Genomic DNA, 1153433 nt, shown 5'->3' on the forward strand with positions numbered 1-1153433 from the left:
GTAGCCTGCAAGCCTCCTCTGTCCATGGGATTTCGCAGACAAGAATACCGGAATGGGTTGCCATTTCCTCCTCCAGGGGAATCTTCGCTACCCAGGGATCAAACCTGGGTCTCCTGCATTGCAAGTGGATTCTTTACCACTGGGCCACCTGGGAAGGCCTTAGCAGAGCTCTGACACTCTGTTAATTCCAATGTGAGAACACAAATTGCTCAGTGGATTGTGCCGGAGAGTTCTAGCTGGAGATAAGGCTTTCCTTTGAGGCCTCTTGCTGCTCTGTACCCCCTCCTAGCTCTTCTCACTCTGTATTGATATGATCCGTTTAAAGGACTATGCTTTACCCACCAGCCAGAAGGCTTGGAGGACTCCTGTCTCCCAGGTCTGCCGGCCCCATAGTTGATCAACATGTATGTCGATTAAAGATCGTTTTCTCCTCCTGAAAATGTGTCTTTAAGCTGAGCCACCCACTGAATATGTCCTGAGACCCTGGGTGATTTCAATGATTCCACTTGGGAAGAGCCACACTGCGGGGGAGGAAGCTGTGAAGGAAGAAACAGGCTAGATGGAGGAGGGTAGTGGCGTGTGGCCCCAGGAGTCAGGACTGAGTGAATGCTGCTGAAATAGAATCAGAGGGTAGAGTCCCTTCGGTCTTCCCATCCCGGAGGACCTGCTTTTTTCAAAGCTCCCACTTCCAGGAGTAATGAAAGCAATAACCACAATGACAGTAGGGTTGAGTGATTGATACTGACATCACCTTGCAGGAAGTGTCCTAAATACTGTACTTTTACTAACTCATTTTGTCCTCCTAATAACCGTAAAATTAAAATGTGCATCCTGATTCTCATCACCCCCATTTCACAGATGAGGAAACAGAGGCTGAGAAACTTGCCTGAGGTCACACTGCTAATAAACGGTGGACTGGAAATGGTGAGTCCAGGTAGGCAGCTCCAGGGCTCGGTCTTGTCAACACCATACTGTCTGGTGATTCCCAAAGGCTGATCTCCAGGGCAGACTTGTCTCCTGAGGCTCCACTGATCGCAGTCTGCATGGGGCGACTACACGCTAGGACACTGACGTCTCCTGTCTTGGCTCCTCCGAGGTCATCTAGAACGGCTCAGGGATGAAACTGAATGAGGGCCTGGGAAGATGGGGGATGGAAGGAAGGAATGGGGAAGCCCCCCTTGCCACTTAAGCAAACCTGCTTTTATTCCTTCTCACCTAAAGCAAATGGCACCTCCTCGCAACAGCTTACGACTTAAACAGCCTGTGAATTTCCTGTGCCTCTTCTGTCCTCACTGCCTGTATCACCAGGACTTGTTCCTCTGGCCTCTTAATGCTGCCTACACCCTTCCCTGGCAAAGACCGCCACCACCCACCTTCAAGTTCCCTCAGAACTCTCCAGGGCCCCTGCAGCAGTATCCTGTTGGGTGTTCCAGCCAACGAGAGCAGTGTCTAATCCAGTGCTTCCCACATCGTTAGAACAGAGGCTGCTAGGTCCCTGCCTGATTCTGATTCACTGAGCTTGGGAATCTGCATTTCCAACAGGTTCTCAGGTGTCTGATACTGCTGGCTGTTCTTGGGGAAGCACTGTGCTAACGTGCTAGCTACACAGCCTTCAGAGAAAGCACCTCAGACCAGGGGCTCCCAGGCTTTGGACCTGCCCTGGGTCTCCACTGCCCCCAGGAGAAAGTCCAATCGCTTGGCCAAGGCAACAGCCTACTGCAGGCTCCCCCTGCCCTGCGGGTTATTGGACCGATCCAGGGCAGAGCTGCTACTGGGACCACCCCTCGCCCCGCCTTCCAAGTCTGCACGCTTTCCCACCCTTTCCCAAGCTCTGGCAGCACAACTCATGACAGCTATTGTTCTCGTAGGATTAGAACCGATGGCTGCAGAAGTGCTGTTGGTGGCCCTGTCTGCATCTTCCCTTAGGTTTCTGAAGTCCCCTTGCCTGGCCTGGGGGCTACTATGATTCCCACAGGCAGAATTTGCCCCTTGGTTTCCCCTCCCCTCTGCCCAGGTTGGGATGCCCCCTCTCTCTTCCTGGCCCCTTTGTTTTTGGATCTGACTTTACATGTGCACGTGGGGCCTCCTGAGACAGACGAATTGCTAGCTTTGCCTTCCAGGACTCCTGCTAATGATCCTATTGATCCAGTAGGCAATCTTGACTGGATAGAACCTGCATCTCTGCAGCCTGGTCCCAGCCCCTTGCAGGGGGAAATCCCCTGCTAATTGCCAAGGAGACCATTCCTGTCACTGTCTCAGATGATCTCTTGCTGCCAAACCAGGGGGAGAAGGAAATGCCAGAATGGAGAGGAGACTCCTGGAGTTTGAGAAGAAACTGCAGTTACAGCATCATTTCTTGATGTGCTCCTATCTTAGGATCCAGGTAAATATTCTATGCTTTGGAATGGATCTAAAGTTCCCTAAGAAACCTGGGTGACTTTAAATTCCTCCTCGCTTTCTCCAAGCCAGTGGGCAAGTCCTAGCATTTCCCCAGAGGCTCCTGTTCCCTCTTTCATGGAATAAGAGCTCTGGAGTAATGAGCACTGAGGATTTGTCCTTAGAAGTCCTGATTCCTGTCACTATGGGAATGTTGCCTGTTCCTAATTAACCCTGACCTCGTTCTCTCTGTAACCTCAAGCTAAGCTTGCACAGTGAACTCAAAAATGCAGGATGCGTTAGAGCAGGGTCAGAGGGAGAGAGTTCACTCTAAGGAAAATCAATTTGGATTCAGCAACTATTTGTTGAGCCCCCTACTGTATGTCCATGTCCTGTGCGAGATTCCCCTGCAGATACACAGACTCTTCCTCAAAACCCGTCTTGCACCAAGATGTCCACATAAATAAGCAAATAAACAAAACAATGAGATAACAAACTTCCATCTGTCTTCACGACCCTCCCTAGCCAGTTGCGTTTTTTGTTTGTTTATTTTAATGGAATTTGCATTTTTGATTTAGTCTTTTTTTGGGGGGTGGGATGGGTGCAGAATCTTTGGTTTTCTCTGACTCCTCAATTAAAACATTTGCTTTCAGATTAAAGACATTTCACAAGATGAAGTCTTTCTTAAATATCTTAACATGACTCAGGGAAAACGCTCGAATAAGAGAGAATCCAGAGTCTACCCACAGAGGCTCATCTCAGCCTGTTGTAAAGCCGGGTGCATGTGCAATTTTCTGCTGCAGGAATAGAGCTCCTGGGGGAAGATGAGCGATCCCACGCTCTGGCGCCTCATTGATGGGCAGAAGGTCAAGGCTTATGAAGTCCTCTTCACCTTGGGAGTCCTTCTTCTCCGCTCAAAGCATCTCCTGTAAATATAACAGTGAAGCAATCAGCTGCAATGTAAGTGAAACAAAAAACAAAAGACAACAGAACACTCTCCCTAAACCTTCCATCACCTGCCCCGTTCCTCACCCAGTTCTCAGAATCCAAGGCCCCGATTCTCTTCCCTCTGTCCTAGTCTATCCATCAGCCTTACGGACTCCTCCCACCAAGGGTTTGCTGTGGGCAGCTTCCCCGTGCTAGCTGCCCTGACTCTGTGCCAGACATCTGTTGGATATCTCTACCTTTTAACTCATAGATACTTTGGGTTTGAAGAAAGTCCAAAAGCTTGGAATTCTTGTTTGCAACTTTCGCATTCCAATGGGAGCCGACTCCGGGAATTCAGGAGTGAGTTGTTCAGTAGGATTTAACCTTAATAAAGGATAAGACTTTCAGCTGGTTATTCTCTGCCTATTAAATATTGCCACGATATAACAGAAGAGCCTATTTTTTTAAAACTTTCCCTCTCGATGCCCTCTAGCTAGTTGTAGTTCAGTCACTAAGTCGTGTCTGACTCTTTTTGACCCCATGGACTGCAGCACGGCAGGTTTCCCTGGTTCTTCCCGATCTCCTGGAGTTTGTTCAAACTCATGCCCATTGAGTTGGTGATGCCATCCAGCCACCTCATCCTCTGTTGCCCCTTTCTCCTCTAGCTAAGGTAAAGGGGAAAATAGATGAATATAGAATTTTGTAGGGACCAGTGCACAGTACATGGTAGGCACTTAACACAAGTCGGTTCTCCTAGATACTGTCCTAAAGGATGCTCCCTCTACAGATGCTGAAGCAGAAACTCTAACCTCAGTCCATAAGTGTGGATGGAAGAGAACTTCATTATTTCCACGATTTCGGACTGAAATTTAGGATATCTTTCAACAGCATGTGTGAGTAGCAAACCACAGTAGTGTTGGCGACCCCCCTGCCTTTGTCACTAGAGACACTCTCATATTCTGTTACAATGGTGGCACAGAGCCTGGAGCAGCATGTATGCTTATTTGCTACTTCAATTAGGCTCACCATTTATTATTTAAGGCTTCCATAAAGAAGCACAAGCATTACTTAATCTCAAATTTGTGGTTTTTAATGTGTTGGCAACTGCATTTTGATATAATTGGTTTCTTTTGTACTCATATGCATTTTACTTTATGTATTTAAGAACTTTATTCCGAGAAGGGCACCATAGGATTCACCGGGTGACCTTCATCTTGGCTCAAAGATGAAGGCTTCCCTTTAAGAACACATTCTTATGCTCTTTATATGGGTTATATGTTTCTTGTTGTATCCCTTCCTCTTCAATGTTGCTTAGGATGCTTAAATACCTCTTTTTCTTTCTTTCTCTATCTCCCTCCACCCTCTTGCTCTAGGTAAAATAAAACACGCACATAAAAAGTTGCAGGGGATAGAGAAAATAACTATTGTTGAAGATGTCAGAATCTTGGTGAAATCTGAGAACTGTTTACTTTCATGTGTGTGTGCTCAGTCATCTAGCCGTGTCCAGCTCTTCGCAGCCCCGTGGACTGTAGCCCACCAGGCTCCTCTGTCCATGGGATTCTGCAGGCAAGAACACTGGAGTAGGTTGCCATTCCCTTCTCCAGGGAATCTTCCTGACCCAGGGATCAAACTCACATCTTCTGTTTTCGCTAGCAGTTTCTTTACCAATGCCACCTGGGATGTTCTTTATTTCTTAACATACTTGTAATCAAATGGTAGATTCTAATTTTGCAACATGCTTCATTTTTTAGAAACTAGTGAAGCATTGTGTATCATCTTAGCTGAGGCACCCTTCTCCCTTAATATGGTTGAAGATTATGTTGTTCTTTGTTTGTTCTGAGTTGTAGCTGACTCCTTTGCCTTTTGAAATTAGGTCAGGACACTGTCCTCAGAATATATTTGGCTTCCTTTAGGTTCTTATGCTCTTAGTTTATATAAAGTTTTGGTTCTTGCATATTTAACCCAGACCACTGAGGATCATCCGGGCATATTTAACATCACTTTCATTCTAATAGGATAAACTCTGGGGAGAATTATTATGGGAAATTTGAATCCATAACGGCTTAATTGGAGGGGTCATTAGGTTTTTGGATACATTGTCTGGTTCCGTCTCTCAGATAACCAGGCTCCAGGGCTCTGACATTATGGGAATTTAGTCAGTCATTTGCATGGGGGATGGATATAAGGGGTGCCTCTTCTGAAGCTTATTCAGGGAATTTGGGCAAACACTGGATCGGTCCTCTACTTCAGGCTGAAGGAATACACATGTTCTAAATCGTCTGGGATCCATGGGATGGTAGAGGTTGTGACAGCTTCTCTAGTCCAGTTATGGGTGGGAAACTCCAGTCTCAGTCTCTCAGGACCCATCCAGAGTTTCTTCCTTTTTCTCCCCTCTTCTCCCACACACACCCTTGGCCATTTTCATCCTGTTGCATCTTTCTTTCAGCCTCTTCCCTCTCCCAGTATCTTGCCTTGAATTTTTGTTCTTAGCCTCTGCTCTGTCTGGTCCCACTGATGGGAATGGCTGGGGGACAGAGTGAGGGGCTTCATATCCTGCCCTGAGAGCAAGGGAGAGGGCAGAGGTCCTCACCAAAGCCTGGCTTCAGAGCAAGGGGGGCGGTGGTCTAAGATATTTCACCTCTTTTTTTATTGACACAAATTTTTAAAATCTTATTTTTTAATTTTTGGCCATGTCTCTCAGCATGTGAGATCTTAGTTCCTTGACCAGGGACTGAACCCACGCCCCCCTGCAGTGGAAGCGCACAGTCTTAACCACTGGACCACCAGGGAAGTCCCAGCATTTCACCTCTTGCACTGTGAGAGTCAGCACCTCTGTGCAGCACCTTCGACGAGTTTGTGAGCCTTTCTCTTCTCTGAACTGCAAAGCACAGTCCTCTCTGACAGGCTTAGTTGCTGGGGTAGCAGAGAAAAGATGATGGGAAGAGGGGAGAAATGTCCACTCCGCCACAGTGGAGAGCACTGATGGATAACAGATGAGGGGGCAGGTGAGTAAATGGAGGTCTTGCCTTGCTTCTGGTTCCTCATTGTGCAGGAATTGAGGGAGATGCAAAGTAAGATGTGGGCTTCCCGGGTGGCACTAGTGGTGAAGAACCTGCCTGCCAAAGCAGGAGGCATAAGAGACGTGGATTCAATCCCTGGGTCAGGAAGATTCCCTGCAGGAAGGCGTGGCAACCCACTCCTGTATTCTTGCCTGGGAAATCCCATGGACAGAGGAGCCTGGCGGGCTACAGTCTATAGGATCGCACAGAGTCAGATACGAGTGAAGCAACTTTGTGCGCTCAGGCACAAACACACACACATGCACACACAGAGTCAGACGTGGTCCCTTCTGCCACGAGGCTTCTGGGCTGGTGCTGAATCAGTCATTCCAAGTAGATTGAATTTTAGAAGGGTTAGAGTTACAAGGGGCTTCGACATCTGTAAGGGGTGACCTAGGTTGGCATGTGGTGTGAAAGTAAGGTTCAGGCTACGGTTTAAATGGCATGACAGAATTAACTAGATGAGGAGTGAGTGGGGGGTGGGGTGGGGTGGAGGATGGGCTGGGGAGAGGACCATTCTAGGAGCAGAGAAAAGCATCGTGAGACTCCTGAGGCTGGAGAGTGTGTGGTCCCCGACTGGGACCAAGAGCTGGTCACTGTGGCGAAGACCAGGAAAGGATGGGGTGAGGACAGCTTGGCGCCCCGGCTGTGTAATTCTCTCCCAGGAGTTTGAACTGATTCTGAGGGCGAGAGGAAACGATTGAAGAATTTTAAGTAGTCAAGTGACATGAATAGATTTGCACTTTAAAAGAAATCCATCTGGAATCAGAGTGGAGAATAAATTGGTAGGTGGAAGGGAGTGGGGCAAAGCAGAGGCCATTGCTGCGACCTCAGAGCGAGAGGGTGGAATGAGTGGTGGTGGTGGGGAAATGGGGGGGAAGGAAAGGGAGGTCCCCAGGTTCCATCCAGAGGGCACGCTGGAGGCTGGGGAGATGGAAGAGAGTTTGTGCAGGGGATCTGTCTGTGGAGTGCGTGTGTGCACGCTCAGTCGTTTCAGTCGTGTCTGTCTCTTTGTGATGCTATGGGGTGTAGCCCCCCAGGCTTCTCTGTCCACGGGATTCTCCAGGCAAGAAGAGTGATGTGGGTTTGCCATGCGCTCCTCCGGGGGATCTTCCTGACCCAGGGATCGAACCCATGTCTCTTACATCCGCTTGCATTGGCAGGTGCGTTCTTTACCACTAGCACCCCCTGGGAAAATCTTGTCTATGGAGAGGTGGGATCTGAAGACCCCAAGGTCTAGCCTTCACTGTGCCACTCCCAGCTAACAACTGGTTAAAAACAGGTCTTCTTGTGACGTGACGACGGCTCAGATGAAGAAGCAGACTCTGTCGGGGGTTAAATTATTAGCCCCATGTCAAGTAGTTGGAAGTGGCCGATCAGGACTCAAACCGAGGCAGAGGGACTCAGAAAGTCCACATCCTTCTCCATCCCCATAGTGTCTGGGGAGAATCCTCCCTTGGATCATGAAGACTGACTCCTGATCAAGGAGTCTGTGATTCCTTCTGTCTGAGTTGCTAGCACAGTTCTTCTCTTGCAGACTTAGTTTCTGGAGGTAGCAGGTTCCCCTCCCCCACCCCACTAAAATGGACACTGTGGCCACCCTAGGGTTTGGAGAGTGGAGAGGCTTCAGCAAAGAAAAATTAGGAGTTGAGGGGATGTAGCAGGAGAGATGAGTGGGGGGAGAGATCTCACCTTGAGTCTAGAGGACCCTGACCTTTCCTTCTCCCCATTGACCCCCATGATCCAACCATGGGGCAGAATAGAAAGAGCAGAACTTTGAATCGTGGTGGTCCAGGAGGTGAATTTGGCCACTACCTATTAGTTGCTCTGAGGTTTTCAGCCTTTACATAAACTTGCTGAACCTCAATGTTTTTATCTGTAAAATGGGGATAATAACTGCTATATTAAGAGTTTTGACGTAGATTGACAAAGAACATGTATTAAAAGAGCTGGTCAATACAACTGGTACGTGGTCAGTATCACGGACCCTGGGTTTCCTCGTTTCCAAGGTGACCATTACATTTATCATCCAATGGGGACATTTGTAAGACTGAAAGGAGATGTTCTAATAATTACACCAGGACAAGTGAAAACCGGAACTGTCTCAGAACACTGGGACAGCCCAGCAGTCTGTTCAAACCCACTCTTAGCAGAAGCGCTCATATTGCTGTTCCATCAGCTCTGTCTGGGCCCAGACTTTTGCTCTGGGGCTGTCAGAACTCTTCAGTCCTTCAGGTCATTCATTTGTTCGTTAAGCAAAATAATGCCAGGCCCAGTGGGAAGTGTAAAGGAGGCAGCAGCTGACAAAACCCAGTGCATGGTACTTGTCTTGGAGGAGCTCAAGGTTTGATGGAGGAGCCAGGCAGAGACATCACCCTGTGATCACTGCAAGCTTAGGGTGACAGTGGTGTGTCTGGAGGTGGAACAAAAAGGCATGGAATCCAGGATTGGAAGAGACCCTTGGGTTTAGTGCATTTCTTTCATTTCATAGGCAAGGATGCTGAGGCCCAGAGAGGCAGACCAACTTGATCAAAGTCACCCAGCTAATTAGCGTTCACACGGGAGTCTAGAGCCTGACATTTTATCCTGAGGCAGGACACGCAGGATACTGGTGACACATCCAGTGTCTGGAGCTTTGGCCCCATATCCCCCTATCTTGTCTCATATCAGGAGATCTGGATCATCCCCTCTCTACATTCTGCTCCTCTTCACCATCTTCTTTTCCATGCATTTGGTTGGGTACCATGGGGGATGCTGACATAGGTCAAAGAGCTCCTAGTTCTTAAGAGGGGTGGATAAATAATATCAAATGAAAAAAAAAGGCATAAAGAAGAAATTGTTCATCAGTGGTAAAAGCAATGTGTAGTTTAAGGTGATTAACTCTGATGTCAGTCACTAGGTTATGTCTGATTCTTTGTGACCCCATGGAGTGCAGCACGCCAGGCTTCCCAATCCTTCACTATCCCCTGGTCTTTGCTCAAACTCATGTTCATTGAGTCGGTAACCATTTCATCCTCTATCACCCCCTTCTCCTCTTGCCCTCAATCTTTCCCAGCATCAGGGTCCTTCCAGTGAATATTCAGGGTTGATTTCCTTTAGGATTGACTGGTTTGATCTTGCAGTGCAGAGGACTCTCAAGAGTCTTCTCCAACACCACTATTTAAAAGCATAAATTCTTCAGCACTCAACCTTCTTTATGGTCCAAATCTCACATCCGTACATGACTACTGGAAAAACTGTAACTTTGACTATACAGACCTTTGTTGGCAAAGTGATGTCTCTGCTTTTTAATACACTGTCTGGGTTTGTCATAGTTTTCCTTCCAGGGAGCATGCATCTTTTAACTTCATGGCTGCAGTCACCATCCAGTGGTTTTGGAGCCCAAGAAAATAAAATCTGTCACTGCTTCCACTTTTCCTCTTTTATTTGCCATGAAATGATGGGACCAGCTGCCATGATGTTAGTCTTTTGAATGTTGAGTTTCAAGCCAGCTTTATCACTCTCCTCTTTCACCCTCATCAAGAGACTCATACTCATATTCATACTGATAATTCAGTACCCGCTACTTGCCAGCCAAACCAATCATAGTTGTTTAGATTTAGAGTTCATGACAAATATTTGAGTTGGATGTTAGAGCTTCATATTTCAGATGAGGAACTCCAGGCTCATAGAGGTTACCTGTTTATCTAAGTACATGACAGGTGATACTTTGGCCACCTGATGTGAAGATCTGACTCATTGGAAAAGACCCTGATGCTGGGAGGGATTGGGGCAGGAGGAGAAGGGGACGACAGAGGATGAGATGGCTGGATGGCATCACCGACTCGATGGGCATGAGTTTGAGTAAACTCTGGGAGTTGGTGATGGACAGGGAGGCCTGGCGTGCTGTGATTCATGGGGTCGCAAAGAGTCAGACACGATTGAGCAACTGAACTGAACTGATGACAGGCAGATGAACTATTTGATTCTAGACCTCTTTGCGGTAGGCAGAGGCCTCAGAGAAAAGAGGAGCGTGGAGTGGGGATGGTCTTCGCCAGCAAAGGGACCTGGGTTTGAATCTTGCTGATGCTACCTTCCAGCCATGTGACCTTGAGTGTGTCCTCGCCCCTTTCAGAGCGTCGGCCCCCTCGTGTCTTAGGGGTATTTGCTGTGTGTATCCAGGCGCTCACTGCTTGTGCTCAGTTGCTCAGTCGTGTCCAACTCTGTGCGACCCCGTGGACTGCAGCCCGCCAGGCTCCTCTGTCCATGGGGTTCTCCAGGCTGGAATACTAAAGTGGGTTGCCATTTCCTTCACCAGGGGATCTTCCTGACCCAGGGATCGAACCAGGGTCTCCTGCATCTCCTGTGCTACAGGCAGATTCTTTACTAGGAAAGTCTTGGAATAGTATTAAAGGGATTTAACAACTGGTTGGCTTGGCACTGACCGGGCAAGATGGATGCTATCTCTAAACAGTCAGGATGGCCATTCTGAGGGTCAGCTGTGCCCACTTCCTTAGGCTGTTCTGAAAACCAAGTGAGATTGTACTTATAAATCATGTAGAACAGTGCTTAGTACCTTGGAGGCACCCAGTAAATCTTGGCGAATCAGCAGGTTTAGGGGAGAACAAGAACACAGTTTAAAAAGGAGAGGTCAGAGAGGAGACATGAAGTGGGATAGATGCTAAAGAAACCGGCATTGGGAGTACCGCTCTACAAGAAGTTAGGATTCAGGGCTCAACACATCCAGGTTTAAATTTTCTGCTTAGTGACTAATTTTGTCATGTGACCTTAGGCATACTGCTTAGCCTCTTTGGGCTAGAACCTTCGCATGTAAGCAAGATTTAAAAAATACCTTCCTGTAGAGTGATTGTAATGACCATACATCATGGACTGAATGTTTGCGTCCCCTCAAAATTCATATGCTAAGATTCTAACCTCTGATATAATAGTCTTAAGAAGTAGGGGTCTTTGGGAGGTAATTAAATCATGAGTAAGAGACAGGAAATACCCCCACCCCTCTCTGTCTCTCTGTCCCCCCACCCCCACCTTTCTCTCTCTCTCTCTCTTGCTCTCTCTTCTCTCTCCACCATGTGAGTAAACATTAAGAAGATACTATTTGCAAACCAGGAAGAGGGCACTCATCAGATACCACACCAGCCAGCACCTTGATCTTGGGGTTCCCAACCTCTAGAACGGCTGGAAATAAATGTTTACTGTTTAAGTCACCCAGCAGCTTGAGTTAAAGACGACACGTTAATGATGCCTCTGAAGAGCCAGCATTCATGGCTTCATACATTTTCATAGAAGATTCCTTCTTTCACTCTGGAGTGACTTACTGCTTATTTACAAGGGGGGTTGATTTAATTGGGATCTTTGTTTTCTCTTCCCCACTGAATCTAGAAAAAAACAGATGGAAGCTTGAAATGGTGCTTGAAAATATCTTGATGTATCATAGTAATGTAGATTATTGTAGTACTAAGCATATTTTTCCTTAGTTTATTGTGCTGAAGATGGTGGGTGTTCAGTTGGTATATTCTGTGTGCTATTATAAACTGAAACATGTGATGAGCTTAGACCAGGGAACGCATGCAGCGGCTACTAATTTGTTTGTTACCTAAAATGGTGCAGAGAAGAACAAAGGTCAGTTGGTGACATTAAACTTCTACATCTTCTGTTTTCCCTATGCTGCTGGTTGCCTAGCAAGGTGTGGGTGGGATGCGTGTACTCTGAGCTCCCAGGATGGTTAAAACTAGAGGAGACAGATTCTAGTGCAGGAGGTGAAGGGGTGTAGGCAGCGGATCTTGGCGGAGTGGGAGTTTTGAAATTCAAGAGATTTCAGGTTGAATCCAGGCTCTGAAAAGTGTGTGTCCTTGGGCGGGTGGCTTTATAAATCTGAGTAACTGATCTCAGCCATGGCATGAGATGAGTGCTGGAGGGGAGGAAAGAATGGGGCAGTATCGGAGGAACTGTGTTTCCTCAAAGGACCAAAGCCCTGTCTACGTCTCAACATCAGGTGACTCAGATGGTAAAGAATCTGCGTGCAGTGCAGGAGATGCAGGTTCAATATAAAAACAAACCAAAGCTTAAAGAGAAAAAGATGAGGTCGCAAGGAGTCGGGCATGACTGAGCGACTATCACTTTCACAGAGAAGAACAACCCTTTGTGCCTTCCGAGATGTCTGAGCTGGCTTAATCAGCTAGGATTTGAAACTGAGTTTTTCAGGCTCCGAAGCTGAAGTTCTAGGCTTCATTTTCCGAACTATTTTATGCTTTATCATTTTGGCATGTTTATTCATGAGTTCCTTTACTACGGATGCCTTCATCCTTGCATGTCTAAATCTTACCCATCTTTTAAAACCAGCTCACATGCTACCTTGTCTAAAAAAACCTCATCTTTTTCTCTCTTTAAGCACTGGTTTGTTTTTATATTTTTGCTAGATTACAAGAATTAGCTCCCCTGCTAAGCAATAAATTCCCAGGTAAGCTCATCTCTGCATCTCTTCCATAGCACTTAGGGTTGTGCAGTGTTCCTGATAGGTGGTTTATGCTTGTTTGTTGTATTGCCTAATGTTTGCAGAGAGGAAGACTATTTGTTGCAAGGATTCAGGAAGCAAAGAAATGCAGCCTGAGAGGGGCTAGGAAGACAGTGAGAGTCTGGAAAGTAGGTTTAAGCACTGCCCATGGAAGTACTTGGTCATTAATGCTTCTTAGATCTCTCATTGATGTAATGTTCAAAGGGGGAGATCGTGTTCCCACAGGGTGATTCTCTTTGCTCTAATATTTGTTCGCATCATTGCCAAGGCCAAGTGGATCTCCATAAGATGTATTTCCTGAAAACAAAGCCCTTCTTTGTTGTTGGCCTCTAACTGCGGTGATCAGAATCTCTTTATACTTTGAATAATCTGAAATGAAGCAAGTAGGAAGGGAGAGCAGAACCAGTCTAAGAAATATTTGTTATGATTCTCTTAAGCTCTTTTTTGGAGTGGGTGTTATCATATGAACAAAATGATTAGAATTCGTAGTGAAAGCAAAGGCCAGGATTAATAAAAGACAGCAGATTTGGGATGACACTAAACCCAAGTGAGATGAATATTGAAAGTGAAAGTAAAACCCGAAGAGAGCTTATGTTGTGTGGTGTGTATGTTGAGAATAATAGATTCAAGATGCATTACTCGGGGGCAGTCATTAACCCGTGACTTTATTTAATAAAAGCAGTCTTGTTTTTGCAGACACTCTCCAGTTTTTTGTGCATGTGTTAGTCGCTCAGTCGTGTCCAACTCTCTGTGATCCCACGGACTGTAGCCCGCCAGACTTCTCTGTCCATGGAACTCTCTAGGCAAGAATACTGCGGTGGACTTCCATGCTCTCCGCCAGCGGATCTTCCCGACCCAGGGACTGAACCTGGGTCTCCTGCATTGCAGGCAGATTCTTTGCCATCTAAGCCACCAAGGAAGCCCTTTGTACACACACATTCCTGAAAACAGGGATGTGCTAACCTCAGATGTGTCAAAGGTACACTAAGGTTAGTATGGGAGCTCCATTCCAGAGGGTCTGAAACTATCTTCACTTGTAGTCACCATCTTTGATGGTATATTATTAATGATATTTTGTATATAATCTTTCATTTCTTTTCCTTCACAGTTACTTGCATGTCTGGTTGAGCCAAGCTAGGTTAATTAAGCATTGGATTGAAGCAAAGCTTTGCTGCTCTGAGTGTGCTTGAAGAACTCCATCTTAATTTAGATAACAATATATATGAGGCTTAAGTTTCCTATTGCTTGTGTCAAGGCTTTTACTATTCCAATTTATCCTGATTTTTATTAAAAAATAGGGACAAAATATAGTAAAACAATGGCTTTTTAAATTAACAAGCCATGAAACTCTTTTCAAATAGAATCTTTCCTGGACCCTAGCCTGTAAAACCCATCAAAATGGAATAATCTTGATGAGAATCAGGAGAAGGACACAGGGACATAAAAAACACCTGTACGGGCCTCATGGAACACTGTTTGGTGATCTTTGCAATATTGTGCTTAGTCGTGTTCCAGCTCTTTGTGACCCCATGGAGCGCAGCACGCCAGGCTCCCCTTTCCTCCCCTGGCTCCCAGAGTTTGCTCAAATTGGTGTCCAGTGAGTCACTAGTGCTATCTAGCCATCTCATCGTCTGCTGCACCTTTCTCCTTTTGCTTTCAACCTTTCCCAGCATCAGGGTCTTTTCCAATGAGCTGGCTCCTCACATCAGGTAGTCAAAGTATTGGAGCTTCAGCTTCAGCAGCGATCCTTCAAATGAATATTCAGGGTTGGTTTCCTTTAGGATTGACTGGTTTGATCTCCTTGCTGTCCAAGAGTCTTCTCCAACACCACAATTCAAAAGCATCAGTTCTTTGGCACTCAGCCTACTCTCCATGGCTAACATCCCAGAATTATAAAAGATGTTGGACCACCTTTGTTTCATTTATTTTCTATACTGATGGATTTTTACAAGATTGAACTCTGTACAATTGGCTGAGTATCAAGCTGAAAATCCTGAGTTATGCTCTTGCTTTTTCTTCCACTGGTAAGAAATGGCCATTTAAAGTAAAAGCTTAAACTGTCTTTTCTCTCTCCTTGTCTCCTCAAGTGTAACCTTACTGAGGATGGAAAAAAGCAGAAATGGAGTATGTCCTGGATATTACAGTAATTCAAACTAATAATGAACCTGATCCTTTTCTTATAGCTGAGTTTTAAAGCTGGGTCTTGTGAAATAAGAAAATATGAGTCAAAGTATGATAGAAAGTTGACCAGCATTTTGGAATTTATTTAACATAATCTAACTAAAGCAGTGACAGCGAAAATTGAGATGAGGGGACACAGGGTTTTGAGTTCTTCAGGACTTGACTGTTGGATGTGGGGTTCTATAAAGGAGAAGGAGGAATGGGGAGGAGAGTGAAATTTTATCTTGGGCATCTGGGTATAATCATGGAATCAGGAAATGCTGGAGGAGGAGCAAAATTTAGGAAGAAAGTGTTGCATCCTGTTTAAATGCCCTGGAAGCTTAGCTAAAAATCAAATAAGATGTGTTCTATGAGCTCAGTGGCTGTCTCCCAAGGTTCTGGTCATAGAAGTGGGGATAGTTTAGTCTTGGTGGATTTTTCTGCTTGTCGAGTTGAATGTGGCACCCTGCCACAAAGCGTGCAAAGGCAAAATGGGCCGAATGTGGGTGTATGCCTGCGTGCATTCATTCAGAAATATTCACTGCGTGCCTGCTCTGGCCAGGCGTTGTTCTGGTGCCAAAGAACAACTTGGTGAAGCAATGCACAAGGGCCTTGCCCTCCTGGAGCTCAGACATTAGACAACAGGCAAATAAATAAACAAGAGAAACAAGAGGCTGAGCTCTGTTCTGTGCTAAGATCGAAAGGTCCATTGTTCTAGAGCGTGATGGGGGCTATCTTGGATTGGATTTTGTGGTCACTGCTTCTGCTTATCTTTCAATAATAATCTCTTCCCCAAGCCTGGCCTGTACTAGCTGCTACAACTTCAGTTTTCCTGGGGTGCTTACCCTCCGGTCACCTTAGGGAATGTGACTCTTCTCCAGACTCCCCTTTAATATCGATCACGGTCATTTCTCCCTTTTTACTAGTGACTGGTTTCAGTAAAGCAGGTCCTGGCCAATGGGGTTGAAGAGCTGCCAGCTGTGGGACCTCTGGTAAAGGTTTTCCTACTAATAGAAGCTGCATGGAGGGAAATGCCTGTCTTCTTCATAAGACACCATTGTGCCCTCCTGTGATGGCTGGAGCAATCGCAATCCCCTTGTGACTCTGAGGGGAGGATTGCTGACCTGCTGCAGACGGCAGAGTGAAAAGCTGGAAAGGACCTGGGTCTTTGCTAAAGTCCTAATGCTGTTGAATATCCAATGTCAGAATTCTCCTTCCACTATGGTTTGTGTTGTGTGAATTACCAAAGCTTCGTTCTGGCTCTTTCTAGTTGGGTCCTCTTTATTACTTGCTGCTGAAGGCATCCTGACTGGTGTGTGTAGGTCGGGGAGGACCTGTTGAGATGGTGACTTTCAAGTTGAAGTATGAATGTCATGAAGGTGCCGGGTTCCACAGAGAGCTGGGGAAAGAATGCATTTCAGGCAGCAGAATCAGTCGGCTACAGATGCCTACACATGGGAGCAAACATGACATGTTTGGGGAAAAAGAGAGGTCGAGGGGTAGGACACTGCCAACCTATTAATAAGAAAGGAGCGGAGATTCTTTTCAACTGTAGTAAAATAGAGAAGCTTGGATTTTAATCTAAATACGGTGGAAGTCGTGGATGAAGTACGTGCATCTCTCTCGTGTTTTGATCCCCTAACCCAGCACATAGCTGAACTAAATTCTTAGCTTACAGGTTTTCAGTCTGATCAAAATAATTCCAATAATAGAAAGATCATTTGAAAGTGAACATTTCCTTCTAACATTCCAGTGTAAAGAGGTAACCTTCTCCTTGACAACAGGCAGAGGGTTTTCTCACACTTCTTTTTATCAGACACAACTTCAGAAACTAAGTTTACAGGTAAAGAAAGTCAGAAGCACATGCAAAGCTGCAGAGATGACGACTCTTAATTAGCTGCATCAAATGACTCTTGGCATTCCTAATTTTCACCTTTTTGTAACAATTCAATTCATTCCAAGGTTTTACCAGAGTAGACAGGCATGAAATGAATTCTCCACGGTAGGTTACCAATGGCAAAGAAATTGCGAGCTTTGAGATGGCTGGGAGGAATCACGTGAGCTCTGGTGCTTGCCTTCCCCTAAACTTTGTGAATTCTGTCAACATTAATTCTGCGAAGTATGTAGGCTGCATTATTTGGGAGAAATGAACAATTTTATTTTCTCTAAGCTCTGTCTGTATTTCCTACTTTTCCTTAAGCCCCATTCACATGAGGAGGATGTTTTCTGGTGGCCATGTGGTGTAGTGGATGAGAAGTGGAAATCAGGATACCTGTGTGCTGGTGGAGTCTGGAGGTGGGAGAAAGCTAATGACTCAGGGAGGTTTAGTGGGCTGTGTGTTCTGTGTGAGTCAGTCGTGTCGGGAGCTGCCGTCATCATGTGTAACGAGCTTTCTCTTCTATTTCTTCTCATGTATTCTAGTAGGCCCCGTTTGCCAGCCATGTGTTACTATTTGGGCTCTCCTGAAGGATCTACACTGTTTCCTCCCATTGGGTCTTTTACTTTTTATCTTCTTTTTTCTTTTTTTGTCCTCACCACCTGGCATGTGGGATCTTAGTTCCCCAACCAGGGATCGAACCTGTGCCACCTGCAGGGAAAGTGCAGCGTCTTAACCATTGGACCACCAGGGAAATCCCCATTTGTTGTTGCTCAGGTGCCAAGTCCTGTTGGACTCTTTGTGACCTCGTGAACTGCAGCATGCCAGGCTTCCCTGTCCTTTACTATCTCCTGGAGTTTGCTCCAACTCAGGTCCATCGAGTCAGTGATGCCATCCAACGGTGTCAACCTCGGTCACTCCCTTCTCCTCCTGCCCTCAGTCTCTCCTAGCTTCAGGGTCTTTTCCAATGAGTCAGCTCTTTGGGAGTGCCCACTGGGTCCTTTAAAATGCACCAGGCCCTCTTCCTGGAATGTCCTTACTCCACTTCTCCATCCACTAAACCTCAAAACGTTCTGTGTTGGGTATAAACTCTGTGTGCCTTCTCAAACTCCCTTGACCATCTATTTCTTTTTCAGGCTGCTCAGCACATCTCCTAAATAATGCTGTTCCCTCCTTTGCCAGTATCCTTATGAATGCTGTGAGCTGACTAAAATTTGAAACAAAGCCCTGAACCTACATTTCCTTCATGCCTCATAGGCCAAGCCTCTCAGGCTTTTCAGACTGAGACTTAGAAGTCCCCACTTTGGGATCTCAGTTCTTGATTAGATGCTGAAGATGTAATAAAAAGTGTAGAGAAATCAACTGTCTGTGGGATGACCCTTCACCAATGGAAGTCAGCACAGGAGAGAGGGAAGCTAGGCTGATGAATTCCAACTTCTTTTGCCCCCTCTGGGGTTGCTCAGAAGTGTAGTTTCTCTTTGCTAATTTTCCAGAGGCTGAGGAAACATGTCTTGAATTATTGGCTGTGTCTTTTTGCTGCATATTGTGAAGTGGTAGCTGCTGCATTCCGTCGTGTTGTTCCGTATATTTCCTTACGGCATTTCCCCCTTTTCCACAACCCTTATGTCCCTGGGCTTATACATCCTCAATAAAGTGGCAACACTATAATTCTTGTCTTGGGACCTTCCTGACGCTTCCCCCTGGGCTTTGCCCATACTTCTGTGACCCTGAATATTCATTGGAAGGGCTGATGCTGAAGCCAGTGCTCTAATACTTCAGCCACTTGATGCGAAGAGCAAACTCATTGGAAGAGACCCTGATGCTGAGAAAGATTGAAGGCAGGAGGAGAAGAGGGCGACAGAGGATGAGATGGTTGAATGGCAACACCTGCTCAATGGACATCGGTTTGCGCAGACTCTGGGAGATAGTGGAGGACAGGGAAGCCTGGTGTGCTGCAGCCCATGGGATCACAAAGAGTCGGACACAACTTAGCGACTGGACGAGAACAACTACTATGGGACAACAGAAGCTCTCTTGATCCAGCTCGTCTTCCCAGCTCTTGGATTGTGCGGTGCTCCCTGTCCCTTCTGTGCTCTGGATGCTCTTCACCAGTAGGCTCCTTGCTGCAGTCTCATATGCACTCATGCTTCCACCTGAATTGCACACTCATCCACAGTCACTTATATTTTCTCCAATGTTGTGTATGCAGTGTTCCCTTGTTATTATAATCAGATAGCTAGATGTTACATAAGCCAATACCTTATGGATGTGAAAATAATAGAGCTGTTCTTATGAAAATCTAGTTGAGTAATTTAGATATGGGGGACGCTGCTTTAAAAAGAGGCTTCCCAGGTGGCTCTAGGGGTAAAGAACCCGCCTGCCATGCAGGAGACCTAAGAGGCATGGGTTCCATCCCCGGGTCGGGAAGATCCCCTGGAGGAGGGCATGGCAGCCCACTCTGGTATTCTTGCCTGGAGAATCCCGTGGACAGAGGAGCCTGGCGGGCTACAGTCCATGGGGTCGCAGAGAGGGACACAACTGAAGTGACTCAGCATGTACGCATGCTTTAAACGGAACTAGAGCATCACTTTTAGACCTTTGGGCTAAGATCAAGTGGCAAATTAGACATGATAAAATAGTTATAAATATTTGGGAGAAAATTGTAACATCTAAAGGGATTTTATAATCACATGGCTTCCCGAGTGCATTTAAATTCTCATTCTACTCTAAATAAAACAAACTTATCAGATATATTACTGGTGTGCTTATGCAAGAAAGAATACACAGAATGCCAATCTGTGGACCAGTAGTTAGAGGAAAGGTCTTGACTCTACACCAGAAAATTGGCAGCACTGGAAGCTTTACAGCGACAACTGGATGATTTAAATGTAGAAAAAGAGCCACAGTGCCCAGACAGTGAGTCCTGGAGGGCACGTGTTACCCACTGGTTTGCTGCTTAAAAATCTACAGAAGAGCTAAAGTCACTTATCAATGAAAAACTTCATTAGGGAATAACTCTCCGATAAGGTTGATAGAATTGTAAGATGTTTTCTAGAAAGTCATGGTGCAAATGGTAATAAAGCAAGCACTACGGAAATACACAAAATTCAAGCCATGCTTTTCAGCAGCTGCTAGTAGCAATGCAGGTGGAATTCCAAACTCCGACTTTTGTTGCGGGCAAAAGAAAAATCTCGGAGATTTAAGACATATAAATTGGTTGTTTTTACAAGGTAAGTACTCTTCACAAAAATCAGCACAGACAGACTCTGAATTATTCTATAAATTGATTTTTTCCCCTGTGAACATACACATTCCATGAAGAAACACTCTAAGAAAATAGACACCTACAAAGTCTATGCTTTATCAATGTTTTTTAAATTATGGGTTTTGACTCTTGGTGGGTCGTGATATACATTTACTGAGTTGGGAAAAGAATTTTTTTAAAAAAATAAAATGAAACAATAAAATAGAATAGAAAATAATGGTATGAATTATAGGTTGTAAGTGCATGTCATGAAAATTTTTTATTATACATGTGTGTATGTGTGTGGCATGTGTATATATGTGATATAAAATTTCTAGCTGTGATGTAAAATTTCTCTTACCTTTCATTTCTGGCCCTAACTTTGAAGACCTTTGGTCTAATATATGCTTCTTCATGTTTTAGTTATGAATAATGTAAAGAAAGTGATTTAAATAAGTGCCAGATTTTTATAACATAATGCAACTCCTTTGTTCCAAGTTATGGATCATAGGGTTATAAAATGTTTTAAAGATAAATTTGGAGTTTCATTTCAGAAATAAAAGACATGAAAGTATATATAGACTGTATATAATCATTAAAAATCACATTGACATTAAAGGAGATTTTGCTTCCTAGTTCGATATTGACTAAATCTCAGGGACAAGAAAAATGTTGCCTGAGGCTGACAACATTGGAAAAATTCTGAACTACAAGAGAATAATTAAGAACATGGTTTAGTAACTGACCCCAGACAAATTGGAGGGGCCAGTGATTTACAGAAAGACGTTGTATAACAATGAACTAATGATTCCTACTTATTGCAATATATACTTAGCGTCGGGGATGAAATCCTTCAGGCCATAACAGAAATAGACAAATCAAAAAATGAGGAAGACAGGGAAAAGGAAGTGTAATATCAGAGCCCAATCTTCTCATCAAGCGGAAGCCAAAGTTGCCCTGGGTGGAATTCTGTTCTATTGAATTGGTAGTCAACTGTGTTATGAAATGCACATGCTTCAAAAATATGTTTCAAGAACCATGTTTCTTTTCCTAAACAACTTCCAGATAATAAACGGATGAATAGCTATATAGTTTAAATTAAAGCAAAACATTAAAAGTTTACATGGATCATTTTTATGATTCTCTGCTTTAACTTCCTAGGTGGCTTAGTGATAAAGTATCCACCTGCCCAGGGAGAAGACGTAGGACATACAGGTTTGATACCTGAGTCAGGAAGATCCCCTGGAGGAGGAAATGACAACACACTCCAATATTCTTGCCTGGAAAATTCCATGGACAGAGGGAGCCTCTTGGGCTGCAGTCAGGGAGTCACAAAGAGTCAGACATGACTGAACTTGCATGCACTCTTTAACTGACTTCCCATTTATGAAGCCATTATAGGTCTTGATGGTTTGCATAAGACTCTTGTCACTGCCTTCTGTTGTCAGCATGTATCTTTCTGTCTTTCATGCCAGGACCTGGTGTCAGTCAGGTAGGTAGTTTCTGAATTGAAATCTCCCGAGTTGGACTGTAGCTTGTCTACCACCCTCTAAGGAGACCCTGGAGTTATAGTTCAGTCTCTTGGGGCTTCAGTTCTCCCGTTGGAAGGATGGGGCTGAGATATCACTTGATTTTGTCAGATTTAAACTCAGATAACGTATGCAAAGCCCTAAGCATAGCATCAGATACACTGTGAAAACTCAACAATGATGGTTTCCCCACTCTGATATCTTAGATTTACCCTAAACACAATTTGTATCATCTTTAAACATTTCAAAACATTTTTCAGCATATATTTCAGATGGCCTGCCATCAGTTCCTTTCAGGTGCTCACTCATGTTCAACCCTTTCTGACCCCATGGATTGCCTGGCATAGCAATCATTTTTATTGCTCCCCAAATCTTTAGGAGTTTTCTCAGAATAACAGCAGTTAAAATGATAACATCATATATATATATATATATATATATATATTTTTTTTTTTTTTTCTTTTGAACTTTGTATTGGAGCATAGCCAATTGGCTGGAGAAGGAAATGGCCACCCACTCCAGTATTCTTGCCTGGGAAATCCCACGGACAGAGAAGCTACAATCCATAGGATAGCAAAGAATCAGAAAAGACTGAGCGACTAAGCCCCAGCAACAGTAGCCAATTGGCAGTGTTGTGGCAGTTTCAGGTGCGTGAAGGGACTCAGCCATACATACGCAGGTATCCATTCACCCCCACGTCTCTGTCCCACCCGGGCCGCCACATTACATGGAGCAGAGTTCCCCGTGCAGTACAGTAGGTCCTTGTTGGTATCCACTTTAAATGTGAGAGTGTGCACAGGACCATCCCAGACTCCCTAACTGCCCTTTCCCCCCAGGCAACCACTAGCTTATATATTGATGGCACTTTATAACTTTCAAATTTGAAGTCAGTCGCCTGCGAGGCCTCTTTTCCAGGTTTCACAGTTCAGGATTACAATACCCAGAAAGGTTAGTTTACCCACTCCAGGTCATGCGGCTGATGGACAGGAACAGGGAACTGACCCAGGCTCTCCTGACAGGGAGCCCGTTTCTAGCCAACTTTTGTGGTTACGAGCACAGTCCTCCGCCTGAGCTAGCAGTAGATTGTAAGGCCTGGCCAAGATGCCTCTCCTGAGAACTCAGAATCTGGTCCAACTTGGAGGAATCTCATTAGCACTTTTCAAAGCTTTACCCCGACCGCATTTTAAGTTGTATAATTTTTCTGGATCTGAATCTTGAATGGATGCTGGTTATATTAAAAAAAAAAAAAAAGAAAGAAACTAGAGAAAAAGGCAAAACAAAATCCCTTCAAATAAAAGGCATTTAGAGCATCTCCTGCTCTTTGATTTAGAAATATAATGGCAATGATTCACAAAGTTCATTATCTAATTCCTTCAAGACTCAAAGATCCTTGCCATCTGGACCTCTCGATTGGTCTCTGTTCAGCTCCTCTGTGATGGCCCTTGCCTCCGTTTCTCCACAGCTGAAATAAATTATTGGTCTTCTCTTATTGTTCATGCACATGACAATTTCAGACTTTGAAAAATACATATACACTTAAAAAAAAGATTTCAGTAGCTTGTAACTTTGCAATAGTTGTAATGTTTGGTGCTTTTTGTCCTGATTGTATTTTTAAATCACATCTAAAACTCTTGGCTGGCATCAAATTATTCTGCATTTTTGCTGTGTTATTTGCTTTCCCCAGACTTCCTAGATTGTGAAAGCTTAATTTTATTTCCTTCTCCATTTTATTAGGCTTATATTCACCCTTAAAAGAATCAAGTTCTCATCCAGAAACAGCTTGCTGACTTCTTCCTAGAATCTGTGGTTTTAGGGAGAGCAGTAAACTGATTAAATAAAATATTATAAGTTCCTTTGTGATTTTTTTTCTTTGTCCAGCTTAGTTCCCATATTCCATATGTGAGTATATGTTTAATTTGAAAAAAAAATTTAATTTATTTTCCCTCAAACTGTAGCATGAACCCCGGGTAGACCTGGGTTTGAAACCCCAGTTTCATTTTGCGTGTTTTAGGGCCCTAGGAGGACAGTTGCTTCTAGGAAGAAGTTTCCCACGCCCTGCCCAGGGTTTAGGGTGGCCTGCATTCCTTCCTCGTGTTCTAGAATAATCCCTCACATGTGGCCATGCTGGGGAGTGGTGAGGGAAAGTCAGGGTCAAGATAAACACAAGGAGGAAGGCGTGGGAGGATTTGGAGAAGGTTATTTTTCTCCCCAACACATAATCATGTTATACAAAGAAGCTACCAAGCAGGAGTTGGGGATGCCTGAAGTCTGGAAGAGAGGTAGATAGAGCTTAAAGTTGAAGTCTTTATTTTCTAGAATAAAACTCCCCCAGATCATAGAGACTTAGGCGATTTAGAGACAGCAATCCATTTAGGATGCACTTGTCTTCACTATGAGTGAACACCTGTCTTGAAAACACACAAAGCTGTCTTTTCTGGAAGATGAGCTCTTTAGGACTTTTCCTGAAATGGTAGACCTGTGTGCAGCTCAGTCACCCAGTCACGTCCAGCTCTTTGCGACCCCATGGATGTAGCCCACCAGGCTCCTCTGTCGATGGGATTCTCCAGGCAGGAATACTGGAGGGACTGCCATGCCCTCCTCCAAGGCATCTTCTCGACCTGGGGATCACACTTGTCTCTCCTGCGTCTACTTCGTTGACTGGTAGATTCTTTACCGCTGAACCACTTGGGAAGCCCATATACATATAAGTGTGTGCTAAGTTACTTCAGTCATATCCAACTCTTTTCAGCCCTATGGACTGTAGCCCACCAGGCTCCTCTGTCCATGGGATTCTCCAGGCAAGAATACTGGAGGGGCTGCCATGCCCTCCTCCAAGGCATCTTCCCAACCCAGAGATCGAACCTGCATCTCCTGCATTAACAGGTGGATTCTTTACCATAGAGGCACCTGGGAAGCCCATAAACATATGTAGATACACATAAACATCCAGAAGAGGATACATCCGTTTTAACAATACCTAATTTTAGGTTCTAAGATCATGAGTGATGTATTTTTAAAAATCTTTTAAATTACCTGTATCTGATTTTTTTAATGAACAGATAATATTTTTGCAATACAAATTAAAAAAAGAGAAAAAGCATTGTGTCACTAACATATATTCTTCAAGCACAGCATGATTTACTTGACTAATTATTGTTGGATATTAGGTGATTTCTAGTTTTTCCTCATTGTAACAAAGTCACTGCCCTTATTCAGGTAGAGTTTGTTTCTTTGTTAGAAAGGCATCTTTGAATACTTGAGTGGCTTCATGTGGCTAATTTAATTTTGCTGTTGTCCTTCCTTTTCAATGCATTTCATTTATTTTTAAAAAATTTTTTAAAAATTAACTTATTTCAATTGGAGGCTAATTACTTTACAATATTGTAATGGTTTTTGCCATACGTTGACAAGAATCAGCCATGGGTATACATGTGTTCCCCATCTTGAATCCCCCTCCCACCTCCCCATCCCACCCCTCTGGGTCATCCCAGTGCACCAGCCCCGAGCACCATCTCATGCATCAAATCTGGGCTGGCGATTCATTCCACATATGATAATATACATGTTTCAATGCTATCCTCTCAAATCATCCCACCCTCGCCTTCTCCCACAGAGTCCAAAAGTCTGTTATTTACATCTGTGTCTCTTTTGCTGTCTCGCATATAGGGTCATCGTTACCATCTTTCTAAATTCCATAGATATGAGTTAATATACTGTATTGGTGTTTTTCTTTCTGACTTACTTCACTCTTTATAACAGACTCCAGTTTCATCTATCTCATTAGAACTGATTCAAATGCATTATTTTTAGTAGCTGAGTAATATTCCATTGTGTATATGTACCACAGCTTTCTTATCCATTCATCTGCTGATGGGCATCTAGGTTGCTTCCATGTCCTGGCTATTATAAACAGTGCTGCGGTGAACATTGGGGTACACATGTCTCTTTCAGTTCTGGTTTCCTCTGTGTGTATGCCCAGCAGGGGGATTGCTGGGTCGTATGGCAGTTCTATTTCCAATATTTTAAGGAATATTCACACTGTTCTCCATAGTGGCTGTACTAGTTTGCATTCCCACCAACAGTGTTAAGAGGGTTCCCTTTTCTCCACACCCTCTCCAGCATTTATTGTTTGTAGACTTTTGGATAGCAGCCATCCTGACTGGCATGAGATGGTACCTCATTGTGGTTTTGATTTGCATTTCTCTGATAATGAGTGATGTTGAGCATCTTTTCATGTGTTTGTTAGCCATCTGTATGTCTTCTTTGGAAAAATGTCTGTTTAGTTCTTTGGCCCATTTTTTGACTGGGTTGTTTATTTTTCTGGAATTGAGCTGCATGAACTGCTTGTATATTTTTGAGATAAATTCTTTGTCTGTTGCTTCATTTGCAATTATTTTCTCCCATTCCTTTTCAATGTATTTTAAAGGAAGGAATGTTTACATTCCCTCTTTTCTACCTCTTTATAAAATGTCCTTGTATTTCCAGAAAAGATTGAGCTCTAAGGCAAATAGGAATTCTGAATTTTCTGGACATTCATGAAATGAAATAATCATGCTAAATTGCAAATAGAATGCAGGTGCTGCTGCACGTTCTCTTCATTCTTAAGAAAAGAAGACACTTTGCACAAAAACTAAAGGTGAAATACCCAAACTGAACAGGCTCTTTCAAATATCAGATATTTTACATTTTCTCACTTGATCATCAAAACAAAACCAAACTAAACCAGAAGGAACATTTCTTGACTGCACGTTCATTGTGCCAACACATTCCTTTATATTAAAAATGAAAAGACCTTAAAATACCCTAACAGATAGCAAAGCCTTAGAGAGCAAGTTTACATGCAGGGCTGGAGATATTCATTAAAATTGTAATTAGACTCACGATTAAATTCATTCAAAGTAGAAACTTTGCTTGTAAGTGTTGCTACAGGAAGAAACCTCCAGTCTGAAAATTAGTTCAGCCGTCTGAGCAATTTTAATTATGCAGAGTTCATTATCGCTAGAGAAGGAAACCTTTATTGCGGCAACAGAATGAAGATCTTTTTTTGCCCCCTTTTTGGTTCCCTCAGTTCATATAAGGTGCATATTTTGATAACCAGACATTTCTGTGGGCAGAGAAAATGTGCGCAGCCGAAGAGAAGTTATTAAACAGCCACACGATAGATAAGACACACGATGCCAGGTTCAGCATCTTCTTTTCAGCTTAAGTCGATGGCATCGTTTGGATAAGGGAAAGGCAAATGGACAGAAATGCATTTATTTAACACCGACTATGTGCAACCGCTTGTGACAGGCAGCTTCTTTTTTCCCTGGTCCCCCTTTTGTATTTCCATTTTATAGATGAAGAAACTGACAATCAGGGAAGCTAAGTGGCTCTCGTAGAAAGAGGGAGACATGCTTGGCCTGCCTCTCTTCCCGCTCTCGTTGGGAAGAAGAAATCCAATGCAGTCCTTCCAAGCTGCTGTCCCTCACTCAAGTGCACACTCTCCCACGTTGTGTGTGTCCTTTTGTGCTGTCACACCGTATCTTGGAAAATGTTTGTACCCTACCCAACCCTGCCTTGAACCAGCCAGTCTAAGTGGGATGAAGGGCAAAACTTTCTGCTGATCTGGCTCCATTTCCACCATTGGTCTGAAGCTCAGAGCCTGCAGAACTATTGAGCGCTGGGTCTAGCGGAAAGGTCCTGGATAAACAGTTAGATCAGATTTCTGCTTCTGGATTGCAGACCTATAAGCTGTGGGATTTAGGAAATGCCATGGGGCCTCTCTGGAATTCCATTGCTTCTCTACAAGATGAGCAGGAGGTGGTCTTGATGATGTGGGATGCTCTCGCAGCAGTGAGTTTCCGGGATACCCTGAGGGTTTTGCTGAGTTTTCAAGTCAACCAAGAAAGACGAGGCACCCTGAACACTCAGGCTCCCTCTCCTCCAGACCCCAAAGCCATGCTGGGCATACAGAGCTTTAAAAATAATTAGAACCAATGTCAAACAGTAGAGAGGAAGATATCAGGAACTCTTATATACCCATCAGGCAGATTTCACAATTGTTTACATTTTCCCATATCGATAGTACGTCTAACTTTGCCCTGAAATTTAAAGCAAATTACAGACACGATGCCATTTCAGCCATAAAAACTACATTTCTAAAACATAAAGGCCATTTTTCTATATGTCACATGATTTTCACATCTAACACAACTGATAGTTTCTTCAAATCTACAAATGATGAATTCATGCTCAAATTTCTCCAGCTGCCCCCCAGATATTATAGCTGGCTTATTTAAAGCAGAATCTGACCACTGTCTGTATGGGCAACATGCTTCATTGTTATGTCTCAAGTCTCTTTTAATCTCATACATTCTCCCTCCATTTCTTTTTATGGCATTGACTTGAACATTTCAGAGAAACCGAGGCTGCTGTTCTGCCAGTCTATCTTCCTAAATTGTCTAATTGCTTCCACATGGTGTTAGTTTTCTTGTTCCTAAGCCTGCATAAGCTGAAAATTAGATCTCCAGTGGTAACAAATTTGCCTGCCGATGCAGGAGACATGGGTTCAACCCCTGGGTGGGGAGGATCCCCTAGAGAAGGAAATGGCAATCCACTCCAGTATTCTTGCCTGGAGAATTCCATGGACAGAGGAGCCTGGTGGGCTACAGTCCATGGGCTTGCAAAGAGTCGAATATGACACCAACTAAACAGCTATCAGCATTCTTAGGAGTCATAGGCTAGGCCAGCTGGTCGCTGCTGCTTTTCTTGTCACCCAGGAGATGTCTTTGTGTGTTACAGGCATCTTGTACTCTGCCTAGAAGGTACAAAGGTGTGAACATTTATGAACAACCACGGCTTGAGCCTTTGGTCAGTGAGGATGTGAATTCAACACTGTAGAACTTCCACATAAACACTAGAGGAGAAAGTGCAGAGCCCTCCAGAATGGTGCACAGGCAAGTTATCTCCAGGGGAAGACTCTGCTTAACTGATGATATGTAAGCAAGAAATCATTAAAGACACTGAGCCTCTAAAACAGAGCTACCATATGATCCTATAATCCCACGCCTGGGCAGATATCTGGAGCAAACCATAAATCAAACAAGTACATGTACTGCAACGTTCACTGCAGCACTTATTTACAAAAGCTAAGCCAAGGAAGCAACCTGTGTCCATCAACTGGCGAATGGATAGAGATGTGGTATATATACAGTGGAATAGTACTCACCCATAAAAATAATTCCATTTGCATGTATTATTTTATTATTATCATACTAAGTGAAGTAAGCCAAAAACAAATATCGTATGATATCGCTTACATGTGGAGTCCAAAACTAATGATACAAATGAATTTACATACAAAACAGTAATAAATGCACAGACATAGGAAAAAAAATCTATCAAAGGGGAAAGAGGAGGAGGGTAAATTGGGAGTTTGGGATTAGCATGTACATGCTTCCATATATGAGATACAATAGATAAGCAACAAGGGCTTACTGTATAGCACATAGAACTGTACTAAATATTTTGCAATGGCCTATCCAGGAAAATGATCTGAAAAAGAATATCTTTATCTATATAACTGAAGTAATTTGTTGTACACCTGAAACTAATCCAATATTGCAAATCAACTATACTGCAGTAATGTAAAGAAAGAACACTTATCTTGAAGTATCTGGACTTCAGACCTCCAAATCTTAAATGGAGGTCCTAGATATTCAACCCTGAGATGCACCCTGACCATCAGAAATAAAACAAGAAGACTTGCACTTTGATAAAACCAAAGGCTTTTTGCAGGGGTGCCACATGAGCTATGCTTAGAGTTTTCTGGGGTGGTGTCATTTAGAGTTAGGCAGACTCGGGTTCCAATGTCGGTTTCCCAGGGAGCTCAGCTGGTGAAGGATCTGCCTGCAATGCAGGAATCCCCGGCTTGATTCCTGGGTCAGGAAGCTCCCCTGGAGACGGGAGAGGCTGTCTATTCCAGTGCTCTTGAGTCTCCCTGCTGACTCAGATGGTAAAGAATCTAACTACAATGCGGGAGACCTGGGTTTGACCCCTGGGTTGGGAAGATCCCCTGGAGGAGGGCATAGCAACCCACTCCAGTGTTCTTGCCTGGAGAAGCTCCCTGGACAGAGGGGCCTGGCGGGCTGCCGTCCACGGGGTCGCAGAAAGTGGGACACAGCTGAGCGACTGAGCACAGCACAGAGCAAGGGTTCCAGTGTCAGCCCCACCTTTACCAGCTGGGTCAACTTACTAGCCTTTCTAGAACTCAGGGGTCCCATTTGTATATAACTGGAGTCCCACATGGGCCCAAGCTGGCATTCAGCAACGCCTTTGTGATCCACCAAATCCAAAGACCTGTCCTGCTAGGACTCACTTGACATGAGGAAGTTTGATCCCAGGGGAGCGAGAGCTGAGCTGTATGCCTGTGTCTTAGTGTGGGGAGGGGAAGGTGAGGATTCTTTGGCGCCTATGTTGGCTGACAGCTTCTAAGTCTCAGGTCTCAGCCTGAAGGGTGTGTCTGAACCGGAAGCGATGTTGGCCGGAAGCTGAGTATCTGCTCTCATTATGGCCCTGAAGTTTTACTACTGGGGTCCAGGAGCCAAAGTGATTCACCTAGTGGGTAGACCGCTGTGCATCGTCCCCGTGCTCCTGTGTGGAGCTCAGCACGGCTGTGCTGTGGTGAGCACAGCAGCAAACAAGGCCCACTTGGGCAATTTAAGAGCTGATCACTTTGGGAGCTCCCCAGAGGAGACGCTTGGCAGAAACACCAGCTAACTCCCAAGTGGGAGCTAGTAGAGGGCGTTTGAGGGAGGCACTGACTTCGAATGTTTTCACAGGCTTCCTGGAGAGCCTGCAGCTTGAGAAGGATGCTGTGGGCTTGGAGGAGACACTCCAGCATCGGAGAGAGGAGGCAACAAGGGTGCAGGTGGGCCTGCGTGGTTTGCATTATAAGCATTAGTGGTTTCAGCCTATTTGCATTTATAGGCTTGTGTGATGTTCTTGCTGGGGGTAGATTTACAGGAGTTTGGCCAACTGCAGAGAATTGCTTTAGGATTAAATACAGAAAGGAAAGCATCTAGCCCAATACTTGGCACAAGGCAGCAGTTTTATAATCATGAGCTCCCTCGTGTTTTATTTTTATTCCCATCTCCATGGAGATATATGAGGTCTTCTTCTGAGGTCTGACTATTTGGGAAAGTGTTACCATTGTTATGCTCCTATTTATTTATTTTGCTGAGTTTTCTGTGCAAGAACACATTTTTGTATTGTCCTTTTGAGCCCCTTCTGTTGTTCTTAGAAACAATGGCAATAACAACTAAATATGGTGGGCTTCCATTACAATCCCACAACTGTAAATGAAACTGGATTTTAAAAATGTGTCCAGATTAAAGCGATTAATGTCTTCCTGGTCTTCTTGTTAATGCACACATGCCCAACCTGCATAATTTTCTCTCCCAGTCGTGCAAGAGGCAAGGGTAATTTAGAAACACTCATGCTGTCTTTGTACCGCTATTGACAAAAGGCTCAGAGAAAAAAAAAAAACATAATACATCTTTGTTGAAAATAAACATGAATAAAGCCCTTAAGACATACAAAGCAAGGTCTATAATTTGGTGTACATTTTTTAGTCTGAATAAATCATGCCTGTTATTTTCTTAGAGCCGAAGCAAGGAGAGACTGCCCCTGGGAGGGGATGACCCTTTCTACCTGTTTCCAAAATGCACGTGATGATGTTAGAAGGTAGTGCGCTCTATGAGAAGGTCAGGCAGAAATCATCCAGTGAATACTCATGATTTGATGTTGTTGTTGAGTCACTAAGTCATGTCCAATTCTTTGCGACCCCAACTGCAGCATGCCAGGCTCCCCTTTTCTTCACTATCTATCTCCCGGGGTTTGCTCAGACTCATGTTCAATGAGCTGGTGATGCCAGGTAGCCATCTCATCCTCTGTCTCCTCCTCCTCCTGCCCTCAGTCTTGCCCAGCATCAGGATCTTTTCCAATGAGTCGGCTCTTCACATCAGGTGACCAAAGTATTGGAGCTTCAGTTTCAGCAGCAGTCCTTCCCATGAATATTTAGGTTGATTTCCTTTAGGATTGACTGGTTTGATCACCTTGTGCCTCTCAAGAGTCTTCTCCAGCACCACAGTTTGAAAATATCAATTCTTCAGTGCTCATCCTTTTTTATAGTCCAACTCTCATATCTGTACGTGACTACTGGAAAAACCATAGCTCTGACTATATATATATATATATATATATATATATATACTTTTGTGGGCAAAATGATGTCTCTGCTTTTTAATATGCTATCTAGCTATGTCGCAGCATTTCTTCCAAGGAGCAAGCGTCTTTTAATCTCTTGGCTGCAGTCACAGTCCATGATTGGAAAGGGTAATTTCTTATGGATCTGAATCCAGGTCCAGTCATTTGGCTTGAAGGATTCAGTTGACTCCACTGGAAGTGCATGACAAGTATAGTTTCTACATTACAGTAAGAACTCCCTCATTTATACTCTCTCGCATCTCTGTCTCACCTAACCCTGACGCCCTTTAAATGCAAATTCCATCCTTTCCCCCACCTCCATGGAGCTAACCACCCATCTTCCATGATGCTTCGGCACTCTGTATGTACTTCTGTTAGGGCCCCTGTCATGCATATTAGAGATTTTTGTTTTCATTCTTGTGTCCCTCACTGGAGAATTATGTCCTTGAAGGGAGAACCTCATTTCAGTGTCATTTGTTTCCCCAAAGTGAACTCTGTTCCTATCTGCGGAGTAATGTGTTTTGCGCATTTGCTGAATTGGATCAGACTCTCAGGTTTGGAAGGAAACTTCCCCATCATTCTAGGAAGCATAGAGTAGTAGAGCCAATAACATCTGTGGCCCATCCACCCCTCATTTAGTCGATGGGGTTACAGGGCTGGTTCAAGGTCTCACGGCGAGTTGGTGGTAAGCAGAGACCAGAATCCAGAAGCTCCCATAGCAGTCCGAGGATGTAACCCTCAGTGGGACACCTGCATGTCATCAGTTTCTTTGAGGAAAACAAATGTGCTGTATCTTCCAGTTAGTTGACCTGGTTTCTTCACCATAAAACTCTCCTGTGAAGTTCCAAAACTAAGTGATGGTAGGCAGCATTTCCCAAACATGTTTCCCCATGGAACCTTTTCCTCATACCATCTCACTCAACTGATGTTCCCAAAACACAATTTGGAAAATACAGTTGTGGTAAGCAGAATAATGATCCCCCCACCCAAATGTTCAAGTTACAATACCCGGAAACTGTAAATATGCTATTTTACTGGACAAAGGGGGAATTAAGGTGTTAGATGGAATTAAATTAGATAATCAGCTCACCTTAAAATGCAAGATTTTCCTGGATTATCTGGGTGGGCCCAGTATGTGTACACGTGCTAAGTTGCTGAGTCATGTCTGACTCTTTGAACCCCCATGAACCGTAGCCAACCAGGCTCCTCTGCCCATGGAATTCTCCAGGCAAGAATACTGGAGTGGGTTGCCATGCCCTCCTCTCGGGGATCTTCCCAACCCAGGGATCGAACCTGTATCTCTGTATTTGCAGGCAGATTCTTTATCACTGAGCCACTGGGGAAACCCCTCTTAAAGGAAAAAGAAGAAAGCAGAAGAGGAGGTCAGAGCGATGCAACGTGGGGAGCGCTCAGTCCATCACTGTGGGCTTTGAAAGTGGAGGAAGGGGCCACAAGACATGCATGCACCTGCATGATAATGGATTGTCCCCTAGAGCAGGGCCCTCCAGCCTCAAGGATTTAGTGTCTGGTGATCTGAGGTGTGACTGATGTAGTAATAGCAGAGAAAAGGTGCACAATATGGACAAGGGACTTGAATCATCCTGAAATTATTCCCCCTCCCCCAGTTTGTGGAAAAACTGTCTCCCTAGAAACCAGTCCCTGGTGCCAAAATGGTTGGGGACCAGTGCCTGGGGGCCTTCAGAAAGGAAATGCAGCCTTTCCCATGTCCTGATGTTAGCCCAGTGAGGCCTGTGTCAGACTTCTGACCTCCAGAACTGTAATACACTTGTGTTGTTTTAAGCCACTAAGTTGGTGGTGATTTGTTACAGCAAGTGAAGGACAATTGACACACTGGTTCTAGTGTCTCAAACTCCATGTGTTACTGTGCTCCCACAGTTCAGTTCAGTTGCTCAGTCGTGTCCGATGCTTTGTGTCCCATGGACTGCAGCACACCAGGCCTTCCTGTCCATCACCAACTCCCAGAGCTTGCTCAAACTCATGTCCATCCAGTCAGTGATGCCATCCAACCATTGCATCCTCTGTCGTTCCCTTCTCCTCCTGCCTTCAATCTTTCCCAGCATCATGGTCTTTTCCAATGAGTTGGCTCTTTGCATCAGGTGGCCAAAGTATTAGAGCTTCAGCTTCAGGATCAGTCCTTCCAATGAATGTTCAGGACTGATTTTCTTTAGGATGGACTGCTTTGATCTCCTTACAGTCCAAGAGACTCTCAAGAGTCTTCTCCAAAACCACAAATTCTTCGGTGCTCAGCTTTCTTTATAGTCCAACTCTCACATCCATATATGACTACTGGAAAAACCATAGCTCTGACTAGACGGGTCTTTGTCAGCAAAGTAATGTTTCTGCCTTTTAATATGCTGTCTAGGTTGGCCATAGATTTTCTTCCAAGGAGCAAGCGTCTTTTAATTTCATGGCTGCAGTCTCCATCTGCAGTGATTTTGGAGCCCAAGAAAGTAAAGTCTGCCTGGGCATTATCAACAATCATGATTATACTCTTTTTATTCATGATTCTGTGATGACATGGAATGATTCTACTAAATGGTTGCAGGCTGACCCCTGAAAACCATGTTTTCTTCTCTTTTTATAACTTGTACTGAGTTCTGCTCTTTAGAAGCCAGTTACTAGGTTCATTCCACACGCTCAGAGGGGAGATGACGCAAGGACCTGGGTACAGGAGGCAGGGGTGATTGGGAGGCATTATGGAAGCTGCCTGCCATAGACAGAAAGGATTAGTGACTTCTCTTTTCTAGTACTTTACTTCTTCTTTTACCAATGATTCTGAAAGCCTCTTGAAGTTCTAGCACAGGTAAGAAACCATAAAACTTATCATCCAAGCCAGAAGTCTTCTGAGATCATGAAATGAGGGATGCTATAAATAGCCACAGGCTTCCCTGGTGGCTCAGATGGTGAAGCATCTGCCCGCAGTGCGGAAGACCCGGGTTTGATCCCTCGGTTAGGAAGATCCCCTGGAGAAGGAAATGGCAACCCACTCCAGTATTCTTGCCTGGAGAATCCCATAGACAGAGGGCCCTGGTAATCTGTAGTCTATGGGGTCGCAAAGAGTCGAACATGACTGAGTGACTTCACTCACTCACTCACTCATAAACAACTATATGGGGCAGCAAGCATAAAACAGACACAAACAGTCACCCCAAACCCAGATATATGGTCACCCAGGCCAGGGTCATCTTTCTGGGTGTGTTTCTCAGCCACTAGCACAATGCCGACATATAGCAAATACTTAATGTATACCTGCATGGGGAACAGTGAAATGATTTCCAGATACACAAGATTGCCAGGTGGTGCTAGTGGTAAAGAATCTTCCTGCCAGTGCAGAAGATGCAAGAGACTCAGGTTCAATCCCCGGGTTGGGAAGATCCCCTGGAGTAGGAATTGGAAGCCACTCCAGTATTCTTGCCTGGAAAATTCCATGGACAGAGGAGTTTGGTGGGCTATATAGTTCATGGGGCCATAGAGAGCTAGACACGACCAAGTGACTGAGCATAAAGTTATCTGGCCTTTAATTATTTGGTTCTCAGGCATTGTTCATCATAGTCTAATTAGGGAGACTAAGAAACTTTCTTACCATATTTAATGCTACTTTGCAATGAAAAACTAAATCTATGACGACACAGAGATTTCACCTTAGGAATCATGCCAACAGAAGGGTGTGTTGAATTACATAGCCATTGGCTCTGGCGTTTGGTCTCATAAACGCAAGGCCATGTGGTGTGTGGTGAAGAGCGGGCTGGGTTTCTGGCACCAGAGACTCCTGAGGGCAAATCCTAACTCTGCAGGAGGTAACCAGAGGCAGATAACCTGACCCTTCTAAACCTTAGCCTGCTTGTTTACAAATGGCATTTAACTGGATGTGACAATACTCATAAAGCACATAGTACATTTGTTCAACACATCAACAAATATTTGAGCATTTGCTATGTGCCAACTCAGAGTTCCTACAAGCTAGAGTCCTAAAATAATCTTTTTTTAAAAATTTCAGTTTTATTGAGATACAATTGACATACAGCATTGAATCAGTTTAAGGTAGACAGCATAGTGACTTGACTTGTATGTACTGTGAAATGGTGACCATGATATTTAGTTAATATCCATCACCTTGTAAAGATACAAAAAAAGAAAATATATAAAACCTTTTCCCCTTGTGATGAGAACTTTCAGGGTTCCTTTCTTAATAACATTCAAATACACCATAAAACAGTGTTAACTATAGTCATCATGCTGTATATTACATATCTAATGTTTACTTATAACTAGAAGTTTGTACCTTTTGACCACCTTCTTATAATTCCCCACCCTCAAACCCATCCTAGAATATTTTTGATAGATATATGGATTGCTACACAATCTGGGGTTTACAAAAGTGTCCTCAACATACTATAATTCTTAAGCTCATAGTAATTTACATTTTAACAGTTAATGATAGCATCAACTGAAAATTTTAACCATTTTGAAACAATACCAATAGCTCATGGATGAAGACAATTGGTCCTTATAACTTACAGGGGTTTCATTTACATAAGTTCTTCCTCTGATATATATGTTCCTTCTCTGAAAAGACTTATAAATTTTGTACTCAGATGGCATGGTAGAATAACAAATTCAAGTTTTCAGTAAATTAAAAATGCTGCCATAGCTAAAAAAACATTTTTTGTAACGTAGTTATTAGCTCCTCATTACACATGAAAATAGAATTTCATAAAATTTTGCTTCTCATGGAGGAGTTAAATTTGAATTTCAGATACTTTTATTATAAGTATGTCCCATACAAGTTAAATTTGAATTTCAGATCACTTTTTACTCTAAGTATGTCCCATACAAGATTTGGGACATATTGTGTTTGTTATCGTTGTTGTTTAGTTGGCAGGTCGTGTCTGACTCTTTCGTGACCCCATGAGCTGTAGCCCACCAGGCTCCTCTGTCCATGGGATTTTCCAGGCAAGAATCCCGGAGTGGGTTGCTATTTCTTTCTCCAGAGGATCTTCCCAACCCAGGGATCAAACCCATGTCTCCTGCTTGGCAAGCAGATCCTTTACCACTGAGCCACCTGGGAAGCCCCAGAACATACTGTATTAACACTAAAAATTATTCAAACAGGATTCATCTGAAACTAGATTTTAACTGGATGACCTGTTTCTTAATTTTTAGTTTTCATTTTAGTGGGTTTCCCTGGTGGCTCAGATGGTTAAAAACTTGCCTGCAATGCAGGAGACCTGGGTTCAATCCTTGGGTCGGGAAGATTCCCTGGAAAAGAGGATAGCAATCCATTCCATCTTCTTGCCTGGAGAATTCCATGGACAGAGGAGCCTGGCAGGCTACAGTCCATGGTGTAGCAGAGTTGGACACAGCTGAGTGACTAATACTTCACTTCTAATTTTAGTAAAAAACGCACAATATAAATTAATAATTAATTAATTAATAATTAATATTATAAATCTTTAAGAGTATAATTCAGAAATGTTAAGTATATTCACAACGTTGTACAGCCAAACTGCAAACTTTTTCATACCGCAAAACTGCAACTATATACTTATTAAGCAATAAACTTCCATTTCCTTCTCCTCCTTGACTCTGGAAAATACCAGTCTTTCTGTTTTTATGAATTTGCACTAGATACCTCATAGGGGATTCCCAGGTGGCACAGGGTTAAGGAATCCACCTGCCAATGCAGGAGACACAAGAGACGTGAGTTTGATCCCTGGGTCAGGAAATCCCCTGGAGGAGGAAACCAACTCACTCTAGTATTCTTGCCTGGGAAATTCCACAGACAGAGTCTGTAGTCTATAGGGTCTCAAAGAGTCAGACAGGACTGAGCGCATCCCGAGTGTTAACTCCAGATAATAGTGACTTAGTAATAATTGAATAATGATTATTAAATCTTTTCTCTGATGCTGTAGATTATCTTTTCTGCTTATTAATTGTGTCCTTTGACATAGGAAAGTTTTGAATTTTGATGAGGTCCGGCTGATCTATTTTTACTTTTAGTGTCTGTGCTTTTTGGTGTCACTTCCAAGAAATCCCTGCAAAGTCTAATGTCACGAAGATTTTCCCCTATGTTTTCTTCTAAGAGTTTTGTAGTTCAGCTCACACATTTATGTCCTTGATCCACTTTGAGTTAATTTTTTGTACATGGCACAAGGTTAGGGTCCAAATTAATTCTTTTGCATGTGAATATCCAGTTTTCTTAACACCATTTGTTAAAAAGACTATTCCTTTCCCATTGAGTCTTGGCATCCTTGTTAAAGATTAGTTGATTATATACAAGAAGCTGTATTTCTTGGCTCTATTCTATTCCATTGGTATACATACTAGTCTTTATGCCAGTACCACACTGCTTTGATTACTATAGCTTCACAATAAGATTTGAAATGAGGAATTGTGAGACCTCTAAATTTGTTCTTCTCTCAGAAGACTATCTGCTATTTTCTTGAGACTCAATATAAATTTTAGTATGAATTTTTTTTTTTTTTGGCAGAAATTTTTCTATTCTGCAAAAATACCACTTGAAAGTGACAGGCATTCTATTAAACATATAGATAGCTTTGTGTAGTGATATTTTAATATTAAATCTTCCAATCCACAAAGTGTGGATGTCTTTCCATTTATCTGTGTCTTTTACAATTATTTCAGCAATGTTCTGCTGTTTTTACTGTACAAGTCTTTTACCTCCTTGGTTAATTTTATTCCTAGGAATTTTATTCTTTTTGGTGCTACTGTATATGAAATCGTTTTCTTAATTTCCTTTCCAAATTGTTCATTGTCAGTGGATAGAAACAGAACTGACTTTTGTGTGTTGACTTTGTATCCAGCAGTTTTTTTTTTGTGTGGAATGTTTAGGATTTTCTACACATAAAATTAGGACCATCTGCAGAGACTGTTTTGCTTCTTCTTTACCAACTTGAATGCCTTTCATTTCCTTTTCTTGCCTAACAGCTCTGGCTAGGACTTCCAGTAGTGTGTTGAGCACAAGTGGCAAAAAGGGCCTTCCTTATCTTATTCCTAATCTTAGAGAAAATGTTTTTATCTTTGTATGATGTTAGCTGTGGATTTTTCATATACAGTCTTTATAATGTTGAGGTCGTTTTCTTCTTTTCCTAGCTTGTTGAATGTTTTTCAATGATGGAAAAAATTGATTTTTTTTCAATGATTTTCTGCATCAGTTGAGGTGATTAAGTGTTCCCCCTTTTATTCTGTTAATGTGGTGTATTGCATTGATTAATTTTATACATTGAACTATCTTTGCATTCCAGTAGTAAATCCCATTTAATCATGTGTAAAATCCCTGTAATGTGCTATTCAATATGATTTACCAGTATTTTGTTGAGTAATTTTGCTTATTTAGCTTTTATATGCAGAGTACATCATGAGAAACGCTGGGTTGGATGAAGCACAAGCTGGAATCAAGATTGCCCAGATGTTGGGGTCCTTTAATGTACCAGAACCTGGTGGTCTGGAGTTGACGATAAGAAAGTGAAAGAGAGAGCTGGAAAGAAAGAAAGAAGGAAGGAAGGGAGGGAGGGAGGAAGGGAGAGAGAGAGAGGGAGGGAGAAAGAGAGAAAGAAAGAGAGAGAGAGAAAGAGAGAGAGAAAGAGAGGAAGAAAGACAGACAGACAGACAGACACGGGGACCCAAGCTCTGATGGAGCAAGGGTATTTTATTATCAGAAATGTAGTCTTACATATCTTTAGTAAGATGATTACTCAGCTATTACACAGGATGAAATTTTATCAATAATCACAATATGGATAGTCTAATACATACAAGGTTGCTAACACAGAAAAGAGTCACTGAAGGGAGTTACTGAAAGGAATCCAAGCAGTCTGATAGATGTATTTTTAGGACTTCGTCCCTTTCATTTAAGTCATCAGCATCGTTGAAGTACAATTGTTCACGGCATTCTTTTATAATGCTTTTTATTTTAGTAAAATTGGTTGATAGCTGCCATCTTTCATTCTGATTTGAGTCTTTTTCTCTTTCAATATTAATTTAGCCAAAGTTTTGTCCATTTTGCTAATCTTCTGAAAGAATCAGCTATTGTTTTTTTCTGATTTTCTTTATAGTTTCCCTATTTTGTGTTCCATTAATTTCTGCTGTAATCTTTATTATTTTCTTCCTTCTGTTAGCTTTGGATTTAGTTAGCTCTTTTTTTTTCCCTAGTTCTGAGATTTTCAATTTAATGTACACATTTATAGCTATAAATTTTCCTCTTAGCACTGCTTTGGGTGTCATGAATTTTTATTTGTTAAACACAGAAGCCCTGCCTATAAAAGTTTTGTGACTTTTGACTTACGTCTTATGCCTTCCCACTTTCTCATTCTGGTGAAGCCAGCTGCCATGCTGTGAGCTGCTCTTTGGAGGTCAGGAAAAAAAAAGAAAGAGCGATCTTAGGCCAACAATTAATGAGGAACTGACTCCTGTCAACAGCTACTTGAATGAACTTAAACATGGATCAACTCCCAGTTGAGTTTTAAGATAGATGCAGGCCTGGCCCACGTCTTGGTTGAAGCCCTTAAGAGATCAGACCCAAAGGGCCCTGCTGAACCGTGGTTGGCTTCTTGACTCACAGATAGTCTGAGATAATAATTGTTTATTGCTTTCAGCCACTACATTTTGGGGTAATTTGTTATGCAGCAATAGGTAACTAACTGTGTCTTAACATTTTCTTTAGATCTACTAGTATACTCTACATGGCTTTCCTTCTATACATGCTTTTCACAATCTTGAAAAATGTCCCTTAAGCATATATCTGATATGTGGGTTACTCAGGGACATGAATTAGAGAATCTGGCATAAAATTCAATTATGTAAATGACAGTGTAGATACAATAAAGAATGCCTTTTGATTAGGCATTTTAACAGTCATAAAGCAAATCCATTTATGACTTTTGTTGGAACTGCTGGAGAAGTTACTTCTGAGAGACTCAGCAAGCAGAAACTGAATCTTACAATATTCATGGTGTTTAAAATGTGCTGCTTTCAACTTAGTGAACATATAAATGGCTTATATAGCATCATTCTTGAATTGTTGTACATATTGATTACACTAATTATGATGTACTAATCAGTGTTCTTGCCTGGTGAATCCCAGGGACGGGGAAGCCTGGTGGGCTGCCGTCTATGGGGTCGCACAGAGTCGGACACGACTGGAGCGACTTAGCAGCAGCGGCAGCGGGAGATTCCATGGTGATTCAAGATGAGGTTCACCATGAAGACCAGATTTGTGGTTGACAAGGGGGAGGGCATTGGCGGAAGGATGGAATGGGAGGTTGGGGTTAGCAGATATAAGCTTTTCTATAAAGAAGGGATAAACAACAAGGTCCTACTGTGTAGCACAGGGAACTGTACTCAAAATCCTTTGATAAATCACAACGGGAAAGAATATGGGATACATGTATATGTATGGCTGAGTCTCTTTGCTCTTTACCTGGAACTATCACAACGTTGTTAATTGGCTATACCCCCAAACAAACATACCATTAAAATATGTATATCATGAAGTATCCAAAAATGAATGCATTTATATGTATAACTTTGTGATACAGCAGAAATTAATACAACATTGTAAATCAACTATGCTTCAATTGAATAAAAAAATAAGAAAAAAAAAAAAAGACGAGGTCCACAAACATATCTACAGATACAGAGATTTGTTCACAGTAAAACGTTAGTTGAAAAAGGCAAGTTGATTGTTGCAGTTTTGCTATCATAAACACTACTGTGATGAACATCTCTGTAGCAGAAGACCAATGTCTCAGCCCAAAGACAGATTCAGAGAAAGAATTCTTCCTTCCTCAGCCTTTTACTCTATTCAGGATGTTAATTTCATCCAGAAACATCCCCAGATACACCAATAAAATGTTTAACAAAATATCTGAGCACCCTGGGGTTCCACCAGGTTGACACACACAAAAATGAGCTATCAGGGTGGTTATTTACTTACAATGAATTCCTGGCAGTAAAATTGCAGGGTCCAGTAGGCCACTTTTTAAGGCTTATGTCTTGATTTAATCCTTTTCTGAGCATTCCAGGTGACCAGGATAAAGGATTTTATCCTTATCCTGAGTGTCGGCTAGGCTTTCCTGGTGGCTCAGTGATGAAGACTCTGCCTGCAGTGCAGGAGACCCGGGTTCGATCCCCTGGGTCAGGAAGATCCCCTGGAGAAGGAGATGGCAACCCTCTCCAGTATTCTTGCCTGGAGAGTCCCATGGACAGAGGAGCCTCTGGGCAAGAGTTCAGTGGGATTGCCAAAGAGTCCACAGGACTGAGTGACTAACACGTGGGCCTTTTCCAGGGTCTGCCTGAGCCTTTGCAGATCGCTAATGCAGACTCCGTGGGAGGGTCTCAGGAAACCTCTTGTCTCCAGCTCACCACCCTCCTCCCTAAGCGAGTGGTTGACCGACCGAGCCTCCATCATTCCTGCTCTTCTGCTAAATCCACCGCTGAACAGTACTTTTCCCCCCTCTAACATTATATTGATGACAGATTCTGCATAGAATATATGTTTACCAGAGACGATTGTTTGGTTAAAATCCACCAAATTTTCCCTGAGTGTGTGTTAAACAGAACACAACTGTTTATATTCAGAGGGAAACGAACCTGACTTTATCTGTAACTTAATTACCATGAAGTCCCACGTGTGGTCTGCAGAGCTGCATACATTAATAATGCTCTAACTGCAGAGTTCACCTACCGGGATCGTTGCCGCGCCTTTCTCCAGAGAACCCCGTGAGCAAACAGGCTTTGCATTAACATATATTCTCTGAGTGGACTTTCTTTTTTCTCCCTGAGGTATTTCCCACCTCCTCCTCGCTCCCAATCCGCGCTCCCCTCCCCTTTTTATATTGTTCCTTTTACTCTCCTTGGAAGCAGTCTCTGGCATTCTTAGAGCTACTGTTTCTCCTCCGAGTGCCTGTTGAAATACCCCGCTAATATTTCTCCATTATAATGCGAGCCGTCAGTAGCACAATGTCTTGCTGGCCTGCCTTTACAGGACGCAGTACAGAGCCATTCCATTACTCCGGCGCCCATCAGGACCATGAGCCACAAATCTTCTCAGTGCAGCTCCAGACGGGCCCGCCTTTGGGCTGGAAGGCGGGGAGCGGCAGAAATGTTTCCCCAGTGTGGCGAGAAATCACACCGGGGTCCTCGGGTTTCTTCCGCGTGGGCTCTGTGAAAATGAGTCACTGCCTCGCTTTTAACGAGAGGCGGTGATTGGAAGGCAGGGAAATTTTCTTTGGTGAAATGATTTAGTCGGAGAGATTGCCCAAGTCCATTAGGGAAAGGATTCCAATATGTGCTTAATTTTCTTTGGAGGATTTACTAATGATTGGTGGGAGCCCCAGCTCTTATTTATTACTTACTTTTCTTAATAATGAAAAAGAGGCCATATGTTGGGTGTGCTCCTTGCTGATAAACTCAGTTGCGGTAATGACTGGCAAGTATGTATATTTTGTACCCTGCGCTGTTACAAGGGAAATCCTAAACTCTGTTTAGGAAATTTGCAGCCTTTGAAGCTAGTACCACTTGGCCTTCGAGGTTTATGCTAATATCAGTTAAACATGTGAGGTGTTAAGTGTTTTATTATGTTTTAGAATTTAATATGTTTTAGAATTTTGAACATTTCTTATCTCACTAGGAACATCAAAATAAATTGCAGGTGGGTTAAAGAGTCAAATATTGAAAAAAATCTTAACTATTAGAAAATCTGGAAGAAAATAGATGTGAATATTTATTCAACCTCCCAGAGGGGAGAATTTTCTAAGCTTAGAATTGATGGAATAAATCCCCAAGGATGTGATGGATAGATCTGACTACATAAGAATTTAAAACCTTTATACATCAAAAAAAATAAATAAAATCACCAAGATTAAAAAGCTATCAATAAAACTGAGATAATGTTGCAGGAAGTTTAACAAACAGTAAGGTTTTAATAAATATAAAACTCACATAAGTTTGGGAATACAAATACTAGGACCCTAGCAGATATGCAGAGAAGAACATAAATAGGTCAAAGACAAATATGAAATACGCTGATGAATAATTGTGGATATTTTTTTAACTTTCCTAAGTAACCAAATAAATGTAAATAAGCTATAGTGAGCAATTATTTCCCCTTTCAAAATTTCTCTATCAAATTATCTGATATTTAAAACAAAATAATGAAACCTAGTGCTGAGGAGGGTGTAGTAAGATGATTGATTCAATCAATCATTCATTCCTTCAATCAATCATTCATTGATTCTGAGAAAGTGAAGAGATAACTTTCATGTTAAAAAAGTCCTTTAAAATAAAACCGCATTAAAAACACCTTTATATAAGGGACCTTTAGAGTGGTTTAAAAAAGTTCTTAAGTAAGATTTTTTTCTTTTAATCTTTTCTAGGTTTTCTAATTTTCAATAATAATCACGTATTACTTTTAACCTGAGATTAATCCAAACCAGAGTGTGGTGCCAGAGTCCCCAGCCACCTCCTTTGTTTTTTTTGTTTTTTTTTTTTTGGTGTGTGTTTTTTGTTTTGTTTTCATTTTTTGTTTGTCTGTTTTGTTCTTTTCTGCTAATGCCAGTTCTCATAATGAGCAGATATGTTTTCTCTTTCTTGGAACCCTAGCCCTGAGCATTTATGTGTGGTCCCATAACCTCCTGTCCTGCCATTAGTTTGAGAGTCTTTTCTGACAAATTTAAGTCCTTGTATTGTCTACGTCCTTGGCTGATACTCTCTCCTTCCAATCTGAGTGCTTTTCCCATAAGCAAAAGGGAAAGTGTTAGTCTCTCAGCCATGTCCAACTCTTCCCAACGCTATGAACTGTAGCCTGTCAGTCTCCTCTGTCCATGGGATTCTGGAGTGGGTTGCCATGCCCTTCTCCAGGGGATCTTCCCAACCCAGGGATGGAACCTGGGTCTCCTGCAGTGTGTGCAGATTCTTTACTGTCTGAGCCCCCAGGGGAGCCCATAAACCTGCCTTTAACGGCAGCTTCTGTCTTTATGGACTTTCTCACTTTTACTGTGAATGCTTATTCTCTCTGAGCCTGAGTTTCCTCTTCTACTAACTGGGCACAATAATAGTATCTACCATACAGAGTAATTTACATTACCCTGAGAATTTACTTAAGTGACAAAATGGAAGGAAACATTCTTTGCACGCCCTACTGCTCTAGGCCAATATCCTGTTGTTCTGAATGCTCTTGTTTACTCCATCTGTATTTGAATCTTGGAATTGTAATCCCAGAGATATTTACTATCTGATCTCCTGATGAACTTTCTGCACACCCAGCCTCCATTGGAAGGAGGACAACCTGGCCTCTGTCTTCATTTGGGAGAGCCTGGAGAGGAGAAGGTCTTTGCAGCTTTGGGGAGAGCTTGATTCAATGTTCTGTGTCCCGGAGCTGCCTCTGCTGGTGTGGATGGAGGAGGATGGGGCAGGACTGGAGCATGTGTAGAGGAGAGTGGTGATTCCCAGGCCCCAGGGCAGGAGGGTGCAGGGCTCTGCCTTTGCTTGTTAATCTCCTTACTTGTCCTACATCAGAAGAACCTCGTCAGTTCATCTTCTCGTGGAGTGATGGATTGGTGGATTGCTCTTCACTGAGGGCCCACCCCGATTCATCAGGCATTCCCTAGTGCCGGGTGCTAAGCTCAGAGATCAGGAAGGCAGTCCTGATTGTCAGGAACCTACAGACCAAGGGAGGAGCCCTGACCTGTTAACAGATGGTCCCCCTCAGTGTGGCCTAGGTTCTAACATGCATGTGGTTGAGAACACAGAAGAGCTGGTTGCTAAGTTTGTCTAGGATATGGGAAGGGGCAGAGACATTGTGGAGATGGCTTTATAGAGGAAGACGACTTTGGCATGAGCTCTGAAAGGTGCAGAGTATTCTTCTGGATAAAGAGGTGAGTTAGACCTGTCTCGCTTCCATATCCTGCATGAGAGCAACTTAAATGTCCATCAACAGAGGAATGGATAAAGAAGATATGGCCCATGTATATGATGGGCTATTTGTTGTCACTCAGTCATGTCCGACTCTTTGTGACCCCATGGACTGCAGCATACCAGGCTTCCCTGACCTTCACCATCACCATCTGGACCATCTCCCAGAGTTTACTCAAACCCATGTCCATTGAGTCGGTGATGCCATCCAACCATCTCATCCTCTGTCTTTCCCTTCTCTGCCTGCCTTCAGTCTTTTCCAGCATCAGTCTTTTTTAATGAGTCAGCTCTTCATATCAGGTATTACTCAGCCATAAAAACAAATGAAATTGTGCCATTTGCAGAGACGTGTATGGACCTAGAGACTGTCATACAGAGTGAAGTAAGTCAGAAAGAGAAAAACAAATATTTTATATTAATGCATGTACGTGGAATCTAGAAAAATGGTATGGATAAACCTATTTGCAAAGCGGAAATAGAGACACAGGGGTAGAGAACAAACATATGGACATTAAGGGGGTAGGGACAGGATGAACAGGGAGATCGGGATTGATGTATATATGATGTGCGTGCCAAGTTGCTCAGTAGTGTCCGACTCTTCATGACCTTATGGACAGTAGCCCGCCAGGATCCTCAGTCCATGGGATTCTCCAGGCAAGAATGCTGGAGTGGGTTACCATGCCCTCCTGCAGGAGATCTTCCCGACGCAGGGATTAAGCCTGTGTCTCTTATGTCTCCGGCATTGGCAGGTGCGTTCTTTACCACTAGTACCGCTTGGGAAGATGTGAAGATATGCGAAGTAGGTGGCTGGTGAGGGCCTACTGTCTAGCCCTCAAGGGGAGAAACAGAAGGTACAGTCTGTACCTTCAGTTAACCTTCAAAATGCATTCCAGTATACATTAGGTGCAGACAAACACTGATTCCACTTACACGAGTTACCTAGAATAGTCAAATTTATAGAGTTAGAAGGTACATTGGTAGATGCCAGGGGCTGGCTGAGGGCTGGGGAGGACGTTTGGGGACTTAGTGTTTAGTGGAGACAGAGTTTCAATTTAGAAAGGGGCAAATTTCAGGAGAAGGATGGTGGTGAGAGCTGAACAACAATGTGACTGTACTTACTGCTACTGAACGTACCGTTAAATATAGTCAAAATAGTACATTTTATATTATGTGACTTTTACCACAATAAAAAGAACAGAAATAAAAATTCTTTTAAAAACTTTAGAAAGAAAAAAAAAAAACAAAAGCGGTGACAGAGAGCTATTCCATTCAGTGGGGAAATTGCGCCAAGCCCTGGAGGAGGGGTACCGTAGCATAAGATGATGGTGAGGACTCAGTGTGTCTGGGAGAAGTGAGCTTGAGGTTGCAGAGGGTGGGTTGCCAGGGGCTGGCCACTGGGGACCATGTTTATCTTGAAACTATAAACCCACAATCGGTTGTTCAAAAACCTTGGGGCCAGATGTGCTGTTGGAGTTAGAATTTTCTGGATTTTAGAGTGTAATATGGTAATTGTATTGCATACATCATATATATTCCCAGTGAGCTTGGGGCAGTGCCCTGTGAAAATCCTGTTCATTATTTTAACACTGAATAGTCACACCCAAGAAAGAAAGCAAATAGATCAAGTTCTGCTGCCAAATATGTATGAATAAACTTTGGATTTCAGAGATGACTGAATTTTGAAATCAAGGGTAAGAAGGGTAGTAGGTTTTTTTCTGTTTGTTTGTTTTGTTTTTAGATACTGAGGGCAATAGGTGGCCAGTAAAAGACTCTTCAGGCTTCCCGGGGGTTCAGTAGTAAAGAATCTGCCTGCCAATGCAGGAGACATAAGAGACACTGTTTCTGTCCCTGGGTCAGGAAGACCTCCTGGAAAAGGAAATGGCAACCCACTCCAGTATTCTTGCTTGGAGAATCCTGGGAACCGAGGAGCCTGGTGGTCTACAGTCCATGGGATCGCAAAGAGTTGGACACGACTGAGCAACCGACCAGCAGGCACGCCAAAGACTCTGCACAACCTTAATAAGTGGATGATAGGAAAATGTGCCTGCAGCCTCTGTAGAGGGTGAGCTGGAGGGGAGGCCCAGGGAATCTGTGATTTTCCCCCGAACTCTCCTGCTGACCCTGTTGCTCGCTTTGAACCTCCGCTCGTCACTTCCTTCCATCCCTTCCTGGCGCTCTCTCTAGGACATCTGTGTTTCACGCTCAGCGGGCCGACCCCTCGTGTGCTGGTCCTTCTTCCTGGCGCCAGGGTTGGGGGTGGGGGGCTGCGAGTCTCCATCCCTCTGAAGTCCCGTTTGCTCCACAGTCATCCCCTGCCCCCGTCCTTTCTTCCTCAGAGTTCACACTTGTCTTTCATCTGTCAGTCATCTTGCCTTACCTTTCAGAACTTCAGCATCCCATAAGAGATCTAAGAGGTCATTTACAGGTGAGGGACCAGTGGTCTAGAGCAGGGTGGGACCGAGCAAGTTGGCCATCCAAGATGGTTCTAGAGCCCAGCGACTATGCACTGAATGTTTGTGTCCCTTCGAAATCCACATGTGGAAGCCTCATCTCCAACAGAATGGTGTTTGGAGGTGGGGTCTTTGGGAGGTAATTATGTCCTGGGGGTGGAGCCCTCATGAATGGGATTAGTGCCCTTTATATGAAGAGACATGAGAGAGAGGATTATCCTCTCTGCCTTGTGAGCAAGACAGCCATCTGCAAACCAGGACCTGGGTTCTCACCAGAAGGACCATGCTGGCACCCTGATCTCAGACCTCCAGCTTCTGCAGCTGTGAGAAGTAATATCTGCTGTTGAAGCCATAAGTCTGTGGCAGCAGATGATAGCAGCCTGAACTCACAACACCCCAGGTCTCCCTGACCCTCTCCTAGTGTTCCTTTCTCTGCACCGTGCTGTTTATGAGCTGTGCCTTTCTAGGTTGCCTTTTCTTTTTGAGGGGGTAATCTGATGTCTGTGTTGGGTGCTTCTGTTTTTATTTTATTCTTCATGATGCCTGACAAGATGCCAAAGAAATGATGGTTTAGATTCTAGGCTAACCTTTTTTTTTTACTTGATTTTTCTAGCATTTGTTAGCTGGAGTCACTATTTCATTCTTATCCAATGACATTTCTGATATACAACAGTATGCTGCTGCTGCTAAGTCGCTTCAGTTGTGTCCGACTCTGTGCGACTCCATAGACGGCCACCCACCAAGCTCCTCTGTCCACAGGATTCTCAAGGCAAGAATACTGGAGCGGGTTGCCATTTCTTTCTCCATACAACAGTATAGTTATTATTGCTTTAGAAAAATTATTTAACAACTTCTAGTTGCATTTTACTAGAGAAAGAGAGGAGAGTTTGGCATACTAGGAACTGAGCATTGAGGAAATGCTACAGAGCTCTGAATTCTTTACCAGATTATGATAAATGAAAAGGAGAAAGCTAGGAAGGAAGCTTGTGTAATACTTCTAAAATAACATATCACCAGCTTTTCTGGTGATCCAGTGGTTAATATTTTCTGTGTCCAGTGCAGGAGGCACGGGTTCAATCCCTGATCAGGGAACTAAGATCCCATGTGCTGCACATATGCCACCAAAGAAATTATAAATAAATTAATAAATAAAGTAACACATCACCTAAAGACCATTATAGGTGGCTCAGTGGGTTAAGAACCAGCTTGCCAGTGTAGGGCACTGGGGTTTGATCCCTGAGTCAGGAAGATCCCCTGTAGGAGGAAGTGACAACCTACCCCAGTATTCTTGCCTGGAAAGCCCCATGGTTGGAGGAACCTAGCAGGCTGCAGTCCATGTGGTTGTAAAGAGTCAGATACAACTGAGCCACTGAGGATGCACTCAAAAGACTGTTGTGTAAATAAGATATTGCCTTTGGCCAAATATTTTACTGAGCATTCAGTTACTAGAAAGAGATGCTAAAAAGAGGAAAGAGAGAAATATTAATCTATAAGCAGATTTCAAACGCCCTAAGCCACGAACTTTTATTTTCAGCAATTTTCTTTTCCTTTGCCCCTGGAATTTTCACTCACAGTGAGAAAAGGAGTTCCTCCAACAATAGTTTGCAACAGGCACACATGAACTCTTCTTAAACATATTTCAGGTGATCTATAAATAGCTCACCAGAACAGCATGGCGCAGCTGCTGGGAGTCAGGGAAGGAAGGCAGAAGTCTGAGATAAACAAGGCCTGCCGGAACATTCCAGGACTAAGTCTGATCCATTTAGGTCTGGTGATCTTGTGTTGGTTCTGACTGTTAGGGGTTTTCTGGCCCGGCCGCTGGGGCTTGCTGACAGCCAGAGTCATGATCACAGCTGGTTCCTCTGAGGAAAGGGAAGTTGTTGTTTCACTCAGTCATGTCCAGCTGTTTGTGACCCCATGGACGGCAGCACGCCAGGCTTCCCTGCCCTTCACTATCTCCCGGAGCTTGCTCAAACTCATGTCCATCAAGTCAGTGATGCTGTCCAACTGCCTCACCCTTTGTCTCCCTCTTCTCCTCCTGCCTTCAATCCTTCCCAGCATCAGGGTCTTTTCCAATAAGCTGGCTCTTCACATCAGGTGGCCAACATATTGGAGCTTCAGCTTCAGCATCAGTCCTTCCAATGAATATTCAGAGTTGATTTCCTTTAGGATAGACTGGTTTTCATTCCAATCCCAAAGAAGGGCAATGCCAAAAAATGTTCAAACTGATGTACAATTGCACCCATTTCACATGCTAGTAAGGTAATGCTCAAAATCCTTCAAGCGAGGCTTCACCAGTTAGTGAACTTCCAGATGTACGAGCTGGATTTAGAAAAGGCAGAGGAAAGGAAAGAGAACTGGATCTTAGTTCTGCCACCTGCTAACCTTGTGACCTTGGGCTTGTAACTCTTTCTTCCAGCCACAATTTCATCCTATGGCAAACTGATACAACTGACTCAAAGGACTGCTGCAGAGAAACAAGATTCTAGGAGCTCCTCCGCTGGCTCAGCGGCAAAGAATTCTCTTGCCAATGCAGGAGACACAGGTTTGATCCCTGGTCTAGGAAGATCCCGCATGCCACAGAGCAACTAAAACAATGTGTCACAACTATTGAGCTTGTGCTCGATAGCCCGGGAATGGAAACTACTGAAGCCAGGCACACTGGAGTCTGTGCCCTGCCGTGAGAGAAGCCCCTGCAGTGAGGAGCCCGAACTCTGCGGAGTGAGCGGAGTGCCCCCACTCACTGCAACGGGAGAAAAGCCTGAGGGCAGCAACAAAGACCCATCGCAGTGAAAAATCAGTTAGGAAATAAATACACAAAAATTATAGGAAAAAAAGGGGGAGAGAGATACTATGGAAATACACAAGGTTGCGCCCAGTACAAAGATGCTCAACAGATGTTGGTCTAATAAGGCAACATGACATAAAAAGCATGATAAAAGCATGGGTTTTGGACTCATGCACACTGGGTTCAAATCCTGCTCCCTCATTTACCCAAGGGGTAAATTAGAGTTAAGCTATCTTAGCTTTTCCAAGACTCAGATTCTTCATCTGCAAAATGATAATAACAAGTTGATGAAATAAACAATGCCAAGGGTTCAACATTATTTATTAAAGCAAGATTTGTGAAGTTCATATTGTCAACTAAGCACAGCTCTGGGCACTGGGCATAGGACAGTGCGTGAAGCTTATTTCTTACCCTTGGGCACTCAGCTCTTAATCCTGGAGGTGAATAATTGAGCAAACAATTATATTATAGTGATAAGCCCCCTGTTGGGTCTTGACAAGGCTCAAGTGGGAATAACTATTGGGGAACCCAATCCAGAGTCTTGGGGTTATAGAGAGATTTTTTTTCATTTATTTTTATTAGTTGGAGGCTCATTACTTTACAATATTGTAGTGGTTTTTGCCATACATTGACATGAATCAGCCATGGATTTACATGTGTTCCCCATCCCGATCCCCCCTCCCGCTTCCCTCCCCATCAATTGCTCAGCTGGAACCTGAAAAAAGTGGATAAGTTGGCTGGTTGAAGTGTGACTGATAGGAGTTTTTTTATGCAAAACTATCATCTAAAAATGCTTTATATTTATCACATAATCCTCATGATGACCCTAAGAAGTTCCTGTTATCACCCCAGTTTTAAGGGTGAGGAAACTAAAGGTTAGAGTACCATGTCCTGATTTACTCTAGAATGTTCCTTTTGAAGCTTACGTGGAGCTCATGACAGTTCTTTCTTTTACGAATGCCTCCACTTCAATACCAAAATGTGCACAGTGGGGTCGCTAACAGTGGGTTTCTGCTTTGCACGCACGTGTGTGCTCTGTCATCTCTGATACTTTGTGACCCCATGGACTGTAGCCTGTCAGGTTCCTCTGTCCATGGGATTTCCCAGGCAAGAATACTGGAATGCGTTGCCATTTCTTCCTCCAGGGGATCTTCTTGACCCAGGGATTGAACCTGCCTATCTTGCATCTCCTGCATTGGCAGGTGGATTCTTTACCACTAGCACCATCTGGAAGCCCTCTGTCTTATACATCCATTCCTATCCATTTAGATCAAGGACAAACACCTGATCAAGGTTTAAGTACTTCCATTATCTTACCATTCTGTGATGCAAGTGCTGTTTACACTCAAATCATTTTGAGGAAACATGGAGGTTGGCTTTATACATAACCTCAAAAATTAACATACTCAAAATGCCATGCACCGTGCCTAGAACATAATAGATGAAAATGATGGTTGGTTTTTTCCCCTTATATTCTTTGTTCAGGTGAATATGCAAACAACAGGCTGAATCCAACCTGACACCAGCATGGGCAGCATATTAGGACTGTGTTTTTCCTCACTTAGATTCCCAGTTCAGATTTTAACTTCACATTACAAATGATCTCTCCCAAAGCACTTCCTCCTTTATTCTGTCTGCTTACAACTGTTTTATTAACTGACAGCTTCTAGGATGTCAATGGAAGTTCCAAATAATCGTATCTTGTCCATTTTTTCATACAGCCAGGAAAGGATGAGAAAGAAATTTATTTGACCAGGAAAATAACAAGCCACTCAGCAATGCAAATTGAAGAAAGCTAAATTATACTTGAACTAAATTAATCAATATGAATTAGACTGATATTTAAACTGTTTTCTTTATATGAATTTTATTATAATTACCCCAAACAGCATGCTCTATAGGATGTAAAGTGGCTCATGAATAAGGCCAAAATGCCAAAAAAATAATGATAATAATAACAGCTGTGCACTGTACAGAATTTGAGCTTTAACTCCATTATGATTTTCCTTTTCTGCTGACTGAATATTGCAACACTTAAGTTTGGGCAAAGGATTTGAGCAGGATGAACCTTCAGACATAGGGCAAGTGATGGATTAAGTACCCAGGTAAGATTAGAAGGGATGGGGGCAAGTTACCGGCTTTCAGTCTGCATGGAAACTGCGTTTCCTTCACAGCTCACTCAGCTCCAGTACTGAGCATGCTCTGTCGCATCTTGCTAGCAGCAAAGCTGCATGTTAACTCGGAACTCCCAGAGGCAGCCATGCAGCTGGCTCTGCAGTCTCTAGTTTAGGTTCCTTGACAGTCTTAAGACAACTGGGTTAGTCCACATCAGGGTGACCACAGCCCAGCCCAAATGAAGCAAGGTAATCAGTCCCTCTCTTAAGTGGACTTGATACAGCGTTCGTGTGTGCTAAGTCACTTCAGTCGTGTCTGACTCTTTGTGATCCTACAGACTGTAGCATGCAGGCTTCTTTGTCCATGGGATTCTCCAGCCAAGAATACTGGAGTGGGTTGCCATTCCCTCCTCCAGGGGATCTTTCCAACCTAGGGATCGAACTCACGTCTCCTGCGGCTCCTGCATTGCAGGCAGATTCTTTACTACTGAACCACAGGGGCAGTCCCTTAATACAGTGAAACATCTGCAAATCCCTGAATGGACTTCAAACCATGGAGAGCTAGGTTCCAAGTCCATCGGACCATCCCCTTCAGACCCACATCATTGTAGCTCCCCCAGAATAATAGTGCAATAGCCCCTTCTACTGGGGGGAATGCATAAGGTTCATATCACTTTGATTTTGAGATTCAAGCTGTCAACAGCACCCACCGTGTCCACATTAGTAGAAAAGCCAATATCCCTTCCTCTCTTATCTTGAATTATCCCGGGGAATTCCCTGGTAGTCCAGTGGTTAAGACTCCGCGCTTTCACGGCCCTGGTCCTGGTTCAGTCTCTGATTGGGGAACCAGGATCCTGTAAGTCACATGGCATGGCCAAAAGAGAGAATCATCCTAGAAGCTTGAAGTTTACTCAGCTCCAAAGGGCCAGCCCTGCCCCCAAAATGGCTCTTGGAGAGAAAACGTGACAATTGGTAAATGCGTTCTCAGCCCCTGTTTTCTTCTACCATTACCTTTGTAGCTATCATGTGGCTTATCAACATGAAGACAGAAGATCACATCCAGCTGTATGTCCTCCAGGCCTCATGCTTTTCTCCCTGCATGTCCTGTGCTGCTCTGGACATCAGACCAGTGCACCTGCTGACAGGAGGTACAGAGGAGGAAAGGGAAATCCTCCCCAGAGTGTTATCTGTGCCCCTGGGAATTTAGCAGGATACTGGACATAGCCCTTTTGTAGCATCTGAGGAAGCACCTTTCTGCTCCTGCAGAGTTTCATCAGCCAAAGACTCTCTGAGCCACACTGCCATAGCCTCAACATTATAACCCTTGGTCCTTTCATGTGAGGGCACTGGCTGGTTCCCAGGTTGCTGTGCAATAGACAGTCTAGAGTCCTATGGCCTCAGGGATCCTGAATCCATCCCCCTTCTACCTTCCCGTGTCTTCCATTGAAGTCCCTGATGCCCTTTGTTCCAAGTCCCCATCCGTGTTCTGCTGCAGAATGAATATCGCTTTAAAGGGTTAAATGCTATTCAACCACATACCAACAGTAATGAAAAGAATGATTCCAAATGTAGTGGTCCATGCGTGAGGAACATATGACGTGACTTTTCTCAGTGCAATTTTATAAATGAGAAGACAATAACCTAGCAAGGTTGAATCTAGCAAGGACACACAGCTGAGCCAGAGCTAGACCTCAGGTCTGCTGGATTCCCAAACAGTGAGCCTGTAGGCATGAGGGTTCTGTTGAGCATCATCAGCTGACACCAGGAGAGGAAGGGATGCACCTGCATGCACAGGCTGCGACCACAGCGAGGATGCCCAGGGGGACCAGGAGAAACACATCCAGAACGAATGATGGAGATGGGTCCTCTCAGAACCCTCTCTTTTGGTCCTGACACTTACTTCCTCTTTCTTCCCCCTACTGTTGTGCATGAAACCAAGATTTCAAGTCCCCATGATACGCTAGGTAGCATCCTCATCCTTCTAGGTGCCACCATTGATTGGACGCTGAGGGCCAGAATGAGGGCTTCCTGAACGTCCAGGGCTCAGCAGGCACTGGCCCAGTGTGGTCTCTCAGTTGATGTTTGCTGATGGATGTTCATTACCTGTGCTCATCGCAGCATCTGCATTCACATCACCTTCAGGACTGAGCGTCTACCCACAGATAGTTCTTTGAATAAGGAGTTTTTACTTATGGAATGTATAGTAAATATGTGATTAGAGTGCTGCTGATTTGTAGGCTGGCCACTGAGTCATGATGAAGATGGGCCTGAGAAGTAAGTGTTAGTTGTTCAGTTGTGTCCGACTCTTTGCAACCCCACGGACTATAGCCTGCCAGACTCCTCTGTCCATGGGATTTCCCAGGCAAGAATACTGGAGTGGGTAGCCATTCTCTTCTCCAGGGGATCTTCCTGACTCAGGGTTCAAACCCAGGTCTCCTGCACCGCACCAGATTCTTTACCATCTGAGTCACCAGGGAAGCCTTTGGGTGATGGTAATTAATGAGACCAGCTGGACTTTCTCCCTTTCATCTTGCTTGAAAAATAAACCAACTTGTCAGGGATGAGGACCAAGAAGACACAAACAGAAGGAGAGAATAAATGGCAAAGCCCCGGCATTGGTGATGCCTTGCATTTTAGACAATGATCTGGCTTCCTTTGTGATACAGTCTCTTTTGTTGATTTTGCCTCCCAACGATCAAGGTTTATTATCTGAGATAACACAGTCTCCGTTTCTAGCAAAACCAAAGGAACCCTTTCTGAAGGTCAGGACCTGGCCCTGCTTCGGGGGTGCTGGCTTCTCACTGTCACACACCCTGCCCCTCCTGCCCACGCCTGGCCTGGTTCTCTGCTTGGTTCTGGGTTCCATTCTTTCTGGATCTCCCAGTGCTGTTCTTGGCCTCCCTGGCCCCTCTCAACAGGGGGGCCTGCCGCGTCGTCACACGGGGGCAATGAGCTCATGGGGTGGGCTCCCACAGGACTGTGGGAGGTAGTAAGTGCACCTCCTCCCACCTTCTCATCTGTGTTCACATGGCTTCTTCTGACAGCCTGAGCTTGCTGCTTCCTCCTGGGGCCGCAGCTCTGGATGGGAGGGATCAGCCTCTCTCTCGGATCTGGCTCCCTCTCATTTGTCTAGTGTCTCTCAGGGTCTCAGCTGGCTTCAGGTTTCTCCTGGCATCCTTTGGTTTTGCCAAGATCTCCCCCCAAGGGGACCAGCCTCATCAGCAGAAGGAAAATAGTGGAGTCAGCAGTGAGACTGACGTCCAAAGCTGAGTGCTGAAGGAGATTCGCAAATCTAGTGCCTTTAGAAGATTGTGCTCTCAGAGAACGGCTTAGCCCTGTGGTTAATTTAAAACACAAAACAGGCCAAAGACTATTTTCTAGAACAATCAGTTCTTCATGGATGAGGAAATTGAAGATCAGAAAGGTCAAACCCTTTGCCTAAAGCCACACAGGAAGGCATTTTCAAATCCACTGAAGAACTCTCAAGTCCTGACCCCTGTGACATTTCTTCTCAACCAAAGACTCTCCATGAATGTTTTATTGAAGGTACAAGCTACAAAATTAGTCAGTCTGTAAATAGCATTTCTCCGAAAGGAGGGGATGAGTTGTGAGTTTGAACAAATTGTGAGCCGAATGTGTTAGAGGCGTAGTATACAGGTGATCACCTAACTACACCAGGAGATGATCAGTGCTGTACCCACTTAATAAACAGTAAAACTGAGACTCAGGAAGTTTCATAATAATGACAACGATGACAGTCATTACTTACTAATGACTTTATCACGCACTTGTTACATCCTAGTTCCCAGTGATTCATGTGTATCACCTCAATCCTGCTCATAGTAACTTTACCAGGTAAACACTATTACTAAGAGAGTTCCCTGAGGACACACAGCCTGAGTGTGCATTGGGTCCCATCGCCCCGACAGCTGCCTTTGAGCTGGAGCAGATGTTCTTAGGGAAAATAAATTTCTATGTGAAAATATGTGGAAATGTTTACTGAACCAGCATCAAGCATGCAAACGCATTTATTGCATTTGTATTCCAGATAAACAAACAAGAAGCCCTGAGAGGTGGATGAACCAGGTTTCCTTCATGTCTGTCTCCCTGGACCACTTAGCACGGGAGGGTTTAGCAAGTGTCATTAAATGGGTAAATGAACGAATAAGTCTATTTTCATTGCTCTGCCATTAACTGCATTTGTGATCTTGAGTGATGGCTTGGTCTCTCTGAACCTTTACTTCCTATCTGTAAAATACGCAGGGGAAAAAGGAGGAGGCATGAAGACTTAATGCTCAGGTTCAGCTCTTTTGAGTAGGGCGGGGTAGGGCTTTGGACCACTGTCCTGGGGCTCCCTGGGGACGAGAGGAGCAACGCAAGCCCTGACCCAGTCCAGCAGAGCTTTCGCTTTCACAACAGGCTTTAGGAAGCACCTCTCAGGAGGCAAGCTGGCCCTAAAAGATGGGCGTCATGATCTTTACTCCTATTAAAGCTGTTATAATCACATGGCAAAAGGGACTTTGCAGTTGGAATTAAAGTTACTAAACAACTGACCTTAAAATTGAGAGTTGGTTCTGGATTATTCAGATGGGCCAAATATAATTACATGGACCTTTACAATCAGAGGAAGAAGGCAAAAGAGTCTGTGAGAGAGATAAGCCAAAGAAGAAGAGACAAAAGGGAAGAAAACATGCAGCATCACAAGGATTAGACCCACCGCTGCTGGTTTAAAGATGAAAGAAGTGGACCATGAGCCGAGGAATGTAGGCAGCCTCTCTAAGTTGGGAGCAGCCCCTTGAGACAGCCAGCAGGGAAATGAGAACCCTGATGCTACAGCTGCATGGAACCAAATTCTGCAGGTAACCTGGATGTCAGTGAACATGGAGAACTCACAGACAGATCATTTGAAATTAGGCAGCTAAAGGAGCAAAAAGAAAAAAAAAGGATGAAAAAGTGTATGTGAATTGTGGGACATCATTAAGTAAGCAAACATTTCTATCATGGGAAACCCAAAAGGAAAAGGAAGAAAAGGGGAAGAAATTCACTTAAAGCAATGATAGCTGCATGCTCAGTTGCTCAGTTGCATTCAGCTCCTTCGTGACCCCATGGACGGCAGCCCCCCAGGCTCCTCTGTCCGTGGGATTTCCCAGGCAAGAATACTGGGGTGGGTTGCCATTTTCTACTCTAGGGGATCCCCCCAATCCAGGGATTGAACCTGCATCTCCTGCGTCTCTCACATTGGCAGGCGGGTTCTTTACCACTGAGCCACAATGGGAGCCAATAATAGCTCACAATATCCCAAACCTTGGAAGACGTACGGACATCCAGGTAGAGCTCAGAGGACTCAAGCAACACCAAGCCAAAGATTACTCCAAGACATACTATAATCAAGATGTTAAAAGAAAGTGTCTAGAAAAAGTGATCCATCTCATACAAGGGAGCCCCCACAGGATCATCAGTAGATTTTCCTGGAGAAATGAGTTGATTCTTTGCATCAGGTGGCCAAAGTATTGACGCTGCAGCTTCAGCATCAGTTCCTCCAATGAATATTCAGTGTGGATTTCCTCTAGGATTGACTGATTTGGTCTCCTTGCTATCCAAGGGACTCTCAAGAGTCTTCATCATATTTTATGATGTAAATGTCAAATATTGATTTAACCAAAATTGTGGTTTAACAGCTATGTTGGGAGGATGAGGATGAAGCATGCATATTGATGTGTATGACTCTATTTTAGTATAGGAAATCATGGAAAAAGCTGATTGCTGCCCATCAATATATATTCTTTTCTTTCATAGCTAGAGGATTTTAGTCAATAGTGTGGTTATCTAGAATAAAGACCAGGGTTTCCAGCCTTGCTTTTGGGAGCCATGACACTGAGTTCTGGATGATGGGACATAAATGAAATTGATTTGTACATTTTCTGGGTTGTGTCTTTAAGGGGAAGAAAGATGCTCTTCCCATTCCCTTGTCTCCCTTTCCATTGGATGAAATACAGCCATGGTGACAAGCCATCTTGGATCAGGTGAATACGAGCCTTTTTAACTTGGTGCTCTGCCATTTACAAGAGAAAAATAAGCTTCTATTTTAAGGTTCTGCCATTACCATCTTAGTCTCTGTCACAGCATCCAAACCTGTATCGTAACTCAGAAACCAGAAGATAATGTCTGAAGTTGAACAATCAAGAGCAAGTGCTATAAAGATGTTATTTAGAAATATTGAATCAAATACCAGAAGAAATTGCTAAAAGACATGAAAGATGTTGCCACTGGGAGTCTTGAATTTATAGAGAAGGGTGGATCAGGGGACCACTATTTGTCCTTTTAAATGGCTACATCAGTATTCCTGTTAAATGACATTAAAGTAACTCATTCTCACATACATGCACACAGAAGTTTATAATTTGTGGTTGCTGTCACCTTGAGTGAAATATGTTTTCACAAGGAGATTGTGATTTAAGGTATTGGAGAAAGCACTTAGATATGGAGACTTATTTGAAACCATGCAACCGCTGACAAAAGTTTGATCAATGATATCACTCTTGTGTTTGTAATCCCATAGCATAAATATATTATAAGACTGGAGGATGGCTTCAAAACAACCAAACTATTACATGACCGTCCAGAAATTTAAAAGGAAAAAAATAGAATTTCGATGAGACCATCGGTCACCATTTCAGGAGTAAAGGAAGCAATTACTGTCAAGGACATTGTAAAAATGTAAACTCACCTTCCTGAAATGTGATCGTGATTTCAGAAAATATATGTAATCTACTTGTGACATGGGATACAAAATGATACAAGAGCCTTGGCAATGGTGCCAGAGATGAGAATATTAACAAGACAGGTCACCGATGTGCCTGTTTGGAGCTCCCAGGGCTGGTGACACAGCCTTTTCATGTCTTGCTTTTGTTGATAACATGCCTAATGGGCCCATGGTTTTCATGAGCCTATAAATGAACAAGACAGTTAGGAGTTTAAAAATTATCAAGGCAATGTGGACAAATGAGTTGATACTGGTGTCAGAGAAGCAGAGAATGTCAATATGGGTTTGGGAAGAGGTCCTAGAGGTCATTTCCTGCAACTGCCTCACTTTGGGGAGGAGAATGAGACCCAGGGATGGCTGCTAATGGCCCAGAGTCACCCTGTGACTTGAAAGCACTTGTCACAGATGAAGGGACTGAAACACGGACGTCTCAGAGAAAGGGGAACATTGTAAAGTAAGAGGAGAGGATGGGGCTTGTCTCCCTCCCTTGGTGGAGATCCCCGGTCCATGGGTCAGGATCCATCGTAGAAAGGCTAGTGCAAGGGGCTGGGGTGGGCGAGGGAGAGGAGACTGAAACAATGAGAGACTGAAGCTGTGATTTTAAAAAGATTGGCACTGAAGCGATTTACAAGAGCCAGGACATGGAAGCAACCTGAGTGTCCATCCACAGAGGAAGTGGGTATAGAAGGTGTGGTCCATGCATAGAATGGAATGCTACTCCCTCATAAAAAGGAACAAAACTGGGTCATTTGGGGTGATGTGGATGGGACTTAGAGACCATCATCCAGAGTGAAGTAAGTCAGAAAGAGAAAAACAAGTATTGTACATTTACACATACATGTGGAATCTAGTCCTGAATGTTCATTGGAAGGACTGATGTTGAAGCTGAAACTCCAATACTTTGGCCACCTGATGTGAAGAACTGACTCATTGGAAAAGACCCTGATGCTGGGAAAGACTGAAGGTGGGAGGAGAAGGGGATGAGATGGTTGGAGGGCAGCACCGATGCAATGGGCCTGAGTTTGAGTAAACTCCGGGAGTTGGTGATGGACAGGGAGGCCTGGCGTGTTGCAGTCCATGGGGTTGCAAAGAGTCGGACACGACTGAGTGTCTGAACTGAACTGAACTGAACTGAACCGTGGAAGATAGTAAAATGGCATAGGTGGTCTTATTTGCCAAACAGAAATAGAAACACAGATGTAGAGAACAATCCTACGGACACCGAGTGGGGAGCAATGCGGGTTGGGATGAATGAGGAGGTTGGGGCTGACATACACACAGCATAGGTAACTGACGAGGGCCTGCGCACAGCTCAGGGAACACGGCTTGGTGCTCTGCGGTGACCTCAGTGGGAAGGGAATCCACAACAGAGGATGCTTGTCCACATGTCGCTGATCGCTCTGCTGCACAGTGGAAAGTAGCACAACATCGCAAAGCTACTCTACAAAAATTAACTTTAAAAATTCAAATAGAAATTAAAAACATAAAGATTGTACTCGAAAGTGAGCCCCAGAGAACTCAAGGTGGTCATTCTTGTAACTGAACACGATCTGTAAGACACATAATGTGCTTGAAGGACCTTCCAAGAAAGAGCAAAGGTAGGAGGTTTGATCAGGAATGGTTGATTTCAGTGATGATGCAGAGGTAAAACCATTGCCTAGTGTTAGTCACTCAGTCGTGTCTGACTCTTTGTGGCCCCATGGACTGTAGCCCACCAGGCTCCTCTGTCCATGGGATTCTTCAGGCAAGAACAATGGAGTGGATCACCATTTCCTCCTCCACTGTCTAATTGTCCCTCAATGAGTGAAGCCTGTTCAACAACTTATATCTGTTTACACCCCATCCCACCTCCTGTCTCTTGGAGACTGGGTGGTTGATCCTGGCTTTCAGGGAGATGAGGAGAGAGCAGTAGGGACAGCTGGGTTCAGTTTGCTGACGTTGAGTTGCAAGAGTTCGTGGAATGTGCAGGACCAATGTATGAGTAGGAGATACACTCTGACTTCCTTTCTTAAGTCTGAAGCTGAGGCAAAAGGTCTGGAATGGAGTCGATAGAATTTGAGATCCATTAGGTGGTAATTGAAGTAGCAAAAAGTGATAACGCTTTTCAAGGAGCAGTGAGAAGGGAAGAGGCTGAAGGTACAGCCCTCAGGCTCACAAACATTTGGAGTCTGAGGTGCAAAAGACTTACCTACAAAGAGAGGGAGGGAGATGTGTCCAGAGATAGGGGGAAACCTGGAAGGATAAATGTCATGGAAGCTAAGGACGGTGTGTCTTAAGAAGAAGTGATTTTCAATAGTGTCGGAAGGATCAAAGAAGAAAAAAAATGAAGGCTAGAATTGCCTTCTGGATTTAAGGTCACTTATGACCTTGCTAAGAGAATTTCAGAGTAGTGGTGGGAGTGGAGACTCAACTTTGAAGATACATATTCTTTTTTTAAGATGAGAGACTTGCGCATGGTGAGAGCAGCTTGAAAAGGACTACGGACAGGAAGAGGTTCTATAGAAAGTAAGGAGAGTGCTGGGTGATGGTGTGACACCCTTGGAAAGGCAGAATGAGATGGGGTTATGAGTTCAGAGGACAGATTGATCTTAAACAGTGGGAGGTACATCTCTTCTTAAAATAGGAAATGGGGAAAGAGTGGGAGTGATCATGATATATAATAATAGTTTAGTGGCTACTGGACATGTAGGCACTGGGGCCTCATTAACAGAAGTATAGCATTAATATCATAGGAGATGACAACCCCTCTGAATCGTGATCTGGTCAGATGTTCAAGGCATGCTGTGTATAGTCCTGGCTGGTACATCCTAAGTGAGAGACTGATCATCTGAAGAGCAGGCTTCAGTTCAGTTCAGTCGCTCAGTTGTGTCTGACTCTTTGCGACCCCATGAACCACAGCACGCCAGGCCTCCCTGTCCATCACCAACTCCCAGAGTCCACCCAAACCCACATTCATTGAGTCAATGATGTCATCCAACCATCTCATCCTCTGTCATCCCCTTCTCCTCCTTCCCTCAATCTTTCCCAGCATCAGGGTCTTTTCCAATGAGTCAGCTCTTTGCATCAGGTGGCCAAAGTATTGGAGTTTCAGCTTCAACATCAGTCCTTTCAGTGAACACCCAGGACTGATCTCCTTTAAGATGGACTGGTTGGATCTCCTTGCAGTCCAAAGGGCTCTCAAGAGTCTTCTCCAACACCACAGTTCAAAAGCATCAATTCTTTGGTGCTCAGCTTTCTTTCTAGCCAACTCTCACATCCGTACATGGCTGCTGGAAAAACCTAAGCCTTGACTAAACGGACCTTTGGTGGCAAAGTAATATCTCTACTTTTTAATATGCTATCTAGGTTGGTCTTAACTTTCCTTCCAAGGAGTAACTGTCTTTTAATTTCATGGCTGTGATCACCATCTGCAGTGATTTTGGATCCCCCCAAAATAAAGTCAGCCACTGTTTCCACTGTCTCCCCATCTATCTGCCATGAAGTGATGGGCCCAGATGCCATGATCTTAGTTTTCTGAATGTTGAGCTTTAAGCCAACTTTTTCACTCTCCTCTTTCACTTTCATCAAGAGGCTTTTTAGTCCTTCTTCACTTTCTGCCATAAGGTTGGTGTCATCTGCATATCTGACGTTATTGATATTTCTCCTGGCAATCTTAATTCCAGCTTGTGCTTCCAGTCCAGCGTTTCTCATGATATACTCTGCATATAAGTTAAATAAGCAGGGTGACAATATAAAGCCTTGACGTACTCCTTTTCCTATTTGGAGCCAGTCTGTTGTTCCATGTTCAGTTCTAACTGTTGTTTCCTGACCTGCATACAGGTTTCTCAGGAGGCAGGTCAGGTGGTCTGGTATTCCCATCTCTTTCAGAATTTTCCAGTTTATTGTGATCCACACAGTCAAAGGCTTTGGCATAGTCGATAAAGCAGAAATAGATGTTTTTCTGGAACTCTCTTGCTTTTTCAATGATCCAGCAGATGTTGGCAATTTGATCTCTGGTTCCTCTGCCTTTTCCAAAACCAGCTTGAACATCTGGAAGTTCATGGTTCATGTATTGCTGAAGCCTGGCTTGGAGAATTTTGAGCATTGCTTTACTAGCATGTGAGAAGAATGCAATTGTGTGGTAGTTTGAGAATTCTTTGGGATTGCCTTTCTTAGAGATTGGAATGAACACTGACCTTTTCCAGTCCTGTGGCCACTGCTGAGTTTTCCAAATTTGCTGGCATATTGAGTGTAGCACTTTCACAGCATCATCTTTCAGGATTTGAAATAGCTCAACTGGAATTCCATCATCTCCACTAACTTTGTTCATAGTGATGCTTTCTAAGGCCCACTTGACTTCACATTCCAGGATGTCTGGCTCTAGGTGAGTGATCATACCATTGTGATTATCTGGGTCATGAAGATCTTTTTTGTACAATTCTGTGTATTCTTGCCACCTCTTCTTAATATCTTCTGCTTCTGTTAGGTCCCTACCATTTCTGTCCTTTATTGAGCCCATCTTTGCATGAGATGTTCCCTTGGTATCTCTAATTTTTCTTGAAGAGATCTCTAGTCTTTCCCATCCTGTTGTTTTCCTCTATCTCTTTGCATTGATCACTGTTGCTGCTGCTGCTAAGTCGCTTCAGTCGTGTCCGACTCTATACGACCCCATAGATGGTTGCCCACCAGTCTCCCCCATCCCTGGGATTCTCCAGGCAAGAGTACTGGAGTGGGGTGCCATTGCCTTCTCTGATTGATCGCTGAGGAAGGCTTTCTTATCTCTCCTTGCTCTTCTTTGGAACTCTGTATTCAAATGGGAATATCTTTCCTTTTCTCCTTTGCTTTTCACTTCCTGTCTTTTCGCAGCTATTTGTAAGGCCTCCTCAGACAGCCATTTTGCTTTTTTGCATTTCTTTTTGGGGGGATGGTCTTGATTCCTGTCTCCTGTACAATGTCACGAACCTCCATCCATAGTTCATCAGGCACTCTGTCTATCAGACCGAGTCCCTTAAATCTATTTCTCACTTCCACTGTATATTCATAAGGGATTTGATTTAGGTCATACTTGAATGGTCTAGTGGTTTTCCCCACTTTCTTCAATTTAAGTCAGAATTTGGCAATAAGGAGTTCATGATCTGAGCCACAGTCAGCTCCTGGTCTTATTTTTGCTGACTGTATAGAGCTTCTCCATCTTTGGCTGCAAAGAATATAATCAGTTTGATTTCGGTGTTGACTATCTGGTGATATCCATGTGTAGAGTCTTCTCTTGTGTTGTTGGAAGAAGGTGTTTGCTATGACCAATGCGTTCTCTTGGCAGAACTCTATTAGCCTTTGCCCTGCTTCATTCTGTACTCCAAGGCCAAATTTGCCTGTTACTCCAGGTGTTTCTTGACTTTCTACTTTTTCTAGTTCCCTATAATGAAAAGGACATCTTTTTAGGTGTTAGTTCTAGAAGGTCTTGTAGGTCTTCATAGAACTGTTCAACTTCAGCTTCTTTGGTGTTACTGGTCAGCACATGGACTTGAATTACCATTTCATTGAATGGTTTGCCTTGGAAACAGAGATCATTCTGTCATTTTTGAGGTTGCATCCAAATACTGCATTTTGGACTCTTTTGTTGACTATGATGGCTACTCCATTTCTTCTAAGGGGTTCCTGCCCACGGTAGTAGATATAATGGTCATCTAAGTTAAATTCACCCATTCCAGTCCATCTTAGTTCACGGATTCTTAGAATATAGATGTTTACTCTTGTCATCTCCTGTTTGACAACTTCCAATTTGCCTTTATTCATGGACCTAACATTCCAGATTCCTATGCAATATTGCTCTTTACAGCATCGAATCTTGCTTCTATCACCAGTCCCATTCACAACTGGGTGTCATTTTTGCTTTGGCTCCATCCCTTCACTCTTTATGGAGTTATTTCTCCACTGATCTCCAGTAGCATATTGGGCACCTACTGACCTGGGGAGTCCATCTTTCAGTGTCCTACCTTTTTGCCTTTTCATACTGTTCATGGGGTTCTCAAGGTAAGAATACTGAAGTGGTTTGCCATTCCCTTCTCCAGTGGACCGCATTCTGTCAGACTTCTCCACCATGACCCATCCATCTTGGGTGACCCCACATGGCATGGCTTAGTTTCATTGAGCAGGCTTAGAGGAGTTAAAACCTGATGATACTGTTTGAAAATGACTGAAAAATAGAGAAATACTTGGCTTGAGAAATACAGATTTGGCAGAGAAGTAACCATGGTCTTTAAATATTTGGAAGAGCAATTAGCATTATTCTGTTTTGGTATTAGAGGGCAGACACAGGCAACTAGAGGACATTATAGCAAATAAACCATTTTTGGTAATGTAATATGACTTGAATTTAAATGCATGCTGACTTTTGTTAAGAAATATTAGGAAAAGTGGTTCATGGGAAAATATCTTCCTTAGCCAAGTTTTTCCAGAGAGTTTAGGACTACATAAATGTTTCATTCAAAAAGTATTGAGTTTTCAACATGTGCCAGATACTATGCTGGGCTCTGACCACACAATCTGAATCAGGCAATTAGCCTGGAATCGAGTATGGGAAACAGATATATAAAAAAGATACTTCGAATACAACTAGCTGCATTTGGCATAGCACTCCCCAACCTAGAAGACAGTCAGCTATTAATACAATATTAATGTGCTCTATTTATTTATTCATATATTTCATTGCAAACACAATTAAGAATCTCATTCTTCTCAGATAGAACATTTTATGAGCTTAGTGATAAAACCCTTTAAAGAAAAACATAGTTGTTCATAACTAATATCAAGTTTCAAGAAGCAGAATTATGTCAAACCTTTCTATTTTGCTGTAACAGACTAGGACCCTGTGAGGCTTTCCCAGGATAGATCCGGCCCTCTCTCCATGTCTTCAACTTACCTCTTAAGAAAAATAACAAATTTAATCAGAGAAATGAGAAAATACATAAACAAAGGAAAATATTCAAGAAATACAGAATGAGTGCTCATTCGCTTCAGTTATGTCCAACTCTTTGCGACCCTGTGACTGTAGCCCACCATGGGATTCTCCAGGCAAGGGTGGAGTGGGTTGCCATGCCCTCCTCCAGGGGATCTTCCCGACCTGGGGATCAAACTTGCCTCTGCCCGCACCTCCTGCACTGAAGGCAGATTCTTTACCCACTGAGCCAACTGGGAAGGTCAAAGTAATAATAATTTAGTCATTAAACAGAATCAAGGACTCAGTTACTATCATGAACTACAGGTAATCTTCTGAGCTATGTCTTTTGACTGTTTTGTAGATACTGAAAGCCCCACCAGATGGAAGAAGTTAACTACATGAGAACCAGACTGTAGCCATGGTATAAACTGCCAGAGTTCTGAGAACTGGCCTCAAGGAAACAGGAACAAACCAACCCTAGAACTGAAGACTAACTGTACTTAAAACAATCTGATGGTCATCAGACCACTGCATGACCAATTTCAAGATGACTGTCAGAGCTGACTGTTCTGTTCTGCATGTAGCCCCCTCCCTCCACCTATATATCCCTGAGATTCCCCTTTTAAACTCTTGCCCCTGATCAGCAATGGGGAGTTTGTTCTTTGGGACATGAGTCCACCTTTGCCCTAGGACTGCTGGCTTCCTCAATCAAGTCATTCTTTCCTTCCATCTAACACTTGTCTCTTAGCATTATATTCTTGAGTGACAAGCCAAACCTGAGTTCAGTAACACTGCTCCTCTGAGAGGACTAGAAAGAGCACAGGTGCACCATATTAAAAATATTCCAAAGTTTAAAAATCTAAAGTTAAAAAAAGAGGACTAACTGATGCATTCTCCAACTGCCTGTCACCCCTTTGTGTCAATATTTGTAAGCTGACAGGTAAGGTTTTCACGTGATGCCTGCATGCTCATTGGTTAAATGGTTGGGAGAAACCAACCCAAATGACTCTGGAAAGCCTGTGTAAGGGTTTTATACCATGCACATTGAGCTTAGTGTGTGGACAATGATGGAATCCTAGGAACAGGGGAGAGGAGAGTAGAGATTTCTAATCCAGGGTGTGGGGTGTGGAAGGAGAACAGTCATAGGAGATGACAGTGGCACTGAATGGAACCAGCCAGAGGGGTGGGAAGGAGAGTCAACCACATCAGATCCCTCAGATAAAGTGCTGCATGGGTGAACTGATGTGGTGCAAGCGCGCGCGCGCACGTGTGTGTATGTGTCTGCCATGCATGCCCTCACACTGTGAGCATCTCAGTAGTGCTGTAGGCATGCAGTGGGATGCTGGGGGTCGATAGAGAAAAAGGCCTTTTGAGCGTAGTTAGAAAAGATGAGAGTAGCGTGGAAATGTCAGAGTGGGCAGACTGAAACACAGAGATCCTTGGAGCCTGCAGCTGGCATCCAGAAAGAGCTGACATGACTCTGGACCATCACGGTGAGCCCAGGGTCAAGGAGAAGACGACTTTGAAGCATCTCTAAGCTTTGAAGATGATGTGGAATATCCTCTACCTGCAGTAGAGGAAAGGGCCCTGATCAGAAATTTGGGAAATAAATATGAATATCACTCTGGCTCTGTCCTACTGGCCCTGTGTGTGCCTCTGGCAACCTAGTGGGCCTTGGTTTCCACATCTGCAAAAGAGACAGGCAGGAGCAGATGGTGACAAAGGTTTTTCCAAGCAAGACAACTCATGACTCTCTTGTTTCCCACCCGAGATGAACAGAGAATATCATTATTGTCATTCTTTCATTCCAGTAATCATGTATGGATGTGAGAGTTGGACCAAAAAGAAGACAGAACAACAAAGAATTGATGCTTTTGATCTGTGGTCCTGGTGAAGACCCTTGAGAGTCTCTTGGACTGCAAGGAGATCAAACCATTACATTCTTTTTTTTTTTTTTTTCCAAACCATTACATTCTAAAGATCAACCCTGAATACTCATTGGAAGGGCTGATGCTAAAGCTCCAATATTTTGGCCACTTGATGCAAAGAACTGATTCATTGGAAAAGACCTTGATGCTGGGAAACATTGAAGGCAGGAGGAGAAGGGGACAACAGAGGATAAGATGGTTGGATGGCATCACTGACTCAATGGATGTGAGTTTGAGCAAGCTTTGGGAGATGGTGAAGGACAGGGAAACCTGGCGTGCAATCCATGGGGTCGCAAAGCGCCAGACACAACTGAGCGACTGAACAACATTCATTCAATCAAGACATATGTGGGACTGATGAGGTGGCAGACAGAGTAGGGTAATAAACATTTTCCTTCCCTCAGAGGGGCGGATTAGGTCCTGGTCCCCAGAACAAGTTTATTCTCCTCCCTGCTGGAAAGGAGCTTTTCACCTTCATTCGTATTCTCCTGGGAACCAAGCCCATTAAGCATGATTAAAAACAGGTCTTATCTGGAGTTGAAGCTGGTGCTCTGAGATGAAAATCCTAGGTGCAGTCAGCTACATTTTTTGTAAGGATAAAAGAAGCCACAGAATGCTGGACTTGCTATAGCTACTTGGTCTGTGCTCCAAGTGCAGTATTAAGAATTATCATTGATCTTCATCGTGCTAATTTGTCCTTTTATGAAAGAATTTTAGAATGTGTGCTTTTACCACTCTTAGAAAGCTGGTGGTTTTGACAAATTCACAAAATATGTTTCTAATTTCATTCTGCTCCTATCACATCCCAGTAATTCTCACATTATTTCTGGAAGATTAGCAGACACACAGTTGTAGTGACATAATTAGTATTCAGAGTAGATAATAATGTCAAGGGATTTTTGTTGCTCTTAGAACCTAAATGAAAATATAAGGATAGCAGAAGTTGGATTTGTGATAATTTCTTGGCACCCATTGTGTGCTTATTCAAAAAAAAATTAATGCCACAAATGAGATTGTTTAATGCAAACAGTTGGACAAATCATTTAGAAGAAAGTAAATTTTGTTTTCTTTGCTTCCTATCTGTAAGGGGAAAGCATTGCTCCTTCTGCAGAATTTCCTGTCTGATGTGCAATGGTTAATCCTGAGAACAGTTTCAGGCAATAAAATACTGACTGGAATCTTTCCGACAATACTTTTCCTTCTTGATCTTTTTTTTAATGACTAATTGAAACGAAAGCCTGAGGATGCTTAATGTTAAGAAAACACTCTGTGCTCTGTGATGTAATTCTGTGAAAGGGGTGTCTGTGTAGTGGGGGGCTCTCGGTTCTGGAATTTTAAGTTGGAGACCTAACTGAAGAATCAATATTTCAATTAGATGCCTTAGTGGGTTGAGGATTACTGTTACTGTAGCTGGAAGATTGCTGGGTGTTTTCTTGGGAGGGGTCATTACTATGAGCTGTTTTTTATTTTCTTTTTAATCAGAGCTCCGAGAATCTGTCTGCTTTGTTTGCATTTGAACCACTGAAGTGACCAGCTAGGAAAGAAGAAAGACTGTAAATGATTAATATTACACTTCCCTAAAAACTGCTAATGGCGTATTCTTTAGCAGCCGTTGGAGAGAAAGCAATCATTTGTTGTTGTTCAGTTGCTAAGTTATATCTGACTCTTTGAGACTCCATGGACTGCAGCACACCAGGCTTCCCTGTCCTTCACTATCTCCCAGTTTGCTCAAAAACCTATGTCCATCGAGTCGGTGATTCTATATATACATGTCATCCTCTGCCACCCCTTTCTCGTTTTGCTCTCAATCTTTCCCAGCATCAGGGTCTTTTCAGATGAGTTGGCTCTTTGCATCAGATGGCCAAGGTATTGGAGCTTCACCTTCAGCATCAATCTTTCCAGTGAATAGTCAGGTTGATTTCCTTTAGGATTGAGTGGTTTGATAGCCTTGCTGTCCAAGGGACTCTCAAGAGTTTTCTTCAGTACCATGGGAAAGCAATCATTATCTCCTATTTTATAGTATCCTAGAAGCAGTGACGCTGTGAGTTAGCTGAACCAGTTTTCAAATAGTGCTTCAGGGCTCACCTGGAGCCTTGGTCAGTGAGGTGATGGGGACTCAGTGTGGGTGGGGTCCTCATACCCCACGCTGGATTCAGGAAACCAGAGTAGTTCTGCTTTGATCAGTTCTGTATATTGTTTCACATGAAGTGTGATTTGAAAAATGATTTTATAAATCATGAGTGAAAAGGACAGATGCTAGGTCAGCTTCCCAGGGCTTTCTCACAGACAGTCATCCGGTATCTACGGAACCATTTCCAAGGCGAAACACTCATGACTGGATCAGTTTATGTGAAACTACCTCTAGTCCTGTTAGGGGAAGAACACGGACTGAAACTACCCACCCTGGCCAGTCACCATGGTTACCATTTGCACAGGTTATTTTACCACAGGAGGTCCTTGTAAGGAACCACCAACAGGAAGAGTTCGGGGAAAGGTCAAAAGGAGACACCACGTGTCCACCCACCTCCCAGAATCCTTCTCACTGGCATCCATCTTGGCTGGGCAATGCGTGCGCAACCAGGAAGTGTCCTGAGTCACAACGATTGGCCAGAGACAGTTTGTAAACTAACTGCGTCACCATGAAACCCGAGACTGTGAGTCAGCTGGCAGAGCAGTTCTCCTGGGTTCCACTCACCCCACGGCTCTCCACTCGGGTGCCCGTTCCCAATAGAGTCTCTAGTTTCGTCAGCATGTGTGTCTCCTCAGACGATTAATTTCCGAGTGTTAAACAAGAGGCCACTCTCAGGCCCTGCAAGGGGTCGCCTTCCTGCAACAATCTCACCATCACCAAAACGTTTTCTTGAGATTTGAAATGTTTGGCTCATGATATTTCCGTTTACCTTTGAAAACCTTTTCCCCATCAGAACCACATTTTGCCACCAAATGCTCTTTCACAGTATGGCCAAGAAGAGTTATTTTTATAATCCTGGGGATAAGTGGAATGTCTTTCCCTCTTCCGATTTTTCCAAAAAAGGTTCAGCAACTCCATAAAATGATAATTCCTCGAGTCTCTTTGATCTGTGTTTCTCTCAGTACTGGCTGCCTTTTAATCTAACATGTGTATCACATAATATAGAACATGATTAGGAAGAGATGCCCAGAAGTACTCTTTTTGTTTAGTTTTTTAAAAAATTTACTCTTGCCTGGAAAATCCCGTGGATGGAGGAGCCTGGTAGGCTATGGTCCACGGGGTCTCAAAGAGTCAGACACGACTGAGCGACTTCACTTTAAAAAATTAAATTAATTAATTTATCTATCTTTAAATGAAACAAAGATAACTATTTTAATGATAAAAATTGCAATTCACAGGATAGAATCATAACTTATTAGATACCAACAACAAACATTCATGAAGCAAAAATCAGATAAAAAAATATATAACTGTAATGAGACATATTAATGTTTCTGAAAATATTTTATCAAGTGCAGAAAAATAAGAATAGGAGCATTTTTCTTCCTTTTGTAAAAGTTTATTTTACTTGAAGGATAGTTGCCTTACAGTATTGTGCTGGTTTCTGCTGTACATCAGCATGAATTAGCCATAGGTATGCGCACGTTCCCTCCTTCCCACCTCCCACCCTGTCACCCCTCTAGGTCGTTACAGAACCCTGGTTTGAGTTCCCTGGGTCATATAGCAAATTCCCATTGGTTATCTATTTTACATATGGTAGTGCATGCTTCCGTGTTACTCTCTCCATACATCCCACCATCTCCTTCCTACCCCCAGCCCACCAGGTCCATACATCTGTTCTCTATGTCTGTGTTTCCATTGCTGTCTTGCAAATAATTTCATCAGTACAATCTTTCTAGATTCCATATATATGCATTAGTATGCAATATTTCTTTCTGACTTACTTCACTCTGTATAATAGGCTCTAGGTTCATCTACTTCATTAGAACTGACTCAAATGCATCAATTTTTATGGTTGAATAATATTCCATTGTTGGAGAAGGCACTAGCAACCCACTCCAGTACTCTCGCCTGGAAAATCCCATGGACGGAGGAGCCTGGTAGGCTGTAGTCCATAGGGTCGCTAAGAGTTGGACATGACTGAGCGACTTCACTTTCATGCATTGGAGAAGGAAATGGCAACCCACTCCAGTGTTCTTGCCTGGAGAATCCCAGGGACAGGGGGAGCCTGGTGGGCTGACCTCTTTGGGGTCGCACAGAGTCGGACACGACTGAAGTGACTTATGAGCAGCAGCAGCAATATTCCATTGTATATTTGTACCACTGATTCTTTATCCATTCATCTATCAATGGACATCTAGGTTACTCCCATGTTCTCGCTACTGTAAATAATGCTGCATTGAGCATTGGGGTACATATGTCTTTTTCAATTTTGGTTTCCTCAGGGTATATGCCTAGTAGTGAGATTGCTGAGTCATATGGTAGTTTTAGAATAGGAGCCTCTTGAATAATGTCATTACAGAAGAGTTTATTCTTATCGAATAATATTATGTTCCCAAGTCATCTACTCCACCAGTGCTGGCATTGCACCAGTTGAGCAAAAGCTGAGGGTTTTGACTGTTCTATAAGATCACGGGTTTTTTACTTTATTTTATTTTTGGCTATCCCAGGTCTTCGTTGCTGCCTGGGCTTTTCTCTAGCTGTGACAAGCAGGGGCTGCTCTTTAGTCGTGGTGCCCGGCCTTCTCATTGCAGCGGCTTCTCCTGTTGCAGAGCACGGGCTCTAGGGGCGGGCCTCGGTAGTCACAGCGGCTCAGCCCTAAGCACAGGCTCAGAAGGTGTGGCCCACGGGCTTCGTTGCTCCACAGCACGTGAAATCCTCCCAGGCTAGGGACCGAACCCAAGTCTCCTACCCTGGCAGGCAGATTCCTTGCCACTGAGCCGCCAGGGAAACCCGAATATCGTGCTTTTGTGTGTGTGTGTTTTTTCTATCAACTCTTTGATAGCGAGGGTTACATTTTGTTCAACTATCTATTCCCAGAGATAGAACTGCCAACATCCTTTGGATCATAGAAAAAGCAGGAGAATTCCAGAAAAACATCTACTTCTGCTTTACTGATTACACCAAAGTCTTTGACTGTGTAGATCACAACAAACTGTGGAAAATTCTTCAAGAGATGGGAATACTGGACCACCTTACCTTCCTCTTGAGAAACCTGTATGCAGGTCAGGAAGCAACAGTTAGAACTGGACATGAAACAACAAACTGGTTCCAAATAGGGAAAGGAGTTTGTCAAGGCTATATACTGTCACCCTGCTTATTTAACTTATATACAGAGTACATCATGCAAAATGCAGACTGGATAAAGCACAAACTGGAATCAAGATTGAGGGGAGAAATATCAATAACCTCAGATATGTAGATGACATCACCCTTATGCCAGAAAGTGAAGAAGAACTAAAGAGCCTCTTGATGAAGGTGAAAGAGGTGAGTGAAAAAGCTGGCTTAAAGCTCAACATTCAAAAACTAAGATCATGGCATCTGGTCTCACCACTTCACAGCAAATAGATGGGTAAACAATGAAAACACTAACACACTTTATTTTGAGGGGCTCCAAAATCACTGCAGTTGGTGACTTCAGGCATGAAATTAAAAGACACTTGCTCCTTGGAAGAAAAGCTATGACCAACCTAGATAGCATATTAAAAAGCAGAGACATTACTTTGTCAACAAAGGTCTGTCTAGTCAAGGCTATGGCTTTTCCAGTAGTCAGGTGTGGATGTGAGAGTTGGACTATAAAGAAAACTAAGCACTGAAGAACTGATGCTTTGAACTGTGGTGTTGGAAAAGACTCTTAAGAGTGCCTTGGACTGACTGCAAGGAGATCAAACTAGTCAATCCTAAAGGAAATAATTCCTGAATATTCTTTGGAAGGACTGATGCCAAAGCTGCAACTCCAATACTTTGGCCACCTGATACAAAGAACTGACTTATTTGAAAAGACCCTGATGCTGGGAAAGATTGAAGGCAGGAGAAGAAGGGGACAACAGAGGATGAGATGGTTGGATGGCATCACCGATGCGATGGATCTGAGTTTGAGTAAGCTCCGGGGGTTGGTGATGGACAGGGAGGCCTGGCATGCTGCAGTCCATGGGGTCACAAAGAGTCGGACACGGCTAAGAACTGAATTGATCTGAACTGAAGTGAACTGATCTATTCCCAGCCCCTAGTGCACTGCCTAGTACCTAGTAGTTACTTAACAAATGAAATTTGTTAATCTGGAATCAGAACACCTATGTTTGAGTCCCTTTCAAGTCAATTACTGTCTGTCTGACCTCTAACAAAGCATTTCACTCCTCTGAGATTCCACTTCCTGAAATGCAATTTGGAGGAATAAGAATATTGTTGAAAGAGTTGAATGAAAGATCATAAAAACACATCAAAAGCTTGAGTGAAGAAATAAACTGATTATTTGAAGGATTTAGAATCTGAGCATTTTTCAAGACATTTAAAACTGTCTTAAGATCAAATTAAATTACAAGAGAGCCACATACTTGTGACACATTATAAGGAGATCCTTAGAGAATCTCCTTCATTGAATAATTTCTAATTATAATTCCATTTTATTTCATTGTTCATTGATATACACTATAAGAAACAGCTATGATGTCCTTACAATTGCATTTCCACCAAGAATGTTGACAAAGAAGATAATGCTCAGAATCTGCATATAGGATTTATACTCATTTAACATTTAGTAACGTGTAGAAAGTTCCTTTTTTTATTTTTAAACACATTATTAATTAAGTTATTTTAAAAAGTTAAAAAAATAAGTCTTGGGAAAATTCAGACAAAAATGGAAAAAAAAACTAGAAGCGGATCGCACTGGTTAGGAAATTGATTAAGGTATCATATTGGCTTACCTTTGTTCCAGAAAATACTCTTTTGATAATAACTCATAAATGCTGATATAATTCCGATGAAAATCTTTATATTCAAACAGCCTTTAGGATCCTAGTAATGGGATTACAACATCCTCGATATTATAATGGAGGTGCGATCATTGAGAGTAATAAATGTATCTATCCAAAAATGTTGCAAAATAACCAACTTTTTCTCAATTCTTTTTCCATTCTTGTGAAGGATCTTGAAGCAGCCTATCACATTACAGATATCCATGAAGCTCTGGCATTATCTGAGGTGGGAAATGACAGGAAGATGTTCTTGTTCGGAACCCAGGTGACTGAGAGCGGCTCAGAGATACCTTCCATCATGCAGGATGCCAGAGACCTAATTGCACAGCTGGCTGCAGACACGAGTGACCAGGCGTAGCCCCCGCGAGACTCGCGATCTGGATGCCACCAGGGGATGCGACACGGCAGGCTGGAAGCCAAAATTTCCACTTTCAAATATAAAATAAGCCATCTCCTATTTTCTCAATGCACGACACATACACACATACAAGAGACTGTTAATTGATTAAAAGGATCTCTATTTAGATTTTGAACTTTAAAAGTATTGGTTCTTTTGAAGGACTGGTGTACATTGATATTTAGGATGATGTAACTGAGTATGTTACCATTTTTCCTTTGGCTGCTGGGAATCTCAAAGCAAACTTGAGGCTCAATTAGGAGAAATTCAGTTACTATCAAGAATAAGAGTAACTCATCTGACAAAAATCACTACAATATTGTAAAGTAATTAGCCTCCAACTAATAAAAATAAATGGAAAAAAATAAAATGCATCTTATAATTGAAAAAAAAAGAGTAACTCATCTGGTCATTTTTTACAGAATAATTAACTAGATGGATAAATAAAAATAGCTGGATATAAAATAGTATTTTAAGAAACTTAAATTTCTTGAAGTTGATTGAAATGGTTAGCACCTGAGTTGAATTAAGGAAAACAGTTAGAGACATACATATGATTCACTACATGAAACCAGGGGAATCTGCCTGGCTGATAAATTGCAATAGCTATCACACTGTTAGAGATTAGTTTCCCCCAATTAGGTACTGAATGTGTGAGGAGTGACTGATAGAACATATATTCCATTGGCTCATAGTGTCTAAGTCTCAGGTGTCCATAACCTTTGTGTGGGCTTCCCTAATAGCTCAGATGGTAAAGAATCCACCTGCAATGTGGGAGACCTGGGTTCGATCCCTGGGTTGGGAAGATCCCCTGGAGGAAGGTATGGCAGCCCACTCCATATTCTTGCCTGGAGGATCCCCGTGGACAGAGGAGCCTGGAGGGCTACAGTCCACGGTGTCACAAAGCATCTGACATGACCGAGTGGCTAGGCACAGCAAAGTGAATTTTAGGGGAGGGAGTGGAGGTGATATTCAATGTCCAGCCTCTCTTCCTCTTTAGGGATATCTCCTATTATATCCATGAGTGAGTGAAAGTCACTTAGTTGTGTCCGATTCTTTGTGATCTCATGGACTATATAGTCCATGGAATTCTCCAGGCCAGAATACTGGAAATTATTATATCCATTATATGTCTAGATTTGGTGGGATGCAGACCCCACTTAACACTATGTGACAGATGAAATCTGGAAGATTCTTATCATATGTCCTTATAACCTAGGGCATGAGTATATAACTTGAGTTGTCCAATATAAGTACAACATGAGACTTTGATTTTATGATATTGATAAAAGAAACTCAGAACTTTTTTGGATAGTGAAGTGTATAGAACTTTCACAGTCACACATAAAATGCAGCTAAAGATAAAAGTGGTTACAGAGAGGTGGGAAGTGCTAAGAGAAAGGCAGAAAGTGGACCTAGAGCCCTGATCCCACTACACCTGAAACCTAACTTACTTTGAAATTTCCAATTATTAAGCTGATTGTTAGTCTTTGCAAAATAGACTTGAAATCAAAGCACTGATATAACCTCCACCCCTCAACTTCTAAAACACTCACCTTCTAAACACAACAGATTTATATATCTGTGTATATGAAGATCTAGTAGATTCTGGAAATGGTTTAGAGTCTATATCCTATCAACTTTGTTCTATCAGGGACATCATGGACAGTGACTCTAGAAAATCCATTATAATTTTAATATGAAAAACTATAATTGAAAAGAACATGAAGCTAAAAGTTAAAGTGTTAGTCAATCAGTCCTGTCTGACTCTTTGCGACCCCATGGACTGTAGCCTGCTAGGCTCCCCTATCCATGGGATTTTCCAGGCAAGAGTCCTGGAGTCATTACTATTTCCTTCTCCAGGGGATCTTGCCGACCCAAGGATTGAACCTGGGTCTCCAGCATTGTAGGCAAATTATTTACCATTTGAGCCACCAGGGAAACCCATTGTAAGCTAAACCATACATCAAGACTCAGAAGAAGCACAAAAACTGACTTTCCACTGGATTCAAAAATATATTTGAGGATTTTCTTGGAAGCCTCAATAATATTAGGAGACCATGGTCTCTATGAGAGAATAGAAACTGATATGAAAGCTAATATGATGAGAAATGTCACAGTATAAATTCAAAAGTAGAAAGGATAAGATGTAAAGGCAAGAATAAAGCATGAGGGGTGAACTGGGCAAAGAAAGGATCTTTAAAAGGAAGCAAATATTGCCATCAGAAAATGAAATTCTATATTTGAGGAAGTAAAAAGTAGATTGACCTTAGAAAATTAAATCAGTTATGTAGAAATTTAACTTCAGATCACTAAAAGAGATAGAGATTATTTATATATATATTATATATATATATATAAAATATATATTTTATATAGAGGTGATTATTTTCCTCCATATATATATATATAAATTATATATATATAAATAATATATATTTATATATATATGGAGGAAAATAATCACCTCTATTTGGCTAGGTGATAGGAAATTTTATTTTTTCTTTTGTTAGTTTTTAAGAGCATTTCTTTGACAATGAATATGTATTAATTTGGAAAGAAAAAAGTTGGTTTTTTAAAATTGTGGGGTTGTTTGCTGTTGTTGTTGCAGTTTTCTAAAAATTTTAGCCATTCCTCATGGCTTTCAGGATCTCAGTTCCCTGACCTGGGGTTGAATTTGGGTCATGACAGTGAAAGCACCAAATCACAACCACTAAATAACCAGGGAACTCCCTCAAAATCGCTATTTGCAGCAACATGAATGGATTTGGAGGGCATTATGCTAAGTGAAAAAGTCAGAGAAAGACAAATACTATATGAAATCACTCATATGTAAAACCTTAAAAAATACAACAAACTAATGAATATACTGAAAAAGAAGAAGGCTCACTGATATAGAGAAGAGACTAGTGGTTACCGAGGAGTGGATGGCAAGCAAAATAGGGAGGTACAAATTATTGGGTATAAGATAGGCTTAAAGATGTATTGTTACAACATGGAGAATATAGCCAATATTTTGTAATAACTGCAAATGGAATGTGAAAAAGTGAAAGTCACTCAGTCATGTCTGACTCTTTGTGACTCCATGGACTGTAGCCCGCCAGGCTCCTCTGTCCAGGGGTTTAGTTCAAACAAACTGGGTTTAGTTCAATTCTTTTCAGTTGCTCAGTCGGGTCTGACTCTTTGCGACCCCATGAATTGCAGCACGCCAGGCCTCCCTGTCCATCACCAACTCCCGGAGTCCACTCAAATCCATGTCCATCGAGTCGGTGATGCCATCCAACCAACTCATCTTCTGTCATCCCCTTCTCCTACCCCCAGTCCCTCCAAGCATCAGGGTTTTTTCCAAAGAGTCAACTCTTCACATGAGGTGGCCAAAGTATTGGAGTTTCAGCTTCAGCATCAGTCCTTCCAATGAACACCCAGGACTGATCTCCTTTAGGATGGACTGGTTGGATCTCCTTGCAGTCCAAGGGACTATCAAGAGTCTTCTCAAACACCACAGTTCAAAAGCATCAGTTCTTCGGTGCTCAACTTTCTTCACAGTCCGACTCTCACATCCATACATGACTACTGGAAAAACCATAGCCTTGACTAGACAGACCTTTGTTGGCAAAGTAATGTCTCTGCTTTTTAATATGCTATCTAGGTTGGTCATAACTTTCCTTCCAAGGAGTAACCGTCTTCTAATTTCATGGCTGTGATCACCATCTGCAGTGATTTTTGAGGCCAAAAGAATAAAGTCTGACACTGTCTCCATTGTTTCCCCATGGCAAATATGCCATGAAGTGATGGGACCAGATGCCGTGATCTTAGTTTTCTGAATGTTGAGCTTTAAGCCAACTTTTTCACTCTCCTCTTTCACTTTCATCAAGAGGCTCTTTAGTTCCTCTTCACTTTCTGCCATAGGGGTGGTGTCATCTACATATCTGAGGCTATTGATATTTCTCCTGGCAATCTTGATTCCAGATTGTGCTTCTTCCAGCCCAGCATTTCTCATGATGTACTCTGCATATAAGTTAAATAAGCAGGGTGACAATATACAGCCTTGACATACTCCTTTTCCAATTTGGAGCCAGTCTGTTGTTCCATGTTCAGTTCTAACTGTTGTTTCCTGACCTGCATACAGGTTTCTCAGGAGGCAGGTCAGGTGGTCTGGTATTCCCATCTCTTTCAGAATTTTCCACAGTTTATTGTGATCCACAGAGTCAAAGGCTTTGGCATAGTCAATAAAGCAGAAATGTATGTTTTTCTGGAACTCTCTTGCTTTTTTGATGATCCAGCGGATGTTGGCAATTTGATCTCTGGTCCCTCTGCCTTTTCTAAAACCAGCTTGAATTAAATTGAATTGGGTAGTCGTTCCCTTCTCCATGGGATTTTCCCAATCCAGGGATCAAACCCAGATCTCCCGAATTGCAGGTGGATTCTTTACCATCTGAGCCACCAGGGAAGCCCAAATGGAGTGTAACCTTTAGCAACTGTATAAAAAATTAAAAATTAAAATGAAAAAAATTGATGCATTACTTAGAAGGGAACGATAATTCAAATGTCAAATGATTTCTCATTGGAAACTACAGAGTCCAGAAGGAAGTGACATATTTCTAAACTGTTGAAGGGAAAAAAAAGAAAATTCTATATTCACTGAAAATATTCTCCAGCAATTAAGATGAAATAAAGACATGCTCAAATGAAGAATATCTAAGAGAATTTGTTCCCAACACATGTGCTGTAAAAGAACTGCTAAAATTGTCTAATTTCTTTAGAGAAAGGAAATGATAGCAGAAGGAAACTTGGAACATCAGAAATAAAGAAAGTACTACAGAAATTGGAAATATATGGGTAAATATTATAGACTATATTTCTCTTCTTGCATTATTTGAAATGCTTGTTTATTTAAAACAGAAATTATAACACTTTCTGACAGGAAATTCAGTGCAGATATTTGCAAAACATAAGCCAACAACATTATAAAATAAAGAGGGTAACGGGACTTCAGTTTAGTTCAGTTCAGTCACATGATGAAAAATTTCTACTTTCTACATGAGATGATAAAATACTTTAAACTTCAGTACATATAGTCATCCCTAAATAATTAAAATACATAAAGAGATATCTCAAAGCACAATAGATAAATTAAAATAGAATACTAAAAATGTTCATATGATTTAAAAGAAAGCAAGGAGTAGAAAATAGACAAAAAGGGAAAAAAACAGAGGAAACAGAAAGAAAACAAATAATAAAATGGAAATTTAAAGCCAAACACATAAATACTTGCATTAATTGTTAATGGTCTAAACACAGTAACTGAAAGACAGAGATTGTCACAATAAATTCAGCAGCAGTATTCGACTATGTACTGTCTACAAGAAGCTCACTTTAAATATAGTGATATAGGTATACTAAGAGTGCAGGGTGAAAATATACCATGCAAACACTAATCAAAACAAACCAAAACAAAATGGAGTATATTTATATCAGAGACTTCAGATTAAAGAAAATTATCAGGGATAAAGAAGAACATTACATAATGACAAAAATGTCAATTTGCCAAGAAGACATAACAGTCCTAAGTATACACATACCAAAGATAAAGCTTCACAGTATACAAAGCAACAACCATCAGAACTGAAGGAGAAAAAGATATTTCTGTAATGACAGTTGGAGACGCCTCTCTCTGTAACTGATAGAACAGGTAAAGAGAAAAAATTGCAAGTAAATAGAACTGAACACCACTGTCAACCAACTGGATTGAATTGACATTTATAAAATATTTCACCCAACAACAGGGCTTCCCTGATGACTCAGTTGGTAAAGAATCTGTGGGAGACCTGGGTTTGATCCCTGGGTTGAGAAGATCCCCTGGAGAAGGGAACTGACACCCATTCCAGTATTCTTGCCTGGAGAATTCCATAGACAGAGGAGCTGGCGGGCTCCATGGGGTCACATGGGGTGACAAAGAGTTGGACACGACTAGACGACTAACACTTCACTCACCTAACAACAGCAATAAACGTGCTTCTTCTGACTGCAAATGGAATACTGCTCAAGACAGATTCTAGGAGTTAAGAGAATTTGAACCAACATAGTACATTCTTGGATCCTGATGTAATTTGAACTGGAAATAGTTATTTCAAAATAGGATTGCTGAAATTAAAAAAAAAAAAAACACTGAAAAGCCTAATAATAAAATGATCACATACATGGCTGAAGACCATGAAAGACTGAAAGAATTCTTCCAGAATGAATGGGAAACGATAGTGATATAAAAAAAATTAAGATTTTTAATTAACTTAATTTAATTAAAATTTAAGAAACAGAGTGAGCAGAGTCCACACATCCCAGAGTAATTCAACAGGAGAGAAAAGGGAGGCAGAGCAAGGTTCTCACAGATGAAAATGTCTCTGGGCTGCAGACATGGTGAAATTTAGGGTGCCAAGGAGGAGGAAAAAGAGTTACAAGCTTCCTGAAAAAAAAAAAAGAATAAATTGCTGTATTAATCAGGATTCTCCAGAGAAATAGACCCAACAGGAAGTGCTTATGTTTTTTTTTTTCCCCTCTTTCGTTGATTTGTTCATTCATTCATTTGCTTGCATGTTTGTTTATGTGTTATTTACTTATTTAAAGTAGCAATTGACTGACTGAGCAATTGATGGATTTTATAGATTTGCAAATCCCAAATCTTTAGGATAGGTTGACAGGCTGGAGACCCAAGGAAGAGTTTCTGTTTGAGTCAAAAGCAGTCTGGTGACAGAATTCCTTCTTGCTTAAAAGAGGTCACGTTTTGGTCTATCCGATCCTCGAGCTGATTGGATGAATTCTGTCCACAGTGGTGGTGTTTCCGTCACTCAGTCGTGTCTGGCCCTTTGTGGCCCCATGGATTGCAAGCACGCCAGGCTTCCCTGCCCTTCACCATCTCCCAGAGCTTGCTCAAACTCATGTCCATTGAAGACTGAAGGCAGGAGAAGGGGACGACAGAGGATGAGATGGTTGGATGGCATCACCAATTCAAGGTCCTGGGGTGGCAGAGTCAGACACAACTTAGTGAATGAACAACAACTTGTAAGTCTTAATCTGCCTCTCCTCCTTTATCTCTCCTTTATTCATTGCAATTTATTTGTAGAAGAAACTGGGCTATTTGTTCTGTGCAGTTTCCCACTGCATGTCTTTTGCTGATTACACTCCTGTGGTATCATTTACCTTGTTCCCTGTGTTTCTTATAATTTGGAAGCTTGACTTTTTTAGAAGTTGGAGGTTCAAGTTCAAGTTTTCTGCAAGACTATTTCATAGATGGCATTGTGTCTCTTTTATCAAGAGGCACTAATATCTGATTTTCACTTTGTGATGTGAGTCAGATGTTGATGGTCAATGCTAAGATCCTTTACTTAGTGTTGTAAACTGGTGGTGCTCCAACTGAATCATTCATCATTTTCTAAGAGAAATATTTCTATAACTAGACACTTCCCCTCATCAACTTTTGTGTTACCCTGGAGTATAATTTGTACTAAAAAGACAAAATACATGTTTAAGATCTCTTTTTTAACTGTAAATTTTAGAGTACATGGTCTGTGCCCTAGCTACTTCCAATGATTAACCAAAGTGTTTTTGTTTATTTTTGCTTATTTTTAAGCATCATTATGAAATAACATTTTAATACATGGATGTGTTTCAATTCATTGCATTTACTACTCTTATTCACATCCCAGTTACCCCATATTTGGCCAGTAGGAGCCAAATATGACCTTAGTCATCTTTAGTATTCTGTTTAATTTCTCATTTGACAAATGTTTCAGGCTTATCCTTTACATTTCTCTATTTATCCTTTATGTTTCTGTCCCAAACCAGGAATGAGCTATTTCTCCAGGCATTATTGATTCTTATTAGTGGGAAATAATACTAAGACACCACAATACGGACTGCTGTTTTTTCTCTTTTAAAAAATTCTCTTATCAGATATTTGCAACTTTTTTTCTCCACTTAGTCATTCATCTGTTACATTGCTCATGATGTTTGTATTCCATACATGCTTTTGCTTTCATATAGATCTCTCATTTTAAAGATGTCGACTAAACTAAATCAATGACTAAAATATTGTCAAAAAGTATTTATATAACTGAGAATTCTGTATCTATCACTCAGTGTTGAGGACAAAGATCTTTTCTAAAATTTAAAAAAAGAATCATAGTAAGTTTGTCACCTGTGCATCTTTTTTGAGGAAATATAGCACAGCAAATGAAAAAAAAATGTATTATGGGAGATACCATTAACAGTCATTCCCTCTTCATTTTGATAACAGAATTTTTTTTATCCAAGTACCAGACAGACACATGTACCGAGGGGGTGAGCCCTTCTTTAGCCACAAGGCGTTGAATCATGATTAGGTTAAGCCATTCATAATGGTCTCATTCTCCTTAGCAGTGATGGGAGAGGGGAAACATGCTAGGCTGCTCCTGGAAAAGATTTTCCTTGAGTCCCCTGGGAGGAGACATCTTTTCTGATGTAGATGCTGTTTACCTGAAGGTGACACTGGGAAACACTATCACTGTTTTAAAACCATCATGAGCTCACTGGTTATGCTGAGCCTGGCAGAGCAGGAAAATGAGGGACCTCTGGCACCTCGATAACATGGCTGAGGTGCTAAACTGATCTAGACTTCTAGTTATGATGTACTAAAAGGCCCCATTCTGCAGACCACTGCTAGGGGTGGGGATGAGGGTGAGGGTCTGCTTCTCATGGCTGGCAACATCCCAACTGGCAGGTTAACGCCATTGAAAGTAAGTTGAATACAAGACATACCAGTGAGCAAAGGAACCAGCTAAGTTCATAATTATGGCGAAATAATTGCCACTAAGGAGACTGAAGCTAAAAGGGAAGGACTCCCAGAACACAAAAAGCGTAGTGTTAAAAGAACCTGAACAGAGTAAAATTCCACGTGCTTTTGCAAAATTCGGGAGAAATGGTGGTAGAGGAGAAATAAATCTACAGTAAAGGTTGTACCCTATGGGTAACCCCAGGAGAGCTGTCCACCTTCGGTTTTAAGACCTGAGAAGTGAAGTGGTCAGTCCTGTGCAACTCTTCGCCATCCGGTGGCCTGGAGCCCACCAGGCTCCTCCATCCATGGGATTTTCCAGGCAAGAGTGCTGGAGTGGGTTGCCATTTCCTTCTCCAGGGGATCCTCCAGACCCAGGGATCAAACCCAGGTATCCCACATTGCATGCAGATGCTTTACTCTCTGAGCCCCCAGGGAAGCACCACTTTTAGCCCTGGGTGTACGTTACCTTCTCACGGAACATTTAGAGCTGACACACCAGGCCCACTCTAGATGAAGGACATCTCTGTCTGAGTTGCCTGGTTATCATATATTTTTGTTTTTAATTTTTTTTAGGATTTTTTTTGATGTGAGTCATTTTTAAAGTCTTTATTGAATTCATTACAATACTGCTTCTCTTTTGTCCTATGGGGACCCTGATAGCCCAGTTGGTAAAGAATCTTCCTACAATGTGGGAGACCTAGGTTTGATCCCTGAGTTGGGACTATCCCCTGGAGAAAGGAAAGGCTGCCCTCTCCAGTATTCTGGCCTGGAGAATTCTATGGACTGTACAGAGTTGGATTGCAAAGACTTGGACTTTGACTGAGTGACTTTCACTTTCACTTTGTCTTTTGGCCCCACGTCATGTGAGATCTACACATGGACATCACCAGATGGTCAATAGTGAAATCTCTTTGCAGCCAAAGACAGAGAAGCTCTATACAGTCAGCAAAAACAAGACCAGGAGCTGACTGTGGCTCATATCATGAACTTATTGCAAAATTCAGACTTAAATTGAAGAAAGTAGGCAAAACCACTAGGCCATTCAGGTATGACCTAAATCAAACCCCTTATGCGTATACAGTGGAAGTGACAAATAGATTCAAGGGATTAGAGCTGATTGACAGAGACCCTGATGAACTATGGACAGAGGTTTGTGACATTGTACAGAAGGTGGTGATCAAGACCATCCCCAAGAAAAAGAAATGCAAAAAGACATTGAGGAGGCCTTACAAAAAGTTGAGAAAAGAAAAGAAGTGAAAGGCAAAGGAGAATAGGGAATATATAAGCATCTGAATGCAGAGTTCCGAAGAATAGCAAGGAGAGATAGAAAGCCTTCCTCAGTGATCAGTACAAAGAAATAGAGGAAAACAATAGAATGGGACAGCCTGGAGATCTCGTCAATAAAATTAGAGATACCACGGGAAGATTTCATGCAAAGATGGGCTAAATAAAAGACAGAAATGGCATAGACTTAACAGAAGCAAAATATATTTAGAAGAGGTGACAAGAATACGCAGAACAACTGTACAAAAAAGATCTTGATGACCCAGATAACCATGATAATGTGATCACTGGACTAGAGCCAGACATCCTGGAATGTGAAGTCAAGTGGGCCTCAGGAAGCATCACTATGAACAAAGCTAGTGGAGGTGACAGAATTCCAGTAAAGCTATTTCAAACCTTAAAAGACGATGCTGTGAAAGTGCTGCACTCAATATGCCAACAAGTTTGGAAAACTCAGCAGTGGCCACAGGATAGGAAGAGGTCAGTTTTCATTCCAATCCCAAAGAAAGGCAATGTCAAAGATTGTTCAAACTACCACACAATTGCACTCATCTCACACACTAGTAAAGTAATGCTCAAAATTCTCCAAGGCAGGATTCAATAGTACATGAACCATGAACTTCCAAATGTTCAAGCTGGTTTTAGAAAAGGCAGAAGAACCAGAGATAAAATTGCCAACATCTGCTGGATCACCAAAAAAGCAAAAGAATACAAGGAAAATATCTACTTATGCTTTATTGACTACACCAAAGACTTTGACTGTGTGGATCACAACACACTGTGCAAAATTCTTCAAGAGATGGAAATACCTGACCACCTTACCTGCCTCCTGAGAAATCTGTATGCAGGTCAATAGGCAACAGTTAGATCTGGACATGGAACAACAGACTGGTTCCAAATAGGGAAAGGAGGAAGTCAAGGGTGTATATTCTCACCCCACTTATTTAACTTATATGCAGAGTACATCATGCAAAATGCTGGGCTTGATGAAGCACAAGCTGGAATCAAGATTTCTGGGAGAAATATCAATAACCTCAGATACACAGATGACATCACCCTTATGTCAGAAAGTGAAGAAGAACTAAAGAGCCTCTTGATTAAACTGAAAGAAGAGAGTGAAAAAGTTGGCTTAAAACTCAACATTCAGATAACTAGGATCATGGCATCTGGTTCCATCACTTCATGGCAAATAGATGGGGAAACAATGGAAACAGTGAGAGACTTTATTGTTTTGGGCTCCAAAATCACTGCAGATGGTTACTGGAGCCATGAAATTAAAAGACACTTGCTCCTTGACAGAAAAACTATCACCAATCTAGACAGCATATTAAAAGCAGAGACATTCTTTGCCAACAAAGGTCAATCTAGTCAAAGCTATGGTTTCTCCAGTAGTCATGTACGGATAAGGGAATTGGCCCATAAGGAAGGCTGAGCACCAAAGAACTGATGGTTTCCAATTGTGGTGCTGGAGAAAACTCTTGAGTCCCTTGGACTGCAAGGAGATCAAACCAGTCAATACTAAAGGAAATCAACCCTGAATATTCATTGGAAGGACTGATGCTGAAGCTGAAACTCCAATACTTTGGCCACCTGATGGGAAGAGCCTACTCATTGAAAAACCCCCAATCCTGGGAAAGATTGAAGGCCAAAGGAGAAGGGGGCAGCAGAGGATGAGATGGTGGGATGGCATCACTGACTCAATGGACATGAATTTGAGTGAACTCTGAGAGATGGTGAGGGACAGGGAGGCCTAGTGTGCTACAGTCCATGGGGTCTCAAAGAGTTGGACATGACTTAGTGAGTGAACACGACAACAGCACCACCATGAAACATTCTGTGGGTGGAAGCAAATCATGAGGTCAGCCCACGTTCAAAGGTTGAGGAAATAGACCCTTCCTCTTGGTAGGAAATTCTACAAAGTCTCGTTGCAAGGGTGCATGGATGAAGGTTGGTGTGATCAATTTCCATCTTTAAGCATCATGCCTTAAAGCATTCCTGTCCCTTCCTGTCACCAGGGACATCACATTTAGCTGCACAAGCTATATATAATACAATTCCCAGGGTAGGGGAAGGAGCCATGTTGTAAATTTATTCCACAGGGAACATACGCCATCATGCTTTCTTAAGATGTCCTTCAAGACTTCCGTGGTGGTCCAGTGGTTAAGACTTCCTCTCTTCCAAAGCAGGGGGTCTGGGCTTGATCCCTGACTGGGGAACTAAGATTGCACATGTTGTGTGATGAGGCCGAAGATGAAAAAAAAAAATAGATGTCCTTTAGATATTCAATGAAACCATCCCTTCATCTCTCTCCCCCACTCCGCCCCTCCCCCCACACACACACACTCTGTTCCCAAGGGCAGATCGGTTTACTATAAAATTGAATCCTGGGGCATGAAAATGTCTGCTATTCTAAAATGTAGCTAACAATCCTCACATATTACAGGTTTAAATATACTGATTCTCTTTAACTTCAGCTATTTTATGTGGTGGTATTAAATTTGCTTAGACAACAGAAAACTTACCCTGTTGATCCTTTAAAATAAATATTTACAAGTTTCATTTTCAGAAAGAAAATTTTTAGAATGTCTCCTGGTTTGTATTATCTAAAACTAAATGTATTCTGCAGGTAGTTTAATATGGACATTTCCAACAAAATAATTTCCAGGCTTAAGTATACATTTCTGGTGAGGCCAGGAGATCATTCATGTAAATTAAGAGACTTGCTTTTGTTGCCTCACTTTTTTATTTCAGTGAAAAAGGGGACTTTCATTAAGGCAGAGTTTTCATTTTGAAAAGATTATTCCATTAAAGTTGTTGCATTGCTGGGAGAGTAGATGAGTATCTATTTCTGTACATTAAGATCCAAATTCCATGTAAGCTGCCTCCTTGAAACTAACGATGCTATTAATAGGTTCTTCCAGTGTTCCGTTCAGTGTGGAAAGTGGGAGGCTGCCTCTGTAATTTACTGGGGATCGCAATACCCTTATACAACTATTATTTCTGAAAGTAACCTTTACCTTTCCAAATGATCTATTTGTGCAATAGGATGGATGTTACAGGTTTGACTTACCAGAGGTTAGAAATCACTCATTTCTGTAATATCTCTGGCAGGCTGATTGCACATGCATTTTTTTTCTTTTGGTTCTTTATTTGAACTGAACTTGAAGGTTTGTTAATAATCTCAGTTTCCAAACTGCATTTATGTTGACTGAATCTTGCTGAATGCATTTACAGCAAAAATGTATTAATTTGGCCATGTTCATTAAGAATCTATTATTATTTAGACAAAGCCGAAGTTCATCTTTTAGTGACCTCTGAAAGATGGGATTAATAAATCATAAAATGGTTTGAACCCGACTTCTAGGAGAATGAACATCTCCTAAAGAACTTAATCTGCTCTAATGCCTTAGAAACACCTATTTGCCCCCAAACAACATAATCAAAGGTCATCTCTGCCAAAGTTGGTGTTTGAGTGTGCTAATTATGAATCATTACTGCCTTTTTAATGAGGAAAACCTTGAAAAATTAAGCCTACAGTTCTAGTAAAAATATTATATAATTTAGATCACTGCTGAAGAATAATTTATGCAGGAGGGTCAATTCAGGAAATAATTCAATGTTTGCAAGCTATGTTTAATTATTTTCTTTTAATTCAAAACAGGATAAGGTCAGTGAGAAATACTGATAATACTTCTCAGTCACTAAATTATTAATATCAGGGGATTGTGAAGACAAGAAGTAGGATATGGGTTTCTATCTCCGCTATATTCTGAGACCTTTTAGATTTAATGAGAAGTGTACATGTGTAATACTTCATTTTGGGCTCAAGTAGCATCCTAAATTAATGCTCACTTTACAGACGGGGCAGAGAGGTTCTCATTTGTCAAGTCACATAGAGAGATGACCACAGTGCTGGGGAGATAGCATGCATTTTATCCAGGGCGATATGTGTTACAAACTTCCCAGGTGGCTCAGGGGTAAAGAATCTGCCCGCCAATGCAGGAGACGCAGGTTTGAGCCTTGGGTCAGGAAGATCCCCTGGAGAGGAAAATGTCAACCCACTCCAGTATTCTTGCCTGGAGAATCCCATGGACAGAGGAGCCTGGCAGGCTGTAGTCCAAGGGGTTGCAAAGTCATATACGACTGGGCGACTGGGAACAGGTGTGTGTTACAAGCTGGGATAGACTAGGCACTATTCTAGACAAAAAGATGCTTTAGACACATGTGATGCAGTCCCCAACTTCCCATTCCTCCATCCTGACCAAGCCCATCTCTGGCCCCATCTCTGCTTATAAATGCTATATGAAACTGACAATGCCCTTTGCATTTCTCAGCTTCTGTTTTCTCATTTGTAAAGAAAAGGCTTAGATTTGATGAATATTTTCCAAACACTGGGCTCAGTTGGTAAAGAATCTGTCTGTAATGCGGGAGACCCCAGTTCGATTTCTGGGTCAGGAAGATACCCTGGAGAAGGGAAAGGCTACCCACACCAGTATTCTTGGGCTTCCCTTGTGGCTGAGCTAGTAAAGAATCTTCCTGCAATTCGGGAGATTTAGGTTCGATCCCTGGGTTGGGAAGGCCCCCTGGCGAAGGGAAAGGCTACCCTACCTCAGTATTCTGGCCTAGAGAATTCCATGGGCTGTATAGTCCTTGGGGTCGCAAAGAATGGGACACAACTGATTTTTACTTCCAAACACCATCCCTCAACATACTACCTGAAGAATCACTCATCAGTATCCTTGGCTTGTTAGGTTGCTATAATTCAATGGATGCTGCCTTCCTAAATCTATTATTTAGAGGGAAACTTTTCATTGCTACTTTAAAAGGAAACCCAGTCTTATCTGTCATAGAGGAAACAAATACTGTGACACAAAATAACAATCAACCTTCACACATGATATTGTGTGCTCTGCCACTGAAGAGGACTCTCAGTTAGAAAAACAAAAACAAAAACCTATTGGCCAGTGTTAGGTGGGAAAAACATCACCTCAGAAAGGCTTTCTTCTTTAAATGACCAAGTTATGAAAGGGGAAGGACTGATGCTGAAGTTGAAGCTCCAATACTTTGGCCACCTGATACGAAAAGCTGCCTCACTGGAAAAGATCCTGATGCTGGGAAAGATTGAAGGCAAAAGGAAAAGAGGGCGACAGAGGATGAGATGGTTCGATAGTATCACTGACTCAGTGGAATGAATCTGAGCAAACTCCAGGAGATAGTGGAGGACAGAGGAGCCTGGCATGCTGTAGTCCATGGGGTCACAGAGTCAGATATGGCTTAGCGACTCAACAACAACAAGGAGGTGGAATTGAAAAGGGAATACCTCTCCTGCCTTGTGACACAGAGTCACTTAATTCTGTCTCTGCCGCACCCAAACTTCTTCTCTACTAGCAGCAGCCTGAGTCAGGTACTTTGAGAAACACTGGCAGGGAGATGGGTCTTTCCAGGGTGCTCAGTCTGTCATTTCTCTGATTTTAAAGACCTGAATTGTAAGAACCCAGCGGATCCCAGGGCAGCCTATGTCTGTCATTGACAGCTGTCAGGCGCTGAAATTCTTTTCCTTCTGCAACCCATCCTCCTGTTCTGGATGCTCAGGTTATATTAACCAACTCTCAGTGGAAACAGAACTGCTGTTCACAGTTTTTTCCCCAAATCCCCCTCCTACACTTAAAAAATTGCTAGTGAGCCACCTCTTGGACTTTGCACCTTAAACCAAATTACGTCAGGTTCTTAACTTTCTCCTCTTTCATACCATTTGTGGTTCTCTGATTTCCAATAAATTCTACATGCATCTTTTGGCTTCTTGAATTCTCCCTAGCCTCAAGTCATGGTAGAAGAACTCCTCTGGAGGTCTCATAGCTAACCCCTCTCCTATTTTTAAGCACATTCCCCAGAGCAGCACTAAAGTGTCTGTAACACAGTAGCCTCTGTCCCGGGACCAGGGTTTTCTGGGCTGTCTCCTGCTCCCAGTTTCCTTCTCTAAATATCTAGAACGGATGTGCCAAATAGGCTACCCAGTACTGGAGTTGGTACCTTTCATACCCTGTCCAATACGCTTCTAAGTGTGGTCCCTGGGCTGGCAGCATCAGCTTACCTGAAACCTTGTATGAAATGTACATTTTTAGATCCACTGACACCCAGTGAATCAGAAGCTCTTCTGGTGGGGTCCTAGAATCTGCTTTTTTTTTCCTTTCCTGCAATTGTCATGTCTGACTCTTTGCTACCTCACACACTGCCGCCCACCAGGCTCCTCTTGTCCATGGGATTCTCCATGCAAAAATACTAGAGTGGGTTACCATGCCCTCCTCCAGGGGATTCTCCCATCCAATGGATTGAACCCGAGTCTCTTGAATCTATTGCATTGTCAAGCGGATTCTTTACCACTGAGTCGCTTGGGAAGCTAGAGTATGTTTTAACAAAGTCTCCAATTGACACTGAGGCCCAATAAAGCTTGAGATTTAACTGGGCCTCCCATAATCTTTCAAACATTTTAGCATATGACTCTATCTGGAAATACTGGGCTTCACCCCCCTCCTGGAATCCACACTGCCAGTGCTCCCTTCCCCTGGCCCCGCGTGGTGATAGTCTCCGTGCAGAGGTACAGTATCGCCTGCCAGTTTTCATCATGCATGTGTTGTTGTTCTTCCTGGTGTGCAGGTAGCTGGATGTCAGAGACTTCTTGCACATATATTGCTTTCAAAAGTAGTCAAACCAAAGTTAGACCCAGAGGGCCATGTGAGTCATAGGAATGTTAAAAAAAAAAGATTTCTCAGTGGAAGTGATCAGTTTTACTTTAATCATCTATGATGCTTTCCCAGCCCTGTAAATATTTGAATATTGATTCCTAATATAGATGCTAGATCTTTTTTAAAATTTATTTTATTGAAATATAGTTGTTTATAATGGGCTAATTTCTGGTGTACAGCAAAGTGATTCTGTTACACACACATACATCTACATTCTTTTTCATATTCTTTTCCACTATGGCTTATTGCAGGATATTAAATATAGTTCCCTGTGCTATATAATAGGAACTTGCTGCTTATCCATTTTATATATAGTAGTTTCTGTGCACTGATCCCAGACTCTCAATCCATCCCTCCCCTACCCCTTTCCTTCATGGCAACTGTATGTCTGTTCTCTAAGTTCTAGATCTTTTTAAAAAATTATTTTATTGAAGTACAGCTGATTTGCCATGCTGTGTTAATTTCTTCTGTACAGCAAAGTGATTTAGTTATACATGAAGTGAAGTTGCTCAGTCGTGTCCAACTCTCTGCGACCCCATGGACCGTAGCCTACCTGGCTCCTCCCTCCATGGGATTCTCCAGGTAAGAGTACTGGAGTGGGTTGCCATTTCCTTCTCCAGGGGATCTTCCCAACTTAGGGATCGAACCCGGGTCTCCTGCATTCCAGGCAGACGCTTTAACCTCTGAGCCACCAGGGAAGCCCCCAATATTATACATACATATATATATATATATATATATATATATATATATATATATATATTTTCATATTCTTTTCTGTTATGCTTTATCAAGATATTGAATACAGTTCCCTGTGCTATAGAGTAAGACCTCATTGTTTATCCATTTTATATATACTAATTTGTGTCTGCTAATCCCAAACCTCCCAATCTATCCTGCCCCCACCACTTTCCCTGTGGCACACACAAGTCTGTCTCTATGTGATGGGTTTTTAATACTTGTTTGCCTTTTCCGGGAGCAGCTCTCTCCTCTGACCCTCCATATTGCCTTCTGACCTCTACTTCCTGCCCAGACCCTGCTGTCTATCCAAACCCTTGCTCCTGGTCTCATTCAACCCACTCTGTCCCTTTACTATCAGCAGCAGCGAGGCATTAAGGCCACACATCACTCTCCAATTGATTAACACCCAGTCTGTTCTTGGTTTAGGATGTCGATTCGTTCAGAATGTGCTGTGCTGTGGAGCATAAAGGAAATGCCTGGATTTGGGAGACAGGAGAGTGGAGTTGATTTCAAGTTCTGAACTTACTGGATTGTTATAATAATTAAGTGAGACATACACCGGAAGTCTCAGGCACGTAGTAAACAGCAAGTAAATGATATTTATGAATAAGAGTTTAGTATAGTATAGTATTAGTTGCTTAGTTGTGTCTGACTCTTTGTGACCCCATGGACTGTAGCCCGCCAGGCTCCTCTGTCCGTAGGATTCTCTAGGCAAAAATACTGGAGTGGGTTGCCATTTCTGTCCTTGTTTATTTGGTCACAATGATAACTATGTATTTAGCACCTACGTTAGGCCAAGGCTGTGCTAAGTAGACACTGTAGTACAAAGATGAAGTGAGGGAGTCAGACTCGTGAATACTTGTGATAAAGGGGTTTGTGCAAAGTACTCTGGGATTATGGCAAGGGAGAGGTTTTGCAAGGTTTGAAGTAGGTTTCACGTAGGAGGTGGCAGACCAGCTTGACAGTCAAGGCTGAATAAAATTTTGTAAGCAGAGAAAAGAGTGAAGGGCTCATAAGAGCCATTCTATATATAAATACTCAATGATGAGATAGGACATGGTGTGTCCTATGAATGTTCTAAAAATAATGACTGCTTCCATATTCCTGGATTACAGGGTCTGCAGAAAGAGAACATGAGCTCAGAAAGGTAGGTTAGGGGGAACAGTGAAGGCATCTTCCCAAGCTAGACGAGCTTAGATTTTATCTTGGAGTCAGATATGTGTATTGGAAAGGCCACGGGCACCTGAGTCATCCAGAAAAGCTTCAGTTAAATCAGACTCCATGGATCACACAAGAAGACAGAGACACAGGAAAGAATTTGAAAGACACATCCATCCAAAATGGCAACGTTTTTCAAAGGACTCCACGTGTCAGATATATTGGAAACTTAAAGAACTTATTCCTCCCACATTTCAGTGACTTAAAGTTTTGCTGCCTCAGACTTTCAGCCAAGTCCATAGGAAGTTTGTATTTGAAACTAAAAATGACCATGGTGGTGGCAGTCGTTACCTCGGCAACACTGACAGAGGTCCAGTGAAGGATTGTGGGTAATGAGCCAGGCTGTAGGTAAATTACTGTTTGGTCTGCTTTGAGCCAGTAAGTTAACACCACAGAAAAGCCTAGCCTGGCATTTCCTGACTTGGAAGTGCTTTAATTCGCTCCTTTTGGCAAACTATCCCCAAGGGCTTCACTCTGGGTTGGCCCTTTGTGAGGCCCACGTGTGATTCGATGGACTTTGACAGGCCTGCCTGGCCAAAAAAAATCTTGCCGGGCCCAGCATTCCCACTTGGAGAGTTTCTTCTGTTGGTTAACACATCACTTCCAGAAAGCTCTGTCAAAATGTAGATGCATTACTGGAGAAATGTGACATACTATGAGGTAAAGAGCAGAGAAAAATACAGGTAGCATTGAAAAGAGAAACTGGATTGGCAGGCAGACCCCCTGGATTTCAACTCTACATTAACTCCAACACAGCCCTCTGACCTCCGCCAAGGCAGTTGTTATTATTAATATTTTTATTATTGTTAGAATCTTGGTTTCATCCAACAAATGGATATTTGTTCTCTTCCACTGGTCAGTTTTAAAGGTTAAATGACATGGTGAAGGTGCCTTTGCAAACTGTAAAGTGTTATAGATTGTGTTTTAAATATTTCTAGGAGTGAGATCCAGGATTTAATCTTTTGATTGGAGTGAGGAGGGAGGGTGTGATGACTGTAATCTGGGAAACAAGACAGTGATGGAGAGGACAGAGGGACAAGAGTTTTCATGAGGTCACAGCACGACTCCCCAGCCCATAAGGTCACAGCACGACTCCCCAGCCCATGATACCCCAACCATCTCTTTGTATTTCAGCCCTCTGCCCAATGGATCACACTACTTCTTGTTCAGGTCCTAAAAAGATTGTTCTCTTTGCCTGGATTCCCTGCCTCATCTCATCCACTTGAATCCCTCCCTCTTTTCTTTGAAGATCCACCTAGACTGGTTAGAAGCTCCATGCTGAGAAATACCACATACTTTTGTAGGATTTGTGCCACACTATGACAATTGTCTGTCTGCATTTCACTTTTTCACTTAGATGGTCTTGGAGACAGTATTGGGTCCTCCCCCAAATCTGTATGTTGAAAATCTAACTCCTAGAATGATTGACTATGGAAAGAGGGCCTTGAAGGAGCTAATTAAGGTTAAGTGACATCGTAAGGGTGGAGTCCTGATCCAACAGGATCGGTGTCCTTAAAAGGAGAGGAAGAGGCACCATGAGCATGCACTCACCCAGCAAAGGCATGAAGACACAGTAAGAAGGCTGCTTCCCACAACCTAAGGAGAGAAGCCTCATCAGACGCCAACCATGCTGACGCCTTGGTCTTGGAAGTTCAGCCTCCAGAATTGTGAGAAAATAAACATCTGTTGTCTAGGCCGCCCTGTTGTGGTATTTTGTAATGGCAGCCCTAGCAGGCTAATATAGCTGGTAAATATCTTAAGGGCGAAGACTTTATTTAACTCATTTTTGTACAACCAGGGACTGGCAAATAATAGATGCTGAGTAAATGATTCTTGACTGAATGAAAAAAATTAATTAACGTAGCTCCACCTTGGCCCCACTGAGAGAACAGATGAGGCTAGGAGCTGAGACCAGATATTTACTCTGGGGCAATGACCATGTAGGGATATTATACATGGTCATAGGGGAAAGCTGGAGCCAGCAGGTGTAGAAGCTGGGAGACTCGCAGCGGGCCACAGGGAGATGTCCAGGTTGGCCCTAGAAGAGATGTCAGGAAAGGTGCCCAGTATCACAGGAGACTGAGGTGTGGGTAATAGTCATCTAAAACCTTCTAAGAGCTCTGTCATCCACTGTGTAAAGTCCAAGCTTTCAGCTTGGTCAATGAACCCGTAGTAACCCTATGGAGAGCTGGTAGGTGTTCATCTAATGTTTGCCTCTCAAAAGCAAGGACCATGTCTTCTTACTTTTGTTTTCATGTAGAGCCTAAAGGGGGCTTCCCAGGTGGCTCAGAGGGTAAATAATCTGCCTGCCATGCAGGAGACACAGGTTCAATCCATGGATCAGGGAGATCCCATGGAGGAGGGCATGGCCACCCACTCCAGTATTCTTGCCTAGAGAATTCTATGGACAGAGGAGCCTGGGAGGCTACAGTCCATGGGGTCGCAAGGAGTTGGACACCACTGAAGTGACTGATCACACATGCACATAGAACCTATAAGAAGGCCTGCCATATTGTAGGTGCTCAATAATGTTTCTTTAATGAAGGCAATGGCACCCCACTCCAGTACTCCTGCCTGGAAAATCCCATGGACGGAGGGGCCTGGTAGGCTGCAGTCCATGGGATCGCTAGAAGTCAGACACGACTGAGCGATTTCACTTCCACTTTTCACTTTCATGCATTGGAGAAGGAAATGGTGACCCACTCCAGTATTCTTGCCTGGAGAATCCCAGGGATGGGGGAGCCTGGTGGGCTGCCATCTACGGGGTCACACAGAGTCGGACACGACTGAAGTGACTTAGCAGCAGCAGCAGGAGCAAGGAGGTGGACTGCCAGCCCCTGGGACACTTACCTGTAAGGAATATTTCCCAGTGACTGGGAGAGGGAACCAGAACAGGACTCCTTCGTAGGGCTGTGTAGTTTCATGTGGCTGCTGTAGCTAGTTACCAGAAATTTAATGGCTTAAAACAATAGAAATGTATTGTCTTAAATTAATCCTTCTTTCTTCCTCTAGCTTGTTGGCGGCTCCAGGGGTTCCTTGGGTTGTAGCTGCCAAACTCCCCTTTCTGTTTCTGACTTCACATGACCTTCTGCCCTGTGTATTCTCTTCCGGTTTGTCTCTCCTCTCTTTGCTCCTGTAAGGACACTTGTCTTTGGGTTCAGGGCTTGCCATTGTCCAGCATGACCTTACGTCAAATCTTTCACTTAATCACCTCTGCAAAGATTCCTTTTGAAATAAAGTCATGTTCAGTGAGGGTCAGTATGAATGTATCTTTTTGGAGACCACACTTTAACTCACAGACGTCTAGAAACAAAGAATGAATCACATATATTGTTGTTCAGTCACTCAGTCATGTCTGATTGTTTGTGACCCCATGGACTGCAGCTCACCAGGCTCTTCTGTCCTTCACTGTCACCTGCAGTTTTCTCAGATTTACGTCCATTGAGTTGGTGATTCTATCTAACCATCTCATCCTCTGCATCATATATACACATATACACCTATATATAGTGGTGTATACCTATGCCCATATCTATATTTATATCTACACATACTGGGGGAGATGATAGTATAAATCTCTTTCCAAGGCCTGGAGAAAATGAAACGAAATGCCCTAGCTTATAAAGTGAGGCAAGGGGGAACAAAAGGGGACTTCTTCTTTCTTCTTTCTGATCTATTTAGGCCCTCACTGTGTTGGGTGATGCCAGCACACACTGGGGAGGGTAATTCACTTTACTGAGTCATTGATTCAAATGACAGTCTCATCTGGAAACACCCTCACAGCCACATCCAGTAATGATGTTTAATCTGGGCATTCCTTGGTCACACAAGTTGACATACCACAGATGATCAGAATGAATTTGGGACAACATTTTGGACTCCATGTATTAAAACTTAAAAAAAAAATACATACTCTATGTTACAACAATACTTCAAATAGACCTGGGTTTGGCCCCTGGGTTGGGAAGACCCCTTGGAAAAGGAAGTGGCAACCCACTCCAGTGTTCTTGTCTGGAGAATCCCATGCACAGAGGAGCCTGGCTACAGTCCATAGAGTCGCAAAGAGCTGGATATGACTTAGCGACTAAACAATAGCAGCAACAGCAGCATACGCATTGCAATTGGAAAAAAACCAAAAAAACCCAAAAACTGGAAATAACTGGTATTTCCAGGAATAGGTGTTGATTTGAATATATGGTGGCTATCCATATGACAGAAAGCCACCACATTCCAATTAAAAAAAAAAAAAAAGTAATGTCCAACCATAAAAAATAATGAAATAGTGCCATTTGCAGCAATACAGAAGGACCTAGAGATTCTCTAAGACATGCTGAGTGAAGTAAGTCAGACAGAGAAAGACTAATATCATATAATATCACTTATATGTAAAATCTAAAAAAAATGGTCCAAATAAACTTATTCATAAAACAGAAATAGAGGAGTCAGATAAATATACAGTTACCAGGGGGTAAAGGGGTGGGGTAAATGGGGAGGTTGGGAATGACACATACACATTGCTATATATAAAAGAGATGACTAACAAGGATCTGCTGTGAAGCACAGGGAACTCTACTCAATATTCTGTGATGACTTATATGGGAAAAGAATCTAAAAAAGAGTGGACATATGTGTGTGTGTGTGTGTGTATGTACAGATATGATGGATTCACTTTGCGGTACAGCAGAAACTAACACAATATTGTAAATAAACTATACTTTAATAAAAAATGAAAACAGAAACAAAATAGAAAGCAATGCTATATTTGAAATGTGGTCCTTCATCAGGAATGATGCTCCTCTGTTGTTGGATTAAAAAAAAAAGCAGATTAAACACTGTGTAAGGACTACCATACAATTACAGCTAAACTATATTTTGCAAAATAATAGGGATATATGTACTCATATGTGAATAGTAATTATCTTCATTTGGGACAATTATTAGCAACTGCTACTTTTTCTCTTTGGGCTTTGACTATGCTAAAGACTTTTTACTGTGTGGATCACAACAAACTGTGGAAAATTCTTAAAGAGATGGGAATACCTGACCACCTTACCTGCCTCCTGAGAAGTCTGTATGCAGATCAAGAAGCAACAGTTAGAACCAGTTATGGAACAACAGACAGGCCCCAAATTGGGAAAGGATTACGTCAAGTCTGTATACTGTCACCAGGCTTATATTACTTACACTCAGAGTACGTCATGTGACATTCTGGGCTGGGTGAGTCATAGACTGGAATCAAGAGTGCCGGGAAAAGTATCAATATCCTCAGATACGCAGATAACATCACCCAATGGCAGAAAGTGAAGAGGAACTAAAGAACCTATTGATGAGAGTGAAAGAGGAGAGTGAAAAATCTGGCTTTAAACTCAACATTCAGAAAACTAAGATCATGGCATCCAGTCTCATCACCTCACAGCAAGTAGATGGGGAAACAGTGGTAACAGTGACAGATTTTATTTTCTTGGGCTCCAAAATCACTGCGGACAGTGATTGCAGCCATGTAATTAAAAGACGGTTGCTCCTTGGAAGAACAGCTGTGACAAACATAGACAGCATTATTAAAAAGCAGAGACATTACTTTGCCAACAAAGGTCTGTATAGTCAAAGCTATGGTTTTTCCAGTGGTCATATATGGATGTAAGGGTTGGACTATAAAGAAAGCTGAGCGCCGAAGAATTGATGCTTTTGAGCTGTGGTGCTGGAGAAGACTCTTGAGAGTCCCTCGGACAGCAAGATCAAACCAGTCAATCCTAAAGGAAATCAATCCTGAATATCCACTGGAAGGACTGATGCTGAAGCTCCAATATTTTGGCCACCCGATGTGAAGAGCCAACTCATGAAGACCCTGATGCTTGGAAAGATTGAAGGCAGGAGGAGAAGGGGATGACAGAGGATGAGATGGTTGGATGGCATCACTGATTCAGTGGTCATGAGTTTGAGCAAGCTCCAGTAGATGGTGAAGGACAGGGAAGCCTGGCATGCTACAGTCCACGGGGTCACAAAGATTTGGACATGACTGAGAAGCAACAACCTCTCCAGGTGAACCATTTATCACTCTTCCTGAGTAGCCTCTGTCTCAACTCCACTCATCAATCTTCAGTTCCCTACTCAACAGGTGAGTTCACACCCCCATTTCTCATTCATTCTGCAACCTCTGATTAGTTTCCATTTCTACATGTTTGCATTTCAAAGTTCATCTCTAGTGCTATTTCTTTCCCAAAACGTTTCTTGACTTCCTTTCCTAATTTGACTCTTTTTCCTTTGGAGAGAATCATCAGGACTTGTACATTTATTACTCTTATTGTCCATCTCCCCACTGAATCATTCTTCCCATAGCCCCTGGAGTTAGCTTTTAAATGCACAAAACTTGATTACCAGACATCTGCTCCTTCCACCTACTGCAGTGGTTTTCAATGTATTAAAAACGGAACCCAAACTCTTTATGTGTTAGAATTGTTCACAGTGAAGTAGCTGTGCATCCAAGGCCAGACATATGCACACAGTTACTACGGAGATCCCATACAATACTTTGTATGTTACCAGATTCCTCTCCTTAGCTTGGTCTACGATGTCATGTATGAGTTGGTCCCTGTCACTCCTTCCACTTCATCTATGTCACTCTCCAGACCCTTACCACATTCCAGCCACCCTGGTCTTCTTCTATCACTCACTCCAAACAGTCCCATGGCCTTTTGGGCTTGCTCTTTTAGCCACTGGGCATGGCCCTCCTCCAGATCCCAGCATGAGAGACCCTACTAATTCAGGGCTAGTCACAAATGTCATGCCTCAGAGAAGAATACCCCTGCAAATTTATCTCCACGCCAACCACACTGGAGGACAGGGAAGTCTGGTGTGCTGCAGTCCATGGGGTGTGCTGCAAAGAGTTGGACATGACTGGACAACCGAACCAGTCACATTGCATTGTTGTAACTTTTGATACCACTTATCTCTATTCACAGATATCTTGTTTACTGATTTATTTCCTTGCATCTTGTCTTGTTTCTGCACCCTAGGATGTCATCGTGATAGGCTCCTGGCGTAGTTCATGTTACTTTCTGTGTGTTATTCTAAGTGCTTTCATGTGTATTTATATGAAGTCTTTACAAGGACTTCATTGAAGAAAGAACTATTCTAGTTCTGTCTTAAAGCTTAAGAGACTGAGGCACAGAGAGGTTAAAGACTCTGCCCAGTGCCTCATAGCTGGTGAGTGAACATGTGAAGATAAGGAGCCAGATTGTTCCCCGATGGCTCAGCGGGTAAGAATCCACTGCAGTGAAGGAGACACAGGAGATCTGGGTTTGATCCCTGGGTTGGGAAGATCCCCTGGAGGAGGAAATGGCAACCCACTCCAGTATTCTTTTTTATTTTTTATTTTTTTATTTTTATTTTTTTCCATTTATTTTTATTAGTTGGAGGCTAATTACTTTACAATATTCTTGTCTGGAGAATCCTATGGATAGAGGAGCCTGGTGGGCCACAATCCATGGGGTTGCAAGGAGTTGGGCATGACTGAGCATACGGCACTTGAAGTGACATGAGTCAGTTCCAAAGTCAGTTCCCTTAATCACTGTGCTAGACTGCCCTATGTGTAGATGTGGATCTTATAGATTTTGTTCATTGTTATATCCTTCATGCTGAAAATATTGTTTATATCCCTGTGCCCTTGAAAATAAATGAATGATGGTTACAGTATTAAGTCTGCTGCCTCTCCTGGCCTCATTACACAGTGGTTCTACCATTTCAGTGAAATGGATCCTAGAAGCAAAGTCAAATGCTTTTTGGTGTAAGTAAATGATCTTCACACTAATTCTTTTGGCTACATTTTCCTAGACACATGTCTAAGAACCCCACCACCAACCCCCTAAACAACTGCAAGAGCAACAAAAACCTTTGTTTAAGCTACAGCCTTGGTGGCAAGGCTCATCGCATTCCTGGGAAGGCATAAAACTTCACTCGCCATGGTCCATAAAGTATCCAGAATAATTCTATGCATAGTCATTAAAGAACTCTATAAAAGGCACTGAATATCGAGACCACTCAAGCAATCTGATTGCTTAATTAAATCTCTAGAAATGTTCAATATGTGCCAATTGAAACTGTATCATCCATAAAAAAGAGCTATGTGCCTTCCTTTTTTTTTCTTTTCATTTTTAGTTTATAATAGCAATGCCGACCTTGGCTCTGGGCATTTCCTGAAGATTAATGACCAGCCACGTTTAATGGCCCTTGGCTGCCCCTCCAGTGGACCATCAGCTCCTCCCAGCTTGTCATTCTTGTTCTGAAAAGAACCCCAAGTCTCACTCTGGTTTGCTAGGGGGTGTCAGGATTTGTCAAAGCTAGTTGGGGGACTGGTGTATGACTAGTGATTTGTGGATCCTTGGAACTTTTATAAGAATAACAGTATCTCTAAAGAAGAAAAGTTCCTAAGTAAGCTCTGAGGTACTTTGATACACTTAGCGTATACCTAAGATGGGGAAGATGCCCTGGAGAAGGAAATGGCAGCCCACTCCAATATCCTTGCCTGCAAAATCTCATGTTCACAGGAACCTGGTGGGCTGAGGTCCATGGGGTCTCAAAGAGTCGGACACGACTGAGTGACTAACAATTACTTAAGGTTCGCTTTCTGCCATTCCACTTTTCAGCTCGATGTGGTTAAAGGGGCTGACAAGAAATTTCTTTGCTGTTCAAGTTTTTTTCTCTTGTCTTCTGCTATGTGACTTTCTTAAATCTGTGTAGGGCATAAGATGCCTTGGGATCATAGAAAGCGCTTCTTCTGAAATGAAAGATGGTGACGGTTACATCTAAGGAAATAGTTCTGAATAGAGCACAAGACAGGCATGCTTTAATTTCCTCTACCCCTTCTTTGTCAGGCTGCCACTCCTCTGGAAGAACCTACAACTGGTTGCAATCTTAATTCTGCTTTCCTAGCTTCCCAACTGTCAAGATAGACTAAAACAAATCACTCTCTCTCCAGTTTCAGAATGTCAACGTGGCAAATCCTTAGCTACTGCTTCCCGTCTGTCCACAGGTATGTCAAAGCTATGTAAGCCTGTTATTTGCATGTTCTTGAACTTTTTGTCCACTGTAATAATAGTAAAACTCTGAACAATTGGATAGAACCATAGAATTTACAAAGTGCTTTCTAGTGCCTTGGGATAAATCTTGTTTTTACAGAAGAGGAAGCTGGGTTCGAGAGATAAAGTGACTGGTCTAAGATCATATGCCCTGTAAGTATATATGGGAGGTTTTCCTGATTTTCTGACTCTAAATTCAGTCTCTTTCGCAGTTCTTTCAATTTCTCATCTGCCAACTACAATTCATCATCCACCTTTCCTGTCCTTTGAATCATTTCTTTCTTGATGTGTCTGAGCAAGTGAAGGGATCTTAGTAATTGCTACCATTCACTGAGTGTTAACTATGGACACACGTTTCACATACATCGTTTCATTTTATCCTTCCAGCTCAGCGGGGCGGGAACTATTACCAGACTACAGAGGAGGTGGATATAGTCAAAGAGGTCAAGTATCCCATCGGAGTTCACACTGTGGCAGATCAGACTCCAAAACCTGTGCACATCTGGCCATACTGCCACGCCTGTCAAAGGGGGCTTGCTCTCCATGGGACTTTTGTGGTTTGGCAGTTTTTTCCTGTTGCACACTATCGAATATGCTATTCATTAAGCCAAGAATGAAATCTTTGAGAATTCCAGACAAATAATGCCGCTGACCCCAGCAAGATGAAAATACCCCCATGTGGATGGCAGGCAAAATGCAGATCTCTTTCATGGTGTGTGGGGTGGACCTAGGCACTGCACTGAATAGGAGAGAAATGTGTAATTTGACAAATACCTGCACATTGCTTATTTTTCCCAACTGCGACTCCAAGTGATGTATTAAGAAATGGGGGCTGGCTGTCCTATCTTGACATACATCTGTAGATTTTGTGATTGCTATGTTTTTCATAGTAAAATGGTGAAGGAGAGGGAAGCCTGGCATGCTGCAGTCCATGAGGTTTCAAGAGTTGGACTGACTAAGCAAGGACAGGGAAGCCTGGCTTGTTACAGTCACTGGGTCTCAAAGAGCTGGATGTGGCTGAGCAACTGAACAACAGCAACAGATGCTTAAATCTTAGGAGCAAATTAAAAAAAAAACTTTTTTTTTAAATATCTCTGCTTTTTATTTATTTATTTATTTATTTATTTATTTATTTATTTATTTTCCATTTATTTTTATTAGTTGGAGGCTAATTACTTTACATCATTACAGTAGTTTTTGTCGTAAATTGAAATGAAAAAAACTTTTTATTTTATACTGAAGTATAGTTGATTACCAATGTTGTGATAGTTTCAGGGGCACAGCAGAGAGACTCAGCCATATGCACACATGTATCCATTCTCTTCCAAACCCCCTCCCACCCAGGCTGCCACATAGCATTGAGCAGAGTTCCCTCTGCTATACAGTAGGACCTTCTGGGTTATCCATTTTAAATATAGCAGATTGTACATGTCCATTCTAAACTCTCTAATTTAGGGGCATATTTCGTAGCTTCATGGGGCTATAAGTTGCCAGAAGAATCATTTAAGTCATCTCTTACATTTTTGATAATAAGGAAACTAAAATGCAGGAAAGCTAGACGAGTTGCTCAAAGTCTTTAAGCAAGTATTGGTCATGTTTTCCTGTGGTAAATGGATGGTTGGTGGGATGCCCTTTTGCTGTATGCCAAACACTATTGTAGAGACTGGGAACATAGTCAGGAATAAGACAGATCCAGGCCCTGCCCTCAGAGAGCTTAGGGTCAAGCAGGCAGAGGTTAGAGCTTTGCTGTGGCATCATTCTATAATCACCTAAACATATTATTCATTTATATGTGTAGTCAAAGCTATGGTTTTTCCAGTAGTCATGTGTGGATATGAAAATTGGACCATAAAGAAGGCTGAGCACTGAAGCATTGATAACTTATGAACTGTGGTGCTGAAGAAGACTCTTGAGAGTCCCCTGGACTTCAAGGAGATCCAACCAGTCCATCCTAAAGAAAATCAACCCTAAATATTCGTTGGAAGGACTGATGCTGAAACTGAAGCTTCAGCATTTGGGCCACCTGATGAAAGAGCTGGCTCATTGGAAAAGACTCTGATGCTGGGAAAGATGGAAGGCAAACAGAGAGAAGAATGGCAGAGGGTGAGATGGTTGGATGGCATCACCAACTCAATGGACATGAGTTTGAGCAAACTCCAGGAGATGGTGACGGACAGGGGAGCCCGGTGTGCTGCGGTCCATGTGATCGCAGAGTCCGACAGGGCTTAGTGACCGAGCAGCACCGCATTACTCACTCGGGGACCGTGGCTGTGCCGTGTTCCCCTCATCACCCCCACCCCCACCCCAAATCCTTGCCTGGGTATGTACCCCCACATTCCGACAACACAGCACAGGGGATGTCCGTTCCATGCCCACTAATCCTAGCTAGAGTTTTCTCCTTTTATCTTGATCAGCTTGGGTTGGTCTTCACATAATTCCAGGCTAAAAGCAGGTCTGGGGGTACCTGCCACTTTCTCCTTGCCTTCTTTTCCCTTAGAGCTTAATTCCAGGGCTAGTCTTCTGGATTAGCAAGGGATACGAAAGGAACGGGGTCACTACCTCCTTCAAGGCCCCGCTTCTCCCTCCTTCCTCCCCTTCCTGTCTCTTCCCTCTCCAGACTGCTTCATTCTCCGGCGGTCCCACGGGGCCATGTTGTTCTTCGGGGGTCCCGATAGAGATGAGCGCGCCCCCTAAAGGTTAAAGGGAGGAAGGCAGGATGTGGTCAAAAGTACGGAACAGCAGGCATTGAAGAAAATCTCCAGAAATAAGATAGTTCAGTCAGTTTTTTCAAGCTGTTCATTTATATGATGTTATTACTTAGCCTCAGGAGAACACCAAAACAAAACCAAACAAAAGCAAAGTTCAAAAAAAAAAAATAGCACCTTGGAACTCTGGACTCCATGAACATTTATTTTCTTAAGAAAGTTTCTCCTCTCTGGCTCCTGACTCTAGAGAACTTGATTTGCCATCAATATTTTAAATGAAAATAAAGTAGTTCTTAAAAAATGAAGATCACTTAAAACATAGTGCTACTTGAATGTCAAGAAGCCATTATGTTTAATAGCATTTTTAAACTATTAAAGTTGAGTGGTTACTTTTTATTTTGCATTTAGTCACTCATGGGAGACATTTATTTAGTCTTATGTGCTGCAAATAGTGATGCTGTTAGTAGAGAAGATTCTCATTTTGAATAATGGTCTCATTTATATAATATCTTTTAGTGTAATATATTCATACCTTACAGAGGAATGAAAATGCACAAACTGTTAAGAGAGTGAAAATACTGTGAAACTTATGCCCTTAAAGCTACAGAATTGTGAAATCAAGAAATGTGATAATTATTTTGAGTTTGTTGAATGGTATAGAGATACATATTTTTTAATCTACCTATGGGGAAAGGGACAGCATGGAAAACAAAGAAAGCAATCTTTAACTTTTGTTTCAGTAAGTTTAGGATGGAGTCAGTACCCCCTAGTCCACTTCCACATTATGATCCAAAAGAAGAACCGAAAGGAAAAATATGGAGTATAAATGAGATACTTTTTTAACCCTAAACCTCACTTTAAGATGCAAACTTAAATTGCCATCCTGGTTCATATGGATAGACTGGTAGTCATTTTTCAATGAAAGACAGTGATTCTGTACAAAACTTGCACCCTTCTCTTTTAATTATTCAGTCTCCTGTCAACCAGTTTCTTGTGAACCAGAGAAAACTGCAGGTTCTGGACCAAAATGGCATTACCTTTTGAATGCCCATTTTTCTCCAAGGACCAATCAGAAATGTGGAAAGGACTGAATACACAGCAGGGGGCACAGGTGTGTGCTGTTAGGAGCTAAAAAATGAATGAAGTTGCTCAGTCTTATCCTGACTCTTTGCGACCCCATGGACTGCAGCTTACCAGGCTACTCCGTTCATGGGATTTTCCAGGCAAGAGTACTGGAGTGGGGTGCCATTGCCTTCTCCAGGGGATCTTCCTGACCCAGGGATTGTACCCAGGTCTCCTGCATTGCAGGCAGACGCTTTACCCTCGGAGCCACCAGGGAAGCTAATTGTTACGTAATTCCTACGAAGATGGCATCCCATCCATGAGCACTGGGAACAAGTTGTTATGCTGGATTCCCTGTCCTGTGAGTTGTCCCCTTTATGAAAACAGCAACCTCATGTTGGGTGCCTATTATATGTCAGGCATTATGTTCCATTTGTTCTTGTTGTTCAGTTACTAAGTCATATCTGACTGTTTGCAACCCTATGGACTGTAACCAGCCAGGCTCCTCTGTCCATGGAATTTTCCAGGCAAGAATAACTGGAGTGTGATGACAACCAAAAACATCTTAAGACATGGCCAAATGTCCTGTGGGTGATAAGGGCAAGCTAAATCCCCTTCCTTCCCCCCAGTGAGAACTGCTAGGGTATATGTGAAGATACCTGCCAGACATTAAAAAGCAGAGACATCACTTTGTCAACAAAGGTCTGTGTAGTCAAAGCTATGGTGTTTCCAGTAGTCACATACAGAAATGAGAGTCAAACCATAAAAAAATGCTGAGAGCCAAAGAATTGATACTTTCAAATTGTGGTGCTGGAGAAGACTCTTGAGAGTTCTTTAAACGCAAGGAGATCAAACCAGTCAATCCTAAAGGAAGTCAACCCTGAATATTCATAGAAAGGACTGATGGTGAAGCTAAAGCGCCAGTATTTTAGCCACCTGATGCAAAGAGTCCACTCATTGAAAAAGACTCTGGTGCTGGGAAAGATTGAGAGCAGGAGAAGGGGGCAACAGGATGAGATGGTTGGATGGCATCACCGACTCAATGGACATGAGTTTGAGCAAACTATGGAAGATAGTGAAGGACAGGGGAGCCTGGAGGTGTGGAGACTGGACCAGCAAAGAAAAATTATAAACAAGAAAAATTACTCTGTTTATTTTCCCAACAGCTCTCTGAGGGTCAGAGAGAGTCAGTAAATTGCCCAAGATCACACAACTAATGAGTGGTCAAGTATATAATCATTGTATTCTCTAATACAAAATAAATGGGTAATGAATAGCATTTTTAAAGTGTTTCTGTTATTCTTCAATGGCAGAATTGCCATGGCTTAACATAGTCTTAGGACCCAAGTAGACGTGCTGTGCGTGTTAGTCACTTAGTCGTGTCTGACTCTTTGTGACCCCCTGGACTGTAGCCGGCCAGGGTCCTCTTTCCATGGACTTCTCCAGGTAGGAATACTGGAGTGGTTTGCCATGCCCTTCTCCAGGGGATCTTCCTTATCCAGGGATCAAACCTGGGTCTCCTGAATTGGCAGCAGATTCTTACTATCTGAGCCACGAGAGAAGCCCAAGTGGATGCATTATATCTCCCTAATGTCAGTAATTTGTTAACCCTTTAGGGAAATAGAGTGGAGAGATCTACTGGTCTAATTTAAAAATTAACATATATTTCTTCACAATTATAGTATCATAAGTGGTCAAATGATATATTTAAAATAACACTACTTTAGGGGCTTCTCTGGTGGCCCAGTGGTTAAGACTCCAAGCTCCCAATGCAGGGAGGGCAAGCGAGTTCAATCCATGGTTGGGAAGGTAAGACCCCACATGCTGTGTGGCACAGCCAAAAAAATCAAAATAAAATGAAATAATAGCAGAAATTAAAATAATAAAATAGTGCTACTTTAGTATTAACACCTTCTTTTGAGTCATGATGAGTTAAATTGAATTTTTTGCTCACTTAGGAAAGCAGCTACAATGATGAAACTGTTTCAACGGGAGACTGTGCTCTGAATGCTAACTAGTTAGCTTCCCATCCAACTTCTGGAGTGCAGTCCATTTCTAAGCTGGAGGCTGCCTGTGTTATGAAACTGACATTGGACTTTGAGGTTATTCATTTCTTCTAGACTTGACATATTTGTTCCAAGTTTCAACCTGCTGGTGGAATTTCTAGTAATGATGAAATCTACACAAGTTCCCACATTATAAACCAGAAAATGACCCAAGTCTAAGAATATAGGAAACAGTGGAAACTTGCACAGTGAAACTAGAGAGATTTACCTGTCACAAGCCATCTATATTCTCATTTTTAATCACAGGTCTTTGTTAATCATATCTGGACAGGTTATAAGTCACTGTATCTTAAGAGATTTCAACTCAATATTGAGCTCACAGTTGATTTACTTGCATTAGGCAGTAAGGAAACAGGATTGTTTTCACTTCACTTTAAAACTGCCCGAATCTGTGAAAGCCGAGATCTCTGTCCTCTCGAGGGACAGCATTTTGATGTGTCTAGAAATGTGGTGCTTCCTGCAACATTTTCTTACCTGCCTCTTATATACATCTTCAACAATTTAACAAATACCCTTTAAATAGGCTGCCGTCTACTTCTTAACTTTTAAGCTACTCTTTTGTATAAGTTGGTGTTAATTATTAAGGGGAATCCCATTACTCTAGTCAAAGTTTAACCTGATCAAGGGGCCTCTGGTGAGTTACTCTCTTCAAGTTATCATGCGAAAATATCTATTTTAAACAAAGCTAAGAGCACTACTGCAGTAATTTTTACTTTTACAAACCAGTACCTTTGGAAACACAGTTCTATCAAGAGTGTTCAAGAATTGCAGAAAACAGCTGCACAGAATCTTGAGAGAAGTAGATTTTGCTTTCTATAATTTTTGCACTGTTTAAGAAATGCACTGAAGGAATTTGAAATCAAGATGATTGACACCACTAAGCTTTTTTTCATGCTGCACACATGGTCTTTTTTAAAAAGAGTACTCTGCACGCAAAACATAATTGCTCTCTGCTTCTGCAAAGGTTTCCCTTCAATAGAATTGCATTTTCCTGATGTAACTGATTAAAATAAATTAAATGAGCCACTCACTTATTCTTCCAGTTTGCAAACTTTGAAATTTTTCACAGGGTTTTTATACAGGCATCCATTGTGCATGTCTACATACTATTTAGTAAAGTGTATTTAAGTGCACTTTTCAAAAGCTAGATAGCAATGTTCGCAATAAAGAGAAAAGATGACAAAATGCCTAGCCCAGGACCATCAAGCCTCTGCGCCCTGGCCATCAAGCAGGTGATGTCTCAAGTCAGCCAGTTCTCTTCTGCTCTGTCTAGGTCTATTGTAAGATGGGCACTGCCTTGGGTGAAACGTCAGATTTCTGCCATCATCATCTGGTAAAAGGTGATGCATGTGTGCGTGTTCAGTCGTGTCTGACTCTTTGTGACCCTATGGACTGTAGCCCACCAGGCTCCTCTGTCCATGGGATTTCCCAGAGAAGGATACTGGAGTGGGTTGACATTTCCTTCTCCAGGGGATCTTCCTGACTCAGCGATGGAACTGCATGTCCTGCACTGGCAGATGGACTCACTGAGCCACCTGGGAAGCCCTTGGTAAAGATGCTGCGCTGGGCTTAGTCGCTCAGTCATGTCTGACTCTTTGCGACCCCGTGGGCTGTAGCCTGCCAGGCTTTTCTGTCCCTGGGGATTCTCTGTGAAAGGATTCTGCAGTGAGTTGTCATGCCCTCCTCCAAGGGATCTTCCCAACCTAGGGATTGAACCCAGGTCTCCCACATTGCAAGTGGATTCTTCACCATCTGAGCCATCATGGAAGCTCAAGAATACTGGTGTGGGTGACCTATCCCTTCTCCAGGGGATCTTCCTGGCCCAGGAATCGAACCAGGGTCTCCTGCATTGTAGGCAGATTCTTTACCAGCTGAGCTACCAGGGAAGCCCTGGTAAAGAGGAGGGGAAAGCAAAGGCTTTCCAAATCTTCTAAGGCTGCTTTCCAAGGCTTCCATGATAATCAACTTTAAAAAAAAAAGAGAGAGAGGGATACATGCACACATAACTACCTACATAGATTGTCATTGTTGTTCAGCCACTCAGTTGTGTCTGACTCTTTGCAACCTGATGGACTGCAGCGCTCCAGGCTTCCCTGACCTTCACCATCTCCCAGAGTTTGCTCAAACTCAAGTCCATTGAGCCAGTGATGCCATCCAACCATCTCATCCTCTGTCCCCTTCTTCTCCTGCCTTCGATTTCCCAGCATCAGGGTCTTTTCTAATGAACCGGCTCTTTGCATTAGGTGGCCAAGTATTGGAGCTTTAGCTTCAGTATCAGTCCTTCCAATGAATATTCGGGATTGATTTCCTTTAGGATTAACTGGTTTGATCTCCTTGCAGTCCAAAGGACTCCCGAGTTTTCTCCAACACCTCAGCTACGGGAAAAATCATAACTTTGATTATACGGACCTCTGTTGGCAAAGGAATGTTTTGCTTTTTAATATGTTCTTTAGGTGTGTCTTTCTTCCAAGGAACAAGGGTCTTTTAATTTTGTGGCTGCAGTCACCATCTGCAGTGATTTTGGAGCCCAAGAGAATAAAGTCTGTCACTGTTTCTATCATTTCCCCAACTATTAGCAATGAAATGAAGGGATCAGATGCCATGATCTTAGTTTTTTGAATGTTGAGTTTAAGCCAGCTTTTTCACTCTCCTCTTTCACCTTCATCAAGAGGCTCTTTAGTTCCTCTTCACTTTCTGCCACAAGGGTGGTGTCATCTGCATATCTGAGGTTATTGATATTTCTTCTGGCAATCTTGATTCCAGCTTGTGCTTCATTCACCCTGGCATTTTGCGTGATGCACTCTTCATTTAAGGGGAATAAGCAGGGTGACAGTACACAGCCTTGATGTACTCCTTTCCCAATTTGGAACCAGTCTATTGTTCCATGTCTGGTTCTAACTGTTGTTTCCTGACCTGCATACAGATTTCTCGGGAGGCAAGTAAGGTGATCTGGTATTTCCATCTCTTTAAGTATTTTCCACAGTTTGTTGTGATCCACTCAGTCATAGGCTTTAGTATAGCCAATGAAGCAGAAGTAGATGTTTTTCTGGAATTCTCTTGCTCTTTCTATGATCCAGCGGATGTTGGCAATTACACAGATACTGCATCATACTGCCGTATTAATTCTATTCTATGTATATGTGTCTGTTACAATGTCGGGGGCTTTCCTGGTGGTTCAGTGCTAAAGAACCTGCCTGCCAATGCAGGAGGCTCAGGCTCCAACCCCTGGGTCAGGAAGATCCCCTGAAGGAGGAAATGGCAACCCACTCCAGTATTCGTGTCTGGGAAATCCCATGGAAAAAGGAGCCTGGCGGGCTGCAATCCATGAGGTGGCAAGAGGGTTGGAAGCAATTTAGAGACTAAACAACAACAGTTACAATTGCTTTAAGACTCTTTATAAAGAAACCACAACCAAGCTTTCTCATGATCTATGCCATTTAGGAACGCATGAATGATTTGGTGGTAAATCTATGTCACTTGCACTACAGAAAATGCATCTGAGTTTAGAAAAATGCTGTGAAAAAATTGCCACTTGGCTTCACGTAACTTACTGAATATCTAGCAGCTGTTTTAAAAAGTTTCTGAATTGAGCCGCCTAGGGACTTACGGAGTGACTCTAAACCAAAACAAGAAGAGAAAGCAGTGTAGAGTAGCGGAAGAAGTGTGGGAAATGAGCTACTCATTTTCAGTTTTCCTTCTAAATCAGACCACATCTCATTGGGTCTGTTGTCACCAGGTGTTATAAACCTTAAATACGTGGTTGAGTTTTTTTTTTTTTTTTACTCCTCAGAGAAATGTGGGGAGAGTTAAGGAAAACTGGTGAGTTAAGACTTTAAACATTCCGATCAGGTTTCCTCCAGGGTCTAGCTGCTGAAAGAATGTCTTATGGAAAAATTTCCAGTCTCTCGGTGGGGAGCATTTTGCATGAACCGACTCCCAGGAGAAAATGTTATTCCATAGAACAAAGCCCAGGCAGTGACTTATATTAAACTGACCGGGGTGGGGGAGGGGAAGCCTTGACCTGGAGGGAGTGGAATGGTAGGGACACAATTTACTTTCTAAAAACTGACTATGGCTCCCTCGGAAATGAAAAAAAACCTCTGAAGTCTCTGTGTTTCCCTGTGATGCTTTTATATAAAAAGTATTTGCAATGTGTCATAAGGATTTTCTAGGATGAAATGAAGATTCTCAGTCAAGGGAAGAAAAACCAAGACTGTCTTGTGAAAAAGAGTAACGAACGGAACTGTCTTTCTCACCTAGTTATAATATCAACCGTAATTGATAGACTGGACATGGCTAATTTCGTCATGCTATTTACTGCTCACCACGACAAACAAGACTTAAAGACGATGCTGACTTTAAAGGGGAGCCATTTCTTGCTTGGATTTGCATGATTTCAATATGACACAACCTAAAAATGGATTCTTTTCACATTTGCTGAAACAACTTGAATCTCAAATGCCTTTCTTTTCCACCAAAGTTAGAGATGCAGAGACCATCACTGCCCTGATGTTTCCTATTGTTGAGAGGCAGCTTTCTCGATGAAATGACACAGCTCTGCCATTCGATCCTTTTAATTATCTCTTTTATTATTGCAACATGCACGGGGTCCTAAACTTCCGAGGATTTATTGATAAGGGCATCTTCCACTTGTACTGCCTCATTTTCTCGCTGTTTTTGTAATGGTTTCTAACTAATAAAATGTTATCTCGTTCATTTTGTTTATGTATAATAAATCAGAAGCTTTCCTTCTTCTTCTGCTCTGCAGATATGGGGGTGCGGGAGCAGGGGAGATTGTCTCCGTGTGTTAACCCATGACGTCTTTTGCATACAAATAGAAATTAGTACAAGAGCATTTCATTAAGGAGAGTATCGCTGCTTCTGTATGACCTAGGGAAAATTAATATTCTAAATACAAGGTCATGTGATTGGGGTTTTTGCCTCTTTCCAGCAATTGAAGCTGTGAAAAAATGTCTGGAATGAAGCCTAGATTTCTTCTCTGTTCCTGTGAGCCATATTATTTCCTTGACGAAGGAAATAGATATGATGAAGAAGAAGAAGAAAAAAAAAAAAAAAAAGAAACAGATTTTAGGCAGCTTTAAATCCCTGGCTGTTGTATTCATCCAACAGATATTTATTAAACCCATGGAATGTGCCAGACGCCCGTGTTAGGTGCCAGTGAACAAGAGACACGGTCCCTGCCCCCACAGAGCTTATATTTTTATGGGCCATAGATCCCACGCGAATGATTGCACCACTGGATATGTAATTTGAACTGTGATAAGGGCTGGGGAAGAAATACTTGGGAGCTGAGAGAGTATATCACATTAGGATTCATTCACCGTTTATTCTATTTTTTTAATGAAAAGTTATTGAGGTATAGCTGATCTATAATCTTTAGCTCTTCTTTCAGAGTCACATTACCTGCTTTCAGAGCACTGGCTCTGTCTCTCCTCCTCCCGGGGATGGGGGTAAGGTCGGGCATGGAGGCAGGGAGGCTCCGAGCAGGGATGGAGGACGATCTGTGCGTACCCTTCATAGCGCCCCCGATGGAGATACTGGGGAACTGCAGCTCTGGCGGCACGTGGGCTGGTGGAGCGAGGTGGGAGGTGCTGAGAAACGGGTTCCTGCCTGAGTGGCCGTTCTTACTAGCTTCCCAGGTGCAGGGTGGGACAGGCAAAAAGCAAGGGAGTGGATTAGCAAAGCCACACCCAAGAAGAAGACTGAATAGTTCTAAGAGGCGAGGACCTGGAACAGAGAGTGGCTGGAGGTGAGCCTAGAAAGGCATGCCAAAGGTGAGTGGTGATGGACGTTGTATTGCCAAGACATTTGAACTTGGTTCGGAGAGTTGTGGGGAGCGGTCCCAGAAAAAGGAAGAGTTGCAGCGGACACAGTCAGTTGTCTGCTGAGCATCCAGCCTGCCCATTACCCTCTCCTGAGTGTCCACCAGTTTACTTTAGTTCACACGCTCCAGGGGAAGTCGAGCCTACTTCCAGATGCAGGGCTTGATGCTGTTAAGGTTACCTGCCAACCCCTTATATTTTCCCAGACCTGGTTTGAGTGGCAGCTTTGGCTGGAGCCAATCAACTCACATCTTCACGTTGGTGACAGGGCTCCATTAGGAATAGAAAAAAAGTGAAGTCGCTCAGTCATGTCTGACTCTTTGAGACCCCATGGACTGCAGCCCACCAGGCTCCTCCATCTATGAGATTTTCCAGGCAAGAGTACTGGAGTGGGTTGCCATTTCCTTCTCCAGGGATCTTCTCGACCCAGGGATCGAACCCAGGTTTCCCACACTGTAGGCAGACGCTTTACCATCTGAGTCACTGGGGAAGTCCAGTTAGGAATTAGGAATGGGCAGGACCAATTAGCCACGGACAGGCGTCCCAGTGGCTCAGACGGTAAACACTCTGCCTGCGATGATGGAGGCCCGGATAGGATCCCTGAGCCAGGAAGAGCCCCCGGAGGAGGGCATGGCAGCCCACTCCAGCAGTCTTGCTTGGAAAATTCCCTGAACAGAGGAGACTGGCAGGCTACAGTCCATGGGGTTGCAAAGAGTTGGACACGACTGAGGGGCTAACACTTTCTTTTTCTTGGACCAATTCCTGCAGATGCTAAGAGCGGGTCCATGGCTGGAGGGGGTTGGGGATTCTGGGAAAGATGTTACATCTCTCTCAAGACACAGAGACGTTGAAAGGGATGACCTCTCTTCCCTAGGGAAGTCGTGAGGTGCAAATGTGGAGCTCTGATTGCTGTACCCTGCATGATCTCCAGAGGGAAGTCAACCTTGAGTTGAACCCCCACCATAAGTAAGGCGCAGGCTGCAGAGTTTGTGTTCTAACTCTGCCTCCTCACCTGTCTATGATCCTTGGCAAAGACCCGGGCTAAGCTACATCATCCACGGTGGAGATCTTGATAGTACTTTCCTCTTGAGGGCTTGCCAGAGTGCTTGGCTCATGGTAAGGACTTAATGAATACTAGTTATTTTTATCCATCTATTAAATATTTACTGAGAGCTCTCTAGGGGCCAAACACTGTGAGGAACTGAGAGATAAATTGAGCAAGAAAGACCCAGTCTTTGCCTTCGTGGAATTTTCCTCACGAGACTTAGCTAGTATTTGTCTTTTGCAAGTATTTCATTATCTTCCATGTTCTAGTTAGAGGTGGACATGGACTTTGCTACAAGAAATGTACCCTACGATGCCTATGATAATGGTTTTTATGTAGTAAGAACTCACTGGATGAGTGTTTACTGAAAGGAAGTATTAAAATGAACATTCATCACATACCTGGTCAGCCCTGATTCAGGCCACCTTGCAATGTTCACAGAGAGGCAGTGTGGTGTGATGGTGAGGGGCACATGAACAGACTTCCACTGAATTCTGGCTCTGGTGTTGACAAGGTGTGTGACCCTGGATGGATGACTCATTCCTTGCCCTAAACATGAAGATGCTGATGTTTGCCTCATTAGGGTTGTTTTGTAAATGAGATAAGGAGGATTATATTTAGTACCTAGTGCATTTTTTGCTTGCGTGAATGCCTGCTTAGCTATATCTGACTCTTTGCCTGGAAGAAAGTACCTGCTCAATAAATTATAGTTATTGGCTATTGGGATATTTCACTGACAGGAAATTCATTTTTTATTCTTTCTTGGTATTTCATTTTAGCAGATGCTGTGGGCTTTAGTCATTTAGGCTGCCCAGCTTCTGAACACTTTCTTGTTGGAGCAGAAGCCCAAAGAGGGACAGATGTTTTCTATCTCCATTGGCTAGTTGGTAGAGACTGGACCAAGATGTAAGTGTGACTAATCAGAAACTGCAGGACTTTTATTTAGGAAGAGATGATAGAAGAGATAAGAAATTTAGACTTTATTAATGGCAGCTATGCTAGACTCGAGTTTGATGCAAAGGTGCATGTCCCAGGGCAACTGAGTCTAGCAGTGTGGGGAGTTGGGGGCATGTGGTTTGTGGTGATGGGACAGGATCCTGGCTATTCTTCATCCCTGCTGGTATCTCCTGTGCCTATTTTTCCAACATGTATATCCAGTCCTTGAATAGCTTAATGCCCTCCTATAAATTCCCTTCCTATTTACATTGACTGGAGTTGATTTCTGTTGTCTGCAACCAATGACCCTGTAGAACAACAAATGTTAGTGTTTTTAAATAAGAAATTTACGTTTTATATTTTTATGGCATTGGTGGAATACTTCATAAACTATTGAAGGTTGTTTGTGTTATTAAAAAGTACACTTGGAAAAAAAATCAATATGAAATCTTGTGTCTTACTCTTCCTAAACCATTAAAAGCCAGATACCCAGCCATGAGGCTACCATAAAAAACAGCTTTTTATATTGCTTGAGCTTGGCTAAAATCCAGACATGATACTACTCACATAATGTTATTTTCAATGTGTCATTTTATTTCATGGCAATCTTTACTGTATGTGTAACTCAAGAAAATGTTGACTATAAGCCAGTCCATGAGGCCAAATCGAAAAATCTGTCCCAACTTTTCACTTTAGCTTGCCTTGGGAATACAGTCTTGGTCATAGGTACTGTCTTAATCGTAGACAAGGGGATCTTTTTATTGACAATATTTAGATGACTTGTAGTTAAAACATTATTTTCCATCTGGAAGGTAGTCCAGGATCACCCCGAAGTCTGGAGGCTTCCTGGTTCCTTCTTATGCTGCTGCTTTCAGATGAGGCTGGAAAGTCTCCTTGCTCAAGGTATCTTAGTGTGGCAGCCTATATACACAGCAGGATAGACACAATGATGGAATGGTAGCGCTTACTCAGTCTGGAGAAGTCAGAGGGCCTTTCCCATGCACGCCAACTTTTTAAAGACTTTATTTTTAATTGAAGGATAACTGATTGACAATATTGTGTTGGTATCTGCCATGGAAGTGAAAGTTGCTCAGTTGTGTCCCCATGTTGCGACCCCATGGACTATACAGTCCATAGAATTCTCCAGGTCAGAATACTGAAGTGGGTAGCCGTTCCCTTCTCCAGTAGATCTTCCCGACCCAGGGATCGAACCTGGGTCTCCCACATTGCAGGCGGATTCTTTACCAGCTGAGCCACCAGGGAAGCCCAGACACCAGCATGGATCAGCCCTAAGTACACATCTGTCCCCTTCCTCTTGGACTTCCCTCCTACTTCCTGCCCCACCTCACCCCTCTAGGCTGTTACGGAGCCCTGGTTTGAGTTCTCGAGCCATTCAGCAAATTCCCACTGGCGATCTGTTTTACACGTGGTAGTGTGTATGTTTTCATGCTACTCTCTCCACCCATTCTACCCTTTCTTTCCTCCCCGCTTCCCTGTGTCTGTAAGCCTGTTCCCTGTCTGCATCTCCATTGCTGCCCTGCAAATAAGTTCATCGGTGCCATCTTTCTAGATTCCATATATGCATTAATAGACAGTATTTGCTTTTCTCTTTCTGACTTACTTCACACTGTATAATAGGCTCTAGGTTTAGCTAATGGGTGAGGCTGCGTGGAGTGCTGTCGAGAATATTTATGAAACTGTATCCAAGTTCCGTGGGGAAGAATGCTGTGATCAATGAGTAATGCGTGTCGCAGGAGTTGAGTGGAGATCAGTGGCCCATGTGCCAATTATTTGCCCAATCCCTTCATCTCACCGAGGAAGGAAGACAGAAGCCCAGGAAGGGGAGGAGGTTCTCTGTGGCTTATTAGCTTGGGGTGTTCCTTTTCTCAGAGGAAAGCCTCATTTGCTCAGTGATTCTTTGTAGAACACGATTTCAAGTTCCCTGACCTCACCTTCTCTGCATACCCTGCTTTGCTGTCAGAGGATGGCTTGCGATCCTGAAATATGTCAGCTGTGGCGTCAAGACACACCTGAGTTTGAATACCAGCTTGTCTGCTCCTTAACATCCTCTGAAACATAGCTTCTCCAGCCTAAAACAAGATCAATGATTATTTCACTCCCTTTGAGTTGTAAAGAATCATTCCCTCATTTCTCAAGTATCTCTGGTGAACTTGCTATGTGTAAGGCATCGGGGATAGAATAGTGAACAAAAACAGGCAAATATCTTGGCCCTCATGGAACTTTCTAATGTACTGAATGAGATTTGTGTGTGTGTGTGTGTCTGTGTGTGCACGTGCATGTGTATCTCCCTGCACAAGTGTCTGATATGCAGTCACACCTAATAATCAGTACTTTTCTTCTATGTTGCTGGCCCTTGACTATCCACTGCTCTGGTGGGGACTGAGGAGGCCAGAGCAGCTGAACCATCTTCATCAGGCACGTGATCTAAACTTAGTCTTAACTAAGCAGCCTCAGTTTCAGAAGAGCTTTTGGGGGCATTTTTCCTTTGCTCTGGGGTCCTGCCAGCTTGAATGGGGTATCACTAGCATCCAGGGGTGGCCACAAACCACTGCTGCCCTCTCTTCAGATGGTGAATCTTGGCAGAGTCCTCTATTGCAATGCATTGGGCATGGATTACTTTTCTCTCTCTTTTTTTCTAGCATTCATTTTTATTTTATTTGGCTGTGCCTGGTCTTACTTGTGTCATGGAGGATCTTTGATCTTCACTGTGGCATGCAGGATCTAGTTCCCAGACCAGGGATCTAACTTGGGCTCCCTGCATTGGGAGCATGGATCCTTAGCCCCTGGACCACCAAGGAAGTCCCGGGCATGGGTTTCTTTGTCTCTCCTCCTCCTAATTCTGTCCCTCTTCACCTCCTTCCCCTCAACACAGCAAGGAAGGGATGAAACTCATGATGGATAAAGCTCATCAGCTCTTTGAAAACCTCTCTCTCTCTTTTTCCTGTTTGCAGGAAGAAGGACTCCAGCTGCCTACATCTCTTGCTCGAGCTCTAAGGGGATTCCATTGGGAGCACCTCCCTCCCTCACCAGCCCATCTTGAAGCTGTGATGTGCTTGCATGCTCAATCGTGTTTCTTTGCAACTCCATGGAACTGTAGCCCACCAGACTCCTCTGTCCATGGGATTCTCCAGGCAAGAATACTGGAGTGGCTTGCCAAACCCTCATCCAGGAGACTGTGCATATCTCCTTCCAATCCCTGTCCAGCCATCTTGGGAATATCAAAGGTAGCTGAACATCAAGAAAATCTAGGTAGTTTCAGTTCTTGTTGGGAAAAAGGAACCTAAATACAGTAAATTATACTGACAAAAGATCTCAGTGGATGATTCCTAGAGTCTAGAGAAATATATACATACAGAAACAGTTCAGGTAATATGACCCAGGATTGGATGTGTCTCCTTCCCTCCTATATTTGACTATTTCCCCCAGGTGGCCCCTACTCTCATGGAGTGAAGAGCAAGATGCCAAAGGAAATTTTTGGTTCCGTCTCTTTCCTGCTGGTTTTGGGTGTGCCATGGAGAACAGTGCCTGTGGAAAATTTTGTTGTGTTCCATTACCTGTGGTGGACAGCCCACAAGAAGCCAGGTGGAAATTAGATTTCTGTTCAGCTACTGGACAGATTTTTTTTCTTCCTCCAGTGCGAAGATGTTGGTGGAGGGAAGTTTCCTGGGCACAAGAATGTGGGGGCAGGCATGATGTCTGAGAGCAGTTTCCACATCTGGTTTTTCTCTTCTCAGTTGTGTAAGCAAAGAAAGCAGTAGGGCAGATACCTTTCACACCCACGATGTGTGGAAGACGTTATAAGCTTCCCATATGTTTCACCACCATCAGCTTATTTTGAATCCTGTAATGGCCTTTGGATGCAAGTAGGCCGACACTATTTTTTCGACTCCGGAATTTAAGAAAATCGAGAGACAGCAGAACAAAGTACAGTGTTCATGCTCCTGGAGTAAGATAGAGCAGGGCCGGGACTGAATCTCACAGCTCTTGCACTTATAGCAGGTCTTGTGTGGCCTTTTTCTGCTGCCACTGGCTGCACAGGTTCAGGACTGGGAGGCCCCAGACTTCTTGATAGTTGACTGAGCTGTTGGTCTTAGCCTTGGGTGCTTTGCCATCCAGTCAAAAGGCTGAAAACTGGAAAGAGTTGCCAGTACTTAAAGCTGGACCAAACATGGACTTCTCTCTGTCCAACCGAGCCCCCACAAATTAGAGAGGTAATTTGGACTTTAAGTCACATACTGATCACAGGGTCGTAAGACCTGGATCTTCCATTCACTGGTCTCATACAAATCGACCTGTCGAAGTTCCAGTTTTATTATGCATGAAGTAGGGATGAGAACTGTTTGCCACATGGGGTAGTCCCGATAACCAAGGGAGAAAATTAATGTGAAAATGCTTTGCGAAGGATAAAGTGCTGCATGAATGTAATTTATTCATGTATTACATAGCCATTACTGTGAGCCAAGCCCTGTTTCAAAATCTTTACAAATATTAGCTCAAGTAATCTTCACACTAACCCTATGAGGTAAGTTTTGTCATAATAATAATCCTCATTTTACAGATGTGGAAACTGCTTGTCCAAGTCACACATTTGGCAAAGGTAGAGCTGGGATATGAACCAGGCAATTGGCTGCAGACCCGAGTCTCCACACTTGTCATGACCCCTGCCTGTGATCGTTAATATCATGATTACAGATTAAGCTAGATTGGTGTTAGCTATGAAAGGCACAGACACATACCACTTTTTTCTCTTTTAAAAGACAGTGAAAATTAAATTAAGCAGAGAATGAATCAAGGAATCCTGAAGATAAAAGCAGAAATCAATACATTAGAAAAGAAAAAATGCAGAAATGATAGATACTTCAAGAACTGTTTTTTTGGGGGAAAAAAGCACATAAAAGAAGGAAACTTCTTGAAGTCTAATGAAGAAAAAGAATAAGTAAAAGCACAATGACAAACATGAGGAATGATCAAAGATATGATCACAGATAGGGAGAAGGCAGTATATGTATGAGTATATTATCTGCAATTCTATAGCAAAGCGTGTGACAACAATGTTCCTAGATCAACTTCCTAAGTTACTTTTGGCAATTTAGATCAATTGATCTAGGAATTTTTTTCACATTTTCTTGGAATAGAACATCCAGTATAATCCTTAATGATAAAACTTAAAGAGATTATCATTAACATGAATATTTTCATTGCCATCACTATATTTCAGTTTTGATTTGGCAATAAGGAAAAGACATAAAACAGAATTTTCAGAAGAGAGAAAAATGCTTGCAATGACATTCTTAATAATGTAAGAATCACAGCCTAAGAACCAAATTAATAGGAATTCAGCAAGGTGGTATGTTATGTCATTGTTGTTCAGTCACTTAGTCATGTCCAACTCTGTGACCCCATAGACTACAGCACTCCAGGCTTCCCTGTCCTTCACCATTACCCAGAGCTTGCTCAGACTCATGCCCATTGAATTGCTGATGCCATCCAACCATCTTGTCCTCTGTTGTCCCCTTCTCCTCCTGCCTTCAATCTTTCCCAGCATCATGGTCTTTTCCAATGATTCAGTTCTTCACTTCAGGTGGCCAAAGTATTGGAGTTTCAGCTTCAGCATCAGTCCTTCCAATGAAAATCCAGGATTGATTTCCTTGAGGATTGACTGGTTTGATCTCCTTGTGGTCCAAGGGACTCTCAAGAGTCTTCTCCAATACCACAGTTCAAAAGCATCAATTCTTTGGTGCTCAGCATTCTTTATGGTCCAACTCTCACATCCATACATGACTACTAGAAAAATCATAGCTTTCACTATAAGGAACTTTGTCAGCAAAGCAAATATCCAAAGTTTAAGTTTCTTGCATACTGTTGTTTAGTTGCTAAGTCATGTCTGACTCTTTGTGACCCTGTGAACTGCAACCCTTCCAGGCTCCTCTGTCCATGGGATTTCCCAGGCACAAATATTGGAGTGGGCTGCCATTTCATTCTCCAGGAGATTGAATCCGGGTCCCCTGCAATGCAGGCGGATTCTTTACCACTGAGCTACCTGGAAAACCAGCAACAATTAATTGTAAATGACACAGAAAAAACAGCCCATTAATAATATCAGCCCAAATTTTAGAGCAGTTATGAATAAGAGTGAAATAAAGAAGATATGTGCACTACAAGACTAACCTATTGAAGACGCTAACAGTTTCCTCCATCGTGGTGGCCCGGGAGGGTCTCCTCTCAGCACTTCCTCAGCCCCTCGGAACTTGATGCCTGTATCTGCCACACTTCTGGCTGGATAACTATCCACCTGGTGGAGGCCACACCCCTGGCTGCGCCCCGCAAATGAGCGAGCCCGGTGGGGTATCTATCCTCTTGAAAACAGTTCAAGGCTAATTCTGCCAGGGTGCCTTCTAAAGCTCAGTCCTTGTACTGACGTTCCCTATCAGCTCGATTGAGACTTTCTAAAAGCTTCGAGGCAGGCAGAGGCTCTTTTTACTCATTTCCTTCTCCCTCTCTGTTCCTTCTTCTCTTTTTTTTAATGGGCATCAGATTTTCACTGTTGTCTGAAGGTGTTTCTGCCTTTTCCAGCTACTTCATTCTTCACAGGCTCACTTCTACCGCCCCAATCTCTGAACCTTAATTCTCTCAACATCTGCTCAAAGAAAAGCCAAATGAAAACCATCGACAATGATATTTCATATTTCCCTTCCCAGCTTTATTTTTTTCTCTTTAATTCTTACTACTATTTAATAAGCTCTATTGTAGTTGTTTACCTTGTTTATTATTTTTCTCTTTTTAGAATATAAGCTCCCTGAGAGCAAGGAATTCTGTTTGTTCTTTATTATATCCTCAATATCTAGAAGGATTATTGGCTCATAGAAAATATTCAATAAATACTTCTAAATGAATTAATGAAGAAAAGACATAAAATAAGACTTGAATTCTATTTCTTGGAAAGATGAAAATCCTAATGGAATTTAAAAATTCAACTTGAAAAATAAATACTAAAAATAGGCAAGAAAATTTCTCAAAGAATAGCAGAATATTACATTTATACATTACATCAATACGATATAAGATATTGAAGAGTGTAAAGATACAATAATAAAGGCAGTCTGATACCAATTTTGACATTGACAGATTGGTCACTAAGATAAAAGTCCAGTCTCAAAAATTCTTCAGAACTTGGTGTATGGATAAACGTGGCATTTAAAACTTGTATGGAAAGGAAGGATTTTTCAATAAGCAGCGTTAGAAAAACCAGCCATCTGGGGAAAAAATAGATCTGAACTTTATTCCATATTCAACTTATATACCATATGGATCAGAGATTTAAATATAAAAACAAAATCATAAAGTGCTAGAAAAAAATATGTGACTATTTATATTTGGGAGATAAAAAAGATATTTATAACATGCTACTAGAGGCAAAACCTTAAAGAAAAACATTAATAAATCTAATAACCTGAAAAACAACACAATCAACACATCTGTATATTAAAAAACATAAATAACCATGGAATTTTTCCAACCAAATTAATGGTCGGAAAAAGTGTGCAGAGTGCATGTGGCAAAGGTTAATTTTTAATGAATATATTATTGTTTTACTAATATCTATAATTATACACTTAACAAGTGTAAAGATAAAAAATCAGTAAGAAAATGATTTTTAAAAAGTTCATAGAAGAGCAAATACAAATAACTGATGCAATTATGAAAATGTATGTAACTCATTGAATTGCAATCAGAAACCATAGGGCACCATTTTCATCTTTAAAAGAAAGATGACTAGATAGAATATTTATGTCAAATCGATAAACTGTCAATTCTTTATGCCATTGATGATTTTGCCAATAATCTTTTTTTAATAGGATGACTTGGCACTATATTTTTAAAAAGCACATGGGCTTCCTTGGTGACTCAGAGGGTAAATAACCTGCCTGCAATCCAGGAGACTCGGGTTTGATCCCTGGGTGGGGAAGATTCCCCTGGAGAAGGGAATAGCAACCCACTCCAGTGTTCTTGCCTGGACAATCCCATGGACAGAGGAGCCTGGTGGGCTACAGTCCGTGGGGGTCACAAAGAGTCAGACACGACTGAGCGACTAACACTTTCACTTTCATGGTTATATCTTCCGAACTATGGCTTTCTTTTCTATAGTTGCAACATAAGGAAATAATCATAAATATAAGCAAAATATGACTAAAAATGTGTTCCTTACAAAATTGGTTATAATTTGGAAATAATTTAAATATTCAACTGTAAGAGTCTAGTTGAATTAATTATAATATATTGTAATGCAACCTTTTATGGCTCTCTTAGTATAGCGTTTAATGTCGGAAGCCTGCTAAGTATTGTTTTGGTGGGGATAAACTCAGTGATGCTGCAGTAACAACTCCTCAGTTTTAATGTCTTACAGCAAAGACCATGTTGAACTGGCCACTCTCAAGGTCAGCTCTTCTCCATGCGCTGACTTCGCGTTTCAGGATATTTCTGCCTCCAGGTGGCATGTGAAGCTTCAGCCTCCATTTCATTCGCCAAAGTCAATGGCTGCACCCTATGTCAAAGGACAGAGAAGGAAGTCATCTAGTGAGTCAGAAATTAGAGGATAACTGGATATTGATGAATACTAGTATTGCTTACCATAAAGATGTATTGTTGAGTCTAAAATGGCAATACAGTTTGTAAAAATTGGGTGTTTGTATGTGAATGTGTAGATAGATATATATGTCTATACAGATAGATACAGATAGATAGGTAGACAGATATACAGATAAATAGAGACAAATGCAAATGTGCATCTATGGAGTCCACAGAGAATCACTCAGGGTGGCAAGACTATGAATAATTTAAATTTGCCCTCTTTTCCTTATCTGTATTTTCTGAATTTTCTTCAATGAGTAGATGTTATTCCATTAGTGTCATTGACCTTGAAAAGAAAAGCACCAAAGAACTTGTTGGATATGTTTTCTCTCCCTCGGTAAATGTACACAATTCTCTATAGACGGAAGCCCAGATATTACAGGTCTTTTGAGAGAGTCAAGTTCTTTAAATTTTACCCTCTGTCATTTTTGCTTATCTCTCTCTTTCTGTACTGCTTTGCTCGGGTCCTTAAGCAGAAGAAATTGTTAAACTTCGGTTGGAGATGATTGTCTTTAATTTCCATCCCATAAGATGGTGCTCCACTGGTGAGATTGAGCTGTGCTGACAGCAGCGTCACTCCTAAGGAGACACACAGGAAGAACAGATGGAGTCAAGTGTATTCTTACGGCTTGTGTGTAATTGCCACTAAAGACTCTGAAGATAATGACCTTTTCTCTTTTATTCTCAGCCATGAGTGTTATTACAGGGGAAAAAAGAAAAGAAAAAAAAAAAAAGACAAGGAAGAACGGTGTGCATCTGGACGATCATAGCTCCTGACCTCATTGTGCTTAGCAGGGACTGAACCCGCGTCTCCTGCCGTCTCCTGCATTGGCAGCTGGATTCTTTACCATCGTGCCACCTCTTCCCCCCTTAGAATTCAAATGTCTGCATTTGGTGAAGGTGAAAACCCTGACTTACAGCCACCTGCAGAATAGGAGACTCAGGTTGGTTCCCTAGCTCGGGAAGATCCCCTGGAGTAGGAAATGGCAACCCACTCCAGTATTCTTGCTTGGGAAATTCCATGGATGGAGGAGCCTGGTAGGCTACAGTCCATAGGGTTCCAAGAGTCAGACGTGACTACATGGCAATGGAAACAGAAATGGCCCTAGGACTCCAGCCGAGCAGGGCCCCTTCAGAGGCTGCTGGTCATTTCTCTGAGCTTCCAGAACTGCTCTGCAGGCTGTAAGGGGGGTGCCTATTGTAAAACATTAAGGTTAACGTGTTGACTCTGCCTTTGACGACAGGGTCTCCAGCATGCTTCCAGACCAGCCCACACACAGGACTGCATATGTGTGTAAAGCGGACTCCTCGCAGAGATATATTTGGACTTTCACACGTTCTGATGAGACCCTCGCTGTCTTTCAGATTTGAGGATCCAGAAGGAGGACTTTTTGGTATGCAAGCTTGCATCTCAGTCACTTCTGGAGAATGTTGCTAATCTATCTATTTTGAATCCTGACTTTATGAACTTTTCTTTGGAATCTTCAAAGTAAACAGAGCCTCCTCAACTTACCCAAGCCATGTCTCTGCTGTCAGTCCTTCAGGCCGAGCTAACTATTTACATTCATCAGTAGGGAGGTCATGGAGGAGCAGAAACCATCCTGAACTCCGGTGCACGTAAAAGATTTCCTTTAAGGATATACACAGTTTTTATTATTTGTTGCTTAGTCGCTAAGGCGCACCTGACTCTTTCAACACCCCATGGACTTTAGCCCGCCAGGCTCCTCTGTCCGTGAGATTTCCCAGGCAAGAATACTGGAGTGAGTAGCCATTCCCCTTCTCCTGGAGATCTTCCTGACCCAGGGATCAAACTCACGTCTTCTGCATTGGCAGGCAGATTTTTTTTTTTTTTATCACTGAACCTTCAGGGAAGCCTGGATATACACAGAGACACCCAAAATTTGTGTTCCAGTTCTGGAAGAGAATCGGAATGGTATTTCTGGAGTCAGAGCACTTAGGACTCAGTGGCTAATACACCAGAGTTTTGGGACAGTGTGATGAATACAGTTGTATCAGCTGATACCCCCAGTGGAGGATGGGAGGCACTTTTCAAATTGTTGGTTTCTAGTAAATTACTGTGCGGTGCGAAGAGTTGACTCATTGGAAAAGACCCTGATGCCAGGAGGGATTGGGGGCAGGAGGAGAAGGGGATGACAGAGGATGAGATGGCTGGATGGCATCACCGACTTGATGGGCATGAGTTTGAGTAAACTCTGGGAGTTGGTGATGGACAGGGAGGCCTGGCGTGCTGCAGTTCATGGGGTCACAAAGAGTCGGACACGACTGAGTGACTGAACTAACTAACTGTGCAGTAAGCGTGTCATTGAGAACATTCTAGAGGTTCTTGTGGAAGGGACACCAGTGCCCACCAACATCCAGTCCTTTGCCCACTCCTGGTGTGTGGACTACTGGACTCCTCAGATCCCTTGCAGCTCAGTGAGGCCATGTGATGTGTTCTGTTGTAGATGGAAGTGAAAAGTGTCACTTCTTGGTGGAGGCAATAAAAGGACCATGTGTCATTACCCAGTTTTGTGCTTCTCTACTGAATTAACCAAGGGGGTTGTGGAGAATGGTAGCATTTCAACAGCCTGGAGTTTGAGGTCATCCCGTGGAGAATGGTTGCCCTAAAAAAGATACCTGGGCCAGAGGATGAATTTTTTTTTTTTTTAATCAGTGAGAAATGCAGCTTTATGGTCTCAGTTCACTCAGATTTTGGAATTGTTACTGCAGCAAAGCTGATGACCTCAATATACTGCTTCTGATCCATGGGAAAATTATAAGAATCACAAAGAGTGAGGTCCTGCGTGGGTGTGGGGTACCGGCCAGGGAGCTTTGTGTTTTGCATTTTTATTTATTTATTTTTGGCTGCACCGGGTCTTCACTGCTGGGCAGGCTTCTCTCGTTGTGGAAGGGGGAGCTGCTCTTTAGCTGTGGTTCTCATCGCAGTGGCTTCTCTTGTTGCGGAGCACGGCCTCTAGGGCACGCAGGCTTCGGTGGCTGTGGAGTGTGGGCTCAGCGGTTGCAGCTCCCAGGCCCTAGAGCACAGGCTCAGTAGTTGAGGCTCACGGGCTCAGTTGCTTCACGGCACGTGGGACCTTCCTGGGTCAGGGATCGAACCCACATCTCCTGCATCTTCTTTACCACTGAGCCACCAGGGAAGTCCTAGCAAGTCATCTTTCGAAGTTCTGCCACCACGCTTTTTAAGGCCGGGCCTCGAATAACCAGCTAAAGATCCACGCCGTCTCCTCCAGGAAGGACGTCTGAGAGGGGCAGGGCTCCTCCGCTTCCTCCCCTGCCTTCTCACAGAACAGGAAAAGCTTGTTCCATCTTATTAGATTTCAGAGACGTGGACACGGTACAACATTCCTGATTCAAAACTGTCAGCTAAAAAGAGAGGACTGAAGTCCTGGGTTAGTAATTTGAAAAGATATTGAGTGAAAAGAGAAGAAAATACTTGCAAGGCCAAGGGAAAGATTCTCCAACCAGGAAGGCCTGCGTGTTTCTCACCCATTATCCTTATTAAAAAAGAAATTGATTATGCCTCAGTACTCTCCTTGACAAGGTCACTGATGTGACTGGTTTGAATGGAACCAGTTCGGGGTTTTTCTCTGAGCAAAGAGAAAGAGGCAGATGGAGATTTTTTTTTTTTTTTCATTTGGATATGAAAATCATGTAAACCCTTGACATATAAATGGGCAGAGTAAACAAATGAAAAATTCACATCAGAGGAAGTTTAAATCATAAACATGCTAGAGCAGGTTTATCTTGCCTTGTGTAGCTCACCCAGCAGTGGCTATGGAATGGTTAAACTGTCAGCCCCTAAGCTGTGCAGGTGGGGAGGATTTTTAATAAACTTTCTGGGGAAATGCCCCTGGGATCCACATTCCTACCCAGTTCAGCTTCAACTATGACTTCCCTCTCCTACCTTCCTCCTTTGGAACTAGGGTACCTTCTCCTGGCAAGCCCCTCTGCTTCGAACCAACTTGTCACTTGGAACTCTCCTTTCATTGCAAATAAACTGCGGTAGTGCCAGCCCTTACCTGGGGCCCACATTTCATATTCTAAGCATTCCCTTTTAATTTAATTGCCACCACCACCTACACTATAAGTCTCCTCCTCCTCTTCCTCTAAACCCTCTTCCTCATCTTCGTCTTCTGTAAGTAAGAAACCGAAGCATAGAGAGCAAGCTGTTTGCCTAAATTTATAGAACTGGAAAATGCTTGAGCTGGGATTGGAAATCAGGCAGGTTTTCCCAGGCAGAAAGAATCTGCGGGCCAATGCAGGAGATGCAAGAGATGTGGGTTCGATCCTCGGGTCAGGATGACCCCTTGGATTAGGAAATGACAACCCACTCTAGTATTCTTATCTGGGAATCCCATGGACAGAGGAGCCCGGTGGGCTACAGTGCAGGGGGTTGCAGAGTCGGACGCGACAGAGCACAGGCTCACAGCAAGAGTAAGGCTGACTTCGCAGCCCACACTGTGCTTCTCTATTTTTAGCCTCTGTAGCTTTTCATGGAAATCTCTTTCCTCCTTCTTACATTAGTTCTTCTTTCTCCACTTGCCGTAGGACACCTATCTTGTGAGGCTGACTTGGTATCTCCCCAGGACCATGATCTGGTGGTCGAATTAACAGGAAAACGTTACAACAAAAGATGTTTTGACTTTTTTCCTGAATATTTTAGTTTGAGCATGCTTCTCCTAGAAGAGGGTCAATCATGCAGTATATCTCATACTTATCTGAGCTTGAGCTCTTTCATTTATTTGGCTGTAGGTCCCTAACACCTGCAGGATCTTCTGATGTGCAGGGCAGGACTAAGGACCCCACGGTACTCCATAGCAGATGGACCCGAGAGGACACGTACTTGCTCTTTGACTGGAGGCTGAGTTATGTTCCACACTTCATGCCTCATGGGGGCACAGGTTTGGGGGGAGTTCCCCTTGCTGCTTCCAGGCCACTACTCTTTGATCTGCATGGAAATAAAAGCCTTCTTCCTTTGAAGGTATGAATCCATCCACACCACTCTCCGCCACTTCTCATTGCCTTTATTCGCTTCACTTCTGACCTCTTTTCCTCTTCACGGAGACTTTGGCAATTGCATAGCTACTTTCTTCTCCACCCTCATTCCTCCAACTGTCCTGGGCAACATCTCTGTAGATGAGCCAACCAACAACAGCCAGACCTTGGGGTTCCTCTTTCTCTGTGACTCTCCATGACCTTGCTTTCTTGCCAGGGGTCCTACACTGATACAAATGTAAACTCTGGCAGCCCACCATGACCTAAATTCCCCTCCTTCCAGCTTACTCCCTTCTTTGCAGAGCTTCTTATTCTTCCCACCATGACACTCACAAACCTCCCTTTGTCGCATGGTCCATCATCCCTCTTCCCCATGTCTCCCTCTTTCCACCCGGTCTAGATCATGTGGTTCACAATTGCAACTCCACTGCTGGTATCTTCAATTTTTTTCATCCCTTTCGTTAGACCTTTGGAGTTCTGCTTGGTCATTCTTTCAATCCTGCTACTAAAGGTCTTCTTCTCAGTTCAGCAAATTTTGTTGCTCAGGACAAAGGAAGATGATACTTATTACTCTCTCTGTCCAAACTGGGATGCTTTGCTCCTTTTCTTCCAATCTATTCTAGTCACAGTGGTTATGGTTAGCTTTCCCTCCACTTCTATATCCTCCCAAGGTTATCAGAAATCATCACCAATAGTTGTACCTTCTGATGCCATCAGTTTTTGGCATTAATGTTTATAATAAACTTCTTTCTGTAATCAGAATATCACAGGTTAGTACTGCCAGACTTTCTGCCTTCTTCAACAGGCTTCATATTTTCAACATGACTTTTCATTACTGTTGGCAATGGGTTGAACTTGTCCCTTCCACAAGCATCTATATTGCAGAACAATCTCTGTTCCTCCTAACACCTTTTGTTGCAAGCCAATTTAGGCCAAATTAGATTTCTCCTGATTTAATTAAAATCCCTGCTGTTCAGGAGACATTTTGTGATGTGCAGTCAACCTACCCAGCAGAAATCCATGTGTGTGAGTGTGTGTATGGGGAGGGGGGTGCTCTTGTGGGTTGCAGCTTCTGGGTGCTTCCACTTCACAAAAATCACACAGGATCCTCCCAGACTTGGTATCCAAACACAGAAATACTTTGATAGTTCTTTATTTTAGGATTTTACAAAGATGATAAAAAGAATAGTTGAATGGGGCTAATCCTTTATTGTGGAAAAAGAACCAAATGCAGATGATACAACAGGCATGAGTACCAGGATGCTCTGATATCAATATGCAGGTCCTCCTTTGTAAGGCTCTATGAGGAAGCCTGATCCAACTGGATCAATGAAGCATCTCTGAAACGGGGCTTGCTTAGATTCCTTTCTCTGCTCTTCTGTCTCCTCTGGTTGATTCCTCCCATGTGTGTTCTATATCATCTTGTCCTCATGATTTTGTTCTCAGCCCTTACTTCTGTGATTCATTGCTGTTCACTTTAAGCAAAGTCTTTTTCCACTTATTTTAAATTTACTTTTTTTTGCCTTTGACATGCTCTCTAGAATCTTGGGTGCCTGCTCCTTCTCTAACTCCAAAGAAGGCTTTTGTTGGCTTGCTTGGTGCTGCAGCCCTTCTGTAACCTGAGTCCTGGGTCCTACCCGAGTTCACCCTCCTGGGGGGTTTCAGAGGGTGGGAATTTAGTTTTATTGGTTGGGTAAGAGAGCTGTTTGAGATGGGAGCTTAGAATGGACCCTTGAATTGTTCAGAGCCGGGAGAGACACTTGCTGTCCATAGTGCTGCTCTGCATATTCTTGGTATTCTGCTGTATCCCTCTCCAGTACCTGCATCTCTCTCCCTGGGGACATTGCTTGTCTTACTCCAACTGCAAAGTCAGAGTGAGAGGTACGCATGAAATGTCCAGAAATTAACAGCCTCCAAGTTATCCCCACAAGTCAATGACACTTGTGTTTGTAGTAGAAAAAAACCAGCTTCCTGTCCTTGAGCTAGATACGTGTGTGTGGTGCATGCCTGCTTCCTCTTTTCTGACCCTACACTCCCATGAACTGTAGCCTGCTAGGCTCCTCTGTTCATTGGATTTCCCAGGCAAGAATTCTGGAGTGGGTTGCCATTTCTTCCTCCAGAGGATCTTCCCAGCCTAGGAATCAAACCCACATCTGCTGAGTCTTCTACATTGAGGGTGGATTATCTACCACTGAGTCATCGGCAAAGCCAGATACTTGTGAGCAGTATGTTTTGCATCATTTCTCAGAGTTTCTCCTGAGATGAAGCTCCAGACACCCTCCAGGGTAGCTGGCTTAACTGCCCACTCTTTGTTGACCATCTTCTCTTCTCTCTATTATTTCCCTTGGCCCTCTACTGGGATGCCCAGTACACACCAAATAAGCTGTCTCACTCAAATGTTTGTCTCAGGGTCTTTTTCTGAAATATCCAAAATTGAAACAAGCATTACACATCTTTATAGCAGCAGCAACTTTGGGGGCCTCGTATTTAACCACTTAATATCCTCTATTGTGAGATACACTGGCAAAGGATTTTGAAATTCACTATTTTCCCCAATGTTTTTTTTTTTATTGTGATGAAACAGACATAACATAAAATGTACAATCCTAGCATTTTAGGTGTACAGTACAGTGGTATTAAGTACATTCATATTACAGTGTAACTATCACCACATCTATCTTCAGAACTTTTCCTCATAAAACTGAAAGTCTGTGCCCGTTACACAATAACCCCCTATAACCATGTCCTCACCCCCTGGAAGTCAATATTCTACATTTTTTTCATCTCTCCCTTCCCTCATACTCTAGCCTCTGGTAACCAACATTCTACTTTAAGTTACTATGAGTTCAGCTTTTTAAAAAAATTCCACATGTAAGTGAGATCATAGACTTCAAAGATTTAAGTTTTCTGCCAAGTAGCCCAATAAATAACCTTTCTACCTAAGGAAGGGTTCTATTTCTCTACGGGGTCTCAGGGTCTGCTCACCCCTCTTAAGTGGGTTTCTCAGGCCATGAAATGCAAAGCCATTCCTGGAATAACAAATAGTGGGTTTAATTCTTAGGAGGAAAAGGGAATCAAGAAGATTATATCCAATGATTCTGAAATTATTAGAGGAGAGTAGTGGTGTGAAATGTTTGAAATGTGGTTGATTAATGCATTACAGATTTAAAACAATTCTATTGAATTATATTCTGAGCAGCCTAAAAGTAAATGTATTCAGTATAATGAGAGCAGCTTAGTGGTCCGGAAGAAGGTATTCAAATGCTTCCTGTTAATGGGGAAATTCTTCAAATGTAATCTATTCATGCATACATTCATTTCTCTATTCTGCCAAAAATATTATCAGGCACCTCCCATGAAAAGCATTAAGAATAGGAAACATACAAATGAAATTCAAGATTCTCTCCCCTCAAGAAGCTCAGCATCAAATGTAATGCACGCAAGAAAACAATTGCCGTTGAGAATAGAAAGATGTAGGAGGGAAGTAAAGACAGATTAGGGATTCCTTCCCAGATTGGGTATTTAGGTGGGGTTTCCTTGAGCTGTGACATCCCAGCTGACTCTTGAAGGATGCATGTGAGACAGCAGATTGAAGGGAAGGAAAAGACACTCCAGAAAGAAGTATCATCAAGAGGACGATCCTGCTTGGTGCCTTATTGTAGGGACTTCAAGGACTTTTTAAGGACTTACTTTTCCTGTGGTATAAAGGTGATGCCACGTGAAAAAGTTCAGGTTGGAGAACTAGCCAAATGGGTTTGGATGAGCTACCAACTTTTGTGTATTTAAATCATTTAATAGTAATTCATGAGAGAAGCAATGCAAAGTTCTAAGCATGGGAATAAGATAAAGCTTTTTTAATCTTTAATCTTTTATCAAAGTATAGTTGATTTACAATATCATGTAAGCTTCTGGTGTACGTCAGAGCAGTGCAGTTACAGTCAGTCCCCTACATATGGACCTTCAAGTTATGGACTTTCGAAGATGAGAACGTGGGTTTGCATGCCCAGTCACGTAGTTAGCTCCTCGTCTTGTGTACACTGTCATGTTTATGCATCCTTGACAAGTGGTTGCATTTTGTACTTTTGTGTGAAAAATATTATAAACCTATTATAGTACAGTACTATATAGCTGATAGTGTGAGTTAGATACCTAGGTTAACTTTGTTGGAATTATGAACAAAGTGGACTTATAAACATGCTTTCTGAATGGGATTCCTTTGTATGTAACAGTCTTACTATATAATATATGTGTGTATGTGTATATATATACACAGATATATAAATAACTGAATATATATGTAAAACTGAATATATATATAGCTTAATTATTCTTTTTCAAATTCTTTTCCCTTATAGGTTATTACATAATATTGAGTGTAAATAAAGTTCCATGAAGCTATCTTAAACTGTAGTGTGACAGCTTGTATTTCTTAAGTTTGTTCATAAGGATGAATACATTGACAAAGGAAAAATGTTTTCTCTCTATGGAGAAGGGTTCAGATTTTCCAAGTGATATAAAGCCTGTTGCTCCAGAGAAAAGCAAAGCATTATCTCCAACCACCTCTATCGTTCTCCTTCCACTCTAGCTCCTTTAATCTCGGTTTTCTCAAGAGGACTGCATGCGCTATTCCTTCTTGCTGAGCTATTCTTCCTTCAGATCCCGGCAGGGCAAGCATTTTCCATGTATGCAAATCTCCTTTTAGAAAGCCCGGGCTTCCGCTGTGGTTCAGTTGGTATAGAATCCACCTACAGTGCGGGAGACCTGGGTTGTGAAGATCCGCTGGAGAAGGGATAGGCTACCCACTCCAGTATTCTTGGGTTTCCCTTGTGGCTCAGCTGGTAAATAATCCGCCTGCAATGAGGGAGACCTGGGTTCGATCCCTGGGTTGGGAAGATGCGCTGGAGAAGGGAAAGGCTGCCTACTCCAGCATTCTGGCCTGGAGAATTCCATGGACTCTATAGACCATGGGGTCACAAAGAGTCAGACACGACTGAGCGACTCATTTTCACTTTGTTCAATCAGCACCCTCCCCACCCCCGGCTCTCCATCCCCTTGTCCTGCTTCCTTTCCTTCCCTGCACTTACCTCCACCTGATGTTGTTCATCTGTCTGTTTATCAATTGGTCTTCCACCTTCCCCACTAGGATGGGAGCTCCATGCAGGTGGGCAGGAGTTTAGTGTTTTTCATCACTTAACCTTCAGAATCTCTCACAGTGCTTGATACTTCTCAATGTCAATTGAATAAATAAGTGAATAAAGCCCAAGTTCTCCTCAAGTCAGAGACAAATAACTGTCTAAATGGACCTGAAAATCCTAGCAGAACATGCTGTTATAATTTCACAACTGTTCACAGGACCAAGCTGACTTGATACTGTTACAGTCACACACACACAAAAAAATCACTAGCAATTTCCATAATAAACCCATTTTTCACAGACATGTGCCCTTTTCTTGGTCTTGTGGGCTGGTTACAATAGGCATAATTAAAGCAATAAATAAAAATGTCACCAACCACATGGGACCTGGAGTCCATTCCTCAGGGGATTCTGTGGGTTTTGACCCCTGTTTCACTAAATATAGACTTCAGAAGAGGAAGGAAAGTGGTCATGAATAAGGAAAGAATGGGCATGTGTCCACTGGCTGCCGTCTTCCATAATTCAAGGCCACAGTTTGTCCGGGTCCTTCTACTCCATGCACCTGAAAATGATGTTCACAGTCATCGTTTCCAGAGACCAGAGCTGCGGATAACTTGTCTCTTTTGTTTGGTTCACTCATAGCCATAAAACTAGTTCATCTCTTGAATGCTGATGCAACAGAGGGCTTTGGGAGACAGTTTGCCAGAGAAGTTTTGCATTTCTGCACAGCTTGCAAACAGAGGGAATAGTAATCATTTGTTCTGAGTTATCTTTCTGAGAAAATTTGGACAGCGTAAGACCTTGGAAGAGAAAGATAGCATCACCCCTTGGAGAAAAGTTAGTTAGGTTTGTTTGCACTCCATTGCAGAAAAGAAGGGGCTTCCTAATCTTATGGTGCTTCTTCTATAATACAGCCCACCATGATTTCACATGTTGCCTGCTCCCCTTCATATCTCTCTGGGGTAACTGGAGCTTGGAGAACTGGTGCAGTAAAACCCTGCTACTCTGGCCATTGCTCTTGCTGTTTCCAACTCAAACCCAGGAGTCTCCTATCTTTTGCTAGCATCCACAAAACTGTGGCAGGTTAACTTATTTACTTACAAAGAGTATAAAATCTCACACCTTCACAGTCTTGACAGTTGATACTTGACACATTCTTGTTGACTAAGCAGGACCTGTAATGATATTTACAAAAGCTGGTAACCAGGATAAAGTACCAGAAAACCACCTTTCATGAAAAGCAGTTGAGTGGACCCAGAGTTCAGCCCAGAGAACAAAAGGCCAAGAACGGGCATGAGGATGGTCTTATACTCTGTGAAGAGCAATAGAAAAGAAAGAAGTCTCTTTGGCTGGACTGTTACAGAAGACTCAGCTCAAATCAATATAGGGAAGCTACATTGAAGCAAATTTCAGCCAATGAGTAAGGGGGTACACTCTTACCTGCAAGGAGCTACAGCTAATGAACATGAGTGAACTGGATTTAATTATAAAGGCTCAGAGTCTGAATTGCTATTGTTCAGTTGCTAAGCTGTTTCTTTTTCTTTTGAGACCACATGGACTGTAGCCCGCCAAGCTCCTCTGTTCATGGGATTCTCCAGGCAATAATACTAGAGCGGGTGGCTGTGCCCTTCTCCAGGGGATCTTCCTGACTCAGGGGTTGAACTCACATCTTCTGCATTGGCAGGTGAATCCTTTACCACTGAGCCACTAGGGAAGCCCAGGCTTTAATGAGGCACACTCAAAGATGAAATGGCTTTCTTTAATGGGTCCTGTGCTCATAGAAACGGAAGGTTTTAAAGACATCTCTGGGATCATGTATCAAGAACCCTCTCTTCTAGTAGATGACAGATGGCTCCAGATGGCATCTTAGGTTTCAACTTCAGATTATTGAAATTCTTGGTTCTTTTCCTGCTCATGAATGCTTTCTAGACCCCAGACCCAGGGAAGTTAGATTGCAGTTTTCTGTGTGGACGTGCCTGGAGCTTGAAGCCATAATATAGACTTTCCCTCCATACTATTCTGACTTCTCTTAAAAGTAGAACTCCAGTGTAGAAAGGAACTGTAAACAGAAACGGGAAATCAGGATCGGTCACCAAGTCATATTGTTGACTTCAGCCTGTGCTCATTCACCCACTGCGCAATTATCTAGCATCCACTGTATCCTAAACCTTGCATTGGGTGTAGAGACAGCAAAACACAGCTCCTTGTCCTTGACGATTTCAGATCTAGTTGGGGACACAGATAATAAATCGACAACTAGAGTCTATTTTCCTGAGTGCTAAGGCAGGAGTAAATCCAGACTCCTAGAGAAGCAGAGACAGGGAGCACAGGAAACAGACTTCGGGAGCAAAAGAGGCTTCTGAGCAGTTTCCAAGGAGAGACTACTAGTGAGCTGAATCTTAGATGACAAAAAGGAGTTGAGCAAATTCAGAGGTGAGGTTGAGGTGTAACCTTCACAAGAAAGGCAGGTTGTGAGAGTCTCTATAAGACAGACAATTCTGTTTCATCAACAAATTGATTTCAAGGGAAGGAGAAAAAAGAAGAGATGATGAAGGATTAAGAGACTAAGGGACTTATCAACCAATTGCAATATGTAGATATTATTTGGATCTTGAGTTAAACTTTAAAAAACAAATTCATGAGACCATTTAAGAAAAAGAAAAGCAGGTTGTAAGGCAAGTAGAAGGTGTGAAACATCCCGGTGAGTTAAAAAAAAACGACAGTAGTATGGTCTATCCAAAGCCAGGGGGCACGTGAACAAATGAGCAGGCTGGAGAATAAAGCAAGGACCAAATCACAAAAGTCCTCATGGGACAGACATGAGTCGTGACAGCTAGTCACAGCTAGACTGTCCTTTCACAAAGATGACTCTGCCTGCGATGCGCAAAGGAGGGAAGGACCTGGGGTTGGGAGAGAATCCATGAGGAGGTGGTTCCCCAGAGAGATGTTGAACTTGAACAACTGTGATGAGCTGCCCTCTCAATTACAAGCACAGAAACCTCCTGGATTTGACTTAGACACTCCTTACATGCCATGAGTAGTTCTAAATCCTCAATCTTGGACTCCGCACCCTGTTCATGTCAGGACTCCAAGACAAAACAGGCGGGGCTGGTCCATCCCCTGCAACAGGTAAATCATGCTGGAAGGGCAAAGGCCATCCCCACCCATCCTCATTACTCTGGGCCTTTCCAGTTCCTCTGAAGGCATTATGGGTGCTGGCTGCATCCTTCAATGTCTATGCAGAACATTGCTAGACCCTGAGAGAGGGAAAGGGCTTGGTTGCTAGGAAACCGATGACCCGTTATTAACCACACCTACCGGGCAGCTCCAGATGAAGTCCTTTCTCTTTAGAAAGGAATGTCTAATTCCTCCCTTCAATTGCCGTTGCCTACATATTAATTTCTTTTTGGGGTTCAACAGCCATCTGGCCCATTAACAAAGGGTTCCTAACTGATTATGCAAAGTGTTCAGAGCTAAAACCTGGCCAGATGGAGTCTTTCTTTTCTGCACTCCTCCTTTGAAATCAGAAAAAAAAAAAAAAAAAGGGCAGGTTTTTTTTTTTTTTTTTTTCCTTTTTGGGGGCTAAGAACAAATGATATTGTGACAGTACTGTTTGAAGTTTTTACCTGCGTTTCTTTTTTCCTAAGTGATTTCTACTGAATACCCACCACTCCAAGCAAAGAACTGGGCTCATCATGGAGGTGGATAAGAGGGAGATGTGGACATTCCCTCCCAATAAGCCACGGTCTGCTGGAGAGAGAAGGTGCCAGGCAGGAGCAAGAGGGATCAGGCAGTGCTGACTCTCGTGTTGTGACCAAGCCCCGGCACCACTGCACAGTGCCCGGTCCTTGGTGGGCACTAAATACGGATTTGGAGCAGAAAATAAATCTCAGATGAGAACTGACAATGTCCACTCCCCCTTAGCACACACTGTGGGCTCCTAACAAAATGAACAAAAAGTCAAAGCAGTTCCACCACAGTCCAACGACGTGAGCCCCGGAAAGAAACAGGTGCTCCTAAGGGCAGCCACACGCAGGGAGCACATTGGTGACCTCCTGACCAGGCTCTCGCTCCAAGGGTGTAACCAGGAGGTCAACTAATCTCTCTAAAGGTTCTGGTCTGCACTGTGTGACCTCCTCCTCCAATTCACCTGCCAAACTCTAACCCCCAGTACCTCAGGATGTGACCTTATTTCAACATCTATCTTAAAAGAAGTGATTAAGTCAAAATTACAGTATTAGGGTGAGGCCATAATTCAATCTCGTTGTTGTTTGGTCATGTCTGACTCTTTGCGACCCCATGGACTGCAGTACTCCAGGCTTCCCTGTCCTTCACTGTCTCCCAGAGTTTGCCCAGATTCATGTCCATTGAGTCAGTGATTCCATTCAACCATCTCATCCCTCTGTCACCCCCTTCTCCTCCTGTCCTCAATCTCTCCCAGCATCAGGGTCTTTTCCAATGAGTTAGCTGTTTGAATCAGGTAGCCAAAGTATTGAAACTTCAGCGTCAGTCCTTCCAATGAATATTCAGATTTGATTTCCTATAGGATGGACTGGTTTGATCTCCTTGCTGTCCAAGGGGCTCTCAAGAGTCTTCATCAGCACCACCATTCAAAAGCATCAATTTTGTGTGACCTTATAAGAGGAGGAAGATCCCCAGAAAAGCTTGTGCACAGGGAAAAGACACAGCAGAAAACAGCTTTCTACAAGCCAACGAGAGAGGCTTCACATGACACCAACCCTGCTGGCACTTCGATCTTGGACTTCTAGCCTCCAGAACGGTGAGACAATAAACATTTGCTATTTAAACCACCTATACTATGGTATTCTATTCTGAAAACCCCAGCAAACAAATACAAGAATTCTTACACAGACTATGCAAATCTAGGGAGATGCAAACTGAATCTTCTCCTTTCCCTCTTCTAATTGAAAATTAATGGTGAAAACTTTTAAGGTGGGACTAGTGAGACACAGAAATAAAGGCATCAGAGGCCGATCTGCTCTGATGAAATACAGCTCCAGGGCTGACTCAGGATTGAAGCTAAAGGTATGTCTTTTCCAACATAGAATAGCTCACTTTCCTCTATCCTCCAACTAAGTGGGCCCCGGAAGAAGACGGTCAGCACAAACTCAGAGGTGGGAGCAACTGCTCCGGGTTCTGACAGTTTCTGTCTAATTGACAGAAGTTTCCACACTCATTGGCTGATCTCCCTTCCTCTGTAATCCTGCCCCTTCTCCTTGCCCATCACCATCCACAACCTCAGGTTCCTGAAAGTGAAAGTTGCTCCATCATGTCTGACTCTTTGCAACCTGATGGACTGTAGTCCATGGAAATCTCCAGGCCAGAATACAGGAGTGGGTAGCCTTTCCCTTTTCCAGGGAATCTTTCCAACCCAGGGATTGAACCCAGGTCTCCTGCATTGCAGGTGGATTCTTAACCAACTGAGCTACCAGGGAAGCCTGAAAAGATACACCAAAAAGAACACTCAGGATTTATTCTCAAAGGATGCCTTTGAGGAAGAAAATGAAAAGTCACTAGTGAAATATCAGAGCAAAAGAAGTTCTGTTCAGAGCCAGTCTTTTTTTTTTTTTTTTAAAAAGACCTGTCTGTCAATGCAGGAGACATGAGACTTGGGTTCAATCTCTGGGTTGGGAAGATCCCCTGGAGGAAGGCACAGCAAGCCACTCCAGTATTCTTTCTGGAGAATCTCATGGACAGAGGAGCCTGGTGGACACCAGAGCATGGAGTCACAAAGAGTCAGTCATGACTGAAGCGACATAGCAGGCACATAGCAACTATACGAACCACACAAAAAAGCAGAAAGAAAAATGCATGCAAAGAGTAACCTGAGAACTCAGTCTAGAAGAAAGCATAACCCAAGAAACAGAAGGCAGTTCCCCACCAGTGTTCCTAGTTATTGAGAAGTCTAATGAGAGTGCGGATTCAATACAAACAAGTGTTCAAAGATGACATAATAAAGCAATAGAACATGATGAAAAGGGATGTTGTGGCCTCAAGGAAGAAAAATAGTCAAATAAAATATACTTTCATTACAGAACCAAAAAATAAAATTAAAAAAGGAAGAAAAGGAACAGACATCATTGAAAATTCAATTACCGAAAATGTGAAAAGACTTAAAACTAACACAAGGAAGGCAGATTAAAAAGAGAGAAAAAAAATCAGATAGTTGCTAACAGATAGGGAGAGTGAAAAGGTTAAATCCAATGTTCATTCATATTCATTTTACAAACATGGAGTCTATCCATGCTGACAGTCTCTGTCTTCAATGCATTTACAAACAATAAACAAACAATTCAACATGTCAGATGCTAAAGAGAAGCAGAAAACAAGGCACAAGGGATGGAGGGTGTGGTGGTGGAGGTGTTGCTATTATGCACAGGTGATCAGAGAAGACCCCTGGGGTAAGGTAACTCTGCAGGTGAGACCTGAGTGAGGGTAGGGAGCCAGTCCAGAGTTCTGGGGACAGAGAACACAAGCGTGAAGACCACAGGGTGGTTGAGAAGGTGCCCAATCAGTTTGGAAGCACAAAATGGCCTCTGCAACTGCAGTGGACTCATCAACGGGGATGATGCTGGGACATGAGGCTGGAGAAGAGCCCCAGAGCTCCAGAAGGGCCAGGTATGCAGTGCAAGGCCACCATGCGTATTTGCATACAGAATCCACAGGTGGATTTGAGCGGAGGAAAACAGCATCACTCTGACTGATGTGTTGCAAATAGATCGTCGTGGAGCGAGGGTAAAAGCAGGACCCCAGTTCAGTGGCTACCGCCAGACCTGCGGCAAGAGGTAATGGGTTAGACCAGAGTAAAGGGAGGCTTGTAGGAAGTGGTCAGAATCTGATATATTGAAGAAGATAACAGGATTTGCAGAAGGATCAGATATAGGGAACTTCCATTCTGCAAGAGAGGAACCAAGGATAACTCCAAGGCTTTTGACTTGAACATCTGGAAGGATAAATTTCCCATTTATGAGACTGAGGAAACTGTAACATGAGCAGGCTTTCAGTGGGATCTAGAATTTGATTTTGGGTGTCTCTTAATTTAAGGGGAGCTACAAGCAGGTGGTTGGATATCTAATTCTGGAATGCCAAGGAGAGGTCTGGCTTTAAAGATATGAATGTGTGAGCTGTCTGTATGTAGTTCTTGAGGTAGAGCACAAACCAAATAAAACAGAAAAAATATTCAAGGACATAATTTTAAAAATCCATGACTCTGCAGATTAAGAGAACTTGCCCTGCTTCAAGGAAATTTGATGCAGGACATCTAAGCACAAACAGTGTGCAATTGCAGAGACATATCCTGATTTAGTTGCTGAAATTCAAGGATAAAAAGTGAGCTTTTCGGCACCCAGGAAGGAGAAGGAAGTCCCGGAGGAAGGAGACAGAGGCTGACTGTAGCATTATTCGATAGTCAAAGGTAATAGACCAGTGTCTATATTTTCTGGAGGAGAGTGTGACTCAAGAATACCAGGCATAACCAAGACATTGTTCAAGGACAGGACAACAGTAGATATTCTTAGGTAACTCACATAGCTCAGGAAATATTGCACCCCTGAGTTCTTACTGGAAAAAAATTACTTAAAAATGAAATCAAGTCACTCAAGAAATGAATCAAAGTCTATAGAACTCAGGAGTGGAGGATGTGGTAACAATGAGCATTCAGTCCAGTTATATATAGAACTGATACTAAATAGTGGGGAAATGATTCTTACAAAGCAGAATGCAAATACTACAAACATTGACAGTGTAAAAATGAGTGTCTAACTAACAAAAGTCAGGTGATGGTAGGAGAGATGGTGGGAGGAAGCCTGTGAGTGCTAATGGTTTCATCATTTATGTGAGTCAATCAATGCTGCTGAAAACTGCAACTTGTAGTTTAAAATCACCTAATGTCTCTAATTATGATTTTCCTAATTTTAATTCTTAATGCCATGGTATTTTAAAATATCTATTATGGTAAAGCTTCAAGACTAGCAATTCCTTCCCTTTTGTTTTAATTTCTTTATTTTGGTAAATTTGAAAAAAAAAAAAAAACCCAAGCACTTTGAATGAAAAATGGTACTTTATAGTATATTTTTAGGAAAACATCTTATCATTCTGTCATCTACCTATATTTCTATATAGAAAAAATATAGAATGACATTCACCTAAAAATACTGATGGTTAGTTTTAAGTGGGCTAATTTGATGTGATATTTTGTTTTGTGTGCTTTTCTGTACTGCTTGAATTCCAGCGAGCATATATCATTTTTTTCAAAAACATACTATATTTCTTTTTTGAAAAAGAAACCATAAGAAATGGCTTGCAAGCAGCTGTGACAACAAGCCAGAAAAATGACGATGGAATTGTCCTGTACGAGGCTTTCTTGGGAGAGGGGCTTGAAACAGAGCATTTACCAATGGGAAAGAGCTGGTTTGCCTAAGGAAAAATAAATGTTTGAAGCTGTGGAATCATACAGAAAAGGCTCAGACACAGGTATTTTTTTATTCAGGGAATTATAAAAGTTTTCTTACATTCATTGCCTGCTGTGTGTTAGCGCACAAATACCAATCTCCTGCAAGGTGAAGGTTATTATCCCCATGTGTGGTAAAGGGTTAACTCAGCAGACTCAGGGTGCTCAAGTCCTGCACCTGCCAAAGAGAGGAACAGCCCTGGACCTGCTTCCGGGACATAATGTCTGAATCCTTGGGCTATCCTACCTAGGAAGACTGACTTTGTGTACCTGACCATGGCTCACACCAGCTCATTTAGACAGCTTATGTTAATGGTGTGACATGTGGTGGACCCCAGTTTTGGTTCTCCAGGACCTATTCTATATGAGTATAACCTCTGGGGAGCCTGAAGACCTGGTGAAGGTCAGTCATGTGGGTGCACCATGACAAACATTAGCCTATGTGATGGAACACCAATAAAAACCCTGGACACCAAGCCTCAGGTGAATTTCTCTGGTTGGCAATAGTTTGTCCCTGCTGTTGCATATCATTGCTGGGATAGTTAAGTGCTGTTTGCATGACCCCACTGCTTCCACTTTTCCCCCTTCTATTTGCTATGAAGTGATGGAACTGGTTGCCGTGTAGGGATGTGAGAGTTGGACCATAAAGAAGGCTAAGTGTTGAAGACTGATGCTTTTAAGTTGTTCTGGAGAAGACTCTTGAGAGTCCCTTGGACTACAAGGAGATCAAACCAGTCAATCAATTCGAAAGGAAATCAACCCTGAATATTCACAGGAAGGACTGTTGCTGAAGGTGAGGAGCTGACTCTTAGGAAAAGACCCTGATGCTGGAAAAGATTGAAGGCAGGAGGAGAAGAGGGGACAAAGGATGAGATGGTTGGGTGGTATCACTGACTCAATGGACATAAGTTTGAGCAAACTCCTGGAGATGGTGAAGGGCAGAGGAGCCTAGCATGCTGCAGTCCATGGGGTCACATAGAGTCTGACACTACTTAGCAACTGAACAACAAAAAATATGATCCCACTGCTGGGAGGGCAATAGGAACCTGACATTGTCTCTCCTGGATTCTGTCCTAAGCACCTTTTTCCTTTGGATACTTTAATCTGTATCTTTTCACTCGAATAAACCATAACCACAAGTATAACAGGTTTCCGGGGTTCCATGAGTCCTTTTGGTGAACCATCAAACCTTAGGGTCATCTTGTGGATCTCAATAGGACCCCACTTTACAGATGAGCAACTGAAATTCAGAAGGTTTTATGTGACTTGCTCACACTTACACAACCAGTAATCCAAAGAGGTGAGGTTTAAGCCCAGGTCTTCCTGCCTGTAAAGCCTTATTTTTCTCCCTATAACAGAAGTTCTCAAACCATTTTTCTTTTTAGCACTTTTTAATACTTTGGGAGATATATAACGAAAATTTAACAGAATCCTCAACATGCAAATCAACTACTAAAAATAGGGTAACTTCACTGAAGCATGAGTGGAAGGTTTTGGATTGTTTCATATGGTCCCACACACCCAAGCCCCTGAGGCGTTTGATGCTAAACTAGACCTCTGGGGATAAGGCTATATACCTTCACCAAGCACATTTGTTGCTTTAAGACTGACTGCCCAGCTTATCCTTCTCTACCCACCTGACTCCTCTATGGTCATCTCAGGCTTCACGTCTTCCTAAAAATTTCTCCTTATCCTTTAGGTCATAGTTCAGGGGCTTAGGAGGACTACCTGCTCTGGTTTTTCTGAGTCCATCTTGGCTTTAGCTCTGCACGCCCTAACCATCAGGATTGTTGATTATGTCCTTTAGTCTTCTGCTGAAGTGCCCCTCAAACTTGACTGCAGACACAAGTCGCCTGACTCTTGTTAAAATGCAGACTCTGATTCAGTAGATCTGATGGGACCTGAGAGTCTGCATTTCTAACAAGCTCCCAGGTGCCACTGGTGGTGGCCCCTCTGGAGCCAGGACCACACTTTGAGTAGCAGGGGATGGGAGCACGCTTTATTTTCTGTATCTCAGTAATTTTTTCAATGGACTGTAATTTCCTGTTTGTTCGTTTCCTCCATGAACCTGTGAATTCTCCAACAATAGGGACCATGTTCCCAGTCCGTGTATTCCCAGTCCTAGGAGGGCATTACAGCCCTGAATCTGTGCACAGAAGGATTCCTCTTGAATGCACAAAGAGTGGAATTCCTAGAGAGGGTCCCAGGATTCATGCCTGAGGGCCAGCCAGAATCTAGTAACCAAAGAGCCTTGTGTGGGGCCATGAAAGAACCTGCTGGACCCTAGGAATGGGGATGCTCTAGCCTGCTGTCTGCCCAGTCTCCTCACACTGAGTTGCACCTTGAAAGATATCATGGGCGAGGATGACCTGCGTCTAGAACTAGGAGTACACATGTCTGAGATGGGATGAGTTAACTTCATTCAAATGCTCCACCAAAGTGGATGCTCCACAAAAGAGACCTCTGGTTGTGTCATTAATTAAGTACACTGGCGTGCAAACTGCTTTCTCAAAAGCAGTCCTCACACTCTGAGATGCTGCTTCCTGGAAGGTAGATGGAGCCTGGGCTACATCAACTCTGGTTTTGTGAGACAGCCTATTGAGAGAGGAGGGAAAGGCTCCAAGAAGTTGAGCAACTTGCCTAAGACCACAGAAAATGAGCTGCTCCAAGGGGATACACTTTAATGATTCCTTATCTGGAGCTCTTTCAACGGCAACACGTGGAATCCCAGGGTAGAAATTCATTGGGTGTGTGCCTGCCAGGGGGACGCATGATCGTGCCCCCACGGAAGCATATTTAGGGTATCTGTGAAATGGCATCATTCCACTCACGAACAGAGCTATCAGAAGTTTTAAAAATTCAACTACATAGATTCCTAAAAGAAATGGCCATTTGGCCAATGACCTCTGAATTGAGCTCTGAAATGACTCTGTAGAGGGCATTGCCTGGAGCCAATGTGACTGCTGCCTGACATAATTCCTCATCTGTTCAAGGGATAAAGGGAAAAGCAAAGTCACCCCTTATCTGGGAATCCCCCTTATGTGGAGGATTTTGATTAGACCTTGATGTTAATTAAATTGTTTCTCAAGCTTAATGTATTATATGTAATGTTTGTTTTTTAATGACCACCAGATGGTTTTTCAATGCTAATGAGAGGGGTATAATGACTCCCAGATTCCTAGTAGAAGCTGCAGAAGTCAGCATGCCATCAGCCACATGGATGCCCTGGACAGACCGAGCATCCACCCGAGGCCATCACCAGTCCAGCACCTGGGCAGTAGTGGGGAAGGGGATTTGCCACACTGGTGACATCACATCAGGCTCACGGCAATAAGGGATTGCTCAAATGACGCCGACCTCAACGTTAGCACATGGTAGGTATTACATGGATCATGCTCGCAGAACAAAGTGCATCATAGTTGGGCTGGATCTCAAGAGCCCAGAGTTGCCCACCATTCATCAATAGGATAAGAAGCTTGTGGAAGCTTCCTGTTGGGAGGGGCTGACTGTGGGGGAGTCTGGGTCTTGCTCTGATGGGCAGGGCCATGCTTAGTAAATCTTTAATCCAATTTTCTGTTGATGGGTAGGGCTGTGTTCCCTCCTTGTAGTTTGTCCTGAGGCCAAACTATGGTAGGGGTAACGGCAACAATGGTGACCTCCTTCAAAAAGACCTATGCCAGCATGCTGCAGCTCTTAGGAATGTTGTATTTGGTGCCTGTGACCCCACAGCAGGCCACTGTCAACCCACACCTCCGTTCGAGACTCTTGGACACTCACAGGCAAGTCTGGCTCAGTCTCTTGTGGGGTCACTTTTTTCTCCTGGGTCCTGGCCCACACAAGTTTTTGTTTGCACCCTCCAAGAGTCTGTTGCCCCAGTCCTGTGGAGGTTCTGTAACTAAGTCCCACTGGCCTTCAAAGTCAAATTCCCTGGAGGTTCTCAGTCCATTTGCCAGACCCCCAGGTTGAAAAAACTGTTGTGGGCCCTAGGAGTTTTGCAACAGTGCAAGAACTTCTTTTGCATAATTGTTCTCCAGTTCGTGAATCATCTGCTCAGAGGCTCTACGGTGGAGCTAAGTCCTCCTCCAAGAGGGCTTGTGCCACACGATGCACCTCCCAGGTCTGCTGCAGCCAGAGCCCCTGTCCCTGTGGCAGGCCACTGCTGACCCATGCTGCCGCAGGAGGCACTCAAATACTCAAAGGCAGGTCTAGCTCAGTCTCTTGTGGGGTCTCTGGGTCCTGGTGCTCACAAGGCTTTGTTTGGCCCTCTGAGCATCTCTGGTGGATATGAGTTTTGATTCTAAATTTAATTTTGCTCCTCCTACCTTCTCGTTAGGGCTTCTCCTTTGACCTTGAATATCTTTTTTGGTGGGATCCAACATTTCCTATTGACGGTTGTTTAGAAGCGAGTTGAAATTTTGGAATTCTCGCAGGAGAAAATGAGCACACGTCCTTCTACTCTACCATCTTATGGCAGGATCACTTCATGGCAAATAGATGAAGAAACAATGAAAACAGTGACAGACTTTAATTTTCTTCAGCTCCAAAATCACTGCAGATGGCGACTGCAACCATGAAATTAAAAGACGTTTGCTCTTTGGAAGAAAAGCTATGACAAACGTAGACAGCATATTAAAAAGCAGAGACATTATTTTGCCTACAAAGGTCCATATAGTCAAAGCTATGGTTTTTCCAGTAGTCATGTATGAATGTGAGAGTTGTACCATAAAAAAAGGCGAGCGCTGAAGAATTGATGCTTTTATCTATGGTGTTGGAGAAGACTCTTGAGAATCCCTTGGACTTACAAGGAGATCAAACCAGTCCATCCTAAAGGAGATCAGTCCTGAATATTCATTGGAAAGACTGATGCTGAAGCGCCAACACTTTGGCCTCCTGATACGAAGAACTGACTCATTAGAAAAGACCCTAACTGATCAGAAAAGACCCTGAGAAAGATTGAAGGCAGGAGGAGAAGGGGATGACAGATGATGAGATGGTTGGATGGCATCACCGACTCAATGGACATGAGTTTGAACAAGCTCTGGGAGTTGGTGATGAACAGGGAAGCCTGGTGTGCTGCAGTTCATGGGGTCACAAAGAGTCAGACACAGCTGAGCAACTGAACTGAACTGAATCAGTATGATAATCATCCTTAACTATTTAAAAAATAACTTTGTTTTTTTAACTTTACTATTAAAATCATGAAAAGGTTATTATTAATATCTCTGCAGAAAAATTAGGAAGTATAGATAAGGAAGAAGAAAATGAGGAAGAAAGAAGGAAATCAAACAAACAAAAACACAACAGATAAAGAAAAAGGAAAAAAAATAGATTCATTTGCCTAAATCTGGTTTGGCTAAAAAATATTTGTTCATGAATTATGTGTCAGTTCATGTTTTTGTCTAAAATTCAACATCTTTTGCATCTTTTTGAACCTTACTCTTTGTCTTTCCATCTTTTTGTATTTAAGTATTTTTAACAAAAATTACTTCTAACTTGAGACCAATCTTGATTTATTTTAGAGTATCTAATTAGGGTTATCAAAATCACAGTTTTATAAGTAATGAAAAGCATCTGAAAGAGGGATAATTTTAGCAAACTACTTATAGATATTTAGAGCACTGGTCTAGGAAAATTAGTTTTAGATTAAGTGGCTGTTATCAAGCTCTTTACCTGTGAGTGACCAATGTCCACACTGTTCCCTGGCCAATTGTTTTGACATGAGTTCACTCATTACTACAACATAAAATAGACACACACACACACATATACATGTACATATTCCATTAAATATATTAAATGTATCCTACAGGCATATTTTATATCACTGTACTTAGAACGAGATTTTAATTTAAAACCTACTCACTGAAAGCTGTATGTCACTAGAAATTCTAGTATAGCATCACTTTAAATTCCTGAGTACTATTGGGAATTGGACCAAAAGGAAGGCTGAGAGCCAAAGAAATGATGCTTTCAAACTGTGGTGCTAGAGAAGACTCTTGAGAGTCCCTTGGACAACAAGGAGATCAAACCAGCCAATCCTAAAGGAAATCAATCCTGAATACTCATTGGTAGGACTGATGCTGGAGCTCTAATACTTTGGTCACCTGATTCGAACAGCCAACTTATTGGAAAAGACCCTGATGCTGGGAAAGATTGAGGCCAGGGTGAAAAGGGGGTGATAGAGGATAAGTTGGTTGGATGGCATCATGGAATCAATGGACATAAGTTTGAGCAAATTCTGGAAAATGGTGAAGGTCAGGGTCTCTGGTGTTTCAGCCCATGGGGTCATACAGAGTCGGACATGGCTTAGTAACTGAACTAAGCAACTGGCTTAGCAACAGCAACTATTGGGTTGGCCAAAAAGTTTGTTTAGTTTTTCCATAAGATATTATGGGAAAATCCCAAATAAACTTTTTTCCAACCCAATATTTGTGTCTGCTCTTAAGTTAACATTGGACATTTCAGTTGTTTCCACTGTTCTTCTATTACAAATGATATATTCTATTGCTGGCTTTCCTTTTTGCCCTTAGCAATAGAGTATCTCAAGGATCTTTTCATGACCTTATGTATAGAGGATTTTTTTGGACAGTTACTTAGTAGTTTATAAGAAGATACTGCATAATTTTTAAAAACTATTCCTTATTCATTAGGTCTAAACTTGTGTGGCTATGCATTGTATTTCCTTCTATTTAATTCCTGGAGGTGGTATGAATGTTTTTTAAAGCTTTCGATCACATACATTCCCAAATTTCCCTCTAGAAAGGAGGTGCCAACTTATATTTCCATCAGTGAGATATAATAATAGCAATTTCCCTACAACTGCTCACAACTCTAGGTTGTTCTTTCTGTTTCCTCACTTTAATTCCAAATATAATGCATGCTTATATCAAAAGCAAACACAACAAAGCAACCCAATAGTACAAACTTATAAAGAGCAAAGGCAGTGCTAGCAGTAAAGAACCTGCCTGTCAATCCAAGAGACTTGAGAGACACAGGTTCGATCCCTGGGTGGAAAAGATCCCCTGGAGAAGGGCATGGTGACCCACTCCAGTTTTCTTGCATGGAGAATCCCATGGACAGAGGAGACCAGCAGGCTACAGTCCATAGGGTTGCACAGAGTTGGACATGATTCAAGTGTCAGCACACACACACAACACACACACACACACACAAGGGACAAAGGCCCTTTCTTTCACTTTATTTCTTCCCCTGACTCCTGTATTCAACTTCCATACCAAGGACCACCTCTGTTAAAATTCGTTTGTGGACTTGCTTCCAGAACATGCACTTATGCATTTAAATTGCGAGGACTTGGTCCTGAGTGGAACCCACCCTATTCCCTGCATTCCTTTTTCACCTAACATATTTCAAACCTCTTCCCATGACAGTCCCTATAGATGATTCTTCTGAACAATCACATGGTAATACTCTACAGAATTCACGTGTCAGCAGCTTTGAAAGCTATTCTTAATTAATGAATATTGAGGTTCCATATACATATTTACTATTCCTAATGTTAAGAAAATTGGCCAATTTGATTAATAAGAATATTTTTGTTTGTTTAGTTTTAATACCCATTTCCCTGATGTCGAATTTTGATGTTTCATCTACTTATCGACCGTGTGTATTTCTCTTGAAAATTGGTAGGTCACATTTTGAAGCAGGCTCTTCTAATACATTAAGCCCCCTACATACAAAGGAGTTCTATTCCAAGAGTGCATCTGTATCTGAAAGAGACACGTGCACCCCAATGTTCATCGCAGCACTGTTTGTAATAGCCAGGACATGGAAGCAACCTAGATGCCCATCAGCAGACGAATGGATAAGGAAGCTATGGTACATATACACCATGGAATATTACTCAGCCATTAAAAAGAATTCATTTGAATCAGTTCTAATGAGATGGATGAAACTGGAGCCCATTATACAGAGCGAAGTAAGCCAGAAAGGTAAAGACCATTACAGTATACTAACACACATATATGGAATTTAGAAAGATGGTAACGATAACCCTATATGCAAATCAGAAAAAGAGACTCAGATGTACAGAACAGACTTTTGGACTCTGTGGGAGAAGGCGAGGGTGGGATGTTTCAAGAGAACAGCATCGAAACATGTATATTATCTAGGGTGAAACAGATCACCAGTCCAGGTTAGATGCATGAGACAAGTGCTCGGGCCTGGTGCACTGGGAAGACCCAGAGGGATTGGGCAGAGAGGGAGGTGGGAGGGGGGATCGGGATGGGGAATACATGTAAATCCGTGGCTGATTCATGTCAGTGCATGACAAAAACCACTGCAATATTGTGAGGTAATTAGCCTCCAACTAATAAAAATAAATGAAAAAAAGAGTGCATCTGTAAATCCAATTTGTTAAGACCAACAATGTTGGCCCAGGTATCCAACTAACACAATCAGCTATATAGTACTGTACTATAATAGGTTTGTAATACTTTTCACACAAAAAAAACAGGTAACAAAGACAAGAAAACAAAAACAAAAAAAATTTTTTGCAGTCTTATAGTATAGTACTTTGAAAAATACAGTAGTACCAGCTAGATTACCGCTGCTTCTGGACATCTTGGGCTTGAAGTAAAGACTCTGTGCTTCTGTCCTCTACACAGCCCTGTTCAGTCGGCACACAGCCACTTGCAGAGGGTGTACGCAGGTGACCGTGCACATCGGACACGTGAACCAACCGGCACGATTGGACACGTGAACACGGGTTTGCGTCTTGAGTTGCCCACGTGAAGGCTTGTATGCAGGGGACGCACTGTGGTGTGCTATTCTGCACTTGCTCAGCGGGGCTGAGGGCTGCTTCTTTTGGAGTGAATGTGGATGGGGACAATGTGTATCATTCCTAGGTTGAGGCAGTTAGGAGCAGCGGTGTCCCACAGTGGGAAAAGGAGAGGATGGGGTGAACTGAGAGCAGCATTGACATACACGCACTCTTGTATGTAAAACAGACAGCCAGCAGGGAGCTGCTACATGCCACCTGGGCCCCAGCCTGGTGCTCTGTGACAACCTAGAGGGGTGGGCTGGGGGAGGGGAGGGAGGAAATACACCTAGAATGATGACTGGATTCCGTTGTTGGATGGCAGAAACCAACACAGCACTGTAAAGCAATGATCCGCCAATTAAAAATATGAAAAAAGGGGGAGGGCTGTCCTAGAATCCACTGAAGCCACAGTTGGAAGGGGCCTGGGTCCCTGAAGACCCTATGGACCAGAGCCTCCCATAGACTCCCACGCTGGCCTGGACTGGATGCAAGGAACAGTGAGCTCAGTGCTAAGCCACTGAGATTGGGCTCATTCCCTATGGGAATCAGCATTACTTACCGTGAAGACCATGCGTGAGTTCTTTTTTATCTTCAGAAATGATCCCTGGCCCTTGAATAACAGTGGTTTTATTTCTAGTGTTTAGGAATAAACATGTTCGAATTCCATCGCTCCGGGCATTTTTACTGCTGTTCCTGCTGGGAACATTCCTCCTATGCGGCCGGCTGATGCCTTCTCATCTCTCAGCCTCAGCTTGATCATCGCCACCTCGGAGGGGCCATCCCTGACCACCAGTCCAAGACAATAGCCTCCCCACGCCTTAGTCTTCCTCACAGAGAGATAGCTATTTTCACAGCACTCCCAGCACTGCTCCTTTCTACGTGGCCTGGGTGTTTATGTTTGTCTCCTGTTCTCCGTGGGAAGTCCATGAAGGAAGTTACTGGGCACAGAGCACTTAGCAGAGGGTGTGACTTACAGTGGACATTCAGTAAATGTTTGCTGAGCAATGAATACAATTCTCCACACGCTCTTCGTACATTTAAGTGGTGCAGATGAACCTATTTGCAAAGCAGAAATAGAGACGCAGAGGTAGAAGAAAAACGTACAGACTCCAAGAGGGGAAGCAGGGGTGGGAGGAACTGGGAGACTGGGACTGATATATATGCACATCATGCATAAAATAAATAATCAATGACAACCTGCTATATAGCATGGGGACTCTACACCATGCTCCGTAGTGACCTAAATGGGAAAGAAATCCAGAAAGGAGGGAATAGACATACATGTATAGCTGATTCACTTCTTTGCAGCAGAAACTATTAATAACACAACACGGCAAAGCAGCTCCGCTGTGCACTTGCATGCTCAGTTGTGTCTGACACTTCGCAGCCCCATGGATTGTACCCTGCCAGGCTCCTCTGTCCACGGAGCTACCCAGGCCAGAATACCGGAGTGGGTTGCCGTTTTCTACTCTAGCAGATCATTCCAACCCAGAGAGCAAACCCATGCCTCCTGTAACTCCTGCATTGGCAGGTGGATTCTTTACCATTGTACTACTTGGGAAGCCCCATACTCCCATAACTTAAAAAAAAAATTGCACTGCGTATAAGCATAACGGTGCTTTCCAGGTGGCACCAGTGGTAAAGAACCTGCCTGCCACTGCAGGAGACATAAGAGATGCAGGTTCATTCCCTGGGTCAGAAAGATCACCTGGAGGAGAAGATGGCAACCCACTCCAGTATTCTTGCCTGGATAATCCCAGGGACAGAGGAGCCTGGTGGGCTACTGTTCATGGGGTCACAAAGAATCAGGTATAACTGAAGCAACTTAGCATGCAGGCATAGGTTTAAGTCCCCATATGGCTGGATTTATTGATTTCTAATAGTAATTCTATCACTTCTAGGAATTTGGGGTCCATGCTTCAGGTCCTTGCTATGATCAGAAAAATTCTTTTAGCAAATAGCAAAACTGAGACCCAGAGAGAACTGACTTGTCCAAGGTCACCAAGAGAGTGATTGCTTAGCCATGACCAGACTCCGGTTCTTCTAAAACCTACAGCAGTACAGAGCAGTGGCTAAAACTGGCTCTGAAACACTTGACTTCAAATCCACCCCCACCATCCCTGTCAATTACTTGTCATGTGGCCTCTGACAATGTGTCTAAGACTTTTCCCTTTGTAAAAAGGGAACAGTGATATCCCGGTGTCAATGAGGTTTCAATAGGTCGTGTATGTGAGGTTATTATCATGGTGAAAGCATTCCTTTCTAAAGAGGTGCTCGATAAACAATGACAATGATCATAGTTTGTATTTAGGGGACTTTACTCACCCTTCATGTAGTTAAAGCTATGGCTTTTCCAGTAGTCATGTATGATGTGAGAGTTGGACCATAAAGAAGGCTGAGCACTAAAGAATTGATACTTTTGAGCTGTGGAGTTGGAGAAGACTCTTGAGAGTCCCTTGGACTACAAGGAGATCAAACCTATCAATCCTAAAGGAAATCAACTCTGAATATTCATTGGAAGGACTGATGCTGAAGCTGGAGCTCTAATACTTTGGCCACCTGATGTGAAGAGTCAGTTCATTAGAAAAGACCCTGATGCTGGGAAAGACTGAAGTCAGGAGGAGAAGGGGACAATAGAGGATGAGATGGTTGGATGGCATCACTGACTTATGGGACATGAGTTTGAGCAAACTCTGAGAGGTGGTAAGGACAGGGAAGCCTGGCATGCTGCAGTCCATGGGGTCACAAAGCGTTGGACACAACTTAATGACTTAACAACAACAATTCATCAGCCAATTTGTTTCCTCATTCATTTATTGACCCACTTTTGTTTTATTGTCAGATTCTTACAGGATATTGGGACACAAAATGCATGTAAGAAGTTATCACTGCCTTTGAGAGCATCAAGGTCTGATGACCTGAGGAAGACTAATGAGCAGATGGCTTCATAAAGCAGGTCGGTGTCGCACGCAGGTGTATTCGAAGGCAGTACTGGGCTCTGTGAAGATGAGACTGCAGTGCAGAGAGAAATTCCCCTGGTTTCTGTTACTAGACAGTGGGCGCTATCTCTACAAATGCATCATTTTCTAGGTGAGTAATTTAAGAAACAGGAGTCCATCAAAGATGTGACTGTGAAATTTGGAAACGACATGAAGTTTGAAGACTCCAAGATACCTCTTTACAGACACACATGAATATACACTCTCTTTATATCACTGTCGCAGCAAGGGGTTCATCAACTTGGGCATGCATTGGAATCACCTAGAAGACTCACTGGACACAAACCCAAGAATTTCTGATTCAGTGGGATGGGGATGCAGTTCAAGAATGTGCGTTTCTCAAAAATTCCCAGGCTATGCTTATGTTGCTTGTCAGGAAATCACACCTTGAGAATTACTGGTCTGCTATTAATACAGTGACTCTCACCCTGGCTGTTCATTGGAATCATCTGGGAAACAAGCAAGCAAAAATTATGAAGCAATGCCAGAACCTGACCTCCCAAATATTTTCTTTCAGTAGGTCTAAGATGGAGCTCGGATGCAGGACTTTTTATCTTTTTAAATTTTTATCTGTTTGTTTCTTTTAAAAATTGTAAAGAGATGAATGAATTTTTTAAAAAGATTTTTTAATGTGGACTATTTTTTAAGTCTTTATTGAACTTGTTACAATATTTCTTCTGTTTAATGTTTTGGTTTTTTGGCCATAAGGCATGTGGGATCTTAGCTTCCCAACTGGGTATCAAATCTACACCCCTTGGATTGAAAGGCTAAGTCTTAACCACTGGACCACCAGGGAAGTCCCAGATGTGCGTATTTTTTAAAAGCTTTCTAGGTGATCATAACATCGGGACTGAAAATTATTGTTCTACAAACTGGCTAGGCTTCTTTCAGGGAACACAAGCAAGGCAAGATTGGAGCCATCCATAAGATTTTATCTATTCAACTCTTATCAGTTGTTTAGTTCACCCAAACTTCCATCCTCTTTCATGCTTCTAGTCAATATGTGCAAAAAATAATACATTTCTGTAAAGTCAAGCTTTGTTGTCTCAGGCAAATCCTATCTTTTTGTCACATCTCAGGAGATGGAAACAATCACTGTGCTTGGATGAATCTGAAAGGGCAGAGACATTGCATTGCAGTGTGGTATCAGGGTCCTGGGACCCTAATTTCTTCTTCAAACGATCAGGATTTGTTCTACCGTCTGGGTTGTGGTGAAAAGTGAGTTGGAGGAAACTCGGCACTGGCCGATTCTCTCTTCTTTCTCCTAAACATAAAACACAGGAATGTCAGCGTTGCCCATTGTGAAACTCCTGGATTCTACAAGTTTCTAATTATAACTGTAGATACTTGTAGATACTGGTGTCTCAGCTCCCATCACGTCTTGACCCCATCACCAAACCTCACCACTTTTAATATTTTCACTCTTTTCTCACAGTTGAAAAACTGAGACTCAGAGAAATTAACTATTTTCTGGAGAAGCGGTTGTGGAGCTGAGATTCCTTCATGTGGCTCATCAGTGCTTCCACCTTGATTTTTGGTCCAACATCCTTTAGACACTCCCAAGTCCCATCACAGTTATCATTGTTGGAAATTCCAGGCTGCATTCAAGGCTCACTGTGGTTCAGGGCCATTAATTTAAAGTGAGATGTGTCAGCTTGGTTATATTTTTCTCTTAGTATGTTTGGCTCTCTGGGTGCAAGCTTAGAGTAGGCAAAACATTGAGTGCAAGCAGCACTGAGGTTCTGCTGTGCTTAAGACAGTGAAAGGAGCATAGGTGAGGGGGGAGAGGGGATATCCAAGGAAGAGAATCTAATGGTGGGCTTTGATATCCAGACTAGAAAGCGAATGTGTGAGAGTGAAGGAGAATAATAAGGAGATGGAATCAATGAATTGGAGGCTTCCATGGGGTTGAAGAGTTGTTCCTTTTTATGGCTGAGTAATATTCCATCATACTATCTATCTATCTATATATGTATGTATATATGTATATTCCTTCCATTATATATTCCAGTGATATTCCATTATATATATGTATATATATATATATATATCTCAAATATTCTTTATCCATTAGAGACACAGACATAGAGAATGTATTTGCAGACATGGGGGAAGGGGAGGGTGGGATAAATCGGGAGACTGGGTTTGACATAAATACAGCACCATGTGTACAATGGATAGCTAGTGGGAAGCTGCTGCCCAGCACATGGAGATCAGCTCGGTGCTCTGTGATGACCTAGATATGTGGGAAGGGGTAGGATGGGAGGGCTGTCCAAGAGGAGAGGACTTGTGTATACATATCTCTGATTTATTTTGTTGTACAGCAGAAACTATCATGACATTGTAAAGCAACTATACTCCAATTTTGAGAAAAAAAGAGTTGGAGTTGGAGAACTAGAGAGAATGAACTGGAAAGTTAGACAAAAAGAAGCATGGGATAGAACATGGTGATTGTGGACAGGGTGCAATTCCTGGTAAAGACAAGGTCTAGGTGGGTAAAACCAATGGCGTGAGGCATTAGGTTGGGCAATTGATCACTCAAGGGGAGTAAGTCAAAGAATTCAGCGGCCATTCCATGAACGACTCTTCTAGAATGACAGCTCACAAACTTTGCTAGCATTACCATCAGCTGGAAGACTCCCCCACACCCTGGGTCCCCCCCCCCCCAACATCTGTCACAGTCCAAGAATCTGCACTCCAAACATGTTCCCGTGAGATCGTCCTGCTGCTGTTCTGGGACCACACTTAGAGAATTATTGATCTACAAGGATATTGAAATCATGGAGAATCGTGTCAGCAGTAGAATCTTAACTATCAGGAAATCAATTAAAGGGCCCTTGCCAGAATACATTTCATCACCAATTAGAGAAACATATGGTCTAGGCCAATGAGCCTGAAATTTCATTGTGCATTACAATTATCTGGGTAGCTTGTGAGAAATACTAAGTCCTGGAGAATCCCAGAGATTCTGAATCCATCAATTTACTGTGAGATTCAGAAATATGTACTTTAACAAATGTCAGAAGGGTTTCCAAATCAAGTGGTCAAAGGGCCACACTTCAGAAACACTGGTGCAGAGTTAACTTTGCAGTTCAGCTTTGTCCCTTGGGGTCATTTATCAACTCCTTTGAGGTATAGATCTGTCAAATGGAAATAACTAATTTGTCCACAATGCTGTTTTGAGGGTTAAATGGAATACACGTGAAAGATTTTTTAAAACATTAATCTCTATCAACTGTTTAATATTTTATTAATATAAAGACTATTTTGCTGGAAGAAATTTCTCTATCTGGTGCATCGTTTTAAAGGGAAGAGGGATGAGGGGGTAAAGAATGACCAGCTGCTGTATGCGCAGGACTGTAGTTGGCATTTTACTTCCCTTTTTAAGTTTTGTTCTCACAGCAAACAAGAATCAGGTAAGGAATCTCCTGGAGTTTACAATGGGAGTAATCAATCAGAATGTTCTTCCTTTCCCATTTTTAACCAGTTGAGAATAAACACAGAAACCACATGAGAATCAAATGCCTTCATGATGAAAATCAGACTGGAAATAGCGATGAACTTCCTCCTTCCCACTACTCTCTCTCTCTTTCTCTTTCACACACACATTCACACACACCCCTTGTGGCAATTATTGGTGCTTCCTTGATAACTCAGACAGTAAAGAATCTGCCTGCGATGCAGGAAACCCGGGTTCCATCCCTGGGTCAGGAAGATCCCCTGGAGAAGAGAATGGATCCCATTCTAGTATTCTTTCCTGGAAAACTCCGTGGACAGAGGAGCCTGGTGGGCTACAGTTCATGGGGTTACAAAGAGTCAGATGCGACTGAGCAATTGCTTTCACTTTTCACTTTCAGAGATGAACGTCCTACTTCACACTGCTTGTTCTCTCTCTCTCTATCACACACCCCTTGTGCCAGTTATAAGCTATTGTCTCCTGACTCCAAATCTACTCTTTAATACCCAGCCCCTTGTTGCGGGGGTTGGGGCTCTGCGTTTCTACTCTGTCAGCTGCTCCCTGTTAGGATCTGCCAATAGAGGGCACTAGAAAGAGAGAGTAGGAGGCAGGAAGGAAAAGGAAGCTCCCATCTGTTAGACTCCTGCCTTCTTCCTATTCCTGAGTATCCCCCAGCCTCACTTCTTTATTCCAACAGGGGTGGGGTCTTCCTACATCAGCAGTTGAATCCAGTTTGCAGCTTTTTTTTTAGCACTTTCCAAAGCAGCTTTATGACAGTCCCCCACCCCCACCTCTCACGCTCCAGTCCCCATAACCACTAGCCTAGCAGATCCCTCCCCAGAAGTCTGGGTCCTGGCTCTACGAACCCTCCTCCTCCAAGTTTCTAAGTTTAATAATTCCAACCTCTTCCTGCTGTTCCCCCAGCCCTATGGGTGGTAGCTGCTTCTGGCAGTTACTATCTCTGTGATACTCTTGAGTTCTCTTTTATCCTTTCAGTTTCCTAGGTAACAAGTTTATACCTAGTTAACAATTCTTTATATTAAATTCCCTCTTTTCAAATAACTGGTGTGATTTCTGTCCCCTGAATGCACTTTGATCAACACACACATGCACGCACACACACACACACACACACACACACACACACACCTGGCAGAGCAGATAAACATATGCAGAACTCCTCACTCCATTCCCCAGTCTAGGGTCAAAACCTGCTCCAGACTGCTTGCCACATGGAGGAATGTGTACATGGGTAGGTTTATTCCTTATGACAAACAGCAAGTGGGAGCTAGAGAGGAAAAGAACCACACACTTCCAGTTCCCTGGTGAGGACACTGCTGATGGCTTAAGTCACCCTTTCCTTGGTGGATTTTCTCAACATTGAAGTCTTCACTTAGTAACACCCTTACCCCAGCCTGTCGTTCACTTCTTCTCTGTGAAGATGCAGTTGGCGTAGAGATCATCTCCTTAGCAAAGACTTACTTAAGTTACATCCCTACCTCAAACATACAGGTAAGTGACCAGCTCAGGCTCTAGTCTATCTGATGCCAAGCCCTAATTTCCCACTTACATTATGTGACATTTCTCACCAGCTTAAGTTCCATGACTGGAGATAGGGGCCAGATGTCAGTCCATACTTCCGAGGTGTCATTTCATCCTTTAGGAGGAAGAGACTGATCTGTGACCTGGAGAAGAACTGGATTGCCTTGTGCATCACCCAGACAGAAGTACCTCCTTTCCCAGTATTCCCATTTTCAGCAGTGGCCAAGCTGTTCAAAACCAAGTTACTTCTGATTGTTCGGTGTTGGAGCCAGGGGGTAGGATTTGCAGGTCATTGTGGTTTCCACCTTTTCCTCTCTCCTCCCCACCTCCCCACACTCTCCATCATAGGCTGCATGACAGCAGGCCTCAGTGGGTCCCCTCAGGGTTGCTGCTGTTCAGTGGCGCGGTCACATCTGACTGTGACTCTGTGTACCACAGCTGAAGAATCGATGCTTTTAAACTGCAGCGCTGGAGAAGACTCTTGAGAGTCCCTTGGACTGCAAGGAGATCTAACCAGTCCATCCTAAAGGAAATCAGTCCTGAATATTCATTGGAAGGACTGATCCTGAAGCTGAAACTCCAATACTTTGGCCACCTGATTAGAATAGCTGATTCATTGGAAAAGCTCCAGGAGTTGGTGATGGACAGGGAGGCCTGGTGTGCTGCGATTCACGGGGTCACAAAGAGTTGGACACGACTGAGTGACCGAACTGAACTGAACTGTACTACAACATGCCGGGCTTCCCTGTCCTTCACTCTCTCCCAGAGCTTGATCAAATTCATGTCCATCGAGTTGGTGATGCCATCCAACCATCTCATTCTCTGTTGTCCCCTTCTCCTCCTGCCTTCACTCTTTCCCAGCATCAGGATCTTTTCCAATGAGTCGGCTGTTCTAATCAGGTGTCCAAAATATTGGAGCTTCAGCTTCCACATCATTCCAGCCAATGAATATTCAGAGTTGATTTCCTTTAGGATTGACTGGTTTGATCTCCTTGCAGTCCAAGGGACACTCAAGCGTCTTCTCCAGCCCCACAGTTTGAAAGCATCAGTTCTTCAGTGCTCAGCCTTCTTTATGGTCCAACTCACATACATACATGACTATTGGAAAAACCGTAGCTTTGACTATATGGATTTTTGTTGGCAAAGTGATGTCTCTGCTTTTGAATACACTGTCTAGGTTTGCCACAGCTTTTCTTCCAAGGAGCAAGAGTCTTTTAATTTGCTGGCTGCAATCACCATCTGCAGTGATTTTGGAGCCCCTTCAGGGTTGATTTATATTTTTCCCATTTTTGTAGATTTTTTGCCATACTCTTTCAGCCAGTCCAATGGAACTTGGCATCTCATAGAATCTTTTGTTCAGGTGTCTTTTGCCTCTCGGGAGAATGAATTTCCTTGGGGGCAGGGATTGCATTTTATTCATCTATGTATCTCTCTGCCTCAGAAGTTCTCATCCAGGGTTGAAACTCATGGGGCCAGGAATTTGAATAGAAACAGAATATATCTTTATTTTCACTTATCTCTGACAAAAATTCAGGATGTCCTTCAATTGTGAATGTGGACATGGACCACAATAGAATCATATAATAGTAACTGCGACTTTGCCACAGTTAGAAATCCCAGAGTGTGTTTTTCTATCATATTACAGGTTATTGCAGACATCTCAGAATACACTGGGCTCATCACTGCTCTGAAACTATGGTAGCTATTGAATTGCTACTTATGCTGTAAGATTGTGTTAGGATGTTTAAACAAAGAAACATATATATTTCTTGTGTTGAAATTTTTTAAAGTGTTTTGAAAACTGTATTTCAACATAATTGGTTTCTTTTGTAACCCTCTATTTCATTTTATGCATTTAAATACATTATTCTAAGCAAGGAATCCATAACTTGACCAAACCAACGAAAGAATCCTTGCCTTGGTATCTAACTCTGTGCCTTGTTCTGATTGGTGAATGAAGTATATAGTGAATGATAGAATTAGATGAGATAATTTTTTTTCAACAAAGACTATTTGATCTAAATTAGTACGTAATATTGGTGTAACAGATATAATTGGACAAATCAATCCTTTTAAATTCATAGTCCTCACCATATATCAAAATAAATTCAAGTGAATTAAAGAATTAAATATATATTATAAATTAAATTAATTTGATTCATTTACTCTTCAGTTCATTTTTTGGGTGTCTGCTACATGCAAGACACAGTTCTAAGCAATAAGATATAGCAATAAATAGAAACTAATTCTTGGTCACAGTTGGTACTGGAATAATTGGACTTCCATACAATTTACCCCAACCCTTGTCTTGTACCACATATAATAATTAGCCCCAAATGGATGACACTCATAAAATTAGATCTTAAATCTACAAACTTTTAAAAGCAATCATGGCAGAAAATCAGAGCAACTTTAAATTACAAAACAATCCACTAAAAATTTTATAACTTGGACGTCATCAAATTTAAGAAACTTCCACTCTTTGGCAGATACCATGAAGAGAATAAAAGATATCACAGAGAGACGATATTTGCAAATCTGATGTCTGATAAAAGACATGTCCAGAATAAAGAACTCTCAAAACTCACAAAAATAAGGAAATAAGCACCCAATACAAATTGGCAAATAATTTAAAGGCTATCTCACCAGAGAACACACATGGATAGGAAATACATTCGTGAAGAGATGCTCAGCACAGTTTGTCTTCCTGTTCTTCTTGTCATTAAGTCATGTCCAGCTCTTTGCAACCCCGTGGGCACAGCATGCCATGATCTTCTGTCCTTCACTTTCCCACAGAGCTTGCTCAAACCCATGTCCATTGAGTCGGTGACGCCATCCAACCATCTCCTCCTCTGCTGACTCCTTCCTTGGCCTTCAGTCTTTCTCAGCATCAGGGTCTTTTCTAATAAGTCAACTGTTCGCATGACGTGGTCAAAGTATTGGAGTTTCAGCTTCAGCATCAGTCCTTCCAATGAATATTCAGGATTGATTTCCTCTAGCATCGACTGGTTTGATCTCCTTGCTGTCCAAGGGAGCCTCAAGAGTCTTCTCCAGCACCATAATTCAAAAGCATCAATTTGTCTTCAGGGAAATGAAAACTAAAACCACAGCAAGATACCACCATTTGCCTATTCTGATGACAAGAAAACAAAAGACTGACAGTTGACAACAGCGATCACACAACGCTAAAAAGGATGGGGTGAGCAACTGGAACGCTCATACATGCTGTTAAGAATGTAAAGTAGTCCAGTAATCCTGGAAAATAATTGGGCACTTATATAATTAAGCGTGTACTTATCATGTGATTTAGCAATCTCACTCCTTGGCATTACCTAAGAGAAAGGCAAGCTTACGCTTACAAATCAGTGTGTGTGCAAATATTCACAACAGCAGTCCCAATGAAAAACAACACAAAGGCCTGTAAACCAATGAATGAATAAACAGACTATGGTAAACCTACACAATGTCATAATTATTAGCATTTAAAAGACCATATTACCGACACATGCAACAACATAGATGACTCTTCATTGTATTATGTTAAATGAAACAAGCTGTAAAGGCTATAGGCCATGTAACTCCTTTCGTGTGACAGTAATGGAAAAGGTAAAACTAGGGATACAGAAACCAGATCAGTGATTGCCAGGGACTGGAGTGGGGAGAGGAGCTGGCTCCAAAGGGCACAAGGGGTTTCGGGGGGGACTGTTTTATATCTTGAGAACAGTAGTGGGTACATGACTAGGCGTTCGTCAAAACTTACAGAACTCTACACTTAAAAAAGGCAGATTTTATTGAATGCAAATTGCACTTTAAAAAAATGAAAAAATAGGCAAAAAACTAAACAAATTTCCAGCTTTTGTGGGGAAAAATAGATTAAAAATCACACATATAGGGGCTCCTCTGGTGGCTCAGTGGTGAAGAATTCACCTGCCCATCCAGGAGACATGGGTTTGATCCCTGTTCCAGGAAGATCCCACATGCCACGGAGCAACTATCAAGCCTGGGCTCTGGAGCTGGGGAGCCACAACTACTGAAGGTACCTCACCCTAAAGCCTGTGCTCTACAAGAAGAGAAGCCAGCATAATGAGAAGCTCATGCCGTGCATTTAGAGAATAGCCCCCGGTCACCATGACTACAGAAAGGCCTGGGCAGCAATGAAGACCCAGCACAGCCAGAGATAAATAATAAAATAAATAAATGAAATTTTAAAATTACACAAACCGATAGAAGTCAGTTGATGCGGAAGGCTGTGAAGAAGAACAGGAGAGCAGAAGGAGGTTAGGAACGTGGGGGGTGTGTTTAAGTTTACAGAGGCTGAGAAGGGGCGCCATCTCTGCTCTTGTGAGTTTAGGACAGGGACTGGAAGATAGGTCACCGCATTTCTAAAATTGCAGAACGAGGAAAGGGAATCTTTATGAAATCTCTGCAGGGGTGATGCTTTTTTCTAAACTCTGATGGCAGCAAAAGATGAAAAAGATAAGTAGATATTCCTTTATGGTGTTTAAAAAATTCTGAAAAATCCAGCCCCTTAAAACGCTGTAGAAGATTACATGCAAGGCAACTGGTGCTGGGGTGTGTGCCTTAGAACTTGACCTGAGAGGGGGTCTTAGGTAGACCATGAGAAAGAGGGAAGGAACGGGGCACTGTGGAGAAAGAAGAGCATCATGATGGGATCTTTGGGAGGTCCCCTCCTGCACCCCAATTCAGAGCCCTGATCACCAGCCCCAGGGCCAGCCATCACAGCCTCCACACCCTCCTGTCTGATTGGAGTCTTGGAGGTTAAATGAGTCATTTCTCTTTGCAGGTGCTGTGATCAGGTGCCCTTGTTCTATATATAAAACTCTGGTGCTCCTGTGCAGATATCCAGAAAGCTCGATTAATCCCAAACATGCTTTCCCACAGAGATGTCCCAAAATAAAATCTTCAGCACGTGTAAAGTGGCTTAACTGTTTCCTTGATTGAATGACTGAATTTAACTTTATGAAGGGTTTTTGTGAGGAGGTTACTGAACTTTATGCCCCGAGTTCACAGGCAGCAGTGGAAGAAAACGGGCGCTCACATTTAAGCTGAGGAGTTTGTGGCTGGACAAAAAGAAGAACTTAACCAGCTGAGGACTGAAACGGAAGAACCAGCTGCAGGGAGCCGTTAGGAAAGTTCCAGCTACAGATGTTCAAGGAGAAAGGAAATGTGTCAGGCTGTCTCATTGACACTTGTCGATAGAGCAGAAAATATACCCTTTCATATTCATCCTGAAGTCTAGATATCTAGCATAGTGCCTGATACATGGTAGACAAGCCTCCCGAAAAACATATTTAAAAAAGGGACTAGGGGAAGAACTGGTGAAACAGTTCCAAGGATGCAGCAGATACGGACAATAATAAGATGTGATGATTCTCTAAAGCATCTGCCTCACTGCTCTAGGGCCACAGTAATGCTGCATAACAAACAATTCCAAGGCCTTAGGGAGGGGATGGCAATAGACATTTAATTCTGCTTACGATCAGTTTGAGCAAATTCCAGGAGATAGTGAAGGACAGGGAACCCGGCATGTTGCAGTTTATGGGGTCACAAAGAGTCGGACACGACTTCGAGACTGAACAACAATGAATTAATGCATTACTGGCACGACTGGTTCTGTGTCTACTGGGACAACCTTTGCTCTGTAAGGTCACCCAATCTGCCATCCTCCATGCTTGTTTTCACGGTGGACTCAAGGGCCCAAGAGAGCAGAAGTAAGAACCCCATTTCTTCTGCCACATTTCAAAAGCACGTAGACCAAAAGCAAGTAGAAATTGACCAAAGCAAGTATAAATCTAGTCCAGATTTAGGGTGTTTGGAAATAGACTGGACTTCTTAATGGGAAAGTCATATTGCAAAAGCTTGGATGGTGGGGGCAGGCTTAAAAAAGTGGGGACTCTTTTGCGGTCATACTATAGCACCTCCTTTCTAGTCATTCTCTTCTTTAAAAAAAAAAAAGGCAAATTTAAAAATGCTACCATAACAGAAATTTTAAAAGTAATAGGGCATATATAAAAATGTAATTACGTTGAGTTAAAAAGAAAAATTGATGTAGAAGGTGGTATAGACTGTGCCTTAAAAGATAAATGTGTTTGGCAAAGTTAAGATGAGTCACAGACATAGCCGACAGAGGAATAAGCAGGAACGTAGGCACAAAGGTAGGAAGGGACATGATGTACTTGGAGGTGGAGAGAAATGGGGTCCAGGGAAACAGCATATAGGGCATCAGTGGTGGGAAGAGGAGCTAGTTAGTGTAAGGTTGTACTATGCAAATACCTGGCTTATTTACATTTACTTGCTTATGATTCATCTTTCCCACTGGAGTGTAAGCTCCATGAAAGCAGAAAACTTGATTTCCCCAGTCTTTAGAGCTCTGTCCAGCACATAGCAGGGCTCAGAAAGCACTCGTTGATTGAATGGATGAAGAACCTTGTCAGCCTTGCGGGGGGAGTTGGACTTTACCCCAGCAGTACTGGGAAGGGCTCAATTGTTGATAAGCAGTGAAGACTGTAAGGAGATTTGAGTTTCAGGAAGATAGCTCTGATGCTAGAAGAAATGAAGACGGATGGAGTTTGGAGTCATGGTGATGTTGCTGGAGGCAAGGGCAGCAGGAAACTGGCTTAGAGTTTCATAAAAGAAAGGGCTGCAGATAGATCCTTGCTGTCTGGTGTGAGCCTAACAGCTGAAGGGATAGCATGGAAGTGAAAGTGTTAGTCACTTAGTTGTGTCCGACTCTTTGCAACCCCATGGACTGTAGCTCTCCAGGCTTCTCTGTCCATGGAATTCACTAGATAATAATACTGGATGGGTAACCATTCCTTTCTCTAGGGGATCTTCCTGATTCAGGGATCGAATCCAGGTTTCCCGCATTGCAGGTGGATTCTTTACCTTCTGAGCAGCCACTGCTGATCTACTCAAGATTTTATGAGAAATTCAGTGAGAATTGTAGACTTTTTTCCATTTGTTAAATGCTTATCATTCAATGCTTAGCTTTCATCTGGTATGATCTAGAAACTGCTGCAATATATGAGTTTTATTCCTCAATCTGCAGAGATTTCAATGTGTGTGTATGTACTTTCTCAGTGTTAATGATGAGCCTTATAAGCTGAGTGCGTGGGTATTAGAGCATTGAAATAAAAATGACTGCATTCATGTTCTGGCTTTTCTACACGTTAGCTGTGTGACTAATGTGCTTTACCCCCAGCTTCTTCTTCCTCATTTATGAGACAGGGCTAATTGAACACATCCTGTCGACTTCAGAGGCTCATTAAAATAATCACATGGGATCCTGTAGGGAAAACACCTACAGGTGTATGTATTAAATCCAAGTTACTCTGCTAAGCACTTGACATGCATGTTCTAATTTAATCCCTGTAACTGTCTACGAGGCACTAGAATACTATTATTATAGTACTATCCCCAATCTACAGATTACATGACTGAGGCTGAGATCTGTTAAACTTAGTTCTGTTTCATACACTGTAATGTGCTATTTAAAAATGTTACTATGACTGATACCTTTTGCTTTTGGGAGAAAACATAATGAATTTTCCATACGCAGATCCCACTTCTGAGGTGTGAGTGACTGCAAACAGCTGAACAAAATGAAACAAACAACAAATGCACATCAACAACCAGGCCAAGGGAGCATTCGGGTCGGGATAAGGCCATTATCAGGTCTTGGAGCAAGAGAAAGAGTGAAACGGGAGGAGTTAGGAAAGACATCTGTTCACAGCTGCTGTAACGGAGATGATTACTTGCAAAGAGACAGGTCAGGTCCCTAGATCGTTTACCCATTACCTGTAACTTCGGGGCAGCCAGGCTGGGCTGGAATGTGATCTGTAGCTTCTCTCTATCCCTCCTTGAAATTGCTGCCAGGAGAGCCTGGAGGCCCCTGGAGCATGAAGGGGGAATCCTGCTCTCTGTGCTCTCCCCCTAATGAGACATGATCCCACAAGGATCTTACGTCTAGCCCCACAGAGAATGAATAAGAACTCATACTGTCTTCCTCATGTATTAGTTATAGTTCTCTAAGAAACAGAACCAATAAGATGAATGAAAAGTAAAACTGTTTGTCGCTCAATCATGTCCAACTCTTGGTGACCCCATGGACTGTAGCCCACCAGGCTCCTCTGTCCTTGGAGTTGTCCAGGCAAGAATGCTGGAGTGGGTTGCCATTTCCTTCTCCAGGGGATCTTACTGACCCATGGTTAGAACACAGGTCTCCTGCATTGCACGCAGATTCTTTACCATCTAAGCCACCAGGAAACCCATATGATATAAACAGCTAGAGAGAGAGAGATTGATTTTAAGGAATTAACTCATGTGATTATGGAGATTAGCAAATCCAACATCTGGAGGGTGGGCCAGCAGGCTGAAGACCCAGGGAGCTTCCAGTGCCACAGTTCACTTGTGATGGATGATGCTGGTGGAATTTCCTCTTGCTCAAGGAAGGTAAGCCTTTCTATTTAGGCCTTCAACTGATCAGATGAGGCTCACCCACATCGTGGAGGACCATCTGGTTTACCCACTGATTTAAATGTTAACTCATCCTAAAGCATCCTCATAGAAACAACCCAGAAAAATATTTGGCCAAATACATGGACACTAAGGGCCAGTCAAGCTGACGTGTAAAATGAACCATCAACACCCAGCTTTCAACTGGAATCTGCAGTTGCCACAGCCCAATTGCTGAAAGACCACGAGGTGCTCAGCTTGTTGCTGGGTCAGAGCAGGACTCATGGGCGGGAATGTGAGCAGCAGTCAATCGGCTCTCTAGAGGCTTCTCACCCTAGAGCCTGGTCGGGCTGGAGCCTGGTCAGGGCCATGCAGAGTCCTGGCCTAGGTGACAACAAGGCTTGATACCAACTGGCTCTCTGACTGCGTCTCCCTGCCCAAGCCAGTCTATTCCTCCTTCACACCCTGGTGGAAATTTTGGGCTAAAAGGTGAGTCTGCTGTGTACATGTCATGTTACTACCCTTCATGAGGACCTGGGTACATGCTACAAAGTCTGCCCTAGCCCCACATCCCTCTCCAGACTCCTCGCTGCCCTCATCCCCCACCAGGCACCCTAGGAAATCCTGCTGCATGGCAGTACCTGGCTGTTGTTCATGCTGTTTCCTCTGCTGAGACTGGCTTTGGTATGGCAGGAACCTCCCCCAGTTCAGGGCTCACCCTAAGGGTTCCTTATTCCACAATGTTCTCAGAATTCCCCAGTCACCCTTCTCTGAACATATGATGAACTAGCTTCCTCCACTTTTTTAACTTTTTATTTTCTATTGGGGTATAGCAGAGCAGAGACATTACTTTGCCAACAAAGGTCTGGCTAGTCAAAGCTATGATTTTTGCAGGAGTCATGTGTGAATGTGAGAGTTGGACTATAAAGAAAGCTGAGTGCCAAAGAATTGATGCTTTTGAACTGTGGTGTTAGAGAAGACTCTTAAGAGTCTCTTGGACTGCAAGGAGATCCAACCAATCGATCCTAAAAGAAATCAGTCCTGCATTATCATTGGAAGTACTGATGCTGAAGCTGGAATTTCAATACTTTGGCCACCTAATTTGAAGAACTGACTCATTGGAAAAGACCCTGATTCTTGGAAAGATTGAGAGCAGGAGGAGAAGGGGACAACAGAGGATGAGATGGTTGGATGGCATCAGCAATTCAATGGACAAGGGTTTGAGCAAGGTCCAGGAGTTGGTGATGGACAGGAAAGCCTGTTGTGCTGCAGTCCATGGGGTCACAAGTGTCAGACATGACTGAGTGACTGAACTGAACTGATCTGACAGCTAATTAGCAAGGTTATGGTAGTTTTAGGTGGACAGCAGAGGAACCCAGCCATACATATACATGTATCCATTCTCCTCCAAGCTTCCTTCCCATCCAGGCTGCCACACAGCACGGAGCAGAGTTCCCTGTGCTACACAGTTGATCCTTGTTGGTTATCCATTTTAAATAGCAGTGTGTACATGTCAATCCCAAACTCTTCCTGTTTATAGAATCCATGACACTTCACAGTATTTACGCATTTGTTGTTGCGTCTGTCCTACCTGCTGACTGAGGATCATGCTTGGCACCTAAATGGTGCTCAGTGCTTTTTTACGAAATGCAGAATGAATGAATGGGCAGGAATGAATGGCATCCAGGTTACTGCACTTAAGGTAATAGCGCTGGGATCTGAACTTGCATTTCTTTGACTACAGAGCCTTAAAATAATCCCTCCACAGTGACCGTCTGAAGATGGTGCTGGGATGGCTATATCTGAATCTCCAGGGCAGCTGTTTGGTAAAAATATAGGTTCCCAGGAGCCTCCCACATCCAATAAGTTGGATCACCTGGTGGACTGAGTTAGAACGGAAAGAAAAGGTGTTAGAATCCCTGTTTGTTTGTTTAATCCCTCTTGGGCTTGTACCTCCAAGAATCTGTCCTCGGAAATAATTCACAGATGCACATGGGTGTGGTCCATAGACTTTCTTGCAATTTTGTTTAAGATAAAAAGAAAGAAATTAGAAGCAACCTACATTTTCATCAGAAAAGGGGAATGGTGGCCAAACTAATTATGTTACATGTGTGTATATATATATATATATATATATATATATATATATATATATATATATCCTCTGGAATACCAGGGAACCATCACAAGAGAATGAGTAAGATGAACCTCCTTAAAAGGATCTCCGAGACACGTTTTAACTGAAAAAGGCAGGTCAGGGAGGAAAGATGTGTTATTTTATTTCTCTTAAAACAAAAAAAAATCTGACACATAGGTAGCTCTTATTCACTTTTATAACTGCACAAATACATTAGTAAAAGTGTGGAAAAGTATACACCATCTTGTTAACAGTGATTTCCTCTGTAACTTGAGGATAAAATGATTTAAAGTCAAATTAGAATGAAAAACTTCCCAGGCATGAGGGAATATTTTGGGGTGATAGAAATGTCACACTTGGATTGTATGTACAAATTTACTAAAAATTATAGAATTGTGCTCTTAACAGGAGTGCATTTTGTGATATGTAAATTATACCACAATGAAAGATGTTTTAAAAACAAGCTTCCCAGGTGATTTTGATGTGCATTTAATTTGGGGAAGCCCCAGCTGGACAATGCCTTTCCTTTTTCCTGAACCCTATCTTCCTTTCTTATATGAATATGTTTATCCTTCCTTGGGAAAGGTGATAATAAAATCAAGAACACAATAAAAATAAAAATATCATAAATACTTCCACAGAATTTCTGACACTTTGCATATTTGAGAAATAGTGAAATAAAAGCCCACCAGAATTAGAATCCCTGAGAGAATTCCTACTCTTTTCAAGTTCAACTTCAACAGAGGGTCTGACCTTGAACTTTACCGCTGAAGTCTATAGCTAATCACCGCCCTTGAAAAAACCATGCCCACAGGGCTGCATTTTGAAACATGGGACTTAATAATACCTACCTCATAGGGCAGTGTAAGGTAAAATGAAAGAACTTTGCATTTGATAGGAATCTGTACTCTGTATGCCTGGCCTGCCCTGGTTCCCAGTCAAGAAATCTGACGTGTGGCCAATTCATGTTGATATGTGGCAAAAAAGCCATCCCAATATTGTAAAGTAATTACCCTCCAAGTAAAATAAAGACATTCATTTTTTTTTTAAAAGAAAGCCGATACTGGGATCTTCAACTCCAGACCTCAGTGTATTGATCAGGGTGAGACTTTGGCTCACTAGTAGTTGATTTCCAACTGTCAAGAGCCTGGGTCGGGGACTTGCCAGGTGGCCCCGGCGGTAAAGAATCCCCCTGCCAGTGCAGGAGGCTCAAGAGACTCGGGTTCGATCCCTGGGTTGGGAAGGTCTCCTGGAGGAGGGCATGGCAGCCCACTCCAGTGTTCTTGCCTGGAGAATCCCATGGACGGAGGAGCCTGGTGGGCTACAGTCCATGGGGTCGCAAAGAGCTGGACACAGCTGAGCACACACAGCATTATCAAGTGAGTGAGATTTCACTGCCCAGACCCACGCGATGCAGCGAACTAGTAAAATCTTCTTTCTAGTAGCATCTTCTTTCTAGGTACCTAGCTACAGAGAGAATCGATTCATCGTCCTCACAGTGGAGCACAAGACTGGGGAAGGGTGGACTAGCCTTGCGGCCATGACTGTCAGCGGATGGCCCAGGAGAACATTTCCCATTGTGGGGCAGTGTTGCAGCCTCCACGTGGCCTGGCGGAGCACCTCATCCCTGTTCTTCCTCATTTCCGGTGCACTTCACCGGAAGCTCCTCTTTCTGGAAACCTAACGAGACTTTGCCCTTTGCAGGCAGGCTGGCCTCAGTCATCCAGCCCGAGAAATGGCCCAAAAAGTGTGTGTGCTCAGTGATGTCCAACTCTTTGTGGCCCTAGGGACTGCAGCCTGCCAGGCTCCTCTGTCCGTGGGATTGCCAAGGCAAGAATATTGGCGTGGGTTGCCATTCCCTTCTCCAGGGCATCTTCCCTGCCCACGGACTGAAGCTGCATCTCTTGCCCCTGCTGTATTGGCAGGCGGGTTCTCTACCAACTGTGCCACCTGGGGAGCCCACATGCCCAAGAAGGGCGCTCCTAATGCTGGCACTCTATCACTCACGCCGCCCTCTCTACATGCACCAGGCTGTTTCAAACACGCCACGCACACAACTCCTTGACTCCTTGCTGCCCCTCTGAAGTGGGCACAATTTTATCATCGTTCCTATTTCAGAGATAAGGAAACTGAGACATCACTAGGTGGCTCACACAGTTAGGAGTTGGGGCTGGGGTTAGAAAGCCTCCCTTCACTACCATTTTTTGCTGTGCCATTTTGCTCTCCATCAACAATAGTTCCCTTTTCCCTTCTAGTTTTTCTTTATAACACAATCCTTAAGAGTCTTATGAGGTCAAACTAGGTCACTGCTTCATCTTTCTATTTACCTTCAAGCCCAATGATTCAAGAACCTTCACCATCGCAGATTCTGCTTTTTTCCTGCTCTCTCTTTCCCCCTGATATTTGCATAACAGAGCAGCTCACATTTTTGGTGCTTTAACTCAAGGGAGCTAAATGTGCTCAGCAGTAGAAAGAGGCATAAAATAGAAGGGAAAGTATAGACAGAGGCTAACTTCAGTATCTGACCTATTTTCTTTTTGGCGTTGGAGACAGGTGTTCCTTTCAAAGTACAAAGTGTAACTTGAGGGACCATGGAAACTTTAATCACTCTGGTCTAATTTTTCTTCCAGTAGAAAATGTTTTCTTTACCTTGAACATGAATTTTATTTTATTTTTTTAAATGTAAATGTCCTTGAAGAAGAAATGCATGTGACAGTGTGAAAGAATTTAATTCTGGCACAGGACCTTGGTATCTGGTCTCCGTTCTGCCATTTGCTGGCTGAGTGGCTTTCGGTTTGTCACGTGGATTCTCTGAGCTTCAGATTCTTCACCCGTAAGATGCTTTCCTTGTGGGACTGAGAGGGTGAGGCTCCACGAGCATGATATTCCACCCACAGGATTGGACACCACTAGATGGTGTCTTTTATTGCAAGCAGGAGTCATCCTACTTTCCTGGGCTTTATTCTTGCACTTAACTGTACCTCACCATCAGAAGCCATGAAAACTCTATTTGGGAGAGTGGGGGGAAATTTCACATTCTTTGGAGGATTGTTTACCAGGATTAAATAACAGTGAGGTAATGTAACTTTGGCACTCTAAGTTGCTTGTAAATGTAATGGATTATGAGTTCAATACTAATCCTTCATTCCAAAGACAGTTTTGAGCAGAAAACATGCCCAAGTCAGAGGGGGCATCATGTCTGCTATGGTCGTTACCTTACTGCGGGGTTGGATGTGACAGTGGTAAGAAATGCCAGGGCTTCCCTGGTGGCCCAGTGGTTAAGACTCCACACTTCCCCTGCAAGGGGCACGGTTCGAAAACTGGTTGGGGAACTAACATCCTGCATGCCTTGTGGCCAAAAAAAAGAAAGAAAGAAAGAAAATTTCTTTAACTGAATACAAATGAAAATACAACATGTCGACTTAACTTTTTTCTAATTAAAAAAGAAATGCTGAAGACTCAAAAGAAGAGGTGAGGGTCATCACAGGCAGATGAGCAAAGCTGGAGATACAGAAGGAGAATGGACCACCGAGCCCCCTGGGAAGTCTAGACAAGGGTAGTGAAGGGTAACTGAGGGTAGATGAGCATCGTGGGGCTTCCAAGGTGGCTCAGTGGATAAAGAATCTGCCTGTAATGCAAGAGGCACAGGAGACCTGGTTCAATCCCTGAGTTGGGAAAATGCCCTGGAGGAGGTCACGGCGACCCACTCCAGAATTCTTGCCAGGAGAATCCCATGGACAGAGGAGCCTGGAGGGCTACAGCCCATGGGGTCACAAAGAGTCAGACTTGACTGAAGGGCCTGAACCACACGTGCACAAGCATCAAGTGAGGGAGCATTTGGAATTAAACCAGGAGCATTAGCTGGACTCGGGAGGAAATAGAGAATTGTGTCACTGAGGTCATGACCTCAGTGGGGTAATGGGAGGTCAAGAGACCAGGGACTAACATGTGGCCGGTGCTATAGACTGAATGATCATGCCCCCTAGATTCATGTGTTAAACCTAACCCCCAATGGGATAGTATTTGGAGGCGGGGCCTTTGGGAAGTGATTCAGTCATGAGGGTGGAGCCCTCACGATTCTGATGAGTATCCATCTCTCGTCCCTCATCTCTTCCACCACGTGAAGGACACAGCAAGAGGAGAGCCACCTAGGAACCAGGAAGCGGGCTCTCACCAGGTCTGAGGAGTCTTCATCTTGGATTTCCCAGCCTCCAGAACTAGGAGAAGTAAATGACACTGGAGCCACCCCATCTGTGACCTTCTGTCATGGCAGCCCAGACAGACCAACACCCCAGGGACCTGCACATGAGGACAGGGAGACTGCAAAAGCCAGAATCTATTTCTAAGCAAGGTTGTGTCATGTTGCTATGCTTCAAGCACCAGAAAGGCAGCTGTTTGGTTTTTTTTTTTTCCTTTATCCCTTTAATTTAAATATTTCATACTGTTATCGATTGACCTACCTCTTGTCTGGGCTCTGAGAGGGAGGCAGATGTGATTTGTCTGTAAACGGCGATCTGAGCTTCTGGAATGATGAGCTGACAGCTCCCTGCAGACAAGCAGACAGACAGGGCATGGTCACGGCTTCTTCTTTTATTTTTTAAAACATTTTTATGAGAGTATAATTGCTTTGCAATGTTGTGTTAGCTTCTGCTGTGGAGAAAAGTGAACCAGCTCTACGTATACATATGTCCCCTCTTTTGGGGACTCTTCTCCCCTGTAGGTTATCACAGAGTATTGAGGAGAGTTCCCTGTGCTATACAATATGTTCTCACTCATCGTCTGTTTTATACATTTGCTAAGTCACTCCAGTCGTGTCCAACTCTCTGAGACCCAATGGGCTCTAGTCCTCCCAGCTTCTCTGTCCACGGGATTCTCCAGGAAAGAATACTGGAGTGGGCTGCCATGCCTTCCTCCAGCGGATCTTCCCGACTTCCAGGGATCAAACCTCTGGCTCTTCCATCTCCTGCATCGGCAGGCAGGTTTTTTTTTTTACCACTAGCGCCCCCTGGGAAGCTATTATTTTATACACAGTGGTGTGTTAATATATACATCAGTCTCAACCTCCCAATTCATCCCACCTCTGCTTTCCCACCCTGGAGTCCATGGGCTTGTTCTCTACATCTACACCTTTATTTCTGGTTTGCAAATGTATTCCCCTGTATCATTTTTCTAGATTCCAGATATATGCTTTAATATGATATATGCTTTTCTCTGACTTACTTCCCTCTGTGTGCCACTCTCCACGTCCATCCACGTCTCTGCAAAAGGTACAGTTTAGTTCCTTTTTATGACTGAGTAATATTTCATCATACATATGTGCCACATCTTCTTTACCCATTCTCCTGTTGATGGACATTTAGGTTGCTTCCAAGTCCTGGCTATTCTAAATAGTGCTGCAATGAACATTGAGGTGCACATATCTTTGGGGGTTTATGGTTTTCTCTGGGTATATGCCCAGGAGTGGTATTGTTGAATCATATCTTAGTTCTATTTTTCATTTTTTAAGGAACCTCCATACTGTTCTGCATAGTGACTGCATCAATTTACATTCCTACCAACAGTGTAAGAGTGTTCCCTGAAGGGGGATCTACAACAGAAAATATCTCCCTGATCAAGCCTGGGGCAATGCTAAACCATATCTGAGAGAATAAGGCCAGGAGAGAAGGCTTCCTCTCTTTGCAAGTGTCTCGGCACTTCTGTCATATACCTAGAATAGCCAATTTCCCACAAAAATTTAGAACAAATCATCTTAGAAGGGTTAATTTCCTGGGATTCTTGCTAAATTCTTGTTGTTCAGTCGCTAAGTCATGTCTGACTCCTTGCAACCCCATGGACTGCAGCACACCAGACTCCCCTCTCCTTCACTATTTCCCAGAGTTTGCTCAAATTCATGTCCATTGAATCAGTGATGCTGTCTAAGTATCTCATCCTCTGTCATCCCCTTCTCCTGCCCTCAATCTTACACTACAATGAGTGAAAGCATCAGTGCTTCCAATGAATATTCAGGGTTGATTTTTTTTAGGATTGACTGGTTTGATCTCCTTGCTGTCCAAGAGACTCTCAAGAGTCTTCTCTATCACCATCATTCAAAAGCACCAAGATTCATGCTAAAATTAAGTCTCAAAAGCACCTTTAAAAAAAGCATAGATCTGGTGACAGCACTGCCTGCTCTGAAACCTTCCCGGGCATCCGTCTGTCCATAAATAAAGTTCAAATTCCCTAAAATAATGTGACCTGACCCCAGACCACTTCTTTGGGTTTCTCTGCCACTCTTCACATCTCAGACTCCTAACCTGATTCCTGGCTCCGTCACCGTTTCCCAAACAGTCTGTGTGATTTCCTGCCCCATGCACTTGCCTCCCTCTTGAAGGAGCATCCTCCCAGCCCTAGTGGGTTTTACAGCTGTCCTTTGATACATCCTTCAGAGGACAGTGCCCCCATCCCAGGGACTGCCAGTCTGTAGTGATCTGATGCCTCTATCTGCCTGGGCTCACAGAGGTTTGTTGATGAGTCTTTATAAAGGCAGGTGAGTATTTGAGTTTTATACGAATTTACAACTTAAATGTTCCTACTTCAAATAGAAAGCATTTTGAGATGACCACTGTAGATTTTTTTTCTGTCAACACAGAAACCCATCTCCCTGCTGCAAAAGCACATTGTCCTTGCTGAGGTCCTGTGGTGGTTCTAATCTTAATGAGTACTGAGAGCATCGTTATTTGATGGCCCTGCTCCTGTTTTTCACAGATATTCCTGACCATTTCCCTCGAAGCAGCCTGCTTGCTGACTCACTGGGAAGTATGTTCAAGATGGAAGGACTCCTCCTTTTCCCACATGCCTCACCTTTCCTGGATTTTATTGCAGTTTCCGAGGAGGAGCCATAAATCTATGTCCTTCAGTTTGAAGAGGTGCACAAGGAATTCAGCAGCTTGGTAAGGGAGGCTAGAGAAAGGGTTTCCAAGGCAGAAACAACGAGGTGCACAGGCATAGAATCAAGAGGAATCCACAGGGCTGATGCTTTGCGTGTTGGATTCCTGCAGTGTTTATAGACCCAGTGGTTCCATTTAGGAGATGGGAGGGAGAAGCATCTTCCTGGAATGCAGAAATAACACACGACCATATATTTCTTATTCCAGGATAGAAGGGCAAGCAGGCTCTGCAAACGACCTGATTTCTGCTGGCTAAGCAACAGAGAGGAAGGCAACGGCTGCCTCTCCCAGCTCAGATGAGCTGGGACTCAGCTCCACGACCTCAACTTCCAGAACTGGATACGTCTCTGCATTTCCAGGGACTATCCCACCCCCCCCCCACCCCCCGCAACTTTGTTCTAGACTTCCCCTCAGCTTGTGTTTCTTTGGTAATGCTTTGTGATCCCCGCCCCAGGGTTATACTGTTGGACTGATACACAGCAGTATTGCAATTGAACGGGAATCTTTGTTCAGAGATATATCATGTTTCCATGCCAACGAACTCCAAGAGGCAACCAGTATTTCTCCCTTACTCCCTCTCTGCCTCCTTCAACTCCTCCTTCCCTTCTTTATTTCTCTTTTTCTCCTTTCCTTTCTTCTTGCTTTCACCTACTTTCTTTTTTTTCTTTCCTTCTAAATGCTTCATATAGTATTCAACTTTGCATGTGCGGGCATGCTCTCAGTTCAGTTTAGTTCAGTCGCTCAGTTGTGTCTGACTCTTTGTGACCCCACGGACTGTAGCCCACCAGGCTCCTCTGTCCCTGCAATTTTTCCAGGCAAGACTACTGGAGTATGATACCATTTCCTTCTCCAGGGGATCTTCCCAATCCAGGGATCAAGCTAGCATCTCCTGCATTGGCAGATGGGTTCTTTATCACTGAGCCACCTGGAAAACCCTACTCAATTTTGTAGGTGAAGGTAAAATGCAATTGTCAGAGGAATGAGCACAAAAGAAAAGAGGAGAGACTGTTGTTGTTCAGTCGCTCAGTTGTGTCTGATTCTTTGCGACCCCATGGACTGCAGCACGCCAGGCTTTCTTGTCCTTCATCATCTCCCAGAGTTTGCACAAACTCACGTCCATTGAGTCGGTGATGCCATCTAACCATCTCATCCTCTGTCGTCCCCTTCTCCTCCTGCCTTCCATATTTCCCAGCATCAGGATCTTTTCCAATGAGTCAGCTCTTCACATCAGGTGGCCAAAGTATTGGAGCTTCACTTCAGCATCAGTCCTTCTGATGAATATTCAGGTCTGATTGCCTTTAGGACTGACTGGTTTGATCTCCTTGCAGTCCAATGGACTCTCAAAGAGAAACTGTAGGGAAGGTTTTTTCCAGATCATCATCCAATCTGCATGCAGACTTTCCAGCTTGGAGTTTCGCTGTTTCACGTACACTCACAAAGCTAGTCTCCAGGAGACGGGTTTTGTGTCATACTGGGCACAGAGAGGCAAGGACCCGGGGAGCTCTCAGACAATGGCTTGCCTCCTTTTTCTCTTTGGGATGGGAGGTGGCAGCAGGCATGGAGACCAGAAGAGAAGGTGGCAGTGGGGTGGCTCTGGCAGAGGCAAAGACAGGAGGGAATGTCACCCTTCCCCCACCTGCATGGATGCTAATTGCTTTAAGAACATAGACTGTCTTCTTAACTCTGGACATCTGTTCTCTCCTGCCCAACCTTGCTCCCCACACTTCCGTCCCCTTTATGAATCTTTGCAGAATTGAACTGAGACACCCGCTTATCCTTTCCCTCCCACACTGGCTTCCTCCACTGCTGATCCCCCAGCCTGTCCCAGTTGCATCTGCTCTTATTCTGCTGGGCTTCTTAGGACATCAAGGACACAGGGACTATATAATGAATTTTGGTCTCCGGTGACAGAAATGCAGTTCCAATTGCCCTGAAGAAGAAAAGATGAGGATTGTGGTGGTATTTTTTTTCACAAAACTGCCAAGTTCAGAGACAGAAACTATGGAAAGGACCAAACAGTAATATCAAGAGAGAGACACTTTGTCTCCTGGAGCTCTGTGACTCTCTGGATGGGCTATATTCTCCCTCCCCATATGTCCCTCCAGCCCTTCAAGTTCACATCTAAATGCCATAAGTCCCTTATGTATGAATGAGTTCTGCTCAGAGAGCACGTTTATAATTTGTTCGTTAAGTCCAATAAAGTTAGCCTGGGTACCCGACTGACACAATTGACTATATAGGTACTGTACTGTAATAAGTTTATAATACTTGATACATAAAAAGCAAACACAAACAAATAAAGAAAACACTTTTAATCTTGCAGTACAGTACCTTAAAAAGTAACATTGTACGAACTACATCACCACGGCTGCTTTTACGCTTGCTTCTGGACACCCTGGGCTTGAAATAAAGACATTGTACTTCTGTACTATATACATTTCTGTACAGTAGAGTAGGCAAAAGCACAACCACTTGTAAAGGATGCACACATGTGACAATTACGCCGGATATGTGAACTAACTTACACAATTGGACACGTGAACATGTGTTTGCATCTTTGAACATGTGAAACTTGAAGATTCATATGTAGGGGACTTACTATAGAAAAAGTGCTTCTTTATAATGGATTAGTTCCAGCAAAACGTTCTGGGGCTGAATCTGGTTGACAGGGCTTGTGCTGTTAGCTTAGGCATGTATATACCTTGAAAGAAAAGCTATGACAATCCTAGGCAGTATATTAACAAGCAGACATCACTTTGCCGACAAAGGCCCCTATAGTCAAAGCTATGGTTTTTCCGCTAGTCGTGGACAGATGTGAGAGTGCTGAAAAACTGGTGGTTTCAAACTGTGGTGTTAGAGGAGACTCTTGAGAGTCCCTTGGACAGCAAGATCAAACCAGTCAATCCAAAAGGAAATCAACCTTGACTATTTATTGGAAGGGCTGGTGCTGAAGCTGAAACTCCAATACTTTGCCACCTGACGCAAAGAGCTGACTCACTGAGAAAGACCCCATGGCTGGGAAGATTGAAGACAAGAGGAGAACGGGGCAACAGAGGATGAGAAGGCTGGAAGGCATCACCAACTCAATGGACATGAGTTTGAGTAAACCTTGGGACATGATGAAAGAGAGGGAAGCCTGGTGTGCTGCAGTCCATGGGGTTGCAAAAGGTCAGACATCACTTAGCAAGCAACAACCACAATGTACCAGTCACTCTGACCACTGAGGTAAGACACTCTTGTTGTCCACACCTGAGACTTGAATCTGGCTGGAGGACAAGGAGTGGGGTTAGACTCATTTTCATTCAAGGATTAAAGTGGTAAAGTGGGAGAAGGGTGGTTTGGGGGGGGGTTGCTTATAGGAGAGGAAATGTAGATGAATTTCAAGCAGCAAAAATTGGAGTGGTACTCACCATGGTACCTTTTCTTCCCTCCCCACAATCACCAGTGTTAGAAAAGTTGAATCTTGATTTACTCAGGCCCTCAAAGAGAGAGGGGGGTTAAAAGAACCATCAATCCACCCGGTAGGATTTGGCTCCTCTTTTATAGTTGACGGCAACTAATGAACTTCAAAGTGGCATTTCTTTGCATGTGGCCAGTTATAAGTGGCCGGCAGTTAAGCCCAAATGCTGTAATGACTAACTCAGAAAGTCCATTTTGAAACTCTCTGGTTCGTTCCTTCCCAAAGATATTTATGAGCACTTAGAACGGCTGCTTCCGGGCACTGGAAGAAAACATCACCATCTTGCAACGTTATGACTTTAATACCAACAAATGGGAAAGGAAGCATAAATGATATAATCTGGGGAAAGCATCCTCTTCTCATTTCCTGCCTGCTTGCCAAGCTGTGTGCTGTTTTGACAGGAAGCAGGAGAAGCATACTCAAATCTGTCCCTCGTCTCCATCAACGCCACCCTTGCTGTGGTTTCAGCCTCACCATCTCTTTCTTGGACCACTCCTCTGTCTCCCGACCAGAGTCCCACCTCTCTTCTCCCCGGTCTCAGGTCATCCTCCGCTCTGCTGCTCTCGAGATCTGCAAAGCTCAGCACCATCTGCAATGCCCTGCAAGTTCTCTCCTGCCTCTCTGATAGCTCCCAGGGCTAATTCTCTGGAACAATATTCCTCACACCTCCCTCACATGTCTCCTAGCTTCATGATTTTTTGCTGCATTTTTGTGTCATCTTCACAATGCTTTTCTTAATATTTTAAGTTCACTTACTAATTTTTACTTCAACTTACCCTTGTCCTGAGCAATAATCTTCATTAAATTTCCATTTCCATGTTTTCGTGTGTGGGTATGTTTTGTTTTTATTAAATATGAAGAAAAGTCAGAATAAGTAAAAAACTGATTTTTTTAAAGAAATGTTTCTAAAATGACCTGGTATGCCAACAAAGATATATGTGCTCCCCTTTGGGAACACTGGACCTTGGGATTAAATCCAAACATAATGTGGTTTCCGATTCTTCTTAATCAGCCTCCAGCTACCCTTCTGGACCTGTGTCTCTCTGGTTGGTTCTGAATATTCTTTGAATTCTTCACATATACACATGCACCTTTGTACCTGCTGTTCATCTGCCTGGAAAGACATCTTCCCACTTCTTTACTGGACAAACCATCCTTACCCTAAGATACTCACCCTCTAGGTGAAACCCTCTAGTTATTATTCCCCTGAACAGTTGGTCAGACTATGAGGCAAACATTACGCTGTGTCTGTGGATCACACAGTGTGTGCATGCTCAATCGTGCCTGACTCTTTGCGACCCCGTAGACTGTAGCCTTCCAGGCTCCTCTGTGCATGGGATTCTCCGGGCAACACTGGAGTGGACTGTCATTTCCTTCTCCAGGGATCTTCTCGACCCAGGGATCAAACCCGCATCTCCTGATGCATGTGTGGATGACTCGGCCCATTTCCGGCGCTGCGCCAGCCATGACCTCCCACCAGGTACAGGGCTTCCTCACTCCTATTTGTATCGGAATGCCCGGCCCAAGGACCCCCTCAGACAAGATTCGCTGCGCTTGTTGCAATCACATCTGTTCCGTTCCTCCTTGGCCAAAGCAGTGGAGATCATTTTGCTCTCAAGAACTACAGTAGAGGGTATTTGCGGAAGGTCCATAGTACGTTTGGTGGGCGCTGCGTCTGCCCACAAAACCACCGACTACGTGAATTTTAGAAAGCAGTGCTTGCTTTTCTTCTGGTCAGTTGTAATAGAACGTTATAACAGAATATGTTCATCCGCTCACGTTCCTCTATCCCGGGGAAACGCAAGGTTACTACCTACGGTTTCCTACGTTCTTTTTGTAACTAATCCCATTCTCTCTCATCCAAGGCAGCGAATTCCAAGTGTCAGTGAGAGGGGTGTTTCCCACAAATAAAGTTGAATCCATTCTAATTCATTATTTTAATAGAGACTAACTAGCAAATTTTAAAAATTAGATTTTAGTATTTAAAAAAAATTCACATGTGAAACATCTCGCAACAGAGTAGGCTTTCCCCTACTAAAATACAATCTCTAAGAAAATAGGGATGGTATCTGCTTTGGATTTCTCCTTTTATTTTGTTTTTATTTTTTTTTTTTTTATTTTTTATTTTTTTAAATTTTTATTAGTTGGAGGCTAATTACTTTACATCATTACAGTAGTTTTTGTTATACATTGATTTGAATTAGCCATGGATTTACATGTATTCCCCATCCCAGTCCCCCCTCCCACCTCCCTCTCCACCCGATCCCTCTGGGTCTTCCCAGTGCACCAGGCCCGAGCACTAGTCTCATGTACCCAACATGAGCTGGTTATCCGTTTCACCCTAGATAATACACATGTTTCAATGCTGTTCTCCTGAAACATCCCACCCTCGCCTTCTCCCAGAGTCCACAAGTCTCATTACCTGGGCGCAGGGCCTTCAACATAGTAGGTGCATGGCACATGTTTTAAAGAAATTGCACCTACGTGTTCCTGACTGTGTGAGTGGAAGAGCCCACTGCATGTGGAGGTGGACCGGGGTGGGTAGGGGGTGGGTGTGGGTAACAAGGGCAGAAGACATGTGCACAAATGCACAAACCTTAGTCTAGAGTCTGAACAAGTCACTTACACTCATGCATGACTGCATTTCTAATGTTTCTCCGTGTTAACCTCAGCTCTCTGACCCTATGGATTTTCAACATCCATAAACAGTAACAAAATCACTCTTCTTTTGTGAGACACTGAAAGATGATAATGCTATATATGATATTAAATCCCCTTAGTTTATACAATTCTTTGAATATGGGTCCACATGGTGATTATCTTTGCATGGGATAAATTATGGCTATGTTTTATGGGCTTCTTTTTTACTTTTTTACATTTCTGTAATAAACATGAGTTGCTTTAAAGATCTTTTTTCTCTTTATGGTAGAAAGCTTCCCTTTCTTTCTCTTACAAAAAAAGAAGTCTATTCAATCTGGAAAGTTTGGGGTTCCTGGTTCTAAATATATCTTTGCCTCCCTCCTCTGAAAAATTTTCAGCCCCTCCTTCATCCCAAGAATCCTGGAGCTTCATCTCTCTCAACCTCAGCCCTGAACTCCTCTTTTACTCCTCTCTGCGTCCCACACCACGTAGCTGATGCCAACAATAGATGGGGGTGGGGGATAGATGAGGAGGGCGCGGTAGATGGAGCGGGGTGCTTTGAAATGCCATCCTGAGCAGAAAATGAGAGTTAAAAGTTTGTGATCCCTTTGCCATGAGATGATGTGCTTTAAAACAAGACAGTTACAGTTTTACTGAGATGTAACTCACTTACCATACAAGTCACTCATTTAAAGTGCACAAGTCAATAGATTTTAGTATGTTTGCAAAGTTGCACCCTCACCACCACCACAGATTTTAGGATATTTTTACCACACCAGAAAGAACTCCATAACTGTTAGCAGTCACTCCTCATTTCAACCCAACTCCCCAGTCCTAAGTCATCAAGAATCTACTCTCTGTCTCTAAATATATTTGCCTATTCTGAACATTTCATATCAGTGGAATCATAGAATATGTGGCCTTTCGTGACTGAGTTTTTTCACCTCACATGTTTTTAAGGTTTGTTCTCACTGTAACACATATTGGCATTTTATTTCTTTTATTTGCTGAGTAATGCTCCTTGCATGGATACATTACATTGTATTCATCCAGTCATTATTTGATGCATAGCTGTTTCCACACTTGGCTCTTGTCAGTAACACCATGAACATCTGTGTGCAGGCTTTTGTGTGGCCATAGGTCAGTATCTCTCTTGGATATATATATACCTAGGAGTGGAATCCCTGGGCCATGTGGTAACTCTCTGTGTGACCTTTGGGGAAACTGCCTGAGGGACAGCTCAGCTGAGAGAGTGGGAAAGGCCTGCTTAAAGATTCTTGCTCACTGATGTCTGGGGTGGGAGGGGGGTCCCTAGAGGTGAGAGCAGACCTAGCCCTGTGAAGCCCCCAGAGCTGCAAACCACCCCAGATGCCTTGACACTGCTAATGTCTGCATCTTGCCCTCGGGAGAAATCAGGTCCTTAATGGTTTCTGAGTCAAAAATTTGAGAATTCGCCCCAGAGAAAATGCATCCTGAAGTCAAGACTCATGACGCATCATCAAAGTGAAAGTGATAGTTGCTCAGTTGTGTCCGACTCTTTGCCGCCCCATGGACTGTAGCCCACCAGGCTCCTCTGTCCATGGAATTCTCCAGGCAAGAGTACTGGAGTGGGGTGCCATTCTCTTCTCCAGGGGATCTTCCTGACCCAGGGATCAAACTCAGTTCTCCTGATCTGCAGGCAGATTCTTTACTGATTGAGCCACCACGGGAGCCCTATGGCACACCACAAAGAGTATTACGTTCCACGAGAAAACAAACCATGCGAGGTAGAAGGCTTTGTGCTAGAACATTCAGGTCCTTCCCCAGCTGGTCCAGGCCTGTGTTCGGGCTAACTTCATGGACTGTCCAGACAGTAGATTCCATGTCTAACTCTAGAACAGTATTCCTCCAGTTCCATCCTGTGCTCCCAACTTTATGATTTTGGGCTGTATTTTTTTTTTTTTTGGCTGTATTTTTGTATCATCTTCACAATGCTTTTCTTAGTATTTTTTTTTAAATTCACTTGCTTTTTAAAATTTAAACTGACCCTTGTCCTAATCAATAATCTTCATTAAATTTCCATTTCTGTGTGCTGGGTTTTTTATTTGTTCTTTTTGTTTTGTTTGTTTTCCTTAAATATGAAGGAAAATTAAAATAAGTAAATACTGACTTTTAAAAAGTTTCTAAAGTGACCAGGTGTGCCAACAAGGGTACACATGCTCTCCTATGGGAACACTGTCCCTCAGGATTAAATCCAAAAAAGCTGTCTGGAAATAATCCCTGCAATGTCTCACTGACTCTCTAAATTATAATATGTCCTGAGCTTGAATACCTAAACCAAACCTCCACCAGTTGAGTTTTTATAAGAATATTATTATTAAGTGGTCAAAAAAATCAGAAGTCCACTTGTAAAGAGAAGGTCAAACTTGCAAGGAAATATAAATAAAACAAATTAAAAGATCAAAACTTAATCATAATTATGTCAGGATCATTCCATCCTCATCACTGATTTATGCTTCCTATAAACACAGATTGGTAAGTTGAAAGTTTTTATTTGGCATTTACTGTACATTTTGGAGGGTTTGTAAATCTGGCTCTTTCCTCACATTATGGCTGGCTGGTAGGACTTTTAAATCACTTTTCTGTTGGGGTAAATCAATTTTGTTTAAGAGATGAGGCTTGGGGGCTAAATGAACTGGAGAAGTAAAGGGATGCATGTATGTTGAGCTTTGGATGGAAGAATGTTGTGAACAGGCCTAGTGAAAGTGACCTGCGTGGATGGGTGAAGGTGTTTTCAGACTTCTCTTTTGGTGATTACAGAATTTTTTTTTTTTCTTGTGGACCATTTTTAAAGTCTTTATTTAATTTGTTACAATATTGCTTCTGTTTTATGTGTTTTTTTTTACCACGAATCTTGTGGGATCTTACCTCCCCAACCAGGGATGGAACCTGCACCCCCCTGCATTGGAAGGCCAAGTCTTAGCCACTGGACGACCAGGGAAGTCCCCAGATCTTAGATTTTGGGTCACAAACTGGCCTCCAGGGGCCAAACTACAGTCCATAAACATGCTTTGCATAGCTTGCGAAATTTGTTTGAAAATTGTGGATTACTGTGATCAGCGGAAGAATTCAAGCAGAAAGGGAAGTAAAAATTCTGTTTCCTAAACAAAGAATCAGAAGTTCCTTCCACTTGGCCTGTGAGTCTTCATGGCCACAGGCAGCTGATGTGGGGGGGCCCTGGCCTCCTTCACCTGGGCATGGGCACCATTGTTAGCTGTAGTTCCTCTATGGCCTGCTCTACTCAATCACATCACCTGTGAGCCTTTGATCTTGTAAACCCATTTTAGATATTGTGGAGCATTCCAGAATCAACGGTGTGGGAAAAATCATACCAGAAAGTTACTTGCTGCTTATCTGAAACTCAGATTTAACATGGTGTCACTTTGGATCATTGTACTATGGTAGACAGCATTCTGAGATGGCCCCCAAGTTTTCCAAACCCCTGATGAAGATGCTCTCCACTTGAGTGTGGGCAAGGAAATGGCAACCCACTCCAGCATTCTTGCCTGGAAAATCCCATGGACAGAGGGACCTGGCAGGCTACAGTCCACAGGGCTGCACAGACGTTGGACATGACTAAGTAAGTGAACAACAGGACTAGATATGATGGGTTTCATCCTATGAGCAGTTTACATAACACAAGTGAAGAGATTTTGCAAAAAGTAAAATCCCAAATGGGTTGACTTCGAGTTAACCAAAGAAGAGATTGCTGTGGGTGGGTGAGACTTAAAGAAGGAGTTTTTAAAAGACTTCTTGAGAAGAAAGTTGGGGTGTGAGCGATTCTTTGGCTGGTCTTGAGGACGTGTGGCTGCCATGTTGTATGTGGGCCCGTGGATGGGCCCAGGTGACTGTGGCCTGATAGGAAGCCCTCACTGGGAAGAAACAGGGAGACATTCATGCATCCTCATGGAAGTGAACTCCACCACAACCAGTGAGCTGGGAAGAGGTCTGAGCCTCAGATAAAAACGAGAGGAAAAGAAATGTCATACATTGACGCATACATATGGAATCTAGAAAGATGGTACTGATGAACCTACTTGCAGGCCAGCACTGGAGATACAGACATAGAGAACGGATCCTGTGAATGCAGCGGGGAAGGAGAGGGTGGGAAAAATTGAGAGAGTATCATTGAAACAAATACATCACTGTGCGTAGAATAGATAGCCAGTGGGAATTTGCTGTGTGATACAGGAAGCTCAACCCAGTGCTCTGTGACAGCCCAGAGGGGTGGGATGGGATGGGAGGTGGGGGGGGGGGGAGTTCAAGGGGGAGGGCACCTATGGCTGATTCATGCTGATGTGTAGCAGGAATCAACACAATATTCTAAAGCAATTATCCTCCAATTAAAAATAAATACTTTTTTAAAAAGGTAAATTTAAAAAAATGCAACCTTACTAACCCCTTGATTTTAACCTTGTGAGACACTATGAAGAGAACCCAATTGACCCCACCCAAATTGCTGGCCCATTGCAACTGTGAGATAATAGATTTGTGGTGTTTTAAACCACTGTGTTTTTCATAATGCGTTCACCCAACAATAAAAAACGAATACATGATATCAAGTGAATAGGAACAAGGGAAAAAAATACTTTGACAAAGTAGTAAAATTTAAAACTGAGCTGTTTAAATGTTGCTGTTTTTATTTCTCTGTTCCTGTCCCAAAGTGGGACATTCCCAGGGGGAAGAGAAAGGTGTCAATTGATTCCCTTAATTATCGAAAGCCCAGCCCAGAATCCAGCACTCCCTATCCCCCGAATTCTTACAACACTGTTTCCCAGTTGGTTAATGCCAAGACAAGAAGACATACTTCTAATGGTTAGGAGGATCATATGCTTCTATGGTTTCATGTCTGTGCTGTATTTGTGGTTTTGCAATAAAACGACCTTCAGGAAGAAAAAAAATGAATGCACAATCTAAGTCTCAATTTCTTTGTCTTTATGTTAAAACATTTCAAACAGCTTTTGTTAATTACAGTGATACTCATAAACCACTAATAAGTGAAATAACAAGTTCTTTTCCTTCTTAACTAAGTGGTGTTCAAGGTTACTTTTATCCTCAGAGTTCTGTTGTGCTGACTGCCAATGAGACCCATGCCTTTGTCTATGTGAAGGAAAATGAACGCACACATACATGTGACATGTATGTGTATATGTACACATACATGCACACAGACATGTGCCCATCATCAGCTCCTACATGATTCCTCTCCCCTCCTCTCCCCTTCATGGACTCTTCCTAATCTCTTGGACTTTCAACTTCTTATGTCACTGCCAAAACTTATTTCTCCATCTTTGCAAATTTTAGTTTCTAATAGAAAAAAATCTAACGGTACTAACAGGGCTTCCCAGATGGCTCAGTGGTAAAGAATGCGCCTGCCAATGCAGGAGATTCAGGTTTGATCCCTGGGTTGGGAAGATCCCCTGGAGAAGGAAATGGCACCCCACTCCAGTACTCTTGCCTGGAGAACCCCACGCACAGAGAGTCTGGCGGGCTCCCGTCCATGGGGTCACAAAGAGTCTGACACGAGTGAGTGCCTGAACCACCGCCAGCACAAACAGCAATGGGACCAGCCCAAGTCTGCCGGCTGCCTGGATGACTCACCATGGTAATTCACTTGGAGATGGGCGTTCGGGCAGACAGTATTTTGGGGGATTTTATATATGGTTCCTCAAAGAAAGAGATGGTTTGTTCCTTCTGGGCTCATAAGAAGTGAGGATGCAGTGAGTTGAAGCTGTGTACAGCCACCTTTCTGGGCCGGATGAAGGAAACCACGTACAGTGGAGGATAACAAGACAGAAAACAAAAACACAGAGGCCAGCAGGAAAGGGGGATAAATGAAAGATGCCACCATCCAAACCCCTGGCTTCAGCTGTGCCTAGAAGTCTCATTAACCCACGGTGATGTGGGCTGCTTTTGGACTTTGCAGTTATGGGCACCAATACATTATCTTTTGTGCTTAAATTATTCTGAAATGAGTCCTGTCTTTAAAAATGAAGTGTCCTTGGATACATTTACCTATAAAAGGAAGTAAAAAGAGAGAGAGAGAGAGAGAATTATTTCTCTTACACACATACCAACATCATTCCAGCAAACTTTAATACAAAATCACTAATAAATTCAACAAACTGGTACTTAGTTCTATTTTGTTCCAATCATTGTGCTCAACATTCTAGATGATACAAGTTTTAGTAAATAACTATGTTAGGTCAGGTTTCCTGGAGCTTGAGAGGAGAATTTCTCTGTAAGTGATCTTGCTGATGGGGTGCTCTCTGGAGACCCCGTCAGGGAGCAAGGAAAGCAGGATAGGGAGGAAGAAGTCAAGCAAGGTCAAGTCTAGCCTCAATCTTATCTTGGGGGAATGTTCAGGAGGGTAATTTGCACCACAGAATTTGTCCTTCTCTAAGGCGATGGACTCTTGCAGCTCCTGCATCAAAAGTCATTGGCTACTGGCTGCTGTGAGGAAGATCTAACTCCAAAGCAGTTAAAGTTGCTCAAAGGCAACCCTTTAGAGAAGACGGCAGTGGGAGCGGCAGTGTTGTCAGCAGCTGGGGCTTGGGCACGACCACCCACAGGGCATCCCACCGGATCCCATGAGGCACCAACAGCATCTTCTCCAAGGATGGTCCTGGCCTCCTAAAGTACTTACAATTTGGAAAATACTAGTAACTTTCATATAAATAATGCAAACAGATTCATTTTTTTTTTACAAAAAGAGGGCTTCATAGCAACAGTTTGTGCAAACGCAGAAGAAGGGATGAAATGGGAAAGGAGGGACTAAAATTTCGAGTAGAACTGTGGGCATGTGTATCAATCAAATGTCATGTTCATTTCATTCCTGTGCTTTCCTAAGATATCCCTATGTCTTTTATTTCTATTACACTTATGTGTCTGCTCTTAGAAAGACTTATGACACGTGGGATCTTTGATCTTCCTTGCAGCATGCGTGATCTTTAATTGTGGCATGTGAGCTCAAGTCCCCTGACCAGGGATCGAACCTGTACCCTCTGCACTGGGAATGTGGAGTCTTAGGCACTGGACCACCAAGGAAGTCCTGAGAGATAGACTTTGATCAGAAAAGTTTTAGTGAACATGTTGGACTGGGCTTTTCAGAATAAGAAAGACTTGATAGAGAAAGGGGATAGAAAGAAGTTTATCAGTTGCTTGTGTCTTTTTTTTTTTTTGCTATACACCTGAAACTATTAATAACACAACATTGTAAATCAACTATACTTCAACTAAAAAATAAATAAGAAGAAAGAAGCTGACAGTTAATGAAAGAAACTACTTAAGAGAAATTACCGGCAAGCAGGATTGAAACCAGGGCAAGAAGCATGGAGTATTTGGGTCATATATTTAGTAAGCGATCTTGAAACACCCGGGTGTACCAGGCAGTGCTAGCATTAAAGAACCCTCCTGCCAATGCAGGAGATGCAAGAGATGCACATTCAATCCCTGGGTTGGGAAGATCCCCTGGAGAAGGTCACGACAACCCACTCCAGTATTCTTGCCAGGAGAAGCCCATGGAGAGAGGAGCCTGGAGGGCTACAGACCATGGGGTCGCAAAGAGTCAGACACAACTAAAGCAATTTAGCATGCACACACTTGAAATGCCACCTGGGAAGCAGTTAAATTTTCTTTCTTTATTCAAAAATAGAATAATTTATCTTCTGACATGTGTTACCAGTATTCACAAAATTGGATCTATTATAATCCTCAGTTCTGCCGCACAATCATACTTGGTCTATGCATGGATCATGGTTGTTAATTTATTTTCATTCTCGTATATTGTTGCTGCAGCTCCCTTTTCCTCACCATGGTTTGCACCTCCCAAGTACAGTATGATATTAAAGTAATATATAGATATAATTCACTAATTTTTCCTGCTGGATGAAAGTGTATTTTGTGACTATACTACAGTTTATCTATTTTCTTGGCAATAAAGTGTGGAACATTTTCAGGTTTTTTTTCTTTTTGCTATTTTGAATAGTATTACTAAAAACATTCATGCATACATCTCCTGGTACACATGTAAAAGAGTTTCTCTTGGGTATATGCCAAGAAGGGGAACTGCTGATTGATGGAGTAGGCAAATGTTTATCTTTAAAAGAAAATGCCACATTACTTTCTAAAATTGCTATACTATTTTTTATTCTTAACAGCTATATACAAGAATTCCCTTTGATCCACATCTCCAAAACATGGCATTGTTCAAATTTTTAAAATTTTTTTACTGCAAATTTTTCAAAAAAATAGACTGTCAATTAATTTGGTATAAAATGATATTTTTATCTTGGTTTGCATTTTTCCAGTTACTATGAAGATTGAACATCTCTTTGTATTATTTTTAGCCACTTATATTTCTGCTCCTGCCTTATCCCTATTCACACTCTTTAAATCTATTTTTCATTCAGCCTTTCTGTCTTTTTTATTATAAATTTATGATCCCTTGAAATATTCTTTATTCTAGTCATTTGTCAATTAATCCTATTGCAAATATATTCTTCAGTTGATAATCTGTCATTTTCAATTCTTGAAGCTGATTTAAAACATCTTAAATTTCCTCCCAAATTTTCTATAATAAATATTCTTTTGTTTTAAAATTTTTAAAAAATATTAAAAGTCTTGGATGAAAGATTTAGTAGATTTCATTAAAAAAAATCCAAGTGCATATATATATGCTTATTTGGAGAAACATGTGCAAAAAATTTAATAACTATTTTATAAACTAAGATTATAGGTATTAAATATCTTCATGTTTTTGTATTGTTAATACCATGCAATGGAAGTTACTTTTCTAAATCATTTAAGAGATCACTGACTTTCAGAAAAGTTTAAAAATCTAACACAGAAGCAAAAATGTGCTTTTTAAAAATAAAACTTTTTTTAAAAAATAGGTTGACACCTATGGGTTTACAGAGAGAAATAAACCTCATCTAAAGTTTTATGTAGTGGGGCCATGGGCCATGCATTTCAAGCATGTAAATTCCCTTAATTTCTTAAAATATATAGCTTTAGGGGCTTCCCTGCTGTCTTAGTGGTAAAGAATCTAGCTGCTAGTGCAATAGACAGAGGTTCGATTCCTGGGCCAGGGAGATCCCACCTGCCACGGGCCAAATAAGCCTGGACGCCACAACTATCGAGCTCTAGAGCCTGGAAGTTTCCACGACTGAAGCCCATGCAACGGGCCCACGCTCTGCAATGAGAGAGGCCACTGCAATGAGAAGCCCAGCACCCACAGCTCGAGAGCAGCCCAGCTAGTCACAACTAGAGAAAAGCCAAACAGCAACAAAGACAAAGGCTAGCCAATAAATCAGTATTTTAAAATATATAGCTCCAGAAAAACGTAACATAACCACTATCATTAATTAGAGTCCCCATCACTGAATCAAAGAAACTGGCGTTCAATACCCCGGCTTTGTGATAGAACAGACTCCCCCTTCCTGAGCTGCGCTGCAAGCAGGCTGAGTTAAACTTTATCCAGGGCCAGACACACAGCTTATCATAGACCACAGCTAGCAAGTTCATTACTAAATTTATTTTAAAGAAGTAAGTGGACAGCAGTAAGCTTAGAATGTCTGCCTCAACCATTTAAAAGGACGAGAGCTGATTAAAATTCTTAAATCACATTCTATGGTATTGGGAGAGGGTGTGTCAAACACAAATTCAGCAAAAGTTGGAATATGTTGAGTTTATTAATGGAACTTTAAATAGTAGCTTTCATTGATTTTGTTGGTAGGAGAATAGCGTGCTGTGCGCCCAGCCGCTCGGTCGTGTCTGACTCTTCGCAGCCCCATGGGCTGTAGCCCACCAGACTCCTCTGGAGCATTGCCATTTCCTACTCCAGGGGACCTTCTCGACCTGGGGATTGAACCCATGTCTGATGCATGTCCAGCGCTGACAGGTGGATCCTTTAGCACTGTGCCAGCTTATAATGTACATTAAAAAAAGCAAACAAAAATTGATGAAAGGAAAAGGCTAGATAGATAAGAGTTACAAATTTGAAAACAAGAGCTTTTGTTTATACAATCCACCAAAATTTCAAAATGGTTCCCGCCATTGCTCATTCGCCTGATCCCCGTGATAACCTTGCATGGCACACAAGACATGAATCATTAGCTCCAACAAGGTAATCAAGTCTCTGAATGTGCATGCTCCCAAAGAAACATCATGGGCAAGCGATGATGCCGGGATCAAAGGCAGATTGCTTTTTTGCCAAATTCAGTACTTTTTTTTTCTCGATCACAGAATAGGACCAAGGAAATATGGCCATTCGGTTATCAATGCCAGAGATATGTTTTTCTATTTCCTAGATGCAGTTGAGAAACGAATCAGTTTTACAAGAGAAAATGCATTCCATTATGAAGTAATTAAGTCAGTTCTCCTCTTCCAGGGAAAAAAAAGAAAGTGGCAGTTCGGTTGCTCAAAAAAGCCACATGAGATGTGGAGGGAAAAGAAAGCCAAAGAGCCAGTTGGAGAAGCCTTGAACAGTAACACAGGTGTCAAAACAGAGACACATCAGGGGGAAAGAATGCAAGACTCCTGCCAGCTTTGCTTCGGAAAATCGTGCGGGTCTTTTGTTTGCAGGATAAGTGGAGTCTGGGGGGAAAGGTGATGCCACCACAATAAATGTGGGGCTTCTGGTTTCACAGAGCAGGTTTGGGATGGGGTGAAGGAGGAGGGACTGCAAGTGGTATGAGTAAAGACCTATGGTTGGATGGATCACAGGGGCTATGTAGGGGAGTGATGAATTGCAAGCTTTAATACAGAAAGTAACAGCCTCAAAAGATAGGAGGACCGGCCTCATTGAAATTGATTTGTGTTGGATGTTTTTATTAGGGAATTTGAGTTGGAAAATGTGCAATTAAAAGAACTGCAGAACCTTCCTGCTGGTCCAGAGGTTGAGAATCCACCTGCCAATTCAGGGCACACAAGTTTGATCCCTGACCCGAGAGATCCCACAGGTTGCAGAGCAGCTAAGCCCGCGCGCCGCGAGCCCTGAGCCCGCAGACTCTAGAGCCGGTGCCCCGCAGTAAGAGAAGCGGCCGCGATGAGACGCCGTGCGCCGCGAGCCCTGAGCCCGCAGACTCTAGAGCCGGTGCCCCGCAGTAAGAGAAGCGGCTGCGATGAGACGCCCGCGCGCCGCGAGCCCTGAGCCCGCAGACTCTAGAGCCGGTGCCCCGCAGTAAGAGAAGCGGCCGCGATGAGACGCCCGCGCGCCGCGAGCCCTGAGCCCGCAGACTCTAGAGCCGGTGCCCCGCAGTAAGAGAAGCGGCCGCGATGAGACGCCCGCGCGCCGCGAGCCCTGAGCCCGCAGACTCTAGAGCCGGTGCCCCGCAGTAGGAGAAGCGGCCGCGATGAGACGCCCGCGCGCCGCGAGCCCTGAGCCCGCAGACTCTAGAGCCGGTGCCCCGCAGTAGGAGAAGCGGCCGCGATGAGACGCCCGCGCGCCACGAGCCCTGAGCCCGCAGACTCTAGAGCCGGTGCCCCGCAGTAGGAGAAGCGGCCGCGATGAGACGCCCGCGCGCCGCGAGCCCTGAGCCCGCAGACTCTAGAGCCGGTGCCCCGCAGTAGGAGAAGCGGCCGCGATGAGACGCCCGCGCGCCGCGAGCCCTGAGCCCGCAGACTCTAGAGCCGGTGCCCCGCAGTAGGAGAAGCGGCCGCGATGAGACGCCCGTGCGCCGCGAGCCCTGAGCCCACAGACTCTAGAGCCCGTGCCCCTCAGTAAGAGAAGCGGCCGCGATGAGACGCCCGCGCGCCGCGAGCCCTGAGCCCGCAGACTCTAGAGCCGGTGCCCCTCAGTAGGAGAAGCGGCTGCGATGAGACGCCCGCGCGCCGCGAGCCCTGAGCCCGCAGACTCTAGAGCCGGTGCCCCTCAGTAAGAGAAGCGGCCGCGATGAGACGCCCGCGCGTCGCGAGCCCTGAGCCCGCAGACTCTAGAGCCGGTGCCCCTCAGTAAGAGAAGCGGCTGCGATGAGACGCTGTGCGCCACGAGAGAGTAGCTCCTGCTTGCGACAACTAGAGAAAGCCCATAGGCGGCAATGAGACTCAGCACAGCCACAAATAAATGAATAAATTTTATTTAAAGATTTATTTTTAAAAACCCGTTACTGAATATGCCCCTTTGCTAACTCAAGTCAGCTGGTATTTTTGGAAAGGGGCACTTTGAGTTTGGGTCCAGATTACAGAATATCAATGGGAAAGAAACCAAACTGCATCAGGTTTCAATCTATCAAGAGATGGGTGGCCAATTTATTGACTTGAATTTCTGAGACTCTGGGAATCCCATTTCCCCCAGTGCACTTCTTTTGTGTCAGAAAAAATATATATAATTCAATATTAAACCATGAGGACAATGACACCTTCAAGGAAATAAAATAACACCCATTAGCTTCATACCTAGCTCAGATGCGAAAAGCATCAGGAAAGCATTTTTGAACATGTAGTTGCTATGACCCCTTCTCGAAGAAGCTCCTGGAATATGATTTTTAGCCAAGTAAGAGATGTTAATCCATAGCAAAGAAATCCATAAAAAGAAACTGATACTAGTATGCTCAGAAGTGAAATAAAGACTAAATAAAAATCAGTATAGAGTATAAATGTTATTAATATTAGCAGGGTCCAAGCTATGCAGATTACATGAGTTGGGAGAGAAGGGTGAGAAAAAAAATGAAGGAACTGCATGTTCATGTCCTTGTTCTTTATAACCAAGAATGAAAATATGTCATTTAAAGATGATAATTTATTAAAAATATCTTATAATCAACTAAAATTGGAGGATGGGGCAAGGGAAGATGTGGTCATGTATCAGTTTTGCCACTGCTAGAGTAGAAGTCAATTCATGCTGTTAATGTGTCTCAGGGAAGCCAGACAGGGCTTCCTTATCAACCTAGACCTGGGGGGGCCGGGAAGGGGAGGGAGATGGGAGGGAGCTTCAAGAGGGAGGGGACATATGTACACCTCCAGCTGATTCATGCTGATGCTTGACAGAAAATGACAAGATTCTTTAAAGCAATTATCTTTCAATTAAAAAGTACAAAAAAATTAGAAGGCTTAAGTATATCACATTGTTATAGTTATACAGAAATTGTACTTGTGCTAGCAGAATATATAAACCTTCTAAATGATCAAAAGAATGTAACACACACAATACAGTAAAATATTTTTCTTAAATTAAAGAAAATCTATGAAAATTGAAAATGTACCATAAAATCAAGATTAAAACTAAACAAATCTGACATATTAGTAACTACATATGGGTCACACGTCATAATTTTTTTAAAAAATTATACACTTTTTAATGTTATTTTCAATTTACCATTATTGCAAAATATTGATTACAGTACATCTTTACACCTATTTCCCACTTTAGTAGTGCTAAATACTATAGTTTTAAAAGTAAAATTGAATTACAAACAAAACCCAATCATATACTGATAAAACAAACACATTTAAAACAAACAATGGTTGAAAACAAGAGAATTAGAAAAGTCATGCCAGACAAAAAATGTGGATAGAAGTAGGAGCAGAAAGTAATTCTTTAAATATATTGGTGAACTAAGACAGAAAACCTGAGTTTTTAGGGAAAGGGCACAATAAGGAAGTAAATTTATTGGATAACTTAGGAAAGCCAGAAAGTACATTCCAATTAAATCATAAGAGGTAAATTACTACAGACAGGAAAATTATAAACTACATTGCTCAACACTGTGCAAATAAGTTGGAAAAGGTGAATAAAGTAAATGTAATAAATGATTATCTAGAAAAACATAGATCACTAAAACTGACCCCAGAAGAAATAGAAAATCTAAAAAGACCAAATCCCATTAGGTTCAAACATATGTGTTTACACACACAAACACACACCCATAAGATCAGAAGTGGATTCTGGTTTTTGGAGTTGCAATAATTAACCAATTTCATCACTGTCTTTATAAAAATATACAAGTTTCTGAAGCAAACAAAAATAGCAAAGCAAACATTTATTTGAAATGAGAAAAGGAAAAGTTATAAACACTGAATCCAAATATTACAAGGCTTGGGTAAATGACATAATATTTAATTTATTTATGTATAATATATTTTATTCTATAGTTCTTATCTGCAGACTGTGATCTCTTCATATAACAATGATTTTTGAGTGCCTTTCTCTACAGAAAGGCAAGAAACCAATTTGTTGTTTTCTCTAGCAATATTTACCTAAATTTGTTTTCTGTTATTGTCTCTTTCAATTTCACAGTTCATTACTGATAATATTAAAACATTTTAGAATTGTTGGCAAATTTGGGAAAACAGCTATTAAATTTCTTTAATATACAAGACATACGTTTTCAGGTATTTTAAGATTTCCTTTGCACTGTTTAATCTTAAACACTATTTGAATTGATGTTAGTCATTACCTGAAAATTGAAAGTTGCTCAGTCAGGGCCAACTCTTTGCCACCGCATGGAGTCCATGGAATTCTCCAGGCCAGAATACTGGAGTGGGTAGCCTTTCCCTTCTCCAGGGGATCTTCCCAACCCAGGGATCGAACCCAGGTCTCCCGCATTAAAGGAGAGTTCTTTACCAGCTGTGTCACCAGGGAAGCCCCAGAACAATTCAAATGCATTTTCAAATTACTGTTATATTCCACTGAGCTGCGTAACTGAGTAACCAAATTACTCATAAGCTTCATGCATTGACACATTGATAAGTAAGTGTAGTCTTGTCAGTAGAATGCTTTTTTGTTCAATTTCTGTCCGTTTTTGGTGGTAATTTGGTGTGGCGTTTGTCTGCAATCTCCCAGCTTTGCTAAGGTATCTTCTTACAGAAGACAAAACCAAAATGCAGACACTTCCTGTTTTCAGTACTGCTTCTGATGTGTGTCCTACACATGAGAATCCTGGTACCTTCTAATTCTTAAAATTATTTATTTACTTGACTGCATGGAGTTTTACTTGCTACACAAATGATCTTCTCTGTGGTGTGCGCTCAGGACCTACAGTCCTCTGGGCTTAGATGCTCCGTGGCAAGTGGGATCTTAGTTCCCGGACCAGGGATCAAACCTGCATTGGAAGGTGGACCTTAACTACTGGGCCACAAGGGAAGTCCTTGCTATGTTCTATTTTGCACACTTTGATTTTTTTTTTTTAAGTGCAGTACTCTTATAAATGTATATGTTGCATTACTGAGTATTTTCCTCCCAGGAGAAATATTTCCTTTTGACTAGGTGCTGACTGAAAACAAATTCTTTGCTTACAGAGGTAAATGTTTGACAGTTAGAAAACTTTCCCACAGATGAGCTTCTGGCTTCATACAGTTCAAACTTTATTTCTGCTCCATACCAGATACTTCCAGAACAGGGTGCCATAGGGAAAGTTCATATCTCAGGGTAATTTCTGCTGTTTTTTCAAGTCTGATGCAAGGTAAGCATATCTAATGGGAAGCAGAAGGGCGTTGTAAGCCGTTTCTATACACCATATCAGCTAGTCATGGTGACTTACAATGTCCTTCTGGTTCCCATTAGATATACTTACCTGGCATCCAATATGAAAAAACAGCAGAGGTTACCGTGAGATATGAACTTGCCCCATGGATTGCAACACATCATGCTTCCCTGTCCTTCACCATCTCCTGGAGCTTGCTCAAACTCATGTCCATTGAGTCAGTGACGCCATCCAACCATTGCATCCTCTGTCATCCCCTTCTTCTCCTGCCTTCAATCTTTCAATATTGGCAGCATCAGGGTCTTTTCTAATGAGTCAGTTCTTTGTATCAGGTGGCCAAAGTATTAGAGCTTCTTCATCAGCATCAGTCCTTCCAATGAATATTCAGGACTGAGTTCCTTTAGGATGGACTGGTTGGATCTGCTTGCAGTCCAAGGGACTCTCAAGAGTCTCCTCCAACACCAGGGTTCAAAAGCATCAATTCTTCGGCGTTCAGCCTTCTTTATGGTCCAACTCTCACAGCCATACATGACTACTGGAAAAACCATAGCTTTGAGTTTACAAACCTTTGTAGGCAAAGTAATGTCTCTGCTTTTTAAAATGTTGTCTAGGTTTGTCATAGCTTTTCTTCCAAGGGGCAAGCGTCTTTTACTTTCGTGGCTTCAGTTACCATCTGCAGTGATTTTGCTACCATATGAGCTAGCAGGAACACAGCAGCACACAGAGGGGCTCCCCGAAGGTCCAGTGACTAAGAATCCTGCCAGTGCAGGGAACACAGGCTAGATCCTCACTCTGGGAAGAGTCCACATGCCTCGGAGCAACTAAACCCCCGTGTCTCAACTGCTGAGTCAACATGTTGAAACTACTGAAGCCCACATACTCTAGAGCCTGTGCTCTGCAAGAGTAGAAGCCACCACAATGAGAAACCCATGCAATGCAGCTAGAGAAAGCCCATGGGCAGCAAAGAAAGACACAGTGCAGTCAGACACACACACACATGCATATACTACCCAGAAGTGATTGAAGATCCATAGTGTGTGTGTGTGTGTGTGTGTGTGTGTGTGTGTGTGTGTGGCATTCCATTAAAGCCAATTTAACTTATACTCTCACCTCGCTTATTTAGCCTATTTGCAGAGTACATCATGCGAAATGCCAGACTGGATGAAGCACAAGCTGGAATTGAGATTGCCAGGAAAATTACAAATAACCTCAGATATGCTGGTGACACCACCCTTATGGCAGAAAGCAAAGAAGAACTAAAGAGCCTCTTGGTGAAAGTAAAAGAAGAGAGTGAAAAAGCTGGCTTAAATTTCAACATTCAGAAAACTAGGACCGTGGCTTCCAGTCCCATCACTTCATGCCAAATAGACGGGGAAACAATGGAAATGGTGACAGACTTTAGTTTCTTGGGCTCCAAAATCACTGCAGAATGAGACTGAAGCCATGAAATTAAGACATGCTCCTTTGAAGAAAAGCTATGGTAAACCTAGACAGCATATTAAAAAGCAGAGACATTATTTTGCCTACAAAGGTCTGTATACACAAAGCTATGGTTTTTCCAGTAGTCATGCAAGGATGTGATAGTTGGACCATATAGAAAGCTGAGTGCTGAAGAACTGATGCTTTTGAACCGTGCTGTTCAGGAAGGCTCTTGAGAGTCCTTTGGACAGCAAGGAAATCAAACCAATCCATCCTAAACGAAATCAGTCCTGAATATTCATTGGAAGGACTGATGCTGAAACTGAAACTCCAATACTTTGGCCACCTGATGTGAAGAACTGACTCACTGGAAAAGACCCTGATGCTGGGAAATAGTGAAGGCAGGAGAAGCAGGGGCTGACAGAGGAATGAGATGGTTGGATGTCATCACCGACTGGATGGACAGGACTGTGAGCAAGCTCTGGGTGTTGGTGATGGACAGGGAAGCATGGCGTGCTGCAGTCCATGGGGTCACAGAGTCAGGCGTGACTGAATGACTGAACTGATTGAAATATATACTGAACTCTACTTTTCCTGTCACAGATTAGATTCTTCAGGGGCAGATACTAGGAGGCAGTTAAGTGTGGAAGGTCTTCATTAGGGATAAACATCTGCAGTGGGGAGGAAGCAGGACAGCACAGAGGCTGTGATGCTGAGAGCCCTAGAGACAGCTGAGCAGTGAGCTGAATGCCTGAGCCTCTCTATGCCTCCTCACTCAGTCACTGGAGAAGACGGCTGTCCCGGGAGGGGAGTGACCTTGAACAAGGAGTCTCTTTATGTCTAAAATAGACCCTGAGGGAGAAGACAGACAGAGACTGCCTCCTGGCTATACTTTCTTCAGCTCATTTGTGAGTCTTTTCTTGAAGGGTGGATCTGAGTGGCACATTACTGAGGTTACCTTGTTCCCCTTAGCAAGATCCTCAAAAATGTCTGCAGCCACTCCAACATCACCTGCCAAAACCAGAAGAGTGACACAGAAATCAGCTTGGGAAGAGACCTTTGAGGAATTCCCGGATGGTCCAGAGGTAAAGAATCCACATGCCAGTGCAAGGGATGTGGGTTTGATCCCTGGTTCAGGAATATCTCTCATGTTGCAAGGCAACTAAGCCCATGAGCCTCAGCTACTGAGCTTGCCCACTGCAACTACAAGCCTGCATACTCTAGAGACCATGCTCTGCAGAGAAACAGTGCAATGAGAAGCCTATACACCGTAACTAGAGAGTGGCCCCAATCTCTGCAGCTAGAGAAAGCCCATGTGCAGCAATGAAGACCCAGTGCAGTCAAAAATATAGAAATAGACACATAAAGCTAAAGAAAGAAAAAGAAAAAGGACTTCACAAAACGCCTTAGCCAATTGTGATTAAAAACACTACTTCGTACAAAAACCATATGACCAAGTAGACGGATTTCTAGGGTCTTTCGAGGGTTTTGCTAGGTCCCCACACAAGAAGGCTTAATACAAGCTAATGAGGCATTATGCATCATTAATGTACGTTAAACCTATGAGCACATTCAAAGTGCTACATCCCCCCAAACAAGCACCTCGAATGATTTCACAGGGCAATTATACCATATCTGTAAGGAAGAGGTTAATCCAGTCCAACCTGAAGTGTTCTAGAGTACAGAAATATAAAACCATTTTTGAAGCTGTCTTACAGAAAAAGAGAAAAGAAGTAAGTTGCAGACCAAACTAATTTACATGTATTGATAACTTCTATGGACTGAATTGTATCTCCCCAAAATTCATAAGCTGAAGCCTTGGCTCCCAGTGTGATGGCATTTAGAAGTGGGACCCTGGGGAGGTGATCAGGTTTAGACGAGATCATAAGGGTGGGCCTTCTCTCTCTCTCCCATGCGTTACACAGGAAGAGACAGCTGCCTACAAGTCTGGAGGAGGGCTGTCTCTAAAAATGAATTAAGCAGCAAGCCGATCATGTTGGGCTTTACAGCCTCCAAAACCGTGATAATAAATGTCTGTTGTTTACGTCACCTAGTCTTTGGCATTTTCTTATAGCTGCCCAAGTTAACTAAGACAATAATGAACGGACTCCTGCAACACTTTGAAAATATAATGCACCAACTGAAGCTTAATTCCCGAATGTTGAAAGGTTAGGAAGTCCATCCATATAATTCATCATAAAGTGAAAATGAATCAGTTGTGTCCAACTCTTTGCAACTTTATGAACTGTAGCCCCCCCACCCCCAGGCACCTCTGTCCATGGAATTTTCCAGGCAAGAATACTGGAGTGGGTTGCCATTTCCTGCTCCAGGGGATCTTCCCCAACCACAGACCGAACCCGGGTCTCCTGCATTGCAGGCAGTTTCTTCATCATCCGAACCACTGGGGAAGCCCAATTCATCATAGGAATTTATCAAAAGGGAAAAATTACATGATCATCGCTAAAGATGCTAAAATGATATTGAATTGCATCAATAGATGTTAAAAATAGTAGCTCATCTTAATAAAAACTTGAACAAATAGAAAAACAGAGTATGTTTGCATGATATACAGCTTTATGAATATATACTTTAAATGTATCCTAACCTCAAAAATAGAGCTTCCCAGGTGGTGAACCCACCTGCCGATGCAGGAGACGAAAGACATGCAGGTTTGATCCCTGGGTCAGAAAGATCTCCTGGAAAAGCGAATGGCAACCCCCTCCAGTATTCTTGTCTGGAGAATTCTATGGACAGAGGAGCTACACAGACAGACTATAGTGACATATAGCAGGAATCCCAGAATACAAACCTGAATACATATGAAAATTTAAAATATATAAAAAAGGTAAAAAAGATATATAAAAATGGATTTGGGGAAAATTGCGTATCCATCTGAAAAAAATATGTATAACTGGCTACTGACCATACTTCATACATCAAAGTGGGCTCCATATTTTTTAAAGATTCAATACAAATTGAAACCATAAAACACTAGAAGAAAATATGAAAATTCTTTACAAATCATCTTGGATAGAGGAAGTAGTTTTTTTATCACAACATGAAAAACTCATAAATTTAACCGCATAAATGTGAAAGCAGAACCATGGAAATAAAAAATAAAGTTGAAAACAAGCTACAAAGCAGGAGGAAATGTTTGCAACTCATATTGCAGATATAGAGACCCTCTCTTTATAGAGAGCCTCTACGAATCAATCAATGGGCTTCTCAGGTGGCACTAGAGGTAAAGAGCCTTCCTTTCACCACAGGAGACATAAGAGACTCAGGTTCGATCCCTGGGTCAGGAAGATCCCCTGGAGGAGGGCATGGCAATCCACTCCAGTATTCTTGCCTGAAGAATCTCATGGACAGAGGAGCCTGATGGGCTATAGTCTTTGGGTCACAAAGAGTCAGACATGACTGAAGCGACTTAGCACACACACACAAATCAATAAGAAAAGAAAAAAATCTAAAAGAAAAACAGAAGATTTCAAGAGAAGGCCACAAAATCAGAAATACAATTAGTTCGTATACATGTAGAAAGATGCTCAGCCTAACAATAAAAGTAGTGCAAGTTATATTGCAAGGTACCATTTCCTACCTATGGCACTGATGAAGTTACGGACATTCAATCACATTCTGTACCAGCAGCGAGTTTGGAGAAACAGGAATTCTGGCACACTGGACATGGAACCACACCTTTCCCTTGCAGGGTGATTTGGAAATGTTGATTCATTCTACAAGTGTCCATCTCCTTCAATCCAGGAGCTCCACTTCTAGCAAGTTATCCTTTTCACAAAAATCAGGTTGAATGAAACGACACTGTTGCCTAGGTAAACCCAAAATGGTTCACCATCAGCAATTTCGTGTGAACCAAATCAAAGCTTGAAAATACTCAAAATCATGAAGGAGAAAAGAATACACACAACAGAAATAACCTAGCTGCCAGTCAGCAAGGAATTAGTTAAATCAGTTCTGGTACACCCTTTCAAGAGGAGACCAAGCCAACTATTTTTTAAATGAAGTATTTTCATTTATACTGATATGATAATAATTCCACATTATATTGTTCAGTTAGCAAAATACTGTTCATAGTAGGCCAACATTGGAGTAAAATTATTAAAAAGAATTTATTTATGCATATTTTCCTGTACATGCAAAAAGTGCCCCTGGTTTGAATGATACATAAGAAAATCATTATATTGTTCACTTTAAGGGAGGATAACTATACAAGTAGGGGCACAGATACAAAAGCATTGTGTGACTTTTGCAAACAAAAAAATTGCAAAAAAGAGATAACCTAAGCTCTGAACTTTAGTGACATGGAAATTTATGTTGTTTATTAAATTGTTATTTATTGAGTAGTTACAGTCTATGCTAGACAGAGTTTAAGTTGTCAGGTGGTAGCCATGAACAAATTTGACAAGTATCCTGCTTTTTTGGTGATTATATTCTAAGGTTGCTGTTGCTGCTGAGTTGATAAGTTGTGTCTCTTTTGCCACCCTGTGGACTGTAGCCCACCAGGCACCGCTGTCCCTGGGATTTCCCAGGCAAGAATACTGGAGTGGGTTGCCATTTTCTTCTCCAGGGGATCGTCCCAACCCAGGGATTGAACCCATGTCTCCTGCATCAGCAGGAGGGTTGTTTACTGCTGAGCCACCTGGGAAAATGTACCTTCATATAGGGGGAGAGAAACAATCAATAAGTGTATACACTCTATAACCATATAGTGAGGTGATAAGTACCATTAAGTAAAGTAGAGCAAAGTTGGGGATTAGGAAGTGTGCAAAGGTGGTCAGAGAGGGTCTGTCTAGTAATGTGACATGTGAGAAAAAGTCTCCAGGAGGTAAGGAAGCCATGGAAATCTGTGGGGGTAGACATTGGCAGACAGAAGAAAATGATACAAGAGCCCCGGGACATGAGTTGCCAGGTATATTTCAAGAACAGAGAGGAGGATAGTGAGACCGGACTAGAGGACCTGGGGGAATGAAGCAGAGGTCTTAAGGGGAGATTGTTGGTGGGCACAAATCATGTCAACCTATGAGCGCCAAGGAATGGCATTGAATTTAACAATCGTTTACATCAGGGGCCCCCAACCTCAGAATCTAATGCCTGATGACCTGAGGTGGAGCTGGTGTAATAATAACAGACATAAAGTGCACAATAAATGTAATGTGCTTGAATCACCAACAAACCACTCCCACTCCCTGCCAGTCTTTGGAAAAATTGTCTTCCACAAAACCAGTCCCTGGTGTCAAAAAAGTTGGGGACCACTGATTTACACTCCAAACTCAGCCCTTGATAAGGAAGCCCATTTGAAGGAGAGCAAGAGGCAGAGCGGAGCCCAGATAGGAAGGGGAAGCAGAGCCATGGGAAAGAAGATGGGAAGAACTGGGAGGGTGAGCTGGGGGCAATGAGCCTTGGTGCATCTCTCAAAGAATGAGTGAAGCCCCTGATGATGGTCACTCAGGCAGTGAGAGCCTTAAGTCAGACTCAAACATCCCAGAGTGCTCCAGGTGAACGAAGGAGGAGTTATACACCCTTTGGGTTTTCATGGAAATCAGCCCCCACCTAAGCACTAGCTTTTGTTTTTTTTCCATTTATTTTTATTAGTTGGAGGCTAATTACTTTACATCATTGCATAAGCACTAGCTTTCACGCCATGTTTTCTAGAAAACAAATTTTCCCCAGCAAAGAGACCCTTGACGTTCACCTCCTCTGGATAATGCTGTAGCTCCTTGCATACCTTGAGTATCGCAGCTGCACAGATACTGTCCACCCTTTTGTGAATCCTCTGTGTTTTATTGGATAGAGTTTGATCTTCTCAAGTGTTATCAGCACCCATGCCTTTCTGAAGTTTGCTGAGTTAAAATCCCAAATCTCTGCCTTGTTGAGCATTGAAATGTCTTATCTTCCCCATCTTGGGACTTGAGGCTCCTTCTCCCTTACAGAAAACAGGCAAATATGGGAGAAGTCTTGGGTGAACCGGTGGCTCAGCGGTAAAAGATCTGCGTGCAGTGCAGAAGACACGGGAGACACGAGTTTGATCCCTGGGTTGAGAAGGTCCCCTGGAGGAGGACATGGTAACCTACTCCAGTATTCTTGCCTGGGAAAACTATGGCCAGAGGAGCCTGGTGGGCTATAGCCCATAGGGTCACAAAGAGTCAGACTTGACCAAAGCAGCTGAGCACGCACTTGGATTAAACTTAAGCATAAAATAAAACATCTGAATTTTCCTATTAAAGAATTGTGCTGTGGTGAGCCCAGTCCCTAGGACCACTGGAATCCTCCCTTTTGTGATGTAGTTTTTATAAACAGCAAAGACTTCTTAGTTTAAATCGGGAGAGTCCATAAGAGGATAGATCTACTCAGCATAAGATTAAGCTTTCCGACAGAACTGTTCAACAATGAGACTTGGTTCTTTAACAAGTAGAGAACAGTCAAAAGTGACCTGAGTGACCTTGTTCCAGAGAGGTTGAAAAAGGAATTCATGAGTAGGTAGAACTTTGGATTAAATATCTTTAGGTTTTTCCAACTCTGAGATCCTGGGAATGTGTCATTTTGAAATTCTACCTCTGTTTTTGCAGTCTGTAGCTAAGGTTTTGTTGGATCCATCCAGATTCTACTCATGGTGCCAGAAACAACTCAAAACTGCCCTCCTCACTGATGTATCTGCTGACTTAGACCCAGGTGATCTGCTCAGGCTCTCCCAAGCTAATGTAACTGGAATAAGAATCCAGATTGCAGGGACTTCCCTGGCAGTCCAGTGGTTAACAGTCAATTCTACCACTGCAAGTGGTGTGGTTTCTAGCCCTGGTCAGGAGAAGAAAAAGTTCTTAAACTAAATAAAAGTGAAAATACAACATATCAACTTAAAAATATACAAAATAAAGTTTCAAAAAAAAAAATCTGGATCACAGAGAAAGCAGGATGGAATGAGTGTCCTAGCCTGAGTTTACCAAAAATAAGCCTGGAGATAAGGAAATGTTTCTAGAAGATGCTAATGAGGCAGTGCAGAATCGGGACCAGAAATGGCAGGAAATCAAGCAAAGATATTGCTTCAGGCAGAGTCCCAACCTCAGTCAGATCCCATAGGGGACCTCTGGAGTGTAAATTACTTTTTAGAGTTTGCCCCAGTTTAAGGCACGGGAATTGGACGTTTTTATTCCCACGCCAGCTAGTCATTGGCTGAGAGCCACACAGCAAGATATAAACTCCTAGGCTCCTGAGCTTGTGGAGAAAGAGGTTTCAGTCACTCAAAGGAGGACCTCCAAAAAGGAGAGTTATATATATGGATGCTCACAAGTAAAATCATCCCACAATCCTGCGAAAGGACACACAGCAAATTTAAAAGGATCCAAGTGGATCTGGGCAGAAAGCAAATCCAAGTGGATCTGGGCAGAGCCTCCTGCAAAAGGCCACAGCAAGAAATATGGAATCCAGCTTCAAGCCCAAATCATAAGACCATAAAAGTACTTAGGAGCAAATGTATCAGAAGCAAGTTTAGATGTTGGGTGCAGAACAAATACAAGGGGTTCAAACTGTAAAAGTTAATTCTGTGATGGTGATAGAGGTTTAAATGCATGTAGTATATCAGGCAGGGTTCTCCAGAAAAGGATATATAATATATAATAAAAATACACATAGCGCACATAATATGTATCACATACATTGTTTGTACATTTATTACCTATATATATCTATGTATTACGTAGGTGTGTATGTCTATAGATTGAGAAATTTATTTTAAGGGTTGAATTACCTGATTGTTGGAGCTGGAAAGTCCAAAATTTACAGGGCAGGCTGGAAACATATGCAGAAAATGATGTTAGTCTGGAGGCAGAATTTCTTCTTCTCTGAAAAATTTAAGTTTTCGCTCTTAAGGCCTTCAATCAACTGGCTCAAGTCTATCAACATTAGCAAGGGTATCTCTTTTATTTAAGGTCTTCTGATTATAGATATTAGATATTAGACACATCTACAAAGTATCTTCATGGCCAACAGAGGTTACTGTTTGCTTAAATCCCTGGGTGTACTAGACTGGCCACACTGACACAGAAAACTGACCATCAAAGAGAGGACTCTGCCCATCACAAACAGTCTTCCTAAAAGTAAAAGAGGGTTTGTGAATTTTAGCAGTGCATGCTAGAAATTGGAGAAAGTGAGTGTTTTAGCCAACATTTTGGTTGCTAAACTACTCATAATCTTGTGCAAATTGAGGCTTCAAATTTAGCCATCTGTTAATCCACACTTATTTTTCCAGGTGGCTCAGTGGTAAAGAATCTGCCTGCCAATGCATGAGATGTGAGTCGATCCCTGGGTCAGAAAATCCCCTGGAGGAGGAAATGGCAGCCCACTGCAGTACTCTTGCCTGGAAAATCCCATGGACAGAGGAGCCTGGCAGGCTAATGTCTCAGTTCAGTTCAGTTGATCAATCACATCTGACTCTTTTTGACCTCATGGACCTCTTTTTGACCTGGCACCATGCCAGGCCTTCCTGCTCATCACCAACTCCCAGAGTTTACTCAAACTCATGTCCACTGAGTCAGTGATGCCATACAACCATCTCATCCTCTGTTGTCCCTTTCTCCTCCTGTCTTCAATCTTTCCTAGCATCAGAGTCTTTTCTAATGAGTCAGTTCTTCACTTCAGGTGGTCAAAGTATTGGAGTTTCAGCTTCAGCATCAGTCCTTCCAATTCAGGACTGATTTTCTTTAGGATGAACTGGTTGGATCTCCTTGCAGTCCAAGGAACTCTCAAGAGTCTTCTCCAACATCACAGTTCAAAGGCATCAATTCTTCAGTGCTCAGCTTTCTTTATGGTCCAACTCTCACATCCATACATGACTACTGGAAAAACCATAGCTTTGACTAGATGGACCATAAAGTAATGTCTCTGCTTTTTAATATGCTGTTTGGGTTTGTCATAGCTTTTATTCCAAAGAGCAAGTGTCTTTTAGTTTCATGACTTCACTCACCATCTGCAGTGATTTTGGAGCCCAAGAGAATAAAGTCTATCATGGGGTCTAAAAAAAAATTGCACACAACTTAGCAGCTAAACAACAGCTTTCTTACTTGCTCGGTTTCAAGCATGGCATTGAATAAACAAACCCCTGATGCTATGTTTATATTAAGGAATTAAGAACAAATTAATTACTGAAAGCTCAGCTTTACTGGTTTAAGGAAGACTTTGTATCTATCTGGGAGTTTTCATAGTGTGACAACATTGACTGAGCGATTCTGCTGCAAAACAAGACCAGTACATCATGGAAACTCATGAGTACTGTCATTCTTTTCCTGACTGTCTGGCAGGTATGATTATAATAGCACACAGGAGTCTTCCATTTCCAGCAAATGATGGTTGTATTTGACAAGAGAAACTTAGCCCTGACTTTATTTAGGTTGATGGTCTTCAATTTTTCCCCACCCGACATACCTGAAGGATATAACATTCTCTCATTAGCAGCAGAAGCTCTTTACACAGTTCATGAGGGAATCATCACCCACAGCATCTCAGTATAGAGAGAAGAGGGAATTTACCTACTACAGTCTCCCCAGTGTGTCCGCCTATTGAGAATTACTCCTGCAAATCACAAAACTCTGCTTAGCAATATTTATACAGTAAATATTTAATATATGTGTCTAGTGTTAAAGAAATGATTTTTCTGTCACTTCTTAAAATGATACTGCAGACCGTATTTAGGACTACCATGATAGTTGTGGGGACTACTATCCCCACAGGGTTGTAGTAGGTATGAAAGATCAGGTTCAAATTCAAATGCAATAAGAAAAAAAAGGGGAGGGGGGTTGGTATTTACAGTCAAGGAGCAGGATTTGGGTAACTGGGTAGAAAGTTACCAAGAGGAAACATCAGGAGCAGGGAGAGTCTTGCTAAACCAACTCAAGATGATTCTAGGTCAAAGCAGGCCAGGGTGATCAGATCTCATCTGGGGAGGGTGGAAAATGTGAACACTTGATTAGGCATTGACGGTGATCAGATATCAAGTGTGTATTTGTTATTCCCAAATTCCTAATTTATCTCTCCCCCTTCCCCGACTCCCCTCTTTGGAAATCATATTTGTTATCTATGTCTGTGATCCTTATGTCTTATTAACATGATACTTTAGTAGGAGAATTCCCCAGGCTTTGTAATTGCATGTCATTTCACAAGTGCTCAATAAATGGTAGCTATCATTATTATAGCGCAGATATTCAGGATAAGGTGCTATATTTTGGGAAAAAATCCAAAGTAAGTGAAGTACAAAAAAGGCCTTATTATAAGTCAGCCTGACCCATTAAAAGTGGTCTCCCAGACAGCAATGGAAGATGCCTTCCATGGAGAAGCATTCCCTTGCAAAAGTTACCTGTTAGAAACGTCCCCCAGCCTTTAGTTGTGAGCTCTACATTCACGCATTTATGGCGGTTCATTTTATTCAAATTTCACACCTCCACAAACTTCATTCAATGTCATTTTCCAATAGGACTCCTTTTAAAGCGGGAAGAGGGTGCATTAAACAAATAAGAATTCCTAATTTTTTCCAGCCATTTGGCATTAATTTATCAGTGCTCTTGTACATAATTAACGGTCTCTCACAGCTTGTGACAGCTTGTTTGCTACAGCCAAAACCAACCTTACTAAGTTAAGATTTGGAGGTTTGCCACCAGAGGCTAGTTAAACCTGTCACTAACTCCTCATTTAATATTTTAACAGGCTTTCCTGGCATGGGAGCCATTTGCCTGGACTCGCTTTCCTCCCAATGAAAAACTGTGCAAGTTCAGCTTCATCACTCCACATGTCCTCATCTTGTCTCCAACGCTCAGAGCACGGGGTTTGAAAGGTCACATCAACACAGAAGAGAAGTTTATGTAAAAGCTCAAATAAAAACACAATGAAAGTGCACAGAGAACCACATTCAATACCGGCAGCTCGTAAAACAAAACTATGTTGTTAACATGACCAAACATCAACAAGTTCTATTCCCCAAACATGCCAAAGGGTCAAGGATTAGAAATAACGGGCAACGGTATGGTTGTTTGTATGGATGGCAGAGTTAATCTGGTCTCCTCTGAGAAAAGAATACCCCTACTATACATTGCGTCCATATCAATGATCTCATTTGCTTCTGGAAAAAAAAAATTGTTTGCTGGGCAAAGTTGTAAGTACTGGCTCTATGGGAAAAGGAGAAACAGAGCAGATGGTTGACAGGCCACACAGCACCTGCAGGCAGAGCCAGACTTGGACTCAAGTGCCTCATTCCAAGGACTCTGGGTCTTCTTCACTCTATGAACGTGGGTTATTCAGTCTACACAGGGAAATCTGAATCCAAGAGGTCTCCTATGTTTACATTAATGGCTACAATTCTAGTTTCAACACCGATTCCACATACGAATGAGTTCCACTCTAAGAGTGCGTTTCTAAGTCCAATTTGCAAGTCCAGCAGAGGAGCCTAGCGGGCTACAGTTCATGGGGGCCCGAAGAGTCGGACGTGACTGAGCAACGGAGCACACACACCAACACAGCTAGCCTAGGATCCCCCAACTCGGTCGGCTTTATACCTTTGCTCTTATGCTTGCTTCCAGATGTACTGGGCTTGCAATAAGGGAACTGTACTCTATACAGTACTGAACAACAAAGTACGCAGAAGAACAACCACTTGTAGAGGATGCATGCTCATGACAATATGCGCCAGACGCATGAACTAACTTACATGACGAGACGCAAACACATGGTCACATCTTTGAAAGTTTGCAGCTTGAAGTTTATATGTATGGGACTTGCTGCATTTGCTGGGGATAGCATCAGATTCCCTCCTCCAGTGGATCATGTTTTGTCAGAACTCTCTACTATGACCCACCCATCTAGGATGGCTCTTATCTTCAATGAGCAACACAAGCCCCTTCACCATGACAAGACAGTGATCCAATGGTAAACCACCCCAGTATATTTGCTGTGAGAACCTCATGTACTATATAAAAGCCAGAAAGATATGACAACAAAAGATGAGTCTCCCAGGTCTGAAGGCATCCAGTATGCCAACATGAACTCAGGCAAACTCTGGGAGATGGTTAGAACCAGGGTCACCTGGCATGCTGCAGTTCATGGGGTCGCAAAGAGTCAGGCATGACTGGCCGACTGAACAGCAAAAACAACAAACATCAGATTCCACAGGTTAAGGCCTCTGTCCCATAATTCTGCATCCACTTCAGGCCAATCACAAGTCCAGGTTGTTACTTGTACTTTTGACCAACTGGATATGAACAGAGGCTTCTGTGACCTTCTTCTTGGGTTTGATTAATTTTCTCGGGCAGCTCCTAAAATTCAGGAAACTAGTTGTATGAATCTATAGCTTGATGAAAAGATTCCTAGGGCAAAGACTCAAAGATCTCAAATGCAGGAGTTTCTGTCTCCATAGATTTTGGGCTCCAGTCTGTCAGCACATAGATAGATCTATTCTGCTTCACCAATCTGGAGGTCTCTGAACCATGACTTCTTGGGATCTTATGGAGGCTTCTTTACTTAGGCATTATTGATTAAATCTTTGGCCTTTGGTGATGGAACTCAACCTCCAGCCTCTCCTCCCTGGAGGTCTAGGGTAGGGATTGAAAGTTAAAATCTATTCACCAAGGGTTTTTTACCCCTTGGTACAAAATTCAGGAGTGGCTGCAGGACTGGAAAAGATCAGTGTTCATTCCAATCCCAAAGAAAGGCAAAGCCAAAGAATGCTCAAACTATTGCATAATTGCACTCATCTCACATGCTAACAAAACAATGGTCAAAATTCTCCAAGCCAGGCTTCAACAGTATGTGAACTGTGAACTTCCAGATGTTCAAGCTCTATTTAGAAAAGGCAGAGGAACCAGAGATCAAATTGCCAACATCCACTGGATCATCGAAAAAGCAAGAGAGTTCCAGAAATATATCTACTTCTGCTTTATTGACTATGCTGAAGGCTTTGACTGTGTGGATCACAACAAACTGTGGAACATTCTTCAAGAGATGGGTATACCAGACCACCTGACCTGCCTCTTGAGAAATCTGTATGCAAGTCAGGAAACAACAGAACTGGACATGGGACAATAGACTGGTTCCAAATTGGGAAAGGAGTACATCAAGGCTGTATATTGTCACCTCACTTATTTAACTTATATGCAGAGTACATCATGATAAATTCTGGACTGGATGAAACACAAGCTGGAATCAAGATTGCTGGGAGAAATATCAATAACCTCAGATATGCAGATGACACCACACTTAAGGCAGAAAGCGAAGAACTAAAGATCCTCTTGATGAAAGTGAAAGAGGAGAGTGAAAAAGTTGGCTTAAACCTCAACATTCAGAAAACTAAGATCTTGGCATCTGGTCCCAACACTTCATGGTAAATAGATGGGAAAACAGTGGAAAGGGTGACAGACTTTATTTTGGGGGGGCTCCAAAATCACTGCAGATGGTGACTGTAGCTATGAAATTAAAAGACAATTGCTCCTTGGAAGAAAAGTTATGACCAACCTAGATAGTGTATTAAAAAGCAGAAACATTACTTTGCCAACAGTCCATCTAGTCAAGGTTATGGTTTTTCCAGTAGTCATGTATGGATGTGAGAGTTGGACTATAAACAAAGCTGAGCACCAAAGAATTGATGCTTTTGAACTGTGGTGTTGGAGAAGACTCTTGAGAGTTTCTTGGACTGCAAGGAGATCCAACCAGTTCATCCTAAAGGAAATCAGTCCTGAATATTCATTGGAAGGACTGATGCTGAAGTTGAAACTCCAATACTTAGGCCAACTGAAGTGAAGAATTGACTCACTGGAAAAGAGTGGGAAAGATTGAAGGTGGGAGGAGAAGGGGACGACAGAGGATGAGATGGTTGGATGGCATCACCGATGGGATGGACATGAGTTTGACTAAGCTCTGGGAGTTGGTGATGGACAGGGAGGCCTGATGTGCTGCAGTCCGTGGGGTCACAAAGAGTTGGACATGACTGAGACTGACCTGAACTGAAACTGAACTTGCACCCCTGGCAACCAGACTTTATAGTTACCTGGGGGATTTCCCAAAGGCATTCATTAACATAACAAAAGAGTTTTATTGCCCAATATACTTAACAAATTCCAAGTGTTTTTAAGAGCTCTGTGTCAGGCATGGGATGAAGATCAAATTCCTTATTATAGGTCACAATGTCACAATGGCAAATGATACTTAATAAAGCACATACAATTGTGTTATTCCTTTCTAGGCTAGTGTTGGGTGGGTGTGAAAGTGAAAGTCACTCAGTTGTGTCCGACTCTTTGCAACCCCATGGACTATACAGTCTGTGGAATTCTCTAGGCCAGAATACTGGAGTGCGTAGCCTTTCCCTTCTCCGGGGGATCTTCCCAACAGAGGGATTGAACCTGGGTCTCCTGCAGTGCAGGCAGATTCTTTACAAACTGAGCCGTCAGGGAGGTCACCACTGAAGTCTCTCTAGTGTTACCTGTTCTGCTCCCTGAGAGAAAGCTCTTTGGGGACATGGAAGTAAGCTGGACAGAAATAAACCTTCCAGTTCCTCCAAGTATCTTAATAAGTGCCTGATATTTGCAAGCAACTACACTCAGCACTCTGTAGGGAATCCTTCCACCTTTATAGCAATACCTGTCCATAATTATTGGCACCCTCAATATTACATATTTTGAAATTAAGACTCAAAAATGTGAGACAACTTGCTCAGGGACACATAGCGAATAAGTGGCTATTCTAGCATTGAACTCAATTCTATCCAACCCCCAAGCCCATGTTGCTCTGATCTTACTATATTTTTGACTTATTTCTTAGGCAACCAAGATGAATAGCTTGATCTTTCTGTGTTGACTGAAAAAATACACGCAGCCTAGAAATTGAGAGTTATCTTTTATTTCATGGAAAGTTTTCAAGTCCCAGAGACACATTTCAAGCAACCCTGAGAAAATTACTCTAGGAGGCGTTGGGGGGGTGGTGCGGGGGGGAGGGTCAGGCTTAATAGATGTTTGCAACAAAAAGCAGATCGTCTGAACATCAAAAGATTATTGTTAATTAAGGATTTCTCAAGTTAAGGAGTTTAGCACTTTTGTATGGATGGGCAGATGCAAGAGTCTGGGTTTGCTGAAATCATTCTCTTCATATGCTTCTCAGCTATCTGGGGGCCAATGTCTTGCCTGTTTTTTTTTTTTAACATTCCCCCTCTCCCAGCTCCTCAGTACTCACTCTAGGAGGTGACTGTAGATAAATGGCTTCTAAACAGCAGACCTTGTTCTTCCTGGGCACCTTTGGGGCTCAGAAACTCATGTTTGGAGGGCCAGAATCACTGATGGCTGCACATCCTTGTTTACTGATAAGTCAGGAAATACACATTTCTCATCTCAAAAGACACATAGAACCAACACCAGAGAGTGAGTGTATTTTATCAAGGACACATTTCCTGAAATTTGGGCTTTGTTACAAAGAGTTCAGATCTCCTGGATGGGGCTGCAGAAGTCCAGGTTGAGTCACAGGTGTGATCAGGAGGCAGTGTTATGAAGAAGGCCCTGGGAAGCATCAGGTTCTATGGAGAACTATTATCTGGCTCTTAGCTTTCTGGGGACAGGAGTCCTGATGGACTGCACTTCAGGTTTCCAAATCAGGAAGAGAAATAAAGCAAGGCAATGGTTGGTGAGCTAACAACGGTGGCACCTTCCTTCCCCCTCCCAAATGAGCTCGGTCATTGATATTTGATGGAAAGTTCCATTGTTTTATCCATATTTTGCTTCCTTGAGTTACAGAACTGCTTCAAATGTATGTTGCTCATTATTGCGTAGGTTCTGCAGCAGTCCTAACCCTAGGACCTCCCAGTACATCACAAATGCTTTGAGAGGTTAGCATGGACCATGTGACCATAGGTTTGTGATTGGATTGTTATTGTTCAGTCGCTAACTCGTGTCCAACTCTGTGACCCCATGGACCGAAGCATGCCAGTCTCCCCTGTCCTCCACTATCTCCCAGAGTTTGCTCAAATTCACATCCATTGAGTCAGTGATGCTAACCAACCATCTCATCTTCTGTCACCCCCTTCTCCTCCTGCCCTCAATCTTTCACAGCATTGGGGTCTTTTTCAATGAACTGACTCTTCACATCATGTGGTCAAAGTATTGGAGCTTCAGCTTCAGCATCAGTCCTTCCAATGAATAGTCAGAATTGATTTCCTTTAGGGTTGACTACTTTCATCTCTTGCTGTCCAAGGGAAACTGAAGAGTCTTCTCCAGCACCACAGTCCAAAGCATCAATTCTTTGGCCTTGCTTATGGTCCAATTCTCACACCTGTGCATGAATACTGGAAAAACCATAGCTTTGGCTAGACAGACCCTTATCAGCAAAATGATGTCTTGCTTTTGAAAACACTGTCTAGGTTTCTCAAAGCTTTCCTTCCAAGGACCAAGTTATTATTATTATATTATTATTATATTATATATTATACATATAATATTATATTATTATAATTATTATATTATATTATTATTTCCATGGCTGCCATCATGAAGTCTTCATTGTGGTTGGGGTGAGTAGTCTATTTGGAGCAGGTCAACAGGAGACAGGGGCCTAGATTCCCACCTGCGGGACTTTGGAGTGGAGGGTCCTGATTGACAAGAAAGTGTTAGACAGACGGTTGAGATACTAGTGTCTCTGTTGTAGCCACATGTTCCGGGAAACAAACTCACTCAGAAGGACCATGCAGATAGTGGAGTGCAGTTTATTAGCCCAGTGGGCCCAAGGCAGTTTCCTCTTAGCCAAGGACCCCAACCAATTTTTGTGAAAATCTTATATACCCTAAGTGTACATGCACAAACCCACCTCCCCAAATTCCCTGACAATCAAAGTTAACCCGTAATTCATATGACTTAAACCTAGGTAGTTAACAGTGGACTATTAGCAACAGGCCTGTAGTCATACCCCAATAAGCATAATAGAATGTATGATTCTATTCGGTTACACAGATAATCAGGGTATTCTTTTAGCGATTGAGAGCCCTGGGGCTCTTCCTTCCAGGGGCCTGGTTTTCCAGTTGGTATGTCATTTCCATAGATACTGGGAATATAGCTCAAAGTCCATAGTCCGGCCCAAGATGGAGTCCTGCTTTCAAGATAGAGCCTGTTCTGTTTCCTCCTTCATCTCCTGAGATGCTCTGGCCTCAATCGGATTTGATTTGTGTCAGTTTCCAGCCTCTGTGTGAGTCAGGGAAGAGGCAACTTTCCTGGGTGGATGAACAACAAAACATGCTTCTTTTTCTAGATAGATGTCAACCTCCGTCAGGTTGCACAGTGTGGAGGGGGATTTGGGTCCCATTTCATTTCTTAACAGAGGCATTTTTGGGCAGTGCGGAAGCTTGATTACTGTTCATGTCAACCCAGCCTGGACAGGAATAGGAAAAAAAGGTAGAATCCTTCTGTATTATGAAGACTACAGTAATAATAATAATAGTAACCCAGTTTTTATGAGGATCAAAAGAGACTGATATTGTAATATGTGCATGCTCTGTCTCTCAGTCATGTCCAGCTCTTTGCAACCCCACAGACTGAAGCCCGCCAGGCTCCTCTGACCATGGGATTCTCCAGGCAAGAATATTGGATGGGTTGCCATTTCCTCCTCCAGGGCTTCTTCCTGACCCAGGAATTGAACCCGCATCTCTTACATCTCCTGCATTAGCAAGTGGGCTTTTTGCTTAATATAATACTCTGATTTATAGTTCCCAGAACATACTAAGTATTAAATCAGGGTTTGTTAGCTAAATAAATCGCAAACCTGGTCAGTTTGGCAGTTTCCCTCTTTATATGCATACAGGACCCCTAAAGACAGTTTTCTATTTTTATGTCTGTAACTACTCAGAGTTCACTCTTGAGAGTACAGAGATTTTCCTTGCAACTTGAAAGTTCATCCATAGCACTTAACTTTTCTTTGTTATGTATTGGTCCATTATTTAATTGCCTTTTTCTACTAGACTTACAATTTTATAAATATGAGGCCATTTTGATTCAGAAGCCCAGGTACAACATCCATCTAGTTTGAGTCTCTCCTCAAGCTTCTCTCTCAGGAGATAAGAAAAGAATATCTTATGGTGTGATGTTGCTAGAAAAGCATCTGCCTTCAAATGCCTAATATCTAGGTATCTAAGCACGTTTATCATCACAAGCCATTAGTGATGACCTTCCTTTTCATTTTGTGTCATCTGCCTCCTAAGTGGTCCTGGCTCCACTTCAAGCCAGGAATCTGCATATGCTTTGCACTTTCTACCTGTGCATCCAGGGAGGTTTTTTTTTTTTTTTCTTTTCTTTGTTGGTACTTTTATTTGTCTCTCTCTCTCTCACACACAGCATTTCTTTTTTATAAAGGGAAAATTAACATTTATTTAGTTGCTACTATAGTCAGGCATGAGATGTGTACCATTTCCTATAACTGCCCTGGTCATCCTCTGAGGTTGGTATCATTTCCATTTTATCAGATCTTCTCCCTACACTACATCATCCTTAGTTCTCACTTAAGCCGTTGAAATAGTCTCCTAAAAGATCTTTTGCTACCAAATCATATTTCTCTAATCTATTTTCCCAACTGCCAGAAGGAAGTTTCTTAAATTAAAATCTTATAAAATTATTCAATGTCTCTCCATTGCCTTAGGGAGAACAAAACACTCTTTACCTAATAAAATACTTGCAGGTCTCTCCAGGGTCTGGCACCAGTTTAGCTTCTTGACCTCATCACTACCTGCTTTCCCCTGGAGAGTCTACACTAACCCCGATGAATATATAGTTTTCTATATGGTTTCAGACCTCTGTGTCTTGGCTGATTCAAAAATAGTATCAATCCTTCTCTTGCTCAAATGAGGATCCACTCGTGCCCCAAGGTAAGAAGCAAATGCGTCTCTCCTGGTGATGATTTATTTAGTTCTGCTACTGGACTTAGTTTCTCCCTCTTCCTGCCTGTTGAAGATTGCATTCAACTCCAGGGTTGCAATTATGCATTTACATGTTTTTCTGTCCTGTTATCCATCCTAAGGATTTGTGGAGACCAGAAGGGTGCAAATATTTTCAGCTTATCTCTCCAGATCTACTCTTCATGCTTTTCCACCCTGACCTCTGTCCAAGACTGTGTGTGGACTACATCTGCAAGATCTCTTGTCCTAAGCATGCTGGTAGTTTCAGCCAATGGGAAAAAGTGGTGAAAGATCTGAGGGAGAAAGCAGAGTGAGATGGAGGGTTAGCTCCCCAAGCCGGCTATACATTAGCTGTATCTGCATTCCCCTCCCAGAGACCAGAGGGCTTCCCTGGTGGCTCAGATGGTAAAGAATCTGCCTGCAATGCAGGAGGCCCAGGGTCGATCCCTAGGTCAGGAAGATCTCCTGGAGAACAAAGCTAGACAGTGTATTTAAAAGCAAAGACATCATTTCTTTGACAAAGGTCTGTATAGTCAAGTCTATGGTCTTTCCAGTAGTCATGTGCAGATGTGAGAGTTGGACCATAAAGAAGGCAGAGCACCAAAGAATTGATGCTTTTCAACTGTGGTGCTGGAGAAGACTCTTGAGATTCCCATGGACAGAAAGGAGAATAAATCAGTCAACCCTAAAGGAAATCAACCCTGAATGTTCATTGGAAGGACTGATGTTAAAGCTGAAGCTGCAATACTTTGGCCACCTCACGTGAAGAGTTGACTCATTGGAAAAGCCTCTAATGCTGGGAAGGGTGGAGAAGGACAGGAGGAGAACAGGGTAATGAAATGGCTGGATGGCATCACAGATTCAATGGACATGAACTTGGGAAGACTCGGAGAGATGGTAAGGGACAGGGAGGCTAGGCTTGCTGCAGTCCCTGGGGTCTCAAAGAGTCAGACAGGACTTGGCGACTGAATAACTACAGCAACAAATGGCGGATTCATGCTAATGTATGGCAGAAACCAACACTGTATTGTAACACAATTATCCTTCAATTAAAAATACATAATTGAAAAATTATTTTAAAATTTTTATAGTTAAAAAAATTGTTTTAAATGGAGCCAAGTTAAAAAAAAAAATGGAGCCACAAGTAGTAACCAATACCAAGAAGCTCAGAAGCCAACCAAACAAAGCAATGAACAGCAGTCATCGCTGATTAGGTGGCCAGTGGGCACCAGGCATTCCTTTCCATCATCCATGTGATTTAATTCTCCTGATGGTTCTGGGAGGTGGGTGTCACCATCCCCATTTGAAAGGCTGAAGGTCAGAGAAGTTACATTACCTGCCCAAATCATGCAGCTTGAGAGCTGGGATTCAAAGGCTTGCTTCTTTGGTTGCAAACTCATGCTTGGGATCCAGAAATACGCTAGGGAATCAGAGTAGAAGCAAGTGGACCCCAAGCCCTCTCCGGGAGCAGGGAAGCACAGGAGTTGCGCCGGGCTGCAGTGAGCAGCCGCCGGGTTTGAAGGGCCATGCTGCGGGCAGGTACAGAACAAGGCTGCCTTTTCCTGAGGCCTCCTCCAGCCCACCGTGAAAGGCAAATCCCTAAGGCTTGATTTTGTCGGTCAGCATTTCTCATTCTGCCCACGCAACGTTTCTTTCAAGTCTGGACTGAAACCACTGCTGCTTTCCACAATCAAGTTTCTCCCGTTACCCAGAAGGGCCAGCCTGGCTGGGCGCGCTTCCGCTGCTGTGTTTCAGGGCTTTTGTGCTCCCCCTCGCCGCGGGCCTCTTTCCCTTCCCTCTGCAAGGTTGAATTCCCTGATGGTAATCATAATTATAAGCATATGTTGTTGCTCTCAGCTACCACTGGACTTGCAAGCTTTAGTTTTAAAGGAAAAAAAAAAAAGTCATTTTAGGAATACATTTTCTGTCGAGGGGCAGTTTCTGTGGACAGAAAAGTGATTGTCAAATGCATTCTTGGAGTGGATTTGCATACTAAGCAGGAGTTGGAACCAGGTAGCCATGTCAGGCAATTACTGCATCAGCAGAACAGTGTTTTATAGCTTCGTGTGCTGGTCACAGGATTTGAATCTTGGGGACTTGTTGGCTTACAAAATGCTAATGGGGAATTGAAAACTCCAACAAGCATCTCAACAATCTTTGCAAATCGGGCCAGGAATTATTTAAAAAGTCAGGCATTTTTGTAAACAGTGTTGATCTGTTCCACTCATGGCAGCCCCTCCTTTTACACATTCCTCTCTCCTGCAATTGAGAAGCACGCATTCAGAGGCAAGCTGTCCAGGTCTCTGTGTGGTTGACCCCAGGCATCTGCGTAGGGATGGAGCAGAATGAAGTGGGTGGGAGATGAGATGGTACGTGTGTCTGTTTAGTGTCTGTGTGTTGACCATCCCTTCTAAGGTCCCCCCCACCATCGCAGAGGAAAAGTAGAGACTGCTGTCACTGTTTAGTCACTAAGTCATGTCTGACTGTTTGCAGCCCCAGGGGCTGCAGCATGCCAGGCTCCCCTGTCCTCCACTATCTCCTGGAGTTTGCTCAAATTCATGTCCATTGTGTCAGGGATGCCATCCAACCATCTTATCTTCTGTCGCCACCTTTTCCTTTTGCCTTCAAGCTCTCCCAGCATCAGGGTCTTTTCCAATGAGTTGGCTCTTCTCATCAGGTGGCCAAAGTATTGGTGCTTCAACTTCAGCTTCCGCACTTCCAAAGAATATTCAGGGCTGATTTCCTTCAGGGTTGACTGGTTTGATCTCCTTGCTGTCCAAAGGACTCTCAAGAGTCTTCTCTAGCACCAAAATTTGAAAGCATCAATCCTTTAGCCCTCAGCTCTTTATGGTCCAACTCTCACATAATCTCAAATCCGCTTCACTCTGTTTGCCATTAAGAAGAACTCAAGAGACTGGGACGGTTGAAGAGCAGAAACCATGATTTCCTGGGAGCAGTTGCAGTAGATATCCTCTGGAAGATGAAATTTGCAAGTCTTCCTACAAATTCTTGAGAACCACCTGCTTCTGTGCTTCACACCAAAGACATCAGCAGTGACTTCTTGTGACTGACAATGGTGGCTGCTCTGTCCTTCACTTCCCAGTTCTTCCAGTGGTTGTAAAACCTCCTAATTCTAATACCTGGAATCCATAGAGTAGTTCCTGGTTTACTGAATGAAGCTTGGTTTGTATACTGTGTTTTTCAGAAAAGTATAACACTTCATGAACCACCAACCTTCTGGTGTCTTCCTTGAATCACTCTGAACAGAATCATAGCTTGTCAACCCTCAAAGAGACCTTTGAGATCATGTGGGCTGAGTTTCTCAAAATTTGACTCCATCAACAAAATTTTTAGTTTGCGGAGCTGACGTGGAAGTTGCAATTTTCATTTTGCTAAAAATATGTTGGTGTTTTTCAAGTTATCCACCATGGTCATTCTTAAAAGAAGGGTGTGTTTATCATCCTTTCCAACAAAGCACAGTATAACATCAGTGATAGGGACAAAATTTGTACATAAATATATGTAGCTTTAGGAGAAGTATGTTACAAATTTTCTTCACTCTGTGGCAGGCGATTCTAAGCCAAAGTCTTCGTTTTACAGATAAGAAAACAGAAGCCCAGATAAGTTAAGTGCTTCTTTATCAGAGAGCATATTCACAGCAGAGTTGAGATCAGGATCCAGAGCTCTTCATTTAGGATCTAGGATTTCACACCCTAAGCACTATTGACATTTTGTGCTGAATAATTGCTTGCTCTTGGAGAAGACTCTTGATATTCCCTTGGACTGCAAAGAGATCCAACAGTCCATCCTAAAGGAAATCAGTCCTGAATATTCATTGGAAGGACTGACGCTGAAGCTAAAACGCCAATACTTTGGCCACCTGATTCAAAGAACTGACTCATTTGAAAAGATCCTCATGCTGGGAAAGATTGAAGGCAGGAGGAGAAGGAGGAGACAGAGGATGAGATGACTGAATGGCATCACCGACTCAACAGACATGAGTTTGAGTAAACTCTGGGAGCTGGTGAAGGACAGGGAGGCCCGGCGTGCTGCAGTCCATGGGGTCGCAAAGTGTCAGACACAACTGAGCGACTGAACTAAACTGAACTGAATTGCTTGCTGTGTGTAGGGAGAGGGTGAGGCTGTCCTATGCATTGTAAGCTGCTTAGCAGGATCTTTGTCATCAACCCTCTAGATGCCATAGTGTCCTCCAGTGGTGACAACTAACATCTCCAGGCATTGCCAATGTCCCCTGATTAAGAACTACTGCCCTAATGTAAGAGACTTATACCACTTTATCTTATTCTTTCTCTTTGCCAGTCCCTTCCTGTCTGCAGAGCATGAGGGGTCTCACTTCTGCAGCTATCGAGAAAATGGTTCCATGGAAACACTGAACAGATGAAGGAACTGTAGCTCAGAGTAGTGAAAAGACTTGCTGAGGCTCATACAAAGGATGCTGGCAGTTAAATGGGATCTTCGAGTCCTTCCTTCTCCCACTGAGTCCCTGGCCTGGCAGCCCATCCACACGGTGTGTGTGGGGACAGGTTGATGGCAGGCACCCAGCGAGGCTTGTTTGGTTGGTTTGGTGTCTGCACACATATAAAACCGTATTATAAATATTGTTATCCCCTCACTCAAATGAGAGCAGGTCTTCATTCAGTGCTGAGAGGGGCTGGGAGAGATACAGAATGTTGCTCCAAGATAGAGTTGTTGATTTTGGTACTGAAAAGCAGATGGTGCAAAATAGCTCCAAAGCTGTTGAAAATATGTGTGGGGTCAAAGGGCTCGTTAAAGACTCAGCGTACAGCTGCGAGAGAAGGCAGAGGGAAGCGAGAGGAGGCTCCACAACCTTCCCCCGCCACCTCCAAAAGATGAATCCCAAATTTTCTGGGGATGTGGAGAGAGGCTGAGGGGCTCAGAGTAGCCCTTTCCTTTAGGTTTGCTTGGGGCTTCTAGACGGCAGCTGGGAACAGGCACACTAGAAAGGAATTTAGGAGGGGCAGGATTCTTGGGGGAAAAAAGAAGAAAAGAAAAGCTGAGTACTCCTGAGGACTCTGGGAACACCTCTCATGAAGGATGCTGCTGACAGCGGCGCGTGGCCTTGAGTCACCCCGGCAGTTTCCACATCACCAAGCAGACGCGAGAACAGATTACCGCCCCGTCAGCATGTGGTTCCTATTCTTCCCTCTCAGCAGGCCCATCCAGCCAAGGCTGTAGGTTTGGGGTCAAATGGTGACATTTGAAAGCAGTGGATTCCTGCAGAAGAAGATCTTAAGAAAAGGAGGGCTTTCTTTCACAGATTGATGAGATGTCAGAGTTGGGAAGGACTTCGGAGATCATGGAGTTGAGGGTGTGCTCACAGATTGAACCTGGAATGGTGGTGCTGGATGATTTCTGAGAGCATGGCCTTGAAGGTGGCCTTGGGCATAGAGGGAAGTGGTGCTGTGATGGATTAGGAATGTCTGCCCAAGGATCAGGAGTCGGAAATGGTGCTGTGACAGATTAGCAACGTCTGGCCAGGAGAAGGAAATGATGGTGTGGGTCAGGTAGACGATTTGTCCTTACTAATGGTTCAGCCAACACGTTTTACAAGCAAGGGAACTGAGACCCAAGAAGAGAAGTGACATTTCCAAGAGACCGATTTGAGGAACAGTGATAGAACCGGTCTTAACATTTTGATTAGTTTGCTACTCTCATCCTGAGCCCGTTCATTTATTTATTCATTTAACAGATATGTGTTGGGCATCTACTTTGTGACAGATGTTCTTATATTTCAGCACTTAGCCTTTAATGCAGCTGTGGGCTTAGCCACTTGTCTTTTGCAAGGCATCAATGTCTTTGGTTAAATCCTGAGACAAATTTGTTTTAATATCCTGGACAATGGCATCCTGTGCTTGCCCTGTAGCAAGAACTATCTTAGACACTTTGTGAGTCTGAAATAACATGTGGACTCTGGAGAAAACATCATGGGCATCATGGACTCTGAAGAAAAATTTCCTGGGTCCTAATCTTGCTTAGATATAAGCAAATTATTATCCATTTTCTCATCTGTAAAATGAGGATAACAGTATTGGTATTTAGCTCCTAATGTTGTAAGAACTCAATGAATTAATCCATGCAAAGCACTTAAAACAGTGTCTGGCATATAATAAGTGCTTCATAAACATAAGTTGGTATCATTTTTAAATGTACTCTTCACCACAACCTATCAGGGAAATATTATTAACATCCCACATTACGAAACACATTGTCTGGGTTTGGATCAATTTTCTGCCACTGGTTGGCTATGTGATCTTGGGCCTAAAATGGATTAGTAACAAAAAGAAGTAAAATACTGTACCCAAGTGCTTGTTGTTGATCTTTAGTTGCTAAGTCATGTCCAACTCTGCAACCACATGCACTGTAGCCCGTCATGCTCCTCTGTTCATGAGATTTTCCAGACAAGAATAATGGAGTGGGTTGTCATTTTCTTCTTCAGGGGATCTTCCTGGACCAGCAATCGAAGCCACATCTCCTGCATTGGTAGGTGGGTTCTTTACCACTGAGCCACCAGGGAAGCCCACCAAAGTGCTTAGAACAGAATAATTATCAATGAGTGTTACCTGTCACCATCACCAACACTGTCATCAACACCGTCGTCACCATTACCATCACTACCATGTACAAGGGCTAAGAATGATACAGAAGAGTTAAAAACCTGAAAATTTAAATACATTTGTTTGGGTCTATACAGCTAATGGATATTCCTCTTTTGTATCCATACATACATAGAGTCATTTATTCAGCCTCAGCTGATATGTCTCAAACCACTTTATTTTCAACATTATCATATTCAAACTCCTGATTTCTATCCCCTCCCTTTCCTTCCTGTTTCTCCCTTATCTCAGGGGATGGTACTGCCTCAAGAAGTGCCATGTCACCATGCTTACAAGGCACTCTGACATCTCACTCTAGGGATCTGAGTCCTCTCCCACATTTGTTCCCTCTTTCTTGAATCCCCCACCCCCACCAGGGCTCGTTGCATTGCTTCCTCTCTAGGCCAGTGCAGCATCACCTCTCACTGGACACTTGCAGTGGATTTCCCGGGAGCCTTCACTCCCTACTTTTATCCTATCCAGCATCCTCTCCACCCTTCAGCCAAAGACATTTGTGTAAGATGCAGGTGTGATCATCTTACACCCTTCTTTTCTGCTCACCCTTTCCCAAGCATACACCTAATGCCTAAACAGTGTTGTTATGGGAAAGGTCACAGTCCTCAACGTGGCACTCAGCAAGGTCACCAGGGTCCAGGCTCTTTTTCATCTTTCCACCTGTGTCAGCAATGCCTTCTCTCATGAAGACATGCAAGATAGTATAGCGAATTCGCACACCCAAATCTCCCAACAACAGGAAGGAGGAGAATGTTCTCTTTGTGTTGCCCTGGGGACCTGGGTCACATAGTAACTTTGAAACCAGTCTTTTGGGAGGGAGGGTACACCTGGTTGTTTAAGATCAATCATAAGTGATCCCCAGGAACAGATTGCCAACTCGGATCTGAAGTGATGGGAGTTCTCAGAGCAAGGAAGAATGAGGTGGTGGCTGCAAGTAGACAGATAATTCCCTGTGCTGACGGAGGTGTGGAGACAGCAGGCGGAGGTGAGGGAGGGGGACCCAGGGAGCCAGAACTAGATGGACAGCCTTTGCTAATGAAGTGGCTCAGTCTCTGATGCTTCTAACGGGGCATTTGTCCAGATGGGGCAAATCCTTTCTTGAGCGCAACATGGGGTAAATCATTGAGCAAAAACCCAGTGTTGTTATAACCATTGATTTTTAAATCTGAAGAATTGTAAGGACTCTTAATTTTTAAAATAAAACTTTTTTTTCCTGAAGTCTTTTATATACATAAGGACCTGTGTTTGCAACTAAATTTTCTAGAAATATATACAATGGTTAACAATGGTTGCCTCTGAGAAGAACTGGGAGACTGGCGGTAAGACAGAGGTCATTATCCATGCATGCCCCTCTATATGTTTCAGTTCTGAGCATAAGATTGCCATATTTTTTCAATTACAAAGAGGTATATTTTAAAAAACATTCAAGTAATTATCTCCCACTATAAAATATTCTCTAGCAAGATATCTTCAATGCAGAAAATTTAGATGACATTTTTAAGTAGCTATTGCCATATAACTGGCATTCTTTTATTATTTTATTTAATCCTCACAACAACCCTGCTGATAACCCTGTATTATTTCTATTTTACAGATCATAAAACTGAAGCCCAATGAGATTAACAATCTCCTCCCATATCACACATATAGCTAGTAGACCTGGGATTAAAACCCATATTCAACAAGACTAGTTGCCTCTTAGTAGGTGGCAGCAGAAAGAAAAGCAGAGGAGAGATACAGTCAATGCTTATTCTTTGCTGAACTAATGTTCTATGAAGCTGCTGTTAACACCCAAATTGGTGAGTACCGAACCATTACTCCTGGAGGAAGCATAAAGTTAGTTTCCTGGGAGGCTCAGTCTGCATTGTTTTGTCAGTTAATCATCATATGGCTTTGTTTTATCTGCATTTTGGTTTAAAGACACCTTATTTAATGTATTTGTTGATTCTTAACCACTGGACTCAGCCCACAGCAAATGAACGAAGCTCCTTCTAGCATATATTTCCCCCATAAGGCATACTGCACCTTCCTGAAGTTAAGAATACTACATCGCACTTCAACACTATGCTCCAGGGGCCCTTTAAACAACAAATCACCCAGAACAAGCACAAAAATGTGGAAAACATGGCACTAAATGGGCCTTCAAAAGGACATTTATTTATGATATGGAAGCTAAGACAGGAAGACAGCCTTGCCTCCTTGGACCTCAGCTGGAAATGTGCACACCAGGTGATTGAAAATTTTTCACATTTGCAAAAATCCATGAATGACTGGGAAAGTGCCACCAGTTTTGATTTTGAAGTTACAGACACATTTTAGAAAGTAAGCGAATTCTTAGATACATTTAGGTCAATTATCTTTCAGAATTTCTGAAGTGAAAAAGATAACTGACACTCACTCCTTCCTAACCACTTACATCAAATACAGTCTCTCCATTTGGTGGAAGCCACTGGAATATGGCTTCTATCCAATTCTTAACACAATTCATATTTTATACAGCACTTATCACCTCCTGATCCATTATCTATACAATGACATGTCTCTTGCACTAGAATCTAATCTCTATGAGGACAGGCACTTTATTTTGTTCAGTCTCATATTCCCATGGCTTCTAAGAGTGCTTGTCCCAGAATAGGTCCTCAGTAATTTCAATGATTATGATAAAGCCTTTGACTGTGTGGATTACAACTGTGGAAAATTCTTAAAGAGATGGGAATACCAGACCACCTTACCTACTTCATGAGAAACCTGTTTGAAGAGCAAGGAGCAACAGTTAGAACTGGACATGGAAAAATGGACTGGTTTCAAATTGGGAAAGGAGTATGTCAAGGCTGTATACTTCACCCTGCTTATTTAACTTTTTTGCAGAGTACATCATGTGAAATGTCAGGCTGGATGAAGCACAAGCTGGAATCAAGATTGCTGAGAGAAACATCAATAACCTCAAATACACAGATGACACCACCCTTATGGCAGAAAGCGAAGAAGAACTAAAGAACCTCTTAATGAAGGTGAAAAAGGGGAGTGAAAAACTTGGCTTAAAGCTCAACATTCAAAAAACTAAGATCATGGCATCTGATCCCATCACTTCATGGCAAATAGATGGGGAAACAGTGGAAACAGTGACAATTTATTTTTGTGGGCTCTAAATAGCATTTCAGATGGTGACTGCAGTCATGAAATTAAAAGACACTTGCTCCTAGGAAGAAAAGCTATGACACATCTAGATAGCATATTAAAAAGCAGAGGCATTACTTTGCCGACAAAGGCCCATCTAGTCAAAGCTATGGGTTTTTCCAGCAGTCATGTATGGATGTGAGAATTGGACCATAAAGAAGGCTCAATGTCAAAAAAACTGATGATTTTTAACTGTGGTGTTAGAGAAGGCTTGTGGTGTTAAAGAAGACTCTCAAGTCCCTTGGACTGCAAGGAGATCAAAACAGTTCATCCTAAAGGAAATCAGTCCTGAATAACCATTAGAAGGACTGATGCTGAAGCTGAAGTTCCGATACTTTGGCTAACTTATGTGAAGAGCTGACTCATTGGAAAGGACCCTGATGCTGAAAAAGATTGAAGGCAGGAGGAGAAGGGGATAATAGAGGATGAGATGGTTGAATGGCATCACTGACTCAATGGAACTGAGTTTGAGTAAGCTCCAGGAGTTGGTGATGGACAGGGAAGCCTTGCATGCTGCGGTCCATGGGGTCACAAAGAGTCAGCCATGACTGAGCGCGTGAACAATTTCTGTTGAATGAATGATAAATGAATGATTATTATATACTTGTCATTAAATGCAATGGAGCCCCATTGCCTTATTGAAGCTGCTCAAACATGTATGTCTCGAAGGCAGTTCAATGGTGCTGCCAGAATTCTTGGCTTATCACTATGTGTATAAAACATTCCCACCCACCACCGTAAAGAAAATCCAGCACAGGCTGTGTTTCTGAGACTCTGGTGAAAATACGTAAAGGTTAAGCTCAGTGCTAAAACCACTGACATTTGAACAGCCTCAATGAGAAAGTAAAGTGGTTGTGAGAAACATTCATGTGAGGTTTTATGATGGAAGTGTGAGCGCCCACGGTAATGACTTAGAGAACCGTGTAGACTTGCCGGGGATTCGGATGAGGGGCGGTGGTGGAAACACTGTTCATTACAATAACAACACACAGATGCTGGGGTCCTTTTAACTGAAGGTCAGTGGAGCATAGCGAAGAAAGGGTCAAGTTTAATTACCAATGCACCATAAACAATGCTCTTTGCTGGGTAAGCTTTCTTTGCACGGAGGCACAGTTATAGCTTCTTGTCTTTACTTGGCTTCAAGAACACGCTCAAACTGTACCATTCCACAAGGATGCTTCTCACACTCCCAGGGTTGGAAACTTTCATCCCCACACCCTGCTGGCGTTGAAGCATGCCTTACCCAGCACGACTGTAGCTCACTCCGTCTGCTTGTGCAGGGACCCCATCCCCCAGCGTGTTTTAAGCTTCCACCTACTTCCCAACAACACCTTCTTCCTCGATGTCCCCAAGTTCAGTCTTGCCCCTTTCTCATCCATCTTCAAAGATCAGAGTGGTCTTCCCTGGAAAGCGGATCCGACCATGTCATTTCTGCGTTTGTGACCCATCTAGCGCTCCCTGCTGTCCTTTGGGTAAAATCCCAGCTCCGCCCGTCTTGTCTCCCCACTCCTAGGTCCACAGAGCAAGCAACATCGGGCAGGAGGTGACAATGTTGGACTTGGTTGATGGGTAGATGGGGTTCGTCACAGTATTCGTTCTCCTTTTATATATGTTCAAAATCTTCAAAAAGAAAGGAAAGCTTCCTCGAGGTAGCTGGGTTCTTAGCTGAAACTTGAGTTTGAGGTCTCCTGGGTCAAAGAGGTTGGAGGAGGCCCTGTGGCCTGAGGGAACAGCATTTACAAAGCCCTAAAGGTTACACTGAAACTTTGTATGTGTTCATACCTTGACGGAGCCCTGCTCTGAAAGGCATTTATGGCTCCCTTGTCAGACCCATTCCTGCCTCCTCAGATTCATTAACTTGATTATCTTCATTTATCTGATTCAGAGGGTGCTGTGCTATGCTTAGTCACTCAGTCATGTCCAACCCTTTGAGACCCCGTAGACTGAAGCCTGCCAGGCTCCTCTGTCTAGGAAAGAATACTAGAGTGGGCTGCTGTGCTCTCCTCCAGGGGATCTTCCCAACCCAGGGAATGAATTCACTTTGCAGGCAGATTCTTTTACTGACTGAGCCACCAGGAAAGCCCAAAATTACTGGAGCGGGTAGCCTATCCCTTCTCCAGAGGATCTTCCCAACCCAGGTACTGAACTGGGGTTTCCTGGATCACAGGCATATTCTTTACCAGTTGACCCAGCAGGGAAGCCCAATTCAGAGGGTATCAATGTTATATTTTGATGCATGTTACAAAGAGAGAAGGTTCTCTTGAGAGACACCAGGTTGTTGGGGGCCACAGAGGGCCGGGGTAGCTGGAATGTGACATGGGAATTCTGGGAGCTGCATGTGGAGAAGGAATGGGCTGGGAATTCTACGGTGAGTGTTTGATGGCTATTTGATGACTGAGAGGACAAGTGTAAGGATGGGAGAAGAAATGCATATGACATGGAGAGACTTGAAATCCGAGTTCAGTGGGTAGAAGATGCTCAGACTGTTAGAGATGACCATTAGCATGTATCTGGCAAGAGTGATGAGGACAGTATGCTCAGAGAGGCTCACATTTGTTGGGTATCCTAAGATGTGCTGGGTGCAACCCTGGGGCCTTGACTTGAGTCTGTTCTTTCAATTTTAAGCATAAGAAGAAGTGTTCAGTGGGCACCAGCATAGTAAGCAATGCTTCGTGGAGCACCTGGAAACTCAGGTGGCCTTAAAGCATTGACTTCCATGAATGAGTGAACAGGGAGAGCATGTAGAAACATCTGGTCTTCGCGCTCTGATTTTACCCTGACTTGTCTTTTCTCAAACTGGGTTTCCTCAGCCTGTGTGAATGGTCAGGTTGTAGTGATGATTCCTGTTGCTCTAATAGTTCCGTTGATGATTTTTCAGTTGAAACATGCAGGGAAGAATTAGATTCCATGGCAAAACGTGAATCAATGGAAGATAAAATTTTCCAGAAGTTTAAAACTCAAATAACTCTGGAACCAGTACCAGTAAGACAGAATTCACATGCCTCCTTACTGTGTTCTTTTTAGATCAAGTTTTGCAAATATGATCCCCGCAAAGAAACTCTTTATAATAAACTGTTTTCTTCCTTAGGAGCCTCTAAAAGCAGGCTTCTGTTTTCTTGTCATAGGAGTTCTTCACACAGATGGAACATGTAGAAATGAGTTTCTGCAATGCTGATTTCTTTAACAGTTATTTAAGCTAAAGGTTATACCGTTTATCATATAGGATTTGTTTTCTAAAGGAAGCATCAGAGATGGGAGATGAAAAAAATGTTGCCTGTGATATGTTGAGTTTAGAAAACAATAGCAAGAAAGAAAGGAAGCAAGAAAGGCGGGGAGGGAGGAAGAAGGAAGGGAGGAAAGAAGGAAGAAAGAAAGATGGAGAGGAGGAGGAAAGAAAAAAAATGGTAATTTCCCTGTTTTCCAACAGGAACCTTTAGTTTATGAGACTACATGACAGGTTAACACAAGACACAGGTCTTCTGAAAACAAGATGGGCTTTGGCATCGCAAAGACTCAGGTCTGAATCCTGGTTCCATGAGTTTGTAATGAGCTTCTGAGGTAATCTCACCTACAGTGTGTGAAAAAATTAGAGGGTGGCTGTGAAGATGAAATGAGATTATAGCCACGTAGTACGTATTCACCTGATGCGAAGAAGTGACTCATTGGAGAAGACTCTGATGCTGAGAAAGATTGAAGGCAGGAGGAAAAGGGCGGATGAGGTGGATGAGGATGAGGTGGTTGGATGGCATCACCAACACGATGGACATGAGTTTGAGTAAGTTCTGGGAGTTAGTGATGGACAGGGAAGCCTGGCATGCTGCAGTCCGTGCGGTCACAAAGAGTTGGACACGACTGAGTGACTCAACTGAACTGAACTGAGTAAGTATTCAGCAAATGTTTTCCTTCTCCATATTCTGTTCTACCATTGACATGATTCCCCTTAATGTCCCGCATAGGAATATATAAATTGCTAAGGAAAATTCAGCTGAATTCCCACCAAATAGTCACTGAATCAAACAAACATCCCAGGGTTTATAGGAAGAACAGATCTTGGTCCTGAATGCTAGAAGGTGGTTTTTAGCAATGCATGTGCTTTTAACAAAATACAGAAAACCGATCAGCTGTTACTCGACGTTTATCATAATTACCTATGTTTGTAATACTTATCTCAATACTGTGTTTCATTTGGCATGTCTTAAAGCTTATAAAATAACCTTCCTCATATCTTTGTGAGGGTCAACACTGACTGTGATTGTGCTTTAGATACAGAATATGATAATGAGGATGTTCTGTGTCTGAGCACTGAGCCCTGCCTCCCAGGGCCCTGCCGCCCTCTGGCCGCTGGTTAACTTTGGCCAACGGAGGTTCTGGGTAGGGTGGAAGTCTACAGGAAACAGAGTTGGAGGCATGGCCTCCCACCTCCTCCCTGTTGCAGTGCCGAGTGTCAGCTACGGCTTGGTCCCTTTAAAGCATCTCCTGGTGGGTGACCATCTTCACCGTCCTGGTGGGAGATGATCCTCACAGCCCTGGTCCCACTGTTTTCTTCCTGGGAGAGGTCCTGGCCTTGTCTGTTTCCTAGTGCTTGCAATCCATTGGTGTCATTGGTCCCTTGACCCTGCTCTGAGTGGACCTTTCTGTCTGCACTTGCCGGGACCCTGATGGACGCACCACCTCGCCTCACGCTAAGGCTCCACATGTGTGACCCTAACTCTTTCAAGATGTTCCCTCCTCGCTCACCAGAATGCGCTTTGCTGCAGGCTTTGGAAGCTGCTGTGGCTACGGGAGATCCCACACTGTTCCTTGATTTCTTGTCATCTTTCTCGCTGTGTGTGACCACTTCCCAGGTCCCTGGTGATTTGTCTGGTCCCTTTTGTCTCCTCCAGAGCTTCCTCCTTGACACCCCAGGGGGGCCCATGTGTCCTCACTGTCACTCCCACAGCATCTGGCCCTCCTGACTCCCTCAGTAATTGTGGTGACCTCTGGACAGGAAGAAGAACTCTTATGTCCCTGCATCCTTGTTGCCGACTATAGGGACAGGTATATACCAGAGGCTTAATAAATGTCTTCTGAATCACAAATCCTGGTGCTGGCAAGATTTGTACTCGATGGGTCCCTTCTAGACACATCAGGAAAGACAGCAAGAGAAGCCAGTAGAAGTCTTTGAAGAATAAACAAACACTATTTTCTGCCTGAAATCTTTGAGCAGAGTCACATTTTCCAGGCACAAAGAGTAAAGAGTTAGAGGGTAGTCTGTGCCCCAATCTGAAAAGATGCAGCTGTCAACTTCTTCTAGCTGTCAATTGCAAACCTCAGCTTTGGTCTTTAAAGAAGCTGTAGTTAGAAAAGAAAAATAAAATTGGTCCATTTCTTCTCTTCACCTATTCTCCTAACTGCTTTTCAGTGAAAATGATTTAGCCATGTGAAAATTTTTGCCAGGGAACCTAAAACCATCACTGATCTATTCAATTTAAAATTATTTCTAGTCTTCTTATGGGACACACAGTCTGGGCAATCCCAACACAGAAAAGTGGGAATCGAAAGAGTGGTGGCAATTCTGCAAAAACCAAAAAGAAAAAGCAACAGCAAACTGCTTTAAAATAAATTCTACCCAGACACAGTATTAGAACTCTTTGTTCTTATCATTTTAGCCAAAAGAACAACAACAACAACAACAACAAATGGTGCTCACTTCAGGAGCACATGTACTAAACGTGGAACAATACAGGGAGGATTAGGGTGGCTCATGTGCAAGGATGACATGCAAGCTTGTGAAGCATTCCATATGTTTTGGTTACAGGGGAGAAGGATGGGGGAAAGGAGAGTTAGGCGGTTTGGGGTGGACATGTACATGCTGCTATATTTAAAGTGATAACCAATAAGGACCTACTGTACGGCACAGGGAACCTCTTAGTGCCACGTGGCAGCCTGGATGGGAGGGGAGTCTGGGGGAGAGTGGATACATGTATATGTATGGTTAAGTCACTTGGCTCTGCACCTGAAACTATCACAACGTTGTTAATCAGCTATACTCCAATACCCAATGAAAGTTGTTTTTTTTTTTCATTTATTTTTATTAGTTGGAGCCTAATTACTTTACAACATTGCAGTGGTTTTTGTCATACATTGAAATGAATTAGCCATGGATTTACATGTATTCCCCATCCCAGTCCCCCCTCCCACCTCCCTCTCCACCCGATCCCTCTGGGTCTTCCCAGTGCACCAGGCCTGAGCACTTGTCTCATGCATCCAACCTGGACTGGTGATCTGTTTCACCCTAGATAATATACATGTTTTGATGAAACTGGAGCCCATTATACAGAGTGAAGTAAGCCAGAAAGATAAAGACCATTACAGTATATTAACACATATATATGGAATTTAGAAAGATGGTAATGATAACCCTATATGCAAAACAGAAAAAGAGACTCAGATGTAAAGAACAGACTTGTGGACTCTGTGGGAGAAGGCGAGGGTGGGATGTTTCAAGAGAAAGTTGTTTTTTTTTAAAGGCATTTACTGATGATTTTATATGACATATGGCTTCCCTGATAGCTCAGACATCTGCCTACAGTGCGGGAAACCCGGGTTTGATCCCTGGGTCGGGAAGATCCCCTGGAGAAGGAAATGGCAACCCACTCCAGTACTCTTGCCTGGAGAATCCCATGGACTGAGGAGCCTGGTGGGCTATAGTCCATGGGGTCGCAGAGTCGGACATGGCTGAGCGATGTCACTTTCACGCTTCTTCATATGACATGCAGACTTTCCCGCCATACTTCATTTGAACCTGAAACTCATCTTCCTGTCTCTGTGCTATGACAGCAGGCAAGGGGAGCTGGTCAGCCTGATCGATACCCGGCCAGGTGCAGTCGAGGGTGAGTTCAGCAGAAGTGTGCGCTCTCTAAGCGCTCTTGCGGTATAACAGGAAGTGGTAGTCTGAACCATTTCCTCAGGGATGCTGAGGCCATATGAGATTTTCAAGTCTTCCTCCTAAGAGCTTTTATACAGACAACATAAATGTTTATATAAAAAATACTTAGGTTCCCTTCTATTTCTCCAAGAGGTAGAAGAAACCCATTCCCCAGGCTGACAAATACCCACAAGACAACTTCCTCAATACTCAAGTTTAAAGAATTCTATCCCAATGGATTACAGATCAAAGCCTCAAACCTCTCTAGCCTTTGCAGCTATTTCTTTCTTTGCTTCTAATCTAACCTTGCACCTGAAGCTTTCTCTGAGCTTGGAGCAACCTCCCCCAACCCCCCACCACCCTGGCATCCCTTAACACGTTTACCTGGACCATTGGTTTGGTCATTAATCAGCAATCATCTTCTGGTAATAGTGCCAATAACTATTTAGATCTGTGCTGTCATTTCTCTTCATTTTGGCCATTTCTTGTTCTTATATCTCTGAGCATGCAGCTACTTCCACCTGAAACATTCTTTTCTCCTTCTTTCTCTGCAAACTTCAACTCAACCTCCAAAACCTACCCTAAATCTTACCTCTTCTATTGAGATTTCACCATCTTCCTCTCTAAGGATTAGGCAGCTTCTTGCTCTAGATTCCGGGAGATTTTTTCTTCTCTTCATCCTTTGAACATATTTGCACAGCAAAATTATAAACTCTATGCTTGCTCAGTCACTCAGTCCTGTCTGACTCTGTGACCCCATGGACTTTAGCCTGCCGGCCTCCTCTGTCCATGGAATTAATCCAGCAAGAATACTGGAGTGGGTTGCCATTTGCTCCTCCAATAAACCCTATGGGACGAGGGCAAAAGAAGTGTGGAAATGCGTGCGAATTTGTAACCCCAGCAGTCATCAAATTGCAGGGACCATTACCTCACACCATCTCTGCATGCCGGGCACTGTGTCACTGTCACTTGAGTCTCTCTGAACAGAAACTCCTTCAAAGCAGACATTATATTTCATCTTTTCATTCCCAGAACCAATTATAGTAACAGGCACAAAATAAATGTTCAATAAATACTAAATAGATGAGTAAAGGAATGAATGAATGAGGTTCTGTCTCAGAGAGAATAAGACTCTATTCCTTTACAGTTCTCACATTTTAGTGAAATGTAAGTGGGGATATTTATAGGTGTCAAAGGAGAGTAATGAATGATAGACATTAAAAAGACGAGATTTGTTGAAGCTGGAAAAATAGTACAGATCTGCAAAGTCAAAATAGAGACACAAACATAGAGAAAAAACCTATGGACACCAAGGGGTGGAAATTGGGGGAGTGGATTGAATCGGGAGATGGTGAAGGACAGGGAAGCCTGTAGTCCATGGAGTCACAAAGAGTCGGACATGACTTAGCAAACGAACAGCAACTATATAAGAAATTGATTCTGAGAATTCTTTGTTAATTCATTTAAAAATCATGGTAAATCATGAAAATATTTTTAGGAAAGACAGCTATATTCTGGAAAAGAAAATGATCATGAGGAGAGTGCATTGTTTTACATTCTGAACATCTCTTTAGTGCCTGGTTTAACAGAAGCCAACTGGATTGTTCTATTTACTTTTGTGATCTGTTGTGACTTTACATGTCACACTGTCTCTGGAAAATTCCACTTCACACTCACAAGAGAAAGAGGGTGAAAAGGCAAATACCATGTTAGTTTCATGATAAGAAGTGTTTGGACCTTGCAGATCCACTGAATTGTCTTGGGAGACCCAGAGGTCTCTCATCATGCATTGGGAATTGGTGATCTAGACTACCATCCCATGATATTGTAGCTATTTGTTTTTGTGTCTTTGTCCCTTGTATGACATGAGCTCCAGCAGGGCCAGAACTCTAACTCAGTCCTCTTTCCCTGGAGCCAAACACTCCATCAGGTCCTTGGTGATGGTGCTGGTCATGGTGTTTAGTCGCTCAGTCGTGTCCGACTCTTAAGACCCCAGGGACTGTAGCCTATCAGGCTCCTCTGTCCATGGGATTCTCCAGGCAAGGATCCTGGAGTGGGCTGCCGTTTCCTTCTCCAGGGGATCTTCCCAACCTTGGGATCGAATCTGGGTCTCCTGCATTGCAGGCAGGTTCTTTATAGAAGTTGTACAATAAATAAAATAGCCTCCTAAATTTTTTCTTTAGAACTTAGAAATGTGATCTTTTATTTTGTCTACTTTGTTTCACTTTTTCTATTTCCTGTTTAGTGCTCCCATTTATTTAGTTAATGAGTTCCAATTTCTTCATCTCTTCTTTCTTTGATGTTATTTTTTAAACCCTTATCAAATGTAGTAGAAAAGCTTTTGTATACATACATATTTATGCATAATATATATATTTTAGAAAACTTGTGAATTTTTGCTAACTAAAAAATGTATGACATTTTGATTCTACTTGTTTGACGCAGTATGAATAGAATGCTAGATTTCTAATTAAAAATATAGATATGCACCCAAAAACAAAGGTTTACTGTATAGCACAGGGAACTATAGTTAACATCTTATAATAACCTATAATGGAAAATAATCTCAAAAATAATATATGTGTATATGAATAGCTGAATCCCCTTGCTGTGCACCTAAAACACCGTAAGTCAACTATATTTCAATAAAATCTGTGTGTGTGTATATATATATATAAAGAAGCAAAAGAAGAGAACTTAGAAATGCATATGGCATAAAGAACAAAGAATGAGCAAAGGAGACCATTTGTTGTTGTGTTTTTGTTCTTCTGTCTATAAAGGTCTATAGGTGATTACAGTTTTTTAAAATCTGAAGAGATAATTTGTCTCAAGAGATGAGCTGCCTGCAGGAAGAAAGTCAGTTGGTCCAGGGAGCCCCGGACAGAGGTTGAGAGACACAAGGAGACAAGCCAAACGATTTGCATTCCTACTGTTCCACTGGACTCCCCCTCCCCTCGTCTCCTGCCATTTCTGATTTTTATGTTCCTTGTCAGGACACAGGAGAACATACAGGATATATAGCATATGTTGCAAGGTCCAGGAGGACTTCTTTCCAGGGCCAGGCACAGCCAGGATCAATTAAGTAACAGTGAAGGTAGAAAATATAGCTGCAGCTGGAACAAATCAGTTGCTCAAGCACGTGGGGTTGCAACCCATAAAAGGTCAGCAGGCAACTGGCTTGCATAGCCACAAGTGAAGCTTTTGGCTCCACAGAACTGGAAAGAGCCAGCGATTGGGCATCTCCTCATTCTGCTTTCCAATCAGGCAAACTGTGGATGTGGAAGACGTTGCGAAGGATGCATCAAGTTGTGCCCCAGTTACATCTCTCATCTAGCTTCTTTTCAGTTGATTTCTCCCCTGCCCTCCAGCAGGGGAGTTACTTCACCAAAGTGACAGGTTGATTTTTATGGGTTGGAGGCGGGCCTCAGCTACTAAATGTCAATGAGTGAGAGAAGCTAGACTCATGTATGAATTAGGAGAGTTCTTGGGAGGAGGAGCTCAACAGCAGGGATGCCTTAAAAAAAAAAGAAAAACCTTATGTTTCATCTTACTGCACATGTGTTATAACTAGAGATTAAATTTCAGGTTAACTTTCAGCCATGGGTAACTTCTTGGCAAATCAATTAGCTATCTGTTTTTCCTTAGTTCAGTAACAAGAGGTCATTATTTCTCAGCCTCTCTCAGTTCCTCATCCTGTTTTTCTCATAATAATTATTCCATATACATACATATATTTATAATGTTTGTTGTTTTCATTCAGGGCAAAAGTCTAAACAGATGTGTGGGGATATTTTATTAAGTATCCTGAAAAATTAAGCTCACTCTTCCATTCCGATCAGAGTTCAGAACACAATTAGGGAAGGGTTTTAACTGAAAATAGAGATATAAACATGATCCCAGTGACCCCATTTGCTAAAAGTTCATCCTTTCATCAAATAAATTATTATTGAACAATGACAGGGCAGTAGACTCGGAGAACACAGAATTGAATAAGGAGCCTATAGGTTAGATAAGGTCATTTTAACACGGTCTGCTTGGGAAATAAGATAATGCACAGTGGGACCACAGGAGAAAGCTGGCACTTTACCAGGTGTAACTTCATAGAAGGTAGAGTCTTAGAGGCCTTTGGAGGCCATTGGCTTATAGTGTACTTCCATACATGTTCAGAATCTTAAATACCCTTGAGGTACCATTATATTATCTTGATTCAATTCAGAGATTATGCCTGGTGTTGAAGTTCAGGAAGCTAGTAAGGAGTAAAGGGTGGGCTCAGATTCAGACCTCTTGGTTGTAGAACTTTTTCTCCACTGTTTCTGGGGTGAGAATTTAATGAGATCATATATGTGAAAGCACTTTGGAAAGTTGTGCATAAAGATCAGATATTGTCATCACTAAAGTGTTCTTTGTAAAATTATGGTAGTGAGGATTGAAACAGTATAACCCCTCACCTTTTTCACACTTTTAAACCATTTCACACATAAGTGCATTCCTTCCAATTCAGTATTTAGAAAAAGAGGACGTAATAAATTATCCCAGTTCATTTATGTTTGAGAATGAACATAGCATCCATAGCATCCAAAGAGGAGGACTTTGGGGGCAGGGAAAAAAAATGAAAAACTTACAAGGAAGCCAGTAAGTGAGGAGAGTTTTGAAATAGATTCTAGAGAGAAGCTGTTTCCCTTCAGGACATGGGGAATTGGAGGTACCTGGGGTCCTTTGGAAGGAAGCACTCAGGACTTGGTAACTGAGAGGGTGGAGTGGGGGAAGAGAGGTCCCACTGGCAGATAGAGGAGGAGGTGTCCTTCCCAAAAGAGAATAATTCTCTGAATTTGAGGTAGCACCGAGTATGTGGAAATGTGTGTTCTCATGAAGCAGGAACTCAGAACGTGTTCTGAAAATGTGGCTGGATTTGCTGGGCTATGGGGGGGGGGGGGGTCCTCTTCCCTGAATTGTTTTTTTTTTGTTGTTGTTTTTTTTTTGCTGGAGAAAAGGAGACATTGTAGGTCACTGGTAGTCTTCTCCCTTTGAAGTTTAAATGTTCACCAAAATAACCAAAACTCCAGCACCTCTGGATTTGATATCTAGGGCAGGAATGTAAGAAAGAGAGAGAGAGGGAAACCAAAATCGATCATGGACAGAGTGTCTGTTAACAGGGCAGGAACTTATGGGTTCTTCCCAGGACAGACCCAGCCCCCATATCCTCTGCTTTGGCTCCTCTCTGAAGTATCTAAATAACAGTGTCTGGTGCATATTTACTGAGTTGTTCAGATGCTGAAAAAAAACCCACCACCAAATGGAAGAAGTTGGACAGCAAAGAGATCAAACCAGTCAATCCTAAAGGAAATCAACCCTGAATATTCATTGGAAGGACTGATACTGAAGCTCCAAGAGTTTGACCACCTGATGTAAAGAGCTGATTCATTTGAAAAGACCCAGATGCTGGAAAAGATTGCAGATGGGAGCAGAAGGGGATGACAAAGGGCCCCAGAGATGGTTGGATGGCATCACTGACTCAATGGACATGAATTTGAGCAAGCTCTGTGAGATAGTGAAGGACAGGGAAGCCTGGCGTGCTATAGTCCATGGAGTCGCAAAGAGTCAGACATGACTGAGTGACTGAGCAACCACATGACTGCTACTTGATGATCATGAGATGTAGCCTCCAGAGCTTCCGGTGCCTAAGGATTGATCACCATCAACCAGAGAACTGTGCACAAGTTGATAACACATCCTGGGACTCCCCTCCCCCGCCTTGCCTTTAAAAATGCTTTGCTGAAACTCTTCAGGGAATGCGGGATTTTAGAGTGCAAGCCACCTGTCCTCCTTGTCCTGCTTTACAATAAATGTTGCATTTTGCTTCACCCTCATCTGATGTCAGTAGAATGAGTAAGTGGACCCAAGTTTGGTTGCTAACACATCCACACAGTGAAGTAGTGATTCAGTTCTCCATCCTCAAAAGCTTTGATGATAAAAAAAAATTTAGGAACATTTCAACCTGGAATAAGGAGGTCTTTTCCATCATAGTTACTGAGAGGCATAAATATGACCCTCCCTGTTGAAGACTTTCAAAGTTTGTAAAAGTTGCTTCTGGATTGATATGTGTGAAGTTTAGATAAGGGGCTGCATTTTATACTTAGTTACCTGAAGTGGAAGAAAAGAGTGAGGACAAGTATTTTATTGTGTGTATGTAAAATTGAGAGCAGAACCACCAGTAAGAAAGGCTCTGTTTTACTCCTCCTCAAAACACACACACCTTTTAGAGTAGGTTGAAGAAATGAAAAGAGTCCCAGTTAGTTCGGGAATGAAGAGGTGGTTGGAAAGAGAATGTGAGTCAGTGTTGAGTCATTGTTCTTATAAAATCAAGCTCAGGCACACCCGGAATGAAGGGAAAGGAAGAAAATCAAAGTTGGCTAAAGACAAAAGCTCTCCCTCTGGACAAGAGTTAGTTGTCACATGGCCTGGGTGTGACCTTGGATTATCAGTTGTCTGAAGGGACCCCTTGCGAACCTAGGAGTTCCAGAGCACTGGTCCATGGTCACAGCATGTCCCCTGGGAGCACCTTAAAACTAATTTCCACCTCAGCCCTGCAGAAATCCCCTCTCCCAAGGGGATCCAGGAAGCTATTTATTTTGATAAAATCTCCAAGAAGCTTCCCTTTAACCAGAAATCTGTGATCACCCAGCAGTCCCCAGGAGAAAGGAACAGCCTTAACTCTTCTTTGAAAAGCACCAAACCTTGAGCCTCCTAATGCAGTTGGTTTTTTTAAAAGAAAAAAAATATTTATTTTTAATTGGAGGATAATAGCTATACAAGACTGTGTTGGTTTCTGCTATACAACAACGTGAATCAGCCACAGGTATACCTAAGTCCCCTCCCTCTTAAATTTCTCTCCCATCTCCCACCCCATCCCACCCCTCTAGGGGGTTACATAGCCCTGGGTTTGAGCCCTGTGTCATACGGCAAATTCCCACTGGATTTCTGTTTTACAGATGGTAATGTTTATGTTTCAACGCTAGTCTCTCAGCTCATCCCACCCTCTCCTTCCTCCACTGTGTCTACCAAGAAGCTGGTTCTTAAGAAATGTTTGATTGGCGCAGTGATCAGTGAACTTGGGGTGGGCATGAGGCAGGGATCATTCTCAACGTGAGAAGCAGGGCTGGGGACCACTCAAGTCGACAGAGTGGAGTCGACCACTCCATTCTAGAGCAGCAGAATGGAGGCGCGATTTCCCTGGGAGGCGGAGGGAAGCAGGCTGCACAGAAGACACATTTCCTCTGCTCTAGGTTTAGCAACGGCCAAGGAAGATGCTTCCCAGAGCTGAGAAGTCAGAGTAGCACAGAGAAGAGGCCGTGTGGGGCCAGCTGCAGCTGCAACGGACCCCACTGGGCTTGTCTGGCTGCCTGGATCCTGGTCCTCACACAGGGCTTGAGACATTGGAGCAATTCCATCACCCTGTCTCCCAGCACCCCACTCCAGGGCCTCATCTTCTCTTCCGGATGACGTCGTATGCAGGATTGACCACAGCTCCTGGCGACCCTTCTGGTCAGCTGCACCAACACAGACATGTAACCATGAGTCCTGAGGACCTCCAGTGGCCCAGTGCCACCACCCTTGGATCCTGAGCACGTGGAAGGAGGGAGTGGCAGCTGTGTGATGTTGAAGGAAAGGCGGTTGTACCCCACGAGTGTGAATTTTCAATAGACTGCTTCAGGGGTGTCTTCAAGATGACTGGTTGACCCATGGCGGGATGGATGGGAAAAGACATACACAGGAAGATGGCGGGGCTCTCCCTCTAAAGTCCTGCAGACATGGTCCTGCTCTTTGAGACCTGGTCCATCATCTCTTGATGTTAAATGAAGTTCCTTTACTCCAATCACATTTAGGAAAACAGCAGAGTATGGTGGCTAAGAGCATGTAGGGTCAGCTCCTGAATGTCACTGTACTGAATGCCCTCTGCTATAAATTGGGAGAGATGCCAGTACCCACCTGATAGATAGAAGGTGAAGAGTAACGTTTGAAAAATCAAAGGTGGGTCTTCCCTGGTGGTCCAGGGGTTAAGACTTCACCATCCAGTGTAGGGGGTGTAGGTTCCATCCCTGGTTGGGGAGCCACCTCAAAGTCAAAACACCAAAGCAGGAAAAAAAAATTGTAAGAAATTCAATTAAAACTTTGTAAAATGGTCCACATTAATTAAAAAGTCATGAAAAAATAGGTTAAAAATTAAAGGTGATTAGGATAGTGCCTGACTCAGAATATGTACTTATAAACACTAGCTAACACTGTTACACATGCTATTTTGCCCAAAATGATAGACAAAATGTTGAATTAGACATTTGGGTCACACGAGAAGCTCGTGTGATGGTGCTGTAAAATCATTCTACAATTTACTTTCTTTGCAAACCTTTCCTCCTCCTATCCTGCGAGGTGCAAAGTGGCACCCCTGGGTGCCCCATCCAAGACAAAGGATGATCAGTGGATTATTCTCAGCTATCAACTGCTCAGAGCCAGCCTTCCTATAGGAGAGTTTTCCAATGGAAAAAGATTTTGGCTTAGACAATTCAATGCCCTCATTTGCAGATGAGGATTCAATGTGTGTGTATGTATGTGTGCTCAGTCGTGACTGACTCTTTGTGACCCCATGGACTGTAGCCCTCCAGGCTCTTCTGTCCTGATTTCCCAGGCAAGAATAAAAGAGTGGGTAGCTATTTCCTTTCCCAGCCTAGGAACTGAACTTGAGTCTCTTGTATCTCCTGCATTGACAGGTTGATTCTTCATCACTGCACCACCTGGGAAGCCCAAGGATCCTTGGGCACAGGTCAGCCTGACACCAAACCACAAGAGCTGAAATGACAAGTCCTGAGCCCATGAACCGTTCATGGCATCCCAACCAATGGAACCAGCCACGAATGCTCCAGCTCACTGGCTTTCTAGACTTCAGGGCATATTCACTTTGATGCATTGTACAAATTAATTTTGTTTCTAAAATAGGAGTGGTAAATAAGAATGACTAGGGGCATTCGTGCTTTTTATGTGCTCGGCATTTATGGAAGGATTTACAGTCTGGAGTGGCAGGATTGGGGGGTGGTGCATTGTGAGGCAGGGGAGAGTGCATTTGCCATGGCAACCAAAGCCAGCCCATGCCTTGCTTCTTTTTATTTCTGTGTTACTAGAGCACTCTATCTGTTAGGGGAAGCACACTGATTGAAACCGCCCATCCTGGCCAGGCACCATAGTAACCATTTGCATGAGTTGTTTTATGACAGGAGATCCTGATAAGGAATACAGAACTAATAAGCCACCACCAGCCGGAAGAGTTTGGGCAAGGTCGAGAGGAGACACTGCCTGTCGGTCCACTTCCCAGAATCCCTCTTGCTAGCATCCATCTTGGCTGAGCGATGCGTGTGCCACCAGGAAAGACTCTGAATTAGAATGATTGGCCAAAGACCACCCGGAAACTAATCCCATCACCGTAAAACCCAAGACTGTGAGCCACGTGGCAGAGCAGTTCTCCTAGGTTCCCTTACCCTCCTGCTCTCCACCCGGGTACCCTTCCCAATAAAATCTCTTGCTTTGTCAGAACATGTGTCTCCTCGGACAATTCATTTCCGAGTGTTAGACAAGAGCCCAGTTTCAGGCCCTGGAAGGTGTCCCCCTTCCTGCAACAAATGGTGACTCTGGTGGGGACTTTTCTTCGCTGAGACTGACATCCTGACCACTCAGGGTACTCAGGGGCCAGCTTGCCTGCCAATGGACCAGACCCAGCGGCCGCAACTGGGACCCTTTTGTCCCTGGTCTCCTCCTGACGCAGACAACTGGCCAGAGTGCCCCGACCGGTGAGGAACAAGAGACTTTATTGACCCTCTCCCCTTCCCTCTCTCTTTCCTCTCATTAGCCCTTCCTATCCTCCCCGTTTTTCTAGTCGCCCGGTCCTGGATGCAGGAATCTGGTCGAAGGGCCTCAGCTTGAGCTGAGGATTGGAGACTGATCACCTCCTCTTGGCAGAGAACTCGAAGTCTGGTTTCTGGTAGGGCCGAGTTCCAGTCCTCCCTTTTCTGGAAGCCCAGGGAAAAGTCCCGTAACGCCTGGGTGTCTGCAGGGGGCAGGAGACGTCTGTAAGGCCACCCCTTTTGCCCCCCTTTCCCGCCTCCTCCTCCTTCTTTCAACCTGGCTTCCTTTCTTCCTTTTGAAATCTTTGAAGACATTTGAAGTTTTGTGTCTCTATAGGAGGTTTTCTGAGAGAGTGTATTCTTGTATTTAAGGGAGTGTCTGATGAGGACTGCCAGGTTTATATGTGTGTGTTTTAACTCTGTTCTGTGTTGTGATTTGTATCGGCCATTTTGCTTTGTCTGGCCACCATTTAGACCTGCTGCCATTTTGTTAGAACTTGATTTTCTTTCCCTGTGCCTTGAGACCAGGGCTCTCAGGAACATTTATCTAGACCATCTCTAACTCCTGAGAGTGAGAGAAAAAGGAAAAAAGCCTTTAAAAATGTTATTTATTTAAATTTTATATTGTAATATCTAATTCATGACCAAACTTAGAAAATGAAGCTAGATCTTGCACTGTGTCTGTCTAAATATGTCTTGGTATGTCTTTGTCTCTGGGTAATACTTTTTAGGTTAATTTGTAAATGAGCTCTATTTAATTGGCTTTTAAAAAGTAAGTGCTTACAAATCAAATAATTCTAAATTAAACAATAAATTCCAGGTTCAAGTGAACTGGGAAATATTCAGTATTAAATACCTGATATTAATGTTTGTTTGTTGACCTATCTAATATAGACATATCTTAGAGTAATTAACGTCAAGTAGAATATTTTCATTGTACCTAGGTTTAATATAAGTTAAATATTATACCTGTTACAAGTTTGTCAACAAGGAAATTACCTTGAGGTAAAAAACTTCTAAAAAATGTAAATGAGGTATGAGTTTGTATATAAACTCTATTAAGAATAATTATTCTTTAAGAATATCTGTCTACAATAGTCTCCCCAGATTGGCGTAACTTGAATTTCTAAGGATTGTGCTAAACTAAGTGTTGAAAGTCTATTAAATAATTAGGTCATTTCCAAATGAAATAAGATTTTGAAACATTTACTACTAAACACTGATTTCCTTTTACAGAAAAACTAAAGAGATTTGGGACTATAAATGAATAATGTTTGATGCCATCCTAAAATGTTTTAAGAAAGCAAGGGTTTTAGAAATTATCACTGGTATTTATGGTCACCAATCTATAAAATGCTATTATAAAAGTTAGCTCTTGGTTGCTAAAGGAAAGCAGGAAGTGTGCTTTCAGTAAAAAAAAAAAAAGTATGAAAAAATACTAAAAAGAGATATGCATGATCAGGATTTTCTAAAATTGGTTTACAATTGGTTAGATAAATGGATTTTGTTAAGAATGACACGGTCATAAGAAAACTGGTTAGAGCCTACTAGGTCCAAGATGGCGGAGCTGACCTTCACTCGACCTTGAGCCTTGGTATTTGCGCCCATTGTGACATATCAACAAGCTAAATGATACACCCACCACATTGACTAAATCTGACCAAATGCTCTAAACGCTTTTAACTGATCTTTTCAATAAAACTTCCTAAATCGAATTCTTTTGAAGTTCCTTTGACCTCTAGCTAACTTTGGGGTGCTTCAGAGGGTCCCTGAAACATCCCAAAGAGAGATATTAAACTGTGTTTATTTGGTTAAATTACATGAAAAAGATTATCAAATGAGTAATAAATCTGCTCATGTTATAATGTATGGTAAAATTACTAATACAGATATCCTAGAAATTATATGGAGTTCTTAACATTTTGATATGTCTTGGTGCTCTAATGAGAAACCTGATGACTTCACAAAAGTTAACAAAGGACTGAATGAACCAGCGAATATGCTTATAATTTTTATGGTTTCTATCTAAAAAATTACAGGTTTGAATCTTATGTTTTCCGGGAGTAGGGAAAACCTTCCTCTCAAACTAATTATGAAAATAATTTGGTAAAATTATACATTATAAACAAAACAATTATATTTTCTCTCTATCTGACTCCTCCAGAAATTTGAAACTCTTAGGTTTCCAGTAAGTTTATCAAATGAGCTAGGAAGGTTATCTCACTAACAGGTACAAAAATCTCAAGGAATTTTTGAGACCTTAAAAAGGGAAGAGTTCACCTAGATTTGTTAGGCAAAATCTGTGATAAGCCTTTGGTGTGAGTTTCCCAGCCCTGTTTTATATTAAACGTTCAGTCTGAGATTCTATAAGTGTTTCAGCAAAATAAAAATTCTATAATCAATTATGGTTATATAAATCATCAGACCAAAATTAGTGAGAACAGACTTATTTTGCAAACAAACTAGACTTAATTTGGTTGTATTTGATAAAAATGAGGGTAACTTTAGGGAGAAAAAGATATTTCAAAAAATGTTAAATCCCAATTTGTTAATGGAGGTCTGCATGTAGTAAGACTCATTTCTTGGATAGTTCTTTGCTGTTATGTGATATTAATGCAAAATTTAATTGAATTCTTAAAGAACACCCTAAGTTTGTTTCTGAAGCTTATCTCAGTAATCTATCTTTGGATGAAGATCAGATGCCTCATGACCTGCAACCAGGACTGGAAAAAGACATAATTTAAGAGACTGTCTCCAACCTGGATGGAAGAACTTTTTATCAGGTACTCTTAACTAGCTCATGCACAATGAAACTGAAGGGAAATTAACTCTTAGATTAATTCCCACTTCCAAAGGCCCCTACACTGGATTGGTCTATAGAGAAGACAGCCGACCTGATCTCACCTTAAAATTATGCTCAAACTACACTACACCAGGAGAAACTACACTACACTGGATTGGTCTATAGAGAAGACAGCCGACCTGATCTCACCTTAAAATGATGCTCAAACAGGAGAAACCACACTACACCAGGATGAGAAGACAACGACATCAGAGGTAGACAGCTTGTCCAAGATGCTGGACCTGATTCGTATGATCATTTATAATGTTTTTTTGACTTCTTAGACCTTTGCATATAAATCAAATGCTTTTCTATCATAGGCCTGATCCTATGCTAGTTTTAGAAATCAATCCAGTTGTTGGGTTTGTGGCCAATTACCCGTATCTAGTTCTGGGTTACCTTGGTAAATTTCTCTACTACAAGGCTCTAACTGGTTGGCCCTGAGGAAATTTACTTTAAAAAAAAATTATAGTCATATTCAGGTCACTGTGATACTACCAGAAGGGATCCCCTCACTGGGCCAATTAATAATGCCTACTCTGACTCTGGCCATAAGTTTGAACCTTTTTCTATTACTCAAGCTCAATCAGAGCAACAAGAAAATTTCAGCAAAGGAGAAAGAAATCTCCCACAATTATGAGATGGATTTATATAGATAACACTAGGCTATGGTAATTTAGGTTTAAAGTCTCCTCTGTGTTGAAAACAATTAAATCATACTAAGGATAATCAGTCTACTAACACTAGAAAACTGGGCTATGTGCCTTATAGACGGTGGTGCCAATGTATAATTTCCCTGAAAGATAAAGTTTCATAGAGTAGACTAAGTCAGATGACCTGAGATATACTGGGCTACATCTAATGGAAGCTCTTAACTTAAGTCTTACTTGTGACTTTACTAATACTGCTGGCTATGTTCTTTGTATTTCACCTGTTTTACAAAACTGCTATTTCTTACACTGCCAAATGTGTGACTGAGGCCTCTGATAAAATAATATATAGTTCCCTATGAGATCGATGATGTAACTCTAGATATGTAACTCTAGATATGAGAGAAAGCAACAAGAGGGAATGTTTTCCTGGACCAAGAGGCTAGTAAGACAGGTGGTCCAGAGAATTTTGGATACTGTTTTATGGCCTAGTCCAGTAACAGCACATTGAGTGGCCGGTCAACAAAATCTTTGCCAAACCTGAGAATGGACATTCTCAGCACCATGGGATAAAATGGTCATGAAATGCCCCCCTCAAAATCATGTCAAGTTTATGGGCAAAAAGGGGCTCTGCCAACTGAAGATTGACACTTGCCATCTACATGTACAGAGATTAAATCATGGCCACTGCAACTGCTGACTTTCAACGGCCCTGAAAGGAGTTCAGGGTGAAGATCAGGAATGAGGCACTCTGTGCTATGAAAAAAACTGGCAGAACAGGCCTTCAGATAGTTAGATCTTTTCAGGAAATTTTATGAGTCCCAATTCTTGCATCTTCTCATACCTAGAGAAACACTGACATCATTAATGGTGACATCTGCTTTGGCTATTAAGGAAAATTTTACAATTAAAAGTCAAAATAGAGTACTCAGCTATGATTCAGACATCCTGGGAAATAACCAGGTGTTACTATGGGTGTAATTTCAGATTAGACATTGTATTGCTAAATACTTGAATTTTCTGAGTCGTGTCAGGCTTAGATGCCACCACTCTCAAAACAATGTCGGCTGGAAGCTAGTAACTTCTACCTTACTTTTTATAAAACTAGGCCACTGGCCACCTGGCTAAAAGTCTCCCCGAAGTGCCAGGTCCAGACTGGTTTCAGGCCTATTTTTCTAACAAGAAAGAGACTTATTTTGTCTATTAAAACTCCAGTTATCCCTCCTCCAGCTACTACTAACTGGGTATGTTACAACAAAATGGCAAACCAAGGGACTGAGGTTTTAATCAAACAAGGCTCAGATCTAGAACTCAGGAATACTTCCAATTCAGTGTCTCTTCTCCAAGCTGAGGCAGTCCTATGCCCCATTTTGACAGGAAATTATCACAGTCATAGTTGCCCTGTTCCCTGAATTAAAACTGAGCAGGACTCTGTGGGGTGGCGACTCTGGAGCACAGATCTGCTGTGCATTCTCCATTTCTTATCTGTAGGATATAGGCTTCATTCAGCCTCCTTGACTTTCCCTGAGTTCCAAAGGGTGGATTCAAGCAATTGCTAATCAGGGAAGGGAGGGAATACAGAAACAGAGGAGAAACAATCAAATGGTGGTACAGCCTCGAGACAGGGTCCTAGTTCCTACTCAAAGAAATGTGCATAACAATGTCTCTGAGTTCTTCTACAGAACTGGAGCCCCACCCAGGTGGAGGACGGTGACTTCAGACTAAACACAAGATTCCTAGAGCACAGCTCTGCTGCTTCACCACCAGCCAATCAAAAAAAAAAAAAAAAAAAAGCCACAGACCCTGCAGCCCTCACCCCAAATGTTGCCTCCTGTTTCTGGGGACCAGTGATGACCATCCTGTTAGGTCTCCTGTTTGGCCCCTGTCTATTTCTTCTCTGAGAGGTGCCAACAGTTTCTAACTAAATTGCTGTTATTACAAGAGTGAAAGCTGGTTTCAGATATGGAACACCCCAACTTAGGTCAGGTAGAGAGAGACTTCTCTGCTAGCAGGCCTCCACCCAGGCACAGCAGGAAGAAGTTACAGAAGAACGAGACCTCTGCCCCAATTCCCAAGAATCATCTTGAGTAAGAAGTCTCTCAGGGGGGAGTTGTTAGGGGAAGCACACTGATTGAAACCGCCCACCCTGGCCAGGCACCATAGTAACCATTTGCATGAGTTGTTTTATGATGGGAGATCCTGATAGGGAATACAGAACTAATAAGCCACCACCAGCTGGAAGAGTTTGGGCAAGGTCGAGAGGAGACACTGCGCGTCCGTCCACTTCCCAGAATCCCTCTTGCTAGCATCCATCTTGGCTGAGCGATGCGTGCACCACCAGGAAAGACTCTGAATTAGAATCATTGGCCAAAGCCACCCAGAAACTAACCCCATCACCATAAAACCCAAGACTGCAAGCCATGCGGCAGAGCAGTTCTCCTGGGTTCCCTTACCTACTGCTCTCCACCTGGGTGCCCTTCCCAATAAAATCTCTTGCTTTGTCAGCACATGTGTCTCCTCCAACAATTCATTTCTGAGTGTTAGACAAGAGCCTAAATTTCGGGCCCTGGAAGGGGTCCCCCTTCCTGCAACATATCCAGTGCCTTCTCAGAACTTGAAGGTGTGTCCTACCACTTGTGAATCTGGCTCTGTGCTCTCCTCTGCATATTCCATCTTTGGTCTGTCAAGTCACTTCCCTATAACCCCCATCCCTGCATGGGTTTCCCAAGTGGTGCTAGTGTTAAAGAATCTGCCGGCTAATGCAGGAGATGCAAGAGACATGGGTTCAATCCCTGGGTTGGAAAGGGAAGGGCTTCCTTCTTGGAGAAGGAAATGCCAACCCACTCTAGTATTCTTGCCTGGAGAATCCCATAGACAGAAGAGCCCGGGGGCTGCAGTCCATGAGGTTGCAAAGAGTCAGGCATGACTGAGCGCTCACACACACACACACACACACACACACACACACACACACACACTGCATGGAAGGACCACCAACCCAAGACCTCTCTCCTTTGCTGATGTGCTGGTGAGTCACTGGGGCTCACTCAGTGTTGGTGTGTTTGGGTTCTGGGCTGCATGAAAAAGTACCATAAGCAGACTGGCCTAAGCCAGTCCCTAAGAGGGATTTCCTGATGGCTCAAGTGGTAAAAAATCTGCCTGCGATGCATGAGACATAGGCGACAATGTGGAGAGGGCGAGGGGGTGGTCTGATCCCTGCGTCAGGAAGATCTCCTGGAGGATGAGATGGAAACCCACTCCAGTATTCTTGCCTGAAGAATTCCATGGATAGAGCAGCCTGGTTGGCTATAGTCCATGGGGTCACAAAGAGACAGACACAACTGAGCACACACTCACTCTTTCACTCAAGCAACAGAATCTTATCCCTTCATGGTTCTGGAGGCCAGAAGTTGAAATGAAGGCATTGGTAGTGCTGTGCTCCCTGCGAGGGCTCCAGCCGAGGATCCTTCCTCACCTGTTCCAGTTTCTGCTGGTTGCTGGCTGACCTTGCTCCATCTGTAGACCCTTCCTCCAATCTCTGCCTTCATCATCACATGATCTTTCCTGCTCATCTCTGTATGCCTTTTCTCCTTCTTATAAAGACACCAACCATATTGGATTTAGGGCTCACCCAAGTCCATCTTCACTGAACTGATCACACCTACAAAGGCTATACTTCCAATTACGATCACATTCTTGGGTTTCAAGGGAATTTGGGGGAGACATGACTCAACCCAGTACTGCCTTGGTTTCAACAATGCTGTGAAGTGGGTTCTCCAACATCTAGCCCCCAATGTCCTGTAGTTCTCATCAAAGATGTTATTTCCCAGGTTTAGAAGAGTTTGGGCTAAAAACTTCCCAGGTTCAGTGCTTATCCATCACCTCTTGGTCCAGCTCTTCGTTTCTTAATGACCAAAATCTATTAAGTTCATAAAGGATATTTAGAACCAAGTAACTGCAATCATGTCTGCCTCTCTTTCCTTAAAGCAAATCCATCTCCAACAGGTTTTCCTCCTCCACCCTCCACCTCTACCATCCTCTGCATCTTGTGACCTTCACCTCGAACAAGAAGCAGCCCCCCAAACGTGTCTCCCATCCTCACCACTTAAGGTCTTTGTGCTGCTTTAAATGTCCCTTTCCCATTTCTGGCACCTCTGACATCACGGCATCTATGAATCCTGCCCCTCCTCTCTTCCTTCCATCCACATGTTGTTGTTGTTTAGTCGTGAAGTAGTGTCTGACTCTTGTGACTTCATGGACTATAGACCACCAGGCTCCTCTGTTGATGGGCTTTCCCAGGCAAGAATTCTGGAATGGGTTTCTATTTCCTTCTCCAGGGGATCTTCCAGGCACAGAGATGGAACCCAAATCCCCTGCATTGCAGGTGGATTCTTTACTGCTGAGTCACCATTCAGACTGTGATGACAGCACTCAACATGTAATAACCACATGGTCCTTTCTGGAAGCTGCTCCTAAATTAGTCGGGGCTCTCCATGAACTAGGCTTCCCTGGGGGCTCAGACAGTAAAGAGTGTGCCTTCAGTGCGGAACACCCAGGTTCGACCCCTAGGTCAGGAAGATCCCCTGAGAAGGAAATGGCAACCCACTCCAGTATTCTTGCCTGGAGAATCCCATGGACAGAGGAATCTGGCAGACTACAGTCCATGGGGTCACAAAGAGTCAGACACTACTGAGCTTCTCCATGCACTGCCTTGTGGACCTCTCCCTGGAGACATCCCACCACCCATGACCGATCCTGCAACCCTCTTCATCCCTCATCTTCCTTCTGCTTCAGGCACCTCTTGGAAGAGGGTAGCCTTAGGGCAAAGGAGTGCCTGAGCTCCTCTTTCTCCTCCCCCAGCCCTGGCAAGAAAAAATAGTGAGTGTGGAGGATGAGTCAGGTTCTAGAATGCTAATCAGATCATACTAGTGGGCGATACAATGTTGTAAAAGAATATAAAAGAATCTGAAAAAGTAATGATGCCTCTCTCTCTCCCTTCTCAGTCTCTCTCTCCAATATTTAAATTAAAATGGTACCTGGAACCACTGTTCTTTAGCAAAATGTGCCATCTGCATCTCACTGTTTCATTGTCACCTTAAAAATTCATCAGCAACTAGAGGAAGGCCTCAGGAACCCAGGCCAAGGACTCTTCCTGATTCTGAACCATGTAGGTCAGACTGCCCAGGACAGAGGGTCCACATGAGATTTACACATTGTGGCAGAGACTGCTGGAGGCCCCCCAGCATCTGTTCTCTTCCTGAATAAGACTGCATCCAACCTGAGCTGAACTTCCCTGAATAAAGAGTTTATTTATGACATTCCATGCCACTGGGAACGGTCATGTTGAGTGAGTTATGGCAATGTGATGTAAACAGAAGTGATATGTACCAATTCTTGGAAGTATCCTCAAAAGGAAGATATATGACTTCTTCTGCTCCTCCTTCTTACAGATGCTTGGGCTTCAGACATGATGGCTGAGTTCAAGCAGCCATTTTTAGACCATGAGGAAGGAATCAGTGCTCAAGGTCATTGTGAAGCTGCCATGTCAGTCTTGGATGCCTTACTTCTGGGATTCATTTCTGTGACAGGAAAAGAAAGTTCTCTCCTACTGAACCTCTTTCTGGGGGGAGTTTTCTGACTCTCACAACTTAGCTGGAATGACCAAAGTCTCAGCTAGTAACAAGCCTTCTTCTTCCATGTTGGATTTCTATATGTCTCTCTTGAGAGCTCATGGTAGGTGATGTTGGAAGGACAGTGTCTGAAGATTTAGAATTCATGTTTCAGCTGTAAAAGAAAAGCTTATCAGTGACTGGCTCTAACTCAATATTTCTAAGTTTATTTCTCACTGTAGACTCTTTAAAATTTATTTATTTGTTTGATTTTTATTTATTTGGCTGCATGGAGTCTTAGTTGTGGTATGTGGGCTTTGCTGCCTCACAGCTTGTGGAATCTTAGTCCCCTGACCAGGGATTGAACCCACGTCCCCTGCACTGGAAAAAGGATTCTTAACCACTGGACCACCAGGGAAGTCCCTCACAATTGACTCTTTAAGGATCTTTGAAGATATTGGTTTCCCAATCAACTCCTCCCATGAAATTTTAATGTCACAGATACACTGTGTGTTGGTGTATGTATCATATATATATTTGTGCTTTATACATAGAAACTGCAGAATCTTTTTGAGTCACATAAAAAAACCAGTCTTTGCTCTTTGAGGGCAATCTCATCCCTGTTTAGCATATGACCTAACTACAGACATTCTGCTAACCAAGGAGCAAGTTGTAAACAAACCTATACAGACCTGTAGATTGCAGGGAGAAATATCAATAACCTCAGATATGCAGATGGAAACACCCTTATGGCAGAAAGCGAAGAGGACCTGAGGAGACTCTTGAGGAAAGTGAAAGAGGAGAGTGAAAAAGCTGGCTTAAAATTCAACATTCAAAAAACTAAGATTATGGCATCTGGTCCCATCACTTCATGGCAAATAGACGGGGGAACAATGGAAACAGTGACAGACTTTATTTTCTTGGGCTCCAAAATCACTGCAGATGGTTACTGCAGCCACCAAATTAAAAGACACCTGCTTCTTGGAAGAAAAACTATGACCAACCTAGAGAGCATATTAAAAATCAGAGACATTAGTTTGCCAACAAAGGTCTGTCTAGTCAAAGCTATGGCTTTTCCAGTGGTCATGTATGGATGTGAGAGTTGGACCATAAAGAAAGCTGAGCACCGAAGAATTGATGCTTTTGAACTGTGGTGTTGGAGAAGACTTTTGAGAGTACCTTGGACTGCAAGGAGATCCAACCAGTCCATCCTAAAGGAGATCAGTCCTGGGTGTTCATTGGAAGGACTGATGCTGAAACTGAAACTCCAATACTTTAGCCACCTCATGTGAAGAACTAACTCATTGGAAAAGACCTTGATGCTGGAAAAGACTGAAGGCAAGAGGAGAAGGGGACAACAGAGGATGAGATGGTTGGATGGCATCACCAACTTGATGGACATGAGTTTGAGCAAGCTCCAGGAGTTGGCAATGGACAGGGAAGCCTGGCGTGCTGTAGTCCATGGGGTTGCAAAGAGTCAGACATGACTGAGTGAGTGCACTGATCTGATACAGACCTATGGGCTCATTAAGTTTGCTTCAGCCTCCCAGGCTCCTATAACAAAAGGCCACATTCTGAGTGATTTACACAGCAGAAATTTATTTTCTCTTAGCTCTGGAGGCTGGAAGTCCAAGATCAAGGGGCCAATAGGACTGGATTCTACTGAGAACTATCTTCTTGGTTTGCAGGTGGCCTCACATGACAGAGAAAGGAAGCTGTGTGGTTTCCTTCTTTTGTAATTATAAAATTTTTATTTTAAACTTTTAATTTTGGATAATTTAAAACATACACCAAAGTATGGAGTATATTATGCTATATCAGTGATCCTTAAACTTTTTGGCACCAGAGACAGGTTCAGTGGAAGACAATTTTTACGCGTATTGGTTGGGGGGAGGTTTCAGATCAATTCAAATGCATTATATTTGTTGTACACTTTACTTCCATTATTATTCCACTTTACTTCTTTTACAGTTCTACCTCAGATCATTAGGCATTAGATCCCAGACATTGGGGACCCCTGTGCTATATTAACTATCAACCATCTTCATCAATTATCAGCTCATGGAGACACATTTTTCTCTTTTCATCATATTGGTTTCAGGCGTGGGAGTATATGGTCAGTCGTGTCAGTCTCTGTAACGCTATAGATTGTACCCCACCAGGCCCTTCTGCCCATGGGATTTTCCAGGCAAGAATACTGAACTGGGTACCATTTCCTTCTCCAAGGGATCTTCCTGACCCAGGGATTGAACCTGTGACTCCTGCATTTCCTGTGTTGGCAGGTGGATTCTTTACCACTGAGTCACCTGTACATGTGCTGGTTTCAGATGTACAACAGAATGAGTCAGTATATGCAAAACTACCAAATGATCACAGTAAATCTAGTTAATGGTGCCTCCTCTTATACGGACATAAACCCCACTCATAGAGCACCACCCTCATGACCTAATCACCTTCTAAATGTCCCACCTCCTAACACCATCGCACTTGGGATTAGGTTTCAACACATGAATTTGGGGGAGCACACACACTCGATCTACAACATCCTTCGAGGTAGTCCCCACTTCCATGCTCTGGTCTTTTCTGTTCCTTCTGCTTGGAACAGCCTGCCTGGATCTTCAGCTGGTTTGCTGCTGTCTGCCTTTCATAATTCAACACAGGGTCAACACACCTATTAGAAACCTGTTCACAGAAGAAAGCCCTATCTCTTGCTCCTGCATCTCTATCGCATCACTCCCTTTTATTTTTCTCTTGGTGTCATTTTCTGAAGGTCACTTGTTTACAACAGTGTTTGTCTCCACCTGGCCGGATGTAAAGTTCCATGAAAGGCCTTCTAGTCTTGTCCACTGTTGTATCCCAAGCATCTAAAATAGGACCTGACACACAGTAGGCACTCAATAAAAGTGGAATAAATGAAGCAACCACCCCCTTTCCCAGTAGGCAGAATGAGCAGGTACCCTTGCCATTGTCTTACCTTTATCAAGCATGGAAGGTCTCTATCCCTCAGTGGGACACTTCACTAGAGATTGTAAAGGACTTTCTTATCCATTTTCTCATCGATAGCTCACAGCCTCCCAGGCAGGGCAGATATCATTGGCCCCATTTTGTCGGGAAGACCTCAGAATCATATATTTGGCTGGTAGAACCGAAGGCCTCCTGACCCAAGGCCAACCTCCCTCCATTACCCTCCCTCCTTCAAGGGGAAAAATGACCCCAACCCACAGGGTCTCCACTTTCTAGCCCTGGACCCAAGGAAATGGCTCAATGCCTCAGCCAACCAGGCTCCAGGTCAGATATTGATTCAATCAATGGCCACTAAGCCTTGCCGCACTTAGGAGTAACTGTAAAGATCTTATCCAGCTTTGGTCTCTGAACTTTTCCCCAGCAGGCCCTTGGGCTGGTCCCAGCCTCCTTCTGGGGGTCACTAGCTCTCTGCTTCCATCACAATTGAAAGAATGGGCCTGGCAGGGCTCGGGCAGAGGGAACTGCGTTCCCAGCTCCTACAGTAAGAAGCAGGTCTGCTGCGGGGCAGACCGGGTAACAGTGCAACTAGTCCTCTGCACTTGGATCATTTACATGGTGCCTTTGGAAGAGCCCTCCCTTAGGTGAAGAAATGAACCTTGTTCTGGGGGTTTCACAAGAGGGAACCATTCCATGAATACAAAATGCACAGTGACGCAGAGTTTATTTTTGAAGAATTTTACAGCCTCCCTGTCCAACAATATGGGAATGGTTAAATAAAAGTACAACAGATTCATGGAATGGTAACCAACACGGGATGTTACATAACCACTAGGAATGATGGGTAGAAATATCTTACAATGATCTAGGAAAAGACTGCTGCTGCTGGCTGCTGCTAAGTCACTTCAGTCGTGTCCGACTCTGTGCGACCCCATAGACGGCTGCCCACCAGGCTCCTCTGTCCCTGGGATTCTCCAGGCAAGAATACTGGAGTGGGTTGCCATTTCCTTCTCCAAGGAAAACACTAAATACCAACAAAACTATCAAATAATACCCCCAAAAAAATATCCTGAGAAAAACAGGATACAAAACTGTACATATATTCTAACTGTTGTAATATAAAGTAACTAGACAAAGCCTGCAACAAAATATACCCAGTTGTATGAGGATAAGAATGACTATATGCCCTTGATGGATTTATATATGGGGTCTTCTTTGGTTTTTATCATTTTTCTGTAATGCAATATTTATTTTTCCTTAGAAAAGTTAAATGTTATTTTTGTAATTGTGATATTAAGTACATTTTTAAAATAAATATAATCACAAAGGAAAAAGTTTTAAATGTACTGATAATATACTGGGGGATACCCTTCTCATAATCTCTACAGGAATATAAATCCACATTCTCATAAGCAAAAGTAAAACTTCCAGGTGGCTCAGTGGTAAAGAATCCACCTGCCAATGCAGGAGTCCTGGGTTCAATCCCTGGGTCAGAAAGATCCCCTGGAGGAGGGTCTAACAACCCACTCCAGTATTCTTGCCTGGAGAATCCCATGGACCAAGGAGCCTCAGGTTACAGTCCATGGGGTCGCAAAGAGTCACACACAATTAGGCAACTAAAAACAAGCAAACAAAATCAATATGGTACCTATAACTCATAGTCTTTACTTTACTCAGTGATATTCTATGAACATCTTGACAAGTCAATATTTTCCCACAGTATTATTTTAAATTCTGCTTCGTTTGAGGCGTATGGGTGTCTCACTATCTATCTCCTATTTTTGGCTGCTTACCTTCAATTTTTTGATGTTATAAATTACAACTGTGGATGCTTCTTCTGACCAATTTGTGTCACACATTCTTGATTCCTTATGATAAAAATTTTTAAGTGGAATTTTTGAATGCTAAGGTATATATACATTTTTAAGTTTATATATATAATGTGTATATATATATACTCACACACATATATATATACACAGACAAATAAGTATATGCCAGTTTATATTTATGGAAGTTGTGTAGGAGACAGACTATTCCCCTCAATCTTGCCAAATTTTGATTATTTTTACAATGTTGCACATTTAGTAGCCATGACAGGGTACCCTATTTAGGTGTTTTTCTATGGCCATTTTAAAGAAAAAACTCAAGTTGCTTAAGAAAAAAGACAGAAGATAGAGGAGGGAGGGACTGACATCTCGGGTACCTGCAAAGTACCAGGAGTAGATTACAGTTTAAGAAAAGTCTGACTTAAGTTCAAAAACTTTGTTGCTGTTGTTGTTCAGTCACTCAGTGGTGTCCTACTCTTTGTGACCCCATGGACTGCAGCACGCCAGGCTTCCCTGTTCTTCATAACTCCCGGAGTTTACTCAAACTCATGACCACTGAGTCGATGATGCTATCTAACCATCTCATCCATCAAAAGCATTGCTAGGCCTCATTTCTGAACTTGGCTTTTTCTGCTCTCTGCGTGGTGTCATCTCAGCTTCTGTGATGGAGAAAAGGAAAGTGTAATAAAACCAGTGGCCTTGGGAAACCTGGGAGGCCAGCCTTGCTGGCCTTGGCTGGGCCTCTCAGGACACGTGGCCCCCAGACAACCAGCAGAGGCGGGGCCTGGACCCTGGCACCTGCTCCTTCCCAGAAGGTTCTGGGTTACTGGTAGGCAAGGGGTAGCTTCCTCAAAACCAAACCAGGGTATGTTTCAGCAAGTAGAGCAGCGGATGTTGGACTAAATGTAATTGTATAATGTAAAAGGAATTCATTGTTTCAAAAGGGAACATCAGATCATACTTGAATATGGATTTTTTATTATTTAAATTTATTTTATTGGAATTAGTTCATTTACGATGTTGTGTTCATTTCTGGTATACAGCAAAGTGATTCAGATCTTGTTTTTTCATTAACATCTTCCATATATAAATATACATCATGTATAGATATATGATATACATATACATGATTGGCAGTCCCTGGTGTCTCAGATGGGAAAGACTCCACCTACAATGCAGGAGACCTGGGTTCGATCCCTGGATCAGGAAGCTCCCCTGGAGAAGGAAATGACAACCCACTCCAGCCTTCTCGTCTGAAGAATCCCATGGACAGAGGAGCCTGGTGGACTGCAGTCTGTGGGGTCACAAGGCGTCGGACGCACTGAGTGACTCACACAAGCACACATATCATGAGATATATGGGCTTCTCCTGTGGGTGCCGTGTTAAAGAAACCAGCTGCCAGTGCTGTGTGCAGGAGACTCAGGTTTGATCCCCGTGTCGGGAAGATCCCCTGGAGGAGGACATGGCAACCCACCCCAGTATTCTTGCCTGGGAAATCCCGTGGACAAGGAGCCTAGTGGGCTATAGTCTATGAGGTTGCAGAGTCAGACACAATCAAGCGACTGAGCACCAGCACTATGTGTGTGCGCGTGTGTGCACGCGTGTGTGTGCATGCGTGTATGTGTGTGTGTGCATAAGAATTTACACTTGCTAATCCTAATCGCTATCCTGAATGTTCTTAAAATGCATTTACCCTTTCAAATTGCTCATGGGATAAAATCTTCAAGGAGGGCTTTCCCTCCCCTTCTCCCCTCACTTTTTTTTTTTTTTCATTCTCAGCTTAATAATATTGTTCTTTGATCTGGGACATATCGTAATCTCTCTGGGCTTCAATTCTCTCATCTGTAAAATGGGGTTACTAATTCCCATGTTAATCTGATGGGATAGCAGTAAGTCATCCTCAGTAAGTGGGAACATGGATGGAGACAGTTCAGTTTAGTTTAGTCGCTCAGTCGTGTCCGACTCTCTGCAACCCCATGGACTGCAGCACACCAGGCCTCCCTGTCCATCACCAACTCCCAGAGTTTACTCAGACTTACATCCATTGAGTTGGTGATGCCATCCAACTATCTCATCCTCTGTCGTCCCCTTCTCCTCCCGCCTTCAACCTTTCCCAGCATCAGAGTCTTTTCCAATGAGTCAGTTCTTCGCATCAGGTGACCAAAGTATTGGAGTTTCAGCTTCAGCATCAGTCCTCCCAGTGAATATTCAGGACTGATTTCCTTTAGAATGGACTGGTTGGATATCCTTGTAGTCCAAGGAACTCTCAAGAGTCTTCTCCAAAACCACAGTTCGCAAGTATCAATTCTTCCATGCTCAGCTTTCTTTATAGTTCAGCTCTCAAATCCATATACGACTACTGGAAAAACCATAGCCTTGACTAGATGGACCTTTGGTGGCAAAGTAATGTCTCTGCTTTTTAATAAGCTGTCTAGGTTGGTCATAACTTTTCTTCCAAGGAGCAAGTGTCTTTTAATTTCATGGCTGCAGCCACCATCTGCAGTGATTTTGGAGCCACAAAAATAAAGTCTGTCACTGTTTCCCCATCTATTTGCCATGAAGTGATGGGACCGGATGCCATGATCTTAGTTTTCTGAATGTTGAGCTTTAAGCCAACTTTTTCACTCTCCTCTTTCACTTTCATCAAGAGGCTCTTTAGTTCTTCTTCACTTTCTGCCATAAGGGTGGTGTCATCTGCATATCTGAGGTTATTGATATTTCTCCCGGCAATCTAGATTCCAGCTTGTGCTTCCTCCAGCCCAGCATTTCTCATGATGTACTCTGCATATAAGTTAAATAAGCAGGGTGACAATATACAGCCTTGATGTACTCCTTTCCCCACTGGATGGAATCAGTGGGGATTTAATTTTTGAACCCTTTGTAACATGGGAATCAACAGTACTTGATGTGAAGGTAGGGGTCAGGTTTTGGAGAATCTGATTGATGCTTTTTGTAGAAGAGGAAACTGACATGAAACAAATTTACTCAGAATCAGGAGGAGGACTTGGTTTGGCAGGGAGGGTGGATAGTGAGCTTGATATTTGATAGACTGAGCGGCAGATGTCCAGCCCATGGAGGGAAGTCTGACAGGTCCCCGGAAATGGGTGTCCGGAATCCTGGAAGCAGATGGGCTGCATCGGGTAAGTGTCTCTAAGGCATTGCCTCTTACCTGCAAGCACCTAAGGTGCTTAAGTCCTGGCTGACTCTATGTGAACCTCTGGTCCTCAGGCTGCCAGTCTCCTCTGTCTATGGGATTCTCCAGGCAAGAATACTGGAGTGGGTTGCCGTGCCCTCCTCCAGGGGATCTTCCCAACCCAGGGGTGGAAACTATGTCTCTCACGTCTACATGCATAGGCAGGTGGATTCTTTACCACTAGCCTCTTACTTACCCACCTACATATTACCAAGCAGGACCTCCAGTGTTTAGAAAACTTAAATAAAATCAATACCCCAAATGGGAACTTTCAGTAGTTTCAATGCAGCTTGTGTGGAAAGCAAGCAGGCTCTTCTTCCTCTCTCAGGCTGGAGCTCATCAGACAGTGACAATTTGAAGTTTACGACTCAGACACTTAACATGTTTCAAGGAGAACATTATCATTTGAAAACCTTGTGAAGAGAAATGTGTCTGTACTAAGAAGCGACACTATCTTCCTTTTGTAAAGAGACCCCCATCATTTACATTTTCACTTTTGCTTCCTTCTTGTGTTAAATAATTCTGACATTTTCTTCAAATGCAAATTATATTTCTGAAAATTTCTCAAATGTGAGGTTCTATTTTTCAAAAAAAAAAAAAAAGTGGGGAGAGAATTTTTTTCATATGACAAATATATGACAACGCTGGCCATCTCCTGGGTCTCTAACTCCTTCATCTGATTTTTCCTGCCTGGAAATGCAACTTCTATCAGAAAGTGGCCTTGCATCTTAAGTGGCTAAGGAGCTAGCCATTCAGATAAACATTGAAGTATTCAATATTAATGTATGAAACTTTAACCTTGGGATGAGAAGGACCTTCAAGATCATCAGATGATAGCTACTCTCCTCCATTACTGGATTTCCCTTAAATCTCTCCATATACTGGTACTCAGCCAGAGCTTGCATATCTCCAAAAGTATCCTCCAACTAAGATAACCAAATTAAATTTCAATTCCATATAAAAGTTTCCTCCCATTGGACTTAGTTATCACTGGAGCCTTATCCTAGGTAAGAGTCGGTACTAAGCAGTTGGTCAGGTTGGGCTTTGCAGATAGACATTTTAGGGTTCAAGTCCTTCACCTGATCCATGGATCATATTTTGAGCATCATCTGTATCTCCTGGGAGGTCATCAGAAGTGAAGACTATCAGGCTCCACTTCAAGCTCACTGAATCATAATCATTTTTTTTTTATTTTTATTGATGTTTAGTTGCTTTACAATGCTGTGTTCGTTTCTGCTCTACAGAAGAGTGTATCAGCTATACTCCTCCTTTTCTGGATTTCCTTCCAATCCAGTTCACCATGGAGTGCTGAGGAGACCCCCCTGTGCTATACAGAAGATTCTTACTAGCGATCTATTTCATATACAGTAGTGCGTATATGTCAATCCCAACATCACAGTTCATTTCTCCCCCCCACCCCCTTGGTATCCATATGTTAATTCTCTATGTCTGTGTCTCTATTTCTGCTTTGCAAATAAGTTCATCTGTATGAATCATCATCTTTGTTTTCATAAGATCCCCAGGTGATCCTCAAACATGGTAAAGACTGAGAACTGTAGCTCTAAGAACTCAGCTAATCACCCACGCACTCAGTTTCTTGTCTGAAAATTGAGATAGTCTCAAGAAGCTCCCTTCACCTATAAAACATCAAAAGAACAAAGACAGAACTCATAAAAATCTACTGTCAGAATGTTTTAAATAAGGGAAACCTGTTAATCTAGATAGAAAGTATAGGGCGATTTTGAAATAAACTGTTATTTAGCCACTATTGAAAAATTACAACCAAATAGAAAAGTCTGAAAAGAATATCAAGAAAAGACCAGGATATGATTCCATTTAATAAACAGGAAAAAATTAGAGAAATATCAAAATGTCTGCAGTGATTATATATAGATGATGTGATTAGCAATGTTTTACCTGTCAGTATCTCCTCCCCAACCCACATTTATTAAGTATATATGATTTAATAGCAATGGGGAAAAAAACAAGAACCTTATTTTTTGATCAACAAGGATCAAATAGAAGATATAAAATTTTCAAGTCAAGCAAATAAGAATTCATTTTATAGTGAATGAACCAAATACGTTCTTCATCCTACAGAATACATCCTTCAGCTATTGTCTTTCAAGGCCCACCTCAAGTCCCACTTCTTCCAAGCCAACATTTTATATACTCTGAGGTCAGGGATCTTATTTGAATAAACTCTGCATCCTCTTTAGACAAAGAAAGCAACTCTGATTAGGTACAAAGGAAATATGAAACGATGGGAAGGAAGGAAGTAAAAGGGAGGAAAAGAGAGGGAGGGAGGAAGAAGGAAGAACAAAAGAATGAAAGCACACGCAAGACCCAGCGTTGCTTCAACTCCAGTCCCTTTGGACTCCTGCGGAATATTTCTGAGCCATGTCTGGCTATGAACAAATGGCCTTGCATTGTTCCTCTGGTGTCATGGTCTTGCTTCCCCAGTGAGATTTCAAGTACCATAGAAAGAGGGAAACATATGCCTTTAAAATATGTGTTTGAATAATTCTTTCTGAATGCAGCGTAGTTTGGGAGACATATTATTATTCCTAGTCATGGAGAAACAGGGTGAGACCTCAGGATGGTTAACAACACATGGAAGCGCAAGGTGGGGCCACAAATGCTCTATTGGGCCTTTTAAATTTACTGACATACCAGAGAGTCTCGAATGTATGTGCATAATAGCAGTGCTTTCAATGCATGAGGCAAACGCTGATAAACTGCATGGTGAACCAGACACGTTCACCTTAGATTAGGAAATTTCAGTATTTCTCTTTCAGTAGTTTATAGAACAACTGGACAACAAATTAAGACAGATAGAGGAAACTTGAACAACATGTAGGGTCACTTGACTTAACTGACCTTGATAGTTCACTATGGCAGAATTAATGCTCAAGTGCAATGCACTATTTATCAAAATAGACTGTACTCTAGGTCACAAAAACTCCCTATAATTTAGATTAAATTCATGCAAAATATAATCTCTGAACATATTATTCTTTTATTGAAAGCAGATCTTTGCCCCTTTCCTGTTGGCCTGTATTTGTTCCCCTCTAACATTAAAAGAACCTAATGATAAGAATCAGATCACCAGGCAAGTTAACCTAGCTCTTAACTTATGCTCTCCTGAACGCACACCATGCCTTGCTTAACTGGTTGATTCTTTTCGTAGATAAAAGAGAAGTAAGAATGAAGTAGTTAAAGAATGACTGGCTCTCCACTCCCAACAGCCCCCTTGTCAGTCCTGCAAGGACAAGGTAACATCTGAAGAGTCAGGCAGTCTGCATGCAATGAAGAAGGATGCAGAATCCAAACTCCTGCCTCAGTGATTCAGCGAGACAGCCCCCCTCCCCACCATGCCTTATATTCCCTTTGAAAACTGTCATGGCTGCGCAGAACCTTTGGAGCTGGTCTTGGGACATGAGTCTGCTTTCTCCCCAGATTGCCAACTTTTCTAATTAAAGCTACTTCCCTTCTACTGATACTTGCCTCTTGATTTGTGGCTTTTGAGTGGTCAGCAGCCAAACCTGAGTTCAGTAATAGATTAGAAACCAGAAATAGAAATATAGATGAAAAAATCCTAAGTAACTGGATACTAAGTAACACACTCAAGTGTCAGTGAAGGTGAAAGTTGCTCAGTCCTGTGCGACTTTTTGTGACCCCATGGACTGTATAGTCCATGGAATTCTCCAGGCCAGAATACTGAAGTGGGTAGCCTTTCCCTTTTCCAGGGGATCTTCCCAATCCAGGGATCAAATCCAGGTCTCCCACATTGCAGGCAGATTCTTTACAAGCTGAGCCACAAGGGAAGCCCAAGAATACTTGGGTGGGCAGCCTATCCCTTCTCCAGCAGATCCTCCTGACCCAGGAATTGAACCAGGGTCTCCTGCATTGCAGGCAGATTCTTTACCAACTGAGCTATCAGGGAAGAGGAGAAGTCAAAAGGGAAATTAGATACTATTTTGAAATGAATGAAAATACAAACACCATATAATACACATAATAGCTGTCGGATGCAGCTAAACAGTAGTTAAATAAAAAATTTACAACATTAAACACCTATATTAGAATAGAAAATAGTCAAATCTTCTGATCTTAAGAAACCAAAAAGAGCAAATGAAATTCAAAGTAAAAAGAAATAGTAAAAATTGAACTGAAAAATCAATGAAATAAAAAACAGAAAAGCAATTTAAAAATCAATACATTCAGACTATTTTTTTTTCTAGAAGAGAGCTGAATGATCAGGAGAAAAAAAGAAAGAAAGAAACGGTCAATTAGCAGTATTAGGAATGTGAAACATGACACATAAATAGATTCTACAGATATTAGCATGATAATAAAGTTATATTAGGACTTCCCCTGGTGGTTCAGCAGTAAAGAATCTGCCTGCAATGCAGGAGACTCAGGAGATGGTGGTTCAGTCCCTGGATCAGGAAGATTACCTGGAGGAGGAAATGGCAGCCCATGTCAGCATTCTTGCAAGAAAATCCTGTGGACAGAGGAGCCCACTAAACACACATACACACAAGCTGACTTAAGAAAGAAAACGAGACAGAAAAACTTTATATTTGTTAAAAAAGTTGAATTTGTAGTTGAAATCCTTCCACCAAAGAAAACACCAGGCCTGGATGGTTTCCATAATGAATCCTACCAAAGATTTAACAGAAAAATAATAACAATTCTATTCAATCTCTTTCAGAGAAGTGGCAACATGTTCAACTATAATATAAAGAAAATCCAAATGAGTCTATAGGAAATGTATCTAAACTAATAAGTTAGTTTAGGAAGTTTGTAAGATACAAGATCAATGTACAACAGTCAATTGTATTTCTATATACTAGGAATGACCACTGGAAATTGAAATAAAAAATTAGCAACAGTAAATACTAAACATCCTGGAGAAGGGCATGGCAACACAGTCCACTATTCTTGCCTGGAGAATCCCGAGAACAGAGGGGCCTGAAGACTACTGTCCATGGGGTCAAAAAGAGTCAGACACGACTGAAGTGACTTGGCACAAATATGAAACAAGGATGAGCTGGAATGAGGGTAGACTATATGAAACACTCACCTCAGTCCCAGAACTTAAAGAAGCACCAAAAAAGGACAAATGATATTATAGAGTAATCTCTTAAAAATACCAAAATTAATGTAAAAGTTTGTCCTTAGTGAAATATCAAAATTTTAAATAAAGACAGAATGCTGTTTGGTTTGTGATTCTATATTATTGTGCAAGAGGAATAGTTTATCCCAATCACTTGGTGGTTGCAAGACCTGTATACTGAAGATTACAAAACTGAGACAGTTAAAGGGCACATAAACGAAACTGGAAAGCTGTGTTGTGTTTACGGGTCAGTGGACTTCGTTTTATTAAATGATCAGTTTTTCCCAAGTTGATCTATAGATTTAACAATTATAATCAAAATCCCAATATAATTTTCTGGTAGAATTTAGGAAGTTGATTCTAAGATTCAATGAAAAAGAACAGAATAGCTAAAACAATTCTGAAAAAGAAGAACCGAATTGGAGGACTTTTGCTACCTGACTTCAATATACCTTATTGTTCTCAGTCACTCGGTCATGTCCGACTCTCTGTGACCCCATGGACGGAACCCACCAGGCTCTCCTGTCCATGGGATTCTCCAGGCAAGAACACTGGAGTGGGTTGCCGTTTCCTCCTCCAGATCAATGTGTCTTACTGATCCACCACAATAACAAACGATGTGGTAGTGCCTTCAGGACAGGCAAACAGAGCAATAAAATATAACAGATAATCCAGGAATTGACCTATGTACATATAACCAATTAATTTTCAACAAAGATGCAAAGACAGCTCAGCGGAGAAATAAAATGTTTCTTAACATGATTAGATATCCTTTTGACAAAAATTGCGTTTTTTAAAAATTTTTGGTTATTACATAATGATTCTCAAATAGTTTGAGTAAAACTCCAAACTCCAAAACTTATAGAAGAAAGTCTTATGATTTCAGGTAAGGCAAACATTTCTTTTTTTTTTTGGTTTGTTTGTTTTTTGTTTGTTTGTTTTTCCATTTATTTTTATTAGTTGGAGGCTAATTACTTTACAATATTGTAGTGGTCTTTGTCATACATTGACATGAATTAGCCATGGATTTACATGTGTTCCCCATCCTGATCCCCCCTCCCGCCTCCCTCTCCACCCGATCTCTCTGGGTCTCCCCAGTGCACCAGGCCCGAGCACTTGTTTCATGCATCCAACCTGGGCTGGTGGTCTGTTTCACCATAGATAATATACATGTTTCGATGCTGTTCTCTCTAAACATCCCACCCTCACCTTCTCCCACAGAATCCAAAAGTCTGTTCTGTACATCTGTGTCTCTTTTTCTGTTTTGCATATAGGGTTATCGTTACCATCTTTCTAAATTCCATATATATGTGTTAGTATACTGTAATGGTCTTTATCTTTCTGGCTTACTTCACTCTGTATAATGGGCTCCAGTTTCATCCATCTCATTAGAACTGATTCAAATGAATTCTTTTTAATGGCTGAGTAATATTCCATGGTGTATATGTACCACAGCTTCCTCATCCATTCACCTGCTGATGGGCATCTAGGTTGCTTCCATGTCCTGGCTATTATAAACAGTGCTGCGATGAACATTGGGGTGCACGTGTCTCTTTCAGATCTGGTTTCCTCAGTGTCTATGCCCAGAAGTGGGAGTGCTGGATCATATGGCAGTTCTATTTCCAGTTTTTTTAAGAAATCTCCACACTGTTCTCCATAGCGGCTGTACTAGTTTGCATTCCCACCAACAGTGTAAGAGGGTTCTCTTTTCTCCACACCCTCTCCAGCATTTATTGCTTGTAGACTTTTGGATAGCAGCCATCCTGACTGGCGTGTAACGGTACCTCATTGTGGTTTTGATTTGCATTTCTCTGATAATGAATGATGTTGAGCATCTTTCCATGTGTTTGTTAGCCATCTGCATGTCTTCTTTGGAGAAATGTCTGTTTAGTTCTTTGGCCCATTTTTTGACTGAGTCATTTATTTTTCTAGGCAAACATTTCTTAAACATAATATCTAAAGCATGATTTATAAAATAAAAATTATAAAATGGGCTTTCATCAACATTAAAATATTTGCTCTGTATAATATCCTGCTAAGAAAATGCTAAGAGAAGCCAATGGGAGAAAATAATAATAGCAAATCACATACCTAATTAAGGACTGTGTTTGGGATTATCTGCTCAGTTATGTCCAACTCCCTGCAACCCCATGGTTTGTAGCCCACCAGGCTCCTCTGTCCATGGGAATTCTCCAGGCAAGAATACTGGAGTGGGTTGCCATGCCTTCCTCCAGGGAATCTTCCCAACCCAGGGATCGAACCCAGGTCTCCCGCATTGCAGGCAGATTCTTTACCATCTGAGCCAGCAGGGGAGCCCAAGGACTTGTATCCCTGAATATATAAAGAACTCTCAATACCAAATAAGAAAATCAATCTCCTTTTCTCAAATAGGAAACACATGTGCAATAGACACTGCACTGAAAAAGATAGAGACAAAAAACAAACATGTGAAAAGAGTTTTGATACCTAATGATAGCATTAGGTATCAAAGAAATGCAAATTAAAATAAAAATTAAATGTGTGCTAGTCAGTCATGCCTGACTCTTTGTGACCCCAAGGACTGTAGCCTGCCAGGCTCCTCTGTCCATGGGATTTCCCAGGCAAGAATACCGGAGTGGATAGCCATTCCCTTCTCCAGGGCATCCTTCCAGTCCAGGGATCAAACCTAGATCTCCTACACTACAGGTGGGTTGTTTACTGTCAGAGCCAGCAGGGAAACCCCCTACACATATATTGAAATAGATAAATTTTAAAAGAATAAGCATTTTAAGTTTTGACAAGGATATGCAGCAACTGGAATTCTCATGTACTGCTGATGCGGATGTAAAATAGTTCAACCACTTTGGAAAACAGTTTAGCCATTTCTACAAAAGACTAGCACTAATATACACCTATTTCACATCTAATCACTAACTCCTATGAATTTATATAAGAATGCAGGTTCAGGAACTGTCAGATAAGCAGTTCAGGTATTGTAAGACAACATGCTTACATATTCCACTATTTTAATTTAAAAGCAGCTGCAGACAATAAGCAAATAAACACATGCAAGTGCATGGCTGAATTTGTGGAAAGTACAAAATAAGTCATTGTCTCTGGACTCTGCATACGTCCACATAAAGACCTGTACAAGAATGCTCACAGAAGCATTCTTTGTGACACCTCCAAACTGGAAACCACCCAGAGTTCCACCAGTAAATGAATGGATAAGCAGTTGGTAGTATAGCCATGTGATGGGATAGTACTCAAGAATGAAAGATAATGAATTAAATTCATGTCCCACTAGCATCATCAAAAATAATGAATTATTGATCAACACAATGTGATGAATCTCCAAATTATTATGATGTATGAAAATAGCCAGAACATCCCACCCCTTAAAAAGACAACGTATGGAATGATTTGAGTTACATGTAATATTTCAGAAAATTCCAAGTAATATATAGTGACTAAAAGCAGATCAATGGTGGCTGGCAGAAACAAATGAAAGGGAGGTTGGAGGAACGTATTATAAAAGAGCACAAGGAAGCTTTTGAGAGTGATGGGATATCCATGATCTGAAGTGTGGTGTTGCCTTCGTGGATGTACACATATGTCAAGACTTGTCAAATGGTACACTTCGAATATGCTCGGTTTGTTGTGCATCAACTACACCACCATAAAGATGGTAAACAGCAAAGCATGTACCTGGTGTGGAGTGGCAGGTGGAACTGACCTCAGAGAGCATGGAAGCCAAGGTCCTGATGCCGTTAGGACTCTCTCTCTCCTGATTTCTGTCTACAGATCAGCTTCTCTCTGTGTCCCTGTGGAGGTGCAAGGCCTCAAGCCCTAGAGGAAAGCCAAATGATGTCCTTCGAAGGACATGGGCATAAGAGAAAGATAGACCTGAGTGAATATAAGATCTACCACTTTCCTGCTTTGTGATTCTGGAAAAGATCAAAACCTCAGTTTTATAATCAGGAAAACAGAGGAGTTGCTTGCTTTGCAAGGTTGTTGTAGGCTTTAAAGAGATGAATGGGAAATCATAAGAAGGGCTTAGTGACCTGCCAAACACTAGATCTCTTTCTTCTTCACATACCAACTCTGTCAGGGTTCTCCAGAGAAGCAGAACCAACCAGGTGCATTTACATAGAGAGACACTTATTTTATGAAACTGGCTCTTGGAGTTTCAGTAAGTTTGAAATCTATGACAGGCCATGGGCAGGAGACCCAGGGAAGAACTGATGTGGAAGCCTTGAGTCTGGAGGCCGTCTGTTGACAGAATTCCTTTTCTTAAGGGGCTGTTGCTGCTGCTGCTGCTGTGTCGCGTCAGTCGTGTCCGACTCTGTGCGATCCCACAGACGGCAGCCCGCCACCAGGCTCCACTGTCCCTGGGATTCTCCAGGCAAGAACACTGCAGTGGGTTCTTCAGGAGCACTCAATTTTTTCTCTTAAGGGCTTGACTGAATGAGTGAGCCCCATCCACGTTATGAAGGGTAATCTGCTTTACTCAATCTCCTGATTGAGTTATCATCAGGATATCTAACCCAGGGTGTGGGTTATCATATGTGAAACATACCCCACAGCAAAAGGTAGACTGGTGTTTGGTCAAATAACTGGGCACCATCCCCTAGCCAAGTTGACTCATAAAATTAGTGATCACACCAACACTTCAAACTTCAACTATTTTGAAGTGAAGTGAAGAGAAGTCACTCCGTCGTGTCTGATTCTTTGCGACCCAATGGACTGTAGCCCACCAGGCTCCTCGGTCCATGGGATTTTCCAGGCATGAATACTGGAGTGGGTTGCCATTTCCTCCTCCAGGGGATCTTCCCGACCCAGGGATCGAACCCAGGTCTCCCGCATTGTAGGCAGATGCTTTACCATCCAAGCTACCAGGGAAGCCCTTCAAACTTCAACTATTTGAAGAGAACAATTTTGATGATTTGCACTGTTCTCTCTCAAAACTGAACATTTTTAGGTTCTCCTTCCCATTCCATGGCTAGTGACTCTTCCTTTGGTTTCATTCCTATGCTCTTTCATGTCTTCTTTTCCAGAGACTTAGAAATTCACCCTCAACCCCACCCCACCCAGTGATATTAGATACAAACTCCAGCATTCAATGATGTAAAGTAATTAGCCTCCAACTAATAAAAATAAATGGAAAAAATTTAAAAAATTAAAAAAAATAAAAGTTAAAAAAAAAAAAACTCCAGCATTTATGGACTTCATTTCCTTTGCATCTTGAAGTGGGCTCACTCTTAGAGTTCAACCAACTGCCTTGCTTAAAGAACTTGAGTTTGCAATGAAGTACCAACATTTTTTTAAGATGCAAACCTCTTTCCTTCCATTAGGGCTTGACAATTTTATGAGAGATCAGAAAACACAGGATGAGCCCTTGGGCTTCAGCTATGGTCCATATGCCATGAGCCAAACTGCATCAGAGCTAAAGAATTTTAATTCCTTCACAATAAGGTTTAGTCTTAGCTTGTAAGGCTGTGCCTGGGCTGGGAATTGAAACGTCTAAGGAAAGGCAAATAGGTTGCAATTTCATTGCTTCTAAACATGCGACTGCCTCAGGGCCTTCTGATTTATTTATTTTTTTAATGGGGTGCGAGGCCATAAACCCTTCCTGCTGGCAGGCTGGCAGGCTGTGCACATTTTTAGAGGTGCACCAAGAATGGGGTTGGGAAGCTGACTGAGCCCCTGTAATTAAAACCATGCTCAGCAACTGCTTCTGATTCCAGGGGTCACATCTGATTTCATCTAAAACATTCTTTTTGGTCCCCTCTTAACCCAGTCTTGACTTTTGATCATTCACATCATTACAGAGTGGAGGGTGGGAGGAAATGGGGGGGGGGGGCAGTGGCAGAAGGATTCAGAACTGGGTTTTGTTTGTAATTACAATTGGACATTTGCAGCGCTGTATCCATGAGAGGTTTTTGTTGTGCTGTTTCTCTAACAGTTTTGTTTTTTGTCTCTTTTTTTTTTTCTGGGTACTTTGAAAAAGGTAAGCCTAAAAATGAACTGTTTTAGTATGGTGAGTACCCCTGGTCGTTCAAATCTCATATCTAACTCCTATCGTTTTCTGATGGGAAAATATACTATCGTTCTTACTTGCTTTAGCCAACACACATTTCCAAATGTCAGCAGATTTTTTTTTTTTTTTACTTGCAGGTATCATCTGTTGAAATTGGACTTGGCCTTTACCTAAATATTTACAGTGCAGAGTTTCACTTTGGATGAATGTTTTTGTTCAGTGCCTGAAACGTCTGCGTAGTGGATGAAATCTTCAACTGTTCAAACTAGGGAGCCTTAGTCCAAAACAGCTCTGCAGTTCTTGGCCACACTTTGGAGCTCTGAAAGGGCTCATGTCCAGTATCTCATCTGATTAGAAAAAGAGGGCACACAAAGCTTTGATAGGAATATGTTAGCCATTTGTTTTCTCTGTAACAACCAGTATTACATTTTCTAAGGTTTGACGCGTGTTTCTGCAGCTTCACTTTAGTTTAGTGAATCCCCTACATACGAACCTTCAAGTTGTTAATGTGTGTTTGCCTGTCCAACCACATAAGTCAGTTCACGTATCCAGTGTGCGTTGTCACACGCGTGCATCCTCTACAAGAGGCTGTGTTTTTGTGCACTTTACGGTACAGAACTATAGAATACGGTATCTTTATTTCAAGTCCAGGATATCCAGAGCAAGTGTAAAAACAGTGGTGATGTAGCTGATATTTGCGAGTTCACCCCATGCCAGCTATTGTACTATACTACTGTACTTCTCAAGGTACTGTAACATAAGATTAAAAATGTTTCCTTTATATTTGTTTGTTTTTTTATGTATTATCTGTGTCAAAAGTACTATAAACCTATTACAGTACAGTACTATGTAGTCGATTCTGTTGCGTACCTAGGCTAACTTTGTTGGACTAACAAACAAATTGGACTTACGAATGTACCCTCGGAATGGAACTTGTTCGTATGTAGGAGAATTGCTGTAACTGCATTTTCTTTTACACGTTCACAGACATTTTACCAACAACATAGGAAGGAGGAGGTAACAAGTTTGAGGGTCCCTATTGTAGTTGTTGTAGTTGATATTTACTGAGCACCTATGGAGTGCTGATAGGCGTGCTGGAACTAAAGAAGGCAGCATAAACTCCCTTCCTCTTTCTGCCTCAGGTTCTAACTGGAAAAAAATGACGCCCAGCCATTGTGAGGCAGGTAATGTCTGCTGACCACCCGTGGTAGCTTAGCGGTAAAGAATCCGCCTGCCAATGCAGGAGCTGCAGGAGACATGGGCTCGATCCCTGGGCTCGATCCCTGGGCTAGAAAGATCCCCTGGAAAAGGAAATGGCAACCCACTCCAGTACACTCGCCTGGGAAATCCCATCGACAGAAGAGGCTGGCGGGCTATAGTCCATGATGTTGCAAAGAGTCAGACGTGACTGAGCATGCGCGCAAGACGTAAATGCGCACGGCCCCACGCGTAAATCCAGAATGGCCGACTTCATTGACCCAAACAAGACGGCACAAAGCTGGAAAGAGATGCTCACGGGCCCAGGCCACCGTCTCCTGTCTCCAGGACCCGCATCCACCGGATCCAGCTCCTGCGCTGCCTTTGCTCCAGGGCCATCTCTGAGTCCTGCCGACCCTCTGCCCTCTCCCTCAACATCCATCAGAGTATCTGGGACCCCCTAGGGCAACTCATGTCTCTTTGCAGGATACGTGAATATTCAGTAGGAAACAACACCTTGAATTTTGAACATTAGCTAAAGGCTATGTAGGCAAACACACCCGTATCTATAAACTTGCAGGATCTCCTATAAAGTGGGTAGCGCCTCCCCTCTCTCCGCGGTTCGTGTGCTCCCAGAAGAGCAGCTCCACAGTCACGCTCTCTGCCCGGAGTTTCCCTGGCAAACCCACAGGCTGCCATTGGTGGTGACATGGCCTGTGGCTTTCAGCCTTGCTCTGTGGTTTCCCTAACGTGAAACCTTAAACCAAGCTTTTAAAAGAAGCTACGAGGGAAGTAATGATCCTCAAAAATGAATGCATTGTAACAGCAAAGAAGACATTTAATTAGCCACCATAATAGCGTCATTTAGGCGTCTCTTTTTCTTTTCTTTCTTTTAAAAATAAGTTCAGTGACTAACAATTGTGGGCACCGCTGCCTTAGTCCCTTTAATGCAAAGCCTGGGACAGAGCTGGGGCGTGGAGGGAGGGGGCAGGGTGAGTCTATTGTCTACATACTAATTTTACACATTGGCTCATCGGATTCCTTTCACGGTAATAATAGTAATAATTTTCTAAAACAGCCCCTGGAGCAGAGAGGGGAGGGTAGTCAAGGCACAGTGAAATAGGGTAGACCTACAGGACCCTGACTGAGAAGTATCTGGGAGAGTTCCTGGTGGTGCAGTGGTTAGGGCTCATTGCTTTCACTGTAGTGACCCAGGTTCAGTCCCTGATTGGGGAACTAAGATCACGCAATAAGGGAGGGGCAGGGCCCCCCTCCCCCCCAAACACACACACACCATCTGGGGTGCCTACAGCCAAATCTTTTAGCATGCTTGATTAATAGGTTCCCCTCTGCGTAGTGGGATTTTCAGAGCCATGGTGGGAGGAAGCAAGGATGAGCTCGCCAGTGGTGATGGAGAATCTCTAACTTTGAGGGGCTTAGAAGTGGCAAAAGGGTCATCTAACCAACAGCGGTGTCTTTTCCTTGCAGCCCAAGTGACTTAGCATGGTTTGGGGAGGGGCTGATGAACGAACATAAAAATAACTCAGACCCTCGCCACTCCCAGAAGCTGCCATTTGGATCAACACTCTCTCTTCCCACAGACCCCCTCGGACTGCCCTGTTGTGGCTTCTTTTCCTTTCGAGGCCACCCTTTGAGATCCATCTGTGATAAAGCAGCATTGCTGGTATGTGTGAACAGGAGGTGATTGGCGACTGCAACCTTGGGTAAGTTATCAAATCTAACTGGGACTCAGATTCCTCCTGTGTTACATGGGGCCAGGGATATCCTGAACTTAGATATTGTGTGGACCGTGCCGAGTTTAGCCCTGAGGGTACATTCATTTATCCTGTGTTTTTTCATTGAGAACAGTGGGGAAAACAGCAGGTAAAAGTTCAGGGCAGCAGGCTGAAGTCAGCCATTCAGGGATGATCCCATCTGAGAGGTGTTTACATGAGCAGCGGTGGAGGAGAGCAAGGGACTCAGTGAGCATAGGAGAATGGGCGACATTTGTGGGGTTTGCAGTGCTGTGCCCCCTGGTCCCCCTAAGGCCGGAAAGATTTATGGCACCAGCTGGGGAAAGGCTGTGACAGTTCTCGGCTGCCAGCCCTCAGCAACCAAGAGCCCCTTCATCCAAGGTGGCCCCTCTCCTTTGGGGGCCCCCACATCCTAAGACTGACTGCCATGGGGAACTGGAGGCCCAGTTCTATGCCAATTTGGGACGACTCTGAAGGGCCTCCCAGCCTCTGGTTTTTGCTGAGTTAGCCAAGACCTCATTAGACTGCACCTGTGGCATAGTAAGAACTGCATGTTTGGTCTCTGCCTTCCTTCCCCTGGGCTTCCCATGTGGCACTAAGGGTAAAGAACCTGCCTACCAATACAGGAAACGTAAGAGATGTGGGTTCGATTCCTGGGTTGGGAAGATCCCTTGGAGGTGGGCATAGCAACTCACTCCAGTCTTCTTGCCTGGAGAATCCCATGGACAGAGGAGCCTGGTGTGACCGTCCATAGGGTCACACAGCGTGGGACACGACTGAAGTGAGTTAGCACGCACACACGCACTCCTTCCCTTGCCTCCTGTCACAAAGCTCCTGGAACCCCTGGAGTCCCTGGATGAAAACCTCTCCTGTATGCTAATGAGATGCTTGGTGACCTGATGCTTCCTGCCAAGACTCAGAAGGGTGCTGGAGGCCAGGAGAACCCAGCATCAGAACAGAGGGTTGGAATTTTCAGCCCTTCCCTTTGACCTCCAGGGAGAGAAAAGAGACCAGAAGTTTAATTAATAACAGTGGCCAATGATGTGCTCAATCACGCCTATGTAATGAAACCTCCATAAAAATCCTCCATGATGACGTTTGGAGAGCTTCTGGGTTGATGAACACATGGAGGTTCTGGGAAGATGGTGGATCTGGAGATGATGTTGGATGCTTTGTGTCCCATCGCCCATTCCCAGCCCTGTGCATCCAGTCCAGCTGGCCGCTCCTGAGTTGTATTCTTTTATAACGAGTCAGTAAGCTAATAAGTGGGGCTTCTCTGATGGCTCAGACAGTAAAGAATCCACGTGCAATGTGGGAGACCCAGGTTCGATCCCCAGGTAGGGAGGATCCCCTGGAAAAGGGAATGGCAACCCACTCCACTATTCTTGCCTGGAAAATCCCATGGACAGAGGAGTCTGGCAGACTACAGTCCATGAGATCACAACGAGTCAGACACGACTGAGGGACTAACACTTTCACACTTTAAACTGATAAGTAAACTGTTTCCGAGGGCTTCCCCGGTGGCTCAGTTGGTAAAGAATCTGCCTGCAACACAGAGCCCTGGGTTCGATCCCTGGGTCGGGAAGATCCCCTGGAGGAGGAAATGGCAACCCACTCCAGTACTCTTGCCTGAAGAATCCCATGGACAGAGGAGTCTGGCAGACTACAGTCCATGAGGTCACAAGAGTTGAACACAAATGAGTGATTAAACCACCACAAGCTGTTGCCCTAAGTTCTGTGAACCATTTTAGAAAATTATTGCACCTGAGGAGGTCCTGGGAAACTCTGACTTCCAGCCAGTTGGTTACAAGTGCAGGTGACAATCTGGACTTGCAGTTGGCATCTGAAATGGATGGCAGTGGACAGTCTTGTAGGATGGAGCCCTCAACCTTGGAGAGTCAGTGCTAGCTCCAGGGAGATAGTGTCAGAATTGAATCAAATTGTAGGGATTCCAATTTCTGCAGTTGGAGAATTGTTTGGTACCAAAATTTCACACATTTGGTGACCAGCGGTGAAGTAATGTAAGTAGTGAAATAGAAGAAAACCAAGATTTTTCCTCAGAGTTTGGAAAGCACAGAGAGAAATAAAAGCCTTTCCCCTTCAGCACCCGCGGGCTGCCCTTCCCCTCCGCCTGCCTCTACAAGAGTCCTCCCCCATGAGCTTCCTTTGAAGATGGAAGGCAGGAGGAGATGGCGTGACAGAGGACGAGATGGTTGGATGGCATCACTGACTCAATGGACATGACTTTGAGCAGGCTCTGGGAAGTGGTGATGGACAGGGAAGCCTGGCGTGCTGCAGTCCACGGGGTCAAAAAGAGTCGGACACGACTGAGCAACTGAACTGAACTGAGATGTTGTAAGAGGTTGGCTCTCGTTGTCTGCTCTGATGCTGTGGGCACAGGGCTGATGTGAAGGAAGAGAACGGTGCCTGATTTTCCACTGGCTCCTCTGTGGAAGCCTGGAATACAAACAGCAAGGTTCTTCAGCTGCATAAAAAAGGGGAGCTCTTTGTAAGAGCATATCTCCTCCTTCAGTAGCCCCCAGACCTCTTGACAGAGACAGCTTAGCTGCCTGAGGTCAGCCAAACCTCAGGGTAAGTTGTTTGGATGAGCCTCAGCCTTCACTGCCTCTGTCAGCAAAACCAGAAGCCAGCTGCCTTTTCCTGAATGGCCGTGGGAACCAGAAGCAGAGCCTTCTGTGAAGTGAGCAGAGGTTATGTGAAATGAGCTCACCTCTGCCTGCTGCGGAGAGGCAAGGTCGAAAGAAACCGTGTCTGCCTGATTAGGAAACAAAGACAGTACCTTTCAAAGACTCGAGAAGATGGAAGATGAGCTCTTGACTGTCTGGCCATTGTTAGGTGTCTCTGTGTCAATTTCTCCACCAGTTCACCCTCACCTCTCTCCTGTGAAGTGGGCATCAGCAGCTCTAGGGTGGATATGCTGATGGTACACAGTGATACAACTCTCCTCTCAATGGCTGACTTCTCTTCTAATTGCTGGGTACCTGTACAAACCAGCTGCTAAATATTTTGCATATCACTCTGGTTATCCTTGTTTTATAGATAAGAAGATCAAGCCTCTAAAACAGCAGGCCAGAAGGGTGGAAACAGGCCATGATTTGTGTATGGCATCAAAGGCTATTTTTTGTCTACCATGCTCACTGCCTTTCTGCTGAATCAAATGCTAACACTGAAATGCTTATATAGTATGAAAGTGAAAGGCTCTCAGTCATGTCTGACTTTTTGCCATCCCATAGACTATAGAGTCCATGGAATTCTCCAGGCCAGAATGCTGGAGTCGGTAGCCTTTCCCTTCTCCAGGGGATCTTCCCAACCCAGGGATCAAACTGGGGTCTCCTGCACAACAGGTGGATTCTTTACCAGCTGAGCCACAGGGAAGCATATATAGTATGTCATAGTTTAACAAAGGCTCTGCTTTTAAAACATGTTAAGGCACATTTCTTAGCATCAGTGACCATATTCCCTAGGAACAAAATTAGGACACTCTGGTGCCTGGGTCACAGACTGCCCCGATTAATTATGTTGGGTGTGTCTGTAAGGGTGTGTCTGGATGAGATTAGCATCTGAGCCAGTAGACTGAGAAGCGCAGACTGCCCTCCTCTGTGTGGGCAGGCCTCACCCAACCCTCATAAGGATGGCTTGAACAGAACTCAGAGGCTGAGAAGCAAGAGTTCACTCTCTCTGCGTGTGACATTCTTTGACCTGGTGGCAGGAATCCCCAACCTCCTGGATCAAATGCTTGATGATCTCAGGTGGAGTTATTGTAATAATAATAGAAATAAAGTGCACAATAAGTGGAACAGTCTTGAATCATCCTGAAACCACCCACCCTCCCATCCCAAGCACTGTCCATGGAAAAACTATCTTTCATGAAATGGGTCCCTGCTGCCAAAAAGGTTGGGGATGGCTGGCTGGGGGGACATGATCAGTCTTTTCTTGCCTTCAGACTCAAACCTGAAACTGTGATTTACACTACTGGTTTTTCTGGCCTTTAGATTTGGACTGGAAATTTGCCATTGTTCTCCTGGGTTTCCAGCTTTCTGACTGCAGATTCAGGACTTCTAACCTCCATAAATAAGAGAGTCAATTCTTTATAATAAATTTCTTTATAAATATAGTCTAATAATATAATTATATGCATAATATAATGACATACATATATAAAGACAGATGCAATTATATAACTTACAACTACATATAATACATACATATGTAATTATATATTATTATAATAGAAACCCTATTGGATCTGTTTCTCTGAACAACCCATACTGATGCAACCACCGTTTACTAGCACGTGGTCTGGCAGACATGAGTTGGAAATTGACAGAAAAGTACAAGGTACGTGGTCTTTTTCTTGATCTGATACCAGCCCTCCGCTCCACAGCCTCATCTCTGCTCCCAGCCCCTACCCTGCACTTACTCCCAGGGCTGTGGGCTTTTGCCCTTGCCCAGACTTCTGCATTCATGCATTTGTTTCCCGAGGGATGACATGTTTTGAGGCCAGTTCAAGAAGATACTTCTTCAAGGGAGCCTTTCCTGACATCCTCAAGAATTTTTTCTCTTTTTTTTTTTTTTTACTTCTTGTATCTCTTGGAGGAGGAGATGGCAACCCACTCTAGTATTCTCACCTGGAAAATTCCACATGCAGAGACTGACGGGTTGCACTCCTTGGGGTCAGAAGGAGTAGGGCACGACTGAGCACACGACAATTGTATCTCTGTCCTAACTTCTAAGTAAAGGCAGAAACATTTCCTTTCCTTGCCCCTTCACACTGTGAATGTTTAAAAATGATGTCTCATCATTTTTAGCATCCTTGACATCTGGCACATAGCACACAAATTTAGAGGGTGTGTGCATGGCAGCCCACACCCGTATTCTTGCCTGGAGAGCCCCTTGGACAGAGGAGCCTGGTGGGCTGTGGTCCACAGGGTCTCAAAGAGTCTGACATGACTAAAGCGACTTAGCACGCGTGCACACGTGTATGTACATGTGGTCGCTTGCTTGCTTTTCCAAATGGAAGACCAAAATGGTAAATTTCTCTGTGTTATCCATTTCCTTCACTGTAATCAAAACCTTATACTATGAAAATCAATATACTGTCGACTCTTCTAGAATCTTACTGAATTCCTTTCCATAGAGCCGATAAAGCAGTGCAGAGTGAGGGTGAGAGAACAGGTTTGGGATGAGAAGTGACTGGGTCTGAATCTGGCCTCTACCCACTTGCTACTCTCACGACTTTGAAGGACTTAACCTCCTTCAGCCCTCATTTCTTTGCTGGTAAAGTGGGGATGATAAGGATGCTTATCTCCTAGACTGTTGTGCACAGTAATGAGACAATGCACACATCACACCTACATGCAGTGCTTGGCATTCTCTGCCATCTGGTAGTGATAGCAGAAACAGAAGAAGAGGAAAATTAATAGCTTCTCAGTTTTGAACTTGGCTTTTTCACACTTCTTCCCCAGAAAAAGAAAGCATTAGTACTGCCTTCCGATTTTCAGTTATCTTAAAATACCGGAATTTGAGAACTATGCTTAATGAGAGTGAAAGTGTTAGCCAGTCAGTTGTGTCCAAGTCTTTGTGACCCCATGGACTGTAGCCCGCCAGAATCGTCTTTCCATGGAATTCTCAAGCAAGAATACTGGAGTAGGTGGCCACCTTCCCTACCCAGGGATTGAACCCAGGTCTCCTGCATTGCAGGCAGACTCTTTACTGAGACACCAGGGAAACCCATGCTTAATGAGTAAAATTTATTGTTCTTATGTTTGGATTAAACTTTAGAAATGACCTTTCCAAGGGGGCACCAGCCACCTTCCATCTTGTGAAGGAGAGCTAAGCTGAGAGACATGGGTGCCAGTATTTTTCCTTATCTCTACACCAGCTTGTTGCTAGGGAGAGTCGCTCTAGGAGGTTAATGTCTTGATCTTTGGATAAAATGAAGACATAATTCATAAGAAACAGGTTCATATATTAAACTTCAGCTGGGGAGGGAATAAGGAAAGGAACTTTCAAAAATAGAGAAAATTAGCAAAGTAGAGATTCAAAAGTTTAATGGCATCTTAAGGGTTCTGAGCCAGGGGCCTGGGATAGAGTGGTATTGATGAAAAAATACACCCAATGTGAAAACTGAGAGTTATGTCTTATTCAGTGGAAATCTTAGGACTAAAACCAGTGAGGCAGCATCTCAAGTAACCCTGAGAGAACTCCTCTAAAGAGGTGAGGGGAAGACCCAGGTTATATAGAAGTTTTTGCAACAAAGAGCACGTAGTCTAATCATCAACAGTTTTTTTGTAAATTGAAGAAAAACCAGATATCCCAAGTTAAGGAATTTAGTGGTTTTCTATGTATAGGAAGATGCGAAAGTTTGGGTTCAGTGAAGTCACTGCTTTGATATACACCCCAGCTATCTGGGACCAGCATCCTGCATTTTTCCCATCCTGGGCTCCCTTGGGTCTCATGGTAGGGAGTGGACGCAGTCTGAAGGCTGCGTTCTTTCCTTCCTGAGTTCCCTCAGGGCTCACCAGCTCAGCTTACCTGGAGGCTGCAATTGTTAATGACCGCAGGTAGCTCAGTGGTAAAGAAATCTGTCTGCAAATTCTGGAGATGTGGGTTCGATCTCTGAGTCAGGAAGATCGCCTGGAGAAGGGAATGGCAACCCACTCCAGTCTTCTTGCCTCGAGAATTCCATGCAGAGAGGAACCTGATGAGCTACAATCTGTGGGGTTGCAAAGAATCAGACACAACTGAGTGACTTTCCATAGGATGTGGAGGTGACATATCATTCATATCTCTTTCAGTACATTAACCCTGAAGTTAAAAAAAAAAAACAAAAAACAGTGGTTTCTAAAATATAAACAGGAAATAAAAACAATGCATATTAACACATATATGTGGAATCTAGAAAAATGGTACAGATGAATGTGTTTGCAAAGCAGAAGTAGAGACACAGTTGTCGATAATATAAAGACACCAATGGGGGAAAGCAGCTTGGGATGAACTGGGAGGTTGGAATTGACATATATACACTAGTATGTATAAAATAGATACACTGTGTTGCACAGGGAGCTCTACTCAATGGGAACCTAAATGGGAAGGAAGTCTAAAAAGAGGGAATGCATATGGACATACAGCTGATTCACTTTGCTTTATAGCAGAAACTAGCACAGCATTGTAAAGCATCAATGTACTCCAATAAATATTTTTAAAGTTTTTCCAAAAAAAAAAACCAAACCAAAAAACATATTTCCCAAACCTCAAATTAAAAAATGATTATATAACTTTGTACATCTAATTTTCACTGAAAGGCATATTTAGTTAAGTCTTTAATAGTTTTCATTTGAATTCTTTTTTGTAAAATATTTAATGTGTGTTTGGAGCGGGCAAGTGTACCACTGCAAATTTTTTTTATGAAACAGGGGAAGTATACTTACACATACTTAACTACCCTATTTAATCCTCACCACAAACTTAACCCAGTGGCTCAGTGGTAAAGAATCCGCCTTACAATGCAAGAGACACAGGAGATGTGGGTTTGATCCCTGGGTCAGGAAGATCCCCTGGAGGAGGAAATGACAATCCACTCCAGTTATTTCTTGCCTGGAGAATCCCATGGACAGAGGAGCCTGGTGAGCTACGGTCCACGGGGCCGCAAAGAATCAGACACAAGCACTATGCTTGTTAGAGGGCAAAGGGGACGGGGTGGTAAATTGGGAGACTGGGATTGACAGGTACACACTACTAGATGCAAAACAGGTGACTAATAAGGAGTCCCTGAATAGCACAGGGGCCTCTGCTCAGTTCTCTGTAATGGCCTGCATGGGAAAACAGTCTAAAAAAGAGTGGGATGCATGTACATAAATACATACTTTTATATACTAAAGTGAAAGAGGAGAGTGAAAACATTGGCTTAAAGCTCAAAATTCAGAAAACTAAGATCACGGCATCCGGTCCCATCACTTCATGGGAAATAGATGGGGAGACAGTGGAAACAATGTCAGACTTTATTTTCTTGGGCTCCAAAATCACTGCAGATGGCAACTGCAGCCATGAAATTAAAAGACGCTTACTCCTTGGAAGGAAAGTTATGATCAACCTAGAGAGCATATTAAAAAGCAGAGACATTACTTTGCCAACAAAGGTCCGTCTGGTCAAGGCTATGGTTTTTCCAGTGGCCATGTATGGATGTGAGAGTTGGACTATGAGGAAAGATGAGCACCGAAAAATTGATGCTTTTGAACTGTGGTATTGGAGAAGACGCTTGAGAGTCCCTTGGACTTCAAGGAGATCCAACCAGTCCATCCTAAAGGAGATCAGTCCTGGGTGTTCATTGGAAGGACTGATGCTGAAGCTGAAACTCCAATACTTTGGCCACCTCATGTGAAGAGTTAATTCATTGGAAAAGACCCTGATGCTGGGAGGGATTGGGGGCAGGAGGAGAAGGGGACAACAGAGGATGAGATGGCTGGATGGCATCACCGACTCAATGGACATGAGTTTGGGTGGACTCCAGGAGTTGGTGACGGACAGGGAGGCCTGGCATGCTGCAATTCATGGGGTCGCAAAGAGTCAGACACGACTGAGCGACTGAACTGAACTGATATATGCTGTGCTCAGACACTCCAGTCTTTTTGACCTCATGGACTGTAACCCACCAGGTTCCTCTGTCTGTGGAATTTTCCAGGCAAGAATACTGGAGGGGGTTGCCATTTCCTACTCCAGTATGTCCATGAGGTCGCAAAGAGTTGGACATGACTGAGCAACTGAAGTGAACTGAACTGATATGTGTGTGTGTGTGTGTGTGTGTGTGTGTGTGTTTAAACTGGCTATACACCTGAAACTAATACAACAGTGTAAATCAACTATACTCCAGTAAAATCTTTAAAAAGAAAAGAATCATTGATGAGCTCCTAAGTTCCTGTTCTATTTAAAAACAGCTGGACCCCTCAGCTGTTCAAGGTCGCCTGGGCCACTGAAGGGGCAAATTTGCAGTCAGTTGGAGAGGACCTGGGAAACTCTCATCCTTGGCTTTAATTCCTGGAATCCACTCTCCAGACTGCACATTTGTTTATTCCTTCCTTCTTCCCACCCCCAAACACCAGGAAGTGAGGACACTCCCTTGGAGCAGGTGTTAACATACTGTGTTCAGGGTAAATAAACTCTGCCTAAGCTTCTTGGAGAAGGTCTTTAAGAAAGAATCTTAGATTTCTGCATTTCAAAACTGACTATTGAAATACAAGCTATGGGTTTTGGAGGGCCTCTCCCAAGGCACTTCAAACTTCCTTTTGATCTTTCTCTGCATTATTCTCTCCCAGTGTGTGTCTTAGTCATTCGTCATGTCTGACTCTTTGGGACCCATGGACTGTGCCTTCCAGGTTTCTCTGTCCATAGGTTCTCCAGGCAAGAATACTGGAGTGGGTTGCCGTTTCCTTCTCCCAGAGATCTTTCCAACCCAGGGATCAAACCTGCAGACAGATTCTTTATCATCTGAGCCACCAGGGAAGCCTCCACCTCAAAATGCTCAGTTTTCCTAGAAAGTGAGGCTCTTTTCCATCAAATGCCTACAATTTATTTTCTTTCCTGATTTTCAGTAAGGCTGGGGATCAGGTGTTGGGATGTCAGGGCTTCCTGACATCACTTGTTGAGCTCTGCTGGGGGATATTTATGGAGGATTTAGTTAACGTTACTGTGGGCGCTGCCAAGGAGTTTTCAGAAATGTTTTCTCTCCTAACGATACATCCTCTAACTAAGAAGACAGGCAGAACCTTTCCTATTTTCCCAAATATGAGACTCTGCCATTAGCTGAGACCGAGAAGAAGAAAAACAAGTCCCTAAGGTCACTGCAAATGGCTGTGACCAGAAAGCACACAATTTCACTTAATGATGTTTAAACGAAACACAGTCAGAGAACATTTAAAAATATTCCTGATGCCTCGTCTGAAAAGGGCAACTGCACTTATAAATTTAGCTTTTAAACCAGTGCAACCAAAGTATTCTTGGCAGAATAGATTATATCTCCCCGAACTGGACAGAGGTGATCCTTTTTAAGCTGGCTGCTTCCGAACAATTGTTGAAGCAAAGTCTGAGTTTGGGTTTCAGAAAGGGCGCTGAAAAATCACATGAACATTTGAAGCAAATGCTGTGTGCACTGAGTGTTTTTCTGGGAACAAATTTCAGACCTTGCACCTAATTTTTATAATGGACCTTCGCCCTGGACATTTTACACTAAATGATCTAACGCAGCATTGGAAAGAATTTTCTAGAATGAACTTGACCTGGGCCTTTGGATGAGACCTGAGGAAGCAGGAGGGCAGAGGAAGAGCTTCATTTAAGGATCTGCTATCAGTGGGATTCAGCCAGTCAACAAACATCCAGCCAGAAACTTGCTCAGTGAAAGGCAGGAGATGTGATCGCCTGTCTTTAAAGGAGCACAATCATAAATGCAATTGTTAACTTGAAATTGCCCACTCCTTTCAAGTCTCTGGCTGCAGAATTGAAGCCTAGAGCCTCCAAGTCCCCAGGGGAGACTACATGCTGTGTGATTTGAAGTGTTCATTAGTTGATTTGTGTAAAGTGCTTTGAAGATGTGAAGCACCAAAGTGCTAGAAACTGTCATCAACCTCCTTAAACTTTCTTTGTCTCTCTTTTACCTAAGGGCAACGGACAGGAGCCCAAATACAGACCGTGCCCCGAAGTCTCATCATTAATAAGAGGTCTACCTGAATAGGGGCGTGCCTTTTTTCCTGCAGAGGAGAGGACTTGCCTCCTGTAAGAGGCTAGTTTAGAACAGGTGCCTCCTCCGTTGAGCAGAGTGGCAGGTTTATGGGAAGATGCTTAAGACAAGTTAAAGCCTAGAGAGTTGGCAGTAAATTAAATAAGAGAATCTGCAGGCTGGATGTCCCAGTGAGTTCGGAAGCCAGCTACCCAGCCACTGTTGCCTGTGATCTGCACAGGCAACAGAAGGATCAGAATTTACAATCTAATTGGGGTAATTGTTAACAGATAAGGAAGTACACAGATAACTACAATATAAATCAGGATGTGTTCAGAGCTATGTGAAAGACTCAAAGAACAGAAAACGGTTGCAAATTGGGAGTGTCACCCTTCTTGGATTGAATCAAGAACTTTCAAGAAGAGAGTGGCTGTGGGAAGAGAAACACAGGAGAACTAGAAGCAACCTTCATTGAGAACTCTGTGTGTGCTCACAAACTAAATACTTTCCATGCATCATCTCATTAAATAGATCTATTTTTTAAGACTTTTTTTTAGTGTTGACCATTTTAAAAGTCTTTATTGAATTTATTACAATGTCGTTTCTGTTTTATGTTAAGGTTTTTTTTTTTTTGGCTGAGAGGCATATGGGATCTTAGTTCCTGGACCAGAGATTGAACTCATATGCCCTGAAATGGAAGGTAAAGTCTTAACCACCAGACCACCACCAGGGAAGTCCTTGAAATGGACCTTGACTGGCAGGTGGGGTTGTGACTGGTGACGGTCAGAGTCGGAGGTGATATTGCTCAAGGGAGAAGCAAGGTAACAGCCATAGCGTCTCAGGCTCTTCTCTACGAAAGCTTACCTCTGCCTTTCACCACCCTTTCCTTGATTGCTTAGATATGGATAGTGATTTTTTGTGAGCTTTTACTTATCCTAGTAACCCAGGCCAAGACCATCAGAATCATTATCTCAATGTTTACCTAGATTTCCTGATCATAAGGGCCATGTGAGGTATCAGGGGAGCTCTAGAGGGTCCCTGTGAAATGGAATTGAAGGACTTTCTGTTTACAGGGCTGTTGGGGACTTGTCTCAAAGAGGCTTTTCCTAGCCTCACACCATACTTAACTTATTTGAATTTGCCAGGGTTAGATCCCAAACCAGAGAAAGGGCATGAATGGAACAATTGGCAGCATTTAAGTAAGGCTGTGGATTAGTATAGAGGATTGGATTAATGTCGATGTCCTAATTTTAATTAGAGTATTGAATATTATGGCTACAGAAGACATTGATATTTGGCGAAGCTTAATGTAAAGCATAAGACAATTCCTATTATACTTTTGGCAACTTTTTTTATGAGTCAGATTATTTCAAAGTGAAGAGTTAAAAATAAGAATAAATGAGACTATTTAGGTGGATTCAAAGTGACTAGGGTGGAAGCTTGCTGGAGACAGGAGGGAAAATTGAGACAAAACCCCAGACCCACCTTTTGGCTTTGAAGCTTCTGGAACACTTGCTGAAAGCATGGTCCCTGGCCCCGGAAACTTCAGGGCAGGAGCCTGAGAGTCCACATGTGGACTGACTCCTCCGGTTGGTCCTTCTGAAAAGGGGAGTGTGAGAAACAGTGTTACCTCATTTGTTTATCTAATTCCCCGGGCAGGTGAGAAGCGTTTTCCCAGTTGTCAGGAAGGCAGGAGGGGTGAGCTGAGGTTCAGGGAGGTTGTGTTGCTGGGATCGCAGGTCTGAGATGTGATAAAGCTGAAATTCAGTTTCTCCCTCTTTTGAACTCTCTACTACAGCTTTTCTTAGGACTCTCATCTAACCCCCCTGGATTTGTGCACTCACCTTTTCTGAAACTCCTGGCAGGCACTCCATCCTTTCCCCTCCCTTCCTGCAGACCCTGATTTTGCCCTTCTGCATCTTTGCAGCACCCAACTCCATCCTAACACACACCCAGGCTGCCCTTTATATTTATGACCCTATTGACCTATGCTTACCATCAAGGGTTTTTTTTTTTTTTTCTTTTTTTAATTTTTGTCTCATTGGTCATTCTGTATGTGTGTCCCACCTACTGGATACAAGCTATTTTTGTTTGGGAAAACTTTTGGATTTATAGTCTTTAAATTTTGAGTAATGTTTCTGTTGCTTTGCATTTAATCTGATATGCATAAAACACACACAAATAGGTGGAGTTAAACCATTACACTTAATGTCAAATATTAATGAAAAGGTTTGGAATATAACTTTAAGTGATTTGGGGAATGAAATAATGCCATTTGCAGCAACACAGAGGGACCTAGAAATGAACTTACTAAGGGAAATAAGTCAGAGAAGGACAAATATATGATATCACTTACATGTGCAATTGAAGAAAATGATGCAAATAAGTTTATTTACAGGACAGAAATAGATTCATAGACACAGAAAACAAATGTATGGTTACCAAAGAGGAAGAGGGAAGAGGAATAAATTAGGAGTTTGGTATTAAAATATATATAATATATGAAATCTTAGTATATACAAACTAGCTAATCAACCAAGATCTACTGTGGAGCGTAGGAATATACTCAATATCTTATAATAAGCTATAATCTATAATGGTAAAGAATCTAAAAAGAATATATACATGAATATTTATACACATCTGAAATTAACACAGCATTATAAATGAACTATCTTTCATTTAAATTTTTAAAAAATTTAAAAAAAAAAGGCTGGGGTTGGGGGCAAGCCTCTCTTCACAATGATTCCCAGTTCTAAGTACTTCTGGGTGCTCTCTCTCCCCTTCTATAGAAGCGTCAGGATCGATCTCCCGGGAAGCTGGGCAGCAGGCCAGGGCTGTGCTGGTGCGGCAATGGGACGCTGATCGCTGGGACGATCAGGCTGGATCTAAGATTCTGGGCCTTACCACTCCCAGGCACCGCTTTGCGTCACCCACACTCGATCGCAGGAACCGGAGAGGAGAGGGGAGCTGGGTGAGGCTCAACTGATGGGCTCAGGGAGAGGAAGAACCCATTCCATCCCTTAAAAGGGTGTTTTATAATAAACTAGTGTTGCGTTCTGCCTGAAAGGGCCATGTTATCCTTTCCATGATAGTTTAGAAGATGTCCACATCATTTTCCAGTCTTGTATTTCAAGAAGATTAAAATGATGGAAGGCATGGGGTTTAGAGACAGGCAGGCCTGAGTTTAGGTCTGAGCTCCATCACTCACCAGCTATGGAGTGGGATCGAGTCACTTCCCTCCTTCTGACTCGGTTTGGAAAAGCAGGGCCCCTGGCACTGGATGGGGACCTGCTAGGTCCCAGGCCTCTGCGCGGTGATCAGCAGGACGGCTCCCTCCATGCCCCGCAGTCCTTGCCTTCCTCCCTTTCAGCATCTAAACCAAGCACCCAGCATTCTCCCTGTGGTCTCTGGCTAATTTGAGAGACCTGGGTTCCATGTGTTCTCAGCTGCCAGGAGACCCTCCCACATCCCTCTCCCGTCACATCGAAATGCCAGTCTCCATCCCCTTCCCTGGGGACACAGCCCTCTGCTCACCCCTCGCCGCAAGCAGCGTCCTGTGCTAGAGAGTTCATGGTTAATGATGGCTTCATGGGTTATCTCTGTGATTATGAGACTCGTCCGATGTCATGCAGTTGTGAAGCAGTAAGGGGAAGGCTGGAACTTGGGACTCCTCATTTCTAAAGCCAGGGTGGGCAGTGGCATTCCCTCCTTCCCATTCCTTGTGGGGCCCTGGGATACTGTCCTTCAGCCCCTGTGTTTTGTTTGGGGTCCCTGCAGTGCTGGGACCCCCTTTGACACTTTACTATTTTGAATATGCTCTAGGTTTGAGTTTCAGCTCAGAGAGACTTCTGGGATTGACATTTGAGGGCCTTGGGAGATTTTTCGTTTGTTTTTTGCCTTTTATTTTTCCTTTTCCCTCAGCCAGCAGAATGTTTGAAAGGGACAGCATGTCAGCAGTAGCCTGGACCTCATACCTTTAGTTTGCTCTTAGCAGTGCTTTGAGAAATGGGAAAAAATGCCAATTCCTGCACTGCAATGCAACATATTGTGATAGATGCTTCTTCTGAGATCCCATATGCTTCATATTGCCATGGAAAAAGCACTGGCATAGCAAGATTTTTTTTTCTATAAATTTCCCCAGAGATTGAATTGGATTTCTGTTGGTTGCTTTTACAGAAACATTGTCTCAGCAACAGAGAGAGAGAGAGAGAGAGAGGGTAGGGAGAGAGATTGCATAATTAACAAAGGGTGCGGATTTTAAGGCATACATGCTTAAGACGGCAGCTTGGAGGCCACAGCCCCAGAATGTTCCTGCTTTTCATTGCGTGAGCTAATATACAAAAAGATTAGTCCAGGAATGATGGAGAAACAATGAATTTAGGAGAAAGCTTGACTTGGTCACTCACCAGCTCTCCATCTGAAACAAGTATATCAATTAAGTTTTGCTCAGAGGATTTAGAGATTCAAGCACATTGTTTTTTATTTGTCACCACCTAGTCTGGGCTGGGTCTGATAGGGTTGGATGGTCTAAGCTGACCTCAGTGATGTCAGCTGGGGTGATGGGGTGATGTGTGTTTCGCCTTCCAGCAGGCTACCCCAGCTCATCCCCCATCATGGTGGTCATGGTCTAGGCAACATGACTTTCTAAACCTCCACTTTTTGTTATATTTGCTGACACCTGACTTGGTAAAGCATAAGTAAGCCTACATCCAAAGAGTGGAGAAGTAGACTCCTGTCTTGATGAGAAGTGTCTCAAGGTCACATTGCAAGTGAGGAGACATAAACAATCTAGTTCAGCGAGTAAATTATACTCTGAGAGCCCTGATGCCCTCAAAGTAAAAATGGGTGACCACTATGTACCTACAGTTCAAATTTACCAGGTCAAGTATGAACCCTTGAGCCAGTGTGTGCACCCTCATGAGCGCCCCTGGCCCTTCTCCATCCCGCCAAGGGCCACTGAGAGCCATCTTTTCTTCTTCCTTTTCCGCATCCCTGCTCTCTCGTATCTGACCCATCTGCAAGAAAGATCTGTGGACTTGCAAAATGATCTTGAACCTGACCTTGTCTCTCCCTGTTTCTGCCCTCGCTCCATCAGCAAGGAGCCTCTTTCCTTTCTATGGAACAATTTTCCTGCCTGTATTCATGTGGTTCCTTCTGATCTTGACTCCCACTCACATTCTGAGTGAGGTCCTCCCTGACCGCTGGATGCTATTGTCAAGCCTACTCTTCATATTTCACACCCTCTCTGGCCTTATTTTTCTCCTGTATACGTATCATCGCATCATTTATTTTTTAATCGTCTGCCTGCCCCGCCGTGGGTAGGGAGATACCTGGTCGGTTCGTTCACCACTGAATCCCCTGTGCATGTGGCAGTAGATGGGACGGCATTAGCTGAATAAATAATAGGAAGATTTTAAGGAGGGTACATAACACCGCTGTCTAGATCAGTATTAACAAGTAGGCTCACCTTGAAATATCATGGCCTGTTTTCTTGTGCCAAGACCCTGAGGCATCTGATCAGCCCTGGAGAGTCAGAGAAACTCAGCAGAGCAGCTAAGATCTAAGACCTAAATGGTAAGGAGAATGTATTCAGTCATGTCCAACTCTATACAGTCCATGCAATTCTCCAGGCCAGAAGACTGGAGTGGGTAGCCATTCCCTTCTCCAGGGGACCTTCCCAAACCGATGACTGAACCCAGGTCTCCCGCGTGACCATCAAGGAAGCCCAAGAATACTGGAGTGGGTAGCCTGTCCCTTCTCCAGTGGATCTTCCTGACCCAGGAATTGAACCAGGGTCTCCTGAATTGCAGGTGGATTCTTACCAGCTGAGCTGCCAGGGAAGCCCCCAAGACCTAAATATTAAGTCACAATAAAAATCAAGGTAGGTGGTAAACAGAGTAAAGTGAACGCATAAGTGCCCCACTGGATATGGATCAGTCCCCCATTTGTGTTCATTCTTTTTCAGAATAAAACAAGCGTTACTCATTTTTAATATACTGACCAGCACTGAGGTCCCTCATAAGTCCCCAAGTGAAACAGGCAAGAGCTCTAACTGTCACTAACAGGTAGGGCGGAGTCCTAATGGGGAGATCCAGGGCCCCATTGCACGTAGAACTTACTCTTTATTCGTTTGTTTTAACCATATTTTGGACACTGAGGGATTCCTGTACCTTGTTGTAGCAAGATTGTTTTAATTAATTATAACTAAACTAACCTTCACAAAATGGACAAGCCACTTGGAAAAACTCCTGTAAAGAAACCAACTTGTATTAAAGATAATATTATTCAAGCCAGCATAAAGGAAGACCAATGAGGCAGAGATGATATTTCATTTCCTCCTAAAACAAGGACAATCTAAGCAGATCAGATAAGAAACTTGGGATGGGGGAAGATAAAACTGCAATGTTGAGACAATTTGAGAAATCAGTTTTCATGAATTTTTGCCAATAAATTTGAACAGATTATGCTTAAGCTATTAGAAAATCAGTGATATAAAACATGTTGAAGAAGATACGAAATATTTTTCATTGAAATTATTATCTTATTTTAGCTTCTTTTGTATTGAAGTTTTACTTACAGACAATAAATTGCACAAATCTTAAATATTTGGTTCAATTAGTTTTGAATAATTTTTATAATTGTATAATAAACACCCCCAATAAAATATGGGATCTTTTGATCAACCCAGAAAATTTCCTTATGCTTCACTTTGAGTCATTGATTTTCTAACTTCTGTCACCCACCATAGATCAATTTTGTCTTCTGGTACTTGCAGTCATGTATGTGTAGCTTTTTCCTGTTTCTGCTTGATACAATGTCTATAGAGTTCATCTGTGTTATTTCTATCAGTAGTCTGTTCTTTTTTATTGATAAATTGAATTTTATTATATACATTTACCACAAATTTAAAATCCATTCACCTACTGTTGGGTTTTGGGGTTGGTTCAAATTTCTAGCAATTATGAATAAAATTGCTAGGAATATTCATGCACAAGTTTTAGTGAACATTTATTTTACTTCTTTTGTGATCAATGGAGAGGTGAATTTTTACTTTGTGAATGGTGGTAGCATTTTGCATTGCCATCAGAAATGTTACCATTGTAATTACTCTTCATCCTTAACAGCATTTCATGTTACCATCTATCTAATTTTGGTTTTTCTTGTGTGGTGGTATGTCATTATAGCTTTTATTTTCGTTTATGTGTTTCACAGTGTCGGTGAAGCATTTTTTCAGATACTGATTGGTCATTCCTGTATCTTTTTTTAGTTAAGCATTTATTCATATCTTTTGCCTATTTTAAAACTATTTTTTAATCATTGAGTTTATATATATATAGTCTGAAAGAACTCCTTTATCAGATATTGATATGCAAATACTTTTTTCCCCTTGTCTCTGTCTTGACTGCTATCTTAATGATCTCTCCTGGTGGATTTGTTGTTGAATCACTCAGTCGTGTCTGACTCTTTGCACCCCCCTGCACTGTAGCACGCCAGGCTTCCCTGTCCTTCAGCACCTCCCAGAGCTTGCTCAAACTCATGTTCATTGAGTCAATGATGCCATCCAACCATCTCATCCTCTCCTCTCTCATCCCTTTTTCCTCCTGCCTTCAATCTTTCCCCACATCAGGGTCTTTTCTAATGAATTGACTCATCAAGTCAGGTGGCCAAAGTTTTGGAGCTTTAGCATCAGTCCTTCAAATGATTATTCAGGACTGATTTCCTTTAGGATCGACTGGTTTGATCTCCTTACAGTTGAAGAGACTCTCAAGAGTCTTCTCCAGCACCACAGTTCAAAAGCATCAACTCTGCGGCACTCACTTTCTTTATGGCACAGCTTTAACATCCATACATGACGACTGGTAAAACCATAGCTTTGATTGTATGGATCTTTGTTGCCAAAGTAATGTCTTTGCTTTTTAATGTGCTGTCTAAGTTTGTAATAGCTTTTCTTCCAAGGATCAAGTGTCTTTTAATTTCGTGGCTACAGTCACCATCTGCAGTGATTTTGGAGCCCAAAAAAAAAAAGTTTGTCACTGTTTCCATCGTTTCCCCATCTATTTGCCATGAAGTGATGAGACTGTATTCCATGCTCTTCATTTTTCAAATGTTGACTTTTAAGCCAGCTTTCTCACTCTTCTCTTTAACCTTCATCAGGAAACTTCAGTTCTTCATCACTTCCTGCCATAAGGGTGGTGTCATCTGCGTATCTGAGGTTATTGATATTTCTCCCGGCAATCTAGATTCCAGCTTGTGCTTCCTCCAGCCCAGCATTTCTCATGATGTCCTCTGCACATAAGTTAAATAAGCAGGGTGACAATATATAGCCTTGACGGACTCCTTTCCCGATTTGGAACCAGTTCCATGTCTGGTTCTAACTGTTGCTTCTTGACCTGCATACAGGTTTCTCAGGAGACAGGTGAGACGGTTTGGTATTCTCATTTCTTGAAGAATTTTCCACAGTTTGTTGTGATCCACACAAAAGTTTTGGCATAGTCAATGAAGCAGAAGTAGATGTTTTTCTGGAATTCTCTTGCTTTTCCTACAATCCAACGAATGTTGGCAATTTGATCTCTGGTCCCTCCGCCTTTTCTAAATCCAGCTTGAACATCTGGAAGTTCTTGGTTCACATACTGGTGGATAGAAGACTTTAATTTGATGATGTACAACTTATCTTTTTCTTTTCTTTTTTATGATTCATGATTTCCATATCCCTTCAAGGAAATGTTTTCTTACCTAAAGGCTGTGAACAGTTTCTTTTATGTTTTCTTCTAGAAACTTACCTTTCTGACATTTATGTTTAGATTTGCAATCTTTCTCAAATTACCTTTGTGTATAATATGATGGTCTTTCCTGGTAGCTCAGCTGGTAAAGAATCTGCCTGCAATGCAGGAGACCCTGGTTCGATTCCTGGTTTGGGAAGATCCCCTGGGGAAAGGATAGATTACCCACTCCAGTATTCTTGCCTGGAGAATTCCATGGACAGAGGAGCCTGGCAGGCTACAGTCCATGGGATTGCAAAGAGTCAGACATGACTGAGCGACTAAGCACAGCACAGAACAGATACTAGTACAAAGTAACAATGTAAGCATTTCTTTTCTATATGGATATCTATTAATTCCAGTGCCATTTGTTGAATAAACTTTTCTTTCTCTATTGAATTGCTTTGCACTTTTGGGGAAATTAAATGGCCACATGAAAAGGATCAATTTCTGAATTTCATTCTGGTCCATTGATTGATTTATCTATCCTTTTGCAAATCCTATACTCTCCTGATGACTATAGGAGTATGGTAGACTTAGAAAACATGGTGTGAGTCCTTTAGTTGTATTCTTCTTGAGGATTGATTTGGTTATTCTAGGTCATTTACAGTTCTGTATAAATATTATATATAAAAGAAAGTGAAAGTGAAAGTCACTCAGTTGTGTCCGACTCTTTGGGACCCCATGGGCTATACAGTCCAGGAAATTCTCCAGGCCAGAATACTGGAGTGGGTAGCCTTTCCCTTCTCCAGGGGATCTTCCCAACCCAGGGATCGAACCCGGGTCTCCCACATTGCAGGAGGATTCTTTATAAACTGAGCCATAAGAGAAAGTCAAACATTACATAGAGCTTGCAAATTTTTATTTTAAAAATCTGCTGAAATCTTGATTTGGATTGTGTTGAATTATTGAGGAACTATTGCTAATATCTTAAAAATGCGAAGCATTTTTAACTGTAGACAGGACATATCTTCTCATTTACTTAGACCGTTTAAAATTTCTCTCTGTGGGGCTTCGCTGGTAGCTCAGTGGTGAAGAATCAGTCGACCCACGAAAGGGGACGTGGGTTGGATCCTCGGTCAGGAAGATCCCGCACAGCACACAGCAGCCAAGCCCGTGGGCGACAACTATTGGGCCAGTGCTCTAGAGCCCGTGAGCTGCAACTACTGACGCCACGCACGTAGAGCCCCGCGCTGTGCGACAAGGGGGGCCTGTGCCACAGCGAAGGGTAGCCCCCAAACTCAGCTCAACAGGAGAAAGCCCCTCACAGCAACGAAGACCCCGAGCAGCCATTAATAAGACAAGTAGATAACTCTTAAAAAAAAACCAAACTTTCCCTCTGTGGTTTTGAGAAAGGAGTTCTGGTTTAATTGACTCCCAAACATCTGAAGTATTTGTGATGACTAGTAGTTGGAATAAAAAAAAAAAATTTTTTTTGAAATAAAAAAGAAACTTTTTTGGCTTTCTAAATATTTGTTAATAGGACATAGAAAAAAAGTAATGATTGGATTTGAACTTGCTTGTATTATAGATCTTGCTAAACTCACTTACTAGTTCTAGTTTTTTTAAGAGGGAGAGGGGTTGATTACTTGTGATTTTCCACATAAATATCAATAGGGAAGTTTTATTTCTTAATTCCTAATCTTTGTGGGTTTTTTTTTCTTGCTGTATTGAATTGGCTAGGGCCTCTAGTACAATGTTCAGTGGAAGAGGTGAGAATGAGAACCTTACTTTGCTTTTGAACTTATGATAAATTAGTTTAACATTTCACTATTAAGTATGATGGTAGCTCTAGATTTTTCATAGTTCCTTTTAACATATTGAGGAATTTCTGTTCTGATTTTAATTTTCCAAGAGTTACTATTATGACTGAATATAAAATCTTATGCGTTTATTGAGTTTACCATGCTTTTCTCTATTCTGTAGTGTAAATTACTTTGATTTTCAAATGTTAAATCAATCTTGCTTAAGCCCCACTTAGTATAATACATTATCCTTTTAATGTGTTTATATTTTCATATTATTTATAATTTCTAAGTATGTTTGCATCTATGTTCATAAGGGATATTGATGTATATTTTTTTCTTGTACATTTTTTTTTGTCAGGTTTTGGTATCAAATAGTGCTGTTACAATAAAGTAAGTAGGAATGTGTTCCATCCTCTTCTCGTTTGAATGAGGTTGTGTAGAATTGCTATCACTTCTTTAAAGTAGAGCCCTTTTCTTTTTTGACAGAAATCACCTGCTCCTAGACATTTTAGTGTAAACAGATTTTTCATAACAAATTAACTACTCTAATAAAAATGTTTATTCAGATTTTGTAGTTTGTCTATTGTCAGTTTGTTAAATTATATTTTTTAAGGTATTCATCTTTTTATCAACATTGCTACATTTATTGGCATTATGCTACTCATAATGTTCTCTTATTTTCCTTTTCATGTGTATAGAATTTTCAGAAGTTCTTTATCTTTCATTGTAGATTGGTTATCTATATATTTTCCTTTTCACTGATCAGCGTCCATAGGGATTTATCAATTTTATTGATCTTCTTAAGAAACTCATGTTTTAATTTTTTAATATTCTCTACTCCTTGTTTGTTTTCTATTTCACTGATATCAACTATGATCTATCCATTCTTACACTTTCTTAGGGTTTCATTTTTTCCTCTTGTTTGTTTTAGCTTTTTAAGATTGGAAACTAGATAGTTGATTTGTGTTTTCTTCTTACATAGGAATTTCAGATATATTTTTACCACAAATTGCCTCGCATAATTTTTGATACATGCTTAAACTTATTTGATTAAAAACATTTTGTATTCATTTTATGACTCATGGATCACTTAAACGTATATGGTTTAATTTCCAAGTATGACAGTCTTATTAGTATTAATTTCTAATTCGGTATTATTGTGGTTAGAAGACATATTTTGTAGATATCAGTGTTTTGAAATATATTTAACTCATTTCAAGATGATTTTAAAGAACATTTTTTCTAGTTCTTATAATTGTTACCTGAAGGAAGGATATTCCAATCAAGTTTCTACCTGCATTACTTATCTATTATTGTGTAACAAATTACCACAACTTAGTACATTAAAAGAACACATTATTATCTCACAGTTTCTGTGTGTTAGGAGTCTGGCTATGGCTAAGCTAAGCTGACCAAGCCAGTCAATCCTAAAGGAAATCAACCCTGAATATTCATTGGAAGGACTAATGCTGAAACTCCAATACTTTGGCCATGATGCAAAAAAAAAAAAAAAAAGAATCAACTCATCGGAAAATAACCTGATGCTGGGAAAGATTGAGGGCAGGAGGAGAAAGGGACGACAGAGGATGAAATGGCTGGATGGCATCACCGACTCAATGGGCATGAGTGTGAGCAAACTCTGGGAGACAGATAGTGAAGGTCAGGGGAGCCTGGCATGCTGCAGTCCGTGGGTTCACAAAGAGCCAGACACAATTCAACACATCTCTTCTCGTGAATATTCCTTCACGTGTCCTGCCCATTTGAAATTGGATTGTATGCTTTCTTCGTGTGTGTGTATCAAGTTTGAGAGTTCTTTGTGAGTTCTAAATGCTAGTCCCTCTTCAGATATGTGGCTTGCAAATATTTTCTTTCAAATGTGGCTGGCCTTTTCATTCTTTACACAGGGTCTTTCATACAGCAAAAGTTTTTAAGTTTGATGAAGTCCAGATTAATCAGTTTTCCTTCTAGCCTTAAATTTCAAATATTTTCTCCTAATTTTTTTTCTTAAAGTTTTATGGTTTTACATGTAATTCCGCAACCATCTTTGAATTAATTTTCTGTATAATATCTGAAACTTAGGTAGAGGTTAATTTTTATCCTATACATTTTCAACTGCTCCAGAATCATCTGTTAGAGAGATTATTTTTCCTCTGTTTGGTTTTTTTTTCCCTAAAGATCAGTTGATTATAATTGTGTAGGTCTATTTCTGAATTTTCTATTCTGTTCTATTGATCTTTTTGTCTATTCTCATGTCCATCCTTATCACAGTCTTGATTACTATAGCTCAATAGTTGTCTTGAAATCAAGTCTACTGTTTCCATCTATTTTTCAAACTTATTTCAGCTATTGTAGTTCCTTTACTTTTTCATATATATTTTAGAATGATCTGCATCTATATCTACAAAGGTCTTGCTGAAATTTTGACAAGAATTCTGTTAAGCCTATACATGAGTTTGAGAAGAATTGACGTCTTTACTATATTGTTTTCCAATCCGTGAATATAGGACGTCTCTCCATTTATTTAGTACTTTGATTTTGTTCATAAGCAGTGTAATTTTCATCATGAGAATTTTGCCCATGCTTTGTTAGACTTACACCTAAATATTTCCTTAATTTTTTATTTAATATAAGTGGAATTGTGTTTTTTATTTTGGCATTCACATGTCCATTGGCATTATATAGCTATATAATTGGTTTCGTATGCTTATTTTTTATCTTGTGATCAGACTGATCACTTATTTGTTCTAGGAAATTTTTAAATTAATTCCTGGGGTTCTTCTATATAGAAAATTATATCATTTTCAAATAGAAAGTTTTATTGCTTTCCAAATACACCATGTGCCCTTTATTTTATTTTTCTGTGACACTAACTTCTAACATTTTGTTGAAAAGAGTAGTGAGAACAAAGATCCTTGTCTTTCTGATCTTAAGGAAAAATCATTCAGTCTTTCACTTTTAAGTATAATAATAATAGTCCCCCCCCACACACACCTAAGATGTTCTTTATCAATTGAGGAAGCTCCCCTCTATCCTAACTTTCTGAATGTATTATCATGAAAAGATGTTGAAATTTGTTGAGTATTTTTTCTGCATCAACAGATAGGATCATGTGATTTTTTTTTCTTTTTTGGCTTGTTAGTGTGGTAGATTACATTGATTGATTTGAAAGTATTGAATCAACCTTGTATCACTGGAATAAACCCCAATTTAGTCATGTTGTATAATTATTTTTATATATTGCTTAATTCTGTTTGCTAATATTTTGTTAAGAATTTTTGTGCTTGATGTGCATAAGGAATACTGATCAGCAGTTTTCTGCTTTGTACTGTCTCTGTTTTTGGTAATACTAGCTTTATAAAACAAATTGAGAATTATTTATTCCTCTTTTGTGTCTGAAAGAAATTGTGTACAATTGTTGTTTATTCTTCTTTAAACATTTGGAAGAGTTTTACAATAAAACTATCTGGGCTTGGAGATTTCTTTTTTAGTAGTTTTTAAATTAAAAATTCAATTTTCTTGAAGTAAACCCATGCGCTTATGGTCAACTAATCCATAACAAAGGAAGCAAAAATATACAATGGAGAAAGGACAGTCTTTTCAAAAAGCAGTGCTGGAAAAACCGGACAGCTACACATAAAAGAAAAAATGAAATTGAACATTTTGTAACATCATATACAAAAATAAACTGAAATTGGACTAAAGATGTAAATGTAAGACCAGATACTATAAAATTCCTAGAGGAAAACACTGACATGAATCACAGAACACACTTATAGAAAACTACTTTCATAGTACTTAAAAGTCAAGTCATGTGAAAATATAAATGTCCTTTTAACATTTGGACTGCTTTGTAAGTGGGTGACGCTACCATTCTGTATTTTAGGATAGAATTTGCGTGGATAGGCTTCCTAGGTGGTGCCTGTGCTGAAGAATCCGCCTGCCAATGCAGGAGATGCAAGAGATGTCGAGTTCCATCCCTGGGTTGGGAAGATTCCCTGGAAAAAGAAATGGCAACTCATTCCAGTATTCCTGCCTGGAAAACTCTATGGACAGAAGAGCCTGGTGGGCTACAGTCCATGGGGTTGAAAAGTCTGACACAACTAAGCATGCAGCTTCTAGCCTTGAGTGGACAGAGGGGAAGAAAAGGATAATTCAGATACGGCAGCAATCAAACAGTTGGACCTCTTTGCACAGCCAGCTTCCTCTCACATCTAGGTCTCCACCGAACCGTTCCCTCCTCAGAGAGGCCTTCCCTGAATCTATAAAAGAGCCTCATCATGCTGTCCTTTATCACCACACCTGGGCTGACAGTTGCCTTCATTGCATTTGTCACAGTATGAAATTCTATCTTTATTGGTTTGCTTTCATATTTCTTACCTTTCTCCTTGCTGTGAATCCAGGAGGCAAGAATGATGCTATCTTTCTTTCCCACTGTCTGCCCAACACCTCTCCCAAGCCCCAAGTCAGTGCTCAATAAAGATTTTTGAATGAACAAATGAATTAATAAAACTTCCCTGGGGTCCTTTATCTGTGATGAATTTACACACTCCCACTTCCCTGACTCAGTGCAGAAAGATCTGTAGCTTTCATCAGATTCTAAGAAATAATCCATGGAGTCACACTATTTAGATCCCCTGATTTGAGAAACAGTATGTAAGCTGCTGCTGCTGCTAAGTCGCTTCAGTCGTGTCCGGCTCTGTGCGACCCCATAGATGGCAGCCCACCAGGCTCCCCCATCCCTGGGATTCTCCAGGCATGTAAGATAGGATCCAAAAAAGGTCAGAAAGGAAAATTCTGAGGAAATGAAGTTGTTCTATATGTTGATTGCAACGGAGTTATTAAGGGTATACATAGACATTTGTAAAACTCATAAAACTGCATTTTTTAGGGACTTTCCTGGTGGTCTAGTGGTTGCGGATTTGCAGGTGGTAGGGGATGCAGGTTTGATTCCTGATCAAGGAAGTAAGATCCCACATGCTGCAGCTAGAAAGCCGGCCTGCCACAACTATTGAGCCCACACATTCTAGAGTCCGTGCTCGTTTGCAAGAGAATCTTCTGGCGCATCACAACTACAGAGAGCCCATGTGCTGCAACAAAGGCCCAGCACGGCCAAAATTAAAAAAAAAAATTATGCGCTTACAAATCTGTGCACTTCATTAAACTAACATTAATAATGCTAATGGGAAAGTCCATTGACCTTGCTACAAAGAAGAGGGTTCTGTAAGAATTGTACATTACTTTTAAACCCTGAAATCTGCTCTGGCCTTCAGAGTGAAGCATTTAGAGCCAGTTTAAACTCTGAATTCCTTTAGAGACCTTTTTTTTTTTTTTTTTCTTTTTTGTCCTATTCATTCTCTTCCCATAAATCCTCTTACTTTTATTTATTTATTTTTTCTGGGCACACATAAGAGAAGCCAGCTTATAACTCTTCAAATCTTCACAAATACATAGAAAACTAAATAATTTCTGGTGTAAAATTATAGTGGATGACAGATAGGAATCAAAAACCAAAAGCTGTGGAGAGGAAATGTTGTTTTTGACATCAGTTAGGAGTCAAGGCACCACTCTTCTACTCTTCCCTTTTTGGGAAGGAAGGAAGAAGCTAATAGACATGACAGTTCCTATATGCCCAAGACTCTTCTTGGGTGATTGTACATCACAGAGAATCAGCAAAAACCTGCCCAGGAGAGGTAAGTTGTAAACCCATCTGGGGGTTGTAGAGGGCAAATCTGAGGTACCATATGTGCCGGGGCTTCGGAAAGTAAAAGGATTACCCAGTGTGAGAGAGAGGTTTTATAATAGGAATGATAATGACGTCTTTATTTTCTGAGTTAGTTAGGTCTGGAGATTTTTGATGACATTCATTCATTCATTTTGCAAATATTTGGAAAGACCTCCTTTGTGTAAGAGGCCGTCTCAGGTCTAGGGGTTCATGAGTGAATGTGGGTTGGTGACTGTCATGGGGGAATTTCTAGCCTAGTAAGGGACAAGGACCTGGAAGAAGAATAGTAGGACACGGTCAGTGTTGTGATGGTGTCATGTGCGTGTGCGGGCGGAAGGCCACCTGTGCCTGGGAAAACTTCACTCTGCTGGTTCATTTCAGGTAGGTTTCCAGAGTGATTTGATTGATATTTTATGTAATCTCTGTTCTAGACTATTTATATATATATTCTTTTGGTCAGTCCTGTAAATTACCATCTTGGGAGTTACCATCTTCTCCTTTCTCCTGAAGGAGAATCATAAGGTTTGGAACAGTAAGAAAAACATTTTATCTCAGTATCATAGGTGGTCAGTGGCAGAGCCAGGATTTGGATGCAGGATTTAGATTGCAAATGTACAGTCCTTCTTTCTTCTTGCCTTCCTCTCTCCCTTTCATCTTTCCTTCTTTGCTTCCTTTTTGTCTTTTTTTTCTCTCTCAGTGTCCTTCCCACCATTTCATGTTAGATATTAAACTATTAAAAGAAGGATAAAAAATAGGCAGCTGGAAAAGCTGGCTAAGGGCATCTCAGTCCCCACCCCACCCCTGCTCCCCAAATGCCATTATGGACAAAAGAGCCAGAGGTGTCATATCTGATTCAGGAAACTACCAGTGATGGCAGGAAGTTTTCAAACTCATGTTCATCTGCTTATAATTCTCCATTCTCTACTAGAATGCCCTTCCATTCCAACTCAACACCTTCCAATCACCATGTTAATGTTCCAGCCCCAATAACACATTTTTACAGACAACAAAAATTTTTTATTTCTTAGTTTTATCATATTTGTGATCTGTGATGTGATAGCTCACAAATTTGGAAATAGGGGAAATAAAATGGCCCTTAGGGCTCAAATATGAAACTAAACAGCTAAAAAAAGCAGAGCAGAGATGTTCCAAGTCTCTTTGAGGAAATAGAAGCAGGTTTAAGCCATAAGCCCCGTGAGTAACTTGAAAACTATTAAAAGCTCTTAAAACTATTCTGTATTTCTTTGCATTGATCACTGAGGAAGGCTTTCTTATCTCTCCTTGCCATTCTTTGGAACTCTGCATTCAAATGGGTATATCTTTCCTTTTCTCCTTTGCCTCTAGCTTCTCTTCTTTTCTCAGCTATTTGTAAGGCCTCCTCAGACAACCATTTTGCCTTTTTGCATTTCTTTTTCTTGGGGATGGTCTTGATCACTGCCTCCTGTACAATGTCATGAACCTCGGTCCATAGTTCTTTAGCCACTCTGTCTATCAGATCTGATCCCTCTATCAGATGGTCTTGATCACTGCCTCCTGTACAATGTCATGAACCTCGGTCCATAGTTCTTTAGCCACTCTGTCTATCAGATCTGATCCCTCTATCAGACCTCTTCAAGAAAATCAGAGATACCAAGGGAACATTTCATGCAAAGATGGGCTCAATCAAGGACAGAGATGGTATGAACCTAACAGAAGCAGAAGATATTAAGAAGAGGAGGCAAGAATACACAGAAGAACTGTACAAAAAAGATCTTCATGACACAGATAACCATGATGGTGTGATCAGTCATCTAGAGCCAGACATCTGGAATGCAAAGCCAAGTGAGCCTTAGGAAGCATCACTACAAACAAAGCTAGTGGAGTGATGGAATTCCAGTTGAGCTGTTTTAAATCCTAAAAGATGACACTGTGAAAGTGCTGCACTCAATATGCCAGCAAATTTGGAAAACTCAGCAGTGGCCACAGGGCTGGAAAGGGTCAGTTTTCATTCCAACCGCAAAGAAAGGCAATGCCAAAGAATGTTTGAACTGCCACATAATTGCACTCATCTCACACGCTAGTAAAAGTAATGCTTAAAATTCTCCAAGCCAGGCTTCAACAATATGTGAACCGTGAATTTCCAGATGTTCAAGCTGGATTTAGAAAAGTCAGAGGAACCAGAGATCAAATAGCCAACATCCACTGGATCATCGAAAAAACAAGAAAGTTCCAGAAAAGCATGTACTTCTGCTTTATTGACTACACCAAAGCCTTTGACTGTGTGAATCACAACACACTGTGGGAAATTCTTCAAGAGATGGGAATACCAGACCACGTGACCTTACTCATGAGAAATCTGCATGCAGGTCAAGAAGCAACAGTTAAAACTGGACACAGAACACTGTTTCCAAATCAGGAAAGGAGTATGTCAAGGCTGTATATTGTCACCTTGCTTATTTAACTTATATGTAGAGTATATCATGTGAAATGCTGGGCTGGATGAAGCACAAACTTGAATCAAGATTGCTGGGAGAAATATCAATAATGTTCAACATGCAGATGACACCACCCTTATGGCAGAATGCAAAGAAGAACTAAAGAGCCTCTTGATGAAAGTGAAAGAGGAGAGTGAAAAAGTTGACTTAAAATTCAACATTCAGAAAACTAAGATCATGACATCTGGTCCCATCCCTTCATGGAAGATAGATGGGGAAACAATGGAAACAGTGAAAGACTTTAGTTTTTTGGGCTCCAAAATCACTGCAGATAGTGACTGAAGCCATGAAATTAAAAGACACATGCTCCTTGGAAGAAAAGTTATGACCAACCTAGACAGCATATTAAAAAGCAGAGACATTACTTTGCCAACAAAGGTCCATCTAGTCAAAGCTATGGTTTTTCCAGTAGGCATGTATGGATGTGAGAATTGGACTATAAGAAAAGCTGAGTGCTGAAGAATTGATGCTTTTGAACTGTGGTGTTGGAGTAGACTCTTCAGAGTCCTTTGAACTACAAGGAGATCCAATCAGTCAATCCTAAAGGAAATCAATCCTGAGTGTTCATTGAAAGGACTGATGCTGAAGCTGAAACTCAATACTTTGGCCACCTGATGCAAAGAGCTTACTCATTTGAAAAGACCCTGATGCTGGGAAAGATTGAAGGCAGGAGAAGAAGGAGACGATAGAGGATGAGATGGCTGGATGGCTTCATAGACTCAATGGACTTGAATAAGTAAACTCCTGGAGTTGTTGATGGACAGGGAGGCCTGGCATGCTGCAATCCATGGGGTCGCAAAGAGTCGGGCACAACTGAGTGACTGAACTGAGCTGAAAACTATTCTGTGTAACTCATGGGGATGAATGTTCTCAATGATAAAGACATGAGTAAAGCAAGCTTTCTAAACCTTAAGAGTTAGTGAATGAAACAGACTTGCAAACAATTCATTTCCACACAGGAGAGGGCGACGTCAATGCCAAATAGCTGTTTTTTTCCTGGGAAGACCAAGTAGCAGTTGATTCCTTCTGTCTAAGGGCTCAGAATCCTTCATGGAAGAAGTGGCATTTGAGCTGTGATGATTGGTGGGTGAAAGTCTAAGAGGTAAGGCTTGGCATAGAGTAAATTTCCAGTAACTGTTGGCTGACAACTTCTGCATTTTGACTGTTCCTCCCCTAAACTCCTGCCACCTTTATGTCAGTATTGCAAAATATGACACTGTTCCACCATACACACATTTTTGGCTTGCTTTTATTCTTGCTTACTACCTCCTTAATTCCTCATATTGAATCCTTGCAGTGGTATACTGCCTGGTACTTATCAAGCATTCCAATGAACTTGATTCTATAGTTAGGTTATTTAGAGATTCATTAGCTTCATCTATAATGCTCCTCCTGGGTATCCTTCAAGACTTAATGCAGATTTGCTTCATACAGTTGGCATATAATAAATGTTGTTGATTGAAGAAAAGAAATCCACCTTTCTTGAGATTCTGAGCCTCTGTCTCTCTGAGCTAAGGCAATTACACAGACAATTAAGGCTAAAAGAAACTTGTTGTTTTCATTTGCACTGAACTACCAGGAGTCTAGGTCTGTAGTGATCAAATTCTCTAGTTGTTGGTTTAACTCTCTGCCTCCCCAAGTTTTACAGACAAAGCCAGACATGGAACCATCCTAGAGAGCCCCAAAGAGCTTCAGTTAAAATAATGGACCAGCATCACCTTTAAGAGAGAGAAAAGGAGAAAAGAGAGATGTCATTTTTATCTTCAGAAAAATGATCACCCCACTTAACTGCATTTTGGTAAATGACAGGTAGATGCCTATTAAGATAATAACTGAAAAGCTGAATGAAATTGCAGACAGAGGTCAAGAGCAGATTGTGGGAGACAGGTATTTGGTACTTGGTGAGATGAAGGATGGCACCCACCCCCACTTTCCCCATTTATCTCTTAGGATGAGGTCTTCTCTTGTTCTTTTAGGGAGCCCCCTCTACCAGACCCTCAGAAGAAAATTGAAACCTGGGGGAGGAGTGTTGCTGCTAGATTTTGCCATGCATGTCAGAAGGAGAGGCCATCTAGAGAGGTTCACAGAAGCGAGAGAGGAACAGAGAATGAGGGATGAGTTGTGGTCAAGCTTCCTGGGAACCAGGCGTGTCCCTGGGCCTGCAGGGGGTGAAGACGGGCCACTGCCGCAGAGACCTCCCGTCCCTTCCAGGGGCTCCTCGGTGAGCTCATACGCTGAGTGACGGGACGTGGACTCTACCCCGGGACCAAGGGGAGAAGTGATGTAAGTAGGGCAGAGAGCTAAATTCTGCGAAGACCTTTCCACCTGTAGAATGGATAAGGGACGCAATGGCAAGAAGCCGTAACAACGGTGCTGGGACTTGGGAGGCTGGTGAGGCGCCCAGGACAAAAAAATGTAAGGAGGTGCTCCCTTTCAGGGTCTTACAAGTGCCAATATTAAAAGACCTAAAGCAGCTACAAGAAAGGACGCAAAAGGTGACAGCAGGTTTGTGGGCTCTCTGGGCAGGAGAGGATGGGGGATGATACTCAGCCTGCTGTTGGTTTGGAGTGAGTCTCCTTGCAGTTGACATCTGGCCCCTTCACACACCCTCCTGGAGCCCTGCTGTAGGTATCTAGGACTCTCTGAACCCCAGTCTCTCTAGTAAACAAAGATGAGCATTTACTCTAAAGTTGGAGTGGGTTGTCATTCCCTTCTCCAGGTGATCATCCTGACCCACAGATTGAACCCATGTCTCCTGCATTGCAGGCAGATTCATTACTGTCTGAACCACCAGGGAAGCCCAATCAAGGGAAATAGGATCTTGTCATCTGGAGGGAGGGGGATTTATACCTCTTCATTGGAGGAGGGGACTACTTTTTCCAGGAAGCTGAGTCTGGAAATTCTCAAATCTGAGAGACCGAGCTGAGTCAGGACACCAGATCCTGGCCTGGCCCTTTTCTAGCTGAGTGATCTTGGGTAAGTCACTTACCTCTCTGGGCTTACTTCCTTCTGCAAAATATTACGATTGGTTTACATTTCTACAGTTCCTTTCAACTCTGAAGGAAATAAAATACATCTGTGATTCCATGAACAGAGGGCAAAAGGGAGACCAGACTAAAATGCTAGTCTTTAATGAAAGATTCTTTCATGAAAAAGAACTTCCTCTGATGAGGTGTTTTCCTTCTTGGCCATAGGTATATCCTTATCTTCTTCAGTCTTCATTGGTCTCCATTGTAAGAAACTGGGTTGTGTCTAAGGGCCATGGTGATATGATTTTATTTATTTTTTAGTTAAGGACTTTTAAAAATTGAAATATAGTTGACCTGCAGTGTTTCAGGTATACAGCAAAGTAATTCAGATATACATATGTATATCTATTCTCTTTCAGATTCCTTTCCATTGCAGGTTATCACAAGATATTGAATATAGTGGTGGTTTAGTCGCTAAGTCATGTCCAATTCTTGCAACACCATGGACTATAGCCCATCAGGCTCCTCTGTCCATGAGAGTCTCCAGGCAAGATTACTAGAGAGGGTTGCCATTTCCTTCTCCAGGGGATCTTCTTGACCCAGGAATCGAACCCAGGTCTCCTGCATTGCAGGCAGATTCTTTCCCAACTGAGTTATAAGGGAAGTCATAAGGGAAGTTACTATATTGAATTTAATAACCTATGCTGAACAGTAAATCCTTGTTGTTTATTTTTACATATAGTCTGTAAATCCCATTTTCCTGATTTATCGCCCTCTTTCACCTTTGACAACCATAAGGTTGCTTTCTATTTCTGTGAGTCCGTTTCTGTTTTATAAATAAATTCATTTGTATCATTTTTTTTTTTTGTAGAGTCCACATACAAATGGTATCGTAAGGTATTTATCTGTCTCTGACTGGCTTACTTCACTTTAGTATGATAATTTCTAGACCCATCCATGCCGCTTCAAGTGGCATTCTTGCATTCTTTCATTCTTTTTAAGGCTGAGTAATATTCCATAACATATATATGTATATATATATATATATATATATATAGGAGGCATGGTTTTAAGAGTCCTGGCTGAGTCCTTCCATTAGAGACCTCCACTGAAGATCCTGCCCTTCACCTTCACTGTCTGTTGTTCCGTGAGGAGGTAGGCTTACTTGGCCCTGGAGAAGGACATGGACACTACAGTCCATGGGGCGGCAAAGAGTCAGACACGACTGAAGCGACTTAGCACGCATGCCCGCACACACAGGCTCCCTTGGAAGGCCCTGGTAGAAGTAGACCTCCAGCTGACATCTTTCCGGGGTGGCGGGCGGAGGGTGGGGCTCAGCTCTTGTTTTGCCATCTCCTCCCTGGGCACTGCCCACCCCACCCACCCACTGTCCTGCTGGTCGCTGTGCCTGGCAGACGGCACCCTGGCCTCTATGAGAAGCGCCGGCCGGCCTTCCAGATGCAGCCACAGCCTGAGCTCGCCTGCATTTCCAGAAAAGGAAGGAGCGAGTCAGATCAGATTCCCAAGACGAACCCGTTTGATCTTTCTTCTGAGAGTTAGAGCTGAAGTCAAGGCTCATGTAACAACGCAGATAACGTTCACACGCAGACAATAGCTGCTGTAAAAGTGCTCGTGAAGCAGGTGGCCACTCACGGGGTTAGAACAGCTGGCTCTGGAATTCGTCTTCAGGGAGACCTGATTTATTGAGGAAAATGCCTTTGATTAACTTCTTGGGGATGAAATCCTGAGAGCCTGGATTAGCAGAGAGAGAAAGAGAGAGGGAGGATGAGAGAGCAGTCTGCCTTCCTTTTAAATGGAAGGAGAATCCGGGCGGGAAGCGGTAAATAGGCAAAGTGAGCACGGCGGGAGTTTAGGGCCAAGTTAAGGGAGCTGGGGAACATTCCTCACACTTAGCAGCAGCGATGGTCACAGCTCCTTCTCCTGAGGAGCTTGTGAGCAGCGGGCTCCCTCGTTTCACGGGCAAGTCAGAGTTCTTTGCTGCTTCCCTTGGCTTGCATGCGAAGACCGCACTCTCTTGTCGCCTCCCAGTAGAGACAGCTCCTCTCCTCTTGCTTCTGTGATGCCCAGTTGCCGCTTGCTAGCCTTTTCGTTTGTTTGTTATTCACTCAGAAAAGCTGCCTTTAGGCTCTGCTCTCTGATTTCTGTCGTATCTTTCGTTTGGCACTTTTCGGCCACCTTGCAATGGAAGGACAGTGCAGGAAGAGACAGCAAGGACAATGAGCTGCCGGTATGTCCTGCAGGCTGTACTTATGAACCCACTGGCCTGAGTTCAAATCCCAGCTCTCCTGTGTCCTCCTGTGTGACCTTGAGCAAGCCATTTCAGCTCTCAGGGACTCCGTTTTAGATTGCAGTTTGAGGGTCTGCCTCCCAGGACTGCTGCAAAAATTAGAGCGGCCCCTGGCTCAGGGTCTGTGCCGGAGATGAGTTACCTGCTGTTTCATTTCTTCCCTGCCCCTCACCACACAGGAAAGCCAGAGGTCAAACAATCACGGCCAGTTCTCAGATACGGTGACTAAGGTTTCCAAGGAAGGTACTCATCCTCCCTTGCTGGGAAGATGCAGGCATATGGGCTCACTGAACTCATTCCTCAGACATGCACCCTGACTCTAGGGCCAGCCCCCTGTTTTTCTGCAGTGTTCTGGAACTGTATAGGTGAAGCAAAGGGTCACCTTATCCCGAGAGCTTTTCCATGTAGCTCACCTGGACTTTTGACTTAAATGAGGACTCAAGTTTATGTATCTTTGCTGTTGTTTAGTCACTCAGTCATGTTCGACTTTCCGCTACTCCATGGACTGCAACACACCAGGCTTCCCTGCCCTTCACTGTCTCCTGGAGTTTGCTCAACTCATGTCCATTGATTCAGTGATGTCATCCAACCATCTTATCCTCTATCACCGCATTTTCCTCCCGTCCTCACTCTTTCCCAGCATCAAGGTCTTTCCAGTGAGTCAGTTCTTCGCATCAGGTGGCCACAGGACTGGAGCTTCAGCTTCAGCATCAGTCCTTCCAGTGAATAGTCAAGGTTGATTGCCTTTAGGATTGACTGGTTGGATCTCCTTGCTGTCCAGGGGATTCTCAAGGGTCTTCCCCAGCACCACAGTTCAAAAGCATCAATTCTTCAGTGCTCAGTCTTCTTTATGGTCCAACTAACTTGTTACAATAATGCAAACATTACTCATTAATCTGCTCAACAAACACGGTTTGAACATTTTATGAGATTGCTAGGGCTGCTATAGCAAGATACCACAGACAAATGGAAGTTTATTTCCTCACAACTCTGGAGGCTGTAAGTCCATGATCAAGGTGTGGGAAGGATTACTTCCTCCTGAGGCCTCTTTCCTTGGCATGTAGGACGTCATCTTCTCCATATGTCCTAATCTCTTCATATGAGGACACCAGTCAGACCTTTTTAGGGTCTATCTTGATGAGCTTATTTGTCCTTAATAACCTTTATAAAGATCCTATCTCCTAATACTTTCTGCCTGAGGTTAAGACCTCATCAGGGCTTCCCAGGTGGCACTAGTGGTAAAGAAGCTGCCTGCCAATGCAGGAGATGCAAGAGACTTGGGTTCGATCCCTGGGTTGGGAAGATCCCCTGGAGAAGGGAATAGCTACCCACTCCAGTACTCTTGCCTGGGGGATTCCATGGAGAGAGGAGCCCGGCTGGCTACAGTGCCTGGGGTCACAAAAGAGCCAGACACGACTTAGTGATGGCACACACAAGCATGTGAGATTTCAATATGTGATTTGGGGATGGGGCAGGGAGAGACACAATTCAGACTGTGACAAGCATCTGCATGTGCCAGCCATTGTTCTAAGAGGCTAAAGATACGGCTGTGAATGAAAGAACGTAGGGGGAGTGATAACTGATGAGAATTAGGGAGAGAGAAAAGGGGGGCATTTTCTTGGGACTCTCCTTGACTGAGGGGAGAGGCTTCTGGCAAGTCTTGCTCCTCTGATGAGCCACATAGTATGTTCCGTCCTAAAGCCTCTTTCCTATTGACCCTCCCCCATCCTTTGAAGAGCATCATCTGTAGCCCTGTCCTCTCTGCTTCCTGATAAACAATCACTGCATCTTCTTCATTGTGTTTTTATATGTCTGACCCCCCTGCCTGCCATGAGAATACAAATGTTGTCTTATCCACTGCTGGTCCAGAACCTAACGTGGAGCCTGGCATGTAGAAGATGCTCAATAAATGTTTGATGAATAAATGAATAAAACCAGAACAGGCTCAGCTCGGCAGGCTTTGCCGTCAGGGGCCTGTGGGATCAGGCGATGGGTGAGATGGAATTCTAATGAGCAGCAGAAAATTCAAGAACCTGAGACATCTAAAGGCAGCTCTGCTGACTTCCCTGCCATCAGCTGCAGGGTTTCTGAAAAGCAAAGATGGATAAAAAATTTTGTGGGCTGGTTAAAATAAAATCTGGAGTGTGAACGTTTTATTTTAGTTTTTAATTGTGAGGCTTTCTGCGAGAATCGTGGAGAGATTAGCTCTGCTCACCCACAAATGGAAGCTTGAGACTATGATTTGTCATTTCTTTAATCTTAAAAGTGCAAGGCAGGGGATGTGGGGGAAGGGGTGAGATTGGGATATTAAGGGAAATAATAAAACTGCAAATTATTGAGTTCTCACTTACTTGCCTGGCACTTTGCTTGTTATGTTACATATATGATCCTATTTAACCCTTGTATTGACAGGCAATGAATACTTTCATTTCAAAGACAGGAAAACTGCTCGGAGGGTGTGAATAACCAACTCAAGGACACACAGCCTTCAGGTCTCAGAGCCAGTATTTATCCCAGACACTCCTTGCTCTTGACAGCAATGGCCCTGCTCTTACCTTTTCTTTTTCTTTTTTTAGAGAAGATGGCTTTTATTAAAAAAAAAAAAAAATTCATTTATTTTTGGCTGTGTCACAAGGATCCTTTCTTTTCTGGCACATGAGTTCTTTGTTGCTGTGTGGGGTCTCCATTGTTGTGGCGTGGGGGCTTGGTTGTCCCGAGGCATGTGGAATCTTAGTTCCCTGACCAGGGATGGAACCCATGTCCCCTGCACTGGAAGACGGAGTCTTAACCACTGGAACACCAGGGAAATCCCTGACTTTCTCTTCTTAGAAATTCTTTCTCCTAAGATGCCTCAGTTGCCTTCTCCTGTCCCTCCAATTCTTTCCTCTTCACAGTCCCCTCCTTGTATTTAAACCAAGCCCTGGGGCTCACATATTCTGAGTCAAAAGGAAACTAACCCATCTGGAGACCTATTGGTGGAGCTAAGAGGTGATATTCAGTTGTTTGCTTGTTTTCTAGTTTTTAGCTTTTACAAAGTTTGGTATCAAAGGAAAAAAAAAAGACAATTATCTCTCAAGAAGTCGTATCACCAAATTTTGCTCTGTGAAAGATTAGCGTGTAGATCTTTTTCTGAAGACACAGACCCTGTCTCAGTCAGCCTGAGCTTCTCCAACAGAAGTCCATAAACTGGTTGGCTTACAAAATAGACTTTCTTTCTCCTAATTCTGGAGTCTAAGAAATCCAAGGTCAAGGGACTAATTGATCTGGCTCCTAGTAAGAGCTCTCTTGCTAAGAGCTACCTTTCTGCCCTCACAAGAGGATTCTGTCTCTCCTCCCTCCTTTTTCTATAGGGGCACTAATCCCATTATGGGAGCCCCACCCTTATAACCTCATCTAAACTTAATTACCTCCAGAGGCCTTGCCTTCAAATGACATCACTATGGGGGTTAGAATTTCAATATAAGAATTTTGAGGAGATATTAACATTCAGCCCATAACAATCCCCTTGGCTGATTTTTAATAATTTAAACTGGATCTTTACCTACTGTTATTCTGACTTACAGAAGACCCATTGCGGTAAGCAGGAGGCCAGTCCTGGCTTGATCTGTGACTGAATATTATTTTGATGAGTGATCTGATAGGACAAAATGCCCAGGAATTTGCTCAATTTTGTTAAAGATGTCAACTATGAGATGAATGCCTACTTCTCCTTGAACAGCCTGTTCTATATTGGTACCACCTCAGAAGCATCTTTCTTCTACTACATTATTTGTGTTGCAAGGTTAGAAAAATAAATATTTGATAAAAGAGACTCATTTACCCAAGTTAGGAGGCTTAAAGTGATTTTGCTTTTTGATCTGTGATCTGGCATCCTAGTGAATGTAATCACCTGGAATGTTTATGAAGGTTAGAGCACCCATCTATAAAAATACACTCAACTCTGTCATCCTTTATGTGTATAAACACCTTGGAAAATATCATCAATCAAAGAAAAGCATATTTAAAGTAAGAACATATGAGGGCAGTTCTGATTTGAAAGACAGGACTATTTTTTGAGCAAAGATAGAAAACAAGTGTTTTATTCATCTGACAATTATTTTCCACTGGCCTTAAAATTTTGCTTTGTTCACAGAAGTTCTCTCCCTAGGTCCCATCCTCCCAAGATTGTACATCGTTTTTCTTCAACAAGTCCAATATGGTGTGTGTCATGAGGAATATCCTGAGCGGAAAAGTTAAGAGAGAGAATTGAAGGTATCTGATGGAGCTACTTTCTCTTGTAAGGTTTAAAGAGCATTGAGGTCTGGTGGCTCAGACAGTGAAGAATCCGCCTGCAATGCAGGAGGCCAGGTTCAATCCCTGGGTCAGGAAGAACCCCTGGAGAAGGGAATGGCTTCCCACTCCAGTATTCTTGCCTGGAGAATCCCATACTCAGAGGAGCCTGGCGGGCTACGGTCCATGGAGTCTCCAAAGAGTCAGACATGACTTGGCAACTAAACAACAAACAAATGATAACAGCAGAAGCTATGAGGACTTAGTATCCTAACCTGACTATTTCTGCAGGAAAACATGCTAATAATCACACTGAGTGGGATAAAGACCCTCAGTAGTGGATAGATATGCAGCCGTATGAGTTTTAAAGAAGGCTTCCAAGTTTTCAGAGTACTTGGGATTTCAGAGTTCTGAAGAAGGGATTGTGAAGCTGCAGTGTGTAATTAAAAGAAAAAAGACTCTATAATCTCATTTTCAGGCCATCAGCTGTCTTGGAGAAAAGTCCTGGGGAAAATTTCCAAGACTTTCTCTCCCCATCACAACACTGCTCAATTAAACACATTAAGAATCTGTGCATTTTGGTTTAAATTTCAGGGAAATTTCTCTCCCACCCACCGCCCCATATCCTGTTTCCTTCCTCCATTTGAAATTGTAGGAATTTAGGACATGGGGAAAAGGAGCAGATTTCTTCTTTGTGTGTGGTTTTTTTTTTCCTTTAGTTTATTGTTCTTTATTATTTTTATGAAAGTCATACAAATTCATGTAAAAATTAGGTACAACAACCAAAAACAAATAAGTAAATAAAAGACTTTCAAGTTCCTGACTACCCAGAGAAAATGTCTATAACATGCTATATCTTTCTGGAGCTTTATTTTTCTAAGTGTTGAAACAATGGTTTTTTTAGAAAAATGAGCAAATGCTATCTATACACAATTCTCTGATGGAAGACATTTAGAAAAAGTAAGATTTTACAATGTGGTATGTGTCTTTCCAGCAGGCAGAAATTAAGAACAAAAACATCTGTAATCTCACCATGCAAATCAGCTGGCGTTGGGCACTTTTCTTAATCCTACATTTTGCTTGGGATTTGTGTCAACGTCTTGGGCTTGCGAATATATACATAAAACCTCTGGGGACTTCACTGTACACCCTCAGCATGGAGCTGTTTCTCACAAAGCATGGCCAGATCTTTGGCTTCCTCTTTAAAATTTGACTTAAAACTAGGGAGACAGAGAATTTCACAAACTTGTGTGTTAGTTGCTCAGTCACGTCTGACTGTTTGCAACCGAACGGATTGTATTCCTCCAGGCTCCTCTGTTCATGGAGTGGGTTGCCATTTCCTCCTCTAGGGGTTCTTCCCAACCCAGGGATCAAATCCAGGTCTCCTGCATTGCAGTTGGATTCTTTGCCATCTGAGCCACCAAGGAAGCCCTTTAAAATGTGACTTAAAACTAGAGAGACAGAGCATTTTACAAACTATTAGAGCTGCCAGGAAATGTGGAAATGAGGTTGAATGGTCAACATTCTCATTTAACAGACAGACACTGGGGCTGGTGAGATCCACTTGCAGGCGGCAGCATTGGGTCGTGATGCCTGGATTCAAGTCTCAGAGACTCCTTTGAGAAAATCTGAGCCTCCATTTCCTGGTCAGATATGGAGTTACTACCCGTATCCACTCCATGAAGCATCCTAGGAATGAAAAGAACTGATGCGCTTGAGGTCTAAGCCCTGTGTATAGCTGCTCGTGAGGTCCCAGTGAGTTTAGTTCTGCCTGTTGGTGACAACAGGACTTCAGACTTAATTCTGTTTAGTCCCAGGGCAGGGCTCTTCCCCTGATATCATCCAGGGAGTCCTGAGGGCAGTAGCCTGTGATGGATGGGCTTTCCGAACGGTGATGTGGGGAGAGATGAGTAAAGGCGAAAAAAGCCACCTGATTCTTCTCTCCCGTCTCTCTTTCTTTAAAAAAATCAATAAATACTATTGATCATATTTACTATTGGTGTGGGGGGAGTCGGGGGGACGGGGAGCAGCTGTAGGGACAAACCTCCTTTTGAAAGTGAAGCTGAAACTGTAAGCAGAAGACAACAGTTCTTGATGAAACTTTCAACAGAAAGATGGGGAGGGGGCGGGGCCTGGGATGCTGGGAAATGGAGTGAAGATGATCCCGGACAGGAATCATTGCGGAGGGTGGGGGACTATCCATGAAGTAAGTTTTCCACCTAAACTAGTAAAATTTTTCCTGGAATTAAGAGGAAATGTAAAAGGTATAGTCTCCATGCTGGGCAGTAATGTATAGATTCCTCAATAGTGCATGAATACTGGAGTTTAATATCAACTTGCTACTTGGGAGATGTAGAAAACACAATAAAATTGAGCTTAAACCTGATTACTGAAGAAATAGACAGAACATTAATACGAATGCGTCTGGCTGGAGGAAATGATAACTGCCTTTGGATTGCTTGAATTGAGTGTGCACACACACACACACACACACGAACACTAGTGTATTCTCCTAAATTTCCTGGTGACCTGATGGATTAGGGAATTGGTGATGGGCTCTTGATGCATAATTTGCTGATCATATGATCTCTTTTCTTTGTTGAAAATCCTTTGGTTATAAGATTCATCATCTCATTCCTATTATTTTTTTTTAAGTGAGGCTGCCACAAAAAGGAAACTATGTTTGCAACATCCATGTCTTTGAATCATATTTGCTATTGGATTTCAGGAAATCTTGAAAATTCTCTTAACTTGGAGGATTCAAAGCACCCAAACCTCTTGGAAGATGGTGATATATAACCTTAATTTACTTAAAAGAAAACTCTAATAGGGTCAAATAATTTGTGGCCTGATACTAATTTTCATGCAACGCTGAGATGGCCATTCATCCTTTTCCCCAGGGGGGTTCTGGGGGGAAGGTGCCAAGTCCCTCTAAATCACAAATGGAATTAGTTTGCTGGCTGGAATGGTATTTTTTTTTTTTAAAGAAGAAAAAATTCCACCCCATTTCTCTTCATTGCCTTCGTGTTGTTCAGAGGAGGCTGCTTGGTGATCCCTGGGGAACAGAGAAAAGAATTTAGGGTTTAAATATAGTTTGGAAAAGGAATCTAAGACTCAACTTCTATTTATTAGAAAATTGGAGGGGGGAGACTGAAAACATAGGAGAAAAGGGAGAGTTTGAACTTATCTATTTAAAGAAATGGCATCTGCATTTAACAATTAAAACTATCATACAATCTCTGCAAGAATTAATCCATTAGGACCTTTAGAAATTCCCTCCTATCAAGAGTAAGTGCCAGTGTAAAGGGGGAATTTATGGAAAGAAATAGAAAATTAAATAAATTTGCAGTATTAACAGTGTTTCAAACTTCAATAAATCAAACCTCAAAAAAGACACAGGAAAATGTTTCCTTTCTTTTTGCAAGAAGGATCCGGCAGACAAACACAGTTCCTCCTCTGCTGGAAGGGAAGAAAGCCCACTCACCGCATTTCAGGGCCTTTCAGAAGGGTGCTGGGAACCCAGACCAGCGCCGCGTGTGCTTCTGAGCTGTGATTTTTAATGCTCCACGTGCCTTGATGGCTGGGTTCCTGCCTGCCTTTCAGAGCGGTGCACGCACATCTAATCTGCCCGTGAAAGTTGCCGGAGCCCTGCCCCCAGGAGGCTCTGAGCTCCTGGCAGAACCTTAGCTGCTCTGAATAAGATGGAAATTTATTAGGAGGAAATTATTCTGGTGTCTTCAGAAATACAACATTCCTGATAAAAATCTTGCTCCTGACAGCAGACTAACAAGATACATTTGTGAGTGGTTTCTGTTCCCGGGACTCCACAGTGAACGCTCTGCCCTTTTATGGCACCATTGGAAGTAGGCATGCAGTGACAGGCATGATGCAAGGTTTTCACCTCACAAACGTTTGAGTTGGACATCACGGACCGTGCACTCCCCTGAAAGTGCTGCAAGGAGTTACGAGGCTGGAGCCATGCAGCGTGTTCATCTCCAGCACCATTTGCTGAGCACCTACTAAGTGCTAGGAACTGTATTTTTCACAGGGACCCCAGTGTGGTGTAGAACCCACAACAAGGTGTCATTTCCCTGTAGTTCTGGATGGGTCACTTCATCTCTTGATCTGTTTCCATTTCTGTCAAATAAGAATGGGATAACTACTGTGGGAAGTGTGTGTGTGTGTGTGTGTGTGTGTGTGTGTGAAATGAGATTTCTAAGCATTTTATACAATGATTGATACATAGTTGTTGTTGTTTAGTCTGTGAGTCATGTCTGACTCTGCGATCCCATAGACTATAGCCCACCAAGCTCTCTGTCCATGTAATTCTCCAGGAAAGAATACTGGAGTGGGTTGCCATTCCCTTCTGGAGGGGATCTTCCCGACCCAGGGATCAAACCTGAGTTTGCTGTATTAGCAGGCAGATTCTTTACCACAGAGCCGCCTGGGAAGCCCCTAATACATAGTAGGAATGTGTTAAATATTTACTACTTTAAGATTTAATGCTGATACAACTCTTGCCTTCAGAGTGCTCATAGCCTGGCAGACAGACAAATAGATCATTTCATGTGCTGATCATTGGTCCACTGGACCTTTGCATAACCAAGCACACGTTTGCTACTCAGAAACACTTTATCACAAGACAGCATCTTAGAAAACTGAGCTCTTATTTATTTCAGAAAATATTATTAGAAGCTTGGTTTTCTAATTTCCTGTTTTGTTGTACATTAGAAATAGTAATTAAGAAGTGCTGGCTCTAGCTAACCACAGCATAGAAGCAGGAGTATGGTGACAGATCAGGATTTCAAGAGTAAGGAAGAAGACAAAACAATCAGAATGATCTGGCCAGAGAATTCAGACACCATACAGGTTATGGGGGAATTTGAAATAGTTGATAGTTGAGTTGATATTATATCTCAATACATTATGGACATTTGAGCACACAGGTTCTACTTTACACAGTCACATGTATGAGCCTCTATTAAAAACAAAATGAAGACTCAAATCTGTGCAGGGTGATATATTGAAGAATATGTAGAAGAAGAGAAGAGAAGCTTAGAGCAGCATAGTAAAATGTTCAACTTTGGGGGTTTATAGTATCTGGACAATTTACTGATATGCTCTTTCCATTATCCACTTGGTCAGTCAGGTAAACATCTCACTGTATTTGAGACAAGGAAATCCCTTCTTTAAGCATAAGGAATATTTGTGAGAAAGAGACAGGATGTGGATTATTTTATGCCAAATCACAGTTGACAGAGCTCCCTGAGTACTTTGGTAATTATGTGAACATGGTCACTGATTTTTGTTTTTAATTTTTAGCATGTATCAGTTTCCTGTTGCCGCTGTAACAACACAGGCTTAAGTGACTTAAGCACCACAGACATGTTGGCTCACAGTTCTGGGAGTCAGAAGTCTGCTCAGTACAAGTCAAGGCTTGGCAGGGTTGGATCCTTGAGAAGGATTTGAGGGGAAAACCCATGGCCTTGGCTTTTCCAACTTCCAGGGGTCTCTGCAGTCCTTGACTCCAGGCCACGTCCTCAGTCCTTAAAGCCTGCTGTACCCCAACCTCAGACCACTGTACCCCATCCTCAGACTGTTGTATCCCATCCTCAGACTGCTATACCCCAACCTCAGATCACTGTACCCCATCCTCAGACCACTGTACCCCATCCGCAGACTGTTGTATCCCATCCTCAGACCACTGCACCCCAACCTCAGATCACTGTACCCCATCCTCAGACCACTGTACCCCATCCTCAGATCGCACTTGTTCTCTCCCACTGGGTCTGTTGTCACATGGTCTTTTCTGTCTCTAACCTCTCTCTGCGTCCCCAGGACACATGATTACATTTAAGGCGCATTTGGAATATTCTAGGATCATCTCCCCATCTCAAGATCCTTAACTTAATCGTATCTGAAAAGCCCTTTTATAGGTTCTGGGAATTTAAGATTTGAATGTATCTGGGGACACTCAGCTCGCCCTAGGTGGGTAATCTAGGAAGAGGGGGGACACTTCTCCACTTGATCTCTCTTGCCCATCATCACCTTCATCTCATTCTGGCCCCTCACTCTTTCTAGCCCAGTTGAGAATGAAAAATGACTTAGTCTGGTTGGTAAATATGAAAGGAGAAAGATGTGATCTTGGCTTAGCTCCTCACATGCAATAATCCTAGCCTTAAAACCTGTGTCCCAGGGTTTGGGGATGGGGAAGGCTGGCGCCTCTGATAGGAACTTCATAGTAATGGTGATGTCATTTTGGGTTCTGTTTTTAGGACCAATTTCACAATTGGTATAGGACTCAGAGAAAGAGGACATTCTTCCAGGAGAATACCAGCAGTATCACATGCTATTTATTGTAATTAAAATAATACACATTTTATGAAGTAGATTTCATAATCTTTCCCCTTAAAGATAATTGTTGTGAACAGTTTGAAGTACATAAATGAAATGCTTATGTATATTAAACAAATATATGGCATCTGCAATCTCCTTTTTACACTCAATAATGTATTATGGTTCCCTCTTCATGTCAATATATCCATTTCATTCTTTTTAGTAGTATCCTCCTATTGTGCAAATATACGTTAATTTATTAAATTAACCACCTAATCTTTTAGGTTGTGCTCAAGTTTCTGCTATTATAAAATGTGGTGCAACGATTTTTTATTCACAGTCCCTAAGGAAGTTTGTTAACTTTCTTAAGTTCTCTAAGAAACAGTTTTCTCAATTACAAAATGGGGATAATACCAATATCCATCTCAAAGATATTTAGGAACTAAAACAGGTCATGAATGGAAACTGAATATCATAGTGACTAGTAGCTAGTTCAATAAATATTAGCTATTGTTTCATTATTATTTTCACAATTACTACTAAGCATCTTTTCACATAATCTTTATTGATTCCTTTGGATAACTTCTTAGAAGTAAAGTTATTGGGAAAAAAGAAAGAAACAAAGTTATTGGATCAAAGAATTTGCATATTTAAAGTTTGATACATGTTGCCAAATCCCTCAGGTTGTAAAATGGTGTCTCCATACCCCTTTATCAACATGAGACAATTTTCAATCTTTGAAAATCTGATTAGATTAAAAATACATCTCATTTTATTTTCCATTTAGTTGATTAATACCGAAATGATGTTCCTTTTATGATCATTGCCTTTTCTGTTTCTTCATTTATGATTTTCACGCTTTTTAGGAAAAAAATATATATTTTTTCTTATTGATTTATAGAAGCTGTTTGTGTATTAAGATTTTTCAATCTTTGTAGTTAATTCATTTAATAAATACTTTCTCACATTTTTCTTTGATCATCAAAATTTATTTATATTGTATTTTCAACACCTCTAAGGCTTCAAAACTTTATAATGGCATATCCTTAGAGATTCTATAATAATTGGAATATCCTAAATAATATTTTAACAACCAATAAGTAATTGAAGTAAATGTTGAGTGATTATACTGCCAAAAGTGAATGAATACACTCTTTTCTCATTCATAAAGGATAAGAAATAAGTTAGTGTAAAGATTTTCTTAATTTCCAATTATTTTTCTTTAACTCACTAACTTATTGGTTAGTGAGGACTAGCAAAACAACAAAACAAATGAATAGCAAACACTAAGAAAATTTGTAAACAATCATGCTTAGTTTGATAGTAGTTACTCTTTTTCATGAATATACATGCTTATTGTAGTGTTTTTATTTTGGATATTTATCTTGCAGCTTAAATGCATGATATATATTCTTATAGATTATATTCTTTTTAATATTTATTTAGTATCTTATTCAATTGGTGTTCTTTGAACACCTATTGATGAGCTTGACTCATATTTGTAGTATACATTTTTCATAGCATAGTGGATTGATCCTTGGGCTTCTGCATCCTTTCAATCACATTTAGTTTCTTTTCCTCTTTCCAATGTTCGGTCACTGCACGTCATTTTTTTCCCCCTGTTCTACATGATTTTATTACCTTCTGTCATGCATCAGAAACTCCCTTGGGTACATTGTAAACTTCTCCAGGGCAGATAAATGCCCTATTCACGGAGGCAGCTCCACAAGGCCTAAGACAGCGATTTGCTCATGCGGAGGGCTCAGTAAAAGTGTTGTTACTGGGTGAACTGAAAATTTGGGATCTTGCTCTATTATCAAGACTCCCCTGGTGGCTCAGATGGTAAAGAATCTGCCTTGCAATACGGGAGACCTGGGTTCGATCCCTAGGTCAGGAAGATCCTCTGGAGAAAGAAATGGCTACCCACTCTAGTATTCTTGCCTGGGAACTCCTATGGCGAGAGGGGGTCATGGGGTCACAAAGAGTGGGACTGGACGGAGCCACTAACACTTTCACTTCCTGTTGTCAGCGGTGTGACTCCCCTTGAATCACTTAACTAACTTGCTTCAGCCTCCTCATCTGTGAACTCAGGGGTTCAGTCACTGAAGAGATGGACTCTCTGTGCCTTTGGTCCTGCCATGGCTGATAAATGTATTGTACTTTCTTGGACTGTGGGATGTGACTGGGACAGACACTGGCGTTGAAAGAGGCAGTTATCAATTACCAACATCTGCCGTGGGGAAACAGGCAAGGAAGCGACCAGAACTTCCATCCAGTACTAGAGCAGCTCTAAGTGTCTTTCTAGTTCAATGATCCTACATTTTCATGGGCTCTGTTTATTAATCACCCTCTCCCTTCCCTTTTATTTGACACATACTGAGCATGTAGAATTATTCAGATTTTGAAGTAGCTTTTTTTCCCTCTTGACTGTTCTGAAACTCAAAGGGATTTAAGGCCTGTGGAAACTTGCCCATTGCAAGTCAGTGACACCAGATGGTCCCCAACCAAATATACAATTGCTTCTGACTTGAGCTAACAAACCAGGCAATGAGCTCATGAAAAGGTAATTGCGAAACAGTTGTGTTTTGCTGATTTTGAGAATGGCTTCTATTTTTTAGGAAATAAATAACTCTGGGACTTTTAATCAATAAAATAGGAATATATTTTTATTGCAGACTTTTTAAAAGTACATGTAATCTAAAAAAAGAATATTTTTAAAACATTCATTATTCTACCACTCCAGGATAACTGCTATTAAAGGTATTTCAGGCTTTTGATCCACTGTGAAATGTTACATGCAAGTAAATGCATGTACTTTAAACAAAACCAAAATCTCAGCACACATTCTACTTAATATTTTTTTCCTATAACAGCATATAATGATGTCATTCTATCATTCTGTATCTATTAACATGTATAAATAAACATATAGCTGTTGTTTTAAGCTTCTTGCATGCTATTCCACGGTATTATGTTGGAGCTTTGAGAATACCTGCAAAAGAAACAATATCTTTCCTACCTGAGCTGTGAGCTATTTGAGACATAAATGTCACCTTCACCCTCATGGGCTGCTATCAGGCAAGGTGGCCAACAGTTGGAGACTGGTAGCCTTCCTTACGGGCTTTCCAGGTGGCACTGGTGTTAAAGAAACCGCCTGTCAGTGCAGGAGAGGCAGGTTCGATCCTGGGGCCGGAAGATCCCCTGGAGGAGGGCATGGCTACCCACTCCTTTATTCTTGCCTGGAGAATCCCATGGACAGAGGAGCCTGATGGGCTACAGTGCACGAGGTCACAAAGATTTGGACACGACTGAATTAACTTAGCAAACACGCACACAGCCTTCGTGACATTGAACCCCAGAACAATACAAAGTCTCCTACCCAGCCCCAGGCAGTGCTGGACAAGCAGGTTCTGCCTCTATGGAGATGGACTCCCATGAACATCTCATTCCTAAGAGAGAGGGGGAACATCTCATTCCTAAGAGAGGGCTGCACGGGCTGCCCTGTCTATTCTCCCCACAGCACCAGTCAGAAAATCATTCCTCCTTTCCCACGGAAGCATGAAAAGAGGACCCAGAAGGATGGTGATTGTCCTTGTGAGTACCCTCCACATCAAAGGAAACGTCAGAAATGGAGAAGGAGCTCCCAGGTGTGGGTGCACCATAATTTTTATAATCAGCCCTTGTGGGACATTTGGCTTGTTTCCAGTCATTCCATTATATCACAAATTATTTTGTCTGGACATAACTGAGGAGGGCATGGCAACCCACTCCGGTAGTCTTGCCTGGAGTATCCCATGGACACAGGATCCTGGCAGGCTGCAGTCCATAGGTTGGAAAGAGTCAGACATGACCAAGTAACTTTGATGCACGAACAGACAAGACGATTCCCCGTCCTCCCTTGCCACTGCCCAAGGAAGGGATGCTCAGCCAGTTTCTACATGTTATGCAGCTCAGTCGTTAGTGTTAGACCTTCACGTTGAGTTCAAGTTCTCCAAGGTCTGAAATCCCACAGGGAAAAGGCAATTCAGAGGTCTCCCAGGCCGATACTTCAGGCTGCTATGTGAAAGGCAGGGTGGCAGAGAGAGGACTTGCTGGGTCTTAACTACAGAGTCAGAGCAACTAGAAAATTACCCAGGTATATGAGAGTCTGCCAGGTGTGGAAACACAGCAGGTGAATGAAACCAACTCCGGGACGAAGCTAGGTGGGCAGGACTGTACAAAGAGGGGCTTGCTCTGTGAGCTGCCAGCCAGCCTGTCAACAGCAACGTGTGCCCTTGGAGCATCTTTCTAAAGGACTGCCCTGACTCAGGTCCCCTGACAGTAACCATGCCTAACCTTCGCTTCCCGGAAGATGGCAAGAGAAATTACACACACATGTCTTCGGAGCCCAGGGCCCAGAGGCTAGTTATTGGAGACTTGGTCATAAACAGAGAAAGCAGCACCCAGGTGTCAGCAATGAGACTCAGACGGCAGGGGCTGGCAGCCTTCCTCATAGACTAGGAGTTGGATCTGAAGATGGATGTTCCATGGGCAGTAGGCACTTCTGAAGTGTCACTTCCCTAACAAATCACTCTCGTTTTCTAGTTTCTGGCCTAATGGTCTGCAGTGTGTAAGTATCAAATAGTGATTTTTCCCTCCTCTTCTTCATGTCTCAAGGCCCTTCTATTCACTCCAACTTGAGAGATAGACACAATCTTGCATTTTTGTCAAATGTATGAGCTTTATTTAGCTGGGATCTGCTAAGATGCTGGAGATAATTCTTTGCCCAAGTGTGGCTTGGCTGCATCGTTTTGTAGCAAGTGTTGATTCAATGCTGGTAGGAGAAAAACAAAACTGCCCGGTAGAAGACAGAAGCAGATGGTTAAAGGGAAGGGAGGAGGCCTGGTACATGAGACCACAGGCAGGCGCAGAGATGAGGCTGGAGAAGGACTGCACGGGAGTGGAGATGCTGTGGGTCTCAGTCAATCATTTATTTATTCCTCCTTCTAGTCTATAGGCAATAGGTGCTTAGCATATGGGAGGCTCTGTATTAAGAGTGGCTTTATGTAATATGCTTGGATAATACAAAAAGGAACACAACATATTTCCTGTTCTCAAAGGGCTTAAAAATAAGACAAGTGCACAGCTATAAAATGAAACAATGAGTGATTGCAGAGTGCAATGGGACAGCTTGTTGAGATGTTAATTTGCATCTTGTTTTCACTCTCTTTCCCCTCTTCTCCCAGAGTAGCTCCAGGAAAGGGTTCTGTGAGAAGAGAAGTAACCTGCTGGCCAAGTACTGACCAACTTTGCCTGAGGTCCTATGTATCACAGGGGATAAGGCCAAACCTAGTGAACTCATTAAATAATCTGAAGAATGTTTAGTTTCAGCGCTACTTACTGAGCTGCACTTAAAGCCAAGTATTTCATTCCCTGGTTCCTGTAGCCTCATTACTGGGCTTTCCCGATGGCTCCACAGGTAGAATCTGCCTGCATCACAGGTGATAGAGGAGTCTTGGGTTCAGTCCCTGCGACAGGAAGATTCCCTTGGAGGAGGAAATGGCAATCCATTCCAGCATTCTTGCTTGGAGAAGCCCATGGACAGAGAAGCCTGGCAGGCTACATTCCAAAGGGTTGCAAAGAGTCAGACACCGCTGAGGGGCTAAGCAAGCACTCACAGCCTCGTTATTACTGCAGTAGTTGTCAGTCGTTTTGTCCCCATTCAAGAGATGAATAAGCTGAGGCCCAGGGATGAAGGAACTTGTCCCATTCTCAGTGTTCAATTAGTGGCAGAGATAGGATGTAAAGCCACGCTTGTTTGCAGCCCAGCCACTTTCCATGGGTTAAAGTTGTGGGTGTTGGGACTACAAGCAATTCTTTCCATTCTACCAAGAACCTTTCAGGCTCCAGGGACGTGGACTCAATAACCCGAAGATCTGAGTTAAGCCACTGAGAGCTCAGAGTGGACCAAAGGGAAGCCAGGCTGGTGGGGTGAGAACAAGGTGAGTGGTCGGCCTTAAGCTGGATCCCACCTGCATCTGTACCTGCTCTGTAGTTTTGGATCAGGCTTTCTTCTCTCTCTCACTGCACTCATTTACAGTGAGGATACTGAGTTGACAAACTCTTAAAATATCTTTCCAGTAGAAATTGCACCAAAAGAGAGTTCAAATTATATAATAAGAAAGAAATATTGCAATTCTTGAATGTAAAATTCAGAAGGGAGAGTGAACATAAGACTTCAGTGTAAGAAAAGACGCATTTATTTTGACATACATGCTGACAGGTAGCTTCAGAAGCTTGCTAGCTAGAACTGCCCAGTTTTGCAAAGTAAGTTCTCAATAAATACTTACTGACTGATATAGCTTACATTCTAAGAGCTGAAATTCAAGTCACTTTAATAAAATGTGACTGGTATTAAAGTTAAATATAAAAATATTATCTTGAAGGAAATAAGAATTTGAGTCTATTGATTCTCAAAATTAGGCAAATATACATCTATTTTGATTACAAAATTATCCTTTCCCAAAGTATATCTTATGATACACTTGTCTTCAGGATCTCATGTGATTAAAGAGCTTTACCATCACACAAGTTTAGTATATAGTCATTCATACCTCCTCTTAGAGATTTTGTCTATGTATTAGCATATCAAAGGTCCTGAGAAGTTCCACAATGAGTAGATCCATTTATCCTTCTCCAAGATTTCCCATCATCACCTCTTCTTTTCTAAAAATATAATATTTATTTGCATATAAAAACTTTGTGAAGTACTGAATTAAACAGCTAATCTAGGAGAAGGAAAGATAGATTAAGTAATTCCTCAAAGCCCTCTGTATGGTTGATGAGACGACAGGATGGCATCACCAATGCAATGGACATGAACATGGCAAACTTCAGGAGACAGTTGAGGGACAGGGAAGCCTGGCATGCTGCAGTCCATGGGGTTGAAAAGAGTCAGACATGACTGGGTGACTGAAAAACAAACAGAGTTGATTTACAATATTGTGTTAGCTTCAGTGATGCTTTCACATTGTGGTGCTGGAGAAGACTCTTGAGAGTCCCTTGGACTGCAAAGAGATCAAACCAGTCAATCCTAAAGGAAATCAGCTCTGAATATTCATTGGAAGGACTGATGCTGAACCTGAAGCTCCAGCACTTTGGCAATCAATCCTAAAGGAAATCAACCCTGAATATTCATTGGAAGGACTGATACTAAACCTGAAGCTCCAGGACTTTGGCAAAGTGATGCAAAAAACTGACTCATTGGAAAAGATCTTGATGCTGGGAAAGATTGAAGGCAGGAGGAGAAGGGGACGACAGAGGATGAGATGGTTAGATTGTATCACTGACTCAATGGACATGAATTTGAGAAAACTCTAGAGATAGTGAAGGACATGGGAGTCTGGTGTGGGTCCACGGAGTTGCAGACAGTTGGACATGACTAGCAACTGAACAACTACAGGTATACCACAAATGATTTGGATATCTATATATCTATATATATATATATCTCAGATTCTTTTATATATATTCTTATTTCTGATATATATGTAAGAATCTGATATGTATATGTATATATCCAATTCTTTTCCATTACAGATTGTTACAAGACATTGATTACAGTTTCATGTGCTCTGTAGTAAATTCTTGTTGCTTATCTATTTTATGTATAGCAGCTTGTATCTATTAATCTCATACTCCTACTAATTTATCCAGAAGGTTACACATCTTTAAATTTGCCTTCTGAGTTGATCATCTCTATGCAAGCTAAAGAAATGGGCATTGTTCATGTATCTCTGCACGATGCTTCTTACTAAAGCCTAGATAGCGAAGTTCAAGTTCTGACATCTCTTAACATCACTTAGTAAGTTCCTACTATTTACCAGGCACTATGAGACATGTTGGACATATGAGAGGTCAAAACCAAGCATTGACCTCAGGAGCTTGTATTCTGAGAGAGGAGATGGTCAAGCAAATAAAAATACTGCAGTTCGGTTTTATTAATATAACTGTGGATTCTTCTCCGAGAGAGAGGTGGTCCCGGGAGGGCTGGACACATTCAGTGTGGGAAAAGGGACCCAGGAAAAAGCTTCTGGCTGTGAGTTGTTAAAGAGGAAAGAGAATTTACCAGTGGGGAAGTGTAAAAACTCACAAAACAGGATACTGTTTCCTCTTTCATTTTTTATTTAATTCTATGCAGTTTGCTGATATGAGGACAAAACAAAGAGGGCAGAGATCAGACAGGAGAAAAAGGCCTGGAGCCAGGAAATAGTGGGAAATCAATCATTTTATGGAACTTGAATTCTGCTGTGGTGGTGATATAATTACTGAAGGATTTAAAGAAGAGAGACACAAAGACCTTTGCTTTAAAAAGACAGAGTGGGTGGCTTCCTTATATTATAAAACATATATTACGTTTATATTACACACACATATGTCCGTTTTTTTCTGTGCATGCATTTTCATGTGGTTGTTTATATATATATGCTATACAAACATCTCCACTATGATTCAGTTGAACTGCATAATATTGCCATTTTTATAGGTCAAAAATGGTCAAATGACACAATTCCAAGTAGCTTGACCTATAATTTATAGTGCACCAGAGCAGATCTTGAAACAGAAAGCTTTAGGTTTGAAACTCAAGGTCTTAGCATGAGTTCCCTAGAATCAGATTCTGACACAAGGACTCAAGTTCAAGGAATTTACTTGGCAGGCAGGTGAAGGATACACTCATTGGGAAAGAGACACAGAGAAAGGAAGACAGCCAACTTTGGTATGCCATCAAGCCAGCCACCACAGAGACCAGAAAAAGCTGAATTTCTCTGGGCAAGAGAGAAAGTCTGCATCGATGCTTATCTCAGAGGTTCCCAATCAAGGGCGAGGGGGCTGAGGTATTTATACACCTGCTCCCATCAGTAGTTGACTGAAGACTACACCTTGGGGTTGCTAATTTGGGGTGCCTCTGACAGTCAGGCACAGTAGCCTTCCAAGCTTCAGAGAGAGTCCCCCGTGGATAAGGCTCAGGAATCAGCAGTTTGAAGTCAGGCTAACAGCATTCAAATGATACGGCCCAAGGGACATTGTCCACCACACCCGTCCTTCCTACTAACCAGCCTTGACCTCGTCTCTTAATTTCTTGAGATTTGCCTTTCTTATGAGCAAGGTGGGGTGAATGCCTACTTCCCCTGATTTTATAGGCTAAACTGTATGCCCCCAAATTCATACGTTGAATTCCTAACTCTCAGTATCTTAAAAGGTGATGATAGGTAGAGACAGGGTCATTGAGGAGCTAATGAAGTTAAAAGTAGGCACCACGGGTGGGCTTTCACCCAGTGTGAATGGTGTCCTTGTAAGAGGAGATTAGGAAATAGACACACAGCTGGAGGACCACATGAGCACGCACGGAGAAGATAGCCATGTAAGTCACGGAGAGAGGCCTCAGAAGAGGTCAGACCTGCCAACACCTTGATTTCGGACTTCCGGCCTCCAGAATCACGAGAAAATAAGTTTCTGTTGTTTAAGCCCCGAATCTGAGGTCCCTCGATAGGGCAGCCCCAGGAATCCTAGGAAGGATTAACACATTTTACTGTTGCCCTAAACAAATGTTATTAATGTCATATATTTCTAGGGCATTAAACCCCCGAATATATAGCCGTCTCGAAATTGAGGAAACAATCCCGGTTCTCACCTAGCCGTTCTTGTTAATGACCTCTCGTTTCTGTTCCCAGAGACATCTCACAGGTACATTGACATAAACAAGTGAGAACCTTGAACTTAGTGGGATAAGCTCTTAGTATTGCCAAGTAACGTGGGCTTCCCAGGTGGCGCTAGTGGTAAAGAACCCACCTGCGGATGCAGGAGACATAAGAGATTCAGGCTCAATGCCTGGGTCGGGAAGATCCTCTGGAGGAGGGCAGAGCCACCCACTCCAGTATTCTTGCCTGGAGACTCCCATGGACAGGGGAGCCTACTGGGCTATAGTCTATAGGGTCGCAAAGAGTCTGATACGACTCAAGTGACTTAGCACATTGAGAAGTCACATGCGCCTATTCATTGTGATCCTTGCGGTCAAACACAGCCCACTTGTAGCTAATAGTATCTCCGCCAGTGACATCAATGGCAAGGTCACGTGTGTGGCCTACAGAGAAAGCTTGTATGGTTTCCATGGTATCAAAGTAAGAATTCTGGGTCGTGACTGCATCAAGGAGAGTTCAGATCTCATTCAGATCTCAGAGGTGGCCTACTGCTCTGCACTGATTCCTAAGCAAAGCAGAACTCAGATTTCTAAGGGGGTCCCACAGTCTTCCATACCAGACACATACCTGGCAGACAGATCTGGAAGGTGTGGCCTTCCAACATAAAATACCTCTCTTGCTAATCTCTGAAATTCTACTACAGCAACACATTCCTCTGTGTTGGATATTTTTTTCTCTCTCTTTCTTGAAATTGAGGTATAATTATATAGGGTAAAGCACACAGATCTTAAATGTAGAATCTGATGAGTTTTGACAAACGTATCCACCTGTGTAACCAATAGCCCACACAAGATAATAGAACATTGCTATCACCTTAGGAAGTTCCCTCCTACCCTTGTTCATTCATCTCCCCTGACAACCATTGTTCTCACTCCTATACCTACAGACTACTTTTGCCTGAACTCAAAATTCTTAACAAAATTACACAATGTGCATTCTTTTGTATCTGGCTTCTTTCATTCAATACAAGGTTTTTAAGACTCATTTATTAATATGCTGCATATTAACAGTAGCTTGTTCTTTTTCAATGCTGAGTAGTATTCCATCACCTAATATGCCATCATTTCTTTATCTGTTGGCAGATTTTGGGTGGTTTATTTTATTTTTTTCTAATTAAAAAAATTTTTTTTGCCATTGTGGATGAAGCTGACATGAACTTTCTTCCATAAGACTGTTTGTGCACAGAGGTTCTCATTTCCTTCAGGAAAATGTCTTGGAATGTTGCTTTGAAAAAGTAGATACGCAAATGACCAGTAAGCATATGTAAAGATGTTCAACATCATAAGTCATAAAGTGATGAAAATTAAGATCATTATGAGATAACATCATTGCCTTACTAGGAATGTCTACATTGTACAAATACTCTCTTTGAACAGGCAAATGAATCTAGAAAAAGCATTCTTTTAATTTTTAATGTTCTTGTTAGAAAAGTTTTGAAACACACAAGAGTAGAAGAAAAGTGTAATGAACTACAATGTGATATTGTTGTTTCTCAGTCACTAAGTCGTGTCCCGCTATTTGTGACCCCATGAATGCAGCACACCAGGCTCCTCTGAACTTTGCTATCTCCCATAGTTTGCTCAAACTCAAGTCCATTGAGTCAGTGACACTATCCAACCATCTCATCATCCTCTGCCACCTCCTTCTCTTTTTGCCTTCAATCTTTCCCAGCATCAAGGTCTTTTCCAATGAGTAGGCTCTTTGCATCAAGTAGCCAAAGTATTCGAGTTTCAGCTTCAGCAATAGACCTTTGAATGAATATTCAGAGTTGATTTTCTTTAGGATTGACTGGTTTGATCTCCTTGCAGTCCAAGGCACTCCCAAGAGTCTTCTCCAGCACCACAATTCAAAACCATCAGTTCTTCAGTGCTCAGCCTTCTTTATGATCTGACTTTTGCATTCATACATGACTACTGGAAAAAACATGGCTTTGATTATAAGGTTCTCTATTGGCGAAGAGATGTCTCTGCTTTATAATACACTGTCTAGGTTTGTCATACCTTTTCTTCCAAGGAGCAAGAATTTTTTAATTTCATGGCTGCAGTCATTGCCCGCAGTGATTTTGGAGTCCAACAAAATAAAATCTGTCACTGCTTCCACTTTTTCCCCTGCTATTTGCTATGAAGTGTTGGAACCCCCATGATCATAGTTTTTTGAATGTTGAGTTTTAAGCCAGCTTTTTCACTCTCCTCTTTTTACCCTTTTCAATAGGCTCTTTAGTTCCTCTTCACTTTCTGCCATTAAAATGGTATCATCTGCATATCTGAGGTTGTTGATATTTCTCCCAGAATTCTGGATTCCAGCTTGTGCTTCACCTGCCTGGCATTTCGCATGATGTACTCTGTGTGTAAGTTAAATAAGCAGAGTGACAATATACAGCCTCAATGTACTCCTTCCCCAATTTTGAAACAGTCAGTTGTTCCCTGTCCGGTTCTAACTGCTGTTCTTTGATCTGCATACAAGTTTCTCAGGAGACAGGTAAGGTGGTCTGATATTCCCATTTCTCTAAAAGTTTTCCACAGTTTGTTGTGATCCTCACAGTCAAAGTGTAATCAATGAAGCAGAAATAGATGTTTTTTTCTGGTATTCCCTTGCTTTCTTCATGATCCAACAAATGTTGGCAGTTTGATCTCTGGTTCCTCTGCCTCTTTGAAACCCTGCTTGTACATCTGGAAGTTCTTGGTTCACATACTGCTGAAGCCTCTCTTGGAGGATTTTGAGCATAACCTTACTAGCATGCAAAATGAGGGCAATTTTATGGTAGTTTGAATATCCTTTGGTACTGCAATCTTCGGGACTGCAATGAAAACTGCCCTTTTTCAGTCCTGGAGCCACTGATGAGTCTTCCAAATTGGCTGACGTATTGGGTGCAGCACTTTCACAGCATCATCTTTTAGGATTTGAAATAGCTCAGCTGGAATTCCATCACCCCCACTAGCTTTGTTTGCAGTAATGCTTCCTAAGGCCTACTTAACTTTACACTCCAGGATATCTGGCTCTAGGTGACTGATAACACCAGGTCATTAAGACCTGGTCATTAATATTCAGGTCATTAAGACCTTTTATGTATAGTTCTTCTGTGTGTTCTTGCTACTCTTCTTAATCTCTTCTGTTTCTGTTAGGTCCTTACTGTTTCTGTCCTTGATTATACCCATCTTTGCATGAAGTTACCTTGACACCTCCAATTTTCTTGAAGAGCTCTCTAGTCTTTCCCATTCTATTGTTTCCCTCTATTTCTTTGCATTATTCATTTAAGAAGGCCTCCTCATCTGTCTTTGCTCTGAAAGTCTGCATTCAGCTGTGTATATCTCCCCCTTTCTCCCTTGCCTTTTGCTTCTCTTCTTTCCTCGGCTATTTATAAAGCCTCCTCAGACAACCACTCTGGAACCACCATGGAATTACCAGGTACCACCCGACAAAGTCGACCATTATCAGCATCTTGCCATAAGTTCCCTGTGGCACTTTTCAGCCACAACCCGTTCTCCAACACACTGGGTGTCCCACAATTCCGTTCTGACACGATCTCCCCAGAGTTAACTCAGACCTCACAGATCTAGGGCTCAGTCCCATGGGACTGCCCCTATTTCACATGCCAGCTGCCAATGGGATCCCTATTTCTTAAACGTTTGCCTATCTGAGTGCAGCCTCAGAGGTTCCCACACCAGCCCCCATCAGGTCTGATAGTTCACCAGAATGACAAATGGAACAGGAAAGTGCCATTTTATTATGATGAATGAAGTCCAGTAGCATCCTGATGGCAACGGGGCATATTTAAAGCAGGACGAGATGGGTGACACAAAGCTTCCTTCCCACTCCAGCTGTGCCAGCCTCCCTGCCCGGCAGAGTGTTCCCCAGCCTGGGGGCTGCCTAAATTTTGATGTTCTCGGGTTTTACATGGAGTTTCACTGGGTAAACGGGATGATCCACTCGTTGGCCATTGGGAACTGAACTCAATTTCCAAACCTTCCCCTCACCCCCCAAAGTTTGAGGGTGGGGTGGAAAGTTCCAACTTTCTAATCATACGGTTAGTTCCTTGGGTGATATACCCCAATCCTGAAGCCAGCTAGGGTACCACCGTGAATCACTTCATTAATATAAACTCAGGTGCAGCTGAAAGGGGCTCTTTATGGAAACAAAAACCAGTCCCACCACTCAGGAAGTCCAAAGTGTTCCAGGTGCTCAGTGCCAGAAACAGAGGCAAAGATTAAACCTATACTTTTTTTGATATCTCCATACCACGCGGCCCAATGATGCTTTATTTGTATGTCTGTAACTGTTTATTCTGCTGCAGTATTTTAAAGAAAATCCTTTACATGGCTTTAGTCTGCCCTTGTTGCTGTTGTTCGGTCACTAAATCATGTCTGACTCTTTACAACCCCATGGACTGTGGCACTCCAGGCTCCTCTGTCACCCACTGTCTCCCAGAGCTTGCTCAAACTCATGTCCATCGAATCGGTGATGCCATCCAACCATCTCATCCTCTGTCACCCACTTCTCCTCCCGCCTTCAGTCTTTCCCAGCATCAGGGTCTTTTCCAGAGTTGGCTCTTTGCATCAAGTGGCCAAAGTATTGGAGCTTCAGCTTCAGCATCGGTCCTTCAGCTTCAGCATCAATCTACCCTTAAACAACAACATCTCATGCATAACCAAAATAATGCTTTCATACCTAACAAACAATAACAACTTAATATTATCTAATGTTCCCTATACTCAGATTTCCCGATCATCTCATAGATACTTTTATAATAGGCTTATACATTGCATTTGGTCTCTTTTATTCAAGGAGAATCCCGTGCTCTCCCTGACTTATTAAAAACCCAGATCAGAGAAAGACAAATATCATATTATATCACTTATATGCATAGTCTGAAAGAAATGATACAAATGAACATATTTACAAAGTTGAAATAGACTCTCAGACATAAAAAAATGAGCTTAAGATAACGAAAGGGGAAAGTGGTAGGGTGGCAGAGCAGGAGGGATAAATTGGGATTTCGAGATTAACAGATACACCACTCCATATAAATAGATACCAACAAGGACCCACTTATAGCACAGGGAACTATAGTCAATATTTTATAATAACATATAATGGAAAAGGACTTGAAAATTGGGTTTCCCTGGTGGCTCAGACAGTAAGGAATCCTCCTGCAATGTGGAGGACGTGAGTTCCATCCCCGGGTCAGGAAGACCCCCTGGAAGAGGAAATGGCAACCCACTCCAGTGTTCTTGCTGGAGAATTCCATGGACAGAGGAGTCTGGCAAGCTACAGTTCATGGGGTCACAAAGATTTGGACATGACTGAGTGACTAACACTTTCACTTCATATACACACATATATATATAGAGAGATATAGATATAAACCTGAATCACTACGCTCTACACCTGAAACTAACACAACATTGTCAATCAACTATACTCCAGTTAAAAAGAAAGAAAAAGAAAGCAAGTCAACTGCCCACAGAATCTACATTATGATTGTTTCCTGATGGTGTCATTTTCCTTATTCCTCCAGGGCTGACTTTTATTTATTCATTTATTTATTTATTGACTGAAGGATAATTGCTTTACAGAATTTTGCTGTTCTCTGTCAAAGCTCAGCATGGATCAGCCATAGGTGTACACATACCCCTCCCTCTTCAGCCTCCCTCCCATCTCCCTCACCATCCCGGGCCCCTAGGTTGGTACAGGGGCTCCGGTCTGAGTTTCCTGAGAAACTCAAGTGATAACAAGAAGCTATTAATAGATCTAGAAGGCTTCGGTTCACATTCAACACTTCGTAGGTAGTGTCATTTACTTTGAAAAGCCTTTTTTTTTTAAAGTATCTACCATGTTTCTAGCTCTGGGAGTTGCAAAGGTGAATACCATATGTCATAGTCTTGCCATAAAAGATCCTGCAGCCTCATAGGAGAGAAAGGCATGTAAACCAATCAGTGGAATGGTATAGGAACCATGGAGAATCTGTGTGGGGATGTAAATTCCGATGGGGAATCAAGGCGGCATGAGGAAGTGGTGAATGAGCTTGCTCTGGAGAGAACCGTACTGTCTACAACCAAAGAAGGGAGAGTGAAGCAGGCACAGTGAGCCTGGAACCCACATGTCTAAAGGCAGAGACGCTAAACACACGGGGACAGGTCGTGCGGGGCCTTAGCTGCCAAATCAAGGAATTTGGACTTTGTCTTTTGAGCAACAGCAAGCCCAGGAAGGATTTGATTGAGGGAGATTTTCAGCTCTGTGTGTAGTTCTTAGCTTCTTAGCATGAAAAGTTATTCCAGAAATTGCCCTCCCAGCCCAAAGTGGACTCTGTAAGTCCTGTTTTGATTCCTCGGCATGTGGTTCCAGAAAAAAGCTTGACATTTGTCATTTGAGAGGTCCTGATGCCATGTTTATTCTGCCCTTTGGTCCATTAAGTGGCCTTTGTAACCATGGCAACATGGTTTGTGTTCTCCATCTAGCAGCGCACAAGGAACGGATACGTAACAAACAATTGTTATGTCCACTGTGTATTCTTTTCCTGCTCTGCCCACGATGCTAACCACGTTGCAGTGGAATCAGACGATCGGATAGTGCCAGCTGCCTCTTCTTCAGGCCCTTTTTGCTCATTAATGGTTGAAAGAGTAATTGTGGTACCTGCTCAGAGGAACCAATAAATAAAAGGCAGGTTCCCACCTCTGGGAAACTGTGCAAGGGGCTCAAAGAAAGAAACCAACTGGAAGTACTAAAATGGAGACAAGACCACCATCTGTTGCTTCTGTACAAAGTGATAACCTCAGATTCACTCGTGTTGTTTGCACACAGAGTCCAGAAGCCCGATGTAAAATCTTTACAAAATATTACTTCCCACCCCCTACCTACATACATTTCCATCAAGGTGAGACTTAGGCACTAATTTTTTAAATTTCCTGGAGATTCCAATGCAAATGAGTTTGCAAATATAAGAGAGGGGAGGAAAAAAAAAAACAAAAACTCTCCTCTTTTGTATTAGGTACAGTATCTGGGGTCTGTGAATTAAACTTACAGAAAAGAGATTAACAGGAGAAAAGGTTAATTTTAGGTGTTTATGGAGACTTCAAAGAGAAGAAGTGAAAACCCCAAAGAGGTGGCTGGACCCAGGAATGTATATACCATTTTAACAAAAAGTGATAAAGAGTTAAGAGCCCAGACAAAGGAAAAGGAAATTTGGGGCTTCCAGAGAGATGGTGTTGTCCACTGTTGTTAAGTTGCTAAGTCGTGACCAACTCTGCAACCCTACAGACTGCAGCACACCAGGCTTCCCTGTCCTTCACTATCTCAGGGAGTTTGGTCAAACTCATGTTCACCGAGTTGATGATGTCATCCATCCATCTCACCCTCTGTCGCCCCCTTCTCCTTTTGCCCTCAATCTTTCCCAGCATCAGGGTCTTTCCCAACGAGTCGGCTCTTTGCATCAGGTGGCCAAAATATTGGAGCTTCAGCTTCAGCATCAGTCCTTCCAAGGAATATTCAGGGTTGATTTTGCTTAGGAAGTGTAGCCAACAATTTACAGGGGCCAGTAATAGTCAAAGACAAAGAAACCAATCAATAAATACTACTAAACACTGTGTTTATGTTTCTCTGCTCTTTGATTTTTTTTCCCAGGGCACATTTCACCATCTAACATAATTCATTCATTGATTAAGTATATTATTTACTGTTTGTCTGCTCGTGCTGGAATATAAGTTCCTTTGTGTCTGTGTTTTGTGATTGTCCCAAGTCCTAGCTCAATGCCTTGCACATAGTAAGCAGTCAGAACTAATTACTGAAGGAAATGCATGAATGAAAGATGAATGGTACCTGTCTTCTGGGGATCAGGTCACATTAACAAAATGTGCTAGGGCTTGACTTACAAATCCAAACTGCAGTTTATGAATTAATCCAACCCCTTTTGGATTACTAGGAAGCACCAGAAGTTTGTTGAAAGCAGGTCCCTTCAGAGAGCAAATCAACATCAGCAGTCAGCATGGTGAGCCAAGAAGAAAACTTAGCACTTCGATATCCTTTAAAGCTAGTTTCATCTAAATGGATGCTGCAAACAGATTTTTTTTCCCCCACTTTGGGGATTTTTCTGTTCAGATCCTTGGAACCTACTTTACTTCATTTGCAAACTAATTCAGTGAAAGTATTATGATCCGTGCTTATTGGAACAGCAGTTTTAGCAATTTTGAAGAAATAGTTACTTTAGACTCCAGATTTTTAACTCTTTAAGAGCAGTGTCCTAGTTTTGGGGGGCTAGAACATACAAGGAATTTTCTATTAAATACTCTCTCTATATATATATATATATATATGTATATGTATATATATGTGTATGTATAAAATATATACACTTGTTAAAATGGAACCAAATAACTAATCCCCACTTCATAAATGGAAAGGTAAAAATTTGAACTAGGTCCTCTCTCTTTCCATGGCCCAGGCTGATGATAATCATGATTCCTAAATTTTCTGAGTGTTACCCACATGCCAGGCATTGTTCTAAATACTTTGTATTTTTTAATTCAGGTTCCTGGTGAGAAGGAATTTAAGTTCAAGTTGCCTTCCTCCAGGGCACAGCTTTATCTGTGTGTTTTCATGTCCCTGAGATTGGCTCTTATGCATAGAAAACACTACTCGAGTTGTATTTTGCCTTAAATAATTCATATTCAATTTATTAAAGTGACAGATCCACAAAATCTAATTGTCCCTTAGGATTTTAGCTTCACTCTTATAAATTTATGCTTCCTTTATAAATCAAGCAAATTCATTTATTTATTTCTGCAAAGTAATGATGACTTAATTCTTTTTATTTTGGGAAAATTTTAAGCATGCACAAAAATTGAAAGGATAAAATAACAAATTAGCAGGAACTCATCCCTCAATTTCAAAGATCATCAGCTAATGGCTAACTTACTTCATCCATACTTCCACCCACTTCCCCTTCTGTTATTATTATGAGCTAGTCCTCAGTGTTAAAGCATTTTATCCATAAATATGTCCATATATACGTTAAAATGGTAAAAGCTCACACTCATAAACACTCAGAATCTGAAACGTGTTGACTATTGCATAGTTTATTGGTAAGAATTCATACTTCATGACTTTGATTTCAACGTCTTATTAGTCATAAATTTAGACATGTTTTCATATGCTTATCCACCAGTAGAGCTCCTCTTACATGAATAATTTGTTCATGTCTCTTACTTACACACCGCCATTAATATTTGTATTGATTTGAGGAAGTTTTTTGAAAGTTTCTTTCTTTGAAACCCCATGGACTGTATGCAGCCTGCCAGGTTCTTCTGTCCATGGAATTCTCCAGGCAAGAATACTGGAGTGGGTAGCAATTCCTTTCTTCAGGGGATCTTCCCGACCCAGGGATTGAACCCAGGTCTCCCACATTGCAGGCAGGTTGCTTACCATCTGAGCCTTCAAGAAAGCCCTTCAACTCTTATTGCTCTAAAATAAATCATTCTAAAATGGAAAGAAAAGGTTAAAAACTCCTTTAAAAGCATAGCCCTATTTTATTATTATACAGGAACAAATTAGCAATAAATTACTAATATCAAGTGTCCAGTCTTATTAAATTTCAGCTTGTCTCATAAAATCATCTCTTTAAAAACATTTTGTTAGTCTGAGTCAGAATTTAATAATATTCATATATTGCCATAGTTTGATAAGTATTTTAAACTTATTTTAACCTATAGATTGTTTTCCTCTCTCTTTTCTACTGTTAGTTTATTTTGAATAAAATGAGTCATTCGTTTCATAGTCCTTTCTTCACAGTTACGATAAAACTACAATTCACATAATTACTCAATTGCATTATTTCTCAAAGCAAATACAACAGTGTCAAGATAATGTTGCCACAGTCAGTGGGGGTGGGAGTTGCAGGTCTTTATCTCTTTAGGGATGAAAAGTCAAATTACTGTGTTTTACAATCACTTGGAATACTTTCTCTCTTGTGGATTTGACACAAACTGGATACACAGTGAAGTTAATCTATTTCATTTTACTATGTGTTCTTCCTTACTGATTTTTAAAAGTTAACTTTTGTCTTAAATTATGTAAATTATTTGCATGGCTTGAGAGTCAAATCTACAAAAATCCCTCATAGGTCCCCATTTTCTTTTATTTCTTCATCCAGCATTTGCTCTTTATTAATGTAAGGAGATATATACATCTATTCATATTCCCTCTGATTAAAAATAGAACACTATTCACATACTTTGCTTAACTTGCCTTTTCCCATGGTATATCCTGGCTCTCACTCTGTAATAGCATGTGGATAGATTATTTCTTGGGAGTCTATAAAGCTGTGTGCTACTGCATTGTATGAATACATACAAATTTTTTCAATCAGTATCCTGTTGATGGACATTGGGTCTTTTTACTGTTTTTGCTATTACAATTAGTTCTGCAATAAATATCCTTGAAATTATAATATTGTCTTTCCTTCCTTTATTTTGCCAGTATATCTATGGGATATATTTCTGAAAATTGTCTTGTTAAAGTCAAAGTTTAAATGAACATAAAATTTTCTTAGATGTTGCAAAATTCTCTTCTCTAAGAATAGTACTATTTTGTATTTTCATAAGCAATATATGAAAGTGCTTATTTGCCTGAAAAGGCTTGTCTACAGATTCTTCCCTGGTAGCTCAGTCCAGGAAAGAATTTGCCTGCAGTGCAGGAGACCTGGGTTCAGTTCCTGGGTCTGGAAGGTCCCCTGGAGAAGGGAATGACAACCCACTCCACTATTCCTGCCTAGGAAACCCATGGACAGAGGAGCCTGGCAGGCTACAGCCCTAGGATCACAAGAGTCAGGCACGACTTAGAGGCTAAACCACCACCATAGGATTTTTACCAAACTCAGAAGAAGGTTTGAATTTGCTGCCTAGTAGTCAAGAAAAGACATCTCAATCAATCTGAAGCAGATTTCTCTTTTCATGAGTGAAATTGAACATTCATGTGATCGAGTCAATCCTAAAGAAAACCAACCCTGAATATTCACTGGAAGGATGGATGCTGAAGCTAAAGAAAGCTCCAGTACTTTGGATCACCTGATGTGAAGAGCCAACTCACTGGAAAACATTCTGATTCTGGGAAAGACTGAAGGCAGGAAGGGAAGGGGATGGCAGAGGATGAGATAATTAGATAGCATCACCAACCCAATGGACATGAATTTAAGCAAACTCCAGGAGATAGAGGAGGACAGAGGAGCCTGGCATGCTGCAATTCATTGGGTCACAAAGAATCGGATGTGACTTAGCGACTGAACAGCAACATGAGCAAGTCATTTATATTTATTTTTATGTGAGTCATTTGTTTATTCTCTAGCTTGTTTTCTGTAAATTGTAGGTATTTACAAATTTTTTTTGTAACTATGTACATTAACTGACTGGTTCAAAATTAGGAAGGCAGTACATCAAGGCTATATATTGTCATTCTGCTTATTTAACTTACATGCAGAGTACATCATGCAAAATGCCAGGCTGGATGAAGCATAAGCTGGAGTCAAGATTGCCAGGAGAAATATCCATAACTTCAGATACTCAGATGACACCACCCTTATGGCAGAAAGTGAAGAGAAACTAAAAAATCTCTTGATGAAGCTGAAAGAGGAGAGTGAAAAAGCTGGCTTAAAATACAGCTTTCAAAAATTGAAGATCATGGCATCCAGTCCCATCACTTTATGGCAAATAGATGGGGAAACAATGGAAAGAGTGACAGACTTTACTTTCTTGGGCTCTAATATCACTGCAGATGGTGACTGCAGCCATGAAATTAAAAGAGACTTGCTCCTTGGAAGAAAAGATAGGACCAACTTAGACGGCATATTGAAAAGCAGAGACATTACTTTGCTGATAAAGGTCCATATAGTCAAAGCTATGGCTTTTCTAGTAGTCATGTATGGATGTGAGAATTGTACTGTAAAGAAGATTGAGCACTGGAGAATTGATGCTTTTGAACTGTGGTGTTGGAGAAGACTCTTGAGAGTCTCTTGGACTGCAAGGAGATCAATCAGTCCATCCTAAAGGAAATCAATCCTGAATATTCATTGGAAGGACTGATGCTGGAGCTGAAGCTACAATACTTTGGCCACCTAATGCAAAGAGTTGACTCATTGGAAAGGACCCTGATGCTGGGAAGGATTGAAGGCAAGAGGAGAAGGGGACAACAGAAGATGAGATGGTTGGATGGTATCACCAGCTCAGTGCACATGAATTTGAGCAAACTCAGAGAGATGGTGAAGGACAGGGAAGCCTAGCATGTGGCAGTCCATGGGGTTGCAAGGAGTCAGACGTGAATGAGCAACTCAACAACAACAAATGTATGTTAGCAATATTTACAAGTATGTATTTGTTGTTCTATAAGGAGTTAATGATTCTTCCCTGGTAGCTCAGATGGTAAAGAATCCACCTGCAGTGCAGTAGACATGGGTTCATTCCCAGGGTCGAGAAGATCCCCTGGAGAAGGAAATGGAAAACCACTCCAATATTCCTGACTGGAAAAATCCCATGGACAGAGGAGCCTGGTGGCCACAGTCCATGAAATCTCAACAGTTGGACATGACTTAGCAACTAGACCATCACAACCAAGGAGTTAATATTTTCCCAATTTGACTGTTTTCCCCTTTGCTTTTGGCATCTTTAACATGAAAACATGTTTTATTTTTTTTATAGTTTGACATTTATTTATAGTTCTCTTGGATTTTGAATAATAAGAACATTTTTCTAACCCTAAATTGAGTGGAATTCACTCATGGTTTTGTTTAGTACTTGTGTTTTAATTTTTTCACACTTAAATATCTTATCCATCTGAAATCTATACTGGTGTATGGTGGAAGAAACTGATACATTTTTATCTTTTTCATCTGACCATCCAGTGATATCAAAAAGTCGATCTCTCCTCCACCCATTTGAGAAGATATCTGTATCACATACTAAATTTGCAGTTGTAATTTTTGTCTATTTGTTTTCTCTTTTATTCATCGATACACCTGTCCGTTCACCAATTTTAGATATACCAAAGCTTGGTAGTATGTTTTCATTTATGATAGGATTATCATCCATGGAGTTCCTCAGTTCCAGGGTTTTTCTGGCTATTCTTGCTTGTTTATAGTTCCAAATGGAATTTGTAATCCACTTGCATGGTTTGAGGAAAAAAAAAATCAGCTGATATTTCTATTGGAATTGTATTATCTTTGTAAATTGACAGGCAAAAATAGCTTCTCTATATAAGAACAGTATCGTTTAAGTCTACTTTTGGGTCTTTGGGAGTTTTATTTAAGATATTAATGAATATTAATTATATAAAGCCATTCTCCTAGAGAAGGGAATGGCTATTCACCCCAGTATTCTTGCCTGGAGAATTCCATGGACAGAGGAGCCTGGTGGGCTGCAGTCCATGGGGTCACAAAAGAATTAGACAGGACTGAGTGACTAACACTTTACTCTCACATATTATCTTAATGCCTCTGTTATATTAATATTCTGTTTTATTATGCAACTAATATAAAAATAGCACACACGACCTTAACAACAAAATCAGAGACTCTTCCACTCCTCAGGAATAAGAAGAGTGAAATTCATTGCTATGTAACATTTTGTCGGAAGTATTAGTCATCACAAATGCTACATACAATGGATTACATGAATTTCTTTATATGAAGATGATGGATATCACCCTTTTGAGGGCTAATCTTTTTTCATTTATTTTTATTAGTTGGAGGCTAATTACTTTACAATATTGTCGTGGTTTTTGCCATACATTGACATGAATCAGCCATGGATTTACATGTGTTCCCCATCCCGATCCCCCCTCCCGCCTCCCTCCCCATCCCATCCCTCTGAGTCTTCCCAGTGCACCAGCCCTGAGCACTTGTCTCATGCATCCAGCCTGGGCTGGCGATCTGTCTCACCCTTGATAGTATACTTGTTTCAGTGCTATTTTGAGGGCTAATTTTGGTGAAAATCTCTGGCTTTATTCTTAAGGTGATGTGTGTAATTTTTGCTCCCCTGGTGGCTCAGTGGTAAAGAATCTGCCTCCCAATTCAGGAGACATGGGTTTGACCCTTGGGTTGGGAAGAACCTCTGGAGAAGGAAATGGTAACCCACTTCCGTGTTCTTGCTTGGGAAATACAGTCTATGGGGTCATAAAGAGTCAGGCATGACTGAGCGACTGAACAACAATCAAATATAATTTTTACATATGATAAGGAAATATCTAACAATTCTTACTTAATCATTTTCTTTTTCCTTAATACATCAGTTTTTAAAATCTGTAAATGAATTTTGGCAATGTTCTTTCTGCATCTCTGGGAATAATTATGATTTTTCTCTCACGTGTTTTAATTTGATGAATTTTATAAAAATAACTCTTAATAACAAACCACTTTTACATTCCTCAAAAAATGGACACATGTTTTTAATGTATAGTTTTAGTGGACTGTTTGCTAATATTTCATTGAAAATTTTTAGTGTGAATACTTATTTTTCTTTTTGAACTTTTTGAATAATTTTATGAACTTTCAGTATCAATGTCATACTTACTTTATAAAGTGTATTGAGGACTTTTCCTTTTTACATTTAATTCCTAGGATCACTGGGATTGAAAAATACATATTCATTGAAGAGCAGTTTTACCATTCCAATTAACGAAGGCCGCCTATCCTTTAAGGAAGGCAGATAACATCCCAGTTAACTGTGTAAGAGGCTTTGGCTGTGAATGAGTCTGAAAGCTTCAGACAGCCATGTGCCATGCTCTCAAAGCTAGTTTTTCTCATTTCAGAAGATTGGATAGACGTAGTAAGTGCTCAAAACTATTAGGTATTGTGATAAGATGACCAAAAATTCACGAGCCTAGTGAAAATCATGAATCTGAAATCAAAATCAGCAAACACTGTCTGACAATAGGATGGAATATTTGAAACTGGGACTATTCTGGAAACTCCTGGGTGTATTGTTACGGCTTTTAGAGACTCTCTAATGTTTATACAACTTTAACATTTGCCGTGTAAGAGGAGCAGAAAAAAAAGGAAATGAACTCACACTGAGAGTGTTCACTAAGCCTGAAGGCTTGTTCTCAGGGCTTTTCTTACTTGATACTATTGAAATCAAACTAACTCTATGGGAGTCGTTATTCCTTACCGGGGCTTCCCAGGTGGCGCTAGCGGTAAAGAAACTGACCGCCAGTGTAGGAGATGTAAGCAATGAGGGTTCAATCCTTAGGTCGGGAAGATCCCCTGGAAAAGGGAAAGGCAACCCGCTCCAGTATTCTTGCCCGGAGAACCCCACGGACAGAGGAGCCTGGCCGGCTACAGTCTATGGGGTCTCAAAGTGTTGGACACAACTGAAGCGACTTAGCATACACGCGTGCATTACTTATTATCGCTCTTTTCAAGTGAAGAAAGTAAGGTTTAGAGTAGCTAAGAGACTTTAAATAAAATTATAAATTTTAAAAATAAAAATTATGAATTATAAATCATAAATTTAGGAACTGACAGGATTTTAAGAAAACATTTTTAATTGAACACACTTTTAACTACTAGATAAGGGGTTTTTGTTTTTTTTTTTTCATTTCTGACATTATTGGGATACTCTCTACTGGTAGCAGAAAATTTAGAAAACCAAAGTAAGAAAAACAGAAATAAAAGTAGTCTGAAATACCACAGTTTAAGAAAATAAATTTGGGGTATCCAAGAACTTTTTCTGGTCAGATTCATGCCTATAAATATGCATATATATATGCATAAATATGTATAAAAGTACATACATATATATACTTTTTAGCAAAAGTGGAAACATTTGACGCATAGCATCTTGTTAATTTTTATTTTTTTAACTGAACAATACACGAAGGATTTTAAAGTTTTTGAGATTCAGCTGAAAAATTTTAATAACAGAAGTTCCTTCTGGCTCAGATGGCTCAGATGCCGCTGCATGCTTACTTGGGCATCCTTTCTGCGATCCCTGGTCACTCACCTCTGTTCCTCGGCCATTGCTTCTGAAGGACTTGCAGACACTTTATAAGAAAGAGCAAAAGGGTTGAAGAAGGATGGGTAAAGCACTACCTGGAAAAGGTAAAGAAAGTGAAAGTGTTAGACACTCAGCCGTGTCCGACTCTTTGTGACCCCATGGACTGTAGCCCGCCAGGCTCCTCTGTCCAGGGGATTCTCCAGGCAAGAACACTGGAGTGGGTTGCCATTCCCTTCTCCAGGGGATTTTACCCACCCAGGGACTGAACCCAGGTCTCCTGCACTGCAGGCAGACTCTTTACCAACTGAGCCACCAAGGAAGCCCCGTCAATAAATATTTACTCATTGAACTAAAACATCCATGCTGGATTACAATTCTTGAACATGTGACTACAATCATTTCATCCTTTCTAGCAAGTTATGAGGGATGCCAGCTCCTAGGACGGGACCACTGCTGAGAAACAATTGTCATTATGTGATTGTTTCGGTACAACTGGCCCCAGTACTGAAAGCGAAAAGGTAAACGAGTTCAGTAATCGGTGTGTGAAGAGGTAAATTTTTATGCCCTTTTTTGTGTTTCTCTGAACCCCCAAATCTTTCTCAGCTAACAAACTAATGGTAGCAAAACAGGTCATGGCCATAAACTAGCAGGTTCAGAACAGGATAATATAGAGATGAGCAATTAACATGAAAAGTACTTAATCTCAGTCTCATTCAAAGAAATGTCAATTATTATGAATTCATAAGTATGAAATTACTGTCATATGCAGTATATATTTTGGTAGGTACTGACAAATTGCCGTTCAAAAGGCGATACACATTTATACTCTTTTCCATGACGTCTTCCCTGGTGACTCAGATAGTGAAGAATCTACCTGCAATGAAGAAAACCTGGATTTGATCCCTGGGTCGGGAAGATCCCCTGGAGAAGGAAATGTCACCCACTCCAATATTCCTGCCTGGGAAATCCCATGGAGAGAGGAGCCTGGCAGGCCACAGTCCATGGGGTTGCAAAGAGTTGGACACGACTAACACTTTCACTCTTTTTTATCTGATAACTTTGACCATTTCTCCACATTCACAGCAGTGCTGAATCTTTTTTGTTTCACTAATCTAGTATAAAAAAAAATTCTATGCTGATTTCCATTTTCTTGATTTTAAGTGAGGTTAAATGCCTTTCCCCATTGTCACTGGCCATCTGTATGATGTGAATGGTTTGTGAAAATCTAATCTCTATTTTCTGTATTGTTTTCTTTCTCTTATTGATCTGTGAGAATTACAGCTTAAGGTTATTAATCCTTCATTATTTATTTTGCAAATATTGTCATCAAATGTTTCACTTACTGTTTATCTTGGTTTACTGTGCCATGCAAACATTTAACCTTTTATCGCCAGACTTGACAAGCCCCTCTGTATCAGCTTCTGAGTCTTACTTTGACTCTGGAATACTTTTGCCATTGTAATATTTTTTCCTATTGCCATATTATAAGAATTTTCACCTTTAAATATCATCTCTATATTTCTTTACTCATAGCTCTTTATCTGGAATTTACCTCTGTGTGTGGGGTAAACTCAGAATCTCTAGCTAACTGTCATTTTGATGCTATAATACGCAGTGGGAAAAAAAACCACCACAATTGATTAATTCTCTGCTGCAGATATTGGATGGAGAGTAGCAAGATTGATTCATTAATAAATGCATACTGGAGCCTTTCTCTGCTCTGTTCCAGGCACTACTATAAATTCTGGGAACACAGAGCTTAAAAAAAAAAAAATCACTGTGCTTGTATGAAGCTTACATTCAAGTTGCCAAAGAGGTAAACACAAGACTGAACAAGAAGATGTCAAGTATCAATGACTACCATGAAAAATCAGCTTCATAAAATATGACCACGTGATGAAGAAAGACTGGGTAACCAATTAGGGAAGATTTCTCTGCGGTTGTTTTATCTAGGCTGAGATCCGAGTGATGAGAAGAAGCAGGGCTTAAAGAATCTGAGAAAGATACCCTTGGACAGTAAAAAGCAGGCAGGACAAAAATTCTAAGGGTGGCTTTGTTGTTTGTTGTGTTTAGTCGCTCAGGTATGTCTGATTCTTTTGCAACCCTGGCAAGAATACTGGAGTGGGTTGCTATTTCCTCCTCCAGGGGATCTTCCCATCTCAGGGATCAAACCCACATCTCTTATATCTCCTGCATTGACAGGCAGAGTCTTTACCACTAGCACTACGTGCCACCCTTAGAGGGAAGGCCTCGAAGGGTAGTTATTGTTGTAGGTCAGTCACTAAGTTATTTCTGACTCTTTGCAACCCCATGGACTGAAGTATGCTCACCTTCCCAGTCCTCCACTATCTCCCGGAGTTTACTCAAACTCACGTCCATTGAGTTGGTGATGCCATCCGACTATCTCATTCCTTTGTCTTCCCCTTCTCCTCCTGCCTTCAATCTTTCCCAGCATCAGGGTCTTTGCCAATGAGTCAGCTCTTCGCATCAGGTGGCCAAAGTACTGGAACTTCAGCTTCAGCATCAGTCCTTCCAATGAGTATTCAGGGCTGATTTCCTTTAGGATGGACTGGTTGGATCTCCTTGCAGTCCAAGGGGCTCACAAGAGTCTTCTCCAACACCACAATTCGAAAGCATCAATTCTTTGATGCTGTCTTCTTAATGGCCCAGTTCTCACATCCATACATGACTACTGGACAAACCATAGCTTTGACTATATGGGCCTTTATTGGCAAAGTGATGTCTCTGGTTTTGAATATGCTACCTGGGTTTGTTACAGCTTTTCTTCCAAGGAGCAAGCATCTTTTAATTTCACGGCTTGTGATCACCATCCGTACTGATTTTGGAGCCCAAGAAAATAAAGTCTGTCACTTTCCATTTTTCCCCGATCTGTTTACCATGAGGTGATGGGACTAGATGACATGATCTTTGTTTTTTGAATGTTGAGTTTGAAGTCAGTTTTTTCACTCTCCTCTTTCACCCTCATCAAGAGGCTCTTTAGTTCCTCTTCACTTTCTGCCATTAGAGTGGTATCATCTGCATATCTGAGGCTGGTGATATTTCTCCCAGCAATCTTGATTCCAGCTGGTGCTTCATCCAGCCCAGCTTCTGCATGATGTACTCTGGTGCTAGTTTGTAAATTACAGTCAGAATAAAGGCAGAAGTATTGAGAGAACCAAAAAAGTAGAAGTGGCCATTGAGGTAAATAGGATCCAGATGCTGCTTATCCTTGTAGAGTCCGGTAAATAATGAGATTTTATTCTAAGTGATGGAAAGACTGGAAGATTTTACACAAGGGCACCATGTGGTGGGAATTATAATTTGCATTTGTGTACCTGCCATTCCTGAAGCTGCCACTAGAGGGAAGCAGGCAGAGTTGGGGCAGTCACAGTGCAAGCGGTCCAGTTCCCTTGAAGAACACCTTCAACTGAAACATGAACTGCTTACAGAGGCGGAAATGTCCAGGAGGAGAAGAGACTGTGTCTGGAAAAAGAAAGCAGCCAGAAATGTCTCGTTTTGAACAGGTGGATCTTACATGGAATTTTATAGGTTACTTTCAGAGATTGTTTCCAATAGCAAGTGAGAAAGGGTGTGTCCCCAGTACTGGGTTCCCAGGTGGTAAAGAACCCGCTTGCCAATGCGGGTTCGACATGAGACACGTGGGTTCAGTCCCTTGATCCCCTGCAGGAAGGCATGGCAGCCCACTCCAGTATTCGTCCCTGGAGACTCCCATGGACAGAGGAGCCTGGGGAGTTGCAGTCGGTAGAATTGCACAAAAGTTGGACATGACTGAAGCGACTTAGCACCCACGCGGGCCTGGGGTGCCATGCAAAGCTCACGAGGTGGCGGGGACCCTGTGAGGGGCTTCTGGTGACTTCTCCAAGGCTCTGGCCCATGGCCCAGCAAGTCTGGGCTTTGAGCATTTTATCAGTGCTCCCAAGGCAATGGAATGAGAAAGGCTGATCTTCAGCCACCTCAGGAGAGACTGGCACATGAAGGCCAGAGGAACCATAGATCAGATAGCAATCAGAACCCTGTCTGCCAGGCAGGCTTGCCCTGGAGCATCCTTCCCTTAATAAAATAAAGTGTTGTGTTAGTCGCTCAGTCGTGACTGATACTTTGCAACCCCATGGACTGTAGCCCTGCACACTCCCCGGTCCATGGGATTCTCCTGGCAAGAACACTGGAGTGGGTTGCCATTCCCTTCACCAGGGGATCTTCCTGACCCGGGGATCGAACCCAGGTCTTCCATACTGGAGGCAGATTCTTTGCCGTCTGAGCCACCAGGGAAATGGGAGTCAAGTTGTTGCCAGCCACATGCTTGTGAGCAGAGCATAAGTTAAAGGGAGGTGAGTGAGGAACACAGACAAAGTTTCATGGTACCAGGCTTTGACTTTCCTTTTTTAAGCATTTATTTATTTACGTTTGGTTGCGCCGGGCCTTCACTGCTACACGCAGGCTCTCGCTAGTTGCAGTGAGCAGGGGCTACTCTTCATTGCGGTGCACGGGCTCCTCATTGCAGTGGCTTCTCTTGCTGCCGACCACAGGCTCTGGGCGTGCAGTCCCCAGTGGTCGCAGCATGCAGCATCAGTAGTTGGAGCACACTGGCTTAGTTGCCCAGTGGCAGGTGGAATCTTCCCTGGCCAGGGATCAAAATCATTTCCTCTTCACTGGTAGGTGGATTCTGAAACACTGTACCACCAGGGAAGTCCCAAACCCTTTGACCTTGGGTAATTATTCAACTTGACTGTTACCTTAAGCTGAATCCTCTAAACAGCAAAATTGTATGGCTCAACCTCTTTATAAGAACCATGTTGGGGAAAAATAAATGAGTAATCAAATTAGGTTCCAGTAGACAATGAACTTATTTTTAAAGCTACTGAAACTGATGCATCAAAATTCCCATCAAGCAAAATAATTGGGACTCTTAGATCATAATGTAGCTGAAGCTGAAACAAAGAATCTGATAAGAGGACCTTAATGGTGAAAGAGAAATGTCTTTAAGATTTTAAGCTCAGAAGAATATATATATAGCCTCTCAAGGGAATGTGATCCGAGATCTGGGTCACTGACCACGTTGACTTATTGAAGCTTGACACAAAGGGGAATTCTAAGAAAACGCTGTTACCATTTACAGGGAGACTAAAAAGGGCTGCCAAAATTCTTTAATTGTCTTAGGAAATGAACTGCTGCAGTAAGTACACACCAAAGGCAAAATTAAAATTACTCAGTGACTGAGAGAGAAAAAGGAACCAATACCCATTCCGGGATTGGAGAAGTAAGTGACAACCTACAGTTTCTTTCCTATTTTTGTTAAGCGTTGCTAGTGTTAAGTGGGTGTTTAGCCAATAAATGACCAGTAGACCAGGAGGAGTCTACATTTAAAGCACTTTAGTCAATATTTCAGCCATTTCCTTGCATGTAGAAATGTATTTTCCATTTTCAAAGTAGAAGCTTCAAAGTTAATCAATGAAATGTGTGCCAGTATCGTGAGGTAATTATAGTTAAATTTGCAAATACCCCAACCATACTGCCCTCTGGCCTTTCCCCCAGACAACTGTGGTGGGCAAGAGGCAAATGACAAGGGAACCCATTTATATAAAGAACACATGGCATGGACTTCCCTGGGGGTGCCATGGCTAAGACTCTGTGCGTCCACTGCATGGGGCACAAGTTTGATCCCTGGTTGGGGACCTAGGATCCCACATACATCACAGCACACCACAAAAAAAGATAAAAAAAGCCATAAGACAACTCTATTAGTCAAGGTTCTGCAGAGAACCAGTGGGACATCTACGTCTATAGACAGATGCAGAGATAGAGATGGGCTTCCCAGGTGGTGCTAGTGGTAAAGAACCTGCCTGCCAATGTAGGAGACCTAAGACACATGGCGTTCAGTTTCAATCCCTGGCCAGGAAGATCCCCTGGAGGAGGGCATGGCTACCCACTCCAGCATTCTTGCCTGGAGGATCCCATGGACAGAGGAGCCTGGTGAGCTGTGGTCATTAGGGTTGCAAAGAGTCAGACACAGCTGAAGCGACGCAGCACATACACACGCGGAGACAGAGGTAGGTATAGATCCCTCTCAGGCAGAAAGAGATGGTGTTGCAGATGTCGTCCAAAGGCAGCAAGTCTACTGGAGAATTCTCTCATACCTGCACACATGTGTGCTAAGTCACTTCAGATGTGTCCAACTCTTTTGTGACTCTGAGCCCACCAGGCTCCTCTGTCCATGGGATTCTCCAGGCAAGAATACCGGAGTAGGTTGCCATGTCCTCCTCCAGTAGATTTTCCCCACCCAGGGACTGAACCCATGTCTCCTGCACTGACAAGTGGATTCTTTAGCTCTGAGCCACCTAGGCCAACCTTTGGTTCTATTGAGGTCTTCAACTGATTGGACAGGGCTCACCCACATTACAGAGGGCAATCTGCCTTATTCAAAGTCCACCAATTTAGACGTTAATCTCAATTAAAAACAGCCTTACAGAAACACAGAGAATAATGTTTAATTATATATCTGGGTATCCTGTCTCCTAGGCAAGCTGAAAGATAAAATTAACCATCACAATGACCTACTTGTAAAGAACACTCTTGAGTAAGAACAGAGTCAGCCCAGTCTTCTGCACAGACTTCAGCATTGATGCTAATTTAGACAGCTCAACTCCAGCACCATGATGAATTTGTTGAAGAAAGATACTTTTATAGCTACTAAATTTAGGGATGTGGCAAAGGAGAAGAGCCAGAGCAAATGTTCCTTTAGTGTGAAACAGACATGCCTGAGTCAGTTACTCTAAAGGATACAAACTACTTGACATCTTGGAATGTATTTCTTCAATTTCAAAAGAAACATCAGCATATAGGACCTGTCCTTCATCTATGGGTTTTTGGCAAGTTCAATTAGGGCTCACCATACATCTGAGAGATCATTTTAGAACGAAGTTCAGTTTCCATAAGCTTCTTATTCTTCTCCATCAGAGGACAGATGGAATGAAAACCACAATCACAGAAAACTAAACAATCTGATCACATGGACCACAGCCTTGTCTAACTCAATGAAAATTATGAGCCACGCCGTGTAGGGCCACCCAACACGGGTGGGTCGTGGTGGAGAGTTCTGACAAACATGGTCCACTGGAGAAGGGAATGCAAGCCACTTCAGTATTCTTGCCTTCAGAGCGCCAGGAACACTGTGATAAGGCAAAATGATAGGACACTGAAAGATGAACTCCCCAGGTTGGTAGGTGCCCAATATGCTACTGGAGATCAGTGAGCAATAACTCCAGAAAGAATGAAGAGACAGAACCAAAGCAAAAACAACACCCAGTTGTGGATGTGACTGGTGATAGAAGAAAAGTCCAATGCTGTAAAGAGCCATATTGCATAGGAACCTGGAAAGTTAGGTCCATGAATCAAGGAAAATTGGAAGTGGTCAAACAGGAGATGGCAAGAGTGAACATCAACATTTTAGGAATCAGTGAACTAAAATGGACTGGAATGGGTGGATTTAACTCAGATGACCATCATGTCTACTACTGTGGGCAAGAATCCCAGAGAAAAAATGGAGTAGCCATCACAGTCAACAAAAGAGTTCAAAATGCAGTACTTGGATGCAGTCTCAAAAACCACAGAATGATTTCTGTCCGTTTCCAAGGCAAACCATTTCTTATCATAATAATCCAAGTTTATGACCCAACCAGTAATGCTGAAGAAGCTGAAGTTGAATGGTTCTATGAAGACTTAAAAGAGTTTCTAGGACTAACACCCAAAAAAGATGTCCTTTTCATTGTGGGGGACTGGAATGCAAAAGCAGGAAGTTTAGAAATACCTGGAGTAACAGGCAAATTTGGCCTTGGAGTACAGAATGAAGCAGGGCAAAGGCAATAGAGCTTTGCCAAGAGAACACACTGGTCATAGCAAACACCCTCTTCCACAACACAAGAAAAGACTCTACACATGGACATCACCAGATGGTCAACACCAAAATCAGATTGATTATATTCTTTCCAGCCAAAGATGGAGAAGCTCTATACAGTCAGCAAAAACAGGACCAGGAACTGACTGTGGCTCAGATCTTGAACTCCTTATTGCCAAATTCAGACTTAAATTGAAGAAAGTAGGGAAAACCACTAGACTATTCAGGATGACCTAAATCAAATCCCTTATAATTATACAGTGGAAAAGACAAATAGATTCAAGAGATTAGATCTGATAGACAGAGTGCCTGATGAACTATGGATGGAGGTTCATGACATTGTACAGGAGGCAGTGATCAAGACCATCCCCAAGGGAAAAAAAAATGCAAAAAAGGCAAAATGGTTCTCTGAGGAGGCCTTACAAATAGTTTGAAAAGAAGAGAAGTGAAAGGCAAAGGAGAGAAGGAAAGATATTCCTATTTGAATGCAGAACTCCAAAGAATAGCACGGAGAGATAAGAGAGCCTTCCTAAGTGATCAGTGCAAAGAAACAGAGGAAAACAACAGAAAAGGAAAGACTAGAGATCTGTTTAAGAAAATTAGAGATACCAAGGGAATATTTCATGCAAAGATGGGCAAAATAAAGGACAGAAATGGTATGTACCTAACAGAAGCAGAAGATATTAAGAAGTGGCAAGAATACACAGAAGAACTGTACAAAAAAGATCCTCACAACCCAGATAATCACGATGGTATGATCACTCACCTAGTGCCAGACATCCTGGAATGCAAAGTCAAATGGGCCTTAGGAAGCATCACTACGAACAAAGCTAGTGGAGGTGATGGAATTCCAGTTGAGCTATTTCAAATCCTAAAACACAATGCCGTGAAAGGGTTAGTCATGTATGGATGTGAGAGTTGGACTATAAAGAAAACTGAGCACCAAAGCATTGATCCTTTTGAGCTGTGGTGTTGGAGAAGACTCTTGAGAGTCCCTTGAACTGCAAGGAGATCCAACCAGTCCATCCTAAAGGAAATCAGTCCTGAATATTCATTGGAAAGACTGATGCTGAAGCTGAGACGCCAATACTTTGGCCACCTGGTGCAAAGAACTGACTCATTTGAAAAGACCCTGATGCTGAGAAAGATTGAAGGTAGGAGGAGAAGGGGACGACAGAGGATGAGATGATTGGATGGCATCACCAACTCAATGGACATAAGTTTGAGTAAACTCTGGGAGTTGGTGATGAACAGGGAAGCCTGGTATGCTGTAGTCCATGGGGTCACAAAGAGTCAGACAAGACTGAGCGACTGAACTGAATTGAACCCAACCACCTAGAAGGAGAGGTAGATTGGTAATGATGGCAATCAGTTCAACAATTGTGTACATCAGTTGCCTTTACAACCAGGATGTATTAAAATACTTTGGAGTGAGTTTCTGATGGTAAAAATAGCTAATACAAAAGCATAGGTGCACAGAAGCACAGTTTGGAGCAGAAAATACAGTTTGAGGACTTTACAGAGCAGTGTCTCTTATGTGGATGAGGCAAAAATTCCTCCAGGTATCAGAAAGTAATGATTCAAATTCTATTATTATATTTATTCTTTTTAATTAAAATATATACACTTAGAGAAAGGTTGCAAAAATAATGCAGAGAGTTCTTATATATGCTCTACCTAGCTTCACCTAATATTAACACCTTACAGAATCATATTGCAGTGATCTAAACCAGGAAACTACACTGATAAAATACCATCACCTATTCTATAGCCCTAATCTGAATTCCGCCAGTGTCACTACTAAATAATTTAAATATATCCAGATCCGGTTCACGATCACCTATTAATTTAGCTGTTATGTCTCCTTAGTCTTCTTCAATCTCTAATGGTTCCCAGTCTTTGCTTTTCAGCTTTAAAGACTAGTGACCACTCATTTTGTAGACTGTCCTTCAGTTTAAGTCTATCTAATATTTTCTCGTGCTTTGTCTAAGGTTTTCCACTTTTTGGCAAGAACTTCATAGAAGTGATATGCCCGTCTCACTGCATCATATCAAGTGGCACAGGATGTCAATGTGTCTTATTACTCTTAATGCTAACTGTGATCCCTTGATTAGGATGACACCTGCCAGGTCCACTGTAAAAATGGCTATTTTTTTCATCAGCAATTAAAATGCTTATGGTGGAGAGAGATTTTGAAAATATGCAAATGACCTGTTCTCATCCCACCTTTACCACTAAGTTTGTCTTCCACCACTGGTCCCTTCCATGATTTTCTAATTTTAACCAAAAATAGGAAAGGAGTTTAGCTTTAGTAATATTTCCTGGAATTTGCACTGTCACGTTATTGAATCCACAAATCAAGATAAATACATAGTGTTTAAAAATAATAAGATGGCTGATCTGCCCAACTCCAAATATGACATTATCAAGAATGCTATTTAAAATATGAATTTGTGGATCTGTTATCAATAACCATAAATGTCTTCCCAAATACATATTGCATGATGTGTACTTTTCCAAAGCAATTTTTCAGTCCTGACAACTATGATAATCAAGTCTTGAAATAATTTGAACTTAGAACCTAGTTTTCAAAAGCTGTGTCTACGTGTTACAAAATGATTCCCCAAAATAGTAAAGATTTCTCAAGCCCATCATTATCACTAAAAATTTGTATATAATAATTTTAGGAAGATTTTTCCAAAATTACTAAGAAATAAATGAGATAATTATTTGTTTTATCTCTAATCCTTTAAAACTCCTACATTAGTTAATGTTCAGGTATAAATTAAACACAGAGAGTACATTTTTCTTAGACACCAAGGCAATTTGTTTTCCTAATAAGGTCATGTAAGCAGCAGATTTTGGAGTTCATTCTTTTTTGAATAAGTAAAATTTCAAACATGTTTGTAAAATTGGCCAGCATTTCATTTCTTTCTTCTGAAAAAAAAAAAAAAGAGTCCTATATTATTTATTCTATCATCTACTAAAACAAATGTTTTAATACTGAAAGGATAGGGAAACAAAATCTTAGAATAAAGAATACTTTAAATGGAAAACATTTAGCTTTTACTTAAAACCAATGTTATTATCCTCTTCCTGTTCACTGGGAAAATTTTCTACAGTATCCCAACACTACAGGTTGAATGGTATGCCCCGCCTCCACCTCCCAAAAGAGATAAGTTGAAGTCCTGATGGGCAGAACTTCAGAATGTGAACTTGGAAATATAAACAAAATGTCTAGAAGCGGAGAGAACGGTCAGATGATGGCAAGGACTTTGTTAAGACGTGTCAAGAACCCAGCCATGAAGGGGTGCTCTGAGAAGGAAGACATGGTCCTAAAATTAGAAAGGTTGTGGAGTTTTTTTTTTTAAATAAAAAATATTTTGTACTCATAACTGCAGAATGTTTATCAAATAGGAAAGTAATTTTTAATATTCTGCAGAAAGTTTGAATTTGGGTTTGCCTTTAGAATGTAGGATCCTGTTCACGGGACCGTCTCCCACGGCGGCCATGACGACGTCCCCCTCAGCCTCTCAGTCCCCTGAGTGCCAGGAGCAGAGCTGATTGACAGCCCCAGCCGCGGGGCTCTGAGATCCGCCATTGGGCCCCAGTCAGGCCCCGCCCCGGCCGTGGGCGGGGCCAGCCAGTGGCTGAGAGCCGCAGAGAGAGTTGGCAGGATGCTCCCCCAAGGCGGTGGGGGACTTTTCTGCTGCTAACTCTGGCTTCACTTAGGTCCGCTGAGGAGCTTCCCAGGTGGTTCAGTGATAGAGAATCCACCGACCAATGCAGGCATGGATTTGATCGCTGGGTCGGGAGGATTCCCTGGAGGAGGAAATGGCAATCCACTCCCGTATTCTTGCCTGGAGAATCCCATGCACAGAGGAGCCTCCAGGCCACACAGTCTGTGGGGTCGCAAAGAGTTGACTACTACTGAGCACGTTCGCAGGCAAGGTCCATTGAACTTCTGGAATTTTCTTAGAACTGCTCTTCACACTAAGGCGCTTCCACTCAACCGTCCTCCCTTCCTCTCTCCTCTGCAGGGGTTAGACCTGCCTCTCGTTGGCATAGCGCTTCCCTGCCTCCTGCCAGCTCCCTCCTCATTTTCCTTCAGGCGCTTCCCCTAATAAATCTCCTGCATTTCTAATCCTGTCTTGTGTCTGTATCTCAGAGGACCTAGCCTAAAGGAAACCATATTTATATGGGTGAAGATTTACAGTGAATACTCATCTCAGTATTATTTAAAAAGCAAGTGATTGGAAATTTCCTAAAAATCCAGTAATAAGAAAATGTTTCAATCAATCATGATAACCCCATAAACTAGAATATTATAAGATGAGTGAATAAGAAAATACATTACTATTAATGATATACAAAAATGGTCATATATATGTGGAAAAGATATAAAATTTTATATATAATCTTAATTATGCTGTGCCCCACTGTGCTTAGTTGCTCAGTCACGTCCGACTCTGAGGCCACATAGACTGTAGCTCGCCAGTGTGTAGTCTGTCCCTGGGCTGCTCTGTCCATGGAGATTCTCCAGGCAAGGATACTGGAGTGGGTTGCCATGTCCTTCTCCAGGGGCTCTTCCTAACCCAGCAATTGAACCGGGGTCTCCTGCGCTGCAGGAGGATTTTTTACCAGCTGAGCTACCAGGGAAGCCCTATCTCAATCATATATAAAGATAATCCACGTATGCATACAAAATCCCAGGAAAAAAATATGTCAAAGTGTTAATGATTATTTCTCCGGGTGAGAGAATTACTGGTTTCCAATTTCCTCTTTATTGTCTTTTAATTTTCTTAATATTTAAAATGTTCTATGTGAGGTGATAAATAGCAAGGACCTACTGCATAGTACAGGAAACTATATTCAATATCTTGTAATGACCTATAATGGAAAAAATCTGAAAAAGAATATATGCATTTGTTGTGTATGTGTAACTGAACCACTTTGCTGTATTCCTGAAACTAGCACAACACAGTAAATCAACTATACTTCAAAACAAAAACAGTATAATACAGAGAAGAGTATACAACCCGTTAAACAAAAAGAAAAAACGTTCTGTAATGACCATTGCTACAATTATAATTAGAAAACTATTAAATAACTTTAAAAGGATCCTTCAGTCTTATTTAAATATAGTATATGTAAGATAAGGCTTCCCAGGTGGCACTCAGTTCAGTTCAGTCACTCAGTCGTGTCCGACTCTTTGCGACCCCATGAACTGCAGCACGCCAGGCCTCCCTGTCCATCACCAACTCCTGGAGTCCACCCAAACCCATGTCATGGTAAAGAATCTGCCTGCCAATGCAGGAGACATAAGAGACACGGGTTTGATCCCTGGGTCAGGAAGATCCCCTGGAGGAGGACATGGCAACCCACTCCAGTATTGTTGCCTGGAGCAGCCCATGGACAGAGGAGCCTGGAGAGCTCCAGTCCCTAAGGTTGCAATGAGTCAGACGTGACCAAAGGGACTTAGCACACACGCACGCATGCGTAATGTGAGAAACAGCCACGAGATTTCTGGCTACTTTTTCAGATGGTGTCTCACTTGATTCCTTTCTGCAACACTTGGCCAGTTCTTGTGCAACTCTTTCAGGGAAAGGGAGCTGACATTTCAGTAGAAGAGATGAGTAAGAATGAATATGATGGTTTCAGTATGAAAAGACCCACAGAGTTGTGCTCACTGTTATGGGAAGACTCCCTAGTTCCCAAGGACTGGAATGAATTACTCCATCCTCCCAGTGTCCTCCAATGCTATCCTGACCATTCAGTAATTCCGTTGTGCATCACACAGCAGTCTTGTAAGTTCCTTGAGGGCCTTGTGACCCTCGGTGCTCAACTCTAAACACTGTAAAGTGAAAGTGAAATTCGCTTAGTTGTGTCCGACTCTTTATGACCCAATGGACTATACAGTCCATGGATTTCTCCAGACCAGAATACTGGAGTGGGTAGCCTATCCCTTCTCCAGCAGATCTTCCCAACCCAGGAATCTAACCAGGGTCTCCTGCATTGCAGGCAGATTCTTTACTGAGATGTGAGGGAAACCCCTAAACACTGTAGACATCTGACTATAGCTTGGATCATTGAATTGAATCATCCATCACCAATAAGACATCCTGTATTTTTTTTTTCTAATCAATGGAACCAGAAAGCAGTATATGATTTAAAATAATATCATTTTCCTACCATTTCTGTTATTTCACTCCAGAAACTGTACGTGAATAATGTTGTCTCCTCTGCCTCCTTAATTTTTCGCTTGTGTTCTTTTGCTGTGCTCATTCTTCAGGCATTTGAAGTTTCTCATTGCCTTCTGCTGATTTTTTTCTTCTGTGACTTTGCATATGCCCTTCTCCCAGGCTTGAGAGTTAGACAGCTTGCTACTTCCACTGGATGATGGAGCACTGCTGTGCATGCCCCACTTCATGGCATAGTGAGCTAGGTGGCAGCCAGCGAAGGATTGGCAGCCTTGATTGCAAGGTAACTTGGTGGCCATGGCTAAGCCTTCAGTCTCCACTCAGACCCAGTAGCAGGCTTCTCAGGTGGCTCAGTGGTAAAGATGTTCTTAGTCGCTCAGTTGTGTCTGACTCTTTGCCACACTCTGGACTGTAGCCCACCAGGCTCCTCTTTCCATCGGATTTTTCAGGCAAGAATAATGGCACAGTTTGCCTTTTCCTACTCCAAGGGACTTGGATTCTTGATCCAGGGATTGAACCTGCGTCTCTTGCATCTCCTGCATTGTAGGCTTCTTTACCCACTGAGCCACCAGGGAGGCCCCATCCACCTGCCAATGCAGGAGATGCCGGAGACACAGATTTGATCGCTGTGTACAGAAGATCCCCTGAAGGAGGAAATGGCAACCCATTCCCGTATTCCAGCCAAGGTCAGAGGAGCCTGGTGGGTCACAGCCTATGGGGTCACAAAAGAGTTGGACACAACTGAGCAACTGCGCATGCATGCACACAAGACCCGGTAGCAGGCCAAGAGCTGTTCCTCAAAAGGAGGGTAGTTATTCACAGAAGGTGGCAGGGTTTTGCTCCCTAGTCCGAAAGGCTTGCGCTGCAGTTCACCTCGAGAGTCCTGCCAAAGGCTGCAAACAACATCCCTACCTGCAGCTGACCCCTCAAGCATCACTGGGTCTGCAGGACCACACGGTCCTAGTGGCAGAGCAGTCTGAATGGCAGTATGGACCTGCTGCAGGGCCTTCTTTCGTTCTGGGTCTCGCTCAAAACTAGTAGCTTTAGGAGTCACTTGGTACACGGGTCATGGTAACACACCCAGATGAGGAACATCTAGCCTCCAAAGGCCCTACTACTAGGCACTGTATCTTTTTCTTTGTAGTAGATGCAAGAACTCAGTCTTTACCTTAGAAAAGATACCCCCACATGCCCCAGCCCACTGGGACCCTAGACATCTCCCTGAGATAGAAGATCCCTGAATTTTCATGGTATTCAAATCCCACCATCTTACAGGTAACTATCTTAACAATAAGTTTAGAGAAGTTGCTGCACATGGTTCACAGAATGAATCATCATAATGTCACCAACATAATGGGCCAGGTTACTATCTTGTGGGGGAAGATGAGGAAGATCCCTGTGAACCATGGCTCAGGGCTGGACAGTGGACATATATCTAAGGTAGAGCAGTGTAGGCGCATTGCTGGCCTTGCCAACTGGAAGTAAACTGGTTTTGGTGACCCTCATTGTCAGCTATAGAGAAAAAAACATTTGCCGGATCAGCAGTGCAAACCAGGTCCCAGGGGATGTGTTAATCTGCCCAAGCCATGGAACGACATCTGGTATCTGTGTGCATGCTCGGTTGCTTCAGTCCTGTCTGACTCTGCAACCCTTTGGACCATAGACCACCAGGCTCCTCTGTCCCTGAGACTCTCCAGGCAAGAATACTGGAATGGGTTGTCATGCCCTTCTCCAGGGGATCTTCCCACTCCAGGGATCGAACCTGCATCTCTTATGTCTCCTGCATTGGCAGGTGGTTTCTTTATCACTACTGCCACCTGGGAAGCCCAGCATCTGGTGCAGCAGTTACAATTGCAGTCACCACCCAGGTAACCTTACAATAAGCCACTGTTATTCCCCAAGACCCACCTGTCTTCTGCACAGACCAAATAAGCAAGTTAAATGGGGATATGGTGGGAATCCCTATCCTTATTTCTTTCTGGTCCTTGATGGTGGCTCTAATCTCCAAGAATGTAGCATTTCTTTCGTTTTTACTATTCTCCTAGGCAGAGGCTGTCCTAGTAACTTCCACTTGGTCTTTCCCATCATGATAGCCCTCCATCTACAAGTCAGGGAAATGATGTAGGAATTTTGCTGGTAGCTGAGCAAGTCTATTTCAATTATGCATTCCAAAACTGAGGTATCTATAGGGGACCCATGGCTCCACGATGAGATGAACCTGAGCTAAAATTTAATTGATCACATGACCTAAATAAGACTGTACTCTAACTGGTATAGTTAAAGCTATGGTTTTTCCAGTAGTCATGTATGGATGTGAGAGTTGGACCACAGAGAAAGCTGAGCACTGAAGATTTGATGCTTTCAAATTATGGTGCTGAAGAAGACCCTTAGAGTCCCATGGACTGAAAGGAGATTAAACTAGTCAATCCTAAAGGAAATCAACCCTGAATATTCATTGGAAGGACTGATGCTGAAGCTCCAATACTTTGGCCACTTGATGCAAGAAGCCAACTCATACTGAGAAAGATGGAAGGCAAAAGGAGAAGGGATGACAGAGGATGAGATGATTAGATTGCATCACTGACTCAATGGACATGAATTTGAGCAAACTCCAGGAGACAGTGGCTTCCCTGGTAGCTCAGCTGGTAAAGAATCCATGATAGTAAAGGACAGGGAAGCGTGTTGTGCTGCAATCCATGGGGTCACAAAGAGTTGGACACGACTGAACAACTGTACAACAACAACAGCCGCTAGCTACTAGACCTTGGTGATGTTTTGGGTTCCTTGAAATCAGTTCAGTAGTCCCCTAAAAGTCTGATTATTTCCTTTTCTATAATGCACAGTTACCATGATAAAGACTCGCAGATCCCTTTGGAGACGGGTGGGAGAAAGATTAACAATATAAATTTTGGCAGTGTACTGGGATCCTTCCTCGAAAGGACCAATCTTAGGGATTCCAGGTCTGTCAACTGGCTCAAGTCTGGGAATTAATAAAGGGGCTGTGAGTCTCTATTTTCATGACTCAATCGATAGTTCTATTCATTTCACCTTGAACTTTGCTGTTTATTCAGGGCAAATAAGAATTTAGTAGGTTTCCCATGTCACTGCGAGGAACGACGTGATCAAGAGCCAACATCATGGGCTGGGTGAGCTAAACTCTTCTGACTGGTGATTTGACTCCTCTGCCCACGATGGTGACCAGACCCATCTCGCCGCTGCCAGTTGAATGTTTCCATTTGGCCATGAGATCCTGGAGTCCAATTACTATTGGTGCATTTAGATTTCCTGATTCAGGGACTGTGGTTCACACTGTGAGGTCTAGTCTAAATAGAAAAGTGATCAAAGATACCTTCAAGGATGCTAGAGCCCCCCCCTCAAAACTTTTCTTCTCACAGTAATTGTGAAAAGTATGTCTTCTGGAGCCTCACAAGGTGAGTGGGTAGGTCTTAAGTGACAAATCCACTTTAACACGCCAGTCTCCCTAAACCCACATATCTCTTTATCTACATTAAATTCAGGAAGATACGGCATTTCTAGTTTGCCCACCATTGATTACCTTTTCCATGTCCACGTTTCAGCCAGCCAACCAACCAACAAAACTCTTAGAGTCCCTTCTAACTCCCTGAGATACAATACGAAGCACAGAATCTCAGATCAGTCAGCCCATATCAATGTCTGGCTTGATCTAACTTTATGATTCTTTCACCAATAGTCCATACCCTTAATACCCGTTCCCACTCATATCCCTTGGATTATGTCTTTATAAGTTAGAGAACTCAATCAGTGCTATTTACAATAGCCAGGGCATGGAGGCAAGCTAAAGGTCCATCAATAGAGGAATGGATAAAGAAGGTGTGGTATATACACACACACACACAGTGGAATATTACTCAGCCATAAAAAGGAATGGAATTGTGCCATTTGCAGAGATGTGCATGGACCTTGACACACTCATACGGAGTGAAGTAAGTCAGGAAGAGAAAAATACCGTGTATTAACACATTTATGTGGAACCTAGAAAAATGGTATGCTGCTAAGTCACTTCAGTCGTGGCTGACTCTGTGTGACCCCATAGATGGCAGCCCACCAGGCTCCTCCACCCCTGGGATTCTCCAGGCAAGAACAGTGGAGTGGGTTGCCATTTCCTTCTCCAGTGTATGAAAGTGAAAAGTGAAAGTGAAGTCACGCAGTCGTGTCTGACTCTTTGAGACCCCACGGACTGCAGCCTACCAGGCTCCTCCATCCATGGGATTTTCCAGGCAAGAGTACTGGAGTGGGGTGAAAAATGGTACAGCTGATCTCATTTTCCAAACAGAAACAGAGATACAGACATAGAGAACAAACACAGAGACACCAAGGGGGATAAGGGGTGGGATGAATTGGGAGACTGGTGCTGACATATATACACCATTGATACTGTGTATAAAATAGATAACTAATGAGAAGTTAAGTAGCATGGGGAACTCTACTCAGCACTCTGTGGTGACCTAAATGACAAGGAAATCCAAAAAAGAGGGAAATAGGTATAGGAATAGCTGATTCACTTTGCTTACAGTTGAAACTAGCACTACATTGTAAAGCCACGATACTCCAATAAAAATGAATAGAAAAAAGAACACTCAAGTAGTTCTTTCCAGTTTTGTGTGCTTCGTCGTGGGTCACGCTTTGCACCTCACCTTGAGGAACCTGCAGACTTGAGTCTAGCTGTGGGTCTAGAAGGTGGGTGGGGTGGGGGTTGGTCCCGAGGAGAATCAGGGGCTGTCTCACATAACTGCCTCAGGGCTGGTCATTCCTGTTTCCCCAGACCACTCAGGGTTACCCCCTCAGCCAGAGATGGAGAAGCAGTCCCCACTGGGGATGAAGAAACCTCTGGAACTCGTAAAAAGACTCATCAGAACATAGGGGCACAAAGTCCCCAGCATCTGCAAGGTCTTCCCACAAGTCCCCAACTTTCAGGATTCCAACTTTCTGAAAGTCCCAACTTTCAGGATTCCATTTCTTCCCAATGAGTGTCCTCACTTTAACAGTAATCCATCTACAAGGCTGAACCTCACCTCAGATTGTAGCTTGCTGGTCATAGAATGAGACTTTGGATTTGGTTTTCCACAGTCTCAGTCCTGCAGCTATAGGAGATAAGCCTCTCCTTTGGGACATGCACAGAAGGGTTTGGTCATTTATGTGGCACTTGAATGGAGAATCTGAGGCCCTGACCTCATCTTTTTCTTTCTTCCCTTTGTCCAGTAACATTGGAAGTAGCCAACCATCTCATTTTATTTGTTAGTTTGGAAAAAAAAAAGTTTAAAAGTATAGTATGCATAGTCACCCAGATACTTAAGTGGGTGGTTAGGAGCATCCAGGGCTTCCTGGGTGGCACAAGTGGTAAAGAACCTGCCTCCCAATACAGGAGACATAAGAGACACAGGTTCAATCCCTGGGTCAGGAAGAGTCCTTGGAGGAGGGCATGGCAACTCACTCCAGTATCTTGCCTGGAGAATCCCATGGACAGAGAAGCCTGGTGGGCTACAGTCCATAGGGTCACAAAGAGTCAGACATGACTGAAGCAACTTAGCATGCATGCACAGGAGCATCCAAGGGTGATGTTGCATATCTTTCTTGTCAGATCATGTCATGGCCCATCATTATTCTCTAAATTACTAGAAATAGAGACATTAATATATTTAAGTTTAATGACTTGATGCTTTCAAACTGTGGTGCTGGAAAAGACTCTTGGGGGTCCCTTGGACTGCAAGGAGATCAGACCAGTCAATCCTGAAAGAAACCAACTCTGAGTGTTCACTGGAAGGACTGATGCCGAAGCTGAAGCTCCTCTACCTGGGCCACCTGACGCAAAGAGCTGACTCATTGGAAAAGACCCTGATGCTGGGGAAGATTGAGGGCAGGAGAGAAAGGGACGATAGAGGATGAGATGGCGGGATGGCATCACTGACTCAATGCACATAAATCTGAGCAAACTCCAGGAGACAGTGAAGTACAGCAAAGCATAGCATGCTGAAGTTCATGGGGTCACAAAGAGTCTGACATGACTCAGTGACTGAACAGCAACAACCACAGCAGTGACTTTATTTCCAGTCATTAGGATAGCTAATCACGTTCCCAAAATTCAGGCTATACTACAAAGCTACAGTAGTTAAAACTGTGTGGTACTGGCACAAAAGCAGACACATAGATCAGTGTCAATCTGCTTCACTCAGTCTTTGAATTCAAATGTTAATCTCATCCAGAAACACCTTTATTGACATACCCAGAATAATGTGTGACCAAATATTTATGCACCCCTTAGTCCAGTCAAGTTGATAAATAAAATTAACCTTCCCAGTCCTTGATACTCAACTAGTACCTAATGCATTGTGGTGACATCAGATGTTTATTCAACTGAACTAAGCATACAGTTTATCGTGTATATAAAACATCAATTCACTTTGAAATTAGTTTGTAAATGATGACACCTCTCTCAATATGCTACCAGTTCAGTTCAGTTCAGTTACTCAGTTGTGTCCAACTTTTTGAGATCCCATGGACTGCAGCACACCAGGTTTCCCTGTCCATTACCAACTCTCAGAGCCTACTCAAACTCATGTCCATTGAGTCAGTGATGCCATCCAACCATCTCATCCTCTGTCATCCCCTTCTCCTCCCACCTTCAATCTTTCCCAGCATCAGGGTCTTTTCAAATGAGTCAGTTCTTTGCATCAGGTGGCCAAAGGATTGGAGTTTCAGCTTCAGCATCAGTTCTTCCAATGAATATTCAGGACTGGTTTCCTTTAGGATGGAGTGGTTGGATCTCCTTTCTGTACAAGGGACTCTCAAGATCGATTCACTTTGAAATTAGTTTGTAAATGATAACACTTCTCACAATATGCTATAGATTTTGAAATATTTACTACATACCAATTATCAATTGGGCTTCCCAACTGGCTCAGTGGGTAAAGAATCTGCCTACAAGGCAGGAAATGCAGGAGACACGGGTTTGATCTCTGGGTCAGGAAGATTCCCTGAAGCAGAAAGTGACAACACAGTCCAGTATTCTTGCCTGGAAAATTCCATGGACAGAGGAGCCTGGCAGTCCACGGGGTCACAGAGTTGGACATGACTGAACAACTGACCACAATCACGGTACCCAGACCTAGTTTGTCATGATGTGATAAGTACAAAGTACTCAGAGTGCTAGTTTCTAGGCAGAGCTCTCAGGGCCTCTTAGTATTGTTAATGAGACCAATAAAAAGCTGAAACATGGACTGGGGAGTTGAGAAATTCCCTCTAAAGAAGTGACGTTTACAACCAAGCCTGAAGGATGAATGCCAGATAGTCACTGTTCTGTTTTCTTATGATTGTGAAAGAGTCAGGGATTTGTCTGCCAGCCACAGTCGTGTATAGTGGATGCCCTGTTACCAGCATGCAGTGGATGTGTGACAGCTGGTGGGGCTGACACAGAAGGGACCTGCTGGGTCCTTCTGCAGAGTGTAAACAACAGAGAGAATCAGGTACTCTTTTCTTTTCCAGTCATACTTTGAAGACCTGTATGAACTTCCTTCACAAGCATCTATCATGCTTACATCCATAACAACTAAGTCAAAATTAGAAACTGCTGGTAGCACTCTATCCCTCTAATTCATTTATAGGGCAGTTTGGTAGTGAAGTGAACGTCGCTCAGTCTTTGCAACCCCATGGACTATACAGTCCATGGAATTCTCCAGGCCAGAATACTGCAGTGAGCAGCCTTTCCCTTCTCTGGGGGATTTCCCAATCCAGGGATTGAACCCAGGTCTTTCACAGATTCTCTACCAGCTGAGCCACAAGGGAAGCCCAAGAATACCAGAGTGGATAGCCTTCCCTTCTCCAGCAGATCTTCCTGACCCAGGTATCAAACTGGGGTGTCTTACATTGCTGGTGTATTCTTTACCAGCTGAGCTCCTAACATGTCACTACAGGTTTATAAAGATTTTATTTTTAGAATTTTGTTGTGGATAAATGTGGGCGTGCAAAAAGATCTACAATCACTACACCAACCAAAAGTTGTAAGGTGACAAATGTGTTAATTAACTTGATTGTGGGAATCATTTCACAACGTATACACACGTCAAATTATCACATTGCACCACTTAAAGAGATATGATTATTATTGATCAGTTATACCTTCATAGAGCTGGGGAAGGGGGGAAGAATGAGAATATTCATGCAATTGTTATATTAGAGAAAAATGAGAAATAATGCAAATATCAACTGTGGGGGAACAGTGGGATGAGTTAAAGACCATTCACATAAGAACATCCTCCCCAGCCCTTAAAAAAAAAGGTAGAAAACTAGGTAATGACAATTCACTTGGAAGACAAAGCAGATAAAAGCGAAAAGTGTGATGATAAAAGCAGGGGTAAATGATACGTCCCCAGCAAATGGCAGAGACACAAAGTGGCACTTTTCAGGAGCCCAGTTGCTACCCCAAGTTACCTCGGCTGTTAAATACTTCAAAGGCGATGGCAAATGACAGGGGAGACCTGGCCAGGGCTGGAAAATGTACCATTATGTACAGTTATTTTCTAAAATAAATTGTTTGATCTTGGATTAAGGTAGAGCTTTTATGAAAGAAAAACATACTCACACTCCAAATGTCAGTCCCAATAATAGAAGGACTCAGAAGTCAATTCTGAGTAAGTTCAGGCCTCTGGGGTTCCTTTGTTCAAGAATGACTCTCCTGGTCCACGTTGCAGGTAGAAATCTGTCCTTGGCAGGCCTTGGGGGACTGGGCAGCCTTGCTGTCTTCAGAGTGTTGGCAGCCAACCTGCAGTCTCTCTGGGAAGCCCGTGGGTTGGGGGCTCACGGTCCGTGGCTGAGATCTAGAAAAGCAAAGGGCATTCTGGCAGATAGGGCGGTGAAGGGAGAGAGATGCTGGGGTGGGGGCAGGGAAGGGGCACTGAATGCAAGGTGTGGGAAAACAGAGGGCAAACTTGACATCCTGGATAATAATTCCTAGCATGCTAGAAAAGAGTCTGTGTAATAGAGATTTCACCAGTGCAGATGGTCATTCAGGCGCTTGTGAGATACTTGCCACCCAGTGGCACTAGTGGTAAAGAATCCGCCTGCAATGCAGGAGAAGCCAGAAAAGCGAATTTGATCCTTGGGTTGGGAAGATCTCTTGGGGTAGGAAATGGCAGCCTGCTCTAGTTTTTCTTGCCTGGAAAATTCCATGGACAGAGGAGCCTGGCAGTGTACAGTCCACGGGGTCACAGAGGGTCAGACATGATGTAGCGACTAAACAACAACAGAGTCCCAAATGATACACTGTGCTCATGTTCATCACAGTTATGTTTTCCTTTTCTCATGGCAAAGTATGTTGCATGTCTGTGCTACCATATACTGAAAGTGAAAGTGAAGTCGCTGAGTCGTGCCCAGCTGTTTGCAACCCCATGGACTGCAGCCTACCAGGCTCCTCCGTCCACGGGATTTTCCAGGCGAGAGTACTGGAGTCGGGTGCCATTTCCTTCTCCATGGGATCTTCCCAACCCAGGGTTAGAACCCGGGTCTTCTGCACTTCAGACAGACGCTTTACCGCCTGAGCCACCAGGGAAGGCTTACCATATACTAGAAAAGGCCTGTTCTCTGTTTTCAAACAGTTCACAACCTGGGCTGCAGATGCACAAGAGGCTGTGGACGATATTGGCTGAGAGCCTCAACAGCGAGGACCAGAATTCCAGGGTTCAGTTTCACCCCCACCCACCACCATGTGGGTTAGCTTGGCCTAGTTACTCAAGCCTCTTTATGTGTATGCTTTCTCATCTGTAAAATAAGAGCAATCCTTGTTGCAAGGATTGAATTAGTTAGTATTCATAAAGCACATGGGAAAAAGCCTCAAGCTTCGTAAAAGTTGTGTAAGGGTTAGTTACTGTTACTGAGTAGCAAGTATTCTTCCTAAATTCCCATGATGGCCCCATGAAACTAGTGCTGCTATTTCTACTTCACAAATAAAGAAACTAAAGCTAACTTCAGTGATTTAATAATTGTGTGAAATCTAGTTCACACAATGAGGAAATGACAAAACTGGATCCAGAGTGCAACGTCTTTGACATTTGACCACATGGTCCGGCATGGGTCAGAAGTAGATTACAGAAGCCTCAGCAGCAACTCTGAGGTCTTTTGGACATTGAACAATTTAAGGTGATGACAGAGAACCTTATGGGGTAGAGGCTTCTGAAAATGGAGTTTCTTCAGTTACCAATTTTTCCCATTTTTGTTTGGCCGGGACCTAGCATAGTAGCTGACTTGTAATAAATGCCCACTAGACGCTTTCTGAGTGAGTAAATGAATGAATGAATAATAGCTCTTACACATCCCTCTATAATAGCTTTTTATCTATATATTATGGATAGACTGGCCTAGAATTAAGGGATGTAAATTGCTACGACAGCTCCTCGAATTCATTCTGATAAGTGTTTACCTATTTATTTTACAAAAATATACTGAACACCCACAAGTGCCAGGCAGCATGCTAAATTGTGAGTGCACATGGGTGGCTAAAACCAACATATCACCAGCAGTCATGGAACTTATAATTTCATGGCAGACACAAGCAAAAGGAAAGGAAATAACCAATACATACATGATTACAAACAATGACAGAGACCAAACCAACAGAACTCAGTGATAGAAAGTGATGGCCCATGGATAGGGCATTTAGATAATTGGTCATGGGTGTCATTCCATGGACTTATGGAACGATGCAGTGAAGACTGGGTGGTCGATGCTGTGGGGCTGGGTTTTACCACTGAGCTGTTCTCAGTAGCTATGGCCTTCTTGTGTTATGCTTAGTAGCTCAGTCCTATCCAACTCTTTCTGACCCCATGAACTGTAGCTCACCAGGCTCCTCTGTCCGTGGGATTCTCCAGGCAAGAATACTGCAGTGAGTTGCCATTTTCTTCTCCAGGGGATCTTCCCAACCCAGGGATCAAACCCGGGTCTCCCGCATTGCAGTGGATTCTTTACTGCCTGAGCCACCGAGGAAGTCTAAGCCAGCAGGGAAGCCTTCTCAGCCACTACAATACTTATTGCATTTAGGCAAAAAAAGGGTAGAGAATGACTGTAGACATCACAAAAAAGGAAAGTCCAAGATGTCTCCAAAGTTGCGAGGTTGAGACAGATTTCCAAGTTCTTTGGAACCGTCAGCAAGGCTCTCCGGAGTTGCAGACTGACTCCATTTATAAATTTTAAATGCCTGAATCAGGACAACTGATCCAGATAAGAAGTTGGCCTTTAGGAGTTCTGCAAAGTCATCAGTCATCTTAATTTCAGGCGATAGCCCAAAACAAGGAGAGAAGTTTTTTCAGCATCCCTTTGGGGTCTTGCTTCCTTGGTCTCTTGTTCCAGAGAGAAGTTATTTGGTAGCTGTTTTAGGGATTCCTTGGGCTGAAATTAACCTCCCAGAGCCTCCTTCAGGTTTTGGGTCTGTATGAGTCCCAGCCATCCCCCTCGTATCTGCATGTCCTCTCGTTCAAACCAAGGGCTTATCTTGTCATTGACTGGCTCCCCAGGATGTATGCAATAGACTGCAAACTTCTTAAAATGGTACCTAAGTCCTTCTAGAGGGCATTAACAATTTTTACTATTTCTACTTTTGCAAAGTTTCTTGACTTTTCTTGATGTCAAATATCTTCATTTCTTCAGTGTCCCCTCTGCTTGTCATGACTTTCTGCAGACTCTCACCTTTGTCTCTCTGACAGGTCCGTCAAGGATAAACACAGATGCCAGCTTCCCTGTGAAGCCTTCTTTGACTTTACTAGTTTGAATAGATTCCTCCTTCCTTGAAGGCTTTTTGTACGTCATTTAGCTTTTCTTTGATGAAGTTTGAAGATACCTACCTTAGGATGCCTTAGATTTATTTCTGCCTTATCTCTAGTGTTAATGCCTACTTCCTATCTGAGCCTGTCCTTCACACTCCACAGTGTCATTTTACATGTATTTCTGAGGCTAAGTAATCTGTGTTACTTTTTCTAACAATAGTAGTAGCAACTATGAACACTTACCAAGTGCCAAGCACTGCTCCCGTCAATTTATTGCATCCTGAATGTCTGTTCAGAGAACTTTTGGGGGTTATTCAATACTCAACCTGCAAAATTATATGCAAACTAGTATGGTTTAGTTTTGCACTTTTATTGACTTATTTAATTCTCATAAAAAACATAGGATTGCTACTAGCCCATTTCATAGGTTAGGAAACTGAGGCACAGAGAAGTTAAGTGACTAGGATTGCACAGCTAAATGCAAGATTCAAGCCAAGTCAGTGAAGTTCCAAAGTGCATCCTCTAAGAGGATATTCATGTCTTTGTTTATTTTATCTGCCTGTCACATTTCAGCTGTATCTTGCATGTATATGTTAGCTAAATGCTTGTGGAATGAAGAGGCAGAAAGAAAAAATAAGAGGCACAGATATAGGCAAGGAAAGGCAGAGAAGGACAACAAATGAGTGGTAAGAAAACTAGCTTTCTAAATCAAATACAGCTTAGTCGAAGGAACTGGAGACCATGCAGTTGGACAGATTAAGGAAAGGGACAACGACTTCAATATCTAGGTGAGTCAGGCAGGCAAATGGAAACTAGGGACACTGGCTGGTGAAGGCTGTGGAGTGATGGAGACCATGCAGGATGGACAAGTACTAACTGGTCCCACTGCAGGCTGCCCTGCCGGCAGAGATGGGGCCAGGGGTGCCAGAGCTTCTTTTCAAGAGAAGATGAAAATCTGGATTTTGCATGAAATTCTTGGTTTTCGTAAGCTGTTGGCAAGTATTTCAAGTGAAAGGAAAAACAAACTCTCTGTGGGTTAAACCTAGGGTGACTATAGTAAGATGAAGCCTCAAACTCAAAGGTCAGGCCAGGTTTTAGGGCATCCGGAATGTCTGTTGAGAGGACTTTGGGGGCATATTCAACACTCAATGTGCAAAGTTGTATGCAAACTAGCATGGTTCAATTTAGGGGGTAACAGAACTGTTGCACTGGGGTTAGACATGTTCACTCTTTTATGGTATACAAACATTGCTTCTTGAATTTCTGTATGGTTTCCCGAAGGAGTTGATTTACAGGCTTCAAATGAGCACATCTCTTTCACTTCTCAGGCTTAGCCTCGCGACAGAAGATGAGTCATAGCAGGTACCTTAGTGGTGGGGGAGGCGTAAAGAGGGAGGTTGGGATTAACAGAGACACACAGATATACACATGCATGTATAACAGATACTCAACCAGGACCTACTGCATGACACGTGGAAGTCTGCTCGGCACTCTGTGATAACCTGCATGGGAAAAGAATCTGAAAAAGAATAGATATATGCACATGTGGGAATCCCGGGGGGCTTATTGGTAAAGAACCTGCTTGCCAAGCAGAAGATGAGGATTCGATCCCTGGGTCAGGAAGATCCCTTGAGGAAGGAAATAACAACCCACTTCCAGTATTCTTGCCTGGAAAATCCCATGGACAGAGGAGCCTGGCAGGCTGCAGTCCTTGGAGTCACAAAAAGAGTTGGACAAAACTTGGTGACTAAACAACATATGCACATGTATAGCTAAATCACTCTGCTGTACATCTGAAACTAACAACACATTGTTAATCAAATATACCCCAAGATCAAATAAGAATTTTAAGAAAAGAGTAAGAAAACCCCCAAAAAACAAAAGAAGCAGGGAAGTGGCAAAACCAAGCAGGTAACTTGATCGTGTAAAGGATTAAACATCTAACAGTGTGACTTTGAGAGTATGTGCTGGAAGATTCGGATGATGAAAAAAGTGGAAGTTGTTTGGCAAGGCTTCAGGGTAGAAGTGGGGCGGTGGGGACAATGTATGTCTGACACTGAGCAGGATAAAAAATAAAATCCAGGTGATGAGAGCCATTTCACGTTCTTGTCTTTTCTTCTAATTAATTCTGTACGCATGACTCGGGTACCTACCCAAGGGCTCAGTACCCTGCTGGCCACTGGGGATAAAGAAGAGAGAGGCCCTAAAGAAGAGGAGGATGGACCTAGGTTCAAAGTAGCAAACTGCTTAAGACTCAGGCAGACTGGTATGAATCTTGTCACCATCATTAATTATTTGATTTTGAAGGGATTTCTTAGCCTCTCCATGTCCTAGTCTCCATTTCTGAAAGATGCGGACAGTAATTCCATCAATCACATAGGTTTGTTGTGAGATTAGCTTGTGTAAAGCAGTCAGCACAGTGCCTGCCACAAAGTAAGGTCTTCAGAAAAAATAGCAATTACTACATCTATGTATAAATTCTCCAATAGAAGAATATAGAAAATACAGTTTACCCAAAGGGGGAAATTATTGAATATTCCTTTTTTTGAATATTTCTTATCTCTTTCAATTTTTTTTCTTTCATAGCATGCATTACAATTTAAATTATATTTCCTAGCACCTGTGCATATATTAGGTACCTAATAGTATCATTTTTGAGCACTCATATGTGTGGGCTCTAATCCATTCTGGTGCATCATCTCACCTAATCCATTGCAGCAGTCTTATGGATTGTTACTATAATTTTTCCCAATTTAAAAACAAGGTTCCCAAGGCATACAGAGATCAAGGCACTTGGTCAAGTTGACAAGACAGGTAAGCAGTAGAACCAGGGTTGAGATGTGCTCTGGCCAGTGTTCCACTGTGCCGCCATCCAATGCAAATGAAGTATGTGTGGATAAACACATCAGTGAATGGGTAATGAAAAAGAAAGTTTCACAGGGCAGGGGCCACTTTAACTGGAGAGGAGGGTGAGGAGGAGTTTGCGGGTAAGCAAGGGACCAAGGGCCGATGCTTGGCAGCATGAAGTGAGGCTGTAACTACGGACAGATTGTGTGCAGCAAGCAAACAAACAAATTGTGTGTGTGTTTGACAGAGACACAGGAAACAGACAGATAGAAAGAGATGGAGAGGCAGAGAGAGAGAAAGTTTTAACGAGCTTGGGCATTACCCCACAGACAGTGGAGAAAACACTGAAGGGAAAATGTGGGCAAGCTTACTTCCTTTTCTATAATCAACCTTCGGCTTGTAATAAGGATGAATCCCAAGTCAGAAGAGAACTGTGGATGTGTGAACAGTATCAGATATTTCCAAACGTGGAATCTTTAGGTATTAACAGGAAGAAATATTTCCAATAACCATTTGGAACCATCTTTATAGAAATAATGAGAGCAAAACTCCATCTTATTCAGAAAGGGGTTCCCTCAATGGATTGTTGAGCTTTCCCCAGTTTTGATCAGGATGGGACTGCACTGGCCTGCTTGGTGTTACTTTAATTCTCCAACCGAGACAGCCACGTAAACACAAACTTAGGCGGCACTGAACTCTTGGGCCGCCTTGAGTTGGGGAATTTAAACACAGGCAACGGTTAGGCTTTGCAGTGGCCATCATTCCAAAACATAAATCAAGCCAAATTTGTTTGAAATCCTGTCTTCAGAAGGTTGTGTGTTTTGACAAACCTGGCAGCAAATTTGGTCCAGCTTTTGGATTTGTAATGAAACCCGAAACCCAGCGTGCTGGCCTGCCCTGGGGTCCTCTGGAAGGAAGCCTTCCACGCAGTCTTAGTGCATGCAAGGCCTTCCCTAATCTCATCCTGGCGAGAGACAGTTACTGTATGGAGTTGCACGGTAAGCTTGAGGTGGACTCTGCAAACATTTCATGCAGTTATGGAGAAGGACAAATCAAGATGGCAATTTGGAGGCATTTGGATGCTGGAGTGTAAATTGCAGAATTAGCAATACCTTATCCCCTGTTGGCTAGTGACTTACAGATACCCCAAGCCATGGCTGGGGCAGAAAGTTAATTAACCTGCTTATTAAAAAGAAGAAATGTCTCATTTGCATGCATTTACATTCAAGTCTTACGTGCATCAAGCTTTTTCGTGGTTTCTGCTTTCTTTCTTTAATACCACTGACCTAGCTAGATACTGGCTCAAAATATTTACATTTTCTGCGCTTTTATATCTGGGCTTTGTTTAAGGAGTAGATATCTGGTTACCATTGGTTCCAGCAGAATTTGATTGCCATATAGATCATTTCATCTCTATAGACATCCTCTCCCCTCCCGTGGGTGGTGCAGGCTTTCTTGCAGTTATCATATACCATGATTGAGAAAAGATTCATGGACATAACCCATCTCAGAAAATAAAGGCCTTGTCTCCATCAGAGTTGGGCATGTTATTTGGGGATAAACCATTCAATTATTTGCAATTTCCTACTCAACTGAATTTTCCATTGACATTTTTTGCAGGAGTTTTCTGTCTTGATTTTACCATCTTACTTGGAGGTCTGCTTTGGGAGATTTTGTTTCCTTTATTCTGTCTCATAGGGAAAGAAGACCATTGCACCATACGTGTTTCTTGCATTCCACATTCCAAATAATCATTATTTTTAACCTGAAAGTGTTTCATTGACCTGAATCTAGGCCCCCTTAAAGCAGCCCGAGTGAAGCTTTGGGAGGAGGAGACAGAGTGCGCTGGGAAGAAGGGTGACAGACAGGGGCCTAGGGGGCTCCCAGGGAGGGACTGAAATGCAAAGACTCCACCAAGCTCTCAAACAGCAAGGAAAACCAGAACTACAGAGGGAGCTTAGTGCGGAGCGAACCTGCCTGGGAGTGAAGCACCAGCTCAGCTTTGGGGGACCTGGCCACCCCCTGTTGCTGTGTTTTCTAGCCATCACCTCTCTGATCCATGACAATGGCTGTGGTAGTCGGGGGCCGAGTGGCTCAGCTGGGAGCTGTTAAACCACCTATATGCTAACAAGCTCAGCCGTCAGGTTGTGCAGGGTCCTGGCTGGAGGGGAAAGGAAAAAATAAAATAAAATCCCCACCAAACCTTAGCCCTCTGTCAGACTGCGAGGAGAAGGATATTTTTTGAACTAGTGTCCGGTGCGGACAGGAAATGACCTCTCCACAAACTGCTTCTTTAAAAACAAGCAGTGATGCCTAAAGCCATCCGACTCCCCTCTCCCTCCCCGCCTCCCTCCTTCCCTCCCTCCCTCTCTCGCAGCCTCCCTCCCTCTCCGAAGCGCCCGCTCTCCGGCTCTCCCTCTCCTCCCTCCTCCCCCTCCCTCCTCCGCCTCCCTCCCCCCTGCCGCCCGCTCTCCGGTCTCTCTCGCTTTAGAGGCTCCCACGGCAGTTCCCAGCCACTGTGCTCAGCCTGCCTGCCTGCCTGTGTGCGCGTGTGTGTGCGTGCGTGTGTGTGAGTGTGTATGCGCGCGCGCGCGTGTGTGCGAGCGTGTGCGTGCGGCTACTTTGTAGTGGGGAGAACACAGCCCATGTGCTCTGCATGGACGTTACTGATACTCTGTTTGGCTTGATTTTCGACAAGCAGGCAAGATGTCCAGCACACCACATGACCCCTTCTATTCTTCTCCTTTCGGACCGTTCTATAGGAGACACACACCCTATATGGTACAACCAGAGTACCGAATCTATGAGATGAACAAGAGGCTGCAGTCCCGCTCCGAGGTAAGGACTTCAACCTTGGGTGTGTGTTGCTGTCTTTTTTTTTTTTTTTTCTTCCCCCAAACTGTGCCCGAGCTTTTCCTGCGTGGCTGGCTGCATCCTGCGGGAAGTGTCCCGCTAGATCCTACCGCGTACGTGGAAATGAGCGCCAGGATGAAGCCACGAGTTTGAACGCTGGGTTTCTTGCACAGCAACTCTTGGAGGTGGGGACAGTTTCTGCTGGAATCTTGAGATAGACAACCCAGCACTTGATTCGCCTGTAGGGTCTCCAGAAATGCTGCTTTCCCAGAACTCTGGCGTCTTGCAGGCTCCGCGTGGGTCCCCTCTTAGTGTTTCTTGAGATAGAGTTCTAAGAGATTCCATGCTCATTGGCATCCAGCAATTTTTTTTTTTTAAGCAAATCCTGGAGGAAGTCTGCTTTGACCTGCATTTGCTTTTCAAAGTCATCAGGATTGAGGTGAAAAGGGCGTAGAGCCACCCCTGGTACTTTTCAGAACTGGCCCTGGGAGGGACCTGGTTGTCTATTTCCCTCTTAAATTCAGAAGCCACTTGCTGGGGGCAAGGGGTTCTTGACTTTCTCCCAGGGAGGATCGGGGTGTCTCCTGGGGCCCTCCCTTCAACCCGAGCTGGCTCAGAAATCAAATCAGCTTGAGTTTTTGGCAAATTCTGTGATCTGGTGCCTGAGAGAGGAGCCTCACCTCCTCGCAAGCAACTCTGGGAACCAGGGGATACAGGACTTTGAGAACTTTGTAAATGCAAAAACTCCAGACTGCCTCCTGCAATTTAAATATTTAATGCCCGCGGACTTTTCCTCAGTGCTGGCTGAGCTGACCGGTCCTACAGCCGGGCTGCCCCTTTGCCTTCAAGTTGGGGCTTTGTGTTGAAGTGTTCTGAGAAGGAGTTTGTCACAGAGTCACTTTAGAAAGTAGAAATCGCTGGGAATTTTGTCCTCTCTGCAGAGTATGGATACCCGGAGGGTTGCTGGCAAAGAGCTTTCGGGGACTAGCATTGGTAGAATTTTAGGTAGAAGATTGACTCTCAGTTCCAAAGAGGGACTCAGTTAAGGTTGTATGATAAAATAAAATACACTTGAATTGTCAATAGAGCCATGGACAATTCCTGATGTTTAATGTATTTAATGTAGCTAACAAGATGTGACCCGCTTTCTGACTGGCTAACTGCTGGACTAGGACTGATTTTTCTTTTCTTTTTTTTTTTAAAGTAGCTGAGCTGTCTTTATCACTGCTTTAATTCTTTATGCTTTAATACATCATAGATGTTATATATACTTGATACTATTGCTCTCCCCAAGAGCCAGTAGCTTTGACACAAGTGTAAAGTCTTGTGCAAAGGGTGGTGAGCCTTTGAATATAAATGATATATGTGTGTTGTTGAGTATGTGTGTTACAGTTTGTATATTTCAATGTCATTCTGATCTTTGCAACTGTGTATTGGAATCTTCAACTCTTACCCAAACTGGCTGTTGTCACAGCCTGCTTTCTGAATTAGGAGGTTAGAGGATGTCTTCTAGTTCAGGCATACATAATTGAAACACAGATTGGGGGTAAAAAAATATCTTAAAATATGATTAGTTGAAAAAAAAAGGAGATCAGGGGCCTTGATGGATCAATTGTTGAAGAGCAACAGGATTTAAAAACAACCCGTGTCCATCTTCTGTCTTAGAAAGTTTTTGTGGAATTGTAGGAGGAGGTTTTCCTCCCAACAACCTTCTCTGTTAGGGGAGCAGGCGGATTTCCCAGACGTCTGGGTTCTCCTGTGTCCCTTAATTATCACCTGGCCAGTTCTGAGCTAGAATACTCATCTGGGAGACTTCTCCATGCTGGTCCTCATAAAAATCTGTAGGATGCAATAAGGTGCCTACATTTATTTCACATCTGAGAGAAAGCTCCTCATTCATGGCATGTTTCTTAAAAATGGCACATTATCTTTTGTGAGAGCTAAACTCAGGAATTCCTAACTTTTGGATCCTGGGGTATTACTTTTAAGTAGAAAAGCTGCTTCATAGCTCGAGAAACTAGAAAAGGAAATCTTGCTATGACAGATCTTAAAGATGTTTTAAAACCTCTCTGGCTGACAAAAAAGCACAGAAAACTGTTTCTAGAACTGAATGTTCTAGAGCCTACCTTAAACATTTCTTCCCTTAATTAGATTTTTAAAGTAATTATCCAAACAATTACTCTGACGCTTCTGTTTTTCTTTGCCAAGCAGTAAAGGATGTCATGAACCCGAGGCCATAAGTTTGCTTTCATTTCATAATGAAAAAAAGGAGAGAATCAAATAAATACTCTCAAGATACATAAATCTTAACATTCAGTACTAGATCAAAGTTTATAATGGGAAAAAAAGGGTTTAGAAAATAATAACTTTTCTTGAAAAAGTTACATTGTGCCTTACCAAGGATGATTATTTATGATGAAGTTATTCTGAACCCTAGGGAGAGATGGGCTGGAATAAAGTACAATAGTATCCAGCAAGAGTTATCAGTTTGTAGTCACACGCAAAAATCAAATAGATGGTTGCCGAATCACTTTTAGAATGTAACCTGTGCATCCATCCATTTTGGGCAAGAGAGGCTGACCCTCTTTCTTTCTCTCTTCTGGTTCCTGCTTCTATATTACTTGGTGTTATTTCATCGACTCCTTACACGTGTACACACACACTTACACTCACCCACACACACCTAGGTAACACCCTCAACTCTCCATTCCTTTTTGAATGTACACTTGCCTAGAAAGAAATTGTAGCACATCCCGTTTGCGATGAAAAAATTTGTAACCAAGTTTGCAGAAATTTCCTGGAAACTTCCTTCTTTGTGGAAAGGAAAGAAAGTCGTGAAGAAGCAGTGTGGTGCCCACCTACCTTCCTGCCTTTGCTGCCCCCAAGAACATTCTCTTCTGGGATTGATGCATTTCTTCCAATTAAATCCAGTCAAAGCCCTTCAGTAGCTGGGTAGTCTTAAAGAACCCTGGATTGGGAGTTAATCCTGTTGCAAACTTGTTTCTTGACTTACTAACTTGTTGGCATGGATCTTGTTTCCTCATCAGCAAATTCCCTGCAAGGCCCCTTTAATTGGAAAATCCAGATTCTTTCGAAGTCCAGGGTTGGGTTTCCTTCAGTATGAACAAAGTGTCCTGAACCAGAGTAATGAGCAAAGACATTATTTCTTGGCTCATGGTATTTAGTTCAGAATCGCAAATGGTAAGGTAAAAGCAGTCATAGTGGAGAAAATGTTGCAGAGAGAGACCCTGGCAGTCTTGTTTAAGGCCAGTGCTGGAAGCAGGCAGTTACTGGGACAAAGTAGGTGCTCAAGAAACATCTGTGAACACGCAACCATGAATCAGTAAGTGACAGAGGAGAGAGAGTTTAGCTTTGTCATTGATTCTTTACCTTCTGAGTCACCAGGGAAGCCCAGTGTCATTGAAATTGGCATCATTCCTGAGAAGCACAATTCTGATGCCTTTGGGGGTGCTGCTACCTCCTGAAGCTGCTTTAGGGGCCAACTTCCGAGTGCCCTGAAACTGCTCATCTCCACCTCTCCACATATATTTCATCGTGAGGCAATTTACATCCATAATCTCTGTGGCCAAGGAAAGCAAGTGTCTAAGAAATTATGGGACCTCATTTCTTTTTAAAGGAATATGAGCGCTTTACAAAGCGAACCAACACAACATAAATATGTTTTCAATGCTGCCGGCTATTCTGGGAAATAAACATTTCTTTGCAACACCAGAATCTCAGTGGAGTTTCATAAAGAAATGCATGAATGTTTCCCCCTCGTTTTAGTTGAAATTAAGAGAAACTCTTGGAGCTTTTCCTCAGTGTTGCTCTGTATCCTAGCCAGGAGGAAGAGGGCTACGATTGTGTACGTTACCGTGAATTGACCTGAGGTCTTCGCAAATTCATTTACTATTTGAAGGATCTTGCTGTCTCAAATGTATTTTTGGAAGAACAGAACTGCATAATTTTTTGTTTAACGCTGCACACAGAGTATAATCAGATAGGACATAAAACTGTGTCCTAAAGATTTCAGAATTTGTTGTGCAACAAGCTTCAATAATAATAGAAGAAGCAGTGTTATTTTCATTTCCTGAGGTCTGTGCTATGAGATAAAAGAATATGTATAGGTAAAATATAAGATCATCATAGTGACCTTCATTTTTAGTGAAAGGATTTCAGTAATGTTGGATTTTTATAGAATTTAAGGAACTTTATCAAGTTATAAAAATTTTGGTTACTGTAGGTAACTTTTCTATAGCTTATTTCCTCATTCAAAGACCAAAAATGTCTCCATTCCAATGAAGAGGTTCCTAAGTATATAGTTTTTTTTCATGTTGGCAGTCTGCCGATTTTGATAAAATATCACAAACATCAGGAAAGTGTGGGTCCCGTGATGTGTTTCTTTTGTTTTGAGGGTTTTTTCCCCTTGAGTCAGTATTACACATTCCACTCCCAAAGAGAAGACTGTGATTACAATGGGAAGCTACCGTGCACACAGGGGTTTTCTTAGAATTACGGTTTTTAGTTTTACAGGGTTTAATGTGAACGTCGAAAATATTTGAAGACCTTGAAATTTAAATCTGCTGCTTTAGCCCCGCCTCAGTTCAACTCTCCAGCTCCCCGGGGAGGGGGTGGAAGGGGGTGGAGGGCTCTCAGTCTTTTCTTTCAGCTACATTTTTATATACTTTAGTCACAGGGTTTCCCTTGTAACATCATGTTTATTCATGGGCTAGCTGAGTATCATTGATGTTCAGATGGAGCCTAGTTAAAATGAGATTAGGTATTTTGGATAGGTGGGAAAAAAAAAAGAAAACTGCTTTGTGATAAACTTGGATTTTTTTCTTTTTTTTCCCTTAGAAATTTAGAAAGAAAAATGGTCCTGTTACTCTGAGGCATATGAATGATTTTCAGTGTTAAGCACAGAACTTTCCAAGTTTTTCGAAGCGGGGTGGTGAGGAGTAGGGGGCGGGGGGTGGGTTAGTAGTGGTAAGGAAAGCTATTTTGAAAATGTTAAATGAAACCAAAAGTGAAGTTTTTTTTAAAAAATGAGAACTTTCAACCTCTCTTATTTTTCAAGATCTCTACATGGCCTCAGAAAACAAATTGCAGGACTCTTGTACCGATTTTATTTTCCTGAAGTCTTTTTTTTTTTTTCCCATTTTCTTACTATGGGAACTGTTTTTAATTAAAAATTGCTGCAAACTAACTATTCGTAGGAGGCCAAGAAGGAAAAAAAAAAAATCTCTCCACACGCATTCAACACAGATTCTTATCAGCCTAAAATCAATGCAGACTTAAATCTCTCCCCTTTTGGTGTGTAAATTATGATATAGGATTTAAGCAGTATGCATTCTTTAAGCATTTAGCTTTTTGTTTGGGTTTCAGAAAGAAATTAATTTAAATTGCATGGAGATAGGGCTATAAATCTCCTTTTATTACATTTGTCCACATTAACTCATTTTCATGTGGAACACAGAACACCCCCTTTCTGAGCAAGCAAACAAAACATAAAACAAACAATGCCAGATATTCTCAAGAACAAGATTCATAAACTTACTTATTTGGATTCAGTTGGTGGGTCTCAGGATATAATTGATCTGGAAAAACAATCTCTTTTTGAAGGTAGCAGAAAACGGGGCTTTAAAAACATTTTCAGCGAAGTATATTACATATACCTTCGTGATTTCCTAAACGGGCTATTTTCCTCTTTCCTTTTTCTTCTTCCTTCCTCTTTCTTTTTTCTCTTTCCTTCCTCCCTCCCTCTCTCTCTTCCTTTCTTTCTTTTTCTTTCCTTTTTTCTTATCAATCTGAGCTTCAGTTTTCTTTCTGCATTTAAATTCTGGCTGCGTGCATCTGAACACAGGCAACTATTAATGCTTGAGACAAACTTCAGCCATTTCTTCAAGAATTTTCCTACTTCAGACAAGGACAGTATCAATGTCTGGAAATGCAAAGACTGTTAAGACATTTTCTGTGTTTAGAAGCTTACCATTTGGTAACCAAGGGCAGAATACAAAACCAGCTCTTACAATGAAGCCCCCTGTGAGAGGGGTGGATGGCATCACCAACGCGATGGACATGAGTTTGAGCAAGCTCCAGGAGTTGGTGATGGACAGGGAGGCCTGGCATGTTGCAGTCCATGGGGTCACAAAGAATCAGACATGACTGAGCAACTGAACTGAACTCTTGGATTAATATACTGTGCCTTTGAATATTGAAAGATGCACACCTTTCTGAAAAGTGGTCATGATGATAGTAACTAATATCTATGGAGGGTTCCCTATCTGAGGGCCAAGGTTTAGTGTTTTCTGTAGGTCAACTCACGTCACCCTCATAATTACCACCTGAAATTGGTTCTCCTAATCTCTGCAGCCTTACTGATGAGGAAACTAAGGGTTACGTAAATTGTCTAAGGTCACACAGATGGTAGTTTAGTTTTAGAAGTTATCCTCTTAACCACAGCACTTCTCTGAGACAAGGAATGCTAGTGAGGATTCTAATTTTGCCTGTGGAAATGTGTTGGTTGAATACCTACATTTTTTCCTTGGATAGGTTGACTCTGGCAGTGGCTGGAAAGTTGACCCCATCTACCTAAACTGGTTGTACTATTTGCCTCTCAAATGTCTGATTCATTTCCAAAGAGCCCATGTGAAATTCCCAAGGATAGAATCAGAGCTGGAGCATGTATCCTGGTTATCAAAAAAGAGACCACAATCACATCTATCAACTGAAGAATGGGTAGTTTCAGTTTTCATTGAAGTGATCTTATCTGCAGAGTCACTGGAATTGTTGTGGAATACTATGTATAGTTATAGAGTTTACTTAAAATATTTAGGTTTCCATTTAGTTCTTGACTTGTCTCAGGCCTGCTCTGTGGGAGACGGTGGTTTAATTATTTTAAACATCAGTGGGATGAGTAGAAGGACTATCCCAACTTTGGTGGGATACAAGATTAGGAGAATAAATTAGAATCTGGCGTGATGTTGGCTTCCTTTGCAGGTAACCAATTAAGAATCGTAGGGAAAAGGAAGGCAAAGAGGGAAGAGCCCTTCCAACTTATATTGGTTTCTCATTGCCCTAGTTTGATGCCAAGAGACAGTCTGTCCACATCGGGTTTCCTCGTGGGACACAAGGTTTCTTTCCTAAGCCTGCAGCCTCCTTTAGCTCCCTGTGAAGCTACTGTCTTTATAGTAAATGCCTGCCCATGACTAGTGATAAGATGGATCTCTTCCTGTGATGCACTCCCCAGCCCCAGATGCGTGTGTTCCTTTAACAAATAAGGAAGCTGAGGCTCAGAGAGGTGAAGACCAAGTCCATTCATGCGCATCTCCAGGGTCTGGATCTTCTGACTCCCCAAAGCCTGCTGGTGAAGGCTTCCTACTCCCCGATGGAACCCTGACAGCCACCCCTCACCCTCACTTCACTGATACTTTTTTGTTCTTGTTGTTTAGTCACTGAGTCGTGTCCGACTCTTTATGACCCCATGGACTGCAGCATGCCAGGCTTCCCTATCCTTCACTATCACCCAGAGCTTGCTCAAACTCATGCCCATTGAGTTGGTGATGCCATCCAACCATCTCATCCTCTGTCACCCCCTTCTCCTCCCGCCTTCAATCTTTCCCAGCATCAGGGTCTCTTCCAGTGAGTCAGCTCTTCACAGGAGGTGGTCACGGTACTGGAGCTTCAGCGTCAGCATCAGTCTTTCCAATGAATATTCCGGTTCATTTCCTTTAGGATTGACTGGTTTAGTCTCCTTGCAGTCCAAGGGACTCTCAAAAGTCTTCTCCAGCACCACTATGAACCAATCTAGTTTGAAGTTTCAGCCTCCCAATTAAAAACTACGCTGAGCATTAAAGATGTGGCTGTTGTCCAGTCACTCAGTCGTGTCTGATTCTGCCACCCCACGGGCTGCATCACACCAGGCTTCCCTGTCCTTCACTATCTCTCAGAGTCTGTTCAAACTCATGTCCATTGGATCAATGATGCTATCCAACCATCTCTGTTGTAGATCCCTCTGAAGAAGGGGAACCACCCCTGTTCTGGGGACACCACAGAGAGGTGTCCCTATGCTCTCTTTTGAATTTGAATGATCTCCTAACTATCCTCTCTGCTTTCTCTTCCTAATACATGATCTGCTTTCCCGTAAGTAGCCAAGGTGATATTTTTGAAGCAGAAATCAGGGCACATCACTCTCCAGCTCCCCTCCCACTAGAATAAGCTTTAAAATCCATTCTTTTGCTTGAAGACTCTGTTGATCTGCTGCTTCCTGGTGGATGTTCAGCAAATTCCAGCCAAAAGAGACTTATTTGGATCCATTAACATGCCAAGCTTGCCTGTACCTCAACACCCTTGCCCATAACAGGAGAATGCATATACAGATTCCTTCTTGATAACACTTATAAGTATTGTTGTTGTTGAGTCACTCAGTCGTGTCCGACTCTTTGAGACCTCATGGACTGCAGCACGTCAGGCCTCCCTGTCCATCACCCACTCCCGGAGTTTACCCAAACTCATGTCCATCGAGTCGGTGATGCCATCCAACCATCTCTTCCTCTGCTGCCCCTTTTCCTCCTGCCCTCAATCTCTCCCAGCATCAGGGTCTTTTCCAATGAGTCGACTCTTTGCATCAGGTGGCCAAAATACTGGAGCTTCAGCTTCAGTATCAGTCCTTTCAATGACTATTCAGGGTTGATTTCTTTCAGGATTGACTGGTTTGATCTCCTTGCTGTCCAAGGGACTTGCAAGAATCTTCTCTTGTGAGTTCTTCCTTCACCACAGTTCAAAAGCATCAATTCTTTGGCACTCAGCCTTCTTTATGGTCCAAATCTCACATCCATACATGACTACTGGAAAAACCATAGCTTTGACAATATGGACCTTTCTAAGCAAAGTGATGTCTTTGCTTTCTAATATGCTGTCTAGTTTTGTCATAGCTTTTTTCCTAAGGAGCAAGCGTCTTTTAATTTCATGGCTGCACTCTACCATCTTCAGTGATTTTGGAGCCTAAGAAAATAAAGTCTGTCATTGTTTCCATTTTTTCCCATCTATTTGCCATGAAGTGATGGGACCAGATGCCATGATCTAGTTTTTTGAATGCTTGAGTATTGGGAAATCTAAATGAATTGGAATTTGACATGGTGTTGGCCTGGTTTGCAGGTAATTGATTCAGTGTCCCAAAGAAAGTAATGACCATGAAGGATGAGATTCCTAGCACTTAGTAGGGCCTTTTCTGATCAACCCCTGTCACAGAGAGACTCCCTTAATCACCTCAGTTAAAATTACCCCTTGCCACACACACAACCTCACTTACTTTCTATCACATACCCTGATCACTTTTTATGAAAGAATTATAGCAAGCTGGTATTTTCTTGCTTGTAGTTTATTTAAGTGTCTGCTTATCCTCAATAGAATGTATACCACGTGAGGACAAACAGCTCAGCCATCCCCTTTATAATTGCCTGCCCAGTGCCTCATTGCACATAGTTGATATGCAAAATTTATCTGTTGAATAAAGGAAATTATGTTGTGCTTTTGAACTGTGGTGCTGGAGAAGACTCTTAAGAGTCTCTTGGACAGCAAAGAGATCAAACCAGTCAATCCAAAAGGAAGTCAACCCTGAATATTCATTGGAAGGACTGATGCTGAAGCTCCAATACTTTGGTCACCTGATACAAAGAGCCAACTCTTTGGAAAAGACCCTGATGCTGGGAAAGATTGAAGGCAGGAGGAGAAGGGGATGACAGAGGATGAGATGGTTGGATGGCATCACCGACTCAATGGATGTGAGTTTGAGCAAGCTCTGGGAGATGGTGAAGGACAGGGAAGCCTGGCGGGCTGCAGTCCATGGGGCCACAAAGAGTCGGACACGACTGAGGGACTGGACAATGACAACAAGGACTTTCCACACTGACACTAGATTCTTACCTTGAATCTTCCCAATGATCATCTGTAGCTCCACTTGGAAAAGAATCTATGAACCTAATAGCTGGGTGAGAATTCACAGAATGTTCTGCTAGAACTGCTGGAAAAAAAAAGGAGCCTGAAAAGAATTTCTTCTGTGAAGGCAGGCAGTGCTGAGCTGAGAACTTTGCCCTCTGGGTGGTGTGAATCTGTTGGGAATCTCCCGACTTCTGATGAAAAACATTTATACTTTTCTCATTTGCTGTTTCTACCATTTTCTCTCCTTGGATCTACCGGAGGGCTCACAGCCATGAATTATGATGTGAATTGTGATAATACCTTACATTTCCTGGAGCACTTTGTGTCTTGAGAAAGTGCTTTCAGGGCCATGTATTAGCTTATTTCAAGTGTTTAGAATAACGGAAAATATGGGAACATATTAGTCTATGTTGTGTGTGTGTTCAGTCGTGTCTGACTCTTTGTGACCCCGTGACCAGGCTCCTCTGTCCATGGGATTTTCTAGGCAAGAATCCTGGAGTGGGTTGCCATTTCCTCCTCTAGGAAGCTGACCCAGGGATTGAACCTGTGTCACTTGTGTTTCCTGCTTGGCAGGCAGATTCTTTACCACTGAGTCTAACTAGGACTTGTGTGATGTGCTGGGTGTGTTTGCGTGCAACGTGGGCATGTATATGAGACAGAGTCAAAGAGAGAGGCAGAGACAAGACAGAGATACACTGACCCCAATCAGATTGTGTTTGTGTATGTATGAAACTTCTGGTTAGGAAACATACACAACTTTTTTTTTAGTGGGTTTTTTTTTTTCCCCTTTTGGTGTGAAAAGAGTAGCATGCATGGAATATAAAGATCTGAACTGAAGAATAGCTTATAATGAGATTTTGAGCCAAACTCTGGCTCTCCCTCTGTTTGCTGTGTGGTCTTAGGGAGGTCATTTAACTGTCCTGAACTCTTGTTTTCTTAGCCTGAGTTTGAAGTTGGCAGGTGAATGGCTAACGTGTGTAAAAATGCCTGGTATACAGTAAGTGCTCAATAAGTGGGAACTGTGATGATGACGGTGGGAAGGAGGATGGGCATGCTGATGATGGTGCCCTGACTCTCTGTGCCATTTGCAAATAAAGTCATATAAGTCATGCCAAACTTTGATTTCCTAATGGTATTTTTCCTTACTTTTATTTTATTCGTGTATATTTGATTTACAGACTGTGTTAGTTTCAGGTATACACAGAGTGATTCAGTTATATCTGTGTATCTATATCTATTCATGCTCGGGCTCAGTCACTAAATCATGTCTGACTCTTTTGTCACCCCATGGACCCTAACCACTCCACTCCCCCCCACCCCAAGACTCCTCTGTCCATGGGATTTCCCAGGCAAGAATACTGGAGTGAGTTGCCATTTCCTTCTCCAGGAGACCTTCCCAACTTAGGGACTGAACCGTGTCTCCTGTGTTGGCGGGCAAGTTGTTTACCACTGAGCCACCTGGGAAGCATCTGTATCTATCGTCTATTTATCTATCTATCCTTTTTCATATCCTTTTCAAGTTAGAGCAAGATATTGAAAATAGTTCACTGTGAAAGTGAAGTGAAAGTGAAAGTCGCTCAGTCGTGTGTGTCCAACTCTTTGCGAACCCATGGTCTATACCGTCCATGGAATTCTCCAGGCCAGAATACTGCTCTCGTTCACTGTGATATATGGTAAGTCTTTGTGGTTAATCTATTTTACGTATAATGGTGTGTGTCTGTTAATCCCATACTCCTTCCCTTCCCCTGTCCCCTCTGGTGACCATAAAGATATCTTTAAAAATATGTCTTACATGGCTTACATAAGCATATTTCAATTTGATAAATGAAACTTGCAGTGACACGTTGTAGGATTTGTGGGCTTGGGGTCCTTGTAACACGTAATAGTACCATCAGGGCGCTCTACCATCATTTACTAGTGAGAATTACCACGGTTTCTGGTGGCCACGATTTCCCTCAACGTCTGAGTTATAAGTATCTCTTAGACATACCAAGGGCTTCCCTGTGGCTCAGAGGGTAAAGCATCTGCTGCAATGCAGGAGACCCGGGTTCCACATACCAAGTGTCAAGATTAAGAAATGACCCGTGCATGGGACACCCGTGCACTCCGTTCTGTTGGGAGACCATCTGTGTTCAGGGTTTGCTCTCGCTAAGAACTCGGGGGGACCACAGGACACTGGAGAATTCCCCTTCAGCAGTCCTCTGCAGGGCCATCTCAGCAAGTCCCCAGGGCGGGCTGGACAGCACTCACCTGCTGCCCTTGACTGGTTTTGTCTAAGGAGGCGCGCTTTCTCCAAGTGCAGCCTGGCCCAGACTTCTGCACAGACTCTGTGTCAGTCCCCGGGTGAAGCCTACAGCCCCACCTGTGTGTCTGGACGGGTAACAACATGGCCAGCTGATCCCTGGGACACCGTGCGACTTCCTCCTTAGCCCGGGGTGATGTGCACGGGTGGAAATGGCGATGCTCTAAACAGTATCTAAAAGATACCACGTCTGGTATCTTTCTGGCCAGAGAGGTCATGTGATGGGAAGTAAAGCTGCCCGCCTCCGCTCTCCTGGTGCGCGTGACCGCACGTTGTCATGTGCTGATTTGTCTCATCAATTTCAGTGTCCAATCTCCCTGACTTTCCCTACTGAATTCCTTAACGTATGCATACCTTCCTACACTTCATTTCACTGGCTAGGTTGCCTGTGATTTTTATGTGGAATTCCACAAGAATAATCATTTGTAATCAACGTTCGAGAGAAATAGCTTGCATAGCTCGAACATTAGTGAGTGGAACTGGCTCAGTTGTGTCCAACCCTTTGCCACCCCATGAACTGTAGCCCGCCAAGCCCCTCTGTCTCTGGGAATCTCCAGGCAAGAATCCTGGAGTCGGTAGCCATTCACTTCTCCAAGGGATCTTCCTGACCCAGGGATCAAATCCGGGTCCTCCCTGCATTGCAGGCAAATTCTTAACCATCTGAGCCCACCAGGGAAGCCCAGCTCAAACTTATATTGTTTTGAATTTTAATTTATATATATATGAAATAAAATGTAATTTGAATTTATATTTGTTTTACATTTTTTAGAAATAGATCTTCAATTTTTTATTCCAATTTCTATTGGCTATCTATTGACCTTATTTATTGGGGGTAAGGGCAAATTTTTATTTTATTTTTCTTTTATTTTTGGCTGTACCACGCGGCATGCGGGATCTTTGTTCCCACACCAGGGATCTAACTCCTGCAGCGGAAAAGTGGATGCTTAATCACTGAGCCTCTCTTTAGGGAAGTCCCTATATGTTATTTTCTCTAAGAGAGTAGTGCTTGTTAAACTTTACTTCCAAATATGGGTCATTTCTTAGGACTCATTAGGATTTGATCTTGAGACTCAAAATCTGTGTAGATAAGCAAAAGCTAAACTAGTAAACAAGGCTAACTATTTGGCAGTACACACACACACACACACACACACACACACACCTCTATGCCTTATAACACTGGCCATGATTATCCTACAGTTGGCTGAAACTTCTGCTTGAAATTAAAACTAAGCAGTTGGTGCACATCACCACCTTTAAAAGGTTCTTAAACAGAACAGTAGATGGAGACTATGACTTCTCAGTTGGCTGAATCCCAGAATTTCAGGGCTGGAGTTAGATCCAAGTGATCATCTAGGCCGAATGTCTGATTGTGGAGATTGTGGATTTTCTGAAACCAGACACAGGTTGTGCTTACCAGAACTACGATGTGCTGAGGATTCAGAAGCGGTCTCAGTTTTGTAAAGCATGACACTGGCTACCCAGGTACCACTCAGGAAGCGGCCGTATCAAACAGTCCGACTGATCCCTAAGTTGCACTTCGACACTATAAACACTTCTGCTTTTCAAATCCCTTTCTTCTTTTCTAGTTTTCCAATTTGTCCCAAAGCATGATGCTATTGATGTTGAAAGACACATGACTAAGCTTTTTTGCTTTGAAATTAAAGACTGTCTTCTTCGCCAATTCATTCAAAGTTGAATATGTTTTAAGATGTAGATCTACTTTTTCTGATTTTAAGAACTTGATGCGTGAAGAACAGAAGATCTGTAAAGTATAACAATGTACAAAGAGGTAGATAAAAATTGTCTTTAGTTCTACCATGCAAAAATTGCTGTTAACATTTTAGCATATCAGTCTAGTGCAGACACATATATACATCAGTCTTTATATGCTTAGGGGACATACCGAGCCCCTTTTTGAATTCAGCTCTTTCAATTAAAATTATGAGTGTTTCACTGTGTTCTTAAATCTTAAACTATGATTTTGAGTTGTCTGAATTATTTACACAAATGTTTCTGTTTTTAAAATGAACATGAAGACATATTTAAAAAATTTTCTGGCTTCTTTGCACCTTGACTTGAACTCAAGGAAATAGTATTCTTAATAATCGATCTTGTCCCTAGTAAGATGGAGGGCTTCTGATATAAGGAAGTTAGCCATGATGACTATGGTGATTACCATTATGATTTAATAACTAGTTAGAAAGCTTGCACCCAGGGCTCCCTGTCTCCTTTTAAGAAAGCTTTTCCCTCTTAGCTTGAGAGCAGATCCTTTTCCCCATGTTTTTCTTTCTCTTGTATTGAGTCCAAAGGCAGTCAGCACAACCTTGTGCAATGTCTGTAAATCAAAAGATTTTTGCAAAATTCCTACTGGGAAGAGGGAGGTTGAATTCATGTTAAGAGCTAGTGCTGATCTAGAACCAGCAGTTTGGCATACAGCCAGTTAATTTATGGTACCGTTTGAAGGACAAATGTTCAAGGAGAAAAGTGATATTTCATAAAGTGGGCTATGTTATGAGATGTATGTAATGTTACCTTATTTTCCTCACTGGATCAAAGAGATCCTTGGGGTCAGGTACGACCTTGTTCGCGTTTTATCCATCTTGGCAACTGACAGACGTGGTGACCAGTAGCAGTCATTTTTTAAAGGCTGATTTCGCAGTGGTCATCATTTTGTAACCAGGTTCTGAGTCATCACTGTTTATGTGGGTGGTATGCCTTTTACGGACTTCCCCGGTGGCTTAGATGATAGAGAATCTGCCTGCAATGCAGGAGACCTGGGTTTGATCCCTGGTTTGGGACGATCCCCCGGAGAAGGAAATGCCTACCCACTCCAGAATTCATGCCTGGAGAATTCCATGGACAGAGGAGCCTGGCGGGCTACAGTCCACGGGGTCACAAAGAATCAGACACGACTGAGCAACTCACACACCTGCATTTTATAGATAAGCTTCACAGGCATATGCTCTAGGACAGAGCAGTCACGGCCTGCCACGAGACTGTGTACCCCCCCAGCATGAACACTGAATGATTCACTTCTGGAGTCCAACAGACGTGTTTCCCTCCTTGCTGTCTGTGTGACTTTGAGTGAGTGAACCCACCCCTCTGTGCTCATGGGTAAGGCGGGATGGTGATGGAATCTACGTCATTGGGTTTTTATGAGACTCGGGTGAGCTATAACTCTTACATGGTGACGGCATAGTGTCTGTGATCTCTCGGTGTTTATCACCGCGATGATGCTGACTTGTTTGCTGGGTACTGAAGTCTTCCATATGTGGTGTTACTGGTCTGGAGGTGAAGAGGGCAGCGTGCCTGACCTGAAAGGGCTGAGTGAGGCCACAGTAGGGATTTGCGGGGCAGGAGGGCCTTGGGAGGGGTAAATGGGAATTTGCCAGCTTGAGAATAGTGGTGAGAAGGCTGCTTTTGGCTGAAAGAAAGGCACAGACATAGAAAGCGAGTCTCCAAAGGCGATGGTCTTTGAGAAAAGGGTGGGGATCTGAGCACAGCTAGGGCTTAAGGTCTAGGGTATATGTGCTGCGTTCAGTCTCTCAGTCATGTCTGACTCTTTGTGACCCCGTGGATTGCAGCACACCAGGCTCCTCTATCCATGGAATTTTACAGGCAGGAATACTGGAGCAGATTGCCATTTCCTTCTGCAGAGGATCTTCCTGACCCAGGGATCAGACGTGTGTCTCTTTTATCTCCTGCACTGGCAGGCAGATTCTTTAGCACTCTTGCCTCCTGGGAAGTCCTAGGGTGTACGTATGAGTGTAGGGTGCGGTTGGACTATGGTAGGAAATAGACCTGGAGAGGAAGTGAAGGCCGATTGTGGAGCTTTGTTTTGTCCAGTGAGGCCACTGGTCTCTGTCCTTTGGAGACTGTCTATTGGACTTCAGCATGGTGATATGAGCAGGACCCCGGCACGATCATTTAATTTCTCAGTGCTTTGGTTTCCTCATCCGGAAAAGGATGCAAGAGTAGTCCTCCCCTGATAGGTTTAGTTTTAGGGAATTTCATGGAATGAGGGCTTTAAGTTTTTAGACCAGCTGGTGCATCACATCACTACTATGTAGGGAGGACTCCACCAACCGTGGCTTCTACCGTCGGGCAAAGGGCATTGGTCAGAGGTGCTTCTCGGCCTAGGCAGTGAAACCGTGTGCTGGGCCTTTCAGCAGGACCACTCTGGCTACTTTGTGCAGGGTGGACTGGTGGTCTGTCTGCGAGCTTATTTGTCCGCTGAGGGGCGTGGATCAGTGGATGGGGAGAGATGATACACACTTACTGGCCAGCTGAGCTATTTTTAGCCTAGTGTGTCTGAAGGAAAGGATAGATTCTCATGGCATTTTTTAAGATGCAAAATTACCATAAGCCAAGTTTATGTAACTTGCCCAGGGACACTTGATTGTCCGGCAGTGAGGCTGTGGTGGGTCTACTAAACTTTCAGCAGCTGGTGGGCCCCCAAGGTCGCCAACCCTGGTTTTCCCTCCTGCCTTGACAGAATTGGAAAATCGGAGTGATGAGCTGTGGCCCCTGGGAGAGGCACCAGCCCCCGCACACACACACACCTTACCTGACAGCCAGCTTGGCACCAGGACCCCAGAGGGAGGTGGCAGGGAGTCCAGTGAAGAGGCTGCCTGGGGAGAGAGAAGGTGGAGAAGGTTGAAATCCTCCCCCCCCCCGCCGAAGCCCCCACCCCGCCACCCCCGCAGGCCATGTCATATGAGTCTCTGAGCCTCAGTTTCCTTGGTGGAGGATGGGCAGAGCCAGAGGTCAGCATCAGAGGGAACATCTTGGAACCTCGGTGAGATGGAGGAGGGACATGGCCAGGACCAGGTGGTCGCGGGAGAAGGGGTGGTGGCCCTGTCCTTCCCTACCTGGCACTTCACGTCACAGAGGGCCAAAGATATTTGTTTGTTTTCAGAATTTTTTTTTTTTTAGCCTCTTCTCATGTTGTCTTTCCTCCGTAAACTTGAGCCTGTGACCTCAGATGCATCTTCCCCTTTCCGGAGCCTGTTTCCTGTCCTGACAGTCCTGGATTCCAGGAGATATGAATCGCAAGGCATCCTTTCCCCGCTGTTCTCGCTCGGATTCCCATTAGGTGGACTCTTGGCTTCCGTGTTTAATCTCCCCTGTGAAACCTACAAGGGAGGTGAATCGCGTGTTGCTGACGCTTCCCACTGAGCCTCCCACCCTCTGCTCCCCACCTCCCTCCCTGGGGGGAGCTTGCTGAGTCACCGAAAGACTTTTCTTGCTTTTCTGCACACATTTGCTGGAGCTCCAGCTCCACTCTGCCCTCTTCACCCCCTGGGCACCATTGTCTTAAAACCTGCGGTCCCGGGATTGTTTTTTTCTGGTCGTCATAAAAGAACCTCAAAATGCAGATGCAGGGCGTCCCCATACTACGAGTTCACTGGGACTCTCAGTATCTGTTAGTTTTTTGGTGTCTTTTTTTTTTTTAAAAAAAGGTTAAAATTCATCTGAATCAAGACTGGAAAATAAAGCTTGAGGTGTTAGGTTATTCCGAAAAGACTGTTAACGCCTGTTGCCTAAGTGCATTAAACTGCTTTGAAATGAGTATTTGTGTGTACTATTTTAAAAATCGCTTGCTATGAGGGTGATTTAAACCTATTTTTTTCCAGACTCAAAACTTCACATTTGTCTGTTGAAAAAAATACTGTGCTTGAAACAAATAAACATTAAAGTATAGTTTATTATATTTCCAGGCGTTCGTCTGAAGGGAAAATATGTCAAGACATTTATAGTCAGACACTGAAAACTCCGCCTTAATTTGCTCCATTGTATTTCCAGGGAGCCCAGCCATATATAATATCATCAGGCTTCCCAAGGCCTCCTTGAAGGGCCACCAGATACTCCTGGTACAATAGGAGATCGGGGGAGCTGGGGAGAGAAGGCTGGGGAATGGTTTCCAGTCCTAATTCTATAGTTCCTGTGATTTTTTTTTTTTAAACAGGATCAGGGGAAAAGGAGGGAAGAAAGGACTCTGCTGTTACTTTTAGTTTTGCTTTGATTTTAAAACTGTTTGGGCTTCCCTCGTGGCTCAGCTGGTGAAGAAACTGCCTGCAATGTGGGAGACCTGGGTTCTATCCCTAGGTTGGGAAGATCCCCTGGAGAAGGGAACGCTACCCACTCCAGTATTCTGGCCTTGGAGAATTCCATGGACTGTATAGTCCCTGGAGTGGCAAAGAGTTGGACGCAGTTTCACTTTTAAAACCATTTAAAAAGGAACATTCATGATACCCTGAGTGTGTAAGATGGGACTGCATTAGCTCATTCATCCCTCAATCACCTATTGAGTTATTATGGGCTCGGTGGCAGAGGTCTACCAGAAAGCCCTGCCCTCAGGATGCACACAGCCTAGTGGGGAAGCCAGTCAGCTGAACGTCTGCTTAGGATGGGCAAGTCTGGGCTGTTGAGAGCAGCGAGGAGGAAGTTATCCTAGCAGGGACTGAGGTGCTGAGACACACATGGCCATTCACACTCCAAGTTGCTTACTTTATAGCGTCAATGGTGACCTCAGTATTCATATTTTTTTTGTTGTTTGGAGGTAAGTGTGGATTGGTGAAACCATCACTATCATCTATTCCATAAGCATATCTTTTATTGTTGTTATGTTAGTCACTGAGTTGTGTTAAACTCTTTGTGACCCCCATGGTCTATCCATGGAATTCTCTAGGCAGGAATACTGGAGAGGGTTGCCATGAGCATATTTACCACCTCCAAAAGTTTCCTCTTTATTATTATTTTCTTTTTGTGATAAGAACACTTAAGGTCTTAATATTTATGTTTTAATCTAGGGCACTGTTAACTTTTGGACGACATCCTGTGTCCGATGCTCTTTAGAAGAGCTAAGCTGCTTTGTTGTTCAGTCGCTCGGTCGTGTCCGCCTCTTTGCGACCCCATGGACTGCAGCACGCCAGCCTTCCCTGTCCTTCAGCATCTCCTGGAGCTTGCTCAAACTCATGTCCACTGAGTTGGTGATGCTAACTAAGCTGCTTAAACATCCCCAGACAGGGAGATCAATTGTGTAGCATTCATGCCCTTGTGATGGCTGCAACCAGGTCCTTTAATCTGCTATAACCTAGACCTTGGGTGAGGAAGAAAGAAAAGGGGACTCCTCTGAGACTACTTAAAAGTCAAGATGTGCAAAAATAATCCTTTGGGGGGCCCTCGGCCATGAGAAATTGTGTGTAGGGTAGAAAATTTCATCCTTACCGAGGAGTTCATCGTATTAATGTTTATAATTTTTTTCTCATTTAATGAATCTTAATTAAATAAAAATCCCCCTGCTCCCACTATGAGCTAGACAATAGTAAGAGACATTTAGGAAGAAAACAGATCACACAGAGCCTTGAGTGATTAGGAATTCATAAAACTAAAGGCAGGGAGCTGGATGAGAGAAAAGCAGTGTCTTAGAAACTCAAGATCAGGAGCAATGATGATCACAACGTGTGTTTACTGAGTATCTCTGCCTGTCAGCCTCCCAGTTGAGTGCTTCAACCTTACTGCCTCAATTAAGCGGCACAGCAATGCAGTCAGTAGGGCATTACCCCCATTTTCCAGATGAGGGAACTGAGCCTGAGAGGGGCTTTGTGATTAGCCCAGGGTTTCACAGCAGGCAAGAGTCACACTGTGGCTTGATCCTGGGTGCACCCAAGTCCAGAGCTGATCTTCACTTTCAATTCTAACTCTGCAGATGGTGCCCCACTTTACAAGTGGGAAAACTGAGGCCCAGGGAAGTTCAAGCAAGTTTCAGGTCATAAGATGCGGCACAACTAAAACCTTATCATTGGTGATGACTTCGTCTGGTTCTTCAGTGAGAACTCGTGTATGTACAAAGAGAATCTACCATGAGTTCACATAATCCTGGCCTTCTTGAGGTCAGGAACCATGCATGGCTTATCATTGTATCAGCAACATGAAACTCAGGGCCCTGTGCAGAAGTGATGCTAGAGACCTTTCTTGACTGGATAAAGGCTATGAGAAAAGAAGCAGGCCCAGAAGTTTAAACACAACTTAAAAACTAGGGGCTTCCCTGGTGGTTCAGATGGTAAAGAATCTGTCTGCGACGTAGGAGACCTGGGTTCGATCCCTGGATCGGGAAGATCCCCTGGAGAAGGGAAAGGCTACCACTCCAGCATTCTTGCCTGGAGAATTCCATGGACAGAGGACCCCGATGGGCTGCATCCATGGGGTCACAAAGAGTTGGGCGTGACTGAGCAACTAACACTTGCACTTTTTATTAATAACCGAGCTCCACACCAGTGAGCATAGGGCCTGTCCTTCTCGGCCTGGTTGCCTATAGGTTATGCTTACATGAATTATTAAAAAGGTCTTCTCACTGGGTGAGCCTTTTTGTGCAAAAGGAAAACTTTCTGGTCTTTCTGGCAGACACTTGCCCCTAAGGGCTTGGCAAAGTGTTTGGAATTTCAGACCCTCCTCCTATTTCCCTGGCAGATTGCCTTTTCTGCAGTATGGAAATTGCCCAGATGTACAAATAAGACTATTTCTTAAAAAAAAATTTAGTCACCTAGTGTCTAACATAGGACCTAAAATCTGATGGATACTCATGATACATCAACTGAACACATAAAGAATTTTTTTTTAATTTGTAATCGCTTTATTTTTTTCTTTCTTTTTTATCTTTTAAATTATGAATGTATGATAACACACTTACAGGAGACTTGGAAAATACAGAACAAGGTTACATATAGTTGCACTATATAGTACAATTATTTTTTTAAGTAGATAAATTAAGATTTTTAATTGGAGTTTCAATATCAAAAACAAACATTCATAGGAGGAATATACAAAAAAGTAGAAGGATATACTGAAAATCACTGTGAACCAGTTCAACATAGTTAAGATTAACACAGCAGGTTTTCACACAACAGCAAGTTCTGTTCCATTCAAGTTCCCATAGACTATAAACCAGGAGACATTGAAACATATCCAGTAACATAAGACAAGGTACAAAAACTTCATGGTCTAAAGGTATTGAAATCATACAGAGCCTGTTCTCTTATCACTGCAGAATTAGAATTTTAAAGGTAGTGCTAAAATGGTCTACTGTTATTAGAATATAATGAATACAGTAGAAAGTGTCAGCATGTATCATGGAAAAGATTGGATTTGAACTGGTCTCATAAGGGATTCTAGGATGTGGGTGTGTTGAGGAAGAAAAAGGGCATTCCAGTTGCAGGGAACAGAGGCCTGAGGTGTGGGTCTGGGGCACGGATAGGATGTGGTCGACTGCGCTCTGCTTGGGGAAGTCTCTGCAGGTATACAGAGAGTTGCCTATGTTTTTTTTAAAGATGTATTTATTTGTTGTTTTTGGCTGCACTGGGTCTCATGGCTGCACTCGTGGGCCTTCTCTAGTTGCGGCGAGCGGGGGTTCCTCACTGTGGTACTCGGGCCCCTCAGGGGTGGCCTCTCTTGTTGTGGAGCTCAGGAGTGTGTGTGTGGGCCTCAGTAGATGTGGCACACAGTTTAGTTGCCCCGAAGCACGTGGGATCTTCCCGGACCAGGGATTGAACCCCGGCCCCCTGCCGTGGCAAGCAGATTCTTTACTACTGGACCACCAGGGGAGCCTGAGAATTGCCTCCTTAAAAGAGGCACCATTCTATTCTCACTGTGTTCCTTGCTTGGGCCCCGTGCCTACAGAATACAGTCATTTTAATGGTATTTTGAAAACATCACTCAGGTTGCTGAATGCAGAATGATTTGGGAGGATTTAATAGCAGGTGCAAGAAAATAAGTTAGAGAAGGATATTGCAGGTTTTTGGGTAAATAATAATAATGAATTGGATCACCTTGAAGCCCATAAAGGGGTCAGATGAATGTGGAGGGACAGTGGTTGGTGATGCATTGCCGATGGAAGGCATTAGGTAGGGGAGGTCTTGAGCCTAACTCTGAGGTCCCAGGAATAGGGACCCTTTCCAGATGTTACCTCTATTCATTCTTGCCAATAGCACACATCTGTGTCTTCCAGCCCCAAATCAGTGTGCCGTTCAACAATGTTCACCATCTCTGCTTTCCAGAATCCATGGGAAATAGCAGTTAACAGCATCTGCCATGTCCATCAATTTTGTTGAATTCCTCCGTAGCCTTCTCTGCCTCCCCTGAGGTGTGTGTTTCCCAAGCCCCTTCCCTTTGCCTACTTTTGATGAGCTTCTAATTTCATAGCATCTTCATCACTTATCAGTTTGTTCAACATTCGTGTTTTTTTTTTAAGCAAGGATTGATTAAGAGTTTCTTTTCGTCCCTATTTCTGAGTCTCATTATTTCCCTGTTTCTTCTTGGTTATTAGTGGTCCTGTTTTCTCTCAAGTGCCTCTTATCTTTGAAAAGCCCTTGTGATTCTCTTAAGCCCATTTGCCATTTTGCCAGCCTGTCTTCCTTTTCCCCATCAACCTTAATTATGGTGTTACAGTTTTCTTTCATCCCCTCTTCCCTTCACCAGGTACAACTGTAGAAACTTGACTGCCCTGAGTTTGCTAAGCCGTGTTTGACTCAACACGAAAGCTCAGTAAATATTAGTTAGGCTTTCATGAAACCATTTATAATGCTTCTGGTATGCGCTCTCTTTTATATTTCTATAGGGCTTCCCTGTGGCTCAGTGGTAAAGAATCCGCCTGCCAGGCAGGAGACATGGGTTCAATCGCTGGGTCAGGGAGATCCCCTGGAGGAGGAAATGGCAACCACTCCAGTATTCTTACCTGGAGAATCCCATGGGCAGAGGAGCCTGGTGGGCTACAGTCCGTGGGGTCGCCAAAGAGTTGGACACAACTTAGCAACTAAACAACAATACAACCTGAACCCAGACTTTCCCTGGGTAAACTCACAGAATAATTTATTTCTCTATGAGTCAATAGTGTGAGGTGGATTTTGACCCATGCCTATGTGAATACCTCAAAAGTATTGAGTATCCATCATGAATGTTCTGTCAGTTCTTATGTATGGATTTAATTTTTAAATTAGTTGCTAGATGACTTTGACTTTCTCACATAATGATTATAAGTCTCAGTTTCTATACCTGTTAAGTGGCAACAGTTAAAGAATCAAAAAAATTTAGGGTCATTTACAGAGTATGCATTTATTCCACATATGGGAACTATAACTAGGTTTCAAAGATGCAAAAATGGTTAAGCCTAGCAATGAAATGAAAACGGGTTGTTTGTTGGAATGACCCCTTGCATGTCCAGTTGAAAGTCAAAGAATTCTTTGCCCTGAATTGGAACTGTCCCTAAAGCAAGGTCATTTCTTTAAAACTGCATCTGGCCTGTCTCTCTTCAGGTTGATGTTAAAGGTAAAATGAGGTAACATTTGAAAATGTTTTCAATAAACAGAATTACTTTATTCATTTCACACTGGGAAATTATCATTAAAATCAGTGGTTAGAAGATTTATACAATGGATGGGGCATTTGGTGAGAGAAAGGAGATTTTCGAGGATCGATGCAAATAGTTATTTCTGGAAATAGCCTGTTGTTTGCTGATTACTGCTAGTTGGCATCCGTTTAATGCTTTTTCCCTTAAAGTAGCTAGAGATTTGTGATGGAATTACCTATGCAAATTGAATACTTCAAAAAAACCCTTTGCAAACCTGTATGTTATATTTATAAACTTTACATTGTACTAAAGTCAGCAAATGTCACAGAATTAAAATCAGTAAATGCAAAAGTGAAGGTTTCCATAGCAACAGTAACTAACCCACATTGCATGTAAAATAGAATGTACATTAGGATTTACATTTAATCGTCTATTAGTAGGAAAAATACTATACAGAGCAGGTGCAATATGGTTACATTCAGGTGACCCTAGCAGCTCTTTATCTTTTCAACTTCAGGCTTTAGCTAGTGTAGCTCTCTGGTATCTACCTAATTTTGACTCCTCCAAGGAAAATGAGGTATGGAAAATTAGAGGTGGTGTTAGGGCAGAGGTGTGCACCCTAGATTTAAACATAGCAGAGCAGCACCCTTGCATAAATTATCAATCAACTCGGTAGGTGTTTCAGAGAAAGAAACAGATCTCGAATACTAAATGCTTATGAAGTGGTTGCAGGAAGCGTACTTAAGAATTTCTGTCTCCATAGTCAGTTTACCCAAATGTTGAGTGACTCTAAAGCACCGTCATGCAAGGTGATTTTGTGGCTTTGAGCTGGTTGTGGGAAGGCCTGTTAGGAGGGTGGCAGGACTGCAGCAAAGATGTGGATCTTAGCCCTAGCCCACTATTTCTGTGCATCTGGCCCCCCTCACTGAACGCGTAGTCCTCCTATACTGCAGCCCTCATCCACCGCTAAGGGCCCTCAGTGGCTCAAACTGGATCGAGAGAAGGAGGATGTGAGGTGTTTTGGGAACTTGTAGTCCTGTGTGGATGTGAGAGCTGAACCTTAAAGAAGGTTGAGCACTAAAGAACTGATGCTTTTGAAAACTGTGGTGCTGGAGAAGACTCTTGAGTGTCCAATGGACAGCAAGGCACCCAAACCAGTCCATCCTAAAGGAAATCAGTCCTGAATATTCATTGGAAGGACTGAGGCTGAAGCTGAAGCTCCAGTACTTTGGCCACCTGATGTGAGGAGCCGACTCATTGGAAAAGACCCTGTTGCCGGGAAATGATGGAAGGCGGGAGGAGAAGGGAGCGGCAAAGAATGAGATGGTTACGTAGCATCACCAACTCATTGGACGTGAGTTTAGCTCAGGAAGATAGTGAAGGACAGGGAAGCCTGGCCTGCTACAGTTCATGGGGTCACAAAAAGTCGGACAGGACTTAGCAATGGCTCACAACAAAGAGCTCTTTATGTGTATGGGGGCGTGGCTACAGTGTGAGCTGCTTTCTTGAGGAAGCATCACTCCAAAAGCTAGACTCTGCCTTTGACTGTGTTCCCTGGAGATGGCCTGTTCTGCGCCGTGGGCTTACACGGCAGGATGTCTCCCCGCTCTGAGGCCTCCCTGGTCCTTATGGTGGCGAGCTCTGAGTCACCACCAAGAACACAGGCCTCCTCCGTCTCAGTCTAGATTAGGAGCTGGCTCTAGATGGAGACACTTATTGAACAGAATTTCCTTTTATAAAATTCGAAGAGATATTGGTACTGACTAAACATCTGATTCACTCTAAAATGCAGTCAGTTTTCAAAAATAACTTAAAGTAAAATGAATCATAAGATTTTCCTCCATAAACTTGCACAGTCTTTAGTATTTCCTAGCTTTGATTTCTAATTCTTTGATACGGTAGATCTTGAGGAGGGCACAGAATCTGCTTTCTATCAAGTAACCATGGTAATTTCTAAAAACTTCTTTTAAAATCAGTCCATTAATTTTGTCATAAGGTGTTAAAATGAGATTATCTGGCTAGAAGGTCAGAATTTTGCCACCAGCCCGGAAACCCTGACTTCAGGCACAACCCTCTTCCTTGCATAGTGTTAATAGACATTTTTGCTTTCAGTGTTCTGGTGTTTCCCCTATCATTTCTAGTAGGTATTTTCAAATGGGTCTGCCTCACTTTCCAGTGAATACCTGTTGGGTATCTTGTGGGCACATTTTCTGGGCCATCAGATGAGTCCAGGCTTCGTTCTGCTTCTCCTTATCCTGATTCTGAAAACACAAATGTCCTGAGGCCGCCCGTGGTCTATTCTATCTGCCTGTGTCTTGGAGTTCATATCACCTTTCCTTATCATGTAGAATTTTTATAATATGCTTATTGAAAAAGCTTTTTCAGACTTTGCCTTGTTAAATCCAACCTCACTCGTGCGTACATAAACAGGAATATAAATGAAATACATTGGTTAGATGTTCCTAAGACTGTTCATATTCAGAATCTGGCATTTTGTTCTTTGACTCATAGCTGTCCATGGGTTTCCGTGTTGTATCGTCTCTGAGCCATCAGGAACGTTGGTGAGGCAGCACACTTCAAAATAACACGTTTAAAAAAAGGCCATTGGTGCTGAGCTCTGAGCAGACTTTGCACTACATTGTTGTTATTGTTTAGTCACTAAGTCTTGTCTGATTCTTTGCAACCCCACGGACTGCAGCATACCAGGCTTCCCCGTCCATCACCATCTCCCGGAGCTTGCTTAAATGCATGTCCATTGAGTCGGTGATGCCATCCACCTGTCTCATCCTTTGTCACCTTTCTCCTTGTGCCCTCGGTCTTTCCCAGCATCAAGTCTTTCCCAGCGAGTCGGCTCTTCCCATCAAATGGCCAAAGTACTGGAGCTTCAGCTTCAGCATCAGACCTTCCAGTGACACAGAGCTTGCCTAATTCTGAATTCAGTGTTGAGAAACGTGGCTCACCTTACTGGATGCACAATCTCTCCGATTCTGATGTTGAACCATTTGCTTCTGAGAGGCTCAAAAGTGATCCTCTTTGTCTTTCATTTTCTCCCAAGTCATTTACACCCAATCTGAAAATCCTGATGCTTCTGTTTTTGATATTGGCACGTGTACAATGACAGTGATGGCTTGACAGAAACGATAAATTAAAATCTTATTCTAAAACATGCATTGAGACTTCAGAGCCCAGGGCCACTGATAATGGAAAAAAGTGAGCACCTTAGAATTAATGTAATTATATACAGAGGTAGAAATATTTGGGATTTTACTGCAAGCATTATTTTGCAACCTGCTTGTTCAGCTTAAAATATATTCTAAACATTTTTTTCATTAAATAGGATATAAAATTAGACTTTGAGACCTTCATATTTTCCAACCTATGGTTTACCATGATACATAACCAAAGTGCTTTTGGTCTTGTTATTTAATTTTGTTGTGTTTTCCATGGTATTTGGAAATTTGGTATTGCCTGACTCTGTCTGGTTTATGTGGGGAGTTGGAGATATTTTTAAATGATGCTATCATTGTTCGTAAGACTCAAGAAACATACATTTAAAGAAAAAAAACATAAATAACCCAAATGTCTGTGAACTGGTGAATGGATAAACGAAATGTGATACATTCATACAATGGAATATTTTGAAGCCATAAAAAGGAATGGAATCTAATAAATCTAATATAAACTGTGGCAAGGATGAACCTCAAAAATATTATGCTGAATAAGTCTGTCACTAAAGACCATGCATTATAAGATTATGTGTGTGGAATGGGGTGGGCAAAAGTCCCTGCCATGGGCAAAAGGGAAGTAAGCTGGAAACGGTTATGAGGGTGACTGTCCAACTTGGTAAATATACTAAAAACAAAAATGTGTGCATTTTTATGGCTTGTCGATTACACCTCAATAAAATCACTTAAAACTACCTTCTTGCCACCACTGCTGTTCTCCCAGAATATTAAGTTTAAAGACTACACATAGGTTAAAGAATATGATATAAAATAATATCAAACTATCTTTTCATTTGTTTATTTTATTTTTAATTCTTTTTTTAGAAAACTTTTTTAGAACTAAAAAAATTTGGTTTCTGTTTATCTTTTTAAGGCATGAGGCAGAGTATTGAAAGCAGAACAAAGACAGGGTTTTGTCACAAGTTCTGCAGGTGAATAGAGACTACTGACATCAGCAAGGTTAACCCCGGGCTGGATGTCAGGTTCCCTTTTCCATCATCCTTCCCCCACCCCGGTCCTCTGCTTTCCACGTGGAGCAGCCCACCTCTTTTTGAGGCAGTTCAACCTATTGTCTGAGGGTCTCGGTGTTGAGAGGAATAGAAAAGATTAAACTGAAGTCTTATGCACTTTCAATCATAAGTCATTTTCTAAGCATGTAGAGACCAAGTTCGATCCTTTTTAAGACAGTCCTGCACTCTCCAAATGTTGGGAGTTGAATTAGCCCACGCCTCTAGCCCACGTTTCTCACTGCTGGGCTAAACATCGCCAGAGGGCTGTTGTTCAGGCACCCTTTAGGCATATGTGCCCGTCTCCTTCATGGCATTTTTACCAACCTACCTCTTGGCTCATCTGACTCTCCCTAAACAGCGAGCAAGCATCTGGCTGGCCTGATTGCCTTCCTTGGCCACTGGGTTGTCCGTGGAACACTTAGAATGTGGCAAGTTACCCCACAGGTGATCTGGGCAGTTTTGGTTCCAACACGAAGGGTCATCTGCTTCCCATGCTGTTTATAGAAGTCACGAGAAACATACGTGTAGCTCGTGTTGTCTTTTGCTGAACAATACTGACAGTAAAGTAAAAGAGGCTAGTTGCACAATGGTGATCAGAAGCTGTCAAATCTTTTTCTTTCCTTACACTGATTTCCAGTCTACTTGCCAATGTTCGTCTTGATTGTAGCCCGATGAGGGGGTTCTGGAGCGCTATCTGCATCTGTGTGTGCTCGGTCGCTCAGTCGTGTCTGGCTCTTCTGTGACCCCATGGTCTGTAATCTGCCAGGCTGCTCTGTCCGTAGAATTTTTCAAGCAAGAATACTGGAGTGCGTTGCCATTTCCTTCTCCAGGAGGTCTTCCCCACCCAGGGATCAAACCTGTGTCTCTGTGTCTCCTGCATTGGCAGGCGGATTCTTTACCATGATGCCATCTGAGAAGCCCTATCTACATTTACTTGTAACCAACGATGCCAAGAATCTACTTAAGAATCTGAGAAGACCTTTTGAACTCATTCATTTTTTCAAAAATATTGGTTAAGTACCTGCTGTATACCAGACATCTATTCACAGTGCATGGGGTGGGTGGTGAAAGAATCTGCCTGCAAAGCAGGAGACCCGGGTTTGATTCCTGGGTCAGGAAGATGCCCTGGAGAAGGATGTGGCAACCCACTCCAGTATTCTTGCCTGGAGAATTCCATGGACAGAGGAGCCTGGCAGGCTACAGTCCATGGGTCACAAGAGTTGGACAAGACTGCCCGACTAAAGCACCACCAGTGGGGAAAGAAGCAACGTCCACAGAACAAAGTGTGTTTTCTTTGCTGTTTTTATAACTCACAGGTCAGTGGGGAAACCAGATGGCAAGCAAGTAAACAGACCCATGCATGATACAGTAGGAAGTAGAGATAAAATACTATGAAGACAAGGTGGAGACCCTGGGGATAGCTGTGGTGGGTACAGCTAATGTGATCAGTGAAGACCTCTTCTAGAAGATAGCATTTGAGCAGGACCCAGAGAAAGTGTCGGAGTGACAGCCTTGGTGTGGGGGTTACTGTTTAATGACCGGTTTTCTTCTTTTTAAAAAAACTTATTGACATATAGTTGCTTTACAACGTTGTGTTAGTTTCTGCTCTATATAAAAGTGAACCAGCTACAAATACCCCCTTTTTTTGGATTTCCTTCCCATTGAGGTCACCACAGAGCACCGAGCTCTGTCTATCCAGTAGGTTCTCAGTAGTTATTTATACATACCTGGTACTGAATTCATGTCAATCCCCATCTCCCAATTCATCCCCCGCTTTTTCCCCTTGGTATCCACATGTTTCTTCTCTATGTCTGTGTCTTTATTTCTGCGTTGTAAATAAGATCATCTATACCAGTTTTTTTCAGATATGCTTTAATATGTGTTGTTTGTTTTTCTCTTTCTGACTTACTTCACTCTGTATAACAGTCGTTAGGTCTATCTACATCTCTACAAATGACCCAACTTCATTTCTTTTTATGGCTAAGTAATATTCCATTGTACATATGTACCACATCTTTATGCATCCCACTGTTGATGGACATTTAGTTTGTTTCCAATGACTAGTTTTCTAAAAAAAAAAAAAAGAAAATAAGGAAACACATGTATACATACATATGTTTATTATAAATTTAACTGATAGAAATATTTATAGTTCCCAGTTTATGAATAATAATAAAATATACAATGCTCTTTGTCATAGATTCCATAGAACCAGTTAATTCTCCCAGATGCTTTCCCTGTTTTGTGCTAAACTCTTGTATTCATAGTCAAACTATAATTTTAATTGACAAGAGTGGGTTTGATGTGAAAGTTGACCGATACGTTCTTTCACATTAATGAGTAAGAAGGAAGTGAAACAGCAGAGATGAATATCTGAATTTCTCTTTCCTTAATGGCATGAGTTATTTCTCTTCTGAATAAGAGTGAGAGAAAGTCCCGCAGTCATATCCGACTCTTTGTGACCCCGTGGACTGTACAGTCCAGGGAATTCTCCAGGCCAGAATACTGGAGTGGGTAGCCTTTCCCCTCTCCAGGGGATCTTCCCAACCCAGGGATCGAGCCCAGGTCTCCCACATTACAGGCGGATTCTTTACCAGCTGAGCCACCGGGGAAGAGGGGTTTTTAAATTCTGGAACGATATTTCCTCAAATGTGCTATTCACAGTGTAATGGCTACCAACAAGAAATGCATGCTTAATCTGCACTGTCAGTGATTTATCGATCACTTTTCTAAGTCTAGACAATCAACAAAGCAAAAAAAAAATGAAGTCCTGATTTATAGCACTGACTGATTTCTGTGGTGTAAATACTCCCACTGTGGCCAATTTAAAGTTACCAATGTGCAGTCATTAAACGTGGCATTGGGAAGAGCTGCCCGCATGATGGGGGGTATCTGTCATGTAGGAACTTTAGACGTGAATAATCCCAAAAGCTCAGTGACAGCAACAGGGAAAGAAATAACTTGGAAGTTGAGAGCATTCAATATGGTCATTTTTAATGTAACTTATTTAACTGGAAATGAACCACTCTTTCACAAAATTCCTGAAGATGTTACACCAAGAGCACCGATCTGTGCCGCTTTCAGCCCACTGCAGGGTGAGGCGTGTGGACGCTTGAGTGAAGGCCGGGAAAGTGGGGTGTGGGAAAGGCCTCAGGTGGGAAGCCCGGGGGGTCAGGGTTGTGGATACAAAGTGGACACGAGGAGGCAGGTAGGCAGCAGAGGTAGTGTGGCCAGAACAGAAGGGTCTTTGTGCCTGGTGGAGGAGTCATTTTAAGGGGAGCAGGAGTGACCCACGGATGTGAGAGGTGGACCATGAAGAAGGCAGAGCACCGAAGAATTGATTCCTTCAAACTGTGGTGCTGGAGAAGACTCTTGAGAGTCCCTTGGACAGCAAGGAGATACAACCAGTTCATCCTAAAGGAAATCAGTCCTGAATATTCATTGGAAGGACTGATGCTGAAGCTGAAGCTCCAATACTTTGGCCACCTGATGTGAAGAACTGACTCATTGGGAAAGACTCTGATGCTGGGAAGGAGATGAGGGCAACAGAGGATGAGGTGGTTGAATGGCACCACGACTCAATGGACATGAACTTGGGCAAGCTCTGGGAGATGGTGAGGGGCAGGGAAGCCTGGTGTGCTGCAGTCCAGTGGGTCGCGAAGAGTTGGACATGACTTGGTGACTGAACAATGACAACGAGAAGCAGTGACCCACTGAGAACCATGCCCTTACGTGTGGGAACCTTCCATTGGCACACACCATCCTTAACATCCTCAAGATGTCAAGCCCCCAACCAACTATGTAATTTTGCAGGAACTACTCATCTCCCAGGTCACTTTTCTTACCCAAGATTAGAAGTTGGGCCGATGTGACATTCAAGCTTCCTTCTAATTCTGACTATCTCTGAATCTGGTTGTGAGCCATCCAGTCCTTTCCTTATGGTGAATGCTTGATGCCTGTCTGTGTGGGCCACCTGGTCTTTCTCAGCATGTCCTTCATACTGATACAGGCATGGTTCATTTTCTCAATACCTTGAATCCACTGTATCTTCTGCATCTCCTACTTTCCTCTGAATGTTTGGGCCTTCCCCCACAGCTGTCTTGTAAGAAATCCAGTGACTTGCTTTTTTCAGTTAAGCATCTAGAGATGATGTGGGGAGCAGCCCCACTCATTTCTAATGTTGTTGCTGGTTGGCATTCCAGCTCACATCAGTTCCTGTCACTGTCTGAATGGACGAGTCCCTAAAAACTGAGATGTATGGTTGAGAAAAGGTTGCAGGTAGGGAAACAGACTCAAAGAACTTCCTGAGTGCTTTTCTAGAATCTCCACACTAATCTTCTGCTGCTGCTACTAAGTCGCTTCAGCCATGTTCGACTCTGTGCGACCCCATAGACGGCAGCCCACCAGGCTCTGCCATTCCTGGGATTCTCCAGGCAAGAACACTGGAGTGGGTTGCCATTTCCTTCTCCAATAAAGGAAAATGAAAAGTGAAACTGAAGTCGCTCAGTCGTGTCCAACTCTTTGTGACCCCATGGACTGCAGCCCACCAGGCTCCTCCATCCATGGGATTTTCCAGGCAAGAGTACTGGAGTGGGATGCAATTCCCTTCCCTGATTAATCTTCTAGACCCCTTCTAAATTTGGAACCAAAAAGCTCTGTGTTCTTCAGATTGCTAAGTGATCGAAGGTATCACTGTGGAAGTGAATGCCAGTGTATCAGTTATGACAAGCTCCACACTCAAGGGATGAAGTACTTGGACTCTACCCTTGTGACTTAGGAACTTCCGGCCTCAGTAAGAATGATGTTTTATTAGTAGAAACACTCACAGTGTAGTGGTTAATATTCAGCTCTAGGACTGGACTGTCTGCATTTGGATATCAGGTCAACCATCCCATGGTCAAGTTACCCAACTGTCTATGAGTCTCTTTCTTCATTTTGAGATGCAAAGTGAAAATGACAGTGGGCTTCCCAGGTGGTGCTAGTGGTAAAGAACCCATCTGTCCATGCAGGAGACATAAAAGATGAGGATTCTATCCCTGGGTTGAGAAGATCCCCTGGAGGAGGGCATGGTGACCCACTCTAGTATTTGTGCCTGGAGAGTCTCATCGGCAGAGAAGCCTGGTGGGCTATAGTCCCAGCGTCGCAAAGGGTTGGACACAACTGAAGTGACTTAGCACGCACAATGACAATAGCGACCTTATCAGGCCTTTGTTAGAACTAAGAGGATTTATACTGTTACACAGTGTTCATATAACATGGTAGTTTTATTTTTCTATTTATTTTTCAAAATATTTATTCTTCTGGCTGTGTCGGACAGTAATTGCAGCCTGAGGGATCTTTTGTTGTAGGACACGGGCATAAATGTCCCAACGCATGTGGAATCTTAATTCCCTGTCCAGGGAGTGAACCAGAGTCTCCTGCATTGGAAGGTGAATTCTTAACCACTGGATCACCAGGGAAGTCCCCCACGGTAGTTTTAGAAGCCCCATCATACCTAAGATTTCACTTGCTCTTTATAGTTTGGGCTCCTATGACAAAAATACTATACAGTGTGTGACTTCAGCAACAAATTTATTTTTTGCAGATCTGGAGTCGGTGGTCCAGCATCAAGACATTGGCAGGCCTGGTGTCTGATGAGATATTCTTCCTGACTGGGGTTAGCTGCCTTCTTGTTGTAGCTTCACACAACTGATAGAGCAGGCTCTAGTTTGCTGTTCTTCTTCCAGGGAGGTGGTGGTGATGGTTTAGTCACTAAGTTGTGTCTGACTCTTGCAACCCCATGGACTGGGGCCTGCCAGGCTCCTCTGTCCATGGGGATTCTGCAGGCAAGAATACTGGAGTGAGTTGCCATTTCCTTCTCCAAGGGATCTTCCCAACCCAGGAATTGAACCCAGGTCTCCTGCATTGCAGGCAGATTCTTTACTGACTACCATTTCCTTCTCCAAGGGACCTTCCCAACCCAGGAATCGAACCCAGGTCTCCTGCATTGCAGGCAGATTCTTTACTGACTAAGCTACAAGGGAAGCCAGTGAGGACACTAATCCTATTGTGGGAGCTTCACCCTCTTGACCTAATCACCTTCCCAAAGTCTCTATCTCCAAATACCACCACATTGTGCGGTGAAGATTTCAACACATGGGTTTTGAGGGGATACAACATGAAGCCCACAGCAGCCCTCCTCTCTGAAGAAGCTTGGTCAATATCAGCACCTCCATTTCAGAGGTGTCAGCAGAGCATGATCCACCTTTCCCCAAGGTTCAGTCATTTATGAATTATTTTTTAGGATTTTTGCCATCTGTGTACTGGAATTCTATCTCTGGAGCTGGCTTGCCTGAGATTAATTTCCAGTTAAGATCATATTACTACTTATGAGTGTCTTTGGAGAAGTTAATTAACCTCTCCAGGCCTCAGCTTCCTTACCTAATGAAAGTATAACAGTAACAACAACAATAATAATAAATATAATGATGATAACTATGCCCACATCATAGTGTGGTTAAGAATTAAATGGAACAATGAGGCATGGAGCATGGTGTGGGACCAATGGTGGTACCAGTTACCAACAACATCAGCATCACCCATAACATCACCATCCTCTTCTTCATCCTTATCCTTATCATCACCATCATGATGATCGTTATCCCATGAGAGAAAACAGGACTTCAAAGAGGTGAAGGGACCGGGCTAAACACAAGCATGCAGGTGGAAGGTCTTGGGCAGGCAGTGCCCCATGTGAACAAGAAATACTTCTATGTTACAGTCTGCATGCTCATGACAATGTTGGTCTTCATCCTCTGATGAAAGATTTGTTCCTTCTTAAAAGACTCCTTTGAAGCCATGACTATGAAACATAGTGTGGTGGAGAAGGCAGTGGGCCTAAAGTCCAAGTCCTGCGTTTACTTCGGTCTCCTCTTTGACTAACCTTGAATATGACCTTGAGCAATTCACTTCCCTTTGAAGCTCAGTTTCTTCATCTGCAAATCAGGGTATTAGACTAGACAGCCTCTATGGTCTCTCCAAATGTTGCAATGATCTTCATTTATTAGATTTAATTGATTTATGTATTTATTTATTTTCAAATGTACTCTTAAGCTTGATAAAATAATACAAAGTAGTGCACAAAATTTTGAAAAGTGAAAGAGAGCTATCACTTCTTATTACATCCCCTAAAAGTTTCATATTGGCCTGTTGTACCCCAATCCTTGTGTCATAGTAAAATGTGCTACCTTGTAATCTACATTTTCATTAACCTTGCTTCAAGTGTATTTTCCATATTGATGCTATTTTGTGTATTGATTGTTTTTAAATGGCACTTAGGAAAAAAAATAAAAAATTCTGCACAGTCACCTTCCTTTCTCTGCAGCTCTTATCACCAGTCCCTGGTAGATATCCTGTTTGGCTAGAACAACAATTATCATACTTCCATGTGGTGATAAGGCTTTTGGAGGAAAATAAAATGGGACGAGTGGTTGGAGAGACTGGGGTGGGGCAGCTGACTTGGGAAGGGTGAATAGGGGGTCTCTGAGCAGAGGCCACCTGCAGGAAGCAGAGGCCCGGACCCCTGGAAGGTCTGGGGGACGAATACTCCAGGCAGAGAGCAGCTAGCACAAAGGTGGGGATGAGTCTGGAGTGTTGGGGGGGCAGTGAGAAGGCCGGTGTGTCTGGAAGCGTGAGTGGAAGATTCCATCCTTCAGCTCTCTGGGATGCATGCCCCGGCCCTTCCCTTTTCCAAAGTCAAACTGGATCACCTCCAGTGTGACTGGAGACTGCCACGTGGTGGAACGCTGACGCATGAGTCCTTAGTCGACTGCTTTTTTGGTGTGAGGCTGACTTGGGCCAAAGGGGAAGAGGGGAGTTGGAGGTATTCTTCCTCCATCTGAAGTCTTAGTTTCACAGTTGTTGTTCAGTTGCTAAATTGTGTCCAACCCTTTGCCACCCCATGGACTGCAACACACCAGGCTTCCCTGTCCTTCACCATCTCCCAGAGTTTGCTCACTCATGTCCACTGAGTCGGTCAAGCCATCCAACCATCTCCTCCTCTGTTGTCCCCTTCTCCTCCCGCCTTCAATCTTTCCCAGCATCAGGGTCTTTTCCAATGAGTCAGTTCTTTGCATCAGGTGGCCAAAGTATTGAAGCGTCAGCTTCAGTCCTTCCAATGAATATTCAAGGTTGATTTCCTTTAGAATTGACTGGTTTGATGGGTGAAGAGGACCCATTTCCTAGATGGGAATGGCCCTTCTCTTGGAGGCTGCAGACTCTTCACCACCCCAGGGGGCTTGGTGGTGGAGACTCCCTGGCCGCGTGTCCAGCAGGGCGCGTGGAGCTGAGCCCACTGCCACACCAGTCCCGGGTCCCTAAACATCAGAATAATCAACACAGTTGCTGTGTGGAACTCCTGCAACAGGGCTGGCAGCAGCAGTTTCTAAATACTGCTCAGGGCAGGGGGTGGGAGGCGGTAGGGAAGGCAAAGGGGTCTCAAGATGGCCAAGTGAACTCAAGGTATGGACCATTTTAATTTTTTTAAAGATATTTTTTGTTTGTTTTGATGTGGACTATTTTTAGTCGTTATTGAATTTGTTACAATATTGTTTCTGTTTTGGTTTTTTGGTGTTGGATCTTAGCTCCCTGATCAGGGATTGAACCCACACCCCCTGCATTGGAAGGCAAAACCTTAACTACTGGACCAGCAAAATCTTTAACTACTGAGGTCCCATAGGCATGGGCCATTTTAAAGAGATGATTATGGTTCCCCAGTTTCTGTCTTTGTGGCATATTTCCTTGTATTCCTGTTTGCTTTATATGGCCTGAGAGGGGCCTTTAATCCTCTCTGCATAATTACCTGCCTTAGTCTTTAGTCCTTACATTTTGCTTGAGTCTAATATTTGCTGTATTAGTTTGGCTCCAACATGGGTAGAGGTTTAAGGCATAATCTTGGATATGCAGTGAAAGTCTAAGAGACCTGTTATATTTGAAGGAGTGTCCATTCTCATATCGGAGGGTGGGATTGGATTTTAATGTGATCAATCACTCCTTGACTTTCTTCTGGGTTTGCTTACCAGTTTTGCCCTTAAAACATGTGACTTGGATATTTAGAATGAAAATCTAATAAAACTGTAGAATAAGGACTTCCCTAGCGTGGCTAAGATTCTGTGCTCTCAATACAGGGGGCCTGGGTTCAATCTCTAGTCAGGGAACTAGATCCTGCATGCCACAACTAAAGATCTCGCATGCTGCAACTAAGTCTTGGTGCATCCAAATAAATAAGTAAAAACAAGTAATTTTTAAAAATGTAGACTAGAAAAGAGTAGTGTAGATTCATCAGGTTGGACTAGCTACTGTAAGAAAAACTTCAGAAATCAGTGCCTTCATTAAAAAAAAATTGTTTTTAACCTCTCTTCCTCTCTCTCACTCCTGTGACAGCCCCTGCGGCTGGTGGGAAGAGGGATGGGAATCTGATCTACTTGATGGTTCCAGGACCCCCTCTTTGAGCAGCTCTATTGCCTCCCCTGCCCAAGGCTTCTCTTGGGTCCTCCGCATCCAACCAGCCAACGACCATGGGGTGCGCAGATGGTGCGAGGGGTGTGAGAGCCAGAACTGGGGCGGGGCACGTCACTTCCGTTACCCCATTGAGCAGAACACGGTCATGTGACCGGATGTGGCGGGTGATCAGGAAGAATAAAGCTTCTCTGGCCCAAACCGAGACCTCAGGAGGCAGAACAGCCGAGCAGGGGGCCAGGGGATCTGCATGGTAATAAGCCGCTGAGCCTGTGCTTTCAAAACGCCCTGATGTTTCAGATCCACTGGCTAAGAAAGTAGGGGCTGAAGTTACATGGGCGTGAACATGACACACGCTCCCTGGGTCCTTCCTTCTCTACCTCTAGCACCTTTTCAAAGAGGAGTTAAATTAATAACTTTTTAAGTTGTGACTCTTGCCCTTTAAGCATGTAAGCTCTCAGCACACTGAATGTTGAAATCGTTAGTCCGTACATCAATACTCTGAAGGCATCTGTTCACTTAACGAATGAAGCAAAACCAAGGTTTTGTTTTTGTATTTTTTTACCCCGCGCTGTCCTTGGCCGGCCAGGGCTGGCGCCCTCTGTGACTGGAAGCGTGCAGGCTGCCTGGGAAGGGCTGGTGATGAATGGCCCCTCAGCTCAGCTGCCCGTGACCCTGTGTATCCTCTTCCCTTTCCCGCTCCTCTTCCTTTTGCTGGTCACCAGTCTCTGCTGGGCTTGGCATCCTTCTGAGTGTTCACACAAAGAACTTGGAGTTTGCTGGACTTGGGGGCGGAGGACTGGGGCATTGTTCCTGTCTCTCCTGTTATCGTTTGCTTTAATAATTCCCATTTCCTTATATTCCCGTGGGAAACGGGAAGCCTTTTGAAAAAAACTCCCGTTGGTGGCAAAGAGTGTGGGTTGCAGATAGCACTGTTTGGAGAGAACTCACCCAGGGCCAGAGCTAGAGGCTCTTTGATTCACACAAGATAGGGCTGTTTCTATAGTTACCCTGGAATCCAACTTGTATTCCTAGCTCCAAGTACTTAAAGGAAAAATATAATAACCCAAAGTGGGAAAAATGGAATTTCTCAGAAAAAAAAAAAGACTTGAAGGTTTGCAAGTCCATTTCTGTATATTAAATGTGTGAAGATTGTCAAGCCATTTTCAAAGATTGGTGAGAACAGCCAGATAAAGGAACTTTTCATTGAGGACTTGTTAGGTGGGAGGCACCCGAAGTCCTTTACTTCTCATAGCAGACATGTGAGTGAGGCTTCAATGTGCCCAGCCTACAGAGGAGGAAACTGAGGTCTCAGGTGGTAGGGCAGCTCGATGGAGTCCGTTACTGTGGCAACTGAACAGGGAGTCAGTTCAGTTCATTTTTTTTAAATTGGAGGATGATTGCTTTACAGTGTAGTGATAGTTTCTGCTGAACAACGTGAATCAGCCTTACGAATGCATACATCCCTTCCGTCTTGAGCCTCCCTCCCACCCCAACCCCATCCCACCCTTTCGAGGTCAGCACAGAGCCCCAGGCTGATCTTCCTGTGTTATGCAGCAGCTTCCCAGGTGTAGTTCTCAAGAACGGTGTATTCACAGCAGGTGTATGGGTTCAGAAGGATGCGTTCACACTGTCTTCTGTCCGGGGAGACAGGAACAGCATTGTAGGCAGAGGGAACAGGTATATTCAAGGGAGGCGTGGCATTGCATGGTGAGCCTGGGAAGTGTCTGCTCCTGCCATGTGGCAGAAATATCAGGGTTGGGACTGAAGTCCCATCTGGAAGCCACGCAAAGCTGTCTGCGACTTTATAACCTTATGAGGAAAAGACTTGAGAGTATTAAAACAGAGGTTCAGTGCGATAATACCTGTGATTATCACAGGTAGAGAGTAGTACCCAGAAAGCTAGAAGTGGAGTCTTCAGAGCCTGAGCTTGACCTCAGTCCTGAGGGGAGCTGAAGAATCATCACCCACCCTGAATTCTTTGAACATCTGTAGCTCTGGGTTTCACGGGGAGCCGAGTTTGCATCACTAAGAATACTTTCAGGTGTCACGACTAGAGTGGGGAGCTATTGACACCTAATGGGTAGAGACCAGGGATGCTGCTACACATCAGATTACGTACAAGACAGTGCCCGCAACAGAGAATCATCCAGCCTCAAATATCAGTGGTGCTGAAGCTGAGAGACTGATTCATGGTGATTCAGGGTAAAGTTGTCTGAGCGTTGACTCACTTCACAGTCTCCATGATTCACAGTCTCCACATCTTTTCTCTCTTTTGGTCAACTTAGTGAGTCAGTGCTTGAGTTTCCTTATCTGTAGAAAAAAGATAACAGAATTCAGTTGCAAGCCAAGCAATTTTATGAACGGTCCAGCAGTTATTTTTAATATATGTGTTCTTTATAGACTCGTAGTCACATAAGGGAGAAACCTCCTTACCCTAATGAAAATGATTGCATGGGGTGGGGTTTTTTTTTTTTTGGTTAACATGCTTCTTACCTTTAAGCTAAAAACCTTGGTTTCAAGACTAATGCCTGCTTTTTTTGGGAAAATTATTTTAGACTGATTTTTTGGTAGCTGCAGTTATGCCATATCCTGGGGTATCCAGTTTTTTCCACTGGCAAGATATGGATCCAAGTGGTAAAGAACACCCGTGTTGCCAAGGTCAATATATTGCTGGATATGAAATACATTAACCAAGAGTGATTTGGTCTACAGATGTGGGATCACTGCCAATATTGCTTCAGCATTATAGAGCCTCTCACTGGATAGGCTGCTCATGAAACCAGTGCCCTTTTCAATGAACTCACTTTAGAATACTCTGCCACGGAACCATAGAGCATTTGGATGAAAGGGACCAATGATTCTGTTCAGTCAACGTGTGCTTTTCCAGATGAACAAATGGGACCAGAGACATTGAGTGACTTGCTTGAGGTCACATAGGTGATGGATGATAGACTTTAGGTCCGAGGATGTAGGTGTTTAAAAACCACTGCACCACACTAGCCTTCTGTATTCAGGGATGAGCAGGTGTTGTTTCCTTTCAGGTTGAGCAGAGATGGATCATTTTTTTTTGAGATTTTGGAGTCTCTATCTAATAGATGGGCTTCCCTGGTGGTTCAGCTTGTAAAGAATCCGCCTGCAATGTGGGAGACCTGAGTTCGATTCCTGCAGAAGGGAAAGGCTACCTACTCCAGTATCCTGGCCTGGAGAATTCCATGGACTGTATAGTCCATGGGGTCACCAGGAGTTGGACACGACTGAGCGACTTCCACTTTCATCTAATAGATGGGCTTCCTAGGAGCCTGGTAGCTCAGCTGGTAAAGAATCTGCCTGCAATGCAGGAGAGCTGGTAAAGAATCTGCTTGCAATGCAGGAGACCTGGATTCGATTCCTGGGTTGGGAAGATCCCCTGAAGAAGGGAAAGGCTACCCATTCCAGTATTCTGGCCTGGAGAATTCCATGGACTACATAGTCCATGGGGTCGCAAAGAGTCAGACGCGACTGATCTGTCTAATAGATGGGCTTCCCAGGTGGCACTAGAGATAAAGAACCTGCCTGCCAATGCAGGAGACATAAGAGACTCAGGTTCAATTCCTGGGTTGGGAGGATCCCCTGGAGGAGGGCATGGCAATGCACTCAGTATTCTTGCTTGGAGAATCCCATGGACAGAGGAGCCTGGTGGGCTACAGTCCGTGGGGTCACACAGAATCGGACATGACTGAAAAGACTTAGTATGCACGCACATCCAATAGATATCCTCTGAGCTGGGAGAATTTCATATCTGCTCATAGGAGAGGGTTTTCTTTGTAACAGTGGGTCTCCTTGTGCCTAAATGATCGGGGCTCCAAATTTAGTTGAAAAGGCTTTCATGCCCCCCCCTTTTTAAAATTGATAAGTCCCATTTGTATTAAAATTTTTCTTTTTCACCATGTCACCTGGCATGTGGGATCTTAGTTCCCTGACCAGGAATTGAACCCCTACCGCCTGCATTGGAAACTCTGAGTCTTAACTACTGAGCCATCAAGGAAGTCCCCCTACCCGCCACCATTTGTATTTAGATGTTACAGGAAAGAGCAGGGAAAGGAAGGTCCCTGTGGGGATGGTGAAAAATATTACTCGTTGGGCTCCCGAAACCCATCTATCTTTCTCAGTGTTGGTCTCAGCAGAAATCCATGGTTAAGAAGGTCCTCTGTGGCTCAGTTAGGTCTTTGGAGAGTTTCATTCCGTGTGGATTCCCCCATGTTTATAGCACGCAAGGACCTGTTGCCAGACAGGCCTGGGCCTTTGAATCCTATCTCCATGACTCTCTCTCAGAGGTTTTCTCACCTGCCTAGTGGGGATAATTACATTACTTGTCTCCAAGGTGGAGAGGACTACATTTTTTTTTTTTAATTGCGTTAAGCATTTTGCCTCGTGCCTGATACATTTTAAGAGCTTGATGTACTTGCGCGTCTGCTGTCGCTTCAGTCGTGTCCAACTCTTTGCGACTCCGTGGACTGTGACCTGCCAGGCTCCTCTGTCCTGGGGATTCTCTACGCAAGAATTCTGGAGTGGGTGGTCACGCCCTCCTCCAGGAGATCTTCACTACCTGAGAATCAAACCCGTGTCGCTTATGTCTCCTGCATTGTCAGGTGGGTTCTTTACCACGAGTGCCACCGGGGATGCCCAAGAACTTGATACATGTTCATTATCATTATTTTTAATATTGCTGTGACAGTTGTTATTTTATTGTGCAATGTGTCTAGCACAAGGCAGGTTTTCAACAAAGGTTGCTTCTCTTTTCGAGTAAGTCCTCTGCCACCAAGTCACCATGTGGCCCAGAAAAAGGTACCCTACCGTCTGGACCTCAGTTTCCTATTTTGAATGAAATGAAGACGGCCCCTTCCAGCCCTGCATTCTCTATACTTAGTCTCCGAGTCTGTGATTCTGCACGGCTCAAGAATCCGAGGTGACCGTCGTAGGGCCAAGGGATGTGAACGTACTGAGGGTGCAAAGAACAGTTCTCATGATGCTGATTTGCTTGTGAAGGCTCACTCTGTAATCAAATCAAAATAATCAGGAGGAGAAGAAAGCAAGGAAGCATTGTGGCAGCTTCAATGTTGCCATACTGCTCATGGCTTTCAAAACGCGGTTTCATTACTGGTTAACTGATTCTGGTACCTGGGTGAGTCACCCACACATACAACCAGTGTAGAAAGGAAGAATAGGATCCTTGCTCTGTGTAGCCCTTACTCCTAGAACCCCATTGATCTCAAATTAATGTGGCAAAATTTCAAGGACAAGTCACTTCTCTTATCTGAAGCATAGAGATCTGTAATCAGACCTCCAGGGATCATAGGATACATCTGTGACTTAGTGAGAGGACCATCCCGTCTCTTTTCTTAACTCAGTTTCCTCATCTGTAAAATGGGAAATATTCATGGTTGCGGGGTGTGACAGGACTTTCATATAGTGACGCATAGCATAGTGTCTGTCACATTGGAATCTCAAGAAATGCTGTTTTCTTTGTTTTAAATAAAATGTAGCTTAGCAAGGCTCTACTGGAGGCTTCTTTTTGTTTAAAAAATTTATGATTCCAAGTTTGAAGGGTTGGTTGATCACAGGGCAATTAGCAAAATCTTTTAATGGATTTCAAAAAAGGAAAAACGTGGGCAATGATACAGAAAGAATTGTCTATTGACGCAGTTTGTAGAATTCAATAAATATTGTATCAGGTCCAGGATGGAAAAAGGATGTTGCCGAAATCATTGTGATGTGATAGTCTAAAAAAATAAACCCAACAATAGGCCAGTGCGCTGGCCAGCAGGAAGCCCCAACAATACCCCCACCTTTTTCCTGTACCTTACCCGGAGTTCCTTCCAGGCCACACAGATAACCGATGGGTGATAAAAAGTCACGGACTGGGTCTGGTGCCAGCAGAGAATGGAAGAGTGAGTGTCAAATCGTTATCTGATCAGAGAACGGACCCGGCAAACACCCTTCCTAGGCTGTGTTTAGGAGTCCCTGGTGGGGGGGAGTCCTTTTTTCACCTGAGCGGTCCCTCTGAGTCACGCTGACCCGCTGTGACTCAGCTCCCCCAGAGGAGGACCACCTCCATCCCCGGGCCCTTTTAGCATCCTGCACAGTGCCCTCGTTGCCCGCGGTGATGCAAACAGTAATTTCTCGCATTTATAGAGCCCCAAGCTTTCAGCCTGCTTGCCTTCCCTCAGTCCCCCAGCTCTGGAGGCAGCTCCTTCCTGCTGTTGACTATTCCCTCCATGGCTCATGTGGAGCTGGGAACCTGGCACATGACTCATGCCCTCTGTGCCCCAGTTTCCTCGTCTGCAAAATGGGCGATAATGACAATATCAGTCTCAGTGAGTTGTTCTCGGGATTATGTGAGATAATGCAGGCAGGCTGTTTAGCGGTGTGCCTGGCATCACTTGCTATATTTTCATAATGAAATAAGCAGTAATTGCTATTAATAACAGCCCTGTAAGGGACAGTAGTGTTTCCATTTTAGAAGTAAGAAAATTGAGGCTCATGCTATCAATATAAGTATTGAGCAGCATGTCCCATGCACTATTTTAGACTGGGCTGAAGAGAGAGAGGTTGTAAGCAAACATAAAAACAAGATGTATTAGGTTCTGATAGGTGATTTGAAGAAGGCAAAACTGAGGACAGGAAGAGAAGATGAAGGAGCTCGTGGAGGTGGTCTGCCTGACTAGGTGGGATGAGCAGCGACCTTTGCAGCAGAGACTTCTGTGTGACAGAAGAACAGGTCTTACCAGCACTGCAGGGAAGAGCATCCAGGCAGAGGGAACGGCCTGTGCAAAGGCTCTACGGAAGAAATTTCTTTGTCAGGGGAATGGCAAGCCCCTTGGGTGCCCAAAACAGTTAGCCAGGACCTCAATAGGAGATGAGTTGTGGAAGTTGGCCTTTGAGGGCCCTGGTGAGGATTTGCAGTTCTATCCAGTGATAAGCTGCTGGAAGCTGCTGAGTGGAGGTTTTGATCTGAATTGAACTTTGTATAAAGCTCACCCCTGGACCCTGTGGAGGAAACAGGGTTGCAGGCGGGTAGCATAGGCTCCAATACTTTGGCTACCTGATGCAAAAAGCCAACTCGTTGGAAAAGATCCTGATGCTGGAAAAGATGGAGGGCAGGAGGAGAATGGGACCACAGAGGATTAGATTGTTAGAGAGCATCACCAACTCGTTGGACAGGGATTTGAGCAAACTCTGTGAGATAGTGAAGGACAGAGGAGCCTGGCGTGCTGTTCACGGGGGTCGCAGAGTCAGACACGACTTAGCGACTGAAAAGATAGGGTCAGGTACATCAACCTGGAGACTTTTCAGCTCAGAAAAGCCATGATGGTGGCTTGGGCAAGACTGGTAGCAGTTTCAATGTTATAAATCATCTACACCTCAATAAAATTACAAAAAAGGAATAGTAGCAATGGAGTTGACAGAGATAGTGACAGATCTTAAGGAATAAAAAGGGAGCCTGAGAGAGATTCATTCTTTTAAGATTTTGGGGATGTGGACCATTCTTAAAGGCTTTATTGAATGTGTTACCATATTGTTTCTGATTAATGACTTGGTCTTTCTGGCCACAAGGCATATGGGATTTTAGCTCCCTGACCAAGGATTGAACCTATACCCCCTGCACTGGGAGGCAGAGTCTCAACTACTAGACCACCAGGGAGGTTCCCCAGAGCCATTCATTCTTAATCCTTAAAGAACCGCTGGTCAGCTGGGATATAGAAGCTAGGCTAGGAAGTATTAAACTTCATAGATTCCAGGGATAACGTTTCCCTCGGATTAAGAAGAACTGGGATTATCATGGCCTGGCGGTCAGTACAATGTTTAAGGAGAGCTTGGGACTTCAGATGTACTCAGAAAATTTGAATAAACCAAGAAATGAAATGAGAAAACCACTCAATTTTGGAAGGTCTATTAAGGGGAGACACCAACCAGAACAGACATAATGTTTAATGTCTCTAAATGTTTAGGTCATTTCTGTTTGTTTTTTTTTTTGTTCTGCAAAATAATGTAGCAAACACCCATGGATTAGCCGTGAGGCCTTAGGTGTTACTTAACTATTCTGGGCCTCATTCTCCTCATCTAGAAAATAAAGAAACCAACAGGATTTGCTTTATAGAACTCTTGTGAGAATTAAATGGGCTAAATGTGTAAAGTGATTAGGGCAGTATTTAGCACGTAAGCAGTACAAAGATGTGAGCATTTCTTTAAAGGTACTGAAAGAGCAGAGTAACTGAAGCATGAGTGTATACATTTTAAATATAAAAAAATCTTTAAAAAAAATCTTTAATGAGTCTACAAATGGCAAGTGCTGGAAAGGGTATGGAGAAAAGGGAACCCTTCTACACTGTTGGTGGGAATGTAAATTGGTGCAGCCACTATGAAAAACAGTATGGAGATTCCTCAAATAACTAAAAAGAGTTGCCATATGATGCTGCAGTCCTACTCCTGGGCATATATGTGGGAAAAAAGCTATAATTTGAAAAGATACATGCACCTTATGTTCATTGCAGCACTATTTACAATAGCCAGGATATGGAAGCAACCTAAATATCCTTTGACAGATGAATGGATCAAGCTAGTCAGTCCTAAAGGAAATCAACTCTGAATATTCATTGGAAAGACTGATGCTGAAGCTGAAGCTCCAATACTCTGGCCACCTGATGCGAAGAGCCAACTTATTGGGAAAGGCCCTGATGCTGGGAAAGATTGAAGGAAGGAGGAGAAGGGGGCGACGGAGGATGCAATGGTTGAATGGCATCATCAAATCAATGGACATGAGTTTGAGCAAATGTTCTGGGAAATAGTGAATGACAGGGAAGTCTGATGTGCCCAGTTCATGGGGTCACAAAGAGTTGGACGTGACTGGGCAACTGAATATATATATATATATATATATATATATATATGTATATATATGCTACACACACACACACACACACACACACACACACGGAATATTAGCCATAGATGAAATAATGCCATTTGTAGCAACATGGATGGACCTAGAGATTATTGTACTAAGTGAAGTCAGAAAGAGACATACCATACGATATCACTTATATGTGGAATCTAAAATATAACACAAATGAACTTATCCACAAAACAGAAACAGACTCACAGCCATAGAGAATAGACTTGTGATTGCCAAGACAAAGGAAGGTGGGGGAGGAATGAATTATGAGTTTGGGTTAGCAAACTATTATACCTAGGACAGAAAAACAACAAAATCCTACCATATAGAACATGGAAATATATTCAATATCATGTGATAAACCATAATGGAAAAGAATATGAAAATGAATATGTGTGTGTGTATATATATATATTATAATATGCATCACCAAATTGCTTTGCTGTATAGTAAATATTAGCACAACATTGTAAATCAACTATACTTCAATAAGATAAATTTAAAAATATAAATAAGCTGTTAAATGTAAATAAAGCTCCCCCTGCTTTTTGCTCTGCATAGAAAAAGTTTGCCAACCTCTAAAACAGACCTGGCGTAATTGACCTTTAAAGTATCTGCACCAATTTATAATCCATTTAGCAATCAGAGTATGAGAATATTAACTTTCTGTACCCTTACTGATGTTTATTATTATTAATTTTGACAATTTTAGCTAAGCTGATGGGTCAAAAACTGGTTTCTAAGTTTAACCTTCATTTTCTTGATCAGAAGTTCTCCAAGTTTTTGTTCTCATGGCTTCAAAATGTTTGAGGGCCCCTAGGAGATTTTTTTTCTGTGGGTGATAGCTATCAAGGTTTACCATGTGAGAAATTAAAGCTGAGAAATTTTAAAAATAATTTTTATCTAAAAGTGGCAATAGTAAATCTATTACATGTTAACATGGATGACATTTTTTAATTAATGTGGAAAATGTTGATTGCTCAGTCATGTCCAACTCTGTGCAACCCCAGGACTGTAGCCCGCCAGGCTCCTCTGTCCTTGGAATTCTCCAGGCAAGAATATTAGCGTAGGTAGCCATTCCCTCTTCAGAGGATTTTTCCAGCTCAGGGACAGAACCTTGGTCTCCTGCATTGCAGGCAAATTCTTTACAGTCTGAGTCATCAGGAAAACCCTTTATTGTCTTTTTTTGACCAAGAGGCATGTGAAATCTTAGCTCCCTGACCACGGATTGAACTCATGTCCCCTGCACTGAAAGTGCAGCCTCAACCAGTGGACTACCAGGGAAGTTAACATGGTCGACAGCGTTTAAATAGAAGAATTACACTTTCTCGAACAAATTAGAAGTGAGAAGATGGGCATCTCTTTGCTTGTTTGCAAATCTCTTGATGTTTGCTTAATGGAAGAGATGATTTCTTACATTAGCTGCTGCGTTCAGCCTGCTGATAGGTTGTTTTAGCTGAAGAGAATATGGAGAAGATCAGTGTCACATAAATTTGTGGTTGGGAAAGGGGGAATATTCTCAGAGCCTTTTAAAATAATTCTTTGTTCCCATACCAGAACTCTGCAAGTGGTAATGGGTTGGCCAAGAAGTTTGTTTGGGTTCTTCCGTACTACCATATGGAAAAACCTGAAAGAACTTTTTGGCCAACCTAATAGTTTTGCAACCTAATAGTTTCTTTAAAGGTAGATTTCAATGTAGAATCTGAAACTGTTATCATTGAACTTTGCATGTTTTTAATATTAAAATTCATCAGTCTGTTTTGTACTATGAATGGTGTACCCACTCATGAATTTATGTCATACATTGGTTATTTGGAATATGTTGGTTCACTGCATTTTGCAGATCTTCCAAATTGGTTCACTTCTCATTATGCAAGAGCAAAAAAATTCCATTTGTTAATATTACTATCAATCTGATCAGAAGAATCTTTAATAATGGAAAGCGATCAAGCTCACAGTGGCAGATATGTTTACTGTAATTTATTTTTTGCTCAAAAGTTCAAAGTTTGTCATTGGAAACAATATCAGTCGTTTTGTTTAAAGTGATCAGTTCACTTTGTTCATTGAGAAAATGTCTGCCAAATAGGCTTCTGAATAACTGGCTTTCAGTTGCTCTTTCACCTGAAATAGAATTGAATAAAATAAGCCACTAGTTGAGCTTACCACAATCACACAAGTGTTCTTCCTAGAGATAGTATTCATCTCTCAGTCTGTCACCCAGAAAAATAAAGAGGCTGGTATTCAATGGTAGAGATATGATACAATTTATAATTTTTATTCCTTCATCAAGAAATATATATTTTTTAACTCCAAGGGCAAGGTGGTAAAGAATACAATTCCTCCTGTATGGTTTGATGCTGTGCTTTGATTTTGTGTGAAGGTTCCAGGTTTTTTCCACCATTGCTATACGCTATCATTGCAAATGTCATGTTTCCCCTGAAATGATCTTGGGGACTTTTTCGGGACTGCTACCCTGGATAATACTGAGAAGGAGCATATTTTTCTCTCTGTTTTCTTCTGCAAACTGGCTACTTCCTATGCCAATTTGTCTAGTGGGTTGTCTTTTTCTTATTGATTTTAGAAGTGAGATACATACATACACATATATGTATACATGTATATATATATACATATACACATATGTATATACAGTATACATATATATATATACACATATACATGCATGTATACATATGTTTATGTTTGGGTTTCTCAAGTGGTGCTAGTGGTAAAGAATATGCCTGCCAATGCAGGAGATACGAGGGATGTGGGTTCAATCCCTGGGCTGGGAAGATTCTCTGGAGGAGGAAATGGCAACTCCAGCATCCTTGCCTGGAAAATTCCATGGACGGAGGAGCCTGATGGGCCACAGTCCCTGGTGTCGCAGAGCTGGACATGGCCGAGGCGACTGAGCACACACAGCATGTGTCTGTTTGTATTGGGAACAGTGATTATATACTGAAAGTCGCCCAGTCGTGTCTGACTCTGCGACCCCATGGGCTATCCAGTCCATGGGATTCTCCAGGCCAGAATACTGGAGTGGGGAGCCTTTCCCTTCTCCAGGGGATCTGCCCAAACCAGGAATCGAGCCCAGGTCCCCTGCATTGCAGGCAGATTCTGTACCAGCTGAGCCACCAGGGAAGCCCTATAAACCAATATATATATTACATATATATAAAATATTTCTTCAGGAATAGGGCAAAACCTAAATAATTATGTGCCTCTGTACACAGTAAAATGTGACATTGCATGGAATGATATATTAATAGAATACATTGACAGAAAGTCCTGAAAGATATAGTTTATTGTAAAAAAAAATGACAGGTTTCAGAAAACATAGAGTGTTTTATGGATAAATTATCCAATCAAAACCAGTTTTTTAAATAAACATATATAATTGTATAACAGTTTTATATATATATATACACACACACTTATATGTAATGCATAACTATTTTGAATATAAATCTTATATATAGATGTAAAATATATTTAAAGGTGCAGGAAAATCAAAACTATCTGGAAGAATTAACTCCCAAATTACATCAGTTCAATTCAGTTCAGTCGCTCAGTCGTGTCCAACTCTTTGCGACCCCATGAACCACAGCACGCCAGGCCTCCCTGTCCATCACCAACTCCCGGAGTCCACCCAAACCCATGTCCATTGAGTCAGTGATGCCATCCAACCACCTCATCCTCTGTTGTCCCTTTCTCCTCCTGCCCTCAATCCTTCCCAGCATCAGGGTCTTTTCAAATGAGTCAGCTCTTCACATTAGGTGAAATGATAATAATCATTCTTTTAGATGGATAGGAGGACCCACAACAGGAAGTTATATAAATTGTGACTTTTGATTTATTTGACATTACATCTTTTCGCAAGTAGGATATAATTATGAATTTATTAACAAAATGGATAACTTTTAAAAATTATGGAAATTTGGCTTCTTAAACCTTACAGAACCATTCACATGAGGAAATCTTCCCATTCCACATGCCACAGGAAGAATAACAGTGCATATGTACTTGAATAAACAACGCCAGTGTTTTCTGGAAGCTCCAGTGCTTGCTTTAGGTTTCTCACTACTGAGAAAGGATGCCTACCTATCCTGTTATGGAACTGTGGGCCCAAGTTTTCGCTAAACTTAAAGTGACCTTTCCGTTTTCCATTTTCCAAATTCTGACTAACGAATATAAATAAGCCTAATTCAATATTTATATGAAATCCAGGGTACAGTAACCACTGTTACTTAAAATATTTGGATCAGCTTGTTTGATTTAAATATTAGTGACTGACTTTTACACTTTTGTAACTGCCTAACTTTCTTATATTTACTGTAGGAAAATAAATATGGTTAAGTTTTCAGACCCCAGGGAACTATTTAAGGGGTTTAAAGCAAATATTACTCTAGTATTGAGTTCGTATAAGAAATGAGATCATAAAAGCTAATGTCAAAGCAGGAAAAGCTGGAGCAAGTTAATTTCCTAGGTATGATCTTCTGAAGTTATATCGACTTCATAACCTCTCGTGATTCATACCAGTAGAACATGTACTTGGTGACGACCACAGACATTCATGTAACATCTTTTGTCCAGATGATCGCCAAGTGTTTTATGAATGGATTTCCCTCCATGCGGCCGTGTCTGGCTCAGCCCACGTGTATGAATGTCCCCACCTCACTGCGCTGTCATTGTGTGTGATGGGCGGAGGCAAGCCCATCCTGTTTATCCCTTATGCCCTGGAAACTGTATGATTTACCCAGCAGAAGGCACATTTCCTTCCTCCCTGATGAGGAAAGAACACAGGATATCTTTGTAATATTGGTTCAAATGCCTTACTGCCCGTGGAAAGGGATGTAGTAAACTAAAATGGACCTGGGGTCCACCCTAGTCCGTGGGTATTTTGACAGGTCCTTTACACGTTCTAGATAATTGCATCTTCATAACAACCCTGTGAGATGAGGTTATCATCCTCCGCATTTTAAAGCTGTGGAGGTGAGTCTTGGCCTGAGATCTCGTGATAGTGTCAGGACTGCTCCCAACTGTCTCTGATCCCAGCAGCCAAGCCTGGTCATCCTGATTTCCTTCCTGCTGGAGATGATAACAGCAGAGCAGATGGAACATTCCCTGAGTCTCTTTCTCTCTCTAGCACATGGCGGTGCTCTTTACCACCCTACCTGCTCCTTGGCCGGTCCACATGGGTGGCTATTGCCCTCAACCATTTTCTGACTGCCGTACTCTCTCTAGGAGCTCATACCTCTTAGGTTGCATTCAGGTAGACCCTGTCTTGACTCTGTACCTGCTGTCAGCATCACTCTATGTCTCCCCTGCCTTTCCTAAGCCAGAATCTTGAAAGGCTTTTCTAGACTTGTCTCCAACCCCTTTCTGTTTGTTCCCTGCCAAGGCACTGAAGCTGGGCTTCCCCTTTCCCCCTTTGCTGAATGTACCTCTCAAGGATATGCCTCAGCGACATATTGGCAAAAGGATACTCTTGTGTTTATTTCCTGGATCTTTCTGTCGTGATTGCAACAGTCCCTACTGAGAGACCCAAGACCCTTGACTCTCATGGTGCTGTCATCCTAGTTTTTCTTCTACTCCCCTGGCCATTTTCGTGTTCAGTCCTTTTTGTCCTCCCCCTCCTGCCTTTTGTGGCTCATACTTGCTTGTGAAAGTCAGTGGTTAATTCTTCAGGAACTTTGTGAGCCCCTCCATGTCATGCTGATGGCTTGGAATTGGCTATCTAGAGTATTCACACCATGGAGTCTGGCAACTGTTAAATATCAGCTCCCCTCCAACTCCAAGAATATTAGACATTTATCAGTCCCCACTGCTTCTACTCCTGCATAATGAAGGTATTTCTTAGAATAGTCATTCTGAAATTTTCTTCTCACTTGACACATATTTTCTCCAATACACACACACATACACACACACACACACACACACACTTGTGGTTTTAATAGACACCTGTACCATCACACCTATCTGCAGACATGAACTCACTCCAGAGTCTGAGACCTGCATATCCACTCTCTTCCTGAAAATGTCTATTTGGATGTTGAACAGACACCCTAAGTTCTCCACGTCCCAACCTGAGCTCACCGTCTGTTGCTTCTCCTATAATGGCTCCACCGTCTTGCTTCCATCTATTCCAGAAATTTGCTGTGACCTCTCTCTCTTCTTTTCATGCTGAGCTCAAGAAGGCATTGTCAAGAGGGGTTCTCATTCTAGAACTAGTTCTTGGAGTGGGAACATGAAGGAAATGGTGATTTGGGGTGACAGGATGGTTTTCATTTGGATACTTAGACTGTTGAAATGTCTGCAGTGTGGGAAATTTGACATCTGAAATCTATGCAGTGAAAACAGCATCCTCCTCTGTACTCCAGGAAGGGAGGAAATAAGCTCATGTAAATTAAGCATCTACTAGATGCTTTTAGAAACTTTTCCTTATATCAGTTGACTTAATCTTCAGATACTCCTGTGACTTAGGTATTACCATAATATTTTTGCACACAGGAGAAGTTGAACCTCAGCTAAAATAAATACTTGTTCATAGAGCCCAGTTACTAGGTGTGGAGCCATGATTCAGACAGGCCAGTGGGGCTTCAAAGGCTGTGATCTTTCCATTACCACCTGGTGCCCTTGGCTAGCTGGTTTCATGTGCATGAAACTGGCCACTGGCAACTGAAATGACCTCTTGGCCTTACCCAAGGCAGAGCCCCAAAGGTCTTCATTCTTTCTAGCACTGCCTTCATGTTTCCCCACCTGTAAAACCTTGTTTGTCGTCCAAGGTCCTAGGTAGTTCGGTCAGTTCAGTTCAGTCACTCCACCATGTCCAACTCTTTGCGACCCCGTGGACTGCAGCAAGCCAGGTTTCCCTGTCCTGCACCAACTCCCAGAGTTTGCCCAAACTCATGTCCATTGAGTTGGTGGTGCCATCCCAACCATCTCATCTTCTGTCGTCCCCTTCTCCTCCTGCCTTCAATCTTTCCCAGCATTACGGTCTTGTCCAATGAGTCAGTTCTTCCCATCAGGTGGCCAAAGTATTGGAGTTTTAACTTCAGCATCAGTCCTTCCAATGAATATTCAGGACTGATTTCCTTTAGGATTGACTGGTTTGATCTCCTTGCAGTCCAAGGGACTCTCAAGAGTTTTCCAACACCAAGTTCAAAAGCATCGATTCTTCAGTGCTCAGCTTTCTTTATAGCCCAACTCTCACATCCACACATGACTGCCGGAGAAACCATAGCTTTGACTAGATGGACCTTTGTTGGCAAAGTAGTCTCTGCTTCTTAATATGCTGTCTAGGTTGGTCATAGCTTTTCTTCCAAGGAGCAAGCGTCTTTTAATTTCATGGCTGCACTTAACATCTGCAGTGATTTTCAGTTCAGTTCAGTTCAGTCACTCAGTCATGTCCAACTCTTTGCGACCCCATGGACTGCAGCACACCAGACCTCCCTATCCATCACCAACTCCTGGAGTTTACTCAAACTCATGTCCATTGAGTCAGTGATGCCATCCTACCATCTCATCCTCTGTCGTCTCCTTCTCCTCCCGCTTTCAATCTTTCCTAGCATCAGGGTCTTTTCAGTGGTTTTGGAACCCCCAAAATAAAGTCTCTCATTGTTTCCATTGTTTCCCTGTCTATTTGCCATGAAGTGATGGGACTGGATGCCATGATCTTCGTTTTCCGAATGTTGAGTTTTAAGCCAACTTTTTTATTCTCCTTTTTCATTTTCATCAAGAGGCTCTATAGTTCCTCTTCACTTTCTGCCATAAGGGTGGTGTCATGTGCCTATCTGATGTTATTAATATTTCTCCCGGCAATCTTGATTCTAGCTTGTGCTTCCTCCAGCCCAGCATTTTGCAGGATGTACTCTGCATATAATTTAAATAAGCATGGTGACAATATACAGCCTTGACCTACTCATTCCCTGATTTGGAACCAGTCTGTTGTTCCATTTCCAGTTCTAACTGTTGCTTTTAATCTGCATACAGATTTCTCAGGAGGCAGGTAAGGTGGTCTTGTATTCCCATCTCTTGAAGAATTTTCCACAATTTGTTGTGATCCACACAGTCACAGGCTTTGGTGTAGTCAATAAAGCAGAAGCAGATGTTTTTCTGGAATTCTCTTGCTTTTTTGATGACCCAGTGGATGTTGGCAATTTGATCTCTGGTTCCTGTGCCTTTTCAAAATCCAGCTTGAACACCTGGAAGTTCACAGTTCATGTACTGTTGAAACCTGGCTTGCAGAATTTTGAGCATTGCTTTGCTAGAGTGTGAGATGAGTGCAGTTGTGCAGTTGTTTGAACATTCTTTGGTCCAAGGTAACCTCGTGCCTAATGGAACAGCTGGGTGAATGGAATCAAAGTTCATTCATTATTTCTCGGGGTTTTTAGGCTGAAAGGGCCCTATACTCTTGGAGAACATTGTTACAAGGATGGTTTTCACACTTTTTGAAGGTCACTGACCCATTTGCACATGCCCACTATGTGACTGGCTTGTTTATTAGGTGGGATCAAATATAACATGGAGCAGCTATGAGGCTAAGAGCTAGTGCCTACCTTCAGGGTGCTGACTCTCCAGTAGGAAACAGGATCCATGAAATAGTCGCAGAATGAGAAGAAGGAAATTAGGGACAAGTGTCCTCACATTCTTGATAGCTCTGCTTCAATAGCTACACTTCAAGAATGTGTTGTTTTTGAAAATCAGGAAATAGTCGTGTCATCAAATGTCACTTAAGACTCCATCAGTCACTCTAATGTTAAATGGCTCCATTTCTTGGAGTTAAAAATGCATCAATACATCATCAACAGGGTCAGAAGGGCTTGCAGGAAGTCACACAACTTTCTGGAAAGGCTTCGCAGTGAGCCATTAAGCTCCTTAGATAGTATCTTTGTGTTGCTTTCCCTGCTGTGGAATTCTTGGTAAAGTGTATCTATTTTTCCCTGGTGGCTCAGCGGTAAAGAGTCTATCTGCAATGCAGAAGTCTCAGGTTTGATCCCTGAGTTGGGGAGAGAGATCCCCTGGAGAAAAAAATGGCAACCCACTCCAATATTCTAATCTGGGAAATCCCATGGACAGAGGAGCCTGGTAGGCTGCAGTCCATGGGGTTGCTAAGAGTCGGACACGACTGAGAGACTTCACTTTCACTTTTCACTTTCATGCATTGGAGAAGGAAATGGCAACCCACTCCAGTGTTCTTGCCTGGAGAATCCCAGGGATGGGGGCTGCTGTCTATGGGGTCGCACAGAGTCGGACACGACTGAAGAGACTTAGCAGCAGTAGCAGCAGTGATCTCAGTAATAAGAAGAAAGAAAAGAGGCTGATGGGAGAAAATACATTAGGGACAACTTGAGATGCGGTGGTCAGGGAAGTCCTTTCTGGCGAGCGGATACCGACGTTTAGGCAGAGATGTATGTGCAAGTATAAGCCAGCCCTATGAACATCTGGAAGGGAGCATTCTAAGTGGTGACCAAGGGCAAATACCAAAGGAAAGGGGAGAGAAAGACAGTGAGACAGACAACACAGCTGAAGCACATGGCCCAAGATTAGAATGAAGAGATACTCGGGGGCCAGATTGCATTAGGCTTCCTAGACTGGGGAAAGGAGTTTCGATTTGGGATTTAATTGTGGTGGGGGAAGCCTCTGGAAAGCTGCAAGTGGGAGGGGTTTAGACCGACTTAATCTATAGATATATCATTCTGGCAGTTGTACGAAGAGTGTATTCAGGGAATAGGGAAAGAATGTAGACAGTTAGGGGGCTCATCTGTTCTCCACTGAAAGTAAGATGCTGGCTGGGACCAGAGTGTGGCAGTGGGATTGGGAGAAGGGGCTGGATTTGAGATGGATTTTGCTGATGGACTGGATGTGGTTGGTACGGGGAAAAGAAGATCTCAGCATGTATCTTCAGCACCCATGTGTGCATTGGTGCATTTACTGAGCGGGGATCAGTGAGACGGAGGAGGGAGAAGGCTTAGGAAGGAAATGGTTTTTCCTACATTCTAGCACGTGGCCCTGCGGCCTCTGTTACAATCCTGTCCAGATTAAGGAGGATTAGGCCACCCCCTCCTTGGTGGGGTGTCTCTAAAGGTGAACAGTTCTTTCACATGGTAATCTGGACTCTGCCTTCTAGCAACTTCCACCCATGTGTACATTTTTATTTCTCTGGAAACACATGGAATACATCTGCTGTCTTTGCAGAAAGTCTTGTCAAATATTTGAATACCAAGATTCTTGACATTGTTTTAGCATATTAAAATTTCAAATTAGCTTGGGTAAAAAAGCCATTAATTTGATTGTCGTGTATATACATGGGCTTCTCCAGACTGGGTAATCTCTGTGTGTGGAACCATGTTATGGAGCCTTAGTTTTGAATGAAATGCTAAGCTTTTAGTGGTGACTCGTCACTAATACCCTTTACATAATTCTTTTCCATCTCTTCTGCTTTCTATAATTTGCTTTGTACTTCATTTTAATGTAGTATCTTCTTGTAGAGTATAAGAAAAAGAGAGACAAGTACCTAGATTTAAAATATAAGTGCCATCCAGCATCTCATCACTCAAAGACCTTGACAGTTAAGTATTTGGCTTTTTTTTTCCTTCCCCAGCATTTTTCTTCTAGTTTTTCACAAGGGGATGGTGCTTGTACTATCACTTATGTTTTGCTTTCTTCATTTGCATTTGTTATAACATGTTTAAAAATACCGCTTTTAAAGAATTTCTCAGAGAATGTTTCTCACACTTGCTGAGTAGTTTTTTCAGTCATTAAGATGATTCCATTTATTGCTAATTTTTCTTTTTTTGTGATCAATTGTATTTATTTTATTTAGAGTAATTATATGTGGGTCCGATTCCAGGTTCCAATAACCTGCAAAAAAAAAGCCTCTGTTGAAAAATCAATTGAACCTCCAAAGACGTGAAGTTCATAGCAGCTGGAGTGAAAGGGGAAGAGCATATTCTTCCTTGTCGATGATCCTTTTCTTTTTTACCTTTTTATTTTATATTGGAGTACAGCCCTTTAACAATGTTGCGAGAGCTGCAGGCAGGACAGCGAAGGGATGTGTGTGGCTGAGTCCCTTTGTTAGAGTTTTAACAATTGTTATTATTTTAATGGCACTGTAGTGAACAGCTTCAGTTAAAAGGATTTTTTTTTTCATAATTTGGATCACATCCTCAAGGGAGTTACAAAGTCAGTGTGGACATTCCTGAAACTCTTCATACAGTGTGACAATGCTGAGTTCCCCATAAGGTCATGTAATTAGCTCTCCTATTACAGATGGGCTTGGCCATTTGACCACACCCAGGCCTCTGTTAAATATCATTAAAAGAATACTTTGCTGACTTAATTGACAAAACCCATTTGGCATTAATAGTCTCATCTGCATTATGAGAATTACGAATGAGGGTAATTTTTTTCCTATATGTTGTTAATCTTTACATTTTCTTGCTTCTGATTTGTGTTTTTGCTTTTGCCCATTTATCAGTTGAATCTGTTATTTTTAAAACATTTCTCTGCCTGTCATATCATTGTTCCTTCCCTTATCTTGTTATAAAAACATTTTTAAGAGGTTTTTTTTGTAAACTGGGATTCAACTACTAATAGAGTGTTAACTATTCAAATTTTGGGTGAGAGGCAAATTGAAACAAGAAAGACATGACATGTACTACACACATAGAAAAATTCAAATAGAGTGCAATCTCTCTCCAGCTCTCAGTATAAAACTCATCAAAGCAAAAACTGTTTTATTTAGACATCTGGGAAATGTACTTTGACAAACATCCGCTTGATGACTGTCAGTGTCATAAAGACACTTTGATATCAAAAATTCACAGAAACTGCTGAAATAAATTATATATTTTTATGACAAAGCACTGTTAGCTGACTCATTTGCATTGTCCATGCAATGTGGCTTTAGCATCTTAATACAAAGAAGGGCTACATTGTCATGTAAATAGCATGGTGGAATTAGTAAAGAGCTCTGAGGATCTACCAACTGCAAAAGCAGGATCGCCTTCTACCTGCTCTGAGCAAGGCTTAAAGCGTGGTGGCTCTAACATATTTTTAGCATAAGTGTTTCCAAAATTTACATATTCAGTGCTTTTATAGCTCTAGAAACACTCTCTCAAACTACCGCAGAAGGTAACAAAACATCCTTCAATAAGTCTGATTTCTATGCATATAGGCCATAAAAAAACATAGAGAATCTTTAGCCCTACTTCCAATAAGTTAAAATGCAACCAGTTCTGTTAGAGAGTTTGATCTTTTGCATATCCACAGCATAAGGAAGAACATACTTCACGTTCTGTTTATAAAACCTTCAACCACTGGGCTACTAGCTGTTTGAAATTGTTAAAACTGAAGAGCCATCCTGATGGACTTACCTGTTACATGAGGAGATTTCTCATCAAACTAACTTAGCAAACTGTGTGTATTAGACAATAGGCAGAATGTCAGGAGTGGGCCAAAGTCTTAGAGACAGTGTGATGTTGTAGAAAAAGTATGAGAGTTGAGATCAGAAAGACAAGCCTTAAAAGCCAGTCTTGTTCCTTAGTATTGGCTCATCTCTTCTGGGGCAAACTGACTCTAATGGCATTCAGTTGCCTCGTCAGTGACCTCATAAACTAGAATTAACAATACCTACCTGGTCTGAAAGTTTAGGACTGAAAGAGACAGTATATATATCACCTAGCTGAGCGCTTGGCTCCTGGTAAGTTTCCGTAAGTTCTTAAGCTAATATTATTGGTTTGCTTGTTACTATCTGTAGTTGTTGCTATCATAGAATGTTGCTGGAAGAAGAAACAGTGATTGCAGAATAACAGGTAATCGTGTATTTTGCCAGTAGCCTATATGATCTTGAATACTGACAACCACAGCAAATATTCACTGAGCACTTGACATGTCTCAGGCCCTTGTTCCTTGTGCTAAAGGAACACAGGTGAGAAAAGTGAGCCCTCCTCACTGCTGTCTGGGCCCCTTTGATAGGGAAAGCTGACACTGACGAGGCTTACCCATCCTCCCGTGCTCCAAGGAAACGGGTGTGGCCACAGCATCCTCACGTGCAGCCAGGGGCGGGCTCAGTTGTGGCTGCTCTTTCTTATGGAGGCTCGACGTGTGAACTTGGAAGGAGGGGATCTGCTCATCCCATGTACCCCACTTTCCTCCCTTGAGGCCCTCTAGGGCTTCAAGACCAATTACCACTGACCTGGGACCAACTCAGCTCTCGGATTTTACAGCAGGGTGCAGTTGAGATCCCAAATCTTAAGAAAGCACCTCTCAGCTGGGACTGACCAGAAACGTTCACTGGATGGGTGCATTGTATAGACTCTATTTTTTAAATTTATTTTTAATTGGAGGACAATTGTTTTACAATGTTATGTTGGTTTTTGCCATACAACAACGTGAATCAGCCGTAAGCATACAACTGTTTCCTTCCTCTTGAGCCTCGGCCCTGCCCCACCCCACCCCACTCCTCTAGGTCGTCACAGAACACCGGGTTCGACTCCCTGTGTTTATACAGCGAGTTCCCACTAGCTATCTGTTTTATACATGGTAATGTCTCTGTTTCAATGTTACTCTCTCAATTTGTCCCACCCTCTCCTTTCCCCGCTGTGTTCACAAGTTTCTCTATATCTGTGTCTCTATTCTTGCCCTGCAATTAAGTTCATCAGTACCATTTTTCTGAATTCCATATATCTGCGCTGATTGTATTTGTTTCTCTCTTTCTGACTTAACTTCAGTCTGTATAACAGGCTCTAGGTTCACCTTCCTCCCTAGAACGGACTCAAATACAGATGGTCCGCGAACACGTGAGAAGATGCTCAACATCGCTCATTATTGCTGCTGCTGCCAAGTCGCTTCTGTCGTGTCCGACTCTGTGCGACCCCACAGACAGCAGCCCACCAGGCTCTGCCATCCCTGGGATTCTCCAGGCAAGAACACTGGAGTGGGTTGCCATTTCCTTCTCCAATTATTAGGGAAATGCAAATCGAAACTACAATGAGGTATCACCTTACACCAGCTAGAATGGCCATCATCAAAAAGTCTGCTCTAGAAACTCTTAAAGGGCCAGAGTGAAGTGGCCCCCGGTGGCCCATAGATTCCCCTGCACCTGCTTATAGGTATTTGCTCTTGACCCACCATGAGCAGACACGTGACATGAGGTAGTTTTCCCCCTTGTACCTTTAGCCACAGGCCACATTCCATTTGCTTTGAATGTTTACTCCAGTATCAAGTCTGAAATTAAAGGAATGCAGGCGAAGAAATTAGGCTGTAGACGTCAGGGAAAAGCAATGTTTTCAGAGGTTCCGGAGGATGAGAAGAGACGCTCGGCAAGAAGATTAGGGAAGGAGCATTTTGAGTCACTGTCAGGAAGTCCTCGCCATCAAGATTCAGGTTTTGGAAGACAGGAGAAATGCTTTGTTTTCTTTTTTAAATTGTTTTTTGAGTATAATTGCTTTACAATGTTGTGTTAGTGTCTGCAGCAACGTGAATCAGCTGTGTGAGTGTGTGTGTGAGTGTGTGTGTGTGAGTGTGTGTGTATGTGTGTGTGTGTGTGAGTATGTCTCTGTGAGAGTGTGTGAGGGTGTGAGTGTGTGTGTGAGTGTGAGTGTGAGTGAGTGCATGTGTGTGTGAGTGCATGTGTGTGTGAGTGTGAGTGAGTGTGTGTGAGAGTGTGCATGTGTGTATGAGTGTGTATGAGTGTGTGTGTGTGTGTGTGTGTGTGTGAGTGTGTGTGTGCATGTGAGTGAGTGTGTGTGTGTCTGTGAGTGTGTGAGTGTGAGTGTGTGTCTGTGAGTGTGCGTGACTGTGTGTGTGTGTCTGTGAGTGTGTGTGTGAGTGTGCGTGACTGTGTGTGAGTGTGCGTGTGAGTGTCTGTGAGTGTGAGTGTGTGTGTCTGTGAGTGTGAGTGTGAGTGTGTGTCTGTGAGTGTGCGTGACTGTGTGTGAGTGTGTGTGTGAGTGTGTGTGTGAGTGTGAGTGTGCGTGACTGTGTGTGAGTGTGAGTGTGAGTGTGTGTGTGTGCTTAGTCATGACCAGTTCTTTGCAACCCCTTGGACTGTAGTCAGGTCCTCTGTCCATGGAACTTTTCAGGCACGCACACTGGAGTGGGCTGCCCTTTCCTCCTCCAGGGCATCTTCCCCACCCAGGGATAGAATCTGTATCTCTTGCCTCTCCTGCACTGGCAGGCAGATTCTTGACCACTGTGTCACCTGGGGAGGTGGGTGAAAGCACCAGCCTCGTTGGATAAAGTTCGTTTACAGAGAACCAGCTATGTGTATACATGTACCCCCTCCCTCCTGGGCCTCCCCCCACCCTCAGCCTCCCTATCCCAGCCCTCTAGGTCATCACAGAGCACTGAGCTAAGCTCACTGTAGCACACAGCAGCTTCCCACGAGCCGTCTATTTTACACACGGTAGCGTGTATATGTCAATCCTACTCTGTCAGTTCTTCCCACCCTCTCCTTCCCCCCACGCCCTGCACATGTCTGTTCTCTATGTCTGTGTTCCTATTCCAAGGCAGGAGGAATATTTTCTTGAATGCAAAGAGTCAATCAGTTTGATTTCTTAAAAATTAAAAACTTCTGTGCCTTGAGGACTTACCCAATTACACAATAAAAGAGCAGAATTAGGAAAAAAAATATGAGAAAAGTAAAAGACAAACTCTTAATATCTTTACTGTATAAAGGGCTAGGAGGGAGCCACATGGGTCCTTGTGAAGTCAAGTTTTAAAGTCTCTTTTCCAGAAGTGGAACTGAAGAAATGTAAATAAAGCCTGAGTGAAAGGATGTCCTTTTCGTGAAAGGCTGTCGTTGGCCAAGGAATTTGAAATGAGGCAGCCAGGGAAATGTAGAGGAGGATAGGATTTACTTTAATTTTTAGACCTGTTGCTAGCTGACCCACTATTAATCGGTCCTCATAGAAGAGGCCAGCACCTTGGTTTTTGAAGAAATAAAATATTGGGCAGGGAGTGGGGAGTGCAAAATTCCCTGGTGGTCTAGTGGTTAGTCCTTGGTGCTTTCACTGCTGGGGCCTGGGTTCAATCCCTAGTCAGGGAAATAAGATCCCACAAGCTGTATGGTGGGACCAAAAATAATAAAAAAATTTATAACAAAATTTTATCGGGCTTTCCTGGTTGCTCAGTGGTAAAGAATCGTCCTGCTAGTGTAAGAGACACGGGTTCCATCCCTGGTCTGGGAAGTTCCCACACATTGCAGATCAACTAAGCTTGCATGCCACAACCACTGGGCCTGTGTTCTAGAGCCCATGAACCACAACTGCTGAAGCCTGAACACCCGAGAGGCCATGCTCCATAGCAAGAGAAGCCAGTCAACCAAGAGTAACTGCCCACCAGCTGCCACTGGAGAAAAACCCACAGCAGCGAGGACCCAGCACAGCCCAAAATAAAAAAATTTTTTCTAAGATTTTGATTTAAAAATGTATGCCATTTGATAATGCCTTCAGTAATGTATGGAATGAAAATATTCTACAGTTGTTAACACTTGGCATTTACATTTTCATGGACAATATTTACACTTACACCCAGTGTTAAAGGTATAACATGTTGAAGTCATTCATTCATTCATCAACTAGTTCTTGAACCAGACTCTATGCTAGTCTCTGGGGACTTAATAATAAAGAGGAAAGACATGATTCGAACTCTGGAGAAGCACACGAATAAAACATTTATGCTTAGGAAATAGCCCAGTGTGTGGAAAATGCTAAATTCAGGAAGACATTTATTACACCACTGTTTTTAAAGCTAAAATTGGAAACAACCTCAGTGTTTAAAAACTGAGGAAATGATCACTTATAAGTTTACTGGAAGTAGATATTGAACACGGTGTTTGTGAGGAAAGTGTTTATGCTCTATTGAGAAATAGAGTAGAGATTTGTATATCCTGAATGGTTGCGAATATGCTAACAATGAGGAAAGGGAAACGTACAGCAAAAGGGAAAAACAAATGATGGTTGTGCGATGTAATTATGGTAGACTTTCTCTTTTCTTTGCAATATTTCCTTTCTGTTGAAGTGTAAAGATGACTGCTTGCTTTTATAGTAACCTTACTCTGCTGGGCTTCATGAACTTGATAAGCATCTGTTCACATACTCCTCACAGCAGCTGTATGGCAGGTAAGGAAAACTGGGTGCTGAGAGCTTAGATTCCAGCCTGGGAGTCTAACTCTATGCCCGGTTGTTCCTGCAGAGAGAGAGACTGGCATGGTTTTAAAAGCATGAATCCAGGGTCTTCCTTGGTGGCTCAGTGGTAAGGAGATCACTTGCGCAGGAGACACAGGGCAATCCGTGGCCCGGGAAGACCCCACGTGCCACGGAGCGACTACGCGCGCATGCCACAGTTGCTGAGCCTGTGCTCTAGCCCAGTACATAGAACTACTGAACCTATGTGCTGCAGCTACTGAAGCCCTCAGCTCCCAGAGCCCACGCCCCCTGCAAGAGCCGCCGCTGCAGTGAGGAGAGTGCACACCGCAGCTCGAGAGTAGCCCCCACTATTCCCAGCGAGAGAGCGCACGCGTGCATCAGCAAAGACCCAGCACAGCCGAGAATAACCAAATAAAATTTTAAAAAAAGAAAAAGAACCCAAGCCGGGGTCTCCAGAGTTCAAGCTCCGTGTCTTGTTACTAAGATGGAGATTTTTTTTTTAAGCTATTATGCTGTGGTTGTGGACAATCTTTTCAAAGTCCTTGTTGAATTTGTTACAGTATTTCTTTTGTTTTATGTTTTTGTGTTTTTGGCTTCAAGGCATGTGGGGTCTTAGCTCCCTAATCAGGGATTGAACCTGCACCTCCTGCATTGAAAGAGGAAGTCTCAACCACTGGACCACTGGGGAAGTACTCAGACGGATGTCTTAATAATATTCACTGCCCAAGGGCTGCTGCGTGGAGTGTCAAACATGATGATGTTTGTGAAAGATTTTTTTTTTTAAATTTCCACTCAAAAGTCAGTGATGTGCATATTCAGAATATTTTTTAGTATCTTAGTCAATGTGTATATTGCATAACTTTAAATATGTTTTAGTGGAAGTGTACAAATGTAGGTCAACTTGTTTATATATTTTAAATAGCTATTTAGAACATAATTTTTTTAATTGATGAAAAGCTGCACTGGATAAGGCCTATTTTGTAAGTTAGTTTTTTTCCTGCTGGGTCAGCTCCTTTTTGCTGTTTCTCTCTTTATCTTTCTGACATTCCCTGTCCCACCCATTGTGTGATTTTTTTTTTCTTTTTTCTTTCATAGAACATGCCTCTTCAAGGTCAAGAAACCACCTTAATTTGCACTTTGGAGGTATCTGGCAGTCAAAAGTTTAAATTCTCAACCAGCAATTGGAGTTCTGGACTTAGATTGCTTTATTATGCTTTATATCTGTTGACCAGGAGTAAAAAATAATATGTGGAGTAGAATTACAAAGGTGACTCTTCAAAAGCATGTGGAAAGATTATAGCCTTAAAGCGTGCTCACCAAAGCCATGAAAATAGATGAGTTCCCCAAGAGGTACCCAGCGATCCCCTTTTATAGACTTCCAGGATGCATATATGAATTCCATGTGGTCCTTGATGGCCTCTTGGAGAAAGTGGGGAAGAGCTTTGTGTTCTAAGAGTTTATGATGTTTTGAGTTGCATCGTATGCAGCTGACATTTAATTTGAAAGTGGTCTGTTGAAAATGTCATCTGGTTTTCATTTGTGGGGGCCCACTTGAAAACAGGAGGTTGGATTCTGTGACCCCTGGTTTCCTCTTAACTCTGAATTTTCTTTTTTTTTTTGAGATTGTTTGATTCAAGGATAAATATAAAGTTGATTTTCTAGCCCAACAACTGATATTTGTGCAGGGCTTCAGAACTGACAAAACATTTTTCATGTATTCCATCCTGTCTTCAAGAAGCGTAAAGGGAGACAAAAAAAGCCTTTGTTAAATCTAGGTTAGAACATGGGGTATTTTCAGTGGGTGTTGTTTGTGGTCAGAATGGGAAGGTACTATTCACAGGTAACTACGTGAGAATTAGAATCTTACTCACAGACCACGTGTTCTAAAGGATTATCAGACAGCTGTGAAGTAGTGCACACGTGATGGATAATGCCATTGAAAAAGGAGTTTCAGCAAGTGGGAGAGTTTGAATAAATCATGTCATCATCTAATTTAAATATTTGGTTCATCTGCTTTAGATGTTGAGAGGGAAATAATGATTGTTTTTCCCTGGGATATTAAGAATCCACTCACATTTTCTATGTTCTAAAACAGACTTCAGTATACCGGTTGTGTTAGCTAGGCTTTCCCTGGAAATTCAGGGCTGTTCAGAAATGTCAGGGCTAGCTATGGTTATGCCTGCCCTGAATTTTAAAAAATGTAATAACAGAATCTTTTTCTATGAGGCCTAAGGGAAAAAAAAAATGGTATTCTATAATTTTCCTTAGGGACTTGGGTAGATAAGACAGGGCATATGTGGTGTACCCAATCAAAACACAATTTCACAGGTTTATGAGTTTGCATGAGATGCAGTCTGTCTCATGGAGCCTGGGTTTGAGTGTGCATGCAGAAACCAGGGAACACTGCTGCAACTCAGCAAATACCTCTGGATCCTCTTCACTGAGGCTGTATTCCTGATACCAGTTCCTTCCTGGCTGGGTCTTTTAGGGGTGGGTCAGGGAGCTGTGAGCTGAAAAATGAGTTAGCATACCACTTCCTCAGGTGGAAGAGAAGGAGATGACTTTGCCCATTTTTAGACAAGAAGAATGGACATATTAAGAGCTTCACATATTGTGTGTGTGTGTGTGTGTATCATTTATACTGTGCCAAGTGCTGTGATCCACTTGGTAGTCTTTGTGAGTTGGGCATCTTTGTCTGAGATGGAGGTCAGGGGTCATGGTCATGGTCATGGTCACTGTTCTATCCTATCACTCAAAATCCCAAACTACCTTCCTGCAGGATTAGCAGATGTGCTACTCAAGCCACAGGGTAGGTGGGGTTCCCTCTTTGACCCTTTCCTTTCCCCAGTGAGGACCTTCTATGAATTTTCCTCTCTTACATGCTGTGTGCTTAGTCGCTCAGTCGTGTCTGACTTTTTGTGATCCCATGTGCTGTACCCCGCCCGGCTCCTCTGTCCATGGGGATTCTCCTAGAAACATGTTCAATGGCTGGGAAAGATGAGATAGAAAACATCGCTTTGCACTTTTTTGCATTAACTTGTAATCAGGCTCATCCATAAAAGGGTGTGTGGTGTGTATATATTTACATCACTGTGACCATACATAGTACATATATAAACTTAGGTTACACTTTGTCACTTAAAGTCATGTCCCTTTCAAGTATACCACTTATTGCTGGGGACTCACTGGGTCTGTTGCCTAACTTCTCCATTATTATTGGTTGATGAGTTGGAGCGAGTTGCTCAACTTCTTAAATCCTTAACTCCTCAAACGTGAAGTAATTCTATTTTCTTTCTTTAAAAAAAAAAAAAGATTATTGAAGTATAGTTGAGTTACAATGTTGTGTTAATTTCTGCATGTAGCAGAGTGACTCAATTATACATACACATTTTTTCATAATCTTCTCCATAATGGTTTATCACAGGATACTGAACATAGTCCCCTGTGCTATACAGTAGGACCATGTTGCTTGTCCATATTCTGTATATAGCTTGCATCTGCTAATCCCAGCCTCCTAATCCTTATCTACCCTACCCTCCTCCGCTTGGCAAGCACAAGTCTGTTCTCTATGGTGTGAGTCTGTTTCTGTTTCATAAACAGGTTCATTTGTGTCATTTTAGATTTCACATAAAAGATAACATAGAGCACTTGTCTTTCTCTTCACTTAGTATGATAATCTCAAGGTCCGTCCATGTTGCTGCGATTGGCATTATTTCATTATTTTTTATGGCTGAGTGCCTTCAATCTTTCCCAGCCACAGGGTCTTTTCTAATGAGTCAGCCCTTCGCATCAGGTGGCCAAAGGACTGGATTTCAGCATCAGTCCTTCCAATGAAGGACTTTATGTCCTTGCTGTCCAAGGGACTCTCAAGAGTCTTCTCCAGCACCACAGTTCAAAAGCATCAATTCTTTAGCACCCAGCCTTCTTAATGGTCCATCACTCACATCTGTACATGACTACTGGAGAACCATAGCTTTGGCTATACACACTGTTATCAGCAAAGTAATTTCTCCGCTTTTTAATACTCTGTTAGGGTTTGCAACAGCTTTTCTTTCAAGGAGCAAGCATATTTTAATTTTAATTAAATTAATTAATTAAAAGAAGATGCTGACGACTTTCAAAAAAGTGTGTGTGTGTTTACTATTAGTGGACCTGTTCATAAGGAGCTAGATTCAGAAGAGGGGTTTCCTTATCTACAAATCAAAGCTAATAATTTCTTCATATTTAAATAAGAAAATGAACATGAGACTCATAGCAGAGTCTGGGACATAGATAACTCAGTCTCTTTTACAGTTGTAAATTTCATATAAAGAACAGAGCTCAATTCGTTTTGAATATCTGTTCTACCATTAATTAGCTGCCCACCCCCAACTAATCCTGACAAATTCCTTAACCTGGGCAAATCGTGACACATTCCTTAACTCAGGAAAATGACTTCATTGCCTCAGCCTCAGTTTCCCCAATGTATAATGAAGGCTATTTCCAGCCCATGGAGACATGGCCCAGCATCCACATAAGCACGGCTGGTCAGTGTCTGGAACATAAGAAGCTCAAGAAGCCTGTGGTTCTCTCTGCCTTCCACCCACTCTCATGGTCAGCACAGCATTTTTGAGTCCTGCCTGCAGGACTTGGGAAAGTGACTTGCCTCTTGTATGGTACTTTCTCACTCACAGCACAATTTCAACTCTACCGAATATCCTGTTATAACCCGCAATGGAAGTGAATGTAAAAAAACAGAATACAGATTCTGAATCACTTTGCTGTACACTTTGTGAAACTATCACAACATTGTCAACCAACTACATTCTAGTAAAAATGAAAGGGACTTCCCTGAAGTCCGTTAGGACTTCATCTTCCAATGCAGGGGGTGCGGGTTTGATCCCTGGTTGGGAAGTTAAGATCCCACATGCCTTGTGGCCAAAAACTCAAAACATAAAACTGAAGCAATACTGCAACAGATTCAGTAACGACTTTTAAAAATAAATAACTAAAATTTAAAAAAAAAATTAAAAACAAAAAACCCACCAAGGTAAATGAAGCCTTTTGAGGTCAAGTCACTGATACGACCATGCCTTTCAGAACTTTGGGCTAAGTTCTTCCAAAATGCTTGAACTATGTTTTTGCTTTTTTCCTTTGTCCAGTGCCTGGACAGCTGAACCATTTATGAGCATCAGTGGAGAACAGATTACAGTCCTTCCCCTGGAAGTTACCTGTTTGGTACGGCAGGGAGATGGTGGAGGCCAGGGTGTGACTTGAGTGTGCATTGGGGGCTTGACAGTGAGGCACGGCCCCCAGTGTGTCCTCTGAAGGGTGACAGTCCACTCCGGTGCCCATCTGCAAATACTCACCAAGAAGTGCACTCATATTCCAAGCCTGCTTCCTAAATCACGGTGCACAGCTCTTGCTGCAGGCTTCACTGACATGGGTCTTGTATCTTTAACGGCCAAAGGGAGCCACCTGTGTGCCCGTGAAATCAGGTTATGGCACCAGAGAATCTTAAAATGTTATGTTACATGAAAGAAGCCAGGAAAAAAAAAAAAAGAGTATGAATTATAATCCCCTTTATACAAAATTTAAAATTAGGGGAGTCTATCTACGACATTTGGGAAGAACATGGGTGACCTTTGGAGTGGTGATAAGATTGGCTGATAAGAGAAGTTTCTGTGGTTATATAAAGATTCACATTGTGATGGGATGGTGGCTACTACATACATAGGTAAATATGTTTTCAAATCTCAAGTTGTAAACTTGTGATTGAGGTATTTCATGGCTATATGCATGTGACCTTGATTGTAAAAATCAAGGACCATATTCTTAAATGTGGTGGTGGTGGTTTAGTAACTAAATCATGTCAGACTCTTTGTGACCCCCTGGATTGTAGCCTGCCAGGGTCCTCTGTCCATGGGATTTCCCAGGCAAGAATACTGGAGTGGGTGGCCATTTCCTTCTCCAATTTTTAAACGCAAGAGATGCTAGAAAGAAGTGCTTCTTTATTCATTTTCATTGCGATATAGAAACCAAGCCATTGGGCCCAAGGTTTAAATTCCGTCTCTACTGGGATTTTGGGTGAGTCACTTAGCCTTTCTGAATTTCAACTTCCTCTTCTAAAATACAGGGAGAATATAAACCTACTCATTGCAAAAGAACCTGATGCTGGCAAAGACTGAAGGCAAAAGAAGAAGAGGGGGCAGAGGATGAGATGGTTAGATAGCATCACTGACTCATGGACATGAATTGGAGCAAACTCCAGGAGATAGGGAAGGGCAGGGACGCCTGGTGTGTCCATGAGGTCACAAAGAGTCAGATACGAGTTAGTAACTGAACACACACATATTCATTTATTCATTCAGTCAATAATCCCATTTGCCACTCGCTGTGTAGACGCTGGAAATAGGATGGTGGACAAGACAAGCCCTTCTCTTAGGGACTGCCTTTAGGGGTTAAGACAACAGTGGGTTGATAGGATTCTGTCACAAACTGTATGAAGGGAACAATTCCTATTCTATTCTAATTAAGCCACATCATGTTCGCCTAATGGCCCAGTGGTGCTTGATCTAATTTTGCAAGACAGTCTGGAATTCCTGGTGGTGAAAATTTGACATTTGTTCATTTTTTTTTCCCGCAAAACACATTACAAGCTAAACATTTAGGTTTGTGACCTCTTGCAAAGTTTATTCATCCATGCAGCATTTATTAATAAACCCCAGTCTGAGGTTTATCCTATCTGATCTCTCATTACTATTTCAACTTTCTTAGCAGTGAAATAGAAATATTCAAGTTTGAAATCATACACTAAGTGCTCAGTTAGGTAAGTTTTCCTGAGTCCCTCACCTTATAGGATTTTTCTAAATTCTTCCAATGGTCTTGAAGTTTGGCTTTCTAGGAAGGAGAGAGGTTCTCAACCTCGCTCCCACCCTGTGTCACTTATGTTCCCTTTTGTCCACAGTATCCACAACACCGACAGAGACCCTCCGTTCTTATCATCTGCGTCTGGACAATAGTCTTTCTCAGACCTTTGTAGTTAGATGATTAACATGCTGCTCAAAAATTCAAAATCAGCTGCTTATTTCTATTTTAATCAATTTCAAGCCTTAAAGCATATTATTTTGTTTTGCTATGAATTTTGACCTTACGCTGTAAAACTAGAGTTAGTGTCAGCATGCTTAGCAAAAGCCAAAGTCATGAACATTTTCTATAAAGAATGGCATAGTTTAAAAACTAGTTTTTAATCTAGCTTAAGGAATATATCTTGAGTTCCTTTACATTTCAGTGTCATTAAAGATGTCAAAATGCAATGCCATCAGATAAGGATAACTAGGATATCCTCCTTTCCATATATGTTTTCATCCATATTATCATCCCCCTTTTTTCCCTATTAGTTAACTTCTAGCTACCCTGACTCTCCTAATTATAAGCCAGACAAGTGATTGTAGACAGATTATTTAAGCTCTCACTATACTAGCTTTCTTTTTATAAAATGGAGACAGTAATAGTGCGTCTGTCTTGGGATCGTGAAGATAAAAGAACATGGTATGTGATATCAGGTACTTTCCACATTACCTGGAACACAGCAAGCATTTAACAAACATATTAAAAGTTGTCATTGGAAATTCCCTTCCCCGTGGTTAAGACTCTACGCTCCCAATGCAGGAAGTGTAGGTTTGGTCCCTGGTCAAGGAACTGAGATCCTTACCACATTGAGGTATGGTACAACCAAAAATAAATATATACATTAAAAAATAAAATGATGGAGCATTTATGTGAAAAAGGTTCTCTTCTTATCAAACAAAAAGAATAGCTGTTGTTATTTTTATTATCCTTTGATTCAGTTCAGATTAGGGCAACTGTGAGTGATAGAATAATATCCCAAATTATAGTGTTTTAAACAAGCTGAAAGTTTAGTTATTGTCCACATGAATGTAGGCAGTCCAGGGCTGGTGTAGACCCACCAGAATAGGTGAGGACCCAGGCTTCTTTCCTGAGTGCTGCTGACTTCAACATGCAGGTCCTACTCCATCCCGGACGGCTGTTCTAGCTCTGGTTATCCTTTATCAAGAGGCAGAGAGGAAGGGAAAAAGGGAGGGTATGCCCCCTTCTCTAAGGATGTCTGCCATGGATGCACGATGGACTTTAACCCATTGGCCACACGGTCACACTTGTTGCCGACGAGACTAGAATATATGGAGTGATTTTTTTTTTTTTCCTTAGGCAGTCACATGCTGAGCAGGCCGGTTACTGACGAAGAAGGGGGCGGCTAGCAGCTTTGCTCTGTCACATCCTTTATGGCAGAAACCATGCTCTCTTGTGACTTTGTCCTCAGCTACTAGGATTCCTTGGCTTTTTTTTCCTTCAAGAATGCTCAGGGACACACTCTCCTGAGTCTGACTTTTCCTGGGTTGGGTACCACTGTCGTCACTGCCTTCATCCCTACCTCCAGCCTCTGGATGAAGATGACTATAGCCACCACCAAAGGGATGTCTGCTTCTGCCATGACCATCCTTTCCACACAATAGTCTGAGTAAGCTTTTGAAAACAAAGCTCAGATCATGTCTGTTTTCTCTTCAGTACCTTCCAATGGCTTCTTATATTGCTTCAAAGCAGAGGCAGGCATGCGTGCTCAGCCTGATTCTACGTGACCCTATGGATGTAGCCCACAAGGCTCCTCTCTCCTTGGGGTTCTCCACGCAAGAACACTGGAGTGGGTGGCCATTTCCTTCTCCAGGGATTCTTCCTGACCCAGGGATTGAACTCTCGTCTCTTGTGTCTCCTGCCTTGGCAGGCAAATTCTTTACCACTGAACCATATTAATTACTGCAAAGAAAATCTCCAGTCTTTGCCCTTCCCTTTGAGATCTGTGGGCTTCCCAGGTGGCATTAGTGGTTAAGAACTCGCCTGCCAACACAGGTTAGACGTAAGACATGCTGGTTCAATCCCTGGATCGGGAAGATCCCCTGGAGAAGGGAATGGCAATCCACTCAAGTATTCTTGCCTGGAGAATCCCACAGACAGAGGAGCCTGGCAGGCTACAGTCCATAGGGTCTCACGGAGTTGGACACGACTGAAGCAACTTCTCACAGCATATCACAGCACTGAGGTCTGTAGGACCCGGCTCCTCTCTTGTTGTTCAGTTGCTAAGTCTTGTCTGACTCTTTGCGACCCCTGGACGGCAGCATGCCGGGCTCCCCTGTCCTTCACTGTCTCCCAGAGTTTGCTCAAATTCATGTCCATTGAGTCAGTGATGGCATCCAGTCATCTCATCCTCTGTCGTCCCCTTTTCCTCTTGCCCTCTATGTTTCCCAGCATCAGGGTCTTTTCCATTGAGTCAGCTCTCCACATCTGGTGGCCAAAGTATTGGAGCTTCAGGCTCACTAAGACTTTCTCTCTCTCCCTCTCTCTGTGTATGCTAGCCATACCAATCTCCTGGCTGCTTTTTCTCCTGCAGAGGAAGGTGAAGTCTTTCCTTAAGCCCTTTGCACTCAAAATGTAAAAACAAGCTCAGAGAGGCTAAGTTGCCCAAGGCCATCCTGCTTAGAACTAATGGATCTAGGATCTAAAACCAGGTCAGGCAGCCCACACGTTCTGTATCTTTTTATTCAACCCCATTGCATAAATGCTTGATGACTGCTTGATTGCTCGATAATAGATTCCATGAAGGTCATCAGTCCCTTCTGAGAAAAGACTGCTCAGCATTTCTAGGAGAGCCACGGGTCTTTCTGAGAGAGGAAACAAGGTCTTCTAGAATCTCTCTCTGCCAGAACCATTAGGAGCCCCTACCCCAGGCCCTGTCACCGAAGGAAATCATAAGCCTCGTCAGGTCTGAGGTCAGCAGAGGCTAATTGGATCAGCCATCTTCCTTTCATGGACCGCATGTGAGGTTGGTCCCTGGGAGTTCTGGCTGGCTCTCCGCAGGTCAGTGGACCCTCCTCATGTTCTTTGTGCTGAATCATTTCTGTTTGACACAGACACAATTAGATACAGTTCCTTAACCCATTCACTGAGTTGCCTCTTTTGCTGAGCGTTGAAATTGATTTAAAAGAAATGAAAAGGAACATACATGCCCTTAAAGACTTCATTTAGATCAATTATTTAACCTGGGGAGGGGGTTTTTTCCTTTGAGCCTCAGAGAATCTGAGATGCCTCTGAAATGATGTGTAAACTCTGTACAGATAGATGTATTTGTTTTTCCACTGAGAGGATACAGAGCTTTTATCAAGTTCTCCGAGGAGTTTAGCACTCCAAAAATGGTGAGAACTCGTGGAAATAAAAACTTCTCTGGATGCCTGTCATTTATTTTGCAAAGAATATACTCTATGTTTCCTCGCTCCTTTTAATCCTCAGAACAACCCGTGAGTTAGGATATTACCATGGTAATTTCATAGATGCAAGAACTCAGGTCAGAAAGCCTCAATTATTTTTTAATGTCACACATAGATTTTAAACATAGGAATCATATTTTAAACCCATGTCTGTTATCCTCCCAAGAATGCATTCTATTTTCATCTTGACCCATATTTTATTCAAGCAGCCTATAGACACATGGTTTTAAAAATTTAACAGTACTTTTTAAAAAAGTTTTCTTCTGCTTCCTGCAATGTCTCTTTCCTTTGGGTTTTCTCCTCATTTTCTTTGCTTCGTGCTTTATGCTCATATTTCTGCTTTCTGTTGCTTAACTCTGTGACTCCTTGGTTACCCTTCGATATTAAAAATGTGCTGCCCCCAAAGCTCATTACAAGCTCTGTGGCGCTAAATTTCTTCAGTTGTGCCCAATTCTTTGCGACCCATGGACTGTAGTCCGCCAGGTGGTTCCGTCCATGGAATTTTCCAGGCGAGAACACTGGAGTGGTGTGCCATGCCCTCCTCCAGGGGATCTTCCCTACCCGGCGATCAAACCTGCGTCTCTTATGTCTCCTGCATGGCAGGTGGATTCTTCACCACTGGGCCACCTGAGAAGCCCACAAGCTCTGAGGGCAGCTACATCTTTTTGCCTTGGGGGTGTCGCCACTGAGGGATTGGGCGGCCCGCGGGCATTTTCACTGGAAACACCCACCTGAGTTTCTAGGGCTTGTTTTCCGAATCCTTTAAATTTCTCCAAACAAGAACTGTGCAGCTCCTTGCTTAGAGTGTATGAGATCTGCTGTTGGTGGGAGGCGGTTAGCAGTTCTGAGCAGGTGGAAGGGAGGGTGGAGGGGGGCCTGATCTCATAAGTGCTCTGTAAGCAGAGCCCCTGTTTCCAATTCTAGGCTTCACCCACCCGTTTCAGGCACACGTCCAACTTCTGAGCCTCTCTGAGAATCCGTACGATAGGCAGTCTCACCTCTCTTTGGTATCTCTCTGTAGACTGCCATACAAGTGTCTCCACTTTTCGTGAAGATACTGCTATGTCTCCATTCAGTTTCTAGCTTCCAAAAATCTTTTAAATGATCTCACCCGTCTCACTTCTCTTGCTTCCTTTAATCCGTGAAGTTGCACCTCATTTATTCTTTCTCTATCTCTTCAGATAGACTTTTTTAAGAATGCACATGGTCCGGCCACAACTCTACAATGGAACTTTCTAGTTTTGTTTTTTCCACTGTCATTATATTGGGTTGACCAAAAAGTTTGAGTTTTTCTATAACATTTTATGGGGAAAAAACAAAAAACTGAATGAACTTTTTGTCCAACCTGGTACTACCTCTCGATATCTGTCACGTTCCATCCAGAGTCTGAGATGCAAGAAAAGCCTTCAAGGGATTCTTAAGTGTTGTGTATTCTCTCCCCTGATGAAATCACGCACATAGACTGTGCACCCCTGGTACGAGCACATGATTGTACATCAACAGGCAGGTTACAGAGTTAGGGCTGCAAGTTTGCCTGCCCAGAGGGATCCAGAAAGTGAGCCAGAGAGTGGTGTATCTAAGACTAGGGAGAAAATAGGAGCAAAATCCTAAAGGCAGGCAAGTGCAGGGGGTGAGAAAAAAAAAAGTGTGCCCATCAGCTTGGCTTAAGGAAAGGTATTTACAGAAGGAAGTATTAATATGCAGATTCTTGCAGGCACTGGGTGTAGGCAGGCTGGAATGTTTGATTAGAAGTTTGGGAATGATTTTCTCTTAAGGTGATGTCTTGGGCTTCTGAGGTGGTAAAGAACCCACCTGTCAATGCAGGAGACATAAGAGCTGTGAGTTTGATCCCTGGGTCGGGAAGATCCCGGGAAGGAGTCCATAGCAAACCACTCCAGTAATTTGGCTTGGGGAATCCCATGGACAGAAGAGCCTGTCAGGCTATAGTCCATGGGGTCATGAAGAGTCAGACACAATTGAAGTGACTTAGCACATATGCATGCAAGGTGACGGCTCATCACTGATAACCTACAAAATGATGGGATAAAGAGTGTCTATAAGGAGACTTCCCTGGTGGTCCAGTGGATAGGAATCCTCCCTGCAGTGCAGGAGACTCAGATTTGGAACCCAGGATTAGGGAGGTCCCCAGAGAAGTGGAAACTCACTCCAGTATTCTTGCCTGGAATATCCCATGGACAGAGGAGACCAGCGGGCTACATGGGGTTGCAAGAGTCAGACATGACTTAGTGGCTAAATCACCACCACCACCGCTGGGAATTAAGATCCCACATGCTGTAGAGCAAGTGAGCCTGAGAGTCACAACTTCTGAGCCCGCAGGCCACAACTAGAAGCCCGTGTGCTCCTAGAAAAGACATGGCATGACTCAATGAAGATCCCACTTGCTGCAACTAAGACCCAAGGCAGCCCAATAAATTGGAAAAAGAAAGAGAGAGAGAGAGATGGATTAAAAAAAAAAAAAAGTCTATATAAGAACTAAGGGGTATGGAGGGATCCCTAGAAGGGAAAGATTGGAGAGCAGACAGAGAGCTGGAACCATCTTTGGAAAGAGGAGAAACTAAAATCTTGGGATGGGAAGGAAAGGAAATGGTGTGGCCAAAGTGGGGATTGGGGCAACAGAAAGATTCCAGGAAGAGACTGGAAGTCAACAGTCAAAGGGAAGAAACCTGGGCGTTTCTGCTTGATGGGAGAGTGTGTGTAACTTAGGACTTAAGTAATTATTTCTTGCACTTTTTATAACTCCAAATTCCCTTTGAAAACATCAGCCCCCACCCAGCCTCTCCACACTGGCCATTTTATGCTTCCCTCCAGCCATTTGAAGGTTCCCTAGCTTGAACCCAGGTTGGATCCCTGGGTTGGGAAGATCCCCTGGAGAAGGGAATGGCTACCCACTTCAGTATTCATGAGCGGAGAAGCTTGGTGGGCTGCAGTCCATGGGGTCTCAAAGCGTCAAACAGGATTGAGGGGCTAACACTTTCACCGGGAGTGGAGCTGCCTTCTCTGTGGACCAGGAGGATGAGCCGTTCCTCTAAGGAGATTCTTTAAGCACAACTCCGGATCTGGATTCTGGTTCCTGGTGGTGGGGGTTGCTGTTTTTATTTTATGAGCCCTCCTTTAAATATGGCAGGATGTCATTCAGATATGAAGGAGAACTCAAAAGCTTTACAGACAAGCAAAAGCTGAGAGAATTCAGCACCACCAAACCAGCTCTTCAACAAATGCTAAAGGACCTTCTCTAGACAGGAACACAGAAAGGTTGTATAAACGTGAACCCCAAACAACAAAGTAAATGGCAACGGGACCATACCTATCAATAATTACCTTAAATGTAAATGGGTTGAATGCCCCAACCAAAAGACAAAGACTGGCTGAATGGATACAAAAATAAGACCCCTATATATGCTGTCTACAAGAGACCCACCTCAAAACAAGGGACACATACAGACTAAAAGTGAAGGACTGGAAAAAAATATTTCACGCAAACAGAGACCAAAAGAAAACAGGAGTCACAATACTCATATCAGATAAAATAGACTTTCAAATAAAGGCTGTGAAAAGAGACAAAGAAGGACACTACATAATGATCAAAGGATCAATCCAAGAAGATATAACAATTATATATGCACCCAACATAGGAGCACCACAATATGTAAAGCAAATACTAATGATTATGAAAGAGGAAATTAATAGTAACACAATAATAGTGGGAGACTTTAATACCCCACTCACAACTATGGATAGATCAACTAAACAGAAAATGAACAAGGAAACACAAACTTTAAAGGACACAATGGACCAGCTAGACCTAATTGACATCTATAGGACGTTTCACCCCAAAACAATCAACTTCACCTTTTTCTCAAGTGCACACGGAACCTTCTCCAGAATAGATCACATCCTAGGCTATAAATCTAGTCTTGGTAAATTCAAAAAAATTGAAATCATTCCAGTCATCTTTTCTGACCACAGTGCAGTAAGATTAGATCTCAATTACAGGAAAAAAATTATTAAAAATTCAAACATATGGAGGCTAAACAACACGCTTCTGAATAACCAACAAATCATAGAAGAAATCAAAATATGCATAGAAATGAATGAAAATGAAAACACAACAACCCAAAACCTATGGGACACTGTAAAAGCAGTGCTAAGGGGAAGATTCATAGCATTACAGGCCTACCTCAAGAAACAAGAAAAAATTCAAATAAATAACCTAACTCTACACCTAAAGCAACTAGAGAAGGAAGAAATGAAGAACCCCAGGGTTAGTAGAAGGAAAGAAATCTTAAAAATTAGGGCAGAAATAAATGCAAAAGAAACTAAAGAGATCATAGCAAAAATTAACAAAGCTAAAAGCTTGTTTTTTGAAAAAATAAACAAAATTGACAAACCATTAGCAAGACTCATTAAGAAACAAAAGGAGAAGAACCAAATTAACAAAATTAGAAACGAAAATGGAGAGATCACAACAGACAACACTGAAATACAAAGGATCATAAGAGACTACTACCAGCAGCTCTATGCCAATAAAATGGACAACTTGGAAGAAATGGACAAGTTCTTAGAGAACTATAATTTTCCAAAACTGAACCAGGAAGAAATAGAAGATCTTAACAAACCCATCACAAGCAAGGAAATCGAAACTGTAATCAGAAATCTTCCAGCAAACAAAAGCCCAGGATCAGATGGCTTCACAGCTGAATTCTACCAAAAATTTAGAGAAGAGCTAACACCTATCTTACTCAAACTCTTCCAGAAAATTGCAGAAGAAGGTAGACTTCCAAACTCATCCTATGAGGCCACCATCACCCTAATTCCAAAACCAGACAAAGATGCCACAAAAAAAGAAAACTACAGGCCAATATCACTGATGAACATAGATGCAAAAATCCTTAACAAAATTCTAGCAAACAGAACCCAACAATATATTAAAAAAATCATACACCATGACCAAGTGGGCTTTATCCCAGGAATGCAAGGATTCTTTAATATCCACAAATCAATCAATGTGATACACCACATTAACAAATTGAAAGATAAAAACCATATGATTATCTCAATAGATGCAGAAAAAGCCTTTGACAAAATTCAACATCCATTTATGATTAAAACTCTCCAGAAAGCAGGAATAGAAGGAACATACCTCAACATAATAAAAGCTATATATGACAAACCCACAGCAAGCATTACCCTCAATGGTGAAAAATTGAAAGCATTTCCCCTGAAATCGGAACAAGACAAGGGTGCCCACTCTCACCACTCCTATTCCACATAGTTTTGGAAGTATTGGCCACAGCAATCAGGGCAGAAAAAGAAGTAAAAGGAATCCAGGTAGGAAAAGAAGAAGTGAAACTCTCGCTGTTTGCAGATGACATGATCCTCTACATAGAAAACCCTAAAGACTCTACCAGAAAACTACTAGAGCTAATCAACGAATATAGTAAGGTTGCAGGATATAAAATTAACACACAGAAATCTCTTGCATTCCTATACACTAACAATGAGAAAACAGAAAGAGAAATTAAGGAAACAATACCATTCACCATTGCAATATAAAGAATAAAATACTTAGGAGTATATCTACCTAAAGAAACAAAAGGCCTATAGATAGAAAACTATAAAACACTGATGAAAGAAATCAAAGAGGACACAAACAGATGGAGAAATATACCGTGTTCATGGATTGGAAGAATCAATATTGTCAAAATGGATATACTACCCAAAGCAATCTATAGATTCAATGCACTCCCTATCAAGCTACCAACGGTATTTTTCACAGAACTAGAACAAATAATTTCACAATTTGTATGGAAATACAAAAAACCTCGAATAGCCAAAGTAATCTTGAGAAAGAAGAATGGAACTGGAGGAATCAACCTTCCTGACTTCAGAGTATACTACAAAGCCACAGTCATCAAGACAGTATGGTATTGTCACAAAGACAGAAATATAGAATAATGGAACAGAATAGAAAGCCCAGAGATAAATCCACGAACCTATGGTCACCTTATCTTCGACAAAGGAGGCAAGGAAATATAATGGAAAAAAGACAACCTCTTTAACAAGTGGTGCTGGGAAAACTGGTCAACCACTTATAAAAGAATGAAACTAGAACACTTTCTAACACCATACACAAAAATAAACTCAAAATGGGTTAAAGATCTAAATGTAAGACCAGAAACTGTGAAAGTCCTAGAGGAGAACATAGGCAAAACACTCTCCGACATAAATCACAGCAGGATCCTCTATGACCCACATCCCAGAATATTAGAAACAAAAGCAAAAATAAACAAATGGGACCTAATGAAACTTAAAAGCTTTTGCACAACAAAGGAAACTATAAGCAAGGTGAAAAGACAGCCCTCAGATTGGGAGAAAATAATAGCAAACGAAGCAACAGACAAAGGATTAATCTCAAAAATATACAAGCAACTCCTCCAGCTCAACTCGAGAAAAATAAATGACCCAATCAAAAAATGGGGGAACTAAACAGACATTTCTCCAAGGAAGACATGCAGATGGCTAAAAAAGACATAAAAAGATGCTCAACATCACTCATTATCAGAGAAATGCAAATCAAAACCACAATGAGGTACCATTACACGCCAGTCAGGATGGCTGCTATCCAAAAGTCTACAAGCAATAAATGCTGGAGAGGGTGTGGAGAAAAGGGAACCCTCTTACACTGTTGGTGGGAATGCAAACTAGTACAGCCACTATGGAAAACAGTGTGGAGATTTCTTTAAAAACTGGAAATAGAACTGCCATATGACCCAGCAGTCCCACTTCTGGGCATACACACTGAGGAAACCAGATCTGAAAGAGACACGTGCACCCCAATGTTCATCGCAGCATTGTTTATAATAGCCAGGACATGGAAGCAACCTAAATGCCCATCAGCAGACGAATGGATAAGGAAGCTGTGGTACATATACACCATGGAATATTACTCAGCCATTAAAAAGAATTCATTTGAATCAATTCTAATGAGATGGATGAAACTGGAGCCCATTATACAGAGTGAAGTAAGCCAGAAAGATAAAGACCAATACAGTATACTAACACATATATATGGAATTTAGAAAGATGGTAACGATAACCCTATATGCAAAACAGAAAAGAGACACAGATGTACAGAACAGACTTTTGGACTCTGTGGGAGAAGGTGAGGGTGGGATGTTTCAAGAGAATAGCATCAAAACATGTATATTATCTAGGGTGAAACAGATCACCAGCCCAGGTTGGATGCATGAGACAAGTGCTCAGACGTGGTGCACTGGGACGACCCAGAGGGATTGGGTGGAGAGGGAGGTGGGAGGGGGGATCGGGATGGGGAATACATGTAAATCCATGGCTGATTCATGTCAATGTATGACAAAAATCACTACAATATTGTAAAGTAATTAGCCTCCAACTAATAAAAAAAAAATCCCTTCATAATAAAAATAAATAAATAAATATGGCAGGATGTAAAAATGAATAGCAAATGAGAATTCTCTAAATGCCTTTTCTGTGGATGGGTTTGTGCTTTCTTGGGTGCCCCCTGTCCCCTGGGAACCTTCCTGTAGGTCCCTTCTCAAGGTCAGGATTATGATTGTACCATTCCACCCATCAAGCCTAGTTCAGTATTTAATCAATCTTGAATCACCTGTCAAGTCCTTGCAGTTCAAATATCAGGCTTCAAGCCTCCCTAACTTTTGCCATTGGCATTTAAGGTAGTACTTTTTCTGTGTGGTTTTTTTTTTTTTTTTTTTCATCCCTTCGCTTTTCTCCTACTGTCCTGACTTCCCAGAATGTTTACGCTTGTTGAAAAAAGCAGATTTTCTCAAGCATTTGCAGTCAAATGAATAAGCTCATGAATCAGAAACAGGCTTAGAGAGAGAATTTTCCTGTTTCAGGGCATGCATTAGAGTTCAGTTTTGACAGTTGTAGGAAAGGCTTCTTGAAGAACCCTCTGCAGGAGGAGCCCTGCTTGCCAGAGGAAGGCAGAAGAATTGCTGCTCACTAGAGAGGTGATGGTTTTTGCATAAGAATGTAATCCATCCATTTGTTGGTGAATATTCATATTCTAGGGATGGGGTAGAAGTTTCAAAATTCACAGATTTGTGGAAGTAGCAGTTGTAAATCAGTGTCATCTGTAAATGTAATAGGGACTTGTTTGTTTTAAATGGCCAGGATCACCTAAACTGAGTTTCATTTTTATCTGTTTTCTTTTGTTTATACTGAAATTAAGGCTGGAAGATACTGAACTATACTTATAGATACTGAACTATTAGTAATAGATGTGCTCTGATGACTTTCATTTCATCATAAATGTGATTTAAAGTCAGTTTGCTCATTTCTGATCTGAGTATTGTTTTTCTCTTAATGTTATAGCTAGCTTGCTCTATCTATCTTCTTTCTACATATTTCTCTATTAATTGATGATTCATAAATAGATTAGCTAGAACATTAGAGCTTAACTAACATTACAGATGTCAGTGATTTATATATTAATAATAATTATAATATATAATGAATATATATGTGAGCTTCATACATATACATATCTAAAATCAGTTTTATGGGTGATTCATAAGTAAGCTAAATTTGGAGCACTTTAATTACATTAGGGCATTCTAGAGAAAATGAAAAGAAAATTGCTATTTATTCATCTCTGTGGGAAATAATTTGGCTATATAACGAAGCTCGTATATCATGTAATTCTCACGACAACCCCATGATGTATATGTGAAAAAACCAAATCACAGAGGGTGAAGGCCCTTGCCTAAACTTGTGGAGCTGGGCTCAGGGCATTTTTCTGTCTTCCTAGAGAAATGTGGTCCCTCCATCTCACTATGAGGACAGAACTAGAGCTGCTTCATGCATCATTCTCATCTCCTTCAGACATGAATACTTCTTTATCTCAAGGTCTTGCTTTGGCGAACATTGCATCACCCTCAAGGTCTTGCATTGGTCTTATTTTGGATCCTGTATGGTCACCTGAAGACCTAGGTGGATCACAGACAGGACACAGCCAATAGAGGTTCAAGGTACCACATTTGCTTGGAGGTTTAAAGTCTCAGGGAAGATCAAGGTCTTTGAGTGCTGTTTACACTTGGCATCACTAATCTGGAGAACCCTAGCTCCTATCTCAGAGCTAAATTTTTTCACTATTATTTTTTCTTTCTAAGTCTTCACTCAATGAATGACCATGTATAGGATTCATACTTCAGAAAAATAACTGGAGTTGCATACTTCAAGTCCTGACATCTCATTATGCCACAAAGTTTTTTTCTTTCTGTCTGAAGTGTCCTTCCCACGGTATCTGCCTAGTGAATTTATCACCCTTCAAGGCTCTCTCTACGGCCACATTCTCCAGGAAGCCTGCCTTTTCCGAACTTCCTAGACATAGTATCTCAGCTCCCACTGAGCTGCAAATGCTTCTCTGGGGTGTGTGTGTGCGTGTGTGTGTGTGTGTGTGTGTGTGTGTGTGTGTTAGTCACTCAGTCGTGCCCAACTCTTTGGGACCCCATGGACTGTAGCCCACCAGGCTTCTCTGCCCAAGGGATTCTCCAGGCAAGAATACTGGAGTGGGTTGCCATTTCCTTCTCTAGGGGCTCTTGCTGACCCAGGGATCAATCCAGGTCTCCTGCATTGCAGGCGGATTCTTTCCCTTCTCAGCCACCAGGGATGCCCCTATCCCACTTATATTAATGACTCTGCACCTAAAGTACCAGAAAGCAGTGAGGTTCCATCGCTGTGTTACTCTGTAGTGTAACGCTTTCTTTTCTGTCTCCCTCATGTGGTTGTCAGACTGAGATGTCCGCTATCTGTTGAGGTAAGGAAATCCGCCTTCAGTCATATGAGCATGCCCTGGAATGCATTAAACACTGGATGGGTTAAAGATGGCATAACTCTGCTCTGTGAGAGTATAGAAACAGTCAAAGAAGGGACTTAGACGTTGAGGCTCTGGCAAAATTGAGATCACACAGGTTTCAGTTCACATTTCACGTTGCCTCTTGGACAGAGACGCACTTCAGATTCCTCAGATTAAAAAAATGATGATGATGATAATGCCACATTTCGTTGTTCAGTGGATAAAATAAAACAATGTTACGTGAATTAATTAAGACAGCTTCTAGGACAGGAACTCACCTCAACTTGCCCATGAAATAATGATGTATGAGTGGCTTGTGGCACCATCGGTGTTCTAACTAGTCTTCTGTGTCCAGAAGCTAGCAGTGATTAGCTTGTACCCTTTTGCTTTGTAAGAAAGGACTTATGCTAGTGAGATAAGGTTAATTCTCATTAGAAGGAAAGGCAGTCACTCAGTTGTGTCTGACTCTTTGTGACCCCGTGGACTATGGAATTCTCCAGGCCAGAACACTGGAGTGGGTTGCTGTTTCCTTCTCCGGAGGGTCTTCCCAACCCAGGTCTCCCGCATTGCAGGTGGATTCCTTATCAGCTGAGCCACCAGGGGAGCCTTAATTTTCATTTGTGTCTAAAAACCAAAAGATAGTGGTCAGTCCTCCTTCAGATGTACGTGGTAAAGCGGTGAACGATAGCATCCTACGTTTTACATGGTGAACAGTACGCTCATCTCTAAGTTTGGAACTCGAGTACAGCATCCCTTGACGGTGCCACCCAGTAACTGGTGTTGTGATGTGCTGTTTAAAAATAGATGTAAATAGTTAACACGTCTTTGAAAAGGAATCAAATCCTCACTTATAGCCTTTATCAACCAGCTGGTTCTTGTAAGCGTCTTCCCGATCTGTGTGCAAACATTACTTTTAAGTGATCAGCTGGCATAATTAGGTAAGATTGTACACTGGAAGCACAATCCCGTTCTCTCTTCATCTCGACTGGAAGAAGAAATAAACATCGCGGGTGACAATGTGACGGTACCTTAGATGTGGGAAATTTTTCAGCAGCTGCAGTACCTTGCTCATCAGTGGAGCTAGTTATTTATTTGTTTTTCTTTTCTAGTTCAAAGATGCAGCTTTGCAGAGCCTCAGTCAGAGCGATAATTAGGAACCCAGGTACTGGGATGGGGTGGGGGTACAGATAGCAGCTCAGCTGACCTGGGTTTCTGTGTCAGGTTTTCTATCTGGAAGCTTTTAGTATTCAGTTAAAAAAATTCTTAAAATTCTCATTGCATTATAGATTTAAATCAGATTCAGAGAAACTGATTTAAGACCTGATGGGGGATGGAGCTGGGGGCTATGACTTCAGAGACAAAGTGTCAAATGAGTAGGAAGATGATATTAAGCAGGGAAACCAGCGTGGCTTGATGAAATGGCTAGAAAGTGGTGTCAGAGAGGAGACTGCAGTCTAGCGTCCACTGTGCCCATTGGGCAGTTCGCTAACCCTCTCTTGACCTCATTCTCTGATCCGTGGAAATGAGGGTTTGGAAACACTCAGTCTCCAAATGGACTGAGTGCCTGTTGCGTATCAGAATCCGAGGTGATTCTCACCCCATGGGGCTCAGCTGTCCAGAAAGACAGACCAGCTGGGTGCAGATCAGTGTGTGAAGGATCCCGATGGAGAGATGCAGGGGCTGTGGGCTAGCAAGGCCACGTGGACTCTGGAGCTGGACCGTACAGTGCCACGGTCATCACTGAGACATCTCCACAGAGACACCAACACTTGTTGCAGTGGGCTGTTGTGAAACATAAAGAACGTTGCCTGATAGATTGTATGTGCCCAAGAAATCTAGTTGTTCACAGACCTAAGACTGTGTACAGAGCATGAGAAAATCAGACCTGAAAAAAAACCAGTGGGCGATTACAAGGCATCTCCCACTTGACAAGGTTGGGTGACCGGCATCCTTCCTTCTGAGAAACATATGGCTGATGCCCAAGCTCCTGGCTAGCAGGCCATGCTATCTCAACTTTAACCCATGTTCCATTCACCTAACAGCTACCACCTACCACCTACCAACTATCTTATACCAGATAAAAAAAGCATCTATGACCAGGGAAGGCAGCCAGTATATTATGATAACTTTAAATGGAGAAAAACCTTTAAAAACTGTAAATCAATGTGTTGTACACTTGAAACTTATATAATATTGTACATCAACTGTACCTCAATAACATTTTTTGACAAGAACATCTACTGTAAACATAGTTGTTAATATTCATGGAACAGACTGGGCTTCCCTGGTGGCTCAGATGGTGGAGTCTGCCTGCAATTCAGAAGACCCAGCTTTGATCCTTGGATCAGGAGATCCCCTGGAGAAGGGAATGGCAACCCACTCCAGTGTTCTTGCCTGGAAAGTTCCATGAACAGAGGAGCCTGGAGGGCTGCAGTTCATGGGGTCACAAAGAATCGGACACGACTTAGCCATTGACACTCTCACTTTCACTAGATCCTAGGCTCAGATAGTGACTCAGGAGTCCACGTACAGTAGACCCAGATGACCTCGTTCAATCTTTTGTTTACAATCCTTTTGACAGATGAGCTCTTGAAGTAGGAGAGTGGAGATTTGAGTCCAGGTCCCTTTGGGACCAAGACCACCTTATCTAAAGGCTCTTTACAGACTTATCAGATGGAGAAAGTGACCAGAACTTTGCAGAGAGAGAGAATATGTCTGAAGTCTCAGAACAAACTCAAATTCTCGGATGCTTTCCTTCCGGCAGTAACATTTCATTATTTAATAAGAGCGGCCCGGAGTTTCACTGTAGAGAATGAGGTTTAAAGAGCTTAGAGGATTTGCTCAGTGATTTTTTTTTTTTTACATATAATTTCCTTATTGTTATTTTTGTTTGTTTGTTTGAAACATTGGGATGGTTTCCATTCTCGGATACCAAAGGTAAAATTCTTTCACATAGTCTATATAAGAGGCTGTGGTCTGTGTTCAGACTTTTTGAAAAGCCAGAACCAAAACAGCAGTCATGACCCTGAAACACTAAAACCCTCAAGACAGCTAGATCAGTGCCTTCTCCAGGAAGAGCCCTGCGACCGCCTCTTTAACTGCCTCCAGTCCTTTGCTGTTCCCCCAGGGCAGGGACTGGTGATGAAGCAGGAGGGATGAAGGTGCTAAAATATTTTGGAGAAAATCAACTCTAACTTCAGGCATCTTCTGTTAACAAAGGTGGCTCAGATGGTAAAGAATCTGCCTGCAAAGCAGAAGGCCCAAGTTTAGTCCCTGGGTCAGGAAGATCCCCTGGAAGAGAGTGTGGAAACCCACCCCAGTATTCTTGCCTGGAGAATCCCATGGACAGAGGAGCCTGGTGGGCTACAGTCCATGGGGTCACATGGAGTCAGACATGACCGAGCAACACTAATCACTCTCAATTCCAGACTTGAGCGTCCTATTTTGATAAAACGAGGTTTTTTTTTTTTTTTTCTTTTGCAGCTTTAAAGCAGTTGGTGATTCGTCAATCCATTTTTAAATTATCAAATAATGATTAAGAAATAAAAAAACTAAATATTTAGAGCATGACAAGATCATTGCTAATGGAAACTTGGCATCTGGAGAAATCAGCCTCAAGGGAAAGGAAGAAAAAAATTCCTTATACAATCACACATGATCAGTCTGATCTTTGCCCTAAAGGGACTTTAAAAATCAGATTTCAGAGCTATCAGACTAGCCTGCACACTGCAACTAGAGAGTTGCCCCTCTGCTCCGCTCAGCAACAAAAACCCAGCACAGCCAAAAAAAAAAAAAAAGCCTATCAGCTTATTTTGAGTATGTACTATGCAGAAAAAATTGTATTGTGTTTTTTTTCTCAACTCCCTCTTCCCCACTCCTCAAAATCTGGGACAAATAGGGCCTGAAGTTGGGCGTCTCTGGTGGCTCAGCTGGGAAAGAAGCTGCCTGCCATGCAGGAGATTTGGGTTTTATCCCTGGGTTGGAAAGATCCCCTGGAGAGGGGAACGGCTACCCACTCCAGAATTCTTGCCTGGAGAATTCCATGGACAGAGGAGCCTGGGGTCCTTGGGGTTGCAATGAGTTGGACACGGCTGAGTGACTAAGCAAGCCTGCAGGGGGTGGAGTTGGGAGGATTAAGAATGAGGTCTTTAAATGCAGTATATCCGAAAGTATATGGAAAGCAAGTGAGAATCTTTATTCTGTGCCTGCCCCTCTCTCCTGGAGAACATGCTAGACCTGTTTCCTCTTGGGGATCTTTGTCCCAGTAAGTTCACTGCCAGGAAAACTCTGCCTTTGTGTTTGCTAGGGGTTGATTCCTTCCTGCCGTTCAGGTCTCAGCTCAAATGTCACTTCCAGAGAGGTTCCCTTGACCTGTGTGTCTGAAGATATCTCTGATCTTCACAAGCTGTTCCCCCTACCCTCCCCCTTCATAACACCTAGCACAGTCTGCAATGATCTGGTTCCATTCTGTCTTCTTTTTTTTAATTATTCTTTTATATAGATATTTATTTATTGAGATATAATCACATACATAAGATTCATCATTTTAAAGGGTAAAATTCAATGGCTTTTAGTATATTCACTAAGTTGGTCACCCATCACTGTTATCTAACACCAGAACATTTTCATCACCTCAAAAAGAAACCCTGTACTTATTTGCAGCCACCCCTGTTCCCTTCGCTTCTCCCCTCAGCCCCTGGCGACTACTAATCAACTATCTCTATGAATTTGCTTATTCTGAGCATTTCACATAAATGGAATCACAAATTATGTGAATTTTTATGTCTGGCTCCTTTTCACTCTGCATAATTTCAAATTTCATCCATATTGCAACATGTATCAGTACTTTGTTTCTTTTTATGGATGAGTAATATTCCATTTTATGGATATACCTCACTTTGTCTATCCAGTCATCAGTTGGTAGATATTTGAGTTGTTTCTATTTGGGGGCTATTATGAAAAATGCTGCTTCGAACATTCATGTAAAAATTTTGTGTGGACTCATATACATCTTCCATTCTGCCTTCTTGTCACCCCCGTCCACTAAGCTGTAAGGTCCAGGGGGCCTGACTGCTTCTCTACTGCCCAGGGCAGAGCCCCGCACAAAGCAGGCACCCAGTACATACTTCTGAGTAAGTGAGTGCTTTCATAAAAGTAAAGTGCCCTATAAATATATTATTATGTGAAAGTTGAAATCAGAAAATTTTCCTGAAAAAAATCTAAACTATTTGTCACGTCATTTCTAGATTTTTTTTTTTTTGAGCCAACAGTATCACACATTTCCCCTGAAAGCCCATTTTAACTTAACTCTTCATGGACTATTTGCCCGAATGCCAGTTTCTAGATGGCCGTTGTTGTTCAGTTGCTAAGTCATGTCTGACTCTTTGCGACCCCATGGACTGCAGCACACCAGGCTTTCCTGTCTTCTGCTGTCTCCCGGAGTTTGCTCAGATTCAGGCCCATTGAGTCGATGATGCTATCTAACCATCTCATTCTCTGCCACACCCTTCTCCTTTTGCCTTCAATCTTTCCCAGCATCAGGGACTTTTCCAATGAGTCAGCTCTTCGCATCAGATATTTAGGAAATCAATATTTTCTAAATAAAGTAACTATATTTAGAGTAAAAAAAAATCTTGCTTGTTGGCTGAATATATAGGGAAGAGCCTGCATTCTTTTTTTTTTCTCAATATTTGTGAGAAGAAAAATGACTAGGTCCCTATCCCAGCCTACTGAATGCAATGAATCAGGGCAATCCACAGTTCATGTCTACTCAGTACTTCAGAGCATGTGGCTGTCAGTGGTCACAGAACTGCTGAATCATGGAATTTCAGCGTCAAAGGAAACTTACGGTTCATTCACTTTACCCAGTCCCCAGATCTGACATGTGTGTCCCTAAATCATTCCTTTAATTCTGTAGGTTGTATCCTCTGCATTAATTAAGAATTGATGCAGTATTGCTCACACTTGTGTTTTAAGATATTCTCTTGAGGTTTAATTTCTAGACATCATTACATTGAATAAAAATTGAATTGTGCATGTTATATCCCAAATTGGAAGGATGGTTCTGATGCTTTTGAGGTAGTAAAATTTCATTTCAAAAATATTGCCTGAAATGAATACAGGAATTATGAGCTGGGGTTTGGGAATACTTGCTGTGCAGAGATTTTTGTCCTGAGGGCAGGAATGTTGGGTGCAGGAAAGTTTCTTTTTTTTTTTTTTTGACCAAAATTTGACCTAATGTAGAGAATGTTCTTTGAGTTTGAATAATAATATATTAGATGATGATAAATACATCAAGTATGTTAGAACAAATAGTCATTTTATTCAAGGTCTTGTTCAAAGAAAGTGAGATATAGCCTCTGTTTTATACAAAATCATGGTTGAGATGATCTCTCCTAGAATCCTGTGTTTCTGATCTGGAAGGAACCCTGAAGATCAGCTAGCCCAGCGGCTTTCAAACTTTTCTGTCTGCCACCTACAGGAAGAACTATGTTTGGGGGGCAGCATCCCACACATACATCATGCAGATAGGCAACCACAACTGAAGCCAAAGATCCAATACTCTGCCTCCTTGCATCAGATGCCCTGTTTTCTAGTTTTATGCTACATCATTTAAAAAAGTGTTAGTTGTGCCTTTACAAATTGAGTTCAAGAACAGGAGTTTGTAGATTCCACATATGTGCATTAATGCATGATATTTATTTTTCTCTGTCTGACTTACTTCACTGTGTATGATCATCTCTAGGTCCATCCACATCCCTGAAAATGACAAGTTTCCTTCCATGTTATGGTGAAGTAATATTCAATTGTATATGTGTGTCATATCTAGTTTATCCGTTCCTCTGTTGATGAACGTTTGGGTTGCTTCCATGTCCTGGCTATTGTAGACAGTGCTGCAATGAACACTGGGGAACATGGATCTTTTGGAATTACAGTTTCTTCCTGGTTTATGCCCCAGAAGCAGAGTTGCTGGGTCGTATGGTAGTTCTGTTTTTAGTTTCTTTAAGGAACCTCCATGCTGTTCTCCATCGTGGCTTCACCAATCTGCGTTCTTACCAACAGTGTTAAGAAGGTGAAAAATGGTACAGATGAACCTATTTGCAAAGCAGGGATGGAGACAAAGATGTAGAGGACAAATGCATGGACACCAAGGAAGGAAGGGGAGGTGAGCTGGACGGGGAGGCTGAGATATATACACTGCTGTGCGTAAAGTAGGCAACGATGAGAGTCTGCCGTGTAGCGCAGACTCTACTCGTTGCTCTGCTGTGACCTCAAGGAGAAGGACACCCAACCAGAGGGGCATGTGTATGTGTGTGACTGGTTCACTTTGCTGTACCGCAGAAAGTGACACAACATTGTAAAGCAACTGTACTCCGATAAAAAGCGAGGAAAGAACAGTTTGGAGAATAGTAATACTGTTCTCCGAAACAGCAGTTTGGAGACTATTAACCATTCACTTTACTAATGGGACAAAGGGCACAAGATGGGGGTGGGGGCGCCGGGGGGATGCTTCATCCCCCAGCTCTTAGCAAATTCAAGGAACCCTCTTGCTAGATTGTGTGCCCCACGCTATGTCTTTTTCATTCCAATCAGTGAGTCCATAAAACCATAAGAAGTTACCGTTTGCTGTGCTGGGCTTAGTCGCTCAGTCGTGTCTGACTCTTTGCCACCCCATGGATTGTAGCCCACCAGGCTCCTCCATTCATGGGATTCTCCAGGTAAGAACACTGGAATGGATTGCCATTCCCTTCTCCAAGGGAGAGAGACTGAACCTGACCCAGAGATTGAACCCAGTTCTCTTGCATGGCAGGCAGATTCTTTACTCTCTGAGCCACCAGGAAAGACCATTTAGTTTAGTTAAATCAAAAGAAAGCACACATTTCTCCAGTTTAATCCCAAGTACTCAGTGTCAATTTCCTAACCTCTCTGAGCACTGTGTACTTATTCCTTATGCTGGAGCTTGAACCCTCACCGTAATGAGCCAGCATTGCTCTCGAGGATGGGTATGAGAAAACATGGGTAGAAAAGCTTGGTTAAAGTTTAAAAGCCTGATTAAAGAACTCCTGGCTCTGGTTCTATCCTACTCCCCTTCCCTCCCAAGAATAATAACTTTTAGAAAAAGTACAAAAATAAAGACAAAAATATACAATATTGCATTTTAGCTTAACCTCCTAAAAGTCAGCCCTTTTGGTGATGCTGTATAGATGAAGGTGGCCACACGTATGCTGATGGAGAATCTCCTGTCAAGAGGCAGGGTCTGTTTCCCCTCTACTTGAATCCAGGCTGGCCTGTGCCTGCCTTGACCAGGCACCCACAGCAGACGTGGTGCCAGCTAGACCTGATCTGCAGGTGAATGATAGTTTCCACCTTGGTCCCTGTTCTGAGTTACCCTGGAGACGTCTGACTACCCAGCTCAGGGACCCTGAGAGAGGCCCTGGCGCTTCAAGGAGATGGAGAGGACTCAGCAGAGACCACCTTCCAGCGGTCCCCATCTGGGGGCAGGCAGGTGAAGTATCAAGGACCTTTCAGTACTGGTTCAAACAGGGTGATATTCAGGTGGATGGACCTGACTCCAGCCCAATATCATCCTCTTTGGACCAGTTTGATCCTCCGTGGAACAGAGAATCACCCAGTTAAGTCACTGACCATAAAATCATGAAATTTCATAAAATGGCTGTTGTTTCAAGCCACCAAATTTTGGGGTAACTTTTGAATGCAGCAATGGAAAACAGAACTCTTGAGTTGCTGCAGATAGTGTAAGGAAGCAGTTTCCTAGAGGCGGTATTCCCAGGTGGCCCAGCGATAACGAATCCACTTGCCAACGTAGGAGATGCAAGAGGCGCAGAGTTGATCCCTGGGTTGGAGAAGAGGAAAATGGCAACCTGCTCCAGTATTCTTGCCTGAAAAATTCCATGGACAGAGGAGCCTGGCGGCCTAGAGTCCATAGGGTCACAAAGAGTCAGACACGACTGGGCGTAGCACGGCACACAGGCAGTATAGCATGGTACAAATTCTGGAGCAAGAATCTTTCCTTTGAATTTCCACCTGCCTCACTTTCCTCATCCATAAAATGGGGATAGTAATCACCTCATAGGAGGATTACTTGAGGATTAAAAAAAGTTAATACCAGTATATATAAAGTCCTTGGAACAGTGTCTTGTACACAGAAAGCGCTATGTAAATATGTGTTATTATTCTAGAGCAATAAATTACACATTTGAATGCTGGTTTAGGTAACAACTCAGAATATCAGGTTTGACTGCTTTTAGATTGTGACCAGGCCTTTGTTCTGGGTCTTCAGGTCTCCTGAAATCTGACTTGCAAAAATAATTCAGATTGGGCTTGTTAATGAGTATCCCCGTGGGACCTAAGAGAGCTACAGAATTGTAAACAAGGAGCAGAGAGACTTCACGTTTGCTGGAGTGGCATTTAGTGACAGGCCCACCGTTCCTAAACGTTGTTATTAGCCATATGAACAAGAGGCTGAACAGCACACTATTCACACCTGTGCATCCAATCAAGTAGAAGACGTGAGAAAACAGGGATTACATCTCCATGTCAGAAGAGAGTAGGAAGCTATGCTGGGGAGAAAATGAAACAGTAAGATTCAATTCCGTCAAGTTCAAGATTTTGAATTGAATCTGTTGATGTATCAGTCCTTTCTCCAAAGGACGATTTGCAGCATCTCAGTTGAACAAGTGTTTACAGAAGGTGTGCCAGGCACCGTGCTCAAAAATGTAAACTCCAAGGTAGGTAATGTCTGCCCCTGCTTGTAAGGAGCTCACAGTCTTGTAGGTGATGCAGATGGAAACCAATAAAAAGGAGGGTGACAGGTGCCAGAAAAAAAAAAAATGTATGAACAGGAAGTTCCTTAAAAGACTAAAGATCGAGCTACTGTATGATCTAGCAATCTCTATCCTAAGTATGTCTCCAGAAAAGACTCTATAATCTGAAATGATACACACACCCTCAATGTTCGTAGTGCAAAAGTCAAGACTTGGAAGCAAACTAAATGCCATTGGCCAAGGAATGGGTAAAGAAGATGTGGTATATTTGTCTGATGGAATACTGCTGTTGTTGTTCAGTCACTAAGTCATGTCCAACCATTTGTGACCCCATGAATTGCAGCATGCCAGGCTTCCCTGTCCTTCACTATCTCCTGGAGTTTGCTCAAACTCATGTCCATTGAGCCAATGATGTCATCCAACCATCTCATCCTCTGTCATCCCCTTCTCCTCCTGCCTTCAGTCTTTCCCAGCATCAGGGTCTTTTCTAATGAGTCAGCTATTCACATCAGGTGGCCAAAGTATTAAAGTTTCAGCTTCAGCATCAGTCCTTCCACTGAACATTCAGGGTTGATTTCCTTTAAGATTGACTGGTTTGATCTCCTTGCTGTCCAAGAGACTCTTAAAAGTCTTCTCCAGCTCCATGGTTCAAAAGTGTCAATTCTTCTGCGCTCAGCCCATGAACAGTATGAAAAGGCAAAATGATATGATGGAATACAAGCCAGGCATAAAAAAGAATGAAATAATGCCATCTGTGCCATTTGTAGCACCATGGACGGAACCTGGAGATTATCATACTAAGTAAAGTAAATCAGAAAGAGAAAGGAAAATGCTATATGACATCACTTACATGTCCAATCTAAAAAAAATGATAAAAATGAATTTACTCATAAAACAGAAATAGCTTCACAAACATTGAGAACAAACTTATGCTTACCAAAGGGGAAAGGGAAGGATAAATTAGGAGTTCGGAGTGAATAGATAAACACACCATGGGCTTCCCTGGTGGTTCAGTTGGTGAAGAATCTGCCTGCAATGTGGGAGACCTATGTTTGATTCCTGGGTTGGGAAGATCCCCCAGAGAAGGGAAAGGCTACCCACTCCAGCATTCTTGCCTGGAGAATCCCATGGACAGAGGAGCCTGGTGGGCTGTAGCCCTTAGGGTCGCAAAGAGTCAGACACAACTGAAGTGACTTAGCACGCACACACTAACTGGCCGGTGACCTTGGGCATGTCATTTATCCCCTCTGGTTCTTTGCTTTCTCACTTATTACATGTGATAACCTTATCTTCATGACCTCCCTGGTTGGTAAATGGTCACAGAAGACAACGTATCTGAAATTACTTTGTGAGTGAGAAGGGCTCTGAAAATGCAGAGTACTCTCTTTATAGGTGTTTGCTATAGTCTGCAGCAGCATTATTCAGTAGGTGCTGGTGAGCGAAAGTGAGATGTTTATTTCTCTGTTAGGTGTGACCTGTCCAAAGGAAATGTGATGGTGACTTTCTCTCACTTGCACTATGCATTCCAGTAGCAATATAAATATCGCTCATATTTACCAAATGTTCACTATGTGCTGGGATCTCGTCTAAACCACTTTCTGTGTCCTAACTCACTTAACCCTCACAACTATCTCATATGTTAAATGATGTGAATATTCTTATCTTACAAATGGGTAAACTGAGGCACATTGAAGCCTCAGAAGTGTCTCATCAGCACCCCCTTCTACACTCTAGATCCCACTGGCAGAATCTGAATATCAATTTTTACTTCTTGACTGCCTTGCTAGATTATAAAGAAGATTAATGAGGAAATGTTGGCATAACATTTAGTGTTCATTGGAAGAAATCTTCTGGTGAAAGCTATTATTGTGGTGCATTTTCCTAATAATGAAATATGAAATATTGTAGTAGTTTTATGCTCTTCTTTTCTCAAATTAATCTTTCTAATACTAGCTCACCATCAACAAGTTAAGTTTTCAAAGACTTCAGAATAGTTACTCTTTCTTAAGGGTTTTCTTAAGGGTTTTCTCTGTGATTTTACACAAATACACATGTATATATGTATGTATGTAAATATATATGTGTGTGTATGTAGGTATCCATGTAAATATATATGTATGTATGTATTGACATACATATATGTTTACATATATACCTATATGTAGGGGCTTTCCTGGTCACTCACTGGTAAAGAATCTGCCTGCCAATGCAGGAGACACAGGTTTAATCCCTGGATAAAGAAGATCCCCTGGAGAAGGAAATGGCAACCTAACTTCAATATTCTTGCCTGGGAAATCTCCTGGACAGAGGAACCTTGCTGGCTATAGTCTATGGGGTTGCAAAAAACACTGGACATGACTTGGCAACAAAACAACAACAAGCTATATATATATATATATTCCACATGGTATATTCATTGTATATAGTTATATACAATTCACTGGTTCCAGTCTCAACTATGTATTGTTTTTCCCTTGAGGGTCAGCACTCTTGAGATTAAACCCTGCAAGAGTTTAAACCCTGGGTCCAAAAAGGGTGGTGGTAGCCCCTCTGGTGAGCTGATGATCAGGTTTAGATTGCGGGGAACAAAGCAAGGAAGCCTATGTTAAAACTTCAGCTGCAGCTGCAGAATCAATGCGGACACTTCTTAGAGGATAAAAAGGAACCCTTCCTGTGATCAGAGAAAAGGGAAAGGAGAGAGGAGATGAGTGTGATCTGGAAAACTCCCCCCTGACATCCTGTCACTCACCCAAATGGCTGGTGATAATTGGCACTGGGGACGTTTGTAAGATCAGATGGGGTCCCACATCCGTAAGAAGCTACATCTGACAATGGAGTGTCAGTCATGGGGACTCTATGCTTCGCCAGTGCCAATGTGCTAACCCTCAATTGTCAGGAAATATGGTGAGAAATTGTAAAAGTTGGGACAGAAGACTTTTTATCCAAGGGATAGAGTTTAAGACTGGGTGTGATAACCCCAAATTTCCCCATGAGCAAAATAAAGATAGAGGCATATTGGGGCAGGATTGGGGGCCTAGAAGAAAAATAATTGGAAAGATTTCTATAAGCCCGTGAATGAGTTCTGATAATTTTACTAACTAAAAAATTATAATATTTTTGTGTTCATTAGCCAATCTTCCAAATTTAAGAAAAGCTCCTTTACAGATCAAATATACATGTATATAGGTAGCTTCGCTCTTTGTACTTGCTCTTCATAACTGCATTTGTATAGCACTCTTCCCCAATGGAGAGTAAAATCTTTCACAGCAGGCCTAGATATACGTTGCTACACGTGTTTGCCTTGTAACATAAATGAAATGGTTACTCTGTTAAACTTAACTTATATGTCTAAGGGAGAGAAGTGTGCAGTTAGGGATGGATTAGCTCTATTTAAAATGTGATGTAATTTTATAAAAATAACAGATTGTATCCAATTATCATTGCAGAAACTATGATCTGATAAATGCCCTTTCTCTACAGGACTTTTTTCAAGTTTAATTAGTGTATAAAAGAGGCTTGTAATACAGCATTGAAAAGTTTAGTCAACAGTACTATTTGAATACGTGAGTAAAATTAATACAGTGGAATAACTTAAAGGTTGTTTTACCCAGTGATAAAAATCCCTATCAATCTATTAAAAACCATGAACTGAGCAAGTGTCATAAATAAGGGACTCTGCTTGGTTTGGATGGATCAACCTTGGGACATAGTAATGGGTCTATATGTGACTCCTGCTAAAGGCTCAGTAGATCTTTGAAACATGAAAGAAGAAATGAACTGAGATTAACTGGCACCAATGACTCTTTGGAGTACTGCACATTCCACGGAGCAGTCCACTGAATCCTTACAACAAACCCATGCTCTCATTGTTATTCTTGTGTTGAGGTTGGTTAGGATGACAGATTGAGAAACTTACTTGAGGCCAGACCTCTGGAGTGGGGGTAGTAAAACTGGCATTTGAACCTGGGTTCATCTGCTTTGGGAGCTCATGGATTCCTTAGAGCTTCTGTGAAGCCCCTGGAAACCTTTCTCATTTGACTGTAAATTTTTCCAGAGCAACCATTAATAGCATTCATCACCTCAGTGAGATCCATCATGAGGTCCCGTATATTCTTTCCAAATCTTAAAGGCTCATACAGAATTGGAAAACTAAGATGTAGTCATAACAGAAAAATTTAACAGAGGTAGTAAAATTCACCCTGAGTATTCATTGGAAGGACTGATGCTGAAGCTGAAACTCCAATACTTTGGCCACTTGATACGAATAGCAGACTCACTGGAAAAGACCCTGATGCTGGGAAAAACTGAGGGCAAGAGGAGAAGGGGACGACAGAGGATGAGATGGTTAGATGGCATCAGTGACTCGATGGACATGAGTTTGAGCAAGCTCCGGGAGATGGTGATGGACAGGGAAGCCTGGTGTGCTGCAGTCCATGGGGTCACAAAGAGTCAGACAGGACTGAGCAACTGAACAACCACAATGAAGCTCAACATAGAAAATGTGTGATTAACTTCCTGGAACTGTCATGGGGCTGAAGTGGTGGAAACCCCTGTGGGTGGTATGACTTGGGAAGGTTTCCCTTGGGAAGGGGGCTTCCCAGGTAGCTCAGTAGTAAAGAATCTGCCTGCCAATGCAGGATACATGGGTTTGATCCCTGGGTCAGGAAGATCCCCTGGAGAAGGAAATGGCAACCCTCTCCAGTATTCTTGCCTGGGAGATCCTATGGACAGAGGAGTCTGGTGAACTAGAGTCCATGGGGTTGCAAAAAGTTGGACGTGATTTGGTGTCTAAACAGCAACTTTTCAGAAGAGGCATTTGAGATGAGCCTTGAAGGGTAGCGCTGTGCATGCATCAGGGAGCTGGTTCCAGCCTGGTGTGCTGCACCAGACTCTCCTCCCTCCCCTCTCCCTCGGGGACATTTGACAGCAAGGAAGAATTAATTACCTCACATTTCCCTCTGCTTAGAGCCCATTACCTGCAAGGCTGCTCCATGAACATTAGGCTGAGAATAGCAGGGAAAACGCCATTTGGAAATGTTCTGCTTGGAGCGGGTGTCCAGCTGCTCATTTAGATCATGAACTGTTTGTCAATACTGACAATTAGTGGGCTAAAGATTGCATTGACCACATGACAAGAATCGATACGTGCAATACTTGTTAGTTATTTACCGCCGAGTGTATTAAAGCCTCTAGATTTCTTATAAATCCTTCAAAGCCACCCTGCTATGATCCTCTCAGCAACACGCATTGACACATCAATAAATCCTTTTGACAAGGATGATCTGTGAAAATCAATACCAGTTTATCAGCGATTCCCATGTAGTTCTTTTTTTTTTTTTTTTTTTTGACAGGCCAATAGAGATTTAAGATCATTTCCCAAAGCTGAGAACCTACATGGTTCAGGTACAGGGCTTGTTGTCACTGTGCCTTCAAGGCACTGACCTTGATCACTGCTCTTTGCTCAAAGAGTCTTTGTAAATCTTTGTAAATCCCACAGGAGAGAGACAGAAACCCACTCCCTGATAATGGTGATGACTGCAGTCTCCTTCAGAAGTGGGGAGCTGAAGGTCTTAGCGCGTCATTGTCTGCAGCTGTGCCTAACCCATCTTCACCTCCTCTGTTTCTCAGAGAACGCTAGAGACCTTTCCAGCAGCTACTCATCCTGATTCTTCGTCAGTCTTCAGCCCTGGTGCTCAGTAATGTCTGCTTGTTGAATAGATTTGCTTTACATTTTTTTATTACATTAGCTGAGCTAAACCTCGTGCTAAACAAAAATGCAGTTCAAGTTTACATACACAAATAGTGCATTAGTTAGCATAAGACGAGCTGCTGTAACAAAGTGAAAGAGAAGTGAAAGTCGCTTAGTCATGTCTGACTCTTTTTGACAACGTGGTCTGTAACCTGCCAAGCTCCTCTGTCCGTAGAATTCTCCAGGCAAGGATACTGGAGTGGCTTAACATTCCTTCTCCAGGTGATCTTCCCGACCCAGGCGTCGAACCCAGGTCTCCCACATTGCAGGCAGATTCTTTACCCATCTAAGCCACCAGGATACCCCAAGCAACCTCAGAATCTCTATTACATTTGGTTCAGTGTAGCTGCATTCTGAACATCAGGATTCAGAGACCCCAGCTCCTTCCACCTGTGGCTGTGCTGTCCTCTAGCATCTGAGTGATTTCAGCATGAACAAGTAGAAACATAAGAGAGAAAAAGAAACCCATCCATTAAAAAAAAGTCTGGACCTGGAAAAGACATGTTTCATGGGCTTATGTTCCATGGAGAAGAACTTGAAACGGGGTGACATGATGCAAAAAGGGATTTGTCAGTTTAGCCTTAGATGGACAGTCACATCCGAGGGACAGTCCCATACTGCAGAGGGAGCACGGATTTTCTGGGGAGAGCTAGCCAGAGATGTCAGCTGGGACCGGCTACATCTGTGGCTTCAAGGGCCTGCGCTACAGACATGGAAAATACACCATTCAAATCCTTCACCAAGTATGCTGGCAACTGGGGGAGAGAGTCTGTCTTCCTGAAACTAGCAGATTGTGTGCAAATATTCTTCACCGTCTCTCTAATCTCCATGGTCAAAGCCGCCAAACACTGATAACCTTTATTTTTCTGGAGTTCCATGGACCTTGGCTTCTGGCATAGAAGTTGCTACATCAAAACCGAATCTTAAGTCTCTTCTTTGAAAGTTCTGTTGGCAGCAGCTTTAAAGGATACTGAAAGATGAAGTGTTCATAATCATCTCATGTTCTGCCTCTGGAATATAATCTCAAAACAGGCATCTGCACTAAGGTTTAGGCTCCCAGGTTCCATTGGTCACTCATAAAACCTGCCCCCAGTCAGGGCTTCCTTGCTCTCTGCCTTCCTGCTGCCTCTTATAAACATCTTTGCTGGACCGCCATGTCTCTGTGTTGCTGAAACTAATAAAATTCTGTCTATGACTCTTTGGGGGAGCTCTAGCCAGTCATGCTTGAGATCCAAAGACAAAGAGAAGTTTCTGCTGGTATTTTGTTGTAATTAAAGATACAGGAGTTTTCTAGAGGAGCGTTTCTAAAGACAGAAATGTCCACTAGCTTGGGGATCTTGAGGGTTTTTTTCCCTTCTCTTTTCTGTTCTTCTTTCCTTTTACTTCTCTTCCTCTTCTTCCTCTTCCTGAACCTTCTGCTCTTTCTTCCTCTTCATTTTTCTTTTTAAATGACTATACCAACTACATTGGATATTTAAAGTTATCTGTTTTCTTACCTTTTTAAAGCATAGAAACTCATTTGACATATAGAATTGGGAGAAGAAGGATGCTTTGGAGAAAGCCTACCTTCCCTTTATATAGGTTCACTAAAATATCTAAATTCTGGAGGAAAGTTCCCCATTGACAAGGCCTCTACTTTCTGAGTAGTCTGTAGTTTTTTGCTGTATATTCAATTTTGTATATTCAATTTCTTTTGTGCTAGGGTGACAGATAACTGAACATTTGGAAAGACATGGGTAAAACAAGACTGGATGTGGGAGAAGAGAAAGCTGATCTTTGTGTCTTATATTTTTAGCTGTCTGCATTTCTCTAAATACAATATTTAAAGAATACAGCAGTGGAGGTTGGGGGTGTTCTGTTCCTCTCTAGCTCGGTCCGCCATGAGAATCAGGATGAAAGATTGGGTGGTTTTCTACAGTGTAGCAAATGAAATAGCTCATTAGCTGTAAGCAGCCAATAATCTGTCCTGATTCACCAGTAGCTACTATTCCTCAGGGAAATTTATGCTAGGCAAGGCAGGAATAGTGAGAGAGCAAGAAGAAAGAGGACGAAGAAAGCAAGGAAAGTATGAGTGAGAGCTTGCAGAAGGCTGTTTCTGATGCACTGAGGGACTTTTTTTTGCTGTATTTCATCTTTGTGTAGAGACTATTTTTAGCATCCAGCATTATTCCTGGTTAGAAGGATGACTTTGAGTATTATCCGTGATTAATTAAGGCCATATGGCTCTTGAAATATTCTACTTGTGGATATAATAATGAGTAAGACCGTAACTATTTACATTCTCTCAAGGCATGATCATAATACATTTTAACCCTATGAAGTACACAGGCAGGAATTCACTCCTGGGATGGATGGATGCAGATGGAATGATGAAATGACACACATTTCTTAGGTTTACATTGCAGCAGTGAAAACTTAAAACAGGGCCACAGCCCGATATAAGAGAGACTTGTCGATGCCATCCCAGGATGGGACAGATTCAGGCCAAAAACTAGTTTTTTGCAGTGCCAATCCTTGTCGCATTGAGGAAATTTGAAATATTTATATGCTGGTGATGGTTAACTTGTATGAAGCATTTTGTTAAATGCTTTTCATATATTGACTCATTTGTTCTTCAAAGCAGTACTATGGCATAGCTTTGTTATTAGCACTCTTTTTTATCTTTTTTTCTATTTAAAATTGTGATATGGTTATTATTATGGTATTTTATTTTTTGAAATATGATAACACATTTACAGGAGACTTGGAAAATACAGAACAAAGTTACATATAGTGCCACAATGTATTACAATTAATTTTTAAGTAGATATATTAAGCTTTTTAGTTGGAGTTTCAATATCAAACTCTCAAATATTAATAGAATGAATGGACATAAAAGTATAAGGATATAGTAAACATGAAAAACACTATTAACCAATTCAATATAATTAAGATTTATCCAATTTTCATACAACAGCAGGATACGGATTCTATCCAAGTTCCCATAGATTGTAAACTAGGAGACATTGGAACATATCCAGGGACATACAACATAGCACAAAAATTTCATGGTCATAAGGTACTGAAATCATACAGTCTGTTCTCTTATCACTGTGGAATTATGTTAGAAATCAATATCAAGAGATATTTGAAAATAACCCACATATTTTCAAGATTATCACTCTTATAGATGAGGAAATGGGGACCAGGAGAGTGAAACCGCTTATCCTTTGTGACTCCAGTCGTAGAGGAGGAGGCTGGGAGTATAATCCAGGCAGCTTGTCTGCTGACCCCGAGTTAGGAACCTCCACGCACAGCTTCCTCTCAACACCAAACAGCTGCAAGTTCCAACGATTGTGCAAGATTCTCGAAGGCTTCCCGTGTCCTTGAGGATCCAGAGTTCGGATACAAGACTTAGCCGTCTTTTTGAGTCCTGATAAACTGCTATAGAAAGAGTTTTCATATAAATTGGGGGAAAAAAATCACCCATAAAGTGGTTCCTCTGCCACAGTCCCTTCCCTTAAAGCAGGGGGAGCTGCAGAGACCACTTGTGTCCTGAGACCCCTCTTGGTGCACAGAACTCAGACCAGCCTGATGACCGTGTATTCACACCTTCTTCTGTTGGGCACTGAGTGTTGTGAGCTATGGAAGACACAAAGATGGAGAAGCTCTGCTCTTGGTCCTCGAGGAGATCACAGTCTCCAGGGGAGAAAAGGATGTGGAATCAGATGGTTACTATATACAGTAAGTGCTACCAAGGATGTAGGAGCAATGATCTCCTTGAGCCAGAGATGGGCGGGACATCTTTGGGCCAAAGAAATAGGGGGGATCAAGGCAGAAGGGATTCACTTGCTGCTCAGGGACTAAAATCAGCCAGCTCTGGGTTCAAGTCATGGCTCGGTTGATGGGAAATATTAAGAAAGTTATTTTTCTTCACTGTGACTCAGTTTCCTATCCTGACAAATCAAAATGGTAATCCCATGTCCCTTGTGGAGTTACATTGAGAATTATGGAGAGTTCTATAGAAAACTGATCCCATAGTATGTGTTTGGGGAAGGTGATGATAGCAATAATCATCATCTTGAGAGCTTCACAGAGGCTATGACACCCGGTGACCACATCACAGGAGATATGAAGCAGGTTGTCGGGCAGAGAAGTGTCTGAGCGGCAGGAGGGCAGTTCCCATGCTGGAAATCAGTGTGCATGAACGAAGCCACAGAATAATTCCTCCCCATAGCACAGCCCTAAGAATACTGTCTGGCACAATATTCCTCCTGCCTTTTCCCTCTGTAAGCTTCTTCGATTCTAGTTGATCCTACATATAGTTGAACGAATCACCATCCATTGCCTTAATTGCTGTCATACCATTTTCCCTCTTGAGAATGGGGCAATGGTTCCCAATTGCCTCTTGAATCAGCCTGAATCAAAGTGAATGTGAATTTCCAGCCCACCTCACACCCATCCCTCATCTCATCTCTCACCACACCTGGGTTTTTGCTCCACTCCAATCAAGGAAACTAGCTGTTTCTGAGTCCCCACATTATTTTCCATCCCTCCCTCTCCAGGAGAGGGTAGACTCCCTGAATGTGCATTTGACAAAATTTTCAAAGTGTGTGGTGTATGAGTGTGTGTGTGTGTGTGTGTGCGCACGTGCACACATGCACACATGTGCACATATGTGTGATTCCATGTTGTGATTCCAGTGATACAACATGGAGAAGCTTGGATGGTGGAATTTTTTGTTTTTCAGCCACTAAGACATGTCCAACTCTTTGTGACCCCATGGACTGAGGCCAGGCTCCCCTATCCTCCACTATCTCCCAACATTTGCTCAAATTCATGTCCATTGAGTCGGTTATGCCATCCAACCATCTCATTCTCTGTCATTCCCTTCTCCTTTTGCCCTCAACCTTCCCCAGCATCAGGGTCTTTTCCAACGAGTCAGCTCTTTGCATGAGGCAGCCAAAATATTGGAGCTTCAGCTTCAGAATCAGTCCTTTCAATGAATTTTCAGGGTTGATTTCCTTTAGGATTGACTGGTTTGATCTCCTTGCAGTCCGAGGGACTCTCAAAAGTCCAGTACCAAAATTCAAAAGCATCAATGACTTTGAGTTAAATAGGCACTTGCTGAAGTAGAATGAATTTTGTTGGCCTACTCCATGTTTAGAAATATTCAAATACAGTATTATGGACTAAATGTGTCTCTCCCTCTCCTAAATTAGTATGTTGAAGTCTTAAGGCCAATGTGATGGTACTCAGAGATGGGGCCTTGGGGAGGCAATTAGGCTTAGATGAGGTCGAAAAGGGGGCCCCTCATGATAAGATTAGTGACCTTCTAGAAGAATCGCCAGAGATCTCCCTTCCTATCTCCATCATGTGAGGACACAGTAGGCGGCCATTGACAAGCCAGGAAAAGAGCCCTCACCTCAGCTGGACCAAGCTGGCACCCTGACTTTGGAGTTCCAGCCTGCAGAACCATGAGAAAATCAATTTCTATGAAGCTTCCACATCGACCATATTTTGTTATGATAGCCAGAGCTGACTAATACTTCTAGGTTTATAGCTTCTAAACAAAAAGTAAAAAGAACAAAGAAAAACATGAACAACAAACAAAACAAAATAAAACAAAACAGAAAGACTCAGCAAAGACCCGAGTAGCATCCCTCATGGCAAGAATCACGTGGAGGCCACCCTCCTTCCATGGGAAGCTCCAGTTTCCCACAGTCCTCCGCAATTTCTATTGCTTCCCACTGCTGCCCTGGCCCAGGTGTGTTTCTACATTATTCGCAAGGTTAAGGGTGGTTATTGCACTTTATCTTCCTGCTTTAGAATCATCCTTTATTATTGGGGACACACCTCCTTGAAGACCAATCACTGCTTTTATTGCATAAGTGAAACAATGAAGTAGCATTTGTGTGTGCAGAATCAACCTCAATAAATCTGAGTCAGCAGTGAGGTGCAAAGGGTAGCTTGGGGAACTTGGGTCTTCTGTAGTTGTTATTTTGCATCTTGTCCACTCCTGGGCGGAGCCTTTGCAAAGGTCTGTTTATCTCCGTCTCTTTCCCTTTGTTTCACCCTCTCTTTCTCTTTGGGCTTCCCAGGTGGTTCAGTGGGTAAAGAATCCACCTGCAATGCAAGAGATGCAGGAGGCATGGGTTCCAGCCCTGGGTCAGAAAGATCCCCTGGAGGAAGAAATGGCAACCCACTCCAGTAGTCTTGCCTGGACAGAGACTGTCGAGCTACAGTCCATGGGGTCACAAAGAGCCAGACACTACTGAAGTGACTGAGCATGTGCATACTCTTTCTCTGCCTCTGTGTTTGTGTGTGTGTACATACACGTGCATATCTATATGTATGTATTCGTGTAGGTATACTATACATTATGTAAAATATGTAACACCTAATTCTATAAAAATATGTCTTCTCAATTTTCACATTTACATAGATCAATAAAAATTTTCCAACTTTCTCCAAGATGCAATTTATAATTATATTTATATAATTATATTCTAAGTGTACTCCATCAAGTGATGAAATCAATTTGGTCTTCAGGAGTCTACTTGCTTCCTCCGGTAACCTCAACAATTCTCAAAGGTAGCAGACTGTTGATTCTGTATGACTGATTTGAAAACTGTTTCAGACCTGCATGATTTGGTAAGAAAAATCAAAACAACAGCAAGTGTTGTTTGCATCTTAACAACTAAGTATTCCTTAAACAACGGCCCTGTGCCCAGCACTGTGCTAAGAAATTGACTGTCCTCTTCATCTAAGACACGAGCAAACCTAAAATAAGCAGGATTATTTCCTTGTTACAGATGAGGAAGTTGCAATGCAGTTGAGTCAAGAAGTAATAAGACTTAACTATAGTCATAATCCAGACTTTCTTACTTCAGCCCAGTTCTTCTTCCATTTTTGCCCTATTTTTCATCACCCTGGGGTTGAAACATTGTTAGTTATATGTGAGGGCTTCAGAACCATAGCGATTTGGTAGATTTACTCACCTAGCCAAGTGTGTACTGCTTTGATTTAATTTAAAAATAAGAGGGAACTTTGCCCTGAGGTCAAACCCTCCTTTATAATTTTAACTCTGAACTATTTTTCTTACATGATACAAATTTACACTTGCTCTAACTCCTCTCCCAAACTCTCCTTTCTTGAAAAGTCAGCTTTCTTCCCGATTATCAAGAGCCATCATATTCTTCTATCTAATTCCCAAGAAATTGATATAATTCAATTATCTGAGTCAGTGACTTAATGTAGACTTGGGGACTTTTAAACTGGAAAGGGGACTGGAGATGGGTCATGAGTGAAAGGGTTCAGTGATTTTTGAATCAAGACTAAGTGATACTCCTCAGCACACATTAATTCCTGTTATTCCTGGTGTGGTCCAACAGGCAGGATCCTCAGAGTGAGATACAACTGCTTCAAAGCTGATGTTTTGGGCCGTGCTGCTGGATCTTGCAGGATCTTAGTTCGCTGACAAGGGATCAAACCCCAGTAGTGAAATTGCAGAGTCCTACCCACTGAGCTGCCAGAGAGTCCCTGAGATAGAACTGCCTCAAACCAGCTCTCTAGGATACCAGTCTTACACAGCCTTCCCTTTAGGCCATGAGACACAAAATGTATTTTTTTCAAGGCCATTAGTGAAGGGGACCTTTAGGCCCAGTGACTGCCTCCTGACTGTTCCATGACTCAGTTCCAGTCTCAGGAAACCATGCAAAGATCATCTTATTTAAGGTTCCTGAAGCTCAGAGGTTTTCCCCTTAAAACCTTGGCCTGAGCTGAATGCTCCTGGCCATCAGGAGTTCACACCAGCCCTGGAGCCTCTTCTTTGGAGTCCTCGTCCACCCTTCCCATCCATGCCCACTGCAGTTCCACCAGTGACTGGCCATGGACAAACCTTTATTTAAAGCCACTCCTTCATTTTCTAGCAGCCATGTGGCCTGGGGCAAGTTCCTTACATTCCTTATTCTTTTTGAGGGAATTGACTACTTCAGAGTATTATCAGGAGATCAATGAGATGGCAGAAATAAAATCTGTAGCATCAAATTTCCAAACAAATACAATAGCTTAATTGTTAAGAGTTGGAAAGAAGTATGTCTGACTCTCTGCGACCCCAAGAATGATAGCCTGCCAGGTTCCTCTGTCCTTAGAATTCTCCAGGCAAGAATACTGGAGTGGGTAGCCACTCCCTTCTCCAGGGGATCTTCCCAACCCAGGGATCGAACCTGGGTCTCTTGCATTGCAGGCAGATTCTTTACCACCTGAGCCACGAGGGAAGCCCTCACATGGTTGTTTCCGACTCTTTGCGACCCCACGGACTGTAACCCACCAGCCTCCTCTCTCCATGGAATTCTCCAGGCCAGAATATTGGAGTGGGTAGCTGTTCCCTTCTCCAGAGGTGGGGGTCCCATCATTTGGTTTGATTGAGCAGTGTTGCTGCCACCATCTTGTTGTAAGACCTTAGGGAAGTTTCAAAAGTTCTTCTTGAGACTTTCTTCATTTCTCAAATGAGGATGACAGTTGTTCCAGCCATACATGCCTGGCCAGGAGTGGATAAGAGGATGCAGAGAGAGTACTTAGTAGGGTGCTGGGCTTCTGATAAACCCTCAGGATCTTTCAACTCTTGTTCATTGATAGAATTCTTTTTGTACTTGAGTGTGTCTCTTCAAACAGACCTACGCTGTGTTCTGAAAGGTGGACGTTAGAGTCACAGGGAGTGCCAGTCACCAGTGCGATCCGACAACAGGATGCACAGCCGCCTTTCTGTCTCCTGATACCCACAGCTGGGTACCACCCCATGCTGTCCCTCCAGAAGGACCACACACATCCTGACTCCAGCTTACCGTCTGCCTGTTGGGGGAGAGGGTTCCTTGGCCAGCAGGTTTTGTTCACTGATATAAGGAACAGGGGATGATAGTAGCTGTTGAATGACCACTGATCACTAGGCACGTGTAGCGACTGCTGCCCTCTGGGACCTGCTAGGACTTGCCCAGAGAGAAGTACAGGTCAGAGAGAGCCCGCAACACCTGGTCGAGGCTCGCTTTCTCCACAGGAAGGAATCAGCTTGTACCCACAGGGGAAATGGAATGGTTGGCGGTGGGTGTGGTGGGTGGTAGGGAAGGGCCATCTTTAATGCTCTCGGAGACTCAGATCTCTGCAGTCAACACCATCTAGCTAATTCACCGGCATGAGGCTGTCCAGGGAGGGACTCTTACAAATGGACTGCACAGACTCCAGAGAGGGCACGCTTTGGAAAGAGAGGGCTGGAAATCAGGTTATCTCTGGGGAACCGTGAGGCATTGCAGGAAAGTGACATTCTATGGAAGCTTTTAATTGGTAACTGAAGGCAGAGATGGGACGACACATTAGATAGGACTTGGGAGTTCGCATTTTCCCTGGGAGCACCTTTCCTAAATGGATTGGCTTTTTTCCAGATCGTGGCCAGTTGAGGTTCAGAAATGGTATTTTTTCTTTTATCCTTTCAAATAAAGAACTGTTTTGTTTTTTTTTTAAGAAATGCTAGAAAATATGGAAATTTTAGGTGTGCAATTGTGTAATTCAATTTCATAGGAAGTGTAATAAAACTTGCTATGCTACGATGTTGAGTAACGTAATAATTAGTGCTGTGTAGTCAGACAGAAGGGAATCCTTGGGCAAGACTGGATCAGTACCTGGGGCGGGGGCGGGCGGGGGGCAGACAGGGGATTAGCGATTTGTCCCCTGAAGTGTTTTTTCTAGGGAAATAAAGCAGATATGAATCTGTTTATCTTCGTCCTGTATTTCTCATTCCCTCAGCTCACTTCTTTTGTGTGTGTGTGTCAGTGATTCTATTATGCTTTTAGCACCATTTATTCACTCAGCATTGGGGTTTTTTTTTTTTTTTTTGAGTGTCTCTGTGAGTCAAGACCCTTTGCTTGGAATTGGTAACGCACAAGTAAACAAACCAAAGCAGCTTCTGGACCCTGCCCTCACACGGCGCCATCGAATGCAGGCTACAGACAATTAAGCAGTAATTGCAATGCGCTGAGAAAAGCACTAAGGTTGTGGAGCCCCCAGGATGGGCACCCTTCTAAATCAGACTGACAGGGGTTGGGAGAACTGGAGGGAGTCTCATAATGGGGGTGGGAGAGAGCCCTGCCGCACACAAAGGCGAGGGGTGGGGGGACACGGAGCACCGCCCCCAGGAGGGGGGGTTTTGGCTTCATCCTCGGGGCCCTGTCTCCAAAGCCAGGAAGAAGTTTTCCAGGGGAATGACGCCATCAGATTTAACCTTTCGAGATGTATTCTCTTCTGTTCCTCTCCACCCAGCCCACTTGTAGGAATTATCATTTTTTCAAATTTATTTTTAATTGGGGGAAAACTGCTTTATAATGTTATGTTGGTTTCTGCCATAAAACAATGCAAAGCAGTCATTGCTGTTGTTGTTCAGTCACTCAGTTGTGTCCGACTCTTCACGACCCCACGGACTGCAGCACGCCAGGCCTCCCTGTCCTTCACCATCTCCCAGAGTTTGCTCAAACTCATGTCTATTGAGTCAGTGATGCCATCCAACCATCTCATCCTCTGTCGTCCCTTCTCCTCCTGCCTTCAGTCTTTCCCAGCATCAGGGTCTTTTCGAATGAGCTCTCCCCATCAGGTGGCCAAAGTATTGGAGCTTCAGCTTCAGCATCAGTCCTTCTGATGAATATTCAGAGTCGATTTCCTTTAGGATGGACTGGTTCATCTCCTTGCTGTCCAAGGGACTCTCAAGAGTCTTCTCCAGCACCACATTTTGAAGGACTCAGTTCTTTGGTGCTCAGCCTTTTTTTATCATCCAGCCCTCACATCTGTACATGACTACTGGAAAAGCCATAACTTTGACTATATGGACCTTTGTAAGCAAAGTAATGTCTGCTTTTTAATGTGCTGTCTCATTTTGTCAAAGCTTCTCTTCCAAGGAGCAAACGTCTTTTAATTTAATGGCTGCAGTCACCATCTGCAATGATTTTGGAGCCCAAGAAAATAAAGCCTGTCATTGTTTTCATTGTTTCCCCATCTATTTGCCATGAAGTGATGTGATCAGATGCCACAACCTTCGTTTTCTGAATGTTGAGTTTTAAGCCAGCTTTTTCACTCTCCTCTTTCACCTTCGCCAAGAGGCTCTTTAGTTCCTCTTTAAATCAGCCATAATTATACATATATCACCTCCCTCTTGAGCCTCCCTCGCTTCCCACATCCCACCCCCTTAGGTCATCACGGAGCACCAGGCTCTGTGCTCCCTGTGTTACATTGCAACTTCTCACCGCCGCTCTCTTTCACACCTGACAGTGTATATATGCAGTGCTACTGCTTTCCCTTCTAGTGAGGCGGACGAACCTAAAGCCTGTTACACAGAGTGAAGTAAGTCAGACAGAGAAAAACAGATACCGTACATTGACGCATGTATGTGGAATCTAGAAAAGTGGTACTGATGAACCTATTTGCAGGGAAGGAATGGAGACCCAGACGTAGAGAACGGATGTGTGGACACAGGGTGGAAAGGAGAGGGTGTGACGAAAGGACTTACCATTTAAGCTTCTTTCCAGACTCACTGTCCAGAGGAGGATGCCACTGCCGAAGGATAATTTTTATAACAGGTAAAATAGTGAATCTTATAAATATGAAATATGTATGCCAAGTAACAATGTTAAAGATTAATTTAACTCATTAGTAAATGAGGGAACTGGTAAGATGTTATGACCGGTTCAAAGAAGAATTGAAAGAACTACATGTTTAGGTGTCCCGAAGGAACGCTGATGTCAGCTTATACATAGGTGCTGAGATGGGTCTGTCCATGGCACAATCATTAACCTCATGCAAGTGAAGCTGAAACTCCAGTGCTTTGGCTCCCTGATGTGAAAAGCCAACTCACTGGAAAAGACCCTGATACTGGGGAAGATTGTGGACAGGAGGGGAAAGGGGTGAAGAGAATAAGATGGTTAGATAACATCACTGACCCAATGGACGTGAATCTGAGCAAACTCCTGGACACAGTGAAGGATGGGGGAGCCTGGTATGCTGCTGTCCATGGGGTTGCAAAGAGTCGGACACAACTTAGTGACTAAAGAACAACAACAGAGCTAGAATAACTCAGATGGAGGGAACCCACATGGACAGGACACTCCTGAATCCTTCTGGTCCACTTCAAAGCTTTTCACAAATTTTTCTGACAGGTTCTGGAAGCTGAGTTCATTTCTGAGCTCTGCCATTCTAGTTTGAACCCCAGAAGTCCAGCCACTTCCTCTTCTGGACCTCAATCTTTGCATTATAATTTATTCATACACAGGGCATTTAATTTACTCATACACTATTCATATACTGTGTAATACTATTTAAACAAAGCAAGCCAATGAAACACCAATTTATATTCTTTGTAGCACTGCCAGATTTCACAAATAAAAAATACTGAGTGCCCAGTTAAAATTGAATTTCAGATAAACATCAAGTACTTTTTTAGCATATGCATATCTCAAATGTTGCATGGGATACTTAGACGGAAACAAATCTTAATTTGTGTGAAATTCCAGTTTAACCCAACAGCGCACGATTTATCTGACAGCCCTACCTGTATTCCAAGCACTAAGCAAAGGGTGTACACTAGAGTACTGAGTTCACAAGAAAACGTGGTCAGTTCATTCTGCTTATATGTGATACTGCTTATATGCGGAATTTAAATGTGGTACTAATGAATTTATTTACAAAACAGATGTAGAGTCACAGATGAAGAAAACAATCTTATGTTTACCAGGGAGGAAAAGGAGGGGCGGGATAAATTGGGAGATTGGGTTTGACATGTGCACACTGCTATATAAAATAGATGAGGAATAAGAACCTGCAGCATAGACTAGAGTGTCCAGCTTCCCAGGGCAGAAGCAGAGGAAGAAAAGTGTGCTGGGATCCTTCTGGGTTCTAGGGAGAAACTGGACATTCAGGAACCAATCCTGTCCTTACAGAGAATGCTGGGCAGAGACAGGTCTACTGGGCACTGCTCCCTAGGGGATGTGGGGAAAGAGCAGTATTTATCGTTTTATCAGAAGTGGTCTGTCTACCAAGTTTTCCTGGCAATTATTAATAACAACCAGGAAGGTGTTTGTAAAATTGCAGAGTTTCGACCAAGATTAGTTTCAATGCTGTGTCCTCGTGTTTTTAGATTCCTTCTCTTAGCCCCTGGAACTTCCTCCCTCTCCCCAGATCTCATCACTCAGGTTCCTAGGAATTGCTTCTCTGCAAGATCCTGAGTCTTGGACCTCCTCCCAGATGGTCCTGGCTCTGTCGTCTTCTGACTGTGAGTTCCGGGCCAGTTACTCTATGAAATGATAGCAGTTACTACCACACGTGATCATATTTGCTACATAGAGAAATAATGGCCGCAAAGCCCTCAAGAAGCCTCAAGGGTGCCACGTGGAGCAGTTTACTTTGCACCAACCATGGAGTCATCTCTATACACACATTGAATTCTCATAAAAACCCTGTGAGGAGGGAGCATAATTAATCCCACTTTACAACTAAGGAAACTAAGATACAATTAAATCAATTCGCCTAAGATTGGACAGCTTTTAAGAGCTGATGCTCACATGTGAATAAGAAGCCTGGCACAAGGGACTACAGTCTTAACCAGGATGCTCAGAGGTTCTCTAAAAATACTACTATTATTATTACTGTTATTATTATTATTCCTGACTATTCAACAGAAAACTAGAGCCCAAGAGAGACTAACAGCTATTCGGTTTCCTGGTCATACTCATTGGGGAAGATTCATAGTGTTTCTTAACATATTGAAGTGTCTGAAAAGTCAGATAGTAAAGGAACCACTTAATTGTTTTAAATAGACTTTAAACATTTAGGGGATACTTTTGTGGTTGTTCAGTTGCTAAGTCACGTCCAAGTCTTTGCGACCCCATGGACTGCAGCACACCAGGCTTCCCTGTCCTTCACTATCTACTGGAATTTGCTTAAACTCATGTCCATCGAGTCGGTGATGCCATCCAACCATCTCATCCTCTGTCGGCCCCTTCTCCTTCTGCCCTCAGTCTTTCCCAGCATCAGGGTCTTTTCCAATGAGCCAGCTTTTCGCATCAGTTGGCCAAAGTATTGCAGCTGCAGCTTCAGCATCAGACCTTCCAATGTACAGTCAGGGTTGATTTCCTTTAGGATTGACTGGTTTGATCTAGCTGAGATGATTGTACGTTGAGTGTGTGTTTTAAGTTTTTTACATATATTAGCTCATTATTGATGCTGTCAATCCTGTTAGGTAAATGTTCCTATTATTTCCATTTGACCAATGAGACAGTTGAGACACAGGGAAGTTAAGTAACAGGCCTAGGGCCACACAGCCCAGTAGGGAACCTAGGACAGCCCAGAATGTCTGCTTTAGAACCGTGAACTCTTAGTCAATATCCTGAAGCAAGGAGGACAAGGAACATGGAGGGGCCTTACAGAAAGTATGAGAAGATGAAATGTGTGTTTTCCGTAAAAGAGAAGGTCTGTTGAGCAGATTGCAGTCTATAAGGAGTGGCAGCCAACTTGAGATGGTCATCCTGAAATTAGCAGTTTCTTTTCACTTCTTCCTTTAAATAGGGCATCTCCCCACACCCTCTTTCTGTCAACCAACGTACCTTCAGCATGTGCAGACTTCAGCTTGGCATTTCAAGGGATTTAAAGTCAAACCATGTCATGTCTGCCCAGGGCATCAACGTCACCCTCCCTAACCCACTGGAGGCCACACATTTGTTTTGCTTGCCATGGGCTTTAAGGTCTTTAGTGGGTTCTAAAGGGGCTGTTTTCTGCTGCTACTTTTTGCTATGACTCTTCTCCTGAAAGTTTTCCAGTGGATTTTGGATATGGCCATATTTATTGAAAGAGGCAGCTATGGCGTTTGGCTGTTGCAACTAAGACGTTATTGAGATTGTGAGGAAAGGAGACTCAGGTCCCAGACAAGTGCTTTTGTGCTCCCATGATCCTGTGGAGCTTTTCAAGGCCTCAGTGAGCTTCCATATCTGTAAAATGGGAGTATGACTTGCCTCCTCCATGGAGTTCCACCCCTCTGCATCTCCAGGCCACATGGTGGTCCTCTGCATACAGTGGTTCACACAGTCTTGCTCCAAAGACATGTTGCATATCCTGTCTGCCCCGGCAGAGTGACCTAGTCTGCAAACACAGGTCAAGAAGACCAGCCATTACAAGCCTCTTCAGAATCGTTTGTGAGTTATTTACATGAAAGATTGAGATCTATTCAGAAGGCTTTACTTCCGTGAATAAGACATGCTACTTTTTGCATACATTTATGAGTGCTTACAAGCAAAAATCCCCTTAACCTGAAGAAAATCACATCTTAGGTAAAGACTCAAGTGATGAAAAGTAAGAAGCTAGAAATGACAAACTGATGGCTTGGTGGTTTGGGCTTCAAACGGAATCCCACCCACAGAACCTTTAGGTATAATTAAGCACAAAACACCACCTGAAGGAACTCTGAGGATTTGATGTACACCTGCAGAAGCCAGAAGGTTCAGAATTGAAGCTCTAAAGTCACCAGGCTCATCCTGCCCTGGTCAGAGGGTGCTTTGATACTGCTTTCACTCTTGGGAGGGGGTGGGGGGTAGGAGTGGGGATGGCAGGGCAGCAACAGCAGCATTTAATCTCCTAAACCACAAGGACCAGGAAAAGGGGAACAAAAGCTCAAATTAAAGGCAAAGTGCATGCCAATTTTCAGCTGCTTTCCTTTTTTCATCTGAAGGAAACCTAGAGATTCTATCGAGCACATTTAGACATGAAGTTTCCTGATTTGGAAAATCAAACGCTTGAACTGTGCGGAGAAAATAGCCATCTTCACCCTATGCTCACATAACCCCAAAACCTGTCACAGCAACACGCATCAGCCAAGGGGTGCTATTGCTTTGGGGCCCAGCTCCTTCCCTTTGGGGTGAGGAAGGCTTACCTTCCAAGACCCCTCAGAGAGGCGGGTGCTTCCCTCCTGTACTTATGGGAAGTATTTTACTGCCTAGCAAATATATGAGAAAATAAGTGTTAGCTCCCCTCATAGGCAGCAAAATGGGACAGAATAGGCATCCTGGGTGGGAATCAGCCCAGCCTGGCAAACCCATAAAATAGGATCAGAGGACATATGTACACCTATGGCTGGTTCATGTTGACGTATGGCAGAAATCAAACCAATATTGTAAAGCAATCACCCTTCTATTAAAAATAAATTAATAAAATAGGAACAGAACATCCCTCCTAGGACTTCAGAGAAGGTCTTAAAACAAAAAACAAAACAGGACACTTACCCATTAATACATGGACCTTATAGTAGCAGATTGTCCTGGAAAGACAAAATAGGTTAATACGCATGGAAAGAGGAGGAAGAGAAGGGATGCCCAATGTTTATGAAGTGGCCGCGATGGATCACTATACTTAGGGTGTAACCACATAATTTTTTTTTCCACATAATTTAATTTTACTTCATTTTGGTAAAAATCTATGGAGTATGTTTTCTACAGATGAGGTGATAGCTCAGAGACATTAAGTAACTCACTCACATTCACACAGCAAGTATGGGGCAGAGCTGAGATTTAAACCCCACAAACCATGCTTATTTCTACCAGAGCAAGGGGGAAATGTCTTCAAAGTACAGTTATAAAACTGTAGCATTCTTTCTTGCTTTTCTCTCAGTAAAGCTTCTTGCAAGAGTTTTCATAAATCCTGCCTGCAGTCCTAAGCAGAGAGAACTTCTTTTAAAAGAGTGTTCTTAAAAAAAAAAAAAAAAAGTGTTCTTCCTTTGCTGTATGTTTATATATATAATTTTATGTATTTATTTATTTGGCTACCCAGATGGGTCAGTGGTAAAAAAAAAAAATCTGCCTGCCAAGCAGGAGATGGGGTGTTCAATCCCTGGGTGGGAAAAAAATCCCTTGCAGGAGCAAATGGCAACTCACTCCAGTATTCTTGCCTGGAGAATCCCATGGGCAGAGGAGCGTGGTGGGCTACAGCCCATGGGGGTCACAAAAAGTTAGACTTTTTTGTTGTTAAGTCACTCAGTTGTGTCTGACTCTTTGTGGCCCCATGGATGGCAGCATTCCAGACTTCCCTGTCCTTCACCATCTCCCGGAGCTCACTCAAACCCATGTCCATTGAGTTGGTGATGCCATCCAACCATCTCATCCTCTGTCATCCTCTTCTCCTCCTGCCCTCAATCTTTCCCTGTGTCAGGGTCTTTTCTAATTAGTCAGCTAAAATAGTCAGACACTATTTGGTGACTAAACAATAACTTTTATTTGTTTATTGTTTTTGACTGTATACTGGGTCTTCAGTTCCACCCATGGGCTCTTCATAGATGCATGGAGGCTTTCTCTAGTTGTGGTATGAGAGCTCCAGAACTTGCAGGCTTTAGAAGTTGCAATGGGTGGTCTTAGTTTATCCATGGCACATGGGATCTTAATTTCCAGATCAGGGATCAAACCCATGTCCCCCGCATTGACAGGTGTATTCTTAACCATTGGGCCACCAGGAAGCCCCTGAGCAGAGAGGATTTTAAACTGAATTGATGGCCACAATAAACAAGAGGGAACAGGGATACGATGACCAGGAGTAATGCTACGCTTCCAGATTTCTCTGCCTAGATTGGCAGGGAATGTCTGGGGGCTCTGTCTTTTCCAGAATCATGGTGCATCTTTTGAAAGGAAATGGGATGTTGCTCAGAAAAGGTAATTATAATTGGTTCTGGGGAAAGGGACTTGCTAGACCATGAGCAGTTTTCAACTCCATGACACTTTCAATCCACTTTAGAATGTGAAATAGTTCTGAGAAAGTCATCCCTGTGTGATGTGATGAGTATTTCTTTCCTACATGTGAGAGAGAAATAGAAGCTCATGGCTGGGACTCAAGTCACATCAGATTTAAAGAAAAAAAAAATGTAAGGTGCAAATCAGTACCTATCTCATAGGGCTGTTATGAGAATTAAATACTGATAAAGCAGTTAGAGCCTGGCACACAGTTCAGTTCAGCCGCTCAGTCGTGTCCAACTGTTTGTGACCCCATGGACCGCAGCACACCAGGCCTCCCTGTCCATCACAAACTCCCAGAGTTTACTCAGACTCATGTCCTTCGAGTCAGTGATGCCATCCAGCCATCTCATCCTCTGTCGTCCCCTTCTCCTTATGCCCCCAATCCCTCCCAACATCAGTGTCTTTTCCAGTGAGTCAACTCTTCACATGAGGTGGCCAAAGTATTGGAGTTTCAGCTTCAGCATCAGTCCTTCCAAGGAACACCCAGGACTGATCTCCTTTAGGATGGACTGGTTGGATCTCCTTGCAGTCCAAGGGACTCTCAAGAGTCTTCTCCAACACCACAGTTCAAAAGCACCAATTCTCTTGCACTCAGCTCTCTTCACAGTCCAACTCTCACATCCATACATGACCATTGGAAAAACCATAGCCTTGACCAGACGGACCTTTGTTGGCAAAGTAATGTCTCTGCTTTTTAATATGCTATCTAGTTAGTCATAACTTTCCTTCTAAGGAGTAAGCGTCTTTTAATTTCATGGCTGCAATCACCATCTGCACTGATTTTGGAGCCCCAAAAAAATAAAGTCTGACACTATTTCCACTGTTTCCCCATCTATTTCCCATGAGGTGATGGGACCAGATGCCATGATCTTAATTTTCTGAATGTTGAGCTTTAAGCCAACTTTTTCCCTCTCCTCTTTCACTTTCATCAAGAGGCTTTTTAGTTCCTCTTCACTTTCTACCATAAGGGTGGTGTCATCTGAATATCTGAGGTTATTGATATTTCTCCTGGCAATCTTGATTCCAGCTTGTGCTTCTTCCAACCCAGCACACAGTAGGTATTTGCTAAGTAAAAGTCATTGGATCACCTTATTGTCCTTGCTAAGACATGAATTCCAAGGGTAGTATATGTTCATGTTATTCAGTAAATATTCATTAAAGTTTAGTGGATGAAAAGCCCAGGGTGACCATAATGGTCTCAAAATACATGAAATTCTCAAACCCATGCCTATTCTGTTTCTTATTTAGCATGTATATTTCTCATTAAGTGTGGGAGTGTAAGAAATTACAATATCAAGACTGTTCAACTAACTTTCCTTCTCCAATACTAGGAATTCATCTACATAAGTCTCTTAAGATTCTTGTACCCCAGTGTTCATTGCAGCACTGTTTACCATGGCCTAGACATGCAAACCAACTAAATGCTCATTGGCAGTTGAATGGATAAAGGAGATGTGAGATATACATGTATGAACAATGGAGTACTACTCAGCCACAAAAAAGAATGAGATAATGCCATTTGCAGCAACATGGGTGGGCCTAGAGACTATCGTACTTAGTGAGGTCAGCCAGACAGAGAGAGATAAATGTCATATGATATCACTTATATGTGGACTCTGAAAATAAGAGAAAGATGCAAGCAAACTTATACACAAAACAGAAATAGACCTGAGACATAGAAAACAAATGTGTGGTTGCAAAGGGGGAGAGTGGGGAGGGATAAATTAGAAGTTTGAGATGCACATATACATACTACTATGTGTATTTTGTTGGCCAAAAAGTTTATTTGAGTTTTCCCAAAGCATCTTACAAAAAACCCAAATGAACTTTTTGTCTAACAAAACAAAATATGTAAACAAGGACCTACTGTATAGCACAGGAAGCTATAATCAGTATTTTGTAATAACCTATAAGGGGAAAGAATATGAAAAGAATATACATATGTATTACTGAATCACTTTGCTATACACCTGAAACTAAGACAATATTGTCCATCAGCTAAACCTCAATAAGAAACAAAAAACATAACTTAAAAAAAATTTTTTAATGCCTCTTGTAATAAAAAAAAATTAAAAAGACTCAGAGAGAGATGTTACATATAAAAATGTTTGCAGCCTCAGCTTTTAGCCATGCAAGTGGACACCGTTCCATGTGACTGTCTGAAATGCTCACGTTGGTTGGTGAGATGGATGCACACTAGTTATTACAGGTGAGCACTTCATGGTACCTAAAGTGTCCACTTGCAATCTTCAATAAAACATCGGCTTATCCATATGCAACTCCCAACCCCCTCTGCAAGAGCAAGAAGGAGGAAGGTGCTACAACGAGTTACTTGATTAGCTCTCTTTCAAAATTAAATTGGTTCTGATCTGTATGTTGTCAGAGAAAAAAAAAAGAAACCCTAAAGCCTGGGGAAGATTTCAGTGTTTATACATCAAAACCACCTGCTTCTATTTGTCATGGCATTTTGTTTAAAAAAAATCTTGATTGGACAATCCCCCTTTCAGGTTTGCTTTCACTGCAAGTGTGAAAAACAGGCAAGGTATTAAAGCAAGGTATTAAAGATTTTGTCATGAAAATTCTGCAATGCCCTTCCCTGTGGGGGTGTGTGAGGTGTCCGCTTGGCCATCCATCAGAGAAAGCTACCCCAGCAGCTGATGATGACAGGTAGTTATGTAAATGGATTTCAGGAGCCAGGCAGTGGGGTTTCCACAGAGAAAAGTCCACTGCAGAAAGGATGCTAAGAAAAGGCTTGTGTGAAGTGTACACAGCTCTCATTTACACATAGTGCTAAGTCCTGAGTTGCCTGTTTATGTCTCTACTAAGGATGCGCAATTTAACATGAGACCCCTTTCATGACTGCCGCATTGCTTTGGGTTCAAGGCATTTTTGTTTCTGGTTCATTCCTGAAAGTAACTTTGTAAGAGCACTGAGTTTAGGACTGGATTAGCAGGGACAGAAAGACAGCTCAAAGGGCCATCATCTCATGCATTCTTCTCCAGTGAGTGAGTCAGTGGATGGGGCCTCCAGGACGTTCTAACACCTGAAACTTTCCCCCTGGTTATTAAGGAAAGTACAGATTCATGCCATCAGATTGCTTTGTGTTATGTTCTGGGGAGGCCAAAAGATTCCAGGGTCACACAGCCCTAAGTGTGAACCCTGCCTTCACCCCTTACTAGTTACATCATGTAGCAGGTAAATTAAGTTAGTGAGACTCTCAATGTGTAGGACATGGCCAGTAAGAGCTGACAGGGGAGACGTGTGGCAAGGATTCTGTGTCTGCTCTTTAGTGGGGGCTTTGATCACTGGCTCTTATTCTTGATTGTAGATCTTTGACAAGGACATCAGGGGGCAACATTGCCTTTGAGGTCACACATTGATGTGTATCTTCCAGCAGATAAGCTTTAGGCCTCTCTGAGCCTCGGTTTCCTCATCTGTAAAACAGAAATAGCTATACCCATCTCACTGGGTTTTTAAGAGGATTAAAGGAAACTTTCTGTAAATGTCTTAGAGTAGGAAATGGCAACCCACTCCAATATTCTTGCCTGGAAAATTCCATGGACATAGGAGCCTGGCAGGCTACAGTCCATGGGGTTGCAAAGACTGTCTAGACTGTAGTAAGCATTGAGTAAATGGATTAATAGTAGTTATTTATTAGTGTTTTATTGCTGGTTGAAACTACTACTGTAAATAAAATTGGGCTGTCCTTCCCTATCACTTTACTTGTTATTAATACATTGATTTCTTAGCGTTGAAAGGTTTGCTTAACTTCTTGCTGCTGTCTTGTCTCACTTCCCTCCTAGAATATAAGCTCAGGAGGTCAGGGAGTCTTTATTTGTCGAGTTCAGTGCAGTTTCCTTCATCTCCTAGTTCGACGTCTGACTCATCGTGGGCTCTCAGTAAATACTGGCAGGGTGAAGGGATGAATGAATGAATGGGAGCTCTAGGTGGAACACCACTTGCTCCGCCCCTTTGGGACCCCTGGGCCCCTGTGCAGTGGAGCTGCCTGCCTGATGCCTGGTTGATCGTCCTGTTGGTGTGAGTGAGCATCTTTCTCCGAGAAGATCCTCCCTGCCTCTTGGCATCTTCTCCGGCCACCTCCTTCCCCTGCCTGCTGCCCATCCCCCCAGCCAGTGTATGCTCAGGGAATGCAAACTTATTTAACCAAAGCCAAACATAATTAGGAGCGTAAATCTGCTGCTGCTGTGGCTGGAACAGCAGAAAAAAAAAAGAAAAAAAAATCTTACAGTACGTTTCAAAATGAAATCCGGCCTGGCTGCTCTTTGGACCCCGCCTTCTGTTAGCATAATGGCTTCCCCCACCCCTTCCCCCTCCCCACTAGGCTGGGAGGGAAAGAGTTAATTGCACAGCGGCACCCCTTTGCTGCCAGTAGTGTGAGGATGACGTCCATCCCGTGCATGTGCCCGGGCTTCAGGGCTGATTGTTCTTGTCATTTGACGCCAGACAGCACCACATCCCAGGTGCTTCTTCCCTTTGTTCGTGCTCTCATTCCTGTGCCACTTACCCATCCATCCACCAGCTTAGCCCGCTTCTGCCATCGTGCCAGGCAGTGTGCTGAGCATCTGAATTACAGAAGAGAGCGGGAAGCTGACCCAGAGCCAGGTGTGTGTGGGGGCGGGGGAGAGGGTGGGCTGGGGGCTGCAGCTTGGGGATGACTAGTCTAGGATCCAAGGTGCCTCTTGGGGTCTCCTGGTTTCTTGGACACTTGAATAGAGCTCATTCCGTAGATCTCCCAGGGACAGGAAGGCTCAGCGTTTGAAGAATTAGCACAGGGGCGTCCCTGGTGGTCCAGTGGCTAAGACTTGGCACTCTCAATATAGGCAATCCCGGTTCCATCCCTGGTCAGGGAGCTAGATCCCACACCCCACAGCTAAAGATCCCACATGCCACCACAAAGATCCTGCAGGCTGCAGCTGAGGCCTGGTGTAGCCAAATAAGTAAATAAGTCTTTAAAAAGATGTAGCATAGCAAGCACTTTCCTCTGACTTTGATTTTGCATCGATCTGGGGTGCTTGAGGTGGAGGAACCTGACGACACTACACAGAGAACCCCTTGTCCTTCCCCACCTCTGAAGTCTCTCTTCAGCCATTCCTTGGATCATGGCCCCATGGAAATTATAATCTCAAGTTAACAGGATCACACACAGCTCCTCAGGCACGCTCAGCACAGGTGAAAGGCTGTTGGGAACCTCTTGGGAGTGTCTTGAAGCCAGATGGCACACGTCTGTCTGGGTCTCCATTCCTGATCCCACCCCAGTGCCCAGACTTCACCGTACGTGCGTGTGTGCTTAGTCACTTCCGTCGTGTCTGACTCTTTGCGACCCCATGGACTGTGGCCCACCAGGCTCCTCTGTCCATGGGATTCTCAGCAAGAATACTGGAGTGGGTTGCCATTTCCTCCTCCAGGAGATCTTCCTGACCCAGGGGTCCAACCCGCATGTCTTACTTCTCCTGCATTGGCAGACAGGCTCTTTGCCACTAGTGCCCCCTGGGAAGCCCTCACTGTACAGGGAACTCTAATCAGGAGCCCAGAAAGGCCGCACCCCAAGGGCTAGGAAGGAGGATGATGGAGCATCCATATCCGAGCTTAGTTACACTCAGTCCTAAATGACCTTGACCTTGTGCCTGTGTGCTCACTCATGTCCGACTCCTTGTGACCCCGTGGACTGTAGCCCTCTAGGCCCCCCGACCATAGAGTTTTCAGACAAGATTACTGGAGTCGTTTGCCATTGCCTTCTCCAGTGGATCTTCCCAGCTCAGGGATCGAACCCACGTCTCTTGCATCTCCTGCATTGGCAGGTGGATTCTTTACCACTTGTGCCCTCTCAAAAGCCCTAAAGAGGGGTCACTGTGACTGTATGCACCAGCAACAAACCGGGGCCTCCCGCGTGGCAGGCGAGAATTCTACCGCTGAGTCACCCATGCACCCACTCCTAAATGGTGGGAAGCAAATCTGAAGGCAGGTCCTGACACCCCCTTTTCTGATACGACTATTTACAATGTAGTGGGTGCTCGCAGTAGGTCTTGAACTTTGCTAAGCACTTTATACATGGAAGCACGCCGAACCCTTATAGCAGTCTCGCACCACAGTGAAAGGATTCCCCTTTTTGAGTCGTGAGATCACAGCTTGACAATAGGTGACAGCCTGCCAGTGTCATAGGCCTCCTAAGTGGCAAAAGTAGGTTTGAAGGAAGGTTTGCCCTTGTATTGCTTCTGTGGCATCCTCTGCTTTGCTTATAATAAATCTTGTTTATTTATTGTTGCTCCCTAAGATTATTACCTGTTTGCCCTTCTGTGTTCCCTGTTGACCAGACACTTTTTTTCAGGTTTTTTTAAGAATATTTTTTATTGCAATATATTTGCTTTAGAATATTGGACCAGACACTTTTTGAGGCAAGGCTGTGTCTTTAGGTTCCCTCTGGGCCCCCAGCTCTTAGCACAATCCCTCACATAGCATAGCTGCTCCATACACATTTATGGAATAAAAGAGGGAACACATGAATGAATGCCGCTTCCCCACCTGTCGCTTCTTCTGTCCTCCACAGCAGCCTTGAAAACAATCAAGCTGTCTTACACAGACTATTTTCATTTCTGTCTTGTGACTTACTTTATTTAAGTATCAGCAGTGGGTCCCCTCCCTTTCAGCACCTGTAAGACGACCCCGCCTCTGAGGCAAGACAGCCGAGAAGGAGGGGTCCTGGGGCATCACTCTGCATCCACCAGGGATGTGTTCATGCAGGACCCAGGGCCTGCAGGGCTTGGGGTCCAGTTGGTGTGGGAGGAGAGGCAGGTGCCTCTTTTTCTTCTGGTGTGTGTGTGCATGCGTGCTCAGTCGCTCGCTGTGTCTGACTCTTTTTGACCCTCTGAACTGCAGCCCACCAGGCTCCTCTGTCCATGAGATTTCCCAGGCAAGAATACTGGAGTGGGTTGCCACTTCCTTCTCCAGGGGATCTTCCCGACTCAGGGATTGAACCCATGTCTCCTGCATTGGTGGGCAGATTCTTTACCACTGAGCCACCAGAGAAGTCGACTGAAGGTTAATAACATGCAAACCAAAATTATTCTTCCAAAGAGGTCTGATCCTTCAAAGACAAACCTTAACAAAAATGCACACAGAATTTTTTTTTTTACCAAACCAAGCATGTTCCTTTCCCATCTAAAGTTTCCAGGCACTGCTAAGGATTATTTCTCTGTCTGAGTGTGTGTTTGTATGTGTATGGTCACCTAGCCAGAGAGACCAAAAATTTATTCCTGGTGGGACCTGTTTGCGTCCCCAGGCTCCAGTTGCTCAGTACATGAGAGGGTCAGCCTGTAGGGGAGGAGAACTCTATTTTTCCTTTATTTATTTTAGGTTGTCAGGCAAAAGCCTTGCAAATTAGACTGATTTACTAGAGAAAGATTTACAAGAGAAAAACAGGAGTTTATTCAGTGCGTACCATGCATACAAATAGGACTATTCAGGGATGACTAACTCGAAGAGGTGGTTAGAACTTGGGCTTATATAGTATCTTAATATAGGAACGATACATTTGTAGAGAACTGACAAGACAAAGGAAAAGGACTTTGAATTTCTGGGAGCAGAAAATTATGGGAAGGTGAATATATGGAGATGGTGAAGGACAGGGAGCCCTGGCGTGCTGCAGTCCATGGGGTCCCAGAGATTCAGACGTGTCTGAGTGACTGAACGACAGCAAATATACGGGGAACTCATGGAAGAGAAGAGCCAGTTAGCACAGTTTGTTACGTAGAGTCCTCAAGTGCTAATAAGGGTCTAGAGTTGTCTCTGGTGATTAGCTTCTGTCCTTTCTGGAAGACAGAAGAGGGGGGAAACCTTTACGCATTTAGGTCCTGCTATCTATGTGTTTATTTGTGGCTGTGTCCGGTCTTTGCTGGGGCATGTGGGATCTTAGCTCCCCAAGCAGGGATTGAACCCATGTCCCTTGCATTGGAAGGCAGATTGTCAACCACTGGTAGATTTGACTTTTAAGAAGACAGGAGGAGGGCAGAAAGCTTTCTTATATCTGCTTCTTCTCAGTTGCCTTCAGTTCTAAATAATCCTTGTGCCAAACTGGCATATTTTGAGGTGGCATATTTGGTCCCTTCAATAGTCAGCAGGTATGTATTGGAGGCCCACAAGTGCTGGGCAGCTGAGGGTTGCAGCATGACAAATAAAAATGTATGCTTGCTTGAGCTCACATTCTAGTTGGGGTAAGACAGACAATAAACAAATAAATATATATAGGAGGGCAGATGCTCCAAACTTTCGTGGTGGATAATGATGCCAACCACAGCATTTGCAGCTCCACTAATGAGTCTCCCTGGAAACCTGAGTGGTTGATAAGAGTATTAAGAACCTAGAAAAGTCCTACTAGTAGACCGGCCGGCTTACGAGTTATAGAAGCCTGCGGGTCATGACAAAGGCAGGATTCTGTCAATTGCATTCTGGCTGAGAAGAAATTCAATTAAAATGTATATGTTGAAACTTCCTTCTTAAGATATTTGTTGCAGAAATCAGAGCTCCCTTTTAGTGGTTGTTAATATCAGGAAGTGAATATCTGATTACATGTTTCGAAGGCGATGGCGATAGCTTCTGCATAATTCATGTTGGGGAGAGTCCCTTGAGTTTTGCTTTCAAAACTTGAGGAGACAAATGAAGCTCCTTTAGGGGTCATTCAGAGTTTTTAACCTTTCAGGATAAGCAAAAATATCTAGTGTGGTTCCAGGAACAGACCCTGAAATGTGGATTTCTTGAGAAACGACAGAGGAGCTAGGCCAGTCTCTCTCTCATCTGGGGTGGGAGTGGAGGGTGAAGGCCAGGGGGTGTTCAAAAAATCCAACCAGCAAGTGTTTTCCATGCTGCCTTGTTTATCCATCCTGCATTTTTCAGGGACCGCTTCGCATGCTTGGCTAGCTCATTATCATCAGAGGAACATCGCAGAACACTGTTGTCTTTGCTTTTACCTGGTCCAGGGGCAGCCCCACCACTGGAACCAACATGGGTGATGCTTGTACGTGGCTTTCGGGCCTGTCTGTGGAGCTGGGGTGGGCCCCTGCTACTGTGAATTATGGTGACGTGTCCCTTCTCACCACACGGCCCTTCTGTGTCTCAGCAGAGCACACGGGATTGACCCTGCCCACTTCTGCTCTGTTGTGGCCCGCGGTGGAACTGAGACTTAGAAAGCGGCTGGAGGAAAGGGAATTGGTTTGCACTTTCCTTGGTCCGGACACACTCTGAGCATCGGGGACATCTGTGGCCTGGGGTCCTCGGGGGTCTTGGATGGAGCCGTGTTTTTCACCCCAACAGATATTTTCTTTGTGTTACCTTTAATTTAGCCACCCAGAGAATTTCTTCCAGGCTCTTAAAAAATAAATATATTTGTGCAAATTCGAGATCATTACATACGTACGTGTATAACTTTACATAATGCTTATTTCATTCACTATTGGGTCTTAGGATCTTTCTATGACATTAACAACTGGATAATAACTCTTTCCCTCAATTGTCCACTTGGGACAAAGCTGTAACAAAATACCATAAGCCTAGTGGCCTAAAAACAATAGAACTTTACTTTTCATGACATTTGAGGCTGGAAGATCAAGATCAGGGTGCTAGCGTGGCCTGGTCCTGCGGAGGGCTCTCTCCCGGTTGCAAAGTACTGTGTTTTCATTTTGACTCCACATATCTAGCTCTCTCTGGGGTCCCTTTTATAAGAGCACTAAACCCATCCATGAGGACTTCATCATCATGACCTAAGCAACTCCCAAAGGCCCTGCCTCCATCGTATCGGGCATTAGGTTTTAACATATGAGTTTTGGGAGGACATTCAGATCATAGCACCCATTTACTGCAGAAAATTAGACAGCATGGGGGATTGGAGTGTATCTGAGGATGACAGAGTGAAGGGACATGGCAGTCTATGCCCAGGGAGCCAGATCTTCAACACTGCTTTAGTGTTAAAGTAGAGAAAGTTGTGGGGAAGAAAAAGGATGTTTCTGTCACTGCTTTGGAGAGAATAAAAACAGGTGCAGAAATGTGTGAAGCATACAACGGGCTGGGGATAGAGACGTTGGGAGGAATCCAAAGGAAAGATTGATGGGCTTCCCTGGCAGGTTGAGATGAGACCCCAGAGAGCCTTGGATAGCATCCTGAGGAATCTGAACTTTATTTTCTGAGTCGGGGGTTTCTGTTCGAGGCTTTGACCAGTAGAGAAGGATCAGGCGTGGGCTTAAGGAAACACAGTGTTCTTGTTTTGCACAGCCTCTGGCCGCTTCTGCCTCTGAAGCAGTTCCTGAGACATTCCTCATCATGCAGGACAGAAGGAAATACTCTGAGGTTGTTGTTGTTGCTGATCTGAAGGCAGGGACCAGCCTCTGAGACTCTAGAAAGAGAAATGCATCTTGTGTCCCTCTAAGGCTGGGTAGGGGTCTGGAAGACTGGAAGGCTGACGTGATACGATCCTTTGGAAATCACTTCTGCTGGTGCCAAAGCCCATAATTCTGCAGGTCCAAAAACTGAGGTCCAGGCAGAGAAGCAAATTAGAAGGACATGGCAGTGGTTATCAGAGCAGGTCTTTAGGGTGAGTTGTCTCCAAGGCTCGGTGTCTTCATCTGTAAAATGGGATGATAGAGGTCGACCCTTACAGTGTTGCTGACTGGATTCAATGACACAAAGCATGTGAAGTGTTTAGCACTGGTGCTCCGCACCTGTTACAGTAACAGTAACCACTCAAGTAACAGTAACTGTTATCATTGCCAGCAGTCCTGTCATCATCACCGTCCCTGTTGCTGTTCCAGGAGTGGAGGTAGTGTGGCATTTTGTTGTTCAGTCACTGAATCGTGTCTGACTCTGTGACCTCAAGAACCGCAGCGTGCCAGGATCCTTTGTCCTCCAGTGTCTCCTGGAGTTTGCTCAAACTCATGTCCACTGAATCAGTGATGCCATCCAACCATCTCATCCTCTGCCTCTCCCTCCTCCTTTTGCCTTCCATTTTCCCCAGCATCAGGGCTTTTTTCCAGTGAGTCGACTCTTCACATCGGGTGGCTAAATTATTGGGGCTTCAGTTTCAGCAGCAGTCCTTCCAGTGAATATCCAGGGTTGATTTCCCTTAGGATGGACTCGTTTGGTCTCCTTGCAGTCCAAGAGACTCTCGAGAGTTTTCTCCAGCACCAAGGAATACATTAATGATTGATAAACTTTATCTCAATATACAATATTTGTTTTTCTCTTTCTGACTTTCTTCACTCTATATGACAGACTTGGTCCATGCACATCTCTACAAATGACACATTTTGTTCTTTTTTAATGGCTGAGTAATATTCTTTTGTATATTTGTTGGGTTTTTTTTTTTCCTTTGTATATTTGTACCACATCTTCTTTATCCATTCATCTATTGTTGGACATTTACGTTCTTTCCATGTCCTTGCTGTTGTAAATAGTGCTGCAATAAGCACTGGGGTACATGTGTCCTTGTGAATTATGATGTTCTCAGGGTATATGACCAAGAGTGGGATTCCTGGGTAGTTCCACTTTTTAGTTTTTAAGGAACCTCCATAAACGGCACTCATGAACGTATTTCCAGGGCAGGAATATAGACTAGATGTAGAAAAAGGGCTTGTAGACTTGAAGTGAAGGGGTTGGGGGAAGGGGAGTGTGGAGCAAATCAAGAGAGTTGCACTAACATGTACACACTATCGTGTGTGAAATAGATAGCTATGGGAAACTGCTGTAGGGCCAGGGAGCTCAGCTTGGAGCTCTGAGATGACCTTGAGTGGTGGGCTTTGGGGGTGGGGGTGGGAGGCCCAGGAGGGAGGGGATAGATGCATACGTATAGCTGCTTCACTTCATTGTACTGCAGAAACTAGCATAGCATCGTAAACTGATGATCCTCCAGTTAAAAAAATAAAAAACACAACCTAATGTCAAGTGGTGGCAAAGGCTGATCTTAAGGCATGTTTGCTGTGAGCATTGGTCCAGGTACAAGGCCTTAAGAGTATCTCCCTGTCTGTTGGTGATCTGCCTAGATTCACATTTTTAATCACAAGGGCCTTGAAGACAAGTTAAAAAAAAATCCAGGTTCAGACCCATGACCGTGAGGGCCATGGGCATCCCTGGTTGGGTTCCGATGAAGAGGAGCTCTTGCCTACTGAGCCCTCTTTGTTACTGGAGTGGATTTAACCTCTTGGTTTCTTTCAGCCCCAGGTAGAAGCACAGAGACTCTCTTTGCCCGTGAGTCTGTTTCAAGCTGAACTGGAATAGGGCTCTGTTTAGAGGCTTCCCGCCCAGCTCTGCCTCTGTCCCTTCCCCTGTTCTTCCAGCTGCTCCGGTGTGGGTGAGGAAGCACGTCCCACGCAGAGCTTACCCGGACGCCGAGCCCGGGTGCCCTGTGCTAACAGCAGCCCGGCCTCTCTGGTGGGCGCTTTCTGAGTCAGTGACTGGCACGCCAGTGCACGGGTGCAACGCTCTCCCTCACCTCCTGCCTGAATCACAGGCAGGAGGTGATGGACACTTGGCCCGGCAGGAAGGAAAAAGACGAAGATTTGACACTGTCAGAGACGCGCTTTGCTCTTTTACGTTATTCATTCACCCTTGTGTTGTGAGGTTGTTCAGTTCAATTCAGTTGCTCAGTCGTGTCCGACTCTCTGCGACCCCATGAACCACAGCACTCCAGGCCTTCCTGTCCATCACCAACTCCCGGAGTTCACTCCAACTCATGTCCATTGAGTCAGTGATGCCATCCAACCATCTCACCGTCTGCCATCCCCTTCTCCTCCTGCCCCCAATCCCTCCCAGCATCAGGGTCTTTTCCAATGAGTCAGCTCTTTGCATCAGATGGCTGAAGTATTGGAGTTTCAGCTTCAGCATCAGTCCTTCCGATGAACACCCAGGTCTGATCTCCTTTAGGGTTAGGGTTGAGTGCTTGATAAATGTTGGGGGTTTAAGCCACATGATCAGTGTTCTGGGGTCTCTACCCCATGTGTGTGCGAGACAGCCACTGCATCATGCAGGTTCCACCGGGGCCAAGCTCCTTCCTCTCTGGGTGGGCTGCCTGCTTGACCTTTGCTGACAGAAGAGATGGTGTGTCTAGCTCACATGTGTCTGCTGGACAAGTAGAAGGTGGGAAACCCAGGCCCAGAGGGGCACTAGACAAATGTGTGTCCCTCATATTCTGGTGACTTTGGGATCTGAACCCATACTGAGAAAGTATTGAATTCCATGGAGAGCTGAACCCCAAATCTGCATGGAGAGTAGAACCCTCTAGAGCCAGCCAGACTTGGATCTGAGTCCTGGATGTGCTTTAATGTTCTCAACCTCATTTTCCTTATCTGTAAAATGGGACGAGCGGTGCTTTGTCTTGAAATTTTATGAGGATCACCTATGAAGTATGCAGAGTGCTGATACCATATATCAGCTAGGCAGACTCGCAGCTAGTAATTGTTCACTAAATTGCTTTTGTTGTTTCTTTCTTGCCTGCAGAGAGACATTAAGTTCTACGGGATAGGTGGCGTTCTTATTTCCATTTTACAGGTGAAGGAATTGAAACACAGATGGTAGGTTAAATTGGCAACACTGAACACTAAGTGAGTGGCCAAGTTGGGCTTCAAATCCAGGCTTCTGATCCTCAATCCCATATTCTAGATCACTAGGCTACTCTGCCTTTTACAGGAAGGCTGCTGGTTTAAAGGTATTGAGGTGGCCTGAATTTAGTGCTTCTAAGGCATGGGGGCTGGCTGGAGTGGGGTGACTGCAGAAAGGAGTCTGAGGAGGTGAGAACAGAGGGATGCAGGCAGCTGGCTGTTGTGGGATTGTGGGCTATTCTAACAGCTACCTTTTCCTCTGCATTGATTGAGAAGTTCCTGGGGGCATTTAAGCAGAGATGAGACATGATTTGTGTCTTGAACTCCTGTATTTTCACTCCCTCTCTTCTTCTTAAAAATTGCTAGCACTTATGGAAAGCTTACTGCATGCATCATTATGCTAAGTGCTTTATGTGCATTTTCTTATTTAATTCTCAAGCCAGATTTGCAAGGTAGAAATTACCAACCCCAGTCTACAGATGAGGAAACTGAGGCTTAAAGAGTTTCACAACTCCATCAAAGGTTCCATAGCTTGTCAAGAGTACAATCCAGTTTGGGTTATAACAGTATAATCCTGCTTGGTTCTGAAACCAGTGTTTCTTTTTTTTCTCTCCCATCTCCAAAGAGTTTATCTGCTTTTCCATGATGGACCACAGACTTAGTTCCAGAGGATCCACATCTTACTTAAAGGGAGTGCCCGAGAACTGAAACAGCAGCTAGTAATTATTCAATAAATTGCATTTGTTCTTATTTCTTTCTTGTCTACATAGAGAATTTAAGTTCTGTGAGATAGGTAATGTTATTATCTCCATTCTATAGATGAGGAAGTTAAAACACAGGTGTTAAATCACTTGCCAACATCGGACACTAAGTGGCCAAGCTGAGGCAGGGTTCCATTGCACACTCATCAACACCCAGGAGAGAAAACTTCTCTTAATGCACCTGCTGTTATATCTCCTGGGCTTCCCCGGTGGCACTGGTGGTAAAGAACCTGCCTGCGAATGCAGGAGATGTAAGAGACTTGGGTTCGATCCCTAGATTGAGAAGATCCTCTGGAGGAGGGCATGGCAACCCGCTCCAGTATTCTTGCCTGGAGAATCCCATGGACAGAGGAGCCTTGCTGGCTTCAGTCCTTGGGGTCACAAGAGTCAGACATGACTGAAGCGACGACTGAGCACACACGCATTACTTCTCACTAAGCTTCCCTCATGGAACAGCTGACAAGGGTGGAGTGGTGACAGTGACATTCATGCAGATTAGAAATCTATGAGCTCTTTGACTTAATTTCTAGTTTCACGTGAACCAGCAACTAGCTGTGCGATCTTAAGCCCCAGTGCTCAGCTGACTATAACCAACAGTGTCTGTGAATTTGTGTTGTGATGTCTGTCTTCCCAGAAGCCTTCAGGAGGACAAAGTCAGGGCTTATCTCAGTTCTTGCTATAGCCTCATTACTTGAAGCAGTGTTTGACACGTAGCACAAAGCCCATGACTATTTGAATGAAAAATAATAATAGCTGGCTATTATGGAGTGCTTTCTCCCTATCAAGCGCATTATATACATTTTCCAGTGTCACTGAATCATGACACCTATTTGTTTTTGCTGTTGTTCAGTCGCTAAGTCACATCTGACTCTTTGCAACCCCTTGGACTGCAGCATGCCAGGCTCCCCTGTCCTCCACTATCTCCTGGAGTTTGTTCAGATTCAGATCCATTGAGTTAGTGATGCCATCCAACCATCTCATCCTCTGTCACCCCCTTCTCCTCCTGCCCTCAATCTTTCCCAGCATCAGTGTCTTTTCCAATGAGTCAGCTCTTTGCATCAGGTGGCTGAATTATTGGAGCTTCTGCTTTAGCATCAGTCCTTCCAATGAATATTCAGGGTTGATTTCCTTTAGGATGGACTGGTTTGATCTCTTTACTGTAGAAGGAGCTCTCAAGAGTCTTTTTCTCCAGCACCACAACCTGAAAGCATTGATTCTTCAGCAATAATATGATCATCATCTCCACTTTACAGATTAGGAAATTGAGGCCAGCAAGTCTTAGCAACTCATTCAAGATCACATGAATAAATACATAATGAAGGTGGCTTCAGTGTCAATGACCTCGGATGAAAAATGAGAGACTTGAATTAGGTCACGGCTTTGGTTCCTTCACGTTGTAAAATCAGACCTAAAGAATCTGACTCCCAGGCTAAAGCTTTTTCATCCCCATCTCATTGTGTCCCCGTAACTCAGAGGAGGGAACATTTAGGACAAATGTATGGCTTTCACAAAGCTCATTCTATATCTTTGTGTTCCGTTTTTTCAGGGAAACACAACGGGAGGGATGAGTTAGCCTGGCCGTCTAGCTGTGGGGGGTAGTGAGCTGGAGAGGAGCCTCTTTGCAGAGCTTGGCTTAGGTGGCCCAGGGATTTGAACCCGGGCCACTGCAGGCAGGACTCCTGCAATTTGCTTTCCCTCCGCAAGTGCGCCACAGGGTGCCTGGGCTTCTTGAAATCGCTCTCATTTAAGAATCTGTCATTTTTAAAGCAAATGTGTCATCTGAACCCTTTTACGGCTTTATGGAAATCTGAACGCACTTTCGAAGCACAGTTAGCCCGGCTTTACCTGCCTGTTTCTTTCACGCACACTGTTACCTATATAGGAAGGCGGCTGGCTGGCAAGTTAAATATCTCTTTGACTTCAGCCCCATCACCTTGGATGATGAGAGGAAACGAAGCTCTGTCCTTTGAGAAAGAGTTGGAAGTCTCAAGGTGATTAGTTTGGAGATGAGGAGGGGTCATGGGGGCCATGACTGTGTCCTCAAATGTTTGAAGGCCATTTTTTTTTTAAGAGATATATTTCGGACACTCAGGTGCTGAGTAACCAAGGAAAAAGGGTGACTGGGGCAAGTCAATTTTGCTGTCACTTCCTTCCCTCCCCCCACTTCAGTTCAATTACTAAACAAACAGCCAGAAGTGTCTCAGAATCTCAGGCATCAGTTGAATATTTACTCTAGATTATATATTGATACAAGTTTCCTACTATTCTTAACCTGCTGCAATAATCCCACGAGTAGAAATTAAATGTGAAATTCTTCTGCCTTCTTTCATTTTCTTCAGCAAATTGCACAGTTCTCTCCCATGTCTTTTTAAAACAGTTAAAATGATGAAACTAAGGCAGGATCTCCATTTGCTGTCACAGGATTTATTTTTTTTTGCTCGTTCATTCTTTTGACAAATGTCATTGGGCATGTTGCCCTATGCAAGGCACTGGGATTAGGGAAAAAGCTAAAGCCGGAGACAGACAATCAACACAGGAGCAAATAAAACAAGCACAGATACCGCTATTTGGATGAAGGGGATGAGAAAGATGGACCGAGTCTAGAGGAGAGATGTCCTCTTTCAGCTGAAGCGGGTTTGGCAAGGCCTCTCTGAGAAGGCAACATTTAATTTACCTGAAGAATGGGGAGGCACAAACCGTGGAGGAAAGCTGAATCTGTACATCAGTGAAAATACGGGTATTTCTTTCTAGACCTCAATCCAGTATATTTTCTCTCTCTCTTGCAACTTTATTAGCTCTATATCAGATCTTTTGATTTTCTTCGTGCAATTCAAAAAACATTTATTGAGCACATCCCATGTGTCTTAAAGAAAGTGAAATCGCTCAGTCGTGTCCGACTTTTTGTGACCCCGTGGATTCTAGCCCAACAGGCTCCTCTGTCCATGGGATTCTCCAGGCAAGAATACTGGACTGGGTAGCCATTTCCTTCTCCAGGGGATCTTCCTGACCCAGGGATCGAACCCGGGTCTCCCACATTGCAGGCAGACGTTTTAACTTCTGAGCCACCAGGGAAGCCCCAGTGTATCTTGAACTGTGCTGTATGCATTATTATTTTAAAATAGAATATGTATTTTAACCCCATTTGGCAGGAATTGACATCCATGAGTCAATGGCCACTAAGAAGGTTACGCTGTTGCTCTAGCGCGAGATGCTTCATAAAATCAGAGCTCAGATTTGGACTCTGGGCTGTTAGATCCCCGTGTGTCGTCTCTCTACTGAGCCTCACTTTGGGGCTGTTCAGGGACACATCTGGGACGCAGCTTGCCTGGAAGCGGCTGCGATCCTCTCCAATGAGGGAACCAGTTAGCTGTCTCCAGACTGGGGCCTTCTCTTTGAGTTTCAGGGACCTCAGTCTCCATCCCTGAGAAGAGCTAAGACGATGACTTGGAGAGGAAACGGAGTAGGAAGACAGAAGCAACAGCTTGGGAGCCGGGCTACGTTTACACCAGAAGGGACGGCAGAGAGGCCAGGCTGGGATCTCAAGGGCCACACAGAAGGAGCGCTAATCGGTGGCAGTTTCCTCAGCGTCCCCCAGGGCTTCACAACGACCCCTCCTGTTGAATGGCCCCCAGAAGCCCCCTCCCCCTCGGCCGAACCCAGCCCAAGAGATGAGGCAGAGGCAGAGGCGACGGAGCCCTCGGCTGAGGGAGGCCGCGAGGGGCCGGCAGGCGTCGCCGAGGCGGCACGCAGCCCCTGACCTGTTTCATCCCTCTTCCCTCCAGTAGGTTGGCTACATCAGAGGCTGAAGGAGAGTGTGGGTCGCCCCTCACACTTTGGCAGACCCGTGTGCTCAGCGGAGAGTGAAATCCTGTCACACTAAATCCATCAGACAAACGGTGCTCGTGAAAGGCATTCTCTTGTCCAGAATCAAAGGCTAAGGAAGTTGTAGCCAGTGGCCCTGGGTTGAAGACTGTCCTCCTTGAGCCCGTCTTTCCCAAATGCCGGAATTTCAGAACGTGAGCTTTTGGCAATAGGGTCTGGGAAGATGTACCTAGTTAAGGCAAGGTCACACTGGATTTGGGTGGGTTTACATCCAGCATCTGGTGTCCTCATGAGACACAGAGACAGACACACAGGGAGGTGGCCGTGTGAAGGCAGAGGCAGAAACCAGAGTGACGCGCCTGCAAACCAAGGATGCCAAGCGCTGCTGGCCTGGGAGAGAACCATGGATCAGATGCTTCCTGATGGTTTGGAAGGAACCAATTCTGCTGAAACCTTGATTCAAGAATTCTAGACTTGAGAACTGTGGAAGAACAAGTTTCTGTGGTCCTAAGCCACCAACGTGTGGTCACTGGTTACAGCAGTCACAGAAATTAATATGCCCACCTACTTAATACTACTTAACACTTTTTCATTATTAAAAAGCAGATACATCACTTTGCCGACATAGGTTGGTATAGTCAAAACTATGGTTTTTCCAGTGGTCATGTATGGATGTGTGAGTTGGACTATAAAGAAAGCTGAGTGCCAAAGAATTGTTGCTTTTGAACTGTGGTGTTGGAGAAGACTCTGGAGAGTCCCTTGGACTGCAAGGAGATCCAACCAGTCCATCCTAAAGGAGGTCAGTCCTGAATATTCATTGGAAGGACTGATGCTGAAGCTTCAATATTTTGGCCACCTGATGTGAAAAACTGACTCACTGGAAAAGCCCCTGATGCTGGGAAAGATTGAAGGCAAAAGGAGAAGGGGACGACAGAGGATGGATGAGGCAGTTGGATAGCATCACCAACTGCACATGAATTTGAGCAAAGCCCGGGAGATGGTGAAGGACAGGAGAGTGTGAAGTGCTGCAGTCCATGGAGTTGCAAAGAGTTGGACACAACTGAGCGACCGATCAACAACAAACCTACTTAACAGTAAGGGCCTCTGAAATTCCATTCCTCAGTCCAGGTGACATTACCAATGGTCAAGTGCCAGCCACCTCTTGGTACTCTGACGCGTTCCCCTCCTCACGTCCTACTGCAATAGCCTGCCTCCTCTTCCTGCTCTTCATCTCCATTCCTAACTCCTTGTGGGCAAAGACCCAGATTTAATTCCTCGCTGTATCCCTAGTTCCTGGAACATACTTGTACTCAACAGATATTGAAAGAATGGATGCATACGAATGAATAAATAAGATGCTTCTTGGCTAGAGCCGTGCTTCCCCAAATTCAGAAACTGCAAACAGCCCACCATTTTATGCAATCATTGTACTGATGTTATTAAGTGCCGCTGTCTGCCAGGAACTGTGCTGGGAGTGGGGAAGATGGTGGCAAAGAGATAAATGATCAATACTTCTGCTTTCTCATGGTTTATGATCTAGAGGAGAGATTGGTCAAGGGGGGCAGGTTAAATCAGGAAGCACCCTGATGAGTAAATAGCAGAGGTTCTGGATGGTGATAAGTGCTCAAAAAAAAAACAAAAAAATCAGACATTATAATACGTAGAGCAAGTGGAGGATCCAGGTCTTCGGAGAGCTGGAAGACACGCCCCACAGGCAGAGGAAATATCAGGAAACAAGACCAGAAGCAGACATTAGCATAAGATGTTGGGAGTTGAGGGAAAAATCCAGAGGCAAGGTCCAGGGGCTCCGGGAGAGGGGGTGGTGTCAGTGAGATAAACTTGTCTCCGTTTTCATCGCCTGAAGCCAAAAGAGTTCCAGTTCACGGGAAAGTGACTTATGTATGCTTCTGTGGTGAGGGAAGTGGTTTAAAATCAAAATTGCGTTGGATGTTTATGGCTGGTAAAGGCGAGCCTCGAGGATGATCAAATTCTATTAAGAAATGGGGCTAGCTTTTCACCAAGGCCAAAGCCAGGAGGAGCCAGACCTCACAGGCATTTTCTTCTCCTGAGGCCGCTGGTCTGAAAGGCCACCCGCAGAGGAGGCTTGGTGCGGAGATGCTGGGTCTTTGTTTTGCTTAAACCTCTGTTTCGTTTGTGTTCCGGCAAGTGGCAGGCTGGACTTTGGGGAATTGTGCCGCGGGCTGATTTGAGCCTTGGGTCGCTGGTACCAGGTTTTCAGCCGTTCTCCGTCCTAAGGTTTGGTGGCAGGGATTTGAGAAGTGGCCTCATGTTATGAAGTTGTTTTGTTTGTCCTCGGTTTTCACATTTTCATTAAATCATAGATGTCTTTAATTGCTTCCATGTGGCTGAAATGCCCCTTGATTGGAATTCTATGGAAAATAGAGTTTGCTTTATTAAATAGTGTGTCTTGAGGGATTTGAGAGCTCTTTGGTTTCCTTCCTCTCCCTCCCCTCTTTTTCTCTGAGTTTTTAATTTGTTGCAATGTATAATCGCCTGCTTCAGTGCTGGAATTGCTCTCCAAGCTTCCACAACCGTGTATTATAATTCCCTTTATTACTGCAGAATCATTTTTAGCCTTCAGTTAAGATGACTGGACAAGAATCAGATGAGATGGAATTAGTATCTATTTTTCATGGTGCATTGCTCCTGAAGCCAGCAGTCCCCCTTGCTTGCTAACTTTTTTTTTTTGTGGTTTGGGATGAATGAAATTAGAAATAATCAATACCTGATCTGTTTTAAGACTCACAGCTTATGGGGGACCTAGGTGTAGATCATCCACGTTCTTCCTCCATGGAGAGGTCGTCTGGCTTTTCCAAGGTCATCCATGCAGGGTGTGTCAGAGCTCCAGTGCCCACCAAGCTCCTGGAAATCAAAGCCATCTCTCAGATCCCTTCTACAGTGTGATTTTCTAAAATATAAGCGAGCAGGGGGAAAACCTGCTTCTGAGATCTTGGAACACAGCAAATTACATCTAGTGAAATGTGTTAGCGAGTCCCTTGCTGCAGTCTATTGATAATTAATGCTTCTTCGCCACCTGGAGTAAAAGAAATTCTATTTCTACTTAATACAGAGAATGGAAACATACCAGGGCTTAGGTGCAAACCAACATATTAGTCAGGGGTCTCCAGAGGAACAGAACCAATAGGATATATGTATGCATAGAAAGAGATTTATTACAGGAAATTGGCTCAATGCAGGTATGGAGGCCTGCAAGCCCCAAGATCTGCATGGTGAATTGGCAGGCAGAAGACCCAGGAAAGCTGAACCAGGAAAGCTCTTGTCTGAGCCTAGAGGCCTGAGAATCAGGGTAGCCAACAATTCAGGCTCCAGTCTGAGAGCAGGAGATGACTGATGGCCCATCTCAGGCTGGTGAAGTTCCCTCTTAGCCTGTTTGTCCCATTTATGTCTTCGACTGATTGGATAGGACCCACCCAATGGGAGAGCAATCTGCTTTACTCAGTTTCATCCAGAATCACCTTTACAGAAACACCCAGAATAGAGTGTAGCCAAATATCTGGGCACCTAGTACCCCAGTCAAGTTGACACATAAAATTAAGGTCACAGCTGCCTAGATTTGAATTTTGCCTTTATCATTTACTGATGAAGTGGCCTTGCTCAAAAGTCTTACTTTCTTCATCGGTCGATTGGAAACAGTAATACCTATCTCATAGGAATGTTGTAAGAATTTAATGAGTTAGTTTTGCAGTTGTCATGTACAGATGTGAGAGTTGGACCATAAAAAAGGCTGAGCGCTGAAGAATTGATGCTTTCAAAGTGTGCTGCTGGAGAAGACTCTTGAGAATCCTTTGGACAGCAAGGAGATCAAACCAGTCAATCCTAAAAGAAATAAACCCTGAATATTCATTGGAAGGACTGATGGTGAAGCTGAAGCTCTAATACTTTGACAATCTGATGCAAAGAGCTGATTCATTGGAAAACCCCCTGATCCTGGGAAAGACTGCAGGCAAAAGAAGAGGGAAGCAGAGGAAGGGATGGTTAGATGGCATCCCTGACTCAATGGAGATGAATTTGAGCAAATTCTGGAAGATACTGCAGGACAGAGGAGCCTGATGTGCTGCAATCCACGGGGTCGCAAAGAATCGGACACAACTTAGTGACTGAACAACAGCAACAGTTTTGTAAAGCGCTCAGCGCACTGCCTGTCCAGATAAAGTGTTCAGTGATTGCTAGTTATTTATTTTTTTGTTACTATTACTATGGTACTATTGATAACACCGTGTCCAGGAACATACAGGCAGTACTTTTGTGTATATACTTAGTGTATTTTGAGTCTAAACATTTTAAAGTTTTGGCAAATAGCAATTTTATTTAAAATACAAGTCTAACCACTGGCAGTTAGAAGATTTACATGTAGCTTATGGTTTTGATATTTGCTTTCTGGGAAACTTGGAGCACATTGTTGGCTTGCTCATACACAAAACACCTGTGTTGTTAATATTACTGACTTGGTATGAGAATCACATGAGATGTAGAGTGTGACATCACTGAGTTTGCTTCAACCCCTCCAGAGGATGCTGACTGGGGTAGAGAGGAGTCACTCTCTGCCCAGTGTGAGGCTCTGCGCGGGTGCCGGTATCCAAGTTAAGAGGGATGGAATCACTGCTGCCGAAGATAGTGAGGGAGCAGAGGGGTTGGGGGCAGGAGGGTTGGGAAGGACAGCTCTTGCATTTGTCAACTGGCAGAAATTCTTTGGACCATGAATTGGGGGAAAATAACTTATAGGTGGAAGCGTTGTATAAACCCTATATGGCTGATAAGAAAGCAGTAAGGGAAACCCCCTGATCATCCAGGGGTTAGCACGCTGTGCTTCCACTGCTGGGGGTGCAGGTTCGATCCCTGGGCAGGGAACAATGATCCTGCAAGTTGCAAAGTGTGGCCCAAAGTGGAAAGACAGTAGTATATTGTCATTAGGTGGGTGCGGGGTGGGGGGCGAGGGGGTGGTTTGATGACCCCCCAGAGGTGACAGTTGATTGGTTTAGAATCCATTCTCAAGGTAGAACTGAGAGTTATATATATAGGAGGCCTTAAAGTATTTATGGAAGTAGAAGGTCTCTTTAACATTGGTTTTCAAATGGAAATATTTGCCCCAATAAAAACTATTGATAAAAAATATGCAGTCTAGGTGTGCAGAGGAGTTGGCAAGTAGGTGGTGCTTAGAAGCAGAAATACAGGGTCCTGGGAGCAGAGGCCCAAGGTCAGGGGTGGGGGCCGAGGAAGGGCAGGGATGGGGTGGGTGGACGTGAAAGCCAAACTTGAGACTTCCCTGGCAGTGCACCGGTGAAGACCGTGCTTCCGATGCAGGGGGCATGGGTTTGATCTCTGCTCTGGGAACTAAGATCCCACATGCCATTCAGTGTGGCCAAAAAAATTAAAAAAAGAAAGAAAGCTATACCTGCAATAAATTTCACTGGGTCTTGGTAAACTTCCAAGAGAGAGGGAAGCAAAGAAGAGCTGATGTTTGTTTAAGGAGCGTGTTCTTCATCAAGGCTAAGGTTATGATCAAGTGTGTAGTGTGTTCTAGACAGGGTTCTAAATGCTTTCATAAATTCTCTCCTTTAATAATACCTCACAGCAAACCCATGAAGCAGCCACTCATGTTGCCCTGTCCCCAGTTTTACAGATGAGAAAACTGAGGCCCCGTGTAGCAAAGGAATTCACCCCGGGCCACACAGCTATTCAGGAGTGACGGCCATTGGTCTTTTCATCAGAGGCTCTCGGAATCTAAATGGATCGTGACTCTTTCCTGCTTAAAACTTTCCTAGGAGGTCTGGCTTGTAGGAAGAGATCCCAGGCCCTCACCAGGCCTGCCTTCGGCCTCTCTCCTGCTCTCAATACTTGGCTAAGATGCCTCCCTTTTAGTTTCTTAAACGCAGCACTGTCTTCGACCTCGTGGGTGGGGCACTTCTGTTTCCTCACTTCTATGGACCAAGACTCTCTCTCTCTTTGTATTTAATTATAATTTTTTATTGAAGTATAGTTGATATACAATATTATATATTATAGGTGTACAATACAGTGGTTTATAATTTTAAAAAATTATACTCCATTTATGTGCATGCATGCTTTGTTTCTAAATCATGTCTGACTCTTTTGAGACCCCACTTACGGTAGCCCAGGCAAGAATACTGGAGTGGGTTGCCATGCCCTCCTCCAGAGGATCTTCCAAACCCAGGGATGGAACCCATGTCTCCTGGGTCTCCTGCATTGGCAGGTGGATTCTTTACCACTAACACCTCCTAGGAAGTTCATACCTGTTTATAGTTATAAAATATTGACTGTATTCCCTGTGTTGCATAATATATCCTTGTAGTTTATTTTATTTTATTTTATTTTATTTTATCTTATCTTCTTTTACTTATTTATTTAAAAAAAGAAAGAGAGAGCTCTCTTAAGAATAAATATACTTGAGAAGATATCTGTTTGATGTAAGTTGGCTGTGATGGAGGGAGAAGGGAGAACCAGTCTTTTTCTCTCCTCTGTCTCTGGTGCTTGACCCAGGATCCTTCTAGACCTCTGCATGGCTCCTCTCTCTTCCTTCAGGTTTTTGCTCTAAAGCAGTGGTATTGAACCTGGAGGACATCCAGCAATGTCTGGAGACATTGTTGGTTGTCACACAAAGAGGCATGTATAGCATCTCTTGGGTAGGGAGCAGGGATGCTGTCAAACACCCTACAATGCACAGGACACCCCCCTCCCCCAAACAGTGTCAGTAGTGCTGAGGTTGACACGCCTGGCTCTGAAGGCACCTTCCCTAGTGACTGTATCCACTTACATTCCCACCAACAGAACAAGAGGATTCCCTTTTCTCCACGCCTCTCCAGCATGTATCGTTTGTAGATTTTTTGATGATGGCCATTCAGTGGAATATTACTCAACCATGAAAAGGAAAGAAGTTGGGTCATCAGTAGAGTTGTGGGTGAACCTATAGTCTCTCATACAGAGTGAAGTAAGTCAGAAAGAGAAAAACAAATATTTGTATATTAATGCAGAGGATGAGACAGCTGGATGGCTTCTTTAACTCAATGGACAGGAGTTTGAGCAAACTCAGGGAGATAGTGAAGGACAGGGAAGCCTGGTGTGCTGCAGTTCATGGGATCGCAAAGAGCTGGACAGGACTTAGCAACCGAACAACAGCACCAAATGCATATATGTGGAATCTAGAAAACTGGAACAGATGAACCGATTTGTAGGGCAGGAACAGAGATGCAGACGCAGAGAATGAACATGGGGGGCACAGGGGTGAAGGGGGGTGGGGTGAATTGGGAGAGTAGACACATGCACACTGCCATGTGTAAAATAGATGGCTAGTGGGAACCTACTATTTGGCACAGGGAGCTGAGCTTGGCGCCCTGTGATGATCCAGAGAGGGATGGGGGTGGGAGGGAGGTCCCAAATGGGAGGGATAGACACGGAATTGATTCACTTTGTGGAACCAAGGAAACTAATGCAATGCTGTGAAGCAACTATAATCCAGTTTTGTAAAAAGAGGGAGACATTCCAGCCAGGCTATCCATGATTGCCCATCTGAAGTCTCACTGCCCCTTCCTTACCCCCACACTCTGTTCCCATTTCCTGTTTTATTATTTTCCTTCTGTGTCCTAGTCAACCTGATAAGTGGTGTATTTCACTTATTTATTTTGCTATTGTGTGTCATCCACTACTGGATATATATATATACATGAATTTGAACAAACTCTGGGAGATGGTGAAGGACAGGGGAGCCTGGCGTGCTGCGGTCCATGGAGTTGCAAAGAACTTGACACGACTAAGCAACTGAACAACAATGGTTTATGCTCTCCAAGGACAGAGTTTTATGTCCTTTTTGTTCACTGCTTTCTCATGAATGCCTCAGATATTGTCTAGCCCATAGTAAGTTCTCAATAAATATCTGTTGCATGTGAGAATGGATTCAGAGTCCTAGTGAACAATAACCCATTCATCAGAGGCCACTTGGGTTAAAATCCATTTGCCATCCTTATGGGGACTATTCTTGGACCCTAGGCGGTGGTGGAAATCTTCCCTTTATATGCCCTTTGGTGAAGATGTTGCCTTTACTATAGCCCTGACCAAGATACCCCAAAAATGTTTTCCCTGAAAGCAAGAGTAGGGAAGGTGGACAGGTTGATTTGGTGAAAAACAAATCCCTGAGGAAGTGAGTGTTCTGGCAGGATGCCTTTGGAAGGATGCTTAAATCCTCATATTTTACAGACAGAAAAAGGGAGGTCCAAGCACATCCTTTAAGGACATTTGGAAGACTTAAGATTCTTTGATTTGTACTTGTGTGAAGTCACCTAACAAAGAATCACTGGCATCAGAATTAGAACCCAATTTTCTGTCTTCCATGGAGATGGAAGGAGAAAATGAAAGATCCTGCAGGCCCCAAATCAGGGTGCTGGCAGGCAAGCCACTGTTCTCTAAAGCTCCCTTTTGCCTTACAAGTTGTGATATCCAGTTGACAGGGAAGCAAACTGAGTAGCTAAATGCAGAGCCTTCTGAGATGCTGAGATGCAAATTAGCCTGAACCACATGCAAGTGTGGATTTGAGGCTGGCGCTCAAAGCAGGAGCTGCTCTCCCTTCAATCTGCATTGAAAACTCACTTTGGTGGATAGCATACCCTTGCTCTTTCCCAGGCAGGCACTGTGCAAGGCACAGTGGAGATGGTGAAAAACAAAACATCGATCCCACCCTTGAGGACTTTGCAGGTTGAAGAGGGAGACAGACAGAGGAGGGCATCCTGTGTGTATCTGCTGTCAATGGCAAAACTGGGACAGCTAGGTTATTGGATAATACATTTTCTGAGGCTAGCGATCTTTATTTTGGGTGTCTTTAATGCCACCTAACACTGATGGCTGAAACAGTAATGATGGGTAAAAAAGAACAAAACTAAAACACATCTCGTGTGCCAGGCACTGTGCTAAGCTCATCAATGTGCATGCCTCAGTCACTCAGTCTTGTCCAACTCTTTGTGACCCCATGGACTACAGCCCACCAGGCTCCTCTGTCCATGAGATTTCCCAGGCAAGAATACTGGAGTCAGTTGTTATTTCCTTCTCCAGGGAATCTTCCCGACCCAGGGATCAAACCTGTATCCCCTGTATCTCCTGCATTGCAGGCAGATTCTTTACCACTGAGCCACTAAGGAAGCCCAAGCACATATATGTTTATTTAATCTTCACAACAGCACTAGAAGGTGCCAAGACCATCATCGTTCTCATCTTCACAGCAAAGGCAATTGAGATTGAATAACCTGCCCAGAGTTATAGAGCATAGGAGTGCTGGCCTTGGAATCCAGCCCCTGGAGGTCAGGTTGTAAAGTGTGTGGTCTGTTATGTAAGATACACTGCTGATATTTATTATTTAATATCCACCCAACCGTGACCTTGGGACTTTCTCTACCACTTAGTAATCATGCCCATTATTGGGTGTTACTCTAGTTATCGGTCCATGTATTATTTAGTGTAATCTTCACAATGAGAATGATGAATTATTATATCTATTTTACACTCGATGAAGCAGAAGCACAGAGAGCTTATGTAATTTTCCTGAGATCACATAGCTAGTGAGTAGCAGAGCTGGGATTCTGGATATTTCATCCAAATGGAATCATTCAATATGTGGCTTCTTTCTCTTTGTATAATGTTTTTGTGGTCCATATTCAAGCACTTTGCAATATTTAAATCCTTTCATTGCTAATAGTATTCCATTACATGGTGATACCACTCTGTTTATCCATTCATCAGCTGATGGACATTTGGATGGTTTCCATTTCTGGCTGATTGTGAATGGTGAAGCAATGAACATTCATGCACAAGTCTTATGTGTGACTTATTACTGACATTTTCTCTCATATCAGTTAAAAGAAATGAGTTCTGAAACTGCAACATGGCTTTGATCACTGACACCAACATATACCATTGTGTGACTGGGAAAACTGAGCAACCTTTCTGAACTTTTTTGTTGTTGTTCATTTGTAAAAGGAGAATGATAGTAGCTACCTGAAGGTGCTCCAAAGCCTGAAGTAGATAATGCAGTGTTTGGGTCATAATTAAACATATAATAAATGTGTGCCAGGTAAGCAACGGAAAACAAAGACCAACCCAAAGTATATGATGTCTCTATTGATGGACTTCCCTCGTGGCTCAGTTAGTTGGTAAAGAATCTACCCGCAATGTGGGAAACCTGGGTTTGATCCCTGGGTTGGGAAGATTCCCTGGAGAAGGGATAGGCTAACCACTGCAGTATTCTTGGGCTTCCTTTGTGACTCAGCTGGTAAAGACCCTGCCTGCAATTCAGGAGACCTGGGTTCAATCCCTGGGTTGGGAAGATCCCCTGGAGAAATGATGGGCTTCCCACTCCAGTATTCTGGCCTGGAGAATTCCATGAACTATATAATCCATGGGGGTCGCAAAGAGTCAGACACAACTGAGTGAATTTCACTTCACATTCATGGACTGTAGAGTCATTGAGATGCAAACATGCAATAACTAGACATCATGTAAAATAAAGTCAAAATATTGTACTACAGGCGTTATCAGCATGAGGCTCACAGTCACTGAAAATTTTGTTTCTCAGCCTAGAAAACAGAGACTTTTCTGAAGTTTGGAAATCCTGGTGAGTTTTCAGGATGGAAGCCAGACTTGGTGGAAGTCAGAATAAGTAAAGATAGTTGGAAAATAGTGGAAGAGTGTGGTGTGAGAAGAGCATTGAGAGTGAAGGGATGGCGGGGTGAAGGGCAAGTCTGTCCAGAAGGACGGTAGGAGCTGAGTGGGCGGGGATGCCGGCATCGGTCCACTTCGTGCGCTGGGGCCTCCAGACCCTGAGAAGTGATCTCAGCCTATGAGAATCCCTATTTCCACAGCTCTCAGCAACGTGTGGTATCATTCAATTTTTTTTTTTTTACAACCTCATGGATGTTCAAGGACTTAGATTTAATTTACCTTTTCTTGGCTACAAGCGAAATAGAACAGCTTTTCATTGCTTTATTTATTTTCTGGGAATGGTACTTTCACAACTTTTTTGCTCTTTTATGTTTTATTGATTCTTGATTTCTAAAAGTGTGTTATGTATTCTAGTGGCTAATCTTCATCCAGCTCACACTTATATTGTAGCATGTTTATAACATCTTCTGCCACGTGAAATGTTTCTATGCTGATGGATTAAAATGGATTGCCTGTTTCTCATACAATTTGTCCTTGCATTTGTTTACCAATATCCCCCCGTGTTGTGAGGTCATACAAAATAGTTTCTCTTTTCTTCTAGTGGTTTGAAAACTTTGTTTTTCTTCATTTATATGGTTGATCCATCTGGGATTTGTATTTTGTTATGTGTTTTTGTTGTTCAGTCGCTAAATCATATCCAGTTCTTTACGACCCCATGAACTGCCGCACACCAGGCTTCCCTGTCCTTCACTATCTCCTGAAGTTTGCTCACACTCATGTCCATTAAGTGGGTGATGCCATCCAACCATCTCATCCTCTGTCACCCCCATCTCTTCCTACCCTCAGTCTTTCCCAGCATCAGGGTCTTTCCCAATGAGTTGGCTCTTTGCATCAGGTGGCCAAATTGTTGATTTTGTGAAGTTGAATCAAATTTAATTTTACATATGAAAAATCGACACTACGTATCCAATGGTCACCCTTCCCCTCCTCCCCAGCAAGGCCATCTCTTTCACAGACTCAGGCCCCATGCCTGCTTCTGCATATATGTCATCCTCCATTTGGCCACGTGGCTCTGTGTATCCACCTTCCTGTCTTTATTTTACATTATAACCTAAGCATGCCTTTGCATTATTATAAACCATGAGCAAACATTACGTTTAAAGATTCCTATTTTTTTTCTAGTGCCCATATCATGATTTCTGGTATCATTTCTCCCTCATAAGGCAGCATATTGTTCCTAGTTTTTTGGGTTTTTTTCCTATTATGAAGACTCCTATGGTGAATATTTTTGCATATAAAGCATTTACATAGTTTTGGATTATGTTCTTTGGATGGGTTCCCAGAAACAGAATTACTGAGTCAAAGGGCATGAATGCTTTTTAATGCTTTTAATTCATGGCATATATTTATTTTAAAAATTAAAGGGAATAAAGATTCTGGTAAGTTTCTAGGACTCTATTATGTCGTTGAAGCCAACTGGGCTGTGACAAGCCTGGGTCTGGGAATAGTTGCCCTGTGGAAGTTCAAGCATTTGATTTCTTTGATAGATTTTTCTCTTTTCTTTTTTCTTGCTTAACACATTTTTTTTTTTCATATATTCATTTATTCAAGCTGTCATCTGTTAAGCAACTACTAGGTACCAGCGTTAGTCACTCAGTCATGTCCGACTCTTTGCAAACCCATGGACTGTAGCCCACCAGGCTCCTCTGTCCTTGGAATTCTGCAGGCAAGAATAGTGGAGTGAGTTGCCATTTCCTTCTCCAGGGGATCTTCCTGACCCAGGTATCGAACCCGGGTCTCCTGCATTGCAGGCAGATTCTCTACCAGCTGAGCCCCCAGGCAAAGCACTAGGTATCAGGGTCTACAGCAAAGTGAATGAATGAACTTGTATTTTCCAGTAGCTTGGAAGACAACAAACAATAGACAAAAGCAAGCATGAAGGACTTCCCAGAGAAAAAACATTGACAGATTTTTTTTTTTCCAAAGTTAGCTCCTATGGATTGTTGCTGTTGTTGTTTAGTTGCTCAATTGTGTCCAACTCTTTGTGACCCCGGGGACTATATCCCACCAGGCTCCTCTGTCCATGGGATTCTCCAGGCAAGAATACTGGAGTGCCTTGCCATTTTCTTCTCCAGGGGATCTTCCCGACCCAGGGGTCGAACTCGCATCTCCTGCATTGGCAGGCAGATTCTTCAGTGACACAGTACTTGAGATTTGAATGACGAGGAAGAAAAAGACATGTCAAGTAGAGGAAAGATGTCCACTTGTGGATGGAAGAGCGATTGCAGAAGGCTCTGTGGTGGCCAAGAGTGTGGTCCCAGGTCAGAAGGAAGGTTTCTGTGGGAAGAGCCCGGCTCTGTGAGCCGTGTTCAGTGAAGTGAGCTGAGCCCGGGGGGAGAGACCAAGTCCCAGTCGTGCAGGGCAGTGGGCGCTATGGAGATAAGCAGCCATGCGACTCCAGGACAGGCGCTCAGCGGGAAGTGACGTCATCTCGTGGGGTCTTTCAGATATCGCGCAGGCTTCTTGGTAGAGCACAGGTCCAGTAAAGCCCTACATACGAACTTTCACATTTTGAACTTTCAAAGATGAGAACATGTGTTTACGTCTCCAGCCACGTCCGTTAGTGCATGTGTCTGGCGTGCATTGTCACGCGCGTGCGTCCTCTGCCAGCGGGTGTACTTTTGTGCATTTCACAGTGCAGTTCTGTATAGAGTCAGGGGTCAGTGTCTTTATTTCACGCCCAGGATGTCCGCAAGCAAGCGTGACCGCAGCAGTGATGTAGCTGGTCCTCCTGTACTTTCCAGGGTACTGTACTCTAAGAGTAACTATGTTTATTGTTTGTGTTTGTTTTTTATGTGTTATTTGTGTGAAAAGTATTGTAAACCTATTCCCGGACAGTACTATATAACCCTTTGTGTGAGTTGGGTGCCTCGGCTAACTTTGTTGCATTTACAGAGAGAACTTACCAATACGCGCTCGGAATGGAGCTCATTTGTATGTAGGGGACTTATGTACTGGGAAACAGGCTTCTGGCGGAAAGAAGGGTTAGGAAGCCAACACTGCTGTCCAGGCTGGAGGTGCTGGCGATCCAGGTGAGGCGCAGGGGTGGAGGAGGAGAGTGGTGTTGGGCCCTGTTCTAGGTTGGAAATCGATGCATGGGAACTGCTCATGGATTGGAGGTGTGGGCTTAGGGAAAGAGAGCGATCAAGAATATGTCCTATTTTGTTTTGTTTGTCATTGACTTGTTAAATAAACTTCAATCAGAGTATCCTGGATGAAGGAGAGAAAAGAAAAAGAACATGTCCTAAAAGTTTGGGCTAAGAGTAGATTGCTATTGAGAATAGCAATCTGGAGTGATGTTACTGAGTTGGAAAAGAGTAGGGAGAATAAGTTTGGGGTGTGGAGAAAATAGGGGCGGGTCTGGCTTTGGTCGTGTTTGATCTTTGGTTAGCAGATGGGGAAGTCGGTGAGGCAGGGGGAGCCAGGGGAGTCCCAGGGAGAAGCTGGGAGCTGTGATTAGACACAGCCTCAAAGGGCTCGAAGACCCCAATAAACAGATGGGTAAACTGAGAACAGCATGGAGGCCTTCCACCATGGTCCAGAGAAGCCTAATATCCTCCTTCTGAGTTTTGAGATTACGCTGGATTTCTTATGTTTGTCTTTGTGAACAAAAATCTTTTTCCCTGTTCCCAAGGAAGGAGAGGGGAAAACTTACCAATTTTCTTTCCTTGCTTCAGTCCCGGCACAAGCTTCCAGTTTTCAGTGGGGACTCTAAGAGTGATCCCTGTCGTTTGATTCCGATGCAATTGGGCAGGTCACAAAAACAAGCTTTTGCATCTTGCGGGCTTTTCCAGAAATGTTCTCTTGCTGTCTGCTGTGTTTAGGTTGGGACAGAATATCTGTGCCTGATTTCATGGTGTGGTTTTCTCAAGATACACGAATCGCTGCCTCATCAGATCGCCCTGCCACTCAGGACCTCTCACACCTAGAGGATGGGATGTAATGTGAGCTCGCTGTCCAAACTGTCCCCAGCGAGACCCAGGCTTCCAGAGTAATTCTTCATGACATCATTGGCAAAGTGGGCTTGCTCAGGGTCTCTAGTGTATTACTTTTGATATATCAGAGTGCACGTTTCCAGGTTGGAGTCTAATAGAGGAAATTTAATTATGATGAAAATACTAGTCCTTCACACAAGAATAATAGAGATGAGAACAAGGCAATGAAACTTTGCAGATAGAAACACACACTTAAGAGTCACAGTGTTCAGGCATTAAATCCCAGGGTTGCCTCTTAGTCTGTGGCCTTGGGTATATATCTTTTAAAATATTTGATTATTTATTTTTATTTACTGACTGCACCAGGTCTTAGCTGATGCAGGCAGGATCTGTAGTTGCAGAAGGCAAACTTTTAGTTGGGCCATGTGGAGTCTAGTTCCCTGACCAGGGATCGAACCCAGGCCTCCAGCTTTGGACGTTGGAAGTTCAGAGTCTTAGACACTGGATCATCAGAGAAGTCCAGTGGGTATATATCTTAACCTCCTGGACCTTCAGTTTCCCCATTTAAATTGAGATAGTAAAAGTACCAACTTGATAGGGGTACTGTGAGGACTAGAATGTAATTCCTTGTGAAACTCAAGCTGACGTTGTCACTCTTTGAAGATTTAACACACCCCACTTGTTAATAACAGACACATGAACCGAAAAAGAGAACAGATGTGTCCAACCATCATGAAGATACAGTTTTGCTTCTTTAGGGTTTTGAGAATATGCTGGCTTTAAATTAAACAAGTCTTTGTTTGTTCAAAGAAATAATTTAAATAATCAAGTAATTGAATACTTATCTATTGCTTGCCTGCCAGATGTTTGCAAATGCACAGATACAGGTAGCGATCCTGCCCTCATAAAGCTGATAGGAATTTCGATGCATGAGACAGGGCACTCAGGGCTGGTGCACTGGGAAGACCCTGAGGAATGGGATGGCGAGGGAGGTGGGAGGGGGGTTCAGGATGGGGAACACATGTACACCCATGGCTGATTCATGTCAATGTATTACAAACACCATCACAATATTGTAAAGTAGTTAGTCTCCAGTTAAAATAAATTAATTAATTTAAAAGAGACTATTAAAAACAATTAATGAAAAATGAAGTGAAAGTGTTAATCCTTCAGACATGTCCGACTCTTTGACCCCATGGATTGTAGCCTGCCAAGGTCATCTGTCCAAGGAATTTTCCAGGCAAGAATACTGGAGTGGGTAGCCATTCCCTTCTCCAAGGGATCTTCCTGACCCAGGGACTGAACCCCAGTCTCTGCATTGCAGACAGATTAAAGACAGGTTATTCTGTTACCATTTGAACCACCAGGATTTCATAATAATTGCAAGAAGCTTATTTTTGGTACCTCAACTGTATACATTTTACTCATTATTTTTAGACTATTGTAAGTAGCCTTTCTCTTTGGACTCTTTACGATTATTTAATGTTTTTGTAGGTCAAGGATGGAGATTGAAATACATGGATTTTCCAGGTGTTTGGGGCAGGGGGAGGCACTGATGTTGCTACGGCTGTAGAATCATTTCTGCCAGATGCCAAGTTCTTTCTCTCTGCCTGTTTTAATACATATCTTTCCCAAGGCAGCAGCCCAGGGGAGTGAAATGCAGGAGGTACTTTCTAAAAAGGAAGCCTTGAATTGTGAGTGAAACCCTGACATGCGATTTATTCTCTTGGTAACATGCTGCCGTTTTAGAATTTCTCTGTTAAAATAATAACTAACGTTTACTGGTAAATAAAATACAATTTAATTGAGAATAAACAAATCCTAGTTGACCATGAGAGAAAAAACAAATCAAAACTACAACCCCAGGGACATGAGATTTTTTAAAAATCCATAACATTAAATAAAAAGGAGGGATTTAAAATTCTGTGTGTCCATTACATGCTTGTGCAATTACCAGCTGGTGAGAGCAAGTGATCTTACTACTTTTATCTCTGCTTCAATGTAGAATTCCATCGATGCGGTGGAAGACCTTGCTTTGGGCTGTCTGTTCAAAAGATGAAGCCTCAAACATTCAGTGCATTAATTGGATATTGAAACAACAAAGAAGGCAGTAGAAAGTTTGAAGAACAGTGTTCTGGACAAAGGAATATCTGAGTAGCAGAGTGGTTATGAGCCTCAATTCAAGAGCCAGAGTTTGAAATCTCTCTGTTACTTGTCAGCTTTGTGATCTTAAGCAGATATTTGACTTCTCCGTGCCTCGGTTTTCTCGTCTGTCAAATGGAATGAATAGTAGGACTTATCCCCTAGGCTCACTGTGAGGTTTCAAGGAATTTGTTTTTCATTTGGCTCAGAATAGTGGCCAGCATACAATAACTGTTATGGAACTGTTTATTATTATTTTAATTTTTTTATTGGAGAACAGTTGCTCCACAATGATGTGTTGTGAAGTGAATCAGCTGTATGTGTACATATGTCCCCTGTTCCAGATTTCCTTCCAATTTAGGTCACCACAGAGTACTCTAGAGGCTTCCCTGTGCTATAGAGAAGGTTCTCATTAGTCATCTGTTTTATACGTGGTATCATAGTGTATAAAGGTCAATCCCGATCTCCCAATTCATCCCTCCACTACTTTCCCTCCTTGCTGTCCACACGTTTGTTCTCTATGGCTGTGTCTTTATTCCTGTCCTGCAAATAGGTTCATCTGTACCATTTTTCTAGATTCCACATACATGTGTTAATATACAATGTTGGTTTGTTTCTTTCTTTCTTTCTGACTTACTTCACTCTGTATGACCATCTTATTAAATGTAGCTAATTTGACATGCACATGGTTTGGTACAAGACTCCTAGGTTTGGAGAAATTGATGGAAGCAAGACCTTATTGAGAGAGAAAATGAAAGACGTGCGCCCCTCTTCAGTCCGAGAGGGCCCTCCTCTAGAAAGGGAAAGGCAGGAGATTTGGGATTATCAAGGTCTTCTGTCTCAAAATATGCCTGTGACGGGCAGAGACACTTAGAGAAAGCAAGTCCGGCCAAGTGTGTGTCCGCTTCGGTCATGGAGTCACAGGTGTTCCTCTCCAGTGTTTTCTGAGAGAAGCCAGCTGACATGTGTCAGATGGGAGGGACCGCAGTGGTCAGAGAGAAATGAATAGTGTGCTGTCTGCGTGTGCCTATGGACGAGACGGTAGGGTTGTGGGATGAGGTGTCATCATTTTCTAGAATCTCAAGGTACAGAGGAAAGCCAGCGCCCTCCGCATCCTCCTCCAGACCCCTTCATACCCTTTCCTCCACTTTGACCTGTTTTAAGTTTATTTTCATAGAAAACAAAACAAAACAAAAACCGCACAATTTTCAAGCAACAGCTCTATGTATAGTTCATTCTTCAGAGGGGGTGTATGTGCGCCACGTGACAAGTGGTTGCCATGGTAATTTCTCATTATTGTTGAATTGAAAAATAATTACTCTGGCAAAAATCCCACATAACCTGTCAGTACTGAAGTTAGAGTTGCCCGGGGGCAACCCTGGCACCCGGATCCTGTTTTTGGTGGAGAGGGGCAGGGACGGGAGTGGACGCAAATCCAGGACGGGAGCGAAACGCGTTTGTGGGTTTTTTTGAATCTAATTAAGACACTCTTTGCTATTTGACCCGAGTGCATCTCTCCTCCTGGTATATGATCTGGCTGCCGGGGCTACGTGGGCTCACCTGTGAGATGAGACAGAAGGACCGGGGGCTTTCGTCGCAGAAATGCATATGGGGGATTATTTACAGTGGAGAAGCGCCACTGGTGTTTTTACCTAATTAAAATGTACAGGGCCTGTCAGCACCAGGCTCCATGCCTGAGCTCAGGCTGAGTTCATTTCGTCTTTCTTTACCTGGAGGCTGCGCTCTGCTATTGTGACTTTCCAGCTTAGGGAAAAGAATCCACTCTTTACTTATCAATATTCACTAACTAGTAAACAAGCTCTGCTCAGAGACTGAGCAATAGCAAGGGTTGAAAGGACCTCTCTGTTTGGAAAAGGGAGGCGTGACCTCCACAGAAGCCTGGCGGCGGGGCGTATGGAGTTAGGTGCCTCCCATTCCCTACTTTTGGGCCCACCTGTTGGGACCTTTGGTCCTCACTCATCCTGTCTCATGAGTCATTTTGGAGGACCCTAGCGACTGTGCTTCCTTTCTTGTGCTGTGGCAAGAAACCCTCCTTTTGGCTAACGAAGCCCTGTGATACACGCTGCCTTGAAGAGAATGCTAAGCAAAGTTTTATGAGTGGCGGTCTTTGATCGCTGCACCTTCTTTGGACGTTTGGATGCTCATCCTTCTCCTAGCAGAGCCGGACTCTGTTTTGTAATTATGTTGATGCTGTTGTTAGATCCCACTGAAATACATCCTTAGAAATGCTCTTTGCTTCAGCTCTACCAGTGCAAGTTCAGACCACAAGTCTTCAGTCTGGAAGCGCAGGGACCTGCTAATGGAAAAGCACACAGTCTATGCCTAGGTGTGGGCATTTCACCCCGGAGACGTTCTGACACTTTAGCACAGCGGGGCACGCAGATACTGCCTCCAGCATTGCTGTGATGGCAAAACATTAGAAACTGTCTAGAGGTCATTAGTAGCAAAATGCTTAAATAAAATATATTCTGTTCATTCAGTGTGCTACCATGTAGCTTATATAAGGAAAGAAGAGACTCTAATATATCAAATAGAGAGGTCTCCAAAACACAATGTTGAAAAAAAGCAAGTTTAAAAAAGGAAACTTAATGTATGACATCATTTAAATGAAATATTAAAGACAGAAAACAGGACTGCATGTTAATGGAGTTATGTATGTGTATATATACATATATACACACATACATATATATGCACACAGATGGGCTTCCCATGTGGTTCAGCTGGTAAAGATCTGCCTGCAGTGCACGGGTTCGATCCCCGGGTCGGGAAGATCCCCTGGAGGAGGGAAAGGCTGCCCACTCCAGCATTCTGACCTGGAGAATTCCATGGACTATAAAGTTCATGGTTGCAAAGAGTCGGACATCACTGAGTGACTTTCACTTTCACACAAAAGATGGACTGTGAAGTGCTATATGATTTTCACGAGACGGTTGTTTATGGGAGTCTGGGGGAAGGGAGAGAAGAACCGAGCTGGCTATGGAGACCCGGGACGTCGATTTTTATTTATAATTTTTCATTCCTTTTAAAAAGGAAAAAAGATATTATTTTAATAATGATTGATTATTAAACTATTATTTAAGTTATTAAACCATCTGGATAATGGAGCCGTGGGTCTTCATCGTGTTATCCTCCATTCTCTGTTTTTACAAATTGATAAAATAAAACTTCTCTCATTTGAGTTACGATCAATGAAGTGTATTCACCTAATGAACATGCCGCTGAGAAGAGCAGAAAAAGATGCCCACAGGTGGTTCAGTGGAACAGCAGTATGAGTGAGCAGTCCTCCCTGCGTCCGTGTGAACTTGTCACATGCGTGGCTGGTGCATCCACTGATAGCAAGGGAGGCAGCAGTAATATGACAGAGACAGGGCCTCTTGTATGATGTCCTGGTTCCCTAGCCACGGAGTTTAGATTTAAGTTTCCTCCAGTCTTCGAGGAAGAATCTCACTCACGATACGGGTATGGCCTCTCCGTTTCTTCTACTCCTTAACTGTAGATGGGAGATCTGTTGAGGATGGAGAGACACTTAATACCAGGTCCTTTCCTTAAGCGTCTGCTATGGCAGTCACAAGGTTAGATAAATGTATTGGATTGCCCAAAAAGTACGTTCTGGTTTTTCTGTACCATCCGAAGGAAAAGCTCGAACGAAATTTTTGGCCAAGCCAGTATATTTCAAGGCAGTGATTCAATTATAATTTGACCCATACTCTAACTGCGTAGAGGTGTCCAGCTTTTCTAGCACAGGAGACAGGGAAAAAGGAATCCAAGGACTGAGACTTGGTCTTTGCTGGACATGCCCATCCAAAAGAACAATATATGCAAAGATGAGGGGGCGGGAAATGGTTAATAAGGGACCCTTGGTTTGAAAAGCTAAATTGCTGGATCCTTTGACTCCACACAGGCCAACTCCTCACTATGCTAGTACCCAGAAGGATAATAATGGCTTTTCTCTGGTTTGCCTGATGGCTGGGCAATAAAGAAATCTGCCTGCAATGCAGGAGATGCAGGAGATGTGGGTTCAATCCCTGGATCGGGAAGATCTCCTGGAGAAGGGGATGGCTACCCACTCCAGTGTTCTTGCCTGGAGAATCCCATGGACAGAGAAGTCTGTTGGGCTACGACTGAGTCACAAAGAGTCAGACAGGTCTAAGGAAATGAACACACCTGGATCGAATATGTTTTACAATATATCCACCAAATATTGTATCTATTGTATCTGGCAGTACCTGCTATGCATGGCCACCCCACATACCCCAGAACAAAACCTCAGGCTCTTGGTTTGTTTTTAAGAGTATTTGTTATAACCTTTACTGCTAAATCTTGAGAGGTTGATCTTGACCTGCCGGTGAGTCTCAAGGCCTTTCCTGGTTAATCTCTATGTTGGTTTGAATTGAGGGGTTGCTTTCATGGAGGGATGGTGAAGTCTGGTGGGCTGCCGTCTATGGGGTCACACAGAGTCAGGCATGACTGAAGCGACTTAGCAGCAGGAGCAGCAGCTTCATGGAGAATTGGCAGCATCCTGCCTGCCCTCACCTCTTAGGGGAAACCAGGCTTCCCGAGCTCCTCTATGGAATCCTGGCTGCTAAACAGCCTTGGAAAGTTTCTGCATGCAGCCTTTTACTGGTCAGTTGACTGGACTTGACCATACAGCCTGCTCCCAATAGAACTTCCTGGATCATTCATTTCTCTGCTGATGGAGGCACCACATTTGCAATCAGGAGGCGGAAGTGCTAGCCTGTGCATAGAAAGGCAGAATCATGACCAGTCACTCTCTGTTACCTTTCCTTGGTCTCTCTCACGTGTGGTCAAGCAGAGCCCTGTTGCCTCTGTCTGCAAGGCTCACGCCATCTGGATGACTGACATCTAGAAATCTAATGTGGCAGCACTGATTTTTTACCATTGCCCACAGCTCATGAGGTTGTTAGCTCAGCTCTGTGACTGAGAACTGAGATTCCACCTGTCACATTGCTAGATCTTCTGCTAGAAATTTCACATTTGGTTCAGCATGGGTCTTTTTTTTTTTTTTTTTTAGCATGGGTCTTTATAATTGTATTTCAGCTGCTCCCTGGACTCCTGGCCTAGCTACTATGAAGATTTCTCTCATAAAACTGCTTCACTGATCCCAGGAACTATACTAGCCAGTGAATGGCAGGAGCGGGTGTTTAAAGAGAAGGTTTATTTTCAGAAAAAAACACATGAAGATGGGGGAAGGGGACAAAATCTGGACGAACTGGAGGAGATCCGCTGAAGCAAAATTTCCTGCAGCCAATGCCAGCCTCTTCTACTCTTGCTTGTTGTTTTCCATCTAAGGTGAAAATCACTTTTTGAGCAGAACTGTTTGGTAAAAAACATGGGCTGGTCAGTTCATCAATTATACAAATCCACTGCTGTAGTGAGCGAGGCTCTGCATGTATGTGGACAAGGGGGTGTGGGGATCTTCTGTACTTTCCTCTTAATTTTGCTGTGAACAGAAAACTACTCCAGAAAGATTAAATCCATTAAAAAAAAATAGGCTAGAATTAGCAGACTTTCATCAGCTAGAAAGTGGTGAAGCTAAAGTTCCCCTGTCATTGTGTTGTGTGTGGACTAAGGGAACCACAATATGGAATTTAGCTTCACCACTTTCTAGCTGATGATCTTGATTGAGAAGTTTAAGTTTTTTGAAATTCAGATTCTCTACTTATAGGTATCTTAGGGTCAAAGAAGACCATAATAAATAACAATAGCTTCCATTTATTGAGCAACAATTATGCGCCAGACAGTTACTCCCTAGGCTCCGAAGTCCACTGCAGCGATTGTTCCCAGTTTGCAAATGAGTAAATGGAGGCAAGGAAGCTGGCGTCTTGACTTAGGTCATCAGTGAATAAGAGGCAAAATTTATGTGTTGAAGCCAATGTAACATAGAGGTAAAGGTATAAATCCTCTGCTGAACTGTTCTGTTTTTAATAACTGATTTAATAACGAGCTAGTGATTGCCTGTCATCTTAAACCAATCCTCGAGAACAGTCCCCGTGTATGTGATGTTTGCTTGTGAACAAACTCATCTTTCTACATAAATCCAGGTAGCAATACCTGTATCCTTTCATAGGGATATTTACATCGCGGAATGCCACAGGCCACACACAATCTTTTTTTTTTTAAATAAATTATCTTTAAAAAATGTAGTCTCCTTAACCTGATTGTAATATTGTGGTTTCTGTTTGTAAAATCGGGCTCTTAAAAGAACAAAGTGAAAGAAAGAGAAAAAAGGCTGAGTACATTTTACATTACCTGCAAACCCTTTTCTTAAAAACTGTCACAGTATTCCAAAACATGTTTATTACATCTCCCCAAATATGTTCCCCAGAATTAATTTTCACTCACTTTGCATTAGCTCGTTTATGGAATTGGAATTTGGTCCCCATTTGAGGCAATTAATTTGAGGAGTGACCACACGCCCGCCCACGCTCCCTCCAGAACACCCACACACATATGCAGAGTCCCAAGCCTCCGGTGACTGGGTTTCTCTGCCTTTTTCCCTTTCTCAGCTCCTCTCTGAGATATTTTCCGCTCTCACCTGCTAAATAAATCATCTGTCTCTTTGCAGGACAGCGACAACCTCTGGTGGGATGCGTTTGCCACCGAGTTTTTTGAAGATGATGCCACATTAACCCTTTCATTTTGTTTGGAAGATGGACCAAAGCGATACAGTAAGAAAGCGGTTTCTTTTCTCTAATATTTCCTCTTTTTTTTTTTCTTTGCACCTGAAAGAAAACCACAGGGGTCTTCAGAGAATAGAACGGTGCTGACAGGCTGACAGTATTCCCTGCCCTCGTGCCTCTGATCAAGGCATTGTCACCCGGTGATGAGGTGTTTCCGTTGCAGCTTAGGATGTCTCGGCATTTGCCTGTTTCGAGAGCGAGGCAGATCTGAACCAAGTTCCCCAGTGATAGGTGGGAGCTGAATTGGGGACAGTTGTCACCCCTCACTTCCCTGCAAACCTTCTGTACCCTTGACAGCTCATACTTCAGACGAACCGTGTTGCTTCTCAAGTTTCCTTAAAAAAAAAAAAAAAAGTTTTACAGTCACGGTATCAGCCACATCCTTCTAATCCCCTCTTATCAATTATCTCAAGTATTTATTTGACAAGTGCTATGTTGTCTTGCGGGCGGGGGAGGCCACAGCTGCTTGGAACACACACTTTGGGATTCCTGTTGACAGAATTTATAGTTCCTTGTCTTTCCAGCGAGTGATAACTCTGTAAAGAACCACAAATTACAGCCCATGGCACCTTGGGTAACAGCTGATCTGTCTTGATTAGGTTCAGCCAACTTGTCAGAGATGAGATTTGCTAGTTATGCTGGAAGACCGAGAGGCACAGATACATCAGCACAAAAGCAATTAATGTCCGGTTAGATCAGTGAGAGATGCGTTTTCAGAAATCAGTGTTGCGCAGTAGGAAAGGACCTGTCTGTCAGAGGATAAAACATCCCAAATGTCACAAACACAGACCTGATAATGGGAGCAAGTCACAGTATGCACAAACGGGTCGGTTCAGAGCTTTGGGTAATTGATAGGTAATAGCAGTCTTGATAAACACCATGAAAAGATCCAATGGTTTCTAAATGTATTGCAAAGCAATTAGTGTACAATAAGTATATTTTCTTTTCTTAATGTTACAGGACTTTAGATAACTTAGTATTTGGATCTATTGCAAGATGAGTTGATTCATTATGCCAATACATGCATGGTGATTTTGCAAAAGTGGCAAACGTGGGGAGCAGGACAGCTTCCTCGATGGAAGCCCAGAGCCAGGAGCGTCTCTTTAGATTTGTATATTGCAGGCTTTTAGAGGTGGGGGACATGTTCAATACATATTTTGTATGAGAGGGGCAGCTACTGTGCCAGACAGGGTGCTGTTCCAGAATGTCTTTACATTTGACATAAGGACGCCTGTTGCAAGCACCAGCAAACCCACTTCACCAGGGTCCTAATGAGTTCACTGGCTTTTCTGTGCGTGGGTGCTCCCAACCTCCTCACACCCCAGAGAGTGGGAGAGTCGAAGCTACTATCTCAGAATTCCCTGGGAGATGAATGAACTCAGCAATCCAGCAGTTACTCTCTCCCCAAAAGCCTACCTGATCAATGATGAATAATTGCGAACCAAGCAGTCATCCATCCTCCGAGCCTTATTTTTTTTCTGAGGCATAAGCTCAGATAACTTCAAGTTACCGTTGTTTCATGTTCCTGTGCTTATTTGTGTGTGTGTGAATCCATCAGGGTCTGCTCGGGGAACTAGAATTACTAATAAAACAGACTCTCAGTCTTCCATCTGTCCACCCCTGACCCCAACATCATTTGGGGGGGTGAGGCATGATCAGGGCTCGTTGAAGATCTTATATGCACATACAGGAGTGCCTGCCTGACAACCAGCCATTGTTGCCCAGGCTTCTTTGTTTCTCTGAGCCAAAATATTTCCCGAGCGGCAGAGAGAAACAAAGATGATTGACAGTCTGGAGCCGAGTCTCATCAGCTGCTTTGCTGACAGCCGGGTGATGTGCGCACGCTGCTGATGTGCGGGCTAGTGACAGCTGATTGACAGCTGAGGACCGGGAGATAGGGAAGATGAAGGATGCTTGGAACGTCTGACACGCACTGTTTATGCAGCGCTCCGAGCATCTCGCGGCCACCTTAACCCGTTGGCGGTCCAGGCACACTGCGCCGGCTGGGCAGGGAAAACGCATGCTGGCCCCGTGCTGGGGGCTGCAGCCTTTTCTTGACACCTTGCAGGGAGCTGAGAGCTGTGTATTTCTGAGGGAGAAAGTAGGACTTGGCTATTACATTTGTATATGTAAGACATTTCTGCAAATTACTTTCATTCTAAGTACCAAGAAATATTCCAGGTGAGGTTTGCTTAACCCTTACTAGAAAAAAAACTTTTCCTTCTCCCTCCCTATCTCTGTGTTTTCAGAGGGTCTCTCAGGTATCTCGAAGCTACCGTAAATCCTGTAATATGCGTTTACTTGTTTATTTGTTGCCTGTCATCCTTTTATTTATTGCTGAATTCTCAAGTTAACACAGAAACTGGCACAAGACTCATTGAATGACTGACATTTTGGGGGAAAATTTTATACCACCAAACAGAATGCTGAGGTCTTACCAAGAGGGAAGACCTTACCAGACCTTACTGAGGTCTTTGCGCTTCTTTAAATGGGGAGAACTCAATCCAAAATGCTCTGCTGGGTTTTCAAATAAGCTTTAGGGTGTGGTTGGATCTATTTTAAGTTGTACGGTTGGGAGGGGGATGAGATGGTTGGGTGGCATCACCGACTGGATGGATATGAGCTTGAGCAAGCTCTGGGAGTTGGTGATGGACAGCCTGGCATGTCGCAGTCCATGGGGTCTCAAAGTCGGACACAACTGAACAACTGAACTGAACTGCACTGAATCATATAATAATTCAGAAAATTATGTTTGGGAAGATATACTACTCTTCCATTTATTATTTATTTTTTGGCTGTGTGGCATCCAGGATCTTAGTTCTCTGACCAGGGATCGAACCCCTGTCTCCTGCATTGGGACTGAGGAGTCCTAACCACTGGCCTGTCAGCTAAGTCCCATTGCTCTGCCTTTTAGAAAGCCCCTGTTGCTCCCTCCACCTGGGTCCCTACTCTCCTGATGGGAATGGCCTCCCTCCCCAGGTCGGGTGTGATCAGGACTGCTGATGGAGACTGCTGCCATCTTCCTAGAAGACTGGGGTGTAGTTGATGAGGCGAGGACCCTGGAAAATGTCTGCCATCGGGCTGGGCAGTGCCTAAGGTTATGTGCCTGCCGCTGCCTTGTGAGCCATCCTGAAGGTGTTTTCCCAGCAGCTGGAGAAACCCACAGTCCAGGGAGGTGGTTTCTCTTTGGGTGGGGTGGACTCTCAAATGGGGAAGAGGGCCAGGTGGAAGAGATTCTCTCTTGGTCGGCAAGCCCATGGTTAAAGACCAGGAGAGCTGAAGTGTCTTTTCTGGTAGTGGACCCTTCCTTGGCCCCCAGAGCCCCAGCTGGTGAGTCGAGAGGCCTCAGGCTGACCACCTCCAAAGTCAGAGTCAGGACACCCCAGCCCACCCCATCCTACCCGTTAATTTCCCACCACAAAGGGGGAAGAAATGGGTTTGTCAATTCACACATTTCTGAAAACACCAGTCGCAAATAATAGCGTGTCTTACTTGACGGAGAAGACAAATGAGAAGAGGACGGGGATGGCAGAGCCTCTGCACGCTGGTTTTGCGGTTTTAAGGTGGTGCGTGATTTTCTCCTCCATGTTGCCCGGAAGTGGCCGTTCTTAGGTTGCCTGCTCACCGTTAGTATCAAGCGAGGGTTGCTATTCCTCCGCACCTTTTCTGGGCATGGAGCCGAACTGTGGACACAGTCTCCCCAGCTCCTGGTGACCAGCTCAGACACTTTTGGTAAAGACACTGGTTAACCCCCTAAAGAGACCTAGGTTCACGTCCAGGGTCACAATGGCTGTATTCTTCATCTGTAGGAAATACGTGATTCCCAGTTCATTCAGGAAAGGGTTCTCTGCTGGGAGAGATGCATGGAGAAAGTTCTCCTGTGTTCCATGGAGACAGTGGAGAGGCTGGGAGCCAGTTGGATATATTCAACAATAGAAGCACACAAGGGTTCAGTGTGAACATTCTTGAGTCTTAACTTATACTTTGATAATTAAACAGACCTCTTTCCTCATCTGTAAAACGGACTCAATACTGCCATCACTGTCTTGTGGTGAAAATGAAAGGAGACAAGATGATCAAAGACCCTTGGAGCATTTGAACAATGTGGCAGTCAGCACTATTATTATTTTTTTTAATATTTATTTAGGGCTTTTTGTGGCTCAGATGGTAGAAAAATCTGCCTGCAATGCAGGAGACCTGGGTTACATCCCTGCCTTGGGAAGATCACCTAGAGAAGGAATTGCTTACCCACGCCAGTATTCTTGCCTGGAGCATTCCATGGAGAAAGGAGCCTGGCGGGCTACAATCCTTGGGGTCCCAAAGAGTCAGACATGACTGAGCCACTAACATTTTCACTTTTCTTTATTGCTTTGGGTGCATCGGGTCTTAACTGCGGCATGCAGACTCTTTGACTGTGGCATGTGGGCTTCTCGAGATGCGGCGCGTGAGCTCCGGAGAGTGATGGCTCAGAAGCTGTAGCCTGTGGGCTTCGTTGCCCCGTGACATGTGGGGTCTTAGTTCCCAGACCAGGGATCACACCCATGTCCCCTGCACTGGAAGGCGGATTCTTAATCACTGGACTGCCAGGGAAGTCCCCACTGTTATTACTGATAACAATGCACAGCGTGGCTGACACTGCAGTTTCTGTGCATTGGAGAGGCTTGCCGTGGTCAAGTCCTTATCAGGTACCCAGGGCTTGCTGGGCAGCCGGGAGCCCACAGACAGCTTTGCTGGGCAATTCCTGCTGAAATGCAGCATTGAAGTGACCACCTCCTCTCAGGTTTCCACTGCAGAAAACCCACGGTCATCGCTGCTAAGTGAAGTGGGAGGGGAGGTGGGAGATGAAGTGAAGAGTGACTGAGTGTGTGTGGGCTCTGGGCTTTGGGGGCTGAAGACTCCAAACTCTACACTATGTCCAGGTTGGCCTTGCTTTGGAAATTTGGTGGGGAGGGCAGATGCAAATACTAAAATGCCGTCTTATTTGGGGACACTTCTCATTGCCCCGAATTTCTTTTTTTTAAATTTTATCCCCCACATTATTTTTAGGGAGAGGTGCGTGGTTCAGGCAGGAGTTCTGGGTCTGATACCTGGATTCAGACCCACCTTTGTCTTTTACTTGGTTACTATAAAGCTGTTTTATCCCAGCTTCAGCTCGTTTGGACAGAGTTCATGCATGTATGCTCTGTCATGTCTGACTCTTTGGGACCCCATGGACTGTAGCCTGCCAGACTCCCCTGTCCATGGGATTTTCCAGGCAAGAATACTGAAGTGGGCTGTCATTTCCTTCTCCAGGGGAATCTTCCCAATCCAGGGATCAAACCCACGTCCCCAGCGTCTCCTGCATTGGCAGGCGGATTCTTTACCACTGAGCCACCCTGTTTTTTACTACCTGTGTGATTTGGTCCAAGTCATTTTCGAAGAATCAGCAGCCTCCTTTGCAAAAGCAAGGGTTTGATGAGATGACGCGTGTAAATTTCTTAGCAGAGTTTCTAGCACACAGAAAATGCTCCATAAACAGCTGTTGTTTTTCAATTGAATTCCAATGAGTGTACCTCGGCGTCTCGATTGAGATCGAGGGCAACAACACAGTCGTCACTAATCCTTTATATATTGTTTGTAATTTGAGGGTGACGGGTTCCAGTAATTTGCCATCTTATAACTCATATTATAGTGAGTGCCACATTCCTTCCAGAGTAAAGGTCTCTGGCAGGACCACACACCTTTATAGTCACATGAGCCGAAGACTACTTTTGTTTCCTCTGTGGCTTCTGGGGGTTTGTTTATTTCACTGTCCAAAAGCAGAAAGTTGTTTGGGGACATGCCATCAGTCTCCGTACTGTTTTCCTTAGTCATCAGCTCCCACTAGATGTTTGAAGACCTGCACATCAGCCCCTCTGTGGAGCAGTTTCTACACATCTTACTTCCCTTTTACTTTTTTTTTTTTCTTTTTTCCCTTTTATTCTGAAAATTCTGATGGCAGTGCGATATTGACGCAGTTCTTCAGTTTTGTCTTGTAATATGTGCTTTTATGTGAGGTGTATTTGGATGTGTGCCCTTAAGGTAGAGAAATTCTATAAGGCCCAAGTAGCTTGCCTATCTCTGGTTGCTTTTTTTTTTCCCCCTGGTTTATATTGGTTCACCTCGTCCAGCTGTGTTTTTATTGTGCTTGCTATATCGGAATTCTGAAAACATGTTCCCCCACTTTCTTTCTCTCTCTGCAATATCACCTTACATGATTAAAAATATGTTTCTAGGAAAATCATTCCTTGAATTAACATTTTGACACCACACTTAATAACCATTAGGATATGAACATGGGTGTGTGTTTTTTAGTAGTACACCTATATATTTTCTTTTTTTTATTCTTCAACTAAAGAACATTTTATTTAAAATTTTTTTACGATGCTGTGTTGGCTTCTGCCATACAGCAGTGTGAATCAGCCATAATGATACACGCATGGCCCCCCTCCCTTCTCCCCATCCCAGCCCTCCAGGTCATCAGAGTGCAAGATCGGGCTCGCCGTGCTGCCCAGCACCTTCTCACCTGCTGTCCACCTTACACCCGAGGGTGGACGTGTGCCGATGCGACTTTCTCCATACGCCGCCCCCTCCCCTGCCCCACTGTGTCCACAAGGCCATTCTCCACGTTTTTGTCTGCATTCCTTCCCTGCAGATAGGTTCATCAGTACCAGTTTTCTAGAGTCTATATATTCCATCTCCTCCTCGGCCACCCCCTTCTCTTCCTGCCCTCAATCTTTCCCAGCATCAGGGTCTTTTCCAGTGAGTTGACTCTTTACATCAGGTGGCCAAAGTATTGCAGCTTCAGCTTCAGCATCTGTCCTTCCAATGAATATTCAGGGTTGATTTCCTTTAGGACTGACTAATTTGATCTCCTGGCTGTCCAAGGAACTCTTAAGAGTCTTCTCCAGCACCACAATTTGAAAGCATCAATTTGTTGATGCTCAGCCTTCTTTCCAGTCCAACTCTCACATCCATACATGACTAATGGACACACCATAGCTTTCACTATACGAACCTATGTCAACATAGGAATGTCTCTGCTTTTTAATATGCTACCTAGGTTTGTCATACTTTTCTTCCAAGGAGCAAGCATCTTTTAACTTTATGGCTGCAGTCACCATCTGCAGTGATTTTGGAGCCCAAGAAAATAAAATTCGTCACAGGATTGTGTAGCTAGCCTTTAGAGACCCGTAGCTTCCTTGAGCGGCGTGTGCCAATTAGTCCAGGAGTTCTTCCTCTGTGAAGCAATTTTGTTCTTCTGAAAATTCTTCACTCCTCTTCTTTCTTTCTTTTTAGGAGGTAGAGTTCAAAATCCCATACTCAGGGTCCTTTTGAACCTCTGCTCCACCAGAGCTGTGTGAAATTAGGTGCATGAGGTAGTGAACCTCAGTTTCTTTATACGTAATATCAAGGTGATCAGAATGCCAACATCATAAAATGCTTGTGAAGATTGAAAGTGAAGGGAAAGTGAAAGTCGCTCAGTTGTGTCCAGCTCTTTGTGACCCCATGGACTATACAGTCCATGGAACCCTCCAGGCCAGAATACTGGAGAGGGTAGCCTATCCCTTCTCCAGGGGATCTTCCCAACCCAGGGATCAAACTATGTCTCCCACATTTCAGGTGGTTCTTTACCAGCTGAGCCACCGGGGAAGCCCAAGAATACTGGAGCGGGTAGCCTGTCCCTTCTCCAGCGGATCTTCCTGACCCAGGAATTGAACCAAGGTCTCCTGCATTGCAGGCAGATTGCTTACCAACTGAGCTATCAGGGATTAAGTAAGATTAAGTAACACGTACCTTAGCTTCAACATCATTGGAGGGGCTGATGTTGAAGCTGAAACTCCAATACTTTGGCCGGCTGATGCAGAGAGCTAACTCATTTGAAAAAGCCCTGATGCTGGGAAAGATTGAGGGCAGGAGGAGAAGACAACAGAGGATGAGATGGTTGGATGGCATCACCGACACAATGGACATGGGTTTGGGTGGGCCCCGGGAGTTGGTGATGGGAGTTGGTGATGGACAGGGAGGCCTGGCGTGCTGTAGTTTATGGGGTTGCAAAGAGCTGGACACAACTGAGCGACTGAATTGACTGACTGACCTTAGCTTAGTGCTGTCCATGAAAAACACACAGCAAATGTTTATTTCTTGGATAAATGAATGGATGGATGAATAAGAGAATGAGTTAAACCTATGATATGCTAGTCACTTGGCATTAATACTACTTCCCTGGCAGCTCAGCTGGTAAAGAATCTGCCTGCAATGCAGGAGACCCTGGTTTGATTCCTGGATTGGGAAGATCCCCTGGAGAAGGGAATGGCTACCCACTCCAAAACTATTACAATGATGACACTTGTCCAACAAAAGGTGAAGTTTCCACCACTTATTTTGCTTGGAGACCTAGGAGTGCCATCCTCTGTTGGAGGCACTTTTGGGTTCTATATCTTGTTTACTGAGGAACAGATGAAAGGAAGGGAACTGTGATTGCATTCAAAAATTAATCTGAGAAGAAAGAATGCACTTCTTCAGAGTGGTCCTTCATGGTTAGTTGCTGAATGTTTGTGGCACTTCCGTTACATGATGACATCATGTCTTTGCCTCAGATAACTCTGGAAGATGCCATCCTTTGCACGGAGCTGCACTATAGGGTTTCTGGAAAGGTCTAGTATTTGAAATCGTGATTTTAGTGAGTTATCCTTTTCAACAGAAGTCTTTATTGGGCTGGCAAGATTTAGAGTAAATTAAGTTCACTTACTTAAGTAGACATTTATTTAAGTTAATTTTTCCCTTCATTCATTCATTGATTCATGCATTCAGAATGCACTGAATTCTTGCTTTTCGCCAGGCGTTGTCATCATGCGATCTATCGCATGATAGATCTTGAGAGGAAAGCGGTTCATCACCATTTTTTTCATTGACTTTAATTTCATTTTATGAAAAACTCTTGCCTTCAATTAACACAGTATCTAAGTAGCACAAAGAAAAAATATTCTTGCAATGTTAATGCAAAATCTAGGATTAGTTATATATTAATAAAAAAGACCTGAGAGAAAGCCTACAACTGATGAAGGAACAAACAGACTTCTGAAGGGAAAGATGAGCCTGAATCTTTTCTCATCTGTGGTTTCAAATTGATGATCTCAAGAAATGTAAATTGGTCATAGCAATAGATTCAGCATATCTCCCGTTTGCTCATCTGCTAGTAAATACCACACTACCGATCAAATGACCTAATGGGCAGAAATTGTGTTACATAAAGTGCTATTTAACTTGAAAGCATAATTATCATCACGTTTATAATTGACCTTTCGGATTTGGTGACTTTATTTTCCCTTTATAAGTCAAGCTGTTAAGAAATCTGGGAGGAGTGTTGGATCTTTTCTCATGGGGATGTAATTCATTGTCAATATTATACAGCTTAAGCGAGTCAGACTTATAACTCTTCTCAAGAGCTTGTTTGAGAGGTCTAAATGAGGTTCTATCCAAGAAATGGACAAGGATGTCTCCCTTTTGAGACTGTGTGACTGTGATAACTATGGAGTACCGGTGTGTACATTTCTTGACTCTTGGTTTCATGGGTATATTCCCACTCTCATTTGCCTCCCTGTGGTTCTCAAACCAATATGGCACTTCCTCATGGTGGGTAACAGGATGAATGTAGCCAACTTCTCATTATCAAAGTGATAGGTGATGCTACTGGTATTTATTGTTGGGGAGCTGGAGAAGATAAATGTTCTACTCAATAAAAAGCTATTAAGAAACATCTTACCTGACCCTCTTCACATCCAATTTACTCCTCATTGACACAGGTAGTGTCGATAGATAAAAGTCTAAGTATACAAATGCAATACATGGGACATAATACTACAAAATCACTTGTTGTTTATCTAACAATCTGAGTTAACTAGATACCCTGTGTCTTTCTTTCTCAAAGCTGGCAACCCTACCAAATGACTCCAGTGCATGCTCAAAAGTGAAATCTAGACAATTCCAGAGCAGTTTCAATGGAGTGTGAACACTACACATTATATGGGAAAATCTCTAAGAGTGTTACTTGGCTCTGTTGTGCACAAGAGCCTTGCCTCTGCTTATATTCAGCAACTGTTCTCATGAGTCTTACCTAAAGAATAAAACACCTCAGCAGCGGGGGCGTGGAGTGGAATGGTGGGGTGGTGGGGCAGTAGGCTAAAGCCTGCCTGAATTTGAATCCAAAGTCCGTATCGCAGACCCCCCACAGTTGACTTTGCTGCCCTTGGGCAGGTACTGAGCACACATGAGTGAGTATTATCACCTGCCTAAAGGAGCTTACAGTTTAACAAGGGAGATGGACATAATCAATTAACTCCAGTGCAATAATATCCCCACAGTGGAAGCAGAAGGCTAAAGAAGAAGGTGATCAAAACTGCTTCCAGGAGAAAAAGACTCAGACTGGTAAAGGGGTCTTTCTAACCTTCTAAAACCTTTGGTTCTTTAAAGCCATGGCAGGAAATATGCTACCACAATACCTTGCAAAGATTAAGTTTTCAGTAAATATTTGTGGACTGGACAGATGAGAGATCAAGGGTGTGTGCCTGCTCAGTTGCTCAGTTGTGTCTGATTCTTTGCAATCCCATGGATTATAGCTTGCCTGGCTCCTCTGTCCCTGGGATTTCCCAGGCAAGAACACTGGAGCAGGTTGCCATTTCCTTCTCCAGGGGATCTACCCAAGTCAGGGATCAAACCCGTGAGCTCCTGCATTGCAGTCAAATTTTTTACTGCTGAGCCACCAGAAAGTCCATAAATAGTATCAATATGATCCAAGGAAACTGATTATTTAACCCAAAGGCAGTTAACAGTTTTCTCATATTTTAATACATTTCTACCGTCACAGTCTCTAGTTGTAGTGACTCATTTTGTATTGTAGAGTAACATAAAGGTCACAGAGCAATTTGGAAATTTGCCCATAAACAGAACTGAGACTTAGACTTAACATTTTAAACAATAAATGAAAATCATATCTACCCATAGAAAAGATGTGGTACATATACACATTGGAATATTACTCAGCCACGTAAAGGAACCTAATTGTGCCATTTGCAGACATCTGGATGGACCTAGAGACAATCATACAGAGTGGAATAAGTCAGAATGAGAAAAACAAATATCATATATTAACACATGTATGTGGGATCCAGAAAAATGGTATAGATCGTCTTCTTTGCAAAAGAGAAGTAGAGAACAGACATATGAATACCAGCGGGGGGAAAGGGGCGTGGGGTGAATTAGAAGATTGGGATTTCCATATATACACAGCTGATACTATGTATAAAATAGATAACTACTGAGAAACCTATGGTATAGCTTAGGGAATCCTCCTCAGCGCTCACTGGTGACCTAAATGGAAAGGAAATCCAAAAAAGAGGGATTTGTATATCTGTGTAGCTGATTCACTTTGTACAGCAGAAACTAATGCAACATTATGACTATACTCCAATAAAAATTAATTTAAAAAATGTCTACACAACCTGCAATACTAGGGTCAACTGCTTTTTTTTTTCCTTTTCTTTAATGCTTTGGGCCATAGGTTAGTGGAGTATTTCAGTACACAGCCTGCCAACCTTCCTGCTAAGTCCGATTGTGTCATCACATTTCATAGAGTAAGTATTCCTCAGCAGCCGTACTTAAATCTCCTTATTGAATGGATCTTACTGGACACCAATGCAGTTGAAATGCCTATTTATTTATCTAACCTTTCTCAAGGACTTTCCACGTGTCCACTACCTTTGCCCTTGTGATAAGAAGATGGATGAACCAAAGTTCTTGTCTGGGAGGAGCTGAGAGTCTAGTGAGCTGTTGCTTCTAGGACTTGACTATTGGCAGATCTTAGCTGGATTTTTTTCTTATTGCTGCTCTATGCCTCTGTTTACTAATCTTTTTTTTAATTGATGAATTAGTTTATGGCTGCGCTGGGTCTTCATTGCTGCGTGAGGGCATTTCTCTAGCTGTGGCACGTGGGCTTGGTCGGCCCAGAGCACGTGGGATCTTCGCAGACCAGGGGTCGGGCCAGTGTTCTCTGCATTGCAAGGCAGATTCTGAACCACGGCACCACCAGAGAAGCCCTATAAACCTGTTCTTACTAATGCTCACCATCACACCTTTAGATTCTACATCTAAATGTAGCATTGATATTACTTTCAACATAAAACATTTGAAAACTCAGTGTTAAGCTGGAATGGATGCACAATTTCCTTGGTACAATACTGGTTTGTGAAGCTCTTATTTAGTGACATGAGCTGACTTGGAAAGCACCCTCCCCCACAAGCCAGTGTATAGTTTCATCTTCACTCTTATGTTATGTCTACAGGTGGTGAGGGCACCTTATTTATGCAAAGGGGATAAAATAAAGCATTTGTTGAAGTCAGGTTAAATTAGCATTCTTCTACAACTGTATTAAACAATGTTTATGTGTATTTCATTAAGAATATAGAGGTTCTATGACAAACTCACCCATTGGGGTGTGTTTCATTATTTACTGTTTAATCAAGGTGGTTGTTTTGGAATATTTAAATTCAGGAGCTTACAGAACTTAGTGCCTACATGTATTTTGCTTTTATTATTCATTCCAAGAGAATTCACTTCGCAGAACCATTATGATGTGCTTATTTATTTTTATGAAGTTGGTCCTTTCCCAGTTGGTGCTGCCTTTAATGTATTCTTTGATGAGAACTTCCCTGATGCAGCATTATCTCTGGGTTTTCAATAAGTCAGGAGGACTTGAAATTGACAGCAATCAACTCTAATAATCATTCTGAAGATCTGTAGAAGGAGGAAGAAGGTCACCTGGGAGCCTAATGATAAAGCCACTCCCTTTTCATGAGACAAAGTCCCCATATTATATATAGCAATCAGAGCATTACATTATTTTTTAAAGACTTTTCTAAAAACATATGTGTCTTACTTAATCCTGCCTTTGAAGAATCTGATTTGGAATTTGATTGTCTTTTTTTTTTTAACTTTGAGAAACACATCATTTGCTATGCAAGAATGGGTTACTTATACTGATGACAATGGAAAGACAGAAGTTCTAAAATCAAATTATGAGGAAGCTTAGTCAGTAATGCTTGAGAGGATATTGCTTCACAGACATATATGCTATCTCCATGTTGCTCTCATATTCCAGATAAAAATCAACCACTTAAGATGCTTCTCAGTAAAAGGCTGACTATTTGTGTGTTGTTTCAGAATTAATGCAAACTTTGAATATATTCCGAAGATTGAAGTTCGTTACCTGAGAGATGTATTTGCCCAAGAAACACTTCCCTTGGAAATGTTTGTCACATCATATGTGTGAAGGAGTGCTAGCATTTGATAAGGTCAATAGCACTTATTCAACTTTCAACTGAGGCATTTAGGACACTTCAACTTTCAAGCTTTAAAATAATAATAATTGTCAACTTTTTCCAGGTTGCCTGAATGTTAGTGGTAATTGCTCAGTTGTGTCTGACTCTTTGCAACCCCATGCACTGTAACCCACCAGGTTCCTCTGTCCTGGAATTCTCCAGGCAAGAATACAGTAGTGGGTAGCCCTTCCCTTCTCCAGGGGATCTTCGCGACCTAATTTAGTGTTCCCACGCTTATTTGCTTCTTTTCAATAGGACCGTAAGAGAATGATGTACGGTGTTTGACTGATTATGTAAATAAACTGCTAATTACATCTTTAATAGTTCCCCATACTTCTAGACACTGTACCTGAATGTATTTCCTATCACATGCTTTAGTACATAGCACTCTATTATTTTTTTTTAAAGATGGGCCCAAAATCAGTAATTATGAGCATTATTATTCAGATTCACAGCAGTGCGGCTGCTCTTCTTCACTTGATAATTACCTTGTTAAACTAATGTCAGACCAGCGCCATACCTTAGTTAAGAAAAGGGCCCACCAGCTCCATGCAAGCAGGCCCAGCTGTGAAAATATTAAAAGATCTATTAAATCCAGACTCCTCTTCAGCATTGCCTCATTGACATTAGTTACGGAAGTTCTGAGAAGTCACGTATTTCTCAGTAGAAGTTCGTTATTTATTTCCTGAAGTCCCATTGCATCTGTTGACAGTTGATGCGTCCAGTTGTATTTTCTCCATTCTCAGCTCTGGGCTTTGTTGCCAACTGTGTGTGTGTCTGTGTGTGTGTGTGTGCGCGCACACACTGTAACATCCAATTCTTTGTGACCCCATGGACTATAGCCCGCCGGGTTCCTCTGTCCATGGGATTTCCCAGGCAAAAATACTGGAGCAGGTTGCCATTTCCTACTCCAAGGGATCTTCCTGACCCAGGGATGCAACCCGCGTCTCTTGCATGTCCTGCATTGGCAGGAGAGTTCGTTACACATGCTGTGCCATCTGAGAAGTCCGACTGGGCACTGTTTAATTGGCACCATCCCCACTCAGAGCCTCCAGGAGCAAAGAGAAGACCCATCCGCAGGGAAAGGAGAAATGTATATGAGACCATTTCTCGTCCTACATTCCCTGGTTTTGCATTCCAGTTTTATTTATTACTTCTTTCCCTTTGGAAAGGGGAAAAAAAAATCAAGATCTTCCAATATTAGCTGTGGTTTTGCCTAAAAAAAAGACAGTTACCGATTCCAATTTTTAGGCCAAAGTAATTCTAGCTCTGATCTTCTAATTTGCTAGAAAAGAAAGAGAGAGATACTTCATGGATTCTTGCCTTGATGTTTTTCAAATGTGGCCAACAGTAACCTCTTGGGTTGGTGGATGAGTTGAAATGACACGTGTTCTGATCATGGTTTGCAGTTTATAAATGCCTTCCATAAATCAGGAGCATCTGAAAGCGAATGGAAGGAAAGGACTGGGCCATGGCCTCCTCTGCACCCTCAGGCCTGTGGCTGTAAGGGAGGAAGAGGGGCACCATGGCTCACATTTGCTGAGTGGGAGTGGATGGCAGTACCTCATTCCATCCTTGCTGTGAGCCCAGAAGAAGGTATTAAACTGACCGTTTGTGCCGTAGAGATGAAAGCAGCTCACTTGCCGTCAGTGTCCATATTGAGGTCCATTTCTCAGCATCTTTTTTAAACAATAGAGAGTTTTTAAATGCTGCTGCTGTTGTTCAATCGCTCAGTTTTGTCCGATTCTTTGTGACCCCATGGACTGCCGCATGGCAGGCTCCCCTGTCCGTCACCATCTCCCAGAGTTTGCTCAAACTTACGTCCATTGAGTCGGTGATGCTATCTAACCATTTCATCCTCTGTTGCCCACTTCTCCTCCTGCCCTCAATCTTACCCAGCAGCAGGGTCTTTTCCAGTGAGTCAGCTCTTCACATCAGGTGGTCAAAGTATTGGAGCTTCAGCATCAGTCCTTCCAATGTAACTCAGGGTTGATCTCCTTTAGTATTGGCAGGTTTGATCTCCTTCCTGTCCAAGGGACTTTCAAGAGTCTTCTTCAACACCACAGTTTGAAAGCATCAGTTCTTTGGTGCTCAGTCTTCTTTTTGGTCCAACTATCACATCCGTACATGACTACTGGAAAAACCATAGCTTTGACTGTATGGACCTTTGTCAGCAAAGATGTCTCTACTTTTTAATATGATGTCTAGGTTTGTCGTAGCTTTTCTTCCAAGGGTGAAGTGTCTTTTAATTTCATGGCTACAGTCGCCATCTATAGTGATTTTGGAGCCCAAGAAAATTAAGTCTGTTAAATATTACTTGATTTGATTTAAAAACAAAAACAAAAATCTAACCTCTTGCTCTGCATTCTGGAGTCTTCCTCTCCTCTATCCTCATCCACTCCTCCCAGAAACAGCACAGGTTAAGAATTCTTTCTCTATGGGAACACATACCCCCAGCATATTTTTGCCCATCAGAGTTAAGTGCAGAGTGCTTCAATACTTCCAACGTTGCTGCCTCAAAGCTGACATTTATAAATTTTCTTTTTCAGCACAGTATGGGATCCTCCATATGTCTTCCATAATAACTATCTATGTTTTCAGGGAATCTAAAGATTTATTTCCTTCCAAGTCCTTGTTGCTGGCATTTTCTCCAAGCCTCCAAAACTGCCAAGAGATGAACTTCAATTTAGAGGAACTGTTACATTTGTCATTGTGAATTTGCTAAACTTTGGATAAATTTGAAGATTTATGCTTATTCCCAAATGGGCCCTGAGAATATCTTTGAAGCTCAGAAAGTTCACGCTTGACTTCCTTTCCGTTGTTCTCAGTAAACAGGTCCTTAAATCTGTGCAATCTCCCTGCCTGGGCACTGGGTTTGTGTCATTGTCTAAACCTGGACACGTTTGCACTGCCAGGAACTCAGATGCGACTCATTTCTAGGTGTGGGGGAGGAGTCTTCTCGTGGCCTTGTGTGTGGAAGTCACGTTATGCCTGTGTCTCTAGAATGAGCCAGCTGAACAAGTCACTCAGTAGCTCGGTCGTGTCTGACTCTTTGTGGCGACGTGGGCTGCAGCCCACCAGGCTCCTCCATCCGTGGGGTTTTCCAAGCAAGAGTGCTGGAGTGAGTTGCCATTTCCTTCTCCTGGGAATCTTCCCAACCCAGGGATCAAACCTGGGTCTCCCACATTGTAGGCAGACGCTTTACTGTCTAAGCCACAAGGAGAGCCCCTACTGGAGTGGGTAGCCTTTGCCTTTCCAACCCAGGGATTGAACCCAGGTCTCCTGCGTTGCAGATTCTTTACCAGCTGAGCCACAAGGGAAGCCCAAGAATACTGGGGTGGGGAGCCTATCCCTTCTCCAGCGGATCTTCCCGACCCAGGAATTGAACCAGCCTCTCCTGCGTTGCAGGTGGATTCTTTACCAACTAAGCTATCAGGGAAGCCCCAAATGGAGACAGTCTTACATTAACTCCTCACTTTAATAGCCCAGACCTGTGAGACAGAGAGCCTCCAAATTATGACCTTGTCCTGCAATAACCCATAATCTTGGTTTTTATACCCAATCTCTCCGAACCTCACTATTTTCATTTATAAAATGAGCATAAAGTATATCTGGCTATGGCAGGGTGGTATTTGTAAATACAATACATGCAGTCCCTGATGCATGAGAATTTACCCACAGTATCAGTTCAGTTCACTCACCCCAGTGTGTCTGACTGTTTGTGACCCCATGGACTGTAGCAGGCCAGGCCTCCCTGTCCATCACCAACTCTGGGAGCTTGCTCAAACTCAATGTCCATTGAGTCGGTGATGCCATCCAACCACCTCATCCTCTGTCGTCCCCTTCTCCTCCTGCCTTCAATCTTTCCCAGCATCAGGTCTTTTCCAATGAGTCATTTCTTCACATCAGGTGGCCAAAGTATTGGAGCTTCAGCTTCAGCACCTTCAATGAATACAAGTAGCTATTTTAATATTGACAGATAACCTACCAAGAAGTTGACTTGGTTTGACTTATTCAAGGCAATTGGCTATTTGGTGATAGAGTCAGGATTGAATTCACATCTCTTGACTCTTAGTAAAACACAAGATTCCACTTAGTGTCCAGCTAACAGTTCTTGCTGAAGCTGAAACTCCAATTCTTTGGCCACCTAATGCGAAGAGTGACTCATTGGAAAAGACCCTGATGCTGGGAAGGATTGGGGGCAGGAGGAGAAGGGGACGACAGAGGATGAGATGGCTGGATGGCATCACTGACTCGATGGACATGAGTTTGAGTAAACTCTGGGAGTTGGTGATGGACAGGGAGGCCTGGCATGCTGCGATGCATGGGGTTGCAAAGAGTCGTACACTGTGAGTGACTGAACTGAACTGAACAGTTCTTCACTCCTTTTTTGTTGGATTGAACATAGTTTATAGGGACCATATATAATTTAATTTTGTTCTTTGGATCATCTTCAAAATATTTCAGAGCCAAGTACAATATAAAACGTCCCTAAATTCTTTGAATTCAATGGCGTGCAAAAATTGGAAATCATCTATCGAATGGGTATTTCAGTTTTTTGTTGCAGCATATCAAATGACCACAAACTTAGCAGCTTAAAATATAACACATTTACTGTTTCACATTTTCTGAGGGTCAGGAGTCCAGGCACTGGCTGGCTAACCAGATCTCTGCCCAGGGTCTCATAGGGTTGAAACTGACATCGGTTGTAACTGTGACCCCTCCTGAGACTCAGGACTATTGGCTGAAATCAGTTCTTTTGTGGTTGTAGGATTGAAGTTCCCCCTTTCTTGCTGGCTGTTATTAGAGAGTATTTAAAGGTCCTAAATGTGTCCCCTGCACAACATGGAGACTTGGTCTTTCAGACCATAAGGAGACTCTGTCCTTTCTGACATGAGGGATTCACCTGATTATGTCAGGCCCACCAAAGAGAGTCTCTTTCTTGATAACTTAATCTATTCAAAGACTTTATTAACATATGCACAATCCCTCTGCGATCTCATGTAGCTTAATCATGAAGCAACATCTCTTCACTGTCATAAGTGCTACTCACACACAGGGGGTGGGGGCAGCAGGGGAAGATAATGCAGGGTGTGCCCACCAGGGGGTGAGAATCTTGGGGGTTGACTTAGAAGTCTTCCCACCAGGGAAATGAGACAAGTTCATAGTTGATATACCACTTTCTGCCAAATGTCATCAACAAGTATTAAGTGCCAGGTGAAGTCCAAGAAGAGAGGTGATTTCCTGCTATGGGGCTTGAGAGGCATGACAGCAACAGGGGGCAGAGTTCAGGTGGGCAGAGGTCAAGGTGAGCAAGGACAGCAAGGAAGGAAGAGACCAGAAGAATCGCATCCTGATGGAGGCAAAGTAGGGGATGGTGGTGTTTAATCACTAAGTCGTGTCCAACCATTTAGCGACCCCATGGGTAGTAGCCCGCCAGGCTTTCCTTTCCATGGGATTTACAGACAAGAATACTGGAGTGGATTGCTATTTCCTTCTCTAGGTGATCTTCCCGACCCAGGAATCAAACCCTTGTCTCCTGCTTGGCTGGTGGATTCTTTACCACTGAGGCACCTGGGAAGCCCAAATGAACTGGGACTTGGCTCTAAGGAGCTGCTCTGTGGTTTTTGAAAGACTATTAGGTTTTTGAGCAAATGAAAGAATGAAAGAAAGTGAAGTCGCTCAGTCATGTTCAACTTTTTGCAACCCCATGGACTGTAGCCCGCCAGGCTTCTCCATCCATGGAATTTTCCAGGCAAGAATACTGGAGTGGGTTGCTGTTTCCTTCCCCAGGAGATCTTCCTGACCCAGGGATCGAACCCGGTCTCCCACATTGCAGGCAGACGCTTTCTATACAAAATGTGATGAGAACTACCTGATTCCATTATTATCCTTTTCTGCATTTTTTTTTTACAGTCTTCATTGAATTTGTTACAATATTACTTCTGTCTTATGTTTTGGCTTGTTGGCCACAATCCACGTGGGATCTTAGTTCCCCAACTAGGGATTGAACCTGAACTCCCTGCATTGGAAGGCAGAGTCTTAACCACTGGACCACCAGGGAAGTCCCTATCCCTTGCTTCTTCATATACCAGCTCATCAAAATGAGAAGATTCTGGCCACATGTCCTTTGTCTGTAAGGTTCTGAATCCTCCTTCTGCTGACCCTTCAGGACCTGGGAGAAGTGACTTCTTCTGCCAGTTCAATCCTGTAAGTTATAGGCGACACCAGCTGGAGCTAAAAGAACCCAAGGCTGTGACATGTAGGAATCAGTGCCCTTACTCGTCATGCGTTTGTTGAAGAAGCAAGTTACCGTGTTCCTCAGTGCCCCTCCTTCTGCTTTGCTCTGGAGATGCAGTAAATGAGACTGCCTTGGCTCCTGCCCTCTTGAGGGTTATAATCTAGACCCAAGACAGTTCTAGATCATTTAGACTTTAGATTCTTAAGGTATAGAGAGCTAAGAAAGAAACATTCATTATGAATTAATTTCAACTGTGGTGAGTGCTATGGACAAAACATCTGGAATGCTGTGAGAGCAATATCAGAGGCTGAAACTAATCTCTGCAGGAGTGACATCAAATTAAACCTCTCTAAGCAAGTTAGAAAGGATGAACAAAATCTCTCGGGAGAAGAGACAAATGAAAATGAACACAGAGTTGTCATGTATCTCTCAGGCAAACAGCAGGTACATCATTTTGCCAACGAAGATCTGTGTAGTCAAAGTTATGATTTTTCCAGTAGTCATGTTCAGATGTGAGAGTTGGACCATCAAGAAGGCTGAGTGCCAAAGAATTGATGCTTTTGAACTGTGGTGTTGGAGAAGACTCTTGAGAGTCCCTTGGGCCACAAGGAGATCAAACGAGTCCATCCTAAAGGAAATCAGCCCTGGGTGTTCACTGGAAGGACTGATGCTGAAGCTGAATCTCCATTGGCCACCTGATGTGTAGAGCCACCTCACTGGAAAAGACCCCGATGCTGGGAAAGATTGAAGGCAGGAGGAGAAGGGGACAACAGAGGGTGATTTGGTTGGATGGCATCACTGACTCAACGGACATGAGTTTGAATAAGCTTTGGGAGTTGATGGACAGGGAAGTCTGATGTGCTGCAGTCCATGGGGTGGCAAAGAGTCGGGCATAACTAAGTGACTGAACAACAACGGAATGGATCAGCTTGGATGTGTTCCTTGTCTTTTCTGCCTGGGGTACCAGTGCCCTCCCCTCGGAGCCTGCCTGTCTCCCTGTTCCCTCCAGAGGATCGATTGCCCCTTCTGCACGTGCTGGTGCCACCCGGCCCTTTCCTCCATCACACGGGCTTCGTGGTTCACACTCATCTGTCACACAAGGTCCGGCTAGACCCTCACTGCCAGCGTCCTCAGACGGGGATTGTGGCTGCCTTACCTTCTCATCACTGTCACCCACTGCTTCATCTGATGGCGTAATTGGTGCAGAGGAGTGTTTGCTGTGCTTCCCTGGTGGCTAGACAGTAACAAATCCACCTGCAGTGCGGGAGACCTGGGTTCGATCCCTGGGTCGGGAAGATCCCCTGGAGGAGGGCATGGCAACCCACTCCAGTATTCTTGCCTGGAGAATCTCCATGGACAGAGGAGCCTGGAGGGCTGAAGTCCACGGGGTCACAAAGAGTGGGACAGCATAGTATTTGTTGAGTGAATAAACCAGAACTAGTTGGATATAAACCAGAACTAGTTGGATATAAACCAGAACTAGTTGAATGAATAATGAATATAGAACTAGTGATGAAAGTAACACACTGATAAGCCACCACACTTTGAAAGGAAGATCTTGGGGAAAAAAAAAAAATCAGTTTTCCAAAGTGAAAAGTTCTGCCTCAGAGTAAGAGGGGGAACTCAGCTTCCCTGGAGGGGACAGAAGTCCCATGAATTTGTGTATATGAATCCGAACTGAAATAGAATTTGAAAAACTTGATTATGTCTACTATCAATTATCAAAGTATGTTTTGATCTTGATAATTTGAGAAAGTTGATACTTTTTATTTTTTAAGTATGAGACTCATTTTATTTTTGTCTCTCTCTCTTTTTTTTTTGGCCATACCACATGGCTTGTGGGATCCTAGTTCCTCAGGTATTGAACCCAGCACCACAGCAGTGAGAGTGCAGAGTCCTATCCTCTGGACTGCCAGGAAATTCCCATGATGCATTTTTTAAAGGACTGAATTGAGGTCCAGCCCTTTCTGATAGGGAGAGTCTTCCCTAGCCAGGCATTTCTCAGATGTGCTTTGCATTTTAAACTTGTTACAGAATGTTACATTTAGGATTAGGAAGATAAGACTTTTTTAAAGTATAAATACAATACAGAGATAACATTAAAGAGATAGTCCAAGTCATCATTAGGACTGAAATGTCTATCAAACTATGAACGAAAATATGCCTCTAGGACAGATGGACAGACGACGACATCTCTTTCTATAGAGGAAAACTGCCTGTTTGTGTACATCAGTAAATGTCCTGCAGGATATAGTTCTCCAAAGGCAGAGACAAGCCCGAGGAGGGGTTGTGCCTGCGAGGTCCCTAAGTGGTTTTAGACAAGTACAGCATTAGCATGAGACAAAAATCAGACCGAGGCGAGAGCTCGGGAGTCCGTCCCTGGCGTGCTGATTTGAGCAGCAGGAAGGGCAAAGGATACGGAAGGACAATCAAAAGAACAGCTCACACGACTGGAGCCCTGGTGGGACTGATCCGTGGGCAAAGAACAAAGGATGTGCAGTGTAGCTAAGCGACTGATAGCAGAAAACGCATCGCTCGAGACACCTCCAAGCCTCTAGGGCTCACGAGTGACCTGTTTAGGGCAGTGTAAGAGGGAATATAACCGAACGCAACAAGACAAAAGAAGAATTTAACCAGCTGGGTGTCTGCCAGCAGAAGAAACGATGAAAACTGCCTTTTTAGAGACAAAAACAAAGCTGATTTCTTTCAAATGTTAGATGTCCCAGTTTAGTGCTCATGAGACAAAACCAAGAAATATTTATTGAGATTGCACCGTGAAATCTCTGCCAGCCCTATCCTGTGTCCAATTCCAACAGTAACATTTTAGACATTTTGTTTCCACTAATCACACCTGTGGAACCGTGTCATCCCATGAATTTTTAATTTCATGTTCTTCGTTTAATCCAAGTAATGAACACATCAGTTCATTTTAGTTTTAATGTTTAAAGGTAGGAAAATTTGCCTTCAGATATAAAATGCAATCAACTTAATTGAAAAATAGGTTTTTTTGTTTATTTATTTATATTTATTTTTGTTGAAGAATACTTGGCATGCAATAGTATATTCATAAAAAACAGAGCATATATGTTTCTGGTGTACAACATAGTGAATTAATAGCTATATATGTTACAAATAAATCACCATGCTAAGTATAGTAACCATCTGTCACCACACAAAGTTATAGCAATATTATTAATCATACTCCTTAGGTTGTATATGACATCACCATTACATCACCATGACTTACTTATTTTATAACTGGAAGTTTGTATCTTTTCATCCCCTTCACCTATTTCACCCATTCCCGCCCGCCTATAGTGACCACACATTTGTTCTCTGTATCTATGAGTCTGTTTCTGTTTTGTTTTGTTTGCTCATTTGTTTTGTCTTTTAGATTCTATATATATGAAGTTATACAGTATTTGTCTTTTTCTGACTTATTTTGCTTACCAATAGTTCAGTTCAGTTCAGTCGCTCAGTCATGTCCGACTCTTTGCGACCCCAAGAATCGCAGCACACCAGGCCTCCCTGTCCATCACTAACTCCCGGAGTTTACTCAAACTCATGCCCATCGAGTCGGTGATGCCATCCAGCCATCTCATCCTCTGTCGTCCCCTTCTCCTCTTGCCCCCAATCCCTCCCAGCATCAGGATCTTTTCCAATGAGTCGCTCTTTGCATGAGGTGGCCAAAGTATTGGAGTTTCAGCTTCAGCATCAGTCCCTCCAATGAACACCCAGGATTGATCTCCTTTAGGATGGACTGGTTAGATCTCCCTGCAGTCCAAGGGACTCTCAAGAGTCTTCTCCAACACCACAGTTCAAAAACATCAATTCTTCGGCACTCAACTTTCTTTATTGTCCAACTCTCACATCCATACATGACTCCTGGAAAAATCATAGCCTTGACAAGACAGACCTTTGTTGACAAAGTAATGTCTGCATTTTAATATGCTCTCTAGGTTGGTCATAACTTTCCTTCCAAGGAGTAAGCGTCTTTTAATTTCATGGCTGCAGTCACCATCTGCAGTGATTTTGGAGCCCAGAAAAATAAAGTCAGCCACTGTTTCCACTGTTTCCCCATCTATTTCCTATGAAGTGATGGGACCACATGCCATGATCTTAGTTTTCTGAATTTCGAGCTTTAAGTCAACTTTTTTAGTCTCCTCTTTCACTTTCATCAAGAGGCTCTTTAGTTCTTCTTCACTTCCTGCCACTTACCATAATGCCCTCTATGTTCATCCATGGTGTAGCCAATGGTAAGATTTCCTTTTTCGTGGCTGAGTAATATTCTTGTGAAAGTATTAGTTGCTTGGTCATATCCAGCTTTTTGTAACTCCATGGATTGTAACTCCTCTGTCCATGGAATTCTCTAGGTAAGAAGAACACTAGAGTAGGTAGCCATTCCTTTCTTCAGGAGATCTTGACAACCCAGGGATTGAGCCCCGATCTCCTGCAGATTCTTTACCATCTGAACCATGAGGGAAGTCTCTCTCTCTCTATATATATGTATATATATATACACTACACTTTCTTTATCCATTCATCCACTGGTGGACCCTTTGGCATCTTCCGTATCTTCACTGTTATGAATAGTGCTATGCTTTAGTGTATTTTAAAACAATAACAACTCCCCCTTTCATTTCTGCTCTGCACTTGTTGTTTACACCTTCTTCAAAAATATTACCTGTGAAAGAAAATTTAAAATATTTACATCATCAAAGGAGTTTCAGAAACTGATAGAGTGGGCAAAATTCAACATTCTAAAGGATGATTACTTTGGTGGTCCCTTAGAGTGGTTTAATTGAAGAGACCCCATATGAAAGTTTCATTTGAGAAAACTGGAAGGCAGTCTGTCTCTTTCAGTCTCTCTATTTCTTTATCTTTCTCTCTCTCCTTTTAAAAATTAACTCTTAATTTCTTCTATCACAAAATTTGGGGACAGATACCCCTAAGTGATAAGGATTTTCCAATTTAGAAGAATTGGATCCAGAATATGCAATTACTCCCCTTCATCAAAGAACCCGAAATTACTAGAACTGTCCCAGCCTGCATGGAGAAGATTTGCATATCCTATGGGTAAACAATCCATGATAAGAATTTATTCAATATGGGACCACAAATGTTAACTTCATCTCTTCACATATTCATTCGTTCTACACTTAACACTCCTAACATTTGTTCATTAATTTGCCAAATGTTCTGTGTCTCCTTGTACTTAATACACACGAGCCAGATTTTCAGTTTTCTCTGAGGACACTGGTAGCTATACAAAGTTTTCATTGATAGTTTCTGAAAACGAAAGTGCCTTTCCATTTGATACAAGTAAATGTGGGTTTGTGCAGCAACGTGCAAATTAATTTTACGTCCTGCAGGAAACAATATCAAAAGTCACGAAGTCTGCCTGAGAGCTTCTAGTCTCAGGCAATGTGTCGTGTGAAGGCTGAAGAAAATCATTTCCTGTGTTTGATGTTCCTTGTGTGTTTCATCATTAAGCGCCATCCCCTTGCCTGCCTCTCCACTCTATGCCTTCTTCCTCATCTTCATTTTTAACAACATGACAGCATTGTCACTATGTGGGTCTGAGGATGATGAAAATTGAACCATTCCTTTTGGTGGTGAGAAGCTAGATGAGGGGCAGTGGTGTATCCAGCGACAGAGCTTATGAAATCCCTAATCTTTGTTTTCCCTGATATACTTTCTGAGTGACAGGTCCCATTTGTAGATTCCTTCCAAACAATTTGTCACATCAGACACTGATACCATGGGTAGGATATTCTAATGGGAGCCCTGAGTCCTCACTCTAGACCTCTGACCTTAATGGCTAATCTTTTTTTTAACTGGAGAGTAGCTGATTTACAGTGTTGTGTTTCTGGTGTTCAGCAAGGTGGATCAGTTATGTGTGTGGATGCGTGCTAAGTTGCTTCAGTCATGTCTAACTCTTTGCAAGCCTCTGGACTACAGCCCGCCAGGCTCCTCTGTCCACGGGCTTTCCCAGGCAAGAGTACTGAAGAGGGTTGCCATTTCCTCCTCCGGGGGATCTTCCCCACCGAGGGGTTGAAACCGTGTCTCTTATGTCTACTGCATTGGCAAGTGGGTTTTTTACCACTAGCACCACCTGGGAAGTCCTATGTATGTGTGTATATATATCCCCTGTTTGGGGGATTTCCTTCCCATTTAGGTCACAGCAGATATTGAATAACATTCCCTGTGCTATACAGTTAGTGCTCATTAGTTATTTATTTTATAAATAGCAGCAGCAGCCGTGTATATTTGGGGTTTCCCCGTGGCTCACTGGTAAAGAATGTTCCTGTCAATGCAGGAGACGTGCATTTGATCCCTGGTCTGGGAAGATCCCCTGGAGAAGGGAATGGCGACCCACTCCAGTATTCTTGCTTGGCAAACCCCTTGGACAGAGAGCCTGGCAGGTTACAGTCCGTGGGAATGCAGAGTCAAACACGACTTGGCTGACTGAACAAAAGCAACCACGTGTATATATGTTAACAACTAATCTTAACTGTTAAATTAAACTGAATGTGAGCTGGGATAGAAATAAACTCTTTTAAATGACTGCAGGAACTATCTGTCTATAAGCATTATTGAATCATGGTAGGAGATAAATCCTTATTCTAAAATCCTTTTCTGGGTAGTATAAATTGTTCAAAAAATAGCTGCAAGCAATGTATGCCTATTGATGACAATTCTAAAATACAGAAAAAGAAGAAAAAAGAAAGAAAAAATAGAAATAATCATAACTCAGAGGCAAATCACTTAATATTTAGTTTATGTTTCCAATCTTTGTCATCTATGTTCAAATGTTTTTTCTTTGCAAAATTGGAATGGCAAGGACATGGATTTTTTGTAACTTGTCTTTTCCTTGGTTCAATGTAAACAATCAGCATCTTTTTAACATAAAATTTTCTTTTATGATATCCCTTTTAATGCCTGTGTAATATTCTACTTTATATATGAGTTTCATATGATTAACTGATGTTCTGTCATTGACTATTTAGCATGTTTTAATTTCCCTAAAATTGCTGGATAGAAGTAATATAGACTTTAAAAATTTTTTATATTTAAAGACTTTTAACAGATTTGGCCAAATTTTGATCCTTAAAATTGGCATCAGCTTACACTCCTATCAGCAATAGATCAGGAAGTCCATGTGCCTGCACTCCTAGCTGTGCTAGTTATTATTGCAAAAGTTACAGTTTAATTTCTACTTTTACTCTTAAAAAATATCTATATTGCCAATGTTTATATTTAAAATTTACTCCAAGCACAAATTGGTTGGGACTTCCCAGGTGGCACTAGTGGCAAAGATCCTGCCTGCCAATTCAGGAGACATAAGAGACAGAGATGTGGGTTTCATCCCTAGATCAGAAAGAGCTTTGGAGGAGGGTGTGTAACCCACTCCAGTATTCTTGGCTGGAGAATCCCATGGACAGAGGACCCTGGTCAGCTACAGTCCATGGGGTTGGAAAGAGTTGAGTCAGACAAGACTGAAGCAAATTAGCACCCAGGCATGCATAAATTGGTTAACAAATATTTTTTGTTATTCCAGTTTTAAGGGATTAAATCAAAATTAAGATCTCATGGAAACACCCAACAATTTTTGGTTCAGGTTTCTTTTTTTTTTTTAATTTAAGTATTTGATAGCAAATATTTTTGTGTAGAGGTCTCTGTTGAGGTGAGTTTCTGACCTATTTTCTATTACTTCCTAAAGACAAAAGGAGGAAAATTCTAGAGGTTTGGGAGTTTGTTTGTTGATTGGCTGGTTTTGTTTTCTTTAAAAAAAAAAATAACTGAAGAACACACTGTCAGCGTTTTGGAATTTAAAGGTACAGTATAGATTAAATTCCCAAACTTGCACATTTTGATATCTTGCCTTCAGGGAGATCCTGTATTTTGCCTAGATCCCCTTATACTTAGTTCAGTGTGTTTCTTTTTATTTTCTACTGAAAGTATTAACATCCCCTCCTGTTCAGTGCCCTATTTATTCAATGCAAAGTGCTCCAGAAATATTACATAAGATCAAGTATAGATATAAGTGTCCAATCAAAGCCGAGGGTGGAGAGAGCCTTTAAAAAACATAGGCAAATAGACAATGTCAAAGTCGGACTCCGGCTTTCTGTGTGGACAGACTCAGGAATACTGCGTGGAGAGTATTACCTTTTCCATTTGGAAGGATTTTATTTGATTGCCTTTGATCTGTGTAGTCCTCTGAGAAGGTCGGAATGTTCCAGAACAATGCCTGTGAGAGGTGTGCGGGCCTGAGGCCAGAGAATGTGGGTGGGTAGTGGGGACCCTTCCCGCCCAGAGCTGAGGTTCAGGGTGCCTAGTGGGAGGGGGAAGCTGGAGGCAGGGGCTGGCCGCCCCCTGTGGGGTCTCTGGCCCCTTGCCTGCCCCTGCCTAGGTCCAGCTCCCTGGACTCTCGCCCATCTCTAAAAGGAGGGAAGGGAGGTAGAAGGGAGGGGTGGCTCCCTGTATCTGGCCCCCGGGCTGGGGGACAGCAGCCGCTTCATCTGGGGAGTCAGTTTGAGACTGCCTTCTCACAGGTCCTCCAGGACCGTTTGAGTCCACCCCCCACCTTGCACCACATCGGAGCGGAGAAGAACGGCCTGGAGCACAGAGGACAGGAGTGACTGGAAGCCGCATCGTGGCTTGCCGTCCCCAGGTACAGGCTGTTGTGGTTGTTCGGTTGCTAAGTTGTGTCTGACTCTTTGCGACCCCATGGACTACAGTGCGCCAGGCTTCCCTGTCCTTCACCATCTTCCGGAGTTTACTCAGACTCATGCCCATTGAGTCACGGATGCAGAGTCATTCTCTGCTGTCCCCTTCTTTTGCCTTCAATCTTTACTAGATCAGGGCCTTTAGTGATGAGTCAGCTCTTCGCAGGTCTTCAGTTCAGTTCAGTCGCCCAGTCTTTGTGACCCCATGGACTGCAGCAGGCCAGGCCTCCCTGTCCATCACCAATCCTTTAAGCTAGGCTTCAGCAGTATGTGAACTGAGAACCTCCAGATATATAAGCTGGGTTTAGAAAAGGCAGAGGAACCAGGGACCAAATTGCCAACATTTGCTGGATAATAGAGAAAGCAAGGGAATTCCAGAAAAGCATCTACTTTTGCTTCATTTGACTACAGCTAAAGCCTTCATGTGGATCACAACAAACCGGGTACCTAACTAGCCCCTAAACTGGGGGAATGATGACTCATCTCATTCTCTTGCACCCATGTGACAGAAGCTCACTGCACAGCTAAGTCCTTAAAAATGGGCACCAGCTTTTCCTCATCCTTGGTGCAAACTCAGAAGAGGATGCATCCACAAGGTGGGCAATACCAGAGAGGGAGAAGCAGAGAGGAGGAGGAGCAGAGGGGAAAGCCCTGATAACAGGCAGAAGTAAGGTGGGTGGTTAGGCAAGGGCTGCGTGTGGACAAAGACTTCCACGTAGGATGAAAGTGAAAGTCACTCAGCCGTGTCTGACTCTTTGCAACCTCTGAACTTCACAGTCCTTGGAGTTCTCCAGGCCAGAATACTGGAGTGGGTAGCCCTTCCCTTCTCCAGGGTTTCTTCCCAACCCAGGGATCGAACCCAGGTCTCCTGCAGGCGGATTTTTTACCAGCTGAGCCACAAGGGAAGCCCACATAGGATGAGGTGAGGGCAAATGGCCAGGAAAGGGTGCTCATCCATGCAACAGTGTTCATTGGGAAATGTTTTTTGTTTATATTTTTTAATATTAATAATTTCATTGTTTTTAATTAATTTTTATTGGAGTATAGTTGCTCATTGGGGAATACTTTTTAATTTCTTCACTTTTAATTGAAGGATGATTGCTTTACAATAGTATATTGGTTTCTGCCATACATTAACATGAATCAGCCATAGGTATACAGGTGTCCCGTCCCTCTTGAATCTCCCTCCCACCTCCTACCCCAAGCTATCCCTTTAGGTTGTCACAGAGCCCTGGTTTGACTTCCCGGAGACATACAGCAAATTCCTTTGGGGAATACTTTTAAATGTTTTTTTTCATTCCCTGCAACAAATTCTGAGCACCAGGCACTGTTTTCGGGAGCAGTGGTTCAATGCCTGAATTGTTTAGTGATGAGCAATGTTGGTATATTCCTTAAATCATTGTCTTCTTTGTATTCATTTATCCATTTGCTCACTCACTCCTTAATTGACTTAATCAGCCTGATTGAATATGCTGCAGTTGGATGAATTACCCCAGCGTGTGAGTTTTCAGACATCTTGCTTCAAAGATCTGACCTAACGAACCGCTTTTATTAGTCATCATCATTATCATCACAGCCATTTAAGGAGAACCTCTGGGCCACAAACTTGGTTACAGTATCGAGTAAAGCATCTCATCTCTCTAATCCACCCAGCAACTCTGTAAAGGTCAGTATCATTAGTCTCATTTATCAGATGAGAAAACAAAGGCCAAGTCAACATTTCAACCCAGGTTGTTTCTCCTGAATCCAATTCTGTTCTCCTCGCCCTGTGCCACGCTGCCTCGGTAACATAACAGATTGTCTTCTGCAGCTTCATCTTGCCCAGACATGGACATTTTATTTATTTTATCTGTTACCACTAATAACAATTTTTTAAAAAATAAGTCAATAAGTGAAGAGAGTGTGAAGAGTAAAAATGGTAATTAGGCAACTTCAAAATGAAGTTACTTATTGCCTTGATGACTAAGGTGGTTTGTGTACAATAGATAAGACAGCATAAGCGTCGTATATGGACACAGTACTTCTTCATCTGCCACGTCACAAGGCCACGCTTGTCCTAAGAGTGGATCGCTGGAAAATGAGCAGGTTCTGGGTTCACTGGTGCCACAGAAATAATTTTTACCCAGTGCTGCTATCTCACAAAGCTTTATCTCCTATTACTCCATTGTACCCCAAAGCTTCCCTTTGAGGCAGATGTAGTGAACTCCAAGGTATCAGTGTTTGGCTTTATAATTCAGTGCCATTGCTTGATCTGTCAACAGCCAGAGTCCCCATTCCAAGGCCAATTCCTAGCTGTTACTCATGCATCCTGTGTTTGTCAAGAACTTCCAGAACGGCTCAAGAATCAAACGCCGAGTATGCCTGTACAATAATTGGAATTAATAATTTGTTTGGGTTCATGTGAATTATGCTGCTTGCACCATCTGCCCCAGGTTTAAAGTTTATTCCACTCCAGCGCACCCTATAATCATGAGGGACTAGATCACACCCTCTTTTATCCCTATCTGACATTATTATTGTCCTCGCTGTTTAGTCACTAATTCGTGTCTGACTCTATTGCAACCCAGTGGACTGTAGCCCATCAGGCTCCTCTGTGCAAGGAATTACCCAGGTAAAAATTACTGGAGTGGGTCATCATTTCCTTTTCCAGGGGATCTTCACAATCCAGGGATCAACTTGTGTCTCCTGCTTCACAGGCGGATTTTTTTTTTTTTTACCGCTGAGCCACCAGGAAGTCCAGCATTAATATTAATCATAGGAAAGATATGCATACCTCCAGGTAAATTCATCTGATTTTGGACCAATTTCTGTTGTTGTTGTTATGCTGCCACATTGCATCTGAATGCTCCACTAAGCAGTGGCCTGAGTTTGATGCTTGTCCTACTTCACAGTTTTACTTTTTTTGTTCCAGTGGTTTTTTAAAAATTTGGTGTATCTGGTTCCAATCAAGGCTAGTTCCCTTGACTGTGATTTTCTGTAGCCTCAGCACCTGACCCAGAGGATTACAAACGTCCCCCTCTGCCTTTGTCCCCAGACTGAAAAGTTCACCCGTGCAGAGAAGCAGGAGCTAGGTAAAAGTGGAAAGATTTACATAATTTGGTTTTCCAAGGGCAGAGTGTTCATTTTTAACTTACATTGGTTTTGCTTTGTTGACAAACCCCTTTTCAGGGAAAAATGCATCCCTTATTCCTACTCACCCCCCCCCACTCCTCCCCTCCCTGTTTCATTCTGGTCCCTAGCAGCTGATTCTTCAGATGTGTGTATTAGTTCATCCAGACAGATGAGAAAGCATCCTCCCAGTCTTCTCCTTTCAAAATACAACTCTTGTGTTAGGCAGTTTCTCGCATTTTCCAGTTTGACTTCTGTATAGAATTGTAGCCACAGATGGTAATGACTTTGCCACAGCAGTTTCAGGCTTCTGTACTCTACAAATCCTGCTCTGTCCGTGCACAGTAATTAAGGTTATTAATGAGGGACCAGATTTAGTAGGAAAACAGTATACTGAGTCACTCCGATTTGCTTGATGTAGGTTAATAATTATATATTATACCGCATTTGCGACCTCCTTGGGTTCCGGAATAGAAGCTATGGTGGCAAAGAGCATTATGATCAAATCCACACTAATGAAGTAACATTTGGAGCTCGGCAGGGCAGGGAAAGGGAGGTACTGTTATTGTGAGTGCCGTGGTATTGTCCTCTACCATTTGGGGATGTATTGAAATGCATAAGTAATAATTGTATTTGCATTTATGTAAAAAGGCTCCAGCCAAGTCTCGCTCCTTTGAAAAGGCATGGCTGGGAGGTGACAATCGTAAATCCTGGTGGCCCGAAACAACATTCTTTGTGGAAGGAAACTTTTTTTTCTCTGTGCAGTAGGTTCGAATCCATAATGAGAGAATCTGAGCAACTCAAGGTTAATATCCTAAATCCATGTGTACTTGCTCTATGGTGTCTGACTCTTTGCGACCCTGTGGACTATAGCCCACCAGGCTCCTCTGTCCATGGACTTCTCCAGGCAAGAATACTAGACAGGATTGCCACTTCCCCCTCCAGGGGATCTTCCCAACCCAGGGATCAAGCCTGTGTCTCCCTTTGGCTCCTGCTTTGGCAGGTGGGTTCTTTACCACTGCCCCACCGGATAGGCTGAATAGTTTGGACTAAATTGCTTTGAAGAATCGGATCTACCTTTCAAGGCAAGGCCTCTGTATTCCTGTTAGAACATCCTGCAAATCCCACCCATAGCTTGAAAGGCCCCCTATGTGAGTTTTTGTTTTTGTTTTTTTTTAATTAGAGGATAATTATTTAAGAGTATTGTGATGGTTTTTGCTATACAACAACATGAATCGACCATAGGTATACATATGTCCCTCCCTCGGAAGTCCTCTCTCCCCACTTCTTCCCCATTCTACTCCTCTAGGTTTTCACAGAGCACCAGTTTGAGGTTCCCTCTGTCTCTTACATAATGTGAATTTTGAAAAAGGAGTTTGAATTTGCCTCAGATATGTTTGGATTTGTATTTTTTAACTTTATCTTTTAATCAGAGGATACTTGCTTTATGATGTTGTATTCATTTCTGCTGTAAAATAACCTGATTCAGTGTAAATATGCACATATCCCCTCCGTCTTGTATTGGTTTGCTTTCCTGAGACTGACTGCTTTAGAATGGAAGCAAACAGGCCCAGTGGGCAAAAGAAATGTTCTCAGCGAATGTTACAAGCTGAAGACAGCCTAGGCCAGGATGAGGGATTTGGAAATGGAAGCAGGCTGAGGAGGCTCATAAAGACTTTAGGAAAATGTGAGTGTTTTGATCAACTTAGGGTGCCACAATGAAATATCATGTTGGCCAAAATTTTCTTTGGGGTTTTTCTGTTCTGTCTTACGGAAAAGTCCATATGCTGTTTTTGGCCAACCCAATACTACAGCCTGGGTGTGTTCAACAATAGAAATGAATGTTCTCACAGTTCTAGAGGTTAGCAAGTTCAAGATCAGAGTTCTAGCCAATCTGATTCCTGACTTCTGATTTCTGAGCTCTCTTCCTGGCTACCGTCTTGCCTCATGGTCACATGACCTCTTCTTTACATACACACAGCAGGCGGGAAGGACGTGTAAGTTTCTAATGCCTCCTCTAATAAGGGCACTAATCCCATTTTGAGGACCCCACCCTTGTGATCTCTTCCAATCCTAATTATCATCTAAAGGTCATCAAATCTCATCACATCAAGGGTGATGATCAGCCCTGGTTAGGGCTTCCACATATGAATTTTGGGGGACACAATTCAGTTCACAGCAATGAGTAAACCTATGTGTCAAGGGCTTCCCAAGTGACTCAGTGGTAAAGAATCTGTCTGCCAATGCATGAGATGCGGGAGACACAGGTTTGATCCTTGGGTCAGGAAGATCTCTGGAGGAGGAAGTGATGACCCACTCCAGCATTCTTGCCTGGAAAATCCTATGGATAGAGGAGCCTGTTGGGCTTCAAGAGTCAGACATGACCGAGCAACTGCACATGCTCACAGATGTGCCAGGTGCAAAGCTGGTCACATGTTTAGTATGTTTCAAACCAGTCTGTTCCATCTCATTCTACCTCCACCCATTCTCTTCCATGCTAATCTACTCTATCCCATTCCACTCCACTCTGGTTCAACAAATGCCTGCCTGAGTCCCACCTGTGAACCCTGCAGACTGCTTTATTTGACTACTACTTCCCTTCTGTCATTTCCCTCCCTGTCTGATTCCTTTTGATGACCAAGAGCAGCTCCTGTTTTGGTCCCTAATGTCCCTCCCTCACTCCAATTCCAGCTCCCCTGGGGGAGCACTGGGAAAGCTTCACCCAACAGACAGGACTTTAAGCTTGGCTTCTGACATTCCCTATGGCCCCAGAGGACTCATTTGAACTCCAGGTTGCCACGCTGCTGACAACCAGAGGGGATGAGGACAGTGACAGTTCTTCACGAGCAGGAGCATTGTGTGCCTGAAGGATGTCTCGGAACAAAGAGCTTAGTACCTGGTGCCGAGGTTTCCGTACCATTTACCCTGAAACGGAGATTTGACCCTCTTATCCTGAGGATTTCTTGGCCCAGGGTGGGAGTCTATGGGGTCAGCCCTGGGGCTCTGAAGTCAACCTGTGCGAATTTAAATGCTGACTCTATCCCATGCTTTCGTATCTGGGCAAATGACTTAGCCCCTCTAAGCCTCCATCAGAAAAACAGGATGATATTAGTCACTGCTTTATGGAGTTGGAGAGAGGAGTAAGTGGGATTAATGTATGTAAAGTGCTTGATTTGGAGTATACATACTCTGTCAATATTAGCTGGCATTATTATTATGAGAAAATCTATAATGGGGTAAGTGATACAGTTATTGAGTCTTACACCCAGCTCATGAGGCTGGGCACAGAGTAAAGATGAGTAAGCGTCTCTGCGTTCATGGAATTCAGTGTCACGGAGCAAAGATTAGACACTATACACTTGTAACCGTGGTAATGACCATGAAGCAGAGATTTCTGACACTATGGTGCTGTGTAAAGCAGGCACTGAGATTTAGGTAGGGGTCCTGGATTTACAGCAGATCTACAAAAGAGACAGACGCTGAATATCTTAGGATCTCCCACCTCCCCAATCCCCCACCCCCTGCTCAATTTGCCAGCAATCAGGGGAAAAGCTAGGACCAAAAAAATTTTAAAAGCCAAGAAGGATCTGTTACTTTCCAATGTTGCTGTTCAGAAATTAGAATTCATTATAAACAGCAAAAAAAAAAAAAAGCCAAAATAAAACAGCCTAGACCTCAAGTACTTGGATGATACCTTGCCAGCGTGGTTTTCAGCCCAAGAGGAATTTGTTTCTCCAGGAAAAAACTCAATCATGAGAGCAAATATTAGAAGATAGTCTTGGTTATGCCCTGGTATTAAACAGTTACACTAACCACTGTTCACTTTCCTCCCAAGGTGTTAAAAATCGATGCTAATGTTGAAACACTTTGTGCAGTGGTGATCTGAGAAAATCCCTATTGAAAACAAATGCAGAGGCAAAGTGTGCTCCGCGCCAGAATTGTGTGTGCTCCTTAGAAAGATGATCTAGTCCCTGCAGAGAAGGGAAAGAATTAAAAATGATAACCACTTTTTAAATACATCAGCTAGCTCATGTGTCAGTGGTAGTGTATTTTTCTTTTTATCAGCTTTTCAGCCAAAGCTTCATTTGATTTGTGCAGGGAGGTGTATAATAGGGGAGGCCAGTGAGCTGATTTTTATAGAGTCCGTTTGTAGCTTAAACAAAGATGGGGGATTTGGAGGATAAAGGCAGCCTGGAATATAGCAGATTATGCGGCTTTATTTTTCAGAGATTTGCTAATTCCCCTCCTCCCCCTCCTGCTCCCTGACTGAGCTGGTGGTTTTGTATTTTCTTCTTTCACTTGCCATTCAAAGAGAAAATGGTAAGTTTTCAACTTGAATTGTGGACTGAATTCCATGTAACCCAGTTCTGTTACCTTGGCCGATCCTCTGTAAACACATATATGTTACCTTTAAACAATGTAGCTTTATAATAAATGAGGAGATAAATCAAGGCTGGACTTATAAAACCTCTTTTAACATTAGAAACAGAATTCACAGCATGAGCAGAGAGGGCTAGAGGGTTTGTGTTTGTGTTCTTAAAGTGAAAGATGAAGTTGCTTTGAAAGCAGAAATCATCTGAAATGTAGTAAGAAAAGGGAAATGCTTGCATTTTCAGCGAGGTGACGACTTTTGCCTTTTCTGTGTAATTCAGGGAATTTTCTGTATTTTTAAGATCTGGCTCCTGATGACATGGACCAGCTTTCACGCATTAACAGACCATAGATCTAAATGCAAGTCTTTCCAATAAAAAAAGGATCTCATTTGATTGTTTTAAAATGTGACTTTAATTTCTTGATGGAGTTTTAGCATTTTTATTTGCATGCAAGCTGCTGAGGCAAAAAGTCCTGCAGAGCCTCGTTTGAGAATTCTTCCTTCTCTCCTTGACTTGTCTGTGAGATCATCACGGTCTCTCCTTTAGTCATTTAACAAATATCTATTGTGCTTTCATCTTGCCCAAAGCCTTGACTGTACCCGTTGAGGGATACAAGGATGCCAGTGATCATGTGATCAGTGGCCCTCCAAAGGAGGCCATTCCAGTGGTACCCGTTAGAGACTGAGGTACTGGGGTATTTTCATGTTTTGTCAGCTAGAAATTACATCAATACAAAGGATAGGCACGTTATATTAGTTATTGTGCTATGTGACAATGACACATTGTAAATATGTCATTGACTACTGGTTGTGCCGTCAATTTATATACAGTCTATGTATAGACTTTTAATTATATATATGCACATATATATATATATAGAATATATGTGTCGACTGACTTGAAGGTGTTCATAATGCTTTTTTCCCTTCTTACCTTGCTAGGTTTTGAGTACTTAATCCTACTTGGTGTTGATATTCATGCTCTGTCTGACACTATCCTGAACTGCTTCATTCAGGCTTGATCCCTGGGTCCGGAAGATCCCCTGGAGGAGGGCATGGCAACCCACTCCAGTGTTCTTGCCTGGGAAATCCCATGGACAGAGAAGCCGGCCGGCATCAGTCAGTGGAGTTGCAAAGAGCTGAATGTGACTTAGCAACAGAACACACACACACACATCTCTCTTCTTATCATGAAACACCCTAGTTTCCCCAATGTGGGTACACCTTCATTTTTCACTTCTTTATTTTGCTTTTTAAAGCGGAAGCAGATCCTATTTAGTAAACTGGATGCACATATAATAAGAGAATGTTAATGTGAGAAGGAGCCCCCACTATTATTACCTAGGCCAAATTTTACAGAGAAGTATGTGACATGGGAGCTCAGGAAGGTTTATTTCTAAACAATCTCAGCCATACAAGGGGCCACTGACAGAAAATGCCTGTCTTATGAAATCCCACTGGAGAGAGAGCAAAGATTTCCCCTGGGGTAATCAAGTCCTCTATGGACGTCTGAAAGTCGTGTTTATTGCTGACTTCTGCACATGAGGATGAAGGCGTTTAATGAATGGTGAAAAAAGATGGGATAAGGGGGGAGAGAAGGAAAAGAAGCATGGCAAAATATGGGGGTGAGGTGGGTGGGGAGGAATAAACTATCAACTTTGTTTGAATGGGAAAGCCAGAGAAAACTTGGCGGTGGAGACAGCATTTTCATGCAGGAAGACATATGAGAAATGGCGCCTGCACTGCTGGATAGAAAATTGGCCTGCAGGAAATATAAGAGACCCTGGGTATTGATAGGGCAACACAAGTATTTCATGAGATGGTGTGCAGGTGTCTCTTTTTTAGAAGCAGAATGGTATCTCTTGTGTTTGAAGAAGAATTCAGAATATTGGTGAGGAGTGCCTTGGGCAGAGGGGTCCTGAGCCACCCCTGCCTGCTTTCGCACGTCCTGGTGGTCCACGTTCATGGAGAGGGACGTGGAGCGCACGCCGACCTGCACGTGGGCTCCGTGGACCGAGACAGCCTCTGTCCTGGCTTTCTATCTGTATCATCCTGGTACGCCAGCTTCTTACCTTGGAAATTGCCAAGGCGGTTTCTTTCTCTCTGCAGAATAGAACTTCTGCTCTTCCTCCCCTGCAGGCACTGTCTGTAACACCACCCTTTTTGTTCCAATTTCTGGTGGCCTGGCAGTCTTTTTTGAGTCAATGAATTCAGAATCCGTGTTCCTGGGGGCATCTGTCTTCATAGTTCTGCTTCTATGTTGCCCCAAGAGAAAACTGAGCAGCCTTGCCCATCGTTTAAATGCATTTCCGCTGATTCATCAGCCTGTGCAGTTACTTATGAAATAACGTACCAGCAAACTACCACAGGCGCAATGGGAAAGAAAGTGCCTGCCGATGCAGGAGACACAAGGTTTGATCTCTGGGTTGGGAAGATCCCCTGGAGAAGGGAACGGCTGTCCACCCCAGTATTCTTGCCTGGAGAATTCCATGGAGCGAGGAGCCTGGTGAGCTATAATCCATGGGGTCGCAAAGAGTTGGACACCACAGAGCAACTGAACACACAGAAACTACCATAATTATGCTGTTTTCCTAAAGCAAGCTGACCCACATCATCGTGAACATTGTTAAAAAATAATTACATGTGTACACCTATAATATATGTATGCAATTTCTGTGTTCCAGATTTCTTACTGTTAGGGGCTATTTAAGGCTTTTGAAAGAGATCCAGTCTTTTCTGGAAAATGTCCAAGGATGGATTTAGGACTGTTTTGTCATCTGATGAATATTTTTTCTTTATTTGCTTTAATTCTAACCGACATTCAAAGACACCTTAAATAGGCGTTGAACACATGTTGTCAGTAATGACAGTTTGCTTGTAAATGACTCTCAGGCTAGTCCTCCTTCTGTTTAAAGCCTTCCTTGTACATAATATCATGTGATTCCTCTGATGTGGTTTAAATAGCTTTTCATTGTCAGCACTTTACTTCATTTAAATGAACATTTCCTGGCTGCTGTGTAGTTGACCAATGGTGGACTCCACATACTAATTTGGATTTGAACAAATTCAAGGTACTTCATTCTGAAGCTGCAGTTTTTTTCATAACCTCCTGTTATTCTGTGTTTATTAGAATATGCATGTATTCATTGAGCATTAGCTTTTGCCTGGTGTTTCCATAGGTACCAGGGAATGCCATCTTCATCATCACCCTACCAGGTTGGAATTGTAGGAATTTGCCAGGTGAGAATCCAAGACTCAGAGAGGTTAGGTCACATGTCCTAGGCCAGAGAGCAGGTGAGTGCTAGAACTGAGTTCAGACACAAGGCTTTTCACCCCTGAGCTCAGCACTTACTCAATGAAGCTACATACACTAAATAATTGTCAGTATGTGACATATTTTCAGGTGGTAACTGAATCAAGAGATTTAACTTAACAAACATTTGTACTGATTAGAAAATTGCTAGTGTATCACTGTTTAAGAAGGAAGTGAGAAAGTTCACTTTAAAAAGAAATTCAAAGTTTTCTAGGGAATATATTTAAAGAAAAATATTAGACAAACAATAGTTCATTGGTTATGTGGGATGCATATCCACATATATATATATATATGGATAAAACTATATGTGTACACAGATATATGTGTGTGTTTACATATATGTATATATATGGGCTTCCCTGGTGACTCAGCTGGTAAAGAACCCCCATGTAATGCAGGAGACCCAGGTTCAACCCTTGGGTGGGGAAGATCCCCTGGAGAAGGAAATGGCAATCCATTCCAGTATTCCTGCCTGGAAAAGTCCCGAGGACAAAGGAGCCTGGTGGGCTACCGTCCATGGAGTTGCAAAAAGTTGGACACAACCTAGTCACTAAACCACCATCCTATATGTATATATGGTTGGCCCAAAAATTGATTCAAGTTTTCCATTGTTTGTTATGGACAAACCCAAATTAACTCTTCAGCCAACCCCATATCTTTATATATCAGCCAAATGAGAAAAGCAAAGGTTGTTGATTCAAAGCCTGCTCCAGTAACGGAATGAGTCACCAGCACCTGAGTTCTGGTAGAGACTCAAAGGCAAGCAGAGGAGTGGGAAAGCTTTCTAGTGGAAAACGGGAAGGTCTCCTGTTGGCCCTGATGAGAGGCTCGTGCCCGGGGAAGCTGGAGGTGGTCATCCCAAGTTGGTTGGGGGTGCCTGTTTGGCTTTCTCATGCTGGATCCTAAGTTGGAAGTGGGGACAAAACATAATCAGCCATCAAGTAATCAGTTTGAATCGAATCCTGGCTGGTTTAAACCGATTGTTCCAGAAGTTATTTTTCGATTTCTTGTCCCTAGAAAGAGCGATCAGGCTTCCTGCACATCTGGCTTGTAGCAAGCTGACTTCCTGGGCTGTTCAGTGGGAAGAAGAGTTGGGTTCCAGGCAGGTTGCTTCAGGTTGTGGGTGATAGTTTTACATGTAGTCTGGCCACAGTTCATTTGTATATTGTTTCTCCCTCTCTCCCTCCCTCCTGCCTTCTCAATCTATCTGTTAGATATTTTATGTAGTAGTTGCTTCCCATCACTAATAACTCAAGTGCAGGCCAGTGACTAGGTAGAAGTAACCTTGAATTCTCCAAGAAGCCACTCTGCTTCTCCTACATGTGGACAAGCCGCGGCCAAAGACAGAACAGGACAAGTCCTTATTGAAATCGGAGTCTTTGGTTTCTCAGGCGGAGTAAACAGGCCTCAGACTTCTGATTCTTCCAAAGACACGTGGTGTCACCACCTGCGGATCATTTTAGATTTCTGGATTTCCCCTCCTGTTCCTCTAGAATAAAACTCCTAATGTCTATCAGCTCACGAAGTGACAAGAACATGTAACGTGCATTGAGCAGTCCTGATCCGGAAGAGTCAGCGACCAAATAGGTAAGAAGGACAAGCTGGTGATGGTGCCTGTGGGGTCATGAGAGCCGAAGCTGTGACAAGGTGATGATCATCTCACAGAGGCTATACTGTGCCACGCGCCTAGGGGGCAGAGGAGATAATATTCCATCTGGGTTTTGAAGGAGACATGTTTCTGGAAATGGACATTCCCTCTGAGGCTAGCCCTTTCAAATTGTTTATTTAATAGATATTTTGCTCCATTGTATAATCACAGAATATAAAAGCTAAAGGATCCAGAGAGCACACCTAATTTAACTCTCACATTTTCTGACAGAGAGGCAATGTAGCATGATGGTGAAGCGTGTGGGTTGGAATCTGATTTGACAACCCCACTACATGAGCCTGCCTTGGGCACATTACTTTCTATGCCTTTCTTTTGTCATCTGTAAAATGGGGTTGCTCATCACACCTAATTTATAAGGTTGTTGAGTTAAACTGCAAAAGTGATTTTTAAAAAGTAACCAAGACATCGTAAGAAAGCTTTCCACAAGTATTATCTGTTGCTATGATACAGAAACTGGGAAACAGAGAGGTCAAGTGATTTGCCTACCGTCTCAGGTAATTACTGACAGACTTGGATGAGCACCTCTGCCTTCCACTTTCTAGTCTAAGACAGAGCATTTCATTCTGTATTGAACTGGTTTATGTTGTTTTAATTATTTATTGAAACAAAACAGAAATGAAGCTAAGCTTTTTCTGAGCCATGGTTTGTGATGCAGGAAATAAATGCAATGAATTCCTACTTTATGTTCAATTCCTCAAAATTCTTCGAAGCTATGTCTAAGGTCACTGTGCCTTCACTCTCTAGCCTTCTGGCTTAGACCATCTGGAAACTAACTGTCCTGCAGCCTAACCCTGTCAAGGGCACACATGCAAAGTTTCAGGGACAAGGTAAGATGAAAAGTCTTCCCCTGTGAATAGGTTCGGTGTGAGCTATATTTAGGATGCAAGGTGTTTTATCTCTGACAAAGGAAGAAGCTGCACAGTTTAGGTTTGCTAATCCATATACTGGGCTTCCCGGGTGGTGCTAATGGATAAAGAAGCTGTAGTATATATATATAGAGAGTGGAATACCACTCAGCCATAAACAGGAATGCATTTGAGGTGGTTCTAAGGAAGTGAATGAACCTAGAGCCTATTGCATAGAGTGAAGTAAGTCAGAAAGAGAAAGAAAAATATATATACTAACACATATATATGGAATCTAGAAACATGATACTGATGAAATTATTTTCAGGGCAGCAATGGGGAAATAGACATAGAGCCCAGACCTATGGACACGGGGGGAGGAGCTGGGGGAGAGGGTAACATATATGGAGAGAGTAACATGAAAATTTACAATACCATATGTAAAATAGATAGCCAGTGGGAATTTTCTGTATGACTCAGGGACTTCAAACAGGGACTCTGTGACAATCTAGAAGGGTGAGATGGGGAGGGTGGATTGGGAGGGAGGGTGTACCCATACCCATGGCTGATTCTTGTTGATGTATGACAGAATACCACAAAATGCTGTAAAGCAATTATCCTTCAATTAAAAAAAAAGAACCCACCTGCTAATGCAGGAGACATAAGAGATGTGGGTTCCATCCCTGGGTCATAGCACTGCTGTTTTAAAATAGCCAAAACAGGGAAACAGCCTAAATGTTCATCGAGAGATGAATGGATAGAGAAGATATGGTAGATATATATACAATGGAATATTACTCAGCCATAAAAGAATGAAATAATGCCCCTGGCAGTAACATGGATACAACCAGGGATTATCACACTAAGTGAGTCAGAAAGACAAATAGATGATATCCCTTACATGTGGAGTCTAAAAGGTGGCGCAAATGAACCTATCTACAAAATAGAAACAGACTCACATAGTGGAGAAGGAAACGGCAACCCACTCCAGTATCCTTGCTCAGAGATTCCCATGGATAGAGGAACAAGGTGGGAGACTCAGCCTGCAATGCAGGAGACTCAGGTTTGATCCCTGGGTCGGGAAGATCCCCTGGAGAAGGGGATGGCAACCCACTCCAGTATCCTTGCCTGGAGAATCCCATGGACAGAGGAGCCTGGCGGGCTACCGTCCATGGGGTCGCAAGGAGTCGGACACAACTGAGCGACTAACACTCACTCACTCCATAGGCATAGAGAACAGACTTGTGGTCTCCAGGGAGATAGAGGAGAAGGAGAGGGCTGGACTGGGAGCTTGAAGTTGGTAGATGCAAACTGTTACATTTAGGATGGATAAAAAAACAAGGTCCTAATGTATAGCCCAGGGAACCATATAGGAGCCATAATGGAAAGGGATATACGAAAAGAATGTCTGTATGTATGTAACTGAATCACTTTTCTGTACAGCAGAGATTGGCACATTGTAAAGTAACGATGTTTCAATTCAAACATTAAAAAAATAAAAACAAGGGAAGCAAAATTCTACCAAGGCAGTGGATGTTTTTTTTTTAGCAAAAGTCACCTCTTAATCATGGAGCAGTAGAGTGCAGGATTTTAAAATCAAATGTAAAAAAGCCTGCCACTGATTGCTGATTTGGATTATCTGTCCCTTTGCTCCTCCTATCAATGTGGATAATTGAGAACTGACTCTGATTTACTTTGCATTTTTGTTTAGTGCCTGTTTATGGATCTTTGCAGACACCTTACTAGAGGAGGCCACAAAAGTAGAGATAAGGTTCACTGATTTAATTTTGCCAGAAATTCAAGCCTGCACATACTCAGTCTTTGAGGACGGTTTTATCAGCAATTTAAAAATAATGTTATGCAGGCTTAGTATGTAAATGGCCAGAGGACAGAATTTTTGGAATAAGGGAACTTAGAGTTTGTCATCTTTAGCTACCATTCAATGCCAGATTCCCTCCCTAACTTGCAAAATGCCTTGAATCCAAGTTTCCAGACCCTGATAGATGGAAAGCTTCCTACTTCTCAAATCAGCCCAGGTTGGTTTTATGCTTAGAAAATTCTTCCTTGTATTGAGTAGGATCCCACCTCTCTCTCCATGAAATAAGATTATGACTTCAAAGATCTTGGTCGTTTGCTAGAAAGTGATACTTCCTTAGTAAATGTTAATTTACTATTACTAGTACAAGAAAGGTAGCATTTCTACAAGTTAAAGAATGGTTGTATTATTTATTCCTGGTGGGTCTCATTAGAGCTGCTTAATTAAGTCAGTAGGGTTCTGATAAAGCCAAGACCTCTTTGACCAAGAGGAGCTGAGTTTTAACGGTTGGCAGTGGCGTGTGCGCTCAGTCATGTCCAACTTTGCAACCCCATGGACTGAAGCCCGCTAGGCTCCACTGTCCATGGAATTTTCCAGGCAAGAATACTGGAGTGGGTTGCCATTTTCTTCTGCAGGGGATATTCCTGAGCCAGGGATCAAACCCATGTCTCCTGCATTGGCAGGTGGATTCTTTACTACGGAGCCACCAAGGAAGTGCTCATAATTAAGTCAACAGGCCAAGACCTTGTTGACCTGAGATAAGGTGAGTTTTGATGGTTACCATGATGCTGGTAGTTCAGAGTTGAACTCTGTCTCTGGACACAGAGATTTGGGTTTTTATCCAAGTGTTTCAACTCGAGAAACAGAACCAGTAGGAGATACACATTAGGAGATTCATTGTAAGGAATTGTCTCATGTGATTGTAGGGGCTGGCTTGGCAATTCCAAAACTTAGTGGGTGGGCCCCGGGAAGGGCAGGCTGCTACTCCCAGGTGTGAGCTGATGCTGTATCCATAAGCAGACTTTCTTCTTCCTTGAGGGCCATGATTTCTGCTCTGCAGGACTTTCAGCTAATACAATTTGACCCATCCAGAGTAGGACAGTCTCCCTTACTTAAAGTGAACAGATGATGGCCTTTAGTCACATCTAGGAAGGAACTTCCCAAGGACACTTAAATTAGTGTTAGCTTGAATTACTAACCACATTAACCCAGAAAACTGGCCATCACACCAGGCTCCACTTTTGACTCTATATGACCTTGAAGGAGATGCTGAACTCTTCCACTCTTAATTTTTCTCATTGTAACAGTTGGAGTTTAACAAGTTATAAGAAAATAAGTATTTAAATTGACTTTGGATCATGCAGAAAATAATTCTGAGGATCTGGTTGCTTTTTGCTTCAAGCTGTTTTGCATCACTGATCTTCAATTTTCTCATCCATAAAATGGGAAGAACAATACTGTCTATTCAATAATGTTGTAAAGAGTGAAAGAGGAATTGAATTTCAAATTGCTGGCAGATTATAACTATAGTCAGCACTCAGGGGATCTTTACATGGGCCAGATGCTGTTACAAATGCATCACCTGTGTTACCACATTTAAGACCACAGTGAACACTTACTCACAGTAACATTAATAACTGTAAATATGAAAATCTTTTTAGTGGAGAGAATTTACTAAATTTACTGAATTATCTACGTCAGAGGCAGGAAGGGTGGAATTGTGAGACACGCTGGCACTTTCAAACAGATCAATTGTATGAGTTATGGAGATGCACACGCACTCAGTTGCTAAGTTGAGTCCAACTCTTTGCGATCTTATGGACTATAGTCTGTCAGGCTCCTCTGTCCATGGGATTTCCCAAGCAAGAATATTGGAGGGGTTTCCATTTCCTTCTCCAGGGGATCTCCCCAACCCAAGGATCAAACCTGCATCTCCTGTGTCTCCTGCATTGGCAGGCAGATTTTTAACCGCTGAGCTTCCTGGGAAGCCTAACGGCAAATATGTATATCCATAAAATTTACTTATTTTTATGTACAAAGCTATATATTTGGGGCATACCTTATCTTTTTGCATCAATCTATTTCCTTTTTTAAGCTGCTTTATTGAGGTATGATTGATGTCTAGAACGCTGCATGTAATTAATGTATATGATTTGATGAGTTTGGACGAAAGGATACACCCATGAAACCATCATTATAATCTATGCCATAAACATATTTGTCACCTCCAAAAGCTTTCTCCTGCCTCTTTATATTTTATTATTTTTAGTCATTTTGGAGGTTAAGAATGCCTCATATAAGATCTACCTTCTTAGCAAACTTTTAAATGTAGGATTCAGTGTTGTTAACTGCAGGTTCTGTGCTGTATAGTAGAGCCCTAGTGCTTACTCATGTTGCAAAGCTGAAAGCTAGGACCCTCTGAGAAGGAGATTTATTTTTAAGTGATTTTTCTTGTGCTACAGAAGGCCTTATCGAAGAACAAAAGGCCAAAGTCATACTCCCTCTCTGTAGAACTAACATCGTGGAAATAAAATTATTTCTTTGACTTACTTTATTGGTTTTATGAACATATTCTTATCAAGCTAAGGAATGCCCCACGCTTCTCTGTAGGCACTTGTTTTCTGATTGAAAAGCGTGGCTTCCTTTAGCTGACCATGTCGGCTGCTTTCTCTGAAGGAGTCATCTACAACTTGAAACTAACAAAGCTATCATGAAAGAATTGACTAAAACAATTGAATCATATTTACGTAGAGAAGAAAGAAATAAGGAAAACCAAGCAGATCATAAAGCCCATTTAACAACAGATTGGCTGCGGTGTATAAAATCTTTTTTTTTTTCTTTTGCATTTACTCACAACCTTCCAAATTGCAGGTTATTCCCTCTTACATACCTACTTACTTTGAGGTTCAGTCGTCACAGTTTTCTTCAATATATAAACATTAGTTTCTGCAAATGCACACGGCAGGATATGACAGTTTAATCTCTGAAAGTGTCACTGGGATCAACAGTACAAGTGGGCTACAGATATTCTTTTAAGAGCAGTAGATACATGTTTGGTATCTATTATTGCAGTATTTCTGAGAGAATGCTCTGGAATGCCAATAAATAGGTGCTACACAAGGAATTCTATCCATGAGAAGGTTAGTTTGGGGAAGTCTGGTTTTCATAAATGATACTAGGGTTCTTTGATGCAATACCTCACCTAGGTTTTCATATGTGGATTTGTTATGAATCTCTAAGATGGAGAGAAAATATTCAATGATTTTCCAGTTAAGTTGATCATACCTCCCTCCCCGTCCTCATTTTTTTTTTCCCCTCAAGGGATGATGAGCTATAGGATACACTTGGAGAAGTTATAGTGCAGCCATTAGGTCAGTGACTACACGAATCCAGACTGGCTGCCTTGAACATGCAAACCTCAACGTTTGCCCGTGTGTCTTGTGTCTAAAGATAGCAGTGAGAGTAAAAGTTGTCAGAATAACATTTGGTTTAAAGCCATTTAAAATTCTTAGACTCAATCTTATACTGAAAATTCTCTTAAACTTTTGTTTCGTTTTTCCTTTTCATTGCATTAGACGGCTTATTAAGTGGCTTGAAGAATATACATACATGTACAATCATATCTGTTACAGATATATAAATAGTTACATAATAAAAAAATTTCCCATCTAGATTGGCAACCCCCTGAGGACAGGATCCATGTTCTGTTTTCCTCCATTTCTTCTACTTCCCTGGTAGCTGGAACAATGCTCAGCACCCAAAGCCGGCTGAAGAAATAATTCTCCAGTAGGTAGATGACCTGCACCGTTACCAACAACTGCCCCCTACCCCAGGAAAACTCACATGCATCAGTTGCTTTTTTTTTTTTTTTAATTTTCTCAGAAAGAATGCTGTTGCTTATTTATTTGCATTTTTAAACTTACCTGGATATCTTTATTAATCCCTCACTGGGTTCCACATTTCACATGATTTTTGTCTACCAAACTGCATTTATTACATAACAATGAACTTGTTTTCCCATTGTTTGCTGTTGAAAGATAGAGCTTCTGATTTCAGGAGATAAGCACTGTTATCACTGTTTCTAAATCCCTTCTTAAAGCAAAGGAACTTGATATTTTAGTTACTCTTGGCAGTCCGATTTTGGGGTAAAATAGAGCCTGGGACACTGCAGTCTCTGGGGTCGCAAAGAGTTGGACAGGACTTAGGGGCCAAACAACAGCAAAAGGATTTTCTAAGTGTTTTGAGCCTTGGAGGCCCCCATTACCACTTTCAGGAATATTTAAAGGGGACAAATGTATATGCAGTGTCACTGACAGAGTAATTTGGGTAAAGTATCAAGCAACACAATCCATTCATCAAAGGCGGAAGTGATTATCAAATAATATATTTGGATATAATACACACAAGATTGTAAATGAATGTAAGATAGTCATATGTATTCTTTGTTCACTTGCAGGACTGTGCGGTAGCTAAATGCGCAGACTCGGAAAAACACAGAAGTCTTTTTTGTATGATCTTTAAGATTCTTAAAGTATGAGTTTTAATTATAGTTTGGGATCATTTTTCTTCCCCTGGGAAAACTTCCCTGCCAATGGAAGCTAGTCAGTGAATAATGACAATATGCAGCTATTTGCATCCCCTTACAGAATGCATCTCACGTGCACAGGGGGGTCACAGTATGCTTGGTATTCAAGGTAGCAATCCAGTTTTCAGCATCAACACCCAATTAACCAGGCCTGCATTTTCCGACTTGTAGAATAAGCAGAGCTGTAGTTTCTTGTGCTGAGTCATCGTCTCTTGATCACCTATTTCTAGTCCCAGTAGAAAGGGAAGTGGAAATGAGAGAGAAATTAAGTTAGTCATCATCGCTATTGTTATCATTATTATTTACCACCAGTTCAGGCGAAAAATGAAGCAACTAAAGTGATTAACTATGACTTGGTCTTACCTTTAGCCTTTCTTTTTTCCAAACTAACCTAATCATCCATGACTTTGAATAGTTAAGAAACATCTAGTATATACTTATAAGCAAAGAGGGGAAGGCAGAGAACTTTGCTTGAATCTGCTTCTTCTCACTTGCCTTTAGTTCAAATTAATCTGTATGTTAGTATTAGTGAATGTTGGTCACTCAGTTGTGTTCTACTCTTTGCAAGCCCATGGACAGTAGCTTGCCAGGCTCCTCTGTCCATGGGATTCTCCAGACAAGAATACTGGAGTGGGTTGCCATGCCCTTCTCCAGGGGATCTTCCCAACCCAGGGGTCGAACCCGTGTCTTTGCAACCCCATGGACTGCAGCACACCAGGCTTCCCTGTCCATCACCAACTCTCGGAGCTTGCTCAAACTCATGTCCATCGCGTTGGTGATGCCATCAAACCATCTCATCCTCTGTCATGCCCTTCTCCTCCTGCCTTCAATCTTTCCTAACATGAGGGCCTTTTCCAGTGAGTCAGTTCTTCGCATCAGGTGGCTAAAGTATTGGAGCTTCAGCTTCAACATCAGTCCTTCCAATGAATATTTAGGACTGATTCCTGAATTCCAATTCCTTTAGAAATGACTGTTTTGATTTCCTTGCAGTCCAGGGGACTCTCAAAGAATTAGGCCTAGCTCGAGTCATTTCTTTTTTTTTCTAATTTATTTTTTATTGAAGTATAGTTGCTGTACAATGGGCTTCTCTGGTGGCTCAGATAGTAAAGAATCTGCCTGCAATGCAGAAGACCTGGGTTTGATCCCTGGGTTGGGAAGATCCCCTGGGGAAGGGAATGGCAATCCACTCCAGTATTCTTACCGAGAATATAAGTTATAGGCGTACAGTATAGTGATTCACAATGTTTAAAGGTTACAGTCTTTATAGTTCCTGTAAAATGTTGACTGTGTTCCCCATGTTGTATCATATATCCTTTATTTTATACCTAATAATTTCTGTCTCTTAGCTTCCCACCCCTGTATTGCTCCCCACCTTCCCTTTCCCCACTGGTAACCACTAGTTTTTTCTCTTATATCTGAGTCTGCTTCTTTTGTGTTATAGTCATTGGTTTGTTTATGTTTTTAGATTCCACGTATAAAAGATAACATATAGCAATTATCTTTCTCTCTTTGACTGATTTCACTTAGCATAACGCCCTCCAAGTTTACCCATGTTGCTGCAAATGGCAAAATGTCATTCTTTTATGCCTGGAAAGCCATTTCTGATTTTTGCCAGATTGTATTGCAATCTTGTTGACATCTCTACCCCAGTGTCCAGTACAAAGCCTGTGGCATTGCTGGCATTTATTTAATCAATAAGTGTGTATTAAGCATCTCCTGTGTTGTTTGGTAATAAATGAATGAATGAGACCTGGTGTTCCCTATGTTCTACATGAAGTTGGCACTCTCATTGTGCCTCTGTGAGAGGCGACTTCGAGGCCTTGTGTGCATGGGTGCTCTAGAGGCATTCTACATGCCTTGCTGAATAGCGGATGTAGGAGAGGAAAACTTTTTCCTTCTATCCTTCTAGGCTCTTTGGCTGGGCTCATAACTCAGACCAGTTTAATCTGCTATACACAGGAGCCCCACAAAGACATGCACGCCTCCTGGCAGTCAGGTGATTGAGGCTTGTACACCACCCTGGGCTAAGGAGGAGGGGACAAGGGTCCAGAGTCTCAAAGGCGAGGCACAGACATCTCAGGAAGATGAGATGTTTGGTGAAGCAATGTTTTCTATGCCATGTGGATAAGACTTTCTGATATAAAAAATTATCTTTGGTATTAGCTCTCTTCCTGATGAAAGCCCTCAATCTAAACTTATTTTAGGCAGTTAAGGGAGAGGTTAGAAATAAACACTTCTCCTGAGTCTGCTGGACCTTAGGTTAAAACAACCCATATGACAAAGTGGCAGATTTTCGGGTGGGGTCTTTTGTCCTCCTCCTCGCTGAGTGACATGGGCCAGTCAGTCAATCTCTTGGTAACCTCATTTATAAGATGTATGTTAAGTTTTTTTTGGCTTCCCAGGTAGGTCAGTAATAAAGAATCTTCCTGTCAATGCAGGAGATGCAGGAGACTCGGATCCCTGGGTCAAGAAGATCCCCTGGAGGAAGAAATGGCAACCCACTCCAGTGCTGTTATCTGAAGAATTCCATGGACAGGGGAGCCTGGCAGGCTACAGTCCATGGGGTCACAAAGAGTCCGACTCAGCTGAGCAGGAACCGTCCCCACCAAGTTTTGCGTCGTGGGGAATAAAGGCGGTTATGCATCTGAGGCACCTTGAGACACATGGGGCCCATATAAAACCTCACTAAGTGTTAGGTATTTGTTAGCAGAGTGATTCTGTACCCCTCCAAGACATGCCCAAGGCCTAAGCCCCAGTGCCTGTGCATGTGATTTGGAAATAAGGTCTTTGCATGTGCGCGTCCTCAGTTGTGTCCAACTCTTTCTGACCCCGTGAACTGTAGCCCGCCAGGCTCCTCTATGGGAATCTCCAGGCAAGGATACTGGAGTGGGTTGCCATGTCCTCCTCCAGGGATCTTCCCCACCCAGGGATCGAACCTGTGGCTCTTGCATCTGCTGTGTTGCAGGCGGATTCTTTACCGCTTGAGACACCTGGGAGGCCCCTTGAGGTTTTGCAGATGTAGTTAGAGATCTCAAGATGGACTCCTGGATTTAGCGAGGGTCCTACATTGTGTGACGGGTGTTCCCAGGAGCGAAAGGAGCAGGAGGTTTGAGACACAGAGGGGAGGACCACGGGAAAGCCCCGTGAAGACAGAGGCAAAGGTTCCAGTTACGTGTTTCTGAGTCAAGGAGCACCAAGGACTGCAGCAACCCCAGAAGCTGGAGAAAGGCCTGCAGTGCATTCTTCCCCAGAGTCTGCAGAGGAAACCGGCCCTGAGGAGACCATGATTTTGGACTCGTGGCCTCTAAAGCTGCGAATGAAAAAGTCTGTTTCCAGCCACCCAGTTTGTGGTAATATGTGACAGCAGCCAGCCACAGGAAAGCAACACACTGTTCTAACCATAAGGGGACGAGTCAGGCTTTATATTGTTATTGTTTCCTGCACTGCAGCATAGAGGACACCCCCCAGCTATCAGGCTGGGCTGTTTCAGACTCTACAGTGGGAAAAGAACTTTTGAGCTTGAAGAGACCGTGGCATCCATCTGCCGCAGTCTTCTCATTTTCTGCCCAGGAAGGTGATGGTGCTCACCCAAGGACACACAGAAAGATGGGCCAGCAGTGGAAGGGCCCCAAGTGGACAAAAGGCCTCTGGGGAGTCAGCTGGTCTCCTCTGGGTGCTGCCCACACCAGGGTGCCCTCCCTGGAGAGGTGTGCCTGGAGGGTGTGTTGGAGTCCAGCTACACGGCCATCTCACACCTGCCTGGGGTGAGCAGGCAGGCAACACTCACTTGTTCATTCCTTGCACAAGTAAAATTTCTGCTGAAGAAACACGGCAGCCTGGGCTTTATTCATCTCCAGTGTCATCTTCCAGCAGCGTAGTACCCAGGTTGGAATAGTGACCAAAGAAAAACCGGTTTCTCAAGGTGAAACTCCTTAGCACGAGACAGATACGAGATGGCTTTCTGCTTCCTACCCAGAGGAAGCCGTGTTCCACCCTGTGAACTTCTCCATGGCAATTTCTGGCTGCTTGTCAGGTGGAAGCTGTTAATTGCCTTTTAAATATCCTCTCAGTAGTGAATGAGTCCTAACTGCTCTTAATTTCTCTCTGGCTCTTCCTGGCCCTACCATTTGGCATTTCTGATGATCTCAGGCAGAGCTCATCAGTCTGCAAATGGACATCCCCACAGAAGGCAAAGGCAAAGCTGGGATAGATTTGCTCCGGCCAGAATCTACAGCCAGAAAAGAAGAGATGTGCATGTTCCCTGCCACGTGGGTCAAGATCACTGTGTGGATAACCTGTGGAAATAAAGGGTTACCAAGCATTATAAGGAATTCCCTGGTAGGCCTGTGAAGTTGATCCTTCTTCTGGTCACAGATAATGTCACCCGATCACCACTTACTGTGTGACTTTCAGAAACTCTCTTAACCTCTCTGCACCTCGGCAGGGTTTTTTCATATATAAAGCATGGATAATAATGGGCTCAGTGTTTAGTCACGTCTGACTCTTTGCAACTCCTTGTACTGTAGTTCGGCAGGCTCCACTGTCCTTGGGATTTTCCCGTCAAGGTTACTGAAGTGGGTTGCCATTTCATCCTCTAGGGGATCTTCCCTATCCAAGGATCAAACCTGAGTTTCCAGGCAGGCAGATTCTTTACCACTGACCCACCTGGGAATCCCATGGGTAATAATAGTCCCAACCTAAAAAGGTTTCTACAAAAACCGTGCAGTGATTCATGTTAGACCCAGAACATAACATAACCCAACATAACAGTTGCTTCATTAAGTTGATCCGTCAATATTGTCTTTGTTTGCAGTCTTTCAATCCTAGAATTTTTTTTCTTCTGCCACCCATTTTTATATCTCTTTCATTTCCAAGTTCAAATTCTGCTGATGGTTTTTTTTTTAATTGTTGGTTCATATCACGTTCCTCCATTGTTTATCTTTTTTTTAACGGCTTTACTGTTTATTTTATGCATACCATAAACTTGACCCATGTTAAGTATGCAACTCAATATTTTAAAAATTATGCTTACACAGCCATTTGAGCAGCACTACAATCCAGTTTCAGAACATTTCCATCACCCCCAATAATATCACTGTGTAGGAAACGTGTCCACTCTGCATTGCTGCATCTAGACAACCACTAATTCACTTCCTGTCTCTAAATATTTACCTTTTTTCCTGTACATTTTCTATAAATGACATTGTGCAATATGTGGTCTTTTATGTCTAGCATCTTTCACTTAACAATATTCCGGGGATTCATTCATGTTGTAGGATGTATTAATATCAGGACTTCATTCATTTCTGTTGCCAGACAGCATTCCATTGTATAAATTCGCTGTGTGGATACACTGCCATTTGTAAGTTCATTCATCATTTGTAGACTTTGGGGTCATTTCCACTGTGACTATTAAATAATGATGCTCTGAAGACATGTGAATAAATCTTTGTGTAGAAATATATATATATGTTTACATAGATGCATAAAGGTAGAATTACTGGGTCATATGGTAATTTTATGTTTGACATTTTGAGAAAATGCCAGACTGTTTTTGGGTTACTTTATGTTTCTGTTAGCAAAGTGTAAGGGTTCTGATAGCTCTACATTCTCTCCAACATTTGTGATTTCATTTGTGATTTTCTTTCTGACTATACTCATCCTAGTGGGTGTGGTATATATACCCCTAGTGATTACTGATACTGAATGTTGTTTTCATCTGCTTATTGGCTATTGATAGCTTACAGTAACCGGTGTCAGATTTGTGATCTCCGAAGAAGATTTAACTTTGGGACCAGGGACCAGGCTTGATCACTGAAGAGCTTTTGTGTAGCAAAGTTTTATTAAAGTAAGAAAAGAGACAGAGAAAGCTTCTGACACAGACATCAGAAGGGGGATGGAGAGTGCCCCCCTTGCTAGTGTTAGCAAGGGAGTTATATACTTTTTAATTGGTTATTACAATAAATCAAAAGGCTGTCTCAAGGTTGTAAAGATCTTACTAGACCCACTCAAATAATTCACACTGTAAGATCACAGGACTAGCCAGAAGGTTTTCAGGAAGGAGAAAGTGTCCTCAGGCAGGTCACATTGTTGTGACATAACCTTTAGTAGAGACTTTAAACTGAGTTGCTGTGTAATCAGTTCCAGGCTTAAAGAAAACAAACAAACAAACAAACGTTTTATGTGACCAAGTCTAAGGAATGTAGAGGAAAAAAAGACATTTGTCCTTTTCTCCTCCTTGAGAATTCCAGACCCCTATCTCCTTTTCGAGAGCCCCAGACCCCTGTCTCCTCCTTGGGAACCCCGGATTTCCTATCAACCTGCCTAGGAATTGACTCTCTCACTATTCACATAGCTTCTTTGGAGAAGTGTGTACTTAATCTTTTGCCCGTGATCAAAGGGGTTAGTAGTCTTTTCTATTGTTGAGCTATAAGAGTTACTTACATATTCAGGGTAAAAGTCCTTTATTGAACATACAATTTAAAATATTTTCTCCATGTTTCTGGGTTGTCTTTTCACTTCTTAAATAATTTCTTTTCAAGTACAAAAATTTGAAATCTGATGAGGTGCAAATTATTGATTTTTTTGTGGGATGTACTTTTGATGTTATATTTAGGGAATCTTTTCAAAAAATTTTTAAAGTTTTTTTTGGAGTATAGTTGCTTTACAGCTAGTTTCTGCTATGCAGCAAAGTGAATCAGCTGTATGTATGCGCCTACCCCCTCTTTTTTTATTTCCTTCCTATTTAGGTCAGTACGGAACATTGAGCAGAGTTGCCGGTGTATCTGGTCAGTTCCCATTAGGGATCTTTTTATGCGTAGTAGTGTATGTGTCAATTCCAATCTCCCAATTCATCGTATCCCTCCTACCCTCTTGGTGTCCATATGTCTTTTCTCTGCGTCTGTGTCTCTGTTTCTGCTTTGCAAATAAGTTCATCTGTACCATTTTTCTAGATTCCACATCTATGCATTAGTATACTATATGTAGTTTTCTCTGACTCAATTCATTCTGTGTGACAGGCTCTAGGTCTATCCACTTCTCTACAAATGTCACACTTTTGTTCCTTTTTTTGGACTGAGTAATATGCCATTGTATATATACGTACCACATCTTCTTTATCCATTCCTCTGTTGATGTACATTTAGACTGCTTCTGTGCCCAGGCTATTGTAAATAGTACTACAATGAATATAGGGGTGTATGTATCTTTTTGAATTGTGGTTTTCTCAGGATATATGCCCAATAGTTGGATTGTTACTGTTGGTAGTTCTATTTTTAATTTTTCAAGGAACTTTCATATTGTTCTCCATAGTGGTTGTATCAATTTACATTTCCACCAACAAGTAAGAGGGTTTCCTTTTCTCTACATTCTCTCTGGCATTTATTGTTTGTAGACATTTTTATGATGGCCATTCTAACTGGTATGAAGTGATACATCATTGTAGTTTTGATTTACAGTCCTCTAATAATTAGTGATACTGAGCAGCTTTTCATGTATTTGTAGGCCATCCATATGTCTTCTTTGGAAAAATGTCTATTTAGGTCTTTTGCCCAAACTGTGACAAAACTATTAAAAAGCAGAGATATCACTTTGATGGCAAAGGTTCATACCGTCAAAGGTATGGTTTTCCCAGTGGTCATGTACGGATGCGAGAATTGGGCTATAAGGAAGGCTGATTGCCAAATAATTGATGCTTGTGAACTGTGGTGCTGGAGAAGGCTCTTGAGAGTCCCTTGGACTGCAAGGAGAGCCAACTAGTCAGTCCTAAGAGAATCAATCCTGAATATTTATTGGAAGGACTGATGCTGAACCTGAAGCTCCAGTACTTGGCCACCTGACGCGAAGAGCCAACTCACTGAAAAAGACCCTGATATGGGAAAGAAGGCAAAGGAGAAGAGGGTGACAGGGGATGAGATGGTTGGATGGCATCACTGACTCAAAGGACATGAATTTGAGCAAACTCTGGGGGGCAGTGATGGACAGGGAAGCCTAGCATGCTGCCATCCATAGGGTCACAAATAGTCAGGCATAACTTAGTGACTGAACAATGCATTTTTTGACTGGGTTGTTTATTTGATATTGAACTGCATGAGCTGTTTGTATATTTTGCACATTAATCCCTTGTTGGTTGCTTTGCTTGCAAATATTTTCTTCTATTCTGAGTTTCTTTTATTTTTAGTCTAGTTTATGGTTTTCTTTGCAAAAGCTTTTAAGTTTAATTAGGTTTCACTTGTTTATTTTTGTTTTTATTTTCATTGCTTTAGGAAGTGGGTCAAAAAGATCTTGCTGTGATTTATATTTGCTTAAACCAAAGTCTTACGTTATCTTCTAAAGTTTTTCTGTTTCGAGTCTGTGATCCATTTTGAGCTCATTATTATGTTCGGTATGATTTGAGGGATTCTTCTGTATGTGCATATCCAGTTGCCCTAGCACCGCTCGTTGAAAATACTTCTTTCCCTACTGAATTGCCTTCACATCTTCATTTAAAGTCTATTGACAGCAAATGTAAAGATTTATCTCTGTACTTTCAATTCTAGTCAGTTGATCTATATGTTTATCCTTATACAAGAACCATATCGTCTTTATTACTGTAGCTTTACCATGAATTTTGAAATCAAATCCTTATCTGCTCTCACCTGAATGACTAGAGCATCTTCCTAATTGGCCTCCTGCCCCTAATCTCTGCCTTTTGCAGTCCATTCTCTATACAGCATTCAGAGAGATCTTTCTAAAACCCTCTCTGGCTTGTCATCTTTTTATTTCTAATAAATAAAGTTATTTACTAAGGGAAGGTGCCCCTGTCTATCCATTCATCTTTGTCTCGTCACATCGTCACTCAAGGTTGTTCATGCCAACATCCCTGGGCTATTCAAACTGCCCAGTGGAGCTATATGCTTTTAACACCTTCAAGCACCGGGGCCTAGCACGCTGGCAAGCACGGTGCCTGGCAACAGTAGATATCTGTTATATAAGATGGGCTTCCCCGGTGGCTCAGATGGTAGAGAATTTGCCTGCAATGAGGGAGACCTGGGTTCTATCTCTGGGTTGGAAGATCCCCTGGAGGAGAGCGTGGCAACCCACTCCAGCGTTCATGCCTGGAGGATCCCCATGGACAGAGGAGCCTCGCAGGCTCCTCTGGGGGAGGAATCCATGGGGTCTCAAAGAGTCGGGTGTGACTGAGCACTAAATGTAGCACATTATATAAGACGAACAAATCAGGAATACCCGTGATCATTGCTTGGGCACCATTTTTTTCTTTCTTTTTTACCTCGTAAACTGCTCCTAGACGTTTTCCCCTGACCAAATACTCCCTTGTTGCTGTGTACTTTAGGTGCCCTGGAAATAATTCTAGCATACCAGTTATCGTATTTCAATATAGGTATCGGTTTATATGTATACACCTCCTCCTAGATTGTAAGAGCTTCAGTATTGATCTTCATGGGACCTGGTGTCCAATAACTTTGTTGAATGAATGGATAGGTGAATGCATGTTTTGAAATTTATTTTTTTAGGGTTTTTCAGAAAGTACCTACATGACCAGGGATACTTCACAAGATTCCTGGAGTCTAGATTCATGGCTATTTGCAGTGAGATTGTTGCCTAACCTCTGGCAGTAAGGGCAGAGTCAGTCGGCTTTTTGGCCCTTTCTTGAGCCCACTGCTCTCCACCCTCAGTTTTGCATCTTTCCCTGTTGACTCAACCTATTATTTTGAGATGGTTCTGGGCCAATAAACAGTGGATTAGAAACAAAAAGAGGGAAAAAATTAGACAAGAACAACTCTTGGCATCATGATAAAGCTCAGCTTGAATATTGCTTAAGGATAAGTTGCTGAGACTTTTGTCCTAATTCAAATCCAATAAATATCCTTGGAGACAAGGTTTTTTTTTTTGTTCTTGTTGTTGTTGTTTTTCTTATTTTCTTAAAAAAGCCTTCAAGAAAACCTTGCTGTGAACTATTAGGGAATCGCTTTCTAAGTTTGCTTTCTACTCTTGGTGTCTATTTTTTCCCATTTGGATAGCTAGTATTTATCTTTCATGCCACCTTCTAGTGTTCTACCCACACATAAATGACTCCAGATTTCTCAGGAAGCCTGGATTCTCTTCAGACTTGCAATAATTTTCACTTCATTATGCTACTGACAGGTCTAACCCAAAGGAGAGTGATTTGACTGTCGGACGCCAGACTCTGAATCAAACCACTCCACTTTTTGGAAGTGTTGGCTGATCTTCCTGTCAAACCAGGCATCCTTCTGGCATTTTCTAGACTGTATGTAGTCATGGCTGTCCCTTCTCTTCCTCACAGGCCAGCAAAGAACATGTGGAGAACAAGTCAACGAACCCCACCCCGTTGTTTTCAGCTTACGTGGCTGATTGGAGAGCATTTTGAGTTTTATTTATAAAGGCAGAGAGCTTTTTTAAAGTGGTTTTTCTTCCCATCCCATCAGTCTCCATTTTAAATTCTGTTGGAAAGTAGACAAAGGATTTAAACTCTAAATTACTAAGAATCAAAGAGCACCTTCAGGTGCCTGATCTCGAACGATCTCTCTTGCTTCTCCTCTAACAGGCTTGTTAAGATCAGAGTCGCAGAACCAAAAACCCCCAGGGGAGTATGGATGCATGAGACCAGCCAGGTGTGGACCACTGTGAGGTGGAGAGTTCAAACAAGATGGCCCCAGAGCTTTCTAAGTAAATGACTCCTGGTTTTATTCCTACTAATGCTATTTCTAGATTCTCTCTCATGTTTTCTCAAAAATATAAAGGTTAAATTTTTTTAAATGTCAGGAATGTTCCTATTGTCAAATTCTCTATGGTGGTAAACAATTCAAAATTTAGAAAAACAAGCTTCAGATCCAGCAGAACACTTCTGCAGGCCACTAGCTGATGCATTCTTGAACAGAAACCCTTAGCAAACAAGTCCAAAGTTCAAACAAGTCTTATAAGTCCAAAGTTTATTTTAGCTCCTTCATTTAGTATGTTCAACAAGTATTATGAGCACCTTTTGGTGCTAAGTAATAGGAACTCAGCAGTGGATGAAACAGACCTCATGGAATGCTCATGGAATGGGTATTTTAGTCAGGTATTTGGACCCGAGGCCCCTTTAGGATGGTCAGTTGGTTCTCAACTAATAGATTGAGTTCCCTTTGGCATTGAAGCAGACTCGTGGTAAATTCAGAACTTCTTTGTGTTCTTATGCACCCCAGAATAGGTTTATGAGGTTGCAAGTTTCTACTCAAACGTCATCTACCGTATTGGTAGATATCATAATGTTAAAAACAATTCATTAACACATATTTATTCATTTGGTTTGTTCAAGAGATATTTATTGAGCATCTTTATGAAGGAGGCACTGAGCAAATAAATGAGAAATTAGTGATGTATATAATAAGCTGCTTATCATAGAACTGGCTTCCCAGGTGGCGCTAGTGTTAAAGAACCCACCTGCCAATACAGGAGACATAAGAGATACAGGTTTGATCTCTGGATCAGGAAGATTCCCCGGAGGAGGGCAGAGCAATCCACTCCAATATTCTTGTCTGAATCGCATGGACAGAGGAGCCTGGTGTGCTACGGTCCATAGAGTCACAGAGTCAGACACGACTGAAGCGACTTAGCATGCACATCATGGAATGCCTTCAGTACCAGGGCCTGGACCTGGACCGAGCGTGTGTTCCAAGGAAGAGGTACCATTGAATCCAAATCCGTAGTTTGGGAGCAAAGAAGTTGGCCGGCTCTTGCCTTCAAGGCATTGGAGGTGCTCGGGCGGGAACAGGTGGCTTGTAGGGTGAGGGTTTGTAGAGCATGTTGCTGTTTTCACCTGTTCTCTCCCCATGGAGACCAAGGTCATGCCTGTCTCACCCTCCCATTCAGGAGAAGAGCAAGTGTGATGGAGAGACGGAGCTTCCAGAGATAACAAAGGAGACTTGAGGGGGGAAGAGAGGCCCTCCCCTCTTCTTACAGTCTCTACTATCCCGAGTGGAGGATGTCTATGGCTTTTTCATATAGAAGTCCCCTACATATGAATGAGCTCTGTTCCAAAAGCACATTCATAAGTCCACTTGGTTTGGAAATCCAACAAAGTGAGCCTAGATACCCAGCTAACACGATCAGCTATATAGTATGACACTTGCATAGGTTTATAATACTTTTTCACACAAATAATACATAAAAAAACAAAGTAAAAAATAAAGAGATCATTTGTCATCTTATAGCACAGTACCTTGAAAAGTCCTGTACACAGCTGGCATATAAGGGGCTGGTTTCGAGTGAACAGGCGAGAAGAGTTACTGAAAGGGGGAGGGTAGGAGGGCGGAAGTAGTAGAGCTGAAGGATCTTCAGCAACAGAAGACCAGGGCAAGTGGCAAGTTTACCCTACCTGATGTTGATGACACAGGTTCTGGTTCCTTGGTGATTCAGCTCTATCTACTGTCTTAAAAGAACGACTCAGGGATGCCTGGGTAGTGCTGTAGCAGCTCCATCACCGCTGCTTTTACTCTTGTTTCTGGGCATCTTGTCTTGAAATAAAGACACTGTACTTCTATATACAGTACAGTACACAAAAGCACAGTTACTGGTAGAGGATGCACACACACGTGTGACAATGGGCGCCAGACATGTCAACTAGCTTATATGATGGGACATGTGAACATGTTTGCCTCTTTGAAAGTCCACAGGTTGAAGGTTTGTATGTAGGGGACTTACTGTAATTGCCATCTTTCCTGTCGACTCTACACTTTGTGAAACAAACACCATTTCTATTTTGCCCAATAATGGATCTCCAGCACAAGGCCCAGAATTGGTACATGATGGGTGCACAGTAAATGCTGCTGACTGAGGAAGGAGACGGCATGAAAAGGGTGAGAGCTGCAGAGGGGGAAGATGGTAGGTAGTAAACGGGAGGTGGATTCCTGCAGGACAGAGGTAGAAAGGGGAGCAGGGAGGGCCCATGGCAGGAAGGAGGTGTGGGCAGGAAAATGTCAGCGGGGCAGAGGCTCAGTGGCCCCGGAGGAGTGTCATCCTGGGATGTGGTCAGGTGGACAGTAAGAAGGTCAAGCAGTGGCTGACCATTCTGTAGAACTTTCTGAAGTTGACTGGAACTCAAGGGGACCTGCGTTGAGGTTCTCAGTGAAAGATGGGTTAACATCAATAGGGCAAAGTTAAAGGAATCAGGTTTCTAAATTGGACAAAACCCACTTTGTTAAGCGCAGATCTTCCCATAGCCATCCAAGGTCACCACATGTCAGTCCCAGCCCTGGAAATCGCTCCTTTGAGGCACACACTTGAATTGTTCTCATTCTACATTATCTAAGTTTGCATGTCGAGTTCCCCACTTTCCAACCATGTGGACCTCTGTGAAGGTCAGTGTATAATGATACAACATCTTCTATGATGACATTTTTCACGATTTATTTTCCTACTCAAGATTTCTAAAAATCTATCATTCAGTTTTTAAGCACTTTTTTTTTTCTTCTGAGCTAAACCTGAGCAGCTGGATGTTGGAACTTGCCATCAAACCATTCACCCATCCCTAACCTTTAAATGTTTGGAGAGGAAAATAAAAAAAGACCGGTGTAAAATAATTTAGTAACCCACAGAATTCATTTAGTTTAATTTATGCTAATTACAGCATATTGGTGTACTGGCAGATAAAAATAAAGCTGGTGGAGAAGATTGCATTGAATAAACTGAGACAATTAACCCTCAAAATTATCACGTGAAATGATTTGAGCTTGCTACTGAAAATAACAGGCCCTACCAATTGTCTTAACTAGTGATGATTAAAAAGCTCATTAAATTCCAGGATTTATTTTACATTACCCCCACATCCATTGGTCATTTTGTATAATATTTTAATTATAGGGTTTTTTCCTTCCTCTAAATGGTTAGAACACAAAATTAAAATTTTATTTTATTATCATGCTCAGTTATTTGGCCAGATGTAAATAATAGAAAGATAGCAGTCCTCTTATATGTCACAGATGTTAAGTTGAAAATTCTCAGTGACATACGATGACCCACAGCATTGTCTTTTCAGTTGTGAGATAATTCACAAAATATAACATTTTTATCTCATCAAATTAGTTCCTAGACTTCCGTGTGCAGCTTCTTCCTCCTATATTAAGCACAGCAGGATTATCAGTGATTTCATGACGGAGGGCAAATAAATCAAAATTGTGAGTATTTCGTCTAAACCCAGGTGGCTCAGTGGTGACGTATCGTCCGCCAATACAGGAGATGCTGGAGATTCAGTTTCAGTCCCTGGGTTGGGAAGATCCCCTGGAGAAGGAAATGGTAACCTATTCCAGGATTCTTGCGGAGAATCCCAAGGCCAGAGAAGCCTGGTGGGCTACAGTCCATAGGGTCGCAAAGAGTTGGGTACAGCCGAGCAGCTGAGCACTCATGCACACATTGCAGACTTTGCTTTATCCCAGAGAACTTGCCAAAGTGAAAAATATAATCATTTTCCCAGAGGGTTGGGGGATATGGAGACGATAGAATCATAGCCAGTAAAGGCAGACAGAAAAAACCTTGTGCTCAAACTGCAAACTTTGGAGGAATAAGCTGCTTCCTAATCAAGCCATCCTTGTCACCCTGCCAGCCATGATGTCTCTGAGAAGAAATGCTGTATATTTTATCTTCTCCAATTTTATTATTCACTCAACTGTCTCTTTCTCATCATTTAAAATTCAACTGGCTCAACCTGCTTCAAGAGAGCTCCTCTGATTTCTCCCAGGTCCAAATTGGGTGCTTCTTCTTTTATAGCCTCCTGGAGAGAACCCTCTATCTATCCAAATACTTGATACACTAAAGTTTAGATGTCCAGGGAATTGTGTCTCCCGGTACAGTATAAAGAACTTCAGGCCAAGAACCATGAGTTCGCTCTTCCTACCTCAGGAAGCTAATATGGTGCTTTGTTCCTGTTCAGTCTCTAACTCGTGTCCTTTGAGACTCTTTGCAACTCTAGAAACTGCAGCACGCCAGGCCTCCCTGTCCATCACCATCTCCCGGAGTTTGCTCAAACTCATGTCCATTGAGTCGGTGATGCCATCCAACCCTCTCATTCTCTGCCATCCCTTCTCCTGCCCTCAATCTTTCCCAGCATCAGGATCTTTGCACAAGGTCAGTTTTCTCTCAAAAGGCTTATTCCATGAATAAAGGAATACACAAATTCAGAATTAATTTTGACTGGCATTATTGGACCCTCCCCCATTCAAAAATGCAGTAAATATTTTCTCCAACAGCTTTGTTTTGCTTTGGTTTTTTGATCACACCATGTGGCATGGGGAACCTCTCTGACCAGAGATCGAACCTGCCCTCTCACTGCAGTGAGAGTCTTAACTCCTGGACCACCAGGGAATTTCTCATACGGTGTGTAAAGTGGCACCAAAGCTTTTGTTAGTAAGATTTGCCTGTTTATTTGGTTCACTTAAAAAAAAAATTTGTTATACAGTTACTGGGAAAAGTGGAAGAAAATCCCATATGTATTGTGTCTACCACTTTTAGCGTAGGATTGCTTATTTCTCTTAAACTCACATCTTATTGGTGACAGAGGACTAGAGTAATACAATAAGCTCATGCAATAGACTCATAGACCATTAAATATTATGTGTTATACACTGTCCTAAAGAGTGCAGGAAACAGCAATGGACTAGACCCTGACACTAACTTTGCAGATTTATAGTCATTCAAGGAATCATATAACATGTGCTAAGGGCTAATGATATATTGTTCAGCTATATCATCCTATTATTGTGCAACATCAAAATCGAGTGACTTGAAGCACCAGCTGTTTACTTTTTGTTTCCTGGGTCTGCAGTAGGGTGGGGCAGCCCTACGTCAGGCTCAGCTCAGCCAGGCTGGGCTGCAGGCCCACCTGCTGCGCTTAATGTGCCTCATCCTCCTTGGACAGCAGCTTTGGGTCAGTTGTGCTCTCATAGCACATTGTCAGAGGTCAAGGAGAGAGGGGAACTCGCTCTGTCCCCGAGACTTCACAGTCACTATCTATTGGCCAAGGGTGTTACATGGTCATGCCAAATCTCAAAGGGTGGGAAAATACACTCCACTCAACTCTAATAGGAGACCCGGCAAGTCAGATGCTACATGGGTGTGTGATTCTAACACAGGGAGGATGTGAGGGTGTGGACACTGATTCAGTCTGCTTTGGGGAGGCAGAAGAGTCACAAGACTGGTTCTAGTCTTTTTTTTTTCTTAAATATTTATTTATTTTTGGCTGTGCAGGGTCTTCCTTGCTGCGCGGGTTTTTCTCGAGTTGTGGCAAGAGGGGGCTACTCTCTAGGTGCGGTGCTTGGGTTTCTCATTGCAGTGACTTCTTCTGGTACAGAGCATGGGCTTTGGGCTCGCAGGCCTCGCTAACTGTGGCAGAGGGGCTTAGTTCCTCTGTGGAAGGTGGAATCTTTCCAGACCAGGAACTGAACCCACGTCCCCTGTGTTGGCAGGCAGATTCTCTGCTGCTGAGCCACTGGAAAAGCCCATATATAGTTGTATGTATATGTGAATCCCAAATTTTTAATTAATGTCCCTCCCCTCACTAATATTTGATCAGAGATTTTTCTTTATGTGAGTGTCATTGACCTTGAAGATAGACATTAAATCAGAAGCCCAGTATATTATTTGTAAATTTTTTCCTGCTTTGAACCTTATCCAGGATTTAGTCTTTAATTATAACTCATACAAGCTATGTGAACATATATATATATATATATATAGAGAGAGAGAGAGAGAGAAAGAACAGGTGTGGGCATAAATGTGAAAGTGAAAAGAGATGTCTGCGGCTTGCCTTTGATTTAGTATCTACTGCCAGTTTACACAGGAAATTTGTGGTCTGGTTATATCATCAAAAATAATCATCATAATAATGTTAATTAAACCCTCTTTTCTTATAATCATAATAACAGTAACAGTCATAATGATAATAACACTAAGATAGCTATTTGGATAGGTTATAGTTTGGGTTGCAAACAAAAGAAAATAACCCTGGTTAATTTAACCAAAAGGGAAATTTTCCTTCCTTTCATAGGAAAACTTTCTCATAAAGTTTCTCATATGCAATAGCTCTCTGCCCATCAGGTGACCAGAGAATGTGAACTGGCCATGACAATCATTTTACTGACACACAAACAGACCACTGACATTCTCCTCTAGGAAAATCTCTGTCCGTCCCACACACCACACCCATTCCACCCCAGCATGTTTACATAGCACCTACACCTGGGCTTCCCCGATGGTTCAGCGGTAAAGAATCCGGCTGCCATTGCGGGAGACACTGGTTCAGTCCCTGGGTTGGGGAAGATCCCCTGGAGAAGGGAGAGGCTACCCCATTCTGGCCTGGGTCACAAGGAGTCGAACATGGCTGAGCTTAGCACACAGAAGATGCCCAATGAATGTGGGTTCACTGCTACTCAGGATATTAAAATCACAGGAAGGAAAAGGAATCCAGAATGTTTTTGTGATTAAGAATGACTTTCTAGAAGGTACTGTGTTTAAACTTAACCATTCAGGATAAGTGGAGGGAAGGAATTTTCCATATGGAAGAATTCTTTGCATCAGACCATGGAGAAGGCACATTGGACATCCAAGGACTGGGAGAAAGTGAGTATGGCACAGTGGGAAGGACAGGGCTTGGAAGGTCGTCAAGAGCAGACATGGCGAGTCTCTTACGTCATGGGAAGGAAGGAAGCCATAGTCACACTGCTAGTGTTCCTTTGGGGGCATGTGTGTGTGCAAAAACACCTCTGGGACTGGGATCACACCTCAGTCCCCGTACAGACCAAGGAGGCATCTGGACCTCATCAGCATTCCTTTCTTCTCCACAATGAAGTAGAGACACGAAGGACGATGCTAACCCGCCTCCCAGGGTCTGCTGGCAAGAGGCACCAGTGAGGAAAGTAAAACCCTATATTGCCTAAAACACAATAGAAGCTTCTCTCACCTTCACTTTGTTCTTTCTTACCTCTTGAAAGTACCCTGAAAGAGAGAAGATGTGGAGGAAGGAGAACAGGTGGAAACTTTGGTGCTGACTATTAGAACCACGTACGCAGGCTTGTTCAGGCGATTCAGCGTGGAGCGTCATGTGGCTCCTGGGCGAGTCTCAGACATCCACTCTCCTCTCGTCATCCACTTTGCTTCACTCCTGGGAGCGTAATGGGTGGTGAGGCTGGTCCTCAGAGAAACGCGACGCTTGTCAGCTGACAGGCTGTCTACTGAGCAGTTAGGTCTTCACCCTGGAGGCTGAGGCTGCCAGTGTGGACTCTGATATAATCAGAGCAAGACCTCTGGAGGGTCCATTAGGTTTGCTCCACGTGGCTATTCTGTTTTGTCTTTCCCTTGTCAGATAATCTGAGGAACAAGCCGCATCATAGAAAGCAAGCATCCTATTCTCTGCCTTGGTTTGAATTTCATCTTGGCCACTTCCAGATGGCATAACCTGGGGTCGTGATTTAACTCTTCTGTGAGTTAGGCTTCTCTGCAATAAAGTGGAAGTAATAAGAGTTCTTCCTCACGGGACTGTTCTAAGTAACAAATGAGTTAATATATATAAAACACACTTCACACAAGATGAGGGCTATTTATATTAGTATTGTTCGATATTGGCTGTGATTTTCTCACTCATTTGTCCCTTTACTTGGTGGAAGCTGATGAGGACATTTATTCTTATCTATTCAGCAGGGGGCTTTAACTTTCTTTATGAAGGCATTACCTAGATTGCTTCTGTATTCAAACTGGTCCAGGGGAAGTCAGAAGTGATTGCTGTAGTTAACAATCCAATGAGGTTTTGTTTCCACCTCAAGTCTTTCCACTTTGTATGGGCTTCCTAGGTGACTCAGTGGTAAAGAATCTGCCTGCCAGTGCAGGAGATGAAGGATTCTTGGGTTGGATCCCTGGGTCAGAAAGATCCCATGGAGTAAGAAATGGCAACTCACTCCCATATTCTTGCCTGGGAAATCCCATGGACAGGGGAACCTGGAGTGCTACAGTCCATGGAGTTGGACATGATTTAGCCACTACACAACAACCACTTCCCACTTTGTTACTGATAAGAGCTTTCCGTGGACGTCTCACCACATAGTCTGGCTTCTCCCCAGCATAGCGTGCTGCTCTCCAACCCATGACCATCTTTGCATGCATGATGTGATTGAATACAAATTGCCACTAGAAACAGAACAAATACAATGATCTTTTTTAATGCACTGGAAACTTCCAGTGGGAAAGCATGTGATAATTGTTCCTTGGATCAGAATATGTTTATATACAAATGAAGTGTGTGGTTCGGTTTTTTTCCCCTAAGACGTTTGGAACTTCTCAGGACAAGAATGTCTTCTTACACAGCAACCAAGTGTTTTTAACAGATAATATAAAGACCTTGTAAATTTGGAGTTACCCTAATGACCATCTTTATGGAATGTGGAGTTTCCAAATTGAAAATAAGTTTACCGTTCATGAGGGTTGCCAGATCGAATGTAGGGCAATATTTGTGACATTTTTGCCCTAAAAATTAGTCATTTTTTATCTGAAATTCTAATTTAACTGGGTGTTTTGCATTTTTATTTGTTGAATCCTGTATACATACATGTATAATATATATATATGTATATATTTGGCATGCTGCATGGCATGTGGTATTTTGCTTCCCTGAACAGGGATCAAACCAGTGCCCCCTGTAATGGAAGCACAGTCTTAATGACTGGGCTGCAGGGTAAGTCCCCTTTATCTGCTGAATCCGGCAACCTTGCCATCCGTGTGTTATCAGTGGATGCAGCATCAGCCATCTTGGGAATAGAGTACATCATGGGAATTCTGGCCTCTCAGGGATTTCTCCTGATTTTTCTCCCTGAGAAGAGAGAAGTTAGCAATGAAAGACTGAAGTTTTTCTTTGGAATAATGAGCATTTTAAGCTGTAAGTCTATCTTTGGTCTTTTCTTCCTTGTTCCTCTTCTCTGTAGTTTTTATTTCTGAAGGTTGGAGTTATTACCTTAGCTCTCTCACAGTTCTTAGCGCCTGGTCTATTTCTAGGTGTTCCATAGACTTCTCCATCTCAAACACTCTCCATGAGAACATAGGCTCCTTTGCATAATGGATGTTGATACCAGGCCACCGTATATCTAATTACATAGTAAAATTCAGTGGAAAATGGTATTGATATTCAGAACTTAATCTTACATGCAAACTCATAGAAGTACATCCTATTCCTATGAACTGTAAAAAAAACCAAAAACCAAAAACCCGTCACTTGATAATATCACTGCAGAGTGAAATCTGTCGGGATTTACTGCACAATTAGTTAGTAGTGATCCTTATCAGGGGGTGTTGGTTTGATTTTTACAGCATGGCCCGCAAAGATTGGCAGAATCTGTTACTTCAAATGGGTTCACTTTATCACCGCGTCATGATCGATCAGCCGGAGACAGCGTTGGGCTCTGTGTTGGGAGAAACTAGCTCACATCGGAGCTGAAGGATGAGCAGCCCCCAGAGATGCTGCTCCCTCCTGTGCTGACCTCCGTGCATCCTTCCCTGCCTGGACCACTATTCCTCCACCTCTTACTTGAGCAAATGGATAAGGAGCTGTTTCACAATATAGAGGGCTGCCTCTTAAAATAGGAAACCTAATACCTATGATGGTTGAAGGAGAAACTGACCGAATTTTCATCAGAGACATCAAGGAGATTTCGTCATTGACTGGAAAGTCTTCCTTGGTTTTCTTTAAGTTCCTTTAATTGCCAACTCTAGGAATTCTGTTTTTAACATGACTACTATAGACTGAAGGTTTGTGGCCTTCCAAATTCCTATGCTAAAAGCTAACCCCCAGTGTGATGGAATTAGGTGGTGGGGATGTCTTGGAGTTGGTTAGGTCACAAGGGTGCAGCCCTCATGAATTGAGTTAGTGCCCTTGTCAGAGGCATAGGAGAGAGCTCCCATGTCCTTCCCACCAAATGAAGACACAGGGAGAAGACTTCTGTCTATGAATTAGAAAGGGGGTTCTCCCCAGACATCGAATCTGCTGGTGCCTTGATATTGGACTCCTAGCCTCCAGAACTGGAAGAAACAAGTTTCTGCCATTTAAAACCACCCAGACTGTGGCATTTTGTGTACTAGGACTAGGACAATGGAATAAGACAATGACTTCATGCATGGTGAGGCACTAAGATGCTTATTATATGAAAAAAAATCATTGCCAAGGAACCATGAAAGAATATAATATGTTTGCATTTATACAAATAAAAAACTTTCTCATAGGGCAAATAAAAATACACGATTAAATAAATATAAAATAAATGTGAAAGGAAAAATGACAAATGTGAAAGAAATATTTGTAATATGAATCATAAAGCAAATTAATTTACAAAGAACCCACAGAAAGGAATAAGAAAAAAGGTGAACAGCTCAAGAATAAAAGGCAAAGGATATGAAAAGATAGTTCAGAAAGGAGTGCAAACAGCCCATAAACATATGGAAAGATGCTCAGGCTCATTCATAATTAAAGAAATGCAAGTCGAATGGAACAAGCAGACATCTATCAGACTGACAAACCAGAAGTTTGACAATAGAGGGGACCTGTGAGGTATATGGAAGCAGCATTATTGTTGTACACTGGGAGTGTATGGGCATTCAAATGGCAATAATTTTGAGGATGATTTGGTAATATTTATCAAAATTATATGGCTTATATTCTTTTGACCCAATAATTCCACCCCCTAGGAATGCTCTTCACTAATGTGGTGCCCAGTAAATCAAGATATATATTTATAAGTTTCAGTGAAATGATGTTTCTAATTACCAAGAAAAAAAAACAACAAAAAAATGATCTATCACCAGAATTCAATTGGTTGAAAACAGTAAACAATAGGGTAGATCTGCATGAGCTTCTGAGAAAAACTGTCTAACATATATCATTAACAGAAAAAAAGCAGAACATAGGACAGCACATAAATTATAATCCTTTTTTGTTTTAGCATTAAAAAAAAGAGTACACATGATTATATCTAAAATAGATAACCAACAATGACATACGGCAGAGGACAGGGAACTCTGCTCAATATTCTATAACCACCTGCATGGGAACAGAATTTGAAAAAGGATAGATACTTGCAGATGTGTAACTTGGCTGTATGCCTGAAGCTAACACAGTATCAACTACACTCCAATATAAAATAAAAAATTTTTAAAAATGTGCATACACAAAGAGGAGTCCATTTTTAACTAACATTTACTTAATACCTCCAGTGTTCCAAAGACTTTTATAGGTGCTGGCGCTACAACGGTGAGAGAATTTCGGTCACATCATTTTGTTTTCTTTTCTTCACATTACGTGGCATGGCTTAGGTCAGTCTTACTTGTACATTTGTTGTTTCCTCTCTGTCTGCTCCTACTTGAATGTCTGATGAATGAGAACAGGAGCACCGTCAATCTCTCCCGCCAGTCTCTTCCCAGAACCAGGCTGGGGGCTCCAGGAAGCCTCGCTGTGGAGGTCCTAGAGCCAGAGAGGAAATAAAGCCAGCGCCTGTGCTGTCAGGGTCCAGGCAGAGGGAGGCAAGTGCAAGGTCCCTATGGCAGGTGGACAGGTGGTGGATTTGAGACGAGAGTGGAGGAGAGAAGCAAAGTGCCGCTGATAGCCTCAGACAGGTGGGCAGAGGTTGGGTCTCACGGAGCCTCAGAGGCCATGGTGGGGTGTGGGTGTCATCCTTTTAAGTTTAATAGGAAGTCATAGGAAGGTTTTAAACAGAGGAATGGCTTGATTTGATTTCTGTTTTTCCAAAGTCCTTCCAGCTGCTCTGAGGAATGCATGGGATGAGGCAGGACAGAGCAGACAGAACCTCCTGCTCTGGTCCAGGGAGAGATGCTGGCTGGCCTGGGAGGCCTCGCCAAGCATCCAGTCATCAAGCTGATTTGGAAAGGTAGATAGTAGTTAGTTATTTGCAGGTGGAGGAGGCTGGATCAATCCAAGCTGAGGGAACCACACGGATCTGGCCTTGAGGTGCACAGCATCCCGGAAATGTAATTAGAAACTTCTGTTCAGCGGCCAAATGTCGAAAAAAGCACCTGTGCGGTCACAGGTGAAGGCCACAGGTCACTGTCAGCCACGCGTATAGTTTGTGCTCAGCAAAGGCTTTCTGGTGGTTGAACTGAAACTGACATATCTGGGGGGAAAGTATGAATTCATGAATATATTTGGGGAGGGTAGCGATCTACTGGGGCAAACACATGGTGTGGTGCAAGGATTTTTTGAAAGCTTGTGATTCAGTGTTACTAAAGATGGAAATGCAACACTTGGTAATCTTCGAAGCTGGTTCTGGGCTTGGTTGCCGTGATGTCCATGGAGACTGTAACGGCCTTTTCCACACCCCCTCCCCACTTGCTGAAGAAGCTGGCCTTGTGGTTCACTGGAGAAGTGAGCTCAAACCTGACTGGTGTTAGAATGACCGGTTTGACTTTTTTTTTTTTTTAAATACATATCCCTGACACCACCCCAGACCTACTGCATCAGGAGCAATCTGGGTAGACCCTGGGAATCTGTGTTTATTTTAAAGCTCTGCAAGCGAGTCTAACACAGATGCCTGGGCCTAGGAGCCAACTGATGGCAGCAGGGTGGCCGTGGTCATGTCGTGGTCATGGTCACCCTCCCCGGAGCGGGCCTGATAGCTTCTCTTAAGAGGATTTTTCCACAAGCATCGGTGGTACACCGTGACAGCCTGAGGCGCAGAAACAGGTCATAGTAGCGTTTAGGCCTCCGACAAATGGGGTCTATCATCGTTCAGGTGGGTTCCAGTGCCTCCTCTCTCTCACGTGGTCAGCTCTGTGCCACTCTGGAACCAAAGCCCTGCTCTTAACGGGCCAGAACCAGGCTGTAGAGAGACAACCCACACCCATCCTGGTTCTTGGAGCTGACTTCTTATTTTTTCATCTATATTAACTCCTTCCAAAAATGTTTCTTAAAGTAAGTGGCAACTTTGATTATTTTTGGTTAGTTTTGTCAAAGTAAACATTGGCTCATTACTGATGATCAGCTCCTGAGTTTAAGCATGCACGCTAAGTCACTTTGGTCATGTCTCTTTGCTTTTCTGTGAACAACAGCCTGCCAGGCTCCTCTGTCCATGGGATTCTCCAGACAAGAATACTAGAGTGGGTTGCCATTTCCTCCTCCAGGGGATCTTCCCAACCCAGGGATCGAACCTGTCTCTCTTATATGAGACATCTCCTGCATTGGCAGGTGGGTTCTTTACTTAGCACTACCTGGGAAGCCCAAGCATTTGAGCTGACCCAGATGAAAGGTCGGTGGATAAACAGGCCTCCAGACTCTGCAGCACCCAAGCATGTACACACACACAAAAATTGTTTTTCACTTCAGGGCCTGAAAAAATTCGGAGCTTCTATCCTAAGGAGCCGGCCACCAGGTGCCCTTCAGCTATGCAGAAGAGCTGAGAAGTCCCTCTGCGCTAAGCCGGGTCCCACTGCCTTTCTGTTCCTTCTCCCCAGGCCTTTGCTGCCAGAGTTACCTATAACTGCCTGAGAGTCCTGTCAAGATTCCCATTGTGCTGAGGCCACCATATTAGTGATCCATCCAGGGGGTGACAGAGGACAGCCCAGGACCAACCACACCCACCACATCTTTGTAAGCGGCTTGCAGGCTAAGAATAGTTTGTGTGTTTTAGGTGCTTGGGGAAAAAATATCAAAAGAAGAAAAGTATTTCATAACACTTGAAAGTCATATGAAACTCACAGTTCAGTGTCCATCTGTGGAGCCTTATTGGCACACAGCCATGCCCAGTCATTTACGTTTGTCTGCGCCTGCTTTCCCCCTGCAAGGGCAGACTGGAGCCGTCTTCACAGAGACCCTATGGCCAGCCTGAAATATTTTCTGCTTGGCCCTTTATAGAAACATTTGCCAACCTCTGATTTAATTGTTTCTGATAGTGCTTATGCTAAAAGCACCCTTTGTTGTTCAGTTGCTCAGTCGTGTCCGACTCTTTGTGACCCCATGGACTGCAGCACGCCAGGCTTCCGTGTCCATCACCAACTCCCGGAGCTTGCTGAAACTCATATCCATTGAGCTGGTGATGCCATCCAACCATCTCATCTTCTGCTGTCCTCTTCTCCTCCTGCCTTCAATCTTTCCCAGCATCAGGGTCTTTTTCAATGAGTCAGCGCTCTAGATATACTTTAAAGCATTATGAATTATTGGTCTGACTTTTATTTTGGTAAGGTTTTTTTGTTTTTAAGTTATTTCTTTTTTGAAGGATAATTACTTTACAGAATTTTGTTGTTTTCTGTCAAACCTCAACGTGAATCAGACATAGGTATACATATAATTCCTCCCTTCTGGACCTCCCTCCCACGTGGTGAGGTTTTATAAGGCTGCCCAATCTTTCAAAGGCTTTGAGAACTGCTTTCTTACTAAATCTGTCACCTTTTGTGATGTGTCTCTAGTTCCATGAGGACCCCTGATCACTGTAGAGAGGTTGGAATGTTGGCTGCTGAGGCCGAGGGCCACGGCCCCTGGTGCCCAGCCGGAACATGACTACATCAGTTCCCGTACACACATGCATATTTTTTGTCTTTCTCCTGAGGTTCATGTTCCCATGCTGACACTAACCAGGGCAAGGTGCAATTATAGGAGGTGACCTGACATAGCAGCCTTTTCTCTCCCTCCCAAGGCAGCAGCCTGAGATGCAAATATACGGGAATTACCTCAAGCCCTCCTCCATATGTACACAGAATGAATCACTGCAACTTTGAATCGTGTAAACTGCCTCTTGGCTGGTCACAGCGGGCCACTGAGTCAGCAAACACTGAGAAACGACAGCTCCATGGACCACTCCTGGGGCTAACCAGTCCAATCCGTGATGCTTTTTCTTTTATTCTGCCCCAAAGCTGCAAAGCTTAGCGCAATGACCACACTGCGAAGAAGCTTCTTTAGCCAGGATTTGGTCTGCACATTTAGGATAACCTAATGGAAGGATTTTAATGGATTTCTGACCCCAACAGTCACTTGTGAAAGCAGCATTTTACAAACTTGTTGCCATATTTACTCTCGCGTTCACAATTTTGCTCCGATTTTGAGAAGAAACTCAGGAGAGATGTTCTCTGGATCCACTGCCTCCTTATCTCCAGCCTTTATCCTCTCTGTGTTAAGAACATGGATCCATAGATTGGCATGTACACATGGCTATATTTGAAGTGGAAAACCAACAAGGACCTACTGTATAGCACAGGGAACTCTATGTTATGTGGCAGCCGAGATGGGAAGGGGGTTTGGGGGAGAATGGATACATCAGTATGTGTGGCTGAGTCCCTTTGCTGCCCACCTGAAACTAACAATATTGCTAATGAGTTGACTACACCCCAATACAAAATAGAAGAAAAAAGAAAAGAACAGGGACCCATAGCAACTGGTGCTATAACAAGTGACTGAGAGAAGGCTCACTGCATAAAAGAAAAGTATCATTGTGCTTCATGTGTATTTTAATGAAGTCACTCAGTCTTGTTGACCCTCTGCGACCCCGTGGACCGCAGCCCACCAGGCTCCTCCGTCCATGGGATTCTCCAGGCAAGAGTTCTGGAGTAGTGGGTTGCCATTTCCTTCTCCAGGGGATCTTCCTAACCCAGGGATCGAACCTGGGTCTCCCGCATTGTAGGCAGACGCTTTTACCGTCTGAGCCACCAGGGAAATCCCTAATGAAGGGTGCTTCTTATGAAAAAAGCAAAACACTAAATTAGACATCTGAGCTGTTCACATATGGCGATGATCTACTGCGACAGCTTATATACTACCTCCTGCAAGGCATTTCGTCTCTTTGTCTTCCCCAAACTTAGTAGGACATACCTGGTTTGAAACTTCTAACGGGATATGTGTGGTAAGCTCCAGCATGAAGACAAAACCCAGCACAGACACTAATAGCAACTTATTTATCCTGGAGGGTCTAGCATCATACGGCCTAGCTGCATAGCCCTTTTCTGTCCATTCTATACTGCTCACATGTGTGAAGTGCCTATACCCTGACAAGTGCAGGTTTAGAGTACTGGTGCAGCTAACACTCAGGATGATGCCAGGCATATGATCATTATTTAACAAACATTGTTGTTTGTCATTCAGTTTCTAAGTCATGTCCGACTTCATGGACTGCAGCATGGCAGGCTCCCCTGTCCTCCACTATCTCCTGGAGTTTGCCCAGAATCACTCCTCTGAGTCGGCGATGCCATCCAACCATCTCATCCTCTGTCAGCCGCTTCACCTCCTGCCCTCAATCTTTCCCAGCATCAGAGTCTTTCAATGAGTCGGCTCTTCACATCAAGTAGTGGAAGTATTGGAGCTTCAGCTTCATGATTATAACTCTTATTTTTTATCAATGCAAAAAATTCATGGCTTTTTGGTACTAGTTTGGATGGGGGAACAAAAAACTCCTTGTTTACGAATTTCTGTACTTACTTTTCCATTTTTGCTTTCCATATTCTCCTTCCCAACTCATTATTATTATTTTACAAGTAGTACATAGTAGCTAGCTTTGATTATTTCACACATTTTCCTAGAATGAATTTATAACTTAAGGTTCAAAACATACTTCAGGAGCCCATCAGTGGCTTGAACACATAATCAGTTAAGTCACTCAGTTGTAACTGACTCTTTGTGACCCCATAGACTGCAGCACGCCAGGCTTCCCTGTCCATCATCAATTAACGGAGCTTGCTTAAACTCATGTCCATTGAGTGGGTGATGCCATCCAACCATCTCATCCTCTGTCGTCCCCTTCTCCTCCTGCCTTCAATCTTTCCCATCATCAGGATCTTTTTCAATAAGTCAGTTCTTCACATCAGGTGGCCAAAGTTTTGGAGTTTCAGCTTCAGCATCAGTCCTTCAATGAATATTCAGGACTGATTTCCTTTAGAATGGACTGGTTGGATCTCCTTTCAGTCCAAGGGACTCTCAAGAGTCTTCTCCAACACCACAGTTCAAATGTACCAATTCTTTGGTGCTCAGCTTACTTTATGGTCCACCTCTCACATCCATACATGACCACTGGGAAAAACCACAGCTTTGACTAGACGGACCTTTGTAGGCAAGGTAATATCTCTGCTTTTTAATGTGATGTCTAAGTTTGTCACAGCTTTTCTTCCAAGGAGCAAGGGTCTTTTCATGGCTACAGTCACCATCTGCAGTGATTTTGGTGCCCAAGAAAATAAAGTCTGTCACTGTTTCCATTGTTTCCCATCTATGTGTCATGAAGTGATGAGACCGGATGCCATGATCTTAGTTTTTTTAATAAGTTTTTAACCAGGTTTTTCACTCTCCTCTTCCACTTTCATCAAGAGGCTTTTCAGTTCCTCTTTGCTTTCTGCCATAAGGGTGGTATCATCTGCGTATCTGAGGTTATTGATATTTCTCCTGGCATCTTGATTCCAGCTTGTGCTTCATCCATTCTGACATTTCACATGATGTACTCTGCATATAAGTTAAATAAGCAGGGTGACAGTATACAGCCTTGATGCACTCCTTTCCCTATTTGGAACCAGACTGTTGTTCCATGTCCAGTTCTAACTGTTGCTTCTTTATGTGAAAACAGGTTTCGAAGGAGGCAAGTAAGATGATATCCCCATCTCTTTAAAATGTTTCCATAGTTTGTTGTGATATACACAATCAAAGGCTTTAGTGTAATTAATGAAGCAGAAGTAGATGTTTTTCTGGAATTCACTTCCTTTTTTATGATCTGACGGATGTTAGCAATCTGATCTCTGGTTCTTCTGCCTTTTCTAAATCCAGCTTGAACATCTGGAAGTTCTTGGTTCATGTACTGTTGAAGCCTGACTTGGAGAATTTTGAGCATTACTTTACTAGTGTGTGAGATGAGTTCAATTGTGTGGTAGCTTGAACATTCTTTGGCATTGCCTTTCTTTGGGATTGAAATGAAAACTGTCCTTTTCGAGTACTGTGACCACTACTGAGTTTTCCAAATTTGCTGACATGTTGAGTGCAGCACTTTCACAGCAGCAGCATCTTTTAGGATTTGAAATAGCTCAGCTGGAATTCCATCACCTCCCCTAGCTTTCTTTATAGTGATGCTTCCTAAGCTCCTCTTGACTTTGCACTCCAGGATGTCTGCCTCTAGGTAAGTGATCACACCATCATGGTTATCTGGGTCGTGAAGATCTTTTTTGTACAATTCTTCTGTGTATTCTTGCTACCTCTTCTTAATATCTTCTGCTTCTGTTAGGTCCATACCATTTCTGTCCTTTTTGAGCCCATCTTTGCATGAAATGTTCCCTTGGTATCTCTAATTTTCTTGAAGAGATCTCTAGTCTTTCCCATTCTGTTGCTTTCCTCTATTTCTTTGCATTGATCACTGAGGAAGGCTTTCTTATCTCTCCTGGCTATTCTTTAGAACTCTGCATTCAAATGGGAATATCTTTCCTTTTCTCCTTTGCTTTTAGCTTCTCTTCATTTCACGGCTATTTGTAAGGCCTCCTCAGACAACCATTTGGCCTTTTTACATTTCTTTTCCATGGGGATGGTCTTGATCCCTGTCTCCTGTACAATGTCATGAACCTCCATCCATAGTTCATCAGGCTCTCTGTCTATCAGATCTAGTCCCTTAAATCTATTTCTCACTTCCACTGTATATTCATAAGGGATTTGATTTAGGTCATACCTGAATGGTCTAGTGGTTTTCCCTACCTTCTTCAGTTTAAGTCTGAATTTGGCAATAAGGAGTTCATGATCTGAGCCACAGTCAGCTCCCGGTCTTGTTTTTGCTGACTGTATAGAGCTTCTCCATCTTTGGCTGCAAAGAATATAATCAATCTGATTTCGGTGTTGACCATCTGGTGATGTCTATGTGTAGAGTCTTTCTTGTGTTGTTGGAAAAGAGTGTTTGCTATGGCCAGTGTGTTCTCTTGGCAGAACTCTATTAGCCTTTGCCCTGCTTCATTCTGTACTCCAAGGCCAAATTTGCCTGTTACTCCAGGTGTTTCTTGACTTCCTACTTTTGCATTCCAGTCCCCTATAATGAAAAGGACATCCTTTTTGGCTGTTAGTTCTAAAAGGTCTTGTAGGTCTTCATAGAACCATTCAATTCGGCTTCTTCAGCGTTACTGGTTGGGGCATAGGCTTGGATTACCGTGATATTGAATGGTTTGCCTTAGAAATGAACAGAGATCATTCTGTCATTTTTGAGGTTGCATCCAAGTACTGCATTTTGGATTCTTTTGTTGACTATGATGGCTACTCCATTTCTTCTAAGGAATTCTTGCCCACAGTAGTAGATATAATGGTCATCTGAGTTAAATTCACCCATTCCAGTCTATTTTAGTTCACTGATTCCTAGAATGTCGACATTCACTCTTGCCATCTCCTGTTTGACCACTTCCAATTTGCCTTGATTCATGGACCTAACATTCCAGGTTCCTATGCAATATTGCTCTATACAGCATCGGACCTTGCCTCTATCACCAGTCCCATCCACAACTGGGTATTGTTTTTGCTTTGGCTCCATCCCTTCATTCTTTCTAGAGTTATTTCTCCATGATCTCCAGTAGCATATTGGGCACCTACCAACCTGGGGAGTTCCTCTTTCAGTATCCTATCATTTTACCTTCTCATACTGTTCATGGGGTTGTCAAGGCAAGAATACTGAAGTGGTTTGCCATTCCCTTCTCCAGTGGACCACATTTTGTCAGACCTTTCCACCATGACCCGACCGTCTTGGGTGGCCCCACACGGCATGGCTTAGTTTCATTGAGTTAGACAAGGCTGTGGTTCTGTGATAAGACTGGCTAGTTTTCTGTGAATATGGTTTTAGTGTGTCTGCCTCTGATGCCCTCTCGCAACACCTACTGTCTTACTTGGCTTTCTCTTACCTTGAACGTGGGGTATCTCTTCACAGCTGCTCCAGCAAAGCAGAGCAACTCCTCCTTACCTTGGACAACGGGTGTCTCCTCAGGCCGCCCCTCCTGACCTTGAAGGTGGAGTAGCTCCTCGTATGTCATCATAGAACTGTTCAAATTCAGCTTCTTCAGCATTAGTGGTCAGGGCATAGGCTTGGATTACTGTGACATTGTATGTTTTGCCTTGGATGGGAACAGAGATCATTCTGTCATTTTTGAGATTGCATCCAAGTACTGCATTTCAGACTCTTCTGTTGACTCTGAGGTTACTCCATTTCTTCTAAGGGATTCTTGCCCACAGTAGTAGATATAATGGTCATCTGAATTAAATTTGCCCATTCCGATCCATTTTAGTTCACTGATTCCTAAAATGTTGTTCACTCTTGCCATCTCCTGTGTGACCACTTTCAATTTGCCTTGATTCATGGACTCAACGTTCCAGGTTCCCATGCAGTATTGTCTTTACAGCATCAGACTTTACTTCCATCACCCATCACATCCACAACTGGGCATTGTTTCCCTTTGGCTCCATCCCTTCCTTCTTTCTGGAGTTATTTCTCCACTCTTCTCCGGTGGCATATTGGGCACCCACCAACCTGGGGAGTTCATCTTTCAGTGTCATCTTTTTTCCTTTTCATACTGTTCATGGGGTTCTCAAGGCAAGAATACTAACTTGGCTTGCCATTCCCTTCTCCAGTGGACCATGTTTTGTCAGAACTCTCCACCATGACCCATCCATCTTGGGTGGTCCTACATGGCGTGGTTCATAGCTTCATTGAGTTAGAAAAGGCTGTGGTCCATGTGATCAGCTTTGTCAGTTTTCTATGATTGTGGTTTTCATTCTGTCTGCCTTCTGATGGAGAAGGATGGGAGGCTTGTGGAACCTTCCTGATGGGAGGGACTAGCTTTGGGGGAATCTGGGTCTTATTGTGATGATGGGGCCATACTCAGTACATCTTTAATCCTATTTTCTGTTGATGGGCCATGTTCCCTCCCTATTGTTTGGCCATGGCCAAACTATGGTAGGGGTAATGGCAACTTCCTTCAAAAGGACTTATGGCAGCACTGTTCTATTCAGTGCCCCTGACCCTGCAGCAGGCCACTGTCAACCCATGCCTCTGCTGGAGACTCCTGGACACTCACAGGTAAGTCTGGCTCAGTCTCTTGTGGGGTCACTGCTCCTTTCTCCTGGGTTCTGGTGCATACCACGTTTTGTTTGCACCCTCCAAGAGTCTGTTTCCCCAGTCCTGTGGAAGTTCCGTAATCAAATCACACTGGCCTCCAAAGTCAAATTTTCCCTGGGGATTCTCAGTTCCTTTGTTGGATCTGAAGGTTGAGAAATCTATTGTGAGTCCTAGAACTTTCCTAACAGTGTGAGACTGTCTTTGGTAACATTGTTCTGCAGTTCGTGGGTCAGTGGCTCTATGGTGGGGCTAATGGCGACCTCCTCTAAGAGGGCTTATGTCACACGCAGTGCCTCTCAGGTCTGGGCACCCACAGCCCCTGTCCCCGCCGTGGCCGCTGCTGACCCGTGCCTCTGCAGGAGACACTCAAACACTCACAGGCAGGTCTGACTCAGTCTCTGTGGGACCTATGGGTCCTGGTGCACACAAGGATTTGGGGGTTTTTTTGTTTGTTTGTTTGAGCCCTCCAAGAGTCTCTGGTGGGTATTGGGTTTGATTCTAAATGTGATTGCATCCCTCCTACCGTCTTACTGGGGCTTCTCCTTTGCCCTTGGATGTGGGGTGTCTTTTTTTCGTGGGATCCAACATTCTCCTGTTGCTGGTTGTTCAGCAGCGAGTTGTAATTTTGGAGTTCTCGCAGGAGAAGATGAGCACACATCCTTCTACTCCACTGTCTTAGCACTAACTGCTTTGTATTATGCATTACTAACAAGCTGAGATTTGTGTTATAAAATTAAAATACAAATTTTTAAATATTTGTATTAGTATGTCTGTGAATGTTCCTAAGACCAGTGACTATAGATTTTTGTCAGGGTGTCAAAGGGATGCAGGTCACAAAAAGTGTAGCATCATTCCTCTAGGGAGTAAATACTCCCAGTGCCAGGGCACAGGAGTTCTGGAAGATTCCTGGTTCTTCTCGCTAAATATTCCTTAGGTCCCCATATTGATGAGTCTCAAATAAAATCATGATTCATCAATAGTCTGGTCTTTGGTTTTTCTCTGGGACTCATTCCCTGTGTGTCTCATGTTATGGCAGCCTCCCTGCCAATGTCCTACAATAAGCCACGTCAAGGTCCCTGAAATCTATTTGTCCCACTTTCCTTGAGAATTATGGGGGGTCTGGTCCAGATAATTACCTAATTCTCAGTATAAAAATTAACGGGGCTTGTAAGTGAGAAGAGGAAATTTTGAGAGTAAATACTTTTATACTAATTCTACCCCAAGGAACACAAGAATTAATGCCAGTGCTCATAGTGAGGAACCAGTTGTCTTTGGTTTCTAGAGCAGACACCAGTCCCATATTTTCACATGTCTATATAAGGACCTGGTGGCCCAGGTGGTGAAGAATCTGCCTGCAATGCTGGGTTTGATCCCTGGATTGGGAGGATCCCCTGGAGAAGGGAATGGCTACTCACTCCAGTATTCTTGCCTGGAGAATTCCATGGACAGAAGAGCCTAGCGGGCTATAGTCCATGGGGTCCCAAAGAGTCAGATATGACTGAGCAACTAACATGTAAGGACTACTTTGTGTATCCATAAAGAATGCAAAAGGGACTCAGGCATGATCACAGCTTAGTTCAGGTTCAGCATCAGGCTTGAGGACCCTGAAACATCCTGAATTTCACCAGCTGACAGATCTTCATCTCTGTGCCTCTTTTGGGCTCCATGTCCTCACTATACTCGCTAACTAGACTGATGAGGGCAGTGGAAAACCCCCAATGGATGAGGTTCTTTTTTCCCCTTCTTCCTGCTGTGTTGAACTTTACCAAAGAAGAGAGAGAAAGATAGGGGGAAAAAAAAGGTAGATTTCTTTCTTTCCACAGCAAAGAAGAAAAAAATTAAAGTTGAATGACTTTATAAATATTACATACTCAGAGCACCAGTTCCTGCTTGTCTCCACATTTGGAGGCTGGGTTAGAGGTAACCCCTTTCCTTGGTGCTGTTGGATTTAGACTTGATAGATCCCTAAGGACAAGATTGAACCTAACTTTTTATTTATTTGTGTATGAGGAAGAAACTTGATAGGAAGACGTCAACTGTGGTAATTCTGAGGGTCTCAGCAATTAACAGAAGATTGTTTTCTCCTTTATATCCTCCAGGCATGAGTCGATGTATTTACATTCAACTTCTGCTTTATCAAATTAGGGTATGTAACTACAGAAGTTTATAGACAGATATTTGGATGCTTTGATACTCACATAAAGCTTCTTTTCCTATAAGATTTCTCCCTCCAAATACATGTTTGTGGCTCTCATGATGAAGCAAAGGGTGCTTCTTTCACATCATATTTAGAATACTTAGATCCTGTGATTCTCAGAATGTCACCAAGGCCATGGTAAGGTCACCGGAATATCAAAGAGAAAAGGTTAGAAACTCAACTCTTTGTAACCACAACAGTGTTGACAACTAGCAGGCAGGGAAAAGAGAAGAAGCTCAGGATGGGATCATTGACTTAAGGAGAGAGGGGGTCCCTAACAGAAGGAATGGGAACCCGAATTCGTCAAACACATAAACTCCTTTTGATGATCTTCATCATGAGAAGAAAATGGGTTAACTTCTCCCTTTCGTTTTAAAATGAGAAAATGGGAAACTCAGAGTTTAGAAGGTGGTTGTGGTTCGGTCACAAAGTCACATGCGACTCTTTGAGACCCCTTGGACTGCAGCACGCCAGGCTTCCCTGTCCATCACAAACTCCCAGAGCTTTCTCAAACTCATGTCCACCGAGTCAGTGATGCCATCCAACCATCTCATCCTCTGTCATCCTCTTCTCCTCCTGCCTTCAGTCTTTGGCAACATCAGGGTCTTTTCTCATGAGTTAGCTCTTTGCATCAGGTGGCCAAAGTACTGGAGCTTCAGCTTCAACATCAGTCGTTCTAATGAATATTCAGGGTTGATTTCCTTTAGGATTGGCTGGTTTGATCACTTGTTGTCCAAGGGATTCTCAAGAGTCTTCTCCAGCCCCACAGCTCGAAGCATCAATTGTTTGGCACTCAGCCTTCTTTATGGTCCAACTCTCACATCCATATATGACTACTGGGGAAAAAAAAAACAAAAAAAAACTAGATGGTAGTGAACTGCCTCTATTCCCCAAAGAAGGCCTGAAACAAAACACTGCCAAAGCCCGTTGGCCAAGTTGAGATTGAGCTCAGATGGGCCATCCAGAGTTATTCTTGAAATCAGATATCATGTTATTCCTACATGAAGGAACTCACAGTGTTTGTTCTTACATCCCTGATCCCATTGCCTTCTTTCTATCTTGTGGTTAAAGTGTCTGCTGTACTACCCAATGGGTGGCATCATTTAAATATTTACAATTGCACACACAGATAATATCACAGACTCAATGGACATGAATTGAACCAAACTTCAGGGGATAGTGGAGGACAGAAAAGCCTGCTGTGCTGCAGTCCATGGGGCCACAAAGAATCAAACACAACTAAGCGACTGAAGAACAACAGCAAGTGCGCACAGTCCTTACTTGCAGAAGAGCCTCCTTCCCTTCAGGACAGAGAACTTACACTTATTGCGGGTGACTTGCATTTGAACCACCTCATGCTTATTCTTGATGTTTCAGAGCCCAGTACTGTTCCATATACATGCTTAGCCTTCATTAGCTATTTGCTTAATGAATGAACGAATAATATTTTCTCACAGAGGAGACATAGCATTGACCATTGGGAAAAAGATGCACAGCCTGAAAACTGAGAATTGTGTTTTATTCCGCAAAATTTCTGAGGACATAAGCCCAGAAGGGGGCTTTCCTGGTGACTTAGACAGTAAAGAATCTGCCTGCGATACAGGAGGTGTGGGTTCGATCCCTGGATTGGGAATATCCCCTGGAGAAAGGGACAGCTACCCACTCCAGTATTCCAGCCTGGAGAATCCCATGGACAGCAAGCACACATGAGGAGCCTGGTGGGCGGTCCATGAGGTCTCAAAGAGTCAGATAGGACTGAGCTGAATACTAAGCCCAGATGACAGCGTCTTAGATTATTCTGAGGGGCTGTTCCAAAGAAGTAAGGGAGGAACCAGAATATATAGTGGGGTTTTTTTTGTTTTTTTTTTTTTCCAACAAAATACTAGATAGTTGGAACACCTAAAGCTAACTCCTAATTAAAGAAAACCAGATATCTCAAGTTAATGAATTTAGCCCTTTTCTATGTATGGGAAAGTGTAAGAGTCTGGGCTCACTGAAATCACTGCTCTGATATGCACCTTCTGTCTCTGGGGTCAGCATCCTGCTTTTCTCCATTCTGAATCCCCTCAGGGTGCACAGCTGGGGTTGGCTGCTGGCTTGACGGCAGCAATGTCCTTTGCTGATGTGGCAGGTGACATTTTTCTTCCACAGTGGTCCAGCTGAAAGAGGAAGGACCTTAGAGCCTTAGAGACACGCAGCCTGGGTTGCGTTCACACTTCTGCTACGTGGAAGCTGTTTGACCTTGGATGACCCACCTAACGGAGAAGGCAATGGCACCCCACTCCGGTACTCTTGCCTGGAAAATCCCACGGACAGAGGAGCCTAGTAGGCTGTAGTCCATGGGGTCGTGAAGAGTCGAACACGACTGAGCGACTTCACTTTCACTTTTCACTTTCATGCATTGGAGAAGGAAATGGCAACCCACTCCAGTGTTCTTGCCTGGAGAATCCCAGGGATGGCAGAGCCGTCTATGGGATCATACGGAGTCGGACTGAAGCGACTTAGCAGCAGCAGCAGACCCACCTGAGTTCTCTCATCTTGGTGTTCTCGTCTCTAAGATTTAGATAATGATGCCTATCCTGCAGTTATGCCTCAATACTTGGAAATCCTTAATGGAATGATTTGCCTGTTGTCTAGATTAATAAATAGCAGTGAAGGTGCTTCTATTTAAGAGGCATAAGAGGAAATCTAAGATAACTGCTTTTCCACCTGGGGGAAACTGGCCATCTGACTCAAGCTTCTTTTTGGACAAGTACAGAGTGGTTTTAAACTATATTTAAAGCATCTCTAGAATCTCATTGTATAAAACTTTAGAAAGTTTACTCCAATATGATCTCAGTTACTGAAGCAGTAACTGAGATCTCTCTCCCATAAGTTTCTCAGGCCTCAACTCTCGGATTGAAGTTTCTAATCAGACTTCGTTGCTAACATCTACATTTTTTTACCTCTTTTCCCCAAGCCTGAAGGCTGTCCTCACTTAGGAGGACCCATCCCAGCTCCCAAGATGATCACAGCAGGTGCAAAAAACCATAGCTCTTCCAAGTACATTTTGATACTTGATGAGGAAATTCGGCAGTAGCTGGTGTGGCATTGTTTATAACACCCATCCTTGTGATGAGTTAGAGAGTGAAGACTGCCTGTCCTTGTTTTAAGAGCACTTGGCCATCAGAGGTTAGCTCAACCATCTTTGTTTATTTGGTTGGGTAACTGAAGTTGATGAATTGCACAGATGGGTTTCACCCAATTTGGGCCAGCCCCTTCTGCAGCCTCCTTCTGAAGCTGCTTTCTACTGTTAATTTCTCAGGAGGGATGGGTTTAAAGAAGATGAGCTCTGCAAATAGATTTTCATATTTACAACATCAAGGCCTAACTGCTCTTAGAACTTTCCCCCCAGACACAGTCCATTCCATTAGGTTGTACAATATATAGCAAGTGATTTAGGGAGATGAACAAATAGAAACCATTAGCTCTCCAAATGCATCATAATTTATCTGCAACCCAGAGAAGACTGCAGTACAGTTAGAAGCTACTCATTTCCTGAGTGTGTGTGTGGCGGGGGGGCGGTGCTTAAGTCACGTTTCAGTGTTTCATCTTTGTGCTCTCCCACGTGGATGAGTTTTTCCTCCCATATTGTAGATGAGAAAACTGAGCCAGATTTAGTAATTTAACAAGAGGCAGAAATCTTATTAGCGGGAGAGCCAGGATTTGAACCCAGGTTGATCAAGCTTATATCTATTACATCTAAGCCCTGGGGCAACCACCAGACTCCTGGCTGGTGCTTGCCTTTGAGGCTCACAGGCTATTCTGCGTATGTGACTGTAATGTCTGGCTGATGCAGACATTGTCTCCCACAGAGGCTGAATCTCTTCTATGAGTTGGTTCTTCTGGAGTTGCCCTTCTCTCCATATCACAGGTCATGAGTGGTTCCTGCTCCCACCAGGAGACCTTGCATCCAGAATGCCTGTCTTCCTCTGTGGCCTCAGAGCTCATGAAACCATCCATGCACCTCAGATGGGACTCAAACCCACATGCCAGGGCTTGAATTCAGCCACAATCCAAAGTGGAACTTGAACCCATGTCTTTTAATTGAGACCACACACTGGGTCTTAGAATGTAGTGAAGCTCGGGTTCTTGATGTCTTGTTGCAGAAAGAATTTAGAGACAAAGTGATAGGTGAGAAATGGTTTGATTTAGAGAGACATACACTCTGAATCCACACACTCTAAATCCACTCCACGGACAAAGTGTGGGTCATATCAGAAGGCGAGAGGTCTTGGCATATGGTGTGGTTAGTTCTTATGGGCTAGGTAATCCCAAAGGCTAATGGGTGGGATGTGTGTGTGTGTGTGTGTGTGTGTGTGTGTGTGTGTATTTAGTCATGCCCTTTGTGACCCCATGGACTATAGTCCACCAGGCTCCTCTGTCCATGGGATTCTCCAGGCAAGAATACTGGAGGGGATTGTCATTTCCTTCTCCAGAGGATTTTCCTGGTCCAGGGATCAAACCCAAGTCTCTTGGGTATCCTGCATTGGCAGGCAGGTTCTTTACCACTGTGCCACCTGGGACTTCCCTTGTGGCTCAGCTGGTAAAGAATCCACCTGCAATGTGGGAGACCTGGGTTCAATCCCTGAGTTGGGAAGATTCCCTGGAGAAGGGAAGAGCTACCCACTCCAGTATTATGGTCTGGAGAATCCCATGGACTGTATAGTCCATGGGGTCGCAAAGAGTTGGACATGACTGAGCAACTTCCACTTTCACCTGGGAAGCCAGGTGGGAGGATTATTCCAATTTTTTCAGGGAAGGGGTGGTGATTTCCAGGAATCAGGCCACTGCCCACTTTTTGACCTATTGTGGTTAACCTCGGGACTGTCACGTCACTGGTGGGTGTGTCATTTAGCTAATGTATTACAGTGAGCGTATAAAGAGGCTGGCGGTCCACTGGAAGTTGAATCTTCTGCCATCTTGACCTAATTGGTTCTACCCAGCTTTTGTCCTGTCCTACGGCTACGTCATGTTTTTAAAGGCTGTGCCGTGCCCCCTTCCCTCCTGTTTCACGCCTCGCTCAGAGATCTCACTCTCATGTTTTTATGGGAAGCAGATGGGCTATGGCCCTGCCATGGGTGATTTCTCCATCACTCTCTGCCCCTGAGTTGTCACGGCTCCTCCGCCACCTGTGAGGACAATGCCTGTGCTGTTCCCCCTCTGCTTGGGATTCCTAAAGTGGGTTTTCTTTCTGTGACTCGACCTTGCCTGATGCAGAATCCAAAGCTAGACATCTGATATATTGTTTCTCATTTTTAAAAAGCATCAAAAATAATATATCAAGACTTGAAGATGTGTATGTTGGGAGGAAAAAAAAGATTGCTAGGGGCAAGAAGAGGAGGCAGAGATTCTGAGTTTAGGCTCTGAGACCCTGATGTTCTAACACGGTGCCTGCAGACTTGGAGCGGAGAACTTTACGTAGAGCGCATACCTCATTGAAATGCAGCCCATTCTCTGTTTTGAACACAAGCGGATTGAAAAGGACCCCCACTCTGTCTCCTGGGCAAATCACTCAAGATGCTGAGAGAAGCGAAGATATGTTATCATTTTTAAAAATTATTATCAGATCTCATATTCTAATCGAGTGCTGTAACAGTCATTATAGCTACAGAGCAAAATGCTGTTCTGTGCTTTTTGAAGAAAATGGAATAAAAGGAAAAACAAGAACCTATCATTTCCTGCCCGTCCGGTGTGGGGGCAGCGGCAGCAGCTCCCGCGGCCTCTGCCACTGGCCCTTCATGGCCGCTGGGGTCTCCTCCGTGGCGCCAGGGTGATGGCGACTTCCCTCCATCCCTGGGGGTAATGGGGAAGCCTCTTTCCAGGCTTGCTCAAAAGGGATGCAGTTTTCCTTGATTTCCTCTTTTGGATCTAAAGCGAGGTCTCTCCTTTCTTTATAACCTCCCCAGGAGTCACTCACCCGCCATCCTCACATCAAGTCCCTCCTTGGTCTACCTCTCCTTCTCTTCCAAAACCAGGTTAATCCAGCCCCCGTCCAGAGTCCACAGTGAGCAGCCTGTGAGGTTGGAAAAGGCCCCACGTGGACTTGCAGCAAGCAAACTCATGGGCGGCTCAACCTGCTATTCTCCGTGGGTTCCATTCTGCTCCCTGTCCCTGGAGTGCCACCTGGAGTTCTGCCCCCCAAAGCCACAGAGACCATTTGTGAACGTCTGGTTTGATGTGTCAGTTACATGTAGCTATCAGGTTTAGAGCTTAAAGATGAAGAGCGCAGATTTTACTTTTGGACACAGTGGGGGAAGGAGAGGATGGGACGTATTGGGAGAGCATCACTGAACCATATACATCCCCATCTGTAAAACAGAGAGCCAGTGGGAATTCACTACTTGATGCAGGGAGCTCACACTGGTGCTCTGTGACAACCTGGAAGTATGGCATGGGTGGGAGGTGGAAGGGAGGCTCGAGAGGGAGGGGACATGTGTATACCTATGACTGGCTCATGTGGAAGTATGCAGAATCCAACATAGTGTTGTAAAGCACTGATCTTCCAGTTAAAAATAATTTTAAAACGAAAAATGAGTGCAGATTTTGGTAGGAGGCAAAGCCAGGTTCTCCTCCTAGCTTCACTATCTGTCATATTGTGGACCTTGGAAAGGAGACTCCCAAGCAACTCTTTCCTCATTTATTAACAATTAACTCAAAATGAGAATAATAGTACCTCCTCCCCGGGTTATATGGGTGAAATGAAATCATGTAGGCAGAGAGCTTATCAAAGCTCCGCGGGACTGGTCCATGCTAAACGCTTACTAAAGGCAGGTGCCTGTCCCAACACTCAGGGACAACAAGGGCTATGCTACCCTTCAGCCAGCTGGGTGATTCCTGCAGCCCCAGGATCCCACGAGCTCTGCAGTGATGCAAGGCTTCCTAGGGCTGCGGGGACTGAGGCAGCTGCCCCGCAGAGGTGGGGGCTGCATAAACACTTGCCTGAATTTGGTGGGATGGGGATCTCTGAGCCAATACCTACTTGATTGAAAAGACGTTTGTTCGGTGGGTGTTTCCTTTGTCCTCTTACTGAATTCTTGCATCCAGCTCCTGGGGAACCGCTCTTTTCCTGCTGCATGGAGACCACTCCTGGATGCAGAGTGGTTTCAGTAGCAACAAGGGGCTTCAGGGCCCCGAGGACGGGAGTTTAAATCCCCATTCTTGCCCTTCCACACCTTGTAACTTGGAATAATTCAGTTTAGTCTTGATGACTCATTTTTACAATCTGTCTCATAAAGTCTGAGTCTGCAGCTAAAATTTAATATAAACACATCCAGCCCAGTGCCTGACACTTACTGGATGCTGAATAAGCATGAGATTCTTTCCAGTATTTATATCTGCAATATGAGTTGAATTGAAGACGGTCTCCCACTCAACTGTTTACTCCCCACATTTTTGTTTATGATGAACAAGGTTAATTCCACACTTAACTTGCCTATCCTGAAAACGCCTCAGTCAGTTCCTAGAGTCACATTCTCACATTTTAACTTTTTCCCTGGTCTCGTTTTTGATCCAGGCTCAGTATAGCACCCTGAACAAAGGAAATAAGGTGGGGGGGGGAGAAACTCCTTGAACAAATGAGTGAGCATTTTTTGGTATGGGTGGATATATTTCCCAATAGGGTCTGCTGTTGTTTGGTTTCTTAAGAAATCCAGGCTTAGTATATGTATGTCTTAAATCACCATCTTCCTTGTTATTATTATTCCCACGACTGAAAATAGGACCATTAATAAGAAGCACACGGTGTTACGTTAATGAACTCATGTTTCTTTTTTAAGTTTATAAAGTCATAGGATCTAAATGTATATAAAAACAAAAACTCCTGCCTCTCACCCAATATTCTACCAGTGGGGGAAAAAAAAACAAGAAGGAAATCTGAGGCTTTCTTTCTGAAAGCATTTGGGATGAAGATGAAGGACAGTGGGGAAGAAAGGTAGAGGCCAAAGAAAATAGAAGGTCAGGCTTCCAAAGGGTGAAACCTGGATGGATAAGGACAGAAAAATGTGATTTGTGGCAAAGAGCTAGGACATGTGCTAAAGACAAAAACAAAAAAGGCAGCGCAAGACTTATTTTATCCATGGACCGGTATAGTACTGGCCACTTAAATATAAACCAATCCTTCATTGATTCATTCCTTCATTCAAAAACATGTGGAGTTCACGTGCAGTGTGCACGGCTCTGTTCCAAGGTCAAGAACAACCTGATCCTCCTGACTGACTTACATACTGATTGTCTTCCTGTCTTATCCATCTTCTCGAAGAGAGTCCCGTGGTTTGGGGAGGCAGACCCTGATTTTCAGGTTCACTGGGTAGTTTGGTTTCAGACATCCTGCCTCACTTATTCACATCCACCCAAAGATTTTTAACTTCTCTTGAGATTTGTGCCTAAGAACAAAACCACAGTCTCTGTGGAATCAAACAATCTTCCCTGCAGGCTTTGTTTTTGGAAAGTCATTTAAGCCCGTGCCTCCTCAGCCCCTCAGCATCAGTGGGAATGAGAATCGTCATGCCAACTGTAGAGAAAGGCTGTAAATGTACAGTGAGAAAAATGCGCTCAGAGGCCAGCCCAGTGGCTGGCACAAGGGAAGTAATCAGCTTTCACCCGACTTGTGCATGGCACAGTGCTCTCTTAGGCTGTGGGATACTGAAGGGACAGCCACAAGGAAGGGAGAAGTTGACTCTAGGTCTCCGAGCATCTAGCAAAAGGACTGAGGGAATCCCCATTCGTGGCTGCTCCTCTATTAGAACTTTCTACCCCATGGAAATTACATCCTTGAGAACTTGTGTTTAGCCTTGATCAGCCACATTTACATTTTTTTACTTACTTGATTTTGATGATCACTTCCAGGAAAATGCTTCTAGATTCTAAGGGGTTGGAGCAGCTTTGATGGTCACATTAGGATAACTGAAGTGAAGGAAATTCCTTAAATTAGTCATGGATTTGGATTCAACTCACATTGCAGTCATGAAATTAAGACACTTGCTCCTTGGAAGGAAAGCTATGACAAACCTAGATAGTGTACTAAAAAACTGAGACATCTCTTTGGCTACAAAAGTCCATATTAGTCAAAACTATGGTTTTTCCAGTAGTCATGTATAAATGTGAGAGTTGAACTATAAAGAAAGTTGAGTGCTGAAGAATTGATGCTTTTGAATTGTGGTGCTGGAGAAGTCTCTTGAGACTCCCTTGGACTGCAAGTAGGTCACACCAGTCCATACTAAAAGAAATCAACCCTCTATATTCATTGGAAGGACTGATGCTGAAGCTGAAACTCCAATACTTTGGCCACCTGATGTGAAGAGCTGACTCATCAGAAAAAACCCTGATGCTGGGAAAGATTGAAGGCTCTCCTGCCTTCAAGAAGGGGACAACAGAGGGCGAGATGGTTAGATAGTGTCACTGACTCAATGGACGCAAATCTGAGCAAACTCGGGGAGATAGTGAAGGACGGGGAGCCTGGCTTACTGCATTCCATGGGATCGCAACGAGTCAGACATGACTTAGGGACTAAACAACGCCACACTGGAACATCAAGATCTGGGTGTGGCCCCTGCCACTCATCTTCACATCATGTATGTCACTGCATCCTGTCAGATTAAGTGTATTAGGCTCATTGAACAGTTGGAGAAGCTAGACTTGGAGAGTTTAAGTAGCTCATCCCAGATGGCGTACCTGGCAAGACGTAGGGCTGTGCCCTCTGGATCCAAGTCTGATGTTTTCTCCAGCACAGTTAGCTTTTCAGTCTAAAAAGAATCTGAGAGATGTAAAGGGTATTCAAGGTAATCTCACCCGACTCCCTCATTTTAGGGAAGCAGAAACAAAGGCCTATTGAAGTTAAATGAGGCAAGTGAGATCACATCCATACCGGCACAACCAAAATTAGAACTTGGTCTCCTGGGTGTCAAACTTTGTTCATTAGCAGCTGCTAACTATCCTTCCCTTTCATCACCTGTTTACCATAGAAACAGTATCTGCTTTATTTTTTATGTTTTTTCTATTGAAGTATAATTGCTGTACAATATTATGTAAGTTACAGGTGTGCAATATAGTAACTCCTAATGTTTAAAGATTATACTTACAGTTATTATGAAATATTGACTGTATTTCCTGTGTTGTACAATATATCCTTGTAGCTTATTTTATGTCTAATAATTTGTGTCTCTTAATCTTCTGTGCATACATGTGTGCTAAGTCGCTTCAGTCTTAAACTGACTGTTTGAAACTCCATGGACTATAGCCCGCCAGGCTCCTCTGTCCACAGGATTCTCCAGGCAAGAATACGGAGTGGGTTACCATTCCCTCCTCAAGGGGATCTTCTCAATCCAGGGATTGAACCCGCGTCTCTTGTCTCCTTCATTGGCAGGCTGGTTCTTTGCACAATCCGAGAAGCCCCCTTAATCCTCTGCACCTGTAATACTCCTTCCTCTTCCTGCTGGTAACCCCTAGTTTGTCCTCTCTACCTGAGTCTGCTTCTTTTTTGTTATATTTACTGGTTTGTTGTATTTTTTAGATTCTAAATAGAAGAAATATCAAATAGTATCTTTCTTTGTCTCTCTGACTTTTTTCATCTTGTATAATGCTCTCCATGTCCTCGCATGCTGCTGCAAGTGGCAGAAGTTTGTTCTTTTTTATGACTGAGTAATATTCCATTGCACATATACACCGCATCTTCTTCATCCAGTTATCTGCTGATGGAAAAGTATTATCTATTTTATATAGGAAGTTCCAAACAAACTAGGAAGGTTTAAGTCCAAAGTGGAAGAGGAAGACAGGCCCCCTCCCAGCCTGTGAGGATGTTTTCCACTTTGGACTTTCTGCCATCACGTCTTTATTTTAGGGGTCAGTAAGCTATAGCCTCCTCATGCGAAGAGTTGACTCATTGGAAAAAACCCTGATACTGGGAGGGGTTGGGGGCAGGAGGAGAAGGGGACAAAAGAGGATGAGATGGCTGGATGGCATCACTGACTCGATGGACATGAGTTTGAGTAAACCCGGGAGCTGGTGATGGACGAGGAAGCCTCGCATGCTGCGACTCATGGGGTCTCAAAGAGTCGGACCCGACTGAGCGACTGAACTGAATTGAACTGAAGCTGTAGCCTGGGGAGTCAGAGGCAGTTCATCATCTGTTTTTGTAAATAAAGCTTTATTGAAACACAGCCACGTCCATTTATTTCCATCTCATCTATGGCTGCTTTCTGCCTCTCTGCTACAATAGCAAAGTTGTTTTTTCTTTTGTTTTCTGTCCCAGGAGTTGAGACAGAAACTAAATGGCCCTTGAAACCCAAAGTATTTGCTGTTTGGCCCATTACAGAAAGAAAAAAATTTCAACTTTTGCTTCAGCTAATATTTGTTGTTGGCCTAGAGGTCTGAAATCATATTTTTAATAAGTTTTTCTCAATTATCAGTGATAATGTATGGTGATGTTATTAAATCCCAAACCCAAGGGTCCAGTTGTCTCTACTCGACTCAAACCTGCATCGACTCAATTTGCACTTTTCTCTGCCTTGGAGAGCAAATTTAAAAGAAAGTTCAGCTACCTTAAATAATAACATGACACTTTTTCAAAGTTTTTTTTTTTCCCCCACACCAAACAAGAAATATAACTCTGTCAGCAGCTCAATAAGCCAAACTATGATGAATGGGCAATCAAGGAACATATACATATTTTGTAGAATATTCTTGATGAGTTGAATTCTACCTGAATCCAGCCATTCTTCATGTGTTCGTTCTTATTGCAGTTGGACAGAAATAAAAGCAGTCACATTTTCTCTCCTCATAGTCATCTGACTTGTATTTCTGCTCGCACACATTGAAAGTGAAAAGGTACACAGAGCAAAACGCACACTCCATTTCAGCTGAGCTGAGCTTGCTTTTCATCATGAATGGTGCTGTTTTATTTGGCACATTTGTGTTACATAATTAAAACCAGCTAAAGCAGAAATCAGCTGCTAACAGGCAAGTTGCCATAGAGAATAGAAAGTTTATATCTGTGATGAGCAGATCACCTTAACTGTGAAAGATGCAGCCATTGTTTCCCAAAGATGGACTCTCAGTTTCTGTGGAAGAGAGGTCCTACTGCTAAGTGCACACCCCGCCAGGAACTGGAATTCCTTGCCCCCTTTCTGGCCCTGTTACATCTAAACAAGGCCTTCCTGCTGGCTCAGTGGTAAAGAACCAGGCTGCAATGCAGGAGCTGCAGGAGATGGGACTTTCATCTCTGGGTCGGGAAGATCCCCTGGAGAAGGAAATAGCAACTCACTCCAGTATTCTTGCCTGGGAAATCCTATGGACAGAGGAGCCTGGCAGGCCACAGTCCATGGGGTTGCAAAGAGTTGGACAGGGCTGAAGCTACTTAGCTGGCAAGGCCTTATGACCCACTGCTGCCAATAGAATGTGAGAGAAATGATGTGTGTTATTTCCAAGCGAAATAGTAGGAAGGGATGTACCTTCTTCACTGTATTTCACTTCAACCCTGGAAGGAATTGATGAACTAGAGGCCTGAGGGTGATGGGGCCACAAGATAGGAGTTGGTGCCCTTAGTGAGCAAGAAACATACTTCTGTTGTGCTAAACCACTGGGATCTGGGGTTTTCTCCGTTACAGTGGCTAACGTTAATTAATGCACTCATCCATAATCTACTTTATTCTGTCGCGGCACCTCCCTAGTGTGAACAATTCCCAGTGACTGTGACACTCACCCTCTTCTCCAGGGGACCCTTCCCCACCTTTCTGATTAATGCTACTTGTGTGTTCTTTGTTAATTAGAGCCGGGAGGCACTTGGGAGATTATAGGCCAACCAACTGCACTTACAAGTTAGTTAGCTGAAGTTTATAAATGATATCAAGCAATTCAGTCAAGGTCCCATTGCTAATCAGTGGCAGTACCTAACTTTAGTGTTCAGTGTCCTAACGCCCCCAGAATTCAATGTTTTGGGTTTTTTTTTTAACCTCACCATAGTATACCTTTGTAATCTATTAGTTTATACTTGAAACTACTTACGTTAGCTTTTAGGGATGGGGAAAGCATCATATTAATATTGAGGCAGGAAGTAGCCCTATGTGACATTGTCCAGCTGTACAGTTATCTCAAGTGAAATTTTCCAAAAGAGAAATATATTTGGAGATAAATGCATTGTTGCTTTTGTAATGGGTTATTTAAAGTGACATATTATTATCTTCTGGACCCCATAAGCATTTATTTAAGTTTATTTCTCTTTTTTTTTCCATTTATTTTTATTAGTTGGAGGCTAATTACTTTACATCATTGCAGTGGTTTTTGTCATACATTGAAATGAATTAGCCATGGATTTATATGTATTCCCCATCCCGGTCCCCCCTCCCACCTCCCTCTCCACCCGATCCCTCTGGGTCTTCCCAGTGCACCAGGCCGGAGCACTTGTCTCATGCACCCAACCTGGGCTGGTGATCTGTTTCACCCTAGATAATATACATGTTTCGATGCTGTTCTCTTGAAACATCCCACCCTCGCCTTCTCCCAGAGTCCACAAGTCTGTTCTATACATCTGAGTCTCTTTTTCTGTTTTGCATATAGGGTTATCGTTACCATCTTTCTAAATCCCATATATATGTGTTAGTATACTGTAATGGTCTTTATCTTTCTGGCTTACTTCGCTCTGTATAATGGGCTCCAGTTTCTCATTTATCTTTGGAATGTAGAGCTTCCAGGTTGGGTGAGTTTGTTAGATAGAAAAAACAAAAACTGCTTAATGTAATTTATTAGAGAGATTTGCAACTAAAAAGGGACACCCACTAAGGCAAATTGTCTAGAAGCATAGTAGCTCAATCACAAACCTCAAAATAAAACAGAGATGAGTTACAGTGTTTGGGGTCATGATTGGGAGTTCAGAACAGGAAATCCAATAACAAGTGTCCCATTTCCCATCTTGGTTCTAAACAAGTAGGAAAATAGAGCATCGAAGAATAGGCTGAACTATCATTCTTCTGATTAAGAGGTCAGATTGGAGGGCTTGTCGTGAGGTACAGTGTCCAAGTGGGCTCCTCATTCTGAGCCCCAGAACTGGTGCAGTAAGGCTGGACTTTTGCAAACCTCCCAGAGAAGCTGAGTCGGGCCCTGGAGGATCAGCTGACTGCCTTTTGTTTGTTTTTTCATTGAGGTATAGTTGATTCACAATGTCGTGTTAATTACTGTGGTACAGCAAAGTGATTCAGTTATACGTAAACACGCATTCACCTTTTATGGTCTTTAACACTATGGTTTCTCGTGGGATATTGAACATAGTTCTCTGTGCTGTCCAGTAGGACTCCGTTTATCCATTCTACACATAAAAACTTACATCTGCCAATGCCAACTCCCGTTTCATCCCGTCCCCTCCCCTCTCCCCTACCCCTCCTTTGGAATCCACCTCTTTGTTCTCCATGTCCATAATTCTGTTTCTGTATCATAGACAGGTTTATTTGTGCCATGTTTTAGAGTCCACATGTAAGTGACATAATATATTTGTCTGTCTTGTTCTGACTTACTTCGGTTAGCACGATAATCTCTAGGTTCATCCATGTTGCTGCAAATGGCATTATGTCATTCTTTTTATTGGCCATGTAATATTCCATTGTAAGATGTACCACATGTTTTTTATCCATTGATCTAACCACGGACATTTAGATTGCTTCTGTGTCCTGGCTACTGTGAATCATGCTGCTATGAATATAGGGGTACATGTATCTTTTCATATTAGAGTTTTGCCTGGATATATGCCCAGGTATGAGATTGCTGGATCATACAGTAATTATATTTTTAGTTTTCTGAGGAACCTCCATACCATTTCCCACAGCGGCTGAGCCAACTTACATTCCCAGCAACAGTGTAAGAGGGTTTCCTTTTCTCCACACCCTCTCCAGCATTTGCTGTTTGTAGACTTCTTAATGATGACTGTTCTGACCAGTGTTGACTTCTTGAAGGAGGAGAAGTGGAAATGAGCTGAGCATGCCCAGAGCCTTGAGCTAGCTGAGCTGCTGCCAGGGGAAAGAAACATCAGGAGTGGGGAAGCAGTCTCCAGCTAACCAGGGCGTAGTCCAGAGGGGCAGGGGTGGACATTCATTGAGCATCTGTCCATAGTCGTTACTGTTCTAAATGCTTTATAAAATATTGGTTGTCCTCATAGCCAACTTGTGTTGAGGCTCAATGGTCAGTGAGAAGGCGGAGCTTCACTTGATCAGTGAGGGAGGAGCCTCTGGGCAGATCCTGGTCCTCCTTCCTTTCTACAACATCATTGCACCCATTTCCCATCTGTGACTCTCATCCTCAGAGACACGAAATAACCAGATTTCAGGGCTGACAGAACCTAACCTGGGATCGCGCTTCTTGTTCCTTTTTAACTGGTTTCTAAGGCTTTTCTTTTTTTCCTGACAGATTAAAAAGTGTGGGAACAAACACTTTTTACTTCTTTAAGACTCAAATCCTATCAACTATCTTACACAATTGTCTTCTTGCTCTCTCTATAAAATAAACATGTTGACGATCAGTGTTCAAAATGACATTAAAACTTTTTTGAAAAGATACTCATCTGGGAAATAAATTAGTCTGCATGTTACTGTAAGTCTTCATTTATAAACAGGCAGCTGTCTCCTGTGTTTCTAGATGGTTAAACTTAATGCGGCTAAAAGTAGAAAAGGTTTCCCCAGTTCTCAGGTTTGCAGAATGGGGATGCACACATTTTATTAAAATGAGGAATAGAGTGCGTTTCAATAATGAATATTATCACAGCGAAATTCTTATATTCTTTTATTTATTTATATTTATGCTGTGTAACAAATTGCAACAAACAATGGTTTAATGTAACACATGTACCATGCCTTGGTTTTGTAAGACACCCGTCAGATGGGTTCAACTTAGGGTCTCACAAGACTCAAGTCAAGGTATCAGCTGGGCTCATTCAGGTTGTTAGAAGAATTTGACTTCTGGTGGCTTTAGGGCTTTTTGCTGTTCAATTGCTCAGTCGTGTCTGACTCTGCAACGCAACGGACTGCAGCACCCCAGGTTTCCCTGTCCTTCACTATCTCTCGGAGTTTGCTCAACCTCACACCCACTGAGTTGATGATGCCATCCAACCATCTCACCCTCTGGCATCGCCTTCACCTCCTGCCTTCAATCTTTCCCAGCATCAGGGTCTTTTCTAATGAGTCAGCTCTCACATCAGGTGGCCAAAGTATTGGAGCTTCCACTTCAGCATCAGTCCTTCCAACAAATATTCAGGGTTGATTTCATTTGGGATTGATTGGTATGATCTCCTTGATGTCCCAGGGACTCTCACAGTTTTTCCCTCTTCTGTGACCAGCCAGAGAATATTCTCTGTTTTTAACAGACTCATGAGGTTGGGTCAAGCCCCCTTGGACACCCTCCATATCTTAGGCTGATTAACTGGGACTTCAGTTACATCTGCAGAATCTCTTTGCAGCTGCTCCTAGATTAGTACTGTGTTGATAAGCAGGAACCAGAATCCTGTGGCACATCTGAGAATTCTGCCCACCAAAGTTCTATTTTCTTGTGACTTTTTATCTTAATGGTAACTTCTCATATTTACTACATAAGTGAACTGTGAGTGGCTGTTTCTGCCCTCTTTGGCTGTATAATAGTCAGGGACTGTTGATTCTAAGGAATAAGATAGGAGACTGCCAGTATGTTGGATTGCATGAGGATCTTTCTCTCTTTTTTTTTTTCCTTTTGCATTTGCCCTTCAACCACTTCTATATCCTCTGCCACTTGTTGAAACAGTAGCAAAAGGTTAAGTATTCAATAACAGACAAGAGCATGGCTTTGGAGAAGGAGTGACCAGGATTCCAATCCACATCTCTCTACCTACTTGCCTGCAGCTCTGGGCATGCTCCCTAGGCTTTCTGAGTCTCATCTCCTACCTCTAAACTAGAAACAAACCTTTCCAAGTGCCGTCTGTTGTCAGCAAGTAAGTCCTCTGTGTAGCCTCCCAGCATGTTATATGAATCCTGCAAATGATGACTATTTTAGTTGTTTACACAATAAAGTTTTTTTTAATTTAATTTAATTTTTTTTTTTAAATTTGGCCCAACTATGTGACACGTAGCACCTTAGTGCCCCAACCAGGGATGGAACCTGTGCCCCCTGCATTGGAAGTGCAGAGTTTGAACCACATACCACCAGGGAAGTTCTTCACAGTAAAGTTCTAAGAAGCCGAATATCAGCCCTCATTCCCACAGGTGGTTTTTGAACACAGTTGGTAAAAGAAAGAGAAACCAGGAGCAGATGGTGTTTCCCGGCCTCCACGTCCCTGAGTCTAGGAGAAGGTGGAAGTCAAGATCAGCTTTGGTTGAGGGAAAGGGACAAGAAAGAGAGCATGCAAGTAGAGAAGGGACGGTCTGTGTCCTTAGAGGATGTCGGGCTGTCCTGGGCTCAGTCGTCCGACTCTTTGCCACCCATGGACTGTAGCCTGCCAGGCTCAGAGTGGTAGGGACCGACCTTCCACTGTGGTCAGGCTGGTCAGCAGGTGTCCTGGGGAAGGGTCTTTGCCTGCCCCACCTCCGGTCCTTCATTCCCCTCAGCTCTTCCTTCTGGATCATTCTCACGCCCCTCCTCCATCTCGCACTTCCATGCCTGACCACCCTGCTCCGTGGCCGCAGAGTGTATAGGTTAGGAGCACGTGGCTGGACTGAAGGCAGCCCAGGGACACTCACTTCTTGCCCCTTGAAGGTCACGTGGACTGCCAAAAGGTTGCTTAACTTCTGTCTGCCTCATTTGGCTCCTCTTTGAAATTTGGCATGAAAGACAATAGTATCGACCTTATGGCATTGTTGTGAGGATTAAATGAGTTCATAAAGGTAGAAGATTAGTGCCTGGCCATAGCAAATGCTTGAGAAGTGCCATGCTCAGCATTATTAATTGTCATCATCATTATTCTCTTTCAACCTCGAAAAGCTCCCTTCTCTCTCCACTCCACTTCATCCCCAACTCTCTCCTCTGTTATTTCCTTTCTTTACTACACAATGCCATAACATCCACAATTAAAGGACGCATTCAGTCGCAGACACTCCCCTAAAATCACTTTGTTTTTTGCATTGTTTTTCAGTTCTTGACTACATGAATGAAAAGAATGAAAGAGGAAAGGTCTAAAAAAAAATCACCTTAGTGCCATTTACATTACTGCAAGGCACTGAAATAATACAGTTTTATTTCATATCTTTTCAATTTTCTAAGTTTGTGTGTTTGTATGTGTGTGTGTATATGTTTTACTGCCCCAACCTGGTGATAAGCTCAGAGATCCTGTTTTATATTTCTTAGATTCCCCACCACTGAGATTTGGAAAAGCCTAATAAACATTATGTTCATCTCTATACTTGTTTGACAGTAAAGAGAACTCAAGAGGATGGATGGTAAAGAAGCCGCCTGCAATGCAGGAGACCCAGGTTTGACCTCTGGGTCAGAGAGATCTCCTGGAGAAGGGAATGGCAACCCACTCCAGTGTTCTTGCCTGGAGAATCCCATAGACAGAGGACCTGGCGGGCTACAGTCCACAGGGGTAGCAAAGAGTCAGACACGACTGAGTGACTTTCACGTTCAAGAAGATGGAAATAAAAAATTGCTAATATTAATGCCTTAAAAGATGAAGTCTAGTTTAGAAAATGGGACCTCAGGCCCATGAATCAACTGGACTTTCTCCTAGGGTCCTCAGAGAAGACGCTTACCCTTCCCATATGAGCAGGGCTAGCATTTCCTCATCCTTCTATCCATCTCTCTCCCAGGCCCTGCCCTGAAAGCAGACAGCAGAAGAGTGGGGAATGGGTCCTTTCTGCAGGTCTATTCCAAGAAGAGAGGCTGAGGCCAAGCTGGATTTTCTCAAAATCTCCTGCAGAGTTTACCAAATAACTCATTCCACATTTCCTGAGACAGCGTGAGAAGGCGGCCCAAGCAAGACAACAGGGCATTACTCTAAAGAGGCTCACTCTACTTGGAAACCTGAAGGCTGGGACAGGGTGCCCCCCTGGACCCCCCTGAAACCCTACCAGTACCCAACATTGCATGCCACACACTATACATTTGGGACACATCAATTGGACACTTGATGGCCACATGGGATTAAGAATCCCTCCAAGTCAATAACATGTCCGGTTTGTTCTAAGTCAATTATAGTTCAGTGCAGCTGTGAAAAAAGAACGGAATTTACCAGCAGGCCTGGCACAAAATAATTGCTCAACAAATGTTAACTCTTGAGTTGACCTTTGCTGCATTCCCATGGTGAAGACAAATGCCACAAAGATGTCATCCTTCACTGTGACCTGTAGAGCTATAGAATCTATAAAGTTGAGAAGTCCTCTATGGACTCCTTTGTCATGGTTTGGTAGGCTTGGCCATCCTGCCTCGGGACTTCTGATTTGGGGCTGAGCTCTGAAATCACTGTTTGCTTTCTCTGTCCACTGCTGTCCAGACACAATGGCCCATCTCTCCTGCATGGCGGTTCTCAGGACTGCTCATAATTGTCTCAGATGCTCTGGGTGGATAGCTGTGTATAGCTTCGAGGCATTTCCCAGACCGCTCCCTGCAAATTTTACAGAGATCCACATTTTGATTCACACAGTCCCCAGTATACCCACCAAACATGGTGAAAGTATTTCCAGCCATTTCCCAGTGTTTCTATAATAGAATAAAAAAAACAGAAATGTAATATCATTTATTAAGTTATTTACGTGGGTTGTATGAAATTGGAACACACGCTCTGGTTTGGCTGGATATGTCAGTTTCTCTCCGTTTTCCTGGCATCCCCACTGTTTCACATTTGCCAGAACAAAAGCCTCTCAGTTTGGATAATAAACTGTGTGTGTGTGTTCGCCGCTCAGTCGTGCCTGACTCTTTGCGCCCCTGTGGACTGTAGCCTGCCAGGCTCCTCTGTCCATGGGATTCTCCACACAAGAATACTGGAGTGGATTGCCACTAATTATATAATAAATATAAAAATGTAATAACATAATTGGAGTTGCCACTCCAATTATAAACTATTGGAGTACGTAATTATACAAACGAGATAGTTGATCTAAAAACAAGTCATGTTCTGGAGCTATATGGAATCAACTGGAAACTCAGATTGGTCAGTTCTCAGGTCCTTTCGCAAGGAGGGTTCCTGCCTGACAGGGACCAGCATCACCATGCTGCTAGGCTGAAGCTCTGAATTTGGGGCTTGTGGATTGCATTCCCATTCTCTCCCCAGTGAGTATCACTCAGCTTCACTCAATTTTCCTGCCGGATCCAGCCTTCTCTTCTGCCATCTATCTTTTGCCATTCTTTCCCACACAGTTGAGTGCTTTTCTCCATTCTTTTCAGTTGGCTGTCAATAACTCTTAATTTGTGACCACACTTTATGCACATGTGCTCATTTGTTTCCATGTAACAGGACGAGGACAGAAGACCCTTCACAGCCTGGAAAAGAAGTTCAGGTCCACTGCCCCATGTCAGGTCCCCATGAACTCTGTCCATCCTTCTGATACTCGTGCAAACTCTTTATCTCCTCTCCCCCCAACCTCACACCTAGTGACTATCTTCCTCCAGAGCTGATTAAATATGCTAAGCACATCACAGGTATTAACACATGCAGACCTCACCGTGACCCTGCCCCATGCCCACTACCCTGTCCCCACTTACAGATGAAAGCCGAGTCTTCAAGAGGTTAAGAACTCTCTCACTGCTAATAAGGGTGGAGCCAAGAAGCAGAGTTCAGCTTCTCTGATTCAAACCCCAAAGGCAGGTCTCTGTTCTGGGCTTTTCGTCTTGCACCCAGCTCCAAGCACCCTCAACACCAAATGCGGATGCCACCACGTGCAAGAACCCGTTCCTGACTTGGCTCTCAAGTTCCTCCTTTCTCAGTGGTTTCCTTACACTGTCATGGCTTAGACCACATGCTTTTATAAAATCAGGCATCATATCATTCTTGTATTCCCCCTTGAAATGCTTCTCATTTCTGGCTTATTATTTATTTTTTAATATTAAGGGTTTTTTTGTTACCTTTCCTTTCTTTAGCACTTGTTCACATATCTTTTTTTCATTCTCTTTTTTTCGACTGTCTTCTGTCCTGTAACCAGTATACAACTGGGTTGGTTCCTTTAAATCCTATCTAACAGTTTTAATAGATGAGCTTAACCATATTTATTACAATTATTGATAAGCTTAAGTTTTATTCCTGACATTTTATCTGGGGTTTCCCGTTTAACCTATTGCCAAGAATTTTTTAAGCTTTTGTTCTTGTTGTTATAAAGACCATTTTAAAGTATTTATTGAATTTATTACAATATTGTTTCTGCTTTATGTTTGTTTTTTTTTTTCCTGAGGCATGTGGAATCTTAGCTCCCCAACCAGGAATCGAACCCACACACATTGGAAGGGGAAGTCTCAACTACTGGACCACTAGGGAAGTCCCTGGCTTACTATTTAGACTGTGCAGTTCTCAAAGCTCAAAGAAGGCAATGGCACCCCACTCCAGTACTCTTGCCTGGAAAATTCCATGGACGGAGGAGCCTGGTAGGCTGCAGTCCATGGGGTCGCGAAGAGTCAGACACGCCTGAGCGACTTCACTTTCACTTTTCACTTTCACGCATTGGAGAAGGAAGTGGCAGCCCACTCCAGTGTTCTTGCCTGGAGAATCCCGGGGATGGCGGAGCCTGGTGGGCTGCCGTCGACAGGGTCGCACAGAGTCGGACACGACTGAAGCGACTTAGCAGCAGCAGCAGCGTTCTCAAAGCTGCTGATAATTTCATACGGCTACTTGTACCTCTGGAGCTTAGCAGACTGCTCTATCTGCCGTGTGTGTGTTTGTGTGTGTGCGTGCACATGTTCAGTCATGTCCAATTCTTTGTGACCCCATGGGCTGTGGCCCACCACATTCCCCTGTCCTTGGAAGTTTCCAGACAAGAATATTGGTTTTTGTTCAGTCCTCAGTCATGTCTGACTCTTCGCAATCCGATGGACTGCAGCACACTAGGCTTTCCTGTCCTTCCCCGTCTCCTGGAGTTTTCCCAAACTCACGTCCATTGAGTCAATGGCGCCTTCCAACCATCTCATCCTCTGTCACCCCCTTCTCCTCCTGTTCTCAATCTTTCCCCATCAGGGTCTTTTCCAATGAGGCAGATCTTCACCAGGTGGCCAAAGTATTAGAGCTTCAACTTCAGCATCAGTCCTTTCAATGAATATTCAGGACTGATTTCCTTTAGGATGGACTGGTTGGATCTCCTTGCAGTCCAAGGGACACTCAAGTCTTCTCCAGCATGACAGTTTGAGAGCATCAATTCTTTGGTGTTCAGCCTTCTTTATGGTCCAACTCTCATATCTGTGCATGACTACTGGGAAAACCAGAACTTTGACTGTACGGACCTTTATAGGAAAAGTGTTATCTCTACTTTTTAATATGCTGTATAGATTTGTCAGCTTTTCTTCCAAGGAGCAAGCGTCTTTTAATTTCATGGCTGCAGTCACCATCTGCAGTGATTTTGGAGCCCAAGAAAATAAAGTTTGTCACTGTTTCCAGTTTTTCCCTAACATGAAGTGTTAGGATTGGATGCCATCATCTTAGTTTTTTTGAATGCTCTGTTTTAGGCCAGCTTTTTCACTCTCCTTTTTCACCTTCATCAAGAGGCTCTTTAGTTCCTATTCACTTTCTGCCATTAGGGTGATATCATTTGCCTATCTGAGGTCATTGATATTTCTCCTGGCAGTCTGGATTCCAGCTTGTGTTTCATTCAGCCCAACATATTGCATGATGAACTCTGCATAGAAGTTAAATAATATACAGCCTTGATATGTTCCTTTCACAATTTGGAACCAGTCCCTGTTCCATGTCCAGTTCTAACTATTGCTCCTTGACCTGCATACAGGTTTCTCAGGAGTCAGGTAAGATGGTCTGGTATTCCTATCTCTTGAAGAATTTTCCACAGTTTATTGTGATTCACACAGTCAAAGGCTTTAGAGTAGTCAATGAAACAGAAGTACATTTTTTTCAGAATTCCCTTGCTTTTTCTATGATCCAGTGAATGTTGGCAATTTGATCTCTGGTTCCTCTGCCTTTTCTAAATCCAGCTTTTACATCTGGAAGTTCTCAGTTCATGTACTGTTAAAGCCTAGCTTGAAGGATTTTGAGCATAAACTTGTTAGCGTGTGAGATGAGGGCAATTGTGCAGTAGTTTGAACATACTTTGGCGTTGCCCTTCTTTGGGATTGGAGTGAACACTGACCTTTTCCAGTCCTGTAGTCACTGCTGAGTTTTCCAAATTTGCTGGCATATTGAGTGCAGCACTTTCACAGCATCATCTTACTGGAGTTGGTTGCCATTTCCTTCTCCAAGGGATCTTCCTGACCCGGGATCAAACCCGCATCTCTTGCGTCTCCTGCACTGGCAGGTGGATTCTTTACCACTACGGCACCTGAGAAGCCCATCTATGTCATACGAGGTGAATGATGCCCACTGGTTAGTAGAGTTTCCTCTTCTGTGTAATCCTGACAGCACCTGCCATGATGTCTTGTACAAAGCAGGGACTCTGATCAAGCCTGTGTCACCAGCGGGCATGTGATCCTCACCTGGGGGCTTTGCTCAGTCCTTCCCAGGTAAATCGTTTCAACTCCCTCTCCACTGTCTAGAGATAGAGGAATGGGGTACAGAAAGAGACGAAATACTCTCCGGTCCGACTCTTTGCGACCCCATGGACTGTAGCCCGCCAGGCTCCTGTGTCCATGGGATTCTCCAGGCAAGAACACTGGGGTGGGTTGCCGTGCCCTCCTCCAGGGGATCTTCCCGACCCAGGGCTGGAACCACATCTCTTAAGTCTCCTGCATCGGCAGGTGGGCTCTTTACCTCCAGGGCCACCTGGATAGTCCCAGGATGTGACGCTGCTCAGTTTTAAACCCTGACTCCTCCCAACAGAGGTGCTCGTGTGGTTACGAAATGTACTGTTCATCTTCCTGTCATTTATAAAGGCTTAATGAGCATCTGCCAATGTGCCAAATAGTCCTTCCTAATCTGACAAACATCTTTGTTAATTAAGCACAGCCAGATATGTGTATTCAATGGGATTCTAAATAATCTTGTACTAAAGACATGGGGAAATCTCCGTATAAATAAGTCAAGTCTGGCTTTGATTTATTTTTATGTTTTAACATATTGAATTAAATTGTTGTGATGGGAAAAGACACACAGACATCATCTTGATAGATCATTAGAGCCCATATTTTTAAATGTTCAACATATGTTGCATGGGCACTATTAATATATTAAGATGTATATAGTGTTAAGGGTTTAAGTGACTTTGGGCTCAGGGCCAACATTTTAATAATAACCAGCAAGATATATAATTTTATTCATCTTGATTATTTTTGCAGCAACAGTTGACCCTTTAACAACACAGGATTGGACTGTATGGGTCCACTTACACATGGATTTTTTTTTCAATAAATACGCATAGCAGTACTACATGATCCCCGGTTGGTTGAACCCACCAGTGCAGAACTGCATATACAGAAGGCTAACTATAAAGTTTTATGTGAATTTTCAACTGTACCGGGAGTCAGTGAACCTATCCCCCTGTTGTTCAGGGGTCAGCTGTAATTGAAAGACTTCTTTTATTTTGCACTTGCTAGGTTCTATAATTATCTACATTCCTACCTTTCCCATGAGACCAGAAGTGCCAGGACAGCAAGACCTGGGTTTTTCTTTTTTCTTCTTGTCTAATATTTTTTATTTTATGAAAGTGCCTGGCAAAGAACATCTTCAGTGAATCTTTTGAACCACTGTATCTATATTAGGAATGTGACTCATCACTGCTTTGGCACTATTTGACTTTTATTGAAGTGGCATAGAGTACTTACCATGTCACAAAATTTAAAAAGTATGCATGTGATAAAATTTTGTAAAATTAAGGTCACGCTCAGTGGTAAAGAATCCGGCCTGCCAATGCAGGAGACTCAAGAGATGGAGGCTCAGTCCCTGGGATGGGAAGATCCCCTGGAGTAGGGAATGGCAACCCACTCCAGTATTCTTGCCTGGGAAATCCCATGGACAGAGGAGCCTGGTGGGCTACAGTCCGTGGAGTTGCAAACAGTTGGATACGACTGACATGACTGAGCACACGCCCACACACACACGCACACGCGCACACACACACACACACACACACACGTGAATGTTTGCACAAGCAGTGAGCCCGGGCTCGGGTGGGGCTGCGGTATCAAGGCCAATGTCCGTTCCCTGGATGCAGTCGTTCCTACACTTGGGCTCTGCCAGAGAGACCAGTGGAGAGAATGAAGAGAAGAATAGTCTGGGTCTCTCTGTATTATTTCTTACAATGGCAGATGAACCAACCGTTATTTCAAAATGAAACGTTTTTAAGAATGAGTACATCCACAGTACAGAGGAAGTGCTATGACAATACCTAAAATTATAGGCACAAGTTAACAGCAATCCGACCATCTCATAGTTCATGGAGCTTCCTTATATGTAGACATGAACGTCAATGAGGACTTCATTTTGGGGTTCCTCATTCATAAATTAGATATTTTGCTATTAGAGTGCTGAACGAAAAAAAAAGCCACCTGCCACTCCTTTACTGTTGACAAAGAGCAAGAAGTGTGTGTGTGTGTGTGTGTGTGTGTGTGCGCGCGCGCATGCTGTCAAATGATGAGATTTTTATTTCTTCTATAATTTTCTCCAGAAAAATGACAGTAACAACAAATACTGATTCAATATCTCCTGTGTACAAGGTGCCATACATCTGCAGATCTCAAGAAATGTAATTCTTTATTACAGATGATGAGGTCATGGTGGGGGCTGGGGGCAGGCCGAGGGGATGGTGTGGCAAGGACCAAGGTTCAAAGCCTGCATCACAAGTTGTTCCCGTTTGGATGCCTGTATTGTTTACTTGTGTGAGGCAATCGCTGAGCTTCTCAGTTTCCTTATCCATATGTACATGAGTGAGGGACAGTCCCTAGCTTGCAAAAGTATAGCCCAGAAATTAAACTATTTGAATTTCATTTGAAATGAAATTATCCGACAGTTTGTTTGGATTTTTCATAAGATGGTATAGAAAAACCTGAATGAACTTTTTGGCTAATGCAATATATTTTGTAAGAATAAAATATAAGCCAGGTCCTAGTCCAGCCCATTACATGGGAACACAACAAAAGATAGGTGCTTCTATCTTACTGCTTTGCCAACAAAGGTCTGTATAGTCAAAGCTATGGTTTTTCCAGTATTTATATATGGTTGTGAGAGTTGGACTATAAAGAAGACTGAGCACTGAAGAACTGATGTTTTCAAACTGCGGTGCTGGAGAAGATTCTTGAGAGTCCCTCGAACTGCAAGGAGATCAAACCACTCAATCCTAAAGAAAGACCACTCTGCATATTCATTGGAAGGACTGATGCTGAAGCTACAATACTTTGGCCACCTGAAGTGAAGAACTGACTCATTAGAAAAGACCCTGATGGGGAAAGACTGAAGGCAGGAGAAGGGGATGACAGAGGATGAGAAGGTTAGATGACATCACCGACTCGATAGACATGAATTTGAGCAAACTCCTGGAGATGGAGAAGGACAGGGAAGCCTGGTGTGCTGCAGTTCATGGGGTTGCAAAGAGTTGAACACAACTTATCAACTGAACAACTTACTGCTGGGAACACCCTCTTCCAATCACCCCCACATGGTGACTGCTCTCATCTTTGGCATTTCAAAGACCAAAGACAACCTCCATGGCTGAGTATCAGCAGAGATGCCAGCAAGCACTGCAACCAGCATGGGATTTGTAAGTAGACGGCTGTGATGGATTATTACAATTTCCTATCATGTAATATCATGTAATTGCTTTCCTGTTTGACCAAAGGTATTTCATTTAAGCTATTTCTAATTTGCTTTAAACTGTTAGTTCTGGAAATGCGTAAAATGGGAAATCTTCTTAGGGCAGTCTTTCCAGCTTCCTCACCAGTGCAGCTGCAGTTGAGTTAACCTACTCGCCCGTGCTCTGTAAACAGTAAAGTGATAAACAAATGTGGGTCGTTACGTTATTACTGTTATTGATCTTTGCTCTGATTTTCCTATGCACTCTCTCTGTGCTCTGGGCAGAGATCCCGTGGAATTTAACAGGCCTATGCAAGGAGGGGAGGCAGGCAGAAGAGGAAGGGGTGTCCTCATTTTGATATTCATGGTTCCCTTCCTTTTCAACAAGACCTCTTGTCAGGGTAACTTGGTTTTTCAACCTCGGAACTATGGGCTTTTGGGGGTGGATAGTTTTATATTTGGGGGTGAAGAAGGAGATGTGCATGCATGCTCAGTCGCTTCAGTCATGTTTGACTCTTTGCATCCCCATGGACTGTAGTTCTCCAGGCTCCTCTGTCCACGGGATTCCTCAGGCAAGAATACTGGAGTGGGTTACCATCCCCTCCTCCAGGAGATCTTCCCAACCCAGGGATCGAACTCGTGTCTGCCTGCATCTCCTGCACTGCAGGTGGTTCTTTACCCACTGAGACACCTGGGAAGCCGGAAGGAGGAGGTCCTATGAAATGTAGGTTGTGTGGCAGCATCCCTGGCTTCTAGACGCCGATGACCCCTCATCACTTGTGGCAACCAACTGTGTCCAGATGTGGCCAGATGTTCCCATAGAAGAGTTAGCTCATGCCAGGACTTACTTGTCAACAGCAAAGAAAAATAGAACACTCAGCAGCATAAGGAAACCAAAAACCTCTGCAAAATTCTGATGACTCCACAAAGCCTACTGCAACAAATTTCAGAGCTACCTGAAATGAATTCTTAAACAGAGGACATGTGCGAGAAGGTTTTCAGAAGACCTTAGGTTCTGCAATGTCTACTCACTCCAGGATTCTTGCCTGGAAAATCCCATCGACCGAGGAGTCTGATGGGCTACAGTCCATGGGGTAGCAAAGAATCAGACACGACTGAGCATCTGAGCACAGGTTTTGAGTTTTTCTTATTGCTACTTAATCTAAAAGGGACATACAGCAACAGCTCCAACAGTGGCGGTAGTGGGGGGATGCTGGAGAAGTAACCTTGACTTTGGTCGTCTACTTCTGATATCCATGTGTTCACTCACTGATTAGTTAATAAGTATCCACAAGTGCTTTCAACACAATCTTTGAGCAGATTATACACATGCTGATGCTCGGGGGGCCTAGAAGAAGTTGGACTGGTGTTATAGGAAGAGCGTATCATGCAAAAACTTTGCATTTATAGATTGTAAGCAAAGATATTAACTGTGAAACAGATTCATGCCCTTATCCCTGAAAGGGAATATCATGGTAATTACCAACCTCCTTCAGAATCACAGGGCTTCCCTGGTGGCTCAGAGGGGTAAGGTATCTGCTTGCAATGCAGAAGACCTGGGTTTGATCCCTGAGTTGGGAAGATCCCCTGCAGAAAGGAATGGCTAACCACTCTAGTATTCTTGCCTGGAGAATCCCATGGATAGAGGAGCCTGGTAGGCTACAGTCCATGGGGTCATAAAGAGTCAGACAGGACTGAGCGACTAACACTTTCACTTCAGAATCACAACTCTGTTGGTCACAAACCAGAATTTTCAGTGATGAGCTGAAAGAAGAAGGAAGGGAGAGAGGGAGGGAGGAAGGGAAAGAAAGAAGGCAGCAGTTGATTTTGTTTTTTCCCCCTTGCAGGACTCATTCTCTACTTGTTACTGTAGAGAATGAAATGCACTATTGTTTCTCCATTGTTTCTTGTTTTCCTAACCCTGCCAGAGGCAGGGGGTTTAACTGGAGATCCTCAGCCTGTTGACTGGCTGATGCCAAACCCCACCTCCACGGATGCTGGCTGCCTGTAGCCTGACTCCTTTTTGTTCATGTGTATCTGTCTATCTGTCTTTGTTCTGTAGCTGCTGCCTAAACAGATTTTCTGTTTTTAATAAGGAGCGGGAAAGTCTTATAGCCCTTCCCAGTAGGATAGTTGAAAAAAGAAACTGGAACATAAGTCAACAGGGGCACGGTTGCCCTGCTGTTAACTCTTGCCTGTCGGGTGGTGAGCCTGGGGCGCTGTCTGCCAGCCTCAGCATCTTCTTAGACGACATCGCCAGACTTCAAGCAACTTCCACCAGGCGTCCTTCCCTCTGCTCTTCTCCTGCTCTGACTTGGCCACAAGAGAATGTTGGTTTTGGGGACACACTTATCCTGGGAGTCACTAGAGATAGAGGCTAGGATTACTGGTTCTGAACCGAATTGATTTCTAACTGGGTTCTGTCCCTTACAGGCTGTGTGATCACAGGCCAGTTGGTTAACATCTCTGAGTTATTTTTTTTGCTGTAAAACGGGGATGACAGTGATACCTTCCTCATAAGGGGTTGCTCTGAGTAATGAATGAGGAAGCGTCTTTAAGGCGGCTGGAAACTGGCAAACAGTCACTGCTCTTTGTGTTACCGCTGTCACCGCGGTCCTGATCTTCCCCACGCACGCGGGCAGAGAGCTGGGAGGCAGCTCTGGAAACTGCATCCCAGACCTCATTTTTCCTGCAGAAACTAAGAAAATGGTGAGTCATTAAAACAACGGCAAACCGACTGCAGCCCACTTTCGTCCTGTGTGGAAAGCAACTGACTTCTTAAACCTGATTCTCTGTGTGTATGTGTGTGTGTGTGTGTGTGTGTGTGTGTGTGTGTGTGTGTAAGTCATTCAGTCGTGTCCAGCTCTTTGCGACCCCATGGTCTATACAGGCCATGGAATTCTCCAGGCCAGAATACTGGAGTGGGTAGCCTTTCCCTTCTCCGGGGGATCTTCCCCACCCAGGGATCGAACCCAGGTCTCCTGTATTGCAGGCAGATTCTTTACCAGCTGAGCCACAAGGGAAGCCCAAGAATACTGAAGTGGGTAGCCTATCCCTTCTCCAGGGATCTTCCCGACCCAGGAATCAAACTGGAGTCTCCTGCATTGCAGGCGGATTCTTTACCAACGGAGCTACCAGGCAAGCCCCTGAACCTGGCGGGTTTAATCTAATCGTGGCTCCAGTCATCCATCTGCTTGCAGAGCCACCCTGTGCCGACGGCTTCTGGCACGCAGGAGCGCCTCTGGGCTCCACGGTGTCCCCCGAGCTCTTGGGCGCTTCTCAGTGGACCCCGCCTGCCGTGGGACAGGGACTGGGCTCTAGGAGTCATCCCCCAGGCCCCTCTGTCCGGGATGCTGGACACTCGCGCTCCCAGACAGTGTCAGCACAGGATGCCCATCTGTTCGCACACGGTAAGCCCAAGGTTCTGGTTGAGGTAGGTCTCCGGCTCTGGGGGCCTGACTGACCTGTGCACAGAATAGGCTTGGGTTCTGGCTGCTGGGGGAACCCAGACGCCGTGGGACAGCGACAGGGGGTCTGAGGGCTCTCGGGGTGCCAGGAGCCCCTCTCTGGGCCGTGGGTTGTACATGGAGGATCTCGTTTCTTTCACTACAAGCCCGGGAGCCTGGCTCTGTGCAGATGAAGAAACTCATGATCAACTGAAAGAGACTGTGAGTCCAAGTGCCCAGGATAAGAGATTTGCCAGAATTTTCCTCCCAAGATCCATTTGACAGGTGATGTTCTCATGGTTGACGTGCTCTTGGGTAGGGTGTGGGGGGGGCGGCGCAGTAAATCTATGATTTTAATAAGCTCTCCTCCAAATTTTTCAGAGAAACTTAAAAAAATTGGGTTTAAACTCAAAACTCTTGTTTCTGTGTGTGTGCTACTTAAAAAAAAAAATTTTTTTTTTTGAGCATTTGAGTAATGATATCATCCAGTAAAAGATCTATTTCTGAATATCACAAAGATAACACAGGCTGTGGGTTCTGCACCATCCCCCACACACCAGCTGTGACTAACTCTTCCTTCTCGGAAAGGAGCCCGCACACTGCAATTCAGAGTCACAGGTTCAAGGTAATCCATGCACAGCTCTTAGAATACAATTGCATATTCAACACACTCAATAAATAACAATAGCTAATCCGCATACAGCTTTTCCTACAGGCCAAGCATTCTGGCTTCCCTGGTGGCTCAGATGTTAAAAAAAAAAAAAAACAGGGGCAATGCGGGAGATCTGGGTTCAATCCCTGGTTCGGGAAGATCCCCTGGAGGAGGGCATGGCAACCCACTCCAGTGGTCTTGCCTGGAGAATCCCCATGGACAGAGGAGCCTAATGGGCTACAGTCCATGGGGTGGAAAAGAGTCGGACATGACTGAGCATCTTCACTTTTCAAGCATTCTCTCACTGTTGTTGTTCAGTCGCTAAGTCATTTCTGACTCTGTGTGACCCCATGGACCACAGCACACCAGGCTCCTCTATTCTCTACTATCTCCCGGGGTTTTCTCAAATTCATGTCCATTGCATTGGTGATGCCATCCAGCCATCTCATCCTCTGCTGTCTCCTTCTCCTCCTGCCTTCAATTTTCCCCAGCATCAGGGTCTTTTCCAAAGAGTCTGTTCTTCCAAAATATTGGAGATTCAGCTTCAGCATCAGTGCTTCCAATGAATATTCAGGGTACTTTTCCTTTTAGAATTGACTGGTTTGATCTCTTACTGAGTGATACATATTTTAACAAATTTAATTGCTACAAAAACCTTTTATGGTGAGTATTATCATTACCCACATTTTATAGATAAGACTAGTATGGCCTAGGCTAGAGTGTTTGCATAAGGTTCTGCAGGTGGAAAGACATGGATCTGGGATTTAAGCCTAGGCAGGCTTCCTTTGATCAGAGTCTGCATGCAGTCTTTATCTGCACTGGGTGATGTTTTACCATGAACTTGAACTGGCTTGTTTTTTTATTAATAGTCAGTGAGTCTTGAGAGTCAGGATTTGAATTGTTGTTATTGGCAAGTTACTGTAACAGTGTCACAGATCCCAGGGAGGCCACTGTCTGTGACTTCACCTTGAGAACCACCCTGGAGGGTGGTCGGCAGAGAGCGTGGTGGCAAAGACTCATGATTTTTGTGTGTGGAGAACCAGGGCAGTCTGCCCCTGAAATAAGAGATTTGCAAAAATGAGGAAGGAGATATCTTCTAATGTAAAGAAGGTGGTAGATGTTTGGAAAAGCCACTCAAGGTCATGTGGCTTATGTTAGTGCAGAAAAGCCTATTGACTCATGGGGTTGTCATTTTTCTTGGATTGGCATATACTGAAGCTTTCCCATGTCTAGCAGTGAAGAATCTACCTGCATTGCAGGAGACTCGGGTTCCCTGGGTCAGGAAGATCCCCTGGAGAAGGGAATGGCTACCCATTCCAATATTCTTGCTGGAAAAATCCCCTAGACAGAGGATCCTGGTGAGTGTCTATCAGTAAATTGTGTCCTGGCTCTGGACAAGCACTGACTCTAAGGAGTGCTGATCAGAAGCCGCCTGGCAAAGGTTTCCAGTGGTGGGCAGAGAGCAGATCTCAGGCTGGTTCTGTTCAGCTTCTTCACCAATGACTTAGATCTGCAGGTGGCAAAACTTTCCATGAAGAGTCAGAGAGGAAATACTTATGGCTTTGCAGACCGTTAGGTCTCTGTCATACCTACTTATGTCTGATATCATTGCATGTAAATAGGCTTAGAAGATCCTTGAATGACTGTACATGGCTGTATTCCAATAAAACATTGTAAGAACCAGTGATGAGCCAGTATGTGCCATGAACCTTAGGCCCTAGTTTGCTGACCTTTGATCAAGACACAGAAAGCAGGGGCTTCCCTGGAAGTCCAGCAGTAAAGAATCCGCCTCCGAATGCAGGGGACACAGGTTCCAGCCCTCATCAGGGAACTAAGATCCCACATACTTCAAGGCAACTAAATCTGCGCCACAACGAAGACCCGACACAGCCAAAACAAAGAAAAAACTCAGATGGTAAAGCATCTGCCTGCAATGCGGGAGATCTGGGTTTGATCCCTGGATTGGGAAGATCCCCTGGAGAAGGAAATGGCAACCCACGCCAGTACTCAATCTTGCCTGGAAAATTCCATGGACGGAGGAGCCTGGTAGGCTACAGTCCATGGGGTCGCAAAGAGTCGGACACGACTGAGCGACTTCACTAAGTCACTAAAGATATAGAAGATAGATTTATTACACTAGTAATGACAAAAACCTGGGAAAGAGGGCTACCTGAAATGTGGGTGCTGAAAATGAAGATTCACAAAGCTCTCAGTGGTCCAGGACAACGGCAGGTATTAAACGTTAGAAATTCTGTGAATAGCTGGATTGGAATCCTGGTTCTATCACTTGTTAGGTTTGTCTGCCTTTGACAACTGGTGCAATGCACTGACCCTTTCTGAATCTCGCATATGTCTTCTGTAAAATAGAGAACATTACGAACCTTCCTCTGTGCTCAGCCATGTCCGATTCTATGTGACCCCATGGACTGTAGCCCACCAGGCTCCTCTGTCCCTGGGATTTCTCCAGGCAAGAATGCTGGAATGGGTAGCCATTGCCTTCTCCAAACCTTCCTCTGTGGATCTGTGTAAAGATCAAATATAGAGCTATATTTATCAATGGACATAAAAATGCATTTTCAATTACAGAAGGATAAAGGTAGATATTTCCATGTATCTTTTAGGGGATACTCAGCAGGAGTCTAGACTGCAAGAACTTGGTTAAGAATCAGGGTCCAGATTTTAGGTGACTGAAAGCCTAGGATGAGCCAGGCAGGTGGCCTGGCTCCCCAGAAGCAGCTGCCACAGTGTCTGCATATTTGCGGGTGTGCAGTGGATATGAAGGAAACTGGTATCCGTAGGCTGGACCCACCTGGGATGCAGGGTCAACACTGTCAGAGAAGCACAGCAGAGGGCGAAGGACAAGAACTGGGAATTCTGGGCTAGCATCCCAGTTCTGTCACCTCTTGGCCTTGAGATCTTAGTCAAATCATGTAGTTAGGCTGACCTTCAGCTCTACATCAAAGAACAGCATCTTGCTTCCAGAATTGTGGGGGCCCTGATAGGTGACTCTTCCTCCATTTGGTCAACATTCACCCTCCTTTTTCTGAGATGGCCACCTTCTCCCCATGTCCTCAGGTGGCAGAGGAAAAGCTTCAGTCTTTCTTTCTCGCTCTTTTTGTTTCTTGGTTTTGATTTTTTACAGCATGTGGGATCTTAGTTCCCTGACCAGGGGTCGAACTAGCACCCCCTGCACTGGAAGTTCGGAGTCCTAACCATGGACTGCCAGGGGAGTCCCGAAAGCTTCGGTCTTTTCAACCCCTTACAAGGCACTCTTTCCATTCATGAGGGTACCATTCTCATCACCTAATTACCCCCCAAAGGCCCCACATCCTAACAACATCACACCCAAGGGTAGGATTTCCACATATGAATTTTTTGGTGTGGGGACACCAACATTCAGTTTATAACACCTTTTATGGAGAGGTTTTTTTTTTTTTTTCTTAAGGATCCAGGCTCACAATGGGCAACATATTGTATTCTGGCAATGATACAGGATCAGGAGAGAAGAAGGGAAAATAGTAGACATGATTGTATGAGCTTGGGGTTCATGGACCATAGAGAGCCCTGGGGCCAGGGGGAGCATGCCCAGGGCAAGTCCAGAGGCATGGAGATGGCTGGGCTGGGTCTTAGTCTCCGTGCTGATGCTCACACTCTGGATTGTGGTGTGACCCCAAACCCATCACCCTCTCTGAGTCTCAGCCTGTCCTCCTTTATAAATTGGGTGGGTTGGACAAGTGACATGGTGACTAGCTAGAGCTTCTTGATCTGAACCATGCCTCATGGCCAAGGCTGGAGGATGTGTCCGGGCATCTCCTGAAGCAGATTTTCCAGCCTGAGAATGAGCTTTTCACATTCTTATCGTTTGCTGCTTAGTTACCAGTTGCTTTCGTTCGATATTTTACTCATTGAAAGACAGTCATCCCAATGACAGCTAACATTTATGGAGCACTTAATATGTGCCTTGTCTAAGAGCTTTCCTTGTATTAACTCATTTAGTCTTTATAACAGTTCTGTAAAGTAGGTACTATTATTATGCCTACTTTGTAGATAAGGACCCAGAGATTGATTATCTTGGGATGGAGGAGCCCAAATTCAAATTCAGGATGTCTGTCTCCAGGATTTGGGCATGAGTGGTCACAGAACCAAAGCACCAGAGAGTAAAATAATCCCTGAAAAATGTTTAGCCCGGATCCCAGCCTAGAGTGAGGACTTGATGAATATTATACTTTTTAGCTGCAAAATGGATATTAAAAAATATTATCCACCTCCCAGGTTACAGGCATTGTGAGAGTAAATGAAAGAGTGACTATGCAGTTTTTAGGATAACACTAGGCTCCCTGTAGAGAATTGCTAAGTGCTGGCTATTAATGCCTTTAAATTAGTATCATCTTCAGTCGTGTCCGACTCTTTGTGGCCCCGGGGACTGTAAACCTCGAGGCTCCTCTGTCTGTGGGATTCTCCAGGCAAGGATACTGGAGTGAGTTGCCACGATCTCCTTCAGAGGATCTCCCTGATCCAGGGATCAAACCCACATCTCTCATGTCTCCTGAATTGGCAGGCGAGTTCTTTACCACTAGCACCACCTGGGAAGTCCTTGTAAATAAATAAATATACTGAATTAGTGTTTAATCAACAGAAGCACATGTGTCCATTTCTCACTATATTCCAATTGTAAATCTACTAAGAAAAGAGAAGATCAGATGGACAAGAAGACATCGAAAAGCTCTTACTCAACCGTGTCCAGAATTTGCTTTCCACTCAAAACTTGCAGGACAAAGTATCTCATTTGAATAAGATAAGACAAATCTTGTGATCATCACTGTAGAGATGAGAAAACTGAGGCTTTCTTAGCAAAGTCAGTCATCTGGGAGAATTTGCTTTCCACTCAAAACTTGCAGGACAAAGTATCTCATTTGAATAAGATAAGACAAATCTTGTGATCATCACTGTAGAGATGAGAAAACTGAGGCTTTCTTAGCAAAGTCAATCATCTGGGAGAGAGTCTGAAAAATCAGCCACATTTGTAGCTTTAATTTACCAACGCTGACTCTGTTCCAGACGCTAAGTGTGATTTATCCCGTGTGATTAGTTCAAGCCTCCATGACATGAGTTAGCTGTCATCCTCATTTTCCAGGTACTGAAATCAAGGTTAAAGAAGATGAATCTTGCCAGTCTGACCCCCTAGTCTCAGAATCAGAGTCCAGGTCTTGTGTCCTTCCCATCTCAACATTTGAGGAATCCTAGTGGGTTTCATAACCTCAGTTCCTTTTTTTTTTTTTTAATTTTAAAAAAATACTTATTTATGTCACTGTGCTGGGTCCTCGTTGTGACATGGGAGATCTCTGTTACAGCGTGTGGGTTCTCTCCAGTTTGGGCTGGAGGGCTTAGTTACTCCGTGGCATGTGGGATCCCACTTCCCCAGCCAGGGACCGAACTCATGTCTCCTGCATTGGGAGGCAGATTCTCAACCATTGAACCATCAGGGAAGTCCCTGACCACATTCCTTTAAATGAATTGGACCCTCTTTGCCCTGAATAGTTTATCTTCTGCTGATAACTGATGTGAGTCTGATACTGTCATGATTTTCACTGCCAGTATTTTTGCTGTTGTTTTTGCAATTTTCAAAGTATAGTGGAATCACCCAGGTGCATCATGCAGATACGTCATTGCTGAAGACCGTTTCTGAGCACCTAGCCTGTGCGAGGTGATGCATGAGGTTCTTGGCATCTGCAATTCTGCCCAGTCCTCTGGAGAACCTAGCACAGCAGATATCACCACCCCATTGATAGGGGAGGAGAGCAAGTGCCCAGAGGCTGCAGAACTCAAAAACTGAAAGGGCAGGGCTCATGCCCAGGACTTCCCCGGCGGTCCGGCGACTAATAACCCACCTGCCAGTGCAGGGGGCGTGGGTTCGGTTCCTGGCTTGGGAAGATTCCGCATGCCGCGGGGAACCTAAGCCGGCGTGTCACGAAGACTGACGTCCTTGTGCCCTAGAGCCTGTTCTCTGCAACGAGAGCGGCTGCTGCAATGAGACGCCCGCGCTCCACAGCGAAAGAGCCACCCTGGCTCGCCGCATCCAGAGGAAAACCCGCGCGGCAACGAAAACCCAGTGCAGCCAAAAACAAACAGATCGATAATTTTTAAGAAGATGCATACCCAAATCTCTCTGAGTACAAAGTTCCCTCTGCCACATCATTTACATAAACCCATATGGAGAGAGCCCGAAATAACCAGAAACACAAGACATGTCATATGGTAGCGTGTGACGGATCGTCAGACACCGGGACTAGGGCAGAACTTCAGAGGTGGTGGGGTGGCCCTGAAAGGTTTCACCAAGCTCCAAAATCCTTAGAAGTGAAGTGAAGTGAAAGTGTTAGTCGTTCAGTCCTGTCCGACTCTTTGCGGCCCCGTGGACTGTAGCCCGCCAGGCTCCTCTGTCCATAGAATCCTCCAGGCAAGAGTACTGAAGTGGGTTGCTGTTCCCTTCTCCAGGGGATCTTGCTGACCCCGGGATCAGACCCGAGTCTTAGGCCTTGCAGGCAGACTCTTTACTGTCTGAGCCGCCAAGGAGGCCATGAGGGACAGGTAACTAGGAGAGATACCCAGAGGTAACAGAAGCCGAGCAGTCAGGGAATGCGGGGATTCCAGGGTCCTTGAACCTCAGGCGCTTTCAGGAGAACAAAGGGAGAAAAGATGCCCTCAGCTGGCCCCCGGCTGCCACTGCGTCTGCCTCCCGGAAGGTCTGAACTGACACCCCTCGGTGGTGAACTGAAGGAGCCTCCTCCTCCTCCGCTGGGTTTCTGGCCCATCATCCTGCCTGGGGCCAGTGGTGCTGAAGGCCCACGGAGGCCCCCAGTGAAAAGGAAGGTCCAGGCCTCATCAGGAGGTTCCATTACACAAAAGTCCACCCAGGGATCAGAGCCTGAGGCCGGTCCAGGGACATCGGGGTTGGGGACAACCACCTTCTCCCCCTCAACCACGTCCAGGTGGACATTGCTCATTGATCCCGGCACCTTTTTTCCCTCCAGGTCTGAGCTTGGCCTCTATCTCTAGACAGCTGCTCCCCAAGAGGAAACTTATTTGCCATCCATGCATGCATGCGGTGCATGCTTAGTCACTTCAGTCATGTCCAATCTCTGCGGCCCCATGGACCACGGCCCGCCAGGCTCCTATGTCCATGGGATTCTCCAGGCAAGAACACTGGAGTGAGTGACCGTTTCCTTCTCCGATGCCATCCATGAGTTAGCCTTAGAGCTGGGAGAGAACAAAGCTCCGGGAGCTCTCTGAGCCCAGAGTCCAGCCTGACACCCAGCTCTGCCTGATTGCAAAGCCCTCTTTGATTCTTCTGCCTCCGACCTGCTCGGTGGGGGTCGGAGTGGCAAGAGCAGCAGAAAGAACAGCAAGTGGAGGGACTTCCCTGGTGGTCCAGTGGTTAAGACTCCTCACTTCCAGTGCGGGGGGACGTGGGTTCCATCCCTGGTGGGGGAACCAAGATCCCACGTGTCACATGAGATGGCCTAAAAATAAAAATAAAGCAACAAAAAAATAAAGGAGGCAGAAAAATGCAAGTAGATACTTAAATAAACATTAAAAAAAAAAAAGGAGATCCCAGGTCTGCTGGAAACTAGCCAAATCCTTCCTCCTCTCTCGACTTCAGACTTCCCCGACGGCTCAGCGCGTGAAGGATCCTCCTGCAATGCAGGAGACACAGGAGATGCAGGTTTGATCCCTGGGTGGGGAAGGTCCCCTGGAGGAGAAAATGGCAGCCCACTCCAGGATTCTTACCTGGGGAGTCCCATGGACAGAGAAGCCTGGCAGGCTATACAGTCCAAAGGATCGGAAAGAACCAGACAAGACTAAGCCCCTTCTCACACTCGACTTCAGCTCCCTTAACCCTAAGAACGGAATGATACCTGGGGCGTTGTAGGAGGGCAGTAGGGAAAAACCCAGGAAAAGCATGGAGCCCAGGACTTGCACACTGCAGAATCCAAGAAATACCTGACCTCCTATCGCTGCTCAGCCACAGTTGGAAGCCCCCATGGTGTGACGGAAATGCCTTCGTAACTGTCAGATACCAGACAAAGGTCACCCTGAGATCGTGGAGACCAAACCTAGAGATGGAAGAGTTCTGGGCTGAGCCACAAATGCTCTCTCTTCCTGTCTCCGTGTGTCCTTTGACAAATCAGTCGCCCTCTCTGTCACTTTACGAACAAAAGTGAAATGGGATTGAGTGATCTCTGACATTCCCTGGAGTGGTGATCTTAGTCCAACAGAGAGACACGATGTTCAGGATCTAACTAACCAGCTGTGCCCAGCCCACCCCTCCAGCTGCACCCCCCACCCCCGCCAAAGAGAAAAGCCCCCACCCAACCCCTGTGGATGGAATAAGGTCCCTTTCTTTGCCCCTTTCTCCCATTTAAAACAAATCACAGCCAGGCTCTGTGAGAAAACAACCACCGCCTGTTTTTCAAAAGCAAGTCCAGGGGTGGAGATCGCAGCATTGCTTTTGGACGGGCTCATGTCCAGCCTGCTGTTGTGTGAAGACCCGCGGGTCTTTCTCCTTCGTAGGTTTTGTGAAATATTGTGGATTTTCCCGCCTCCATAAAAGGGTCGTCTGCCGGTAGGGTGCTCGGTAAAGCCACAGTAAAGCCCGAAACCTGAGCTGCAGCAGACATCTCTGCGGTCTAAAGGAAATGAGACCCACCCAGAGAACCAGCAAAGGAGGAACTAGTTCTGCTGGCAGGAAGCTGCCTTGTTTGTATGGATTCCACCCTCAGCAGAGCAGCCTGGTTTCTTCCAGGGCTCGAAAGTGAGCCTCAGCAAGGCGTCATGACCCCCTTGTGGGGTTGCAAACTGGGGCTCAGTTCCAGGCCCGGGAGGCCTTCTTTCCTTCTCAGCCCTGCCCCTTGGCCGGCTGATTGCCTTGGGCAGCAATCTGGGGCCGTGACTGGTCTTGGCAAGGCTTTTTCTCTTCATTACTGCACTCCCTGAGTCAGAGCTAGACAGGTAACCACCCCCGGCCAATAACTCCTGTATGGCCCAAGCTTGTCATGTGGATTATGATAAAACACGCCCTTATTTTGTCTTCCTTCCAGCAGTCTCTTCAAATCTACCCCAGGGCATCTTTGTTTCCTGTGACTTCCATACAGAAACACCCTAAACCTGGCTGCTTGAAAACAACAGAAACTTACTCTCTCCCAATTTTAGAGGCTAGAAGTCAAAATCAAGGCGTCTGCTGGGTTGAGGCTCTGAGATTGTTCTAGGTCTCCCTTCTCGATCCTGGTGGCACCTGGCAAGCTTTGGCTTGTAGACGCATCACTCCTCTCTCTGCCCCTGTCTTCACATGGACCCCTCCCTGTGTACACCCTAATCCAAGATAATCTTACATCTTCAACTTGATCATGTCTGCCAACACCCCCCTTTTTCCATGTTGTTGTTTGGTCACTGAGTTGTGTCTGACTCTTCGTGACCCCATGGACTGCAGCACACCAGGCTCCCCTGTCCTTCACTCTCTCCCAGAGTTTGCTCAAACTCAAGTCCATCGAGTCGGTGATGCCATCCAACCATCTCACCCTCTGTCGCCCCCTTCTCCTCCCGCCCGCAATCTTTCCCAGCATCAGGGTCTTTTCCAATGAGTCGGCTCTTCCCATCAGGGGTCCAAAGTATTGGAGTTTCAGCTTCAGCATTAGTCCTTCCAATGAATATTCAGGTTGATTTCCTTTAGGATGGACTGGTTTGATCTCCTTGCAGTCCAAGGGATTCTCAAGAGGCTTGTCCAGCACCACTATTTGGAAGCATGAGTTCTTTGGTGCTCAGCCTTCTTGATGGTCCAGCTCTCACATCTGTACATGACAGGTTCCAAGTGCACCTAACCTTTGAGTGGGGTGGGGCTGCTATTCAACCCCCGCTGCAGGTTTTTTTCCTCCTCTGTCCCTGGAGAAGGCTAGCCTCATCTGGTTTGCTCTCTCTCAGGTATGACTAGCTACTTTGAGTCTCAGTTCACCTGCTGGTCTAATGTTGAGTAACAGCCACATCCTGAGCTCCAGTTAAAGCTTCTCCACTGTGCAGCTCAGACTTGGTTCAGGCTGAAAGATGCACTGGACAAGGAAAGCACTGTCCTCTCTTTTCTACTCACCTCCGTCCGTCCCCCACCCGCAGCTGCTGTTTTACTGTCTTTCAGAGTCTGTGGGTGAGGTGGGGGCGCTGGGAGGGTTCACGTTCTGGGCTTGGCAAATATTCCAAGCAGAGATCCTGGCTTGGCCTGGCCAATGTGAACAGAGGTTTGTTCTCTCACGGCCCCATCCCTCCTGCAGTCCCCATGCACGGGGTCCTAAGTCCTGGTATTGCAGAGAAGTTCTGACTCTGTGTTGGAAACTGTTTCTTTGACTTCCTTTCTGTTGCTTTTGTTATTATCATCATACATAATGGCCTGCCTCAGAGGATGCTGCCCCTCTGCCTGACTGTAAACTAAAGTGCCTTGTTCAACTCCTGGAGAGATGATCTGACCCTGCCCAGCTGGGAAGGGTGGACTCCTTGGAAAAGATCCTGATGCTGGGAAAGACTGAGGGCGGAGGAGAAGGGGATAACAGAGGATCAGCTCATTGCATGGCATCACCAACTCGATGGACGTGAGTTTGAGCAAGCTCCGGGAGATGGTGAAGGACAGGGAAGCCTGGCATGCTGCAGTCCGTGGGGTCACAAAGACTCAGACACGACTGAGTGACTGGGCAACAACACAGCCCTTCCAGAGGCTGGCCCTTCCCTTGCAGATGTTCTGCAAGCCTGGAGACCCTCTCACTGTTCTTCCCCACTGCCTCTCCCTCTCTATTCTGCCTTTTGACTTTAGTTCCTCACCGCTTCTTTCTCTCTGACTCTACAAAGGAACCTGGCATCCAGACCCCAACAAGATGGTTATTTTGAGGCACTAGCCTGCCATCTTCTCGGTCAGCCAGGTCCCTGAATAAAGTCTCTTGCTTGTCTTAACCCCTCGTCTCTTGGATTTATCAGCCTGCCGTGCGGCTTGATAACAGCGGGGTTAAGCCAGCACCTGAACTGTTTTAGGCCAGCTCTTAACGAGGACCTGCCCTCAATCCCCCTTTGATATCTGGCACACAGGCACAGCATCAGGGTCTTTTCCAAGGAGTCCGCTCTTTGCATCAGGCGGCCCAAGTATTGGAGTTGTTCTCCAAGCTGACCTCCCCCGGCCGGTCACCCAGCAGGGAGGCACTCAGCCTCCCCTGCCCTTTCTTAGGGCTCCTGATCCTCGCTTACTCTTTCAAGTGTGGGTCGGTCTCAAGACTTCTGTTTTTCAACTGCCAGAAATGTCAATAGAAATAGACTTCAAAAATCCGCACATCCCTGAAGCTTCCCTCTGGAGTGTGTGTATGTTAGTCACTCAGTTGTGTCCTAGTTTTTGTGACCCCATGACTGTAGCCCGCCAGGTTCCTCTGTCCCTGGGATCCTCCAGGCGAGAATCCTGGAGTGGGTTGCCATCCCCTTCTCCGGGGGATCTTCCCCATCCAAGGACTGAACCCTGGTCTCCTGCACTGCAGGCAGATTCTTTATCATCTGAGGCACCAGGGTAGAAGGTCATAAATGCCCCCTGCCCTGCGGAAAGGGTGAGACTCCTACGAACAACAGACCCTCCAAGAACTGCCTTCCCCTGCGTTCTGTGCCCACACCCAAGGCTCCTGTATCTCCTTGTTCTGCTGGCTCTGTCTGTCTGCACACGGAGGCATCCTGCTGTCTCCCACGTATTTCACTCTGTGATTATTGCATGAGCTCCTTAGTTGCAATGGGAAAAGGCAGCACCTATTCTAGTTATGTGGATTATCTTAGGGCGTCCTTTTGATGACAGCATTCTCACTATTTTAGCTCTCACTGCTGTTAAAAAAAAAAAAAAAAAAAAAAGGCAGGCGCAGCACAGTAGATTGGGAATCTCTGCAAAGAAGCCAGTCTGAAGTTTCTGGAATCACGCAGAGAGTACACGTGTGCCTCCACTCTGTATCTATTATCATGAAGACCCTTGAAGGGTGGGGAAAGGTAGAAAAGAATTAAATATGAGCCATTGTTTTACGCCTTGTGGAAAGGACCTTTACCACAGGAATGCATATTTGAATAGCAGACTTTAAAAAAAAAAAAAATCTCCTCTATGAAAGTGATGAGGTATTGGGTGGTCTTCTTTGATTAAAAAAAAACAGATGAAATAGAAACCCGAGAGCTCTTTCTTAGTTCAGATCAGCAATGGGAATCTTTGTTCCCACCTTCATTCCCATGTCCCTGGCCTCGTCAATGACCCACCACCCCTGCCATGTTGCCCCCTCCCTAATTTCATGTCCCAAATCTTTTTGAATTCTCATTTTCCTCTCACATTTATTTAAGCCTAATGCCACTTTGTCCTTCCAACCCCTACCTGTCTGCCAAGAATGTCATTGTTTTCAGTCGCCAAGTTGTGTCCAACTCTTTGCAACCCACTTCAGTATTCTTGCTTGGAAGTCCCATGGACAGAGGAACCAGGTGGGCTACAGCCCATGGGATTGCAAACCAGTGGGACATGACTTAGTGACTAAACGACAACAAAAACGGTAACACCAAAAATCCAGGCTACCGTGTTGTTCTGCATCTGTAACTCTGCTTCTGTTTCACGTGAAGTGAAGTGAAAGTGAAGGCCGCTCAGTCTTGCCTGACTATGTCCATGGGATTCTCCAGGCCAGAATACTGGAGTGGGCAGCCTGTCCCTTCTGCAGGGGATCTTCCCGACCCAGGAATCGAACCGGGCTCTCCTGCACTGTAGGCGGATTCTTTACCAGCTGAGCTATGAGGGATTCTGTTTTGTAGATAAATTCATTTGTACCCCTTTGTACAGATTCCCCATGTCAGCAATATCATATGATATTTGCCTTTCTCTCTTTTAAGAGAAACTATGAGAATCAAGGAAGGCATACAAAAGGAAGCACTTTGGGCTTCCTAGAAGAAAGGCTTTCTTTTCTTTATTCCTTGGCCCCAAGAAACGGAGGCTCTGGGTATTTCAAGTTCTCTTCTGGGGTCCAGCTAGTTAGTTAGATCCTGGTGGGAGAGGCCCTCTTTTCTATTTGTTATTATAATATTTTGAATCATCCTCTTGTTCAACAAAAATAGAACTCTGTAACATAAAGTCTACTTTAAACATCTTCCTCACTGTTTGCTATGACTGGATGATGTATTCTCACCAGATTTAATTGATGCAAGACATGGGGTGGGAGATGGTGGGCTTATAACAATCAGGGATGGGGGTTTAGAAGTTCATGGTCAGTGCTTATTTTTTTTAAGTAATTTTTAAAATTTATTTTGATTTTGTACTGCACTGAGCCTGTGTTGCTGAGCAGGCTTTCTCTAGTTGGAGTGAGGGGGGCTACTCTCTAGTTGCGGTGCACGGGCTTTCCATTGCGGTGGCTTCTCTCGTTGCAGAGCATGAGCTCTAGGGTGCAAAGGGCTTCAGTAGTTGCTCACGTGACCGCACTCGTTCCGGCTCAGGCTCTAGACCATTGACCCAGTAGTTGTGGAACACTGGCTTAGCTGCTCTGTGGCGCGTGGAATTTTCCTGACCCAGGGACCAAGCGCACATCTCCTGTGGCTCTTGAATTGGCAGGCGGATTCTTATCCACTGAGCCACTTGAGAAGCCCCAATACTTATTATGGAGCCAAGATCCATACTCTGTTTTGCTTGGGTTATTTTCACCTTTCAATAGTGATTATTGAGCATCTTCTGTGCTGTGTTTGGGACAAAGATCAAGAAGAATCTAATCCCCCTGTGGGACGTGCTGAAGGTCCAGAGTCAGTGTGTTTATGGGATGCACAGACTTAGTGGTTAGGAAAGGCCTGGCTGGGGTGCCAACCAAACTCTTCCAGAGTGAAGTGGACACAGAAAGATCGTCACAACGAGAATTTGCACAGAACGAATCTCGAGTTTTCTAGCGGTGAGTTACCTTCTCCTCTTCTCTGTCTTCCTTAGAAAAAGGAGAAATAAATAATTGAAAGGCTGGAAGGAGACCAAGAGTTCATCAAGGGCTTCCCTTGGCTGAAGGCTAGAATCTGTGTGGCAAGTGTCCAAGAATGAGCATCACCTGTCACATGAATTAAAGTTTCCATGAGCCCTTCTGCCAACACCCTGCATGGCCAGTCTTCCTGCTGACAGGGGACCTCTCTGGCTCTCATTCTCTCTTGACTCAGTTTCTACTTGGGATCTCTTCCATGGCATTTGGATGTATTTCATTCCATCATTTATTTATTTTTCAATTGCTATGGAAAACCAACTGCACACTGAGTCAGTGATTTTTCAAATGGGTGGAGCTTTTGGAAAAAATACTGATGCCCAGTCCCTCATTCCTTAAAAGTGATGAAATGCTTTTGGGTTGGGACCCAGGGCCTCTTGTAATGATGATGTTGATGATGGCGATGATGATGATATTGCCCAAAATGGTAGCAGCACAGTAATGGCAGCTACAGAGTAAATACTGATTGGGTGCCAGCGCTGTTCTGTTCTGTTCTGTACAAATTATCTCACTGAATCCTCCCAACACCCCTATGGATGGGCAATGTTATCTCCATAAAAGATGAGGAAACTGCAGCGTGGATAAGCTAAACAACCTGCCCCCAGGTCCATACAAAGTCAGTGGAAGTTGGCGTCTGGGCTCGTTCACTCTGTTTCCTAACCACTGTGCTTTGCAGCCTCCGTATTTCCATAAAGTTTCCCCAAAGGTTCTGATATGTTTCTGAAGTTGAAAACCATTGCCAGGGTGATGGTACTTGGCACAAGTAGGCTGTTTCTCCAGACTGCTTTCTCCTTTCCTTTTGCTCCTTGGTTCACTGTCTGGCATGACTCAATGGCCATGAATTTGAGCAAACTCCAGGAGATAGTGAGGGACAGAGGAGCCTGGCATGCTGCAGTCCATGGGGTCGCAAAAAGTCAGACATGACTTAATGACTGAACAGCTACAGCAGTCACCGTCTAGCAGTGGGGACAGATACACTAAATGCACCAGTGCACATCTCACGAACACACCATGCAGAATGTGACACCTCATGTTCAGCATTGGGGGGTAAAGCGGAGCAATTCTTTCTGGGTGCTGGAGGGAAAGTTGGGAAGGATAGGGTGTCAGTTCAGTTCAGTTCAGTTGCTCAGTCATGCCCGACTCTTTGTGAACCCATGGACTGCAGCACACCTGGCCTCTCTGTCCATCACCAACTCCTGAAGTTTACTCAAACTCCTGTCCATCAGGTTGTTGATACCATCCAACCATCTCATCCTCTGTCGTCCCCTTCTCCTCCTGCCTTCAATCTTTCCCAGCATCAGGGTCTTTTCAAATGAGTCAGTTCTTCGCGTCAGGTGTCCAAAGTATTGGCGTTTCAGCTTCAGCATAAGTCCTTTCAATAAATATTCAGTACTGATTTCCTTTAGGATGGACTGGTTGGATACGGTATCATTTGGCTTTAAAATCAGAAGTCTATTCACAGATCTTCAGGGGAATTCCATTTGCATCCATGGGAGCCCTGCTCTCCTGTGGGAGTGTTCTCTATAATCTCTTCTAGGACAATGATGGTCTTCCTAGTTCTTCTGGAAAAAAGTGAGCCTGTGTCTGTATCTGACTGGGCCAAACTCCAAATAATTGATGCAACCTGTTTCCTAAGCCAGTCCCATACATCCCTCCAGCCATTCCTGATCTCAGTTGCATCTTTCTCTGAGGGTCGCCAGTTATGAAAGGGACCGTGTGATAAGGCATCAGGACTCTTCTACATCTGTTCCCGTATTTATTTTTCTCTTGTTCTGTCCAGTGATCATAAGATGATCTTGGAGAACTCAGGAACTGATGCAGCAAGGGAATAAGGTTTGAATGTCTTGTTCGTATTTATAACCCCTGAACTTGGCAGGATGCCCGGCATGGAGCCGGTGCACAGTAAAGGTGTGCTGAATAAATGAATGAAAAAGAAATAATGAGTGAAAAAGGAAGCTATGTTACTTTAATATGGACATTTGTGGTCCATCTGGATGATGAAGATGGTGACGATGGTGTTGATGGTGGTGGTGGTGGTGACATCTGATCATGCCTGATAGGCATCATCTCATTAAATTTTCTCAAGTATCTTGTGAGATCAGATGGGCAGCTATCATTATCATCTGCAGCCCCACTGATATGTAAACAAGCTAAGTTTCAAAGTGCTGAAAGGTTTTGCCTAAGACCATTCGATGGCCTGTGCAGAATATGGGTCTTGTACTCAGCCTTCTGGAATTGCGTGCCATTTCTGCAACTGCGAGAGACATTGCCCATATTAGCTGCAAAATAAGATTTCTGCACCAGAGGAACTGGAGAAACAAGTGCCTTAGTTTCCCTGTGAGATGAAAGATGCTTCCATAATCTCTTTCTCTTCAGGGCAAACTCTCGTATCACACTTTCTCGGTTTTGTGGTTTGCACCTACCCACTAGAGGCCAGTGGCAACACCGCCAAATTGACCACCAAAACTGTCTTCAGACATTGCTAATTGTCCCCTGGGGAGCAAAATTCTCACTTGTTGAGGCCCACTCATCTCATGGTTCTGTCCGAAAGATGCATTTCCAATTAGTTGAGCTCTGGTCATGTGTGTGCTTAGTCACTCAGTCGTGTCTGACTCTTGCAGCCCCGTGGACTGTAGCCCACCAGACTCTGTCCTTGGAATTTTCCAGGCAAGAATCCTGGAGTGGGTTGGCATGCCCTCCTCCAGTGGATCTTCCCAACCCAGGTATCAAACCCCGGTATCCCACGTTGCAGGCAGATTCTTTATGGACTGAGCCACCAGGGAAGCCTAGTTTTGATTATACTATCTCCTTTTTCCCTTAGATGAAAACTCTGAGCTACATAGTTACTAAAAGTCTGGTTTTAAAAAAAGAGGTCATGAGTCAGAAGACAAACTTAGTCAACCAGAGTCTTGAAGTCGCCTGACACATGAAGTGAAGTGAAGTGAAAGTCGCTTAGTTGTGTCTGACTCCTTGCGGCCCCATGGACTATCCAGTCCATGGAATTCTCCAGGCCAGAAAACTGGAGTGGGCAGCCTTTCCCTTCTCCAGGGGATCTTCACAACCCAGGGATCGAACCCAGGTCTCCCACATTGCAGGCGGATTCTTTACCTGCTGAGCTACCAGGGAAGCCCAGGAATACAATCACCGTAAAAGGATCCTATTTTATTTTTCTTAATTTTTAATTAATGTATAGTATTACATCAACATGGATCAGCCATAGGTATGCTTATGTCCCCTCCCTCTTGAAATCCCCTCCTGCTTCCCATCTCCCACCCCAGTTTTATTTTTCACATTGAACTTTAAACTTCTGTCCATTTACTCATCTCAGAAGTCTCAGAAGTCTGATTATACTGTAGTGTTCTAAACACATGTATGTATGTGTACACGAATATTATATAATATATATGATTTTTTTTTCTTTAGAAGTGTTCATAACTCTCTCTCTCCTGACTACTTAAAATTAACCAAAGAAATTAATTAATAACAAAGCTAGAAAACTTTGGTCTTTGAGTCATGAGTAGCATTTCTTTTCTAACCAACAGACGAACATTGAAATTCAGGAAAAGTATGGAATTAAAGCCTAATAAAATGTTATATAAACTCTTAAGTCATGTTGACTTAAGTGGTGAGATCATGCCAGGAAAGTTAATGGAGCTGGCTCCAGAGACGCCAATCCAGTGATTTATCCACCTCTGTGCATTTCTAAGCAGAAACACATGTCTGCAAAATGAACTCTGCAAAAACCAAAGAGAGAAAGATCAAACTGCCAAGTGTATCTCAGACCTTTTCCGAATAGCTTAGGTCTTTGGCTGTACTTGAGAAAGGTACAGCAGAACCTTGACATAGATAAAGACATGTCTTTCTTTGGAGGGTGTTGTCTGGGTGGCGCTCCTGGTCATGTTTAAAATATGACCCCATCCTAAAATTCAAGCCAACTTGGTGGGCCTTTTAGAAAGAGAATTTTTTTTTTTCCCTCTCTCCGTTGTTTAAGAACCAGTTTGGTATCTGTAGTTAGAAAGTTAGAAGGAAAGTCCGTGTATTGAAAAGATCAACGGCTTTGATTTTCAGGCCCTGACATACCACCTTACTGGTTGTGTGACCCTGGGTGAATTACCGGGTCGGCCAAAAAGGTTCGTTTGGGAAATCCGAACAAGCTTTTTCTTTTTTTTAATTTTTTTAATCTTGTATTGGGGTATAGCTAATTCAAAAACAATATTTCAGATGCACAGCAAAGGGACTCAGCCATACATATACAGGTATCCATTCTCCCCCAAGCTCCCTTCCCTTCCAGGCTGCCACATATCGTTGAGCAGAGTTCCTTGTGCCATACACTAGGTCCTTGCTGGTTATCCATTTTGAATATAGCAGAGTGTGCATGCCTATCCCAAACTCCCTAACTATCGCCTCCCCCAGCCTTCCCCCTTCCAACCGTAAGTGAGTCAACTTTTGGGCCAACACAGCGCTTAACGCTTCTGTGTCCTACTCGTCTCTGCTGTAAATGGAGCTGATGAGATGCACTTTTCAGGCAGCTGGGAGACAGAAGGAGATGTGGAAAAGCAAGGTCCCAGGGCAGGACTTGCTACATGGATGGATGCTAGCGAGTGTTTATTCCTCTGTCCCCTTTTTTCATAACACCAGGATCACAATCGGACCACCCAGGGAGCCCAGAGTGGCCTGCCTGTGTCCGTTGGCGAAGTCGTTTCAAACATTCTGAAATAATTGCCAATATTGAGAAATTGGAGGTTTCAAGTAAAAACCTAAATTGCAGGCTTTTGAAGGAAACAAAGAATCAGAAAACCTGGTAACACTGGGCCCCTGTAGATGGGGCACATTGCCCCACTTTCCTGGTCTGCATCCCTCTCTGGTGTCTCACACCTGGCTTGGTTTTCACACGTTCTGTCACCTGCCTGATAGGTGCAAGACTTGAGGTTTTAGCCACAATGCAGATAAAGAATTGCAGAGACTCTGGGTACATGAAAGGAAGGCCTCAAGGATGCAGAGACCGACCACCACCGTTCCTGCCTTCAAGGAATTCACAGTCTTATTAAGGGCTTATTGTAAGTGATGATTCCAGTTTAGCAGGAATTTATTGAATTTCTACCGCAGATCTGGCATGGAGGACACAAAATGTAATGAGATGCGGCCCCTGCCCAGGAGGAACCTGCCCTGCTGGCATCTTCCATCCCGTTGATCAGATTGCAGTTTCTGTTTTCTGTTTTCATCCTGGGTTGAGACTCATAACATCATTAACTTTTCATATTCTGCTACGAGCCCTAGTTGTTGTTTTTTTTTTATGTGTGTGTGTGTGTGTGTTCCATATACTGATAACATAACATCATTGGAATGACTTTGCTGTAGATAAATTTAGTCTTCCTAAAATTTAGGAAAACAGAAGACACAAACAGAAGCCATTTTCCCTTTTTTTTTTTCCTGTAGAGAGACATTTTTCTAAGAAAAACATCTGGCTTCCCAACTCCTAACTAGTGCCTGGCAAAGTACAGGAATTAAGTAATGTTTGTTTGTTGAAATAATGCATGAATGCCTATGACAAGAAATAGATGGAGGAAATTCCAATGTCTAACCCAATTCACTCCTCCCCTGACTCCCTTTTATTTATTTAATCAGCGATGTATATACAGAGCTGGGGAAAGAGGGCTTCAGACAAAGGGACAGTGGGTCCAAAGGCCTTGAAATGGGGACAAGCTGGATACCTTCCAAGAAGCAGAAGGAAGGCCAGTGTGGTTGGAGGATGCAGGGAGAAAGGCAGTTAGAAACGACATTGGCCATTTATGCAGGGCCTGTAGGCTGTTTTCTGAGTGTGGTGGGAATGAGAAAACTGATTTCCATTTGTAAAAGATCTCATTGATCGTGATGTGGAGAATGGGTTACAAGGAGGCAAGAGAAAAGCCAGAAGGCCATTGAGGTGGTGTCCAGCTTAGGGCGAGTAAGAGGTGATGGGTGACTGCTACCAAGTCTGAGCTCACTCTGCTTGCTGTGTGCATGCATGTAGTCGCTTCAGTTGTGTCCAACTCTTTGGGACCCTATGGACTATAGCCCACCAGGCTCCTCTGTCCATGGGATTCTCTAAGCAAGATTACTGGAGTGGATTGCCATGCCATCCTCCAGGGGATCCTCCCAACCCAGGGATGGAACCCGAGTCTCCTGCATTGCAGGTGAATTCTTGGCAGTTTCTTTACCTGTTGGCCAATGAACCGAGAGAGGAGGGGTTGAGGCAAGGAATACGACTTTATTTGGAGAGCTGGCAGACCGAGAAGAGAGCAGACTAATGTCTCAAAATAACCGTCTTGTCATCACTATCTGGATGCCACTTTCTTTTATAGAACAGAGAGGGAGAGAAGGTGAGGAAGTAAAGTAAAAAGGCCATTAGTCTTACAAATATCTCCTGGAGTGGCCAGCCTCAGGGAAGGGATGTGTTTCTTTCTTCCTTCCTGTAGCCAATCACAGGTGGACAGGGTCTTGAAAGAAGGCAGTTTGGTTTAGCCTTCAGGCAGTTGGTTAGGTTCCCCAAGGCAGGCCGTTATGTGTGGACATTATCCTTCTAGTGAACAGAAGCATCCGGAAGCAGAAGTAAAAGAAACAGATCCAACGTGGAGTCAGTTCTTCCCTGTAATAACACCGACGGGATGACAATGGCTGTGGAAGCAGATTCAGGACAGACTTTGAAGACTCAGTGTACTGTCTAACTGATACAGCACACCAGTTACATGTGTAATTTTAAATTTTCTAGGAACCATCTTTTCTAGTAGCAACGTTTTTGGTTTGAGTATTGCAGGGGGAGCTCTTCTCAAATCTACTGATATTTGCTGAAAATGTCTTTTTATATTATCCATTTTATTACATTTAACTTTTACACAACAATCAGCTTTGTTCTTTTCTGCTGCAGTAAATCACAGTCAACGGTACCTCTTGAAACTTATGGTATTCCTTCTTTTAGTCTAAAGGTTTTTTTTTTTTTTTTTAGCCTATTTTGTCTTAACTTTTCTGGTTGTAGAAGTGGCTTGTGATTTGCCCCTAGATTTTACATCAGCTTATACACTTTAAAATCTGTCTCTACTTATTTGTTTTAACTGGAAATTAATGTAATGATTTATAACTAGCACCATTATCTTAATTCTCAATTATGATTTATGTAGAAATCCCTGTTATTTATGCTGTCTGCATAAAATATTTAAATAAACATATCATAATGCTGTCTGCTGCAAAGGAAAACCATTCAAGCTGAATCAATGTGTTGACAGGAACGAACACACAATGTGTGATAGCATCATAGAAATGACACATGGGCCCCACTCTCTCAACTATGAAATGACTGTATTATCTTGTGTGACACAATAGCTACATGGATGGAAATGGATCACTCCAGCATCATAGCCATGCTTGATGGAAAGGTATTTTACACTGCGTACATTTTTAAATTTAACTCTGCATCAGTTAAATGTGAACAAAAATTTCAGTTCCCTGGTCTCCCCAGCCACATTTCAAGTCCTCAGCAGCCACCTGTGACTCACTGATGCCTGCCATGTTGGACATGCAGCCCCAGTGAAATTCTAAGCTGAGAGGCCCTGCCCTTACCTGCTGGCCTGGCCTGCTCCCCTCCGACCAGAGAAGGCATTGGGTGGTAGGGGCTCTAAGGGCCATACTCTCTGCTTTCCCATCCCGTGGGGCTTAAAACTGAACTCGGGGCTGGCTGAGGGCATTCCATTAACAAACAAGTCAAGGCCACGTGACGCCAAGCATGTAAGAGCCAGATTACACTTAAAAGATGTTTTACACACAGAGCAATGAGTGTTTTCTTTACGAGAAGGAAATGATCCATTTGACATAGAAAAATTGTCTCATGCACACAAATGTGACTTTCTTCTACCTGTTCCATTTTAGACATACACGTTCAGAAACCTGGCAGCCTTGCGTGGGCCGGGACTGGCTACCAGCCCTGGTGGCTGATGTCCACATCACAGCTTTGAGGAGTGGCTGCTGAAAGTTGGCAGAATATGTGCATTTTTGTTAAATGCCAACTCGGGGGCTGTTGGAACGCTGTCACGCTCCATCGTACAAATCATGCCAGTAAACACCATTGGTATTCAGTAGACCGTCACATTTCTGAAGTCTGTTGAGCAAATTATACTCATTTTAAAATTTGTGTAACTGGAAATTGACACTTATTCTCGTGTTTGCTTGATAGGCAGAGTCATTGGCTGTCGCTCACACGCATACACACACACACACCCATGCCCAGACTCTCACTCATCTACGTCCATCACATCTTTGTTCTGCAGAAGCGCTATCCTGCTTAAACTTTGATCCCACTGTAGCCCTCCTAATGGTTCTCTGGACCTGCCAACACTATGCCTTGTCTTTGGGGAGCACTTTAAAGCAAGACCAAACCCTTAATGTCTGTGAGACTTGGGTTTCAAGAAGGATACACTTTGACTTCCTGCTGCTGAGGCAAGACCCTCTTTGCAACCCCATCCCCCGTGGCTAGTGTCACAAATATTAATGCCACACTTCCACATGCTGGGCTCAGAACGGCCCCTTTTAATTAAAATATGGATCTATTTTTTTCAAATGCGTTTTCTGATATCTACACACGGGGAGAAGCGCTTCTCCCGCCGAGCGCAATTTCAGATTGGGCAAAATAGGTGCAGATTTCATTCGAATCTCTTTGAAGTTTCTGAACGTCCTTAAACCCTAGGATGATTTTTTGCTGCTTTTATATTCTCAATGGTTTCCTGGACATTAGGGAACAGCTTTCATGTATTCACTTCTTTGGGATTCTGAAACATTATTGGATAAATATTAAAGAGAACCAAATTGAATCGAGGTTAAAGTGAATCAAATAGGCCCTAAATAAAATTTAAAAAGCAGCACTTAAAATATATTGTTATTAATCAAGACTTTGGGGGAAGTTATAGATTAAATGTGGCTCTCATACCAATGAATCGAAGGTTTCTCGTGGGGAAAAATACCCTCTATTTTTACATATCCATGTGTCCACATGGAAATAAAGCTTAGAATGTATCTCTTTAGGTAGCAGGGGTGAAAGATCAAGAAAGCAACTTTCTCTGAGCTAAATGTCTCTGACTTTCTGAGTGGATCATGGCTTCCTTTTGGTGCCACGATACATTTTTGAGCCTCATTTTTCACATTTATCGCATATTGGGCTGCCCAAAAATTTTGTATGGATTTTTCCATTACATTTTATGGAAAAACCTGAATGAAGTTTTTGGCCAACCCAGAACCTTACCGGCATTAATATTGTATATTATATACATTTTTAAGGAACATGTCTGCTTCTCCTGCTAGATTATTTAACTCCCTGGAGACGAGAATGATGCTGAGTGCCATTAGTAATAGCTTGCGTGTCTCTTCATTGGCCCTCTAGATGCTCCACCGTCTGTCCCTGAGTTACTCTCAGTATCTTGTTGTTTCAATGAGGTAGGGCAGCTTGCGATGACTCTTCTGCAACCAAGGAGATAAGCAGGGCTTTAGAGGGCAGGTATCATGCTGACCTTGTTTTCACTAACGTCAGAGTTTCAAGAGAGCTTCCTGGGTTCCTGTCCCTTCTCTTGCGCATAATGTTCACATGTCGGTCAGTGTTCTCACACTCAGATGCTTGTCTGCATTAAATTTCTGTAAAGTTCTTTGTGCTCATATTTGGATCTTAGGAGTATAACTCAATCCTAGACTTTTAGTCTTGCTGTGTGTCATTCATTTAGAATCATCAGCCCTTTGGGGATCACCCCAAACAGAGGACGTTCTAAGACTTGTCTGGGGCTTTCCAGAATTAATACTGTGAAGTTCAAGGAAGAGTTCCAAATTCCATCTCCTCTTATCAGTTTAGTTCCCTCAATGAAATAAACCTTAGATACAATCACCGCTGAAGTCACTGATAAGAATGGCCAGATCTGAGAAGGAGCAATCATGACATGCTTCAAAGACCCCTGAATCATGTCAGACCAGCCACATTAGGAAGCTGCCTTACTCCCGCCGTGACTTAGCCCCGGCAAAGAGCCCAATCCCCACATATCCTTCAGCACTATTTCCTTGACTTGATTTTATTGTTTGGTGTGTTCATGTTTCCTGCCTTATTTGTACTCCATTTGCAAAATTTTACAAAATCTGTTTTCTTTAAACCTGCCTTTTTCACTCCTCAGCTGATGTAGCCCTCCTATTCTCTGGATTTCAAGCCCTTTGAGGAGAGTGGGGTCTGATCTTTGTGAGGGTGGTGGTGTTTCAAAGGCAAGTGAAGACGTTACATGGATGCCCCTTTCTTTGGAACATTAACACTTTGCTTTTGCCAGGCCACAAGCTCAGAGCTTTTGTTTACAGGGTGTAGTTCCCAGGTTTGGTTCGTGCTGATGTTTTCATCACTACACCCCAGGGGTGGGCAGAACATCACCACGTGCAAGACTCACCACGTGGGCTTGCCGAGTCCCACCTGTGTGTACCTGCTGGTGCTTTTTTTTTTTTTTTTTTTTGATGGTGGGAACAGGGGGCATTCAGCCACGATCAGCAGAAGCCTAAGAATGAAAAGAAGGTGTGAGTCAGGAAAGGTGAGCGGGCACCCGCAGGACTGAGTTTTCACGAGGCAGGGCGACCGAAAGACGGTTCGTTTCTGATCCGCTGCAGGGCCCCGGGCACTAGCAGCTCAAGCTGTGTCTCACAGCCATTCACAAGCGTTAACTTCAAGCACATTTTCACACTGTTTGGCTCAAGCTCCTGGCAGCGTTCCTAAACACTCTGAGGAAATAATTCCACAAAGTGGCATAAATTAATGTGACTAATTAACATGATGTTAATTATTTGTAAATTGTATGTTTGGATACACATTACTTGAGAGGCATATGTTACATTCAATGTTTACTGAAACAAGTGACTGCTAATAGCGCCTCCTGAGTGTTCCTGCATGGCAGTCAGCAAATGGAGGCTCCTCTCAAAATAAAAACCGTGTCCTCGGGGGAGCTGCATGAATGCCTGAATAGCAAGTGCCACAGGAGTTGCCCGCTCCCTTGAAAAGTGGGGCTTCCTGAGGCTTCTCGCTCCACACCTGGAGTGTTTGGGGTATGGCTTCCTTAAAGCTGTTCTTTTTTCCCAAAGCCCGGACAGTGGAGGTTGGGGACCCGAAGTGGTACCCGGGTCTGGCAGCTCAGCATCTCTGCCAGATATGTGTCTGTGAGGTCCACTCCATCTCAGCAGCTCCCCACGGGAAATGATTGGGGTGAGGTGGGGTAAAAATCTTACCAGCCTGGCCCTCATACCTTGAGTTGTTCACATCTTCTTACTCAGCAACATAGCATTATCTTTGGGCTCAAACTTGATGTTCTTATTCTTGGTCCTGGAATCAACCAGTCTAAGTGGCTTTTAAGTTCTGAAGAGGGTATTTTATTTCTTCAAGGATCATTAGTTTCAGATGCTTTGGGTGTGAATTGTTGTTCAGTTGCTAAGTCCTGTCCAACTCTTTGAGATCCCATGGACTGCAGCCTGCCAGGCTCCTCTGTTCTCCGTTATCTCCCAGAGTTTGGTCAAATTCATGTCCATCAAGTCAGGGATGCTCTTTGACCATCTCACCCTCTGCCACCCCCTCTGCTCCTGGCTTCAATCTTTCCCAGCATCAGGGTCTTTTCCAATGTTGCCTCTTCGCACCAGGTGGCCAAAGTATTGGAGCTTCAGCTTCAGCATCACCTTCCAGTGAATATTCAGGGTTGATTTTCTTCAGAATTGACTGATTTGACCTCCCTGCTGTCCAAGGGATTCTCAAAGTCTTCTCCAGCACCACAATTTGAAGACATCAATTCTTCAATGGTCAAAAAAGTTATGGAAACCTTAAAACATTTTGATTTACTCATGAGAGCTATTGACTTAAGTAATAGCAAACAATTGTGCTTAAAATACACAACTGATTAGAACACATATTGAGGTTGGGACAAAGTCCCAGTGAAGTTGGCACCTGTCTTAGGAGATGTCACATCTAATGCTAATCTTACCTTTCCCATTACGACCACCATACGGTAAGTGGCTGGCACAGAGTGTAATCTAAAGTTATGGGAGGGAATGAATAGTTGAGGCCTGGTGGGAAGTTAAAAAGAAAATGTGTATCCTTCTAAGACCTTGATAACATGTTGCGTACTCGGTCGCTTCAGTCGTGTCCAACTCTTTGAGACCCAGTGGCCTGTAGCCCACCAGTCTCCTCAGTCCATGGGATTCTCCAGGCAAGAATACTGGAGTGGGTTGCCATGCCCTTCTCCAGGGGATCTTCCCGATCCAGGGATCAAACCCACATCTCCTACATCTCCTGCATTGCAGGTGGATTCTTTATTACTGAGCCATCAGGGAAAGCCCCTAGAGAGCATAGTCATTCTCAAAACTTTGTAACAACACAGGAAGAAAAATTATCCCAAAATCTCCAGAGAAAATGTGAGCTGATTTCAACTGAGTTGACAGAATGAATTTATGACACTTGGAAGGTATAAGGGCACAGGAAAACCATGGGAGGAAAGTTGGCAAAAATGAATTACCCATGAGTGTGGTGGCTCATAAATACTAGAAGGAAGGAATTAGAACTTCCAGAAGGGATTTTATATATCGATTTGGGGAGCAGAACTTTGAATTGAGTGGAAAGCGTTGTGTCTTGTAGGAATAAAGAGTGTGGACATCTACATGACAATGTTGTAGGAACGTATGAATTCAGATATCAGGAGGACCCACCTTTGAGATGACTCTGAAAACCTTGGAATCTGTCGGTGTGTCCGCTTGCAGAGAGATGTCATAACTCAATGCTAAAAGGAAGATAGCAACTGTTACTATACACTGCAGGTTTGGTATTTTAAGTGAAAGTGAAAGTCTCTCAGTCGTGTCCAACTCTTTGTGACCCCATGGATTATATGGTCCATGGAATTCTCCAGGACAGAATACTGGAGTAGGTAGCCTGTCCCTTCTCCAGGGGATCTTCCCAACCCAGGGATCGAGCCCAGGTCTCTTGCACTGCAGGTGGATTCTTTATCAGTTGAGCCACAAGGGAAACCCACTGGTATTTTAAAACATGGTTTTTGTGTTCTTTTTTCTCTTTTTAAATTTTAAAACATAGACAAACCTTTACAATAACTAAATGTTATAAGTAGAGTTCTAGAACATATTGCTTTTAAATTGTGTGGATGACTAATTGTATTAATGAAAGAATTGTAAAATATTTTTCACCTTCCAAACATAATCTTAGAGAAATTGTCCTGAATTTATATTCTTTGTAACCCCAGCACACAGCATGAACCCCAACATACAGTTAACCCTCAATCAATGTTCACTGGATAAATGAAAAAATTCCACTAAGCAAACTGTCAAGATGTGAAGGTTTATAATAATAATTAATAATAATAATAATAATATTAGTGAATGTGCTACTGAGGATCTGCTCTATCGCAGGCCCAGTTCTGAGTGCTTAGTGTGTATTAACTCTTTGGAGCTTCACGTTTCTTCATCAGGTCTGTTCCACCATCATCTCTATTGTACAGAAGGGGAATCTGACACAGAGAGATCAGCAAACTTGCTTAAGGTCACACAGCTTACAAGTGGTGGCCCCAGGATTGGAAAATAGGTGTGTTGGTTCCAGAGATTGTGCTTCTAGCCATTCCTTCACTTGGTTAAAAAGAAGAAAAACTTTCACTTGGGGGAAGCATGCTTTTGCCTCTGTTAACAAACAATTTCAGAAAGAACCAGAAGAGTCACACTTGAGAGCAGAAATGGGGACAAAGTGAGGCACCCCCACCCCCACCCCCAGTCAGGCATCTAAAGGATAAAGGGAAAAGATAAGTACTCTTTACAGCAGATATTTTCTCTGTTACAGCCACCAGCTTTACAAATCCCTTGAAGTACTGTTCCAAATAGCCCTCACCTCCGAGGCACATTGATGGCACGGCATTCATTAATTAGTTTAATTTTCTGTATCTTATGCTACTCTCTAAGTTCTAGTAGCAATGATGAGAAAAAGAAGAGGTTAATTCTGATTCACTGTTTTCTATATGCAAAGCACCATTCTAAGCCCTTTGCAGTAAGCGCAATTATCAGCATCCCATTTTACAGATGAGGAAACTGAGGCACAGAATTTAAAAGCGTTAGTGAGTGGTAGACCTGGGACCTGGACGGTCTGGGTCTGCAGCTGTTCCCATGATTCTTTCATAGGTCTTAAAGTGCACACAATAAAAGCAGAGGGACTCTTCAGACTGACTTACTCTACCAAATGTAGAAGACGTGTTATGCTTTGTCTGCCCTTTGTATAAGGGAAATTTGTTAAACAGTTTTTTTTACATTGTTTGTTTCTGGCTGTGCTGGGTCTTCACTGCTGCACACAGGCTTTCTCTAGAAAAGACCACAGGTTTTTCATTGTGGTCAGTGGCTTCTCTTGTTTCAGATCAGGGGCTCAGTCTTCAGATGCATCAGCTCAGTTGCCCCAAGGCATGTGGGATCTTAGTTTCTGGACCAGGAATTGAATCCATGTCCCTTGCATTAGCAAGCGGATTCTTAACCACTGGGCTCCCAGGGAAGTCCCTAAACATTTTCTTTTCTTCTTCTTTTTTTTAAATTTATGCCAATCTGTCTGTGTCATCAGAAACCCAAGGAAAGTAAACAAGTTTATAACACGTTAGCCCAATTAGTCTTTGGTCATATATTTTACCTAAACACATTCTTTCTTTTCTTCCTCTTCTTTTTTTTTTTTTTTAATTTATGCCAACCTTTCTGTGTCTTCAGAAACCTAAGGAAAGTGAAAAGTTTGTAATATGTGAATGCAACTAGTCTTTGGTTGTATATTTTACAGGGAACATTTTGGTCAAACATATACTTCATCATGAGGTATGGAAGTCTTTCATTCCCAGTACAAACCTAGCTAGACCTGTAGTTCTTACATCAGCTCACTCTGAAGCCCAAATAGTATAGTCATCTGACAGCAGAGAGGGTTCTGGGTAGCATTCCCACTAGGGTAATGCCAAGGGAAGGTACAAAGAAAGAAAGTTTGAAGCTGAGACTTGGCTTCTTGCCACCACCTAGTTAACATAAGATTAATATTTTCCTTTTCTACATAAAAAAGTAGTTTTCTAAGGGATCATAAATTTTTAAACCAGAGACTGTCTGTGATTTCTGAATTTTTTTTTTATAAATTCAAATTATTGGCTTCAGCTCCCATTTTTAAACTCTGCCCTGCTTTGTACTTACTGAGAACATTCAAACTTCAGAGCCCTTCATCTGTGAATTAATCATGTGTGGAGTATATGCAGTTAGAATTTAGCTATAAATATAAATGAAATGGCTCCAGCCATGGCTGGGTTCAGAAAAACTAAAGTGATTTGGAGTTCTCAGTTAAAAAAATAGAGAAGTTTTAAGGAAGAAAAAAAAGGAGGAAAGTTGAGAGGAGTGATTAAATATGATACAGTCTCTTTGCATTAGAATGTTGGTCTTGTGTGGGTTCTGTACTTTATTCCTAAGAGTCTGAAAATCAGCTTATAAGCTCCAGTGGCAAGGTGAAAGGCATTGCATAATGTTTACCAGACTCTGGAGTATCTTTCTCACTTGACTGGCAGACACATGAAAGGAAGCCACGGACATTAATCACTGTGAAAGGTGACCACGTGAGGGGTTCCATGGTTTTTCTGGGTACCAGTTGGCAAGAAGGCTTGCCAAGCTGGACAACTGAGGCAGATGAAACAGGGAGGGAACCATGCCTGCTCACCTAAGGTTATTCATCGCATGCATCTCAGATTCTCTTTTCCTCCCAGAAAAGTCTGGGGTATAAATAGCTGGGAAGCACTCTCATCTACTCCCGAGTTTCTCATCAGATCTAGTTGAAATGTCTGCACTGCTGATGAGGGAGGAAAGGGAGCTGGCATCTGAGGCTGGGGCTCTGAGCTTCAGTCCTGATTGCCACACTTACTAGTTAGGGGCCTCCAGCGATTACCTAGTCCTCTCGGAGACCGAGCTTCACCATTCGTAAAACAAAGGCCTCTGCCTTTTAAGGTTCCCGTGTGTCCACAGTTGAGATCAGCTGCTGGAATTGCGGAGCTATATTGAATGTCTGTTGTGCGCTGTGATGCTATGTGAGGGGCCAAGGATACAAGAAACAGTTACTTCTCTCGAGGAAGTTATCTCTTAGGAAGATAGAGTAGTGAAATAATGAAGTTACACTGTGAGAAATAAAGTAGTAGAAACAGGTTTAGGGTGTAGACCTAGACAGCATATTAAAAAGCAGAGGCATTACTTTTCTGACAAAGGTCCATCTAGTCAAAGCTATGTTTTTTACAGTAGTCATGTATGGATGTGAGAGTTGGACCATAAAGAAAGCTGAGTGCTGAAGAATTGATATTTTTGAACCGTGGTGCTGAAGAAGACTGTTGAGAATCCCTTGGACAGCAAGGCGATCCAACCAGTCCATCCTAAAGGAAATCAGTCCTGAATACTCATTGGAAGGACTGGTGCTGAAGCTGAAGCTCCAATACTTTGGCCACCTGCTTCGAAGAACTGACTCATCTGAAAAGACCCTGATGCTGGGAAAGACTGAAAGCAGGAAAAGAAAAGGACAACAGAGGATGAGATGGTTGGATGAGATGGTGATGGACAGGGAAGCCTGGCGAGCTGCAGCCCATGGGGTCGCAAAGAGTCAGATATGATGAGGAGCTGAGCACAGCGTAGCACATGCGCCTGTAGTTGGTCACACAATCACATCTGACTCTGCGACCCCGTGGGCTGTAGCCTGCCAGGCTCTTCTGTCTATGGGATTTCTCAGGCAAGAATACTGCGATGGGTTGCCATTTCCTTCTCCAGGTCCAGGGATCAAACCCAGTGCATCTCCTGCTTTGCAGGCGAATTCTTTACCACTGAGCCACCAGGGAAGCCCTAACCATCTCATACAATTTGCCTATTAAAGTACACAGTTCAGCGGTTATTACTATATTCATTGAGCTGTGCAACCATAATCACAATCAATTTTAGAACATTTCTTCACACCCCAACAGCCCATACCCACTGACAGTCATATTCCTTTCTTCCTTCTCTTGGCCCCTGGCAACCACTCACCTCCTTTCTGTCCCGATGGATTCTGAACATTTCATTCATGGAGGCATACAACATGTGGTCCTTGGAACTGACTTCTTTCTTTCCCTAAGCTTGTCTTCAAGGTTCACCCGTGTTAGGGTGCCTATCAGTAATTCATTCTTTTTTATAACCAAATCTTTTTCCACTGGGTAGACAGGCCACATTTTATTTATCCACTCCTCAACTGATGGATATTTGGATTGTTTTCATTTTGGGGCTGTCGTGAATAATGCTGCTCTGAGTACCCATGTTCAAGTTCACGTGTGGACATCATATGCTTTTGTGTCTCTTGAGTAGGTACCTAGTAGTGGTACTGTTGAATCATGTTTAACCTTTTTGGGGAGCTGTCAGACTCTTCCAAAGCAGCTGCATCATTTCCCCCTTTTTCTCTGAAGTCTGAAGTATTTTCTATTGTACAAACAATACCTCCCCAGAGTGTGAACTGGGGGAGAACCCGAACAGGGAGATACAAGTCAGTTTAGTCTGTTTTCGCTTGATAGTCTGGGGAAGGGTTAGCTATCATTGTGATAACATTGCATAGAAAGCCCAGATCTCAGTGGCTTAAAAGAGCAAATATTTATTTCTTGCTTTTAGGTCTACAAGTCGGCGGTAATTCTGCCGCCTCTGCTAGGAGAAGCGGGGCTTGACTGCAGTCTGTAGGTCAGGTTCATTCAGAGACCAGTGGTTACCCAGACGCTATCCGCTTATGGCAATGACAGACGCGCTTGTGGCCATGCCAGACTACTAACATTCCTTTGGTCAAGTCGCACGGCTAGGCCCAAAAGTCGCGGTGTGGGGGAGTTTGCCCTACCTAATTTTTCGGAAGATTCTGCAGTGTCACATGGCAATGTGTGTGTTTGTATAACCCCATTATATAAATGGAGTAAAGATCTGGGAAGAATGACCTAATACAGAATTTACATGTCTCTAAATCAAGATGAGAAGCAGGGAGATAGACAAAAAGAGAGAAAGGGTAGAGAGATTTCTAAACTGTAACTTATTGTTTGAAAATTAAGGGGTGAGAAAGTCATAGTAATTTAGAAGGCATTCTTTGGAGATGCACTGTAATGAAAAGGTGAAGGTATTTTGTAATTAACCTACTGATTTTTAAAACACTTATTTATTTATTTGGCTGTTCTCAGTCTTGGTTGTGGCACGCGGGATCTCTAGCTGGGGCAGGCGTGTAGGATCTTGTTCCCTGACCAGGGCTCGAATCCAGGCCCCCAGCATTGGGAGCTCAGAGCCTTAGCCACTGGACCACCAACGTAGCCGCTAACTTATTGATGTTACATGTTCTGTTTCAATGATCCTGGAATCCTCAGATGCTTGGTTACTTCACAGAATAACAAAATTCAGGGAGGGAAAGAGCCTTCAGAGACACCTCGTTCTATCTGTAGAATCGCTAGAAAGGCGTTGAAAGATGTGAGCCCTGGCTCCGGCCTGAGCGGGGTCCTCTTCTTAAGGCAGCTGGCTTCTCTGACAGTCAGCCTGTTTGCTTCCCGCGGCAGTGACTCGGGCACTCGGGCGTAAGCTCAGTCGTTCCGGCGTGTCTGACTCTGTGCGACCCCGTGGACTGTAGTCCACCAGGCTCCTCTGTCCACGGAATTTTCTAGGCCAGCACACCGGAGTGGGTTGACCTTTCCTACTCCAGTGGATCTTCCCAGCCCAGGGACTGAACCTGTGTCTCCTGCATTGGCAGGCATGTTCTTTACCTCTGCACAACCTGGGAAGCCCTGCTTATACGTTGGAGCTACCCAACTGATCCTTTGGTTTTTATCATAACTATTATAAAAGGAAACTTTGACCGCCCCTGTGAATTCACTCAGGTTCTGCATTGCTGGGTCTGAATCACTGGGGTTTAATCTGTTGCCTAAAAGTTGCTCTACTTTCTACATGGCCTTCAATTGTCCACCCTTCTCCCCTTGGTCACAGCCTAAATGGAACACAGCTGACACATAGAATGGAAAGTTGCTTTATTTAAAAACTAGTAAGGTTTTTTTTTTTTCTCAAATTAAATGTTTTACTTATGCCTTTATATCAGGCAGGCCACTGGAAGCAAATTAGATTTTTGAAGGGACTTAGAATGGTAACAGAGTGATGGTGAGAATGAAAAAAGGAAAGAAAAAAAAACAGTGTCAGGAAGGTTAATTAGTCTGAATATCTGATATGGAAGGTGAACGGAAAAGATGTAGTTTGTCAAGAGAACATTACAGGGATCTGAAATGGGAGATTATGAAAGAGAGAAGCTTTATCAGAAAGTATAAAACAAAAACCGGCTCCTGAGAAATGCTGATGATGAGGTTGGTGGTGAGAACGGGTACCTTGCTGGCAGGAGGAGCCAATGGCATTTGACCAACCTGTCCTTAAGGAAACACCTGCAGCTTGAAATGAAATATTGAAGCACAGGCCCCATCCGTTCGTGTTTCTGCACTGGTTGGCATTCTGTATTCAAAGAAATTCTGTCAAAATCTGAATCTGCCAAAAGGTGGCAATAAATCTCCCATGGACTCTCTCTATCATCCTGGGCATGAACAGAACTCACTCAAACAGGGCTGCCATGTTCAAAGGCATCCCAAAGGGATGAGCTTCTCCGTCAGACTGCAGACAGCTGTGCTATGAGAATGTTCATAAACTGTGTGCAAGCAATTGACAAGTTGACAAAACATTGACAAAAAACAATTACTCAAGAAGCAGCACTTGAAAAGTTTGCTTGTTGTTGAGGAGATGCCAATAGAAAGAGCAAGGGAAGATGCTGTCTATGCCAAGGCACTGAAACTCTTTCTTAGATTGCATTATTAAGCTATCTGTAAAGAAAGAGTCAGCATATGAAATGATATACTCTAATACAATAAATGGGCTTCCCACGTGGCGACTGTGGTAAAGAATCCGCCTGCCAATGCAGGAGATGTAAGAGATGCCAATTCGATCCCCGGGTCGGGAAAATCCCCTGGAGGAGGGAATGGCACCCCACTCCAGAATTCTTGCCTGGAAGATTCCATGGATAGAGGAACCCGGTGGGCTACAGTCCGTGAGGCTGCAGAGTTGGACATGGATGAGTGACCCAACACAGTAAATAAATCCCTTACATTTTATTTGTGAGATGCGCTTAATCACCGGGCAGCCTTTAAAAAAAAAATCACTAATCACTTTCCACCAAAGACCAAAACGCAGAAGTTATTTTAAGATGCCTGTATTCAAACACTTGAAACAGACAACACACTTTGAAGTGCTTAAAATACAAAATATATCTTATCAGTTGGAAATAATTGCTATATTTTTAGGCATGATCTGCATACTCTAATTATGTTGAGACTGATTTGCCTTCTTGGGTTGGAAAATACAAAGGAAGCAGGTTTTAAAACAATTTAACAACAATAGCAGTAATAATAATTTGGTGGTGATGATATAAAATACCATTTAGGTCTTATTTTGTGCCAGTTAGTCATGTTAAATGTTTTACTTGTATTGTTTAATAACTCCTTGATCCCTCTCTATGAGACAGGAACTTCTATTAAGCCTTTTTACAGATAGGAAGTTTCAACCTTGAAGCAGTTATATTACTTTTCCAAGATCATACAGCTAGCAATCAGAGGAATGAGGTTTTGAACATAGGTATGTTGAATTCCTGCCCTGGGCACTGCAGTTATACACATGGAGTCTCCATGGGAATTAGAAAGCAGTGTCTCTCCCTCAAGATACTTTTATCTCCATCTGTTTGAAAGTTGTTGTAATAAACTGACTGTGTAGACCAAGACGGCTTACTGCCATCTACCGGAAAATTGTTGTAATAAGTATAAAAATCTATGATACCCTTGATGTGAAAGGTATTCCCTTGGAGATGGCTCTGTCTCCAATTCGAGCTGGAGAATATCCTTGTTTTCTAGGAAAGCTAAAGAAGATCAAGTTCTCCCACTTCCCCCCTCCAAGTTCTCCTTTTTATTCAGACTTAAGCCCTAATCAAATACTGTGTTGATCTTGACACCAATTATCTCATGTGTGTGTGTGTGCACTCAGTCATGTCTGACTCTTTGGGACCCCAAAGTCTGTGGCCCACCAGGCTTCTCTGTCCATGGAACTCTCCAGGCCAGAATACTAGGAAAGGAAAGGAAAGTGAAACTTGCTCAGTTGTGTCCAACTCTTTGAGACCACGTGGACTATACAGTCCATGGAATTCTCCAGGCCAGAATACTGGAGTGGGTAGCCTTTCTCTTCTCCAGGGGATCTTCCCAAGCCAGGGATCGAACCTAGGTCTCCTGCATTGAAGGCGGATTCTTTACCAGCTGAGCTACAAGAATACCAGAGTAGGTTGCTATTTCCTTCTCTAGGGGAATCTTCCCAGCCCAGGGATCAACCCCAGGTCTCCTGCATTGGCAGGCCAATTCTTGACCACTAGCACCACTTGGGAAGAAGACTGACCGCCTACGAAGTGTCTGTACACTTCCAAGGGGATGCAAAGAAGAGTGAGAATGTCTGCTTCTCAGGAGCCCACAGTCCAGGTGGGGCAATGGTTAAACACATTATTACTCTATGGAATAAAGGTCCCTGGGTTTCCTTGCAGGAACTACTTCCAAGTGGTTGTTCATGGCCATGCGGAGGAGAGTCACTGACTGGACCACGTATATATAAATACATCCATTCTTTTTTCAGATACTTTTCCCTTATCTGTTATTACAGAACATTGAGCACAGAGCTCCCTGTGCTATGTGGTAGGCTTCTCCTGTTTATCTACTTTACATACAGTAGTTATTGTTAATCGCAAACTCTTACTTTCTCTCTCCCCTGCACCTTTCCCCTTTGGTAATCATAGATTTGTTTTTCAAGTCTAGAAGTCTCTTTTCATTTTGTAAATAAGTTCATTTGTGTCATTTTTTTTTTTTAGATTCCACATATAAGTGATATCATGTGATATTTGCCTTTGTCTGTCTGACTTATTTTATCTAGTATGACAATCTCCAGGTCTATCCATGTTGCTACAAATGGCATTACTTCATTCTTTTTTTGGCTGAGTAGTATTCCATCATGTAGTCATGTGTACGTACCATATCTTCTTTATCCATTCATCTGTTGATGGACATTTAGGTTGGTTCCATGTCTTGGCTACTGTAAATAGTGCTGCTATAAAAATTAGGGTGCACATATCGTGCAAAGATATATTCCTGGGGGTGGGATTGCATGATCATATGGTACTTATATTTTTAGTTTTTCAAGAAACCTCCTATACTACATTTTTGGGGAGAATCTATCACCCGATCAATTCAGTTGCTCAGTCATGTCCCACTCTTGTCAACCCCATGGACTGCAGCATGACAGGCTTCCCTGTCTATCACCAACTCCTGGAGTTTGCTCAAATTCATGTCCGTCAACTCAGTGATGTCATCCAATCATCTCATCCTCTTTCATCCCCTTCTCCTCCAGCCTTCAATCTTTCCCAGCATCAGAGTCTTTTCAAATGAGTCAGCTCTTCACATCAGGTGGCCAAAGTATTGGAGCTTCAGCTTCAGCATTAGTCCTTCCAAAGAATATTCAGGACTGATTTCCTTTAGGATGGACTGGCTGGATCTCCTTGCTGTCCAAGGGACTCTCAAGAGTCTTCTCCAACACCACAGTTCAAAAGCATCAATTCTTCAGCACTCAGCTTTCTTTACAGTCCAAATCTCACATCCATACATGACTACTGGAAAAGTCAAAGTTTGACTAGATGGTCCTTCGTTGGCAAAGTAATATCTCTGCTTTTTAATATGCTGTCTAGGTTGGTCATAGCTTTTCTTCCAAGGAGCAAGCGTCTTTTAATTTCATGGCTGCAGTCACCATCTACAGTGATTTTGGATCACAAGAAAATAAAGTCTGTCACTGTTTCCATTGTTTCCCCATCTATTTGCCATGAAGTGATGGGACTGGATGCCATGATCTTCATTTTTTGAAAGCTGAGTTTTAAGCCAGCTTTCTCACTCTCCTCTTTCACTTTCATCAAGAGCCTCTTTAGTTCTTCTTACCTTTCTGCCGTAAGTGTGGTATCATTGCATACCTGAGGTTATTGATGTTTCTCCCAGCAATGTTGATTCCAGCTTGTGTTTCATACAGCCCGGCATTTCACATGATGTACTCTGCATATAAATTAAATAAGCAGGGTGACAATATACAGCCTTGACATACTCCTTTTCTGATTTGGAGCCAGTCTGTTGTTCCATGTCCAGTTCTAACTGTTGCTTCCTGACCTGCATACAGGTTTCTCAGGAGGCAGGTCAGGTGGTCTGGTATTCCCATCTCTTTCAGAATTTTCCCGTTTGTTGTGATGCACACAGTCAAAGGCTTTGGCACAGTCAATAAAGCAGAAGTAGATGCTTTTCCGGAACTCTTTTCCTTTTTCAGTGATCCAACAGATGTTGGCAATTTGATCTCTGGTTCCTCTGCCTTTTCTAAAGCCAGCTTGAACATCTGGAAGTTCATGGTTCACATATTGTTGAAGCCTGGTTTGGAGAATTTTGAGCATTATTTTGCTAGTGTGTGAGATGACTTGAATTATGTGTTAGTTTGAACATTCTTTGGCATTGCCTTTCTTTGGGATTGAAATGAAAACTGACCTTTTCTGGTCCTGTGGCCACTGCTGAGTTTTCCAAATTTGCAGGCATATTGAATGCAGCACTTTCACAGCACCATCCTTTAGGATTTGAAATAGCTCAACTGGAATTCCATCACCTCCACTAGCTTTGTACATAGTGATGCTTCTTAAGGTCCACGTGACTTCACATTCCAGGATGTCTGGCTCTAGGTGGGTGATCACACTATTGTGATTATCTGGGTTGTGAAGATCTTTTTTGTATAGTTCTTCTGTATATTCTTGCCACCTCGTCTTACTATCTTCTGCTTCTGTTAGGTCCATACCATTTCTGTCCTTTATTGAGCCCATCTTTGCATGAAATGTTCCCTTGGTATCTCTAATTTTCTTGAAGAGATCTCTAGTCTTCGCATTCTATTGTTTTTCTCTCTTTCTTTGCACTGATCCCTGAGGAAGGCTTTCTTATCTCTCCTTGCTATTCTCTGGAACTCTGCATTCAGATGGGAAGATCTTTCCTTTTCTCCTTCACCTTTGCTTCTCCTCTTTTTTCAGCCATTTGTCAGTCCTCCTCAGACAACCATTCTGCCTTTTTGCCTTTCTTTTTTTGGGGGATGGTCTTGATCCCTGCCTCCTGTACAATGTCCTGACCCTCCATCCATAGTTCATCAGGCTCTCTGTCTGTCAGATCTAATCCCTTGAATCTATTTTGTTCTGTTGTATTTTCTTTTTAATTTTTAACTTATCTCCCTCTGGCATTTTTCATCTTGCTTCTGAATTTTTAATTTACTAAATTCATAATCTTATCAAGCTGTTCTAATCATGAATTTTTATGGGACATTTTCTCCCTTTTATTTACTTTTTCTTAGAAATGCATTTTTCTTTCATCTTTTGCCTTTTTTGCTCTCTTTTTCCTCTTCTGTTTACAAATAGTCTTTTTCTACGGTTTATCTGCAAGGTTACTGTGCAGTTCATGGTCATATTGATCCTGCTAGGCGATGCAGACCTTCCAGGTGTCCTGATGGAGCAGGGACGGCCTCTTTGCTCTCTTCTGTACCGAAGCTGCCATGCCTTTCCCTCTAAGAGACTCTCTTTTCTGAGGCCGTTTGATTTCTGGGGCTGAGGCCAGCTCTGGCAGTCAGACTGGGAAGCAACTCTTCCATTCATTCCACTTGAGAATCGCCTGTTCGTAAATTTCATTACATCACGTCCCTTCACTCTCTGGTTACTCTTAGACTTAACCTCAAGAAAGCTCTCTATTCTCTATTTACCTTTTTAAATATTACTTTTCTATCAGTTTTCTGTGTTGCCTCACCTGTACCACCCGTTCACATGTCTACACATACACACATGCTCTGATATAAGAATTATTCATTACTTTAATATATATCTTCTTTTCTGTAGATTTATTATGATCTCCATCATAATTTTAATTTCTTTGTCATGTGGAACTGGTATTCTGTCTGTCCTAAATATGCAGTGCTGGGATAGGAAGTAAACTAAATGCAGGCCTGTGTGTGCCATGCGTGCTCACACACACACACACACATTTTAACACAATGGTGTAGACTGTGTTCTGTGTTAACTTCCTGATATTGAGTTCTATAGCTGAACTCTACCAGGTAAAACAGTGGTGTAGTGTTGGTTGGCTTCATTGCATAGACCTCTCTGAGCCTCAAGTGGAAACAGACTCAACTTAAATGAAAGCAATATTGTCATCTAGACATCATGCTGGATTTTAGCTAAAATGGCAGTATTTCCTAAGAAGATCCAGTTCCAAATGTCAATCTTAGGTACAAAATATTAGATAAGCCATTTATTAGGAGCCCTTTAAAGTAGAATCTGCACTGTCCAGAGAAACATTGGAAGCAAGATGATTTGGGTTTGAATCCTGTGTCTGTCAATTGCCAGCTGTATATCTGAGCCAAGTTACTTCATCTCTTTATTGGTTAGTTTCAATATATGTAGCCTGATCAGTAATAGTAATATCATTTTCATAGACTCTGTTTAAGAATTAAATTAATTCACAAATAACAAGTGGTTTTAATAACACCTGACTGGTAGTAAACTCCAAAAATATTACTAATATCTTCCTTTATCCCATAGGACCTGAGAAACAATAGGGAAGAAAACGGGATGAGTGCACATCCCTAGCATTGTCCTTGCATCTTCTTCCTTCTCCTTAGAGAGTCAGGACCATCTCTGAAGCCTTTCTAACAACTCAGCACACTTAGGAGATTTTTATTATTTCAGTTAACTATTTACAATCCCTTAACCATCTAGAGAGTTTCCATGACTGCGTTTACTTGGCCACATTACTGTTCTCTCTGATCTTTCATCTCTATTCTGTTTCTTCATCTCTTTGTTTTGTTTATTCTGCATTTTTTTGCAGACCCACAAGGTGAGTGCTAACCTCTCATATTCCTTATAGAATGAAAAGTCATAAGATACCAAACGGCTGATTATGCTAGTAGTATATTCCAATTGTGATAAGTACTCGTAAAAGAGAAATTTGTTGTTGTTCAATCACTAAGTTGTGTCCAACTCTTTGCGACCCCATGGACTGCAGCATGCCAGGCTTCCCTGTCCTTCACTGTCTCCCGGAATTTGTTCAAACTCATGTTCGTTGAGTCGGTGATGCCATCCAACCATCTCATCCACTGTTGCGTTCTTCTCCTCCTGCCCTCAATCTTTCCCAGCATCAGGGTCTTTCCCAGTGAGCTGGCTTTTCACATTAGTTGGCCAAAGTATAGGGTGCTATAAAAGTAAATAAAATAGGCTGGCACATAGTGAATGTTAACAAATAATTAATGACTAAATAGGTAGATACATAGATAAAAACTTGAGGTTTAACTAACTGTAGAAAGTGAGATGACTGTAACGTCCTTTGGAGATGGGTGGATAATGGATGCTTTTAGTCATCTTTGCATCTACTGGTATTTTAAAAGACTGTGTGTGCCTTGAAAGCACACCTTTCTGTCTGCTTTCTGTTCTACCTCCTCGAGTCTCCAGTTACATATTCATTGAAAGAATGAATTTAACGTAAAATGTAACCTACATTCAATATTTGAAAACAAATTATTTGGTTCCAACTTCCTGTATATTTCTTTTTTTTTCCATCATAATAGCTATCTTGTTCTCATTAAAAGCTTTGTTTTGCCAGGGTTGTATTTAGAATATTACACTTACTGTTGAGTTTTGTCTTATACTTCTCTCTGAAGCCAAGTCCTGCCTATGCCAGATTTCTGTTTACCCAATTGAGCACAATTCGCTTTTTAACCTGTAAACTGTTCACATGGCAACAGAAATTTGGGAGGTGGTTCGTGTTGTTGTTTTTGTTTGGTTGGTTTTGCCAGACAGTGTTAGAAACCTTTTCCCTAGAACTAATTCTACGTGGAATTATTCAGGGTAAGAAATGTGAAACAAAGTGAGGATTATAATTCTTGTTTAGTCTCTTTTCCTCCTTCTGCAAACTTTTTCAAGTTTTTCCAAAGAGCTCAAACTCTTCTCTGAAACATTCCAAAGTTGAAGAATCCAAGCTTGAGTTTACTGCTGTCTTTTGCATCACAAGGGCGTAAGACATTTAAATAGTTATCTTCCAAATTCCAAAGAGGAGATTGTCTCTTTGCTCCCATAAAATCCTGTGCTGGCTTCTTTCACAGAGCACACATTCTTGTCTTCTTGAAACAATCTTCCCTTATGTGTGTTGCGCATCAAATGATGAACTTGTGTGCAGAAAGTATAAGATGCCTGCCTCTATGCTCTGATACCCAGCATGGTGCTTGGCCAGAGAAGGAGCTCAGTGGATAAATGTTTGCCAGATAGATGAAAGAACATGCAAACTTTCAAAGTGCAGTGTGCATGGGGTTCACAAAACACAAAAGCAATGAAAGTTAATTTGAAAATCAAGGAAAAACAAATACCATAATACCATGTGATATCACTTATATGAATTTATTTACAAACCAGACTCACAGACATAGAAAACAAGCTTATGGTTCCCAAAGAGGAAAGTGGGAGATAAATTAGGAGTCTGGGATTCACATATGTACACTACTATATATAAAGTAGATAACCAACAAGGACCCACTATATAGCACAGGGAACTCCACTCAATATTCTATAATAACCTATAGTGGAAAAGAACCTAAAAAAGGATATATGTGTGTGTATGTGTTTGTGTGTGTGTGTGTGTGTATTAGAATATAAGAAAGTATAAGTTGTGTCCAACTCTTTATGACCTCATAGACTGTAGCCCACTGGGCTCCTCTGTTTATGGAATTCTCCAGGCAAGAATACTGGGGTGGGTTGCCATGACCTCCTCCAGAGGATCTTCCTGACCCAGGGATCGAACTCGGGTGTCCTGCATTGTAGGCAGATTCTTCACCATCTGAGCCTTCAGGGAAGCTCAGAATATGAGAATATATGTGTATGTATATATATATATATATATTCAGACACAACTTGGCGACCGAGCAAGTACACACACACACATATATATAGCTGAATCTCTTGTACATCTGAAACTAACACAACATTGTAAATCAACTATATTTCAAATAAAAACATTCAAGTGTATCTGGAATTTTTTTTTAAGTTGAAAAAAAAAAAAAGAAAAGGCTGCCCTGTTGGCTCTCATTGAAGTTGCACCCATTTCCTTTTCATTTAGGAAGTCCTTTAAGTTTTGTTTAAAATACGACGTCATCCCCGCAGGGACTCCCTGAGCTCTGAGCAAGCTGGAGCTGGCTCTAGCCGAGCTGGGCAAGGTGGCTTTCTGAGCCCCTTCTTGTGTGATCCTCCAACAAAGATCTGTGGGATGATCCACCCAGACACCTTCTGTGGCTGCGCAGGGAACCTGACTCTGATGACACGCTTCAGCTACAGCGTCCGAGGAGGTCATCACACCCATCACCCAGATGAAGAAAATGAAGCTAAAAGATATTAAATCAAAGAACAGAGCTCTCTTTGCATGCGTGCTATAATGTATTTCTTTCCTGCAACACTGAGCCTTTTTTAGACACGTTTTCTAGCAAAATCCACTGCTCCTTCTTTGCACTTGGATGATGCTTCACTTATAAAGCCCTTTCCCCCAGTGAATGATTTATGCAATTATCCACACCCCCACGCACCTCCCCCACCCTTCTCGTTCAGTCACTCAGTCATGTCCAGCTCTCTGCAATCCCATGAACTGCAGCATGCCAGGATTCCCAGTCCTCCACTATCTCTGCGAGCTTGCTCAAACTCATGTCCATCGAGTCGGTGATGTCATCTAACCATCTCATCCTCTGTCGCCCCCTTTTGCTCCTGCCTTCAATCTCTCCCAGCATCAGAGTCTTTTCCAGTGAGTCTGCAAACTCCATGTGTATGTAAAAACACAAAATCCTTCCTATGTGCCAAGGACTGTTTCCAAACCTTTTATGTTTATTTATTCATTTCATCCTTATAATCCTATGACCCCATGGGGTGAGTGCCATTAACACTCTGTTTTTAAAAAGAAACAGAGATTGGTGAAGTCACCCACCCAAGGTGTCCAGCTGATACACAGCAGAGTCCCGATTTCAACCCTGGCACCTGGCTACAGAGTCTAATATGCCTGGCCCCTCTCCTTTGATGGAGGGCACGTCTTGTTCAACCTTCATCTCAACCATCTGCCATGGTTGCTTCATCTTGGCTGGCTCTCAGTAGAAAAATGGAGGCAGAGGGCTCCGCAGTTAAGATGTGGAAGAATAATTCATCCTCATGTTGTTGTTCCTACCATCTTATTCCCAGACAGGAGGTTTGTCCCAACACCCCCGTCCTTTTCTTTTTCTTAAACTTTTTGGCTGTACTGCAGGGCATGTGGGATCTTAGTCCCCTGACCCGATATTGAACCTGCACCCCCTGCATTGAAAGTTGGAATCTTCACCACTGGACCATCAGGGAAGTCCCCCAACACTCCCATCTTACTGAAATCTCATCATTATTCTCCCACTGAGCATCCAGGCTTCCCCTGGTAATTCTTATCACAACCTGTGACTCTATACTCATGAGTATCGTCACCTGCTTATTGCCCCACTGGTGAATCATGTAACCAGCCCTGCATCTGACTCAGAGGGGATGCTCCGTAAATATTTGTGAGATTAAAGAATAAGGCATAGTTAACTTTATAGAGTCATCACAGTATATCATTGAAGCGCCCACATCTTTGCTTAAGAGAAAGGTGTGGCAGCCTCTGTCAATCAAAACCCATCCTCTCTGACTCAGTCTTAGAGAATGAACTTACAGTTGCTGGGGGAAAGAATGGAGGAAACTTAGGGAGTTTGGGATGGACATGTACACATCATTGTATTTAAAATGGATAACCAGCAAGGACCTACTGAATAGCACAGGGAACTCTGCTCAGCGATGTGTGGCAGCCTGGATGGGAGGAGAGTTTGGGGGAGAGTGGATACATGTGAACGTATAGTTGAGTCTCTTTGCTGTTCCCCTGAAATTACCACAACATTGTTTGTTTATCAGCTATACCCTAGTACAAAATAAAAGGTTTAAAAAATTTTAATGAAAAAAACAAACAAACTTCCTCTCTGTAACGGCAGGGGATGCTGAAAAAAAGGAATTACCCAGCAAAGAATTTCCATGGAGCATTCAAATCTTTATCGCAGAGAACTGGGATTCCTTATGTGAGGCTGAGAAAACAACTCAGGTTTTGTGACTGACACGTCCTTCATTTAAACTCCACAAATGTAGAGTCTGGGAATATTTTACCTGGTCTGGGCTGGGCTGCGAAAGTGTTTCCAAACCCAATGATTTACAGCCGACAAGCAGAAGGCGCTTTTGTTTATCCTAGAGCAAAGTGGTTTTGGGGAATCTCAGCACCCAAATTGCTTGTGATCAGCTGGGGGTTTCCAATTTCAATTAAAGCAGATCCAGCGGGACTCCTCTCCGGAACTTCTTTGTTATTGGAGAGCGCAAACTGCAGGGTAAACTTGACTGCAACCAGATAGTGCTTCCTAAAGTCCTAGTGCACTTACATCGCTTTTCCTTCTGAAAGGCTTCTCCTCTTTCCTTTGTGCAAATCCTGTTTAAACCGCTTTGACATATATGAGCTGTAATACTCCAAGCTACTTGAGAGCCTTTTGTTCTTGTTTGAGCTAGCAGATAATTTATAAATTAAAAAAAAATATATATCATCTCTCTCTAAAATCATTGTAGGGTCTAGGCTTCTCCCCAGTTCAAACTGCCACTCTCGTCCGCTTCCCCCCACCCCCACTCTGCACTCCCCTTGTCAAAATGTAAGAGAATTTGCTGCAATAAAGTGATTCGTCATATTACTCTCCAAGAATAAAGATGCAAAGTTGAAAACAAAATACACAAATAGAAGTTGTCATACAGCTGAAAGCATCATCACATAAATTACAGCATCTTATTGTCCAGGGATCAGCTTGTCTCCTAAATAATCAGAGCCCCACCAGAAACGTAACACTGGTGGGCTGGCCACAGTCTGCGCCCCTGGGCTGGCTACCCTGGAGCTCTTGGCTGCTAAGTATGATCTCTGTGTCTCTCCACTTCCAGTTTCTCTGATCTGGTAACTTTGGGAGAAAAGAAGCAAAAGCAGGATGGCTAGGAGCAGCAGGTAATGACAGAGGATTGTCTACATTGCTGTGGACCCAGGCAGACTGGATCTCAGCTCTGATATGGTAGCATGATCCTAAACACTTCAGCTCCCTGAGACTCAGTGTTCTTATCTGTGAAATGGGAATAACACGCTCATGATGTTCAGGATTTGACCCTCAGTGTAAGTCAGTGGGAACTTTAGTAATTTATAGTGGCTTTCTATGCTATGTGTGCTCACATATAAAAGAACTCTCAACCCTGCAAAAGTTCTGGATGACTAAGCACCGTCATGCTTCTTCCAGCCTTAAGGAGCCACTTCTTAGTAAGAGCATCTGTTTATCTGGAACATATCTGAGAAGCTAAGACATGACAAATGACAATCAGAGCCCCCATGGGAATGATAAATCCCATGCAGCAAGGCTCCTGAATTTCACTCATACCAGAACCCGTGAGCCCAGATTTGAAATCATATTTACTCTTTCTACACATTTCCAAAAGGCTTTCCTGGTTTTCTAATTGATGGGAGAATAGGAACAACCATTAAAACAGAAGGGTTGCTACAAAGTTGAATGAGCTGAGCAGAGTCAGGTGATGATACAGCAAAGACAAGGGAGAATTTCTTTTTTTCTTTTAATTGTATCCAGCTTTATTACAGATGCTTTTCATAAATAATCATGGTATTTTAAGCAGGACATGAACATTTAATTCTAAAACGGTCCCTGCAAAGAAGGGAGAAAAGTTACCCAAAGGGAAAAGTGGGAAAGCTGATGCTGTCAAGGATGGGTGTAACCCGGCAAAAAAAATGGAGATGCCAAAACAGTCTCGGCACAGAAAGCTGAAGGGGCTGGACAGGCCAAGTGAAGTATGTGCATGTGTGAAAACTGTGTGCTTCTGCTGACTGTACAGAAATAGTTTTTTTTATCATTCAGTCAGTCCATTCAGTCGCTCAGTCATGTCTGGCTCTTTGCAAACCCATGGACTGCAGCATGCCAGGCTTCACTGTCCATCACCAACTCCCGGAGCTTGCTTAAACTCATGTCCATCCAGTCAGTGATGCCATCCAACCATCTCATCCTCTGTCATCCCCTTCTTCTCCAGTCTTCAATCTTTCCCATCATCAGGATCTTTTCTAATGAGTTGGCTCTTCACATCAGGTGGCCAAAGTATTGGAGCTTCAGCTTCAGCATCAGTCCTTCCAATGAATGTTCACGACTGAATTCCTTTAGGATGGACTGGTTGGATCTCCTTGCAGTCCAAGGGACTCTCAGAGTCTTCTCCAACACCACAGTTCAAAAGCATCAATTCTTTGGTGCTCAGCCTTCTTTATGGTCCAACTCTCACATCCATACACGACTACTGGAAAAACCATAGCTCTGACTAGATGGAACTTTGTCAGCAAAGTAATATCTCTGCTTTTTAATATGCTGTCTAGGTTGGTCATAGCTTTTCTTTCAAGGAGCAAGCATCTTTTAATTTCATGACTGCAGTTACCACCTGCAGTGATTTTGGAGTCCAAGAAAATAAACTCTATCACTGTCTCCATTGTTTCCCCATCTATTTGCCATGAATTGATGAGACCAGATGCCATGATCTTAGTTTTTTGAATGTTAAGTTTTAAGCCAACTTTTTCACTCTCCTCTTTCACTTTCATCAAGAAGCTCTTTAGTTCTTCACTTTCTGCCATAAGGGTGGTGTCATCTGCATATCTGAGGTTATTGATATTTCTCTCAGCAATCTTGATTCCAGCTTGTGCTTCTTCCAGCCCAGCGTTTCTCATGATGTACTCTGCATATAAGTTAAATAAGCAGAGTGACAATATACAGCCTTGACGTACTCCTTTCCCAATTTGGAACCAGTCTGTTATTCCACGTCCAGTTCTAACTGTTACTTCTTGACCTGCATACAGGTTTCTCAGGAGGCAGGTCAGGTGGTCTGGTATTCCCATCTCTTGAAGAATTTTCCACAGTTTTTGGTGATTCACACAGTCAAAGGCTTTAGTGTAATCAATGAAGCAGAAGTAGATGCTTTCTGAAAGTCTCTTGCTTTTTCGATGATCCAGCAGTTGTTGGCAATTTGATCTCTGGCTCCTCTGCCTTTTCTAAATCCAGCTTGACCATCTGGAAGTTCACAGTTCACATACTGCTGAAGCCTAGCTTGGAGAATTTTGAGCTTTACTTTGCTAGCGTGTGAGATGACTGCAATTGTGCGGTAGTTTGAACATTCTTTAGGATTGCCTTTTTAGGGGGTTGGAATGAAAACTGACCTTTTCTAGTCCTGTGGCCACTGCTGAGTTTTCCAAATTTGCTGGCATACTGAGTGCAGCACTTTCACTGCATAATCCTTTAGGATTTGAAATATCTCTACTGGAATTCCATCACCTCCACTAGCTTTTTTCATAGTGATGCTTCCTAAGGCCCACTTGACTTCATATTCCAGGATGTCTGGCTCTAGGTGAGTGATCACACCATCGTGGTTATCTGGGTAATGAAGATCTTTTTTGTATAGTTTTTCTGTGTATTCTTGCCACCTCTTCTTAATATCTCCTGCTTCTGTTACATCCATACCTTTTCTGTCCTTTATTTTTTTCTCAAGCTTTGTACAAATGCAGAATTTTGTTTTATTTTTTTAAAAAGCTATGTTAGCACACAGAACCCTTCATTGGTGCATTTTGGGGAAGGGCACATGTCACTAAAGAATCTCTTTGTGTCCCGCCTTCCTTCTCCTCCAACACAAGAACTGGAAAGCGTGGTTGATGTACACATAAATACTCCCACGTGCTTTCAGTAACATTTCAGGGTATGACTGCGTTCCAGCACTAACCAAGGACAGTACATTCACAGCAAGCTTTCCATCACTCCCTCCACCTGTGTCCAGAGCAAACATCACAGGTCAATCTTGATACTCTCAACTGAAGCTAGTATATGACATCCTATCGGCTCCAGAACCTTTCTCACTCTTTCTCAGGCACTGCCTACAAGCCTCTGAATGAAGTCCACGAGCTGACATTTATTCACACTCCATATGATGGCCATTTGAAAGGATAGGAACACGAGTAGCCACATTTGAGAGAGGTTTTTTTTTCTGATGTTGGGGGAGAGGGTAGAAAAGGTTTGACTCATTGCAGGATGTGTAGGATTTTGTCAAGCAAGAAAGTTGAGAAAGGCCTCCCCTGAAGTTATTTTTCTCTTCCTATGATTATTAGGAAGATGGAGCGTGGCAAATCAATCTGAACCAAATTCGCTGGCTGTTAATTTGGGTTAGAATCAATTACTTTGGGCCATGGCTCCCATTGTAGCTAAAGGCGTGGCGAAGCGCCCGGAGACATTCTTAAGTCAGATAACACTCTCCCCTGCTATGAGGATCCTATTTGGAGTTTGGGGGGCATGAGATAAAGAAATGGCTTTAAAGAAAGGTTCTCTGGAATTCACATAATCCTTACAATACAATATTGTGATGACTTGAGTCAGAGGAATGCAACCCGTCTGTTTCTGATTCCTGTGAAGTTTATGAGGGTTTAGAAATTAGAGGGAGAGGGTGCCAGGCAAGACGTATTGTCCAATTTCACTAACCCCCAAACACTGTGAACAGAGCCTCCTCTTCCTTCCCTTGTGTTTAACCCAAAGCTCGGGGGCTTTCTGGCCTGTTCAGGAATCTTTCTAAGCTACCCTGGGTTTTTATGACCCACCCGGGGACCAAGGTGTGTTTCTCTAGTGATACATGCACAGACGCAGTGAAGGGAGAGTATCCAAACAGTAAATTGCTGGCGCATGTTCATTTCACATCAGTTGCTTGGCCCTCCCATCTGCAGGGCCTGGGTGATCAGGCCAGGCCTCAGACGCCAGTTCTCTGAGCCCTCAGTGGGATGTGTAGAGTTGTTGAAGCAGCCTCTGTTCACCAGGTTCCAAATAGAAACATGGAGACATAGTTTTGGGTGAAGTAGAAAAGAGTAGCTTTTATCGCTTTGCCAGGCAAAGGGGGCCACAGTGGGCTAATGCCATTAAGACTGTGTGACCCACCCCAAAGGATGCAGTGAGGAGTTTTGTAGTGTTTAGAGAGCAGGGTGGAATCAGCTGGTGGACAGTTCTCTGGTTGGCATCAAGGTGAAGTTTCAAGCATCACTAACTTTCTAGTTTTCACCAGTCTTAGAGTCTATGTTCCTGTGGTCAACAGTTTCCATCAGGAGGGTTCTGCTTCCTGTAAAACCAACTTAGGAATGTGTGTCAGGCCTTTATCTGTAACTTGCAGGAAATCGGGAGTCAGTGATTCTGCTATGTGGTGGAATTAGTCTAAATTGCTGCCAGTTCCCCAGCCCAACACTTAGTCTTTGTTTGGCATCTTCACGTTTCCTAATCATTAACTCTCGAGGCAGCGCTTTACTTCAAAGACAAGGACACAGGGGCTTGTACACGGTTTCAGGGTAATTCATTAAAAAGTGCAGAGCACCCTGCCGCCATGTGCAGGCACATTTCAGGGACAAACCATTTAGACCTTCTTCACGGGGTCGCTTTTCCTCCCATGCTCTCCCGTTACATGTATATATTCATTTGAAAAATATTTTTGATCCCCTTGAGTGTGCATTTGGGATACTGACATGCCTGCTGTCAGCTGTAACTCTCAGTGAATAGGAAAGAGCGATCATAAATACAGATCATTATAATCAGGACAATGCATGTTATGTGAGAGGAAATACCTGCTATTATGGGAGGACACAGTGGCTTTTCTGACAGAGCCTGGGATACTGGGTTGGGGGCGGGTCACCAGATGTCAGGAAAGGTGTCCTGCGAAAAATGGTCTGTGAACTGGGTTTTGAAGTGTGTGTAGTAGTTCACCAGGATGAGAAATAGTTGTGAGGAGGATGAAAGGGAGACAGGAGGGGAAGCAGTCCCGGTGGGGTGCAGCACAGGTGAATCTCTGAGACCCAGGAGGCGTGGGATGCTTGGCGGTGTTGCTAGGCAGGCGATGTTGGTCAGGTCACGTGCGGCAGCTGCCATTTGTGACCCCAGGGCAATGAAACGGAGACCCCTTGGGTTCCACATAGCTGGTGAGGCCCATTATGTGAGGGACCCTAAAGGCTCAGGGCTAAACTGGGTCTTGAATATAGATTCAGGACGTAGAGTGAAGAACTTGGATGGAGGATATAGGAGCGCCCAGGTGGCTCAGTAGTAAGGAATCTGCTTGCGATGCAGGAGACGAAGTTCAGTCCCTGGGTCAGGAAGACCCCCTGGAGGAAGGAATGGCAATCCGCTCCAGTGCTCTTGCCTGGAGAGTCCCGTGGACGGAGGAGCCTGGGGGGCTACGGTCCAGGGGGTCTCAGAGTCGGGCACGGCTGAGCCCCAACACTCTTCAGTCTTCCTGTGCCCACCCTCTGCCCCCGGGTTCTCCCTAGACCCTGCAGTGGGCCTGCCTCCTCCAGCTTATGTCCAAATGCACAACCCAACTTGCCCTGCACCCCAAGCCAGTGTACCAGAGGACGAGCCCGACGCATTTTCCTGCACCCGGGTCCTCTCTGCCCCCGAAGGAAGCAAGGCGCGACCCCCTTCTTAGAAGGACACAGAGTCGGCAGGACTCTGGCCCTGGAGGTGGCGTCTTCAGGTGCTGGAAAGACATATGGTGCAGGGAGCTCTGAAAGCGGTCCACTCTGTGCCTCTCATGTTCTCTCGGTGGGTCTCTCTCATTGACTCCCATCTACAGCTATTGTCAGGCTCCCCAAAGGAATACCACCCAGTACCCCCCTTGAAGCTTCAGATCAATTAAAGCTCCTGAAACACCACCACCAATAACAAAAGTCACCTCTGTCTCAGCTCTGGTTAGATCATTACCACCTTTGAGATTGCCTGGGATATTCACAAAGACTTTACCAATCAACAAGAAAATGCCAAGGGAAAAGAAACAAAGTGAAGCACTGTTGAGTGGCACCGTGCAGCTTTCTGGGGTATTCCTAGGCGCCACAGGTCCTGTCCTAGTCCACGTGTTATTAATAAGACATGGTAATGACCGCAGCCAATGGAAGCCCACGTATGAGTTGGAACGCATCCCCTTCAGGAGGATACAGCCAATTTCAGTTCACTCTTGCCAACTGTAACTAGTACCTATGGGTCTCCCTGGTGGCTCAGATGGCAAAGAGTCTGCCTGCGATGTGGGAGCCCCCGGTTCAGTCCCTGGGTCAGGAAGGTCACCTGGAGAAGGGAATGACAACCTACTCCAGTATTCTTGTCTGAAGAAATCCATGGACAGAGAGCCTGGCAGGCTACAGTCTATGGGTCAAAAAAAGTCGGACACAACTGGGTGACTAACACATCATTTTCATTTTATTTCCACCTCTGAGCAGTGCCCATATACTACAACTATATATGATGCCCTGGCTACAATCTAGCCCCAAAAGGCTGTTATAATACTTACTAGACTCAGCGTATCTCAGTTCTTGAACTGTGCACACCTGGGCTCCTTCTTAGAGCCCAGCAATGGTGGAGTGTAAAATGTCAGACTTTGGGATTTCTTAACCAACTTCCCTCCACTCTTTCTTCTCTCCTTCTCAACTCCCAGTCTTTTTGTCCTTTGCTCCATTGTGGGTCATCCTTGGGAGGAGGTCCCCAGAGCACTGCCTTGCAACATTACAATGGAAAGACAGGAGTGCTAAGAACACAGTGACACAGAGGAAGAGCCCAACACTTTAGCTTTGAGGTCAACCAAGCTGGCTTCCCTGGTGGCTCAGAGGGTAAAGCATCTGCCTGCAATGTGGGAGACCTGGGTTCTATCCCTGGCTCAGGGAGATCCCCTGGAGAAGGAAATTGCAGCCCACTCCAGTACTCTTGCCTGGAAAATCCCATGGATGGAGAAGCCTGGTAAGTCCATAGGGTCGCAAAGAGTCGGACACGACTGAGGGGCTTCACCTTTCTTTCCAACCAAAGCTGGTGTAAGAGTTCGATTTTTGCTAAGGTGATGCTAATGGTAAAGAACCCACCTGCCAGTGCAGGAGGCATAAGAGATGTGGGTTCAGGCCCTGGGTTGGAGGAGGGCATGGCAACCCACTCCAGTATTCTTGCTTGGCGAATCCCATGGACAGAGGAGCCTGGCAGGCTACAGTCCATAAGATCGCAAAGAGCCAGACAAGATTGAAGCGACTTAGCACGTAGCACACGTGTAGCACATTAGCACAACACACAGCAGTTGAAAGAGCAAAAATTTATTATCCCACAGTCTCCATAGTTTAGGGAGCCCAGTGTGTCTTTGCTGGGTGCCTCTGGACCAGTGTTCCTCACAAAGCTTGAATCCAGATGTCAGCCAGGCCTGCATTCATCTCAGCACTCAACTGGGGGGAATCTGCTTCCAGGCTCACTCTCATGACTGTTGGCAGATTTACGTCCTTGGTGTCTGCAAACCAGAAACATCTTCCCATAGTGCAGCTCACACCTGGCAACTGGCTTCCTCGGGGTGAGCAGGCAGGACAGACCAGCCATGATGAAAGCCACGGTCCTTTATCACCTAACCTCGGAAGTGATGCCCTGTCCCCTCTGTCACAGTCTGGTATATTGCCAGAAGCAAGCCACTAAATCCAGCCCACGCTAAAGGGAAGAGGATTGCCCCCAGGTGTGAGTACCAGAAGGCAAGGATAGTTGGGTGCCATCTTGGAGGCACCCTGTGAAATTGTGTTAGTCGCTCAGTTGTGCATGACTCTTTGGGACTCATGGACTCCTGGGACCCCGCCAGGCTCCTCTGTCCGTGGGATTCTCCAGCAAGAATACTGGAGTGGATTGCCATTCTCTTCTCCAAGGGATCTTCCCCGCCCAGGGATTGAACCTCGGTCTCCTGCACAGATTCTTCACTGTCTCAGCCACCTGGAAGCAACCTACCACACTGGGAATCCTAACTCTTGGGCACGAACTTGAGCAGTTCATCTAATCTTTCCCCATCAGAAATCTTTCCTGATTTCTCCATCAATCAAATGTAGATAATTAATGTAAATGACTTGATATGTAATAATAAGTAGTAGCTAAAAATAACCATGATAGTGATAAAGATAGTGATGATGATGATGACAATGAATGTTTTTTTTTTTTACCCCTTGTTTCTGGAAGGTAGAGGAAGGTTCCAATGAGCTCCTAGTGGAGCAGTCATTTGTATGGAAGGATGGGCTGGATGGATGAGCCTAATGCTTTCAACAGTCACCACCCATTTTCTACCAGGCTGGGGGAGAACAGAAGCACATTGCCCCAGTAACAGGAACCACACCCGTGGCATCCATATCCATTTCTAGTCCTCTCAATGGTTATTTATTTTGCAGAAGCTTTAAAAACATGAAGTAGCAAATGGAACGGGGAACTATGGTGTTGTGGGCATGACACCAAAGGGAATAATCCTGTAGGCACTGGGCTCTCAACGTGACTCATGGGCTTGTCTCGCTGCCAAGAAGCCCTCATGACTACAAACACGCAGCCATCAGGCAGGGAGACGTTGAGGAGAGGGGGTGTGCTTTTTCAGAGAGCCGCCCCAGGAGAGTTTCTTTAAATAGCATGTGCTCAGTGGCTCAGTCATGTCCGACTCTTTGCAGGCCCATGGACTGTAGCCTGGCAGGCTCCTCTGTCCATGGGATTCTCCAGGCAAGAACACTGGAGTGGGCTGCTGTGCCCTCCTCTAGATCTTCCCGACCCAGGGTTTGAACTCGCATCTCCTATTTCTCCTGCATTGGCAGGCGGGTTCTTTACCACTAGCGCCACCTGGGAAGCTCTCTTTAAATAGCAGCAGCAGCCTTTAATAAGACTAAGACGCAGCTCTCTGGGCTCAGCCTGCTTGCCGTTCTTGGTGAGTCCTGTCTGTAATGCGGTTCTCTCCTTGTGGCCATCCAAGCGGATCTGTTTTCTGCCGTGTTTTCTCCCAGGTGTTGGCATCTGTGCAGAGGAGAAGGCGGGAGAGGTCTTGCGCTGAAGCTCCTGTGTGTTAAACACATGGTTAACTGACTTCCACTGATGGTCTCTCTTCCAAAGACCTCATCGAAAACTCACTACACTCGAGAGGAGGGCTGTTACCACTCCCATTTTATAGGTGAGGAAGCTGAGGCCCAGTGGCCCAGTGAGGAAAAGCAGCCTGTCCAAGGTCACACAGCCAGTACAGAAAAAGATGTTTGTGATAAGCTGCAACCAAGCGCAGTTTTGCCCCGAGTGCCCCTGGAAAAGTGTGCAAGTTATACTTGCTTGATCTTTCCCTGGGAACCTGCCTTGGTTCCAAGTACTGGACTGGGGCACAGAGCTAGCAGGGTTTTAGAATCAGGGCTTCTCAGAGCTGTCAACATAAGCTGGTCACTCCTGACCAACTTCATACTTTAGGCTTTATGGTGACATGTCTCCCAAGCAGTACATTGAGAGTGAGTTCAGTGACATTGTTCTACTGCAAAACAGAGAAAGAAGAAGATGGAGCAAATCAAACCCAGGGGCTTAGATTGGTAGTGAGGTTTAAAATCCCACCTTCTCTGGGTGGTCCGGTAACTGACGTGTATTCTGATTGGAAAGCGGGGGTTTGGAGTAGTGGGTGGGAGCAGAGCACTAGATGTTCTAGCTGGTGTGGGACTTTGGACCAGCCACGTAGCATCTTTAGGCCTTACCTCCTTCACTTGTACCGGTGGGTTAATAACAGATGCCACCCCGTACAGTTGTTCTGTCAATAATTTAAGATAATACACAAAACCTGGGTTCACATATGCAGGGTTCTGCCCACTACCATGTGATGTTTAGGGATTCCAGCTCCCTGTCCTACATCAACCTATATCAGAATAAGGGTGCTGAGCAAGACGGTCTCCACAGACCCTTCCAACTGGGCCATGCTGTGATCCTGGGACAAAGCAGAAGGGAATGAGGGTTCCATGTAGATATGGGGAGTGGGAGAGATGTGCCTGCCTAAGAAGCTTTTGGACATTCTTTACAATCATTCATTTGTGCATGCATGCTCAGTTGTGTCCAATTCTTTGAGACCCCATGGACTGTAGCCCTCCAGTCTCCTCTGTCCATGGAATTCTCCAGGCAAGAATACTGGAGTGGGTTGCCATTTCCTTCTCCAGGGGATCTTCCCAACACAGAGATCGAATCCTCATCTCTTGCACTGGCAAGCGGATTCTTTACCACTGAGCCACCTGGGAGGCCCATTCTATGCAACAGGGGATGCTCACACAGGTGAAACTGCATGCCCGGATCTAGACTGGCCTCCCGTGGCTCGGAGCAGCCACAGAACTGAGTAGTCTTCGGGACTGTGGTTAAGCCTCTATGAGTTTTCAGGGCAGCTCAGACTGTGACCCATGTGAACACCATTCCCAGAAGTCAGAAGACTGTACTGCACAAAGACTTCATTGCTTCTGCGTCTTCCCCACTTGATACGCTGATGTATTCATGGACGAGAACCCAGCGAGCATTGAAATCCTGGTTGCTGGGTCCAGCTCATTCATTCACCAAGAGCACATTCAGCCTCCTCTATGTCCTCCTGCAGGGACATAGCACCAGAACAGTTGTAGTTCCAGCCTCCAAAGAGCTTATGATCAGGTGGGGATCAAGTTAATTATCCAGTGCGAGCTGTGGTCTCTTACTGGAGAGCAGAAGAAATGGCAGAAGCATTGCTAAGAGATGCCTTCTCCAAATGTCCCAGAGGTGGTTTTTAAGAAGAAATTAGCCAGAGAAAGGTAATGGCATTCCAGGCAGATGGAATCTCATGAGCTAAAAATGCAGAAGCCATGGAGAGTTGTCAGACTTAGAGGAGCAGGAAAATGTTCTGTTAGCACCAAGACTGTGCGTCTTTCTGTGATGTGAGGTGAATGGTAGGGACACAGAAGGAGGAAGGAGAGGATGAGGAGGAACAGGGGACGCAGGGAACTTGTAAGAAAGAAGATCAAAGAGATAAGCAGAGACCCCATTATGAAAGACCCTTGGAAATCATATTAAAGTGTCTGCACTTCACCTTAATGTGAAGAGCCAACTCATTGGAAAAGACCCTGATGCTGGTAAGATTGAAGACAAAAGGAGAAGGAGGCGGCAGAGGATGAGAAGGTTAGATAGCATCACCGACCCAGTGGACATGAACCTGAGCAAACTCTGGGAGACAGTGAAGGACAGTAAAACCTGGTGTGCTACAGTCCTTGGGGTCGCAAAGAGTTGGACATGACTTAGCAACTGAATAGCAATAGCATCACCTTGGAAACAATGGGAGAGCCACTGAAAGCATTTAAAGACTATTGAACTTGGCCAGACACTTTTGGCAGATGGTTAGGCTAGGTGATCTTTAAGATCCCTGTAGATTTGTGCCATCTCCAAAAGATACTACTGTATTCTCTTTGAGATGCTATCCAAATAAATAGATTCTTTAATATTTAAAAAATAGTCAATTATACTATCATACCCTTTATTCGTACAGTGGCGTCAATCTAGCAAAACGTTCACCATTCATCTGTTATGTGGTTGACACCATTTCTGGGTGTGCTGGGAAGTTCATTTGTGCATAAAGTTAAATAAAAATTCAAGGGACACATAACCTTCCTACACAATAAAAGAGGGGGCATGGGATGGATTAATATTATTGATTGGTCGGTTTGGGGGTCAGACATTCTAGTTACTCATTCTATCTCTCTGAGCCTGGGCCCCTTTATGTATAACATTCAGATAATAGTAGTAACTACTATGTAATGTCATTGAGAGTATTAGAGGAAATAATAGAGTTAAAACAAACAAACTTAACCCAATGACCGGCACCTGAGAAGAACTTAAATTTAGTTAGCTATTAATAGCCTTCTTGGTAGCGGTAGGACTGATACTTTTGGGAAGCGAAAACTGGCAGAAAGGATTTGGATAACATCAGTTATGTTACTACCATCACATTACCAGCTGCAATACCATCTATTTAAACACCTCAAATTCAGGATCCTGTTAATTTAATGTCGTGTGAAGTTCTTTTCTCCACGAGACTAAAACCAGTTTGCTTTAAAATAAACAAAGCAAAGCCTGGCAATTGTAGAGAAGACTGTTATCATTCAGTCACTCAATCATGTCTATCTCTTTATGACCCTATGGACTCCATCACACCAGGCTCTCTGTCCTCCGCTATCTCCTGGAGTTTGCTCAGACCCGTGTCCATTGAGTCAATGATGCTATCTAACCAGCTCATTTTCTGCCACCTCCTTCTCCTCTTGCCTTCAATCTTACCCAGCATGAGGATCTTTTCCAATGAGTCGGCTCTTTGCACCAGGTGACCAAAGTATTGGAGCTTCAATATCATTCCTTCTAATGAATATTCAAGGTTGATTTCCTTTAGGATTAACTGGTTTGATCTCCTTGCATTTCAAGGGACTCTCAAGAGTCTTCTCCAACACACAGTTCAAAAGCATCAATTCTTTGGCACTCAGCCTTCTTTATGGTCCAGCTCTCACATCCATACATGACTACTGGAAAAAAACATAGCCTTGACTAGATGGACCTTTGTTAGCAAAGTAATGTCTCTGCTTTTTAATATGCTGCCTAGGTTTGTCATAGCTTTCCTTCCAAGGAGCAAGCATCTTTTAATTTCATGGCTGATCACCATCCACTGGGGTGATTTTGGAGCCCAAGCAAATAAAATTCGTCACTATTTCCAATTTTGCCTTGCTATATGCCATAGTAGAGGAGATTGGGGTGTTCGGTTCAGTTCAGTCGCTCAGTCGTGTCCGACTCTTTGCAACCCATGGACTGTAGCACACCAGGCCACCTGTCCATCACCAGCTCCCAGAGCCTGCTCAAGCTCATGTCCATCGAGTCAGTGAGGCCATTCAATCATCTCATCCTCTGTCGTCCCCTTCTCCTCTAGCCTTCAATCTTTCCCAGCATCAGGGTCTTTTCAAATGAGTCAGTTCTTCACATCAGGTAGCCAAAGTATTGGAGTTTCAGCTTCAGCATCAGTCCTTCCAATGAATATTCAGGACTGATTTCTGTTAGGATGGACTGGTTGGATCTCCTTGCAGTCCAAGGGACTCTCAAGAGTCTTCTCCAACACCACAGTTCAAAAGCATCAATTCTTTGGCACTCAGCCTTCTTTATAGTCCAACTCTCACATCCATAAATGACTACTTGAAAAACCATAGCTTTGTCTAGATGGACCTTTGTTGGAAAAGTAATGCTTCTGCTTTTTAAAATGCTTTCTAGATTGGCCATAGCTTTTCTTCCAAGCAGCCAATGTCTTTTAATTTCATGGCTGCAGTTACCATCTTCAGTGATTTTGGAGCTGCCCCCCAAAAATAAAGTCTGTCACTGTTTCCATTGTTTCCCCATCTATTTGCCATGAAGTGATGAGACTGAATGCCATGATCCTGTTTTTTTGCATGTTGAGTTTTAAGCCAACTTTTTCACTCTCCTCTTTCATTTTCATCAAGAGGCTCTTTAGATTGGGGTGTTAAACTCTTTAAAAAAATATTTCCAGTACTCTAAGCCACTTCTAGGTATATATGTCTCATGATAATTATAAATATGGCCTTACTGATCTATGCAAGTATTAATATCTCTAAGTATCACATAAATTGGTAGCACTTGATAGCCATTGATTTTAAAGAGCATGTTTAAAAGCAATAAAATGGCATTTCTTTGCAGAACATTTTGTCCTTTTTATTTTTTGGCATGGCTTTTTCTCCCTTGCTTTCCTCCGGTTACTTTCAATGTTGTTTTTGCTAAATTCATAGCGATCATCATTTATTTATTTATTCAACAAATATTTACTGAGTCCCTGCTCTGTGCCAGGAAATAGTCTGGGCCCTAGAGACACAGAAGGAACAAGAAGTAAAAAGTCTTCCCTCTTGGAACTTGCATTCTAGTCATATATTTGGCTTGGGAATGGAGCAGTTATCATCTTTGGGAGGTGGTTAGAACTGTCTAGACGTAGGTGTAGAAAAATAAACATGGCAAAATGGAAGATGGGTAGAATGATAGGTTTATCGGAATTTATATCATTACACAGGGTTACAGACTTGGGGCAATAGCTTTTATATGACCTTGTTTTTGTAGAGGTTTTCATTACGTCTCAAAAATTATACAAATGACTCTTTTTGCACACAGAGATTTGTACATTCTCCCCACTAACTAACACATGCTTTCACCCCACACCAGATCCATTAAAATTCCTTCTTAGTTCCTCTGTGATTTGATGCACGTATTAACAGAGAAAATTAAGCACTGCTGGTCTGTTACCAAAAGCAGTCACAGAAAGTTAAAGCCAGGAAATATTTAAATCCAAATCCATTCCAGGGTTCAAAACCCTTCATAACTTCTGTCTGCAGAGCAAAAGCTGAACTCGAAAACTTTCATTCAAAACTGCCATAGGAAGTCAGCCAACAGCTGTTGTTCTTCTCACTGTTTTGTCTTTAATTCCCAAGGCTTCCTAAAGATGCGGGGGACTTTGGGTGTGCAGGAAAAGATACCCCAAAGCTATTGCCTGTAACTTGACTGCTGCCTCATCTCAGTGTTTTGTGATTTGTGCTTGTTTGGGCTTTCTTTTTCTAAGCATGTGTCTATTTCATTTATGTCATTCAACCAAGAGATATCTAAGGCACCCTATATGCCAGATAGTCATTGTTTTTGTTTTTTCTCTTTATTTGTTCCCCTTGAAATATACAATCCAATCTGTGGTTTCTCTGAATCTAAACAAGCATTCACTGTTGGCATTCTCCAACTGATACCTGACTCAGTCATTTAGAAAATCAAAAATAATCTTCCCCATCAAAAAGCAAGTGCCACGATTCCATTAATTCATTCCTAACCATCTGACCAAAAGAAAAGACTCACGGAAGGAAGAAGCAGGAGATCTTTGTATACATTTTTTATCCACCTACAAAGCAGCCTTCATTTTTGTTTCAAAGCATTTAACTGTTGAAACATGATTCTTTACCTACAAAGAATCTCTACTCTACTTTTTTTGAAAACATCTTCTAAACTTGCATGATTTATTTAGAGTGCAACTGTTAGAAGAGCTCAAACTCTATGACTTGTCACTCTGATCACTTGAGATGGAGGTGATTTTTACCTTCTTCACAACATGAGTCTTTCCATATCCAGCATGACTTATCCATCCATCTAGCCAACAATTCCATTATGATGTTCTAGGATAATCCATGTTCCAGACACTGAGACCAAGGTAAAGACTAAGGCAGAGTTCTTGCTTTCAAGGGACTCACATTATAAGACACGCTTGGGGCTGCAAGCCCAAAGAGCTTGTATAGCTAAATCATGGGCACTGGGCAATGGGTTTTGCCATTAAGTCAGCAGTCATGACATCTGCTCCCCCTCTCAAGTCTAGAATGCTGTATGGTGCCCTGGCCTGAAATCTTGTCTTGGTTACTGCTGTAAACATCCCGAAAGGCAATGTGGGGCTGCAGACATAGTAGGTGTGTGAAAAGCATTTGTGAAATCGAATTGGGTTGAAATCTGTTTGCTGCCTGCCAATTATTTGTCCGGTGAATTGAGATTCCAATAAATGACACTTTTTTTTTTAACCCTTAAAATTCTAAACCAATTGAGAAGTAAGACAAAAGAGATGCCAGATGCAGATGACTTTATAATTCTGGTACAGATACTCTTTGGAGAACATACCGTATATCCCCAGGCAAATGGATTTCCTAAAATTAAATCCAAGAACAAGTGGACTTACTCACCGTGTCATCAGCGTTGCTTGTCATCCTAGAAGGCAGATTCTGATGCTGCAGAAGCTGAGGGGAACACATGTTCCCTGTAGAGCTTGTACCCTAAAGAAGGAAGTAGAATGAGGAGGACTACGCATACCTAATTTTGCCTTCTGAACTTTCAACTCTTTGATAAGATTTCTTATGCCCCTGATTTACCTATGTGGAGTAAGCAAAGAGGCAAAGGGAGGTGAGGCGTATCACTTTAATGGAGATTCCTCCACAAAGAAAACCGTCAAGAGTCTAGAACATTCATGGCAATGCCAATTCTCTGTTGATTCAGAAAAAGCTCCTTACCTATTCCCTGTCTGTATTTTTGTATTTGTCTTAGGCAGCTATTGGTTTCCTCTTCCACATCATTCAAGTCTTTAATTCCAACCCAGAATTTCCTTCCTTCTTTTTTTTTTAACTTTTTAGCCAATTAGCGGAGAAGGCCACGGCACCCCACTCCAGTCCTCTTGCCTGGAGAATCCCATGGATGGAGGAGCCTGGTGGGCTGCAGTCCATGGGGTCACTAAGAGTCGGACACGACTGAGTGGCTTCTGTTTCACTTTTCACTTTCATGCATTGGAGAAGGAAATGGCAACCCACTCGAGCGTTCTTGCCTGGAGAACCCCAGGGACGGCGGGGCCTGGTGGGCTGCCGTCTATGGGGCCGCACAGAGTCGCACACGACTGAAGCGACTTGGCAGCAGCAGCAGCATGGCCAATTAGCAGTGCTACAGTGGTTTTAGATGGATAGCGGAGGGACTCAGCCATACATGTTTGTTGTTGTTATTCAGTTGCTATGTCATGTCCAGCTCTTTGTGACCTCATAGAGTATAGCACACCAGGCTTCCCTGTCCTTCACTATCTCCTGAAGTTTACACAGATTCATGTCTGTTGAGTCAATGATGCCATCCAACCATCTTGTCCTCTGTCGTCCCCTTCTTCTTTTGCCTTCAGTCTTTCCCAGCACCAGGGTCTTTTCCAATGAGTTGGCTGTTCGCATCAGGTGGCCAAAGTACTGGAGTTTCAGGTTCACCATCAGTCCTTCCAATGAACACCCAGTACTGATCTCCTTTAGGATGGACTGGTTGGATCTCCTTGCAGTCCAAGGCACTCTCAAAGAGTCTTCTCCAACACCACAGTTCGAAAGCATCAATTCTTCAGCACTCAGACTTCTTCATGGTCCAACTCTCACATCCATACATGACCACTGGAAAAGCCATAGCTTTGATGACATGCACTTTGTCATCAAGTGATGTCTCTGCTTTTTAATATCCTGTCTAGGTTTGTGTATCCATTCTCCCCCAAACTCCCCTCCCGTCCCGGCTGCCACGCATCCTTGAGCAGAGTCGCCTGTGTTGTACAGCAGGACTTTGTTATTTGTTTGAAATATAGCAGTGTGTACATGTCCATCCCCAACTCCCTAGCTATCCCGCCCCCTAATTCTTCCCTCCTGTTACCCATATGGTCATTCTCTAAGTCGGTGAGCTTATTTACAGAGAGAAACTTCCTTCCTTCCTTCCTTCCTCATTTACAGAGAACTTCCTTCCTTCTTGCCTCCTGTCTCTCACCATCACCTTCCCCAGAGGCTCACCCCTTTTCCTGCGTCATATCTGCCTGGGTTGGTTCCTAATAACAGTCTACCTGATCACTTCCTGTCTTCCAACTCTTAGAAATCCAAGGTGATGCCAAGGAAACCAGAATTGAAAGAGACACGTGTACCCCAGTGTTCATCGCAGCACTGTTTACAACAGTCAGGACATGGAAGCAACCTAGATGTCCATCAGCATATGAATGGATAAGCAGGCTGTGGTGCATATACACAATGGAATATTACTCAGCCATTAAAAAGAGTGCATTTGAATCAGTTCTAATGAGGTGGATGAAACTGGAGCCTATTATATAGAGTGAAGTAAGTCAGAAAGAAAAACACGAATACAGTTTGCTAAGACATATATATGGAATTTAGAAAGATGGTAACGATAACCCTGAATACAGTTTGCTAAGGCATATATATGGAATTTAGAAAGATGGTAACAATAACCCTAGATGCAAGATAGCAAGAGAAACAGATGTAAAGAACAGTCTTTTGTACTCTCTGGGAGAAGGTGAGGGTGGGATGATATGAGAGAATAGCATTGAAACATGTATATTACCATATGTGAAACAGATTGCCAGTCCAGGTTCGATGCATGAGACAGGGTGCTTAGGGCTGGTGCACTGGGGTGACCCAGAGGGATGGGATGGGGAGGGAGGTGGGAGGGGGCTTCCAGGTGGGGAACACATGTATACCCATGGCTGATTCATGTGAATGTATGGCAAAAACCACTACAATAATGTAAAGTAATTCGCCTCCAATTAAAATAAATAAATTAATTTTTAAAAAAAGAAATCCAAGGTGATGAATGAACTGATGAACATATCAATTATTTACCAACTGTTCAGGGTGCTGGTTTGGGCATTCAAGATGTGGAGGTGAGCAGACTTGGTTCCTTTCTTAAAGAACCCTGAGACACCAGGGGCTAAAAGATGTAGAGACAATTAAATCTCACCCTCATAATCTTTCAGGCAGAGAAAGCAGTGCCTCTGATGTATGCAATCTTCTTGTCACATTGACTACAGATATTAAAATACGCATTTGAAATGTTTTCAGTGGTATTTATGAAATGGTTCTTCATAATTTTTATTTTCTGTCTTCACTTCTTTTTTTCTTCTTACATTTTCTCTACTATTAACCTCTCTGGTCAAAGAAGAGGGGAAAAAAAGAAATCTAACCTTTCCAAAGTCTTATGCAGCTAGGAAAAAAAAAATCAAAGATATCCACCAGCAGCTTGCAAAAACAAGAGGGAGTCCTGGGGGTTATAAAACATATGCTTGACAACTGATATTATCCACTAGCGAGATATTGCTTGTATCCCCACAGCCTGAAATTGCACAAGTGATCACTCTGGTTATCAATTCATACATGCTCACAATGGCCTGTTTGCTCTGGGAATTGCCTTCTTGGATTACTGCGAGTCCCTCATCTCCAGCACATTCATCAAGCAAAGTCCCCACTATAATGAACTTGGAGTAAAGCTCAGCACTCAATTGTATTCTAACATGTTAAGTGGAGTGTGGGCAGTCCCAGATTTATAACACTTTGGGGACGTGACTGATAGAAGAGACTTTGTCTTCCAAGTCTGTTTCCCAGCATTATCTTGACGCGTGGCCCCACTGCAGTCTTGGTTGTTTGGAACTGAAGCATTTGTTTTCTCAGCAGAAGTGCCACGAGGCGACATGCCCTCCAGGTGATGCTGAGATACCTTGATCAGGGTCTGCACCCAGGAAGACTCAGCAGGGGGAGCCTAGTGGAGTGTCTGGTAGGATAGAGGTGGCCAGTTCTTACCTAGTCACCAGTGAGTGGAAGGTTTTGCTTCTGTTTTGCTTTCTGAGAATGCCATCCATTCTCTTGGCAATACATGATGGAAAAATCAGTGAGGACAACCAGAGGCTATGAGATGCCATGAGGACAACCAGAGGCTATGAGATGCAGTGAGGACAACCAGAGGCTATGAGATGCAGTGAGGACAACCAGAGGCTATGAGATGCAGTGAGGACAACCAGAGGCTGTGAGATGCAGTGAGGACAACCAGAGGCTATGAGATGCAGTGAGGACAACCAGAGGCTGTGAGATGCAGTGAGGACAACCAGAGGCTGTGAGATGCTGCTCCTCAGTACTCCATGCCTCGATCATTCTCATCTCTGTCAAACACACAGGACTGCCCAACGTAGCTCCATACCATACCTACCAAACACAGGTAGTTACGGTAACCTACCTACCTAACCTACCAAACACAGCTCCATACCACATGCAGTCTGTGACTATATGTGTGTGTGTGAACATATGCACATACATATGTATACATGTACATATACAGATACACAGCCATCTACACACCTACATATATGCAGACATACATATATGGGGAGTATAGCTATGGCAACCCTATTAAGAAGCAGAGACGTCACTTTGCTGACAAAGGTCCATATAGTCAAAGCTATGGTTTTTCCAGTAGTCATGTATGGCTGTGAGAGGCAGAACATAAAGAAGCCTGAGAGCCAAAGAATTGATGCTTTCAAATTGTGGTGCTGGAGAAGACTCTTGAGAGTCCCTTGGACTGCAAGGAAATCAAAAAAGTAAATCCTAAAGGAAATCAACCCTGAATATTCATTGGAAGGACTGGTTCTGAAGCTGAAGCTCCAATACTTTGGTCACCTGATGAGAACAGCCAACTTACTAGAAAAGACCCTGATGCTAGGAAAGATTGAATGTAGGAGGAGAAGGGGATGACAGAGGATGAGATGGTTGGATGGCATCACCAACTCAATGAACATGAGTTTGAGCAAACTCCGGGAGTTGGTGATGGACAGGGAAGCCTGGCATCCTACAGTCCATGGGGTCACAAAGAATCAGACACGATTTAGCAACTGAACAACAACAAAAGTGGGAGTGGCTGTTATTGAATGCTGATTGCTCAGATCAATCCTATGGATACAAGTGTGACACTCGGCAGATTTCGTTTCTGTTCTCATGGACCCGACATAGTAAGACAACTCAGAGAGAAGTCAGATAAACCAGAGTCTCTGAATATGCTCTAGGGATTATCTGTGATCAAAGCATCTGGAGTATTTGTTAAAAAATACCAGACCCTGACCCCATCCCACTCCTACTGAAACAGATGCTTTTGGAGGTGAGATTTGGGAATCTTTATCTCAACACGCTCCCCAAGTTGCAGTCTGTTGGGGAACCACTGTGATATGATAAAGTCTGTGACAGAGAAGGAGATGCTCTCAAAAGAATTTGCAAGAGATAGACCGAACAAGCTTGACCTGCAGAAAGCAGAGAAGACTCCCTGGAAGAAGTAGTTCCCAAGTCAGAAGCTAAAAAAGAGGAAGAGTTACCCAGAAAAAATAAATACATAAAGGAAGGAAGAAGGATCAGCAAGAATGTCCAGCAAAGGAAAACCAGAGGGACTATGGGGAGATTTTTTTTCAAAACATACATGCCTTGATGACTAAGGCACTTCTGGTAATAGAGATCAGTGTGGTGCCTGGAAGTGTAATGCTTCCAGTTTAGTAGGAGACAGAGCTCTCCTTGGTATCTTGGTAAGCTGCATCCATTAGCTTCACTTCCTCTTCCTGTGCTCATTTCTTTCCAAAGATGACAGCACCATGGAAACCTGAACTGATATTTGATGGCTGGAGCCAGACCTCAACTCTAAACCTTCCATGGGTACTCTCAGGAACACTGAATCAACCCCACACTGGGCGCTGTGGCCACCATCCCCCATGGAGTGAATGATTTCACGTTTCTATACAGAACCAAGAAAGTCCCGAGAAAGTGAAACTTCAAATGTCTACACATGGACAGTCCATTTCTCCCCTGGATGCTACCGACTTCTTAATTTTATGTTTGTTTAGGATCCAGCTTACTGAGGTCAATTAAAGTCAGGAAGAGATGTCAGTTTGATTTAGTAAAATTGGATTCTTTCTGCCTTGGGTTTATCTCCTTGGGCTGGGCTGTCATTTGAATTTTATGTTTTTGTCCTTATTTCTTCAGACTTTTTTTTTTTTTTTTCCGGGAAGGGTTTTTCAGTGTTATGCCTGCTCTGCCTGTTTTCAAGGAAGGTGTTTGTTTCTATAAAGTGCCTGTCCCGTCTGATCTCCATCATCTTTATGGTCTTACATTCTGTCACCGTGGCTCTTGTCTGGCTGTGGTTTGTTATGTTTTGACAGGGGTTTGTTATAAAGCTTGGGGAATCACGTCTCTGACTTTGCCTTTCAAACTTTCTTCTTTACAGTAGTCATAAACCCATGCTGCTAAAATGTTCCCTCTGGGGGTGAGGGTGAAATTCTGAAAACACAAACCTTGAAGGAAAGGCAAGAAAGAGAGAGGAGGAAGAGGGGAAGGAGGGAAGGAGAGAGGGAAGGAGGGAAGGAGAGAGGGAAGGAGGGAGAATTTCGTAGAGGTGCTATAAAGTAGCCAGTACATTCTGTCATTCCGGCCAGCTGTCATTCCAACGTAAACAATGAAAAACTACAAAGAGTGGCCAAGTCTGAAAAAATAATGGTAGATGGGCAAGAAAAATGTACCCATGTTGCTATGCTCTGCTGTTTTTGATCTTTGGGATCTTGGACAAGTTGGGAAGTGCAGACCAGTGAACGCAGTTAGCTCCGCATTTGCTAGAAAAGGAGAGAGAAAGGCGGGAACGGACCCTGAGCCCCTCTATCCTTAAAAGCAGCCGTCTTGCAAGTTCCTTTTGTGAAAACACTTAGAATGATCTTTTTTGTGTGCGTAGATGGTTGTGGGTGGTGGTGTTGTTCAGACACTAAGTCGTGTCTGACTCTCTGACTCCACAGATTGCAGCACACCACACTCCCCTGTTTTCAACTGTCTCCTGGCGTTTGCTCAAATTCATGTCTATTGAGTCAGTGATGCTATCTAACCTTCTCGTCCTTTGCCGCCCCCTTCTCCTTTTGCCTTCAATCTTTCCCAACATCAGGGTCTTTTCCAATGAGTTGGCTCCTTGCATCAGGTGACCAAAGTATTATGTTGATGATGAGAGATTTATATGATTTTTGATGAGGTATCTGGATTTCAGCCATCATCAGTAAACAAGTATTAAGGACTTGCTGTCTGTGAGGTCCCAACTCTGTACCCTTACCTGTCGGAGTCTATGGAGTCCTGGGAGCTCAGCTAGATATTCAATGCCTTTTTCTATTTCAGTTAATCCTTAAGCTCATCTACAAAGTAAGTAATATTATCTCCATGGAACTAGCTTATGGCCAGCCACCAAGGTATGTAACTCATGTGTAGGGACGTGGACTGATACTAAAGCTGAAGCTCCAGTGCTTTGGCCACATGATGCAAAGAGCCAACTCACTGGAAAAGACCCTGGTGATGTGAAAGATTGAAGGCAAAAGGAGAAGCACATGGCAGAGGATGAGCTGGTTAGATAGCATTGTCGACTCAATGGACATGAATTTGAGCAAACTCTGGGAAGTAGTGGAGGGCAGAGGAGCCTGGCAGGCTGCATGCAGCCCATGGCGTTGCAAAGAGTCAGACACAACTTAGCAGATGAACAACTACAGTGACGTGGAGGGGGAGGGGTCTACAGAGAAAAGGAGCAAGTGGATCCATTCTCGTTAACTGTCTTGCACCGTGGCTGCCGAAGTAGCAGAAGTAGGTTTGGCCATGTTCTGTCTGGTTTCACAGCTGTGTCTCTCATGCTACCCCAGGCTGATTCTTCTTTAACCACCTATGAGGGAGAGGATGAAGCGAGCACCAGCTCACTTCATGGGAAGATCTGCGCACCTTTTACTAAGCAGGCAGTTGCACCCCTGATTCCCTAGCCTGGAAAATAGCTCAGGAGATGCCTCAAGATCCCAAACGCAGCCAACCTACCACTCCTATGCAGTTGGAGTAACTCCCACCCAACATGAGTCCTCCTTGTCTCCCTCGCCCTCAAGCACCGCTCGCATGTGGGTGCTTGGCCAAGGATTTCAATGGTGCTGGCCCGCCTACCCATTCCCCTCACGCTGACCTCACGTTCACCTCGTTGCCTCCCATGCAGAAGTTGTTTGGGAATGTGTCTGCTCTTCTTCCTTGCATTTGTCCACCATCTCCTTCCTTTTTTCCTTCTAGCCTCTATTCGCTGTGTGTTGAACACATCCTCAATACTCAGGCATGCTCCATGCTATTTAATCTGTATGGCATGCTAATAATAGTAATAATGATAGTAATGTCTTAACGTGTGCACATGCTAAGTTGCTTCAGTCAAGTCCAATCCTTGTGACCCTATGGACTATAGCCCTGCCAGGCTCCTCTGTCCACAGGATTCTCCAGGCAAGAATACTGGAGTGGGTTGCCATGCCCTCCTCCAGGGGATCTTCCCAACCCAGTGATCAAATCCATGTCTCTTATGTCTCCTGCATTAGCAGGCAGGTTTTTTTTATCACTAGCACAACCTGGGAAGCCTGATATCTTTATGTTGATCCATGCAAAGTTCAGCTATTCTATATATAGTAAGTGCCTACTCTTTATTCCATATTCTCTGGGTTCTGAGACAATACAGCCAGGAGCAAACAGACACAGCTCCTCCCTTCTTGGGGCTTGTATTCCAGCGAAGGAGCAGATAATACACAAATATAATATATGATCGATGCTATGAAGAAAAATTAATTAGGATGTGATTAATAATTCATCACCTACTTAATAGCCAGAGGGGAGAGCATTCTGTGGTTGATTTTATGCGCTCTGCACAGCATCCCTGTGGGCTGGCCCTGTATGTGTCCTTATCTGAGAAATGAGGAACCTGTGTTCAGGGTGATTGAGTCACTTGCCCAAGGTCACACAGCAGCTGAGCTGGGATTCGAGCTCAGGCCAGGTGGCTCCAAGTCCACACTCTTGACCCCATGGCCCACTCCTGGGAAGAGGTCAGGGCTAGTGAGACCTCGGAGCAACAATGCCAGGAGGGTCCCTGGGCCTTTCTGTCAGGGAAGAAAGGGAGAAATGTCACACATTCTTTATGTGACAGAGGAGAAAGGGAGGAATGAGAGAGAGGACAGACCTGTGTGCCTGTCAGGACACAGTGGCCCTGCTCCAGATCCTGTGGTCCAAGGACCCTCGTCTCCCTGTTAGGTGGCACCTCCCCTCGAAGGGGCGATGGAGTGCAGACACCAGAAGTGTCATTTCATCCTTGATGGGGGAGGGGAGTCATAGTCTGTTTGCTGAAAGGAGATGGGCAGTCAGGGAGGGGCTATTGGATGATGGTGGGTAGTGAGGGATTTTTTTTTTTTTAATGCTCTTTAATGCACAAGAGATGTTAGCATCATGCTGGTAACTGGGTACCAAGGCTTAGGCAAACCAGACCCATCCCAGAGCCCACAGAGCGCTCAGAAGCTGCCTTCTCTTTCCTAAACCCTCAAGTTTTTCTGAAACCCGCACTCGGCGTGTCAGACTCCAACACCTGGTGCCCACGTGGTTTCACCAGACCCGGGTGGGTGCAGTGGGGCTGTTAAGCGCTGCTGCCAGAAAGCCTAGGCAACATTCAATTCACGTCAGAATCACTGTTCCTTTGCTTGTAGACACTGTCTAAGGGTCAGAAGCACAGCCCCCAGTGGACTTCTGTGGAATGCGAAGCTGACCCTCTTTTACTGCTTCTCATTTCCAAGGATTTTTACATCCCTGTAAAATGCCCCTGGAATGCTGACTTGGCCTGCAGATGGTGCCTTTCTTTCTTTCTTTCCTTTTCTTTCTTTCTCTCTCTCTTTGCCTTCCTGATTTCATTCCCTTCTTTCCTTCCTTCCTTCTCTCTTTCTTTTCCTTTGCATGTGTGCAGGCTAAGTCGCTTCAGTCATGTCCAACTCTTTGCAACCCTATGGACCATAGCCCATGAGACTCCTCTGTCCATGGCATTCTCCAGGCAAGAAAACCAGAATGAGTTGTCATTCCCATTCTCCAGGGTTCTTTCCCTTTAGTTTCCTTTTTAAAGAGGCCTGCTCTTGTTTATGGAGTTTGGATGTTTATAAATCAGTCCCACAGATACAGTAAGGGTGAAGCCCCTTCAAACTAAGGAGTCTCAGTTGAGACACTTTTTTACTTATAAAAATTAGCTTTAATCCCAAGATGAATCATTCAAAATGACTAATCTTTGATCCTTAATTATCTGGACCAGAACATTCAGATATGAAAATTCCAAACATGGGACCTTAAAACCTTCCTTTCTTCTCCTTGTGATTTTAGTTCTCCAGCCCTGAACTCTGAAAGTGGCTTTTCCTCTGCATTAAAACCCCACGTGTACACATAACCAGTCTGGGGCTGGCAGCCTCTCTACACAGACATGCCAAGTCTACCTTCATGCACTTGCCAAACATCTCTTAAGTAGCTCTTCACATCCTGAATGGGCTGTGATACTAAGATGATGGAGAAATGTTCTCTGCCTTCAGGGAACCTCAGTCACTGATGGAAAGACAATAAAATGGAGGATTCCAGGGCTGCCGGGTAAGGCTCATGGTCTGTGCATACACAGAACAATGACATGCATTAAATGCTTACTCTGTAGAGTCTGACTCTGTGCCAAATACTTTACATGTATAATGCTATTAGTACCTGTAACTGCTCACTGGATGCGTGGATATTCTACTCCCATTTCTACAGATGAAGAAACTGGGGTGTGAAGGGCATAAGTGGTTTGTTCAAGGTCACCAAGTGAGTCAATGAATTCAGAACTTTGTCTACAGCATCCAAGCTTAAAGTCACTTTAAGGGTACCAAGGGGAGGACTCCCCTGGTGACCCAGTGGTTGGGACTCTGCCCTTTCACTGCAGAGGGCACAGGTTTGATCCCTGGTCTGAGAAATAAGATCTCAGTTGCCTCGGGCACAGCCCAAATAATAGTAATAACTTTAAAGAAGAGTACTAAGGAGAGAAGTGGAAAACTAGAAGGGAAAAAGGGACGCTCCACTGTAGGACGCGGTCCTTGAGCTGAGATTTAAGGTTGCCTAGGACTTAGGATGAAGCAGGAGAGGGAAGATGAGGGTGTCGCAGGCAAAGGATGCCACGTGAGCAATGGTTTCAAGATGTGCTGAGCCTGGAAACACTAAGGGAATGGGTGAGACTGAAATGGAGTTGGGAGAATGGTGGGGACAGCCAGTTTACTATTTTAATTCTACAAACCTTTCCCGTGACTTCAAAATCCACTTTAAAGGGTCATGTTTTATTAGCTTCTATTTTAGTGACCACTTAACACCTTACAGGGAACGTCTTGTGTAATATCCAGTCCTGGGGACGGGCCCAGTTTCCCTGTGTCTGCCTGTCTCTGCAGAGAGGAAATGGTCTCTTTCGCCACTCTTGGCATTGCTAAAGGTTGCCGAGTCCTGGTTTCGATTAAGTTTGAAATCACACACATGTGTCTGTTTCTCTGGCAGCCTTTCTCTAACTCAGTTGAACTGTGCTGATATTAAAACACAGAATTGAATGACTTGTGTTGTCCCCACGGGTCTGAGTTTGAGCAGTTCCAATAAATCATCATATTGAAATAATTTCATAAGAATTCTTGATGTTTGGCACCTTTGAAAAATCAAGGAGTGGAATTTTTTTTTTTTTTTTTTTGCTTCTCTAGTCTAGAGAAGTTCTTTATTTTTCTTTTAGTATAGTGTAGGGGTTTGGGGTAAAAAAAATTCCAGAAAATGGCAAACCATCTGAAAATGTCAGATATGGATAACTTACTTGGAGCAATAACCCCATGAGTTGGAAGTCTGTGGTTAATTACTTAATTTCATCATCTACACATACATAAAACTTTGCATACTTGACGGTTGTCATGTTGTGAGGGAAATGCTTTGTGATCTAAGTGGCAGAAAAAATGCAAAAGTTGACAATATTCAATGCTGGTGAAGTTGAGGATAAAGTGTGTACTATTAGGGGTCCATGGAATCCCCTCCTGGGTCTTCAACATCTGGCTGTTAGAGCTGGGAAAGAGCTTATCAGTTACACATAGAATGCTTTCATCCATTATGTCTGAAGGTTGAATAGTTTTTCTTGATGTCTGCTTGGTGGGAAGAAATGCAAAGAACAGAAACATCCATTGGTCGTTGGTTATGACGCCATCAGAAGTCAGCCTCCCAGCCGTAAGGGAGTTTAGGAACTGAGGTCTACTCAATGCTTAGAAAAAGAAATCAGATCTAGTGAACAGTTAGTGAGTCTCTGCAACAGCACTGTATTAATTTTTTTGCATGTGGATTACTTATGTAACTAAAAAATTAATAAAAATTAAATTCAGGCATAGAAACAAACAAAGGTTGGCCGATTAAAGGCAATAGGCATTCTACTTTATCTCACCCTGGCTCCAAGTGGCTATGCAGTTTTCTTCTCTAGCCATCAGATTTTTCTGCTATAAAGTGAGGGTGTGAAATATAATCATGGATAATCTTATTATATTTATTAAATAATTGCTAGTATGCTGTATCATATTTTCCCCACATATGTTAAGTGTTTTTCATAATCACTAATCAGGAGCTAATCAGTATCACCATGAGTTGCGTTCACTGCACTCGAATCAGAGAAACATGCTAAACATATTCTTTTTTAATAGTATCTTTGAAGTATGGAACTAGCTAGGGGTGCTTTTTAAGATCTTCAGAAACCCACTGGAATTAGAAAATGCTGGAGTCATGGACTAAATGTGAGGTCTTCTCTTCTTCCATCATTCTAATTTAGTACCTAGGCTAGTGCCTCATATAAAGCACTGCTTTCATGGATCTTTGTTATTAAAGAAATTAATAAAATCATGAATTTATGCAAAATTTTATTTAAAATATATGTGTGCACAAGAGAAAGGTTTATACCAAGTAAAAATTATTTAATAATTGAAAATATATTAATAGGTAATTTTCTAAAGGAAACTTAGACAACCAACTCAATAGTAAGTGAGGAAGCACCTGATCAAATTAGACATTCATCAGGACTAAAAAGGACAAAATCAAACACAAGAGTTACAAAAATAATTTGTTTTTCTTTCCATAATAAGTGATATGATCAGATCTCAAATAAACAAAAAGTACTTCCCTTACTCTTAGAGGAAATGCTCAAAAAAATTAGAGGAACAAAAGAAAGCCTACTACTTGTCTCATTATTTAATCCTTTTGTCCTGGAAAAGCTATTCCAACTATTGTAGTCAGATGAGAAATTAATGATATAAATATATTGGAAAGAAGGAAATACATAGATTTCTTCACCTAGAAAAATCAAAGCAATCTTCCAAAAGACTATTAAAATAGTAAGAGCATTCAAGTAAGTGTCTGTGTTCCAAACAGAAATGTAATGAAAAAAATTACACTAACCACTCAGCATAACTAAAATATTCAAGTACTGTTAGCTATCTACTTATAGAAAGCTACAGACTTATTTTGAGGTGGAAATAAAGATTTAAACAAATGGACATTTTATCCTCGGGATGATTGGGTATTCTAAAGATGTCACTTAGCAAATTTAATTTAAACCAACCTCCTTTCAGTTTTTCTTGGTAGGAGGGCAGGACTTGCAAAATTATCTTAAGGTTTATCTAGAAGAATAAGCAGTATCATCAGTTATGAAAATGTTGAAATAAAAATAATAGAGCAGAAATAAATCTACCAGATGTAAACTACATTATAAAGTTTGGATAAATAAAAGAATATCATACTGTCATAAGGAAATAGTGAGAGAAGGTTATGGTTAAGTAATAGTTCATCCAGACAAACTCTTCTAAGGTATAAATATGTAAGTTCTGATTGCTACTGCCTTGGTGGTCCAGTAGTTAAGGCTTTGCCTTCCAAAGCAGAGGAGGCCTGTTCAACCCCTGGTGGGGGAACTAAAATCCCATATGCCTCCCAGCCACAAAATGTACAACAGAAGCAAAATCAATAACGATTTTTAAAACAGTTTACATTAAAAAGAACTTTAAAATTTTTAAATTTTTAAAAGCTAATAAAAAAGGCCACAGCCCAAATCATGGGAAATACACTCCTTAGTTTAATTATTTAAATTAAATGAAAACACGCTCCTTACACACATGCTGTCTCCTCAGCCAGGACTCCTCTATTCCCTGTGTCTGATTGGTGTCTGCTCACCCTTCAGCTCAGGATTTCCTCTGACACCTCCCTCTGTGCCCATGTCCGTGAGACACGGTAACTAGGACATGGACTTAATCTGAAAGTCACAAGGGTTTCCATTTCTTACCTGTAGGGTACTGATGCGTGGTAAGAGGTGCAAGAGTGGCCGCGGACTTCCCTTGCACAATGTCGTCATCAAAACTGTGGGACAAAGAGATAAAGAATTTTGCCCATCTTGAAAGGCACATAAGTGAGAAAAACACTTTGTGGTATAGCTGGAAAAAAAACATGGACCAAAGTTATCTGATTATGCCCAAGCACTGATTGAATTAATAAAGTGAAATGAGGCAAGTCTTACATGTAAATTCTTGGAGCTTTTAAACTGTAAATCCATTCATGGACTGTACCCACTCATTCAGCAAATATGTATGGATTCCATCTGTGTGTCCGGAATGAATAAACAATGGTGAACAAGAATGAGCCGCGACTTGCATCCTATTATATTTGTCCTTAGTTAATGAACTCATAGCTCTAAGAATCACTTGACCGGAAGCTCCCTAAGAGCGGGATGGGATTTATCACAGTCTGCGTTGTTCCTCCAGCTCCTCTTGCTAGGTGGTGTGACCTAGAAGTCTTCCGGTAGAAAACGGAAGAAAAATGCCTATTAGATTTCTGGGAGGAGCAAAAAATTTTGTGGCACTTTGGAACCGTGTTGACAGGTGCATGACACATTTAAAAGCAGCAACTTCATCAGATCATAATGTAATACAATGAAAAACAGTGAGTCTGTCTGATCACATCATTGGCTAAAGCCTACGACTGCTGCCTAACTGCACTGAGATTGATCTGCCAGTCTTTGCAGCAGCCAAGAAGGTTCTGGATAGTCTGGCCCCACCTCCTTTCTGAACTCACCTGTCATCTCACTCTCTGTGACTATGGTCCTGCCACACTTTCTTCTTTCTGACCCTGGGACACACCAGGCTCTTTCAATTCCAGCTCATTTCTGTCTTAGGGCTTTTGCCTTATAGGACCTTTTCATTCCCAGATGCTCACATGACCTGTCCAGCCTAGACTCAGTTCCATCAACACCTCCCCACTGCAGCCTTGCAGACCAGCCAAACTAAACTAGCCTGCCTTCCTTCCCTACCAATTTTATTGTCTCTCTTCCCACTTGTCTGCTATTTATCTCCAGCACCTAGAACAATGGCAGGCCAATAGCAGGTACTTAATAAACATATATTCAAGGAAAGAATGTTTGAAATAGCAAGAAAGAAGAATGTTTAAATCAGATTGCTTTGTTTACAAAAAGTAGTTAAAGGTATATTACAATGAAAATAATTTATGAAACTCAAGTGATTTTGGCTTGCTTCACCTTCAGCAAGACAAAGGTATCTGCCTTGATCCTATGTCACTCCCATCAAAGTTCAAGCATATTTTAATTTCATCATTTTGGTTATATAGTTATATTTGGTGGCTCAGTAGTAAAGAATCTTCCTGTCAATGCAGAAGCCACAGGAGATGCGAGTTCAATCCCAGGGTCAGGAAGATCCCCTGGAGGAGGAACCGGCAACCCACCCCAGTATTCTTGTCTGGAGAATTCCATGGACAAAGGCTCCAGTGGGCCACAGTCCATGGGGCTGCAGAGTCAGACACAACTGCGACTATGTGTGATGTCACAAGTACCATAAATAGAAACATCAGTATTGTTTATTTCAGTACTAGGAGCATTCCCATTATGTTAGCATAATGCATTTACTAGTTTCTGAATTCAGATAAGTCTAAAGTTGACTGAATCTTCACGTGTATTAAGTAGTAGAATTTTGTACTATGATGTAGTGGTATCTCTAGTAGAATTTCCTTTTGAATCTTTGAGGTACTGCAGCTTAAAAACTACTCAAATTTAGACAACCAGTTTATCCATTGTCATGTTTATGAAAAAGTTTAAAAATCATAGTTATCAATTGCTTTATAATATTTAACTGTGCCTAATTAAAAGCACTAATGTGCAGTGTGGTAACATGATTTCCTTTTCCAATGAGGTAGAAAACTACTAGTTAAATAATTGTCAAATGTTAAGTGGTCCTAATATATTGTTAGTTATGTGCATTGCTCTTATTCCCCATTTTCACTGGGATCCTCAACCTTTTACATTTTTTGGAGTGAATTTTCTTTGAAAGGTGAATTTTTTTTTTTTTGAAAGGTGAAGTTATAGGCATTTAGAATATAAGGGATGACTCCAAATCAAAAGGTCCTCACATTGGACAATGGTTTTCAGAGCGCTTAAGATCTGAACATTAGAACCTCAGTTTGGCAAGGATCTTTACCAAGAGCTTAGCGTCACATCTAATAAACTATCTGAGTTAGACACTCTCCAGACTAGGAGTAATTGTTACATTGATTTCCCTAGAAGTATCTGAGCATGCTCGTTTCACCACAACCTCATCAGGTTGATGTTTTAATCTTTTTAATTTTATTTTAATATGTACCTTGATTACTAGTTTGAACGTTTTCTCATGTGATTATTTTCTTCTTTCAATGTCTTTCATGTGAATTCCTTCTAAACATCCTCAAGAGTTTAAGAAGAGCATTTCATAATTATTAGTAGAGACAAACTACTCCAAAAGGCAGATGCTTATATCTTCTCAGTGATTATGAGCTACCAATGTGTACCATTTGGTTTCTAAATGGGGGGAGAAATCAGCTAATATCTACGGGTATCCTGTAGACAGTTTAATGTCTACCAGTAACACCTACGAGAAAAAAGAGAAGCTAGATCCTGCCTCCACAGCTCCATCAGCCCTCCAATTTTCACAGAAAGAACCTCTGGGGAAGAGGGGCCAATGCTTGGGGACAAACAGAACAACTAGGAAAAACTTCCCAAGGAACTGGAATTCAGCGCTCAGCACCCAAGTTCCCTTTGGATAATGGGCTTCTCTGTGGCTCAGATGGTAAAGAATGTGCCTGCCGTGCATGAGACCGGGGTTCAGTCCCTGGGGTGGGAAGATTCCCCAAGGAAGGAAATGGCAACCCACTCCAGGATTCTTGCCTGGGAATTCCCATGGACAGAGGAACTGGTGGGCTGCAGTCCATGCGATCGCAAAGAGTTAGACATGACTGAGCGAATAACACACACGGAGACACAAATTGTTAGCTATTCTGGACTAATCCTGTTTACCTACAAGGTAGAGCATTGTTTAAACATTCTTTATACACATTTCAGACTCCTGAATAATTTATACCGTGATCTTCTTTTCTGTTTCCTAAACACATGGATAAGTAACATATACAGTATTCCACTCACATAATATCACAGAAAACCTTCTCATGCTATCCAACTCACCATACTTTCTCTTTCCAGCTTTTTGGAGCTTTGACCTAAATGTGTTAGAAAAATAGAATCACCTTTATAATTATTAGAATCTTAATCTCTTTTCAAGTATATTTGAAAGATACAATCCCTTTTGTGGAGGCACAAATATAGATTTATCATATCAATACTTAAATTATTTTTTATTCCAAGGGTTAACGTATCAATGTAAAGCATAGGTGTAGCTTATGAGTGAGACAGTACACAACTTATTAGACTCAGAATTGGTATGGCTGATGAATTAGGGGACCATGGGGTCTAAATCAGAAATGTTCACTTTAAAGTCGTTTATATTAGGCTGTGCAGTGTAGGTGCACCATTTATTAAATTAAAAGACATTTTATCTTAGGGCTTCAAAAGTAATAAAATTGTACATCAAATTCAGGATTCAGAAGAAAATGGCAGAGTTCAAAATTACGAATCTATTTTTTAACTTTATTTTTACATTATGTTACAGATACTTAGATATTTGTTATTAGAAGTGAGGTGTTAAGACAAGGACAAAAATCCATCTTTGTGTTTCCAGCACCTACCAAGGAGCTTTGCGCCTACTCTGGGTTATGTAAAGGTTTATAGAGGAAATCAATGAATGCACTATAGAGCAGGTTCCTCAAACACATGCAATTCTTTTTTCTGGTTTCTTATTCCATTCATTGCGCATTAAATGTATCTAGTGTGTGTGTGTGTGTTGTATTTTTGACTCCACTCCCTTGTAGAACAGAAGCTCTTTGATGACAGACAGAATAACAGCCTCCCAGAAAAGTTCAGTCCTAACCCCTGGAACCTATGAAGACGTTACCTTTTGGCAAAATGAACTTTGCAGATTCGATTAAATGAAGGATCTTGAGGTGGGCGATGATCTTGGATTATCTGGGTGGGCCCAGAGCACTCAGGGGGGCTTCCCAGGTGACTCAGTGGGTAAAGAATCTGCCTGCAGTGAAGGAGACACAGGAGACCTGGGTTCGATCCCTGGCTCAGGATGATCCCCATGGAGGAGGCCATGGCAACCCACTTCATTATTTGTGCCTGGAGAACCCCATGGGCAGAGGAGCCTGGCGGGCTACAGTCCATGGGGTCACAAAGAGTCGGATGTGACTGAAGTGACAGCACACACACATGCACAGTGGACTCATGAGGGTCCTTAAAGGTGGGAGAGGGAGTCGGAGGAGGAGGGGAGGACAGGACCATGTAGAGTCCATCCACCACTGCTGACTCTGAAGATGGAGGAAGGGGCCACAGTCAAGGAGTAAGAGAGAGCCTGTGGATGCTTGAAAAGCAAGAAAAGTGGTTCTCCCCGAGAGCCTCTAGAAAGGAGTACAGTTCTGTTGACATGTTACTTTGGGCCCAGCAAGACCCACGTCAGATTGTCAGAACTGTAAGATAAAGAATAGGTGATAGACAGATGGATTTTAAGACACTAAGTTTGTTGTTCTTGTTTGGTTGCTAAGTCATGTCCAACTCTGTGGCCCCATGGACTGTAGCCCACCAGGCTCCTCTGTCCATGGGATTTCTCAGGCAAGAAAATTGGATTGGCTTCTCATCTCCTTCTCCAGGGGATCTTCCCAACCCAAAGATCGAACCTGCGTCTCGGGCATTGGCAGGTGGATTGTTTACCACGGAGCCACCAGGGAAGCCCAAGTTTGTAGCAGCAACAATTAAAATACAGATATAGTCTTTGACAACTTTTTCTCATCACTTCCTCTTTATTTTGTGTGTCCACTCCTTTATTCCCTGCTGAAACAGGACAGCATTAATCAAAATATCTCTGTTTACTAACCACAGAAATCTAACACAAACTCGAGCAAAAATGTGGGGGTGCATATTTCACATAAGTGGGACCTCCAGGAGATGGAGTTGGCTTCTGTCCCAGCCAGAATGAGGTCCGCATCAGTCCAAGAGGGTCAGTGTCTCTGATCTGCTTCCTCTGTACAGAATTCGGCATTTCTACAATTCACATGCTTTTAGTGGCAAAACTCTCCTCTTCCAGGGAAGAATTCTAATTTGCTCATCTTTGTAGCCTAAGAGATTGAAAGTGTGCTGTGATTATCCATTGCTGTACTTCGGAATGCCCCAAGACTTTCGTTTTATTGACTTATGATTCTGCAAATTTGGGCAAAGTCTCTGGAAGGCAGCTCGCGTCTGATCCATGTGAGACACGCTCAAGGCAGCTCTTTGGGGGCTCAAGTGTCCTGAACATCCTTCATCATGCAAACTACTGCGGGCTGTTGGCTGGATGCTTAACTGGGGATGTTGTCCTTTGTACTCCCCTTCCTGCAGCTGCTCCACGTGGCTAGGTTGGGCTTCTCGCAGGATGGCAGTTTTAAGAGTAGTTGGACTTTGCACATAGCAACCGGTTTTTCCCTTAAGATCAAAGTGGAAGTGTCTGGGCCTTCTCAAGTTTGGGGCCCAATAGACACAAGGTTACTCATGCCACCTTCTATACATATTTTTTAATTTATTTATTTTTAATTGGAGGATAATTGCTGTACAATATCATGGTGGTTTCTACCATATATCAACATGAGTCAGCCAAAGGTATAGGTATGTCACCTCCCCCTTGAACCTCTCACTCCATCCCACCCCTCTTGTTCAGTCGTTCAGTCGTGTCCGACTCTTTGCGACCCCATGAACCGCAGCACGCCAGGCTTCCCTGTCCTTCACCATCTCCCAGAGCTTGCTCAAACTCATGTCCATTGAGACAGTGATTCCATCCAGCAATCTCGTCCTCTGTCGTCCCCTTCTCCTCCTTCCTTCAATCTTTCCCAGCATCAGGGCCTTTTCTAATGAGTCAGCTCTTCGCATCAGGTGACCAAAGTATTGGAGCTTCAGCTTCAGCATCAGTTCTTCCAATGAATATTCAGGACTGATTTCCTTTAGGATGGACTGGTTGGATCTCCTTTCAGTCCAAGGGACTCTCAAGTGTCTTCTCCAACACTACAGTTCAGAAGCATCAATTCTTCATCCCTCTGCCTTCTTTATGGTCCAATTCTCACATCCATACATGACCACTGGAAAAACCAAAACTTTTACTAGACAGACCTTTATTGGCAAAGTGATATCTCTGCTTTTTAATATGCTGTCTAGGTTGGTCATAGAGTTTCTTCCAAGGAGCAAGCATCTTTTAATTTCCCACCCCTCTAGGTTGTCACAGAATTCAGGATTTGAGCTCCCTGCATCATGCAGAAAATTCCATGGACTGTTTTATATATGGAACTGTACATATTTCAATGCCACTCTCTCTTTTCAGCCCACCCTCTCCTCCCCCCACTTTGTCCACAAGTGTGTTCTTTATGTCTGCATCTCCATTTCTGCCCCGCAGATAGGTTCATCAGTACCATCTTTCTAGACTCCATATCTATGCGTTAATATAGGATATTTGTCTTTGTCTTCTGGACTTACTTCACTCTGCGTAATCTTCAGAAACCAGATGCTGGAGAGGGGATGAAGAAGAGGGAACTCTCTTGCACTGTTGGTGGGACTGCAAATTGATACAACCACTATGGAGAATGGCACAGAGATTGCTTGAAAAACTAGGAATGAAACTACCATATGACCCAGCATTCCCAATACTGGTCAAATATCCTGAAAAAGCCATAATTGAAAAAGACACATGTACCCCAGTGTTCATTGCAGCACTACTTACAATTGCTAGGACTTGGAAGCAACCTAGACGTCCGTCAACAGATGAATGGATGAAGAAGTTGTGATACACATACACAGTGGAATATTGCATGCATGCGTGCTAAGTCGCTTCAGTCATGTCCCACTGTCTGCAAGCCTGTGGACTGAAGTCACCAGGCCCGTCTGTCCATGGGGATTCTCCAGGCAAGAATACTGGAGTGCATTGCCATGCTCTCCTCCAGGAGATTGTCCAGACCCAGGGATTGAACCTGAATCTCTTATGTGTTCTTGCACTGGCAACCAGGTTCTTTACCACTAGCCACCTGGGAAGCCCCAGTGGAATATTACTCGGCCATAAAAAGGAACACATTTTACTCAGTTCTAATGAAGTAGATGAACCTAGAGCTTATACAGAGTGAAGTACCTTCTATTTATGAGAGCAGATCACAGGATCCAGGCCCGATCTGAAAAGAGGAGACTACATATGTAAGGTTGTGAATCCCACTGCTGTGATTCACTGGGGTCATCAGAGTAGCTAGTCTATCATGGAGGATAACAGAGCTTTGTGTGTGATGGTCCAAGTGAGACAGTGCGAAAATGGTAGAGGTAGTCCCACAAAGGAAAGAGGACTGAAAACAACCCTAGGGTGTCCTTAACAGTCATTCCCTTCAGTGATGGAAAGGATTCAGTGAAGCAAAGCTGACACCCTCTAGTCTATTGGCTAGAGTTTGTGCATTATCTAGAGTTAGAGAGGATATACCAGATGCAGACAAATACTCTATAATTCCACTTATACACATCACCTAGAGTAGTCAAATAGTCAGAAAGTATATTGTTAGATGCCAGGGAACAGGGGGTCAAGAGGTGGGGAGGGGGAGCTAGTGTACAGCTAGGGTACAGAGTTTCAGTTTAGGAAGGTGAAAACTTCAGGAGATGGGTGATGGTGAGAGTTGCCCAGCAAAGTGAACGTACTTTTAAAATAGTATGCTTTATTTTATGTGACTTTTATCACAAAAAAAGATTGAAAAATTTCAATTGAAAGTTAAGGAATTTCAAACTTTTTTCCCATTTGAATTTCCTTAAACTATGAATGAAAATAATGCTTACACGTAGCAAACATCACTACACAGAAATTAAATTGTGCGTGATTCATGGATAAATGATAATGTGGCTAATCCAGTGATGTTCATTTGCATAACCTTTTTAATGTGACAATTCCTTGGATATTGTAGTGAAATATTTTCACCCTACATCTATATTTTTATGGCGTGTGTTTACTTTCCACAGTACAGATCCCAAAATGTCAAATTGCTAGAGCTGATTTATGGTGATTAGTTTTAAGTTGGAATATTTGAAATGCATTTAATTAATTTTAGCTGCTTAGCAAAGTACAATAAGGGTTTTCGTATTAGCAAAGTTTTCTTTATGACATATCAGCTATGCATATGTTTAAGGATATGATGGACTCAAATGACTCTTATTTGAATTTTATATTTAGCAAATAAACATGCACTATTGGGGATTAGGCAGTATTTAGGAAGTGTATGTATAAGGATTATTTAGGATGAAATTGCCAAAGATCCTGGAATATTCAGCACACACTTGTTGATTGATTTCACTGCAGTAAATATGAAGCAATAACAACTATATAAATTATTCAGAGACTAGTCATTCACATTGGGATTCTTTAGCAATCACTTCAGAAAACATTTGGCAGGGTATTCTTTTTATAGTATTTTTTCCAAATCCGTGTACAAAAGAGATATAGATTCATATGAAATGGATTACTACTGATTCTTTGAAAATGAAATTAAACATTTTTAAACATTCAAGTGGTGATTGCATGATCTTTCCTACTAAAGCACTCTTTGGTAATGTATTTATCTTAAATATTATTTTTGTCTTTCAGGAAGCCTTATATGGTGAATGTAAGAGATTTATTAAAACCTTGAATCACTTGAGAGTGCTTTAGTACTTTGCCTCAAAATCTGCACATAGGCAAAATTCCTGATATTATGAGTTGGGATTTTCAGTGTAAGAGGATTTAAAATCTCTGCTAAAGCAAGGGCTTGTTAGCTGTTTCTAAGCATCATATATTAGAGAGACCCAGCTACTTACGAACTGCTCAAACTAAAATGGGACAGGACAGGACACGCAGAATGAAAGAGACCAATTTAGACCAAGTGGAAGGTTATTAGGTTTTCTTAAGATGGCCCTTTGATTCTAGAAAGAGATTTTCTTCCAACTCCAGAAGCAGATAGAGCAGTCAGCATTCACGTAGGTATGGATTTCTTTGTATACAGATAGGGATCACCTGTTAAAGATATCCATTCATTAAAGCAGTTTGAGACATGGTGTTGGAAAGTGTTTCAATGTATGCAGACTTTTTCTAAGTTTTTATTTTATATTGGAGTGTATCTGATTAACAATATTGTGATAGTTTCAGGTAAACTGCAAAGGAACTCAACCATACATATACATAATATCCATTCACCCCCAAACTCCCCTCCCATCCAGGCTGCCATATAACATTGAGCAGAGATTCCTGTGCCATACAGTAGGTCCTTGCTGGTTATTCATTTTAAATGTAATAGTGTGTACATGTCCATCCCAAACTCCTATGGGCATTTGCAGATTTGACGTTAGAGACCCCAGTTATCTACTCATAAGTCGTGTGACTTTCAAACATTCCTAATAACTTTTTCTTTTGTAATAATCATTTTGTTGATTACAGTTCCCTATTCTCTTGACTTTGTGCTAAAGATCCAATGAATAAGTGAAGCCCCCAAATAATTCATACCCCACAAAGCATTACATTATCAATACATATCACTATGACTACTACTACAAATAATAAACAAGATTGAGTAACTGGTGTGCAAACAATCCATTGAAAAATCCAAGTGGATTCGGTATGTTTATTTTTTGAAAATATGTTAACTTAGAGAATATCTATGAGGTCAAACGTCATCAGCATTTTCCCCTTTATGTTTAACGTACTAACTCTGACATTATTGATGGACACCAAATCTGGAAAGATGACCACATAAATTTTTCCTGAATACTTAGAGATTTTATTTTACTAACTGTAAGCCATAAGGGATGTGGCAGTTGGTAAGGAGGGAAAATCTGCCTCTTGGTATGATCTGTATCCCGTTGGAGGTCTGGCCGTGGTGTGGGGCGTGTGGGGCCATCCGGATGTTCTCGTTAATGGTTTGTTTCTCTGTGTCTCTTGCAGCTATTGGCAGGACGCTCATCCCTCGTTACTTTAGCACTGTGTTTGAAGGAGGGGTCACCGACCTCTACTACATCCTCAAACACTCGAAGGAATCCTACCACAACTCGTCCATCACGGTGGACTGCGACCAGTGCGCGATGGTCACCCAGCACGGGAAGCCCATGTTTACCAAGGTACGGGGCGCGCTGGGTGACAAGGCTTGCTCTTCTCTGGGCGAACGGCAGGATACCAGTGAGGGTTTCCTTCTGGAACTTGAAGCTGACCTCTCACATGTCAAATCCGAGCAGCCCTGTGAGGCCATCTTTTTGTCTTGTGACCTGGCAAGACTCTCTGGGGGGCCCCTGTGCAAGTGTGTGCATTTGACACAGACCCCGGGAACGTCAAATGGGATAAACCTTCAAGAAAGAGAAGAACGTTTTGGCTGCCTCTCAAACTTAGGCTACTAAATTACATTTTTAGTGTTTTTTTTCTTTTTTTTAATTGAGATATGATTGACATTTAACAGGCTTCTCTGGTAAAGACTCAGCCTGTTAGGCGGGAGACACAGGTTTGTTCCCTGGGTTGGGAAGATCCCCTGGAGAAGGGAATGGCAACCCACTCCATTATTTTTGCCGGAGAATTCCGGGGACTGAGGGATCTGGCGGGCTTCAGTCCATGGATTCACAGAGTGTCGGACACCACTAGCGGCTAACACTTATACCACTTATACTTAAGAGGGTACTAGTGCTATGTTTACAACATGTTGATTTGATACATGTGTGTATTATGAGGTGATTACTAATAAGTTTAGTTAACATCCATCACTGTGCTTAGCCACTGTCTTATCCAACTCTTTGCAACCCCATGGACTGTAGCCCCTCAAGCTCCTCTGTCCGTGGGATTTACCAGGCAAAAATACTGGAGTGGGTTGTATGCCCTCCTCCAGGGGATCTTCCTGACCCAGGGATCGAACCCAGGTCTCCCGCATTGCAGGCGGATTCTTTACTGTCTGAGCCACCGGGGAAGCCCCACATCCATCACTACACGTTTAGAATTTCTTTCTTGTGACGAAGCCCTTTAACACATTATTGACTGGGAGATTTTTGTAGAGACTAATGCCTGTGGCGTTAATATGTCTCTGGTCAGTAATGTGTTAAGGAATATTAGTATGTTTCAAATATATAACACTCGAAAGATACTATGTATTATTCACTATAGCCCATGATGATATACATTACATAGAATTTCGGTTTTGATACTCAGGGATATCCTACAACTAAAAGCACATTCTTCTATTATTGTGCATTCAGAGTTTGTGCTTTGTTATTGAAATTAAAGTTTTTAAAGCTAAATTCAAATATTAAGAAGCAGGGGGAAAATGAAGAAACCACAATTCAGCTAGTCATAATCTTTAAGGAACACAAAAGTATAAAAATATAAATGCAACACTATAGACAATCCCTTTATATCATCTCCCAAGCAGAAAAATTACTAAGAATAAATATTTAGTTAAAGAATCTGGCGAATGGAAGTTTTATTTTAATGAACACTAGTTCATTGCATTTTGACTAAGACTCAGTGTGAAAGTGATCTGTAACATCAACAAGACCAGTTCTCTCTTGTAGCTGAAAACACGAATGACAACCTTCTCTTTATAGTTAAGAGAAGTTGAATTACCAGGGTTAATTGTGGAAGCCTAAATTATAAAACTGAAGATGTGTCTGCTACATACACACTATTTTGCTAAAAGAGTAGATATAAAACATTTATTATTTAAAGTATTCTTTGATCTTGGTGTAATTTCACCTTTCCGGTGCCCACAGGGGTGTTAAAAACCACAGGCAAAGGAAATGCTTATATACATGCAAAAATGAATCATCCAGTACCATTGAGTTTATGGTATCTTGATGATTATCCATAGACATTTTAAATGTGGAACAGGAGGCGGGTTTTCCCCATTTCCCCTTTTTAACCATTGAATGGAGAGAAAAGCTGTCAGTCTGGGATAAGGAAGATTCCCACCGCATGTGATGGAGCGTGCTGGTCTTGAAGAGACTTTTGCTGTGTGGAAAGGAATGGTCACCTGGGTAATGGTTTACTCTGCCCATCACTCACTTATTTTTGAAGACACAAAACCTTTACATCACCTTGTGGACACAGGAGCCATTTCTAGCCTTACAGAGCCCGAGCATTGCAGGGAGAGCCTTTTTCTGTCCCTTCAGTATCCTTTGTGTAGGCTTAGTGTTACTTTCCCTGGAAAAGGAAATGGCAACTCACTCCAGTGTTCTTGCCTGGAGAATTCCATGGACAGAGGAGCCTGGCGGGCTACAGTCCGTGGGGTGGCAAAGAGTCGGACACAACTGAGTGACTAACACACACACACACAAACACACGGTGTTACTTTTGGGCGTCCCACGTGGCGCTAGTGATAAAGAATCTGTCTGCCAATGCAGGAGACACAGGTTCGATCCCTGGGTCAGGAAGATCCCCTGGAGAAGGAAATGGCATGCCACTCCAGTATTCTTGCCTGGGAAATCCCGTGGCCAGAGGAGCCTGGTGTGGGCTACAGTCCATGGGGACACAACTGAGCCACTGAACACACTGACATTAGTGTTACTTTTAGGCCATTCAGGAAAAACACACCAGTGTCTTATGCTTTCAGAGAAAAAAGAAATCCGTGATACTTAAACTTGGCTGTAATGAAGGAGCTACTTCCAAAGCCTGTAGCCACTGAAAATAAAAATGCATATTGCAATGAGCCTTTCATATATTTCCTGCATTTCTTTCTCAGACCGAAACTGTCTCAGAAATGAACATAGTCAGTTGCTCTGAAGATATCGTGCTGTACATGCCAGATTGGTTTTAAATCAAAAAGAATCCCATTCTTCTTATGACTTGATAAGGTGTTTTTTTTTTTTTTTTTTTCATTCAAATTGAGAAACCAAGGCTCTCTGTTGCTCCTCCCCCCACTGGAGTACTCCGTCTCCTGTGGCACCCCTCCCACACGGGGACATTCTCCTGAACTCAGCTCTCTGGATCTCAAGCTTTAATTATTTAGATCACCCATCTGACTCTACTCTGTGGCAATACTTTTGCCAGCTCCGGTAATGAATATTTCTATACTGTGATGAAAAATACCACTTTCTGGGAAATGTAGCTTAGCTGTGTGGCCTTCGTCCAGATGCTAATTATGCACATTTATTTTTAGAAAATTCCAAAGCGTTTCATTTTCTCTCTCTCTTTTTTTTTTTTTTGCTCCTTGGGTGATTATTATACTACACAAAGAATCTTTCCAATTTTTCTTTTGTTCTTATATTAATTAAAAATAACTCATCTTTGTGTAATAAAATAATATGGTGATTTAGTAGAAATCAGAAGGCTAATGACCTTTCAGTATCACAAAGAAAAATAGTTTGGTAGCTGATGCTTTATTTTTTTTTTTTAAAGGGGAGCCTGCTATTAGTACATGGTATCATTTAGCACATTATGTGTAGGCATTATCACATTGTTCTAATTTAGACTATCAATAAACTCTAATTCTCCAAATAGCATTTGACTCTGCATTTCTGAGTTGCTTTTATGAAAATGTGGTCAACTGCTGAATCAAAAATCAGCCTCAGCCCTAATCAACAGTAATATTTAATATTCCTCAGGACCACAAAACATGTTTTGCAATTTCCTGACCCTAGGAACACTATAGATGCTGTAATGAGAGTTTTTACACATATATTCTGAAAGCTTTCTTTTCTGTATTCAACTTTGGGTCAAATTGGAAACAAAGCTTAATAATCAGAAGAGCAATCCCTAAGGTTTTCAGAATTAAAGACCTCTGAATTGTATTTGAGGATGTGAATTCTAGCTGATACAGAAAGGACCCTCTCTGGGGTCCATGTTGCATTATTTTGGGGATCACAAACTGGAACCATAATTACAGCCATTATTGAATACTGTATCATTTCTATAAACATAGACTATGGTCTTTTCTTATCTCAATTATTTACTGTGAAATTATTTACTACTGTGGAGAAGTACCATGGAAATACCAACCAGTGTGGGCCTCCCAGGTAGCTCAGCTGGTAAAGAACCCGCCTGCAATGCAGGAGACCCCAGTTCAATTCCTGGGTTGGGAAGATCTGTTGGGGAAAGGATAGGCTACCCTCTCCAGTATTCTTGGCCTCCGCAGGTGGCTCAGATGGCAAAGAATCCACCCTCAGTGCAGGAGAGCTGGGTTCAATCCCTGGGTAGGAGGATCCCCTGGAGAAGGGAATGGATACCCACTCCAGTATTCTGGCCTGCACAATTCCATCGACAGAGGAGCCTGGCAGGCTATAGTCCATGGGCTCGCAAAGGGTCGGACGTGAGTAACTCACTTTTTTTTCCAGTGGGAGTCTTCACTGATGTCTCTGACAGTCAGTTCGTCATTATTATTATGTTATACTCTTGTGTGTAAGCTCAGTCACTCAGTCGTGTCTGACTGTGCGACCCCATGAAGTGTAGCTCGCCAGGCTCCTCTGTCCATGGGATTTTTCCAGGCAGCAATACTGGAGTGGGTTGTCATTTCCTTCTCCAGGGATTCTTCCTGACCCAGGGGTTGAACCCCCATCGCCTGCCTTGCAGGGGGATTCTTTACCATCTGATCCACCAGGGCACCCCATGTTATACTCTTATCCTAACCAAATTATTATAATATCAATGATCACATTGTTGAATAAATGTGTGTGTATGTATTTAATGTTATCCTCCAAGATTTATACATTTATCTCTCATGTGTGTGTGATAAGTTGCTTCAGTCATATCCGACTCTTTGCAGTGCTATGGACTGCAGCCCACCAGGCTCTTCTGTCCAAGGGATTTTTCCAGGCAAGAATACTAGAGTGGGTTGCCATGCCCTACTCCAGGGGATCTTTCCAACCCAGGGATTGAACCTTTGCCTCTTAAACCTACCTGCATTGGCAGGCAAGTTCTTTATCATTAGCACTGCCTGGAAAGCCCCTTACACTCTCATCCTGACTCTAATGGAATTACTATAACATCAATGAGTATATCACTCTAGTAAATGTATATATATGTATTTACATATGGGCTTCCTTGGTGGCTAAGTAGGTAAAGAATCTTCCTGCAATGCAGGAGACCTGGGTTCAATCCCTGAGTCAGGAAGATCCCCTGGAGAAGTAAATAGCAACCCACTCCAGTATTCTTGCCTGGGAAATTCCATGGACAGTGGAGCCTGAGGGGCAGAGGTGTCCATGGGATCACAAAGTGTTGGACACAACTTAGCGACTAAACCACTATGGGTTTACATGTGCAGCATTTGTAAGTAAGATACACTGATCCTGATGCAACTGTTAATCTAAAAATCTTAGTCCATGCATACTGTTCTCAGCATAAAGACCAAGAAAATTAAATGAACACTCCACTCGCATCTAACAAGCATATTGTATTTCATAAAAGCTGCATGAGAATCATTTTGTTATACAACGACATGGTCAGTATTGCCTTACAATTAGGCAAAGAAAGAAAAGGGTTAAAAAGCTACGGGTTAGTTTGAGAAATGTTCTTTTTTAGTTCTCTTGTTCCTGGCCTAGTCTCAAGCCAACACGTGATGCACTGAATGCCTGCCAGCCTCTTTCTTGTTGATCCTCCGGAGACCATCTGTGCTGGGGGCATTGATTAGAGTGTGTCTGCTGGGATTACATCTTTTCTGTTGCCATGCCAACTAATCAGCTGATTTTGGTTACCACAGAAACAAAATGTCAGAGCTCACAGTAACATGAATTCAGCACAACAGAAAATGTTTTCTTAATTGGGGACCCTTTTGAATTTGGATTCCAAGTGAAAGGCAGATTTTTTTTTTTTAAAAAAAAGGCCAACTTTAGATAAAAGCTACATTAATTGTATTGATTACAAGGAATGTGCAGAGTTTTCTGAAAAGAGGAAACATTAATTCCTCTTCGTAAGCTATGCTCATTTTTTTTATTACTCCAAACAAGGAATATATATATGTATATGTATATTTTTTCTTAAACACCTCTACTTCATTTTCTGATTGTTGCATGTAAAATAAAATGAATCACAAAACCTTCAGTTTCCTTTGACCTCCATGAGAGGGGCAAGGGGTGGAGAGGATGCACAGGGCCTGGGAGGAAGCTATGGGAAGAATTGCTTGGGGAAGGTCAGCATTGACCAAATTGTCTCCCATTCTTTCATTCAAGGAAGTCACCAGGGCTGACTCCTTAGATGCTAAAGAATCAGCCTGCAATGCCGGAGACCTGGGTTCAGTCCCTGGGTTGGGAAGATCCCCTGGAAGAAGGAAATGGCAACCCACTGCAGTATTCTTGCCTAGAGAATCCCATGGATAGAGGAGCCTGGCAGGCTACAGTCCGTGGGGTCACAAAGAGTCGGACATGACTGAGTGACTTTCACGCCACTTCAGTCATTTAGTTTCCCTTAAAGAAAACACTCAACACAAGTGACTTAGATTCAACTCTCAGTATTCCTCTCTTGCACATGCTATGTCCGGGATAAACCTGAGTCCCTGGTTTTAGCTGAGAAAGGAGAAGTCCAAGGTTCTTGCGAGGTTTCTTTTTGTAGGCCCTTAGCAGTTTGATGGCAAGAAGAGTCCTCAGCTGGTTTGCTACATCACAGTAAACAAAGAATACAGTTGAATGTGGCCTTAGAGAGTCTCCAACTGAGTAATTCATCAGAAGAACTCCATCCAGGCCTTCCCTTGATGAAATTCTCTTCCTGTAGAAGTAAACCAGAGCCTCTCTCTGCCTTGGGTTTGTGTCTCATAAACACAAAACAAATAGATTAGATAATAAAAAAAAGCATGACATTTAACTAGGCTAATATTTGCTTAAACAGCCAATAACCCCCTTTCTTTAAAAGAAAAGGATATGGCATCCAAATATCCCTGTCCTGCATTGTCAAGACATTTCTCTGCCCTTGTCTGGCTATAGTCACCTCCCTTCTGGGAAAGCCTCCCCTGCAGGTGGCTTCTGTCTGTTAACACTCAGGGAAGAACTGTGTGGCTTAATCTCCATGCAACTCTTTGAAAAACCTTGGTAAATTAATTCTGATGCTGATGGGCAAGGCTGTGGAGGAGTGGTGTGGAGACACTGAAGTACTCCCCCATTTCACTGTGTTCAGCTCTCATGGTGAAGATGCCAGAGATGAGGCTCTGAAGACCACTTATCTGAGGAGTTTGGGGGCAAGGAGCCCAAATGCCTGGAATTACCCACAGCTTGTGCTAATTGGATCTGAGTCAGAGGCCTTCACCCAGATTATCAATAATTATCTGACAGTGTTTCTGAGATCTTTGATGAAATGAAAATGGCAGGTGTTATTAGCATCTTTCTTTTTTTTAAGCATCTTTCTTAAGTGGTGCTCTATCAACAGGTTAATAATTCTCTGACACTTGGTGTTTTGCTTGTTTAAAGAAAATAGTTCTTTAAATTAGAGAGACTAGAAAGCACCTAACCCAGTGCCTAGGACATAGTTGGAATTCAATAAATGATGTGTTTTGGTATAAAATTCCCAAAGAAGGAAGTGATTATTCAGTTCAGTTCAGTTGCTCAGTTGTGTCCAACTCTTTGAGACCCCATGGACTGCAGCAAGCCAGGCCTCCCTGTCCTTCACCAACTCCCGGGGTTTACCCAAACTCATGTCCATTGAGTCGTTGATGCCATCCAACCATCTCATCCTCTGTCATCCCCTTCTCCTCCTGCCTTCAAGCTTTCCCAGCATCAGGGTCTTTTCAAATGAGTCCCTTGGACTGCAAGGAGATCCAACCAGTCTATCCTGAAAGGAAATCAGTCCTGAATATTCATTGGAAGGACTGATGCTGAAGCTGAAACTCCAATACTTTGGCCACCTGATGCAAAGAACTGACTCATTTGAAAAGACATTTGAAGAGATTATTAAGATTTCATAAAAGGCTGATGTGCTGTGCTACGTCACTTCAGTAATGTCCAACTCTTTTTGACCCCACGGACTGTAGCCTGCCAGGCTCCTCTGTCCATGGGATCCTCCAGGCAAGATTCCTGGAGTGGGCTGCTGTCCCTGATCCAGGGGATCTTCCTGACCCAGGGATTGAACTCCTGTCTCTTATGTCTCCTTACCACTGCCGCCACCTTGGGAAGCCCCAAAGAATGATTTACATTGCTAATTATCTTCATGGACTGTTGTTTAGACTATTTCTAAAATGACTATATTCCCTATTCAGTTGACTGTTATTTTTTCTTTAAGTGTAAATGCAATGATTTCCAAAGTTTTGTACTTTTTTTAGTCTAAGAAATCTTTCTGCAGAAAGGCTTGATCAGAGGTCCACTACTTAAAACAGATAAAACTGAAGCTGTTCTGGTTGAATCAAGAAAGTGAGTGGGAATCTCAGTGTTAGGTGGAGGCTTAGCTCTTCCCAGAAGAGCCCCTTATAACGGCTCATAACCCCCCAGGTCTCAGATAGGACATTACAACAATCCCTGGTCCAAGGTTCTGTGTTCTTTGGTTGCATGTCTTTCATCTTTAAACTATCATTTACTGTCAAGTACAATACCAGGTGGGCTTCCATGGTGTCTCAGCCGTATAGAATCCACCTGCCAATGCAGGAGACATGGGTTTGATCCCTGGGTCAAGAAGATCAACTGAAGAAGGAAATGGCAACCCGCTCCAGGATTCTTGCCTGGAGAATCCCGTGGACAGAGGAGCCTGGTGGGCTATAGTCCAATGGGTTGCACAAGAGTCAGACATGACTGAACAACTAAGCAAATAGCACAACAGTGAGAAGAAATGTGAATAAAATAGGAACTAGGGAATCTCCTGACAGTCCAGTGGTTAGGACTTGGCGATTTCACTGCCACGAGCCCGGGTTCAATCCCTGGTCAGGGAACTAAGATCCTGTAAGCTGTCAAAAAAAGAAAAATGAACTGCATGCCAAAAATCATCTGACTTTAAAAAGCAGATAAAAATGCCACCCTGTCACTGATCACTCTATAAGACTCACTATATTTCATTAATAATATACATTTATCTTAGATTAATTTGGCTTCCCAAAGCCTGGCCCTTTGTACAAGCAAAATTCATCATGGCTAATAGAATGTGATTCAAGGAATTTACCCTAAAATGCCTTTCTTTCCAAACATCCATAACTGATAACCCACAGCCTTGGGTTAAGCACCACTCTCTGACATTTCTCTTTGGAAACGAAAACTTCCCCTGCTTCAGTTCAGCTCAGTTCAGTCACTCAGTCCTGTCCGACTCTTTGTGAGCCCGTGGACTGCAGCACGCCAGGCTTCCCTGTCCATCACCAACTCCCGGAGCTTGCTCAAACTCATGTCCATCAAGTCGGTGATGCCATCCAGCCATCTCATCGTCTGTCGTCCCCTTCTCCTCCTGCCAGGGTGACCTTGAAGTAACTCATACTTACACAGGAATACTTTTATTAGGTACTTTCTCACAGAGTAGGATAACCGAGATTAGAACAGAGCTCAAACTCTTTTTCTAGAAGGATGATGAAAGTGGAGGAGAAAGGAGGTGAAAGCATGCTGATGTTATGGGGGACACTCTGTATACCAGGAGTGTTTGACATGGCATTGCTATAAGATGGGTTTTGTCTTCATATTTACAAATGGAGAAATAGGGGCTCATGGAGTTTCAGCCAAAACTAGTTGAGTTACCAGTAGCTCATGCCTGGTGAGCTGCTGTGCTGACCTTTGACCCCATTAATTTCAGAGCTGATACCTGTCTCCATGGATACATCATCTGTGACACATTTTTGCCAAGATCAAGCACCTCCCAAGAGGAGTCAGGGAGACCGTGTTGAGTGGCTGACATGTGAATTACAGAGATGTTGCGATCCCCAAGTGCATAACCGCTGAGCCCCCTGTTTATCCTTCCAGGTGTGTACAGAAGGCAGACTGATTTTGGAGTTCACCTTTGACGACCTCATGAGAATAAAAACGTGGCACTTTACCATTAGACAATACAGAGAGTTAGTCCCAAGAAGCATTCTAGCCATGCACGTAAGTACCTTAATTTCTATTTCACTTTCTTCCCTTTCATCCCCTTATCTTACCCAGAAAAGAGAAGCCCTGTTTTCTCACTGTGAAACAGCTCCCAGAAACTTCACACTTTAGGTAATTAACTCTAAATTTTGAGTGTTCCCCTCAACCGTTTTCACCCACAGGCCCCTTTTGCCCTCCTTTGTTTCTGAGTTTGGTGCGTTATGAGGTTATTTTCTTTCCTACTTTATTATTTTAAACTCCAGATGGAGGTTACCTCAATAAACAGTGTGTGCTTTCCTTAAATTCCATGCATTTGTTATCAAGTGCCACTCTGCCTGGGCTAATAAACCTGTTACGTATAAACGAGGAGAGAAATAAAACAAGGAGTAGGAAAAACACTTTCCAGTTTTTATTGGAACCATCTGACAACATGTGGGGTTCACATACCTCAGATTTGTGTCTACACACTTCCTAACCCCAGCATTGGAAACCCGAGGAAGACCTGGGTTCCTCTTGGTTGCATTTGGCTGTAAATCATATCAAATTGGTTGGACATCAAGAAGGTGCAAGGGTGGATTCGATGCCAATCTAGAGAGATGTTTTGGTGGTAAGACCTGACAGAAACTCATCAGGTCAGTCCCATAAGGAGTCACCAGGCATTGACTTAATAAATCTTTCTTCCAGAATGCACGATGCAGCAGTTTCTGGGAAAATGCTTTGGAGCAAAATTAGATTTGAGCCCGATTTTTAAGACCCTGTGTGGTGAAAAGAGAATACAGTTAACAGCTGTAATTGTAACCTGCTCCAGTACTGAATGACAAGCCGCTCCAGTATTCTTGCCTAGAGATTCTCAAGGACAGAGGAGCCTGGTGGGCTACAGTCCATAGAGTCGCTAAGAGTCAGACACAACTGAAGTGACTTAGCTTGCACACACACATGTCTACAGCGGACCCTCTTTTCAGAAATTGACATGAAAAATGGCAAGCTATTTTCACCTACATTAGTTGTTTTTTTTTTTTTAATTTATATACACAAAGCCAATCGGTTGCATTACTCTGAGGGAAATTAAGTACAGAAAAAGAATAAATTAAGATGTTGGTATAACCTAGATGGTCTCATGAATGCAAACCTGGAGGCAAGGAGATGTTTACTTAAAACTTCCTCTGTTTAGCAATAGTTTATATCTATCAAGAAAGAAGGAAAAATAAACAGAAAGAAAGAGCAATGACTAAGAGACTCACCTTACAATGGAATCCAGAAAGAATTTGTCTTCTTTTCTCACCAAACAGAACATTGGGGGTGGCCCGCGAAACATGACCTCTTGGTATTTTTAATGTGGCCGATATATATGAAAATAGAATGCATACCTTTACAGTTCTTCAGGATGAAAGCTGGTGAGGACATCTACTTCTAGCCTCGGCTTAACAGGGAGGAGAGTTAGACGTTTTTAATATATACATATTAATATATTTTATGGCAGTTGCAAAATTTTCAAATATAGGACTCAACTCCAAGCTGCTACAAACACTGTCACAAGATTTCCTTGGTGGTCCAGTGGTTAAGAATCCACGTTTCCATTGCAGGGGTCTCAGGTTCGATCCCTGGTCTGGGAACAAAGATTCCCCCATGCCTCATGATGTGGTCAAAAACAAAATAAAAATGTGCCCCCCCCCATAAATAACGTCAGTAGATAATTAATAGAGATTAGAATAAAAAATTTGAGGATTTTTTTAAAAAAACTATTATACAAGAAAGGCCAGTCCTAAAACATGTGTACCTGTGTGCTAAGTCATTTCAGTTCTGTCTGACTCTTCACAACCCCATGGATTGTAGCCTGGCCAGGCTCTTCTGTCCATGGTATTTCCCAGGCAAGAATACTGGAGTGGGTTGCCATTTCCTCCCCATCCAGGGATCGAACCCAAGTCTTTTACATCTTCTGCATTAGCATTGGCAGGCAGGTTCTTTACCACTAGTGCCACCTGAGAAGCCCTAAAGCATGGTTTTGCCAAACCCAGACCCCACCTCCCCTCAGGGTTGAGGGGATGCCAGGGACCTGGAGGTGTCCTGACCGGGCGTAATAACCCTCCTCTGGAAGCCACGGGGCCTCTCACGGAGGAAGTAAAGTCCTTTCTCCCATCGGACTCAGTTCAGTTCTCCCTAGCAGTGAGTCTTGCGCCATTGACCCAAAGGTGACCGTGAGCGTTATATGCAAGTATCTTCAAAACGTAAAATAAATTCCCTCCAGCAACCTACTCTCTGAGAAAAACTGACAAGGTGCATGTCTTAGCAGCAGTAGCACAGTCAAGACTTCTTTGATACCATCTTGTGGGGATGAAATATTTGATTTCTTTTTTTCCTGTTTAGGCACAAGATCCTCAGGTCTTGGATCAACTGTCCAAAAACATCACCAGGATGGGGCTGACAAATTTCACCCTCAACTACCTCAGGGTAAGACCAATGGGCTGAGGATATTTCCCACTGAGTTTGAAAAGTGATTTAGAGATTTAAGCATATCTTGAACCGAGGATGCTGGGAGGGATTGGGAACAGGAGGAGAAGGGGACAACAGAGAATGTGATGGCTGGATGGCATCACCGACTTGATGGACATGAGTTTGAGTAAACTCCGGGAGTTGGTGATGGACAGAGAGGCCTGGCGTGCTGCGGTTCATGGGGTTGCAAAGAGTCAGACACGACTGAGTGACTGAACTGAAATGAACTGAACTGAAGCAAGGTATTAAAATGAGGTAATACAGCACAATACATATGTCTTTTTAAAATGTATCTTATTCAAGTATAGTTAATTTACAATGTTGTGTTAATTTCTACTGTACAGCAAAGTGATTCAGTTATACATCTATATACATTCTCTTTTGTATTCTTTCCCATTATAGTTATCACAGGATATTGATATAGTTCCCTGTGCTATACAGTCGGAATTTGTCATTTATCCATTCCGTGTATGGTAGTTTGCATCTGCTAATCTGAAACTCCCAATTCATCTCTCCCGTTGCCTCCGCCCTTGGCAATCACGAGTCTGTTCTCTATAGCTGTCAGTCTCTTTTGTATAAGTTCATTTGTGTCTTATTTTAGATTCCACATGTATGTGATATCACTTCTATTCCAAGAAGTATTTGTCTTTCTTCCTCTAACATACTTCACTTAGTATGATAATCTGTAGATCCATCCATGTTGCTGTGAATGATGTTATTTCATTCTTTTCTATGGCTGAGCAATATTCCACGTATATATGTACCACATCTTATGTATCCACTCATCTACTGATAGACATTTAGGTTGTACCCAAGCCTTGGCAATTGTGAATAGCAGCACAATGTATATGTCTTAAACCACTCTGTGCGTGTGTGTGTGTGTGTGTGTGTGTGTGTGATCAATGGATGATTGGATTTAATTAACAAAAAACATTGAACCTAGACTTTGTCAGGGTTGAGCATCTTCTCTCTGTTTGTATGACTCCCAGAAAGAATTATTCAAAGGCTGGCAATGTCTCTCTCGTCAAATGCTTTGGCACTGTGTCCCTTCTGATGGTCTCAAGTGGCCAGTGTCCCACTGCTAAGTTCATAGTCTCTGTGTCTGCATTCAGGGACTGGTCACTCCTGAGGAGGCTCAGAGTGCCTTCCAGAGAGGGTCTCCTGAAGAAACTCACTCGGTGCTGGAACACAGACGTTTATTTCTAAGGCTTGCTGGGGACTCTGTGTGTGACATGCAATAGATTTTCTGGTTTAGATATAAAGTGAATTTTTATTAAAAAAAAATTAAATGTTTGGCAAAACTCTCTACCCCCATAATCCAGCCTCCACAGTTGGTCTAACAGGGTAACAAAGACCACACTGTTTCTTTTTTAAATGTTCTATTCTCATTTTATAAATCAGTGCTCTTATGTTTGTAAATTCACTTTTTGATCAGAGTATAATCGCTTTACAATGTTGTGTTGGTTTCTGCTATACAACAAAGTGAGTCAGCTGTGTGTGCATATCCCCTCCTTCCTGAGCTCCCTCCCGCCCACCCCAACCCCTCTAGGTCATCACTGAGCACTGCAGTGCTGTACCGTAGATGGCCACTATCTGTTTTACACTGGGTGGTGTACGTGTGATCCCCCGGAGGAGAGCATGGCAACCCACTCCAGTGTTCTTGCCTGGAGAATCCCATGGACAGAGGAGCCCGGCAGGTTGCAGTCCATAGGGTTGCACAGAGTTGGACACAGCTGAAGCGACTTTGCACACACACACATGCACATGCACAGTGTATAAATGTCAATGCTGGCTTTCAGTGTGAAGTGGCAGTCACCACGTTGCAAATAGAGGATGTGGTTTCCTTCATAAAGCGAGCATTGCCTTCCAGAACCAACATGAAGGCAGTGCCCATGGTCCACATCCGTTTGCCTCTGAGTCTCTGGCTTCCACATCGCCCTGCTTCTCCCGGGCCCACCCCATCAGACTGTTTATGCCATTGTTTCTTTTCCTTTTCATCTACCTGAAAACTTATGTTTACTACTAGATGGAAGCATTGGAACGAGTTCATTTATTTGGCAGTTGATTCTGAGAGGTGGAAAGAATCAGATTCATAGTAAATTCACATTTAAGCTTTTAAAAATGCAATTAAACAGGAAGGAAAACAGCAGTGCTGTAGAATCTATTAGCTCAAAAATAGCATAATGGTTGACATTATCAAATTCAATGGTTACAAAATATACTATTATTTCTTTATCCTTAAGGGCAGGTTTGTGAATCTTATTTTGAATTCGCAGTCCTCTAAGTTCAATCACGTTTGCATACTTTGACATGTTGAAATGCTTCAGCAGGACTTTCTCTTCTGTAAATGAAGAATGATTTTCACAAATGTTTCCAAATCGTGCCCTCATTGCAATGTGACGGGCGCTGAACTAGATCCTGAAGATTCAAAGATGAAAGTCATGGCACCTGTTATGAAGAAACCCTCCCCATGAGGGTTTATAAAGAGAGATCTATAAAGAGAGATCATTGTATATGAAAGGGTGAATATCATGATAGAAGTTTCCAGACTGAGTTATGGGAGTATAAGATAGACATCTCAGGTGAATCAACCAGAGAAGCTTTCATGGAGGAGGTGATGCCTGAGTAGAGTGTGAAAGAATGAATAAAGAAAAGCCAGAGGAAGGAGGAGGAAGGCCTTTTCCATCAGAGGGAACAGAAGGAGCACAGGTTAGGGAATGGAATGCCGAGCAGTTTGGTGATGCTGCGATGTGAAGGGCGAGGCCAAGGAGAAGAGGGAGAGAGAATTTGTTGGGAGCCAGATCTTGGAGCAATTGGCTGGCCAGGCTACCAGGGCCAGGAACGCACAAAAGGATTAAACATGAGGATAGCAGGGTCTCCATCCTGAGTAAAGGAAGAAGAGTCTTCTTCCATTTGGTTTAGATTTCCCAGAACCAAATCCAGGTGTTGTGGCAAGACCCAGAACCAGCCTCACTCCCCGACACCTCACGCCAACATGCCTGCCGTCTTGGATGCCATGAGCCAGGTCGCTCTCCACTAAACGGCCCCCAGTTCCTGCTCAGAGGGAAACCAGGGTCTGCTCAGGAGGCTGGGTCCGAGGAGAGTGCTCTCAGCAGGACAGATGAGGCTGTTTTCCCCAACCTCCAGGCTCTGCGTTCAGCAGTGGCTCCCGTAAGGGCTGCTGGCACAGCGCGGGTAGGACATGGGGGTCTTCAGTGCTGTTCCAGCCACAGGAATTCAGAAGGCGGCCCCACGCCGCCCAGCACTGCGTCTTGTCAGGGGCCGGGAGAGATTTGGTTTGAACCATCTAATGATGCCTCTCCTTAGGCAGATAGAGAAGTCCCACGCTACACGTCCTCAGCTGACACCTCCGAGGAATCTGGGACTTTGGCGTCCATCCTAGACTCGGTCGCTCCATCTCTGCTGAGCTCTTGAACAGACTATTAAGTATTTCAGCTGCGTTTAACACAAAGCGATAAATGCTGAACGTCCATCCTCCCCACGTACCCCAGCCGCCCAGCTCCTCCGTCGTCATCACTAAAGCGGTGACCTTCACCGTGGGATCAGCTCCTCTGTCGTCATCACTAAAGCGGTGACCTTCACCGTGGGGTCAGCAAGGTTCACTGGTCCCCACCTCTGCAGTCTTTTGACTCCAGCGCGCAAAGCGTAAGGACATCAAACCAGCAGAGAGGGAATGGCACCAAGCCCTCTGCTGATAATGCCACAGGGATCCATGTACGGTTTGGGGCAACAGAGAGTCGCACTTCCAAGGCTACCACCTAACGTGAGCTACTGCAGGCTGCCCTGATGTAGCTGGACTCCACAATGGTCCATGTCCAACAGTGCCTTTCCCATAAGGGAGCTGGCCAAGGGGTGTTAATAAAATCAGTCACCCGGTTTTATGCCCTCAAATGACAGAATCAGAACTTGAACTCTAGCACCTATGTGCTCCGTGGCAAACACTGCCTTTCTAGTAAGAATGTAGAATGATGATTTTAAAATTATTTTTGTAATGGCATATAGTTGATTTACAATTTGTGTTAGTTTCAAGTGTACAGCTAAGTGATTCGTAAATATATATATAGTATATGCATATATATATTCTTTTTCAGATTCTTTTCCATTCTCGGTTATTGCAAGATATTGACTACAGTTCCGTGTGCTATGCAATGGGTTCTTGTTGTTTATCTATTTTATATACCGTAGTGTGGTCTGTTCATCTCAAACCTACCCCCTTCCCCTTTTGGTAATTGTAAGTTTGTGCTCTCTGTCTGTGAGCCTGTTTCTGTTTTGTAAATAAGTTCATTTGCATCATTTTTTTTTTAGATTCCACAGATAAGGGACAGTCTCTGATATTTAGTTTGTCTGTCTGACTGCTTCACGTGGTATGACGCTCTCCAGGTCCATCCACGTTGCTGCAAACAGCACTGTCTCATAGAATGATGATATTGATGGGAACTGGATCGTGTCTTTCCTGCCTTGACAGAGGAGTCAGTGTTTCTCACTGGATCCTTAATCTCCTTCACCAAAAGTTACGTCAGCTCCCTGTAGGGTTTAATGTGAGGATTTGTTGTTGTTGTTTAGTCGCTAAGTCATGTCCAGCTCTTTGCAACCTCATGGACTGTAGCCCACCAGGTTCCTCTGTCCATGGGACTTCCCAGGCAAGAATACGGGAGTGGGTTGCCATTTTTTCCTCCGGGGGATCTTCCCGACTCAGGGATCGAACCCGTGTCTCTGGCCTCATTTGCACTGTGGGTGAATTCTTCACCACTGAGCCACCTGGGAAGCCCCAGGTGAGGATTAAGAGAGAGAACCCACACAGAGGGCTTAGCCCAAGGTCTGGACCAGAAAGTGCCCAGTTAGTGTTTGCTGTCATAGTTTATTGGGCGCCTGTTACATGTCCATCTTTGTTCCCCAGCCTGGAACTCCTTGTAGCAACATGGCATCTGACTCTCTTTTCTCACTCAGAGTCCTCTGAACACTACTTGGCTTCCCAGGCTCATCCATCCCAGTTCAGTGGCCATTTGCCTTTCTCGCCTCCACTCATCCAACCCCTTGTTCACCTACTGATTGGTTCAGGACACACTCTGAGCCGACTATCTTCCTGGCAGCGTGCCAGGTGACGGCCCTCCATCATGGAGCTGTGGCCTCCTTCCTAAGGTGGTGGTCACGGGCTGGTGGGCAAAGCTGGCAGGGAGAGGTGTGCAAGGCCCGTGAGAAGAGCCCAGGGAGGGACCCATGCATCTCGGGGGGAAGGTAGTCAGCATAGAAGCCAACCTCCCATCCACAATCCCTCTGGGCAGCTGAGGACCACTTGGCAGGTCATGGCTGAGCAGAATCTCAAACTCAGAGCCCAAAACCAGTGTACATGGGCTTCCATGACAAGACCTATCCTGGTCAGTAGTCACTAAGAATGAGAAACAAAGCTTATTTCTTCATTTTAGAACCAAGATCTAACATTTTCTTATCACCTAATATCTGCAAAACAGTTGAGCAGTAAGAAAATACATTTATTGGGATTTTCCTTGGTATTCCAGAGTGGTTATGACTTCACACTTCCAATGCAAACCACACAGGCTCAATCCCTGGTCAGGGAACTAGATTCCACAAGCCAAGCAGCCAAAAAAATAGAAAGAAAATAATTTTATTTATAAAAACTACTTTAAAAGTTCTTCCATCCTTCTGAGGAAATGGGACTTTTGGCTCCAGCCTCAGAAGGTCACCTGAAGACTTGTTTCAACAGACTTAGCCAGAAATTTCACTAGCCAAGCCCAGCACCGGAAGAAGAAGTCAGACATTTCATCTGGGCAAATACTAATCCAGGGCCTTCTAAATCAGAGGAAGAATTTTAAACATCAATGCACCCAGGATAGAGATTTTTAAATACCTCAGACATCTGAAATTTCAATAAGCTTTGTTTTTCAGGAACCAAAATCAAGCAATACAGGAGGTAAGCAATTATCATCACCCAGCTTTGCCTGAAATTCCTAATCGCTCTCAGGGCGGCCTGTGGGAGGGGTTACAAGGAGGCGGCTCCCCCAGTTAGAGGAAAGAGCTGGCAAAGCACACAGCCCAGCTCGGGACATGTGAACACGGATGATGTCGCTGGAGCAGCTGGCAGCGCGCTGCTGGGGACTCTGTTGACCTGATGGTTTTGAAGTGGCCACAGACCACTTGTTGTCCTTTAATTGGAGTTGTCAGGTTACCTGCATTCCCTTGGCCACCTCCAGCACATCAAGGCCGGAGGGGCGTGGTGCCCGGCGGCACGCTGGCCGGCCCGCTGGTCCCCACGGAGCAGAGCGGAGACTGGAGGTGGCGGAGCGGGGATGGCGTCCCGACCGCGTGCAGCCTCGCGTCCCCTGGACGCTGACCTCTGCTGACCTCCGGGAGGCCAGGGCTTGCTGACCTTGTGTCCCTGGGGTAGTTCTCCTGGCTGTGGCCGGGCTGGGAACGGGCCTACAGAGTGAACGGTTGTTAGGAGTCCCGGAAACGGTGGTGTGTCTCACGAACGTGTCCACCACCATCTCCTGGAGGCGGAGGAATTTACTATCATGTGGGTGATGACGCCCCTAAATCAGTGCTTTCTGGGGAGGGTAACCCCCGCCGCCAGATTCTCCTTCGGCCATTATTCATGGTTCATCCCACAAGCATCTATGAGACACCACGTATCCGTCCCCCTCAAGGAGATCACTGTCTAGTAGGGGAGAAAGAAAAAAGACTCTGCTGGGAGAGACATCTGCCTGGTTACAGCAATGCGCAAAATGCTAGCTAACATCCCTGAGTGCTTCCTGCATGCCAGGCATGCTGCTGTGCTCTGGGCAAGGAGTTGTTCCATTTTATTTTTTTAATACTCACAACAACTTTATGGGACTCTCGTTGGCCCTGTTTTGCAGGTGAGGAAACTGAGGCTTAGGGAGGTACTTCGCCAAGGTCACAGGGTCGGTGAGTGGCCAAGAAGGGATTAGAACCCACAGGCTGACTCCAGGCACAAGGAACAGAGAGGTTGTTAGACAGTGGGGGTGGGAGGCCAAGTCTCCAAGGAGGAACTGGCTCTTGAATTGATTCTGAAAGATTAGTAGGTGGTCCCATCCAAGAGTAGCATCAGAGAAGGATGGAGAAAACTGGGGGTATGGATGAATTCTAGGCAGTTTCACTTGTTCAGTCGCTAAGTCGTGTCCGACTCTTTGAGACCCCATGGACTGCAGCACGCCATCAGGTCTCCCTGTCCTCCACTATCTCCCAGAGTTTGCTCAAGTTCATGTCCATTGCATCGGTGATGCCATCCACAATCTCATCCTCTGTTGCCCTCTTCCCCTCCTGCCTGCAATCTTTTCCAGCATCAGGGTATTTTCCAACAAGATGGCTTCACTTAGCTGGAATGTTAATTTTAAGCTTGTTTAACTTCGACTTAAGGGTCAGACAGACAAGAGTATATATTGAGGACTGCCACTTGCTAGCTATGTGACCCTGGAAAAGTTACTTGACCTTTCTGAGCCTGCTTCCCTATTTGGGAAATGGGATGTAACACCCCCTTAACTGATTTCCGATGAGATACATTCATGTGGAGCTCCCTTCTCTTTGCAAGCATGCTCTCGTAGGGTCTCTGGTCCTTTCTTCTTGGTGGAATCAAGTCATCATCAGATTCCCCTCTATTCAGAGCTTATGAGAAGAGCTCCAGTTGGTCAGAACACCCAGAAGTCCGATCCTTCTTTATTTCCATTTCATCAAAGTGAAAACCCTTTCTAACTCAGAGTTTGAAATTGCCACCATCTCAGATTTCTTATATGCAGTTCTTATATGTGAATGTTTACTGTGTGGAGGATTTATTTTCTTTAAATAGCTCTAAAGATAAGACTTTAAAATTGAAACTGAAATAACTGACGTCTGTTTCATTTCCTATCCCATAAAAAGAATGAGGGTTGGTAATGCAGAAACCCTGTCCGTAAGCATTTAAAGGAAACCCCCGCGAATTTCTGCCTTGGCCATAAGTGGGATGTGCTGTTTTCACTCATCTGCTTCAACAGTAGGAACAGACAGTCTCTGCCCACTGGATACCGCAGGATAACACCGCTTTGTCCTTGACAATGTGGGCTCATTTGGCTTTGTGTTTAAATTTTAAGTCAGTCATCTAGCCTAGAGACATTTTGAGTGGCATCTACTAGGCCCCTGGCACAGAAGGAACGAGGGGGGTGTTGATAAGGATGGATAAGGTACATTCCCTTTTGTGAGGAGTTGAAGACACGGTGATAGGTGGGTCTGTTCATGGTTCACACTGTCCAGCCTCAGCTGGGGACCTCAGATCATCCCAGAACATTCCTCTAATGCCCACCCATGTTGGAGTCAGCAGGTGACTTAACTGCATTTGTGTACAGTTTCTAGTGCACTCATCAAGTGCTCTGATCCTGACTTTGGCTCTCAAAGCCCTCCACTGGGGCCTTTGCGCCTCCCAGCCTTGGTCCACCTCCCTTCCCCACTTCATGTGTCATCCTGTAGCCACACAGACCACCTGCCCGTCCCCAAACTGGCCATGCTCTTTTGCCCACACGGCTTGGCACAGTGTGGCTCACTGCCTGGGCCGCGGTTCCTCCCCTTCCCTTCCATCCGATTTCCCCAGCCTAGCTTCTCCTCGTCCTCAGGACCCACTGTCCGTCACCTCCTCTGAGCATCTCTCTCTGACTCCCAGTGGGGGCACCTGCCCCGCCCCCCCGTGACCCTGGTGTCCTGCACGATGATATGCGGCTTAGCTCTCAGCAGATCCTGGGTAGGAATCGTCTCTCCATGCGCCTGTTTGTCTCCAGTGTTTAGTCTCTCCACGTTTCCTATGTGAGACTCAGAGGAACCCCTGAGTTCAGGAGCAAGCTGACTGTCTTTTATCTCTAGGGCCTCACAAGCTCTAGATCACGATAAATGATTCGCTCAGTCATGTCCGACTCTTTGCGACCCCATGGACCATAGCCCACCAGTCTCCTCTATCCATGGAATTCTCCAGGCAAGAATACTGGAGCGGGTATCCATTCTGTTTTCCAGGGGATCTTCCTGACCCAGGGATCAAACCCGGGTCTCCTGCATTGCAGGGGGATTCTTTACTGGCTGAGCCACCAGGGAAATTGGTAGGCACCCAGCAAAAGCCTCTTGAATGGATGTTTGGTGGATGGGAGTTTGGTGAACAGAAGGCTAGATTTTGAATGACGTATACACACAAGAAGTAATAGAACTCCGATGAATTCACTTGCCCTACAGCATCTAAAAAACAATGTGTGGTTCATTTTCAAAGTCGTTACCTAGAACTTTACTATGAAATCTAAAAAGCAGCATCATTGAATGCATTGAGGAAATGAAAGAAGCATGGCATGGGGCCTCTGGATCACTCTAGTGAACAAAGTCTCCACTTAAAATCCTCAGACTTCCCAATGTCAAACTTTTACTCTAAAACCACTCAGAGTCAGTATTTAATTTTGGCCCTAAGGGCCATTATGGCCATCCCATCATTTTGGAAATATCTTCTTTAAATTCTTGAGGACACATGTCTTAGTGGGTGATTATTTTTGCCTATTTTCTTTGGCCAGCTTTTCCTGATGCCTGAATGCACACACTTCTTTAAGCGTTTTGTTTAATGCAGCTTTAAAATGTCTTGTGCTTTTCTGGGGGTTCAAATGGTTAAGAATCCGCCTGCAATGCAGGAGACTCGGGTTCGATCCCTGGGTCAGGAAAATCCCCTGGAGAAGGGAATGGCTCACACTCTAATATTCCTGCCTGGAGAATTCCATGGATAGAGGAGCCTGGCAGGCTACAGTCCATGGGGTTGCAGAGAGTTGGACACGACTGAGCAAGTAATAATGTGAAAGCATCTTATTGTCCTGTATCCCAGCCAAAAGCTATTTTCTTGGTGGGTCTTACTCTTTATCCATCTGTATGCATAATTTCTGCATAAATGTAATCAGTACACATAAGATTTCTTAATGTTATTTGGTAAACACTTTTGCCTGTTTCTACATAGCCATCGTATTAACCATTTATAATAGCTGCAAATACCAGTGTAGGGTAATTTAATCACTTCTCTAAATGTTGAAAACGAGTCGTGTGCACGCTGTTGCTGGCATTAATACCATTCCTCTAAACACCCTAGCCGTGTCTTGCTCTCAGTGGTGTTCTCTGCGGAGTCTGAACTGTTGTGGCCACGTAGTAAGTAAAACAGATGTGCTTCAGATTCAGAGCAATGTGGGTTCAGATCCTAGCCCCCTTATGACCTATATCAGTCTTGAACAAGTTTAAAATTCTCTGAACCCCACTCTCTTCATCTGAAAATCAGGAAGAATAATGTCTCACAGGTTGGCACAAATTATGATTTATAAGATTAAATGAGTTACACATTATAAGAGCCTGACATAGGTGTCTCGGTGAGTAAAGAATCCACCTGCAATATGGCAGACACAGGAGATGTGGGTTCCATCCCTGGGTTAGGAAGATACCCTGGAGTAAGTGGGCGTGGCAACCCACTCCAGTGTCCTTGCCTGGAGCATCCCATGGGCAGAGGAGCCTGGCGGTCTATAATCCATGGGGTTGCAGAGTCAGACATGACTAGGGTGACTGAGCGCTCCTGCAACCAGCATACAGAAGGAACATAACAAGCCCTGGCCCCTCCTGCGTTGTCCAGAGCAGTGGGTCAGGACTCCAAGGTCACTGCTGATTGGCCGCCTTAGTTTCTCAGATCTCCGGTTTCCTCACGTGTGAGTGATTACTCACTGTGAACAGCAAGAATCACACTGCAGGCGAGGCTTAAAACGATAATGCATGTGAAGAGCGCATGTTACTCGAAATGACTACACCAAGAAGCCAAATAACTCCCATTCCCTTTATCATCTCCTGAACATTGGTCATGGCCTTGAATTCTACACTGACATTCTGAAGCCAGATGATAGGGGGTAAAAAGAGAGAAGGGATTTGCAAATGACAGCTGCCAAGAAGGGGAGCAGCAGAGAGTCTGAGGCACGTGCAAATATTTGGAACTCCCTTTTCAACAGAAATGTTATTACAAACGTATCACCATCATCACTGGGTGTTTTTGATGCTATTTATAACCTTTTGTTGTTGTTAAAGAAGTCTATCCCTTCAAAAATACAGTGTCCTCAACTGGCTTTGAAAGCATTGAGTTTTCACAGTTAATGTTTTCTGACCCTGTACCTTTAATTTCCCAAGTGAATGAAGATTTTTGTTGTGATTGTTAGGCCCTAAAGAACACTAGTCCCTGCATGTAGCTTGTACTGATACCAAAGGAGTATCGTCCAGTGCCTGGAAGAGCTAGGCAGTTTGCATTGGAAAATGACCCTCAACTGAATGACATCAAGTGGCCTTTTGGAGGGAGAGTGAATTTGCAGGAGTCAGCCCTCTGAAATCCTGCCAGGAGTTTCTGTTGTTGTTGCTGTTTTGTGAGGCTTGACTGCCAGCCAGAATGTTTTCCTTGGTTTTATGGCACGAGAAAGGATGGCAATCCAACCCCCGTTCCTGTCTACATGCCAAGCCAAACCTGAGGGTGGAACAGGATCCTTGCTCAGAGACCGAGATGAACTATGGCGGTCACCATGGTGATGGGCTGGCACCTGGGCAGACTGTTCACTGTTCTTGTGGGCAGACCAGCAGCACACGCTTCTTAAGCACTGAAGTATGGGAGTGTGGTGGGGGGGGGGGGGGGGACCATCCCAGCAAATCTCCTGGGCTTCCCACACCACCTGCATGGTACAGACCCTCCAGCGGCTCACAGCCTAAGGCGTGGATCACTGCAGGCTTGCATTTCATTATCAGTTTGCGAGAAGTTCAGAAAACGAGAATTAAAAGCGTTAAAATTTCTACAGCAGTTGGACATCGCCAGGACATCCAAGTTCATCCAAGTTCAGGCAGTGGACTCACCCACTGAGCAGGCTATGAAGGGGTACGGGTGTTGTCCAAATTACGGAGTGTGTGGTCACTAGTCAAGGGCACGTGACCCACAACTGGACAAGCACTGCCTTAGAGCGCCAGACATGGAAGGGATTCAGAGACCGTTCAGCACCATCAGGACCATGATAACACTGTTAGTGAGGCAGGAGCTTCTCTGTGCTGTCAGCAAAAGGATGAGACAGCAATTATTATCCACATTATACAGATGAAAGTCAGTCCGTGCCTAAGGTTGCTAAGCTGGTCCTGGCGACAACGCTTCCTGGCTCAGCCCCAAGCCTGCAGCCCACTCCACCCACTGCTGCTTGGGATGGCCTGCTGGTGCCGACAGGAGAGACGGTGCCTTAAGACTGAGGGGCCTGGCCTCTGAAACCAAGCTCTCCCCCCTCATTCTGACTTTCCGCTGCTCCACCTTCTCCTCCTTGGAGAAAAGCTCCATCTGAGAGGAGGCCGAGAAAGGCCTTCTGAGCCCGGGAATGCTGCACACATAGAATGATTAAAACTTGGAACACCCGAAGGGCACTTTTAATTGCGTTTGGAGATGGAAAAGTAGCTCACGTGACTGCATGATCAGGAAATTAAAGCAGTTCACTCTTAAAGAGGTAAAATAATCATAACATAGAGATAGCTCAGTGTCCAGAAAACAGGGATATAAGGAAATGGCTACCAGACTTTAAAGGAAAACACACACACATAGAGTATTTTAACTCTATGAGCAGTCATAACTGAGAACTGTTTTAGAGCCATGCATGCTTCTATAATTCTTGGCCTTAAAGGTACAAATAGGGCTGGGATTAAAGAAAGTAATTTCCCAGTCTCAGGTACTAGAGAAAAAGAAAGAAATTATCATTTAACAAGACACCGAAAATCAGGGGAGATGGGAAGGTGGGCAGTGAGATTCTAGGCGGAAATGGATGAGGGATTGCAAAGTGAAATGCAGGGTGGAGCCCAGAGTTCCTGGTCCTGAAAAAAAGCCTTTCTAATTGTCTCAGTCAGTTCAGTTGCTCAGTCATGTCTGACTCTTTGCGACCCCATGGACACCAGCATGCCAGGCCTCCCTGTCCATCACCAACTCCCAGAGTTTACTCAAACTCATGTCCATTGAGTTGGTGATGCCATCCAACCATCTCATCCTCTGTCATCCCCTTCTCCTCCTGCCCTCAATCGCTCCCAGCATCAGGGTCTTTCCCAGTGAGTCAGTTCTTCACATCAGGTGGCCAAAGTATTGGAGTTTCAGCTTCTAATTGTCTAGAGTGGGTCACAAATATGTCGGAAAATGCAAGGCAGGCGGCCAGAGGAGAGCTGTTTGAATTTATTTTAATTTAAGAGCTCAGCCAGGGCCAGCTTCCCAGGTGGCTCAGTGGTAAAGAACCCCCTTCCCAATGCAGGAGATATGGGTTCGATCCCTGAGTTGGGAAGATCCCCTGGAAGAGGGCATGGATACCCACCCCAGTGTTCTTGCCAGAAGAATCCCATGGAGAGGAGCCTGGCAAGCTACAGTCCACGGGGTCGCGAAGAGTCAGACACGACTGAGCGACTGAGCAAGCGCCACATCCAGGGAAGTAGCCTGCATATGAAGAGGGGCAGGTTCCACTGCTCAGCTCTGAGGCTCGAGACCCTTCTCCATGCCTGGTCTCTGTTGTTTTCCAGCTTGGCATGGGCACCGTGTCTCTGCCCACAGAAAACCCCCATTCCTTAGAGAGAACAGTTATTGTCATTGATAGGCTGCAGGAGCACATTGTCAGTCCCCAGCAGAGTTCACGGAGCAGAGTAGGTAGGTAACAAACAAGCATGTGGAAACGAGGGAAGGCGGGTGAGGTTAAACCCTCCAGTCCTGATCGTCATCAGCAGCTTGGGAATGGATGGAGAGTGTGTACCATAATTAACGAGAAAGGGAAGGCAGAGAACTAGGACTGTTGAGTACCTACAATGGGCACTAGACAGAAACTAGACCTGGTGGCTCAGATGGTAGAGAATCTGCCTGCAGTGCTGGAGACTGTGGTTCGATCCCTGAGTTGGGAAGATCCCCTGGAGAAGGGAATGGCTACTCACTCCATATTCTTGCCTGGAGAATTCCATGGACAGAGGAGCCTGGCGGGCTACAGTCCATGCGGTCTCAAAGAATCGGACACGACTGAGTGACTAACACTTTTTTGTCCTTCTCTTTCTGGTTTTATTTAATCCTCACAACTGGTTTGGGAGGTGGGTGTGCCTGGCCTCATTTTACAGAAGAAGCCGAGACTCATCCGGTTCTGGGGCTCATCTAAGCTCATTCAGGGGGGTAAACTGCCAGGCTGGGTGGGATCTGGTGTGGACCTGGTACCCCGCCCACTCTCATGCTGCAGAAATATCACGTCCTAACATAAGCTGGGTTGACGATTAGGTCAGCCATTTCCACTGAGATGTCCGGGCTGTCTTGCCAGACTGTCAATGGATAATTGTCAACAGATGCCATGGATAGTGAATACTTTCATAGAGCAGACACTGGCCTGCAAGGCCCTAGAGGGTCTGACCTCCCCAAGTTCATCTCAGAGTTGGCTCCAGTGCCCTGGCCTGACTTTTGCTTTTCCAGCCTGCTGAGTTCCTCCCCACGTAGCAGGGGCTCTAACTTGCTCTATCAGGTCATTTATGTAGCTATAGAACTACAAGCAACTCTCTGTCTTTTCTGAGCCTCGATTTTCCCATCAAAAAAATGGGGATGATAATAGTCCTTTACCTCAATGAGTCATCAAGAAGGTTGAGTAAAATGATACTGGTGCTTAGAATAAAGCCTGGAATGTAATAAGTCCTCAGTAAATACCATTGTCATCAATGTCATCATCATCAACCCCACTGCCTGGGATATTTCAACCAGATTTTTTCATGGGCTTGCCTGGGAACTCAGGTGGTAAAGAATCTGCCTGCAATGCAGGAGACCTGGGTTTGACCCCTGAATTGGGAAGATTCCCCTGGAGAAGGGAATGGCTACCCACTCCAGTATTCTTGCCTAGAGAATTCCATGGACAGAGGAACCTGGCAGGCTGCAACCCAGGGGGTCTCAAAGAGTTGAATATAACTGAGCAGCTAACACTTTCACTTATCCCTACTAGTCAGGTCTCAGGACTTGTCTCCTCCTCCAAAAGGTCTCACCTGGTCAGCCAATCTAAAGAGGACTCCCCGCCCTAGTTATTTTCTGTTGCCTCTTTACCTGGCTTCTTTTCCTCGTGGCAGTTTTCATCAGTTGAATTGTCCTGCATAATCGTCAGTTTCATCTTTATGTTGTTTGCCCCCCTCTCATACCTGTCACTGAAATGCAGGTGTTTTGAGAGTGGCTATCTTGTCTCTTCACCCCTGAATAGAGAGCCAGTAATTTTAAGTCTCTTCAACTTGGTTGTGCTCCTTGATCAGCTGGAAGTTTTAAAGAGCAAACCATTTATAAAATCACAAATCCAAGTGTTGCCTGGGAATATCAAGGACGCTTGTGTGAAGGCTGTTAACCATCCTTGACACTACAGACTGAGCACCTGCAGCACTTTCCTCTAAGGATCTGATGTTCTTTGCAATTACAAACAATCCTGTCGGGGACGGGAGGGGAGGGATGTCATTAACTTTATCTGATGACTGTGCCTCACCTATAAAACACAGGAGATGAGCGTGACTTCTAAGGACTTCTACTCAAGCCTTCTAAAAAGGAGGAGCAGAGAGTAGAAATATTAACATGTACAATAAACAAAATGTTAAAGAATCTATGCTAGAAAGAGGAAACTACACTCAAGAGATTCCAGGTTGGCCCAAGTCTACCAGCTTATTAGTATAGGATGGTTTATGGTTTGCTTTTTGTCTTGATTCCCCATTTTCAAGACTCATTCACCTCCATTCAATTCACAAACATTTACTGAGCCCCTATCGTATACCTGGGTCTACTCTGGTCCCATTCAGTCTACAAGTGTTTCAGTCAGTTCAGTCGCTCAGTCAAGTCCAACTCTTTGCGACCCCATGAACCGCAGCACTCCAGGCCTCTCTGTCCATCACCAACTCCCGGAGTCCACCCAAACTCATGTCCATTGAGTCAGTGATGCCATCCAGCCATCTCATCCTCTGTCATCCCCTTCTCCTCCTGCCCCCAATCCCTCCCAGCATCAGGGTCTTTTCCAATGGGTCAGCTCTTTGCATCAGGTGGCCAAAGTATTCGAGTTTCAGCTTCAACATCAGTCCTTCCAATGAACACCCAGGACTGATCACCTTTAGGATGGACTGGTTGGATCTCCTTGCAGTCCAAGGGACTCTCAAGAGTCTTCTCCAACACCACAGTTCAAAAGCATCAATTCTTTGGTGCTCAGCTTTCTTTATAGTCCAGCTCTCACATCCATACATGACCCTTGACTAGATGGACCTTTGTTGACAAAGTAATGTCTCTGCCTTTTAATATGCTGTCTAGGTTGGTCATAACTTTCCTTCCAAGGAGTAAGCGTCTTTTAATTTCATGACTGCAATCACCATCTGCAGTGATTTTGGAGCCCAGAAAAATAAAGTCTGACACTGTTTCCACTGTCTCCCCATCTATTTCCCATGAGGTGATGGGACCAGATGCCATGATCTTAGTTTTCTGAATGTTGAGCTTTAAGCCAACTTTTTCACTCTCCTCTTTCACTTTCATCAAGAGGCCCTTTAGTTCTTTTTCACTTTCTGCCATAAGGGTGGTGTCATATGCATATCTGAGGTTATTGATTCTGGCCATCTTGATTCCAGCTTGTGCTTCATCCAGTCCAGCGTTTCTCATGATGTACCCTGCATACAAGTTAAATAAGCAGGGTGACAATATACAGCCTTGATGTACTCCTTTTCCCATTTGGGACCAGTCTGTTGTTCCATGTCCAGTTCTAACTGTTGCTTCCTGACCTGCATACAGGTTTCTCAAGAGGCAGGTCAGGTGGTCTGGTATTCCCATCTCTTTCAGAATTTTCCACAGTTTATTGTGATCCATACAGTTTATTGTGATCCACACAGTGTTTCCTGAGCCCCTGTTGCATACCTGGGTCTACTGTGGTCCCATTCAGTCTATAAGTGTTTACTGAGCACCTATAGTATACCTGGGTTTACTCAGGTCCCATTCAGTCTACAAATGTTTCCTGAGCACCTGTTGTATACCTGGGTCTACTGTGGTCTCTAGCCAGCAGATTCCCTATTTGATTCTGAATTTTTCTGTGCTCATGAGAATCTTATATATGTTGCTTCTGATTTCCTTAAAACTTTTCCTAGGTCAGTCATAGCATAAGACTGGGAGTCTACCTGAGAAGGCAGCTCATTTCCCCCTCCTCTCTTCTTGCCTGTTCCCAAGATTTGGGAGGGATGAACTGACCCCTTTTGGGTTCAATACAGCCTTAGATCATTATGGAAACTTTTGGCATAAGAGCAGCCTCAACTCCAGAAGCTTCACAATGTGGCTTTTGTAGAATAAATGTCTGTAGCCTTAGGAACAGATCAAAGCGGCTGTCTTCCTTCTTCCATTTTCGATGTCCCTTTGGGATTCTGCCTATGTTTTACCTACAGAAGGAGTTTGCAGTCACCTATCATATTCTTGAATGGTTTTACCATGAGGGGGAAACTTAGGTAGAAAAGTGAGAGTTCTCTTGAGGTTGATTAACAGAATTTACAAACATGCAAAAGGGTAGCCACCCTGGCCTATGCTGTTTCTCTTCCCTTTGGGCTTCCCGGTGGCTCAGGTGGTACAGAATCTGCCTGCAAGGCAGGAGACCCAGCTCCCCTGGGTCGGGAGGGTCCCCTGGAGAAGGGCATGGCAACCCACACCAGTGTTTTTGCCTGGAGAATTCCGTAGACAGAGGACTCTGGCAGGCTACAGTCTCTAGGGCCACAAAGAGTCAGACACACCTTAGCCATTCGTGCAGTCACTACCGCTGGCACGTAACTTCAGAGCTTCGGGACTTTTGATCTCTCACTAACAGATGCAAGCCAGGAAGGACAAATGTTTGCTTTGAAGAGATGTGACCTGTAGTCTTAACCGTTGAACAGGTGCCCTGTCCCAGCAGTAGGTCTAGTCTTTTGCCAAATCCCTCAACACCAGTTGTGTTGCATTGGTTAGCAATGGCTTGCAATTGAAAGCAGAAACAGTTCCCCTTTTGTTAAATGGGATGGGCATTGGGATGACACCTCTATAGATTAAGAAATATATGAGGTCACTTATACTAAAATGCTTTGAAAGCTGTGAGGTTCTTCTGCAAAACAGGTACCCCTCACTGACTATCCAAACCCTCAACGTCCAAACTTGTTATCTTAATTCAGGAATCAATGAGTTTTGAAAAAGAAAAAGTTTAAATAAATTCTTCCTTATCCAATTCAAGCTACTCACTATCCAAAATTCAGGAACCAAATTAATCCTTGTAGTTCAGTATTCCCATTATTCTAACTCACTCTCTGAATTCTCACTCTCCGAATTGGAAACCAGTCAAGTTTCAATGGTGAGGAATAATTGAACTAATGGTCACCATGATTTTCATGATCACCTACAGTCTAATTTACAAAGGATAAAGTAATTTGGGGTTGAATTATATGAAATTGCTATTTTTGCAGGTCAAATGCTATTAAATATTGGCTATTTCTTATGGTTCATTCTAATACTTAGGGACAGGGCTGCCCATATCCAAGACTGACAATCACTTGACTTCATGATTTTTCCATTTTCCACCATCATCTTCCAATTGCTATTTAACATAATAATAGCAAATGTAACAGGCATTTATTGCCTGGTGACCCTGCGTCAGGCATTATAGGTCTTTCAACTAGCCCTCATTACCTCATTAAAAACTTAATTATTTATATTTTGAATAGATAATGTATTCATATATATTGTAAAATTTTAAAAATGTGAAAAAAATTTTAAAATATACACCTTTTTTTATATGTAAAAGCTTTTTTTTTTCTTTTTTCTTTTTCTTTTTCTTAAGTGGGTTTTGCCATACATTGACATGAATCAGCCATGGATTTACATGTGTTCCCCATCCCGATCCCCCCTTCCGCCTCCCTCTAAATATACACCTTTTACACCTAGTTTCAACCTCTCAGTTCACCTCCCTAGAGGCAGCCAACATTGTTAGTTTCTTGCATTTTCTTCCTGGAATATTCTCTGCATATACTTTAAATATATACTGTTTTAAACACGCAGAGACACACACATGCGTGTATGCACAAATGGTAATATAGTGTTCATACTGTTTTAAGAGCTGAGCAGTGATCCTGTTTATAAAAGCAGCAGAAATATATTCTAAAGAGGTGTATCACTCTAGAGATATAATTTATTTTGCAAGTACTTTGTTGATGGACATTTGGGTTCTTTCTAATCTTTTTCTGTTATTAACAATGATGTGCAAATGTCTTCTCGTATTTGATTTTACTCAAGAGCAACTAAAAGACTAAATTCATAGAAGAAATTCCTGGAAGTAAAATTTCCAGGTCAAAAGACACATACACTGCAATTTTGATAGATATTGTCAAGCTGTTCAACATAGAGGTTGTACCAAGTTCCCATTTCCCCAGCAGCACATAAAATGACTATTTTCCACACTTTTCAACAACTAAAGGTTATCAAATTTTTCTATGTTCCAATATTGTAGGTGAAAAATGGTATCTCATTTTCATTGTAATATGCCTTTCTCTTATTACAAGAGAGATTTATTATCTTCTCATATACTTAAGAGCCATTTGTATTTCCTTTCTTGTGAATTATTTGTTCATATAATTTAGCCATTTTTCTTTTGGCTTGTTCTTTTCTTATAATTTAAAGAAGCATACACTCTTTTATGATATAATTGAAATTACATTAGAAGTTTTTGGGATTTTTTAAATTTTCTATAGTTATTTTATCCAAATGTTTTTTGATGTGTCACATGAAGCAGTATTTCCCCTATGTCTTTTGTTTTGTGTTTCATATTTAGCATTAGTCCTCTGAGCTAGTAATAATTAAAATATATTCTATGCTTTCTAATGCCACTTTTAAAATTTGGGGGGCTTTTTCATGTTTTAATAATTGATCCACATGGAATTTGGGGGGTATAAAACTGAAAGTGAAAGTGTTAATCACTCAGTCATGTCTGACTCTTCGACTCCATGAACTGTAGCCCACCAGGCTCCTCTGTTCTTGGAGTTCTCCAGGCAAGAATACTGGAATGGGTAGCCATTCCCTCTTCCAAGGGATCTTACTGACCCAGGGATTAAACCTGGGTATCCTGTACTGTAGGCAGATTTCTTTACCATCTGGACTGAAGATCCTATTTAATTAGTCAGTTGTCTAAACACTTTTTGTTAGTTAATGCATATTTTCTCCACTGATTTGAAATTTCAATTTGGCATTTTCTTCTTTGCCCTAACTATTTGAGCCTACTTATGAACTTTAATTTCTGTTCTGTTAAACTGTCTTTATCTTCTTTATCCCGAACCACATTTATTCATTTATTTAAGCTGTGCAACAGGGCATGTGGAGTCTTAATTCCCCCACTAGGGATCAAAATTCACCCCCTGTGTTGAAAGCAGAGTCTTAATCCCTGAATCACCAGAACTCCCCCAAAAGCAAGCTGTAAAAATTACCTTTCCATTACAATATACTTTAGCATCTAGTAGAATTAAGATCATATCATTATTCTTCTTTATAAAATTCTTAGTTTTTATTTTTTTCATCTAAACTTTAAAAATATATCTGTTGATGTTCAGTCACTCAGTCATATCCAACTCCTTGTGACCCCATGGACTGCAGCACACCAGGCCTCCCTGTCCTTCACCGTCTCCTGGAGTTTGCTGAAACTTATGTTCACTGTGTTGTTGCTGTCCTTCCAAGCATCTCATCCTCTGTCTTTCCCTTCTCCTCCTGCCTTCAATTCTTCCCAGCATCAGGGTCTTTTCCAATGAGTCGGCTCTTCGAACCACGTGGCCAAAGTATCGGAGCTTCAGTTTCAGGATGAGTCTTTCCATTGAATATTCAGGGTTTATTTCTTTTAGGATTGACTTCTTTTTAATATGCTCTCTAGGTTGGTCATAGCTTCTCTTCCAAGGAGCAAGTGTCTTTTAATTTCATGGCTGCAGTCACCATCCACAGTGATTTTGGAGCCCAAGAAAATAATCTGTCACCATTTCCACTGTTTCCTCATCTATTTGCCATGAAGTGTTGGGACCAGATGCCATGATCTTAGTTTTCTGAACATTGAGTTTTAAACCAGCTTTTTCATTCTCCTCTTTCACCTTCATTAATAGATTCTTTTTTTTTCCGTTTATTTTTATTAGTTGGAGGCTAATTACTTTACAATATTGTAGTGGTTTTTGTCATACATTGACATGAATCAGCCATGGATTTACATGTATTCCCCATCCCGATCCCCCCTCCCACCTCCATCTCCACCTGATCCCTCTGGGTCTTCCCAGTGCACCAGGCCCGAGCACTTGTCTCATGCATCCAACCTGGGCTGGTGATCTGTTTCACCCTAGATAATATACATGTTTCGATGCTGTTCTCTCAAAACATCCCACCCTTGCCTTCTCCCACAGAGTCCAAAAGTCTGTTCTGTACATCTGTGTCTCTTTTTCTGTTTTGCACATAGGGTTATTGTTACCATCTTTCTAAATTCCATATATATGCGTTAGTATACTGTATTGGTCTTTATCTTTCTGGCTTACTTCAGTCTGTATAATGGGCTCCAGTTTCATCCATCTCATTAGAACTGATTCAAATGAATTATTTTAAATGGCTGAGTAATATTCCATTGTGTATATGTACCACAGCTTCCTTATCCATTCGTCTGCTGATGGGCATCTAGGTTGCTTCCATGTTCTGGCAATTATAAACAGTGCTGCAATGAACATTGGGGTGCACGTGTCTCTTTAAGATCTGGTTTCCTTGGTGTGTATGCCCAGAAGTGGTATTGCTAGGTCATATGGCAGTTCTATTTCCAGTTTTTTAAGAAATCTCCACACTGTTTTCCATAACGGCTGTACTAGTTTGCATTCCCACCAACAGTGTAAGAGGGTTCCCTTTTCTCCACACCCTCTCCAGCATTTATTGCTTGTAGACTTTTGGATAGCAGCCATCCTGACTGGCGTATAATGGTACCTCATTGTGGTTTTGATTTGCATTTCTCTGATAATGAGTGATGTTGAGCATCTTTTCATGTGTTTGTTAGCTATCTGTATGTCTTCTTTGGAGAAATGTCTGTTTAGTTCTTTGGCCCATTTTTTGATTGGGTCATTTATTTTTCTGGAGTTGAGCTGGAGGAGTTGCTTGTATATTTTTGAGATTAATCCTTTGTCTGTTGCTTCGTTTGCTATTATTTTCCCCCAATCTGAGGGCTGTCTTTTCACCTTGCTTATAGTTTTCCTTTGTTGTGCAAAAGCTTTTAAGTTTAATTAGGTCCCATTTGTTTATTTTTGCTTTTATTTCCAATATTCTGGGAGGTGGGTCATAGAGGATCCTGCTGTGATTTATGTCGGAGAGTGTTTTGCCTATGTTCTCCTTTAGGAGTTTTATAGTTTCTAGTCTTACATTTAGATCTTTAATCCATTTTGAGTTTATTTTTGTGTATGGTGTTAGAAAGTGTTCCTCTTTGCTTTCGGCCATAAAGGAAGTGGCATCTGAGGCTGTTGATATTTCTCCCAGCAGTCTTGATTCCAGCTTCTGTTTCATCCAGCCCAGCATTTCACATAATGTACATTGCATATAAGTTAAATAAGCAGGGTGATAATATACAGCATTGATGTACTGCTTTGCCAATTTTCAACCAGTCCATTGTTCCCATGTCTGTTTCTATCTATTGTTTCTTGACCTACATACAGGTCAAGAATTAGACTATCAAATTAAAAATAAATATATTTGTATTGTATTGGAATGCTATTAAACATACATTGGAGAAACTAAATTTCAGTTCAGTTCAGTCACTCAGTCATGTCTGACTTTTTGCGACCCCATGGACTGCAGCATGCCAGGCCTCCCTGTCAATCACCAACTCCTAGAGTTCACTCAAACTCATGTCCATTGAGTCAGTGATACCATCCAACTATCTCATCCTCTTTTGTTCCCTTCTCCTCCTGCTTTCAATCTTTCCTGGCTTCAGAGTCTTTTCCAATGAGACAGTTCTTCGCATCAGGTGGCCAAAGTATTGGAGTTTCAGCTTCAGCATCAGTCCTTCCAATGAACACCCAGGACTGATCTCCTTTAGGATGGACTGGTTGGATCTCCTTGCAGTTCAAGGGACTCTCAAGAGTCTTCTCCAACACCACAGTTCAAAAGCATGAATTCTTCAATGCTCAGCTTTCTTTATAATCCAACTCGTACATCCATACATGGCTACTGGAAAACCATAGATTTGACTAGACAGAAACTAAATTTACGTTGGAGTTAATTAAATTAACATTGGAGAAATTGCTTTCATTATGACCTTTTGTAATTCTATCCATAATTTTGGATAGCCTTTCCAATATTAAGGTCCTTTTTGTGTCCCCTGGTAAAGTGTTGAGAGGTTTTTTTTGCATGTATGTGCACATATATTTGTATTTTATATATAGATATAGACATTTATTTCATTTTACATCTCTTGATAACTTTGCATCTTCATCTGTTTTTGGTTCATTATCATAAATATGATCTTTTTGTTTATTTTATAGTTTAATTGTTTTCACTATATTTATAAATGTTATTGAGTTATATATATTGGTTTTATTCTTAGGCATCATTCTTAATAGTTTCAAGAGCTTTTTTTTCCGTTTGTCTTCTTGGGTGGGTGTTCCAGATAAGTTATCTCATTTGCAGATTATGGTGATTTTACAAAGCCTTATCCAATTTTTATATTTTCTTTTCTTCTTTTTTCTAATTATATTGGCTAGTACCATTAGAAAAGTATTAAATAATAGGATAATTGACATCCTTATCTTGTGTCTGACTTTAATGGGAATGCTTCTAGATTTTTTTCATTAAGCAGGATGATGGCTTATGATTCAAGACATATTCCTCATGTTAGAGTAATATCTATTCTTATTTTATTAAGCGCTCTTTAAAGAAACAGATGGACATCGAATTTTATCTCATGTATTTACAGTGTCCAAGGAGATGATATTGTTTTTCTCTTTTTTTTTATTGTGATTAGATATATTAATAAAAGTAATTGGTGCTTACTTGGTGTAGTTGTTATCCAAAGTGGTATTCTAAGATCTCTACATGTAGCAACTTACTTAATCCTTACCCAGTCTAGAACTCAGTATTATTAGTACTTTCACTCTAAAGCAAATAAACAAAACAAAACTCACAGTTACAGAGGTTAAATAACTTGAATAAGATCGAACAAGCAATAACTGGCAGAGCTGAGAGTGGATTCAGGGCAATTCTTCTGTGTGCAAACCTATTTTACCTTGATAAGTTTCTTAGTAAATTATCGTTTTATTCTTGGAACAAATTTCACTTGGGGCAAATACTTTTGGTGTGTCACAGGTTCCATTTGTTAACATTTATTTACAATTTCTGCACGAGTCTTTAAAAAATCCAACTAAAGTTCTCCTTCTATGATGTTTCTTCTCAGTGCCGAGGCTTGTTGTTAACCTGGCCTCATAAATGTTTTGGAAATATTTCTCTTTTTTCTTTTTCCAGGAATATCTAAGTGGCACTGAGGTGACTTGTCTTTGAAAGCTATTGCAGAAGTTCTCTATGAAACTCCCTTGGACAAATTCCCCTGTGATAAAAATCTGGGCTTGGGGCTTTTTTTTTTTTTTTTGAGGGGGAGTGTCCTGATAAATTTTTAGATTTGTTCTAGGCAATTGGTCTGTTTAGTTGGTCCTGAGGTTAGTACAGTTTAATGTATGGGAATGATACACATTGAATGAATAAAACTCATGAATGTAAAATTATAACCACAGTAAGTAAGGTCTAGGAAAGAAAAGCATATGTCAGAAGAGAGAAAATAAGTCATGAAGGTTGGAGGTAGAAGGGGGATGGAGGGAAAAGTCTCCCAAAATGAATTAAGACCCGGTATGAGCAGGGGGCTTTTATATAGTGATATTTCAGGGACTAAAAAATTTGAATGTGGCTGAAACCCAAATAGCCAAATAGAGAGCATGGTTCAACCTGAGGCAGGAGACACGAGCTGGACCCCTATGATGTTCAAAAGTTTACCCTAAATCAGTGCAAAGCTGTTGAAGGTGAAGAACACAGAAAAATGAGTGCATCTGAAAGATCTGAGGAAAGAAAAGTTAGTCATTAGATTGGATAAAAGGTATGAGAGAGAAGGAGGTATCCATTCTCTCTCTGGTTATCAAAACAGGCTGGGTGCTGGACACCTCTACCCAGTTAGGGACTGGACGAAGATTTTGTACAGGGTGGTTGTGGGGGGAGGGTGTTGAGTGCAGTCAAGGAGCTGGTTTTTTGTTTGCATGTTTGTTTTTTGATGTGTTGGATTAGAAGGTATTTGAGACAGGTAGACTGTCAAAAAGGTTTAAATATAAGCTGGGAGTCTTCTGAACATCTGCCTGGCAATTACAACCTTGAAGATCACTGTGAAGGATGAAGCCCAGAAAGAAACAGGGAGCCTGGTGCCAAGGCCATAACACTCACAGATGTTATTTCTTGGACCATTTCGCCCATTGAGCATTCAGTCCATTTTGCTACCCACCGAGATCCTTTGTCGCGGATTCTGCGAATCCTAGGAGGAGGAAATCTGGAGAGCTTCCAAAAGAACGTCACTGACTCAGGGTCCTCAGGGAATACATAGGTGTCTGTCGTTAAGGAGATATTTGGTTTCATCCTTCACAAGATCGGGTCTAAAGTGTTGTGACTGCCTTCTCGTCTTTCTGTTGTGCTGTTTTAGACTCTCTGAGCAGATGTTTTTAAATATTTTTAATAACACTGTGGTTTGTAATTCAGTACACACACCCAAAGAGCCTCTTAAAAAATGACATAGAGGTTTTTAATACAAAAATACTATAATGTTCAGAGGCACATATAGAAACCAATGCCTGGAATCCTGAGGGAGATTTGTCTACTCATGAAAATTCTGTAAATTCTTTAAGAAAAGGAAGTGTTTTCACAGTTTTAATGTGACTCTCTGGAATAATCTCTGGATGTGATAATATTAGCACATAGAGTTACTTTTTAAAAATCTATTTAATAAAGGTTAACTTTGGTTTTTCTAGATGTAGAGTTTTCTAGAAAACTCTAGAATTTGCCTTCCCCCAATCTGAGTCTAAGGAATATTCTTATGTTATTTCTTCTTTCTTAAAAGTATCAGGCATGCTTACTTCATTAGGCATAGCTGTAAATTGGTAAGGGGACTGCCTCATTTTTTAAAAAGTAGTTATAACCATGCTTTCTATGACTATATTTACATACAGTTGATTCAACTTTTAACTACATGTGTTCCCTTAGCTTTTTCTTATTAGAGGTCTTTCACCTCTCTGAAAACTATTATTTCCTTATTAATTTCCCAGTGGCTTTAGGCAATTTCTAGCTGTGGCAATGACTGTGTGTATAAACAGTCTTTATTGTCTATGGTTTTATGGTAGAGAAAAGTACCTTTGATATACTTAAACTGCTGATTATTAGATGAAGTCAAAAGAATAATCATTACCTTTGATAATACACAAGATAATCTCTTATTCTCACTGTGTTCCAAAGCCTGGGGATTCTAAAAATGAAGATGTGTTGCTGCTCTCACCAAGCTTAGCATTAATGACCAGAATATCCTGATCACTTATTATGTGTCGAGCATTCATCGACGCTGGTAGCAAATGTTTAGGATGCCTGCTAGGTGCCAGGCATGGTGTGGGGTGCTGGGATTACAGAGATGAGCAGGGAAGGTGGAATTCAAGCTTTCACATACTTTTGGTGGAGTGGAGAGACATTTCCTCAATTGTTGTTCAGTCACTAAGTTGTGTCTCTTTGCAACCCCATGGACTGCAGCATGCAGGCTCCTCTGTCCTCCACTATCTCCCAGAAAATGAAAGTGAAAGTGAAGTCTCTCAGTCCTGTCTGACTCTTTGCGACCCCATGGACTGAGAAGCCTGGTAGGTAGACGGTAGCCTACCAGGCTTCTCAGTCCACGGAATATTCCAGTAAGAGTACTGGAGTGGGTTGCCATTTCCTTCTCCAGGGGATCTTCCCAACCCGGGGATCTTCCCAACCCGGGGGTCTCCCGCATTGCAGGCAGACACTTTACCATCTGAACCAACAGGGAAGCCCCGATCTCCTAGAGTTTGCTCAAATTCATGTCCAGTGAATCTCACACAAATGTGTATATATTATTTCTCTTTAAAAAATTGAAGGATAGTTGATTCACAATGTGTTGAGTTTTGCTGGACAGCAAAGTGTTTCAGTTATACATACATATACATCCTTTTTTATATTGTCTTCCATTACAGTTTATCGCAGGATATTGTGCTGTAGAGTAGGACCTTACTTTTATCCATTCTACATATAATAGTTTGCAGCTGCAAGCTCCCAATCCCTCCCTCTCCCAGCCCCCTCCCCTGTGGCAACCACAAGTCTGTTCTCTATGTCCCTGAGTCTGTTGCTGTTTCATAGATAAGTTCATTTGTATCATATTTTAGGTTCCACATATAAGTGATATCATATGGTGTTCATCTCTCTCTGACTCACTCACTGTGATCATCTCTAGGTTCATCCACGTTGCTGCAAATGGCATTGTTTCATTTCCTTTTGATGACTAATACTCCATTATATATATATATATATATATTTGCCACATCTTCTTTATCCAGTCATCTGTCGATGGACGTCTAGGTTACTTCCATGAGTTGGCTATTATAAACAGTGCTGCAATGAACGTTGAGATGCATGTATCTTTTTGAATTATAGTTTTTTCTAGATATGTATGCCCAGAAATGGGATTTCTGCATCATATGATAGTTCTAGTTTTAGTTTTTAAGGACTCTCCACACTGATTTCCATCATGGCTGCAGTAACTTACATTCCCTTGGTGGACATTATCTAACCCACTCCAGTGGGAAGGTCTTGAGCAAGGACCCAGGTAGACCTGGAGCAGAAAAGTTGGAAAAGGACCAACATTGGAGGGAGAGAACCCTGAGAGGAGACCCAAGAGAAGTCATTAGAGGTAGAGGGAGGCAATCAGGAGAAAGACCTAGAAGCCCAAAGAAAGTCTATCATGTATAAAAAGGATGGCCTGGCAGCAGTGTCAGACACCCCTGAGAAGTTTGGCACACATACAGTGGGTTACCAGAGTTGGGGGGGGTGGTTGGTGACCTTGACATGGACCATTTGGGAATTTATTTTTTTTCAATCGGCCGTGTTGGTGGGAAAGATGGCAGCGTGGAGCTGAGATTCCTAGTAGCCAGTACTGTCACATGACTTGCAAGCTGTTCAGTGACATTCTATGCATCAGCTGCCTAGCAGAGTCCAGACGAGGATACTCTCATATCCTAACCCTCCCCCACCCCTTACATAGACGTAAGAGTGTGTTTTACACTAACACTCACTTCTACAATTACACTGAAGTACAGATAAATGAATGGCTTCGTCTATATAAGGCAATTATGTTAACTGACAATATTTTGACTCTCCATTTCCTTTAAATTAGTTTTACATGGTAGGGGGCCAATTCACATTTTCAAGTTGGTTCAGAAGCTGTTTTAATTGTGCCTACAGTCACCCAGGCTCCTGAAATGTCAAAACACGACTGCATTTTTGGTAGCAATAATGATATTTCTTGTATTTTGAATTTCATTGGTACGATCACGCAAGTGTCTGTTGCGAAACAGCAGGGCATGGAGCTGACCCCAAGTGGAAATTGGACGCTTAAAAGATTACCTTCTTTTATCGGATGGTCTAAAATAAGAATGTAACTTTTCTTGCAGTTACCAGAGTCCGTTTCAATTAAATCTTAATGAGGAAAAATGTGACAAATGGGTCCATGAGCATCACCTCGCAGACCTTTTAATTTTTATAAATTCACTTGCCGAGTTAGATTTCCCTGTTGGAATTATTTCATTTGACGCTTGGAAATTTCACCCCAATTGCATATGGTGGGTGCTAGAGGCAATCATTTGCTTCAGGGAGTTTAACTCTTGTGGCCATGCTATCCATCTAAATCTGTAATCAGAGAAGGGGCGTGCTAAGAAGGTGAAAAGTACCATTTGTCACAGCACTCTTGCATAAAGATGGCTGGGAATTAGGAAATAAGGCGGTAGGGGCAGTTTTTCTTCTCATTAGCTGCTTTATTTGTAACTGCAGGGTCTGTCAGAAGCATGGACTTAATAACCTTCAAGTTCTTCTGCATTAATATAAGAAAGGTTGCATGAATTTTGGCAAATCCTTGTCCCCATGAGGTTATCGGAAATACTTTGGCAGGTGAATACAGAATAACTCTTCTTTGGGGAGTGCTCAGCTGAATTAAATATATAATTGAAGTGGATTCATCTGGAATGAGACATTTATGCTGATCGTGTATGCCTTGTGATGATGCTGAACCTTCACGTGGAGTGCCTTTTCAAATCTCCATGGGGAGAAGTTAGGAGGAAAGTACCAGCCATGCTATTATTATAATAACAGAGTGCAAGGGATGCTTTTTGTACTTGGATATGATTCTTATCTATTTTGTACTGAGATATCTTTATCCCCTAGGTCTTTGCATGCCTTGGGAGGTATTAGGAGAAAACAAGAGTCCTCAGTTCTATGACAAGGCCCAGAGAATATAAAGCCTGCACGATCTCAGACTAACTGGGGAGGGAAGGAAGAGAGGGAAGGAGGGTGGGTTCCTTCTTTTTTTTTTAAGTGAAGGATAATTGCTTTACAGTATTTTGTAGTATTCTGCCATACATTAACATGAATCAGCCATAGGTATCCACACATCCTATCCCATCCCACCCCTCTAGATGGTCACAGAGTGCCAGGTTGAGATCCCTGTGTCATACATCACCTTCCCTTTAGCTATCTGTTTTACACGTGGTAATGTCTATATTTCAGTGCCACTGTCTCAATTCATCCCACTCTCTCCTTCCCCTGCTACTACCAAGTCCATGAATAAGTCTGTTCTCTATACCTGAGTCTCTACTCCTGCCCTGCAAATAGGTTCATCAGCACCTAAATGACATCATTTTTAAAATCAGCTAGAATGCTTTGGTAGTCTAAAAGTGTCCAAAGCAAAGTGGTCCTTTCTCACAGATTCATTTTCCCAAGGCATTCAGTCCCAAGCACATTCCTTTTGTGCCAAGTTCTTCCTGGGAATAATTTCTTTTTCCAAACAATCACCACAGCTCTGCTTTCAAGGAACTTACAATCCAGTAGGAGAAGAAGGACTGTAATTAATTCTTGAAGGACATATGCAGGGACTCCATATGGTGCACTGAGGCAGGAAATTAAATTGGGGAGGAAATTCTGGTGGGAAATAAAATACAAAGATGAGTAGATCACAAAATATCTTACCTGCCAGGCTCAGGAATTCAGACGTCAGCCAGAGCAGTGGAAAATCTTTGAAGACTTTTGAGCAAGAGAGAAGTGAGCTCAGCCGACCCTATTGTGAGATTAGCAATAGCATGCTTTCTCACATACTTCTATTTGTCTCTGTTCTCTAGAAGATATGTGTCAACCTGAGATAAAGACTAATAGAAGGTAAGGAATAAATGCCAACATTGGAAAACTGTGGTAGGAAGGACAGGTTAGGCTATGTCAGAGTAAAGATAAGACCCAAAATTGCAGCTGGCTTGATCCAATAAAGACTTATTTCCAGCTTGAGTTGGCCACCCTCTGCCATCTTGAAGCTATCGCATCTAGAAGATAAGATGTCCCTGTGTCAGGTGAAAAGCAATTAAAAGAAAGGAAGTAACTACTTTAACCTGAAATGACACCTCACCTCTAGTTCCAGCCCATTGGTCCGAATTAATCATATGACTTTGGCTCAACTGGAAGTTGGGGTGGGGGGGAACAGGGATTAGGAGATTCAAGGGAGCACATAGTTATTTGGTGAACATTAACTCTACCAGACTAATGGTGAACTTTTAGTGGATCTGACTGATTTTTTTTTTTTCTCTTACTGGATAAGAGAAGTAACAGTAGACTCCTGGACTCCAAATGCAAAGCAAGCAAATAAAAAACAGTGTTTGATCACTGCTTTTGGGGGTGACTGAGTACATTTGAGACAAACTCTTGTAAGCAACTGGAGGTTAAACTATTTTTGTGTAACAGGGGGATTAAACATACTCCCTGTGTTGCCTTCTCCATGGGATCAAATGATCCACTATAATGTATGTGATCGTGTTTCATAAACTGCTAGGTGTTGTGCAAATCTAATCTATTATCATCATCACCACTATCATCACCATGGTTACCGGCGTGGAGGAGGGCAGTGACAGCTCCGGTCTGTGTATGTGACCAAAGAAAATTAAAGCCCGTGCTTATCCGTTTAGCTTCATTTCTCTCCTCTTTCTTGTAAATATCCTGCATCCCAAACTTGCTGAACTCCTGACAGTTTCCCAAACACGTCTGATCTTTTCTGTGCTTTTTACCCTTTTCTCTCTCTCCCTGAAATGCCTTGCCCCTCCTTCCCTCCCTTCCTTCATCGAGAAAGTACACACGTCCTTCAAGATATCACTTGAAATCCCCTATCTGTGAAGGTCTCCTTGACCCCCAACTCAGACGGGTTGAGTTCCCTCCATATGTCATAGCTCTGTTGTGAACCCGTGCCTACATATCACCACCACTTTCACGCCTGTCTCGCTACTAAGCTGTGAGCATCGTCAGATTAGGGACTGAGTGTTATGCTTTATTCACCAGGACCTGCGCAGGACCACTGAGTGTGAATTCCTATCCCAGTTCAACTGCTTACTGGTGACGTGACCTGAAGTTATTTCAACTGTCTTTGCTGCCATTTCATCATCTGTAACATGAAGATAATGAAAGGAACTGCCACAGGGTCGTCTTGACGGTCAAATAAAAAATAAACCCCATAGTGTTTAATAATAATAATGCCTGGCACGTAGTAGGTGCTCAGTAAACAGAGTAGGTGGCTCAGTAAATGTTTAGTGAGCAAAGAAATAACAATGTCTGGCACACAGTAGGTATTCAGTACACATTTAGTGAGTGAAGGGATAAATGAATGAAGGAGTGAGTGATTAACTGACTCAGTCTCACAAGCTGGTATTTCTCAGATGAGGAAACTGAGACTGAGGCTTCAAGAAGGTTTGTGCTCAAGGTCAAGGTTTGAGCCGGCTGACTGTAGAAAATCCACTTTTGATGCCGTATGTGCACATAGCAGATGCTCCACAAATGGGTGGAATAAACATCTTCACGGACCTGGAAGAGAATGGTGGGAAGGGAAAAGGAAAGCGCATGTTGAATGGAGCTTCAGGATAGCACTGCTCCTCTCCCGCTAAATCTTTGCTATTGTGATAGCTTTTCCTTGTTAGACTTGCCTGATTTCATTCTAGTGAACAGAAAAGAGAAACAGTCCGGGCATCAGGGTTTGGAAGGCTCTGGTGCAGAGCAGGGATGTTTCATTTCTTAGTCACACGCAGTGCTCAGCAGCCCAGCTCACAAAGTCAGTCTTTAGTCATTTCTTTTTAATTGGAATATAGTTGGTTTTCAATGTTGTGTTCATTTCTGGTGCACAGCAGAGTAAGCCAGTTATATAGATGTATGTATTCTCTTTAAGATTCTTTTCTATTATGGTTTATTATAGGATGTTGAATCTAGTTCCCTGGGCCTTACAGTAGCACTTTGTTGTTTATCTATTTTATATGTAGTTCTTTGTATCTGTTGGGCTTCCCTGGTGACACAGCTGGTAAAGAACTCACCTTTAATGCAGGAGACTGGGTTCAATCCCTGGGTTGGGAAGATCCTTTGGAGAAAGGAAAGACTACCCACTCCAGTATTCTGGCCTAGAGAGTTCTGGACTGTATAGTCCATGGGGTTGCAAAGAGTTGGTTATGACTGAACGACTTTCACTTTCACTTTTGTTTGTTTCTGTTAACCCCAAACTCCTAATTTATCCCTGTGAATTATACATATATATTCTTTTTCATATTTTTATATTACATTATAGTATAACTGATTTAAAATGTGCTTCAGTTATACAATAAAGTGATTCAGTTTTCTATATATATGGATCTATTCTTTTTTCAAATTATTTTTCTAATTAGGTTGTTACATAATATTGAACAAAGTTCCTTGTGCTATATAGTAGGTCTTTGTCGATTACCTTTTTTTTTTTATTATCTATTTTAAATACAGCAGTGTGCACATGTCCATCCCAAGCTCCATAACTGTCCCTCCCCCGACCCTTCCTGCCAGTAACGTAAGTTTATTCTCTAAGTCTGTGAGTGTTTCTGTTTTGTAAGTCCGTTTGTATAATTTCTTTTAGTTCCACATATAAGTGACATCATATGATGGTTGTCCTTCTCTGATTTACTTCACCCAGTATGATACGCTCTAGGTTCATCCATGTTGCTTCAAATGGCATTACCTCATTCCTTAGAATGGCTGAGTAATATTCCATTTACGCGTCTTCTTTATCCATTCACATCTTTATTCTTAATGCCTCCTTGATGCTGGGAAAAAGCAAAACAGAGTTTGTTGCTTAGAAACGCAGTCCAGGCCCATCAGGGAATAACCCCTGTTTCTTCTGCTGCTGGGTTAAGAAAGCAGATCCCAGGACTTGAGCCCAGCAAGTGTGAAGTTTAGGGGTGACTCATGGGGAGGTGCTTACCAAGTCACATTCACAGCCCACCTCCTCAGTTACCAAGATGCTATATCGCCTTGTCGCCAGCCCTGATGTTAAAGGGACCAAGTGACGTGAAGTAAATGAAAGGGGGCTTCCTCCCTCAACAGTTGGGGTGACCCCTGTGATAAGTAACTCCCTTCACTATGCTGTAGGCAACTCAGTGGAGCAGGGGCTTCAGAAAGGGGGCAGCCAGGGACACACAGGAAAAGACCCGGACTCGAATCCCGCTCCAGCCCTGGTCACCACTGGTCAGGGCATTATCCTAACATCATCATCTTGCTTTCACTGCCTGTAAAAGAAGGAGCGATCTTCGTTGACCCTCCCCTCTGGATGGTTAGGGGAACATTAGGAACAGTAATCCACCCTCCATGAAAGCGCTTTGCAAACTGCTGTGATCTTCCCTGGTAGCTCAGTCGGTAAAGAATCCTCCTGCAGTGTGGGAGACCTGGGTTCGATTCCTGGGTTGGAAAGATCCCCTGGGGAAGGGAACTGGCTACCCAGTCCAGTATTCTTGCCTGGAGAATCCCCATGGACAGAGGAGCCTGGCGGGCTGCAGTCTATGATTTTGCAAAGAGTTGGACAGGACAGGGCAGCTAAGCGCTGCGCAGTAACCACATAAAACAGTAAGAAGGACTAGTGGGGTTTTGTTTCGTTTTATTCTTTATTTAAAAAAAACTTTATTTGGCTGCACTCAGTCTTAATTGTGGTACACAGGATCTTTTTCTTGTTCCAGTTAAGGCATGTGTGGTTCCCCGACCAGGGATCGAACCCAGACGCCCTGCATTGGGCACATGGAGTATTAGCCACTAAACCACAAGGAAATCCCAAGAACGGTTAGTGTTGACCTCAGACACTGATATGCCGAATTCCCAACACCCTCTGTGCGGTCAGTCACAGACTCCGTTTTCTCAGTAAATAAGCGAAGAAGGGAAAACAGACCAGGCTGTCATGGATTTAAAAGAATTTTTGCTTGAAATATATTCTTCCCCCCGGAATTATGCCTTCTCAGGTAGCAGTATTTCTATATCAAGGTCTTCATGCAGGAAGAAGAAACTAAGGAAATCTGCACTTTTCCTTCTAAAAGAAGGGAGATCAGAAGAAACTAGCTGTTACTCAGTGAAAAGTAAACTGTATTGTCCCTGACAAAGTCTCCTGGGATTTTCTTATATTGTCATTCAGGTAAAAAAAAAAATTTTTTAAACAGATGTTTCTAGGAATCAAAAGGAAGATAGTTTCTCTGTCCTTAAAAAAAAAAAAAAAAAAATAGACCCATAGTCATGCGAACATGACTTTTGATGTCATATAACAATAAAAAAAAATCAACTTCTTAAACATCTCCAAAAAGGCTATGTATAAATGTGACTTCAGACGCAAAGACAAACCTGGAGTAACACGACTGGCGCTTTACACGCATCATCTTGTTTAAATTCCAGAGCATCCCTGAGAAGGATGCTGCATTTTGAGCACAGAGAGACTGAGAACTGGCCCAAGGCCACACAGTGATAAACCAGGGCACAGAATTAACAAGCAGACCTGTTTGACTCCTGACCTGTGCTCACCTTCTAGGCCTTCCCCCCACCCCTTCCTCAAGCCCCCAGGAGGGTTTTCAGCTGCCTTGCCACCCCCTCCTCTAACCACTCTCCATCACCTGAGCCATCAGTGGCCCGCGATTCTGGAGGCTGGCAGACAGGAGCCCCTCCACCCTAGGACCATCTCCTTTTTCATGAGGACACATGTCCTTACCCAGGCCAGTCTGGGGTCACATGCGTGCCTGTTGCTCACATCACGGCTCCACCTTCTCGTCCTGGGGGCAGGGCTTTTTGTGTCATTGGAGGCAAAAGCATCTTAAAGAGGTTCCGTCCTCTCTGGCCAATGATGGAGGCCACCTGGGCATTTGACCAGCAGCCCAGCTCACCTGAGCGCCCAGCTTGCATGGTCCAGGTGGACCACACACAGTTTCTTAGTCTGTTACTTGGCTCTGGTCTCCAGGATGGAGTGAGGCCTTTCTTGCTGTTGTTCTGTCCTGAGTCGTGTCTGACTCTTTGTGACACCGTGGACGGTAGCCTGCCTGACCCCTCTGTCCTTCAGTATCTCCCCTGTCCTTCAGTATCTCCCCAGGTTTGCTTAAACTCATGTCCATTGAGTCAGTGATACTATCTAAACATCTCTTCCTCCATTGCCCTCTTCTCCTTTTGCCTTCAATCTTGCCCAGCATCAGGGTCTTTTCTAATGAGTCAGCTCTTTGCATCAGGTGGCCAGAGTATTGAAGCTTCAGCTTCAGAATCAGTTCTTCTGATGAACATCCAGGGATGTGGCCTGTGATTCGGCAATCACCGAGTCCAGTCTGTTGACCTTAGGCTGTCTGCTGATCCGATTCTTCTTTTTGCATATTATGCTCTCGAGTACCTAAGGGGTGACTTGGAAACATTTCTGCTATTTGTAGGTAGATCTTCTTTGTCCTGGAAAAAAGTCCATCACACAGCCTGATTTGAAAAGTTTTTATTAAACAGCAATTAGTCTGGAAGTGGGGACAGTATACAAGGAAAATATGACATATTCCCTTTTCACTAGGAGTTCTGCTCCGGATGGGAAAACACTTCTACTCGTATTTTGCAAACTGTTCTCCAAAACAGAGCAGTTTTGGAGAAGAGCTTGGTGGTAAAATGCTAGTTTGAATCATATAAAATTGCCACTATTTAACAGCTTCTTATCTGGCAAATTTGATTTTTTTAAGGGGTTCAACCTAGTAATACATTTGGGAAATCCTGTCACCTCCTCTTGGGAATTCAGCTGATGGCTCTGAGAATTCCTGCAGAAAATTTGCTTCATTGTAATTCATTCAACATTTTATTCCAAACTACTTCAACCTGGGATATTTTTTATTCTTTTGCCAAATACTTACTAATATATGCAAAATATATAATAGGAAATATTGATAATACACGTATAGGCCCTGGACTTCATTTCTGTCAATCTTGCCCCCCCTCCCGCACCAAATAATATCAGACACCCTTCAGATATGCTATTAATATTATGGCCTGATGTTCTATGTGTCTGCATGTGATTTTCCCTCTTTTCTGTCTGGAAAACTCCTTTTCACATTCAAAACCTCGCTCAATGGACCTTCCTTTTGGGGGGGGTCTCCTTTAGTTTTGTTTATTGGAGGATAATTGCTTTGCAGTGTTGTTTTGGTTTCTGATATCCAGTGATGTGAATCTGCTATGTGATGCCTATATCCTCTCCTTCTTGAGCCTGCCTCCCACCCCACCCCCCCCATCCCAACCCTCTAGGTCATCACAGAGCGCTGAGCTGAGCTCCCACTAGCCGTCTATTTCACACATGAATGCGTGCTAGCATGCTCAGTCATGTCCAACTCTTTATGACCCCATGGACTATAGCCCACCAGGTTCCTCTATCCCTGGGATTTTCCAGGCAACAATACTGGATTGGGTTGCCATTTCCTCCTCCAGGGGATCTTCCCGACCCAGGGATCGAATCTCTGTCTCTTGAGTCTCCTTCATTGGCTGGCAGATTCTTTACCACTGAGCCACCTAGGAAGCTCCCAACGATTCTACACCCTAAACCTATTTCTACTACTTTATTTCTCACAGTGTAACTTCATTATTGTTCACTAGTCTGTCTTCCTAAGAGATGAATTCCTTGAGAGAAGTAGCTATTTCTTGTATCCTTGGCCCTTCACATAGCATCACAACACACAGCAGACAGTCTGGTTTTAAAATCTGAGGCTGTCCCAGGTGAAGTTGATCAGTCTTATTCCATCCCATAATTTTACATTGCATCATTTTGCATCATCTTCCCTGATGACTAATATCATCGGTTTATCCCAAAGAGGGGGTTGGAGACGATTAACCAGCTGGTGTTCCGTGCTCCGTCATGTCCAACTGTTTCGCGACCTCACGTACTGTAGCCCTCCAGGCTCCTCCATCCATGGGATTCTCCAGGCAAGAATACTGGAGTTGGGTTGCCTTTTCCTCCTCCAGGGGATCTTCCTGACCCAGGGATCGAACCTTGACCTTTATGTCTGTTGCATCGGCAGGCAGACTCTTTACCCCTGAGCCACCGGAAGCCCCGTTTTACACATGGTCGTGCATGTGTGTCAGTGCTCCTCACTCAGTTCAGTGCACCGTTTCCTTCCCCTGCTGTGCCCACAAGTCCATTCTGCATCTCCACTCCTGTGGGCACTCCTTTCTGACCCTCACACAGAAAAGAAAGCAACTCCCTTCTCTGAGCCAAGGCATCTCAGCCACGTCCACCCTGAGTGTGAAAGGGGACCGCAGTGCTGGGAGTCAGGTCCCTGCAGTTTCACCCAGTGAGTAAGACCCAGACCGGATGCTCCTCTTCATACCGGGTGGGAACATAAAGTTATAGTGGGAGACACTGCTTTTTCTTAACCTGCTTGTGCATTGTCAGGCGGGAGTGGGTTAGAGAGAATAAGCCCTTTATGATGTATACAGAAGTCTCATTTATGTTTTTGGTTTTCACAATGAATTATATTCAGTGGCTTTGTTTTCACTTGTCCATCTTCCTCACTGGGCTTTGAGCTCCTCTGAGTTATGGAACAGGGCTTATTTATTTCAGCATCCTCAGAAGCTAGCCTAATGTCCATCTAATCTCTGGTAGATCCTTGAAAAACAGTCTTTTAAAATTGTTACTGCCTTTTTAATGAAACACAAAGAATAAGAAACCACCAAAGGGGCTAGATTCTGGTGAAGGAATGCCTACTCTGGGCATTCTGACAGAGAGATCTCACAGTAAAGGGCAGTGTGGGGAAGGTGCTGATGAGGGCAGCCGGGTACCTTGCGGACAGGTGGAGAGCCAGGGGACCCTCAGAAGCATCATCTGATCCTGCCCTAGCCCATGCTGGGTCTAACATCCTCCTCCTTGTTGCCGTCTCAGCTGAGCTGTGCTCTTCAGAATCCATGACGGCAAATGAAAAGAACCATTTCCTATATTTTGTATCTATCCACTTAGCAAACTTATTTTTTCGAGGGTAAGACTTTTGTGAAGATATACAGAAATGGGTGCCCTTATAAGCTGCACAAGGAATATAAGTGAGAGCTACTCTGCTTCAGTGGGCTTCCCTGGTGGCTCAGGGGTAAAGAATCCACCTGCAATGCGGGAGACTCAGGTTCAATCCCTGGGTGGGGAAGATCCCCTGGAGGAGGAAATGGCAACCCACTCCAGTATTCTTGCCTGAAGAACCCCATGGACAGAGGAGCCTGGTGGGCTACAGTCCATGGAATCACAAAAGAGACACGGCATTGCAATTAAACAACAAACAACTGTCTCAACATTTTATTTCCTTTCTCAGGACTAGCAGAGGCCTTTAGCAAAGCCAGAGATGACAAAGCATGCATCTTCCTTACCCGAGTGCTTCTGGTACTAGAGGCAAGAGTCTTACAAAGTCACCCGGAGTGTTGAAGGAGGGGCTGGAAATAGTGGGCCAAGCCCACTGGGGTAAGACTTGGTCTCTAAGACCCTCAGGAAGGCCTTCCTTCTCAGCTCATCCATCAACAAGTATCATGATGTCCTGTGGATTTAAAGATGGAGCCTGAGATAGAATAAGCACTGGATATCCGTCATATTTTGCCATGTGCAAAATTTGGGAGCGCAGCCAAACTCACTCAAGCTTGGACTTTAAAACCTATGTCATTCCCCAAGGCGCCATGGACAGGGCATTCATTGTTATTTAGTGATCACCAGAGAGACGGGATCTGTGCACAGGGCACTCTGCTCTGCGGGGCTCCCCCGACCCCCATGTTTAGGTTCATTTACCTTGAAAGCTAAAATTAGAGCCTGGCTCTCCGAGCGAAAGCTCTGTTGGTGTAATTAATAATGCAGAGTCCTCACGTGCTATATGATAGGAACTGTGTTGCTAATTATATTGTTATGAATGTGGTTTTGAGTATTATTAATGCAGGAAATAGCAATTCTTAAAAGCTCCACTGCTAGGGAGATTTTTGCTTCAGGAGTCAGGAGCTGGCCTGGGAGCATTACTCTCTTGGTTAGCGGCATTAATCTGTACTCTCTTAGTACATTTAATTAAAAATTATGACTTCCCAGTCATTGTCATTTTTATGTAGCCCCAAAATAGAATTTTAGTGGAGGGCAGGGCCTTTTATATAAGCACCATCTGTCCAGCCAGGAGATGGCAAAGGAGGCGGGCTTGTAGGTTGAAGTCTTGCCTTCCTGGGGAAATTGCATGGGAGCTAAGAGGAAGGGACCACCATGGACGGCATGATTTGACTGTCGTTTGCTGTCACATTTCTAGAACCCACTTCCGAGAGCCCATCACAAACCACCTAAGAACCCCCCAACCCTGGCTGTAAAGTTTGTTATTCTCTCTCTCTCTCTCTCTCTCTCTGTATGTATGTTAGTTTCAGGTGTGCGGCAAGGTGACTTGGTTATACATATACATATATCCACTAGATTCTTTCCCCATGTAGATCACTGTAGAATATTGAGTAGAGTCCCTTATGTTAGGCAGCAGGTCCTTATTAGCTATCTATTTTAGACAGATACAGTTCATTATTCCCTGTATGTGCGGATTTGGCCTTGTCTCATCCAGCAGATGAGGTAGCAGTTATTTTTATTTTTGCGGACGTGCTGCTTTTATAGCTTCAGAAATGACTGTGACAGTGGGAAGGGGCGAGGGCATGCTGTTCTACAACTTAAATATCTAACGTGACTTAAACCTCACAGCAACCTAAGACTAGGCATTCACCCCGTTTTGTTAACACAGAGGCTTGAGGAGGTTCAAGGGTCACCCAGGGTCACTGAGCTGACAGGGGCCACTGGAATTTGGAACAGGGTCTGACTCCACGCCCCAGCCCTTCCAGGTTTCCTTCACTCAAGCTGGTGACTCTACCATCTGGGGTAACAAACACCCCGCTTTGAGTGGGACTGAGCAGTTTTTGGGATGCGGGACTTCTGGTCTTAAAATTTGGGGCTATCCCAGGTGGAGAAGTTGATCACCCTCATTCCATCCCATAATTTTACATTACATCATTTTGCATCATCTTCCCTGATGACTGACATCATCGGTTTATCCCCAAGAGGGCGTTGGAGACGGTTAACCAGCTGGTGCTCAGGGCTCAGTCATGTCCGACTCTTCTGCAGCCTCACATACTATAGCCCTCCAGGCTCCTCCGTCCATGGGATTCTCCAGGCAAGAACACTGGAGTGGGTTGCCGTTTCCTCCTCCAGGGGATCATCCTGACCCAGGGGTCAAACCTTGTCTTTCACGGCTCCTGCACTGGCAGGACCGCCACCTGGGAAGCCCCCAAAAGTAGTTGACCTCCAAAGAAAGTCAAAGAGACCATAGAGGGGGCAGATGCCACCAAGAAGGACAGAACTTCCCTGAAACAAACGTGACCCAGGAAGTTGCACTCAGTGGCCATGGGTCAGTTACCAGCAGATGCTAATCCCTCTGTTGGAAAAGATTTCCGCTCGTGTCAAGTTCGGGAAAACATAACGGTATTGTTCGATGCCACCTGTCATGGAGACAGAAAAACACACAAGGTCTATTAGGGTGACAGAGAAAAAGGAATATTTATCACACGTTCACCTCTCCAAACAATTTGCAGCAGAGTTAAGAAGCCCTCCATGAACACGCCAAAGAGGACCCGGCTGGGAGATTTTACTAATAAAGTTGGAAACATGCTACTATGAATATTGCTGGCACTAAAGAACAGGAAATAAATGCCTGGAAGTTTGTCAGCTTATTAATCATTCCTTTGTAAGTGGTGTTCTTACTTGCATTGCTACAGCATCTAACCACAGTTCATCGGCTGAAGGCCAGGCTAGCTTTCACATTGGTATGTTACCATGCGCTGGGGTTCTGTGCTTCTTGTCCATTTAGTAGTGCTGCAGACTTCCTACAATTTAGTCTAAAAATAGCACCAGTCCTGTGAAAAACACTGCATTTATGCTTTAGCCGTGGTATAGAAACCTAAAAGGATATGTATGTGTGTGTATCACATATATGTGCACATGTGTGTGCGTGTGTATATGCATGTGTGTATTTGTGTATATTCCATATCACTGTGTGTGCATGTGTGTGTATGCATGTGTGTAAGTGTGCACTGTGTGTGTGCATGTGCATATAGGCATGTGTGTGTGTGTACCTGGAGAACATATTGTGATGCCTGAAATCCATAATTTCTTATGCTCCTGAAAACCTTATTTTTGGCATACTGAAAATTAAAAGAAAAAAAAATGAAAAAGGAAAGTTGGGAGGATAAAAAGGAGGGCAGTAAAGGAAGCTGATTTTTTTTCCCTAGAACCCTAGCTCTGTATAATCTGTTTATTTTTAGTGCCCAAGAGGATCACGCTAAGCCAGAATGAAACCTTAAAAACAACCTTTTATTACAGCCTGTCATTCCTAAATGAAAACTGTGCATGCTCACCTTAGGTGCTCTTCTGCTTTCCCTCATTGTTTGAACTGCCAACTGTCCTCAGAAAAAACGATCCGTTGGCATGTTTCCTTAGGTGATGTAAAACCGCATCCCTCTGGGGTACTCTTGGACAGAAGACTCCCAGATAAAAGTTATTCCAAGAGTATGGCTCTCCTAAACCGCATCCCTGGTTTGCATACGTCCATCCGTCTACGCCGCAGCGCGCCAGTGGGGCACGTGCAAGTCTGGGTGACAGGGCGATGATTTATTTTGGACCCCGAAGAACTTGAACAAGACGAATAGTGTTTGAGAAGCCACGTGAACCAGAGGGAGCCGCCAAGGACACAGGTGAAGAGTGATAGGAGATGCATTTCACAATGGAAACTCGAGGTGCTGGAGGAGCGATAAGGTGTCTCCGCGGCACAAACAGAAAAAGCGAGCGGCTTGCCTATCAGATGCATCGGGTGTGAGAATTGGACGCAGGACTCCTGAATAACGTGTTGTTGGCCTTTTGGAGAAATTAAGAGGAAGGAAATGTCATTCTGAAACTTCACGCCAGATAGCGAAGAGAGCCGGGAGACCAGGAAATTGTCACTTCCCAGGCTGCTTCCGAAAGATACCGCTGGGAGCCGCGGGTTCCAGGGAGGTCACAGAGGCATTGGGAGCCCAATGCTGGCCCCAGGAGAGCGCCCTTGGCAGGATGCTTTTTAAATCAATCTTGATTTCAAAACCGGTGTGCTCAAGGAAGGCATAACTTCGCAACAGCAGAGGAGGGTGGTAGAAGGAATGTGACTTTGGAATAATCCCTATCTTCAATTAGATGTTTATCAAGTACCTGCTATTGGCTGTGATCCTGTCAGAGTCTAGGATTAAAAGGAGTGAGAAAGAGAAAAACCAACATTGTATATTAATGCATATATGTGGAATCTAGAAAAGTGGTACAGATGAACCTATTTGCAGGGCAGGAATAGAGATGCAAATGAAGAGAATGGGTGGTGTTGGTTTATTCACTAAGTCATGTCTGACTCTTTGCAACCCATGGACTGTAGCCCACCAGGCTTCTCGGTCCATGGGATTCTCCAGGCAAGAATACTGGGGTGGATGGCCATTTCCTTCTCCAGGGGATCCTCCCAGGGGAGTTGAACCCACTTCTCTTATGTCTCCTGCATTGGCAGGTGGGTTCTTTTTCTAGTGCCATCTGGGAAGCCCAAATACTCCAAATATATGCCAATAAATTTTTTTTTAAATTTTTAAATAAATTGGACCCATCTTGATAATTCAGACTACTCTCTCCATCTCAAGGTCAACTGATTACCAACTTTAATTCCCTTTGCCATAACCTGACATATTCACACATCCAAGAGTTTAAGCCATGAAACTCTGCAGAGCTATGAATCTTCCAAGCACAGTGACTTTAGCCAAAATGTCCAAATTTTCCACCTTCCCTGATTTTTTTCTCTCTTTGGTACTCCTCACTAACACATATCTTTTCTTTTAAAATGTATCCATCTCCTTCACTAGAATGTAGTTCTTTAAGAGGAGTGGGCTCCAAAATCACTGCAGATGGTGACTGCAGCCATGAAATTAAAAGATGCTTACTCGTTGGAAGGAAAGCTATGACCAACCTAGACAGCATATTAAAAAGCAGAGACATTACTTTGCCAACAAAGGTCCATCTAGTCAAGGCTATGGTTTTTCCAGTGGTCATGTATGGATGTGAGAGTTGGACTATAAAGAAAGCTGAGTGCTGAAGAATAGATGCTTTTGAACTGTGGTGTTGGAAAAGACTCTGGAGAGTCCCTTGGACTGCAGGAGATCCAACCAGTCCATCCTAAAGGAGATCAGTCCTGGGTATTCATTGGAAGGACTGATGCTGAAGCTGAAACTCGAATACTTTGGCCACCTGATGCAAATAGCTGACTCATTTGAAAAGATCCTGGTGCTGGGAAAGATTGAAGGCAGGAGAAGGGGACGATAGAGGATGAGATGGTTGGATGGCATCACCGACTCAATGGATATGAGTCTGCGTGAACTCCGGGAGTTGGTGATGGACAGGGAGGCCTGGGGTGCTGCGGTTCATGGGGTCACAGAGAGTTGGACACAATTGAGGACTGAGCTGACTGCCTCAGCCCCTCACTGGAAGGACGTAGTGTTTGGACGTGTTGTTTATTTTCCCCTGGGAACCAAGAAACTGCAGTTGTGCTGAGGCAATGTTTATGCATGGGCGTTTATGAATGAGGCCTTATAATCTCAATAGTGTGGGTGGGGGAATTCTGACTTGGTCCTTGGGAGTTGTCAGTCACAGGTTGCAAGGAACATGACTATCTGCTTGTGCAGTTAAAACCTGCTTGAGCATTAACTGCGTGCATACCCTTCCCTCCTGCCCTGCTGTAAATACCCACAAGGCTGTTAAAGACAGTGTTGCATCATGGGGTTTGGGGCAGCATTCCCACACCCACTGTCTGGGAGGACGGCTGGGTTCCCTCCAGTCAGGGTGGGCATGTGGACTTGTCTTTCTTGGTCCTGGACACCCCGAGCACAACTGTCTGTGGAGTGCCTGCCTGCCTGTCTGGGAGCTGCTGCCAGGCGACAAAACCTCCCAGCCGCTCCGCCCTGAAGCAAAGCAGAGGAGCAACTTGGTACTAGGTCTATTTTTTTTAAATAAAACAGTTTTTATTGTATCCCAGGTCTCCACTTCCTTGCAGTCTAGTGGGGAGGCTATGATAGTTCTCTGTGTCTTTCAGGCAGACTTAAGATAGTCACGCTGCCTTAACAAAATACCACAGACTATGTGGTTTAACCAATAGAAATCTATTTTCTTACAGTTCTAGAAACTGGAAAGCCCAAGATCAAGGTCTGGCAGGGTTCCCTTTCTGCTGAGAGCTCTGTTCCTGATTTGCAGAGGATTTCCCTCTTGCTTCGTTGTCCATGGTAGACATGGAGAGAGAAAGATATCTGTGATGTCTCTTCCTCCCCTTACAAGGCCACCAATCTGTCAGATTTGGACCCCACTCTTATGAGCTCATTTAACCTTATTGACCTCCTAAAGCCCTGTCTCCAAATATAGTCACAATGGGGGTTAAGACGTCAATGTAGGAATTTGAGGGAGTCACATTTCAGCTGAGATTAGCTATGGCACCAGTTATTTAACAAAGGCTAATCTAGGGTTTGCTGTAAAGTTATTTGCATCCGGTTGGCCTTGGTGATCATCCAGCCCTCAGACTGAAGGCAGGAGGAGAAGGGGGCAACAGAGGATGAGATGGTTGGATGGCATCACTGTCTCAATGGACATGAGTTTGAGCAAGCTCCAGGAGATAGTGAAGGACAGGGAAGCCTGGCGTGCTGCAGTCCATGGGGCCACAAAGAGTCTGACATGGCTTCGCGACTGAACAACAGCCCTCAGTTGACTTTAAGTGAAATGGATTACTGTTGGGTGAGCTTCATCCAATCAGTCAAAGTTCTTAAAAACAAAACTGCAGTTTCCTGGAGAAGAGGGAATTCCATCTTGAGACTGAAGCTTTAACTCCTGCCTAAGATTTCAGCTCTGGAAACTGTGGATTTCAGACTTGCTAACCACCACAGTCACGTGAGCCAGTTCCTTAAAATACATGCACACACTCACCCGTAGCTCCTATTAGTTCTGTGTATTTTTCTGGAGAACCCTAACATAGTGACAGACAATAAAGAGACTCTTAGAGTAATTCTGAGCCGCTGGCCTTTATTTTCAGGGCTTGTGTGTACGCGTTCAGCTGCTCAGTCGTGTCCAACTCTTTGTGACCTGCAGACAGTAGCCCACCAGGCTCCTCTGTCCATGGAATTCTCCTGACAAGAATATTGGAGTGGGTTGCCATTTCCTTCTCCGGGGCATCTTTCCGACCCAGGGATCGAACCTGCATTGGCCGGTGTTTCTTTACCACTGAGCCACCTGGGAGGCCCCCTGGTTCATCTGAGGGCGCAATAATTGCTCAACAAGAATTTTTAAAAATGTACCTAAAATTTTCTCATAGCCCTATAGGTAACCGACAGCACACTCATTAGATATTTATTAATGATCATGGGGTAGTTCCAGGCAGATGTCATCTCTTTCCTTTGGAAACATTCCAGCTCCTTTGCTCTCAGATTTAGGGATTCTAGTAGAAGACATGAATATGATACGTGTGGCCAAGGCTCAGTGGTCAAAACAAGTAATTTATAGGAAAGGCATGTTGACTGAACATTTTAAACATCCGTTGTATCACCAAGATCTAGTAATTAACCTGTGTGTATATATGTGTATACATTGGGCTGGCCAAAAATTCTGTTCAAGTTTTTCTGTAAGATAGTACAGAGAAACCCAAACAAACTTTTCGGCCAGTCTAATATACTGAGCAGAGAATGCTCATTAAATTTTACTAGGTGTGTTCTGACAAGTTTCCAGATGTCTTCCATGAAGCCCCTGTCTCACAGATCGATGATCAGCCCCATCATAATAAACACGCCTAGAGAACACTTTCCACATGTTAGAACCTAAGGACACACTTTACATGGATTTTCTTGTTTCTCCTGACATCCTAATTACTTAGATACCATTGTTACCCTGACTTTGCCAATGGAGAAGTTCAAACACCAAGAGCTTGAGTAACCCACCCAAGGTCGTCCAACCACGAAGTAGCTGCGATTTGAACCAGAGACACAGATGCATGCTTAACCCCTACGCGGGATGCTTCTGCATACCTTTTTGTGCTCGGTCACTCAGCCATGTCCGACTCAGGGACCCCACAAGCTACAGCCCGCCAGGCTCCTCTGTCCATGGAATTTTCCAGGCAAGAACACACCTTTTAGATATGCTCTGATGTCTGACAGATCATGAATGCCAATCGGAATCTATCCAGGAAAACAAAACTCACAGCAGGCAATTTAATAGAGATATAATACGGCACCAGGGGAAGATGAGGCAGCCGTAGTCTGTTTACTGTCCTCCTGGGAAGAAAGGCAGGAGGGGTTCCTGTCAGGCCACCTGGGAGAAGTTGGGACCATCATGGACCTTGGCGACAGCCTGGACCTTGGAGAGGCCATCTGAACCACAGAAAGGACAAGAAACACGCTTACACACCTTTACCCACGCCGTACCATGAGCGATGTTCCCCCAACATCCATGTGTATCTCCAGCCTCAGGAAGTGACTGTTTGGAAATCCAGTGACTAATGCGTTGGCAAGGAGAGGAAAGAATACAGAGACACGGGGCGGGGGAAGGCGAGGCAAGACAGAAGCAGAGGTTTCAGGCCTGGAAACTGAAGCCGAAGAGCAGCAAGGCTAGCCAGAGCCAGCGGGAGATGGAAGACACGAGGAGAGCTTCTTCCCTAGAGAATTCAGGGGGAGCTCAGCCCTGCTAGCCACCTTGATCTCAGACTTCCGCCCGCCAGAACTGAGAAGGAATACATTTCTGTTGTTTTAAGCCACCCGGTTTGCCTTCCTCGGTTATGGCAGCCCCACTTAAGTAGCTCATCCCACTTCCCCCCAGCCTCTCCTGGTTCCTTCAGCTGGCCCAACCTCACCCGAGGCCAGTTGGCAAAAGCAGCTGGGAAATAATATGCAGAGGTCTGTCCTCTGCAGGAGAGCGGGGAGGAATGGGTGGGTCTAAGGACAAGAAGACGAATGACCAGAGCAACGTGGAAGGGGTGCCCGGACCGACCGACGGGGTGGAGGGATTCAGTCCATGGATAGGAAGGAAAGAGAATAAACATTCAAAATCTTGACCCATCTCATCATGGGCCTGACTGGTACAGCAGAAACCAGCCCTGAGCTTGCTTTGCAGCTCAGGAAAATAACCCAGCGCTTCTCCCCTGAGGGTGGGTCAGAAAAGCAACCAGTGGCCTCCGTGGTCACGTACAGGCATCCTTCCTCATGGCCTCAGAATTGAGGTCAAGGCACAGATTCTGAAATGCACATGCGTGAGTCCTTGCTTAGGCAGAGGATGGTCCCTCCCATCCCTCCAAGACCGGCGGGGGTCCTCTGCACCCCCTCCACTGACGGAACGTGCAGAGAGCTGCCCATCTCTGGTGGACGTGATAACTTCCCTGAGTAATCAATTTGCAAAACAATTGAGAAAAGGCAAAGGCTCCCCTGGTTGAATCTTCAGATTAAAAAAAAAAAGAGGATGTTTTGAATTTGACAATCAATCTACCTTTAATCCTATCAGGAAATAAACCCAAATCATAATCTGATGTTTTGGAATTGCACAGCTTCTCAGGGAAAGCCTTTCCCCCCACCCCTCCCCTGGTTTTCATCCTTGAAGGCAGAGTGGGTTTTACTCCTGTGGGTGCCTGTTATTCATTCTTATCTGTTTCTAGGGGAATTATCTGCTTGTTTTGTTTCCTTCTAGATTCTGTAAGTTATATTTTTTCTATTGTTTTATATGAGATCTCTTTTTGTGCTGTTTCTTAATTAGGAGAGGCTCCTTCACCCTTAGATAAGAACTTGTTCTTAACCAGCCCTCCCCCATCCTCTGATATCTTTCTAATTCAGAGTTACCCAGAAGAGTAAGTTACTAGGGGAAACAGAAAAGAAAAAAGGACTCTGGTCTGTGGATTTGAACATTTTGTATTTATCGCTAAAAATGGATTATTATCAGAGACATGGGTCTCCTGCACTGCAGGCAGATTCTTTACCATCTGAACCACCGGGGAAGCCCTAAGCATCCTGGAGTGGGTAGCCATTCCGTTCTCCTGGGGACCTTCCAGACCCAGGAATCGAACCCGTGTCTCCTGCATTGCAGGTGGATTCTTTACTGTCTAAGCCACCAGGGAAGCCCAATCATCAGAGACATTAGCTACGAAATTTCCACGTACCAGTGGCCTGGTTACCATCCCTTGGAGCATCTAGAGCCCCTAAGTCTCAAGGAACCAAGGTGATTTACTTCCCCAACTAGCTAACCAATCACATCACACGTTGATCTATTGGCTCCGTGGGACTGCACCACAGACGCAGCCAGTACTTATCATAATGTCAATTTCCATCTTTTGAGTACCTCCCTCAGTCCAGGCATTGCATTAAGGATTTACATGTATTCCTACACGTCTTCAGAGACAAGCGTCAGTGTCCCCATTTTACGGATGAGGAAACTGCAGTTCAGAGAGGCTGAAACTCTTGGCGAAGAACACACAGCTAGTAGTAAATGGCAGACACGTGGGTTTGAATCCATATGAATCTGGCACCAAAGCCTGCACCCCTCTGTATCACCCTTGTCTCCGTATAGACACATCTCTCCATGTGCATTATTCCTCGCACAATACCATGTGCAAGGAACAATATAAAAGACAGAGAAAGCCTTGGAACTTGGTATCTTAGCAGAGACTTAGGCCATTTGTAATCAGAGAGGTAGACAGCAGAGTAGTAATGAGTTAAGAGTGCAGGGCTGGAGTCAGGCAGACTTGATTGTGAACCTCTTTTCTGCCCTTCAAATGGTTATATAAGCTTGGATACATTATAAGAATCACCCTCTTTAATATCAACTCTGGGTGACTTAATGGTTTTGAATCTCTGAGTTTTCTCACCTGTTAAAAGTGGAGCAAGAAGTGGTGAGGGTTAATGATATAATATGTGGCAGGTACATACTCCAGAGACAGACATAGGTTAGATATTCCACAGTGATTATTAAGGTATGACTCAACAAATATTTGAGTATGCCTAATACCGTGTTAAATAAAAGGGAGAGAAAAGTAGAATAGGGCTTGCTATAGATAAGACGATGAAACAAATCCATAAGAAAGGAAAATTCCCAATGCAAACATAAACTCTGGGATGTACATAGATTAGTAATAAGTGCTGCAGATGTAAGTCCTTTGTGAGTGAGGATGGTCAGAGACAGATATTAGCTCTGGGCTGGACCTTGCAGAACCTTAATAGTCATACTGGTGTGAATCAAATATGGTTTGCCGACAGGGCCAGACTGCAAACTCTTTAGTGATCCACACCAAAAGAAGGAGCTCGCTCTAGAATGTGAATCAACCACTTTATTGAATACATTGTTTAGTTCATCTGACTTATTTTTTGACACAAGACTTTTTTAATGAAGGAAGCCATGAACTGAGTTATGCCCTGCCTCAAGCTCCTTATCCCTTCAAGGACACGTAACAAACGGTTTGCAGAGCACCTCCTCTGAGTAGCATTGGTCTAGGAAAGGAGTTAGCAACCTTTCTGTGAATGGCCAGATAGTACATATTTGGGGAGTTTATGGGTCACGTAGACTCTGTTGTACTTATTCAACTGTAGTGTTGCAACACAGAAGCAGCTCAGGACAATACAAAAGCTTGGTCACAGTAAACCCACTGGCTGTAGCTTGTCAATATCCCATTAAGATGACTGAGAAGGAGGGAAGAAGGTCTTTAAGGCAAGAACAGCATGAGCAATGGCCTAAGCTGCTGTGATCACCGTGACCCTGGATGAACCTATATACAAAGAGTAGGTGGTTCAAGCTCAGAGCATGTCATCCATCATCCAGAAAGACTGAATTAAAACGTTGGTGGTCAGGACCCAACTTTGGGAGTTAGCCAAAGGCCAGTCCCAAGGTATCAGCTTTTTAAGCCAGCGCCAACTCAGCAGGGCTTCCCTGGTGGCTCAGATGGTAAAGAATCTGCCTGCAATGCAGGAGACCCCAGTTCAGTCCCTGGGTCAGGAAGGTCCCCCTGGAGAAGGGAACGGCAACCACTCCAGTATTCTTGCCTGGAGAATCCCATGGACAGAGGAGCCTGGCAGGCTACAGTATTGGGGTTGCAAAGAGTCCAACATGACTGAGCGACTAACATTTCATTTCATTTTCAACTGTAATAAGCACCACCCATTCCCAGGTTCAGTTCAGGAGATGAGCAAAAAGAAAGAGTATGGGTGTATAGTTATGTATGGCTAAGGAGAATCAAATTTCTCTGGGAGAACTGTTAGATGAAAACAAAACAGCATGCTGTCTAGATTGGGTAGGCTCTTTGTTACTATGACGGGAAACTCGGGTTCGGTTCCTGGGTTGGGAAGATCCCCTGGAGAAGGAAATAGCAACCCACTCCAGTACCCTTGCCGAGAAAATCCCAAGGATGGAGAAGCCTGGTAGGCTACAGTCCATGGGGTCGCAAACAGTTGGACACGACTGAGCGACTTCACTTTCACTTTCAGTTTGTTACTATGAAAAGGCAGGAGTCTGGGGCTGAGCTAAGATCACCTGGCTCAGCCACGACATGTAGTAATTACATATATGCATGTATACGTGTATACACGCAAAGCTTTCTACACAGACACGGCAATCAGTTATCTATTAATGGACAAGTTCATCACCTCTAAGCCCAGAGGACAATGCCTAATTTGTCTGCCACTAGCAAATGGCTCTTTGCTATAAATCTGGCCACAATATCTATTCAACATTCATTCATTCATTCACCCATTTATTCATTCCCTCAGCCAGTCATCGTTGTGGTTATACGTTTGGGTTTCATACCAGAGGGTCACTGCTGGGCCATAATCCCAGAAAATGAAATTGAAAGCATCGAGGGTGCAAGGCCAGCCTAAAACTCTAAGTCTGCCCAAGCCATCCTCAGAGCTTTGCCAGGCTGGGCAGTGGTTTTCTTTGGGATCCTAACTGGACCAGGCAATGAGTACCAGTTTGGGGGCTTCCTATTCAGAGAGATCTCAGGCCTTGCTCACTCCTGTTCCCTCACACAATGTCCTGGGATTCACCTGGTATCCTCGAGAAACCTAAAAATAAAAGAGGTAAACTGAGGCAAGTTCAAAAGACCAGAAATCCAGTGTATTCAGGAACAGTGGAGGAACTGCACCTAGGGAACCGTAAGCTGTAGCCAGCTCCAGCAAATCGGTTGAGGGCTTGGGGTGGGCTGTGTTTGTGGACGAGGAGTGCCAAAGAGGCAGGGTTGCAGCCAGCATTCCAGCCACAAGTTCACTGGCTGGAGGATGGACGTAGATTCTGGGTGGCTGTTCATTGGTCAGGAAGTCAGTTGACGTCATCTCTGTCGGGGAAACTAGTCTCTCCGTTCTTAAGTTGCCTTCTTCTGAGCGCCGGGGTCGAGTCTCACTTTCCTAGCCTCTGCTTCTATTTCAGATCCTTTCACCGCTCCAGCAGCCCCGCAGGTGGAAAGCAGACTCAGGCAGGCTAATGCAGTGCTGCAAATGTCATTGTCTGAATCTTTTCTTTCCAAGCAGGGAGACCAGGGCTGGGAACTTTATAGCAAACAGAGCTGTGCAGATAACATTGTTCTTTAAAATCAGAGAACTCTGCTACTCTGCTCAGTTCCATTAACATGCATGTGAGATTGGAGTGGGGTGTGTTGGCGGGGGAGGCGGTGTGGAAGGTGGGGGCAAAGGCACCTTTGAAATCTTCTTGTATAGTTTCTTACATAATCTCTATGTGTATATAACAAACTGGGGACTCTTTACCTGCAGTCGATGGATGGGAATGTAGGAGGTTTTATAAACTTCCAAATATTTTGTGCAAAATTTGGGAGACAGGCTGCATAGCCTTTACCAGATCCTCAAGGGGGTCTGAGACCTCAAGGATAACAGGAATCCTGGCTCCAGAAGGATTTAGCGAGTGACTGCCGCAACCTATTCAATGAACCATCTTCTTGATCTCATTCCATAAGGCCTCAGGCTTCTGCTGTTGCCAAGATGCACTGGCTTGCTGCCTGAGAAGGAGGCTTTTGTCTGAGTTAGTTCTGCCACCTACAGCACGCAGCCGGGCAGAGGCGCCCGCTTGGCGACCAGAACGGAAGGCTCATTTGCATACATGAATAAGGGGCGGTGTGCGCTGCCTCCCCAGCCTGGTACCCCTCTGCCAGAAGAAAAATGGCTTTGGGGATTCCTGATTAGTATTCAGAGATGCAGATTCCTTTGGGGTGAGTTAAAGCGATGGGAAGATATTTTTACATGAAAGGGGAAGGGATAAATCCTGAGGATTAGCACCTGAAAGAAGTGTTGCCCAAAAACCCAAGAGGAAAGGGGGGAAAAGAAAGAGAAAATGAGCTCCTGAGTTCTCACGATAAATGCAGCTCTTCCATTCCTTAGTATGTTCAACGCCGACCACCCATTCCAGGTCCAGATAGATAACTTGTCATATAATAAAAATATTTGCCATCTAACTTGTAATCATGAAAATATTTGCTTCAGGAAGATGTGATTTTCTAAGCAGCTTGAAGTGCAAACATAGCGTAGTGTTCTTAATATACTTAAAATCATTTTTAAGGGACTGAATTTTGGGGACTGAGATTATATCATTCTCATAATTATGCCCTAAGCAGAGTGCCTGAGACTTAGGAGGAAACTCAGTAAATGCTTATTGATTTAATGTAAAAGAAATGTGGTTTGTTTTGCAATCTGTGCTGTGCTTGTTAATATATGATCATAATATCTACTGTTTGTTGAACTTACGTGTCAAGGCATATCATCTCAACTGTTTCAAATATCCGAGATATGTATGGTTTTACAGGTGAAACCGAGTGTCAGCATTATTAAATGTTTCATCCAAAGATAAGATTATACCTAGACCTCTCAGTTTTGAAGTCCATGTTTGTTCCACTCCATCCATGAAATTTTATATCCACTGTAAATCAATTTCTCAAGAATGGGAATTGACCACAAGGAAATGTTTTTAAAATCCTTACAACATTTTTTAATTAAAAGAAAAAGTTTTCCCCGTTCTTGGAATTTCTCTGAAAGCTTTTCTTACTGTTCCAGCTTAATAATAGATGCAAATATCTTCTGACCCTGTCTGAAGCTAATAGTAGTTCTTTGATGGATAATGCAGTCTTATCTCTATGTGGAGAGAGGATGTAGAACCTTTCCCTGTGTTTGCTATGAGTGACAGGGGAAGAGCTGAGGGTGTCTGTAATTTGCACACATATTTTGATTTCCAGTAAAGAATTATTAGTAGAGGAAAACACACTGGAATATAGACTTAAATGTATAGCAGCCCTACCTCTTTCACAGGTTTTTCTTTATTAACATTTTATGTTTCAGTTCAGTTCCGTCCCTCAGTCGTGTCTGACTCTTTGTGACCCCATGGACTGCAGCACGCCAGGCCTCCCTGTCCATCACCAACTCTTGGACCTTGCACAAACTCATGTCCATTGAGTCGGTGATGCCATCCAACCATCTCATCCTCTGTCATCCCCTTCTCCTCCTGCCTTCAACCTTTCCCAGCATCAGGGTCTTCTCCAATGAATTAGTTCTTCACATTGGGTAGGCAAAGTATTGGAGTTTCAGCTTCAGCATCAGTCCTTCCAATGAACACCCGGGACTGATCTCCTTTAGGATGGACTGGTTGGATCTCCTTGCAGTCCAAGGGACTCTCAATAGTCTTCAACACCACAGTTCAAAAGCATCAATTCTTCAGTGCTCAGCTTTCTTTATAGCCCAACTCTCACATCCATACATGACTACTGGAAAAATTACGGTTTTGACTAGATGGACATTTGTCAGCAAAGTAATGTCTCTGCTTTTTAATATTCTGTCTAGGTTGGTCATAGCTTTTCTTCCAAGGAGCAAGCGTTTTTTAATTTCATGACTATAGTCACCATCTGCAGTAACTTTGGAGCCCAAGAAAATAAAGTGTCTCACTGTTTCCATTGTTTCCCCATCTATTTGCCATGAAGTGATGGGACCAGATGCTATGATCTTGGTTTTTTGAATGTTGTGTTTTAAGTCAATTTTTTCACTCTCCTCTTTCACTTTCATCAAGAGGCTTTTTAATTCCTCTTCACTTTCTGCCATAAGTGTGGTGTCATCTACGTATCTGAGGTTATTGATATTTCTCCCAGCAGTCTTGATTCCAGCTTGTGCTTCATCCAGCCCGGCATTTCTCATGATGTACTCTGCATATAAGTTAAATAAGCAGGGTGACAATATACAGCCTTGATGTACTCCTGTCCCAATTTGGAACCAGTCTATTTTTTCAAAAAGGTTTCAAAAAGGACTCTCAAGTAAACAAGAAGATAGACAAGATTGAAGATGGGTCGGAACTAACCCAGATCTCATTACTTTGTAGCCTGATGCACTAGTGACTTTGTCTCTGTGACTCACACTGTAGCTGTGTCACTCACGCTTTGAAATCTTAGTCTCTTTTCCCAAAGAAACTGCAAATGAAAGGAGATCACAGTTGGCCCTTGAGTGGGGTTAGTTGAGTTAGTGGAGTTTGGCTTAGGTCATTGATAGCTAGGAAGGGCTAAGGAATTTTTCTAGACGAAGACAATTTTTATTATCATGCTTAGACTTGAGAAGAGGGAAAGTGGGGAAGGGCAGTGAGAAGACAAAGAAATTTGAACAGGAACCCCCCTGGAGATCTGTGCATGGCTTGCTTCTGTATTTATCTCTGCTAAAACCCAGCATTTGCAGGGCAGTGGCTCTCAGCTGGGTAATACTTATCAGAATTAGATGAGGAAATGCTCTTTTTAAATGCAGATTCAGGGTCCCATCTCCAGATTCCATAAAACAGAAAAGGCAGAGCCCGGAAGTCTGCATTTTTAACAATCAACTCATCTGACTTTGATAGAAGTGTGCCTTAGACTTTGAGGAATATTGGCATAGAAAGGTCCTCCCGTCTTTCTGAGAAACACTCGTTCAATGCATCCATTCATTTGAGCCACGTCTAGGAACACAGAGATAAAAGGCATAGTCTCATTTCAGCATCCAAAGAGTTCAAAGTCAAGTGGAGAAGAGACTTGGAAGCTGATGGTTCCAAAATGTAAATAAGTTCATAGAGCAGAAAGAGCTTTGTGCTATGGAGAGCTGGAGAGGTGTTCGGCTCAGCCCACACGGGAAGGAGTGCACAGTCCTGGGGAGGAAGGCGTAACAGAAGAAGGGACTCTGCCTTCAAGGATGAGTGGATGTAAACCAGGAGCAGAGCAGTGAAGAATTCCGGGCCAAGGGAACCCAGTGGACAATAATAAGTGTGGCCTCTAGGGAAATACTCAGACGAGACACGACAGAAGGGAAAGAGGTAGTAAAAAGGTGGGCAGATGAAGGCAGAGATTGAACGTCTGTCTTCCATAATAAAATGACATCTTTTCACACGGATGGATAGGTGCATTGCCAGGGCTTTCTGGGTGATACTAGTGGTAAAGAACCCGCCTGCCAGTGCAGGAGATGTAAAGGATGCAGTTTCAATCCCTGGATTGGAAAGATCCCCTGGAGGAGGGCATGGCAACCCACCCCAGTATCCTTGCCTGGGAAATCCCACGGACAGAGGAGCCTGGCGGGCTACAGTCCTTGCGGTCACAAAGAGTCAAACACACCGAAGAGACTTAACATGCATGCGCTGGCGCATTGCCAGGGTTGGTATTGCCGTTGTTGCAACAGCGACGGATGCGTTGTTCCAACTCGTGGTCTTTCCCTCTTAGCGACAGCTCTCTCAGTGCAGCACTGTTCTGATGATCTTCCAACTGAGGAGGAGTTCAGAAAAGCCCAGGGCAATGCTAACTGGATTTACCTTCCTATTTCATACATTAATCTTTGTCGTCAGATGTCTTGGACTGCAGTAGAGCTGAAAGGTCTAACTAAAGGAAGCAAGAAGGGTGGCTACGTACAGAACCAGAGCAAAAACCCCACACTGGATATATGTGGGAGTATATACGTTACTAATTTTCACATCTTGTGTAAAATACAAATGAGTCCATGGATAAAAATGAAGTCGTGTTCATCATGGTTTTTTATAAGAATTAGGATCAAAAAACGTACTTGAAGTTACCACTTTGTTCTCAAAAGCTTGAATGATGCTTTCACTGACACAAAATCTACATAAGCTGCCATTGAAACTCACAGTGTGTGGTTATGCAAACAGGAAAAACGACAGAAATTAGCGTAGAAATCTGAGCATGCTGTGCTATATGAAAGAGCTTTTCTCTTTAACCAGAGAGAATCACTTCATTTCAGAATATAACTGTGTATATCCACCCAACCATCAGTATAGAATATGTGGGTAAATATGTGTGTGTAGGTATAAATCACACTAGCTGTAATATGATATTATAAATGATAGTAAAGAGAGTGAGCATTATCAAATGTAGGTAATATTTCTTTTCCTCCACACTTAACCAGAAAAAAATAAAAAATGGTGGGGGGCAGGGAAAAAAAGTGTCTTTACGCTTCTAAATGGATTCTGGCTGTTAATATTATTTATTGCAAATAATATTATCAGGTAGTGAAACATTGATGTCTTTGAACTCCTTGCAGTTGTGTGTAATACTGGAGCCAATGCAAGAACTGATGTCCAGACATAAAACTTACAACCTCAGTCCACGAGACTGCCTAAAGACCTGCTTGTTTCAGAAGTGGCAGCGGATGGTGGCGCCGCCAGGTAAGACCTCACTCTTCACTCTCCATCTACATGCTTTTTCTGAGGCTTCTTCTGGGGATGAAGGGAGAGGAAACAGGAGTGATTGTAAATGTATCAGGCAAAGTAGTTTATAAGGGATGTTCTGACCCTGATGTTGGATCCAAAGACACTGAGTTGGTGAAGGGCAAGCATTCTTCTTCGATGTAGTGACCGTGCTCCACAGTCTCCTCACTTGCTAGATTTAGGAGGACCTGAAATTCACAGAAGGAAATTCATTTCTTTAATGTTACCGAGAAGATGTTGATAAAGCCGAGATGAGAACCAAGGTTCACTGTCTCCCAGGCCAGTGGTCGTTCTGCTGGACAAGACTGGTGACCGCTGATGGCTTACTTTAGTTTTCTTTGTCCTTTGAAGAATGGTCGAAATTAGGAAAAGAAAGGGGAGAAGGAAGAAGAAAGGAAGATTGGGGGAGTGGGCAGAAAACAGGAAGAAGGAAGGGAGGGAGGGGGAAGGAATAGATGGAGGAAGAACGGGAAGGAGGGAGGGAGAAAGTTTTGCCATTTTTAAAGATATGTAATATCAAAGGGTACTCTGATCATGAAAAGAATACATAAAAGACCCCATTTCTCTCACTTCCCTAGGATGCAGTTTAGATACTGTAGTCTCCTGCTGGGGTTCTGAAATTACTGCTTCGAGTCATCATTAATTGTCTTTCTATCTAATACATTTTCACTCCCAGGCGTGTGCTGAGCCTCATTGATCATAAAAGCAAAATGTATCCATTCGCTAAAAATTATTTTTATGAAGAGTAATTATTAACAAGAGGGACATAGCTTTCTGAATCATGAAATATAATGGTCACCTTCCACTGGTAATTGGCCAGCGGTTTTAAATAAAGAGAATATAGTCAATATAATCAAGTACATGTTTAGAAAGCTGGGAAAATGAGCATTACTTTATATAGAATAGTTGCATCCCCATCTTAGGGGAATTTTCGACATTTAGAACATCATTTTTCAAAGATATTAAATGTGCTTAAATTGGCCTTATTTTCTCTTTCAATAGCAATAAGGTTTTATGGGGAAAAAATTTCACTCACTACAGGTCTTGAAGACTTCTATTTCCTGATGTATGCACATGTAATTCATATGACGTGTGTGTGTGTGTGTATGTGTGTGTGTGTTAGTCATTCAGTCATCTCTAACTCTTTGTGACCCCATGGACTGTCACCCACCAAGCTCCTCTGTCCATGGGGTTTTCCAGGCAAGAACACTGGAGTGGGTTGCCACTCCCTTCTCCAGGGGATCTCCCTGACCCAGGGATTGAACCGGGGCCTCCTGCATTGCAGGCAGATTCTTTACCATCTGAGCCACCAGGGAAGCCCCATAATTCATATATTATCCATTAATTCAGTCATTAACTCAACAACTATTTATCAAGCCCCTACGAGATGCCAGGCACTGGTCAAGCCACTCTGCTTATAGCATGGCATGAAAACAGTCACAAATCACAGTCTCTCAGACCTTTCCTTTTTTTTTTTATTGAATCCTCACTAGGGTTATTGTGAGGTATGAGATATTTCTTGTTATTCCCATTCGATATAATAGGCCTGAGATTTAAAGCAGAGCTTGCCAAAGTTAGTGCAAGGCTAAATCAATGGAGACCTATGTCACAATAAGTTTTTATGTCTTCAATTCATGACTTTATTCCTACAGCTACCTACAGGCAGTAGGAGCCACACTGAGCATACATTTTAGGCATATTTTCCCAAAATTCCATTAAAAAATACAATTTTTTTTTTAATAAAAAGCAGCAGATTTCAATTCAAGTCAAAGGAAGAAGGTTCTGGTCAGGGAAGACTGGGGTATCTGCTTAACTTTAGACTGTACCACTCAACTCACCTCCAGCTGCCTAAGCTGGAACAGTTCTGTTTTCTGTTTCCATAACCTTCAGAATAAGCACCCATAACTCTCCATGGATAGGGATGTTAGGCCTCTGTCAATGAATATCTTCAGACATTAAGATGAAAATACTTATGAAAGAAAAAATAATATCTAAATAGAAACCTTCTACTGCTTCATCAAAAGTCAGGAATAACATGATGGACCAAGTAGTCTTTGAAATGAGCCTTAAAACAAACTCACCCCATTGTCCACTAGAAGCAGCAAAGATGTCTCAAGAAAATGCCAAAGGTCCCCTCACTTAGTTCCAGTACGGCCCTAACTTACCTTCTCTCCATCAGGGCTGGATCTAGAATAGGGTTAGCAAATGATGCTCTTACATAGCATTTCCAGTAAGGGCCTGGAACAGTCTTCTGAAAGTTTCTCATTCTTAAAGCAAAGATTATAATAGTACCTAATTAATAGAGGTGCTATGAATATAAAGTAATGACCAAAAATGTTAAGAATATGAAAAGAATGAGTCATGCTCACAATACATAATAAATAAATGAAATTCTTCTTACTACACATTTCCATAAGTCTGTACACTTCCAATAAGATCTTGCCTCATCCTTCAGGTTCAAAAAGAAAATTTATAAACCTTCTGGAAGAGGTCTAGTTTCCTTTCATTAATATATTGATTATAGCATATTAAGACATATTCCCCACAGGACTTTTCCAGTTAATTGCATTCTTTAAACACTAGGGCTTGGGAATCCGTAAGTTCCGCATCAATGGCTGGTTGGATGGACACTTCTTTTTACTTCAGCATTCCAAGGTGTAGTAGAGCTTGGCTGCAATATGACACTTGGCCAGTAGGTGCTGCACTTACTCAGTTGGTCCCTAATTTAACTAAGTTCATGCAGGTGGTGCTAGTGGTAAAGAATCCACCTGCCGATGCAAGAGTTGCAAGTTTCATCTCTGGGTCGGGAAGGTCCCTGGAGTAGGAAATGGCAACCCACTCCAGTATTCTTTTTTTTTTTTTCCCACTCCAGTATTCTTGTCCGGAAAATTACATGGACAGAGGAACCTGGTGGGCTGCAGTCCATGGGGTCACAAAGACTCAGATACAACTGAGTGTCTGTGTGCACGCACACACACACACAAACATACTTTTCTCAGGCCTTGGAGGCTCCCTAGGAATCTCAGTCTGAATACTGTGAAAGTCTCTCAGTCGTGTCCAACGCTGCAACCCCATGGACTGTACATGGATTCTCCAGGCCACAATACTGGAGTGGGTAGCCTTTCCCTTCTCCAGAGGGTCTTCCCAACCCAGGAATCAAACCCAAGTCTCCTCATTACAGGCAGAGTCTCAGAGCCCTCCTTTTATTATAAAAAGAAGGTAGGCCATAAAAAATTTTTCTCCAAATTCATAGTGGTAATAATATTTTAAGTTCAAATTGTGATAGGGGTATAAGTCACCCCTAAGACTTATTCATAGATGCCAGACATATAGATGGGCTTCCAAGGCGGTGCTAGTGGTGAAGAATCCACCTGCCAAAGCAGAAGAGGGAGACTCAGGTTCAATCCCTGGGTCAGAAAGAGCCCCTGGAGTAGGAAATGGCAACTCACTCTAGTGTTCTTGCCTGGAAAATCCCATGGACAGAGGGGCCTGGCGGGCTCGAGTCCAAGGGGTCACAAAGAGTGGGACGTGACTGAGCAGGAGACATGCTCAGAAAGAACATTTAAATCAGAAAGAACAATTAAATGCAAATCATTTTATAGACATGTTAAAGAGAAGAAATTCCATCATTTTGTGCTAAAACTAGATCGTCAGTTCTCTCCTTTTTGTGTTTGGTCAAGTTAAAAGAAACGGGGGTGGGGGAAAAGTGTCGACAGTCTAGTGTTTTCACTTTCCGAAAACGGCGTCCTGGCGGGCCGGCGGCGCGCGCCCGGGAGCTGACCTGCCTCCCTGCTCCCTATTGCAGCAGAACCCGCCAGGCAACCGACGACCAAACGGAGGAAACGGAAAAACTCCACCAGCAGCACCTCCAACAGCAGCGCGGGCAACGCCGCCAACAGCGCCGGCAGCAAGAAGAAGACCGCGGCCGCCAACCTGAGTCTGTCCAGTCAGGTACCTGTAAGTCTCGCTTTGCTCGTAGGCTGCAATTCCCGCCTTTGCCATCTCCCAATTCCAGGGGGGCCCCCGCAGGAAAGACTCTTAGCTGCAGAGACCTTCTGGACCGGGCGGGCGGGAGGTGGGGTGGGGGAAGCGGCAGGCAGGGACGGGACTTGGGAGGAAGGGGGAAGGACTCTGTCCTGAAAACCAGCCCCTGCAAACTGGGACCTAGAAAGCAATTCGCAGAGTCTGTGCTGCAGCGGGGCAGGAATGAAAATGCCGTCAGAGTCGCAGACAGGGGACATGTCACCTAAGGTTTAATTAAAATATCACTGAGCGATGTGCCTAGTGGCAGATGAGGGGCTCTGAGCACCATCGCCGGGACCCCGTGTTCCACTGGAAAGCTAGCTCCTGGCACTCAGACTCCAGATTGTCATTCGGCTGTCCCCAGCCCCTTCCTGCCCCAGACATGGGCATCTCCTCTTATTTTAAGACTCAAGTAATTAACTCAAGGCCAGGGCAGCTCAGTGGATTTCGCTTCCCCTGTTTCACTAGCTTAGGGGGAGTTTCAGCCCCAGGTTTGGGTTCAACTCTCTTGACCTCTTGACCCTTTTCTTTCAGTTCTGGGTCTTGAGGAAGGAAATGGGCTGCTCAGAAGGGGGCTTCTTTGAACTCTGAGACTGATAGCCGAGGGTATCCCCAGACAGGAACTTTCTTCCTCTCCTCTTGATCTCTTCTGCAATCCTCTCCCTTCCTCCTGATTTCTTCTGGACTCTGAATTCCTCATCCCAGAATTAGACCACTTACTGCTTTTATTGATAAATTCTCACGTTCCTTGAAGCACGTCTTGCCTCTTCAGTGACCTGCGGGTTTTCCTTCTCTGCAAACCTTGGTACATCACCTCACCAGGCTTTCGACTGTCCTTGCCTCCATCCCGGGGATTCTCGTGGTGCCTCAGAGGTGCCCTCTGGACCCTGTGTCTTTGAGAGTGTGCCCTTTCTTGTAGCCGCCCTCTTCCTCCAGTGCAGTTTTTTTACCTCTCCCCTCTTTCTCACTCGTCTCCCCTCTTGGGCTGTGGCCCTCCTCCTTCAGGTTCTGATCCTGCTCTGTCTCCTGTCCATGTGAGAGTGGACCGTCCTTTCCAGAAGGTTCTCCGCTTCTAAATGTGGCTTTCAAATCTGTCCCCTACCCACCCACTTGCCCCCACATCCCATTGGTCAGTTCTCTTCAGCTAAACCCAACCCCATCAGCGCATCTGAGAATTACCTGGCCTCTCCTCCTGTCCTCCATAGACAGAGGGTATGGTCATCATTCCCCAGTACATTAAAAAGAAAGGGTCACAAGAGAGTGGCCAGCCTGTGGGGTAGGTGTCATTTTAATTTCAAGAGCGTTAAGAATTTCAGTCTTTAGATAATACCAGAGCCACCTCTGTTTTTTGAACTGGGCTAGCATCCCTGAAGAGTGAGGGGGGTGGAAATGAAAGGAGAAATGCAGTCTTCTTATTAAGGTGCCAGTAAGTTATACCCATGGCTGGTTAAATGGAAAATGCATAGAAAAAAAAAATGGCCAGGTGTAAATAAATCGGCCCCCAAAGCATACACAAGTAGCCTATTTATTCATTTAACCCTAGAGTTTTAGAAACTAAAGGTTGTTACTTTCCACAAACAATTGAAAGTACATTCCAGAGATTTCTGGAACTCTGATGTAGCTACTTAGAGGCACAGGGACTGCAAGAATTCAGAGCAGTTCATCAAGCATTTTCTGAACTCCTATTGTGTGCCCTACACTATGCCAGGTGTTGGAAATCCCAAGATTTAAAATAATTTTTTTAAAAAGGCCAAAAGATGCCCAAGCTCTGTCATTGAAGAGCTCACTTTTTTTTTTTTTTTAAGAGCTCACTATTTAAAAGAGGGAAGATGAAGAGGTTTCTTCTTTCCTGCCAACTCAGTCTCCTGGGGTCAACTCTCAGGGTAGGGTGTCCAGAAAGATTCTAAGCCTGAACTGGGCATGGTAGGCCATCCATTAGTGATGTCTGCCATGGGTACAGAATAGCAGCTACCTGTCCGTGTATTTTAGCATACCTGGGCCTAGTCAGAAGCATTGCAATTTTTTTAAAGAGCACCTAACTTTTTCTACTCCGTTACATTCTTGTCCTCCCAACCAACCATTGCATTTTGCTGGAAGATACCTATGTTGCTGCTGCTGCTAAGTTACTTCAGTCGTGTCTGACTCTGTGCGACCCCACAGACGGCAGCCCACCAGGCTCCCCCGTCCCTGGGATTCTCCAGGCAAGAACACTGGAGCTGGTTGCCATTTCCTTCTCCAATGCATGAAAGTGAAAAGTGAAAGTGAAGTCGCTCAGTCATGTCCGACTCTTAGCGACCCCATGGACTGCAGCCCACCAGTCTCCTCCATCCATGGGATTTTCCAGGCAAGAGTACTGAGACGGTTTTTAATGAGTTGAGACCCTTCGGACAAGAGCAAGGCACCATTAGAAAATGCAGGAAGAATGTTAGTAGTATCCTCACCGTGCAATGAAGGAGATGTTCATTAAGTGAAACTTAGAAATGGCCGAGAGAAACAGAGAAGTCATCCAGGCTAGGCAAACGTGTCCATTCCTGTAGGTCCCCCGGCTGGTTGGATGTCAGATGATAAGCACCTACTGGCTTGTAAGGGTCACACCTTTCAGCCCTGTGTCCTGAGTCACCCACACCCTGTTCCTGTTTGACTAGAAATGCCACTTGCTGGCCTCAGCTGCCCTGTCTGAAGGCATGGACAGGGGTGTGTGTTACGGCCAGACGGCAGCGTGTGTGTCCGGCAAGGACTCGGGTTTAATTCTAGGCTTCTGCTTCTCACTCCATGAGCAGGGGCTAGGAGCGACCCCGAACCACAGCCTCAGCCCTGGGAGGGATGGATACCTATGTCAGTCCACAGCAGTGACCCCTGCTGGCCAGTTTAAGAAGAAGCATGGAGGAGCCCTAAAAGGAGTCCCTCCCAGTCCTGCTCAGAGGTTGGTGGTCCTCGCTGGGGGGCTTAGTGAGAAGATGTAACAGGGGCACCAGCTGGTGGCATCCCAGGGTCTCCAGCAAGGAGCAGAGGAGTCTGCCTCGCAGGGAGTTGAGACCACATGGGTTACTCTCAGGTGGACCAATATTGCCTTCTGTTTGTGGTGGAGGGGTGTCCCCACAAGACAGGGCAGGAAATGCAGCTCTCACTGCAGATGTTGAATGATGCGGTGGGGGGGTGGGTGAAGATTTTTAAAAATGTGGGAGTGTGGGGAAAATGATGCCAATACTCCATTAGAAGGAGCCCCAAATGTACCTTGGGCTTCCCAGGTGGTGCTAGTGGTAAAGAACTCAGCTGACAATGTAGGAGACAAAAGAGATGAGGGTTCGATCCCTGGGTTGGGACGATCCCCTGGAGAATTCTGGAAATGACAATCCACTCCAGTATTCTTGCCTGGAGAATCCCATGGACAGAGGAGCCTGGCAGGCTGCATTCCATGGAGTCGCAAAGAATAAGACACAAGTGAAGTGATTGAGCACGCACGCAAAATGTGCCTTATGTCTCCACTCATTTCGTGAAGATAGCAAGTCAAGCCCACCTGAGTGGAGAACCCATGTCCTAGCCTGGAGGTTTAGCAGAGCCAGTGAGAGTCCTGTGCATAATTGTGTAACTGTCCTCAAGCCTCTAGGTGCATACGAAGTCCTTAGCACATGTCTGTTTTATTATAACTTGCCATCTATTCATCACTCACACATGCACACACGTGTACACACACTCATGTACGTACACCCACGATTATGCATCTGGCTAAGGATATGTTTTATAATCAGTGAGGCAAACGTGGCATCTCTCTGAAATTTCAGATGCTCAAAAATATCTATGCCTGGGCATCTTTTCCAGTTGTTCCTGGAACAAAGATATACCAAACATACTAGAAGGCTATATGAGCCCCATTTGAAGAGATTCAAATCACTATTTTCATAGAACTTTTCTGGAATGGCTGTTGTTTGCTGATACTGTGAAGGCATCTGGAGTGTTGGGAACTTCTTTGCTAATATCACTTTTAAGTCAGCTTCTCCTGTTTCTGAATTATGCTTACTTCCTCCCATTCCCCCAGCCTCTCTGGCTGACCTTGGACTCACAGTACAAAGGCAGACCCACACGTCGGTTCTAACATTCTTCTCCTGCCCTGTGACACCTAACGCCTGTATTTTCCCAGCTCTTCAAAGGGTGCTGCACCGAAGTCACAAGACGGGATTCTCTCTTGTGTGGCGCTCTGCTGCATCTTAACCTGGTCTTGCCTCCTGCCTTTTCTCCTGACCGTAAGCACAGTCTCCCGATGGCCTGCAGTGAAGGGGCACTTTTTGTGTCCCCAACACCCCAAGGGATCAGGTGGAAGCCCCGTTCCATCTAACATCCTATCGTCTTTCTTGACACTCGAAGTCTGTGTCTATTTTGCATCTCATTTCAAGAGTCCTTGTGAGTCTCTTATAAGTCAGTGTCACGTCTAGCTCTTGGTGGCATCATAAGGACATTCTTAGGGACTCACAATTCAATACCCTGCCTGCACCTCGATAGCTGAGTCTACTCAGGTTACCTTTGAGCCATTTACTTCATCTGGGACATTTCTCTTTAACATCCTTGTTATCATTTCACAAGAGTGATTGATTAGTCTGAAAGCACAGTGTGAAACCTATTCATTATCTTCCCTCTAATTCAAGGGGAATCGATCTATCTGACAAAGAAGGTTTTCCATTCCCAAACAAACCAGGTGGTCACAAAGGGATTAGTTCACGGGCACCTTCAAAATTCGAGAAGGGCCCTGGAGGAACAGCTGGACCTTTCTCCTAACCACAGGCAGTGGTCCACTCATAGACTGCCCCAGGCAGCCTCTCTTGCCCCCGTGGAAAGAACGTTTGCCCAGTTGTCAAGGCAAATTCGCATCCATGTCAGCAAATGCATACTTACATTTCCAAAAGCATCTGGCTGGCCCTGATGTTTCGGCTTCAGCCGAGGCCGAGGGCAGTCGGGCACTCTTAAGTAGATGGTTGCTCAGAGCTGGCAGAGCAGGATCCACCTGACGGACGCCCCGTGCCGTGCCCAGGTCAGCCATCGGGCCAATAGGGCCCCCTTGGAACACGGAGGCCAGAGCCGCGCCTTGGCTAGGCTTTCCTCTCCCCTGTCCTCGAGTTTCTGCAGCGGTGGCCTCTGCCAAGCTCCCAGCTCTAGGAGGTGCCTTCCTTGTTTGCATGGAAGGACAGTTTGTACTTAAAGGAGTGATTAGATGGATTCTTCTTGCACACTTGCATCTCTGATGACTGCCAGCTTCATCGATGTAATTATCATTAGTTCTCTTCGTCTTCCTTTAATGGCACCAGCTGGACAGACTGGTTCTCTTTACTGCCCAGATTGGTGGTGGGGTTGCCTGTGTGGGGATAGGTGACAGGCACCACGGAATAACAGATGGTAAATTCAGGGCTTGTTGGCAATCAGCAGGTTTTTGCTAATGACTTAATTAGCTATGCAAATTGTCAAATCAGTGTGAACATTGTTTTTATCGAAAACTTTACCTAAATTAATTACCATAATTAAGTAGCAGAATGTCAAGGATGTTGGCTGCATAAAAGGGCCTGGCTGAGTAGGAAAAAAGAGAGATCTGTCTTCAATTAAAACATATACCGTCCGTGGGACAGAGAAAGTGCCGTTTGGAATGAGTTGCACGAATGCGGCAGAACCGCGTCCTCCCCGGCGTTGGCTGCTTTCTCAGTAGTTTGCAAAGCCGCCCCGAGACCCTCAGTAAGAGTGGTGGCATTTCCGAGGTCTCGCAGAGCGCCCACTGCCCTCTCAAGAGTCCCCAGTGTCGGCAAGTTGCAAAGCGTGGATTTTTTTAATTTTGAAAAATCCATTTTTTTATTTCTGCAGATTGCTAGCATTGCTCGTTCTCCGGTGTCAGGCTGCACACTAAGGACATAAACTCGCGTGGTTGTTTCCCGTCAGGAGGCGATGTTTATTTCCTGTAGAAATCCAATATGCGTCTTGGCCCCCCCGCCACTGAGACTTGGCCCCGGTGTTACAGGACACGGTGTGTCTGACCCGGGTCCCCCAGCGCCTCCTCCCGCGAGTGTTTTAAGTGGGCTTCTCTCTTCCAAGGTTCCCTGTAATAATGTCAGCTGCTGTTCACAGGATGTGATGGTGGTAGGAGAGCCAACTCTGATGGGAGGTGAGTTTGGGGACGAGGACGAAAGGCTAATCACTAGATTAGAAAACACGCAGTATGATGCGGCCAACGGCATGGACGACGAGGAAGACTTCACCAATTCACCCGCCCTGGGGAACAGCAGCCCATGGAGCAGTAAACCTGCCGCCACTCAAGAGACCAAATCAGAGAACCCCCCGCCCCAGGCTTCCCAGTAAGAGTGACCGGCTCCAGAATCCACTGTCCATAGCCCCCGTGGGTCACGCTCACTATTTCAGATCCTTACTTACAGGAGACGAAGGAGCAGACGTTAAAACTTGGCCACGCAAATACTGATCTCTAAACCACAATGATCTCAGTTTCTTTCTTCCTTTTTTTTTTTCTTAAATTGAGAGGACCATTCCAAATAAACGTCCATGACCCCTCCCTGGAGGCCTTCGCAGGTAACACAGATACTGGCACTGATCATAATTAAAACAAGAGCAAATGCTAGCGCTTCTCCTGGCTCAGTTTGAACCTTGTTTGTTAATTTCCTTTCGCCAACCCCGCATCCAACCATCCAACGAAGGCCATATTGTCAGTAAACCCTCAGTGCTCAGGATCCCATTCTATGCCGAATCCAACTACAGATGACTTTTTAATATTGTAAAATATTTTCTGCTTTTTGACTTGCATCTGAGAGTTTCTTGTTTCAGTAAAAAAAGAAAAGGAAAAAAAATCCGTTTTTGGAAAGTAATTTAAACGTACCTTTATTATTATTTTTTTTTTTCTCCTTCACCTTTTCTTTCTTTGGGTAACAGCGAAGAGGGCCCAGCGGGGTAATTTATGGCCAAGCTAATGTCAGTTGGTCCTCGAGCCCGAGTTGGTTCAGTCGAGCCTGAGTGCAGAAACAAGAAATGTCTTTTTGTCATCAGAGACACCAAGACAGATTTTTATGTAAAGAAATGCACCTGGCCCCTTGAGAATGTATTCGTTTGTAAAATTGCTGTTGATCCAAATATTTCAAGCCATGTAATCCATTAATTTTGTGGGCAGTTTAATAAATCTGAAACTTTTGGGTTTCTTTTTTTTTTTTAATTGTATCTGAGTTGACTGTTGTTTCTCTTCATAGTATATTTCCTGTATAATATTTTGTAAAGCCCTCACCTGGTTCTTTTATGGGGACTTTTCTTTGGGGGCAATTCCAGTGTATTTATGTGAAACTTTATAAAAGAACTAATTTTTCCATTTGCATATTAATATGTTCCTCTATACATGTAAAGACACAGTGGCTCGTGTGTTATAAAACAGCTGTATTTTATGTATGCTTTACTGATAAGTGTGCCAATAATAAACTGTGTTAACGACCAAAGCAAAGGAGTCTGCGTATCTGTGATGCTGGCAGAGAAATCTGCCCACGATGATGAGACGTACTGAGCATGGATTTATGACCCAAATCCCACATGGAGTAGGGCTGTGAAAACGGCTCATCCTTATAAAGTACAGTTTCTTCCACACTCACTGCAGTTTACCTGGGCAAATACAGAGGTGCCTTCTCTGTGCTGGCCACTCTGCTGGCCGCAGACACAGGGATTGGAAAACAAGCATTGACCTGGGTCCCTATGGCTGGTCAATACAAGGGCAGCAGCTTCCACTCACTGAGTGCTTGCTCTGTTCCAAACATCTCAATTTAAGGTCCGTCGACATTACTTCAGGCTTCCCTGAGAGCTCAGACAGTGAAGGATCTATCTGTAATGCAGGATACCCAGATTCTATCCCTGGGTCGGGAAGATCCCCTGGAGAAGGGAATGGCAACCCACTCCAGTATTCTTGCCTGGGAAATCCCGTGGACAGAGGAGCCTTTATTTCAGGTAATCCTCACAGCTCCACCAAGTAGGCCTCCATTTCCCCATTTTTTATAAACCAGTGCTCCCACTTGCCTGTTTTTCTAAAAAGCTTATTATACAAATATTACGGAAAACTCATTTGAGGACTTTGGGTCTCAAGAACTTTCGTCGCATTTGTCTACTCTGTTCGAGTGAGAAAGATGAGAGAAGAAATCTGTTAGCGTTAACTGGGTGTGTATAAAGTGCCAAGCCATAGTAATAGATCATCTCAGCCAGTTCTGGAAAAGAGGGGCTTGAAAAAGAGAAGAGAAGGGAGAGTGTGTCTCTTAGGTTGAGATTCCCAGAAGCAGAACCCTAGACCACAATTTGGGGCACAGAGTTACTGAGGGGATCTTCACAGTTAAAAAAAAAGATCTTTAAGGGAGTGGAGGGGGGAAGACGGGAAAGAGGAAAGAGCTAGGAAAGCTGGGAACTCAGAAAGCCGACTTGCTGAGCCTGGTCCATGGTGCAGGGGAAGGCTTGGGGCACAGAGTTCTCTGACCCTTGCAACTCAGCGGCCAGATTTCTGTACAGCTGTACTGGTCAGTCATCGGCTGGGGCCACTCCCAGGGGGTGTGGGAGGCAGTATCTTCAGAATAAGATGGGCCCCCATCAGCCAAGGGCTGTCCTGCAGAGGAGAGATCAACTGGAAGGCCACAGTCTCAGCATCTCGGCATGGGTAGGCCAGTCCCGAAAGGGCAGCAACCGTCTGCTTCGGGAAGTGACTTGCCCATCTCAGAGCTCATGGGTGACACCGGTGGAATTTGTTTCTGCATCTCCCTTGACTGCAAAGCCTCTAGGGTTCGTAGTTCTCTCTAGAGCATCGCATTGTTTCCTTACAACATTAGCACTGGGAGGAAAATGTGCAGTAGAGTAGCGACAGAGCTAAAGGAAATTGAGGGAAACAGCTACTGTGATTGAAACTTCGCCACTAGGGTAAGAGAACTGCTGGCTTGTCCTCCGCCCACCTCATCATCTCAGCTTTCCTTTCATCAGTTCTTTAAAGTCACCAACCTGCAGTCATCACAGATGATTTCTGGGGCAGTTTGTTTGACGTCTGTTCCACTTATCTATTGCGACACAGATGATCGACCCCAAATCCGGAGACTCAAGAGGCAATTTATTATTACCAGTTAACCTTCTGAGAGCTCAATGGTCAGGCGGTCCGCACCTAGGGGCACAGACGTTGGTTGGAGATGGTGTCATCAGAGGTTTGGCTAGGCTGAACATTCAAGATGGCGCAGTCACATAGCTGGCGATTAGGGTGGGATTTAGGGCTGTTGAACGGAGTGCCTTCCTGTACAGCCTCTCCACGGGGCTTTCACAGAGAGAAGGTTGGGTTCCCAGGGGAGGAGAGGCGAACTGCCAGTGCCCAGAACTGAAACACCACCACTTTTCTGCGCTGTCCATCAAGGCAGGCCAGATGCAATGTGCAGAGACCCAGACTTCCCTCTGGGATGGGTAAGTAGCAAGATGCCTCCAACAAGGGGGGAAACTGCAGGCGGCCATGTTTGGAAACAAACCTCTATAGCATCCAGCACAGTTCACAGGCTGGTCCTTGCTTTCCTGACATTGTGTCCTTAGCCCCTTCCTACTGGTGCCTGACCATCATCTACCTACACTCCCTTTTGTTGTCTGAATACACTAAGTGCTGACATCAGACACGTCTTTGCACATGTTTCTCCCACTTACAATGCCACCCCCACCTTTTTACATAACCAAAGCTACCCCATCCTTTTTTTTTTTCTAAACAATTATATTCTGTTTTTCCTTTTTTGTTTTAATTAATCAATTATTTTTGGCTGCACTGGCCTTTGTCATAGTGGGTGGGCTTTTCACTGTAGTGGTTTCTCTTGTTCCCGAGTGTGGGCTCTTGGCGTGCAGGCTCAGTAGTTGAGGCACTTGGGCTTAGTTGCTCCCTGGCATGTGAGGTCTTCTCAAATCAGGGATCGAACCCATGTTCTCTGCCTTGACAGGTGGATTCTTAACTACTGGACCACCAGGGCAGTCCCCAAAGCTATTCACTCTTAAAGGCCCAGTTTGCTTCTCCTGGTCCCTGAGATGACTCCCCAACTCTGGTCAGCATCCATTGTCCCCTCTGGGATTCATGAGCACTTGGTTCTTTTTTTTTTTTTTTTATTAAATTTTTATTAGTTGGAGGCTAATTACTTTACATCATTACAGTAGTTTTTGTTATACATTGATATGAATTAGCCCTGGATTTACATGTATTCCCCATCCCAGTCCCCCCTCCCACCTCCCTCTCCACCCGATCCCTCTGGGTCTTCCCAGTGCACCAGGCCCGAGCACTTGTCTCATGTACCCAACCTGAGCTGGTTATCCGTTTCACCCTAGATAATATACATGTTTCAATGCTGTTCTCCTGAAACATCCCACCCTCTCCTTCTCCCAGAGTCCACAAGTCTGTTCCATACATCTGAGTCTCTTTTTCTGTTTTGCATATAGGGTTATCGTTACCATCTTTCTAAAGTCCATATATATGTGTTAGTATATTGTAATGGTCTTTATCTTTCTGGCTTACTTCGCTCTGTATAATGGGCTCCAGTTTCATCCATCTCATTAGAACTGATTCAAATGAATTCTTTTTAATGGCTGAGTAGTATTCCATGGTGTATATGTACCACAGCTTCCTCATCCATTCGTCTGCTGATGGGCATCTGGGTTGCTTCCATGTCCTGGCTATTATAAACAGTGCTGCGATGAACATTGGGGTGCACGTGTCTCTTTCAGATCTGGTTTCCTTGGTGTGTATGCCCAGAAGTGGGATTGCTGGGTCATATGGCAGTTCTATTTCCAGCTTTTTAAGAAATCTCCACACTGTTTTCCATAGTGGCTGTACTAATTTGCATTCCCACCAACAGTGTAAGAGGGTTCCCTTTTCTCCACACCCTCTCCAGCATTTATTGTTTGTAGACTTTTGGATAGCAGCCATCCTGACTGGCGTGTAATGGTACCTCATTGTGGTTTTGATTTGCATTTCTCTGATAATGAGTGATGTTGAGCATCTTTTCATGTGTTTGTTAGCCATCTGTATGTCTTCCTTGGAGAAATGTCTGTTGAGTTCTTTGGCCCATTTTTTGATTGGGTCATTTATTTTTCTGGAGTTGAGCTGGAGGAGTTGCTTGTATATTTTTGAGATTAATCCTTTGTCTGTTGCTTCATTTGCTATTATTTTCTCCCAATCTGAGGGCTGTCTTTTCACCTTGCTTATAGTTTCCTTTGTTATGCAAAAGCTTTTAAGTTTCATTAGGTCCCATTTGTTTATTTTTGCTTTTATTTCTGAAATTCTGGAATGTGGGTCATAGAGGATCCTGCTGTGATTTATGTCGGAGAGTGTTTTGCCTATGTTCTCCTCTAGGAGTCTTATAGTTTCTGGTCTTACATTTAGATCTTTAATCCATTTTGAGTTTATTTTTGTGTATGGTGTTAGAAAGTGTTCTAGTTTCATTCTTTTACAGGTGGTTGACCAGTTTTCCCAGCACCACTTGTTAAAGAGGTTATCTTTTTTCCATTGTATATCCTTGCCTCCTTTGTCGAAGATAAGGTGACCATAGGTTCGTGGACTTATCTCTGGGCTTTCTATTCTGTTCCATTGATCTATATTTCTGTCTTTGTGCCAGTACCATACTGTCTTGATGACTGTGGCTTTGTAGTAGAGTCTGAAGTCAGGCAGATTGATTCCTCCAGTTCCATTTTTCTTTCTCAGGATTACTTTGGCTAGCACTTGGTTCTTGTTTGTGCCTTGGCTCTGTCCTGAAAAGTTTTTGTTTCTATTGTTAAATACCTTTCACTGTCCTGCTAGACTTTTCTAGGACTGAGTGGTTTAATCATTTCCATCTGAATCCTTAATATCTAAACTCTATCATACGTATCGAAACAGACAAGTTAAAAATTCCCAAGCAAGAGATCATGAAACCACTGCTTGCCATGCATTTTCCCTTTATGTTGCAATCTGTCATTCTATGGCACTACGTAGTGACATTTACCCTCGTGGGTACATAAGAGATGAGAGGCAGCAGAGATGGGCTTGTTCAAGTTTCTCAGAGGTCAAGTCGGCACAAAACATTTTACAAAACACTGGCTTACACCTAACTTAAATGATTTGTTAGGCCCAGGAGATTTGTCAGGCCCAGAATAATTCCAAGGCAACCATTTCTCAAGCACACACTACGTGTCAGCCACTTGCTAGGTCCTTTGCCTGAGTGGTCTCACGATGGTAGAGCATAAGTTGGGTTTTGCTCTGTAATAACCTCCAAATCTCAGCAGCCAATGACCAGAAAGATTTTGTTTGTCTCCCTGATGGGACTGTGGATCACCTGGAACAACTCTGCCTCAGGTCTGCCCCTCAGGTCTCTATCTAGGACAGGCAGTCTTCAGGGCATACACTTTTCTTGGCAGATTCTGAAAGAAGTGAAAGAAGAGAAGCCAAATCTCACAGACACACACTTGCTCACATTGGGTCCATTGGCCAATGCAAGTCTCAAGGACAATCCAGCATCAGTGGAGCAGGGAAATAAACTCTACGTCTTGTAGACTCAAGGGTATGAATAAACAACTGGGAATCCAACCTACCCTTGGCAGCCTACACAAAGATGTCTGAAAAACTTCTAGTTGTTTGCTAACATTTAAAAACTGATGAGTTTTCAAAATATTGTAGTAACACATATATATGGACTCTAGAAAGATGATACTGATGAATCTACTTGCAGGGCAGCATTGAAGATGCAGACATAGAGAACAGACTTATGGCCATGAGGGATGGTAGGAAGCAGAGGGAGGGACAAATGGAAAGAATAGCATAGAAACATATATACTACCATATGTAAATAGTCAATGGTAAATAGTTAAAATAAAAAATGTAAATAGTTAAAATTAAAAAAAAAAGAAAATATAGTCCAAACGAAAATCACACCTTTATATGACTTATTTTTTTTAATGAGACCATGAAGTCCCCTCTGGAGGAAACCTTCAAATTGCAAGTGCTTTCAATACCGCATTTCACAGACCCTTGTCCTCGGAGACATCAGATATTCCTTAATTCTCATCCTGAAGTTTGCTTTTAGATAAAGGTATTTTTTTGTTGTTTATTTTTTAATTGGGCACAGATTGATCAGTAAAAGCATGATAACACTGGAAAAAAATAGTCAATGAGAATTTGCTGTATGACCCAGGAAACTCAAACGGGGGCTCTGTGACAACCTAGAGGGGTGGGATGGGGTGGGAAGTGGGGGCGAGGTTCAAGAGGGAGGAGACGGATGTGTGGATGTGGCTGATTCGTGTTGATGTGTGGCAGAAACCGACACAGTATTGTAATTATCCTTCAGTTAAAAATAAAAGGAAAAAAACTGATGAGTTTTCAATAGAAATTAAAATGTTTTAGCTTCTAATATTTTATTTGATCAAACCCAGGTCGCCCACATTGCATGCAGATTCTTTCCCTGTCTGAGCCACCAGGAAAGCCCCATTTTGCATATGGTAGTGGATGTATGTGGAGTAGGAAACAGCAACCCACTCCAATATTCTTGCCTGGAAAACTCCATGAACAGAGGAGCCTGGCAGGCTGCAGTCTGTGGGATCACAAAGAGAAGAGCTGGAATGACTGAGTGAGCATGCACACATATGCAGTGTGTATATGTCAAGGCTACTCTCTCAATTCATCCCACCCTCTCCCCTTCTTATGCCCAAAAATCCATTCTCTAGGTCTGCGTCTCTTTTCCTGCCCTGTACATAGGCTCATCAGTACCATTTTTCTAGATTCCACGTATATGTGGAATATGTGCTATGTATATGTATATATGTATATATGTGCTAATGTATATGTGTATATGTATATATGTGCTACTATATAATGATAAAAATTAAAATTTCTTGCTTCTCTTAACCAACAGATCTAACAACCATAGACTCACACTTCTGGATTCCTGGATGGCAACATGTGGCCGGTGTCTGGTCACAGATGCCCTTCTTAGATGCTCCAGCCTGTCGCCCTCACACCATTATTCTGACTCACTCTACCTGCCCAGCTTTAGTCATTAGCGGCTCTACCTGTTTTCCCCATTCTCTCTACTCCTTAAATCCTCATTTGGAAGTTGGCATTAGGGGCCCATTTTACAGATGCAAAGATTGATGCCCGAGCGGTTTAGTTAACACTGTTGATGGCACAGATCATAAATGGTAAGATAGGCTTTGAAGCTGGGTCCTCGGGGTCAAAGCCTGGGCTCCTGTCACCAAATTAGGCTGGTTTAAGAACCACAGTGGTAGTTTGACCTTCTGTGGATTAGGTTAGAAATGAGATAAGCATGGTCTCATTGCATCTTTGCAATATCTCTGGGGGTGAGATGAGGTTATTTTCCCCCTATTTTGGAGATGGAGTGTAGAGCGCTTAAACAGCTTGCCCAAGATCACAGAGCTCAAAAAGGACACCATCATGTCACCTTGACTCTGACCTACTCTGTTAGACTTATCGTCAAGCGTACAGTCCATAACTTGGGCTTTGGAGGTATTCTCTAGCCTCGGAGAGGGGTCCTGGCATCAACCTTCTGCCACTGATTTTGTGTTTCAGGGGCTGTCAGGGAGTTTGACCAAAAGCCACAAATTGTCACTCACCTAATAATTAAACAAAGCAGATCCTTTGAGGGCTATGAAATCTCAGGGACATCTGACAAGGGATTTATAAATAAGCGGCCCAGTCCCTTTGGGAAATCCTCTCTCTTTCTCCGTCTCCCTTTTACTTTGAGGTGAACATTTAGTGCAGCAGGAAAACACAGCTCACACTGATACAACTTGGGGACGGGCACCGTGAGAGCCAGGCCAACAAGGCCAACTTCTCTTAAGCAGGATTGGTAGCCTCCTTGAGAAATTCATTGTATAGTGGGATACCCCCTCCATCTGCCATAAAAAATTACTAGGCTTTTTTTTCTGATGGTTAAGCAACACATGCTCATGTAGACCATTTGAGAAAATGGGGACAAGAAGAAAATAGAGTAATCCCCCTACCTTGATATATAACCATTGCTAGTATTCTGATGCAAATCCATCTTTTTTTTCCCCTAGGTTCATCTACATTACAATGTTGGTAATATACAGAATAGATAATTACCTATCCCGCCCTTTTCATATAATATTATATCATGAGCTACCTCATTAACTATTCTTTAAAAACATGATTTTAATTTCGATATAATGATCCACTAATGGAATATACCATAATGTATTAAGCCAATTATTTATGACTGGTCAACTCCCTTTCTACATCCCATTAGAATTCCATAATCATGAATAATAAGCTGGTTGAATGTTGATGAGCATGTATTAAGTTGAAATTCACTTACTGGCTATTTGCCCAGCATGATGCTGGGCATTATAAGGGATTCCTTCACCTGGTCCTGCCTTCAAGGTGCTTACAGTTGGGATGGAAGACAAGTCCATAAAATGCCAACCATGTGAGTCTGAGTATACACAAAGTGTCCATGAAGCATCAGGATAAAACTCCAAGAGGTTATAAGAATGGCACTCACGTTCACTCCCCCCTCCTATGTTGTGCCCTGCATCTCATAAGCAGGGATGCAGGTGTTTTGTACAAGAAGATCAGAGAGGTCGAATCACTTGCCCAAGGTCATACAGACCAAAACCAGCAAGGTCGCATTTGAATTAGCGCCTGCCCCCAGGATCTGTTCTTTCTCTGGTGAGCCGCAGGAAATCCCTGGGGAGACCCTAGTGCCGTGACTGTGTGTTGGTGGCCATGTCTCCACCTAGAGGGGTGATGCTTTGATGCACGCGTGCACATCTGAGTGTCTGGTAGCTGCTCTGAAACTGCTCTCAGGCTTCACCTCCTTTGATCCATCACTGCTGTCAGCACAGTGCCTCTGACCACCAGGAATGCTGGGGACTTTGCATTTAAACAAAACCCACCATATCAGCACTGCTGGTGTGTATATAAAGGTGTTTTTTTGCACTTGAAGCCACTGAGCTAGGAAAGTCCGGGAAAGATAATTAAAACTATAAATTAAGGAAACTGGTGAAGCAATGGCTATGGCCTTGCCCATTCCTGTTTTATTTTCAGTTCCTATTCATTCCAGAACATTACCAACCTTGGAGAAAGAAATATTTTCTTGTTTTCCAATGGCCTTCAATGAATCTCCATAAAATATAGTCACCCCTCATCATCTGTAGGTGATTGGTTCCAGAACTTCCCCCTGTTTTGCTTTAACCTCCCACCCCTACCACCTAAAGCTTCCCTTACCAAAATCCTGGATGCTCAAGCCCCTTACATTAAACAGCGTGGTATTTTCATATAATCTTCACACATCCTCCTGTATACTTTAAAGCATTTCTAGATTACTTACAAAACCTAATACAATGTAAATGCTATGTTAAATTGTTGCCAATGGGCAAATTCAAGTTTTGCCTTTTGGAACATTCTGGAACTTTTTTCCCAAATATTTTTGATCTGCAATTCATTGAATTTGCAGAAAAGGAAATCCTGGCTATGCAGGGCTGACTGTGTTTCTTCTTGAGTTAGGGAAACCTGCTTGTGAGGAAGTTCTTGTTTGTATCTCTTTCAGAGCTGACATGCTGTATCTTGAGCCCCTTTCCAAAGATAAGTCATTCTCTCCTTTTTCATTCTTAACTTGTTCGGAGAGTTAAGTTCACTTTTGGGGGGAGGGTTGCAAATTCTTCTGTTATGTTCTAATGAAAGGGTTCGTGCTTGAAGTGAAAACTAAAAATTTACAAATGAGTGTGAAATTGATAAAACTCCTAAGACCTAGCTGAAGTCAATTGTCACAGAAATGAAATTTTAAGGGATGGGGTGGAGAGGGAGGTGGGAGGGGGGATCGGGATGGGGAATGCATGTATATCCATGGCTGATTCATGTCAATGTATGACAGAGACTACTACAATATTGTAAAGTAGTTAGCCTCCAACTAATAAAAAATAAAAATTAAAAAAAAAGAAAATTTAAAAATAAAAACTTACGTTTGGTTATTATTGTTTTTCAGTCGCTAAGTCATGTCTGACCAACTCTTTGTGACCCATTGGACTGCAGCACAACAGGATCTTCTGTCCTCCACTATCTCCCGGAGCTTGCTCAAATTCATGTCCACTGAGTCGGTGATGCCATCCAACCATCTCATCCTCTGTCGTCCCCTTCTCCTCCTGCCCTCAATATTTCCCAGCATCAGGGTCTTTTCCAATGAGTCGCCTCTTTGCATCAGGTGGCCAAAGTATTGGATCTTCAGCTTCAGCATCAGTCCTTCCAATGAATATCCAGGACTGATCTCCTCTAGGATTGAATATGGGTTTGATCTCCTTGCAGTCCAAGGTAAAGAAGGGGAATTTTGGAAAACTTAGGCACTGTCTAAGGGATCAAACCCTATTTGTTGATCATGGCAACTTGGACCTTGTGTTGGGAAAGCTTCTGAGGAGCCCTCACTCGGGGGAAGATTGACATGAACCATATTAGCAATGCCTGACACAAAATTCATCATGATTGTTTCCCACAAGAGAGTAACTAACTCCACTTTCCTGGATAGACCCCAGTTGTAACACTGAACATCCATCTTCCTGGGAACCTCCTCTGTCCCAGGCAAACCCGCCCACACCTGTAACTAAACAGGCGTATGCAAAATCACAACCGTTGCTACTTATTGAGCGTCTTTTTCATTCCAGACACTTTGCATGTATTGATTCTAATACACCCACCCTGGGTGGGGAGCCCGTAAAGTGGTCATTTTACAGGTAAGAAAACTGAAGTGAAGAAACTTGAAGGAAGATGCCCAAAGAACTCCAGCTAAAAAGCAACAGTGCCAAGATCCAGCTCTCAAGGTGACTGAATTCCAGCCTGTGCTTTCTCTCCTGTGTCCTTGGTTTGAACTTTTTTTCTTTTGAGTGGGGCAGGGGTGGGGGGGGGGGGGCGCAGGTTGGAGGGCATGCCTGCTTGCAGGATCTCAGTTCTCCAACCCAGGAATTGAACCATGGCCATGGCAGTGAAAGCCCAGAATCTCAACCACTAGGCCACCAGGAAACTCCCAGAACTTTTATTCTAAATAAGACCAAGATAAGTGCAATATGTAAGATTTCTAAGAGGAGCAATCAAACATCAGAGACTGTGAGATGCAAAAGAATTCCCTAGGAACCAGAGTCCTGGCCGTGCAAGCCAGGAACACAGCTGCCTCTCAAACCATCCCTCCTCCTTCAGTTGCAGAAGAACTCCCCTGATTCACAAAAAATCCACCACGCACTATTATTTTTACTGGAGTATAATTGCTTTACAAAGTTGTGTTAGTTTCTGCTCTATAGCAGAGTGAACCCGCTGTATGTTTACGGATGCCCTCTTGAGGCTTTTGAGCCTCCCTCCCACCCCTCTGGGATATCACGGCACTGAGCCGAGCTCCCTGTGTTATATAGCAGCCTCCCACTGACATCTAATTCAACAAGACAGTGTATATATGTCATTGCTACCCTCTCAATTCACCCCACCCTCTCCTTCCACAAGTCCATTCTCTAGGTCTGTGTCTCTATTCCTGCCCTGAATATAAGTTCATCAGTACCATTTTTCTAGATTCCATATGTATGCATTAACAGTCAATATTTGTTTCTCTCTTTCTAACTTACTTCACTCCATAGCAGACTCTAGGTTGAATTTGGCCAATTAAAAGCATTCAGACAAATGACATCAGGAACGTACAGCAAGCAGGCCAAGAATTATCCCATTTGGCCCAAGGAAAACCTCCCTTTCTGTGTAAATGAGGCCAACCTAGCCTGTCTTAAGGACTCACCCGTGGTTTCGCTCAAGGCAAGAGAGCAGCTAGAAACATCTGAAGCTACTTTTCACACCCGTTCAGTTACCTCTGCAGCTGGGTCTGGGGAGTTCGCCTTTGCCAGGGGCACCCTGGGAGATTCTTGACAAAAATTCAAAAGTGGAAGCCGTTGTCTGGAGTAAGGAGAGAAATCTCCCGAGTGGACATTTGTGTAAGTTAGCCACTGGGTCTACCCTTCTGCCACCACCCAGGAGGGTCAGTGTGGCTTACCTGTCACGGCAGAACTCAGATAATGAGGGTACAGAATCCCCAGGTGATGTTTTTATATAATTTTATTTAGTTTTTCATTTTTGGCTGCGCTGGGTCTTCACTGCTGTTCATGGGCTCTTCTCTACTTGCGGTGAGCGAAGGCTCCTCTCTCGTTGTGGTGAACGTGCTTCTTATCCCGGGGGCTTCTCTCGTTGCAGAGCCTGGGCTCCGTGGAGCTTGGGCTTCGGCAGTTGTGGCTCCAGGGCCCTAGAGCGCAGGCTCAGCAGTTGAGTCACGTGGGCCCAGCAGTCGCGGCACACGAGGTCAGTAGTTGGGGCACACGGGCTTCGCTGCTCCATGGCGCGTGGGATCTTCCTGGACCGGGGATCGAACCCCTGTCTCCTGCGCTGGCAGGAGGATTCTTTACCACTGAGCCATCACAGAAGCCCCTCAGTCTGTATCTTTGAACAGAAGGACACAGTACCTTTTAAAAGTCAGAAAATTGTCTCTGTTAGCAAATTTAATCTCAATAGCGGCTAAGCCCAAGCATTCTTCATTCTCTCCTTTCTTTCAAATAGGAGCACAAAGTTGACATCACTTTCAAAGATCCAGATGAATTATTTTTTCTCTCCAGCAAGGCTGCTGATGTGTTTATTTTGTTTCAAGGAATGTTTTAAATATATTTCTATTATTTTATTAGCTTGGTCCTTGTAGAAAATTTTAGAAAGTACTGATAAGCAGTAATAATAATTATTATGGCAACAATAATAATAAAATAAAGTTGAAACCACCTATCTTACCACCACCAAGAGATAGCTGTGTCTCACATTTTGGTTTGTTGCTTTGCTTTTGTTTTAATTTTTTTTTTATTGAAGCATAGTCAGTTTACAATGTTGTGATAAGTTTCTGCCGCACGGCAAAGTGACTCAGTTATGGACATATATATATTATTTTTTATATTATTTTACCCAGTAAATCCTGGAGGTACTGATTCACCCAGTAAATCCTGAAGGTACTGATTCACCCAGTAAATCCTGGAGGTACTGATTCACCCAGTAAATCCTGAAGGTACAGATTCACCCAGTAAATCCTGGTGGTACTGATTCACCCAGTAAATCCTGGTGGTACTGATTCACCCAGTAAATCCTGGTGGTACTGATTCACCCAGTAAATCCTGGTGGTACTGATTCACCCAGTAAATCCTAGTGGTTTACCCAGGATCTTGAATGTAGTCCCCTGTGCTTAACACGAGGACCTTGTTGCTCATCCAATCTGAATGTAAGTCTGCATCTCCTAACCCCAAACTTTCAGTCCATCCTTCTCGCTTCCCCTCCCCCTTTGCAGCCACCAGTCCATTCCATATGTCTGTGAGTCTCTTTCTGTTCAGTTGATAGGTTCATTATTGCTTTATATTCCTAGGAAAGAGGTTCATGGATAACTTCTGATTTAAAACGAGACCCAGTTAAAAATTGCCCCTAGCTGTTGCCCTTAAAACAGCGGACAGCTGATGTTACTGCCATCAAAAACAAATACTGGAAGGTACAGCCTAAAACATTTTTGAGCATGAAGAACAATGAGGGGACCCTGACCCCCAGAGACATCAGCGCAGAGTGTAAGATGGTGAAGCATCGGCCCCAAAGCAGGCACACCAGGGAAAGGGTTCAGAAACACACCAATGTCTGAATCTCCATTTATGGCATTTCGTATCTATGAGCAGAGGATGAAATTAAATAATATTTAAACTGTTGGCTATACATTTTGAAATCATTATTTTACATCTTTGCCTTAGCCTGCAAATAAAATTGTCAGATGGATTAGATAGTTAAGCTAAAACTACAAAGCACTAGAAGAAAACAGGAAATAGTACTAATATTGGGAGCTGAAAAATAATCTCTCTTCTCTAAACACCAAGACCAGATATCATTTTTTTTAAATAGAGTATTTAGAAGGACATGTGTATAATTGTGGTGAAACATCTGAACTCTGGAGGGTCAGACCTAGGTGCAAACTCTGATTTTGGCATATTCTGGCTGAATGACCTTACAAATGACTTAAACTCCTCTGATTTCCTGTTGTCTTATCTATAAAACAAACATGTCAGTAGTTTCTACTCAAAAAGTTGTGCTGCAAATTAAATAAAATATCATACATAAAACATCTGGCACAATTAACATTATAAATTATTTGTATTAGTATTTTACATATAAGAAAATATTAAAATTAGAAAATACAATAGGAATAAGGTCAAACTAAGGGCTATGATAATAAGCCTAACTGACTTAAGCACCCCTGTTAAAAGGCAAAACACAAAATAGAGACAGATGCAAAAAGAATCAGTATTCAGCAATTAAGAAAACACATATAAGATGAAAGTGACATAGAATGATTACAATTAAGCAGATGGGAAATTATCAACTGTACATAAACAAAAGGAAATCAAAATAAATGTTAATTTTAGACAAGTCAAAATTTATGGTAAAAAATATTAAATTTTATATTAACTAAAAGTGCCTTTATGTTCCAAGAAATAAAGCATCAAAATATAAAGCAAAAGACTATTAGAACTCAAGAGTTTGATTAAAGCACAATGGCAGCGTATCAGTTTAGTTTTTCAGAGATTAAACATGGAAAGATGGAAACAGAAAATTAATGTAATTAGATTGGAATAATACATACATTTTTATCTTTAGACAGATTAATTACTTTTTCTTGGGCTCCAGGAGATAGTATTGGACAGGGAATCCTGGAGTGCTGCATTCCATGAGGCTGAAAAGAATTGGACAGGACTTAGTGACTAAACAACATACAGAAAATTGTTCCAAATAACAGATCCAAAAAAAAAAAAAATTTACTAATGCAGTAATTTGTGTGGGTTGCTTGCTTTAATTGCAATATAATAATACAAAAAGATGTTTAACAGGAACCTAGACAAATATTCTTAACCACTTAAATTTTTTTTAATTTTCCTAAATAAGTAGTGGGTCAAAGAGAAAATATAGTTAATATGCACACACTATTTTGAACTAAAGAAATTAAACCATTGCTCCTAAGACCAGTTGTGGAATTCTTGGTCTCCAAAACCACTGAGGATGGTGACTGCAGCCATGAAATTAAAAGACGCTTGCTCTTTGGAAGAAAAGCCATGAAAAACCTAGACAGCATGTTAAAAACCAGAGACATCACTTTGCCTATAAAGGTCCTATAATCATATATGGATGTGAGAGCTGAACGATAAAAAAAGGCTGAGTGCCAAAAAATTGATGCTTTTGAACTGTGGTGCTGGAGAAGACTCTTGAGAGTCCCTTGGACTGCCAGGAGATCCAACCAGTCTATCCTAAAGGAAATCAGTCCTGAATATTCATTGGAAGGACTGATACTGAAGTTGAAACTCCAATACTTTGGCCACCTGATGCGAAGAGCTAACTCGTTAGAAAAGACCCTGATGCTGAGAAAGATTGAAGGCAGGATGAGATGGGAACGACAAAGGGTGAGATGGTTGGATGGCATCACCAACTCAATGGACATGAGTTTGAGCAAAGTCCCAGAGATGGTGAAGGACAGGGAAGCCTGGTGCGCTGCAGTCCATGGGGTCGCAAAGAGCCGGACACGACTGAGCGACTGAACAACAATAGTTGCTTTACAATGTCGCGTTAGTTTCTGCAGAGCAGAACAGTGAATCAACGATATGTATGCATATATCCCTTCTTTTGGAGATTTCTCCCCACTGTAGGTCACCACAAAGAATTTACTTAAGTTCCCTGTGCTATACAGTATGTTCTCTTTGCTTATCTATTTTATACATACTAGTGTGTTTACTACACATAGTAGTGTGTCTCCTAATTTATCCCACCTTCTCTTTCTCCCTCTTTGTATCCATACATTTTTCTCTCTACATCTGTGTCTGTATTTCTGCTTTACAAAAAGATAATCTATACTGTTTTTTCTAGATTCCACATACATGCATTAATGTACGATATTTGTTTTTCTCTTTCTGATTTACTTCACTCTGTATGGACCTTTACTTCTTAACTAGATAAAATGTTGGTAAGACTGCAAATCAAGCTGTTCTGCTCTTCTCTAGCCAAGGATGTGGCTTCCAGATAGACCGTTCAGTGTATTGCTCCCAGGGAATCAAGTTAAGGGAGAAAGAAAATGACTAAATAATCTTAGATGGTCATGGGGGCTGTGAAAAACATGAAATGAAAGAGTGGGCTAGGACTTACCTTCAGCTTCCTTAGCTAGGGACTGAGGTCACACACAGTAGGACAAGCTTGGCCTGAGTCACTTCTATCATAAAAATATGAACAGCACCTCCATTCCACTGAAGTCCAGCAGGACCCAATTCTAGGAGAAATTCACCAGTGCTCACAAGAGTTGATGTTCCCTTGTATGATAAATGCATTACCTCAGTCGTTCCATGAGCTTTACATTCAAATGCTCAAGGAAATGTTTACGGGGCTGGCTTCTTCCCTTCCAATTCTATTCTGCAACTGGCCCTCCTAATTTGTTATAAGAATTCAGATGGTACCTAACACAACCTTTTTTCCTGTTGTATTGTTCAGAGAGAAATGAATGATTGTCTATTTTGAGTATTAATCTTCTGTTGTCTCCATGGATACCTGATTCCTTTAGAAATGAGAGGCTCGGAAGCCAGAGAACCTATATTTGGTTCCTCATAGATGGAGAGTCTGAGGCTCAGGGAGGGGAAACTGTAAACCCCATCACGGTGGGCACAGATTGGCTAAGCAATAAAACACCATCTACAGCGTTTGCGAAAGAGGGAAACATATTTAATCATTTTTACAGCTGATGTAATAGCATCTGAGTTTCTGCTCAAAGAAGGAATCCATTTTCAGATCACACCCCGATCAAAGGGATTCTCTCACTGCTGAGAAGAGGGGACTGTAAACCCACCGCCATCAGACTCAGAAGGAAGAAAGTGACTATAGATGCTCTCGGAGACTGAGATGGGCAGGGCCATGGGGAAGCACGGGGCAACCCTTCCTGGGATGACACTTTTTCAGAAATGTTTTCCATTAGGTGCCTGAATTTTAAATCTTATTTATTAATCACAGTGTGCAGAAGCTAAGAGTTTTGTCTGCAGTCTCACTTTATGTAAGTAATCAAGGGAAAGCACGCACCCTGGCAACTGACTTAAGTCAAAAACTGCAGAGGACAAACTGGTGAGAACCAAGAGAACCTGAGTGAAGAGAAACCGGGACCAGAACCAACGCAGATGGTTCTTCTATTCACAACTGATCCAATGGCTTCACCAGTTCTTTTTACAAGAAAAGAAGAGAAAACATACCAAAATCCCTCTGTATTTTATTTGCATCTTAACGTGTCTTGTTACACTTAAGTTGACCACCTTAGCACTTGAGGGTCTGAATATCCTGATGGTTAAGACAAAGAGAGAATTATGAATGATGACTCTCATATGCTGGAGCAGGAGGGTCTTAATCCATAAAGGAGTCTCATTTCTGACCAAGTCTGGAATCAATTTAGAGTTGGATGTAGATTATAGTATATGCCAATCAGACTATTAGCTCATTACAGACTATGTCGATGTGGAGAATGTGGCTTATATCTGCAGGTTTGCAGGCTTCCAAGACTTCATTAGACATAGCTGGCTAATTGCAGGTAGCTCTGCATCCCTGAAGGCTTCCTGGCAAGACCTGCTTTGCCATGCCTCAGCAAATTGAGTCAGCAAAATATGTGTTCCCTTCATAAGGGCAAGGAGAGGGGCAGAGGCTGCCCCTGGCTTCCCTCCTCAAAACCATCCAACCAGTAAGACGGTCCACTGCCCAGGCAGGAGGGTTGAGAGGGGTCAACAGCATTAAGCTGGTAGATTTCCTTCCACAAGGGGTGGGACAGACAAATCCGCTACCCACCCCCACTCAAACATTAGGGTCCAAAGGTTAAAAAAGTTTCTTAGAAAAGCCAGTTTCCCTGGCACTAAGGCTTGAATTCCCAATACTGTGCTCTGCCCTCCTTTTCAAATCACTGTACCCCTTCCAGGTCCTTCAAGTCCAACACCCTCCTACTGATAATAACAACCAAAATGATCTCTGAGATTCATTCATAGCCTTTGAAAGGTTACTCCGCACCAGTCAAGGGAATATGTCTTTTAATACAGGACTGTGGTGGTTACAAAGAAATGAACTATTAATGGTGAGGTTTGGAAGGTCACAGAACTGGGGAGGGATGGAGAAGGATAAAACCTCAAAACCATGTTGCGTTCTGCCATTTGAGTTCACTTGTGAGAACCCAATTTTTCACATTTGATAAGAACTTAACTACCATTTACTGAGGGCATCAATTTCTCCAGGCTCCATTATGATAGCCTTTGCTTCCATCTTATAAAAGTCATCTGAAAAAAACAAACAAACAAACAAAGTCATCTGAAACACCGACCCGGGAAAGTCGCCCTTGTGAAGGCACCATGGCAGGAGATGCGTGCTCAGCCGCTTCAGCCGTGTCCGACTCTGTGCGACTCCCTGGGCCTCAGCCCGCCAGGCTCCTCTGTCCATGGGACTCTCCAGGCAAGGTGTAGGACTGGGTGGCCGTGCCCTCTTATAGCAGGAAACACAGGTCACAGAACAGGCGGAGTTTGATTCTCTGAAGTCCAGGTTCTTTGCAACGTCACGTAGCTCTTCAGAAGAGTTTAGGGGTTCAAGTGTCTTGAACCCTTCAAATATCTAATTCCCTCCAACATTTTCTGCATCTGCGGACCCCTACCTAAACAAACACCAGTAACTATGAAAACTATTCCTAAACCAGATCATCTGTCAAGAAGATGGTGGCCGTGTTTTAAGTCAAATTCAACTCAACAATTCAGCTCAGAGATTATTTTGGAAACTCCTGTTATGTACTTTTGTTGTTTCATCTCTAAGTCGTGTCTGACTCTACAACCCCGTGGGCTGTAGCCCACCAGGCTCCTCTGTCCGTGGGATTTCCCAGGCAAGGATACTGGAGTGGGTGGCCATCCTGTTGTATGCAAGGCTTGAGAAAAGTGGGTCTTGACTTCCAAGGGTGCTCAGTCTTCTCAGGGTTTCAGAGACATCCATGGACCATTGTCAACAACCCCGCAACGGAAGGCAAACTGAGGGCGTGATGTTAGAGATGAGAGTGGTGGGGCGTGGAAACACAAGGGGCAGAAGTATTTTTTCTGCCTGGAGAAGAGATGAGTTCCAAACAAAGCCTTGATGTAAGGACAGGAATTGAATAGAGTTGAGATTATGGCTCGTCTTGTACATACATACATGGCTAGTGAAGACTGGCTTAATTTAGAAAGAGAGTGTGAAACTTCTGAGGGCATGTCACTTTGTTTCTTATACTCTGATCTGATCCTCCCTGGAACTTCTAGGCCTTTCAAGGGTCAGTAACCAACCCATAACCTTCCAAGGGTTAGTAAGGAGGAGCCCAGGCTATCCACCATCCTCTGACTTCTCTGCGGTAAATGCCTGTGGATATTCCCAACACATCTCCCAGTCACATCCAGCAAATGGGCTAGAGGCAGGATGGAAAGCCTGCATCAGAGCTTCTCAAGGTCAGGGATTTATCCCCTAAGGCAGGGGTCCCCAGTCTCTAGGATCTAATACCTGATGATCTGAGGCGGAGTAATAATAACAGAAATAACATGCACAACAAATATGTGTGCATGCTAAGTCGCTTCAGCTGTGTCCAACTCTTTGCAATCTTATAGACTGCAGCCCACCAGGCTCCTGGGATTCTCCAGGCAAGAAAACTTGAGTGGGTTGCCATGCTCTCCTCCAGGGGGATCTTCCCGACCCAGAGATCGAACCTGCATATCTCACGTCTCTTACAATGCCAGGAGAGTTATTTACCACTAGTGCCACCTGGGCAGCCCTAATAGGTCAATTTCACCCTAAATCCCCCTGGAGGTGGCCGGCCATCCCCAGGTCACTCTTTATGGTCAGTCACCTTTCACTTGTGCGTTCAGGCAGTATCCACGGCTGGGGTCCTGGGAATAGATTTCATCCACAAGTCACAAGCCTTAGCAGTTTATTCAAAAGAGAAATGTTCAGAAGCATTTTCCTGAGCAAGGTCCCATGAATGCAGAGCCTTTACAGACTCTACCATCATCTCATCCCAACCAGATTCAAAAGCTGCCTCCAACTGATTACATGGACAGAAGACACAAACTGAAACACATACACACAGAAGCTTGATGAGTTCCAATCGTTTTGGGGATGCAAGGATTCCTAAAGCTGGAGTCTCCAGCTGGCTCCAAAGGAGAAGGTTGAAGTGAACATCCAGGGCAGTAGGGCTCCTGCAAGCCTGGAGCAGGGCCTCAACTAGACAGTGTCTCTCTGCAAGGATTTTTTTTTTCCTGCAGATAATGGAATGCACATTGTTTCCCCTTAGAAAAAAAAGCACGGCCTGGACAACATTGTGATCCAGGCTGTAATTTTCAGAATTTTAGAATGCTAATCATCACTCTGCATTAGATTTGCATAAGTATACTTAAAGGGTCTTCCTTATTAAACTTTTAAGATGAGCATTAGCATTTTAATTTCTGAAAGATTTATTACATGATATTATGCCTCCCTTATCAGTAAACAAACACAAACAGTTGGAAATGGAAACACTCGTATGTTTGAGATTCACCCCTTCTGATATGAACCACAATGAAGCTCAATAGAGAAGAGACTCTGTTTCTAGGTGGTTTCAAGATGCCCCACTTTTCCACCTGAAAGTTGTTACTTGGCTCTGAGGGATTCTGGGAAGGTTTGTAATGGACCCTACCTCATCTGGGCCTGGATCAGAAGCTCAGTGCATGGCCCAAGTAAATCTCATCCTCGGGTATAAACAACGCTAGGACCAGTATTTGCAGTCCCAAGAGAACAAGCAGATGAAAAGCTGCAAATAACTGACCAGGAACTTTGTATGAGGGTCCTTCTACAAGAAAGACTATCCAAGGCCTTGGTTCAGTCCTCTGTTCCCCCTAGGAAGACTTCCTGGAACACAGTCCATCATGTTTTCTATCCAGGGAACTTTGATCATCTTTGCTGTTGTTGTTGAGTCACTTAGTCACGTCTGACTCTTTGTGACCCCATGGACTGCAGCAAACCAGACTCCTCTGTCCTCCACTATTTCCCAGAATTTGCTCAAATTCACATCCATCAAGTCAGTGATGCTCTCTAACCATCTCATCCTCTGCCACCCCCTTCTCCTTTTACTTTTGATCTTTTCCATCATCAAGGTCTTTTCCAATGAGTCAGCTCTTCACATCAGGTGGCCAAAGTATTGGAGCTTCAGCTTAAGCATCAGTTCTTCCAATGAATATTCAGGGTTGATTTCCTCTAGGGTTGACCAGTTGGATTGGTTTGGTTATCTTTATGAGACACAATTAAGTGCTCACTGAACCACAGATAGTAAGGGCTGGAGAGGATCTCAGGACATCTGTCTAGACCATGGTCCCCCAGTCACTGCCCACAGACAAAGTGACCTGCAGATGTACTTGGTTTGGGTATGTAACATTTTGGGAAATATTTAATCAATCAACAGCATTTAGAACTAGGAAAATTTTTAGTTTCTTTTTTTTTTTTCTTTAGAACTAGACTTCTTGCTTCTCTCGAAAACTAAGAAAGTCTTACAAGGCACCTTTTATTTTCTTTTGTTTACTTTTGGTTGCGCTGAGTCTTCATTGCGGTGTGTGGGCTTTCTGTAGTGGCGGCGAGTGACGTCTACTCTTCGCTGCGCTGCACGCACTTCTCCTTGCCGTGGCTTCTCTTATTGTAGAACATGGGCTCTAGAGCACAGGCTCAGTAGTTGTGGATACATGGGCTTAGTTGCCCCACAGCATGTGAGATCTTCCCAGACCAGAGATCAAACATGTGTGCCCTGCAGTGACAGGCAGATTCTTAACCACTGGACCACCAGGGAAGTGCCAATGCCAGGCATTTTGGTTATTTTTTTAAATTTATTTATTTTAATTGGAGGCTAATTACTTTCCAACATTGTACTGGTTTTTGCCATCATTGACATGAATCAGCCATGGGTGCACACGTGTTCCCCATCCTGAACCCCCCTCCCACCTCCCTCCCCATCCCACCCCTCTGGGTCATCCCAGGGCACTAGCTTTGAGTACCCTGTTTCACGCATAGAACTTGGAAAGTGAAAAGCGCAAGTGAAGTTGCTCAGTCCTGTCTGACTCTTTGCGACCTCATGGACTGTAGCCTGCTAGGCTCCTCCATCCGTAGGATTCTCCAGGCAAGAATACTGGAGTGGGTTGCCATTTCCTTCTCCAGGGGATCTTCCCAACACAGGTATCAAACTCGGGTCTCCTGCATTGCAGGCAGACTCTTTACCATCTGAGCCATCAGGGGTTCCTGCATTGAACTTGGACTGGCGATCTATTTCACATATGGTAATATACATGTTTCCATGCTATTCTCTCCAATCATCCCACCCTCGCCTTTTCCCACAGAGTCCAATAATCTGTTCCTTATATCTGTGTCTCTTTTGCTGTCTCGCATATAGGGTCATTGTTACCATCTTTCTAAATTCCATGTATATGTGTTAATATACTGTATTGGTGTTTTTCTTTCTGACTTACTATTATACTCTGTATAATAGGCTCCAGTTGCATCCACCTCATTAAGGCTGATTCAAACACCTTCCTTTCAATAGCTGAGTGGCATTTTGGTTCGTATGCAATAGACTCTCCCGTGCTCTAGAGCCCACACTCTAGAGGTCGTGCTCCCCACCAGGAGCAGTCACCAAATGGGAAACCCAAGCTCAGTAACCAAAAGTACTCCCAGTCAGGTAACTAGGGAAAGCCCGTGTGCAGCGGCAGCGAAGACCCAGTGCACCCAAAACAGAAATAAATAGTTAAAACAAAATAAATAAGTTATGGGCTCTCTGCTCCAAGCCCATCCTCTCCTGATCTGGTCTGTGATGCTGGCACTGGGGCTCCTCAAACAATTCTCTTTTGCCAGCTGGTTCCCTGTTAGGCTTTGCCAGTAACAGCTGCTAGAAAAAGCGGGGGTCTGGACGGCGGGACACAGACATTTCTGGGTGCTTCCTCTTCCTGTCTTTGTCACATCAGCAATGGGGTTTCTTGCTCTGGCAGAGCAGGTGGTCACAGCTGTGGTTTTTCCTACACCCTTCAAAGCAGGCCAGTTGAACCCCTCACTAAGATGCAGGCTCCAGCCAGCCCACACCCCCTCCTTGCATGTCTGGGTTCGCATGCTATGGGGCTCCTGCTCCTTGCGTCTAGGTTAGCACAATAACAGAAGAATAACGAGAGCCACAAATGTGAGTCACACACATAATTAAAACTTTTCTAGTCACTACTGTAAAAATGATAAAAAGAAACAGGAGAAATTTATTTTTACTAATCACTTTTACTCATCTCAATTTATCCAAAATGCTATCGCAATATAGCATCAATATTAAAAGCATCATTAATGACATAATTTATATCCTTTTTAATGTAATGGAGACTTTGAATCCAGGATGCATTTTATATGTAGAGGAATTCATCATTCAGATTGGCTACGTTACAAGCCCTGGAAAGCCACTCTGAACTGGTGGACACCGTGTCAGATGTTGCAGCCCTAGGCTCTAAGCCCAGTTTTCTCTTTCCAGCCTCCAATGTAGCAGCTTCCTGCAGTTATTAAGTCAGCATTATCTCAATGGGCTACTTAGGCCTTTACAGTACCCTCGTCTTGTCTGGTGTCTCAGACAGTAAATAATCTGCTTGCAATGCAGGAGACCTGGGTTTGATCCCTGGGTTGTGAAGATACCCAGGAGAAGGGCATGGCAAACCATTCCAGTATTCTTGGCTGGAGAATCCCATAGACAGAGGAACCTTGTGGACTACAGTCCATGGTGTTGCAGAGAGTCGGACACAACTAAGAGACTGAACTGAACTGACTGACTGAAAGTAAAGTAATACACGGTGCATAGCATTAAGTATAAGACAAGGGCTAAAAAGAAATCACGACTGAGCGACTGAACTGAGAAAGAAAGCATATCATTATCACCATCTTTACCATTTTTATCATTATCTTTCTTCCTAGTAAAAGACAAACATGGAAAAACACTCGTTCTATTTAGATTCCCTGTATTCAAGGTCAAGGGAACCTATATAAATTAGTGAAGTGTTTCCACTAGACCTTGAAGCATCTTCCACTTCTCTCAACCTCTCTTCCTGAGTAAATTAAGAGATATGGACTGAAACCCCCAAGATCTCTCCTGCTTTGAAATGTTTTATTGTCTAAGTCTATAAACATTCTCATGAATAGGATTTTACAATAAATTTCAGGTGCCCAGAGAGCCTCGGGGACAGAATACAGAAAGAGTAATTTGGGGATCGTAGAAAAAAGGAAAGATGAAGTGCTCAAAATAAGGATGGATGGAGAGGATAGATAGATTGATAGACTGACAGATTACTAAATGTGGCAGGTTCAAAGTTTCATCTGGTGCAGCAGAATCTTAGAAGGAAGATTCAGTAAATGGAAAGAAGGGTGATCCAAAAATTTACTGGACAACTAATACACAGGTCCACTTGAACTTGCTATTTTATTTTATTGCCCACATCTTACAGTTGAATCTCAGAGATGAAGTGTCAAAAGTCACAGTACTTATAAGTGATAGAGCATGAACTTGAACCAAGGACTATTGAACTCCAAAGCTTAAGTTCTGTTTCCCAAGAGTCGAGTCTTCCAGTTTGGAGTAAAGCTGGCTGGAAGGACAACCACAAACTTGAATCCTTAATTAGAAAAGCAAAGGCAGGATAAGAAATGGTGCGTGGTTAATTTCATAGGAAATTCCTTCCCCTTCCAAGTGTGGGGGAAATGGACTAAAATGAAACTGTCATCATGGAAATAAAATCTGTGCAGCCAGCTGAGTCTAAGTGTAATATACTTTGCAACTGGCTCTTTGGAAATTTAAGCTGGGTTGCTCTGTGCTGACCTCCTTAACCAATTTTAAATCTAGGCAATATTTAAAACATTTTACTCTGGGGGGAAAAAAAAATCTTTCTCATAAAGCAATTAAAGAAGCTGAACAAGAAATAGGATGTCTTTTCTAGGAATAAAGGATGAAATTGCTTGTCCTGCATTTTCATCACTTGTTTACTCAAAATTTTTCCACCACAGAGTTCACACAGCACAGAATTCCCCAACATCCAACTTAATCAACTACTGGGCCCCACAGAAACCAGCTCAGCTCAAGCTAATCCTCTCATCAGCTAGATACATAATATCTTAGACCTTTCTCAGAGTGGCCCATTGGGCTTTATTATTGTTATAAGCTTGTTACTTCCACTTCCACCATTGTACATTTTAATACTCAGATCTGATACTCAGAGTTCACCAGGCAAAGGTCATGGCTTAAAGGTCAGAGAGCTTTGGGGAAGGAAAGGTTTCAATGAAAGTACAAAGGGTGGGGGGGTTGCCCAGAACATCCAACAATCTCAAAAAGCTAGGCAGAGACAGACCAGTTGAGATGGTTTGTTTTACTTTGTGCATGTGGAAATGGAGCTGAAATCAAGGAAGTGACTTGCCCAGACACAAGCTAGTGAGTGACAGTGTTTTGACTCATGTCTAATGTTCCATCACTTTTTGCTTCTTTAGTCTGTGTGTCCTCTTTCATCGTTGAACCTGCAGACGTGCCTTACAATTCGCCCTTCAGCCTCTGATTGTACAATCTGTACCAATGCATGACATGTGAGAGAACAACTCGAAGAGATGGACATTGTGATGGATTGAATCGTGTCCTCCAAAAGGATGCCGAAGTCCTAACCCCCAGTACCTGTTCCCTTCAGCAGTTGGTATATACCTGCATCCCCTTTGCCTCCTTGTATCGGTCAGCTCTGTCTGCAATAACGCTGCACAGCAAACAACCTCCAAACTCAAAGGTTTACAAGCACAAGTACTTCTTTCTTGCTCATGTTGCATTTTAGCAGCAGCAGGTCAAATGCGGTGGTTCTACCAGCTTGCGATCAAGTCTGGGTCTGGTCCTCATTTTTTTCTCATCTAAGTACCCAGACAGAGAAGCAATCCTCCAATCAGAACCATAAAGTGCTCAGGGTAGAGGGTGGGAACACAAAAGAAAGCTAGAGAGAAAATGTTCAATACCTCTTAAAACCTCTGCTGGGATATGGCAAATGACTACCCCCACCCCCACACACAATTCCATAGACAAAAGCAAGTTCACACAGCCAAGTCTAACATCGAGCAGACTGTCCTTCTAAGAGAGTGAGAGTGAGTCTTTGCTGATAATAATACAGCCTTCCGTGCTCCTGATGTTGTAATAATGTATTTATCTTTCTGACACTGGCACTAGATTGAGTTTATATAATGGATGTTCACGATGGCTTTTAGAAACTCACGTTACCAGATTTCCTTGCAGCTAAGGCAGCTAAGCGTGTGACTAAGGCTTCTCCCATCAGAAGGACTCACTGGAGACTTCACTTCAGGCACAGTATCCTGAAGAAGGCAAGACCATATGGAAGCCATTCCAGCAAGAAGGACATTTGACCCCCGGCACTGGCTCCAGGCTGAGAAGCTTTCTTCCAGTGACAGGAGCAGAGGATCCGCTGGTTCAGTCCAGTGGAAGAACTTGGCATTGTGGCTGCCAACGTTGGCCAGCAGCTAGGCCTCCCAGAGACTCTGTGTGTGCTGCGCCAAGTCGCTTCAGTCATGTCTGACCCTATATGCACTGTAGCCCGCCAGGCTCCTCTGTCCATGGGATTTCCCAGGCGAAATACTGGAGTGGGTTTCCCTGCCCTCCACCAAGGGATCTTTCGGACCCAGGCATCAAACCTGAGTTTCTTCTTTGATGCATTGGCAGGCATCAGCAGGTGGGTTCTTTACTACTAGCACCACCTGGGAAGCCCCCCAGAGATTCTAAAAGCTACCAAATATCCTTTGATAAGCAGAATCCTTTTCTGCCTAAAGTAGCTCCAATAGATTCTGCTGTTTTGCAGCTCTAAGCCTAACTAATACCCTGTGTCTTACCATTGTTCCCATCATATGGTAGATGCTTCAGGTTTGATGGCAGGGAGGGGGTGGGGGTGGTGGGGGGAGCGGAAGCAAATAACAAACTGAGAAAGAGCCAGTTTATTGAGCAGTTACTATATCTTGGGCACCATTCTAAGACATCTTAATCAATTTTCTCATTGAATCTTTATAACATCCTTTTATTTATTTATTTATTTTCCATTTATTTTTATTAGTTGGAGGCTAATTACTTTACAACATTGCAGTGGTTTTTGTCATACATTGAAATGAATTAGCCATGGATTTACATGTATTCCCCATCCCGGTCCCCCCTCCCACCTCCCTCTCCACCCGATCCCTCTGGGTCTTCCCAGTGCACCAGGCCCGAGCTCTTGTCTCATGCATCCAACCTGGGCTGGTGATCTGTTTCACCCTAGATAATATACATGTTTTGATGCTTATAACATCCTTTTAAAGTGAACCCATTGTAGACAGCAAAACACTGAGGTTAAGGGTGAATAATGATCACATTATCAAATAACAAGCAAATACTTCTCTGTAGACATGATTTCTCTTGCACTGCTTTAATAAAAAAAACACAGTCTCCTAAACTCTATGTGTAACTTATCCAGTCGGGAACCCTTCTCTTTAAAAAAAAAAAATTTGTTGGAATAGAGTTGCTTTTCAATGTCGTGTTCATTTCTTCTGTACAGCAAAGCGAAGCAGCTATATGTTCACATATATCTCGTCTTTTTTGGATTTCCTTCCCATTTAGTCCCCACAGAGCCCTGAGAAGAGTTTGTGTTACACAGTAAGTCCTCACTAGTTACCTTTTTATATGTGAGTGAGTGAGTGAAGTCGCTCAGTCATGTCCGACTCTTTGCAACGCCATGGACTGTAGCCTACCAGGCTTCTCTGTCCATGGGATTCTCCAGGCAAGAATACTGGAATGGGTTGCCATTTCCTTCTCCAGGGGATCTTCCCAACCCAGGGATTGAACCCAGGTCTCCTGCATTGCAGGCAGACGCTTTACCCTCTGGGCCACCAGGGAAGTGTATATATGTCAATTCCATCTCCCAAGTCATCCCACCCCACTTCCCCTCTTGGTATCCATACATTTGTTCTCTATGTCTGTGTCTCTATTTCTGCTTTGCAAATAGGTTCATCTGTACCGTTTTCCTGGACTCCACACATGTGTGTTCACATACGATGTTTGTTTTTCTCTTTCTGACTGAGTTCACTCTCTGGGCGAGTCTCTAGGTCCAGGGAGCCCCTGTCTTAAAGGCCCCTGCGGAGTCTCCTGGCGTTCCTGGCGTCCCTGGCATCAGTGCATTTAGATAACATTTAGTGAGCGCTCGATTTTGAGCTGTTGTTTAGCCCTTATCATATCCTCCTTCAATGCTCATTTCCTCACATAAAGTTTTATTCTTCTCCTTAAATGATCTCTGGGGGGTTGAAAGACCGAAAAAGCTTTTAACAATGATTGTTTGAGTAACTCCACTAGCCTCTTTAGGAAAATGGCTCTGAAATAATTCAGGTGTTATTTTTAAATCTCTACTTAGTGAATTTAACCCTTCAGCTGCTTTCAGAGATGAGAGGCATTATCAATTCTGTTTTGCTAACTTTATGCTTCAAGATCAGACATCCTAAGTTAGACTGAATTCTGCAACATCCCGGAAGATTATCATTTAGGGCAGGCTTGGCTGCATCATTTTAAAAGTTTTATCTCAGCTGATTCTATTGATGTGGGTAGCTTTCGGCAGAAAAAAGGAAATAAAAGACAAAGCAGTTTATAATCTGTAGGAACTGTATTGAGAGATCTCAGCACAGGGTTCTTCTTCCCCAAAACCATCCAGATGAAGAAAATTTATTCTTTCATGTTAACTGCCTGCCCCTTCTCTCTCCTGTCTGTTCTGGTTTGGGTCTCTTATTTTTGTTCATTAGGAAGGAAGGAAGGTAACAATGCTAAGGGCCGGATGAGTAGGTGCCGAGTAGAAAACAGACAGTCTCATTCCATTTTCACAACCACCATTATGGACCCCAAGGCAATGGCAGCCCACTCCAGTACTCTTGCCTGGAAAATCCCATGGATGGAGGAGCCTGGTGGGCTGCAGTCCATGAGGTCTCGAAGAGTTGGACACGACTGAGAGTCTTCACTTTCACTTTTCACTTTCATGCACTGGAGAAGGAAATGGCAACCCACTCCAGTGTTCTTGCCTGGAGAATCCCAGGGACAGGGGAGCCTGGTGCGCTGCCGTCTATGGGGTCACGCAGAGTCGGACACGACTGAAGCGACGCAGCAGCAGCAGTGAAATTGAACAGAGCTGAAGTCTGGAGGAGTAGAGGCACCAGCTAAGGAGCAGCAGACTTGAACTTCTAGTGCCGTTTTCATTGTATTGGATCATGTAATATAATCATATCATCCTGAGAGACAGTTGCATTTTAAAATTCAAGGATGAAAATTTCTGAAAGCACAAAGAAGGGAAACAGAAAGCTGGACCAGAAATAGAGGGGTTTCTGTCAAGCATGTTGACCTGCAGACAAGGTGTAGGAAGCCTGCTACCTAGCTTCCTAAGTGAATATTTTTATTATTGCATTATATCTCGTCTTTGGCTTAACTATTGCTTTTGTTGTGTTAATATAGTGGTTGCTTTAGGTTTATAATATACAGCTTCAGCTTATAGCAGTCTACCTTCTAGTTAGAACTGGACATGGAACAACAGACTGGTTCCAAATAGGAAAAGGAGTACATCAAGGCTGTATATTGTCACCCTGCTTATTTAACTTATATGCAGAGTACATCATGAGAAATGCTGGGCTGGAAGAAGCACAAGCTGGAATCAAGATTGCCGGGAGAAATATCAATAACCTCAGATATGCAGATGACACCACCCTTATGGCAGAAAGTGAAGAACTAAAAAGCCTCTTGATGAAAGTGAAAGAGGAGAGTGAAAAAGTTGGCTTAAAGCTCAACATTCAGAAAACTAAGATCATGGCATCTGGTCCCATCACTTCATGGGATATAGATGGGGAGACAGTGGAAACCGTGTCAGACTTTATTTTTTTGGGCTCCAAAATCACTGCGGATGGTGACTGCAGCCATGAAATTAAAAGACGCTTACTCCTTGGAAGGAAAGTTAAGATAGCATGTTAAAAAGCAGAGACATTTCTTTGCCAACAAAGGTCCATCTGGTCAAGGCTATGGTTTTTCCAGTGGTCATGTATGGATGTGAGAGTTGGACTGTGAAGAAAGCTAAGCGCTGAAAAATTCATGCTTTGGAAGTGTGGTGTTGGAGAAGACTCTTGAGAGTCCCTTGGACTGCAAGGAGATCCAACCAGTCCATCCTAAAGGAGATCAGTCCTGGGTGTTCATTGGAAGGACTGATGCTGAAGCTGAAACTCCAATACTTTGGCCACCTCATGCGAAGAGTTGACTCATTGGAAAAGACCCTGATGCTGGTAGGGATTGGGGGCAGGAGGAGAAGGGGACGACAGAGGATGAGATGGCTGGATGACATCACCGACTCGATGGGCATGAATTTGAGTAAACTCCGGGAGTTAGTGATGGACAGGGAGGCCTGGTGTACTGCGATTCATGGGGTCGCAAAGAGTCGGTCACGACTGAGCGACTGAACTGAACTGAACTTCTAGTGATAGTTCACAATTATATATATTGTATAAGATTTTCAATAACAATTCTGTGATTCCTCTTTCACATGGGTGCCAACACTTTGAAGCATCTTACGTTTAAATAGTTATAAATCACACAGAACTTTGTTACTACTCTTGTTTAAACAATAAATTATCTTTTATTAATTAAACTTTTTATTTGAGATAACTGTAGACCACAAGAAATGATACAGAAATTCGATGTGCTGCTTACCTAGTTTCTTTCCTTAGTGGTACCCTCTGAACTGCAGTTCAGTATCACAGTCAGGATACAGACATTTATGTTGCTGTTGTTTAGCCGCTAAGTCATGTCTGACTCTTTGCCACCCATTGACTGCAGCATGCCAGGTTTCCCTGTCCTTCACTCTCTCCTGGGCTTTGCTCAAAATTCAAGTCCTTTGGGTCAGTGATGCTGCCTAACCATCTCATTATCTGCCACCCCCTTCTCCTTTTGCCTTCAATCTTTTCCAGTATCAGGGTCTTTTCCAGTGAGTCGGCACTTTGCATCAGGTGGTCAGTGTATTGGAGCTTCAGCATCAGTTCTTCCAATGAATAGTCAGGGTTGATTTCCTTTAGGACTGACTGGTTTGATCTCCTTGTTGTCCAAGGGACTCTTCAGCACCACAATTTATTTTTATTATTTTTTTCCCATTTATTTTTATTAGTTGGAGGCTAATTACTTTACAACATTGCAGTGGTTTTTGTCATACATTGAAATGAATTAGCCATGGATTTACATGTATTCCCCATCCCCATCCCCCCTCCCACCTCCCTCTCCACCCGATCCCTCTGGGTCTTCCCAGTGCACCCGGCCTGAGCACTTGTCTCATGCATCCAACCTGGGCTGGCAGCACCACAATTTAAAAGCATCAATTCTTTGGCACTCAGTTTTGTTTATGGTCCAATTCTCACATCCATACATGACTACTAGAAAAACCATAGCTTTGACTAGACAGATCTTTGTTGGGCCAAGTGATGTATTATATACACAACCAATCTTATTTAGACTTCCACAGTTTTCTTTGTACTAATGTGTGCATGTGTTTATTTAGATCAGTACAGTTTTATTACACATGGAGGTTCATATATCTGCCACCACAATCAATTATCTTTAAACAAATGGCTATGGACTGAATTTCTGGAGGTTTAATCCTAATGTGATGGTATTTTGGACATAATTAGATTTAATTAGATGCGGTTGTAAGGGCTGGGCCCAAATGGTGGGATGAGTGTCCTCGCAAGAGACACCAGAGAGCTCTCTTGGCTCTGTCTTTCTCTCGCTGAATCCTTTCTCTCTCTGCCTTGTAAGGACACAGTTAGAAAGCAGCCATCCACAAGATGTGCTGCAGAATGAACTGCATCCTTCCTCCTCCTTTCATTCCCAATCCATATGTTGAAAGGTTAACCTCTAATTCCTCACGATGTGACTGTGTTTGGAGGTGGGGTCTTTAAAGAGATTGTTGTTGTTCAGTTGTTCAGTTGTGTCCAACTCTTCGGGACCCCACGGACTGCAGCACACCAGGCTTCCCTGTCCTTCGCCATCTCCCGGAGTTTGCCCAAACTCATGTCCGTTGAGTCGGTGATGCCATCCAACCATCTCATCCTCTGTTGTCCCCTTCTTCTCCTGCCCTCAATCTTTCCCAGAATCAGGGTCTTTTCTAATGAGTCAGCTCTTCACATAAGGTTAGCCGAAGTATTGAACTATTAAAGAAAGAATTGAGGTAAAATGAAGTCATTTGGGTGGGTCTTAACCCAGTATGACCAGTGGCCTTAGAAGAAGAGGAGATCAGGACAGAGACACAGAAGGGAGACCATGGAGAAAAGACAAGAAGAGAGGCCTCAAAAGACTCCCATCTACAGAGATCTTGTTCTTGTACTTCTAACCTCCAGAATTGCCAGAAAATAAATTTGTGATATGTAAACCATCTACTCTATGGTATTTTGTTATGGTAGCCCTGACAAATTTACAGTCATCATGAGGCTAAGATTGGCTCCTACTCACTTCATTGTATAGTTGTTATTAGGTATTTAATATCTAATAAACAATAGCAGGGGCTTCCCATTTGGCACTAGTGGTATAGAACCCACCAGCCAATGAAGGAGAAGCCGGTTCGATCCCTGGGTTGGGAATATGCCCTGGAGGAGGAAATGGCAACCCACTTCAGTATTCTTGCCTGGAGAATCCCATGGACAGAGGAGCCTTGCATGCGACAGTCCATGGGGTCTCAAAGAGTCAGACACGACTAAAATGACTTAGCACACACGCATGCAGGCAGGCAGGCAAACAGATAGCAACATATTAGATATCTCTTTGGCACTATCAAATATCCAGTTCTTCATCAAGCTTTCATCTAATGATTTTACTGCTAAGAGAAAATCTTTCCTTCATCAACATTTCCAAGAGAGTTTGAGGATTTGAAAAATGAGATATTTTTATTTCTATTATTCCATTCCTATTTATTGGCTAATGTTCTCTTATAAAACAGAGATTTCTGTCATCAACTAGGACTATTGATAACACAAAAGCATAAATTCTATTGGATAGATAGGATAAATGGTTAAATCTTGTTCATATAATTACCAGTTTTCTGAGTAATCAGTTGTTATTTTTAAAATTGCCTCAAATGATAACAAATGAGATATTTCTTCATGTTAACTTTATTACAGATTCATGGACATTTATTGATTAAATGCTTGGTTAGTGTTAGTTGCTCGGTAGTGCCCGACTCTTTGCAATCCCATGGACTGTAGCCTGCCAGGCTCCTCTGTCCATGAGACTCTCCAGGCAAGAACACTGGAGTGGATAGCCATTCCCTTTTCTAGGGGATCTTACTGACCCAGGGATTGAATCTAGGTCTCCTGCGTTGCAGGCAGATTCTTTACCATGTGAGCCACAAGTAGTGAAAGTTGCTCAGTCGTGTCCAACTCTTTGTGACCCCATAGACTGTATAGTCCATGGAATTCTCCAGGCCAGAACACAGGAGTGGGCTGCCATTCTCTTCTCCAGGGGATCTTCCTGACGCAGGGATCAAACCCAGGTCTCCCGCACTGCAGGCAGGTTCTTCACCAGAAGAACCACCAGGGGAGCCCTCTGAGCCACGAGTGAAGCCCCAAATGTTTAGCCTATTGTAATAATTGCAGCTTTAGTGTTCAAATTCTCATAGCATTTTATAACCATTTCTAAGCTGACTCCTGGGTCTTTTTTACGTGACACTATTAAACTTTGAAAGTTTCTTCTTTTTTTGGCATAAGATGTTTCTAGTTCATCTTGGCCCCAGTCCTAGAATTTCCTATTTTTCTAAGAATCTCCAGTTCCCTTTAATGGATAATTGAATGAGAGATCATATTCTGGATGTCAGGGGGTGCACTTTGCGACCATTTCTACAGATAGAGCTAGGGAAAACAGTATTTGTGTGTGTGTGTGTGTGTGTGTGTGTGTATGAATATATATGTACATATATGTATATACGAAGTGAAGTGAAAATCACTCAGTCGTGTCTGACTCCTGGCGACCCTGTGGACTATACAATCCATGGAATTCTCCAGGTCAGAATACTGGAGTGGGTAGCCATTCCCTTCTCCAGGGATCTTCCTGACCCAGGAATAGAAACAGGGCAGATTCTTTACCAGCTGAGCTACCAGGGAATCCTATATACATATATATATATATATATATATATATATATATATATATATATATATATCATTCTGTGTCCTTATTGACACTTCAATTCAATAGCATTTCCTTTAACCACATAATTGTGTCTTACCTGAAAATGATGACTTCTGAGAGCATTAAGATAATTATTCAGTTGTTCTAACCAACATTATAAAAAAATTAGTTTCAGAGTATCAATGCTGAAGTTACTATAACCAACAAAATTGTTTGCGGAAGTTGAAAATGTCTTTATACCTCTTCTCATCCTTAGAATATGTTCCACCAAGGATCCCAGTATTTTAAGGTCCCTGAAATAAATGTGAGCTTCATGCCTGTGATGCCAGTTTGACATATGGTTAGAGTCTTTTGCATATTACTTTCAATTTAAGAAGTTTTTTTTTTTTAAATAGCAGCATATTTGCATGATCTAAAGGCCAAAACTATGCACAAAGTTCTATCCAGAAAAAAAACATGTTTCTGCTCTTTACCTCTCCCTTCTCTCCCTTCCATCATAGCTGATCTATTTTGCATGAGTTTTTATCTTTTTAGGGTATTTGCCAGTTTCCATGGTGTAAATATTCTTACCGTGCCAATTTCAAGCTTCCATGGGGATGTCTGCTGGCTGGCAAAATGCCTGAAAATTCAACAGTCAGCCTCAGAAGCTGGTGCAAGCTGCCTCTAGCACACCTTTACCTCTCTCCCCACATCCCCCTTGTACAGGTAGTAAGCTGCTCTGAGCCTTCCTTGCCTTTGTTTTTTCATTTTGTTTTGTTTCCCCTCCCCTCCCCCTGCCACTTAATAACACCTGGTTAGATGCTATGAAGTGATGGCCATATAAGTCATTAGAACCTCTTCCTTCCTATTTCATTTCATGTGACCTGATTTTTTCACTTTTTCCCTAAGTATGGACTTATGAGAGAGCATAATTTGGAATTAAAAAAGATTTAATATGTGTGAGCTTTGGCCGGTTTCCTCACCTCTCTGAACCTCAATTTCCGAATTTATGAAATGGAAACCATAACAAAAGTTTATGATTTAATAACTGGTGATAAAATGTTCAAATATAATATTAATGATTATTTCAATAGCCAGCACTTACTGAGTGTTGAAATTTTTCCAGACACAATTCTTAACACTTAACCTAGATTCATTCACTCCATCAAACATGGGGTGTATACCCTTCACAGCGTCAAAATGAGGCGTGTACTATTTATTGTCACCACTTTACACATGGAGAAAGTGAGTTACCCAGAGGCTGGGAAATTTTCCCACACTAATACAGCAAGTAAGTGGTGAAGCCAGGATTACACTCTGGCTATCTACCTCCAGAGACTGCCCTGTGTTTAACTACTGCCTTCCAGCAAGTGCTGGCATAGAGTACCCACTCGAAGGAGTTCGTTTCCTGCCTCATTATCTTCTGGTTCTTTGATTTCAACAGAAACAATCTCTTAGTTATTCACGGAAGGCTCTTCCCAATGATTGGATCTGCTGAGCTTCTCTTACCAACTCCCCACCTTCCTCATCTTCTCCCACCCTCCCAATCACCCCTTACCCACTCCAGGTTCATGGCCACAGTCCCTCTGTGGGGAAACTGGGAAACAGACAGGAAGGTCTTAGCAGTCAGCACTGACCCGACCTCTCCCTAGTTCAAAGACCCCTGGAACTGTCCCCTCCAGTTACCGAACACAGCAGGTGTCCAGTTACCGAACACAGCAGGGTGTCCATATGGATAGATCGGTGTCTTTGCTGGACTAATTGTAAATATTTAAATCATTTAACAAGTCTCCATTGTATAGATTCTCACTGTTCAAATAGGGAAACTTGTTCAAAGAGATTAAATAATCTACCTGAATCCCAGGGAAACCAATCCTAAGATTCAAACCCAGTTCAATGAAACTACCAAGCTCTTTTTCTTAACCTATAGAAAGAAAAGAAAGAAAGTGAAGTTGCTCAATCGTGTCTGACTTTTTGCAACCCCGTGGACTGTAGCCTACCAGGCTCCTCCATGCATGGGATTTTCCAGGCAAGAATACTGGAGTGGGTTGCCATTTCCTTCTTCAGGAGATCTTCCTGATAGCTTATTATAGCTAATATATATAATTATATAACTGCGATAACTATTTATAACTTAAAAATCTTTTCATTTTTTACTTATTCATTTCTTAATGTAAGTGTAGTTGTGTTAATGTCTGCTGTATGACAAAGTGGTTCAGTTATGCACATATAATATAGTCCTTTTTTTGTAGTGTTTTCCATTGTGATTTATCACAAGATACTGAATATAGTTCCCTGGGCTATAGAGTGGGACCTTATTGTTTATCCATCCTATATACACTAGTTTGCACCTGCTAGCCCCAAACTCTCACACCATCCCTCCCCCACCAGCCTCCCTCGGCAACCACAGGTCTATTTTCTCTCACAAGTCTATAAGTCTGTGAGTCTTCTGCTTCTTCATTAAGTTCATTTGTGAGTGCCAAACTCTTAACCTTTGAACTTGGCATGGTCATTTTGGAAGGAGATGCAAATCATCATTTCCAAGACTATTTGGGAGAGACGCTAGATTCTGTCAGTGAGGGCTTAACTGTCCAATTAGAAAACTTTAGCCTCAACACTGTCCTAAATGAGAGGTAGGATCTCAATCACCAGCATTTGACTGGGGCTCGGCATCCCAGGGCTGGTGATTAGATTTAATAGTTCCCCACAGACTCAGTGCTGATTTAAGGGACCCCGCTGCTTTAGGGACCCATTCTGCCTTCCGTGGTGGCTCAGGCAGCAAAGTGTCTGCCCACAATGCAGGAGACCCGGGTTTGATCCCTGCATCGGGAAGATCCCCTAGAGAAGGAAATGGCAACCCACTCCAGTACTCTTGCCTGGAAAATCCCAGGGATGGAGAAGCCTGGTGGGCTACAGTCCATAGGGTCACAAAGAGTCGGACACGACTGAGCAACTTTTCTTTTCTGCTGCTTTAGGAGTGGATACAATTAGATGCCAAAGCTCCCATTCATCCCTCACAATGTTGCAAGGATTCAACCAGATGACACACATGAAGAGGTTAGCACAAGGTCTGGCACAAGGCACCCAGGACATGTCATTGATTTTATTATTTCTGCAGGAAGAAGTACATAAAAGAAGACTGAGACGGAGATCTAGATTTAAAACTCAGGACTGACACTCAGTGACCTCAGCAAGTTCTTCACATCTTGGAGCATTTTCTCTCTAACAACTGTCAGGAGTAAATGAGATATAAACATATATAAATACACAAAGCGCTGAGTACACAGTAGACAAGAATGTAAGGGAGCAAACTTGATTCTGTGTTTGCCCAGCAACAAAAAGTTAATGAAAGCCTTAAACATGTGTGCAAAGAACAAAGGGGTGCTCCAAAGACCTGCACTCTTGTCTGCCTCCGTACCTGAAAACAGAGCCAAATTATGATCTTCGGTGTCCCCGATTCCTCCTCTGTATTTGCTCTGTATTTGCTTTGTATCTGCTTTGGAGTCCTTGTTATCCTCCCGGCTCCAATGATGTGCTCTTTTTTGGAATATCTGTCAGTCCTATCTTATAGATAAAGAGGCCAACACTCAGATGCCAGGAATTCAGAATCACAGACTTTCTCTCTCTCTCTCTCTTTTTTGTGTATCTTAAAGATATTTCAGTTTTTCCTATTTTAATGAACTTTTAAAAGATTTGCCTTCATATATAGTATATGAGATGAAAATACAAAGACACAGATGTTCACGGGGTGAATAACTTTTGACAAGTTAGTGAAACTGTTAGCTGCTCAGTCATGTCCAGCTCTTTGAGAATCCATGGACGGTAACCCTCCAGGCTCCTCTGTCCATGGAATTCTCCAGGCAAGGTAACTGCAGTGGGTAGCCATTCCCTTCTCCAGGGGATCTTCCCAACCCAGGGGTCAAACCCAGGTCTCCCGCATTGCATAGAAGAAGATATAGATTTATTGCTGCCAACATATATTTTGAACAATGATTTTTGTTGTTCAGTCGCTGTCATGTTTGATTCTTTGTGACCCCTTGGACTGTAGCACGCCAGGCTTCCTTGTCCTCCACCATCTCCAGGAGTTCACTCAGATTCATGTCCATTGAGTCGGTGATGCTATCTGTCTCATCCTCTGCCTCCCTCTCCTTTTGCCTTCAGTCTTTCCTAGCATGAAGGTCTTTAACATCACATGGCCAAAGTATTGGAGCTTCAGCTTCAGCATCTGTCCTTCCAATGAATATTCAGGACAATAGTAAAGCTCTATAATGTGAAATTATTTATGGGGATTTATTTTTTCAATTAAAGAACCATAGACTTTCAAGGTCAAAAGCATTTTTAGAGCATGTCTTGTCCATCCATCCTTGACCTCTTAAATCCCTCTATCTACAACTGCTTCTTCAGTCCTTCTCCCTCTTGACAGGGAGTGGGTAGGGAGGGTGGTTCCTCTTTGGGGAAACGGAGAGGCTCACAGAGAAAGCCAATGGCCCGCTCTCATGGTGGACAGCGCACCAGAGAAGGCGCACTCTCCCGGTATCAGGCCCTTTCTCAGCATCCGTTCCCATTAAATCAACTCTTCACATCAAGTGCCAACGTATCAGAACTTCAGCTTCAGCATCAGCCTTTCTAATGAATACTCAGGGTTGATTTCCTATAGGATTGACTAGTTTGATCTCCTTGCGTTTCAAGGGACTCTCAAGAGTCTTCTCCAACAACACAGTTGAAAGCATCAGTTCTTTGGTGCTCAGCCTTCTTTATAGTCCAACTCTCACAACCATACATGACCACTGGAAAAACCATAGCCTTGACTCTTCAGACCTGGTATCGTGTTAATTCACAAAAATATTTCAACCGTGTTACCTATTTTAATCCATACATTTTCTAATGTTTTCTAACATTTTTACTAGTTTCTATCTATATATTTTCTCCAGTTCAGTGAAATTCCTGATACACGTGGAAGGGTAGCTCTGGTCAGCCTGCACTGGCGCTTGCATTGGGCTCTTATAGGGGAAGGGAGGGAAGGAAACTCACATTTATCTAGTACTTGTTACACACCATTTGCTTTCCATTTCTTATTACTTCACTTTGACTATGAACTTCAGAAAGTTATAATTATCTGTATTTAAGAGATAAAGAGGGCTTCCGTGTGGCTCAGTGGTAAAGCATCTGCCTACCAGTGCAGGAGAGTTGATCTTCAATCCCTGTGTCGGGAAGATCCCCTGGAGGAGGAAACGGCAACCCACTCCAGTACTCTGGCCTGGGAAATCCCATGCACAGGGGAGCCTGGCGGGCCACAGCCCAAGGGGTCTCGAAAGAGTCCGCAGTGGAGGGACTAAACAGCAACAAACAATAGATAAAGAAACAGGTCAGAAGGGTAAGGAACTTGACTAGAACCACACAGAGACAAGCGGCCTTGTACTCAGGTCTGTGAAGTCCACATGCTCCCCTCCAGCCCCGCGTCTGTCACCTGCAGCCACACCCCTGACTGTGGAGAGAAGGGGGGGACCCGGTAGTCAGAAAGATGGGGATCCCCAGTCACATGTGATCTGTCTGTGGCTACACACCCCTCCCTGCAGTGAGCCAGCCAAGTGAACAAGAGATAAGCTCACAAAGAGAAGGCAGCCCCTTCTGAAGCTCTGCGCTTCATGCTTTCCAAACTGAAATGTGAACATCCCACCGGCGCAAGTGGCCCTCAAACTCCTGCATGTGGAGAAAGATCGGTGTGAGTCCCTGGCAGATGTGACCCACCCAACCCAAGGAAAGGCGCTTTGGAGTGCAAACAACCTTCCCCCAGAAAGCAGGGGCTTTATCTATCTTCAAGAGAAAACATCTCCTGAGTTGTCTGGGTGCCTGCCTGCGCTTCCAGGGCAGACCGCCAGCATGACGGAAAGGCCTCTGAACATCCTCCTTCTGCCTCAAGGCTGCAGGCGCGTGCCCATGGCTTCTTGTTCCTCCGGCATCCCCTCTCCGAAGGTCTGAGCCGTTTCTACAGACACCCCACCAACCACCCAAGCCTGCTTCCAGATGCTTCCTCGAGGTTTCACTTTCAGCTGTCAGGACGTCTTAGTGATGCTTTTCCGTTCTTTCCAGGTGGTCTCATTTCATAGTCCTTCCTGTTCATTTCAATTTTAGGGTTAAAAATAGCACTGTGTTCTACTTACCCATGAAATGTAACTTACAAGACTGCATTTCCAGAACAAGCAATGTCATTTTACACTTATAAGTATGGCACGCGGAACTACACCTTGTCCTGTAGACAAGCCATAAAGCCTCCAGACCCAACTTCAGCATATAGAACCTACGGGGGAATCAACTACCTGAGTGAAACCCTACTGGTACCATTTCTAGGAGCCCCGTCTGCTGCTGGTCCCCCTTCCCCATTCTCCATCCTACTTCTCCTTTGGGGCACTTAGCACATGGGTTTGGTGCTGACGGATGCTCACCTGTATACCCAGCAGCATGCTGGTGGCTCAGGGGTGAAGAATCCGCCTGTCAATGCAGGAGATGTGGGTTTGATCCCTGGGTCGGGAAGATCCCCTAGGGGAAGACATGGCAACCCACTCCAGTATTCTTGCCTGGAGAATCCCATGGACAGAGGAGCCTGGTGGGCTACAGTCCATGGGGTCACAGAGAGTCAGACATGACTGAGCGACTGAGCAGATCTGACAACACTGCTTTTTGAAGGCTGGAACCGCTGTGTTCCCAGCATCGATTACCCAATAAATCTTCATTTGAAAAAAAAAAATGTCTGTGGGAAGAATGAATAGGATAAGGAGCTGCCCCTGAGTTAGATGTTTATAAATTGTAATCTCTTTCAAGTGTATACTCATTGGGCACTTTTGAACTAACTTAGGGCAAATTGATTTTTAAAGCAGTTCCTTCAGGCCGTGTTAAAAGATGAGAGTGAGTAGGGCCAAGAGAAGAAAGACCAGCCCTGAGGAAGGAGCGCCAGGCATGGACCAGGTAGGAGCTGATTCAGTGAGGGTTCCTGGCATCACAGACAGAGTGCGTGCTAAGCCACTTCAGCTGTGTCTGACCCTTCGCGTCCCTATGGACTGTAGCCCACCAGGCTCCTCTGTCCATGGGATTCTCCAGGCAAGAACACTGGAGTAGTTTGCCATGTCTTCCTCTGGGGGATCTTTCCGACCCCGAGATCGAACCCGCGTGTCTTATGTCTCCTGCTTGGGCAGGTGGGTTCTTTACCACTGGGAAGCACAGGCCGAGACCAAAGGCCAAAACAGAAACCTGCCCTGCGGTCTGGACCAGCAGAGAAGGCGGTCCTGCTGTGACTCAGTGTTAGGATCAAAGGGTTCCCAAAACTGATCGCAGGCGAAGGAGACCCATGAGGAGCACGTGGGAACCCAGGGGTGGTTTTCAAGGTGGGACGCCCTCGGGTCACTGCATCCGTTGGCCCAGCAACGGGAGCTGAGAACAGGAGCTGCTTGTTTGCTGTGGGACACGTCCCAACAATTCCACAGCTGGGGCCAGCTCTTAAAGAACAGAGATGTACAGGCAGTGATGCAGACAGAAAGGGAGCCAGCGAGAGACCGGGGCATCACCCCCAAGGGCGCAGCTGGGGGCACTGCAGGATTCAGGTGGGGAGGCAGGGAGTATCTGCAGGGTTCTAGTGGATCATCTATTTTTAATGTCACCACTGAGACTCCATCTTTAATAGGCATCAAGAAGGTTAATAGATCAATTTTACTAGTAAAAAACCATTTCAGACATTCACTGAGTTATTCAGCAAAGCCTAAGCTATTGATCCAGTGTGGTTAGCAGACATTTGGGTCTGTGCCTGTCAGTGTGGGCACTCCTGATTAGAAAGTGAGCAACGTGTAGGTGATAGATTAACACCACACACACACACATACCCACCCACACACATACCCACACACACACATAAAATCACACTTTGTATACTGAAGAATGTTCAAGTACCTTCCAGACGTCATAAATTAACAGTGGCAAAACTTCAGGTTGGCTTGGGGACTTCCCTGGTGGTCCAGTGGTTAAGACTCTGTGCTGCCAGTGCAGGGGGCTCGGGTTCGATCCCTGGTCAGAGAACTAAGATCCCACATGCACTGCAGCCAAAAAAAAAAAAAAATACTTCCCTGGCAGTCCAGTGGTTAGCATTCTGCTCTTCCACTGTGTGGGGCACAGGTTCGATCTCTGGTCAAGGAACTAAGATTCCACAGGCCATGCAGCACCACAGCCAAAAAAAAAAAAATCCAAAACTTCAGGTTGGCTTGATTGTTTGAGACCTTGCCCTCATTTCCACATCTTTGGGGGCTGAGGCTCTGCCGCTAAGCGTGTCCGTGAGAAGGCAGTGCTCCATCACTCGGCAGAGCTCTCTCTGCACCACGTGGTCCTCGGCGAGACCAAGACTCAGAACGGTGTCCTCAGCCCGGGAAACTCCTGTAGCTCTTCCTCCAACTCCCGGAACAACCTAGGAAGGAGTCACTAAAACGTTGGGTATTTTTTCCTTCAACTCTGAGTTTGTTGGTTGGATTGAACCATATTTGATTTGATTTAGAAAGAAAGAAGTCGAGCAGTGTTGCTGATCCCGTGACTATGAAGGCGCACAAGCATATTCACAACACACCCATTATCTAATTTAATTCCCAAAGCCAAACTATGGGCCTGGGATTAAGTTTCCCCACTCTAAAGAGGGGGAAACTGAGGCCCTGAGTGGTTAAGAGATCTGCTTAAGGCCACACAGCTAATAATCCAGGACTTGCCTCTGCCTGATTCTAGTGTGAGTGTGTTTTCTCTCCTTCCCAAGCTGACTTTTATATCGAGCGACAAAAAGCTGTTTAAATGTGAGAATAGACATATACTCAGGCCATGAAGAGTTACTAAGGCACAGAAAAGAGTCAAGGGAACATATTTCCACTTTATTGCCACTTCTGTCCATTTAAAATCTCTTTTCTTTTACATTCTAGGGTTTTGACCCCTAGTCTTACTGAAGGAATAACTGGTGAGTCTTCATTGTTTAATTAGAAATACGGCACCATTATTCAAAGAGTTGTCATTACCTAAGCTGTATCAGTCGGAGAACAGTCTAAATATTGGGAAGATATTCATGACACATCTCCTTAATTTAATTGTATTTATTTTCACATTTCTAAAAATACTCACTCTGCAAACAGCTTCTGGGCACAAACTCAAAGCTGTAAATCCACCAAGCCGATGGCACACTCCTCTGCTTCCTCATTTAGGTAATACCCCAAAGTCATTGTAGCTTCTATTGTTTTCTAAATACTGTGCTCAAAGCCAATTGTGGATGGCTCTGACTCCAGTAGACACCTGGCTAGGCTTTCAGAAACCCTGGTCTAGACAAAGGGGAAAGAAAATTTCCAGACTACCTGTCAAGAAGTTGAAATGTTTGTAGAAATAACACTTAAATTAACACTTATTAAACATTTTGTGTCCATGCCCTTAACTCATTTATTCTAACACTTCTAATCAACCCATTTCACAGATGAGGACACTGAGGCCCAGAGTTCCTAAGGAAACAGAAGAAAGGATTCCTGGGGTGACTATGCAGGTCAGGAAAGGGTTCTGGAGAAGACTTCCTGAGCCGAGTTCTAAGGTAGGAGTGAGTGTTGCCTGGCAACCAGAGGGAGGGAGCGTTGACAAGCAGAAAGAAAGGAATCAGTAAGGAGAAAAAGCTGCCCTGCCAGTAAAGCCACTGGAAGTTGCTTTTGTGAACCCAGAGGGTAGGGGATGAAAACTCAGACTGGGCAAGTGCACTGAAAAAGAAAGAGAGGAGAAACGGAGAGACAGGGAATATTTGGAAAGAAAAAAAGTCAGCCGTACTTGCTGGATTCGATTCAGAAGCAGGAGACCAAGAGGAGCTGAAAGGCTGGCAGGGGCCTAGATGGACAAGGGAGATGGGATGAGGAGTTAGATGGGGCACAGTAAGTGGCCATGCCCATGGAGATGCTCGGGAGGCAGCTACCCACAGGAGCGGAAGTTGGTAGAAGGTTGGACTCTGGAGGTAAGAGGTTGACAGGTGGCCAGCAGCGGTGGGAGCCGACATCCACAGACCACGCTTCCTGTACTTTCAGGGGCCCATAGAGCATCTGAGGATCTCGAGAGAAATCAAGACAACAATTCAGTGGCTCGAGGGTGAGACCCGAGATGAGGCATTTCTTACAAGCTCCCACGTTGTAAGCAGCAAGGTCCTAGACCGTCCCAGCCCCCAAGGAAGACTATTTAAAGGAAAAAGCAGCTGATTGCCAATATATACTTACAGAAACATCACTATTGAATGGGGGTTTTTGTCTCAGAAGTCAACCATGCAAAGGTTTTCACAAAAGCTGTGACCCGCATCGCTGAAAGGAGCCAAAGGGCAAAGTCAGCCCCTGGGGTTTAGCAGATGACAGAGCACAGAGATGCCCCTCTGACTTTCGGCAGGTGGTCTTAGCAACCGGCGGAGGCCAAGGCCCCGAGAGCGATAACCGGTCTGGTCTGTATCACACGCCAAGTGCCAACGCAGGGCCTGACACATAGCAGACCGAACAGGCTATGTCGGGCCCCAACCTCACAGACGGAAGTCCTGACCCTCAGCACCCCAGGGTGGGGCTGTGTTTGGAGACAGATTCTTTCAAGAAGTCTTCAAGATAAAATGAGTTGGGCCTGATGCTGTAAGACCCATGTCCTTATAAGAAGGGGGAGTTTGAACACAGGTAATGCAACACACAGGCTTCCTGGGTGGCACAGCGGTTAAGAATCCGCCTGCCAATGCAGGAGGCGTGGGTTGATCCCTGGGTCGGGAAGATCCCCTGCAGGAGGAAAGGGAAACCCACTGCTCTCCAATATTCTTGCCTGGAAAACCCCACAGGCAGAGGCACCCGGCGTGCTGCAGTCGCTGGGATCCCAAAGAATCAGATGCAAATGAAAAGTAACAACAGTGCCAACACACAGACGAAGACTGTGTGAGGGCCCAGCGAGGAGGTGGCCCCCTACAGGCCGGGCAGAGAGCTCTCAGAAAAAACCAACCCCTCCCACCACCACCAAGAGAAGGTGGCCCCCTACGGGCCGGGCAGAGAGCTCTCAGAAGAAACCACCCCCCACCCCCAGCACCACCAAGAGAAGGTGGCCCCCTACGGCTGAGCAGAGAGCTCTCAGAGGAAACCACCCCCCACCCCCAGCACCACCAAGAGAAGGTGGCCCCCTACAGGCCGGGCAGAGAGCTCTCGGAAGAAACCAACCCCTCCCACCACCACTGCCAAGAGAAGGTGGCCACCTACAAGCCAGGCAGAGAGCTCTCAGAAAAAACCACCTCCCACCACCACCAAGAGAAGGTGGCCCCCTACGGCTGAGCAGAGGGCTCTCAGAGGAAACCAACCCCTCCCACCACCACTGCCAAGAGAAGGTGGCCACCTACAAGCCAGGCAGAGAGCTCTCAGAAAAAACCACCTCCCACCACCACCAAGAGAAGGTGGCCCCCTACGGCTGAGCAGAGGGCTCTCAGAGGAAACCAACCCCTCCCACCACCACTGCCAAGAGAAGGTGGCCACCTACAAGCCAGGCAGAGAGCTCTCAGAAAAAACCACCTCCCACCACCACCAAGAGAAGGTGGCCACCTACAGGCCGGGCAGAGAGCTCTCAGAAGAAACCAACCCCTTCCACCACCACCACCAGGAGAAGGTGGCCCCCTACGGGCTGAGCAGAGGGCTCTCAGAAGAAACCACCCCACCCCCCCACCAGCACCACCAACTCCATCTCAGGCGTCTAGCTTCCAGAAAAGAGGACAAATACATTTCTATTGTTGAAGGCCCCGCGTCTGTGGTGTTTTGTGATGGCAGCCCAGCTAATGCAGTTGGTGCTGAGTGATGACTCAGTGAGATGACCTGACGTAGCGTGTCCTGGTGTCCTTAAATACTTGGAAATCCCACACGTCGCTTCACTGGCCTCCCCCAGTTCTGAGGCAGCAGGAAGTTTTAGGTATCTCCTCCACACAGGATCACCTGTCCCAGGCTTCCGCGATCCCTCCATGAAACAGCAGTGGCCGTGGAACAGAACTCCAAGTGGTCAGGAGTGGAGCTGCAGACACCTGAAGGAGAGGAACAGGGAACGGCCGCTGATGGGACCGCTCTTCAGACTGCGTCTCCTCCCGAGGCGCCAAGGGTCTGACAAGTCTCAAGGCAGAGGGGACGCTGGGCCTTTCCTTGTTGCCCAAGGTGACTGCTTACTTATTCAAGACCAACGTCTATTTCGCAGTGACTATCAGATCCCAGTGACTTATCCCTATGTTACAATCAGATGGTAATTGACTGCTGTCAGGAGGTCATGCCCAGTAAACTGACCAAATCACACACCCCAGATTCACAACCAACAGGATCTGAACACCTCAAACACTGCATACTCCCCACTCAGCCAATATCTCTAAAGCTAACAACCAGTAGTTAAGCCATTCCCCCATGTGACAGAACCCCCTGGAGCCCCCCAAAAGTGCAAACACTTTAAACAAATGGAATTCTTGCATATGAATGTTCAAACAAGCCCCATCAGAATACAATTCAAAAATATCACTTTGAAATAATTTACTTGGGAAAACCAAGTATTCTATGAAGGTGACAGCTGCATGCTGAGAAGGCATTCCAAAGCTTCCTCCAGGTAAATAAGTATACAATGGAAAGACTATAAAGGCCCACTTAGAACACAGAGGCATTTTCTTCTTTTCCCAAATGCCTGGCATCTAGCAGGGCTCTTTTCTCAAAAGGCATATCACTAAACCATAAAAATGGCCACTGAAGCATTAATGTCCAGTTTGTACAGATAAAGATACCTAGTACAGAAAAGCTTAAGCAATGAACCCTCGTAACTACACATAATAAATGGAGAGGGAAGAATTTTTCTAAAGCAAAATTACCCATTTTATTTCATTCCATCAGCTGAGAATCATCGCTCTATTGCCAGCCTTCTCTGGGGGCTCAGACAGTAAAGAGTCTGCCTGCAGTGCGGGAGACCTGGGTTCAATCCCTGGGTTGGGAAGATGCCTGGAGAAGGAAATGGCTCCAGTATTCTCGCCTGGAGAATCCCATGGACTGAAGAGCCTGGCAGGTTACAATCCATGGGGTCACAAAAGAGTTGGACACAATTTAGTGACTAAACAGTAAGAATGACAACAAATACAGTATTTTACAAAAAAAAAGAAATCGCAAAATGTTACAAAATAAAAAAAGAACCAGTAGTATTACTTAATGTGCTGTGCTGCGCTCAGTCGTGTCCAAATCTTTGTGACCCCATGGACTGTAGCCCGCCATGCTCCTCTGTCCATGAGGATGCTCCAGGCAAGAATACTGGAGAGGGTTGCCATGCCCTCCCTCCTCCAGGGGACCTTCCCCACCCAGGGAACGGACCTGGGTCTTCTGCATTGCAGACAGATTCTTCACTGTCTGAGCCACCAAGGAAGCCCATGTTACTTAATTAATATGATTAAAATTAAAGTGAAAATGAGATAGATTTTAAGTTAGAAACACTGTTTGACCCAGGAAGCTATACAAGCTCTGTATACAGACATTTTTATCTGTACTTGTGTGTGTGTGTGTGTGTATGTGTGTGTTAGACACTCAGTCGTGTCCAACTCTTTGCAACACCATGGACTGCAGCTCACCAGGCTCCTCTATCCATGGAATTCTCCAGGCAAAAATGCTGGAGTGAGTAGCCGTTCCCTTCTCCAGGGGATCTTTCCAATCCAGGGATCAAACCCAGGGATCTTCCCAACCCAGGGATCAAACCTGCAATGGAGGCAGATTCTTTACTGTCTGGGCCACCGGAGGAAGCCCACAGCTCTGTGTACAGACACTTTTATCAGTACATAATACAGGGCAATCCTATTTTGGAGAAGCAAGGATTTTATCTCAGTTTCTCCTGCGTCCAAACCCTGCAAGTTTCCTACTATCAGCACCTTTTCTTAAGGAGTTAGTCTTCCTTTTGAGGTTACTCGTGTTGTTCATTTCATACCAGTTTGCCTGAACACTGGGCAGGCACCAGGTTAGACCCAGAGATCTAACTCCAGAGCACCAAGCTGGTGACCTCTCAATGCACCTTCCCTGGGGACTAAAGCCACCTTTTTTTCCATCCATCCAGTCCCCTGTGCTGTGTTAATCAATAGCCCCTAAATCCAGTTCAAAGAAGACCATTGTCTGGGATCTGAATTGCTCATTGCATAATCGTTTCAAACTTCTGTTTACCTGCAAATTTCAGGAAGAGACCAGCCTCTTTTATGAACTGTTGTCTCTATGATCAAAGCAAATCATTCAGCCTCGTGATCAAAGAGCTGCAAACTCCCATCTGGCCTCCTTTCTCAACCAGTAACAACTTCTACTACGAAGTCGTAATTAAAAAATAGTTCACTCAAGAATTCTGATTATAATAGATGAATGACCTTGTTGCCGGCAGGCTGTGAACAAAGCCACCAAAAGGGCCAGTATAAGCTTCCATATTATGAGAAATTATGGTGACCATAAATGCCGTGATTGTGCAGGTCAACATGCTCTAACCTGCTAACTGGCCCTAGAAATCTTGGGGTCGCCCAGCATGACCCAGAGAGAAAGGGGAAGAAGAAGGCAAGATGGGGAGGGATCAAGGGACTGAGAAACGTGCCACAAGTCTTTGAAATCTCCCCAGCCGTGTTTGCCAATAGGAGAACTGAGACATCGTAAATAGAAGCATCACTTAGTGACACCCCCATGTCTGGGGTAGTTTAGTGAATTATGTCTGCAGCTGACACAATACGCAGAGCAAACCTCATGTGTCTCAGGCTGATATCATTCAGCTGGAGAGATCTCGATTCCCATGGGCCTTCTGAATGTGACTTGTTATAAAGGGCTGGGGCAGAGGACAGGGACACAAGACAACTTAGCTCAGCTTCTCCAGAGGAGGGGAGGTCAAACACTAAGTCATTTTTGCAAAACACAGTAAATCATCCGACTCACCAGCAAAACAACAGCCAGCCATCCTTGGAGATTCTGATGGAGCCCACGGTGTGCAAAAGGCCCTTGCTTAAAGGCAATCGAGGCCAAGACCTCTGAAGCTTAGCTTGTGCAAGGGGACGTGGGGATGGCTTTGGAGAAAGTGCAGCCATCTGAATGTTCTTCTCTGCAGCCTGGAGCTTCTGGTGCATGCCTGAAAAAGTCAGGTGGGAGCTTTAACTGGGAGGTGAGCATTCAGGGTACTGTCCTGCTATGACATCTTATAGAAACATATTTACTGCAACTTCCCCAACCAAGAGCTCTTTAGGTGTCATGGCGTGGGTGACCCGGCTATCGGGCTCATACTTCTTTGTTAATCTTCAAACTGGTCCAGTTCTTATCCAGCAGCCTTGACGTGGGGCATAAGAGCGGTGGGGGATGGGGAATGTATGTGGTGATTAGAGGAATACGGATATGGACTAAGAGGAATAGGGAAATGGACTCTCACTGTGTAAGTTGGGAAAGTGGAGGCCTGGGAAGCCTTAGATGATCAGCCGTCAGCACATGTAATAAGAGCATAGTAAAACCATCCTAACAGATGTAGTAAGGGCATCCTAATAACCTGTATTGAAGATTGCATGTGCAGACACTGGGCATGCTTTACAGATGCTATTTTCATATGTACCTGAAAGTGGTGGAGGATGTGCAGGGTGTAGGGTTTAGTCACTCAGTCGTGTCTGACTCTTTGTGACCACATGGACTGTAGCTAGCCAGGCTCCTCTGTCCACGGGATTTCCCATTAAAGAATACTCAAGTGACTTGTGTTTCTTTCTCCAGGGGATCTTCTCAACCCAGGGATTGAACCTGGGTCACCAGGGAAGCCCAATGTACCCTCAAGTAGGTGCTATTTATTTAGTAATAAATATTTTGTTTTTCAGATGAGAAAACTTGAGGCTTTTCAGGCTTTTTAGGTAACTGGCTGAAGTTCACATACCAGTAAATAACAGAGCCAGGATGTGAACTCAAGCCTTTTGTGTCAGCAGAGATTAAGCTTAGAATTTCCACCTTTGTTCAGCCTAGGAACGGCTCAGAAAGTACTTGCAAATTTATACCAAATATATAAATGGTGCCCAGACTGAGGAATTAATAAATGAGTAATAGCTTCACTTTGGAGAAGCCCCAGATTCTTTCATTACTGCTGTTGTTCAGTTGCTAAGTCATACCTGACTCCTTGATATCCCATGGACTGAAGCAAGCCAGGCTTCCGTGTGCTCCACTATCTCCCAGAGTTCACTCAAATTCATCCATTGAGTCGATGATGCGATCTAACCATTTCTTCCTCTGCCACCATCTTCTTTTCCTTCAATCCTTCCCAGACCTTCAGTTCTTTTCCAGACCAATGCTCTGAGCCATATAATTCTTTCTTTTATATGAGGTAAAGTCTATGTGGCAAAAAATAAACCATTGCTGCTCTTCTATTAGTAACTAATGATAAATAAGCCCATTGTTAATAATTAATAAAACAAAATATTAAGCAAATATTAAGCAAACCAGAGCTATATATAATATAATGTAGAATTTTAGCAATGATTTACAAATAATAAGCTATTATTAACATGTAGCAATAGGTTAAAGGCAAGAAAAATTGTGTCATTTGAATAAATGGTACAAAGACACTTCATAAAACTTGTGACCAACTTATATTTAAAAAATTCAAGTAGGAATATAAGAAAAGCTGCCAACCATGAAAAATATATATATTTCATAGTAATAGCTGACAATCACTTGAAGGTAAAATAGCAACATTAAGAACCAAAAAAAACAAGCTTTATATCATTATATTTTATGTTGTTTGAGAAATTCTGATGAAAGAAAAAGTTAAAAGCAAAGTTAAATATTGAAAAGAGAAAAAATTTTTTCTTTATAACTCATGTACTTAAAGACCTAGAAAATCCAAAGGAATGAGGTAGATACTATCAAAACTTAATAAAATGTAGGAGTTTGAATCTAAAATAGACAAATGTTGTTGTTGTTCAGTCTCCCAGTCGTGTCCAACTCTTTGTGACCCTGTGGACTGCAGCACGCCAAGCCCCCTGCCCCTCACCATCTCCTGAAGTTTGCCCAAGTTCAAGTCCATTGCATCAGTGATGCCATCCAGCCATCTCATCCTCTGATGCCCTCTTTTCCTTCTGCCCTCAATCTTTCCCAGCATCAGGGACTTTTCCAATGAAACGGCTGTTCACATCAGATGACCAAAATATTGGAGCTCCAGCTTCAGCATCAGTCCTTCCAATAAATATTCAAGATTAATCTCCCTTAAGATTGACTGGCTTGATCTCCTTGCTGTCCAAGGGACTTTCAGGAGTCTTCTCCAGCACCACAGTTCAAAGGCATCAATTCTTTGGCATTCTGCCTTCTTTACGGTCCACAACTGTACATGACCGCTGGGAAGACCAAAGCTTTGATTATATGGACCTTCGTCAGCAGAGTGATGTCTCTGCTTTTCAACACACTGTCTAGGTTTATCATAGCTTTCCTGCGAAGAAGCAATCACTTTCTGATTTCATGGCTGCAGTCACCATCCATAGTGATTTTAGAGTCTAAGAAGAGGAAATCTGTCACTACTTCCATCTCTTCCCCTATTTGCCATGAAGTGATGGGGCCAGATGCCATGATCTTGGTTTTTTTAATAGTTAGTTTTAACCCAGCTCTTTCACTCTCCTCCTTCACCCTCATCAAGAGGCTCTAATTCTTCTTCGCTTTTTGCCATTGGAGTGGTACCACCCATGTTGATATTTCTCCTGCCTATCTTGATCCCAGCTTGTAGCTCATCCAGCCAGGCATTTCTCATCATGTGCTCAGTGTACAGGTTAAACAAAAGAATGACAGCAGACAGCCCTCTTATACTCTTCTCTCAATCTTGAACCAAACAGGTCGTCCATATCTGGTTCTAACTGTTGCTTCTTGACACAAATACAGCTTTCTTAGGAGACAGGTAAGATGGTCTGGCAGTCCCATCTCTTTAAGAGCTTTCCACAGTTTGCTATGATCCAAACAGTCAAAGGCTTTTGCGTAGTCAACGAAACAGAGGTGGATGTTTTTCTGGAGTTCCCTTGCTTTCTCAATAATCCAGCCAATGTTGGCAATTTGACTTCTGGTTCCTCTGCCTTTTCTAAACGCAGCTTGGACATCTGGAAGTTCTTGGTTCACATAATGGTGAAGCCTAATATGCAAGATTTTATTCGTGACCCTACTAGCATGGGAGATGAGAGCAACAGCTTAATGGTTAGCACATTCTTCAGTACTACCATCTGATAGCTTACGGTGAACGATGTCAGATTCATGATCTCTGAAGATTTAGCTTCAGAATCAGGGACCAGACTTAATCACTCAGAGCTTTTGTGTGGCAGAAGTTTTATTACAGTGAAAAAGGACACAGAAAGATTCTGATATTGACATCAGAAGGGGGATGGAGAGCGCCCCCCTTGCTAATCTTATCAAGGCCTTATATACTTTTACCAGGCCCACTCCTACAAACAGACATCTTAAATTAACAAGATTAAAACTAACCATAGAGAGGTCTTACCAGACCTAAGGGATAGGCCTTACCTAGGACTTCCCTAGTGTCTCAGACGGTGACGTATCTGCCTACAATGCGGGAGACGTGGGTTCAATCCCTGGGTCGGGAAGATCCCCTGGAAAAGGAAATGGCAGCCCACTCCAGTACTCTTGCCTGGAGAATCCCATGGATGGAGGAGCCTGGTAGGCTACAGTACACAGGGTCGCAAAGAGTCAGACACAACTGAGCGACTTCACTTCACTCGTCCCTTATAAGATAACAAGATTAGTCAGAAGGTTCCTGCTAAGAAGAAGAAACATGTCCTTGAGCAAGATGCATTGTTGTTTTATAATCATAGCACAGAGCTTAAAGGAAAACATACCCTGAGACATTAGCTCTGGGCTTAAAGAAAAAACGTTTTATGTGACTAAGAAGAAGGATGTAGGAAAAAAGTTTGTCCTTTTCTCCTTCTAGAGAGCCCCAGACTCCTTTCTCTTTTTTTTTTTTTTTTTTTTCCCATTTATTTTTATTAGTTGGAGGCTAACTACTTCACAGCATTGCAGTGGTTTTTGTCATACATTGAATTAGCCATGGATTTACATGTATTCCCCATCCCGGTCCCCCCTCCCACCTCCCTCTCCACCCCATCCCTCTGGGTCCTCCCAGTGCACCAGGCCCGAGCACTTGTCTCATGCATCCAACCTGGGCTGGTGATCTGTTTCACCCTAGATATACATGTTTCGATGCTGTTCTCTTGAAACATCCCACCCCCGGGTTCTCCCATAGAGTCCACAAGTCTGTTCTATACATCTGAGTCATTTTTTCTTTTTTGCATATAGCTTAAATCGGTTACATCTATCAAATCCATAATATATGTGTAGTATGAATCGTAAATAGCAAATTTTTTTCAGCTTCTCCAGCTCGTGTCAAGCTCTCGTTGACCCCGATGGCTGCAGCACGCAAGCCCTGCCCCTTCACAGATCTCCTGAGTTTGACGCATAGTTCAAGTTCCATTGCATAGTGATGCCATCCAGCATCTTCCTCATGCCCTCTTTTCCTTCTGCCTCAATCTTTCCAGCATCAGGGACTTTTCCATGAACGGCTGTTACATCAGATGCTCAATATTGGAAGCTTGCAGCTTAGCACAGTCCTTCAATAAATATTCTAGGTTATCTCCCTAGAATTGACTGGCTTGATTCCTTGCTGTCCAATGGACTTTCAGGAGTCTTCTCCAGTACCTAAGTTCAAAGTCATCAATTTTTGGCATTCTGCCTTCATTACGCTGTCACTACTGACATTCGCTGAAACCAAAGCTTTGATTATAGGCTTCCGCAAGTGATGTCTCTGCTTCAACACACTTCTAGCTTTATCTAGCTTTCTCGAAGAAGCAACATTTTGATTCATCTGCAGTCACCATCCATGTGATTAGAGTCTAAGAAAGAAATCTGTACTACTTCCATCTGTTCCTGATTTGCCTTTCGAGTGATGGCAATGCCATGATTTGGTTTTTTGAATACTTGTTTTACCAGCTTTTCACTCTTCCTACCTATCAAGAGGTCTAATTCTCTTCGCTTTGCCATGGAGGGTACACCATGTTGTATTTCTCTGCTATCTTGGCCCAGTTGTAGCTCATCAGCGGCATTTCATCATGTGTCATGTAGGTTAACAAGATGAGAGCAGAGCTTATCTTCTCTCAATCTTGAAATTAAGTCTTCATGTCTGTTGCTTAACTGTTGCTTTTGCCAATCACTTTCTAGGACAGTCAATGATGGTCGGTAGTCCATTCTTTAAGACTTCACAGTTGCTATATCAAACTGTTCAAAGGCTTTTGGTAGTAACGAAACAGAGGTGATGTTTTCAAGTTTCATTAGATCCGCATATGTTGCAATTTTGACTTCTGGTTCTCTGCTTTCTAAACCAGTTGACATCTGGATTTTGGTCACATAATGGTGAAGCCTAATGCTAAGATTTAATCGTACCCATAGCATGGAATGAGAGCAATGTTAATGGTTAGCACATTCTTCTACTCATCTGATGAGTTTCGTAACGTGTCAGTTCATGGATCTTAAATTTAGACTTTCAAATCGCCAATTAATCATCAGAGCTTTTTGTGTGGCAGAAGTTTATTAAGTAAAAGGATCTACTAGTATCATTCTGATTATTTGACATCAAGGGGTATGAAGCCCCCCTTGCTAATCTTATAAGGCTTGTATACTTTTCCAGTACTCATCAAACTTGACATCTTAATTAACAAGATAAACTGACCATAGAGAGGTTTACGACTAGGGATAGCCTTACCTAGGACTTCCTATGTCTCAACGGTGATATCTGCCTACATGCAGGAGACTGGGTTAATCCTGGGTCGGAAGATCCCCTGAAAAGGAAATGGCAGCCATCTGTCTTTGACTGAGAATCATGGTGGGGAGCCTGGTAGGCTACAGTCCACGGTCGCAAGAGTCAGACACAATGAGCGACTTCACTTCATGTCCTATAAGATAACAGTTGTCAAAGGTTCCTTGTAGAAGAGAACATGTCTGACAAGAGTTTTTGTATATCTAGCACAGAGCTTAAAGGAAAACATACCCTGAGACATTAGCTCTGGGCTTAAAGAAAAAACGTTTTATGTGACTAAGAAGAAGGATGTAGGAAAAAAGTTTGTCCTTTTCTCCTCCTAGAGAGCCCCAGACTCCTTTCTCTTCCTCAGGGGCCCTGAACTTCTTACCAACCTACCTAAGAATTAACTCTCTCACCTCCTTGGGAACTGGGGTGAGGACTGACCTTTTCCAGTCCAGTGGCCACTGCTGGGTCTTCCAGATTTGCTGACAATGAGTGCAACACCTTGAAGGCATCATCTTTTATGGTTTTGAATAGCTCTACTAGAATTTCATCATACCCACTAGTGTCATTAACAGCAGTGCTTCCTGAGGTCCACTAGACTTCACACTCCAGGATGTCTGGCTCTGGGCGACTGACCACTCCACCATGGTGATCTGGTTCATTAAGATCTTTCTTGTACAGTTCTTCGTGTATTCATTCCTTCTCATCTTGATCTCTTCAGCATCTACTAGGTCTGTACTGTTTCTATAGTTTTTGTGCCCATCTTTGGGTGAAAAATGGCTACTTCCAATTTTCCTGAAGAGATCTCTAGTCTTCTGTTGTTTTCCACTAGTTTTACGCACTGCTCATTGAAGAAGACCTTCTTTCCTTCCTTGCTATTCTTTGGAATGATGCATTTAGTTGGATATACCTTTCCCTGATTACCAAAAATAATGTAAAAAAATTTTTTTTAATTCTCTTTCTAGTAGCAACAAAAATGTTATAAATAATTCTGATGAAAACTGTGACCTATATAAAGAAAGTTAGAAGCCTTTGAGGAGATCTATAAAAGAAACCTTACATAAAAGGAGAGAGACAGACAGATCATGTGGTAGTGCTGAGTGTTACAGAGGTGTAACTTCTTCCTAAATGAATCTGTGGCTTGCTACAACTTTAATAAAAGTGACACCTTGATTCTGACAAATTGAATCTAAGGTTAATAATCTATAAAAATAAACAGGATATTTGAGAAATTTTTAAAGAGGAAGTATACCACATTTTATAAAGCTATAAAAATCAAAATAACGTGACACTGGTGCAAAAATAGCATTAAGGACAATAAGCTAGAAAAAAGATCCTGTTATATATCATATACTAGTACATGGGTAAATAATTTATCATAAGTCAACTCCCATAAAAGCTAGGATTTTTCAGTGAATGGAGCTAGGACAACCAGTTAACAATTTGATACACAATATATTTAGATAATTAAATAATTCCACATTACAAAGGCCATTTCTGGTAAATTAGAGAATATAATCCATATAAGTAAAAATTAAAAGAGGATTCCACTTAATTCCCTTGTTTTGGAGGGAGAAAGTTTTTGATTCTCAGGAATGACAAAATAATTCATAGAGAGAAAGATGGACATATGGATGCTGGTACGGTATACAGACAGCACCCAGCCTGATGGATTCGTACTTGCATTACATGTCATGTTTATATTTTGAAAATCACTTATGCAAACAATTGTATAGTAATTAAAATCTTTGCAGGGTAAAAACAAAAATATAACAATAACCAGAAGACTAGGAAAATAATTCAACAAATATGAGAAACAAATAAGCAAAGCATGAAGACTCTTATAGGTAAGTTATCAAAGAAAGAAAAATTTACCTAAAAGGAAAATGTAATCAGCAAATAAAGCATAAGAAAAGTTCAACCTCAATACACATTATAAGATACTATTTTTGCGGATAGGCCATTTATATGTGTTTGCCCTTAAAAGAAAACAAAAAATAAGCCCTAAAAAAAAATCCTCATTCAAGAGTGAGGTAAAACAGACGTCCTCATGTATAACTAATAGCAATTTAAACCTATAGCTTTGGAAAGGAACATAGCAATTTGTAGAACTTTTAAATGCCCACTTGCATACCTTGACCCAGGAATTCCTCTTCTGGGAATCTGTCTTAAGTTAATAATTCCAGATGTCGAAAATGCTCTGTGAATGAAGATGCTAAATGCTGTGGTATATATTGTCACTGTCTTAGTTGCTGTGTTGTGTCCAATTTTTTGCATCCCATGGTTGCAAGGCTCCTCTGTCTGTGGGACTTTCCAGGCAATGATACTGGAGTGAGTTGCCATTTTCTTCTCCACTGAAAAATAATAGCATTTCTTCAATTTCAGAAGAATGTATAATTGGTTGAATTTTATCTCCAAAAGAGTTATGTTCCAGTCCTCACTTCCACTACCTATGAACCATTCCTTCTTTCACTTTATTTTATAATAAGGTCTTTACAGATGTAATCAAGTTAAGATCTTGTTGTTTAGTCACTAAGTGGTATCCAAGTCTTTGCAACCCCATGGCTGCAGCACACTAGGCTCCTCTGTCCTCCACTATCTCCCGGAGTTTGCTTAAATTCATGTCCATTGAGTCAGTGATGCTATTGAACCATCTCACCTATTTTGCCCTCTTCTCTCTTTGCCTTCAATCTTTCGCAGCGTCAGAGTCTTTTCCAATGAGTCAGCTCTTTGCATCAGACAGCCAAAGTGTTGGAGCTTCAGCATCAGTCATTCCAATGAAGATTCAAGGTTGATTTCCTCTAGGATTGACTGGTTTGATCTCCTAGCAGTCCAAGGGATTCTCAAGAGTCTTCTGCAACACCACAGTTCAGAGGCATCAATTCTCCAGCATCATCAAGTTAAGCTGAGGTGAAACTAAATTGGAATAGATCTTAATCCAATATGCCTGGTATCCCTATGAGCAGAAGAGATACAGAGCCACACTGGAAGAATGTCCTGTGAAGATACAGAGATTGGAGTAAGGGATGTACAAGCCAAGGGATGCCAAGAATTGCTGACAATAGCAAACGCTAGGAGAGAAGCATGGACCAGATTCCCCCCAACTAGAGATTTCATAGACAGTGTGGCCCTGTTGACACCCTGATCTTGGACTTGAACAGTCAAACAGCAATATGTATTTTATTTTTCTAGCGTTTTTAATTTTGTTTAATGAAAATGCAGCCATAATTAATTATCATAGGTGGCTGAGAGTAATCAAGACACCCTAGGATTTGGGCTTGAGCTGTCTTTTATAAGGTCCTTGGCCCTGGAGTTGAAAACCTGAACAAAATTGGATTTCTATTTACAAAGAGGGTGGAATGTTAGGTAGACAACTAAAAACTGTCTGCTGTCATATTCCTGGTAGCACTGCAAACTTGACAGAAGCTGTGAAGAGGGGCGTGGAAAAGATACTTTAATTAATGTGGAGAAGAAATGGTGTGTTTCCTGAATAATACCACTGAAATGCTTTACTGGTAAAGCTCAACAGTAGGATGATACAGGTTGGTCACCTAATGGTGAATCTCAGAATAACCAACAGACTGATTTTCTTCTTCTTCGTAAGCCAAATACTAGAAAAGTTCTTACAGTTCTTCCTTATACAGACAGGATTTAATCAATCACAAAAGGTCACAAAGTCTGGTAGTATATGTTCACAATTCAGTTGGGTAAATCATGATACACCTACTATTCAAATATGCATTCATTCATATTTCTTGCTCAATATTGGGTTGGGAGTTCATGTTACAGCACTGAACAAAAAAATGTCATAATTCCAACCCTTAGATCTCCTGTAGTCACATTGGAGAAAGTGAAAGCTTTAGTCCTTCAGTCGTGTCTGACTCTTTGTGACTCCATGGACTGAAGCCCACCAGGCTCCTCTGTTCATGGAATTCTCTAGGCAAGAATACTGAAGTGGGTGGCCATTCCCTTCTCCAGGAGATCTTCCCAACCCAGGGATCAAACCTGGGTCTCACACATTGCAGGCAGATTCTTTACCATCTGAGACAGTACTGGCTCCTTATCGGAGAAACAAACTTTAAACAAAGGATAGTACATAATATATAATTATGATTGTGAGTAGGGGCATACAAGGAAGACAACAGGTGCTGTGGGCATACATAATGAGGAAAACTGTTTGGCCTGGGGAACCTGGGAAGCGATGTTTGAGTTGCCCTATTTAAGATGACGTTAAAACTGATTCAACAGAAAGGAGGAACTTGCCAAGCCAACTGGAGAATGGAAGTGATTTGACTTTCCTGAATAGAAGGAGCACCTTGGGCAGAGTTTCCAAGTCTAGACCTGTTCTGACTGATTTGACAGATAAGAAGAGGACAGTGTAATTGGTGTTCAATGAGCAATGTGGCAAGAGGTTGAGAGATGAGGCTGGAAGTGCACGTTAGTGTAAGTCACTCAGCTGTGTCTGACACTTTGTAACCCACCAGGATGCTCTGTCTGTAGGATTCTCCAGGCAAGAATATTGACCTGGGTAGCCATTCCCTCCTCCAGGGGATCTTCCCAACCCAGGGATCGAATCCGGGTCTCCTGTTGCAGGCAGATTCTTTACCATCTGAGCCACCAGCGAGTCCTTTAGACAGTGCTGCAGATGTAGGACTTGATCCTGAGTGCAACAGGAGCCAATGAAGGACTCTAAAAAATAGAAAAGATGGTGATGGATGCTCTAAATAGATAGGACAGGGCAAGAGTAGGTGATAGAAGATCAGGAAGCAAGATGTTACCAGTTCTGGCCAAAGGTAATAGTGGCTTTCCTCACTAGGAAGTGAGAATGTAGAAGAGATTCGAGATATTTATGTATAACTAAGTAAATTTGGCCGCATTGGAATACTGACACATGTTGAACACCAGGAAACATTGGACTACAATGATCTAATAAGGTTCTCCTTTGATCTCCTCATTCATGAATTCATTCAACATTCATTTACTATATGCAAATATTATATTCAAAGTCACCAATTCATTATCCAGCTGCATCCGTCAGTCGAGTTTTCTATTTTAATGGTTTTATTTTTAAAAAATTTTAAGATCCCTGATGTTTGTTACCTGCTTAGTCTGTCCAAATAACAACCCCCTGAGATTTAATTTCTCTTCTTTATCTCTCAAATAATATTGAGTACACTTTTAAAAGTTTTTTTTTCTTCCTATTCTGAATTATTCACTCTATTTTCTCATATAAATACTTGCAGTTTTTAGGTTTGTGGTCTCTTTCATAATCTGGGCCTTGTTCAGACATTTAATGAGACTTAGGAGCTCCCTTTTGTGAACTGGGCTGGGTGATAACCTTCATTAATAGCTATCATGTCCTGTGGTATTACATCTTGTTCAGCAAATATTCACTCTCCCCACACTCAACCCCCATGGAATGCGTACATACCCTTGAACCTTGGATGTTAGGCCTGACCATGTGGCTTTTCCTGGCCAATGAGATGTTGTTAGCAGGCCTAATAAAAGTAAAGACCTGCTTTAATGATTAACCTTGCTTTCTTAAACTTTTGTCATCCCCATGAGAAACAAATGCCCTAAACAGCTGCTGGTCCCAGAAGAAAGAAAATGGGAGGAAAGGTCCAAACTAAGCCTGTGGCCAGGAGCCAAGGAAAACTGAACCCAGCTACACCAGCTTTATGCCAGCCAGTTCTCATCCCATCACTTGAAAAGTATCACCCAGATGACTCCTCTCAGTCTAATGAACGAGGTTGTTGTTCAGCCGCTAAGCCATGTCTGATTCTTTGAGACCCCATGAACTGCAGCACACCAGGCCTCCCTGTCCTTCACTATCTCCCAGAGTTTGCTCAAACTTATGTCATGGAGTTGGTGATGCCATCCAACCATCCCATCCTCTGTCATCCCCCTCTCCTCCTGCCTTCACTCTTTCCCAGCATCAGCGTCTTTTCCAATGAATCGGCTCTTCCCATCAGGCCACAGTATTGGAGCTTCAGCTTCAGCATCAGTCCTTCCAGTGAATATTCAGGGTTGATTTCCTTCAGGATGGACTGGTTTAATCTCCTTGCTGCCCAAAGGACTCTCAAAAGTCTTCTCCAGCACCACAGTTTGAAAGCAGCATTTCTTCAGTGCTCAGAGTTTTTTATGATTCAACTCTCACATCCATATATGAACAAGGAGTAAATATTTATTATTCTATGTCACTGTTATTTTTGTGGTGGTTTATTACAGAGCAATAGCTGGTTGACACAACTTATCCCTTCTACTAAGAATTTTTCACAGATTCTGGCCCATGAAGAATCTTCTCTTGTTTTCAAGTGCTAGTATCATTTATTTATTAATATTGTATACACACTGATGTTTATTTACAAGGTTTTTTTTTATCATTTATAGGTCTTTGCTGTGAAAGAGGGATATTTCAAAGAATCCTCAGGCCACCTTCTAGACTTTAGAAATTTGATCACAAGATTGAATCTCTTATAGGATTATTCTAACTGATTTAATCAGAAAAGCTCTAGGAACTTTGGAGAAATTCAGAGAATAGCAAGATCAAACCAGTCAATTCTAAAGGAAATCAACCCTGAATATTCATTGGAAGGACTGATGCTGACACTGAAGCTACAATACTTTGGCCACCTAATGCAAAGAGTTGACTCATTGGAAAGGACCCTGATGCTGGGAAGGATTGAAGGCAAGAGGAGAAGGGGATAACAGAAGATGAGATGGTTGGATGGTATCACCAGCTCAGCGCACATGAATTTGAGCAAATTCTGGGAGATAGTGAAAGACAGGGAAGCCTGGCATGCTGCAGTCCATGGAGTCACAAAGAGTCAGACACAACTGAGAGACTGAACAACAACAGAATAGCACTTGGAGGAGACTACTCATCGCTGGTGGCTCAGTGGTAACGAACCCCCCTGCCAATGCAGGAGATGTGGGTTCAGTCCCTGGGTCGGGAAGGAATGCAACCTGCACTAGTATTCTTGCCTGGGAAGTCCCACGGATAGAGGAACAAGGCGAGCTATAGTCCACAGGGCTGCGAGAGTCGGACACAGCTGGGCAGGCATGCACACACCCACCTGTCCACAGGGCTGCGAGAGTCGGACACAGCTGGGCAGGCATGCACACACCCACCTGGTAATAACGTCCACGTTACAGCGAAGGGCTGCTCTCCCACTGACCCCAGGGCAGCCGCTTCTGGGCTCAGACACCGGGATGCCATGTCTGCTGCCGGACGGCACCACTAGAAACTCTGCTCCGGGCACCTCTGCCCGCTGGATGGGCCTGACCCTGGCTTCACCAGGGTGGATCTTGCCCAGCATATGAGTCTTCACTTCACTAGCTTTTGAACTGAAATCTCATGCAGTTGTATCTATCCAGAGCTGAAGTCACATTCCAGCTATGAAAGCATGGAAGGTGAATTTCTGGTTTCATCTAGGTGACAACTAAGCATATACTGGAGGAAATTTCTCAAACTTAGAAAGGCAGTTAAGAATGTTGACAAGCATGCCTTACAATCACTGCTTGGTTATGTTAGACATGAAAAAAGAAAAGAAAATAAGTTTATACAGTTAAAAAGGTCACAGACTACAACTCTCAATTACAGTTAATTGATATAATATTCACAGATATCTCTGGTAGAGTCCCCATCAAATAGCAGACACTCAACTAATGAGAAATCAGTCAATTTATAAATGAAACTGCAAACTACCCTTATAATATAAAGCACAAATATCAGTATTCTAGATTTTTAGTCTTGTTTCTAATTCTCCAGTGAGCTGCCTTTCCCCCCACTGTTCAAATCTCCATGTTTTACTTTCTCTTTCTCACCTTTCATCTTCTGGTGGGAAGATTTCATTTCATAGGACACGCTTGTCAAAGCCTTGCCAGCTGGACCTACTTAAGCCTTGCCATCACCTAGTCCACTGGCTAACAGTCTCTTCCTGCAAATGTTCACTCCTGGTCTGCATCAAGAATATAAACAGACAGAAGATCAGTGGACCAGTGATCCTCAAAATTGTAATTTGAGTAAAAAAAAAAAAAAAAAAAACCTTTCCAACATGCCAAAATTGATATACAATAATATACAATAGGGACTTCTCAGGTGACTCAGTGGTGAAAGAATCCACCTGCCCGTGCAGGAGTTGCAGGTTTGATCCCTGGGTTGGGAAGATCCTCTGGAGGAGGAAACGGCAACTGTCTCCAGTATTCTTGTCTAGAGAGCCCCATGAACAGAGGAGCCTGGGGGGCTACAGTCCACGGGGGTCTCAGAGAGTCAGACACGATTAAGCAACTGAGCACACAATATACAATAAAGTGTTGCCCTCCCTTTCTTGTCTTCTTGAACTAGTGAAATTCCACATGCAATGAAGTAAGACCTAGAGCACAGCAAATGTAAATTAATAAAGAGAAATGAAACCATAACTTTATAACTTTGCTAATGTAAAAATATAATTTATACTTTGGGTATTTGGAGGGTTGAGCAACTTCCGAAAAGATAAATTAAACTTTTATTGAAACCCCGTTGTATGCCAGGCTGTTGGCCAGTGAAAGAATTAGTCACTCAGTTGTGTCTGACTCTTTGTGACCGCATAGACTGTAGCCCACCAGTCTCCTCTGTCCATGGAATTCTCCAGGTAAGAATACTGGAGTGGGTAGCCACGCCCTTCTCCAGGAGACCTTCCTGACCCAGGGACGGAACCAGCGTCTCCCACAGTGCAGGCAGATTCTTGACCATCTCAGCCAGGACTAGCTCCAAATCTGCTACACTTGAACTTGGGCTTCTCAACCAGATGCTTCTAATGAGCTCAAAATATTTCTTTATCCAAGAAAACAGAACAATATCACTCTGGGAAAAAAAAAGAATCAGGAGAGAAGGAAGAAAGGGAGGATGGAAGGGAAAGACAAAATCTCAGCCTGGGTTCCTCTGATAGCAGGGGCTGAGACGACGGTTTATGGGGGAGACGTTTAATTGAAAGTGTGGGCTCTGGAGGAAGAATTGGGGGAAGAAGGACTAAAACAGGAAAGGAAAGCATCATCTTCCTTCCTTCCTCCCTGCCTGCCTTCCATTTCTTGTTGATTAGCATAGGTGACTGGATTCTTGATCCCATTCAGGAGCCTTTTAACACATTATTGACCAGAGACCTATTAATACATCTCTTGTTACCCAAATGTTATTGACCAGAGACATATCAATATGTTTTTAGAGAGTGATACAATTAACATCACAGTGGGAAGTTGTTAGAGCTTAAACTTGATCAAAGGTTCATTATACAACTTATGATGGGTGTTATCCTTCACATTGGGCTCCGTTACATTTTTGTTCCAACTTTATGTATATTATAAATGCAAGTTTATTACCATAAAATTTTTAAAAATGATGCGTCCTGAAATTTTGAGTGAAGATTATTTTTTAGTGAATTTTATGCAGATACTGTCTCCAATTGCCTGAATGACATATGCTAGTGTTTCAGAAGATGATAGTTCTTCAGAATATAGTTCTCATTCAGACGATGTGAATTTTAGAACAGCAAAAAGACAAAAATCTTTAGGGATTGATTCTGATAAGGAAAGTGAAAATGAAACTCAAGGTGCTGGGGAAGACTTTACAGGTGTGTGAGGTGTACATATTGAATGTAATAACCTGCAAAGTGTTAGTGACATAACAGATTTTTTGGCCAGCCAAAATAAAAATCGCCAGCCACAGGAGTTAGTTTTTGCCAAAAAATCCCCTGGTTAGAAATGAATTAAAAATGCAAGGAAGGAAAGAAGAGAGGAAGGAAGGAAGACAAGCTCTTGACATTGTGATTTTGGAGTCAGAAGCATTAACAGAAGCAACACTCAAATATTTGACAGTGGTGCAGCGGTAGAAAGTCCGCCTACCAATGTGGGAGACACAAGAGACGTAGGTTTGATCTCTGTGTTGGGAAGATTCCCTGGAGGAGGAAACAGCAGCCCATTCCAGTATTCTTGCCTGGGAAATCCCACGGACAGAAGAGCCTGGTGGGCCACCATTCATGGGGTCGCTAAGAGTCGGACACAACTGAGCACGCATCGCCATGTATTTAATTATTGTGGCTTACCCTTACTGTAAGGCGATCCCGCCAGTCCATCCTAAAGGAGATCAGTCCTGGGTGTTCACTGGAAGGACTGATGCTGAAGCTGAAACTCCAGTACTTTGGCCACCTCATGCGAAGAGTTGACTCACTGGAAAAGACCCTGATGCTGGGAGGGATTGGGGGCAGGAGGAGAAGGGGATGACAGAGGGCGAGATGGCTGGATGGCATCACCGACTCAATGGGCGTGAGTTTGAGTAAACTCCAGGAGTTGGTGATGGACAGGGAGGCCTGGCGTGCTGCGATTCATGGGGTCGCAAAGAGTCGGACACGACTGAACGACTGAACTGAACTGACTGACTCTTACTGATGATTTCATTCGCTCTCAAGAACAACCCATGGAAGTAGGGATCTTTGCTCATAGAGTAGTGAGCTTCAAAGTGTGGGCTCTGGAGTCAGACAGCTTGGAAAGAAACACTGGCTCCATCGCTTATTAGTTATGTGACCTCGGGCAAATTGCTTACAGTTTTTCTCATCTGTGAAAATGGAGATAATAAATGCACATACCTCCAAGGGCTGTTTGTTGTGAGGATTAAATGAGTTAATATTTTTTAAAGTACTCAAAACAGTTCTGGCAAAGAGTAAGTTAGCTATTATAAAAGCCTGCTTTTTTTTTTTTTTCTGATGCTCTTAACTGGGCTAAAGGACAGATTTCAAATGCTTTCTGATCCATAAAATAGGAACAGCTCTTACATTAGCAGAATTACTTTGAAACTCTTCAAAGTGAAATCCACTAGAAACTGTCCTCAACAAGGCTACTGGGCAGCCGGGAAGCTCTGAAATGGAGGGGTGGGGCTCAGCCGGGAAAGGGCATTTGGAACAAATGCACGCTTCACTCATCAACAGCTTCTTGTGGGATGTCTTCCCTCCGTCGTTTCTCTAAAATGTAAAATCATCATTCTGGGCAGGGTGCCAGGTTTCTCTCCCCGGGACCCAGTGAGCCAGTGTTCCCTTCTCCCTGGCCATTTGGAGCGAAAGAGAAGCCAAGATCCTGTTTCAGTCCAAATGTTCAACGTTTATGGAAATGGGCTTGGATGGTTTACAAAAGCTAACCACCCTCCCCCTTTCCACTCCAATGGACCGATTTTAGCAATTCCGGGGTTCTCTTCCCTGTTTCCCACCCCACTTCTTGGCAGACTGGCAGAGAAGTCTCCTCTCCCTCATGTCTCAACATCCCATGGATTCTATACGATCTGTGAGGCCATCAGCATGTTGACAAAAAAAAACATATCCCTAGCTGAAGCCTGGGAGACCTCACTTAGCACAGTCAGAAGTAGGGAATATTTAGAGAGCAGGTCTATGATTTGATAATGGGGAAAGCAATGTCTCAACTGACTCCCAAAGCCTTCAGCCTTGACCGAGAGAGGAGCTGGGAAGACAGTGGGAGCAGGCAAGATGGTGAGAGACTCTAAGCCATTTTCCCCACTTGGGAGGTGTATTAAATATTGGCAGACAGCAATCATTGCAAAATGTGTATTTATTTATTTATTGGAATGGATGTACTCAGCCATTGCCTCTTCCCTCTGGGGGCAGCCGGGAGAGACAGAAGATGAGCCTGACTCATATCTTGCTTTTACAGCTTAAACGACTCCTCTCAGAGTCCATCAACACAAGTCAGCTCTTATATTCTCACCCGCGCGCACACCCACCCTCGGGTCTCAACCCAAATTCTGTTTAGATTCTAGAATCTCCAAACCAAAATGGACCAGTGTGTTTCCTAGCAGCGGTAGGCGGGAAGCTAGAGGCTCACTCTCCGACTCCTTCCTGCTTATAAATTGCGTCCATCTACTGTCACAGACACACACACATTCACATACACAGGCACATACGTGAGTATCCTGTACACAATTCTGAGACATAATTGCACTCTTCACTGAAAGACCATTTACGCTTTCTGAGAATTGTGGAAATCTTCTAGATAAAGTCCCCAACCACCCCAGATCTCTCTCATTTCCCCTTCATGCTGAACTTTCTCTTCCACCCTACCCACATTATTTACAGTTCCTCAACTATTAAGCGGACTTCCCTTGTAGAGTACACAGTAAAGAGTCTGCCTGCAATGTAGGAGACCTGGGTTCGATCCCTGGGTCAGGAAGATCCCCTGGAGAAGGAAATGACAACCCACTCCAATATTCTTGCCTGGAGAATCCCATGGACAGAGGAGCCTGACAGTCCATGGGGTCGCAAAGGATCAGACACGACTGAGCAGCTCTCACTCAATTTCAGCCATCAAGCTCTAGTTGCTTTCCTGTTCCTGTCTTTGTTTTTACTGATCCTCACAAGATTTTTTTTCCCCAATAGAATATCTCTGTCTTTTGTGTTAAGTGTTAGAGCCGAGAGGTTACCCTTCAGAGTTTAGCTCTCTTCATTTCCAGGTGAGATATTAAAAAAAGCCTGGAGAGAAGAGTGGCGTGTCTGCTCTAAGACAACTCTCCAAGTAGTTACTGAGCTTTGAACCTGGAGGGGAGCACTCCTAAGGGAAGACAGAGATATCTCTTAAACTCTTGTGAGTGTCTCCACCATTTTGGAAGGGAGTGGCCACAACGTTTGCGCAGGTTGTACAAAACAATTTACTAATAGTCACAGTTACCCACGTGGGTTAGTGAAGGCAGTCACTGGAGCGGGGACACGAGTTCAAAACCCACCTCAGCCTCTTTGTGGCCATGGGCAATTCAGTTGTGCTCACCAACACTCTAAAGGCTTGGCTTCCTCATCTATAAAATAGGGATACGGATCAGCACTCATAAAGTTATCATAGGACCAAATGAGATCCAGAGTTAAAATAATAATCAAAACAATTAATGTTAATTGAGGGCTGGACCGGGTGTTTTAAAATCCATTTTTCAAGGCATGAGTAGTTGCCGGAGCTTAGGAACGATGGGGGTGAGAGTGGTGGCTGTAACTATGAAGAGGCAGAGAAATCTTTGTGGTGACGGAATAACTGTGAAATGACGAGTTGGGGGATTAGATGGATCTCACATGATTACACCCACATTGTACCAATGCCAATTTTCTTGTTTGATACTGTATTAGAGTCATGTAAGATATAACTGTTGAGGGGAAACTGAGGTAAGAATACACAAGACCTCTGTAATATTTCTGCAATTTCTGTCAATATATAATTGGGCTTCCCTGGTGACTCAGATGGTAAAGAATTCGTCTGCAATGCAGGACACCTGAGTTCGATCCCTGGGCTGGGAAGATCCCCTGGAGGAGGGCATGGCAACCCACTCCAGTGTTCTTGTCTGGTGAATTCCATGGACAGAGGAGCCGATGGGCAACTGTCCAGGGGGGTGCAAAGAGTCAGACACAACTGAGAGACTAAGCACACACACATATAATTAATTTTAAAAAAATAAATAAATAAAATCCATTTCCAATGAAAACACTAGACTAGACTTTAGAAAGATTAAATAACTTGCCTGAGGTAACACAAGTTTACATGACAAAGACAAGCTCCCAGCCCCGCCTGTTGACAGCAAAGACCATGTTTTCCCCCTCTGCTATGGTGCTGAATATGGCACCAACCACTGCCCCCCATCCTCCGTATCCAGGCCATAATATGTAAAAAAGCTGGTCATCTGCTTTTGTTTCTGAGTCAAGCAAGGTACAGCCAAGTCCTTGCTCTTCCACCCAGTTCCTTTAGGCATTTACAATCTTGTGAACAAACCCTCTAGATTTCACAAAAGCCACAGTGATGTGAAAACGGTCATCGCTAACGATCCCAACTCAGAGGGTTAAGGACACGTCAACCTCAGGACATAAGGTGTGACCTGATACACATTTGGACCCCGTTTAACTCACCCTGGAATAATCAGCACGTTCAGCTGTGGTCACGCAGACGCAGGCCAACCTTCCCTCTAGAGCAGGCGCACTCGCTTTGGGATTTCCTCCATGTTCAGCCAGCACTCGGCTACTGAGTGCTCCGTAAATGTCCACTCGGAGCCAGCTGGACATATTCATCTCCACAGCCGTTTATGTGGCCACCTGGCCCTGCCCTGCTGAATTGAGTACCGTCTCTGCTCTTCTTTCCTTTTCCTCAACCCCATTTCCATTTTTCTGGTTTGCTCTTTTACACAAAGCACGGAGCAGGGCTTTGTGCAAGGTGCACAAAAGAAGTGGATTAAGCCAAAACTCAGTTAGCAGTGTCCTTACCTGGAAGAGCGGTGCAGATGAAAAGATACAGGAGATCAAACAACAAAGACAAGGATGAGATACGAAGGGAAGACTTCATGGAGGAGGTAATACTGAAATGGACTTCAAAGTTCATTGATCCAACTCTTTTTCCCTTGAAAGCATAACCTTGGCAGAGAGGAGGTTCTAAGTATCGGCTGCTGCTGTTCAGTTGCTCAGCCGCGTCCGACTCTTTGTGACCCCATGGACTGTGGCACGCCAGGCTTCTCAAGTCTTTTCCAGCGCCACGGTTGGGAAGGATCAGTTCTTCAGCACTCAGCCTTCTTTATCAGTATCAGCTGGAGTGTGAACAGATCCACTCCACATTCCTCTCTGTTTTTATCGAGTGCTAAGGACAGAACCCGTGGTCGAGTCAAAACAAGCGCACATTTTCAAAAGTCTAAATAACACCAAGGTAGTTGTTGTTGTGTTTAGTCGCTCAGTCGTGTCCACCTCTTTGCAACCCCATGAACTATAGCCCACGAGGCTCCTCTGTCCTTGGGATTTCCCAGGCAAGAATACTGGAGTGGGTGGCCATTTCCTTCTCCAAACACCATGGGGAGAATGCCACATATTCAGTGTAGATTCACTCCTTAACAATAAAAAATCCTTCCCATTTTCTTCCAAGGCACAGTTGAGATAAAAACATACCAGCCTACACTCATGAACAGAACATGAGTATGGCCGCAGGCAGTTGATGGATGGCCAGGTCCTTGACCTGCAGGAAGCACTGGGCCACCTGCAGTCAGTGCCCACAGTCATCCACCCAAACCTGGACACACCCAGTGCAGAAAGTCCCGGCCCGAGGCCCCCACGGGGCTTTCTCTAGGGCCCTTGCCTGCTCTTCTATTTCCCCAAGGTATTGGAGAAGTGGGACTTCCCAGGCGGCACAAGTGGTAAAGAACCCGCCTGCCAGTGCAGGAGAATGAAGAGACGTGGGTTCGATCCCTGGGTCAGGAAGATCCCCCGAAGGAGGAAATGGCAACCCACTCCAGTATTCTTGCCTGGAGAATCCCAAGGACAGAGAAGCCTGGCAGGCTACAGGCTACAGTCCATGGGGTTGCAAAAAGTCAGACACGACTAAAGCAACTTAGCACGTTGGAGAAATAGCTCCAATGGAAGTAACTCATCCTCAGATTAGTGATGAGATCTGAATCTCAAATTTGTGTTTTACATAGGCAAGTAGAGAAAATGAGTTTGTAAATTCCCTTTGAGAATAGCATATCAGGCTGATCGAACTTAAGGAAAATCATTTGCTCTTCTAAAGCCCAACCTCTCCACCAACTCACCCTGCACTCCCAAAGTTACCTCTTTCCCTCAAGGGCAGAAGCTGGTTGTCCATCTGCTGAGACCATAGTATGGAAGATGTTCAGGGATGCTATTTCACCTGGATAGAATCGTCTCCCAGATAGTTCAGGCTCTTGGTTATATTCATATATTATTTTGATCATTATTTTCTCAGCATCTTTTAATTGACCATAAATAGCTGCATAGTCCCAAGCAGTCATAGCTATGCAATCACAGCTTCATGTTCCAATTCTGTGTTCTCATACTCATTAAAATACACACATGGCTGTTAAAATAAGGATAGGTAATTACCTCCTATCACCTATGGTCATCTGCTTTACCATTGGAGGATGTGCAGATCCACTTTGGGAACGACCTTCGGATTCTAGGAGTCTGATTATCAAAGACGGGGTTTGAATCTGTAGGAAGGAAAGGATATGTTGTAGTACAGGCTCAATGAGAAAAATACAGTGTAGCAAGATGTATGCAATTCAAACCTGCCAGAGAACAGCAGGAAGCATACATTCACAGGTTTTTAAATAGACATAAAAGAGCTAAGCTGATCCCTGGGGGGGCAAATGTGTCCATTCTGGACTTGACTTGTTCTGAGCTGCTGAGTAAATTTCTGTTTGTATTTGAAGAGGAGTATTGGTTTTTCCTCTCACTTGAAAAAAGAAGATGAAAAGAATTCTACCTGTCTCTTCTGTTTCAACAGGATGGATGGAGTGGGCATTCTCCTTGAATCTCCATCAATGTTCTTTTTTTTTTTTTTTTCCATTTGTTGGTTTAGGGTTGTCTGTTAAAAGTATTGATGGTGCTTTGTATCAGAATGTATCCAAGTGACACAAGTTTAAGGCCACTTGAATCAACTCATAAAGAAAAAGCCATGCAATACTACTAATTCATGAAGTCCCAAATGCAATCTTTTCTGTATTAGGAAACCAACATTTTAACTAAAGTTTGCAAAATATGCTTTAAGTCACAAATGGTATTTTCTCAAAGTATTTCTTGGAACACTATCCTTTCCCCAGAAGAGCATCTAGGTCATAACTCTTTTTTTTTTATATATATACTTACTTTTTATTTATCAGGGCTTCCCAGATAGCTCAGTTGGTAAAGAATCTGCCTGCAATGCAGGAGATCCCGGTTCGATTCCTCTGTCGGGAAGATCCGCTGGAGAAGGGACAGGCTACCCACTCCAGTATTCTTGGGCTTCCCTGGTGGCTCAGCTGAGAAAGAATCTGCCTGCAATGAGGGAGACCTGGGTTTGATCCCTGGGTTGGAAAAATCCCCTGGAGAAGGGAAAAGCTACCTACTCCAGTATTCTGGCCTGGAGAATTCCATGGACTATACAGTCCATAGGGTCTCAAAGAGTGGGACACGACTGAGTGACTTTCATTTTCACTTCATTTTTATTTATTTATTTGTTGCACCAGGTTCTAGTTGCAGTGTGTATAATCTAGTTCCCTGACCTGGGATGGAACTTGGCCCCCTTCACAGGGAGCAAGAGTCTTAGCCACTGGAATACCGGGGAAGTCCCACATCATAAGTCTTAATGTTTTCCCCCTTATAAAGGGGGCACTGGAGAAATGATAGACATTGGCAACAGATTTTTGGTGACCCAACAGCCTTTTGCAATACTGAGCACAACCCTCATGATTCATATTCCAACTCTCAAAGTTGTTGGGAAAATTCTTCATCATCTCGACAAACATTTTCACAGGAGAGCTTTGACAGTTCTTACCTCTTGTAAGATAAAGTGTCAGAGTCCCTTTTTCAGGCAGGTTTGCAGTCTCCGCCCTCGCAGAAAAGATGGAGTGCGTGGACGAGAGTGTGGAATGGTAGAAAAAGTGGTTTTTTTGGAGTGAAGAGAGCTGAGTTCAAATCCTAAGTCATACACTGTGAGTTGTCTGTCTTAGAGGAAACCAACTCTCCTTCCCAATAGAGATGACTTTCCTGGTATTGAAATCCTAAGCACTGAAATACTTTGCATTGATTAAAAATAGTAGCTTCCTCGAAGCCAACAGACAGAAAAGTTTGGGAGGGAGTTCAAGGGTGCTTCTCTCACCTGTGGGGATATCCTCCTAATGCACTCTTCATCCAGTGTACATTTTGTTTACACAGTGAAGAGCATAGATCCTCACACATTTTGAGGAAAGAATACAAGCAGAGACACTTCCCTTTCAAACACACACAGGCACACACACACACATGCTCACAGTAACTAAAGGTGGGGGGAATACCAGTTTGTGAGGCTATGCTTATTTGGGGCCAAAAGTGTGTATAAAGACAGTGTCTTTCTCATATTCTTTACACTTCAGGTAGAAGAACCACCAGTGGTTGTTGAATAAAAGTGTGCATGCTCAGTCACTCAGTTGTGTCTGGCTCTTTGAGACCCCATAGGCTGTAGACCTCCAGGCTCCTCTGTCCATGGGATTTCCCAGGCAAGAGCCCTGGAGTGGGTTGCCATTTCCTCCTCCAGGGGATCTTCCCCACCCAGGGATCGAACTCATGTCTCCTGAGTCTCCTACATTGGCAGCCACCTGGTAAGTCATGAAAAAAATAATTGTAGGATCATAGGCAGCCAACAAACAAATAAATAAAGTTCAATGATTCCTTCATCTCTACTTCTGTTAAAATATTTTCAAATCCAAGCAAAATAAAACTGACTACTTTTAAACTTTTTTAAAATTAAAAATAAAAGTACCTGCCTCAAGCTTCCTGAGGGCACCTCCAATCTGCTGCTGCCTACCTAACTTTTCTGGGACCAACTCTTCTAAATGGTCATTGCCTGTGCCTTTCTGGTGGTTAAATATTTTGAATATCCCTGTTGCTCTCAAGTCTCTCTGTCCAACTCTTTGTGACCTGTGGACCATAGCCCTCCAGGCTCCCCAGCCCATGGAATTCTCCAGGCAAGAATACTGGAGTGGGTTGCCATTCGCTCCTCCAGGGGACCTTCCTGGCCCAAGGATCGAACCCAGGTCTCCTGACTCTCCCATACTGAGAGGCAGTTGTTTTTTTTTGTTTGTTTGTTTTTTTCCACTGCCAGGACATGACTGAGTGACTAAATAACAAGGATTATCATAATGATTAAAAGAAACTGAATGTATCCAACAATTCAGCATACGATCAACAGATGTTAACTGCTTTTACTCTTCATGTCAAAGGGATTTAGTCTTCAATCCGAAAGACCTTTCTTCCCCACCAATTTGAATAAATGTTTCCAAGCCCAGGACTCAAAAGACACCCCCATACAGACACACACACACACACACACACACACACACACACACACACACACATACACACTGTAGCGTTCTTGTCACAACTAGTTTGTAGCCGAAAGATCAGAGGCCCCTTCTCCTGTCGCAGCCCTTGACACAGGCAAACATGGTGATATCCTTGAAAATACAGAATTCCGCGTTACCGCATCTCAGCCCTCCCTGGTGCCTCCCCTCTGCGCCTCCAAATTCCCTTTCATGGGCTGTCAGATCGATTTTGCAGCCTGTTTGAGCAAGTTGATTAGGGCCTGAGGGAGCTGCCCTGGCTCTCCTGCAGACTGACGAGGGGGCCAGGCTGCTGAATGCTGGGAAATCCACCTCCTTCTTTCTCTTCAAAATATGTTCGGCGGCGGGGGGTGGGGTAGTGATTTTGCCCAGTTTTGCAACTTCCTAATGTCCCCCAGTCACTTGAGCTGGAATGCATAAATCCAAGCTTCTGCCAGACACAGATTTTTTTCAGTCAGTCTCTTTTAATTGCATAAATGTTCCTCTTTGTCTTGAAGGGAAAACATGATGCAGAGTTCATTGTAAAAGGCTTTTGCCTTGATTGGCATAATGAAGACTTTCTGTGCAAACACACCATATAAAGACCAGATAAAAATCCTCTGTCCTTGGGATATCCCAGGCAAGAATACTGGAAATGGTTGCCATTTCCTTCTCCAGGGGGCTTTTTCCAACCCAGGGATTGAACTCGGATACCCTACATTGCAGGCAGATTCTTTACTATCTGAACCACCAGGCAAGTCTTTCTTTTCAAATTGACTCCAAAAATTAAGGAGCTCTTATCTGTAATCTTTCAATTTAAAAACATGCATGCATGCTAAGTCGATTCAGTCATGTCCTACTCGTTGCAACCCCATGGACTGTAGCCCACCAGGCTCCTCTGTCCATGGGATTCTCCAGGCAAGAATTCTGGGGTGGGTTGCCATTTCCTTCTCCACTGAATAGCATAAACAGAGGAAAAATAAATAAATAACCTTCCTCTGTCCTAAATTATTGTTTTCAAATTCTAAAGCAAGTTCTTGTAGAGTTTGCCTGTATTGAAACATTGAAGGTATCAAGGAGCTGGTTTAGCGGGTGGGAAAGGGTGGTGGGAGTCTCCTCTCTTGAGAAGGGACCAGCATTTTCAGGATCCCGGAAGCGTACTTTGAGCTCTCTCAGACGTTCAAAGTCACCATTGTTTGATAAAGTGTAGGATAGAGGGCAGGAGGAGAAGGGGGACGCAGAGGATGAGATGGCTAGATAGCATCACTGACTCAGTGCACATGAGTTTGAGCAAACTCTGGGAGATGGTGCAGTCCAGAGGAACCTGGTGTGCTACCGTCCACAGGGCCGCAGAGAGTCGGACACTGTTGGTGACTGAACAACAATAAATTTATTCTAAGAAAATATGATTTAGCTTTCATCCATTAAAGCTATTGTTTAGGAATCCCCTAGCTCTCCAGGGGTTATGACTTAGCCTTCCACTATAGGGGTACAGGTTCAGTTCCTGGTGGGGAGATCTAAGATCCCACCTGATGCAAAATGCAACCAAAATTTTTTTTATATTTTTAATTAAAAATACATACATTGTTTAGACCATGTTGTGTGTTGAATTTTGTCCCAAACAAAGATACATTTGGCTGCTGAGGACAGCAGTGAACGTGACCTTATTTGGAAGTCAAGTCAGATGAAATCCAGTTAAGATGAGGTCCTACTGGATTACGGTGAGCCATAATCCAATGACTGGCCATGAGGAAAGATGGAGACAGGGAAACTAGACATACAGGAAAGAAGGCCACATAAAGATAGAGGCAGGGGCAGAGTTATGCTGACATCAGCCAAGGGATGCCAAGGATTGCTGAAATCTACCAGAAGCTAGAAACATTCTTCCCTAGAGACTTCAGAGGGAGCACAGTACTGATGACACATTGATTCCAGACTCCTGCCCTCCAGAATTGCGAGAGGACACGTTTATGTTAAGTCACCAAGTTTGTGGTGATTTTTTATAATTTTTGTTGTTGTTCAGCAGTTAAGTCATGTCCAACTTTTTGTGACCCCATGGACTGCAGCATGCCAGGCTCTTCTGTCCTCCACTATCTCCTGGGAGCTCACTCAACCTCATGTTCATCGAGGTGGTGATGCCATCCAGCCATCTCATCCTCTGTCATCCCCTTCTCCTGCCTTCAAGCTTTCCTAGCATCAGGGTCTTTTCCAGTGAGTTATCTCTTTCAATCATGTGGCCAAAGTATTGGAGTTTCAGCTTCAACATTATTCTTCCACTGAATATTCAGAATTGATTTCTTTTAAGATGGACTGATTGGATCTCCTTGCTGTCCAAGGGACTCTCAAGAGTCTTCTCCAACACCACAGTTCAAAAGCATCAATTCTTTGGCACTCAGCTTTCTTTATGGTCTAGCTCTCGCATCCATACAGGGCTATTGGAAAAACCACACCTTTGACTATACAGACTTTGTTGGCAAAGTGATGTCTCTGCTTTTTGATACACTGTCTAGGTTTGTCTTTGTTATAAGAATAACCCTAGGAAATTAACACAAACCCCAACCCTTAGCATTTGACAATGAAAAAAAAAAGGACAAGCCTGCCTGCCATTGTGTGGGAACAAGACAACATGGTTGAGCCTCCTGAATAAGTTGAAGTAAAAGCTGCCTTGGAAAACCCCGTCTGAGGTATGTGTGTGTGTGTGGGGGGGGGGGGGTGCTCTGTGCTTCAGCTCCCTGCCCTCCCATATCTGCATCTTGTTTCACACCCATCTCTCCTGATTTCCACCCAGAGCTCTTCAGATTCCCGCTAACCTCCCAGACTTTCCATGGCACAGGCTGGGAGGTGCCAGATCTGAATCACAGCACAATCTTCACCCTCCTGCTCATCAGCTCCACTTTCCTGAGGGTGTTGGGGGAGCCGCCTTGAACACACTGGCCCACTTGCAAATCAGGGACAGGAATATGAACCCTACATAGTTTTGGAGAGTTTTCCATGAGGTGATTTGTGTTAAAAAATCTTGGCATCTAATAGTTCTTTGATAACATTTAATGTCTCTCATTTCCCTTCCCAAGAGACATACATACTGTGAGTCAAAGATGGTGAGAAGGTAAGTCTAGAGAAGCCAGGCAGAGAAGAGAAGATGAGAAACCCTTGAGTGCAGAGGACCCCTCCAAGGGCCAGGCATTCCATAAAGCCTTTATAAAGTGAAAGTGAAGTCGCTCAGTCGTGTCCGATTCTTTGCAACCCCATGGTCTGTAGCCTGCCAGGCTCCTCCATCCGTGGGATTTTCCAGGCAAGAATACTGGAGTGGGTTTCCATTTCCTTCTCCAGGGGATCTTCCCAACCCAGGGTTCGAACCCAGGTCCCCGCACTGCAGGCAGACACTTTAGCGCCAAAGCCAGGGAAGCCAATAAGAGCCAGTGAATCTTTACCTACAGTCCATGATGCACATACTGCTGTCTCCCCAGTTTTCTGGAAAGAACCTAAGTTTAGAATAGGGCTTATCAACCCAGCCCTATTTGGGAACAGATTATTCTTTACAGAGCAGGGCTGTCCTGTGCATTGTAGAATGTTCAGCAGAGCCCTAGTCTCCTCCCACCAGATGTCAGCAATACCCCTTCCCCCAACTGGGGCAACCAAAAATGTCCCAGACATTAGCAGATGTCCCCCAGGGGGCAAAATTATGCTGCTTGAGAACCACTGGTTTAGAGAGATTCAGTTACTGCTCCAACATCACAAAGCCTGTACCACCAAGGTTTTCAAAACCCAAGTGGGTTTCATTAATGAAGAATAACAGAGAAGGTGAGAGGTGAGTGTTTACGCCACGGCACAGACAACTGGCTTTTTCCCTATTCCAATGTCGCCCCAATAACACTGACTTTTGATGAAAGCAGAAAGGGATGCTCTTTATACTTAAAACACATCCCAGGACACAATGAGACAAGGGCAGAGGGCTTGAATTAGGAAGCTTTCTCGCAAGGGTCAAGTTAGGTGATGAAGATACACTAATCCCTGCTTCTGCAGAAATCAAATTTTTAGATGATCTCAGAGTCAGCTACAATGAAAACATGCACACCCAGCCTTCCTTGCAGCCATGTGACGCGGATCTGGCCAATGGCTGTAAAGTGCAAGAGATACAAGCATCCTCTGGGACACGGGCTCCGAAGGACGGCATGTGCTCCCTTTTTGACCACTCCTTCATTAAAGAGGAGCTCGCCAGCTGGGCACACAGTGAGCCGTCAGGGACAGCGCCTCAGGCACGGCGGAGCTCTGAGACAGAAGCACCCGCCTGGGCCCTGACAGCCTTGCAGAGCAGAGACATCTGGCCACCTTGGACTTTACCCGAGAGGGAACTAAGCTTCCATGCTTCTTTCAGGCACTTTCTCTTTGGGTCTCTGCCGTAGACAGCTGAGACAATAGCTATATCTCTCTGTACAGGGTATAAACACCTTCAGAACGATACATTAGACCTTCTGACATTAGCATTTAATAGGGCTCATACCTTAACCCAAGCAATTATTCAGCAGCTGAAGCCCGACCACTGATCCAAAGGGCTGCAGGCAGAGTTGGCAGAACAGCGGTGTGGAGTAGGTGAAGACATAGGCTTTGCCCTTCAGTTGGCCACGTTCAAATTTCTGCCTTCTGTTCAAAGCTGTGTGACTTCAGGGCAGTAATTTATGATCTGTTCATGCTTCAGTTTCTGTTGTTACAAAATGGGGAATAAAATTGTACCCCTTTCAGGAACTGTTTTCATGTGGACTAAATAAGTTAGTACATATAAAGCACTTGGAGAAGGAAATGGCAACCGGCATTTTGTATTCTTGCCTGGAAAATCCCATGAACAGAGAAACCTGTCAAGGCTACAGTCCATGGGGTCACAAAGAGTCAGACACGACTGCATGACTAACCAATACACAATATGAAACACTACAACAATTCACAGCATATGTGAAACCAGTCAACAAGTATTACCCCCCATTACTTCTTATATATTGCAATTTAGCTCTCATTCTCCCTACATATGTGTATACACACACACACACACACACACACACACACACTGACCTCCCCCTTTGTTTATCTCTCCAACATAGTTATTTGATCTACTCTGTATTTGGTATTTATCAGACTGATTTGTGTAAATCTTATTCATAGCTAATTAGGTTTCCCTTCTGAAATGTTCTCCCTCGAGCTAATAATGGCCTTGCATATAATCTGCTTAATGTTCTACCAACTCATCACAAATTCCTTTCCAAACCCTATGGGAGTCTCAACACACCCCTCAGCTGTTCCTCTGTTGGAAACTCTCTTCTGCAGCTTTCTACCACTCTCTGGATGTGGTTTCTTCTGAGTCTGCTACCAGACGGTCCTCCCCGGACATCTCTTATCCCGGGACCCCTTCCCTGCTCTGCCGGGTGGGGTTCACTCTCTCCAGGGTCCCACCTCTCGCAGCCTCTACGCCAATGCCTTTTTTGTTGTGAATCACATCCTTTTCAGAAAGGGACTATGAAGGGGGGGGGGGTTGAGATTTTAAATAGCTACAAATGTCTTTATTCTAGCACCACATGTGAATAATCCTGGGTTGGATATAGAACCCTGGAATGCAAGGAACTTCCTCTCTGAATCTAAAGTTGTTCCTCCGTCACCTGGCTCCCAGTACTGCTACTGAGAGGTGTGGTATCATTCTCATTCCTAATATTTTGCAGGTGCACTAGTTTCTCTCTTTGGAAGATTGCTAATCCTTTTTTTTCCAGTGTCCTGAAATTTTCTTCTAATATGCCTTAACAAGGTCTTTTTTTTAAGTCTTAATATTGTCTTTAAAATCTGGGGAATTTTCTTATGTTATTTTCATAGTTTCCATCCCTCATTCTCCTGGTTTGTCTACCTTCTTTCTCCTTTATCTACTTTCTGTGGGATGCTTCAACTTTACCTTCAGCTATTTTACTGACTTTTTAATCTTTCTAGTAGAAGTATATATATATATATTTTAATTTTTAAGAGTTGTTTTTTCAATTCTTCTGAATATTTCTTTACAGTCCTTTCATGGATATAATATCTTGCCTTACCTTCCTAAGGAATTATTGTTAATTCTTGTTGTAAATTTTCTTCTTTTTAGCACATTGTTTCTCTTTCCTCTGGGTTTCTTTCTGTTAATGGCTTGTTGAGGTGCCTATTTTTCATATTAGATGTTTTTTGCAAATATCAGATGATCTTCAGTTGTCTGTTCATATTTGGAATGAGACTTTTAAAAAGCTGCCCGGGACGCCTGTGTATGGGCAAGATTTACCAAGTAATGGACTTCACCATAAAATGACAAGACTTGGACCCGGCAGTGATGAGGGATCTCTCCCCCAGACTGTCAGTATCTGCAGATATTTTACCTTGGGCTTGACTGTTTCCACTCAGAGAATCCTCCAAGCTCCCATCAAGGGCTGCAAGTTTGCCTGTGAGCATTCATAGCACAGTTGGAGGCTGAGAATTTCACAGTTGAATTTGTAGATTCCCACTCAATCTACATTTATTATTATTATTATTATTAAGCTCCTATGTTTCTTTATCTTATGTCTCAGGTCCCAGCGTCTAGAGTCCATTTGGTTTAACCTCTGCTCAGAGCCAACCACCAGTTTTCTACCAGGTGGGGCAGGATAGTTCCTACTTAGAGAAGAGACCTGGGCCCTTCCTGCTTCCATGAAGACTTTCAACCGTCTGTCCTGCTCTCAGCTCCTTGTATCCCCTGCCTTCAGTTCTGCCTGATACTGTTAATCCCTCTGCAGGACTTTGTAACATACAACTGTTTTCTTCTTATGTTCAGGACTTTCCTGATAGCTCAGCTAGTAAAGAATCCGCCTGCAATGCAGGGGACCCCAGCTCAATTCCTGGGTCGGAAAGATCCCCTGGAGAAGAGATAGGCCACCCACTCCAGTATTCTTGGGCTTCCCTTGTGGCTCAGCTGGTAAAGAATCCACCTGCAATGTGGGAGACCTGGATTAGATCCCTGGGTCGGGAAGATATCCTGGAGGAGAAAATGACAACCCACTCCAGTATTCTTGCCTGGAGAATCCCATGGAGAGAGGAGCCTGGTGGGCTCCAGTCCATGGGGTCTCACAGAGTTGGACATGACTGAGCAACCAAACATACATCCTGAAATCAACCACATCCTGAAAACAAATGCTGTGAGGGGCAGATCAAGGACTTGATCAAGGACAGATCAAGCCAGTTTCATTTCACTTCCTAACGAAGCTGAGATGCCATTTGGGGATGTAGGTACTATTGTAGGTACTACAGGAATGTAGCTCTGTAGGTAATGCAGAGCTATTACAGGGCTTCCCGTCCAGAGGAGCCTAGAAAGGCAGAAGCCTGAGTAGCAGGGAAGCGCAGGGTGAGGTGGGCAGAGCAGCAGGCTGATGGACTTGGGAGCCAGGGAGATGTAGATGAGTGACAATATGTTCCACTTCTGCCTCCTGGGTCTCAGTTTCCTCATCTGTGCAATGGGAACACTGACACTGCACAGGACTGTTTCCAGACAAAAGAGAATGTCACAAATGACTTCTTGCTCACATTTCACTTGTAAACCTGAACGACGGCTTTAACTCCTTCCCTTTCCCTCCAAAAAAGATGCTTAGATTTGCCACGAAAAAAAAAAGTCAGAAGCCCCATTTATCTTTTACATTAGAGTTCAGAAAATAACTACCATTGATTCAGGGACTTTTATTTTCAATTTTTTAAAAACCCAAAGTAGTTAATTACCTTAAAGGGCTTGTGTTTCCTGTCCCCTCTTTCGCTAAGAATGTCTCTCTTACTCTCTACCTATAAACTCATGCCCCTGGGTTGAAATGATTTCAGGTTATCATGTATCGATGAGTTTATTATGTGGTTACTCCAGTTTGTTTTTTGTTTGGTATAGTTTTGATATATTTTATTGTTGTTGTTTAGACCAAATCATGTCTGAATCTTTTGCAATACCTTGGACCGTAACCCACCAGATTCCTCTGTCCATGGGATTTTTCAGGCAAGAATACTGGAGTGGGTTGCCATTTCCTTCTCCAGGGGATCTTCCCAATCCGGGGATAGAACCCAATTCTCTTCACACCTGCTGCATTGGTAAGTGAGTTCTTTACCACTGAGCCTCCAGGGAAGCCCTTTGATATATGTAGTGAATGAATTAACAAGGCACAAGACAATGGCAAGCTGGTGTTTCCTCTCAATCACTCAGAAAACCCCAAGGTTGATGAGCCAAGAGTGTTGGTAAAAGTTAGGATATATATAGCTGAAATCAGATGTGGCCTTAAAACCTCCTATTAAATTTCAAGTGAGTTATTTTTAAAGTAAACTGTAAGTCTACAATAGCAGAGAAGAGAGTATTTTATCAGGAAGCTTCTGGTAGACACCCAGATCACTCGCGCACATCGAGGAAACACTGAAATAAACCTAGCCAGATTAGACACTAACACAACCATAAAGAAAGCAGTGTATTTCCAAGACTGGCCACACACCACGGCCATCCAGGGGTTAACAGAGCCGGATGTGAAGGAAGCTATTAAGAAAGACAATTTATATGAGCAGTAAAAGACACTGAATAACTCCTGGCATGTGATGTGATAGATGAGCTTGTTGGACGATTTATATGACTAATCCTGAGCAGAGGTATAAGATTCAACAGCTTCACCCGCTACAGTCTACTCCACGGTAGATTTTTGCACAGTTGAGATCATATGTGTGTGCATTTCATATACATACTAATGTCTATGGTAGTGTACCTTGTATGGTGGCTTCTTACAGTCAGAATTAACACCGTTTGGGAGTCTTCTTCACACTAAAGCCTTAAACAGAGTAGGTGAGACGTGCTCTGCTGTTGCTTTATCTCTTAGTCGTGTCTGACACTTTGCGCCCTCATGGGCCGTAATCCTCCAGGACTGTCCGTGCGAATACTGAACGGGGCTGCCATGCGCTCCCCCAGGGGATCTTCCCAACCCAGGGACTGAGCCTGTGTCTTCTGCATCCCATGCATTGCCAGGTAGGCTCTTTACCACTGAGCCACCTGGGAAGCCCCAAAGTAAGTGATCTTTCCAAATACCCTGCATCCTCTTGCTGGACAAAACTCCTGGGAAGAGGTTTGTTTTATTTAATCAATTTTTTTAATTGAAATATAGCTGATTTACAGCATTGTGTTAGTGTACAACAGTGATTCACTTACACAAATACGGATATACATGTGCACATGTGTATATACATATATTCATTCTCAGATTCTTCTCCCATTTAGCTTGTTACAAAATATTGAGTGGTTCCCTGTACTATACACTGGGTGCTTGCTGTTTAGCTGTTGTATATACAATAGTGTGTATATCTGAATCCCAAACTTCTAATTTATCCCCCCCACACCTTTTCCCTTGTGTGTGTGTGTGTGTGTGTGTGTGTGTGTGCGCGCGCGCGCGCACACATGTGCGCTAAATCACTTCGGTCATATCCGACGTTTTGTAACCCTATGGACTATGTAGCCCCCCAGGCTCCTCTGTCCCTGGGATTCTTCAGGCAAGAGCACTGGGTTGACAAGTCCTTCTCCAGGGGATCTTCCCCACTCAGGCCCTTGAAATCTTAATAAGATTGGAACTTTTGTTTTATAATCTATAAAAATCTCAATGCTTTCAGCCAATATTTCAAACAGCTGGGAGCCCAGTTCCATTCTTGCAGTCTTCTCTGCCTTGAAAACCTTGCTTCTGCGTCTTCATTCAGAGGAGAAAAGAAAATTCTTGCTCCACCACAGCGACACCGACCCCAACAGGGAGCTCACACGGAACCTCGGACTGCTCGCGGACAGTACACGTTATTGAGTATTTGGGGGGAAACCAGGGGAGATGGAGAACGGGTTTGCATCATAAAAAAACCAAGAACTTCAAACTGAACATTAGGACAGTTTTCTTCTGCAAATCTCTTTTGGCCATCTCTGCACCCCAGAATTGTCGCCGCTCACCCACTGCCACCTCGGCACTCACTAGCTGCTCCCTTGTCTCCTCCACTCTCACCAGCCTCCTACCCACCTTGAAGTTCACTCTGGGGTGTGACAAGCCTGTCCTCCCCATCCCTGGCTTCCAAAAGCTACTCCAGGCCAGGTTGACACATCCAGACCCAGCATAGCAGACACAATCCTGGCTTCCCTGGAGGTAGGTGCTCCACAAAATATTATATTCTCCCCAACCCAGTGAGAAGTCTGACCTGGTCAACTGACATTCAATCTCAGCAAAGCCAGTAAGCCACACAGAACAACCCCACTCCACCCCAAAATGCAGGCTGGCAGTTGTCCGCCCTGCCTCCTGGCTGGTCTGTTACCCAAGCTTTCTCGTCCTGCCTCACTCCTCAGCCCCAGGGCACCAGTCTCTTTCACATGCAGGGACCATCTTTCGCCCATGACCTCTGTAGACCCCATGACTCCAAGCCATCTGGTCCATCTCTGTGTCCCTTATATTATTAAACATATGCCCCTTCGAAAATTGACTATGCTGAATTCTAATCATGCAGCTTTTAAAGAACTTTAAAGATGATCAGATTCACAATCTATTCCAGTGTTTCTTAAAATTATTTTTCCTTCTTTTTCCTCCCCTCCAGGACTCACCCACTCCACTTTACCTGCGCGTGCGCGCTCAGTCGCTCAGTTGTGTCTGACTCTTTGCGACCCCATGAACTGTAGCCCACCAGGGGAGTAGGTTGCCATTGACTTCTCCAGGGGATCTTCCTGACCCGAGGATCGAGCCTGAGTCTCCTGCATTGGTGGGTGGATTCTTTACCACTGACGCCACCTGGGAAGTCCTATATCTGTGTTTAAAACCTTCAAGATCAGCTCTCTGCTCAAGCACCCTCAAAGTCCACAGATCAGAGCCCTTTTCTTTACTTTACTTCCCTCCTCACTCTAGATTTCTTTGTTTCTAGACATTTTTCCATGTTTGCCCTCCCAAATCCTAACAACTCAGAAGGCAGCAAGAACTCTTCCAAAAAGGTGGAATGGGGAGGAAAAGGATGGCTGCACACCTCCGTGGTCATGAGACAGCAAAGGACAGAGGAGCCTGGCAAGCTCAGTCCGTGGGTCACGGAGTCAGACACGACTTAGTGATGGAACAACAACAGCAACTTTACTTCTCAGTCTCAGAGACTTCCAGCATCAATGCTCCATGCCCTTCACAGAATCTGTGAAGCTAAGGTTCAACTCATTAACATAATAGCACTTGCCTTTCGTTTCCTGAGTTTAGAGAAGAATGGTCATTTTGAAATATAATACCCTATCTTGTGCAAAAGGAAGGAGGTAGGCAACTGAGGAAGAAGTAACTGTTTTGTTTCTAAGCTTTTCCACTGGTGATGATCCTCACATTTGGCAGAAGATAGGGACCTGTCGTAGGTGCTCTAATCCTTGGACAAGGACTTCCTCACAACTACCAATTGCTCTGCTGAGTGTGTCTTGCTCCAGAAGTAAAGAGCATGCTGTGGAAGCTTGGCAATGGAATGACAAAGCCTTCCTATCGTGGCGAAGGGATGAAAGGGAGACCAAGAGGACATTTTAGACAAAGGTATTGCTGAGCTGGTTCTTGAAGGATGAAATTACCAGGTAATCAAACCTGGGATCAAGCCACTGCATAGAAAGGCAGTGTGGGAGAGGAAGGTACATAGGGTGGCTCACAGGTTCCCTGGGTACCACCTAGGCCTGTGGTTGGCGTTTGCAGGCTTCGAATGGCCCTGGACTCTTGTCTGTTCCCATGAACAGAGCCCTTGGGGAAGGCAGCTCAGGCGTCAGCCTCCTCTGGCCCCTTCTCTCTGCCTGTCTTTAGCAAACACGCGCCTATTTGATGAAAATAGGGAGAACTTGGATGGCCACGTGTGTCAACCGAATGTGGCCCATCAGCTTGCTTTAGTGAATCATATTTGAATCAGTAGGGTTGATTTCAGAATTGGAAGGGGAACTGGCATGCATCTAGTCCATCTCTCTGTCCTAATCTGGCTTTGAAGATGGGTAGAACTTGCTTGAAACACTCACCTACCTCCTCCAGCCATAAGACCAAGTTACATCCTCGCCTCCCTGAGCTTCACTTTCATCTGCACAAGAACAGTAACACACGATCCACAGAGTACCATCAAGATTCAATAAAATAATGGGTGTCAACAGCAAAGCACAGTGCCCTGCCCAAAAATAGACGCCCACAAAAAATGGCACAGATAACCATGATGCTACAGTCTTTTAAAGGTAAGACAACCGAGTCAGTCCCCAGTGGGCTCCCCAGATCGCTCAGATGGTAAAGAATCTGCCTGCCAAGCAGGAGACGTGGCTTCAATCCCTGGATTGGGATGCTCCCCTGGAGAAGGAAATGGCAACCCACTCCAGTCTTCCTGCCTGGGAAATCCCAGGGACAGAGGAGCCTGGCGGGCTACAGTCCATGGGGTCTCAAAGGGTTGAATACAACTGACCGACTAAAGAGCAGCAGCTGAGTCCCCATGAGATACTTCATCTGCCTTCCAGTGAATACCCATTTAGTCCATTCTTCCTAGAAGTGATTCTTTTTTTAGGATGTATTCTTTAAAGGAAGAGCTGACCCAGTGGAAGTCAGCTCTCCACAATCAGATCCTTCTTCGATGTGGTTCTCTACTCCATCTAGCAGAAGCAAGGTTGTCTTGGAGTCCCAGACTTTTCCCCCAACTCCAGAACTGGGATAGTATCAAGGAAATCATGAGGAAATCTGCAACGTCCCAGGATTTTTATTACAGTCTAAAAAGACATCCTGATTTGCCTGCAAAATCTCTACTGTTGCTTGCAGATAAGGACAAGGGTAAAGTTAGACCCGAGTCCTCATGAAACTCCACCGAGAAACACAATCCTCTTCTCCTAGAGTTTCTCACACAGAAAAGCCCTGTGCGCCCCCAAGGTGTGGGAAAGGGGGAAAGAAACAGATGTAACGGGATCTTGGAGGGAATTGAACCTGATCCTGTGTCTTTCAGCATCTCTCCGGGTCCACCAAGAGTTCTCACAACCTTTCAACCCCAGGCTGGGCTGTATTTTATTAAATGAAATGTATCCATCCCACCATCACCCCCATTCCTACCCAAGGCTGTACACAGCTGTGTGCCGTGTGACAGAGGGAGCCCCTTCTTCAGGCTTCTTCCCAGGGAGACCCAGAAATCCTTGTTAGCTGTGTTTTATTGGCTTATTTGCACGCTGCCTCGTTTCACCAGGGGTTTAAGGCAGGTTTCAGCCAAAATTGAAGAGTTAATCACTCAGTCATGTCCAACTCTTTGCTACCCCATAGAATAGACTGTGGCCCACCAGGCTCCTCGCTCCATGAAATTCTCCAGGCAAGAATACTGGAGTGGGTTGCCATTTCCTCCTCCAGGGGATCTTCCAAGACCCAGGGATTGAACCCGGGTGTCCTACATAATAGGCAGCTTCATTATCCTCTCAACCACTAGGGAAACCGAAATAAAGACAGTGAATGAGTCAACAAGCCAAAGAACACCCTACCACAACCAAAATAAGAATTGAAAATTGGGCCAGGGGACTTCCCTGATGATCCAGTGGCTAAGAATCTGCCTTGCAATGCACGGGGCTAGGGTTTGATCCCTGGTCGTGGAACTAAGATCCCACCTGTGGGCAATCAAGCCTGCCCACTGCAGCAAGGGAAGCCTGCATGATGCAGCTAGAGAAAGCCCATGCAATGCAAGGAAGACCCAGCTCAGCTCAAAACAAAGAAGAAAGAGGACCGAGGCCAGCAAAAATGTAAATGAGAGCTCAGGATGAGGAGCGGAGGGGTGCTCACAGGACAGCCGCAGCACTGCAGTCGCCCAGAAGCACCTTCAGAAGTCAGGGTGCATGGTCGCCCCTTCCAGGGAGCGCCCCCTTTTCTCTCCCACCCTGCCTGCTGCTTTCCTTCGCCTTTGGGAGGTGGCGGCAGGCCCCGTGGGCAGGGGCTCTGGGTGCCCTGCTCTCTCATACCTCGCTGTGTGGCTTCGGGTAAGTTGCTTCCCCTCTCTGGACTTCAGCCTCCTCATCTGTAAAATGGGAGAGAAGGGGAACGTTAGTAGCCCTGTCCCCCTCCCGACAGAAGGATGAGAGAGCGAACGAAAGGGCTTCGCCCTCCTCCTCCAGCCCTCACAGGAGGCCGGGGCAGCAGGCACCAGGATGCGGAATTCCAGGATTCCCAGGACAGCAACAAGGGGGGGCCGGCTGAGTTAAGAGCCCACTTGGGTGTCAGGCCCCGACTTTTTATTCTAAGAAGGAGGGTGTCCAACAGAAATAATGTGAAAGTGAAGTCGCTCAGTCGTGTCCGACTCTTTGTGACCCCATGGACTGTAGCCCACCAGGCTCCTCCATCCATGGAATTTTCTAGGCAAGAGTACTGGAGTGGGTTGCCATTTCCTTCTCCAGGGGATTGTCGTGATCCAGGGATCTAACCCGGGTCTCCCGCATTGAGAGCAGATGCTTTACTCTTTGAGCCACCAGGGAATCCCATTTCATAATGTGAACCATGTAGGAATTTTAACCTTCCTGGTAAACATTTAAAATGAGTAAGAAAAAAACAGTGAAATTAATTTTGATAGTGTTTACTTAACCCCATATATCCAAAATATTATTTCATCATGTGTGTTAGTCGCTCAGTCATGTCAGACTCTTTGGGACCCCGTGGACTGTAGCCCACCAGACTCCTCTGTCCATGGGATTCTCCAAATACTGGAGTGGGTTGCCATTTCCTCCTCCAGGGGATCTTCCCAACCCAGGGATCGAACCCGGGTCTCCCGCATTGCAGGCAGATTCTTTACCATCTGAGCCATCAGGGGAGCCCCATCACAGGACCAAAATAAAAATTACTACCAGTGTATTTTACATCTCTCTGGTACCAAGTCTTCAAAAAGCGGTGTGTGTTTTACACTTAGAGCACGTGGCAACTTGAACGGGCTGCATTTCTGGGTGGTCAGAGTTGCCACCTAGGCTGGTGGCTGCCATCCTGGTCGGAGGCGCTTGTGCTCTGAGGGGAAAGGAGGAACAGAGTCTTATTGTTGGGGATCGGGCCCCCAGGCCAAGGGGAAGACACAGGCCTTGAGGATGCGCAGGGGCAGAGGCTGGGGCCCACTCCAGAGACCGCAGGACGGACATTACGAGGGGGCTTCTAGGGGGAGATCAGACACTAAGCATGGTGATTCCAGGGGGCCGAGTGGGGGTCCCTGAAGCATGAAATCGAGGCATCTCTGAGATCCACTAGGAGCAGAAATGTGCAACAGGATATTGGAGGGGCAGCTTCTGACTCCTACACTACATAGCAAAGGAGCACGGCCAGCACGGGCTGGGGACCAACACCCCCAAAACAATATTAGAGTGAGCAGGAGGCCCAGAGCAAGCCCCGTCGAGTGGCTATTACTGGGCTTCTCGGGGATCTTGCTGCTGCTGCTGCCAAGTCGTGTCCATCTTGTCCAACTCTGTGAGACTCCATAGACAACAGCCCACCAGGCTCTGCCGTCCCTGGGATTCTCCAGGCAAGAACACTGGAGTGGGTTGCCATTTCCTTCTCCAATGCATGAAAGTGAAAGGTGAAAGTGAAGTCGCTCAGTCGTGTCCGACTCTTAGCGACCCCATGGACTGCAGCCCACCAGGCTCCTCCGTCCATGGGATTTTCCAGGCAAGAGGACTGGAGTGGGGTGCCATCGCCCTCTCCACTCGGGGATCTTGGTGCACAGTAATTCTGAGCTAGAGTTGATTCCATTTAGACAAATTTAGAAAAGTGGCATTTGCTAAATGCTAAGTTGCTTCAGTTGTGTCTGACTCTGCAACCCCATGGGTGGTAGCCCGCCAGGCTCCTCTGTCCACGGGATTCTCCAGTCAAGAATACTGGAGTGGGTTGTCATTTCCTTCTCCAGGGGATCTTCCCAACCCAGGGCTCAAACTCACAGCTCTTATGTCTCCTGCATTGACAGGCTGGTTCAGTACCACTAGCGCCACCTGGGAAGCCCCCACGTGTGACATTTGGTCCACCGCAAATTTTTTGAAGAAATTTACATCTGTGGAGAACTGGCAGGCCCGGGGTGGATGCAAGATTCTGCACTTAGGACAGTGTCCTAGCAATTCTGATGCCGCCGGGCCACACTCTGAGTAACAAGGCAACCCAGTGCATCCCGTTGTATAAAGAACTTGTTACTTCATCTCTCTTTCTGATCCAGGCTCCACTACTGCACACCGTGACCCAGTCAGGCCTTTGGCCTTGAATGTGTCAGAGCGATTCTGCCCAGGGATGAGGGGGGAGAAGTTTGCTAAGTTTAGTAGACTTACTGCAGACCTCGGTGGGTCACAGCTAGAGGGGACATCCACAGGACGTGGCATTTGCCACCCGACTGGGTACACCCAGTGGTTTTTCCATCCTCTCTTTGCCCCAGCTGCCCCAAGACTCCTGGGTCACGGCTGAGGTCTTCTCCGTCATTGTAGTTTAGTCGCTAAGCCATGTCTGATCGTTTTGTGACTCCATGCTCTGCCAGGCTCCTCTGTCCATGGGAGTCTCCAGGCAAGAATACCAGAGTTGGTAGCCATTCCTTTCTCCAGGGGATCTTCCGGACCCAGGGACCGAACGTGGGTCTCCCGCATCGGTAGACAGATTCTTTACTACTGAGCCCCTGGGAAGCCAGATACATTTTCTAGCTTGTTGCGTATAAAGCAGAGAGATCCTTAGAGGAAGAGGAAAAGTGGAAGAAACCTGTGAGTGTACAGAGTCTCCCAGTGACTCTGAGTTGACTCTGCAGAGCCCCCTAGAGGTTGTTGCTATTTGTGGCTCAGTCGTGTCCGACTCTGAGACCCCATGAACTGCAGCACACCAGGCTTCCCTGTCCTTCACCATCTCCCAGAGTTTGTGCCAAACTCATGTCCGTTGAGTCAGTGACGTGGAGACAGCTTAACAGCTTAACAGCTACCCAGGATGGTGTCTCTGGCCTAAATACTCCCTCCCAAGGCCACATTATAGCCCCCATGAATTCTAGACATTTTACCTTCCTGGATCCTTTCCTTCATGAAAAATAACAATAGCAATAATAATACAAAATTTTATTTTATGGCTGTATTCATATAAACATGAATATATTGATATATAATGTATTAATATAATAATTATAATAAATTAATATATTAAATACTTACTTCCACTGCAAAGTTAATTTTTTTTTCTTCTGATTTTACCAGAAATTAAAACATTATGCTGGACCCCTAAAATTTAAGGCTTTGTCCCGTCTGGTGCCTACAATGTCTGATGGTAAAACTGGCCCCACTTCAGACATAGACATCCGTTTAATATTCCTAAAGACACATTTACAGGTGAGGGAGCAGAGCAGAGAGAGACTATTACCTGACTTGTCACACATTAAGTGATGGAGTTGTAGTCAAACCCAGACCACGTGGCCTAGCACCTAGTCATACCACTGTACCCCACCACCTCCCTCCTTCAAATGTTTGGGGACAGCTCTCATGTCCTCACCCCCTTTTCTCCAGCAAACTCTCCCAATTCTCTCAAATGCAGGACAGGACAGTGTAGTGGACACAGAACAGAAATAGGGACTATTTAGGGTCCCAACCCAACTAAATAGGGTTGTTCTATTTTTGCCCCAAATCAGCTATTTTAATTTTCCTGCCTCACCAACTCTCAATGGGTCTTGATTGCTCAATCTGACAAATTGACACTGTGATGCTTGCCACAGTAATAATACTTGCAGGGTCATGGCAAGGATCATGGTTGATGAGGAATGCTGGCAAATCCATGTTAGCTGTTATCACTGCTAATCAATGTTAGCTGAACTGAATGTCATGCTAGCTGATTTGTAAGACACACTAGTAAGTGTACTAGTAGAAACTATCATTAGCCACACATAACACTGTTCATATGACCAACACTCTCTCTTTAGATCTGTGCAACTGCCCAATCAGGTGTACACATCCCCTTTATTCCCCAAGGTTAGGACGTGGAGGTCCCAAGAGGTTAAGGAAAGTTTATTCAAGGACACATAGGGGGACTTCCCTGGTGGTCCAGTGGTTAAGAATCCACTCTGCAATGCAAGAGACATGGGTTCAATCCCTGATCAGGGAACTAAGATCCCACATGATGTGGAGCAAGTAAGCTAATATGCCACAACCAGAGAGTCTGTGTGGCTACAATGAAAGATCCTACATGATACAATGAAGATGTCACAGGATGCAATTAAGACCCAACACAGCCAAATAAATAAATAAAAAGACATATGGTTAGCAGTCAAATTTTAAACACAAGCCTGTCCCCCTGATCTCTTCACTAAACCCCACACAGTATTAAGGCAGTATTTGTATTTTATAAAGTGAATTTCAGAACACTACTATTATCTAACTTCCACATAGAGCGTGAAATACACAACTCCATGTGCTCTCCATGAAATTAACTCACAGCAACCCAGGAGCAGAGTCCTACTATGATGCCCAAAGGAAGTGAAACACAGACATAGAGGAAACTCCCTGCCCTAAGTCAGGCTCCCAGCAAGAGATGGTGTGAGGGAGGGCTCAAGTGAAAGTAGTTTCTGAAGGACTGTTTTTCAGATAGCCTGAACAGGGCAGGGAAAGTAGGGCAGGGCAGGAGAGGAAGGCCAGCAAGTGGGAAGAAATAGGGCAAAGTCTAGAGGGAGCTTCACTCACACACATACACACACACACACACCACCCGCCCCAGTCTTGCACTTACACTCTGGGATGCAAGTCATAGCAGAATTGTGCCGACACAAAACAGCAGAACTGTGGTGTTGGAGAAGACTCTTGAAAGTCCCTTGGACAGCAAGGAGATCCAACCAGTCTATCCTAAAGGAAATCAGTCCTGGGTGTTCATTGGAAGGACTGATGCTGAAGCTGAAACTCCAATATTTTGGCCACCTGATACAAAGAGCTGACGCATTTGAAAGGACCCTGATGCTGAGAAAGATTGAGGGAAGGAAGAGAAGGGGACAACAGAGGATGAGATGGTTAAATGGCATCATCAACTCAAGGGACATGAGTTTGGGTGGACTCCAGGAGTTGGTGATGGACAGGGAGGCCTGGCGTGCTGTGGTTCACGGGGTCGCAAAGAGTCAGACAGACTGAGCGACTGAGCTGAACTGAAAACAAGAGACCCAGCCCTGTGCACTTCTGTGTTCCTCGGTCATGAGCTGAGGGTCATCCCAGAGGGCCTATGATGAAGGCACTCAAGGGAGCTAAGATAGAGCACCGACCTTGCCCCTGCGCTTGGCCGAGACACAGCTCTAAGTACGGAGGTAGGGCCTGAACCCAGCCAGCCTGGCTTCAACACCCATTATCTTAGTCACTGTTACAATTCTCTTTAAAGAATAAGGAGGGATTCCCAGATGTAGAGAAGAAATATTTAAATACCAAGGGGGAAAGAGCATAGGATGAATTGGGAGATTGGGATTGACATAGATACCCTATTAATACTATGTGTAAAATGATGACTAATGAGAACCTACTTTACGGCACAGGGAACTCTGCTCAGCGCCCTGCGGTGACCTAAACAGGAAAGAAATCCAATACAGAGGGGATACATGTAAATGTATCACTGACTGTCTTTGCATACAGCAGAAACCAACACAACATTGTAAAGCAACCATCCTCCAATAAACATGCTTAAATAAATAAAAGCACATAATAAATTTTAAAAAAGACGAAGAAAGGATACCAAACTATATAAACAGCAAGTTCCGACTGTATAGGGAACTGTATTGAATATTCTATAGTAAACCATATAGGAAAAGAATATGAAAAAGAATATATCTATGTTTAGCTCAGTTACTTTGCTGAACAGCGGAAATTAACACAACAGTATACAGCAGCTATCATGCTTGTGCTCACTCAGGTGTGTTCGACTCTTTTTTCTTTTTTTTTTTCCATTTTTTTTAATTAGTTGGAGGCTAATTACTTTACAACATTGCAGTGGTTTTTTGTCATATATTGAAATGAATTAGCCGTGGATTTACATGTATTCCCCATCCCGGTCCCCCCCCCACCTCCCTCTCCACCCGATCCCTCTGGGTCTTCCCAGTGCACCAGGCCCGAGCACTTGTCTCATGCATCCAACCTGGGCTGGTGATCTGTTTCACCCTAGATAATATACATGTTTTGATGCTGTTCTCTTGAAACATCCCACCCTCGCCTTCTCCCAGAGTCCACAAGTCTGTTCTATACATCTGAGTCTCTTTTTCTGTTTTGCATATAGGATTATTGTTACCATCTTTCTAAATTCCATATATATGTGTTAGTATACTGTAATGGTCTTTATCTTTCTGGCTTACTTCACTCTGTATAATGGGCTCCAGTTTCATCCATCTCATTAGAACTGATTCAAATGAATTCTTTTTAATGGCTGAGTAATATTCCATGGTGTATATGTACCACAGCTTCCTCATCCATTCGTCTGCTGATGGGCATCTAGGTTGCTTCCATGTCCTGGCTATTATAAACAGTGCTGCGATGAACATTGGGGTGCACGTGTCTCTTTCAGATCTGGTTTCCTCGGTGTGTATGCCCAGAAGTGGGATTGCTGGGTCATATGGCAGTTCTATTTCGACTCTTTTTTCAACCTCATGAACTATAGCCCACCAGCCTCCTCTGTCCATGGGATTCTCCAGGCAAGAATACTGGAGTGGGTTGCCATGCCCTCTTCCTGGGCATCACCCCAACCTGGGGGTCAAACCTTACTCTCCTTCGTCTCCTGTGTCTCCCGAATTGGCAGGCAGATTCTTTACCTCTGAGCCACCAGAGAAACCCAAATCAACTATACTTTAAGAAAATAATTTATTTTTTAAAGATGATAAAGAGGGATTTAAAAAGAAGTAACACCAACAACTCTTTACCCCGGGCTGTCCTGTCTCAATGTTCCATTGCTTGGCCTGGTATTCTGAGCTCATTAAATTAAAAAAAAAAAGATTGCATTAATTGAATCTCACAAAACTAAAGGGCTATGAAGGGGAAAAATAGACTTCTAATTTATTTATGCAGATTATATGTTTCAACATCTGCCAGCATAGAGCCAGCAGACATTAAGTGTTTATTCAAACAGGCACACATTTTAGAGTTGTTACAATACCTGCGACTTAAAAGATGAACATAATTATCCTATTTTTACAAACTCTAATGTGATCTCAATTGGTGTCAGTAAGTTTTGATTGAATTTACTGCTGATTAGAGCTGATCGTCTCTTTGAACAACAAGAAATTATGTCTCATTTTCGTTAGCAAGACTAGCGCTCAGCTTACGAGCTATAGCACCAGTGGTAATTATCAAGGATAATTGATTTCTAATGTGGACATATTAATTACATAGCTATAGGAAAATTAAAATATTTCACCCTGCCAATTATTATTATGAAAAATAAACAAACTGTAGACCATGGACAAGAAAGTTTAGTTTACTCTGCCAACTCACCTCCCCTTTTTTTCCCTGGGAAACTACATCCTAGTAATGTAGTTAAGGCACAGATACACCACAGAGAAAGGTATGTCCTAACAGACAGGCTTGGAGGCTTGAACTCCAAGGGAATCTGAAGATGACCCTTTGCAGAATAAGAGCAGGAAGATGAACATTGGAAGAGACAATTAAAGTCTGCTGCATCATCTGGAAACAAAAGAACATGCTGGAGATGGCACAGGAGAACTCATTCAGCCATGCATTCATCCAACAAACATTTCTTGAGTGTCTACCGTGTGCTGGACACTGGGGTTAAAGTAACAATGCATGACTGCTCTCAAGAGCCTACAGCTTAGGGGACTTCCCTGGCAGTCCAGTAGTTAGAACTTCACCTTCCAATGCAGGGGTTCGAGGTTCAATCCCCAATTGGGGAGTTAACATCCCACTTGTCTTGGGACCAAAAAACAGAAACATAAAACAGAAGCAATATTGTAGCAAAGTTCTTGATGATCTACATCAAGAATGTATAGTTTAATGGGAAAGTTAGGCATTACCTATAAAAAAATATCTAAAAACCTACATAAATCTAAGTACTATGACAGTAAAAGGCTACTATGAGAGGGACTAAGAGTGGCACACAGTTGAGATTGGAGGTAGGGATCATGGAAGAATGCTTGAAGGAAGTGGCATTTACCGTGACACCTGATGTCATAGAGAGGTGAAGATGGGAGAAGTGTGAATGATCATGGAAAAGAGTTGGGTGCATTGGAGAAAATAAAAAGTGTTCTGAAATGAAAGAAGGTATCCCATAGTGATGTTGTGAGATAGTCTGGGCTAGCCTATACAGAGCAGGGACATCCAATAGAACTTTCTGAGATGAAGGCAAACTTCTGTCTCTGCATTAACAGTACAGATGTGGCTATTCAGCAACTGGAATGAGGCCAGTGCCACTGAAGAACTCAATTTATAATTTTCATTAATTTCGTTAAATGAGGTCACAATGTTGAAAAAATTGAGAGCCTTATAGGTTCTGATGAGGACAGCAAATTTTGTTCAAAGAGCCATGGGATCTGTTGAAGAATTTGTTGTTTTTGTTGTTCACTCGCTAAGTTGTATCTGACTCTTTGCAACTCCATGGACTGCAGCACGCTAAGCTTCCCTGTCCTTCCCCATCTCCCAGAGTTTGCTCAAACTCATGTCCATTGAGTCAGTGATGCCATCCAACCAGCTCATTCTCTGTTGTCCTCTTCTCCTGCCTTCAATCTTTCCCAGCATCAGGGTCTTTTCCAATGAATGGGCTCTTTGCATCAGGTGGCCAAAGTATTGGAGCTTCAGCTTCAGCATCAGACCTTCCAATGAATATTCAGGGTTGATTTCCTTTAGGACTGACTGGTTTGATCTCCTTGCAGTCCAAGGGACTCTCCAGAGTCTTCTCCAGCACCACAGTTCAACAGCATCAACTCTTCAGGCCTCAGCCTTCTTTATGGTCCAACCCTCACATCCGTACTTGTGTGCCATGCATGCATGCTTACTTGCTCAGTTGTGTCTGACTCTTTGTGACCACATGCACTGTAGTCCACCAGGCTCCTCTGTCCATGTCATTCTCCAGGCAAGAATACTGGAGTGAGTTGCCACGCCCTCCTCCAGGGAATCTTCCCAACCCAGGGATCGAACCCAGGTCTCCTGCATTACAGGCAGATTCTTTACAGTCTGAGCCCCCAGGGAAGCCTGTACATGACTACTGGAAAAGCCATAGTTTTGACTACACAGACCTTTGTCAGAAAAGTGATGTCTTTGCTTTTTAATGCACTGTCTATGTTTGTTATAGGTATTCTTCCAAGTAGCAAGTGTCTTTTAATTTCATAGCTGTAATCACCATCTGCAGTGATTTTAAAGCCCAAGAAAATAAAATCCACCACTGTTTCCACTTTGCCCCCATCTATTTTGCCAGGAAGTGATGTCTGTGGATGCCATGATCTTAGTTTTTTGAATGTTGAAGAAGAATTTTGAAGAACTTTGTACACTTCAGGATGCCATAGTTCCCTATGTTTTGGGTAGTTGCTCAGTACTTGGAGCCAGAAAATTCATTCACAAGGCACTCACTCTGGGAAAATAGAAACGGAATTTATCAGATGTCTCTGTCAACTGAGGGTGGCATGTTATAGCATGCGGTTATTGATTCAACCTGTTCTTTCAAAAACATTCAGAGTAGGAGTGAATATGGCTTAATGCTATCTATCTTGATACAACATATAGTGATTCCCAAGTCTAACAAACTACCCAAAGCAAGATATTTTATGGTGTCCATAACCTTGACCTAGAGTTGCATTCCTGAATTGACACAACAGTGGCCTGTGGAGGAGAAAGTGGTTAGTTGACTTTCCCCGCTGGTGCAGGCCCACAAACCAAGCTTAACTTTAGTCAGAAGAATTGAAGATGCCCTCGGAGAGTGGGCTTCCCTGATAGCTCAGTTGGTAAAAAATCTGCCTGCAATACAGGAGACCCCAGTTCAATTCCTGGGTCTGGCAGATTCCCCTGGAGAAGGAATAGGCTGCCCACTCCAGTACTCTTGGGCTTCCCTTGTGGCTCAGCTGGTAAATAATCCACCTGCAATGCAGGAACCTGGGTTCGATCCTTGGGTTGAGAAGATCCCCTGGAAAGGCTGCCCACTCCAGTATTCTGGCCTGGAGAATTTCAAAGACTGTATGTTCCATGGGGTTGCAAAGAGTCGGACACAACTGAGCGACTTTCACCTCACTTCACTTTGGAGAGTGGTTCAGAACTGGTTCAGATGACCCAGAATTGAGTTCTCCTGGATTCTGATCCAGCCGGTGTCAGTGGGGTCCAAGTAACAGTCACCTGAGTCCAGGAGACAGGGCCCCAGTGGGTCACGATTGCGGTGCTGCGATTAGGATGCTGCATAAACTTTCCTATGTGTCAGACATTGTTCTAAGCAATGGGGATGATAGTCGTATGGACATTGTGACAGTGTGAAAGCAAACGAATAGTCTACACATATGCACACATTCATATAAATATATCCAGGGATACATAGAAAGTGCTTAATGCTTACATATATATTTTCATTTCATTTACTCTACATATGTTTAGTTCTCATGCTATATATTACTATTATCCCTATTTTTATCTTAATTATCTCCATCACTCCCAATAATGCTGGTATTGCAATATTGTGAAAATAAATATTATACATACACACACATAGTGTAGTCCTCAAATGTATGTGTATATATGTGTGTACTAAGTCGCTTCAGTCGTGTCCAACTCTTTGCGACCTTGTGGACTGTAGACCGTAACCCACCAGGCTCCTGTGTCCATGAAATTCTCCATGCAATTACACTGGAGGGGGGTGCCATGCCCTCCTCCAGGGGATCTTCCCAACCCAGGAATCAAACCCATGTCTCTTGGGTCTCTTGCATTGGCAGACTGGTTCTTTACCACTAGTGCTACCTGGGAAGCCCTGTGTGTGTGTGTGTGTGTGTGTAAAATATGTATTTATATATTGTGCTGTGCTGTACTTAGTCGCTCAGTCACGTCTGATTCTTTGCCACCCCGAGGTCTGTAGCCCTCCAGGCTCCTCCGTCCATAACAATTCTCCAGGCAAGAATACTGGAGTGGGTTGCCATGCCTTTCTCCAGGGGATCTCCCCAACTCAGGGATCAAACCCAGGTCTCCCACAGTGCAGATGGCTTCTTTACTGTCTGAGCCACCAAGTCCATGAACACTGGAGTGGGTAGCCTGTCCCTTCTCCAGGGGAATCTTTCCAACCCAAGAATCAAACTGGGGTCTCCTGCATTGCAGGCAGATTCTTTACCACCTGAGCTACCAGGGAAGCCCATGTTTATATATTATATGAACATATAAATATATTATATATATGTCCATATTATTATTAACATCTCCATTTTCAGATAGTTAGCAGATTGGACACAGGGGTTAAATAACTAGTCCAAGGCTGTGCAGCTAAAAAGGAGCTTCAGGGTCTATGCTCACCTCTTCACGTGGCGTTCCCAACAAACACAGAAGGAGGCGCGTGAAGTCAGCTTACTGGACGCAGTAACTGGTTGGAGGGTGGATGTCTAACCCAAGCTGGTCCAGTCACTGAACCATGGCCCATGGCCACTAATGGGTCCAGACTACGTGGATACCATTCAAGTTTGGTCCAATCAGATTATTTCCTGAGGGTTTTTTTTTTTTTTTCCCTCTCTGGGGCCAGCCTGAGAAGAAGCAAAGCAAGGAGCTGCTGATGCAATGAGCCCAGTTTTGTGTACAAAACAAGGGGAAGAGAGATGCCCAAAACCAGAGAGCGGGAAGAGAGAGAGGGAGAGGGAGAAAATCACAGTGGAGTTCAGATCCCTCCATCCGGTTCCCCGTGTTCACGTCTGTCCTTCTTTCCCAAGGCCTGGCTTTCCACTCTCCCTTTGACTTTCTTTTTTCACTTCGGCTGCGTCATGTAGCATGTGAGATCTTAGTTTCCTGAAAGTGAAAGTGTCAGTCGCTCAATCGTGTCCCACTCTTTGCGACCCCATGGACTATAGACCGCCAGACTCCTCTGTCCATGGAATTCTCCAGGCAAGAATTCTGGAGTGGGTTGCCATTTCCTCCACCAGAGGATCTTCCTGACCCAGGGATGGAACCCATGTCTCCTGTGTCTCCTGCATTGGCAGGCAGATTCTTTACCATCTGAACCACTAAGGAAGACCCATAAATTATGTATGGAAGTGGAAGTTGCTCAGTCATGTCCGACTCCTTGAGACCCCATGGACTGTAGCTCACCAGGTTCCTCAGTCCATGCAGTTCTCCAGGCAAGAATACTAGAGTGGGTTGCCAGTCCTTCTCCAGGAGACCTTCCCCACCCAGGGATAAAACCTGGGTCTCCTGCATTGCAGGCAGATTCTTTACCAGCTGAGCCACCAGGGAAGCCCCACCAGGGATCAAAGCCACGGCCCCTGCAGTGGAAGCGTGGAGTCTTAACCACTGACCACCAGGGAAAGGCCTCTTCCTTAGACTCTGAGAGCAACTTGGGAATTTCAGACTGGTTCCAGTTGGGCTCATGTCCCTCGTAACCAAAAGTTGTTCATCCAGGAGGGTTACAGACTAGCAGAGATCAGCACAGCTTTCCACCACCATCCTGCAGACCCAGGGTGAGGCGCCGAGTGCCGAAAGTAGTGTTAATTAAGTCTAAACGTTTCTGTCCCCCTGAGGGGCTCTGAAAACAGGGACTAAAGTTCCTAGGAATCATTAACTCAACAGCTTCAGCATGTTGGGATAGTATCTGAACTCGGTGACTTTCTGCTTTCAATATTTAAGCGATTGCCACCAACAGCACCAGCAGAAGGTGGGGACCCCAGCTCCATGGGCCTTTCCTTGGCTGCCCATCAGTCTGTGTTCTCAATGGTAATCCCTGTTCTTTGCATCTTTGCCCACTAGGCACCTATTTAATTTTAATCATTGATAAAGACATCTGCAATGAAGAGGACACAAACTCATCTGGAATAATACAAATGTGCACACAGAGTGTTACGGGAAGTCAGAGGAAGGGGTGTACCTCCGTATCCCAGTAGGGCGGGGGTTGCATAGACAGGTCAGGGGAAGAGACACCCAGGAGGAGGCTTCAGGGATAAATAGAGACAAACTAGCGATGGAGGGGGCTAGCAAGGAGAGCATTCAGGAAGAGGGAACAGTCAGACAGAAACGCAGAAGGAAAACAGCGTGAGGCTCAATACTCCCAAGTCCTTGTTTATAGTGTGGAAAGTAGAAGGTGAGGCTGGAGGCAGATGGTGAAACATTTGGGTGTTTGTTTCACAAGCTTTTCTCTTCCTCCATGAAAAGGAGCTTGGACTTAGCCTGTAGGTGATGGAGAACCACTGATTCAAGGGAGGCAGGCCTGGCATCATCAGATTCACACTGTAGGCTGATCCATCCGGTGCTCATGTAGAGGATGGACGGGCAAGTCTGTCCCAACTTCTCAAGTCTACCTTGGCAGTGCAAAAGCAGCCAGAGGCTGCATGTAAATTAATGGATATGGCTGTGTTCCAATAAAACTTTATTTACAAAGATAGGCTCTGGGGCCTCTCTGGTGAGTCAGTGGTAAAGAATTCGCCTGCCAGTGCAGGAGACCCGGGTTTGATCCTTCGTCCACGAAGAGTCGACGTCCACGAGCAGCTAAGCCTGGGAGCCTCAACTGCTGAGCCCAGGAGCCTCAACTGCTAAAGCCCTAGAGCCTGCGCTCGGCAGCAAGAGAAGCCGCCACAATGAGAAGCCCTCTCGCTACAACTAGAGAGTAGCCTCCAATCTCTGAAGCTAGAAAAGAGCCTGCGCAGCAGCAACAGAGACCCAGCACAGCCAAAAGTAAATCTACGATTAAAATAGGCTATGGCCGGGCTTCCAGATTCCCAGCGCCTCGTAATCTCATATAAATCACAGGTCAGAGAGGACCTGTCTCCTGCTCACAGCTGTCCTGGGATCTCCCATCACACGTGAAGGAGAACGCAAGTTCTCCAAGCCACCCAGGCTCTGAGCAGCCCCTGCCTCCCTTACTGACCTCGCCTCCTGCCACCTCTGCCCCTGCTAATGTCACTCGGCCCCTCTGGGCGTCTGCTGCCTTCTGGATACCCCTGGTGACTCCCACATGAGGACTGCAGCACCAGCTTCTCCTTCTGCATGGAACGGGCCCCAGAGCTCGGCAGGGCTCCATCCTCTATATCACTCACGCGTGGGTGCTAAGTCGCCTCTGTCGTGTTGGAATCTTTGATACCCCATAGACTGTAGCCTCCAGTCCATGGGATTCTGCAGGCAAGAATACTTTAGGGGGTCACCATGCTCTCCTCCAAGGGATCTTCCAGACCCAGAGATCGAACCCGCGGCTCCTGCACTGAAGGCAGAGTCTTTACAATTGAGCCACTGGGGAAGCCCTATGTGTGACTCATCTCTGCTCAAATGTCCCTCCCCAGTGACAGCTTTACCAACCACTCTGTCTAAAACTGCTCCCCCTCCTCCACCAACAAGCTCCATTTCCTAAACCTGACAAATTACTTTTTTTCACAGCACTTATTACTGCCTGACATTATGTTATGAATTTGCTTGTTTGCTGATTTCTTATCTGATTCTCTCACTGGAATGCAGCTCCATTAGAGCAAGCAATTTTTTGTCTTGTTTACTGCTATGTCCCCAGCACCTAGCATATTGCCTGGCGTATCATAGACAAAGAGTATTTGTCAAATGGCTGGATGAATAAATTTCTGCCCTGTATCTCCAAAGCAATCTATATGGGGATCTTATCAGAAGAGACCAAAGGCCTAAATTTGAAATTGTGACCCTCAGTTCCTATAGAGAGATCGTCATGTTTCCCATTTAGTAAGCTCAGCTCTTCTCATGGGCTCTTAGCATCCTATGATACCTCCCACGTGCTCATCCTGGAAAAATCCGGGATGCTCTCATATCAGGATGTATCATTTGCAGTATCTGGCCAGGTCAAGCATCCAAAAATCACCAAATGAGCCTATAATGAAAGTCAAAGGGAAGTCAAGATGTTGGCTTAATAGAGGCGTGACATAGAAGGATGCAGGTCAAAGTGGGTAAGAGTCTGGGGAGAGGTTAGCCAAATAAGTTTAAGAATTCCAACAACATCACTGAATGTTCTCGATGAAGGGAACCTGCTTTTGAGATCATCTACCCTTCATGCTACTTTAGCTGTGGCCCCTGGATTGGTGAGGGCTTCCCCGGTGGCTCCATGGTAAAGAATCTGCCTGCCAATGCAGGAGATGTGGGTTCGATCCCCGGGTCAGGAAGATCCCCTGGAGAAGGGAATGGCCAGCAGTGCTCTTGCCTGGAGAACTCCATGGACAGAGGAGCCTGGTGGGCTACAGTCCATGGGGTCAGAAAGAGTCAGACACAATTGAGCAACTCAACAACAACAATGGACCAGCTGCATCATATTGCCTGGTATGTGTAAAAATCAACATGACTTCAATTTATTTTTTTTCATTTATTTTTATTAGTTGGAGGCTAATTACTTTACAATATTATAGTGGGTTTTGTCATACATTGACATGAATCAGCCATGTCAATAAATACATTTACATGTATTCCCCATCCCGATCCCCCCTCCCACCTCCCTCTCTACCCGCTCCCTCTGGGTCTTCCCAGTGCTCCAGGCCCGAGCTCTTGTCTCATGCATCCAACCTGGGCTGATGATCTGTTTCACCCTAGATAATATACATGTTTCGATGCTATTCTCTCGAAACATCCCACCCTCGCCTTCTCCCACAGAGTCCACAAGTCTATTATGTATATCTGTGTCTCTTTTTCTGTTTTGCATATAGGGTATCATTACCATCTTTCTAAATCCCATATATATGTGTTAGAATGCTGTAATGTTCTTTATCTTTCTGGCTTACTTCACTCTGTATAATGGGCTCCAGTTTCATCCATCTCATTAGAACTGATTCAAATGAATTCTTTTTAATGGCTGAGTAATAGTCCATGGTGTATATGTACCAGAGCTTCCTTATCCATTCGTCTGCTGATGGGCATCGAGGTTGCTTCCATGTCCTGGCTATTATAAACAGTGCTGCGATGAACATTGGGGTGCACGTGTCTCTTTCAGATCTGGTTTCCTCGGTGTGTATGCCCAGGAGTGGGATTGCTGGGTCATATGACAGTTCTATTTCCAGTTTTTTAAGGAATCTCCACACTGTTCTCCATAGCGGCTGTACTAGTTTGCATTCCCACCAACAGTGTAAGAGGGTTCCCTTTTCTCCACACCCTCTCCAGCATTTATTGCTTGTAGACTTTTGGATAGCAGCCATCCTGACTGGCGTGTAATGGTACCTCATTGTGGTTTTGATTTGCATTTCTCTGATAATGAGTGATGTTGAGCATCTTTTCATGTGTTTGTTAGCCATCTGTATGTCTTCTTTGGAGAAATGTCTGTTTAGTTCTTTGGCCCATTTTCTGATTGGGTCATTTATTTTTCTGGAGTTGAGCTGGAGGAGTTGCTTGTATATTTTTGAGATTAATCCTTAGTCTGTTGCTTCGTTTGCTATTATTTTCTCCCAATCTGAGGGCTATCTTTTCACCTTGCTTATAGTTTCCTTTGTTGTGCAAAAACTTTTAAGTTTCAATAGGTCCCATTTGTTTATTTTTGCTTTTATTTCCAATATTCTGGGAGGTGGGTCATAGAGGATCCTGCTGTGGTTTATGTCGAGAGTGTTTTGCCTATGTTCTCCTCTAGGAGTTTTTATAGTTTCTGGTCTTACATTTAGATCTTTAATCCATTTTGAGTTTATTTTTGTGTATGGTGTTAGAAAGTGTTCTAGTTTCATTGTTTTACAAGTGGTTGACTAGTTTTCCCAGCACCACTTGTTAAAGAGGTTGTCTTTTTTCCATTGCATCTCCTTGCCTCCTTTGTTGAAGATAAGGTGTCCATAGGTTCGTGGATTTATCTCTGGGCTTTCTATTCTGTTTCATTGATCTATATTTCTGTCTTTGTGCCAGTACCATACTGTATGACTTCAATTTAAAGGATAATAAAAAACAAAACAAGAAGAAATAGTTTGTACTTGAAAAGACCAGAGTTCAAGCCCCAACTCTGCCACTAATCAACTGTGTGTACTTTCACATGTTACTTAACCTCTCTGGGCTTGGGATCTTCACGGATTAAATAAGGTTAATAACAGCACTCACCTTAGTCTGATAGTCAAACAAAATAATGTGTGTAGAAATGCTTAGTCTGCTGCCTAGGGCATGCAGTATTCAATAAATGAGAGCAATTATTATACATCAGCCTAGAAAGAAAAATATCTCAACACAACACCTAGAAACACCTTAGAGGTTTGTAAACCAAAAATGCAGCTATAGAGAAGAAATGGAGAGAGAGAAATCTTATTCCTCTAATCTAGGAAGAAAGGAGACTCCAGGGGAAGCAGAAACTGTGATGTATAAACAGCTTTGAGATTACAATATAAATTAATCAAGGGAGTTATTCTCCCTTTCAGAGGATTTAGACTAAGGAGCAATGGCCTGAAGCTACAGAAGGGGAAATTTGGGTTAGATACAGCAAGACAAGAATGTTCTCAGCAGGGAAAGTAATTAGGAAATGAAATGGGCTCCCTGGGGTTGGGGTGGAGGACTCTTCCAAGGCAGTGATCAAGGAGAAACGAGAGGACAAAGCAGGCAGCAGTTGCAGCACGTCCATCCTCTGGGGGCAGGAGCTGGTGCTTCCTCCCCTTTCCACGTGTCCATCAAGCAGCCAGTGATTGGAGTTCCCAGGTGGCCCAGTCGATAAAGTATCCGCCTGCAAATGCAGGAGATGCAGGAGACGTGAGTTCCATCCCTGGGTCGGGAAGATCCCTGGAGAAGGGAACGGCTACTCACCCCAGTATTCTTGCCTGGAGAATCCTGTGGACGGAGTAGCCTGGTGGGCTACAGTCCACGGGGTGGCAGAGAGCCGGACACGACTGAGCACACACACCCACGTAGGCAACCAGCAGTCATTCATGGTGGCCTCTTTCTTGGTGCCCTGTAAGGTCTCAGGAGAGACGTGAAAGCAAAACAGGATGGATGCTGACCTCAGGAGGCTTGCCATCTCTTCTAGAGACAGCAGAGTTCCAGACACAGTGGAGGAGGGGTAGAGGAGGGGGGTTCGGGGACTAGGGCCGTCTAACCTGGGAGACTTCTTCCCTGCTTGGATATAACACTCAAGTATTTTGTCTGCTTGTTTTTGTTTTTAAATAACAATTAATCTATTTGGCTGCACTGGGTCTTAGTTGTGGCATGTGGGATCTTTAATTGCAGCATGTGAGATCTAGTTTCCTAACCAGTTTTGATAACCCCAACCCAGTGCTTTGGGAGCAAAGAGTCTCAGCCACTGGACTGCCAGGGAAGTCCCCCACATGTTTTCTTTGCTTTTTCTTTCTCTCTTGACAAACATTTTGACAGCTTTACAGTATCGGGGAACAACATGCATGAGGCAGGTTTAAGAATTAATATTTTTGATTTTATGTGGACTGTTAAAAGTTCTTTTTTCCCTTGAATTGTGATGATCTGACATCATGAGATGCTGAAGTGGGACACGGTTTGGGTGGGGGCAGGGTGGCAAGGTCACAGAATGAGGGAGGACAGAATATGCCACCCCTGAATATGTCACTTTGGCACATTGATTACTTTGAATTAAAGTTATCTGAGAAATAGCCAGGACAAGAAGGACATTCTGACCCTCCCTTGTCCCTCTGAAAGCAGGAGATAAATCTCCCCTGCGGAAGGTCTGCTCCCTGTCCCAGGAGGGTAGAAGGCATCCTCACCACCAGAAATAGGGTATTTAGGTCCAAGAAGGCCAAACAAACCAATCTTGCTATTTCTTCACTAATTTACTACCCCAAGGCCAAACCCCTCTGTCTTGTCAAGTCTCCACAAATTTACTGTTTCTTTGTCTAAAAGGTATGAAAGCTGGGTCATTTCTTTGAGTCTCATATTTTGAGGGGGTCTCCTGTACAAATGAAATGAAATTTGAGGTTTTTTTCTCCATTAATCCATGTTATGTCAACTTAATTATTAGGCCAACCAAAAAACCTAGAAGGGAAGGAGGGAAAATTTCCCTCCCTCAATACTGAGCCTCTTATGTGCAAGGGGAAAATGGGAAAAGTCACAAGACAGAACTAAGATTGATGCCTAATTCTATGGTAAGGAAATGCGGCTGAGCGAGCAAGTAGGTTGATGTGGGCAAAGATACGCCCTTAGGACTAGGTGAGGTTGCAGCTAGACTTTAACCTGGATCGTGATGCACTTAAGACAGTGGCCAGTCACTATTGCCTACCTATTGCCATGGTACTGCGTCACAACAGAAATTCACAGAGAAACTCAATGGCCCATAACAATAGCTCTGAATTGACACTCACAATTCTGGGGGGCAGCTGGGTGGTTCTGTTGATCTGGACTAGGCTTGGCTGGTCCTTCCTGGGCTTGCCCACAGCTATGGTCAACTGGTGTATATGTGGGGGCCTGGGTGGTCAAGGATGCCCTCATCAGCCCTGTCTCCCGTGTGCCTCCCGCAGTCTTAGCCTCCCACAGGCTTCTTGGCTTGCTCTTGTGACCACGACAGAGGCAGAGAGGCCTTCGAGGCCCGGATTCAGAACTCAGAACTCTTCCTGACTCCTCCAACTCTCTGTTGTTGCAGGAAGAAGAGTCCGGTGACCGTCATTCCCGGCTCTTCTTTGTCTGGTTGGATCCAGATGTTGATTGAGAAGATAAAGACTTGGGCTAAACAGGGAAAAGGAAGAGACAAAAGAGCCTTTAGAGTGTTCTGGCTTCCTTGATAGCTTCCCTGATAGCTCAGTTGGTAAAGAATCCACCTACAGTGCAGGAGACCCTGAATCGATTCCCGGGTCATGAAGATCTGCTGGAGAAGGGATAGGCTACCCACTCTAGCATTCTTGGGCTTCCCTTGTGGCTCACCTGGTAAAGAATGCACGGGCAATACAGGAGACCTGGGTTCGATCCCGGGGTTAGGAAGATCCCCTGGAGACGGAAAAGGCTACCCACTCAAGTATTCTGGCCCGGACTCACAGAGTCGGAGACGACTGAGTGACTTTCACTTTCACTTTAGGGAGAGGCAGAATTTGGGACTGGAATATGCCAGCAAAACCCATACGGCAAAGACAGAAATTCTAGGTTTCAAAATGCCTCACTGGGAACAAGACTGAGATCCTCTTTGGAGTTCTTGGAAAGGCATTGGTAGAGGTTCGATCGCCTTGTGCTTATTCTGTGATTAGGACTGGCATTGCTTTGAGTGTAAGTGTGTGCAGCCTGGTGCTGGCTTGGTGGGGGGTGGGGGAACAGAACAGTGGTGCCTCTGGGCCAGGCACACCACCAGCCTCAGGCCACAGTCTAATAAACATCTCACAAACACCTCAGCTCAAGTCCGACCAGGTGGCACTTAACCAAGGGGATAAATCAATCTCAACTCTAAATGAAAGCTGGAAATGAAATGGCCTTTCCTAGAAAGAGATGGCCAATTCACCCGACCGCACATAAATTTTGCCTTCATTTGAAATTGGAAGAAATCTTGCAGATCCTTCTTCCTGATTAAGAATGTCATAAATCCCGGGGATCAGAGGGAGACCCAAACTTCTCTGGCCTCTGAAGTCTAATGCATTCCAGAACAGGGTCCACCTCACTCATAAAAGTCCCCTAATATGTGGTTCTGAGCCCACAGAAAATGTTTGCAGAAAATCACGAGTTACTCACTCAAGAATGTGTCCAAAGAATTTCTGAAAACATATTCTTATTGTGAAATTTTACTTTCTGTGTCTTTTCTGTCTGCGTGCTAAGTTGTTTCAGTCGTGTCTGACTCTACGCAACCCTATGGACCATAGCCCACTAGGCTCCTCTGTCCGTGGGATTCTCCAGGCAAGAATACTGGAGTGGGCTGCCATGCCCTCCGCCAGGGGGTCTTCTGCCTTTAAGCAAGTGTTTGTAGACACTCGGGCACTGCACTCTTGTTTTCTAGTCACACGAGGAAAACGCAGTTCCAAGAGTCGTTTGGTCACATGTCAATGTCTGAAAAACAAGTACACGAGTTAGCGGGTATCCTTATCTCAGCACTAACGCTTGGTGACCTCTGTGCGTGGGAAAGAGATGAACAAGGACACGGAGTGGGCTCGGCGGAATGCACTTCTAGCAAGGCAGTCAGCATCAACCAGAAAGCAGAGCCTGCTACCTGGGGTCAGAGTCAGAGGCTCAGAAACCTGGATTGCTCCTTAGGTCTCCAACCCGGGGGCTGTCTTTACAGATCAGGTCATGTTGCAACTCTGCTTAAAATCCTCCAGTGGATTTTTTTCATGAGTTGCCATATGAAATTTGTCTGACTTTCATATTTATTACGATCTAGCCCTTATATTTTCCTCTAACATTTTTTTTTTTTTACTAAAAGCCATACTTTATTCAGATAGCTTCAGTTTTTCCCTAATATCATTTTTATTTTTGAGAATCCCATCTGGGAGACCACATTACAATCATGTCTCCTTAGGCTCCTCTTTTATATATGCATATATATATATTTTTTTTAATTGGAGGATAATTACTTTACAATATTGTGGTGGTTTTGCCATACATTGACATGAATCATTCATGGGTGCACATGTGACCCCCATCCTGAACCCCCCCTCCCACCTCCCTCCCCACCCCATCCTTCTGGGTTGTCCCAGAGCACCAGCTTTGGGTGCCTTGGTTCATGCATCGAACTTGCACTGGTCATCTATTTTACATATGGTAATATACACGTTTCAATGCTATTCCCTCATATCATCCCACCCTCACCTTCTCCTACATAGTCCAATAGTCTGTTCTTAACATCTGTGCCAAGTTCAAACTTGCCAGGATCTTGCAGCTAAGAAGAGAAATTATGAAAAGATGAAGTTTTTGATGATGAGAATAACATAGGTCCTGTGTCAGGTTGGAGGTAAGGTCTGAAGTCTTTTCCAAACTAGAATAAACAGGTTCAGACTTAGGATTTAGATGCCAGGGAATTTATTTGTTTGAAAAAGACTTGGAAAGAACTTGTAGGCTAGAAATCACTTTTTTTCTACATTAATATTTCAATCTTATCTTCCTGGGCCACAAATAAACAGAAAGAGCTGAAGGAATAGTAGAGAATCTTGAAAGATAGCTTTTCATTCACTTTATTGTATGTTTATTGAACACCTACTATGTGCCAGGCACCTGGAGAACAAGGTGCCACATAGATACATACACAGACTATGATCTGATTGAGCAGTGCACAACTTATGCAACTGTTCATGACAACCCTGTAATAAACACAAAGGCAAGGAAATCACACTGGATGCTATAGTCACAGGTGTATTCCATCATAAATTTGTCCACAGAATATACAACATCAAGAGTGACCCCTAACACCAACAGTAGAATTTGGAGAATTAGAATATGTCGGTGGAGGTTCATCATTTGTGCCCCTCTGGTGTGGGATGTGGATAATGAGGCAGGCTGTGCATACATGAGGGCAGGGTGAATATGGGAAATTTCTGTATCTTCTCTTCAATATTTCTGAGAATCTAAAACTACTCTAAAAAAATAAAGCCTATCAAACATAAAAAAAAAAAAAATCCCCCAGTGGCTGCCAGTGTCCTGAGGGAAAACTTCTACTTCTGCAGACCGAAAGGACTGCCCAAACTCAGGTCCCAACTCACTTCCTCAATATTTCTTCCATCAACCACCAGCCCCCAGCCATCCACCGCTCCCTCAGGTACATGTGGAATCCTAAAACCATCAGTAAGTTCTGGTGAAACAAAACAGTCCTGGAAGCAGCTCATGGGTCTTTGCCTGCTATGAAACGTCTCCAGCTTCTGTGTCTTGGCACATTTTGATTCCACTGCTTGCAAGGTTCTCTCTGCTGCTCCAGGTGGTGGAGGAAACCCCTCATCTCAGAAGTCATCCCCTCGTCTCACCTCCCTCAGAAGCCTTGCTCGACCACCCTAAGCAGCCTTATATCCCTCCAACCCACCTCTCTGAAGCCCTGTGCACCTCTGTCCACAGCACTCACTTCCTTGTTCTATAAACCAGGACATCTTCCAGACACCCCGGAGAGAGCTGATAAAAGATAATCAACACAGTAAAAATGATAGCAGTATTTTTGTTAGCCCTACATACTCAGATGAGTGGTTAGCAAGTATATACCAATCGACCTGACATTCCTCACAGATAATCTGCATCTCTTTAGTGAGGAGATCAGGTAGGTTAGTTTCATTCATTTATTCATTCACCAATACATGTCTGTCGAGTGTCATCTATCTACCATCGTATCAAATAATCTGTTGCTCTTATGACAAATCACTTCAAAATTTAGTGGATTGCAATTTAAATCTTTGAGGTTTCATATTTCCACAAACATTCATTTGATCTGCATTCTGAGATTAGGGCAGGTCTAGGTTGGAGCAGTTTGTGTCTGTTCCATGTGGCACTGGCTGGGACAGTTTAACTAGGCTGGAGGACGCAAGATCCACTCATATCTACATCCGGTGTCTCTGCTCAGTCGACCAGAGAGGCTGTAGGGTAGCTGTCTTTCCTCCTCTCCTGTTCTCTCATCGTCCAGGCTCTGTCTCTGGAGGTGGTGCCTCTAGCCGGGTTGGATGTGGGATCACAGGGTTCCCAGACGGGGAACGCAGAAGCCACAAGGCCTCTTACCTCCAAAGCTCTGCAATGTGTGTGATGTCACTTGCACCACATTCTACTGGTCAAAACAAGCCGTGTGGTCAGCCAGTGTTCAAGCAGTGAAGACATAGACATCACCTCTTGATGGGGGGCGGGGGGGGGGAGACAGGAAGGGGATGAGGGAAGCGGGATTCATCGGGGCCATTTTACAAAGCCTAGGCCACGCAGGCTGTGGTAGGGGCTGAAAAAGCACTGATGAATAAGACACAGCTCCTGCCCTCAGAGAGTTTAAGTTGGGGAGATATTACAGTGAGTCCCCTGCCTACAAACTTTCAAGTTGCAAACTTACAAAAATGTGAATGTGCGTTCACGTGTTCAATCATGTAAGTAAGTTCACATGTCTGAGGTCCATTGTCACGTGTGTGAATCCTCCACAAGTGCTTGCGCTTCTGTGTACATTAGTGTGCAGTACTGTACAGAGTACAGAAGGACAAGTGTCTTTATTTCAAGTCCAGGATGTCCAGAAGCAAGCATAAAAAATAGCAGTATATAGCTGATTGTGTTAGTTCTGTGCCTAGGCTAACTTTGTTGGACCTATGAAAAAATTGGACTTACGAACACACTCTCAGAACAGAATTTTTTCTTATGTGGGAGACTTACTGTAAATAGATTACTAGATGATTGCTAAATACTAAATTAGGTGCCACAAACATGTGTAGGTTGGGCACCTTTCTTCACCCTTATTTGTAAAGCACAACATTTGTAAAAGAAAAATCACTGTGATTCTCCCTCCTAAGGAAATGTCAACCCACTCCAGCACTCTTGCCTGGGGAATTCCATGAGCAGAGGAGTCTGGCAGGCTACAGTCCAAGGGGTCGCAGGGTTGGACATGACTGAAGCAACTAAGCATGCATGCATTCCTACTAAGGAAGGGGTGATAATGGTTGGGGGGAACATACTTGCTTTGTCTTCCCAAAGTATTTGCAGACTCCTGGGAACTGTGAAGACGTATATTCTCCACTTAGGCTTCTCTCACCATCAGTTTGTCCTCTTCTCTTCTCCCAGAAGGTTCTCATTCACCTTCCTATTTTCAGGCATCAGGTTAAAACACCCCAGGAGAAATCCTAACTGCTTCTCTTGTCCAGCTGCTGTCTCTTTGGGCCGTCTGTGGCCACCTTCAGGACTTCATATTTTCACCTGTACATCCCATCACCACTCCACCTGACTCGGATTGAGTTAATACATTCTACACATTAACACAAAAGACTTTACAACAGACCATGCTCATGAACAAGCAGCTTTTAAACTTTTAGGAACCTGATCAAAGCTATGCATCCTCTCTCTAAGTAAATTCATAAGCATATCCTTGCATTCTGCTTACAATATCAGATGGTCTGCTTACAATATCAGATGGTATACCCGCCTCTAAAATCTAGGAAGGGACCACTGTACTGGTTTTGGGTTTTCATCTTTGCTTCTCCATTGTTTTCCAGGATGCCCTGCATGGTGCACGAAAGCGCAACCATGATACAAAAATAAATCAACCAGTCCATCCATCAGGGTTTCAGGTCGAGGGCTAAAATCTTGTTCAGCCTTCTCTGGTGAGAGCAGTGAGGGCTACTTCTTGCTGAAATGTGTATTGTCATCTCAATGGTTAATCAAGAACAAGCTGGAGAGGATTCCAGAAGTCTTCACAGTCAAATCCCTCAAGCCTGCGGTGAGAGCCTGGGAGTCTGAGCATTTAGAAGAGGCTTTCTCTTTACAGTAACTCAGCAATCCTTGTCTCAGGCCGGATCACCGCCTAAGCCTGTGTCAAGGACAGGAGCTTAGCTGCTGGTCAGGTGATCTCATCCTTCCCCTCCGCTGTGGTCCCCCAGACACCCACCAGTTGACAGTGTAGGAGGAGAGCCTAAGAACTGCCAGAAGGAAGACAAAACTGTCAATCACTTTCCAATTCCGATGTAGGGGGAAGCGGGAGAGGCTCTGAGCCCTTCTGTTAAAAAACTGAATGGATGGATCCAACACAGCAGGCTGGATCCAAAGTGTTGTCCTCGTGTAGCCAGACCTGATAATTTAATTTAATAGTATCTTTTCTCTTCTCTTCCCTTCATCTCCCTGTTCCCCGAGGGAAAAAAAAAAAAAAGCTTTGTGGACTTGATTTCATTAGTCTTCAGAAAATCCTGGGGGACAGACTAAGGGCAAGATGCTGAATCCTTCTGTGTCCCAGGAGACTGTGTCTGGGGGAGGGAGAGGCTTGCTAAGGTCACCGGATGCTTGCCAAGGTCACAGGATGCTCAGCTTCCAATGCCAAGAGCCTGGCTCTAAAGCTAAACCAGCACTGTCCAAACAGCCTGGCAGGCCATGGAGGGTTCTGAGAGGGACGTGGGGACAAAGGTGACACCCAGTGCGTGCTTAATGGAAGGAGCTTTAATCACCATATTCTAATCAGCTGCCCCAAACACAGGCATCCCCAAATAACCTAGACTCTAATGAAATCTCACAGCTAATCTGTGTCTAAGAAAACCTATATCTGGTTTCTCTGGTGGCTCAGTAGTAAAGAACCTGCCTGCAGTGCAGTAGGTGTGGGTTGATGCCTGGATCAGAAAGAGCTTCTGGAGGAGGAAATGGCAACCCACTCCAGTATTCTTGCCTGGGAAATCCCATGGACAGAGGAGCCGAGCAGTCTACAGTTCACGGGGTCACAAAGAATCAGAAGCGACTTAGCAACTAAGCAACGGCAACCTATGTCTAGTAGAAGCCTATAATAATAATTTATAGCCTGTTATACAATGTGCATTATATATAATTATGTTATATATCATATGGTGGTTTTGTGGTTTAGTCAATAAGTCATATCTGCCTCTTATGACACTACAGACTGTAGCCCACCAGACCCCTCTGTCCATGGGATTTTCCAGGAAAGAATTCTGGAGTGGGTTGCCATTTCCTACTCTAGGGGATCTTCCCCACCCAGGGATCCAAGCCAGGTCTCCTGCATTGCACGTGGATTCTTTACAAGCTGAGCCACAATGGAAGTCCATATATATCATATAATATAACCTGTGATAACTCATAAGAATAAAAAGCTGCACCCAGTAAAAGCCTAAATAAGCTATATTTGATAAGCCTTTGCTATTTAATTGTAGTTTGAGACAGGTCCCTGGCCCCGCTTTACAACCAGATTACTGGTCCTAATCTCCTTTAATATTGACATGCTGAAGCCCCCACAGGCAAGGGCAAGGAGAGGCTGTGTAAGAATGACTCAGAGGAGCCCACCCCACCCCCGCAGAGCTGCTGATATACAGGAAGTCCCCTAGGAACCAACGAGCTCCCTTCCGAGAGCACATTCAAGAGTCGAAATTGTTGGTGCGTGCGTGCTAAGTCGCTTCAGTCATGTCCGATTCTTTGCGATTCTATGCACTGCAGCCCACCAGGCTCCTCTCTCCATTGGATTCTCCAGGCAAGAATACTGGAGTGGGTTGTCATTTACCATTGGCTATATAATGCTGCTTTTACAGTTGCTTCTGGACATCCTGGGCTTGAAATATAGTTCACTACTGTGATCTATAGGGTAATGTGCAGTAAAGTACACAAAACCACAGCCACAGGTAGAGGATGCACACATGTGACGATGTATAAATGTGCATTATCTTTATCAAGATTTTGCTTATTTTCACTAGAATGGGATCTCACAGCAAAAAAATGACCCTGGAAGAGTTTAAAGTCACTAAGTCTCAGAGTTCTCAGTTGCAAAATACTAAAAAAAAAAATGCCTCAAGGATGAGAAAATCCTGTGGGTAGCATTTTGCATTCAGGAGGTCCCATTTTATAAGTTTCTGTTGAAAAAGTGAAATTGATTTTGCTTCAATCCTCTGTTTCTCATACTTAACAGGGGACTATGATCTCAGTCTACTTATAATGTTTATAGAAGGAAGGAATGCACTCTGAGACTACATATAAATGATTTAAACACCGTACAATGTTTTGAAACATCTACCTTATGATTCAGTTGTAGAGCACTGATAATCAAGAACTGTTTATATGATCAGTAGGCAAAATGTCACCAGAATGACAGAAGGTGCCAATTAAGTAAAGTAATTTATCATGGAAACATGTTGAAAGACTCTAGAGCTATGTGCAGAGGGACCATTCTATTACTTAGATCTATGTTTTACTGGGAAATTTATGTCAATAAAATGACATAAATTCATTCTCATTAAGTGTAATGAGTTCATCCAACTCAACTAATAATATGGAACATCTGTCAGGGTGACCTTCCAACATGCTCTTTTCAGTGATGTCACAGAGCTAGTTGAATTGTGCCTCCTCAAGGGCACCAGGGGGTCAAGGTCAGCCGAATGGTCAGTGCGTAATTACTGGGAGACCCACCTCTCACTTGCTGTTGTGGATTGAGCCATGTCCTTAGAGCCGAGTCACCCAAATTGCATGCTAAACAAGTCTAGTCATTTGGGATGTTAGGAGAGATGAAGCAAGAAAAGCGAGAGGGGGAGATGGAAGAAAGAAGGAAGGAAGAATGAATTCTCATGATCCTCTATGTTTGGCAGACACAGGATGAAATCTATTGCAAAACTCAGCACCTTTAATATAACTCTGCGTTATGACTTCCAGAGTGGAAGATTGGATCGTCAGTGTTTTGTCGTTGTTCAGTCACTTAGTCGGGTCCGACTCTTTGTGACCCCATGGACTGCAGCATACCAGGCTTCCACGTTCACCATCTCCTGGAGTTTGCTCAAACTCACATCCATTGAGCCTGTGATGCCATCCAACCATTTTATTCTCCGCCGCCCCCTTCCCCTCCCACCTTCAATTTTCCCAGCATCAGGGTCTTTTCCAGTGAGTGGGCTCTTCGCACTAGGTGGCCAAAGTATTGGGGCTTCAGTTTCAGTATCAATCCTTTCAATGAATATTCAGGACTGATTTCCTTTAGAATGGACTGGTTGGATCTCCTTGCTGTCCAAGAGACTCTCAAGAGTCTTCTCCAACACCACAGTTCAAAAGCATCAATTCTTCCACACTCAGACTTCTTCACAGTCCAACTTTCACATCCATACATGACGACTGGAAAAACCATAGCTTTGACTAGATGGATCTTTGTCATCTGTTTGCATGATGTATTGGAAAGAATGATGTTCATGAAAATGCTCAGGAGAACATTGGATAAAATGCTCCAGCCCTGCTTCCTATTCACTTAGTAATGACTCAAAGTGAATGTTCTTTGCTCAGGTTCTATCCAAGCCCTCAGCCGTTCTCAGAGTGAATAGGTATAGTGAGAAGAGTGCTGCCCAGTGAGACTTTTATGCCCATCCTAGCTTCTCTGGAGCCCTTCAAACCGCACGGCAGGTCTCTTCAGGACCCCGCAGTGGACTGGGACCAGCCATCAGTTAGCAAGTGGAGAAAGACCAGAGGAAGGCTGTATAAGTGAATCCCATCTTTGGGCAGAGCTGAGCTTAAACTAAGGGGTCTTACTCAGGCCTCACTTACCCAGTTCAAGGAGCATGCGCAGTAGATGAAGTCAGTGGTCCCAAGTCCATATATCCACTAAGGATGAGCAAGGGGCAAGAATAACAGGAAACATGGGAGCCAAAAATATGTGCTCAAGTTATTGCTGAGAATGGGCCTGGGGACACAGTGACTAAAGGGGGCAGCCTGCTTTCAGAGCCAAGGTCCTGAGCAGGCTCTCAACCAGGCAGGTTGTGGGGGGCGGAGCACAGGCTTACAGGATGGTGGCAGCTGGAATTGCCCTTGTTCTCACAGTCCTGAAATCAATGAGTCTGGGGGCTTCCCAGGTTGCTCAGTGGTAAAGAATCAGGAGATGTGGGTTCCATCCTTAGGTCGGAAAGATCCCCTGGAGGAAGAAATGGCAACCCACCCCAGGATTCTTGTCTGGGAAACCCTGTGGGCAGAGGAGCTTGGCAGGCTACAGTCCATGGGGTTGCAAAGAATCAGACATGACAGAGTAACTAAACAAGTCTAGAGTGAGTCTTTTGCCCCTGCAATCTTGCTGATCCCTAATCACCATTGTGTTTGCCTTAACTTCCAGTTGGATGAATAAAGGGCTTCCTAATAAAGCCCTTCAGGATTTTGGAGGCTAATGAACTGCCTCCTTCCTTCCAGACCCTAACCATGACTTTGCTTCTGTGCCCCAGCGCCAGACGGGTCTTGTGTCAGAACAGAAAGAAGATGCAGAACAAGAATACCTCTACCCTCCCAGTGGTGTCAACATCCCAGCTGCCTGGAGGTTCCTGAGAGGACAGGGTGGGATGGGGGATGGACGAGAGAAAATCCCAACAGGAACATGAGAGGTGTCTATCTGTAAGAGGTCACGGCTGCTCCTTGCTTATCTTAACCTCCACTTTTATCCCTCGCAGTGGTATGTGAGCCTCAGACACTCCTGTGTTCCTCCCATCTCTTCCAAATGTTCCTTCCATTGCTTCTAAAAAATGCTGTATTATAATAGTACTGCAATGTTTAATATTAATTTTATAACTACAAACACTATCATTTATAATATTCTAATTAATACTTTTACAATTGACATGTGGGAGAACAGTTTATAAGTAAAGGGATAATACATATTTGTAATTTTAACAGGAAGATTAAAACTTGGTATCTTTAAAAAAAAAACTTGATATCTGCCTTGCAGTTTAACAAATAGTAGTCCTATAAATTCCTGGTTTGTGTTTAATACATTACTGCACCCTTCTAACCAAAAGAAACGGTATCCTAAATCTTATAGTAATCATTCTCTTGCTTTTCTTTATGATTTTTCCATGGTAAACCCCAAGTAACATTACATTTAGTTTTGCCTGTCTTTGAACTTTGGATGAATGAAATCGTGTGTTCATGGGTGTGCGTGCTCAGTCCTATTTATGTCCAAATTTTGCAATACTACGGACTGTAGCCCACCAGGCTCCTCTGTCCATGGGATCTCCCAGGCAAGAAAGCTGGAGTGGGTTTCCACGCCCTCTTCCAGATAAAAAAAATCATAGTGTATATATTCTTTTGTAACTATCTCTTGTCACTCAACTTTGAAAACCATAATGATAAATATGTCTCATTTCTTAAATCTTATTATTACATGGCATTTCATTGTTTGAATGTATTATACATTATTTCTTGACTCTAGTGCAAATGAGCATTTGATTATTCTACCATTTTGCTGTTATGAACAAAAAACATTCTTATATTTGAGCCCTACTGTGTACACGCAAGAATTTTCCTAAGACAAAGCTCTTCAAAACATTTATTTTTGCCTCAGTATCTGTTAAAACCTTTGAGGAGCAAAATATTTATTTAAATACTTTTAATTAAACATCTAAAAATTTTAGATAGAGATTTATTTTTGCCTCAGTATCTGTTAAAACCTTTGAGGAGCAAAATATTTATTTAAATACTTTTAATTAAACATCTAAAAATTTTAGATAGAGACTTAAGTGCTTGCAAAGACTGTAAAATTTGACATGGTAGAAATATGGTAAAGGGCTTCCCAGTGGCTCAGTGGTAAAGAATCTGCTTGCCAGTGCAAGAGACTTGGGTTCAATTCCTGGTTCAGGAAGACTCCCTGGAGAAGGAAATGGCAGCCCACTCCAGTATTCTTACCTGGGAAAAGTCCCATGGACAGAGGAACCTGGTGAGCTACAGTCCATGAGGTCGAAAAAGAGTTGGACATGACTTTGAAACTAAAAAAACAACGGCAAATATGGTAAACCTTACGATGATGCAAATTCACATACAAATCCATGAGCAGTTGACACTTTCATGCATCATTTCCTGTTCTCAAATCAGATTTTATCTTCTGTGGGAGTGGGACAGAGAGAGACTCTCAGGGAGTGGATGAAGCTGGGGAGAAAACCGCAGGCAACAGGCAACCCTGCTGCCAGGCACATATGAAGGAGAGTGTGTGCCTGTGTCTCCAGGAACCGCCCAGCCCAGACTCCCACACCCAGGCTGACACGTTGCCTTCAACTCGCAGAGATTCCTGCAGCTGCTGCGGTGTTTCTGTACGTTACAGGAAGTTTCAAGACACAGACGTATTGCCATTGACATTAAAGCTGGAAAGGAATATTACAGAAAGATCTTTAGATGCTTTGAATTCTTCTGTGGTTTTATGCAGAGTCACTTAGTAATCTAGCATATTTTAAAATTATTTTTAATGATCCCTCAGCTGACAACTTGATGAGATCCTTTTTTGATTTTGTTGAAAGTAAAAAACTGTCAAGTATTTGACTCATAAAATCCTTTCCAGTCATTTGAGGAATGCTTTTTATCAAATTCTGGGAAACAGAACAAAGAATTTTTATCTTGTGTTTGTTCCAGAAAGATTTATCAAGGGCTAATATCTGGTTTTTCCAGTGGTCATGTATGGATGTGAGAGTTGGACTATGAAGAAAGCTGAGCACCAAAATATTAATGCTTTTGAACTGTGGTTTTGGAGAAGACTCTTGAGAGTCCCTTGGACTGCAAGGAGATCCAGCCAGTCCATCCTAAAGGAGATCAGTCCTGGGTATTCATTGGAAGGGCTGATGCTAAAGCTGAAACTCCAGTACTTTGGCCACCTGATGCGAAGAGTTGACTCATTGGAAAAGACCCTGATGCTGGGAGGGATTGGAGGCAGGAGGAGAAGGGGATGACAGAGGATGAGATGGCTGGATGGCATCACTGACTTGATGGACGTGAGTTTGAGTAAACTCCGGGAGTTGATGATGGACAGGAAGGCCTGGCGTGCTGCGATTCATGGGGTCGCAAAGAGTCAGACACGACTGAGTTCAGACACTGAACTGAACTGAACTGAATATCGTATCTATAATTTTTTCACTTAGAGTCCCCTTGCTTATAGGTTATGTAACCTGGAAAGGTTAAAAAAAAAAGGAAATGTTGATTCTAATCAAATTTTGCTCATATAATATTTTTTAATAAAATTCTTTTTATCCTAATGTACTTATAAAACATTTCCATCTAAACTTTAGAAATGAATAACCAGTATATAACTGAACAGGCAAAACTAATCTTTAGCTTTAATCGATCAGTCAGGCCAGACTTTGTATCAGAAAAAAAGATTTGACTTCGTATCTCAAATTAAGCAAAAGTGTTTCTGTGAAACCCTGGAAAACAATTTACTTTTGTATTATGATTCTAACATAGGCAATACATAGGCAGATGAGTGGGATGGATGGATGCACGGCAGGTGATAGAAATATAGTCTTGCTCTAAATTTGTCACGTGGATGAAATAAGACACTGCTACCTTTGATGTTCACAAGAGTGATGCGTTTTGGAGAGTAGTTGGTGATTTCAGGAGGCGAGGAAAATTGTCATCTCTCAGGCTGGATTCAGAATATCCTAATGCAAACCAAAATATTCCATTACTAACACAATATTCTGCTCTTAACAAAAAAATTTACAAGACCACAAAAATCACAAAGCCTCCCCATAGGTTAATGGTATCTTGATTGACAGAAGCCCCAAGGCAACAACATCTTGCATTGACTTTTTGGTGCTCCCCAGGGATTTTTTTCCATCCCAGAGAGATGCACCCGAGTAAGAGAGGGTCAGTGAGAGGTTTTCTTTTGTAGCAACAGAATAAGGATGATTGTGAAAAGGGAGAACCAACAAAGATTTTTCTTCCAAAGTGTGTTATCAGAACAGTTTTAGAAAAGAGTACAGATAGAGATTGAAGATCTAAAAATTAATTCATTCAAAGACACCTATGCTTGCAGAGCCCTGGAAAAATCTTCATGAGCCCCAGGAAACATTTGCACTACAGTGTGAAGACAACTGCCAAAGAACAAATACTCAGGGGTAGAATCAAGGGTCGTAAGATGTGCGTAGCTTCAACTTTATGAGATAATCACAAACCGCTTTCCAAAGTGATTCTGCCAATGAACACTCCCACCTGCAATGTACAAAAGCTCCCATTACTCCACATTCTTGCCAAAAACTGGTGTTTTCAAGATATTTGCTTGCCAGTATAATAGTTTCAAAATTTTATTTCCTATTTTAATTAGTGTTTCTTCCATTACTAAGGCAATTGAATATCTTTTCTCATGTTTATCGACCATTTACATTTTCCCTTTTGGGAAATTCCTCTTCCTGTGTTTAGTCCATTTACCCATTGGAATCACTGTTTTTTGGGTTTTTTTTCTGGTTGATTCTCAAGAGCTTTTCTTTAAACATACTGTACATATTAGTACTCTCTCAATTTTATGTATTAAAAACACATTCTGTCACTCACAGACTTTTAGAATGAATTCATGGTTGCCCCAGGGGAGGATAGGGGGAGGAGAGGGATAGTTAGGGAGTTTGGGATGGACATGTACACACGGCTATATTTAAAACGGATAACCAACAAGGACCCACCGCACAGTAGAGGGAACTCTATTCAATGTTATGTGGCCACCTGGATGCGAGGGGAGTTTGGAGGAGAATGGATACATGTACATATATGGCTGAATCCCTTTGCTGTCCACCTGAAACTATCATAACACTGCTAATCGACTGTGCTCCAATACAAAATAAAAAGTTTTTTGAAAATATGTGCTCTTGGTTCATAGGTTACCTTTTTACTCTGTTTATAATATATTTTTATGAACAAAAGTCGATTTTAAGGTATGGAATTTATCAATATTCCCTGTTATGATTTATGCTTTTCAGATCTTAAGAAATTCTTCCTATCTCAAGATCATAAAGACATTCTCCTATATTTTCTTGTAAAATTTTGCCATTGACACGAAGTACTCAACCCATCTGAAATATTCTTTAGTCTGAGACAAAGCGAGGATCCGTTTTCACTTCTTACCATCTAGATAACGAAGCATCCTTGCACCATTTACAGAGTTTCCCATCTTTTCCCTGCTAGTCTGCAGGGCCAGCTTGGTCACCTCACAGGTTTCCACGTATGTGTGGATCAAATACTGGTTTTTCCCACTGGCCTGCCTAACTGTCCCCACGTCAATGTTGTGACACCTTAATCACTACAGTTTATTATGTCTCCGTGCTCAGAAGGGCACATCTCTTCCTCCGGATTTTGGCACTTTGTCTTTTGTGGCAGTGACCGCAGCCATGAAATTGAAAGGTGCTTGCTCCTTGGAAGAAAAGCTATGACAAACCTAGACAACGCATTAAAAAGGAGAGACATTATTTGCCTACAAAGGTCCATCTAGTCCATGCTATGGTTTTTCCAGTAGTCATGTATGGATGTGAGAGTTGAACCATAAAGAAGGCTGAGCGCTAAATAATAGATGGTTTTGAACTGTGGTGTTTGAGAAGATTCTTGAGAGTCCTTTGGACTGCGAGGAGATCCAACCAGTCCATCCTAAAAGAAGTTAGTCCTGAATATTCATTGGAAGGACTGATGCTAAAGCTGAAGCTTCAGGACTTTGGCCAACTGAATGGAAGAACTAACGCACTGGAAAAGATGCTGATTCTGGGAAAGACTGAAGGCAGGAGGAGAAGGGGACAACAGAGGATGAGATGGTTGGAAGGCATCACCAACTCGATGGACATGAGTTTGAGCAAGTTCCGGGAGTTGGTGAAGGACAGGGAAGCCTGGCGTGCTGCAGTCCATGGGGTCACAAAGAGTCAGATACAACTGAGTGATAAACTGACTTTTGGGGCAGCTGCAAAAGCACACACACTTAATTAGGATCTCCCTTCAAAGGGAATGTGCCATAGGGAGTGCAGTCAGCACACCATTTCCAGCTAGAGGTGACTTCAGAGTCTTCATTGTCTTTAAACCCGAGGCCGTGCACTCCACGGACAGGCCCAGCTAATGACCGAATACAAAGGTGGTTGAGGAAGGGCTCCCACTGGCCTGAGTGGGACTCCTCCAGGCAGCCGTGCACCCAAGCTCCCCATGGACTAGCGGAGAATTCTCATACCTACTCTGCAGACCGAGGCTCTCCTTGCCTGATTCTCCCTTCTTCCTCCTATCTTTTCACAGGGGTAGAATCAATCTGAAGGGTTTATCTGCCCCCTCCAGCTTCCTCTTCCCTTTATCTCTCATGAACATTACACTCAATAAACCTCTAACCTCATCTTTGCAACTGCTTCCCAGAAAATTCGACCAATGTACTTCATGAAAACTTTAGAATGTTCTCATCATGTTCTACAAGAAAACTTGTTAAGATAAATAAACTGGAATTGAATTGAGTCTATTAATCAGTCTGTGGAGAACTGACATCTTTACAACATGAATACTTTCTATACATAAACATACTATGTCTATTTAGCTGGGTCTTCATAATGTCCTTCAATAAAGTTTTTAATTTGACACCAAAAAAAACTAATTTGTATGCCATTGTTAAAACCTTATTCCTTTGTAGTTTGCATTTGGTTGGAATGATAACTGAATAGTTAAATTTTTATTTTCTGATCCTTTGAACTTTCTTTTATGAACCTAAAGAGATGTTCTAACTTTTGTATCTTAGATCCATGAGCCTTACTCTATTCTACTAAACACTCATACTAATTCTTTTCACTTTTTTGTATATTCATTTACATTTTCTTTGTAGACAGTATTATATATGAATTATGGCAGTTTCACTTCTACCTTTCCAAGCTTTGAAATTAATTTATAATTCTTATCTAATTACATGACTTATGGCTTCTAGAAAAAGGTTGAATAGAAGAAGTTAAAGGACCATCCTGGTCTTATTCTTGAACTTAAAGAGAATCCTTTTAATTTTCTACCTTTGAGTATGTCATTGGCTGTACCTGTTTTGTAAATGATTTCATTAACTTTAGAAAAGCTTACTTCTACTGATAATTTCCTAAAAAGTTTTTCTAAGAAAAATAATGAACAATACATTAGACCCCAGTCTTATCTTTTTCTATAGCTATTGCTACAGTTGAGCAGAACTTGCGTCTGAGGCACCATAGTGTGGATTACTGAGATTTGAAAACTATTGCCCCTGTTTTACTTTATACTTCCTATTTTATCTTTTTCTATTTATTTCTCCTTTCCACCTACTGACTTAATTGAATTCCTCTTCACTCTACACACACTTCCAACTTTTTCTCCTTTACTAGCTTGGAAATGTACTGTTTATAATATATTGTTGGCTTGAAAATTTTCAACTGCATATTTAGCTTATCAAAGGCTGGTGGCTCAGACGATAAAACGTCTGCCTACAACACTGGATACCTGGGTTCAGTCCCTGGTTTGGGAAGGTCTTCTGGAGAAGGAAATGGCAATGCACTCCAGTACTCTTGCCTGGAAAATCCCATGAACGGAGGAGCCTGGTAGGCTACAGTCCATGGGGTCGCAAAGAGTCGGACACGACTGACTGACTTCACTTTCACTTTTCAGGGAAATATAAAACTCTACCTTTCTCCTGAACAACATTATTTTTTAATGTTTTTAACTGCAAATATCCTTCCTGATTTATACAATATAAATATGCAGAATTTTATTTCTATGCCAAATTTTTATACCTCAATCAATTAGACATTGTAGACATTGCCTTTTATAGCCAAACTTTAGAGAATTACCCATAGGTTTACCATTATCTTTATTCACATTTCCATCTTGCATTTCAGATCTTCTAGGATTATTTTTCATCTCTCTGAAGTGCATTTTTTAGAAATTCCTTTAGTGGAAGCCTAATGGAAATTAATTAGTACAGATTTTGTTTGATATGTTTTTATTCCAAAGTTATTTCTGAAAGATCTACTTGCATTAGAGTTATAATTTGAAAGTTATTTTCTCTTGACACTTTGAAAAAACTTTTTCTTCAGCCTTATAACTTCCTTTGATACTAATTTTCCAGTTTTATTGAGATATAATTGACCTACAGTACCACGTGTTCAGCATAATGATTTGATTTATGTATTTAGTGAAATCATTGCCACAATAAGTTTATCTTTGTTACCATTCAGAAATCAGTTGTCAGTCTAATTTCAGTTTCTTTGTACATTTCTATCTTTCTTCTCTCACTGGTTTTAAGATCTTCTCTTTGTCTTTACTGATCTTCAATTTCGCTATGTATCTAGGTGATTCTGTTTTTTTGTTTTTTGTTTTTTTGATCTGGCTTGTGGTTTATTTGGCCCTGTAGATGTGAGAAATAGTATGTTTAATTGGCAGCAGGAATTCTCAGAGTTTTTTTTTTTTTTATCGTGACTTTTCCATGTTCTCTACCATCTCTTTCTGGATGTTTCACTAGACTTCCTGACTCCTCCATGTTCCTCTGTTCTCATTCATACTTCCCTTGGCTCTCTGAGATGCACTGTCTGTAATTTCCTCATACCTATCTCCCAAAACCCCTGTATGTGTGTGTGTCCTTAGTCACTTAGCCATGTCCAACTCTTTGTGACCCCATGGACTGTGGCCTGCTGTGTTCCTCTGTCCAAGGGATTCTCCAGACAAAAATACTGGAGTAGGTAGCAATTCCCTTCTCCAGGGGATCCTCCCGACGCAGGAATTGAACCATGTCTCCTGAATTGCAGGCAGATTCTTTACCATCTGAGCCGAGAAGCAACAGACAAATAGCAATAGAGGGGGCATCCTCCAATATATGTCAGTAATCCTCAAAAGCATCAAAATCATCAAAAACAAGGAAAGTCTGAGAAACTTACAGCCAAGATAGTCCTAAAAAATATGACATTTAAATGTAATGTGTATCCTCCAGGATAGAAGTCTAAAATGCGGGGCGGGGGGAAGACATTAAGGAAAATCAAAGAAATCTGAATAACTTGTGGACTTCAAAGAATAATAATATATCAATATTGGTTAATTAATCATAACAAATGTACTCTACTAATGTAAGATGATAATCCTAAGAGAAACTGGTCCTGTGGTTATATGGAAATGCTGTTCTAGCTTTGCAATTTTCTTGCAAATCTAGGGCTGTTCTAACATGTAATGTTTATTAATAAAATACTTGAAAATACTTTATCTAGCATTTTTAGGTGTACTATCATGGGAGGAGTCTTATGTAACATCTAGTCTTCCATATCTCCATAAACATTTCCACTATTTATTAAGAGCTTTATTCCCATATGTAGTTTTCAACTTGATTGGTATACAGGGGTTCTCCAGAGAAATAGAACCAATGGAAAGGAAATAAATTTAAACAGACATGGTTATACAGATATACATCCATATATTACTTATGTGTATACACTGGGGTTGGCCAAAGAAGGTCGTTCAGGTGTTTCTATAATATCTTACAGAAAAACCCTAACAAACTTTTCGACCAATCCAATCTTAACTATTATAAGGAACTGGCTCACACGATTATGTAAGTTGAGAAGTCCTAAGACCTGCAGTTGGAAAGCTGGAGATGCAAGAGCATTGATGGTGTGGTTTGCATTTGAGTGTGAAGGCTTGAGAACCAGGAGAGTTGCTGACATAGGTTCCAGTCCAAAGCCAGCAGGCTCCATGCCAAGGAAGAGCCCAAGTCCCAGCTCAAAGCAATCAGGTAGGTGGAGTTCCCTCTTCCTGAACTTCTCTGTTCTACCGAAATCTTCAAGTGATTAGCTGAGGACCAGCTGTATTAGCTTCCCAGATGGCTCAAGTGGTAAAGAATCCTCCTGCCAATGCAGGAGATGCGAGTTCAATCCCTGAAGCAGGAAAATCCCCTGGAGGAGGAAATGACAACCCACTCCAGTATTCTTGTTGCGAAATCCCATGGCCAGAGGAACCTGGAGGGGTATAGTCTATGGGGTAGTAAAGAGTCAGACACACATGTCAGACTGAGCACACACGTGCACCCATATTAGGGAAGTCCATCTCCTTTATGGAGTCTACCAAATTCAAAAATTATTCTCATGCGGAAACACCCAGGATAATGGATTAATGCTTGACCATAAGCCTGGGCACACTGTGACCCAGCCACGTTGACCTGTCAGTGAATCCTCACAGTTGGAGTCAACAGTGGGCCAGGCTGCAGACCTCCAGCCCTGGCAGCTGGGACTCCAGCCTCCTTGCTCCTTTCAGCCCAGGGAATTCAGCAGCAGGGTCTACTTGGGGAAATGTTTTCGGGGGCAGAGCTCCCAACAATGATGAGGGAACTCAAACAGACTGCCTGAGCCCCTTGTGAGGACTGGACACAATTGTGTGTGGAAAGCACTGTGTAGGCTGTTCACTTCTGCAGAAGTGAAGGACTGTCATTATTCTGCTTATTTTCCTGGGGACTATCAGCATTCACATTATCTTTATTTTTTCTAGGCAGAAATGAAAAGATAACATATCTGAAAAGCTAAGCTCCTACGAATTCATAAAGAGAGGTTAGCTGACATCGTCTGCATCAAAGAGAAGAATAGCAGTGCAAATTTCTGTGTTGCTTCTGGCACACAAACCATTTTCTAGTGCATTATCTTGTGTAATCCTTACCAAAATCCCATACAATAGAGGCTATTATTATTCTGCTTTTTGTAGATGTAGAGAAAGCCCAAGAGGGGTTAAGTGACTGGCCCAAGATAACACTGCTAGGAAATAACTGAATGATATTTTTAACACCAGGCTTCAATTTCTAAATCTGTATTCTTCTCACTGTATCACAACCCCTCTCTTGAGAGGGAACAATCAACTCACCCCTTGGCAGCATAATTACCTGTAAAGAAAGACAAGAAAACCTTGTGATACCACTAAATTCCCTGTGGGTCTCCTGGACACAAGGCCTCTCTGAGCCCCCATTTCTTTGATTACAGGAAATAGCCTTCACTCGGTCTCCGTGACCTTCCCTGAGTTGCACTGGGCAGACTCAAGCAGTCGTTAATTAGGGAAGGGAGGGGATGCGAGACCAGGGAGAAATTAACAGTCAAGAGCAGCCTTGGGGCAAGGTCCTGTTTTCCCATCCATGGGTACACAACAGTATCTTTGAGCTACTTTGCAGGTACTGTAACCTCTTCCAGGTGGGAGAAGTTAATGACCGATGATGGGATACTGCCTACAAGCATGCAGACCCCTGACCAATTGGACCTGAAGGTTGATGATACTGACCCCTACTTACCTCACCACCAAGTCATCAGAAGAATATCTATGTGCTGATCATGCCCTCTTTGAATGATTACTATAAAACTTCTCACTATCTTCCCCAAGTTAGGACAGATGGTTTTGAGAGCATTAGTCCTCTATGTCCCCCTTTGCCTGGCAAAGCAATAAAACTACCCTTTTCTACTTTACCCAAAACTCTCTCAGAGACTCAATGGGGCCTCAGTGTACAGAGAAACTGAGTTTTGGGCATCATTTGCTAATAATTGAAAAATTGATTTTTGGTTCTTCTACATTTAGAAGAATATATCCAAGTGAGGGGTAACAGTATCTAAGGAATCCAATTTCCTGTGACTTGTGAATTCATGTATTCCACCACCATCCATCCATCTGCCCAACAAATTAAAGGTTTACTATGTGCTGAGCACCATTATAGGCACTGAGATCACGTCACCTCAGCCTCACCATCAGCATCACCAACATTTTCTTCCCAATAACTGTGATTATGTGTGTGCCATAGGTATCTAGGTAGAACGTCATGAAGTCAAGATTGCAGAACGTGATGCCAACATGGTATTGGTCATGACTTTGACACACACACTCACCAAAGCAGACACTGGAACACGGAGTAAAGGAGACACAATCAATTGGGGGGGGGGGGGAAATGAAGCTATGCACAATTAACACATACAATATGCACACAGGAACAAATGCACTTTGTGGGTGTGTATTGAGAAGAAGTCATGATATCTGAATCATAAAATTGCAAAGAACTTTTGCTCTTAAGTAGGCAGATGGATAAAAGATCTTCAGGTGATATAGCAAGGCTGGGTTGGTCCCATCACTTCAAGATGGGGGAATAGATGGGGGAAACAATGGAAACAGTGAGAGACTTTATTTTCTTGGGCTCCAAAATCACTGCACATGGTGACTGCAGTCAAGAAATTAAAAGATGCTTGCTCCTTGGAAGAAAAACTATGACCAACCTAAACAGAATACTAAAAAGCAGAGACATGACTTGGCCAACAAAGGTCCATCTAGTCAAAGCTATGGTTTTTCCAGTAGTCATGTATGGATGTGAGAGCTGGACCTATAAAGAAAACTGAACACCGAAGAATTGATGCTTTTGAACTGTGGTGTTGGAGAAGACTCTTGAGAATCCTTTAGACTGCAAGGAGATCCAACCAGTCCATCCTAAAGGAAATCAGTCCTGAATATTCATTGGAAGGACTGATGCTGAAGCTGAAACTCCAATACTTTGGCCACCTGATGTGAAGAACTGACTCATTGGAAAAGACCCTGATGCTGGGAAAGATTGAAGGCAGGAGGAGAAGGGGATGACAGAGGATGAGTTGGTTGGATGGCATCACCGACTCAATGGACATGAGTTTGAGCAAGTTCCAGGAGTTGGTGATGGACAGGTGATGGCATGCTGCTGTCCATGGAGTGGCAAAGAGTCGGATACAACCTGAGCAACTGAACTGAACTGAACTGTCTTTCATTTTTTCTGATTTCCAGAAAAATTTTGATATGAAATACAGCATTCTGCACCCAGTGGTGTGGATTTGACTTTTTACACTGGTATATTGCTGTTCAGTCATTCAGTCGTGTCCAACTCTTTGCGATCCCATGGACTGCATGCCAGGCTCCCCTGTCCTTCACCAACTCCCAGAGCTTGCTCAAACTCATGTCCATCAAGTTGGTGATGCCATCCAACCATCTCATCCTCTGTCATCCCCTTCTCCTCCTGCCTTCAATCTTTCCCAGCATCAGGGTCTTTTCCAATGAGTCTGTTCTTTGTAACAGGTGGCCAGAGTATCAGAGCTTCAGCTTCAGCATCAGTCCTTCCAATGAATATTCAGGGTTGATTTCCTTTAGAACTGATTGGTTTGATCTCCTTGCAGTCCGAGGGACTCTCAAGAGTCTTCTCCAATAGAGCTTGAATAAATGTTGATTTCTTTTGTTTCCCTTGGCTCAGGAAGATAAGTTTGGAATGTTTTTCAGAGGGGTTGCTTTAATTTGGAAAGCAATATAAATTCCTCAGAAGAGAGAACTACAAAAATAGAAAGTTTCCCTGACCTCTTCTCTGTCTAAACAAGGCCTTTTACTCTTCTCTAAGTATTGCGTTGGTCGCTCAGTCACGTCCAACTCCTTGCAACCCCACGGACTGTAGCCCACCAGGCTCCTCTCTCCACAGGATTCTCCAGGCAAGATCACTGGAATGGGTTTCCATTCCTTCCTCCAGGGAATCTTCCCGACCCAGGGACTGAACCCAGGTCTCCTGCATTGCAGACAAATTCTTTATCATCCACGTTACTCCTCTCTAAGGTGCAGATGAGATGTGACTTCTGTCAGGGAGACTTCTTGCCATTCCAACAAGCACCTATCAGATCCATGTCTCTGCCTTGCAGCCTCTTGGGCTTCATGCCTGGGGAGCGGAGCACCCCTCCCTGTGGCCACTGCCGATACCCCACTTCTGTTGATACTGTGGATGAAACACCATGCTTTTAGCTCAGATGATCCATCCTTTTTTAAACTGTACTCTATCTCCGCTTAACCACTGAGCTACAGCAATTTCCTCCCTCATTTATCTTTACACTTTCACTTTCTACTTGGTCATTCCCCACAGCAAACCCACTGTTATTTTCATCCAGCTTTCAAAAAACCTCTATTAACCATGCTCCCTTCCATTGACTCCCCACTGTCTATCACATCTGTGCCCTGTCCTTCACAGAATATTCCTCAGCCAACAAAAACAGCCCTTCCTCTCAAGAGGCAGGTCACAGCCAGATCAGAGTCAGCCAGACTGACTCCCATGAGGTACCAAAAAGCTGGCCCACTGCCTTGGGGTGGGGAGGACTTTGTGGTGCAAACTGTTTTCCAAAGCATCACTATAGGCATAGATGGAAGATAGTCATCAGCTGAGACTACCTCTATCCCTGGGTAGTTTTATCCCTGCTCTATTCTGCTTCCCTTCCTTCACCTTCTCTGAAAACCATCTTCCCAATAAGTCACTTGAGTAAGAATGCTCATCCTTGGACAGGCGCTCTGCTTCTAGGGAACCAAGCCTAAGACAGTTGGTACCAGAAGTGAGTGATCCTGGGAAACTCTGAAGATGGAATTCTCAAACTGTGTTGCTTGCTGGTTGAATGGTAATGGGGACCCCGTTGCTGGTGGTAGATGGAGTATAGACCATTCCTGACATATTTAAGTGTTGGAATGGCCAAGGGCTCTTACCTTTGATGAACAGTTGGAAAGAGGTAAGTTTACTGATACCATGTCTTGGCACCCAAGAGATGCAGAAGAAATAAAAACTATAAGAAATGTTGGGAGCAAAAGCAGAGTATTACACATGCCGCCTGCACTCACCACCACCAGAGGGGTGGACAGAACACCTAAGGCCCCCTCCAGCCTGACCCCTGGACACACCCCTACTCCCACCACGTATAAGGAACGAGCTTGCTCCCTGCAGCAAGTGAACAAGCCGGGGGACGTGCTGCTTGTTCTCGCTTCCTTCTGCTGCATCAGGCACCCCAATAAAGTCTTGCCTGAAAAAAGAGAACTGGAGAATCAGGTGAGAGTTTCTAAGCAACACTGATCTACTGCAAAGGGAAATGACAGGGTCAGATCTTCTAGTCAAAAATTCCAAGCAAAGTGAGAGAGCCATAGGGTGTCCTTGACAGTGTATGAAGACCTTGATCTAACAGCTAAAACACAGGCATCGATTAAGATCATGCACTAGACTTAATTTTAAGAAAGACAGGACTTTAGACAAGTCTGAACAACTAGCCTAGGCAAATATCCAATAAAAAGGTCATTAGATACAAAAATAGTAGCCCCCTGAGGCTTGAGATGGGGATATCTGGACAGATATATTTGAGAATATTGACCCCCAAATTCCCCTGAATCTTCTGGGCCAGAAGAAGTGGTCCCTTCCTATGTTTGGAAGATAGAGATTGGCTCGCTTGAAAACTACTCAGAGATCTAAAACGAAGCAATGACTTAAAACATTTTACTTGCCCTCGTTAGAATCTCTTTCCGCCTTTCCTGCTGGCCACCAGATTTATAACTAGAGTTAAAACTCAGCTGGACCTGACTAGAGAAATGCCAATACTGCAAAGTGAAGCAAGAGACTATATTCCAAAAGAGCTGTAGAACCAAGCTAACAAGTACTTCCAGGACCAGAGAATGTGATTGGGAGTGAATCCTGATTTTTCTGGACCAAGGTGGGGGGATACAAAGCTGGATAATGGAGAACTTGTCAGTATGGGACTCTGCTCTGTAATACAACACCTACCATCCTGAAAAGGATGGACCCCAAGCGCTGGCTCTAAGACACTGCTGACGTAGCTCATAAGGACTTGGAAGAAGTAATGGCCCGCTTTGTATGAAGGACGGACGCCAGATAAAGCATCAAGACCAGGGAGGAAGGATTCCTAAGTCTCAGAGAAGTGAGGATGCTACAATGCGTCTATCAGACAAGACCAGAAATGTACCAGCTAAACATCTTCCTTGGGATGGCTTGGATGACAGTTAGTTTACCAAGGTGATAAAGAGGGCACTGGGGAGAGAGTCATAAGCAGTGAAAAACTGAGGAGTAGTTTCCTCTGTAGGTCAGGACAGATGACAGCAGATACCATCTCAGAATCGGCTCCCTGATAGCAATGAGGATCATGGGAACATGACATTGAGGGGTTCACGTGGGAGAACTGAGAAATCAGAAACACATGGAATCTGTTTGCCATCTTGGACACCAACATTGGAATGGCAGCCTATAGGAATCTTGGAAATAATTCATAAAACATGGCCTTCTTAGGGACAATATAATACAGGGATGACCAGCAACTCTACTGCTTAAAATACATAATCCAAAAAGTCCTGAGAATGGATGACCAGAAGGATAAGGTCAGCTGACCTCAGTGGAAAGTCATGATGGTCCAGTTTACAGACCAGAAGAGTTTTCAGATCCAGAGAGTACTGACTGAAGGAAAAACCAGGTCTCCATAAAAAGTATCTGTAGTAGGTCCTTGTTGGATATCTATTTTAAGTAAGCAGTGTGTACATGTCATGGAACTCTGCTCAACATTCCCTAATAACCTCAATGGGAAAAGAAATTGAGAAATAATAGGTACAAATTGATATATAACTGAATCACTATGATGTACAACTGAAACAGTATTGTTAATCAATTATACACCACTATAAAATATAAATTTTTTTAAATGCATCACAATGCAAGTGTACAAGTGTACACACCAAAGGTACACAGCAGTGCTTTCCCAGTTCTGCCCAGCAAGCAACAAAAGAATGATGGCTATTTACACAGATAATTGTGTACTGGGGACAGGCAAATAGTCAAGTCTTTCAAGGACTTAGGATACAGGCTATGAATAAACACTAATAACCAGGAACTGAAAGTGTTATTGTTGACCCTGTTAAAGTGGGGGCTGTGAGGGGTCAGTAATAAATGAATTTCCCGGCCCAGGTCCATCTCAAAGTGGATTCATCGGCTCCACAGATTCACCCAATGCTAATTCCCTGATTCCTGAAAGTATAATCAAAATGGCCATGCTTGGCAATTTGACAGAACTCTCAAATTAACCTGTAGAATAAGACCTATGATAGCAACAAAGGCCAAGTGAAAGTCTGTGAAGTTGTTCTACCCTCCAAGATAATAAATCAAAAACAATGTCTCCTCCCAGAATATGTATGGCAGATGTCAGTGTCACCCTCAAATCCTTAATAGCCTGTCATATCCCATTCATGTCACTAGTGCAAAAGCCAGATGGATCATGATAGATATTCATGGGCTATCACAAACTTAGCCAAGTATAGTCTTATGAGAAGTTGCCGTGCCAGACGTGGTGTCTTTACTAGAGGAGATGAATATGGTCTAAGATGTATTGTGCGTGCTATTGATCTAATGACTGCATTCTTTTTCGTCCTCATAAAAGAGGAAGATGAGAAGTAGGCTGTATCCCCATGGGACAAATAATAGTGCGCATTCACAGCGTTGCTGCAGCCCTATGTTAATTTTTCCGTTCTCTGTCGTTACATAGTCCAAAAGCAGCTTGACCATCTGGACATCGTGAAGACGGTGATGAGCCCCGCAACCGTGGAATCTTTTAGAACTGCTGCACTGCAAACTATCCAGACACTACTGGCCTGATAGAGGAAGGGAATAACCTTTGGAGGACAGCTGAGGGGCCAGACTGATAAATACGAGGTGATATCCTTTATGATGTGGTATGCAATAAGTACCCTACATGCAAACAAGTTTCATTCCAAGAGTGCATTTGAAGTCAGATTTGTTCGTAAGTTCAGCAGAGTTAGCCTAGCTACCCAGCTAACCTAACTGGAGGGCAAGCTGCAATTTCACTCAAGGCTGACGTTGATGGAATGCATGTTCACATCTTTGAAAGTTCGAAACTTGAAAGTTGGTATGTAGGCGACTCACTGTACACTTTAAACCAAAGGCCACTAATTGGTGACACCTGTTCAATCAGAGGGCATGGCAACCCACTCCAGTTCTCCACCCAGATGGTTCAGAGGGTAAAGAATCTGCCTGCAATGCACAAGACACAGGAGACGCGAGTTTGATCCCTGGGTTAGAAAGATCCCCTGGAGAATGAAATGGCAACCCATTCCAGTATTTCTTGCCCCAAAAATCCCATGGACAGAGTAGCCTGGTGGACTGCAGTCCATGGGGTCACAAAGAGTCAGACACGACTGAATGACTAAGCCCGTTCAAGAGGTTGAATGAGAGACCCAAGGATAGAAGCAGGGCGATCCACATAGGAAATAGGTCTTTCCTTTGCCTATAGCTTCAGACTCCATAGGGATAAAAGTTCTGGTTTCCAGAGAAGGGGATGCTTTCACCAAGGGGCCTTCTTGGTCAGTTGAGGCTGCTCATGGAAGTAGACCAGGAGTCACAGAAAAGAGTTACGATGCCAGCAAGGGTAGTAGATCCTCATCGTCAAGAGGACATAAAACATCTTCAATGTATAAAGACCAGGGAAAAATAAATTTGGCGGGAAGTAATTCTCCAGAGTGGCTCTTGGTAGTTCCATGTCCTTTTAATGGGTTCTGTCCCATAGACACCTATGAGACTCTATCCTGTATCCTTCGAGGGGACAGACGACAGTCAATGAGAGATGGACATGAAGATGCAAAAGGCTAGTCCCTCCCCTCTTGCCCCAAGATGGTATAGTGTTACATGATTTGTGCTTCAGATTTCCCTCATAGCATCAAGCTAAGGCTCACCTCAGTTGAGACCACATTTTTTGCTTGAGTTTCTTCTTATCCCAAATCCTCACTTCCTTTCTCCCATGAGCACTTCCTGGGTCAGTCACTTGGCCAAGAAAAACTATTCCAGGCTCTGGATCTAGAGAATCTTGCCTAAGACACAGGGAATATTTTTGTTTCTGGACAGTTTTGTTCACAGATGTATCCAAGTTTCTTTTAAAAGCACACAGTAAGCACTTAGACAATATATGTCGAATAAGAGTTTAATCCTTATCACACTGAGTTGTCAAGCTTGGTTTATTCGTGGTTACCTATTTATTTTGTGACTTATTTTACTTATCTCACAAGGCTTCATCCACTGTTTCCTATGTTCTGGGCTCTATGCCAAGTGGTGTAGATACAGAAAAGTGAAAGCCAATACCCCTTTGCTGAAGGTGCGTGTTCAGTCACGTCCAACTCTTTGCAACCCCATGGACTGTAGCCCACCAGACTCCCTTGTGCCTGGAATTTCCCAGGCAAGAATACTGGACTGGGTTGCCATTTCCTACTCCAGGGCATCTTCCCCACCCTGGAATTGAACTTGTGTCTTGCATTCCTGCCTTGGCACAGATCCTTTACCATTGACACTTGGGAAGTCTCTTTCCTGAAGGTGTTCTTAGCATTATGAAGAAGACACATCAGTGAACCTGTTCTTCTGGGTGCGATGCGATAAGTATCATGACACAGACAGGGCTCTGATTTTCCATCTTTTTTAACCTCAAAGAGAAACAGAGACACTGGCCCACCGTAGGCACTCAATAAATAAATGAATATTAAATGAATAATTTGAAACAATTTTATTAGCGTCTCAGGCCATGTAAGATCTGGCTGGATCTTGCACAGCCTCAATTGCATCTCAACAACTCAGAGTGAACAATCCTCCATGCTCTGCTCATGGGGTAAAGGCCGTCCCATTTCTCCCTGCTGGGCAATCTCTTGTTCACCATGGAAAACTCCATTCTAGCATCACCATCCTTGGAGCATCCCTAGCCCCATGCCATCCTGAGATCAGAGGATCTGCCTTCTCCAGCCCTCTGTGTCTGCCTTTTCCACTGTGTACTTAGCATGGTATGCCTTGATTTTCTGGCCTATTACGTGATTAGCTTTTTCATTGTTTTAATTAGTTTTTGTTTAATTATTTAATTGTTTTTTAATGTCCAAAGGAGGATCAGTGTGAGATAAAAAAGTATTTGGCATATCCTGGGTTTTCATTAATAATCATTTTTTTCATTCTTTTAATTTCAAATCCGTCTTTCCTTTAGACTTCAAATTCAGTTTTAAAGTTCAATATATTTGCTTATAAGTTTAGTTAGTAGCTGTGAAAATTAAAAACACTCTCCTTTGTTCTATTCTTTGATCTATACTACTTTCATAGATCAGTTTTCTCTAAGCTTGTGAACATTATTTTTAAAGTTCATCAAATTTTCTCAAATATATCAAGTCATAGTCACAAAAATTTTAAAACTTAACAAATTAAAAACTCTCGTACTATCTAAAACTTCATTAATTAGATTACCTGAAACATGTCAAACCATGGTCAGATACTGAACATATTTTATTTTCTCAAGCACTTTAAACAGCCAGCAAGACAGGCTTATGAAGCTATCAACAAAAATCTAACTCTCCAAAGCTCTCCCTTTAATACGTATGAATTGACCAACTGGGTAGATCAGATACAGTTAAGCATTTCAATGTCTCCAAAAGTAATGAATAAATTAGCAACTTAGATACTCTTAAGCTTTTAAGTAAATGTGATTAGATTAAAACCTCCAAATATTTTAAATTGAAATCTCAAGTCTAAATTCTATAGAAAGTCAGATTCTCATAAAAGTCTCAAACGCTTTACAAAATGCATTTTAACAGAGCAATCAATACAAAACTTCCTAGCACACTTGTATAATCACAATTTACATTAAGGTTTAAATACCAAATTTATTTCTTCACCACATATATAGTTATATTTATGCATTTTATCTTATATCTTCCCAGGGTTACAAAATCACTGATCCTAACTAAGATAAGAGAATGATCATCTCCAGGCTAAGGATGAAAGGTTGTCAGAGATTTGAGACCATAGCTGCAAATGCGAAGGATTGGTCAAAGATTTGGGACCGCACTGTTGTTTGGTCGCTAAGTCTCGTCCAACTCTCTGTGACCGCACGGACTGTAGCCTGGCAGCCTCCTCTGTCCATGGGACTCCCCAGGCAAGTACGCTAGAGTGGGTTGCCGTTTCCTTCTTCAAAGGATCTTCCCAGGCAAGGGATTTGAACCCATGTCTCCTGCGTCTTCTGCATTGGCAGGTGGATTCTTTACTGATGAACCACAGGAAAACCCATTGGAACTGCATAAACTGAGTCAAATTGCAAGGAAACAATCAGACAAACTGAGAAACATTCTGCAAAATAACAGACTGTGCTCTTCAAAAATGTCAGTGTTGTTCAAAACAAAATAGAGAGGAGGACAAGAAAGAAGACCAAAGGAAAACGATAACTAAATGCAATACGTGATCCTGGGTTGGACCCTGGATTAGAGAGGAAAATAGTACCTAAGGCAGCACAGAGGCAATTAGCAAAATTTGAATCTGGACTGTAAACCAGATAATAGTTTGCATTCAATTTAAATTTCCTGAGTTTGGTCATCACATTATGAGTATATCAGAGAACGGTTTAGGTACTGTTTAGGAGAGTCATGCTGAAGTATTTGGGGATAGGGTGCCAAATTTCCACTACTGATTCAGCAAAACAATAATAACGATAGTAAGAATAATGCAAAGAGAAATAAGAACACATGTATCTTTATGTGTGTTGAAAGAAAGAAAAAGAGAAATTTAAAACATGGCAAAAAATGTTAACAGTGGGTGCAGCTAAGGTGAAGAGAAGGTTAAGAGCAAAGTTCTTACATCTGTTCTGTAGTGGTTTTTACAAAACAAAAAGATTTCATTGAAAATTTAAAAATCAAGAGTGAGATTTGGGATGAGCTCACATGTACTTGAATGTGACTTGGAAGAGAATTTGAACAGGATGGTTCATTCTCGAATCCTGATTTTTTTTAAGATGGAGAAGACACAAAGATTTAATGATAAGTGTTCAGAACCTGGGCAGAGAAGCTAGAATCAGGGTGACATATCTCACCCCTCCCATTTTTCCCCCTCTCTTTTTCTTGGCCTTCCCTCTGTGGCTGGGAACCCTAAAACTTAAAGGCTGGAAAGCTCATTATCACCAGATAGAAATGTAAGTAAACAATGCATTACAATAATGAATTCTACAGCAAAAGGCAGGAACAGAAAGGAGGATTTTTTTTTTTTTTTTTGCAAAGGATTGGGCTGGATCCGGGCCGTTTTCCAGCTACAATAACAATAAGAAGGCTTTTATGGGTTTCCAGACATGTAAATCAAAAAGGCTACATCAGACAAAAATGGAAGGGGGAAACAGTCTTCACCATTGACCCTCAACCTGCATTCCAAAACTGGCTTTCAGGCTAAGAAGCTCTAATCCCTCCACCAAACAGAGGGAGCTAAAAAGATTGGATTTGAAAAGACCACAGGAAATGAGATTGGCAATAACTCTCTACACAGAGCTAGTCAAAGGACTTGGGGAAGTTAAAACGAGATGAAAAGGAAGGGTTGGAAAATTATCCACAGAATATGTATGAAACGCAAGACTGAAACCAGCTGAAGTATCTTCCTAATTTCTCCCAGCTCAACGGATGTTTTAAGTGCCCGATTCAGGCTTCCAGGGGCTGCCTGGATGTGAGTGGAAGCAGGGTGTGCCTGCTTGTGAATTTCAAGTCTAAACTGTATTAGCGTAAGTGACAGGGACGCTGCTTGTGATTTAATTCGCAGGAGCCGACCGTTTCTGATGTTTCACTAACGATTTGGGTAAATATGCCGAAACCAATATGTTCAACCAGGTGCTGGGCAAATTTAGCCCAGCGTGGAAGAGGGCCTGCACAGATCTGTATCCCTAGATGGAAGACACGGAGTTACAAATTAGTGCAAATTCAAACAGGAGAGGTTTGACCAAGGAAAAGCTTAAAGAGATCAAAGGGAAAGCAGTGAGGAAATTGGATACAGTTGCATGCCGGTTCATTAGAAAGCAAAGGATACTTAATGATTTTATTCCAGTTCTTCTTTTTTTTTCCAAAAAAAAAAAAAAATGGGTTAATGCTTTCACTATTTCAGTTTGGCCCTGTGTGTGAGCTCAGTCACTCAGTCTTGTCTGACTCTTTGCGACCCAATGGACTATAGCCTGCCAGGCCCCTCTGTCCATGGGATTTCCCAGGCAAGAATACTGGAGTGGATGGCCATTCCCTTCTCCAGAGGATCTTCCTGACCCCGAGATCGAATCTGTGTATCCTGTATTGGCAGGAGGATTCTATTCCACTGAGCCACCAGGGAAGCCCTCCAGTTTGGCCCTAAACTTCCCCAAATTATCAGAAAGCCCAATGTCACAGCGATATGGTAAACATGAAGGGTTTACATCATTATTAATCTGGGGCCAGGCATGAAATTCCAAGCATATTCAAAATCAGAAACTTATATCTTTCTAAAACTGTATTTACAAATGAATGCCATCAAAGAGATATATTTATGGAGAGTGTCATAGTTTCTCTGTATTCCCATCTATTTATGAATTATTTCCCCCAAACAATGAGTTGTTTTAAAATCACAATTAACCAACATAATAGCTCTTTAGTTATTATTGTATTATATCATCTTATCTCTCAGTAAGCATGTAAAAGCACCAAGATTTAGTCGTTCACCTCCCAGGTTGGGGGTCTTGCTTCATTAAAATGATAATTATATTTTAAAACAATTGGAATCATGCACCCTGTCAAGGGTGAGTTGTTGACTATAATTTGCGTACAAAGGTCAAAAAGAGACAAGAATGCAGAGGTGGTATGTTAACATTATTTGCAGTGCCTCTAATATTTAATTTGTAGCCAAACTGCTTGGCAATGAAACTCCCCTGAAGTAGGTTCTAGAAAGAAGAGGAAGGGCAGGGGACAGGAGACAGGTGAACAGGCTAAAAGCACAGACATGGACTCGGGAAGGAGGGCAGGGCATGCAGAAGAGTGACAGCCCTCGGGAAAGTCCGACACTGTATGCTGGCTGCAAATTCAGGATTGTTAGGATTGAAGGGAAGTCCAGAGGCTTGCCTGCAGGACGCTCTAAGTTCTGTGAGCATACACTCACTGCAAGGAAGTAATATTCGGGTCACCAATTACACTGTGTAGGAGGTATTTCTCCCCATACCCACGAGCTGAGTATCCTACAATTTAACTCAGTTCTGACTGTCTGCCAGGAGAGAGCATCAGATCCACAAGTTAAGGTCTAAGTCCCACAAGACTCTCCTTCTCCCCACTGCAGATGTCAATTACAATCCCAACTTCTTGTTGTGCTTCTGAACAACTGTCTAGTCAGAGTTTCCCATGACCCCATCTTTGAGTTCCATTAATTTGCCGCAGTGGCTCACAGAACTCAGGAAACCCGTTTACTCACTAGACTACAAGTTTATTACAAAGGATATTAAAAGATATGAACCAACAGCCAGAGGAAGAGAAACACAGGGCCAGATCCCAGACAAAGGAACTCCTGTCCTCATAGAATTTGGAGCCTGGCATAGTGGCACATAGAAGGTTTCTGGTTCACCAATACATATGCCCTCCAAATCCCATCCTTTGGGGCTTTTATGGAAGCTTTATCACATAGACACTATTGATCAAGTAGTTGGTAGTTTCCACCAGCAACCAGCCCCTGTCCTTAGGCTCTTCCCAAAAGAAAGTTATGAAAGTGAAGTTGCTCAGTTCTGTCTGACTGTTGACCCCATGGGCTGTCTTCTGCCAGGTTCCTCCATCCATGGGATTTTCAAGCAAGAATACTGGAGTGGACTGCCATCTCCTTCTCCAGGGGATATTCCCAACCTAGGAATCGAACCCAGGTCTCCCGCATTGCAGGCAGGCTCTTTACCAAAGATTGCTTCATTAACAAAAGACATTTTTATCACTCTCCTGGGGCCAGAAGAACCAGAACTTCTTCCAGAATCTTTTCTAACATGTGAATTGAGGTAATGAGGCTACAGCTTGTAAATGGAGTTTCTGACTTAAAAAAAAAAAAATGAATGCACAACATGAGAGAGTTGTGAGTTAAGTTTTATTGGGGGCATGATGAGGACTATAGCCCGGGAGACAGCGCTTCAGATAACTCTGAGAAACTACTCCAAAAAGATAGGAGGAAAAGTATATATGTGATTTTGGTGAAGAGGGCATACATACAATCAGGCACATATTTTTTGCAGAAAGTTTCTACAAACCTCATGAGAGTCACTGCTGGTCACAAGGAGCAGATAGCACCAGGAAGAATTTCAGTATTTTTTTAGATATGAGGAAATGCAAGAACCAGACTCGTGAAACTGTCTCCTGAGAACATCTAACTATGTGGAAACCAGTTCTGCCAGTTTTCCAGAGTATAGAATGCCTCATTTCTGCTCTCCACTTTGAACTCCTTTCGGGGGTGTTGAAGGTCAACACTGCAGCAGTGCGTGATTTAATCCTTGTAGTGGTAGACGGCAAGTGCCCACCTGTAGCTGACAGAGTTGAGAAGGGGGGCTGCTGGCAGAATTGCAGGACATTCTGGACAGAAAGGAAATCAGAAGGTGAACAGTGCTTTTGGCTTGAGTGACTGGGTGAAGGAATGGAGGTTCCCTTTGCTGAGACTGAGTAGGTGGGTAAGGTGATGGGAAGGGAGAAGGCATGCGTGTTTTGATTTGGAAAGTGGAAGCATGACAGGTGACATAGACTGCCAGGATAAGGATCAGAGATGGAAAAGTCTTCCAAGGAAACACCTAATGGTCCTTTAGGAGACATGAGCTATTCCTTCTTGTATGATTGTCTTGTCCATGGCCTCTCGAACCAAACTACTCATCCTTCAATACCCAACTCAGGCACCCTGACCATTGTGAAACTTCCCTGACAGCTGAAGGTGGTCAAACAGCAACTGTGTACCAGGCTCCAGGCAGGATGAGAGGATACAAAGATATCAGTAGTAGGACATGAGTCCCCCTTGAGGTTGCTGTCTAGGGTTGGAAAACAGCCGTGTAGCAAAGAAGACAATTCCTGCTGCGATAGAGATGTGCACAGGTTAAAATGTGTACTAGTCTGTTCAAATTGTTCCTGGTGAATCTGAAGTTCTTGCTTTGGCCCAGAAGAATTTGGAGACCAAGTGATAGGTAAGAAGTAGATTTATTTCGAGAGAAACACACTCACTCCACAGAATAATGCCCCCCACAAAGATGCACATTCTTTAATCCCCAGAAACTTAATCCCTAGAATATGTGATAGTACATGGCAAGAGGGGATTAAGATTGCTCATCAGCTATACTTAAAACAAAGAGATTGTCCTAGATTTTATCACACAGGTCCTTAAATGAGGAAGAGGGTGTCAAAGAGTCATGGTGATGCAGTATGAGAAAGACTTGAGTGGCCACTGTGAGCTTTGAAGAGGAAAAAGAAGGCCAAGAACCAAAAAATGTGAGCAATTGCTAAAAGCTGGAAAAGGCAAGAAAGTGGATTTTCACTCAGAGCATCCAGAATGGAATACAGAGAGCCCTACCAATGCCTTGATCATGACCCGTTGAGATCCATTTCAAAACCTGAATCTCTGTAACTACAAGATAATAATTTTGTGCTGCTTTAAGCCACTGAAGTTTTTGTCCTTTGTCATAGCAGCAATAGAAAGCTAATTTAAATGCTGGTACTTGGAAATGGGGTGTTATTTGAAATAAAACTTTTTAAATGTGAAAGTGGCTCTGCTTCCAGCAGAGGCTGGGAATTTTTGATAAGTGTGATATAAAAAGCCTAAATTGCCTTGAAAATAGTAGAAATATTGATGTTGATGACTCTTCTTGAGGACTCAGAAGGAAACAAGGGTCACTATAGAGAAGATATATATCATATCTGAAAATGCCTTATTGTTGTTGTTTGGTCACTAAGTCATGTCCAACTCTTTGTGACCCCATGGACTGCAGCCTGCCAGGCTTCCCTGTCCTTCACTGCCTTCCAGAGCTTGCTCAAATTCATGTGCATTGAGTCAGTGATACCATCCCACCATCTCATCTTCTGTCACCCCTTTCTCCTCCTGCCCTCAGTCTTTCCAGCATCAGGGTCTTTTCCAATGTGTGGGCTCTTCGCATCAGGTAACCAAAGTATTGGAGCTTCAGTTTCAGCATAAGTCCTTCCAATGAATATTCAGGACTGATTTCCTTTAGGATGGACTGGTTGGTTCTCCTTGCAGCCCAAGGGACTCTCAGGAGTCTCCTCCGGCAATCTGAAAGTACCAGTTTTTCAGTGCTCAGCCTTCTTTAAGATGAAACACTCACAGCCGTATATGACTGCTGGAAGAACCATGTGAAAAAGTGAAAGTGTTAGTTGCTCAGTTGTGTCTGACTCTTTGTGACCCCACGGAGGTAGCTCTCCAGTCGCCTCAGTCCATGGGATTCTCCAGGCAAGAATACTGGAGTTGGTAGCAATTCCCTTCTCCAAGGGATCTTCCTGACCCAGGGATCAAACCTGGGGCTCCTCCATTGTAGGCAGATTCTTTACCATCTGAGCCGCCAGGGAAGCCCCCAAAATATGGGATGCTTCACAAATTTACATGCTGTCCTTGCACAGGAAGAACCATATCTTTGACTATAGGACTTTCATTGGCAAAGAGAATGACAAAATCATCACAGATTCTCGGTAGAAATATGATGTCAAAGCACTGCCAATGAGGGACAGAGGGAAATGAGGAATCGGTGAGTGGAATTCAGAAGAAAGGGAATCCCTTTTAAATCATGACAGAAAGGGTGTCTGAACTGTGTCCTGCAGTTACATATAAACAGAATCATGCAAAGGACTTGGATATTTAGCTAAGGAAATTTCAACAAAAATGTTGCAGTAAGGTCTGGCTTCTTCTTGCTTCTATACTGTGAGAAATAATAGAGGAAAGAGATGATTTGAAAAACAGTTAAAATGAACCAGAGTTTGATACTTTAAGATATTTTCAGCTAATCCATATTGCAAAAGATAATGTTAAGGAAAGCACTTTAAATACCTTTAAAAAATGGAGGAATATATCATGTTTGTAGATTGAAAAATGTAATGATTGGTTCTCTACAAGTTAATCATTGTAATTTTAATCAATATACCAAGAGGATTGCTATAAAAATTGACAAGCTTGTTTAAGCACTCTTAATGGAAACTTAAGGTCAAGAAAAGTCAAGACAATCTTGAAGAAGAGCAAATCTAGAGGATTTATGGTGTCAGGTATGAAGATATATTAAGAAGCTATAATAATTAAAAGAGCATAGTATTGACATTAGACAGACAAATTAGGCCAGTGGAATGGAACAGAGAGTCCAGAAATGCTAAACACATAATGGACACTTTATATAAAATTTGTAGGGCAGCAGCAAAAGATGGTCTTTCAATAAATGGTATGGATCATTTAGATATCCATATGCATCTGGACCATTACATCACAAAATATATAAAAATCAATTCCAGATCCAGATAGAGTGTAGATCGAAATATGAAAAGAACAATAAAGCTTTTAAAAGAAAAACACACGAGAATATCTTCATGAACTGAGGGTTGGCAAAGGTTTCTCAAGTGGGACATGCAAGGCATTAATCATAAAGGGAAAGATGGATAAATTGGACTGGATTCAAATTTAAAATCTTCATCCAAAGACACAATTCAGAGGGTGAAAAGACAAGACACAGAATAGACCAAAAGATAACCAGCAAGATATTCATTTCAGAATATACTTTATGAATCAATAAGAAAAATACTTGCCACCTAATCTTCTTAATGGGTAAATGACTTGAGCAAGCACTTCAGAAAAGGCCAACAAACACACAAAAAGGTACTCAGCCTCATTAATCACTAGACAAATATAAATTAGAACCATGACATTGAATGGCTATCGTTAAAAAAAGTAAAAATACACCAAAAATGTTGAGGATGTAGAATAACAGGAAATTTGAAAATTCATTGCTCACAGTGTACATTGGATTGGTACTGTTCAGAAGATTATACAGTCAACTGAATTATGGGTTCAAATTCTTCATTTCTGTGTGATAGGATTATATTTCCACACACTAACAAAGACCTCGTGATGGGGGAGAGAATTTCCCCTATCCTTTGAGTTTGACCACATGACTTGTATTAATCACTGGAATACTGAGGGACTTCATATGAGCAGAGTCTTGAAATAAGCTTTTGTAGACATAACATCTTGGTTCCAGTCTTGAGAGGGAACGTGGTTGAGATTTAAGGAGAATGTGCCTTGAGGAGTCTCTGATTCAAGGAAGATGGGAGACACATGGAATAGGTCTGAACTCAGTGCTCAGCTTGAAGCCAAGTCCAGTTGAGTCCCGATCAGCAGCACCTCAAGCATCCCACAGAGTGTGTGAGTGGCAACTTCTTATTGTTGCATGTTGTTCATTCTTATGTGGCTACTTACCTAGTATTGTTGAAATAATAGCTGCTTCATATATGTATATATATATATACATATATGTGTGTGTGTGTGTGTGTGTGTGTGTGTGTATCAGTTCAGTTCGGTTCAGTCACTCAGTTGTGTCCAACTCTTTGCGACCTCATGAATCGCAGCACGCCAAGCCTTCCTGTCCATCACCAACTCCCGGAGTTTACTCAAATTCATGCCCATTGAGTCGGTGATGCCATCCAGCCATCTCATCCTCTGTCGTCCCCTTCTCCTCCTGCCCCCAATCCCTACCAGCATCAGGGTCTTTTCCAATGAGTCAGCTCTTCGCATCAGGTGGCCAAAGTACTAGAGTTTCAGCTTCAGCATCAGTCCTTCCCATGAACACCCAGGACTGATCTCCTTTAGGATGGACTGGTTGGATCTCCTTGCAGTCTAAGGGACTCTCAAGAGTCTTCAACACCACAGTTCAAAAGCATCAATTTTTCAGTGCTCAGTTTTCTTCACAGTTCAACTCTCACATCCATACATGACCACTGGAAAAACCATAGCCTCGACTAGATGGACCTTTGTTAGCAAAGTAATGTCTCTGCCTTTTAATATGCTATTTAGGTTAGTCATAACTTTCCTTCCAAGGAGTAAGCGTCTTTTAATTTCATGGCTGCAGTCACCACCTGCAGTGATTTTGGAGCCTAAAAAAATAAAGTCTGACACTGTTTCCACTGTTTCCCCATCTATTTGCCATGAAGTGATGGGACCAGATGCCATGATCTTAGTTTTCTGAATGTTGAGCTTTAAGCTAACTTTTTCACTCTCCTCTTTCACTTTCATCAAGAGGCTTTTTAGTTCCTCCTCACTTTCGGCCATAAGGGTGGTGTCATCTGCATATCTGAGGTTATTGATATTTCTCCCGGCAATCTTGATTCCAGCTTGTGCTTCTTCCAACCCAGTGTTTCTCATGATGTACTCTGTATATAAGTTACATAAGCAGGGTGACAATATGCAGCCTTGATGTACTCCTTTCCCAATTTGGAACCAGTCCATTGTTCCATGTCCGGTTCTAACTGTTGCTTCCTGACCTGCATGTGGGTTTCTCAAGAGGCAAGTCAGGTGGTCTGGTATTCCCATCTCTTTCAGAATTTTCCACAGTTTATTGTGATCCACACAATCAAAGGCTTTGGCATAGCTGATAAAGCAGAAATAGATATTTTTCTGGAACTCTCTTGCTTTTTCAATGATCCAGCAGATGTTGGCATTATATCTCTAAAGCTTATTATATGTTTACTCTATGACTCAGCAATCATACTGCTACATGTATCTCCTAAATTTATACCCAATAGAAATGCAGGCATCTACATACCAAGTATACAAGAGAGCCCATGGGAGCACCATTCATAATAGACCAACACTGGAAACAACTCAACTCTCCATCAGCGCAGAATGATTGTAGATGGGGGTCCATATATGCACTGAAGGTTCCACAGCAAAGAAGGTGAAGAAACTACCACTACACCAACCAACACAGGTAAGTCTCACAATGTTAAGCAAAGGAAATGCAGGCTTAAAATAGGTCATATTGCATCATTCCTTTTATAGAAATTTTAAAACAAAACTAATGTGGAGTTAGAAGTCAAAAAAGGAATTACTGGGGGCTAAGAGGAAGCCCAAGGCCACATTAGGGTGTTGGAGAGGTTCTAGTTCTTGACCTACACGCTGGCCATGTGGGTTCATGGTGAGGAAATTCAGGAAAGTGCACCCTTGGGGCATATGTACCTTTATGAGCATGTTATACTACAGTAGAATAAAAGTTTTGTTATAAAAATCCTTTATATTTTGCACAAAAATTCACTGAGAAATCAGTAGACTCAGCCTCTAATCCTTCCTCTTCCATGAACACAATGGCTTCCAAAGTGAAATGATCAAGATTGTCATTTAGGATAGAGGGGAAAAAAATTAGGGCCATATTTAATTGTTTATCTTTTGAAAAACTAGGAAAATCTTTGCTGGTATTTGATACACAGAGAGATGCTCTCACCCTCCTTCAGCTATTTCCAAGAGTCCCACAATGTCTACAGAGGACTCTGAAGGACAAGAGACAGAAGCTTCTTCCTTATACACCCATTCACTGTCAGCATATTATCATGTGTCTGGATAAGTGGATTTGGGCATTTTATTGTCCAGCTTTAACCAAACCAATCATCACAAAATGGAGAAATGACTAAACATATTCCTGCAGACACTGCAGATTGAGCATAATATGAGTACAAGAGAAAAACAAGAAAATGGCAGAGTTGGTTCTTTTCCTCCTGATGCTCAATCCCATCACAAGCTAGAAATAGTGAAATCTGTCAAAAACCTGCAAACTTCTTAAAGAGTGTTGAAGTGTGGAATTAAGAAGTCCTAATAATAATGGATTTCTCCTAAGTATATAATGTATACACAGAGACTAGTGTGTATGCCTTTGTTGTTGTTGTTCAGTCGCTAAGTCCTGTTTGACTCTTTGCGACCCCATGGACTGCAGCACGCCAGGCTCCCCTGTCCTTCACTATCTCCCAGAGTTTGCTCAAACTCATGTCCATTGAGTCGGTGATGCCATCCAACCATCTCATCCTCTGTCATCCCTTTTTTCTCCTGCCTTCAATCTTTCCTAACATCAGGGTCTTTTCCAATGAGTTGGCTCTTCACATCAGGTGGTCAAAGTATCGGAACTTCTGCTTCAGCATCAGTACTTCTGATGAAAATTCAGGACTGATGTCCTTTAGGATGGACTGGTTGGATCTCCTTGCAGTCCAAGGGACTCTCAAAAGTCTTCTCCAACACCACAGCTCAAAAGTATCAATTCTTCGGTGCTCAGCCCTCTTTATAGTGCAACTCTCACATCCATATATGACTACTGGAAAAAGCATAGCTTTGATAGACCTTTGTCAGCAAAATGATGTCTCTGCCATTTAATACACTGTCTAAGTCTTATAAGTGTCTTTTAATTTCATGGCTACAGTCACCATCCATAGTGATTTTGGAGCCCAAGAAAGTAAAGTCTCTCACTGCTTTCATTTTGTCCCCACCTATTTGCCATGAAGTGATGGGGACAGATGCCCTTATTCTAGCTTTTGAATGTTGAGTTTTAAGCCAGCTTTTTCACTTTCTTCTTTCACCTTAATCAAGAGGTTGTTTAGTTCCTCTTCACTTTGTGCCATTAGGATGTACGCCTTTGGCTTAATAAAAGCCATCAAAATTAATGTAGCAATAAATATTATTTACTTCATCATTACCTCATTCTTTATTTCTATTATATATTTTTTCATAGTTTGTACAATTGTTAATGTAGCTCATGAATATCAAATATACAAAAAGTTGACTGTACATTAAACACATACATATATGGGGAGTATGTACTTATTTTTTTAATTGATGGAATAATAAAACCAGAATCACAATCAGAATGTTCTAGAGACCACTGAAAACTGCAAAACTGAGCTAGCTATTCGTGCTCTCTGGGTTTAAATTAGATTGTCTATAAAATAAGGAATATTGGATGTAAAGAAACTGAATACATCTCAGACTCTTTCCTATTCTAGTATTTCATGAATCTATCATTTTATGTATGGAAAGTAATTTTCCAAAATCTATAAAAAAATAAAATATGTTGGAAATCAGGAGAATGAACAGATTGCCCACAGTGTTCCACACCCCAGATGAGCAGTTTTGCATGCATAACTTGTTCAATCACACACACCCCGTGAGAAGAATGTTGTTCCCATTTTCCGGGTGATGAAACAGAATCAAATATGATATAAATGTCAGATAAGGAAACAGACTCAGAGAGGTCACATTGTGGAGGAGTTGGGAATTTAAAACCAAGATCTGACTCATTGCAAACTTCTTCCCACTCCATCAAGTTAACATTCTGAAGCAGAACACGAAATTGATGTTTGAGTTTTTACATGACTTTTATGTTTATTTATATCAAACACTCTGCTTTATTTTCCTTTGGAGGTGCCAGGGGTCTTGTTAATTATCACAGTTAACTTCCACACCCCCAGTGTCTAGTACATTGCCAGGCACAAGGTGGCATTCCATATACTTGTGGGAAAAAAAGAAGGAAAGAAGAAATGAAGGAAGGAATAAATAAATAGCATGGTAGATCATATTCCATACTAACTAAAAAGCCACTTTTTTGTGAACAAAGAAACTCTCCTCCTCTGAATTTTGATTTTGCCATAAAAAAAAATACATCCAATATAAGCCTTCCTTCAGATCTATATTGCACTGAATACAGAACCAAAACATGCATTTAAATCACTTATATCTAACTTTTTATGATGCCATTGGGAATGGTGTTCTTTTTGCATTTGCAGTTAAAGGGTAGAACAGATGGTGGAAGTTTAGTTTCAAGTGATGGGCCCATTAAAATAACTTATGCTGTTGAGTGATTGTTCACTCTAATGGCTCCATTCATTATATCTGAGTTTGCAAGCTCCGAAATACTTGGGAAGGAAATAGGACTTCAGGAAATGTTTGCTGTATCAGGAGCTTTGCTGGATTAGGTCTGCAGACCCACAAACTCTAAATTAAGAGCTTGCTGGAGGCATCTCTAAATCAGATGTTTGTTTCATTGAAGAGCCTACCTTGGGAGCATAAGAATAATACATATGTTCAGTCGTTTCAGGCCTGCCTGACTCTTCACAATCCCATGGACCATATCCCGCCAGGCTCCTCTGTCCATGGGATTTTCCTGGCAAAAATACTGGAGAGGGTTGCCATTTCCTCCTCTAGGGGATCCTCCTGACCCACCGATCAAACGCAAGTCTCCTGTGTCTCCTGCATTGCAGGCGGATGCTTTATGCTAGAATCTTCCCAAAAGACCTGGGATTAGGAAAGAAGGTGCAAGGAACAAATGTCAAGCTCCCTTGAAGTACATTTTTTCCCCTTCCTTTTGCTGGTCCTCTATGAGATGGATTTGACTGAAGAATTTCAGTTCCAAAAACACGTAGAAAAAGGAAAGAGGGAAAGCCACAGATGTCAAACCAGAGTCTGGAAAAGAGCAAGCCTGAGAATAGACTGCAAGAGCTCCTCGCCTCTAAACACAGGCTAACAGTGAGGATGTTCGCAGCAGACGCCAGGCCATATCAAGCCCTTTGTATCCACTGAACTCTTTCCCTTTCACCTCAGTTTGGTTGGCCAAATGGAGTAGAACAAACACCCAGGACCAGAACTTCTTGTTGATAGTAATGGCTGTTAGCGAGTGCCAAGAGCCACATTCTAGGCCAGGGAATTCAGATGCATCAACCCATGTCATCTTCTCAACCAACCAGTGACATAATTAATATTGTCTTCATTTTTGCAATTGACAGAAACTGACTATGCCCAAGTTACCAAGCCACTATTGGCGACTCTAGGATTCAAACCCAAGCTTGTATGATACCAGTCTTTCTTCAAACCATTATTTCATACTCTCAGCATTGGCACAAAACACAGGAAACTTCCTCTTAGATTATATATATATATTAGAATATATATGTGCGTGTATATATTGCACATTGAACCAAAGTAATAAAGTGTTGCCTTGGAAAGATCATTATAGGCAAATATGTGAGAGTGGTCAGTAAATAGAATATTAGTCCTTTAAAGTCAAATAAGCATGTCCAAAATTTTAGGACCTGTGATTAAAACGCATTTTTCTTTGAAAAAATTTGTCAAACAAGTAAAAATGATGGGTTGTAGATGGAAAATATCTAAGATCAGGTCCAGTTAAACATTCCATAATTCCATAATAACATTCCCCATGACATTATAAAAGGGAACAACAATTACAATATTTTATCACAGAGTATTTAATACTCATCCCTTACACATAAATGGAGTGCTAGTGTGCAAGCTTGATACTAAATATTGAGGACCTGGTTACAGATTACATGTGATCACTGTCCATGTTGGCAGGAAGTAGAGAGCATATTCAAGTTGGATAAGTTACTGAGAAGATAATAAAAGGACTATTTGCAAAGAGATGGGCAGGGACAAATGAGCCAGCAAGGAACAGCACAGACCCTGAGCCCCTGTCAGATGCCTCTGTCTTTGCAGCTGTGCTTGCTAAGAGCACAGTACCCTCCCTTTCTCCTTTACCTTGCAGGATGAGAGGTGAGCTGTTCCTCATTGTCACTAGGCTCATGTCTTGCAATTCCATTATCCTTTCCTGAACTTGCATTAGACAGAAGGAACTGCAGAATCAAGCTTGCATCCCAGAAAGCATGATGTCAAACTTGTAATCCCTTCTTCCTAAACCACTTCATCAGGGAAATGTCAGTTGTTCCTGGGTTGGAAATCTACAGGCAGCTGCATTTTGAAAGCAGATTCCAAATAAATGCTGGCTGTCAAGACTGTTCTTTCTACCAAAAGAAAAATGGATAAAGAAAATGTACTACATATATACAAAGGAATACGACACAGCCATAAAAAGGGAACAAGCTTGAGTCATTTGTAGAGACATGGATGGATCTAGAGACTGTCAAACAGAGTGATATAAGTCAGGAAGAGAAAAACAAATACCATCTATTAGCATATATATGTGGAATCTAGAAAAATGATGTAGATGATTTTCTTTGTGAAACAGACATAGAGAACAAATGTATGGAAACCAAGAGGGGAAAAGAGGGCTGGGATGAATTGGGAGATTGGGATAGACATAGATACACTACTGATACTATGCATAAAATAGATAACTAATGAGAAACTACTGCAGATTTCAGAGAAGCCTATTCAGTGTTCTGTGGTGATCTAAATGGGAAGGAAATTCAAGAGGGAATATATGTGTACATACGGCTGATTCACTTAGCTGTGCAGTAGAAAGTAACACAACATTGTAAAGCATCTATGTATCCAATAAAAATTAATTTTAAAAAAGACTGTGCTTTCCGACCTTATATATTCAATAAACATTAACTGACCTTACAGATTCAACAAATATTTGTTGAGTGACCACTGGGTACTAGACTCAGTCCAAGCACTAGGATTACAAGAAGCACTTAAGCCCTGAGAGCTGGCGTGTAAACACAGGCACGTACAATGCAGAATGAATAAACAAGAGGAGTAGTTCTAGAATATGAAGAGTAATTCCAAAAAGGTTTCCTGGAGAAGGCGCACATGCCTGAGTCTTGAAAGACAAAAACGATGTGTTACTCGAGGAAAGGACACAAGGTTGTTCAAGCCAAGATAGCAACGTGTGCAAAGACCCAAAAGTGAGAAGCCGCTCGGGCTCCAGGGCTTGTGGGACTTCAGACGGGAGATGGCCAGCCGTCCAATAGATGCCCCTCAAGTTGGAGATGGAGGTGTGAATGGAGATCATTCACAGGAATTCCCTGGTGGCTCAGACAGTCCACCTACAATACAGGAGACCTGGGTTTGATTCCTGGGTCGGGAAGATCCCCTGGAGAAGGGACTGACAACCCAACAACTCCAGTATTCTTGCTTGGAGAATTCCATGGACGGAGGAGCCTGGTGGGGTACAGTCCTTGGCATCACAGAGAGTCAGACATGACTGAAAGACTAACACTTCCTGAAAATGAAGAGGGTCACCTGGAGAGCGTATAAATACAGAAGAAGAAAACAGCTCCAGACTATATGGGACTTGTGCTAGCAGCAAAATCACCCCCCAGACATATCCACTTCCTGGTCCCTGGGACCTAGGAATATATTACTTCTCACCAAAAAGGGCTCCTCAGACGATGGGCTTAAAGATCTTAAAATGAGAGATTATCCTGGGTTGTATACCTGGACCCAGTGGAATCACAAGGGTCCTTAGAGTGAGAGGGAAACAGAATGGTTAGAGTCAGTGAGAGATTTGAAGGTGCTCCCCTGATAGCTTTGAAGATGGAGAAGAGGCCACATGCCAAGGAGCTCGGGCAGCCTCCAGGAGGTGGAAAAGGTGAGGAAAGGGAGGCTCACCTGCTATCCCCAGAAGGAAGGCAGCCCTGCCAGGACCTTGATGTTAGCCCAGCGATACCCAGTTTGGACTTCCGACATGTAGAACTGTAGGTTAATACTGTAAACGTGTGCTGTGTTAAACCACCATGTTTGTGGTAATTTGTATATCAAGAGAATGTGGTTGACCCATTAGTGCTAACAAGGAAAGATTTTCCAGACATATTGCTAATTTATAAAAACAAGCTGCAAAATATGTTTACTTAAGATTGTTTAAAGTGCCATAAAGCTAAACTGCACAACTGTGGACTTATAAGTAAAAATGCAGAATCATTTTACCAAACCAAAACAATAGTGACCTCTGGGCTGAGGGAAGGGGTTCAGGATTGCAGATGGTTATCAAAGAAGATTCTGGTTTAATCTGCAGTCTTAAACAAATCAAATAATGAAATAAATCTATATTTACAAGGATGATCAAAACATGCCAGAGTAGAAATTTTCTTGGGGTATAAGCGGTGTATGTAAAGGCTGAGAACCAGGGCCTTCCCTGGTGGTCCAGCGACTAAGATCCAGTCCTCCCAACGCAGGAGGCCTGGATTCAACCTCTGATCAGGGAACTAGCTTCCACATGCCTCAGCTAAAGATACCACCTGCCGCAACTAAGACCCAGTGCAGCCAAATAAATAATTTTTTTTAAAGGCTGAGGAATGAAAATCAGGAATGTATCTCATCAAAGGATAATCAAGTTCCCTGGTATTTAAGGAGAACTTTGACTTTATCTATAAATGATGAATGGTTTTAAACAAATATATTTATGCATTCCTTGTATAAATAGTGGAAAGTCAAATATTGTTTTAAATCCTTTAAATAGTGGAGCAAATGGCCTGAACACAAATCCCTAGGTAATATCATTTTTTTTTTTTATGTTTTAACAAAGGAAAAGGAGTGGGCAGAAAGGGACTAGAAGGAATAGCAAAGGGAGAGAAGAATTTTAAGAAAGTGTCCAGACATTTCAATCATGTTAAGGGCTGCAGTATGAAAAGCAATATAAAGGCTAAAAAGAAATCCATTGTGTTTAGCCCGTGAAAGACACTAGTGGCTTTGGAAAGCTAAGGGGGTCGATGGGGAAGTCAGAAGTCGTGAAGGCTAAGGTGGCCAGGTCTTCAGGCAAACTCTAACATAGAGAGAGAGAGTTGGCAGGCAAAAGGCATCAGGGAAGCGTGTTCCAAGATGGCTGAGGCTGGGAGATGCTTTGGTGCTGATGGGAGGGAACCAGAGGAGATGGGAAGATGCAGAAAGAGGTGATAATGAAAGTAGGCATAGAGCAAGGTGTCTGAGGAGGTGAGCAGGGGGGTGATCTGCACATAGGCAGAGGGCTTCTCCTTGCCCTTTCTTTAAGTCTATCACTACATCCTGAGTCAACATTTTACTTTTAAATGAATTAAGTTCACCTACTTCTTTTTAAAAACTATTTATTGATTTGGCTGCACCAAGTCTTAGTCGTGGCATGTGGGATCTAGTTCCCTGATCAGGGATCAAACCCATTCCCCCAGCACTGGAAACAGAGTCTTAACCAGCGGACCACCAGGGAAGTCCCCTGAGTCAGCATTTTTAAAAGTACACGTGGTCACATTCTAAATTCCTTCCATCCTTCCCTTCCCCTCAGGACAGTATGTACACTGAACATATCTGTCACCAAACTCGGTCCTCAAACTTTCTAACCACCCTGAGTTCCTTGCAGTTTCCCAAAGATGCCTGTCTTCCCTTGATTCTGAGCCTCTGCCAGCCCCTCTTCCAGGAATCAACTTCTTCTTCACTGGGTAAATTCCTGTTCATCTTTCAGATCCCAGAGGAGACCTCATTTCCTCCAGCAAGTCTTCTCTGGCTTCCAAACCTGAATAGATATGCTCCTATGTACTTCCTTCATCACCTTGACTTTCCCATCCTGGTCTTAGCATACTATGTTGAAATAGCAAGCTTTTTGCTCTGTCTCCTGCCATCAGATTTGGAGCATCCTGAGAATGGGTACCATGTCTTATTCACCACTGGGTCCCCAGGACCTCTCACAACACCTGAGAACACAGGACATGTTCAACAAATACTTGGGGAATATGATTAAAAGGCAGGCTTTCACATCCTAGCCCTTCCCACTAAAACTCTGTTGTCTGTAGCACGAAATGTCAAAAACATGGCATGTATACATTTGAGAAAAGGGATTTATTCATGACAAGCTAATGAGCCAGCCATTTATCCTTATGACCTGAAAAGAGTCTATTTTGATGAAGGACCTGCCAGGTTTAACACCAATGCCAACTTATTTTGTAATTAACTCAAGGTACTGTCAATAGGAAAGTCCAGTGTTGATTATAAATGAGGATGAAGATAGGAGAACTGCTTCCTCTAGGATTTTAAAATTATCTTGCAGCTATTAAATAATCAAGGTAATCTTGAATATGGCTAATGTAATGTCTAATCTGCTGTTAGTCTTACCCAGTGTGTTTCATCTCAGACATTCTACTATTCATCTCTAGAATTTTGATTTGGGCCCTTTGAAAATCTCTTCTATGGCACCACTCACCACGTTTGGTCTTCTCTGGCTTCTTAAAGAAATGCTCTGCAGATGTAGCAACTTTTAATGCTTTGTATATTAGTCTAAACATCTGTGTTATTTCTGGGTCGGTTTCAATGAATGGACATCTCTCCTAATTTGGGGTCATTGTTTCTTGCTTCTTTGCAGACCTCAGAGTTTTCAACGGGGTGACAGATAAGGTTTGTTTTTCACCATTATTGAGGCTGAACTGTTATTCACAAGTGCTTTGTGAATTATGAGGCTTTCTGGGTTAGCAGATGGGAGCGGGCACTATTCCTATTTCTGTGTAAGCTCTGGACACTTCGCTCTAACCCTTTTGGGTGGTTCCTTCCCTGGTCTTGAACAGTTTCCTGGCAGGCACGCACTGGTTGCTACACAACTGTGTATTCAAGGGAGAACCACTGTAACTATTCAGGTTCTCTGCGAGTGGTGTGTTCCCCTCTGGTCTCTATCCTGAGATCTTCAAATGCCTGGGTCTCCCGGGACTCCCAGCTCTGTCTCCTCCGCTTCTAGAGTCTCCTGGGATCCACCTGGTTTCCCATTCCCTCAGCTGTGGCTGGAAAATTGGGATAAACTGGATGACCCTCCAAGACTCCTGTGACCTGGAGCTTCTCTGCCTCTCTGCTGCGTTCTATATTCCCTGACCCTCATGCTTTCCAATTTCTTGGTTTACTCCCCTTCTTGCTAAAATATATTTATCTTCCAATAGCTTCATAAGAATGGATGTGTGGGAGATAAAAATGTTTAATCCTTTCTGGTCTGAGAATAACCTTGGTTTACACTTAGGCTTGACTGAAAGGTATCTTGCTGTTCAGTTGCTAAGTCTTGTCTGACTCTTTGGGACCCCATGGACTGCAGCACGCCAGGCTTGCCTGTCCTTCACCATCTCTTGGAGTTTGCTCAAACTCATGTCCATTGAGTTGGTGATGCCATCCAACCATTTGATCCTCTGTTGCCCCCTTCTCCTCCTGCCTTCAATCTTTCCCAGCATCAGGGTTTTTTCCAATGAGTTGGCTCTTCACATCCAGTGGCCAAAGTATTGGAGCTTCAGCTTCAGCATCAGTCCTTCCAATGAATATTCAGGGTTGATTTCCTTTAGAATTGACTATTAAGATACTTTAATAGTGAATTATTGGTTGAAAATAATCTTCCTTCAGCATTTTTGAAGGCATTTATATGTCTTCTAGCATCTTGTGTCACTGTTGCATTTTCTAATTCCTAAAAACTTAGTTTTCACCTAAAAACCTTGATTCTTCTTATTCTCACTAATTGTCTAAAATTTCTTAATGATGTTCTTCATGTGGATCTTTGTTATTCATTTTGATGGGGATGTGAGGGCATCCTCAATCTCAGGAGTGGTGTCTTTTTATTCTGAGAAACTTCTCTACTATTCTTTGATAATTTCCTTACAGTTTTTATTTTCTTCACTCTTTCTGGAAACCCCATTAGCTGGATATTTGATTCTCAAGATTGGTTCTCTAATTTTTCTTATCTCTTCTACCTTAATGTTCATATCTTTGATTCTAGCTCCAGTTTTTAAAAGATTTTCTTGACATTTCCACCAAGCTTTCTATTTAATTTTTCACTTCTATTATTATATTGTTAAAATTGAAGTGTTATTTATTCTCATTGCTCCTTCATATGTCATCCTGTTCTGTTTTGTGGATTCAATATCTTGCTTTGTATTCCTAAAGATACCAGTAATGAAATTTCTAAATGCCCTTTTGCTGTCTTTGTTTCTTCTGAGGTTCTTGTTCTCTGTTTTTATCTGTCTTTCCTCTTGGCATTTTTCACAGAATGAGGCATGAGGACGTGAGTGAAAGCTCCATGCTGCCAAGCCTCACTCAGGTGGGTTAGAGGCAAACTGTGTCTTTGACTGGAGAGACTCAGCATGGTCAGAGTGTCAATATCTACAGCCATTGTCCCTGAGGAATTCCATTTCTCCAAAGAAACGTCGCTTACTCCTTGAAAGGAAAGCTATGACCAACCTAGACAGCATATTAAAAAGCAGAGACATTACTTTGTCAACAAAGGTCCATCTCATCAAGGCTATGGTTTTTCCAGTGATCATGTATGGATGTGAGAGTTGTACTATAAAGAAAGCTGAGCGCTAAAAAACTGATGCCTTTGAACTGTGGTGTTGGAGAAGACTCTTGAGAGTCCCTTGGACTGCAAGGAGATCCAACCAGTCCTTCCTAAAGGAGATCAGTCCTGGGTGTTCATTGGTAGGACTGATGCTAAAGCTGAAACTCCAATACTTTGGCCGCATGATGCGAAGAGCTCATTTGAAAAGACCCTGATTCTGGGAGGGATAGGGAGCAGGAGGAGAAGGGGACGACAGAGGATGAGATGGTTGGATGGCATCACCGACCTAATGGACTTGAGATTGGGTAAACTCCGGGAGTTGGTGATAAACAGGGAGGTCTGGCGTGCTGTAGTCCATGCGGTTGCAAAGAGTCAGACGTGACTGAGCAACTGAACTGAACTGAAGGAAGAGTCTTGTGGTGTGTGTGTGCTGGTGATGGCCGGTGGAACACTCCTGACTAGCAAAGATTTGGAAGCAAGTCAGGGAGCAGGGGCCCGGGGCAGCCTGTAGTGTCTCCCTGTCCAGTCTGTAGACTTTCATTAAACGCCTTTATCCATCCGGATGTCTCCCTCCTCCATTTCACTCCCCTCCCCTCTGACTGGCATCCTCAAGGCCTGAGACTTAACGTCCAGTCCCATGGAGAAGGGAAGAAGGGCTGTTTCCTGGCCACGAGAGGTGGGGCTCGGGAGGTCTGGGATCTTACTGTTCTGTATCAGACTTTCAATCAATTCTCATGTTTTTAGCCTTGATGTCTCCTCCGGCCTTCAGCAGTTCATGGCATTTCCAAGTCCCCAGATTGTCTTGGGTTCTGCGGGGTAAGCATAGGCTTTCTCTGTACCCCTCTCCCTCTCTGCAGGCCCCAGGCCCTGCTTCCTCCACCCTGTTGTGTCACTTGCCCCTCCTCCAGGTGCTCGGCCAGCATGTTGCTAGGTCTCCTATTTTCTCCTCGCCACTTCTCCTTTCTCCTCTTGTATTCCTCTCTCTTCCTTTCAGTGGAGATCCAGGGGAGAGCTGAGGCAGTGGTCACAGGGTGTTGGATGAGCAAGAGAATAGAAAAAAAGGGTTTGATGTGGAAGGCATGTAGGGCTAGTGAGGCCCAGGAAAGAAGCTTGGTTCTCAGGCCACTGAAGATCTGACTTGGGTGTTAAGAGCTCCTTCGGGCTGCTGGTGGAAGACTGGATATGAGAAAGGCATGAGGGGAGGAGATGAATTAAGATGCAAAATTATGTTGGGGAGTTGGACTCACAGTCTGGAAGTGGAAGAGAGAAGCAACCAGGTTAGGGACATACTTAGGAGATGAAATTGGCAGCCCTTGCTGACGGACTGGAAAAGGAAGGTGAGAGAAAAGTAGGCGTGATGACGCCTAGGTGTCTATGTGGGATAGACGGGGAATTGTGGTACCACGTGCTGACTCATAAAGACAGGCTGAGTGACAGCATGGTGGTGAAGGCAGATTGGGGCTTCAGTTTACACGGATCCAGCTGCATAACTGGGATTGAGAAATACCAGCTCAGAAGCACCAGGATCCTCTTCCCCAAGCTGGCACAGCATGCCAGTTCAGCTGTTCACCAATTCCGAGGTCTCTGTGAACTGTAATAGGCTGGAAACCAGTGAAGTTTAAATGAATATATACCCTGGGCGACTCCTCTGGGTCAGCATCCTAAAGTATGGCCATTTTCCTCACATTTCTAACACTGTTTCAAGGGTATCTTATGTCTCAGTTCAGATTTGCCATTCTATCCAGTTGAATTTCTTTTCAATTCAAAACCCAATTTTAACCCCGATGTTCAAGCTATTTTTTCCCATTATGCCCATAAATGGAAGCAAATCATAGGATCTTGTATAAATGCAGCTGTTTTTCCCCATCCTCTCTTTTCTCATTTGAGATGAAATCTTTTCTCCCTTTTTTTTATTAACCACAGCACCCTCTCTCTGCACCCCGCTGACTTCCTTTTCTGTTCCTCACCTCCTGAGTTCTTTCCTGTTTCTTCAGAGAGCCCCTGCGGAGATGTTTTCATATATGATCACGTTATAGGTCAAATCCATCAAAACGATGGTGCACAGGTACATTTCTCATGAAGATTTCAACTAATCCAATAGGTAATACTTTCTTTGTTTAAGTGGGAGCATTGGTAAATAATGATGCGCTTTGATAATGAAGAAGGAAGTAAGGAATGGAGCTTAAAAATATGCCAAAGTTCCCTGCTAAACTGAAAAGCTTCCAAATGTCTGTTGTCCTCAATGCCGATATCGTGATTAGGTTTGGGTATTAGACATTGTGTAAAATAGTTCATATGTTTGATAGTTAATTAGTTGATTTCAACAACTACCTCCAGGTGCGTAATAGGAGTTACACGCTCTTCCAAGCACAGGAGATGCAGAGATGATGGAAGATGGTCCCCTCTAAGCAAAGGCGAGGAAATAAAGCATGGATACATTTACACTATCATGTGGGAATGTGCTGGAAGAATCAAGGAACCCAAACTGGGGCTCTGTAATAACCTTGAGAGGTGGGAATAAGTAGTGGGTGGGAGGGGGAATAAAGAGGGAGGGGACGTATGTACACCTATGGTTAATTCTTGTTGACGTATGACAGAAATCAAACCAATATTGTAAACCAAACATCAATCAATTCAAAATAAATAAATATTTTTTAAAAAGAAATGATTTGTTCTGAAATATTACCTTTATAAGGTTTGCTTGAAATTTGAACATGCTTTTCCCTTTTACTAAAGAGAACTCATTTGGATTTTTTTTTTTAAAGAGAGCTTAGCAAAAGACACTGAGATTTTATCTTAGACATGTGTGCCTATGATTTTTGCTATAATACTTTGACCATGTGACTTTAGAAAGCTGCCACCAGAGGCTTACATTTCAGGAGCCAATTTCCTGAGAGGTGAACAAACCCCTGTGAGAGCTGATTTGAAAAATGAAAAGTCAAAGTGACAACTTTCTGACACCATTTAAGAACAATAGATGGTTTAGATAAACCCAATACTTACACTAAGCCCTGGCTTAGACTCATATTTAATCATTGGAAAATCTATCTATGAAGGGCGTTCCTGGGTGCTTTTAAGTTCAACGAGGTTGTGACAAGAGATTTTCTGGCATCACAGCATGTCATGCAGCAAGTGAATGCAAGAAATATTTGCTGATTGACTATATACTTTGCTATGCACAGCAAAGTTTCTAAGAACACAGAACTGTGAAAGAGCAAAGAAAATAGCTGCTCCCTGTCTTCAGTTTATTAAGATAAAACTTGTAGAGGGTTCCCAGGTGGTGCAGTGGTAAGGAATCCGCCTTCCAATGCGATAGACACAAGAGATGCGGGTTCCATCCCTGGGTCAGAAAGTTCCCCTGGAGGAGGAAATGGCAACCCACTCCAGTATTCTTGCCTGAAAAAATCCCACGGACAGGAGCCAGGCTGACTACAGTCCATAGCATCACAAAGAGTCGGACCTGGCTGAAAAGACTGAGCTTGGCACATATATAATTTAATATGTAACTCTATAACATACAGGGGCTTCCTAGGCGGTGCTAGTGGTAAAGAACCCACCTGCCAATGCAGCAGACGTAAGAGATTCAAGTCTGATCCTTAGATCAGGAAGGTCCCCGGCAGGAGCGCGTGGCAACACACTCCAGAATTCTTGCCTGGAGAATCCCGTGGACAGAGGGGCCTGGTGGGCTGCAGTCCATGGGGTCGCTACGAGTCGGACACAACTAAGCGACTTCACTTTCACTTTTCACTTTCATGCATTGGAGAAGGAAATGGTAACCCACTCCAGTATTCTTGCCTTGAGAATCCCAGGGAGGGGAGAGACTGGAGGGCTACAGTCCATGGGGTCATGAAGAGTTGGACATGACAGAACTGACTTAGCAGGCACACACATATAATATATAGTGTATGTAATATATAAACATTAAATATATAATATAAATATTTTATAAAAGGTAAATATATAAATGAATAATATATAATATAAAATATATTGTTGACTGAAAAAAATGCACAGCCTAAACATTGAGAATTATGCTTTATTTGGTAACCGTACTGAGGACTATAACCCAGGAAGGCAGCCTCCCAGGTAGCTCTGAAGGACTGTTCCTAAGAGGTAATAGAGGGGCCAGGGTTTATAGGAGCTTTTGCTGGAAAAAAAAAAAAAAACAACAACTTGTAGTCAAACATCAAAAGATTACTACTAATCACAAAAAAACAGACATCTCAAGTTAATGATTTTAGGGCTTTTCTATCTATGCGGTATAGTGTTAGTCACTCAGTCGTGCCTGACACTTCGAGACCCCCATGGACTAGAGACCACCAGGCTCCACTGTCCATGGAATTCTCCAGGCCAGCATACTGGAGTGAGTTTCCATTCCCTTCTCCAGGGGATCTTCCTGACCCAGGGGTCGAATCTGGGTGTCTCTTGCATTGCAGGTGAACTCTTTACTCTCTGAGCCACGAGGGCAGCCCTTTCTATGTATGAGAAGATGAAAACATGTGGGCTTATTGAAATTACTCCTTTAATATGTAACATATCTTGACTATTGTGAATGAACCATGTTACCTGCCGTATCGGTAAACAAAGGATTTGCAGTCATCAGACTATTAGAGCTGCCCTGTCCTCCACCCCACAATGAACCCCGAAGGGAACTCAGGGTGGAAACAGATGGGCTGCCCCACCAGGCCCTCAGCCCCTGCAGCCACCCCCAAAGGTGCACCCCGTGAGCCCTGCGGGGACTTGGGATGAGAAAAGAGCATGCTGGCAGCAGATAGCTAAGGAAGGAAGAATGAATTCTCATGATCCTCTGTGTTTGGCAGACACAGGATGAAATCTATTGCAAAACTTAGCGCCTTTAATATAACTCTGCGTTATGACTTCCCGAGTGGAAGATTGGATCATCAGTGTTTTGTCGTTGTTCAGTCACTCAGTCGGGTCTGACTCTTTGTGACCCCGTGGACTGCAGCATACCAGGCTTCCTTGTCGTTCACCACCTCCCGGAGGCTGCTCAAACTCATGTCCATTGAGTCAGTGATGCCATCCAACCAACTCATCCTCTGTCATCCCCTTCTCCTCCTGCCCTCAATCTTTCCCACCATCAGGGTCTTTTCCAATGAGTCAGTTCTTCATATCAAGTGGACAAAATATTGGAGTTTCAGCCTCAACATCAGTCCTTCCAATGAATAGTCAGGACTAATTTCCTTTAGGATGGACCGGTTGGATCTCCTTGAAGTCCAAGGGACTCTCAAGATTCTTCTCAAACACCACAGTTCAAAAGCATCAATTCTTCAGCACTCAGCTTTCTTTATAGTCCAACTCTCACATCCATACATGACTACTGGAAAAACCATAGCCTTGACTAGATGGAACTTTGTTGGCAAAAGTGATGTCTCTACTTTTTAATATGTTGTCATTGTCCACAGTATTATATAAAGTTGGACACAACTGAGCCACTAACACTTCCACAATTTTTCACACACATACATAAATATATAGCTATACAAAAGTGTTTTCTTCATTTTCTATATATGTTAAAAATCTGTGAAAGTGTTCTGTAATGCCCATCACAGTCTGGGTGGGTCTGCTGGTTCAATCCATTACAGAAAGCACATAGTCTCCCTGATTACTGGCCGCCAACCAACTGAGAGTCTGTGACAGGTGCTTACTCTTCCTATTGGGTCAGTTTCCAGTCCGTGCACGCTCACACCTCAGATACTCGTGGAACAGTGTGCTTTACTCCTAGACTCTTCCAGATTCTCTAACCTCTGTCTGTCTCCCCTCCTCCAAGAAACTCTTTCCCCCAAGCCCCAGCTTCATGCCTCCTAAATCCAATATGGTTAAGGCAACAACGCCATCCAGAAAGGGCCAAGATGACTCCTAACAAGAAAAGCATCTTCAGGACAGATAAATTTTCCGGGTGCTAATAGCGCGCCCTCCCATAGAATACTTTGGATGCCTTTTTCGGCTAAAGGACACTCTCTCCTGCCCACTGGAGACAAGATTGGGGAAGAAGGAAGAAATGAAAAGCACCAAGAACCCCAGCCTGCCTCCTGTGTGTGTCTTACCCTCTAGTATGGCAAAGGAAAACTCTTCCCTGAAGCCTCAATGCTCAGTTCATCAATTGCTGCAGTTTTGATTCCCTTTCAGAATTTTCTCCCTGCTGACATAGGTGATGGAGGCGGAAAAAAAAGTGCAATATGAAACTTGTGAGTTAGGTGTTATTTGGGGGCAAAGTTAGGACTATAAACCCAGGAGACAGCATCTCAGATAGCTCTAAGGAACTGGTCTAAAGAGGCGGGGGGAAGGTCAGTGTTATACATGATGTTAGTGAAGGGCTAACATGCAGTCAGGCACACACTTTGTCAAAAACTTGCTGCTAGTCACGAGGGGCAGACATCACTGTTAGTGATTTTAGTGCTTTTCTAGGTAGGAGGAGATGCAAGAATTGGGCTCATGAAACCTTCTCCTGAACATATCTAACTATCTGAAGACTTGCCCTGCCAGCTTCTCCGAAAGTACAGAGCGCCTCTTTCCTGCTCTTCACCCTGAACTCCTTCAGGGAATGTTGAGGGTCAGCGGCTGCCGCGGCTCATGATTCAATCCTTTAGAGGTGGATGGCAGGTGCCAGTTTGTAGTTGGCAGAGGCATGATCCTGCCTAAGATTCAGCCACCACGAATCTAATAGTTCATCACCTGAGCCCTAAAAGGAGGGGAAGTTTGGGGATACGTATCCCAGAGAGTTCATCTTATGTGATTCTCAGAAATTTCTGCTCTTTCATTGGAAGGACTGATGTTGAAGCTGAAACTCCAATACTCTGGCCACCTGAGGCAAAGAGGCGACTCATTGGAAAAGACCCTGATGCTGGCAAGATTGAGGGCAAAAGGAGGAGAGGGCGGCAGAGGATGAGATGGTCAGATAACATCACTGACTCAGTGGACATGAATTTGAGCAGGCTCCGGGAGATAGTGAAGGACAGGGAAGCCTGGCGTGCTACAGTCCGTGGGGTCACAAAGAGTCGGATGTGACTTAGCAACTGAGCAACAAATGTATGGGACCAGCCTCTTTCTCTAAGCCAAATTGACAGTAAAGGGCTACAAGTGGCGGTCAAAAAAGAGTAAATTGTTGAGACTCTGTCTTTTAAACCCCATCCTGCAGTTTGAAAATAAAGCTTCTTATTTTTAGAATGCCAGCAGTATTGTTCCCGCTCTGCCCCTGCCGTTTCAATAGTGGCCTTGGGCTCTTAAACCTTAACCTTGAAAAGCAACCGTTTACATTGTAAATGCGCTGGCAGGATGAAGACTATTCTGTCGTAGAATAGCCAACAGAGACTAGAAGTTCAGAAGGGGGTTTTTTTCCTTCCTTCTGAAACGTCTAATCCGAGGGGCTTTCACTGGGACAAAATCAAAAGCTTAGCAGTAATTGTGCGTGGGTTCTAACTGTGAACTTGCATAAAATCTAAAATTTCACACAACCCATTCTGTTCTGGGGATTTCACCACTGATCATCAGGAAACAGAGCTTTTAGAGGGGTTTGGGGAGAATCAGACCATGCAGACCCTCAGGCGAACACACTTGGCTAACAAAACGCCTTTAGAGTCCTCAATTCTCAAACACACGCAGCCCCGTGGTCTTCACCAGACTAGGTGCTGGATACTGCAGGGCTCACAGGCCCTTACATGAGGGCTTTGAGAAACCACAGCATGTTTATCTCACATGCCTTAAGTCAGCCCTCTCAGGGAGTCCGATCGTCCCCTATCTGTCGAGAGTTAGGCAGGAAAAGGGAAGACTCAAATTGGCTCAATGTCTGACTCGGGTGGAAGGATTAGGTCCATTTTAGGTCATTTTGACCAGTGGGCAAAACAATAGTCAGTGGATGAAGATAAGAGAAGCCATGTCAATAAGCGTGTCTTTCACAGAAGAAAAGTTTTTCATTTTAATCAATTCCAAGTTATCCACTTTTTCATGAATTTGCTTTTGATAAGGTATCTAAAAAGTCACCATCAAATTCAAGTTCACCTAGATTTCCTTCTGTGTGATCAGTTTTATGGTTTTGCATTTTACATTTAGGTATGGGATTCAATTTGAGTGTGATTTCATTTGATCCGCTCTCTTAGTGGTTGCCAGAGTTTGTGATGTACATTTACAATTCATCTAAACCCACTTTCAAGAAACACTATACCACCTCATGAGTAGTATAGTTATCTCTTAGCAAAGTGTTATCAATTTCTCCCAACCATCCTTTATGACACTGATGCCATTTATTTCACTTATCCACATGCTGTCATCTCCCAATACATTGTTCCTACTATTACTTTAAGCAGACAGTTACCAAATTAAGAATAAGAAAAACAAAAGACTTCGCTTTACCTTTATTTATTCCTTCTCTGTCACTCTGCCACATTTCTAACCTATATCACCTTCCTTCTTCCTGAAGACCATTTTCCTTCTTTCTTTTAACATTTCTTGCATATCTGTTGGGCTTCCCAGGTAGCTCTAGTGGTAAAGAACCAGCCTGTCAATGCAGGAGATGAAAGAGACGCAGGTTTGATCCCTGGGTCAGGAAGATCCCCTGGAGGAGGGCATGGCAACCCACTCCAGTGTTCTTGCCTGGAGAATCCCATGGACAGAAAAGCCTGGCGGGCTACAGTCCATAGGCTCACAAAGAATCAGACAGAACTGAAGCAACTTAGCACACAGACATACCTATCTGCTGCTGATGAATTTTTCAGATTTTGTTTGTCTGAGAAAGTCTTTATTCCTCCTTTACTTTCAGAAGATAATTTTGTTGCATTTAGAATTTTCTATTGGTAGATATTTCTTTAAACACTTTATATGTTTCACTCTGCTCCCTTCTTTCCTGCCCAGTTTCTGATGAGAAGTCTGATATAATCTATCATCATTACTCCTATAGATAAGGTGCTTTTTCTGAATTTTTTCAGTATTTTCTCTATGTCTACAGTTTTCTGCAGTTTGATTATGATACACGTAGGTGTTGATTTTTTGGTATTTATCTTCTTGGTGTTCTCTGGACTTCCTGGATCTATGGTTCTTGGCCATTATTACGTCAAATATTTCTTCTGCTCTGCTCTTTTTTTGATACTTTCCTTTACACAGATGTTACACCTTTTGATATTGTCCCACTGTTCTTTGATACTTTTTTTGCATTTCATCTCGTGAAGTTTTTATTGTCCTATCTTCAAGTTCATTGATTCTTTCCTTGGTCATGTCTAGTCGACTAATGAGCCCATCAAAAGCACTCTTCATTGTCACTGTAAGTTTTTTTTCCTCTAGCACCTCCTTTGGATTCTTTCTTAGAAACTCCATGTCTCTGCTTATATTACCCATCTGTTCCTCTATGTTGTCTACTTTTTCCTTTAGCATATTACTTATAATTATTTGCTTCCCAGATGGCTTAGTAAAGAACTCACCTGCTAATGCAGGATATGCGAGTTCGATCCCTGGGTCCAGAAGATCCCCTGGAGTAGGAAATGGCAACCCACTCCAGTGTTTTTGCCCAAGAAACCCCATGGACAGAGGACTCTTGTGGGCTACAGTCCATGGGGGTCACAAAAGAGTTGGACATGACTTAGCAACTAAACAGCAACATGATTATTTTAAATTTCCTGTTGGATAATTCCAACATCCACGTCATATATGAATCTGGTTCTGATGGGTTTCTCATCTCTACAGAGTGCACTTTATTCTTGGTTTGGCATACCTTGTAACTTTTTGCTGAAGGTGACACGTGGTATCAGATAATAGGGACTAGTGCAAATAGGCCATTAGTGTAATAACATGTGTTAGTCTGCCTGGTAAAAAGGCTGTATTTAGTGTCTCTTGTAGCTGCTGCTGCCTAAGTTTTCAGATTCCTCTAGTGTTACTCATTCTGTCTCCTTTCTTGACTCTGGGCTTTTCTGTGTAGTCTTCCCCAGAGAGAGCTTGTATCTTGCAGTTCTTTTCACTGTAATCCCCCACACTGTTAGTGTGATGGTAAGATGTCAGAGACAGAGAGAAAGAGAAGGCATCCTACAACCTTCCGATTAACTATCAGCCTTTCAGTGAGCCTGGATCTTGGCACTGTGACCTTCATATCGTTTCCTCAAAATAATGGCTGTTTTTCTCTCTGCTTCCCACCCCATCCATGGCTATAGCATTCCCAGTCAATCACCTTGAAGGCCTGTTCACTTATTAAATTGAATTTTCTTCCCTTAAGTAGGACAGGGAGGCAGGAGTAGGGAAGAATCCTCTTCTTCCTCCTGGAACAAGGCTCTAGGAAAGTCCTTCCCTAAGGGAATAGGGCTTTGTCGTAAAGAAAGCTCTGAGCTTATTTCACAATGGCTGCCAGAGCTACAAGGAGATTTTTCTCCGATTCCCACCATGAGAACCTGATGGGATTCCTGGGGCTAAAGCTCACGAAAGTTTGGATAGGGGGAAGTCTAAGACTGATGAGCCCCAGCGGCTTTTCATTGTCACACTCATCCACACTCCATATCTGAAAATTTGTTGAAATGACCATTTAAATGCCCTTACCAGTTGATGACTCTAACTCAAAGTAAGGAAATCTCTATCTCTCTACTCTTGAAGATGGCAATTTGCTCTGAATTCACACATCTCTGAATCCAGCCTTCTCTGATGATCCAATATTACTTCTCTGATGGATCTGAGAAAAGTTGCTGATTCTCAGTTTATTCAGTGTTTTCTTATAAGGATGAAGGATGGGAGTAATAGCTTATGAGTTCTTCATATGTTCCAGCTGAAACTGAAAGTCCCTACTTTTATTTTCAAAATGTGTTTATTTTACATACATTCTATGGAACATTTCTCATGATTCACAGGAATCTTCCTGGGCCTACATTTCACAATAGCTACTGCTGCGAAAGTTCCAAGTAGCAGACTTTGACTAGCTCTTCTGAGGAGTCACAGAGCCCCTGGCCTCCACCTACATCACACACTTCTTGTTTCCTAGCCTGGAGTTTTTCTGGCATCGCCCATGACTCCTTTGGGGAACTCATGCAATCTGTAATATGCAACCTAGCAGTAAAGGAAAATTAAGACCAGGAGATCATATTTGACCAATAGGGGAAGAAAGCTGATGGATAATTGGTGAGACAGAACACCAGTCCACTACAGAACTGGCCGATTCAACAATTCACTGTGGTATTTCCTTTCCTATCTACTCCCCAATTTCTCTCCCTGGAATTACTTTCAGGATGAACACCCTATAGGCAAGTCTTTGGCTCAGGTTCTGCTTATAACCTAAACTAAAAAGAAAGTATTTGTTCAAATAAGTTGAAAAGTGAAAGTGAAGTCGCTCAGTCATGTCCAACTCTTTGCGACCCCATGGACTGTAGCCTACGAGGCTCCTCCATCCATGGGATTTTCCAGGCAAGAGTCCTGGAGTGGGCTGCCATTTCTTTCTCCAGGGATTCTCCTCAATCCAGGGTTCAAACCTGGGTCTCCTGCATTGCAGACAGACACTTTACCATCTGAGCTACATTTATTCAAAAAGAAATTCTGTAAGACATTAGTAAATGGAGGGAAGTAACCATTGGTCATTAAACAGATAATTGTCCTTTCATACCTTTCCGTGACTTCTCCACTTGTCAAATGAATACCCCTCTTAGTCTGTCCTCCCTCCCTCTGCATTGTGACAGTACTTTGTGAGTTTTATAAAATTCCCTGCTCTCATGCACCTCCCTCTACATTTTGAGAAATTAAGAGGAGAAGGGAAAACAGAAAACATTGAACACTGAGCACTGTTGCTTGTGCACTTGTGTCTAAAAAGGAAGATTATCAAGAGTTAGGAAGTTCAGTTCACTTCAGTCACTCAGTCGTGTCCGACTCTTTTCAACCCCATGAACCGCAGCACGCCAGGCCTCCCTGTCCGTTCACCAACTCCCAGAGTTCACCCAAACCCATGTCCATCGAGTCGGTGATGCCATCCAACCATCTCCTCCTCTGTCGTCCCCTTCTCCTCCCGCCCTCAATCTTTCCCTGCATCAGGGTCTTTTCCAGTGAGTCAGCTCTTCACATCAGGTAACCAAAGTATTGGCATTTCAGCTTCAGCATCTGTCCTTCCAATGAACACCCAGGACTGATCTCCTTTAGGATGGACTGGTTGGATCTCCCTGAGTTAGTAAAGCATGACTCAAAGTGGGATTTGTGGGCTGGCTGTTGATCTACAAACTGCCTTTTCTATCTACTCCAAACAGATTGCTCCAAAATGCAAATTAACTACATCAGTACGTGCAACATTTTGTTTAAGTGACATTTTTAATTAAATTTTTTTTTTAGTTTACAACTGACTTTTTCTTTTTTGGTAGTACAACTCCCTCAGTGAAGGTGCAATGCGTTGATTTATATTCTTATGTTAGCTCTTTATCTCATGGTGGACTGGCTCTTTGAGTAAGACTGAAATAGAGTGGTTTGAAAGTATTAACTGGACATTTCTTAGCATGTACTATATGTTAAGCATTGTTCTTTGGGATTCACTAGTATCAATTCTCAAAATATTATATATAAAGTGAAAGTGTTAGTCGCTCAGTCATGTCTAACTCTTTGTGATCCCATGGACTGTAGCCCACCTAGGTTCCTCTGTCCATGGAACTCTCCAGGCAAGAATACTGTAATGGATTGCCATTCCCTTCCTCAGGGGATCTTTCCAACCCAGAGATTGAACCTGGTCTCCCACTTTGCAGGCAGATTCTCTGCTGTCTGAGCCACCCAGAAAGCCCACATATGAGGCAGGTGATATTATCCTCATTTTACAAGTTAGAAAACTGAGGCCCAGTGAAAGGCAATAACATGGACATCATCACACAGCTCATAAGTGGTAGCAACAGACCCCGAGATGGCCTTCAGAGTGGCCCCCGCTGACCCTGGCCTCTTGGTATCCTTGCTTTTGTGTAGTCAACTCCCGTGTTATATCAACATCAGTACGTGTGACTGAAGAATGCAACAGCAGTGATCATGCGTGACTTTCTCAATGATACAGACTGAATATATGTGCCCCCTCAAAATTCCTATGTCGAAACCCTATCCCTCACTCTGAAGGCTTTAGGAGATGGGGCCTTTGAAGGTGGAGTCCTCGTGAATGGAGTTAGTGCTCCATTAAAAGACAGTCCAGAGAGTTCTCTTGCCTTCTTTCCATGATGTGAAGGTAGGGTCAGAAGATGGCCATTTGCACCTGGGAAGAGAGTTCTCACCAGTCACTAGCCATGTTGGCCCCTTGATCTTGGACTTACAGTCTCCAGAACCATGACAAACAAATTTCTGTTGTTTAAAAATCACCCAATTTAAAAAAAAAAATAAATAAATAAAAATCACCCAATTCAACAGACCCATGGACACAATGGGGGAAGGAGAGGGTGGGATGAATCGAGAGAGTAGCATGGAAACATACACATTACCATTTATAAAATACATAAGTGGTGGGAATTTGCTGTATGATGTAGGGAACTCAGATCCACTGCTCTGTGACAACCTAGAAGGGTGGGATGGGGTGGGAGGTGGGAGGGAGGTTCAAAAGGGAGGGGACATATGTATACCTATGGCTGATTCATGTTGGTGCATGGCAGAAACCAACACAGTATTGTAAAGCAGTTATCCTCCAATTAAAAATAAATAACCTTTTTTTTTTAAAAAAAAAAAAGGGAAAATTAAATAAAAAATCACCCAATTTGTGCTATTCTCTTCAAAGTGGAAGTGTTAGTTCCTCAGTCATGTCCAGCTCTTTGCAACCCCATGGACTGATGCCCGCCAGGCTCCTCTGTCCATGGGATTCTCCGGGCAGGAATACTAGAGTGGGTAGCCATTCCCTTCTCCAGGGGATCTTCTTGATTCAGGGACTGAACCCAGGTCTCCCACATTACAGGTAGATTTTTTATCGTCCTAGCCACCCGGGAAGCCTAGCAGCTCAAACTATCAAAATGCAAGGCTAAGTCATAACAGATATAGTTATTTCTGCTTTCCTCCCTTAGATCACTTGCTCCAGGAGCGCTAGCTTCCACGTCATGGAGGCCCTCAAGCAGCAGTATGGAGAAATCCACATGGCAACAGTCAGCACCAACTTTCCAACCATGGGAGTAAGGGATCTTAGAAGAGCATCTTCAGCTCCCATTGAGCCTTCAGAGGACTGCAACCTGGCTGACATCTTTACTATAATCTTGGGAGACCCCCGCCCCAGTTAGAGCCACCTAGCTTAGCCACCCCCAAAGTCCTGACCCATATGATCTAAAATAATAAAATGTTGTTGGTGTTGTAAGTCTCAATATTGGACTAATTTCTTACACAACAACAGGTAACTAATACGACCGTAGATCAGTCTGGCTCCAAGGCCAGTTTTCTTCACTGCTATGTAAAAGAATTGAAGACAGAAAATGCAATGATGTCCTCCTTGTGTTATGTGATGCAGTGTTATTCAAAGCCAAGTTTGTGTGGCAGCTCCCCTGGTCTCAGCTAACAGCAGTGGTAAACATTCCCAACTTGAGAAAAGCAGAGATACACAAGAGAGCATGCGACTGCAGGAAGATGCTGTTGTTGTTCAGGTGCTAAGTCGTGTCCCATTCTTTGCGACTCCATGGGCTGTAGCCCGTGAGGCTTCCCTGTCCTCCACTATCTTCGGGAGTTTGCTCAAATCCTGGCCTAAGCAAATTTTCACTTTGGGCATGTCCACAAAAGAGGCCATCATAACTGGAGAGACAAATAACAGCTCATAAAGTCCAATTTCACCAAGCAGAGCTGAGAGCTAGTTGTCTTATATATATATATATATATATATATATATATATATATATATAATGTAATGTGTATATATATGTAATGTATATATATACATATACAATGCATAATGTATGTTATATAATGTGTATGTGTATACATATAGTGTGTGTGTGTGTATGTATATACATATAAAGAGTAGAATTCAGAGACTGATAAATTTTTCAGAAGGGAGAGTGTTTGCACATGGGTTGACCTTTAACTGCAGGTGCCTTTAATGACAGCATGACCCTGTCACTGACTAGATGAATGTCAGCAGTGTAGGTACTGATGCAAAATGGTTTTTTATCAATTAGGATGGGTCTAAAACCAAGTCTGACAATTACTTATTGCTCTGGCCAAGTTCCTAGGAAGATAAGAACTTTCTATTCTCCCATAAGCCATTTCACAGCAGTGTCATTATCTGCATCATGAGGGGAATGCAGATAGTAAGAGCAGCTGCAATTCATTAAGTGCCTACTGTGGGCTAGCGGCCATACATCTCCTGTCTCAGCTACTCAACTATTGCAACACAACAGCTCCCATGAACAGTGAAGGAATGGATGCAGCTCTATTCCAATAAAACTTTATTTATGAAACTAGGAACTAAGCTGGATCTGGCCTGAGGGCTATAATTTGCTGCCCTCAACCTAAATGTCCATCAGCATTTAGGATAAAGAAGATGTGGCACATATATACAATGGAATATTACTCAGCCACAAAAAGGAACGAAGTTGGGTCATTTGTAGACACATGGATGGACCAAGAGACTGTCAAACACAGTGAAGTAAGTCAGAAAGAGAAAAACAAATATCATATATTAACGCATATATGTGGAATCTAGCAAAACGGTATAGATGGTCTTATTTGCAAAATGGAAAATAGAGGCACAGACGTAGAGAAGAAACATAAGGATACCAAGTTGGGGGGGAGGGCAGTTGGAAGATTGGGATTGACATAGATATACTATTGATACTATATATCAAAAATAAGCAACTAATGAGGAGCTACTGAACAGCTCAGGAACCCTCCTCAATGTACTGAATGCTCTGTGGTGGCTTAAGTGAAAGACATGACGTCACTCAGTCGTGTCTGATTCTTTGCGACTCCATGGGCTGTAGCCTACCAGGCTCCTCCCTCCATGGGATTCTCCAGGCAAGAATACTGGAGTGGGTTGCCATTTCCTTCTCCAATGGTGGCTTAAGTGGGAAGGAAATCCAAGAAAGAGGGGCTAGATGTATATGTATACAGACTGATTCACTTCGCTATACAGCAGAAACTAACTCACTGAAAAGCAACTATTCTCCAGTAAACACTGATGAAAAAGCTTGCTGCTCCCGCTCTAGACTATCTCTGCTGCCAGCTAAGGCATGCTTTCTCCTCTCGTATCTTCTAGACATGCTGTTCCCCTGTCCGGTCACACCTTTCCTTCTCCTGCTCCCCCTGCGCTCTCAGCCAGATCAGGACATCTCTAAGGGATGGCGCTGTCCACCCCTCTCCACTATTACAGGTGCCCCCGCCGTGGGCTTCCACATCATGTTCTCCTTCACAACCCTCATCTCCCTTTCCTGTAACTCCGTGGTTTTGTGTCTTTCTTTCCTGACCAACTGAGAGCTCTGTGATGGCAGAGATTAGGTTTGTTCTGTCTGATTAATAGCCCAGGTCCTGACACACAGTAGGTCCTCAGGAAGTATTGTTGTCTCGTCGCTTAGTCGTGTCCAACTCTTTGCGACCCCATGAACTGTAGCCCACCAGGCTCCTCTGTTCATGGGATTTGCAACAAGAATACTGGAGTGCCAAATAAAATTCTGTAAAGCAATTATCCTTCAATTAAAAAGTAAATAAATAAGAATACTAGAATGAGTTGCCATTTCCTTCTCTAGGGGATCCTCCTGACACAGGGATGGAACCCACGTTGCCTGCATTGCAGGCAGATTCTTTACTGTCTGTGCCACTATGGAAGCCCAAAGAAGTAGAGGGGGAAAAGAATGATTAATATTTCATGAAGCATCTAAGATACACTTTACCATCTCACACTTGTCTGTCTTACAATTTTTGTTAAAGAGATCTCGTTCCCAAGAAATGGATTCTACGCTTACGTATTTTGTTAGACTCACGGGCAATTTTGCCTCTATTTTACACTGTAAGACTTTAAAATGAGGAAATGCCTGTGAAATTCGTGTTTAAGGTGCTTTCATTCTCTTGCCACTATTTCTCCACGATGGTGACCTTTAAATTGAGCCTGAGCATAAGCGGGGTTGTCAGAACATCAGGTTACATTATGCAATGCAGCTATTTGTGCCTTTTAAAGACAGACCACGTCCCGTGTGGACTGCCCAGCCAGAAAGCTACCCTGATGATATTCTCGAAACCGAGGCAGCCAGGATTGAATCCAGAAGTGGGTCAGCGTCAAGAAGCCTCATGCTTCTTGGAAACCAGTTTCGCTGAAAACAGGTCCTCGCATCTCCTTCCAGAAAATAAGTAACCCTTGGCTCTTGCGTGGCCTTGCTTGTTCAGGCAGGTCGGATCGAGGCTGGGGTTTGAGGGAGAAGTGGGAAACTGGGCTGCAGGGCTTGGTTTTGCTTTCTTTTCCAGTGGTGGTGTGTGGAGCTGTGCCCTGGGATTTCTGGGGAATTGTGGAGTCACTGACTGTCCCACCACATCAGAGGCTTGGAGGTTCCCGGGCTAGGGGCAGCTCCCCTCCTAGACCTGGGCCATCCCCCAGCTTTTTTGCACCTGTTTGACTAACCACCCCACCTCTTTGTCAACAAATGGCTCAGAGGTTGGGCTAAGCAACTCTCAGAAATCTTTCTAGCTCTGGGTTATGCAGCCTATTTTTTTTCAGGATACTTTCAGAGGTAGAGCTGCAAGGGCCAGCAATGGGGGGGGGGAGGGGGGGGCGGGGCAGGGAGAGGGTATGAGGGGGGAGGGGATTGAGCCCCAAAGGATGAGTCAAGGGCTTCTGCACACACTCTTGTGTTGCCATAAAACAAAGACCTTGCGCTGTGCTCTCAGGGCCAAAGAATTCACACAAGTCTCAAGTCTAAGAAATAAGAGGAGAAGCTAGTGGTGCAGACACAGAGATAGAGACCGTAAGTGGGAAAAAACAAGCGGACAGATGCCTAGCTTGCTCCTTGGGAAACTGCAGTGTAGCTCTCATCAAAGGACCTGTTCCTGGACTTTTACCCCAAATAATAATGATAATGGCTCCTCAGGATTTTATTTTTTGAAGCCCTCTTGCCTGCAGACAGGCAGGATCATTTAATAATAATGAAATACATCACTGGGCACTGACTGAATCACAGAATGGGGCCTCTCAGGTGGCACTGCGGTAAATGCAGGAGGCGCAAGAGATGCATGTTCGATCTCTGGGTCAGGAAGATCCCCTGGAGGAGGAAATGGCAATGTGCTCCAATATCCCTGCCTGGAGAATCTTGTGGACAGAAGCCAGGCGGGCTACCGTCCACGGTGTCACAAAGAGTTGGACACAACTAAGTGCACACACACACACACGCACACACACACACGCACACACACATATTGCAGGCACTTCTCTGAGTGCCATACAAGTACCAGATGTAGTCAGAGGCAACCTCGAGGCCAAAAATGGCTAAATATCCACAGTTTCATGTTCCATCTAATATCAACCCTTTTGATTTACAGTGATCCTCTAAACACTACTGTTTTCTGATGTGAGGAGGTCTCGCTGGTTTTCAGCCACCCTAGTCAAATGTGCCTCTGTTTTCTTTCCTATAAAATGGGACACATTCTATTACTTGCTTTAAATGGTCATCAGAGAATTAAGTGAGTTCACAGTTGTAACAGTGATGGGCACATAAATGTTTAGCTTCACAACTGTGGACAGAGACTGCTGCCATGAAATTAAAAGATGCTTGCTCCTTGGAAGAGAAGCTATGACCAACCTAAACAGCATACTGAAAAGCATAGACATCACTTTGCCAACAAACATCCACATAGTCAAAGCTATGGCTTTTCCAACAGTCATGTACAGATGTGAGAATTAGACCAGAAGGAAGGCTGAGTGCCTAAGAATTAATACTTACAACCTGTGGTGCTGGAGAAGACTGTTGAGAGTCCCTTGGACTGCATGGAGATCAAACCAGTCCATCCTAAAGGAAATCAACCCTGAATATTCATGGCAAGGACTGATGTTGAAGCTAAAACTCCAATACTTTGGCCACCTGATGCAAAGAGCCCATTCATTGGAAAAGACCCTGATGCTGGGAAAGACTGAGGACAGGAGAAGGTGGTGACAGTGGATAAGATGGTCGGATGGCATCACCAGCATAGACGTGAGTTAGAGCAAACTCCAGGAAGTAGTGATGGACAGAGAAGACTGGCGTGCTGCAGTCTATGGGGTCACAAATATTCCGACATGACTGAGTAACGACACAACAGAAGTGACATTTAGGGCCTTCATTTGAGAAATACCCTGTGTAATGACTTTCCATTTTTTTCTGCCGGACACATTTCTTCTCCTTCTGCGATAGCATCCCAATTCTCCCTCAAGATAGCTCATCCTCCCCTGGCAGGAGCTGTCAGTTAAGGTCCCTTCTTCCCTCTAGCTATGAAGTATACATGTGGCCCAAAGTGAGTCAATCCCACTTTTTCCTGCATTCTGCACTTTTCAAGGGCTTCCTAGGTGGTGCTGTGGTAAAGAATCCGCCTGCGAACGCAGGAGACCTGGGATTGATCCCCGGGTCGGGAAGATCCCCTGGAGAAGGAAATGGCGACCCACTCCAGTATTCTTGACTGGAAAATCCCATGGACGCAGGAGCCTGGTGGATTAGAGTGCATGGGGGGGTCACAAAGAATCAGACACGACTGAGCACGCACGCACATATTTTTCAAAGCCAGGCTGTTCGGCTTTCTTTCTGATTTTGCAGCTCTTCTGGGTCCTTCCAAAATTTCCTTTTTTGCACAATGGGGGGCAGAGAGGGAGGGGTTTGGGTGGTAATTTAGCAGGTTGTTAACAAGTTAATTGGCCTCTGTCTTTGCAATCAAAGATCCTTAATATATATCATTGGAAATAGGCATTTTATCCCATTCCTTCTAAACAATGAAACTAGCTGTAGTGTACTGACTCTGTGTCAAGACCTTTAGTACATGGTTATGTTTAACACACCTCTGCCCCATTTCACACATTAAAAAACTGAAGACTTGGGAGGGGGGGGTGAGGATGAGGAACACATGTACACCCATGGCAGATTCATGTCAATGTATGGCAAAACAAATACAATATTGTAAAGTAAATAAATAAATAAATAAAACTGGAAGAAAAAAAAAACCTGAGACTTAGACTTTCTTGCCTGTTCTCCCAGTCAATGGCTGTGCACCCTTGAACAAGGCTCTTAACCTCTCTGAGCCTCTGCCTCCTGCTGTGCTAAGTGGGGGGAGGGGGGGTCAGTTACACTGCCCACTGCCAGGCGGTTTTGAAAATCAAACAAAATGATGGAGATACAAAAGCACTTTGGAAGCTGGTTAAGTGCCATATGAATGGAAAATTGTGTGCGATTTTCTTTATCCAAAGGATATATGTTAACTCCTCTTCCTGGTGCCTAATTTAAGTCGTTTGTTCTTTCTGCATAGAAATAATAATTTCTAAATGTAGGTTTTCACGTGAAAGTTCTGACTAATATGCAGCCCGGGATAATGAGGCTGTCTTCCTTGAAAGCACCTCCGTGGGTTTTCTGGCCGTTTTATTCCCTTGCCAGCTGGATCATGGCTGAAGCTTGTGTTCTTTGCTCTTCTCATCAAACTTAGAGGCCTTTTCTCTCCTTTCAATCTTATTTTTCCTCCTGTCTTTTCCAACCTCACAGCTCCCCCAAGGATCAATAAATGCCAACAGTGACTACACACAGCCTTATGAGGGGTTTTAGTAAATTAGGGATTAGATCCAACTTTCTGTGTTAGAACTGAGATTCAGATGAAGGTTTTCTAAAGTCTACCAAGGATTACATAAAGAGTAAGCATGAGTAGTGAAAATTATGGATATTATTTCCAAATGCCAGTGTTTTTAATAGGCAAATAATGCGGGGGATCAGGCTGCAGCATATTAGCAAAGAAGAAAGAAAAACAAGAGGAAGGGAAGCATATTTCACTTGTGAAGCCAGATGAATATTCTTATTGGCCCATAGTGCCATCTTGTGGACCATTTTCAAATAGCGCTCAGCTTCCAGTTGTGATTGAATTAGCCGTCTACTCTTCATCACTTACTATATCCATGCAAGCGTGCTTAGTCGTTCAGTCGTGTCCAACTCTCTGCGACCCCATGGACTGTATCCCACCAGGTTCCATTGTCCACTGGGATTTCCCAGGCAAGAATACTGGAGCATGTAGCCATTTTCTCCTCCAAGGAATCTTCCCAACCCAGGGATTGAACCCCCATCTCCTGTCTCTCCTGCATTGTGCATGCATGCATACCAAGTAGCTTCAGTCATGTCCGACTCTTTGCAACTCCATGGACTGTAGCCCACCAGGCTCCTCTGTCTATGGAATCCTCTAGGCAAGAATACTGGAGTGGGTTGCTATGACATATTCCAACAGGGGATCTTCCAGACCGAGGGTTCGAACCCGAGTCTTCTGCAGCTCCTGCACGGTAGGAGGATTCTTTACCCACTGAGCCATCGGGGAGACCGCAGCATCCACTGGAGCTTGTAAATGATAATGATTTCCTGATAACACAAGAGAGCAGAGATGGTCATGCCTAGTAGAACTCTCAAACTAGAAAGCATTAGGTGTGGTTGACCAGTTGTCCAGTGCTTTTCAAAATTATTTATTTATTGATTGCACTAGGTCTTAGTTTCAGCACTTAGGATCATCCGTCCTTCTTGGGGCATGTGAATTCTTAGCCAGGGCAAGCGGGATCTAGTCCTCTGACTAGGAACGGAACACAGGCCCCCTGCACTGGGAACGTGGAGTCTTAGCCACCTGCCCAACAGCGAAGTCCCGAGTCATCCTATGCTTTAACCTTTTCCTCTTGCCCTCTGTAATAGTAGATGTCCATGGTTCTCCTCTCTGATCGTATCTCTATAGCCTTCCTCACCAAATACACTCTGCGTAACTCCTAAGGTCTGATCTTTGCTTTCTCACTATATGTGCAGTGGTTCCTCACCTTTTCATAGGTTACACAACCCACAGAGAAGAAGTGGTCAGCCACAGACTGTGGTCCTTCTTTCCAGAAAAAAGACACTCATATGACCATCTCCTTCACACACACACTCTCTCTCCTACGAATACACACACATACACTTCGCCAAAAATTTCAGGGGATTCACTCTTGACTCCACATTTAGGATGTATCTTCTACAGCATTTCCTTCAGTGAGGTTATGGAATCCCAGACTTTTTAAGTATTGCATCTATGAAGATGCATCTCAGATTCCCATGTGCCTTTCTATATTCAGTCCTTCATTTCCAACTGCCTTCACTATTCCTAATTTAAACACCCCATCCTTTCCTATAGCTGCCTTTCAACAAGCTTATTCCCCTCCCATAAAATGCCTGTAGTGAAAGAAAAGTGAAGTCGCTCAGTCCTGTCCGACTCTTTGCGACCCGTTGGACTGCAGCCCACCAGGCTCCTCCGTCCATGGGCTTTTCCAGGCAAGAGTACTGGAGTGGGTTGCCATTTCTTTCTCCGATAGGAACCACCAAATTCACTTCACAATTCAAAATTCACTGCATATGCTACCATCTCTGGGAAGCCAATCATAATTAGAGAGAATTAAACTTTCCATTTTGTGATCTCTTAAGTCAATTTTTTATTCTTTGCCTAAAATATTTCAGACTTCCCACAGTTTTTAACTGACTGTGGGTGTGAACATGCTAAGCTGCTTCAGTTGCATCCGACTCTTTGCGACCCCATGGACTGTAGCCCTCCACGCTCCTCTGTGCATGGGAGTCTCCAGGCAAGGACACTGGAAGGGGCTGCCATGCCCTCCTCCAAGGGTTTTCCTGACGCAGAGGTTGAACCTGTGTCTCCTGCATTGACAGGCACGTTCTTTACCACTAGCGCCACCGTTAGTGGTATCCGACTCTTGCGACCCCATGGGATCTCTCCATGGAATTCTCCAGGCAAGATTACTTGAGTGGGTTGCCAGTCCCTTCTTCAGGGGATCTTCCCACCCCAGGGATCAAACCCGGGTCTCCCACATCACAAGCAGTCTTGACCATCTGAGCTACCAGGGAAGATGCTAATTCTTGAGGAGAGAAAGCATGTCCTATTAACTTTTGCAAGCTCCATAAGAATAGAGGGAAGACAGTTAAGCTCTCCAAGCCTTGGTTCTTCCATACACAGGAATCTGACAGCTTCTCCAAGTGGGTCCTTGGGAGGAGGCTCAACAAGGAGATGCATGTCATGCACTTGGTACATTTCCTGGCACACAGTTGCTCAAATATGTTTCTTGAATAAATGGATTCTCAGACAAGAAAAAAGAGTTGAGGTCACTATCTCAAAAAAAAAAAAAAGAAAGAAAGAAAGAAAATGTCTTCCCATGATTTTGGAAACAAAGGTTGTCCCTTCTTTCCATTAAAGTGATTAAGTCCCTAAATGTCAGGAACTGAGCCAGGGACTAAGGATGCAAAGGTGAATCCACATGTTGCTCCAGTAGGTCTGATCTTTCAAACTTCTCAATCAATACCGAGACACCTCCATCTGAAGCATTACTGTATTCGCCATATTTATGGAAGTCAATTATAAAGCATTGTTTTGTTTAAGACTGTGCACCTGGCTTTTCAGTCTGAGCTGAAAATGAGCACGAGGCATCTGCTGTGGCTGGCTTGAGTCTCATGGCAGCAGTGGTCTGAACAGCACCTGCAAGTGGGCCCTGGTGGGGCAGAAAGAGCACTCAAGTTGGAGGCGGTGCGTCTAACGCCACAGGACGTGTCCTTCTCCAATCGCATTGCCCAGAGGACAATGAGCCCAGCCTCCTGTCATTCATCAAGGTACCTCAGCGGTTATCCTTCAGGATGTGTGTGCGCTCAGCCACTCGGCCATGTCTGACTCTTTGCAGCCCCATGGACCGTAGCCCAGCAGGCTCCTCTGTCCACAGAGTTTCCCAGGCAAGAATACTGGAGTGGGTTGCCATTTCCTCTTCTAAGGGATCTTCCCAACCCAGGGATAGAGCCCATGTCTCTTGCATCTCCTACATTGGCAGGCAGATTCTTTGCCACTGTGCCACCTGGAAATCTATTTAGAAGTTCATGTTTCTAATTAAAAATCTGTTTACTCTACAACCTAAAAAATAATATCTTCCTGAGTTCTGCCATCTTTCTCGCCAGATCACTTCCCAGAATGTTGATCCAGTCCCACCTGTTTCCCCACACCCTTGCCACACTTGTCAGACTTAATATTCTGCAACTATCTGATTTTAACCCACCTGACAGGTGCAGTGTGGCATCTCATTACCGTTTATTTTTTATTGAAGTATTGTTGATTTTCAATGTTGTGTTTGCTATTGCTGTTCAACAAACAGATTCAGTTATACACACATACATATATATGACTATATATACATTTATTTTTAACATTCTTTTCCATTATGGTTTATCATAGGCTATTAAATATAGTCCTCTGTGCTATGCAGCAGGACCTTGTTGTTTATGCGTTCTACACTTACAAGCTGACACCTGCTAACCCCAAGCTCCCGCTCCTTCCCTCCTCCAACCCCCTTCCCCTTGGCAACCACAAAGCTAACCTCTATGTCTGTGATTTTTTTCTGTTTGAGAGGGAGGTTCATCTGTGTCGCATTTCACATGTGAGTGATGCTATATGGTAATTTCCTTTCTGTCTGATTGATTTCACTTAGTGTGGTAATCTCTAGTTGCATCCATGTTGCTGCAAATGGCATTGTTATGTTCTTTTTTATGGCTGAGTAGTATTCCGCTGTATATGGATACCACACCTTCTATATCCATTCCTCTACCAATGGACATTTAGGTCATTTCCATGTCCCATTGCTGTTTAAATTGGGCGTTTCTATGATTAAGAGTGAGTCTGAACTCTTTTCCATACCTATGAGCCACTCAAGTTTTCTATTCTGAATCCCCTGCTCTTTGACCATCATGTTAGTATTTGTGTCTTTTTTGTTACTGTTGATTTGCCAGAGCACTTTGTGTATACTTGGTACTTATTCGATTCAATATTTCTCCTATTGTTTCATTACCTTGCACATCTATGTTTCTACATTTAGGTCTGAAATTGTCTAAAAGTTCTCCCTTTGTATATGGTGTGAAGTAGAGATCCCACTTTATTTTCTCTATAATATTAATCCATTTCCCAATATCACCTTAATAAGAACTGGTCCTTTCCTTTTAATATGTCTGCCATTTCTTTCATACATCAAATTCCTAGATATATATGCATCTGCTTCTGAAGTTTCTATTTAACTCCATTATTATAGTTGGTTATTCCTGCACCAACTCTTTTTGTTGCCGTATCATAGCAGTATGTCTTCATATTTGCCAAGGAATTCCTCCTTATTTGCTCTTCTTTTTAAAACTTGAGTTGCTGGGACTTCCCTGGCAGTCCAGTGGTAAAGATTCCACACTTCCAATGCCAAGGGCACATGTTCAATCCCTGGTTAGGGAACTAAGATCCCACATGCTGTGTGGCATGGCCAAAAATCCAATTAATTAATTTTTTAAATGGACTTGGCTACTCATGGACTTTTAATAACAGCCTCAAATTTGAGAATCAGCTGACTTTGTAAAAAAAAAATGCTGAAATTTTAATTGTGTTTAACTCACAAATTGATTTTAGAACTTTTGACTCCATTACAATTTCAAGGCATCACACTTGTGAACATAATGGTGAACAACATGTTTTCAGGTGTTTAGCTATGTTTTAATAAAAGCTTTGAATTATTCTCTGAGATGTTACAGATTTATCACTGCTGTGAAAATTGTATTATTTTCCACTACGTTTAGGACTTCCCTGGTGGTTCAGATGGTAAAGCATCTGCCCACAACGTGGGAGACCCAGGTTCAATCCCTGGGTTGGGAAGATACCCTGGAGAAGGAAATGGCAACCCACTCCAGTACTCTTGCCTGGAAAATCCCATGGACGGAGGAGCCTGTTAGGCTACAGTCCATGGGGTCGCAAAGAGTCAGGCATGACTGAGCGACTTCACTTTCACTTTCTTTTTTCCACTACATTTTCTAGCTTTTATTCCTGGTATAGAGGGACACAGAAATGTGAATAGTCCCTGCTAACGTCACCACTCTCTCTCATTAGTTCTAATGGTAGGTGACTCTGGGGTGCCACGTGGATGCTCACAGCACCCTCCCCATGTCACTGTACAGGACGGGGTCCAGCCTCAAGTTGCCTCCTAGTGAGCTGAAGGAGAGGGGATGATGCCTCAGGAGGTTGAGCCTCTGGTGTCACACATCCTTCTGAGTCTTCCCCATCAGCTTCCCCACCAGGCTACACTGGCCTCTGCATTAGCGATACTCTCTTGGGGTTGCCTCAACAAAGGACCACAGTGGGGTGGACTAAGCAACAGAAACTTACTGTCTCAGAGATCTGGAGGCTAGAAGTCTGTGGTCAAACTATCAACCTGGTGGATTCCCTCAAAGACCTGTGAGGGGGAATCTGTCCGGTGCCTCTCCCTGAGCTCCTGGGGGTTTGCTGGCCATCTTTGATGGTTCTTGGCTTGCAGAAGCCTCACCCCCATCTCCACCTTCACCTTGATGTGGCTTTCTCTTTGTGCATGCGCCTGTCCCCAGCGTCCCCTCTTTGTGAGGACGGCCGCCATATTGGATTAGGGCTCACTTACTCCATCCCTCTTGACTAACTGCATCTTCAATGACCTTATTTCCAAATCAGGTCACATCCTGAGGTACTAAGGGTGAGGACTTCGACATATGAATTTTAAGAAATTCAACCTTCTCATAAAGTCAGCCGACTCTCAAATTTGAGGCTGTTATTAAAAGTCCACGAGTAGCCAAGTCCGTTTCAAAAATTAATCAAGTTGTTTTTTGGACCATACCACACAGCCTGTGGAATCTTAGTTCCCTAGCCAGGGATCAGACACGTCAACCTTCAAGAACCTTCCTGAGCCCTGAGCGCTACAATGTACAATCTACTCATCTCCTCCTTGGTACGCAGAGAGGAAGGACGGTCCGCCCTCGCCTCTCATTTGCTTCCCACTCCCACCGCCTGTGAGTGGCATTCTTGGTTGTCTCCAGCCAGGGCCGCGCGTGCGCAGCGCTGTTCCTGGTTCCCATCGGCAGAAAGCAGAGGAGAGAGAAGCAGACACAGGGGAGTGTCCTTGGGGCTTCCCTGCTGGCTCACTGGTTAAGAATCCGCCTGCCAATGCAGGGGACGTGGGGTCGATCCCTGGTCTGGGAAGATTCCACATGCCTCGGGGCAACCAAACCTGTGAGCCACAACTGCTGCCCCCGGGGCCCTACAGCGACTGCTCCACAAGAGAACCCACTGCAGTGAGAAGCCTGGGCACCAGAGCCAGAGGGAGCCCCCACTCGCCCCAACTAGAGGAAGCCCGCGTGCAACAGGGAAGACCCAGCACAGCCAAAAATAAATAAATAAAAGAGAGAGAGAAAGAGAGGATCCTGCATCTAAAGGGCCCCCTCCCTCCAATCCAAGCTGTCCGTTTTCTTCCACAATGTGGCCCAGTCGCTGTTTTGTCTGCGGGAGCTGGTCGGTTTCCTTCACATTCTCAAGTCTGCCACCCTCTCTCTTGCTTCATCCTTGTCAAAGAATGCTTTCAAGGCAGGGGGACATAGTCTGTTTTGATTTGCCATCTAGTCAGAACCATTCTTTACCTGGAGCTGTTCTCTAGAGACCTCAGTAGACAGCCCAGCCCAGCTGTTCTTTCACCAGTGATTTCCGATTTAGGAAAGGGGAGAAAAAAAAAATGGAGCTTTCACAATTACCACAATAGAGGCACATGGATAAGTAATTAAAGCTAAGGCAAAGTTTTAAACCACATTTTAAAGATTTTTGCTCAAGAAAGACTAAGCATCTATAGAAAAGTTAGGACATTGATAAATGATAGTTTTCCAAGGAGGGTTATTGCTGCAAACAAAAGGATGCTGGGTAAAGGCCATCGATATGCTTGTTTTTCTTTCACCTTTATTCAGCTGATACTGTGTTCCTCCTCCTGTTCTCGGTTGTTCACAGTTGCTGTGACGACGGGGGCCCTGGGGTGGGAGGTAAGGTGCTCAGAGCTTTTCTGTTCTCACTGAGTCACCTTGAGTGGGTTCCCATCCAGCAATGGGTCAGATTATCAAAGTTCTCACCAAATTTAACATGAAAGTGTTTGTTTGCTATGGAGTAACGATGAGCGCGCATTGTGTTTTTGTTAGTTTCTCTGAGAGCTTAAAGAAGCTAAAACTCCAAGAAATTTCGCTCTGAGTTTCTCTCACCTTTCTGTAGCTCACAGAGAGCTACATAGACCTATTTGAAACAATCTGAAATCAGGTTGGTTTTATATAGCTGTTGGTAACACGAGATTGGTATGCTGCAGTCCACGGGGTCGCAGAGTCAGACATGACTTGGCGAATGAACAAGACCAACATGAGATTTAAAAGGCCACTGTTTGACTCTAATGTCAGGGCTTCCCTGGGGCTCAAATGGGAAAGAGTCTGCCTGCAACACAGGAGACCCGGGTTCAATCCCTGGATCAGAAAGATCCCTTGAAGACGGGAATGGCTACCCACTCCAGTATTCTTGCCTGAAGAATTCCTTGGACAGAGGAGCCCTGTGGACGCCACAGTCCATGGGGTCACTAAGAGCAGATATGACTGAGCAGCTAACACTCTGTGTTTCTACTTGGATAAAGAATGAACATGTTCTGAAAACATCTGAAAGAATGCAAGAAAGAACAAGCACTCTTTTGATTTTAAGGAACTGACTTCCAAAACGAAGGGGTTACAAACTCACAGATAAAGAGACTAAACTAGTGGCTACCAGTAGGGAGAGGGAGGTGGGGAGGGGAAAATAGGGTAGGAATTAAGAGGTACAAACTATTATGTATAAGATAAGCTATAAGGAAGGCTATATTGTACAACATAGGGAATACAGTCAGTACTTTATAGTAACTAAGTGGAGTCTAACCTTTAAAAATTATGAATCACTATACTGTAGAGCTGCAACTTATCTAATATTGTACAACAACTCTACTTGAAAAAAATGAAGGGGTTATGAAACGTCTTCATGATGGACGTTTCTATCTATCTCCTGAGAGCTCAGAGAAGCACTGTGTTAGCTTTTCATGGAAAAACCCCATGTCTCAGAAGACAGACACTAAGAACCTGGTGTCTTCTGAGGACAGATCATCCACATACAATGAGGAAAGTAGCGCATAATGCTATTAACACTCCTTTTAGTTTAGGACTTATGCTGTTTCTGATGGACTTTATATTTAAGAAAAGTTTTAGGTTAACAGAAAAACTGAGCAAAAATTCAGGAGCTTCCATATGCCCACAGCCTCCCCAATTCTTCACAGCCTCCACAAAGGGGCACATTTGTGACAATCCATGAACCTTCATGAACTCATTATTATCACCCAAAGTTCGTAATTGAAATCAAAGTTCACTCTTGGTGCTGCACATTCTGTGGCTTTGGACACACATGGGCTTCCCGGGTGGCGCTAGTAGTGAAGAACCTGCCTGCCAATACAGGAGACTTCAGAGACTGAGGTTCGATCCCTGGGTCAGGAAGATCCCCTGGAGGAGGGAATGGCAACCCCCTCCAGTATTCTCACCTGGAGAATCCCATGAACAGAGGAGCCTGGCAGGCAACAGTCCATAGAGTCACAAAGAGTCATACACAACTGAAGCAACTTAACATGCATGCATAATGACATGTATCCATCATTATAATATCATACAGTCTTCTCCAGTGGCTCAGCGGTGCAGAATCCACGTGTGATGCAGAAAACACAAGAGATTTAGTTCGATCCCTGGGTTGGGAAGATCCCCTGGAGGAGGGCATGGCTACCCACTCCAGTATTCTTGCCTGGAAAATCTCATGGACAGAGGAGCCTGGAGGGCTACAGTCCACGGGGTCACAAAGAGTTGGACACGACTAAAGTGACAGAGCATGCATGTGGTATTACACCAAATAGTTTCACCACTCTAAAAACCCTCTGTGTTCTTTCGTCCATCACCCCCCCCCTCTGATGCTTGTATCTTTTAAATATCAGTAAACATTCTTATTTTGCAATAATTTTAGATTTTCAGACAAGTTGCAAAGATGCTACACAGAGTTCCTATACAACCCTCAGCCAATTTCACTCACTGGAAACATCTTACATTTTCACAGTACACTTGTCAAAACCAAGACCCTGACATTTAACCAAGCTCCAGACTTTATTTGATTTCATCATTATTTTTTTGCTACTATCCTTTATAGTTCCCAGATCCAACCCAGAGTGCCACATTGCATTTAGTTGTCATGTCTTCCTGGTCTCCTCTGGTCTGTGACTTGGTATCTGTGACCTTGAGAGTCCTAAAAGTGTTGATCAAATACCCTATAGAATATCACATAACCTGGGTTTGCCTGTTTGCTTTTTCGTTTGTTTTTTTCATTATTAGCCTGAGGCTCTGGGGTTTTTGAACAAACATACAGGTATGAATTCCTCTTCTCATTACATCCAATTATGGGGTGCAGGGCAACCATGTGGCACCATATCACATGATGTAACTTTTATTGTTTTATTATTTGTGATTAGCATTTTCCAGGTTTCTCCACTGTAAAGGTGCTATTGTTCCCTTGCCCTGTGCTATTCTTTGCAAAGAGTCACTGAGTGTCACACGCTCTCAGTGGTGGGAGAGGTGGAGAGGAGTGTTGGCAATTAAACCTTAACTCTTGAAGGGGGACCATCTACTCCTACTCTTTGGAACTCTCCTTTATTGCTTGCTCTTTCAGTGTATATGTTCCTTCCGGCTTGTAGTTTGTTTGTCTTAGCTGTGTGCCAGTCATGTGGAACAGCTGGCTCATACCAGCTTGGGAGGGCCTACTGGTACACTTCCAGGGATTTCACAAGCTGCTTGACGTACCAGTCTGCAGTCCGTGTGCTGGGAGCATCTGCACCACAGACACTGGCAAACGCTACAAGCCAAGACCCTGCCCACCCCTAGAACTGGTGGTTGAACACTTAACCAGCACACTTCTGTATCATCTGTGTGACAGACAAACATAAAATGCCCCCTCAAATGCAAAAAGTCAATCGTGATTAGGTATTATTACGGGCCCTTTATTTCTTTGCTGACTGAAGATGTCCATGTTCCTGCCATCCCTGTAGTATCTCCTGCATCAGACACCACCCCATTCTGTACAGAAAGGCCCCGCTGTGCATGCAGGTGACTCATCTGCTGTCTGCCTCCATCCATGCATAAAATACACCAGTCTTCAGGCTCCCAGCTGAGAAGTTTTTAATACTTCTATTTTTGTATACTGTCCTAAATCCACACATGAAGTTTCCAGTCAAGGCAATCCTTATTCTTTTTTTTTTTCTTTTTTTTTTCCACTTATTTTTATTAGTTGGAGGCTAATTACTTTACAATATTGTAGTGGGTTTTGTCATACATTGACATGAATCAGCCATGGATTTACATGTGTTCCCCATCCCGGTCCCACCTCCCTCCCCACCCGACCCCTCTGGAAAAACTGCCTTCAGTTTTTCCCAGCAACAGGGTCTTTTCCAACAAGTCTACTCTAGAGTGACATCACAGGCAGTCAATAACTCTTGAATTAATCAATCATAAATCAGTCAATCAATGAAACAATTTGATTCTATGTTGGGAACCAAATTAAAGACTGGATTCTGTCTTTTCCTTACATTGGTACTTAACGGATTTTGTGAGGAGGCATTAGTCATCCCTCATCTAGCACTGATAATAATGATAAAAAAACAGGCACCCACTAAATACTGGGTAGGGATTATGGTTTTAAATCCTTCAACAGCCCTGTGAAGTAAGCACTATTGTCTTCGTTTTGTAAATGAGGAAATTGAGGCTCAGATACTCGAGTAAAATGACCAAGAGCTCTCAGGATATATCTGGTAAGCATCCAAGATCTCTCCCTGTAAGTTTCTTGACTGAGAATGTGCAGGTTTCAGCTTTTGACTCTTTAATGGAGGGATGGCATCTCAGTGTGGTTTCACAGAACAACATGCAGGTGGTAGTTTTTGCCTGGAGCGCCATATCAAGGTCAGTGCTGTGATCCCAGTCCAATCAATTGATTATGTCTGCTGTGCCTGACTAAGGGGGTAGGCGGTGGACACACACACCTGCCCTCATCCAGGCAACTGTCAATACTTCTTCCAGCCAAGTTAGAAACTGGGGAAGTCTGTCTTTGATCTCTCCAGTATCCCTGCTTCTGCTGACTCGTCCCCTCCTCTTCCTTAGCCGGGGTGTCCCGTCTCTCCATCACTCTGGTTTGATGTGGGTCACATTCATGAGTCTGTAATGCCTCTCCCCATGTGTGTTTGCACTTGCTCTTTAGATTCACGGGCTGCTGTATTGAGTGCGAAGTGTGCCTCACATAGAACCACAGGGCATTCCTTCCTCCCTCTCGCTGCCTGTGTGATGCTGTGAAACTGACTTAATTTTACTCAGACGATCATAACTCCTTCCAGACCTACTGCTAGCCTTGCCTTGAGAGTTAAACAAATTTAATTAATTAAAAGAGGATGTGAAGTCTTACTATCGGGATGTGACAGCATTTGTCTGCTGTGGAAGGAAGTTCCAGACCTGGAAGGAAGTTCCAGACTTCCTGGAGGAGATAGTCTCCCTGACAAGTCCGGTTTCTCAGACTGTCTGCCACTACCCCGCCTGGGCGTTGGCTAGTAAATAGCTCTGTGCTTGCCTGCTCAGTTGTGTAAGACTCTCGGTGATCCCATGGACTGTGGCCCACCAGACTCCTCTGTCCATGGAATCTTTCAGGTAAGAATACTGGAGCAGATTGCTGTTTCCTACTCCAGGGGATCTTCCCCACTCAGGGACTGAACATGTGTCTCCTGCGTCTCCTGCATTGGCAGGGGGATTCTTTACCACTAAGCCACCCAGAGAGCCCCATCCTGTGTGGGCAGCATTGAGCAGTTAAATCACAGTGGCTAAGACGATGGGTTGGAGTTTCAGCTCTACCACGTACAGCTGACGCTGGGCAGTCTGTGTCTGTCTTTCCCTTTCTAAAAAGTGGAATAATGAGCATTTCTATCCATAGGGTTGTCACAAGGATTAAATGATATCCAATATGAAGTCCTTAGAATAGTACCTGATGCTAAATGCTCTATAAATGTTAGTTATTATTTTCTACCTAAACTGCCTCTCTTCTCTAGTTCTAACAATCTTCACCTTGGCTTGGGAAATGAGTTTCTAACCAGGAAGAACTCCATGAGAGGTAGATACCTTGGAGAGGTGGACACACCCATGCCAGATACTGCCTGGGTCTAATCCAGGCGCTAGACCTGCTCTTGTGGTCCCTTCGTGGAGAACCTCATGACGATAACTTTACAGCTATGGAGTGAATGGCTACTGGGTTTGTCTTGTCTATCAATTTCCCCATAAAGCATTGCCATGAATTGTTAGGACAGTTTTTGACCAGGATCAGTGAGTGAGTGAAAGCGTACACTTTGGAAGTCAGCGGGTGTGAGTTTGAATGGCTATATGACATTGCATAAGTTACTCTGTCTCTCTGGTATACTCTGGCAGACACTGACTTTTAGCCAACCTAGTATTTATTTTCATCTCCTGTCTCTTTTTACATCTTTCATTGCAATGGCTGAAAAGCTAGTGATCACTTTCCTAACTTCCCTTGCGACTTGATGTAGCCACATGAGAATGTTCTGGCATGTAAGTAGAAGTCTTTTGGGGCTTCCCGGGAATATTCTACTCTTAAAATTAAAAAAAATTAACCTAGCACCACCTTCCTTCTCCTTCCTCTTGTCTTGAATGCAGTCAAGATGGCTGAAACTGTGGCAGCCTTCTTGCAGTCATGAGGAAAAGCCAAAATAATTGCACAAATGCCAACCCTGACACTGTTGAACTCCTCAGTCAATACCAAACTTACAAGAGAAAAGCAGTCCCCTATTAGTTTTATCAAACATACGCAGTTTTTCAGAATTACTTAGTGTGTTCTAGCATCCTCCTGTCGATGGTTGTTCAACAGCTAGTTGCGATTTTGGTGTTCTCAAAAAAGGTGAGCACATGTCCTTCTGCTCCACCATCTTGAACCAAGTTCAAGAATTTTTAATGAAAAACAATCAATCCCATACCTATAAATGAGATTACCCAATTCATAAGGATATTGAAAGAATTAAACAAGTGTATGTAAATCATTATGAAGCTAAGTGAAAGTCACTCAGTCATGTCCAACTCTTTGCAACCCCATGGAATATACAGTCCATGAAATTTTCCAGGCCAGAATACTGCAGTGGGTAGCCTTTCCCTTCTCCAGGGGATCTTCCCAACCCAGGGATGGAACCCAGGACTCCTGCATTGCAGGTGGATTTTTTTACCAGCTGAGCCACCAGGTAAACACATGATGTTCAATAGATGTTCAACTCCAGAGACAAACTTTTTGCCTTCCCTCTCACTTCTTCCCTGTCTGTTGCATCCAAGACAGCAATTACACCAGCCACCAAGTTTCTTCATTCTTTTTCTTTCCCAGAAATAGTTCCAGAAATAGGAAGTGGTGTTGCAGAGTAGTTAAGACTGTAGGCTTTGGGTTCAAAACCCAGGTCTGCCACTTGTGAGCTCTATGACCTTGGGCAGGTTGTTTCGCCATTTTTGAGCCTTGATTTCCTCCTCTGTCAGATGGTATCACCCTCACAGTGTGGTAAGAAATATTATGAACATAATTTGTTCGTGTAGTGCCTTGCACATGGTAAGTCGTAAGTAAGTTGATGGCTGCTTATTCTCACTAGCCTGTAAGTTCCAAGAAAACTGGGGCCATGGCTGGCTTTTTCTCCTCTGAACTTCTGATCCTGAGGAAGTCTAGCCATTCAATGTAAATAAATAGCCCCAAGAGTGGATAAATGAGACAAGATGTATTGGGAAAGTAAGTCCCCCTGCTCCCGAATCATGTTTGCTGTTTTATCTCCACGTTGTTTGTTCCCAGCAAACTGTGGGAAATGAATACATATTTGTTGAATGAATTATTGGCCTTTAATCAAAATAAGTCTCCAATTACATAATGGAGAGCACTGAAAATGAGATTCAATATAAGAAATTTCATCCTATGGGCCTTTCAGAGATAACCTAGTTCATTAATCTGGATATACTCAATCTTGATGCACCCTCCATTTGGAAATTATATGCAAATGAAAAACAATGGAAAGTGTATTAGTTACTCAGTCATGTCCAACTCTTTGAGACCCCATGGACGGTACAGCCTGCCAGGTTCCTCTGTCCATGGAATTCTCAGGGCAAGAATACTGGACTGAGTAGCCATACTCTTCTCCAGGGCATCTTCCTGATGCAGGGATCAAACCCAGGTCTCTGCATTGCAGGTGGATTCTTTACCAACTGAGTCACCAGGGAAGCCCAGTGTAAACGCAATGCATGTATATCATTTCTTCCTTGCAATAAAAGCATCCTGATGGTAAAATTGTCTTAATAAGTCAACCTACACTTTCTCTCTCCGTTGGCTTAAATAAATATCTCTGAGATACAGCTTAAATTTTTATAGCTGTATTCAAAAACTTTTCTTTTTACCGTCTAATGACATTACTTGCTACATTTTGTGAAGTTCTCAATCCATAGGGTCGCAAAGAGTCAGACACAGGTGAGCGACTGAGCACAGAACACACAATCTTACCTGAAAGATTTTTTAGATTCATTACTTATTTCTTGTTTTTATTTGTTTCTCTAGGCCAGAATATTAGAGAGGGTGGCCAGTACCCTTCTCCAGGAGATCTTCCCAACTCAGGGATCAAACCCAGGTCTCCCACGTTGCAGGCAGATTCTTTATCAGCTGGGCCACAAGGGAAGCCCAATATATATATATCCTTTTTTAGATCATTCTAGTAGATATTTTTATATCTGAAACATTAGCAGGACAATGTATGAAGGGTGATATGATCTGTCACCAACTTTATGATTCATCAATTGAGCTGAATTACTGCCAGTGGCTTTTAAAATATACTGTTTTTCCTAAATAATATCTAATTTTCTACCATTACTTCTCTTACGCTAACATAACTGATTTTTCTTTCTCTTTAACTTTACAGAATCTAGCCTAGAATTTTTCATTGTCTTTCAATTGTTCTGAATTAAAAATAATATTAGTGGTTCTCTTGAATATTTCATGAGAATAGAAAGGAATAATTTATTTATAGTCTCCAATATTCACATTTTGGCTGAAGAGGCAGTCTTTTTTTTTATTTAGGGAACATTGTTGTCATCATTACCCCTCTGTAATACTTCAAGATGCTTATTATTAATAGATATAAAATTAAATTAAACATAGTACTCACTGTTCATGCCAAGAACTTTACAATAATCAATATTGTTATCACCATAACTCATACATGTATATATCTTTTAAGTTTACTAAAGCATTTTCACATTCATGATCAAGTCTACTCAATCTTATAGCTCTGTGAAGTGGAAATCATTTTATTAATTTGGAGATAAGGAAACTGAGGCTCAGAGTAGTTATTGAAGATACAAACAGAAAAGAACCAATTCTGACACCAATTCTAGAACTCACTCCAATGTTATTCTGTAGGAATACCACGGAAACCAAAGAATGGAGGGAATTTAGAGATTAGTTTACAGAGAGAAAACCAGCCACCGCAGGAATCAGACCTGGAGTTGCTTATATGCATTCCGCAAGATTTAGCCGGGTGCCTACCAAGCTCTGTGCCACGTGTGCTCATTGTTGGGATAAATCGGTGAACAAGGCACAGGCGGTCTCTGCTTTCCATGAACTCACTCTCTAATGAAGAAGAGAAACAAGGGGGAATTGAGTATTGGGAAGGACCTCTGAGGTCTTTGTATGCAGCTCATTCAACCTGCAGGTAAAGAAACTGAGGTCTTGAGAGGCTAAAAGACTTGTCCAAGATCACAAGGCAAGTTGTCAGAAGTCCAGCACAGTAAGCTAAGGTTCCTAGTTCAGTTCAGTTCAGTTCAGTCGCTCAGTCATGTCCGACTCTTTGAGACCCCCATGGACTGCAGCATGCCAGACTTCACTGTCCATCGCCAACTCCCGGAGCTTGCTCAAACTCATGTCCATCGAGTCAGTGATGCCATCCAACCATCTCATCCTCTGTCATCCTGTTCTCCTCCTGCCTTCAGTCTTTCTCATCAGATGGCCAAAGTATTGGAGCATCAGCATCAGTCCTTCCAATGAATACCCAGGACTGATCTCCTTTAGGATGGACTGGTTGGATCTCCTTGCAGTCCAAGGGACTCTCAAGAGTCTTCTCCAACACCACAGTTCAAAAGCATCAATTTTTTAGTGCTCAGTTTTCTTTAGGGTCCATCTCTCACATCCATATCTAACTCCCAGTCTAATGGAATATATAGAAATATTATTTTCAAAATTATTGTTGTATAATAGGCCAAAGAAATCAAGGAGACTTGGAAACGGAATTCCTCATTCATCTTCAGCATCCATGGATTATAGCACATCCATCATCTGCATAATGTCTTGGTTGCTGCTGCTACAACAGCAGAACTGAGTAGTTGCAGCGGAAACCTAAGGCTTATAAACCTGAAGTACTTACTATTTAGAACTTTATGTGAACACTTGCCCGCTCCTGTGGTAGTGGAGAGGACTCCAAGCGGGGGTCAGAAATAATTGTAATGCCATTTCTACCACTTGCTAACTTTGTTGTAAAGATAGTCTAGCTTTTCACCTGCCCCACAGACATTCCTCACTTCTAGTAAATCACCCAGGTAAGGATTCCCCCAGATAAAATCTCTGTGATGGAAGAGTTGCATCACTTAGGAGGGGTTTGGCTGTAAATATCTGAGGACCAAACTCAACTGCTTTAGGTAAGAAGGAAAGAGACATGGAGGCCCATGGACAGGCAAAGATTCAGGCAGGAGCACGTTCGGTGACTCAGTGACGCCATTGAGGACCAAGGATCTTACCATGTCTCCATTCTATGTCTCCATCTCCCAGATTTCAGCAAGTTCTTCTTAATACTTATTCCCTTTGTGTTTATGTTTTGTTCAGTCGATTAGTTGACCAGTTGTGTCCGACTCTTTGTGACCTCATGGACTGCAGCACACCAGGCTTCCCTTTCATTCACCATCTCCCAGAACTTGCTCAAACTCATGTCCATTGAGTCAGTGATGCCATCCAACCATCTCATCCTGTCGTCCCCTTCTCCTCCTGCCTTCAATCTTTCCCAGCATCAGGGTCTTTTCCAGTGAGTCAGTTCTTCACATCAGGTGGCCAAAGTATTGGAGCTTCAGCTTCAGCATCAGTCCTTCCAATGAATATTCAGGACTGATTTCTTTTAGGATTGACTGGTTGGATATCCCTGGTAGTCCAAGGGACTCTAAAGAGTCTTCTCCAACACCACAGTTCAAAAGCATCAGTTCTTTGGCATTCAGCTTTCTTTATGGTCCAAGTCTCACATCCATACATGACTATTGGGAAAACCATAGCTTTGACTAGACGGGTCTTTGTGTTTATGAGATACCACCATTTTTTCATGCAGGAATCACCTCTCTTGACTGAAACACTATATCCAGAAGCGTTTTGCAAACTGTTGTTAAGTGCTATACATAGATAAGGAGTCAGATTGTTATTTTTGTGTTGTTATCTTATGAGCTCCCTGAAATAACAAACAAACAAGAAACAGCATTAGGAATAATGAATGTAAGCCATGTCTTGACTCTTGAGTGCTTAGGGAAGGAACCCTTCTTGACATGTAGTGGGGGCTGCTAATTTTCCCACTGGACTCATCTTATAAAACCAAAATTATCTTCCTGTTAAAAATGCCCCATTGCCCTTCCTTCCAGCTCCCAGCAACCTCCATTCTATTTTCTATTTCTATGATTTTGACTATCCTAAGTAACTCATGTAAGTGGAGTCATACAGTACTTCTTTCTTTTTGTGACTGACAATTCACTTAGCATAATGTGCTCAATGTTCCTTGATGCCGTAGACCTACCTACAGGTTAGGTAGGTCAGAATGACCTACCTTTTCAAGGCTGAATAATATTCCACTGTGTTTGTATTCACTATGTTTCATTTATCCATTCACTCATCCATGGACACTGGGATTACTTCCACCTTTTGGCTATTATAATGGGGTTGTTAGAAATATGAGTGTGCAAAGGGCTTTATGATTTGTGAACGTAGACTGTTCCAGGTATTATGGTCTCATTTAATTTTCCTGGTTGCCATGTGAGGTGGGGTGGCAGACTGCTCATCATGCCCCAGTTTCCATTCTCACTCCTTCCTTAGTAGCAGAACCCTCTCTAGTTCTAAGTGAGCACGTGGACAACCAAAGTGAAGATGAATATGTCCCACTCCCCTTGCAGCCAGATGGGGCTACCTAAGTAACTAAGTTTTCTCCAATAGTCATGAACAGAAGTGATTGTGCAGCTTCCAGATAGGCTGTTAAGAGCTAGGGGCACACCCTCACCTTCCCTTTTTCCTTCTCCTACAGGCTTGAACATAGCCGTGGTAGTGACCTGCCCTGGATCTTGTGCACAAGGGTACCCGTCCCCCTACACAGGGATGGGGAGCAGCAAGGAGGCTGAGTTGCTGACTTTGGCTGTCCTGTGAAGGGAATAACATCCCTATGTCTTACGTAAGGCACTGTCTTGGGGATTTCTGCTAAGGTGTTTGGTGTGCGAGCTTAGTCGTGTCCGACTCTTTGCAACCCCATGGGCTGCAGCCCTCCAGGCTCCTCTGTCCATGGAATTTTCCAGGCAATAATACTGCAGTGAGTTGCCTTTTTCCTCTTCCAGGGGACCTTCCTGACACAGGAATCGAAACTGAGTCTCTTGTGTCTCCTGTACTGGCTGGCAGACTCTCAACCCCTGGGCCACCTAGGAAGCCCAAGGTGTTCACCCTGTATCCCAGCTGATACCAGCAGGCTACTGTTACAGCTGTTTCACAGATGAGAAACCAGTGCTCAAGCAGAATGACTTCCATGCAATCGCAGCCAAGGATGGACCAGAGCTGCCTGGCTCCTCGCCTACTTTCTTTCCCGTATACCGTTCTGTCCCAGATAAACTTCAGGTGATGTGTGCACGTCTGTGACTCTGTTCACATGTGTGTTGTGTGTGTGTACATCAATTGAGATTCTTTGTTGAATCAATTTCTAAAAACTGTAAAACACTAGATACTAAATAATATTATTATTAAATAATATTTTTTTTGGCTTCACTGGGTCTTTAGTTGCAGCACACTGGATCTTCATTGCACCGTGTGGGGTATTTCAGTGCAGCACTTGGACTCTCTGGTTGTGGAGTGTGAGCTCAGTAATTGCAGCGTGAAGACTCAGCAGTTATGATGTGGTGATTTATTTTCCCCACCGAGTGTGGAATCTTAGTTCTCTGACCAGGAATTGAACCCGTGTCCTCCTCATTACAAGTCAGATATTTTACCACTGGACCTCTAGAATGAATGAATGAATGAAATCGCTCAGTCGCATCCCGACTCTTGGCGACCCTTTGGACTGCAGCCTACCAGGCTTCTCCATCCATGGGATTCTCCAGGCAAGAGTATCGGAGTGGGTTGCCATTTCCTTCTCCAGGGGATCTTCCCAACCCAGGGCATCGAACTCAGGTCTCCCGCACTGCAGGTAGATGCTTTACCCTCTGAGCCACCAGGGAAGCTAATTGTTAGGGACCTCCAGGGAAGTCCCTAAATGGTATTTTGATTGCATCCAGGGCACTGGTGGTTCAAAGACATTTTTAAATACAGTCCTTCTGTAAGGTGAAATCTAAGTCCCAGTTTTGTTTGGTTTTATTAAGCAAACTCAGATTCTCCTATGCTACATTTGTTTAGAGCAAAGTCCACACACACACACACACAGACACATGCACACACACCCAGATACATATGTCTCAATTGTCTTGATAGCCTGTCATATTTGCTTTCAAGCTCTGTTGATAATAATGGAGGAGGGAGAGAGAGTGGAGAAGACAAGATGCATAATTTGCACTACTGAATTTTTTCTATTTCTTTCACTTTAATTTTTTTTAATTTTTTAAAATTTTTTAGTTTTTACAACGTCTGTTGGTTTCTGCCATAAAGCAATGCAAATCAACCGTTATTATTCACACATCCCTTCCCTCCCTCCCCTCCCCCACCCCATCCCTCCAGGTAATCACAGAGCACCAAACTGCACTACTGAATTTTTAAATAAAAGCTCCCCAGACCAATCACATTTGCAACTTAAGTTGTTTTTCTGTTGCATGAGTGGTTTAGAAAGTAAAACACATTTAAGGGAAGATGGGGGAGCAGACTGAAACATTGGTTTCGAACCTCAAATGACCATGAGTTTAGTGGGAGTATATTACTATACTTGCTTAATTCTGCCATCTGGCAAGGTTTTCCACGTGATTAATGAGAGACCATCGTACAACATTACCAGAAGGGAAACAATCTCACTCACCAATATAGCTAAACCATAATTACTATGCAAATGATTTCAGTAATGTAATAGAAAGGAATCTCTGGTCATTACAGGGCAGACAATTCACAATGCTAATTGGGGTTAGTCTGTTTTCTGAAAGTAAATAATATTAACAGTCAAATAAATCCAAACTAATATTAAGTTTGATTTTGCTTGTAATCAAGGAGAATGGCCTGCTTCCGAAATTACATTTCTATTCAGAAGATAAACTATACTTGCTGCAATCTCTCATAAAAGTACAATGAGTTGGGATTGAAAATACTGGGGAACAAAATCATATGAAGATGAGATTTAGGACTTGAGAAAAATGGTCCTCAGTTGAAAGTTTTCAGGCCAGCAGACATGGAAATATTATTATTGTTTAGTTACTAAAGTGTGTCCGATTCTTTTGTGACCCCATGGACTGTAGCCCACCAGTCTCCTCTGTCGATGGGATTTCCCAGGCAAGAATGCCATAGTGGGTTGCCATTTCCTCTCCCAGGGAATCTTCCCAACCTTGGGACAGAACCCGCGTCTCCTGCATCGCAAGAGGATTCTTTACCACTGAGCCATCCAGGGAGGCCCCAGATGTGGAAATAAACAAGCTTTAATTCTCAGAGTTGCTCGTGTATACTTGGGGCCAGAGGCAATGTCTCAGAACATGAAGAAAAAAAGGACAAAGAGGAAGAACCCTACTGCTGAGTCACCCTCTTAGACCTTTTAGTTTCTCCCCAGGCTCTCTCCTGTTACCCAAGTTTAAATCTTACATCACCACTTACTTGTTTTATGATCATCGTTTCCAGATCTGTCTCTTCCTTGATTCGTCCTCTGCCCATTCTCACTTAGCCTTGCCCATCCCTTGCTCTGGAAGGGCAGAAGTTCCTTTTCCCCACAACTAAAGCCCCACACTTTCTACCTCAGGTGGAGGTATCCAGAGGCTCCCTCCATCACAACCTTTCTCTCCCCATCCAGTACACCCACTGGGACACGGAACCTGAGCTTGGACAATGGGCCCCTTTTCCCGCTGGATCTCATAGCAATGGAGCCCATCCTTCCAGCTCAAGGGCCCTGTTGCTTGCACTCCTCCACACACAAGGTTCCTGTCTGTGGCCCCTCTCATCCTGTTTTTAGGCCAGATCCTCCAGCCTCCCTCCCTCTCCCTGATCCACACAACATCCCTCTAACAAATTCTCCTTTTTATATGATCTTAGCCAAAAAAGAACCCTAACAGATACACTTATCCTAAGAAATTAAAGTCAAAGCATCAGAGCATCCAGTGGAGCTCCAGGGCAGGAAGAAGGCAATGATTAAACAGTAAATTAGGTCTGTTTCTAAAGGCTGCTTGTGGTCAGCTTAAATTCAGAAATATCCTGTGAGCAGACGACATCATCAGAAGCAATGGAGGTCGTGGTTAGGAACCAACCTCCAAGCTCAGACCATGTTGGTTTGAACCTCACTTCCTCCACTTCAGAGCAGCATGACCTTGGGCAAATTGCTTACAAGTAAAATGCAGGGTGCAGAATCCATTCCTCCCAGGGTTGTTAAGAAAATGAATGAGTTATACATGTGAAATGCATAGAGCAGAGCCTGATGCCAGCAAGCATGGTAAGCATGTAAATGTGATTATTAAGTTTTCTGAAAAACAGCTTATGCGGGTAGGTAAATAAGATTTGAAAAATAAGATTCAATACACTGACTTGACATCTGGGTACAGAGAGTTAGGTAGCACCCAAAGTCATCCCCCTGAGGCTACAAGTATTCCCATGATATTGCCATGATTCAAGTTTGGGATTTTTTTCCTCCTGAATTTCTCCTTTAAAGCCTGCTATACATAGCAGCCTTGGACTGCAAGGAGATCCAACCAGTCAATCCTAAAGGAAATCAACCCTGAATATTCACCGGAAGGACTGATGCTGAAGCTCTAATATTTTGGCCCCCTGATGAGAAGAGCCAACTATTTGGAAAAGACCCTGATGCTGGGAAAGACTGAGGGCAAAAGGAGAAAGGGGGTGGCAAGAGATGAGATGGTTAGATAGCATCACCAACACAGTGGACATTAACCTGACCAAATTCCAGGAGATAGCAAAAGACAGGGGGAAGACTGGTCTGCTGCAGTCCATGGGTTCGGAAAACTAGACAGGACTTAGCAGCTGAACAACAATGACAACATGCATAGATAGGTTTGATTGCCTTTGCGCCACTTAGAAAGGGATTCCATTACTAAATACCAAGAGAGAGTAACCGTGAGAGTATCCAGACTACGCCTGATCACTCTCCCCAGTGGTCATTCATGCCCTGCCAAAAATGTAAATTGCAGAAGTGAAGAATTACGAATCTTTGTTCTCTCAGGCCCCTCTGGTTCACAAAAGCGAGTCCTGAGAAACAAGCAGGTGCTTGCCTGACAGCAAAGTACCCAGTCCATGATCCCAAATCTCCCTGTGGTCCCTGATGGCCTTCTTAGATGGTTTCTAAGGCACCTGGGTCCCAGGAGATGTCCCTGCCCCTTCCCGTTGCTTCACTTCTCCCAGAAGACCTCGATCAGCACCTGTGACCTCTGCTTCCTCTCCCGGTCCTTCCCCCAGGCTCGGGTGGGATTATTCTCCAGCCCTGTCCAGAGCACTCTCAGACTTTCCAAAGGGAACTAATCTGATGCACGGGAACTTGAACGCATTCCCAGGAGCCAGGGCCACCGAGCATTTGAGAGTCCACCAGTGCCTTACTAAGACCAACCCTCTATACATTTCTGAATTTGAAGGCAGTGGGACACCCTGTACTCTGAACAAGATACTTGAGCTTCCAGCTGCCTGTAAGTCATTGGAAACGCCCCTGATGCTGGGAAAGACGGAAGGTAGGAGGAGAAGGGGGAACCACAGAGGGTGAGATGGTTGAATGGCATCATTGACTCAATGGACATGAGTTTGAGCAAACTCCAGGAAACAGTGAAGGACAGGGAAGCCTGGCATGCTACAGTCCGTGGGGTCACAGAATCAGACACAGTTTAGCAACTGAACAGCAATACGAGCAGGACATCAAAAAGTCTTCGGATCTCAGTCCGAGACTCCATCATACACTGCGTTTTGCGTCCATCTTCCTGCTCAGGATGTCTTGCTTGAGCTGCGGTGGTGGTGGATAGAATCAAGGAACAGGCATATTTCAAGGCAGATCTGAGTCAGACACCAGGGCTTGCCAGGGGGCCTTAGTGGTAAAGAATCTGCCTGCCAATGTAGGAGATGCACAAGACTCAGATTCGATCCCTGGGTTGGGAAGATCCCCTGGAGTAGGAAATGACACCCCACTCCAGTATTCTTGCCTGGAAAATTCTATGGACAGAGGAACCTGGAGGGCTACAGTCCATGGGATCCCAAAGAGTTGGAAATGACTGAACACACACACACACACACACACACACACACACATACACTGAGAGAAGCAGTGGCCAGTGAACAGAGGCTGTCCTCGCCTGGTCATGTTCTGATCCCAAAATGTGGTCAGGTTACCGAGTCCTGTCATGGACACAGTGGTGGTGTCCTTCCCCAGACATTCCTAATCTTAGGTGGGCTGCTAGGTCATCAGCAATGCAGTCCTTAAAGATTTTTTCACCCAACTTGTCAGGTTCTTAGATAAAAGTTCATTTGATTCTTTACAACTTTAGAGGTAAGTTGTCTCTAATGCCAGCTGGTGCCATGGGTTCCAATTACAGCACAATAAGTGACAGGTCAAAGCTATGGTTTTTCCAGTGGTCATGTACGGATATGAGAGTTTGACTATAAAGAAAGCTGAGCTCAGAAGAATTGATGCTTTTGAACTGTGGTGTTGGAGAAGACTCTTGAGAGTCCCTTGAACTGCAAAGAGATCCAACAAGTCCATCCTAAAGGAGAACAGTCCTGGGTGTTCATTGGAAGGACTGATGCTGAAGCTGAAACTTCAATACTTGGGTCACCTGAAGCAAAGAACTGACTCATTGGAAAAGACCCTGATGCTGGGAAAGATTGAGAACAGGAGGAGAAGGGAATGACAGAGCATGAGATGGTTGGATGGCATCACCAACTTGATGGACATGAGTTTGATCAAGCTCCAGGAGTTGGTGATGGACAGGGAGGCCTGGTGTGCTGCAGTCCATGGGGTCCCAAAGAGCTGGACATGACTGAGCGACTGAACTAACTAACTAAAGTAACGAGAGGCTTGGGCATAAGTGATAGTGACACCCCTCAGCATAGCCAGGGATGCTTAGAAACAGGGCTACCATAGGACTTTCTTGTGACAAGTTTCAGGGGAGAAATCTCTGGTGCATGGGAGCAGTCACTGAAATCAAGGCAGACATGCACGGAGTAGGCCCTTTAACAAGGGGGTTCTGGATTACAGGCCCCCCATCACAAGGCTCTGGAGAGACTTGGCAGCACTTACCTGGCTCTGCCCAGTGGGTTTCCATGGTGACAGGTTGGCATGGGTCTTCCTACATGATTATGGCACAGAGCACCTCATACCTTGCCAACAAAAGGTGCCAGGTAGTCAACATTCTGAGTTCTGAGTGCTTTCAGATGACAGGATAACAACCTCTCTCCTTAAAATGCTGACTGAGCAGGGTTGTTTCAACAGAACGAAGCTACCATCCCAAGCCACACACCAATAAGGATGGGGCAGAGGTTAAATTTTAACTATTTTCCTAATGGCTCAGTGGTCAAGAATCTGCCTGCCAAAGCAAGAGATTTAAGTTTGATCCCTGGGTCAGGAAGTGCCCATGAAGAAGAAAATGGTAACTCACTCCAGTATTCTTGTCTGGAGAATTCCATGGACAGAGGAACCTGGCGGGCTATAGTGCATAGGGTCACAAAGACTTCACGACTTAGCGACTAAACAAGAACAACAAAAGAGATTAATTTAGGGCTTGAGTGGGAGGAAATTGAGACATTGTAAGATATCAGCCTGGCCTCCCCCCTTCTGAAGACAGGGACAAAGTCTCCAATTCACCATTTTGGCTCTGGTACCCCGGACGTTCTGGCTCTCATCCAATGATGTTGCTCTTCAGTCCCTACATCTTGTCCAACTCTTTGTGACCCATGGACCGCAGCACGCCAGGCTTCCCTGTCCATCACCAACTCCCAGACTTGCTCAAACTCCATCAAGTCGGTGATGCCATCCAACCATCTCATCCTCTGTTGCTCCCTCCTCCTGCCTTCAATCTTTCCCAGCATCAGGGTCTTTTCCAACGAGTCGGCTCTTTGCATCAGGTGGCCAAAGTATTGGAGCTTCAGCTTCAGCATCAGTCCTTCCGATGAATATTCAGGGTTGATTTCCTTTAGGGTGGACTGGTTGGATCTCCTTGCAGACAAAGGGACTCATCCAATAGGAGCTGGATAAATACTTGCTCAGAAAGAGTTCTAAAAATGTCTTCAGTGGGAGATTATAGGAGACAGAAAGACATTTTCCTTTCAGTCACACTCTGTCTACTTTTGAGGAACACAGCCACAATCATGATCCTCCTTCCCTCTTATTTTCCTTCCATAATTTTTTTCCAATCTATTCACAGAGATAATATGTATAGTTAAAAACAAACCAAAATGGGAAAAGATTAGATGTTTAGTGAACTCCACTCCAAAGAAACCTTGTCAAGTTCAGAATTAAGCAGAATTAAGCAGAAACATGTGGCCATGGTGATCTTTTATCTACTCTCAGTGTATCTAATCTAAAAAGGCCCATGTCCAACCAGACTCATTATAAGCTTTTTCGTATACGTGCTTATCCCCAGAGCAAAATCTGTCCCTATCTGAGTCACCAAATCCCCAGTGCAGGGGATACAGTTTCGATCCCTGGTCCAGGAGGGGCCCATGTGCCACAGAGCAGCTAGCAGAGCTCACGAGCTTAGAGCCTGTGCTCTGATTATTACTAGTAATAATTCATGTCGGACATGACTGAGCAACTGAACTGGACTGAGCAACTGAAATGATCTAAACTGAAGCTTTCTCACTGTTAGCAGAAATATACCCATTTCTCCTTAAAAGTCTTTCAGTGTTTTAGAATGTGTTTTGAAAACCATGCTGTTAGGTGCAAATGAGTTCAGAGCTGTTCGAGTTTCCTGGGGGGTTGTTTACAGTTACAATCATCTTTATCTCTATCGTTGATTTTACTGGTATGAAAAAGCTAGTACTAATCATTAACACAGCCAGTAATAATTAGATAGTTTTTATTGTTGTTCAGTCACTCAGCCATGTTCAATTCTTTGTGACCCCATGGACTGCAGCATGCCAGGCTCCTCTGTCTTTCACCATCTCCCAGAATTTGCTCAGATTCATGTTCACTGAGTCGGTGATGCCATCCAACCATCTTATCCTCTGCCTCCACCTTCTCCTCCTGCCTTCAATCTTGCCCAGCATCAGGGTCTTTTCTAGTGAGTCAGCTCTTGGCCTCAGGTGGCCAAAGAATTGGAGCTTCAGCTTCAGCATCAGTCCTTCCAGGGAATGCTCAGGGTTGATCTCTTGCAGGATTGACTAGCTTGATCTCCTTGCAGCCCAAGGGACTGTCAAGAGCCTTTTTCCATCTCACGATTTGAAAGCATCAATTCTTCACCGTTCAGCCCTCTTTGTGGTCCAACTCTCAAATCAGTACATGACTATTGGAAAAACCATAGCATACTAGTATACTAAATATTAACATGGAATTAAACTAATATAGGCAATTAACAATTACTAGTAATAATTAGGCTGAATAATAAGTAGTTATATAATTTTAATAATTAATTCTATGAAATTAATGAGTGATCATTAATGACTAGTAATAGTATAAGAATATGGCTCTAGCAGTTTTTCTTTTTCTTGACTTATATAGAAAAAGGTGTTTGGGGAGCCAAAGAGGAAGGTTCAGGCTCAGCCCCATCAAGCCAGCTGCCAACTGTAGCTCAGTGTCTCTCAGCTCCGGCCAGCACCTCTGAATAGAAGAGTAGCTGCTGCCGCAGCCAAGTCACTTCAGTCGTGTCCGACTCTGTGCGACCCCACAGACTGCAGCCCACCAGGCTCCCCCGTCCCTGGGATTCTCCAGGCAAGAACACTGGAGTGGGTTGCCATTTCCTTCTCCAGTGCATGAAAGTGAAAAGTGAAAGTGAAGTCGCTCAGTCGTGTCCGACTCTTAGCGACCCCATGGACTGCAGCCCACCAGGCTCCTCTGTCCCTGGGATTCTCAAGGCAAGAACACTGGAGTGGGTTGCCATTTCCTTCTCCAATGCATGCATGCATGCTAAGTCGTTTCAGTTGTGTCCGACCCTGTGTACAGCAGCCCACCAGGCTCCTGTCCACAGGACTCTCTAGGCAAGAATACTGGAGGGGGTTGCCATTTCCTTCTCCAAGGAAGGGTAGGCGCACACCTTCTCCTGGCCCTGCATGACCTGAGCAGATGCAGGGTGCGTCCCCGCAGGCTGGGTGAAGAAGAGTTTGCTGATACACACTTCTTCCTTGGCTGCAGACCACGCCAGTGCTCCAGAGCTGAGGCTCCCTCTTCTGACTGGGGTCCCCCAGCCCCTCTGATGGAGTGGCGTCTCCTCCCCAGCCCAGCTCAGCCCCAGCGAGCTCTCTTATCAGGACATCCTGGTGTCCCAGTGACCATCAGGACACTTCAGCCTCATCCCAGCACTGTCGAGAAGACACTCTGAGACCAGAGAAAGCCACAGGGCCCATCTAGGTGATGCTTCTTCTACAAAGAGAGAATAGTACATGTTTTTAAAGTCTGAGGTCTTTTCTAGCAGAGGAAATGCTATGAATCTCTGAGTGAGTACAAAAGGTGACCTGCTTGTCACATATTGGAAATTTCAGATGTTAAGCACTTTGCTCAGAAATTAAATCCCCAGAACTGGACACAAGATGCTGGGGAGACCAGGAATGATGGGGGAAGCAGGAACATAAGAACTTACATACTAGGGTGGAGGCTGGTGCAGCAGGAGTAATTTGTTGTAAAGAAACACTCAAAAGAATGATGACTTGTTTTCCCAGGAAATTCCCCCATTTTTGTGAACCTCCACATCTCTAATAAATGAAACACAATTTTGAAAACAAAGCAAGCTATATGTAAGGCTAAAACATTACAAAGATATTAAATGTCTTTGAATTTTTTTCAAGCTTTTGCTTTTTTTTTTTTTTTTTGTATTCGGATATATCTGATTAACAATGTGGTAGTTTCAGGTAAACAGCCAAGGTACTCAGCCATACAGATACATTTATCCATTCTCCCCCAAACGCCCCTCCCATCCAGGTTGCCCACATAACATTGAGCAGAGTTGCATGTGCTATGCAGTAGGTCCTTGTTCATTATCTATTTTAAATACAGTAGTATATACACGACCTTCCCAACCTCCCTAACTATCCCTTCCCACTGGAAACCAAAAGTTCATTCTCTAACTCTGTGAGTCTCTTTGTGTTTTCTAAGAAAATTCTTTTGTATCATTCCACCTATTCCACTTACATTCCACCTATGAGGGATGTCATGTGACATTTTTCCTTCTCTGACTTGCTTCACTCAGTATGACACTCTACATCCATCAATGTTGCTGCAAATAACCTGCTTTTGAATTTTATTTTAGACCTCCAAGAGTCTAACAAAGTAATGATGTTTTCTAAAAAAAACTAAAAGCATTCCTATTATATAGACCCTTCATTTTCTAGGGAATCTAGCCTATACCAACACTTTCACTCTAAGGGTGAAAGTGAAAGTCTCTCAGTCGTGTCCAACACTGCGACCCCATGGATTGTAGCCCACCAGGCTCCTCTGTTCATGGGATTCTCCAGGCAAGAATACTGGGGTGGTCAGACATTCCCTTCTCCAAGGGACCTTCCTGTCTCAGGGACTGAACCCGGATCTCCAAGAATACTGGAGTGGGTCGCCATGCCCTTCTCCAGGGGATCTTCCCAACCCAAGGATCAAACCCACGTCTTTTATGTCTCCTGCATTGGTAAGCAGGTTCTTTACAAGTGCCACTATGTAAATCTGGGAGAATCACAGTATGCACCAAAATTCAGATACAAAAAGTGTAAAATTTGAACTCACCAACACAGTCCTTCTGCTATTTCACTAGGTGGCAGCATGGAATAACAAATAATGATATCACACGGTAGTAAGTAATAAAACTGTGAGAAGCTACTTCAATAACAAATGTCAGCCTCGCAAAGATTTCTAAAACAACAGAAAGAACTTTGGTGCTTTTTCAGCTTAATTTAAAAGAAAATTGGATTTATTAGAGGTGTTATTGTAGTCTACACATTCACACATTCCATTTCAGGTAAAAAGTTGAGACTGAAATATGATGGAAAAAAAGGGTGGATTCTACAAGGTATCTTTTCTTCATTCATATTTAACTAAAGGAAATGACAATTCATCTCTAAGCAAAGAATCCTGCAATGAAAGAGACCTGGGTTCAATCCCTGGGTTGGGAAGATCCCCTGGAGAAGTGAAAGGCTACCCACTCCAGTATTCTGGCCTAGAGAATTCCATGGACTCTCATTCCAAGTCCATGAGGTCACAAAGAGTCAGACACAACTGAGCAACTTTCACTTTCTAAGCAAAGAGAGCTGTGGATAGATACCAACATCATTTATAACAAAATTTTCTCAAGGTCAGATCTTGAATTTTACTTGGCAATGAATGATCTACAAATGAAAATTGAAAATTTAACTCTAAGAAAACATACCAGCACAAATTAGAAATTTAAGACTGTTTGTAGCAAACTGGCATTCTACAGAGTCAGGGCATGAAGGTGGTTTTCTTGACTTCAAGTGTATATGTGTCTCTATGTGTGTGTAGAATTTCCATATGAAAATTCAAGCTGTTTCATACAAAAATCCAGATTCCTGGCTTCTCTAGAGCCCACAGATCTGCGAACAGAGTCCATATTTTCTCATTGGTAATTTATTTTTTAATTGCAGTATAATCGCTTTGTTTCTGCTGTACCACAACGTGAATCAGCTACAAGTATACTTATATCCCCTCCATATTTTCACATGCAGCTGGCATCAAGTGACAGCCACCCCCTTTAACCAACTAAGAGCCCTCCAGAATCTTCCATCTGCTCTGACCCCGGTGTCTGTTTCCAAGCTGTGTTAGTTTTCTATTGTTTTGTAACAATGACCACACAAACTTAGAGGCTTAAAATGGCACCCACAGGGCAGCTGACATCTCTGTGGTCAGAAGCCCTGTGGTCAGAAGACCGGGAACAGCATGACTGTGTCTTCTGCTCACGGTCTTACAAAGCTACCATCTGTGTGCCAGCCAGCCTGCTTTCTCGTCCTCTTCCAGACCACGTGGTGGGGGCAGGGACTCAGTCCTGTGGGGTTGTATGCCTACACTCCCCACTTGTCTCTCGGTTCTGAGCAGGAACACTCTCAATTCCTGCTTGCCGCCTGCATTCCTTACCACGTGGCCTCCTCCGTATTCAAAGGCAGCAAGGGAGCACCCCGCTCATGCCCCAGCTCTCCCTCCAGGAGGAGCCCAGGCCCCTTTAAGGCTTCGCCTGACTAGGGCTGGCCCACCCAAGTTCCTCTCCTCTCCTTAAAGCCAAGTCCCAGTGTGACACAAGCTATTCATGGGGGTGACGTTGCATCACAGTGACAGTCCCAGAGCTTTTGCAGGCCACGCACACCAAGACGAGGCGGAAGGCTTAGAATCCTGTCTGCCACACTTGGCTAAATCAGTTTACCGTTCATTATCAAACTTGCACCGGTTTTTCTTGTTGTTGTTTGTTTTTTAGAATCGTGTTCACACTGAGAGCTATTTCCGTGACACATTTCCAGCAAAACTTGAGAAGATGAAAAAGTGAAGTCCATATAGTTTGAGAACAACAAGACAAATATTCATACTTGTTTCATATCAAAATAACATGGACTTTTTTTAGACTCGGGCCCCATGACTCATCTTGGCTGCCCACCTGGGAGTTTCAGTTTGTGGTCCCTGGCTTAAACCATACTCAACACCTGTCTCCATTGAAGACATTTGCAGAATCTCTCCAAAGCCTCTCATGTGACGTCTAGCTCCCCGATTCCACAGCCCCTCTGCCCTTGAGTTTAGGAGCTTCAATCTTCAGGGTTCCCCGAGATGAGAGACTGTGCTTTTTTTCCCTAGTGCTTCTCAAATTCTCTGTGATGAAGAAACTTCCTTCCCCATCACGTATAACTCATGACTCAGTGGACATGAGTTAGCAAACTCCAGGGGATAGTGAAGGATAAAGAAGCCTGGTGTGCTGCAGTCCGTGTGGTCGAAAAGAGTTGGACACAATTACTTAGCAACTGAACAGCAACAACAACTCATTGCAGACTGACTTTTTTTTTAAATACTGTAGAAATAAAATGAGTTCACTGATGATGTTCTCAGATATTGGAGCAATGTAAAAAATTGCTATGAAAAAGTGTGAATGTGAAAGTTAGCTGCTCAGTCACGTCTGACTCCTTGTGACCCCATGCATTGTAGCCTGCCAGGCTCCTCTGTCCATGGAATGCTTCAGGCAAGAATAGTGGAGTGGGTAGCCATCCCCTTCTCCAAGGGATTTTGCCAACCCAGGGATCAAGCCTGGGTCTCCTGCATTGCAGGCAGATTCTTTACCGTCTGTGCCACCAAGGGAGCCAAAAAAAAAAAAATGCTATAAAAGTTTCCAAATTTTACCTTGTTAGAGACTGTTAGCAGATTACTCATGGAGAACTACCACCCTCATTACCACGAGAAACTAATAATGACCGTTCACCAAGCATGTTTTCAGTGCAAATGGAATTACATATACCTAGCATCAAATTACATATAGTGCTACAGTTGTGATAGCTAGATTTTCTGGTGGAATTATTATGCCAAGTATTGAGTTGGTCAAAAAATTCATCCAGGTTTTTCCTTAATGTTACGGAAAACCCAAATGAACTTTTTGGCGACTTTGCATTTTCTAGTTCTTTACTTAAACTATTTCCCCTAGTCCTCAAAATCTACCTGTGAAATAGATTCTAGTATTATTTCATAGGTATGAAAACCAGCCCCAGATCCTGTAAATAAGTTGCCCCCTCTCACACAGATAGTCCGTGTTCTCAGACACCACACTCGGTGGTCATTCACGGGACCGACATTCGTGTGGCCACAAGGAATGGTGGGAATTGCATGTGATTTTGTGTTGGAGACCAGGGCTCAAACCACATCCCCTCCATCTCCCAGGTACATGACGCGGGTTAAATTATTTAGCCTGTCTGAGACTCATCGTCTTCATTAAAATTCAGCGTTAAGATATACAGCTCACTGGGACAAAGGGAGAGAGAGGGTTACATGATGCAATTTGTGTTAGTACTTTATAAATCATAAGCTTTTCCTCAAGCATTAATTACACATACACTCCGATTTTAAACTGAGATATCCGTGCTCGGGGTTAGTGGTGTCTGACTCTTTGAGTCAGACTCTTTGTGGTGTCTAACTCTTTGACCCTTTGGACTGTAGCACGCTAGGCTTCTCTGTCCATGGGATTGTCCAGGCAAGAAGACTGGAGTGGGTGGCCATTTCCTTCTTCAGAGGATCTTCCCGACCCAGGAATCAAACCCGCATCTCCTATGTCTTGTGTATTGTTGGTAGATTCTTTACCCACTGAGCTGTGTAATATTGTTACAGGTGTAATACATAGCGACTCTCAATTTTCAAAGGTTATACTCCATTTATAGTTATTAAAAATATTGGCTATATCCCCTGTGTTGTACAATGTATCTTTGCAACTCATTCATTTCATATGCAATAGTTTGACCTCTTAAGCCTCTACTCCTGTATAGTCCTTCCCCCCTTCCCTTTCCCCAGTGGGATCCGCTAGTTTTTCCTCTATATCCGTGAGTCTGTATCCTTTTTGTTGTATTCATTTGTTTCATTATTTTAAATTCCACATATTTAAATGTCTTTTTTTCTGCCTGACTTATCTCACTTAGTTTAATACCCCTCAAGTTCACCCAAGTTGTTATAACTGGCATTATTTCATTCTTTTTATAGCTGAGTAATATTCCACTGCATATATGTATATGTACATACATATCACATCTTCTTTATCCATTCATCTGTTGATGAACACTTAGGTTGCTTCTATGTCTTGGCTACTATAAATAATGCTGCTATGAACACTGAAAAGTACGTATCTTTTCAAGTTAGCCTTTTCATTTTTTTTTTCAGATTTATACCCAGGAGTGGAATTGTTGGGTCATATGGTAATTCTATTTTCAATTTTTTGAGAAACCACCACACTATTTTCCACAGTGGGCACCAATTTACACGCCCATCACCAATGTGCAGGGGTTCCCTTTTCTCCACATGTTTGCCACCATTTGTTATCTCTGTTCTTTTTTATGATAGCCATTCTGACAGGTATGAGATGATGTATTATTGTGGCTTTAATTTGCATTTCTCTGATGTAATGATGCTGAGCAACTTGTCATGCGCCTGTTGGCCCTCTGTATGTCTTCTTTGGGAAAGTGTCTGTTCAGGTCTTCTTCCCATTTTTAAATTGAGTTGTTTGTTTTACTGATATTGAGTTGTATGAGCTCTTTATATATTTTGGAAATTGACCCCTTATCAGTCAACTCATTAGCAAATATTTTCTCCTATTCAGAAGGCTGTTTTGTAGATGGGTTTCCTTTGCTGTGCAAAAGCTTTTAAGCCTAATTAGGTAACATTTGTTTATTTTTCCTTTTATTTATCTTGCTTTAAGAGACAAGATCCCAAAAATAATGCTACAATTTACATTGGAGAGCGCTCTTCCTATATTTCCTTTCAGGAGTCGTATGGTTTCTGATCTTACATTTAGATCTTTGATGAATTTATTTTTGTGTCGGGTGTGATAAAATGTTCCATTTTTATTCCTTTACATGTAGCTGCCCAGTTTTCCCAGCACCACTTATTAAAGAGGCTGTCTTTACTCCTCCAGCTCAACTCCAGAAAAATAAATGACCCAATCAAAAAATGGGCCAAAGAACTCAACAGACATTTCTCCAAGGAAGACATACAGATGGCTAACAAACACATGAAAAGATGCTCAACATCACTCATTATCAGAGAAATGCAAATCAAAACCACAATGAGGTACCATTATACGCCAGTCAGGATGGCTGCTATCCAAAAGTCTACAAGCAATAAATGCTGGAGAGGGTGTGGAGAAAAGGGAACCCTCTTACATTGTTGGTGGGAATGCAAATTAGTACAGCCACTATGGAAAACCGTGTGGAGATTTCTTAAAAAGCTGGAAATAGAACTGCCATATGACCCAGCAATCCCACTTCTGGGCATACACACCAAGGAAACCAGATCTGAAAGAGACATGTGCACCCCAATGTTCATCGCAGCACTGTTTATAATAGCCAGGACATGGAAGCAACCTAGATGCCCATCAGCAGACGAATGGATGAGGAAGCTGTGGTACATATACGCCATGGAATATTACTCAGCCATTAAAAAGAACTCATTTGAATCAGTTCTAATGAGATGGATGAAACTGGAGCCCATTATACAGAGCGAAGTAAGCCAGAAAGATAAAGACCATTACAGTATACTAACACATATATATGGACTTTAGAAAGATGATAACGATAACCCTATATGCAAAACAGAAAAAGAGACTCAGATGTATAGAACAGACTTGTGGACTCTGGGAGAAGGCGAGGGTGGGATGTTTCAAAAGAACAGCACTGAAACATGTATATTATCTAGGGTGAAACAGATAACCTGCCCAGGTTGGGTACATGAGACAAGTGCTCGGGCCTGGTGCACTGGGAAGACCCAGAGGGATCGGGTGGAGAGGGAGGTGGGAGGGGGGACTGGGATGGGGAATGCATGTGGATCCATGGCTGGTTCATTTCAATGTATAACAAAAACTACTGTAATGATGTAAAGTAATTAGCCTCCAACTAATAAAAATTAAAAAAAAATAAAATAAATAAAGAGGCTGTCTTTTCCCCATTATGTATGCATGCCTCCTTCATCAAAGATTAATTGATCACAATCACAAGGGTTCGTTTCTGAGCTCTCTATACCGTTCCATTGATCTATGACACACGTCGGTTTTTAAGATAATGTTGGCATAGTCTGTAAACGATGTCCTTTGAAAAGTTTCTTTCGAGTATGCCGTGTCAGTGAGGGCTCAGAGAGTAGAGAGGTAACCCAGAGAGGACCTGCATCACTCGGGGCTCTGCCAGAGAAACAGAGCCAGCATATTAGACAGACAGACAGGCAGATAGGTGGATAGATAGATATTACATACGTTACACATTGTGAGAAATTAGCTCAGGTCATTGCTGGCTAGGCATCAGCTAGGCTGAAGCCATCAGCTAGGCTGAAGCCATCAGCTAGGCTGTCAAAAAGCATACCTAGGGATACTTGGGCAGATGGTGATGCTGCAGGCCACAGGTCCACAGGCAAAATGTCTTCTTTCTCAAGGAAACCTCAGTTCTGTTCCTTAGACCTTTCAACTGAAGGACCTTGGATCAGGTGTACCCACATTATTGATAACCATCTTCTGAAAGTCAACTGATTGTCGCTGTTAATCATATCTATAAAATACCTTTCCAGCAACACCTAGATCAGAGTTTGATGAATAACTGGGTGCTATAGCTTAGTTGATACAGAAGACCAACCGTCACACTATCGATGGCAAGAATCCATACCAGCATTAGAGCTGGGGGAACAGTGGGATGCCCTGGTATCCTAGAGTCCAAATGCTGGAGAAGCATGGTGGGAGCTGCCTGGTAAGAGCTGGAACCGCGGAGGACACATCACAGGTGGCAGAGCTGCCACGATTGGTAGGGGGAGCCAAAGAAAAGGGAGAGAAATACCTGACCATTCTCCCCTTTCCACCCATGTTTCTCATTGCCAAACCTTCAGGAAACCAGAAGGCAAGGGAGCCTGGGAAATGTAATTTTCTCTGATGCAAAACAGTCTGGAAGAGTGAAGGGCAATGGGACTGTTGACATTTATGTACCTAAACAAGAAAAGAAAAAAAAAAAAAAGGATAATGTGTCCCATCCTAGGAAGGTTAAAATTCAGAAAACACCCATTGGCTTAAGATAACTTGAAGGACAGCCTCTTCAGAAAACAAAGAACAGCCGTGTAATTCTCACCTTTCATTCATTTAGTAAATGTTACATCTTTATGTGGAGATAAGGCTTCAGAAGACGGACTTGGGTGCGATGCTGAAGAGCCTGGAGTTTTCCCTGTGGTCTGTGTGCCTCCAAGTGTGATGCAAGCGCCACTTGCATCCAGATAACCTGTGAACTTGTAGAAATAAAGATTTCTGAGCCCCATCCCAAACTGAGTCAGAACATATGGAATGGAATGCAGAACTATGCATGTTTATCAAGATTCCCAGGTGATCCTGAGGCAAACTGAAGTTTGAGAACCAGAGTTTCAGGCAAGATGGGGAACCATGGAGGTGATTAGCAGAGGAGTGTCATGATAAGATTTAAGTTTCAGAAAATAAGAATACAAATAACCAACACTTATCGACCAAAAGATGAAACGGTGTCTTATGTACTTCACATGTGGATTTATTTAACTACTCCAATGTCTCTGTGGATGAAAGTTGGTTTTTTGGTTCTGGGTACCAAAATGGTGAGTAACAGGCAATAAGTGCTTTCCAATTTCAGATAACTAAAACAGTATCTGAAGGGGCTAAATCAGAACTTCATTAAACAAACATTATTTGCTCTTGATTTGGGGAAGATAGCTGAATATGCATTATCAATTGCAAATTGCATGTGGTTTATTTAACCACAAATTTGAGCATACTCAAATACATCTTGAGAGTCCCTTGGACTGCAAGGAGATCCAACCAGTCCTTCCTAAAGGAGATCAGTCCTGGGTGTTCATTGGAAGGACTGATGCTGAAGCTGAAACTCCAATAGTTTGGCCACCTCATGCGAAGACTTGACTCATTGGAAAAGACCCTGGTGCTGGGAGGGATTGGGGGCAGGAGGAGAAGGGGATGACAGAGGACGAGATGGCTGGATGGCATCACCGACTCGATGGACATGAGTTTGAGTAAACTCCGGGAGTTGGTGATGGACAGGGAGGCCTGGTGTGCTGCGATTCATGGGGTTGCAAAGAGTCAGACACAACTGAGAGACTGAACTGAACTGAACTGAACAGAAATACATCTACAGATAAAAGCCAGGGCACATGCACTCGGTCGTCCAGTCATGTCCGACTCTCTGAGATCACATGGATAGCAGCTCACCAGGCTCCTCTGTCCATGGAATCTCCCAGGCAAAAATACTGGAGTGGGTTGCCATTTCCTCCTCCAGGGAATCTTCCCAACAAAGGGACTAAACCTGAGTCTCCTGCGTCTCCTGCGTTGGCAGGAGGGTTCTTTACCATTGGGCCACCTGGGAAGCCCAGCACCTAGTGAGTGTCCGGCGGTGTAGTAGAGGCGTTTGGTCCCGTTGTGAACACCTTCCGACACACGCAGTCTTTGCCTCGTGACTCCGAAGTGAGCAGGGTGCACTGCTGCACCCCTTGACCTGGGGCTTAGTCATGTCACTCGCCAGCAGCCTGACACAAGCAGAGGCTTGAGATGGGGGTGCACACGGGGCTTACTCTCTCTAGGGCCACTGTCGTCACACGGGTGCGTGCCCTGGCTGGCCAGTGGGACGATGAGAAGCACGTGGAGTGAGCTACACCCCACCAGCTGCACCAGCCACGGCCAGCTGAGGTCTGCCAGTTTACCTGAGATGCGTGGGAAGCATATTCTTAGTGTAGATTGCACTAAGGTTTTTTTGTTTGTTTTGTTTTTATTTTATTTATTTATTTTTTAAATTTTTTTACTTTACAATATTATATTGGTTTTGCCATACATTGACATGAATCAGCCACGGGTGTACATGTGTTCCCCATGCCTGAACCCCTCTCCCACCTCCCTCCCCATCCCATCCCTCTGGGTCATCCCAGTGCACCAGCCCTGAGCACCCTGCCTCGTGCATCCAACCTGGACTGGCGATTCATTTCACATATGATAATTTACATGTTTCAGTGCCATTCTCCCAAACCATCCCACCCTCGCCCTCTCCCACAGAGTCCAAAAGACTGCTCTATACATCTGCGTCTCTTTTGCTGTCTCGCATACAAGGTTATCATTACCATTTTTCTAAATTCCATATATATGCATTAGTATACTGTATTGGTGTTTTTCTTTCTGGCTTACTTCACTCTATAATTGCTTGTTATATAGTATAATTGGACCATACATAACTCTATTGGCAGTACATTTCAATTCTACTTCATTGCACTGTGGACCAAGAATAACATCCGCTGAATCAGGGAAGAAAGGATACTGCAGCCATCAAGCCATCTCGGGGTGGAAACTGGATGCCCGCCATCAAGCCCGCAACCACTGCAGGTACCCACCCCCAAGGGAAGCTCAGGATGTGAAAACACAGGATACTGGCCCCAGGGAGCTGAGGTCCATGTCAAAGGAATAATTTCAGTGAGTCCAGACTTTTGCATCTTCCCATGTATAGAAAAGCACTAAATTCATTAACTTGAAATATCTCATTTTCTTTAATTAACAGTCATCTTTTGATGTTCTGATCACCTGGTTTTGTTATAAAACTTCTATATATCCTGGCTCCTCCTTATCTCTTCAGAGTGGTTCTCTCGGAGCCATCTGAGAGTCCTATCTCCTGGGCTTGACGTTCTCAGGAAATCTGCCAAATAAAACACAACTCACAACTTTGATGTTGTGCATTTTTCTTTTCAGTCAATGCTATGCTGGTAAAACTCCTTGTAAGTAGTGCTCGGTGAACAGTGCATGTCTCTCTAAAGTGATTGCTTTTTCTTTAATTGTTCCAACTCTGTATCTCCCTAAAACTTTATCCCATATTTTTACAGGTCATGATCCTAAGGAATGTGGAATGGGCTTCCATTCCAGATGCTTCTAGGAAGGAAGTTAGGATTCTTGAGGTTAGTGCTAGAGCTGGGGGTAGAGTAAGGCATTCCCACCAAGAAAACAATGGGCTCCAAGATCAGAGTTGCTGGTGAGGTCAGAGTCTAAAACAAAAAGAGCTAAAGTCCAGACACAGGATAGAGAGAAACCACAGATTCAAAGAAATGATTGTAATCCAGCTCTCCAAGGAAAACATTCAGGGATATGGAGCTGATTTTAAAGGGAATATGTACATAGAGAGCCCTAAGGAATCTAAAAAAACATAACAAAGAGATAGAGCTAATTAAATGGAGTTAGCAAGGTTTTAGATACAAAGTCAGCAACCAATTATATTTCTCTATATCAACAACAGACATGAACACCAAAATTTCCAAAATAAGCCATTTTTAATAGCATCAAAGAACACAAACTAGTTAATAGCAAATTTAAATATATGTATATGTAGGCTCTGTACCTTGAAAAATACAAAAATTTTGATAGGAGAAATTAAAGATGAGCTAAATTAATGGAGAGCCATATGGACTCAATGGACATGAATTTGAGCAAACTCCAGGAGATAGTGAAGGGCAAGGAAATTGGCATGCTGCAGTCCGTGGGGTCACAAAATGTCGGACATGACTGAGCAACTGAAAAACATCAAAATTCACAAATTAGAAGATTCAATGTTGTTAAGATGTCAATGCTACCCAATCAGAACAGCAGCAGGCAGTTTTTTTAAAAAAAGACTTAGATTCTACAGTTTTTTGTGGATCTAAATGACTTAGAATTGCCAAAGCTATTTTGAAACAGAAGAGTGAAGTTGGAGAACGTACATCACCTAATTTCAAAACTTACTGTAAAGCATCAGAAACCAAGACAATGTGAGACTCATACAAAGATAGACACATAAATAAATGGATCAGAAGAGAGAGCTCAGAAACAGATGCCAACAAACATGGCCCATTGATTTTTGCTGAAAACACCAAGATAAATCAATAGCAATAGTCTTTTCCATTAATGATGTTGAACAACCGAATATCCATTCACAAAAAGTTAACCTCAACTCTTAGCTCACTGCATACATAAAAACTAGTTCAAAATAGATGGGAGGCAGACATAAAAGGACAAACTATTAAAACTTCTATAAAAAAATAAATGAAAATGTTTTTTATTTCCCCAACATTGGGGGTTTCTTAGGTAGAATTCAGAAGCTTGCATTAGGAAAGAAAAAATAATATATTTGAGTTTTATAAAATTAAAACCTTTTCTTCAAAAGATGCTATTAAGAAAATGTAAGGACAAGCCACAGATGGGAAGAAAATATTTGCAATGAATGTATCTGACAAAGTACTTGAATTCAGAATATACCAAAAATTCTTACAATCGAATAATAGAAGGATAAACACTCAATAAAAATATGCAAAGGCTTAAACAGACACTTCCCAGAAGAAGATGATATATGAATACCCAAAAGACAAACAACATCATTAGTCATTAGGTAATGCAAAACATTAAAAGCTAAAAATAAAATACAGCTATCCATCTATTAGAATGGATAAATTTTAAAATATTGGCAGGAAGAAATGAACCAATATTGCTGGTAGAAAACAGTTGGCATTTTCCTATAAAGCTAAATATATACTTACTTTCTTACTCCTGAGCATGTACCCCCTACCAAATATTCAAATTTATGTCCACACACATGAACATTCTCAGAAGCCTTATTCATAAGAGCCAAACATTGGAAACAACTCAAATGTGTGATTTTGTTGGATAAACAGATTATGGTATATTTCTATGATAAGACAGGGCTTCCCTGGTGGCTCAGTGATGAAGAATCCACCTGCAATGCAGAAGACCTGAGTTTGATCCCTGGGTCAGGAAGATCCCCTGGAGAAGGAAATGACAACTCACTCCAGTATTCTTGCCTGGAGAATCCCATGGACAGAGAACTCTGGTGGGCTACAGTCCATGGGGTCACAAAGAGTTGAATACAACTTAGTAACTAAACCACCACCATATACAATAGAATAGCACTGAGGAATAAAAAGGAACAAACTACTGATATATATAATAGCATAGATGAATCTTAAAAATATTATGTTGAGGAAAAGAAATCAAGCATAGACAAGTCATACTGTCTGCCACCATTTATTTACACAGTCAAAGCTAATAGGTGACTCCATTCTAGAAAAGGCAACACTAGTCAATACTAAGTGTCTTAGTCAGCTCAAGTTGCTATAACAAAAATACCATAGACTAGGTGGCTTAAACAACAAATATTCCTCATGGTTCTTGAGGCTGGATAATCCAGGATCAAGATGCAGACAGATCTGGTGTCTGGTGAGAGCCTTCCTGCTGGCTTACAGAAGCACATCTTCTCCTTGTATCTTTACATGGTAGAGACAGCAGACAGCTTGATAATAAGGGCACTAACCCCATGATGCAGGCCCCACCCTCACTACCTAATTATCTCCCAGAGGCCCCACCCATTGGGGGTTAGAGTTCCAACACATCCATCTTGGGGAGACACAAACATGTATTTCAGGACACCAAGAGAAACCAGATCAGTGGTTTCCTAACACTGTGAGTGGGGGACATTTGAATGCAAAGGAACATGAGGGGACTCTGGGGGAATGATGGGTTTGAAACTATGTCTTGAGTGTGCTGGTGATTACATAACTGCATACATCTTTCAAAACTCATCAAACTGTGCATTTAAAGGGGGGAATTATTTTGTGTAAATTATATATTAAGATAAACAAGATAGTGGGTCCAGCAGTGGGGATAGGGAAATACAGAAGGGAGGAAGCCTAGTCACTGCATCCATGTCGCTATTGTCTGCAACTTGTCTTTCATGCATAGTAAGTGGGTGATTCTGCTCACCATGCCCCACGCTTTCTCTGCTAGCATGTATTAAAGCTTAGTACAAATAGCAAAGAATTCTCAGCTCTCTGCCCACAAACACTTCACACTGTATGGTTCTCTGCTTTTCATTTTGTTATCTTTATTTCCACACTTCCTTGGCTTCCCTGGTGGCTCAGAGGTAAATCGTCTGCCTGCAGTGTGGGAGACCCAGGTTTGATCCCTGGGTTGGGAAGATCCCCTGGAGAAGGAAATGGTAACTCACTTCAGTATTTTTGCCTGGAAAATCCCATGGATGGAGGAACCTGGCAGGCTACAGTCCATGGGGTTGCAAAGAGTCGGACACGACTGAGCAACTTCACTTCACTTCACTTCACTTCATTTCACTTACCCGCACACTAGTCCACACATACCAAAGTAGATAGATGCTAGATAGGTGAGCGATGGACAGATAGATAAATATGTTACTCATCTGGTTTACATATAAATCCTGTCAGCCATAAGCTTAGCATAGCAGACAATGAGATGAAAAAGCAACTACTACAAAATATTAAGTGCAAAGAACATCTCATATTTATTTCTAAAAAATTTTATGTTCACCAAATGAGCTAGGACCTGGAGAAGGTGGAAAGGGATGAGCCAAGCATAGAAGCAGGTACTGGTCTTGAGGAAATCCAGGAAATCTATTCATTGAGATAGAAAGAAGTTCTCAAAATAGAGGTGTTTAAGAAGGATGCTACAGAATCGGTGGCCTTTTGTCTCTGTTTTGAGGGAAATAAAGTGAATGGGAGGGTAGGAACTTGAGGAGAAAGGGGAAACTTTGTGACAGTCACTGTGAGCAGTGGGCAATAAAGTCACCACGGAAGGTCAGGAGTGACACTGCATAGGATCAGCTGTGGTCAGAAGTCATCATTTATTGATGCTTCCAACTGATCTTGAGTCAAAATCCATCTCCTCTGAAAGTCCTGGTTCTCCTCCTTGCCTTTCATATGCAGGCATTTTGAGCATTTTGAAAATGTAGAAGATATGTAAGATAGATATATAAAAATATATATTTAAGATATATATATCTATAAGATAGTATAACGTACAGAGAGATACAAGATAGTAACACCTTGATGTTCTCACAGCCTAGAGATACACAATGTGTGGGTGATATATGTATCTGGGTTGTGAGAACAGCAAGGTGTTACTATCTTTGTATTACTATAAGCCCCTAAATTGTCTTCTTTCCAGTTCAATATCTCAACCTGCAGTTATTCCTCAAAGAGCTGCCATTTGGCCATTTTGGCAGCTCTCTCTTACAAACAGATAAATAACAATAAAAATATTGGTCATACTTCACAGCAAATTATGTGGTGGCTAATTTTATTTGTCAGCTTAGCTGGGCCATAATTCCCAGACAGTTGGTCAAGCATTGCTTTTTCTGTTTCTCCAAAGGTGTTTTTTTGGAGGACATTAACACAAACTGGCAGATTGGGGTCAAGCAGATTGCCCTCCATAATGTGGGTGAGCCTCATCCAGTCAGTTGAAGATCCTAATAGAAAAAGACTGACCTCACCCATGAAAGAAGGAATTCTACCAGCAGGCTGCCTTTGCACTCAAACCACAACCCTTCCCAGGGTCTCCAGCCTGCTGGCCTATCCCATCAGAGTTTGGACTCCCCAAGCCTCCACAACTGCATAAGCCAATTCTTTAAAATAAGTCTCATAGATAGATGGATAGATAGAAAGAGAGAGAAAGAAAGAAAAACAAATATAAAGATTAGATATACAGCCAATTCCTTAAAATAAATTGCACAGATCAATAGATAGAAAAATAGATACAAAGATTAGAAATAGAGATTGAGATAGAGGTAGAGACAAACCTTTGGTTCTATTTCTCTGGAGAATCCTGGCTAATACACTTTACAAAAAGTACTTCGCATAAGCTCTCCAGTAGGTGAACTGTGGAAGTCATTTGTGCTAATCAGCTTACACAGCCTTTTCAAACATCTTTCACTTAGAAAAGAACATAAAGATCTGTGATCTCACTTCCAACTCTCCTAACTATAATTTCCAGACTTCCAACCCCACAGTGGCCACTGACTTCTCAGGATATTTAGTATATCAATTTATCTTAAATGAATTATACAGAGGAATATTAAATATCAATTCCTTAATAGCATTTTTATAATATAGTGACTAGAAGTTTGTTTATTCACCAACTTTCCTTCTGATCATCAAATAAGTTGCTGTTTTTCAATAATGCAGGATTTCTAACATTCCAGTTATACATATTGTTACTCAAGTGGATTTGAAATTCAGCATCGAATCTATAGTTCATGGAGGAATTTGTCAGAATAAAGATGACTAATAACATATTATCAAGAGCAGTGAACAGCTACGGATGATGCAATTGGCAACTCACCCACGTGTTACCAAAAACAGACTGCATTTCACAGATCCCTAAAGGAACACACACCCTCTCCTGATGCTGAGCTCTTGGGGGTCTTTTCTTTGACCTAGTTCTCTGACAGAACATTACTTAGAAGCAAACAAACCATAGTTTAGGATGGAAAGTGAATGGGAGAACAGTATACATGGGATATATTCTCTCTCCCTTCAACTCCAGTTCCCACAGGGTATAGTTCAGAGCTGCATCAGAACGTAGGCAGGCTTCCCAGGTGGTGCTAGAGGTAAAGAAATCGCCTGCTGATGCAGGAGACGTAAGAGACTCAGGTTCAGTCCCTCGGTTGGGAAGATCCCCTGGAGAAGGGCATGGCAACCCACCCCAGTCTTCTTGCCTGGAGAATCCCATGGACAGAAGAGCCTGGAAGGCTACAGTTGATAGGATTGCAAAGAGTTGGACACGACTAAACGACTGAGCATGCAGATACACAGAACACAGGCACCCACACAGCTAACCCAGATATTAAATCAGCGGAGTGGTTTCCTACAGTGAAATACAATTTGCTTACAGTATTATTTTTCGGTGTACAGCATAGTGATTCAATATTTTTATAGATTATGCCCCCTCTGAAGTTAATAAAGAACAGTGGCTGTATTTCCCTATGCTGTACAATATGTCCTTGTTCCTTATCTATTTTATACACAGCAATTTGTGCCCCTTAATCCCCTACTCCTTCCTTGTCCTGCCTCCTCCCCTCTCCCGCAGTGGTATCTAGGAGTTTTGTTTTCGATACCTGTGAGTCTGTTTCTGTTTGTCTTATTTCTTGGATTCCACATATAAGTGATAACATACAGTATTTGCATTTCTCTGTCCAACTTCTTTCACTGAGCACAATGCCCTCTGGGTCCATAGCAAAATAGGTTTGCATTTGTTAGAAAATGACTGCTATGCTCACCGAATGTCTCTACCCCAGACCTTTCTTCTTTTTCTCTGGTTCCTCCTTAGGGCTCCTCCAAGGCTTTCTCACAATCTCTAGCTAAAGGGATAATGCTGGGAAGGGTGGGAGGTCTTGGAACCCTACTCTCTGTAGCTACTGCTGACAGCCATTCTGACTGATCTACACACATGCCCTACCGATTGCTAAGTATTCTACATATCATTCCTGGTTGGTTGGGAAAGTTTTGAGCATCTTTCTCTCTTTTTTTTTTTGTCACACAAAGGCTTTTGATTACTTGACCTATTTTTATTGAGACAATAAATAATAAAAAGCAGAAGCACTTTTATAACAATCTACACCTTGTAGATTTTCTAATACAGTAGCTTATTCAACCAATATTTATTGTCTTACCATGTTCTGCACTGTAATAAGTATTAAACACATGCATGCGTGTGTGCGCACGCACACACACACACACACACACACACACACACACACACACACATCATTTACTCCTCATGACAACCCTGTGACTTGGGTGCTACTATAAAAATTCCCCCCCAAATCATGTTAATATGACCTAACATTTTTCCCTGTGCCAGGTAATGAGCACTATGCTAAGCACTGTGCATGGGTTAGCTCATTTAATCTACAACAATATCATGAGATATGTTTTTTCTTATCCCCAATACATAGATGAGTCATCTAGGACCAGAAAAGATTAATTCTTAAGGTGCATGAGCTGGCAGGAACAAAGCAGGCACTCTCATCCAGCTTCTCAATTTCAACTTTTCCATTGCCTTTTCCATTGTTCCCTGTTTCCTTGCATTAGGAGTGGATATGGGCAGACATCTTGAATAGTAGGGCTCATGTAATTTCTAAATGGCTCAAAGTATCTTGAGCTCTAAGTTTCAGCTTTTGGATTGCCAGCTTACAGTTTTCACGTTAGAGAAGGGCCATGTTCACACCAACAAATCATCTCACTGATCTCTAGATGAAGTTCTGCTTCAGCTACTCAATTGTTCTTGTCTTTAAAGAGTGGGCATTTTGCTATTGGGTGGAGACTCTTTCTGTGTTTTTCTTTTACATTGTATTTAAGATTCCCTGGCAGCTCAGAGCATAAATAATCCACCTGCAATGCAGGAGACCAGGGTGTGATCCCTGGGTCAGGAAGATTCCCTGGACAGGGCAAGGCAATCCATTCAAGTATTCTTGCCTGGAGAATCCCATGGACAGAGGAGCCTGGCAGCTACAGTCCATGGGTTGCAAAGAGTCAGACCTGACTCAGCAACTAACACAAGGTTAAAATACTGAGAATTCAACTTCCTGCAGACATTATAGAGACTTGCTCCATTATTGCCCCCTCCCCATTCTCCCCTGCTCTTTTCTAATGGAGGATGCTACTGGGAAAGATTGAGGGCAGGAGGAGAAGGGGACAACAGAGGATGAGATGGTTGGATGGCATCACTGACTCAATGGACATGGGTTTGGGTGGACTCCAGGAGTTGGTGATGGACAGGGAGGCCTGGCGCGCTGCGGTTCATGGGGTCGCAAAGAGTCGGACACGACTGAGTGACTGAACTGAACTGAACTGACACCATAAGCTTAGGGGGCAGGGACTGTGCCTATGTCATTTTATCCTTGGCCACTAACCCAGTGCTTCAGACATGAGAACATGATAAATACTGCTTGAACACAGGAATAAGTATGAGTGAGTGGTGGTGCTTTTTCAGGGTCTCCAAGAGAGACAATTGTCCTAATCATGATGACCATGTGCTTTTGCACCCCCAGCAAACCTCCACTCCCATCAGGTCAAAACTTGACCATGTCCAGTATATGGCCTCTGATACATGGTGCTCTCTCTTTAAAAAAAATAAATATTTTTGGCTGTGCTGGGTCTTTGTAGCTCTGGATGGGCTTTCTCTAGTTGCAGTATGTAGGCTTCTCGTTGCGGTAGCCTCTCTTGTGGAGCGCAGTCTCTAGGGCATACACGCTTCAGTAGTTGGGATGTGTGGGCCCAGCAGTTGCAGCTGGAGGGATTCAGAGGACGGGCCCATGAGTTGTGCCTCACCGGCTCAGCTGACCCAAGACCTGTGGGATCGTCCCGGACCTGGGATGGAAGCAATGCCCCTTGCATTGCAAGGCGAATTATCAACCACTGGATCACCAGGGAAGCCCATATGGTTCTCTCTACACAACAAACGCTTAGTGAAATTTCCATTCATTTACTTAACTGGTGTTTGTGCACACATGTTCCACACAAGGTGATATGCTAGATTCTGGGAATACAGTGATGAAGAAGAAGGTAAGCAAGGCCGCATCTTCAGGGGGCTCACATTCTTGTTGAGGGGAGGAGATGGAAATGAATACTTCTAAAAACTAACGCAAAAAAAAAAAGAAGGCAGAGGATAATTACCAATTGTATGAAGGGCAATGAAAAAAATAAACAGGAAAGACAGATGGAGTCACCAGGAATAGCAATGAGAAGGGGACCTATGTGTTGAAATGACCTCAAGATGAAAAGGACCTTGTTGTTGTTTAGTCGCTCAGTCGTATCCGACTCTTTGCCACCCCCTGGGTGGCAGCACGCCAGGCTTCCTTGTCCTTCACCATCTCTGGAGCTGGCTCAAACTCACATCCATTGGAGATGACCTATCTGTGCAAAATGATGGGACGGGAGCCTCCCAGGCAGAGAGAAGACACGGGCAGGTGCCCAGGCTCCCGGGGAACAGAGCTGAGGTGGGGCTGCTGAAGTCCAGCGGGAAACGGGGTAAGGGTGAGAGCAGGAGAAGCCAGGCCTCCTGGGCTCCAACGCACACAGTGGGGCTTTTATTTGAAAAGAAATGCAAGACCAGTGAAGGGAGTGTCTTCTGCGGTCTGAAGAGGAAATATCAAAGACAGGAGGTGATGGGACTTGGACTAAGAAGGGGGCGGTAGACAGGGAAAGAAGTGGATGGATTTGAGTTCTACGTGAACTGAGTGTATTCGACAAGAGAGGGGGACAGAAAGGGACTGTCCTAAGCAACTGAGATGGGGAAAAGTGAAACCGGAACAGGATTGCCATCAAGAGTTTTCATTTCATATATATTATTTTTCCACTGCCTATTAAATATCCAAATGGGGCTATCATGTAAGCAGCTGGATATACAAGCCTTGAGTTCAGGGAGAGAGAAGAATGCGGGAGAGAGAGAGGAGCTGCAAATATTCAATTTGAGTACCAAGAGCAGATGGTGGTGGCCATTTAGCTGCTAAGTCATGTCCGACTCTTGTGACCCCGCGGACTGTAGCCCGCCAGGCTCCTCTGTCCATGGGATTTTCCAGGCAAGAGAACTGGATTGGGTTGCCATTTCCTTCTCCAGGGGATCTTCCTGACCCAGGAATCAAACCCGGGTCTCCTGCATTGCAGGCAGATTCTTTATCGACTGAGCTATGAGGGAACTCCAAGAACAGATAGATGGTATCAAAATCAAGCCAAGGATCTGCTCTTCAACACGTCAGGTGAGCAGTTGGCTAATTCTATGATCCTGTGTAAATAACTTCTTCGTGTCTCTATTTTCTCCTCGATAAAATGGGAATAAAAGCATCACTCCTTAGGTTTGCAATGAGGATTAATAAAATAATCCATACCTGGTCAACTGAATGCCCTCTTTGTGCTTCTTTATCTGACATGCGTCTCTATCACACTCTTGAAGTCCTGGATGGTCGTTCCTGCCCTCAGTCCTCAGTTGCCGTCTCAGACAGCTCCAATCAGCCTCCCACCCTCGGGACCCCCAGGCAAGGGGAAGGCCCGAGTCTCATGGTTGGGGGATGTCAATGTCCTCTCCTAGCAGACTTTCCTCCTTTCTAGCTTTGCTGGAGGACCATTTTAATTTGGCTTAAAGGGACAACCCTCCTTTCTCACCCCAGAGAGAAGATCAAAAAATACTGTGATGCTCTTATACCTAACAATCCCACATAAAGCATCATCTAGCTTTTTCTTATGTAGTTGAAGGTCGTTGATGGAGTTGATGGAGCTGACAAAGAATTGGTTTCTTCACCTCTCAGTAAATCCTACAGAAATGTGTCTAGCATTGGTCTTTATAACACAGGGAATTTGTCATACATCTTAACTAGCTTTGAATTTCAGCCAGAATTCCTACAGGAAACTTCCCATTTCTCATCACACGTATTTTATTTTTAATTTTGTTTCTTAGTGTCAGCTTTATTTGCCCATCACGACCTCCATGCCAATAAATGCTGGCCCATGAACCTGAAGAGATTCAAGAAGAATAACAGTATAGAATATTGCCTCTCTTTTCTATATGTCTCTGATCTTAGGTTACAAGTCTGAATGAGATATTATAAATTCTGTACTATAGGAGAGTGCATTAAAAAAATATCATCTGGGTGATGTTTGAGTTTAAGGGAGGGTGATAATTAATTGCTCTTCCTCTTCAGAGTCCAGAAACAATTAAGAAATAGGGTCCAATGTATGAAGGCCAAAGCATGAAATTTACAATTCAGGAAGGCTAGGTTGGAAAATGGAGCTCATCCTGTAGCAAATGTAGGCTCCTCCCACTCAGAAAGGCAGGCCACTACATCCAGCAAGATGAAAACCCGACTTCAAAGTCTATCACACAGAGGCGAGAGCCACAAATGCAAGCTGGTTGTTGAAAGGCAGATCCCAGAGAGACAGTCACATGGCCCATTTGAAAATGGGGAGAAGCGATCAAGGAAGCTTGGACAAATGGACGTCCAACTTTCTCTACCTCCCCAATCAGGATGGAGAGAGAAGAGAGAGATACTAAAATTATTCCTTGCCTCCTTTTCCTTCCTTCCTCCTTTAAGGAAAGGCTGGATGGGAGATGAGTGCTCCCTCAAAAGGAAGAACTAAATGCTATTAACATTCACCTGGCAGAGAAAAAATCCTGGGAGGACAGCATCATCATGAGGTCATTTGCTCTGAACCTACTAGGTGTGAACTTTTCAGGGGAAGGTGTGCAGGAAGCATTCCTGCCAGAGAGAGACCATGAGTGAAGGGGAGAGGGAAAGGCAGCTGTCCTCAAGGACAACTGAGTGGTCTAGAAGGACCTGAACATCAAGAGCATCCATGGGTAACAGAGGGAGACCCTGGAAAGGCCATCTGAACTTGGGTTGGGGAAAATCTTGGTTAGAAGCTGAGGATTTGTATATATTCTTTGGTCAGAAATTGGAAGACAGGCAAAGTTTTTGAGTCGGAGAGGAACATAATTATAGCAATGCTTTAAGAAAATTAAGTCAGCCGCAGAGTTCGGAATATATTATCTGGGGAGAGTTTGGAAGTAGGAAGATAAGTGAGAGGCTCAAGTGGAAGCAATGTTAATTAGTGTCATCTTGGGGTGGGTGGGGGTGCTGGAAGGCAAATGATGTGTGTGCGGTGCTTTAGAGTTTACAAAGTTCTTACTCCATCACTTATTTCTATTGATACAGCAATTGTGGGAAGTAAATAGCTCAACAGTAGACATATTGCAAGTCAATCAATTTGCATCAGTAAATCTTAATTGAATTAACACCAGGAAGACGCTAAAGGACTTGGTGGCTCAATACAGGAAGGAAGGCAAGTGAAGAGGCAAAAATGATTCACAGCCTTCAAGCTAGAATAAGTCATTCATCTGTCAAATATTTATCAAGCTCTTACTATAATGCCAGGAACTGTTCCAAATTCTGGGCTGCAGCGAAGAATTTGGTGAACAAAGACCTTACCCTCAGGGAGCATCTGTACCAGGGAAAAGATTTCATCAGCAGATGTACAAAGAAATATACAATGTCATGGGATAAAGAGATAAAAGTCAGGGTGAGAGTATGGAGGGTGAGAGCATCAGGGAGGTACTTTTTAAGATGTGTGCTCAGAGTCCTTTCTGTGGAAGTGGCAGAGATCTGGAGGCTAAAAGGGGAGCCAAAGGCCAGGCTAAGGAGTTCTGGTCCTTGTGCAAAAGAATCATTCATAGAGGAACACAAGTGGAAATACAAAGACAAGCAAGAAGGTACTACAATACATGGGTCCAGGCAAGAGATGACAATGGCTTGACCTAAAGTGCTATTTTTAGAGATGACAAAGACCAGCCAGATTCCCAATATATGTTTAAATAAGGCTTACAGGATCTGTTTTATTCGATGTGATGTAGTACGGAAGAAAAGGAGAGAAATTAGGCTGCTTTCACAGTTTTTGCTCTGAGTGGTTGGGTAAACAGTTGTGCCCTTCTCAGATGGAGACTAGTAGGCCAAGGAATCAAGGGCTTTGCTTTGAACCTATTATCTTTGTTCAACTTGCTGAAAATTCAAGTGGAGGTTGCAAAACAGGACATGATTCCGGACTTGGGGGAGATGTCAGGGTTAGAGATCTAAATGTCAGACGGTTTTCCATCACCCAGGAGGGAGACACTGATTCTCGTACTCATCCAGCATTTATTAAGTACTTCCTGTATGTGAAATACTTCTCTAGGCCTTGGGGGTGCAGAGATCAAAGATCAAAGACACTGTGCACAAAGGGTGCACAGCTTGTCAGGAACACAAATGAGGAAACAGCCAACCAGACTGTAATGTCATAAGTTTCATAACAGGAGTTTCCAGGGGTGATACAGGAAACCACAGAGGGGCAGTGGATCCAGGAATTCAAGGAAGGCTTCCTCGAAAAGGTGATGCTCAAGGGAAGTTTTGAGGATTGAAGAAGGGTTGTCTTGGGAAAGAGAAATCCAGGCACAGAAAGAAGGGTTATTCAGGTGGAGGGAAAATAGTTAAGAGCACTGAAGCACAAGATTGCATGGCATGGTCTTGCACCTGTGGTTATTTAGACATGATCGGGAAACCGGGTGTTTCTGTGAGGACAGCAAGAGGAGAGACTGGACAGAGGTGGGTGAGGACAGACCATGAAGACCCTTCTAGGCCGTGCTGAGGAGTCTGCCAGGTGGAAAAGAGGACCACCGTAGTCTTGGAAGCGCTGAGTCTGAGATATACACAGGACATGTCGAGAGGGCAACAGAAAAGGGAAGATCAGGCCCCAGAGAAGTGCAGGGCCAGAGTCTTACTTTCATTTCTAGCTATAATACTTCAGCATCTCCCTCACAGAGATCATTGTTGAAGACATTTTTGTTGCTGTTATTCAGTCGCTAAGTTGTGTCAAACTCTTTGTAGAGCACACCAGGCTTCCCTGTCCTTCACCATCTCCCAGAGCTTGCAGATGAGTCCATTGAGTCATCCACCCATCCACCCATCTCATCCTCTGTCGTCCCCTTCTCCTCCTGCCTTCAATCTTTCCCAGCATCAGGGTCTTTTCCAATGAGTTGGCTCTTCGCATCAAGTGGTCAAAGTATTAGAGCTTCAGTTTCAGCATCAGTCCTTCCAATGAATATTCAGGACTGATTTCTTTTAGGACTGACTGCTTGGATCTCCTTGCTGTCCAAGGCACTCTCAAGAGTCTTCTCCAACATCACAGTTTGAAAGCATCAATTCTTCAGTGCTCAACTTTCTCTAGGGTCCAACTCTCACATCCATACATGACTACTGGAAAAACCATGGCTTTGACTAGATAGACCTTTGTTGGCAAAGTGATGCCTCTGCTTTTTATATGCTGTCTAGATTGGTCATAGCTTTTCCTTCAAGGAGCAAGCATCTTTTAATTTCATGGCTGCAGCCACTGTCTGCAGTGATTTTGGAGCCCAAGAAAATAAAGCCTGTCACTGTTTCCATCTTTTCCCCATCTATTTGCCATGAAGTGATGGGACCAGATGCCATAATCTTCATTTTCTGAATGTTGAGTTTTAAGCAAGCTATTTCACTCTCCTCTTTCACCTTCATCAAGAGGCTCTTTAAGGCATAGATGTGAATTAAATGTCCTAGAAACAGGGAATGCAGAGAAAAGAGGAGCAGGAAAGGGACCAGTTTGTAGGCAATGTCCATAGCTTGAGGGCTGGGAGAGGAACAGAGTCAGGATGGAAATCAGGGCCAGAAAGGTCAGGGATGGTCAAGAACTGAAAGAGTAAGTACATCGTCAGCGGCCCCAAGGGCAGGGGAAGATGCGTGAAGGGGACGGGGGCTGGAAATGCCATATACTGAGCGAGGTTAAGGAAGGTGACATTTGAGGGAATGTCGCTCAGTGTGCTGACCAAGTGTCCCTTTGTGACCTTGGGGAGACTAATTTAGAAACCTGTGGGTGAAACTCAGCAGCCAGGCATTAGAGGGACTAGGACTGGGGTGAGAAAGTGAAGGCAGAGAAGGGAGACTTCCAAGCCTCCAATCCTGAGCTCGTCCTAGTTCCTGCCTGGCAGCGGCCATTTGTATTCAACCTTCACTTGACCCTTTTTCCCTGGCTTCCTGTCGTGTCTCTCTGTCTGCTGTCTGCTGTCCCAACAGCACAGCATCTCCTGCCAACAACAATCCCAGCGTTCAGCCAACCAGCAAGCTATGAACTGAATCGTCAAGTGGACTTCATCTGATAACAAAATAGGTCAAGGATTACCTCGATAACACGTGTGCGGTCCTCGATTCTGTAAAAAGATTAGGATCTCTTTGAGGACACCATCGACCTGGAAGAATGCACAAGAATCTATGAAGAGTGGTTACTAACTGGGTCCAGAAAGTAGGACATTGTGGGGGGTGGGGCTGTTTTTTCCATTTCTACTATATACCCCATTTTATCATATTAGGTTATTGTCGTTGTTCTTGTCATTGTTTTACAACAAAAATGTGTTCGTTTTATCATTTTAAACATTTTTGGTAAAAAAAAACAAATGACATCACCCCCCTCCCCATGCTTCTAGGCTGCAGAGACAGCATTTGGCCAAGACCATCTACATTTCTTCTTCTCTTTGTGTTCTCCTCTCATCAATCTCTGGCAGCTAGAATTAACTCAATGGAAATGTTGGCAAACCCTCCAGTCAGACATTTGTTCTCTTTAACATCAGGGCCATATCAAGATAATTGTTCTTCTGTATCAACTGATATCTAGCATTTAATTAATTGGCTTTGCATATCCAAAAGCCACTTATGCAAATTAAAACGATGACTCTGCTCAAGAAACGGGATGATAACCAGGGTCATTATGAAAATGAGTGAAGCTAATCAAAGCCCCATTGTCATAATTTTCTTTTTAGAGACCAACAGCTGAAACAAGTGGAATCAGCAAAAGAATAATTGGCCACTTATTCCAAATGCCCACCATTTATAATAATAATGAACAGCACAAATAGCAAACAAATTAAGAACGGCTCCCATTGAATTCATCAGTTACCAACATGACAGCTTTACTTCTCACTACTTGAATTTCTCCCTTCTAACTCTGGCCCCATCCCTCTCCCTGGACCAAAACAACCACCTCCCAGGTTCCACTCCTGTTCCTCTTAGGTGTAGACTCTACACTGGATACTAGATTGAACTGTCTAATACCAAAAGCAAGTCATTGTCTTGCCTTGATTAAAACCCTTCGACCCGGAATTGAGCTCTTTACCAACCATCCAAGATGGCTGGCCTCCTGGCTCCCACCTGTGGATCTTCTGAACGCAGGCTCACGGTGGATCAGCTGAAGCTGATAGACTTGGGACTATCCTGTGGCACTCAGATTACTGCCAAACTCCGCTCTGTCTTGTGGTGAGCTTCCCTTGGGGGAATTCAAGTGTCCTCTTCTGTCCCAGCACCTTGGTCAGGACCACCACCATCCACTGTAGCAGGTTTTTCTAATTTTAAGATTTAGGGAGCTTTGCTGACAAAAGTCCATATAGTCAAAGCTATGGTGCTTCCAGTAGTCATGAATGAATGTGAGAGTTGGACCATAAAGAAGGCTGATCATCAAAGAACTGATGCTTTCAAACTGTGGTGCTGGAGAAGACTCTTGAGAATCCCTGGGACTGCGAGGAGTTCAAGCCAGTCAATCCTAAAGGAAATCAACCCTGATTCATGCTATTTAGGACTGATGCTGAAGCTGAAGCTCCAATACTTTGGCCACCTGATGTGAAGAGCTGACTCACTGGAGAAGACCCTAATGCTGGGAAAGATTGAAGGTAAAAGGAGAAGGAGATGACAGAGGATGAGATGGTTGGATGGCATCACTGACTCAATGGACATGAACTTGAGCAAACTCCAGGAGATGGTGAAAGACAGGGAAGCCTGGAGTGCTGCAGTCCATGGGGTCACAAAGAGTCAGTCATGACTTAGAAACTGAACAACAACCTTGTGGTCCAGTGGCTAAGGCTCCACACTCCCAGTGCTGGAGGCCTGGGTTTGATCCCTGGTCAGGGAACTAGATCCCACGTGCCGCAACTAAAGATCCCTCATGCTGCAACAAAGATCAAAGATCCTGCGTGCCGCAGCTAAGACCCGGCCCAGCAAAAAAAAAAAACAAAAAAAGTTTTGGTGGAAGGAGTTGGTACCTTACCTCTTCTCTTTTCACAAGTCTTTTGGTATCTTTAGGCAAATACATCTACGTCCTCCCCCAAACCTCTGCAAAATGAAGAGAAGCTTGGCTAAATCACAGGATTATTCTTTTTTAAGCTACTTAGTATGCCATTTCCCAAAGTCAAGATATGCCTCAATTGTTAATTTATATAAAGGATGCAACTTCTATGTGACTTTCTATGTTCACCTTTAACTAAAAAATTTCAGCACACCAGGTACTCATTATAGATATAAGCACACACATACATCTTAAGTCTTATTATCTCTGCTTAGGAAATAACTTTTCTGAAAACATCTTTTAATAATATCATTGCAGTTTTGTAGGTAGTCTGACACATCATTTCCTGGAGTCAATAGCACTAAGATTAGAGCCTTCTTGACATTAACCAGGAACAAAATGAATGGACCATCTCAATTAACTGTTAATTACTTATTCTGCCCTAGACTTCTAAAAGAAAGAAGGAAAGAAGCTAGCAATTACAGATTTCTCAGATCATTAATAGGCGCTGTTGAACAGCATCTGCCTCTATAGCTCTTAATCACACAGAAACACAGAAAGCAGCAATAGCCACAGTTCTTAGGATCAGGTGACTCTTCGGAAGGCAAAATTTTCAAACTCAGTTTTCAAACTGTTCAAGCTCTTTCACCAAGAATAACCTTACCTCTTGGAAGATATTACTTGGGCGTCTAGAAAATGGTGACTGCAGAGACAGGACTGTCCATTGAAAACCTAATGGCAAAAGCTTTAGAGATATGATGCTGGACCGTCTGATATCAGTAAAATTTCAGCAGGACCCACAGACATACAGTCAACTAGCAAGCTGTGATCTTTTTAAAGACCCTTCAATACACAAAAATACAGTTCAGTTCAGTTCAGTTCAGTAGCTCAGTCGTGTCCGACTCTTTGTGACCCCATGAATCGCAGCACACCGGGCCTCCCTGCCCATCACCAACTCCCGGAGTTTACTCAAACTCATGTCCATCAAGTCAGTGATGCCATCCAGCCATCTCATCCTCTATCATCCCCTTCTCCTCCTGCCCCCAATCCCTCCCAGCATCAGGGTCTTTTCCAATGAGTCAACTCTTCACCTGAGGTGGCCAAAGTACTGGAGTTTCAGCTTCAGCATCAGTCCTTCCAATGAACACCCAGGACTGATCTCCTTTAGGATGGACTGGTTGGATCTCCTTGCAGTCCAAGGGACTCTCAATAGTCTTCTCAAACACCACAGTTCAAAAGCATCAATTCTTCGGTATTCAGCTTTCTTCACAGTCCAACTCTAAATACAGAGTTGGCCACAATTATGTCTACAAGTCCATCAGCTTTCTGAGTTCATCCATTCTTACAAGGACAAGTTGAAGCAGACAAGGAAGTTATTCCAGGACACTGGGAGCTCTGGAATCTCTGGGGTCGTGTTTGGAGCCATCTGAGGTATCTAACCAGGAACAAGGCTGCCCAAGTCGGGCACATGTTCCACACATTCAGGTTGAGATTATTGGGAGAGGTTAATAAAGCTTTGTGTCTTTCTTCACATTATAGTTTCCTTTTACTCCAAATAATAGACTCTTGTAACTCAACACTTATCCCATTTTTGTCTTAAGTCTCAGAGCTCAATTTAGAGTCTCCTGCAGTAACACCCCAACCAAAGGTTTTGGCACCAATTTCCAGGAGAAATATCAATAACCTCAGATATGCACATGACTCCACCTTAAAGGCAAAAAGTGAAGAGGAACTTAAGAGCCTCGTGATGAAACTGAAAGAGGAGAGTGAAAAAGCTGGCTTAAAACTCAACATTCAAAAAAGGAAGATCATGGCATCCGGTCCCATCACTTCATGGCAAATACATGGGGAAACAATGGGAAAAGTGACAGACTATTTTCTTGGGCTTCAAAATCAGTGCAGATGGTGACTGCAGCCATGAAATTAAAAAATGCTTGCTCCTTGAAAGAAAAGCTATGACCAACCCAGACAGCTTATTAAAAAACAGAGACATTACTTTGCTGACTAAGTTCCATCAAGTCAAAGCTATGATTTTTCCAGTAGTCATGTATGGATGTGAGAGTTGGACTATAAAGATAGCTGAGCACTGAAGAATTGATGCTTTTGAACTGTGGTGTTAGAGAAGACTCTTGAGAGTTCCTTAGACTGCAAGGAGATCAAACCAGTCAATCCTAAAAGAAATCAGCCCTGAATATTCATTGGAAGGACTGATGCTGAAACTGAAACTCCAATACTTGGGCCACCTGATGTGAAGAGCGTACACATTGGAAAAGACCCTGATGCTGGGAAAGATTGAGGGCAGAAGGAGAAGGGGACAACAGAGGGTGAGATGGTTAGATAGCATTACCAACTCAATGGACATGAGTCTGAGCAAATTCCGGGAGATGGTGACGGACAGGGGAGCCTGGAGTGCTGTAGTCTGGGAGGTCACAAAGAGTCGGACACGACTTAGCGACTGAACAACAACAAACATACCAGGTGTCCTGGGAAACCCTGACACAGGAGGTGCCATTTGCACCCACTTAGCACACCCCATGTCAGTATCTCCAAGGTGCCAGTATCTCCAAGGTGCGCATGAGGTCATATTTCTAGTCGTCAGTATGTCCTCTTAGCTTCCTCCTTCCACTTTGCTGCTCTAGGATGGTGGGAAAAAAATCTGTGGGCACCCAACCAAAAAGAGCCACATCATCCAGGAGGTTCGGCTTCCACCATCCCTCCTTCAGAGAAGACGGGAACAGTGACTGACCAACACAAGGGTCTGAAACAGCACCACTTCGCCTGAAGAGGGGACCAGATGATGCGGCGCATGCACTGAACCTCCCCATGGGGGCAGGTCTGAGTCAGCCCCAAGGCCTCGTCCATGTGGGGTCCCCCGCACATTTCCTCTTACACCCCTTCTGCAGGGAGCACTCCCTCAAAACATCACAGCCACAGAAACCCCTGTCTCAGGCTCTGCTTCTAAGGACCCAGCCTAACCCAGCTGGGTTTAGCAAACGTTTTCCAGAAGGGGACTGAGAACCCAACACAGACCTGCAAGGACTCAGATCTGTGCGTTCTTTGCTGTGTTGCTAAACCAAGTATCCCCAGAAGGAAGAGGCGCAGAGTAGAGAACCTTCTTCTTTCTGTAGGAGCATGAGACCAAACCATAACTACTTTCATGGCTTCAGAGATTTTTATTTTGTTTTCTCTTAACTGCCTCCAAGGAAGCAGATGAGCACAGGAAGGAGAGGCCAGCAAATCCTCGGTGTAGGAATTGCCCAGAGTTTGACACTCATATTAAGGGGCTTCTAGGACCTCCCTGGTGGTCCAGGGATGTCTAAGACTCTGCACTCCCAAAGCAGGGGGCCCGGGTTCGACCCCTAGTCAGGGAACCAGATCCCATATTGCCACAACTAACAATCCCACGTGTCGCAACAAAGATAGAAGATCCAGCGTGCGCCAACTAAGACCCAGCACAGCCAAATAAACAAACAGATAAATACTTCTTTAAAAAAGAAAAGTGCTGGAAAAGCATAAAGATGGTGTGGCCGTCAGACTATTTAGCTCCTATAAATCTGCCCTTCACCAGGCTCATTCTTCTCATTGTCTTTGGCAACTACTTTTGTGCACAGAAAAAATCACACTCATCTCCATTCCTGCTGGGATGGTGACTAGTGCTGGGAAGAGGGAGGTGGGATGGCGTGAGCGAAGGTGGAAGGCGCTCTAATCCCAGCAGATCCTGTGGTCACCTAGATGCGCAGGAAGGGCACGGCTTTCCCCTCCGTGGGGCCGGGTAACCTGGGGTGCACATTGTTCTCCCTGCCACGGCCACATTGCCAGGAGACTGCAGGAAAGACAGCAGGCCACGTGACACAGTGATGAGGAGGGGAAAGTCGGCAAAGTGTTCACTGAGCTCGGGACATCTGATCTGCGCCTGAAGGTTGAGACGCGGATATTAACCAAGGGGGGAAGGAGAAAGAAGGCAAGCCCCGCTGAGAGCCCCAGGGGGCAGAGAGGTGACCGCAGGCAGCAGGGGAAGGTCCAGGGAGTCCTGCAGGGCTGCGGCAGGAGAGGAGACTGGGAAGAGGGCTTGTGGACCTTGAGATGGCCCTCAGGATCCTGCAAGCCGTTCCCACAGGAAGCAGTCTGCCCAGCCTGGGGGGGATGGATTAGAGAGAAACAGAAGGTAGCGAAACCAGTCAGGAGGCTCTTGTAATCTCTAGTGCTCACTGTGTACTTAAGACATGCCAGGTGCTATGCCAAGGATTTTCCACATTTTATTTCACTTAATCCTCACAAGGGTTGAATGGGACAAACCCTATCGTGCATCTCAAATGGCAGGAGGAAACTGAGACATGGACGTCTAAGTAAGCGATCCAGGGAGTCAAGGCTACGAAGCACAGAGTAGTCACTTTAACCTGCGAGTCAGGACCTCCCTGGTGCCCAGTGGTTAAGATTCTGAGCTTTCCATGCAGGGGGCATGGGTTCGATCCCTGCTTAGGGAACTAAAGTTCCACATGATGCTCTGCAGAGCCAAAAGCAAACAAAAAACCTGGGATTCTGGCTCCAGAGTCGGCAGGCTTTTCTGCTTGACTCCAGGGGAGGAACGCTGAGGTTCTGTCTAGGGCAGTAAGAACTGGAACAGAGAAGTGTGGAAGCGTTAGTTGCTCAGTCGTGTCCCACTCTTCGCAACCCCATGGACTGTAGCCCGCCAGGCTCCTCTGTCCTTGGGATTCTCCAGGCAAGAACACTGGAGGGGGTTGCCATGCCCTTCTATAGGGGGTCTTCCCGATTCAAGCGTCCAACCCAGGCCCCCTGTATTGCAGGCAGATTCTTTACCGTCTGAGCCACCAGGGGACAGAGGAAAGGACACTTGCAGGGTGAAGAGGAGACAGAGGACGGCACAGATAACTGAGGTTTCCAGTGAACCCAGGCAAGGGTGTTCAAATTAACAAGATGGGGAACAGCAGCATCAGGGGTTAAAGTCTACCTGTGTGTGAGATGTGAAGTTTGCAGGGACTGGGGGTCTCACCCCTCCCCCCACCTCCCATCTTCCCACCTGGCATCATCACACTCGCTCTGACCTTTGCTCTATCGAAATGTCTTCTCAAGGAAGTGCCTGGGACACTGGGACAGATGCCATCAACACACTGAGGCCAGTAAGTGCTCTCCTTCTGGACAGCTCTGATCGTAAATGTCAGGCTTGTTCCTGACATAGAAGGAGTCAGGAAAAATTAGGGAATGTGCTCGAGACGAGGCTTCCCGGCACCACGGAAACCTGACCTGCTTAAGTAGATGACTGTCAGTCACATACTCCAGGACAAATTCAAACCTCAAACAGAGGAGTTGTTCTTGTTTTTGTTGTTCTGTGACTGAGTCACGTCCGACTCTTGGCCACCCCACGGACTGAAGCACGCCAGGCCCCTCTGTGCTTCACTGTCTCCTAGAGCTTGCTCAAATTCATGTCCACTGAGCCGGTGATGCCATCCAACCATCTCACCTTTGGTTGCCCTCTTCTCCTCCTGCCATCAATCCTTCCCAGCATCGGGGTCTTTTCTCATCAGGTGGCCAAAGTACTTCAGCTTCAGCTTCAGCATCAGTCCTTCCAATGAATATTCAGGGTTGATTTCCTTTAGGATGGACTGGTTGGATCTCCTCGCAGTCCAAGGAGCATATTGGACCCCTTCTGACCTGGGGGGCTCCTCTTTCAGTGTCCTATATTTTTGCCTTTTCATGCTGTTCACGGGGCCCTCGCGGCGAGAATCCTGGAGTGGTTTGCCATTCCCTTCTCCAGTGGACCACGTTTTGTCAGAACTCTCCACCGTGACCCTTCCGTCGTGGGTGGCCCTGCACGGCGTGGCTCCTAGCTTCATTGAGTCACACAAGCCCTTTGACCACAACAAGGCTGTGATCCATGAAGGGGAAACAGATCAGGGTCCCCATTAATTCAGTGCCTGTGGACGGATTGGGGTAGTTCTCAGGGTTCTCTCACAAGACACAAAAGCCCCTGGGAAGAGAAAATGCTTTGGAATGTCAGCTGATTCCCAAGGGCATATGGGGCTCCTTTCAAAAATGTTCAAGCCCCAGGCACCATCTTTTTAAACAATCAAGCACCTCTCTCTCTACCTCGCCATCTATTCCTTCCTCCTGCCCTACTATCCACGCTGCTAGTGGTTTTACCTAAAGGAAGTCACTGGCAAAGGGAGAAGGCTATTTATTCATTGTGTCATAATTTATACTAGCAGAGCAATGGACACAATCCAAGCCTCCATCCGTAGCGGACTTATAAACTACGATGTTGCTATTACCCCTCCTGTTCAATCGCTCAGTTGTGCCCAACTCTGCGACTCCAAAGACCACAGCCTGCCAGGCTCCTTTGTCCACGAGACTCCCCAGGCAGGAATACTGGAGTGGGTTGCCATTTCCTCCTCCAGGGGATCTTCCCGTCCCAGGGATGGAACTCACATATCCTCCGTCTCCTGCACTGGGGGAGCCCTCTCTTTACCACTGAGCCACCCGGAAAGCCCATAAACTATGATACATTCACATAATCCTGTATATTCAGCCTTGAAGAAAAACAAGGTCAAAGACATATATACCAATATGGAAGCTGAGATAAATGATGTGCAAAAAGGCAAGGAGCAACCTGGCAAGTCATATGCCGTGTTTTTCCTGTATATATTCTCATATTCTCAGAAAGAAATAGTAGAAGGCTATTTGCAGCAACAGCCGAGCTACCTGCAGACTGCAGAGGCAAGGGGGGTGGGGGCACAGGAGGGAGGCAATGGGGCCCTGAGGAGCGCTCTCTGCTCTTGACTTGGAGTCACACACACCTTGGGTTCCAAGGATAAAACTTAATGTTAAAAAAAATGCAGACATTAAAAGGAGATATTTTAAGGAAAGTAAACCCTAGGAAGAAGTCAAAGCGTGGTGTATGGCCCTCTGGACAAACCCCCCAAAGTGGGGGTCCGACTGGGGCCCGCCGATCCTCTCCAAAGGGTTTTCCGGGGATGTCTATGGGACGGGAGGAGGACAAAGGCGGGGAAAGGCAGGGATGAAGGGGACCACGTGGATCAGGAGGAGGGGTGCCCAGAGGAAGCGGCAGGAGAACCGGAAGGGCAGAGCCGCAGGAGCAAGACAGCACTTCCCCAAACCGCCCTCCGCCAGCCCACAGGAACTTCTCCCTCTGTCTTGCCAGGAATCTGTCATTCCCCCAGATTTTTTTTTTAATCGGAAACATTTTTTTCTAAATATTTAGGAGAGACCTTCTTCACTATGAGCGTTTGGGGCTTGTGGGACAGGATCCTAACTGAAGATAGTAAACTGTGTCTGTTTCTCCACACGTGTCCCACCCATTGTCTCTGCTCCCCCATCAGCATCGGAGCAGGGAGGTGGTGCCCACGTGTTTCAGGGCCTCAGGGAGCAGACGGGGAGGGTAGACCTCAAATGCTTGTCTGTCCAGCACTCACTGCCCCACCCACCACACCAGGAAAGTGGGAAGGCGAGAGAGGAAATGATGTCTAGGATCCCGAGAATGAGAGGATCCCTCTAATATGCCAGGAATGGACTAGACACGTGGCCAGGACTCCCCAGGCAGAGCCCAGCCTGAGACCTGCACCCCAAGCAAGCAGGGAGATGGGGGGTTGGGGGGAGACCCACACCACGTGAAAGGACTGTGCAGAGCCTGACCTACAAAGACGGGCGGTGAACACCGCCCAGCCCCAACCCCACCCGTTCCCTGGAAGGGGGCGAGGCCAGGGGCTGAGACACACGTCAGGAAGAGAGCCCGCTCTGGGCCGGGGTGAGGCCTTCCTTTTCCCAGCAACCTACCGTGGGTCTGAAAGTGAAAGTGAAGTCGCTCAGTCGTGTCTGACTCTTTGCGACCCCATGGACTGTAGCCTACTAGGCTCCTCCGTCCGTGGAATTTTCCAGGCAAGAGTGCTGGAGCGGGTTGTCATTTCCTTCTCCAGGGGATCTTCCCCACCCAAGGATCGAACCCGGGTCTCCCCCATTGCAGACAAATGCTTTACCTTCTGAGTCACCATGGAAGCCTGTGGGTCTGAAGTTAGTATTAAATTGGTCTACAGATCATTTGCATGCAGGGTTGATCGCACACTTCGATTTAGGGGATGAAAGATATGCCCAGTATCTCTGATTCTTTCCAACCTAATTAAACAAGGGGAACTCTGGCTTGGTGCAGGGAAACAAAAGCAAGACGTCTCTGATCTTCCCTGGGCTCTTCCAGCCCCATCCTGACCCACCAGAGGGTCACCCCATGCCGTGTGTCTCTGCCAAGACCCAGAGGCAGCGGCATCTCTGTGGGGTTGGGAGGGCAACACGAAGCAAAGGCAGAAGCTGAGAGAACTTCTCAGGGAGGACTCGTGACTGCTCGGTCCACCTTTCTTTAATTCAGAACGAAATTCCAAGGAGGTCACACAAACACGGTTGGCTCAAGAACAGCCAACAGAAGTGCCCTGTACTTTGTCCTAAAGGCAAAACAACAGCAGAAAAACAAACCAAAGAAGGGTCAGAACGGGGACAGGGTGGGATGCTAGCTATAAAAACAAAAGATGCAGAGAATGAGGGTTCTTCAAAGTCCTGGAGGTGGTAGCTGTGTCAGCTGCTAGAGAGACAAGCTTTCTTGAAGGTAATCACAATCCTGAAACCTGTCCAACTTCCTAATACAAAGTTAACCTTTGGGTCTGTGCTAACTGGCAGGGGAAATGACAACATGTGTATCAACAATGATACAAATGAACTCACTTACAAAACAGAAAGAGAGGCTCACAGACTTAGAAAAGGAGTTTACAGTTTCAGTGCTGGGAGGGGGAAGGGACAGTTAAGGAGTCTGGGAAGGTCGTGTACACACAGCTATATTTAAAAATGGATAACCAACAAGGACCCATTGTGGAGCACGTGGAACTCTATTCAATGTCACGTGGCAGCCCGGATGGGAGGGAGGTTGGGGGAGAATGAATATACATATATGGGTGGCTGAATCCCTTTGTTGTTTACCTGAAACTATCAAAACACTGCCAATCAGCTATACCCCAATACAAAATACAAAGCTTAAAGTTCGGGGGAAAAAATGAGTGCATTTCATTTGTTCAACTGCCCTCCTAAGATTGCTACTTGTGGTTATCGTTTAGTTGCTCAGCCTTAGTCTGACTCTTTTGCAACCCCATGGACTTTAGCACACCAGGCTCCTCTGCCCAAGGGATTCTCCAGGCAAGAATATTGGAATGGGTTGCCAGTTCCTTCTCCAGGGGATCTTCCTGACCCAGGGATCGAATCCACATCTCATGCATTGGCAGGAGGATTCTTTATCACTGAGCCACCAGGAAAGCCCAAGATTGATACAGATTCTATAAAAATAATAATAATAATTAAGGCCATGTACCAGTCTCTGCTTCCCAGGTGGCTCAGTGATAAAGAATCCGTCTACCAATGCAGGAGGTGAGGGTTTGAGCCCTGGGTCAGGAAGATTCCCTGGAGAAAGAAACGGCAACCCACTCCAGTATCCTTGTCTGGAGAATCCCATGAACAGAGGAGCCTGGTGGGCTATAGTCCATTGAGTGGCAAAGAGTCGGACACGACGGAGCAATTGAGCACGAATGCATGCACGTGTATCTGCTGACTTTTTATGCCATCTGCTTTCACACATTATTGGAAAACTAACTCAGCTGCTGGACCGTGAGCTCTGAGAGGGCTAGAACAGTGTGTTTTCATATTTTAACCCCACTGTTCACCACAGTGCTCGATGCAAGTAAGCACCTACTAAGCAGAAAGCAAAGTGATGGCTGGGAGGCTAGGGGAGCTTGGACGATGCACAGCTGATACTTGTTGCCTTCGGCCTCCTTTTCTGTGAGGCAACCCAAGTACTGTGCAGTCTGAGAACACACGGGAGAAGCAGGGATGGGCAGGGTCACAGCACCATGCCCCGTGAGCAGCAGTTCTAGGTCGATGTGCTAAACCCTCGCTCACAGCTAGAGAGCAAGGGTGTCAAAACACACATGTGTGTGTGCTAAGACGCTTCAGTCGTATCCAAATCCTTGCAACTCTATGGACTGTAGCTCGCTGCACTCCTCTGTTCATGGGATTCTCCAGTCAAGAATACTGGAGTGGGTTGCTGTGACCTCTTCCAGGAGATGTTCTCAATTCAGGGATCAAACCCACATCTTTTAAGTCTCCTGCATTGGCAGGTGGGTTCTTTTAACCACTAGCGCCACCTGGAAAGCCATGTGGCAGCTGGACATTCACTACAGCAGGTCAAGATGGATGAGAGCATCGTGGGTTTAGAGACAAGAGATAAAATCTCTTTGTCTAAGGATTTTAGTGTGAATCAAACAGTGATAGTTCAAGGCAGAGCTCCAGGCCCAGCAAGGCATCAGAACATTAACTGGGACACCAACTGGACAGGTCAACTGATTTATGATGGTTACATCTCTGGGGGCACTGGGTTGCTGACTCACTGGATACAGAGCTTTAGGCAGAAGACTGACGTCAGATCACACCCCCTGGAAAGGACTGGGGTCTTCACTGTCCTTGGGGATCCCATGCCAATTCTCCCGCAGGTTCATTCTCTCCCTCCAACCCACTGGCCGTTAACCATGCTCAAGCCTCTTTTCTGTTCGTTGTTGGTTTAGTCGCCAAGTCGTGTCCGACTCTTTTGTGACTTCAGGGGCTTTCCCAGGCAAGAATACTGGAGTGAGTGCCATTTCCTTCTCCAGGGGATCTTCCTGACCCACCGATCAAACCCCAGTCTCCTGGTTGGCAGACAGACTCTTTACCACTGGGCCACAAGGGAAACCCTTCTCTCTTCCATTAAAAGGAAATAAACAAACCAGTCAACAGATAAGCAAACAAGCTTGACTTCTTGCAGCCGTGGTTGGCTGGACAACTTTATCCACGTCTTCTCCTCCCTCTCACTCCTCTTGGGAGTCCCCCGAGCTGTGCTTCTCTCCTGCTCGTGACAATGATGGTGTCACTGTTGCTAACGCTACAGGACAGGTTCGTGTGTCTCCTGCACACCCTCGGCTGCACCCTCGTCACTGACCACTGCTCTTCCGTGACCCGACTTCCATGGTGATGCCCACTGCCGGGGTTCCGTCTGCCTCCTGCCTCTCCTCCATGCACTCCTTCTCCTCAGGCTGCTGCAACTTTCTGGAATGTTGGTGCTCCCCCTACTTTTCCTGGATGCTCTCTTATCACACTGTCTACCCTCCTTGGGAGATGTCACCCATTCCCTTGTCCTCAACACCTGAAGCAAATGACATCTAAATCTACATTTGACCCCAATTGCTATCCAAACTGCCATACCTAAATACATATGCTATTTCCTGAACACCCCTCCTTGACTATTAGTGGGCTGAAATAGGCCACTTTTATTCTGTCATTAGAAGGCAGTTTGATCTGAAGGACCAAAATGAAGCTGACAAGGGCCAAGATGAAACAGATTTCCCGGGAAGCTCAATGGTGAAGAGTCCACCTGCAATGCAGGAGACGCAAGAGACTTGAGTTTGATCCCTGGGTCAGGAAGGTCCCGGGATGGGTGACATGACAATCCACTCCAGTATTCTTGCCTGGAAGGTTTCACGGACAGAGGAGCCTGGCGGGCTACAATCCACAGGGGTCATGACGAGTCAGACACGAATGAGTGAAGAGTCAGACATGAATGAGTGACTGAGCCCTGAAAATGAGGGGCAGAAAAGTTTATGACAGATGAAAAGCTGACTTGAGGATCATATATCATTGCTAAATTTAAAAACCACAAAAATTTTTTCAGAAAATATTGGGTTAGGTTAAAAAGAAAAGCAAACTACAGTGAACAATAGCAAAAAACAGCAAATGGTAAAAAAAATATACATATATTGCTTACAGATTAATGAAAAATTAAAAAGACTTGATTAAAGTTTATGTATATAAAACTTTGGCATGGTAAAAAAGAAAAAAGTGGACCTAAAAGGAAACTTGCATAGAAAAAACTATGATCTATAAAAATTTGACAGTGATGAAGAAAAAGAGGTTGAAAAACATGTCTTCCTTATGAAAGGTACATGAGAAAGATTTTATCCTGATGGAAATAATATTGGTAAGATGAAAATGAAAGTAGAAACCAGTGGGAACAGTGTTCATATGCTGCAGAGAAAGTGGATTAAGGAATTAAATTGCCTCCAAGGCATTCACAGAATTCATCAGTGTTGATATCATCCTAACAGAAGTGTTTACATTCCAGAACAAAACCCAACAGGGTCTAAATATACAAGAGCTGAAAACGATGAAGTCAAAATGTCCCACCCTTCCTCGTGGATACTTCAAACTCCACAATTTCCAAACGGGACTCTCTTTTCCTCCCCCCACTTACATCCCACATCATTTCTTCTCCCTCACTCCCCTCCCCTCCCTCTCACTCTTTCTGATCACATCCTGCCTTTTCTGGCTCCTAAAGGAAAAGGAGGGTAAAGTGAAGTCGCTCAGTCATGTCTGACTCTTTGCGACCCCATGGACTATAGCCCACCAGGCTCCTCGGTCCATGGGATTTTCCAGGCAAGAATACTGGAATGGGTTGCCATTTCCTTCTCCAGGGGATCTTTCCAACCCAGGGATCAAACCCAGGTTTCCCGCATTTCAGGCGGACGCTTTACAGTCTGAGCCACCGGGGGAGCTTTGTGGCTCCTAAATGTCCCCTGAGGTGTTCGCATCACTTCACCCCCACTATGATTCCTGCTATGGAAGCCACAGCACTTCAGCGTAGCAGCCTCTTAACTGGTCCTCCTGGTTTCCCAGACTATCGTAAACCACTTCCACTCACTGGACGGAGGGAGGGCTTTCTGAATGTCTCATCTGATCACACATTCGTCACAGGCTCCCTCTGCCTCATGCCTGGCACACAGGGGCCCTCATGGGTTTCTCCACCTCCATCCTCAACCCTGCATCCACTGCTCGAAGACGGCTCTCTCTGCGTCCTGACCTGCCATCTTCTCTCTGATGCGAGAGCAGTTCACGGTATCCCTAGACCTCAAATCCTGCTGCCCGCATCCAACCCCAAGAATCTCTGTGCTACTGAATTCCTACACGTCCTTTAAGAATGACATTGCAGTCCCTTGTTTTCTTGTCTAATAAATCATAACGTTCTCGGGGGAGAACCACGCCTCATTCACCATTGTATTCTTAGTACAGAGGACAGTGCCTATGTGTAATAGGAGCCGTCTCTGTGTGTTTGTCAAACAGAAGGACAGATCGTGTTTAATCTTTGCAACAATCCTGCACAGCAGGCATTGCTGCCTTTATTGAAGGAAGCACAAAGAAGTCAGGCAACTTGTCCAAGTTTCCACAGAAAGTAAACAGCAGTTAAGGTTAAACCTATAACAGTTTAACCATACAGTACACGTTTTTTTTATTCCATCATGAAGAGTCTTTGTTCCAAACTGGGTCTGGTTCCAAATTGGGAAAGGAGTAGGTCAAGGCTGTATATTGTCACCCTACTTATTTAACTTATATGCAGAATACATCATGAGAAACGCCGGGCTGGATGAAGCACAAGCTGGAATCAAGATTGCCGGGAGAAATATCAGTAACCTCAGATATGCAGATGACACCACTTTTATGGCAGAAAGTGAAGAGGAACTAAAGAGTTTCTTGACGAAAGTGAAAGAGGAGAGTGAAAAACCTGACTTAAGACTCAACATTCAAAAATGAAGATCATGGCATCTGGTCCCATCACTTCATGGCAAATAGATGGAGAAACAATGGAAACAGTGAGACTTTATTTTCTTCGGTTCCAAAATCATTGCAGATGGTGTCTGCGGTGATGAAATCAAAAGATGCTTGCTCTTTGGAAGAAAAGCTATGACCAACCTAGGTGGCATATTAAAAAGCAGAGATATTACTTTGCTGACAAAGGTCTATCTAAGTTAAAGCTACAGTTTTCCCAGTAGTCGTGTATGGATGTGAGAGTTGGACTATAAAGAAAGCTGAGCACTGAAGAATTGATGCTTTTGAACTGTGGTATTGGAGAAGACTCCTGAGAGTCCCTTGGACTGCAAGGAGATGTAAACCAGTCCATCCTAAAGGAAGTAAACCCTGAATATTCATTGGAAGGACTGACGCTGAAGCTGAAGTTCCAATACTTTGGTCACCTGATGCAAAGAACTTACTGATTGGAAAAGACCCTGATGGCGAGAAAGATTGAAGGCAGGAGGAGAAGGGATGGCAGAAATGGTTGGATGGCATCACTGACACAATGGACACGAGTTTGGGCAAGCTCCGGGAGTTGGTGATGGGCCACAGCTGCTGAGCCTGTGCTTTAGAGCCTGTGCTCCACAGCAAGAGAAGCCACTGAAACGCGAAGCCCATAATGACAGCTAGAGAGAGCTATCACTGAGCCCCAGCTCTCTGAAACTTGAGAAAGGCCCACACAGCAACGAAGAGCCAGCGCAGCCAAATAAGCAAGTAAAATTATTAAAAACAAATAACAGTGCGGTTGCAGGTGCATGGATCATGGGTACATAGAGAAAAGAGACTGGCCATGGGGAAAGGGGAGGTTAGGGAAGACTGGGAGGAGGCATATTCCAACTAGGGCTTAAAGGATGACTGAGAGCTTGACTGGGAAAGCTGGGAAGCAAATCCTTGGGCAGATGTAGAAAATGAGTTTAGTTTTCTCATGTACCAGTTGCTGCATCACAATAAGCTTAAGAAATTAACATTCCCTGCGAGCGTGGTTTAGATGACAAAGCACCGAATGCCAGCATTTTGACATTTCAGAACACTGAAGTGATTAAAGGTCTAAGAGCGTAAGTGCCTGCGAAGGTGATTTCTCAGAAGCACCGGGCATTATGCTGGAAGCTGCTTTCCTGGACACTGCCAGGGTCCTCGGGCAGGCCATTATGAACACATTTCTTTGTGTTGTGTACCTCGTCAACCTATTCTGCTGTGTTCCAAGCGCTAATTAAAATTGTACACTGGCTGCCAAAGGAAAAGTGCTTATATTAAAACAATAAGTGTCTAAATTAAATGGCTTCAAACAGCCTGCTTCCAAGTTGACATACAGTTCTTACCCCACCCCAGAACTGTCGGGGGGAGACGGGTAAGACTCAGACATAACATTTAATAGTGTTCTTTCTGATATTTATAATTATTCAAAATAATCTAGAACTTTAATGTTCCAAAGAGCAACCTCCAAGCCGTCATCCCATTTTATTCTTTCAGTAGACTGGAGGATTCGCGGCTGGGAGGTGAAATGTGATATTCTCTATGTAAAGAATACATTGTTTATCATTAAATTGCCCCTGTGATTCCCTGTCAAATACCTCATCCTTTGTCTTCTAGTCAAACAAAACAAAACACATCTTTAAGAAATGTGTGTTCTGTAAACATACTGAGATAAATCTTCAGAAAAAAAAAAGATGTCAGTAAAAGTTAACCGGATATGATATTGAGCATAAGACTTGTTGTTCTTGTCAGGTCTAAGTCAAGTCCCACTCTTCGTGACCCCATGGACTGTAACACACCAGGCTCCTCTGTCCTCCACTATTTCCCGGAATAAAACTTAATACATAGGAAATGGGGGCTGTCCCGATGGGTCAGGTGGTAAAGAATCCACCTGCAATGGCAAAAACCACTACAATATTGTAAAGTAATTAGCCTCCAACTAATAAAAATAAAGGGAAAAAAAAAAAAAAAAGAATCCACCTGCAATACAGGAGACTCGGGTTTGATCCCTGAGTCGGGAAGACCCCTTGGAAGAGGAAATGGCAACCCACGCCATTATTCTTGCCTGGAGAATCCCATGGACAGAGGAGCCTGGTTTAGCCCTGGAAACAAAGTCAGTCTTGAAGCTCTACTCAAACACTGCATTTTCCCGCCTTGCTCCCCCTGTCCACGCTGCTCCATGTGCCCACTAAGGCCTTTTAGCCGCCTCTCTCTGCCCCGTTTTCCACCTGCAAACACATCTTCCAGGTGAAATCGCTCAGTTGGTCCAACTCTTTGCTACCCCTTGGACTGTAGCCCACCAGGTTCCCCCATCCATGGGATTTGCCAGGCAAGAATAGTGGAGTGGCTTGCCATTTCCTTCTCCAGGGGAGCTTCCTGACCCAGGGATCGAACTAGGGTCTCCCACATTGCGGGCAGACTCTTTACCAGCTGAGCCACCAGGGCATCTTCCAAGACCTGTTCAAAAGCCACTTGCTTCTAAACTGTCCTGCCTGCCCCAGCCCACCCCCCCACCCCCACCAGCATTATTCCATCTCCCCTCTGAACGACCACAGCACTTCATTCATTCCTCTACAGTGATACTTACCATGTGTGTGAGCGTGCCCAGGTGCTTCAGCCTTTTCTCTTTGCAACACTATGGACTGTAGCTCACCAGGCTCCTCTGTCCATGGGATTCTCCAGGCAAGAACACTGGAGGGGGTTGCCATGCCCTCCTCTAGGGGATCTTCTGGACCCAGCGATCGAATCAGTGTTCCCTGCATTGCAGATGATTTTTACTTGCTGAGCCACTGTGGCTCAGCCGTCAGGGAAGCCCTGATACTTATCATACTGCAATATAATTACTTGCAGACAGGAAACACATGTCATCTGTCTCTGTTACTCTTGGGTTCTGTATAGTAACCAACATCAAAAACACTCAACGAATGTTTGCTGAATAGGAAATACTGAGGTCTGTGGATTAAAGGTAAGCAATTTAAGATAAGCATTATAATTTAGAATAGGGAACTTGACTTCATCAGAAGAAAAATAACATTACAAGCTTTATGCTAAGTCGACATTTAACTTCAACCTAAAATACTGCCAAGAGGTATTCATACTTAAAACCTCCTAAGTCTAAAACTGAAAGGAAACTACAAGAAAATGTAGCCCATCCTCTGCTATCAGGGAATTAAGACCCAAAGCTCATCCCAAGGATGACTAATAACATCTTCAGACACAGTGAAGATGTTTTCTAGCCTACTGCCATCACTTGATCTTAGACTGTAGAATCTTGTCCCATCCTTGTACTAAGTCGTTTCAGTCATGTCTGACTCTGCAACCCTATGGACTGCAGCCTGCCAGGCTCCTCTGTCCATAGGATTCTCCAGAAAAGAATACCGGAGTGGGTGTTGCTAAGCCCTCCTCCAGAGGATCTTCCCAACCCAGGGATCCAAACTGTGTCTCTTATGTCTCCTGCATTTGCAGGCGAATGGCAACCCATTCCAGTACTCTTGCCTGGAAAATCCCATGGACAGAGGAGCCTGGGAGGCTGCAGTCGATGGGATCACAAAGAGTCAGACACAACTGAACGACTTCACTTTCCTTGTCCTTTCTTTACCTGGGAATCCAATGGGGAAGCCAGATTGTAAAGTCTATGCTGTGCTTAGTCACTCAGTCATGTCCAACTCTTTGTGAGCCTATGGACTGTAGCCCACCAGGCTCCTCTGTCCATGGGATTCTCCAGGCAAGAATACTGGAGTGGGTTGCCATGCCCTCCTCCAGGGGATCTTCCCAACCCAGGGACTGAACCCAGGTCTCCCACATTGCAGGCGGATCCTTTACCATCTGAGCCACCAGGAAAGCCTTTGTAAGGTCTAGTCCCAAATAAAGATGCCACCCACTCTGGTACAGAAGCAAAACAGATTGTTTTGAGAAAACCATCAGCTAGCTAGAAATAAATGCTTGCATGGATGAATCCACCTGTGTGATTATACAAGTCCCTCAAGAATCAACAGATACTGCCTATCTGAAAGTTTAGTTTGAAAACTACGGATTCTGAAAAAAAAAAAAAAACACACCTAATATATTGTTTTTAAAAATACCACTTAACAATCCCCACAAATACAAAGAAAATGATTTGCTTTCAAGGGAGAAGCCAATTATACTACTCTCCATAAAACAGAACATTGTCTATAAAATACCAGTGAAGGGACCATACTGTACCAATTAGGCTTTCTCTATGGAACATTATTACAATGTTAGAAGGAAACAAATGGCTGAAGATTTAGAGTGAATATTAACCTGCCCAAACTCACCAGAATCAACTTATTTTTGAACCTGTAATTACTTAGTACAAGAATGATTTTATTGTCTGTACTAAGATAAACTGGAAATTGTGAAAGAGAATAATAAGCTTGTAAAAATAAACTCAGATTGCATGAAACTCAACAATATCTAGAAAAAGGATATCTAGCTAACCATGTCAGATCATAAATTCCAGAGTAATACATATTAAAACTGAATAAAATAATAAAAATAGCTTGCAGGACTAGAAATGTATTTTTATTTATATATTGTGTTACTACAGAGCTAAGAATATGGATAAAAGGTCAGGGTTAAAATCAAGAGATGATAAATAATGATCAGCATCTGCTTTAGCCTGTTTCCTTAACAATCAAATATTTATGTGTGAATTACCCATGCCATACTTGTAACCCCAGCATATATCTGTTATTGGTGGGCATATGCACAAGGCAATGTGAATTAATGTTGGTATCAGCTTAGGCAAAGCATAATTAGGAGGATAAAACTGTCCCAAGAAAGTAATGCTCAATGGCCAAGAAAGTAAAGCCACAAGACATGTTTTCTTTTTATTGCTGTTTTGAAGAACTAGCTGTAATAATGTTTTACTCCATGAAACTGTACACCTAAGTTAAGGGATTTATTAAGCATTCATATGGAAGATAAGAGATAAAAGTTGTTCAGTATTTGAAATTGATACTAAATTAGAAAAATATCAGAAACAACAAAAGGATTTTACATATAAATGTTAATTTAGAATATTGAAAAGGAGATTATGATAGATGCTTATAAAAAAGCAATTTGAAAATTCAAGGCCATAAACTCATACAGACAAATTTCTAAAGCCTGGATAGCAAAAACCCTTTTAAAAGGATCATTTTCAGACTCTATTATTTTGGTATCAAAGATCAAAAAGAGATAAATACTTAGGCTTGCACAAGAGGCAAGATTTAAATAATCAATGTTAATAAGACCCAAGGGGTACAGTCACTTCTAACTATATCAGAAACAAAGAGGAGAAATGGAAAAAAAATATTAGAATGGAAATACTGATTCGTGAGCAGAAGGAAAGCTAATTACAAGGGTAGGACTGCATGTTCACAGCCAAAAAGAACTTAAAAGGGCGTGGAAGTAAAGAGAAACAGTACTCAGTTATTTTGATCCAAGAGAGCTCCAGTAGAGACACTAAAAGAAAGAAAAAGTGTCCTAAATAGCATGTGAGGTCTTCTGACTACCAACTACTACTTGGTAACTGGCCATAAAAAGCAATAAATAACTCACCACCAGGGAATACTGAAAACAGGACAATAAAAACAAAAAAATTCTGAAAGGCAAAATCCAAAAGGGCTAGTGACATGAACCAAGTGATAACTAAAATCTTCTCTGCTGCATGATTCCTAAAATTAAAACCTTTGGTAGCTAGACTCCTAATGAAGGATTTTGACAGTTATTAACAGTTCAGTCTGCAAATGGATTCTTGTTAATTAACTGACTAAATGATTAAAACCACTCTAAACATGACACGTCTGTTTTTTTAATCGGGACAATGAAAAACGAACAATGTTTTTCTCCTCAAAGAGAGAAATCTGGACTGCAGAGTTTGCTAAGCTATCACCATGGTCTCTCCCATCAGTATTTCAGAATTTTCCAGAAATTTAAAATTTAATATGAAACAAACCTTATAACTGATCATGAATAAAAGGTCTCATTAGCCAATAAAATATGGATTTATGTTCATACACTTTTATCACATAAACGGAACCTACTTTTACATCTTCAGAACAGAGTATCTTTTATAAAGCATCTCTTGTAACAAAATACAGTTTTCAGTAGGTCCTGTTTAAAACGGTTTGAGTCCTATATTCTTGTGCCAGAGAAAAGCTTTTAGAAATAAGATTTTGCTCATGACCGTTTTAGTTAAGTTGTAACAGGTACATTAGAATCAAAGGCACATTATTCAATTTGTGCTACATCTTCCAGAAACAAACTGAGTTGATGTTCTTTAGAAATTCATGGAATAAAGCCCAGACAGGATAAAACATAAGAAGTATGAGTCCAAAAATGATTACTGAAGATAGGAAATATTATTACTGAAACTCAGAGATTCAATAAACTCACATAAATTTACTGCAAAGGCTTGCTCTAGGGCCCATAGTATATTTATTTCTTTAGAACATCAGTTGCAAAGCTGCTCGGATTTTTTAAAAACCTCAATTCATACTTTTTTCTCAGAAAGAAAATGGCTGATGAATTAACTTCAGCACTACATTTTGTGAATTAGATTCATGGTATTTATGGTTTAGAGAATAGAAGTCATGTATTGCTGAAATGAATTTTCAACTGGGAAATGCAGAATTCTTTTCAACTGTACACTATTTGGTGGTTGAATCTATACTACCAAAATGAATGTTACAGCAGTAATCATCTCAAATACTGAGTTGGGCCAAAAAGTTCGTCTGGGTTTTTCATAAGATGTTATTAATAAAAACCCAAACGAACTTTTTGGCCAACCCAATACCTTTTCAGTTGCTGTTCAATGCCACCTTCAAGCAGTATTCTTAGACTTAGGTATGCACGGGTCCAGTAAGAGAAATTTATAAAAGTACAAAAGTCCCGGCATTAGGAAGGTCATCGGGAGCCATCAGTTCTCACACACAAGGATGAAGAACTGATGCTTAGATTATGACAAAGGGACATCAAAGATAACACACCTTTGATGCGCTATCAACAAAGTTATGTGCCTGCATGCTCAACCTCTAAGTCATGTCCAACCCTTTGTGACCCCATGCACTGCCACACTCCTCTATCCACGGGATTTCCCAGGCAAGAATACTGGAGTGGATAGCCATTTCCTTCTCCGGAGGATCTTTCCCGACCCAAGGATGGAACCCACATCTCCTGTATTGGCAGGTGGGTTCTTTACCCACTGAGCCACCAGGGAAGCCTCTATCAATAAAGTTACTGCATTTGAAATCCCTGCATTCACCTTTTAGACCTGATTACAAAGTCATTCTATAACTAAGGATTTCATACTTTTCCACAAATCTTGAGAGTGTAGGCAAATATCTAGCTTTTTATAATCCAGGGGTCCAAGAATCTACAAAGGGTCAGGAAGGATTTTATCACAAAATTCTATAAGAGGACACCAGGGTCATCTAGTGCAACGCTCTACAGGGGAGAAAATGAAACATGGAGACCTCACATGTGTCATCTTAGGTCAAAAGACTCTGACGGGAGAGCCAGAGTCCAGGCTTCTCCAGATTCAGGGTCCTTTCAAGTCAGCAAAGCACGTGATGTTTTTGTTCCTTAGGATAAGTATATGGAACTAATTTCAAACATATTTTAGAGGCAATATACCAGAAATATCATCAAGAGGTAAGTTGCTTTGTAGTTGAAAAGTAAAACCTACTCAGTCTAAACAAAAGGAAGCATTCAAAGTTAGCACTAAGAAGGAATAAAAAGAAAAATCTTTTTTTTAGCTCCTACAACTGTGGAAAATTCTGAAAGACATGGGAATACCAGACCACCTGACCTCCCTCTTGAGAAACCTGTATGCAGGTCAGGAAGCAACAGTTAGAACTGGACATGGAACAGATTGGTTCCAAATAGGAAAAGGAGTATGTCAAGGCTGTATATTGTCACCCTGCTTATTTAACTTATATGCAGAGTACATCATGAGAAACACTGGGCTGGAAGAAGCACAAGCTGGAATCAAGATTGCCGGGAGAAATATCAATAACCTCAGATATGCAGATGATACCACCCTTATGGCAGAAAGTGAAGAGGAACTAAATAGCTTCTTGCTGAAAGTGAAAGAGGAGAGTGAAAAAGTTGGCTTAAAGCTCAATATTAAGAAAACTAAGACCATGGCATCCGGTCCCATCACTTCATGGGAAATAGATGGGGAAACAGTGGAAAGAGTGGAAACAGTGGAAAGACTTCATTTTTTCAGGCTCCAAAGTCACTGCAGATGGTGATTGCAGCCATGAAATTAAAAGACGCTTACTCCTTGGAAGGAAAGTTATGACCAACCTAGACAGCATATTAAAAAGCAGATTCATTACTTTGTCATTAAAGGTCCGTCTGGTCAAGGCTATGGTTTTTCCAGTGGTCATGTATAGATGTGAGAGTTGGACTGTGAAGAAAGCTGAACACCGAAGAATTGATGCTTTTGAACTGTGGTGTTGGAAAAGACTCTTGAGAGTCCCTTGGACTGCAAGGAGTTCCAACCAGTCCATCCTAAAGGAGCTCAGTCCTGGGTGTTCCTTGGAAGGACTGATGCTGAAGCTGAAACTCCAGTACTTTGGCCACCTCATGCAGAGTTGACTCATTGGAAAAGACCCTGATGCTGGGAGGGATTGGGGGCAGGAGGAGAAGGGGACGACAGAGGATGAGATGGCTGGATGGCATCACTGACTCGATGGACATGAGTTTGAGTAAACTCCGGGAGTTGGTGATGGACAGGGAGGCCTGTTGTGCTGCGATTCATGGGGTCGCAAAGAGTCGGACACAACTGAGTGACTGAACTGAACTGATTGTATAGGTATTGCCCCATTTACCAGTGAAAGATACTGAGAACCATAGTTTTTAGGCCTCATAAGAAAACTTTCTGGAGCTTGAACCCATGGTTCATATAAAATGTGTTCAATGTATTTTCTATAGTCATAAAATCAGTTATTAAACATTTACTAAAAAATGAAGTTATGTATTTTTTAAATTATATATGCTACTCACCCAATTTTCATTTCTTTAAAAAACATTTTGTTTTGTTCTTTTCAAAATACAGCAGCTACATGGTAGATATTATCACCATTAGGTAAAGGTTACACAGTTAATTAAGAATATGTGTAGCAATTTACAAGCTCTTGATTGAATTTACATAATCAGTTATTATGTATACATATTAAAATATAACTTGAATGTATAAATCCCTTGAGAAGTTTCTCCACTCCTTGAATCGTTTTCTTTCTACTGTTTACATGTAAAGACTATTCTCAATGTCTCTCTCTTGCCCATCACTTTCCTCTATTGAACCTGTCACCCACCGATGAATCATTTCTTTCACTAGCAGTTAACACAGATCTGTTGAATTAATGTTTTAAGTCCAATTCCTGTAGCTTATTGTCAACCAAATCCTGCTTTTAACTTATACCTTAACTCAAAATGCTTTTTGATGTGTCTTTAATGTGAGGGTTATCATGTCTCTTTAAACTACTCCTATTATTTTCCTAACCGTAGCATAATAAATCTAAGCTTATACCTTTTGCTCTGCAACTGATAAAGAAAACATTATATTTTAAGTTCTATCTATTGTCCTCAGAGAACTGTTGGTTTTCTATGCTCTATAACTATTTAAGATTATGTGTAACTTGCCTTTTTGATGATACAGAATACATATTTGACAATGCCCTTTTCCTGGATTCTGAAATTTTGACAATGGGTTGAAAGAACGCAAAGAAACTTTTCATGTACAATAAGGTATTTATTTGACTAATTATCAATACCTAAACAAGGAAAGAATAGTGTTGACTGGAAAAGTTATTTAATGTTCATTTCAAAAATGCTTTTTATTTTCTTTTTGGCCACACAGAGTAGCATGTGGGATCTTATTTCCCTGATCAGGGATTGAATGCAAACCCCTTGCGCTGGAAGCACAGAATGTTAACCCCTGGACCACCACAGAAGTCCCTGAAAAACGCTTTTTATCATGTCCCACTTCAAGATGGGTTGGTCTGAAGTGGTGCAATCTCACAAAACATTAGAGAAAATAATGTAGCGCCAGTAAAAAGATCCACTTGGTGAAAAGTGACCAGAGTTCAGCTTTCCTGTTTCAGGTTTACTCTGCTGAATCACCTTCACACCTGGCCCTCAATACAAGGCGGCCTCCCTTCGCTGACTCTTTTAAAGGACAAAGACGGCCTTTAAAACTCCCTGTCTTCCTCAGGCCATTACAGAACAAGAGAGAATTCCACTCCTACAACTGGCTGCCTTAGGAAACAGACTTTATAATTTCTTCCCTTCCAGCTCCTATGGAGTTAAAAGCAGGGCCCATCAGCGAATCAACGTGGTGAGACAGGAATCGGGACCTGACAGAAACAAGCAGTAAAAGCTTACTTCTTCCTGGACAATCGGTTAATAATAGAACAGGATGGTTTTACTCTACTAAAGATCAGAGAATAACAGAATTCGAGCCTTAAGGAATCTCAGAGGCCGCAGAGTTTTCAGTACCTTTTGATTTTCAAACTGATTCTGAAGATTTGACCAGAGCACTTGTTTTTGATTGATTTCTTAACTCTGTTTTGACAGATGCAACCAAAACAAGAGAATTTCGTGGTCACAGGGATGCTTAGAAACGTAATCCTCCCAACGGTTCCGTTTTCTGAAGGATAAGCATATTTCAAAGGCATCAGTTCCTCCTTTCACCGGCGCCCGAGGGTCAGTTCCCAACTACCAGGCCTTCTTGGTCCACCTGGGTACCCTCGCCCCTACAACCTCTCAACCTGCTCTTAGTCTGTGAGGAGGCTGTCCTCTCTGCATGGGGCCCACAACAGCCCACTCTGAGTTCGCAACCAGGTGGGTACCCGTTGGCGACAACAGAACCCTCGAGGTCTCTGTTGAACCACCACGAGGTCGATTTTTGCTCTGTTCACACCCGCTTCTATCTATCACGGCTTCCCTGGTGGTTCAGACGGTAAAGCGTCTGGCTGCAATGCGGAAGACCCGGGTTCCATCCCTGAGTTGGGAAGATCCCCTGGAGAAGGGGATAGCAACCCACTCCAGTATTCTTGCCTGGAGGATCCCATGGACAGAGAAGCCTGGTGGGCTACAGTAGTCCGTGGGGTCACAAAGAGTCGGACACGGCTTAAGTGACTTCACTTTTCTATTTATCTATCTAGCTCTCCAGGTGAAGTCTAGGGAACTTCCAGACAACTTAACCTTAAGCGAAGAATTCCAGGTTTCTTTAAGCAAAAGGGAAGCCCCAGAGACACAGGTTTTAGTTGGCAGGCAAGAAACTGACCGGCCACAAACCCCCCACCCCCCATAAACGGAGCGGCCGGCCCCTTCCCGGAGTCTGGAGCATTTTGACTACCGGCGGCGGCGGCGGCGGCGGCGGTGGTCTGGACACCGCGCTCGGTGCGGAGTCACACACGCCCGAGCTGCCCAGGGCAGTCACCCCAAGTAATGAGGGGCGCCCCGGTTGATGAACGAGGGCGGCCGAAAGCCGCATCCTAACCCTGACGCCGACAGGCGGCCTTAGGAGGTCGGCGGGCGCGGGAAAAAAGCAAACAAATGTAGAAAGCACCCGGCTTCTCGGGCGGAGTCCCCAGGCCCGTGCCCTGCCCACTCCGCACCCCCACCTGTTGGGCAGCATCTCCGGGGCACCTTCTGGCCCAAATGCTTTGGAAACTGTCAACAACAGCAACAAAACCCCCAGAGGCCCGGGATGCTGACGCGCCAGCCTAACAATGCAGAAGAGCGGGAGCCCAAGGAGCCGACCCGCGGGGCCGGGCCTCGCGGGGGTCGGGGATCATCTGGAGGCCGGCCCGCAGCGCCACGGCCGCGCCAACGGTGCCAAGACCGGGCGGGCGGCGGCGCCGGCGCACTCCGGGCACCGAGCCTGCAAAAGGGGCCCCGGGCGAGCGACCGGCCACCTCGCAGACGGCGGGCAGCGGGCGCAGCAGCAGCGGCTGCAGTCCCGGGGCTCCTCAGCCGACCCTCCGGCCGCCGCCGCCGCCGCGCTCGGCTTGCTCCCGCCGGGGCCCCGACCCGAGCCCCGAAGGCGCTCGCTCTCCCCGTCCGCGCGGCCCGGCGGCATGGAGCCCGGCGCGGCGCGCGAAGGCAGCGCGCGTCACGGCGACGGCAGGAAGAAGATGGCGGCGGCCGTGGCGGCGGCGACGACGGCGGCGGCGGCCGCCTCCTCTCACGCGCCGCTGACGCCAATGGTGCGCGCCGGCCGGCGGGCCGCGGATGGCGGCGGCGGCGGCGGCGGCGGCCCGGGCTCCGCTGAGGGGCGGGGCGAGGCGGGAAGGGGGCCGGCCGGAGGCGGAGGCCGGGCCGGCGCCTGGAGGGAGGCGGTGGGGACGGTTTGCTGTGCTCGGAACATGGCGGGCGTCGGCGACGCGGCCGCCCCGAGAGAAGGCGGCGCGGACGGCGCCGAGCGGGATGGCCGCGCTGAGGCGGAGCAGCTGGGCGGCGGCGGCGGCGGTCACGGGCCCCCGCCGGCGCCTCAGCACACGGAGACGCTGGGCTTCTACGAGAGCGACCGGCGGCGGGAGCGGCGCCGCAGCCGCGCAGGTGAGAAGGGCGGCCGGCGCTAGGCCGCGGCCGGGGCGGCGAAGGGCGGCTAGAGGCGCCGCGCGGGACTCGGGGCGCGAGCCTCGGGGGCGGCCGGGGCTTGGTTGGGCGCGCGCGGAGCCGGCGCGGCTCCCGAGGCGCCGCGGCCACTGACAGGCTCCTCGGGCGGGGCCGCCGGCAGCACCGAGGCCCTCGGGCGATAAAACGCCCGCCCGGCCAGGTGCGTCCGAGAGACAGACAGACGGGGGCAGCGGCCGGGGGCGTTCGTCCCCACTGCCATTTCTTGCTGCTTCTGAAAGGTCTTTCTTTAAAACAAAACAAAAAAAACGAAACAGAGCGTCTGGGGTCTCCTCCCGCCTCGATAACGTTGGCGAGCATCTCACCCACCACCCCCGGCTGGAGGAGCCCAAAACTGAGCAGCGCCAGGCTGGATTTCATTATCTGTGTGCCAAGGTGACTTCTGTTTCCAGCGAACTTGAGTCATCCGAACCTGTTAACTTGCTCTCTAAATAATGTGTTCTGCCGCAGATAACGCGGTGGTAGTAATGACAGTGAAGTTTCAGCCCTTCTGCCCAGGGGATAAATATTTAGCACTCCCGCACATGTTACCTGTGAACTTTTCCTAAACCGAAACTTAAGCCACTTTAAAAAAAGAAAAGGCAGCACTTGTGAATCCTCCTTTCAATGACCGGTTTTTAAGCCTGTTGTTTTAATATTGTTTCTTTCTTTCAGCTGTAGGATTTTATTCTTGTGTTCAGAAAGTTTTTAAAAGTTGCCTTTGTATTCATACTGCAGTCGTGTATGAGGCTCGAAAGAAGGGAAGACATTGAGGTATATGTTTCATTGAATGTAGAGTGATCATAACGTTTTAATTTTGCGTAATTCTGAGTTTTGAAGACCAGTGGAGCCGTAATTCCCTTCGAATTTCTTCCAACTACAAATTGTTTCTGGTACACAGTAGGAGCTGCATTAGTCGTTATTTCCTGCAGTTCGTGCTAATAACTTTAAGTCCTAAGGCTTACTGCATCATTGACTGTACTTGTGTATGGAAGACTTGGAAGTCTTTTAGTGCTAACTTGGTCAGATCAAGTGAGATCGTGATTGGCATGCTAATTATCAGAACTAGACTTAGGTTAGCTTTTGTAGAGATCTTTATCTTTGAAAAATTAAGTACAGACTGTGCCCTGTTTTGCCTTTCTCAGTGGGACCACTTAAAAATTCTCAACTCTGGTTAAGTTGTCAGTTTAAACTTTTGCTTGGGAGAGTGTTTACTTTCTGAATTGGTCAGATCTGAGTAAGACAAAGGATTAAATCTCTCAGCTGTCTGCTGCAAATAGAGAGCAGGGTGGCCAGGTTTCACTGTAATTTTTTGAGTTTCAGGAAATCCACCGTTATAAATGTGGCTTGCACGCACAAAAAATGAAATTGTCAGAAGCCTTTTGATGAGCACAGATGTTGGGGCCCTTAACACTGTTTCCGTGGCCCTGCCCGACATCCATCTGGATACCTGTGACTGTGGACTTCCACAGACTTCATGTGGCCCATGCATTCTTCCTCATCATGGGTTACTGAGGGTGGTTTACTTAACATGTTTGAAGCTGGACTTTCAACCCAGGGTTGCGGAAAGTCATTATCAGGGACACACTTCCGGCTCTGGTTGTTGGCGTAGTTAAGTGTTTCCCCAGTTCCATCCATTCAGTGGAGGTGAGATGTGGCAGTTCTTGAGGATCAGGACTTAGGTGAGGGTCCCAGGAGGGTCTCAGCTGGAGTCACCAGCTAGCGTTCTGTCTTGGCCTCCACGTGGGCCCCGTGTCCTTTCTCCCGGGTGTCTGTACGTCTCTGCTAGGCACACGGCTCTCGCCACTGCCAGAACCCACTCCCTAACTCTGATGCTGCCTGGGGCAAACTCTCCTCACTGGAGATTAGGATTCTTGCAGTCATTCTGAAAGTCCCTGGGCTGCTTAAGTGCCTAGTACATTCACCCTGACCCTCCAGCATTGCTGCTTTCCACGACTCAGCATCCTTTCCTTCATCTCCCGTCCAGAATTTAGAAAATTCTTCCCTAGGGGCTGCCCTGGGCCAGAGGGCCTTGGAGTGGCACCACCTAGTGTCCTGTGAGAAGCATTTCTTCCTGAGTCAGATGTCTTCCAAGATGGGATGCTTGTGCTAAAGGTGTTACTTTGTCCGTTTTTTTGCATTCTGGCGCTGCCTCTGATAGGCTGGTCTTCCCTCCTTTCCTGCCAATTCAGGGCAACCTTTGTCTTGCCTTTTGAAAATCATAATTTTAGTGTCTTGGTGGCCTAAACCATCAGTTAGTTCCAAAGTCCCCTTTATCATTTTTCCCAGGGAATGTAGGACTTTTGTAAGTTAGGCATTTGTTGGCCTGTCCTAACCATTCAAGATCCTGTAAATGAATATGCAGATTAGGTGATTAGCCAGACCCTCTCAGTCCAAGTAAAATAATTCAGAACATAGTGTTTGAGGTCCCTAGTTTTATTTTGTACCTGTCTGTTTATGTATATGTTTGTAGAATGTATATATACGTTGGTTGGTATATATACAGCTACATCAAAGGTAAGCTTTGTTTTTCTCTTGCAAACTCTTGTAATCACTTTGTTCACTGAACTCGCTCTGAGTCGAGTGTAGCCTGGCGGTAGGCTGAGACTTTTCTCAGGTGCTGGTACTTAAACCCTGGTTAGAAATGGCTAGTCCACTCCTCCCTCCCAGTTTCGTTCTCTCTCTCATGATGGTCACTGTGTTGAAAGCTATTCCACCGTTGCCTCATGTGCTCCCCTGTCTTGAACTCTGGATATATTAGTCATCACGAGCTGCAGATTCATCTCTTCTTTTTTTCTTCTTCTTAAAAATCTGTATTAATGTCACTGAGTGAGTTGTACACTTAAGAATAGTTAAAATGGTAGCATTTATATATATATATATTTACTGCAATAAAAATGTAAAAATTAAAACAAACCATGACCAACTACTATTGTCCTTTTTGCTATAAGACCAGATAATAAGTACATATTACTGGGACTTCCCTGGTGATCCAGTGGTTTCAGGACTCCACGCCTTCACTGCCAAAGGCGTGGGTTTGATCCCTGAACAGGGAACTAAGATCCTGCCAGCCAGGAGGTTCCCACCCACCTCTCCACCACTCCCCCATCCCCCCACCCCCCCACCCCGCCAAAAAAGAGTACATGTTGCTGTGTTTCCCTGCTTGTTCCCCACCTCACTGCCCTGCAGAAGTTCTCAGTGGTAGAGTTTCTGTATGACCCTGTTCCCATTTAGGAATCTAGGTCCAGCAAGTCAACTTTGGACTAAGCGTTGGGCAATGCATTCTTGGCTTATTTCGGTCGTTGAATTGCTTTGTAGACTCTGTGCTTGCCTAATCTACTTGGCTCTGTTTCTTAACTCCACCACTCAGTGGGTTAGTGTCCAAAGTATCTAAGTTGGCTCTAATGACTGGAGACTTAACAATAGAAGACCTGGTGCAGAGTAAACACAGCGTCTCCTGGTGCCCATGGAGCAGTGACTGTGTAATGCAGGTACTGGAGTATGCACAGGAGCAGGCCTTGCTTATAAAATGAACGTGGAGTAGGGCATGGGTGAACATAGGGCTTCTGACTGTAAATGGCCCCAGTGCCGTGGGGCCCGTTTCGTTCCTTTCTCAGTGGTGACTCGTCACTTCTGGAGCTTAAACTTGTTACCACCCCTTTTGCTTCTCTTCACTTTCTTTGCATTTTAGACCTCTTGCTTACCTCCATGAGAGAGTGAACAAAGGAAGGAAAACTAAAGCCCAGAAAAACCAACTGACGCCTTTTTAGCAGCTCCCACAATTTTCGTCTGGGGCTGAGGTTCAGATTCACCATGTCCTGTTGTGTAATTGAAAGTTTAATATGTTAAAATACATTTTCATTTAACCAGTCCTAATCCTCTATAAAATATGTTACATAGTTATCCTTGTGGCCTGAGACTTATCCTGATGGACGATCAAAGGCTGTGATTTGGAAAATTACACCCTAGAGTAAATCAGTTTCTCATCTACAAAGGAAATTAAGAATAGTTGTAAAACTGCCTAAGAAATTACCTGGAGTGACACAACCCTGATACAGATAATGTAAAATTAGCTTCTTTTCTTCTGACAGATGATTGCTTTTTTTAAAAAATTCTCACTTCTTTTATTTAACTAGTACCTGCAAACTGAAAAGCAATGGTATGATCTTTGACCAGGTCAATATCTTGACCTTTTTTAAGATGTTAAGCTTTCATCTGGTTTGCCCTCCAAAATTCAGTCCTAGAAGCTCATTTGCAGCCCACTTTGGGGAACCCTTACATGAAAGAGGTCTTTGAAAAGACTGTATATAATTGACTGACAAGTTATTGATACTCTGTTCCCTTTTTAGTCCTTTATAACCTTGTATCCTTGGGAAAAGATACTCTTTTTATATCTGTTTTTCCACCTCTAAATTTATGAGTATCTTTTCTGTTGTTTACTTCCCTAAATGAGACTATTTATAAGCAGTTTGAGAGGTTTAACAGCTTAAGACGTACCTTTACTATATTTGACTTAGGAAAGCAAAATTGCTATCATTTTTGATTCCTACTTGGCCTTGTACAAGGGTGTGCCTTTGTATTTGTGTAATAAGCTTGTAACTAATATTTTAGTGTAACTTTAGTAAAGCCTATTAAGGCTCACATTATTTAAGATCATGGAGATTTGCAAGTTTCATAGTATTGTCCTAGCAGTTAGCCAATATTACTTTCCAATTTTTTTAATGGTCAATGCTATTTTAAGAAAGCTATATTTAGACATATTACTGAACATGTAAATATATTTATGATTACTCATTACTTCAAATTAATACTTTTTTATCTTGAGTTCTTATTTCTAAAACAAGCTCTCTCAGAAAATAATCATAATATTTCTTTGTTCAGGGATGAGGAGGAAGCCTTTTATACTGTACTTTTTCTCAATTTAGGATAGTGGATCACCAAGCAACTCTGTGGTAGATGTATACTAATTAAAAATCATCTGGAGGAATTGATTCGGATTTATGATTGATATTATTTTCCTAGTGTTAAATGTTCATAACTGGCAAGGCTTACTTATTCAAATGTAGAAGCTCTTATTTCTAGTAAATAGTGAAATACTTCTATTTTTAAAAGAATTTTACTGAATAATATTTCTTCTTGGTGAGAACTGGATAAATGAACTAATTGGTTGACATCTGAAAAGCTCAAACAGTATTGAGAAAACAAACAATTGGGTTCTTTTATTTTGGAAAATGATTTGCACTTACACTATAAAGACAGATGTTTGACATAACAAATGAAAGTCAGTCTTGCTAAGAAGGGATGAAGCCCCAGCACAGCGTGGAGAAAGCTCAGTTCCTGAGTCGTGTCCAGCTCTTTGCGACCCTGTGGACTGTCACCCGCCAGCCCTTCTGTCCTTGGGAGCTCTGGTCCATTGAGCCAGCCAAGTTCTTAAAGAATGGCAGCCACAGGTCAAAGAGCAGTAGTCATCTTCCTGAATAATTAGCCAGGCAGTCTGCCAGTATCACAGGACAAGTGAGTTCAGGTATGTCCGTAGAATGGAGAAAACAGTGTTTAAAACAACAGCAACGACAAACAAAAACACTGAAACACAGCTATGCTCCAGAACGGAAGGTTCCAGAACAGAAGTAGCATCCTGCAGAATATATCTATGACCAGGAAAAGGTTAGTGGGGGTGTGGGGCACCCACACAGCAGCAGGACTACCTTGTCATACCTTAGGAGCTCGAGCCACAGGGCAACAGAATCCCCTTCTGCAGTGTGAATCAGAGGCTCCTTCTGAGAGACGGAAGCCAGGTCAGGGCTCAGTCATCTTCTCTAGTATGATTGTCAGGTAGATGAATGATAATTACGGTCTAGGGGAGAGTATGTGTTCAGTCGTTCAGCCGTGTCCAACTGTTTGCAGCTCCAGGGGCTGCAGCACGCCATGCTTCCCTGTCTTTCACCATCTCCTGGGGTTTGCTCAAATTCATGTCTATCAAGTCAGTGATACTATCTAACTATCTCATCCTCTGCTGTCTGCTTCTCCTTTTGCCTTCAGTCTTTGCAGCAGCAGGGTCTTTGCCAATGAATCCGCTTGTCGAATCAGTTGGTCAAAGTATTGGAGCTTCAGCATCAGTCCTTCCAATGAATATTCAGGGTGGATTTCCTTTAGGATTGACTAGTTTGATCTCCTTGCAGTCCAAGGAACTCTCTAGAGTCTTCTCCAGCACCAGAGTTTGCAAGCATCAATTCTTCGGTGCTGGGTTCTGTTCCCAACTTGCCTCTTAGCTTTTCAGTGACTTTGGACAGCTCTCTTAAGTTCTGAGACTCTTGATTTGCAAAACGTGAACACTGTTAACTGCACCGTTAGCTCTCAGAGCTGTGGGGAGGATTCTATGAAGTAATGTGTGCAGCACCTTTGTGAGCCCCTCAGTCAGGTGTTTCATTTGTGTTAGTCCCTCAGTCATGTCTGACTCTTCGCCAGGCTCCCCTGTACGTGGAATTCTCCAGGCAAGTATACTGGAGTGCATGGCCGTTCCTTTCTCCAGATCTTCCCACTCCAGGGATCGAAGCCAGGTCTCCTGCATTGCAGGCAGATTCTTTACAGTCTGAGCCACCTGAGAACAGAGGACCCTAGTCCTTATGCAGGGCCTTCAGGAGTGGGGTGGGGGTGGACGGGGAGGAGGAGGTGAGAAAGCTTTCCAGCTGTCTCACCCCCCGAAACTTGGTGCTTTTGTTAGGATTGCTTTAATGTCTCTTTTAAAACCGTTCTCCAACCCACTGGTATGGTGTTAATCATAGGTAAACCCTACCCTTGCACTCAACTCACTGGGGGCTGGACTTCGGGAAGATCCGGATACATGGCGCTTGGTTTCAGAAAGCTTAAGCGCTGGTGAGGGAGCTGCTTAGTAAACAGTGTAACGTCAGGGAGGTAAACCCAGGGTGCTCGGAGCACCGAGAAGGGGGGGGTTCCCAGTTTTCCAGAACACAGTGGCCTATTTACTAAAGCACTTAAGACAATGATAGAATAATCTAGTGCCAGAAAGCAGAGGCTTTAGGGCTGGACTGCTTGATTTGAATGCTGACTGTACTGTTTGCTTCTTCTGTGACGTTGGGGGCCTCCTTCACTTCTCTGTGCCTCAGTTTCTTCATCTATAAGATGGGCGTGATGATAAAGCCTGTCTCATGGTTATGAGAACTGTGTACCCAAAACATGTTTTGTCCTTTAATGCTTGGGTTTACTGTCAAATTTTCCATTGGAGAATCAAAATTAGTGTTTACAACTGAAATTCTTGCATTTCTAGAGGTAGAATCCTGATACAGTACTTCACATTTATAATAGAGTTAAAACACCTTTATAGGTTCATATTTTATAATTTTTTAAAACTTGTTTAAGGAAAATACCTTAGGTTATATAGTTTGTTAAATATGCTTGTTAGATGTGTTCCCTTTTATCCTTGGAAACAGGATTGCAGACATAGCTGTAAGCATTAGGTGACCACCAAACTCGGATTGGCTAGTGCTGTGTGGACCATGTGAAGTTACTAGTAAGTGGTTCCAGAGAGCGTGTCATGCCTTGCGGTCTTCACACCCTTTCACACCCAGTCCCTCGAACATCCTTTGTGAGTGACAAGCAGATAACAGGTGTTGTAAAACCGCTCAGAGCCTCGTTTCACTTTTCTGTGATGTTGAGATCTGTGGGTCGAGCGGGGTCCCAGGACCAGTGGGGACAGAACCAGTGCGGATCCGCCCTCATCTGACTGCTCTTCCTGTGCCCTCCGCTGGACCAGGACAAAACCCTCTCTCGGGAGGAAGCTCCGTCATCTGCGGGCCCGGGGAGGACACCAGTCCGGAGGATAACTTCCTAAATAAACAAGGGTACAGGGTCGGGCTGCAGCCCCTGGGCCCACCCAGCCTGAGCTTGCCCAGGTTCAGGACCGAAGGAAGAGCCAGGACTCGGCAACAGGGACCTCAGTGGTTTAAAATGGTTGAGGGGAGGGGGCGCTTACATGTGTGAAGCGAAGTCCAGCACACACAGTCACACGGTGGCGGTGGCGGGTTCGGCTTGCAGGGAGAAGGGGGCTCTTTGGTTACCAGGGAAACCAGCCGAGGGCCACGCCCCTCCCCGCCCTTTGACAGCACTGGCTGGGGCCGGCTGGGCCGGGGGCGGCTCTGCAGGAAGGTCAGCCCTGCGCCTGGGACACAGGTGAAGCAGGCCCTGGTTGTCAGGGCATGGACAGAGAGCAAGAGGACAGCCATCTTGAGTGGCCTGACCACTCGGACACTCATCCCAGCCTTTCGGTTTAATTTGCTTTTCAAAATGTAAACTCGTGTGACAGCCTGTTTGTCTAATCCTTCACATGCCCAGGTACTAGCGCGCGCCCCCCAGCTCCACTCCCTGCCCTTACTGGCCCTGCCCCTGGGGCGGAGGGCAGGTGCCTGTCGGGGACCGTCCTTTGGATGCTCACTGACCCGATGCTCGAGCTCTTCCCTGCTGAGAGCGCCTGCGTCTCACAGCACACCTGCCCCAGTCCTGGGCGCTGTGCCCGAGAAGCTGCCGCGCTCTGCTTCCGCAGCCTCTCCGCTCTTTGCTCGCCGCTACGCCCTCCTCTGTGACTGCCTTCCTCTGCTCTGAGCCACACGTTCGTTCAGGGAGCGCGGCTGAGCCGCTCTTCAGCGCTGCACCCTGAGGGTGCAGAGGGAAGAAAGGAGAACCCCGAATGGGAGCGTGTGTGTACCCGGGCTCTAGGGAAAACCCGGGGAGTCTTCCTGGAGCCGGGTCACTGGTGAGCCCTGAACTAACGGTGGGGCTGCGCTAGTGGGCTCAATGGGGAAAGGGTGGGGTGCAGTTTGCTGGCTAAAGGTGCCTTTGGAATTTCTAGGTGGAGTTGCCCATAAGGCAGTGGGAAATAGGAGTCCATGCTCAGGAGTCAAAAACGGAAGCTATGGCAACATCAGGATTGAGGTGATGGCTTTGACCTTAGACCGCCCCAGGAGAGTCTGTGTAGGAAAGAAAGAAAAGAGGAAAGGCAAGGTACCTGGTGACACATGAAACAGTATGGCCTTAAAGGGCGGCCGGAATTTTACTGTGGCCTTGCTCTGTTGCATGCGTGCGTGTGCGAAATCACTCAGTCATGTCCGATTCTGTGCAGCCCCTGGGCTGTGGCCCGCCAGGCACCTCTGTCCGTGGGATCTCCAGGCAAGAAGACTGGAGTGGGTTGCCTCCTCCAGGGGATCTTCCTGATCCAGGGATGGAACCTTTATCTCTGGCATCTACCTGCATTAGCAGGCAGGTTCCTGGGAAGCCTGTAGGGAACCAGAGCCCCCAACCAGACCCGCAAGACCTTCAGGATCAGGTGCAGGAAGACCAGGGAGTCTCGTGACGCGACCCTCAGGGCTTGTGATCCCGCTTTCTGGCCTCGGCGCCAGTTTGTGCCAGAGCAGTTCCTTCTGCTTCCTGAATGTCCCGTGGCTTCCCAGCATTCATTCACATGAAAGAACTGATATTTATAGATATTCGCTAATGAGAGCATCTCTCCTCTGTCCAATTGGAAAATCGAACTGCGTTCAAGTCTTAACTGTTTTATCTTTCTCTTCCACTTTAGCTGTCCTTGTTTACAGCACAAAACACTCAATTTTTTTTCTCTCCTTCATGCAGTAGATCTTGTGTTGGATCTAGCCCGCCACCAACATGTTAGAAAGTTCCGAGCCAGAAGTTTCACTCCGCACGGATATGGTTGCCTTGAGGCACATATGGTGGGGTTCACACCTTGTCTCCGTGGTTTCAGCCGTAGTGTCCTGAGAGCGCCACGCTCATGGTCACTGTGTGATCTGACCTGCCTCTCTGCCCAGCTGCAGTAGGCACAGGTTGGGTTCTCTCTCTACCTCTTTGAGTATCCAGGTGGCTTTCATGATACCACTGACTCTCCAAGTCGATTATGAATCTTATATTTAAAGAAATCTGTGATTTGGAGGTGGGTGGGACTCTCACTTCTGCATATAAGCAAGCCACTTCACCTGATGTTCAAAGAACTACTGTCTGTCCCAGTGCTGGAAGAAGTCAGCTGTTTTAGGCCCAGAGAGGTAGTAAGTCCACTTCTGAGTCTTCCTGAAGGTTCTTCCAGAGTGTTTAGGACTGTGCAGTCGTCCCCACCCCTGCAGCCTTTAAATCCTAGCATCACGTAAGGCATAACTCCACAGGTGGACACTCGTAAGTGAAATTGACCTCCCTGCTTTGTTGTCTGTGTGAGAACACCAGCATGGGGTTTGGGAAAGGACCATGAGTCCAGCTCGGAGCAGAGAGGCTGGTTTGCAGCCCTTGGTGTCCTGAGTCCGGGAAGAGAGGACGGCCTCCCAGAGAGTGAGAGGAGGGAGGGAGGGGTCTGATCGGGGGCTGAGCGGCCACACAGGCGGTGGGCTTCCAGGAAGTGTTGCTCACACGGTGGAAACATTGGGATCAGGTAACAGCCTTACTGGGCATCCCAGGTCTGCCAGATACAGCCCAGTGGAAAGCGTTCAGCCTCCTCCGGCCTTTCTTTCCTCAGCTGAGATGAGACGATGGAGGATGAATCTGCATCAGAGGAATGGAAAACAGGTGGACAGGTCCACGGGAGCGCGGTCTTCAGACGGGGTTGAGGTTCTGTCTTGTGTGACTCACAGTCACCATTGTGTTGGGAAGCCTTCACCTGGGGAAGTGGTGTTCTTTAGACACTGGCAGCATCTCTGAGGCTGAAGAAGAATTTGCACCAGTGTAGAGTGTGTACTTCACCCCAGCTTACTCCTGGGCTGGAGGAGCGCCTCTTGGGTGCGTGTGTGTGTGTGTGTGTCTCCATTTTCTATGTGCTCGGTACCCACTCTGTGTGTGTGGTATCTTTTCCCCTGCCTTCTACTCTGCATCAGCCCAGGCCCTCTATCACCTAAGACCCCTCACGAGACTCTCACAGAGAACTTCTGACTTATATTCTGGCTTATAGCAGTGGCCCCTGGTGTATCCCCCTGACATTTTCAGTTACTATCTCACAAAAACAGTAGTTTTCTCACTCTGCTGATGGCTTATGTGCAGTTCAGCTGGGCGCGGAAATGTAGATTACTTTGTTTTATTATCTTGTTTTATGTATGTATTACCTGGGACCCCAGCTAGCCATGGAAGTTGCTTGATAAATGCTGTTCTTTTTTTTTTGTCATTTTTTTTCTTGTAGAGCTTTCACTGTTGAGGTTCCTCAGCGCTGAACTAACCAGAGGGTACTTCCTTGAACATAATGAGGCCAAGTATACAGAAAGAAGAGAAAGAGTATACACTTGTATGCGAATACCAAGAGAATTGGAAAAGGTACTGTTTTGGGGGTTTTTTTAACTACTTGCCATCATTTTAAAAATTATGTCAACATGTTAATTCTGTTAAAAACAATGTGAACTGCTTGAGTGGAGTTTTTAAAATATTGGAAATAATGGGATCATGAATAATTAGGTGGGATAGGAATTCCCAGATAGGAAGAGTCTTGAAAAGGTGCATTTTTCAGTGTCAGACCCAGTGATCTGTAACTTCGCTGTTTATTAACCTTGCTGAATTCCTGTTTGAGTCTTCCCTGGTGGCTCAGTGATAAAGAATCCACCTGCCGATGCAGGAGTCATGGGTTTGGTCCCTGGGTCAGGAAGATCCCCTGGAGGAGGAAATGGCAACTCACTCCAAGTCTTCTTGCCTGGAGAATCCCGCGGAGAGAGGGGCCCTTGCCCACCAGGCTGCCCGTCCACGGGACCACAGATGAGGTGGACACTACTGGCGGCTACACAGCACGAGCAACAATTCCCATTTATGTTCCATTCAGATAACTTTCTTCAAGGAATTACTCTCTTCTTATTCTCCTAATTCTCTTCAGTTTGTTTTTCCTAGAAGCAGTTTTTTCCCCATTCAGCACGATATAAATTATTTAATTTCACCCTTTGTTAAAGTGTCAGTTTCTCAGAAAGCCCTCATTTTTAAAAATGTAAAGGACACTTTCTCCAAAGAAAATTGGATAGTCTGTTTCACCTTCAACACAGAAAACATCTCAGTATGGAATAAACATGTAACAGCACCACTAATCCTTCCATGTGGTCCTCCCTTGATAGGTCCTAGGACACCAGGACTGATCAGATACGAAGCCAAGGCTGCCCTTTTCCTCTGCATTCACGGAGTTGATGAGTCAGAACCATTTGGAAATTTCTTATAAGAAGGAAAGAGTTAACCAATAATTCAGCTTTCAGTTCAATTCAGTCACTCAGTCATATCCGATTTTTTGCAACCCCAGGGGCTGCAGCACGCCAGGCCTCCCTGTCCATCACCAATTCCCAGAGCTTGCTCAAACTCATGTCCATCGAGTCGGTGATGCCATCCAACCATCTCATCCTCTGTTGTCCCCTTCTTCTCCTGCCTTCACTCTTTCCCAGTATCAGGGTCTTTTCTGATGACTCAGCTCTTCACATCAGGTAGCCAAAGTATTGGAGTTTCAGCTTTAGCATCAGTCCTTCCAATGAATATTTAGGGTTGATTTCCTTTAGGATTGACTGGTTTGATCTCCTTGCAGTCCAAGGGACTCTGAAGAGTCTTTTCCAACACCACAGTTCAAAAGCATCAATTCTTCAGCGCTCTGCTTTCTTTATGGTCCAGCTCTTACATCCATGGAAGTTTCTTGTAAGAAGGAAAGAGTTAGGCAATAATTTAGCTATGCTAAAACATGTTCTTGTACATTTTAAGAAACACAGAACTTGTGATATTCCAGTCGGTTCCCTGAAATCATAGTTTCTCATAGAGTTGGTAAGGAAGGGTTTAGTTGTTGTGCTTTCTCCGTGGGCCATAACAACAGGAGGAGTGGTAGACAGTGAGAAGGGAGGGAGCGGGCGGTCTGGCCAAGGTTTGTTTATGTCTAACTGTCCATCCGTTTGGTAGAAGGAAGAGGGTCGCATGTGAAGGGGCAGGTTGAGAGACCTTGTTTTCGTGGGTTTTTGGTGGCAGGTGGTACATGAGAGCTTTGGGGGGTTCTGTATTGGGGTGAGATTAGAGAGTGGGGGAGCCAGCAGACGTTTGAGACAATGAAGCAGTTTGGTGCCTTTGGCCAGGATCCTTAAACACGCGTGGCAGTTACCGCATCACTGCTTTTCTCTAGGGTTCTGTGCTGGAGCCAAGGCCTGGAGGTGAGGAGGGAGGTGTTTGGGGGTTGGGGGGGTGCAGCCCTCGTCCCTGGGGTGGCAGCTCCCTTGTTTCGTGTATTAGAGTAGCTTTGAGGTTTTGTCCAGGAGGAACCTGGCAGGTGATGTTTCTTCTGCTTGAAAAAATAATTTTTTGTTTAAAGTAATTCTTGTGTCTTTCTTAAAACATCTGAACCTGCTTTTCAAAGCTCACTTTTTTCTGTCAGTGATCAGCCCTGGGCTGGAAGTGGGTGGCCACTGCAGATGCCCTGCTGGGGGCCTGCCTTCTCTCTGTGGCCTGGATGCCTGTCCACCCGCCTGTCTGAGCTGCTGGCCTCCCGCTTTGCTCTGGGCGAGCCCAGAGGATTATGTCCGCTGTCCGCAGGCAGACTTTATGGACTTCAACTTAGGAGGTGTCCTGCTGACCCCTTGTACCACTTTGCACCTGTGGTAGAAACAGCTCGCAGTGACAGCAGCCCCCCATAACTGTCACCTTATCAGAGGCAGGCTCAGTACACCCATCCTTCTCTTTTCCTCATCTATTGTTCAGTCACTGAGCTGTGTCCAGCCTCTGCAACCCTGTGGACTGCAACACACCAGGCTCCTCTGTCCTCCTCTCTCTCCTGGAGTTTGCTCAAATTTATGTCTGTTGTGTCAGTGATGCTATCCAATTATCTCATCCTCTGTCACCCCCTTCTCTTTTTGCCTTCAGTCTTTCCCAGCATCAGGGTCTTTTCCAATGAGTTGACTCTTCACATTAGTGGCCAGAGTTTTGGAGCTCTAACTTTAGCATCAGTCCTTTCGGTAAGTATTCAGGGATAATTTCTCTTTGGATTGACTGGTTTGATCTCTTTACAGGAAGGGACACTTAAGAGTCTTCTCCAGCACCACAGTTATTTTCCTCATTCAGTTCAGTTCAGTCGCTCAGTTGTGTCCAACTCTTTGCGACAAACCATAAACCACAGCACGCCAGGCCTCCCTGTCCATCACCAACTCCTGGAGTCCACCCAAACCCATGTCCATTGAGTCAGTGATGCCATCCAGCCATCTCATCCTCTATCATCCCCTCCTCCTCCTGCCCTCAATCTTTCCCAGCATCAGGGTCTTTTCAAATGAGTCAGCTCTTCGCATCATGTGGTCAAAGTATTGGAGCTTCAGCTTCAACATCAGTCCTTCCAGTAAATACCCAGGACTGATTTCCTTTAGGATGGACTGGTTGGATCTCCTTGCAGTCCAAGGGACTCTGAAGAGTCTTCTCCAACACCACAGTTCAAAAGCATCAATTCTTCTGTGCTCAGCTTTCTTTATAGTACAACTCTCACATCCACACATGACCACTGGAAAAACCATAGCCTTGACTAGACGGACCTTTGTTGACAAAGTAATGTCTCTGCTTTTCAATATGCTGTCTAGGTTGGTCACAACTTTCCTTCCAAGGAGTAAACATCTTTTAATTTCATGGCTGCAGTCACCATCTGCAGTGATTTTGGAACCCAGAAAAATAGTCAGCCACTGTTTCCACTGTTTCCCCATCTATTTCCCATGAAGTGATGGGACCGGATGCCATGATCTTAGTTTTCTGAATGTTGAGCTTCAAGCCAACTTTTTCACTCTCCTCTTTCACTTTCATCAAGAGGCTTTTTAGTTCCTCTTCACTTTCTGCCATAAGGGTGGTGTCATCTGCATATCTGAGGTTATTGATATTTCTCCCGGCAGCATTGAAATCACACGCAAATTTCTTGGTGGATTTCTCACAGAAACTTGTAAGCTTTTCATGTTTGTTGTTGTGAGTATTAAATTGTCTTCTGGGAAAATCTTTGCAGGTCTTGATGGGACTTCAGTATAAACCAGTGTTTTTCAAACTGTGGTCTGTTGCAGGACCAGTAGTAGGTGGAATAACCCATGTAGTAAGCTGTAATCGATGAGGATTTATTCTGTTGAAGAATAAAAAAAGTATCACATTGCATTCATTGCCTAAACTCAGGGTAAGTGTTGTTTACTACTTGCTGTTTGTTTTACATTTATTTTAAGACTATAAAAATGATGTTAGACAAAAAGCAAATTTGAGCAATTTTTTAATTCGAATTCAAAATGGGTCGTAAAGCAGCACAGACAGTTCACAACATCAGCAATGCATGTGGCCAAGGAACTGCTAACGAACATATAATGCAGTGGAAATTCAAGAAGTTTTGGAAAGGAGGCGAGAGCCTTGAAGATGGCGGGCTTAGTGGCTGCCCATTGGAAGTTAGCAACAGGCATTGAGAGCAATTATCAAGGCAGATCTTCTTAGAACTACATAAGAAGTTGCCAAAGAACTCATCATCAGCCATTCTACATTCATTTGCATTTGAAGCAAATTGGAAAGGTGAAGAAACTCGGTAAGTGGCTGCCTCATGAGCTGACTGAAAAGTCAAAACAAAATCATTGTTTTGAAGTGTCATCTTCTCTTATTCTCTTCAACAACAATGAACCATTTCTCGATCGGATTGTGATGTGTGACAAAAAGTGGATTTTATACAACCAGTGATGACCAGCTCAGTGGCTAGACCAAGAAGAAGCTCCAAAGCACTTCCCCAAACCAAACTTGCACCCAAAAAAAGTGGTCTTGGACACTGGTGGTCTCCTGCCAGTCTGATTCTCTCCAGCTTTCTGAATCCTGGCACAACCACTGTATCTGAGAAGTGTGCTCGGCAAATGGGTGAGACGCACTGAAAACTGTTACACCTGCTGCCAGCACTGGGCAGCAAACGGGCCCAGCTCTTCCCCATGACAGCGCCCACCGCATGGCACAAAACCAAGGCTTCAGAAGCTGGGCTGCAGGGTTCTTCTGCCTTGTTCGACCTCTCACCGATCGACAACCACTTCTTCAAGCATCTTGACAGCTTTTTGTAGGGAAAACACTGCCATAACCAGCAGGAGGCAGAAAATGGTTTCCAAGAGTCCGTTGAATCCTGAAGCATGGATTTTTATACTACAGGAGTAAATAAACTTATTTCTGTTGGCAAAAGTGTGTGGATTGTAATGGTTCCTATCTTGATTAATAAAGATGTGTTTGAGCCTAATGATAATCTAAAATTCACAGTCCAAAACCGCAGTTACTTTTATACCAGCAATAAGACTAAGTGGCGCATAAAGGAAAGCAGACTTAGATTTCAGTTTAATTCCAGGCTTAAATATGTCTCGTAACAGCATGAATTCACTCTGCTGTCTCTAAGGCCTTTATCTGATGTGGGGAGGGGGTCCCACTTCAGGCGTTTATTGTGAGAGTTGAGAGGCAGTCAAGGTGTTCATGGTAATATAAGTTATTTTTATTGGTTACCTTTGTGTTTATTTGTCTAATATAAAATACCATACTAATTTTTAAAAAAACTGTTGTTGTTTTTGAGGGGGATAAATGCTACTATATTTCCACCTAACCTTTGCAAGAAGAGAAACTTGATAATTAAAGAGCACTTTGTGTCTTCAGGGGTTGCAGATACTATAAAGCATGTAATTAATGCTTATTCTTTTAAAGTCAAGAGAAAGATCAACTCAACATCTCCAATCAAACCTGTTTGGCAATTATTAAAAAGAAAAAAAAAGACAGGTTTTCTGTGTAATATTGTCAGTAGATAAACATGTTATACTTGACATTTAGTAAATGTGAATTGCTTATATAAAGTTTTTCTAGTTTTATTAGCACATTTTTATGCTTGAACTTCTCAATGAAATGTAAGGATATGAAGTTTTGGAGCATTTGTTGGCTTAGAGGCAACATTTCTTCTTTTCCTCCGCAATCCTTTCTCCATGCTCCCACATGCTCCAGTGGTTCTTGTCTAGATCTGCTACTAACTGCGCATATGCTCCACTTTGGGAGCTGTCTTTTTTTTCTTCCACACAAGGAGGAAGCTAAACTGCAGTATCCCTGCATCCTGAACAGAGATCCAGGATAGTAAAGTGGTTACAGGGCATGAACTCAAAGGCCAGCCTGCCTGAATTTGAATCTTGGCTCCACAGTTTATCACGTGTGAGGCCGTGACCAATTCACTTCGGTTTCCATGTGCCTCAGTTTTCTCATCCAAGTGTTAATTACGTGGTAAGCCTTCTGTGGGCTTCCTAGGTGGCTCAGTGGTCAAGAATCCACCTGCAATGCAGAAGAGGCAGGTTGGATCCCTGGGCAGAGAAGATCCCCTGGAGAAGGAAATGGCAACCCACCCAGTACTCCTGCCTGGATAATCCCATGGACAGAGGAGCTTGGCGGGCTACAGTCCGTGGGCTCACAGGAGTCAGACATGACTTAGCAACTGAACAACAGAAACCTTCTGTAAGTGTTTTAAAATCCTTACAAGTCTCACTTCAGCAAATTGGAATGCCCTGTCCTTGGAGAACAGGAAAAAGCTCGTAAGGTTTCTTGTCCCTGGCTGCACTGCAGTGGCCGTTTCATTTGCAGTGGGGATGGCAGCCACCCTGAGCTGAGTCCAGCCGGGAGTAGTTGGGAGAAGACTGGTTTTCAAGGTTCTCTGTGTCCCTCTTTCATCTCCAGCTCTATTTCTAACCATCCTGCTTCACTTGCAAATGAAGGGCTCTTCTTACCCTGGAAGGGTCGTGATTTCTGACCCCCAACCTCTTGGATTGCTGATCTCAGGCAGAAAGAACCTTTATGAAAAATGTTTTCTTCCTTTTCTCCTTTCGGTCAAGCTATCTGAAAGTGAAGCTTATGTCTTTCGGGTTTAGCTGATGGCCACAGAGATAATGCTTGCTCTTTGGAAGAAAAGCTGTGACAAATCTAGACAGTGTATTAAAAAGCAAAGACATCACTTTGCTGACAAAGGTCCATATAGTCAAAGCTATGGATTTTCCAGTAGTCATATGCATATGTTAATGTTGAACCATTATGAAGACAGAGCATCGAAGAACTGATTCTTTTGAACTATGGTGCGAGAGAAAACCCTTAAGAGTACGTTGAACAGCAAAGAGATCAAACCAGTCAATCTTAAAGGAAATCAACCCTGAATATTCATTGGAAGGACTAATGCTGAAGCTGAAGCTCCAAAACTTTGGCCACCTGATTTGAAGAGCTGATTCATTGGAAAAGACCCTGATGCTGGGAAAGATTGAAGACAGGAGGAAAAGGGGGCAACAGAGGATGAGATGGTTGGACGGCATCACCGACTCGATGGACATGGGTTTAAGCAAGCTCCGGGTGTTGGTGATGGACAAGGAAGCCTAGTGTGCTGCAGTCCACAGGGTCACAAAGAGTCGGACACAGCTTAGCAACTGAACAACCAACCACCCACCCTCATGTAGTTATTTATCTTCCCAGTCTTAGTTTTGAGTGCTATGTTCCAGGCACTTTTACTGTGGGGAAGTACAGAGATAAACATGGGACTCATGAAGGGAATGGCAAGGTGATAAAAAAGAGGTCACTTCTGTACATTTTAGGGCATACGTGGAGGTGTTAGTGTCAGTCACTCCATTACGTCCAACTCGTGCAATCCCACGGACTGAGCCCACCAGGCTCCTCTGTCCATGGGATTCTCCAGGCAAGAATGCTGGAGTGAGTTGCCATTCCCTTCTCCAGGGGATCTTCCCGACCCAGGGATTGAACCTGGGTCTCCCATATTGCAGGCAGATTCTTCACCATCTGAGCCACAGGGAAGTCCGTGTGGAGGTGAGGGGGTGAGGTATACTAGGGAGACGCAGAGCTCGGAGATTGTTAGCACAAAAGAAAGGATGGGTTGGAGCCAGGGACTGTGAAGGTTAGACCAAGGAGTTTAGACTGGCATCGGAAGGAAATTAAAATTTTTTCTTGAGAATAATTTTATCTGTGTGTGTAACAGAATGGGCTTCCCAGTGACACAGTGGTAAAGAACCCGCCTACTGATGCAGGAGACACAGAGGCCTACCTGGGCTGGATCCCTAGGTCAGGAAGATCCCCGGGAGAAGGAAGTGGCCACCCACTGCTGGAAAATCCCAGGGACAGAGGAGCCTCGAGGGCTGCAGTCCATTGGGGTTGTAGAGTCAGACACGAGTGAGGGACTGAGCATGAATACCTAACAGTGACTTAAACAAAAAGGTTTTTAAAAAATTTTGACAAGTCTAGAGGAAAATCTGTTTCCAGTGGATTCATGAGGCCAGCATGAACTCAAGTCCTTTTTCTCTTTCTCTTTCACCATCACTGGCAGCAAATTGGCTCTTGGTCCTCTTGCTGCCTTTTACTAGAAAGATGTCAGCTGCACCTCAGACCTTGTATCTGCATTCTAATCAGGAGATGGACAGCACCCCCTTCTCCACCATCCCTTTCATAGTAAATTAGAAGCTCCCCCAGAGGTGCCCAGCGTGCCTTCTTCCTCCAATGCCTTCTTAGCCAAACTGAGTCGCACAGCCATCCCGCTGCACGGGGACTGGGCTTTTCCAGCAAAGGGAGAAGCAGGTGGAGGGTGGTGATGGGGTCGTCTGCCCCGCAGAGCTCTGCTGCTGAAGCGTAGCGATGTTCCGCGTGGACTAGAAATAAGAGAAGCCAGGAGAGGTCAGGCCACTCCAGGCATGCGCTCTTCAGGTTCAGACCAGCTGATTAATTCACCGCTTAAGAAATCTATCCCTCACATTAAATACATGTCAGATGTAGGGGTGATTATCATGAAGACTTGTATCAAAATTTCTTTTCTATGGTAACATACATTTATATAGCTTTGCCTATCCTAAGAGGTAGAACTAAAGTGAAATCATAATTTAGACTTTTCTTTGCCTTATAATTCTGTGCATTTTGACAGTCTTTTTCATTGTTAACCATGCTTTGTACATTAGTTATTTAAAGAAAATTGAATTCAACTGCTTAGTCTTAAATAGTAACTACTTCAGGTCATTGAGTTGAAGAGATAAGTATGACGGTGGGTATAGAACATTGTGTTTGGGGCATAGACTGTGTTACTATTGCAAAGGACAGGTTAGTGTCACACAGGCAGTCTTGGGGTGGAGACGAACGGCCTCACCTTCTCATCTCAGGTCCGCAGGGAGAGCCAGTGGCCGGTCAAGGCATTGCTTTGGCTTTCACTGTCTTCGTCTGAGATTAGGAGGTCGGACTTGGTCATCTCAGGACGGCTGGCAGTCCATGACCCTGTAAAAGAGACAGGTGATAAACATTTAGGAAAAGTAAATCAAAAACTTCCTTTCAAAATAAGGAATTGAATGAAAATATCACGTAAAGCCTTTTCGTTGCTTCGTAGTGTGAGGGTGTGTTAAGAAGATGTAGTTACAGCGCTGTTTGGCTTTTGTGTCAGTGAGACAGTCCTGAGATGGCGTTGTGAAGCTGGCGGAGGGCACACAGGCACTCTTGGCTTGGCTTGACGTGCGCTTCCTCCTTTCCGTGCCCGGCAGCAGCTCACGCCCATCTTTCTCCTCGTGGGGGAGCCTTGCTGACTGTTCCTGCCTCCCCTGGGTGCCCACTCCCCGGCCCCGGCCCCACCCCGGCTCGCGCACAGCCCTTATCTTGTCCCCAGCACACCCAGAGCACATCCTGCACGCAGCCCTCCCTCTGCGGTCCTCCTGGCTAGCTTTGAATTCCCTGGGGAAGCGGCCCCTCCCCAGTGACCTCGTATCCCGTGTGTAGGACTGAGCAAGACTCAGGAGTGGACCCGGGCCTCACACGCTGAGACCGGGGTGGAAAGAAGCCCCTCCTCCTGCTGGAGGGCCTGCTTCCCGGCCCCCACCCCACAGCAGCGCCTCTGGCTCCAGGAGCTGCTTGGGGGCTGTGGGGGAGATGGATACAGAATTGCCAGAGGTGGCTTCTGCAGCTCAGAGAGGCACCTTCCAATCCCTGTGCTGCTTTCAATTGTAGCCATAAAGTTTTATTTATTTTGAAATTCCAAGTGGCATTAAAAGGAAGGCAGGAGGTTTTGGTCAAAAAAGGAAACATTTTTAAAAAGTGAAAAAACCTTGCTCTGCTCTCCATGGAGAGGGGCCAGCATTTTATTTATTACTTTTCAGGTTGGTATCTTTCAGATGATCAAGAGCAATAGCAGTAGGTTAAAAATGAGTGTGGTAAGAGCTGGTTGTGGAACTTTTCACTAGCAGGTGATGTTGCCCAACAGTGTTACAGAATCCTGATTTTCACATTGAAGTTCAGATGTTAAAAACTTAGTGGTAAATCTTTTTTTTTTAACATAAAGCGCAAATCCAGTGGCACGGTTGAGGCTGAGTGGCAGGTGTCGTTGGTAGAAATAGTGCTTCAGTCTCAAAGCCACGTCTTCTGCAGACCTGCAGGGGGCTGGCCCTGCCTGTGCTGCTCAGGCCCCAGGTGAGCCCCCGAACCTTGCTGCAGATTTGGGGGCGTGGCAGTGAGGTCCAGGTGGAGATGAGGATGGACGCAGGCTAGCACCCAGCCCTATTGCCCAGTACCTGCGAAGGCTTCTGAAACAGTGCCACACGAGATCTCCCGCAAGACAGAAAGGCAGGGGACTCTAGAGCGTGCAATCAGTGCTTAGTTAAGAGAGAGACGGAGGAAGAAATCAAAACCTGAGTCAGCCCTGGGAAGTTTGCATACAAAACCTCGTATAGCATTTTGTCATCCATCCCTGGGAAAATCCACCAGCTGGAAAAGAGGTATAAGCCGGCAGCTGCAGTGTAGGATTTCTTCTTGAAGCATGTTCATTATGCTTTGGCGTCTTTGCATTTTGTTATTCATATAATTGCTGGTTCAGAGAGATGATGTATTTATAAGGCTTCCCCGTCCACCACCCTGTAAAGCTGAGACACAGCTAAGGCAGAAGATAGTTATAACTTACACATACTTATACATAATTTATCACCTTCTACAAGATGGGTAAAGTTGGGGGGGTGGCACGGAGCTGGAGCAGCAGAGAAATGGGGAAGGGGCGAGAGAGAGACAGGGACCCAGGGTGCATGGTGACGTGACTACCATCTGATTGGACAGGTGTTCAGCCACGGTCTAAAGAGGCAGATTCCAGCAGCATCGTGCTGCTTTGATTTTAGCCACACCATGTATTCATTTTGACCTTTCAAGTGACATTTAAAGGAGACTTTTGTTTCTCAGAAGGGAAACAGAGGGTGGCAAATGACACCAGTCTCTCTGCTTTGTAGTTGCAGCTTGTACATTTTAGGGACAATTTCATCAGGCATTGCTTAAGACTGCGTGACTACTTTGTGGTTATTTGATCCCAGTGAAAAGTAAATAATAATACTTGTCTGTTTTATCAAGGTGGGCTTCCCTGGTGACTCAAGGGTAAAGAATCTGCCTGCAGTGAAGAAGACTCAGGTTCAGTCCCTGGGTTGGGGAGATCCCCTGGAGAAGGAAATGGCAACCCACTCCAGTATTGTTGCCTGGGAAATCCCATAAACAGAGGAGCCTGGCTGGCTACTGCCCGTAGGGTCGCAAAGAGTCAGATATGACTGAGCGACTAAGCAACCACAACAGTCTACAACATTTTATCAAGATGCCAAAGCACACTACCTTCTATACCTAGCAAAAACTGGGCCTGAGATCTTTTGCTGCGCTCACACGGCTTCAAACCTGTGGGGCCTGGAGGCAGACAGCCGCAGGGTGCAGGCCAGCTCCCTGTGGGCACGGCTGTGGGCAGGGGGTCCAGCCGCCAAAACCGTGGCTTCCTGGTGTGCCTAGCAGGGCTGACTCTCAGCTGCTCAGGAGCTGATGGGGGTGAAGCAGGTAGCGCTCGGTGCTGGAGGCCCGAGGACACGGGAGGCCCCCTGGGCACAGCCACCCAGACACCTGGGCCACCGACAGATTAAACAGATGCCCTGGAGCAGCAGCAGGGCACCCAGGGATTCCTCTGCCTCCCTCAAGGGTGACTGTTCTCAGGACTACATCTTGTCTATTGCCTTTTAAGGACATTTTCTCGTTGTCATTTGCAAAGGATTTAAAAGAATGCTGTGCTTTGCGAACAAGCGTAACACCTGAGCAGTAGGTACAGGAACGAAGTCACTTTCCCACATTTCTGAACCCTGAAAGGCATAGCTGGGTGCTTTCCTGGCCCCCAGTTGATGTGTCTTTGACCACAGCCACTGGCTTTCCTCCCATTTTCACGTTGTGATCTGTCGTTGTGATAGCTCCTGTGGTCCCTAGGTGCTGAGCGTTCAGGGGTGGGGGGATTTTTGCTTCCTGGGCTGATTTAAAATGCAGTGGGAAGGCCCTTGGACATTTGCTACTGTTGCTTGCCATAGATGAGAAGCAATACTAAAACAAGTTTCTCTAAGCCTAAGAGGGATGACTGTTGTCTAAGAGAAAGTCCGCTTCTGTAAGAGATGCTGTGGGTCTGGTGAGGAGACCCTGGAGCGGAGCGGGGCGCCCTCACGGCGACGTCTCCCGAGGCCTCGCCCCGCTTGTGTGCCCCGCCCGCGCCGTGCCCTGTCATCATCTCTGCGCGTCTGCATCCTCACGTCCCCTAAGGACACACCAGTCACGCCGGATGAGGGCCATCCTCCTGACCGCGTTTTAACTTGATTCCCTCTTTAAGAGCCCCCTCCCCAAGTACAGTCACATGCAGGGGTGTGGGGAGGGAGGGGTGTGGTCAGGGCTTCAGCATATGAATTGCGGGGAGGGTATGCAGTTCTTCCAGTAACAGTGTGGGTTTTAGCTACTTAGTACATTTCTGTAAGACAGTTTATTGACTAAGAATACATGGAGTGTTGTTTGTGAGGGTGTGTACATCATACCATGTTTGCACGTCAAATGTACAGAAAGTCATCCCTCTTAATATAGTACAGGTTAACAGCCTGGGTGTGGCTATTTGCTAAGGCATCACAAGATTCTACCTTCCATCTGTGAAGTGTTGTTTCCGACTCTTTGCAACCCTGTGGACTGAAACACTTCAGGCTCCTCTGTCCTCCACAGTCTCCCAGAGTTTGCTGAGATTCAAGTCCGTTGAGTCAGTGATGCTGTCTAAACATCTCATCCTCTGCCACTCCCTTCTCCTTTTGCCTCAGTGTCAGGGTCTTTTCCAATGAGTCCACTCTTTGCATCAGGTGGCCAAAGTATTGGAGCTTCAGCTTCAGTCCTTCCAGTGAATATTCAGGGTTGATTTTCTTCAGGATTGACTGGTTTGATCTCCTTGTTGTCCAAGGGACTCTAAGAGTCTTCTCCAGCACCACAATTCAAAAGCATCAGTTCTTTAACAGTCAGGCTTCTTTATGGTCCATCTCTCACATCCATACTTAACTACTGGAAAAACCACAGCTTTGACTAGATGGACCTTTTTCAGCAGAGTCTCTGCTTTTTAATACACTGTCTAGGATTGTCATAGCTTTCCTTCCAAGGAGCAAGCCTCTCTTAATTTCATGGCTGTAGTCACCGTCTGCAGTGATTTTGCAGCCCAAGAAAATAAAATCTGCCACTGCTTCCACTTTTTCCCTTCTATTTGCCATGAAGTGATGAGAGCATGAAATATAGTCCTAAATTTAACAGATAAAAGTGTACAGTGTCACCCGAAATAGGAAGGATGTGGCCGGTACACAAGAAAGGGGAAGCGATACAGATATTAACAGCTACTCCTCCAGTTAGGAATAATGACTTCTTTGCCCAGCAAGTTCAAGTGTACCTAAAATTGTATTAAAATGAATAACCTCTTACATTAGAGTTTACATTTTATCTGAAAGGTTTTCTATAATATCTCTGCAGCTTGAGGAAGTACCCAGAGAGCTACATCAGATGTGGCATAGTTGTGGTTGAGGGTGACTTGTCTTTGAAATAATTGATTTGTGTAGGTGGTAAACCAAGGGCTCCGGAAGAGGAGCTACAAGCTTGCATTTTGAAAAGGAATTCATTAGAGTATGGCTCATATACACAAGGAGAGCCGTTAACTTGTTATTCCCATAGCTAAGTTATGAGAGATGAATTTCCGAACAAGTTTAGAAATTCCTTGATTGTTTGAAATATTCATCTGCAACATTTTAAAAAATATTTATTTTGCATTTTGTCTTTTACATTCTTCTCTCCTTTTAAAATCCAGCTCATGGTTTTTGGAATCTTTCTGTGCCTGGATGCGTTTCTCTATGTGTTCACCCTGCTTCCTGTCAGAGTCTTCCTGGCCCTGTTCAGGCTCTTCACCCTGCCTTGCTATGGCCTAAGGTAAGTTTTAAGATGATGAACTATTGTAAAGGTTTAAATTATTTTTGCTACTTGTGCTTAATAATCACTTGGATAGATTTTTTTAGAATAGGGATAATTTATTAAGTTTCTTTTACAATTTGGCCGTTAATGCATCAACTAATGCTGTTTATCTTTGTAGTGAATATTATATAGTATGCTTATATAATATTTCTACTTTTTATCTGTACTTTTTTTTTTTCCCCAAATGGTTCTGAACCAGAACCTGTTTTGGCCAGGCGACAGATGTTAATCATGCAGGAGAGTGTGTGCGTGTGTGTGTATTTACTTGCTCAGTTGTGTCCGACTCTTTGCAGTCCTATGAACTGTATCCTGCCAGGCTCTTCTGTCCATGGAATTCTCCAGGCAAGAAAACGGGAGTTGGGTAGCCTTTCCCTTCTCCAGGGGATCTTCCCAACCAGGGATCAGACCCAAGTCTCCTGCGTTGCAGGCGGATTCTGTACCATCTGAGCCACCAGGGGGCATAGAAAGGGCCCAGCGCTGAGGGTCAGGACCGACTGCATGGCCACTCTGCAGGCTCAGCCTGTACCTTTATTTTCTTCATGTCCTCAGCCTCTTAAGCATCATCTGTATAAAGTGAGGGCCAGGTTCTAGGCTGGGGAGTGGAGGGGCGGGTAGCATCAGTAGCCCCTGTGGAACCCCCACTGCAGGGCTTCTCCTCCATCTCATTTAAGAGCCAGCGTCTTTGTGGCCTGGCACACCTTACCTGCTTACAGGTGAGATACCCTCTGATTTGTAAGAGGGGAAAACCCTGACAGATTGTCCTGGTGGGAAGAATCAGACAGCCTGGCCCAGCACTGATGAACTGATGACTCGTGAGCCACTGCCTGACTTCTCTCAGCCTGTGTCCCCATCCTCAGAAAGGGGATACTTAGAGCCGGCATCTTTTACTGCAAAGACTGAGAGATGTAAAAAGAATACACAGCATAGTGACCGGAACAGATTCTAGTTTCCTTCCTTCCTTCTCTTCCGAAACTAGGAACAGGAAGATGAAAATGTAAAGCTTACATGAATCTTGATGCTTTATTGGTCTTGAGGTTAGAAATTGGATTTTACAGTTTTTTTCTCGTAGTTGTGTCTCCATGCCTCTACCCTGTGTATTCCCTCTCTGTAACATTATTGCAGTTCTTATCACAGTTGCCCAAGTTGCATTTCTAACATTGTATCACTTTTTAAAATACATTTCATTCTGTAAAGTTTCAGAATACTGAACTGAATAATATGTGAAACTTAGCTATGAAGTAGGTGACTCTTCCATGGGTATATTAAATGTATAATTAATAGCATTATTATCAATAACCACAGAAACTGAGTTATAATATACAATATATACAGAATTATATGTTGTTATCTTTTCAAAGTCATGGAAGTTTCTCTTTTAGTAAATGAGCATGTACTTAATATTTAGTAAGTACCGAATGACATTCAGCCTTTTTGAAAATGAGCCTTAATCAATTTTAGTAAGGAAGAAATCCTTCCAATATAAATTAGATAATTTATTTATCATGATATTATGAAAAGAATAAAAACTCTCCTTTGCAAGATCTCATGGAATAAAACAATTATAAGGATTAAGATTACATCATTGTTACAAGTAGTACTTTATACTCTGTCTTCTTACTCTGCTTCCAGAATGAAAGAATTATGTTTTATATTTTATTAAGTACAATTAACCAAGTGGGAGAAACTTTTTTAGGAATTTACCATCAACTTTAAGGTATTCAAGTACTTGATTTATGCCTCTGGAAGAATTTTTAAGAAGGCCTTATTCATACCAGGAATCCTTTTTGGAAGACATCTGTAACATTCACTAAGCCTCACGTTGTATACTATCACTATTTCTTTATCATCTTTGGGAGCTCAATAAAGTCATGGTTATTTCAGTTACTTTTTCAGAAGAGTGGAAAAAAAAATCTAATAAGGCATGTACTAAACAGAAGTCTACATGTGTGATTGCGTAACAAGGATGAACACATGGAAAGTTGGGTAAAGCCAGGTGAGGCTGCCTAACATAAAATAACTCATGCCATATATAGATTTTGATGTCTGCTCCATGAGCTAGGTTACCTCTAAGTTATTCTCGGCTCAGCAGTGTGAGGCAAGTTCCTACTCTAGCTGTCTTTAAGCTTGTTCTGTGTGGCTGTTGGCGTGATGAGGTAGAGGGTCAAAAGGATGTGTAACCTAGAGACTCCTTCCTTCTGGAGGGGCTCCTGGGGTCTCAGCCCTCAGTGGATGTTCACGGGGTGAGTGGCGGAGGGGATTTGCCGTGTTCCTGGGGGCCTCTGTTTCTTGAAGATTGTTTTTGAAGAACCGTCTTGCAGCTGCAGAGGCATCTAAACTGTGTCCCTGTCCCTGGGGGAGCAAGGCACCAAGGTTGCCTCAGAAGCCCTTTGGTGTTTGTTCTGGAAACCGGGAGAGCTGTTGCAGAGTGCCGGGACGCCTTCAGCCCTCTGCTCATGCTGGCTTCAGTGGGTGGTCAGTGGTCCCTGGAGCAGACCTTTTCTAGACCTTTTCAGATTTTTTTTAGCAGATAAAATAAAGATGATAACTTTCATATATTACTTTAAAATGCTTTTCAATCTAAGTTAATCTGAGTGACATTTTAAAGCAGAATTCAAGTCTGTTCCGTTTTCATGCTCTTGCAGTCAGGCCCACACTAGAGGGCAGCCGTCACACTGCTGCAAGGCGCCGTTCTGTTTTCCTGGGCAGACGCTTCTTGCTGTTCTGCAGTTTGGAGCCTCTGAAAAATGACATTTTATGCCGTCTCTTATATATGTGTATATAACATGAAGTGCAGTTAAAATGGTATAACAGAGCTTTAGCATGTCTAAGCACTACATGAGCATAGGCAGATGATACAGAGTTTGAAGACCCTGCCTTCCTGTCACAGTGCCCTACATGCTTTATCAGAATGCAGTACTTTGCTGACAGTAACGTGGGCTGCAGTTCATATTTTCTTTGAGCAATTTAGGAAGTAATGTCTTCTGAACATTATTTTTTTAAAGAACCTAACTTGAAATATAATGTAAAAAATTGTATTACCAAAACTATTGTTAATACTTGTCTAAAATCTTTCAAATATTTTAGGAGTATATAAATACATTTCCTTTTTTACAAAAGTATTAATGAGACAAGTTTTGCCTTCTTTTTCTGCCAACATTCTACTTCTCTTCAGGATTATTTGACTTTTCTGTCCTGTGGCTGTATCATGTTCCATCTTTTTCAGCAAGCAAAAAGTGTTCTTTCCTTCAGTCTGACTTAATTTTTTCAAAGAGATAAGAAAGAGACCAGCAAAGAGGTCAATTGTATTTTTTTCTATTTCCTTTTTCTCACACTCCTGTATTTTAGTTTCCTTTCTGTTAAGAAAAAAAGTTAGGGACTTCCTTGGTAGTCCAGTGGTTAAGATCCCATGCTTCCAATGCAGGGGCACAGTTTCGATCCCTGGTCAGGGAACTAAAATTCCACCTGCCGCTGGCTGCAGCCCCAAACAAACAAACAGACTTACTGTCTTCCTAGTCTCTTAGTTCTTAGAAATTATACCCAAAAAGTTGGGGATGGAGGAAAAAGGATATTTGTCAGTGGTCAGGATGCTGGCTTAAGCTCAGCGCAGTCCGCGGGCCCTGGTGCTGTGTTGTCGGCGTCCCGTCTGGCCAAGGGCTGGCACGGCCCTCCTTTCAGAAATGGGATCAGCGCTCTCACCTCCCGTTCATGCAGTCACATCTGGCGCAGTTTGTGGGGCCTGTGGAAGCTGACAGTCTCCCAGGTTTTCTGCGTTAGAGAGGACTCTATGCATCCACTTCTGAATCTTCCGTAAACCGGCCACAGGGTTTGGCTTGGGGGTTTTATCGGCCCTGTCATGAAGCCGACTCTCTGCCTTTCATTCAGGCTGAGCCCTGGGCCCCTCAGCAGCCCTTACGGAGGCTGGCGTGTATTGTGGCTGCTTCACTGGTGGGCGCTTTGCCAGCCTCTGACCCTGTGAAAATGTTTTTTATTTTGAGATGTTGGCAGAGTAATTTTTCTTGACTCTGTAGTTGTATGCATGTTATCTGCAAAGGGTGCACTGCTTCCATAAAAAGTCTACACTCACCCTTAGCAATTTCAAGAATAATTAGGTGAAAGTTATTGCTAACGAGTTAACAATCTTGAAAAATCTTTGCCCTTATATATTTTGTTGTAGGTTAAAATAAATACATGCAGGTTCTCTAAAAGCCTGTTGATTTATGTATTTCTTCCCTCTTTCTCAGGTAGGGTAGTATAATTTGGGGAAAACATTTGAGAAAATTCTTGAATTTGGATAATTTTTTAAATGAGATGAAAATGAGAATGAAGTCTTGATTTATTTTATGAGATATCTTGTTTCTTGACAGAATGAAAGTATTCTGTTTTTAGAAAAGTCGATTGCTCTACAGTAGCTACATTATGCTAAATGTAGCATGATGTGCTTCATGCTAAAGAGGCATCCAGTGTTATTTTTCTGAACCTATAGGATAAATAAATAATAACAGTTGTGTGTGTGTCTCTAATTTACCTGGCATTTTTATGAATCCTTTTTCCTCCTCCAAGCTGTGACTTCATTTTGTGTTTTAGAATCCTCAGTCTTGAGTTAAAAGTTGAGGGAGGTTGTAGAGAAAAATGATACTATCTGGTGCCAAGAACTGATAGTTTTGAAAACTTTGCTACGATATTTTAGACAGTAATAAGTGTAGCTGAGGTTTAAGTAATAAATGCTAGAGTATTTTTCTTTTACTATTAGAGCAAATAAAATACATGCAAGTAAATTTTACTGATTTCTCGCCCTGGTTTTAAGCATATCTCTTATTGGAGGCTTCATGTACCTTTCTGTTTTTAAGGCAGTGGTAATTTACCCCACAGAAATCTCTCTCATCTCCTGAGGAATTAGGAATTTCAGATGCTCGAGTGTTTCTTAACCCGTTGGGTTTCCTCCCTGCCTTACTTCCTCCCAGGTAGTTCTCCCTGAAATGAACTTCACACATGAGCACACACACATAAGAGATTCTTCCTCTCTTTAGACATAAGCCTTAATTTCCACCTGGGTGATTCTTGCTACCCTTGTCATGCTCACATCACTTCTCCGGGAAACACGGCCGGCCGTCATTTCCCCTCCCAGGCTGGGTCTCCATGCTCATTTGTAGAGAGCGATGTCTTGTTAGAGGGTCTTCCCGCCTCCGGCGTCGTCATCCCCTCCTGCTCCTCACCGTGGCGCTGTCAGTGGCGTAGCGACATTACAACATTCTCTCTCTCTTTCTCTCTCGTAAATCAGACCGAAGGGAGGCGCGCTCTCACTTCCCTTGTAGAGTGGAATGTGGTGTCACAGGGACTCCTTGTGGTGAGTACACCCTGATTTTTCTTCTCTTCTCTTGCCAAATTGACATCAGTACAGACAGATATTTATTATAATGAGAAATAGACATGAGCGCTTGGAGATGGACACTTCGAAAGGAAATGTGCTTCCTTATCCTAACTTGGTGATAAAGTTTTGTCCACATTTGTGCAGGATTTGACCAGAATCTCACCTAACCTAGGAAGATCACTTGATAAAACGAATTTCAGTTACCCATGTTGTCTAGATTTGACATCAAGTCCTTCATTCCCAACGCCACATCAGTTCCTTCATGTGAGCTTAAGTTCCTTCCATGTGAGCAGTTTTTATTTTGCATCATTCAAGCACCAAACATAGCTTTATCAAGCCAGTGCTTTTTTTCCTAGTATAGTTTGGAACCGTTTTAAAACCCAAGAAACACTTCAGTCATTCAGTTTAAGCATTTGTAATTAATTTTTCTACTGTCTGTTGCAAAAGCTTAAGGTGTTCAATTTTCAGTCTTCTAAGTAAGGAAAACCTCTTAATCTCAATAGTTTATTACAGTTTACTTTAAAATTAGAAAATGACTTCTTTTTCAAAAATGGACACCATTTTTGACTTTTCACTTTTTTCCAATAGTCCTTTGTATTTCTTCATTCTTTCAGTCATACCATGAACAGCTGAAAGCGTTAAGAGAGAAAGAAAGTTAGATCCAGCCTGTGTATTTTGTGATGAAGTATCCCACACTGGTACCTTGGCATGTTTGAACACCGACTTGAAAATGAAGTAGGCGCGGATTACCCCAGTTCTCTTGGTCATGGTGCTGCCTGCTCTTCTGTCCTGATCTTTTGTTCACTTGTCAGCTTACACTTCAGTCTTAGTCACTGAGCACCTCCTGCTGCCCAGGATGAGGAAAACTGCAACTGATCATCTTTCTGCTCCATCATTCTGTTCCCCAAGAGTGCCCTTGAAGCAACGGGGTCCTTTATTGGATAAATGTGCAAATCCAGGGGAAGTATTTGAATGACCAAAAGATAAAATTTAGAAATGTAGAAAGTTTTAATTTCCACAAGCTTGACTTAACCTGAAAGTTTTAAATGTTTTTAAGTTCTGTTGAATTTCTTGGTTAGTATTACTTCTCTTGTGATAACTGATGGCCAAGCTGTAAATTAGATTAGCGGGTTTTTCACTTTGTCCAGCAGCTTCCTCCACTATTTTATGTGTTTGTGTGGGATTTTCAGCATTTGCAAAGTGAATTGCAAGTAACTGCTGTTTAATAGGCATTTATGAGGAAGAGCTTCACCCTGAAAGCATTCTTCAGGAACCATTTCAGAGCTGACTGGCAGGGCTGGTGGGTAAGCTTCTTATGGAGTTGGAAATGCATATCATACAGTCATCCACAAATGTCCTGGCAGAGAAGGAAACAAACAGTGGAATTGGTTTGGGTTGTTTGCACCAGATGAACTTATTCTGAGGTTCGATTTTACTTCAGAGAGGTTGTGATGCCACCTTAGAATTTTTTTTTTTCCTTCAGTTTTTGCAGCTTTCCTTTTTCATTTACAGGTACATGTATATGATAGCAAGACCCTTTGTTTCTGAACAGCTCTGCTTCTTTTATTTTTTATTTGAATAAATCTCTTTAATTTTTAAAATCAGTCATCTCCTAGCAACCAGTTATGATCTAAGCAATGGAATATTTCCACCAAAGCAGAACCTGCACAGAAAGCAGTGGATCCAGTGGAAATAGTCCTTTTTCTCCCCTCTCTTTTTAGAAACAAAAAGCAAAAATCGTAGCTATATTTGGTATTTAGCACAATCATTTTTCCAAATGAGATGACAGTACAGTGATAAATTATACAGTATTAAACTATGCTGCAAGATCAAACATGCTGAGTTGCTGATTCCTGTGAGTTTAAAAAGTTCTTTTAAAGAAATGTCTCGAATAGTAGGCGGGAGTGAGAAATTGCCTTCTAGAGCCAGAGGCCAAGAGTCAGATCCTGGCTCCACTGCTTGTTAATTCCAAACTGTGCAGCTGCAGACACGTTCCTGATAGCCTTTGGGAAATCAGGATGGTGATGGTCGCTTCCTCATTGGATCTCATAGGATTATTGCGGAAACTGAGAGAGCGTACGAAGTGCCTAGAATGGTGCCTGCCACAGAGGGCCTGTGGATTGTAGCATGATTCTACAGAACTTCTGCATTTTCACAACCTGATTTAATCCTGGGCAACATAAAGCTAAATTGAAGTTGTTTATACCAGATTTTGAACTTAGTATCCTCTTGGTTTAAACATTGTGGTATTATGTTATTTGAGATTATAGCTTTTCAGTGTTTGGTTCAGTTCAGTCACTCAGTCACGTCCAGCTCTTTGCAACCACATGGACTGTAGCCCGCCAGGCTCCTCCATTCATGGAATTCTCCAGGCAAGAATACTGGAGTAGGTTGCCATGCCTTCCTCCAGGGGATCTGCCTGACCCAGGGATCGAACCCAGGTTTCCTTCAACTGCAAGCAGACTCTTTCCATCTGAGCCGCCAGGGAAGCCATTCCTTCTTAGAGAATACACTAACTCATTGTTCCATTGTTGCAAATGTTTATAAAGAGACACAATTGAACATATATGTGTTAAAAGTCCCTTCATCTCTTAAAGAGCTTTGGCTGAGACCAGTTAACTGAGTAGATGCCATTCTAGTCCTAAAAGCTCTACAGATTTCTGCTTTAGTTAGTTACCTAAATCCTTTTGGTAATTAACGCAGATTCACTAATATCATCCTGCATTTCATTCCTGTCATTCTCTCTCATTGATAAACCACAGCCTCCGGTGCTGAAGCAGAAGGCCCCAACCGAGGCTGAGGTGTGCTTTTCAGTGTATGCCCATCTGTGCCTGCACTTTTGCGGGCACGTGGGCGGGCGCTCCTGGCAGAGGCTTCCGTTTGTGCCCCGGCCGTCCTGGGGGTACAGGCAAACAGTCCAGGGCCCAAGAGTGTCCAAATGTCTCCTTTTCTCGTTGTTTGCATTAGAGATGTTTACCTCCGGCTCTTGACAAATGTGTATCTCAAGGGGGCAGGGGGGCAGCGAATTCCCTTGAGAGTTGCACAGCCCTTAGCAGAGTTCCGTGCTCTGGGCTCAGTGTCCAAACCAAGACAGCTCACTCCAGATTTCATGGGGAAATACAGGGCCACGTCTTCGGGGAGGGAGAAGAAAGCATTGGAGACAGGAAGGGACAGAGAAGTGATGGTAGAGATACGTCAGCCTTGTCCTGGAGGCAGTTTTCCCCAAGATTTCAACCTCCACTGCTGAGAACTCCCTTCGGTCTCTTGTGCCCGTCTCATGACCCGGGATGTGACCTGGACCGTCCTGACCCGTCTCTCCATCTAAGCTCGTTGGTTCAGCCCAGGGTCATCCGCTGCTGGCCCTCCCTGGACGCAGACTTCACAGAGTCTGCCTCTTCTCAGGGCTTCTGTCGGGTTCCATGTTCTGCCTGAGAAGGGACGGAAAGCCGTGCCCAGCGCACATCGCTGAGGTTCTGCGCGCCTCACCGTCGCCGTACGGCACAGCGCTCTGGGCAGCGGCCACCCGCCCTTGCCCAACCCAGCAAGGATCTTTGGAAGAAAAGCGCCTGATCTGAACGTGGCCGAGGGTTCAGCAGGAGCCCAGAGAGGAGGCAGCCGAGGAGCAGCCAGTAAGGGCCAGCTCGGGACGCCGGCGGCCCCCGGAAAGGGGCTCACCCGCTAGTGGGAGCCCAAGTGCCGCCGCGGGGGCGGGAGTGAAGTGGCTCTGCACCCCTGAGGCAGATCTCCGGGCTTTCTCTTGATCGCACGGTGTGTAAGCTGCCGAGGTGGGGGCTGAGCGTTTTCAATCTTGAGGAGTCAGCCTGCAGTAGACTCAGAGAAAGCACCTTTCCGCTCCAGCCACAGGAACTTTGCACGTTGTGACAGACATCTTAATTTCTTCTTTTCTAATGTATTTTTTCCATGTATCTTAGGAATACATTTCCATTCACAATTTAGGTTTAGGTCTTTGTACTCTGACCTTGGAAGTAAGGAATGATTCTGCTCATATTAATTAGCAGAAAAATCCATCATTGGCACTTGAGCCTCTGAGGGTTGGGGTACCAGCCCGACGCACAGTGGCCAGCCTGCCATATCCACGGTCCCTCTGTATCCAGGACTCCTCCCTGTCTGTGGTTCCTCATCCGAGGACTCAACCAGGTCACGTAGGTCACGTAGTGCTGAAGCACGTATTTATTGGAAAAAATCCACGTATAAGTGGACCTGTGCAGTTCAAACCCATGTTATTCAGGGGGCAACTGTATTTCCAACTTATGTTCCAGAGGGCTAATGTTTGTAATATAACAACCATCCTACGAACTAGTAAGAAGATACGAGGAGAGAATTCACAGATAGTATAGATAAATATTTAAAGAAGATGTCAGTGTTCTAATGAGAGAAATTAACAGTAAAACTGCTAGATTGGATTTCTCACCAGTGGCATTAGCCAGTATCCCTGAGTTGATGCACGTGAGCTTCCAGGCGTCTGGTGCTACTGTAAATTGGTACAACTCCTGCAGAGGGCAGCACAGGTCTTACCAGAAGGACAAAGTGAACGTAACGTGAGATTCCAGCTTTAAGACTTTATCCTATAAATATGTTTTCACTTACAAGGTATGACATGTACCTTACATCATGGTTTATAGTTGCAAAAGGCTGGAAATCTGTCAGTGTTATGTTAAATTATGATGCACCCATGCAGTGGAACACCGTGCTGTCTGTAAGAACTGATCATGGAAAATAGTGTCGAACGCTGTCCCTCTGTCAGAAGGGCCGCGCCAGTGGGGTTCTGGGTTCCTGATGAGCTGGGAGGCCTGTGTCCTCATTGTGGAAACCCATTGCTTCCAGGCGCTCGGCCAGCAGCCACCTGCCCTCTGTGGTCACTCGTTAAGGTTCCCACTTCCTCTCATTGTAATTCTGGTCTAGTATCTTTACACTCTCTACCTGGGCAGGAAGTTTCCTACTATTGAGTAGTCAGCATAACTTTCCCTGATAGTGTGAAGCTTTTGTTTGCCGTTTCCTTTGTTTGCCACTGCCTGTCCTGTAAGATGGTTTATTCAAGAGCACAGAAAGTGAGACTCCCCTTTTTGTTACTTCTTGTCTGTTTCAGGGACCGACGTGTGCTTCAGCCCGCCCAGGTGTGTGACATCCTGAAGGGGGTCATCTTGGTCATCTGCTATTTCATGATGCACTACGTGGACTATTCCATGATGTATCACCTGATCCGGGGGCAGTCTGTCATCAAGCTGTACATCATTTACAACATGCTCGAGGTGAGCCCAGCAGGCCCGGCCCGCGGCACACGGCTTCCCGCTCAGGACACCCCCCCGCCGGCTCTGCCAGTGCCGCATCCAGCCGCTGGGGCTCGTGCTGTCGTGGGTGGCCTTGTGAGGATGCACATCTGATTTAGAATCCCTCTAACGAGATGGTGCCTGCCGTCCCAGGGCACACTGGGGGCAGCTGGCCCACAGGGCGCCGTGTGTCCTCCGGTAGGGAAGAGGGGGATCGGCTGCCTAGACGTTTCTGACTCAGTGCCCCCTTGAGAGTGTAAACTATCAGATGACAGGGCAATTTTCCTGATTCATTGCAAACCCATGTGTGCTTTTTGCTAGAACTGTAAATGTTATGAAGATATTTTTAGAATTATGTGTTTATTGGCTATAATAGATTTATATTTTAAATTGCTTTTAAATTTTCACACATAACAAGTAAACAATTTCCCAGTTTCTCTAAGTATTTAATGCTTTTAATACAATATGTCTTCAAGGTACACTACACTTTAAAGTAGTCATCCTGTGAAAATCTGCATTTATGTAAAAAATAAACAGTTATACAAAGCAAAAAAAAAAAACGCTTTGCTTTATAGGCAGAATCTTAAGTTTTTTTTAAAATAGTAATATTAAATATTAAAGAATACTAAATAGTAAAATAACCTGGGTTATATCATTAACCTTTTAAGATTCAGTTTTTACTTTTCTGTACTACTTTTTGGGGACACCAGTAAGTTCTCCCTGTCTTTTAGATTCAGTTCAGTTCAGTCACTCAGTCATGTCTGACTCTTTGCGACCCCATGGGCCGCAGCATGCCGGGCTTCCCTGTCCTTCACCAACTCTCGGCACCTACTCAAACTCGAGTCCATCAAGTCGGTGATGCCATCCAACTGTCTCATCCTCTGCTGTCCCCTCCCCCCCCCTCCTTCAATCTTTACCAGCATCTGGGTCTTTTCCAATGAGGCAGTTCTTCACATCAGGTGACCAAAGTACTGGAGTTTCAGCTTCAACATCATTCCTTCCATTGAATATTTGGGACTAATTTCCTTCAGGATGGACTGGTTGGATCTCCTTGCAGTCCAAGGGACTCTCGAGAGTCTTCTCCAACACCACAGTTTAAAAACATCAATTCTTCAATGCTCAGCTTTCTTTATAGTCCAACTCTCACATCCATACATGACCGCTGGAAAAACCATAGCCTTGACTAGACGGACCTTTGTTGGCAAAGTCATGTCTCCAATGGGTTTTCCTGACACGTGGTAGACACGTGGGGTGATGTGGGGCTGCTGGCCTCTCTGGTCTGCTGCTGCCTGGGTGGGGACTTCCTGTCTCTTCACAAAACTGGGGCCCTCTATCCATCCTGGTTGCACCTACATTCATCAGCTGAGATGAGTTGGAAACCACACCCTAGCTTCCCAGTGCGGGCTTGTTGCCAGGTCAGGTGAGGTACTGACAGTGGGTTTGGCTGGGTTTGTGAAGCAGAGTAGCCATCCTGCGCTCCCCTCGTCCCATCAAAGAAAAGCCCAGTCCTCCTGTCCCCTCTGGCCGTGTGGGCAGCTCTCCATGTCAGGCCCCACTGCCTCCTCCCTGGGGGGACTGCAGCTGACCAGGCTTCTCCCTCCCCCCAAAACTTAAGAGAGGTGCCTCCTGTTGTACAGCGCCCCTCACAAGGTGCTGTTGTTGCTGTGATCAGGAAGTGGGCCAAGCAGGAGCATCCATGAGCTGCTGATCGCAGTGGTTTAAATGCTCACTGACTCTGTAGTTGATGATGCAGTTTAAGCATAGTGGGCCAGAGTCCAGGCTCCAGAGAGAACTTGTTCCAATCCTGGTTATCCTGCACGTGCGTCCAGCTGCTGAGCAGTTCTGCTCTTCAGCTTGTCATCTGTGAGATGGAGATACTAGGAGAATTACAAGGATTCCATGAGACAGCACACAGAAGGGCTTAGCACAGGGCAGGTGTGTGGTGGGAGCTCCTTACTGGCAGCTCGCATTTCTTCATTCAGCAAGTGTTGAACCAACACTTCCTGCATGCCGAGATCCCCAAGAGCCCGAGGTGCACAAGCCTAGTCCCATGGCTAATACTCCACAGGTTGGGAGAGAGGCAGTGATAAATACCATGATGAATAGGCAGGTGAGAGAGAGGCAATGATAAATACTGTGATGAAGAGGAACAGGGTGATGCTTTAGAGACTGGGAGCCACCAGAGGAGGTTGGATGGGCCAGGAACGTCCTGTCTCAGGATGTGACATTCCAGCTGAATCCTGAATGATGGCCCTCCTTTTTTTTTTTTTTTTTTTCTTATGTGCTTCTCTTTATCTATTGAACTATATTCATGGAGATCAGTACTTGAAAATGTCTTCCAAGAATAAATTTGCTTATTATATTCTTATATGATAAACCTCAAACAAATCACAGTTATTGTTACTTACCAATATTAGGTATAAGGAGAATGGGTCAAATTATATTTGTCCTTAAAAGTTTAAGTTTGAGTCCTGAATATAAATTCAAAAAGTTAAAACCAGAAGAACCATGATTTTGATGTGTCCTCTCCCTTTTATTTAATGACTAAGATTTTCCTTGTTGCAAACGTGGCTAGTTAGACAAATTCTAATTCAGTTAGTATAACACTTGGGTGTTCAGGTTGTGTCAGAGAATAAGAAAATGTGAGCGATTAAGTAAACAGAGATCCTGCTCTCTTTTGGAGCTTATCCCCTCTGGTATTTGTGTTACCTCTGAATTTTAATAAGATATACAGATGGCATAGTAAGAAACACGTTTCCTTAATTTTTCTCTGTAGGTAGCAGATCGCCTGTTCTCCTCGTTTGGACAAGATATACTAGATGCTCTCTACTGGACAGCAACAGAGCCCAAAGAAAGGAAGAGGGCCCACATCGGGGTGATTCCCCCACTTTCTCATGGCCGTCCTCTATGTCTGTATCCTTTTGGACTTCTTGGAAATGCCAGCCATCAGTGCATGTTTATACTATTCTGTTTGGTTAGCTGTTTCTCACACTTAAAGAGGTGTGTGTGTGTATCCTAAAGATTAATGTGAAATGTCTACTTTCTTTTGAGAAGTTGGTTATAATAGTCTACTTAGTCCTTGAACAACACAGAGGCTAAACCAAGTATGGGGCTTCTCTGGTTGCTCAGTGGTAAAGAATCCACCCACCAGCGCAGGAGACAGAGAAGACGGGTCTGATCCCTGGGTCAGGAAGATCTCCTGGAGAAGGTAATGGCACCCCATGCCAGTACTCTTGCCCGGGAAATGCCATGGACGGAGGAGCCTGGCGGGCTACAGTCCACGAGGTCGCAAAGAGTCGGACATGACTGAGCGACTGAACAGCGGCAGCAGCCCAAGGGTGAATGATAACCAGTCTCTGTGTCTGAGGGTTCAGCCACCAACAGGCCATTCAGTCCTACAGTGTTTCGCTGTTGAAAACTACCTGTGTGTAAGTGGACCCGTGCAGTTCAAACCCATGTTGCTCAGCAGTCAGCTCTAACTACATTAGAGTCTCATGTGTGCATGCCCCTTTAAACTGCTAGAAACCGGTTATAAGGAAGGATTTTAGAATAAAGGGGTAGTTATATTTACACATACTTCAGATTTATATAGATCTATGTAGCTTTTTCATACTTAGGTTAGAATTTTATTAAGTTGCTCTTAAACCTGTGAATTCTTTGTTACAACCTTCAGCTGAGAATGTATGCAATTCTTCAATAAAAAATAAATGAAAAGTAAAATGTATACAGTTCATCTAGAAGTAAAATTTGAAATTAGCTGAGGAGGAATTTTAGGGGTTTTCTTTCCCCCTCCCTCACCTCCATCTGAAAGCTTTTCTTTTGGAGAATAGATGTTTTACCATGTAACACAGTGTGCTCATGTATGTATACTATACATGCCTGTTTACATACATGTGCATACTCACACTCGTTTCATATGGGAGCAGGACTGGTTCACAGGAATGTGTCATGTGGGTTTTGTTTTGTACTGTCTTTGAAAGAGCAATGCTTAAAAGAACTGGATTAACATTTGGGAAGTTAAGAGACTATATGGGAAAAACGTCTGTGGCAAGTAAAAGATTGTTTCAGACACAGTGGAACCAAAAGTTACTGTTCTAATTTAAGCTCATCCATGGAATTTAAGTTCTTCCACAGGCGGTATAATTCTAAAACTCATGAATGTCTTCTGAACTGGCATCTGAAGAAGAATCTTAATTACCAGACATCTCTGACTCCTGCATTCCCCATCCCCCAATGAAAACCAGAGAGGAAAATCAGTTCCAGACTGACTCTCACTTTATATTCTTTTCTGTTTTAGGATGCAAATTATCGGAATTCACAATGTGTATATCTAAGTCTCTTCTTTCAGTATTTACCATAATGTATTCCATTATTTAATAACTTTTCTGAGATTCCATTTCCCAGGCATCGTGCCAAATGCCACAGCTCCAGAAAGAACAAGACGTCTGTCCTCCAGAACTCCCGATCTAATCGGTTAGGATCATTTCTGCTTTTGTTTGTTTCATAGTTTATTTCATAGGTTTCTTATCCCATCAAATTTGTATCAACTATAGCTAATAGAGAAATTACAAAGATAATAAAGTACTTGTGTAAGGCATGATTTAGAAAGCATAGTCATATTTTTCCCCATTATAAACTTCTGAGATTTTAATAGCATTATCTGTTAACATAAACTGGAAACAGACTTCAGTTTTTCCCTTGACCATCGCTTACTGCTAGTTTTACATGCCATCCTTATAATGGTTCAAGCAACAACTCTGAACGTGGCTTTTAACTCACATAACAAGTCCCTGCTTACTATCATGATGTCTAATAATGTAAGTATGAGATTTTATTTTATATTTTTGAGGTTGTATGGGTATGTTAACAGCAGTATTCTAGATGGGAGGAAGTTGTTGTTTTTTTTCTTAATTGTTATTTATTCTGGCAAGATTCACATATGGCATGTCAATTTTTACAACTGTGGTAATAATAAAGATGACTTTTGTGTTTTCTGTTTCAGTTTGTTGAAATTAAAGGAAGTGTTTTCAAGAAGTTCGAAAAGAACAATCTTTTTCAAATGTCAAATAGTGGTATGTACAATCAGATTCTACTTGAAGCTTTATGCAGTGTTACTGTGTAATTCATTCTGAAACTCTTAATGTCACATTTCCAACAGGCCACTACTTCCTTGACTTAAGCTGAACTCTTTCAACATCTTTACTGAGTTTTTTGTATTTTGCTTATTGTGATCTTGAGGATGTTTAATATAATAAATAATTACAGGCATTCATATAGTACTTTACCATACTTTCATACTATGGTATAGTATGGTACCATACTTTACCATACTATAGCACAAAGTGCTATACAAATGCCCGTAATTATTTATTATCTTATCTTTCTAATTCAGAAATTTCTTGGAAGCTGCTGATACAACTCCATTTTACAGATGTGGAAACTGAAACACAGAGGAAATGATCTGACTCTCTCAAGGTCACTCACTTAGCCATAGAATTATGACCACAAACCTCAGATTGGCTCTTAGGTCTCAGCTTTCTCAGTTATGACTTTATGACTTACTGCCTCCTTCCTAATTCTGCAAAGTGTGAGGTCACAAAGTGTATCCCGGAAACATTATTGTAACATAGTTGTCATAATCAGAGCAGCAGCACCTTGGTTCTCAAGGTGTGGCCCATGGATCCCTGGATGGGCGTCTGCGAAGTCAAGACTGTTCTTGTGAAGGTGCTATTTGTCTCGTCCACCGTGTTGCCATTTGCACCGGATCGTCCGGTCCAGTGGCTGCCCGGGTGCGTCAGTGATGCCGAGGCGCGTCCAGCACTGAGGGCCAGCACGGGATGCTGCAGCTGCCCCCGGAACCCTTACGGGCTTTCTTCAGCCTTGCACGGCCACCTGCCCTGTCGCCCAGCAGTGGGAACACGGTTTCACAAAAGGACCTGTACGAGAGCGGTTATGGCAGCTTATTCCCAGCCCCAGATTAGAAACAACCCAGACCCTCCTGTTCAGAGGAAAGCAGATAAATAAACGTGTGTATCTGCACTGCGAACACTGCTCTGCAGTTAGAACTACTGTGTTTCAACCGCGTAGAGGAATCTCAAAAGCTTTACGCTGAATGAAAAGAGGCCAGACATAAATAAGTGCATGCTGTGCGATTTCATATTTATGAGGTTTGTGATCAGACAAAATTAGTTTATGATAATAGAAATCAAGCAGTGATTGCTTCCTGGGGGTGGGGATTGGGTAGGAAGGGGTGTGAGGGAACTCACTGCAGTGATGGAACTGTTCATGTTTTAGTTACGGGAATGGTGGCAGAGCTCATACATTCATCAGAGCCCATCAGATTCTACAGGTAAAACTTCGCATGTGTGTAAATTTCACCTCTGTATTAGGCAAGGAAAGTAATGGCATGTGAATATATTAAAAGCAAAGGAATGTTTGGAATTATAGGAGATTTGATAACTAGGCAGGGAACAAAAAGAGCTCATGAAAAACTTCAGACAGTCTGTGGAACAGTGGTAAAACCTTAGACCTCGAAGCTGTGAGGGCAATACTGGCTTGTGCCTGTCTGTTCGGTAACATTCTTTTGAATGTGTGCTGCCAATCTCTGTGGATTTGAAATGAAAGGAAGGGGAGAGACAGGACGAAAGCTGAGATAGGATTTCTTCTTCTGTGGAGGCAGCTATAAGAATTTCACTTGTAGCAGAAGTCATGCTGTTTTTCCTTAGTGGCTTGATTTGAGTAGGCTACTCTGTAGAGCTGTAAAATAGGCTTGCAGGTCTTTTTGAAGTTTTAACAGTTTTTAGTCTTTATTGTGTGGAGGAGATTGTGAACAGTTTTCAACCTTATCACCAGTATGTTGAGATAATTAATGTCCCCTTTCCTTTCTTTTAGAAACAGGTCCCCAGAATTATAACCTCTTAGCTTAGAAAAATTAGGAATTTAGTATTTCAGTTTTCAGAAAGCTCTGAAAACAATGGCATATTGATCAAGCAATGCATGTGAATTTACAAGAAATTCAAGAGTATATTATGGCATAAATGGTTAGTAATCAGCTTGAAAAGTCTTGCTTTTTGTTAGAGGTGGAATAGTTCATGTTACAGTGCAGTGTGGTCTGCTTTGTACCCCCTTCTATCTACCTTCAAGTTTTACAACAAATTTTACCTAAGGCAGCATTAAAACCCATTCCCACATAAGAAAAAGAAAAATCTCTCCAAGTGAGAGATGGCACGTATGTGGGATCAAATTCAGAACCTTGAACAAGTCTAATGTTGAAAACCTAGTTTGGAAACTTTCAGTTCAGTTGCTCAATCATGTCTGACTCTTTGCTACCCCATAAATCACAGCACTCCAGGCCTCCCTGTCCATCACCAACTCCCGGAGTTTACTCAAACTCACCCATAGAGTCGGTGATGCCATCCAGCCATCTCATCCTCTCTCGTCCCCTTCTCCTCCTGCCCCCAATCCCTCCCAGCATCAGGGTGTTTTCCAATAAGTCAACTCTGCATGAGGTGGCCAAAGTACTGGAGTCTCAGCTTCAGCATCAGTCCTTCCTCCAATGAGCACCCAGGACTGATCTCCTTTAGGATGGACTGGTTGGATCTCTTTGCAGTCCAAGGGACTCTCAAGAGTCTTTTCTAACACGACAGTTCAAAAGCATCAATTCTTCGGCACTCAGCTTTCTTCACAGGCCAACTCTCACATCCATACATGACCACTGGAAAAACCATAGCCTTGACCAGACGGACCTTTGTTGGCAAAGTACTGTCTCTGCTTTTTAATATGCTATCTAGGTTGGTCATAACTTTCCTTCCAAGGAGTAAGCGTCTTTTAATTTCATGGCTACAGTCACCATCTACAGTGATTTTGGAGCCCGAAAAATAAAGTCTGACACTGTTTCCACTATCTCCCCATCTGTTTCCCATGAAGTGATGGGACCAGATGCCATGGTCTTAGTTTTCTGAATGTTAAGCTTTAAGCCAACTTTTTCACTCTCCTCTTTGGAAACTTTAGAGCAACTTTATCCTTTCAGTTTATTGCCTGGCTGTGCATTTTCTTTCAGGGAATTGTCCAAGGACATGCGAAATAGAGTTTAGTTAATAAAACCCAATTTTTTAACTTTTGGTCCTTTCTTCCACTTCATGTCAGTGTAAGCCCCAGCTGAGTATGGCATCTAGGCCTTTCTGATTTGGGTTCTTTAAATGAAGAGTTTTACATAGTTTTTAACCCACTGACATTGTAAACTGTACATTCAGAAAGATCCTGCAGGCGTTACATTGGTTTGAAGTATGGTTCCAACTCAGGGTGATTCTGTTTAAGTCTCAGCATAAACCTGTGTACCTGCATTCATTTAAATAACTGTTGGAAATGAAATAGTCACTTCACGTATAAAATGTGATTGTAAATACGTTAAAGCATATCCCTGTTAGTGGTAACTTAGAAAAAGGAGATTAATAACTTGAATATCAAAAATACTTTTAAAGCATTAATCACCAGTATTTTTAAGCTCCTTAATAGCGATTAAGAGAAAACATTCCCATTTTGGTAGAAATTCCACTTTTTAACTAACGTAAGAGTTCACCCCAAGTCAGACAGATTTATTTCATTCCATTTCCTGATTACATAGTATCTTAGATGCTGATAAGAAGATAACAGGTTAAAAAGTGAAATGTATTAACTAGCCTTTAGCAGGAATTTAGTTCTTTCCTTTTATTAAATTCATTCAGAGTAAGCTCAGAATACTTAGTAATTAAGGTTAATATCCTCATGAAACCTAATTTTTGCCTTGTTTTATTCTCCGAAGTTCCCTCAGTAATGCCGTTGGCTTTGTTAGCTAGCTAAATGAGTCATCCAGTTTGTTGTTGTATTCCAGACCTGAAATCCTTACCAGATCGGAAGCAGTCTGGGAAGCAGGGGTTTTATGTTACCCTAAGTCTTGTATTTTACTCTCTGCTTCTATTTTTTTCTTCTTTTGTAAAAGAAAACAGTTAGAAAACAGTTTTCTTATGTCCCCAAAGACCACTGGAGGAATTTGACTAAGTCTGACCAGATAGATGGTTTGAACATTTTTTGAGGTTTGTAGAGAACTGGCATTTCTGTGCTAGGATTATGTTGGTTTGAAAGAAGTAAATGGCCAGTGTAGCACCACACTATATATAACATATTTATTTCACAGACATTTACACTGTTAGACAATTTCATCATATTCTGACTAAAAGAAAATTATTTTAGATACATACTATAGTATTATTTATATATACTACTTTTATGTTAAACTTTTTTTCAGATATTAAGGAACGATTCACAAATTATGTGCTTTTGCTAATAGTATGTCTGAGAAACATGGAGCAGTTTTCTTGGAATCCAGGTAAGGAAGTCTTAACAGTTATGGTGCCTTTCAGTTTTGCTTCTGAGCGAAAAATCATTCTCTTCCATGGAATAAAATGAGTACACAGAAAAGTGCAGAAATCTCCAGAAGCCTTTAGCTGGTCCACTCTTCACGTGTAGGATGGGTTGACCGTGCTCTATGGGGTGGTGGGAGCTAGACCCCCCACAGTAACCTTTGGCCCAGCATGGTACCAGTGGTAAAGAACCTGCCTGCCAATGCAGGAGACGCAGGTTCGACCCCTGGGTGGGGAAGATCCCCTGGAGCAGGAATGAGAACCCACTCCAGTCTTCTTGCCTGGAGAAGCCCATGGACAGAGGAGCCTGGTGGGCTCCAGTGCATGGGGTCGCAGAGAGTCAGACACGACAGAGCACGCACACACGGTTCCCACGGACCGCACCGCATCGCTGCAGCCTGTGCCCAGTGACCCTGCTGAGCGCTGCAGCGCAGATACTTTTCTCTCTCATAGACGAGGAAACTGGAACTTATTAATAGACGATTTCCAGCGTCAGGTAGCCAGTCAGTGGCAGAGCTGATTGTCGAAAGAGGTCGAGGTGCCCTGACTGAAGCTCAGCACCTCCCTCCTGGTCAGCAGGGGGGCCCCAGCCCTGCACCCTCCACCCGCCGCCAGCTGCCCCAGGGTGGGATTGCCGCGGGTCCCTGCCAACATTTCTGATCTTCCTGCTCTGTCCCACTTGTATATCCTTCTTCAAGGCCTAAGCAGGTTATCCTGATGTTTGCATTTGTTAATCAGGCACTTGGTACTGAGTTGACGTTTTAATAAATACAGTAAAGGTGAGCAAATCTGGCAGGTTACCTCTGTATGACGGTAAAATAAAGGATGGATCAGTATCGTTGAATCTTAGTGATCAAAGAGAGAAAAAAACGGTTCAGTTAACTTGAGCACATTGTCCTCCCAGTTATCTACCGTCACCCTGAGGCAGCCCGAGAGGTTTAGACGGAGCCTCCTCACTCACCATCCCACCAGTCGTCCTGTACCCCTCCCCAAGGAGAGGCTGGGCTCCACTAACCTTGGCGCCCCCCTCAAGGCTTCCTCTGTACCAAGCTCGGAGTAAGCACTTGTCGAATGACTTAGCCTTTAACCTGATAAGATATGACTCTTCCTGATAATTAATTCTATGCCGGTTCTCTCTCCATTATCACTTGTTGAAAATGTTACAGTTTTGCCCTGTGGAGAATGCAGATTTCTCTGGTAGCCTGTGATAGGATGTTATAGAATCTTCATATTAAGAGATGTAACTGTCTCTCTTCTCCCCTACTTTATAGATCATCTCTGGGTGTTATTTCCAGATGTCTGCATGGTGGTCGCGTCAGAAATTGCTGTGGATATTGTAAAACATGCTTTTATCACAAAGTTCAATGACATCACGGCAGATGTATGTATTTTAATAAACAATTCAATGTTTGGTGTTGACTTCTGATTAGTATCATAAGGTTGTAGGATAGCAAGTTAAACTTACTGAATTTGTGAGTATGATAGAAAAGTACTACAGTTTTAAAGTTAGAATTATAATTTTAAATTTCTAAAAATGATTATGCTGCCAAAAGTATATTGTTTCAACATTAAACAGTTCTGTGTCTGTACTTTCGGGTAGAGGTATGGACTGACCAGCAGTTGAGATCAGGGTGTCTGTCACTAACTAAAACCATTATAAACTGTTAATACCATCATAACCCATCTCATTAAACTTTTAAAAATCACATTGTTCCTATTTAAAATATTAGATATCAGAACTTCTCTCTTTGACTGGATTGTTGAGTATTTTATATTTTAAAATTGATTTTCTTTTCTCCTGTGATTATGAGTAGGTTTTTGGTAAGTCCTAGAAGACAAGCACCTTATATTTTTCTACTGAAAACATTTGTTGGAACTTTTGAGAGATTTGTTTTATGTTACAACCAGGTATTTTGTAGCATTTCCAAAAATAGAAATGTGGCTGTAGGCTTGATATAAACAAAATGAGGCCTACTCACTGAGCCATCCTACCAGTCTAGTTCTCAAGAGCAATGCTCATTCCTAACCTAGGACCAAAATGAATGGTAATTTACTAGTGTCTCAGTTTGGTTTGGGTTGTGCACGCTCACTGTCACACTCTAAGAGACATAGGCCTAAAGTGCAGTGCGGTTGCAGCTGCTGCAGTCGACGACGGGATTCTGGCATTGCTGGATATTTTAATATCCTTGAGTAGAAGATGATCATGCAGTTTTTTGCAAAGACCAGATATAACAGTTTTACCCTTCACTCTCTTGGCTTCCTCAAAACAGGAATCCCTTTTCATGCAACATTTTCTCAGCAACCCAAGTCAAAACTAATAGCCTTGATTCAAATATTTAGTGTGTTTTATAGTGGAAAGGACAGTTTACAAGTGCCTTCAGGACTACTGTGTTCTCCAACTCAGCTTAGTATCATACTTAGCATTCACTCTTCTAAGAAGATACCATTATCGTTAGATGTACAGTAGTAATTTTTTAAAACTGTTCATTTAATTTATAATTTCGGAATTACTTTCTGTGCCTTGCACTACTTAAAATAGCCACTCTTCCTAAAAGTCTAAACTCTCAACGACCATAATCATTGAATATTTATCCCTCTTTAAAGGAAACCTTTAAAAGGCCTTGAACCTATCAAGGGGAATTGAGGCTCTTTTTCACTCTTATTGTAGGTGAACAAATTAGGGAAAAACTACCCAGATGTCACTTGGTTATTAGCACTTCCTTTCTGGTTAGTTATTGAACATTTTATCTACAAAGTAAATCTTTCCATGTTTTATATTTGCACTATATTACTTAATACCTCATTCTTATTTGTCTTTAGGTCTACAGTGAATATAGAGCCAGCCTTGCTTTTGACCTTGTTAGCAGTCGGCAGAAAAATGTATGCATTATATATATAAAAGGCGTAATCTGAAGTTAACTGAACAATGGTTTAATTAATTAATAATTAATTTTTTGAACAATAGTTTAATGTAGCATGGGATATTAATTAAGGGAAAGTTAGGTAAACTGCCTTATTTCTGTTCTTGACACTAAATGTTTACAAAATAATAAAAATAATGCTAATACTTATTACATAGGATATGGTTTCTACAGCATTGAAGCAGTTATGCAACTTTGTATTTTAAAGTTCTTATGAATATTTAGATCACTCCATTGTTTTACTAAATTTCAGTATAGGTACTAGGGTCTCTTCTTGCTCACAGTCTCACCTGTTTAGAATATTTGCTGGTGATGAATGAATTATACTGTTTTTTTTAAGTTTGAAATGTTTCTTATTTTAATTACGATAACAATAAGAAATATTATATATAAGCACAGACAGCATTCCTGTACCTGACTTTTCTGATGAATTCTGCTTTTTAAGTGCTTATTAAATCCCATAAATCCTTTTCTTCTCTCTCTGTCCAGGCATATACTGATTATAGTGACTCCGTGGCCCGGAGGATGGGGTTTATTCCTCTCCCACTAGCTGTTTTAGTAAGTCCATACGCTTTTTATGATGAGATGACCATCATTAAAGACTATGAATAAATGGATTATCAATCAGTTTGTTCTAAAATGACTTGATAGTAAAATTAAAGGTCCATGACTTAGAAGGAAATTTTGTTTTAAATTATAATATTTTCCTTTTGGATTTTGAGCCATTTAATGGATAAAAGGTGTTAAGGCATATTTTACGTGATAGCTTTCCTAACAATGAGAATATTCATTTTTGCTTATTCACTTGGCAGTGATTTTTCTTTTTGAATGGAAATACCTAGTGGTAGGCATTTTGAGTGGCCACTGTAACACATATTGGTGGAAGTATAAGTTGATCCAACATTTCTGAAGAGCCCCATGACAGTATTATGCTTTGATGAAGTAATTCCAGTTCTAGGAATTTCTCCTAAGAAAACAGTCATGAAAGGCAAATGGCGATTTATAGGGAAGGTTATGCACTGCAGTAGCATTTATAGTAGTAAAAACTTGGCAACAGATGAAATAGATTAAATAAACACGATTGCTCAAATGAAGTATTCTGTATTCATTATAAGTACTACTTCTTAAATTTTTTTTCAAAATTTTTACAAGGGAATTTTCTACTGTTATACACAGGAAATATCATATATATTTTTAAATCATGGCACTGAAACTTAATCAAAAACATTAGTCATCAACTTCTGATATTTTAATAAATTTCTCAGAACAGCCTTGCAAATAGTTGTAATATTTAATTAGAGCTCTAATAATGTTAATTAAGAAGATTTTGCTGACTGCACTTATATTTGATTGCATTCCTTTTGGCTAACTATTCTCACATCAAAACAAATGCGACTGTCTTTTCATTGAAGGATATCTGAAGTTTTCCAAAGATGCAAAGTCTCATGGAAATTAAGAGATATAGAAAGAAGTTGTAGGTCATACTAACTGTATTTTTTACCAGCTTGCCTAACTTTTTTTTAGAGGATGAATGGCTAATAGATTTCATGTTATTTAAACTTCAGCAGGACTCTCCAGATAAACACATCCTAAATATTTTCAGTTGTGTTAGTAGTTTGTTTTTATTATATACAAATATGGCTTTCTTTTGCTTAGGGAAAGGAACTCCTAGAATTTTGGAAAAACAAAAAATTCTGAAGAGTGAAATTGTTTGTTAATGGTTTAAGAGATTGATAAAATAGAATTTAAGATTTTTTCTTTGTTTTCTGCAACTGGAAAAAGGATACTTGCCGTGTGAGAATAAACCTAGGCTGCCTTTTTGTTTTTTTTAAGGATTAGTTAAGTGGTTGGATTTAAATGTGGCCCTGCTTTGCCAAGTAATAATTTGCCTAGTAACTTATTTACCAGAAAATTCTGATCATAATTAGTATGAATTTTTTAAATTAGTATTTTTAGATTTTTCATCAATCTTCATTTTATTCTCTAAGTGAGTTTTATGGTGGTTATACCAGAAGATTTAAGTTTAGTTAATACTTGATTAGCAGAACACTTCTGGGAAATCTGTAGTTTTGAAGGGGATTGTGGAGCTACGTGCAGACCCAGTGGGTTTTCTTCTGCAGTGTTTTTCTCACCGAGCACCAGAGTGACCCCAGAGCTTTGGCAGAAACCTAGGGCCCCTGAGGAATAAACTGAGGCCTCAGGAACCAAGCCAGTTCTTGCATTAAGGCCAAGAGTAGCAGTGTTTCCTTGTAAATGTTACTTTAAGTCCTAGAATGAGTTCATATCCAAGAAAAGTAAATCAAATCAAGGTCTCAAGGAAATTAGACTTGGGACATATGTATCTTAAACTTACCTAATGATATACTGGGTAAAAATGAAGTCATTGAAACCTCTTTACTTTTCATATTTCTGAACAAAATTCTAGAACCATATTACTTTTCATCACAAATGTTTGATGACAGGTCATTTCCCCATTAGAGACTGAGACAGAGATTTTATTGGATATATATGGCAGTTCATTCTGTCTAGCTCCTCCCAATTGCTCTTTTATTAAAAGCATTTTTAAAATATCATCTGAAATGTTCTTGTGTTATTTATTTAACTGAGACTCTTCCATTTGAGGATGACATTACTGGACAAGGTTGGTTATTTTCCCTGATTTTCTGTTTTCACATAGCAGCCCCCACATACCCTAATATAGGGGTACATTAAGGTGAACCTATAACATGTGTAAATATTTTTCAGTGACAGATTCCATCAGATTTATTCAGCAAATTTCCAGAGATAGCGCTGTTACTCTTATGTTTCTGTGAGATAAGTAAGAAAATATAAGATCCCCTGGAGGAGGGCATGGCAGCCCACTCCAGGATTCTTGCCTGGAGAATCCCATGGACAGAGGAGCCTGGCGGGCTGCAGTCCATAGGGTGCAGAGTCAGACACGACTGAAGCAACTTAGCAACCATAACTCTCCAAAAGAGACAGAAATTTTCTGGCCTGTGAGTAAATTAGTTTCCTAACAATATTTAGTTTTGTTAAACAGTACATGCCCCCTAAGGGTTCCCTTTTCTGTCTCTCTCAGCAAGTCCTTGGAGTTCTCAGAGAGTCAAAGAACAAAGGACAGAAAATGCAAGAATGAGGGGCACACTCACCAAGTGCTTCCAGCCCTGGTGGGGATGCATGCAGCAAGATGAATCCGTTTATAGTTCCCAGAATAATCTTTATTTTTAAAGCCAACTCATTTGCATCTCTGTTAAGTACAGGTAAAAATGTCAGTCATGAGCTGGGTGCAGTGTCTGACTTTAGAGTCAGAGGTTGAATTTGGCATTAGTGGGCATTTTAGATTTGCCCAAAGAATCTCTATCTACCATAAAAGGTTCCACAAGCAGCCAGGTTCTGATATGAATTGACACATCCTATAACTGCTTTCTTGGGTTTAGACAAAAGCCACAGGAATGTGCCCAGAATGTTAAAGTCGGCATGGAGAAACCTTCTTTCAAATGTTAACTGATAACTTTGTGTGTTTTGTTTATGTGATTTGTTGTTTTGGTTTGTTTCTGGCTAGCTCATCAGAGTGGTAACAAGTTCAATTAAGGTGCAAGGAATCCTGTCTTATGCCTGCGTCATCCTCTTCTATTTGGGGTAAGATTAACTGTTCTTTAATGTTTTTGGGTATACAGTAAAGTGTAAAGGCAGAGGGCTTCCCAGGTGGCGCTAGTGGTAAAGAACCTGCCTGCCAGTGCAGGAGATGTAAAGTGATGCGGGTTTGATCCCTGAGGCGAGAAGATTCCCCTAGAGGAGGGCATGATCCACTGCAGCATTCTTGCCTGGAGAATCCCCTGGACAGAGGAACATGGCGGGCTACAGTCCATAGGGTCACACAGAGTCAGACATGACTGAAGTGACTTAACACACACACACACACATACACACATAAATGTACAATGTAGTAGAAGTTAACAGCAACCAGGCCACAGCTGTCCTGGAATCTCCAGCATGTATCCCCAAATGTGTTTGTGACTCAGTTAAATTCTGGCTAAATTAAATATGCTATTTGGCAGAAGTATTGATGGCACTTTATTTTTTTTTTCTTTTTTTCCCATTTATTTTTATTAGTTGGAGGCTAATTACTTTACAATATTGTAGTGGTTTTTGCCATACATTGACATGAATCAGTCATGGACTTACATGTGTTCCCCATCCCAATACCCCCCTCTCACCTCCCTCCCCATCCCATCCCTCTGGGTCTTCCCAGTGCACCAGCCCTGAGCACTTGTCTCATGCATCCAACCTGGGCTGGTGATCTGTTTCACCCTTGATAGTATACTTGTTTCAATGCTGTTCTCTCTGAACATCCCACCCTCGCCTTCTCCCACAGAGTCTAAAAATCTCTTCTGTACATCTGTGTCTCTTTTTCTGTTTTGCATATAGGGTTATCATTACCATCTTTTTAAATTCCATGTATATGTGTTAGTATACTGTATTGATCTTTATCTTTCTAGCTTAGTTCACTCTGTATAGTGGGCTCCAGTTTCATCCATCTCATTAGAACTGATTCAAATGTATTCTTTTTAATGGCTGAGTAATATTCCCATTGTGTATATGTACCACAGCTTCCTTATCCATTCATCTGCTGATGGGCATCTAGGTTGCTTCCATTTAGATTGTATTTTAATCTTTTAATGAAATCACTTACTTATAGTCCTCCTTATTTAAGGCTTAAGTTATGTTTGCCACACTAATTATTAAGCACACTCTAGGCCTTGTCAGACAGTAAAAATCTGCCTGCAATACATGAGATACTATTAATGAGTTTGATCCCTGGGTGGGGAAGATCCCCTGGAGAAGGAAATGGCAGCCCACTCCAGTATTCCTGCCTGGGAAATCCCGTGGACGGAGGAGCTGCAGTCCGTGGGGTCGCAAAGAGTCGGACTCCACTGAGTCCACTCCACGCACCACACACACATCAGTGTGAAGAGCTTTGTTTTGTTTTTTTCAGAATTTTTGCCAGATTCATTTCAAATGCCTAAAAATACTATGTACCTTTTGGTCCAGAAATCCCACTTCTGTAATTATAGATATTTTGGAGTTTATCTTAAGGAAACAGAGATATAACATAGTTTTCTTAAGCAGAAACTTTTTAATAGAAGCAACATGCTAGAAGTAATGTAAGTAACCAGAAATTGAAGGCTTTGGGGGGCTCTGTTATATGATGGCCGGCACAGAGAAGCTTTGCAAGCCCATCACGGCCAGTGCACTGAGGAGCCACCAGTGGGTCAGAATAATGTTCCGGATGCATTGTCATTTACAGCAGCGGTGGTCATACAGCAGAACTGGCGGGCATTTCTGTGTGCCCGGCACTGTTCTGCGGAGAAGGCAATGGCACCCCACTCCAGTGTTCTTTCCTGGAGAATCCCAGGGACGGGGGAGCCTGGTGGGCTGCCATCTATGGGGTCGCACAGTCAGTCACGACTGAGGCGACTTAGCCACAGCAGCAGCACTGTTCTGAGCATCTTACTAAAATCACCTCCCTTCTGGACAAACTTGGTAGGGAATTCACTGAGATACACACAGGTGCTGAGCAGTGGAGTCAGGGCTTGAACCCACACGCTCAGCCCCCAGAGCCTCTACTCTGGCTGTGAGCACCAATCCCCCACCACCTTCTTAAAGACACCCCGATTCTGGAGAGCAAGAGGTACAAATAGATGTGCGTTCCGAGCACAGACGACGGCAGGGTCATACACCAGATGTCACTTAGACAGTTTAGCACCAGGTAAAACTTCTAAGTATTATTAGTTCTTATGATAAAAACCAAGGGGTTTTTCAAAACTGCTTCCCTGGGGTGAAGAAGCCTCCAGAAACTCGGGTGTGCACGAGGAGCTGGCCCTGTGGCACCGGGTGGCCCGCCCTCCCCTCCCCTCCTCCCCTCCTCCCCGGCCGAGCTGGGGGCGGCTGGCCCCCGTGTGCAGCGACGGACCCCCACAGCGCGTGGCGGTGTCTCCCGGTTCTAGGTTGGTCTCCCTGAAAGTCTTGAACAGCATCGTCCTTCTGGGGAAATCCTGCCAGTACGTGAAGGAGGCCAAGATGGAAGAGAAGCTGTTCCACCCGCCCCCGGCCAGCGCTCCCGGCAAACCGCCCAGTAAATCACAGAACAAGTGCAAAGCCTCCCAAGGTAGGTGTGGCTCTCTGTTCGTCACCTCTGCGAATTGTCACCTAGAGAATCAGTTGTCTGAACGCTCTGTGATAAAAAAATCACTGTTGAGCAGCGCTTTCAAGATCGGATTTTGCTTTGCTCAGCCTTGGATTATTCATGTTCATGCTGAGATCTCATCGCAGACGCCCCTGGGGAAGAGCTCTGAGCCTTTTTCTGTCTGTCCCTGTTCAGTAGATGGTCATCGGGCGCCTGGTACCTGGCGGGTCCAGGGACAGCTGGGCCACAGACAAGACGGTCAGGGGGAGAGCGGGTGGACGTGCACTGTGTCGTGGGGGAGAGCGAAGCAGGCTGGCGGGAGGACACGGCGGGTGGGGGCTCCCCAGCTGTGAGGAGCTGGGGTGTGGGTGAACGCGCAGGGGCCTCGGGCAGGGGCAGCGAGAGCCAGGGAGGCCAGAGGACCCCGACCCCAGGGGAGAGGGGCCGGGGGGGACCCGAGAGCCCCGACCCCAGGGCAGAGGGACAGGGTGCGGGGGTCAAGAGCCCCGACCCCAGGGGAGAGGGACAGTGGGGGGACCCGAGAGCTCCGACCCCTGGAGAGAGGGACTGGTAGGGGGCCTGAGAGTCCCTACCCCAGGGTAGAGGGACAGTGGGGGGACCCGAGAGCGCCCCCCGGGGGAGAGGGACCAGGGGTCCCGAGAGGCCGCCCAGGACTCCCGCTGCTCCCGTGAGCATCTTGGCTTCTGCCATGTGGGGAGGGGCCGTTGGAGAGAGGGGGGCCGGGATGCGGGATCAGTCTAGGTCTCTGTGGAAAATAGACTCAGGAAGGTGAGCCCAGGAGTGGAGGCCAGCGGAGAGATGCCCGGCTCTGTGCACAGGTCAGCGTGGGCGCAGCGGGAGACCAGATTCTGGGTGCATCACCAGGAGCACAGGGCTCGCTGGGAGGTCATGCCCTGCAGAGAGGGGTTAAGGGTGGCCCCAGGATTTCTGGCCTGGAAGACTGGAGGAAGGACTGGGGCTTAATTGTTGTCAGTGGACGGCGGTTCCACGTCCACATGAGTATTTGTTCAGATGACTTTCAGTTTAAACGATTCACTGTTGCGTGGCTGTGCCAGGTGGTATATGAGACCCTGGAGCTACAGAGGTAAATAAATGAAGCTTTGGGGCCTCACAGACTGACAGAGGAGCCAGCAGAAGTGGCTGACCCAGATCAGAGAGCAGTGGGTTACAGAGGGGACGGGAGAGGGCCCTTCCCGGAGGTGGCGAGGCCTGGACTGAGTCCCGAAGCACGAGAAGAAGTAAGACCCGGAGCGGGGGGCTCGTCAGGAGAGGGGCCGGCGGGGGCTCCACAATGGGGTGGCAGAGCAGAGAGCCGGGGTCAGTGTCCAGCAGGCGGTGAGCCGGAGGGGAGGCTGAGTGGGCGGGGGTGTCGAGCAGGGCGCCGCACTCCTGCCTGTGTGTGTGTGTGTGTGTGTGTGTGTGTGTGTGTGTCTGCCGAGCAGGGCGCCGCGCTCCTGCCTGTGTGTGTGTGTGTGTGTGTGTGTCTGCCGAGCAGGGCGCCGCGCTCCTGCCTGTGTGTGTGTGTGTGTGTGTGTGTGTGTGTGTATCTGCCGAGCAGGGCGCCGCGCTCCTGCCTGTGTGTGTGTGTGTGTGTGTGTGTGTGTGTGTGTGTGTCTGCCGAGCAGGGCGCCGCGCTCCTGCCTGTGTGTGTGTGTGTGTGTGTGTGTGTGTGTGTGTGTGTGTCTGCCGAGCAGGGCGCCGCGCTCCTGCCTGTGTGTGTGTGTGTGTGTGTGTGTGTGTGTGTCTGCCGAGCAGGGCGCCGCGCTCCTGCCTCCGTCGCGGCCGTGTGTGTGTATGTGTGTGTCTGCGCCCATCCGGCCCTCCATCTTAACCAGGTACCCTCTGTGGCCGTGTGTGTGTGTGTGTGTGTGTGTGTGTGTCCGTCTTAACCAGGTACCCTCTGTGGCCGTGTGTGTGTGTGTGTGTGTGTGTCCGTCTTAACCAGGTACCCTCTGTGGCCGTGTGTGTGTGTGTGTGTCTGCGCCCGTCTGGCCCTCCGTCTTAACCAGGTACCCTCTGTGGCCGTGTGTGTGTGTGTGTGTGTGTGTGTGTGTGTCTGCGCCCGTCCGGCCCTCCATCTTAACCAGGTACCCTCTGTGGCCGTGTGTGTGTGTGTGTGTGTGTGTGTGTGTCCGTCTTAACCAGGTACCCTCTGTGGCCGTGTGTGTGTGTGTGTGTGTCTGCGCCCGTCCAGCCCTCCATCTTAACCAGGTACCCTCTGTGGCCGTGTGTGTGTGTGTGTGTGTGTGTGTGTGTGTGTGTCTGCGCCAGTCCGGCCCTCCGTCTTAACCAGGTACCCTCTGTGGGGTGTCATTCTTACCCCGATGACACTGCTCAGGTATGGGCTGAGTGTACAGTTCGCAGGTTGGTGTGTCCAGGCCCCCAGACTCGGGATGCCCTTGGCCATTTGGGGATTCGTTCATGGGTGTGTTTTTAATCTCTCATCTGAACTTCCTGGAAGTAAGATGCCGACTCTGTCTAACTACCGTGACCACACACGATAGTCGCAGTGGTCTCGCGTCTGCTCAGCCCTGCTGTCTTGGGGGGGGCAGTGTTAGGGTTTGGGCCTGGCGGCGGTCTTCCTAGGACCTGTGTGTGCACGAAGATGGTTGTGACACAGGACTTCTGATTTTCCCCAAATCTGGCAACAGTGCTATTTGTGGGCCGTGGTCCACATTACACTGCCATATACAATTTTGGATGAGGAAACAGAAATAGTATGGCCTCTTAAGTTTCATTATAAGCCATAGGGTTTATACAGCATGCTGTTAATATTAGGCTATTGTTTGCTTTATCTGAAAGCATGGACAGTCGACATTTTTTTCAGTCCCACTATACTGGAAAGCTTGTGGTTATGATAGGCTGGCAGGACACCCTTTTCTAATTACACGGGTCTGTTTTTCCACAGAAGAAACCCTGTCTGCCTCAGTCACCAGCCAGCCCGCTCATCAGAAGGAAAATGCGATCCCGCTGCTCGTGACGAGCAGCTCTGATCAGCTTCTGACCACCCCGGACGGCGACGAGAAGGACATAACACAGGAGAACTCAGAACTGAAACACAGGTCCTCAAAGAAAGATCTGTTAGAGATAGACAGGTTCACAATTTGTGGAAACCGAATTGACTGAATTCCGGAGCTCCGGGTGCCAAAGATGCAGTCTCGGGGCCCCAGAGGCAGTGCCCCCCAGACGGACAGATGCTGAAGACGGCACTTAAATATTTATTTAAGAACTTAACTTATTGACGGAAGGCAAATCTTAGTGTCCTTCTCCAGTGGCGTGGTCTGGCTAAAGGTCAGGTCACACGGGGCAGCCATCAGCGACCTCCAGTCTCGAGCCCTTGGACAGATGGGTGGCTCAGGAAAGGTCCCTCCTGCTCGGGGAAGCCGCAGAGTCACCCTGGGCCCCGCGGGAGCGACCCCACCACCCCCTCCACTCCGTCAGCCTGTGCTTCCAGGGGACGGGACTCCACCTCGAGTCCTCGGCGTCGGGGTGCGCTGGAGACGGCGGAGCTCTCACATGACGCTCCGTTTCCAGCCTCATTCTGTTCCCACCGTTTTCAAACTTCATCTGCCAAAGCATTAAAAAAAAAAAAAAAGATAACAATAATTAAACTTAAGGTAAATGTTCTTACCACCAGAATACTCTTCGAAGATGTATCTGAATTAATCAGAATAAAAAGCTACCTTAAATGAGACATGATGGATAGTAGCATTTTATAGAAGGAAAGGAAAAAAAAAACCCTTAAGCCAGTTTATTTAAAAAATATGAATGAATGAAGGTTTGCACCACTGAGAAAATGTTTCCTAGTTTTTCCATTTTACTCTTCATAGCCAAACGTGAGCTGTATTTCGTGTAATTGCAGTGGATAAAATAGGAATTCCCTGACAGAAAGGCACTTTTTATTCTGAAAAAAGCAGAGCAGTGTTCATTTTCAGGTGGAGTTAACTGGTTTCCCTTTCAAACTGATTGCTTCCTAAGTTGTTACCATTAAAAGGGTTTGGTATCGAACAGGCTGAGGAACTGTCAGAGGACAGAACTGAAAGGTATCAACTTCAACTGGGTTTTCCAAGTCACGGTTTTAAAGTCACTCTTGTGTGGGTGGGGCATCGTCTTGCTCGGGCTCCTAGAAAGAGCTGGTCTGCCCGTCTGCCTGTCCGTCTGTCTGTGCGCCCACGCCTGGCACCGGTCTGTGCTCTGGGGAGGTGGGCCCCCAGGTGTGTGTGCGCCAGGGTGGGCAGGCTGTGTGGGGAAAAGGAAAGGAGACGTCTGAGGCATGCGGGTGGCCATCCAGGTGTGGACAGGGGCTTGTGTGGGGAGCAGCCAAATGGTGCTTCTTGGTTTTGTTTGAGATCAAGATTCCATTTCTGCTTAATTACCCGTCCATGGCCCACATCACAGGACAGGTTCTTTTCCACCACATTTTATCTTGAGGAGCCTTTCTGCATTTTTATAAAAAATTGTCCAGGGTCTAATTTCAGAATGTCCAGATGTTGCCGTTAACTGTTAACTTCCTTTGATGTTTTCATTTGAAGTTCAGCTCTTGTGCTGATATTTCCCGCATGTGATATGGCAGAAGGTAAATTTTAGCTGATTTGTCTTATCTCCTGGGTGAAACGTAAAGTAAGCTTTAATGCTTTGACTCGTTCCTCTGAAAAATAAAAGCGAATTTTAATGTGTTACATTAAAGCTAAAGGAATCTGAAGATGATTGTTCACATAAGGTTAAAAAAAGGAAAATAATACAGAAATGCTTTTGGGAAACCAGGAAGTACTTAAGTTAAAAATGAAAGACTTGAAATTGCTTTGTGTATGTTTCAGTGAAGGCCCATGTTAGAATTATTATTGTTATTATTATTGTTTTTCCACCTTCTCTTCACCACCATAAGGAACAGTTCCACTAGGAATGAGCATAGCTTGGGGAAAACTTGGCCAAACAAAGCCCCGATCAGAGCAAAAATATGATTTGGGTATATCTTTCAGTTCAGCTTGAATGACTCTGTAACTATGCTGTCATTTTTGGAAGGTTTTTTTTTTGCAGAATATATTGGGAGTTTGGACTGATGTTCATTTCTTCTGTTAAAATGGCATTCAGTACTAATTTTATAAGTGCATCTTGTGTGAAACTCAATAAATTCAATTTTATAATCTTTTTTTAAAAACGGCCACTGAATTTATTTTAATTATATTGACTGCTATATTTGGTGGAATGAATTTCCCACTCTATAAGAATTTCCTTCCAATTCACAAGTGACAGGACACTCTAATTTGAATTACTCTTTTGGTTTTAATGATAGAAAAATGTTTGATTTTTACCTTTGGAGAGAAATACTGGCTGGATCTTGATCATAGACCATTTAGTATCTCAGCAAATTAAGGTACTTCACTTTGCAGGTGTTTTGAATGTCACACCATGCACTTTTCACATCTGGGAGTCAAGTGGAACACAGTGCTTTGGTTTAAAAAAAAAAAATCCAAGGCACAACATGAGTCAGGCTCATAGCTTTTTCTTTAAGATAGAAGTATAAACACCAGGAGTCATTCAGAGCCTGGAATCTTGTTATAATTAGAAATTGTCTGTCAGAAATGTTCTACCATCCCTGGTAACTCAGCAGTGTTGTGTGCTCAGCTGCTAAGTCCTGTCTGACTCCTTGTGATCCCATGGACTGTAGCCCACCAGGCTCCTCTGTCCCTGGGATTTCCCAGGCAACAATACTGGAGTGGGTTGCCATTTCCTTCTCCAGGGGATCTTTCTGATCCAGGGATTGAACCCACGTCTCCTGCATTGGCAGGCAGATTCTTTACCACTGAGCCACTTGGCAGCCCGACTCAGCCGAGAAAGATATAAAGGCACAAAATAATTTAAAATCCCTACATGTTGCTCTGTTTCTGTTCCATCTACCTATTTATTCATTTAACCGAGATGTAACTCTTCCTGGAGAAGGAAATGGCAACCCACTCCAATATTCTTGCCTGGAGGATCCCATGGACAGAGGAGCCTGGTGGGCTACAGTCCATGGGGTCACAAAAAGTCGGACACGACTGAGTGACTCAATGCTCACTCATTAACACCTCCTATGTGTCAGGAACCACTCCTGCTGCTGGGACCAACACTGAACAAAGTCCCTGCCCTCCTAGGGGGGACTGACGCTCAACAAGTCGGTGAAACAGCAGCTGCTGGGGGCAAGTCACCTGATAACCGAATGATCTCATGTTTATTTCAGTTCTTAAATAAATACAATTCTGTAGCATTTTGATGGAAATCTGAACTTTTTTTCCTATTGGAATTCTTAAAATAACTTTATAAAAGCTTCACCCTGCTTCTCTAAAGTAGAAGGAAGAGAAGACTGTTTTGCTCAGTACTGCTCGTCCACCAGCATCTTCCGCGGCTAAGCACAGTCGCAGCTGGGCGACTGCCTGCCTCGAGGGGGACTGCATTCCTGAGCCCTTCTTGCTGTTCTGAATCCATGGGGTCAAATGGCTGATTCTCACCCAGAGCTGGGAGCTGATGGGTCTCCTCCGGCTCTCCCCTTCGCATCAGCTGGAACCCGGAGGTGCACCCTAGCCAGGCAGGTGAATGCGCAGGGCTCATTGGATGCCAGAGCCTGGGGTGGGGAAGAAACCCAGGCCTCCGAGTGCCTCTGGGAAGCAGAGTTGCCCATCAGCTTGGAGCAGTCAGATCAGACTGTACATGCCTTCAGTTCCGAGCCACTGATCCGGGGGGGTCTGCATTGCAGCCCCTGTGCTGTGTGAAGTCACATGGTTCGTGTCTGACTCTGTAGCCCACCAGGCTCCTCTGTCCATGGGGTTCTCCAGGCTAGGATACTGCAGTGGGTTGCCATGCCCTCCTCCAGGGCATCTTCCCCACCCAGGGATCGAACCTGCATCTCTTAAGTCTCCTGCATGGGCAGGCGGGTTCTTTACCACTGGTGCCACCTGGGAAGCCCATTAGAGCCCACATTCATATGGAAATCTGAAAGGGCCTATTTAGAGAGAGCGTCACATCAAAGGAGTGGATGTTAGACCTCACTTCCCAAACATGTGGTTCTGCAAATCCACTGGATATTTGCTATTTGTTGTCATGAAAAGATAAAACAACTACACCCGACTTACTCAGCCATCAGACTCCCAGCTCATCTCACCTGGTTGAGACGACGTTAGGTGTGTCTGTAAGTGGTGAAGTCCTCTTTGTTCATATACTCTAGAGACGATGGGCTTCCCTGGTGGCTCAGTGGTAAAGAATCTGCCTGCAATGCAGGAGACAGAGGTTCAATCCCTGGGTCAGGAAGATCCCCTGGAGAAGGAAATGGCAACCCACTCCAGTGTTCTTGCCTGAGGAATCCCATGGACAGAGGAGCCTGGCGGACTACACTTTGTGAGGTCGCAAAGAGTCAAACACAACTTAGCGACTACAACAACAACTACAGAGGAGATGCGCGTTGCCCCGTCTCTCGGGCCCCTGTACAGGAGGGATAGATCGTGAGAACAGCCAACAGCATAGAGGACTGGAAAGAAAGGGAGTTGATATATCAAAAGAGTTGCAGAGCCCTGATTATCTGCCAAATGGTGCCACGCACTTGACGGCTGCAAATACCCCAGTGTTAGGGTGGGAGCAGACACCTCTGATGCTTTAGATTAGGCTTCAGCCGATTAAGGAGGAACCTGTGCCGCTGAGACCGGAAGTTGTTAAAAAGAAATTGGCTTTCTAAGGCAGTTTGTCTTATCAGAGGAGTTTCCTTAAGAACAGCTGGTGCTCAGCAGGTGCTGTGCAAGTTTGGACTTGCTGTTGCGAGTTTCAGCAAGAAAAGAAAGAATTCACACAGGGCAACTGAGCAAAAGACACGTTTTGACTTACCACAGTAAACTTGTCTTTGAACTTGTTTGATATTTAAAGTGAAAAAAAAGGGAAGGTGTATCTCGCTTTTCACTTACAACTTTCTCTTTGTCAGGTGAAGAAGCTGAGGGTCTTGAGAATACAGTTGGCGCCTTTTTGAGGGAATTAGGTCAGGGATTACTGAGTGCTTAAGCTCTTGAGGGGTGAATCACCTGCAAAGTGGGTGCTTTTGAAACTGCAATTATTTCCAACAAGCAAATTTTCATTTCATTGTAGATATGTCTACATAAAGATGTAAATACTGAGGACAGTCAGAGATCGCTATCTTGTCAGGGTTAACCAGATAAGTGAAACCCAACAAAAATGCATAAATAGGTTGTCAAGCTTGATGTAAAATAGTCATGGCTCAGCCCCATGCATGCACTGAACTGAAGAAGCTGTGCTCTCAGCTCAGAGTTTATCAGCAGTCTGGCGGGGACCACTTGCTGAGGTTAGAGCTACCACAAACATAGCTGCCGCTCCCGGCAGAACATCTAATTCTGACGGGCTCCACCATGCCCACTGTATCCCTGGCATCTTGAACAGTTTCTGGCACATGGATGCGCCAATACATGTGTATTGGATGAATAAACCTGGGAGTCATTCGGGGGGTTCACTTAGGCTTCTTTGAAAATATAAGAAATTAAATGGATTAAAAAAAGGAAGGGCGATTCAGAAATGAACGAAGGAGGGGGAAGCACAGCATGGTTGCAACACGAAGCTTTGTTCACGGAGACATGCATACCTGAGTGCCTGCAGAGTGCCAGCCGTCACGCTGAAATTACCAGGAAAAACAACTTTATCCTGGGGGGATTTGGAGAAGGGGACAGGCTAGGTCTTACAGAGCTTTTAATGCCTTACCAAGGATCTCAGATTCCAACCTGTAGGCAATGAGAGGCAATTAAGAGAGTTTGTGTTTTTTTAGTTGTTTTGAACCACTGTGTGCTAAGTCACTTCAAGTTGTGTCCGACTCTTTGCAACCCCTTGGACCCTCCTGGTTCCTCTGTCCATGGGATTCTTTAGGCAAGAATACTGGAGTGGGTTGCCATGCCCTGCTCCAGGGGATCTTCCCAACCCAGGGATCAAACCAGCGTCTCTTACATCTCTTGCGTTGGCAGGTGGATTCTTTACCACTAGCACCACCCGAGAAGCCCTTAAAACACTATGGTTTATTATAATTAATTGATTATATATTTCAGGAGTACAGTATTATAGTTCAACATCTATATATACCAGAGTGATCACCGCCTATCAAATGAGAAGATAAATGAAAAAGAAAAAATTGCAAGCATACCTCATTGTATTGCATTTCACAGATACTGCATTTTTTACAAATTGAAAGCTTGTGCCCTACAACAAACAAGTCTATGAGCACATTTTTTTTCCAGCAGCATTTGCTCTGTTTGTGTCTCTGTATCACATTTTGGTCATTCTTCAATTATTCCAAACCCTCCATCAGGAAAAAGACTCAAATGAAGGTTAGCGTATTTTAGCAATAAAATATTTTTTACATTAAATTGAGGTATATACTTTGGGCTTCCCAGGTGGTCTAGTGATGAAGAACCCTCTTGCCAGTGCAGGAGATGCAAGAGATGCTAGTTCAATCCCTGGGTCGGGAAGAGCCCCTGGAGGAAGGCATGGCAGCCCACTCCAGTATTCTTTCCTGGAGAATCCCACGGACAGAGGAGCCTGGCGGGCCACAGTTCACAGGATTCACAGGAGTTGGACACGACTTAGTGGCAAAAGAGCAGCCACTTTACTGTGATGCTGGATTTGGCGGTGACCCAGCACCCAACCTGCAGTATCTTCTCAAGGGTGTCCCCATGCTTCGTAAACTGCAGAGTGTCCCGAAACTTGTCCCAGATCACACAGGCTGCATCATCAGACCACAGAGTTAAAACCCTCTCCTAACTAGAAAGCTGTTCTCTCAGCCCCGGTGCCCTCTGCTGCTTTGGGAAGAGGGCAAAGCAGAGGCTGCTGCTGCTGCTAAGTGGCGTCAGTCGTGTCCGACTCTGTGCGACCCCATAGACGGCAGCCCGTCAGGCTCCCTTGTCCCTGGGATTTCCCAGGCAAGAGTACTGGAGTGGGTTGCCATTGCCTTCTCCAAAGCAGAGGCAGAGACCCCTTACGGAGACGACTGGTTCATCCACGCCAGAGTAGCAGGACCTCAGGGGAGCAGGGTGTGGTGACCTGGTGGACGTTGGACATCTAGGATGTTTACCCAGGGAAAGCTGGCTGGCAGTGCGGTGTTGAGTCGGGGGCTTCCTCTGTGCGACACTGCGAACCTCCGTCTACTCCTCTGGCAACTGGGCTTGATAATATGGTCAGAGCTGTTGGGAGGAATGAACAAGATAAAGCATCTAAAGCTCGGTTTGCAAAGGACGAAACCCTGCCCAAGTCCAGGCTGTGCTGACCCAATGCCCCGTGGCCCAGACGAGTGGTCCTCAAGGCGTGGTCCCAGAGCAGCAGCATCTCATCACCTGGCAACGTGGGAATGCAGATTCCTGGGCCCTGCCCAGCCCCGTTGAATCCAAAACTCTGGAATCCGTTTTCACAGACCTCCAGGTGATTGTCATGCACAATCATGTTCGAGAACCCTTGGCCTAGAGCCATCACTGTGTAGGATGTGGACCTTACATTATGGGGCCAAAAACAGCTCCAGCTGCTCTTCCCAAGGTAAAGGTTGAAGAGACTAAAATAGAATTGGGGGGTGGGGGGTGCAAAGAAGGTTCTTTTCTGGTTGTTGTTTAGTCTCAAAGTCGTGTCCAACTCTTCCAAGACCCCATGGACTGTAGCCCACCAGGCTCCTCTGTCCATGGGATTTCCCAGGCAAGAAAACTGGAGCGGGTTGCCATTTCCTTCTCCAGGGGATCTTCCCGACCCAGGGATCGAACCCGTGTCTCTTATATCTTCTGCATTGGCAGGTGGGTTCTTTACCACTAGCATCACCTGGGAAGCCCTAAGCTGTGCAACTGGGCATCAAAACCCTTTGTGGAGAAATGTCTATGTAGGTTTTTCTGCCCATTTTTTGTTTTTGTTTTTTTTTTTTTTGTTTTTTATTGAGTTGCATGAGTTGTTTATATGTTTTGGAAATTAATCATTTGTCAGTTGCTTCAATTACAAATATTTTCTTCCATTCTGAGGGTTGTCTTCTCGTCTTATTTATTGGTTCCTTTGCTGTACAAAAGCTTTTAAGTTAATTAGGTCCCATTTCTTTATTTTTGAAACATGTATTTACTACTATGTATAATACAGATGACTAATGAAAACCTATTATACGGCACAGGGGACTCTACTCAGCGCTCCGTGGGACCCTAAACGGGAAGGAAACCCATAAAAAGAGGAGATATAGGTACACGTAGAGCTGGTTCACGGATGCTGGAGCTAACGCTCCAATACTTTGGCCCCCTGATGAGAAGAGACAACTCATTGGTAAAGACCCTGCTGCTGGGAAAGATGGAAGGCAAACAGAGAAGGGAGCGGCAGAGAATGAGAGGCTTAGCATCACTGACTCAATGGGAGTCTGTGAAACTCTGGGAGATGGTGAAGGACAGGGAAGCCTGGCGAGCTGCCGTCCATGGGGTCACAAAGAGTCGGACATGACTGAGCGACTGAACGACAGCAACAGCTGATTCACTTGACTATGCATCACAAACTGACACAGCGCTGCAAAGCCACCAGCAGTTCCATTCAGCTTCTCAGGCGTGTCCGACTCTTTGCGACCCCATGAATCACAGCACGCCAGGCCTCCCTGTCCATCACCAACTCCCGAAGCTTGCTCAAACTCATGCCCATCGAGTCAGTGATGCCATCCAGCCATCTCATCCTCTGTCATCCCCTTCTCCTCCTGCCTCCAATTCCTCCCAGCATCAGGGTCTTTTCCAGTGAGTCAACTCTTCGCATCAGGTGGCCAAAGTATTGGAGTTTCAGCTTCAGCATCAGTCCTTCCAATGAACACCCAGGACTGATCTCCTTTAGGATGGACTGGTTGGATCTCCTTGCAGCCCAAGGGACTCTCCAGAGTCTTCTCCAACACCAGAGTTCAAAAGCATCAATTCTTCGGCACTCAGCTTTCTTTATGGTCCAACTCACATTTATACATGACCACTGGAAAAACCACAGCTTTGACTAGACAGACCTTTGTTGGCAATGTAAAGCCAGTATACACCAATAAAAATTTTTTTAAAATCCTTTGCAGGAGATCAGTCCCCTCTGGGAGCAGCCCTGCTGTTCTGTGAACCTCAACACAGCAGAGCAGGTACCGGCTTACTCTCCAGTGGAGAAGCCAGACAGTGATCTGCAGAACAGCTGAGTAGTTCCGCAGGTGGGGGTGATGGTGCCGTAGAGAAAGCCAGGTAATGTGACAGGGATGGGATGCTTTCAAGAAGCTCAATGGTCAGGGACGTCCTCTAAAAGGTGACACGTGCAATGTGACCTCAGCTGGTAGGAACCTCATTCGGGCAGAGACCAGCAAGTTCAGAGCTGCAGAAGGGACAGCGAGCAGGGTATAGTCTACCTGCAGAACAAAGTCGGCAGGGCTTCGGGGGGTGACGGTGGGGACAGGTTGCAGCTTGGAGTGCAGTAAGAGGTGGGATGGGGGGCAGGGGTCCTGCTTAGCCAAGCTCAGGGACCAGGAGGAGCTAGGATATTCCTGGTTTCAGGACCAGGCAAGAGGTTAGGATGTTGCATATCCCTGTTGCATGAAGGATGGGCCGAAGGCAGCTAGAGCGGAATCAGGGACACCAGCGAGGGGGTGGTTTTAATGGAATAAACCACACTGGGGAAGCCCTAGAGTCGGGCCAAGGCAGGGCCAGGAGCCCCCCTAGGCTGACCTCGCTGCTCTGTTTCCACCTCGGAAGGACAAAGGAGCCCCCCCCACACACACCCTGCAAGAACCTTTAAAGCTCATTGGCCATGCTGACTTGGAGCAGAGAATTCAGTCTAGGCTTCCTCCCACTTTGTCAATGTCGGCACTGCGGAGGAGCTAAAATCAATCTGTGGCTGATTTTGTTTCTCAGTGGATGATGTGATGAGTGGCCTCTTGGTCTGATAACCCTCTGAAATGACTGCCCAGGCAGGCTGGGACTCGGTCACCAGCCCGGGGTGGAAAGCACATTTGCATTACAGGAAGTGGAAGGCAACACCCCGAGAGCCCCCAGCCGAGTAACAGGAAGCCGGGCTCAGCTCCGCTGCTGTTGGAACTCCACTGAAAACTGGAAAAAAAGAAGCCGGTGACGGGGTGACTTCAAGCCATGTGGTTTCAGATTCAACCCGTATTTAATTGGAAATCACAACAACAAAGGAAATAACTTTCTCTTGCAAATATATATAATGGATATTCATTTCTCCTTCAAAAGTAATGCTTTTAAAAGATGGTGTAGGTCCTAGAAGATGGGATTTTGCCTCAAAGAGGCCTTATCAGGCACCCAACCTCTGTCCCAGGGCAAGTTGCTTTCACCATGTACCCCGATGTCAGCCGGCTCTGGCTTGAAGCAAGAGCTATAGTAGGAATAAGAATAAGAATGATTCTTTTAGAGCAGTATTTAGGGCTTCCCAGGTGACTCAGCGGTAAGAATCCGCCTGCCAATGTGGGAGACACAGGACACAAAGTTTCAGTCCCCGGGTCGGGAAGAGCCCCAGGAGGAGGGCATGGCAGCACCCTCCAGCATTCTTGCTGGAGAATCCCGTGGACGGAGGAGCCTGGCGGCCTACAGCCCACAGCGTGGCAAAGAGTCGGACACGACTGAGCGACTGAGCAGGCGCGCAAGCCATCATACAAGGCTCCCGTCATTCTTACCTCATCTAATCTGCTCAATATGCCTGTACGGTCCCCATTTCGCAGATGTGCAGACTGAGACTAAGAGGGTTTTTCTCAACAGCCACATGCCTCGGGAAACACAGGACCAAGATGTAAAGGCTGGTCCCTCTGATGGCAGAGCCCCGGTCCTTCACAACTGTTCAGCGCTCAGACCGCAGGACATCCCTACGTGAGAGCTCTTCCCAACAGGCGCAAAGTTTTCCCTTAAATCAAGTAGTTTTCTGGGACTTCCCTGGCAGTCCAATGGAATACTTTGCCTTCTAACCCAGGGGGTGCGGGTTGAATCGCTGGTGGAAGAGCTAAGATCCCACATGCCTCCTGGCCAACATAAAACAGAAGCAACATTGTAACACATTCAATAAAAACTTTCAAAATGGTCCATATTTTTTAAAAAAATCTTAAAAAAAAAAAAGAAGTCAAGTAGTTTGTTAACAAAAGCATGAGCAGTGAAACAGACTTTCCATTCCTCCAGACCTCTTTTCGGTTCACATTTTCCAGACTCTCATATGATTCTAATTCTCCAAAGATTGGCTTGGCTGAGTGCTAATTTTTTTTAATTTGGATTAGAAGGGGATTGTTCCAGTTCTGCTGCTTGTTGTTGAATCACTCTTGTTTTTCCTCCCCAAGGAACCAAGACAGCATGAGGCGTGATGGCGTGGCTTTCTGTGACGGTGGGCACTTTTCCAGGGGTCTCTCCTTGGTCTCTCATCCACCCCTCCACGGTGGGTCCTGATGTCCAGGTACCAACTGGGAAACCAAGGCCTTAGCTTTCCAAGAGTTTGGATGCGTGTGCCAGGACCAAGGAGCAAGGCTCGCCACCACGGGTTAGTCACATGCTTGCTAAACACATGAAAACAGCAGGCCCTGCACCTCTGTCTCTGAGCTCTGGAAGGAGCGTGGGGGTCCCCGTCCTGGCTTGAGCAGTGATACGTATTTTAAACCATTATGTTAGTTTCAATCTTCAGGTAATAGACAATACTCATTATAGAAAAATCAGAAGATTATTTAGAAAAAGGTGGGACAACTTCCCTGGTGGTCCAGTGGCTAAGACTTCAAGCTCCCAAGCCAGGGGTCCAGGGTTCAATCCCTGGTCAAGGAACTAGATCCCACAGGCCACAGCTAAAGATCTCACATGCTGCCATGAAAACCTGGGGCAGCCGAATAAATGAATGAGTAAAATAAACATTAAAAAATAAAAAGGGGGAGAGGAATGTCCATCATTTCACCATCTGATTTGGTGCATGTTCTTTCAAACTGTTTCTGATCATATACACACAGGTGTAGGTTTCGACATGTGAACATATCTCCATGAGGCTCTGCATTACCGGTTTACAACATTCTTCATTTCCTTCACATGGGGTGGACAGTTTTCCATGTTAATGATTTAAAATATTTTCAGTGGCTGGATAGAATTCCATATACAGCCATATCACAATTTGTTTAATCCTTTCCTTTGGTTGGACATTTGATTATCTCCTTAACATAAATTCCAAGAACTAGAATTTCTTAGACAAAGGTTCCAAATGAATTTTGTTGTAGTTATGAAGCTGGATTCCAGAGGCACATGTGAGCACATAAAAGCCCACCCTCCCTCCAGCCATGGGCTGGATGACTGTTCTAATCCTTGCCAGCCTTACCTATGGATTGTAGCCCACCAGACTCCTCTGTCCTCAGTTCACGGGATTTCCAAGAGTACTAGGGTGGGCTTCCATTTCCTTCTCCATAAGAAAGGGTACCTACTGTTAAGTGTGCGATTAAATATTTGAAATATATTTATTAGATGTTTCATCTTCATAACATGTTTTCATATCTTTATTTATTTATTGGTATTTAGCTACAAGTGGGTCTGGGAGATGGAAATCTGAGAGACTTCTGCTTGGCCTCCACCAGTGATTTGGGAAGTTTGTGATGAAGGCCCACATGCGAAGTATAGCTGAGCCCTTGAACAAAGTGGGAGCTAGGGGCATCCACCTCCTTACAGTCAGAAATCTGTGTATAACTTTATAGCAGGACCTCTGAATCCACCCTTCCACATCCTTGGATTCAACCAACCACGGACTGTGTACGACTATAGTAGTGTAGTAGTATTTGGGGCTTCCCCAATGGCCCAGCAGGTAAAGACTCTGCCTGCAACGCAGGAGACGAAGGAGACTCAGGTTTGATCCCTGGGTCAGAAAGATCCCCTAGAGAAGGAAATGGCAACCACGGCAGCATTCTTGTATGAAAAAAATTCCATGGACAGAGGAGCCTGGTGGGCTACAGTCCAATGGGCTGCAAAGCATCAGACACGTCTGTGTGGTTCAGCACAGCACAGTAGTCGTATTTATTGAAAAACAGGGAAAAGTGGAAGGGTTAGTCACTCTGTCGAGTTCGACTCTTTGCAACCCCGTGGACTGTAGCCTGCCAGACTCCTCTGTCCACAGAATTCTCCAGGCAGGAATACCAGAGTGGGTAGCCATTCCCTTCTCGGGGGGGCTCTTTCCAACGCAGGGACTGAACCCAGGTCTCCTGTGTTGCAGACAGATTCTTTACCGTCTGAGCCGCCAGGGAAGCCCTAAACTGCTAGCTGCTCAGCCATGTCTGACTCTGTGACCGCGTGGACTCCGTGTATAAATGGACCCGCACAGCTCAAGCCCATGCGGTTCAAGGGTCAGCTACACACGGCACACTGAAACCAGTGTAGCACACAGATGCAACTAAAAGGTAAAATTTCACCAAATACTTACCGTCACTCTGGCTCCTTCAAAAATTTTGTCTATAGTTTCTAGATGCCAGGCACACGAGCAAACTGATTTCATAATCTTGTAATACATTGTGTCCATAGTTTGAAAACACACCAGCTTACACCCAGCATAATCGACTGCCTGGAGCATATTGGCTCCGAACAAAATCAAGGTTTCAATAGCACAGAAGAGAAAGTAAGGAGGGACTTCCCTTGTGGGCCAATGGTTAAGGCTTCGGCTTCCAATGTAGGTGGTACAGGTTTAATCCCTGGTCAGGGAGTTAAGATCCCACATGCCTCTCAGCCAAAACGCTAAAATATCAAGCAGAAGCAATATTGTAACCCATTCAATAAAGACTTTTAAAAAATGGTCCATATTCCCCACCAAAGAAAAAAAAAAATCTTTTAAGAAAAACAGTGGGAAGAGACTTCTGTGGTAGTCCAGTAGTTGAGAATCCAGCCGCCAATGCAGGGGACATGGGTTCAGTCCGCGGTCTGGGATGACCCCACGTGCCGTGTGTCTGGGATGACCCCACGTGCCGTGGGGTAACTAAGGCCCTGGGCCACAACTACTGAGTCCAGCTGCTCGAGAGCCTGTGGCCCGTAACAGGAGAAGCCGCTGCAATACGAAGCCCGCACACTGCAGTTACAGAGTAGCCCCCAACCACTGCAACTGGAGGAAGACCGCATAGCAACCAGGACCCAGTGCAGCCAAAAACAAATAAATTTTTTAAATTGTGTCAATTATTTTAAAACAGGGGAGGAGACATCAGGTAGACCTTAGAGCCAACATCCGTCTTTGAAGGATGGGCAGGTGTGGACACGTGAGCCCAGGAGAGCAACAGGGTGAGTGAACAGAGGGATGCAGGCAGGCGAGTGTCCAGTGCCAGGGGCTGGGCTCTGGGACAGATGGAAGGAGGCTGCCTGGGGGAGTCGTTTGAACGCTGCCTGCCCCAGAGGCCGTGATGGGCAGGCTTCAGGAGAACCTCCTCCAGGCTGTCTTAGCCAGTCCGGCGGCTGTAACAAATTATCGAAGATGGAGTGGCTTAAACAACGAACCTTCCTCGGTTCTGGAGGCTAGAAGGCCGAGACCACGGTGCCAGCAGATTTGGTCTGATGAGGATCCTCTCCCTGGTAGGCAGGCAACCATCTTCAGGAAGCAGAAAGAGCGAGAGAACGCTTTCTCTCCTGTCTCTCCTGATAAGCGCTGAAGAATTGATGCTTTTGAGCTGTGGTGTTGGAGAAGACTCTTGAGAGTCCCCTGGACTGCAAGGAGATCCAACCAGTCCATCCTGAAGGAGATCAGTCCTGGGTGTTATTG

At 43.4% G+C, this 1153433-nt stretch overlaps 2 protein-coding genes, 1 long non-coding RNA gene, 1 other non-coding gene and 1 pseudogene across 10 annotated transcripts; 4 read left to right on the forward strand and 1 right to left on the reverse strand.

Annotated features, from left to right (window-relative positions):
- The first annotated feature begins 75626 nt into the window (after positions 1–75626).
- Positions 75627–76510, forward strand: LOC139031991 (ADP-ribosylation factor-like protein 9 pseudogene; annotated as a pseudogene).
- Positions 76511–236689: 160179 nt separating this feature from the next.
- On the forward strand, positions 236690–236796 carry LOC139032090 (U6 spliceosomal RNA). The gene has a single exon (XR_011484637.1). It is a non-coding gene; the product is annotated as a U6 spliceosomal RNA (small nuclear RNA).
- A 111142-nt stretch (positions 236797–347938) lies between these two features.
- LOC139032020 (uncharacterized) lies at positions 347939–384933 on the reverse strand. The gene is made up of 3 exons (XR_011484554.1): positions 384468–384933; positions 372734–372968; positions 347939–350099 (listed from the first exon to the last, which is right to left on the reverse strand). It is a non-coding gene; the product is annotated as an uncharacterized lncRNA (long non-coding RNA).
- LDB2 (LIM domain binding 2) lies at positions 381186–818708 on the forward strand. Of its 7 annotated transcripts, none has more exons than XM_070458086.1 (8): positions 381186–381590; positions 540147–540249; positions 738329–738501; positions 748204–748326; positions 750673–750756; positions 808055–808178; positions 812026–812177; positions 815024–818078. In XM_070458086.1, the coding sequence occupies exons 1-8, from the start codon at positions 381459–381461 to the stop codon at positions 815204–815206; spliced, it is 1074 nt and encodes a 357-aa protein (XP_070314187.1). In that variant the 5' UTR covers positions 381186–381458; the 3' UTR covers positions 815207–818078. The 7 variants fall into 7 exon arrangements, with proteins under 7 accessions (XP_070314187.1, XP_070314183.1, XP_070314184.1 ...); XM_070458082.1 differs by lacking the exon at positions 815024–818078 and adding an exon at positions 818346–818708 and having other exon boundaries at positions 381192–381590; positions 812029–812171; XM_070458083.1 differs by lacking the exon at positions 815024–818078 and adding an exon at positions 818085–818230 and having other exon boundaries at positions 381192–381590.
- Positions 818709–1080280: 261572 nt separating this feature from the next.
- Positions 1080281–1140861, forward strand: TAPT1 (transmembrane anterior posterior transformation 1). The gene is given in 15 exon segments (XM_070458087.1): positions 1080281–1081197; positions 1092434–1092564; positions 1106360–1106478; positions 1116996–1117158; positions 1119953–1120057; positions 1120059–1120089; positions 1121896–1121993; positions 1122179–1122248; positions 1126460–1126540; positions 1127846–1127955; positions 1129395–1129454; positions 1129985–1130053; positions 1133058–1133134; positions 1135504–1135664; positions 1138612–1140861. Coding segments are annotated over 15 exon segments (2322 nt in total). The 5' UTR covers positions 1080281–1080368; the 3' UTR covers positions 1138830–1140861.
- Positions 1140862–1153433: the final 12572 nt, after the last annotated feature.

This window comes from Odocoileus virginianus, chromosome 29, assembly GCF_023699985.2.
Source record: "Odocoileus virginianus isolate 20LAN1187 ecotype Illinois chromosome 29, Ovbor_1.2, whole genome shotgun sequence".
NCBI classification, from domain to species: Eukaryota; Metazoa; Chordata; class Mammalia; order Artiodactyla; family Cervidae; genus Odocoileus; species Odocoileus virginianus.

Bases quoted from the DNA above. Each gene is read 5' to 3' on its own strand.
- LDB2 (XM_070458078.1), top strand. From the start codon at position 381,459: ATGTCCAGCACACCACATGACCCCTTCTATTCTTCTCCTTTCGGACCG. The intron at 381,591-540,146 runs GTAAGGACTTCA...GTCTCTTTGCAG, and splicing joins GGCTGCAGTCCCGCTCCGAG to GACAGCGACAACCTCTGGTG. The intron at 812,178-818,345 runs GTAAGTCTCGCT...TGCTGTTCACAG, and splicing joins GTCTGTCCAGTCAGGTACCT to GATGTGATGGTGGTAGGAGA.